The 1,153,433-nt window shown below is 40.3% G+C and overlaps 18 protein-coding genes, 3 non-coding genes and 1 pseudogene across 41 annotated transcripts in view; 12 read left to right on the forward strand and 10 right to left on the reverse strand.

Annotated features, from left to right (window-relative positions):
* The first annotated feature begins 17,334 nt into the window (after positions 1-17,334).
* LOC132514062 (nucleosome assembly protein 1-like 2) lies at positions 17,335-18,517 on the forward strand. Its single transcript, XM_060138732.1, is given in 2 exon segments — positions 17,335-18,066; positions 18,068-18,517. Coding segments are annotated over 2 exon segments (1,182 nt in total).
* A 111,252-nt stretch (positions 18,518-129,769) lies between these two features.
* On the forward strand, positions 129,770-132,582 carry LOC132513911 (polyadenylate-binding protein 1-like 2). Of its 2 annotated transcripts, XM_060138549.1 has the most exons (2): positions 129,770-129,793; positions 131,980-132,582. In XM_060138549.1, exons 1-2 carry the CDS (start codon positions 129,770-129,772, stop codon positions 132,580-132,582), a joined length of 627 nt encoding a protein of 208 aa, XP_059994532.1. The 2 variants fall into 2 exon arrangements, with proteins under 2 accessions (XP_059994532.1, XP_059994533.1); XM_060138550.1 differs by lacking the exon at positions 129,770-129,793 and having other exon boundaries at positions 131,875-132,582.
* A 108,444-nt stretch (positions 132,583-241,026) lies between these two features.
* On the reverse strand, positions 241,027-243,839 carry LOC132514073 (polyadenylate-binding protein 1-like 2). 2 transcript variants are annotated; one of them, XM_060138758.1, is made up of 2 exons: positions 243,816-243,839; positions 241,027-241,629 (listed from the first exon to the last, which is right to left on the reverse strand). In XM_060138758.1, the coding sequence occupies exons 1-2, from the start codon at positions 243,837-243,839 to the stop codon at positions 241,027-241,029; spliced, it is 627 nt and encodes a 208-aa protein (XP_059994741.1). The 2 variants fall into 2 exon arrangements, with proteins under 2 accessions (XP_059994741.1, XP_059994742.1); XM_060138759.1 differs by lacking the exon at positions 243,816-243,839 and having other exon boundaries at positions 241,027-241,734.
* Positions 243,840-315,229: 71,390 nt separating this feature from the next.
* Positions 315,230-317,699, reverse strand: LOC132513897 (doublesex- and mab-3-related transcription factor C2-like). Its single transcript, XM_060138522.1, has 4 exons — positions 317,485-317,699; positions 317,246-317,403; positions 316,450-316,586; positions 315,230-315,367 (listed from the first exon to the last, which is right to left on the reverse strand). Exons 1-4 carry the CDS (start codon positions 317,697-317,699, stop codon positions 315,230-315,232), a joined length of 648 nt encoding a protein of 215 aa, XP_059994505.1.
* A 28,753-nt stretch (positions 317,700-346,452) lies between these two features.
* On the reverse strand, positions 346,453-352,319 carry FAM236C (family with sequence similarity 236 member C). Its single transcript, XM_060137310.1, is given in 3 exon segments — positions 346,453-346,534; positions 351,928-352,091; positions 352,284-352,319. Coding segments are annotated over 3 exon segments (282 nt in total).
* Positions 352,320-375,634: 23,315 nt separating this feature from the next.
* Positions 375,635-379,536, forward strand: LOC132513867 (doublesex- and mab-3-related transcription factor C2-like). Its single transcript, XM_060138480.1, has 5 exons — positions 375,635-375,849; positions 375,931-376,088; positions 376,751-376,887; positions 377,970-378,117; positions 379,097-379,536. Exons 1-4 carry the CDS (start codon positions 375,635-375,637, stop codon positions 378,105-378,107), a joined length of 648 nt encoding a protein of 215 aa, XP_059994463.1. The 3' UTR covers positions 378,108-378,117; positions 379,097-379,536.
* A 20,896-nt stretch (positions 379,537-400,432) lies between these two features.
* On the reverse strand, positions 400,433-563,346 carry LOC132513346 (doublesex- and mab-3-related transcription factor C1-like). Of its 4 annotated transcripts, XM_060137586.1 has the most exons (6): positions 563,056-563,346; positions 508,395-508,574; positions 402,691-402,909; positions 402,452-402,609; positions 401,653-401,789; positions 400,433-400,570 (listed from the first exon to the last, which is right to left on the reverse strand). In XM_060137586.1, exons 2-6 carry the CDS (start codon positions 508,493-508,495, stop codon positions 400,433-400,435), a joined length of 753 nt encoding a protein of 250 aa, XP_059993569.1. In that variant the 5' UTR covers positions 508,496-508,574; positions 563,056-563,346. The 4 variants fall into 4 exon arrangements, 1 of the variants encoding a protein (XP_059993569.1); XR_009538444.1 differs by lacking the exons at positions 400,433-400,570; positions 401,653-401,789; positions 402,452-402,609; positions 402,691-402,909; positions 508,395-508,574 and adding exons at positions 547,416-548,665; positions 549,843-550,047; positions 550,162-550,270; positions 556,878-556,990; XR_009538445.1 differs by lacking the exons at positions 400,433-400,570; positions 401,653-401,789; positions 402,452-402,609; positions 402,691-402,909; positions 508,395-508,574 and adding exons at positions 547,416-548,665; positions 556,878-556,990.
* A 119-nt stretch (positions 563,347-563,465) lies between these two features.
* PHKA1 (phosphorylase kinase regulatory subunit alpha 1) lies at positions 563,466-694,930 on the forward strand. 2 transcript variants are annotated; one of them, XM_060136929.1, is made up of 32 exons: positions 563,466-563,940; positions 564,677-564,835; positions 571,171-571,218; positions 573,253-573,421; positions 582,467-582,549; positions 586,054-586,134; positions 597,364-597,462; positions 598,416-598,562; positions 599,561-599,614; positions 600,951-601,073; positions 604,911-605,006; positions 606,316-606,423; positions 607,878-607,956; positions 614,283-614,417; positions 647,283-647,392; positions 648,519-648,663; positions 656,840-656,918; positions 658,858-659,024; positions 661,404-661,580; positions 663,162-663,253; positions 663,612-663,751; positions 672,570-672,726; positions 673,201-673,280; positions 674,445-674,523; positions 674,664-674,793; positions 677,862-677,963; positions 678,875-678,990; positions 679,120-679,167; positions 686,514-686,684; positions 688,842-688,895; positions 690,924-691,124; positions 692,331-694,930. In XM_060136929.1, the coding sequence occupies exons 1-32, from the start codon at positions 563,863-563,865 to the stop codon at positions 692,502-692,504; spliced, it is 3,681 nt and encodes a 1,226-aa protein (XP_059992912.1). In that variant the 5' UTR covers positions 563,466-563,862; the 3' UTR covers positions 692,505-694,930. The 2 variants fall into 2 exon arrangements, with proteins under 2 accessions (XP_059992912.1, XP_059992913.1); XM_060136930.1 differs by having other exon boundaries at positions 679,120-679,158.
* Positions 655,300-655,686, forward strand: LOC132513506 (large ribosomal subunit protein eL31-like). Its single transcript, XM_060137934.1, has one exon. The coding sequence runs from the start codon at positions 655,303-655,305 to the stop codon at positions 655,675-655,677; it is 375 nt and encodes a 124-aa protein (XP_059993917.1). The 5' UTR covers positions 655,300-655,302; the 3' UTR covers positions 655,678-655,686.
* A 5,139-nt stretch (positions 694,931-700,069) lies between the features above and the next one.
* On the forward strand, positions 700,070-943,654 carry HDAC8 (histone deacetylase 8). Of its 8 annotated transcripts, none has more exons than XR_009538448.1 (12): positions 700,071-700,456; positions 700,976-701,028; positions 703,590-703,720; positions 705,906-706,047; positions 779,159-779,271; positions 783,058-783,135; positions 783,725-783,833; positions 805,211-805,383; positions 807,898-807,992; positions 919,706-919,811; positions 924,072-925,022; positions 943,380-943,654. XR_009538448.1 is itself a non-coding variant. In XM_060137594.1 (11 exons), exons 1-11 carry the CDS (start codon positions 700,232-700,234, stop codon positions 943,400-943,402), a joined length of 1,248 nt encoding a protein of 415 aa, XP_059993577.1. In that variant the 5' UTR covers positions 700,073-700,231; the 3' UTR covers positions 943,403-943,654. The 8 variants fall into 8 exon arrangements, 5 of the variants coding, with proteins under 5 accessions (XP_059993581.1, XP_059993579.1, XP_059993580.1 ...); XR_009538449.1 differs by lacking the exon at positions 924,072-925,022 and adding an exon at positions 942,501-942,573; XM_060137594.1 differs by lacking the exon at positions 924,072-925,022 and having other exon boundaries at positions 700,073-700,456.
* On the reverse strand, positions 702,482-702,585 carry LOC132514221 (U6 spliceosomal RNA). Its single transcript, XR_009538705.1, has one exon. It is a non-coding gene; the product is annotated as a U6 spliceosomal RNA (small nuclear RNA).
* On the forward strand, positions 842,466-843,347 carry LOC132513777 (ADP-ribosylation factor-like protein 4A; annotated as a pseudogene).
* LOC132513634 (eukaryotic translation initiation factor 1-like) lies at positions 856,969-857,545 on the forward strand. The gene is given in 2 exon segments (XM_060138139.1): positions 856,969-857,328; positions 857,330-857,545. Coding segments are annotated over 2 exon segments (339 nt in total). The 5' UTR covers positions 856,969-857,032; the 3' UTR covers positions 857,373-857,545.
* Positions 943,655-965,305: 21,651 nt separating the features above from the next.
* On the forward strand, positions 965,306-970,778 carry CITED1 (Cbp/p300 interacting transactivator with Glu/Asp rich carboxy-terminal domain 1). 6 transcript variants are annotated; one of them, XM_060137508.1, is made up of 4 exons: positions 965,346-965,462; positions 965,986-966,004; positions 969,458-969,582; positions 970,176-970,778. In XM_060137508.1, exons 3-4 carry the CDS (start codon positions 969,523-969,525, stop codon positions 970,701-970,703), a joined length of 588 nt encoding a protein of 195 aa, XP_059993491.1. In that variant the 5' UTR covers positions 965,346-965,462; positions 965,986-966,004; positions 969,458-969,522; the 3' UTR covers positions 970,704-970,778. The 6 variants fall into 6 exon arrangements, with proteins under 6 accessions (XP_059993488.1, XP_059993491.1, XP_059993490.1 ...); XM_060137507.1 differs by lacking the exon at positions 965,346-965,462 and adding an exon at positions 965,636-965,744; XM_060137505.1 differs by lacking the exon at positions 965,986-966,004 and having other exon boundaries at positions 965,306-965,462.
* A 15,807-nt stretch (positions 970,779-986,585) lies between these two features.
* Positions 986,586-986,951, reverse strand: LOC132513601 (reactive oxygen species modulator 1-like). Its single transcript, XM_060138084.1, has one exon. The coding sequence runs from the start codon at positions 986,919-986,921 to the stop codon at positions 986,682-986,684; it is 240 nt and encodes a 79-aa protein (XP_059994067.1). The 5' UTR covers positions 986,922-986,951; the 3' UTR covers positions 986,586-986,681.
* A 6,605-nt stretch (positions 986,952-993,556) lies between these two features.
* On the forward strand, positions 993,557-999,486 carry RPS4X (ribosomal protein S4 X-linked). The gene is made up of 7 exons (XM_060137859.1): positions 993,557-993,635; positions 994,599-994,676; positions 995,439-995,619; positions 996,005-996,102; positions 997,490-997,661; positions 998,590-998,747; positions 999,308-999,486. The coding sequence occupies exons 1-7, from the start codon at positions 993,633-993,635 to the stop codon at positions 999,407-999,409; spliced, it is 792 nt and encodes a 263-aa protein (XP_059993842.1). The 5' UTR covers positions 993,557-993,632; the 3' UTR covers positions 999,410-999,486.
* Positions 999,487-1,007,726: 8,240 nt separating this feature from the next.
* Positions 1,007,727-1,094,799, reverse strand: PIN4 (peptidylprolyl cis/trans isomerase, NIMA-interacting 4). 2 transcript variants are annotated; one of them, XM_060137623.1, is made up of 4 exons: positions 1,094,654-1,094,799; positions 1,092,313-1,092,386; positions 1,086,935-1,087,054; positions 1,007,727-1,007,816 (listed from the first exon to the last, which is right to left on the reverse strand). In XM_060137623.1, the coding sequence occupies exons 1-4, from the start codon at positions 1,094,694-1,094,696 to the stop codon at positions 1,007,727-1,007,729; spliced, it is 327 nt and encodes a 108-aa protein (XP_059993606.1). In that variant the 5' UTR covers positions 1,094,697-1,094,799. The 2 variants fall into 2 exon arrangements, with proteins under 2 accessions (XP_059993606.1, XP_059993605.1); XM_060137622.1 differs by lacking the exon at positions 1,007,727-1,007,816 and adding an exon at positions 1,086,368-1,086,543.
* Positions 1,033,349-1,083,900, forward strand: ERCC6L (ERCC excision repair 6 like, spindle assembly checkpoint helicase). Its single transcript, XM_060137781.1, has 2 exons — positions 1,033,349-1,033,416; positions 1,079,905-1,083,900. Exons 1-2 carry the CDS (start codon positions 1,033,349-1,033,351, stop codon positions 1,083,584-1,083,586), a joined length of 3,750 nt encoding a protein of 1,249 aa, XP_059993764.1. The 3' UTR covers positions 1,083,587-1,083,900.
* LOC132514192 (U6 spliceosomal RNA) lies at positions 1,035,411-1,035,517 on the reverse strand. Its single transcript, XR_009538680.1, has one exon. It is a non-coding gene; the product is annotated as a U6 spliceosomal RNA (small nuclear RNA).
* A 2,908-nt stretch (positions 1,094,800-1,097,707) lies between the features above and the next one.
* On the reverse strand, positions 1,097,708-1,097,780 carry TRNAR-CCU (transfer RNA arginine (anticodon CCU)). The gene has a single exon. It is a non-coding gene; the product is annotated as a tRNA-Arg (tRNA).
* A 45,835-nt stretch (positions 1,097,781-1,143,615) lies between these two features.
* The window catches only part of NHSL2 (NHS like 2), a 67,662-nt gene continuing 57,844 nt past the window's right edge, over positions 1,143,616-1,153,433 (reverse strand). Inside the window, exons 2-6 of the mRNA XM_060137715.1 lie at positions 1,152,656-1,152,811; positions 1,149,674-1,149,801; positions 1,149,172-1,149,367; positions 1,147,186-1,147,317; positions 1,143,616-1,145,948 (exon numbers count right to left, since the gene is read on the reverse strand). Of these exons, the coding sequence (XP_059993698.1) occupies positions 1,143,616-1,145,948; positions 1,147,186-1,147,317; positions 1,149,172-1,149,367; positions 1,149,674-1,149,801; positions 1,152,656-1,152,811 (2,945 nt within the window). The remainder of the gene's footprint in view (positions 1,145,949-1,147,185; positions 1,147,318-1,149,171; positions 1,149,368-1,149,673; positions 1,149,802-1,152,655; positions 1,152,812-1,153,433) is intronic.
* Positions 1,153,212-1,153,433, forward strand: part of RTL5 (retrotransposon Gag like 5) — a 4,445-nt gene continuing 4,223 nt past the window's right edge. For both annotated transcript variants that reach the window (XM_060138276.1, XM_060138277.1), the window contains exon 1: positions 1,153,212-1,153,433. This exon is cut by the window's right edge and continues 3,170 nt beyond it. In XM_060138276.1, coding sequence (XP_059994259.1) covers positions 1,153,267-1,153,433 — 167 coding nt within the window. In that variant the 5' untranslated portion in view covers positions 1,153,212-1,153,266.

Here is a 1,153,433-nt window from a genome sequence, read left to right on the forward strand (position 1 = left end):
CTTTGTATACACATGTCTCTATAATTATTTCTATTACTATCCATCAGTATCTATATTAAACTAAACATGCCTTCATATTGATTTCTCTGACCCTAATCTGTTACCACATGGATCATTCTAGACCCATCCCCTTGCTTCTCTGTAACCTCTCACTCCAACAGTGAAAAATCTGATTCTCACCATCCACTATCTATTTACTTATTTGCTTAATCCCATTATAAATGTTTCAGAATTGTTAACCCATATCCCCAAGAGAAACAACTTAACCAATTACAGTATATTGCTTATGTACAGTCTCAGAAATAATGTTTCAATAAAAACTATTCATGTAATTTGAGCAATCTGTGTGCAATCCAAAGTTATGTCATGGGTTTTCCAGAACTTGAGTGTATATTTGTAAAACTGGTACTTCTATCTTTTCCAAATCACAATCCATTTATATGTTTTACCTTTAGATAGTTTATTCATTCATTCAGACTTAGGATGTGTCTACTGTGTTCTTAGTGTGATCTTATATATAACGAGGAATGAAATTGTATTTCTGTCATTAGGAACTCATAGATAAAGGAATTAAAGGGACTGATCTATGGAGTGCAAATCCCAAGAATCTCATAGGTACTGGGAAATCTAAAATGTGAAAAACGAAATACAGGGAGTAGAATCTGATAGTCATTGAGAGTACTACTGTCATTGATTTTTTTTGGGGGGGGAATAAGATTGTCCTTGGGGCATCTAAATTATAGGAGATTTTTAAAGAATTTATAACCTATTTTTTGTATTAATAGACTATTTTTAGAACAGTTGAAGATATACATTAAAATTGAGCAGATAGTATAGGAAGTTCCCATATTACCCCCCCCACATACACAGTTTCCTCCATTTTTTTTATATTGGTAAAATATACATAATATAAAATTTATAATTTTAACCACTTTAAGTGTGCAGTTCAGTGATATTAAGTACATTCACATTATTGTGAGACAATCACAACCATTCATTCCAGAGCCTTTTATCTTCCCAAGCTGAAACTCTGTATTCATTATACAATAACTCCCCATTCCTCCAGCCCCCAGCCTCTGGAAGCTACCATTTTACTATCTGTATCCATGAATTTGACTACTCCAAGTAACTCGTATGAGTGGAATCATACAATATTTGTCCTTTTGTGTCTGAATTATTTCACTTAGCACAGTGTCTTCAAGAATCATCCATATTGTAGCATATATTAGAGTTTCCTTCTTTTTAAAGGCTGAATAATATTAGATTGTACATGTAAAATACATTTTGTTTATCTATTCAACCATCGATAGACATTTGTTTTTTCCCCCCACCATTTGGCTATTGTGAGTAATGCTGCTATGAACATGGGTGTACAAATATGTTTGAGACCCTGCTTTTGGGTATATATCCAGAAGTGGAATTGCTGGATTATATGATAATTCAATGTTTAATTTTTTGAGGACCTGCCATACTGTTTTCCACTATGGCTGTGCCATTTTACAAGGGTTCAAATTGCTCCACATCTTTGCCAATACATACTATCTTCTGTGGTTTTCTTCAATAACAGACGTCATATTGGATGTAAAGGGGTATTTCATTGTGGTTTTGATGTGAATTTCCCCAGTGATTAGTGACGTTGAGCATCTTTACTTGTGCTTCATGGCCTTTTGTATATCTTCTTTGGAGAAATGTCTATTCAAGTCCTTTATCCATTTTCGAATTGGCTTTTTTTGGTTGTTGTTGAATCATAAAAATTCTTTGTATATTCTGTATGTTAATGCCTTATCAGATATATTATTTGCAAATATTTTCTCCCATCCTAGGGTTGCCTTTTAGCTCTGTTGATAGTATCCTTGATGCAAAAAACTTTTTGATTTTGATGAAATCCAATTTATATTTTCTTTTGTTGCCTGTACTTTTGGTGTCATATCCAAAAAATCATTACCAATGCCAATGTCATGGTGCTTTGCGCCTATGTTTTCTTCTAAGAGTTTTATGGTTGCAGCTCTTACATTTAGGTGTTTGATCCATTTTGTGTCAATTTTTGTATATGGTGGAAGGTAAGGGTCCAAATTCATTCTTTTGCATGTGGATATCCAATTTTTACAACACCATTTGTTGAAGACTCTCCTTTCCCCATTGAATTATTTTAGCAACCTTGTCAAAAATCATTTGACCATATATGCGAGGATGTATTTCTGGAGAGTCTATTCTATTCCATTGGTCCATTCTATTCTTATAGTAGGTCTGTCTTTATGCCATTTTCACACTGTTTTGATTAGTGTAGCCTTGTAGTAAGTTTTTTTTTACATCTTTATTGGAGTATAATTGCTTTACAATGTTGTGTTAGTTTCTGCTTTATAACAGAGTGAATCAGTTACACATATACATATGTTCCTATATCTCTTCCCTCTTGCATCTCCCTCCCTCCCACCCTCCCTATCCCACCCCTCTAGGTGGTCACAATTTTGATAACAGGAAATATGAATCATCCAACAGTGTTCTTCCTTTTCAAGATTGTTTGGGCTATTCAAGGTCCCTTGAGATTCCATATGAATTTTAGGATGGATTTTTCTATTTTCACAAAGTTATAATTGGGATTTTTTTTTTTTTTTTGCGGTATGCGGGCCTCTCACTGTTGTGGCCTCTCCCGTTGCGGAGCACAGGCTCCGGATGCGCAGGCTCAGTAGCCATGGCTCATGGGCCCAGCCACTCTGCGGCATGTGGGATCTTTCCGGACCAGGGCACGAACCCGCGTCCCCTGCATTGGCAGGCGGACTCTCAACCACTGCGCCACCAGGGAAGCCCTATAATTGGGATTTTGATAGGGATTGCATTAAATTTGTAGATTGCTTTGGGTAGTATTGATATCTTAACAATATTGATTCTTCCAATCCATGAATATGGGATGTCCTTATGTTTATTTCTGTCTTTCAGCAATATTTCATAGTTTACAGTGTCCAAATCTCTCACCTCCTTGGTTAGGTTTATTCTTAAATATTTTATTCTTTTTGATGCTATTATAAATGGAGTTATGGAATGCTCTCTTAACTTTTCTTTTGATTTGTTCATTGCTAGTGCATGAAAATGTAACTGTTTTGTGTATTGATTTTGTACCCTGGAACTTTGCTGAATTTGATTATTAGTTCTAACAAAATTGTGGAATTTTTTTTTTTTTTTTTTTTTTTTTTTTGCGGTACGCGGGCCTCTCACTGTTGTGGCCTCTCCCGTTGCGGAACACAGGCTCCAGACGTGCAGGCCCAGCGGCCGTGGCTCACGGGCCCAGCTTCTCTGAGGCATGTGGGATCTTCCTGGACCGGGGCACGAACCTGTGTCCCCTGCATCGGCAGGCGGACTCTCAACCACTGCACCACCAGGGAAGCCCAAAATTGTGGAATCTTTAGGGGCTTCTGCAAATATGATCGTGTCATCTGTAAACAGAGGTGATTTTACTTCTTTCTAATTTGAATGCCATTTTATTTTCATTTTCTTGCCTAATTGAACTGAATAAAACTTTCAATAATATGTTGAATTGAAGAGGTGAAAGTGAGCATCCTTATCTTGTTCCTGATGTTAAAAGAAAAGCTTTCAGTCTTCCAACACTATGATGTTTGCTGTGGACTTTTCCTTATACCCATAATATATATTCCAGTAATTGCTTTCTATTCCTAGTTTGTTGAGTGTTTTTTTTTAACATGAAAGTGTATTGAATTTTGTCAAATGCTTTTTCTTCATAAATTGAGATGATCATGTGGGTTTTTTCCTCATTCTGTTAGTGTAGTGTATAACACTGATTATTTTCATATGTTGAACCATCCTGGTATGAAAAATTAATGAACAGAAACCTAAATTAAATAGATTCGGGAGACCAGAAGGGGCATTCTCATGCCTTGTGACAATAACTGAGTTCAACAGGAAGAAGAAAGACTTCTTTTTTTTTCTGGCAAGGTGTCAGACAATGAAAAGCCATGGACTCTTTGTTTACTATAGCCCTCCCAACCTTCTTTTTTCTCCTTAATTAAAGCCTTCTCCTTTCCTTGCCGTGTGTGGACTTGCATATGGCTCACCATGGTTGCAGATGCTGAATTACAATTCTCTGCTGATCCTGAAGAAATCCATATTTCCTGGAGAAATATCTGGTAGTCTGTTTCAGGCCAACACTTGCGTTTTGAGGAATAAATCCCTCTGGGTCATGGTATATAATCCTTTTAACATTGCTGAATTCACTTTGCTAGTACTTCGTTGAGGATTTTTGCATCAATATTTATAAGGGATAATGGTCTGTAGTTTTCTCTTCTTGTAGTGTTTTTGTCTTTCTTTGGTATCAGAGTAAAGATGTCCTGCTAAAATGAGTTAGTAAGTGTTTCCTCCTCTTCAATATTTTAGCAGAGTTTGAGAAGGATTGGTATTATTTCTTTAAATGTTTGGTAGAATTCACCAGTGAAGATATCTGGTCCTAGACTTTTCTTCATTGGGAAGATTTTGATTACTGATTCAATCTCCTTTCTGGTTATAGGTCTATTCATATTTTCTAGTACTTCATGATTCAGTCTTTGTATGTTATATACCCCTAAACATTTGTCCATTTCATCTGGGTTATCTAATTGGTTGATGTATCATTGCTCATAGAATTCTCTTATAATCTTGTTAATTCCTATAAAATTGGTAGTCAAAAGTCCTCTCTTTCATTTTTGTTATAATTTTAGTAATGTGAGTATTGTCTCTCTTTTTTCTTATTAAGCCTACCTGAAGTTTTGTCAATTTTATTGATTTTTTTTAAAGTGCAACTTTTGGTTTCATTGATTTTCTCTGTTGTTTTTTCCTTCAGTACTTTATCTCTGCACTAATCTTTATTTCCTTCTACTAGTTTTAGTTCTTTTTCAAATTCCTTTAGATGTAATGTTAAGTTATTGATTTGAGATAGCTCTTCTTTTTGTAAAGTAAGCATTTAAAGCAATAAATTCCCTCTTAGCACTGCTTTTATCCATCCCATAAATTTTGGAATGTCTTTTCATTTTCATTTGTCTCAAGATATTTTCTAATTTCCCTTATGATTTCTTCTTTGACCCATTTTTTACAGAATATATTGTTTAATATCCACATATTGGTGTATTTCCCTTTTCATTCTCCTATTGGTTTTATTTTTTGTTTCATTCTGTTGTGATTGGAAAAGATAGTTTGTGTGATTTCTATCTTTTTAAATTTACTAAGACTTGTTTTGTGCCCTTACAAAATGATCTATACTAGAGACTCTTCCATGTGCACTTAAGAAAAAGTATGTTCTGCTTCTTGTTGGGTGAAGTGTTCTATATAAGCTTATTACATGCAATTGGTTTATAGTGTTGTTCAAGTCCTCTATTTCTTTATTAATCTTCTGTCTGGTGTTATTATTGAAGGTAGGGTTTTAAGACGATTCCTACTATTACTATAGAACTATCTATTTCTTCAATGACACCACTGTCATTTATTTATGAGTTCTGGTTATATATATGTTTGTTTTATCTTTGTGGTGAATTGACCCTTTTATTGATATATAAGACCCTTCCTTTTGTGTCTCTTGAAACATTTTTTAAATTAATGTCTCTTTTATCTGATATTAATATAGGTACCCTGCTTTCTTTTAGTTATTATATGCATGGAATATTTTTTAGACTATTTTACTTTCAACCTAAGTATGTCTTTAGATATAAAAAGAGTCTTTACAGTCAGCATATAGTGGGATCATTTTTTTTATATCCATTCTGCCAAACTGTGCTTCTTTCATTGAGGAGTTTAATCCATTTACATGAAATAATTACTGTTAGGAAAAAAGCTTAGATTTTGTTGTTTCCTGTATGTCATACTTTTTTGTCTCTAACTTTCTCCCTTACCACCTTACTTTGTTTTTAGTTGTATAAGTCCTCATGTATTTTGGATATTAATCCCTTACCAGATGTATGGTTTGCAAATACTGTCTTCCATTCAGTAGGTTGTATTTTCACTCAGTCGATTGTTTCCTTTGTTGTGCACAGGTTTTTTGGTTTGATGCAATCCCATTTGTTGATTTTTGCTTTTGCCTATGCTTGTGGTATCATATCCTGTGGCAAAGAAATCACTTCCAAGACGAATGTCAAAAAGCTTTTCTCCTATGTTTTCTTCAATGAGTTTTACAGTTCCTGGTTTTCTGTTTAAGTCTTTAATCCATTTCAAGTTGTATTTTGTGTATCATGTAAGGTAAGGTTCCAATACAATTTTTCTCCAAGTAGATATCAGTTTTTCCAACATTGTTGAAGAAACTAGTCTTTCCGCATTGTGTATTATTGGGATCCTTTGTTGAAGATCAGTTGACTATATCTGTGGGTTTATTTCTGTGCTTTCTATTCTGTTTCATTGGTCTGTATGTCTGTTTTTATTCCAGTACACACTGTCTTAACTACTGTGGCTTTGTAGCATATTTTGAAATGAAGAAGTGTGATACGTCCAGCCTTGTTTTCCTTGTTCAAAATTGCTTTAGCTATTTAGGGTCTTTTTTGGTTCCATATGAATCATAGGTGAAAAACCTCCCAACAAAGAAAAGTCCAAGACCAGATGGCTTCACTTGTGAATTCTAACAAACATTTAAATAATTAATGCCAATCCTTCTCAAATTATTCCAGAAATTGAAAATGAGGGAACATTTTCAAGCTCATTTTACAAGGCCAGCATTGCCCTGACAAGAAAGCCAGACAAAGACATTACAAGAAAGTAAAACTACAGACCAATAACTGTGATGAACATAGATGTACAAATCCTCAACAAAGTACTAGCAAACCAAATTCAGTAGCACATTAAAAGGATCACACACCACAGTCAAGTAGGATTTATCTCTGGGATGCAAGGAGGGTTCAACATAAGGAAATCAGTTAACACAATACACAACATTAACAAAATGAAGGATAAAAATCACATGATATCTCAACAAATGCAGCAAAAGTATTTGGCAAAATTCAATATCCATTCATAATAAAAACTCTCAACAAACTGGGTATAGAGAAAACGTATCTCAACATAATAAAAGCCATATATAACAAGCCCACAGCTAATATCAAACTCAACAGGGAAAAACTTAAAAGTTTTTCCTCTGAGATCTGGTACAAGGAAAGAGTGTTCCTTTTCTCATCACTCCTATTCAAAATAGTATTGGAAGTTCTAGCCCAAGCAATTAGACAAGAAAAAGAAAGAAAAGGCAATGAAATTGCAAAGGAGGAAGTAAAAATTATGTTTGCAGATGATGTGATTTTATGTAGAAAACCCTAGACTCCACAAAAAAATTGATAAAACTAATAAAATGTTTAGCAAAGTTGAAGATGCAAAATTAACATAAAATTGGTTGTGTTTCTATGTACTAATAAGAAACTTTCTGAAAAGGAAATTGAGACAACAATCTCATTTACAGTAGCACCAAAAGGAATAAAATACTTAGAAATAAACTTAACAAAGGAGGAGAAAATTTGTATGCTGAAAATTATAAAACATTGCTGAAAGTAATTAAAGAAGACACAAAGAAATGGAAATACATCCTGTGTTCATGGAATGGAAGACTTAATATTGTTTAAGTGTCTATACAACCCAAAGCAATCTACAGATTCAGTATAATCCCCATCAAAATCTCAATGGCATTTTTTACAGAAATTGTTACCTGTAGCTTTATCTCATATTTTAAAGATGGGCAATATCCATTATCCAACTTTGTTCTTTTTCAGCATTGTGTTGTCTATTTTGTCATTTCATATCAATATTAGAATAAGTTTGTCAATATCCACAATATAACTTGCTGGGATTTTGTTTGGTATTGCAGAGCCCTCATGAATTAAATTAGTGCCCTTATAAAGGTGGTCTGAGAAAAGTCAGTTGTCCCTTCCACCACATGAGGTTACAGTGAAAAGATGTCCACCTATGGACCAGGAAGCATGCTCTCGCCAGACACCAAATCTTCCAGTACCATGATCTTGGAATTACAGCCTCCACAACTGTGAGAAATAAATGTTTGTTTTTATAATCCACCCAGTTTATGGTACTTTTCTCTTTTTTTTTGTTAAGATTGAATTAAGAACTATCAATGGATGTTTTTAAAAAAATATATTTATTTTTTTGGCTGCTCTGGGTCTTAGTTGCAGCACGTGGGATCTTTGCTGAGGCATGTGAGACCTTTCATTGTGGCGTGCAGGCTTCTCTTTAGTTGTGGTGTGTGGGTTTCTCTCTCTAGTTGTGGTATGTGGGCTCCAGAGTGTGTGGGCTCTGTAGTTTGTGCCATGCCAGCTCTCTCATTGAGACGCACGACCTCAGTAGTTGTGGCACGTGGGCTTAGTTGCCCCACTGAGTGTGGGATCTCAGTTCCCTGACCAGGTATTGAACCTGCGTTCCTTGCATTGTAAGGCGGATTCTTTACCATTGGACCACCAGGGAAGTCCCTACTTTTCTTATAGTAATCCAAAAAGACTAAGAGAGTGTTTTTAAACAAGTCATATATAAAGTGGTTATTGATATGGTTGAAATAATATGTACCATACGTGTAGCTGCTTTCTATTCACTCTCCTTGTTCTTTGTTTCTGTTTTTTCTTTGTCTTCCACTCACCTTTAACCTTATGTGGTTTAATTGGGCTTGTAATGTGATTCCATATTCTCTCCTTTCAATATATCTATTATAATTCTATTTATTTTAATTTAGTGTTTGCCATAGAGTTTACAATATACATTTACAACTAATTTAGGTCTATGTTCAAATAACATTATACTGTTTCATAGATAGTTCAGGTACTATGTAACAGTGTTCCAATTCTTCCCTATCATTCTTTATTATGCTGTTATTCATTTCACTTTTTCATAAGCTATAATCACCCAATATATTATAGCTATTATTATTTTAAACAAACTGTTATCTGTTAAATCAATTAATAATAAGAAAAACAAATGGTTTTATTTCACCTTTATTCCTTCTTGAACACTCTATCTTTATATAGGACAGGTTACTGAGCTATATCATTTTCATTCTCTCTGGAGAATGTTTTCTAGCTTTTATTGCAAGGCAAGTTTACTGGTGACAAAGTCCCTCCATTTTTGTTTGCCTGAGAAAAGTATTTCTTCTTCATTTTTGAATGTTAATTTTGCTAACAAAGTTCTAGGTTGGTGGATTTGGGGTGACTTTTTTCTTTCAACAATTTATATATCTCACTCTACTTTCTTCTTATTTTAACGGTTTTTGAAGAGATGTTTCAATGTCACTCTTATCCTTGTTCCTCTATATTTTTCTAAAAATGAGTTTTTAGTCAGCTAATAAGCCCTTGTGGAAATCAAATGTCTGACCATTAGAGTCTGTTGAAATTTTGTCCTGATGTGTGCACTTTTGAGGTCAATTTGGATTCTAAGCCTGACAAGATAAAAAGGGCTTTGCAAAGCTTTGCTTGACCCTTGAACTTGGAACACAACTCTGTGGTCCTGCAACACAGCTTGTTTTCTGATGCCGAAGAAAAGTCTCTTGCTTGGTTGGAATCCTGAATTCACAAATGCTAATTGCCTGTACTTAACTCTATATCTGAAACCTAATATTTTTTGGTGTGAACTGCTTCAGTCTCAGCATTAACTATAATGAACTAAAACTGGATGAAATTGCTCCACTCAAGGAGAGCACAGACTCTGATACTGTTGCAGATTTAGAACACCCCTCTGTGGGACCATCAACTATTAAAATATCCTGGATGTTGGGTGGACCATTTGGGTAATATAAAAATGCCCATAGAAAAGGGCTTATCGTCTAATGTGACCTCCTAAAATTGAGCTATTGAATGACTCTTCATTTCTTACACAGAGACTAGTTGCATTTTTAAAAGAAACCACTTTATTGAGGTATGTTCTTATCACACACACACAAATAATTGCATTCTTAACTTGTTATTAAAGTTGAAAGCTGCAAGTTGGAGGAATGCATAGCACAGGACTGTGACTCCTCTACCTACTCATGACAGATCGGACATTTGACCCTTTAGTGGAGATGGTTGTGTCGACTGAAAAAATGCATAACCTAAAAATTGAGAATTATGGGGGTTTTTTGGCAGACAAAACTGAGGGCTTAAGCCCAGAAGACAGCCTCTCAGATAGCTCTGAGGGACTGCTCTGAAAAGGTAAGGGAGGAGCCAGGATGTATAGGGGTTTTTGCAACAAAAACCAGGTAGTCAGAACATCAACAGATGACTGTTAATTAAAGAAAACCAGACATCTCAAGTTAATGAATTTAGTGCTCTTCTATATATGGGAAGATGCAGGAGTTTGGGCTCATTGAAATCATTCCTTTGCTATGCATCTTAACTACCTAGGGCCAGTATCCTGCTTTTCTCCATCCTGAATCCCCTCTGGGTATAGTAGGTGGCTGCAGTGCTGATGGCTTGATGGCTGCAACATCTTTTGTTTACTTATATGGTAGGCAACATTTTTAATCCACAGCTGGATGTTGATGGCTTGCAGTGTTTGACTTTCTGGATTAGTTGCACTTTGCAACAGTCGACTGGTAGCCTGACTCTACTTCCCTCACCTTTCTCTTGGTACTCACACCTTAGTAAAGTACTTTGTTTATTCAATACAGATGTCTCCAGAATGGCATTGCTCTTTTTGTGGCTTCTCACTGGATAAATGATCAGGACAAATTGATTAAACATTATATAAACACACTGAAATTTTTTGAAAATTAGGGATTTGGTCAGAACATGATCTGGTTAAGTCATGTAAAATTGTTTTTCTGTGAAAATGTTTTGGTCCTTCTTTCATAAAACTCATCCAGGTGAAATGGTTTGGATGAGACGAAAATATGGGAGAAATGTAAATTATGATTACTGAATAAGACACACTGACTTTATAATAACTAAGAAAAAAAAAACAGGTACCCAGGGAAACATGAGAGTGGGGTTGGGGATGGGTGGATGGATAAGAAATTAGAGACCTTTGTTTTTCAGAGCTGTACCTGAAACCTTCCCTCCCATCAATAAAAGCACCAATGTTATCTTCTAAGTTGCTCAGAGTGTTTTGAATTCAAACTGACTATGAAGCCTAAGTTCACACCTGACCATGCTGACTATGAGACAGCAGGGAGTATCCTGCTGCATTTTCCATGCAGAGCACCTCCAGATGTCCTTCACATTCACAAAGCAGATGATCTGGTGTCATGGACAAGCAAAACTGTTTGGAACTGATCACCTTCAGACAGTCTTCTTAAAAAACCAAGGACTAAACTGAACTAATTGGACCAGACTGGCGCAGAAAGTCCCCTTATGGGAGGCCACATTAGGGGCCTACATGACAAACCTCCAATAAAAACCTTGGTCACTCAGTCTCTAGTGAGCTTCCCAGCTCACTGCTGGAGAAATTCATTACTGGAGAAATTAAGTGCATATGGTGAGACATCTCTCAAAAAAGACTCTTGGAAGCTCTTGGTCTCTAGCCTTTGACCCATAGGCCTATTCCCTTTGCTGATTTTGATTTGTATCCTTTACTATAATACATTTTGGCTGTCACTATGACTATATGCTGAGTCCTATGATCAGTAGCAAAAGTCTGAGTTGTCTTGAACAACCCCATACAGTGGATGTTCAAAAGGATTTATTATAGGATTTGCATTTGTTTTAGGTGATTAGGTAGAAGATTTAAGCAAGCTAGACTTTACTCTGGATTGGGTGATGTCAAGAGGTGGAGGCAATTCTATGACTTCATACTTGTAAAATGTGTTATCTAAAAATAAGGGCAATTAAAATGAGGCGAAAACTAATTGGTAAAGTAGCATCATTTACTCATGTTGGCCAGGATAGGGGCATGTTTGGTCATTTTTGTACTTTGGAAAATGTCCATGTGTCCATGTATTTTTTTGTGTTCTGACACTATTACTAAGTCGTGTCCTTTTTATCTTGGTACATTATGGTCACAGAGTAGTGTTCTCTTATGCTGGTGGTGTAAGATTATTTATATTCAACAGGAGAGCACCAAGAACTACTTGTGTGCCAGACCAACTCCTGGTGTCACTAGCTGCTTTTCTTTTCTCAGATTTATGCTATGTAGCAATTTTTCCTGCTGTTGGAATTATTTTGATAAATTTTCCTAGATGATTTTTATAAATTTAACTTGTCTAGATAGAACATAGGAAGGGACTCAGGAGATCAGTGATTTATTTCCAATATTACTACTGATTGACCTTATGACCCAAGGCATCATTTTCCAGGTGGAGAAGCTAAAGGAGAAAATATGCTGTGAAGATTTTACAATAAAATTCTCAAGCTCCAAACAAAATGGCATTTATAAAACACACTTTGTAAAAGATTGGGGGTGCTTTTGGAAAAATAAGTAGTTTCTATCTGTAAGTTAGAAATAAATGGTCTTTTATTTTCGAAAAGTTCATTTTGAGTTTAAATGATAGTAAGGCCATAAAGGACAGGGAAGTTATAACATGAAAAATTAGCTAAATTTGTAAGTAATAGAGTTTTCATTTTTTATTCGTATGTGTTTAATAATAGGAACATCCATTAAACATAATCTATGTAAGATGTAAGACTGGTGTGACTTTGTGGAAACAAATGTCCATTTGTTTATTTTATACAGGATTTTATTGGGAGGTCAATTAGTGGGATAGTTGTTTTTGGTGGTGAGTTGGTATGAGTATACTGGGGATTTAAAAGCCCAGTGAAAGCACTTGACATCTATGCATAAAGAAGTCAAACCTAGGGCCTTATTGACTTTCCATTTCCTTCATTCTCTTATGCAGATTCCAAGGGGGGCATATTTGTGGGGTTTTTTTTTTTTTTTTTTTTGCGGTACGCAGGCCTCTCACTGCTGTGGCCTCTCCCGTTGCAGAGCACAGGCCCCGGACGCACAGGCTCAGCAGCCATGGCTCACGGGCCCAGCCGCTCCATGGCATGTGGGATCTTCCCGGACCGGGGCACGAACCCGCGTCCCCTGCATCGGCAGGCGGACTCTCAACCACTGAGCCACCAGGGAAGCCCCAAGGGGGGCATATTTGTATCAGCTATGTTGTCATCAGAAGGCAATTTAGTCAATTCACTAGAGATTTTGTTTTTTTTGGAAACCCATGGATTAATTTCTCTAAACTTAATATCTTGAAATAGATCCATGTGATTTAATTTGCCCCGTGTTTGGAGTATCTACTTTCATGTGCCACACAGCTAAAGGGTGTGTCTAGATAGATAGATAGACAGACAGACATAAATAGATAGATAAAAAATAAACTGCCAGAAAGTGTGCATCCAATACTTGTCAACCAGTTTTTCTGATTTTATTCCATTCTTTTAAAATTAGAAATATTATAGGGCTATGTAGGACTTTTATTGTCAGCTAATTAAAGTTCCATGATATTTATAAAAGAGGCATAATTTTCCATAGTTAAATGAAAGATAAGCTAAAGCAACCTGCACTCTTTGAGGATTGGTAATTTATATTTGTCCTTATGGAAATTTAGGGGAAAAAACTTTTTCAAGGAAAGAGCAGTAGTTATTGAATTGTTACCTCATGCCAAATAAAAAATTTTCTTAGTCATTGCAACTAGAACTGTAAGTTTAAACAGAAATAATTCAATAGTGTTATTTATGTTTCTGTCATTGCACTTGGATATCATGAGAATATATGTTTTAGCCTTCTTAATTCTATGAAAACCAGTTTCCTTTCTCAAAGTTGAAGCCAGCTGGTAACATTTCTAGGATGATAGACGTCCAAAAATTTTAGTCTACTTGTTATCTAGAAATTAGATGATGGGCAGCGAGTGTTTTGAAATCCTTAGGGTGTGCAAGATACTTAAGCCATATAGTCAAAGAAAAAGTGTAAGCTAACTGGGGCCTGCTATGGACAGAAGACACTGAAAGTAGATTATTTTACTGTGGTCAAACTACCTGAATCTCTCTGGTGAGTTGAGCTCTTTCTGCAGGGAGATGAGTTGTTTACTATTGGAAAGACTTGGGCTTCTTCTTTATTCTCCTCTAATTCATTCATTTATTCATGTCTCTAATTATGCAAATTGAGTATGAATTGTGAAAATATAGTTAGGAAATACTAATAAACGAATAGAAAAACAAAGCATTGAAATTACTCCAAATTCCACAACTCCAGGTGTAGCAACTATTGGCTCTGTGTTATTTAAACTTTGTTAAAGAAAAATTAATCTGACACTCATTAAAATGGTAAGGAAGACTTTATTCAGGACTATTGTGATAGGTATTAAGACTGTTACAATAGGGGAGAGAGATCTGGCTCAACTCCAAGTACAAGAAAGAGTGAGGATTTATAGCCAAGGAGCAGGTTGGAGGGATAAGTGGATGGAAAATTACTAACAGAAGACATCAAGGATAGGGGTAATTCTTGCTAAACTGATCTAAAACGATTCTTGCTGAAGACAGGCCAGGGTGATCAGCTATCACCTGGGGGATGGTGGGGGGTGAGGAATTTGATCAGATATCAAGACTAGGGGGGTTCTCTTTAAACTGGCTTAGCAGGATTCTTACTAAAATCAAACCAGGTAAGCTTGAGGAAATTTTTGAAAAGGGCTAGTCAAAAGAGGGCTTAGAGGAAACTGTCTAAAGTTTGGTCAAAGAGAGTCTTTGTCACCTTTTACACTTTGTCTATGCAAGTTAGAGGTGTGTGTGTGTGTGGTGTGTGTGTGTGTACATAGATAGCTAGATCAAAGGAGAGATTAGGAAAAAGAAAACAAATTTGGGTTCCTAGTATATATTGGATACTTCATGGCAATGTTTAATTTTGTGTAATGTAATCAGGTATTTTCCTTTTGGTTTGAAGACTTCTTATATGGCTATAAAGCAAAATTTGCAAGCAAGTCACATGAATGAATCTATCTTTTTATTCATTTATTATTATTAAATTATTCAAATCACTTAAATATCAGTGAATAATCTTTAAAATGGTAATTCTGAAGACTATTTATTGACATGGGAAGATCCTTTTAATAGGAAACTAAAAGGGGAAAAATGGCAGGTATGGAAGAGTCAATACTATGTGATCTCAATTTTTCAAAATCTCTATTTGTTATTAACACCCAAAGAGGAAAAGAAGGGGAGGCATCAATATATTCACATTAGTTCTCTCAGAATGGTGAGATTGCTAGTGGTTTTATTACCTACCACAAGTTTCTTTCCAAATTTTCTAAAATGAGCTTGTATTATATTTATCAGAGGAGGAAAAATAATTTTCTAATTATAGAATTAAAAAAAACAAGCAATGTAGGATTCATAATTATAGAACTATGGGACTGACATATGAGACTGAAACTTCATGTTATTTGAGCCTTCTACCTTCAGTCTATTTTAAATGAAATATGTTTTAATCAAACACAGGCACACACAGACAAATTGTAGTGGTTAAATATTTACATAATATTTACTGAGGGAAGGAACATCTCTTCTTTACTTTCTACTTAAGCTCCTTGCTCCATCCTCTACACAAAGCACCTTCTGGGAACTTCCAATTTTTGTGACTCTCTACCATAGGTCTTTTAGCCCAATGAGAAGAATTTCTTCCCTGTTTTCTTTCTCCTCCTTCTACTCCCATTTCTTCTCCTCTTCCTGTCCTCTTTTTTTCCCTCATTATTATCAAGAAAGATTTTTAAATGGAAATTTGGAGTGGAAAGTAGCACAGGCACCACATCAACTATAAAACAACCAGTCATCCATCCTTAGAAACCTATCATCTAAAAGGGAGGTTGTGTGGTAGAGTGAGAAGAAGCACTGCAATAATACAGTGTTTACAGTTTTCTAAATTAAAACACACACACACACACACACACACACACACACACATCTAAAAACCTGGAAAGAAATACACTAACACTCTATGATTATTTCTGCGATTATGACACAAAAAACAGTTAACTGTTAAATTTGGAATATAATAACAAACACTTTAAAAATCAAAATTTTTAAATTATATGTGATCAGTATTGAAGTATGGACAAGAAAAAACTAGTTGGTTTCCCTACCGTAGGAAATTTATTCCATCTTGTTAATACATTTTTATGTCTTTAACTTTTTCCCTAGTGCCAAGTCATTGAATATTTCCAATTTATTCAGAATTTCAAGGCAAATGTTTTGCTTTTAGGAATATTACTTCACATTTGAGTATTTTTGTTTTACCTCCAAAACAGCCAGCATGGAGGGAGGGAAATTTGCAATTCAGCAGCAGTATTCTGGGATACTGATAATTCAGGTGTTAAGTGTTAACTAGTCATACATATAATTGTGGGCACTGGTCACCATAGGCCCTCCTTTACCCCCATTCCATCTCATCTCACTCTTCCCTAGTAAATGTTATCAGAGTTGATACAACTTTAAAAGAATGTACACTCTTCATAGAGATTCTGAAAATCCAAAATTAGAAAATAAAAGAAATCTCTGGGGAGTCAACATTGCTTAAAGATCTTCATTGTTAATATTTTAATGTTTTACCCCCTTCTCTCTTCTTTGTGTATTTGAATATAAAAGACTCTCCCCCCTCCCGCCCTGCACATGTGTCCTTACAGTAGGAGATAAAATAATGTAATAATCTCAATGGGCTAAAGACATTCCTATTGTTTGTTTGTTTTTGTAATCAGTTGACATTATAGCTGCAACCTTGAGCTCTTTTGGAATTTTTTTAACTGTAATACTCGTTAAACATGGGATAAAAAGAAAGCATGTACATTTTAGAAAAGATTATTGAACAACACTCAATTAGTGGTCATCCGTATTAGATCTATTAATTTTCCATATAAGAGAGACTTGGAAGTCACGTTTCAGGACTCTTAACAACTCCCCTAACCTGTACTTTTTGGTTTTCTAAGATAAAGTTTTCTCAGGTTTACTTAAGATTTAGGTTAGTCTCAATCTGCTCCTCCTCTACTAGATTGTTCTCAACCCCTCCAGTCTAGAAATTTTGGAGCCTTACCGCTGGGAAGCGGGGCGGGGGGGGGGGCTGGAAATGTGATGGATCTAGTCGTTCATTGGACAAGAGCTTGTCAATCACAGCTACCTAGCAAATAAGGTGAGCTTTGAAGCAAAACAAGTTTAGAGGGTCATCCTCTGAGAAATGGGCTTGAGGCACCTCCTCCTTTTGCTTAGGCAGCTAGTGAGAAAGGTCATTTAGTGGGCTGCTCTGGCTGCAGCCTTAGGCTTGCTCCAGTATTGTACCCGCCTGCCCCTCTTCTGCTTCCTCCCCCTCAGTCCAGCTTCCGCAGCAGCCTCAACCGCTTCCGTTTCTGCCTCCATCTTAGCCCCCACCGGTGCCCACGTCTCAACCAACTGCCGTCTACTCCACTTTGGTGAGTCTTTTCCTGTGAAAAAGCTAATGATGGAAGGGCTTGGGGAACAGGGTGCAGCCGGTGAAGAAGGCCCATTAATCGGCGCGGTGGCAGCCGAATCCTCTCCACAGGCCTTGATGGGGTACTCCTTAGACGAGAGCTTTACTGAGAGCCTGCCTCTGGCAGTTAAGCACCGAGTGTACGCTCTCAGAAATCTTCAGGCCAAATCCGCAGGCCTAGATGCCAAGTACCTGAGGGAATTTCATTCCATCGAGAGGAAATTTGCTGGCATCTATTGGCCCTTATTGGAAAAGAGACACCAGATCATCAATGCACTCTACAAGCCCATGAAAGAGGAGTGTGAGGTGAAGTCCAAGGCCGAGGACAATGATTATAATGAGGTGGAAGATTATTCTAATGCTCAGATGCAGGGTCTGGAGGAGAATCCGGAGTATGAGGACTTGGAGGAATATTGCGAGGAAGATTTCAAGGATGTAGAGGAGGTGTTTGGGGAGTATGGAGGAATTGAGGGACATAATGTGGATGAAGAGAAAGAGGAGCCTACAGGGATCCCTGATTTCTGGCTCACAGTTTTAAAGAACGTCGAGGAGATCTCTCCATTGATTCAGAAATATGACGAGCCCATTCTGAAGCTCTTGCGAGACGTGAAAGTCAAGTTTTCAAAACCCGACGAGCCGCTCGCCTTCACTCTGGAATTTCACTTTGAACCCAACGACTACTTCACAAATGAGGTGCTGACCAAAACTTATACGGTCAAGTTCTAAGCTCCATTACTCTGACCCCCACCCGTTTAGGGGATCTGCGGTGGAGCATTGCATAGACTGCAAGATAGTCTGGAATGAGGGAAGGAACGTCACTGTGCAAACGGTCCTGAAGAAGCAGAGGCACAGGTTTTGGGGACTGTTGCGCACAGTGACCCAGGAATTTCCCCGAGAGTCCTTCTTCAACTTCTTCAGTGCTCTCCGGTGGGGTATGGATGCCGATGAAGATGAGGAAGACGTCTTCATTGCTCACAGTTTGCGCACGTTTGTCATCCCTAGAGCTGTGCTGTATTTCACAGGAAAAGCACTTGAGACCGAGCAAGAGGGGGTGATCAGGGAATGTAATGAGCTGGCTTATGACAAAGTCACTCATGAGAACGGGTTGGCTGCTGTTGAGGGTGCTAAAGGCCAAAGCCTGGACCCCCAGGAAGAAGATATTGATAGCTGAAGCAGGGAGGTTGATGTGTGTGGGCCCCCAGGTTAAGAGTCTGCCTGTGTTTACAGTAACCAAAACTTAACCATAAGTTACTTACAGTCTTAAAGTGTTGTCTCTTCCTGGTACTCTCAGTATAAAACTATGTCCAAATATATATTTAATTTATTTAAAAAATTTTTTTGTCCAAATATATTTAACAACGCATTCCATCTAGCACTCCAGTAGTGTAAACTTTTTAAAGAAATGTAGAAGGCAGTGAATTCTCTAAGCATATGTAAACCTTGGTATTGTGAATTCATGGCTTTTGTCAGGTTGCTGTTAGTTTCTAGCCATGAAAAATTACCAGAACTGGTAACTGAGATATATGTGTTTGGAGATTTTTTTTTTCCTGGAAAAAGCAAAGCGTGCCTCTGTTCCCCAGCCTTCTTGGTGAATGGGCTTTATTCTGTTTGCACTAACTGTGCCTTCAACTCTTTGTTATAGAAATGCAGCAAGTTATACTAAAATGCACTTGATTTGTAATTTGAGAAACTACTAGCATAAGAATAAAACATTTGTAGCAAAACTACATTTATTGTTATTGACTGTTGTTTATAGGCTCCTGTATTTTATGTGATATATTGATCTACTCAGAAACCCAGCTGTATTATTTTTTATCAGTGAGGTATAGTTAAAACAATTTTCTCTAAATCCATAAATTGTGCCATGTACTTCTGCAAAGTGGGGTTAAAGTATGCATTTTCTTTTCTGGAATGTTCCTCTCTTTTATGGAAATTACATGATTAGTTAAGCTTTTTCCTTATGTTTGTTCATTCTAAAATAAAGTTAATACAAATGTTAAACACTGTGTTTCTTCTGAGGGTATTGGAGTTAAGGATATGGCCTTGTCCCTTCAAGTACCAGGTGGAGGATTTGGTTGGGAGTTATTAGCAGATCAGGTTTATCCTTTGGGTATAGTATGCACTGTTCCTAGGGCCACTACACTTTTTTTTTTTTTTTGCGATATGCGGGCATCTCACTGTTGTGGCCTCTCCCGTTGCGGAGCACAGGCTCCGGACGCGCAGGCTCAGCGGCCATGGCTCACGGGCCCAGCCACTCCGTGGCACGTGAGATCTTCCCGGACCAGGGCACGAACCCGTGTCCCCTGCATCGGCAAGCAGACTCTCAACCACTGTGCCACCAGGGAAGCCCCCACTACACTTTTAAGAGTCTACAATGATGTTCTGATTTGTTTTAAAATCAGAAGAAAATGAATATTATAATAATAACAATGTATACATAATAATCTGTCCTAGATTATTTTTGTCTTATACCAAAAGAGATGTAAAATATTATTCGTTTATGTGTATATGAATATCATAGAGAAAAAGGTACCAAGAAGGTAAAACTACCTAGACTCCATGAAAATCACAGTGAGGCCCTGGTTTCCACCATTAGAAATAAGTGAAGGAGGGAGTTCATGGAGTGGTTGAGAGGGGTGGTAATGTGACAAAGGAGAAGAAAAGAGGGAGGGGAAGAAGGAAAGAGAGGGACAAGCAGTGATGTGTTCTTCAAGGAAAGGGGAATAGAGGTCTTCCAGGCTCATGGAGCAGTGAATGTCCTGACTAGCTGGAGGGGAGAGGGTTAACAGAATGCTGGAGAGGGAGAGGTGGGGCCAGAGCCCTGTTTGGACAAGGCCAGGGACAAATTGGAATGGGCTTGGCAAGGGAGAAGGAAAAGGACTGGAGTGGACATAGGAGGGGGAAAGGAAGGTAAGGACAATGAATGAGAGGTCTGGAGGACAGAAAAGCAGAGGATGAAAGGGTGAAGCTTATTAGAGATGAAAAAGCATTCCTTGCCATGAGGTTGCTGAAGTTCAGGTGTTATGGTTTTGGTATATTTTGCAAAAACTTTAGTACCCTGTCCAGGAAGAGGGACCCGAAGGAGAACTAGAGGAACATCGGTCTGTTGTAAGTAACCTTTAATCATGCTCTTTCGTTGCCAAAATACATACACATATGAATTAACTAATTTTTAGTAAACACCTTATATTGTACTATTTCTGTGTGCCAGACACTGTTCTAAGCACTTTACAAGTATTATCCTCTGTAATATTTATTTTATAAATGAAAAAGTAGTAAATGTAGCAGAGAAGAATTAATTATAATACCAATTAATACTTTCTTCCAAACCCCACTTTAACTGTCAACAAGCATACAATTTTGTATCCTGCTTTAAAAAAAAAAAAACTTACCATTATAGCACTAGTGTTTTCCTGAACTTTAATTTACATTTTAAAAACTTAATTATTAATGATCATGCAGTATTCCAATGTATGAGAACACAATTTAACTATTATTTTAATGTTGGTTATTGGTTTCTAATTTACATAGTGAAGTAGGCAAATGTTCTATTTTCTAATATTAAGACTTTTTATTCAAGTTTCTTTTTTTAATTTTGCCTTCTAAGGCTTTTGCAAACTCTCTGAGAGCTAAATGGCAAATCAGAAGCAGGAGTGAAATCAAATCATTGATTAGCCAGAAGTTCAATGAGAAATATAGTCACTAGACTGTAACTTGATCTTTCACATGTATAGTCACAAACCTTTCCTACTCAACATATATAACAAATCCTTTTCCTGCTCCCTGCACCAAAAATTTTTCACACATATTTTGAACATGCAAGAGCTTGAGAAATAGAGTTCTTTTGAGCCTTTTTAGGAGAATGATAAACTTTAGGCCACCAAAAAAAAAAAATGAATGGAGGATCTAATGCAAAAGCACCAATGGTGAGCATGAAATCAACTTAACTATAGGACTAATATTACAAACATATATGGTTAAACAGAAAACAATTTAAATTTTATGAGCACTATCAATGTGAACATAATATAACTAGCAAAAGTTGGGACTAGAAGGGGGATTTCTTTTATAGCTGGGGATCAAAAAATCTGGCAAGGTAAGTAACAGACATAAGTATATATTTAAATAATGCCCTATGAAAAACAGTATAATCAACAAAAATTAGATACTGATTTTTTTCTTATCATTGCTCATGATAACAAGTCAATAGATACTTTTTAAAGAAATCAGTAATTAAACATTAAATAAAATTGTGTTCATAAATGTAACAACTAGAAAAAAGGCAAATTTTCCAAATTATCAAAAGAAAGATTCAAAACTAAACTAAGAAAATAAGTACTGTATAATAAATAAGGAGAAAAACAGAAAACCTAAAACAGATGTGGTTAGTGAAATAAGATATAACATTTGACTCTCCTTGTCTGGAAAATGCTTCTTTGGATAGCCTCATGAATATCTCTCACCTCTTTCAAATATCACTGTCTCAATAAGGCCTACCTTGACCACCCTACGTTAAATTATATGTGCTTCCTACATGTACTCACAATTTTCCCTTATACAGCTTTGACTTTCCCCCATAGAAAATAGCACCTTCTAACTCACTATATGATTTACTTATTTGTTATTTATGGTGTTGATTGTCCTTTCACAGGAGAAAATAAGCCTTGTGAGAGCAAGGATTTTTGTTCATAGATGTTCATTGATTTTTGATCCTGGTTCATCGATGTATCCCAAGCACTTATAATGGTGCCTGGCACAAGGTAGCTGCTCAATAAATATTTGTTAATTATATTATTCAATATCTGTGTTACTAAATGTGAATGGGATAACTCATCTAGGAATTTATCCTACAAATATACTTTTTCAAAAGTACATGCTCAAGGATATTTACTGTAGCACTGTTACAGTGAAATAATGGGAAAATGTTCAAGTCCATTGGTAAGGTCTATTTACATAATTACAGTCCATCTCTACAGTAGACATTCTTTTTATTGTCACTTTATATTTTTATTTTATTTTTTACATCTTTATTGGAGTATAATTGCTTTACAATGGGTGTTAGTTTCTGCTTTATAACAAAGTGAATCAGTTATACATATACATATGTTCCCAAATCTCTTCCCTCTTGCATCTCCCTCCCTCCCACCCTCCCTATCCCACCCCTCTAGGTGGTCACAAACCACCGAGCTGGTCTCCCTATGCTATGGGGCTGCTTCCCACTAGCTATCTATTTTACGTTTGGTAGTGTATATATGTCCATGCCACTCTCTCACTTTGCCACAGCTTACCCTTCCCCCTCCCCATATCCTCAAGTCCATTCTCTAGTAGGACTGTGTCTTTATTCCCATCCTACCCCTAGGTTCTTCATGACATTTTTTTCCTTAGATTCCATATTTATGTGTTAGCATACGGTATTTGTCTTTCTCTTTCTGACTTACTTCACTCTGTATGACAGACTCTAGGTCCATCCACCTCACTACAAATAACTCAATTTCGTTTCTTTTTATGGCTGAGTAGTATTCCATTGTATATATGTGCCACATCTTCTTTATCGATTCATCCAATGATGGACACTTAGGTTGCTTTCATCTCCTGGCTATTGTAAATAGAGCTGCAATGAACATTTTGGTACATGACTCTTTTTGAATTATGGTTTTCTCAGGGTATATGCCCAGTAGTGGCATTGCTGGGTCATATGGTAGTTCCATTTGTAGTTTCTTAAGGAACCTCCATACTGTTCTCCATAGTGGCTGTACCAATTCATATTCCCACCAGCAGTGCCAGAGTGTTCTGTTTTCTCCACACCCTCTCCAGCATTTAGTGTTTCTAGATTTTTTGATGATGGCCATTCTGACCGGTGTGAAATGATATCTCATTGTAGTTTTGATTTGCATTTCTCTAATGATTAATGATGTTGAGCATTCTTTCATGTGTTTGTTGGCAATCTGTATATTTTCTTTGGTAAATTAGCAGGACACAAAATTAATGCACAGAAATCTCTGGCATTCCTATACACTAATCATGACAAATCTGAAAGTGAAATTAAGAAACCATTCCCATTTACCATTGCAGAAAAAGGATAAAATATCTAGGAATAAACCTACCTAAGGAGACAAAAGACCTGTATGCAGAAAATTATAAGGCACTGATGAAAGAAATTAAAGATGATACAAATAGATGGAGAGATATACCATGTTCTTGGATTGGAAGAATCAACATTGTGAAAATGACTCTACTACCCAAAGCAATCTACAGATTCAGTGCAATCCCTATCAAACTACCACTGGCATTTTTCGCAGAACTAGAACAAAAAATTTCACAATTTGTATGGAAACACAAAAGGACAGCCTCTTTAATAAGTTGTGCTGGGAAAATTGCACAGGTACATGTAAAAGTATGAGATTAGAACACTCCCTAACACCATACACAAAAATAAGCTCAAAATGGATTAAAAACCTAAATGTAAGGCCAGAAACTATCAAACTCTTAGAGGAAAACATAGGCAGAACACTCTATGACATAAATCACAGTAAGATCCTTTTTGACACACCTCCTAGAGAAATGGAAATAAAAACAAAAATAAACAAATGGGATCTAATGAAACTTCAAAGTTTTTGCACAGCAAAGGAAACCATAAACAAGACCAAAAGACAACCCTCAGAATGGGAGAAAATATTTGCAAATGAAGCAAAATAGGATTAATCTCCAAAATTTACAAGCAGCCCATGCAGCTCAATAACAGAAAAACAAACAACCCAATCCAAAAATGGGCAGAAGACCTAAATACAGTAGACATTCTTAAACACTATGAGACAGCTATATACACCAATGAAGAATAACCTCTAAGGTAAAATGTTAAGTGAAGATAGCAACATGTTGAAAACTATATTATACTATCATTTTTGTAAAATTAAATAAATATATAAAAGGATTTGATCACATATTGATTGTGTATTGATTCTGTATTCTTCTGGAAAGGTACATGAGACCATAGTAATGGTGGTTGCCTTTGTGGAAGGGAATAAGGACATAATGATGGGAGGGAGACTTCCTCTTAATCTATGCTTTTATCACGTGTGTAGATCTCATGGACCTAAAAACTGGGCCTCTGGGAAGGCTTTGTAAGGAGAGCTTAATCAATAGGAGAGCTATTTATAGAGCTTAATAAAATCCTCTTAATAAAGAGGATTGGATTATTCTACTTAAAATATTGGGAGGAATGTGTTTCTGCTCTAGTTGCTTTTTTATAACTATTTGCATCTTTAATGGCTTGCTTGATTTCAAGAGAGAAATGAGAAACAGGGCCCATTAAAATGTAAAGAGACTGGAGCCTGAGGTGGCAGAAATGTATAAGGGACTTTTTAAAAATAGGAATGTGGGCTTCCCTGATGGCGCAGTGGTTGAGAGTCCGCCTGCCGATGGGTTCGTGCCCCGGTCTGGGAAGATCCCACATGCTGCAGAGCGGTGCGCGTCCGGAGCCTGTGCTCCACAACGGGAGAGGCCACAACAGTGAGAGGCCTGCGTACCGCAAAAAAAAAAAAAAAAAAAAGGAATGTGTATTAATTTTAAATTTTTATTACTGCAATGTACACTTACCTCCCCCATCTCATATATTTGCCAAAATCTGTTATATATACAAAAAACTTATGTGTATGTTCCCAGATGTAAATCAAGTAAATGGGTTTTATTCATATCTGAGTCCATATAGCTTGTAGAGATAATGGGATAACAATAGTGTCTACCAATCTAACTTATTCAGCAAAAAGTATACCTAGGAGCCATGAGTGAAAGGATATTGCAAAAGCCATTTGCCTTCACAGTTAGTTCTCGTTAAAATTGATTGGTCTAGTCTGATTCTTTGATTCTCAAAGGATCTAGTACACCAAACTGGTATACTGGAGTATTGGAGTGTGTGTGTATATTCCTTTAAAATCCAGTAGTAGATATATAATTTATTTAACTCCTTTTTCCCTGCCAGAATTCCATGAGTTTTACAGTGAGAAAACAACTGTGCTTGATTCTTACCTTACTCCATGACTTAGTAGTTGTGTGATTTATTTGGCAATGATTTAACTTACTAAGTTCCGATTTTCTCATGTGTAAAGTATCTATCCCTATGTATATATATTGTGTATTCCTAGGATATCTCCCCCTTCTGGCAAATATCCCTTTCTTTTTGGAAAATTGCTCCTCTTTCCACTCCTAGAATTTTGGTTCTAGTGGAGGTTGTATCTCTGGCCACAGAAGTGTTCATGTGATTCAAGTCAGTTCCATCTGGGTCCATCCCTAGAATTTTTCCAATTGAATCTAAGGAAGACAATCTTTTTGTCTCAAGTGGCAGGGCTAGGATAAAATTAGTCCACTCCATGCAGCTAACCACAGTTCCATCTTCGTGAAACCTGAAGTTCACATTCCTTCCCTAGTTTCTGCTTTCCTAGAGCTTTCAAATTCACCTGTTCAGCTCTTTCTTTGATTCAGTAAGTATTTTTTCAACATATATATTTTTCCTACATAGAACTTGCTTTCTATCATGGGTATGTAAATTACGTCTACCTCACTAAATTACATCTATGCTCACAAAGTTGTCAAATGCTAGTAAATGGTATGGTAAATGCTTATCCTAATGCACTACACGTAGACACTCAGTGATACTGTAGCACATGTAAGAGGTATAAAGAAATAATTATTGCTACTTATAATCTCAAACTACTCTCTAGGTATGGAATTGGTAACCAGAGGGCCTTTTGTTTACTGGTAAAATTGAATACGCACATTTGAAGAAATTAGGACCTAAATTACTCTGCAGGTGAATAGAGGAGATAATTTAGAACCAGGGGAGGGCAAGGAAGAACTCTGGTTTAAGGTACAAGGGAGAAGAGATACATTAAATGGGTAATATTATCTCCAAAGATAATTTCATGTGTGGACAAACTATAAACATAAATACAATATATTCAAAATATTGACTTGACATATAGTTTACTAATTGATTGTAATTAAATTAATTACAGTTTCTTACCTTAGAACTGTGAAAATTCATGACTTATACTTGGATCAGCAAAGTATATTTGTGTATATGTGGGCAAAGTCTCATTTTACTGCGTTATAAAAGAGTGATATCTTACACCAGTCAGCTTATTTCATTTTTAATTACCTAAAATTAATAGTCAAGAAAACAAAGTTTCTAAAATTATTTTAAGGAGAAATAGATAAAAGATAAAGAAGACATAAAAAATTGTATCAAACATACTTTGTCCTACCATGAATAAAACTTTTTCAGTTCAACATTTTTTTTCTTAGTACTTGTTCTCATCTGCCATTTCAGTGTTATTTCTACCTATTGTCAATACTTATGTCAAGTTGTTTTAGTGGTTACCTGATTAACTCTAAAAAATGCATTTATATCTGTATTACTTGAATTATCAATATCAGTTCTGCTTATTCCACTGATTCTCCACTGTGAAAGATGAGCAATTTAGCTCTCATTTCTTGCTTTCATCTATAAGTCTCAGTACCTTAAATTTTTTTAATGCTCATATTAGTAACATTTATAACATTACATACACTAGAGCTTTCTTTCTTTTTTCTTTTTTTTAAACACCTTTATTGGAGAATAATTTCTTTACAATGGTGTGTTAGTTTCTGCTTTATAACAAAGTGAATCAGCTATACATATACATATATCCCCATATCTGCTCCCTCTTGTGTCTCCCTCCCACCCTCCCTTTACCACCCCTGTAGGTGGTCAAAAAGCACCTAGCTGATCTACCTGTGCTATGCGGCTGCTTCCAACTAGCTATCTATTTTACATTTGGTAGTATATTATAAGTCCACGCCACTCTCTCACATCATTCCAGCTTACCCTTGCCCCTCCTGGTGTCGTCAAGCTCATTCTCTGTGTCTGTGTCTTTATTCCTTTCCTGTCCTGCCCTTGGGTTCTTCAAAACATTTTTTTTTTTAGATTCCATATATATGTGTTAGCATATGGTATTTATTTTTCCCTTTCTGACTTACTTCACTCTGTGTGACAGTCTTTAGATCCGTCCACCTCACTACAACAAACTCAATTTCATTTCTTTTTATGGCTGAGTAATATTCCATTGTATATATGTGCCACATGTTCTTTATCCATTCATCTGTCAATGGACACTTAGGTTGCTTGATGTCCTGGCTATTGTAAACAGAGCTGCAATGAACATTATGGTACCTGACTCTTTTTGAATTATGGTTTTCTCAGGGTATGTGCCAAATAGTGGGATTGCTGGGTCATATGGTAGTTCTATTTTAGATTTTTAAGGAACCTCAATACTGTTCTCCATAGTGGCTATATCAATTTACATTCCCACCAACAGTGCAAGAGGGTTCCCTTTTCTCCACACCCTTTCCAGCATTTTTGTTTGTAGATATTTTGATGATGGCCATTCTGACTGGTGTGAGGTGATACCTCATTGTAGTTTGGATTTCCATATCTCTAATGATTAGTGATGAGCATCCTTTCATGTGTTTGTTGGCAATCTGTATATCTTCTCTGGAGAAATGTCTATTTAGGTCTTATGCCCATTTTTGGATTGGGTTGTTTGTTTTTTTTCATATTAAGCTGAATTAGCTGCTTGTAAATTTTGGAGATTAATCCTTTGTCAGTTGCTTCATTTGCAAATATTTCTCCCATTCTGACTGTTGTCTTTTCGTCTTGTTTATGGTTTTCTTAGCTGTGCAAAAGCTTTTAAGTTTCATTAGGTCCCATTTGTTTGTTTTCGTTTTTATTTCAATTTCTCTAGGAGGTGAGTCAAAAAGGATATTGCTGTGATTTATGTTATAGAGTGTTCTGCCTAAGTTTTCCTATAAGAGTTTTATAGAGTCTGGCGTTACATTTAGGTCTTCAATCCATTTTGAGTTTATTTTTGTGTATGGTGTTAGGGAGTGTTCTAATTTCATTCTTTCACATGTAGCTGTCCAGTTCTCCCAGCACAACTTATTGAAGAGACTGTCTTTTCTCCATTTTATATTAATTCCTCCATTATCAAAAATAAGGTGTCCATACCTGTATGGGTTTATCGTTGGGCTTTCTATCCTGTTGCATTGATCTATATTTCTGTTTTTGTACCAGTACCATACTGTCTTGATTACTGTAGCTTTGTAGTATAGTCTGAAGTCATGGAGCCTGATTCTTCCACATCCGTTTTTCTCTCTCAAGATTGCTTTGGCTATTTTGGGCCTTTTGTGTTTCCATACAAATTGTGAAATTTTTTGTTCTAGTTCTCTGAAAACTGCCATTGGTAGTTTGATAGGAATTGCATTGAATCTGTAGATTGCATTGGGTAGTAGAGTCATTTTCACAATGTTGATTCTTCAAATCCAAAAACATGGTATATCTCTTCATCTGTTTGTATCATCTTTAGTTTCTTTCACCAGTGTCTCATAGTTTTCTGCATACATGTCTTTTGTCTCCTTAAGTAGTTTTATTCCTAGGAATTTTATTCTTTTTGTTGCAATGGTAAATGGGAGTGATTCCATAATTTCTCTTTTCGATTTTCCATCCTTAGTGTATAGGAATGCAAGAGATTTTTGTTCATTAATGTTGTATCCTGCTACTTTACCAAATTCATTGATTAGCTCTAGTAGGTTTCTGTTAGTGTCTTTAGGATTCTCTATGTATAGCATCATGTCATCTGCAAACAGTGAAAGCTTTACTTCTTCTTTTCCAAATTTCATTCCTTTTATTTCTTTTTCTTTTCTGACTGCTGTGGCTAAAACTTCCAAAACTCTGTTGAGTAATAGTGGTGAGAGTGGACAACCTTGTCTTAATCCTGATCTTAGAGGAAATGGTTTCAGTTTTTCACCATTGAGAACGATGTTGGCTATGGGTTTGTCATTTATGGTCTTTATTATGTTTAGGTAAGTTCCCTCTATGCCTACTTTCTGAAAGTTGTTTATCATAAATGGGTGTTGAATTTTGTCAAAAGCTTTCTCTGCATCTATTGAGATGATTATACTGTTTTTCTCATTCAGTTTGTTAATGTGGTTTATCACACTGGTTGATTTGCATGTATTGAAGAATCCTTGCATTCCTGGAATAAACCCCTCTTGGTCATGGTGTATGTACCTTTTAATGTGCTGTTGGATTCTGTTTGCTAGTATTTTGTTGAGGATTTCTGCATCTATGTTCATCAGTGATATTGACCCTTAGTTTTCTTTCTTTGTGACACCTTTTTATGGTTTTGGTATCAGGGTGATGGTGGCCTTGTAGAATGAGTTTGGGAGTTTTCCTCCCTCTGCTATATTTTGGAAGAGTTTGAGAAGGATAGGTGTTAGCTACTCTCCAAATGTTTGATAGAATTCACCTGTGAAGCCATCTGGTCCTGGGTTTTTGTTTGTTGGAAGATTTTTAATCACAGTCTCAATTTCAGTGCTTATGTTTGGTGTGTTAAAGTATCAATTTTGTCCTGGTTCAGTCTCAGAAGGTTGTGCTTTTCTAAGAATTTCTCCATTTCTTCCAGGTTGTCCATTTTATTGGTATATAGTTGCTTGTAGTTATCTCTCATGATCCTTTGTATTTCTGCAGTGTCAGTTTTTACTTCCATTTCATTTCTGATTCTATTGATTTGAGTCGTCTCCCTTTTTTGCTTGATGAGTCTGGCTAATGGTTTATCAATTTTGTTTATCTTCTCAAAGAACCAGCTTTTAGTTTTATTGATCTTTGTTATTGTTTCCTTCATTTCTTTTTCATTTATTTCTGTTCCAATCTTCATTATTCCTTTCCTTGTCGTAACTTAGGGTTTTCTTTTGTTCTTCTTTCTCTACTTGCTTTAGGTGTAAGGTTAGGTTGTTTATTTGAGATGTGTTTTGTTTCTTGTGGTAGGATTGTATTGCTATAAACTTCCCTTAGAACTGCTTTTGCTGCATCCTATAGATTTTGGGTTGTCGCGTTTTCATTGTCATTTGTTTATACGTAGTTTTTGCTTTCCTCTTTGATTTCTTCAGTGATCTCTTGGTTATTTTGTTGTGTATTGTTTAGCCTCCATTTGTTTGCATTTTTTACAGATGTTTTCCTGTAATTGATATCTAGTCTCATAGCATTGGGGTCAGAAAAGATAGTTGATACAATTTCAATTTTCTTAAATTTACCAAGGCCTTATTTGTGAAACAAGATATGATCTATCCTGGAGAATGTTCCATGAGCACTTGAGAAGAAAGTGTATTTTGTTGCTTTAGGATGGAATGTCCTATAAATATCAGTTAAGACCATCTTGTTTAATGTATCATTTAAAGCTTCTGTTTTCTTATTTATCTTCATTTTGGATGATCTGTGCATTGGTGAAAGTGGAGTGTTAAAGTCCCTTACTGTGATTGTGTTACTGTCGATTTCCTCTTTTATGGCTGTTAGCATTTGCCTTATGTGTTTAGGTGCTCTTATGTTAGGGGCATAAATATTTACAATTGTTATATCTTCTTCTTGGATTGATCCCTTGATCATTATGTAGTGTCCTTCTTTGTCTCTTGTAATAGTCTTTATTTTAAAGTCTATTTTGTCTGATATGAAAATTGCTACTCCAGCTTTCTTTTGATTTACATTTGCATGGAATCTCTTTTTCCATCCCCTCACTTTCAGTCTGTAAGTGTACCTAGCTCTGAAGTGGATCTTTTGTAGACAGCAAATATATGCATCTTGTTTTTGTATCCATTCAGCCAGTCTATGTCTTTTGGTTGGAGATTTAATCCATTTATATTTAAAGTAATTATCAATATGTATGTTCCTATTACCATTTTCTTAATTTTGGGGGGTTTGTAATTGTAGGTCTTTTCCTTTTCTTGTGTTTCCTGCCTAGAGAAGTTCCTTTAGCATTTGTTGTAAAGCTGGCTTTGTGGTCCTGAATTCTCTTAGTGTTTTCTTGTCTGTAAAGATTTTAATTTCTCCATTGAATCTGAATGAGATCTTTGCTGGGTAGAATAATCTTCATTGTAGGTTTTTCCCTTTCATCACTTTAAATATGTCTTGCCACTCCCTTCTGACTTGCAAAGTTTCTGCTGAAAGATCAGCTGTTAACCTTATGGTGATTCCCTTGTATGTTACTTGTTGTTTTCCCTTGCTGCTTTTCATAGTTTTTCTTTTTATTTATTTTTTGTTAGTTTGTATAATATGTGTCTTTTCATGTTTCCCCATTGTATGTATCTTTTATGGGACTCTCTGCGCTTCCTGGACTTGATTGAATATTTTCTTTCCCATATTAGAGACGTTTTCAACTATAATCTCTTTAAACCTATTCTCAGTCCCTTTCTTTTTCTCTTCTTTTTCTGGGACCCCTATAATTCGAATGTTGGTGCATTTAATTTTGTCCCAGAGGTCTCTCAGACTTTCCTGAATTCTGTTCATTCTGTTTTCTTTATTCTGCTCTGCAGTAGTTATTTCCACTGTTTTATATTCCAGGTCACTTATTCGTTCTTGTGCCTCAGTTATTCTTCTATTGATCCCTTCTAGAGAATTTTTAATTTCAGTTTTGTGCTGTTCATCATTGTTTGTTTGCTCTTTAGTTCTGGGAGTCCTTGTTAAATATTTCTTGTATTTTCTCCATTCTATTTCTAAGATTTTTGATCATCTTTACTATCATTACTCTGAATTGTTTTTCAGGTAGACTGCCTATTTCCTCTTCATTTGTTTGCTCTGGTGGGTTTTTACCTTGCTCTTTCATCTGCTGTGTGTTTCTCTGTCTTCTCATTTTGCTTAACTTACTGTGTTTCGGGTCTTCTGTTCGCAGACTTCAGGTTCATAGTTCCCATTGTTTTTGGTGTTTGCCCACAAGGCTAAGGCTGGTTTCGCAGGTTGTGTTGGCTTCCTGGTGGAGGAGACTCGTGCCTGTGTTCTGGTGGATGAGGCTGGATCTTGTATTTCTGTTTGGCAGGACTGCGTCTGGTGGTGTGTTTTGGGGTGTCTGTGACGTTATTATGATTTTAGGCAGCCTCTCTGTTAATGGGTGGGGTTGTGTTCCTGTCTTGCTCATTGTTTGGCATAGGGATCCAGCACTGTAGCTTGCTGGTTTTGGAGTTGGGCTGCGTCTTAGCATTGAAATGGAGATCTCTGGGAGAGCTTTCACCACTTAATATTACATGGAGCTGGGAGGTGTCTGGTGGACCAATGTTATGAACTGAGCTCTCCCACCTCAGAGGCACAGGCCTGACACCTGGCCAGAGCACCCTGTCAGCCACACAGCTCAGAAGAGAAGGGAGAAGAAAAGAAAGAAAAAACAATAATAAAATAAAAAGAAATAAAGTAACCAAAAGAAAAAAAATTAAATTATTAAAAATAAGAAAATTTAAAAAGTAATAATAAAAAGAAAAATGTAGGAAAGAAATAAGAGAGCCACCAAACCAAAAACGAAATCCACCAAGGATAACTAGTGCTAAAAAGAATATTAAAAAAAAAAAGAGGGCTTTCCTGGTGGCGCAGTGGTTGAGAGTCTGCCTGCTGATGCAGGGGACACGGGTTCATGCCTCACTCCAGGAAGATCCCACATGCCATGGAGCAGCTGGGCCCATGAGCCATGGCCACTGAGCCTGCACGTCTGGAGCCTGTGCTCCGCAACGGGAGAGGCCACAACAGTGAGAGGCCCGCATACTGCAAAAAAAAAAGAAGAAGAAGAAAAAAAAAGAAACTGGGCAGACAGAACCCTAGAACAAATGGTAAAAGCAAAGCTATACAGAGAAAATCACACTAAGAAGCATACATATACCCATTCACCAAAAGATATAAAAGAAATATATCTATAAATTTAAAAAGGAAGAGAGCAACCAAATCAATAAACAAGTCTACCAATGATAATAAACTCTAAATACTAAACTAATATAAACATAAAACCAGAAACCAGTCTGTCGCATACAGCAAACCCCAAGTGTACGCTCCCAAAGTCCATTGCCTCAGTTTTGGGATGATTCATTGTCTATTCAGGTATTCCACAGTTGCAGAGTACATCAAGTTGATCGTGGAGATTTAATCTGCTGCTCCTGAGGCTGCTGGGAGAGATTTCCCTTTCTCTTCTTTGTTCGCACAGCTCCTGGAGTTCACCTTTGGATTGGCCCTGCCTCTGTGTGTATGTCACCCGAGGGCGTCTGTTCCCGCCCAGATAGGACAGGGTTAAAGGAGCAGCTGATTAGGGGCTCTGGCTCACTCAGGCTGGGGGGAGGGAGGGGAATGGAATGAGGGGCGAGCCTGTGGCGGCAGAAGCCATTGCAACAGCCTGAGGTGTGCCATGTGTTCTCCTGGGGAAATTGTCTCTGGATCACGGGACCCTGGCAGTGGCAGGCTGCACAGGCTCGTGGGACAGGAGGTGTGGATAGTGACCTGTGCTCGCACACAAGCTTCTTGGTGGCTCCAGCAACAGCCTTAGCGTTTCATGCCCGTCTCTCGTGTCTGCCCTGATAGACGCGGCTCGAGCCGTCTCTGGAGCTTGTTTAGGCGGTGCTCTGAATCGCCTCTCCTCATGCACCCCAAAACAATGGTCTCTTGCTTCTTAGGCTGGTTCAGACTTTATCCCAGACTCCCTCCTGGCTAGCTGTGGTGCACTAGCCCCCTTAAGGCTGTGTTCATACAGCCAACCCCAGTCCTCTCCCTGGGATGTGACTTCTGAAGAAGCCAGAGCCTCAGGTCCCAGCCCCCACCCGCCCTTGCGGGTGAGCACACAAGCCTCTCGGGCTGGTGAGTACTGGTTGGCAGTGATCCTCTGTGCAGGAATCTCTCTGCTTTGCCCTCTGCACCCCTGTTGCTGTGCTCTGCTCCGTGGTTTCAAAGCTTCCCCCCCCGCCCCCCCCCCCGTTCTCTGCCGGTGAAGGGGCTTCCTAGTGTGTGGAAACTTTTCTTCCTTCACATCTCCCTCCCTGAAGTGCAGGTCCCGTCCCTATTCTTTTGTGTCTGTTTTTTCTTTTTTCTTTTGCTCTACCCAGGTACGTGGGGAGTTTCTTGCCTTTTGGGAAGTCTCAGGTCTTCTGCCAGCGTTCAATAGATGTTCTGTAGAAGTTGTTCCACATGTAGATGTATTTCTAGAGCTTTATTTCTTGAATAATAACTTTAGACAGTATTTCTTGTTTTCCCACTTTGTAAGATATAAATTTTCTCTATTTCTTTCCATTTTACCTTTGAATTCCATGGACTATATAATACATTTTACATTTATAGTTACTGCAGTAACTTTCCACTTTGTATTCAGCAGTACGTTCAGATAAGTAGAGTTATAATAAAATATTTTGTAATACTAGAGGACATTTGTCTGTATTTTTTTCAGAGAGATTCTATGTAATTAAACTTTCTGAGTCCTTGCTTATTTGAAAATATCGGTTATCTTCACACGTTATTGATACCTTAGTAGTGTAGAATTCTAGCTCCTTCCTCTGAATCTGGACTTGCTCTACAGTAAAATGTCTATTCATGTTTTTGCACATTTTATAATTGGATTTTTTATTGGATAAAACATATATGACAGAAAATTTACCATTTTAACAATGTTAAGTGTAGAATTCAGTGGTATTAAGTATAGTACAGTGTTGTGCAACCTTTACCACTATCCTTTTTCAGAATTTTTTTCATTATCCCAAATAGAAACTCTGTACCCATTAAACAAGTCCCCATTAACTCTCTCTGCAGTCCCTGGAAACTTCTATTATACCTTTTGCCTCTGCGAATTTGCCTATTCTAGGTACCCCATATAAGTGGAATCATAAAATATTTGTCTTTTTGTGTTTGGCTTATTTCACTTATTATAATATTTTCAAGGTTCATCCATGTTGTAGCATGTTTCAGAATTTAATCCCTTTTTAAGACTGAATAATGTTCCTTTGTATGTATATACTACATATTGTTTATTCATTTATATATATATATATTTTTTGTTCTATTTAATTTATTTACACAAAATACTTTCAGCATATTATATACATTTTCTGCACAAAGTTTTTAACTAACTGCCCTAGGATAAGAACCACCAAAGTAATGTCATTCAGCACAGTCCACTGTCCTTGAATTGGGCTGGTTTCTAATGAATGTCATTGCCTCTTGTTTCCACTCCAATACTCTGGGGAAACTCCCGTTCTTCGGAGAAACTTTGTCACACTTATTAGGGTGGCTTTTTCCTCATTCCATCTCATATCATTTTCACAGTGTGGCTGCAGCAGTTCCAGCCATCAACTTCCGGCAGGGCAGAAACTGACCATATCCACAGAACCTGCAACATAGATGTGGGGGTAAAATATAAAGTTCTAATCATTCCGTAAAAGACTTCGTCTTCGTTTACATTAACCAGCACTGAATCACATGCTGCCTGTGTAAACCAATGGTAGTAATCAGAAAATAGGCATCTTTCCAAGAGGAGTAATATCCATCTTCTAGTACATTGACTTCCATATTGATTCAGGCTACATTGCCTATTTTAACAAATAAGCCAAAAATATACAATGGAAAAAAAAAGAAACAATAGAAATCATCCACTTCACATATAATAATCCTCAGTTTTTCACAAAAGAGGGAGTGTCCTGTTGTATGCAAATAGTCTCTTGACCAGTAGCATCATTGTCACCTGGGAACTTGTCATGAATGCACGTTCTCAGACCCAGCCGAGACCTAATGAACAAGAAACCCTAGTGATGTGTGATTGAACAAGGTCTTCAGGTGATTCTTTTTTTTTTTTTTTCTAGTAAGTCTGTGTCTTTATTCCTGTTTCACCCCTAGGTTTTTCATGACATTTTTTTTTTAATTCCATATATATGTGTTAGCATACGGTATTTGTCTCTCTCTTTCTGACTTACTTCACTCTGTATGACAGACTCTAGGTCTATCCACCTCATTACAAATAGCTCAATTTCGTCTCTTTTTATGGCTGAGTAATATTCCATTGTATATATGTGCCACATCTTCTTTATCCATTCATCCGATGATGGACACTTAGGTTGTTTCCATCTCCGGGCTATTGTAAATAGAGCTGCAATGAACATTTTGGTACATGACTCTTTTTGAATTATGGTTTTCTCAGGGTATATGCCCAGTAGTGGGATTGCTGTGTCATATGGTAGTTCTATTTGTAGTTTTTTAAGGAACCTCCATACTGTTCTCCATAGTGGCTGAACCAATTCACATTCCCACCAGCAGTGCAAGAGGGTTCCCTTTTCTCCACACCCTTTCCAGCATTTATTGTTTCTAGATTTTTTGATGATGGCCATTCTGACTGGTGTGAGATGATATCTCATTGTAGTTTTGATTTGCATTTCTCTCATGATTAGTGATGTTGAGCATTCTTTCATGTGTTTGTTGGCAGTCTGTATATCTTCTTTGGAGAAATGTCTATTTAGGTCTTCTGCCCATTTTTGGATTGGGTTGTTTGTTTTTTTGTTATTAAGCTGCATGAGCTGCTTATAAATTTTGGAGATCAATCCTTTGTCAGTTGCTTCATTTGCAAATATTTTCTCCCATTCTGAGGGTTGTCTTTTGGTCTTCTTTATGGTTTCCTTTGCTGCACAAAAGCTTTTAAGTTTCATTAGGCCCCATTTGTTTACTCTTGTTTTTATTTCCATTTCTCTAGGAGGTGGGTCAAAAAGGACCTTGCTGTGATTTATGTCATAGAGTGTTCTGCCTATGTTTCCTCTAAGAGTTTGATAGTTTCTGGCCTTACATTTAGGTCTTTAAACCATTTTGAGCTTATTTTTGTGTATGGTGTTAGGGAGTGATCTAATTTCATACCTTTACATGTAGCTGTCCAGTTTTCCCAGCACCACTTATTGAATAGGCTGTCCTTTCTCCACTGTACATTTCTGCCTCCTTTGTCAAAGATAAGGTGACCATATGTGCGTGGGTTTATCTCTGGGCTTTCTATCCTGTTCCATTGATCTATCTTTCTGTTTTTGTGCCAGTACCATACCGTCTTGATAACTGTAGCTTTGTAGTATAGTCTGAAGTCTGGGAGCCTGATTCCTCCAGTTCCTTCTTTCGTTCTCAAAATTGCTTTGGCTATTCGGGGTCTTTTGTGTTTCCATACAAATTGCAAAATTTTTTGTTCTAGTTCTGTGAAAAATGCCAGTGGTAGTTTGATAGGGATTGCATTGAATCTATAGATTGCTTTGGGTAGTAGAGTCATTTTCACAATGTTGATTCTTCCAATCCAAGAACATGGTATATCTCTCCATCTATTTGTATCATCTTTAATTTCTTTCATCAGTGTCTTATAATTTTCTGCATACAGATCTTTTGTCTCCTTAGGTAGGTTTATTCCTAGATATTTTATTCTTTTTGTTGCAATGGTAAATGGGAGTGTTTTCTTGATTTCACTTTCAGATTTTTCATCATTAGTATATAGGAATGCCAGAGATTTCTGTGCATTAATTTTGTATCCTGCCACTTTACCAAATTCATTGATTAGCTCTAGTAGTTTTCTGGTAGCATCTTTAGGGTTCTCTATGTATAGGATCATGTCATCTGCAAACAGTGACAGCTTTACTTCTTCTTTTCCGATTTGGATTCCTTTTATTTCCTTTTCTTCTCTGATTGCTGTGGCTAAAACTTCCAAAACTATGTTGAATAAGAGTGGTGAGAGTGGGCAACCTTGTCTTGTTCCTGATCTTAGTGGAAATGCTTTCAGTTTTTCACCATTGAGGATGATGTTTGCTGTGGGCTTGTCATATATGGCCTTTATTATGTTGAGGAAAGTTCCCTCTATGCCTACTTTCTGCAGGGTTTTTATCATAAATCGGTGTTGAATTTTGTCAAAAGCTTTCTCTGCATCTATTGAGATGATCATATGGTTTTTCTCCTTCAGTTTGTTAATATGGTTTATCACATTGATAGATTTGCGTATATTGAAGAATCCTTGCATTCCTGGAATAAACCCCAATTGATCATGGTGTATGATCCTTTTAATGTGCTGTTGGATTCTGTTTGCTAGTATTTTGTTGAGGATTTTTGCATCTATGTTCATCAGTGATATTGGCCTGTAGTTTTCTTTCTTTGTGACATCCTTGTCTGGTTTTGGTATCAAGGTGATGGTGGCCTCGTAGAAGGAGTTTGGGAGTGTTCCTCCCTCTGCTATATTTTGGAAGAGTTTGAGAAGGATAGGTGTTAGCTCTTCTCTAAATGTTTGATAGAATTCGCCTGTGAAGCCATCTGGTCCTGGGCTTTTCTTTGTTGGAAGATTTTTAATCACAGTTTCAATTTCAGTGCTTGTGATTGGTCTGTTCATATTTTCTATTTCTTCCTGATTCAGTCTTGGCAGGTTGTGCATTTCCAAGAATTTGTCCATTTCTTCCAGATTGTCCATTTTATTGGCATAGAGTTGCTTGTAGTAATCTCTCATGATCTTTTGTATTTCTGCAGTGTCAGTTGTTACCTCTCCTTTTTCATTTCTAATTCTATTGATTTGAGTCTTCTCCCTTTTTTTCTTGATGAGTCTGGCTAGTGGTTTATCTATTTTGTTTATCTTCTCAAAGAACCAGCTTTTAGTTTTATTGATCTTTGCTATTGTTTCCTTCATTTCTTTTTCATTTATTTCTGATCTGATTTTTATGATTTCTTTCCTTCTGCTAGCTTTGGGGTTTTTTTGTTCTTCTTTCTCTAATTGCTTGAGGTGCAAGGTTAGGTTGTTTATTCGTGATGTTTCCTGCTTCTTAAGGTGGGCTTGTATTGCTATAAACTTCCCCCTTAGAACTGCTTTTGCTGCATCCCACAGGTTTTGGGTCATTGTGTCTCCATTGTCGTTTGTTTCTAGGTATTTTTTGATTTCCTCTTTGATTTCTTCAGTGGTCACTTCATTATTAAGTAGTGTATTGTTTAGCCTCCATGTGTTTGTATTTTTTACAGATCTTTTCCTATAATTGATATCTAGTCTCATGGCGTTGTGGTCAGAAAAGATACTTGATACAATTTCAATTTTCTTAAATTTACCAAGGCTTGATTTGTGACCCAAGATATGATCTATCCTGGAGAATGTTCCATGAGCACTTGAGAAAAATGTGTATTCTGTTGTTTTTGGATGGAATGTCCTATAAATATCAATTAACTCCATCTCGTTCAATGTATCATTTAAAGCTTGTGTTTCCTTATTTATTTTCATTTTGGATGATCTGTCCATTGGTGAAAGTGGGGTGTTAAAGTCCCCTACTATGAATGTGTTACTGTCGATTTCCCCTTTTATGGTTGTCAGTATTTGCCTTATGTATTGAGGTGCACCTAAGTTGGGTGCATAAATATTTACAATTGTTATATCTTCCTCTTGGATCAATCCCTTGATCATTATGTAGTGTCCTTCTTTGTCTCTTCTAATAGTCTTTGTTTTAAAGTCTATTTTGTCTGATATGAGAATTGCTACTCCAGCTTTCTTTTGATTTCCATTTGCATGAAATACCTTTTTCCATCCCCTTACTTTCAGTCTGTATGTGTCTCTAGGTCTGAAGTGGGTCTCTTGTAGACAGCAAATATATGGGTCTTGTTTTTGTATCCATTCAGCCAATCTGTGTCTTTTGGTGGGAGCATTTAGTCCATTTACATTTAAGGTAATTATCGATATGTGTGTTCCTATTCCCATTTTCTTAATTGTTTTGGGTTCATTATTGTAGGTCCTTTTCTTCTTTTGTGTTTCTTGCCTAGAGAAGTTCCTTTAGCAGTTGTTGTAGAGCAGGTTTGGTGGTGCTGAACTCTCTCAGCTTTTGCTTGTCTGTAAAGGTTTTAATTTCTCCATCAAATCTGAATGAGATCCTTGCTGGGTAGAGTAATCTTGGTTGCAGGTTTTTCTCCTTCAACACTTTCAATATGTCCTGCCACTCCCTTCTGGCTTGCAGAGTTTCTGCTGAAAGATCAGCTGTTAACCTTATGGGGATTCCCTTGTGTGTTATTTGTTGTTTTTCCCTTGCTGCTTTTAATATGTTTTCTTTGTATTTAATTTTTGACAGTTTGATTAATATGTGTCTTGGCGTATTTCTCCTTGGATTTATCCTGTATGGGACTCTCTGTGCTTCCTGGACTTGATTAACTATTTCTTTTCCCATATTAGGGAAGTTTTCAACTATAATCTCTTCAAATATTTTCTCAGTCCCTTTCTTTTTCTCTTCTTCTTCTGGAACCCCTATAATTCGAATGTTGGTGCGTTTAATGTTGTCCCAGAGGTCTCTGAGACTGTCCTCAGTTCTTTTCATTCTTTTTTCTTTTTTCTGCTCTGCAGTAGTTATTTCCACTATTTTATCTTCCAGGTCACTTATCCGTTCTTCTGCCTCAGTTATTCTGCTATTGATCCCATCTAGAGTATTTTTAATTTCATTTATTGTGTTGTTCATCGTTGCTTGTTTCATCTTTAGTTCTTCTACGTCCTTGTTAACTGATTCTTGCAATTTGTCCATTCTATTGTCCATTGTATCTCCAAGATTTCGGATCAACCTTACTATCATTATTCTGAATTCTTTTTCAGGTAGACTGCCTATTTCCTCTTCATTTGTTAGGTCTGGTGGGTTTTTATCTTGCTCCTTCATCTGCTGTGTGTTTTTCTGTCTTTTCATTTTGCTTATCTTACTGTGTTTGGGGTCTCCTTTTTTGCAGGCTGAAGGTTCGTAGTTCCTGTTGTTTTTTGTGTCTGTCCCCAGTGGCTAAGGTTGGTTCAGTGGGTTGTGTAGGCTTCCTGGTGGAGGGTACTAGTGCCTGTGTTCTGGTGGATGAGGCTGGATCTTGTCTTTCTGGTGGGCAGGTCCACATCTGGTGGTGTGTTTTGGGGTGTCTGTAGACTTACTATGATTTTGGGCAGCCTCTCTGCTAATGGGTGGGGTTGTGTTCCTGTCTTGCTAGTTGTTTGGCATAGGATGTCTAGCACTGTAGCTTGCTGGTCGTTGAGTGAAGCTGGGTGCTGGCATTGAGATGGAGATCTCTCGGAGATTTTTGCTGTTTGATATTACGTGCAGCTGGGAGGCCTCTTGTGGACCAGTGTCCTGAAGTTGGCTCTCCCACCTCAGAGGCACAGCACTGACTCCTGGCTGCAGCACCAAGAGCCTTTCATCCACAGGGCTCCTTAATTTGGGATGATTCGTTGTCTATTCAGGTATTCCACAGATGCAGGGTATATCAAGTTGATTGTGGAGCTTTAATCCGCTGCTTCTGAGGCTGCTGGGAGAGATTTCCCTTTCTCTTCTTTGTTCTGACAGTTCCCAGGGGCTCAGCTTTGGATTTGGCCCCGCCTGTGCGTGTAGGTCGCTGGAGGGCGTCTGTTCTTTGCTCAGACAGGACGGGGTTAAAGGAGCCGCTGATTCGGAGGCTCTGGCTCACCCAGGCCGGGGGGTAGGGAGGGTCACGGAGTGCGGGGCGGGCCTGCAGCGGCAGAGGCCGGCGTGACGCTGCAGCCTGAGGGTGCCGTGCGCTCTCCCGGGGGAGCCGTCCCTGGATCCCGGGACCCTGGCAGTGGCGGGCTGCACAGGCTCCCCAGAAGGGCGCGTGGCTAGTGACCTGCGCTCGCACACAGGCCTCCCGACGGCGGCAGCAGCAGCCTCAGCGTCCCATGTCCGTCTCTGGGCTCCGCAATCTTAGCCGCGGCTCGCGCCCGTTCCCGGAGCCCCCCCAAGCAGCGCTCTCAATCCCCTCCCCCCGTGCACCAGGAAACAAAGAGGGACGTAAAAGTCTCTTGCCTCTTCGGCAGGTCCAGACCCCCCCCCCCCCGGACTCTCTCCCGGCCAGCCGCGGCGCACCAACGCCCTGCAGGCTGTGTTCACGCCGCCAACCCCAGTCCTCTCCCGGCGCTCCGACAAAAGCCGGAGCCTTAGCTCCCAGTCCCGCCTGCCCCGGCGGGCGAGCAGACAAGCCTCTCGGCTGGTGAGTGCCGGTCGGCCTGATCCTCTGCGCTGGAACCTGTCCGCTTTGCCCTCCGCACCCCTGCTGCTGCGCTCTCCTCCGCGGCTCCCAAGCTCCCCCACTCCACCTCCCGAAGTCTCCACCCGTGAAGGGGCTTCCTAGTGTGTGGACACTTTTCCTCCTTCACAGCTCTCTCCCGCTGGTGCAGGACCCGTCCCTATCCTTTTGTCTCTGTTTAGTTTTTTCTTTTGCCCTTACCAGGTACGTGGGGGGTTCCTTGCCTTTTGGGAGGTCTGAGGTCTTCTGCCAGCGTTCAGTAGGTGCTCCGTAGGAGTTGTTCCACGCGTAGATGTACTTCTGGTGTATCTGTGGAGAGGAAGGTGATCTCCGCATCTTCTATTCATTTATATATTGATGGACTCGGGTTGTTTTCACCTTTGATGATTTTGAATAATTCTGCTAAGAACATTAGTGTTCAAGCATCTGAGTCCATATCTTTAATTCTATCGGGTATATAACTAGAAGTGGAATTCTGTGCTTAATTCTTAATGGAATTGCCATGTTGTTTTCCACAATGACTGCACTGTATTACATTCTCACCAGCAATGCACCAGAGTTACAATTTTTTCACATCTTCACCAAAACTAATTTTCAATTTTTTAATAATAGCCACCGTAATGGGTGTGAAGTAGTACCTCATAGAGGTTTTGACTTTTCATTTTTCTAATGTGACTAGTGATATTGAACATGTTTTCATGTGCTTCTTGGCCATTTGTATATCTTCTTTGGAAAAGAGTCTATTCATATACTTTGTATATTTTTGAACTGTATTGTTTGATCTTTGGTTGTTGTGGAGTTGTAACAGTGTTTGTATGTTAAGGATACTAATCCTTTAACAGATATATTATTTGCAAATATTTTCTCCCATTCTTCAGGTTTTCTTTTCAGTAGTGAGTGACCTTTGATGCATGAAAGTTTTTAATTTTGATGAAGCCCAATTTGTCTATTTTTTTCCTTTTTTCACCTGTGCTTTTGGTGTCATCTAACAAATAATCATAAAATCTAAAAGCTATAAAGCCTTTCTACTGTGTTTTCTTCTAAGAGTTTCATAGTTTCAGCATTTATGTTTAGGTCTTTAGTCTATTTTCAGTTAGTTTTTGTATATTACATAAAGGGTCCAACTTCATTTGTTTGCATGTGGATATTGAGTTTTCTCAGCACCTGATGCAGGGGACACAGGTTCATGCCCCAGCCCGGGAGGATCCCACATGCTGTGGGGCGGCTGGGCCTGTGAGCCATGGCCACTGGGCCTGTGCGTCCGGAGCCTGTGCTCTGCAATGGGAGAGACCACAGCAGTGAGAGGCCCACATACTGCAAAGAAAAAAAAAAGAAAAAGAAAAAAAAAGTCAATGCAAAAGTCTATTTCCGGGCTTTCTGTTCTGTTCCATTGTTCCATATGACTGTGTTTATGCCAGTACCATACTTGCTTGATTACTGCAGCTTTGTAATAAATTTCAAAATCAGAAAATGGGAGACCTCCAACTTTATTTTTCTTTTTCAAGATTGTCTTTCTTTTTCAAGATTTGGGCTCCCTTGAGGGTATGTGTGAATTTTAGAATGGGTTTTTCTATTTCTAAAAAATAATATTGTAAGAATTTTGATAGGGGTTGAATTGAATCTATAGATTGCTTTGGGTAGTATTGTTATTTTAAGAATTTTCAGGAGATAAGCTGTATCACCAGAAAAGTGTTATTCAAAATTTAGGAACCAAGATGGCAGAGTAGAAGGATGTGCTCCCACTCCCTCTTGCGAGAACACCAGAATCACAGCTAGCTTCTGGACAATCATCGACAGGAAGACACTGGAACTCACCAAAAAATATACCCCACATCCAAAGACAAAGGAGAAACCACAATGAGACGGCAGGAGGGATGCATTCACAGTAAAATCAAATCCCATAACTGATGGCTGGGTGACTCACAGACTGGAGAACACTTATACCACAGAAGTCCACCCACTGGAGTGAAGGTTATGAGCCCCAAGTCAGGCTTCCCAACCTGGGGGTCTGGCAACGGGAGGAGGAAATCCTGGAGAATCAGACTTTGAAGCCTACTGGGATTTGATTGCAGGACTTCAACAGGACTGGGGGACTCCTCTCTTGGAGGGCACACACAAAGTAGTGTGCACATGAAGACCCAGGGGAAGGAGCAGTGACCCCAGAGGAGACTGAACCAGACATACCTGCTGGTGTTGGAGGGTCTTCTGCAGAGGTGGGCAGTGGCTGTGGCTCACGGTGGGGACAAGGACATTGGCAGCAGAAGTTCTGGGGAGTACTTCTTGGCATAAGCCCTCCCAGAGTCTGCCATTAGCCCCACCAAAGAGCCCAGGTAGGCTACAGTGCTGGGTTCCCTCAGGACAAACAACCAACAGGGAGGGAAGACAGCTCCACCCATTAGCAGTCAAGCAGATTAAAGTTTTACTGAGCTCTGCCCACCAGAGCAGCAGTCAGCTCTACCCACCACCAGTCCCTCCCATCAGGAAACTTGCACAAGCCCTCAGATAGCCTCATCCACCAGAATGCAGACAGTAGAAGCAAGAAGAGCTACAATCCTGCAGCCTGTGGTGCAAAAACCACATTCATAGAAAGATAGTCAAGATGAAAAGGCAGAGGGCTATGTACAAGATGAAGGAACAAGATAAAACTCCAGAAAAACAACTAAATGAAGTGGAGATAGGCAACCTTCCAGAAAAAGAATTCAGAATAATTATAGTGGAGATGATCTAGGACCTCAGAAAAGCAATGGAGGAAAAGATTGAGAAGATGCAAGAAATGTTTAACAAAGACCTAGAAGAATTAAAGAACAAACAAACAGAGATGAAAAATACAATAACTGAAATGAAAACTACACTAGAAGGAATCAATAGCAGAATAACTGAGGCAGAAGAACGGATAAGTGACCTGGAAGACAGAATGGTGGAATTCACTGCTGCAGAACAGAATAAAGAAAAAAGAATGAAAAGAAATGAAGGCAGCCTAAGAGACCTCTGAGACAACAATAAATGCAACAAAATTCGCATTATAGGGGTCCCAGAAGGAGAAGAGAGAGAGAAAGGCTGCAAGAAAATATTTGAAGAGATTATAGTTGAAAAGTTCCCTAACATGGGAAAGGAAATAGCCACCCAAGTCCAGGAAGCACAGAGAGTCCCATACAGGATAAACCCAAGGAGAAACATGCCGAGACACATAGTAGTCAAACTGACAAAAATTAAAGACGAAGAAAAATTATTGAAAGCAGCAAGGGAAAAATGACAACATACTAGGGAACTCCCATAAGGTGAAAGTTGATTTCTCAGCAGAAACTCTACAAGCCAGAAGGCAGTGGAATGCTATACTTAAAGTGATGAAAGGGAAGAACCTAAAACCAAGATTACTGTACCCAGCAAGGATCTCATTCAGATTCGATGGAGAAATCAAAAGCTTTATAGACAAGCAAAAGCTAAGAGAATTCAGCACCACCAAACCAGCTCTTACAACAAATGTTAAAGGAACTTCTCTAAGTGGGAAACACAAGAGTAGAAAAGGACCTACTAAAACAAACCCAAAACAATTAAGAAAATGGTCAAAGTAACACACATATTGATAATTACCTTAAACGTGAATGGATTAAATGCTCCAACCAAAGACACAGGCTTGCTGAATGGATACAAAAACAAGACCAATCTATATGCTGTCTACAAGAGACCCACTTCAGACCTAGGAACACATAGAGACTGAAAGTGAGGGGATGGAAGAAGGTATTCCATACAAATGGAAATCAAAAAGCTGGAGTAGCAATACTCATATCAGGTAAAATAGACTTTAAAATAAAGACTGTTACAAGAGACAAGGAAGACACTACATAATGATCAAGGGATCAATCCAAGAAGAAGATATAACAATTATAAATATATATGCACCCAACATTGGAGCACCTCAGTACATAAGGCAACTGCTAACAGCTATAAAAGAGGAAATCAAGAGTAACACAATAATAGTGGGTAATTTACCACCTCACATACACCAATAGACAGATCATCCAAAATGAAAATAAATAAGGAAAAAGAAACTTTAAGTGACACAATACACAAGATAGATTTAATTGATATATAGGACATTCCATCCAAAAACAGCAGATTACACTTTCTTCTCAAGTGCACATGGAACATTCTCCAGGATAGATCACATCTTAGGTCACAAATCAAGCCACAGTAAATTTAAGAACATTGAAATCATATCAAGCATCTTTTCTGACCACAGCACTATGAGATTAGAAATGAAATAGAGGGAAGAAGTCGGAAAAAACACAAACACATGGAGGCTAAAAAATACGTTACTAAATAACCAAGATATCACTGAAGAAATCAAACAGGAAATCAAAAAATACCTAGAGATAAATGACAATGAAAACATGATGATTCACAACCTATGGGAGGCAGCAAAAGCAGTTCTAAGAGGGAACTTTATAGCTATACAAGCCTACCTCAAGAAACAAGAAAAATCTCAAATAAACAATCTAACGTTACACCTAAAGGAACTAGAGAAAGAAGAATAAACAAAATCCAAAGTTAGCAGAAGGAAAGAAATCGTAAAGCTCAGAGCAGAAATAAATGAAATAGAAACAAAGAAAACAATAGCAAAGATCAATAAAACTAACAGCTGGTGATTTGAGAAGATAAATAAAATTGATAAACCATTAGCCAGACTCATCAAAAAAAAAAGATGGAGAGGACTCAAATCAATAAAATTAGAAATGAAAAAGGAGAAATTACAACAAACACCACAGAAATAGAAAGCATCCTAAGAGACTACTACAAGCAACTCTATGCCAATAAAATGGACAACCTGGAAGAAATGGTCAAATTCTTAAAAGGTATAACCTTCCAAGACTGAGCCAGGATGAAATAGAAAATATGAACAGACCAATCACAAGTAATGAAATTGAAACTGTGACAAAAAATCTTCCTACAAACAAAAGTCCAGTACCAGCTGGCTTCACAGGTGAATTCTATCAAACATTTAGAGAAAAGCTAACACCCATCCTTCTCAAACTCTTCCAAAAACTTGCAGAGGAAGGAAAACTCCCAAACTCATTCTACGTTGCCGCTATCACCCTGATACCAAAACCAGACAAAGATACTACAAAGAAATAAAATTACAGACCAATATCACTGTTGAATATAGATGCAAAAATCCTCAACAAAATACTAGCAAACAAATTCCAACAACACATTAAAAGGATCATGCACCATGAGCAAGTGGGATTTATCCCAGAGATGCAAGGATTCTTCAATACACATAAATCAATCAATGTGATAAACCATATTAACAAATTGAAGAATAAAAACCATATGATCATCTCAGTAGATGCAGAAAAAGCTTTTGACAAAATTCAACACCGATTTATGGTAAAAACTCTCCAGAAAGTGGGCATAGACAGAACATACCTCAACATAATAAAGGCCATATATTACAAAACCACAGCAAACGTCATTCTCAATGGTGAAAAACTGAAAGCATTTCCTCTAAGATCAGGAACAAGACAAGGATGTCCACTCTTACCACTATTATTCAACATAGTTTTGGAAGTCCTAGCCATGGCAATCAGAGAAGAAAAAGTAATAAAATGGAGTACAAATTGGAAAAGAAGAAATAAAACTGTCATTGTTTGCAGATGACATGTTACTATACATAAAGAATCCTAAAGATATCACCAGAGAACTACTAGAGCTAATCAATTAATTTGGTAAAGTTGCAGGATACAAAATTAATGCACAGAAATCTCTTGCATTCCTATACACTAATGATGAAAAATCTGAAAGAGAAATTAAGGAAACACTCTCATTTATCATTGCAACAAAAAGAATAAAATACCTAGGAATAAACCTACCTAGGGAGACAGAAGACCTGTATGCAGAAAACTGTAAGACACTGATGAAAGAAATTAAAGATGATAACAACAGATGGAGAGATATACCATGTTCTTGGGTTGGAAGAGTCAATATTGTGAAAACGACTATACTACCCAAAGCAATCTACAGATTCAATGCAATCCCTATCAAATTACCAATGGCATTTGTTACGGAACTAGAACAAAATATCTTAAAATTTGTATGGAGACACAAAAGACCCCAAATAGCCAAAGCATTCTTGAGCGAAAAAATACGGAGCTGGAGGAATCAGACTCCTTGACTTCAGACTACACTATAAAGCTACAGTAATCAAGACAATATGGTACTGGCAAAAAAAACAGAAACGTAGATCAAAGGAAAAAGATAGAAATCCCAGAGATAAACCCACGCACCTATGGTCAACTAATCTGTGACAAAGGAGGCAAGGATATACAGTGGAGAAAAGACAGTCTCTTCAATAAGTGGTGCTGGGAAAACTGGGCCGCTACATGTAAAAGAATGAAATTAGAACACTCCCTAACAGCATACACAAAAATAAACTCAAAATGGATTAGAGACCTAAATGTAAGACTGGACACTATAAAACTCTTAGAGGAAAACATAGGAAGGGCACTCTATGACATAAATCACAGCAACATGTTTTTTGATCCACCTCCTAGAGCAATGGAAATAAAAACAAAAATAAACAAATGGGACCTAATGAAACTTCAAAGCTTTTGCAGAGCAAAGGAAACCATAAACAAGATGAAAAGACAACCCTCAGAATGGGAGAAAATATTTGCAAATGAATCAATGGACAAAGGATTAATCTCCAAAATATATAAACAACTCATGCAGCTCAATATCAAAAAAATAAAGAACCCAATCCAAAAATGCACAGAAGCCCTAAATAGACATTTCTCCACAGAAGACATACAGATGGTCAAGAAGCACATGAAAAGCTGCTCAACACCGCTAATTATTAGAGAAATGCAATTCAAAACTACAATGAGTTATCACCTCACACCAGTTAAAATGGGCATCATCAGAAAATGTACAAAGAACAAATGCTGGAGAGGGTGTGGAGAAAAGGGAATCCTGTTGTACTGTTGGTGGGAATGTAAATTGATATAGCCACTATGGAGAACAGTATAGAGGTTCCTTAAAAAACTAAAAATAGAATTACCATATGATCCAGCAATCCCACTCCTGGGCATATACCCAGAGAAAACCATAATTCTAAAAGACACATGTGCCCCAATGTTCATTGCAGCACCATTTACAATAGCCAGGTCTTGGAAGCATCCTAAATGCCCATTGACAGACGAATGGATAAAGAAGAAGTGGTCCATATATACAATGGAATATTACTCAGCCATAAAAGGGAACGAAATTGGGTCATTTGTAGAGACGTGGATGGACCTAGAGACTGTCATACAGAGTGCAGTATGTAAGAAAGAGAAAAACAAATATCATATATTGACGCATATATGTGGAACCTAGAAAAATGGTACAGATGAACTGGTGTGCAGGGCAGAAATTGAGACACAGATGTAGAGAACAAACGTATGGACACCAAGGGTGGAAAACGGCAGGGGGGTGGTGGTGGTGGTATGATGAATTGGGCGATTGGGATTGACATGTATACACTGATGTGTATAAAATTGATGACTAATAAGGATGTGCTGCATTAAAAAATTAAATTAAATTTAAAAATTTAAAAGAAAAGTGTTAATCAAGTACACTAGCAAAACCCAAACTCTGTAGGATGGTTCTGCAGCCATGCATTTTTAATTAAAAAAAAAAAAGAATTTTCAGTCTTCCAGTCTAGGAACAAGTGATGCATTTCCATTTATTTATGTCTTTTAAAATTTGTTTCAGCAATGTTTTGTAAGTTTCACTGTACAAGGTGTTTTCTGTTTTTGGCCTCCTTAATTAAATTTATTCCCATATTCATCTGATGCCATTGTAAATGGAATTGTTTTCTGAAATTTCTTTTGTGGTCATTCATTTTAGAAGAAAGAAAAACAACAGATTTTTGTGTGTTGATTTTGTATCCTGCAATAATTGCTGAATTCATTTATTATCTCTAAGAGTTCTTTCATGGAGTATCTAGAATTTGCTACATATAGTATAAGTCATCTGTTAACTGGATAATTTTATTTCTTTAATTCTTGTTTTGATATCTTTTAGTTATTTTTCTTGCTGAATATGTCTGCCTAGAATGTCTATCACTATGTTCAGTAGAAGTGGCAAAAACAGACATCCTTTTCTTGTTCCTGTCTTAGGGGACTTTTTCATTGTCTTCATAGTTTTGATTTTTCTAGTTGCAATATTATAGTATATAGCCTTCTCAACTGGGCTTCTCTCACTTAGTAATATGCATTTAATGTTCCTCTGTGTATTCATGGCTTCATAGCTCAATTTATTTTAGTGCTGAATAATATTCCCTTGTCTGGATATACTCCACCTTTTCTATCCATTTAACTACTGAAGGACAATTTGGTTGCTTTCAAGTTTTAGAAAATATAAATTAAGCTGCTATAAACATCTGTGTTCAGGTTTTTGTGTGGACATAACTTTTCAAATCCTTTGGCTAAATACCAAGGATTGTGATTCCTTGATCTATGGTAAGAGTATGTTTAGTTTTGTAAGAAACTGCCAAACTGTTTCAATGTGGCTGTACCATTTTACATTCCCACTTGATTGAATGAGAGTTATTATTGCAATACATAGTCACCAGCATTTGGTGTCATCAGTGTTCCAAATATTGGGCATTCTAATAGATGTATAATGGTATCTGACTGTTGTTTAATTTGCATTTTTATGATGACATATGATTTGGAGCATCTAAATTTCCCAAATCAAGAGAGATAAATGAACATCCAGAACTAGGAAGCTCCCTAAAACCCAAATAAACTATATATAAAGAGATCTTCACCAAGACATTATGATCAAATTGTCAAAAGTCAAAGACAGAGAGATTTTTGAAAGCAGCAAGAGAAAAAATAATTATCTCATACAGAGGAACTCCTATAAGACTGTTAAGGGATTACTCAGCAGAAACCTTGGAGGCTAGGAGAGACTGAAATGATATATTCAAAGTGTTGAAAGGAAAAAAAAATCTGTCATCCAGGAACACTGTACCTGGAAAAGATGTCCTTCAGAAATGGAGAGATAATGACTTTCCCAGACAAACAAAAGATGGGGAAGTACATGACCACTAAACCTGCTTTACAAGAAATGCTAAAGGGAGTTCTACAAGTTGAAACAAACAGATGTTAAAAACTTGAAATCGTATAAAAGTATAAATTCACTGTAAAGGTGAGAGTATAGTAAAATTCAGAATATTCTGATACTGTAATAATGGCATATAAATCATTTTAAACTCTAGTATAAAAATTAATACACAAAAGTATTAAAAATACTTATAACTACAATAATACCTAACCTAACCTAACTTAATCGAGAAAGTAAAAGACCTGTACTGGTAAAATTATAAGATATTTTTAAAAGAAATTGAAGATCACACAAACAAATGGAAAGATATACAATGCTCATAAATTGCAAGAATTAATATTGTTAAAATGACCATATTAATTAAGGTAATCTACAGATGAATGCAATCCCTATCATAATACCAATGTCATTTATCACAGGATGAGAATAAATAATTTAAAATATTATATGGAAACACAAAAAACCCTGAATAGCAAAAACAGTCTTGAGAAAGCACAATGAAGGTAGAGGTATTTCTTTCTCTAATTTCAAAGTATACTACAAAGATACAGGAGTCAAAATAGAATGGTAAGAGGCAACTTCAAGATGGTGGAGGAGTGAGACGTGGAGATCACCTTACTCCCACAAATACATCAGAAATACATCTACATTTGGAACAACTCCTACAGAACACCTACTGAACATTAGCAGAAGACCTCAGACTTCTCAAAAGGCAAGAAACTCCCCACGTACCTGGGTAGGGCAAAAGAAAAAAGAAAAAACAGAAAAGAATAGGGATGGGACCTGCAACTCAGGGAGGGAGATGTGAAGGAGGAAAAGCTTCCACACACTAGAAAGCCCCTTCACTGGTGGAGACAGGGCTGAGCGGGTGGGTGGGGGGAAGCTTCGGAGACATGGAGGAGAGCACAGGAAAAGGGGTGCAGAGGGCAAAGTGGAGAGATTCCCGAACAGAGGATCGGTGCCAACAAGCACTCACCAGCCTGAGAGGCTTGTTTGCTCACCCACTGGGGCAGGTGGGGGCTGAGAGCTGTGGTTCCAGCTTTGGAGGTCAGATCCCAGGGAGAGCACTGGGGTTGGCTGTGTGAACACAGCCTGAAGGGAGCTAATGGCCACAGCAAGCTGAGAGGGAGTCTGGGATAAAGTCTGGACTGGCCTAAGAGGCAAGAGACGATTGTTTTGGGGTGTTCGAGGAGAGGGGATTCAGAGCACTGCCTAAGCAAGCTCCAGAGATGGACATGAGCTGCGGATATCAGTGTGGACATGAGAGATGGGCATGAAATGCTAAGAATGCTGCTAACAGCGCAGACTCCAGAGACGGGCATGGGACACTAAGGCTGCTGCTGCAGCCACCAAGAAGCCTGAGTGCAAGCACAGGTTACCATCCACACCTCCCCTCCCAGGAGCCTGTGCAGCACATCACTGTCAGGGTCCCGTGATCCAGGGACAACTTCCCCAGGAGAACACATGGCACGCCTCAGGCTGTTGCAATGTCACACTGGCCTCTGCAACCACAGACTCACCACACATTCCGTACCCCTCCCTCCCCCTGGCCAGAGTGAGCCAGAGCCCCCTAATCAGCTGCTCCTTTAACCCCATCCTGTCTGAGTGAATAACAGATGCCCTCAGGCGACCTACATGCAGAGGCGGGGCCAAATCCACAGCTGAACCTCAGGAACTCTGTGAACAAAGAGGAGAAAGGGAAATGTCTCCCAGCAGCTTCAGGAGCAGCAGATTAAATCTCCACAATCAACTTGATGTACCTTGCATATGTGGAATACCTGAATAGACAATGAATTATCCCAAAATTAAGGTGGTGGACGTTGGGAGCAATGATATATATATTTTTTTTCCTTTTTCTCTTTTTGTGAGTGTGTATGTGTATGCTTCTTGGTGTGATTTGTCTGTGTAGCTTAGCTTTTACCATTTGTTCTATGGTTCTGTCTGTCTGTTTTTTGTTTTTTAGTATAGTTTTTAGCACTTGTTTTCATTGGTGGATTTGTTTTTTGATTTGCTGCTCTCTTCATTCTTTCATTTTTTTCTTTTTTTATTACTTTTAATTTTTTTATTTTAATAATTATTTTTATTATTTAATTTAATAAATTTAATTAATTAATTAATTAATTAATTTATCTTTCTCTGAGCCGTGTGGCTGACAGGGTCCTGGTGCTCAGTCCTGGTATCAGGCCTGTGCATCTGAGGTGGGAGAGCCGAGTTTAGTACATTGGTCCACCGGGACCTCAAGGCCCCACATAATATCAAATGGCAAAAGCAATGCCAGAGATCTCCATTTCAATGCTAAGACAGAGCTCCACTCAATGAACAGCAAGCTCCAGTCCTCGACACCCTATGGCAAACAACTAGCAAGACAGGAACATAACCCCACCCATTAGGAGAGAGGTTGCCTAGAGTCATAATAATGTCACAGACACCCCCAAAACACACCACCAGTTGCATTCTTGTCCACCAGAAAGTAAAGATCCAGCCTCATCCTCCAGAACACAGTCTCCTCCACCAGAAAGCTTACACAATGCACAGAACCAATATTAGCCACTGGGGGCAGACACCAAAAACAATGGGAACTACGAACGTGCAACCTGTGAAAATGAAACTGTAAACACAGTAAGTTAAGCAAAATGAGAAGACAGAAACACACAGCACATGAAAGAGCAAGGTAAAAACCCACCAAATGAAACAAATGAAGAGGAAACAGGCAGTCTACCTGAAAGAGAATTTAGAGTAATGACAGTAAAGATGATCCAAAATCTGTGAAATTGAACGTGGAAAATATAAGAAACATTTAACAAGGACCTAGAAGAACCAAAGAGCAAACAAACAATGATGAACAACACAATAAATGAAATTAAAAATTCTCTTGAAGGCATCAGTAGCAGAATAACTGAGGCAGAAGAACGGATAAGTGACCTGGCAGATAAAAGAGTGGAAATAACTACTGCAGAGCAGAATAAAGAAAAAAGAATGAACAGAATTCAGGACAGTCTTAGAGACATCTGGGACAACATTCAACGCGCCAACATTCAAAATATAGGGGTCCCAGAAAAAGAAGAGAAAAACAAAGGGACTGAGAATACACTTGAAGAGATTATAGTTGAAAACTTCCCTAATAAGGGAAAGAAAAGAGTCAATCAAGTCCAGGATAAGTAAAAGATAAATAAAACAAAAATCCAAGGAGAAACATGCCAAGACACATATTACACAAACTATCAAAAAATAAATACAAAGAAAAGATATTAAAAGCAGCAAGGGAAAAACAACAAATAACATAGAAGGGAATTGCCATAACATTAATAGCTGAACTTTCAGCAGAAACTCTGCAAGCCAGAAGGGAGTGGCAGCACATATTTAAAGTGATGAAAGGGAAAAACCTACAACCAAGATTATTCTACCCAGCAAGGATCTCATTCAGGTTCGACAGGGAAATTAAAACCTTCACAGACAAGCAAATGCTAAGAGAATTCAGCACCACCAAGCCAGCTTTACAACAAATTCTAAAGAAACTTCTCTAGGCAGGAAACACAAGAGAAGGAAAAGGCCTACAATAACAAACCCAAAACAATTAAGAAAATTGTAATAGGAACATACATATTGATAATTACCTTAAATGTAAATGGACTAAATACTCCCACCAAAAGACATAGACTGGCTGAATGGATACAAAAACAAGAAATGCATGTATGCTGTCTACAAAAGACCGACTTCAGACCTAGGGACACATACAGACTGAAAGTGAGGGGATGGAAAAAGATATTCCATGCAAATGGAAACCAAAAGAAAGCTGGAGTAGCAATACTCATATCAGACAAAATAGACTTAAACACTATAACAAGAGACAAAGAGGGACACTACATAATGATCAAGGGATCAATCCAAGAAGAAGATATAACAATTGTAAATATTTATGCACCCAACATAAGAGCACCTCAATACATAAGGCAAATGCTAACAGCCATAAAAGGGGAAATAAACAGTACCACAATCATAGTATGGGACTTTAACATCCCACTTTCACAAATGGACAGATCATCCAAAATGAAAATAAATAAGGAAACACAAACTTTAAATGATACATTAAACAAGATGGGCTTAATTGATATTTATAGGACATTCCATCCAAACACAAAAGAATACACCTCTTCTCAAGTGCTCTTGGAACAGTTTCCAGGAAAGCTCATATCTTGGATCACAAATCAAGCCTTGGAAAATTTATGAAAATTGAAATCCTATCACATATCTTTTTCCGACAACAATGCTATGAGACTACATATCAATTACAGGAAAGTCTGTAAAATATTCAAACACATGGAGGCTAAACAATACACTATTAAATAACCAAGAGATCACTGAAGAAATCAAAGAGGAAATCAAAAAATTCCTAGAAACAAATGACAATGAAAACAGGGCAACCCAAAACCTATGGGATGCAGCAAAAGCAGTTCTAAGGGAAGTTGATAGCAATACAATCCCACCTCAAGGAGGAACAAACATCTCAAATAAACAACCTAACCTAACACCTAAAGCAATTAGAGAAAGAACAACAAAACCCCAAAGTTAACAGAAGGAAAGAAATCATAAATATCAGATCAGAAATAAATGAAGAAGAAATGAAGGAAACAATAGCAAAGATAATAAAACTAAAAGCTGGTTCTTTGGGACAATAAGCAAAATTGATAAACCATTAGCCAGACTCATCAAGAAAAAAAGGGAGAAGACTCAAAACAATAGAATTAGAAATGAAAAAACAGAAGTAACAACTGACACTGCAGAAATACAGAGGATCATGAGAGATAACTACAAGCAACTCTATGCCAATAAAATGGACAACCTGGAAGAAATGGACAAATTCTTAGAAAAGCACAACCTTCCAAGACTGAACTAGGAAGAAATAGAAAATATGAACAGACCAATCACAAGCACTGAAATTGAAACTGTGATTTAAAAACTTCCACCAAACATAGCCCAGGACCAAATGGTTTCACAGGAGAATTCTATCAAAAATTTAGAGAAGAGCTAGCACTTATCCTTCTCAAGCTCTTCCAAAATATAGCAGAGAGGAACACTCCCAAACTCATTCTACGAGGCCACCATCACCCTGATACCAAAATCAGACAAAGATGTCACAAAGAAAGAAAACTAAGGGCCAATATCACTGATGAACATAGATGCAAAAATCCTCAACAAAATACTAGCAAACAGAATCCAACAGCTCATTTAAAGGTGGATACACGATGATCAAGTGGTGCTTATTCCAGGAATGCAAGGATTCTTCAATATAGGCAAATCAATCAATGTGATAAACCACATTAACAAATTGAAGGAGAAAAAGCATATGATCATCTCAATAGATGCAGAGAGAGCTTTCAACAAAATTCAACACCCAATTATGATAAAAAAAAAAAAACCTCCAGAAAGTAGGCATAGAGGGAACTTACCTCAACATAACAAATGCCATATATGACAAACTCACAACCAACATCGTTCTCAATGGTGAAAAATTGAAACCATTTCCACTAAGACCAGGAACATGACAAGGTTGCCCACACTCACCACTATTATTCCACATAGTTTTGGGTGTTTTAGCCACAGCAATCAGAGAAGAGAAAGAAATAAAAGGAATCCAAATCAGAAAAGACGAAGTAAAGCTGTCACTGTTTGCAGATGGCATGATGCTATACATAGAGAATCCTAAAGATGCCACCAGAAACCCACTGGAGCTAATCAATGAATTTGGTAAAGTAGCAGGATACAAAATTAATGCGCACAATTTTCTTGCATACCTATACACTAAGGATGAAAAATGTGAAAAGAAATTAAGGAAACACTCTCATTTAGCATTGCAACAGGACGAACACCTAGGAATAATCCTACCTAAGGAGAAAAAAGACCTGTATGCAGAAAACTATAAGACACTGATGAAAGAAATTAAAGATGATACAAACAGATGGAGAGATATACCACGTTCCTGGTTTAGAACAATCAACATTGTGAAAATAACTCTACTCCCCAAAGCAATCTACAGATTCAATGCAATCCCTATGAAACTACCAATGACATTTTTCACACATCTAGAACAAAATTTTTCACAATTTGTATGGAAACACAAAAGGCCCCGAATAGCCAAAGCAATCTTGAGAAAGAAAAATGGAGCTGGAAGAATTAGGCTCCCTGACTTCAGACTATACTACAAAGCTACAGTAATCAGGACAGTATGGTACTGGCACAAAAACAGAAATATAGATCAATGGAACAGGGTACAAAGCCCAGAGATAAACACACACACCTATGGTCACCTTATTTTTAATAAGGGATGCACGAATATACAATGGAGAAAAGACGGCCTCTTCAATAAGTGGTGCTGGGAAAACTGGACATCTACATGTAAAAGAATGAAATTAGACCAATCCCTAACACCATACACAAAGATAAACTCATAATGGATTAAATACCTAAATGTAATGCCAGACACTATCAAACTCTTAGAAGAAAACATAGGCAGATCACTCTATTACATAAGTCACAGCAAGATCCTTTTTGACCCCTCTCTTAGAGAAATGGAAATAAAAACAAAAATAAACAAATGGGACCTAATGAAACTTAAAAGCTTTTGCACAGCAACAGAAACCATAAACAAGACCAAAAGACAACCCTCAGAATGGGAGAAAATATTTGGAAATGAAGCAACAGACAAAGGATTAATCTCCAAAATTTACAAGTAGCTCATGCTGCTCAATATCAAAGCAACAAAAACTCAGTCCAAATATAGGCAGAAGACCTAAATAGACATTTCTCCACAGAAGATGTACAGATAGCTAACAAACACATGAAAGGATGCTCAACATCACTAATCATGAGAGAAATGCAAATCCAAACTACAAAGAGGTATCACCTCACACCATTCAGAATGGCCATTATCAAATATCTACAAATGATAAATGCTGGATAGGGTGTGGAGGTAAGGGAAAACTTTTGCACTGCTGGTGTCAATGTAAATTGATACAGCCACTATGGAGGACATTATGGAGGTTCCTTAAAAGACTAAAAATAGAACTACCATACAACCCAGTAATCCCACTACTGTGCATACAGTCTTAGAAAACCATAATTCAGAAAGAGCCATTTACCACAATGTTCACTGAAGCTGTATTTACAATAGCCAGGACATGGCAGCAAGCTAAGTGTCCATTGACAGGTGAATGGATAAAGAATATGTGGTACACGTATACAATGGAATATTACTCAGCCATAAAAAGAAATGAAATTGAGTTATTTGTAGTGAGGTGGGTGGACCTAGAGTCTGTGATACAGAGTGAAGTAAGTCAGAAGGGAAAGATAAATGCCATATGCTAACAGATATATATGGAATCTAAAAAACCAAACAAAAACGGTTATGAAGAACCTAGGGGCAGGGCCGGAGTAAAGACCCAGATGTAGAGAATGGACTTGAAGACACGTGGAGGGGAACAGTTAAGCTGGGACAAAGTGAGAGAGTGGCATGGACTTATATATATTACTAAATGTAAAATAGATAGCTAGTGGGAAGCAGCCCCATAGAACAGGGAGATCAACTCGGTACTTTGTGACCACCTGGAGGGGCGGGATAGCGAGGGTGAGAGGGAGACACAAGAGGGAGCAGATATGGGGATATATGTATATGTATAGCTGATTCACTTTGTTATAAAGCAGAAACTAACACACCATTGTAAATCAATTATACTCCAATAAAGATGTTAAAAGAAAAAACAGAATGGTAATGGCAAAAACCAAAACAAACAAAAAAACAGGCACATAGTTAAGTTGAACAGAATAGAGAGCCCAGAAATAAACCAGCAGTTATATGGTCAATTAATCTACAGTAACTGAGGCAAGCGTATACAGTGGGGAAAAGACAGCCTCTTTAATAAATGGTGTTGCAAAAACTGGACAGCTGCATGCAAAACAATCAAACTGGGTTACTTTCTCACACCATATTTAACTGAAGCTCAATGTTGATTAAATACTTAAATGTAAGTCCTGAACCCATAAAAGTTCTAGAAGAAAGTATAGATAGTGTGTTCTTTGATATAGGTCTAAGCAATATTTTTTTGGATATGTCTCTTCTGGCAAGGGAAACAAAAGCTAAAATAAGCAAATGGGACTACATTAAACTAAAAAGCTTTTGTACAAGGAAGGAAACTATCAACTCAATGAAAAGGCAGCTGAGCATGGGAAAAGATATTTGCAAACAACATATCTGATAGGGATTAATATCCGAAATATGCAAAGAACTCATACAACTCAACAACAAAAAATCAATCAACCCAATTTAAGAATGACAGAGGACCTGAATAGGCATGTTTCCAAAGAAGACATGCAGATGGCCAACAGACTCATGAAAAAATGCTCAACATCACTAATCATCAGAGAAATGCAAATCAAAACCATAATGGGACAGCACCTCATAGTTGTTGGAATGGCTACATCAAAAGACAACAAATAACATGCGTTGGCAAGGAGTTGGAGGAGAACACTCATGCACTGTTCCTGAGATTGTAAATTAGTGAAGCTACTATGGAAAGCAGTATGGAAGTTAGTAAAAAATTTAAAAATAGAACTGCCATATGATCCAGCAATTTCATGTCTTTGTATTTACCTGAGGAAAACAATAATTTTAAAAGATATATGCACTCCAATGTTCGTTGCAGCATTATTTACAATAGCCAAGATATGGAAGCATTTTAAGTTTCTATTAATAGACAAATGGATAAAGAAGATATGATATGTATGTATGATGGAATGTCACTGAGCCATTAAAAAAATGAAATCTTGCCATTTCCAGCAAAATAAACATGGTCCAAGAGTGTATTATGTTAAGTGAAATAAGTCAGGTGGATAAAGACAAATATTGCATAATATCACTTATATGTGGATTCTAAAAAACAAAACAAAAAGATACTCATAGGTACAGAGAATAGACAGGTAGTGGCCAGGGGGTGGTGAATGGGGAGTTGGCAAAATAGGTATAGGGAATAAAGAGGTATAACCCACCAGTTATATAATAAATGTCATGGGGATGCAATATGCTGCATAAGGTATATGGTCAATAATATTTTAATAACTTTGTATGGGGACAGATGATTACTGGACTTATTATGGTAATTATTTCATAATGTATGCAAATATCAGATCATTATGTTGTACACCTGATGCTAACATAATATTGTACATCAACTATATTTCAATAAAAATAAGCATCCAATTCAGAAAGTAAGTTGCCTCTATTTGTACACACATACATAACAGTTCTTATATATTGAAAATCCTAAAGATGTCACAAAACTTATAACTAGTAAATGAATTTTAAAAAGTTGCAGGATACAAAATAAGCATACAAAATCTTGTGTTTTTATACACTTACAACAAAATATTTGAAATATAAATTAAGCAAATAATCCCATTTACAATAGCATCAAAAAATAAAATGCTTAGGAACAAATTTAACCAAGGTGGTGAAATATCTGTACATTGAAAACTGTAAAACACTGATAATAGAAAATGAACACACAAGCAAATGGAAAGAAATTCTTTATTCATGGAATGGAAGAGTTAATATTGTTAAAATGTTCATACTACCCAAGCAATCTATGGATTTAATGCAATCTCTATCAAAATTCCAATGAGATTTTTTCACAGAGATAGAAAAATATCCTAATATGTACGCAGAAACACAAAAGACCCAGAATAGCCAAATCAATCTTGAGCAAGAAGTACACAGCTGGCTGCATCACACTACCAGATTTCAAATTATACTACAAAGCTGGTAATTGAAACAGGTGGTATTGGCCTAAAATCAGTCATATAGAACAATGGAATAGGATAGACAACCAGAAATAAATCCATGAATTTATATTTAATTGATAAAGGTTTCAAGAGCATGCTTAACCAAAATTTCAGAAATGGAGACCTGATTAAAATAAAAAGGTATTTATTTGGGGTTTCTTAGTACTGCAGCCCAGGAGACACACGTTGCTCTAATGAGGCTACTGTGAATGGCTCCTGTATGGAGGGTGATTACCAGAAAGGCCAAGCCATTATTATAAGCTTGGAATTTTCAGCCTCAATCCTCACTTCTCCAGAGAGGGAAGAGGGACTGGAAATGAAGTTAATAATTGATCATGCTTATGTGAGTAAGCCTCCATAGAATCCCAACAGTGTGGGGTTTGAAGAACTGCCAGGTTGGCAAATACATCCATACCTGGAGGGTGATACCCCCTCCCCCAACTCCACAGGGACAGAAGCTCCTGCATTCAGGACCTTCTGAGACCTCACCCTTTGTTTCTCTTCATCTGGGTGTTCATCTCTAACCTTTATTATATCCTTTAATAAACTGGTAGAGGTAAGTGTTTTTCTGAGTTCTGTGAGCCTCTCTAGCAAATTAATCAAACCCAAGGAGTGGGTCATTGGGACCTCCTATCTATAGCTGCTTGACCAGAGCATAGGTAATAACCTGGGATATGGCATCTGAAGTGTGTGTGTGTGTGTGTGTGTGTGCATGTGCGTGTGTGTGTGTGCATGTGTGTGTATGCAGTATTGTGGGACTGAGCCCTTAACCTGTGGGATCTGTGGGATCTGATACTATCTCTGGATAGATAGTGTCAGAGTGGAGTTAAATTGTAGGATACCTAACTGGTGTCAGAGCCTGGCTTGTTTTTGTGAGGAACACCCACACACATTTGGTGACCATAAGTGTCATAAGTGAAGTGTCTTGTGTGAGTAGTAAAAGAAACACGCAGGAGATAGACTGAACTGAGGTTTTCCCGTACAATGGGAGGGAAAGACGGAGTTTTTCCTGTTTTATATTTGTAATCCAATAAAGTTAAACTCATAGAAACAGAGAGTAGAATGATGATTGCCCGGGAAGAGGGGTGGGAAAAATGAGAAGATGTGGTCAAAAGTTACAAAGGTTCAGTTATGCTGGATGAATAAGCTCTGGAGATCTAACGTACAGTATGGTGCCTACAGTTAAGAATACTGTATGGTATGCTTGAGAGTTGCTAAAAGAGTAGATCTGAAACGTTTTCACCACACCAAAAAAAAAAAAAAAGGTATCTATGTGAGATGATGTATATGTTAATTAGCTTAATTATTTCACAATGTATATCTATATCAATACATGTTGTACACGTTAAATATATATTTTAAAATTTTCAGTTATACTTCACTAAGCTTGAAAAAAATAAATAAATTAACATGAATTTAAAAATCTCAAATGAATACTATTTCACATAACTAGGATCATTATAATTTGAAAAAAAGAAAATATGTTGTAATGGATTTGGAGAAATTGGAACTCCTTCATGTTGGTGGAAATGTAATATAGTGCAGCCACTGTGGAAAAGTTTGGTAGTTCCTCAAAAGTTATGCATTAAATTTTCATATGACCAAGTATTTCCACTCCTGAGTATGTAAACTAAAACATGGAAAAGTTAGTCAATCAACATGTGTAAATGAACATTCACAGCAGCACTATTCACAATAGCAAAGAGGTGGAAACAACCCAAATGCCCATTAACAATGAATGAGTAAAACTGTGGTATATCCATGCACTGGAATATTATTCACCCCAAAATAGGGTGAAATACTGAGAATGCTACAATGTGGATGAGTCAGGAAAACATTATGCTAAATGAAAGTAGCTAGACACAAGAAGTCATATATTGTACGATTCCATTTATATCAAATATCCATAATAGACAAACCCATAGAGACAGAAAGCAACTTTATGTTTGTCAGGGACTGGAGACAGGAGGAAATGGAGAGTGACTGCTTCATCTTTGGGTGTGAGGAAAATGTTTTGAAAGTAGATAAATGGGATGGTTGTGAAACAATGAATACATTAAATGCCGTTTAATTTTACTTGTCATTTTTTCCAGCTTTATTGAGATATATTTGACTGTAACATTGTATAAGTTTAACATATACAACATGTTTATTTAAAATACTTTTATGTTGCAAAATGATTACAACACTAGCATTAGTTAACACCTCTATCACTTCACTTCCTTTTTGTGATGAGAACATTAAAATCTATTCTCTTAACAATTTTAAAGTATGTAATACAGTATTGTTAACTATAATCACCATGCTGTACATCAGCTCTTCAGAACTTACTTATCTTATAACTGGAAATTTGTACATTTTGACCAACATCTCCCCATTTCTCTGATCCCCAGCCCCTGCCAACACCATTCTGCTCTCTGTTTCTGTGAGTTCAACATTTTTAGATTCCACATATAGGTGATATCATACAGTATTTATCTTTCTCTGGTTGATTTATTTTACTTAGTATAATGCCCTCAAGTTCCATTCATGTTGTCACAAATGGTAGGATTTCTTTCTTTCTCCTGGTTGAATAATATTCATACATCACTTCTCTCTAGATGAGCACTTATGTTGTTTCCATATTATGGTGGTGCAGATATTTTTTCAGGGTTCTGATATACACCTGGAAGTGGGATGGCTGAATCATATGGTAGTTCTATTTTTAATTTTTTGAGAAACCTTCACACTGGTTTCCATTGTGACTGTACCAATTTACATTCACACCAACAGTGCACAAGGGATCCTTTTTCTTCACATCCTAGCCAACACTTATCTCTTGTTTTGTTTTGTTTTGCTGATAATAGCTATTCTAATAAGTGTCGGGTGATATCTCACTGTGGTTTTAATTTGCATTTCCCTGATAATAAGAGACATTGAGCCATTTGTATATTTCCTATGGAGAAATGTCTATTTAAGTCCTTTGCACATTTAAAAATCAGATTATGTGTTTTTTAAATTATGTGAGTTCCTTATTATTTGATTATTAATCTCATATCCAATATATGATTTGCAAGTATTTTCTTCCATTCCATAGATTTCCTTTTTATTTGATGATAGCTTCTTTTTTTTTTTTTTCCGGTACACGGGCCTCTCACTGTTGTGGCCTCTCCCGTTGCGGAGCAGAGGCTCCGGACGCGCAGGCTAAGCGGCCATGGCTCACGGGCCCAGCCGCTCCGCGGCATGTGGGATCTTCCCGGACCAGGGCACGAACCCGTGTCCCCTGCATCGGCAGGCGGACTCTCAACCACTGCGCCACCAGGGAAGTCCCTGATGATAGCTTCTTTTGCTGTGCAGAAGCTATTTAGTTTGATGTAGTCCCATTTATTTTTGCTTTCATTGCTATGCTTTTGGTGTTATATTAAATAAAATCATTGACAAGACCAGTGTGAAGGAGCTTTTACCCTGTGTTTTCTTCTAGTAGTTTTAGGGTTCCAGGTCTTAAATTTAAATGTTTAATCCATTTTGAATTAATTTTTGAGAACAGTGTAAGATAGGGGTTCAATTTCATTCTCCTGCATGTGATTTTCCAGTTTTCCCAATGCCATTTGTTGAAGAGACTATCCTTTCCCTATTGAGTATTCTTGGCTCCTTCGTCAAATATAAGTTGAACATGCATGTGAGGGTTTATATGTGGGCTCTTGATTTTGTTCCATTGGTTATGTGTCTATATTTATGCCAGCACCATACTGTTCTGATTGCTATAGCTTTGTAGTTAAGTTTGAAATCAGCAAGTGTGATGCCTCCAGCTTTGTTCCTTTCTCCCAGGATTGCTTTGAGTATCTGGGGTCTCTTTTGGTTCCATACTATTTTAGGATTTTTTTCTATTTCTGTGAAAAATGCCATCATAATTTTGATAGAGATTGCATTGAAACCCTGGCTTTGGGCAGTATGGATATTTTACCAATATTCTTCCAAATAGAATATCCCTCCATTTATTTGTGTCTTGAATTTTTTACATCAAAGTCATAATTTTCAGTGTACAGATCTTTTACCCCTTGATTAAATTTATTTTAAGCATTTTATTGTTTTCAATGCTATTGTAAGTGGGATTGTTTTCTTTATTTATTTTAAATATATCTGATTGTTAGTGTATAGAAACACAACTCTATTCCATATGTTGCATTTGTATCCTGCTACTTTAGTGGATTGTTTGTTCTGACAGGTTTTTAATGGAGCCTTTAGGATCTTCTATATATAAGATCATTTTAACTGCAAACGAAGATAATTTTACTTCTTCCTTCCCAGTTTTGATGCCTTTTATTTAATTTCTTTCGCACTAGCTCTGGCCAGGACCTTCAATACTGTGTTGAATAGGATTGTTGAGTGTGGGCTCCCTTGTCTTGTTTCTGATCTTAGAGGAAAAGCTTTTATCCTTTCACAATTAAGTATGATGTTAGCTATGGGCTTGTCATATATATCCTTTATCATGTTGAGATACATTCCTTATATACCCATTTTGGTGAGAAATTTTTTTATCATGAAAATATATTATATTTTGTCAAATGTTTTCTCTGTATCTATTGACATGATCATATAATTTTTCTCTTTCATTCTATTAGCGTGGTGTATTGCATTTTTTTATTTGGGTATATTGAATCATCCTTGCATCCCAGGGGTAAATCCTAGTTTATCACAGTGTATAATCCATTTAATGTGCTTTACAATTTGGTTGGCTCACTATATATTGAGAAAATTTGCATCTATATTAGGGATATTGCCTGTAGTTCTATCTTCTTGTAATGTTTTTAATCTGGCTTCTCTATAAGGGTAATATTGGCCTCATTAAATGTATTTGGGAGTGTTTCCTCTCTCCTCTTCAATTTTTAAAAAGAGTTTTGGAAGGATTGGTGTTAATTCTTTAAATACGTGCTAGAATTCACCAGGGAAACCATGTGGTCCTGAGCTTTTCTTTGTTGAGAGAATCTAGATTAATGCTTCAATTTCCTTACTCATTATTGGTCTGTTCAAATTTCCTATTTCTTCATAATTCAGTCATGGTAGATTTTATGTTTCTAGGAATGTATCCATTTCTTCTAGTTTATCCAATTCATTTGCATATGATTGTTCATTGTAATCTCTTATGAACCTTTTTATATCTGTAACATTAATTATTCATTTTTCATTTCTGATTTTATTTAAGTCTTCTCCCTTTTTTCCTTAGTCTAACATAAATTTTTTTAATTTTGTTCATCTTTTCAAGAAAATCTCTTAGTTTTGTTGATCTTTCCTATTGTTTTTATAGGCTGTAGTTCATCTTTTTCCATTCTGATCTTTATTATTTCCTTTCTTCTGCTAACTTTGGGCTTAGTTTGTTCTTCTTATTCTAGTTCTTTAAGGTGTAGTGGTAAGTTTTATTTAAGACCTTTCTTTTTTTAAAATGTACGTGTTTATCACTACAAATTTCCCTCTCAATACTGTTTTTTCAGCATCTCATAGATTTTGATATGTTGTGTATCCATTTTCTTTTGTTTCAAGACTGTTTTTCCTTTTCAATTTCTTCTTTGACCCATTGGTTGTTCAAAATGTGCTGCTTAATTTTCACATATTTGTGACTTTTCAAGCTTTCTTCCTATTATTTATTTCTAATTTTATATCATTGTGGTCAGAAAAGATACTTGGTATGATTTCAGTTTTCCTAAATTTACTAAGACTTGTTTTGAGAACTATCACATGATTTATTCTGGGGTATGTTCCGTGTGCACTAGAGAAGAATATGTATTCTGCTGCTGATGAATGGTTCTTCCGTATATGTCTGTTAGGTCTAATTCATCTAAAGTATACTTCAAGTCCAATGTTTTCTTATTGATTTTCTGTCTGGATGGTCTCTCCATTGTTGAAAGTGAAGTATTGAAGTCCCCTACTATTATCATATTGCTGTCTATTTTTCCCTTCAGATCTGTTAATATTTGGTTATTATATTTAGGTGATTTGATATTGGGTACATATATATTTATGATTGTTATATATTCTAGATGAATTGGCCCCTTCATCATTATATTATTACCTTCTTTGTCTCTAATTGCAGTTATTAACATCTTTATTTTTTCTCTGATATAAGTAAAGCTACCCTGATCTCATTTAGTTTTTACTTGCATGGAATATCTTTTTCCATTGCTTTACTTTGAGCCTATATGAATTCTTAAGGTTGAAATGCATCTCTGGCACATAGCATATCTGGATGTTGTTTTTTAAAATCCATACATTACAACCTTTGACTGGGGAACTTAATCCATTTGCATTTAGAGTAATTATTTATAAGTAAATACTTACTAATTCCATCTTATTGGTTTTCAGCTGTTTTGTAGTTCCCTTGTTCCTTGCTTCCTCTCTTGCTGCCTCCTTTTGTGAATTGATGATTTTCCATAGTGGCATGCTTTGATTCTCTTCTCTTTATTTTTTGGGAATCTTTGGTAAGTTTTTGCTTTGTGGTTTCCATGAGGCTTACATAAATCATCTTATAGATATAACAGTCTATTTTTCACTGAAATTATTTAATTTGGATCACATATTCCCCCCTTTTTTGTTTTTGATGCCACAGCATACCTTTTTAATACTGTGTTTTCATTAACAAATTATTGTAGCTATAGTTTTTAAAAGTACTTTTGTCCTTTAACCATTATACTAAAGTGATTAGTACACCACCTTATGACAGTATTAGCATATTCTGTATTTAACTATACTTACCATTCCAATATGTTGTATTTTTTCATGTGCTTTCATGTTACTAATTATAATCCTTCCATTTCAGCTTGCAGATTCCTTGTAGCATTTCTTGTAAGGCAGGTCTAATAGTGATGAACTCCCTTGGCTTTTGTTTGCCTGGAAGTCTTTATCTCTCATTCATTTATGAAGTATAAATTTGCCAGACAGAGTACCCTTGGTAGTTAATTGTTTTTCTTTCAGCATTTTTTTTTTTGTGGTACGCAGGCCTCTCACTGTTGTGACCTCTCCTGTTGTGGAGCACAGGCTCCAGACGTGCAGGCTTAATGGCCATGGCTCACGGGACCAGCCACTCTGTGGCATATGGGATCCTCCCGGACTGGGGCACGAACCCATGTCCCCTGCATCGGCAGGCGGACTCTCAACCACTGCACCACCAGGGAAGCCCCTTCTTTCAGCACTTTAAATATATCAGTAAGATGTATTAACAAAACTTTTAACTTCAATTTTGGAGGAGTGAGGTCAGTGGTGCACTGGCAAATGTTCAAAAACAAGCTCCCAGGAAAAAAGTTAGGTATACCTATATCTATGTATATAAGTTTACTATAAACTTTAATAAAATAAAGAATATTTAGTGCATAATTTAAAAGTAATAATAAAATATAAAATGCTTTTTAGCTTAAAAAATGGCAGTTCCTGAAGATGGTGAAATGTGATGTAAACGGATTCCTCATACATTGTTTCTGGGTATGTAAAATGGTAGTCATTCTGGAAACTAGCTTGGCAGTTTCTTACAAAACTTATACACTTAACATATGACCCAGACATTGGACTCTGGGTATATATCCCGGAGAATTGAAAGCTTATATCTATACAAAACTTCTTATACATGAATATTCATAGCCATTTTACTCACAAAAGCCAAACACCAGAAACAACCCAAATGTCCTTTAATGGGTGAATGGATAACAAACTGGTATATCTATACCTTAGAATATTATTCAGCCATTAAATGGATGAACTACAGATACAACAATTAGCAGGACTTCAAGGGCATTTGTATGAGTGGGGAAAAAAGGAAATATCAAAAGTCATTTACTGTATGCTTCTATTTATGTAGCCTTCTCAGAATGACAGAATCATAAAGATGGAGAATAGATTAGTGATTACCAGGACATAAGATGGTGGAAGACAGGTGAGATGAGTAGCACAAGAGATCTTTGTGGTAATGAAATAAAATATGTCTGTCTTGATTGTGGTGGTGGTTACATGAATTTACATATGTGATAAGATTGAATTATAGTACACAGACTCTTTGCTAGTATCAATTTCCTGGTCTCATAGTGTCCTATAATAATTTAAGATATAACCATTGGGGGAAATTAGGTGAAGGGTACAAGGGACCACTCTGTATAATTTTTCCAACTTCTTATAAGGCTATAATTATTTCAAAATAGACCTTAGAAAGCACATTATTTGTATATATTTAAGGGTATGTGACTGTTAAAAAATAAAGTGAATAATTGTTGGCTGTGGTAATTAGTGTGTTGCACCAGATACTAGTGGACTTCCCCTGTCCCTATTGACCTATGGTAAGTGTGCCCTCTTGAGGTTAAATATGGCCATGTGACTTACTTTGGACAGTAAAATATTAATAGAAGTACAGAAATTTAACAACCAGTGCACAAGCCACCATGTTCTTTGCTTCTAGTTGTGGTGATAGGTGATGTTGCACATGATAGATAGGCCATCAGCCTGGGCTCTGGAGTGGAGAACTGGAGCAGAGACCCTAGCCAAATGTGGATAGACATAGAGTGAGATGAAGAATAAAACTTGCTTTTGGAAACCACTAAGATTTAAGCTTGGCTAGTGGGAAGCAGCTGCACTGCATGGGGAGATCAGTTCGGTGCTTTGGAAGGAGACGCAAGAGGGAAGGAATATGGGGATATATGTATACATATAGCTGATTCAGTTTGTTATACAGCAGAAACTAACACAACATTGTAAAGCAATTATACTCCAATAAAGATGTTAAAAAAATATTTAGGGAGACGCAAGAGGGAAGACATATGGGAACATATGTTTATGTATGACTGATTCACTTTGTTATAAAGCAGAAACTAACACACCATTGTAAAGCAATTATACCCCAATAAAGATGTTAAAAAATATTTAAGCTTGGTTGTTACCATGTCATAGATTGGCTTATCCTGACACAATATAAATTGAAATGAAGAGTTTTACATGGGCATAGATTTAGTTGTTAAGGAGAAAACAAACCCAAATTTACTTAGTGTATTAGTTTCCTATTGTTGCTATAACAATATACCACAAACTTAGTGGCTTAAAATACACAAATTTATTCTCTTACACTTTTAAAGATCACAAGTCTGTAATCAGTTTCAATAGGTTAAAGTCAAGGTGTCACCAGTACTTGTTCCTTCTGGAGATTCGTTTTTAGCTTCTACTGTCTGTCTGTATTCCTTGGCATGTGGTCCCTTCAAAGCATATTACTCCTCTCTGTTTCATCATCACATCACCTTTTGCTCTGCCTCACTCTCCTTCATCTCTCTTGTTAGGACCCTTGTGATTACATTGGGCACATTTGGATAATGCAGGATAATCTCCCCATCACAAGATATTTAACTTAATCACATCTGAAAAGTGCCTTTTCCACATAAGGTAACATTCACAGTTTCTGGGTTCAGAATATGGATGTCTTTGTGGGGGCTATTATTTAGTCCTCCACAGATTGTTTATTACTTACACAGACATCAAAAGCAAGATCAGCACAATGTCAGCTCCCGGAAATACTTGTTCTTAGAATGACACTGAACCAAAGGGGTCAGATGGGAGCAGTGGATCACTCTGTTATTTAGGAGCCAACTCCAGACTGTATGTAAACTGTTTTAGAGTCTATAGCTGTACCTTATCTGGGGGCAAGGTGGAAAGTCCCATGACTCAGTGTAACCATGAAGACAGCTGGGAAACTCATGGCAGCCTCCCATAAGATAGGAAACTTACAGCATAGGGAGGTGGATTAGAAACAGCCATTTAACAACTCTTCACAAAACTTCCTATATTTCCATGTTCCAGGAGGATCACAGGGCATACTGCAAAGCCTTAGGTCCTATTGCAGTTATGCCTTGCCTATTTGGCCTATGAGAATACATGCAAGGTCATTGGGGGACCATCATGAAGCTGTTCCCATACAGAGAGATGTATGGAATATGTCAAGTGAAAACAAAGTTTTGCAAGAGTAGGTATATTAATATCTTGTGTTCATTGATTGGTGGTGGTGGGGTGAACTTGCCTGAGGGAGGAGGTGCTGGCACAGGCAAGAACAATAACAAGTATTTGTTAGCCACCATTTTTCTACTGAATACTGTTCTAGCTAGGCATTATCTCATTTGATTATCCCACAACCACTAACAGAAACAGTACACATGACACAGTGGTTAAGAGGGTGAGCTTTGGTGGATGACAGACATGGGTTGAAGTCCCAGGTTCACTACTCCCTTGGAGGAGTTACTTAACCCCTCTAACCACCAGTTTCACAATGTATAAAATGGGGATATATTATAATCTACCTCATTGGGTAGTTGTGGGGATGATGTTCATAACCACTGACATATGGTAGGTGTATGTATCTTTAGTGATTGCTATTATGAAGAAAGCATTACCATTACCCTCATTTTCGGAATGAGGATACCTACAATCAAGGAGATATGTGATTGGCTTGAGGTCACCTGACCAGTAAGGGTAGAGAGAGGTTTCAGCATATGCCATTTCTATCTAACCAAGGCAACTTGTTTCCTCCCCCACTTCCAACCACTGTTGTTTGTGACCAAGTATTCTTTCCTTAGTACATAGGGTAGCAGAAAGCAATCACTTCTGCAGCCGTAAACCTCTCTAAGGATTTCATCTGGATTATTAAAAGGAGTCTTCGATTTGAGCTGATTCTATAGAGTCCTGACCTTCTCCCAGAGAATAGAGACAAGCCTACAAAGAAAAGAGGAGTAGAAAACAAGTTGAACTGCATTTCAATCAATAGTTAGGTCATAAAGTCAGGGCACAAGGCAAAAGTCATGGATACAAAAATGACCCTTAAATGAAGCCTACTGAATTACCCTTAATGTATAGTATTTGAAATTTTATGTGTACAATCCTGTGGTAAGGAAGCTGACATTTCAAAACTCTCATCCTTGCTACGGGACAAACAATCAGAGAAGAGACTGGCAGACAATTATGCTTTGTCTATTTATATGTTCAAATCTCTCTCTCTCTGTCTCTCAACAAAGGAAATTAAATAAGGTAAGTTAAGGGTGTTAATGGTGTGACTCTGTTGTACTTGCCATTAGTTCAAAAATGGTCAAGAACAGTATTCCAGGAATGAGATTGATAGTTGTCAACCATATATGCTAGAAATTCCCTTGGATTTTATCACTTAGTCCAAACATTTTATTTTAGAAATGGAGAAACCAGCTGAGAGAGAGAATAAGAAATTCTTAATCTTTCAATCAAATCCCCAGGTAGTAATGGGGAAACATAGAGGAGGGGGAGACAGAAAAAGAAGGGCAATGTGTTGCAGGGAAGGCAGGAAAGCTCTGGGATGCTGCTATAACAAAAGCACTGCTAGACTTTGATCAGGGCACAGGGAGCCATGTGGACTCCTTTGGCTCACATTAAACAGGACTAAATGGAGTGACTTCATTCTCTTCAGCCCTGTTCTGATTATTCCAAGGATTTCAAGAGGGGTTGGAAGAGGGTGGAGAGGGAGGAGACGAGATTACCTCTTATGGAGTTAGGAGAGGCCATGAGCTCTGATCCTCAATCCCAAACTTGCCTCAAGAAAGGATGGGTCACCAAAGAGCCTTGACAGCATTGGAGCTTCTAGGTTTGCTCACACTCTTACTATTGAGACTGATTCCACCCCTAGAAAACAGGAACCAATTAGTGCCATTGACCTTGTGTAGCACTTCTCTTCCTTTGGATGGAGTAAAATTAAATGTCCTAACCCATACTTGAAGGAGGAAATCAGAACATGGAGTAAGAAAGTAGTTTTACAATTTCCTTTTACTAGAAGACAATAGTCACCTGTGAAACCCTCAGGGTACTCCCTTCATCTCCAAGATGAATGCAGAATACTGTACAACATTACACTAAGTCCTCTGACCTCAGGCACCTGAATATCTCTCCAAACTCTTCTCCTTGGGTCTTTTTCTTCAGTCACATGAAACTGACTGGACACAACATACTGTGGTTCAAGGTATCTAGAAAAACTTTCTCCCTCTCCTTGCTAAACTAACTCTAACATATCCAGGAAAACCCTAAATCAGCAATCACTACACCAAGGAATTCTTTGTTGAAGTTCAAGAGAGAGATTATGCCTTTTTCTGCCCTCCTAGGCAGAAATTTAAGACTAGCATCCCTCTCAAAGACCCCAATGATGGTTGCTGGTGTGTGTGTGTGTGCACACGTGCATGCACACGTGAACAAATATATAACAGCAGAAAGTATGCTGGAACTACCAAAAGTTCATTAATCAGCTACATTACATTAAAAAAGAATAATTTTATTTTAGAATATTTTTTAGATTTACAGAAAAGCCACAATTATAGTAGAGAGTTCCATTTACCCTGCACTCAGTTTTCCCTGTTATTAACATCTATGGTACATTTGACACAACTGATGAACCAATACTGATATACTATTATTAACTAAAGTCCATACTTTATTGGGATTTCATTAGGCTTTACCTGATGTCTTTTTTCGTTGTTGTTGTTCCAGAAGCCCATCCAGGACATTGCATTACATTTAGCCCCCATGCTTCCTTAGGCTCTTCTTGGCTGTGATAAATTCTCACACTTGTGTTTCTTTTGTTTTTTGTTTTTTGCGGTACGCGGGCCTCTCACTGTTGTGGCCTCTCCCGTTGCGGAGCACAGGCTCCGGACACGCAGGCTCAGCAGCCATGGCTCACGGGCCCAGCCGCTCCACGGCATGTGGGATCTTCCCGGACCAGGGCACGAACCCATGTCCCCTGCATCAGCAGGCAGACCCTCAACCACTGCGCCACCAGGGAAGCCCCTCTCACGCTTGTTTTTAATGAACTTGACAGTTGTGAGGAGGACTGGTCAGCTATTTTGTAGATCATTATTCAGTTGTGATTTTTCTGACGTTTTTCTCATGATTAGACTGGGGTTATGAGTTCTGGGGAGTAAGACCACAAAGGCAAAGTACCATTTTTATCACATCATAACAACATATCACTGATTATGTTACCCTTCATCACCTGTTTGTCAAGTTTCTCCATTGTAAAGTTACTCACCCCACCCTTTTCAAATCTGCATTCTTAGGAAGTCACTATGAGCAGTCCACACCTAAGGAATGGGTAGTTAAATTCCACTTGCTTGAGGGGGGTGGTATCTACATACATTATTTGGAATTTTTATGCATTATAGATCTGTCTACTTTCCCTATTTATTTATTTACATAAATATGGACTCATGGATAATATTACTTTAGGCTATAATCCAAAACTGTGTTGTTTGTTCTCTGGCTCATATTATTCCAGCTTTGACCATTGGGAACTCATTCAATTGGCTCCTGTCTCTCATTGATATACTGCTATTATTTTGTTTTTGTGCACTTCCTTTCTTTCTGGCACTACAAGATGCTCCAAGCTCATCTTGTGTATGTTCTGTCCCATCCATAGAATCAGCCAATTTTCTAGAAGACTTGTTTCCTTTTATTGGACAGTGGTATTAGAAACTAAGATCTTAGTGCTAGATTTGCTTGTTTCTACTGTGGTATTTTTTTTATTCTAAGTCCTTTCAGCAGACAAAGGTAGGAAATATATGTGTGTAAATTAAACTGTGTATACACACAGCTTATCTATCTAATCATCTATCTCCCTACTACCTATCTATCATCTATCATTTATCTACCGATCTATATCTATGTTCAGATCTTTTGCCCATTTAAAAATTGGGTTATTTTTTTCTTATTGTTGAGTTTTAAGAGCCCTTTGTATATTCTGGATTCATGTCCTTTATCAGATATATGATTTGCAAATACTTTCTCCCAGTCTGTGACTTGTCTGTTCATTCTCTAGTGTATTTTATATGCAAATATTTTAAATTTTAATCAAGTACACCTTACCAGCTTTTTCTTTCATAAATCTTGTTATTGGTATTGTATCTACAACCTCATCATCGAACCCAAAGTCATGTAGATTTTCTCCTATGTTTTCTTCCTGTAAGTTTTATAGTTTTGCATTTTACATTTAGGTCTATAATCCATTTTGAGTTATTGTTTTGTGTAAGGTGTGAAGTCTATTTCTAAGCACCATTTCTTAACTACAGTAAAACCAAAGCCTCTTGTCTCTTTACTCAAACCATTTTGTATCAGCTTATGTGCCTACCCTCCTTTCCCCAGAAAGTCCCATTATATTAGTAATGTGTCCTCATACCTTTTTGGTGCATGTGTGTCTTAATAAGTCTCAACATTTAAACCAATTTTAGATGGGTGGGTGTTGTTTTCACCCTCTGTGCAGCAATCACAACAAAATCACATGAGCAGAACTGTCTAGGTGATTACCACCACCACATGAGAGGGGGGCGTGTCTTTCCTTTCCAGATTTTGTCTTGTTAACTGTCTTGCCTGCTAGTGAGCAAGCACTTTGAGTTATGCTGCACAGTGTTTTATTTGCTAAGTTCTAACATGTCTCTATTATAGATTTAACCTAAGTCAGAAGTCTTGATAATCCATGTTTAGGGGCAGGAGTATGGAATTTAGGTACTCCTTAAAGTGACTCTGGATTGGGGTTCATTTTTAGGTTTGATAGTGTTTTTGATTTATTTAGGGGGGATATTAGTTGTGTTTGGCTAGACGACGGCTATGGCCACTGAGCAGTATCTTGAGGTTTGGGTTTCTAATAAGACTGTTTTGGGGGCATTTCTTTCAGGGTTGATAATAGAGTTTTTGATGGTATTATATATTTTAAAGGATGAAGAGGTGGAAGTTGTGTTTAAGTTCAATGGGTTGGGAGACTGAGTTATTTATGATATTGGTGATTCTGGCTTTTTTAATGAGGAGGTCATGGGGGTTGTGGCATTATATAGCTATGGTACCTGGTTGGTGATTGTTACTGGCTGGTCGCTGTTTATTGGTGTTGTGGTTATTATGGAAATTACTCATGATAATTAAATAGAAGCATGCTATGTGTCTTGAATTGAATCGTGTCTCAAATCCAGCATCAACCATGACTGACAGTACTTTCAGAGGAACAACTCTTATTCTGTGACTATTGGTTGTGTGTCTCCACCAGCTATTGGCTCCCATTCTATAGAGCACTCAGTGGAAAGGCTAAACTGGCCCATTGGGCGACTGTACATGTAAGGAAGGGTAGTCATCATGTGGCATGCTGAGGCTCACACTCCTAAAAGCAAACAGCTCACTAGGACCTTACAATGCCTTAAATGCTCCTATTATTGCTGTCTGTGCCCTGTCCCAACAAAAATTCTGATCCTCAGGATTACAGGGGAGAAACACCCATAGCACCCTGTGGCCAGACCCTTATGAAAGTGGGCGTGAATGTTTTATCCCTGCCCCTCTCAAAGGATAGAGGGATACTATCATCCTGTTGCACAGCTGTAAAATGAACCAACAGAAATACTGATTTCTACTGTGTGTCATGATTTATTATCATGACAAAGGGTTAATTCAAACCAACTCAATCCTGAGGCTCTTAAACCCAATAAAATAACACTTGCCAGGCTTCCCTGGTGGCGCAGTGGTTGAGAGTCTGCCTGCCGATGCAGGGGACACAGGTTCGTGCCCCGGTCCGGGAAGATCCCACATGCCACAGAGTGGCTGGGCCCGTGAGCCATGGCTGCTGAGCCTGTGCGTCCGGAGCCTGTGCTCCACAACGGGAGAGGCCCGCATACAGCAAAAAAAACCAGAAAACAAAAACACTTGCCATGGGAAGACCCCTACCCCTGATGGTACTGAATTGAGAATCTCTGGAGAAAGAAGTCTATATGATCAAAAAAGTGAGGACACTCTTCAGAGCATATCCAGTAAAAATTAAAAAACAAAACACCAACCAACAAACAATAAAAACCTTGTTCAAGGGGGAAGAAACAAAAACTGAAACAAAGGTCTATTATTTGACACAACTGAATATCCAAAATTTACTAAAAGATTGTATGCAATAAAAGATTAAAAAGGGTACTGATTACCTTTTGTGCCTCTAGAATATAGGTTTTGAATTAACTTTAACATATAAAGAGATGGGCTGATTGGCAAATTTTCATGGCCTTAATAAATACTGGGATTTAAATTACTGTTATACATGGGGATCCCACTAAACTTAATTAAGGTACCTCCCACATTCTTAGAGGAGATTCCAAACGTAAAATATAAGACAAACAAACAGGTATGCCTTATCTTAACAACCGAAACAATTGCCTTGCCTATATTCCTTATATTACCCATTGACCTAGAAAGCATGTCTGAGCCAAAGAATAATAAATTAAAATAAAATTCTTTGCCACTTAGAAAAAGCTTGAACAAATGGGACCCCATAGTCCTTACCTCTGGGCTAAAATAATTATGTCTCAATGTGGATTAAGACAGTCATATAGGAATTAAGACCCATTATGTAACACTTACTTAAGGAAAAAGTCACAATTTCTACTGTCTTCTCCTTTAATAGCCCAATTTAACCAATGCCCAAAACTGATTTAAAAAAAACAATGACACTGAACAGTAGATTATCACAACCTTAATGCTATGGTACTCCTGATTAAAGCCCCTCATATCCAGTATTATTAAAAGTATTGGGCTTCCCTGGTGGCGCAGTGGTTGAGAGTCCGCCTGCCGATGCAGGGGACACGGGTTCGTGCCCCGGTCCGGGAAGATCCCACATGCCGCGGAGCGGCTGGGCCCGTGAGCCATGGCCGCTGGGCCTGCGCGTCCGGAGCCTGTGCTCTGCGACGGGAAAGGCTACGACGGTGAGAGGCCCGCGTACCAAAAAAAAAAAAAAAAAAAAGTATTGCCTCCTGCAAACCAAAAACTTGAAAACATATTTCTTTTGTAGATTTGATTAATATGTTTTTAACACATTTATTGAGGTATAATTGCTTTACAGTGGTGTGTTAGTTTCTGCTTTATAACAAAGTGAATCAGCTCTACATATACATATATCCCCGTATCTGCTCCCTCTTGCGTCTCCCTCTTCAGTGCTTATTTCAATAGCCTCTCAGTCACAGTTTGCCTTCATCTTTAAAGGGACACAATACACATTTACTCAAGTATCCACGAGGAATCCCAACAGGCCTGCCATCCCAAACAGTATTTTCAGGCAATATATTAACCTCATCCAAATTTTTCCAGGATCACAGATAAGATAGTTTATTAGTGACAGCCTCCTCTGAGAAAATTCATTTGACGCACACATTCAAAACATACCAACATTCATAAAGGAGCCCATAGAAAAGGGTGAGTCAGAGCCCAACATAAAATATAAAGCCCTATCACTTCAGTAAAATTTCTTGGCAATATTTTGACAGTTGTGGGGGTGCTCCAACCCCGAAACTGTCAAGAAATGACTACTGACTCACAGCATAACACAAGTCAAAAAAATTTTTAGTCCTTTTGGGTTTCTGGAAACAACATTTTCCTCGTGTACAAGTTTTACTTAAGCCCTTTTATGCAGTTGCTCACAAATCAGCCCACTTTGATTAATGGGGAACCCTACAACAAAAAACTCTAGACTCAGTTCAAATTGTAATACAACAGGAACTTCCATTAGTTCCCACAGAGGCTCTTTCACTCTAGAGGCTTTAACAATCTCTTGTCATGCCTCTTGTAGTCTCTGGACTACCAATGATGGCCAGAAGTTACCCATGGGCTTCTGTTGCAAAAAAAAAAAACTTATATCCTTGTCTCTGTACTATACACCATTAACTTAACAACTGCTGGCTTCATATTGACCCCTTTTGGAAAATGACTTTCATAAGCCTGCACGTAAAACTCTCTTAACTTAACTGTCCATTGTGACTTGACTCATGGACTTGTGACTTGGCACAGCTACAGAGCCCCATGTATTGAAATAAAATGATACTTAAATGAAAGAGCCAAACCTGGACTCACTACCATATCACACCTACAGAAGGAAGTAGCTTATCCTATCCTTAATTCTTTGCCAAATGCAATGGTGTCAGAGGAGATTGTACCTCTCTCAGATCCACTGGCAACCTGGGCTCCCCTTGAGAAAAATTTGGTGATTAGAAAAGCGAGTCCATGTTCTTTACAGATGGCATCACTACCATTCCATGTGATGGTGCCTGATGGAGAGCTGCTGCTATTCATCCCATAAATGGGACATCAGTGATCAAGTACAGGAACCGAGGCTCAGCAAAACTGGCCAAACTTTAGGCAATTAGCACTAAAGGATGCCTTGATCAAAAATAAGCCCTACCTGTTCATTATTAGGAGATTCTTCAGCCATTGTCAATTGTTGACCCAGCTGGCTTGAGTAATGACAACAAGAAAAATTTCTTGTCCAAAATTTCCCACTTGGGGGTAAAGAACTCTGCAAATTTCTTGCCTCACAGATACCCAAAATATAATTCAGGGTCATATATTCTCTCTCTCTCTCTGTCTATATATATATATGAAAGTTGGCCCAGGCTTCCATAACAAAATACTACAGACTAGGTGACTTAAACAGTAGAAATTTACTTTTTTACAGTTCTGGAGACTTGAAGTCCAAGATCAAGGTGCCATCAAGTTTGGTTTTTGAGGAAGACTCTCTCCTTGGTGTGCAAATGGCTACCTTCTCACTGTGTCATCACATGCCCTTTTCTTTACTTTTTAAAACATATCTATCACTTCATATAGTTAACATTTTTGTATATTTGCTGAAAACAGTAGCCAAGATATGGAAACAACCCAAGTATCTCTATCTCTTCAAAGATGAGTGGATAAAGAAAATGTAGTAGGTGTGTGTGTGTGTGTGTGTGTATATATATTTAAATACAATACAATTAAATATTATTCAGCCTTACAACCAGAAGGAAACCACATGGCCTTTTCTCTTGTATGTGTGTGCTTCTGGCATATTTTCCTCTTCTTATAAGGACAAACGACCTATGTGATTAGGGCCCCACCCATATGACCTCTTCTAATTTTAAATACTGTATCATTAAAGGACTTATCTCCAAATGCAGTCACTGTGTTGACTGTATTTGTATGTGTGTTGATTAGGCTTCAACATAAGAATTTGGGGGGGCACATAATTCAGTCCCTAAATACTATACTAAAGCCACTATACAAGGTTATACCAAAAATCTTCTTATCCCCTTTGACATTCCACAAGTTATTGATAAAGACCATGACACTCATTTCTCTTCTCAAAATACACAACACTAGGTTCTTGAACAAGGCATCCAATAGAACTTCCATCTTCCTATTGGCTTCAGGCCACAAGCCCTATAGAGTGCCATAAATAAATAAATTCAATTAAATAGAACATGATACATTTTGGTCAACAGTAAAATATCAAAGGTGTACTGTAATAAGAAATCTGACTACACTTTTTAATGTTTGACTACTGAGAACTTTCAGGCTCCAAACCTCCCCATTCACCTCTTGCCTCACATCTGGACAAGCAGATAAAAAAGCCTGATTGCTCTGTGCCTTGGTGCCTATGGGAAAGTTCAAACCATGCAAATTCCTGGCCTATATGTGGAAACCCTCATTTGGCCCCCACCCCCTAAATTCAATAAAAACAATAGTTGCCCCTCCCTTCACTGAAGCCATTCTAGACCAGATTGGGTGTCTTTCATGCTCTCCTCAGAAAGGCCAATTGTATGAGTAATAAACCTACTTGTGCCTGCTTGGTGTGTTTATTATGTTATCAATGTTGATATTCAAACCAATTTTAGGTGGCTGGAGGTTGACCCCACTATTACAGGCCACCACAAAACATTAACTTGGATCTGTGTAAATAAAAGATGAAGGAACAAATGAAGGAAAAATGAAATCTTTAATTTTTTATTATTTTTAATCTAAAAGAAAACTTTTTAAAAAATTAATAATAACAATGTATGGGTGATTATAGTAAATGGAAAAATAAAATGAATGACAACAATATCACAAAGGACAATAGAGAGAATGGGAATACTCTGTGGTAAAGTTACTGTACTCTATGTAAAGAGGTATATATACTGTTATTTGAAGGTGCATTTAAGTTGTTAAAACTATTTATTGTAAATGCTAATGCAACCACTAAACATGTTTTTAAAAGAAGTATAAATGACACACCAAAATAAGATACAATAGAATCATATAAAATGTTCAATTAAAAGCAGATAAGGCAGAGAGAAAATACAAAGAATAAATGCGATGAATAAAATAAACAGATACAACATCGTTAGTTTTATCCCAACATTGTCAATAATCACTTTAAATTTGAATGGTCTAAACAAACTATTTAAAAGATAGAGACTGTCAACTTGAACAAAAACAAAAAAGAATCAACTATATTTTGTCTCAAAGAAATCCATTTTAAAGACAAAGACTCAGGTAGGTTAAAAGTAAAGGAATGAGAGATTGGTTCAAGATTGGTGGAGTAGAAGGAAGTGTGCTCACTCCCTCTTGTGAGAGCACCAGAATCACAACTAACTGCTGAACAAGCATCGACAGGAAGACACTGGAACTCACCAAAAAAGATACCCCACATCCAAAGACAAAGGTGAAGCTGCAATGAGATGGTAAGAAGGGAGCAATCACAATAAAATCAAATCCCATAACCACTGGGTGGGTGAATCACAAATTGGAGAACAATTATACCACAGATGTCCACCCACTGGAATGAAGGTTCTGAGCTCCATCCACATCAGGCTTTCCAACCTGCGGGTCCAGCAATGGGAGGAAGAATTCCCAGAGAATCAGTCTTTGAAAGCTATCAGGATTTGATTGCAGGGCTTCAACAGGACTGGGGAAACACAGACTCCACTTTTGGAGGTCACACACAAAGTAGTGTGTGCATCAGGATCCAGGGGAAAGGAGCAGGGACCTCATAGGAGACTGAACCACACCTACCTGCTAGTGTTGGAGGGTCTCCTGCAGAGGCAGGGGGTGGATGTGGCTCACCATGGGGACAAGGACACTGGCAGCAGAAATTCTGGGAAGTATTCCTTGGCATGAGCCCTCCTGGAGTCTGCTATTAGCCCCACCAAAAAGCCTGCAGCCTCCAGTGCTGGATCGCCTCAGGCCAAACAACCAGCAGGGAATGAACTCAGACCCACACATCAGCAGAGAAGTGGACTAAAGTTTTACTGAGCTCTGCCCACCAGAGCATCACCCAGCTCCACCCACCACCAGTCCCTCCCATCAGGAAGCTTGTACAAGCCTCTTAGAGAGGCTCATCCAGTAGAGGGCAGACAGCAGAAGCAAGAAGAACTACAATCCTGCAGCCTGTGGAATGAAAACCACCTTCACAGAAAGAGAGACAAAATGAAAAAGCAGCAGACTATGTACCAGATGAAAGAACAAGATAAAACCCGAGAAAAACAACTGAATGAAGTGGAGATAGGTAAACTTCCAGAAAACAAATTCAGAATAGTGATAGTGAGGATGATCCAAGACCTCGGAAAAAGAATGGAGTCAAAGATCAAGGAGATGCAAGAAATGTTTTAACAAAGACCTAAAAGAATTAAAGAACAAACACCTAGAAGAATTAAAGAAAAAACAGAGATGAACAATACAATAACTGAAATGGAAAACACACTAGAAGGAATCAATAGCAGAATAACTGAAGCAGAAAAATGGGTAAATGACCTGGAAGACAGAATGGTGAAATTCACTGCCACAGAACAGAATAAAGAAAAAAGAGTGAAAACAAATGAAGGCAATCCTAAGAGACCTCTGGGACAACATTAAACACACCAACATTCACATTATAGTATCCCATAAAAAGAAGAGAGAGAGAAAGGACCTGAGAAAATACTTGAAGACATTATAGTTGAAAATTTCCCTGACATGGGAAAGGAAATAGCCACCAAAGTCCAGGAAGTGCAGAGAGTCCCAGGAAGGATAAACCCAAGGAGAAACATGCCAAGACACATACTAATCAAATTGATAAAAATTAAAGACAAAGAAAAGTTATTAAAAACAACAAGGGAAAAATGACAAATAACATACAAGGGAACTCCCATAAGCTTAACAGCTGATTTCTCAGCAGAAACTTTACAAGCCAGAAGGGAGTGGCATGATATATTTAAAGTGATGAAAGGGAAGAACCTACAACCAAGATTACTCTACCCAGCAAGGATCTCATTCAGATTTGACAGAGAAATCAAAAGCTTACAGGTAAGAAAAGCTAAGAGGATTCAGCACCACCAAACCAGCTCTACAACAAATGCTAAAGGAACTTCTCTAAGTGGGAAACACAAGAGAAGAAAAGGACCTACAAAATCAACCCCCAAACAATTAACAAAATTGTAACGGTAACATACATATCAATAACTACTTTAAATGTGAATGGATTAAATGCTCCAACAAACAAAAGGCACAGACTGGCTGAATGGATACAACAACAAGACCCGTATATATGCTGTCTACAAGAGATGCACTTCTGACTTGGGTCACATACAGGCTGAAAGAGAGGGGATGGAAAAAATTATTCCACATGAAAGGAAAACAAAAAACTGGAGTAGCAATTCTCATATCAGACAAAATAGACTTTAAAATAAAGACTATTAAAAGAGACAGGAAGGACACTACATAATGATCAAGGGATCACTTCAAGAAAAAGATATAACAATAGTATATATTTATGCACCCAAGATAGGAGCCCCTCAATAAATAAGATATGTGCTAACAGCCATAAAAGGGGAAATCAACAGTACCACAGTAATAGTGGGGGAGTTTAGCACTCTACTTACACCAATGGATATATCATCCAGACAGAAAATTACTAAGAACACACAAGCCTTAATTGACACTTTAGACCAGAGAGACTTAATTGATATTTATAGGACATTATATCTGAAAACAGCAGATTACACTTTCTTCTCAAATGAACAATGGAACATTCTCCAGGATAGATCACATCTTGGGTCACAAAGCAAGCCTTGGTAAATTTCAGAAAATTGAAATCATATCAAGCATCTTTTCCAACCACAATGCTATGAGATTAGAAATACATTACAGGGGAAAAAAACGTAATAAACACAAACACATGGAGGCTAAACAATACGTTACTAAATAACCAAGAGATCACTGAAGAAATCAAAGAGGAAATAAAAAAATACCTAGAGACAAATACAATGAAAACACGATGATCCAAGACCTATGGGATGTAGCAAAAGCAGTTCTAGGAGGGAATTTTATAGCAATAAAATCGTACTTCAAGAAACAAGAAAAATCTCAAATAAACAATCTAACCTTCCACCTAAAGGAACTAGAGAAAGAAGAACAAACAAAACCCAAAGTTCATAGAAGGAAAAAAATCATAAAGTTCAGAGCAGAAATGAATGAAATAGAGACAAAGAAAACAATAGCAAACGTCCATAAAACTGAAAGCTGGTTCTTTGAGAAGATGAACAAAATCAATAAAGTTAGAAATGAAAAAGGAGAATTTACAATGGACACCACAGAAATACAAAGCATCATAAGAGATTACTACAAGCAACTCTATGCCAATAAAATGGACAACCTGGAACAAATGGATGAATTCTTAGAAAGATATAACCTTTCAAGACTGAGGCAGGAATAAATAGAAAATATGAACAGACAAATCACAGTAATGAAATTGAAACTGTGATTAAAAATCTTCTCACAAACAAAAGCCCAGGACCAGATGGCTCAACAGGTGAATTTTATCAAGCATTTAGAGAAAAGTGAACAACCATTCTTCTCAATCTCTTCCAAAAATTTGCAGAGGGAGGAACACACCCAAACTCATTCTACGAGGCTGCCATCACCCTGATGCCAAAACCATACAAAGATACTACAAAAAAAGAAAATTACAAACCAATATCACTGATGAATATAGATGCAAAAATCCTCAACAAAATACTAGCAAACAGAATCCAACAACACATTAAGAGGATTATACACCATAGTCAAGTGGCATTTATCCCAGGGATGGAAGGATTCTTCAATATATGCAAATCAATCAATGTGATAAACCATATTAACAAGTTTAAGAATAAAATCCCTATGATCATCTCAATAGATGCAGAAAAAGCTTTTGACAAAATTCCACAACTACTTATGATAAAAACTCTCCAGAAAGTGGGAGTAGAGGGAACCTACCACAACATAATAAAGACCATATATAACAAACCCACTGCAAACATCATTTTCAATAGTGAAAAACTGAAAGCACTTCCTCTAAGATCAGGAAAAAGACAAGGATGTCCACTCTCACCACTATTATTCAACATAGTTTTGGAAGTCCTAACTACGGCAGTCAGAGAAGAACAAGAAATAAAAGGAATAGAAATTGGAAAAGAAGAGTAAAACTATCACTGTTTGCAGATGACATGATACTATACATAGATAATCATACAGAAAACTACTAGACCTAATAAATGAATTTGGTAAAGTTGCAGGATACAAAATTAATGCATAGAAATCTCTTGCATTCCTATACACTAACAACAAAAGATCAGATAGAGAGATTAAGGAAACAATCCCGTTCACCACTGCAACAAAAAGAATAAAATACCTAGGAGTAAACCTACCTAAGGAGGTAAAAGACCTGTACTCAGAAAACTATAAGACACTGATGAAAGAAATCAAAGATGACACAAACAGATGGAGAGATATACCATCCATCTCTTGGACTAGAAGAATCAATATTGTGAAAATGACTGTACTACCCAAAGCAGTCTACAGATTCAATGCAATCCCCATCAAATTGCCAATGGCATTTTTCGCAGAACTAGAACAAAAAATCTTAAAATTTGTGTGGAGACACAAAAGACCCCGAGTAGCCAAAGCAATCTTGAAGGGAAAAAATGGAGCTCGAGGAATCAGACACTTTGATTTCAGACTACACTACAAAGCTACAGTAATCAAGACAATATGGTACTGGCACAAAAACAGAAATATAGATCAATGGAACAGGATAGAAAGCCCAGAGACAAAACCATGCACCTATGGTCAACTAATCTATGATAAAGGTGGCAAGGATATACAATGGAGAAAAGACCAGCTCTTCAATAAGTGGGGCCATGAAAACTGGACAGCTACATTTAAAAGAATGAAATTAGCACACTCCCTAATACCATACACAAAAATAAACTCAAAATGGATTAAAGACCTAAATGTAAGACCAGATACTATAAAACTCTTAGAGGAAAACATAAGAAGAACACTCTTTGACATAAATCACAGCAAGATCTTTTTTGATCCACCTTCTAGAGTAATGGAAATAAAAACAAAAATGGGACCTAATGAAATTTAAAATCTTTTGCACAGCAAAGGAAACCATAAATAAGATGGAAAGACAACCCACAGAATGGGAGAAAATATTTGCAAACGAATCAAGGGACAAAGGATGACTCTCCAAAATATATAAACAGCTCATGCAGCTCAATATTAAAAAAACAAACAACCCAATCAAAAAATGAGCAGAGGACCTAGATAGACATTTCTCCAAAGAAGAGATACAGATGGCCAAGTGGCACATGAAAAGCTGCTCAATGTCACTAGTTACTAGATAAATGCAAATCAAAACTACAATGAGGTATTACCTCACACCAGTTAGAATGGCCATCATCAGAAAATGTGTAAACAACAAATGCTGGAGAGGGTGTGGAGAAAAGAGAACCCTCTTGCACTCTTGGTGGGAATGTAAATTGTTACTGTCACTATGGAGAACAATATGGAAGTTCCTTAAAAACTAAAAATAGAATTACCATATGACCCAGCATCCCATTACTGGGCATATACCTTGAGAAAACCATAATTCAAAAAGACACATGCACCCCAATGTTCATTGCAGCACTATTTACCATAGCGAGGTCATGGAAGCAACCTAAATGCCCATCAACAGATGAATGGCTAAAGAAGATGTGGTACATATATACAATGGAATATTACTCATCCATAAAAGGAATGAAATTGGTTCACTTGTAGACACATGGATGCACCTGGAGACTGTCATACAGAGTGAAGTAAGTCAGAAAGAGAAAAACAAATATCGTATATTAACTCCTATGTAGAATCTAGAAAAATGGTACAGATGAACCAGTTTGCAGGGCAGAAATAGAGACACAGATGTAGAGAACAAACGTATGGGCACCAAGCAGGGAAAGAGCAGGGTGGTTGTGGTGGGATGAATTGGGAGATTGGGATTGACATACATATACTAATATGTATAAAATAGATAGCTAATTAGAACCTGCTGTATAAAAATAAATAAAATTCGAAAAAAATGAGAACCTGCTCTCTAAAAAAATAAGATGAAATAATTTAAAACCTAAAAAAGAAAAAAAAATTAAGGGATGGAATAAAGGCACCCAAAGTGTAAAGGAAGAAGTAAATTTTTCTTAGTCTGCAGATGATATGATCGTATATGTAGAAAATCTTAAGGATTATACAAGAAACCTATTAAAACTCAGCAAAGTAATAGAATACAAAGTCAACACACAAAAAAAATCAGCTGCATTTCTATACTCTAACAACCTAAACATGAAATTATGAAAATATTTCCATTCACAATCGCATCAAAAAGAATAAAATATTAATTAACCAAGGAGGTGAAAAACTTGTTTAAATATATAAATATTCAAAATATAAAACATTCCTGAAAGGAATTAAAGAAGACACAAATAGGGCTTCCCCAGTGGCACAGTGGATGAGAGTCCGCCTGCTGATGCAGGGGACATGGGTTCATGCCCCAGTCTGGGAGGATCCCACATGCTGCAGAGCGGCTGGGCCCGTGAGCCATGGCTGCTGAGCCTGCGCGTCCGGAGCCTGTGCTCCGCAATGGGAGAGGCCACAGCAGTGAGAGGCCCGCGTACCGCAAAAAACAGAAACAAAAACAAAAACAAAACAAATAAGTGGAAGGACTTTCTGAGTTCATGGATTGGAAGATTTAATATTGTTAAGACATCAGTACTACCAAAAGCGATCTACAAATTAAATGCAACCCCTAACAAAATCCCTATGATGGCCTTTTGCAGAAATAAAGAAATACAACCTAAAATTCATAGGAAATCTCAAGGTGCCCTGAATAGACCACAAACAAAAAATCTTGAAAAAGAAGAACAAAGCTGGAGGGTTCACACTTCCCGATTTCAAAAAGTACTGCAAAGCTATAGTAATCGTAACTGTGGTACTGGTATAAAGACAGATATATAGACCAGTGGAATACAATAAAAAGGCCCAAGTAAGCCCTTATATATAGTGTGAAATGATTTTTGACAAAGGTGTCAAGACTATTCAATGGGGAAAGGGACATTCTTCAACAAATGGTGCTGGGAAAACCGGATATCCATATGCAAAAGAATTCAATTGGACACTTACCTAACACCATTTACCAAAATTTAACTCAAAATGAATCAAAGACCTAAATGTACGAACTAAAACTATAAAACTCTTAGAAGAAAACATAGGACAAAAGATTTAAGACACTGGATTTGGTAATGATTTCTTAGATATGGCACCAAAGGCACCAGCAATAAAAGAAATAAAAATAGAAAAATTGGACTTCATAAAAGTTTTTTGAAAAATTGTGCATCAAAAGAGAGTATAAACAAAATAAAAAGACAACCAACAAAATGGGAGAATATATTTGCAAATCATATATCGTAAAATGGACTAATAATAGAGAATATACAGAGAACTCCTAAAACTAAAGAACAGCAACAACATAAACAACAATAGCAAAAACAACCCAATTCAAAACATTGAGAAAGGACTTGAATAGACATACTTCTAAAGAAGATGTATGAATAGCCAATAAGCACATGAAAAGATTCTCAACATCACTAATCATAAGGGAAATGCAAATCTAAATTACAATAAGATACTGCCACACACTCATTATTATGGCTACTATAAAGAACGAAAAACAGAAAACAAGAAGTATTGGTGAGAATGTAGAGAAGCTGGAACAGTTATACACTGTGGGAATGTAAAATGGTACAGCTTCTACTCAAAACAGTATGGCAATTCCTCCAAAAAATAAAAAAAATAAAACAATTACCATAGGACCTAAACATTCTTCTTCTGGGTATATGTCCACAAACAATTGAAAGCAGGCTCTTGAAGATATATTTGTACACCCAGGTTCATAACAGCATTATTCATAATAACTAAAATGTGGAAGTAACCTAAGTGTCCATCAATGGAAGAATGGATAAACAAAATGTGGTATATTCATACAATGGACTATTATTTAGTAACCTAAAAAAAGGAGGAGATTCTGACATATGCTAAAACATGGATAAACCTTGAAAACATTACACTCAGTGAAATAAATCTGTCACAAAAAGACAAATACTGTATGATTCCACTTATATGAGGTAGTTAGAGTAGTCAAAATCATAGAGACAAAAATTGAAAGTATAATGGTGGTTGTCAGGGACTAAGGGAGAGAAGAATGGGGAGTTATAGTTTAATGAGTACAGAGTTTCAGTTTTATAAAATGAAAAGAGTTGTGGAGATGGATGGTAGTACAACATTATTAATGTATTTAATATCAACACCACTAAACTGTCTTAAAAATGGCTAAGATAGTAAATTATATATGATATTTTACCACAATTTAATCAACTGGGAAGGGATGGGAAAAGGTACACCATGCTATTACCACTCCAAAAGTAGCTGTAATAGCTATATTAATTTCAAAGAGAGCAAACTTCAAAACAAGAAACATTATCAGGGAGAAAAAGGGACATTGCATAGTGATAAAGGGGTAATTCTCCAAGAAGACATGACAACCTTAAACGTGTATTCATCTAACAAGGGAGCATTAAAAAAATGAGGCAAAAACTCATAGGACTGTAAAAAGAATTAGCCAAGCATACTATTACAGCTGGAGATTTCAGCATCATTCTGTTAGTAATTGATAAATCAAGGAAAGAGATAATCAAGAAGGATATGGTGATCTTGATCTAAAGAGCACTATCAATCAATTTGACCTGTTTAATGTGTATAGAATACTTCATCGAGCAACAGCAGAATACAGATTTTTCTTCCAAATACATGGAATATTCCCCAAATTAGATTCCTTTCTGGGCCACCAAACACACTTTCAGAAATTTTAAAGGATAGAAATTATATAATGTATATTCTTGGATGGCAACAGAATTAAGCCAGAAATCAATAACAGAAAGACAGCTGGAAAACACCCAAATATCAGAAATTAAATAAGATACTTCTAAATGGAGGACATCAGCATAATGGTGTAGCGAGATGCTCCCTTTGTCTTCCCCCTTCAATCTGTAACCAGTAAAACATCCATGACTCAACAAAGGTGCCCCTGTCCAACACAGCAGGATGACAGAGGATTTCACACATCTGTACATTTAAAGATGAATGGACTGGAACACATAGAGGAGGCAGAGCCAAGGGAATATCAGAAGTGGTGCCTGTGATCCTGGACCCCTGGCCATGGCAGTTGAGCCCACAGACTCAGAGATCCAAGTAGCATCAGGAAAGGCAACACACACAATTCCAGTCTACCAGTCACAGCAGCACTTGAACCAGGCAGCAGTGTCAGTCGGGCCTGTGATCTCTAGTGTCCTGTCATGGAGGTGCTCACGACTCTGCCCTCTCCCATCTGCAGCAGAGGTGCCTGCAAACCTGACAACCCCAGACACAACAGAGTTGCCCATGACCTTGGCTCCCCCTCAGCCATACCCCTCTCCCAAAAGCTGCTGTGCCTGAAACCCAGGACACCCTGGCAGCAATGAAAGAGCTTGGCATCCTGATGCCCAAGGCCATGATGCCAGTAACACCAGCAGCAGCAAGACATCAATGATCCCAGAGGCACAAGCAGCAACAACAAGGGCACCGGACAACGCCTCTGACATAGATGGTGGAGAGTAGAAAGGGCCAATCTCAAATATAACCAGAGGTAGCACAGGTGAGCAAAACCAAAAACTTGTGCTATAGCACCATCTACTGGAAACCAAAAGAAAGGCCTCCAATTACTAACCTGTTGAATCTTTAGAATCAAGTAAAAAAAAAAAATCAAGTTAAAAATAAAAAAAACCTTTACCTAAAGAAGAAAGGTGTTCAATACTTTAAATGCACCAGCAGAGGAACAACACATCAAGCACTATGAAGAACCATGGTAGCACTGTATCACAAAATGAAATGACAGTTCTCCAGAAACCAAACTTAAAGTCACAGTATATTGCAGTTTAACTGATAGAGAATTCGAAATAGCTGTCATGAAGAAACTCAAGGGGCTACAAAGAAACTCAAAAAGGCAGTTCAGTGAGCCCAGGAATAACATTAATGAACAGAAGAAATACTTAACCAAAGAGATGATACCCTAAGAAAGAATTGAACAGAAATTCTGGAGCTGAAGAACTCAGTAAATAAGATGAAAAATGCATTGGAAAGCATTGGAATTAGAGCAGACCGTATGGAAGAGAGAATTAGTAAGTGCAAAGATAAATATCTAGAAATGATACACCTAAAAGAAGAGAGAGAATTAATATCTAAAAAAGAATAAGTTGTATGAGAACTATCTGACTATATTAGGAAGGGCAAAATTGAAATAAAGGGTATCCCAGAAAGAGAAGAGTGAAAGAAGGGAGCAGACAGTTGATTTAAAGAAATAAATACAAAGGATGTCCCAAGCCTAAGGAAGAAAGTGGGTATACCAGTCCATGAAGCCAAGAGAACACCTGACTACTGCAATTCAAAAAGGCCTTCTCCAAGACATATTATATTGAAACCATCAAAAGTAGATGACAAGAAAAAAATTTACAGGCGGCTAAGGAAAAAAGGATGGTAACTTAAAACGAATCGTCTTTGGGCTATCATCAGATTTCTCAGCAGAAACTCTACAGGCCAGAAGAGAGTGGAATGACATACTCAAAATTCAGAAACATAAAAAAATTCAGCCCAGAATACTCTATCCAGCAGTTATTCAGATATGAAGGAGAAATAAAGGCTTTCCCAGACAAACAAAAGTCTTGATGAACTCATCAACACTAGAGCTACATTGCAAAAAATGTTGAAAGAAACACTTCTACATGAAAAGAAAAAAGGCAAAATACACAAAAATTTGAGTAAGGAGATAAATAAACAGACAGAATAAAAAATTGCAATTCTACATCACAGTAGATTGTTAAACACTTAATTATAGCACAAAGTTAAAAGGGAAAAAAAGCAGTAAAAATAGCTGTACCTACTTCAATTTGGAAATGAACTCACAACATAAAAAGGGATAATTTGAGACAAAAAAACATAAAAAGGGAAGAGGAAAAGGATGCAACCCATATAGGCAAATGAATATAAGATGCTATCAGAAGAAAAAGGACTATTTAAAAAAAATTTTATTGAGGTATAATTTCTTTACAATGGTGTGTTAGTTTCTGCTTTATAAGAAAGTGAATCAGCTATACATATACATATATCTCCTCCCTCTTGCGTCTCCCTCCCATCCTCCTTATCCCACCCCTCTAGGTGGTCACAAAGCATCGAGATGATCTCTCTGTGCTATGCAGCGGCTTCCCACTAGCTATCTATTTACATTTGGTAGGGTATATGTGAAAAAGGACTATTCTATCTGTGAGATGTTTTATACAAACCTCATGGTAACCACAAGACATACATGTAGAGCAGAGACATGAAACATAAAAAAAGAGGAAATTGAGAAAACATTATAAAAATCCACCAAACCAAAATGACAGAAAGAAACACAAGGAAAAAGAAACAATGGATATACCAAGCAACCAGAAAACAAAAGATAAAATGGCAGTATGAAGTCCTCAGTTATCAATAATCACCTTAAATTTAAAGGATTGAGTTCCCCAATCAAAAGACACAGTATGACTGGAAAGATTGAAAAACAAGACCGAACTGTAAGCTGCTTCCTGGAGACTTATCTCAGTTCTAAAGACAAACCTACATTCAAAGTGAAGGGATGGAAGTTGATACTCCAAGCAAATGGCAGCTAAAGAAAGTGGGTATAGCCCTACTCACATCAGACAAAATAGACTTCAAATCAATAAAAGTAACAAGACACAAAAATGGACATTATATAATAATAAAGGGGACAATTAATCAAGAAGTTGTAACAGTTATTAATATAGATGCACCTAACATAGGAGCATCAAAATATAAAAAGCAATTATTAATAGACCCAAAGGGAGAAATTGACAGCAACACGATAATAGTAGCAGACTGTACCACCCCACTTACGTCAATTGATAGATCATCCAGGCAGAAAGTCTGCCTAGAAACAGTGACCTTTAATGAAATATTTGATCAGATGGACTTGATGGATTTATACAAAATGCATTCCATCCAAATGCAGAAGAATACATATTCTTCTCAAGTGCACATGGAACATCCACAATAAATGTTGGGACACAAAATATCTCAGTAAATTTAAGAAAGTTGAAATCATACCAAACATATTTTCTGATCACAATGGTATAAAACTAGAAATCAACTGCAAGAAGAAAGCTGGAAAAATCACATATATATGGAGACTGAAAACGATGATATTGAATAACAAATGGGTCATTAAAGAAATAAAAGGAGAAAAACAAAATTACTTGAAGACATGAAAATGAAAATATGACACACCAAAATCTATGGGATGCAGCAAAATTGGTACTAAGAGGGAAGTTTATAGCAATACAGGCCTACCTCAAGAAACAAGAAAAACTTCAAACAATCTAAGCTTATACCTAAAGGAACTAGAAAAAGAAGAGCAAAAGAAGCCTAAAGTCAGTAGAAGAAAGGAAATAATAAAGAATAGAGCAGAAAAGAGCATGTTATTTCTTTTGTGGGTGATGAAAATGTAAAATGGATTGCAGTGATGGTTGTACAGTTTGGAATATGCTAAAAACCACTGAACTATACATTTTAAATAGGTAACTATGTTATGTGAATTATATCTCAATAAAACATAATAAAAATTAAAAAAGAATAGAGCAGAAATAAATGAAATAGTCTAAAAAGACAACAGAAAAGATCAATAAATTAAGACCTGGTTCTTTGAAAAGATGAAAAAGTTGACAAACTTTTAGCTAGACTCACAAAGAAAAATAGAATGTTCTGACAAATAAAATCAGAAATGAAAGAAGAGAAATAAGAATGGATACCACAGAAATAGATAGGATTATAAACGAATATTATGAATAGCTATATACCAACAAATTAGACAACCTAGAAAAAAATAGACAAATTCTAAGAATCATACAACATTCCAAGACTAAATAATGAAGATATAGAAAACATGAATAGACTTATTACTGGTAAAGAGATTGAAACACTAATCACAAACCTCCCCAAACCCAAAAGTCCAGGACTTTACAGGTGAATTATACAAAACATTCAAGGATTTAATACATAGATGTCTCAAACTCTTCCAAAAAGCTGAAGAGGAGGGAACACTTCCTAACTCATTTTATGAGACCAACATTACAATTATACCAAAACCACAGAAGGACAACACAACAAAAGAAATTACAGTGCAAAATTTCTGATGAACATAGATGCAAAAATCCTCAAAAAATATTAGCAGACTGAATTTAAAAATGCATTAAAAAGATCATACACCACTATCGAATGGAATCTATTCCAAGTATGCAAGGATAGCTCAACATGTACAAATCATCAACGTGATATACCACATTAACAAAATTAAGGATAAAAATCATATGATCATCTCAATAGGTGTATAAAAATCATTTGACAAGATTCAAGAACGATTCATGATAAAAACTTTCAAAGATGTGTATACAAGGAACATATCTCAATATAATAAAGGCCACATATGACATACTCACAGCTAACATCATACTCAATGATAAAAAATAAAAAGCTACCCCTGTGGGATTAGAAACAAGACAAAAATGTCTACTCTTGCCACACTTATTCAACATAGTATTGGAAGTCCTAACCATAGCAATTAGACAAGAAAAAGAAATGAAAGACATTCAAATTTGAAAAAAAGAAATAAAACTGTCATTATTTGTGGATGACAAAATTTTTCATAGAAAAACCTGAACACTCCACAAAAAAGCTGTTAGAACTATTAAATGAATTCTGTAAAGTTTCAGGATACAATATCAATACAAAAAATCTGTTCATTTCTATACACTGATGGCAAACTAGCAGAAAAACCAATTAAGAAAACAATCCCAATCACAACAAAAAGAATAAAATACACAGGAATAAATTTAGCCACAGATGCGAGAGACCTGTACATGGTAAACTATAAGACGTTGTTGAAAGAAATTGAGAAAGACACTAAGAAATGGAAAGAAACTCCATGTTCATATATTGGAAAAATTAATAATGTTAAAATGCCCATGTCAGAGTAGGCAAATTCATAGAGACAGAAACTAGAGTAGAAGTTATGAGGGGCTGGGGTGAGGGGCAAAAGGGGAGGTATTGTTTAATGGATACAGAGTCTCTGTTTGGGATGATGAAAAAGTTCTGGAAATAAGTAGTGGGGATGGTTGCACAATATTATGACTGTATTAATGGCACTGAATTGTACACTTAAAAATGCTTACAAGGGTATTTTTAATGTTTTGTATAAGTGACCACAATTTAAAAGTCATCTGAGTGATATTAACGACCTTAACCTGTTGTCTTATTTGTTGAGCTATTTGAGTAACTTTTCCTGTTTTGTTGATCCACATGCAGCAAGTAAGTACCATTGAGAAAACAAACACCCCATTGTTTGGCCAGTAGAGAGTCCCAGGCTAGGTGATTATCAACAACCACATCTGCCAAAGAGGCTTGGCCTTCAATTAGGACTTTGAGAGCCATGGCACTTTGAATCACATGTTTGGATATTGTTTGGAACATTTTGTAATTGGCATCCATTATTTAATTGTGTTGTAGAATATTGTGGGCTCCTAAGGTGGGACCAGTAATTCCCAATGTAGTAATCAGATTTAGCTCAGTTGTTAAGAATGTAGCATGCTTCATGCATGGCGACAAGATTGATTCAGTTTGTTTAGGGGCATGACCTTAAAAGAGCACATTTGGCACCAAATTACAGATGGTATAAGTCAAATTAAGAGGAGAAATTTGAGGTGGAAGGATAAGTAAAAGAAGAGGCAAAAAGTATTTAGGACAATGAAACCAATAAATCTCAGAGGCTAAATCCTACATTTAGCGTTTTGCACAAGCAACCAAGAATTAATGTGTTGCCAGTAAGCACTTTGATCAGGGCATCATAGGGAGCCATTTTGAATAGCTGCAGTTAGTATTTTAAAGGGAAGTCCAGGAGAACTATTACCGTTTAGGTTTGGAGATGTGGCCGGGCATTTTGTTTGATAAAGGATGGAATGTGCTCTTGTGAAGGTTTCCTTAAGATCAGCTGGACAGACTGCGGTATGGCCAGGCAGTTGAGAGGTGCCTTTATGGCATGCCCAACAATTGGTATGCTTTAAGACATGGGCTGTTTGCTCATTGAGGCTTAAATAAAAATTACTTGCAGCTAATGGTATATTAGGGGGTGTGAATAGAAAAGCAGAAGGGAGAGTAGCTTGTGGTGGTTGGGGCTGAATTGGGGAAGAATGAAAGTTGGGAAGAGCAGCAAGAGGTATGAGGGGTGCAGGAGATGTTTGATAGGAGGTGGGATGAGGGCTTGGGGTCATGGAGGATTCTATCTGGGATGAGTCCAAGAGTCGGATGGGGAATGAGTCCATTTGTGAGTTGAAGTAATAAGTGGGGATGAGTCCACCAGCTGAGCTGAGGTCACCTGATGATCCATTAGGCCATCAGGGAGTTGGTTGAGGGCAAGGTCATAACCCTCACTTGGGTTTGTAATAATGTTGGGCCAAATTTAAGACATTAAGGCATAAAATGTTGTTGGTCACAGAGTCACAGAGATGCATGAATGTACTGGGATAACGAGGCACACAATGAACAACAAAAGAGATCGCTATCTTGGCATCATATTGGGGATATAATAATCTCCAAGGAGCCTGTTTCATATGTCCCCACATGAGCCTTGTATTTTGACATGTATTTTGAGAGGTGAGGGCCTGGCATTAATTCAAGAAGCTTAAGAGTATGGCATGCCACAAATATGTAGGCTTCCTCCTGTGTGTATGACTCCTTTTGAGTTTTGAATAGCCTGTAGAGGCTGCTTTAGACATTGTAGAAAATGTTGTCAGTGAGGTGGGGATGAAATGTTGTTCCATCTAGTGATTGGCTATGGCAGTGATATTGAAGAGGTCAAGTAAGTGTGGAAGTCAGCATGGTTGTAGTTCAGTCCAATGGCTGTACCTCCTGCCTCCAGGTGGAGTCGTCTCAATGGCCTGTGGAGCCCCAGGCCCAAAATGTTACGCAAAGTAGGCATAGCTAGGCTGTGAAAAGCCAGAAGGCCTAAGAATAACATATGAGCCATGTGGATGCTACAACCTGAGGTACGTGGGGCTGCTGAACCAGGATGGGCACAGTGTGGATTGTTTGATGTCCCCATTCCTGGTCTGTGTGGTTAGGGATAGCCTGCATTCCTTGGCAGAGGGTGCTCTTGAGTAACAACGATTTTATTCTTTCTTGATGCTCTCTGCTATTCACACTCTTGTGGATGTGGGTCCTGGAGTGATGATCTCTACTTCCTGAGTGAGATCATCATGTCATTATTAATTAAATATGCTTGGTAGCCAGAAAACTTTGACAAAGCTTGTGCCTTAGGTATATCATCAATATCATTATCAGAGTGCCAGATTATTTGTCGCAGATGCCAGAGGGCATTCAGTACTCTGTGGATCAGAACTAACAATCTGTCCTTGGTGGAGCTGTCATCTGACTTGGGATGTGGGAGAGAAAGAAAAAGGGGTAGATGAAAGGAGAAGAAAGACAAAGAGAAATGCCTACCCCAATATGAACTTTGCAAACCCTGATATGCCAAGTGTCACCACAGAGAACAAGGAAAGGCAACTGATGTGTTTTCAGTGCATTTTGACATGGAGTAGCGGACACCAAGACTGGTGATTTAGTATAATGAGGGCCAATGGAAGGAGAGAGACCCATTTAGACCATCACATTTCTTCTTCTTCTTTCTGTAAGGTTTAAGCACAGGATTGTGACAGTCTATAAGGGTGACTGCCTTGGGCCAACAGAGAAGGTGAAAGTTCCATAGAACGCTTTGTTCAAGAGTTTGTATTTTTGTTGTGTATTCTGAAAATTAAAGTGAGCGCATTGAACACTGTCAGTAACATCTGGAACTCCAAAGGGAATGAGGAGTCTTTTTGTGAGGCCCTGTTCACTTCAACAGTAGCATGTCTAGTGGTGTGGGTGAGTAAGATGTCAGTATATATTTTCACCATGATCAAGACATAATGAGCAGCACCCTTGATGGGGGTGTGGGGGGAGTGGCGCAATAAAACCTACTTGTCAACAACGATACTGGAAGGCTCCCCATGGGGTGGCACCGCAGGGATTATATCGCTAATGTTAGGTTTTCCTGTAGAGAGTGAATTAGCTTGTCACCCTGTGGGCCATTGCAGAGGAGAGGGATAAACCCTTTGCATTCAGCCCAAGCTTCAAGGGCAGAGAATCTTCTATGACCTGTCTCATGGGCCCATTGGGTCAAATTTAAGAAAATGGTATTTGCAGTGTCATCTAAGGAAGTCTGACCCTAGTCTCTAAAATTTGTACCAATCTAGCAGATTGGGCATTAGTTTGGGCATCAGTAGAATAACCCTTGGGGTGGACAGAGATATCCATCACCCTAATATATATCTTTTCTATCTGAAAGGCAGGGAACGTACAATATTATTTACCTCAAAGGGGATACCCTTGAATGGGAAATTGTTGTTGTTGCCAGTGGCCAGACCAAATCATTAGACCTTTGGCAGTGACCCAGGAGTCTGTAAAGATGTGTAATTGAGACCAGTTGTTGGTCAGTGTATCCTCCAAAACCAATACAACTTTGAGGAGTTTGGTCAATTGTGTCAATTGTGGGTGCCATCCTTTGTCAGGGATGTTCTGGTTAAGAGATTAAAAAGCAGCATACCTCCAACAAGTTCCATCACATTTGGTGATGGTGCTGATGTCATAAAGTATATAAACTTCCTTTGCTGTTCACTCAGTTGATCGCAAGGGGATCCTCAGGTAGCCAGGGGTTTTGAGAGAGACGTGACCTCCTCCAGCACCGTGGAATCTGGCAAGGAAATGATAATAGGGGAGACCACCCCTTCTTGCAGGGTAGAGGGCCAGGCATAGCTCTACTCTGTATGTACTAATTCCATTTCAGCAAGAAGGCCTTGGTTGCAATGCAAAGCTTGTGTGGTGCTGCTTCCATGCGCCAGGGTATAATTGGCAGCTGGGTGCAGAGGGTCACAAGTTCAAGTCCTGTGAGAGACTCCATTTCCAGGAGGGCTTAATATGCAAGCAGAAGTTGCTCTAATGATATGTAATGTGGGGCCAAAAGGGGCAGTCTATTGCACCAGAAATTTGTGGTGGCTATCATGTGTGATTCATAAACTCCAAGAATCACAGGAGGTGGTTGCCAGAGCTTCCACCATAAAAGAGTCTCCAAAGAGCACTAAATGAGGTACACTGATTCTAGAGACTTCTGTTTTAAAGGGCTCCACTCACAGTGGGCCAACTTGTGAGAGATTGAGTGAATAGGCTATAATAGTGTTTGTAAATGAGGGCAATGTGGCCTCCAGGAGCTGGAGACCTAATAGTGCTGGGCCTTCATGAGAGTAGTTAAGGATGACAAAGCTAAGAGTTGCTTTTTAACTACATCAGGAACGGAGCAACCCTCAGCAGGCTAAGGGATGCCTAAGGATTTAGCTGAGGTGCCCAGCCCTTGAAACAAATGCCAGCCCATTTCCTCTCAGTAGCTGCCGTGGTGACTATCTTGTTATGAGAGCCTGTACTGATTTTCTTTGCAGGAGGATGTCAGCATTGTAGTTCCAGATCTGAGTATCGGGGGACAAGTGGATTGGGTTAAGGTATTGCCATCAGAGGTTGTATGCTATGGCTGAGCTATTGAGGTACCCCATGGACAACTGACTAAATGTGTATTGTGTCATTTCAAGGATGAGTGTGACCTGAGGTTTAGAAGGTGTTACAGTAGGCCTTGAAAATAGAGCATATCAGCCAGGTCTATAACAGCAAATATCTGTCAGTTGAAGATTGAATGGCCTCGGTCATATCAATGGTGTTAGATGTAGGGTCCTAAATGGGTGAGACGGTGGCATTAAGTTTGCGATAATCCACTGTGAGGCACCATTTATGTTTTTCAGGTTAATCAACAGGCAAAATTGGACTGTGAAACATAAACAGTGGGGATAATTATCCCCCTGCTTTATACATCTTGTGTAATGGGTCCCAATCCTTGAAAGCACTATTTCAATTTATATTGGGCCATATTAACAATTGTAAGGAGTTGGGATAGATCTATAGGGTCCTATTTGGTGAGGCTAACCTTATGGACTTAAGTGTTAATGTTATTCCAGGAGGCCACTGAGCTAGTTAGAACCTCCATCCCATTAAGGGGAAATCCAAGTGGGGTGGGAGCTGTGACCACTGAAAAATTAGTCAAATTATTGGGCAAATGGTTGATGTAAGGCAGACTTCTTTACTTTCCATTGTATGTCTGGCAATGCCCTGGAAAACTTAGAGAGTTCTTCCTTTAAATTTAGTGGGGTTTCTGGGGATCACCAATGTAATTTGGGAACCAGTATCAATCAAGGCCATAAAAGGTATTGTATGACAACTAATGGACTAGCACTGGAGAGTTTCCTCAGGAAGTCACTGGGCACCTGGGGACATGACTTATGTTACGGAATAGGGCAGTTGGCCCTGTGCCATGGGATGTGTTCAAGAGAGAAGGAGATTGGATATTTTGTGCAGCTTGTCATAGAAGAGCTGGAGCTCCTCAGGGATATTACCCCAAATCAGATAGGTGGGGAAGCCCAGGTCACAGACTCACCAATACCGAGTCTTTCGGTGAGGGCTCCACAGTGGTGGGAAGTGGCCCAGGAAAAACCTGAAATGGGGTCTCACCTCAGTAGTAGTTACCGTGGCAAGTGAAGAGCTAGATCTCAGGACCCTCGTCATGAGCAATCAATTGATTCTAGGCCATCTAGGCCACCTTAATAACCACTTGAATAATCAAAGGCAGTGGGGAAGCCCTATAACTTTGAGGTGCTCCCATGAGAAATAACTGCCAGATGTTGGTTTCAAAAGGAGCTTGCTCAGGACTGGCTTTGGTTTCCTGCCCATTGGAGTGCTTAGAATAATGATATACTGATTGAACTATACCAATTTTCCTTAATAATCGTCCCCCTCGATGTACTCTAGTTCATGAAGCCATGCTCGTTTTCTACTGAAACGGTAGAGTGAGTTACTTTATATGCTACGGATACCCAATGGAGCAAGGAAAAGGCCACGAGCCATGCCCATGTATGTTCAGGTGAATGGACACCATGCACCTATTTCCATAAGTTTAGTGGAACCCATAATAAATTATTAAGGAACACAAATATGACAGACAATTGGCTCATCTTGGCAGAACTTAAAGTTAATTCAAAGATAGCATTATATAGGCACAGAAGCCAATCAGCACCCTTTCCGTTAGATAATTGCCTAAATCTTCTAATGATATTTGAATTTCCAGTCAAATCAAACCTAGACCCCTGTTTTTGTTTCCTCTCCCTTGTATTTTTTATTTTGCGGTGGTTATAAAATATGCTTCAGAGGGATCACCTCTACCCAACTCATGTTGGTAAACTTCTATATTAGTTTCCTGAGGCTGCTGTAACAGATTACCACAAACCAAATGGCTTAGCACAACAGAAATTTGTTTTCTCTGAGTTCTGGAGGCAAGAAGTCTGAAATCAGTTTCATTGGGCCACAGTCAAGGTGTCTGCAGGGTTGTTGTGCTCCTTTCAAGAGGCTCTACCAGACAATCTCTTCTTGCTTCTTCCAGCTTCTCGTGGCTACTGGCATCCCCTGGTTTGTGGCCACATCACTCCGATCTCTGCCTCTGTGATCACAGTGCCTTCTCTTCTTCTGTCTCAAATATCCCTAAGCCCCCTCGTATGAGGTCGCTTGTGGTTGCACTTACCCAAGGTCCCACTTCGGTAATCTGACACAGTTTCCAAATCTCAAGATCCTTAATTTAATTGCCTCTGCAAAGCCTTTGCCATATAAGGTGATATTCAAATGCTCAGCAATGGGATGTGTATATCTTGGGTGGCCATTATTCAGTCTACAGCAGCATCCTTCTCCAGGGAGTTCCAATCAATATCATCAGGATTAGGAAATTCCTCTGTGGTTGCCACACAATTAGCTTTAGATGCCTTGGGCTTAAGCAGAGAGCAGAGTGCAGAGTAGTCTTCTGGCTTGTTGATATGCTTCAGTGCTTAAGAGGACCCACATTCACTGCTTGTTTTACAATTAAGCAGTAAGATCATGGTGCCCTCTGGCCTATTAGGAGGTTCTGAGATAAGGCATTCAGTGCCACTTTTCATAAACATTTGTGCCACAGGACAACATGGGTGTTTTCTCCGACAATGTACAAGCCTGAGGATCAGGATATGTGTGAAGGAAACCTGAGCAGCAGCATCAGAGGGATTTAAGAGTCCTAGTGAGCTGTCTGCACTTATAAATGTAGAGCTAGCTCAGCATGGCTGCTTTTTAGACTTGTTTCTGTCTTTTTTTTTTTAATCCTCTAATTACTGCTTTTTCATTAGCAACTACCTGATGGGCCTGTATATAGCACAGGGTATGTCTTTCCCTTGAGAGCTCTACAGAACAGAGGGTAAAGCCTTGTTAGACACACAACCAACTAGTCACAGGGTTAGGGTCTTTCCCCTGAGCCTAGCATCAGTCACAACTTATGCATTAAAAGACACACAGAGACAGGGAATTTAAAACAACTATGATGACGATATTAAGTGACCTAATGGGAGAAATAGACGGCATGCAAGAACAGATGGGTATTGTAAGCAGAAGGATGGAAACTCTAAGAAAGAATCAAAAGTAAATGTTGAAAATTTAAAATGCTAACAGATATGAAGAATACCTTTGATGTGTACTGCAACTGATGAAGTAATCAGTGGGCTTAAATATATGGTCACAGACACTTTGTAAACTGAAATACAAAGAGAAAAATATGGAAAAAATAACTTACCATTGAAATAGTGTAGGATAAGTTTAAAAGGTACAAAAGAAGCATAATTGGAACACCAGGAGGAAAAGAAAGAGAGAATGAAGCAGAATAAATATTTGATGTAATAATGGCTGAAAATATTCCAAAGTTAATGACAGACACCAAAACATGGCTCTAAGAAGCTCAGAAAACACCAAGCAGTATAAATACCGAAAAAACTAGAATATCATTTTCAAGCTTCAGAAGAACAGACAATGAATGAAATCTTGAAAGAAGCCATGGGAAGCAGGGAAATGCCATAACTATAGAGGAACAATGATAAGAATCATATCAGACTTCTGGTCAGGAACCACGCACACAAGAAGAGAGTGGAGTGAAACAGTTAAAATGTTGAACGAAAAATCCACCAACCAAGCAATCTATATCCGGTGAAATTATCCTTTGAAAATGAAGGCAAAGTAAAGACTTTCTCAGACAAAGCCAAACTGAGGAAATTCATTGCCAGCAGACCTGCTGTGCACAAAATACTAAAAGAAGTTCCTCAGAGAGAAGGAAAATGATAAAGGTCAAAAACTCAGATCTACATAGGGAAAGGAAGAACATAGAAGAAGGAATCAATGAAAGTAAAATAAAACCACCTACTCTTCTTATTCTTAGCTTTTCTAAAAGGTAACTGCTTGTTTGAAGTAATAATGGTAACAACGTATTCAATAACTATATCACACTGATAAGTGAAATGAATGACAGTATTGGCATTAGGAACAGGAGGAAGGAATGGGGAAGACTCTGATATAAGGTACCTGTAGTACACATGAAGCAGTGTAGTGCTATTTGAAGGTGGACTTTGATTAGCTATAAATGTATATTGCAAATTCTAGGGTAACCACTTAAATTTGTTTAAAATCATAATCAATATGCTAAAGGGGAAGATAAAATGGAATCATATACAATGCTCAACTGAACCCAGAGAAGGCAGAAAAAGAGGGGAAGAAAGGACAAAGAATGAGTGTAATGAAGAGGAAACAGTTATAAATATAGTAGATGTTAATTCATCTACGTCAATAATGACTTTAGGAACGAGGGGAAGATGGCGGAAGAGTAAGACGCGGAGATCACCTTCCTCCCCACAGATACACCAGAAATACATCTACACGTGGAACAACTCCTACAGAACACCTACTGAACGCTGGCAGAAGACCTCAGACCTCCCAAAAGGCAAGAAACTCCCCACGTACCTGGGTAGGGCAAAAGAAAAAAGAATAAACAGAGACAAAAGGATAGGGACGGGACCTGCACCAGTGGGAGGGAGCTGTGAAGGAGGAAAGGTTTCTACACACTAGGAAGCCCCTTCGCAGGCAGAGACTGCGGGTGGCAGAGGGGGAAAGCTTTGGAGCCGCGGAGGAGAGCACAGCAACAGGGGTGCAGAGGGCAAAGCGGAGACATTCGTGCACAGAGGATCAGTGCCGACTGGCACTCAGCAGCCCGAGAGGCTTGTCTGCTCACCCGCTGGGGTGGGCGGCACTGGGAGCTGAGTCTCGGGCTTCGGTCGGAGCGCAGGGAGAGTACTGGGGTTGGGGGCGTGAACACAGCCTGCAGGGGGTTAGTGCACCACGGCTAGCCGGGAGGGAGTCCGGGGAAAAGTCTGGACCTGCCGAAGAGGCAAGAGACTTTTTCTTCCCTGTTTGTTTCCTGGTGCGCGAGGAGAGGGGATTAAGAGTGCTGCTTAAAGGAGCTCCAGAGACGGGCGTGAGCCGCGGCTAACACAGTGGACCACAGAGACAGGCATGAGACGCTAAGGCTGCTGCTGCCACCAAGAAGCCTGTGTGCGAGCACAGGTCACTGTCCACACCCCCCTTCTGGGGAGCCTGGGCAGCCCGCCACTGCCAGGGTCCCGGGATCCAGGGACAACTTCCCCGGGAGAACGTACAGCGCGCCTCAGGCTGGTGCAAGGTCACGCCGGCCTCTGCCACTGCAGGCTCGCCCCGCACTCCGTACCCCTCCCTCCCTCCGGCCTTAGTGAGCCAGAGTCCCCGAAGCAGCTGCTCCTTTAACCCCGTCCTGTCTGAGCGAAGAACAGATGCCCTCCGGCGACCTACAGGCAGAGGCAGGGCCACATCCAAAGCTGAGCCCCGGGAGCTGTGAGAACAAAGAAGAGAAAGGGAATCTCTCCCAGCAGCCTCAGAAGCAGTGGATTAAAGCTCCACAATCAACTTGATGTACCCTGCATCTGTGGAATACATGAATAGACAACGAATCATCCCAAATTGAGGAGGTGGACTTTGACAGCCAGATTTATGATTTTTTCCCCTTTTCCTCTTTTTGTGAGTGTGTATGTGTATGCTTCTGTATGAGATTTTGTCTGTATAGCTTTGCTTCCACCATTTGTCCTAGGGTTCTATCTGTCCGTTTGTTTTTAATAATTATTTTTTATTTTAATAAATTTATTATATTTTATCTTACTTTATTTAACTTTATATTCTTTCTTTCTTTCTTTATTTCCTTCCTTCCCTCCTTCCTTCTTTCCACCCTGCCTTCCTCACTCCTTTCTTCTTTCTTTCCTTCTTGCTTTCTTTCTCTCTATGCTTTCTTTCTTTCTTTCTTTCTTTCTTTTTTCTACTTCTAGTAATTCTTTCTTTCTACATTTTCTCTTTTATTCAGAGCCGTGTGAATGAAAGGCTCTTGATGCTGCAGCCAGTAGTCAGTGCTGTGCCTCTGAGGTGGGAGAGTCAAATTCAGGACACTGATCCACAAGAGACCTCCCAGCTCCACATAACATCAAATGGCGAAAATCTCCCAGAGATCTCCATCTCAACACCAGCAGCCAACTTCACACAACGACTAGCAAGCTACAGTGCAGGACACCATAGGCCAAACAACTAGCAAGACAGGAACACAATCCCACCTATGAGCAGAGAGGCTGCCTAAAATCATAATAAGTCCACAGACACCCCAAAACACACCACCAAACGTGGAACTGCCCACCAGAAAGACAAGATCCAGCCTCATCCACCAGAACACAGGCACTAGTACCCTCCACCAGGAAGCTTACACAACCCACTGAACCAACCTTAGCCACCGGGGAGAGACACCAAAAACAATGGGAACTATGAACGTGCAGCCTGCAAAAAGGATACCCCAAACACAGTAAGATAAGCAAAATGAGAAGACAGAAAAACACACAGCACAGATAAAGGAGCAAGACCTAACAAATGAGGAAATAGGCAGTCTACATGAAAAAGAATTCAGAATAATGATAGCAAAGATGATCCAAAATCTTAGAAATAGAATAGAGAAAATGCAAGAAACATTTAACAAGGACCTAGAAGAACTAAAGATGAAACAAGCAACAATGAACAACAGAATAAATGAAATTCAAAATACTCTAGAAGGGATCAATAGCAGAATAACTGAGGCAGAAGAACGGATAAGTGACCGGGAAGATAAAATAGTGGAAATAACTACTGCAGAGCACAATAAAGTAAAAGAATGAAAATAACTGAGGAGAGTCTCAGAAACCTCTGGGACAACATTAAACGCACCAACATTCGAATTATAGGGGTTCCAGAAGAAGAAGAGAAAAAGAAAGGGACTGAGAAAATATTTGAAGTGATTATAGTTGAAAACTTGCCTAATATGGGAAAGGAAATAGTTAATCAAGTTCAGGAAGCACAGAGAGTCCCATACAAGATAAATCCAAGGAGAAATACACCAAGACACATATTAATCAAACTGTCAAAAATTAAATACAAAGAAAACATATTGAAAGCAGCACAGGAAAAACAACAAATAACACACAAGGGAATCCCCATAAGGTTAAGAGCTGATCTTTCAGCAGAAACTCTGCAAGCCAGAAAGGACTGGCAGGACATATTTGAAGTGATGAAGGAGAAAAACCTGCAACGAAGATTACTCTACCCAGCAAGGATCTCATTCAGATTTGATGGAGAAATTAAAAGCTTTACAGACAAGCAAAGTCTGAGACAGTTCAGCACCACTAAACCAGCTTTACAACAAATGCTAAAGGAACTTCTCTAGGCAAGAAACACAAGAGAAGGAAAAGACATACAATAACGAACCCAAAACAATTAAGAAAATGGGAATAGGAACATACATATCGATAATTACCTTAAAAGTAAATGGAATAAATGCTCCCACCAAAAGACACATATTGGCTGAATGGATAAAAAAAACAATGCCTATATATATGCTGTCTACAAGACAGCCACTTCAAACCTAGAGACACATAAAGACTGAAAGTAAGGGGATGGAAAAAGATATTCCATGCAAAGGGAAACCAAGAGAAAGCTCGGGTAGCAATTCTCATATCAGACAAAATAGACTTTAAAATAAAGACTATTACAAGAGACAAAGAAGGACACTACGTAATGATCAAGGGATCGATCAAAGAAGAAGATATAACAATTGTAAATATTTATGCACTCAACATAGGAGGACCTCAATACATAAGGCAAATACTAACAGCTGTAAAAGGGGAAATTGACAGTAGCACATTCCTAGTAGAGGTCTTCAACACCCCACTTTCGCTAATGGACAGATCATCCAAAATGAAAATAAATAAGGAAACACAAGCTTTAAATGATACATTAAACAAGATGGACTTAATTGATATCTATAGGACATTCCATCCAAAAACAACAGAATACACTTTTTTCTCAAGTGCTCATGGAACATTCTCCAGGATAGTTCATATCTTGGGTCACAAATCAAGCCTTGGTAAATTTAAGAAAATTGAAATTGTATCAAGTATCTTTTCCGACCACAACGCCATGAGACTAGATACAAATTACAGGAAAAGATCTATAAAAAATACAAACACATGGAGGCTAAACAATACACTACTTAATAACGAAGTGATCACTGAAGAAATCAAAGAGGAAATTAAAAAATACCTAGAAAGAGATGACAATGGAGATACAACGACCCAAAACCTATGGGATGCAGCAAAAGCAGTTCTAAGAGGGAAGTTTATAGCAATACAAGACCACCTTATGAAGCAGGAAACATCTTGAATAAACAACCTAACCTTGCACCTAAAGCAATTAGAGAAAGAAGAACAAAAAACCCCCAAGTTAGCAGAAGGAAAGAACTCATAAAAATCTGATCAGAAATAAATGAAAAAGAAATGAAGGAAACGATAGCCAAGATCAATAAAACTAAAAGCTGGTTCTTTGAGAAGATAAACAAAATAGATAAACCGTAAGCCAGACTCATCAAGAAAAAAAGGCAGAAGACTCAAATCAATAGAATTAGAAAAGAAAAAGGAGAAGTAACAACTGACACTGCAGAAATAAAAACGAACATGAGAGATTACTACAAGCAACTCTATGCCAATAAAATGGACAACCTGGAAGAAATGGAAAATTCTTAGAAATGCACAACCTGCCAAGACTGAATCAGGAAGAAATAGAAAATATGAACAGACCAATCACAAGCACTGAAATTGAAACTGTGATTAAAAATCTTCCAACAAACAAAAGCCCAGGACCAGATGGCTTCACAGGCGAATTCTATCAAACATTTAGAGAAGAGCTAACACCTATCCTTCTTAAACTCTTCCAAAATATAGCAGAGGGAGGAACACTCCCAAATTCCTTCTATGAGGCGACCATCACCTTGACACCAAAACCAGACAAGGATGTCACAAAGAAAGAACATACATGATGAACATACATGCAAATATCCTCAAGAAAATACTAGGAAACAGAATCCAACAGCACATTAAAAGGATCATACACCATCATCAAGTGGGGTTTATTCCAGGAATGCAAGGATTCTTCAGTATATGCAAATCAATCAACGTGATACACCATATTAAGAAATTGAAGGAGAAAAACCATATGATCTTCTCAATAGATGCAGAGAAAGCTTTTGACAAAATTCAACACCCATTTATAATAAAAACCCTGCAGAAAGTAGGCATAGAGGAAATTTTCCTCAACATAATAAAGGCCATATATGAAAAACCCACAGCCAACATTGTCCTCAATGGTGAAAAACTGAAAACATTTCCACTAAGATCAGGAACAATACAAGGTTGCCCATTCTCACCACCCTTATTCAACATAATTTTGGAAGTTTTAGACACAGCAATCAGAAAAGAAAAAGATCTAAAGGGAATCCAAATTAGAAAAGAAGAAATAAAGCTGTCACTGTTTGCAGATGACATGATACTATACATAGAGAATCCTAAAGATGCTACCAGAAAACTGCTAGAGCTAATCAATGAATTTGATAAAGTAGCAGGATACAAAATTAATGCACAGAAATCTCTTTCATTCCTATACACTAATGATGAAAAATCTGAAAGTGAAATCAAGAAAACACTCCCATTTACCATTGGAACAAAAAGAATAAAATATCTAGGAATAAACCTACTTAAGGAGACAAAAGACCTGTATGCAGAAAATTATAAGACACTGATGAAATAAATTACAGATGATACAAATAGATGGAGAGAAATACCATGTTCTTGGATTGAAAGTATCAACATTGTGAAAATGACTACTACCCAAAGCAATCTACAGATTCAATGCAATCCCTATCAAACTACCAATGGCATTTTTCACAGAACTAGATCAAAAAATTTCACAATTTGTATGGAAACACAAAAGACCCCGAATAGCCAAAGCAATCTTGAGAACGAGAAATGGAGCTGGAAGAATCAGGCTCCCTGACTTCAGACTATACTACAAAGCCACAGTAATCAAGACAGTATGATAGTGGCACAAAAACAGAAAGATAGATCAATGGAACAGGATAGAAATCCCAGAGATAAACCCACACACATATGGTCACCTTATCTTTGATAAAGGAGGCAGGAATGTATAGTGGAGAAAGTACAGCCTCTTTAATAATTGGTGTTGGGAAAACTGGACAGGTACATGTAAAGGTATGAGATTAGATCACTCCCTAACACCATACACAAAAATAATCTCAAAATGGATTAAAAACCTAAATGTAAGGCCAGAAACTGTCAAACTCTTAGAGGAAAACATAGGCAGAACTCTCTATGTCATAAATCACAGCAAGATCCCTTCTGAACCACCTCCTAGAGAAATGGAAATAAAAACAAAAATAAACAAATGGAACCTAATGAAACTTGAAAGCTTTTGCACAGCAAAGGAAACCATAAACAAGACCAAAAGACAACCCTCAGAATGGGAGAAAATATTTGCAAATGAAGCAAGTGACAAAGAATTAATCTCCAAAATTTATAAGCAGCTCATGCAGCTCAATAATATAAAAACAAACAACCTAATCCAAAAATGGGCAGAAGACCTAAATAGACATTTCTCTGAAGAAGATATACAGACTGCCAACAAACACATTAAAGAATGCTCAACATCATTAATCACTAGAGATATGCAAATCAAAACTACAATGAGATATCATCTCAAACCAGTCAGAATGGCCATCATCAAAAAATCTAGAAACAATAAATGCTGGAGAGGGTGTGGAGAAAAGGGAACACTCTTGCACTGCTGGTGGGAATGTGAATTGGTACAGCCACTATGGAGAACAGTATGGAGGTTCCTTAAAAAACCACAAATTCAACTACCATATGACCCAGCAATACCACTACTGGGCATATACCCTGAGAGAACCATAATTCAAAAAGTTTCATGTATCAAAATGTTCATTGCAGCTCTATTTACAATAGCCCAGAGACAGAAACAATCTAAGTGCCCATGATCGGATGAATGGATACAGAAGATGTGGCACATATATACAATGGAATATTACTCAGCCGTAAAAAGAAACGAAATTGAGCTATTTGTAATGAGGTGGATGGACCAAGAGTCTGTCATACAGAGTGAAGTAAGTCAGAAAGAGAAAGACAAATACCATATGCTAACACATATATATGGAATTTAAGAAAAAAGATGTCATGATGTACCTAGGGGTAAGACAGGAATAAAGATACAGACCTACTAGAGAATGGACTTGAGGAAATGGGGAAGGGGAAGGGGAAGCTGTGACAAAGTGAGAGAGTGACATGGACATATATCCACTACAAACTTAAGGTAGATAGCTAGTGGGAAGCAGCCGCATAACACAGGGAGATCAGCTTGGTGCTTTGTGACTGCCTTTAGGGTTGGCATAGGGAGGGAGAGAGGGAGGGAGACGCAAGAGGGAAGAGATATGGTAACGTATTTATGTGTAACTAATTCACTTTGTTATAAAGCAGAAAGTGGCACACCATTGTAAAGCAATTATACTCCAATAAAGATGTAAAAATTTATAGTAATAATAATGACTTTAAATGTGAATGGTCTAAATATACCAGTTCGAACACATATTGTCAGGGTGGATTAAAACAAGAAACCCCAGAAACCAGTAGCATAGAAATCTTAAAATCACAAGAAGAACTAGAGTGGGAGGTTTTAAAATACCTTTGAAAATTGGACAGATAAGTTAAGTAATAATAAATAAAAATATACAGAAAATGCCATTAATCTTAAAACTTTCAAAGTTCAATATCCATCAAAGATTTTGAAAGGCTATCACCAAAAAAACAAACCCCAGCAATACGCTTGCAAATGTCTGCAAGAAATACTCTTTATATATAAAGAAAAGAAGAAATGCCTCAAATCAGTGACCTCAGATGCCATTTTAAGAAAGGAGGGAGAATTCAAGCCAAAGTAAGGCCATATTCAAGCCAAAGTAAAGAAGAAAGGAAATAGTAAGGATCAGAGCAGACATCAGTAAAACAGAAAGAGGAAGACAATAGGGGAAATGAATGCAAAGAAAGCTATTTCCTTGGAGAAGATCAATGTACCTGATAAACCTGTAGGTTAACAGTTCAGGGAAAAGAGAGAGAAGACACAAATTGCCAACCTCACAATGAGGCAGGTGGCATCATGACAGAGTCTGTAGATATTAAAATGATAACAAAGAAATACTGTGAACAACTCTATGCCAATAAATCTGACGACTTAGATGAAATGGACATGTTTCTTGAAATACAAAAACTACCAAAGTTCATTCAGTAAGAATGGATAACCTGAAGAGTCTTATATCTACCAAGGAAATTTAATTCACAAGTAAACATTTTCCCACGAAGAAAACTCCATATAGCTCTACTGGTGAAAGCTACCAAACACTCAAGGAAGAAATAATACCATTTTAACATAAGCTCCTTCAGAAAACTTCACATTAATTTAAATTTAATTTTCATACTCATTTGGTGATGCCAACATCACTCTGACACCAAAACCAGAAAAAGACATTACAAGAAAGGAAAAGTGTAGACCAACATCACTCATGAACAAGATGCAAAATTACTAAATGATATTTCAGCAAGTCAAATACAAAATATATTTTAAAATTAATACATCATTATCACTTGGGGTTTGGAATACAAGGTTCACCAGATTTTCAAAAATCAGAGAGTAACTCACCATGCTGACAAACCAAATTCAGGAGAAAAGAAAAACCCATATCATCATCTTCACAAAGCATTTAAAAAATCCAACACCATTTCATGATAAAAGCTCTCACCAAACTGGCAAGAGAAGGCAACTTACTCAGCCAGATATAATGAGCACTGAAAAATACCTAACAGCTAACACCATACTTAATGGTGAGCCACTGAATGATTTCGCCCCCGCCCCCCAAGATCAAGGTATGGATGTCCACACTCACCACTTTTATGGAGGGAGGGTCTAGCCAGGGAAAAAAAGATAAAAAAAGAAATAAAAGTCACCCAGATTGGAAAGGAATAAGTAAAATGATCTCTCTTTGAAGATGTCATGGTCTTATATACAGAAAATCATAAGGAACCCACAAAAAAAAGGAACTGGACTCATAAGCCAGTTTAGCCAGGTTGGAGGATATAATACAATATCAATATAGAAAACTTAATTGTATTTGTATGTACTCGTACCAGGCAGTGAAAAATTAAAATAAATGTATAACCACAACAGAAAATATGAGATACTCAGGGCTAACACCTTCAAGCTATATGCCGTGAAACTGCTGTTGAGAGAAATCAAAGGAGACTTAAATAAATGGAGAGATAGTCCATGCTCATTGTTCAGAAGATTCAATGTAGTTACCATGTCAGTTCTTCCCAAATTGACTCAACACAAACCCACTGAAAATTCCAGAAGGGATCTTTTTTTGGTAGAAATTTTAAATTTCAAGAATATTTTAAATTTCACATGGGAATACAAAGGACCAGAAGCAGCCAATATAACCTTAAGAAAGATGAACAAATTTGGAGAGTTAACAGTACCTTATTTCAAGACTTACTGTAAAGCGATAGTCATCACAACACTGTGATTTTGGCATGAACATGGACAAATGGACCACTGGAACAGAATAGATAATGCAGAACTAAACCCACCCGCATAAGGACAACTCATTTTTGACATAGTTAGAAAGGCAGTTCAGTGTAGAAAGGATTGTCTTTTCAAGAAGTGGTGCTAGCAACGTTGGATATTCCTATCCCTCAAATATGAGCATTAATATCTCTTACTATATATCAGCAAAAATGGACTCAAAATGGATGACAGACCTAAAGGTAAGCTTTAGAAGAAAACCTGTTCTGACCTTGTGTTGGGCCAAGTATTCTCAGAAAGAACATAAATAAATCTGATCAAGGGCAGTTATCCAGAACATATAGAGAGAACTTTCAAAACTCAATATTAAGAATACATACAACCGAGTTAAAAGTGGACAAAAGACTAGAACAGATACTTCACCATTCATCCACAGATGGGAAATAAGCACATGAGCACATGTTCAACATCCCTGGTCATTAGAGAGTTACAGCTAAAAACCACAATTTGATAGCACTACACAACTCTTAGAATGGCTAAGATTTAAAAAGACTCTCCATAGCAAGTATGAGCTAGGATTTGAAGGAATTGGAACCATTGTATACCACTATGGAAATGTAAAATGCACAACCACTTTGCAAAGCTATTTTTGTAGTTCATTGAAAAGTTAAATACATACCTACCATATTACACAGCCTTTCCATTCCTAGGTATTTACCAAAGCCAAATGAAACCATACACCCACACAAAAGTTCTACATGGATGCTCATGGCAGCTTTATATGCAATAACCAAAAATTAGAAACATCCCAAAAGTCTGTCGGCAGGTGAAGGCATAAATAAACGGCTGTACATCTACAAAATGGAATACTAGTTTGCAATAAATTGTAATGAACTACTGATGCATGGGTGAATCTCAAAATAATTACTCTGATTGAAAGAAGCCAGACCAAGAAAAGTTCATGTCATGATGTATGTGCACATGTGAGTGCATGCATGTGTGTGTGTGTGTGTGTGTGACAATCATAAGTTGTGAAAAATTCTAGAAAATGGAAAGTAATAGTGCTTGTTCCTGGTGGTGGGGAGGGAAGTGTCAGGGAGAATCAGGGGGAGGGGTTGCAAGGGGCACAAGGAATTGTTTCTTAATTCTGGACATAATTTCATGGGTCAAGTGCCAAACATATCAAATTGTGTACTTTAAACATGTGCATTTTCTTGTATGTCAGTTATACCTCAATAAAGCATTTAAAAATCAAACAAACAAAAACAGAAAGAGCCTCCTTGACCTGTGGGACAACATCAAGTCACCAAACCTACATGTAATTGTTGTCACTGAAGAAAAAAGAGGAAGTGAGGAAGGGACAGAAAAATATTTGAGCATTTAATGGTAGAAAATGTTCCAAATATGAGGCAAAACTATTAACCCACAGCTCCAAGAAGGCCTATGAATTCCAAGAGGGATACAGAATAAAAGTCTCACTAAGGAGATAGCTTCAAGATGGCGGAAGAGTAGGATGTGGAGATCACCTTCCTCCCCACAAATACATCAAAAATACATCTACATGTGGAACAGCTCCTACAGAACACCTACTGAATGCTGGCAGAAGACCTCAGACTTCCCAAAAGGCAAGAAACTCCACACGTACCTGGGTAGGGGAAAAGAAAAAACAGAGACAAAAGAATAGGGATGGGACCTGCACCTCTGGGAAGGAGCTGCGAAGAGGAAAAGTTTCCACATACTAGGAAGCCCCTTCACTGGCGGAGATGGTGGGTGGGTGGAGGGGATGTTTCAGAGCCACGGAGCAGAGCTCAGCAACAGGGGTGCAGAGGGCAAAGCAGAGAGATGCCCGCACAGAGGATTGGTGCCAACCAGCACTCACCAGCCTGAAAGGTTTGTCAGCCCACATACCAGGGTGGGTGGAGGCTGGGAGCTGAGGCTTGGGCTTTGGAGGTCAGATCCCAGGGAAAGGACTGGGGTTGGCCATGTGAACACAGCCTGAAGGGGGCTAGTGCACCACAGCTGGCCAGGAGAGAGTCCGGGAAAAGGTCTGGAGCTGCCAAAGAGGCAAGAGGTTTCATGGTGTGTGAGGAGAGGGGATTCAGAGCACTGCCTAAATGAGCTCCAGAGACGGGCGTGAGCCATGCCTATCAGGGTGGACACCAGAGACGGGCATGAGACACTAAGGCGGCTGCTGCAGCCACCAAGAAGCCTGTGTGCAAGCACAGGTCACTATCCACACCTCCCCTCCCGGGAGCCTGTGCAGCATGCCACTGCCAGGGTCTCATGATCCAGGGAAAACTTTCCCAGGAGAACACACGTTGTGCCTCAGGCTGCTGCAATGTCATGCTGGCCTCTGCCGCCACAGGCTCACCCTGCATTCCGTACCCCTCCCTCCCCCTGGCCTGAATGAGCCAGAGCCCCCTAATCAGCTGCTAATTTATCCCCGTCCTGTCTGGGTGGGGTACAGACGTCCTCAGGTGACCTACAAGCAGAGGCGGGGACAAATCAAAAGCTGAACTCCAGGAGCTGTGCAAACAAAGAAGAGAAAGGGAAATCTCTCCCAGCAGCCTCAGGAGCAGGGGATTAAATCTGCACAATCAAATTGATGTACCCTGCATCTGTGGAATACCTGAATAGACAACGAATCATCCCAAAATTGATGTGATGGACTTTGGGAGCAACTGTAGACTTGGGGTTGGCTTTCTACGTCTAATTTGTTTCCGGTTTTATGTTTATCTTAGTTTAGTATTTAGAGCTTATTATCACTGGTACATTTGTTTATTGCTTTCGTTGCTGTGTTTCTTTTTTTCTAATATATATATATATATATATTTCCTTTTTCTCCTTTTATGAGTGTGTATGTTTCTTTGTGTGATTTTGTCTGCATGACTTTGTTTTTACCATTTGTCCTAGGGTTCTGTCTTTATTTTATTTTTAAGTATAGTTTTTAGTGTTTGTGATTGTTGGTGGATTTGGTTTTTGGTTTGGTTGCTCCCTTCTTTTCTTCTTTTTTTAATTACTTTTTATTTTTAATAATACGTTTTTATTTTAATAACTTTCTTTTATTTTTCTTTCCTTCTTTCTATTTTTTCTCCCTTTTCTTCTGAGCAGTGTGGCTGACAGGGTCTTGGTGCTCTGGCCGGGTGTCAGGCCTGAGCCTCTGAGGTGGGAGAGCTGAGTTCAGGACATTTGTCCACCAGAGACCTCCCAGCCCGACATAATATCAAAAGGCGAAAGCTCTCTCAGAGATCTCCATCTCAATGCAAAAATCCAGCTTGACTCAATGACCATAAAGCTACAGTGCTGGACACCCTATGCCAAACAACTAGCAAGACAGGAACACAACCCATTAGCAGAGAGGCTGCCTGAAATCATAATAACGTCACAGACACCTCAAAACACGTCACTGGACGTGGTCCTGTCCACCAGAAACACAAGATCCAGCCTCATCCCTCAGAACACAGGCCACAATCCCCTGCACCAGGAAGGGTCCACAACCAACTGAACCAACCTTAGCCACTGGGGGCAGACACGAAAAACAACGGGGACAACGAACCCGCAGCCTGTGAAAAGTAGACCCCAAACACAGTAAGTTAAGTGAAATGAGAAGACAGAGAAATATGCAGCAGATGAAGGATCAAGGAAAAAACCCATTAGACCAAACAAATGAAGAGGAAATAGGCAGTCTACCTGAAAAATAATTCAGAGTAATGATAATAAAGATGATCCAAATCTTGTAAATACAATGGAGAAAATACAAAAAACGTCTAACAAGGACCTAGAAGAACTACAGAGCAAACAAACAATGATGAACAACACAATAAATGAAATTTTAAATTCTCTACAAGGTAACGATAGCAGAATAACTGAGGCAGAAGAACGGAAAAGTGACCTGGAAGATAAAATAGTGGAAATAACTACCACAGAGCAGACTAAAGAAAAAAGAACGAAAAGAATTGAGGACAGTCTCAGAGACTTCTGGGACAACACTAAATGCACCAACACTCGAATTATAGGGGTACCAGAAGAAGAAAAGGAAAAGAAAGGGACTGAGAAAATATTTGAAGAGATTAAAGTTGAAAATTACCCTAATATGGGAAAGGAAATAGTCATTCAAGTCCAGGAAGCACAGAGAGTCCCAACAGAATAAATCCAAGAAGAAACATGCCAAGACACATATTAATCAAATGGTCAAAAATTAAATACAAAGAAAAAATATTAAGAGCAGCGAGGGGAAAGCAACAAATAACATACAAGGGAATCCCCATAAGGTTAACAGCTGATCTTTCAGCAGAAACTCTGCAAGCCAGAAGGGAGGGGCAGTACATATTTAATGTGATGAAGGAGGAAAAACCTACAACCAAGGTTGCTCTATCCAGCAAGAATCTCCTTCAGATTTGGTGGAGAAATTAAAAACTTTACAGACAAGAAAAAGCTAAGAGAATTCAGCACCACCAAACCAGCTTTAAAACAAATCCTAAAGGAACTTCTATAGGCAGGAAACACAAGACAAGTAAAAGACCTACAGTAACAAACGCAAAATAATTAAGAAAATGGTAATAGGAAAATACATATCAATAAATACCTTAAATGTAAATGGATTAAGTGCTCCAACCAAAACACATAGACTGAATGAATGTCTACAAGAGACCCAGTTCAGATCAAGGGACACATACAGACTGAAAGTGTGAGGATGGAAAAAGATATTCCATGCAAATGGAAATCAAAAGAAAGCTGGGCTAGCAATTCTCATATCAGACAAAATAGACTTTAAAATAAAGACTATTACAAGAGATAAGGAAGGACACTACAAAATGATCAAGGGATCGATCCAAGAAGAAGATATAACAATTGTAAATATTTATGCACCCAACATAGGAGCACCCCAATACATAAGGAAAATGCTAACAGCCATAAAAAGGTGAAATTGACAGTAACACAATCGTAGTGGGGGATTTTAACACTCCACTTCCTTAAATGGACAGATCATGCAGACAGAAACTTAATAAGAAAACACAAGCTTTAAATGATACATTAAACAAGATGGACTTAATTGATATTTATAGGACATTCCATCCAAAAACAACAGAATACACATTCTTGTCAAGTGCTCATGGAACATTATCCAGGATAGATTGTATCTTGGGTCACAGATCAAGCCTTAGCAAATTTAAGAAAATTATAATCATATCAAGTATCTTTTCTGACCACAACACTATGAGATTAGATATCAATTACAGGAAAAAATCTGTCAAAAATAAAAACATATGGGGGCTAAACAATACACTAGTAAAGAACCAAGAGATCACTGAAGAAATCAAAAAGGAAATAAAAAAACACTTAGTAACAAATGACCATGAAAACACAATGACCCGAAACCTATGGGATGCAGCAAAAGCAGTTCTAAGAGGGAAGTTTACAGCAGTAGTATCCTACCTCAAGAAACAAGAAATATCTCACATAAACAACCTAACCTTACAGCCAAAGCAATTAGAGAAAGAATAGCAAAAAAAACCCAAAGTTAGCCAAAGGAAAGAAATCATAAAGATCAGATCAGAAATAAATGATAAAGAAATGAAGGAAACAATAGATAAGATCAATAAAACAAAAAGCTTCCTCTTTGAGAAGATAAACAAAATTGATAAACCACTAGCCAGAGTCATCAAGATAAAATGAGAGAAGACTCAAATCAATAGAATTAGAAATGAAAAGAGAGAAGTAACAACTGACACTGCAGAAATACAAAAGATCATGAGATATTACTACAAGCAACTCTATGTCAATAAAATGGACAAGTGGAGGAAATAGACAAATTCTTAGAAAAGCACAACTGCCCGAGACTGAACTGGGAAGAAATAGAAAATATAAACAGACCAATCACAAGCACTGAAATTGAGACTGTGATTAAAATTCTTCCAACAAACAAAAGCCCAGGACCGAATGCCTTCACAGGTGAATTCTATCAAACATTTAGTGAAGAGCTAACACCTATCCTTCTCAAACTCTTCCAAAATATAGCAGAGGGAGGAACACTCCCTAAATCCTTCTATGAGGCCACGATCACCCTGATTCCAAAACCAGACAAAGATGTCACAAAAAAAGAAAACTACAGACCAATATCACTGAGGAGCATAGATGAAAAATCCTCAACACAATACTAGCAAACAGAATCCAACAGCACATTCAAGGATCATCCACCATGATCAAATGGGGTTTACCCCAGGAAAACAGTGATTCTTCAATATACGCAAATCAATCAATGTGATAAACCATATTAACAAATTGAAGGAGAAAAACCATATGATCATCTCAATAGATGCAGAAAAAGCTTTCGACAAAATTCAACACCCATTTATAATAAAAACCCTCCAGAAAGTAGGCACAGAGGGAACTTACCTCAACATAATAAAGGCCATATATGACAAATCCACAGCCCACATCGTTCTCAATGGTGAAAAACTGAAACCATTTCCACTAAGATCAGGAAGAAGACAAGGTTGCCCACTCTCACCACTATTATTCAACATAGTTTTGGAAGTTTTAGCCACAGCCATCAGAGAAGAAAAAGAAATCAATGGAATCCAAATCGGAAAAGAAGAAATTAAACTGTCACTGTTTGCAGATGGCATGATGCTATGCATAGATAGTCCCAAACATGCTACCAGAAAACTACTAGAGCTAATCAATGAATTTGGTAAAGTAGCAGGATATAAAATTCCTATACATTAATGATGAAAAATCTGAAAGAGAAATTAAGGAAACACTCTCATTTACCATTGCAACAAAAAGAATAAAATACGTAGGAATAAGCCTACCTAAGGAGACAGAAAACCTGTATGCAGAAAACTATGACACTGATGAAAGAAATTATACATGATACAAACAGATGGAGAGATATACCATGTTCTTTGACTGGAAGAATCAACACTGTGAAAATGACTCTACTACCAAAAGCAATCTACAGATTCAATGCAATCCCTATCAAACTACCAATGGCATTTTGCACAGAATTAGAAACAAGACAAAAAGGCAACCCACAGAATGGGAGAAAATATTTCCCAATGGAGCAACTGACAAAGGATTAGTCTCCAAAATATACAGGCAGCTCATGCAGCTCAATATCAAAAAAACAAACAGCCCAATCCAAAAATGGGCAGATGACCTAAGTAGACATTTCTCCAAAGAAGATACACAGATTACCAACAAATACATGAAAGGATGCTCAATATCACTAATCATTAGAGAAACGCAAATCAAAACTACAATGAGGTATCTCCTCACACTGGTCACAATGGCCATCATCGAAAAATTTACAAACAATAAATCCTGGAGAAGGTGTGGAGAAAAGGGAGCCCTCTCGCACTATTGGTGGGAATGTAAACTGATACAGCCACTATGTAGAACAGTATGGAGGTTCCTTTAAAAACTAAAAATAGAACTACCATACGATCCAGCAAACCCACTACTGGACATATACAGTGAGAAAATCATAATTCAAAAAAGTCATGCATCATAATGTTCATTGCAGCTCTATTTACAATAGCCAGGACATGGAAGCAACCTAAGTGTCCATCGACAGATGAATGGTTAGAGAAGATGTGGCACATATATACAATGGAATATTACTCAGCCATAAAAAAAAGAAATTGAATTATTTGTAGTGAGTTGGATGGACCTAGAGTCTGTCATACAGAATGAAGTAAGTCAGAAAGAGAAAAACAGATACCATATGGTAACACATATATACGGAATCTAGTAATAAAATAAAAAATGTTTCTGAAGAACCTAGGGCCAGGACAAGAATGAAGACAGATACCTAGAGAATGGACTTGAGGACACGGGGATGGGGAGGGTAAGCTGGGATGAAGTGAGAGAGTGCTATGGACATACATACACTTACAAATGTAAAATAGATAGCTAGTAGGAAGCTGCCACGTAGCATAGGAAAGTCAGCTCGGTGATTTGTGTCCACCTAGAGGGGTGGGATAGGGAGGGTGGGAGGGAGACGTAAGAGGGAGGAGATTTGGGGATATATGTTTATGTATAGCTGATTCACTTTGTTATAAAGCAGAAACTAACACACCATTGTAAAGCAATTATACTCCAATAAAGATGTAAAAAAAATATAACAAAAAAATGTCACTAATGCACACCATTAATTAACTGCTTTAAAAACAAAAACACATTTAAATACTTAAAAGCAGGCTGAGAATAAAAAGATGCACTACAGAAAGGAGAGTAAATGTAAAAATGACTTTTTTCTTCCTGTCTGCAAAAATTTTAAATGAAACACTTGAAGCAATCAGGGCATTGTTGCATAAATTCCAGTTTTTCCCCTAGTGCAGATTTTAATATAACAAAATTAATTTAATCTACGTGTGTTAACCTGCTCTGTGAATGTAGCAAGTCACAGAAAATTGTAATCTTTTTTTGACAAAATAAAAGAATATCTACTCAGGATAGGGTCAGTCTGCTTTTAGAGATTTCTATGAACCTGAGGAAAGTTTTAAAAAAAAATCAATCAGGTAACTTTGTTCTCTGTAACCTCTGATGTCTGTGATTGGTGGGGGTTTTGAAAGTAGGGTGATTGATTGTCAACCACTATTCATACATCTGTGAGCTGTTCCACCTGTTTTAACAGCATGGGTTAATTTGTCAATAGTTACAGATTCTGATAAACTGAAAGAGAGAAACTTATTGAGGAATAACATGGTGGTCACCAGGACCAATTCTGGAACAAGACTGCCTGCCTTTGAATCAATTCCAGGCTCTACCACTTACACTATATGAGACCTTGCCTGTTATTTAGGTCCTTGCTACCAAATTTTCCCAGGTATAAAATAGAGATTATAAGGACACCCATTTTATAAATTGTTATAAGATTAAGTGGTTTAATGATCAATTGCCTGGCAACCATTTAATTGTTTGGGTGTTTGTGTGTGTGTGTGTGTGTGTGTGTGAGAGAGAGAGAGAGAGAGAGAGAGAGAGAGAGAGAGAGAGAGAGGGAGAGAGGAGAGAGAGAGAGAGAGAGAGAGAGAGAGAGAGAGAGAGAGAGAGAGAGAAGGAGAGAGAGAGAATGTTTGATGCATAGATCACATATAAGTCAAACTCAAATTTGGCAGTCCTTTCAGAAATGACTGGAATAAAGATATAGAGAGGATTTGGACTTGACACCAGGATTTAATCTCCTTCTCTGGTCCAACCTACACTCAGTGAAGAAATGTGGACCTATGATCAAAATTATTAGAGATTCATTAAAAAGTAAAAGAACTTGTACTGCTTTTCAAAGCAGAAAATGTTTTTAAGGTGTCCAAAAATGGATGTAAATAATAATGAACCTGGTAAGAAGAGGATGTAGAAATGAGGAAGAGAGATTGAAGGAAGGGAAGGATAGAAGTGGTAATATCCTCATTTTATAGAAAAAGAAAAGAAAAGTTAAAGTGACTAAGGTGTATGCAAGGAACTGAGGGTTAAGTACATTATTTAAAGTTACTAGAGTCATCAATAGAGAAACTAAAAATCAAAAGAAAGTATAAAATCTGAGAGAAAGAAAGTGAGGGCAGAATGAAGACACAGTGAATGAGTTAAATTCTCTTCTGTAAGAAGAATGTGGTCACTTGATGATGGCTAAAGTTGATGGATGATGTGAAATAGCAGATTAAGCACTTTATTTAGCTGTAATACGGTAACTGCCAAAACAGTGCAAGCGGGAATTATTGAAATGATCTACCCTGGGAAGCACAACGGGGGAGTGGGAAGTGATGGGGTGTCAGACCTTTGCCTTTTATCACAAGCTCGTTTGTACTTTCTGGTCACCACTATTTTATTTACCATGTGCGTGACTTCCTTTCAGTAAGAGCAATTTTTATTTTTGAGCATGGTTTCTAAAAGATGGTGTGTATGGAAGGAGGTCCCAAAGCTAATCATCGTGACTTTACCAAGGCTTTACCACATGGAAGGAGATTTCATCTTACATCTATTATACACAGTGAAAACTTAAATTGCTCAGCAACTCATGGTAATGAAGATCAGCTACTCATATGCCAATAACCCATGAATGTGTCTTAGCACAATCATGAATGTTGGTAGGAGAGTTCCAGAGACATCATGAACACGTGAAAATGCATTCAAGTGTCCTATAGGAAAGAACTTGAAGGAACGTACTGCCTCATAGTAATTTATCTCCCATATGGTCCCAAAAAAGGGTGCTCAAAGGGATGAATAGCAGCTGAGGGAAAATTCAACTCCTGACTCAACACCCCATTCTATGAGACAGTATTATCAAATCTTCTAGGGAGGTTTCTTGAGTACAGAAAATGGCATTCTTTCATGTGTTGACTTGCAAGGTCCTTGGATCTCAGGGAAGATAAATAAATGGGTCAAAAAAAGGTCCTAAGGTCAGGAGAACGAAGGAAAACCTGAATGCGAGTGTAAGTTAGGTGAGTTCAGGCCAGAGAATCAGGCACTTGCCTAGAGTAAAATCCAGCCATAACCTAGGATATAACCCAGAGGATCAGACTCCCTCTGAACTGACACCTTGCTCCTGGTTAGAGAGAAAGTGCCAAGCTTCCTTGGACACCAGAAAGGAGAGACACTGGGCCTTCAAAAACCAGCTGAACAAGGATATACTCAGGACAGAGGGAACTGACATTAATAAGGAGTCCCTTGTGTTGGGCACTGAATGCATACCAGGCACTGTGAAAAGCATTTTCCAAACATTATCACGTCTTTTTGTCCTTACAAATATGCATCCCTTTGTACAGATGAGGACTCCAAAGCTAAGGAAACAAACAAAAAAGGCAAAGCAACTTGACCAAGGTAAGCATAGCTAGTAAGTCATGGACTGGGGATATACCTACGGTATATTTTTATAAGGTCATGCCTGTAAACTGCCTAAGATTATGACAAAGAAGGTCATTAAAGTTTTAAGCATACGTTGGGAGGAGAATTGGTTCCCAGAGAGAAAAGTATCTGAAATTCTATGTAAAAACCATCAGTCAGCCCTCTGTTCTTGGTTCCTAAGTAGGGTTGGGCAAAACTACTTGTTATTTAAAAAATTCCTAAGAACCTTAATTACAATTTCTGAAATTCATACTCAAAGCACAAACCGAGGCTCAGAGCGGTTAAGTGTTTTGCTCTGGAACTCTGCCTACAAGAGAGTCCACTTGACTCCAAGGCCCATGTTCTTTGAGGAATTTAAGCCCAGGAATCCAGGGACATACAAGGACTGCTAGGAGTATAGGCTTCTTCATTTCTCACGACCATCCTGAGCCCAAATATCACCAATCATGTTCCCTTTTGTGGACCCTGTCTGTTTCTGAGAGACAAATAACAAAGGGTCAGAGAAATTCTCATGAAAGGAGTAAGGGAAAAGAGACAGAGAGAGAAAAAGAAATTAGAGAGAGAAACTGAGGACTTACTTGTATCCTGCCTTTAATCACACCCAGAAGTAACCAAGGTTTGTGCCCTATGCGGGGTGGCAAGGAGAATGGGATTGGGGGGGGCGGGCTCCAAAGGGGATGGTAGCTGTATTTTGTGTTTTTTTATTATCCTAAAAATCTAACCAACTGATACAAAAATAGGACAAATGTTTTATTTTTTTCAGTTTGAGTGATGTGTACTTGGGGGCATGTTCTGTGACCCACTATAATATTTTGTATGTTTAAAAACCTGTTAACTATTTTAAAAAGATGGAGAAAGACAGTTTGAGGTAGGTGGAAGCCCGCAGGAAGGATGGAGATTGGATCATGGAGTAGTCAGAATATTCTAAGAAGGCTCACAATGACCAGGATAGAGAAAGGTGAGAATGGGGAGGTTGGCAAGGGCCAGGTCATGCAGCTCATTATATTTAAGTCATGTTGAGGAGTTTGCCTTTTAGTCCAAGTGAAGTGGGAAGCCTTCTGGGGTTTTGAGTAGGGGAGGCAAAAGGCACCATTCATTTTTCTGAAAGATCAGTCTGGCAACTGGATGGACAAGGAAGTTTGGTGGAAGTGGGAGAACAGTTAGGAGGCTTGGCAGGATCCCATGAGAGGCTTAATGGTGGACTCCAGTGAAGTTGGAGAGGTTCAAGTGGTGTTTGGGAGGTAGAGGTGATAGGAGTGGCTGAAGGATGAGACAGCGTCCAGAGGAAGATGTGGGAGTGGGAGAGGAAGGAAATAAGGGTGCTCTCCATTTTTATTTCACTTGAATACCCGAGTGCATGGTGATGCCATTTAAGGATGAAATACCTATGAGACATCCAGGTGGCAATGTCAAGTAGGCATACAAATAAATATGGGATCACAACCTCTTATCTTCCCTCCCGTGCCCTGACCCCCAACATGCAAATGAGACCATATACTGTCCCCTCTCTGCAATTTGCTTTCCTCACTTAATAATAGCATATTTTGAAGGTCCCCCTAAATCAGACCCTATAGACATAACTCGTGCTTGGTAATGATTGCATAATAATCCATGGAATGGCTGTGCCACAATGTCTCCAGTCATTCCCCAGTTGATGAGTGCTTGCTTTGTATCCTAGTTTGCCCAGTGTGAATCCTTAGGTGATAAACATGCTCATGTGTGTATATCCTGATGTCCTGGGGCTCTTATGTCTATTGACTCAATTCTCATTCCTTCCCTGCCCTATATCTCTGCCTCCCTTAACTCTTCACTTTATAAGGATCCAAAGGACCATTTGCTAAATGTGCTGTATTTATTCAAGACAATTTAATAATCATTGTTCTTATTTGTTAAATAACAGGGGCACACACCCAAACACTTTCCAATTCTTCCTAAATAAAAGTCTAAGGCTGCTATTTTTTCTGGCCTGTATGTCAAGATTATTTCCATTCGGGGGAGTTTGGGGGCAGTGTGAATTGACAAAATAAATTTACCTACTACAAAATACATGTATGTTTTCATTCTCTATTCCCCTGAGCATCCTTCCTACAGCTATGTCAACGAGAAATTCATAGGAAGAGACTTCTTTATGTAGATCCCTGTTTTCAGTGTTTTGATTCATTTTTTACCTGTAGAGCTGATCTGTCCCTCTCCCCGCTGGTACCCACCCCCATCCCCTACCTTCTTCCATTATTTTCTATTCTTTTCTCCTGCTCTCTGAACCGCATCCCCATTCCTTTCTATTACTCCCTCCTGATAGGAAGAAGGAGGTGGGCCATATGAAATGGGAAGAGAAGGGCCGGCTCCAAACACTCTTTGAATGTCTCTGTATCTGAACCTATCTCCTTAAAGCTCCACCTTGAAATGAACAGAAAGAGAAATCTAACCCTTAGCACACAAAGTCCTTGTTGTCCTCCCGTTTTAAACCAAGTCCCATGCACATACAGCCAGGAGCACTGAAAGCAGGACCCCAGTAAGGACACTGAGGCTGGACCCTGCACGGCCCTGGAGAGGAGTCAGGTTTAGGGCCAGCCCGTTTACCGTCCAGTCCTTCTCAATCTCTTCTGCTGGCTTGTTATCCTCAACTCAACTTCTACATGTTGGCATGTCTCAGGGAATAGCCCTGCACTTTCTTCTCCTGACAGTACTCTCTCTAGGTGATTCTGCCCGGTCTTGTGGCTTTGAATACTATCTGTGTCCTGTTGTCTTGATAATTCTGTTTCTGCAGCCTACATGGAGAGCAGACTTTTCCAGACTTCAGACACGTAACATGTGCAAATTGGAACTCTTGACACACATCCCCAACTGTCTTTCTCCCTTGTCCAAATCTATCACATCCACTCTCCGTATTTTCTGTGATTATACATAACACCTCCATGACCAAGACTTGCAAGAAAAGACTCTCATAGTAATCATTCATTTCTTAAGTTTGTTCACCAACTGCCTTCAATCCACCAGCAAGTGCTGTCTGTTCTCTTTCCAAAATATCACGTGAACCCATGCACTATTCTCTAAATTCGTGCTGCCAGTCTGGGCCAAGCCACTGCCATCTCCCAACTGGGCTACTGCAAGAGGGCCCGAATTGGTCTCCGTGCTTTGCTTTGTGCCCTGCCCACTTGTAGTTTTTTCCACAGAGAGCAGCCAGAGAGAAATTACTGAATATAATTAGATCATGGCACTCCCTTGATTCAATTCTCTCTTTGGCTCCCCAGAGCTCTTTGAGTGAAAACCAAACTCCATCATGGCTCCTTCCCACCACTACACTGTCCTTTGTTCCCTCCATCCCCTCTCTCACTGGGCTCCAGCTACACCGGCATCTCTTCTGCGGCTCCAGTGCCCCTCTTTTTTGTCACAAGGCCAGAGGAATTGCAGTTCTCCCTGCTAGGCAGGTTTTCCCCCTGTTTTCCAGCAGGACTGGCCACACATCACTGTCCTCAGAAAGGCCATCCCTGACCTTTGCCACTTCTCTTGGGTTCTAGGTAAGATGTACCAAATCATCTCATTTATTTCCCTGAGGGCATTTGCAGCAACCTTTAAGTGCTTTTACATTTTCTGCCATGTTTATTGTCTGTCTTCGCCACTAGAAGATAAGTTCCTTGGATGCAGGGGCTCTCTGCCTGGAAGAATGCCTGGTACAAGGTAGCCCTCCATAAATACTTGTTGAATCATCGAGTGAATAAAATGAGTAACACTTCCTCCCACAAGAAAGGGACCTCTCCCTCCCTCTGCTGACACTCCACAGGGCTCTTCACTTTTGCCTCAATCATAGCAACCAGTAGTCAGAACACTTTTGATTGCAGATGTGACCAGGAACTGAAAAAAAGGAGACGGGAACCCCAGAGAAGCCTCTGTGAGAAAGGACTTGGAGAGCATTCCCCAGCTGCTCTCCTTGTCACTGTAGTAGCCTTCTTCCTGTTGCTGGAGGGTCAAGGGCCTGGGGATTGTCTTCTGGTTTGACAGGTTTGTGGATTCACTGGCCACAGCATGACTTTGCTGAACCTCTTTCTCCTACAGATTTCTGTTGCTCTGTGGGCTGGAAGTCAAAGCCAGAGGAAGAGACCTTGTTGACTCCTGGTCCTTGAATTGGTCCCTCTTGTCACTTCTGTCTCCAGACAATGGGCCGAGAAGCTCTTCTCGTCATCCCCACATCCCTTACCTCCCAGCAATCATGGCTACCCTCTTGGCCGCTGCCTCCTCAAGTCCCTCTTGGTGGCCACCTGGAATGGTGAGGCAAAGTTCATCTGCCTCCTGCCTACAAGCAACCTAGACCCTCAGGAGATGGCTCCTAAGAGCAGTGACAGTGACCACCTTGGTCAAGGCACCAGCAGCACAGCAGGCTTTTCCTAAGTCTCTGTCCCTGCCCTTTGCTGACACCCTGTCTAGGGGCAGAGGGCTAGACTTTGCAAGCTGGCGAGACACACGTCTGTATGTCTGCTTCTCAGCCATCTTGGGATGCTTTCCAGCCAGCGATGAGAAAGTTCTCACTGCCTCACACCCCATGGTGACCCAGTCAGTTCTGAAGGTTCAGGGTTGTTCTATGATGTGCAATTGCCCAGGTCCAGCCAACACTGCCACCACAGAAAACAGCTTTATTTACCCAAGGAAGGTGGATGGGTGGGAGTGAGGGGGAGGTGAGAATATGTGTTGGGCAGATGAAACTCCATGGCCACCATAGTCCAATCACATAGTACATATAGCCCTCTGCTGGCATTTCTCTTATTTGTATGGGCAGCCTGAGCTTTAGTGGAGTGAGGAAAGGCACTATGGCTTGATCATTTTTTATATCTGACCCCGAAGTCCACAGTTCAATGCCTGGCTCATGGTAAATGTGAAACCCCTATTTATGGAAGGAAAGGAGGGACGGAGGGAATGGTTGTTCTGACTCTTTTGGAACTGGTCACAACTGACTGTCTTCTTTTTGTTCTATCAGCTCTGTCTCAGGGGCGTGTGTGTGTGTGTGTGTGTGTGTGTGTGTGTGTGTGTGTGCATGCATTTACATGTGTATTGATGGGTTTCTCTCCAGTTTCATTGAGATATAATTGACATATAACACCGTATAAGTTTAAGGTGTACAACATAATGATTTGATATAGGTACACATCGCTAAATGATTACCACAAGAAGTTTAATAAACATCCATCACCTCAGTTAGTTACACTTTGTTTTCCCCTTGTACTGAGAACTTTTAAGATCTACTCTCTTAACTACTTTCTGTGTTAATGTTTAGTTTGTACTCTTTCTAAAGATCTGATCATACCGAGTCCCTCCTTAAATGTACTGAGTGGGCCCCGTGAGCTTGGGTATAGAGTCCAAGCACCTTAGCTTGCTTTTCAGGGCCCCCCACACCTTCCAGCCCCATCTCCTGTCATATACGCTTGAAGATCATGAGCTCTGTCCACACCAGATTATTAGGCATGACCAGAAGTGACCATGCATGTGCTAGCATGCTACAGAGCCTTGGACACAGACTGATGCCTCTGTCTGGAGTGCCTTCCCTTCTGCCTCGATGTGGTGGACTGCTACTCATCTTTCAGAGCTTGCCTTGGGGGTTTTCTCTCCTTTGCTGCCTTGCTTGATTCCTACCAGGAATGGTTAGTGGCTGGGTTCTCCTTTCTGGAAGAAGTGGGACTCTAGCCTCTGTTGCCCTCTACTCTAATGGTTGCTCGCTTGCCTATCCCCTCAGCTTTTGGGCTTGTGTGGCCTCTCTGCTCCCACAATACACTCTGCTCACCTTTCCTCACCTTGCCCCACACCTCCAACACATCAATGTTCACTGCTCACTTACCACACTGCCTGTCTCTGAGCCCCCAGTGCCAAGTACTGGATAAGGCTTCCATAAATACTAGCTGGTGAACTGGAATGAGACACCTCATTCTAGAGAGATTTCAGGTTTTGCTTTTGTTTTGAACATGGATATGCCTTTCTTGGTTCACGTTGGGAACTTCAGCACCTTGAGGGCAGAGACAAGAGCAAACTAGTGCCCGGCTCTGGACCAGGCCCTGTCCCCAGCTCTTGATTTGGCTTACCTCACCTATCATGGAGGACAGCACTAAGGACAGGGTGCTCTTGATTCCCCCGCTTCCAGGCTGCATGAATTGAGACTTGGATGGGTGGGAGGAGTTGGGGGGTGGTGGGGGCTGAAGAACCCCAGGTCCCTAGTTCTCCCATAGTCTGGAGCAGGGACAGGGTTTCTAGCCCAGACTGTCCACTCCCAAGGTCAACCTTGGGAGTTGACTGGTCTATTTCCTCTTGCCTCCCGGACCCCTGTATATCCCTAGGGACCGGCAATGGCTCCATAAATATTTGTGGCATGGCATTATGGATGAATGAATACGTGTTCTTGTGTTCTTTATTTCCTCTTCTGCAAGTGTTGCAGAGGAGGGAAAGAGCCCGAAAAGGGGGAGGAATCTCTGAGAAAATGGGTCAGCAGGCTGCAGTGGGAGCTTGCCTCACTTGCCCCAGCTCCAGCTCAGAGTAAGAGTTGCCGCCTTGGTGGCGGTGATGCTGGAGAGCGTGTGTGCCTTGAGGTGGGGAGAACCCCTGAACGTGAGAAAACCATTTTTCTTGGGTTTGTTTAGGCCGGGCAAGTGTATTCTCAACGCCACCCACCTTCTCTTGCAAGGTGCTTGATTTAATCATTTAAATGTTCTATGGGGAGAGGAAGGATAAAACAAAACTCCCTAAATCTAACCCAGATTCCCTCGGTCCACATGGAGCCCTTTCCCTGGCTTCCTCTTCAAACACATCCAGCCGATCCGACAGGCTGAGGACTCACACTCCCGTCCCCCAACCTCAAGCCTCCCGCTCCCGCCCCCTCCCACCGTCCGCGGCCCCGCAGCCCCGCAGCAGCCACAGGGGGAACCAAAGAGACAGAAGCCTTCCCAGCTGCCCGGACCACAGACGCCAACACCCCCCGCCCCCCACCACACGCCGCCCGCCCGCGCCCCGCACGCTAGCCCACGACCGAGCGGCGGCGGCAGCAGCAGTGGGCTGCAGGCTGCTGCGACTCGCACCGGTGCGCTCCTGGCAGCGCTCGCCATACCAGGTGACTGGGACTCGCCAGATCGGCTGGCCCGGGGTCCCCCGCCCCAGCTCGCGCTCGCGCCCCCGGCCCGGGTTCCGGCGCCCACCCGCCCTCCTGCCCTCTCCCGCCTCTCCGCCCCCCAGCTCGCGGGAAGGGAGGTCGCGGCAGCGGCCCGGGGGCACCGGCGACCGTGGCGACAGCGGCGACAGTGGCGGCGGCGGTGGCGGCGGCGGCTGCGGCGGCGGCGGAGGCTGCGGCGGCGACCGTGGCAGAAGCGGTGGCGGAGGCCTCCGTGGCGGAGGCGGAAGCAGAGGTGGAGGCTGAGTTGGAGGCCGAGGCCTCAGTAGAGGAGGCAGTGGCGGAGGTCACCCTGGGGGAGGCGGCGGCAGCCCTAGCGGGGGAGGAGGCGGAGGCCTCCCTGGCGGCAGCGGCAGTAGCCGTGGCGGAGGCCAGTGTGGCCGAAGCCGCCGCGGCGGCAGAGGCTGCGACGCCCCCCTTGGGGGAGGCGGAGGCGGAGGAGGATGCGGATGCAGATGCGGAGGTGGCGGCGGCGGTGGCCGCCGCGGATGCTGATGCGGAGATGGGCGGGGGCTCAGGGGGGAATCCGGACTTTCCTATGGCTTCGCTGTACGTGGGCGACCTGCACCCTGAGGTGACGGAGGCAATGCTGTACGAGAAGTTCAGCCCAGCCGGGCCCATCCTCTCCATCCGCATTTGCAGGGACAAGATCACCCGCCGCTCGTTGGGCTATGCGTATGTCAACTACCAGCAACCGGTAGACGCCAAGCGGGCCCTGGAGACCCTGAACTTTGATGTCATCAAGGGCAGGCCAGTTCGCATCATGTGGTCCCAGCGGGACCCCTCGCTCCGCAAGAGCGGGGTGGGCAACGTCTTCATCAAGAACCTGGGCAAAACCATCGACAACAAGGCGCTGTACAACATCTTCTCGGCGTTCGGCAACATCCTCTCCTGCAAAGTGGCCTGCGACGAAAAGGGGCCCAAGGGCTACGGGTTCGTGCACTTCCAGAAGCAGGAGTCCGCCGAGCGGGCCATTGATGCGATGAATGGCATGTTCCTGAACTACCGCAAAATTTTCGTTGGGAGATTCAAGTCGCATAAGGAACGAGAGGCCGAAAGGGGAGCCTGGGCCAGACAGTCCACCAGTGCTGACGTCAAGGATTTCGAGGAAGACACCGATGAGGAGGCCACCTTGCGATGAAGACATCCCAGGAGCGAGCCAGCCAGCAGAGCCAAACCTTGGCTCCCACCCGGTTTACAGCCCCACCCTTTGCCCCCCTAACCCACCAGCAGTGTATTGTATTGGGAGTGCAGGTCTCTCTCTCTCACAACCGCCCCCCCGCCCCCCACCCCCGTCTTCCTTCCCTCCATCTCTCCCTCCCTCCACCTGTCTCAGTCCCTCTCACTCTGTGTCTCTCTCTGACTTTCTCTCCACTCCCCTGTCGTCCCTACCTCTCCTCTCCCCTCCCTTCCCCCCACACCCACCTTGGGTGCTGTGAATAATCTTGCTAATCTGTGCCACTTGACAGGTTAAAGGCTGTCTTCTCCTTGTGGTTTGGTTTAAAAAGCACTTTCTCTCTTTGTTTATTGCACAGGTGATACAATTTCATGGTAGAAACATCAGGAAGGAGAAGGAAATCAGATGAGGGAAACCCAAGAGAGTAATTGCTCCCCATGACCCTACTACCGGGAGACAACCACTTTTACCATTTCCGTGTGCTGTTTTCCAGGCTCTCTCCTCTCCTCTCTCCCTACCTTCCTCACCTCCACCCCACCTTCCCTTTTAACACACTGTTATAGAATGGTTCATGTATGTGGTGTTTCTTAATCTGCTTTTTCAAAAACTAAAACCAAACAAAAATCAACCCATTGAACTTCTTTCCATGTTATTCAACAGGCTTCAGAACCGTCATCTTCAATGCCTGAAGAGTGTATCGATGGACCCTAACATTTCTGTAGTCATTCCTGCATTGTTGGACATTCAGGTGGTGCCTAGTTCTTTCCCTGTGTTTAAACCCAGCATTGTGTATACTGCAATGAGTGAATTCTCCCTTGTCAAGCCAAATCTTCACAAGCATACCTGATGATCTTAATTGTGGACTTGCAGGATCCACATATGGACATTTTAAAGACTTTTCCTGTGTGTTGCCAAATGGCCCCTTCATAAGCATTGTACCGATTTTCATTCATGCCAGCCAGCTCAGCTAGTAAAAAGAGTATGCCCATTTCCCCTGCATAGTCTCCTGGTCACTGTAATTGATGTGTGTGTGTGTGTATGTGTGTGTGTGTGTGTGTGTGTGTGTGTTAGTGTGTGTGTGTCTTGGCCAGCTTAATGGGCTGCAAATGGTATTTCACTGTCCTTGGTTGCTTTGCTGAATTTAAATACTGTTTTTCACCTCCTTCCCCTGTGCCCACTTCCTGCCCTTTTCCCCATTCTCAGAAAAATAATTCAGCTTCATTGCAGAATACAAATCACAAAGCGGACAAGTTAACAGAAGAAAATTAATGTCACCTGTAATCAATCCTAATGAGCACGCATACCTCCCTGAATCATTTTCATCTGCACCTGCCCAGTATTTTTCATGTGATATATATGTGAATTTTAATGTATATACTGTTTCAATATCGGCTTTTTCACACATAAATATATGATATAGATAGATATAGATGTATACATAGATATTCTTGAACTTCCTTTCATGTCATTAAATATTCTTCTAAAATAGTTTCTGTGGCTGTTGTATTCCAGTGGATGGGCTAGATAGAGAAATAGATAGATGTATGCATCTATATCCATATTTAGATATAGATATGGGTATATTTGTTTTCACTGCTTTGTCATTATTGCACATATGGGTGGTTTCTTTGCTTTCTTATTCAAGCCCATGCTGCTTATATCATAGTGCATAAACCTTGCTTACATTCAAGATTATTTCCTGAACAAACATTCCTAAAAGAAGATTTGAATGGTTCAAGTTTTGAAATCTTTTTTTTTTTTTGGTTCATTATTAAGCAACTGTTCACAGATATAATTATCAATTCACCCTCATAAGTACAATAACATTGTGAGAGGACCTGGAAACCTGGACGATTTTCTGGACTTGCTATAGCTGGAGCTTTTTTGTTTTTATTTATTTTAAACATTTATTTTCATACAAATAATACAGTATCATAATAGCAACCTTTTTTAATTGACAAGAAAAAAGTCAAAATCACTCCTAATTCTACCACTTGACAAAAAGAAAAACTTTGAAACACAGGAAATATGTACATAAATAATACTTTAAAAATGTAATATGTATTGTTTCATTATGGGATAATTTCACAATAATTGGTCTTTCTTATAATATTTCCAAATTATTAAATATTCTGTAATTTTGTTTTTACTTTATATTCTATATTATGAATGAGCTATAATTCATTAAACTTAGCCCCTTGATGTATGCTTATATTTTTCTTGGTTTTCCCAGTAGGTTTAACTCTATGGGGAACACATTTGTAGCTGAATGTTTACTGACATGTGGAGATATTTAATTGACTTATATAACTTGCCAGTCTGTTGCTAAATGCTTCTTTCATCAAGATTATGTCTCTCAACAGTGTAAGAGATTGCATATTTCCCTGTTTATCTTCTTAAATAACTTAGTATTTTTTTTAAGTTTGAGAAACTGATTTGGCTTTGTGGATGTTTCTTTTATTATTTCGTTTAAAAGTGCATTGCTTGGAAAAGAGGGCATATTAAATATACACAACAACCATTTTAAAGAGATTATTTTTTGCCTTTTCAGGCTTTCCCTATTTGTCAATAAAATTTAAAACAAATATAGGATCATACTGAATATATTCTGTCAAAATTTCCTTTTCAATATATTGTAAATATATCTAAAACATCTTTGGCTATTCAGTATTCTCCCACAACTCATTATCATTGTATTGGGGGATCAGAATTTTTAGAAGTGTTTCTGTACTTTGGACTTTAAAGTAGTTTCTAAAATTTCCCCATTAAACCCCAGTCTATGGTGAATAATTTTCCTGCAGAATTATTGTACTTACATAAATACATAGAAGTGATATTGAAAAGTAAAGGCCTTTTAAGATTTTTTTAACTGTACCATCAGGTGGCCTGGATGTACCAATTTACACTTCAACCAATACTTTGGAAGAATGCCCATTTTTCTACACAGGTTTCTCCCTGGATATTACAAACTTTTTTTTTAAACTGACATAAATGCTATAAAACCCCTAATTTTTTGTTTTTCCTTTTCAATTTTTAAAAAATATTTTGTTTTGCTTCTTATTCAAGGAATACAGACTCATTACAAATATCACATAGCATTGATAGGCAAAATAAAGAAAATAAAAGTAGCACTGATAATATAAAGAATTAAATCTAAAACATTTAGCTATATATATATGTATATATCATATTGCATTGTATAATACATCATTATTACATATTATAATTTAAATATTTATATACATAAGATCAAATCATGCTTTACATTGTTTCAAAACCTTATTCAGTATAAATAAACCTTGGTTATATTTTCTTGTTTATTTTTTCATATCATTTAAAATGGTCTCTGAACATCTATTGTGTATGTGGATCAATTCATTTCTTAATTCCTACATTGTTAGGTACTTTCTTTGTTCCCAATTCTCTTTTAATTTCAGACCACTATGTTGACTACCTTTTGCCTAAATTTACAGTCACTTGCATAATTGTTTCTATAGTAAACACTCCTAGAAGAAAAAAAAGCAGAAAAAATTTATAGAGCATTTTTCAGACTATTTGTCCATAAAATTTAAAACAAGTATGGAATCAAATTTTCGTTCATAAAGTTGTGTCAACTTACTCTATTATTCTGTTATTTCCAGTCTATATGTGTGACCAGTTCTTTGCCTAGGGCTCTGAACTGGGTATTAGAATTTATATTAAACTTTACTAAGTTTTCAATGGATAAAAGAATTCATAGTTTAAAATTTTCCTTGTTATAATAAACTTTTTTCTTTTTATTCACTTTTATTATTTATTAGCCTTTATTAACCTCTTTATTTGTTTGCTAGGCAAACAAATCCTAGAAATATCATAAGGTATTGTTAAACTGAGTGAATAACATGGAACATAACCATAATCCTACCTCCGGCTAAAAACTACATATAAAATGTGGTTGTATAATCCTTCACACGTTTATATATGCATATTGTTAGATGGATACACCTGTATGTACATATTCATAAATACTAATATAATGCCTGCTTTTTAAACTAAAATATCTCATAAAAATATGTCCATGTGAATTAATATTACATAATCCTTTTGACGGTTGTCACATAGTATATTATGGTATCTATAGGCCATCAATTTTGTAAGCCACATGACTTACCTAGTGGATTTTTGTTTCCAGTTTTTTCATATTAAAATAAAGCCTGTGGGAAGACTATTTTTGCAGCCATGTCTTCACACACATTCAGGAGTATTTATTTATCATACATTTATTAGAAGTCTAACTACAAAGTAAATCACACTGTCAGAAAGACTACAAGATCATTCTACACTAACCATAATCCATTCCCAGTTTACAATTGTGTCCATTGTTTTGCATTGTTGTCTTCACTTGTAATTCTTTTTAAACTATGGGAAAAAGATATTTCAAAAGGTAAATCATTTTCTACTTATTTTCAAAAAACGATTTGAAACTGTTTGAGTCAGAATATAATGATCTAATATGATCCTTAATTTGTGTGAGGCACTAAGTGCTTCTCACATAATAACTAATCCTTACAAAAAGCTGTATATGGTATATAGTATTGTTTTCCCAATTTTACAGATGAGGTAACTGAGGCATAGAGAGAGAGGTTAAGTAACAGTCCAAAGTCATACAGCTAGCAATTAACACAGATAGTATTTAAACCCATGTAGTGTAGATTCATAGTCTGTGCCCTTAACTACTGAATTATAATGAAAAGAAGGCATAATGAATGTTCATAATTTTTTATGCCTCCAAATCCCTTTTTCTTATGCACATGTAAGCATATTTTAACAAAAAATATTCGAATAAGTTTTCCTTAAAGGTTTTATTTAATAAAACACATCCTTAAAAATGAGAGGATGACATCATCAAGATGGTGATGTAGGTCATTCCCATCTTTAGTCCTACTCACAAGACCAGCTTGCAACTATCCATAGCTAAGACATGACTAAGAAAATCTCAGAACCCAAGAGTCAAACTGAAGCAACCCCCTGGGCCACAGAGACCAGAAGGACCATGTTAGAAGGGTAAGAGGAGGGACTACACTCTAGCAGCATTGCCTCTCCCCCAGGCTGGCATGGAGCCACACAAAGAATGCTCCCTGGGCCCATGGTTTCTCCAGTGGTAAAAACAGAACCCAAGGTGAACATCTAGCTTCACCAGTATTGCAGGATGCTTCCTAAGAGGCCCACTCAGGTCTTGTCTCACAGGGGTCAGTGGGAGAATCTGTGAGGATTGATCACTGGGGGTAAGATAGAGACAGAAAAGTGGACCTTACAGCAACCACTGCTCAGACCTTGGCAGATAACATTCCTGCTTGCAGTGATGCCAGAGCAGAGATTCCAACCAGTGGCTCTTCCCATCTGCAGAGCTGAGCCAATGGCCCTGTGTGGCCAGGGAGCTCAGTTGGCAGTTATGCCTGATGTTGGTCTCCAGTCAACAGGACTTAACAACTGTAGAACCTGTTCTACTGCCACATCCAGGCAGAGAAGCAAATTTGCAGCCTTTCCCAACAGTTATACCCATTTGGAAACCTGACCAAAGAGCACTGACAGCCACAGAGCTTATTCTACAGCCTTGCTCAGGCGGGTAGCCAAGCCAGAAGCCCTGTCAAACTATTAAGCATAGCATCTCACCCCACATAACCAGGGAGTCTGAACAGTGACCCTGGGCAGGTTCAGAGCCCAGCCCGTGGTACTGCTGAGATGCGAAGCCCAGCCTCCAGCTCTGGATGAACATAGCCTTTGGCCCTGCCCAGGCAGGGAGCCCATCCAGCAACCATGCCCAATAAAAGAATATAGCCCACATCACCACCTGAAGAGAGAGCTTGAAATGTGATGCCACATGACTACAAAGCATTTTGCACAGTCTCTAGCCCACCGAACTAAAAGATGCAGCAACCCTCCCCCTCACCCCACCAACCAGATAGCCCAGCCAGCAACCTTACCCAAGAGCAGAGCAGAGAACAGCCATGGCCTACCTGACTGAGAAGTCCAGCCTGTGGCCCCACCTAGCTTGGGGGCACAGACTGTGGCCCTGCCTGATATCAGAGCACAGCCCAAGCCTCCTTCTGATTATGAAGCCCTGCCTGCAGCCCCAACTGAACACAGAGTCCAGCTAGCAGGACCACCTGGTCTGGAAATATAGCCAAATACCCCACCCAACCAGGAAATATTTTGGATCTCAACCCACAGCCTTACCCAATTGCAGAATCCACCGTTTTCACCACCCTGCCTGTGAACACAGCCTATGACCTCACCTAGTAAGATGTGGTTGCAGAGCCCAGTTAGTGGTCTCACCTGACCATGGAGTCAGTGGCCTCACCCAACTAGAGATCTCAGAGACAATCCTCACATGCTCACAGATTTTACCAGCTTGATCCATCTAGTTTCCCAAGCTGAACAGACTTGTGAAGGTCTTTTCATGCTGAAGCAAACTTATAAAGTACTGAAGACAAGATCATTTACTCAAATGAGCAGATACTAATGCAAGGGATCAAGAATCACGCAGAATCAAGTAATTATGATTCCACCAATGGAAACTAATACAGTTCCAATAACTGATCTCAAAGAAATGGAGATCTGTGTATGAACTGTCTTACAAAGAATTCAGAATAATCATCTTAAACTTTAGTGAACTACAAAAACACGCAGATAGACAACTACATGAAATTTAGAAAACAATGTGTGAACAAAATGAGAAGTTCAACAAAGAAATAGACACCAACAAAAATCCAAAACAAACAGAAATACTAGAGCTGAAGAATGCACTAACTGTACTGAAGAATTCAACAGAGAGCTTCAACAGCATACTCAATCAAGGAGAAGAATAAGAGAGACAGAATAGAGAGCCCAGAGATAAACTCATCCTTATATAGTCAAGTAATCTTTGAAAAGGGCACTAAAAACACGCAATTGGGAAAGGATAGTCTCTTCAATAAATGGTGTTCGGAAACTGAATAACCACATGTGAAAGAATGAAAGTGAACTCCTATGTTACACTGCTCAAATATTAACTTGAAATAGATTAAAGGCTTAAATATAAAACTGGAAATCGTAAAACTTCCAGAAAAAGGAAAAGGTTTGGAAAAAAGATCCTGACATTGATCTTGGCACTGATTTTTTGCATATAACACCAAAAGCATAGGCAACCAAAGCAAATATAGACAAGTGGAATAATATCAAACTAAAAAGCTTCTGCACAGCAAAGAAAACAATCAGTAGAGTGAAAAGGCAACCTACGGAATGGGAAAAAACATTTGCAAACTATATATATGATAATTTCCAAAATATACAAGGAAATCATACATCTCAATATAAAAATAACAATAAATTTTAAAAGGGGCAAAGGACCTGAATATATATTTTCCCATAAAACAATATTCAAATGGTCAACAGGTACATGAGAATATGCTCAACATCACTAATAATCAGGGAAGTGCATATCAAAACCACAATGAGATATCACCTCACACTATTGAATGACAATTATCAAAAAGATAAGCAACAACAAGTGTTGGCTAGGATGTGGAGAAAAGGGAGCTCTTCTACACTATTGGTGGGAATGTAAAGTGGCACAGCCATTATGGAAAACACTTTGGAGGTTACTAAAAAAGTTTAAACTAGAGCTACTATACGATTCCTCAATCCCAATTCTGGGTATACAGGCATATCTCGTAGATGTGCCTTCAAATCCAGACAATAAAGAGAATATCACAATAAAGTGAGTTATACTCATTTTTTGGCTTCCCAGTGCATACAGAAGTTATTTTTACAACATAATGTAGTCTATTAAGTGTGTAATACCATTATGTCTAAAAAAACAATGTACATACCTTAATTTGAAAATAGTTTATTGCTGGAGGGAGGAAATCAAGATGGCAGGGTAGGAGGACATGGAGCTCATGAAACCCCCCCATGAACACATCAAAAATACATCTACATGTGGAGCAATTCTCACTGAAAAAAGAATACTGGAGTCTGGCAGAAAGAGTCTTATAAAACAAAGGCTGTAAGAAAGATCCACATGGAATCAGGTGGGAAGGGAAGAGAGGTGATCAGGCCAGGACGTGTGTCCCTGGAAGGAGACACAGTAGAGGAGATGGATTACATAGGCTTGGAGATCCTCCCTGGGGAGTGAGTGGTTTGAACTACATATTTGGTGTCCCAGCCCTGAGGTCCCAGAAAGGGAGGACAAGTCCCCTTAGTTGGTTTGAAAACCAGTGAGACTGACAACAGGGCCGTTAGAAATCTAGACTCCACATGGCAACAGCACACACACACATTTGCTTACTCTCAAAACAAGGCAAAGGGAACAGATTGAAACTGCCTGAGACTCTAGCCAATTTCCCATGACTGCTCCAGTGTGTGCCCCAGCCCAGCCAACCCCAATCCTTCCCCTTTTACTGCATGGGGCAGCTCAACACAAGAGTGAAGGCTGCCTCAGCTGAGGAAAGTGCACAGTTGTAGGGGACAGAGCCAGCTCGGAACTGGAATGACATCCACACAGGGCAAGGGCAGCCATTTATTGGCCTTCATGGGGGTGGCAAATTGGAAGTGGTCTAGAGCTCTGACTCGTGCTGGGATGGCCCCAGCACATGCCCTGACTATGCTGAGTGCCCACTCTGGCCCTTCTTACTCTTCCACTCCTCTCTTCTCTGGCAAAGATGCCAATGCTGGGAGGGGGGAGAATGCACACTCAGAGGAAAGAGAACTATCTCAGAAATGACCCTCAGGGATTCTGCTCCAGCAACTGAGAGCCTGACTGTGCCCCCAATATGGTGGTGTTGGCCAATGAGTAGAGGCAGAGTCCCAGCTCATACCTGGCTCTGGTTCTAACCTCTCCATCTCCAGCCCCACCTCCTACCAATGTGAGAGCTGCCAGCACACCCTGAGGGAGGAAGTGATTCATGCTCACTTCAGATCCAGATTCCCATCAAGGCCACTGGGCACATGCAGACTGTATAGGGATGCTCCCACACAAGGACACCCCTTCAAGACTGGACTAAGTAACTGTTTCACCTAATTTCATACAGACAGAGAAGTTAAGCAAAATGAGAGGGCACAGAAATTTGTTTCAAATGAAAGAACCAGAAAAAAAAATCCCTGAAAAGAACAACTAGTGAAACAGTGAGAAATAACTTACCAGATAAAGAGTTCAATGCATTAGTAATAAGAATGTTAACTGGATTAGAGAAAAAATAAATGAACACAGTGATTGTTTTAACAAGAAACTAGAAAATATAATAAAAAGAATCAGACTTGAAGAATACAATAACTGAAATGAAAAATATACTAGAAGGAATTAACAGCAAACTAGATGATGCAAAAGAACACACAAGTGATCTGGAAGACAGAATAATGGAAATCACCCAGTCAGAACAGCAAAAAGAAAAACAAATGTAAAAAATGAGAACAGTTTGAGGGACCTCTTGGGTAACATCAAGTATACCAACATCTGCGTCATAGGGGTCCCAGAAGGAGAAGAAAGAGAGAAAGGTGTCAGAAATGAATTTGATGAAATTATGGTTGAAAACTTCCTGAACCTGAAAAAGGAAACAGATATCCAGGAACAAAAAGCACAGAGTGCCAAAGAGGATGGACCCAAAGAGACCCACACCAAGACATGTCATAATTAAAATGGCAAAAGTTAAAGAGAGATTCCTAAATGTTGCAAGAGAAAAACAGAGACACATAGAAGAGAACTCATATAAGTCTATCCATAGATTTTTCTGCAGAAATTTGCAAGTCAGAAGGGAGTGTCATGATATATTTAAAGTTCTGAAAAGGCAAAACCTACAACCTAGAATAATCTACCCAGCAAAATTATCATTCAGAATTGAAGGAGGGATAAAGAGCTTCTCTGACAAGCAAGAACTAAAAGATTTCATCATATTAAAATGACTTTAGAAGTATTGAAGGGTCTTTATTAAGTGGAAAAGAAAAAGTTACAACAAGAAGTAAGAAATAGTAGAAAGGAAAAATTGCAATGGTAAAAAAAAGATAAAATAAAGGCTGCAAATCAGTCATGTAAGTAAACTATTACAAAGATTAAAAGATGAAAAATTATAAAATTAACTACAACTACAATAAACAGTGGAGAAATGAACATGAAGATATAAAATATGACATTAAAAACACAAAATGTGGGAGAGGTGAGTAAAATGAAGATCATTTAGAAAGTGTTTGAACTTAAATAATTATGAGTTTTAAAAAAGGAGATATAGGTCATGTATGATCTTCATGGCAAGCACAAATCAAAATCCTACAATAGATACACAAGAACTAAAAGAGAAAGGAGCAAACCATATCACTAAAGAAAATCATCAAACCACAAAGGAAGAAACTAAATGAAGAAAAGAACAGAGAAGAATTACAAAAACAACCAGAAAAACGAGTAAGTGACAATAAGTACATACCTATCATTAATCATTTTAAATGTCAATGAACTAAATGCTCCCATCAGAATATGTGGGGTGGCTGACTTGATTTAAAAAAACAGATCCATCTAGATGCTGCTTAAAAGAGACACACTTCAGAGCTAAAGAAACACACAGACTGAACATGAGAGGATGGAAAAAAATATTTCATGCAGATGGAAATGACAAGAAAGCTGGTGTAGCAACACTCATATTAGACAAAGTAGACTTTAAAACAAAGTCTACAACAAACGGCAAAGGAAGGTATTATATACTGATAAAGAGATCAGTACAAGAAGAGGATATAAAATTTCTTAAAATATATGCACTTGAGCTATAAAAAGAAGGAAATCCTGACGTTTGCGACAACACTGATGAATCCGAAGGACATTATGCTAAGTGAAATAAGCCAAGCAGGGGAAAACAAATATATATGATCTCACTTTTATGTGGAATTTTTTAAGAAAAAGACACACTCATTGAAACAGAAAGTAGAATGGTGGTGACCGAGGAGTGGGGGTTGGGAGAAATGGGGATATGTTGGTCAAAGGGTACAAAATTTCAGTTATGAAAAAGTTTTGAGGATCTAATGTACAGCACAGTGAATATAGTTAATAATATTTTATTGTACACTTGAAATTTGCTCAAAGAGTAAATCTTAATCATTTTCACCACACCAAAAAAGTAACTATGTGAGGTAATGTATATGTTAATTAACTTGATGGTGGTAATAATTTCACTATGTATATGTATATTAAATCCTCACGTTGTACACTTTACATGTATACAGCTTTATGTGTCAATTATACCTCAATAATCCTACAAAAATAAAATAAAAATTTGAAACTTTTGCTCTGTGAAAGTCACTGTTAAGAGAATGTAAAAGCATGCCAGAGGCTAGGAGAAAATATTTTCAAACCACATATCTGGTAAGGGACTTGTATCCAAAACACTCAAAGAACTCTTAAAGCTCCACAATAAGAAAACAAACATTCTGGGACTTCCCTGGCAGCCCAGTGGTTAAGATTCCATTCTTCCACTGCAGGGGGCACGGGTTCAACCCCTGGTCGGGGAGCTAAGGCCCCACATGCCCCACGGCACAGACAAAATTTTTTTAAATAAATAAATGAGATGAAAAGCATTCCAATTTAAAAATTGGCAAAATATTTGAACAGAAGCCCCAATCTAAGAATATATGCAGATAGCAAATAAGCACATGAAAAGATGCTCAGCAACACAGGTCATTAGGGAATTGAAAATTGAAACTACAATGAGATCCACCACACACATACTATAGAATGGTCAAAATCCAAAACACTGATAACAACAAATGGTGGCAATGATGAAGAGAAACAGACACTGCCATCATAGCTGCTGGTAATACAAAATGTAGCAAAAACATTTGGCAGTTTTGTACAAAGCTAAACATACGCTTACCGTAAGATCCAGAAACACTGCTCCTAGGTATTTACCCAAATGAGTTGAAAACATGTCAACACAAAAACCTGCATATAAATTTGTATAGTGCCATTATTCGTAATTTCCAAAATCTAGAAACAACCAAGATATCATTCAATAGGTAAATAGATATACTTTCATACTGTAGAGTGGAATATTTTTCAGTGTGAAAAAGAAATGAGCTACCATGCCACAAAAACACATGGAGGATACTTAAATGAATTAAATACAAAATCAGTCAGTCTGAAAAGACTACATACTATACTATTCTAACTATATGACATTCCAGAAAAGGCAGAACAATAGAGACAATAAAAATATCAGTGCTTGCCAGGGGTTCTGTGGGAGGGAGAGAAGGACAGATAGGTAAAGTACAGAATGTTTTTGGTGAAATTATTCTCTATGGGACTTTAATGATGGATACATAACACTATGCATTTGCTAAAACCGATAGAACTGCACAACAAAATTAATAAAACATAGTGTAAAGTATAGATCTTTGTTAATGATAAGGTATCAGTATTGCTTCATTTATTGTAATAAATGTACCACACTAACAAGATAATAAGGGGAACTACTGTGCATAGAAGGACTGAGTTATATGGGAATGCCCTGTTTAACCTGCTCAATTTTCCTGTAAATATAAAAGAGTTCTACTATATAAAGTCTATTAATTCTGAAAAATGAAGGCTGCTATGATCATAGGATAATCCTCATCTTAAAGATTATTAATTTGGTACACATTGTCAGAAGAATTCATAGATAAAAATATCTTTAAGATTTTTAAAGCTATGAAATATGAATTCTGTAATTTTGATGATTCCACAATTGAGTTGAATGCTCTTATATTTGTATTTTAATCTGGAATTGTAAAATATCAAGATAAATGGTAAAATACATTCTAAGTAAAGAAAAATTAAAATTTTAAGATTAAAAAAACTTACCGTTTACCTTAGCATCTTGATGGTTTCTTATTATAATCACCAATTGCAATTTATTATGGTTGTAGTAATATATACTCCTATCAACACTGGGAGACTCTTCATTTCCATAAACAAACTTGATCACTTATTATTAAAATTGTTTTTAAACTTTATGAATTGGATGGTCTTAAATGATAGCTTTAGGTTTTTTGGATTTGTTTTGTTTTATCTTTATTGGGGTATAATTGTTTTACAACGTTGTATTAGTTTCTGCTGTATAACAATGTAAATCAGTGATATGTATACATATAACCCCATATACCCTCCCTCTTGCATCTCCCTCCCACTCTCCCTATCCCAGCCACCTAGGTGGTCACAAAGATCTCCCTGTGTTATGCAGCAGCTTTCCACTAGCCATCCATTTTACATTTGGTAGTGTATATACATAAATGCTACTCTCTCACATTGTCCCAGCTTAGCCTTCCCCCTCTCTGTGTCCACAAGTCAATTCTTTACATCTGAGTCTTTATCTTTATACCTCTCCTGCCCCTAGGTTCATCAGAACCATTTTTTTTTAGATTCCATATATATGTGTTAGCGTACAGTATTATTTTTCTCTTTCTGACTTACTTCACTCTATATGACAGACTCCAGTTCCATCCACCTCACTACAAATAACTCAAGTTCATTACTTTTTTATGGCTGAGCAATATTCCATTGTATATATGTGCCATAACTTCTTTATACATTCATCTGTCGATGAACACTTAGGTTGCTTCCATGTCCTGGCTATTAAATAGTGCTGCAATGAACATTGTGGTACATGAATTTTTCAAAATAAATTTATTTATTTATTTATTTTTGGCTGCATTTGGTCTTCATTGCTGTGGCCGAGCTTTCTCTAGTTGCAGTGAGCAGGGGTTATTCTTCGTTGCAGTGTGTGGACTTCGCATTGTGGTGGCTTCTCTTGTTGCAGAGGACGGGCTCTAGGTGTGAGAGCTTCAGTAATTGTGGAACGCAGGCTCAGTAGTTGTGGCTCTTGGGATTGAGAGCACAGACTCAGTACTTGTGGAGGACAGGCTTAGTTGTTTCACGACAGGTGAGATCTTCCTAGACCAGGGTTAGCACCCATGCAGCCTGCACTGGCAGGAGGATTCTTTTTTTAAACATCTTTATTGGAGTATAATTGCTTTACAATGGTGTGTTAGTTTCTGCTTTATAACAAAGTGACTCAGTTATACATATACATATGTTCCCATATCTCTTCCCTCTTGCATCTCCCTCCCTCCCACACTCCCTATCCAACCCCTCTAGGTGGTCACAAAGCACCTAGCTGATCTCCCTGTGCTACGTGGCTGCTACCCACTAGCTATCTATTTTACGTTTGGTAGTGTATATATGACCATGCCACTCACTTAGTCACAGCTTACCCTTCGCCCTCCCCATATCCTCAACTCCATTCTCTAGTAGGTCTGTGTCTTTATTCCCATCTTACCCTTAAGTTCTTCATCACATTTTTTTGAAATTCCATATATATGTGTAGCATATGGTATTTGTCTTTCTCGTTCTGACTTAATACACTCTGTATGACAGACTCTAGGTTCACCAAGCTCACTACAAATAACTCAATTTCGTTTCTTTTTATGGCTAATATTCCATTGTATATATGTGCCACATCTTCTTTATACATTCGTGTGATGACGGAAACTTAGGTTGCTTCCATCTCCCGGCTATTGTAAATAGAGCTGCAATGAACACTTTAGGACATGACTCTTTTTCAATTATGGTTTTCTCAGGGTATATGCACAGTAGTGAGATTGCTGGGTCATATGGTAGTTCTATTTGCAGTTTTTTAAGGAACCTCCATACTGTTCTCCATAGTGGCTGTAACAATTCACATTCCCACCAGCAGTGCAAGAGCATTCCATTTTCTCCAAACCCTCTCCAGCATTTATTGTTTCTAGATATTTAGATGATGGCCATTCTGACTGGTGTGGGATGATATCTCATTGTAGTTTTGATTTGCATTTCTCTAATGATGTTGAGCATTCTTTCATGTGTTTGTTGGCAATCTGTTTATCTTCTTTGGAGAAATGTCTATTTAGGTCTTCTGCCCATTTTTGGATTGAGTTGTTTGTTTTTTTGTTGTTGAGCTGCATGAGCTGCATGTAAATTTTGGAGATTAATCCTTTGTCAGGTGCTTCATTTGAAAATATTTTCCCCCATTCTGAGGGTTGTCTTTTGGTCTTGTTTATGGTTTCCTTTGCTGTGCAAAAGCTTTGAAGTTTCATTAGGTCCCATTTGTTTATTTTTGTTTTTATTTCCATTTCTCTAGGAGGCGGGTCAAAAAGGATCTTGCTGTGATTTATGTCATAGAGTGTTCTACCTATGTTTTCCTCTAAGAGTTTCATAGTTTCTGGCCTTATATTTAGGTCTTAATCCATTTTGAGCTTATTTTTCTGTATGGTGTTAGGGAGTGTTCTAATCTCATTCTTTTACATGTACCTGTCCAGTTTTCCCAGCACCACTTATTGAAGAGGCTGTCCTTTCTCCACTGTACACTCCTGTCTCCTTTATCAAAGATAAGGTGACCATATGTGCATGGGTTTACCTCTGGGCTTTCTATCCTGTTCCATGATCTATATTTCTGTTTTTGTGCCAGTACCATAATGTCTTGATTACAGTAGCTTTGTAGTATTGTCTGAAATTGGGGAGCCTGATTCCTCCAGCTCCGTTTTTCATTCTCAATATTGCTTTGGCTATTCAGGGTCTTTTGTGTTTCCATACAAATTGTGAAATTTATTGTTCTAGTTCTGTGAAAAATGCCAGTCGTAGTTTGATAGGGATTGCATTGAATCTGTAGATTGCTTTGGGTAGTAGAGTCATTTTCACCATGTTGATTCTTCCAATCCAAGAACATGGTATATCTCTCCATCTATTTGTATCATCTTTAATTTCTTTCATCAGTGTCTTATAATTCTCTGCATACAGGTCTTTTGTCTCCTTAGGGAGGTTTATTCCTAGATGTTTTATTCATTTGTTACAATGGTAAATGGGAGAGTTTTCATTATTTCACTTTCAGACTTTTCATCATTAGTGTATAGGAATGCCAGAGATTTATTTGCATTAATTTTGTATCCTGCTACTTTACCAAATTCATTCATCAGCTCTAGTAGTTTTCTGGTAGCATCTTTAGGATTCTCTATGTATAGTATCATGGCATCTGGACAGAGTGACAGCTTTACTTCTTCTTTTCTGATTTGGATTCCTTTTATTTCTTTTTCTTCTCTGATTGCTGTGGCTAAAACTTCCAAAACTATGTTGAATAAGAGTGGTGAGAGTGGGCAACCTTGTCTTGTTCCTGATCTTAGTGCAAATGCTTTCAGTTTTTCACCATTGAGGATGATGCTATGTGTGGGTTTGTCATATATGGCCTTTATTATGTTGAGGAAAGTTCCCTCTATGCCTAATTTCTGCAGGGTTTTTTTTTTATCATAAATCGGTGTTGAATTTTGTCAAAAGCTTTCTCTGCATCTATTGAGATGATCATATGGTTTTTCTCATTCAATTTGTTAATATGGTTTATCACATTGATTGATTTGCGTATATTGAAGAGTCCTTGCATTCCGGGAATAAACCCCACTTGATCATGGTGTATGATCCTTTTAATGTGCTGTTGGATTCTGTTTGCTAGTATTTTGTTGAGGTTTTTTGCATGTATGTTCATCAGTGATATTGGCCTGTAGTTTTCTTTCTTTGTGACAATCTTGTCTGGTTTTGGTGTCAAGGTGATGGTCACCTCGTAGAGGGAATTTGGGAGTGTTCCTACCTCTGCTATATTTTGGAAGAGTTTGAGAAGGATAGGTGTTAGCTCTTTTCTAAATGTTTGATAGAATTCGCCTGTGAAGCCATCTGGTCCTGGGCTTTTGTTCTTTGGAAGATTTTTAATCACAGTTTCAATTTCAGTGCTTGTGATTGGTCTGTTCATATTTTCTATATCTTCCAGATTCAGTCTTGGCAGGTTGTGCTTTTCTAAGAATTTGTCCATTTCTTCCAGATTGTCCATTTTTTTGGTATAGAGTTGCTTGTAGTAATCTCTCATGATCTTTTGTATTTCTGCAGTGTCAGTTGTTACTTGTCCTTTTTCATTTCTAATTCTATTGATTTAAGTCTTCTGCCTTTTTTTCTTGATGAGTCTGGCTAATGGTTTATCTATTTTGTTTATCTTCTGAAAGAACCAGCTTTTAGTTTTATTGATCTTTGTTATTGTTTCCTTCATTTCTTTTTCATTTATTTCTGATCAGATTTTTATGATTTCTTTCCTTCTGCTAACTTTGGGTTTTTTTTGTTCTTCTTTCTCTAATTGCTTTAGGTGCAAGGTTAGGTTGTTTATTCAAGAGGTTTCCTGTTTCTTAAGGTGGGCTAGTATTGCTATAAACCTTGCTCTTAGAACTGCTTTTTCTGCATCCCATAGGTTTTGGGTCATTGTGTCTCCATTGTCATTTGTTTCTAGGTATTTATTTATTTCCTTTTTGATTTCTTCAGTGATCACTTCTTTATTAAGTAGTGTATTGCTTAGCCTCCATGTGTTTGTATTTTTTACAGGTCTTTTCCTGTAATTGATATCTAGTCTCATGGCGTTGTGGTCGGAAAAGATACTTGATACAATTTGAATTTTCTTAAATTTACCAAGGCTTGATTTGTGACCCAAAATATGATGTACCCTGGAGAATGTTCCATGAGCACTTGAGAAAGTTGTGTATTCTGTTGTTTTTGGATGGAATGTCCTATAAATATCAATTAAGTCCATCTTGTTTAATATATCATTTAAAGCTTGTGTTTCCTTATTTATTTTCATTTTGGATGATCTGTCCATTAGTGAAAGTGGGGTGCTAAAGACCCTCCTATGAATGTGTTATTGTCGATTTCCCCTTTTACGGCTGTTAGCATTTGCCCTATGTATTTAGGTGCTCCTATGTTGGGTGCATAAATATTTACAATTGTTATATCTTCTTCTTGGATCGATCCCTTGATCATTATGTAGTGTCCTTCTCTGTCTCTTGTAATAGTCTTTATTTTAAAGTCTATTTTGTCTGATATGAGAATTGCTACTCCAGCTTCCTTTTGGTTTCCATTTGCATGGAATATCTTTTTCCATCCCCTTACTTTCAGTCTGTATGTGTCTCTAGGTTTGAAGTGGGTCTCTTATAGACAGCAAATATATGGGTCTTGTTTTTGTATCCATTCAGCCAATCTGTGTCTGTGTCTGTGGGAGTATTTTGTCCATTTACTTTTAAGGTAATTATCGATATGTATGTTCCTATTCTCATTTTCTAAATTGTTTTGTGTTCGTTATTGTAGGTCTTTTCCTTCTCTTGTATTTCTTGCCTAGAGAAGTTCCTTTAGCATTTGTTGTAAAGCTGGTTTGGTGGAGCTGAACTCTCTCAGCTTTTGCTTGTCTGTAAAGCTTTTAATTTCTCCATCAAATCTGATGAGATCCTTCCTGGGTAGAGTAATCTTCGTTGCAGGTTTTTCTCTTTCATCACTTTAAATATGTCCTGCCATTCTATTCTGGCTTGCAGAGTTTCTGTTGAGAGTTCAGCTGTTAACCTTATAGTGATTCCCTTGTGTGTTATTTGTTGTTCTTCCCTTGCTGCTTTTAATATGCTTTCTTTGTATTTAGTTTTTGACAGTTTGATTAATATGTGCCTTGGCGTATTTCTCCTTGGATTTATCTTGTATGGGACTCTCTGTGCTTCCTGAACTTGATTAACTATTTCCTTTCCCATATTAGGCAAGTTTTCAACTATAATCTCTTCAAATATTTTCTCAGTCCCTTTCTTTTTCTCTTCTTCTTCTGGAACCCCTATAATTCAAATGTTGGTGCATTTAATGTTGTCCCAGAGGTCTCTGAGACTGTCCTCAGTTCTTTTCATTCTTTTTTCTTTATTCTGCTCTGCAGTAGTTTTTTCCACTGTGTCATCTTCCAGGCCACTTATCCGTTCTTCTGCCTCAGTTATTCTGCTATTGATCCCATCTAGAGTATTTTTCATTTCATATATTGTGTTGTTCCTCATTGTTTGTTTCATCTTTAGTTCTTCTAGGTCGTTGTTAAATGTTTCTTGCATTTTGTCTCTTCTATTTCCGAGATTTTGGATCATCTTTACTATCATTATTCTGAATTCTTTTTCAGATAGACTGCCTATTTCCTCTTCATTTGTTAGGTCTAGTGGGTTTTTATCTTGATCCTTCATCTGCGGTGTGTTTTTCTGTCTTCTCCTTTTGCTTATCTTACTGTGTTTGTGGTATCCTTTTTGCAGGCTTCAGGTTCGTAGTTCCCGTTGTTTTTGATGTCTGTCCCCAGTGGCGAAGGTTGGTTCAGTGGGCTGTGTAGGCTTCCTTGTGGAGGGGACTAGTGCCTGTGTTCTGGTGGATGAGGCTTGATCTTTTCTCTCTGGTGGGCAGGTCCACATCTGGTAGTGTGTTTTGGGGTGTCTGTGAACTTATTATGATTTTATGCACCTCTCTGCTAATGGGTGGGGTTGTGTTCCTCTTTTGCTAGTTGTTTTGCATAGGGTGTCTAGCACTGTAGCTTGCTGGTCGTTGAATGAAGCTGGGTGTTGGTGTTGAGATGGAGATCTCTGGGAGATTTTCGCAGTTTGATATTTTGTGGAGCTGGGAGGTCTATTGTTGATCAGTGTCCTGAAGTTGGCTCTCCCACCTCAGAGGCACAGCACTGACTGCTGGCTGCAGCACCAAGATTTTTCATCCACATGGCTCAGAATAAAAGGGAGAAAAATTAGAGAGAAAGAAATAGTAGGAAGAAAGAAAGAAAGAAAGAAAGGAAGAAAGAAAGAAAGGAGGGAAGGAAGGAAGGAAGGAAGAAAGAATGAAAGAAGAAAAGAAGGAAAGAAGGAAAGAAACAAAGAAAGGAGGGAGGGAGGAAGGGACAGTTGTAGGGAGGGAGGGAGGGAGGAAGGGACAATTGTAGGAAGGAAGGAAGGAAGGAAGGAGGGAAGGAAGGAAAAAAGAAAGAAGATAAAATAAAATATAATAAAGTTACTAAATTAAAAAATAATTACAAGGAAAAAAATTTTTAAAAAAAGGATGGATAGAACCTTAGGAGAAATGGTGGAAGCAAAGTTATACAGAGAAAATCTCACCCAGAAGCATACACATACACACTCACAAAAAGAGGAAAAGGGGAAAATATCCTAAATCTTGCTCTCCAAGTCCACCTCCTCAATTTGGGATGATTCATTGTCTATTCAGGCACTCCACTGATGCAGTGTACTTCAAGACAATTGTGGATCTTTAATCCACTGTTCCTGAGCCTGCTGGGAGAAATTTCCCCCATTTTCTTTTCTTTTTTTTTTTAACATCTTTATTGGAGTATAATTGCTTTACAATGGCCTGTTAGTTTCTGCTTTATAACAAAGTAAATCAGTTATACATATACATATGTTCCCATATCTCTTCTCTCTTCCATGTCCCTACCTCCGACCCTCCCTATCCCACCCCTCTATGTGATCACAAAGCACCGAGCTGATCTCTCTGTGCTATGCAGCTCCTTCCCGCTAGCTATCTATTTTATGTTTGATAGTGTATATATGTCCATGCCACTCTCTCACTTTGTCACACCTTACCCTTACCCTTCCCCATATCCTGAAGTCCATTCTCTAGTAGTTAAGTGTCTATATTCCTGTTTTACCCCTAGGTTCTTCATGACATTTTTCTTTCTTACATTCCATATATATGTGTGAGCATACGGTATTTGTCTTCCTCTTTCTGACTTACTTCACTCTGTATGACAGACTCTAGGTCCACCCACCTCACTGCAAATAATTCAATTTTGTTTCTTATTATGGCTGAGTAATATTCCATTGTATATATGTGCCACATCTTCTTTATCCATTCATCTGATGATGGACACTTAGGTTGTTTCCATCTCCTGGCTATTGTAAATAGAGCTGTAAAGAACATTTTGGTACATGACTTTTTTTGAATTATGGTTTTCTCAGGGTATATGCCCAATAGTGGGATTGCTGGGTCATATGGCAGTTCTATTTGTAGTTTTTTAAGAAACCTCCATACTGTTATCCACAGTGGCTCTACCAATTCACATTCCCACCAGCAGTGCAAGAGTGTTCCCTTTTCTCCACACCCTCTCCAGAATTTATTGTTTCTAGATATTTTGAGGATGGCCATTCTGTCCTGTGTGAGATCATATCTCATTGTAGTGTTGATTTGCATTTCTGTAATGATTAATGATGTTGAGCATTCTTTCATGTGTTTGTTGACACTCTGTATATCTTCTTTGGAGAAATGTCAATTTAGGTCTTCTGCCCATTCCACTAAGATCAGGAACAAGACAAGGTTGCCCACTCTCACCACTCTTATTCAACATATTTTTGGAAGTTTTAGCCACAGCAATCAGAGAATTAAAGGAAATAAAAGGAATACAAATCGGAAAATAGGAAGTAAAGCTGTCACTGTTTGCAGATGGCATGATACTATACATAGAGAATCCTACTGATGCTACCTGAAAACTACTAGAGCTAATGAACGAATTTGGTAAAGTAGCAGGATACAAAATTAATGCACAGAAATTACTGGCATTCCTATACACTAATGATGAAAAATCTGAAAGTGAAATCAAGAAAACACTCCTATTTACCATTGCAACAAAAAGAATAAAATATCTAGGAATAAACCTACCTAAGGAGACAAAAGACCTGTATGCAGAAAATTATAAGACACTGATGAAAGAAATTAAAGATGATACAAATAGATGGAGAGATATACCATGTTCTTGGATTGGAAGAATCCACATTGTGAAAAAGACTCTACTACCCCAAGAAATCTGCAGATTCAAGGCAATCCCTATCAAACTACCACTGGCATTTTTCGCAGAACTAGAAAAAAATTTTTCACAATTTGTATGGAAACCCAAAAGACTCTGAATAGCCAAAGCAATATTGAGAATGAAAAACGGAGCTGGAGGAATCAGGCTCCCCGATTTCAGACGATACTACAAAGCTACTGTAATCAAGACATTATGGTACTGGCACAAAAACAGAAAGATAGATCAATGGAACAGGATAGAAAGCCCAGAGATAAACCCACGCACATATGGTCACCTTATCTTTGATAAAGGAGGCAGGAATGTACAGTGGAGAAAGGACAGCCTCTTCAATAAGTGGTGCTAGGAAAACTGGACACATACACATAAAAGAATGAGATTAGAACACTCCCTAACACCGTATACAAAAGTAATCTCAAAATGAATTAAAGACCAAAATGTAAGGCCAGAAACTATGAAACTCTTAGAGGAAAACATAGGCAGAACACTCTATGACATAAATCATAGCAAGATTCTTTTTGACCCACCTCCTAGAGAAATAGAAATAAAAATAATAATAAACCAATGTGACCTAATGAAACTTAAAAGCTTTTGCACAGCAAAGGAAACCATTAAAAAGACCAAAAGACAACACTGAGAATGGGAGAAAATATTTTCAAATGAAGCAACTGACAAAGGATTAATCTCCAAAATTTACAAGCAGCCCATGCAGCTCAATAACAGAAAAACAAACAACCCAACCCCTGTCTTCTTTGTTCACACAGCTCCCAGAATTCAGCTTTGGATTTGGACTTGCCTCTGCGTGTAGGTCGCCTGAGGGCGTCTGTTCTTCACTCAGACAGGACGGGGTTAAAGGAGCAGCTACTTCGGGGGCTCTGGCTCACTCAGGCCGAGGAGGAAGGGGGGGCCTGGAGTGTGGGGCGAGCCTGCGACGGCAGAGCCCTGTGGGACATTGCACCAGTCTGAGGTGCGCCATGCGTTCTCTCAAGGAAGTTGTTCCTGGATCCCAGGAACCTGGCAGTGGCGGTCTGCACAGGCTCCCCAGAAGGAAGGTGTGGATAGTGACCTGTGCTTGCACACATGCTTCTTCGTGGCAGCAGCAGCAGCCTTAGCGTCTCATGCCCATCTCGGGTCCACGCTGTTAGCCGCGGCTCTCGCCCGTCTCTGGAGCTCCTTTAAGCAGTGCTCTTTATCCCCTCTCCTTGCGCACCAGGAAACAAAGAGGGAAGAAAAAGTCTCTTGCCTCTTCGGCAGGTCCAGACTTTACCCTGAACTCCCTCCCAGCTAGCCGTGGTGCACTAACCCCTTCAGGCTGTGTTCACGCTGCCAGTCTCCTCCCTGGGACCCGACCGAAGCCAGAGCCTCAGCTCCCAGCCCCTGCTTGCACCGGCGGGTTTTCAGCCAAGCCGCTCCGGCTGGTGAGTGCCAGTCGGCACCGATTCTCTGTGCGGGAATCTCTCCGCTTTGCCTTCCGCACCCTTGTTGCTGCGCTCTCCTTCCCGGCTCTGAAGCTTCCCCCCTCCGCCCCGCGCAGTCTCCACCCGCGAAGGAGCTTCCTAGTATGTGGAAACCTTTTCTCCTTCACAGCTTCCTGCCACTTGTGTAGGTCCCGTCCCTATTCTTTTGTCTCTGTTTATTCTTTTATCTTTGGCCCTACCCAGGTACGTGGGGAGTTTCTTGCCTTTTGGGAGGTCTGAGGTCTTCTGCCAGCTTTCAGTGGGTGTTCTGTAGGAGTTGCTCCATGTGTAGATGTATTTCCGATGTATCTGTGGGGAGGAAGGTGATCTCCTCATCTTACTCTTTCGCCATTTTCCTAGTTGTCGCAGCAGGAGGATTCTTAAACATTGCACCACAAGGGAAGTCCCAACATGACTCTGTTTGAATTATGGTTTTCTCAGGGTATATGTCCAGTATTGAGATTTCTGGGTTGTATGTTAGTTCTATTTTTAGATTTTGAAGGAACTTCCATACTGTTTTCCATAGTGGCTGAATAAATTTACATTCCGACCAAAAGTGCAGGAGGGTTCCTTTGTTTTCTCCACACCCTATCCAGGATTCATTGTTTCTAGATTTTTTGATGATGGCCATTCTGACCTGTGTGGGGAAATACCTTGCTGTGGCTTTAAATTGCACTTCTCTAATGATTAGTGATGTTGAGCATCTTTTTATGTGTTTGTTGGCAATCTGTACGTCTTCTTTGGATAAATGTCTATTTAAGTCTTCTGCCCATTTTTGGATTAGGTTGTTTGTTTTTTTGATATTGAGCTGCATGAGATGCTTGTATGTTTTGGAGATTAATCCTTTGTCAGTTGCTTCATTTGCAAATATTTTCTCCCATTCTGAGGGTTGTCTTTTCATATTGTTTATGGTTTCCTTTACTGTGCAAAAGATTTTAACTTTTATTATGTTCCATTTGTTTAGTTATTTTTTTTAATTTCCATTACTCTAGCAGGTGAGTTAAAAAGCATCTTGTGGGCTTCCCTGGTGGCGCAGTGGTTGAGAGTCCCCCTGCCGATGCAGGCGACATGGGTTCGTGCCCCGGTCGGGGAAGATCCCACATGCCACGGAGCGGCTGGGCCCGTGAGCCATGGCTGCTGAGCCTGCACGTCCAGAGCCTGTGCTCTGCAATGGGAGAGGCCACAACAGTGAGAGACCCGTGTACCGCAAGAAAAAAAAAAAGCATCTTGCTGTGATTTATGTCATAGAGTGTTCTAACTATGTATTCCTCTAAGAGTTTTTTAGTGTCTGGTCTTACATTTAGGTTTTTAATCCTTTTTGAGTTTATTTTTATGTATGGTGTTAGAAAGTGTTCTAATTTCATTATTTTACATGTAGCTGTCCATTTTTCCCAGCACCAATTATTGAAGAGGCTGTCTTTTCTCCATTGTATATTCTTGCCTCCTTTGTCAAAGACAAGGTGACCATGTTTGCTTGGGTTTATCTCTAGGCTTTCTATCCTGTTCCACTGATCTATATTTCGGTTTTTGTGCCAGTACCATACTGTCTTGATTATTGTAGCTTTGTAGTATAGTCTGAAGTCATGGCACCTGATTCCTCCAGCTCAGTTTATCTTTCTCAAGATTGCTTCTGCTATTCTGGGTCTTTTGTGTTTCAATACAAATTGTAAAATTCTTGTTCTCCTTCTGAGAAAAATGCCATTGGTAGTTTGATAAGGATTGCATTGAATCTGTAGATTGCTTTGTGTCATTTTCACAATGTTGATTCTTCCAATCTAAGAACATGGTATATCTCTCTATCTGTTTGTATCTTCTTTAATTTCTTACAACAGTGTCTTATAGTTTTCTGCATACACGTCTTTTGTCTTCTTAGGTAAGTTTATTTCTAGGTATTTTATTCTTTTTGTTACAAAGCTGAATGGGATTGTTTCCATAATTTGTCTTTCTGATTTTTCATTGTTAGTGGATAGGAGTGCAAGAGATTTCTGTGTATTAATTTTGTATCCTGCTGCTTTCCGAAATTCAGTGATTAGCTCTAGTAGTTTTCTGGTAACATCTTTAGGATTCTCTTTGTATAGTATCATGTTATCTGCAAACAGCGACAGTTTTACTTCTTCGTTTGTGATTTGGATTCCTTTTATTTCTTTTTCTTCTCTGATTACTGTGGTTCAAACTTCCAGAACTATGTTGAATAATAGTGGTGAGCGTGGGCACCCTTGTCTTGTTCCTGATCTTAGAGGAAATGGTTTCATCTTTTCACCATTGAGAATGATGTTGGCTCTGGGTTTGTCATACATGGCCTGTATTATGTTGAGGTAGGTTCCCTCTATGCCCACCTTATGGAGAGTTTTTTATCACAAATCAGTGTTGAATTTTTTTGAAAGATTTTTCTGCATCTATTGAGATTATCATATGTTTTTTATCCTTCAGTTTGTTAGTATGGTGTATCACATTGATTGATTTGCGTATATTGAAGAATCCTTGCATTCCTGGGAGAAACCCCACTTGATCATGCTGCATGACCCATTTAATGTGCTGTTGGCTTATGTTTGCTAGTATTTTACTGAGGATTTTTGCATCTATGGTCATAAGTGATATTAGTCTGTAATTTTTTGTTTCTTTGAGACATCATTGGTTTTGGTATCGGGGTGATGGCAGCCTCATAGAATGAGTTTGGGAGTGTTCCTCCCTCTGCTATATTTTGGAAGAGTTTGAGAAGGATAGGTGTTAGCTCTTCTCTAAATGTTTGATAGAATTCACCTGTGAAGACATCTGGTGCTGGGCTTTGTTTGTTGGAAGATTTTTAATCACAGTTTCAATTTCAGTGCTTGTGATTGGTCTGTTTATATTTTCTATTTCTTTCTGGTTCAGTCTCAGAAGGTTGTGCTTTTGTAAGAATTTGTCCATTTCTTCCAGGTTGTCCATTTTATTGGCATATAGTTGCTTGTAGTAGTCTCTCATGATCCTTTGTATTTCTGTCATGTCAGTGGTTACTTTTTCTTTTTCGTTTCTAATTTTGTTGATTTGTGTTTTCAACCTTTTTTTTTCTGGTGAGTCTGGCTAATGGTTTATCAATTTTGTTTTTCTTCTGAAAGACTAGCTTTTAGTTTTATTCATTTTTGCTGTTGTTTCCTTTGTTTCTTTTTCATTTATTTCTGATCTGATCTTCATTATTTCCTTCTGCTAACTTTATTTTTGTTGTTGTTCTTCTTCTTTCTCTGATTGCTTTAGGTGTGTGGTTAGGTTGTTTATTTGAGATTTTACTTGTTTCTTGAGGTAAGATTGTAGTGCTATAAAGTTCCCTCTTAGATCTGCTTTTGCTGCATCCCATAGGTTTTGGGTCATCGCATTTTCATTGTCTTTTCTTTCTAGGTATTTTTTGATTTCCTCTTTTATCTCTTCAGTGATCTCTTGGTAATTTAGTAGCATATTGTTTACCTCCATGTGTTTGTATTTTTTACTGTTTTTTTCCTGTACCTCATATCTAGTCTCATAGCATTATTGTTGTAAAAGATACTTGATATGATTTCAATTTTCTTAAATTTACTGAGACTTGATTTGTGACCCAAGATATGATATATCCCGGAGAATGTTTCATGTGCACTTGAGAAGAAAGCGTATTTTGTTGTTCTTGGATGGAATGTCCTAAAAATATCAATTAAGTCTATCTGGTCTAATGTGTCATTTAAAGCTTGTGTTTCCTTATTTAGTTTCATTTTGGAGGATCTGTCCATTGGTGCAAGTTGAATGTTAAAGTCCTCTACTATTATTGTGTTACTATCTATTTCCCCTTTTATGGCTGTTAACATTTGCCTTATGTATTGAAGTGCTCCTCTGTTTGGTGCATAGATATTTACAATTGTTATATCTTCTTCTTGGATCAATCCCTAGATCATTATGTAGTGTCCTTATTGTCTCTTGTAATAGTCTTTATTTAAAGTTTATTTTGTCTGATATGAGAATTGCTACTCCAGCTTTCTTTTGGTTTCCATTCGCATGGAATACCTTTTTCCATCCCTCACTTTCATTCTGTATGTGTCCGTAGGTCTGAAGTGGGTCTCCTGTAGACAGTATATATATGGGTCTTGTTTTGTTTCCTTTCAGCCACTCTGGGTCTTTTGGTTGGAGCATTTAATCCATTTACATTTAAGGTAATTATCAATATGTATGTTCCTATTACCATTTTCTTAATTATTTTGGGTTTGTTTTTGTAGGTCTTTTCCTTCTCTTGTGTTTCCTGCCTAGAGAAGTTCCTTTAGCGTTTGTTGTAATGCTGGTTTGGTGGTGCTGAATTCTCTTACCTTTTGCTTGTCTGTAAAGGTTTTAATTTCTCGGTCGAATCTGAATGAGATCTTTGGTGGGTAGAGTAATTTTGGTTTAGGTTTTTCCCTTTCATCACCTTAAATATATCTTGCCACTCCCTTCTGGCTTGCAGAGTTTCTGCTGAAAGATCAGCTGTTAACCTTATGGGGATTCCCTTGTATGTTATTTATTGCTTTTCCCTTACTGTTTTAAATATTTTTCTTTTTGTTTAGTTTTTGTTAATTTGATTAATATATGTCTCATCATGTTTCCCCTTGGATTTATCCTGTATGGGACTGTCTGCACTTTCTGGGCTTGATTGACTATTTCCTTTCCCATGTTGGGGAAGTTTTCGACTATAATCTCTTCAAATATTTTCTCATACCCTTTCTTTTTTTCCTCTTCTTCTGGGACACCTATAATTCGAATGTTGGTGTATCTAATGTTTTCCCAGAAGTCTCTGAGACTGTCTTCCAGTCTTCTCATTCTTTTTTATTTATTCTATTCTTTGGCAGTTATTTCCACCATTCTATCTTCCAGGTCATTTATCCATTTTCTGCTTCAGTTATTCTGCTATTGATTCCTTCTAGAGTATTTTAATTTCAGTTATTGTGTTGTTCATTACTATTTCTTTGCTCTTTAGTTGTTCTAAGTCTTTGTTTGTTTGCTCTTTAGTTGTTCTAGGTCTTTGTTATACATTTCTTGTATTTTCACTATTCTATTTCCAAGGTTTTGGATCATCTTTATTACCATTACTCTAATTCTTTTTCAGGTAATTTGCCTATTTCCTCTTTATTTATTTGGTCCTGTGGGTTTTTATCTTGCTCCTTTGCCTGCAAGATATTTCTCTGTCTTCTTTTTTTTGTCTAGTTTATAGTATTTCAGTTCTCCTCTCTAGAGGCTGCAGAGTTCATTTTGCTTCTGTTCTCTGCTCCCAGTGGTGATGTTGGTCCAGTGGCTTATGTAGGCTGCCCAATGGGAGGGACTTGTGCCTGCCTTCTGGTGGGTGGAGCTGTGTCTTTTCCCATTGATGAGCAGGGCCATGTCTGGTGGTGTGTTTTGGGGTGTCTGTGAGCTTAGTATTACTTTAGGTAGTCTGTATGTTGATGGGTGTATTTGTTTTCCTGTCTTCTTTGTTGTTTGGTGTGAGGCGTCCAATGCTGGGAACTGTTAGCAGTTGGGTGGAGCCAGGTCTTGGTTTCAGATAGAGGCCTCCGTGAGAGCTCTCAGAAATTAATCTTCCCAGGGGCAGGGAATTCTCTACTCTTCCTGCGTCCTGGGGTGAGAGCATCAGCGTTCTCACCCCAGGGCCTCAGGCCTGACTTCCTCTTGAGGAACGAAGACCCCACAATTCGCTCATCCCGGCAATAAAGAGGATTTTATAAAAAGACTAACAAAACCCTAGACAAATGGTAAAAAGTAAAATCAAACAAACAAAAACAGAAACAAGGAATCCTGTACACACACAAAAGAAACAAAACCAGAACCAAATAAATCAAAAAGCAAGAGAACAACCAGACAAAAAAGGAACCCAAGAATGAAATCAAGCTATTAAAAAGAAAATTGACAAAAACAAAAAACAAAACCAAAGCAGAGTGTCAACTGAATAATGAAACAAAGAAACATAACAAACTGACAAAAATGATTTACAAAAGAAAGAAAAAAGAAGGGAAAATTGAAAGAAGACAGAACACCAGAGAAGCAACGTAGAAATAGAAATATATATATATAAGAAAATATATTAAAGAAAAAAAAGGACATACAAGACTCCAGAGAAACTGTAGAAAAAACTCAAACAAACAAAAACAGAAACAAGGAAACACACAATATACAAAAACAGAACTGAATAAAACAAAAATGAGAACATCCAGACAAATATAAGAACTCAAAAATGAAATCAGTTAGGCTCAAAACTAACAAAAGCACAAAACCTAAAAACAAAACCAAAGCAGGGTGCCAACTGAAGAATAAAGCAAGGAAACAGAACAAACTGATAAAAATGATCAAAAAATAAAATAAAATAAAATAAAAAGGGAAAAATCACAGGACAACTGAAAAGCAATGTAGAAATGGAAAGATAAAAAATAAAAAATATAGGAAAGGATAAGAAAAATAAGGGAAAAGAACACACAACAATAGCAAACAAAGTAAAAATCGAAATATATAAAATTAAAAAATAAAAAATAAGTTAGAGAACATGAATATCCCAAAAGACTAAATAATAAAAAAAAACTAAAACAACAACAAAGAAACAAAAAATAGGAAAGGGGGAAAAAGCCAGAACTAACAACAGAATGAAACAAAACATAATAAAATTAATAGTAAGAATTACGTTTCCCTTGGGTCTCAGCTGAAAGTGTCCTTGCAGATGCCCTGAGACACAGCCCACCTCCACCTCCCCAAGAGGCTCTCCTCTGCGTCTGGGCTGGTCTTTGGAGCTTTTGTGGGCCCTGTGGGGACCACTCAGACTCTGATCTGGCCCAATTTCTGCATGTGCTTGCCCCCAAAGTCCACAGCTGCCAAAGCTAGACCGTTTTCATTTGTGGGAACACTCATTGTTTACTCAGATATTCCGTAGATGTAGAGTCTATGTAGCTGATCATGGGGATTTAATCTGCAACTTTTACAGCTGATGGAAAGATTTTTGATCTTCCTCAGTTGCCCTGTCCCTGGGGTTCAGCTTTGGTTTTATCTCCACATCTGTGTGTGATCCACCCACAGGAGTCTAGCCCTGAGTCTGCCTTGGAGCTCTTGGGTCTGCCCCAGTGAGGACAGGGCACAAAGGTGATATGACTTCTTGGACTGTGGGAGCCCCAGTGGTGCCAAATGTGCAGGGAAGCCATTGGCCAGAGATGCAAGAGATATGGCCCTAGGCAGCAGGCACATGAGGGCCAGCCCTGAGGGGGCTTTTTCTATTGCTTGGCAGCTGGCGCATGAGAGCCAATCTTGAGAAGGATTATTTTATTGTTCATCAGCAGGAGCCAGCATGTGGGGAGAGAGAGGCTACAATAGTGGTTCCTCCCCTGCATGTGATTCAGCAATAGTGCCCTGCTTCCATGGCAGTCCGGTCTTCCTCTGTAGGCATTCCCTGTTGTGCTTTTCCTCCCTTCCGTCCCCTCAGTCCATGTCCCCACAGCCAACAGCAGTTCTTGCTCCAGGCCTGTTCTCCAATCCCCATGCTCCAGCTCCCAGCCTCCTTGCACACCTGTGAACACACATGCCAGTCCAGGTCATGTAGGGCCACAGTATGGACCATCTGTGTATTTGTCACTTTTTCCTGTCTGCCACCGATTGGCTGTTTCACCCTCTTCTGACAGCTTCAAATGCTTCTGTCCCAATCAATTTCCCCCTCAAAGAGAGATTTTCCCCATAGAAGAGGGGTTTTCCCCAAATTCGGGAATCTCTCCTCTGCTTCAGCTCCCCCACCCTGGGGTACAGGTCCCACCCTGCTTCCTCTCCTCCACCTTCTCCCTTCTTTTTTCCGTCTTATCCAGTTATGCAGGGATTTTTATAGTCCTTTTGGGTGTCCAAGGTCTTTTGCTGGTTTTCAGCCATTGTTCTTTGAGAATTGTTGCATCTATTGATGCATTCCTGTTGCATCCATGGAGAGAGTTAAACTCCACGTCCTCCTATTCCCCTGCCATGTTGAATCCTCCATACCACAATAGGGTTTTTTTTAATGAATGTTACCAGATATGTTTTTGCCAAACTTAAATATAATTTTTATGGTACTAGTTGATCAAATAGTGAGAAACCCATCACAAAAAATTAAACAGATGGAATTTTTAAAAGAAATTGAGAATTTTGTTTATTTATCCTTTCATTTCTATCAGGTTATGTTTCTTGTATTTTGATACTTTGCTGTTTGATGCATTACACATTTTATGCTGTCCTAGTGAACAATAGTCCTTTGTCTTTTAGTACTTTTCTTTGCTCTAAAAGAGTCCACTCTTTTATATTAATATAAACACTACTTTTAAAAAATAATATTTTAAAAAATAATATTTTAAAAATTAAATTTTAAAAATTAATATTTGCATGGTATACATTTTTCCATTCTTTTACTTTTAAGCTACCTATGTTATTGAGTTTCTTGTAGGCAGTATATAATTGGATTATGTTTGTTTTTAATCTATTCTGCCAATCTCTGTCTTTAAATTGTTGTATTTAGAACATTTAAGTTTTAGGTAGTTCATAATATATTAGTAATTAAGTCTTTCATTTTATTATATGCTTTGTGTTTGTTTCCTCTTGTTCTCATTTCCCCTAATACACTTTTCTTGCCTTCCTTTGAGTTACTTAAGTATTTTTAGGATTCCATTTTGATCTACTTATTTGTTGTTTGATTGTTTGGGTTTTTTCAGTTTATTGCTTTATATAGTTTTCTTAGCTGTTGCTCTAGGTGTTAAAACGTATATACATAACTTATTACACTATACTGGTATTGGTGTTTTAGAGCACGTCAAGTGACATGTAGAAGCCTTATTTCCACTTAAATTCCTTTACCTTCCCTACTTTAAAAATATAAAGTATACAGAAATGCCACTGATTCTTTGTGTTAGTTTTGTATCCTGCATCTTTGCTAAATTTGTTTATCAGTTCTAATTTTTTTTGTGGAATCTTTAAGGTTTCTTCATGTAATGACACTTAACCTGCAAACACATATAATCTTACTTCTTCCTTTACAATTCCGATGAATGTTTTTTCTTTCTTTGTTTGCCTTCCTTTTTATGATTTTTTTCTTTTTTGCAGTATGTGGGCCTCTCACTGTTGTGGCCTCTCCCCTTGCGGAGCACAGGCTCCGGACGTGCAGGCTCAGCAGCCATGGCTCACGGGCCTAACCACTCTGCGGCATGTGGGATCTTCCCAGACTGGGGCACTAACCCATGTCCCCTGCATCGGCAGACAGACTCTCAACTACTGTGCCACCAGGGAAGCCCTGCCTTTCTTTTTAAAAGTTTGTTGCTGTTGCTGTTTTGTGTGCGTGTGTGAATAGCTCTGGCTAGAACTTCTGCTACTATAATGAATAGAATTGGCAAGAGTGAGCATCCTTGTCTTATTCCTGACCTTAATGGAAAAGCTTTCAGCCTTTGACAAAGAAAGATAATGTTGGTTCTGGGGTTTTTATACATGGATTTTAGAGTGATGATGTAGCTTCCTTATATTTCAAGTTTCTTGAGTGTTTTATTAATTTATTATAAAGGGGTGTTAGATTTTGGCAAAAGCTTTTTCTGTATCAACTGAGATGATCCTGTGTTTTTTGTTCTTCATTTCTGCTAATGTAATTTTTTACATCATTTATTTTTATATGTTGAAATATCCTTCCATTCCAGGAATAAGTCCCATTTGATCATCATGTATAATACTTTTAATGTGCCACTTAATTCAGTTTGCTAATATTGTCTTGAGGACTTTTGCATTGATATTTATGGATACTGGGCTGTAATTTTCATGTAGTATCTTTGTTTGGCTTTATCTGGCCTCATAGAAAAACTTTGGAAGCATTCCCTCTTCTTCAATGCTTTGGAAGAGTTTGAGAAATATTGGTGTTAATTCATTAAATGTTTGGTAGAATTCTCCAGAGGAACCATTTGGTATTAAGCTGTTTTCCTTGGGAGGTTTTAAGTTACTGATTCAGTTTCCTTATTTGTTATTGATCTTCTTAGAATTTCTATTTCTTCATGATTCAGTCTTGGTAGATTTAGTGTTTCTAGGAATTCGTCCATTTTTTCTATGTTATTCAATTTGTTGTTGCATAATTGTTCATACAACTCTCATAATACTTTTAATGTCTATAATTGTTAGCAACACCCTCTCTTCAGTTAAAATTTCAATCATTAGTCTTCTCTCTTTTTCTCTTGGTTAATCTAGACACTTTTACCCTGTACTTTCTGACTTGGATGCCTTTTACTTCTTTTTCTTGCTTGATTGCTCTGGCTAAGAGTTCCAGTACTATGTTGAATAGGAGTGGTAAGAGTGGTCACCCCTCTCTTGTTCTTGATCATAGAGGAAAAGCTATCAACCTTTCATTGTTGAGTACATTGAGGTACCTTCCTTCTATATCCAATTTGTTGAGAGTTTTTTTTTTTATCATGAACAGATGCTGAATTTTGTCAAATGCTTTTTTGGTATCTATTGAGATCATATCATTCTTAGCTTTCATTTTATTAATATGAAGTATCAAATTTATTGATTTGCTTATGTTAAACTATTCTTACATCCCAGGGTTGAATCCCATTTGTTAATGGTGCATGATGCTTTTAATGTGTTGTTGGATTTAGTTTCTTAGTATTTTGTTGACAATTTTTATATCTATGATTATCTTAAATATTGGCCTGTAGTTTTCTTTTCCTGTAGAATCCATATCTGGCTTTGATATTAGGGTAATGTTAGTCTCATAAAATCAGTTTGAGAGTTTTCCTTCCTCTTTAATTTTTTTCAGAAGAGTTTGAGAAGGATTGGTAATAATTCTTCTCTTTTCCCACCAGATATACTGAGATAAAATTGACATATAATTTGGGTAATTTTAAGGTGTACACAGTAGTGATTTTATATATGTATGTGTTGCAAAATGGCTACCAAAATAAGGTTAGTTAAGAAATCCATCTTCTCACATAGTTAAAATTTTTTATGGTGAAAACTTTAAAAATCTACTCTTGGCTTCCCTGGTGGTGCAGTGGTTTAGAATCCACCTGCCAATGCAGGGGACACGGGTTCAAGCCGTGGTCTGGGAAGAACTCACATGCCATGGAGCAACTAAGCCTGTGTGCCACAACTACTGAGCCTGTGCTCTAGAGCCTGTGAGCCACAAATACTGAAGCCCAAACACCTAGAACCCATGCTCCACAACAAGAGAAACCAATGCAATGAGAAGACTGTTCAGTGCAACGAAGAGTAGCCTCCACTCACTGCAACTAGAGAAAGCCTGCACACAGAAATGAAGACCCAACACAGTCAAAAATAAATAAATTAATTAATTTTTAAAAATCTATTCTCCTAGCAACTTTTGAATATAGTATACAATGCTGTATTATTAACTATAGTCACCATGTTGCATATAATATTCCCACAGCTTATTTATCTTATAACTGGAAATTTGTACCATTTGAACAATTCACCCTTTTTCCTCACCCCTACACCCTGTCACTGGCAACCACCATTCTGTTCCCTGTTTACATTTTGGGGGCTTCTTTTTTTTAGACTTCCCATATAAGTGAGATCATACAGTATTTGTTTTTCTCTGACTAACTTATTTAACTTAACATAATACACTCAAGTTTCATCCATGTTTTCACAAATGGCAAAGTTTCCTTCTTTCTCATGGTTGAAAAATATAGATATAAATATAGATAGATGTAGATATAGATATCTCACATTTTCTTTATCTGCTCATTCATCAATGAACACATAGGTTGCTTTCATGTCTTAGCTATTGTAAATAATGCTGTAGAATTGGGTTGCAGATATCTCTATGAGTTAGTGATTTCACTTTCTTCAGATATATACCCAGAAGGAGAATTGCTGCATCATATGTTAGTTTTATTTTAAATCTTGAGAAACCTCTATTCTGTACTCCATAGTGGATGTACCAATTTATATTACCACCAACAGTGAACCAGGGTTCCCTTTTCTCCACATTTTGTCAGTACTTGTTATCTCTTCTCTATTTGATAGTAGCCATTCTAATAGGTGTGAAATTATCTCATTGTGGTTTTGATATGTATTTCTCTGATGGTTGCTGGTGTTGAGAACATTTTCATGTACCTGTTGCATAAATATCTTCTTTGGAAAAATGTCTACTAAGGTCTTTTGCCCTGTTTTTAATTGGATTATGTTTTTATTTCAATTGAGTTGTATGAACTGGTTTGCAAATATTTTCTCCCATTCCTTAGGTTACCTTTTTATTTTGTTGATCATTTCTTTTGCTGTGCAGAAGTTTTTAAGTTTGACGTATTCCCACCTGTAATTTTTTGCTTTTGTTGCTTGTGCCTTGGGGTGTGATAGTCATAAAATCACTGTCAAGACCAACGTTAAGAGGGTTTTTCAATGTCTTTTCTTCTAGGAGTTTTACAGTTTCAGGTCTTACATTGAAGTCTTTGATCTATTTCAAGTTAATTTTTGTGAAGGGTGTAAGATAGTGGTCCAGTTTCTTTGGCATGGAAATATCCAGTTTTCTCAGCACCATTTATTGAAAATATTCTCCTTTTGCAATTGAGTGTTTTGGCTCCCTTGTCTAATATTAGTGATCATATATGAATGAGTTTATTTCTAGGCTTTTGATTTTGTTCCACTGGTCTTTGAGTCTGTTTTTATACCAGTACCATATTGTTTTGATTACTATAGATTTGTAATATCATTTCAAGTAATGAATGTACATGATATGGTTTCATAAACCAAGAAGTGTGATTCCTCCAGCTCTGTTCTTCTTCCTCAGGATTGCTTTTGCTCTTTGGGATTTTTTTGTAGTTCCATATGAAAAATAAGTTTGTTTTCTATTTCTGTAAAAAAAAATGCCATTGGAATCTTTATAGGGATTGCATTGAATTTGTAGATCACTTTAGGTAGCATGGACATTTTAACAATATTAACTCTTCCAATCTATGAACATTTCTGTTTATTTGTGTCTTTTAAAATTTCTTTTATCAATTTCTTATAGCTCTCAGTGTACAGATTTTTCACCTCCTGGACTGTACTAATTCCTAAGTATTTTATAGTAAATTAATTTTTTTAAATTTCTTTTTTGCATAACTCATTGTATGTATAGAAACACAACTGATTTTTATATATTGATTTTGTATACTGCAAGTTTACTGTATTTATTTATTAGTTCTAAGAATTTAGGTTAACAAAAAGCTGACCAAAATCTTTAAAAGAAGTAGCTGGGGAATGAAATTTTCACAGAAGTCCATGAAAAGCTCCAACATAGTCTTGGGAGTCTGAAAGGGTGGAATTCAGGGCTTTGTGCATAACCAGAGCTGTTCATATGTTCAGAAAAGAACTGAGAAAACCCATAGTGTTTATCTGTTTCTGACATTGAGGCTTTGTAAAAGCAAGAAGTAAAAAGTAAGGCAGAGTTTTAAACTGCTAGCTGGAGCCTTGAAAATATACCTCAACACACATTTAAGGATATATCTGTCCAATTATTAGCTAACCACTAATAACAACAGCAGAAACTTCAGAGGCCACATTCTTTACAAATCATTTCAGGTAGTTTACTAAGGAACAGCAACAATAAATTGTGGTAAAGGATGGGGAACTAATTTCCTGAGTTGTCACATTATAATATTAAAAATGTCTTATTTTTACAAAAAATTACAGATATGCCCATTTACAGAAAAAGAAGCAGTCAATTGAAACCTCTCTCCAAAGAGGAAGCCCAGAAATTGGAAGTGCCAGACAAAGACTTTAAACCTGCTATTTTAAATGTGTTAAACCCAAAAGGAAATCAAATATAAAGAACTAAATAAATGTATAAGAACCATTTCTAAACAAATAGAGAATACCAATTTATAAATAGAAATTGTAAAATACAACCAAATAGAAATTCTAAAGTTAAGAAGTGAAATAATTTAAGTAAAAAATTGGCTAGTGGGTCTCAATAATAGATCTGAATAACGAGAAGAAAGAATGAGCCTACATGAAGATAGGTAAATTGGAATTTTAGAATCTGATAAAAATAAAGAAAAAACTGAATGGGAAAAAAACATATCCTTAGAGTCCTGTTGGACACTATCAAAATAAACATACAGGGCTTCCCTGGTGGCACAGTGGTTGAGAGTTCACCTGCCAATGCAGGGGACACAGGTTCATGCCCCAGTCCAGGAAGATCCCACATGCTGCGGAGCGGCTGGGCCCGTAAGCCATGGCCACTGAGCCTGTGCGTCCGGAGCCTGTGCTCTGCAATGGGAGAGGCCACAACAGTGAGAGGCCCACATACCACACAAAAAAAGAAAAAAACAAAAATAAAACCATACATATAATGTAAGATCCAGAAGAAGAGAGAGCAAAAAGGGGCATAAAGTTTATTTGAAGAGATAATGGTGGAAAACTTTTCAAATATGAAGAAAACATTAATCTACATATTCCATAAGTTCAACCAACTCCAAGTAGGAAAAATTTTAAGACACACACGCACACACGCACACACACACACGCACACACATCATAATCAACTGTTGAAAGTTAAAGGCAAAGAGATAATCATGAAAGCAACAAGAAAGAAGCAACTGATCACAAAAATTTATACGATCATCAGCAAAATACTTTTCAGAAAGTCTGAGGACATTAAAGAAGTGGAAAGACATACTAAAGTGCTGAAAAAGGATATGCTGTTTCCTTTGGCTGTGATTCAAGGCTGAGGCCAGCCATTCCCTTCTCTTCCCCCAGCCCAGCTGAAAACTTCGTCACCTCCTCCACCGCTACAGTCATCCCTGGCTTCTCCTTTCTTTGAATGGGGGCAACTGTTTGGTGAAGTGTGATGTATGAAGAGGTAGGGGGAAATGAGCTTGAGTATCTCAGAAGGTTCAATTCAGATGCATCAAGAATACATCTACAGATGGAACAGTTCTTGAAAAACATCAGCTAAACACTAACAGAAGACCTTGGACACTGGAAAGGACAATAAAGATCCCTGAATAACCAGATAGGATGAAAGAAAGAAGGGAGAAAGAAGAGGAGAGGAAGTAGGAGAGGACCTGAGCCCATAGGGGGAAGCTGAAGCAGAGTAGAGGTTCCTGCATCTGGTGAAACCCCTTCACCGACAGGAAAATTAGTTGGGACAGAAGGTAAAAATCTGAGGCCATAAGTGGAGGGTGAAATGGCCAGTCTGTGGCAGACAGGACAAAGTGAGAACTACAAAGATGGTCCATGCCATGGTCCTGTGTGCCACAGACTGGGACGTATGTCTACCAGTGTGCATGGGGGCTGAGAGATGGAGTAAGGGGATTGGAGAGCAAACACAGGGGGAGGACTGTTGTTGGCTGATAGGAGACAACATGAGAGGATGGGAAGGAGGAAATCCACAACATGGAATTCCTGTGGAGTGAACCCAGCCTGCCATGGAAGCAAGGCACCACTGTTGAGTAACACGCAGAGGGTGGAGAAGCCATTGCAGCTCTCTCTCACCACACACTGGCCCCTGCACCCCAGGAACTAGGAAAGAGCTCCACCAGGGGTGGCTATTTTGTGCCTGCTGCTGGGTACTAGGAAAGGCTCCCACTAGGGCCGAATCTCTCATGCCTGTGACCACGGGCTTCCCCGTGCACCTGTTGCCACCAGAGCTCCCTTGACACAGGCAGCCATGCCAACTCTGTGCCCAGTCCTCACTGGGGCAGACATGAGTGCTCCAAGGCAGCCTTGGGAGCAGACTCCTGTGGGTGGCCCACACATAGAGGTGGCGCTAAAACCACAGCTGAGCATCAAGGGCAGGGTCACTAAGGAGGAGGAACAAAAATCTTTCCATCAGCTTCAGAAGCTTCAGATTAAATCTCTGCAAGTGGCTTGGTAGACCTTACAACTGTGGAATATCTGAATTGACAACAATTGTTCCCACAAATGAAACCAGTCTAGCTCTGGCAGCTGTGGACTTTGGGGGCAGGCACAGGTGGGAGTTGGGCCAGATCAGAGTCTGAGCTGTCTCCACAGTGCCCACAGTAGGCCAGAGACCAACCTATAGACATTGGAGGGCCTCCTGGGGAGGAGGAGGGGGGCCATGGCTGACAGCAGGGGCAAGGACATTGACAGCTGAGACCCCAGGAAAATATTAGTACTACTATTCTTTTTGGCATTTTTTTAAACATATCTATTAGAGTATAATTGATTCACAATGGTGTGTTAGTTTCTGCTTTATATTAATTTTATTAGACTTTGATTCATTCTGTTGTTTTTCTTTTTAAAATTATTATTTTTTAATTTTATTTTATTTAGTTCTTTCAGATTTTATTGGTTTCTTTTTTCTTTTTAATTTTTTTAAAATATATTTTTACTTTGCTTTTTCATTGTTCTGTGGTTTTTCCCCTTTTTTCTTTCTTTCTTCTATTTTGTTTTTGCCTTTTTTTCTCTTTGTTCTGTTTTGTTTTTCCCTTTTTTAAAAATCATTTTTCTGTGTTTTGTTTTCTTTGCTTTATTCTTCAGTTTTCATTCTGCTTTCGTTTTGTTTTTTCTTTTCTGTTTTTGTTAGTTTTGTATTTAATGGTTTGATTTCATTGTTGGGTTCTTTTCTTTGCCAGGTTGTTCTCTGGTTTTCCGTTTTCTTTGGTTTTGTTTTTGTTTGTGTGTGTGTGTTTCTCTGTTTTAGTTTTTGTTTGGTTTTCCTTTTACCATTTGTCTGGGGTTTTGATTGTTTATTTGTTTTGCTGCTGTTGTGTTTGTTTCTGTCTTTTCTATTAGTCTTGGGTTTTGTTTCTCTGTTTGTTTTCTCCCCCCACTTTTCTTCCTTCACCTTTATTGCCATGACCTGTGGCTTGCAAGGTCTGCATTCCCAGACAGGGGTGGGGCCTGAGCCTCTGATGTGTGAGCCCCTAATCCAGGATGCTGGAATGCTAGTGAATTCCTAGCCCCAGGGAAAAATAATTGGTGAGAGCTCACCCAGAGATCTCAATCTAGAATCCAAGACAAGGCTCCAACCAACTGCCTGCAGGATCCAGTGCTGGACGCCCCATGACAACCAACAAGCAAGACAGGAACACAATCTCACCCATCAGCAGACAGGCTGCATAAAGTCATAATAAACTCACAGACACCCCAAAAGACACCACCTGACATGGCTCTGGCCATCAGAAGGACAAGATCCAGCTCAACTCATCAGAATGCAGGCACCAGTCCCTCCCACCAGGAAGCCTACCCAAGAAACAGGACCAAACGCATCTACTGGGGGCAGACACCAGAAGCAAAAAGAACTACGACCATGCAGCCTGCAGAAAGGAGACCTCAACCACAGTAAGTTAGACAAAATGAAAACACAGAGAAATATGTTGCAGATGAGGAGCAAGGTAAAACCCCACAAGACCAAATAAATGAAGAGGAAAAAGGCAACCTACCTGAAAAAGATTCACAGTCATGATAGAAAAGATGATCCAAAATCTTGGAAATAGAATTGAGTCATGGAATGAGAAAATACAGAAATGTTTAACAAGGACCTAGAAGAACTAAAGAACAAACAAACAGTGATGAATAACACAATAACTGAAATCAAAAATACACTAGAAGGAATCAATAGCAGAATAAGTGAGGCAGAAGAATGGTTAAGTGACCTGGAAGAACGAATGGTGGAAATAACTGCTATGGAGAAGAATAAAGAAAAAAGAATGAAAAGAAATGAAGACACTCTAAGAGACCTCAGGGACAACATTAAACACAACAACATTTAAATTATAGGGATCCCAGAAGAATAGGAGAAACAGGAAGGGTCTGAGAAAATATTTGAAGAGATTATAGTCGAAAATTCCCTAATATGGGAAAAGAAATAGTTAGTCCAGTACAGGAAGCACAGAGTCCCATACAGGATAAACCCAAGGAGAAACATGCTGAGCCATATATTAATCAAACTAACAAAAATTAAAAACAAAGAAAAAATATTAAAAGGAGCAAGGGAAAAGCAACAAATAACATACAAGGGAATCCCCACATGGTTATCAGCTGATTTTTTTTCAGAGGAAACTATGCAGGCCAGAAGGGAGTGACAGGGTATATTTAAAGTGATGAAAGGGAAAAGCCTACAACCAAGATTACTCTACCCTGCAAGGATCTCATTCAGATTTGATAGAGAAATTAAAAGCTTACAGATAAGAAAAGCTAAGAAAATTCAGCACCACCAAACCAGCTTTACGACAATTGTTAAAGGAACTTCTCTAGGCGGGAAACAAAAGAGAAGAAAAAAGACCTACAAAAACAAACCCAAAACAATTAAGAAAATGGTAATAGGAACATACATATCGATAATTAACTTAAATGTAAATGGATTAAATGCTCCAACCAAAAAACACAGAATAGCTGAATGGATACAAAAACAAGACTCATATACATGCTGTCTACAAGAGACCCAGTTCAGACCTAGGGACACATACAGACTGAATGTGAGGGGATTGAAACAGATATTCCATGCAAATGGAAATCAAAAGAAAGCTGGAGTAGCAAGAGTCATAACAGACAAAATAGACTTTAAAATAAAGAATATTATAAGAGACAAAGAAGGACACTACATAATGATCAAGGGATGAATCCAAGAAGAAGATATAACAATTGTAAGTATTTATGCACCCAATATAGGAGCACCTCAATATGTAAGGCAATTGTTAACAGCCATAAAAAGGGAAAATCGACAGTAACACAACAATAGTGGGGGATTTTAACACTCCACTTCCTCAAATGGACAGATCATGCAGACAGAAAATTAATAAAGAAACACAAACCTTAAATGACACATAGACCAGATAGACTTAATTGATAATTATAGGACATTCCATCTGAATGCAACAGAATACACTTTCTTCTGAAGTACACATGGAACATTCTCCAGGATAGATCACATCTTGGATCACAAATCAAGCCATGGTAAGTTTAGGAAAACCGAAATTGTGTCAAGCACCTTTTCTGACCATGTTGCTCTGAGATTAGAAATCAACCACATTTAAAACCAGTAAAAACCACAAACACATGGAGGATAAACCATATGCTACAAAATAACCAAGTGATCACTGAAGAAATCAGAGGAAATCAAAAAATACCTAGAAACAAATGACAATAAAAACATGACAACCCAAAACCTAGGGATGCAGCAAAAGCAGTTCTAAGATGGCAGTTTATAGTAATAAAATCCTACATCAAGAAACAAGAAAAATCTTAAATAAACAATCTAACATTACACCTAGAGCAACTAGATAAGTAAGAACAAGCAAAACCCAAACTTAGTAAAAGGAAAGTAATTAGAAAGATCAGGGCAGAAATAAATGAAATAGAAATGAAGAAAACAATAGAAAGATCAAGGAAACTAAAAGCTGGTTCTTTGAGAAGATAAACACAATTGATAAATCTTTAGCCAGACTCATTAGGGAAAAAGGGGAGAGGGCTCAAATCAATAAAATTAGAAATGAAAAAGGAGAAATTACAACTGACACCACAGAAAGGATCATACGAGACTACTACAAGCAACTATATGCCAATAAAATGGACAGCCTGGAAGAAACGGACAAATTCTTAGAAAAGTAGGACCTTCCAAGACTGAACCACAGAGAAATAGAAAATATGAACAGACCAATCACAAGTAATGAAATTGAAACTGTTGTTAAAATTTTTCCAACAAACCAAATCCGGGACCTGACGGCTTCACAGTTGAATTTTATCAAACATTTAGAGAAGAGCTAACACCTATCCTTCTCAAACTTTTCCAAAACTTTGCAAAGGAAGGAACACTCCGAAACTCATTTTACAAGTCCACTATCACCCTGACACAAAAAACAGACAAAGATGTCTCAAAAAAAGAAAATTACAGGCCAATATCAATGCTGAAAATAGACGCAAAAATCCTCAAAAAATACTAGCAAACTGAATCCAACAACACATTTAAAGGATCATAAACCATGATCAATTGAGATTTATCCCAGGGATACAAGAATTCTTCAATATAAACAAATCAATCAGTGTAATACACCATATTAACAAATTGAAGTATAAAAACCACATGATCATCTCAATAGATGCAGAAAAAGCTATTCACATAATTTGACAGCCATTTATGATAAAAACTCTACAGAAAGTGGGTATAGAGGGAACATACTTCACCATAATAAAAGCTATATATGACAAAACCACAGTAAACATCATTCTCAAGAGTGAAAACCTGAAAGTATTTCCTCTAATGTCAGGAAGAAGACAAGGGTGTCCACTTGTCTCTCAGCACTCTCACCACTATTATTCAGCATAGTTTTGGAAGTCCTAGCCACAACAATCAGAGAAGAAAAAGAAAGAAAAGGAATCTAAATTGTCAAGAAGAAGTAAAACTGTCACTGCTTGCAGATGATAAGATACTATACATAGAAAATCCTAAAGATGCCACCAGAAAACTACTAGAGCTAATCACTGAATTTAGAAAAGTTGCAGGATACAAAACTAATACACAGAAATCACTTGCATTCCTATACACTAACAACAAAATATCAGAAAGAGAAATTAATGAAACAATCCCATTTACTATTGCAACAAAAAGAATAAAATACCTAGAAATAAACCTACCTAAGGAGGAAAGAGACCTGTATGCAGAAAAATAGAAGACTCTGATGAAAAAAAATCAAAGACGACACAAACAGATGGAGAGATAGACCATCTTCTTGGATTGGAAGAAACAATACTGTCATGATGACTGTACTACCCAAAGCAATCTAAAGATTCAATGCAATCCCTATCAAATTACCAATGGCATTTTTCACAGAACTAGAACAAAAAATCTTAAAATGTGTATGGAGACACAAAAGAACCCAAATAGCCAAAGCAATCTGGAGAAAGAAGAATGGAGCTGGAGGAATCAGGCTCCCTGACCTCAGACAATACTACAAAGCTACAGTAATCAGGACAGTATGGTAGTGGCACAAAAACAGAAATATACATCAATGGAATAAGATAGAAAGCCCAGAGGCAAACCCACGCACATATGGTCACCTTATCTTTGACAAAGGAGACAAGAATATACAGTGGGGAAAAGGCAGTCTCTTCAATAAGTGGAGTTGGGAAAACTGGACAGCTACATGTAAAACAATGAAATTAGTACACTTCTGAACACCAAATACAAAAATAAACTCAAAATGGATTGAAGACCTAATAAGGCCAGACACTATAAAACTCTTAGTGAAAATATAGGCAGAACATTCTTTGACATAAATTGCAGCAAAACCTTTTTTGAGCCACCTCTTAGAAAAAAGAAAATAAAAATATACAAATGGAACGTAATGAAACTTAAAAGCTTTTGCACAGTAAAGGAAACCATAAACAAGATGAAAAGGCAAGCCTCAGAATGAGAGAAAATATTTGCAAATGAAGCAAGTGACAAAGGATTAATCTCCTAAATATACAAGCAGCTCATGCAGCTCAGTACCAAAAAAAAAAATCCTAAAATGGGCAGAATACCTATACCTAAATAGACATTTCTCCAAAGAAGACATACAGGTGGCTACGAGGCACATGAAAAGGTGCTCAACATCACTAATTATTAGAGAAATGCAAATCAAAACTGAAAAGAGGTATCAACTCACACAGGTCAGAATGGCCATCATCAAAAAATCTACAAGCAATAAATGCTGGAGAGGGTGTGAAGAAAAGGGAACCCTCTTACACTGTTGGTGTGAGTGTAAATTGATACAGCCACTATGGAGAACAGTATGGAGGTTCCTTAAAAAACTAAAAATGGAACTACCTTTTGTCCCAGCAATCCCACTACTGTGCATATACACTGAGAGAACCGTAATTCAAAAAGAGGCATGTACAACAGTGTTCATTGCCGCACTACTTACAATAGCCAGGACATAGAAGCAACGTAAGTGTCCGTCGACAGATGAATGGATAAAGAAGATGTGGCACATATATACAATGGAATATTACTCAGCCATAAAAAGGAAATGAAATTGAATTATTTGCAGTGACATGGGTGGACCTAGAGTCTGCCATACAGAGTGAAGTAAGTCAGAAAGAGAAAACCGAATACTGTATGCTAACACATATATATGGAATCTTAAAAAAAATTGTTCTGATGAACCTACTGGCAGTATAGGTATAAAGACACAGATGTAGAGAATGGACTTGAGGACACGGGGAGGGGGAAGGTGAAGCTCAGACCAAGTGAGAGAGTAGCATTGACATATTTACACTACCAAATGTAAAATAGATAGCTAGTGGGAAGGAGCTGTGCCACACAGGGAGATCATGTTGGTGCTTTTTGACCACCTAGAGGGATGGGAAAGGGAGGGAGGGAGGGAGGCACAAGAAGGAGAGGATATGGGGATATATGTATACATACAGCTGATTCATTTTGTTATACAGCAGAAACTAACACAACACTGTAAAGCAATTATACTCCAATAAAGATGTTATAAAAAAACTACAATGAGTTATCACCTGACATTGGTCAGAATGGCCACCATCAAGAAATCTACAAACAATAAATGCTGGAGGGGTTGTGGAGAATAGGGAACCCTCTTCCACTGTTGGTGTGAATGTAAATTGATACAACAACTATGGAGAACAATATGGAGGCTCCTTAATAAACTAAAAATAGAACTACCATATGACCATACAATCCCAGTCCTGGGCATATACCCAGAGAAAACCACAATTCAAAAAGACACATGCACCCCTATATTCATTGCAGCACTATTTACAATAGCCAGGACATGGAAGCAACCTAAATGTCTATCAACAGAGGAATGGATAAAGAAGATGTGGTACATATATACAATGGAATATTAGCCATAAAAAGGAAAAAAATGGGTCATTTGTAGAGACATGGAAAGACCTAGAGTCTGTCATACAGAGTGAAGTTAGTTAGAAAGAATAAAACAAATATCACATTTTAACTCATACATGAGGAATCAAGAAAAATGGTATAGATGATCTGATTGGCAAAGCACAAATAGAGACACAGACGTAGAGAACAAACTTATGGACACCAAGATGGAAAGGGGAGGGGGTTGGGATCAATTGGAAGATGGGGATTGACATATATACATTATTGATACTATATATTAAATATATAACTAATGAGAACCTACTGTATTGCACAGGGAACTCTACTTAGTTCACTGCAGTGACTTAAATGGGAAAGAAATCCAAAAAAAGAGGGGATATATGTATACATAGAGCTGATTCAATTTGCTGTACAGTAGAAACTAACACAACATTGTGAAGTAACTATACTCCAATAAAAAATGTTTTAAAAAAGGGAAAAAGTGCTGAAAGAAAAAATCAACCAAGATTTCTTTATATGGTAAAACTATCATTTTAAAATGTTTGAGAAATTAAGACATTCCCAGACAAGCAAAACTGAAACATTTTGTTGCTACCAGACCTACCCTAACAAACAGTAATTAAAAGTCACATGAAGAGGGGGACCTTGAAGATGGCAGAAGAGTAAGACACGGAGATCACCTTCCTCCCCACAGATACACCAGAAATACATCTACACGTGGAACAACTCCTACAGAACACCTACTGAACGCTGGCAGAAGACCTCAGACCTCCCAAAAGGCAAGAAACTCCCCACGTACCTGGGTAGGGCAAAAGAAAAAAAGAAAAGACAGAGACAAAAGAATAGGGATGGCACCTGCACCAGTGGGAGGGAGCTGTGAAGGAGGAAAAGTTTCCACACACTAGGAAGCCCCTTCGCGGGCGGAGACTGCGGGAGGCAGAGGGGGGAGCTTCGAAGCCGTGGAGGAGTGCACAGCAACAGGGGTGCGGAGGGCAAAGCGGAGAGATTCCCGCACAGAGGATCGGTGCCCACCGGCACTCAGCAGCCCGAGAGGCTTCTCTGCTCACCCGCCGGGGCGGGCAGGACTGGGAGCCAAGGCTCGGGTTTCAGTCGGACCGCAGGGAGAGGACTGGAGTTGGCGGCTTGAACATAGCCTGAAGGGGTTAGTGCACCACGGCTACCCGGGAGGGAGTCTGGGGAAAAGTCTGGACCTGCCGAAGAGGCAAGAGACTTTTCCTTCCCTCTTTGTTTCCTGGTGCACGAGGACAGGGGTTTAAGAGTGCTGCTTAAAGGAACTCCAGAGACAGGCGCGAGCGCGGCTAAAAGCACGAACCCCAGAGACGGGCGCGAACCGCGGCTAAAAGCGCGGACCCCAGAGACGGGCGCTAGCTGCAGCTAAAAGCGTGGACCCCAGAGACGGGCACGAGCCGCGGCTCAAATTACGGACCACAGGGACGGGCGGGAGATGCTAAGGCTGCTGCTGCCGCCACCTAGGGGCCTGTGTGCAAGCACAGGTCACTATCCACACCACTCTTCCAGGGAGCCTCTGCAGCCCGTCACTGCCAGGTTCACGGGATCCAGGGACAACTTCCTCGGGAGAACGTACGGCGGGCCTCAGGCTGGTGCAAAGTCACGCCGGCCTCTGCTGCCGCAGGCCTGCCCCGCACGCAGTGCCCCTCCCTCCCCCCCGGCCTGAGTGCGCCAGAGGCCCCTAATCAATGACTCCTTTAACCCCGTCCTGTCTGAGCAAAAAACAGACGCCCTCCAGCGACGCAGAGGCAGGGCCAAATCCAAAGCTGAGCCCCTGTGAGCTGTGAGAACAAAGAAGAGAAAGGGAAATCTCACCCAGCAGCCTCAGAAACAGCGGATTAAAGCTCCACAATCAACTTGATGTGCCCTGCATCTGTGGAATACATGAATAGACAACGAATCATCCCAAATTGAAGAGGTGGGCTTTGAGAGCAAGATCTATGATTATTTCCCCTTTTCCTCTTTTTGTGAATGTGTATGTGTATGCTTCTGTGTGAGAGCTTGTCTGTATAGCTTTGCTTCCACCATTTGTCCTAAGGTTCTATCCGTCCATGGTTTATTTTTAATTTTTTTCTTAATAATTTTAATTTTAATAACTTTATTATACCTTTCTTTCTTTCTTTCTTTCTTTCTTTCTTTCTTTCTTTCTTTCTTTCTTTCTTTCTTTCCTTCCTTCCTTCCTTCCTTCCTTCCTTCCCTCCTTTAGACAACGAATCATCCCAAATTGAGGAGGTGGTCTCTGAGAGCAAGATTTATGATTTTTCCCCTTTACCTCTATTTGTGAGGGTGTATGTGTATGTTTCTGTGTAAGATTTTGTCTGTATAGCTTTGCTTCCAACATTTGTCCTAAGGTTCTATGCGTCCCTTTTTTTCCTAAAAAATTATTTCTTAATTCAATAACTTTATTATACTTTATTTTATTTTACTGTATCTTCTTTCTTTCTGTCCTTTTCCCTTCCTTCCCTCCTTCCTTCCTTCCTCCCTCACTCCCTCCCTCCTTTCTTTCCTTCTTTCCTTCTTTGCTTCTTTCATTCTTCCTTCCTTCCCTCCTTTCTTTCTTTCTTTTTTTTTCACACTTCTACTAATTCTCTCTACTTTCTCTCCCTTTTATTCTGAGCCGTGTGGATGAAAGGCTCTTGGTGCTCCAGCCAGGAGTCAGGGTTCTGCCTCTGAGGTGGGAGAGAAAACTTCAGGACACTGGTCAACAAGAGACCTCCCAGCTCCACATAATATCAAACGGCAAAAATCTCCCAGACACCTCCATCTTAACACCAGCACCCAGCTTCACACAACGACCAGCAAGCTACACTGCTGGACAACCTATGCCAAACAACTAGCAAAACAGGAACACAACCCCACCCATTAGCAGAGAGGCTGCCTAAAATCATAATAAGTCCACAGACACCCCCAAACACACCACCAAACGTGAACCTGCCCACTAGAGAGACAAGATCCAGCCTCATCCACCAGAACACAGGCACTAGTCCCCTCCACTAGGAAGCCTACACAACCCACTGAACCAACCTTAGCCACGGGAGACAGACATCAAAAACAGTGGGAACTACGAACCTGCAGCCTTCAAAAAGGAGACCCCAAACACAGTAAGATAAGCAAAATGAGAAGACAGAAAAACACACCGCAGATGAAGGAGCAAGATAAAAACCCACTAGACCTAACAAATGAAGAGGAAATAGGCAGTCTACCTGAAAAAGAATTCAGAATTACGATAGTAAGGATGATCCGAAATCTTGGAAATAGAATGGACACAATGTAAGAAACAGTTAACAAGGACCTAGAAGAAATAAAGATGAAACAAACAATGATGAACAACACAATAAATGAAATTAAAAGTACTCTAGATGGGATCAATAGCAGAATAACTGAGGCAGAAGAACGGATAACTGACCTGGAAGATAAAATAGTGGAAATAACTACTACAGAGCAGAATAAAGAAAAAAGAATGAAAAGAACTGAGGACAGTCTCAGAGACCTCTGGGACAACATTAAACGCACCAACATTCGAATTAAAGGGGTTCCAGAAGAAGAAGAGAAAAAGAAACGGACTGAGAAAATACTTGAAGAGATTATAGTTGAAAACTTCCCTAATATGGGAAAGGAAATAGTTAATCAAGTCCAGGAAGCACAGAGAGTCCCATACAGGATAAATCCAAGGAGAAATACGCCAAGGCACATATTAATCAAACTGTCAAAAACTAAATACGAAGAGAGCATATTAAAAGCAGCAAGGGAAGAACAACAAATAACACACAAGGGAATCCCCATAAGGTTAACAGCTGATCTCTCAGCAGAAACCCTGCAAGCCAGAAGGGAGTGGCAGGACATACTGAAAGTGATGGAGAAAAACCTGCAACCAAGACTACTCTACCCAGCAAGGATCTCATTCATATTTGATGGAGAAATTAAAATCTTTACAGACAAGCAAAAGTTGAGAGAGTTCAGCACCACCAAACCAGCATTACAACAAATGCTAAAGGAACTTTTCTAGACAAGAAACGAAAGAGAAGGAAAAGACCTACAATAATGAACCCAAAACAATTAAGAAAATGGGAATACGAACATACATATCGATAATTACCTTAAATGTAAATGGACTAAATGCTCCCACCAAAAGACACAGATTGGCTGAATGGATACAAAAACAAGACCCTTATATATGCTGTCTACAAGAGACCCACTTCAGACATAGAGACACATACAACTGAAAGTAAGTGGATGGAAAAAGATATTCCATGCAAATGGAAACAAAAAGAAAGCTGGAGTAGCAATTCTCATATCAAACAAAATAGACTTTAAAGTAAAGACTCTTAGAAGAGACAAAAAAGGACACTACATAATGATCAAGGGATCGATCCAAGAAGAAGATATAACAATTGTAAATATTTATGCACCCAACATAGGAGCACCTCAATATATAAGGCAAATACTAACATCCATAAAAGGGGAAATCAACAGTAACACATTCATAGTAGGGGACTTTAACACCCCACTTTCACCCATGGACAGATCATCTAAAATGAAAATAAATAAGGAAACACAAGCTTTAAATGATACATTAAACAAGATGGACTTAATTGATATTTATAGGGCACACCATCCAAAAACAACATAATACACATTTTTCTCAAGTGCTCATGGAACATTCTCTAGGATAGATCATATCTTGGGTCACAAATCAAGCCTTGGTAAATTTAAGAAAATTCAAATTGTATCAAGTATCTTTTCCGACCACAACGCCATGAGACTAGATATCAATTACAGGAAAAGACCTGTAAAAAATACAAACACATGGAGGCTAAGCAATACACTACTTAATAATGAAGTGATCCCTGAGAGAAATCAAAGAGGAAATAAAAAAATAGCTAGAAACAAATGACAATGGAGACAAAATGACCCAAAACCTATGGGATGCAGCAAAAGAAGTTTTAAGGAGGAAGTTTATAGAAATACAAGCCCACCTTAAGAAGCAGGAAACATCTTGAATAAACAACCCAACCTTGAACCTCAAGCAAGTAGAGAAAGAAGAACAAAAAAAACCCAAAGCTAGCAGAAGGAAAGAAATCATAAATATCAGATCAGAAATAAATGAAAAAGAAATGAAGGAAACAATAGCAAAGATCAATAAAACTAAAAGCTGGTTCTTTGAGAAGATAAACAAAATAGATAAACCACTAGATAGACTCATCAAGAAAAACAGGCAGAAGACTCAAATCAATAGAATTAGAAATGAAAACGGAGAGGTAACAACTGACACTGCAGAAATAAAAACGAACATGAGAGATTACTACAAGCAACTCTATGCCAATAAAATGGACAATCTGGAAGAAATGGACAAATTCTTAGAAATGCACAACCTGCCAAGACTGAATCAGGAAGAAATAGAAAATATGAACAGACCAATCACAAGCACTGAAATTGAAACTGTGAATAAAGTTTTCCAACAAACAAAAGCCCAGGACCAGATGGCTTCACAGGCGAATTCTATCAAACATTTAGAAAAGAGCTAACACCTATCCTTCTCAAACTCTTCCAAAATATAGCAGAGGGAGGAACACTCCCAAATTCCTTCTACGAGGCCACCATCACCTTGATACCAAAACCAGACAAGGAGGTCACAAAGAAAGAAAACTACAGGCCAATATCACTGATGAACATAGATGCAAAAATCCTCAACAAAATACTAGCAAACAGAATCCAACAGCACATTAAAAGGATCATACACCATGATCAAGTGGGGTTTATTCCAGGAATGAAAGGATTCTTCAATATATGCAAATCTATCAATGTGATAAACCATATTAACAAATTGAATGAGAAAAACAATATGATCATCTCAATAGATGCAGAGAAAGCTTTTGACAAAATTCAACACCCATTTATGATAAAAACCCTGCAGAAAGTAGGCATAGAGGGAACTTTCCTCAACATAATAAAAGCCATATATGACAAGCCCACAGCAAACATCATCCTCAATGGTGAAAAACTGAAAGCATTTCCACTAAGATCAGGAACAAGACAAGGTTGCCCACTCTCACCACTCTTATTCAACATAGTTTTGGAAGTTTTAGCCACAGCAATCAGAGAAGAAAAGGAAATAAAAGGAATCCAAATCGGAAAAGAAGAAGTAAAGCTGTCACTGTTTGCAAATGACATGATACTATACATAGAGAATCCTAAAGATGCTACTAGAAAACTACTAGAGCTAATCAATGAATTTGGTAAAGTGGCAGGATACAAAATTAATGCACAGAAATCTCTGGCATTCCTATATACTAATGATGAAAAATCTGAAAGTGAAATCAAGAAAACATTCCCATTTACCATTGCAACAAAAAGAATAAAATATCTAGGAATAAACCTACCTAAGGAGACAAAAGACCTGTATGCAGGAAATTATAAGACACTGATGAAAGAAATTAAAGATGATACAAATAGATGGAGAGATATACCATGTTCTTGGATTGGAAGAATCAACATTGTGAAAATGACTCTACTACTCAAAGCAATCTACAGATTCAATGCAATCCCTATCAAACTACCACTGGCATTTTTCACAGAACTAGAACAAAAAATTTCACAATTTGTATGGAAACACAAAAGACCCCGAGTAGCCAAAGCAATCTTGAGAACGAAAAAAGGAGCTGGAGGAATCAGGCTCCCCGATTTCAGACTATACTACAAAGCTACAGTAATCAAGACATTATGGTACTGGCACAAAAACAGAAAGATAGATCAATGGAACAGGATAGAAAGCCCAGAGATAAACCCACACACATATGGACACCTTATCTTTGATAAAGGTGGCAGGAATGTACAGTGGAGAAAGGACAGCCTCTTCAATAAGTGTTGCTGGGAAAACTGGACAGGTACATGTAAAAGTATGAGATTAGATCACTCCCTAACACCATACACAAAAATAAGCTCAAAATGGATTAAAGACCTAAATGTAAGGCCAGAAACTATCAAACTCTTAGAGGAAATCATAGGCAGAACACTCTATGACATAAATCACAGCAAGATCCTTTCTGACCCACCTCCTAGAGTAATGGAAATAAAAACAAAAATAATCAAATGGGACCTAATGAAACTTCAAATCTTTTGCACAGCAAAGGAAACCATAAACAAGACCAAAAGACAACCCTCAGAATGGGGGAGAATATTTGTAAATGAAGCAACCGACAAAGGATTAATCTCCAAAATTTACAAGCAGCTCATGCAGCTCAATAACAAAAAAAAACAAACAACTCAATCCAAAAATGGGCAGAAGACCTAAATAGACATTTCTCCAAAGAAGATATACAGACTGCCAACAAATACATTAAAGAATGCTCAACATCATTAATCATTAGAGAAATGCAAATCAAAACTACAATGTGATATCATCTCACACCAGTCAGAAAGGCCATCATCAAAAAATCTAGAAACAATACATGCTGGAGAGGGTGTGGAAAAAGGGAACACTCTTGCACTGCTGTTGGGAATGTGAATTGGTACAGCCACTATGGAGAACAGTATGGAGGGTCCTTAAAAAACTACAAATAGAGCTACCATATGACCCAGCAATCCCACTACTGGGCATATACCCTGAGAAAACCAAAATTCAGAAAGAGTCATGTACCAAAATGTTCATTGCAGCTCTATTTCCAATAGGCCAGAGATGGAAACAACCTAAGTGCCCATCATCGGATGAATGGATAAAGAAGATGTGGCACATATATACAATGGAATATTACTCAGCCATATAAAGAAATGAAATTGAGCTATTTGTAATGAGGTGGATAGACCTAGAGTCTGTCATACAGAGTGAAGTAAGTCAGAAAGAAAAAGACAAATACCGTATGCTAACACATATATATGGAATTTAAGAAAAAAAATGTCATGAAGAACCTAGGGGTAAGACAGGAATAAAGACACAGACCTACTGGAGAATGGATTTGAGGATATGGGGAGGGGGAATGTTGAGCTGTGACAGGGCGAGAGAGAGTCATGGACATATATACACTAACCAACGTAAGGTAGATAGCTAGTGGGAAGCAGCCCCATAGCATAGGCAAATCAGCTCGGTGCTTTGTGACCGCCTGGAGGGGTGGGATAGGGAGGTTGGGAGGGAGGGAGACGCAAGAGGGAAGAGATATGGTAACATATGTATGTGTATAACTGATTCAATTTGTTATAAAGCAGAAACTAATACACCATTGTAAAGCAATTATACCCCAATAAAGATATTAAAAAAATAGAAAAAAAAAGTCACATGAAGAAAGAACAATGGTAAAGTTAATAAGACAGTACAGGAGACATTATTAATATATTTTCATTTGTGATTCTTTTTTCTTCTAATGATTTAACAGATAGGTAGAAAAATTATTATAAATATTTATTGATGAGCACATAATTTATAAAGACATAATTTGTATGACAAGAATAGCATAAAGTAGGAGGGGGCAAATAAAGCTTTTTAGGATAAAAGTTTTCATATACTACTTAAATTAAATTGTCTTTAATCCAACCTAGTTTGCTTTAAGTTAACATGTTAATTGTAATCACAGAGTAGCCACTAAAGAAATAACTCAAACAATTTAGTAAGAGAAATTACAAGAGATTTAAAAGAGTACATAAAAAATTTATTTTTAAAAAGGCAGTAATAAAGGAATAGAAGGATAAAATACAGAAACCAAATAGAAAAATGACAGATGTAAATCCTCGTTTAACTATGATTATATTATATGTGAATGGATGGAAAACTCCAGTTGAAAGGAAGATATTGGCAGAATGCATAAAAAATGGTCCATCTAAATAATCACTATTAGAAAAGCACTTTACAATCAAAGACACAAACTTGTTAAAAGCAAGGAGATGAAAAGGATATACTTGTTTGCAACAATACCATGCAAACAGTATCCAAAAGATACTGAGTGAAGTGACAATACGATCAGACAAAACAGACATTAAGACAAAAAATTTTACTAGAGAGAAAGACACACATTTTATAAGGGCAAAAAGCCAAACTTGCATTCCTGGTATAAGTCTCACTTGATCATGGCATATAATCATTTTAATGTGTGTTGCATTTGTTTCCTAGTAGTTTTTAAAAGGATGTTTGACTCTAAGGTATAATGTTTTGTAGTTTTGTTTTTTTTCTGGTGTGTTCTTTGACTAGCTTTGATATATGGGTAATGCTGGCCTTATATAATAATTTAGGAAGTGGCTCTTTGTCTTCAACATTTTGGAAATGTTTAAGAAGAATTGGTATTAATTATTGTTTAAATGTTTGGTAGAATTCACCAGTGATGCTACCTGTTCATAGACTTTTCTCTGTTGGGGAGTTTTATACTACTGATATAATTTCTTTAATTGTAATAGGCTTACTCAGATTCTTTTTCTTCTTGAGTCAGTTTTGGTAATTTGGATGTTTTGAGGAGTTTCTCCATTGAATCTACCTTATCTAATTTATTGCCATAATATGGTTTATAGTATTTTCCTATATTTTTATTTCTATGCAGTCCTTTGTATTGTCTGTACTTTCAATTCTGATTTTATCTGCAGCTTCTTTGTTTTTTCCTTAGTAGACCTTAAGCCTATAAATTTTGTATCTCTTAAAATAAGCAACTTGTGCATCTTTCACTTGCTTTTATTGTGAAAAACACATAGCATAAAATTTACAATCATGATCATTTTAAGTGTACAGTTCAGTAGTATTAAGTATACTCATATTTTACTTTTTAAAATTTAGATTAACTCTTTTTAAGATTTTTATTGGAGTATACTGGATTTAAAATGTTGTGTTAGTTTCAGGTGTACAGCAAAGTGAATCTGTTATATATATACATGTATCCACACTTTTTTAGATTGTTTTCCCATACACAGTACTGAGTAGAACTCTGCATGCTATACAGTAGGTCCTTAGTAGCTACCTATTTTATATATAGTAGTGTGTATATGTCAATCCCAATCTTCCAATTAATCTCCCCCTTACTCCCTTGTAACCATAAGTTTATTTCCTACATCTGTAACTCTATTTCTGGTTTGTAGATAAGTTCACTTGTACATCGTTTTTTAGATTCCACATATAAGCGATATCATAAGATATTTGTCTTTCTCTGTCTGACTTACTTCATTCAGTAAGACAGTCTCTAGGTCCATCCATGTTGCTGCAAATGGCATTATTTCATTTATTTTTATGGCTGAGTAACATTCCATGGTATATATGTACCACATCTTCTTTTTCCATTCCTCTGTTGATGAACATTTAGGTTGCTTCCATGTCCTGGCTATTGCAAATAGTGCTGCAATGAACATTAGGGTGCATGTGTCTTTTCGATTTATGGTTTCCTCCAGATATATGGCTAGGAGTGGGATTGCTGGGTCATCTGGTAGCTCTGTTTTTTAGTATTTTAAGGAACCTCCATACTGTTCTCAACAGTGGCTGTAAAAACTTACGTCCCCACCAACAGTGTAGGAGGGTTCCCTTTGCTCCACACCCTCTCCAGGTTTTATTGTTTATAGCTTTTTAATGATGGCCATTCTGACCAGTGTAAGGTGATACCTCATTGTACTTTTGATTTTCATTTCTCTAAGAACTAATGATGTTGAATATCTTTTACTGTGCTTTTTGGCCATTGGTATGTGTTCTATGGAGAAATGTCCATTTAGATCTTCCACCCATTTTTAGATTGGGTTGTTTGTTTGTTTTGATATTGAGCTGCATGAGCTGTTTGTATATTTTGTAGATTAATCTCTTGTCAGCTGCTTCATTTACAAATACTTTCTCCCATTCTGTGGATTGCCTTTTTGTTTGTTTATGGTTTCCTTTTCTGTGCAAAAGCTTTTAAGTTTAATTAGATCCCATTTTAAAATTATTTTTATTTTCATTACTCAAGGAGGTGGATCAAAAAAGATCTTTCTGCAATTTATGTCAAAGAGTGTTCTGCCTACATTTTTCTCTAAGAGTTTTTATAGTGTCCAGGCTTATATTTAGGTCTTTAGTACATTTTGAGTTTATTTTTGTGTATGGTGTTAGGGAGTCTCCTAATTTCATTCTTTTACATGTAGCTATTCAGTTTTCCCAGATCCACTTATTGAGAAGACTGTCTTTTCTCCATTGTATATTCTTGCTGCTTTTGTCATACACTAGACAAGCATATGTGCACAGGTTTATCTCTTGACTCTCTATCCTGTTCCATTGATCTGTATTCCTGTTTTTGTGCCAGTACCATACTGTTTTGATTACTGTAGCCTTGTATTATACTCTGAAGTCAGGGAGCCTGATTCCTCCAGCTCCATTTTGCTTTCTCAAGAGTGGTTTGGCTATTTGGGACCTTTTGTGTTCCCATACAAATTGTAAATTTTTTTGTTCTAATTTTGTAAAATATGCCCTTGGTAATTTGATAGGGATTGCATTGAATCTATAGATTGCTTTGGGTAGTAAAGTCATTTTTACTTCTTCTTTTCCAATTTGGGTAACTTTATTTCTTTTTCTTCTCAGATGGCCTGGCTTGGATTTCCAAAGATATGTTGAGGAAAAGTGGTGAGAGTGGACATCCCTGTCTTGTCTGATCTTAGAGGAAATGCTTCCAGTTTTTTACCATTGAGCATGATCTTTGTTGTGGGTTTGTCATATAAGGCTTTTATTATGTTGAGGTAGGTTCCCTCTATGCACAGTTTCTGGAGATTTTTTATCATAAATGTGTGTTGAATTTTGTCAAAAGCTTTTTCTGCAACTATTGAGATGATCATATGGTTTTTATTCTTCAAATTTTTAATATGATGTAGTACATTGATTGATTTTTGTATACTGAAGAATCCTTGCATCCCTGGCTTAAATCCCACTTGATCATGGTTTATTATCCTTTAAATGTGTTTCTGGATTCTGATTGCTAGTATTTTTGTTGAGTTTTTTTGCATCTATGCTCATCAGAGATATTGGTCTGTATTTTTCTTTTTCGTGATATCTTTGTCTGGTTTGGGTATCAGTGATTGTGGCCTTGTGGAATGAGCTTGGGAGCATTCCTTCCTCTGAAATTTTTTGGAACAGTTTAAAAAGGATAGGTGTTAACTCTTCTCTAAACGTTTGATAGAATTTGGCTGTGTAGCCATCTGGTCTTGGACTTTTGTTGTTGGAAGATTTTTTTTTTTTTTTTTTTTTTTTGCGGTATGCAGGCCTCTCACTGTTGTGGCCTCTCCTGTTGTGGAGCACAGGCTCCAGACACGCAGGCTCAGCGGCCATGGCTCACGGGCCCAGCAGCTCCATGGCATGTGGGATCTTCCAGGACCGGGGCACAAACCCGTGTCCCCTGCAACGGCAGGCGTATTCTCAACCACTGCGCCACCAGGGAAGCCCTGTTGTTGGAAGATTTTTAATCACAGTTTCAATTTTATTACTTGTGATCAGTCTGTTCATATTTTATATTTCTTTCTGGTTCAGCCTTGGAAGGTTGTACCTTTCTAAGAATTTATCCATTTATTCCAGGTTGCCATTTTATTGGCATATAGTTGCTTTGTATTTCTGTGGTGACAGTTGTGCCTTCTCCTTTTTCATTTCTAATTTTATTGATTTGGGACCTCTCCCTTTCTTCCTGTTGAGTCTGGCTAACAGTTTATCAATTTTGTTTATCTTCTCAAAGAACTAGCTTTTAGTTTCATTGATCTTTGCTATTGTTTCTTTGTTTCTATTTCATTTGTTTGTGGTCTTATCTTTATTATTTCTTTCTTTCTACTAAATTTGGGTTTCATTTGTTCTTCTTTATCTAGTTGTTCTAGGGGTAAGGTTAGGTTGTTTGTTTGAGATTTTTCTTGCTTCCTGAGGTAAGATTGTATTGCTATAAACTTCCCTCTTAGAACTGCTTTTGCTGCATCCCATAGGTTTTGTGACATTTTGTTTTCATTGTCAGTTTTTTCTAATTTTTTAAAATGTGTTCTTTGATTTCTTCAGTGATTGTTTGGTTATTTAGAAGCCTACTGTTTAGCTTCCATATGTTTATCTTTTTTTAGAGTATTTTCCTGTAATTGATTTCTAATCTCATATTGTTGTGGTCAGAAAAGATGTTTGATATGATTTCAATTTTCTTGAACTTACTGAGGCTTGATTTGTGACCCAAGATGTGATCTATCCTGGAGAATGTTCCACGTGCACTTGAGAAGAAAATATATTCTGCTGCGTTTGGATGGAATGTGCTATAAATATCAACTAATTCCATCTGGTCTAATGTGTTATTTAAGGCTTGTGTTCCTTATTAATTTTCTATCTGGATGATATGTCTATTGGTGTAAGTGGGGTGTTAACATCCCCCAATATTATTGTTACTGTTGATTTTCTCTTTTATAGCTGTTAGCATTTGCCTTATGTACTGAGGTGCTCCTTTGTTGGGTGCATAGATATTTACAATTGTTATACCTCTTCTTGTATTGATCTCTTGACCATTATGTAGTGTCCTTCCCTGTCTCTTGTAATAGTCTTCATTTTAAAGTCTAATTTATCTGATATGAGTATTGCTACTCCAGCTTTCTTTTGATTTCCATTTGCATGGAATATCTTTTTACATCCCCTCATTTTCAGTCTTTATATTTCCCTAGGTCTGAAGTGGGTCTCTTGTAGACAGCATATATATGTGTCTTGTTTTTGTACCCATTCAGCCAGTCTGTGTCTTTGATTGGAGCATTTAATCCATTTATATTTTAAGGTAATTTTTGATATGTATGTTCCTATTGCCATTTTCTTGTTTTGGGTTTGTTTTTGTAGGTCTTTTTTCTTCCCTTCCTCTTTTTTCTCTTCTCTTGTGTTTCTTGCCTAGAGAAGTTCCTTTAGCAATTGTTTTAAAGCTGGTTTGGTGGTGCTGAATTCTCTTAGCTTTTGCTTGTCTGTAAAGTTCTTGATTTCTCTGTCAAATCTGAATGAGAGCCCGTCTGGGTAGAGAAATCCTGGTTGTCATTTTCCCCCTTTCATTACTTTAAATACATCCTGCCATTCCCTTCTAGCCTGCAGAGTTTCTGCTGAAAAATCAGCTGATAACCTTTGGGGATTCCCTTGTATTTTATTTTTTACTTTTCCCTTGCTACTTTTAATATTTTTCTTTGAATTTAATTTTTTTACTTTGATTAATATGTGTTTCATTATGTTCCTCCTTGGGTTTATCCTGTATGGGACTCTGTGTGCTTCCTGGACTTGATTATTTCCTTTCCCATGTTAGGGAAGTTTTCATCTATGATCCCTTCAAATATTTTCTCAGGTCCTTTCTCTTTCTCTTCTTTTTCTGGGACCCCTATAATTCAAATGTTGGTGTGTGTAATGTTGTCCCAGGGGTCTCTGAGACTGTCCTCATTTCTTTTCATTCTTTTTTTGTTATTCTGTTCTGCAGGAGTGATTTCCACCATTCAAACTTCCAGGTCACTTAACCGTTCTTCTGTCTCAGTTATTCTGCTATTGATTCCTTCTAGTGTATTTTTCATGTCAGTTATTGTCTTGTTCAGCTCTGTTTGTTCTTTTGTTCTGCTAGGTCTTTGTTAAACTTTTCTTGTATCTTCTCAGTCCGTGCCTCTATTCTGTTTCTGAGATCTTGGATCATCTATACTATCATTACTCTGAATTCTTTTTGCATAGATTTCTTATCTCCTCTTTATTTAGTTGTTCTTGTAGTTTTTTATCTTGCTCCTTCATCTGCAACTTCTTTCTTTGTCATCTCATTTTGTCACACTTCCTATTTTTGTGGTCTCCTTTCCACAGGCTGCAGGATTGCAGTTCCTCTTGTTTCTGATGTCTGACACTGGTGGGTGAGGTTGATATAGAGGCTTGTGCCATTATACCCTTGATAAGGGGTTTGATTGGTGTTATGGTGATCAGAGCCTTCCCTAGATATTGAGCGGTGTCTCCCCTTTGCTCTGTGGTTTTCACTGCCCTGTCAGGGGCAGGACCTGCTCCCTAACTGTTGAAGTAGAGGCCCCCAGATCTGTTTTTTAGCTATGATTTTATCTGCAGTGTGAGGTAGGAGGGATTGGAACACTCCCACTGGGAGAGAAGCCAATGAGATTTTCTCCTTTGGAGCTGATCACCTGTGAATGTGCTGTGTTGTGTCTCCTTTTGCCTGTTGTGCAGGCTCACAAAGTTTACTGTTGTTGGCACTGCTCTCAGTCCTGCCTTAAATGTGGGTATGCTGGCAATTGACCCTGGTGGCTCTCAGGCATTGTTTTCACCTGGCCACCAGTGCAGGTCCACTGAGGTTAGGTCCCAGTACTGCAGTAGTCATGCACCTGGATCTGCTGTGGGAGTTATGGAGGCAGCTCGAGCTCTGGTCTGGGCCTAACCCCACGTGTATGTGCCCACAGAGCCCACAGCTGCTAAAGCCTGACCCATCCTACTTGCAAGAGCACTTGTCCTTTTGGATGTTTCACAGGTGCTGAATTTAGGAAGCCATCAGCAGAGGTGTAACTCCACCAATCGCACAGCCATGAGGAGAGATTTCAGCTCTTTTTCCTTAGTCACATAGCCCCTGGGGCTCAGCTCTGCTTTAAGCCCCTACTCTGGATGAATTTCCTAGTAGTGGGAGCTATCTGTGCCCTCCTGGGACAGCAGAGCAGGTCCAACACTCACTGGCAGACTTCCTAGTAGTGAGAGGTTTCTACATGCTCCTGGGATGGCAGGGCAGCTACTGGAACTCACTGACAGATTTCCTAGTGGGGGGAATTATCCACAACCTCCTGGGACAGTGGGACAGGTCCCAGCACCCACTGAAGGATTTCCCTGTATTCAGGGCTATCTGAGCCCTCCTGGCATAGCAGGGTGGGTTTCAGCACCCACTGAAAGATTTCCCAGTTGCAGAAGCTTTCTGTGCCCTCCCAGGACAGCAGGGTGAGTCCTGGCAATCACTGGTGGGCTTCCCAATTGCAGAAGTTATCTGTGTCTTCCTGGGACAGCAGGACAGGTCCTGGCAACCACTGAGAGATTTCCTAGTAGGGAGAGCTATCTGCACGCTCCTGAGATGCCAAGGCAGGTTCCAGCATCCACTGACGGACCTAGTCACAGAAGCTATCTGCACCCTCCTGGGACAGCAGGTCCTGGGGCCCACTGGAGGAATTCCCAGTGGCTGGATCAGTCTGCGCCCCTCCAGGTCAGCAGGGGTGGGTCCTGGGGCCCACCGGCAGAATTGCTAGTTTTGGTAGCTGTCCAAGCCCTTCCTTGTCAGCAGGGGTGGGGCTTGGCTTCTACCTGTGAGCCTGGAAGAGGCGGCCAGTGCCCACCTCTGGAGCCCAAGATGACAGCGGGACCCGCGTTTGCCCCTGAAGCTCCTGTAAGTGGTGTCCTGTTGCCTGGGAGCACTCACAGGGAAAGAAGCTTTTACAGTGGTCCCACCCCTCTCCTCGTGTCCTTCCCAATAATGGTGGCTTGCCTGTCTGGTGGGACCAGGCTTCTTCCTATACACCCTCAGTTGCCAAGGCGTGAACTCTTCAGGCTATTTCCATATCTAACCCTTGTCCTCTCCCTGGCACTGAGCTTCAGAGTCTGAGCTTCAGCACCTGACTCCCACCATCACTGGCAGAGGAGTAAATCAGGTTGGGGAGGTCAGGGTGACAGTGCTGACCCTCTGTACAGGTTACTATCCATTTTGCCTTCCACAATCTGTTTGCTGCTCTCCCCTTTTAGGTTCCAAAACTCCCTCTCTGCTCAGTGTAATTTCTCTGCTGGTGAGGAGCCTTCCCAATGTGCAGGAAATTTTCCTCCTTTACAACTCACTCCCTGGGCGCCAGTCCCGTCCTGATTCTTTCATTTTCTTTTTCCTTTTGTCCTACCCTGTTACAAGGAGGTTTTCTTGTCTTTTCGGACTTTTGAGGTCTTCTGTCGACACTCAGTAGTTGTTCTGTGTGAATCATTCCACTAGTAGATGTATTTTCAATGTTTCTGTGGAGGGAGTTGAACTCTGCTTCCTACTCCTTGGCCATCTTGATCTCAACCTCAATGAATTGATCCAGTCAACTGTCAGTGGACATTTAGGTTGCTTCCATATCTTGGCTATTGTAAATAGTGCTGAAATGAACATTGGGGTGCATATGTCTTTTTGATTTATGGTTTTCTCTGGAGATATGCCCAGGAGTGGGATTGCTGGATCGTATGGTAGCTCTATTTTTAGTTTTTAAGGAACCGCCATACTGTTCTCCATAGTGGCTGTAACAATTAATATTCCTAAAGTGTAGGAGCGTTCCCCTTTCTGCACACCCTCTACAGCATTTATTACTTGTAGACTTTTTGACAATGGCCATTCTGACCAGTGTGAAGTGACAACTCATTGTAGATTTGCATTTATCTAAGAATTAACAATGTTGAGCATCTTTCCATGTGATTTTTGGCCATCTGTATGTTTTCTTTGGAGAAATGTCTATTTCGATCTTCTGCCCATGTTATGATTTGGATGTTTGGTTTTTTTTTTTATATTGAGCTGCATGAGTTTTTTGTATATTTTGGAGATTAATCCCTTGTTGGCTGCTTTGTTTGCAAATATTTTCTCCCATTCTGTGAATTGTCTTTTCATTTTGTTTATGGTTTCCTTTGCTGTGCAAAAGATTTTAAGTTTAATTAAAACCCATTTTTTATTTTTGTTTTTATTTTCATTACTCTAGGAGGTGGATCAAGAAAGATCTTGCTATGATTTATGTCAAAGGGTGTTCTGCCTATGTTTTCCTCTAAGAGTTTTATAGTATGCAATCTTACATGTAGGTCTTTAATCCATTTTGAGTTTATTTTTTGTATGGTGTTAGAGAATGTTCTAACTTCATTCTTTTACATGTAGCTGTCCAGTTTTCCCAGCACCACTTACTGAAGAGACTGTCTTTTCTCCATTGTATATTCTTGCCTCCTTTGTCATAGATTAACTGACCATAGGTGCATGGGTTTATTTTTGGGCTTTCTATCCTGTTCCATTGGTATATAAGTCTGTCTTTGTGCTGGCAACATACTGTTTTGATTACTGTAGCTTTATAGTGTAGTCTGAAATCAGGGCGCCTGATTCCTCCAGCTTCATTTTTCTTTCTCAACATTGTTTTGGCTATTCAGGATCTTTTGTGTTTCCATACAAATTTTAATACTATTTTTCTAGATCTGCAAAAAAATGCCATTGGTAATTTGATATGGATTGCATTGAATCTGTAGATTACCTTGTGTAGTATAATCATTTTGATGATATTGATTCTTCCAATCCAAGAACATCGTATACCTTTCTATCTGTTTGTGTCATCTTCAATTTCACAACCAAGAATCCTCTATCCAGCAAGGCCCTCATTCAGATTCAATGGAGAAATCAAAAGTTTTACAGACAAGCAAAAGCTAAGAGAATTCAGCACCACTATACCAGCTTCATGACAAATGCTAAAGGAAATTCTCTAGGCAGAAAAGTAAAGGCCACAACTAAAAACAAGAAAATTATGAATGGAAAAGCTCACTGGTAAAGACAAACATACAGTAAATGTAGGAAATTATCCACACACAAATATGATATCAAAACCAGCAATCATGAGAAGAAGAGAGCACAAATGCAGGATACTGGAAATGAATTTTAAATTAAGAGATCAGAAAATTAAAACAATCTTGTATATATATATAGACTACTAAATCAAAACTTCATGATAACTGCAAATCAAAGATCTACAATAGATATACACACAAAAAAGAAAAAGTTATCCAAAGACAGCACTAAAGATAGTCATCAAATAGTAAGAGAAGAGAATAAAAGAGGAACGGAAGAAGAAAGGTCTGCGAAAACAAATCCACGGGGCAGAGTAAAGATGCTAGAGTAGAAGGATGTAGGGTTTGCATCTCCTCACAACTAGGGCACCTACTAGATGTTCGTGGGGAACCTCGGACACCTAAGGGGACAGAAGGAATCTCTGCACGATGGGGTAGGATGTGGGAAGGAAGTAGGGGGGCAAGAAAAGTGGAGGCACTATGGGACCAGCAACCCTTGGGGGGGCTGGGGGAGGGGAGAGGTTCTCATGCTCGGAGGGGCCCACTCACAGTGAGGGGCTCAGTGAGGATGGAGAGGGGCCTTCGGGAGATCAGGGGATTGGAGGGGAACATGGCCAGTGTCTCCCCCACTCACTTGTTTCCCAGAAAGCCTGCTGGTGTCCTGGGCCTTAACCCCCAGCCCCTGGGGCCCCCTCTGGCCACACAGGTACCAGGCCTGAGCGCCCCCCAACCAAGGCCTCTTCTGGCCATGTGGATCCTGGGCCTGATTCCCCCCAAAGCCTCTTCCTTCTAGCTGTGCAGGTCCTGGACATGAGCCCCACCACCCCTCCACCAAAACCTCCTCTGGCTGTGCAGGTTCTGGCAGCCTAAGTACCACCCATGACAGAGCTTCCTCTGGCCACGTGGGTCCAGGTGGGCTGAACACCAGCCCTCTCCAAGTCTTCCTCCAGGTGCACGGGGCCCTGCGGGTACACATGTGGAAAATTGCACCCCAGATGGCCTGTTTGGGTATAAGTGCTCCAGCCCTGTTCCAGTAACAGATGCTGGTGAGAGGAGCAAGTGCAGAGGTGGGAATGACACACTGGGTCCAGAACCCTACCTAGAGGTCTTGGAGGTCTACTGGGGAGGCAGGAGTAGTCTGTAGCTCACTGTGGGGACAAGGACACAGATAGAAGAGGCACCAGGGAATTATTTTTTTTAATTTTTTAAATATACTTTTTAATCTTCTATTTTTATTCTTTTTTAAAATTAAAAAAAATTATTTTCTTTATTTTATCTTTTATTTATTATTTTTCTGTTGTGTTTCTGGTTTGTTTTGTTGTTGTTTAATATTTATTCTTATTTTCTCTAATATATTTTTTATTTTTCCAATTTTATTTTATATTTTATTATTTATTATTACTCAGCTTTTTTCTGTTTGTTGCTTTTTTCTTTGGCCATGCCACACAGCTTGTGGGGTCTTGGTTCCAAGGCCAGGGGTTGGGCCTGAGCTCCTGTGGTGGAAGTGCCAAGTCCAGCCTGCTATACTAACAGAGAACTTCAGGTCACAGGGAATATTAATCTGTGTAAGGTCTCCTGGAGGTCTTCATCTCGACACAAAGATCCAGCTCCACACAAATGCCTGCAAACTCCAGTGCTGGACGTGTCGAGCCAAAGAACCAGCAAGAATGCAACACAGCCACACCCATCAAAAAAATGAGACAAAAAAAATATGTTACAGAAGAAGAAGAAAGGTAAAAACCTACAAGACCAAATAAATGAATAGGAAATAGGCAACGTACCTGAAAAAGTATTCAGAGTAATGATAGAAGGGATGATCCAAAATCCTGAAAAATGAATGGAGGCACAGATCGAGAAAATACAAAGAATGATTAAAAAGGACCTAGAAGAATTAAAGAACAAACCAACAGTGATGAACAACACAATAACTGAAATGAAAAATACACTAGAAAAAATCAATAGCAGAATAACTAAGACAGAAAAACGGATAAGTGGGGTGGAAGGTAGAACGGTGGAAATCACTGCCGAGGAGGATAAGAAAGAAAAAAGAATGAAAAGAAATGAGAACAGTCTCAGAGACTTCTGGGACAACACTAAATGCATCAACATTTGAATTATATGGGTCCCAGAAGAAGAGAAAGAGAAAGCGTCTGAGAAAATATTTGATAGATTATATTAGAAAAATTCCCTAACATGGGGAAGGAAATAGTCACCCAAGTCCAGGAAGCACAGAGAGTCCCATACAGGATAAACCCAAGAAGAAACATGCTGAGACACATATTAATCAAACTAAAAATTAAATTCAAAGAAAAAATATTAAAAGTAGCAAGGGAAAATTGAAAAGTAACAAATGAGGAATGCCCATAAGGTTATCAGTTAATTTTTCAGCAGAAACTCTGCAGGCTAAAAGGGAATGGAAGGATATATTTAAGGTAATGAAAGGGAAAAACCTACAACCAGGATCACTCTACCCAGCAAGGATCTAATTCATATGTGGCATAGAAATCAAGAGCTTTACAGACAAGCAAAAGCTAAGATAATTCATCACCACCAAACCAGCTTTACGACAAATGCTAAAGGAATTTATCTAGGCGGGAAACAGAAAAGGAGAAAAAGAACTACAAAAACAAACCCAAAACAAATAAGAAAATGGTAATAGGAACATACATATAGATAATGACCTTAAATGTAAATGGATTAAATGCTCCAACAAAAAGACACAGAGTGGCTGAATGGATACAAAAACAAGACACATATATACGCTGTCTACAAGAGACCCACTTCAGACCTATATATATATACAGACTGAAAGTGAGGGATAGAAAAAAATATTCAATGAAAATGGAAATCAAAAGAAAGCTGGAGTAGCAAGACTCATATCAGACAAAATGGACTTTAAAATAAAGACTCTTACAAGAGATAAGCAAGGACACTACATAATGATCAAAGGATCGATCCAAGAAGAAGATATAACAATTGTAAATATCTATGCACCCAACATAGGAGCACCTCACTACATAAGGCAACTGCTAAAAGCCATAAAATGGGAAATTGACAGCAACACAATAATAGTGGGGGGACATCCACACCCCACTTACAACAATGGACAGATCATCCAGACACACAAAAAAATAAGGAACACAAGCTTAAAATGATACAATAGACCAGATAGTTTTAATTGATATTTATAAGACATTCCATTCAAAAGCAGCAGAATACACTTTCTTTTCAAGAGCACATGGCACATTCTGCAGGATAGATCATATCTAGCGTCACAAATCAAGCCTCAGTAAATTTAAGAATGTTGAAATCATATCATACATCTTTTGCAACCACACTATTATGAGGTTAGAAATCAATTACAGGAAAAAACAAAATACTTTAAAAAAAAACAAACACACAGAGACTAAGCAATGGGCTATTAAATAAACATGTGATTACTGAGGAACTCAAAAATACATAGAAACAAATGACAATGAAAGCACAATGACCCAAAGCCTATGGGATACAGCAAAAGCAGTTCTAAGAGGGAGGTTTATAGCAATTCAATCTTACCTCAAGAATCAAGAAAAATCTCAAATAAACAACCTAGGCTTGCAACTAGAACAAGTAGAGAAAGAAGAACAAACGAAACCCAGATTTAGTAGAAGGAAAGAATTCATAAAGATCACAGCAGAAGTAAATGAAATAGAAACAAAGAAACCAATAATAGAGATCAATGAAACTAAAAGGTGGTTCTTTGAGAAATAAACAAAATTGATAAACCGTTAGCTAGACTCATCAAGAAAAAAGGGAAAAGACTCAAATCAATAAAATAAGAAATAAAAAAGGAGAAATTACAACTGACACTGTAGAAATACAAAGGATCATAAGAGACTAATACAGGCAACTATATGTCAAATAAATGGACAAACTGGCAGAAATGGACAAATTCTTAGAAAGGTACAACCTTCCAAGACTGAACCAAGAGGAAATAGAAAATATGAACAGACCAATCACAAATAATGATATTGAAATTGTGATTAAAAATCTTCCAATGTATAAAAGTCCAGGATGAGATGGCTTCACAGGCGAATTCTATCAAACAATTAGAGAAGAGCTAACACCCATCTTTCTCAAACTCTTCCAAAAAATTGCAGAGAAAGGAACACTCCCAAGCTCACTCTATGAGGCCACTCTCACCCTGATACCAAAACCAGACAAAAATATCACAAAAAAAGGAAATTACAGACTAATATCACAGGTGAACATAGACGCAAAAATCTTCAATGAAATGCTAGCAAACAGAATCCAGCAACACATTAAAAGTATCTTACACCATGATCAAGTGGGATTTATTCCAGGGATGCAAGGATTCTTCAATATATGCAAATCAATCAAAGTAATACAGCATATTAACAAATTAAGAATAAAAACCATGTGATCATCTCAATACATGCAGAAAAATCCTTTGAAAAAATTCAACAGCCATTTATGATAAAAACTCTCCAGAAAGTGGGCATAGAGGGAAACTACCTCAACATAATAAAGGCCATGTATGACAAACACACAGCAAACATCATTCTCAATGGTAAAAAACTGAAATCATTTCCTCTAGGATCAGGAACAAGACAAGGATATCCACTCTTGCCACTATTATTTAACATAGTTTTTGAAGTCCTAGCCACAGCAATCAGAGAAGAAAAAGAAATGAATCCAAATTGGAAAAGAAGTGCAACAGTCACTGTTTGCAGATGACATGATACTATACATCAAAAGTCCTAAAGATGTTAACCAAAAACTGCTAGAGCTAATCAATGAATTTGGTAAATTTGCATGATACAAAATTAATACACAGAAATCTCTTGCATTCCTATACACTAACAATGAACGATCAGAAAATTAAGGAAACAATAACAGTTACCATTGCAACAAGAAGAATAAAATAACTAGGAATAAACCTACCCAAAGAGGTAAAAGACCTGTACTCAGAAAACTATAAGACAAAGCTATAAACTAATGAAAGAAATCAAAGATGAGACAAACAGATGGAGAGATATACCATGTTCTTTGAATGAAGAATCAATACTGTGAAAATGATTTTACTACCCAAATCAATCTACAGATTCACTGCAATCTCTATCAAATTACCAATGGCATTTTTCACAGAATTAAAAGAAAATATTTTACAGTTTGTGTGGAAACACAAAACACCCCAAATAGCCAAAGCAATCTTGAGAAAGAAAAACGGAGCTGGAACAGCCAGGTCCCTGACTTCAGACTATACTACAAAACTACAGTAATCAAGACAGTATGGTACTGGCACAAAAACAGAACGATAGATCAATGGAAGAGGATAGAAAGCCTAGAGATAAACCCATGCACCAATAGTCACCTAATCTATGACGAAGGAGGTAAAAATATACAATGGAGAAAAGACAATCTCTTCAATAGATGGTGCTTGGAAAGCTGGACAAGTGCAAGCAAAAGAATGAAATTAGAGCACTCCATAACACCATGCACAGAAATGAACTCAAAATGGATTAGACTTAAATGTAATACCCGGCACTATGGACCTTTTAGAGGAAAACATAGGCAGAACACTTTTTTTTCCAGAACACCCTTTGACCTAAATCACAGCAAGATCTTTTTTGACCCATCTCCTAGAGAAATGGAAATAAAAACAAACCTAAAGAAAAGAGACCTAAATAAACTTAAAAGGTTTTGCACAACAAAGAAAAACATAAAGGAGATGAAAAGACAGCCCTCAGAATGGGAGAAAATATTTGAAAATGAAGCAACTGACAAGTGATTGACCACAAAAATATACAAACAACACATGTAGCTTAATAACAAAAAAACAAACAATCCAATCAAAACATGGGCAGAAGACCTAGATGGATGTTTCTCCAAAGAAACATATGGATGGCCAGGGGGCACATGAAGAGATGCTCAATAACACTAATTACTGGATAAGAGCAGATCAAAACTACAGTGAAGTATCATGTTACAATGGTCAGAATGGCCATCATAAAAAATTCTACAAAGAATTAATGCTGGAGAGGTTGTGGAGTGGGTTCCTCTTGCAATGTTGGTGGGAACTTGGATTGATATATCCACTCTGGGTAACAATATAGAGTTTCCTTACAGGACTAAATATAGAACTCCCATATGACACAGCCATCCCACTACTGGGCATATGCCCTGAGAAAACCATAATTCAAAAAGACACATTCACTCCTACGCTTATTGCAACACTATTTACAACAGCCAAGACATGGAGGCAGTCTAGGTGTCCACTGACTGATGAATGGATAAAGAAGATGTGGTACATATGCACAATGGAATATTACTGAGCCATAATAAGGAAAAATATTGGGTCTTTTGGAGAGACATGGATGGACCTAGAGAGCGTCATACAGAGTGAAATAAGTCAGAAAGAGGAAAACAAAATATCATATATTAATGCATATATGTGGAATCTAGAAAAATTATTCAGATAAACCTATTTGCAGGTTAAGAATAGAGATACATGCATAGAAATTGGATGTGTGGGCACAGGAGGGGAAGGAGGTGGGATGAATGCGGAGATTGGGATTGACATGTATATACTACCATGTGTAAAACAGATAGCTAGTGGGAACCTGCTGTATAGTGCCAGGAGCTCAGCTCAGTCCCCTGTGGTGACCTAGGTGGGTGGGATGTGGGGGGAGAGGGAGGTCCAAGAAGGAAGAGATATACATATACATATAGCTGATTCACTTCATTGTACAGCAGAGACTGACACAACATTGTAAAGTAACTATACCCCACTAAAAAAATTCAAAACAATTAACAAAATAGCCAGAAGATCATACATATTGATAATTACCTTACATGTAAATGGATTAAATTCTCCAACCAAAAGGCATAGACTGGCTGAATGGATACAACAGCAAGACCTTTATACATGTTGTCTAAAGAGACCCACTTCAGATCTAGGGACACATAGAGACTGAAAGTGAGGGGATGGAAAAAGGCATTCCATACAATGGAAATCAAAAGAAAGCTGGAGTACCAATACTCATATCAAACAAAATAGACTTTAAAATAAAGACTGTTACAAGAGACAAAGAAGGACATTACCTAATGATCAAGGGATCAATCCAAGTAGATATAACAACTGTAAATATATATGCACCCAACATGGGAGCACCTCAATATAAAAGGCAAATATTAACAGCCATAAAAGAGGAAATTGACAGTAACACAATAATAGTGGGAGACTTTAACAACCCACTTACATCAATGGACAGATCATCAAGACAGAAGATCAATAAGGAAACAGAGACCTTAAAAGACACATTACCAGATGGACATAATTAATATTTATAGAGCATTCCATCCAAAAGCAGGACAATACACATTCTTTTCAAGTGTACATGGAACATTCTCCAGGATAGATCACGTGCTGGGTCATAAAGCAAACCTTGATAAATTTAAGAAAGCTGAAATCATATCAAGCATCTTTTCCGACCACAATGCTATAAGATTAGAAATCAACTACCAAAGGAAAAAAACTGTAAAAATAGCAAACACTTGGAGGCTAAACAATATGCTACTAAACAACCCATGGATCACTGAAGAAACCAAGGAGGAAATTTAAAAATATCTAGAGACAAATGAAAAGGAAAATATGATGACCCAAAACCTATGTGATGCAGCAAAAGCAGTTCTAAGAGGGATGTCTATAGCAATACAATCTTACCTCAGGAAAAAAGAAAAATCTACAATATGCAACCTAACCTTACACCTAAAACAACTAGAGAAAGTAGAACAGACAAAACTCAAAGTTAGCAGAAGGAAAGAAATCATGGGAATCAGAGCAGAAACAAATGAAATAGAGATGAAGAAAACAATAGCAAAGATCAATGATCCTAAAAGATTTTTCTTTGAAAAGATAGACAAAATTGATAATCCTTTAGCCAGACTCACCAAGAAAAAGAGCTAGAGGCTCAAATCAAAAAAATTAGAAATGAAAGAGGAGAAGTTACAACAAACACCACAGAAATACAAAGGAACATAAGAGACTACTACAAGCAACTATACACCAATAAAATTGACAACTTAGAAGAAATGGACAAATTCTTAGGAAGGTACAATCTCCCAAAACTAAACTAGGAAGAAATAGAAAATATGAACATGCCAATCACAAACACTGAAATTGACACTGTTCATTTAAAAAATCCCTGTGCACAAAAGTCCAGGATGAGATGGCTTCACAGGCAAATTCTATCATTTAGAGAAGAGCTTTCACCTATTCTTCTGAAACTGTTTCAAAAAACTGCAGAGGAATGAAGACTCCCATACTCATTCTATGAGGCCACCATCATGATGATACCAAAACCAGACAAAGATACCATACAAAAAAAGAAAACTACAGGCAAATATCACTGATAAACATAGATGTAAAAATCATTAACATAATACTAGCAAAACAAATCCAGCAATAAATAAAAAGGATCATACACCATGATCAAGTGGAATTTATCCCAGGGATGGAAGGATTTTTCAATATCTGCAAATCAATCATTAGGATACACAACATCAACAAACTGAAAAATAAAAACCATATGATCATCTCAGTAGATGCAGAAAAAGCTTTTGACAAAATCCAACACCGATTTATGATCAAACTCTCTAAATAATGGGCATAGAGGGAACATACCTCAACATAATAAAGTATATATATGACAAATCCACAGCTAACATTGTTCTCAATGGTAAAAGGCTGAAAGCATTTCCTCTAAGATCAGGAAAAAGACAAGGTTGTCCACTCTCACCACTTTTATTATACATATTTTGGAAGTCCTAGCCATGACAATCAGAGAAGAAAAAGAAATAAAACGAATCCAAATTGGAAATGAAGTAAAACTGTCACTGTGTACAGATAACATGATACTATACATAGAAAACCCTAAAGATGCTACCAGAAAACTACTAGAGCTTATCAACGAATTAGGTAAAGTTGCAGGATACAAAATTAATATACAGAAACTGTTGCATTTCTATATACTAACAATGAAATATCAGAAAGAGAAATTCAAGAAACAATCCCATTTACCGTCACATGAAAAGGAATAAAATACCCAGGAATAAACCTACTTAAGGAGGGAAAAGATATGTATTCAAAAAACTGTGAGACACTGATGAAAGAAATAGAAGATGACACAAACACATGGAAAGGTATAGCATGTTTTTGGATTGGAAAAATTAATATTGTCAAAATGATTATACTACCCAAGGTAATCTACAGATTCAATGTAATCCATATCAAATTAACAATGGCATTTTTTGCAGATCTAGAACAAAAAGTCTTAACATTTGTATGGAAACACAGAAGACCCTGAATAGCCAAAGCTGTATTGAGAAAGAAAAACAGCTGGAGGTATCAGGCTCCCTGACTTCAGACTATACTACAAAGCTACAATAATCAAAGCAGTATAGTACTGACACAATGACAGGCTTATATATTAATGGAACAGGATAGAAAGCCCAGAAATAAATCCATGCACCTATGTTCAGTTAATCTATGACAAAAGAAGAAAGAATATACAACGGAGAAAAGACAATCTCTTCAATAAGTGGTGCTGAGAAAACTGGACAGCTACATGTAAAAGGATGAAATTAGAACATTTTCTAATACCACACACAAAAGTGAACTCAAAATGGATTAAAGATCTACATGTAAGACCAAGTACTATAAAACTCTTTGAGGAAAATATTGACAGAACACTCTGACACAAATCACATCAGTATCTTTTAGGATCCACATCCTTGAGTAATGAAAATAAAAACAAAAATAAACAAATGGGACATAATTTAATTTAAAAGCTTCTGCATAGCAAGGGAAACCATAATCAAAATGAAAAGACAACTCACAGAATGGGAGAAAATACTTGCAAATGAAGTGGTCAACAAGGGATTAATTTCCAAAATATACAAACAACTCATGCAGCTCAATATCAAAAGTGAAAACAGCCCAATCATAAAATAGGCAGAAAATCTAAATAGGCATTTCTCCAAAGAAAACATACAGATTGCCATAAAGCACATGGAAAATTGCTCAACGTCGCTAATTCTTAGAGAAATGCAAATCAAAACTACAATGAGTTATCACCTCACACTGGTCAGAATGGCCATCATCAAAAAGTCTACAAGCAATAAATGCTGGAGAGGGTGTGGAGAAAATGCAACCCTCCTACACTGCTGGTGGGAATGTAAATTGTTATAGCCACTATGGAGGACAGTGTGGAGGTTCCTTAAAACACTAATAATAGAGCTAGCATATGACCCAGCAATCCCACTTCTGGACATATATCTGGAGAAAACCACACTTTGAAAATATACAGGCACCCCAATGTTCATTGCAGCACTATTTACAATATCCAACACATGGTAGCAACCTAAATATCCATCGACAGTTGAATGGATAAAGAATATGTGGTACATACATACAATGGAATGTTACTCAGCCATTAAAAAGAAAGAAATAATGCCATTTGCAGCATCATGGATGCAACTAGATATTATTATACTAAGTAAGTAAGTTGGAAAGAGAAAGACAAATACCATATGATATCACTTGTATGTGGAATCTACAAGAAAATATACAAATAAGTTTATTTACAAAACAGAAACAGGCTCACAGACTTGGAAAACAAAGTTAGGTTACCAAAGGGGAAAAGTGGTGGGGAGGGATAAATTAGGAGGTTGGGATTAACATATACACATTACTAAATAGATAATCAACAAGGACTTACTGTATAGCACAGGGAACTCTACTCAGTACTCTGTAATAACCTATATGGGAAAAGTATCTGATAGGAATATATATATATATATATATATATATATATAAACTAAATAACTTTGTTGTACACCTGAAACTAACACAACATTGTAAATCAATGATACTTCAATATAAAATAATTTTTTTTCAAAATTATCAATCCAATATGAAGACATAACAATTTTATATAAGTATCAAACAAGAAAGCCACAAAATACATGAAACAAAGCTGAAATAATTGAAGGAAGAAAGGTACAATTTAAGAATAATAGTTTGAGGAGTTGGATCAAGAAGGCAGAGTAGGGCTTCCCTGGTGGCACAGTGGTTGAGAGTCCGCCTGCCGATCCACGGGACATGGGTTCATGCCCCGGTCCAGGAAGATCCCACATGCTGCGGAGGACCTGGGCCTGTGAGCCATGGCCACTGAGCCTGCGTGTCCGGAGCCTGTGCTCTGCAACGGGAGAGGCCACAAAAGTGAGAGGCCTGCATACCGCAAAAAAAAAAAAAAAAAAGGCAGAGTACGGGGAGGAGCTCACCTCACCCAACCAACACCTCAAAAATACATCTACATGTGGAGCAATTCTCAATGAAAACAAACTGAAGACTGGCATAAAGACACATACAATGAAGGTTGTAAGAAAGTTTCACATGAAATTGGTTAGGAGGAGAAGAGAAGCAATGAAGTTGGGACCTGTACCCCTGGGAGGGGAAACAGAAGAGGAGGACAATTACATGGACTCATAGATCCTGCATGAGGAGTGAGTTATGCGAATCACTTATTGAGCCCCTCAGCCCTGGGTCTGACATGGAAAGGACAGGATGAGTTCCCTTAGCTGGTTGGAAAACCAGTGGTACTGAAATCTGGGCTGTAAGAAAGGTAGACTTTGCTTGTGAAGACTGCATATGTTTGCTTACTTTTGAAACAAGGCAGAGGAAGCATATTGAAACTTCCCAGGACTCTGGCCAGTTTCCTACAACTGCCCAGGTGACCACCCTAGCCTGACATGAGCACATGCTCTGGCCCCACTTGCTCAGCAGTGCACCTACACACTAGAGCAAGAGCTGCTGTAGCTGAAGGGAATGCATGGTTGTGAGGGACAGAGCTGGCTGGGACCCAGAACAGTATCTGAACAGCATGAGGGCAGCCTTTTTGGTGCCTAAGGAGGCAATGAATCAAGGGTGGTTGGGACAGACTGGTGCCAGGACCATCACAGCCTGCAAACCCATATATGTTGATAACCCACTCCAGACTCTCTTACTCCAAAAGAGATCCCCTCTGGGGCCAGGGTGCCAGTGCTGGGAGGGAGAAGAGCACACACTTGGAATGAAGTCAGCCTACAGTGCTTCTACTCCAGCAACGTGGGACCTGTCCCTACCCTCAGCAGTATGGTATTTGACACTGAACAGAGGAGAAGTCCCAGCTCACACCAGGCTCTGGATAAAACAACTCCCTCTCCATGCCCATGTCCTACCAAGGTGAGAGCTACAAGCACATCATGGGAGAAGACATGACTCGGGCTCACTAGAGATCCAGCTCTCCCACCAAAGCCACTAGACACATGCAGACTATATAGGGCCACTCCCACACAAAGGCACCCCTTCAAGACTGGAATAGGTAACAATTTCACGTAATTTCATAGAGAAAGTTAAGCAAAATGAGAATGCAGGAATTTATTTTAAATAAAAGTATAAGAGAAAAGTTCTGCAAAAGCACCTGATGAAACAGAAATAAATAATTGATAGATAAAGAATTCAAAACATTAGTAATAAAAATGCTAAAAGAGATAGGGAAGATAATAGATGAGCACAGCGGGAATTTTAAGAAGGAACTAGAAAATATAAAAAATGACCAGTCAGAACTAAAGAACACAATCACTAAAATTTGAAACACACTAGAAAGAAGAAAGAGAAGACTGGGTGATACAGAATAATGCTTAAGTAATCTGGAAGATGGAATAATGGAAATCACACAATCAGAGCAGCAAAAAGGAAAACAAATTTGAAAAATGAAAACAGCTTAAGGGACCTCTCAGAAAATGTCAAGCATACCAACATTTGCATGATATGGGTCCCAGAAGGAGAAGAGAGACAGAAAGTCTTCTAAAGTGTGTTTGATGAAACACATGGAGGCTAAACAACACACTACTTAATAACCAAGAGATCACTGAAGAAATCAAAGAGGAAATCAAAAAACACCTAGAAACAAATGAAAATGAAAGCACAACGACCCAAAACCTATGGGATGCAGCAAAAGCAGTTCTAAGAGGGAAGTTTATAGCAATACAAGCCTACCTTAAGAAACTAGAAACATCTCAAATAAACAACCTAAACTTACACAAAAAGCAATTAGAGAAAGAAGAACAAAAAACCCCAAAGTTAGCAGAAGGAAAGAAATCATAAAGATCAGATCAGAAATAAATGAAAAAGAAATGAAGGAAACAATAGAAAAGATCAATAAAACTAAAAGCTGGTTCCTTGAGAAGATAAACAAAATTGATAAACCATTAGCCAGACTTATCAAAAAAAAGGGAGAAGACTCAAATCAATAGAATTAGAAATGAAAAAGGAGAAGTAACAACTGACACTGCAAAAGTACAAAGTAGAAATACTACTACTATATGTGAAAAAAATGGACAAACTGGAAGAAATGGACAAATTTTTAGAAATACACAAGCTCCCGAGACTGAACCAGGAAGAAATAGAAAATATGAATAGACCAATCACAAGCACTGAAATTGAAACTGTGATTAAAAATCTTCCAACAAACAAAAGCCCAGGACCAGATGGCTTCACAGGCGAATTCTATCAAATGTTTAGAAAAGAGCTAACACCTTTCTCAATCTCTTCCAAAATATACCAGAGGGAGGAACACTCCCAAACTCACTCTATGAGGCCAACATCACTCTTATACCAAAACCAGACAAACATGTCACAAAGAAAGAAAACTACAGGACAGAATCACTGATGAACATAGATTCAAATATCCTCAACAAAATACTAGCAAACAGAATCCAACAGCACATTAAAAGGATCATACACTCTGATCAAGTGGGTTTGACCCCAGGAGTGCAAGGATTCTTCAATATATGCAAATCAATCAACGTGATTCACCATATTAACAAATTGAAGGAGATAAACCATATGATCATCTCAAAAGATGCAGAGAAAGCTTTCACCAAAATTCAACACCCATCTATGATAAAAACCCTGCAGAAAGTAGGCATAGAGGGAACTTTCCTCAACATAATAAAGGCCATATATGACAAACCCACAGCCAACATCATCTTCAATTATGAAAAAATGAAACCATTTCCACTAAGATCAGGTGCAAGACAAGAAAAAGAAAAAGTAAAGCTGTCACTGTTTGCAAATGACATGATACTATACATAGAGAATCCTAAAGATGCTACCAGAAAATTATTAGAGCTAATCAATGAATTTGGTAAACTAGCAGGATACAAAATTAATGCACAGAAATCTCTTGCATTCCTATACACTAATGATGAAAAATCAGAAAGTGAAATTAAGAAAACACTCCCATTTACCACTGCAACAAAAAGACTAAAATATCTAGGAATAAACCTACCTAAGGAGACAAAAGACCTGTATGAAGAAAATTATAAGACACTGATGAAAGAAATTAAAGATGATACAAATAGCTGGAGAGATATGCCATGTTCTTGGATTGGAAGAATCCACATTGTGAAAAAGACTCTACTACCCCAAGCAATCTGCAGATTCAATGCAATCCCTATCAAACTACCACTGGCATTTTTCACAGAACTAGAATAAAAAATTTCACAATTTGTATGGAAACACAAAAGACCCTGAATAGCCAAAGCAATCTTGAGAACGAAAAACGGAGCTGGAGGAATCAGGCTCCCTGACTTCAGATTATACTACAGAGCTACAGTAATAAAGACAGTATGGTACTGGCACACAAACAGAAATACAGATTAATGGAACAGGATAGAAAGCCCAGAGATAAACCCACGCAAATATGGTCACCTTATCTTTGATAAAGGAGGCACGAATATACAGTGGAGAAAAGACAGCCTCTTCAATAAGTGGTGCTGGGAAAACTGGACAGGTACATGTAAAAGTATGAAATTAGAACACTGCCTAACACCATACACAAAAATAAAGTCAAAATGGATTAAAAACCTAAATGTAATGCCAGACACTCTCAAACTCTTAGAGGAAAACATAGGCAGAACACTTTATGACATAAATCACAGCAAGATCCTTTTTGACCCACCACCTAGAGAAATCGAAATAAAAACAAAAATAAACAAATGGGACCTAATGAAACTTAAAAGCTTTTGCACAGCAAAGGAAACCATAAACAAGACCAAAAGACAACACTCAGAATGGGAAAAAATATTTGCAAATGAAGGAACTGACAAAGGATTAATCTCCAAAATTTACACGCAGCTCATGCAGCTCAAAAAAAAAAAAGATCCAATCCAAAAATGGGCAGAAGTCCTAAATAGACATTTCTCTAAAGGAGATATACAGATTGCCAACAAACACATGAAAGAATGCTCAACATCATTAATCATTAGAGAAATGCAAATCAAAACTACAATGAGATTTCATCTCACACCAGTCAGAATGTCATTCATCAAATAATCTACAAACAGTAAATGCTGGAGAGGGTGTGGAGAAAAGGGGACCCTCTTGCACTGTTGGTGGAAATGTAAATTGATACAGCCACTATGGAGAACAGTATGGAATTTCGTTCAAAACCTAAAAATAGAAATACCATACCACCCAGCAATCCCACTACTGGGCATATACCCTGAGAAAACCGTAATTGAAAAAGAGTCATGTACCAAAATGTTCATTGCAGCTCTATTTACAATAGTCACGACATGGTAGCAACCTAAATGTCCATGAACAGATGAATGGATAAAGAATTTGTATCACATATATACAATGGAATAATACTCAGCCATAAAAAGAAACGAATTTGAGTTATTTGTAGCGAGGTGGATGTACCTAGAGTCTGTCATACAGAGTGAAGTAAGTCAGAAAGAGAAAAACAAATACCATATGCTCACACATATATATGGAATCTAAGGGGAAAAAAATGGTCATGAAGAACCTAGGGGCAAGACAAGAATAAAGACACAGACCTACTAGAGAATGGACTTGAGGATATGGGGAGGGGCCAGGATAAGCTGTGACCAAGTGAGAGAGTGGTACAGAGATATATACACTACCAAACATAAAATAGAAAGCTAGCAGGAAGCAGCCACATAGCACAGGGTGATCAGCTTGGTGCTTTGTGACCACCTAGATGGGTGGGATAGGGAGGGTGGGAGGGAGGGAGATGCAAGAGGGAAGAGATATGGGGACATATGTATATGTATAACTGATTCAGTTTGTTATAAAGCGGAAAGTAACACACCATTGTAAAGCAATTATACTCCAATAAAAATTAAAAAGAAGAAAAAGAAAAAAAGAAAAATAAAACAAAATGACAATACCAAATGCTGGTGAGAATGCACAGCAAATGGAACTCTCATACATTGCTGGTGGGAATACAAAATAATTTGGTAGTTCTGTAAGATTTTTTGCATGTTTTTAAAAAATACAATTAAGCATATACTTACCATACAACCATAGAAATTTTATTCCAAGTCATTTAGAGAAGTAAAATAAAAGCATATGTCCACAGATAAACCTGAACAAGAATGTTTATAGCAGCTTTATTTGTATTTACCAAAATCGGGAAACCATTTGAATGCCTACCAGCTGTTGAGTGAATAAACAAATCGTTGTACAGTTTGTATAATTCAGTACTACTTCAAATTATTTTGTCAATTGAAAGAAACTAAACTGAAAATACTACATACTGCATTAGTTTTCCATTTCCATAACACTCTAAAAATAGCAGAACTGTAAGGACAAAAATCAGATGAGTGGTTGTTAAGGGCTCTTGGTGACGTAGGTAATTGATTACAAAGGCAAGAAAAAACATTTTGTGATGCTGAAAACATTTTCTACTATTGCGATTGTTTTGATGATTGCATGATATTCATCAAAATTTATAGAAGAGTAACGTAAAGAGGGTAGATTTCACTGTATGTAAATTATACCTCAACATACAAAAACCAAACAAAATAAAACCAAAAAACAAAACAGCCTTTCTACTTGGGTTTTAAAAGACTTTATATTAAAGGACATTTTGTCAAAGGAAAATTACAGAATTTCTCAAAAATAATGACAATGAAAATAGTACATATCAGAATCAGTAGGATACATATGAAGAAGTTAACAGAGGGAGGTTCATAGTCATAAACACCCATATTGAAAAAAATTAAACAATAAAAATTAAAACTTAAATTCTCAACTAAAATATCTAATAAAAAACAACACTAAAACCAAAACAAAGCTTAAGAAATAATGAAGTTAAAACCAGAAATTAATAAGGAAGAGAAAAAACCACAAAAATATCAAAATAGTAAATAAAATACTGGTTCTTTGAAAAAATATTTTAAACTAAATGGGGAATTCTCTGGCAGTCCAGTAGTTATGACTTGGCACTTTCCCTGCTGGGGCCCGGGTCCGATCCCTGGTCAGGGAACTAAGATCCTGCAAGCCATAAGGTGTGGCCAATATATAAATAAGTAAGTAGATAGATAGATAGATAGATAGATAGATAGATAGATAAGTAACTCTAGATATTTTAATAAAGAAATAAATGAAATAGCAAAAATATTCAAGGTAAGAAATGATAATAGGTAAATAACTATTGATTCAGAGGAAGTTTTTGCAGAAGAAACCATGAGACATTACTTTGTACAACTCCATTAAAATAACTTTGAAAATATAAATGAAATGGATAGTTTCATAAAGAAATACAACTTACCAAAACTGACTACATTAGAGATAGAAAGCATAAAAACACCAGTTTCTTTAGAATAAAATGACAAAATTATCAAGGAACTACATCATAAAAAATGAACCAGTCCGAAATAGTTTAACAGGCAAATATTTGTATCAAATTTTGAGAGAAGTCTCAATGCTAAATAAATTATTTCAGAGTATAAGAAATAAAAGAAATCTTCCAAATTCTTTGTATTAAGTGGGTATAACATTGACATCTAACCTAATAAACAGAACACTAGATGAATATAGGATAGAATACTAGTGCAACAATCTTGAATAAAATATTAACAAACAGACTTCAGTACTACATTATGAAAATAATTTGCTATGACTAAAGGGGGTATATACAAGAAATGCAAGAATTAGACAATTCATGAATATTATTCACCATATTAATAGGTTTAAGGATCAACACCATAGAATTATCTCCATGGATTCTGATAAACGTTTTGAAAAATTTCAATACACATTTCTAAAAGAAACTCTTGAGAAAATCATAGATGGTATTTCCTCCCATAATTCTAACGTCACCAACTTATATAATGGGGAAACCATTTTTTTCTTGTCTGATTACCATGGCTAGGACTTGCAATATTATGTTAAGTAAACGTGGCAAGAGTGGGCATCCGTGTCTTGTCCCTGAATTTAGTGGGAAGGCTTTCAGCTTTTCATTGTTGAGTATGTTGTCGGCTATAGTTTTGTCACAAATGGCATTTTCATATTGAGATATGTTCAGTCTATACCCAATTTGATTAGAGTTTTTATCATGAATGGCTGTCACATTTTGTCACCAGCTTTTTCTGTATATATTTAGATTATAATGTGATTTTATCCTTCCTATTGTTAATGGGGTGTATCACATTGATTGATTTGTGAATGTTGAACCATTCTTGTGACCCTGGAATGAATCCAGCTTGATCATGGTGTATGATCCCTTTTATATTGATATTTTGTTGGATTCAGTTTCCTAATATTTAATTCAGGATTTTTGCATCTATATTCATTAAAGATATTACCTGTAATTTTATTTTTTTCTAGTGTCTTTGTCTGGTTTTCATATCAGGGTAATGGTGGCATGGTAGAATGAATTTGGGAGTGTTCACTCCTCTTCACTTCTGTGGAATTGTTTGAGAAGGATAGGTATTAGTTCTTTATATGTTTGGTGAAGCCTTTTGATCCTGGACTTTTGTTTGCCGGGAGTTTGGGCTTTTTATAATTTTAATTTCACTTCTAGAGATCTGTCTGTTAAAATCATCTATTTCTTCCTGATTCAGACTTGGCAGTTTACATGTCTCTAGAAATTTGTCCATTTCTTCTAGGTTGTCTAAGTTGTTTGCATATAGCTGTTCATAGTATTCTCTTATGACCGTTTTGTATCTCTGTGGTAACAGTTGTTATTTCTTCTCTTTCTGCTATATAACAAAGTGAATCAGCTATATGTGTACATATATCCCCATATCCCCTCCCTACTGAGTCTCCTTCCCAAACTCCCTATCCCACCCTTCTATGTGGTCACAAAGCACCTAGCTGATCTCCCTGTGCTATGCTGCTGCTTCACACTAGCTATCTATTTTACATTTGGTAGTGTATAAATGTCAATGCTACTCGCTCATTTTGTCCCAGCTTCCCATTCTCACCCCCGGTGTCCTCAACTCCATTCTCTACATCTGCATCTTTATCCCTGTCCTGCCACTAGGTTCATCAGTACCATTTATTTTTTAGATTCCATATATATATGCTTACCATAAGGTATTTGTTTTTCTCTTTCTGACTTACTTCACTCTGTATGACAGACTCTGGGTCCATCCACCTCACTACGAATAACTCAATTTCGTTTCTTTTTATGACTGAGTAATATTCCATTGTATATATTGCCACATCTTCTTTATCCATTCACCTGTAGATGGACATTTAGGTTGCTTCCATATCCTGGCTACTGTAAATAGTGCTGCAAAGAACATTGTGGTGCGTGTCTCTTTTTGAATTATGGCTTTCTCAGGGTATATGCCCAATAGTGGGATTGCTGGGTCACAGGGTAGTTCTCTTTATAGTTTTTTAAGGAACCACCATACTGTTCTCCATAATGGCTGTATCAATTTACACTCCCACCAACAGTTCAAGGGGGTTCCCTTTTCTCCACACACTATCCAGCATTTATTGCTTGTAGATTTTTTGATGATGGCCATTCTGACCGCTGTAAGATGATACCTCATTGTGATTTTGATTTCATATCTCTAATGATTAGTGATGTTGAGCATCTTTTCATGTGTTTGTTGGCAATCTGTATATCTGCTTTGGAGAAATGTCTATTGAGGTCATCTGCCCCTTTTTAGATTGAGTTGTTTGTTTTCTTTGTATTAAGCTGCATGAGCTGCTTGTATATTTTGGAGATAAATCCTTTCTCAGTTTCTTCATTTGCAAATATTTTCTCCTATTCTTAGGGTTGTCTTTTAGTCTTGTTTACGGTTTCCTTTGCTGTGGAAAAGCTTTTAAGTTTCATTAGGTCCCATTTGTTTATTTTTGTTTTTATTTCCATTTCTCTAGGCGATGGGTCAAAAAGGACCTTGCTGTGATTTATGTCATAGAACGTTCTGCCTATGTTTTCCTCTGAAAGTTTGATAGCGTCTGGCCTTACATTTAGGTCTTTAATCCATTGAGAGTTTATTTTTGTGTATGGTGTTAGGAAGTGTTCTAATTTCATTCTTTTACATGTAGCTGTCCAGTTTTCCCAGCACCACTTCCTGAAGAGACTGTCTTTTCTCCATTGTATATTCTTGCCTCCTTTATCAAAGATAAGGTGACCATATGTGCCTGGGTTTATCTCTGGGCTTTCTATCCTGTTCCATTGATCTAAGTTTCTGTTTTTGTGCCAGCACCATACTGTCTTGATTGCCGTAGCTTTATAGTATAGTCTGACATCAGCATACCTGATTCCTCAAGCTCCATTTTTCTTTCTCAAGATTGCTTTGTCTATTCAGGGTCTTTTGTGTTTCCATACAAATTGTAAAATTTTTTGTTCTAGTTCTGTGGAAAATGCCATTAGTAGTTTGATAGGGATTGCAATGAACCTGTAGATTGCTTTGGATAGTATAGACATTATGGCAGTTTTAGTTCTTCCAATCTAAAAACATGGTATATCTCTCCATCTGTTTGTATCATCTTTGATTTCTTACATCAGTGTCTTACATTTTTCTGCATACAGGTCTTTTGCATCCTTAGGTAGGTTTATTCCTAGGTATTTTATTCTTTTTGTTGCGATGGTAAATGGGAGTGTTTCCTTAATTTCTCTTTCTAATTTTTGTTGTTAGTGTATAGGAATGCAAGAGATTTTTGTGCATTAATTTTGTATCCTGGTACTTTACCAAATTCATTGATTAGCTCTAGTAGTTTTCTGGTGGCATCTATAGGATTCTCTATGTATAGTGCCATGTCATCTGCAAACAGTGACAGTTTTACTTCTTCTTTTCCAATTGGTATTCCTGTTATTTCCTTTTCTTCTCTGCTTGTTGTGGCTGAAACTTCCAAGAATATGTCGATTAATAGTGGTGAAAGTAGGCACCCTTGTCTTGTTCCTGATCTTAGAGTAAATTGTGAGAATGATGTTGACTGTAGGTTTGTCATATATGTCTCTTATTATATTGAAGCAGGTTCCCTCTCTGTCCACTTTCTGGGGAGTTTTTATCATAAATGGGTGTTGAATTTTGTCAAAAGATTTTTCTTCATCTACTGAAATTATTATATGGTTTTTGTCCTTCAATTTGTTAGAATGGTGTATCACATTGATTGATTTGCATATACTGAAGAATCCTTGCATCCCTGGAATAAATCCCACTTGATCGTGTTTTATGATCCTTTTAATGTGCTGTTGGATTCTGTTTGCTCCTTCGTTGAGAAGTTCTGCATCTATGCTCATCAGTGGTATTAGCCTGTAGTTTTCTATTTTTGTGACATCTTTGTCTGGTTTTGGTATCAGGGTGATGGTGGCCTCGTGGAAGGAGTTTGGGAGTGTTCTTCCCTCTGATATATTTTGGAAAATTTGAGAAGGATAGGTCTTATCTCTTCTCTAAATGTGTGATAGAATTCACCTGTGAAGCTATCTGGCCTGGGCTTTTGTTTGTTGCAAAACTTTTAATCAAAATTTCAATTTCAGTGCTTGTGATTGGTCTGTTCATATTTTCTGTTTCTTTGTGGTTCAGTCTTGGAAGCTTATACTTTTCTAAGAATTTGTCCATTTCTTCCAGGTTGTCCATTTTATTGGCATAGTGTTGTTTGTAGTAGTCTCTCATGATCCTTTGTATTTTGGTGGTGTCAGTTGTTACTTCTCCTTTTTCATTTCTAATTCTGTTGATTTGAGTCTTCTCCCTTTTCTTCCTGATAGGTCTGGCTAATGTTTTATCAATTTTGTTTATCTTCTCAAAGAACCAGCTTTTAATTTTATTGATCTTTGCTCTTATTTCCTTCATTTCTTTTTCATTTATTTCTGTTCTGATCTTTATGATTTTTTCCTTCTGCCAACTTTGTGGGTTTTTGTTCTTCTTTCTCTGATTGCTTTAGGCGTAAGTTTAGGTTGTTATTCGAGATTTTTCTTGTTTCTTGAGGTAGGATTGTATTGCTATAAACTTCCATCTTAGAACTGCTTTTGCTGCACCTATAGGTTTTCGTTCCTGTTATTTTTTTGTCATTTGTTTCTAGGTTTTTTGATTTCCTCTTTGATTTCTTCGATGATCTCTTGGTTATTTTGTAGTGTACTGTTTAGTCTCCATGTGTTTTTACTTTTTACAGTTTTCTCCGGTAATTGATATCTAGTTTTATAGCATTGTGGTTGTAAAAGATACATGATACAATTTCAATTTTCTTAAATTTACCGAGGCTTGATTTGTGACCCAAGATATGATCTATCTTAGAGAATGTTTCATGTGCACTTGAGAAGAAAGTGTATTCTGCTGTTTTTGGAGGGAATGCCTTTTCAATATGATTTAAGTCTATCTGGTCTGATGTGTCATTTAAAGCTTGTGTTTCCTTATTTATTTTCTGGCTGGATGATCTGTCTATTGGTGTAAGTGGGGTGTTAAAGTCCCTTACTATTATTGTGTTGCTGTCAATTTCCTCCTTATGGCTGTTAGCATTTGCCTTATGTATTGAGGTGCTCCTATGTTGGATTCATTAATCTCTACAAGTGTTATATCTTCTTCTTGGTTTGATCCCTTGATCATTATGTAGTGCCCTTGTCTCTTGTAATAGTCTTTATTTTAAAGTCTATTTTGTCTGATATGAGTCTTGCTACTCCAGATTTCTTTTTGATTTCCATATGCATGGAATATCTTTTTCCTTCCCCTCACTTTCAATCTGTATTTGTCCCTAGGTCTGAAGTGGGTCTCTTGTAGACAGCATATATACAGGCCTTGTTTTTGTATCCATTCAGCCAGTCTGTGCCTTTTGGTTGGAGCATTTAATCCATTTACCTTTAAGGTAATTATCAATATGTATGTTCCTATTACCATTTCCTTAGTTGTTTTTGTTTTTGTAGGTCTTTTCCTTCTCTTGTGTTTCCCTCCCAGAGAAGTTCCTTTAACATTTGTTGTAAAGCTGGTTTGGTGATGCTGAATTCTCTTAACTTTTGCTTGTCTTTATAGATTTTAATTTCTCTGTTGAATATGAATGAGTTCGTTGTAGTTTTTTCCCTTTCATCACTTTAAATATGTTCTGCAACTCTCTTCTGTTTTTCAGAGTTTCTGCTGTAAGATCAGCTGTTAACCTTATGGGGATTCCCTTCTATGTTATTTGTTGCTTTTCCCTTGCTGCTTTTAATTATTTTTCCTTGCATTTAATTTTTGACAGTTGGTTTAATATGTGTCTTGTCATGTTTTTCCTTGGGTTTACCCTTTATGGCACTCTCTGTGCTTCCTGGACTTGATTGACTATTTCCTTTCCTGTGTTAGGGAAGTTTTCGATTATAATCTCTTCAAATATTTTCTCAGATCCTTTCTTTTTCTCTTCTTCTTCTGGAACCCCTATAATTCGAATGTTGGTGCATTTAATGTTGGCCCAGAAGTCTCTGAGACTGTCCTCAATTTTTTCATTCTTTTTTCTTTATTCTGCTCTATGGCAGTTATTTCCAGTATTCTATCTTCCAGGTCACTTATCCATTCTTCTGCCTCAGTTATACTGCTATTGATTCCTTCTAGAGAATGTTAAATTTCATTTATTGTGTTTTTCATCATTGTTTGTTTGATCTTTAGTTCTTCTGGGTCCTTGTTAAACATTTCTTGTACTTTCTACATTCTATTTTGGAGATTTTGGATCATCTTTACTATAATTACTCTGAATTATTTTTCAGGTAGACTGTCTATTTCCTCTTCATTTGTTTGGTCTGGTGGGTTTTTACATTGCTCCTTCATCTGCTGCATATTTCTCTGTCCTCTCATTTTGTTTAACTTACTCTGTTTAGTGTCTCCTTTTCACACACTGCACGTTTGTAGTTCCTCTTACTTCTGTTGTCCTCCCCCAGTGGGTGAAGTTGGTTCAGTGGCTTCTGTAAGCTTCCTGGTGGGGGAGGCTGGTGCCTGTGGTCTGGTCGGTGGGGCTGGATCTTGTCCTGCTGGTGGGCAGGGCCACATCTCGTGGTGTGTTTTGGGGTGTCTGTTAAATTAGTATGAGTTTATGTAGCCTGTCTGCTAATGGGTGTGGTTGTGTTCCTGTCTTGCTAGTTGTCTCGCATGGGGTGTCCAGCACTGGAGCTTGCTGGCCGTTGGGTGGAGCTGCGTCTTAGTGTTGTCAGAGGTCTCTGGGAGAGCTATAGCCAATTAATATTATATGGGGATGAGAGGTCTCTGGTGGTCTTACATCCTGGACTTGGCTCTCCCACCTCAGATGTTCTGGCCTGCCATCTGGCCAGAACACCAAGACCCTGTCAGCTGCATGGCAGGGAAAAAAAATACAAGTGAACAGACAGAACCCCAAGATAACTGGTAAAAGCAAAACTAAACTGACAAAATCACACAAATAAACATACACACACACTCACAAAAAAAATGGAGAGCAACAAAACCAATAAACCACCACAAATGAAAACAAACACTAAAAACTTAACTAAGATAAACCTAAAATCAAAAACAAATCAAACACAGAAAGCAAACCCCAAGTCCACAGTTACCCCCAAAGTCCACAGCTTCAATTTTGGGAACGCTTATTGTCTATTCAGGTATTCCCTAGATGCAGGGTCTCCCAAGCCAGTTGCAGGGATTTAATCCAGTGCTCCTGAGGTTGCATGGAGTGATTTCCCTTCCTCTTCTTTGTTCACACAACTCCTGGGGTTCAGCTTTGGTTTTGGCCCCTCCTCTGCATGTAGGCTGCCCTCAGGCATCTGTTCCATGCCCAAACAAGAGGGATTTAAGACAGCAGCTGATTAGGGCTCTCTTGCTCACTCAGACTGGGGAGAGGGAGGGGTACAGTAGTTATAATTGGAATGTGGTGCGAGCCTGCAGTGGCAGAGGATGTGGGGAGTGCTTGTGGTGACAGAGGGCAGTGTGACATCGCAACAGCCTGAGGCATGCCATGTGTTCTCCCAGGAAAGTTGGCCCTGGATCATGGGACCCTGGAAGCGGCATGCTGCACAGGCTCCTGGGAGGATGGGGGTAGTGACCTGCACTTGCACACAGGACCCTTGGTGGCAGTGGTAGCAGTCTGTGTCTGCCTCTGGGGTCCAGGAAGATAGCCGTGGCTCATGCCCATCTCTTGAGCTCACTTAGGCAGTGCTCTGCTGTATGTGGGCACAAGGAGCAGGGAGGCCCTTTCCTCACACACCCTGAAACAATGGTCTCTTACCTCTCCGTCAGGTCCAGACTTTTCCCTTACTTCCTCCAGGCCAGCTGTGGCACACTAGTCCCCTTCAGCCTGTCTTCACACAATCAACCCCAGTCCTCTCCATGGGGTCTGACCACCAAAGCTCCAGCCTCAGCTCTGAGCCCCAACCTGACTCAGCCGGTGAACAGACAAATGTCTCAGGCTGGTGAGTGCTGGTCAGCACCTATCCTCTGTGCAGGAATCTTTCTGCTTTTCCCTCCATACCCCTGTTACTGCACTCTCCTCTGAGGCCCCAAAGCTCCCCTCTCTGCCCCTCCCCCAGTGAGGGAGGTTTCTATTGTTTGGAAACTTTTCCTCCTTCACAGCTCCCTCCCAGAGGTGCAGGTCCTGTCCCAATTCCTTTGTCTCTTTTTTTTTTTTATTTTGCCCTACCCTGGTACATGGGGATTTTCTTGCCTTTTTGGAAGTCTGAGGTCCTCTGCCAGCATTCAGTAGATGTTCTGTAGGAGCTGTTCCACATGTAGATTTATTTTTGATGTATTTGTTGGGAGGAAGGTGATCTCCATGTCTTACTCCTCCACCATCTTGAAGGTCCTGTCTGTGATGAAAGGGTGCTCTTGGCTCTTGTGGCATCTCTGAGGTGCAAGACGATGTAGGGTCTTTGAGTTGAAAAGACTATAAACTGGATTCAACTGGCCATTGTAGTAAAGCACTCCTGCTGCCCAGGTGAAGAAGCTTTGCTCCCCTTTTATTTTTTATTTTGTTTATTTGTGTTCTCTCTCTTTTATTCTTGGTGAGCATGACTTAAGCTTTATCAATTTTGTTTATCTTTACAAAAAAAACTGCTCTTGGTTTCATTGATCTTTTCTATTGTCTTTTCAATCTCTTTTATTTATTTTCCCTCTGATTATTATTTCCTTCCTTCTGCTGACTTTGGGCTTTGTTTTTTCTTTTTCCATTCGTCTTAAGTGGTAGGTTAGGTTGTTTATTTGAGAGTTTTCTTGTTGCTTGAGCAAGGCCTATATTGCTATAAACTTCCTTCTTAGAACTGTTTTTACTGCATCCCATAGCTTTTGGAAATCTGTGTTTCCATTTTCATTTGTATCAAGGTATTTTCTGATTTCTTCTTTGGTTTCATCATTGACCCATTGGTTTTTCTAGTAGCATGTTGTTTAGTCTCCATGTGTTTGTCCTTTTCCCATTTTTCTTTTTGTGTTTGATTTCTGGTTTCATACTGTTGTGGTCAGAAAAGGTGCTTTAAATAATTTCTATCCTCTTAAAGTTGTTCAGGCTTGTTTTGTGAGTTAGTGTGTGGTCTATCCTAGGGAATGTTCCATATGTGCTGGAAAAGAATGTGTATTCTGTTTTTTTGGGTATAGTGCCCTGTAGTTGTCAATTAAGTTCAACTATTCTATTGTGTCTTTTAGGATCTCTGTTGCCTTATTGATTTTCTGTCTGGATGGTCTGCTCATTAATATCAGTGGTGTGTTAAAGTCTTCTACTATTTTTGTATTATTGTCAATATATTCCTTTATGTCTGTTAACGTTTGTTTTGTATATTTAGGTACTCTTATATTGGGTACTTATATGTTAATGAGTGTAATATCCTCTTCTTGTATTGATCCCTTTATTTTATATAATGCTCTTCTTTGTCTTTTGTTATAGACTTTGTTTTAAAGTCTATTTTTTTCTGATATGAGTATTGTTACTCCTGCTTTTTTATCATTTTTGTTTGCATGAAATATCTTTTTCCATACCCTCACTTTCAGTCTTTGTGTGTCTTTCTCTCTGACCTGAGTCTTTTGTAGGTAGCATGTTGAAGGGTCTTGTTTATGATTTTTAAGATATAAATCTGTGAGTGTTATGCATGATGAAAAATTTAATGATAGTCTTATGGGGGTTCTCTTTTACACAAGCTGTTTTTCTCTTGCTGATTTTAAGATACTATCCTTGTCTTTAACTTTTTGTCTTGGTGTGTGTCTCTTTGGATTTATCTTATTTGAAATCTCTGGAATTTCTGGATATGGATGTCTGTTTCTTTCCCAATGATAGGGAAGTTTTCAGCCATTATTTCTTTGAATAATCTTTCTGCCCCTTTATCCCTCTCTTTCCCTTCTGGGATCCCTATAATGTATATATTGGTCCTCTTGATAGCATCCCATAAGTCCCTTAAGCTATTTTCACTATTATTTTTCATTATTTTTTCTTTTTGTTCCTCTGATTGGATGAATTCCACTGCCCTGTCTTTGAATTCACTTTCTTACACTTGATCTAGTCTAGTGTTCAACCTTGGTGAGTGTAAGTCCATGCTGCTGAGCCCATGCATAACCTCCATCCCTGCCAGCGTGGATATGCTGTTCATAAATCCATCAGGAAATGATAAGGGTGGCTGGAGAAAGACTGACTGGTATCCACAGAATGGGTCTTCCTATCCACTTGATTAATAAAATCCTTCTTTGTTGAGGTAATCCTTTGGTGAACATTCATATGGGACACAAATATTTTCAGAGTTTTTGCCCATTTCATGAAGTCTAGCCACATACTTTTCCCCTAGACTTCCTTGTCACCAATTTTCTCATTGTGTTCCTTCTGACACTTGACCATCCAGCCATACCATTTGTCATAGCCCATGAATAGGTATAGACTCAGACCTTTAACCTTTTCTTCTTTGAAGCAAAATAAACAAGTAGGCACATGGCTTGAAGTTTTTTCTACTGAAAGAATTTCTCTTCACCACTTTTCTTCAGGGATATCCCAGATATGGACTGTAGCTCTGCAGCTCTCCACGTTTAGATGATGTCTGCATAACATATAGAGCCATTTGTAATACAGGCTTGAGTTTTATCTTCTTCAGTCAATTGATCACAAGGAACTACTCATGAGGCCATAGATGTGAGCTGGGAGAAAGAAGGTAATGTAGAATGAATGAAGGCAATGGGCATTTGAGCTACATCTTCATATTACTTACTTGTGCTTTCAAGGACTTCTCAATTCTGATCTCATATACACCATTTCCATTTGATGATGAAGTACTGCTGTGCACACTCAACTTTATGGCTTGGTGGATCAGACAACACCAAGTCACAATGGAAAGCTCAGGTGATATCGTAACTTAATGGCTTAAAATGAATTGTTCAATCTCTAATAAGATACAGCAGAAAGCTAAAAGCTCTTTCTCAAACTGAGAGTTGTTATCTGTAGAAGATGGCAGAGCTTTGCTCCAACATCTTAACAGTATGTGATATGACTAACTTTTAGGGGCCTGCCAAAGGTTCCAAACAACATCCCTATCTGCCACTGATACTTCAAGCACCATGAGATCTGTTGGATCATTTAGCTCAAGTGACAGAGTAATTTTCATGACAGCTTGGTCCTGCTGCAGAGCCTTCTCCTTTTCTGGGCCTCACTGAAAACTAGCAGCTTTATAGGTCACCAGTAAAAAGGCCAGAGTAGCACACCAAATGAGGAATATGTTTCCTCTGAAATGCAGAGTCCAACTAGGCATTATTCCTCTGTTTTTAAAATAGGAAGTGTTAAATGTAACTTATCCTTCACCTTAGAAGGGATATCTCAATATGCCCCACACCACTGGACACCCAGAAACTTTGCTGAGATTGAAAGCTCCTGAGTTTTTGCTGTATTTATTTTACACTCTCTGACATGCAAAAGTCTTACCAATAAGTCTATAGTAGCTCCTACTTATTGCTCCTTAGGTCCAATCAGCATAATATCATCAATGCAATGGACCAGTGTGATATCTTCTAAAAGAGAAAGGCTATCAAAGTCCATGCAGACTAAACTATGACATAAGGCTAAAGAGTTGATATACTCTGAAGTAGAACAATTAAGGTATATTGCTGGCCTTGTCAAGTGAAAGCAAACTTCTTCTGGTAGTCTTTACTAGCAGCTATTGAGAAAAAAGCATTTGCCATATTATTAGCTCCAGACCAGTTACCAGGGGATGTGTCAATTTACTCAAGCAATGAAACCACATCTGAAACAGCAGCTTCAATTGGAGTCACCACCTAGTTAAGTTTGTGTTAACCCACTGTTATTCACTAAGATCCCTATATTTTCTGCACAGGCCAAATAGTCAAACTGAATGGGGATATGATGGAAGTCACTGTTCCTACATTTTTCAAATCCTTGATGGTGTATTATTCTCTAAAATCCTTCCAGGAATGTGATGTCGATTTTCAGTTTACTATTTTCCTGGGTAGTGGCTTGAATTTGGCCTTTCCTTACAATGAAGGTCCTCATTCTGCAGGTAAGGGGACCAATGTGGAGATTCTACCAGTTCCTGAGTATGTCTATTCTACTTATGCATTCCAGAACTGGAGAAATAACTCCAAGATAGTTTTGGATGCCCACTAGATCCACTGTGAAAAGTATCTGAGATTAAGCTCCATTGATCACTTTATCTCCATAAGCCCCTATTCTGACTGGTGGAAGAGTGACATTTTGGGACTCTTGAAATGTCAATGTACCGTAATAATCGGAAAATCAAATTATTTTTCCCCAATGTATAGCCACCATGGTAAAAAGCTATAGGTCCTTTTGGGGAAGGCTTGGAGAAAGAGTAACAGTATAAAAATTTGGCAAAGTAGCTGGGTACTTCCTTAAGGGGTCTGGCTTCCACTTAATTCAAGGGATTCTGAATCTGTAAACCGATTTAAGTCTGGAAATTGATTGAGGAGTTTTGACCCTCATTTTTGTGATTCACTTTAGACTTCTGTTAACTTGACCTAGAACTCTTCCATTTATGCAAATCAAGTAAGAATTTAGAAGTATGCTCATCTATTTCTCTTCTATGGACACCATAATCAACTAGCCAGTGCCATAGGTCTTTGTGCGTCATGATATTCTGATTACTGTTTTGGCTCTAGTGTCCTTTACACTAACTATACTTACCTTTTATTTAGCAACTAAGTGCTATCACATGGCCCTGCTATCCTGATATCTCATTTATCCTCATTGCATTTAAGGATTCCAGTTCAATCATAACTGTTCAAGCTGCAATTTCTGACCTGGAGAGAAGAGTCACCACAGAGCTTTTCAAGGATACTGGAATTCCCCCCACAAATTTATTTATCAGTCCTCCATCTGGACTCACCATGGGTGAGTGAGAAGGTCTTACATAATCAATCCACTCTAACATTCCAATCTTCCTAAGCCCTTTGATACCTTTCTGTATAGTATTCCAAGGTAGTTCTGGCATTTCAAGTTTATTTAATATAGGCACATTTGGGACCATCATTTATCCTACCAACCAAACATGCTACTAGAGACTTTTTTTTTACATCTTTATTGGAGTATAATTGCTCTACAATGGTGTGCCAGTTTATGCTTTATAACAAAGTGAATCAGCCACACACACATACATGTTCCCATATAACTTCCTTCTTGCATCTCCCTCCCTCTCACCCTCCCTATCCCACCCCTCTAGGTGGTCACAAAGCACCAGCTGATCTCCCTGTGCTATGTGGCTGCTTCCCACTAGCTGTCTATTTTACGTCCAGTAGTGTATACATGTCCATGCCACTCTCTAGGTTTGTCACAGCTTACCCTTCCCCCTCCCCATATCCTCAAGTCCATTCTCTAGTAAGTCTGTGTCTTTATTCCTGTCTTACCCCTAGGTTCTTCATGACATTTTTTTCTTAAATTCCGTATGTATGTGTTGGCATACGGTATTTGTTTTTCTCTTTCTGACTTACTTCACTCTGTATGACAGACTCTAGGTCCATCCACCTCATTACAAATAGCTCAATTTCATTTCTTTTTATGGCTGAGTAATATTCCATTGTATATATGTGCCACATCTTCTTTATCCATTCATCCGATGATGGACACTTAGGTTGTTTCCATTTCCGGGCTATTGTAAATAGAGCTGCAATGAACATTTTGGTACATGACACTTTTTGAATTATGGTTTTCTCAGGGTATATGCCCAGTAGTGGGATTGTTGGGTCATATTAGTCTCTTAAGTAAAACACCCAATTCAGTGTTTTACTTAAAGGGCCATATCAATAAACCCTTCCTTATATAACATTATATTCCTTCCACTATAATCCCACAACATTAAAATCCATTTCAAATCTTATTCCTTGGATTTCTATCTGTAAGAACTGGAAAAATCATGTAGTTCTTTTGGTATGTAGTGCAGGTCCTCATAGGTCACACTTCGTATCTCACTCTTTGGAGCCTGCTGGGACTTGAAACTAGTTATAGGTCTCAAAATAAAAAGGAGTGGCAGGTATACGTACTGAGGAGAATAATCTGTGCTTTGCAAAGTAACTACCTCTGAAGAAACCATTACAAGTTTTTCAGGTAAAAGAAAGCCAACTTCCTTAAGCAGAGGTGAAATGGTGGTTTCTACTGGCAAAAAAGAGCCCGCAGAATTTAGGGATTTCATATCTCCAATATCACCAAGAAGTACCCATAAATTCCTGCTCCATTTCCTTCCTAATCAATGCATCATTTTAACAGAAGACGCCATGAGAAGTTGTGATTTCAATTTATATTGTAATTCAGTCACTCCCAGAATGAGACTCTGGGTTTGGTTAAATCTTGACTGTGGATACAGGAGATAAGGGTTTCTGACAGGGTATATACAAAATCTTTTAGACCATTTATACAAAGTTTGAGCAGGGAATTTGAAGCCCTTGTTCATCCTTTTATTTCCCCACTTTCTCCAGTACAGTCAGGAGCAACAAGTCAGCCACATTATATTTCTTGGTTTGACAATGTTTTATAGTAATAAATACTCATGTGGTTACTCAGACATCACCGTTTATAGGTATTTTATTCAGAGTATCTAGTGACAATATTTTGCATATCTTTATGGCCACATCATGCCATGGGTTACAAGTAGCCTCTTTACTGGAAGGAGAGTCATTAATAACTTTGAATCTAATAAGATTAGAGAATCAATTCCAGAAAATCCAGAACCAATTCAGAAAACATATCTTTAACATTCTGTTCCTCTAGAACTACTTCAGTAGTAAAATATATATCAGCCAGCAATAACCAGAAAAACAGAAGCAATAAGAGATATATTAATAAATATATTGTAAATAATTGGCCTACACGATTGTAGAGTTGGCTAGGCAAGTCCAAAATCCACAGAGCATGCCATTATAAAGGCAAACTGGACATCTCAGGAATAAGGTAAAGATGATACTCACAGATGGAATTTCTTCTTCAGGGAACTTGCAGCTCTGCATTTAAGGCCTTTCAACTCATTGAATCATGTCAACTTAGACCATCTAGGATACTTTCCCTTACTTAAAATCAACTGATATTGACCTTAATCACAGTGACAAAATATCTTCATGGCAACACCTAGATTACTATTGATTAAATAATTTGTTACTGTCACCTAGCAAACTTAACACATAATACTGACCATTCCAGATCTCCACTTAGGCACATCATATTTAAAATATTGAAAAGAGAAAAACAAAGAAAAAATACTGGAATCAGGAAAAGAAAAATTACTTGTTACCTACAAGGGAAATCTAACAAGATGAGACCTGACTTATTAGAAACAATGAAAGTCAGAAGACAGTGGGATGATATATTCAAAGTGCTGAAAGAAAAAAAGAAAACTTATAAACCAATAATCAGATATCCAGAAAAAAATGTCTTTCAAAAACTCTAGTATGAACAGCTATACAACAAGGAACTAGACAACCTAGAAGAAAATGGAAAAATTCTTAAAAACACACAACGTACCAAGACTGAATCGGAAATAGAAAACCTGAATAGATGAATTACTAGTACAGAGATTGAATCAGTAATCAAAAATCTTCCAGTGAAGAACCAGAAGCTCAGGACCAGATGACTTCACTGGTGAATTTTGCAAAACATTTAAAGAAGAATTAACAATAATTCTTCTCAAACTCTTTCAAAAATTGAGAAAGAGGGAACACTCCCAAAATAATTTTATGAGGCCAGCATTATCTGCTACCAAAATCAGAAAAAGACACTACTAGAAAAAAACTACAGGCCAATATCCCTGATGTATATAGATGCAAAATTTCTCAATAAAATACTAGTAAACCAAATTTAGCAGTACATTAAGAGGATCACTCACCATGATCAAGTGGGATTTATCCCTGGGATGCAAGAATGGTTGATGTCACTCAATGTTAATACATTTTGTTGTAATGAAGATGAGAAATAAAGGAAATTGCTGACTAAAAAAAAAAAAAAACAATGGTTGAACATATATAAATCAATGTGATACATTACATTAATAGAATGAAAGAAAAGAATCATATAATCATCTCAATAGACAAAAAGCACTTGACAAAATTCAACATCCATTCATGATAAAAACTTGAAAATTAATCATAGGAGGAATATATCTCAATATAATAAAGGCTATTTATGAGAAGCCCACAGCTAACACTATATACTCAATGGTGAAATGTTGAAAGCTGTTCCTCTAAGATCAGGAGCAAGACAAGTGTGCCCACTCTCACCACTCCTATTCAACATAGTACTGGAAATCTTAGCTAGAGCAATCAAGCAAGAAAAACATAAATGTATCAGAATGGGAAAGAAACAAGTAAAATTGTCTGTATTTGCAGATAACATGCTTATATATGTAGAAAATCCTAAATACTCAGCCAAAAGAAAAGTTGCAAGATACAAAATTAACCTACAAAAATCAGTACAATTTATTTACTCTAAGAACAAATTTTTTAAAAATAAAGAACTTGATCCCATTTACAATAGCATCAAAAAATAAAATAGGAATAAATTTAACTAAGGAGGTGAAAGATCTCTACTCTGAAAACTCCAAGACAGTGAAAGAAATTGAAGAAGACACAAATAAATGGAAAGGAATTCCATGTTCATGGATTGGAAGAATTAATATTGTTAAAATGTCAATACTACCAAAAGCCAGCCATAGATTCAGTGCAATTCTTATCAAGATTCCAAAGGTATTTTTTACAAATGTAGGAAAAAGCACTACTGAAATTTGTATGGAACTGCAAAAGACCCTGAATAACCAAAGAAAATCTTGAGAAATAAGAACAAAGCAAGAGACATCACACTTCAAAACAGTATGTACTGGCATAAAAACAGACACATACACCAATGGAACAGATTTGAGAGTCCAGAAATAAACCCAAAAATATATGGTTAACTAACATTTGATAAAGGAACCAAGAATATTCAATGGAGAAAGACAGTCTTTTCAATCAATGGTGCTGGGATAATTGGATATTCACATGCAAAACAATAAAACCAGACCCATAACATGTCATTTACAAAAATTAACTCAAAATTGTTTAAAGACTCAAATGTAAGAACTGAAAACATGAAAATCCTGGAAGGAAACATAGGAATAAAGCTCCTTGACATGGGTCTTAGTAATGACTTTTTGGATATGATACCCAAACCACAAGCAACACAATTAAAAAAAACAAGTGGGACTACATCAAACTAGAAAGCTTCTGTCCAACAAAAGAAACAATAAAGTGCAAAGACATCTTACAAAATGGGGAAAAAATGCAAACGATATATCTGATAAGAGGTCAATGTCCAGAAAACACAAAGAACTCATACAAACTCTATAGCAAAAACATGTCCAATTTAAAAATGGGCAGAAGACCTTAATAGACATTTTTCCAAACAAGGCATAGAAATGGCCAAACAAGTGGATGAAAATATGCTGAACATCACTAGTCATTAGGGAAATGCAAATCTAAACTACAATGAGATATCACCTCACATCTGTTAGAATGGCCATCATTACAAAGACAAGAGATAACAAATGCTGGCATAGATGTGGAGAAAACAGAACACTTTGCACTGTTGGTGTGATTGTAAATTGGTACAACCACTATGGCAAATAATATGGAGGATACTTAAAAAAATAAACATATAATACTGCAGTTCCACTTCTGGGAATATGTTCAAAGGAAGCAAAAACACTAACTCGAAAAGATATTCTCACTTTCATGTTCAGAGCAGCATTATTTACAATAGTGAAGACATGAAAGCAACCTAAGTGTCCATCGATGGATGAATGGATAAAGAAATTTTGGTGTATATATATATATACAATGGAACATAATTCATCCATAAAAATGAGGAAATCTTACCATTTGTGATGGACCTTGAAGGCATTATGCTAAGAGAAAGACAAATACAGTATGATCTTACTTATATGTGGAATCTAAAACAAAACAAAACAAAACAAACAAACAAAGCCAAACTCAAAGGAAAAGAAATCAGACTGTGGTTACCAGAGGAGTGGGGAGCGATAGGGGAGATTAGAGGAATTTGGTCAAAAGATACAAACTTCCAGTTATACGATAAATAAATACTAGTTATGTAATATACAACATGATGACTATAGTTAACACTGACGTATGATACATAGGAAAGTTGTTAAAAGAGTAAGTCTTATCAGTTCTGATCACAAGGTGAAAAAAACTTTATTTTCTCTTTCTTCTTTCTTTTTTTGGTATTGTATCTATATGAGAAGATGAATGTTAGCTGAACCAATTTTAGTAATCACTTCACAATATATGTAAATCAAATTCTCATGCTATATGACTTAAACTTATACAGTGATTCATGTCAATTATTTCTCAATAAAATTGGAAAAATGTAGGTGAAACAAAGACCTTCCAAAGTAAACAAAAACAGAATTTATTACTAGCATACAATCCATGCAAGGAATAATGAAGTTTTTCAAGCTGAAAGGAAGTGACACCAGACAGCAATTCAACTACATATGAAAAAACGAGAGCACAACTAAAGGTAATTATTTAATTATAAAATGTAGTATAAATGCATAGTTTATCTCCTTTTTTCTTTTAATTGATTTAAAAAGGAAATTTTTATAGTACAATGTAGATATAATTGGATTGTAGGTTCTATAACATAGAAATGTAATATAGTTGACAGTAGCAGCACAAAAAAGGCAGTATAGCTGTATAGCTGAAAGTATAGCTGTATTGGAAGTGACACCAGACAGTAACTTAAATCCACAGACAGAAAGAGAACCCAAAATGCTAAAAGAGAAAGTCAATATAATAAACTCAATAAATTTATACTTGTTCTCTTTTCTTCTCTCACATTCTTCAAAAGACATAGAACTATATGGCCATTCTAACAGATGTGAGTTATATTATAATTATAATGATGTAATATTGGGTTTTTAACATAAATGGATGTAATATGTATAGGAATAATAGCAACAAAGGAGGAAAAGGGAATAAAGCTACATGGGAGTAACATTTCTATATCTCATAGGAATTGTTAGCATAAATCTGAAGACGTTTCTGATAAGATATATATGGTAAGCCCCAGAGCAAACAATAAGAAAATTACTAAAAAATAAAGCAAAAAAATCATTAAGTGAATTAAAATGTTACACTAGAAAATACTCACATAATAAAAAAGACAGCAGTAAAGGATAGATAAAGGAACAAAAAAAGAAATAAAATACATTGAAAAAAAGTAAAATGACAGATGTGAATCCAACTCTATCAATAATAATATTAAACATGAATGGATTGAACAATCCAATCAAAAGGCAGAGACTGTCAGACTGGACGAAAACTTGTCAGAGAAAGTTAGATACATTCTCTACTGGACTAACACTTTAGGTTCAAGGATCTAAATAGGTTTAAAGAAAGCATAAGAGGGGTGAAGTGGCTACACTAATATTGTACAAAATAGACTTTAAATTTAAAAAGTTGCTATAGATAAAGAGGAATGCTGAGATAGTGATGATGTTTGTTAAATGATAAAAGTTTCAATCCCTCAGGAAAAAAATAAAAATTATAAATATATATGTAACTAATGACAGAGCCCTAAAGTAAATGAAGCAAAAAGTAACAGAAATAGAGAAATACACAATTTAACAATAACAGTGGGAGTCTTCAATGAATCATTTTCAATAACAGATAGAACTACCCAGCAGAGATTAATATTAAAATAGAAAACTTGAACATTATAAACCAACTAGATCTAATAGACTCCTGGAGAACACTCCACCAAACAATAGCAACATAAGTGTCCATCAACAGGTGAACGGACAAAGAAAGATGTGATATACACAATGGAATACCACTCAGCCATAAAAGGAATATATTTTTGCTCTTTGTAACAACATGAATAGACTTGGAGGGTATTATGCTAAGTGAAATAAGTCAGACAGAGAAAAACAAATACTGTATGCTATCAATTATATGTTGAATGTGAAACTAAAACAAACGTGAATATAACAAAAAAAGAAACAGACTCACAGATATAGATCAACTAGTGGTTACCAGGGGGGAGAGAGAAGGGGGAGAGGCAAGATATGGGTAGAGGGTTAAGAGGTACAAACTACTATGTACAAAATAAATAAGCTAAAATGATATATTATACAACACAGAGAATATAGCCAATATTTAAAAATAACTATAAATGGAATATAACTTTAAAAAATTGTGAACTACTAAGTTGTACACCTGAAACTTATATAATATTGTACATTAACTATATCTCAATAAAAGAAAACAAATGATATGAAAACCTAAAAAAAGTAATGAATTATTGGTGCATGCTACAGCATAGATGGATCTTGAAAATATGCAAAGTTTAAAAAGCCAGTAACAAAAGACCACATATTGTATGAGCCCCTTCATATAGATGTTCATCACTGGCAGACCTATAGAGATCAAAAATATATTAGTAGTTGTATAGAGCTGAGTGGGTGGGGGAGAAATGAAGAGTGACTGCTAATGGATATACGGTTCATTTATGGGGTGATGAAATATTCTAAAATTGATTGAGGAGATGATTGCACAACTCTGTGAATATACTAAAAAACAGTTAATTGTATACTTTAAATAGATGAACTTGTGGTATTCAAATTATATTTTTAAAAGCTGTTATAAAAAGCTAATGCAAGCAGAGATTGCCTTCATCTGGAAAATTGTCTTTGTGTGTACTTTTAATACATCTTTGGGTCCTCGGTGCCCTCCTCATTCCTAATAATTCAGTTATGTTCATGACTTCAGTGACTCATAGTACAAGACCATTGTAATACTGACGTGTTTTAAGTAATTGAACAGGATAGAATTATGACTCTAGTAAATAACAAATTCTAACTGGGAATCATCATGAAGACTTCCTAGAGGAGGAGAAATCTAAGTTTTGTTCAGAATGATAAGTAGGAATTATCTAGGCAAACTGTAGCTGCAAATAGGCAAAGGTTCAGAGGAGAAAGAGCTTAAGGCTTTGCAAGAACTGTAGGTGACTTGGCAACAATGGCATGTGGAACTGTGGGTCTGGAATGGACTATAGGATTGGAAATAAGGCTGGAAAGGTAATCAAGTGCTCAATAAGGAAAGGTCCTGGATTCCATGCCATAAACTGTCTTCTCCATACTTAAGGTAAAAGAATTTCACTGAAAATTTTTAAGCATTGTTATTTCATGAAAAGATACAAAGTTTTAGATGCTTTTTCTAGTTTCAGTGTACAGAATGAATTAGGAGTGATCAAGACCATGGACAGAATTCAGTTAGAACATACTGTAATATTCTGAGTGAGAGATGATGGAGGTCTGAACCAGAAACATAGAAGTGGGAATGGAGAGAAGGGGGGACATTCTCATGATATTATGGGGGTAAAACCAACAGAATTTCATGCTTAACTTATGTGAGGATTGATAGAAAATAATACCTACTTCTTCAAGAATTTAAGAACATAATATATGTAATTGTTCTACATGTGGGAGCTCAAAAAAATCTTAGTTTATATTTTAATTCTGTTTATACCATGGTATTTTATATACTCTGTTCTTAATTACGGGGATAATATTTCTTGTAATAATATAACATTTTTTCCATTTAACCTGAAATTGTTCTTATTACATATCTTAAGGGAATCTTCACTATATTTATAGTTAGTTGGATTCCTACAGTGATAGTTGTTAAGTGGCTTTTTCCATACATTACTACATCACCACTCTGGCAATGGTTTTCCCTGGTAGTTATTTAGCTCTCTCTCCCTCTCTCTTTTTCCCCTCTCCTCTCTTCTCTCCTCTGCCCCTTGCCCACCTCATTGTTTTCAGCTTATTTTCTCAGCAACAATGAGAGATTTTATATTAATTAGATCAAAGCAGAAGCCAGATCCCTCCTTGTACTGAACGTGGACTACCAATAGATATCCATTCCAGTGCACTGGGTCGGGGAGGGTATTTCTGAACCCCTTATATAATGGGATATACAAATATAAAAAATTTTAAAATATCATTTCTAGGAACAAATAACAGCAATCCATATCCTAATAGCATAAATCCTAAAAGCAAGGGTTTCTTTGTCCCTCAGTCCTTGCCAAATATTCAAAGCTACCTTGACCTAGAAGGGGAGTCTATATGTTAGAATTAAATAGCATAAATAAGCTTATTTCTTCTACCAAGGCAGGGACTTTCTTTCCTTGCCTTTATGAGGTGTGCAAAAAATGTCTTGATTCTAAATTATTCCTTAAATACGATTCTGTTTCTTCCTTTAAAATCAACATTTCTGACCCTTGTCTTCATTTTTAAGTGTTAACTCACAGCCTGTTCTAGGCAAAGGAATACCAAATGCTTTTCCTGGGGAGGAAAAACAATTCAAGTGCAAAATTAGTCACCATAGAGTTGGACTTAATGGGGAAAACATAGGAACTACTTCAATATCCAAAATGAGGATACTCTTAAAAATATTCCAGTTCTGTACATGGAACTTTCTCCAGGATAGATCACAAGCTAGGCCACAAAACAAATCTAAAAAATAATCAGGGAAATGCAAAACTGTAATGAGATATCACCTCACACCTGTCAGAATGTCTACAGTCAAATAGATAAGAAATCACAAGTATTGGCAAGGATATGGATAAAAGAGAACCTTCATACACTGCTGGTGGGAATATAAATTGGTTTAGCTACAATGGAAAATAGTATGGAGTTTCCTGAAAAATTTAGAGACAGAACTACCATATGATCCAGCAATTCTACCCCTGGGCATTTATCCAAAGAAAACAATTCAAAAAGATATGTGTACCCCAATGTTCATAGCAGCATTATTTACAGTATATCTACAGTAGCCAAGATATGGTAGCAACCTATGTGTCCATCAACAGATGACTGGCTAAAGATGTGGTATATATATATATATATATATATATATATACACATATATATAAAATATATATGTGATGGAATATTACTAGGCCATGAAAAAGAATGAAAATTTGCCATTTTCAACAACATAGATGGACCTAGAGGGTATTATCCTCAGTTATATGTCAGACAAAGATAAATAGTATATGTTTTTGTTTATATGTGAATCTAACAAATAACACAAATGAATAAATATCACAACATAGAAACAACCTCACAGATACAGATGATGAACTAGTGGTTACCAGAGGGAACAGGGTGGGGGAGGAGCAAAATAGGTGAAGGAGATTGAGAGGTGCAAACTACTAAGTATAAAATAAATAAGTTACAAGGTTGTAATGTACAACACAGCAAATATAGTCAATATTTTATAACTTTTTATCGTGCATAATCTATAAAAATATCAAGTTACTATGTACTATGTACTATGCTATACACCTGAAACTAATATAATGCTGCAAGTCAACTATACTTCAGAAAAATTTCCAGTCCTATAAAATGATGGTGAATTGTAGAATAAAACTGAAGAGCCATAGATGTCTTAGGTATCTTCACAATATACTGAAAAGCAAATTATGGGATAAAATATGTCCATAATTGTTAAAAAAATGCTTATGGGTGGATCGTGAAAGCTTGTAAATATATAGAAAATAATATATCTGAAGTGGTTCTTATGTATATTTTAATGTATTTGATCTCATTTTTAAATGAAGTAATAAAAATATATAAATCATTTCAATTTCCCAAAACTTAAAAAAAATACTTTGGCCAAATTAAGGGGTATGTTAACTACCTGTTGATATAGGCTTTAAGGGAGAAACATGTGGCAAAAGATCAAGAAAAATATTTGACATGTCCATATATATCAAACCACAATTCCAATAGTAAGGAATAGAAAACAATAAAATATTCCAAGATATTCAGGTACACAGGTGTTCATCACAGAATTGATCTTACAAGTAAAAGTTCAGAACTATTTTAAACACAGCCCAAGGAAGCTTGGTTGTAGAAATTATAGCTCATCCCTGTGATGGCTTATTATGTAACAACAGAGCTAAAGGAGAATAATTATTTAGAAATATGGTCCCAGAGAACGATTATAGTGAAAATACACTTCAGTGAAACAATGCATACTTTATTATAAATATAAAGGTATGTAGATATTTATTTACTAAAAGTGTATTTTGTCAAGTACTGGTATTAGGAGTGATAATTCTTTTGCTATATTAACAGTTACAAATATTTTCTATTATAATCATGTACAGACTGTATAAAATGTTTAAAATAAATAAAAACAAGAAAGCTCCTGATAAAATATTGAGTAAATGCAGAGATGATTGCAATACCAAGTACAGAAAATTATACACGTAATCCAGCTCCCCTTACAATACTGGTGCATCTTACAAATGTAAACGGATACTATCTTTATAGATGGCCATTTATTAATGCACTTCGCCACCAAACTGCCCATATCCTTTGATACTTAAATTTTCCTATCTGCAATATTTGTTTAGAAAATAATCTGGAAAGTCAGCGAGATTTGTGCACTATGATGCACTTGACAGCTCTGTTTGTATAAACAAAAATGAGCAACAACTTACATGTTCAACAATGAGGAAGTAGTTAAAATACATATTCACACAAACACAGAGATATAGACATGGATAAGTTGTCTGCTTTGTAATTTTTTCCTTCAATGAAGCTGAAATATTATTCTGACAATGGGAAAAAGGGCAGGAAGTGTACACATATATATCCACCTATTAAGTCATCAATTCAATGAAATATTAACAGCCAAAGAAAATATTTTTAAATAATCTTTAATGACATGAAATGAAGTTCAAGAGTATGTGTGTGTATAAATATACACACACATTTAAGTGTGAAAAAGCAGGTATAAAAACAATATGTACATTATTATATACATACATGACATATGAATCAGAAAAATACTAGAGAGGTACAGCCAAAAATGTTGCAGGTAGTTCTTAGAAAATATTAGACAGGTACAGATGAAAATGATTCAGGGAGGTATGGGTGCTCATTAGGATTGATTACAGGTGACATTAATTTTCTTCTGTTAACTTGTCCGCTTTGTGATTTGTTTCCTGAAATGAAGCTGAATTATTTTTCTGAGAATGGGGAAAAGGGCAGGAAGTAGGCACAGGGGAAAAACAGTATTTAAATTCAGCAAAACAACCAAGGACAGTGAAATACCATTTGCAGCCCATCAAGCTGGCCAAGACACACACACACACACACACACACACATACACACACACACACATCAATTACAGTGACCAGGAGACTATGCAGGGGAAATGGGCATACTCTTTTTACTAGCTGAGCTGGCTGGCATGAATGAAAATCGGTACAATGCTTATGAAGGGGCCATTTGGCAACACACAGGAAAAGTCTTTAAAATGTCCATATGTGGATCCTGCAAGTCCACAATTAAGATCATCAGGTATGCTTGTGAAGATTTGGCTTGACAAGGGAGAATTCACTCATTGCAGTATACACAATGCTGGGTTTAAACACAGGGAAAGAACTAGGCACCACCTGAATGTCCAACAATGCAGGAATGACTACAGAAATGTTAGGGTCCATCGATACACTCTTCAGGCATTGAAGATGACGGTTCTGAAGCCTGTTGAATAACATGGAAAGAAGTTCAATGGGTTGATTTTTGTTTGGTTTTAGTTTTTGAAAAAGCAGATTAAGAAACACCACATACATGAACCATTCTATAACAGTGTGTTAAAAGGGAAGGTGGGGTGGAGGTGAGGAAGGTAGGGAGAGAGGAGAGGAGAGAGCCTGGAAAACAGCACACGGAAATGGTAAAAGTGGTTGTCTCCCGGTAGTAGGGTCATGGGGAGCAATTACTCTCTTGGGTTTCCCTCATCTGATTTCCTTCTCCTTCCTGATGTTTCTACCATGAAATTGTATCACCTGTGCAATAAACAAAGAGAGAAAGTGCTTTTTAAACCAAACCACAAGGAGAAGACAGCCTTTAACCTGTCAAGTGGCACAGATTAGCAAGATTATTCACAGCACCCAAGGTGGGTGTGGGGGGAAGGGAGGGGAGAGGAGAGGTAGGGACGACAGGGGAGTGGAGAGAAAGTCAGAGAGAGACACAGAGTGAGAGGGACTGAGACAGGTGGAGGGAGGGAGAGATGGAGGGAAGGAAGACGGGGGTGGGGGGCGGGGGGGCGGTTGTGAGAGAGAGAGACCTGCACTCCCAATACAATACACTGCTGGTGGGTTAGGGGGGCAAAGGGTGGGGCTGTAAACCGGGTGGGAGCCAAGGTTTGGCTCTGCTGGCTGGCTCGCTCCTGGGATGTCTTCATCGCAAGGTGGCCTCCTCATCGGTGTCTTCCTCGAAATCCTTGACGTCAGCACTGGTGGACTGTCTGGCCCAGGCTCCCCTTTCGGCCTCTCGTTCCTTATGCGACTTGAATCTCCCAACGAAAATTTTGCGGTAGTTCAGGAACATGCCATTCATCGCATCAATGGCCCGCTCGGCGGACTCCTGCTTCTGGAAGTGCACGAACCCGTAGCCCTTGGGCCCCTTTTCGTCGCAGGCCACTTTGCAGGAGAGGATGTTGCCGAACGCCGAGAAGATGTTGTACAGCGCCTTGTTGTCGATGGTTTTGCCCAGGTTCTTGATGAAGACGTTGCCCACCCCGCTCTTGCGGAGCGAGGGGTCCCGCTGGGACCACATGATGCGAACTGGCCTGCCCTTGATGACATCAAAGTTCAGGGTCTCCAGGGCCCGCTTGGCGTCTACCGGTTGCTGGTAGTTGACATACGCATAGCCCAACGAGCGGCGGGTGATCTTGTCCCTGCAAATGCGGATGGAGAGGATGGGCCCGGCTGGGCTGAACTTCTCGTACAGCATTGCCTCCGTCACCTCAGGGTGCAGGTCGCCCACGTACAGCGAAGCCATAGGAAAGTCCGGATTCCCCCCTGAGCCCCCGCCCATCTCCGCATCAGCATCCGCGGCGGCCACCGCCGCCGCCACCTCCGCATCTGCATCCGCATCCTCCTCCGCCTCCGCCTCCCCCAAGGGGGGCGTCGCAGCCTCTGCCGCCGCGGCGGCTTCGGCCACACTGGCCTCCGCCACGGCTACTGCCGCTGCCGCCAGGGAGGCCTCCGCCTCCTCCCCCGCTAGGGCTGCCGCCGCCTCCCCCAGGGTGACCTCCGCCACTGCCTCCTCTACTGAGGCCTCGGCCTCCAACTCAGCCTCCACCTCTGCTTCCGCCTCCGCCACGGAGGCCTCCGCCACCGCTTCTGCCACGGTCGCCGCCGCAGCCTCCGCCGCCGCCGCAGCCGCCGCCGCCACCGCCGCCGCCACTGTCGCCGCTGTCGCCACGGTCGCCGGTGCCCCCGGGCCGCTGCCGCGACCTCCCTTCCCGCGAGCTGGGGGGCGGAGAGGCGGGAGAGGGCAGGAGGGCGGGTGGGCGCCGGAACCCGGGCCGGGGGCGCGAGCGCGAGCTGGGGCGGGGGACCCCGGGCCAGCCGATCTGGCGAGTCCCAGTCACCTGGTATGGCGAGCGCTGCCAGGAGCGCACCGGTGCGAGTCGCAGCAGCCTGCAGCCCACTGCTGCTGCCGCCGCCGCTCGGTCGTGGGCTAGCGTGCGGGGCGCGGGCGGGCGGCGTGTGGTGGGGGGCGGGGGGTGTTGGCGTCTGTGGTCCGGGCAGCTGGGAAGGCTTCTGTCTCTTTGGTTCCCCCTGTGGCTGCTGCGGGGCTGCGGGGCCGCGGACGGTGGGAGGGGGCGGGAGCGGGAGGCTTGAGGTTGGGGGACGGGAGTGTGAGTCCTCAGCCTGTCGGATCGGCTGGATGTGTTTGAAGAGGAAGCCAGGGAAAGGGCTCCATGTGGACCGAGGGAATCTGGGTTAGATTTAGGGAGTTTTGTTTTATCCTTCCTCTCCCCATAGAACATTTAAATGATTAAATCAAGCACCTTGCAAGAGAAGGTGGGTGGCGTTGAGAATACACTTGCCCGGCCTAAACAAACCCAAGAAAAATGGTTTTCTCACGTTCAGGGGTTCTCCCCACCTCAAGGCACACACGCTCTCCAGCATCACCGCCACCAAGGCGGCAACTCTTACTCTGAGCTGGAGCTGGGGCAAGTGAGGCAAGCTCCCACTGCAGCCTGCTGACCCATTTTCTCAGAGATTCCTCCCCCTTTTCGGGCTCTTTCCCTCCTCTGCAACACTTGCAGAAGAGGAAATAAAGAACACAAGAACACGTATTCATTCATCCATAATGCCATGCCACAAATATTTATGGAGCCATTGCCGGTCCCTAGGGATATACAGGGGTCCGGGAGGCAAGAGGAAATAGACCAGTCAACTCCCAAGGTTGACCTTGGGAGTGGACAGTCTGGGCTAGAAACCCTGTCCCTGCTCCAGACTATGGGAGAACTAGGGACCTGGGGTTCTTCAGCCCCCACCACCCCCCAACTCCTCCCACCCATCCAAGTCTCAATTCATGCAGCCTGGAAGCGGGGGAATCAAGAGCACCCTGTCCTTAGTGCTGTCCTCCATGATAGGTGAGGTAAGCCAAATCAAGAGCTGGGGACAGGGCCTGGTCCAGAGCCGGGCACTAGTTTGCTCTTGTCTCTGCCCTCAAGGTGCTGAAGTTCCCAACGTGAACCAAGAAAGGCATATCCATGTTCAAAACAAAAGCAAAACCTGAAATCTCTCTAGAATGAGGTGTCTCATTCCAGTTCACCAGCTAGTATTTATGGAAGCCTTATCCAGTACTTGGCACTGGGGGCTCAGAGACAGGCAGTGTGGTAAGTGAGCAGTGAACATTGATGTGTTGGAGGTGTGGGGCAAGGTGAGGAAAGGTGAGCAGAGTGTATTGTGGGAGCAGAGAGGCCACACAAGCCCAAAAGCTGAGGGGATAGGCAAGCGAGCAACCATTAGAGTAGAGGGCAACAGAGGCTAGAGTCCCACTTCTTCCAGAAAGGAGAACCCAGCCACTAACCATTCCTGGTAGGAATCAAGCAAGGCAGCAAAGGAGAGAAAACCCCCAAGGCAAGCTCTGAAAGATGAGTAGCAGTCCACCACATCGAGGCAGAAGGGAAGGCACTCCAGACAGAGGCATCAGTCTGTGTCCAAGGCTCTGTAGCATGCTAGCACATGCATGGTCACTTCTGGTCATGCCTAATAATCTGGTGTGGACAGAGCTCATGATCTTCAAGCGTATATGACAGGAGATGGGGCTGGAAGGTGTGGGGGGCCCTGAAAAGCAAGCTAAGGTGCTTGGACTCTATACCCAAGCTCACGGGGCCCACTCAGTACATTTAAGGAGGGACTCGGTATGATCAGATCTTTAGAAAGAGTACAAACTAAACATTAACACAGAAAGTAGTTAAGAGAGTAGATCTTAAAAGTTCTCAGTACAAGGGGAAAACAAAGTGTAACTAACTGAGGTGATGGATGTTTATTAAACTTCTTGTGGTAATCATTTAGCGATGTGTACCTATATCAAATCATTATGTTGTACACCTTAAACTTATACGGTGTTATATGTCAATTATATCTCAATGAAACTGGAGAGAAACCCATCAATACACATGTAAATGCATGCACACACACACACACACACACACACACACACACACACACACACGCCCCTGAGACAGAGCTGATAGAACAAAAAGAAGACAGTCAGTTGTGACCAGTTCCAAAAGAGTCAGAACAACCATTCCCTCCGTCCCTCCTTTCCTTCCATAAATAGGGGTTTCACATTTACCATGAGCCAGGCATTGAACTGTGGACTTCGGGGTCAGATATAAAAAATGATCAAGCCATAGTGCCTTTCCTCACTCCACTAAAGCTCAGGCTGCCCATACAAATAAGAGAAATGCCAGCAGAGGGCTATATGTACTATGTGATTGGACTATGGTGGCCATGGAGTTTCATCTGCCCAACACATATTCTCACCTCCCCCTCACTCCCACCCATCCACCTTCCTTGGGTAAATAAAGCTGTTTTCTGTGGTGGCAGTGTTGGCTGGACCTGGGCAATTGCACATCATAGAACAACCCTGAACCTTCAGAACTGACTGGGTCACCATGGGGTGTGAGGCAGTGAGAACTTTCTCATCGCTGGCTGGAAAGCATCCCAAGATGGCTGAGAAGCAGACATACAGACGTGTGTCTCGCCAGCTTGCAAAGTCTAGCCCTCTGCCCCTAGACAGGGTGTCAGCAAAGGGCAGGGACAGAGACTTAGGAAAAGCCTGCTGTGCTGCTGGTGCCTTGACCAAGGTGGTCACTGTCACCGCTCTTAGGAGCCATCTCCTGAGGGTCTAGGTTGCTTGTAGGCAGGAGGCAGATGAACTTTGCCTCACCATTCCAGGTGGCCACCAAGAGGGACTTGAGGAGGCAGCGGCCAAGAGGGTAGCCATGATTGCTGGGAGGTAAGGGATGTGGGGATGACGAGAAGAGCTTCTCGGCCCATTGTCTGGAGACAGAAGTGACAAGAGGGACCAATTCAAGGACCAGGAGTCAACAAGGTCTCTTCCTCTGGCTTTGACTTCCAGCCCACAGAGCAACAGAAATCTGTAGGAGAAAGAGGTTCAGCAAAGTCATGCTGTGGCCAGTGAATCCACAAACCTGTCAAACCAGAAGACAATCCCCAGGCCCTTGACCCTCCAGCAACAGGAAGAAGGCTACTACAGTGACAAGGAGAGCAGCTGGGGAATGCTCTCCAAGTCCTTTCTCACAGAGGCTTCTCTGGGGTTCCCGTCTCCTTTTTTTCAGTTCCTGGTCACATCTGCAATCAAAAGTGTTCTGACTACTGGTTGCTATGATTGAGGCAAAAGTGAAGAGCCCTGTGGAGTGTCAGCAGAGGGAGGGAGAGGTCCCTTTCTTGTGGGAGGAAGTGTTACTCATTTTATTCACTCGATGATTCAACAAGTATTTATGGAGGGCTACCTTGTACCAGGCATTCTTCCAGGCAGAGAGCCCCTGCATCCAAGGAACTTATCTTCTAGTGGCGAAGACAGACAATAAACATGGCAGAAAATGTAAAAGCACTTAAAGGTTGCTGCAAATGCCCTCAGGGAAATAAATGAGATGATTTGGTACATCTTACCTAGAACCCAAGAGAAGTGGCAAAGGTCAGGGATGGCCTTTCTGAGGACAGTGATGTGTGGCCAGTCCTGCTGGAAAACAGGGGGAAAACCTGCCTAGCAGGGAGAACTGCAATTCCTCTGGCCTTGTGACAAAAAAGAGGGGCACTGGAGCCGCAGAAGAGATGCCGGTGTAGCTGGAGCCCAGTGAGAGAGGGGATGGAGGGAACAAAGGACAGTGTAGTGGTGGGAAGGAGCCATGATGGAGTTTGGTTTTCACTCAAAGAGCTCTGGGGAGCCAAAGAGAGAATTGAATCAAGGGAGTGCCATGATCTAATTATATTCAGTAATTTCTCTCTGGCTGCTCTCTGTGGAAAAAACTACAAGTGGGCAGGGCACAAAGCAAAGCACGGAGACCAATTCGGGCCCTCTTGCAGTAGCCCAGTTGGGAGATGGCAGTGGCTTGGCCCAGACTGGCAGCACGAATTTAGAGAATAGTGCATGGGTTCACGTGATATTTTGGAAAGAGAACAGACAGCACTTGCTGGTGGATTGAAGGCAGTTGGTGAACAAACTTAAGAAATGAATGATTACTATGAGAGTCTTTTCTTGCAAGTCTTGGTCATGGAGGTGTTATGTATAATCACAGAAAATACGGAGAGTGGATGTGATAGATTTGGACAAGGGAGAAAGACAGTTGGGGATGTGTGTCAAGAGTTCCAATTTGCACATGTTACGTGTCTGAAGTCTGGAAAAGTCTGCTCTCCATGTAGGCTGCAGAAACAGAATTATCAAGACAACAGGACACAGATAGTATTCAAAGCCACAAGACCGGGCAGAATCACCTAGAGAGAGTACTGTCAGGAGAAGAAAGTGCAGGGCTATTCCCTGAGACATGCCAACATGTAGAAGTTGAGTTGAGGATAACAAGCCAGCAGAAGAGATTGAGAAGGACTGGACGGTAAACGGGCTGGCCCTAAACCTGACTCCTCTCCAGGGCCGTGCAGGGTCCAGCCTCAGTGTCCTTACTGGGGTCCTGCTTTCAGTGCTCCTGGCTGTATGTGCATGGGACTTGGTTTAAAACGGGAGGACAACAAGGACTTTGTGTGCTAAGGGTTAGATTTCTCTTTCTGTTCATTTCAAGGTGGAGCTTTAAGGAGATAGGTTCAGATACAGAGACATTCAAAGAGTGTTTGGAGCCGGCCCTTCTCTTCCCATTTCATATGGCCCACCTCCTTCTTCCTATCAGGAGGGAGTAATAGAAAGGAATGGGGATGCGGTTCAGAGAGCAGGAGAAAAGAATAGAAAATAATGGAAGAAGGTAGGGGATGGGGGTGGGTACCAGCGGGGAGAGGGACAGATCAGCTCTACAGGTAAAAAATGAATCAAAACACTGAAAACAGGGATCTACATAAAGAAGTCTCTTCCTATGAATTTCTCGTTGACATAGCTGTAGGAAGGATGCTCAGGGGAATAGAGAATGAAAACATACATGTATTTTGTAGTAGGTAAATTTATTTTGTCAATTCACACTGCCCCCAAACTCCCCCGAATGGAAATAATCTTGACATACAGGCCAGAAAAAATAGCAGCCTTAGACTTTTATTTAGGAAGAATTGGAAAGTGTTTGGGTGTGTGCCCCTGTTATTTAACAAATAAGAACAATGATTATTAAATTGTCTTGAATAAATACAGCACATTTAGCAAATGGTCCTTTGGATCCTTATAAAGTGAAGAGTTAAGGGAGGCAGAGATATAGGGCAGGGAAGGAATGAGAATTGAGTCAATAGACATAAGAGCCCCAGGACATCAGGATATACACACATGAGCATGTTTATCACCTAAGGATTCACACTGGGCAAACTAGGATACAAAGCAAGCACTCATCAACTGGGGAATGACTGGAGACATTGTGGCACAGCCATTCCATGGATTATTATGCAATCATTACCAAGCACGAGTTATGTCTATAGGGTCTGATTTAGGGGGACCTTCAAAATATGCTATTATTAAGTGAGGAAAGCAAATTGCAGAGAGGGGACAGTATATGGTCTCATTTGCATGTTGGGGGTCAGGGCACGGGAGGGAAGATAAGAGGTTGTGATCCCATATTTATTTGTATGCCTACTTGACATTGCCACCTGGATGTCTCATAGGTATTTCATCCTTAAATGGCATCACCATGCACTCGGGTATTCAAGTGAAATAAAAATGGAGAGCACCCTTATTTCCTTCCTCTCCCACTCCCACATCTTCCTCTGGACGCTGTCTCATCCTTCAGCCACTCCTATCACCTCTACCTCCCAAACACCACTTGAACCTCTCCAACTTCACTGGAGTCCACCATTAAGCCTCTCATGGGATCCTGCCAAGCCTCCTAACTGTTCTCCCACTTCCACCAAACTTCCTTGTCCATCCAGTTGCCAGACTGATCTTTCAGAAAAATGAATGGTGCCTTTTGCCTCCCCTACTCAAAACCCCAGAAGGCTTCCCACTTCACTTGGACTAAAAGGCAAACTCCTCAACATGACTTAAATATAATGAGCTGCATGACCTGGCCCTTGCCAACCTCCCCATTCTCACCTTTCTCTATCCTGGTCATTGTGAGCCTTCTTAGAATATTCTGACTACTCCATGATCCAATCTCCATCCTTCCTGCGGGCTTCCACCTACCTCAAACTGTCTTTCTCCATCTTTTTAAAATAGTTAACAGGTTTTTAAACATACAAAATATTATAGTGGGTCACAGAACATGCCCCCAAGTACACATCACTCAAACTGAAAAAAATAAAACATTTGTCCTATTTTTGTATCAGTTGGTTAGATTTTTAGGATAATAAAAAAACACAAAATACAGCTACCATCCCCTTTGGAGCCCGCCCCCCCCAATCCCATTCTCCTTGCCACCCCGCATAGGGCACAAACCTTGGTTACTTCTGGGTGTGATTAAAGGCAGGATACAAGTAAGTCCTCAGTTTCTCTCTCTAATTTCTTTTTCTCTCTCTGTCTCTTTTCCCTTACTCCTTTCATGAGAATTTCTCTGACCCTTTGTTATTTGTCTCTCAGAAACAGACAGGGTCCACAAAAGGGAACATGATTGGTGATATTTGGGCTCAGGATGGTCGTGAGAAATGAAGAAGCCTATACTCCTAGCAGTCCTTGTATGTCCCTGGATTCCTGGGCTTAAATTCCTCAAAGAACATGGGCCTTGGAGTCAAGTGGACTCTCTTGTAGGCAGAGTTCCAGAGCAAAACACTTAACCGCTCTGAGCCTCGGTTTGTGCTTTGAGTATGAATTTCAGAAATTGTAATTAAGGTTCTTAGGAATTTTTTAAATAACAAGTAGTTTTGCCCAACCCTACTTAGGAACCAAGAACAGAGGGCTGACTGATGGTTTTTACATAGAATTTCAGATACTTTTCTCTCTGGGAACCAATTCTCCTCCCAACGTATGCTTAAAACTTTAATGACCTTCTTTGTCATAATCTTAGGCAGTTTACAGGCATGACCTTATAAAAATATACCGTAGGTATATCCCCAGTCCATGACTTACTAGCTATGCTTACCTTGGTCAAGTTGCTTTGCCTTTTTTGTTTGTTTCCTTAGCTTTGGAGTCCTCATCTGTACAAAGGGATGCATATTTGTAAGGACAAAAAGACGTGATAATGTTTGGAAAATGCTTTTCACAGTGCCTGGTATGCATTCAGTGCCCAACACAAGGGACTCCTTATTAATGTCAGTTCCCTCTGTCCTGAGTATATCCTTGTTCAGCTGGTTTTTGAAGGCCCAGTGTCTCTCCTTTCTGGTGTCCAAGGAAGCTTGGCACTTTCTCTCTAACCAGGAGCAAGGTGTCAGTTCAGAGGGAGTCTGATCCTCTGGGTTATATCCTAGGTTATGGCTGGATTTTACTCTAGGCAAGTGCCTGATTCTCTGGCCTGAACTCACCTAACTTACACTCGCATTCAGGTTTTCCTTCGTTCTCCTGACCTTAGGACCTTTTTTTGACCCATTTATTTATCTTCCCTGAGATCCAAGGACCTTGCAAGTCAACACATGAAAGAATGCCATTTTCTGTACTCAAGAAACCTCCCTAGAAGATTTGATAATACTGTCTCATAGAATGGGGTGTTGAGTCAGGAGTTGAATTTTCCCTCAGCTGCTATTCATCCCTTTGAGCACCCTTTTTTGGGACCATATGGGAGATAAATTACTATGAGGCAGTACGTTCCTTCAAGTTCTTTCCTATAGGACACTTGAATGCATTTTCACGTGTTCATGATGTCTCTGGAACTCTCCTACCAACATTCATGATTGTGCTAAGACACATTCATGGGTTATTGGCATATGAGTAGCTGATCTTCATTACCATGAGTTGCTGAGCAATTTAAGTTTTCACTGTGTATAATAGATGTAAGATGAAATCTCCTTCCATGTGGTAAAGCCTTGGTAAAGTCACGATGATTAGCTTTGGGACCTCCTTCCATACACACCATCTTTTAGAAACCATGCTCAAAAATAAAAATTGCTCTTACTGAAAGGAAGTCACGCACATGGTAAATAAAATAGTGGTGACCAGAAAGTACAAACGAGCTTGTGATAAAAGGCAAAGGTCTGACACCCCATCACTTCCCACTCCCCCGTTGTGCTTCCCAGGGTAGATCATTTCAATAATTCCCGCTTGCACTGTTTTGGCAGTTACCGTATTACAGCTAAATAAAGTGCTTAATCTGCTATTTCACATCATCCATCAACTTTAGCCATCATCAAGTGACCACATTCTTCTTACAGAAGAGAATTTAACTCATTCACTGTGTCTTCATTCTGCCCTCACTTTCTTTCTCTCAGATTTTATACTTTCTTTTGATTTTTAGTTTCTCTATTGATGACTCTAGTAACTTTAAATAATGTACTTAACCCTCAGTTCCTTGCATACACCTTAGTCACTTTAACTTTTCTTTTCTTTTTCTATAAAATGAGGATATTACCACTTCTATCCTTCCCTTCCTTCAATCTCTCTTCCTCATTTCTACATCCTCTTCTTACCAGGTTCATTATTATTTACATCCATTTTTGGACACCTTAAAAACATTTTCTGCTTTGAAAAGCAGTACAAGTTCTTTTACTTTTTAATGAATCTCTAATAATTTTGATCATAGGTCCACATTTCTTCACTGAGTGTAGGTTGGACCAGAGAAGGAGATTAAATCCTGGTGTCAAGTCCAAATCCTCTCTATATCTTTATTCCAGTCATTTCTGAAAGGACTGCCAAATTTGAGTTTGACTTATATGTGATCTATGCATCAAACATTCTCTCTCTCTCCTTCTCTCTCTCTCTCTCTCTCTCTCTCTCTCTCTCTCTCTCTCTCTCTCTCCCTCTCCCTCTCTCTCTCTCTCTCTCTCTCTCTCTCTCTCTCTCTCTCTCTCTCACACACACACACACACACACACACAAACACCCAAACAATTAAATGGTTGCCAGGCAATTGATCATTAAACCACTTAATCTTATAACAATTTATAAAATGGGTGTCCTTATAATCTCTATTTTATACCTGGGAAAATTTGGTAGCAAGGACCTAAATAACAGGCAAGGTCTCATATAGTGTAAGTGGTAGAGCCTGGAATTGATTCAAAGGCAGGCAGTCTTGTTCCAGAATTGGTCCTGGTGACCACCATGTTATTCCTCAATAAGTTTCTCTCTTTCAGTTTATCAGAATCTGTAACTATTGACAAATTAACCCATGCTGTTAAAACAGGTGGAACAGCTCACAGATGTATGAATAGTGGTTGACAATCAATCACCCTACTTTCAAAACCCCCACCAATCACAGACATCAGAGGTTACAGAGAACAAAGTTACCTGATTGATTTTTTTTTAAAACTTTCCTCAGGTTCATAGAAATCTCTAAAAGCAGACTGACCCTATCCTGAGTAGATATTCTTTTATTTTGTCAAAAAAAGATTACAATTTTCTGTGACTTGCTACATTCACAGAGCAGGTTAACACACGTAGATTAAATTAATTTTGTTATATTAAAATCTGCACTAGGGGAAAAACTGGAATTTATGCAACAATGCCCTGATTGCTTCAAGTGTTTCATTTAAAATTTTTGCAGACAGGAAGAAAAAAGTCATTTTTACATTTACTCTCCTTTCTGTAGTGCATCTTTTTATTCTCAGCCTGCTTTTAAGTATTTAAATGTGTTTTTGTTTTTAAAGCAGTTAATTAATGGTGTGCATTAGTGACATTTTTTTGTTATATTTTTTTTACATCTTTATTGGAGTATAATTGCTTTACAATGGTGTGTTAGTTTCTGCTTTATAACAAAGTGAATCAGCTATACATAAACATATATCCCCAAATCTCCTCCCTCTTACGTCTCCCTCCCACCCTCCCTATCCCACCCCTCTAGGTGGACACAAATCACCGAGCTGACTTTCCTATGCTACGTGGCAGCTTCCTACTAGCTATCTATTTTACATTTGTAAGTGTATGTATGTCCATAGCACTCTCTCACTTCATCCCAGCTTACCCTCCCCATCCCCGTGTCCTCAAGTCCATTCTCTAGGTATCTGTCTTCATTCTTGTCCTGGCCCTAGGTTCTTCAGAAACATTTTTTATTTTATTACTAGATTCCGTATATATGTGTTACCATATGGTATCTGTTTTTCTCTTTCTGACTTACTTCATTCTGTATGACAGACTCTAGGTCCATCCAACTCACTACAAATAATTCAATTTCTTTTTTTTATGGCTGAGTAATATTCCATTGTATATATGTGCCACATCTTCTCTAACCATTCATCTGTCGATGGACACTTAGGTTGCTTCCATGTCCTGGCTATTGTAAATAGAGCTGCAATGAACATTATGATGCATGACTTTTTTGAATTATGATTTTCTCACTGTATATGTCCAGTAGTGGGTTTGCTGGATCGTATGGTAGTTCTATTTTTAGTTTTTAAAGGAACCTCCATACTGTTCTACATAGTGGCTGTATCAGTTTACATTCCCACCAATAGTGCGAGAGGGCTCCCTTTTCTCCACACCTTCTCCAGGATTTATTGTTTGTAAATTTTTCGATGATGGCCATTGTGACCAGTGTGAGGAGATACCTCATTGTAGTTTTGATTTGCGTTTCTCTAATGATTAGTGATATTGAGCATCCTTTCATGTATTTGTTGGTAATCTGTGTATCTTCTTTGGAGAAATGTCTACTTAGGTCATCTGCCCATTTTTGGATTGGGCTGTTTGTTTTTTTGATATTGAGCTGCATGAGCTGCCTGTATATTTTGGAGACTAATCCTTTGTCAGTTGCTCCATTGGGAAATATTTTCTCCCATTCTGTGGGTTGCCTTTTTGTCTTGTTTCTAATTCTGTGCAAAATGCCATTGGTAGTTTGATAGGGATTGCATTGAATCTGTAGATTGCTTTTGGTAGTAGAGTCATTTTCACAGTGTTGATTCTTCCAGTCAAAGAACATGGTATATCTCTCCATCTGTTTGTATCATGTATAATTTCTTTCATCAGTGTCATAGTTTTCTGCATACAGGTTTTCTGTCTCCTTAGGTAGGCTTATTCCTACGTATTTTATTCTTTTTGTTGCAATGGTAAATGAGAGTGTTTCCTTAATTTCTCTTTCAGATTTTTCATCATTAATGTATAGGAATTTTATATCCTGCTACTTTACCAAATTCATTGATTAGCTCTAGTAGTTTTCTGGTAGCATGTTTGGGACTATCTATGCATAGCATCATGCCATCTGCAAACAGTGACAGTTTAATTTCTTCTTTTCCGATTTGGATTCCATTGATTTCTTTTTCTTCTCTGATGGCTGTGGCTAAAACTTCCAAAACTATGTTGAATAATAGTGGTGAGAGTGGGCAACCTTGTCTTCTTCCTGATCTTAGTGGAAATGGTTTCAGTTTTTCACCATTGAGAACGATGTGGGCTGTGGATTTGTCATATATGGCCTTTATTATGTTGAGGTAAGTTCCCTCTGTGCCTACTTTCTGGAGGGTTTTTATTATAAATGGGTGTTGAATTTTGTCGAAAGCTTTTTCTGCATCTATTGAGATGATCATATGGTTTTTCTCCTTCAATTTGTTAATATGGTTTATCACATTGATTGATTTGCGTATATTGAAGAATCACTGTTTTCCTGGGGTAAACCCCATTTGATCATGGTGGATGATCCTTGAATGTGCTGTTGGATTCTGTTTGCTAGTATTGTGTTGAGGATTTTTCATCTATGCTCCTCAGTGATATTGGTCTGTAGTTTTCTTTTTTTGTGACATCTTTGTCTGGTTTTGGAATCAGGGTGATCGTGGCCTCATAGAAGGATTTAGGGAGTGTTCCTCCCTCTGCTATATTTTGGAAGAGTTTGAGAAGGATAGGTGTTAGCTCTTCACTAAATGTTTGATAGAATTCACCTGTGAAGGCATTCGGTCCTGGGCTTTTGTTTGTTGGAAGAATTTTAATCACAGTCTCAATTTCAGTGCTTGTGATTGGTCTGTTTATATTTTCTATTTCTTCCCAGTTCAGTCTCGGGCAGTTGTGCTTTTCTAAGAATTTGTCTATTTCCTCCACTTGTCCATTTTATTGACATAGAGTTGCTTGTAGTAATATCTCATGATCTTTTGTATTTCTGCAGTGTCAGTTGTTACTTCTCTCTTTTCATTTCTAATTCTATTGATTTGAGTCTTCTCTCATTTTATCTTGATGACTCTGGCTAGTGGTTTATCAATTTTGTTTATCTTCTCAAAGAGGAAGCTTTTTGTTTTATTGATCTTATCTATTGTTTCCTTCATTTCTTTATCATTTATTTCTGATCTGATCTTTATGATTTCTTTCCTTTGGCTAACTTTGGGTTTTTTTTGCTATTCTTTCTCTAATTGCTTTGGCTGTAAGGTTAGGTTGTTTATGTGAGATATTTCTTGTTTCTTGAGGTAGGATACTACTGCTGTAAACTTCCCTCTTAGAACTGCTTTTGCTGCATCCCATAGGTTTCGGGTCATTGTGTTTTCATGGTCATTTGTTACTAAGTGTTTTTTTATTTCCTTTTTGATTTCTTCAGTGATCTCTTGGTTCTTTACTAGTGTATTGTTTAGCCCCCATATGTTTTTATTTTTGACAGATTTTTTCCTGTAATTGATATCTAATCTCATAGTGTTGTGGTCAGAAAAGATACTTGATATGATTATAATTTTCTTAAATTTGCTAAGGCTTGATCTGTGACCCAAGATACAATCTATCCTGGATAATGTTCCATGAGCACTTGACAAGAATGTGTATTCTGTTGTTTTTGGATGGAATGTCCTATAAATATCAATTAAGTCCATCTTGTTTAATGTATCATTTAAAGCTTGTGTTTTCTTATTAAGTTTCTGTCTGCATGATCTGTCCATTTAAGGAAGTGGAGTGTTAAAATCCCCCACTACGATTGTGTTACTGTCAATTTCACCTTTTTATGGCTGTTAGCATTTTCCTTATGTATTGGGGTGCTCCTATGTTGGGTGCATAAATATTTACAATTGTTATATCTTCTTCTTGGATCGATCCCTTGATCATTTTGTAGTGTCCTTCCTTATCTCTTGTAATAGTCTTTATTTTAAAGTCTATTTTGTCTGATATGAGAATTGCTAGCCCAGCTTTCTTTTGATTTCCATTTGCATGGAATATCTTTTTCCATCCTCACACTTTCAGTCTGTATGTGTCCCTTGATCTGAACTGGGTCTCTTGTAGACATTCATTCAGTCTATGTGTTTTGGTTGGAGCACTTAATCCATTTACATTTAAGGTATTTATTGATATGTATTTTCCTATTACCATTTTCTTAATTATTTTGCGTTTGTTACTGTAGGTCTTTTACTTGTCTTGTGTTTCCTGCCTATAGAAGTTCCTTTAGGATTTGTTTTAAAGCTGGTTTGGTGGTGCTGAATTCTCTTAGCTTTTTCTTGTCTGTAAAGTTTTTAATTTCTCCACCAAATCTGAAGGAGATTCTTGCTGGATAGAGCAACCTTGGTTGTAGGTTTTTCCTCCTTCATCACATTAAATATGTACTGCCCCTCCCTTCTGGCTTGCAGAGTTTCTGCTGAAAGATCAGCTGTTAACCTTATGGGGATTCCCTTGTATGTTATTTGTTGCTTTCCCCTCGCTGCTCTTAATATTTTTTCTTTGTATTTAATTTTTGACCATTTGATTAATATGTGTCTTGGCATGTTTCTTCTTGGATTTATTCTGTTGGGACTCTCTGTGCTTCCTGGACTTGAATGACTATTTCCTTTCCCATATTAGGGTAATTTTCAACTTTAATCTCTTCAAATATTTTCTCAGTCCCTTTCTTTTCCTTTTCTTCTTCTGGTACCCCTATAATTCGAGTGTTGGTGCATTTAGTGTTGTCCCAGAAGTCTCTGAGACTGTCCTCAATTCTTTTCGTTCTTTTTTCTTTAGTCTGCTCTGTGGTAGTTATTTCCACTATTTTATCTTCCAGGTCACTTTTCCGTTCTTCTGCCTCAGTTATTCTGCTATCGTTACCTTGTAGAGAATTTAAAATTTCATTTATTGTGTTGTTCATCATTGTTTGTTTGCTCTGTAGTTCTTCTAGGTCCTTGTTAGACGTTTTTTGTATTTTCTCCATTGTATTTACAAGATTTGGATCATCTTTATTATCATTACTCTGAATTATTTTTCAGGTAGACTGCCTATTTCCTCTTCATTTGTTTGGTCTAATGGGTTTTTTCCTTGATCCTTCATCTGCTGCATATTTCTCTGTCTTCTCATTTCACTTAACTTACTGTGTTTGGGGTCTACTTTTCACAGGCTGCGGGTTCGTTGTCCCCGTTGTTTTTCGTGTCTGCCCCCAGTGGCTAAGGTTGGTTCAGTTGGTTGTGGACCCTTCCTGGTGCAGGGGATTGTGGCCTGTGTTCTGAGGGATGAGGCTGGATCTTGTGTTTCTGGTGGACAGGACCACGTCCAGTGACGTGTTTTGAGGTGTCTGTGACGTTATTATGATTTCAGGCAGCCTCTCTGCTAATGGGTTGTGTTCCTGTCTTGCTAGTTGTTTGGCATAGGGTGTCCAGCACTGTAGCTTTATGGTCATTGAGTCAAGCTGGATTTTTGCATTGAGATGGAGATCTCTGAGAGAGCTTTCGCCTTTTGATATTATGTCGGGCTGGGAGGTCTCTGGTGGACAAATGTCCTGAACTCAGCTCTCCCACCTCAGAGGCTCAGGCCTGACACCCGGCCAGAGCACCAAGACCCTGTCAGCCACACTGCTCAGAAGAAAAGGGAGAAAAAATAGAAAGAAGGAAAGAAAAATAAAAGAAAGTTATTAAAATAAAAACGTATTATTAAAAATAAAAAGTAATTAAAAAAAGAAGAAAAGAAGGGAGCAACCAAACCAAAAACCAAATCCACCAACAATCACAAACACTAAAAACTATACTTAAAAATAAAATAAAGACAGAACCCTAGGACAAATGGTAAAAACAAAGTCATGCAGACAAAATCACACAAAGAAACATACACACTCATAAAAGGAGAAAAAGGAAATATATATATATATATATATTAGAAAAAAAGAAACACAGCAACGAAAGCAATAAACAAATGTACCAGTGATAATAAGCTCTAAATACTAAACTAAGATAAACATAAAACCGGAAACAAATTAGACGTAGAAAGCCAACCCCAAGTCTACAGTTGCTCCCAAAGTCCATCACATCAATTTTGGGATGATTCGTTGTCTATTCAGGTATTCCACAGATGCAGGGTACATCAATTTGATTGTGCAGATTTAATCCCCTGCTCCTGAGGCTGCTGGGAGAGATTTCCCTTTCTCTTCTTTGTTTGCACAGCTCCTGGAGTTCAGCTTTTGATTTGTCCCCGCCTCTGCTTGTAGGTCACCTGAGGACGTCTGTACCCCACCCAGACAGGACGGGGATAAATTAGCAGCTGATTAGGGGGCTCTGGCTCATTCAGGCCAGGGGGAGGGAGGGGTACGGAATGCAGGGTGAGCCTGTGGCGGCAGAGGCCAGCATGACATTGCAGCAGCCTGAGGCACAACGTGTGTTCTCCTGGGAAAGTTTTCCCTGGATCATGAGACCCTGGCAGTGGCATGCTGCACAGGCTCCCGGGAGGGGAGGTGTGGATAGTGACCTGTGCTTGCACACAGGCTTCTTGGTGGCTGCAGCAGCCGCCTTAGTGTCTCATGCCCGTCTCTGGTGTCCACCCTGATAGGCATGGCTCACGCCCGTCTCTGGAGCTCATTTAGGCAGTGCTCTGAATCCCCTCTCCTCACACACCATGAAACCTCTTGCCTCTTTGGCAGCTCCAGACCTTTTCCCGGACTCTCTCCTGGCCAGCTGTGGTGCACTAGCCCCCTTCAGGCTGTGTTCACATGGCCAACCCCAGTCCTTTCCCTGGGATCTGACCTCCAAAGCCCAAGCCTCAGCTCCCAGCCTCCACCCACCCTGGTATGTGGGCTGACAAACCTTTCAGGCTGGTGAGTGCTGGTTGGCACCAATCCTCTGTGCGGGCATCTCTCTGCTTTGCCCTCTGCACCCCTGTTGCTGAGCTCTGCTCCGTGGCTCTGAAACATCCCCTCCACCCACCCACCATCTCCGCCAGTGAAGGGGCTTCCTAGTATGTGGAAACTTTTCCTCTTCGCAGCTCCTTCCCAGAGGTGCAGGTCCCATCCCTATTCTTTTGTCTCTGTTTTTTCTTTTCCCCTACCCAGGTACGTGTGGAGTTTCTTGCCTTTTGGGAAGTCTGAGGTCTTCTGCCAGCATTCAGTAGGTGTTCTGTAGGAGCTGTTCCACATGTAGATGTATTTTTGATGTATTTGTGGGGAGGAAGGTGATCTCCACATCCTACTCTTCCGCCATCTTGAAGCTATCTCCTTAGTGAGACTTTTATTCTGTATCCCTCTTGGAATTCATAGGCCTTCTTGGAGCTGTGGGTTAATAGTTTTGCCTCATATTTGGAACATTTTCTACCATTAAATGCTCAAATATTTTTCTGTCCCTTCCTCACTTCCTCTTTTTTCTTCAGTGACAACAATTACATGTAGGTTTGGTGACTTGATGTTGTCCCACAGGTCAAGGAGGCTCTTTCTGTTTTTGTTTGTTTGATTTTTAAATGCTTTATTGAGGTATAACTGACATACAAGAAAATGCACATGTTTAAAGTACACAATTTGATATGTTTGGCACTTGACCCATGAAATTATGTCCAGAATTAAGAAACAATTCCTTGTGCCCCTTGCAACCCCTCCCCCTGATTCTCCCTGACACTTCCCTCCCCACCACCAGGAACAAGCACTATTACTTTCCATTTTCTAGAATTTTTCACAACTTATGATTGTCACACACACACACACACACACATGCATGCACTCACATGTGCACATACATCATGACATGAACTTTTCTTGGTCTGGCTTCTTTCAATCAGAGTAATTATTTTGAGATTCACCCATGCATCAGTAGTTCATTACAATTTATTGCAAACTAGTATTCCATTTTGTAGATGTACAGCCGTTTATTTATGCCTTCACCTGCCGACAGACTTTTGGGATGTTTCTAATTTTTGGTTATTGCATATAAAGCTGCCATGAGCATCCATGTAGAACTTTTGTGTGGGTGTATGGTTTCATTTGGCTTTGGTAAATACCTAGGAATGGAAAGGCTGTGTAATATGGTAGGTATGTATTTAACTTTTCAATGAACTACAAAAATAGCTTTGCAAAGTGGTTGTGCATTTTACATTTCCATAGTGGTATACAATGGTTCCAATTCCTTCAAATCCTAGCCCATACTTGCTATGGAGAGTCTTTTTAAATCTTAGCCATTCTAAGAGTTGTGTAGTGCTATCAAATTGTGGTTTTTAGCTGTAACTCTCTAATGACCAGGGATGTTGAACATGTGCTCATGTGCTTATTTCCCATCTGTGGATGAATGGTGAAGTATCTGTTCTAGTCTTTTGTCCACTTTTAACTCGGTTGTATGTATTCTTAATATTGAGTTTTGAAAGTTCTCTCTATATGTTCTGGATAACTGCCCTTGATCAGATTTATTTATGTTCTTTCTGAGAATACTTGGCCCAACACAAGGTCAGAACAGGTTTTCTTCTAAAGCTTACCTTTAGGTCTGTCATCCATTTTGAGTCCATTTTTGCTGATATATAGTAAGAGATATTAATGCTCATATTTGAGGGATAGGAATATCCAACGTTGCTAGCACCACTTCTTGAAAAGACAATCCTTTCTACACTGAACTGCCTTTCTAACTATGTCAAAAATGAGTTGTCCTTATGCGGGTGGGTTTAGTTCTGCATTATCTATTCTGTTCCAGTGGTCCATTTGTCCATGTTCATGCCAAAATCACAGTGTTGTGATGACTATCGCTTTACAGTAAGTCTTGAAATAAGGTACTGTTAACTCTCCAAATTTGTTCATCTTTCTTAAGGTTATATTGGCTGCTTCTGGTCCTTTGTATTCCCATGTGAAATTTAAAATATTCTTGAAATTTAAAATTTCTACCAAAAAAAGATCCCTTCTGGAATTTTCAGTGGGTTTGTGTTGAGTCAATTTGGGAAGAACTGACATGGTAACTACATTGAATCTTCTGAACAATGAGCATGGACTATCTCTCCATTTATTTAAGTCTCCTTTGATTTCTCTCAACAGCAGTTTCACGGCATATAGCTTGAAGGTGTTAGCCCTGAGTATCTCATATTTTCTGTTGTGGTTATACATTTATTTTAATTTTTCACTGCCTGGTACGAGTACATACAAATACAATTAAGTTTTCTATATTGATATTGTATTATATCCTCCAACCTGGCTAAACTGGCTTATGAGTCCAGTTCCTTTTTTTTGTGGGTTCCTTATGATTTTCTGTATATAAGACCATGACATCTTCAAAGAGAGATCATTTTACTTATTCCTTTCCAATCTGGGTGACTTTTATTTCTTTTTTTATCTTTTTTTCCCTGGCTAGACCCTCCCTCCATAAAAGTGGTGAGTGTGGACATCCATACCTTGATCTTGGGGGGCGGGGGCGAAATCATTCAGTGGCTCACCATTAAGTATGGTGTTAGCTGTTAGGTATTTTTCAGTGCTCATTATATCTGGCTGAGTAAGTTGCCTTCTCTTGCCAGTTTGGTGAGAGCTTTTATCATGAAATGGTGTTGGATTTTTTAAATGCTTTGTGAAGATGATGATATGGGTTTTTCTTTTCTCCTGAATTTGGTTTGTCAGCATGGTGAGTTACTCTCTGATTTTTGAAAATCTGGTGAACCTTGTATTCCAAACCCCAAGTGATAATGATGTATTAATTTTAAAATATATTTTGTATTTGACTTGCTGAAATATCATTTAGTAATTTTGCATCTTGTTCATGAGTGATGTTGGTCTACACTTTTCCTTTCTTGTAATGTCTTTTTCTGGTTTTGGTGTCAGAGTGATGTTGGCATCACCAAATGAGTATGAAAATTAAATTTAAATTAATGTGAAGTTTTCTGAAGGAGCTTATGTTAAAATGGTATTATTTCTTCCTTGAGTGTTTGGTAGCTTTCACCAGTAGAGCTATATGGAGTTTTCTTCGTGGGAAAATGTTTACTTGTGAATTAAATTTCCTTGGTAGATATAAGACTCTTCAGGTTATCCATTCTTACTGAATGAACTTTGGTAGTTTTTGTATTTCAAGAAACATGTCCATTTCATCTAAGTCGTCAGATTTATTGGCATAGAGTTGTTCACAGTATTTCTTTGTTATCATTTTAATATCTACAGACTCTGTCATGATGCCACCTGCCTCATTGTGAGGTTGGCAATTTGTGTCTTCTCTCTCTTTTCCCTGAACTGTTAACCTACAGGTTTATCAGGTACATTGATCTTCTCCAAGGAAATAGCTTTCTTTGCATTCATTTCCCCTATTGTCTTCCTCTTTCTGTTTTACTGATGTCTGCTCTGATCCTTACTATTTCCTTTCTTCTTTACTTTGGCTTGAATATGGCCTTACTTTGGCTTGAATTCTCCCTCCTTTCTTAAAATGGCATCTGAGGTCACTGATTTGAGGCATTTCTTCTTTTCTTTATATATAAAGAGTATTTCTTGCAGACATTTGCAAGCGTATTGCTGGGGTTTGTTTTTTTGGTGATAGCCTTTCAAAATCTTTGATGGATATTGAACTTTGAAAGTTTTAAGATTAATGGCATTTTCTGTATATTTTTATTTATTATTACTTAACTTATCTGTCCAATTTTCAAAGGTATTTTAAAACCTCCCACTCTAGTTCTTCTTGTGATTTTAAGATTTCTATGCTACTGGTTTCTGGGGTTTCTTGTTTTAATCCACCCTGACAATATGTGTTCGAACTGGTATATTTAGACCATTCACATTTAAAGTCATTATTATTACTATAAATTTTTACATCTTTATTGGAGTATAATTGTTTTACAATGGTGTGCCACTTTCTGCTTTATAACAAAGTGAATTAGTTACACATAAATACGTTACCATATCTCTTCCCTCTTGCGTCTCCCTCCCTCTCTCCCTCCCTATGCCAACCCTAAAGGCAGTCACAAAGCACCAAGCTGATCTCCCTGTGTTATGCGGCTGCTTCCCACTAGCTATCTACCTTAAGTTTGTAGTGGATATATGTCCATGCCACTCTCTCACTTTGTCACAGCTTCCCCTTCCCCTTCCCCATTTCCTCAAGTCCATTCTCTAGTAGGTCTGTATCTTTATTCCTGTCTTACCCCTAGATACATCATGACATCTTTTTTCTTAAATTCCATATATATGTGTTAGCATATGGTATTTGTCTTTCTCTTTCTGACTTACTTCACTCTGTATGACAGACTCTTGGTCCATCCACCTCATTACAAATAGCTCAATTTCGTTTCTTTTTACGGCTGAGTAATATTCCATTGTATATATGTGCCACATCTTCTTTTTTTTTTTTTTTTTTTGAGACAGGGATTTTTATTCTTTTTCTTTCAACTTTCTGTACCAAGTAGCTTTAGTGTCAACTTCTATATTTTATAAGTTTTAAACAGACGTAGGTTTTTATTACCTCTTTATTTTATTGATCTCAAGTCCAAACCCCATTTTTTAAATGTCAGAAAATATAATATTAACACCACAAAACTAAATATTGGTATTTAAAATTACTAGAAAACCATTACACTCTTAAATTTTACTTAGAAGATTTAAATGGGGAAAGTTTATTGGTCTATATAATTTTAGAATTTTACCTAGGTTTTTTTTTTTTAACATCTTTATTGGGGTATAATTGCTTTACAATGGTGTGTTAGCTTCTGCTTTATAACAAAGCGAATCAGTCATACATAAACATATGTTCCCATATGTCTTCCCTGTTGCGTCTCCCTCCCTCCCACCCTCCCTATCCCACCCCTCCAGGCTGTCACAAAGCACCGAGCCAATATCCCTGTGCCATGCGGCTGCTTCCCACTAGCTATCTACCTTACTACATTTGTTAGTGTGTATATGCCCATGACTCTCTCTTGCCCTGTCACAGCTCACCCTTCCCCCTCCTCATAACCTCAAGTCCGTTCGCTAGGAGGTCTGCGTCTTTATTCCTGCTTTACCCCTAGGTTCTTCATGACATTTTTTTTCTTAAATTCCATATATATGTGTTAGCATATGGTATTTGTCTTTTTCTTTCTGACTTACTTCACTCTGTATGACAGACTCTAGGTCTATCCACCTCATTACAAATAGCTCAATTTCGTTTCTTTTTATGGCTGAGTAATATTCCATTGTATATATGTGCCACATCTTCTTTATCCATTCATCTGATGACGGGCACTTAGGTTGTTTCCATCTCTGGGCTATTGTAAATAGAGCTGCAATGAACATTTTGGTACATGACTCTTTTTGAATTTTGGTTTTCTCAGGGTATATGCACAGTAGTGGTATTGCTGGGTCATATGGTAGTTGTATTTGTAGTTTTTTAAGGAACCTCCATACTGTTCTCCATAGTGGCTGTACCAATTCACATTCCCACCAGCAGTGCAAGAGTGTTCCCTTTTCTCCACACCCTCTCCAGCATTTATTGTTTCTAGATTTTTTGATGATGGCCATTCTGACTGGTGTGAGATGATATCTCATTGTAGTTTTGATTTGCATATCTCTAGTGATTAATGATGTTGAGCATTCTTTAATGTGTTTGTTGGCAGTCTGTATATCTTCTTCAGAGAAATGTCTATTTAGGTCTTCTGCCCATTTTTGGATTAGGTTGTTTGTTTTTATGTTATTGAGCTGCATGAGCTGCTTATAAATTTTGGAGATTAATTCTTTGTCACTTGCTTCATTTGCAAATATTTTCTCCCATTCTGAGGGTTGTCTTTTGGTCTTGTTTATGGTTTCCTTTGCTGTACAACAGCTTTCAAGTTTCATTAGGTTCCATTTGTTTATTTTTGTTTTTATTTCCATTTCTCTAGGAGGTGGGTCAGAAAGGATCTTGCTGTGATTTATGACGTAGAGAGTTCTGCCTATGTTTTCCTCTAAGAGTTTGACAGTTTCTGGCCTTACATTTAGGTTTTTAATCCATTTTGAGATTATTTTTGTGTATGGTGTTAGGGAGTGATCTAGTCTCATACCTTTACATGTACCTGTCCAGTTTTCCCATCACCAATTATTGAAGAGGCTGTACTTTCTCCACTATACATTCCTGCCTCCCTTATCAAAGATAAGGTGACCATATGTGTGTGGGTTTATCTCTGGGATTTCTATCCTGTTCCATTGATCTATCTTTCTGTTTTTGTGCCACTATCATACTGTCTTGATTACTGTGGCTTTGTAGTATAGTCTGAAGTCAGGGAGCCTGATTCCTCCAGCTCCATTTCTCGTTCTCAAGATTGCTTTGGCTATTCGGGGTGTTTTGTGTTTCCATACAAATTGTGAAATTTTTTGATCTAGTTCTGTGAAAAATGCCATTGGTAGTTTGATAGGGATTGCATTGAATCTGTAGATTGCTTTGGGTAGTAGAGTCATTTTCACAATGTTGATACTTATCCAAGAACATGGTATTTCTCTCCATCTATTTGTATCATCTGTAATTTATTTCATCAGTGTCTTATAATTTTCTGCATACAGGTCTTTTGTCTCCTTAAGTAGGTTTATTCCTAGATATTTTATTCTTTTTGTTGCAATGGTAAATGGGAGTGTTTTCTTGATTTCACTTTCGGATTTTTCATCATTAGTGTATAGGAATGAAAGAGATTTCTGTGCATTAATTTTGTATCCTGCTACTTTATCAAATTCATTGATTAGTTCTAGCAGTTTTCTGGTAGCATCTTTAGGATTCTCTATGTATAGTATCATGTCATCTGCAAACAGTGACAGCTTTATTTCTTCTTTTCTAATTTGGATTCCCTTTAGATCCTTTTCTTTTCTGATTGCTGTGTCTAAAACTTCCAAAATTATGTTGAATAAGGGTGGTGAGAATGGGCAACCTTGTATTGTTCCTGATCTTAGTGGAAGTGTTTTCAGTTTTTCACCATTGAGGACAATGTTGGCCGTGGGTTTGTCGTATATGGCCTTTATTATGTTGAGGAAAATTCCCTCTATGCTTACTTTCTGCAGGGTTTTTATTATAAATGGGTGTTGAATTTTGTCAAAAGCTTTCTCTGCATCTATTGAGAAGATCATATGGTTTTTCTCCTTCAATTTCTTAATATGGTGTATCACGTTGATTGATTTGCATATACTGAAGAATCCTTGCATTCCTGGAATAAACCCCACTTGGTGATGGTGTATGATCCTTTTAATGTGCTGTTGGATTCTGTTTCCTAGTATTTTCTTGCGGATATTTGCATGTATGTTCATCATGTATGTTCTTTCTTTGTGACATCCTTGTCCGGTTTTGGTGTCAAGGTGATGGTGGCCTCATAGAAGGAATTTGGGAGTGTTCCTCCCTCTGCTATATTTTGGAAGAGTTTAAGAAGGATAGGTGTTAGCTCTTCTCTAAATGTTTGATAGAATTCGCCTGTGAAGCCATCTGGTCCTGGGCTTTTGTTTGTTGGAAGATTTTTAATCACAGTTTCAATTTCAGTGCTTGTGATTGGTCTGTTCATATTTTCTATTTCTTCCTGATTCAGTCTTGGCAGGTTGTGCATTTCTAAGAATTTTCCATTTCTTCCAGGTTATCCATTTTATTGGCATAGAGTTGCTTGTAGTAATCTCTCATGTTCGTTTTTATTTCTGCAGTGTCAGTTGTTACTTCTCCTTTTTCTTTTCTAATTCTATTGATTTGAGTCTTCTGCCTTTTTTTCTTGATGAGTCTGGCTTACGGTTTATCTATTTTGTTTATCTTCTCAAAGAACCAGCTTTTAGTTTTATTGATCTTGGCTATCGTTTCCTTCATTTCTTTTTCATTTATTTCTGATCAGATTTTTATGAGTTCTTTCCTTCTGCTAACTTGGGGGTTTTTTGTTCTTCTTTCTCTAATTGCTTTAGGTGCAAGGTTAGGTTGTTTATTCAAGATGTTTCCTGCTTCTTAAGGTGGTCTTGTATTGCTATAAACTTCCCTCTTAGAACTGCTTTTGCTGCATCCCATAGGTTTTGGGTCGTTGTATCTCCATTGTCGTCTCTTTCTAGGTATTTTTTTATTTCCACTTTGATTTCTTCAGTGATCACTTCGTTATTAAGTAGTGTATTGTTTAGCCTCAATGTGTTTGTATTTTTTACAGATCTTTTCCTGTAATTTGTATCTAGTCTCATGGCGTTGTGGTCGGAAAAGATACTTGATACAATTTCAATTTTCTTAAATTTACCAAGGCTTGATTTGTGGCCCAGGATATGAACTATCCTGGAGAATGTTCCATGAGCACTTGAGAAAAAAGTGTATTCTGTTGTTTTTGGATGGAATGTCCTATAGATATCAATTAAGTCCATCTTGTTTAATGTATCATTTAAAGCTTGTGTTTCCTTATTTGTTTTCATTTTGGATGTTCTGTCCATTAGTGAAGGTGGGGTGTTAAAGACCTCTACTAGGAATGTGCTACTGTCAATTTCCCCTTTTACGGCTGTTAGTATTTGCCTTATGTATTGAGGTGCTCCTATATGGGGTGCATAAATATTTGCAATTGTTATATCTTCTTCTTTGATCGATCCCTTGATCATTATGTAGTGTCCTTCTTTGTCTCTTGTAATAGTCTTTATTTTAAAGTCTATTTTGTCTGATATGAGAATTGCTACTCCAGCTTTCTCTTGGTTTCCCTTTGCATGGAATATCTTTTTCCATCCCCTTACTTTCAGTCTTTATGTGTCTCTAGGTTTGAAGTGGCTGTCTTGTAGACAGCATATATATAGGCATTGTTTTTTTTATCCATTCAGCCAATATGTGTCTTTTGGTGGGAGCATTTATTCCATTTACTTTTAAGGTAATTATCGATATGTATGTTCCTATTCCCATTTTCTTAATTGTTTTGGGTTCGTTATTGTATGTCTTTTCCTTCTCTTGTGTTTCTTGCCTAGAGAAGTTCCTTTAGCATTTGTTGTAAAGCTGGTTTAGTGGTGCTGAACTGTCTCAGACTTTGCTTGTCTGTAAAGCTTTTAATTTCTCCATCAAATCTGAATGAGATCCTTGCTGGGTAGAGTAATCTTCGTTGCAGGTTTTTCTCCTTCATCACTTCAAATATGTCCTGCCAGTCCTTTCTGGCTTGCAGAGTTTCTGCTGAAAGATCAGCTCTTAACCTTATGGGGATTCCCTTGTGTGTTATTTGTTGTTTTTCCTGTGCTGCTTTTAATATGTTTTCTTTGTATTTAATTTTTGACAGTTTGATTAATATGTGTCTTGGCGTGTTTCTCCTTGGATTTATCTTGTATGGGACTCTCTGTGCTCCCTGAACTTGATTAACTATTTCCTTTCCCATATTAGGCAAGTTTTCAACTATAATCACTTCAAATATTTTCTCAGTCTCTTTCTTTTTCTCTTCTTCTTCTGGAACCCCTATAATTCGAATGTTGGTGCATTTAATGTTGTCCCAGATGTTTCTGAGACTCTCCTCAGTTATTTTCATTCTTTTACTTTATTCTGCTCTGCAATAGTTATTTCCACTATTTTATCTTCCCTGTCACTTATCCTTTCTTCTGCCTCAGTTATTCTGCTATTGATCCCTTCTAGAGTATTTTGAATTTCATTTATTGTGTTGTTCATCATTGCTTGTTTCATCTTTAGTTCTTCTAGGTCCTTGTTAAATGTTTCTTGCATTTTCTCTATTCTATTTCGAAGATTTTGGATCATCTTTACTATCATTATTCTGAATTCTTTTTCATGTAGACTGCTTATTTCCTCTTCATTTGTTAGGTCTTGCTCCTTTATCTGTGCTGTGTGTTTTTCTGTCTTCTCATTTTGCTTATCTTACTGTGTGTGGGGTATCCTTTTTGCAGGCTGCACGTTCATAGTTCCCATTGTTTTTGGTGTCTCTCCCCGGTGGCTAAGGTTGGTTCAGTGGGTTGTGTAAGCTTCCTGGTTGAGGGGACTAGTGCCTGTGTTCTGGTGGATGAGGCTGGATCTTGTCTTTCTGGTGGGCAGTTCCACGTTTGGTGGTGTGTTTTGGGGTGTCTGTGGACTTATTATGATTTTAGGCAGCCTCTCTGCTAATAGGTGGGATTGTGTTCCTGTCTTGCTAGTTGTTTGGCCTATGGTGTCCCACACTGTAGGTTGCTTGTCGTTGTGTGAATTTGGCTGCTGGTGTTGAGATGGAGATCTCTGGGAGATTTTCGCCATTTGATGTTATGTGGAGCTGGGAGGTCTCTTGTGGATCAGTGTCCTGAATTTGACTCTCCCACCTCAGAGGCACAGCACTGACTACTGGCTGCAGCATCAAGAGCCTTTCATTCACACGGCTCTGAATAAAAGAGAAAATGTAGAAAGAAAGAATTACTAGAAGTAGAAAAAAGAAAGAAAGAAAGAAAGCATAGAGAGAAAGAAAGCAAGAAGGAAAGAAAGAAGAAAAGAGTGAGGGAGGCAGGGTGGAAGGAAGGAAGGAGGGAAGGAAGGAAAGAAAGAAAGAAAGAAAGAATATAAAGTTAAATAAAGTAAGATAAAATATAATAAATTTATTAAAATAAAAAATAATTATTTAAAAAAACCGGACTGATAGAACCCTAGGACAAATGGTGGAAGCAAAGCTATACAGACAAAATCTCATACAGAAGCATACACATACACACTCACAAAAAGAGGAAAAGGGGAAAAAATCATAAATCTGGCTGTCAAAGTCCACCTCCTCAATTTGGGATGATTCGTTGTCTATTCATTTATTCCACAGATGCAGGGTACATCAAGTTGATTGTGGAGCTTTAATCCACTGCTTCTTAGGCTGCTGGGAGAGATTTCCCTTTCTCTTCTTTGTTCTCACAGCTCCTGGGGCTCAGCTTTGGATGTGGCCCTGCCTCTGCCTGTAGGTCGCCGGAGGGCGTCTGTTCTTCGCTCAGACAGGACGGGGTTAAAGGAGCAGCTGCTTCGGGGACTCTGGCTCACTAAGGCCGGAGGGAGGGAGGGGTACGGAGTGCGGGGCGAACCTGCAGTGGCAGAGGCTGGCGTGACCTTGCACCAGCCTGAGGCACGCTTTACGTTCTCCCGGGGAAGTTGTCCCTGGATCCCGGGACCCTGGCAGTGGCGGGCTGCCCAGGCTCCCCAGAAGGGGGGTGTGGACAGTGACCTGTGCTCGCACACAGGCTTCTTGGTGGCAGCAGCAGCAGCCTTAGCGTCTCATGCCTGTCTCTGTGGTCCACGCTGTTAGCCGCGGCTCACGCCCATCTCTGGAGCTCCTTTAAGCAGCACTCTTAATCCCCTCTCCTTGCGCACCAGGAAACAAAGAGGGAAGAAAAAGTCTCTTGCCTCTTCGGCAGGTCCAGACGTTTCCCCGGACTCCCTCCCGGCTAGCCGTGGTGCACTAACCCCCTACAGGCTGTGTTCATGCCGCCAACCCCAGTACTCTCCCTGCGCTCCGACCAAAGCCCAAGACTCAGCTCCCAGCGCCGCCCACCCCAGCGGGTGAGCAGACAAGCCTCTCGAGCTGCTGAGTGCCAGTCGGCACTGATCCTCTGTGCACGAATGTCTCCGCTTTGCCCTCTGCACCCCTGTTGCTGTGCTCTCCTCCGCGGCTCCAAAGCTTTCCCCCTCTGCCACCCGCAGTCTCTGCCTGCGAAGGGGCTTCCTAGTGTGTGGAAACCTTTCCTCCTTCACAGCTCCCTCCCACTGGTGCAGGTCCCGTCCCTATCCTTTTGTCTCTGTTTATTCTTTTTTCTTTTGCCCTACCCAGGTACGTGGGGAGTTTCTTGCCTTTTGGGAGGTCTGAGGTCTTCTGCCAGCGTTCAGTAGGTGTTCTGTAGGAGTTGTTCCACGTGTAGATGTATTTCTGGTGTATCTGTGGGGAGGAAGGTGATCTCCGCGTCTTACTCTTCCGCCATCTTCCCCTCGTTCCTAAAGTCATTATTGACGTAGATGAATTAACATCTACTATATTTATAACTGTTTCCTCTTCATTACACTCATTCTTTGTCCTTTCTTCCCCTCTTTTTCTGCCTTCTCTGGGTTCAGTTGAGCATTGTATATGATTCCATTTTATCTTCCCCTTTAGCATATTGATTATGATTTTAAACAAATTTAAGTGGTTACCCTAGAATTTGCAATATACATTTATAGCTAATCAAAGTCCACCTTCAAATAGCACTACACTGCTTCATGTGTACTACAGGTACCTTATATCAGAGTCTTCCCCATTCCTTCCTCCTGTTCCTAATGCCAATACTGTCATTCATTTCACTTATCAGTGTGATATAGTTATTGAATACGTTGTTACCATTATTACTTCAAACAAGCAGTTACCTTTTAGAAAAGCTAAGAATAAGAAGAGTAAGTCGTTTTATTTTACTTTCATTGATTCCTTCTTCTATGTTCTTCCTTTCCCTATGTAGATCTGAGTTTTTGACCTTTATCATTTTCCTTCTCTCTGAGGAACTTCTTTTAGTATTTTGTGCACAGCAGGTCTGCTGGCAATGAATTTCCTCAGTTTGGCTTTGTCTGAGAAAGTCTTTACTTTGCCTTCATTTTCAAAGGATAATTTCACCGGATATAGATTGCTTGGTTGGTGGATTTTTCGTTCAACACTTTAACTGTTTCACTCCACTCTCTTCTTGTGTGTGTGGTTCCTGACCAGAAGTCTGATATGATTCTTATCATTGTTCCTCTATAGTTATGGCATTTCCCTGCTTCCCATGGCTTCTTTCAAGATTTCATTCATTGTCTGTTCTTCTGAAGCTTGAAAATGATATTCTAGTTTTTTCGGTATTTATACTGCTTGGTGTTTTCTGAGCTTCTTAGAGCCATGTTTTGGTGTCTGTCATTAACTTTGGAATATTTTCAGCCATTATTACATCAAATATTTATTCTGCTTCATTCTCTCTTTCTTTTCCTCCTGGTGTTCCAATTATGCTTCTTTTGTACCTTTTAAACTTATCCTACACTATTTCAATGGTAAGTTATTTTTTCCATATTTTTCTCTTTGTATTTCAGTTTACAAAGTGTCTGTGACCATATATTTAAGCCCACTGATTACTTCATCAGTTGCAGTACACATCAAAGGTATTCTTCATATCTGTTAGCATTTTAAATTTTCAACATTTACTTTTGATTCTTTCTTAGAGTTTCCATCCTTCTGCTTACAATACCCATCTGTTCTTGCATGCCGTCTATTTCTCCCATTAGGTCACTTAATATCGTCATCATAGTTGTTTTAAATTCCCTGTCTCTGTGTGTCTTTTAATGCATAAGTTGTGACTGATGCTAGGCTCAGGGGAAAGACCCTAACCCTGTGACTAGTTGGTTGTGTGTCTAACAAGGCTTTACCCTCTGTTCTGTAGAGCTCTCAAGGGAAAGACATACCCTGTGTTATATACAGGCCCATCAGGTGGTTGCTAATGAAAAAGCAGTAATTAGAGGATTAAAAAAAAAAAGACAGAAACGAGTCTAAAAAGCAGCCATGCTGAGCTAGCTCTACATTTATAAGTGCAGACAGCTCACTAGGACTCTTAAATCCCTCTGATGCTGCTGCTCAGGTTTCCTTCACACATATCCTGATCCTCAGGCTTGTACATTGTAGGAGAAAACACCCATGTTGTCCTGTGGCACAAATGTTTATGAAAAGTGGCACTGAATGCCTTATCTCAGAACCTCCTAATAGGCCAGAGGGCACCATGATCTTACTGCTTAATTGTAAAACAAGCAGTGAATGTGGGTCCTCTTAAGCACTGAAGCATATCAACAAGCCAGAAGACTACTCTGCACTCTGCTCTCTGCTTAAGCCCAAGGCATCTAAAGCTAATTGTGTGGCAACCACAGAGGAATTTCCTAATCCTGATGATATTGATTGGAACTCCCTGGAGAAGGATGCTGCTGTAGACTGAATAATGGCCACCCAAGATATACACATCCCATTGCTGAGCATTTGAATATCACCTTATATGGCAAAGGCTTTGCAGAGGCAATTAAATTAAGGATCTTGAGATTTGGAAACTGTGTCAGATTACCGAAGTGGGACCTTGGGTAAGTGCAACCACAAGCGACCTCATACGAGGGGGCTTAGGGATATTTGAGACAGAAGAAGAGAAGGCACTGTGATCACAGAGGCAGAGATCGGAGTGATGTGGCCACAAACCAGGGGATGCCAGTAGCCACGAGAAGCTGGAAGAAGCAAGAAGATATTGTCTGGTAGAGCCTCTTGAAAGGAGCACAACAACCCTGCAGACACCTTGACTGTGGCCCAATGAAACTGATTTCAGACTTCTTGCCTCCAGAACTCAGAGAAAACAAATTTCTGTTGTGCTAAGCCATTTGGTTTGTGGTAATCTGTTACAGCAGCCTCAGGAAACTAATATAGAAGTTTACCAACATGAGTTGGGTAGAGGTGATCCCTCTGAAGCATATTTTATAACCACCGCAAAATAAAAAATACAAGGGAGAGGAAACAAAAACAGGGGTCTAGGTTTGATTTGACTGGAAATTCAAATATCATTAGAAGATTTAGGCAATTATCTAACGGAAAGGGTGCTGATTGGCTTCTGTGCCTATATAATGCTATCTTTGAATTAACTTTAAGTTCTGCCAAGATGAGCCAATTGTCTGTCATGTTTGTGTTCCTTAATAATTTATTATGGGTTCCACTAAACTTATGGAAATAGGTGCATGGTGTCCATTCACCTGAACATACATGGGCATGGCTCGTGGCCTTTTCCTTGCTCCATTGGGTATCCGTAGCATATAAAGTAACTCACTCTACCGTTTCAGTAGAAAACGAGCATGGCTTCATGAACTAGAGTACATCGAGGGGGATGATTATTAAGGAAAATTGGTATAGTTCAATCAGTATATCATTATTCTAAGCACTCCAATGGGCAGGAAACCAAAGCCAGTCCTGAGCAAGCTCCTTTTGAAACCAACACCTGGCAGTTATTTCTCATGGGAGCACCTCAAAGTTATAGGGCTTCCCCACTGCCTTTGATTATTCAAGTGGTTATTAAGGTGGCCTAGATGGCCTAGAATCAATTGATTGCTCATGACGAGGGTCCTGAGATCTAGCTCTTCACTTGCCACGGTAACTACTACTGAGGTGAGACCCCATTTCAGGTTTTTCCTGGGCCACTTCCCACCACTGTGGAGCCCTCACCGAAAGACTCGGTATTGGTGAGTCTGTGACCTGGGCTTCCCCACCTATCTGATTTGGGGTAATATCCCTGAGGAGCTCCAGCTCTTCTATGATAAGCTGCACAAAATATCCAATCTCCTTCTCTCTTGAACACATCCCATGGCACAGGGCCAACTGCCCTATTCCGTAACATAAGTCATGTCCCCAGGTGCCCAGTGACTTCCTGAGGAAACTCTCCAGTGCTAGTCCATTAGTTGTCATACAATACCTTTTATGGCCTTGATTGATACTGGTTCCCAAATTACATTGGTGATCCCCAGAAACCCCACTAAATTTAAAGGAAGAACTCTCTAAGTTTTCCAGGGCATTGCCAGACATACAATGGAAAGTAAAGAAGTCTGCCTTACATCAACCATTTGCCCAATAATTTGACTAATTTTTCAGTGGTCACAGCTCCCACCCCACTTGGATTTCCCCTTAATGGGATGGAGGTTCTAACTAGCTCAGTGGCCTCCTGGAATAACATTAACACTTAAGTCCATAAGGTTAGCCTCACCAAATAGGACCCTATAGATCTATCCCAACTCCTTACAATTGTTAATATGGCCCAATATAAATTGAAATAGTGCTTTCAAGGATTGGGACCCATTACACAAGATGTATAAAGCAGGGGGATAATTATCCCCACTGTTTATGTTTCACAGTCCAATTTTGCCTGTTGATTAACCTGAAAAACATAAATGGTGCCTCACAGTGGATTATCGCAAACTTAATGCCACCGTCTCACCCATTTAGGACCCTACATCTAACACCATTGATATGACCGAGGCCATTCAATCTTCAACTGACAGATATTTGCTGTTATAGACCTGGCTGATATGCTCTATTTTCAAGGCCTACTGTAACACCTTCTAAACCTCAGGTCACACTCATCCTTGAAATGACACAATACACATTTAGTCAGTTGTCCATGGGGTACCTCAATAGCTCAGCCATAGCATACAACCTCTGATGGCAATACCTTAACCCAATCCACTTGTCCCCCGATACTCAGATCTGGAACTACAATGCTGACATCCTCCTGCAAAGAAAATCAGTACAGGCTCTCATAACAAGATAGTCACCACGGCAGCTACTGAGAGGAAATGGGCTGGCATTTGTTTCAAGGGCTGGGCACCTCAGCTAAATCCTTAGGCATCCCTTAGCCTGCTGAGGGTTGCTCCGTTCCTGATGTAGTTAAAAAGCAACTCTTAGCTTTGTCATCCTTAACTACTCTCATGAAGGCCCAGCACTATTAGGTCTCCAGCTCCTGGAGGCCACATTGCCCTCATTTACAAACACTATTATAGCCTATTCACTCAATCTCTCACAAGTTGGCCCACTGTGAGTGGAGCCCTTTAAAACAGAAGTCTCTAGAATCAGTGTACCTCATTTAGTGCTCTTTGGAGACTCTTTTATGGTGGAAGCTCTGGCAACCACCTCCTGTGATTCTTGGAGTTTATGAATCACACATGATAGCCACCACAAATTTCTGGTGCAATAGACTGCCCCTTTTGGCCCCACATTACATATCATTAGAGCAACTTCTGCTTGCATATTAAGCCCTCCTGGAAATGGAGTCTCTCACAGGACTTGAACTTGTGACCCTCTGCACCCAGCTGCCAATTATACCCTGGCGCATGGAAGCAGCACCACACAAGCTTTGCATTGCAACCAAGGCCTTCTTGCTGAAATGGAATTAGTACATACAGAGTAGAGCTATGCCTGGCCCTCTACCCTGCAAGAAGGGGTGGTCTCCCCTATTATCATTTCCTTGCCAGATTCCACGGTGCTGGAGGAGGTCACGTCTCTCTCAAAACCCCTGGCTACCTGAGGATCCCCTTGCGATCAACTGAGTGAACAGCAAAGGAAGTTTATATACTTTATGACATCAGCGCCATCACCAAATGTGATGGAACTTGTTGGAGGTATGCTGCTTTTTAATCTCTTAACCAGAACATCCCTGACAAAGGATGGCACCCACAATTGACACAATTGACCAAACTCCTCGAAGTTGTATTGGTTTTGGAGGATACACTGACCAACAACTGGTCTCAATTACACATCTTTACAGACTCCTGGGTCACTGCCAAAGGTCTAATGATTTGGTCTGGCCACTGGCAACAACAACAATTTCCCATTCAAGGGTACCCCCTTTGAGGTAAATAATATTGTACGTTCCCTGCCTTTCAGATAGAAAAGATATATATTAGGGTGATGGATATCTCTGCCCACCCCAAGGGTTATTCTACTGATGCCCAAACTAATGCCCAATCTGCTAGATTGGTGCAAATTTTAGAGACTAGGGTCAGACTTCCTTAGATGACACTGCAAATACCATTTTCTTAAATTTGACCCAATGGGCCCATGAGACAGGTCATAGAGGATTCTCTGCCCTTGAAGCTTGGGCTGAATGCAAAGGGTTTATCCCTCTCCTCTGCAATGGCCCATAGGGTGACAAGCTAATTCACTCTCTACAGGAAAACCTAACATTAGCGATATAATCCCTGCGGTGCCACCCCATGGGGAGCCTTCCAGTATCGTTGTTGACAAGTAGGTTTTATTGCGCCACTCCCCCCACACCCCCATCAAGGGTGCTGCTCATTATGTCTTGATCATGGTGAAAATATATACTGACATCTTACTCACCCACACCACTAGACATGCTACTGTTGAAGTGAACAGGGCCTCACAAAAAGACTCCTCATTCCCTTTGGAGTTCCAGATGTTACTGACAGTGTTCAATGCGCTCACTTTAATTTTCAGAATACACAACAAAAATACAAACTCTTGAACAAAGCGTTCTATGGAACTTTCACCTTCTCTGTTGGCCCAAGGCAGTCACTCTTATAGACTGTCACAATCCTGTGCTTAAACCTTACGGAAAGAAGAAGAAGAAATGTGATGGTCTAAATGGGTCTCTCTCCTTCCATTGGCCCTCATTATACTAAATCACCAGACTTGGTGTCTGCTACTCCATGTCAAAATGCACTGAAAACACATCAGTTGCCTTTCCTTGTTCTCTGTGGTGACACTTGGCATATCAGGGTTTGCAAAGTTCATATTGGGGTAGGCATTTCTCTTTGTCTTTCTTCTCCTTTCATCTACCCCTTTTTCTTTCTCTCCCGCATCCCAAGTCAGATGACAGCTCCACCAAGGACAGATTGTTAGTTCTGATCCACAGAGTACTGAATGCCCTCTGGCATCTGCGACAAATAATCTGGCACTCTGATAATGATATTGATGATATACCTAAGGCACAAGCTTTGTCAAAGTTTTCTGGCTACCAAGCATATTTAATTAATAATGACATGATGATCTCACTCAGGAAGTAGAGATCATCACTCCAGGACCCACATCCACAAGAGTGTGAATAGCAGAGAGCATCAAGAAAGAATAAAATCGTTGTTACTCAAGAGCACCCTCTGCCAAGGAATGCAGGCTATCCCTAACCACACAGACCAGGAATGGGGACATCAAGCGATCCACACTGTGCCCATCCTGGTTCAGCAGCCCCACGTACCTCAGGTTGTAGCATCCACATGGCTCATATGTTATTCTTAGGCCTTCTGGCTTTTCACAGCCTAGCTATGCCTACTTTGCATAACATTTTGGGCCTGGGGCTCCACAGGCCATTGAGACGACTCCATCTGGAGGCAGGAGGTACAGCCATTGGACTGAACTACAACCATGCTGACTTCCACACTTACTTGACCTCTTCAATATCACTGCCATAGCCAATCACTAGATGGAACAACATTTCATCCCCACCTCACTGACAACATTTTCTACAATGTCTAAAGCAGCCTCTACAGGCTATTCAAAACTCAAAAGGAGTCATACACACAGGAGGAAGCCTACATATTTGTGGCATGCCATACTCTTAAGCTTCTTGAATTAATGCCAGGCCCTCACCTCTCAAAATACATGACAAAATACAAGCCTCATTTGGGGACATATGAAACAGGCTCCTTGGAGATTATTATATCCCCAATATGATGCCAAGATAGCGATCTCTTTTGTTGTTCATTGTGTGCCTCGTTATCCCAGTACATTCATACATCTCTGTGACTCTGTGACCAACAGCATTTTATGCCTTAATGTCTTAAATTTGGCCCAACATTATTACAAACCCAAGTGAGGGTTATGACCTTGCCCTCAACCAACTCCCTGATGGCCTAATGGATCATCAGGTGACCTCAGCTCAGCTGGTGGACTCATCCCCACTTATTACCTCAACTCACAAATGGACTCATTCCCCATCCGACTCTTGGACTCATCCCAGATAGAATCCTCCATGACCCCAAGCCCTCATCCCACCTCCTATCAAACATCTCCTGCACCCCTCATACCTCTTGCTGCTCTTCCCAACTTTCATTCTTCCCCAATTCAGCCCCAACCACCACAAGCTACTCTCCCTTCTGCTTTTCTATTCACACCCCCTAATATACCATTAGCTGCAAGTAATTTTTATTTAAGCCTCAATGAGCAAACAGCCCATGTCTTAAAGCATACCAATTGTTGGGAATGCCATAAAGGCACCTCTCAACTGCCTGGCCATACTGCAGTCTGTCCAGCTGATCTTAAGGAAACCTTCACAAGAGCACATTCCATCCTTTATCAAACAAAATGCCCGGCCACATCTCCAAACCTAAACGGTAATAGTTCTCCTGGACTTCCCTTTAAAATACTAACTGCAGCTATTCAAAATGGCTCCCTATGATGCCCTGATCAAAATGCTTACTGGCAACACATTAATTCTTGGTTGCTTGTGCAAAACGCTAAATGTAAGATTTAGCCTCTGAGGCTTATTGGTTTCATTGTCCTAAATACTTTTTGCTTCTTCTTTTATTTATCCTTCCACCTCAAACTTCTCCTCTTAATTTGACTTATACCATCTGGAATTTGGTGCCAAATGTGCTCCTTTAAGGTCATGCCTGTAAACAAACTGAATCAATCTTGTCGTCATGCATGAAGCATGCTATATTCTTACCAACTTAGCTAAATCTGATGACTACATTGGGAATCACTGGTCCCACCTTAGGAGCCTACAGTATTCTACAACACAATTAAATAATGGATGCCAATTTGCCATGGCCCTCAAAGTCCTAATTGAAGGCCAAGCCTCTTTGGCAGATGTGGTTGTTGATAATCACCTAGCCTGGGACTCTCTATTGGCCAAACAGTGGGGTGGTTTTTTTCTCAATGGTACTACTTGCTGCATGTGGATAAACAACACAGGCAAAGTTACTCAAATAGCTCAACAAATAAGACAACAGGTTAAGGTCGTTAATATCACTCAGATGACTTTTAAATTGTGGTCACTTATACAAAACATTAAAAATACCCTTGTTAAGCATTTTTAAGTGTTCAATTCAGTGGCATTAACACAGTCATAATATTGTGCAACCATCCCCACTACTTATTTCCAGAACTTTTTCATCATCCCAAACAGAGACTCTGTATCCATTAAACAATACCTCCCCTTTTGCCCCTCACCCCAACCCCTCATAACTTCTACTCTAGTTTCTGTCTGTACTGAATTTGCCTATTCTTGGTATGTCTTATATTAAGAAACATGCAACATTTATCATTTTGTATCTGGCTTATTTAATTTAGCCTAAAATTTTCAAATTTCTTCCATTTGTAGTATGTATCAGAACTTCCTTTTAAAGGTTAAATAATATACTATTGAATTCATATAGAATATTCTGTTTATCCATTCATCTGTTCACGAACATCTGGGCTGCTGCCATATTTTGGCTATTATGAATAATACTGCTATGACCATTGGTATACAAGTGTTTGAGTCCCTAATTTCAGTTCTTTTGGGTATATATAGAGAATTGGAATTGCTGTATCATATTACAATTCTAATTTAACTTTTTGAGGAAAAGGCTAACTGTTTTCTGCAGTGGCTGCACCATTTCACAATCCTACCAACAATGTACAAAGTTTCCAATTTCTCCACATCCTCCCCAGCACTTGTTTTTCATTTTGTGATGATTACAATTCTAATACATGGGAAGTGGTAGCTCACTGTGATTTTGATTTACATTTCCCTCATGGTTAGAGATGTTGAACACCTACCTTTTCATGTGCTTATTGACCATTTGTATATCTTCTTTAGAGAAATGTCTATTGAAATCCTTTGCCCATTTTTGAATTGGGTTATTTGTTCTTATATTGTTGTTGAGTGGTTGGAGTTCTTTATATATTCTGGAAATTTATCACTTATCATTTATACGATTTGCAAATATTTGCTCCTATTTTGTGGGTTTTTTGCTCTCTCTTGATGGTGTCCTTTGATGCTCAGAAGACTTTGATTTTTATTAAGTTCAATGTATTCGTTTTTTCTTTTGTTTCCTGTGCTTTTGGTGTCATATCCATGAAATCACTGTCAAATCCAAGGCATAAAGTTTTTCTACTACATTTTCTTCCAAGAGTTTTACAGTTTTACCTCTTACATTTAGGTTCTCAATCCATGTTGAATTAATTTTTATAGGTGGTGTTAGGTCAGTGTCTAATTTCATTCTTTTTCCTGTAGATATCCAATTTTCCCTGAGCCATTTGTTGAAAAGATTGTCCTTTTCTCTTCAAATGGTCTTGGCACCCTTGTTGAAAATTAATTGACCATATATGCAAGTGTTTAATCCTAGGCTCTCTATTCTCTTACGTATATGTCTGTTTTTATGACAGTTCCACACATTCTGATTGCTTTAGCTTTGTAGTAAGTTTTGAAAACAAGAAGTGTGGTCCTCCAACTTTGTTATTTATTTATTTCAAGATTTGGGTCCCTTGAAACTTCATATGAATATTGTGATGGGGTTTTCTATTTCTGCAAAAAAGATTATTGGGATTTTAATATGGATTTAATTGAATTTGTAGATCACTTTTGACAGTATTGACATTTTTAAAAAATTAAGTCATCCAATCCATGAACATGGGATGTCTTTCCTTTTATTTATGTGTTCTTTAACTTCCTTCAGCAATGTTTTGTATTTTTCAGTGTGCAAGTCTTTCAGCTCCTTGGTTAACTTTATTCCTAAGTAGTTTATTATTTTGGGTGCTATTTTAAATGTAATCATTTAAATGTTATCATTTTCTTAATTTCCTTTTATGATTTTTTCTTCCTGGTGTATTGAAATGCAACTGATTTCTTTTGTATTGTCTTTGTATCCTGCAGTTTTGTTGAATTCATTCATTAGTTCCAACAGATTTTGGAGAATTTTAGGGCTTCCTACATGTAAGACTAAGTGGTCTGTGAACAGAGATGATTTAACTTCATCCTACATCATGTGAATGCCTTTTATTTCTTTTCCTTCCCTAATTATTCTGGATAGAACTTCAAATATTCTGTTATATAGAAGTGTCAAAAGCAGATATTCTGTCTGTTCCTGGTAAGAAGAGAAAAGCTTTCAGACTTTTACCACAAAGTGTGATCTTAGCTGTGGGTTTTTCACATGGCCTTATCTTGTTAGGAATGTTTCTTTGTAGTCACAGTTTATTGAATGTTTTTACCATTAAAGGGAGTCTAGTTTTTCAAATACATTTCTGTACCGATTGAGATGATCAAGTAATTTTTTTACCTTTTATTCTATTAATGTAGTATATTACATTTATTTTATTTTCATGTGTCAAGTCATCCCTGCCTGTATCCAGGAATAAGTCCCACTTGGTCAAGTTGCAGAATCCTTTTAAAATATTGCTAAATTCAGCTTGCTAGTATTTTGTTGAGGATTTTTGTGTCAATATTTATAAAAGATATTGCTCTGCAGTTTTCTGGTGGTATCCTTCTGTGGATTTGTATCACAATGTTTGACCCATAGAATGTGTTAGGAAGTGTTCCCTCCTCTTCACTTTTGGGAAGAGTTTGAGAATGACTGGTTTAATTCTTTAAATATTTGGTAGAATTCACAAGTGAAATCATCTTGTCTGTACGTTTTCTTTGCTGAGAAATTTCTGATTAGTGATTCAGTCTCCTCACTAGTTATAGAGCTGTTTAGATTTTTTATTTCTTCATGATTTCATTTTAGTAGGTTTTGTGCCCTTAGAGGAATTTGTTCATTTTATCTAAGTTATTCAATTTGCTGTACCAATTTGCAAATCATCCAGTTTGAAATTTGATGTACAATGTTCATAGTATTCTCTTATAATCCTTTTTATTTCTGTGAAATCAATAGTAAAGTTCCCACTTCCATTTCCAATTTCAGTAATTCAAGTTTTGTCTATTTTTTCCTCGTTAATCTAGCTAAAGGTTTGTCAATTTTGGTGATCTTTTCAAAGCACCAAAATTTAGGTTTGTCAATTTTCTTTATGTTTTTATTCTTCATTTTATTAATCTCCAGTCTCATATGTGTTATTTCCTTCCTTTCTAGTAGTTTTTGGTTTAGTTTATTACAATTTTTCTTGTTCCATAAAAGGTAAAGTTAGGGTATTGATCTGAGACCTTTTTTCTTTTGTAATGTAAGTGTTTAGAGCTGTACATTTCCCTCTTAGCAATACGTTCACTGCACCCAATAAATTTTACTATGTTGTATATATCTCTTCATGTATTTCCTAATTTCTCTTGTGATTTCTTCTTTAACCCAATGGTTATTTAAGAGTATGTTATTTTCCACATATTTGGAATTTTTCAGTTTTCCTTGTGTTATTGATTTCTAGTTTCAATCCATCAAAAAAGATACTTTTTATGATTTCAATCTTTTAAAATGTATTAAGACTTGTTTTCTGGCCTAATACATGGTTTATTCTGGAGAATGTACCATATGCCCTTGAGAAGTTTTGTATTCTTCTGCTGTTGGGTGGAGTCTTCCATATATGGTTGTTAGGTTAAATTGGTGTATATTGTTAAGTCCTCACGTTCTTATTGATTTTCTTTCTGTCTTTTTGTTCTATCCATTACTGAAAACGGGATATAAAATCTCCCTCCAATTCTGTCAACTATTGCTTCATATATTTAGGGAGACTGACGTTTAGTGCATACATGTTTATAATTGTTATATCTTCTTGATAAATGACCTTATTATCAATATAAAATGCCCTTCCTTCTCTCTTATAACAGTTTTTGACTTGAAGTCTCTATTGTCATATATTAGTGTAGCTACCCGAGCTCTCTTTTGTTTACTATGTGCATGAAATATCTTTTCTTACCCTTTTATTGGAGAATTTATATGTAACACCCTTACTTGTCACTTGTAAAATTTTTGACCCAAAGTCTATTTGTTTGATATTACTATAGCCACCCCACAATTTTTGGTGACTATACATGAAATATCATTTTCATTCTTTCACTTTGAACCTATTTGTGTCTTTAGATATAATGTGAGTCTCTTCTGGACAGTATATAGTTGAATTAGAGTTTTCTTCTCCTATTTTTCCAATTTCTGCCTTGTATTTGACAGTTTAATTCATTTACATTTATGATTATTACTAATAAGGAAGGACTTACTTCTTTTTTGCTATTTTCCTGTATGTCATATAGCTTGTTTTTACTCATTTTCTCTGTTACTGTTTTCTTCTATGTTAGTTGAGTTTTTGTGGTGACATTCTTCAATTCCCTTTTAATTTCCTTTTTTGACATATTCCATAGATATTTTCTATGTGGTTACCATAGAAATTACATATAACATCCTCACATTATAACTACTTGTTTAAAATTATTACCTATTTAACTTCAGTTGCATACAAAAATTCTACTTCTTTATAGCTCCAACCCCCTCTTGAGGTTAGTAATCAACAATTATGTCTTTACACATTGTGTGTGCCCAAAAATATATATTTTGTCTTTCCTATAGAAAATAAGAGGTGGAAAAACAAAGCCGGAGACATCATGCTCCCTGATATCAAGTAATGTTACAAAGTTATAGTAATCAAAAGAGTATGGCATTAGAATTAAGCAGACACATGGAGCCATGGAAGAGTATAGAGAGCCCAGAAATAAACCCATACATATACATATACATATACATATACATATACATATATAGAGAGCCCAGAAATAAACCCATACATATGGGTTTATTTATTATATTGACATATAATATTTATATTATATGTCAATTAACTTATGTCAAATGTACCAAGAATATAGGAAGGGAAAAGGACAGTCACTTCAAAAAATGCTGTTGGGAAAACTGGACATCCACATGTAAAATAATGAAACTATAACATTATCTTACACCACATGCAAAAATTAACTCAAAATGGATTAAAGACTTGAATATAAGACTTAAAACCATGAAACTCCTAAAAGACTCAAATCAATAGAATTAGATATTAAAAAGGAGAAGTAACAACTGACACTGCAGAAATGTAAAAGATCATGAGAGATTAGTAAAAGCAACTCTATGCCAATAAAATGGACAACCTGGAAGAAATGGACAAATTCTTAGATGCACAACCTGCCAAGACTGAATCAGGAAGAAATAGATAGTATGAACAGACTAATCACAAGCACTGAAACTGAAACTGTGATTAAAAATCCTCCAACAAACAAAAGCCCAGGACCAGATGGCTTCACAGGCGAATTCTATCAAACATTTAGTGAAGAGCTAACACGTATCATTCTCAAACTCTTCCAAAATATAGCAGAGGGAGGAACACACCCAAACTCATTCTACGAGGCCACCATCATGCTGATACCAAAACCAGACAAGGACGTCACAAAGAAAGAAAACTACAGGCCAATATCATGGATGAACACAGATGCAAAAATACTCAACAAAATGATAGCAAACAGAATCCAACAGCACACTAAAAGGATCATACACCATGATCAAGTGGGGTTTATTCCAGGAATGCAAGGATTCTTCAGTATATGCATATCAATCAACATGATAAACCATATTAACAAATTAAAGGAGAAAAACCATATGATCATCTCAATAGATGCAGAGAAAGCTTTCAACAAAATTCAACACACATTTATGATAAGCACCCTGAAGAAAATAGGCATAGAGGGAACTTTTCTCAACATAATAAAGGCCATATATGACAGACCCACAGCCAACATCGTCCTCAATGGTGAAAAACTGAAAGCAATTCAACTAAGATCAGGAACAAGACAAGTTTTCCCACTCTCACCACTCTTATTCAACATAGATTTGGAAGTTTTAGCCACAGCAATCAGAGAAGAATAGGAAATAAAAAAAAATCCAAATCGGAAAAGAAGAAGTAAAGCTGTCACTGTTTGCAGATGACATGATACTATACATAGAGAATCCTAGAGATGCTACCAGAAAACTACTAGAGCTAATCAATGAATTTGGTAAAGTAGCAGGATACAAAATTAATGCACAGAAATAGCTGGCATTCCTATACACTAATGATGAAAAATCTGAAAGTGAAATCAAGAAAACACTCCCATTTACCACTGCAAGAAAAAGAATAAAATATCTAGGAATAAACCTACCTAAGGAGAAAAAAGACCTGTATGCAGAAAATTATAAGACACTGGTAAAAGAAATTAAAGATGATACAAATAGATGGAGAGATATACCATGTTCTTGAATTGGAAGAATCCACATTGTGAAAATGACTATACTACCCAAAGCAATCTACAGATTCAATGCAATCCCTATCAAACTACCACTGGCATTTTTCACAGAACTAGAACAAAAAATTTCACAATTTGTATGGAAACACAAAAGACTCCGAATAGCCAAAGCAATCATTAGAATGAAAAATGGAGCTGGAGGAATCAGGCTCCCTGACTTCAGACTATACTACAAAGCTACAGTAATCAAAACAGTATGGTAGTGGTACAAAAACAGAAAGATAGATCAATGGAACAGGATAGAAAGCCCAGAGATAAACCCACGCACATATGGTCACCTTATCTTTGACAAAGGAGGCAGGAATGTACAGTGGAGAAAGGACAGCCTCTTCAATAAGTGGTGCTGGGAAAACTGGACAGCTACATGTAAAAGTATGAGATTAGATCACTCCCTAACACCATACACAAAAATAAGCTCAAAATGGATTAAAGACCTAAATGTAAGGCCAGACACTATCAAACTCTTAGGGGAAAACATAGGCAGAACACTCTATGAAATAAATCACACCAAGATCCTTTTTGACCCACCTCCTAGAGAAATGGAAACAAAAACAAAAATTAACAAATGGCACCTAATGAAACTTGAAAGCTTTTGCACAGCAAAGGAAACCATAAACAAGACCAAAAGACAACCCTCAGAACGGGAGAAAATATTTGCAATTGAAGCAACTGACAAAGAATTAATATCCAAAATTTATAAGCAGTTCATGCAGCTCAATAACAAAAAAACAAACAACCCAGTCCAAATATGGGCAGAAGACCTAAATAGACATTTCTCCAAAGAAGATATACAGACTGCCAAGGAACACATGAAAGAATGCTCAACATCATTAATCATTAGAGAAATGCAAATCAAAACTACAATGAGATATCATCTCACACCAGTCAGAATGGCCATCATCAAAAAATTTAGAAACCATAAATGCTGGAGAGGGTGTGGAGAAAAGGGAACATTCTTGCACTGCTGGTGGGAATGTGAATTGGTACAGCCACTATGGGGAACAGTATGGAGGTTCCTTAAGAAACTACAAATACAACTACCATATGACCCAGCAATCCCACTACTGGGCATATACCCTGAGAAAACCATAATTCAAAAAGAGTCATGTACCAAAATGTTCATTGCAGCTCTGTTTACAATATCCTGGAGATGGAAACAACCTAAGTGTCCATTATCAGATGAATGGATAAAGAAGATGTGGCACATATATACAATGGAATATTACTCAGCCATAAAAAGAAACGAAATTGAGCTGTTTGTAATGAGGTGGATGGACCTAGAGTCTGTCATACAGAATGAAGCAAGTCAGAAAGAGAAAGACAAATACCATATGCTAACACATATATATGGAATTTAAGGGAAAAATGTCATGTCGAACCTAAGGGTAAGACAGGAATAAAGACACAGATCTACTAGAGAATAGACTTGAGGATATGGGAAGGGGGAATGGTATGTTGTGGCAAAGCGAGAGAGTGGCATGGACATATATACACTACCAAAATTAAAATAAATAGCTAGTGGAAAGCAGCCACATAGCACAGGGAGATCAGCTCGGTGCTTTGTGACCACCTAGAGGGGTGGGATAGGGAGGGTGGGAGGTAGGGAGATGCAAGAGGGAAGAGGTATGGGAACATATATATATGTATAACTGATTCACCTTGTTATAAAGCAGAAACTAACACACCACTGTAAAGCAATTATACTCCAATAAAGATGTCAAAAAAAAAAAAAAAACAACCATGGAACTCCTAGAAGAAAACATAGGGAAAAACCTCAGTGACATTGGTATTGGCAATGATTTTTAAGATCTGACACCAAAAGCAAAGGAGACAAAAACAAAAATTTTAAGTGAGAATATTTTAAGCTGAACAGCCTCTGGACAGCAAAGGAAACCATCAACAAAATGAAAGGGCAACCTACTAAATGGGAGAAAATATTTGCAAATCATATATCTAACAAGGAGTTACTATCCAGAATATAAGAAGTACTCATATAACTAAATAGCAAGAAAAGAAAAAATCAGATTAAAAATAGGCAGAGGATCTGAAAAGACATTTTTCCAAGGAAGACACACAAATGGCCAATAGATACGTGAAAATGTCCTCAAGATAACTAATCCTCTGGGAAATGCAAATCAAAACCACAATGAGATATAAACTCAAACCTGTTAAAATGACTACTATCAAACAGACAAGAAATAGTAATTGTTGGCAAGGATGTGTAGAAGAGAGTACCCTTGGGCACTGTTGGTGGAAATGCAAATTGGTGCAGCCACGGTGGAAAACTGCATGGAGGTTCCTCAAAAAATTAAAAATAGAAGTAGCATATGATCCAGAAATCCCACTTCTTGGTATTTATCTAAATAAAACAGAAAACTAACTCCCATGTTCATTGCAGCATTAATTATAATATCCAAATATGGAAATAATGTAAGTTATTTCAGTGGATGAATGGATAAAGAAAATGTGGGATAGATACACTGGAGTATTATTCATCAATAAAAAAGGAAATCTGTGACAATATGAATGGAACTTGAGGGCATTATGCAAAGTGAAAAATGTCAGGCAAAGTTAGGTTCTGTATGTTCTCAATTATATGTGGAATCTAAATAAACCAAAAATCAATTTAAAAAAAAAGAACTCATAGATACAGAGAATAAATTGTTGGTTGCCAGAGGCAGGGAGTAGAGGGATGGGCAGATACGGGTGGAGGAAGTCAAAAGGTACAAACTTCCAGTTATAAAATAAATAAGTCACAGGGATATAATATACAGCATAAGGACTAGGTATACAATACAGTATTCTGTATTTGAAAATTGTTATGAAGGCAAATCTAGCTGATGGCCATTTGTGTGTCTTCCTCAGAAAAATGTCTTTTCAGGTCCTCTGCCCATTTTTAATCTAGTGTTTCCTTTCTTGCTATTGAGTGGTATGAGTATTTCTTACATTTTGGATAGTAACTCCTTGTTAGATATATGATTTGAAAATATTTTCTCCAATCAGTAGGTGCCTTTTCATCTTGTTCATGGTTTCCTTTACTGTCCAGAGGTTTTCTTTTTTTTTTTAACATCTTTATTGGAGTATAACTGCTTTACAATGCTTTGTTAGTTTCTGCTATAGAACAAAGAGAATCAGTTATACATATACATATATCCCCATATCTCTTCCCTCTTGCATCTCCCTCCCTCCCACCCTCCCTATCCCATCCCTCCAGGTGGTCACAAAGCACAGAGCTGATCTTCCTATGCTATGAGACTGCTTCCCACTAGCTATCTACTTTATATTTGGTAGTGTATATATGTCCATGCCACTCTCATTTTGTCCAATCTTAACCATCTCCCTCCCAGGATCCTCAACTCCATTCTCTAGTAGGTTTGCATCTTTATTCCCGTCTTGCCCCTAGGTTCTTCATGACCATTTTGTTTGTTTGTTTTTTAGATTCCATATATATGTGTTAGCATACAGTATTTGTTTTTCTCTTTATGACTGACTACACTCTGTATGACAGACTCTAGGTCCATCTACGTCACTACAAATAACTCAATTTCGTTGCTTTTATAACTGAGTAATATTCCATTATATATATGTACCACGTTTATCCATTCATCTATCAATGGACACTCATGTTGCTTCCATGTCCTTGCTATGATAAATAGAACTGCAGTGAAGATTGTGGTACATGACGCTTTTTGAATAATCGTTTTCCAGGGTATATGCCCAGTAGTGGGATTGCTGGGTTGTATGATAGTTCTATTTTTAGTTTTTGAAGGAACCTCCGTACTGTTCTCCATAGTAGCTGTATCAATTTACATTCCCGCCAACAGTGCAAGGGGCTTCCCTTTTCTCCACACTCTCTCCAGCAATTACTGTTTGTAGATGTTTTGATGATGGCCATTCAGACCGGTATGAGATGATATCACATTGTAGTATTGATTTGTATTTCCCTAATGATTAATGATGTTGAGCGTTCTTTCATGTGTTTGTTGGCAATCTGTATATCTTCTTTGAAGAAATGTCTATTTAGGTCTTCTGCCCATTTTTGGATTGGGTTGTTTGCTTTTTTGATATTGAGCTGCCTAAGTTGCTTTTAAATTTTGGAAGTTAATCCTTTGTCAGTTGCTTCATTTTCAAATATTTTCTCCCATTCTGAGGGTTGTCTTTTGGTCTTGTTTATGGTTTCCTTTTCTGTGCAAAAGCTTTGTAGATTCATTAGGTCCCATTTCTTCATTTTGGTTTTTATTTCCATTTCTCTAGGAGGTGGGTCAAAAGGATCTTCCTGTGATTTAAGTCATAGAGTGTTCTGCCTATGTTTTCCTCTAAGAGTTTGATAGTGTCTGGCCTTACATTTAGGTTTTTAATCCATTTTGAAATTATTTTTGTGTATGGTGTTAGGGACTATTCTAATTTCATTCTTTTACATGTAGCTGTCCAGTTTCCCCAGCACCACTTATTGAAGAGGCTGTCTTTTCTCCACTGTATATTCTTGCCTCCTTTATCAAAGAGAAGATGACCATATGTGCGTGGGTTTATCTCTGGGCTTTCTATCCTGTTCCATTGATCTATATTTCTGTTTCTGTGACAGTACCCTACTATTTTGATTACTGTAGCTTCATAGTATAGTCTGAAGTCAGGGAGCCTGATTCCTCCAGCTCCATTTTTCATTCTAATGATTGCTTTGGCTATTCAGGGTCTTTTGTGTTTCCATACAAATTGTGAATTTTTTGTTCTAGTTCTGTGAAAAATGCCAGCGGTAGTTTGATAGGGATTGCATTGAATCTGTAGATAGCTTTGGGTAGTAGAGTCATTTTCACAATGTTGATTCTTCCAATCCAAGAACATGGTATATCTCTCCATCTATTTCTATCATCTTTAATTTCTTTCATCAGTGTCTTATAATTTTCTCCATATAGGTCTTTTTTCTCCTTAGGTAGGTTTAGTCCTAGGTATTTTATTCTTTTTGTTGCAGTGGTAAATGGAAGTGTTTTCCTACTTTCACTTTCAGATCTTTCATCATTAGTGTATAGGAATGCAAGAGATTTCTGTGCATTAATTTTGTATCCTGGTACTTTACCAAATTCACTGATTAGCTCTAGTAGTTTTGTGATGACATCTTTAGGATTCTTTATGTATAGTATCACGTCATCTGCAAACAGTGACAGATTTACTTCTTCTTTTCCAATTTGCATTCCTTTTATTTCTTTTCCTTCTCTGATTGCTGTGCTACAACTTCCGAAACTATATTGAATAATAGTGGTGGTAGTGGGCAACCTTGTCTTGTTCCTGATCTTAGTGGAAATGGTTTCAGTTTTTCGCCATTGAGAACGATGTTGGCTGTGGGCTTGTCATATATGGCCTTTATTATGTAGAGGTAACTTTCCTCTATGCCTACTTTCTGGAGGGTTTTTATTATAAATGTGTGTTGAATTTTGTCGAAAGCTTTCTCTGCATGTATTGAGATGATCACATGTTTTTCTCCTTCAGTTTGTTAACATGGTGTATCACATTATTAATTTGCATATACTGAAGAATCCTTGCATTCCTGGGATAAACCCCACTTGATCCTGGTGTATGAACATTTTAATGTGCTGCTGGATTTTCTTTGCTGGTATTTTGCTGAGGATTTTTGCATCTATGCTCCTCAGTGATATTGGCCTGTAGTTTTCTTTCTCTGTGACATCTTTGTCTGGTTTTGGTATCAGGGTGATGGTGGCCTCATCGAATGAGTTTTGGAGTGTTCCTCCCTCTGCTCTATTTTGGAAGAGTTTGAGAAGGAGAGGTGTTAGCTCTTCTCTAAATGTTTGATATATTCACCTGTGAAGCCATCTGGTCTTGGACTTTTGTTTGTTGGAAGATTTTTAATCACAGTTTCAATTTCAGTGTTTGTGATTGGTCTGATCATATTTTCTATTTCTTCCTGGATCTGTCTCAGAAGGGTGTGCATTTCTCAGAATTTGTCCATTTCTTCCAGGTTGTCCATTTCATTGGCATATAGTTGCTTGTAGTAATCTCTCATGTCCTTTTTATTTCTGCAGTATCAATGGTTACTTCTCCTTTTTCATTTCTAAATCTCTTGATTTGAGTCATCTCCTTTTTTTTCTTGATGAGTGTGGCTAATGGTTTGTCAATTTTGTTTATCTTCTCAAAGAACTAGCTTTTAGTTTTATTGATCTTTGCTATCGTTTCCTTCATTTCTTTTTCATTTATTTCTGATCTGATCTTTATGATTTCTTTCCTTCTGCAAACTTTGGGGTTTTTTTGTTCTTCTTTCTCTAGTTGCTTTAGGTGTAAGGTTAGGTTGTTTATTTGAGATGTTTCTTGTTTCTTAATGTAGGATTATACTGGTATAAACTTCCCTCTTAGAACTACTTTTGCTGCATTGCATAAGTTTTGGGTCGTCGTGTTTTCTTTGTTATTTGTTTTTAGGTATGTTTTCATTTCCTCTTTGATTTCTTCAGTGATCTCTTGGTTACCAAGTAGGGTGTTGTTTAGCCTCCATGTGTTTTTATTTATTTTACAGATTTTTCCTGTAATTGATATCTTGTCTTCTAATGTTGTGGTTGGAAAAGATACTTGAAACAATTTCAATTTTCTTAAATTTCCCAAGGCTTGGTTTGTGATCCAAGGTATGATCTATCCTGCAGAATGTTCCATGAGCACTTGAGAAGAATGTGTATTCTGTTGTTTTTGGATGGAATGTCCTATAAATATCAATTAAGTCCATCTTGTTCGATGTATCATTTAAAGCTTGTGTTTCCTTATTTATTTTCATTTTGGATGATCTGTCTATTGGTGAAAGTGGGGTGTTAAAGTCCCCTACTATGATTGTGTTACTTTTGATTTCCCCTTTTATGGCTGTTAGTATTTATGGCCTTGTGTATTGAGGTGCTCCTATGTTGGGTGCATAAATATTTACAATTGTAATATCTTCTTCCTGGATCAATCCCTTTATCATTATGTAGTGTCCTTCCTTTTCTCTTGTAATACTCTTTGTTTTATAGTCTCTTTTTCTTATATGAGAATTGCTAGTCCAGCTTTCTTTCGATTTCCATTTGCATGGAATATCTTTTTCCATCTCCTCAATTTCAGTCTGTATGTGTCCCTAGGTCTGAGGTAGGTCTCTTGTAGACAACATATATATGGGTCTTGTTTTTGAATCCATTCAGTCAGTCTATGTATTTTGGTTGGAGCCTTTAATCAATTTATATTTAATGTATTTACCTATATTTATGTTCCTATTACCATTTTCTTAATTGTTTTGGGTTTGTTATTGTAGGTCTTTTCCTTCTCTTTGTTTCCTGCCTAGAGAAGGTCCTTTAGCATTTGTTCTAAAGCTGGTTTGGTGGTGCTGAATTCTCTTAGCTTGTCCTTTTCTGTAAAGATTTTAATTTCTCCATCAAAACTGAATGAGATCCTTGCTGGGTAGAGTAATCTTGGTTGTTGATTTTCCCCCTTCATTACTTTAAATATGTCTTGCCACTCCCTTCTGTCCTGCAGAGTTTCTTCTGAAAGATCAGCTGTGAACCTTATGGGATTCCCTTGTATGTTATTTGTTGTTTTTCCCTTGTTGCTTTTAATATTTTTTCTTTGTATTTAATTATTGATAGTTTGATTAATATGTTTCCTGGCATGTTTCTCCTTGGATTTATCCTGTATGGGACTCTCTGTGCTTCCTGGACTTGATTAACTATTTCCTCTCCCATATTAGGGAGGGTTTCAACTATAATCTCTTCAAATATTTTCTCAATCCCTTTCTTTTTCTCTTGTTCTTCTGGGACCCCTATTATTCAAATGTTGGTGCATTTAATGTTGTCCCAGAGGTCTCTGAGACTCTCCTCAATTCTTTTCATTCTTTTTTCTTTATTCTGCTCTGTGGTAGTTACTTCCACTATTTTATCTTCTAGGTCACTTATCCGTTTTTCTGACTCAGTTATTCTGCTATAGATCCCTTCTAGAGTATTTTTAATTTCATTTATTGTGTTGTTCATCACTGTTTGTTTGCTCTTTAGTTCTTCTAGGTCCTTGTTAGACATTCCTTGTATTTACTCCATTCTATTTCCAAGATTTTAGATCATCTTTACTATCATTATTCTGAACTCTTTTTCAGGTAGACTTCCTATTTCCTCTTCATTTGTTACATCTGGTGGGTTTTTCCCTTGCTCCTTCATCTGCTGTGTGTCTCTCTGTCCTCTTATTTTGCTTAACTTCCTGTTTTGGAGGTCTCATTTTCGCAGGCTGCACATTTGTAGTTCCCATTGTTTTTCGTGTCTTCCCCCAGTGGCTAAAGTTGGCTTAGTGGGTTGTGTAGGCTTCCTGGTGAAGGGTACTAGGGCCTGTGTTCTGGTAGATGAGGCTGGATCTTGTCTTTCTGGTTGGCAATCCACGTCTGGTGGTGTGTTTTGGGGTGTCTGTGGCCTTATTATGATGTTAGGCAGCCTCTCTGCTAATGGGTGGAGTTGTGTTCCTCTCTTGCTAGTTGTTTGGCATAAGGTGTTCAGCACTGTAGCTTCCTTGTGGTTGAGTGGAGCTGGGTCTTGGCATTGAGATGGAGATCTTTGGGAGATTTTTGCCATTTGGTATTACATGGAGCTAGGAGGTCTCTTGTGGACCCATGTCCTGAACTTGTCTCTCCCACCTCTGAGGCACATCCCTGACACCTGGCTGGAGCACCAAGAACCTGTCATCCTCACGGCTCAGAATAAAAGGGAGAAAAAAAAAGAAAGAAAGAAAGAGGAAGATAAATTTAAATTGAATTAAATTAAAAAGTTATTAAAATAAAAAATAATTACTAGAAAACATTTTTAAGTAATAAAAGAAAGAAAGAATGAAAGAGGAGAACAACCAAACCAAAAAACTAATCCACCAATGATAACAAGTGCTAAAAACTATACTAAAAACAAAACAAATCAAAAAACGGATGGACCAAACCCAGGACAAATGGTAAAAGCAAAGCTATACAGACAAAATCACACACAGAAGCATACACATACACACTCACAAAAAGAGGAAAAGGGAAAAAATATATATATATATATCATTGCTCCCAAAGTCCACCTCCTCCATTTGGTATGATTTGTTGTCTATCCAGGTATTCCAGAGATGTAGGGTACATCAACTTGATTGTGGAGATTTATTCCACTACTCCTGAGGCTTCTGGGAGAAATTTCCCTTTCTCTTCTTTGTTCATAGAGCTCCTGGCTTTCAGCTTTGGATTTGGCCCTGCCTCTTCGTGTAGGTCGCCTGAGGGCATCTGTTATTCACTCAGGCAAGACGGGGTTAAAGGAGCAGCTGATTCAGGGGCTCTGGCTCACTCAGGCTGGGAGAAGGGTGGGGTACGGTGTGCAGGCCAAGCCTGTGGCGGCAGAGCCCACCGTAACTTTGCAACAGGCTGAGGCATGCCGTGTGTTGTTCTCCCGGGGAGGTTGTCCCTGCATCACGTGACCCTGGAAGCGGCGTGCTGCACTGGCTCCTGGGAGGGAAGGTGTGGCTAGTGACCTGTGCTTGCACACAGGCTCCTTGGTGGCTGCAGCAGCAATCTTAACGTCTCATGCCTGTCTCTGGGGTCCGCGCTGGCAGTTGCGGCTCACGCCCGTCTCTGGAGCTCCTTTCAGCCGCACTCTTAATCCCCTGTCCTCAAGCACCAGGAAACAAAGAGGCCATAAAAAGTCTCTTGCCTCTTCAGCAGCTCCGGACTTTTTCCCGGACTCCCTGCCGGCCAGCTGTGGCACACTAGCCCCCTTCAGGCTGTGTTCACACAGCCAACACCAGTCCTCTCCCTGGGATCCGACTGAAGCCCAAGCCTCAGCTCCCAGCCCCGCCTGCCCCAGTAGGTGAGCAGACAAGTCTCTCTGGTTGGTGAGTACTGGTTGGCACCGGTGCTCTGTTCGGGAATCTCTCTGCTTTGCCCTCTGTACCCCTGTTGCTATGCTCTCCTCCGCAGCTCTGAAGCTTCCCCCCTCCACCACCCAAGTATCCACCCGTGAAAGGCCCTTCCTAGCGTGTGGAAAACTTTCCTCTTCACAGCTCCCTCCCACTGGTGCAGGTCCCATCCTTATTCTTTTGTCTCTGTTTTTTATTTTGCCCTACCGAGGTATGTGGGGAGTTTCTTGCCTTTTGGGAAGTCTGAGGTCTTCTGCCAGCATTCAGTAGGAGTTGTGTAGGAGTTATTCCACATGTAGATGTATTTCTGGTGTATCTGTGGGGAGGAAGGTGATCTCAACGTCTTACTCTTCCACCATCTTGAAGCTCCTCCCTGTCCAGAGGCTTTTTAGTTTAAAGTATTCTCACTTAAAATTTTTGTTTTTGTTTCCTTTTCTTTTGGTGTCAGATCTTAAAAATCACTGCCAAGGCCAATATCACTGAGATTTTCCCCTATGCTTTCTTCTAGGAGTTTCATGGTTTTACGTTTTACATTCAAGTCTTTAATTCATTTTGAGTTAATTTTTGCATGTGGTGTAAGATAGTGTTCCAGTTTATTTTACATGTGGCTGTTAACTAGATTTACTGTGGTGATCATTTTGCAATTTATACAAAGATCAAATCATTATATTGTAAAACTGAAACCAATATAATGTTTTATGTCATTTACCCCTCAATTTAAAAAAATAAATAATGACATTTATTTCTATCATGTGATTACATTTACCAAAGATCTTTATATCTTCATACAGATCCTAGTTATCATCTAGTGTGTTTTTTACCTTTTATTTAACCTAAAGGACACCCTTTAGCATTTCTTTTAGGGTAGTTCTAGTGATAACTCCTTCAACTTTTGTATATCTTGAGATGTCTTAATTTCCCCCTCTTTTTTGAAGAACATTTTTGCTGGTTATAGAATTCTACATTGAGAGTTTTTTTTGTTTTTTTCCATTAAGCACTTTAGTTTCTGATAAGAAATTGGCTGATAATCTATTGAGAAGCCCTTGTATATGATAGGTCACTTCTTGCTGCCTTTTATATTCTCTGGTTTTGGCTCCTGACAGTTTGATTGTAATGCATCTTGCTGGGTTCTCTTTGGGTTCATCCTGCTTGTATTTGTTTGTGCTTTTTGAATTTGTAGGTTCATGTGTTTCATTAAATTTGAGAAGATTGCAGCCATTATTTCTTCAAATATTTTTTCCACCCTTTCTCTCCCTCTTTTACTTCTGGGACTCCCATAATGCATATGTTGATCTAGTTGCTGATATCCCACTCATTTCTTAGACTCTGTTTCCTTTTTTCTTTTCCTCTCTGCTTCTTAATATCAATAATTTCAAGCTTCGTGTCCTCAGGTTCCCTGATACTTTCTTCTGTCTGTTGAAATCTGCTGTTTGTCATTTCAGTTATTTTACGTTTCAACTTCAGTTTCCTTTTATATTTGCTATCTTTTTGTTGATATTCTCATTTTGTTCATAAATCCTTTTTGCAATTTCTTTATTTTTTTTGTCCATGTTTTCCTTTGGCTCTTTGTGCATATTTAGGGTAGACGATTTAAGGACTCTGCATAGTAGGTACAGTGTTTGTGCTCCATCCAAGATGGTTTATTAAAACCATTTATCTTCTTGATAAATTAAGAATAAGAAAAAGTTACAAATTTTATTTTATATTCATTTATCCCTTCACCAATGCTCATTTATCATTCATGTAGATCCAACTATTTGACTATTTGTGGTGGCTTCTGGAGATTGGGATCAGCTCTTATTTACCCAAAATCAGATCTAATGTGGCAACTGAGGATATCATAGATATATAAAGTAAAACTTAATAGGTTGATTCTTCACACACTGTAACTTTCTGAGGATAGTAGGGTAGACAGCCAAGATGGTCTAGATTGGCTTCCGTGAAAGGAGGAGAAGCGACCTTGTTTTTTATTATGTTTAGGGAGTAGGACCAGATGAGGGTTTCCACACATGGGCTGGGGGTTTGCATAGTTTGAACATCCCCACAGGCACCATGGCACAGAGCACTCAGACATTCTTACTTGTTTGCCCAGATGTAGGGCAAGAGGGAGAAGGAGAGGTGTGGGGCCTAAATATTCTCAGTAATCAAACATCAAAAATGGAGTCAGATTATTTATTAAAATTCACCTCTGATATTTTACTCATGACTGAAATGTGTTATATTGCATTTAATTGAATTCAAACCTGTTTAACTAAGCATTATGGCACTCTATGGGACTTGTGGCCTGAGGCCAGTAAATGTTCAAGTTACTCTTTAACTTCTCAAAATATACAACATTGAGTTCTTGAATAAGTCATTCAATACAACTTCTACTTTCCATCAGTGATGTCTGGAACTCTGAAGGGAATTAGAAGAGTTTTGGTATAGTTTTGTGTTCTGACTCCACTATGTACAGAGAAATGTGCAACTTTGATTTATATTTTGGTTATCTTTATCTATAAGGCAAGAAATTTGCAGAGTTCTTTGCCCCAATTGGGGCAACTTTGGACCATGAATTGTTGCCATTGCTCAGACAAGATGGCCAGCAAATGACTGCCTGAAGTTTGGCCAATTATCCTGACCTTTAGATCCCATCCTTTATCAGTGATGTCTCAGTTATGGGATGGATAGCATCAGCTCTCCAGCAGGCACTATCATATGCAATGGCAGCAATACCACCATGTAGCACATCGACTCCCATTTCTAATCATTCAGTTGTTCCCAACGGGGTCCCCAGGTGGCCAATGGGTTCTAAGAGAAGTGGACCCCCTCTGGCACCATTGGATCTGTCAAGGGACTGAGGAGAAGGAAATCATTTCCTCTTGTCAGTGTGATACACCAGAGGGCTCAGGTTTGGATCTATCATGTAAGTACCATTTTATTTCAATAAAAGGGCCTCTGTGGCCATATAAGTTCTGTAGAGTTCCTATATCCATGAATTGAGGCATAATGGGTAACTAGATGTAGAAAGTCATAAGTGCAGTCCTGTGATACCCTCCATTCCCAGAAGGGCTCAGTATTTGGCCAGCAGTAGTCACTTTAAGGCTGTGTAGCATGGGTTGGAGAAGAGCAGATTTTTGCACCAGAAATGTGTGGGCAACTTATGACCATCATTGTCAGAGACGCCAGAAGGCATGAAAGGAATGTACACAAGCCTCTATAGTGAAGGAGTTTCTGCTGTCACTAATGGGAATACCTGTTGTATTGCAATTTGTATAGAGTCTAGAGCTTTTTATTATAGGAGGTTACACTTTGTAGTGAGTTTATTTGCAAATAAGAGAAGAAATGAGCTTAAGCAAAATTTGTAAATGAGAAAATCTGTTGCTTCTAGAACCAAAAGGACCTAAAAGATGTTGTGTTTGTCTTAACATTGTGAGTGCTGAATGCCAATAGCTGTTTCTTTGACAATGCCAGAGATAGAGCAGCCCTCAGCTTATCAGATAATTTTCAAGAATTTAACTGAAGTAGTGAGACACTGTTATGTGTGTGACAATGGCCCATCTCCTTTTTTGTCCTCCTTTATCAATGTTTTATGTCCTGAATGAGTCAAATGATATGCTTGGAGGAGTATGACATCATTGTAATGTCACACCTATGCTCTTGGAGAAAATTGGATGTAGTTAATATCTTGCACTCTGGTATGCAGAACGATGGCTCCCCCCACAAAATGACCATGCCCTAATCCCTAGAAACTGTGAATATGTTATCTTGCATGACAAAAGGGTCAGATATGGGGATATATGTATATGTATGGCTGATTCACTTTGTTATAAAGCAGAAACTAACACACCATTGTAAACAATTATACTCCAATAAAAATGTTAAAAAAATTACTGTTAATTAAGGAACACCAGACATCTCAAAAAAAGGGGGGGATTTGCAGGTGTGATACAAGTTACAGATATTGAGATAAGGAGGTTATCCTGGTTTATCCGTTTAGTAGGCTCAGTGTAATCACAAAGTGTTTATAAGTAAAAGAGGGACGTAGGAGACTCAGAGTCAGAAAAGTTGTAATAATAGAAGCAGTGTTTGAAGTGATGCTATTTCTGATTTTAAGATGGAAGGGGGCCATGAGCCAAGGAATGTGGGCTGCCTCTAGAAACTGTAAAAGGCAAAAAAACCAAACCAAAACAAACAAAAAAACCCCCCCGCAGATTATCCCCTAGAAAGAATGCAGCCCTGCTGACATCTTGATTTTAGCCCTGTGAGATACATTTTGGAAATCTGACCACTGTAACTGTAAGGTAATAAAGTGTGTATTGCTTTAAGCCACTAAGTTTATAATAATTTATAATAGCAGTAATGGGAAATTATACACCTGAAAAGATTGTGTATGATGGCAAAGCTGTTGAGGCGTCCATGGATAGCCAGGTAAATTTGTACTGTGTCCCTTTGAAGGTGAATGCAAACTGCAACTGAAAAGCTGTTAAAATAGGCATTGAGCAGAATATATTAGCCAAATCTGTAGCTGCAAATTATTTACCAGTTTTTGATTGGATGGAGTCAGTAGTTTCAATAATATTGGGTGTTGGGACCTTATTAGGTGGGTTGTGGAAATTCACCAAAGTGTACCATTTGTATTTTCCAGGTTTAAGAACAGGGTAAATTGGGCTGTTAAATGGAGAAACAGTGGAGATAATGACTCCTTCTCTAAATAGGTGTTGTATAGTGAATTTCAATCCTGAAGACCCTGCACAGCTAAAAGCATAAGCTTGCCAGCAGATAGCAGCATAACTCAAAAAGCATGCTAGCCAGCAGATAACAGAGCCAGTTAGCAAGCCAAAGTAAGAGGAGAAAGGCCTAGTGGTGATGGTCATCTTCTAGATACCCTTCTCACGGTGTCAATTGTGGTGGTCATCCTGAAGAATCAGGGTGAACCCATTCCATCCAAGACTGGTTTAGATGGTGAGACTGATGATGCCACACATGCATTAAGAGGGTATAAGGAGATTTCTTTTTTTACTCAAACAATGGACTTTCATGGGAGAACAGGGCAGGCTCCCATGTAGGTCTGGAAATGACTTGATGGAGCAAATATAAGAGACTGGTTTTGTGGTAAAAAGGTGAGACTGGGGTGAGGGTCCCCTGCATGGTTTAAACTTCCCACTAGCACAAAAGGAGGGAGCTCCTAGGCTTTCTTAGCACCTTGCCCAGATGAGGAAGAGGAGGAGGTAAGTGTGGAGCTTGAAAGATGTAAGCAGTCAAACATCAGACTCTATTACAGTAAGCATACTATATTTACATCTTAACTTTTGGAAGTCTGACTTATTTGAGATTAGCTTTATTGTATAGGCACATGACCTGCTGGTAGTTGTTTGCTTGGGCTACATGATACTTCCCAATGTAAGTAGTCAAAGGAATTAATTCTACTCATCTAAAATTTATAAGAATATAGATGTGTGTTTGTTTGAGTATGTGTGTGTGTTTCTGCATGTGTGTGTAAAGCTTGACATTCTAGCACAAACAGTGTAAATCATTCCTTCCACACCTTGCTTATAATGGGTCTCCCTAACTTGCTGTACTTGAGTTGACACATTAACAAGTGGTTATAGTTAAACAAGTCATTTGAAAAGAGTAAAATTATTTAATTCAAATCAATATTGTAGAGCCTTTGGCCTTCTGGAGAGGCCCTAGAACCTTGGAATAAAAAGGAGATTCATAGAATCACCACCACCCACTCGACTACTACCCACATCTGTGCTCAGGATTACACAAGTATGTAGTATTTGTGCAAATCTTTCATCAGGGTTTGAACAAGGGAAATAGAAAAGAGGTGCCAACCTGGAAAAGTGGCAGTTAGTCAACCTTGAGAAAAAAGGGAATAAGAAAGACATCTGAGCAAAGAGACTTCTTTTGGCCTATGTGTGAAAAAGGAATGACAGAGAAGGCTCACATAAAGGTAAGTGTATAAATACACTTGTCTTAGTTTGGGCTGTTAGAATAAAATACCATAGAGTAGGTGGCTTAAACAACAGATATTTATTTCTCACAGTTCTGGAGACCAGGAAGTACAAAGTCAAGGTGCTAGCAGACTCAGTGGGTAATACCCCACTTCCTGGCTTCTAGACAGTTTCCTTCTTGAAATATGCTCACATGGTTTCCTTGGTGCATGCATATGGAGAGAGATGGAGAGATCTCTTCTCTCTTCCTCTTCTTACAAGGACACCAATATTATTATGAGGGTCCCAACCCTCATGACCTCATCTAAGCCTAATTACCTCCCAAAGGCTCCATTCCGAATACCATCATATTGGGGATTAGTGAAAGACATGAGCTTGGTGGGGGGATACATTTAGTTCATAACATTTTATACCTGGCTCCCCAAAATTCATGTCCTCACGTATTAAATACTTTCATTCCATCCCAATAGACCCAAAGTCCTAACCCATTCCAGCATCAAGTCTCAAGTCTGAAGTCCAAAGGCTCATCTAAATATTATTTAAATCAAATATAGATGAGACTCAAGGTATGATTCATATTGATGAAAATTCCTCGCCGGCTGTGAACATATGAAACCAAACAAATTACATGCTTCCAAAATGTAATGGTGTCATGAACATAGGATAGACATTTCCACTCCAAAAGGGAGAAACAGGAAAGAAGGAAGGGGTGATAAGTCCCAAGCAAGTCCAAAACCCAGCAAGGCAAATATGATTAGATCTTAAGGCAGGAGAATAATCCTCTTTGGCTCCACCCTTCAGGCCCAATGGGGAGGCAGCATCACACCTACGACTCATTGGGGAACCCTCCCTTCAGCTAGGCAGGACACAGCCCACATGACTCTCTATGAAGGCCCAGCCCATGCTGCAGCTCTCTGTAGTGATCCTGCCCTTTGAAACCAAGGTGGAGACAGCTGTGTACTCTGGGCCTGTGCACTCTGGGCCTGTGGTGGGCGTAGCAGCCCTGATGATATCTGAATTGCCTTTAGGATCCTTCTTCCTTTTTCTTCAGTTCTTGGTGAAGGCCTACTTCCTTACTAACCTTTTTTTTGATTGATTGATTGAAGTATAGTTGATTTACAATATTGTGTTAGTTTCAGGTATACAGCAAAGTGATTCAATTATTCAAAACATATAACTGAATATATATATATGAATGTATATATATATATATATATATATATATATTCTTCTTTTCCCTTATTGTTGCATCACAGTTTATTGCAAGATATTGAATCTAGTTCCCTGTGCTATACAGTAAATCTTGATTGCTTATCTATTTTGTATATGGTAGTGTGCATCTGTCAATACCATACTCCCAGTTTATCCCCCACTTCCCCTTTGGTAACTATAAGTTTGTTTTCTATATCTGTGAGTCTGTTTCGGACAGCCACCTTCTTGATGTGTGTTCACATGGACATTCTTCACTGCGTGTTTGTAGAGAGAAAGAGAGAGAACTTTTCTCTCTTTTTCTTATAAGGGCACTATCAGATTCATGAGGGCTCCATCCTCATTACCTCATATAAACCTGATTATCTCCCAAAGGTCCCACCTCCAAATACTATCACAGTAGAGATTATGGCTTTAATGCATGAATTTGGGGAGGACACAGACATTCAGTACATAACAGTGCCTCGGAACCTAGAATGAGACAGAGGGCGGAACCAAGAGAAGGGAAACCAGGGACAGGGTGAGATGCAATAGGCTTGCTTGTGAGTTTCAGTGATGGGCGCAGGGAGGAGGAAAGTAGGGCTGTCCGATGAGCTATCTGATTCTATCCATATGGTCAATCCTCTTGTGATTCACGTATTAGAATCCCCTTCACCCCCAGCATTGTGGGAGACCCTTATTTATGGGGATCAGTGCGTTGCTACAGCAATAGACAGTAAAAAGATTCCTTCCTCCTTCATTCTAAGAGGGAGAGAATGAAAAAGTGCCTAACCTGCCAGTATGAATCTTCTTGCATAAGCTATCTGTCCACTTTGCCACAGTCATGAGCCTGTCAGATTTTAAAATAACCTCACCTCTAATTTCTACTTGAAGGTTTTAATTATAAATTTAAGCAGCGACACAGGCACTGACTTACCTCCCTGTTTATCAACCAGCAACTCAGAAGAGCACTGTGGTGCAAAGCATCAGCTTTAGAGTTAGACATATCTGAGTTTGAATCCCACTTCAGCTATCTTCCAGCAGTGCACCCTTGTGCAATTTCCTTTAATCTTCCAACCAGAGTTTCTTTATCAGTAAAGTGACAGGTAAAATAAAATGTAGTAGCAGATTTAAAATCCACATTTGAAGCAGCAGAAAAAAACAATGTATCATGTATAAAAAGGAAAAGCATATATTAATGGTGCCAACGAAATTAAACAATCGGTTGCAAAAAGTAGATAGGTGAAAAGGATGACAAGAACAATGATCACAAGGGAGAACAGGGAAAGGGCCCTAGATTAGGGGTGTCCTGAGGAGGATTCACACTTGCTGCAACTGGAGCAATACTCAAAAGTGTAAGTGAGGAACATCTGGCCAAGTCAGAAAAAGTTGTGAGCATGCAGATCAAGAGAACTAAACACATTCTAGGGGGGAAAAAATCAATGAAAGAGACATTCTTGGACATATTAGACACACTTTTAAAAATCTTCATGTGTAACCCTATAGCAAATCAAATGAAAACAGCACCCACAGATTATCTGAATATCATTAAGGATATTTTAGGCAGCAAATAACAAAAAATCACTCAAATTGGCTTAAACCATGAGGAGAGTATTATCTTGAATAATAGGAAGTCCAGAGTTTAGGAAGGATTTAGATTTTGTTGCTCCAGTGGCTTGATGAAATCTTGGAGGACCAGGTTCCTGAAATCCTTCTCCTTTGCTCTCCACCATATCTACCTGGGTTGCAAAGTGACTGCTAGTAGTATTAAGAGGAATATAACGTCCAGCAAGGGATGAAGGCCAGCTTTCAATGTCATCTTTTTTTTAATTAAACTTTTATTTTTAGATAAATGTAGATGCTTTTTTAACATCTTTATTGGAGTATAATTGCTTTACAAAGTTGTGTTAGTTTCTGCTGTATAACAAACTGAATCAGTTTTATGTATACATATATCTCCATACCTCCTCCCTCTTTAGATGCATTTTTAAGAAATAATACAGAATGGTCCTGTATGCATTTTGTCCAATTTACCTCAATAATAACATCTTGACAAACTATAGTACCCTATCACAAGCAGGATATTGGCATTGGTGCAATCCACTGATCTTAAACACATTTTCCTAGTTTTACATCTACTCGTGTATGTGTGTGTGTGCGTGTGCGGTCGTTTCTTTTAGATTTTGCCACATTCGATTTCAATTTTTTAAGTTCATGAGTCCGCTACCACAGTCAAGATACAGGGTATTTCTATTATCACCAGGATACCACAAGTTGCCCTTGTATAGCCACCCTTCCCTGTCCGCCACTCTACCCATAACCCCTGGCAACCACTAATTTGTTCTTCATTTCTATAACTTTGTCATTTTGACTTTCATAACTTCAAGAAAACTATATAAATGAACTCATACAGTATATGATCTTTTCAGACCAGCTTTTACTTTGAGCATAAAGCCCTTAGAAAAATCCAAGTTGTTGTGTATATAAACAGTTCATTCTCTTTTATTGTTGACTAGTATTCCACAGTATGGATATACCACACTTTGTTTACTGTGTCATTTAGCTACCTAGGACATTTTGGTTGTTCCCAATTTTGGGCTATTACAAATAAAGTTACTATAAATAAATGTGCTCAGATTTTTGTGTGAACATGAACTTGCATTTATCTGGGATAAATGCCCAGGAGTGCATTTGCTGGGTCATATGGTAGCTACATGTTCAGTTGTTTTTTGTTTTTTGTTTTAGAAACTGCCAAACTGTTTTCAAGAGTAACTGTTCCATTTTACATTCCTACCAGCAACGTATGAGTAATTCAGCTTCTCTGCTTCCTTGTCAGCATTTGTTGTTGTCACTATTTTTTATTTTAGCCATTCAGAAAGATGTGTAGTGATACCTTATTGTGGTCTTAATTTTCATTTCCCTAATGGCTAATGAACATCTTGTCGTGTGTTTACTTGCCATTTATATATCCTTTTCAGTGAAATGTCTGTTCATGTCCTTTGCCCATTTTCTAATTAGAGGATTTTTTTACTGTCAATGTTGAGGTTTAAAAAAATATGTATTCTAGATACAAGTCCTTTGTCAGATATGTGCTTTGCAAATCTTTTCTCCTAGCATGTAGCTTTCTTTTATCCTCATCACAGAGTCCTTTACGGAGCTGAAGTTTTCTATTTTGATTTTTTATTTTTGCGGTACGTGGGCCTCTCACTGTTGTGGCCTCTCCCGTTGCGGAGCACAGGCTCCGGACGCGCAGGCTCAGCGGCCATGGCTCACGGGCCCAGCCGCTCCGTGGCATGTGGGATCTTCCCGGACCGGGGCACGAACCCGCGTCCCCTGCATCGGCAGGCAGACTCTCAACCACTGCGCCATCAAGGAAGCCCTTCAATTTTGATTTTTAATGTTGAACCAGTCTTGCATTCTGAGTTAACCTTCACTTGTTCATGATGTATTATCCTCTTTTATGTAACAGTAGATTCAATTTGATAGTATTTTGTTAAGGATTTTTGCATTTATGCTAATGAGTAATATTGACCTGTAGTTTTCTTTTAATATCTTTGTGAATTTTAGTATCAAGATAATGCTGGCCTCATAAAATGAGTTAAGATGTGTTCCCTCCTTTATTTTCTTATAAACTTTGTGTATGTTTGGTATTAATTTTTGCTATGTATTGATTGAATTCTCCAGGGAAATTCTGTGCAAAATATCGTGGACTGCCTAAGAACTGTTCTGTGAAGAGAGTTCATAGTTTGCATCAGATTTTGGAAAGAGTTTTTTCTGTGTTCTCCAAATTGTAAATAACTGCTACTCATTTACAGATTTATATGTATAAGTGGCTGACTGTGGCATGTGCTTTTGGCTTGTTAATTCTATCTAGTAAGTAATATACATGTTTACTCTGGAATATGTATTTTGAAAATTCCTAAAACAAATTCTCTGGAGGTCTCCTCCAGGTCTGTGGGAGTTAGGTTCATTCATGCTCCAAATTCTTTCCTCTTTCTTGGAAAATATTATGTTTCAATACCTACCAAGGGCAGCTGAGGAAGGGGAAAATCATCCTAATATGAGAAAGAACAACCTGATGTTGGGGGTGGTGTGCTATGTTGGTGGGGTTCAGTTTAAGGATATATTGGAGATGATTGTAAACTGATTACAATAAAAAGTTTAAGGCCTTTCTCTAGAATCCTGAGACAACTTGTCGCCTAATGGTCCCCTCAAATCACAGCTCATCTGCCTACTATATGATGTGCTGGTATATCTAGAGAGCTAAGGGTTGGGGAGAGATTATTTCTTCCTAACTTCTACATGGAATGGTCATACTCAAGGTGAGAACTGACATCTGTGGGAAAAATAAACACTGTCCACTGGTCACAGTCCTATTCCATCAGTGACTCAGGAACAGGCAGTACTGCCCCTAGATGGTGGAAGTATAGCTTCATAGGGCTAAGTAAAGTGGTAGCTCCTCATGGTTAACTCCCCACCCTCACCAATCCTGACAACCCCATCCCACCTGAGGTTGCTGCCTGTATTGATAGACACTACAAATATGATGAAGCAAAAATAACCAAGCATGCCAGCATTTATTACAAAACAACCAATGGAACAGAAGAGGGGAATGTGGCAGTAGAGGTGTATTTATATCCATTCATGGGTCTGTGTTTGCAGCATGCATGGTTCCAGGCCATGGAATTTTTATGTGTATTATATCCTACAAAGGAAAATGGAAGGTCAGCTGATCTGGGAGAACCTTGAAGTCAGGAGACCTGGGGATTCTCCTGTTTTATCAGAAAGGGGAGACATTTTGGAAGGGAGAAATCAGAGAGTTAGAAGGTGGGGCATAGTTCTCACCCAAAGCATCTTGTGAAGCAGTCCAGGGCTCTCCTGAATGGGGTCTTCCAAGACTCATGGGGAGCAGCAGGTTGGCTTGACAAGCCACTGACTTGAGATTTGTTCTCAATAATATCAATCAAAACAACAAAGGCCACGGGTTCCTCATCTGGGTCATTGACAGCCTGCAGAAAGAAAGGAAATATCATCACTCTAGTAGTCCCTATAAGCCCTATCATTTGTTTCTTCACACAGCCCTGGGGAAGACTCCCAGGGTTCTTCCTTAAGTGATGTCCCAATGCATATACAGGGCATGGTTTAGGGTTGAAGTCTGTGGTGGGCATTAAGATATGAACATCTGTCCCCTCCTTAACCCCCCCATTAGATCCTCGAGCTAGGAGACCCTTTTCACCCCACTCTGTTTGAGCTTGGGTTGCTTTTATTTGGAAATTATCTTCAGAAACACAGTCTGACAAGTAGGTGAACCCATTAAGTCTAAATCTCCTAAATGATATAATTGCTGCATTTAATAGCTTCATCCTACTTCTACACTCCTAAGTGAACAGGAAAAGTCCTCATGCCATTTCCATTAGCTCAGAAACAAATAAGGAGAAACATTAATTTCTATATTTGTCTTTATTAAAATAGAAAAAAGTTTTGTGACAATTGTAGGATCTGCCCCAACAAATTGAATAATGCTGTGATAAAATAAACCTTTGTTAGAGAGTGTTCAGCTAGGCAATTCAGAGCTCTTTGAATGATCCAAGATGTCACTGCCAGATGTAGACAACCCTTCTTATACGTGCTCCTTCATTTGCCAACAAATGTTTATTGAGTGCTTACCATGTGGCAGTCTGTCATTGTGAAAGTCAAAAGGCTGCTCCTATTGTATACATTAAAATGTCTTAGATAATTGGGAGGATTGAACATTTTTCCTCTGTTTACTGAATTTCTTCTTTTATCAATTGTCTATTCTTTCCATTTTCCCTTCCTGGGCAGTAGTAAATATCTTTTTTTTTCACTTCATTTATAATGTTGCATACACCAGACCACATCTGTCTAAATGCTTATTTACCATTCAGTCTTGTCTGGTTCGGCTGCTATTCTCTGATTCACTTAAGGTGTCTTTTGGACAGTGACTGCACTGGCACTGTTGATCTTGCCCTATCAGGCTGTCCTTTCTCTCTGTTCCATTCCTTTCTGTTCACACAGTGACTCGCCACAATTTTAGAAACGTATTTAGCCAGATCCCAAGGTTCATCTTGTACTTAAACAATGACATGCCACATTTCTTCAACAAGAAAAATTAAAGGGGAAAGATGGAAAACCAATCAATTCAGTTCTTTCTTTTATCCACTGTTAGTATAAGTACAAAACTCAGGTTACACAACATGAAATGAAAAAATACCATGAATAAAAATACTAAAACATCTTATCCTAAGTTTAAAGACAAAGGGCTCAGTTCATTGTGCTCTTCGGTCCCCTTATTTTAACCTGTAGTTGTATACCTTGGAGGCCCATGAATTGCGTGGATGTCTTCCACCTCCAGCTCCTGAAACACAAGACACTGATTAAGAAAGCCTTTTCCTTTAATCCCTGTACTTTGATTTTTGCTCAGTTTTATGTCCTATGTTGTAGTTGAACCCTTGGAAATCAAGAAAATGAAGAGGCACAAAGTATAATGATGAGTCTACTAGACAGAACATTGGTGCCAAAGTCAAGAGATCTGAGTTCCCAGGGTGTTGCCAATCATGAACAGCACCTTGAATAGATCAATATCACATCATCTGGCCCTTGCAACCCGAGAAAAACTGGGTTGCCATACTCACACTGCCATATGTAAACATGCATTCATCTTGACACAAGGCCTGTGAGTAGAAGCTAAATACAAGAAACAGTAGCAACGTCACACAAGTATTAGCAAAATGATAAATAAGACATTTTCAATCACTGGGGAGAATAAGCATTATTTCAGTAAATAGTTTTGTAACCACTGTTTAACTATATGGGAAAAATCAAGGTGACTCCCAAAGCGATGAGACAAACCTGAATCCAAATATCGTTTAATAATTAAAATCTCAGTTTTCATGGATACACAGCAGAAAGAAGAGAAGAAACTATCAGTATCTTAGCAATGATTTATTTTTGGTGTGCGTTGGTGAAGAACAGATCATTTGTGTCTTCCTATTTAAACTTTCCTGTGTTTTTAAATAAAAGGAAAAATGGAATTTTAACATCTTTGATAGGTGAAATAAAGGTAATTAAAAAATTTTAAGCATATTTTCCAGTTTTGTAAAGAATTACCATTTCTTGCCTTCTTGACAGACAAGGAGAATTTTTGCTAAACCCTGGACACTAGAGAAAAAAATATAGGTAATTAAATAAAAATCACTTGAATTCCACTGTTCAATAGTATCACTACTAACATTCTCTATTGCCTCGTTGCATCTCTGCATTGTGTGTGGGAGAGGTCGGGGGGTATGTATAGTAAGATTTATTTTTTTTCAGTTTCTAGTTTATTATTTTCATTGCTCTAACATCTTCCATTTTATTTTTGTTAAAGTGCTTGTTCTTTTAAATTGTTATTCCCCATTAAATAATAAAGTATAAGAGGTTATGCGTTTGCCTCCATATAAATTTGCCATGTCTTCTACATTTTAATGGAACGAGTTCTTATTTTTTTAATGTTCTCAATATTCTTTACCGGTAGCTTTGGATTTCTTTTAACCAAACAATATTTAGGACATGTTTCTTTCCCATTTTACACAATGGTGAGCCTTTTTCTTTAAACTGTTGTCATTAAATTACAGCTTTATTATTGATACATTGTAGACAGAGAATATGACTTTTACCATCTCCACCCAGGCTTAGTTGAGGTTTTGTGTCCTAGTAGTTGATTCGTTTTTGTTTCATGCATTTTTTTTGAATTTTATTTTATTTATTGTTTTTATACAGCAGGTCCTTATTAGTCATCAATTATATACACATCAGTGTATACATGTCAATCCCAATTGCCCAATTCAATGTATAGTAAGATTTTATACATTGAGATCTCAATGCATATATAACATAAAAATCATTTTATAAGGTGCTTTGCAAGTATACTTCATTTACATGCTCTCCTCCAGACAAATCAACTCCCTTTTGTGATACAATGCCATGTACTAATCAATGAATTTGGTAAAGTTGCAGGATACAAAATTAATGTATAGAAATCTCTTTCATTCCTATACGCTAATGATGAAAAATCTGAAAGTGAAATCAAGAAAACACTCCTATTCACAACTGCATCAAAAAGAATACAATATCTAGGAGTAAACCTACCTAAGGAGACAAAAGACCTGTATGAAGAAAATTATAAGACACTAATAAAAGAATTTAAAAATGATACAAATAGATGCAGAGATATACCATGTTCTTGGATTGGAAGAATCAACATTGTGAAAGTGACTCTACTATCCAAAGCAATCTACAGATTCAATGCAATCCCTATAAAACTAACACTGGCGTTTTTCACAGAACTAGAACAAAAAATTTCACAATTTGTACGGAAACACAAAAGGACAGCCTCTTTAATAAGTTGTGCTGGGAAATTGGACAGGTACATGTAAAAATATGAGATTAGAACACTCCCTAACACCATACACAAAAATAAGCTCAAAATGGATTAAAGACCTAAATGTAAGGCCAGAAACTATCAAACTCTTAGAGGAAAACATAGGCAGAACACTCTATGACATAAATCACATCAAGTTCCTTATTGACCCACCTACTAGAGAAATGGAAATAAAAACAAAAATAAACAAATGGGAACCAATGAAACTGCAAAGCTTTTGCACAGCAAAGGAAACCATAAACCAGATCAAAAGACAGCCCTCAGAATGGGAGAAAATATTTTCAAATGAAGCAAATGACAAAGGATTAATCTCCAAAATTTACAAGCAGCTCATGCAGCTCAATAACAAAAAACAAACAACCCAATCCAAAAATGGGCAGAAGGCCTAAATAGGCATTTCTCCAAAGAAGATATACAGATTGCCAACAAACACATGAAAGAATGCTCAACAGCATCATTAATCATTAGAGAACTGCAAATCAAAACTACCATGAGGTATCATCTCACACCAGTCAGAGTGGACATCATCAAAAATCTAGAAAGAATAAATGCGGGAGAGGGTGTGGAGAAAAGGGAACACTCTTGCACTGCTGGTGGGACTGTGAATTGGTACAGCCACTATGGAGAACAGTATGGAGGTTCCTTAAAATACTACAAATAGAACAACCATATGACCCAGCCATCCCACTACTGGACATATACCCTGAGAAAACCATAATTCAAAAAGAGTCATGTACCAAAATGTTTATTGCAGTTCTATGTACAATAGCCAGGAGATGCAAGCAACCTAAGTGTCCATCATTGGAAGAATGGATAAAGAAGATGTGGCACATGAATGAAATGGAATATTACTCAGCTATAGAAAGAAACGAAATTGGGTTATTTGTAGTGAGGTGGATAGACCTAGAGTCTGTCATACAGAGTGAAGTAAGTCCGAAGAGAAAGACAAATACCGTATGCTAACACATATATATGGAATCTAAGGGGAAAAAATTGTCATAAAGAACCTAGGGGTAAGATGGGAATAAAGATACAGACCTACTAGAGAATGGACTTGGGGATATGGGTAGGGGGAAGGGTAAGCTGTGACAAAGTGAGAGAGTGGCATGGACATATATACACTACCAAACATAAAATAGGTATCTAGTCGGAAGCGGCCGCATAGTACAGGGAGATCAGCTCGGTGCTTTGTGACCACCTGCAGGGGTGGGATAGGGAGGGTAGGAGGGAGGGAGAAGCAAGAGGGAAGAAATATGGGAACATATGTTTATGTATAACTGATTCAGTTTGTTATAAAGCAGGAACTAACACACCGTTGTAAAGCAATTATGCTCCATTAAAGATTTTTTAAAAATCAATAACGAATACTCTCCCCTCACTTTAGTCTGTTCTTGGTCAGAAAGCAGTGGTAGCAGCCCTATCAAGCCCTGCAGTGTTAGTGTGACCTATTTTGGAAGAGGTGCCTCTCTGGGCAAGAGCCGAAAGCAGTGGAGTGCTGGAGGGTACCCTTACTGGAACATAAGAGGCGACTATCACATTGTCGGGAATTTTGTGAGCCAACTTTTAAACACAGCTGTCATTAAAACTAAATCGTATACAGTAACAATTACATTACATACATTATATTGAAAACGAACATAATACATGATCAAAAGTCATCGACTCCTAATATTTTCCTACATTTTTCTATTAGCTATGCTCTTGAGATTGTGCTTATTTATTGTAACTGAATGATGGAAATGCATCTCTTCCCAACTCTGCATCAAAGGCCATCAAGTTGGTAGCTTGAAATCGGCAAATGCTACAACACAGTGCGATTCTTCCAACCCTCGTCCTCCCCCACAGAGCCTGTTGTTAAACATTTACCTGCATGGCACTGGTTGAGATTGATCCACTCTGCAGATACCCTGGTGTGGTGGATATCCTCAGATCCAACCAGTGTTGTTATATACCATACCAGAGTCAAGGGCTAACTCACAACTGTTATGTAAAGTGATATTTTAAACCTGCGACCAAAGGATGGTTCACGAAAGATGTTTAACGTCTACCATTTATAACAATGTCCTAAGACGCCCATACTATGCCATTAAGAGACTTTTAAAAGAGGTATAGCTCAACACGTGTCGGGGTGTGGTGGGGGTGGGTGGGCAGGATCATGAACATCAGCAGAGGACTGAGAAACAAGTGCAGGTAGATCTGATCAATTCCTATAGATTGTTACTTTGAGTATGAAATAAAGGGATGATTCTTGAAAGACCCTTCTGACTGGGCGTCTGTGGCTTGAAGCTTTGAACTTCTCACTCGACACTTTGTAAAAAAGTAAATTTATTAGCTAATTTAGGGCAAGGCAAAGAGAAGGGAGTCTCCACCCATCTTTGGCTAAACATTTCCCTTCAAACACTTGTGCAACTCTTTGAGCGCATTTCCTCATATGTAAAAGGGTGATAATAATGCTTAGCTTACAGAGCTGTTGTGAGGTTCTATGTGCTTAGCATACGGTGAACACAGAATAACGAAATGATAATGATTCTTCCTTGTATTTCCTGGGTCCTTCAAAAGTAGTCCCCAGGTCTAATTCATCTCCCCTCTTTGATTCTTCTTGTCCTGATTGGCTTCAGTTTCCCCCCACTGTAAAATACATATTGGACTAGAATCAAACTGGCATTCCATTGGCCAAAGTTGGCCTGCTGGGATGTGTTGTTTGGCCCATGTAAAGGGCTTAAAGAGGAAACCAGAGCCAACATTTGAAAATTGAGATATTTTACATAGAAATCTAGAATTTCATCTTCTCTTGAAAAATCAGGAGATGGGGCAACAATGAGCCCACATTCCTGCATGGCAACAATTGGCTAGAGCCAAGTGACAGCTGCCCCCTTAGGTAGAGCATGCACTGTCAATTGGCCAGACCCCATCTGGCCTGCTCTACTCATTTATATAATCTGCTTGATTCTGCAGACATCTCAATTTGTGGCCCTCTGGACAACTGGAAGCAGTCTATGCCAGGAAAGGCGTAGGCACTTACTTGCTGAATGAATAAATCTCCTACGCTTTTCTTTTTTTCTACCATTTTCTTATCTAGCCATGTTAAGAAATCCCAGTTATTGAGTAAAGAGCTTCTCCCTTTGAAAAGTGAATTGAACGAGTCTGTTAGAGTCAGGAGAGTCTAAGTTATACTGTGGTAACAAACAACTCCTATATCTCAGTGCCTTACAACAAGGGTTTATTATTTGCTCTCACACACAAACCTAGACACAAAATGAAAACATCCTCAGATTTTCACATGCATGGATAAGTATATGAGCGTGTCAGTATGTTCACAATCACGAATCCAATAAAACCTCTGGCAGATGAACATATGGACTCACACAGAACCCTATTTAGAGACTGATCAGCTTAGATTGTACAACCCTGTTTTCATAAGAGACATTAAAAGGCCCTGGGATCCAAGAAAGTAAAGGATGGAGGTACAAGAATATCCATCCTCAGTCAAGGAATTGCCCCGTATAAAAAAACGGGTCTGAAAGCTTATATAAGCGCCTAAGGGCTTAGAAAAAGACGTTAAGAATTTTGGACATTAAGCATTTTGCAAATGCATACATAGGCAGTATTTTAGTGAGTTCTCCCCCTCTGGGCTTCTAGCTCAAGGGGGAGATGCACCCCAGGTGTCCATTAGGCAGAGAAACAGAGCTGGCTGGCGCAGGCCCAAGAGAGGGGTTAGGAGGCTGAAGTCCTCTATCTCCAGCAGGAGCTGTATACACAAAGAACGGGGTCAGGGTCAGGTCACACCCACTTTCCCTCCTGGCTCTCCCCTCTTTTTTGTTCCACCCAATCAAGGCTTTGTCACCTGGACTGTATTGCACAGAACTCTTCCTTGCTGGTTTGCCCACCTCAAGTCCTGCCTCCTCCAAACCCTCCATCACAGCCACCACATTTCTTTTTGTCAAGCCCAGTGTCTCTGAATATGCTCCTCCCTAGTTCAGACATTCCCTGGCTCCTCATCACCCACAGTGGCTGATCTAACCTCCTAAGCCTGGCATGCCAGACCTCCGTGACTGGTAGCCTCTCCACCCTCATCCCCTCTGTTCCAGCAGTTCCTTCAGGGTGGCTACTTCACTCACACTCCATACCGAATGCACCATTTTGGTCTGGTCGTGCCCAGCCTTCCCTCTCAGCCTCCCCAGGTGTCTATCTCGCCTCCAGTCCTTCCTCCCCAGGCTCATCAGTGAGATACAGCCGCAAAACACGACTTGTGAAGGCATCCATGCTCCACCTTGAGACTGGAAGCTCCCTGAAGGCAGGAACCAGATCTCCTTCTGCACTAGGCTCTTGCCACCTATGTATGTCCTCCCCAGGTCACAGCAGACTTCAGGGGTCTGGATAGAAAGTCCTGGGCCGGGAGTCAGGAGACCTGGTTCTTCCACTTGATATGCTGCATGCCCTAGGGTAGGTCCCTGCTACTCTTAGGGACTTGGTTTCCTTATTTCTTGACATCAGGGCACTGGACATTTGGTGTTGAGCACAATGCTCCATAAACCGATGATTCACTGAACAACCATGTACTGCCACTTCAAGAGTCAGACTGAGGAGCTTGGCTGCCTGGGCCCAAAGAGGTTCAACCCCCAACCCCCCTCCTACTCTGACTTCCCAGTCAGGCCCTGCTTAACACAACCGCCTCCCATTTCCCAACTATCCCCAACCCCATGTTCTCCTTTCAAAGACCAGGCTACCTGGTGCAACTCAGGGCTGGAGCACAGAGATGGAGCCAGAAGGGGCCTGGGAAGATTCTCTCAGAGCCAGCAGAGCCTCGGCCGCTTCCAGTTTTCGCTGCCACTCTGAGGAGGCAGAAACCGAGACCTGGTCAGAAGCTTTGGGAGCCTGCAAAGCAAAGGATGTGAGAGAATGGGAGCTGGGAACCCACACCTCCCCCGTGCCCCTTCAGTCCCCAGCTACCCTGAGGCCTTCTGCTCTTCTCCTTCACTAAGCTTGGCCCCTGCCAGGGTTCTGGACCCCACAATTTCCCCAGAATCCGTGGCTGCAGTAGAAGGGGGTTAAGGGTGGCACAGGGCTGGAGGATCAGAGTTGAGCATCTAGGAACAAGGAAAGGAGAAGCCAGGGGATTTACCCCTCTGGCAGGCACATACTACCAGTAGAGAGAGAGGAGCAAGGATTTTGCAATATCTGCATGTGGGAGTCTGAATGCCAGCTGGCCATTAGTCGTTGTGGCTTGGACAAGTCCGTTCCCCTGCTTGGACTGTCTTCTTTTCTGTACCTTTCTTTTTCTATATCTTTCCTGAGACACTAATTCCTCCCAGCTTTTTCAAAACTCCCAAGGCAACAGTAAAGATTATGGGAAGTCAGAGGTGTCTGTGTTTTAATCTTCAAGGCACCTGGAGTGACGTGATTACTGTCCCTGTCCAAGGACTGGTTCTTGCCTCCATATTCCCCAATCAAGTTTCCCAAGGCACTTGAAGGGCCAGCTTGGCTCATCTCCAGGAACTTTTCTCTGACGGTTATTAGACTCTCGCCTGGGTGAGATGGTGGGCCTCACCATCATGGCCCCCCTTCTCAGCAGGAGCTTCTATCCCATCGATTTGTTTCATGTGGAATAACAGCCTCCAGTTGTCAAAGGCCTGCTATGTGGCAGGCCTTGTGCTAGTCCTCTTGTCAATGTTATAGGTGTAGAATATTGTCCCCTCTCAGTACACTGATAGGAAAATAGAGGCTCAGAGATGTAAAGTTACTTTTCCAAAGTCTCACAAATTGGAAATGGCAAATCTGGGAGAGCTCTGTCGTTGCCCCATAGTCTGAGATGCCACCTTCTCCTCCTCCTCCTCCTCCTCCACTTGCACCGCACTGCCTTCACTTCCTCTTTCTTGCTGCCATGGCCTTAACCAGAAGGTTGGGCACTCAATAACAAAATATACAACTAGCTCCATGGTCCTTCTCACTCTACTCACCTGCTGGGCAGGGCAGGGGGTCTGTGTGTCTTCCTGGAAAGAGAAATTGTTAGTTGCTTCTTCAAGGGTGCTGGAGTCCAGGACAGAGACAAAGATTCCGAGGCCAGACCGATCAGCAGAGCTCCTTGGGAGCTTGCCTGCAGGAGCAGAGAGCACAGGTTGGAGTCAGGGACCAAGCCGGCCATGGAAAGGAGATGTGGGCATGTTTTAGGACAACAATAGGAGCCCAGGATGTCAGAGTTGGGAAGACCTTGAAGACCAGCTAGTCCTACTCTTCTTTTTGGGACTGGGGACTATGAGACCCAGAGAGAAGTATTTTCCCCCCCAGGGTCATATGGCAAGTTGCAGTAGGGTTAGAGATGGTACCCAGGTCTTCAGGACACAGGAAGGGGTCTGGGCAGTGGCTGAGGTGGAAGCTTCCCACACTGGCCCCAGACTCCTCCCCAGGGGTTGCACAGGGGTGGGCCTCAAGCTGATGTTCTCCTTCCCAACTGTGAGAGACTGGGGACAGCTTAGGTGAGCCTTTCTCCCTGACCGTCTCCCCCCGACTCTACCTCCCACCCAATCTGAGGCCTCATCCCACTGTGGACCTTTTTGACTGCACCCCCCCCCAGATGTCTCCAGCCCACCAACACTTGGTAGATAATATTGATGAGGTTTTATAGTTGGGGAAGCTAAGGCCCAAGGAGTAACTTGCCCAAAGCCACATCGAAATTGGGTGGTAGGACTGGTGACAGAACTACTCATGCTCCCTACACCCAAAACTCAGACACCCTCCCTGGCCAGAGATACTCACTGGGGACTCCTGCTTGAATGGCCAACTTGTTGACATGACTGTGAGCTTTGGGAGAGGTGGTCCCACTCCTTATCAGTCCTTCAGTCAGGTGCCTCTTTCGGAGTGGCCCCTGCTCCGACTTCAAGGTACTCTCAGCAGGCAAGATGCTGCAGTGTTCCCTAAAGTGGGGGATTGCAGGTCTAAAGTCAGTCACCTTTAGAGGAGCCCACTCCCCTCCCCTTGTCAGACACCATACTCACGAGAAGAGGGCACACTTGTGACACTCGCAGACCTTGAAGAGGCAGTAGTGCTCCTGGTCCTTGACTTGGGCAGTGATGCCGTGTTTGTGGCAGCGGGCTCTGCGACGTTTAGCTCTTCTGGGGCCAGGTTCAATCCCCCATGGGGCTCCGGTCTCAAGTCCAGTGGTGGAGTCAGGGGGGCCGCAGGGCACAGCAGGCATTTCATTGGGATCCATGGTTCTAGAGCAAGGAGTGGAGGTCAGGGTGGCCACATGATCCCCTACCCACAACGTACTTCCTCTGCCCTTGGAAAGCCCCATCTGAGGCGGCTGGATTCTTCTCCACCCAGCTCACCGTTGAAATGAGATTGTACCCTCCCTTCTTACTTCGTGTAGCCTCCTTCCCAGGGCGCTCCACTCACGCATAGGCAGGTTGCAAGAAACTCTGGGCATGGGTCCTGTATATTTTCAATCCAATTACTAGTCTCTCTGCCTACCTTCACTCCACATAGACACCCTTCACAGGCATGCACATGCACTCTCACGCCCCCTTCAACAATTACTACTTCCCTTTCTCATGTATCATCTTGTATTCTGCTATGCCCAGCTATTATTCCTGGCATCCACTTCCACAATTGTCTTCCTAACTTCCTGCATTCATTCACTCCCTGCTCATGATTCTATGCCCCTCTACATTCAATTCTATTATTAGTCTCCTGTATGCCCTACATTCAATCTTCCTCTTACCTTCCATTCCGATTTTTTTTCTTGCACCCCATCGAAATCTTAATTATTCTCTTGCTCCCTCTTTAAACTGACACCCCTTTGCATCTCATGAAATCATATTCTGCTGGATCTCAAGCCCCTGTTTCAATCATTATTTTCATTAATTCCCTCAATTATTTATCAAGTAGATGTTTGTTGATCCCCCCCTAGTGAATGCCAGACCCTGATCTAGTCAAAAGCCAACTCCTCACTACACTAATTGTTCTCTTGCACCAACACACCCTCTCTGCTTTCATGCAAACCCGTGCATTCCCTCCACAGCCTCCCAACAATCTTCCATGCTCCTCTCCAAACTTCAACAATTATGCTTGGGCTTCCCTGGTGGCGCAGGGGTTGAGAGTCCGCCTGCCGATGCAGGGGACACGGGTTCGTGCCCCAGTCCGGGAAGATCCCACATGCCACGGAGCGGCTGGGCCCGTGAGCCATGGCCGCTGAGCCTGCGCATCGGGAGCCTGTGCTCCGCAACAGGAGAGGTCACAACAGTGAGAGGCCCACATACCGCAAACAAACAAACAAACAAAAAAACCAATCACGCTTGAGCACACCTTCCCCTCCTCCCGCACCCAGAGTGCACCACCTCCTCTCAGGCTGCCAGACCATTCCCTGCCACACCCACCTCAGAATCAAAGGGTGGGGCATAAGCCCTGCCCCAGGGGCCAGAGGCCAGGTGTCAGGAGGCCTCAGCAAGCGGTCGTCCGTCCCACAGGACTTCAGCCAAGGGGGCTGGGGTTGGGTGTGGAGTGGGAGGTGGGGGTGGGGTGGGGGTGGGGCGGGGCGGGACATGAGGTACCCGGCTGAGATGGAGGAGAGGAGAAGGGGTTGGGGATCCATAGCAGGAGGGAGGGAGGAAAGAAGAGGTGTGGAGAATGAGGGTCCTATTCCTGATGCCAGTCTGTGGTTACCCCAGCCTCCACCAGGTCAGAATCAATCTGCTGGGACAGGAGACCTGAAGGAAGCCTCAGCTCTCGCTCCCTTTCCCGCTCTGCCTTCAAAGGCCAATGAGCTTCCAGCTCTGCCTTTCACCTCCCACTGCTATGGCCAGCGACCAATGAGCTTCAAGCTCATCCAAAGGTCACTGACCAAAGTCCCACCCCACTCGTCGCTTCCCTCCCAGTTCTCCTCTCGCTGGCTTTATTGGGCGGCCGGCCATTTAACTCCGGAAGTGAAGTAGAGCTTTGTGCTCTCCAGACCTCGTTTCCCGAACTGTTCTCTCTTTGGATGTGAAATATTGTACACGCATGCCTTTTAAACACACGTCCTTGGTATTCTGTAACTTTTACAAAATTCAGCGTGTGTTTCTAAGGTCGCTCCGTATTCCTATGTCAGGGATTCTCAGGCAGGGGTTCGTAATTCACAGTCAGATTTTGCATCTCCAGGGAACATTTGGCACTGTCTGGAGTCATTTTGGTCTTTATTCGTGTGTCTCTGTTTCTGAATTCCCTGTTCTGTTCCACAGATAAATTGGTCTATTCCCGTGCCAGTACTACACTGTGTTAATTTTTATCTCTTGGTAAGACATTTTGATCTCTGGTAGGACAAGTCTTCACACCTTATTCATCATCTCTAGGCTTATCTTTACTATTCTTCGCCTTTTGCCCTTCCTAAATTCTAAAATATAAATGTTAGGATCAGCATGACATGTTTCCTGAAAACTCATTTGCGGTAGATTTGGATTGCATTTTCATTGAATCTGTGGATCAGTTAAGAGAGAATTGGCTATCTTTATGATATCCAGCCTTCCTAGTCACCAACATGGGATGGCTCTCTATTTTTGTGGGTCTTCTTTAATGTTGGAATCTCTCAGCTTAGTATTTAGCTTTACCTTTTGTACCTTCAGATCTTGTACATCCTTTATTGCATTTATCCCAAGAACTCTGGAATGTTGTTGCTCTGGTGCTTGATATCTGGTTAAAATGACATTTTCTATCTGTATCTGATTTCTAGAATTCCACTTGGCTTTTTAAAAAATATGTTGATCTCGGGGGCTTCCCTGGTGGCGCAGTGGTTGGGAGTCTGCCTGCTGGGGCACGGGACATGGGTTCGTGCCCCGGTCCGGGAGGATCCCACCTGCCGCAGATCGGCTGGGCCCGTGGGCCATGGCCGCTGGGCTGCGTGTCCGGAGCCTGTGCTCCGCGGCAGGAGAGGCCACAGCAGTGGGAGGCCCAAGTACTGGAAAAAAAAATCGATCTATCTATATCTATATATTTATATACTGTTCTCAAAGTCAGCCACCATGTTAAACTCTGTGATATCTAATCATGTGCCTATAAGTGGTGCACAGTTTTCTGTGAATCTATGAGTAACAGAAGTAAGGTAATCAACTTACATGTTTCTTACTGGCTGGCTAGGACATCCACTACAAGGTAAAATAGAAACGGCAAAATTGGGCATCTTTGGGTTATTCCTAATATTAAACAGAATGATGCCAACATTTCCATATTAAAATGGGCTTGCTGTGTTTCATTGTTTGCTTTAATTCTTCAATTCTTTCTCTGTTTCTCCTTTCTTCCTTTCTTTCTTTCCTTCCTTCTCTCTTTTGTTTCTTCCGTTCTCTCTCTCTTTTCTCATTCTTTCTTTCTTTCCCTTTATCAGATTAAGGAATATCTCTTGTATTTCTAGCTTAATAAGATTGTCTTAAAAATCATGAATAGATATAGGATTATACTTTTTTGGCCTCCACTGAAATGATCAAGACTCTAATCATTTAATCTGTTAACACAGTGAGGGTTATTTATAAGATTTTTTTTTTCGAAATCTTTAGTGAAGTACACATCTTAGTGAGTTTCCAAAAACTAAACATAAACATCCAGTTAGCACCTGGAGCAAACAGCAGAATATATTAGCAACACACAAACCTCTCTCATGCCCCCTTCCATCTATAGTTTTTCTAATGTTAAACCAGATTTGCTCTCCTAGGATAGATGTAACTTAGTTATGGCGTATCATCTTTTGTGTACACTGGTGGGCTCAGTTTGCTAAAGTTTTGCTTAGAATTTTTTGTGTCTTCGGTTCACGAGGAAGATTGACTTGATGTTTCATTCCTCGTATCATCTTTGCTGGTTCCAGGGTCAAGATTTTCTAGTCTCATAGACTAAGTTGGGCAAAAGTCCCTCTTTGCTATCCTCTGGCAGTGTTCACATAAGATTAGGATTATCTGTCTTGAAACTCTTTATTTATTTTTTAACATCTTCATTGGACTATAATTGCATTACAATGTTGTGTTAGTTTCTTCTGTATAACAAAGTGAATCAGCTATATGTATGCATATATCCCCATATCCCCTCCCTCTTGCATCACCCTCCCAACCTCCTATCCCACCGCTCTAGTTGGTCACAAAGCACCGAGCTAATCTCCCTGTGCTATGCAACTGCATCCCACTAGCTATCTACTTTACACTTGGTAGTGCATATACATCAATGCTATTCTCTCACTTCGTCCCAGCTTACCCTTCCTCCACCCTGTATCCTCAAGTCCATTCTCTATGCCTGCGTCTTTATTCCTGTCTTGCCCCTAGGTTCACCAGAACAATTTTTTAACATCTTTATTGGAGTGTAATTGCTTTACAATGGTGTGTTAGTTTCTTCTGTATAACAAAGTGAATCAGCTATATGTATACATATATCACCATATCCGATCCCTCTTGCATCTCCCTCCCACCCTCCCTATCCCAGCCCTCTAGGTGGTCACAAAGCACCAAGCTAATCTCCCTGTGCTATGCAGCTGATTCCCACTTGCTATCTAGTTTACATTTGGTAGTGTATATACGTCAATGGTACTCTCTTACTTCATCCCAGCTTACCCTTGCCCCTCCCTGGGTCCTGAAGTCCATTCTCTACATGTGCGCCCTTATCCCCGTCCTGTCCCTAGTTCTTCACAACCATTTTTCTTTTTTTTTAGATTCCATATATATGTGTTAGCATATGGTATTTGTTTTTCTCTTTCTGACTTACTTCACTCTGTATGACAGTATCTAGGTCCATCGACCTCACTACAAATAACTCAATATCGTTTCTTTTTATGGCTGAGTAATATTCCATTGTATATAGGTGCCACATGTCCTTTATCCATGTATCTGTCGATGGACATTTAGGTTGCTTCCATGTCCTGGCTATTGTATATAGAGCTGTGATGAACATTGTGGTACATGACACTCTCTTTTTTTTTTTTTTAACATCTTTAGTGGAGTATAATTGCCTTACAAGGGTGTGTTAGTTTCTGCTTTATAACAAAGTGAATCATCATACATATACGTATGTCCCCATATCTCTTCCCTCTTGCATATCCCTCCCTCCCACCTTCCCTATCCCAGAACTCTAGGTGGTCACAAAGCACCGAGCTGATCTCCCTGTGCTATGCGGCTGATTCCCACTAGCTATCTAGTTTACATTTGGTAGTGTATATACATCAATGGTACTCTCCCACCTCGCCCCAGCTTACCCTTGCCCCTCCCTGGGTCCTGAAGTCCATTCTCTATGTGTGCGTCTTTATCCCGTCCTGTCGCTAGTTCTTCAGAATCATTTTTCTTTTTTTTAGATTCCATATATATGTGTTAGCATATGGTATTTGTTTTTCTCTTTCTGACTTATTTCTTTCTGTATGACAGACTCTAGGTCCATCCACCTTAGTACAAATAACTCAACTTCGTTTCCTTCTATGGCTGAGTAATATTCCATTGTATATAGGTGCCACATGTTCTTTTTTTTTTTTTAATGTTCAACAAATATTTATTATTATTTCTTCTATCCTTAGCACATAGACTTAGTACATACTACTTAGTACATAAACTTAGCAGACAGAACTTAACACATGACTTTGTACATAGTAGGGACTCAATAAGCGTGTGCTGCTGATGGGTTATGGAAAGAATATGGTGGCATGGTGACACCCATCACTGTCCACGGTTTCTGGCAGCATCGGAAGGGCTAAAATTGCTCTCTTAGAAACATACATGTGACATCAAGGAATACATCAACCTCTGGACCCCCAGAGTGAGCCCCTGCAAGATAATATTGTTCCAGGCAGAAATCAAGAGAAACTTGGTGCTGATTTGTGCCACAGTTGCTTACAGTGTAAACAGAAGCCACCAGGGCTGTCCACTCAGCACTTCTTACCAGTCACAGAAAAAAAATGTTTTTCTTCTTTAAAGGAAAGATGGAAGAAGGGCATTTTTAGTGCAGGCTGCAGCTCTTTACCACATAAATTGCTCAGCCCAGGGGAATTGAAATGGATGAAGTGTATGAAAAGTCAGCCAATGAATGGAGTTTGGGTGAAAAAATGATAAAAGAAATTGCTTGATTTTATTTTTCTATCCATAGCGATGCTTGGTTTTTTTTTTTCTTTTTTTTCTTTTTTTTTTTTTAACATCTTTATTGGAGTATAATTGCTTTACAATGGTATGTTAGTTTCAGCTTCACAACAAAATGAATCAGTTATATATATACATATATTCCCATATCTCTTCCCGCTTGCGTCTCCCTCCCTCCCACCCTGCCTATCCCACCCCTCCAGGCGGTCACAAAGCACCGAGCTGATCTCCCTGTGCTATGCGGCTGCTTCCCACTAGCTAACTACCTTACTTTTGGTAGTGTATATATGTCCATGCCTCTTTATCGCTTTGTCACCGTTTACCCTTCCCCCTCCCCATAGCCTCAAGTCCATTCTCTAGTAAGTCTGTGTCTTTATTCCTGTTTCACCCCTAGGTTTTTCATGACATTTTTTTTAAAATTCCATATATATGTGTTAGCATACGGTATTTGTCTCTCTCTTTCTGACTTACTTCACTCTGTATGACAGACTCTAGGTCTATCCACCTCATTACAAATAGCTCAATTTCGTCTCTTTTTATGGCTGAGTAATATTCCATTGTATATATGTGCCACATCTTCTTTATCCATTCATCCGATGATGGACACTTAGGTTGTTTCCATCTCTGGGCTATTGTAAATAGAGCTGCAATGAACATTTTGGTACATGACTCTTTTTGAATTATGGTTTTCTCAGGGTATATGCCCAGTAGTGGGATTGCTGGGTCATATGGTAGTTCTATTTGTAGCTTTTTAAGGAACCTCCATACTGTTCTCCACAGTGGCTGTATCAATTTACATTCCCACCAACAGTACAAGAGGCTTCCCTTTTCTCCACACCCTCTCCAGCATTTATTGTTTCTAGATTTTTTGATGATGGCCATTCTGACTGGTGTGAGATGATATCTCATTGTAGTTTTGATTTGTATTTCTCTAATGATTAGTGATGTTGAGCATTCTTTCATGTGTTTGTTGGCACTCTGTATATCTTCTTTGGAGAAATGTCTATTTAGGTCTTCTGCCCATTTTTGGATTGGGTTGTTTGTTTTTTTGTTATTAAGCTGCATGAGCTGCTTATAAATTTTGGAGATTAATCCTTTGTCCATTGCTTCATTTGAAAATATTTTCTCCCATTCTGAGGGTTGTCTTTTGGTCTTCTTTATGGTTTCCTTTGCTGTGCAAAAGCTTTTAAGTTTCATTAGGTCCCATTTGTTTACTTTTGTTTTTATTTCCATTTCTCTAGGAGGTGGGTCAAAAAGGACCTTGCTGTGATTTATGTCATAGAGTGTTCTGCCTATGTTTTCCTCTAAGAGTTTGATAGTTTCTGGCCTTACATTTAGCTCTTTAATCCATTTTGAGCTTATTTTTGTGTATGGTGTTAGGGAGTGATCTAATCTCATACTTTTACATGTAGCTGTCCAGTTTTCCCAGCACCACTTATTGAACAGGCTGTCCTTTCTCCACTGTACATTTCTGCCTCCTTTGTCAAAGATAAGGTGACCATATGTGCGTGGGTTTATCTCTGGGCTTTCTATCCTGTTCCATTGATCTATCTTTCTGTTTTTGTGCCAGTACCATACCGTCTTGATAACTGTAGCTTTGTAGTATAGTCTGAAGTCTGGGAGCCTGATTCCTCCAGTTCCTTCTTTCGTTCTCAAGATTGCTTTGGCTATTCGGGGTCTTTTGTGTTTCCATACAAATTGTGAAATTTTTTGTTCTAGTTCTGTGAAAAATGCCAGTGGTAGTTTGATAGGGATTGCATTGAATCTATAGATTGCTTTGGGTAGTAGAGTCATTTTCACAATGTTGATTCTTCCAATCCATGTGTCTGTCGATGGACATTTAGGTTGCTTCCGTGTCCTGGCTATTGTAAATAGAGCTGCAGTGAATATTGTGCTACATGACTCTTTCTTTCTTTTTTAACATCTTTAGTGGAGTATAATTGCTTTACAAGGGTGTGTTAGTTTATGCTTTATAACAAAGTGAATCAGTTATACATACACATATGCCCCCATATCTCTGCCCTCTTGCATCTCCCTCCCTCCCACCATCCCAATCACAGCCCTCTAGGTGGTCACAAAGCACTGAGCTGATCTCCCTGTGCTATGTGGTTGCTTCCCACTAGCAATCGGTTTTACATTTGGTAGTGTAGATATGTACATGCCACTCTCTTACTTTGTCCCAGCTTACCCTTTCTCCTCCCTGTGTCCTCAAGTTCATTTTCTGGTAGGTCTGCGTCTTTATTCCTGACCAGACCATAGGTTCTTCATGACCATTTTTTTTTAGATTCCATATATATGTGTTAGCATATGGTATTTGTTTTTCTCTTTCTGACTTACTTCACTCTGTATGACAGACTCTAGGTCCATCTACCTCAATACAAATGATTCAAATTCGTTTCTTTTTATGGCTGAGTAATATTCCATTGTTATATGTGCCACAACTTTTTTATCCATTCATCTGTCGATGGACACTTAGGGTGCTTCCATGTCCTGGCTATTATAAATAGAGCTGCAATGAACATTATTGTGCATGACTCATTTTGAATTATGGTTTTCTCAGGGTATACAACAAGTAGTGGGATTGCTGGGTCGTATGGTAGTTCAATTTTTAGTTCTTTAAGGAACCTCCTTAGTGGCTGTATCAATTTACATTCCCACCAACAGTGCAAGAGGGTTCCCTTTTCTCCACACCAGCTCCAGCATTTATTGTTTGTAGATATTTTAATGATGGCCCTTCTGACTGGTGTGAGGTGATACCTCAATGTAGTTTTGATTTGCATTTCTATAATGATTAGTGATGTTGAGCATTCTTTCATGAGTTTGTTGGCAAGCTGTATATCTTCTTGGAGAAATGTCTATTTAAATCTTCTACCCATTTTTGGATTGGGTTGGGTTTTTTTTTCTCATATTAAGCTACATGAGCTGCTTGTAAATTTTGGAGATTAATCCTTTCTCAGTTGCTTCATTTGCAGATATTTTCTCCTAATCGAAGCATTGTCTTCTAATCTGGGTTATGGTTTCCTTTGATGTGCAAAAGCATTTAAGTTTCATTGGGTCTCATTTGTTTATATTTGTTTTTCATTTCCATTTCTCTAGGAGGTGGGTCAAAAAGGATCTCGCTGTGATTTGTGTCATAGAGTGTTCTGCCTATGTTTTCCTCTAAGAGTTTTATAGTGTCTGGCCTTACATTTAAGTGTTTAATCCATTTTCAGTTTATTTTTGTGTATGGTGTTAGGAAGTGTTCTAATTTCATTCTTTTACATGTAGCTGTCCGGTTTTCCCAGCACCACTTATTGAAGAGGCTGTCTTTTCTCCATTGTATATTCTGGCCTCCTTTATCAAAAATAAGTTGGCCGTAGGTGTGTGGGTTTCTCTCTGGGTTTTCTATCCTGTTCCTTTGATCTATATTTCTGTTTTTGTGCCAGTACCATACTGCCTTGATTACTGTAGCTCTGTAGTGTATTCTGAAATCCAGCAGCCTGATTCCTCCAGCTCCATTTTTGTTTCTCAAGATTGCTTTGGCTATTCGGGGTCTTTTGTGTTTCCAAAGAAATTGTGAATTTTTTTGTTCTAGTTCTGTGAAAAATGCCATTGGTAGTTTAATAGGTTTTGCATTAAAGCTGTAGATTGCTTTGGGTAGTATAGTCATTTTCACAATGTTGATTCTTCCAATCCAAGAACATGGTATATCTCTCCATCTGTTTGTATCGTGTTTAATTACTTTCATCAGTGTCTTATAGTTTTCTGCATACAGTTCTTTTTTCTCCTCAGGTAGGTTTATTCCTACGTATTTTATTATTTTTGTTGCATTGGTAAGTGAGTGTGTTTCCTTAATTTCTTTTTTAGATTTTTCATCGTTATTGTATAGCAATGCAAGAGATCTCTGTGCATTAATACTATATCCTGCTGCTTCACCGAATCCATTGATTAGCTCCTCTAGTACTCTGGTAGCATCTTTAGGATTCTGTATGTATAGTATCATGTCATCTGCAAGCAGTGATAGTTTTTCTTCTTTTCCAATTTGGATTCCTTTGATTTCTTTTTCTTCTCTGATTGCCATGGCCCAAACTTCCAAAACTACGTTTAATAAGAGTGGTGAGAGTGGGCAATCTTGTCTTGCTCCTGATCTTAGAGGAAATGGTTTCAGTTTTCCACCATTGAGAACGATGCTGGCGGTGGGTTTTTCAAATATGGCCATTATTATGTTGAGGTAGGTTCCCTCTATGTCTACTTTCTGGAGAGTTTTTATCATAAATGGGTGTTGAATTTTGTCAAAAGTTTTTTCTGCATGTATTGAGATCTTCATATGGTTTTTCTCCTTCAATTTGTTAACATGGTGTGTCACATTGATTTGCGTATATTGAAGAATCCTTGCATTCCTGGGTAAACCCCACTTGATCATGGTGCATGATCCTTTTAATGTGCCTTTGGATTCTGTTTGCTAGTACTTTTTTTGAGGATTTTTGCATCTATGTTCATCAGTGATATTGTCCTCTACTTTTCTTTTTTTTGTGACATCTTTGTCTGGCTTTGGTATCAGGGTGATGGTGGCCTCGTAGAATGAGTTTGGGAGTGGTCCTCCCTCTGCTATAGTATGGAAGAGCTTGAGAATCATAGGTGTTAGCTCCTCTCTAAATGTTTCATAGAATGGAACTTTTAATTAAAACTTGACCATTCAACAGCTAGGATGCTTGTTTGATTTACTTAAAAAATGGTACTGTGGGTGATGTCAAACATATACCATTAGAGTTTGTATACAAACTTATAATCTCCAAGTTCATGACAGTAGATCGGTGGTCCTGGAACATGAGCTTGCATCAGAATCACCCAGAGGGTTTGCTAAAGCACAGGTTGCTGAGCTCTGCATCTGTAGTCTCAGATTAAAAATTCTGGGGTGAGACACAGAGTTTCCTTTTCTGACTAGCTCCCTGGTGATGCAGATGCTTCTGGAAGGGAACTACACTTTGAGAACCATTGTACAAGAGAGAAGAGCAAAGGAGCCCTCCAATTATCCATCACCCAACCGCAACCATCAATAACTCAGAGCCAATCTCAATTCACATATATCTTATCCCCTACCCCTCTCCCAGATTATTTTCAAGAAAGCATCAGAAATCATCTTATTTTATTGGGAACTGTTTCAACGCATAGCTCTAAAATATGAGCAATCCATTTTCCTCAACTTTTCATTTTGAAAATGCACCAGGTTGAAGAGTGAACATTCTTTTACTCAGATTCTTATTATCCCATTGCTTTCTCTCTTTTTTTCTTCTTTTTTGCTTAACCACTTAACAGTTGCAAACATTCCATCCAATTACTTCAGAATGTATCTCCTAAGTAGTAGGATATTCTCCCGTCTAACCACAGTACTATTATCAGGTCGAAGGGATTTACCAATGACATGATAATATTATCGAAGTCCATGTACAGTCCATATTCAAATTTCCCCAATTGTCCCAATAATACCCTTTTGAGAATCAACAGTTCAATCAAGTATCATACATTGCATTCAACTGTCATGTCTCTTTAGTATCCTGTGGTCCCGAACAGTCCCTCAACTTAAATCTTCCATGACAATGACATTGTCCAAGAGCCTCAGCTTGTTTGCTTGTAAAGTGTCCGCAATATGTGTTTGCCTGATATTTTCCTCTTGTTTAGATTTATGTCTTTAGGTTTAATATTCTTGGCAAGAATAAGCAGTCTGTGGCATTATATTTTGATACCATGTGGGTATCCTGTTCTCCAAAACCATTCTCAGCTCTTGGCCTTAATTTTCTTTCAGGGTTCTAGGTCCGGTTTGATTATATTACTTTGGTGGTTGAAAACATGGTGATTCTCTATTTCTAGCATTCCTTTCTGTTTTTATTAGTGGGCATTTTGCTGTAAAGATGAGCATCCCAGCCTCCCAACCCCCTCCCTTATTGTTGTCGCTGCGTATTGCTGTGCTTGCAGCAACAAAAAAGATGAAAACCTGTTTATTTGTTGTGTTCAAAGAAATATGAAGAAAACAAAGTGAACAATATTAAGAGAAATGTAAGCAATTATAAGATGAATTTGACAAGAATTTCTTCTAACAGTGCAAACAGAATGACAAAATCTGTTGCCTGAAATTGGAATTAACTGTTCAGCAACAACTAAAAACAGTTTTTAACAATTATTAAGAGAACCTGAGGTTATAAATTTGGCCAGTTATAAAGTAGCTTGGATCTTGGGCGTGCGCACACACACACATGCCCTCTCTCTCACACACACATGCACTCTCTCTCTCACACACACAGACATTTTAAATGGAGATATAGTAAAAATTAAATAAATAAATAAATACATTATTATTACAGTTACAGAATGTATGCTAGAGAATAGTGAAACCATATACAACATTTTACGGAAAGCACAAGATCTGCAACTAAGCCCATATAATACAGGACCTTTGCAACAATAAGAAAGAGTAATTGATTCAAAACATGAAAAAAAATCCAAATACCTTATGTTTCAAATACCTTCTCATGAGTCATGAGACATAAAACCTTGGCCAATTAATACTTTAGGTTTTCTCCAAGGACTTTCCAATTTGCAGAGATATGATTGTAGCCTACAAATCTGAACTTGCGGCATAGAGTCCAGGGAATCATTTCTATCACTTAGAAAAGAATTTGAGCAAACCACAAAAAAAATTCTCCAAAAATAGTGTCTGTATGAAGGACAGCAATCCAGCCTTTATGTCGGAAATCAAATTTCATAGATGTTTTAAATCAAGGGTCCGATTTTTCTCTTTTTTTTCTTTCCAATGTATGATACATGCAGAGAACATAGGTACTTACGTTTCTAAAGTAGACTATATCATGAATATAGTTATTGAAGTCATTCAGTAAATGCAGTGCATCATTGTAGGTTTATTTTGTCAGTCTCACTAGAGGTTTGTAACTTTTACTGATCTTTTCAAAGAACCATATATTTGTTTCATTGATTGTCTCTATTGTTTTTCTGTTTTCAATTTCATTGATCACTGGACTTATCTTTAGTATCCCCTTCCTTCTGTTTGTTTTGGATTTACTTTGCTCTTCTTCTTCTAGCTTCCTGAGGTGAGAACTTAGATTACTGACTTGATACTTTTCCTTTTCCTTAATGTACGCCCTTAATGATGTAAATTTCCCTTCCAGCAACGCTTTAGCTTCATCCCACACATTTGGATATGTTTTGTAATCATTTCCATTCAGTTCAATTCACTTCTTGATGTGCTGGATCAAGTGGCCTCCTTACCACTGAGTGGTAGTGAACGTCCTGAAATCATCCCAGGAGGGATGGGGAGGGGTGCTGTCTTACTACCTAGTGGAGGTATATATAATTTCAGAATCTCCACGTGATTGGTTTCCACTGACATGTGGGGAAGGGGAAGGGTGGTCCCTGTTTCCTCCAGTACAATGTGAAATTCTTGGCTCCCCACTGGACCTTTGCTGGCTTGAGGGGTGGCCAGGCCAAAATGTGCTTTTTTTTTTTTTTTAACCCCGTACCGTTTGGTTGGTGTAGAGCAGTTACGGTCAAAACCTTTTCTGAAAACAAATACCATATGCTAACACATATATATGGAATCTTAAAAAAAAATAAAGGTCAGAAGAACCTAGGGGCAAGACAGGAATAAAGATGCAGACCTACTAGAGAATGGACTTGAGGATATGGGGAGGGGGAGGGGTAAGCTGGGACAAAGTGAGAGAGTGGCATGGACATATATACACTACCAAACGTAAACTGGATAGCTAGTGGGAAGCAGCCACATAGCACAGGGAGATCAGCTCGGTGCTTTGTGACCACCTAGAGGGGTGGGATAGGGAGGGTGGGAGGGAGGGAGATACAAGAGGGAAGAGATATAGGGACACATGTATATGTATAACTGATTCACGTTTTTATAAAGCAGAAACTGACACACCATTGTAAAGCAATTATACTCTAATAAAGATGTTTAAAAGAAAGAAACCCCTTTTCTGTCTTGCTGGCTGCCCCATTCCTGATCCGTATGCTAGAGAGAGCAGACTTTTTTTTTTGCGGTACGTGGGCCTCTCACTTTTGTGGCCTCTCCCATTGCGGAGCACAGGCTCCGGATGCACAGGCTCAGCAGCCATGGCTCACGGGCCCAGCCGCTCCGCGGCATGTGGGATCTTCCCGAACCGGGGCATGAACCCCTGTCCCCTGCATCAGCAGGCGGACTCTCAACCACTGCGCCACCAGGGAAGCTCCAGACGTTTGTTTTGACTGGGTTTTGTTATTGTTGCTGTTGTTGTTGTTGTTCTTATTGTCGTTGTTGTTTTGTCTGTGCCTTTTGGCTTTTCTCTCCCTAGCTGGCTTCAGCTCCAAGCCTGGGATATACGATGCAGAAAGAAAACCCAGGGAACTCACCACCATGTCCTTCCTCTGGTTCTGAGATCCTTAGTGGTTCTGCCTTCTCTTAACCACATAGCAGAGTCTTATGATTATTTTATATATGGCCCCCAGGGTTATAAGTTGTACTTAGGGAGAAGAATAGGGAAACGTACACCCACTCTATTTTCCCTGAAGCAGAATTGTCTATATAAATTTAATTATAAATTCTGATCTTTAGCATCGGTCTGAATTTAAAATTAAATTTAAATTCAATTTGAATCCAACTGAATTGTATTTTAACTGAAAATTAGAATTAAATATAGCACCCAACAGAAAGAAAAGATCCAAACTTTTTTCAGTTTCTAGTTTATTATTTTCATTGCTCTAACATCTTCCATTTTATTTTTGTTAAAGTGCTTGTTCTTTTAAATTGTTATTCCCCATTAAATAATAAAGTATAAGAGGTTATGCGTTTGCCTCCATATAACTTTGCCATGTCTTCTACATTTTAATGGAATGAGTTCTTATATTTTTAAATGTTCTCAATATTCTTTACTGGTAGCTTTGGATTTCTATTAACCAAACAATTATTTAGGACATGTTTCTTTCCCATTTTACACAATGGTGAGCCTTTTTCTTTAAACTGTTGTCATTAAATTACAGCTCTATTATTGATACATTGTAGCCAGAGAATATGACTTTTACCATTTCCACCCAGGCTTAGTTGAGGTTTTGTGTCCTAGTAGTTGATTCGTTTTTGTTTCATGCATTCTTTTTTTTGAATTTTATTTTATTTATTGTTTTTATACAGCCGGTCCTTATTAGTCATCAATTATATACACATCAGTGTATACGTCAATCCCAATCGCCCAATTCAATGTATAGTAAGATTTTATACATTGAGATCTCAATGCATATATAACATAAAAATCATTTTATAAGGTGCTTTGCAAGTATACTTCATTTACTTGCTCTCCTCCAGACAAATCAACTCCCTTTTGTGATACAATGCCATATACTCTGGGTGTTGGAAAAGAAACAAATGCTTTAGAAATCATGAGAGAATATATAAAGATGTGAACATAACTAAATTTTTCAAATTTCATCCAGTAATCTTCTTTTCAAGTGATATCTGTTAGCAACTATGTAACGATGACAACCCTGAATGTGGGGACTGAAAAAAATCAACAAACAATAAATGCAGGAGAGAGTGTGGAGAAAAGGGAACACTCTTGCACTGTTGGTGGGAATGTAAATTGATACAGACACTATGGAGAACACTATGGAGGTTCCTTAAAAAACTAAAAATAGAACTAGCATATGACCCAGCAATCCCACTGCTGGGAATATACACTGAGAAAACCATAATTCAAAAAGAGTCGTGTACCACAATGTTCATTGCAGCTCTGTTTACAATAGCCAGGACATGGAAGCAACATAAATGTCCATCAACAGATGAATGGATAAAGAAGATGTGGCACATATATACAATGGAATATTACTCAGCCATAAAAAGGAACGAAACTGAGTCATTTGTAGTGATGTGGATGGACCTAGAGACTGTCATACAGAGTGAAGTCAGAAAGAGAAAAACAAATACCGTGTGCTAACACATATATATGGAATCTAAAAGAAAAAAATGGTCAGAAGAACCTAGGGGCAAGATGGGAATAAAGATGCAGACCTACTAGAGAATGGACTTGAGGATATGGGGAGGGGGAAGTGTAAGCTGGGACAAAGTGAGAGAGTGGCATGGACATATATACACTACCAAACGTAAAATAGATAGCTAGTCGGAAGCAGCCACATAGCACAGGGAGATCAGCTCGGTGCTTTGTGACTACCTAGAGGGGTGGGATAGGGAGGGTGGGAGGGAGGGAGTTGCAAGAGGGAAGAGATATGGGGACATATGTTTATGTATAACTGATTCACTTTGTTATAAAGCAGAAAGTGACACACCATGGTAAAGCAATTACACTCTAATAAAGATGTTAAAAAAAATCAGTGTGGTACACCATATTAAAAAATTGAAGAATAAAATCCACATGATCATCTCGTAGATGCAGAAAAAGCTTTTGACAAAATTCAACACACCTTTGTGATAAAAACTCTCTAGAAAGTGGGCATAGAGGGAACTTACTGCAACATAATAAATGCCATATACCAGCGGTCCCCAACAACATTTGTGGCACCAGGGACCAGTTTCATGGAAGACAATATTTCCACGGACGGGGGGTGAGGGTGGTTCAGGCAGTAATGTGAGCAATAGAGAGGATGGTTCAGGCGGTAATGCAAGCAATGGTTCAGCTGGTAATGCCAGCAATGGGGAGTGATGGGGAGTGGCAGATGAAGCTTTGCTCGCTCACCCACCACTCACCTCCTGCCGTGCAGCCGGGTTCCTAACAGGCCATGGACCGGTACCGGCCCACTGCCGGGGGTAGGAGACCCCTGCCGTAGACGACAAACCCACAGCAAACATCATTCTCAATGGTGAAAAACTGAAAGCATTTCCTCTAAGATCAGGAACAAGACAAGGATATCCACTTTTGCCACTATTATTCAACATAGATATGGAAGTCCTAGCCACGGCAATCAAAGAAGAAAAAGAAATAAAAGTAATCCAAACTGGAAAAGAAGAAGTAAAACTGTCACTGTTTGCAGATGACATGATACTATACATAGAAAATCCTAATGATGCCATCAGAAAACTACTAGAGCTCATCAGTGAATTTGGTAAAGTTTCAGGATACAAAATTAATGCACAGATATCTCTTGCATTCCTATACACTAACAATGAAAGATCAGAAAGAGAAATTAAGGAAACAATCCCATTTACCATTGCAACATAAAGAATGAAATACCTAGGAATAAACCTACCTAAGGAGGCAAAAGACCTGTACTCAGAAAACTATAAGATACTGGTGAAAGAAATCAAAGTTGACACTAACAGATGGAGAGATATACCATGTTCTTAGATTGGAAGAATCAATATTGCAAAAATGACTGTACTATCCAAAGCGATCTACAGACTCAGTGCAACCCCCATCAAATTACCAAGGGCATTTTTCAGAGAACTAGAACAAAAAAATTTACAATTTGTATGGAAACACAAAAGACCCCTATAGCCAAAGCAGTCTTGAGAAAGAAAAATGGAGCTGGAGGAATCAGGCTCCCTGACTTCAGACTATATTACAAAGCTGCAGTAATCGAGACAGTATGGTACTGGCACAAAAACAGAAATATACATCAGTGGAACAGGATAGAAGGCCCGGAGATAAACCCAGGCATCTATGGTCACCTAATCTATGACAAAGGAGGCAAGAATATACAATGGAGAAAAGACAGTCTCTTCGATAAGTGGTGCTGGGAAAACTGTCTTCACTGGTTTCAGTCATGATGATTAATAGGCACAGCCAGCTAACTTCCTGAAATTTTGTAGGGGTGTGACAGAAATTGGAAAGGAAAGTTAATCAATGTTCTTGTAATGTGAACTTATTGTTTCCCTCAGAAGTGTACCCGTGACACTTAAAGACTGTTTTGGTCCCCTGGTAGGGTTTGGGTATTATAGGGGCCATGGAAGAAGTGTATGCTGGTTGTATCTCTTTGGGTCGCTTCTGCCAAGGGCTGAAAACACTTTTGGATCATTTTTAGTTTAAACTAGTGTGGGTGACCTGCAGCTAGGGCAGTCTGCAGCTGACCCCAAGACTTTCTACAAGATCAGATATGATTCATAGGCTAATAAGACTGCATCAGCAAAACAGATATCCCTGCCTGGGGTGGTAGGTACCTGTGAGTTCTCTGGCAGCTAAGAGGACTGCATGGCCTGCACTGGTCAACATTAAGGGTTCTGAATTTCACCTAATTCCCTTGGGTCATGCTTCACCTCACCCTCCTCTATGTCTGGTATACCTAAGCCCACAGCTTCCCTAAATAAATCTGTCCAGAACGTAAACCTCCCATGTTCCCCTGGGTTCAGAGTGGAGCAGTTATCTGACTGAGTAGGTCATAGAAAGGATCTGGGGGTCTAAATATCCCTTTAATAAATTGGTGTTTGTACTTACTCCAAACCCCTGTCCTCAGAGATGCCCGGTGCCTCCACTTCCTTAACATTTCTGAGGTATTCTGGCTCCAATCCGCTTGTTCCTCATTGGCTGTAGAACTACATTGCATCATAATGGGTCTGCTGGAGAGGACACAGGAGTAGTGTCAGGAGATATGGGTCACTGTGCCAGTATCATTAGGGCCTTGGCTTAGTTTCTCCCTCTGCCCTGGTGTCTTCTGTGAAACAGAATAATACCTAACCCTGCCATCCACCTAGAAATGTTGAGAGGCATAAGGAGATGTCAGCTGTGAAAGCCATCTGTGTTTACAGAAGGGAATGAAAGTCAAATTCAGTCACCATCAGCAATAAGTGAAGCACAAAGACAGAGACTTATCTTAGGCATATCAATTGAACACAGTGCTGACTCTCCATATTTTAAATAATCCACTGTTGGGCTGAGACAGATGTCTGTACCATAAGATTCCTATACAGTATCACTGCCCCTTTTGTTTTTGCCTTATGCATCAGTTTACTGGCAGTGTTTTCCTTCCTACTGTGGGACATCCCATGAGACACACCCACCTCTTCCTAATGTCTCTTTATTTTAACCTAGCATATACATGTACCCTAAACAATTGTTAATACAAAGAAAATTTCCATAGGCTATGATGAAATACATAGGACCATATGAAGGTTAATTTAATGTGTCAGCTTGGTTAGGCCACGGTATCCAGATATTTGATTGAAGAGTATTCTAGATGTTTCTGTGAAGGTATTTTTAAGATGAGATTAATATTTAAATCAGTAGACTTTGAGTAAAGTAGATTACACTCCATAATGTAGGTGGGGCTCATCCAATCAGTTGAAGGCTTTAATAGAAAAAAAAAAAAAGATTGATCTCCCTGGGGAAGACGGAATTCTGCCAGAAAACTGCCTTTGAATTCAAACTGCAACTCTTCCCTGGGTCTCCAACCTGCCAGCCTACCTGCAAATTTTGGACTTGCCAGGCCTCATAATCACATAAGCCAAATCCTTAAAATCAACCAGTCAATCTATATATAGATAGATATTGATGATGATGATATATATATATGTGTGTCTATCAATCAATCAATCTTGATAGATAGATACATATCTCTCTATATCTCTACATACCTATATGTATCTATCTATATCTAATATCTATCTATATCTATATCTATCTATCTATCTACAGAGAGAGACAGAGAGAGAAACTATTGGTTCTATTTCTCTGGAGATCCCTAATACAGACCACAATTCCTGACTATCACAAATGAACTGTTAAATACACTTCTTGTTCTTTTATTCATATTAACTGTCCCTCAGCAGCTTTCCCAATGGGAGTAAATCCCATGACGATATGGATTTTTGATGATCATCTCTCTGTATAGGTGATAGATTCTTGGAGCCAATATCACAAAAATATATCTTCTGTTTGGTTTAGCATGTGTATAGCTATGCCCATTCTCATCCTGTTGTGACTGTAGCAATCAAACGTTCCTATACTCAATAGCCATTGATCATTCCATAACGTATGAGTCTGGATTGGGAATACCTATATTTTCTCACTGAAAAATCATAGACATGAACATGAACTCATATCTTCCCATTCTTTAAAAAAAAATTCAAAACAGTCAAAGAAGGCAGAGTGACAACCCCCCTATAATTAACCTCCTGGTTATTATAATCCCTGTTTCCTTTCAATATATTGCTGTGTAAAGTGTCTGGCACATTGTAAGCCTTTAAGAAATATTGTTGCTTCCAGTCCTGTCTCGCACCTCCCATAGAAGACATAAGTTTTGTCTGAACTAAATGCCAGAGTTAGCAAAACAAGCACTTGAAAATATAAGCCCAAGAAGTGAAATAAACATATGTTAACATTATACCTGTCCCTCTGGCAGGCACTAGAGTGAAGCCCAAGACAGACCTGCTTTAGAGAAACCCACAACTTGATGAGTATTCTTAATTCCTGACTTATGTCTCAGCTCTCCTTTCAAGGCAGAGAAATTATTTCCTACTGTGTTACATGACAGGAAGAATGGCTATGTACAGCATTATTTCATTCTCTCCCAGATAAAAGGCAACCAGTCTCAGACAGGCTGTCTCAACCTTCCTTTAAAATCAGGACTCATCTATAGATGTAAATATGCACCCAAACTATTTCACATGTTAAATCAGCAGCAGGTCCCAGAACTTTGGTTTTCCTTATTATGTATTGCAGAAATTTGAAAAGGAAGAGTAAAACACATTATGCGGTATTGAGTGGAGGAAATAGATTCTATCTACTCTGACATTATTTCAAACTAGTGGTTCTGCATTGGGTACCTACAATGTTCCAGGCACTGTGTGATCTCTTTTTCCTGCATGACCTCAACTACTCCTCACAACAACCCAATCTAGTGGGTTTTAGTATCCTTATTCTCCTAATGAGGAAGTTGAGGTTTGTGTTGATGAAGCAGTTTGCCCAAATTCACCCAGAGCTAGGCAATGCCTGAACCAAGAATTATCTAAGGTATTTTCTGCCTGCAAGTTCTATGTACTTTCCTCTAAGATGTTCTGCCTGAAGGACACATGGGTCCATATGGTAACCAGATGAGATCTCTCAGTCCAAGCAGACATATGGGGCCTCCATCATCACCATCAGCAAGAAGTTGTGTTGAGTGGGATTCACACATGTGTGAATGACACACTATGATCAGAGGAAAGATGGTGTAATTGGGGACACCCAATAGACCCCGAGGCTATATATTCAAGGAAAGGGCCAGTTGTTTCATTCTTTCTTGACTTTTGATATTGTCAACATGCCTAAAAAATGTTGAATGTGATAATACAGAGTATTCTTCTCACTTAAAAAATTTTAACAGTAATAGATTCAGTATTTTGTCATTTGAAAGGCAGTTAACTCACGGATTCTGGTATTTCCATCCAGATAACCTACCTGACCACTTGAAGGTTTCTTTAGGATTAGCTATTGGTAGTTTTCCAGAGAGGCAGTACAGTGTAGTCTTTGGCTGCACAAATGCTAGAGCTGAGGTGCCTGCGCTACTATATCAGGATCTGCCACTTAGTTAGCTGTGTGGGTTGGCAAGTTACTTATTCCTCAACTCTTCCATTTCTTCGTTTCCAAAATAAGGATAACGATACTACCAACGTCATAGGATTTCTGTGGGGATGAAATTAATAAATATATAGAGTTTTTATTAATTAGAGCTCTATAAAAATGTTAGGCCCTGTTATTATTGAATGCATTTACATTATGTATTGACACGTGTATGATTTTCCTCCTTTTACTTGTTCATCAAGTGGATTACCTTGCATAATTTCCAAATGGTCTATCATGCATTGATTTGAAAGACATTTATTGTACACTAATATGATCTAGCTGGAGATGCTAGGATAAAATAGTGAGCAAAGTTGGCACTCTTGAACGTTGGCCTTTTGGAGCATTCAGGGGAAGGGGTCAGTTGTGAATCTTTTATTGAGGATAGCCTCAGGTTTCAGGATATCAGTCCAGCTCAATATAGCAGATACCTTTTGAGGTCTTCTGTGTTTTAGTCATTCTTCTAAGCACTTGAGGTAGAGCACTAAACAAGATGGACACAAATCACTGCCCTCATAGAGCTTACATTCTAGTGGAGTGAGAGAGAAGCCATAAACAAACTAAATCTTTAAGGTAAAAAATATATTAGACAGTACGTGCTATGGAGAAAAGAAAACATTTAGCTTTCTAGACATAGAAAACTTTATAAAGCCCTTCAGGATCCTTGCCAGTCTGGTCAGAGAGTATTATGCTTTAGCTGACAGATTAAGGCAGCAGTGTGATGAGACAATGAAGAGAACCATAAATGTGAAAAGTGTACATAGCTATTACACATGTGCTGCAACCTACACCTTGCATGTTGTAAAGGCAGTAAACTTTGGATGGTTTCTCAACTATTTGTTGACCCATCAGAAAAGATCACTATATCATTTCCAAAAAGTCAGTATAAACCTCATGAAACGGCTTGTCTCTTATTCTGAACTACCTGTAATGCAAAAGCAAATGGAGAGAAACAGGGCTCTCAAAATGGGATGTTCCTGAAAGAGTGATGTCATGTCAACAGGAGGACAGACTAGGAAACTCTAGGCCATCACTCTCATATGGAAATACTAAGTAAACAGCAACATACAGACCAAAGTATCTTTGTGGGAACTTTAGAAACAAGTTAAAGAGTTACAACAACAAAGTAAACCCCCAAATTAAAAAAAAAAGAAAATCCCACTAAAAATGATAGGAAAGTCCATGGCATTTTTTCTTACTCTTGCCCAACCACCTTCCCAGCAGAGCACAAGATGATAAGGAGGTAGCCTCCCAAATTCTCACTGAAAGATCACAAGGCGTATGAAGATACACAGATACCTGGCCCATTCAAAGGAATAACATAAATCCCCGGAAACTCAACATAAAAAACCACATGCCTAAGTCTTGCTTGACAAAGAATTTAAAGCAACCACTTTAAATGCTTGATGAGCTGAAGGAGAACATATACAGTAGGTTAAAAGAAATCAGGCCTCTAGAATTTCTAGTGCTGTTTGCCAAGTTATGGCCCTGTTTGTCCACTGGATCATTTGGCGAGTGGCAGCATCACAGCCAGGGGGCCCCCTTCCGAAAACTGTCCTGAAGTGAAAGAGGGAGTGAGGAGGCCTCAGAGCTTTGTCCCCTGGGCCTGGGATCTGTCAGCTGTGGTGGCAGCTACACCCGTCTCTGTATCCCCTGTGGTCACACACCTCTGTGGTCTGCCCTACGTACATTGGGCCAGACCAGATTCATGTCAGGAATGCAGGAAAGCTCTTGACATCTCCAGGAAGACTGTTCTCAGCCCAGACTTGGGAAACATCCAGCTCCTGTCGGGCAGGAGGCTCTGGACTCCATGCTAGAGGAAATAAAAGGATACTGCTCAATGTTGTCCCAGATCAGAGAGTATAGGCACAATAAAGACTTAATGAAAACGTTCTCATTGACTCATTGCTTTTTCAATAAACATTTATTGGGTCCCCACTGTATGTGAAATCCCTGTGTCAGATACTGGGTGTTCCAGAACAAACAAGGCACAGCTCCTGCCCCAGAGGTGAGAGTTTGGGTGGGAGAATCATGCAAATTAACTTACCAGAGGTGACAGTTCAGTTGTGCAAAATGCTGTGATGGGGAAAAGTACCTGGCATGTTTGTGTGCACAGCAGAGCGGGGACAGGTGACCAAGGGCTGGGGTGATCTGGGAACAAGCAAGCGTTCCTTTTGGGGGTAGGAATATCAGAGACCAGAAGGACAAGTGGAAGGTCAAATAGAGAAATAGTGTTTTCAGAGGAGAGCTGTAGGTGCAAAGGCCCTGAGGCAGGGCAGAATTGAAAGGTTTTTGTTATTTTGGGGGGGGGCGGGGGCGACTGAAGGCAAATTTTACTTTTTTTTTTTTTTTTTTCTTTTGCGGTACGCGGGCCTCTCACTGTTGTGGCCTCTCCTGTTGGGGAGCACAGGCTCCGGACCCACAGGCTCAGCAGCCATGGCTCCCGGGTCCACCCGCTCCGCAGCATGTGGGATCTTCCCGGACCGGGGCACGAACCCGTGTCCCCTGCATCGGCAGGCGGACTCTCAACCATTGCGCCACCAGGGGAGCCCTGAAGGCAAATTTTAGACATGTTGTAGAGAGAGATGAAGCTGTAGGAGAAAAGCAGAGTCCAGATGTTCAAGGGGAAGGTCTGAGGGATGAGAGACAAAATCCTGGATGGAAAGGGGCTCTTACCAAATCATCTCATTTGGGATCTGGGTGATCCAAAAAGAAGTCTCCACTCCTGGTCTAGAATGTGTCTTGAGCTCCTGTCCTGTACAGATTTCTATCCCGTATAAACTGGGCCTTCTAAATGCACCGTCTCTAGGGGATAATGGGGAGGCCAGGGTGATGCCCACCTCAGCTGTTCCCCAGAAGTCAGTGGCCAGGGACTTTCCTCTGTGGCCTGAAGGAGCCAGAGACCAGTGCACAATGAGAATGCTGATATGAGTTTATCCAGGCTACAACAAGGAAAACATAAGGAAGTGTTGGATATTTAGTAGACATGAAATGAGTGAAAAAAGGCAGAATTGCGGAGATAGGATCTTGAAAACAGGCAACTGAGAGAGAGGAATGGAAGGAGGGAGGGAGGGCGGAAGGGAGGGAGGGAGAAATGCGAGTATTTGTTCCTTTGTATGAGGGATAAGGCCTCAGAATTGCATCCAGCTGGGCCTGCCTCCCTCACCCCAGAATATTTAGAAAAGTATCTACTCAGATAAGCCTCCCTTCCTGGGAGGAACAAATGCTTCTGTACTACTTGATAGGGAGATACTTTTCCCTGGATTGGGTTTTTGAGTACTGGAACCCTCCAGGATCTCTGGGGAGCTTCTGCGAGGTGGATGCAGGGTTCCAAATTAACTATGTTAATACTCATGGCTGCCATTCACTGAGGGCCTGGTATGTATCAGACATTCTGTCATGTGAATTACAGATAAATCGACAGTTATCTTTCCAACAGTCCTGCAAGTTGAGCATCAGTTAAATGTTACAGAATAGCAAACTGAGCCAGAGACTTCAAGTGATTTGCCCAAGGTGACACAGATGATTAGTGACAAAGTAGGACAAGCCCCCAGGCCAGACCAAGATGTGGGCACACGCTGCACCACCCTGGCCTCTAAGAAGCCCTCTCAGCCTGAGTCAGGCCTCTGTCTCCTGCCCCCAGTCCCCAGAGATTCCTGCTGTCTTCGTTATTATTGACTACTGAATAACAAATTACCCCAAAACATGGCGGCCTAAAATGGTACGCAGTTATTATCTCCAGTGTTTGTACGTTGGGGACCTGGGCATGATTTAACCAGATCCTCCTTTTTTTTTCCATCTCTCACGAGGCTGCAATCGAGGTGTCAGCTCATGGACTGTGGTCTCATCTGAAGGCGTGACTGGGGGAGGGTCGACTTCCAAGCTCACTCGTGTGGCTATTGGTAGGATCCAGTTCCTCGTGGGTTATTGAACTGGGGGCCTCAGTTCCTCTCTGGCTGTTGGCCAGAGACTATCATCAGCTCCTTGCCGTGTGGCCCTCTCCATCAGAGCAAGAATGCAAAATGAGCCAGAGAGAGAGAATGAGTGCCAGCAAGATGGAAGACACAGTTTTTTTTATAGCCTAACTTTAGAAATGACATGCCATCATTTTTGACAAATTCTGTTGGTTAGAAGCAAGTTACTCGGTCCAGTCCACACTCAAGAGGAAGGGATTATACAGGGGCAGGAGTGCCAGGAAGCAGGGGTCTGCAGAAGCCATTTTAGAAGGCCGCCTACCACGCCTGCTCTCTGTATCCACCTCGGTATAGTGAGCCCCTGCCGGAATCAGCTGCATTGATGGAGCTAATGGTTGATGGGTCACCTTGGACAGTGCTGCATGGTCTGGTGATCCCAGCTGGCTTCCAGTAGACCCATTGGATGGGTCTCACCAGGACTTGGGCCTGCATAGTCCTGCCTTCCTCCCTATCCCCACCAGCCATACCTGGTCATTGAGCCCACGGGGTGTGACAGCAGTTGGCAAGGGACCAGCCCCCTGTGTGAATGGAACACTCCTATCCCTTGAGCAGGGCTGGGACTGAGGGTGGTGCTCTTGGCCTCTCTTGGTAAAACAGATGAAGAGCTCAGCTCCACCACTGACACAGGGCCCACCTCAAGAGAAGAAAGTTATAGATGGGAGGGGGCTGAGTCCTGGATTATCTGTAAAAGCTGCTGAGGTGTTCTTTCTTTTGCCCTCTGAGTTGGGATTCAGGGGTGTAGAATCCCCCACGTTCCCCAGAAGGCATCAGGGGACCTTTTCTAAGGCGACGTGGGGTCACCCATACAGGAGGGGGAACTGCTCTGAAGCTGCATGAAGACCTAGGATTATTCAGACACCCGGGAGGGAGACCTACTTTAGGGAGGAGATGAGTGAGTATGAGTCGGGGATGCTTCATATGTGTTCAAGATATTTAATTCAAAACTAGAGAGAGTTCTGAAGCACTTATGGCAAAGTGTTATTAAATAGGGGTGGTAGCTGTTGTACCAGTCTCTCTGTTTTTCTGCAGGTTTGAAATATTATAGTAGAAAATACTGTAAAAAGTGGAAAACAGAAGAGGAGAAACTCTCAGAGCCCCTGCACCCCACATTTCCTTGGTGTGGCTCAGAGCCAAAGGCAGCAAGTTGAGGGGCCTGGTGGACTTGGAGTTTCCTAGGAAACAAATGGTTCTGTCAGGCCATCGGGGTGTGGACTGCTCGCGGCTGGACTTCCCTAGCAGAACCTTAGCCAGGAGCAGAGCAGTCCCAGAAAAGCCCAGGCTCTTCTCAGTTCTGGGAAGCACTCGTCAGACTCAGCTCTTCCCGTACTGCTATTTTACTGCAATACATACCAAGAGCAGCTTACAAAAGGACATGGTGTCATAATATGAGATCAACGACCTGAGGTATGGATGAGACCATGTGCTGGAGGGATTCTTTTTAAGGGTGGGGTGGGGGTCGTTGGGGCCAGTGGCTCTAACGCCTCTAAAAGCCTTGAGTTCTATGACATCTTCTCTCCTTTTGACCCAGCCTCCCTGTCCCTCTACTCATGATCCTTGAACCACCCCCCGGCCCCCGGCCCCAATGGCTATCACTCAGTCACACCCAACAGCCACCCTTTTTGAAATGTTTGAAACCAGTAGAACCATTACTGTCCATCAAACACAGTCCTATCCCAACAGTGGCTGAGAAATAAGCAGTTCTGCTCCAAGGTACAGGAGTACTGACTCATATGGCTAAGTAATGTGGTAACTCCCTCCCCCAACTCATCCCCCCTCACAGTGCCCCCACCAAAAGAGGCAAACCATAAACCACAGGAGGTGGATGTTGGTGTGGAAAGGGACAATAAATATCATGGAGCCAAAAGAATCAAGAGTGCCACATTCATTTTAAGCCCAGTGACAGAGAAACTGGGGAAAGCAGGGACAGGCAGCAGCAGAGGGGGCTTGATCACCGTTCATGGGTCTGTGTCTGTGGGTCCTGAGGTCTCATCTTCTGAGTGTCTGATATCCTCTCCTACAAAGGAAAGCAGAGTGACCGTTGGACCCTTGGGAACCCTGGGGGAAGTCAGGCGTGGCCTGGGGACTCTCTGGGTTGGGCAGGAAGGGGGAGCATGTTGGCTTGGCTGTGAGCAGTGAGGGAAGCAGAGGCTGGCTCTGAGCTCTCACCTGAAGGACTTGGTGAAACAGGCCGGGGCTCCCTGGAACTGGCTCCTCTAGCAGGCTCCCTAGGTGAGCCTGTGCCATTGGATGGATTCTCCATGGTGCTGACAAAATACATGAAGGGCACAGTGCCTTTAGCTGAGCCAGTCCTGTCCTGGAAACTAGAGAAAAACCATCCTGGCTAACACTGACATTCATTCCTTCTTTCAGCAAGTGTGTTGCGGGTCTGCTATGTGCACACCAGGGTCACTTCTAGGCACTGGGGATACAACAGTGAACTCTAGAGACCTAGATCCCAGCCTTCCTGGAGCTGATGATCTGGGATGTTGGAGAGAAGCCATAGTCACCTGGTCGGGATTCAGCAGCAGCAAGATGCCAGTGAAGTTCATGTTTTCTGTGAGGTGCAATGGGCACGTCATGTCTGAAAGGGCTTATTGTCAGAGGCCAGCAGAGCTCTTCATCATTTTGCTGGGCGTAAAGAGGCCTAAGAGTCTGAAACCCCATCCCTGCCTCCCTCTCCCAGATTTCCACTACCCCATCCTGGAGAGGAGTACACTGTGTTCAAGCAGTTGATACATTCTCTGGCTCTCCTTCAAGTACTGAGATGCCTCGTTGACTAATATCATTGTTTCCCTTTCCTCTCCCACGCTCTCCCTCAAACCGACTCTAATCAGGCTTCCAGCCCCACCATTGCACTTTAGCATAGATGCTTAAATGACTAATTGAGAGTGATGCCTCCCAATTTTTACATTACTCTATTTATGAATATATAAGCCTGGAGGCTTAAGGCAAGACTGACTTGCGCATTGTTTATTTTATTCAAACCCAGGTAATTGTAGATTGTACTTCTCTTCACCAGACCCATCCTCATATCCAGAAACTCAGTTTGTAGACAGGAAGGCGCTGCCAAATCCCTGAAACTGCCCTTGAATTTGCAAGGAGTGGAGCCACAGCTATGCTGGGGATGCATAATCAAACTCCAGATTTCTCTTGCCTACGGTAGTGGAAGCCAAGGTAGTGCAATCGAGGGAAGCACGGATCTAGAAATTGGTGTTTCACAGAGACCCGGAGAACTTTGGCTGTAATTCTTGGAAGTCAGGCTGCTCAGTCAAGGCTCAGCCTCAGCCCTGGGGACGCTCCCAAGGTCCTGACCTTGAGGATGCCCAAAGGTGTGTCCAGGGCTTGAAATAGGTTTTGTAGAACACTGCGATGGGTCTTAAGGCCATGACACCTGAGCCCCCAGGGCTCTAGTCTAGGAAGTAACGGTTGTCCCAGTCTGCTTCTACTTCTGGTCTGTGGCAGGAGGAAGAAGGAGAATGTGGAGATGCACTGTAGGGTCAAGAGGTTAGAGTCAAGCAACCCCTGCTTAACGGCTCTCCAAACAATCTGCACCAACTCACACTCACAACATCGGTGTATGCTATTCTTTTGATATCATTAATTTTTAAATGTTTGTCAATTTGCAGTTTGAAAAGTGTAACCCCATTGTTATTTTGTTTCCATCATTGCCTGTGGTGTTGAGCTCCTATTCCTTTTGTATCACCATTTGTATTTCTGTAAACAACCTGTTCAGGTTCTCTGCTAACTTTCCTATTGTTATTTGTTTGTGGGTGTGTGTTTCTCGAGCTGTTTCATCAGAGTTCTCTGTATAATGTAACTATGATTCTTTAATGTGTTATAATTGAAGAATGTGTTTACTCCCAGCCTCTCACTTCTCTTTTCGTTTTATTTCCTGTGTCTTCTCATATGGCTTTTCATTTGGGGTGTACATACTGGCTGCTTTATGTAGCCCCCACCACAACCACGCAAGGTTGGTAAGACTCACCCCAATTTTCAATAACCGAAAACAAGTCTTTGAGAAGGTGCAGCGATGTGCTCCCTGATGCCAACCTGAGATCCTAACCTATGTATGTGCAAGAATCGAAAACTATGTAATGAGTTGGGCCCATGATAGGTTGTCAGCCAACACTAAAGCCCCTTCACACTTGTCTCCTCCCAGGCATAGAAGGAATAAAGTACATAGCAAAGCTAGACCCTTTTACCCGTAGAGGAACATGCCTATTTTAACCCCCCACGACAAGGTATTTCAGAAGAACGGGACATGATAATGGGCCAGCTGGACAGAAGAACACTGTACTGAGGGTCCGGAGATCTGGGGGCCAGGACCAGACCCATCCCTGACCGTGACTTTGGCTGACCGCGATTCTCTCCTGGTCACTTCTCTTAAACCAAAATGATGGTTCTGACCCTCACTTCACAGAGCTGGGGTGGGGAGAGTTCTTTGACCCTAGCTGGGTTAAAAGGGAAGGAGATGTGCTATATCTCCAGCAATCATTTCAGCAGTCCATAGCCCTCCTCGTTGCAAGCTCTCAGCTATCGCTAGTGTATTCATGATTTTCATGCAAATGGCTGCTGGGGCAGGTTGGGGGGAAGGGGGGACAAATGAGATCCAAAGCCTACCCCAAAGTGCCTGACCTCGAAGAAACTGCTCTGTCGGCTCTGGGCCCGGTTCAACACCTGCTGCTCTGTGGAAGGGCATCCCACTCAATCCTCACAGCCCTTCTGTGAGACAGAAGCTATTATTCCTATAAGCCCCTGGACTCATCCCTAGCCCCCAAAGTCCTTCTCAACCCTTCAGGAATGCTGTGGAGATTGATGAGGTAAATCCGACAGCACTGGGAGATATTAAGAAAGCGCTGAGGGTGATACAAGTCCAACGCAGTTCGGTCAACTGAAGAAAAAACAGAGCTGCTCCTGGTCCACTGAGATGAATGGTAACTGTAACAACTATTCATTATTAAATGCCTTGTAGAGTTACCACAGAGTTTGAGCCCTACCTTCACAACATACACCAAAACATAACACACTTATTATGTGGATAATCACGTATGTAAAAAAAATTAAATAAATGAAACAGCATATGTATCCACTCCCCAAGTGGCATAGGATTTTGTTGATTTCCTTTGTCATTGTGAGCATATTTAAGGTAGCTCCCCACCATCCCATCGGCTCTGTGAATTTTAGCAGTGTCTACGTCCAGACCTGATGTCTTCAGCTTCCCGCTGAATCCTGCTTCTCCACTTGTGATCCCTATCTTGGTGAATGGCAACCCCACGCCACAGGTCACTCAAGCTGGAGACCTGGGTATCATTCTTGGCCCCTCTTTGCCCCTCTGTCCTGGTCCCCCTCCAACCTAAGACTACCCGGATGGGTCAGCCTTTTGTGTTTGTGGTCCTCGAGAGTGTGCTCTCCATTGGGAAGGTTGAATGATTGAGCTCCCTGCCTTGGAAAGCTGAGGGCTACACACATTATTCTGTGCTTGAAAGGCCCACCATTAGACTCCATCTTTTGTATGAGACCAGTGGTTTTCAGACCATGCTCAGGAGTGTCCCGGAGGTCTGTAGAATTGCCTCAGGGAGCAACAGGTGAAGGGCACAGCAGATGTCATTCTTTTTCCATTGGATGACCACCATCATTCTATTAATGTAGATAATTCTCCAGTGGGGTGTGGCGTGGTATGAGATTGGACCTTGAGCAGTGGCAACTATCTCCAGGTGATCCTGTCACCTAGGAACCCTGACCCCCTTAGTGTTTTAGCTTTGTTGGGTGTAGGACTGTATGTACAGAATCCCTGTCCCTAAGAGGGTGAACTGTGACAGAGAGAACCCAGGGCTCCTAGCTGGGACCAATGGCGTGTAGGCTGCACTGCTGTAATGGAAGGGCCCTTGCCTCAGATCAGCCGGGGACTGAATCCTGGCTCTGTCCCTTGCTGGTGATGTGACCTCAGAATGGCATTCACACCACTCCCCTTGTTTTGGAAGACTGGAGAATAAACTGAACACGTGTGAAGCCCCTGTAACACAGCAGGCTGTGTAATGTTTGGCAGAGCTGAAGACAAATGTTGCCACCTTCCAAAGGTTGCCCAGGATTTCACTGGGACATAGCACCAGAGAGAATGAGGGTGGATGGGGTGAGAAAAAAAAAAGAAAAGAAAAAACCAAACAAACCATGTTTAATCTCTTGCTCACTTGTAGGCTCCAATGGTCATCTGTTCACCATAAGAGCTGGGAGATCCTGCTGACCCATACCCTCTCCTGAGGAACTGTCCACTTTCTTCACCTACCTGAACCATCCCTAGGGTTCAGGGATTGTGATATGATGTACTTGTGGGTGGGGGGAAACATATGCAAAGGAGGAGAGCTCAGAACTTGGGCTCAGTAATGTTTGAGAACCAAAGGTGGAAAACTGATGACCCACGCCTCTCCCTACTGCTGAACTGTCTGTCCACTTCCTCCACACAACTGTCCTGTGTGCTCTGACTGTTCACCTGACTGTTCAAGGGGTAATGAGGCCTCTCTTGAGATGCACAAGTTCATGCGTTCCTAATCATGGCTGACAAGAAGGGGAGGCATATTTCCGGCTGATTCTGAGCCCGCCACAAACAGACAAGGATCAGAAGGCTTAAGGATGCACACAGGTAGGAGAACATGACTTACTGAAAATGCAGGCAATCACTTCCAGAAGTGCCAAGCCCAAAGGAGAAGAAGGACTTGCCCAAGGTCAGCCAGAAAGATTATGGTTCTCCCAGGCAGGGAGTGTTCTTGGGGAGGCATATGGGGAATACCTTATGAATCTGGGGCTTGCAGGGGAAACTATCTACTGCTGTGAGGCTGCAGAATCCAAAGGCCTGTACAAAGTGGGATGCAGGTAAGGCCATGTGGTGCATCAAAGCCCCAAGAGGGGCTGAGAGGGGTGACGGCAGCCTGAGGTCAAATCGACAGCAGAGGTGTTCCTTCCAGGAGATGATGTATAGTGCTGTGTGTGGGTGTCAGTCGGAGTCTGGACAGTAGTGGGCAGGTGGCTCTGGGCCTAAAGGGCTTCAAAAATGTTAGGGTCAGATTTGAGAAACCTGGACAGGGTGGGGCTTTTCTGAGGGTGCGGATCAGAAGTGAGGACTCCTTGATACCACATCCTGCTACATAAAATCCCATCTCTGCTGCTTGGATTTCAGGTGTGGCCGCTGAACCCCCCTCCATGTTTATCCACCAGATTTCAGCGTATAATTCCTTGTTTCCACAAATATTCACATCCTAAACACACACACACACACACACACACACCACACACACGCACGCATGCATGGGCAGACACTCTCTGTAACCCTCAGTCGTGTCTAGTGACTGATGTGAGAGGTAACAGCAGCTACAAAGGAGTGAAAGGCCAGCAGGCTCCCAAGACCCTGGGAGTTGGAGATACTCTCATACTTTGGACAGGATAGAGCCCCAGGATGTGAGATCCTAGCCTCTTTTGGAGAAGCAGCGATATGGAACTGAGCATCCCCATGAAACAGGGCCCAGCCTAGGAGAACAGAGCCATGTGGGGAAATGGGCAGTTCCTAGGCCACCAGGAATAGCTGCTGAGACACTAGACCTAAAGCAAACCAATCACACTAAGATTCTGTACCTGTGGGTTCCACCTTCGCTGCCCTCCAGGGGCGTAGGAAAAGGTCTATAAAACAGCTATCTATTTGGGACTCCCAAATGTTGTTTCCTACCGGAGCCCTATTCCACGTGGGACTCATTAGTGCTTATAGACACTGCACCTCTGAACAGCTAAAGGACAATTAATTCACACAGCAGGCACTGTCCAAGCACTTTTTCCACTCCTGGTCTTGAATAGGGGACTACGTGGAGAAAAGGATATTTTGGTGTGTGCCAGTTAGGCTCTTTGATATGAAGAGCGTATCCTGTATCTTTATCTGTTGCCTGGTCATTTTTGGTGTTGCAACATCTAACAGGGCCTTCACATGTTGTTGGGCTAAAGGGACAAATATGGTCCAACTCCCGGGATAGACTTCCCCTGCTGATATTATGTTGCAATACATATCAAGGTCACCTTAGAAAGGGGAAAAAAAACAATCATCTTATGAAAATGAATAATCTGTAGTTAGAGACCAGGTTGCCTGTTGGAGGGGCTGCCTTGTGGTGGAGTGGGGGTGCTTGGGATCTGACTCTATGTGTGCGGGGCTAAGAGTTTTTATTCGGATCCAGAGATTCTTTTTCCACGTGTACCTCCCCCATCCCCTTCTATACAACCACTGCCCAGTGGTCCTCAGATATGAAGACTCCGTGTGGTGTTAGGAGAAGAGAGATGTTATTCCTTTCTCATTCCTGCAGTCCTTTCCCCTCAGGGTCAGAGCTGTCTGCTGTGGAAAATTCACTCCTCATTGGCTGAAGTCTCTTGCAACCATGACTGAGGAACCAGCGGCACTGCCCCAAGAAGAAGGGTGTACAGCCTTATAGGGCTAAGTAAGATGCTAGCTCCCTCCCTCTGCCACACCCCCCCACCACTGACAACCCCCAATTCACCTGAGGCTGGTGTCAGTGTTGAAAACTACACTGTTGAAAAGACGAGGTGAAAACAGTCGAGTGTGGCAGCATTTGTTTCGGGCCCAGCGACCGAGAAACTGGGGAAAGCAGGGACAGGTGGCAGCACAGGGGGCTTGATCACCGTTCATGGGTCTGTGTCTGTGCCCTGAGGTCTCAGCTTCTGAGTGTCTGATATCCTACCCTACAAAGGAAAGCAGAGTGACAACTGGACCCTTGGGAATGCTGGGGGAAGTCAGGCATGGCCTGGGGACTCTCTGGGTGGAGCAGGAAGGGGAAGCATGGTGGCTTGGCTGTGAGCAGTGAGAGAGGAAGAGGCTGGCTCTGAGCTCTCACCTGAAGGACTTGGTGAAACAGGCCAGGGCTCTCTGGAACTGGCTCCTCCAAGACCCTTGGGGACCAGCAGGCTCCCTGGGCAATCCTGTGCCATTGGATGGGTTCTACATGGTGTCAGACAAAACAACAAATTCCTCAGTGTCTTTAAGCTGACCTTTCCTGTTCTGCAGAGGGAGAGGGAGAGAGGGAGAAGAATAACCTCATCCTAATGGTCCCTGCCTTCCCTGGTATTCAACAAGTTAGTATGTAGATCTCGGCCTTGTTCCAGGTGCTGGGGATATAGCAGTGACCTCTACAGAGCACATCCCAGCTCCTGGGGCTGACAAACCATGACACCAGAGGGAAAGCAGACTCACCGCGTCAGGAGGTGGAAGGAAGGGAATGAATATCATGCTTCTAGGAGGGTGTGATGTGCTTGTAGTGACCGACGGGACTTCCTTGAAGAGACCAGCTAAGCTCCTGACTCTGCTGTGTGCAAAGAGGCTGAGGGCCTGGCCCTCCACACCCCTCCAGCCCCTCTGACCCCGCCCTGTCTTTCCTCCCTCCTGCAACCCAGTGCACTGTGCTCAAGCAGTGGATACATTTCTGGTATGTGACAACCCCTCTGTTCCTGTATCTCTTACTCCCACCCTTCCCCTCTCTCTGTCTCTTTTTTACTTCTTTCCTCTGAACCTCCCAGCAGGCTTAAGCCAGGTTTCTGATTGCTGAACATATAAAGCAGAAGTGTTCCGGCAGATGGTGAGTTGTCTTTTGGTGGGGATGCCATAGACAGGGGTGTTCGTGTGGACCCTCCCCACGTTTAGATACATAGGATTGTGTACGTTAAAGCCCTGGGGAGGTGTATGGGTCTAAATGGGTTATCAAAGCAAGGAGGGTGAGCTGGGTGATGGTATCCACAGTCCAAATCAACAGCAGAGGTTTACCTCTCAGTGGGTTATATGAGATGCTGACTGTGAGACCGTCAGCATCTGATGGGTAGTGGACAGGTGGCTTGGGGACTGGAGGGCTTGAAAAATGTGAGGGACGGAGGGGAAGGACCTGGGCTGGGCTAAGTTGAAATCAGAACAACTGAGGTGAGAGCTCCTTGTTACCTAGTCCTGTTATATGAGATTCCATCTTTGACGCTTGGGTTTCAACAGAAGCTGCTTAGTTTTGCCCCCTGTTTATCACCCAGAACTATGAGGCTCTGCTCCACTGACTTCAAGGGAGCTCTCTGCAAACAGTACCTGGAAGGAAGAGTGGAAGTAGGTGGCCTAAGGGTCTTTACTTGGTTTTTGAAATAATAATGTTCCTTAGGGAGGCACCTCTTATATACATGTGAGGATACAGGACTGATTGTCTCTCTAGGAGTCTATCACGGGCCATGGCCTGAGGTTATAAAAACAGATGAGGTTTTGTTGCTGCTTCAAGTCATTCCGTGGGAAAGAAGCCAAAAAAAAAAAAAGGATGATTACAATAGAGAGAGATAGAAGGAAGTTTATATGGCTATGGGAGGATGGAAGAGGGACAGCCACCCCGCCTCGAGTGTTGGAATAGAGTCTTGGAGATTCCCCAGAGAAGACATGCCTGAAATGAGTGAGGAAAGAAGTTGGCCAGGAAATAGAGAAAGGGGGGAGCTTTGCAAGCAGATGCTCAAGACAATAAAGTACGTTTTTGCAACTGAAAATAAGTAGACCCAGTTTTCTCTTCTAGGGGTTAAGTAGAAGTCAAGGTCAGTCATGAGGTTCCAGTATAGGAGTAAAATGTGGTGCCACACAGAGATACTGAACCCTGGACTTAGAGAAGCAAAAGTTTTCGGGTTTTGTTTTAACTTTGTTAACGGTCCATTGGTTGTTTTCCTTTATGATTCATAGTTTTTGAATGGATGTTCTACCTAAGATATCTTTGCCTAACCTCACAACACGGAAGTTTTCTCCCATATTTTCTTGCAGGTTTTCTATTATTTATTTTGAGGGGTTTTTTTTTGCATATAGTGTGAGGTATTCACGTTTGTTTGCGGTTTCCATATGGAGATCCACTTTCTCCAGCTCTATTAGTTAATTATCAGTTAATTTAATTATCTTAGCACCTGCGTCACAAATCAACTGACCATATTTTTGTGTACATCTATTTCTAGGCTTTCTATTTTATCAGTTGATCCATACGTCTATTTTTATGGTAATACCACACTGTCATGACTACTATACCTTTACATTAAGTCAGGGAATTTGGTAGTGTAAGTCCTCCATCTTTGTTCTTATCCAAATGGCTTTGGCTATTGTTATGTCCCTTGCATTTCCATATAAGTTTTAGAAATAGCTTTTCATTTTACTTATGATTATGGCAAATGTATAGAGGAATTATAAGGGACTTGACATCTTAAACCTTTTGGAGTCTTCTGACCCATGAACATAGTATATCTCCATTTATTTGGGTCTTCTTTAATTTCTCTCAGCAATATTTTATAGTTACCTGCATACAAGTCTTGCACATATTACGTTAAACTTCTTAGTAGGTATTTCATTCATTTTAGTGCTATTGTTAGTGACATTAAAATTTTTTTCTTCATCTCCAATTATCTGTTCCTACTCTATTGAAATAGGACTTTTTTAATATTGAATTTCTGTCCTGTGACCCTGTGAAATTGCTTATCTGATCTGGGAGATGATTTTTGATTTTCGTAGACTACTAAATATTTTCTATGTAGATTATAATGCCTTTTGAAAATGAAGATCATTTTTTACTTCTTCCTTTTCTATCTGTATGCCTTGTATTTCTTTTTCTTGCCTTAACTCATCAACCAGGGCCACAAGTATAATATTGAATAGACATGGTGAGAGTGGACATTCTGGTACATTCCTAATCTTATGGGAGAAGCATTCAGTCTTTCACCATTAAGTATGATGCCAACAGCAGGTGTTTGGTAGAAGCACTTTATCTGGTTAAGTATGTTCCCTTCTGTTCTTAAGTTATCAGTTTTTTGTTTGTTTTAATCATGAATGGATGTTTTATATTATCAAATGACTTTTCTGTCTTATATTGTGATAATCATTTTTTCTTTCATTCCCTTAATATGACAAAAAATACATCGATGCACTTTTTAATGTTAAAATGACCTTGCATTCCTAGGATAAATCTGCTTGGTCATGGATTATACTTCTTATATATCACTGGATTCATATTTCTAAGATTTTATTAGGTAGTTTTACATGTATATTCATCAAGGATATTGGTCTGTGGTGCTTTTTTCCCCTTGTAGTGTCTTTTTCTATTTTTTGTGTGAAAGTAATGCTGCCCTCATAAAATGTATAGGCAAGAGTTCCTCCTGTATTTTCTGGAAAAGTTCTGTCGGGCTGTCACTATTTTTTCTTTTAAATGTGTGATCTTGTTCATCAGTGTATCCATGTAGAACTGAAGTTTTCTTTTTGGGAAAATTTTGAAATACAAATTCAATTTTAAAGATTATAAATGCATACACTATCATTAGTAAATCCCTACCTATATTCCTAATGAAAATTTTGCCTTCGATACCTAAGAAATTTCCTGGCAGGGCAAAGTAATTTTCCATGAGACTGAGTCTTTCTTTCTTTCTATATTTTTATTGTGGTAAAATATACATAACATACATAAAATTTACCATTTTAACCATGCTAAGTATAAAATGCAATGACATTAAGTACATTCACATGGATGTGCAATCATCCCCATCATCCACAACCAGAACTTTTCATCACCCCAACCTGAAACCCTGTACCTATTAAACAATAATTCTCCATGCCTCTCTCCCACCAGACCCTGGCAGTCACCATTCTACTTTCTATCTCTATGAATCTGACTACTTACCTCTACTTACCTCATATAAGTGAAGTCATAAGATAATTGTCATTTTGTACCTGGTTTATTTCATCCAGCACAACGTCTTCAACGTTCATCCATGTTGTGGCATGTATCAGAATTTCATTTCTTTTTAAGCCTCAGTAATATTGCATTGTGTGTATATACCACATTTTGCTTATCCTTTCATTGCTGATGAACACCTGGGATTTTTCACCTTATCTGATTGAGCCCCTTTTTGCAATTCCTAGAAGTGTAATTGCTGAATCATATGGTAATCCCAAACCTAATTTTCTGGGGAACCACCATATGGTCTTCCACAGCAGCTACAGCCCTACCAGTAATGCCCAAGGGTTCCCATTTTCCACATTTTGTCAACAATCTTGTCTTCTGTTTTTCTTTCTTCCTTCTTCCCATACTCCCTCTCTCCCTTCCCCCCCCCACACCTTATAAAATAATAGCCATCTAGATGGCTGCGAAGTTGTATCTCGTTGTGCTTTTTATTTGAATTTCCCTACGGAATTTTAAATTGTATTGAGCCAATTTTCATGATCTTATTGGCCATTTCTCTATCTTTTGGGAAGAAACACATCTTTTGCCCATTTCTCAATAAGGTTAATATTTTATTATTGTTTTTTAAATTAATTTTTATTGGAGTATAGTTGCTTTACAATGTTGTGTTAGTTTCTCCTGTACGGCAAAATGAATCAGCTATACGTATACATATATCCCCTCTTTTGGGGATTTCCTTCCCATTCAGGTGACCACAGTACATTAAGTACCATCTCCTGTGTTATACAGTAATGTTCCCATCCGTTGTCTATTTTATATATAGCATCAGTAGTGTATACGTGTCAATCCCAATCTCCCAATTCCTCCCACCCCCACTTTCCCCCTTAGTATTCATACATTTAAAGCCCAGAGATAAACCCACCCACCTATGGTCACCTAATCTATGACAAAGGAGGCAAGAATATACAATGGAGAAAAGACAGATTCTTCAATAAGTGGTGCTGGGAAAACTGGACAGCTACTCATAAAACAATGAAATTAGGACACTCCCTAACACCACACATAAAAATAAACTCAAAATGGATTAAAGACCTAAATGTAAGGCCAGACACTATAAGGCTCTTAGAGGAAAAGATAGGGAGAACACTCTTTGCCATAAATCACAGCAAGATCTTTTTTGACCCACCTCCTAGAGTAATGGAAATAAAAACAAAACTAAACAAATGGGACGTAATGAAACTTAAAAGCTTTTGCACAGCAAAGGAAACCATAAACAAGATGAAAAGACAACCCTCAGAATGGGAGAAAATATTTGCAAATGAAGCAACTGACAAAGGATTCATCTCCAAAATATACAAGCAGCTCATGTAGCTCAATATCAAAAAAACAAACAACCCAAACCAAAAACGGGCAGAAGACCTAAATAGACATTTCTCCAAAGGAGACTACAGATAGCCAAGCGACACATGAAAAGATGCTCAGTATCACTAATTATTAGGGAAATGCAAATCAAAGCTACAGTGAGGTATCACCTCACAGTGGTCAGAATGGCCATCATCAAAAAAATCTACAAACACAATAAATGCTGGAGAGGGTGTGGAGAAAAGGGAACCCATTTGCCCTGTTGGTGGGAATGTAAACTGATACAGCCACTATGGAAAACAGTATGGAGGTTCCTTAAAAATCTAAAAATAGAACCATCCTATAACCCAGCAATCCCACTACTGGGAATATACCCTGAGAAAAACATAATTCAAAAGGACACATGCACCCCAATGTTCACTGCAGCATTATTTACAATAGCCCGGACGTGGAAGCAACCTAAATGTCCACCGACAGATGAATGGATAAAGAAGATGTGGTACATATATACAATGGAATATCACTCAGCCATTAAAAGGAACGAAATTGGGTCATTTGTAGAGACGTGGATGGACCTAGAGAGTGTCATACAGAGTGAAGTAAGTCAGAAAGAGAAAAACAAATATTGCATATTAACCCGTATATGTGGAATCTAGAAAAATGGTATAGATGATCTTATTATTGGTTTTTAAAACTAATTTATAGCATCCAGATATAAGTCCCTTATAAGTTACATGATTTTCCAACACTTTTTCCCATTCTGTAGGTGCTCTTTCAACATTTTTGATGGTATGATTTGCATCAAATAAAGTTTAAGATTTGACCAAGTCCAATAAATCAGTTTTCCTTTTGTTCCTTGGGCTTTTGGTATTATATCTAAGAGGCCATTCCCTAATCCAATGTCAGGAAGATTTACTGCTATGCTTTCTTCTAAGAGTTCTATATTTTTAGTGTTTATATTTAGGTCTATAACCCATTTTGAATTAATTTTTGTATATGGAGTGAAATAAGGATTGGGTCCAATTTCATTATTTTGCTTGTGGATATCCAGTTGTCCCAGCATCATTTGTTGAAAACACCCTTCCTTAACCCATAGAATTATCTTGCCATCCTGTTTGAAAAATCAATTGACTATAAATGTGAAAGTTAATTGATGGGTTTTCAATTCCATTCCATTACTCTATATAACTACCGTTATGCCAAACCCACACTCTCTTGATTGCTGGAGCTTTGTAGCAAGATTCGAAATTGGAAAGTGTGAGCCGTCCAACTTAATATTCTTTTTCAAGATTGCTTTGGCTATTCTTGGACGCTTCAATTTCCGTGTGAATTTTGAGATCAGCTTATTTATTTCTTCAAAGAAGTCAGCTGAGATTTTTTTGGAGATTGCGTTGAATCTGTAGATCAGTTTGGGGTGTATTGCCATATTAACAATATTAAGTTTCCCAATCAATGGGCAGGGGATGTCTCTCCAGTTTTTTCCTTTTTATAAGGAAAAAAATAAAATAAAACATAACATAAAATTTAACATTTAACCATTTTTAGGCATAGAGTTCTGTGTCATTAAGTATATTCACACTGTTGTGTAACGATCACCATATTCATCTCCAGAACATCTTCATTTTCCCTAAACGAAGCTCTGTTCCCATTTAACACTAACTCTCCATTCCTCCCCTCTCCCCCCAGCCCCTGGCAACGACCATTCTGCTTTCTATCTGTATGACATTCTGCCAATATCTGCTTTACCTTTTAGTGTTCATTCTAGTTACACTTAATGTGATTACTGTTAAGGTGGGATTTATGTCAACCATTTTTGTTTTTTTCCCTCGTGTCTTTATGTTCCTCTCTCTTACCATTGAGGTGCCATTTTGTGTTAAATAGATATTTTCTGACATACCATTTTCATCCTCTTATTGTTTTTGAATTATTTTCTTAGTGGTGAGCTCATAGTTGACAATTAAGGTCTTAACTTAGAAGAATCTAACTCAGAATAATACCAACTTAATTTTAATATTATACAAAAACTTTGGTCCTGTATACCTCTGGACCCACCAGCTCCTTTGTACTATTATTGTCCCCCAAATTGCATCTTTACACCTTAACTTTAAGCCCATCCAGATTGGTTTATAATCATTGCTTTGTGCACTTCTCTTCTAAACCAGACAAAGGTAGAAAAGAGTTACAAACAACAATACACTGATGCTGTCTTTTATAAATGCCCGCTTAGTTACATTTAGTGATGCTCTTTGTTTCTTCAGGTGGATTCAAGTCACTCTCTAGTACCTTTTGGGGATTTCCGCTTAGTAGTTCTTGTAGGGCAGGTCTGCTAGCAATATATTCACTCAGCTTTTCTTTGTCTGAGAATGGCTTTATCTTCCCTTCGTTTTTGAAGAGAGAGTTCTGTTGGATAGAATATTCTTGGTTGATGGGATTTTTTCTTTCAGCACTTTGAAGGTGACTTCCCGCTGTCTTCTGTTCCCCAAAGTTTCTGATGAGAAGTCAGCTGTTAATCCCTTGTATGTGATGAGCTGCTTGTCTCCTTGCTTTCAACATTCTTTCATTGTCCTTGACTGTCATCAGCTTGAATAAGCTGGTTCTAGGTACAGATCTCCTTGAGTTTATCCTCCATGGCGTTTCAGAGCTTTTTGTTTGCCTAGATTAATAATTTCAATCAAATTTGGGGAGTTGGGGGCCATGTTTTCCCCTTATTCTTTCTTCCCATTTTTCTCCTCTTCTCTCCTCCAGGGACTCTCATTATGCATAAGATGGTGTGCTTAATCATGCCCTACAAGGCCTCTGAGGCTCTGTTCATTTTTCTTCATTCATTTTTCTTTCTTTTCCTCAGAGTGCACAATCTCAATTGCCTCTAAATTTCATGCTTGATGATTTTGTTTCATCATACCAGTTCTAATTTCTGTAGAGACTCTTTAGTGAATTTTTCATTGCAGTTAATATATTTTTGAGCTCCGGAATTTCTAGTTGGTATTTTTAAAACGATTTCTATCTCTTTGATGATATTCTCTATTTGATGAGCCATCGTTCTCATGCTTACCTTTAATTCATAAGACATGGCTTCCATTAGATGTTTGAACAAGTTTACAATAGCTGATCTAAAGTCTCTTTCTAGTAAGTCCAATGTCTGGACATCCATGTGTATCTCCCACACTTTCCTGCTTCTTTGCATGTCTGATACGTTTTGGTGGAAAGCTGGACATTTTCAATGATAGAATGTGGCAACTCTGGAATTCAGATACTGCCTCCTTTCCAGGTTTTGTTGTTGCTGTTTGTTGTGGGTATTCTTGCTGTCATTTGATTTTTTAGTGGCTTTTCTGGACTTCTGTATCCTCTGTTGTGTGTGGTTACCAAATTCACCACTTGGTTAGTTTGGTGGTTACCAAATGATTGCACAGAAATGTCTTCAATTGGCTGGAACTGCTAAATTTCCCAGTCTTTGCCAAGGAGGACTGTGTGTATGGCTTCAAAACTCTGCCTGCTATTTGTCAGTTCTGTTTTAGCTTTCATTTCTCCTTGTTTTTGGGTCTTTCCAGAGCTGGCCATCATCCTGGGAAGGTACCAGGCCTCCAAGTTTCCTAAGGATATGTCATAGCTTTACAAAGTCCCTATGGACATCTCATTACCTAGGTTTCCCTTATAAGATTTTGGTTCTCCTATTGTTTGCCCCAAGTGTGGCCCACTGCCTCAGGCAGCTGCAATGATAATTAATTGCCTCTAAATGTTTTTTTTTTTTCTGCCTCAAATTGTTTTGACTCTTCAGGGTCTTTTGTGTTTTCTTACAAATGAAAATTTTTTGTGTCCTAGTTCTGTGAGAAATGCCATTGGTTTTTTTTTTTTTTTTTAATGCGGTACGCGGAACTCTCACTGTTGTGGCCTCTCCCATTGCGGAGCACAGGCTCTAGACACGCAGGCTAAGCGGCCATGGCTCACGGGCCCAGCCGTTCCATGGCATGTGGGATCTTCCCAGAGCGGGGCACGAACCCGTGTCCCCTGCATCGGCAGGCGGACTCTCAACCACTGCGCCACCAGGGAAGCCCTGCCATTGGTATTTTGATAGGAATTGTGTTGAATCTGTAGACTGCCTCGGGTAGTATGGTCAATTTAACAATATTGATTCTTCCAGTCCAAGAACACGTTGTACCTTTCCATCTGTTTGTGTTGTCTTCAATTTCTTTCATTAGCGTCTTATAGTTCTTGGAGTACAGGTCTTTTACCGCCTTAGTTAGGTTTATTCCGAGGTATTTTATTCTTCTTGTTGCGATGGTGAATGGGATTGTTTCCTTAATTTCTCTTTCTGATACTTTATTGTTAGTATACAGAAATGCAACAGATTTCTGTATATTAATTGCATCCTAAAACTTTACCAAATTCATTGAGAAGCTCTAGATGTTTTGTGGTGGTGTCTTTAGGGTTTTCTATGTATAGCATCAAGTCATCTGCAGACATTGGCAGTTTTATTTCTTCCTTTCCAATTTGAATTTCTTTTATTTCTTTTTTTCTTTTATGATTGCTGTGGCTAGGACTTCTAAAACTATGTTGGATAAAAGTGGTGAGAGTGGGCAGCCTTGTCTTGTTCCTGATCTTAGAGGGAATGCTTTCAGCTTTTCACCATTGAGTATGATGTTAGCTGTGGGTTTGTCATAAATGGCCTTTATTATGTTGAGGTATGTTCTCTCTATGCCCACTTTCTGGAGAATTTTGATCATAAATGGGTGTCGAATTTTATCAGAAGCTTTTTCTGCAACTTTTGAGATGACCGTGTGGTTTATATTCTTTAGTTTGTTAATGTGGTGTATCACATTGATTGATTTGTGGATATTGAAAAATCCTTGCCCACCTGGGATAAATCTCACTTGATCATGGTGTATGATTCCTTTAACACATTGTTGGGTTCTGTTTGTGGCTCTAAATGTTTTTGACAAATGCCCTCAGGGAAAAGGAATTTCAAACTGGGTAAGCTCTGAGTCAGAGACAGCCACCCAAGTGGGGTCTTCCAGGGAACGACCAGACAGGTCAAATAATGACAGTTCTCTGGGAATGAGGCTTTGCAGGAGGCCCGTGCCATTTCTGCTCCCTCTGGTGGCTGCCAGGTGGCCGGTTTTCACCGTGATTGCAGGCTGTTAGTATTCAAAGCTACCACAGAGTTGGATAGAGGGTCATGAGAACAGGATTAGTTGAAATGCCACCTGGCTCACTCTTCCTACTGAGATTCAGCTGTTTTTGTAGAATAAATATACCTGTGGTTGTTGCATACTTTTGGTGAATTTCTAGAGCTCTGAAAACATTGATTCTGAACATTTTTGCCAGTTTTCTCATTGCTTTAAGGGAGGAGAGAATTTTCAGAGGTCCTTCTTCTGCCATTTTGGCTGACTTCCTGTACAATCTTTCACTGTGCTTGTCTATTAGGGTGCTTGTTGCTGGGCAGTAAACTGTGCTTGTACTTACATGTCTCCCAAAGAATAACTTTTTGGGTCACCAACCATGTGAAAGGGACCACAACAGGAGCACTAAGCAAAGGTGTATAAGACACCATCTTTGCTCTCAAAGTTGTCACTCTCAAATAGATTCACTTTAAGTGGAACCTTTGAGGCATAATGATTGCCAAACCAGTGTCTGGTCACCAAATTTTCTCCTAGTTCGGTTTAATGGGGAGTATTTTTGGCCGCCATGGCTTAAATATAGCCAGGTTTTCACCTAGATATTTGGCAGCTAGCCTGACTAATACCTCCAGGTCACAACTAATTTCACCTCTAGTCACTTCAGGAAGCTGAGAGCTTCAAGGGAGTAAGAGTGCAGATGGGGGGGGGGCGGGGGTGGAGCTGCAGCTGTCTCCCATATGAAGAGTTAGAAACAGAGATTCATTTGAACAACCAGTCTTGGTTTTCATAATTCCATAGCACCCAGTTAGTATTTTCCACTGAAATGGCTTGTTTTCATATTGATGCAGCCCACAACCCTTTTGGTTACTGATAGAATTTGGGGTAAAAAGTAGGAGGGACACAAGAGACCACTCTTCACACTATGGTGTGGAAATATAGCTCCATCTTTCTCCTTTCGAATCAATCTCTGCCTATCCAACAAATATCGCTTGGTCATTGATCAAAGATCCTCAATGGCAGCCTAAAACCCGAGTTTACATACAGTATGTGGGCCTGTAAAGCCCCTTGAACTGCAGGAGATGCCTGCTAATTTATTCACAGCCAGTTTGTTCAGGGCTTGACTTCTCAAGATATTCTGGTGCCTTCGATAAATATGTCTGGAAAGTTGCCAGGAGCCCCCAAATGACACCATAATATTTAAGAGAGGCAATTTTTAATTTGAAACTTGGCTCTACCACTTCTTAGCTGTGTGACTTTGGGCAAAGTACTTAGTCTCTCTCAGCCTAAGATTCCCAATTGGCCAAACTGAGGATAATAATAGGGGGGTTGTAGGGATTAAATGGGACAATGTTTGCAAAGCATTTACTGCGTTATCTACACTAAATAGCAAAGAGCTAATGCCTACCCGAAATATTAGCTCTCATTACTATTGATCAACGTCTGAAAGGCCATAAACACACAAAATCTACAAGAGTGACCCACAGTAAGAGGTTCAGAATCCATTTGTCTCATTTGGCCAACAGTGAGCTCCTCCTTCCATGCATTTTCACAGATGAAGAGTGGCGCAGAGAGACAGAGAGAGCCCCTTTGTTCAGAATTTTCCCTGTTAAGTTTTGTGATGCTGGGTGACCACAAAATTTGCGTCTCTCCTAAAATTAGTGAGTTTACCAAATGACCAATCTGCCACATTTACTGGACTTCCTGATTGCCACGTTAGCAGCTTTTACAGGCATAATCATTTTTATTTTGAAGATGAAGTGTATATTTCTGAATATTAACTCAACAAAGCAGATATACCTTAGAAATTTGGAAAAACATCCAAAATTAGGGACTGAACACTATCCCCAGGAAACTATCATACCAACACAAAATTTGGGTTTTACCTATGATGAAGTTCGTTTAATTATTCCTGATTTATCTGGGAATCTTCTGAATGTTATTTTCTATTTTTTCAAGCCACATGTTTGTTTGTTCTGTGTATTTTCAAATGGATACTCAGAGAGAACTGCTTGTTTCTTGTGATTATAATTTTTAATCAAAGATAGATGTATTAAACTCAAAGCTATATTTAATTTTTTAACATCTTTATTGGAGTATAATTGCTTTACAATGGTGTGGTAGTTTCTGCTTTATAACAAAGTGAATCAGTTATACATATACATATGTTCCCATATCTCCTCCCTCTGGCATCTCCCTCCCTCCCAACCTCCCTATCCCACCCCTCTAGGTGGTCACAAAGCACCGAGCTGATCTCCCTGTGCTATGTGGCTGCTTCCCACTAGCTATCCAGTTTACGTTTGGTAGTGTATATATGTCCATGCCACTCTCTCACTTTGTCCCAGCTTACCCCTCCCCCTCCCCGTATCCTCAAGTCCATTCTCTAGTAGGTCTGCATCTTTATTCCTGTCTTGCCCCTAGGTTCTTCTGACCTTTATTTTTTTTTAAATTCCATATATATGTGTTAGCATACAGTATTTGTTTTCAGAAAAGGTTTTGACCGTAACTGCTCTACACCAGCCAAACGGTACGGGGTTAAAAAAAAAAAAAAAAGCACATTTTGGCCTGGTCACCCCTCAAGCCAGCAAAGGTCCAGTGGGGAGCCAAGAATTTCACATTGTACTGGAGGAAACAGGGACCACCCTTCCCCTTCCCCACATGTCAGTGGAAACCAATCACGTGGAGATTCTGAAATTATATATACCTCCACTAGGTAGTAAGACAGCACCCCTCCCCATCCCTCCTGGGATGATTTCAGGACGTTCACTACCACTCAGTGGTAAGGAGGCCACTTGATCCAGCACATCAAGAAGTGAATTGAACTGAATGGAAATGATTACAAAACATATCCAAATGTGTGGGATGAAGCTAAAGCGTTGCTGGAAGGGAAATTTACATCATTAAGGGCGTACATTAAGGAAAAGGAAAAGTATCAAGTCAGTAATCTAAGTTCTCACCTCAGGAAGCTAGAAGAAGAAGAGCAAAGTAAATCCAAAACAAACAGAAGGAAGGGGATACTAAAGATAAGTCCAGTGATCAATGAAATTGAAAACAGAAAAACAATAGAGACAATCAATGAAACAAATATATGGTTCTTTGAAAAGATCAGTAAAAGTTACAAACCTCTAGTGAGACTGACAAAATAAACCTACAATGATGCACTGCATTTACTGAATGACTTCAATAACTATATTCATGATATAGTCTACTTTAGAAACCTAAGTACCTATGTTCTCCGCATGTATCATACATTGGAAAGAAAAAAAAGAGAAAAATTGGACGCTGGATTGCTGTCCTTCATACAGACACTATTTTGGGGGAATTTTTTTTTTGTGGTTTGCTCAAATTCTTTTCTAAGTGATAGAAATGATTCCCTGGGCTCCACGCCACAAGTTCAGATTTGTAGGCTACAATCATATCTCTGCAAATTGGAAAGTCCTTGGAGAAAACCTAAAGTATTAATTGGCCAATGTCTCATGTCTCGTGACTCATGAGAAGGTATTTGAAACATAAGGTATTTGAACTTTTTTTCATGTTTTGAATCAATTACTCTTTCATATTGTTGCAAAGGTCCTGTATTATATGGGCTTAGTTGCAGATCTTGTGCTTTCCGTAAAATGTTGTATATGGTTTCACTATTCTCTAGCATACATTCTGTAACTGTAATAATAATGTATTTATTTAATTTTTACTATATCTCCATTTAAAATGTCTGTGTGTGTGAGAGAGAGAGTGCATGTGTGTGTGAGAGAGAGGGCATGTGTGTGTGTGCGCACGCCCAAGATCCAAGCTACTTTATAACTGGCCAAATTTATAACCTCAGGTTCTCTTAATAATTGTTAAAAACTGTTTTTAGTTGTTGCTGAACAGTTAATTCCAATTTCAGGCAACAGATTTTGTCATTCTGTTTGCACTGTTAGAAGAAATTCTTGTCAAATTCATCTTATAATTGCTTACATTTCTCTTAATATTGTTCACTTTGTTTTCTTCATATTTCTTTGAACACAACAAATAAACAGGTTTTCATCTTTTTTGTTGCTGCAAGCACAGCAATACGCAGCGACAACAATAAGGGAGGGGGTTGGGAGGCTGGGATGCTCATCTTTACAGCAAAATGCCCACTAATAAAAACAGAAAGGAATGCTAGAAATAGAGAATCACCATGTTTTCAACCACCAAAGTAATATAATCAAACCGGACCTAGAACCCTGAAAGAAAATTAAGGCCAAGAGCTGAGAATGGTTTTGGAGAACAGGATACCCACATGGTATCAAAATATAATGCCACAGACTGCTTATTCTTGCCAAGAATATTAAACCTAAAGACATAAATCTAAACAAGAGGAAAATATCAGGCAAACACATATTGCGGACACTTTACAAGCAAACAAGCTGAGGCTCTTGGACAATGTCATTGTCATGGAAGATTTAAGTTGAGGGACTGTTCGGGACCACAGGATACTAAAGAGACATGACAGTTGAAAGCAATGTATGATACTTGATTGAACTGTTGATTCTCAAAAGGGTATTATTGGGACAATTGGGGAAATTTGAATATGGACTGTACATGGACTTCGATAATATTATCATGTCATTGGTAAATCCCTTCGGCCTGATAATAGTACTGTGGTTAGACGGGAGAATATCCTACTACTTAGGAGATACATTCTGAAGTAATTGGATGGAATGTTTGCAACTGTTAAGTGGTTAAGCAAAAAAGAAGAAAAAAAGAGAGAAAGCAATGGGATAATAAGAATCTGAGTAAAAGAATGTTCACTCTTCAACCTGGTGCATTTTCAAAATGAAAAGTTGAGGAAAATGGATTGCTCATATTTTAGAGCTATGCGTTGAAACAGTTCCCAATAAAATAAGATGATTTCTGATGCTTTCTTGAAAATAATCTGGGAGAGGGGTAGGGGATAAGATATATGTGAATTGAGATTGGCTCTGAGTTATTGATGGTTGCGGTTGGGTGATGGATAATTGGAGGGCTCCTTTGCTCTTCTCTCTTGTACAATGGTTCTCAAAGTGTAGTTCCCTTCCAGAAGCATCTGCATCACCAGGGAGCTAGTCAGAAAAGGAAACTCTGTGTCTCACCCCAGAATTTTTAATCTGAGACTACAGATGCAGAGCTCAGCAACCTGTGCTTTAGCAAACCCTCTGGGTGATTCTGATGCAAGCTCATGTTCCAGGACCACCGATCTACTGTCATGAACTTGGAGATTATAAGTTTGTATACAAACTCTAATGGTATATGTTTGACATCACCCACAGTACCATTTTTTAAGTAAATCAAACAAGCATCCTAGCTGTTGAATGGTCAAGTTTTAATTAAAAGTTCCATTCTATGAAACATTTAGAGAGGAGCTAACACCTATGATTCTCAAGCTCTTCCATACTATAGCAGAGGGAGGACCACTCCCAAACTCATTCTACGAGGCCACCATCACCCTGATACCAAAGCCAGACAAAGATGTCACAAAAAAAAGAAAAGTAGAGGACAATATCACTGATGAACATAGATGCAAAAATCCTCAAAAAAAGTACTAGCAAACAGAATCCAAAGGCACATTAAAAGGATCATGCACCATGATCAAGTGGGGTTTACCCAGGAATGCAAGGATTCTTCAATATACGCAAATCAATGTGACACACCATGTTAACAAATTGAAGGAGAAAAACCATATGAAGATCTCAATACATGCAGAAAAAACTTTTGACAAAATTCAACACCCATTTATGATAAAAACTCTCCAGAAAGTAGACATAGAGGGAACCTACCTCAACATAATAATGGCCATATTTGAAAAACCCACCGCCAGCATCGTTCTCAATGGTGGAAAACTGAAACCATTTCCTCTAAGATCAGGAGCAAGACAAGATTGCCCACTCTCACCACTCTTATTAAACGTAGTTTTGGAAGTTTGGGCCATGGCAATCAGAGAAGAAAAAGAAATCAAAGGAATCCAAATTGGAAAAGAAGAAAAACTATCACTGCTTGCAGATGACATGATACTATACATACAGAATCCTAAAGATGCTACCAGAGTACTAGAGGAGCTAATCAATGGATTCGGTGAAGCAGCAGGATACAGTATTAATGCACAGAGATCTCTTGCATTACTATACAATAACGATGAAAAATCTGAAAAAGAAATTAAGGAAACACACTCACTTACCAATGCAACAAAAATAATAAAATACGTAGGAATAAACCTACCTGAGGAGAAAAAAGAACTGTATGCAGAAAACTATAAGACACTGATGAAAGTAATTAAACACGATACAAACAGATGGAGAGATATACCATGTTCTTGGATTGGAAGAATCAACATTGTGAAAATGACTATACTACCCAAAGCAATCTACAGCTTTAATGCAAAACCTATTAAACTACCAATGGCATTTTTCACAGAACTAGAACAAAAAAATTCACAATTTCTTTGGAAACACAAAAGACCCTGAATAGCCAAAGCAATCTTGAGAAACAAAAATGGAGCTGGAGGAATCAGGCTGCTGGATTTCAGAATACACTACAGAGCTACAGTAATCAAGGCAGTATGGTACTGGCACAAAAACAGAAATATAGATCAAAGGAACAGGATAGAAAACCCAGAGAGAAACCCACACACCTACGGCCAACTTATTTTTGATAAAGGAGGCCAGAATATACAATGGAGAAAAGACAGCCTCTTCAATAAGTGGTGCTGGGAAAACCGGACAGCTACATGTAAAAGAATGAAATTAGAACACTTCCTAACACCATACACAAAAATAAACTGAAAATGGATTGAAGGCCAGAAACTATAAAACTCTTAGAGGAAAACATAGGCAGAACACTCTATGACACAAATCACAGCGAGATCCTTTTTGACCCACCTCCTAGAGAAATGGAAATGAAAAACAAATATAAACAAATGAGACCCAATGCAACTCTAATGCTTTTGCACAGCAAAGGAAGCCATAACCCAGATGAGAAGACAATGCTTCGATTAGGAGAAAATATTTGCAAATGAAGCAACTGAGAAAGGATTAATCTCCAAAATTTACAAGCAGCTCATGCAGCTCAATATGAGAAAAAAAAAAAACCCAACCCAATCCATAAATGGGCAGAAGACTTAAATAGACATTTCTCCAAAGAAGATATACAGCTTGCCAACAAACTCATGAAAGAATGCTCAACATCACTAATCATTATAGAAATGCAAATCAAAACTACATTGAGGTATCACCTCACACCAGTCAGAAGGGCCATCATTAAAATATCTACAAACAATAAATGCTGGAGCTGGTGTGGAGAAAAGGCAAACTTCTTGCACTGTTGGTGGGAATGTAAATTGATACAGCCACTAAGGAGGTTCCTTAAAGAACTAAAAATAGAACTACCACATGACCCAGCAATCCCACTACTTGGTGTATACCCTGAGAAAACCATAATTCAAAAAGAGTCATGCACAATAATGTTCATTGCAGCTCTATTTACAATAGCCAGGAGATGGAAGCAACGTATGTGTCCATCAACAGATGAATGGATAAAAAAGTTGTGGCACATATATACAATGGAATATTACTCGGCCATAAAAAGAAACAAAATTGAATCATTTGTACTGAGGTAGATGGACCTAGAGTCTGTCATACAGAGTGAAGTAAGTGAGTAAGAGAAAAACAAATACCGTATGCTAACACATATATATGGAATCTAAAAAAAAAATGGTCATGAAGAACCTAGGGGCTGGACAGGAATAAAGACGCAGACCTACTAGAAAATGAACTTGAGGACACAGGGAGGGGGAAGGGTAAGCTGGGACAAAGTAAGAGAGTGGCATGTACATATCTACACTACCGAATGTAAAACCGATTGCTAGTGGGAAGCAACCACATAGCACAGGGAGATCAGCTCGGTGCTTTGTGACCATGTAGAGGGCCGGGATAGGGATGGTGGGAGGGAGGGAGATGCAAGAGGGCAGAGATATGGGGACATATGTATATGTATAACAGATTCACTTTGTTACGAAGCAGAAAGTAACACACCCTTGTAAAGCAATTATACTCCACTAAAGATGTTAAAAAAGAAAGAAAGAGACATGTAGCACAATATTCACTGCAGCTCTATTTACAATAGCCAGGACACGGAAGCAACCTAAATGTCCATCGACAGATACATGGATAAAGAACATGTGGCACCTATATACAATGGAATATTACTCAGCCATAGAAGGAAACGAAGTTGAGTTATTTGTACTAAGGTGGATGGACCTAGAGTCTGTCATACAGAAAGAAATAAGTCAGAAAGAGAAAAACAAATACCATATGCTAACACATATATATGGAATCTAAAAAAAAGAAAAATGGTTCTGAAGAACTAGCGACAGGACGGGGATAAAGACGCACATGTAGAGAATGGACTTCAGGACCCAGGGAGGGGCAAGGGTAAGCTGTGGCGAGGTGGAAGAGTACCATTGACATATATACACTACCAAATGTAAACTAGATAGCTAGTGGGAATCAGCCGCATAGCACAGGGAGATCAGCTCGGTGCTTTGTGACCACCTAGAGGTCTGGGATAGGGAAGGTGGGAGGGAGGGATATGCAAGAGGGAAGAGATATGGGGGCATATGTATATGTATGACTGATTCACTTTGTTATAAAGCAGAAACTAACACACCCTTGTAAGGCAATTATACTCCACTAAAGATGTTAAAAAAAAAAAAAAGAAAGTGTCATGTACCACAATGTTCATCGCAGCTCTATATACAATAGCCAGGATATGGAAGCAACCTAAATGTCCATCGACAGATACATGGATAAAGGACATGTGGCACCTATATACAATGGAATATTACTCAGCCATAAAAAGAAACAAAATTGAGTTATTTGTAGTGAGGTGGATGGACCTAGAGTCTGTCATACAGAGTGAAGTAAGTCAGAAAGAGAAAAAGAAATACCATATGCTAACACATATGTATGGAATCTAAAAAAAAAAGAAAAATGGTTGTGAAGAACTAGGGACAGGACGGGGATAAGGGCGCACACGTAGAGAATGGACTTCAGGACCCAGGGAGGGGCAAGGGTAAGCTGGGACGAAGTGAGAGAGTACCATTGACGTATATACACTACCAAATGTAAACTAGATAGCAAGTGGGAATCAGCTGCATAGCACAGGGAAATTAGCTCGGTGCTTTGTGACCACCTAGAGGGCTGGGATAGGGAGGGTGGGAGGGAGATGCCAGAGGGAGGGGATATGGGGATATATGTGTACATATAGCTGATTCACTTTGTTATACAGCAGAAACTAACACACCGTTGTAAAGCAATTACACTCCAATAAAGATGTTAAAAAATTGTTCTGATGAACCCAGGGGCAGGACAGGAATAAAGACGCAGGCATAGAGAATGGACTTGAGGATACAGGGCGGAGGAAGGGTAAGCTGGGACGAAGTGAGAGAATAGCATTGACATATATGCACTACCAAGTGTAAAGTAGATAGCTAGTGGGATGCAGTTGCCTGGCACAGGGAGATTAGCTCGGTGCTTTGTGACCAACTAGAGGGGTGGGATAGGAGGTTGGGAGGGTGATGCAAGAGGGAGGGGATATGGGGATATATGCATACATATAGCTGATTCACTTTGTTATACAGAAGAAACTAACACAACATTGTAATGCAATTATAGTCCAATAAAGATGTTAAAAAATAAATAAAGAGTTTCAAGACAGATAATCCTAATCTTACGTGAACACTGCCAGAGGATAGCAAAGAGGGACTTTTGCCCAACTTAGTCTATGAGACTAGAAAACCTTGACCCTGGAACCAGCAAAGATGCTACGAGGAATGAAACATCAAGTCAATCTTCCTCGTGAACCGAAGACACAAAAAATTCTAAGCAAAACTTTAGCAAACTGAGCCCACCAGTGTACACAAAAGATGATACGCCATAACTAAGTTACATCTATCCTAGGAGAGCAAATCTGGTTTAACATTAGAAAAACTATAGATGGAAGGGGGCATGAGAGAGGTTTGTGTGTTGCTAATATATTCTGCTGTTTGCTCCAGGTGCTAACTGGATGTTTATGTTTAGTTTTTGGAAACTCACTAAGATGTGTACTTCACTAAAGATTTCGAAAAAAAAATCTTATAAATAACCCTCACTGTGTTAACAGATTAAATGATTAGAGTCTTGATCATTTCAGTGGAGGCCAAAGAAGTATAATCCTATATCTATTCATGATTTTTAAGACAATCTTATTAAGCTAGAAATACAAGGGATATTCCTTAATCTGATAAAGGGAAAGAAAGAAAGAATGAGAAAAGAGAGAGAGAACGGAAGAAACAAAAGAGAGAAGGAAGGAAAGAAAGAAAGGAAGGAGAAACAGAGAAAGAATTGAAGAACTAAAGCAAACAATGAAACACAGCAAGCCCATTTTAATATGGAAATGTTGGCATCATTCTGTTTAATATTAGGAATAACCCAAAGATGCCCAATTTTGCAGTCTCTATTTTACCTTGTAGTGGATGTCCTAGCCAGCCAGTAAGAAACTTGTAAGTTGATTACCTTACTTCTGTTACTCATAGATTCACAGAAGACTGTGCACCACTTATAGGCACATGATTAGATATCACAGAGTTTAGCATGGTGGCTGACTTTGAGATCAATATATAAATATATATATATATATTTTTTTTTTTTTCCGGTACGTGGGCCTCCCACTGCTGTGGCCTCTCCCGCTGCGGAGCACTGGCTCCAGACGCGCAGGCCCAGCAGCCATGGCCCACGGGCCCAGCCGCTCTGGAGCAGGTGGGATCCTCCCGGACCGGGGCACGAACCCGTGTCCCGTGCACTGGCAGGCGGACTCCCAACCACTGCGCCACCAGGGAAGCCCCCGAGATCAACATATTTTTTAAAAAGCCAAGTGGAATTCTAGAAATCAGATACAGATAGAAAATGTCATTTTAACCAGATATCAAGCACCAGAGCAACAACATTCCAGAGTTCTTGGGATAAATGCAATAAAGGATGTACAAGATCTGAAGGTACAAAAGGTAAAGCTAAATACTAAGCTGAGAGATTCCAACATTAAAGAAGACCCACAAAAATAGAGAGCCATCCCATGTTGGTGACTAGGAAGGCTGGATATCATAAAGATAGCCAATTCTCTCTTAACTGATCCACAGATTCAATGAAAATGCAATCCAAATCTACCGCAAATGAGTTTTCAGGAAACATGTCATGCTGATCCTAACATTTATATTTTAGAATTTAGGAAGGGCAAAAGGCGAAGAATAGTAAAGATAAGCCTAGAGATGATGAATAAGGTGTGAAGACTTGTCCTACCAGAGATCAAAATGTCTTACCAAGAGATAAAAATTAACACAGTGTAGTACTGGCACGGGAATAGACCAATTTATCTGTGGAACAGAACAGGGAATTCAGAAACAGAGACACACGAATAAAGACCAAAATGACTCCAGACAGTGCCAAATGTTCCCTGGAGATGCAAAATCTGACTGTGAATTACGAACCCCTGCCTGAGAATCCCTGACATAGGAATACGGAGCGACCTTAGAAACACACGCTGAATTTTGTAAAAGTAAGTTACAGAATACCAAGGACGTGTGTTTAAAAGGCATGCGTGTACAGTATTTCACATCCAAAGAGAGAACAGTTCGGGAAACAAGGTTTGGAGAGCACAAAGCTCTACTTCACTTCCGGAGTTAAATGGCCGGCCGCCCAATAAAGCCAGCGAGAGGAGAACTGGGAGGGAAGCGACGAGTGGGGCAGGACTTTGGTCAGTGACCTTCGGATGAGCTTGAAGCTCATTGGTCGCTGGCCATAGCAGTGGGAGGTGAAAGGCAGAGCTGGAAGCTCATTGGCCTTTGAAGGCAGAGCGGGAAAGGGAGCGAGAGCTGAGGCTTCCTTCGGGTCTCCTGTCCCAGCAGATTGATTCTGACCTGGTGGAGGCTGGGGTAACCACAGACTGGCATCAGGAATAGGACCCTCATTCTCCACACCTCTTCTTTCCTCCCTCCCTCCTGCTATGGATCCCCAACCCCTTCTCCTCTCCTCCATCTCAGCCGGGTACCTCATGTCCCGCCCCGCCCCACCCCCACCCCCACCCCCACCTCCCACTCCACACCCAACCCCAGCCCCCTTGGCTGAAGTCCTGTGGGACGGACGACCGCTTGCTGAGGCCTCCTGACACCTGGCCTCTGGCCCCTGGGGCAGGGCTTATGCCCCTCCCTTTGATTCTGAGGTGGGTGTGGCAGGGAATGGTCTGGCAGCCTGAGAGGAGGTGGTGCACTCTGGGTGCGGGAGGAGGGGAAGGTGTGCTCAAGCGTGATTGGTTTTTTTTTTTTTTTTTTGCGGTACGCGGGCCTCTCACTGTTGTGGCCTCTCCCGTTGCGGAGCACAGGCTCCCGATGCGCAGGCTCAGCGGCCATGGCTCACGGGCCCAGCCGCTCCGTGGCATGTGGGATCTTCCCGGACTGGGGCACGAACCCGTGTCCCCTGCATCGGCAGGCGGACTCTCAACCCCTGCGCCACCAGGGAAGCCCAAGCATAATTGTTGAAGTTTGGAGAGGAGCATGGAAGATTGTTGGGAGGCTGTGGAGGGAATGCACGGGTTTGCATGAAAGCAGAGAGGGTGTGTTGGTGCAAGAGAACAATTAGTGTAGTGAGGAGTTGGCTTTTGACTAGATCAGGGTCTGGCATTCACTAGGGGGGATCAACAAACATCTACTTGATAAATAATTGAGGGAATTAATGAAAATAATGATTGAAACAGGGGCTTGAGATCCAGCAGAATATGATTTCATGAGATGCAAAGGGGTGTCAGTTTAAAGAGGGAGCAAGAGAATAATTAAGATTTCGATGGGGTGCAAGAAAAAAAAATAGGAGTGGAAGGTGAGAGGAAGATTGAATGTAGGGCATACAGGAGACTAATAATAGAATTGAATGCAGAGGGGCATAGAATCATGAGCAGGGAGTGAATGAATGCAGGAAGTTAGGAAGACAATTGTGGAAGTGGATGCCAGGAATAATAGCTGGGCATAGCAGAATACAAGATGATACATGAGAAAGGGAAGTAGTAATTGTTGAAGGGGGCGTGAGAGTGCATGTGCATGCCTGTGAAGGGTGTCTATGTGGAGTGAAGGTAGGCAGAGAGACTAGTAATTGGATTGAAAATATACAGGACCCATGCCCAGAGTTTCTTGCAACCTGCCTATGCGTGAGTGGAGCGCCCTGGGAAGGAGGCTACACGAAGTAAGAAGGGAGGGTACAATCTCATTTCAACGGTGAGCTGGGTGGAGAAGAATCCAGCCGCCTCAGATGGGGCTTTCCAAGGGCAGAGGGAGTACGTTGTGGGTAGGGGATCATGTGGCCACCCTGACCTCCACTCCTTGCTCTAGAACCATGGATCCCAATGAAATGCCTGCTGTGCCCTGCGGCCCCCCTGACTCCACCACTGGACTTGAGACCGGAGCCCCATGGGGGATTGAACCTGGCCCCAGAAGAGCTAAACGTCGCAGAGCCCGCTGCCACAAACACGGCATCACTGCCCAAGTCAAGGACCAGGAGCACTACTGCCTCTTCAAGGTCTGCGAGTGTCACAAGTGTGCCCTCTTCTCGTGAGTATGGTGTCTGACAAGGGGAGGGGAGTGGGCTCCTCTAAAGGTGACTGACTTTAGACCTGCAATCCCCCACTTTAGGGAACACTGCAGCATCTTGCCTGCTGAGAGTACCTTGAAGTCAGAGCAGGGGCCACTCCGAAAGAGGCACCTGACTGAAGGACTGATAAGGAGTGGGACCACCTCTCCCAAAGCTCACAGTCATGTCAACAAGTTGGCCATTCAAGCAGGAGTCCCCAGTGAGTATCTCTGGCCAGGGAGGGTGTCTGAGTTTTGGGTGTAGGGAGCATGAGTAGTTCTGTCACCAGTCCTACCACCCAATTTCGATGTGGCTTTGGGCAAGTTACTCCTTGGGCCTTAGCTTCCCCAACTATAAAACCTCATCAATATTATCTACCAAGTGTTGGTGGGCTGGAGACATCTGGGGGGGGGGGTGCAGTCAAAAAGGTCCACAGTGGGATGAGGCCTCAGATTGGGTGGGAGGTAGAGTCGGGGGGAGACGGTCAGGGAGAAAGGCTCACCTAAGCTGTCCCCAGTCTCTCACAGTTGGGAAGGAGAACATCAGCTTGAGGCCCACCCCTGTGCAACCCCTGGGGAGGAGTCTGGGGCCAGTGTGGGAAGCTTCCACCTCAGCCACTGCCCAGACCCCTTCCTGTGTCCTGAAGACCTGGGTACCATCTCTAACCCTACTGCAACTTGCCATATGACCCTGGGGGGGAAAAATACTTCTCTCTGGGTCTCATAGTCCCCAGTCCCAAAATGAAGAGTAGGACTAGCTGGTCTTCAAGGTCTTCCCAACTCTGACATCCTGGGCTCCTATTGTTGTCCTAAAACATGCCCACATCTCCTTTCCATGGCCGGCTTGGTCCCTGACTCCAACCTGTGCTCTCTGCTCCTGCAGGCAAGCTCCCAAGGAGCTCTGCTGATCGGTCTGGCCTCGGAATCTTTGTCTCTGTCCTGGACTCCAGCACCCTTGAAGAAGCAACTAACAATTTCTCTTTCCAGGAAGACACACAGACCCCCTGCCCTGCCCAGCAGGTGAGTAGAGTGAGAAGGACCATGGAGCTAGTTGTATATTTTGTTATTGAGTGCCCAACCTTCTGGTTAAGGCCATGGCAGCAAGAAAGAGGAAGTGAAGGCAGTGCGGTGCAAGTGGAGGAGGAGGAGGAGGAGGAGAAGGTGGCATCTCAGACTATGGGGCAACGACAGAGCTCTCCCAGATTTGCCATTTCCAATTTGTGAGACTTTGGAAAAGTAACTTTACATCTCTGAGCCTCTATTTTCCTATCAGTGTACTGAGAGGGGACAATATTCTACACCTATAACATTGACAAGAGGACTAGCACAAGGCCTGCCACATAGCAGGCCTTTGACAACTGGAGGCTGTTATTCCACATGAAACAAATCGATGGGATAGAAGCTCCTGCTGAGAAGGGGGGCCATGATGGTGAGGCCCACCATCTCACCCAGGCGAGAGTCTAATAACCGTCAGAGAAAAGTTCCTGGAGATGAGCCAAGCTGGCCCTTCAAGTGCCTTGGGAAACTTGATTGGGGAATATGGAGGCAAGAACCAGTCCTTGGACAGGGACAGTAATCACGTCACTCCAGGTGCCTTGAAGATTAAAACACAGACACCTCTGACTTCCCATAATCTTTACTGTTGCCTTGGGAGTTTTGAAAAAGCTGGGAGGAATTAGTGTCTCAGGAAAGATATAGAAAAAGAAAGGTACAGAAAAGAAGACAGTCCAAGCAGGGGAACGGACTTGTCCAAGCCACAACGACTAATGGCCAGCTGGCATTCAGACTCCCACATGCAGATATTGCAAAATCCTTGCTCCTCTCTCTCTACTGGTAGTATGTGCCTGCCAGAGGGGTAAATCCCCTGGCTTCTCCTTTCCTTGTTCCTAGATGCTCAACTCTGATCCTCCAGCCCTGTGCCACCCTTAACCCCCTTCTACTGCAGCCACGGATTCTGGGGAAATTGTGGGGTCCAGAACCCTGGCAGGGGCCAAGCTTAGTGAAGGAGAAGAGCAGAAGGCCTCAGGGTAGCTGGGGACTGAAGGGGCACGGGGGAGGTGTGGGTTCCCAGCTCCCATTCTCTCACATCCTTTGCTTTGCAGGCTCCCAAAGCTTCCGACCAGGTCTCGGTTTCTGCCTCCTCAGAGTGGCAGCGAAAACTGGAAGCGGCCGAGGCTCTGCTGGCTCTGAGAGAATCTTCCCAGGCCCCTTCTGGCTCCATCTCTGTGCTCCAGCCCTGAGTTGCACCAGGTAGCCTGGTCTTTGAAAGGAGAACATGGGGTTGGGGATAGTTGGGAAATGGGAGGCGGTTGTGTTAAGCAGGGCCTGACTGGGAAGTCAGAGTAGGAGGGGGGTTGGGGGTTGAACCTCTTTGGGCCCAGGCAGCCAAGCTCCTCAGTCTGACTCTTGAAGTGGCAGTACATGGTTGTTCAGTGAATCATCGGTTTATGGAGCATTGTGCTCAACACCAAATGTCCAGTGCCCTGATGTCAAGAAATAAGGAAACCAAGTCCCTAAGAGTAGCAGGGACCTACCCTAGGGCATGCAGCATATCAAGTGGAAGAACCAGGTCTCCTGACTCCCGGCCCAGGACTTTCTATCCAGACCCCTGAAGTCTGCTGTGACCTGGGGAGGACATACATAGGTGGCAAGAGCCTAGTGCAGAAGGAGATCTGGTTCCTGCCTTCAGGGAGCTTCCAGTCTCAAGGTGGAGCATGGATGCCTTCACAAGTCGTGTTTTGCGGCTGTATCTCACTGATGAGCCTGGGGAGGAAGGACTGGAGGCGAGATAGACACCTGGGGAGGCTGAGAGGGAAGGCTGGGCACGACCAGACCAAAATGGTGCATTCGGTATGGAGTGTGAGTGAAGCAGCCACCCTGAAGGAACTGCTGGAACAGAGGGGATGAGGGTGGAGAGGCTACCAGTCACGGAGGTCTGGCATGCCAGGCTTAGGAGGTTAGATCAGCCACTGTGGGTGATGAGGAGCCAGGGAATGTCTGAACTAGGGAGGAGCATATTCAGAGACACTGGGCTTGACAAAAAGAAATGTGGTGGCTGTGATGGAGGGTTTGGAGGAGGCAGGACTTGAGGTGGGCAAACCAGCAAGGAAGAGTTCTGTGCAATACAGTCCAGGTGACAAAGCCTTGATTGGGTGGAACAAAAAAGAGGGGAGAGCCAGGAGGGAAAGTGGGTGTGACCTGACCCTGACCCCGTTCTTTGTGTATACAGCTCCTGCTGGAGATAGAGGACTTCAGCCTCCTAACCCCTCTCTTGGACCTGCGCCAGCCAGCTCTGTTTCTCTGCCTAATGGACACCTGGGGTGCATCTCCCCCTTGAGCTAGAAGCCCAGAGGGGGAGAACTCACTAAAATACTGCCTATGTATGCATTTGCAAAATGCTTAATGTCCAAAATTCTTAACGTCTTTTTCTAAGCCCTTAGGCGCTTATATAAGCTTTCAGACCCGTTTTTTTATACGGGGCAATTCCTTGACTGAGGATGGATATTCTTGTACCTCCATCCTTTACTTTCTTGGATCCCAGGGCCTTTTAATGTCTCTTATGAAAACAGGGTTGTACAATCTAAGCTGATCAGTCTCTAAATAGGGTTCTGTGTGAGTCCATATGTTCATCTGCCAGAGGTTTTATTGGATTCGTGATTGTGAACATACTGACACGCTCATATACTTATCCATGCATGTGAAAATCTGAGGATGTTTTCATTTTGTGTCTAGGTTTGTGTGTGAGAGCAAATAATAAACCCTTGTTGTAAGGCACTGAGATATAGGAGTTGTTTGTTACCACAGTATAACTTAGACTCTCCTGACTCTAACAGACTCGTTCAATTCACTTTTCAAAGGGAGAAGCTCTTTACTCAATAACTGGGATTTCTTAACATGGCTAGATAAGAAAATGGTAGAAAAAAAGAAAAGCGTAGGAGATTTATTCATTCAGCAAGTAAGTGCCTACGCCTTTCCTGGCATAGACTGCTTCCAGTTGTCCAGAGGGCCACAAATTGAGATGTCTGCAGAATCAAGCAGATTATATAAATGAGTAGAGCAGGCCAGATGGGGTCTGGCCAATTGACAGTGCATGCTCTACCTAAGGGGGCAGCTGTCACTTGGCTCTAGCCAATTGTTGCCATGCAGGAATGTGGGCTCATTGTTGCCCCATCTCCTGATTTTTCAAGAGAAGATGAAATTCTAGATTTCTATGTAAAATATCTCAATTTTCAAATGTTGGCTCTGGTTTCCTCTTTAAGCCCTTTACATGGGCCAAACAACACATCCCAGCAGGCCAACTTTGGCCAATGGAATGCCAGTTTGATTCTAGTCCAATATGTATTTTACAGTGGGGGGAAACTGAAGCCAATCAGGACAAGAAGAATCAAAGAGGGGAGATGAATTAGACCTGGGGACTACTTTTGAAGGACCCAGGAAATACAAGGAAGAATCATTATCATTTCGTTATTCTGTGTTCACCGTATGCTAAGCACATAGAACCTCACAACAGCTCTGTAAGCTAAGCATTATTATCACCCTTTTACATATGAGGAAATGCGCTCAAAGAGTTGCACAAGTGTTTGAAGGGAAATGTTTAGCCAAAGATGGGTGGAGACTCCCTTCTCTTTGCCTTGCCCTAAATTAGCTAATAAATTTACTTTTTTACAAAGTGTCGAGTGAGAAGTTCAAAGCTTCAAGCCACAGACGCCCAGTCAGAAGGGTCTTTCAAGAATCATCCCTTTATTTCATACTCAAAGTAACAATCTATAGGAATTGATCAGATCTACCTGCACTTGTTTCTCAGTCCTCTGCTGATGTTCATGATCCACCCCCACCCCCACCACACCCCGACACGTGTTGAGCTATACCTCTTTTAAAAGTCTCTTAATGGCATAGTATGGGCGTCTTAGGACATTGTTATAAATGGTAGACGTTAAACATCTTTCGTGAACCATCCTTTGGTCGCAGGTTTAAAATATCACTTTACATAACAGTTGTGAGTTAGCCCTTGACTCTGGTATGGTATATAACAACACTGGTTGGATCTGAGGATATCCACCACACCAGGGTATCTGCAGAGTGGATCAATCTCAACCAGTGCCATGCAGGTAAATGTTTAACAACAGGCTCTGTGGGGGAGGACGAGGGTTGGAAGAATCGCACTGTGTTGTAGCATTTGCCGATTTCAAGCTACCAACTTGATGGCCTTTGATGCAGAGTTGGGAAGAGATGCATTTCCATCATTCAGTTACAATAAATAAGCACAATCTCAAGAGCATAGCTAATAGAAAAATGTAGGAAAATATTAGGAGTCGATGACTTTTGATCATGTATTATGTTCGTTTTCAATATAATGTATGTAATGTAATTGTTACTGTATACGATTTAGTTTTAATGACAGCTGTGTTTAAAAGTTGGCTCACAAAATTCCCGACAATGTGATAGTCGCCTCTTATGTTCCAGTAAGGGTACCCTCCAGCACTCCACTGCTTTCGGCTCTTGCCCAGAGAGGCACCTCTTCCAAAATAGGTCACACTAACACTGCAGGGCTTGATAGGGCTGCTACCACTGCTTTCTGACCAAGAACAGACTAAAGTGAGGGGAGAGTATTCGTTATTGATTTTTAAAAAATCTTTAATGGAGCATAATTGCTTTACAATGGTGTGTTAGTTCCTGCTTTATAACAAACTGAATCAGTTATACATAAACATATGTTCCCATATTTCTTCCCTCTTGCGTCTCCCTCCCTCCCACCCTCCCTATCCCACCCCTGCAGGTGGTCACAAAGCACCGAGCTGATCTCCCTGTACTATGCGGCCGCTTCCGACTAGATATCTATTTTATGTTTGGTAGTGTATATATGTCCATGCCACTCTCTCACTTTGTCACAGCTTACCCTTCCCCCTACCCATATCCCCAAGTCCATTCTCTAGTAGGTCTGTATCTTTATTCCCATCTTACCCCTAGGTTCTTCATGACAATTTTTTCCCCTTAGATTCCATATATATGTGTTAGCATACGGTATTTGTCTTTCTCTTCGGACTTACTTCACTCTGTATGACAGACTCTAGGTCTATCTACCTCACTACAAATAACCCAATTTCGTTTCTTTCTATAGCTGAGTAATATTCCATTTTATACATGTGCCACGTCTTCTTTATCCATTCTTCCAATGATGGACACTTAGGTTGCTTGCATCTCCTGGCTATTGTACATAGAACTGCAATAAACATTTTGGTACATGACTCTTTTTGAATTATGGTTTTCTCAGGGTATATGTCCAGTAGTGGGATGGCTGGGTCATATGGTTGTTCTATTTGTAGTATTTTAAGGAACCTCCATACTGTTCTCCATAGTGGCTGTACCAATTCACAGTCCCACCAGCAGTGCAAGAGTGTTCCCTTTTCTCCACACCCTCTCCCGCATTTATTCTTTCTAGATTTTTGATGATGTGCACTCTGACTGGTATGAGATGATACTTCGTGGTAGTTTTGATTTGCAGTTTTCTAATGATTAATGCTGTTGAGCATTCTTTCATGTGTTTGTTGGCAATCTGTATATCTTCTTTGGAGAAATGCCTATTTAGGTCTTCTGCCCATTTTTGGATTGGGTTGTTTGTTTTTTGTTATTGAGCTGCATGAGCTGCTTGTAAATTTTGGAGATTAATCCTTTGTCAGTTACTTCATTTGAAAATATTTTCTCCCATTCTGAGGGCTGTCTTTTGGTCTGGTTTGTGGTTTCCTTTGCTGTGCAAAAGCTTTGCAGTTTCATTGGTTCCCATTTGTTTATTTTTGTTTTTATTTCCATTTCTCTAGTAGGTGGGTCAATAAGGAACTTGATGTGATTTATGTCATAGAGTGTTCTGCGTATGTTTTCCTCTAAGAGTTTGATAGTTTCTGGCCTTACATTTAGGTCTTTAATCCATTTTGAGCTTATTTTTGTGTATGGTGTTAGGGAGTGTTCTAATCTCATATTTTTACATGTACCTGTCCAATTTTCCCAGCACAACTTATTAAAGAGTCTGTCCTATTGTGTTTCCGTACAAATTGTGAAATTTTTTGTTCTAGTTCTGTGAAAAACGCCAGTGGTAGTTTGATAGGGATTGCATTGAATGTATAGATTGCTTTGGGTAGTAGAGTCACTTTCACAATGTTGATTCTTCCAATCCAAGAACATGGTATATCTCTGCATCTATTTGTATCATTTTTAAATTCTTTTATCAGTGTCTTATAATTTTCTTCATACAGGTCTTTTGTCTCCTTAGGTAGGTTTACTCCTAGATATTTTGTTCTTTTTGATGCAGTTGTAAATAGGAGTGTTTTCTTGATTTCACTTTCAGATTTTTCATCATTAGCGTATAGGAATGAAACAGATTTCTGTACATTAATTTTGTACCCTGCAACTTCACCAAATTCATTGATTAGCTCTAGTAGTTTCCTGGTAGCATCTTTAGGATTCTCTATGTATAGTATCATGTCATCTGCAAAGAGTGACAGCTTTACTTCTTCTTTTCCGATTTGGTGTCTTTTTATTTCCTTTTCTTCCCGGATTGCTGTGGCTAAAACTTCCAAAACTATGTTGAATAAGAGTGGTGAGAGTGGGCAACCTTGTCTTGTTCCTGATCTTAATGGAAATGCTTTCAGTTTTCCACCATTGAGGACGATGTTGGCTGTGCGTTTGACATATATGTCCTTTCTTATGTTGAGGGAAGTTCCCTCTATGCCTACATTCTGGCGGGTTTTTATCATAAATGGGTGTTGAATTTTGTTGAAAGCTTTCTCTTCATCTATTGAGATGACCATATGGTTTTTCTCCTTCAATTTTTTAATATGGTGTATCACGTTGATTGATTTGCATATATTGAAGAATCCTTGCATCCCTGGAATAAACACCACTTGATCATGATGTATGATCCTTTAATGTGCTGTTTGATTCTGTTTGCTAGTATTTTGTTAAGGAGTTTTGCATCTATGTTCATCAGTGATATTGGCCTGTAGTTTTCTTTCTTTGTGACATCCTTGTCTGGTTTTGGTATCAGGGCGATGGTGGCCTCATAGAATGAGTTTAGGAGTGTTCCTCCCTCTGCTATATGTTGGAAGAGTTTGAGAAGGATAGGTGTTAGGTCTTCTCTAAATGTTTGACAGAATTCGCCTGTGAAGCCATCTGGTCCTGGGCTTTTGTTTTTTGGAAAAATTTTAATCACAGTTTCAATTTCAGTGCTTGTGATTGGTCTGTTCGTATTTTCTATTTCTTCCTGATTTAGTCTTGGCAGGGTGTACATTTCTAAGAATTTGTCCATTTCTTCCAGTTTGTCCATTTTATTGGCATGGAGTTGCTTGTAGTAATCTCTCATGATATTTTGTATTTCTGCAGTGTCAGTTGTTACTTCTCCTTTTTCATTTCTAATTCTATTGATTTGAGTCTTCTCTGTTTTGTTCTTGATGAGTTTGGCTAATGCTTTATCAATTTTGTTTATCTTCTCAAAGAACCAGCTTTTAATTTTATTGATCTTTGCTATCGTTTCCTTCATTTATTTTTCATTTATTTCCTATCTGATCTTTATGACTTCTTTCCTTCTGCTAACTTTGGGGTTTTTTTGTTCTTCTTTCTCTAATTGCTTTAGGTGCAATGTTAGGTTATTTATTCGAGATGTTTCCTGTTTCTTAAGGTAGGATCGTATTGCTATAAACTTCCCCCTTAAAACTGTTTTTGCTGCATCCCATAGGTTTTGGGTCGTCGTGGCTCCATTGTCATTTGTTTCTGGGTATTTTTTGATTTCCTCTTTGATTTCTTCAGTGATCACTTTGTTATTAAGTAGTGTATTGTTTAGCCTCCATGTGTTTGTATTTCTTACAGATCTTTTCCTGTAATTGATATCTAGTCTCATAGCATTGTGATCAGAAAAGATACTTGATACAATTTCTGTTTTCTTAAATTTACCAAGGCTGGATTGGTGACCCAAGATATGATCTATCCTGGAGAATGTTCCATGAGCACTTGAGAAGAAAGTGTATTGTGCTTTTTATGGATGGAATGTCCTATAAATATCAATTAAGTCCATCTTGTTCGATGTATCATTTAAAGCTTGTGTTTCCTTATTTATTTTCATTTTGGATGATCTGTCCATTGCTGAAAGTGGTGTGTAAAGTGCCCTCCTATGAATATGTTACTGTCGATTTCCCTTTTATGGCTGTTAGTATTTGCCTTATGGATTGTGGTGCTCCTATGTTGGGTGAATAAGTATTTACAATTGTTATATCTTCTTCTTGGATCGATCCCTTGATCATTATGTAGGGTCCTTCTTTGTCTCTTCTAATAGTCTTTATTACAATGTCTATTTTGTCTGATATGAGAATTGCCACTCCAGCTTTCTTTTGGTTTCCATTTGCATGGAACATCTTTTTCCATCCCCTTACTTTCAGTCTGTATGTGTCCCTAGGTCTGAAGTGGTGATCTTGTAGACAGCATATATAAGGGTCTTGTTTTTTTGTCCATTCAGCCGGTCTGTGTCTTTTGGTGGGAGCATTCAATCCATTTACATTTAAGGTAATTATCGATATGTATGTTCCTATTCCCATTTTCTTAACTGTTTTGGGTTTGTTATTGTAGGTCTTTTCCTTCTCTTGTGTTTCTTGTCTAAAGAAGTTCGTTTAGCATTTGTTGTAAACTTGGTTTGGTGGTGCTGTACTCTTTCAGCGTTTGCTAGTCTGTAAAGATCTTAATTTTTCCACCAAGTCTGAAAGAGATCCTTGCTCAGTAAAGCAATCTTGGTTGTAGGTTTTCCTCCTTCATCACTTTAAATATGTCCTGCCAGTCCCTTCTGGCTTGCAGAGTTTCTGCTGAAAGATCAGCTGTTAACCTTATGGGGATCCCCCTGTGTGTTATTTGTTGTTTTTCCCTTGCTGTTTTTAATATGTTTTCTTTGTATTTAATTTTTGACAGTTTGATTTATATGTGTCTTGGCGTGTTTCTCCTTGGATTTATCCTGTATGGGACTGTCTGTGCTTCCTGGACTTGATTAACTATTTCCTTTCCCATATTAGGGCTGTTTTCAACTCTAATCCCTTCAAATATTTTCTCAGTCCCTTTCTTTTTCTCTTCTTCTTCTGGGACCCCTATAATTCGAATGCTGGTGCGTTTAGTGTTGTCCCAGAGTGTTCTGAGACTGTCCTCAGTTCTTTTCATTTTTTTTCTTTATTCTTCTCTGCAGTAGTTATTTCCACTATTTTATCTTCCAGGTCAGCTATCCGTTCTTCTGCCTCAGTTATTCTGATATTGATCCCATCTAGAGTATTTTTAATTTCATTTATTGTGTTGTTCATCATTGCCTGTTTCATCTTTAGTTCTTCTAGGTCCCTGTTAATTGTTTCTTGCATTTTTTCTATTCTATTTCCACGATTTTTGATCATCTTTACTATTATTATTCTGAATTCTTTTTCAGGTAGTCTGCCTATTTCCACTTCATTTGTTAGAGCTGGTGGGTTTTTATCTTGCTCCTTCATCTGCTGTGTGTTTTTCTGTCTTCTCATTTTGCATATCTTACTGTGTTTGGGGCCTCTGTTTTGCAGGCTGCAGGTTCGTAATTCCCATTGTTTGTGGTGTCTGTCCCCAGGGGCTAAAGTTTGTTCAGTGGGCTGTGTAGGCTTCCTAGTGGAGGGGACTAGTGCCTGTGTTCTGGTGGATGAGGCTGGATCTTGTCTTTCTGGTGGGCCGGTTGTCCTCTGGTCGTGTGTTTTAGGGTGTCTGTGGACTTATTATGATTTTAAGCAGCCTCTCTGCTAATGGGTGGGGTTGTGTTCCTGTCTTGCTAGTTGTTTGGCATAGGGTGTCCAGCACTGTAGCTTGCTGGTCGTTGAGTAAAGCTGGGTGCTGGTGTTGAGATGGAGATCTCTGGGAGATTTTCGCCATGTGGAGCTGGGAGGTCTCTTGTGGACCAGTGTCCTGAAGCTGGCTCTCCCACCTCAGAAGCACAGCACTGACTCCTCACTGCAGCACTTAGAGCCTTTCATCCACATGGCTCAGAATAAAAGTGAGAAAGAGTAGAAAGAAAGAAAAAAGAAAGAAATAAAGAAAGAAGGAAGGAAGGAAAGAAAGAAGATAAAATAAAGTAAGATAAAATTTAAAAAGTTATTAAAATAAAAAATAATTATTAAGAAAAAAACAAAAACTAAAAAACGGACGGATAGAACCCAAGCACAAATGGTGAAAGCAAAGGTATACGGACAAAATGTCACACAGAAGCATACATATAGACACTCACAAAAAGTGGAAAAGGGGAAAAAATAATAAACCTTGTTCTCAAAGCCCACCTCCTCAATTTCGGATGGTTCGTTGTCTATTCATGTATTCCACAGATGCAGGGTACATCAAGTTGATTGTGAGCTTTAATCCACTGCTTCTGAGGCTGCTGGGAGAGATTTCCCTTTCTCTTCTTTGTTCTCACAGCTCCCAGGGGCTCAGCTTTGGATTTGGCCCCGCCTCTGCGTGTAGGTCGCCAGAGGGCGTCTGTTCTTCGCTCAGGCAGGATGGGTTTAAAGGAGCAGCTGCTCCGGGGACTCTGGCTTACTCAGGTCGGGGCGGGAGGGAGGGGTGCGGATGCCGGGCGATCCTGCGGCGGCAGAGGCTGGCGGGACGTTGCACCAGCCTGAGGCACACCGTGCATTCTCCCGGGGAAGTGGTCCCTGGATTCCTGGACCCTGGCATCGGCGGGCTTCACAGGCTCCCCGGAAGGGAGGTGTGGATAGTGACCTGTGCTCACACACAGGCTTCTTGTTGGCGGCAGCAGCAGTCCTTAGCGTCTCATGCCCGTCTCTGTGGTCTGCGCTCTTAGCCACGACTTGCGCCCGTCTCTGGAACTGCTTTAAGCAGAGCTCTTAATCCCCTCTCCTCGCACACCAGGAAACAAAGAGGGAAGAAACAATCTCTTGCCTCTTCTGCAGGTCCAGACTTTTCCTCGGACTCCCTCCCGGCTAGTCATGGTGCACTAACCCCCTGCAGGCTGTGTTCACGCCCACAACACCAGTCCTCTCCCTTCACTCTGACCAAAGCCTGAGCCTCAGCTCCCAGCCCCACCCGCCCCGGCGGGTGAGCAGACAAGCCTCTCGAGCTGCTGAGTGCCGATAGGCACAGATCCTCTGTGCAGGAATCTCTCCGCTTTGCTCTCCGCACCCCTGTTGCTGCGCTCTCCTCTGCGGCTCCGAAGCTTTCCCCCTCTGCCTCCCGCAGTCTCCGCCCGCGAAGGGGCTTCCTAGTGTGTGGAAACTTTTCCTCCTTCACAGCTCCCTCCCACTGGTGCAGGTACCGTCCCTATTCTTGTGTCTCTGTTTATTCTGTTTTCTTTTGCCCTACCCAGGTACGTGGGGAGTTTCTTGCCTTTTGGGAGGTCTGAGGTCTTCTGCCAGCGTTCAGTAGGTGTTCTGTAGGAGTTGTTCCACATGTAGATGTATTTCTGGTGTATCTGTGGGGAGGAAGGTTATCTCCGCATTTTACTCACTCGCCATCTTCCTGCTTCCCTCCCCTGTTTCTCAAGGTAGGATTGTATTGCTATAAACTTCCCTCTTAGAACTGCTTTTGCTGCATCCCATAGCTTTTGGGTTGTCGTGTCTCCATTGTCATTTGTTTCTAGGTGTTTTTTGATTTCCTCTTTGATTTCTTCAGTGATCTCTTGGTTAGTAAGTAGTGTATTGTTTAGCCTCCATGTGTTTGTATTTTTTACAGATCTTTTCCTGTAATTGATATCTAGTCTCATAGCATTGTGTTCGGAAAAGATACTTGATACAATTTCTGTTTTCTTAAATTTACCAAGGCTTGATTTGTGACCCAAGATATGATCTATCCCAGAAAATGTTCCATGAGCACTTTAGAAGAATGTGTATTCTCTTGTTTTTGGAAGGAATGTCCTATAAATATCAATTAAGTCCATCTTGTTGAATGTATCATTTACAGCTTGTGTTTCCTTATTTATTTTCATTTTGGATGATCTGTCCATTGGTGAAAGTGGGGTGTTAAATTCCCCTACTATGAATGTGTTACTGTCAATTTCCCCTTTGATGGCTGTTAGCGTTTGCCTTATGGACTGAGGTGCTCCTATGTTGGGTGCATAAATATTTACAATTGTTACATCTTCTTCTTGGGCCGATCCCTTGATCATTATGTAGTGCCCTTCATTGTCTCTTCTAATAGTCTTTATTTTAAAGTCTATTTCGTCTGATATGAGAATTGCTACTCCAGCTTTCTTTTGATTTCCATTTGCATGGAATATATTTTTCCATCCCCTCACTTTCAGTCTGTATGTGTCCCTAGGTCTGAAGTGGGTCTCTTGTAGACAGCATATATATGGGTCTTGTTTTTGTATCCCTTCAGCCAGTCTGTGTCTTTTGGTGGGCACATTCAATCCATTTACCTTTAAGGTAATTATCGATATGTATGTCCCTAATCCCGTTTTCTTAATTGTTTGGGATTTCTTATTGTAGGTCCTTTCCTTCTCTTGTGTTTCTTGCCTAGAGAAGTTCCTTTAGCATTTGTTTTAAAGCTGATTTGGTGGTGCTGAACTCTCTCAGCTTTTGCTTGTCTGTAAAGGTTTTAATTTCTCCATCAAATCTGAATGAGATCCTTGCTTGGTAAAGTAATCTTGGTTGTAGATTTTTCTCCTTCATCACTTTAAATATGTCCTGCCACCCCCTTCTGGCTTTCAAAGTTTCTGCTGAAAGATCAGCTGTTAACCTTATGGAGATTCCCTTGTGTGTTATTTGTTGTTTTTCCCTTGCTGCTTTTTGTATGTTTTCTTTGTATTTAATTTTTGATAGTTCGATTAATATGTGTCTTGGCATGTTTCTCCTCGGATTTATCCTGTATGGGACTCTCTGTGCTTCCTGGACTTGATTAACTATTTCCTTTCCCATATTAGGAAAGGTTTCAACTATAATCTCTTCAAATATTTTCTCAGTCCCTTTCTTTTTTTCTTCTTCTTTTGGGACCCCTGTAATTCGAGTGTTGGTGTGTTTAATGTTGTCACAGAGGTCTCTGAGACTGTCCTCAGTTTTTCTCAATCTTTTTTCTTTATTCTGCTCTGTAGTGGTTATTTCCACTCTTTTATCTTCCAGGTCACTCACCCTTTCTTCTGCCTCACTTATTCTGCTATTGATCCCATCCAGAGTATTTTAAATTTCATTTATTGTGTTGTTCATCTTTCTTGTTTCCTCTTTAGTTCTTCTAGTTCCTCGTTAAATGTTTCTTGCATTTTCTCTATTCTGTTTCCAAGATTTTGAGTCATCTTTACTATCATTATTCTGAATTCTTTTTCAGGTATACTGCCTATTTCCTCTTCATTTGTTAGGTCTGGTGGGTTTTTACCTTGCTCCTTCATCAGCTGTGTGTTTTTCTGTCTCCTCATTTAGCTTATCTTGCTGTGATTGGGGTTTCCTTTTTGCAGGCTGTAGGTTCGTAGTTCCTGTTGTTTTTGTTGTCTGTCCCCAGTGGCTAAGGTTGGTTCAGTAGGTTGTGTAGGCTTCCTGGTGGAGGGGACTAGTGCCTGTTTTCTGGTGGATGAGTCTGGATCTTGTCTTTCCTGTGGGCAGGTCGATGTCTGGTGGTGTGTTTTGGGGTGTCTGTGGCCTTATTATGATTTTAGGCAGCCTCTATGCTAATGGATGGGTCTGTGTTCCTGTCTTGCTAGTTGTTTTGCATAGGGTGTCCAGCACTGTAGCTTGCTGGTCGTTGAGTGAAGCTGGGTCTTGGTGTTGAGATGGAGATCTGTGGGTGATTTTCGCCATTTGATATTGCATGGATCTGGGAGGTCTCTTGTGGACCAGTGTCCTGAATTTGGCTCTCCCACCTCAGAGGCACAGCACTGACTCCTGGCTGGAGCATCAAGAGCCTTTCATCCACACAGCTCAGAATAAAAGGGAGAAAAAGTAGAAAGAAAGCAAAAGAAAGAAAGAAAGAAAGAAAGAAAGAAAGAAAGAAAGAGGATAAAATAATGTGAGATAAAAAATAAAGTTATTAAAATAAAAAATAATTATGAAGAAAATATTATTTTTTCAATGTAAAAAAAAAATGTACGGACAGACCCTAGGACAAATAGTGAAAGCAAATCTATACAAAGTCTCACACAGAAGCATACACACACTCACAAAAAGGGGAGAAAATAGTATATCTTGTTCTCAAAGTCCACCTCCTCAATTTGGGATGATTCGTTGTCTATTCAGGTATTCCACAGATGCAGGGTACATCAAGTTGATTGTGGGGATTTCATCCGCTGCTCCTGAGGCTGCTGGGAGAGATTTCCCTTTCTCTTCCTTGTTTGCACAGCTCCTGGTGTTCAGCTTTGGATTTGGCCCCGCCTCTGTGTGTAGGTCACCTGAGGTCGTCTGTTCTTCCCTCAGAAAGGACGGGGTTAAAGGAGCAGCTGATTCGGGGCTCTGGCTCTCTCAGGCTGGGGGGAAGGAGGGGAACAGGGCAAGCCTGTGGCGGCAGAGGCTGGCATGACATTGCGCCAGCCTGAGGCGCGCTGTGCGTTCTCCGGGGGAAGTTGTCCCTGTATCATGGGACTCTGGCTGTGGCGGTCTGCACAGACTCCCGGTAGGGGAGGTGTGGATAGTGACCTGTGCTTGCACACAGGCTTCTTGGTGGCTGCAGCAGCAGTTTTAGCGTCTCATGCCCATCTCTGGGGTCCGTGCTGATAGCCGCGGCTTGCACCCATCTCTGGAGCTCCTTTAAGGAGCACTTTTAATCCCCTCTCCTCGCGCACCAGGAAACGAAGAGGGAAGAAAAAGTCTCTTGCCTCTTCGGCAGGTCCGGACTTTCCTGGACTCCCTCCCAGCTAGCCTTGGTGCACTAACCCCTTTAGGCTGTGTTCACGCTGCCAGTCCTTTCCCTGCGATACGACTGAAGCCCAAGCCTCAGCTCCCAGCCCCCTCCTGCCCCGGCGGGTGGGCAGACAAGCCTCTCGGGCAGGTGAGTGCTGGTTGGCACCGATCCTCTGTGCGGGAACCTCTCCGCTTTCCCCTCCGCACCCCTGTTGCTGTGCTCTCCTCTGCAGTTCTGAAGCTTCCCCCTTCCGCCACCCACAGTCTCCGCCCGGGAACGGGCTTCCTAGTGTGTGGAAACCTTTCCTGCTTCACAGCTCCCTCCCACTAGTGCTGGTCCCGTCGCTATTCCTTTGTCTCTGTATTTTCTTCTTTCTTTTGCCCTACCCAGGTACGTGGGGAGTTTCTTGCCATTTGGGAGGTCTGAGGTCTACTGCCAGCGTTCAGTGAGTGTTCTATAGGAGCAGTTCCACGTGCAGATGTATTTCTGTTGTATCTGTGAGGAGGAAGGTGATCTCTGTGTCTTACTCTTCCACCAACTTCCTCCTCCCTTCCGAGAATACGTTTTAACCATATGAAAAACACATGTAAACTTTTTTTCTAACATTTTAAACATTGTTTTAACATTTTTATTGGAGTATAATTGCTTTACAGTGGTGTGTAATTTTCTGCTTTACAACAAACTGAATCAGTTATACATATACATATATCCCCATATCTCTTCCCTCTTGCGTCGGCCTCCCTCACACCTTCCCTATCTCACCTTTCTAGCTGGTCACAAAGCACCGAGCTGATATCAATGTGCTAGGCAACTGGTTCCCACTACTTATCTACCTTACGTTTGGTAGTGTATATATGTCCATGCCTCTCTCTCGCTTTGTCACATCTTACCCTTCCCCCTCCTCATATCCTCAAGTCCACTCTCTAGTAGCTCTGTGTCATTATTCCTGTCTTACCCCTAGGTTCTTCATGACATTTTTCCCTTAAATTCCATATATATGGGTTAGCATATGGTATTTGTCTTTCTCTTTCTGACTTACTTCACTCTGTATGACAGACTCTAGTCCTATCCACTTCATTAAAAATAGCTCAATTTCCTTTCTTTTTATGGCTGAGTAATATTCCATTGTATATATGTGCCACATCTTCTTTATCCACTCATCCGATGATGGACACTTAGGTTGTTTTCATATCCTGGCTATTGTAAATAGAACTGCAATGAACATTTTGGTACATGACTGTTTTTGAGTTATGGTTTTCTCAGGGTATATGCCCAGAAGTGGGATTGCTGGGTCATATGGTAGTTCTATTTGTAGTATTTTAAGGAACGTCCATACTGTTATCCGTAGTGGCTGTACCAATTCACATTCCCACCTGCAGTGCAAGAGTGTTCCTTTATCTCCATACCCTCTCAAGCATTTATTGTTTCTAGATTTTTTGATGATGGCCATTCTGACCAGTGTGAGATGATATCTCATTGTAGTTTTGATTTGCATTTCTCTAATGATTAATGATGTTGAGCATTCTTTCATGTGTTTGTTGGCAGTCTGTATATCTTCTTTGGAGAAATGTCTATTTAGGGCTTCTGCCCATTTATGGATTGGGTTGTTTGTTTTTTTTGTTATTGAGCTGCATGAGCTGCTTATAAATTTTGGAGATTAATCGTTTGTCAGTTGTTTCATTTGCAAATATGTTCTCCCATTCTGAGGGTTGTCTCTTGGTGTTGTTTATGGTTTCCTTTGCTGTGCAAAAGCTTTTAAGTTTCATTAGGTCCCATTTGTTTATTTTTGTTTTTATTTCCATTTCTCTAGGAGGTGGGTCAGAAAGGATCTTGCTGTGATTTATGTCATGGAGTGTTCTGCCTATGATTTCCTCTAAGAGTTTGATAGTTTCTGGCCTAACACTTAGGTCTTTAATACATTTTGAGCTTTACTTGTGTATGGTCTTAGGGAGTGATCTAATCTCATACTTGTACATGTACCTGTCCAGTTTTCCCAGCAACACTTATTGAAGAGGCTGTCCTTTCTCCACTGTACATTCCTGCCTCCTTTATCAAAGATAAGGTGTCCATATGTGCGTGGGTTTATCTCTGGGCTTTCTATCCTGTTCCATTGATCTATCTTTCTGTTTTTGTGCCAGTACAATAATGTCTTGATTACTGTAGCTTTGTAGTATAGTCTGAAGTCAGGGAGCCTGATTCCTCCAGCTCCATTTTTCGTTCTCAAGATTGGTTTGACTATTCGGGCTCTTTTGTGTTTCCATACAAATTGTGAAATTTTTTGTTCTCGTTCTGTGAAAAATGCCAGTGGTAGTTTGATAGGGATTGCATTGAATCTTTAGATTGCTTTGGGTACTATAGTCATTTTCACAATGTTGATTCTTCCAATCCAAGAATATGGTATATCTCTCCACCTATTTGTATCATCTTTAATTTCTTTCATCAGTGTCTTATAATTTTCTGCATACAGGTCTTTTGTCTCCTTAGGTATGTTTATTCCTAGATATTTTATTCTTTTTGTTGCAATGGTAAATGGGAGTGTTTTCTTGATTTCACTTTCAGATTTTTCATCATTAGTGTATAGGAATGCCAGAGATTTCTGTGCATTAATTTTGTACCCTGATACTTTATCAAATTCATTGATTAGCTCTAGTAGTTTTCTAGTAGCATCTTTAGGATTCTCTATGTATAATAACATGTCATCTGCAAACAGTGACAGCTTTACTTCTTCTTTGCTGATTTGGATTCCTTTTATTTCCTTTTCTTCTCTGATTGCTGTGGCTAAAACTTCCAAAACTATGTTGAATAAAAGTGGTGAGAGTGGGCAACCTTGTCTTGTTCCTGATCTTAGTGGAAATTCTTTCAGTTTCTCACCTTTGAGGATGATGTTGGCTGTGGGTTCGTTATATATGGCCTATATTATGTTGAGGAAAGTTCACTCTATGCCTACTTTCTGCAGGGTTTTTATCATAAATGGGTGTTGAATTTTGTCGAAAGCTTTCTCTGCATCTATTGAGATGACCATATGGTTTTTCTCTTTCAATTTGTTAATATGGTGTATCACATTGATTGATTTGTGTATATTGAAAAATCCTTGCATTCCTGGAATAAACCCCACTTGATCATGGTTTATGATCCTTTTGATGTGTCGTTGGATTCTGTTTGCTAGTATTTTGTTGAGGAGTTTTGCGTCTATGTTCATCAGTGATATTGGCCTGTAGTTTTCTTTCTTTGTGACATCCTTGTCTGGTTTTGGTATCAAGGTGATGGTGACCTCATAGAATGAGTTTGGGAGTGTTCCTCTCTCTGCTATATTTTGGAAGAGTTTGAGAAGGATAGGTGTTTGCTCGTCTCTAAATGTTTGATAGAATTCGCCTGTGAAGCCATCTGGTCCTGGGCTTTTGTTTGTTGGAAGATTTTTAATCACAGTTTCAATTTCAGTGCTTGTGATTGCTCTGTTCATATTTTCTATTTCTTCTTAGTTCAGTCTTGGCAGGTTGTGCATTCTAAGTATTTGTCCATTTCTTCCAGTTTGTCCATTTTATTGGCATAGAGTTGCTTGTAGTAATCTCTCATGATCTTTTGTATTTCTGCAGTGTCAGTTGTTACTTCTCCTTTTTCATTTCTAATTGTATTGACTTGAGTCTTCTCCCTTTTTTTCTTGACGAGACTGGCTAATGGTTTATCAATTTTGTTTATCTTCATAAAGAACCAGCTTTTAGTTTTATTGATCTTTGCTATCGTTTCCTTCTTTTCTTTTTCATTTATTTCGGATCTGATTTTTATGATTTCTTTCCTTCTGCTAACTTTGGGGGTTTTTTGTTCTTCTTACTCTAATTGCTTTAGGTGCAAGGTTAGGTTGTTTATTCGAGTTGTTTCCTGTTTCTTAAGGTAGGATTGTATTGCTATGAACTTCCCACTTAGAACTGCTTTTGCTGCATCCCATAGATTTTGGGTCGTCGGGTCTCCATTGTCATTTGTTTCTAGGTGTTTTTTGATTTCCTCTTTGATTTCTTCAGTGATCACTTCGTTATTAAGTAGTGTATTGTTTAGCCTCCATGTGTTTGTATTTTTTACAGATCTTTTCTTGTAATTGATATCTAGTCTCATAGCGTTGTGTTCGGAAAAGATACTTGATACAATTTCAATTTTCTTAAATTTACCAAGGCTTGATTTGTGATCCAAGATATGATCTATCATGGAGAATGTTCCATGAGCACTAGAGAAAAATGTGTATTCTGTTGGTTTTGGATGGAATGTCCTATAAATATCAATTAAGTCCATCTTGTTTAATGTATCCTTTAAAGCTTGTGTTTCCTTATTTATTTTCATTTTGAATGATATGTCTGTTGGTGAAAGTGGGGATGTTAAAGTCCCCTACTATTAATGTGTTACTGTCGATTTCCCCTTTTATGGCTGTTAGTATTTCCCTTATGGATTGAGGTGCTCCTATGTTGGGTGTATAAATATTTACAATTGTTATACCTTCTTCTTGGATCGATCCCTTGATCATTATGTAGTGTCCTTCTTTGTCTATTCTAGTAGTCTTTATTTTAAAGTCTATTTTGTCTGATATGGGAATTGCTACTCCAGCTTTCTTTTGGTTTCCATTTTTATGAAGTATCTTTTTCCATCCCCTTACTTTCAGTCTGTATGTGTCTCTAGGTCTCAAGTGGGTCTCTTATAGACAGCAAATATATGGGTCTTGTTTTTGTATCCATTCAGCCAATCTGTGTGTTTCTGGGAGCATTTAGTCCATTTACATTTAAGATAATTATCAATATGTATGTACCTATTCCCATTTTCTTAATTGTTTTGTGTTTGTTATTGTAGGTCTTTCCCTTCTCTTGTGTTTCTTGCCTAGAGAAGTTCCTTTAGCAGTTGTTGTAGAGCTGATTTGGTGGTGCTGAACTCTCTCAGCTTTTGCTTGTCTGTAAAGGTTTTAATTTCTCCATCAAATCTGAATGAGATCCTTGCTGGGTAGAGTAATCTTGGTTGCAGGTTTTTCTCCTTCATCACTTCAAATATGTCCTGCCAGTCTCTTGTGCTTGCAGAGTTTCTGCTGAAAGATCAGCTGTTAACCTTATCCAGATTCCCTTGTGTGTTATTTGTTGTTTTTCCCTTGCTGCTTTTAATATATTTTCTTTGTATTTAATTTTTGGCAGTTTGATTAATATGTGTCTTGGCGTACTTCTCCTTCGATTTACCCTGTATGGGACTGTCTGTGCTTCCTGGACTTGATTAACTATTTCCTTTCCCATATTAGGGAAGTTTTCAACTATAATCTCTTCAAAGATTTTCTCAGTCCCTTTCTTATTCTCTTCTTCTTCTGGAACCCCTATAATTCGAATGCTGGTGCGTTTAGTGTTGTCCCAGTGGGCTCTGAGACTGTCCTCAGTTCTTTTCATTCTTTTGCTTTATTCTGCTCTGCAGTAGTTATTTCCACTATTTTATCTTCCAGGTAACTTATTCGTTCTTCTGTCTCAGTTATTCTCCTATTGATCCCATCTAGAGTATTTTTCATTTCATTTATCGTGTTGTTCATCATTGTTTGTTTCATCTTTCATTGTTCTAGGTCCTTGTTAAATGTTTATTGCATTTTTTCTATTCTATTTCCAAGATTTTGGATCATCTTTACTATCATTATTCTGAATTCTTTTTCAGGTAGACTGCCTATTTCCTCTTCATTTGCTAGGTCTGGTTGGTTTTTTTGTAATGTTGGGGGTAGGAGTTTATTAATTAATTAATTTATTTATTTTTGCTGTGTTGGGTCTTCGCTTCTGTGCGAGGGCTTTCTCTAGATGTGGCAAGCGGGGGCCACTCTTCATCGCGGTGCGCAGGCCTCTCACTATCGCAGGCTCTCTTGTTGCGGAGCACAGGCTCCAGATGCGCAGGCTCAGTACTTGTGGCTCACGGCCCCAGATGCTCCGCAGCATGTGGGATCCTCCCAGACCAGGGCTCGAACCTGTGTCCCCTGCATTAGCAGACAGATTCTCAACCACTGTGTCACCAGGGAAGCCCTATGGTGGGTTTTTATCTTGCTCCTTCATCTGCTGTGTGTTTTTCTATCTTCCCATTTTGCTTATCTTACTGTGTTTGGGGTCTCCTTTTTGCAGCCTGCAGGTTCGTAGTTCCCGTTGTTTTGGTGTCTGTCCCCAGGGGCTAATTTTAGTTCAGTGCGTTGTGTCATCAGAGGACTGAGAATCAAGTGCAGGTAGATCTGATCAATTCCTATAGATTGTTACTTTGAGTATGAAATAAAGGGATGATTCTTGAAAGACCCTTCTGACTGGGCGTCTGTGGCTTGAAGCTTTGAACTTCTCACTCGACACTTTGTAAAAAAGTAAATTTATTAGCTAATTTAGGGCAAGGCAAAGAGAAGGGAGTCTCCACCCATCTTTGGCTAAACATTTCCCTTCAAACACTTGTGCAACTCTTTGAGCGCATTTCCTCATATGTAAAAGGGTGATAATAATGCTTAGCTTACAGAGCTGTTGTGAGGTTCTATGTGCTTAGCATACGGTGAACACAGAATAACGAAATGATAATGATTCTTCCTTGTATTTCCTGGGTCCTTCAAAAGTAGTCCCCAGGTCTAATTCATCTCCCCTCTTTGATTCTTCTTGTCCTGATTGGCTTCAGTTTCCCCCCACTGTAAAATACATATTGGACTAGAATCAAACTGGCATTCCATTGGCCAAAGTTGGCCTGCTGGGATGTGTTGTTTGGCCCATGTAAAGGGCTTAAAGAGGAAACCAGAGCCAACATTTGAAAATTGAGATATTTTACATAGAAATCTAGAATTTCATCTTCTCTTGAAAAATCAGGAGATGGGGCAACAATGAGCCCACATTCCTGCATGGCAACAATTGGCTAGAGCCAAGTGACAGCTGCCCCCTTAGGTAGAGCATGCACTGTCAATTGGCCAGACCCCATCTGGCCTGCTCTACTCATTTATATAATCTGCTTGATTCTGCAGACATCTCAATTTGTGGCCCTCTGGACAACTGGAAGCAGTCTATGCCAGGAAAGGCGTAGGCACTTACTTGCTGAATGAATAAATCTCCTACGCTTTTCTTTTTTTCTACCATTTTCTTATCTAGCCATGTTAAGAAATCCCAGTTATTGAGTAAAGAGCTTCTCCCTTTGAAAAGTGAATTGAACGAGTCTGTTAGAGTCAGGAGAGTCTAAGTTATACTGTGGTAACAAACAACTCCTATATCTCAGTGCCTTACAACAAGGGTTTATTATTTGCTCTCACACACAAACCTAGACACAAAATGAAAACATCCTCAGATTTTCACATGCATGGATAAGTATATGAGCGTGTCAGTATGTTCACAATCACGAATCCAATAAAACCTCTGGCAGATGAACATATGGACTCACACAGAACCCTATTTAGAGACTGATCAGCTTAGATTGTACAACCCTGTTTTCATAAGAGACATTAAAAGGCCCTGGGATCCAAGAAAGTAAAGGATGGAGGTACAAGAATATCCATCCTCAGTCAAGGAATTGCCCCGTATAAAAAAACGGGTCTGAAAGCTTATATAAGCGCCTAAGGGCTTAGAAAAAGACGTTAAGAATTTTGGACATTAAGCATTTTGCAAATGCATACATAGGCAGTATTTTAGTGAGTTCTCCCCCTCTGGGCTTCTAGCTCAAGGGGGAGATGCACCCCAGGTGTCCATTAGGCAGAGAAACAGAGCTGGCTGGCGCAGGCCCAAGAGAGGGGTTAGGAGGCTGAAGTCCTCTATCTCCAGCAGGAGCTGTATACACAAAGAACGGGGTCAGGGTCAGGTCACACCCACTTTCCCTCCTGGCTCTCCCCTCTTTTTTGTTCCACCCAATCAAGGCTTTGTCACCTGGACTGTATTGCACAGAACTCTTCCTTGCTGGTTTGCCCACCTCAAGTCCTGCCTCCTCCAAACCCTCCATCACAGCCACCACATTTCTTTTTGTCAAGCCCAGTGTCTCTGAATATGCTCCTCCCTAGTTCAGACATTCCCTGGCTCCTCATCACCCACAGTGGCTGATCTAACCTCCTAAGCCTGGCATGCCAGACCTCCGTGACTGGTAGCCTCTCCACCCTCATCCCCTCTGTTCCAGCAGTTCCTTCAGGGTGGCTGCTTCACTCACACTCCATACCGAATGCACCATTTTGGTCTGGTCGTGCCCAGCCTTCCCTCTCAGCCTCCCCAGGTGTCTATCTCGCCTCCAGTCCTTCCTCCCCAGGCTCATCAGTGAGATACAGCCGCAAAACACGACTTGTGAAGGCATCCATGCTCCACCTTGAGACTGGAAGCTCCCTGAAGGCAGGAACCAGATCTCCTTCTGCACTAGGCTCTTGCCACCTATGTATGTCCTCCCCAGGTCACAGCAGACTTCAGGGGTCTGGATAGAAAGTCCTGGGCCGGGAGTCAGGAGACCTGGTTCTTCCACTTGATATGCTGCATGCCCTAGGGTAGGTCCCTGCTACTCTTAGGGACTTGGTTTCCTTATTTCTTGACATCAGGGCACTGGACATTTGGTGTTGAGCACAATGCTCCATAAACCGATGATTCACTGAACAACCATGTACTGCCACTTCAAGAGTCAGACTGAGGAGCTTGGCTGCCTGGGCCCAAAGAGGTTCAACCCCCAACCCCCCTCCTACTCTGACTTCCCAGTCAGGCCCTGCTTAACACAACCGCCTCCCATTTCCCAACTATCCCCAACCCCATGTTCTCCTTTCAAAGACCAGGCTACCTGGTGCAACTCAGGGCTGGAGCACAGAGATGGAGCCAGAAGGGGCCTGGGAAGATTCTCTCAGAGCCAGCAGAGCCTCGGCCGCTTCCAGTTTTCGCTGCCACTCTGAGGAGGCAGAAACCGAGACCTGGTCGGAAGCTTTGGGAGCCTGCAAAGCAAAGGATGTGAGAGAATGGGAGCTGGGAACCCACACCTCCCCCGTGCCCCTTCAGTCCCCAGCTACCCTGAGGCCTTCTGCTCTTCTCCTTCACTAAGCTTGGCCCCTGCCAGGGTTCTGGACCCCACAATTTCCCCAGAATCCGTGGCTGCAGTAGAAGGGGGTTAAGGGTGGCACAGGGCTGGAGGATCAGAGTTGAGCATCTAGGAACAAGGAAAGGAGAAGCCAGGGGATTTACCCCTCTGGCAGGCACATACTACCAGTAGAGAGAGAGGAGCAAGGATTTTGCAATATCTGCATGTGGGAGTCTGAATGCCAGCTGGCCATTAGTCGTTGTGGCTTGGACAAGTCCGTTCCCCTGCTTGGACTGTCTTCTTTTCTGTACCTTTCTTTTTCTATATCTTTCCTGAGACACTAATTCCTCCCAGCTTTTTCAAAACTCCCAAGGCAACAGTAAAGATTATGGGAAGTCAGAGGTGTCTGTGTTTTAATCTTCAAGGCACCTGGAGTGACGTGATTACTGTCCCTGTCCAAGGACTGGTTCTTGCCTCCATATTCCCCAATCAAGTTTCCCAAGGCACTTGAAGGGCCAGCTTGGCTCATCTCCAGGAACTTTTCTCTGACGGTTATTAGACTCTCGCCTGGGTGAGATGGTGGGCCTCACCATCATGGCCCCCCTTCTCAGCAGGAGCTTCTATCCCATCGATTTGTTTCATGTGGAATAACAGCCTCCAGTTGTCAAAGGCCTGCTATGTGGCAGGCCTTGTGCTAGTCCTCTTGTCAATGTTATAGGTGTAGAATATTGTCCCCTCTCAGTACACTGATAGGAAAATAGAGGCTCAGAGATGTAAAGTTACTTTTCCAAAGTCTCACAAATTGGAAATGGCAAATCTGGGAGAGCTCTGTCGTTGCCCCATAGTCTGAGATGCCACCTTCTCCTCCTCCTCCTCCTCCTCCACTTGCACCGCACTGCCTTCACTTCCTCTTTCTTGCTGCCATGGCCTTAACCAGAAGGTTGGGCACTCAATAACAAAATATACAACTAGCTCCATGGTCCTTCTCACTCTACTCACCTGCTGGGCAGGGCAGGGGGTCTGTGTGTCTTCCTGGAAAGAGAAATTGTTAGTTGCTTCTTCAAGGGTGCTGGAGTCCAGGACAGAGACAAAGATTCCGAGGCCAGACCGATCAGCAGAGCTCCTTGGGAGCTTGCCTGCAGGAGCAGAGAGCACAGGTTGGAGTCAGGGACCAAGCCGGCCATGGAAAGGAGATGTGGGCATGTTTTAGGACAACAATAGGAGCCCAGGATGTCAGAGTTGGGAAGACCTTGAAGACCAGCTAGTCCTACTCTTCATTTTGGGACTGGGGACTATGAGACCCAGAGAGAAGTATTTTTCCCCCCCAGGGTCATATGGCAAGTTGCAGTAGGGTTAGAGATGGTACCCAGGTCTTCAGGACACAGGAAGGGGTCTGGGCAGTGGCTGAGGTGGAAGCTTCCCACACTGGCCCCAGACTCCTCCCCAGGGGTTGCACAGGGGTGGGCCTCAAGCTGATGTTCTCCTTCCCAACTGTGAGAGACTGGGGACAGCTTAGGTGAGCCTTTCTCCCTGACCGTCTCCCCCCGACTCTACCTCCCACCCAATCTGAGGCCTCATCCCACTGTGGACCTTTTTGACTGCACCCCCCCCCCCAGATGTCTCCAGCCCACCAACACTTGGTAGATAATATTGATGAGGTTTTATAGTTGGGGAAGCTAAGGCCCAAGGAGTAACTTGCCCAAAGCCACATCGAAATTGGGTGGTAGGACTGGTGACAGAACTACTCATGCTCCCTACACCCAAAACTCAGACACCCTCCCTGGCCAGAGATACTCACTGGGGACTCCTGCTTGAATGGCCAACTTGTTGACATGACTGTGAGCTTTGGGAGAGGTGGTCCCACTCCTTATCAGTCCTTCAGTCAGGTGCCTCTTTCGGAGTGGCCCCTGCTCTGACTTCAAGGTACTCTCAGCAGGCAAGATGCTGCAGTGTTCCCTAAAGTGGGGGATTGCAGGTCTAAAGTCAGTCACCTTTAGAGGAGCCCACTCCCCTCCCCTTGTCAGACACCATACTCACGAGAAGAGGGCACACTTGTGACACTCGCAGACCTTGAAGAGGCAGTAGTGCTCCTGGTCCTTGACTTGGGCAGTGATGCCGTGTTTGTGGCAGCGGGCTCTGCGACGTTTAGCTCTTCTGGGGCCAGGTTCAATCCCCCATGGGGCTCCGGTCTCAAGTCCAGTGGTGGAGTCAGGGGGGCCGCAGGGCACAGCAGGCATTTCATTGGGATCCATGGTTCTAGAGCAAGGAGTGGAGGTCAGGGTGGCCACATGATCCCCTACCCACAACGTACTCCCTCTGCCCTTGGAAAGCCCCATCTGAGGCGGCTGGATTCTTCTCCACCCAGCTCACCGTTGAAATGAGATTGTACCCTCCCTTCTTACTTCGTGTAGCCTCCTTCCCAGGGCGCTCCACTCACGCATAGGCAGGTTGCAAGAAACTCTGGGCATGGGTCCTGTATATTTTCAATCCAATTACTAGTCTCTCTGCCTACCTTCACTCCACATAGACACCCTTCACAGGCATGCACATGCACTCTCACGCCCCCTTCAACAATTACTACTTCCCTTTCTCATGTATCATCTTGTATTCTGCTATGCCCAGCTATTATTCCTGGCATCCACTTCCACAATTGTCTTCCTAACTTCCTGCATTCATTCACTCCCTGCTCATGATTCTATGCCCCTCTGCATTCAATTCTATTATTAGTCTCCTGTATGCCCTACATTCAATCTTCCTCTCACCTTCCACTCCTATTTTTTTTTCTTGCACCCCATCGAAATCTTAATTATTCTCTTGCTCCCTCTTTAAACTGACACCCCTTTGCATCTCATGAAATCATATTCTGCTGGATCTCAAGCCCCTGTTTCAATCATTATTTTCATTAATTCCCTCAATTATTTATCAAGTAGATGTTTGTTGATCCCCCCTAGTGAATGCCAGACCCTGATCTAGTCAAAAGCCAACTCCTCACTACACTAATTGTTCTCTTGCACCAACACACCCTCTCTGCTTTCATGCAAACCCGTGCATTCCCTCCACAGCCTCCCAACAATCTTCCATGCTCCTCTCCAAACTTCAACAATTATGCTTGGGCTTCCCTGGTGGCGCAGGGGTTGAGAGTCCGCCTGCCGATGCAGGGGACACGGGTTCGTGCCCCAGTCCGGGAAGATCCCACATGCCACGGAGCGGCTGGGCCCGTGAGCCATGGCCGCTGAGCCTGCGCATCGGGAGCCTGTGCTCCGCAACGGGAGAGGCCACAACAGTGAGAGGCCCGCGTACCGCAAAAAAAAAAAAAAAAAACCAATCACGCTTGAGCACACCTTCCCCTCCTCCCGCACCCAGAGTGCACCACCTCCTCTCAGGCTGCCAGACCATTCCCTGCCACACCCACCTCAGAATCAAAGGGAGGGGCATAAGCCCTGCCCCAGGGGCCAGAGGCCAGGTGTCAGGAGGCCTCAGCAAGCGGTCGTCCGTCCCACAGGACTTCAGCCAAGGGGGCTGGGGTTGGGTGTGGAGTGGGAGGTGGGGGTGGGGGTGGGGGTGGGGCGGGGCGGGACATGAGGTACCCGGCTGAGATGGAGGAGAGGAGAAGGGGTTGGGGATCCATAGCAGGAGGGAGGGAGGAAAGAAGAGGTGTGGAGAATGAGGGTCCTATTCCTGATGCCAGTCTGTGGTTACCCCAGCCTCCACCAGGTCAGAATCAATCTGCTGGGACAGGAGACCCGAAGGAAGCCTCAGCTCTCGCTCCCTTTCCCGCTCTGCCTTCAAAGGCCAATGAGCTTCCAGCTCTGCCTTTCACCTCCCACTGCTATGGCCAGCGACCAATGAGCTTCAAGCTCATCCGAAGGTCACTGACCAAAGTCCTGCCCCACTCGTCGCTTCCCTCCCAGTTCTCCTCTCGCTGGCTTTATTGGGCGGCCGGCCATTTAACTCCGGAAGTGAAGTAGAGCTTTGTGCTCTCCAAACCTTGTTTCCCGAACTGTTCTCTCTTTGGATGTGAAATACTGTACACGCATGCCTTTTAAACACACGTCCTTGGTATTCTGTAACTTACTTTTACAAAATTCAGCGTGTGTTTCTAAGGTCGCTCCGTATTCCTATGTCAGGGATTCTCAGGCAGGGGTTCGTAATTCACAGTCAGATTTTGCATCTCCAGGGAACATTTGGCACTGTCTGGAGTCATTTTGGTCTTTATTCGTGTGTCTCTGTTTCTGAATTCCCTGTTCTGTTCCACAGATAAATTGGTCTATTCCCGTGCCAGTACTACACTGTGTTAATTTTTATCTCTTGGTAAGACATTTTGATCTCTGGTAGGACAAGTCTTCACACCTTATTCATCATCTCTAGGCTTATCTTTACTATTCTTCGCCTTTTGCCCTTCCTAAATTCTAAAATATAAATGTTAGGATCAGCATGACATGTTTCCTGAAAACTCATTTGCGGTAGATTTGGATTGCATTTTCATTGAATCTGTGGATCAGTTAAGAGAGAATTGGCTATCTTTATGATATCCAGCCTTCCTAGTCACCAACATGGGATGGCTCTCTATTTTTGTGGGTCTTCTTTAATGTTGGAATCTCTCAGCTTAGTATTTAGCTTTACCTTTTGTACCTTCAGATCTTGTACATCCTTTATTGCATTTATCCCAAGAACTCTGGAATGTTGTTGCTCTGGTGCTTGATATCTGGTTAAAATGACATTTTCTATCTGTATCTGATTTCTAGAATTCCACTTGGCTTTTTAAAAAATATGTTGATCTCGGGGGCTTCCCTGGTGGCGCAGTGGTTGGGAGTCCGCCTGCCAGTGCACGGGACACGGGTTCGTGCCCCGGTCCGGGAGGATCCCACCTGCTCCAGAGCGGCTGGGCCCGTGGGCCATGGCTGCTGGGCCTGCGCGTCTGGAGCCAGTGCTCCGCAGCGGGAGAGGCCACAGCAGTGGGAGGCCCACGTACCGGAAAAAAAAAAAAATATATATATATATATTTATATATTGATCTCAAAGTCAGCCACCATGCTAAACTCTGTGATATCTAATCATGTGCCTATAAGTGGTGCACAGTCTTCTGTGAATCTATGAGTAACAGAAGTAAGGTAATCAACTTACAAGTTTCTTACTGGCTGGCTAGGACATCCACTACAAGGTAAAATAGAGACTGCAAAATTGGGCATCTTTGGGTTATTCCTAATATTAAACAGAATGATGCCAACATTTCCATATTAAAATGGGCTTGCTGTGTTTCATTGTTTGCTTTAGTTCTTCAATTCTTTCTCTGTTTCTCCTTCCTTTCTTTCTTTCCTTCCTTCTCTCTTTTGTTTCTTCCGTTCTCTCTCTCTTTTCTCATTCTTTCTTTCTTTCCCTTTATCAGATTAAGGAATATCCCTTGTATTTCTAGCTTAATAAGATTGTCTTAAAAATCATGAATAGATATAGGATTATACTTCTTTGGCCTCCACTGAAATGATCAAGACTCTAATCATTTAATCTGTTAACACAGTGAGGGTTATTTATAAGATTTTTTTTTCGAAATCTTTAGTGAAGTACACATCTTAGTGAGTTTCCAAAAACTAAACATAAACATCCAGTTAGCACCTGGAGCAAACAGCAGAATATATTAGCAACACACAAACCTCTCTCATGCCCCCTTCCATCTATAGTTTTTCTAATGTTAAACCAGATTTGCTCTCCTAGGATAGATGTAACTTAGTTATGGCGTATCATCTTTTGTGTACACTGGTGGGCTCAGTTTGCTAAAGTTTTGCTTAGAATTTTTTGTGTCTTCGGTTCACGAGGAAGATTGACTTGATGTTTCATTCCTCGTAGCATCTTTGCTGGTTCCAGGGTCAAGGTTTTCTAGTCTCATAGACTAAGTTGGGCAAAAGTCCCTCTTTGCTATCCTCTGGCAGTGTTCACGTAAGATTAGGATTATCTGTCTTGAAACTCTTTATTTATTTTTTAACATCTTTATTGGACTATAATTGCATTACAATGTTGTGTTAGTTTCTTCTGTATAACAAAGTGAATCAGCTATATGTATGCATATATCCCCATATCCCCTCCCTCTTGCATCACCCTCCCAACCTCCTATCCCACCCCTCTAGTTGGTCACAAAGCACCGAGCTAATCTCCCTGTGCCAGGCAACTGCATCCCACTAGCTATCTACTTTACACTTGGTAGTGCATATATGTCAATGCTATTCTCTCACTTCGTCCCAGCTTACCCTTCCTCCGCCCTGTATCCTCAAGTCCATTCTCTATGCCTGCGTCTTTATTCCTGTCCTGCCCCTGGGTTCATCAGAACAATTTTTTAACATCTTTATTGGAGTGTAATTGCTTTACAACGGTGTGTTAGTTTCTGCTGTATAACAAAGTGAATCAGCTATATGTACACATATATCCCCATATCCCCTCCCTCTGGCATCTCCCTCCCACCCTCCCTATCCCAGCCCTCTAGGTGGTCACAAAGCACCGAGCTAATTTCCCTGTGCTATGCAGCTGATTCCCACTTGCTATCTAGTTTACATTTGGTAGTGTATATACGTCAATGGTACTCTCTCACTTCGTCCCAGCTTACCCTTGCCCCTCCCTGGGTCCTGAAGTCCATTCTCTACGTGTGCGCCCTTATCCCCGTCCTGTCCCTAGTTCTTCACAACCATTTTTCTTTTTTTTTTAGATTCCATACATATGTGTTAGCATATGGTATTTCTTTTTCTCTTTCTGACTTACTTCACTCTGTATGACAGACTCTAGGTCCATCCACCTCACTACAAATAACTCAATTTTGTTTCTTTTTATGGCTGAGTAATATTCCATTGTATATAGGTGCCACATGTCCTTTATCCATGTATCTGTCGATGGACATTTAGGTTGCTTCCATATCCTGGCTATTGTATATAGAGCTGCGATGAACATTGTGGTACATGACACTTTCTTTTTTTTTTTTTTAACATCTTTAGTGGAGTATAATTGCCTTACAAGGGTGTGTTAGTTTCTGCTTTATAACAAAGTGAATCAGTCATACATATACATATGCCCCCATATCTCTTCCCTCTTGCATATCCCTCCCTCCCACCTTCCCTATCCCAGACCTCTAGGTGGTCACAAAGCACCGAGCTGATCTCCCTGTGCTATGCGGCTGATTCCCACTAGCTATCTAGTTTACATTTGGTAGTGTATATATGTCAATGGTACTCTTCCACCTCGCCACAGCTTACCCTTGCCCCTCCCTGGGTCCTGAAGTCCATTCTCTACATGTGCGTCTTTATCCCCGTCCTGTCGCTAGTTCTTCAGAACCATTTTTCTTTTTTTTAGATTCCATATATATGTGTTAGCATATGGTATTTGTTTTTCTCTTTCTGACTTATTTCTTTCTGTATGACAGACTCTAGGTCCATCCACCTTAGTACAAATAACTCAACTTCGTTTCCTTCTATGGCTGAGTAATATTCCATTGTATATAGGTGCCACATGTTCTTTATCCATGTATCTGTCGATGGACATTTAGGTTGCTTCCGTGTCCTGGCTATTGTAAATAGAGCTGCAGTGAATATTGTGCTACATGTCTCTTTCTTTCTTTTTTAACATCTTTAGTGGAGTATAATTGCTTTACAAGGGTGTGTTACTTTCTGCTTCGTAACAAAGTGAATCTGTTATACATATACATATGTCCCCATATCTCTGCCCTCTTGCATCTCCCTCCCTCCCACCATCCCTATCCCGGCCCTCTACATGGTCACAAAGCACCGAGCTGATCTCCCTGTGCTATGTGGTTGCTTCCCACTAGCAATCGGTTTTACATTCGGTAGTGTAGATATGTACATGCCACTCTCTTACTTTGTCCCAGCTTACCCTTCCCCCTCCCTGTGTCCTCAAGTTCATTTTCTAGTAGGTCTGCGTCTTTATTCCTGTCCAGCCCCTAGGTTCTTCATGACCATTTTTTTTTTAGATTCCATATATATGTGTTAGCATACGGTATTTGTTTTTCTCTTACTCACTTACTTCACTCTGTATGACAGACTCTAGGTCCATCTACCTCAGTACAAATGATTCAATTTTGTTTCTTTTTATGGCCGAGTAATATTCCATTGTATATATGTGCCACAACTTTTTTATCCATTCATCTGTTGATGGACACATACGTTGCTTCCATCTCCTGGCTATTGTAAATAGAGCTGCAATGAACATTATTGTGCATGACTCTTTTTGAATTATGGTTTTCTCAGGGTATACACCAAGTAGTGGGATTGCTGGGTCATGTGGTAGTTCTATTTTTAGTTCTTTAAGGAACCTCCTTAGTGGCTGTATCAATTTACATTCCCACCAACAGTGCAAGAAGTTTGCCTTTTCTCCACACCAGCTCCAGCATTTATTGTTTGTAGATATTTTAATGATGGCCCTTCTGACTGGTGTGAGGTGATACCTCAATGTAGTTTTGATTTGCATTTCTATAATGATTAGTGATGTTGAGCATTCTTTCATGAGTTTGTTGGCAAGCTGTATATCTTCTTTGGAGAAATGTCTATTTAAGTCTTCTGCCCATTTATGGATTGGGTTGGGTTTTTTTTTTTTCTCATATTGAGCTGCATGAGCTGCTTGTAAATTTTGGAGATTAATCCTTTCTCAGTTGCTTCATTTGCAAATATTTTCTCCTAATCGAAGCATTGTCTTCTCATCTGGGTTATGGCTTCCTTTGCTGTGCAAAAGCATTAGAGTTGCATTGGGTCTCATTTGTTTATATTTGTTTTTCATTTCCATTTCTCTAGGAGGTGGGTCAAAAAGGATCTCGCTGTGATTTGTGTCATAGAGTGTTCTGCCTATGTTTTCCTCTAAGAGTTTTATAGTTTCTGGCCTTCAATCCATTTTCAGTTTATTTTTGTGTATGGTGTTAGGAAGTGTTCTAATTTCATTCTTTTACATGTAGCTGTCCGGTTTTCCCAGCACCACTTATTGAAGAGGCTGTCTTTTCTCCATTGTATATTCTGGCCTCCTTTATCAAAAATAAGTTGGCCGTAGGTGTGTGGGTTTCTCTCTGGGTTTTCTATCCTGTTCCTTTGATCTATATTTCTGTTTTTGTGCCAGTACCATACTGCCTTGATTACTGTAGCTCTGTAGTGTATTCTGAAATCCAGCAGCCTGATTCCTCCAGCTCCATTTTTGTTTCTCAAGATTGCTTTGGCTATTCAGGGTCTTTTGTGTTTCCAAAGAAATTGTGAATTTTTTTGTTCTAGTTCTGTGAAAAATGCCATTGGTAGTTTAATAGGTTTTGCATTAAAGCTGTAGATTGCTTTGGGTAGTATAGTCATTTTCACAATGTTGATTCTTCCAATCCAAGAACATGGTATATCTCTCCATCTGTTTGTATCGTGTTTAATTACTTTCATCAGTGTCTTATAGTTTTCTGCATACAGTTCTTTTTTCTCCTCAGGTAGGTTTATTCCTACGTATTTTATTATTTTTGTTGCATTGGTAAGTGAGTGTGTTTCCTTAATTTCTTTTTCAGATTTTTCATCGTTATTGTATAGTAATGCAAGAGATCTCTGTGCATTAATACTGTATCCTGCTGCTTCACCGAATCCATTGATTAGCTCCTCTAGTACTCTGGTAGCATCTTTAGGATTCTGTATGTATAGTATCATGTCATCTGCAAGCAGTGATAGTTTTTCTTCTTTTCCAATTTGGATTCCTTTGATTTCTTTTTCTTCTCTGATTGCCATGGCCCAAACTTCCAAAACTACGTTTAATAAGAGTGGTGAGAGTGGGCAATCTTGTCTTGCTCCTGATCTTAGAGGAAATGGTTTCAGTTTTCCACCATTGAGAACGATGCTGGCGGTGGGTTTTTCAAATATGGCCATTATTATGTTGAGGTAGGTTCCCTCTATGTCTACTTTCTGGAGAGTTTTTATCATAAATGGGTGTTGAATTTTGTCAAAAGTTTTTTCTGCATGTATTGAGATCTTCATATGGTTTTTCTCCTTCAATTTGTTAACATGGTGTGTCACATTGATTTGCGTATATTGAAGAATCCTTGCATTCCTGGGTAAACCCCACTTGATCATGGTGCATGATCCTTTTAATGTGCCTTTGGATTCTGTTTGCTAGTACTTTTTTTGAGGATTTTTGCATCTATGTTCATCAGTGATATTGTCCTCTACTTTTCTTTTTTTTGTGACATCTTTGTCTGGCTTTGGTATCAGGGTGATGGTGGCCTCGTAGAATGAGTTTGGGAGTGGTCCTCCCTCTGCTATAGTATGGAAGAGCTTGAGAATCATAGGTGTTAGCTCCTCTCTAAATGTTTCATAGAATGGAACTTTTAATTAAAACTTGACCATTCAACAGCTAGGATGCTTGTTTGATTTACTTAAAAAATGGTACTGTGGGTGATGTCAAACATATACCATTAGAGTTTGTATACAAACTTATAATCTCCAAGTTCATGACAGTAGATCGGTGGTCCTGGAACATGAGCTTGCATCAGAATCACCCAGAGGGTTTGCTAAAGCACAGGTTGCTGAGCTCTGCATCTGTAGTCTCAGATTAAAAATTCTGGGGTGAGACACAGAGTTTCCTTTTCTGACTAGCTCCCTGGTGATGCAGATGCTTCTGGAAGGGAACTACACTTTGAGAACCATTGTACAAGAGAGAAGAGCAAAGGAGCCCTCCAATTATCCATCACCCAACCGCAACCATCAATAACTCAGAGCCAATCTCAATTCACATATATCTTATCCCCTACCCCTCTCCCAGATTATTTTCAAGAAAGCATCAGAAATCATCTTATTTTATTGGGAACTGTTTCAACGCATAGCTCTAAAATATGAGCAATCCATTTTCCTCAACTTTTCATTTTGAAAATGCACCAGGTTGAAGAGTGAACATTCTTTTACTCAGATTCTTATTATCCCATTGCTTTCTCTCTTTTTTTCTTCTTTTTTGCTTAACCACTTAACAGTTGCAAACATTCCATCCAATTACTTCAGAATGTATCTCCTAAGTAGTAGGATATTCTCCCGTCTAACCACAGTACTATTATCAGGTCGAAGGGATTTACCAATGACATGATAATATTATCGAAGTCCATGTACAGTCCATATTCAAATTTCCCCAATTGTCCCAATAATACCCTTTTGAGAATCAACAGTTCAATCAAGTATCATACATTGCTTTCAACTGTCATGTCTCTTTAGTATCCTGTGGTCCCGAACAGTCCCTCAACTTAAATCTTCCATGACAATGACATTGTCCAAGAGCCTCAGCTTGTTTGCTTGTAAAGTGTCCGCAATATGTGTTTGCCTGATATTTTCCTCTTGTTTAGATTTATGTCTTTAGGTTTAATATTCTTGGCAAGAATAAGCAGTCTGTGGCATTATATTTTGATACCATGTGGGTATCCTGTTCTCCAAAACCATTCTCAGCTCTTGGCCTTAATTTTCTTTCAGGGTTCTAGGTCCGGTTTGATTATATTACTTTGGTGGTTGAAAACATGGTGATTCTCTATTTCTAGCATTCCTTTCTGTTTTTATTAGTGGGCATTTTGCTGTAAAGATGAGCATCCCAGCCTCCCAACCCCCTCCCTTATTGTTGTCGCTGCGTATTGCTGTGCTTGCAGCAACAAAAAAGATGAAAACCTGTTTATTTGTTGTGTTCAAAGAAATATGAAGAAAACAAAGTGAACAATATTAAGAGAAATGTAAGCAATTATAAGATGAATTTGACAAGAATTTCTTCTAACAGTGCAAACAGAATGACAAAATCTGTTGCCTGAAATTGGAATTAACTGTTCAGCAACAACTAAAAACAGTTTTTAACAATTATTAAGAGAACCTGAGGTTATAAATTTGGCCAGTTATAAAGTAGCTTGGATCTTGGGCGTGCGCACACACACACATGCCCTCTCTCTCACACACACATGCACTCTCTCTCTCACACACACAGACATTTTAAATGGAGATATAGTAAAAATTAAATAAATACATTATTATTACAGTTACAGAATGTATGCTAGAGAATAGTGAAACCATATACAACATTTTACGGAAAGCACAAGATCTGCAACTAAGCCCATATAATACAGGACCTTTGCAACAATATGAAAGAGTAATTGATTCAAAACATGAAAAAAAGTTCAAATACCTTATGTTTCAAATACCTTCTCATGAGTCACGAGACATGAGACATTGGCCAATTAATACTTTAGGTTTTCTCCAAGGACTTTCCAATTTGCAGAGATATGATTGTAGCCTACAAATCTGAACTTGTGGCGTGGAGCCCAGGGAATCATTTCTATCACTTAGAAAAGAATTTGAGCAAACCACAAAAAAAAAATTCCCCCAAAATAGTGTCTGTATGAAGGACAGCAATCCAGCGTCCAATTTTTCTCTTTTTTTTCTTTCCAATGTATGATACATGCGGAGAACATAGGTACTTAGGTTTCTAAAGTAGACTATATCATGAATATAGTTATTGAAGTCATTCAGTAAATGCAGTGCATCATTGTAGGTTTATTTTGTCAGTCTCACTAGAGGTTTGTAACTTTTACTGATCTTTTCAAAGAACCATATATTTGTTTCATTGATTGTCTCTATTGTTTTTCTGTTTTCAATTTCATTGATCACTGGACTTATCTTTAGTATCCCCTTCCTTCTGTTTGTTTTGGATTTACTTTGCTCTTCTTCTTCTAGCTTCCTGAGGTGAGAACTTAGATTACTGACTTGATACTTTTCCTTTTCCTTAATGTACGCCCTTAATGATGTAAATTTCCCTTCCAGCAACGCTTTAGCTTCATCCCACACATTTGGATATGTTTTGTAATCATTTCCATTCAGTTCAATTCACTTCTTGATGTGCTGGATCAAGTGGCCTCCTTACCACTGAGTGGTAGTGAACGTCCTGAAATCATCCCAGGAGGGATGGGGAGGGGTGCTGTCTTACTACCTAGTGGAGGTATATATAATTTCAGAATCTCCACGTGATTGGTTTCCACTGACATGTGGGGAAGGGGAAGGGTGGTCCCTGTTTCCTCCAGTACAATGTGAAATTCTTGGCTCCCCACTGGACCTTTGCTGGCTTGAGGGGTGACCAGGCCAAAATGTGCTTTTTTTTTTTTTTTTTAACCCCGTACCGTTTGGCTGGTGTAGAGCAGTTACGGTCAAAACCTTTTCTGAAAACAAATACTGTATGCTAACACATATATATGGAATTTAAAAAAAAAATAAAGGTCAGAAGAACCTAGGGGCAAGACAGGAATAAAGATGCAGACCTACTAGAGAATGGACTTGAGGATACGGGGAGGGGGAGGGGTAAGCTGGGACAAAGTGAGAGAGTGGCATGGACATATATACACTACCAAACGTAAACTGGATAGCTAGTGGGAAGCAGCCACATAGCACAGGGAGATCAGCTCGGTGCTTTGTGACCACCTAGAGGGGTGGGATAGGGAGGTTGGGAGGGAGGGAGATGCCAGAGGGAGGAGATATGGGAACATATGTATATGTATAACTGATTCACTTTGTTATAAAGCAGAAACTACCACACCATTGTAAAGCAATTATACTCCAATAAAGATGTTAAAAAATTAAATATAGCTTTGAGTTTAATACATCTATCTTTGATTAAAAATTATAATCACAAGAAACAAGCAGTTCTCTCTGAGTATCCATTTGAAAATACACAGAACAAACAAACATGTGGCTTGAAAAAATAGAAAATAACATTCAGAAGATTCCCAGATAAATCAGGAATAATTAAACGAACTTCATCATAGGTAAAACCCAAATTTTGTGTTGGTATGATAGTTTCCTGGGGATAGTGTTCAGTCCCTAATTTTGGATGTTTTTCCAAATTTCTAAGGTATATCTGCTTTGTTGAGTTAATATTCAGAAATATACACTTCATCTTCAAAATAAAAATGATTATGCCTGTAAAAGCTGCTAACGTGGCAATCAGGAAGTCCAGTAAATGTGGCAGATTGGTCATTTGGTAAACTCACTAATTTTAGGAGAGACGCAAATTTTGTGGTCACCCAGCATCACAAAACTTAACAGGGAAAATTCTGAACAAAGGGGCTCTCTCTGTCTCTCTGCGCCACTCTTCATCTGTGAAAATGCATGGAAGGAGGAGCTCACTGTTGGCCAAATGAGACAAATGGATTCTGAACCTCTTACTGTGGGTCACTCTTGTAGATTTTGTGTGTTTATGGCCTTTCAGACGTTGATCAATAGTAATGAGAGCTAATATTTCGGGTAGGCATTAGCTCTTTGCTATTTAGTGTAGATAACGCAGTAAATGCTTTGCAAACATTGTCCCATTTAATCCCTACAACCCCCCTATTATTATCCTCAGTTTGGCCAATTGGGAATCTTAGGCTGAGAGAGACTAAGTACTTTGCCCAAAGTCACACAGCTAAGAAGTGGTAGAGCCAAGTTTCAAATTAAAAATTGCCTCTCTTAAATATTATGGTGTCATTTGGGGGCTCCTGGCAACTTTCCAGACATATTTATCGAAGGCACCAGAATATCTTGAGAAGTCAAGCCCTGAACAAACTGGCTGTGAATAAATTAGCAGGCATCTCCTGCAGTTCAAGGGGCTTTACAGGCCCACATACTGTATGTAAACTCGGGTTTTAGGCTGCCATTGAGGATCTTTGATCAATGACCAAGCGATATTTGTTGGATAGGCAGAGATTGATTCGAAAGGAGAAAGATGGAGCTATATTTCCACACCATAGTGTGAAGAGTGGTCTCTTGTGTCCCTCCTACTTTTTACCCCAAATTCTATCAGTAACCAAAAGGGTTGTGGGCTGCATCAATATGAAAACAAGCCATTTCAGTGGAAAATACTAACTGGGTGCTATGGAATTATGAAAACCAAGACTGGTTGTTCAAATGAATCTCTGTTTCTAACTCTTCATATGGGAGACAGCTGCAGCTCCACCCCCGCCCCCCCCCCATCTGCACTCTTACTCCCTTGAAGCTCTCAGCTTCCTGAAGTGACTAGAGGTGAAATTAGTTGTGACCTGGAGGTATTAGTCAGGCTAGCTGCCAAATATCTAGGTGAAAACCTGGCTATATTTAAGCCATGGCGGCCAAAAATACTCCCCATTAAACCGAACTAGGAGAAAATTTGGTGACCAGACACTGGTTTGGCAATCATTATGCCTCAAAGGTTCCACTTAAAGTGAATCTATTTGAGAGTGACAACTTTGAGAGCAAAGATGGTGTCTTATACACCTTTGCTTAGTGCTCCTGTTGTGGTCCCTTTCACATGGTTGGTGACCCAAAAAGTTATTCTTTGGGAGACATGTAAGTACAAGCACAGTTTACTGCCCAGCAACAAGCACCCTAATAGACAAGCACAGTGAAAGATTGTACAGGAAGTCAGCCAAAATGGCAGAAGAAGGACCTCTGAAAATTCTCTCCTCCCTTAAAGCAATGAGAAAACTGGCAAAAATGTTCAGAATCAATGTTTTCAGAGCTCTAGAAATTCACCAAAAGTATGCAACAACCACAGGTATATTTATTCTACAAAAACAGCTGAATCTCAGTAGGAAGAGTGAGCCAGGTGGCATTTCAACTAATCCTGTTCTCATGACCCTCTATCCAACTCTGTGGTAGCTTTGAATACTAACAGCCTGCAATCACGGTGAAAACCGGCCACCTGGCAGCCACCAGAGGGAGCAGAAATGGCACGGGCCTCCTGCAAAGCCTCATTCCCAGAGAACTGTCATTATTTGACCTGTCTGGTCGTTCCCTGGAAGACCCCACTTGGGTGGCTGTCTCTGACTCAGAGCTTACCCAGTTTGAAATTCCTTTTCCCTGAGGGCATTTGTCAAAAACATTTAGAGCCACAAACAGAACCCAACAATGTGTTAAAGGAATCATACACCATGATCAAGTGAGATTTATCCCAGGTGGGCAAGGATTTTTCAATATCCACAAATCAATCAATGTGATACACCACATTAACAAACTAAAGAATATAAACCACACGGTCATCTCAAAAGTTGCAGAAAAAGCTTCTGATAAAATTCGACACCCATTTATGATCAAAATTCTCCAGAAAGTGGGCATAGAGAGAACATACCTCAACATAATAAAGGCCATTTATGACAAACCCACAGCTAACATCATACTCAATGGTGAAAAGCTGAAAGCATTCCCTCTAAGATCAGGAACAAGACAAGGCTGCCCACTCTCACCACTTTTATCCAACATAGTTTTAGAAGTCCTAGCCACAGCAATCATAAAAGAAAAAAAGAAATAAAAGAAATTCAAATTGGAAAGGAAGAAATAAAACTGCCAATGTCTGCAGATGACTTGATGCTATACATAGAAAACCCTAAAGACACCACCACAAAACATCTAGAGCTTCTCAATGAATTTGGTAAAGTTTTAGGATGCAATTAATATACAGAAATCTGTTGCATTTCTGTATACTAACAATAAAGTATCAGAAAGAGAAATTAAGGAAACAATCCCATTCACCATCGCAACAAGAAGAATAAAATACCTCGGAATAAACCTAACTAAGGCGGTAAAAGACCTGTACTCCAAGAACTATAAGACGCTAATGAAAGAAATTGAAGACAACACAAACAGATGGAAAGGTACAACGTGTTCTTGGACTGGAAGAATCAATATTGTTAAATTGACCATACTACCCGAGGCAGTCTACAGATTCAACACAATTCCTATCAAAATACCAATGGCAGGGCTTCCCTGGTGGCGCAGTGGTTGAGAGTCCGCCTGCCGATGCAGGGGACACGGGTTCGTGCCCCGCTCTGGGAAGATCCCACATGCCATGGAACGGCTGGGCCCGTGAGCCATGGCCGCTTAGCCTGCGTGTCTAGAGCCTGTGCTCCGCAATGGGAGAGGCCACAACAGTGAGAGTTCCGCGTACCGCATTAAAAAAAAAAAAAAAAACCAATGGCATTTCTCACAGAACTAGGACACAAAAAATTTTCATTTGTAAGAAAACACAAAAGACCCTGAAGAGTCAAAACAATTTGAGGCAGAAAAAAAAAAAACATTTAGAGGCAATTAATTATCATTGCAGCTGCCTGAGGCAGTGGGCCACACTTGGGGCAAACAATAGGAGAACCAAAATCTTATAAGGGAAACCTAGGTAATGAGATGTCCATAGGGACTTTGTAAAGCTATGACATATCCTTAGGAAACTTGGAGGCCTGGTACCTTCCCAGGATGATGGCCAGCTCTGGAAAGACCCAAAAACAAGGAGAAATGAAAGCTAAAACAGAACTGACAAATAGCAGGCAGAGTTTTGAAGCCATACACACAGTCCTCCTTGGCAAAGACTGGGAAATTTAGCAGTTCCAGCCAATTGAAGACATTTCTGTGCAATCATTTGGTAACCACCAAACTAACCAAGTGGTGAATTTGGTAACCACACACAACAGAGGATACAGAAGTCCAGAAAAGCCACTAAAAAATCAAATGACAGCAAGAATACCCACAACAAACAGCAACAACAAAACCTGGAAAGGAGGCAGTATCTGAATTCCAGAGTTGCCACATTCTATCATTGAAAATGTCCAGCTTTCCACCAAAACGTATCAGACATGCAAAGAAGCAGGAAAGTGTGGGAGATACACATGGATGTCCAGACATTGGACTTACTAGAAAGAGACTTTAGATCAGCTATTGTAAACTTGTTCAAACATCTAATGGAAGCCATGTCTTATGAATTAAAGGTAAGCATGAGAACGATGGCTCATCAAATAGAGAATATCATCAAAGAGATAGAAATCGTTTTAAAAATACCAACTAGAAATTCCGGAGCTCAAAAATATATTAACTGCAATGAAAAATTCACTAAAGAGTCTCTACAGAAATTAGAACTGGTATGATGAAACAAAATCATCAAGCATGAAATTTAGAGGCAATTGAGATTGTGCACTCTGAGGAAAAGAAAGAAAAATGAATGAAGAAAAATGAACAGAGCCTCAGAGGCCTTGTAGGGCATGATTAAGCACACCATCTTATGCATAATGAGAGTCCCTGGAGGAGAGAAGAGGAGAAAAATGGGAAGAAAGAATAAGGGGAAAACATGGCCCCCAACTCCCCAAATTTGATTGAAATTATTAATCTAGGCAAACAAAAAGCTCTGAAACGCCATGGAGGATAAACTCAAGGAGATCTGTACCTAGAACCAGCTTATTCAAGCTGATGACAGTCAAGGACAATGAAAGAATGTTGAAAGCAAGGAGACAAGCAGCTCATCACATACAAGGGATTAACAGCTGACTTCTCATCAGAAACTTTGGGGAACAGAAGACAGCGGGAAGTCACCTTCAAAGTGCTGAAAGAAAAAATCCCATCAACCAAGAATATTCTATCCAACAGAACTCTCTCTTCAAAAACGAAGGGAAGATAAAGCCATTCTCAGACAAAGAAAAGCTGAGTGAATATATTGCTAGCAGACCTGCCCTACAAGAACTACTAAGCGGAAATCCCCAAAAGGTACTAGAGAGTGACTTGAATCCACCTGAAGAAACAAAGAGCATCACTAAATGTAACTAAGCGGGCATTTATAAAAGACAGCATCAGTGTATTGTTGTTTGTAACTCTTTTCTACCTTTGTCTGGTTTAGAAGAGAAGTGCACAAAGCAATGATTATAAACCAATCTGGATGGGCTTAAAGTTAAGGTGTAAAGATGCAATTTGGGGGACAATAATAGTACAAAGGAGCTGGTGGGTCCAGAGGTATACAGGACCAAAGTTTTTGTATAATATTAAAATTAAGTTGGTATTATTCTGAGTTAGATTCTTCTAAGTTAAGACCTTAATTGTCAACTATGAGCTCACCACTAAGAAAATAATTCAAAAACAATAAGAGGATGAAAATGGTATGTCAGAAAATATCTATTTAACACAAAATGGCACCTCAATGGTAAGAGAGAGGAACATAAAGACACGAGGGAAAAAAACAAAAATGGTTGACATAAATCCCACCTTAACAGTAATCACATTAAGTGTAACTAGAATGAACACTAAAAGGTAAAGCAGATATTGGCAGAATGTCATACAGATAGAAAGCAGAATGGTCGTTGCCAGGGGCTGGGGGGAGAGGGGAGGAATGGAGAGTTAGTGTTAAATGGGAACAGAGCTTCGTTTAGGGAAAATGAAGATGTTCTGGAGATGAATATGGTGATCGTTACACAACAGTGTGAATATACTTAATGACACAGAACTCTATGCCTAAAAATGGTTAAATGTTAAATTTTATGTTATGTTTTATTTTATTTTTTTCCTTATAAAAAGGAAAAAACTGGAGAGACATCCCCTGCCCATTGATTGGGAAACTTAATATTGTTAATATGGCAATACACCCCAAACTGATCTACAGATTCAACGCAATCTCCAAAAAAATCTCAGCTGACTTCTTTGAAGAAATAAATAAGCTGATCTCAAAATTCACACGGAAATTGAAGCGTCCAAGAATAGCCAAAGCAATCTTGAAAAAGAATATTAAGTTGGACGGCTCACACTTTCCAATTTCGAATCTTGCTACAAAGCTCCAGCAATCAAGAGAGTGTGGGTTTGGCATAACGGTAGTTATATAGAGTAATGGAATGGAATTGAAAACCCATCAATTAACTTTCACATTTATAGTCAATTGATTTTTCAAACAGGATGGCAAGATAATTCTATGGGTTAAGGAAGGGTGTTTTCAACAAATGATGCTGGGACAACTGGATATCCACAAGCAAAATAATGAAATTGGACCCAATCCTTATTTCACTCCATATACAAAAATTAATTCAAAATGGGTTATAGACCTAAATATAAACACTAAAAATATAGAACTCTTAGAAGAAAGCATAGCAGTAAATCTTCCTGACATTGGATTAGGGAATGGCCTCTTAGATATAATACCAAAAGCCCAAGGAACAAAAGGAAAACTGATTTATTGGACTTGGTCAAATCTTAAACTTTATTTGATGCAAATCATACCATCAAAAATGTTGAAAGAGCACCTACAGAATGGGAAAAAGTGTTGGAAAATCATGTAACTTATAAGGGACTTATATCTGGATGCTATAAATTAGTTTTAAAAACCAATAATAAGATCATCTATACCATTTTTCTAGATTCCACATATACGGGTTAATATGCAATATTTGTTTTTCTCTTTCTGACTTACTTCACTCTGTATGACACTCTCTAGGTCCATCCACGTCTCTACAAATGACCCAATTTCGTTCCTTTTAATGGCTGAGTGATATTCCATTGTATATATGTACCACATCTTCTTTATCCATTCATCTGTCGGTGGACATTTAGGTTGCTTCCACGTCCGGGCTATTGTAAATAATGCTGCAGTGAACATTGGGGTGCATGTGTCCTTTTGAATTATGTTTTTCTCAGGGTATATTCCCAGTAGTGGGATTGCTGGGTTATAGGATGGTTCTATTTTTAGATTTTTAAGGAACCTCCATACTGTTTTCCATAGTGGCTGTATCAGTTTACATTCCCACCAACAGGGCAAATGGGTTCCCTTTTCTCCACACCCTCTCCAGCATTTATTGTGTTTGTAGATTTTTTTGATGATGGCCATTCTGACCACTGTGAGGTGATACCTCACTGTAGCTTTGATTTGCATTTCCCTAATAATTAGTGATACTGAGCATCTTTTCATGTGTCGCTTGGCTATCTGTAGTCTCCTTTGGAGAAATGTCTATTTAGGTCTTCTGCCCGTTTTTGGTTTGGGTTGTTTGTTTTTTTGATATTGAGCTACATGAGCTGCTTGTATATTTTGGAGATGAATCCTTTGTCAGTTGCTTCATTTGCAAATATTTTCTCCCATTCTGAGGGTTGTCTTTTCATCTTGTTTATGGTTTCCTTTGCTGTGCAAAAGCTTTTAAGTTTCATTACGTCCCATTTGTTTAGTTTTGTTTTTATTTCCATTACTCTAGGAGGTGGGTCAAAAAAGATCTTGCTGTGATTTATGGCAAAGAGTGTTCTCCCTATCTTTTCCTCTAAGAGCCTTATAGTGTCTGGCCTTACATTTAGGTCTTTAATCCATTTTGAGTTTATTTTTATGTGTGGTGTTAGGGAGTGTCCTAATTTCATTGTTTTATGAGTAGCTGTCCAGTTTTCCCAGCACCACTTATTGAAGAATCTGTCTTTTCTCCATTGTATATTCTTGCCTCCTTTGTCATAGATTAGGTGACCATAGGTGGGTGGGTTTATCTCTGGGCTTTAAATGTATGAATACTAAGGGGGAAAGTGGGGGTGGGAGGAATTGGGAGATTGGGATTGACACGTATACACTACTGATGCTATATATAAAATAGACAACGGATGGGAACATTACTGTATAACACAGGAGATGGTACTTAATGTACTGTGGTCACCTGAATGGGAAGGAAATCCCCAAAAGAGGGGATATATGTATACGTATAGCTGATTCATTTTGCCGTACAGGAGAAACTAACACAACATTGTAAAGCAACTATACTCCAATAAAAATTAATTTAAAAAACAATAATAAAATATTAACCTTATTGAGAAATGGGCAAAAGATGTGTTTCTTCCCAAAAGATAGAGAAATGGCCAATAAGATCATGAAAATTGGCTCAATACAATTTAAAATTCCGTAGGGAAATTCAAATAAAAAGCACAACGAGATACAACTTCGCAGCCATCTAGATGGCTATTATTTTATAAGGTGTGGGGGGGGGAAGGGAGAGAGGGAGTATGGGAAGAAGGAAGAAAGAAAAACAGAAGACAAGATTGTTGACAAAATGTGGAAAATGGGAACCCTTGGGCATTACTGGTAGGGCTGTAGCTGCTGTGGAAGACCATATGGTGGTTCCCCAGAAAATTAGGTTTGGGATTACCATATGATTCAGCAATTACACTTCTAGGAATTGCAAAAAGGGGCTCAATCAGATAAGGTGAAAAATCCCAGGTGTTCATCAGCAATGAAAGGATAAGCAAAATGTGGTATATACACACAATGCAATATTACTGAGGCTTAAAAAGAAATGAAATTCTGATACATGCCACAACATGGATGAACGTTGAAGACGTTGTGCTGGATGAAATAAACCAGGTACAAAATGACAATTATCTTATGACTTCACTTATATGAGGTAAGTAGAGGTAAGTAGTCAGATTCATAGAGATAGAAAGTAGAATGGTGACTGCCAGGGTCTGGTGGGAGAGAGGCATGGAGAATTATTGTTTAATAGGTACAGGGTTTCAGGTTGGGGTGATGAAAAGTTCTGGTTGTGGATGATGGGGATGATTGCACATCCATGTGAATGTACTTAATGTCATTGCATTTTATACTTAGCATGGTTAAAATGGTAAATTTTATGTATGTTATGTATATTTTACCACAATAAAAATATAGAAAGAAAGAAAGACTCAGTCTCATGGAAAATTACTTTGCCCTGCCAGGAAATTTCTTAGGTATCGAAGGCAAAATTTTCATTAGGAATATAGGTAGGGATTTACTAATGATAGTGTATGCATTTATAATCTTTAAAATTGAATTTGTATTTCAAAATTTTCCCAAAAAGAAAACTTCAGTTCTACATGGATACACTGATGAACAAGATCACACATTTAAAAGAAAAAATAGTGACAGCCCGACAGAACTTTTCCAGAAAATACAGGAGGAACTCTTGCCTATACATTTTATGAGGGCAGCATTACTTTCACACAAAAAATAGAAAAAGACACTACAAGGGGAAAAAAGCACCACAGACCAATATCCTTGATGAATATACATGTAAAACTACCTAATAAAATCTTAGAAATATGAATCCAGTGATATATAAGAAGTATAATCCATGACCAAGCAGATTTATCCTAGGAATGCAAGGTCATTTTAACATTAAAAAGTGCATCGATGTATTTTTTGTCATATTAAGGGAATGAAAGAAAAAATGATTATCACAATATAAGACAGAAAAGTCATTTGATAATATAAAACATCCATTCATGATTAAAACAAACAAAAAACTGATAACTTAAGAACAGAAGGGAACATACTTAACCAGATAAAGTGCTTCTACCAAACACCTGCTGTTGGCATCATACTTAATGGTGAAAGACTGAATGCTTCTCCCATAAGATTAGGAATGTACCAGAATGTCCACTCTCACCATGTCTATTCAATATTATACTTGTGGCCCTGGTTGATGAGTTAAGGCAAGAAAAAGAAATACAAGGCATACAGATAGAAAAGGAAGAAGTAAAAAATGATCTTCATTTTCAAAAGGCATTATAATCTACATAGAAAATATTTAGTAGTCTACGAAAATCAAAAATCATCTCCCAGATCAGATAAGCAATTTCACAGGGTCACAGGACAGAAATTCAATATTAAAAAAGTCCTATTTCAATAGAGTAGGAACAGATAATTGGAGATGAAGAAAAAAATTTTAATGTCACTAACAATAGCACTAAAATGAATGAAATACCTACTAAGAAGTTTAACGTAATATGTGCAAGACTTGTATGCAGGTAACTATAAAATATTGCTGAGAGAAATTAAAGAAGACCCAAATAAATGGAGATATACTATGTTCATGGGTCAGAAGACTCCAAAAGGTTTAAGATGTCAAGTCCCTTATAATTCCTCTATACATTTGCCATAATCATAAGTAAAATGAAAAGCTATTTCTAAAACTTATATGGAAATGCAAGGGACATAACAATAGCCAAAGCCATTTGGATAAGAACAAAGATGGAGGACTTACACTACCAAATTCCCTGACTTAATGTAAAGGTATAGTAGTCATGACAGTGTGGTATTACCATAAAAATAGACGTATGGATCAACTGATAAAATAGAAAGCCTAGAAATAGATGTACACAAAAATATGGTCAGTTGATTTGTGACGCAGGTGCTAAGATAATTAAATTAACTGATAATTAACTAATAGAGCTGGAGAAAGTGGATCTCCATATGGAAACCGCAAACAAACGTGAATACCTCACACTATATGCAAAAAAAAACCCCTCAAAATAAATAATAGAAAACCTGCAAGAAAATATGGGAGAAAACTTCCGTGTTGTGAGGTTAGGCAAAGATATCTTAGGTAGAACATCCATTCAAAAACTATGAATCATAAAGGAAAACAACCAATGGACCGTTAACAAAGTTAAAACAAAACCCGAAAACTTTTGCTTCTCTAAGTCCAGGGTTCAGTATCTCTGTGTGGCACCACATTTTACTCCTATACTGGAACCTCATGACTGACCTTGACTTCTACTTAACCCCTAGAAGAGAAAACTGGGTCTACTTATTTTCAGTTGCAAAAACGTACTTTATTGTCTTGAGCATCTGCTTGCAAAGCTCCCCCCTTTCTCTATTTCCTGGCCAACTTCTTTCCTCACTCATTTCAGGCATGTCTTCTCTGGGGAATCTCCAAGACTCTATTCCAACACTCGAGGCGGGGTGGCTGTCCCTCTTCCATCCTCCCATAGCCATATAAACTTCCTTCTATCTCTCTCTATTGTAATCATCCTTTTTTTTTTTTTGGCTTCTTTCCCACGGAATGACTTGAAGCAGCAACAAAACCTCATCTGTTTTTATAACCTCAGGCCATGGCCCGTGATAGACTCCTAGAGAGACAATCAGTCCTGTATCCTCACATGTATATAAGAGGTGCCTCCCTAAGGAACATTATTATTTCAAAAACCAAGTAAAGACCCTTAGGCCACCTACTTCCACTCTTCCTTCCAGGTACTGTTTGCAGAGAGCTCCCTTGAAGTCAGTGGAGCAGAGCCTCATAGTTCTGGGTGATAAACAGGGGGCAAAACTAAGCAGCTTCTGTTGAAACCCAAGCGTCAAAGATGGAATCTCATATAACAGGACTAGGTAACAAGGAGCTCTCACCTCAGTTGTTCTGATTTCAACTTAGCCCAGCCCAGGTCCTTCCCCTCCGTCCCTCACATTTTTCAAGCCCTCCAGTCCCCAAGCCACCTGTCCACTACCCATCAGATGCTGACGGTCTCACAGTCAGCATCTCATATAACCCACTGAGAGGTAAACCTCTGCTGTTGATTTGGACTGTGGATACCATCACCCAGCTCACCCTCCTTGCTTTGATAACCCATTTAGACCCATACACCTCCCCAGGGCTTTAACGTACACAATCCTATGTATCTAAACGTGGGGAGGGTCCACACGAACACCCCTGTCTATGGCATCCCCACCAAAAGACAACTCACCATCTGCCGGAACACTTCTGCTTTATATGTTCAGCAATCAGAAACCTGGCTTAAGCCTGCTGGGAGGTTCAGAGGAAAGAAGTAAAAAAGAGACAGAGAGAGGGGAAGGGTGGGAGTAAGAGATACAGGAACAGAGGGGTTGTCACATACCAGAAATGTATCCACTGCTTGAGCACAGTGCACTGGGTTGCAGGAGGGAGGAAAGACAGGGCGGGGTCAGAGGGGCTGGAGGGGTGTGGAGGGCCAGGCCCTCAGCCTCTTTGCACACAGCAGAGTCAGGAGCTTAGCTGGTCTCTTCAAGGAAGTCCCGTCGGTCACTACAAGCACATCACACCCTCCTAGAAGCATGATATTCATTCCCTTCCTTCCACCTCCTGACGCGGTGAGTCTGCTTTCCCTCTGGTGTCATGGTTTGTCAGCCCCAGGAGCTGGGATGTGCTCTGTAGAGGTCACTGCTATATCCCCAGCACCTGGAACAAGGCCGAGATCTACATACTAACTTGTTGAATACCAGGGAAGGCAGGGACCATTAGGATGAGGTTATTCTTCTCCCTCTCTCCCTCTCCCTCTGCAGAACAGGAAAGGTCAGCTTAAAGACACTGAGGAATTTGTTGTTTTGTCTGACACCATGTAGAACCCATCCAATGGCACAGGATTGCCCAGGGAGCCTGCTGGTCCCCAAGGGTCTTGGAGGAGCCAGTTCCAGAGAGCCCTGGCCTGTTTCACCAAGTCCTTCAGGTGAGAGCTCAGAGCCAGCCTCTTCCTCTCTCACTGCTCACAGCCAAGCCACCATGCTTCCCCTTCCTGCTCCACCCAGAGAGTCCCCAGGCCATGCCTGACTTCCCCCAGCATTCCCAAGGGTCCAGTTGTCACTCTGCTTTCCTTTGTAGGGTAGGATATCAGACACTCAGAAGCTGAGACCTCAGGGCACAGACACAGACCCATGAACGGTGATCAAGCCCCCTGTGCTGCCACCTGTCCCTGCTTTCCCCAGTTTCTCGGTCGCTGGGCCCGAAACAAATGCTGCCACACTCGACTGTTTTCACCTCGTCTTTTCAACAGTGTAGTTTTCAACACTGACACCAGCCTCAGGTGAATTGGGGGTTGTCAGTGGTGGGGGGGTGTGGCAGAGGGAGGGAGCTAGCATCTTACTTAGCCCTATAAGGCTGTACACCCTTCTTCTTGGGGCAGTGCCGCTGGTTCCTCAGTCATGGTTGCAAGAGACTTCAGCCAATGAGGAGTGAATTTTCCACAGCAGACAGCTCTGACCCTGAGGGGAAAGGACTGCAGGAATGAGAAAGGAATAACATCTCTCTTCTCCTAACACCACACGGAGTCTTCATATCTGAGGACCACTGGGCAGTGGTTGTATAGAAGGGGATGGGGGAGGTACACGTGGAAAAAGAATCTCTGGATCCGAATAAAAACTCTTAGCCCCGCACACATAGAGTCAGATCCCAAGCACCCCCACTCCACCACAAGGCAGCCCCTCCAACAGGCAACCTGGTCTCTAACTACAGATTATTCATTTTCATAAGATGATTGTTTTTTTTCCCCTTTCTAAGGTGACCTTGATATGTATTGCAACATAATATCAGCAGGGGAAGTCTATCCCGGGAGTTGGACCATATTTGTCCCTTTAGCCCAACAACATGTGAAGGCCCTGTTAGATGTTGCAACACCAAAAATGACCAGGCAACAGATAAAGATACAGGATACGCTCTTCATATCAAAGAGCCTAACTGGCACACACCAAAATATCCTTTTCTCCACGTAGTCCCCTATTCAAGACCAGGAGTGGAAAAAGTGCTTGGACAGTGCCTGCTGTGTGAATTAATTGTCCTTTAGCTGTTCAGAGGTGCAGTGTCTATAAGCACTAATGAGTCCCACGTGGAATAGGGCTCCGGTAGGAAACAACATTTGGGAGTCCCAAATAGATAGCTGTTTTATAGACCTTTTCCTACGCCCCTGGAGGGCAGCGAAGGTGGAACCCACAGGTACAGAATCTTAGTGTGATTGGTTTGCTTTAGGTCTAGTGTCTCAGCAGCTATTCCTGGTGGCCTAGGAACTGCCCATTTCCCCACATGGCTCTGTTCTCCTAGGCTGGGCCCTGTTTCATGGGGATGCTCAGTTCCATATCGCTGCTTCTCCAAAAGAGGCTAGGATCTCACATCCTGGGGCTCTATCCTGTCCAAAGTATGAGAGTATCTCCAACTCCCAGGGTCTTGGGAGCCTGCTGGCCTTTCACTCCTTTGTAGCTGCTGTTACCTCTCACATCAGTCACTAGACACGACTGAGGGTTACAGAGAGTGTCTGCCCATGCATGCGTGCGTGTGTGTGGTGTGTGTGTGTGTGTGTGTGTGTGTTTAGGATGTGAATATTTGTGGAAACAAGGAATTATACGCTGAAATCTGGTGGATAAACATGGAGGGGGGTTCAGCGGCCACACCTGAAATCCAAGCAGCAGAGATGGGATTTTATGTAGCAGGATGTGGTATCAAGGAGTCCTCACTTCTGATCCGCACCCTCAGAAAAGCCCCACCCTGTCCAGGTTTCTCAAATCTGACCCTAACATTTTTGAAGCCCTTTAGGCCCAGAGCCACCTGCCCACTACTGTCCAGACTCCGACTGACACCCACACACAGCACTATACATCATCTCCTGGAAGGAACACCTCTGCTGTCGATTTGACCTCAGGCTGCCGTCACCCCTCTCAGCCCCTCTTGGGGCTTTGATGCACCACATGGCCTTACCTGCATCCCACTTTGTACAGGCCTTTGGATTCTGCAGCCTCACAGCAGTAGATAGTTTCCCCTGCAAGCCCCAGATTCATAAGGTATTCCCCATATGCCTCCCCAAGAACACTCCCTGCCTGGGAGAACCATAATCTTTCTGGCTGACCTTGGGCAAGTCCTTCTTCTCCTTTGGGCTTGGCACTTCTGGAAGTGATTGCCTGCATTTTCAGTAAGTCATGTTCTCCTACCTGTGTGCATCCTTAAGCCTTCTGATCCTTGTCTGTTTGTGGCGGGCTCAGAATCAGCCGGAAATATGCCTCCCCTTCTTGTCAGCCATGATTAGGAACGCATGAACTTGTGCATCTCAAGAGAGGCCTCATTACCCCTTGAACAGTCAGGTGAACAGTCAGAGCACACAGGACAGTTGTGTGGAGGAAGTGGACAGACAGTTCAGCAGTAGGGAGAGGCGTGGGTCATCAGTTTTCCACCTTTGGTTCTCAAACATTACTGAGCCCAAGTTCTGAGCTCTCCTCCTTTGCATATGTTTCCCCCCACCCACAAGTACATCATATCACAATCCCTGAACCCTAGGGATGGTTCAGGTAGGTGAAGAAAGTGGACAGTTCCTCAGGAGAGGGTATGGGTCAGCAGGATCTCCCAGCTCTTATGGTGAACAGATGACCATTGGAGCCTACAAGTGAGCAAGAGATTAAACATGGTTTGTTTGGTTTTTTCTTTTCTTTTTTTTTTCTCACCCCATCCACCCTCATTCTCTCTGGTGCTATGTCCCAGTGAAATCCTGGGCAACCTTTGGAAGGTGGCAACATTTGTCTTCAGCTCTGCCAAACATTACACAGCCTGCTGTGTTACAGGGGCTTCACACGTGTTCAGTTTATTCTCCAGTCTTCCAAAACAAGGGGAGTGGTGTGAATGCCATTCTGAGGTCACATCACCAGCAAGGGACAGAGCCAGGATTCAGTCCCCGGCTGATCTGAGGCAAGGGCCCTTCCATTACAGCAGTGCAGCCTACACGCCATTGGTCCCAGCTAGGAGCCCTGGGTTCTCTCTGTCACAGTTCACCCTCTTAGGGACAGGGATTCTGTACATACAGTCCTACACCCAACAAAGCTAAAACACTAAGGGGGTCAGGGTTCCTAGGTGACAGGATCACCTGGAGATAGTTGCCACTGCTCAAGGTCCAATCTCATACCACGCCACACCCCACTGGAGAATTATCTACATTAATAGAATGATGGTGGTCATCCAATGGAAAAAGAATGACATCTGCTGTGCCCTTCACCTGTTGCTCCCTGAGGCAATTCTACAGACCTCCGGGACACTCCTGAGCATGGTCTGAAAACCACTGGTCTCATACAAAAGATGGAGTCTAATGGTGGGCCTTTCAAGCACAGAATAATGTGTGTAGCCCTCAGCTTTCCAAGGCAGGGAGCTCAATCATTCAACCTTCCCAATGGAGAGCACACTCTCGAGGACCACAAACACAAAAGGCTGACCCATCCGGGTAGTCTTAGGTTGGAGGGGGACCAGGACAGAGGGGCAAAGAGGGGCCAAGAATGATACCCAGGTCTCCAGCTTGAGTGACCTGTGGCGTGGGGTTGCCATTCACCAAGATAGGGATCACAAGTGGAGAAGCAGGATTCAGCGGGAAGCTGAAGACATCAGGTCTGGACGTAGACACTGCTAAAATTCACAGAGCCGATGGGATGGTGGGGAGCTACCTTAAATATGCTCACAATGACAAAGGAAATCAACAAAATCCTATGCCACTTGGGGAGTGGATACATATGCTGTTTCATTTATTTAATTTTTTTTACATACGTGATTATCCACATAATAAGTGTGTTATGTTTTGGTGTATGTTGTGAAGGTAGGGCTCAAACTCTGTGGTAACTCTACAAGGCATTTAATAATGAATAGTTGTTACAGTTACCATTCATCTCAGTGGACCAGGAGCAGCTCTGTTTTTTCTTCAGTTGACCGAACTGCGTTGGACTTGTATCACCCTCAGCGCTTTCTTAATATCTCCCAGTGCTGTCGGATTTACCTCATCAATCTCCACAGCATTCCTGAAGGGTTGAGAAGGACTTTGGGGGCTAGGGATGAGTCCAGGGGCTTATAGGAATAATAGCTTCTGTCTCACAGAAGGGCTGTGAGGATTGAGTGGGATGCCCTTCCACAGAGCAGCAGGTGTTGAACCGGGCCCAGAGCCGACAGAGCAGTTTCTTCGAGGTCAGGCACTTTGGGGTAGGCTTTGGATCTCATTTGTCCCCCCTTCCCCCCAACCTGCCCCAGCAGCCATTTGCATGAAAATCATGAATACACTAGCGATAGCTGAGAGCTTGCAACGAGGAGGGCTATGGACTGCTGAAATGATTGCTGGAGATATAGCACATCTCCTTCCCTTTTAACCCAGCTAGGGTCAAAGAACTCTCCCCACCCCAGCTCTGTGAAGTGAGGGTCAGAACCATCATTTTGGTTTAAGAGAAGTGACCAGGAGAGAATCGCGGTCAGCCAAAGTCACGGTCAGGGATGGGTCTGGTCCTGGCCCCCAGATCTCCGGACCCTCAGTACAGTGTTCTTCTGTCCAGCTGGCCCATTATCATGTCCCGTTCTTCTGAAATACCTTGTCGTGGGGGGTTAAAATAGGCATGTTCCTCTACGGGTAAAAGGGTCTAGCTTTGCTATGTACTTTATTCCTTCTATGCCTGGGAGGAGACAAGTGTGAAGGGGCTTTAGTGTTGGCTGACAACCTATCATGGGCCCAACTCATTACATAGTTTTCGATTCTTGCACATACATAGGTTAGGATCTCAGGTTGGCATCAGGGAGCACATCGCTGCACCTTCTCAAAGACTTGTTTTCGGTTATTGAAAATTGGGGTGAGTCTTACCAACCTTGCGTGGTTGTGGTGGGGGCTACATAAAGCAGCCAGTATGTACACCCCAAATGAAAAGCCATATGAGAAGACACAGGAAATAAAACGAAAAGAGAAGTGAGAGGCTGGGAGTAAACACATTCTTCAATTATAACACATTAAAGAATCATAGTTACATTATACAGAGAACTCTGATGAAACAGCTCGAGAAACACACACCCACAAACAAATAACAATAGGAAAGTTAGCAGAGAACCTGAACAGGTTGTTTACAGAAATACAAATGGTGATACAAAAGGAATAGGAGCTCAACACCACAGGCAATGATGGAAACAAAATAACAATGGGGTTACACTTTTCAAACTGCAAATTGACAAACATTTAAAAATTAATGATATCAAAAGAATAGCATACACCGATGTTGTGAGTGTGAGTTGGTGCAGATTGTTTGGAGAGCCGTTAAGCAGGGGTTGCTTGACTCTAACCTCTTGACCCTACAGTGCATCTCCACATTCTCCTTCTTCCTCCTGCCACAGACCAGAAGTAGAAGCAGACTGGGACAACCGTTACTTCCTAGACTAGAGCCCTGGGGGCTCAGGTGTCATGGCCTTAAGACCCATCGCAGTGTTCTACAAAACCTATTTCAAGCCCTGGACACACCTTTGGGCATCCTCAAGGTCAGGACCTTGGGAGCGTCCCCAGGGCTGAGGCTGAGCCTTGACTGAGCAGCCTGACTTCCAAGAATTACAGCCAAAGTTCTCCGGGTCTCTGTGAAACACCAATTTCTAGATCCGTGCTTCCCTCGATTGCACTACCTTGGCTTCCACTACCGTAGGCAAGAGAAATCTGGAGTTTGATTATGCATCCCCAGCATAGCTGTGGCTCCACTCCTTGCAAATTCAAGGGCAGTTTCAGGGATTTGGCAGCGCCTTCCTGTCTACAAACTGAGTTTCTGGATATGAGGATGGGTCTGGTGAAGAGAAGTACAATCTACAATTACCTGGGTTTGAATAAAATAAACAATGCGCAAGTCAGTCTTGCCTTAAGCCTCCAGGCTTATATATTCATAAATAGAGTAATGTAAAAATTGGGAGGCATCACTCTCAATTAGTCATTTAAGCATCTATGCTAAAGTGCAATGGTGGGGCTGGAAGCCTGATTAGAGTCGGTTTGAGGGAGAGCGTGGGAGAGGAAAGGGAAACAATGATATTAGTCAACGAGGCATCTCAGTACTTGAAGGAGAGCCAGAGAATGTATCAACTGCTTGAACACAGTGTACTCCTCTCCAGGATGGGGTAGTGGAAATCTGGGAGAGGGAGGCAGGGATGGGGTTTCAGACTCTTAGGCCTCTTTACGCCCAGCAAAATGATGAAGAGCTCTGCTGGCCTCTGACAATAAGCCCTTTCAGACATGACGTGCCCATTGCACCTCACAGAAAACATGAACTTCACTGGCATCTTGCTGCTGCTGAATCCCGACCAGGTGACTATGGCTTCTCTCCAACATCCCAGATCATCAGCTCCAGGAAGGCTGGGATCTAGGTCTCTAGAGTTCACTGTTGTATCCCCAGTGCCTAGAAGTGACCCTGGTGTGCACATAGCAGACCCGCAACACACTTGCTGAAAGAAGGAATGAATGTCAGTGTTAGCCAGGATGGTTTTTCTCTAGTTTCCAGGACAGGACTGGCTCAGCTAAAGGCACTGTGCCCTTCATGTATTTTGTCAGCACCATGGAGAATCCATCCAATGGCACAGGCTCACCTAGGGAGCCTGCTAGAGGAGCCAGTTCCAGGGAGCCCCGGCCTGTTTCACCAAGTCCTTCAGGTGAGAGCTCAGAGCCAGCCTCTGCTTCCCTCACTGCTCACAGCCAAGCCAACATGCTCCCCCTTCCTGCCCAACCCAGAGAGTCCCCAGGCCACGCCTGACTTCCCCCAGGGTTCCCAAGGGTCCAACGGTCACTCTGCTTTCCTTTGTAGGAGAGGATATCAGACACTCAGAAGATGAGACCTCAGGACCCACAGACACAGACCCATGAACGGTGATCAAGCCCCCTCTGCTGCTGCCTGTCCCTGCTTTCCCCAGTTTCTCTGTCACTGGGCTTAAAATGAATGTGGCACTCTTGATTCTTTTGGCTCCATGATATTTATTGTCCCTTTCCACACCAACATCCACCTCCTGTGGTTTATGGTTTGCCTCTTTTGGTGGGGGCACTGTGAGGGGGGATGAGTTGGGGGAGGGAGTTACCACATTACTTAGCCATATGAGTCAGTACTCCTGTACCTTGGAGCAGAACTGCTTATTTCTCAGCCACTGTTGGGATAGGACTGTGTTTGATGGACAGTAATGGTTCTACTGGTTTCAAACATTTCAAAAAGGGTGGCTGTTGGGTGTGACTGAGTGATAGCCATTGGGGCCGGGGGCCGGGGGGTGGTTCAAGGATCATGAGTAGAGGGACAGGGAGGCTGGGTCAAAAGGAGAGAAGATGTCATAGAACTCAAGGCTTTTAGAGGCGTTAGAGCCACTGGCCCCAACGACCCCCACCCCACCCTTAAAAAGAATCCCTCCAGCACATGGTCTCATCCATACCTCAGGTCGTTGATCTCATATTATGACACCATGTCCTTTTGTAAGCTGCTCTTGGTATGTATTGCAGTAAAATAGCAGTACGGGAAGAGCTGAGTCTGACGAGTGCTTCCCAGAACTGAGAAGAGCCTGGGCTTTTCTGGGACTGCTCTGCTCCTGGCTAAGGTTCTGCTAGGGAAGTCCAGCCGCGAGCAGTCCACACCCCGATGGCCTGACAGAACCATTTGTTTCCTAGGAAACTCCAAGTCCACCAGGCCCCTCAACTTGCTGCCTTTGGCTCTGAGCCACACCAAGGAAATGTGGGGTGCAGGGGCTCTGAGAGTTTCTCCTCTTCTGTTTTCCACTTTTTACAGTATTTTCTACTATAATATTTCAAACCTGCAGAAAAACAGAGAGACTGGTACAACAGCTACCACCCCTATTTAATAACACTTTGCCATAAGTGCTTCAGAACTCTCTCTAGTTTTGAATTAAATATCTTGAACACATATGAAGCATCCCCGACTCATACTCACTCATCTCCTCCCTAAAGTAGGTCTCCCTCCCGGGTGTCTGAATAATCCTAGGTCTTCATGCAGCTTCAGAGCAGTTCCCCCTCCTGTATGGGTGACCCCACGTCGCCTTAGAAAAGGTCCCCTGATGCCTTCTGGGGAACGTGGGGGATTCTACACCCCTGAATCCCAACTCAGAGGGCAAAAGAAAGAACACCTCAGCAGCTTTTACAGATAATCCAGGACTCAGCCCCCTCCCATCTATAACTTTCTTCTCTTGAGGTGGGCCCTGTGTCAGTGGTGGAGCTGAGCTCTTCATCTGTTTTACCAAGAGAGGCCAAGAGCACCACCCTCAGTCCCAGCCCTGCTCAAGGGATAGGAGTGTTCCATTCACACAGGGGGCTGGTCCCTTGCCAACTGCTGTCACACCCCGTGGGCTCAATGACCAGGTATGGCTGGTGGGGATAGGGAGGAAGGCAGGACTATGCAGGCCCAAGTCCTGGTGAGACCCATCCAATGGGTCTACTGGAAGCCAGCTGGGATCACCAGACCATGCAGCACTGTCCAAGGTGACCCATCAACCATTAGCTCCATCAATGCAGCTGATTCCGGCAGGGGCTCACTATACCGAGGTGGATACAGAGAGCAGGCGTGGTAGGCGGCCTTCTAAAATGGCTTCTGCAGACCCCTGCTTCCTGGCACTCCTGCCCCTGTATAATCCCTTCCTCTTGAGTGTGGACTGGACCGAGTAACTTGCTTCTAACCAACAGAATTTGTCAAAAATGATGGCATGTCATTTCTAAAGTTAGGCTATAAAAAAAACTGTGTCTTCCATCTTGCTGGCACTCATTCTCTCTCTCTGGCTCATTTTGCATTCTTGCTCTGATGGAGAGGGCCACACGGCAAGGAGCTGATGATAGTCTCTGGCCAACAGCCAGAGAGGAACTGAGGCCCCCAGTTCAATAACCCACGAGGAACTGGATCCTACCAATAGCCACACGAGTGAGCTTGGAAGTCGACCCTCCCCCAGTCACGCCTTCAGATGAGACCACAGTCCATGAGCTGACACCTCGATTGCAGCCTCGTGAGAGATGGAAAAAAAAAGGAGGATCTGGTTAAATCATGCCCAGGTCCCCAACGTACAAACACTGGAGATAATAACTGCGTACCATTTTAGGCCGCCATGTTTTGGGGTAATTTGTTATTCAGTAGTCAATAATAACGAAGACAGCAGGAATCTCTGGGGACTGGGGGCAGGAGACAGAGGCCTGACTCAGGCTGAGAGGGCTTCTTAGAGGCCAGGGTGGTGCAGCGTGTGCCCACATCTTGGTCTGGCCTGGGGGCTTGTCCTACTTTGTCACTAATCATCTGTGTCACCTTGGGCAAATCACTTGAAGTCTCTGGCTCAGTTTGCTATTCTGTAACATTTAACTGATGCTCAACTTGCAGGACTGTTGGAAAGATAACTGTCGATTTATCTGTAATTCACATGACAGAATGTCTGATACATACCAGGCCCTCAGTGAATGGCAGCCATGAGTATTAACATAGTTAATTTGGAACCCTGCATCCACCTCGCAGAAGCTCCCCAGAGATCCTGGAGGGTTCCAGTACTCAAAAACCCAATCCAGGGAAAAGTATCTCCCTATCAAGTAGTACAGAAGCATTTGTTCCTCCCAGGAAGGGAGGCTTATCTGAGTAGATACTTTTCTAAATATTCTGGGGTGAGGGAGGCAGGCCCAGCTGGATGCAATTCTGAGGCCTTATCCCTCATACAAAGGAACAAATACTCGCATTTCTCCCTCCCTCCCTTCCGCCCTCCCTCCCTCCTTCCATTCCTCTCTCTCAGTTGCCTGTTTTCAAGATCCTATCTCCGCAATTCTGCCTTTTTTCACTCATTTCATGTCTACTAAATATCCAACACTTCCTTATGTTTTCCTTGTTGTAGCCTGGATAAACTCATATCAGCATTCTCATTGTGCACTGGTCTCTGGCTCCTTCAGGCCACAGAGGAAAGTCCCTGGCCACTGACTTCTGGGGAACAGCTGAGGTGGGCATCACCCTGGCCTCCCCATTATCCCCTAGAGACGGTGCATTTAGAAGGCCCAGTTTATACGGGATAGAAATCTGTACAGGACAGGAGCTCAAGACACATTCTAGACCAGGAGTGGAGACTTCTTTTTGGATCACCCAGATCCCAAATGAGATGATTTGGTAAGAGCCCCTTTCCATCCAGGATTTTGTCTCTCATCCCTCAGACCTTCCCCTTGAACATCTGGACTCTGCTTTTCTCCTACAGCTTCATCTCTCTCTACAACATGTCTAAAATTTGCCTTCAGGGCTCCCCTGGTGGCGCAATGGTTGAGAGTCCGCCTGCCGATGCAGGGGACACGGGTTCGTGCCCCGGTCCGGGAAGATCCCACATGCTGCGGAGCGGGTGGACCCGGGAGCCATGGCTGCTGAGCCTGTGGGTCCGGAGCCTGTGCTCCCCAACAGGAGAGGCCACAACAGTGAGAGGCCCGCGTACCGCAAAAGAAAAAAAAAAAAAAAAAAGTAAAATTTGCCTTCAGTCGCCCCCGCCCCCCCCCAAAATAACAAAAACCTTTCAATTCTGCCCTGCCTCAGGGCCTTTGCACCTACAGCTCTCCTCTGAAAACACTATTTCTCTATTTGACCTTCCACTTGTCCTTCTGGTCTCTGATATTCCTACCCCCAAAAGGAACGCTTGCTTGTTCCCAGATCACCCCAGCCCTTGGTCACCTGTCCCCGCTCTGCTGTGCACACAAACATGCCAGGTACTTTTCCCCATCACAGCATTTTGCACAACTGAACTGTCACCTCTGGTAAGTTAATTTGCATGATTCTCCCACCCAAACTCTCACCTCTGGGGCAGGAGCTGTGCCTTGTTTGTTCTGGAACACCCAGTATCTGACACAGGGATTTCACATACAGTGGGGACCCAATAAATGTTTATTGAAAAAGCAATGAGTCAATGAGAACGTTTTCATTAAGTCTTTATTGTGCCTATACTCTCTGATCTGGGACAACATTGAGCAGTATCCTTTTATTTCCTCTAGCATGGAGTCCAGAGCCTCCTGCCCGACAGGAGCTGGATGTTTCCCAAGTCTGGGCTGAGAACAGTCTTCCTGGAGATGTCAAGAGCTTTCCTGCATTCCTGACATGAATCTGGTCTGGCCCAATGTACGTAGGGCAGACCACAGAGGTGTGTGACCACAGGGGATACAGAGACGGGTGTAGCTGCCACCACAGCTGACAGATCCCAGGCCCAGGGGACAAAGCTCTGAGGCCTCCTCACTCCCTCTTTCACTTCAGGACAGTTTTCGGAAGGGGGCCCCCTGGCTGTGATGCTGCCACTCGCCAAATGATCCAGTGGACAAACAGGGCCATAACTTGGCAAACAGCACTAGAAATTCTAGAGGCCTGATTTCTTTTAACCTACTGTATATGTTCTCCTTCAGCTCATCAAGCATTTAAAGTGGTTGCTTTAAATTCTTTGTCAAGCAAGACTTAGGCATGTGGTTTTTTATGTTGAGTTTCCGGGGATTTATGTTATTCCTTTGAATGGGCCAGGTATCTGTGTATCTTCATACGCCTTGTGATCTTTCAGTGAGAATTTGGGAGGCTACCTCCTTATCATCTTGTGCTCTGCTGGGAAGGTGGTTGGGCAAGAGTAAGAAAAAATGCCATGGACTTTCCTATCATTTTTAGTGGGATTTTCTTTTTTTTTTAATTTGGGGGTTTACTTTGTTGTTGTAACTCTTTAACTTGTTTCTAAAGTTCCCACAAAGATACTTTGGTCTGTATGTTGCTGTTTACTTAGTATTTCCATATGAGAGTGATGGCCTAGAGTTTCCTAGTCTGTCCTCCTGTTGACATGACATCACTCTTTCAGGAACATCCCATTTTGAGAGCCCTGTTTCTCTCCATTTGCTTTTGCATTACAGGTAGTTCAGAATAAGAGACAAGCCGTTTCATGAGGTTTATACTGACTTTTTGGAAATGATATAGTGATCTTTTCTGATGGGTCAACAAATAGTTGAGAAACCATCCAAAGTTTACTGCCTTTACAACATGCAAGGTGTAGGTTGCAGCACATGTGTAATAGCTATGTACACTTTTCACATTTATGGTTCTCTTCATTGTCTCATCACACTGCTGCCTTAATCTGTCAGCTAAAGCATAATACTCTCTGACCAGACTGGCAAGGATCCTGAAGGGCTTTATAAAGTTTTCTATGTCTAGAAAGCTAAATGTTTTCTTTTCTCCATAGCACGTACTGTCTAATATATTTTTTACCTTAAAGATTTAGTTTGTTTATGGCTTCTCTCTCACTCCACTAGAATGTAAGCTCTATGAGGGCAGTGATTTGTGTCCATCTTGTTTAGTGCTCTACCTCAAGTGCTTAGAAGAATGACTAAAACACAGAAGACCTCAAAAGGTATCTGCTATATTGAGCTGGACTGATATCCTGAAACCTGAGGCTATCCTCAATAAAAGATTCACAACTGACCCCTTCCCCTGAATGCTCCAAAAGGCCAACGTTCAAGAGTGCCAACTTTGCTCACTATTTTATCCTAGCATCTCCAGCTAGATCATATTAGTGTACAATAAATGTCTTTCAAATCAATGCATGATAGACCATTTGGAAATTATGCAAGGTAATCCACTTGATGAACAAGTAAAAGGAGGAAAATCATACACGTGTCAATACATAATGTAAATGCATTCAATAATAACAGGGCCTAACATTTTTATAGAGCTCTAATTAATAAAAACTCTATATATTTATTAATTTCATCCCCACAGAAATCCTATGACGTTGGTAGTATCGTTATCCTTATTTTGGAAACGAAGAAATGGAAGAGTTGAGGAATAAGTAACTTGCCAACCCACACAGCTAACTAAGTGGCAGATCCTGATATAGTAGCGCAGGCACCTCAGCTCTAGCATTTGTGCAGCCAAAGACTACACTGTACTGCCTCTCTGGAAAACTACCAATAGCTAATCCTAAAGAAACCTTCAAGTGGTCAGGTAGGTTATCTGGATGGAAATACCAGAATCCGTGAGTTAACTGCCTTTCAAATGACAAAATACTGAATCTATTACTGTTAAAATTTTTTAAGTGAGAAGAATACTCTGTATTATCACATTCAACATTTTTTAGGCATGTTGACAATATCAAAAGTCAAGAAAGAATGAAACAACTGGCCCTTTCCTTGAATATATAGCCTCGGGGTCTATTGGGTGTCCCCAATTACACCATCTTTCCTCTGATCATAGTGTGTCATTCACACATGTGTGAATCCCACTCAACACAACTTCTTGCTGATGGTGATGATGGAGGCCCCATATGTCTGCTTGGACTGAGAGATCTCATCTGGTTACCATATGGACCCATGTGTCCTTCAGGCAGAACATCTTAGAGGAAAGTACATAGAACTTGCAGGCAGAAAATACCTTAGATAATTCTTGGTTCAGGCATTGCCTAGCTCTGGGTGAATTTGGGCAAACTGCTTCATCAACACAAACCTCAACTTCCTCATTAGGAGAATAAGGATACTAAAACCCACTAGATTGGGTTGTTGTGAGGAGTAGTTGAGGTCATGCAGGAAAAAGAGATCACACAGTGCCTGGAACATTGTAGGTACCCAATGCAGAACCACTAGTTTGAAATAATGTCAGAGTAGATAGAATCTATTTCCTCCACTCAATACCGCATAATGTGTTTTACTCTTCCTTTTCAAATTTCTGCAATACATAATAAGGAAAACCAAAGTTCTGGGACCTGCTGCTGATTTAACATGTGAAATAGTTTGGGTGCATATTTACATCTATAGATGAGTCCTGATTTTAAAGGAAGGTTGAGACAGCCTGTCTGAGACTGGTTGCCTTTTATCTGGGAGAGAATGAAATAATGCTGTACATAGCCATTCTTCCTGTCATGTAACACAGTAGGAAATAATTTCTCTGCCTTGAAAGGAGAGCTGAGACATAAGTCAGGAATTAAGAATACTCATCAAGTTGTGGGTTTCTCTAAAGCAGGTCTGTCTTGGGCTTCACTCTAGTGCCTGCCAGAGGGACAGGTATAATGTTAACATATGTTTATTTCACTTCTTGGGCTTATATTTTCAAGTGCTTGTTTTGCTAACTCTGGCATTTAGTTCAGACAAAACTTATGTCTTCTATGGGAGGTGCGAGACAGGACTGGAAGCAACAATATTTCTTAAAGGCTTACAATGTGCCAGACACTTTACACAGCAATATATTGAAAGGAAACAGGGATTATAATAACCAGGAGGTTAATTATAGGGGGGTTGTCACTCTGCCTTCTTTGACTGTTTTGAATTTTTTTTTAAAGAATGGGAAGATATGAGTTCATGTTCATGTCTATGATTTTTCAGTGAGAAAATATAGGTATTCCCAATCCAGACTCATACGTTATGGAATGATCAATGGCTATTGAGTATAGGAACGTTTGATTGCTACAGTCACAACAGGATGAGAATGGGCATAGCTATACACATGCTAAACCAAACAGAAGATATATTTTTGTGATATTGGCTCCAAGAATCTATCACCTATACAGAGAGATGATCATCAAAAATCCATATCGTCATGGGATTTACTCCCATTGGGAAAGCTGCTGAGGGACAGTTAATATGAATAAAAGAACAAGAAGTGTATTTAACAGTTCATTTGTGATAGTCAGGAATTGTGGTCTGTATTAGGGATCTCCAGAGAAATAGAACCAATAGTTTCTCTCTCTGTCTCTCTCTGTAGATAGATAGATAGATATAGATATAGATAGATATTAGATATAGATAGATACATATAGGTATGTAGAGATATAGAGAGATATGTATCTATCTATCAAGATTGATTGATTGATAGACACACATATATATATATCATCATCATCAATATCTATCTATATATAGATTGACTGGTTGATTTTAAGGATTTGGCTTATGTGATTATGAGGCCTGGCAAGTCCAAAATTTGCAGGTAGGCTGGCAGGTTGGAGACCCAGGGAAGAGTTGCAGTTTGAATTCAAAGGCAGTTTTCTGGCAGAATTCCGTCTTCCCCAGGGAGATCAATCTTTTTTTTTTTTTCTATTAAAGCCTTCAACTGATTGGATGAGCCCCACCTACATTATGGAGTGTAATCTACTTTACTCAAAGTCTACTGATTTAAATATTAATCTCATCTTAAAAATACCTTCACAGAAACATCTAGAATACTCTTCAATCAAATATCTGGATACCGTGGCCTAACCAAGCTGACACATTAAATTAACCTTCATATGGTCCTATGTATTTCATCATAGCCTATGGAAATTTTCTTTGTATTAACAATTGTTTAGGGTACATGTATATGCTAGGTTAAAATAAAGAGACATTAGGAAGAGGTGGGTGTGTCTCATGGGATGTCCCACAGTAGGAAGGAAAACACTGCCAGTAAACTGATGCATAAGGCAAAAACAAAAGGGGCAGTGATATTGTATAGGAATCTTATGGTACAGACATCTGTCTCAGCCCAACAGTGGATTATTTAAAATATGGAGAGTCAGCACTGTGTTCAATTGATATGCCTAAGATAAGTCTCTGTCTTTGTGCTTCACTTATTGCTGATGGTGACTGAATTTGACTTTCATTCCCTTCTGTAAACACAGATGGCTTTCACAGCTGACATCTCCTTATGCCTCTCAACATTTCTAGGTGGATGGCAGGGTTAGGTATTATTCTGTTTCACAGAAGACACCAGGGCAGAGGGAGAAACTAAGCCAAGGCCCTAATGATACTGGCACAGTGACCCATATCTCCTGACACTACTCCTGTGTCCTCTCCAGCAGACCCATTATGATGCAATGTAGTTCTACAGCCAATGAGGAACAAGCGGATTGGAGCCAGAATACCTCAGAAATGTTAAGGAAGTGGAGGCACCGGGCATCTCTGAGGACAGGGGTTTGGAGTAAGTACAAACACCAATTTATTAAAGGGATATTTAGACCCCCAGATCCTTTCTATGACCTACTCAGTCAGATAACTGCTCCACTCTGAACCCAGGGGAACATGGGAGGTTTACGTTCTGGACAGATTTATTTAGGGAAGCTGTGGGCTTAGGTATACCAGACATAGAGGAGGGTGAGGTGAAGCATGACCCAAGGGAATTAGGTGAAATTCAGAACCCTTAATGTTGACCAGTGCAGGCCATGCAGTCCTCTTAGCTGCCAGAGAACTCACAGGTACCTACCACCCCAGGCACCTACCACCCCAGGCAGGGATATCTGTTTTGCTGATGCAGTCTTATTAGCCTATGAATCATATCTGATCTTGTAGAAAGTCTTGGGGTCAGCTGCAGACTGCCCTAGCTGCAGGTCACCCACACTAGTTTAAACTAAAAATGATCCAAAAGTGTTTTCAGCCCTTGGCAGAAGCGACCCAAAGAGATACAACCAGCATACACTTCTTCCATGGCCCCTATAATACCCAAACCCTACCAGGGGACCAAAACAGTCTTTAAGTGTCACGGGTACACTTCTGAGGGAAACAATAAGTTCACATTACAAGAACATTGATTAACTTTCCTTTCCAATTTCTGTCACACCCCTACAAAATTTCAGGAAGTTAGCTGGCTGTGCCTATTAATCATCATGACTGAAACCAGTGAAGACAGTTTTCCCAGCACCACTTATCGAAGAGACTGTCTTTTCTCCATTGTATATTCTTGCCTCCTTTGTCATAGATTAGGTGACCATAGATGCCTGGGTTTATCTCCGGGCCTTCTATCCTGTTCCACTGATGTATATTTCTGTTTTTGTGCCAGTACCATACTGTCTCGATTACTGCAGCTTTGTAATATAGTCTGAAGTCAGGGAGCCTGATTCCTCCAGCTCCATTTTTCTTTCTCAAGACTGCTTTGGCTATAGGGGTCTTTTGTGTTTCCATACAAATTGTAAATTTTTTTGTTCTAGTTCTCTGAAAAATGCCCTTGGTAATTTGATGGGGGTTGCACTGAGTCTGTAGATCGCTTTGGATAGTACAGTCATTTTTGCAATATTGATTCTTCCAATCTAAGAACATGGTATATCTCTCCATCTGTTAGTGTCAACTTTGATTTCTTTCACCAGTATCTTATAGTTTTCTGAGTACAGGTCTTTTGCCTCCTTAGGTAGGTTTATTCCTAGGTATTTCATTCTTTATGTTGCAATGGTAAATGGGATTGTTTCCTTAATTTCTCTTTCTGATCTTTCATTGTTAGTGTATAGGAATGCAAGAGATATCTGTGCATTAATTTTGTATCCTGAAACTTTACCAAATTCACTGATGAGCTCTAGTAGTTTTCTGATGGCATCATTAGGATTTTCTATGTATAGTATCATGTCATCTGCAAACAGTGACAGTTTTACTTCTTCTTTTCCAGTTTGGATTACTTTTATTTCTTTTTCTTCTTTGATTGCCGTGGCTAGGACTTCCATATCTATGTTGAATAATAGTGGCAAAAGTGGATATCCTTGTCTTGTTCCTGATCTTAGAGGAAATGCTTTCAGTTTTTCACCATTGAGAATGATGTTTGCTGTGGGTTTGTCGTCTACGGCAGGGGTCTCCTACCCCCGGCAGTGGGCCGGTACCGGTCCATGGCCTGTTAGGAACCCGGCTGCACGGCAGGAGGTGAGTGGTGGGTGAGCGAGCAAAGCTTCATCTGCCACTCCCCATCACTCCCCATTGCTGGCATTACCAGCTGAACCATTGCTTGCATTACCGCCTGAACCATCCTCTCTATTGCTCACATTACTGCCTGAACCACCCTCACCCCCCGTCCGTGGAAATATTGTCTTCCATGAAACTGGTCCCTGGTGCCACAAATGTTGTTGGGGACCGCTGGTATATGGCATTTATTATGTTGCAGTAAGTTCCCTCTATGCCCACTTTCTAGAGAGTTTTTATCACAAAGGTGTGTTGAATTTTGTCAAAAGCTTTTTCTGCATCTACGAGATGATCATGTGGATTTTATTCTTCAATTTTTTAATATGGTGTACCACACTGATTTTTTTTAACATCTTTATTAGAGTGTAATTGCTTTACCATGGTGTGTCACTTTCTGCTTTATAACAAAGTGAATCAGTTATACATAAACATATGTCCCCATATCTCTTCCCTCTTGCAACTCCCTCCCTCCCACCCTCCCTATCCCACCCCTCTAGGTAGTCACAAAGCACCGAGCTGATCTCCCTGTGCTATGTGGCTGCTTCCGACTAGCTATCTATTTTACGTTTGGTAGTGTATATATGTCCATGCCACTCTCTCACTTTGTCCCAGCTTACACTTCCCCCTCCCCATATCCTCAAGTCCATTCTCTAGTAGGTCTGCATCTTTATTCCCATCTTGCCCCTAGGTTCTTCTGACCATTTTTTTCTTTTAGATTCCATATATATGTGTTAGCACACGGTATTTGTTTTTCTCTTTCTGACTTCACTCTGTATGACAGTCTCTAGGTCCATCCACATCACTACAAATGACTCAGTTTCGTTCCTTTTTATGGCTGAGTAATATTCCATTGTATATATGTGCCACATCTTCTTTATCCATTCATCTGTTGATGGACATTTATGTTGCTTCCATGTCCTGGCTATTGTAAACAGAGCTGCAATGAACATTGTGGTAACGACTCTTTTTGAATTATGGTTTTCTCAGTGTATATTCCCAGCAGTGGGATTGCTGGGTCATATGCTAGTTCTATTTTTAGTTTTTTAAGGAACCTCCATAGTGTTCTCCATAGTGTCTGTATCAATTTACATTCCCACCAACAGTGGAAGTTGGTTCCCTTTTCTCCACACTCTCTCCTGCATTTATTGTTTGTTGATTTTTTTCAGTCCCCACATTCAGGGTTGTCATCGTTACATAGTTGCTAACAGATATCACTTGAAAAGAAGATTACTGGATGAAATTTGAAAAATTTAGTTATGTTCATATCTTTATATATTCTCTCATGATTTCTAAAGCATTTGTTTCTTTTCCAACACCCAGAGTATATGGCATTGTATCACAAAAGGGAGTTGATTTGTCTGGAGGAGAGCAAGTAAATGAAGTATACTTGCAAAGCACCTTATAAAATGATTTTTATGTTATATATGCATTGAGATCTCAATGTATAAAATCTTACTATACATTGAATTGGGCGATTGGGATTGACATGTATACACTGATGTGTATATAATTGATGACTAATAAAGACCTGCTGTATAAAAACAATAAATAAAATAAAATTCAAAAAAAAAAGAATGCATGAAACAAAAACGAATCAACTACTAGGGCACAAAACCTCAACTAAGCCTGGGTGGAAATGGTAAAAGTCATATTCTCTGACTACAATATATCAATAAAAAAGCTGTAATTTAATGACAACAGTTTAAAGAAAAAGGCTCACCATTGTGTAAAATGGGAAAGAAACATGTCCTAAATAATTGTTTGGTTAATAGAAATCCAAAGCTACCGGTAAAGAATATTGAGAACATTAAAAAAATAAGAACTCGTTCCATTAAAATGTAGAAGACATGGCAAATTTATATGGAGGCAAACGCATAACCTCTTATACTTTATTATTTAATGGGGAATAACAATTTAAAAGAACAAGCACTTTAACAAAAATAAAATGGAAGATGTTAGAGCAATGAAAATAATAAACTAGAAACTGAAAAAAAATAAATCTTACTATACATACCCCCCGACCCCCCCCAAACACAATGCAGAGATGCAATGAGGCAATAGAGAATGTTAGTAGTGATACTATTGAACAGTGGAATTCAAGTGATTTTTATTTAATTACCTATATTTTTTCTCTAATGTCCAGGGTTTAGCAAAACTTCTCCTTGTCTGTCAAGAAGGCAAGAAATGGTAATTCTTTACAAAACTGGAAAATATGCTTAAAATTTTTTAATTACCTTTATTTCACCTATCAAAGATGTTAAAATTCCATTTTTCCTTTTATTTAAAAACACAGGAAAGTTTAAATAGGAAGACACAAATGATCTGTTCTTCACCAACGCACACCAAAAATAAATCATTGCTAAGATACTGATAGTTTCTTCTCTTCTTTCTGCTGTGTATCCATGAAAACTGAGATTTTAATTATTAAACGATATTTGGATTCAGGTTTGTCTCATCGCTTTGGGAGTCACCTTGATTTTTCCCATATAGTTAAACAGTGGTTACAAAACTATTTACTGAAATAATGCTTATTCTCCCCAGTGATTGAAAATGTCTTATTTATCATTTTGCTAATACTTGTGTGACGTTGCTACTGTTTCTTGTATTTAGCTTCTACTCACAGGCCTTGTGTCAAGATGAATGCATGTTTACATATGGCAGTGTGAGTATGGCAACCCAGTTTTTCTCGGGTTGCAAGGGCCAGATGATGTGATATTGATCTATTCAAGGTGCTGTTCATGATTGGCAACACCCTGGGAACTCAGATCTCTTGACTTTGGCACCAATGTTCTGTCTAGTAGACTCATCATTATACTTTGTGCCTCTTCATTTTCTTGATTTCCAAGGGTTCAACTACAACATAGGACATAAAACTGAGCAAAAATCAAAGTACAGGGATTAAAGGAAAAGGCTTTCTTAATCAGTGTCTTGTGTTTCAGGAGCTGGAGGTGGAAGACATCCACGCAATTCATGGGCCTCCAAGGTATACAACTACAGGTTAAAATAAGGGGACCGAAGAGCACAATGAACTGAGCCCTTTGTCTTTAAACTTAGGATAAGATGTTTTAGTATTTTTATTCATGGTATTTTTTCATTTCATGTTGTGTAACCTGAGTTTTGTACTTATACTAACAGTGGATAAAAGAAAGAACTGAATTGATTGGTTTTCCATCTTTCCCCTTTAATTTTTCTTGTTGAAGAAATGTGGCATGTCATTGTTTAAGTACAAGATGAACCTTGGGATCTGGCTAAATACGTTTCTAAAATTGTGGCGAGTCACTGTGTGAACAGAAAGGAATGGAACAGAGAGAAAGGACAGCCTGATAGGGCAAGATCAACAGTGCCAGTGCAGTCACTGTCCAAAAGACACCTTAAGTGAATCAGAGAATAGCAGCCGAACCAGACAAGACTGAATGGTAAATAAGCATTTAGACAGATGTGGTCTGGTGTATGCAACATTATAAATGAAGTGAAAAAAAAAGATATTTACTACTGCCCAGGAAGGGAAAATGGAAAGAATAGACAATTGATAAAAGAAGAAATTCAGTAAACAGAGGAAAAATGTTCAATCCTCCCAATTATCTAAGACATTTTAATGTATACAATAGGAGCAGCCTTTTGACTTTCACAATGACAGACTGCCACATGGTAAGCACTCAATAAACATTTGTTGGCAAATGAAGGAGCACGTATAAGAAGGGTTGTCTACATCTGGCAGTGACATCTTGGATCATTCAAAGAGCTCTGAATTGCCTAGCTGAACACTCTCTAACAAAGGTTTATTTTATCACAGCATTATTCAATTTGTTGGGGCAGATCCTACAATTGTCACAAAACTTTTTTCTATTTTAATAAAGACAAATATAGAAATTAATGTTTCTCCTTATTTGTTTCTGAGCTAATGGAAATGGCATGAGGACTTTTCCTGTTCACTTAGGAGTGTAGAAGTAGGATGAAGCTATTAAATGCAGCAATTATATCATTTAGGAGATTTAGACTTAATGGGTTCACCTACTTGTCAGACTGTGTTTCTGAAGATAATTTCCAAATAAAAGCAACCCAAGCTCAAACAGAGTGGGGTGAAAAGGGTCTCCTAGCTCGAGGATCTAATGGGGGGGTTAAGGAGGGGACAGATGTTCATATCTTAATGCCCACCACAGACTTCAACCCTAAACCATGCCCTGTATATGCATTGGGACATCACTTAAGGAAGAACCCTGGGAGTCTTCCCCAGGGCTGTGTGAAGAAACAAATGATAGGGCTTATAGGGACTACTAGAGTGATGATATTTCCTTTCTTTCTGCAGGCTGTCAATGACCCAGATGAGGAACCCGTGGCCTTTGTTGTTTTGATTGATATTATTGAGAACAAATCTCAAGTCAGTGGCTTGTCAAGCCAACCTGCTGCTCCCCATGAGTCTTGGAAGACCCCATTCAGGAGAGCCCTGGACTGCTTCACAAGATGCTTTGGGTGAGAACTATGCCCCACCTTCTAACTCTCTGATTTCTCCCTTCCAAAATGTCTCCCCTTTCTGATAAAACAGGAGAATCCCCAGGTCTCCTGACTTCAAGGTTCTCCCAGATCAGCTGACCTTCCATTTTCCTTTGTAGGATATAATACACATAAAAATTCCATGGCCTGGAACCATGCATGCTGCAAACACAGACCCATGAATGGATATAAATACACCTCTACTGCCACATTCCCCTCTTCTGTTCCATTGGTTGTTTTGTAATAAATGCTGGCATGCTTGGTTATTTTTGCTTCATCATATTTGTAGTGTCTATCAATACAGGCAGCAACCTCAGGTGGGATGGGGTTGTCAGGATTGGTGAGGGTGGGGAGTTAACCATGAGGAGCTACCACTTTACTTAGCCCTATGAAGCTATACTTCCACCATCTAGGGGCAGTACTGCCTGTTCCTGAGTCACTGATGGAATAGGACTGTGACCAGTGGACAGTGTTTATTTTTCCCACAGATGTCAGTTCTCACCTTGAGTATGACCATTCCATGTAGAAGTTAGGAAGAAATAATCTCTCCCCAACCCTTAGCTCTCTAGATATACCAGCACATCATATAGTAGGCAGATGAGCTGTGATTTGAGGGGACCATTAGGCGACAAGTTGTCTCAGGATTCTAGAGAAAGGCCTTAAACTTTTTATTGTAATCAGTTTACAATCATCTCCAATATATCCTTAAACTGAACCCCACCAACATAGCACACCACCCCCAACATCAGGTTGTTCTTTCTCATATTAGGATGATTTTCCCCTTCCTCAGCTGCCCTTGGTAGGTATTGAAACATAATATTTTCCAAGAAAGAGGAAAGAATTTGGAGCATGAATGAACCTAACTCCCACAGACCTGGAGGAGACCTCCAGAGAATTTGTTTTAGGAATTTTCAAAATACATATTCCAGAGTAAACATGTATATTACTTACTAGATAGAATTAACAAGCCAAAAGCACATGCCACAGTCAGCCACTTATACATATAAATCTGTAAATGAGTAGCAGTTATTTACAATTTGGAGAACACAGAAAAAACTCTTTCCAAAATCTGATGCAAACTATGAACTCTCTTCACAGAACAGTTCTTAGGCAGTCCACGATATTTTGCACAGAATTTCCCTGGAGAATTCAATCAATACATAGCAAAAATTAATACCAAACATACACAAAGTTTATAAGAAAATAAAGGAGGGAACACATCTTAACTCATTTTATGAGGCCAGCATTATCTTGATACTAAAATTCACAAAGATATTAAAAGAAAACTACAGGTCAATATTACTCATTAGCATAAATGCAAAAATCCTTAACAAAATACTATCAAATTGAATCTACTGTTACATAAAAGAGGATAATACATCATGAACAAGTGAAGGTTAACTCAGAATGCAAGACTGGTTCAACATTAAAAATCAAAATTGAAGGGCTTCCTTGATGGCGCAGTGGTTGAGAGTCTGCCTGCCGATGCAGGGGACGCGGGTTCGTGCCCCGGTCCGGGAAGATCCCACATGCCACGGAGCGGCTGGGCCCGTGAGCCATGGCCGCTGAGCCTGCGCGTCCGGAGCCTGTGCTCCGCAACGGGAGAGGCCACAACAGTGAGAGGCCCACGTACCGCAAAAATAAAAAATCAAAATAGAAAACTTCAGCTCCGTAAAGGACTCTGTGATGAGGATAAAAGAAAGCTACATGCTAGGAGAAAAGATTTGCAAAGCACATATCTGACAAAGGACTTGTATCTAGAATACATATTTTTTTAAACCTCAACATTGACAGTAAAAAAATCCTCTAATTAGAAAATGGGCAAAGGACATGAACAGACATTTCACTGAAAAGGATATATAAATGGCAAGTAAACACACGACAAGATGTTCATTAGCCATTAGGGAAATGAAAATTAAGACCACAATAAGGTATCACTACACATCTTTCTGAATGGCTAAAATAAAAAATAGTGACAACAACAAATGCTGACAAGGAAGCAGAGAAGCTGAATTACTCATACGTTGCTGGTAGGAATGTAAAATGGAACAGTTACTCTTGAAAACAGTTTGGCAGTTTCTAAAACAAAAAACAAAAAACAACTGAACATGTAGCTACCATATGACCCAGCAAATGCACTCCTGGGCATTTATCCCAGATAAATGCAAGTTCATGTTCACACAAAAATCTGAGCACATTTATTTATAGTAACTTTATTTGTAATAGCCCAAAATTGGGAACAACCAAAATGTCCTAGGTAGCTAAATGACACAGTAAACAAAGTGTGGTATATCCATACTGTGGAATACTAGTCAACAATAAAAGAGAATGAACTGTTTATATACACAACAACTTGGATTTTTCTAAGGGCTTTATGCTCAAAGTAAAAGCTGGTCTGAAAAGATCATATACTGTATGAGTTCATTTATATAGTTTTCTTGAAGTTATGAAAGTCAAAATGACAAAGTTATAGAAATGAAGAACAAATTAGTGGTTGCCAGGGGTTATGGGTAGAGTGGCGGACAGGGAAGGGTGGCTATACAAGGGCAACTTGTGGTATCCTGGTGATAATAGAAATACCCTGTATCTTGACTGTGGTAGCGGACTCATGAACTTAAAAAATTGAAATCGAATGTGGCAAAATCTAAAAGAAACGACCGCACACGCGCACACACACATACACGAGTAGATGTAAAACTAGGAAAATGTGTTTAAGATCAGTGGATTGCACCAATGCCAATATCCTGCTTGTGATAGGGTACTATAGTTTGTCAAGATGTTATTATTGAGGTAAATTGGACAAAATGCATACAGGACCATTCTGTATTATTTCTTAAAAATGCATCTAAAGAGGGAGGAGGTATGGAGATATATGTATACATAAAACTGATTCAGTTTGTTATACAGCAGAAACTAACACAACTTTGTAAAGCAATTATACTCCAATAAAGATGTTAAAAAAGCATCTACATTTATCTAAAAATAAAAGTTTAATTAAAAAAAAGATGACATTGAAAGCTGGCCTTCATCCCTTGCTGGACGTTATATTCCTCTTAATACTACTAGCAGTCACTTTGCAACCCAGGTAGATATGGTGGAGAGCAAAGGAGAAGGATTTCAGGAACCTGGTCCTCCAAGATTTCATCAAGCCACTGGAGCAACAAAATCTAAATCCTTCCTAAACTCTGGACTTCCTATTATTCAAGATAATACTCTCCTCATGGTTTAAGCCAATTTGAGTGATTTTTTGTTATTTGCTGCCTAAAATATCCTTAATGATATTCAGATAATCTGTGGGTGCTGTTTTCATTTGATTTGCTATAGGGTTACACATGAAGATTTTTAAAAGTGTGTCTAATATGTCCAAGAATGTCTCTTTCATTGATTTTTTCCCCCCTAGAATGTGTTTAGTTCTCTTGATCTGCATGCTCACAACTTTTTCTGACTTGGCCAGATGTTCCTCACTTACACTTTTGAGTATTGCTCCAGTTGCAGCAAGTGTGAATCCTCCTCAGGACACCCCTAATCTAGGGCCCTTTCCCTGTTCTCCCTTGTGATCATTGTTCTTGTCATCCTTTTCACCTATCTACTTTTTGCAACCGATTGTTTAATTTCGTTGGCACCATTAATATATGCTTTTCCTTTTTATACATGATACATTGTTTTTTTCTGCTGCTTCAAATGTGGATTTTAAATCTGCTACTACATTTTATTTTACCTGTCACTTTACTGATAAAGAAACTCTGGTTGGAAGATTAAAGGAAATTGCACAAGGGTGCACTGCTGGAAGATAGCTGAAGTGGGATTCAAACTCAGATATGTCTAACTCTAAAGCTGATGCTTTGCACCACAGTGCTCTTCTGAGTTGCTGGTTGATAAACAGGGAGGTAAGTCAGTGCCTGTGTCGCTGCTTAAATTTATAATTAAAACCTTCAAGTAGAAATTAGAGGTGAGGTTATTTTAAAATCTGACAGGCTCATGACTGTGGCAAAGTGGACAGATAGCTTATGCAAGAAGATTCATACTGGCAGGTTAGGCACTTTTTCATTCTCTCCCTCTTAGAATGAAGGAGGAAGGAATCTTTTTACTGTCTATTGCTGTAGCAACGCACTGATCCCCATAAATAAGGGTCTCCCACAATGCTGGGGGTGAAGGGGATTCTAATACGTGAATCACAAGAGGATTGACCATATGGATAGAATCAGATAGCTCATCGGACAGCCCTACTTTCCTCCTCCCTGCGCCCATCACTGAAACTCACAAGCAAGCCTATTGCATCTCACCCTGTCCCTGGTTTCCCTTCTCTTGGTTCCGCCCTCTGTCTCATTCTAGGTTCCGAGGCACTGTTATGTACTGAATGTCTGTGTCCTCCCCAAATTCATGCATTAAAGCCATAATCTCTACTGTGATAGTATTTGGAGGTGGGACCTTTGGGAGATAATCAGGTTTATATGAGGTAATGAGGATGGAGCCCTCATGAATCTGATAGTGCCCTTATAAGAAAAAGAGAGAAAAGTTCTCTCTCTTTCTCTCTACAAACACGCAGTGAAGAATGTCCATGTGAACACACATCAAGAAGGTGGCTGTCCGAAACAGACTCACAGATATAGAAAACAAACTTATAGTTACCAAAGGGGAAGTGGGGGATAAACTGGGAGTATGGTATTGACAGATGCACACTACCATATACAAAATAGATAAGCAATCAAGATTTACTGTATAGCACAGGGAACTAGATTCAATATCTTGCAATAAACTGTGATGCAACAATAAGGGAAAAGAAGAATATATATATATATATATATATATATATACATTCATATATATATATTCAGTTATATGTTTTGAATAATTGAATCACTTTGCTGTATACCTGAAACTAACACAATATTGTAAATCAACTATACTTCAATCAATCAATCAAAAAAAAGGTTAGTAAGGAAGTAGGCCTTCACCAAGAACTGAAGAAAAAGGAAGAAGGATCCTAAAGGCAATTCAGATATCATCAGGGCTGCTACGCCCACCACAGGCCCAGAGTGCACAGGCCCAGAGTACACAGCTGTCTCCACCTTGGTTTCAAAGGGCAGGATCACTACAGAGAGCTGCAGCATGGGCTGGGCCTTCATAGAGAGTCATGTGGGCTGTGTCCTGCCTAGCTGAAGGGAGGGTTCCCCAATGAGTCGTAGGTGTGATGCTGCCTCCCCATTGGGCCTGAAGGGTGGAGCCAAAGAGGATTATTCTCCTGCCTTAAGATCTAATCATATTTGCCTTGCTGGGTTTTGGACTTGCTTGGGACTTATCACCCCTTCCTTCTTTCCTGTTTCTCCCTTTTGGAGTGGAAATGTCTATCCTATGTTCATGACACCATTACATTTTGGAAGCATGTAATTTGTTTGGTTTCATATGTTCACAGCCGGCGAGGAATTTTCATCAATATGAATCATACCTTGAGTCTCATCTATATTTGATTTAAATAATATTTAGATGAGCCTTTGGACTTCAGACTTGAGACTTGATGCTGGAATGGGTTAGGACTTTGGGTCTATTGGGATGGAATGAAAGTATTTAATACGTGAGGACATGAATTTTGGGGAGCCAGGTATAAAATGTTATGAACTAAATGTATCCCCCCACCAAGCTCATGTCTTTCACTAATCCCCAATATGATGGTATTCGGAATGGAGCCTTTGGGAGGTAATTAGGCTTAGATGAGGTCATGAGGGTTGGGACCCTCATAATAATATTGGTGTCCTTGTAAGAAGAGGAAGAGAGAAGAGATCTCTCCATCTCTCTCCATATGCATGCACCAAGGAAACCATGTGAGCATATTTCAAGAAGGAAACTGTCTAGAAGCCAGGAAGTGGGGTATTACCCACTGAGTCTGCTAGCACCTTGACTTTGTACTTCCTGGTCTCCAGAACTGTGAGAAATAAATATCTGTTGTTTAAGCCACCTACTCTATGGTATTTTATTCTAACAGCCCAAACTAAGACAAGTGTATTTATACACTTACCTTTATGTGAGCCTTCTCTGTCATTCCTTTTTCACACATAGGCCAAAAGAAGTCTCTTTGCTCAGATGTCTTTCTTATTCCCTTTTTTCTCAAGGTTGACTAACTGCCACTTTTCCAGGTTGGCACCTCTTTTCTATTTCCCTTGTTCAAACCCTGATGAAAGATTTGCACAAATACTACATACTTGTGTAATCCTGAGCACAGATGTGGGTAGTAGTCGAGTGGGTGGTGGTGATTCTATGAATCTCCTTTTTATTCCAAGGTTCTAGGGCCTCTCCAGAAGGCCAAAGGCTCTACAATATTGATTTGAATTAAATAATTTTACTCTTTTCAAATGACTTGTTTAACTATAACCACTTGTTAATGTGTCAACTCAAGTACAGCAAGTTAGGGAGACCCATTATAAGCAAGGTGTGGAAGGAATGATTTACACTGTTTGTGCTAGAATGTCAAGCTTTACACACACATGCAGAAACACACACACATACTCAAACAAACACACATCTATATTCTTATAAATTTTAGATGAGTAGAATTAATTCCTTTGACTACTTACATTGGGAAGTATCATGTAGCCCAAGCAAACAACTACCAGCAGGTCATGTGCCTATACAATAAAGCTAATCTCAAATAAGTCAGACTTCCAAAAGTTAAGATGTAAATATAGTATGCTTACTGTAATAGAGTCTGATGTTTGACTGCTTACATCTTTCAAGCTCCACACTTACCTCCTCCTCTTCCTCATCTGGGCAAGGTGCTAAGAAAGCCTAGGAGCTCCCTCCTTTTGTGCTAGTGGGAAGTTTAAACCATGCAGGGGACCCTCACCCCAGTCTCACCTTTTTACCACAAAACCAGTCTCTTATATTTGCTCCATCAAGTCATTTCCAGACCTACATGGGAGCCTGCCCTGTTCTCCCATGAAAGTCCATTGTTTGAGTAAAAAAAGAAATCTCCTTATACCCTCTTAATGCATGTGTGGCATCATCAGTCTCACCATCTAAACCAGTCTTGGATGGAATGGGTTCACCCTGATTCTTCAGGATGACCACCACAATTGACACCGTGAGAAGGGTATCTAGAAGATGACCATCACCACTAGGCCTTTCTCCTCTTACTTTGGCTTGCTAACTGGCTCTGTTATCTGCTGGCTAGCATGCTTTTTGAGTTATGCTGCTATCTGCTGGCAAGCTTATGCTTTTAGCTGTGCAGGGTCTTCAGGATTGAAATTCACTATACAACACCTATTTAGAGAAGGAGTCATTATCTCCACTGTTTCTCCATTTAACAGCCCAATTTACCCTGTTCTTAAACCTGGAAAATACAAATGGTACACTTTGGTGAATTTCCACAACCCACCTAATAAGGTCCCAACACCCAATATTATTGAAACTACTGACTCCATCCAATCAAAAACTGGTAAATAATTTGCAGCTACAGATTTGGCTAATATATTCTGCTCAATGCCTATTTTAACAGCTTTTCAGTTGCAGTTTGCATTCACCTTCAAAGGGACACAGTACAAATTTACCTGGCTATCCATGGACGCCTCAACAGCTTTGCCATCATACACAATCTTTTCAGGTGTATAATTTCCCATTACTGCTATTATAAATTATTATAAACTTAGTGGCTTAAAGCAATACACACTTTATTACCTTACAGTTACAGTGGTCAGATTTCCAAAATGTATCTCACAGGGCTAAAATCAAGATGTCAGCAGGGCTGCATTCTTTCTAGGGGATAATCTGCGGGGGGGTTTTTTTGTTTGTTTTGGTTTGGTTTTTTTGCCTTTTACAGTTTCTAGAGGCAGCCCACATTCCTTGGCTCATGGCCCCCTTCCATCTTAAAATCAGAAATAGCATCACTTCAAACACTGCTTCTATTATTACAACTTTTCTGACTCTGAGTCTCCTACGTCCCTCTTTTACTTATAAACACTTTGTGATTACACTGAGCCTACTAAACGGATAAACCAGGATAACCTCCTTATCTCAATATCTGTAACTTGTATCACACCTGCAAATCCCCCCCTTTTTTTGAGATGTCTGGTGTTCCTTAATTAACAGTAATTTTTTTAACATTTTTATTGGAGTATAATTGTTTACAATGGTGTGTTAGTTTCTGCTTTATAACAAAGTGAATCAGCCATACATATACATATATCCCCATATCTGACCCTTTTGTCATGCAAGATAACATATTCACAGTTTCTAGGGATTAGGGCATGGTCATTTTGTGGGGGGAGCCATCGTTCTGCATACCAGAGTGCAAGATATTAACTACATCCAATTTTCTCCAAGAGCATAGGTGTGACATTACAATGATGTCATACTCCTCCAAGCATATCATTTGACTCATTCAGGACATAAAACATTGATAAAGGAGGACAAAAAAGGAGATGGGCCATTGTCACACACATAACAGTGTCTCACTACTTCAGTTAAATTCTTGAAAATTATCTGATAAGCTGAGGGCTGCTCTATCTCTGGCATTGTCAAAGAAACAGCTATTGGCATTCAGCACTCACAATGTTAAGACAAACACAACATCTTTTAGGTCCTTTTGGTTCTAGAAGCAACAGATTTTCTCATTTACAAATTTTGCTTAAGCTCATTTCTTCTCTTATTTGCAAATAAACTCACTACAAAGTGTAACCTCCTATAATAAAAAGCTCTAGACTCTATACAAATTGCAATACAACAGGTATTCCCATTAGTGACAGCAGAAACTCCTTCACTATAGAGGCTTGTGTACATTCCTTTCATGCCTTCTGGCGTCTCTGACAATGATGGTCATAAGTTGCCCACACATTTCTGGTGCAAAAATCTGCTCTTCTCCAACCCATGCTACACAGCCTTAAAGTGACTACTGCTGGCCAAATACTGAGCCCTTCTGGGAATGGAGGGTATCACAGGACTGCACTTATGACTTTCTACATCTAGTTACCCATTATGCCTCAATTCATGGATATAGGAACTCTACAGAACTTATATGGCCACAGAGGCCCTTTTATTGAAATAAAATGGTACTTACATGATAGATCCAAACCTGAGCCCTCTGGTGTATCACACTGACAAGAGGAAATGATTTCCTTCTCCTCAGTCCCTTGACAGATCCAATGGTGCCAGAGGGGGTCCACTTCTCTTAGAACCCATTGGCCACCTGGGGACCCCGTTGGGAACAACTGAATGATTAGAAATGGGAGTCGATGTGCTACATGGTGGTATTGCTGCCATTGCATATGATAGTGCCTGCTGGAGAGCTGATGCTATCCATCCCATAACTGAGACATCACTGATAAAGGATGGGATCTAAAGGTCAGGATAATTGGCCAAACTTCAGGCAGTCATTTGCTGGCCATCTTGTCTGAGCAATGGCAACAATTCATGGTCCAAAGTTGCCCCAATTGGGGCAAAGAACTCTGCAAATTTCTTGCCTTATAGATAAAGATAACCAAAATATAAATCAAAGTTGCACATTTCTCTGTACATAGTGGAGTCAGAACACAAAACTATACCAAAACTCTTCTAATTCCCTTCAGAGTTCCAGACATCACTGATGGAAAGTAGAAGTTGTATTGAATGACTTATTCAAGAACTCAATGTTGTATATTTTGAGAAGTTAAAGAGTAACTTGAACATTTACTGGCCTCAGGCCACAAGTCCCATAGAGTGCCATAATGCTTAGTTAAACAGGTTTGAATTCAATTAAATGCAATATAACACATTTCAGTCATGAGTAAAATATCAGAGGTGAATTTTAATAAATAATCTGACTCCATTTTTGATGTTTGATTACTGAGAATATTTAGGCCCCACACCTCTCCTTCTCCCTCTTGCCCTACATCTGGGCAAACAAGTAAGAATGTCTGAGTGCTCTGTGCCATGGTGCCTGTGGGGATGTTCAAACTATGCAAACCCCCAGCCCATGTGTGGAAACCCTCATCTGGTCCTACTCCCTAAACATAATAAAAAACAAGGTCGCTTCTCCTCCTTTCACGGAAGCCAATCTAGACCATCTTGGCTGTCTACCCTACTATCCTCAGAAAGTTACAGTGTGTGAAGAATCAACCTATTAAGTTTTACTTTATATATCTATGATATCCTCAGTTGCCACATTAGATCTGATTTTGGGTAAATAAGAGCTGATCCCAATCTCCAGAAGCCACCACAAATAGTCAAATAGTTGGATCTACATGAATGATAAATGAGCATTGGTGAAGGGATAAATGAATATAAAATAAAATTTGTAACTTTTTCTTATTCTTAATTTATCAAGAAGATAAATGGTTTTAATAAACCATCTTGGATGGAGCACAAACACTGTACCTACTATGCAGAGTCCTTAAATCGTCTACCCTAAATATGCACAAAGAGCCAAAGGAAAACATGGACAAAAAAAATAAAGAAATTGCAAAAAGGATTTATGAACAAAATGAGAATATCAACAAAAAGATAGCAAATATAAAAGGAAACTGAAGTTGAAACGTAAAATAACTGAAATGACAAACAGCAGATTTCAACAGACAGAAGAAAGTATCAGGGAACCTGAGGACACGAAAATTGAAATTATTGATATTAAGGAGCAGAGAGGAAAAGAAAAAAGGAAACAGAGTCTAAGAAATGAGTGGGATATCAGCAACTAGATCAACATATGCATTATGGGAGTCCCAGAAGTAAAAGAGGGAGAGAAAGGGTGGAAAAAATATTTGAAGAAATAATGGCTGCAATCATCTCAAATTTAATGAAACACATGAATCTACAAATTCAAAAAGCACAAACAAATACAAGCAGGATGAACCCAAAGAGAACCCAGCAAGACGCATTATAATCAAACTGTCAAAAACCAAAACCAGAGAATATAAAAGGCAGCAAGAAGTGACCTATCACATACAAGGGCTTCTCAATAGATTGTCAGCCAATTTCTCATCAGAAACTAAAGTGCTTAATGGAAAAAAAAAACTCTCAATGGAGAATTCTATAACCAGCAAAAATGTTCTTCAAAAAAGAGGGAGAAATTAAGACATTTCAAGATAAACAAAAGTTGAAGGAGTTATCACTAGAACTACCCTAAAAGAAATGCTGAAGGGAGTCCTTTAGGTTAAATAAAAGGTAAAAATCACACTAGACGATAACTAGGATCTGTATGAAGATATAAAGATCTTTGGTAAATGTAATCACATGATAGAAACAAATGTCATTATTTTTTTTAATTGAGGGGTAAATGACATTATATTAGTTTCAGTTTTACAATATAATGGTTTGAAATCATCTATTTCTTCCTGATTCAAACTTGGCAGTTTGTATACTTCTAGAAATTTCTCCATTTCTTCTAGGTTGTCCAATTTGTTGGCATATAACTGTTCATAGTATTCACATATGATTTTTTGTACCTCTGTGTTATAGAAAATGTCACTTCTTATCAGTAAGCTATTTAAACGTAAATGGTTTAAGCTCTCCAATTTAAAGGTAGAAATTGGCAGGATGGCTTGAAAAAAATCACCCATCAATATGTTGTCTATAAGTGACTCACTTTAGATCCAAAGACACAAACAGGTTGAAGGGAAAGGATTGAAAAATGTGTAACATGCAAAGACGAATCAAAAGAGAACTGAGATGACATAGTAACATCAGATAAAACAGACTGTAAATAAAAAAGTATTACAAGAGACAAAGAAGCACATAACATTGACAAAAGGGTCACTCCACCAAGAAGATATAAATATACACACACTGAAGAACAGATACACAAATTTTATCATGCAAAAAATTGACAAAAATGAATGGAAATAGTATCTTGGTAAATAAATATTGAATGGCAATAGTAGTTGAAAATTTCAACATCTTGTGATCAATAAGGGATCAAGACATCTAGAAATCTAGACAGATCAATAAGGAAACTGAGAATTTGAACAATATAAACCAATTCGACCTAAAAGATGCATAGAACATTTCACCCAACAAGAACAGAATACATATTTTTCTCAAGTGCACATAGAATATTCTCCATGATAGACCATATGTTAGGTCATAAAACACTATCAATAAGTTTAAAAAATTGAAAGAGTACAAGACATCTTTTCTAACCACAATGGAATGAAACTACATGTAAATATCATAAGAAAAACTGGAAATTTCACAAATAATGGATATTAAACAACACACTCTTATTTTTTCCATAAAAGAAAACTTTACTTTGACTGTATATAATTTAGAAATGTTTAAAGTATAATGAGTGTTAGAAACAACACAACAAAATTTTAAGAAAGAAACAAATGCTTACCAAATGTCAACTCCCCAAAATTGATCTATGAATTTAGGGCTAAATTAATAAAAATATGAATAAGTTAACAAGGGTGTGATAGTTGATTTGATTGTTTTGTTTTGTGTTGTTTTGGTTTTATTTATTTTTTACATCTTTATTGGAGTATAATTGCTTTACAATGGTGTGTTAGTTTCTGCTTTATAACAAAATGAATCAGTTATACATATACATATATCCCCATATCTCTTCCCTCTTGCGTATCCCTCCCTCCCACCCTCCCTCTCCCACCCCTCTAAGTGGTCACAAAGCACCGAGCTGATCTCCCTGTGCTATGCAGCTGCTTCCCACTAGCTATTTATTTTACATTTGGTAGTGTATATATGTCCATGCCACTCTCTCACTTTAAACAACACGCTCTTATGGGTCACCATAAAACAGTCCAATGTATGCATTATGGAAATCCCAGAAGGATAACAAAAGAAAGCGAGAGCTTATTTGAAGAAATAAAGACTGAAAACTTCCTAAATCTGAAGAATGAAATGGACATACAGATCCAAGAAACTCAAAATCTCCAGCTACGAAAAATCCAAAGAGAGCCACATTTAGTCACAATATAATCAGTGTCTAAAGTCAAAGATAATCTTGCAAGCAACAAGAAAAAATAGTGATTCATCACATAAAATGGAGTTTCCATAAAATTGTCAGAGGATTTCCCTGCAGAAACTTTGCAGTCCAGAAGGGAATTGGGTGGAATATTCAATTTGCTTAAAGGTAAAGAATTGTCAACCAGTACAGAAATACCTCATTTTGTTGCACTTCACTTTATAGCATTTTGCGTATACTGAGGGTTTTTTTTACAAATTGAAGATTTGTGGCATCCCTGCATCAAGCAAGTTGATAGATAGCACCATTTGTACAACAGCATTTGCTCACTTCATGTCACAAATTTTGAAATTTTGGTAGTTCTTGCAGTATTTCAAACACTCCACCAGAAAAATACTATTAATCACTGAAGGCTTAGAAAATGATCAGCATTTTTTAGCAATAAAGTATTTTTAAATTAAGGTATTGAAAAAACATTAAGGTATGTACATTTTCACTAGACACAATGATATTGCACACTTAGACTACAGTATAGTGGAGAAGGGATCAACATGGTGGAGTAAGAGAAAGTGGAGCTAACCTCCCCAAAAAAACACATTAAAAATACATCTACATGTGGAATAATTCTCACTGAAAACTAACAGGAAACTGGCAAAGGACTCTTGTAAAACCAAGGCTGTAAGAAAGATACACATGTAATTGGGTCGAAAGGGAAGAAAAGCAATCAGGCAAGGACCCATCCTCTGGGAGGGAACTCAGAGGAAAAGGAAGAATACATGGCTGGACAGCCACCCTGGGGAGTTAGTAAGTCAAGCCAAAGATTGGGCACCGTAATCCTGGGGTCCTACACAAAGGAGACAAATCCCCTTGGCTGATTGGAGGACCCATGGGACACATAGAAGATCTATGGGAAGCCTGGACTCCACTTGTGAGGAGCTCCTACTTGCTGGCTAGGTACCAAGGCAGGGTGAAGAGAGGTCTACTGTAGTGGCTGCTGAGTTTCCAATGACCAACTAGCCCTCAGAAGCAGACCAGACATCTGACGGTGGTCACTCCACCATAGCTCACCCCCTTACACACATGCAGTAGAGACCATGTGGCCCCACCTGCCCAGCAAAATGGTTCCACAACACAGCAGGAGCAGCAGAGGCTGAGGGCAGTGATCAGCTGTGAGAGACAAAGAGGATCTGCTCCCAAGGCAGAGGAGAGAGGTCTACTCTAGCAGCTGTGGAGTTTCCAGCAACCACCTAACTGCACGCCCAAGCCTGAGCCAAGTGAATGCTCTACCCTTGCTCACTCCATGCCCCTGTGGGACGCTGGATGTGGGTCACTGATGATGAGGAAAAAGAGTAGCCCATGGGACAGAGAGGTGATCTGGTCCCAGGGCAGAGCCTGGGTGAGGTAGCAGCAGCCATTGTTGGTGCTTACTCAAGCAGCACCTCAGAAGCTGCCCAGGTGTCTGACAGCAACCGCTCCAACACAGCTCATCTTCCAATAGCTGATGAGAGTCCATGCGGGCCCGCCACCAGCCTTGCAGAGCAGTTCCTCAGCAGAATGGGGAGCAGAAGAGGCTGGGGACAATGATAGGCTGTGACAGAAAAAGGGGGAATGCACCCAAGGCTGCTTATGAGCAGAGTTGTGGGTACCCATACAAGCAGCACATCAGAAACCCGTCCACAAACAGGCCCCACCTGCTTCACCACTGCCCTACTCTGGGGCAAGTGTTCTAGAGTGAAAGGTAAAAACATGCTTAAAGGGAAGAGAGCCAGCTAGGTCCCAAACCTCAGGGCTTCTACTCCAGAAACTTGCCATCAGATGTCACCCCTGATAGGGCTGTGATGGCCACTGAGCATGGAGGAAGTCTTGCTTCACACTCAACACCAGCTCTAGCCCCTCCATCTCCAGCCCCACACCCTACCAAGTTGATAGCTACTAGCACTCCCTGAGGAAAGACATCCATGAAACTCCTAGAAGAGAGTATAGGCAGAACACTCTTTGACATAAAACATAGAATATTTTTTGGATCTGTCTCTTAAGACAAAAGAAATAAATAAATGGCATTCTCTGTATGGCCTACTTCACTTAGTGTGATAATCTCCAGGTCCATCCATGTTGCTGCAAATGGCATTATTTCATTCTTTTTAATGACTGAGTAGTATTCCACTGTATATATGTACCACATCTTCCTTATCCATTCATCTGTTGATGGATATTTAGGTTGCTTCCAGATCTGGGCTATCGTAAGCAGCACTGTGATGAATATTGGGGTGCATGTATCCTTTTGAACCATGGTTTTCTCTGGATATATGCCCAGGAGTGAGATTTCTAGATTATATGGTAGTTCTATTTATAGTTTTTTAAAATTAATTTCTATTGGAGTATAGTTGCTTGAAAGTGTTGTTAGTTTCTGCTGCACAGCAAAGTGAATCAGCTATAAATATACATATATCCCTTATTTTTGGTTTTCCTTCCCATTTAGGTCACCACAGAGCACTGAGTAGAGTTCCCTGTGCTATGCAATAGGTTCTCAAGAGTTATCTATTTTATACATAGTATCAATAGTGTATATATCTCAATCCCAATCTCCCAATTCATCCAACCCCCCCTTCACACTTGGTATCCATGCGTTTGTTCTCTATGTCTGTGTCTCTATTTCTGCTTTGCAAATAAGATCATCTATACCTTTTTTTCTAGATTCCACATATACACATTAATATTCTTGGTTGGCAGTTTTTTCTTTCAGTACTTTGAATATATCCATCGCCCTCTCTCCCACCCTGCAAGTTTTCTGCTGAGAAATCAACACACTGATATATTTCTGGAGGTTCCTGTGCATGTGATGAGTTGCCTTCCTCTTGCTGCTTTCTAAATTCTCTCTTTGTCTTTGACTTCTGACAATTTGACTATGTGTCCTGTTGAAGACCTCTTTATGTTCAGTCTATTTGTGGTTCTTTGCATGTTATGGATCTGTATGTTCATTTCCCTCTCTAGGTTTGAGAAATCTTCTCTCACTATCTCTTTAAGTAAACTTCCTGCTCCTTTCTCTTCCTCTGCTCATTTTAGTATCCTATAATGCATATATTGGGGGTTTGGAGGGGGTGGTTTTATTCCATAAGTCCCAAAGGCTGTCTTCATTTTTTCCCATTCTTTTTCCTTTGAGTCCCCCTGACCTGGTAATAGGAAATGAGCTGTCTTCCAGCTCACTATTCTCTCTTATGCTTTATCAACTCTGATATTGATGTTCTCTATTGAATTTTTCAGTTCAATTACTGTGTTCTTCAGCCCAAAATTTCTGTTTCATTCTCTTTTATGATTCTTATCTCTTTTATTGGACATACCAATTTGTTCATGTATTGTTTTCCTGATTTCATTCAGTTTTCTATCTGTGTTCTCCTGTAGCTCGTGAACTTCTGTAAGATAATTATTTGAATTCTTTATCAGGCAGTACATATATCTCCAGAAAGTGAAATATTGAGGGTTAGTTACAGGTGCTTAATTTTCTTTCTTTGATGTTGTCATGTTTCCCAGACTCTTTGTGATCCTTTTAGCCTTGCATCTGTGTCTGGACATTTAAAGCAGTAAGCACAGAGTTGAAGCAAGAAGAACTACAATCCTGCAGCCTGTGGAATGAAAACCACATTCACAGAAAGATAGACAAAGTGAAAAGGCAGAGGAACATGTACCAGATGAAGGAACAAAATAAAACCCCAGAAAAAAAACTAAATAAAGTGGAGATAGGCAACCTTCCAGAAAATGAAGTCAGAATAATGATAGTGAAGAGGATCCAGGACCTTGGAAAAAGAATGGAGGCAAAGATTGAGAAGATGCAAGAAATTTTTAACAAAGACCTAGAAGAATTAAAGAACAAAAGTCTAGGGCTTCCCTGGTGGCGCAGTGGTTGAGAGTCCGCCTGCCGATGCAGGGGACATGGGTTCGTGCCCTGGTCCGGGAAGATCCCACATGCCGTGGAGCAGCTGGGCCCATGAGCCATGGCTGCTGAGCCTGCGTGTCCAGAGCCTGTGCTCCACAACGGGAGAGGCCACAACAGTGAGAGGTCCGCGTACCACAAAAAAAAAAAAAAAAAAGTCTAGAAGAATTAAAGAAAAAACAGAGATGAACAATACAAAAACTGAAAAGAAAACTAAATTAGAAGGAATCCATAGCAGAAAAACTAAGGCAGAAAAACGGATAAGTGACCTGAAAGACAGAAAGGTGGAATTTACTGTCATGGAACAGAATAGAGAAAAAAGAATGCAAAGAAATGAAGACAGCCTAAGAGACCTCTGGTACAAAATTAAATGCACCAACATTCACATTATAGGGGTCCCAGAAGGAGAAGAGAGAGGGAAAGGACCCAAGAAAATAATTGAAGAGATTATAGTAAAAAAATTCCCTAACATGGGAAAGGAAATAGCCACCCAAGTCCAGGAAGCACAGAGTCCCAGGGAGGATAGACCCAAGGAGAAACACAGCGAGATACATAGTAATCAAATGGACAAAAATTAAGACAAAGAAAATTATTAAAACAACAAGGGAAAAATGACAACATACAAGGGAACTCCCATAAGGTTAACAGCTGATTTCTTATCAGAAAATCTATAAGCCAGAAGGGAGTGGCATGATACATTTAAATTGATGAAAGGGAAGAACCTACAACCAAGATTACTCTACCTGGCAAGAATCTCATTCAGATTTGATGGAGAAAACAAAAGTTTTACAGACAAGCAAAAGATAAGAGAATTCAGCACCACCAAACCAGCTCTACAACAAATGCTAAAGGAACTTCTCTAAGTGGGAAACACAAGAGAAGAAAAGGACCTACAAAAACAAACACAAAACAATTAAGAAAATGGTAATAGGAACATACATATCAATAATTACCCTAAATGTGAATGGATTAAATGCTCCAACCAAAAGACACAGGCTCGCTGGATGGATACAAAGACAAGACCCATATATATACTGTCTACAAGAGACCCACTTCAGACCTAGGGACACATACAGACTGAAAGTGAGGGGATTAGAAAACATATTCCATGCAAATGGAAATCAAAAGAAAGCTCATAACAATACTCATAACAGATAAAATATTCATATTTTATACTCATAGATTTAAAATAAAGAATGTTACAAGAGACAAGGAAGGACACTACATAATAATCAAGGGATCAATCCAAGAGGAAGATAATAATAATCAAGGGATCAATCCAAGAGGAAGATATAACAATTATAAATATATATGCACCCAGCATAGGAGCACCTCAATACATAGGCAAAAGCTAACAGCCATAAAATGGGAAACTGACAGTAACACAATAATAGTGGGGGACTTCAATACCTCACTTACACCAATGGACAGATCATCCAAACAGAAAATTAATAAGGAAACACAAGCTTTAAATGACACAATAGACCAGATATATTTAATTGATATTTATAGGACATTCCATCCAAAAACAGCACATTACACTTTCTTCTTAAATACACATGGAACATTCTCCAGGATAGATCATATTTTGGGTCACAACTCAAGCCTCGGTAAATTTAGGAAAATTGAAATCATGTCAAACACCATTTCTGATCACAATGCTATGAGATTAGAAATAAATTACAGGGGGAAAAAAGTAAAAAAACAAAAACACATGGAAGCTAAACAATACGTTATTAAATATCCAAGAGATCACTGAAGAAATCAAAGAAGAAATAAAAAAATACCTAGAGACAAGTGACAACAAAAACATGATGATGATCCAAAACCTATGGGATGAGGAGGGACCTTCAAGATGGCAGAGGAGTAAGACATGGAGATCACCTTCCTCTCCACAAATACATCAAAAATACATCTACATGTGGAACAACTCCTACAGAACACCTACTGAAAGCTGGCAGAAGACCTCAGATTTCCCAAAAGGCAAGAAACTCCAGACATACTTGGGTAGGGCAAAAGAAAAAAAGAAAACACAGAAACAAAAGAATAAGGATGGGACCTGCACCTATGGGAGGGAGCTGTGAAGGAGGAAAAGTTTCCACACACTAGGAAGTCCCTTCACTGGTGGAGAGGGTAGGTGGGTAGGGGAGAAGCTTCAGAGCCCTGGAGGAGAGCACAGCAACAGGGGTGCAGAGGGCAAAGTGGAGACATTCCTGCACAAAGTGTCAGTGCCAACGAGCACTCACAAGCCTGAGAGGCTTGTCTGTTCACCGCCAGGATGGATGGTGGCTGGGGACTGAGGCTTGGGCTTCAAAGGTCGGACACCAGGGAAAGGACTGGGGTTGGCAGCATGAACACAGCCTGAAGGGGCCTAGTGTGCCACAGCTAGGAGGGAGGGAGTCCAGGAAAAAGTCTGGACCTGCCTAACAGGCAAGAGACCATTGTTTTGAGATGCATGAGGAGAGGGGATTCAAAGCACCGCCTTAACGAGCTCCAGAGACAGGCGTGAGCCGCGGATATCAGTGCAGACACCAGAGTCAGAAATGAGACAATAAGGCTGCTGCTGCCACCACCAAGAAGCCTGTGTGCAAGCACAGGTCACTATCCACACCTCCCCTCCCAAAAACCTATGCAGTCCGCCACTGCCAGGGTCCCGTGATCCAGGGACAACTTCCCTGGGAGAGCACAAGGTGCACCTCAGGCAGTTGAAAAGTTACGCTGGCCTCTGCCGCCACAGGCTTGCCCCACATACCGTACCCCTCCCTACCCCCGGCCTGAGTGAGCCAGAGCCCCCAAAGCAGCTCCTACTTTAACCGTGCACTGTCTGGGGGTAAAACAGAAGCCCTCAGGTGACCTACATGCAGAGGCGGGGCCAAATCCAAAGCTGAGCCCCAGGAGCTGTGTGAACAAAGAAGAGAAAGGGAAATTTCTCCCAGCAGGCTCAGGAGCAGCGGATTAAATCCCCACAATCAACTTGATGTACCCTGCATCTATGGAATACCTTAATAGACAGTGAATCATCCCAAAATTGAGGTGGTGGACTCTGGGAGCAACTGTAGACTTTGGGTTTCCTTTCTACATCTAACTTATTTCTGGTTTTATGTTTATCTTAGTTTAGTATTTAGAGATTATTTTCATTCATAGATTTGTTTATTGATTTGGTTGATCTCTTCCTTTTTTATGTGCATATATATTTTTTCCTTTTTCTCTTTTTGTGAGTGTGTATGTATATGTTTCTTTGTGTAATTTTGTCTGTATATCTTTGCATTCACCATTTGTCCTAGGGTTCTGTCTTTTTTTTTTTAGTATATTTTTTAGCACTTGTCTTTGGTGGATTTGCTTTATGGTTTGGTTGATCTCTTCTTTCTTTTTGTGTTTTTTACGTTTTCATTTTTTAATTTTTAATATTTTTTAATTTTTTATCTTAATAAACTTATTTATTTTCTTTTATTTTCATTTTCTTTCTTTCTTTATTTTTCTCTCCCTTTTCTTCTGAGCCATGTGTCTGACAGGGTCTTGGTGCTTCAACCAACATTCAGGCCTGAGCCTCTGAGGTGGGAGAGCTCAGTTCAGGACATTGGTCCACCAGAGATGTCCCAGCCCCATGTAATATCAAACAGCAAAAGCTCGCCCACAGATCTCCATCTCAACGCTAAGACACAGCTCCACTCAACGACCAGCAAGCTACAGTGCTGGAGACCCTATGCCAAACAGCTAGGAAGACAGGAACACCACCCCACCCATCAGCACAGAGGCTGCCTAAAATCATAATAAGTTCACAGACACCAAAACACGCAGCACCAGAAACGGTCCTACCCACTAGAAAGACAAGATCCAGCCTCATCCACCAGAACACAGGCATGAGTCACTTCCACCAGGAAGCCTACATAACCCACTGAACAAACCTTACCCACTGCAGTCAGACACCAAAACAATGGAAACTACAAACCTGCAGCCTATGAAAAGAAGACCATAAACACAGTAAGTTAAGCAAAATGTGAAGACAGAGAAATATGTAGCAAATGAAGGAGCAACGTAAAATCTCAACAGACCAAACAAGTGAAGAGGAAATAGGCAGTCTACCTGAAAAAGAATTAAGAATAATGATACGAAACATGATCCAAAATCTTGGAAATAGAACGGAGAAAATACAAGAAAAGTTTAACAAGAGCTTAGAAGAACTAAGAGCAAACAAACAATGATGAACAACACAATAAATGAAATTAAAAATTCTCTGGAAGGAATCAATAACAGAATAACTGAGGTAGAAGAACAGATAACTGACCTGGAAGATAAAATGGTGAAAATAAGTACCACAGAGCAGAATAAAGAAAAAGGAATGAAAAGAATTGAGGACAGACTCAGAGACCTCTGGAACAGTATTAAACCCAACATTTGAATTATGGCGGTCTCAGAAGAAGAAGAGAAAAAGAAAGGGACTGAGAATATATTTGAAGAGATTAGAGTTGAAAACTTCCCTAATATGGGAAAGGAAATAGTCAAACAAGTCCAGGAAGTGCACAGAGTCCCATACAAGGTAAACCCAAGGAGAAACATGCAAAGACACATAATAATCAAACAATCAAAAATTAAATACAAAGAAAAAATATTAAAATGAGCAAGGGAAAAATAATAAGTAACATACAAGGAAATCCCCATAAAGTTAAGAGCTGATCTTTCACCAGAAACTCTGCAAGACAGAAGGGAGTGGCAGGACATATTTAAAGTGATGAAAGGGAAAAAACTACAAGCAGGATTACTTTATCCAGCAAGGATCTCATTCAGACTCAACAGAGAAATTAAAACCTTTACAGACAAGCTAAAGCTAAGAGAATTCAGCACAACCAAACCAGCTTTACAAAAAATGGTAGAGGAGCTTCTCTAACTGGGAAACACGAGAGAAAGAAGACGTCTACAATAACAAACCCAAAGCAATTAAGAAAATAGTAACAGGAATATACATATCGATAATTACCTTAAATGTAAATGGATTAAATGCTCCAACCAAAAGACATAGACTGGCAGAACGGATACAAAAACAAGACCCATATATATGCTGTCTACAAGAGACCCACTTCACACCTAGGGACACATACGGACTGAAAATGAGGGGGTGGAAAAAGATATTCCATGCAAATGGAAATCAAAAGAAAGCTGGCGTAGCAATTCTCATATCAGAAAAAATAGACTTTAATTAAAGACTATTACAAGAGACAAAGAAGGATACTACATAATGACAAAGGGATCAATCCAAGAAGTAGATATAACAATTGTAAATATTTATGCACCCAACAGAGGAGCACCTCAATACTAAAGCAAATAGTAACAGCCATAAAAGGGGAAATCGACAGTGACACAAAAATAGTAGGGGAGTTTAACACCACACATTCACCAATGGACAGATCATCCAGACAGAAAATTAATAAGGAAACACAAACGTTAAATGAAGCATTAAACAAGATGGATTTAATTGATATTTATAGGGCATTCCATCCAAAAACAATGGAATACACTTTGTTCTCAAGTGCTCATGGAAGATTCACCAAGATAGATCATAATTTGGGTAACAAATCAAGCCTTGAATATTTAAGAAAACTGAAATCATATCAAGTGTCTTTTCCAACCAAAACACTATGAGACTAGATGTCAATTACAGGAAAAAGATCTTTAAAAACTACAAACACATGGAAGCTAAAAATTACACTACTAAATAACAAACAGATCACTGAAGAAATGAAAGAGGAAATTTAAAAAATACCTACAAACAAATGACAATGGAGACACGATGACCCAAAACCTATGGGATGCAGCAAAAGCAGTTCTAAGAGGGAAGTTTATAGCAATACAATCCTACCTCAAGAAATAAGAAATATCTAAAATAACAACCTAACCTTACACCTAAAGCAATTAGAGAAAGAAGAAAAAAAGTCCCAAGTTAGCATAAGGAAAGAAATCATAATGATCAGACAGAAATAAATGAAAAAGAAATGAAGAAAACAGGAGCAAAGATCAATAAAACTTAAAGCTTGTTCTTTGAGAAGATAAACAAAACTGGTAAACTATTAGCGAGACTCATCAAGTAAAAGGGAGAAGACCAAAATCAACAGAACTAGAAATGAAAAACGAGAAGTAACAACTAGCACTTCAAAAATAAAAAGGATCATGAGAGATTACTACAAGCAACGATATGTCAATAAAATGGACAACCTGGAAGAAATGGACAAATTCTTAGAAAACCACAACCTTGTGAGACAGAACCAGGAAGAAATAGAAAATATAAACAGACCAATCACAAGCACTGAAATTGAAACTGTGATTAAAAACCTTCCAGCAAACAAAAGCCCAGGACCAGATGTATTCACAGGCGAATTCTATCAAAGGATTAGGAAACAGCTAACACCTATTCTTCTCAAACTCTTCCAAACTATAACAGAGGGAGGAACACTCCCAAACTTGTTCTATGAGCTCGCCATCACCCTGATACCCAAACCAGACAAAGATGTCACAAAAAATGAAAACTAGAGGACAATATCACTAATGAATATAGACGCAAAACTCCTCAACAAAATACTAGCAAACAGAATCCAACAGCACATTAAAAAGATCATACAGGGAAGGCGGAAGATGGCGGAAGAGTAAGACGCGGAGATCACCTTCCTCCCCACAGATACACCAGAAATACATCTACACGTGGAACAACTCCTACAGAACACCTACTGAAGGCTGGCAGAAGACCTCAGACCTCCCAAAAGGCAAGAAACTCCCCACGTACCTGGGTAGGGCAAAAGAAAAAACAGAGACAAAAGAATAGGGACGGCACCTGCACCAGTGGGAGGGAGCTGTGAAGGAGGAAAAGTTTCCACACACTAGGAAGCCCCTTCGCGGGCGGAGACTGCGGGAGGCGGAGGGGGGAGCTTCGAAGCTGCGGAGGAGTGCACAGCAACGGGTGCGGAGGGCAAAGCGGGGAGATTCCCGCACAGAGGATCGGTGCCGACCGGCACTCACCAGCCCGAGAGGCTTGTCTGCTCACCCGCCGCCGGGGCGGGCGGGGTTGCGAGCTGAGGCCGGAGTGCGGGGAGAGGACTGGGGTTGGCGGCTTGAACATAGCCTGAAGGGGTTAGTGCACCACAGCTAGCCGGGAGGGAGTCCGGGGAAAAGCCTGCACCTGCCGAAGAGGCAGGAGACTTTTCCTTCCCTCTTTGTTTCCTGGGGCGTGAGGAGAGGGGTTTAAGAACGCTGCTTAAAGGAACTCCAGAGACGGGCGCGAGCCGCGGCTAAAAGCGCGAACCCCAGAGACGGGCGCGAGCCGCGGCTGAAAGCGCGGAATCCAGAGACGCGCGCGAGCCGCGGCTGAAAGCGCGGAATCCAGAGACGGGCGCGAGCCGCGGCTGAAAGCGCGGAATCCAGAGACGGGCGCAAGCCGCGGCTAAAAGCGCGGACCCCAGAGGCGGGCGGGAGACGTTAAGGCTGCTGCTGCCGCCACCGAGGGGCCTGTGTGCGAGCACAGGTCACTCTCCACACCCCTCTTCCGCGGAGCCTGTGCAGCCCGCCACTGCCAGGTTCCCGGGATCCAGGGACAACTTCCCCGGGAGAGCGCACAGCGCGCCTCAGGCTGGTGCAAAGTCACGCCGGCCTTTGCCACCGCAGGCCCGCCCCGCACTCTGTGCCCCTCCGTCCCCGCCGGCCTGAGTGCGCCAGAGCCCCCAATCAGCGGCTCTTTTAACCCCATCCTGTCTGAGCAAAAAACAGACGCCCTCCAGCGATCTACACGCAGTGGCAGGGCCAAATCCAAAGCTTAGCCCTGGGAGCTGTGAGAACAAAGAAGAGAAAGGGAAATCTCTCCCAGCAGCCTCAGAAGCAACGGATTAAAGCTCCACAATCAACTTGATATACCCTGCATCTGTGGAATACCTGAATAGACAACCAATCATCCCAAATTAAGGAAGTGGACTTTAGGAGCAAGATCTACGATTTTTTCCCCTTTCCTCTTTTTGTGAATGTGTATGTGTATGCTTCTGTGTGAGATCTTGTCTGTATAGTCTTGCTTCCACCATTTGTCCTAGGGTTCTATCCGTCCATGTTTTTTTAAAAATTTTTTTTCTTAATAATTAATTTTAATAACGTTATTATACTTTACCTTCTTTCTTTCTTTCTTTCTTTCTTTCTTTCTTTCTTTCTTTCTTTCTTTCTTTCTTTCTTTCTTTCCGTCCTTCCTTCCCTCCTTTAGACAACGAATCATCCCAAATTGAGGAGGTGGTCTCTGACAGCAAGATTTAGGATTTTTCCCCATTTACCTCTTTTAGTGAGGGTGTATGTGTATGCTTCTATGTAAGATTTTGTCTGTATAGCTTTGCTTCCAACATTTGTCCTAAGGTTCTTTCCGTCCCTTTTTTTTTTTCTAAATAAGAATTTTTTAATTCAATAACTTTATTATACTTTATTTTATTTTTACTGTATCTTCTTTCTGTCTGTCTTTTTTCCTTCTTTCCCTCCTTCCTTCCTTCCTCCCTCCCTCCCTCCCTCCCTCCTTTCTTTCCTTCTTGCCTTCTTTCCTTCTTTGCTTCTTTCTTTCTTTCTTCCTTCCTTCCTACCCTCCTTTCCTTCTTTCTTTCCTCATACTTCTACTAATTCCCTCTACTTTTTCTCCCTTTTATCCTGAGCCGTGTGGATGAAAAGCTTTTGGTGCTCCAGCCAGGAGGCAGGGCTCTGCCTCTGAGTAGGAGAGCCAACTTCAGGACACTGATCAACAAGAGACCTCCCAGCTCCACATAATATCAAACGGCGAAAATCTCCCAGAGACCTCCATCTTAACACCAGCACCCAGCTTCACTCAACGACCAGCAAGCCACAGTGCTGGAAAACCTATGCCAAACAACTAGCAAAACAGGAACACAACCCCACCCATTAGCAGAGAGGCTGCCTAAAATCATAATAAGGCCACAGACACCCCCAAACACACCACCAGACGTGAACCTGCCCACTAGAGAGACAAGATCCAGCCTCATCCACCACAACACAGGCACTAGTCCCCTCCACCAGGAAGCCTACACAACCCACTGAACCAACCTTAGCCACTGGAGACAGACATCAAAAACAGGAGGAACTACGAACCTGCAGCCTGCAAAAAGGAGACCCCAAACACAGTAAGATAAGCAAAGTGAGAAGACAGAAAAACACACAGCAGATAAAGGAGCAAGATAAAAATGCACCAGACCTAACAAATGAAGAGGAAATAGGCAGTCTACCTGAAAGAGAATTCAGAATAATGATAGTAAGGTTGATCGAAATCTTGGAGATAGAATGGACAATAGATTGGACAAAATGCAAGAATCAGTTAACAAGGACCTAGAAGAACTAAAGATGAAACAAGCAACGATGAACAACACAATAAATGAAATTAAAAGTACTCTAGATGGGATCAATAGCAGAATAACTGAGGCAGAAGAACGGATAAGTGACCTGGAAGATAAAATAGTGGAAATAACTCTTGCAGAGCAGAATAAAGAAAAAAGAATGAAAAGAACTGAGGACAGTCTCAGAGACCTCTGGGACAACATTAAACGCACCAACATTCGAATTATAGGGGTTCCAGAAGAAGAAGAGAAAAAGAAAGGGACTGAGAAAATATTTGAAGAGATTATAGTTGAAAACTTCCCTAATATGGGAAAGGAAATAGTTAATCAAGTCCAGGAAGCACAGAGAGTCCCATACAGGATAAATCCAAGGAGAAATACGCCAAGACACATATTAATCAAACTGTCAAAAATTAAATACAAAGAAAGCATATTAAAAGCAGCAAGGGAAAAACAACAAATAACACACAAGGGAATCCCCATAAGGTTAACAGCTGATCTCTCAGCAGAAACCCTACAAGCCAGAAGGGAGTGGCAGGACATACTGAAAGTGATGAAGGAGAAAAACATGCAGCCAAGACTACTCTACCCAGCAAGGATCTCATTCAGATTTGATGGAGAAATTAAAACCTTTACAGACAAGCAAAAGCTGAGAGAGTTCAGCACCACCAAACCAGCTTTACAACAAATGCTAAAGGATCTTCTCTAGGCAAGAAACACAAGAGAAGGAAAAGACCTATAATAACGAACCCAAAATAATTTAGAAAATGGGAATAGGAACATACATATCGATAATTACCTTAAATGTAAATGGACTAAATGCTCCCACCAAAAGACACAGATTAGCTGAATGGATACAAAAACAAGACCCTTATATATGCTGTCTACAAGAGACCCACTTCAGACCTAGAGACACATACAGACTGAAAGTAAGGGGATGGAAAAAGTTATTCCATGCAAATGGAAGCCAAAAGAAAGCTGGAGTAGCAATTCTCATATCAGACAAAATAGACTTTAAAATAAGGACTATTAAAAGAGACAAAGAAGGACACTACATAATGATCAAGGGATCGATCCAAGAAGAAGATATAACAATTGTAAATATTTATGCACCCAACATAGGAGCACCTCAATACATAAGGCAAATACTAACAGCCATAAAACGGGAAATCGACAGTAACACATTCATAGTAGGGGACTTTAACACCCCATTTTCACCCATGGACAGATCATCCAAAATGAAAATAAATAAGGAAACACAAGCTTTAAATGATACATTAAACAAGATGGACTTAATTGATATTTATAGGACACTCCATCCAAAAACAACAGAATACACATTTTTCTCAAGTGCTCATGGAACATTCTCCAGGATAGATCATATCTTGGGGCACAAATCAAGCCTTGGTAAATTTAAGAAAATTGAAATTGTATCAAGTATCTTTTCTGACCACAACGCCATGAGACTAGATATCAATTACAGGAAAAGATCTGTAAAAAATACAAACACATGGAGGCTAAACAATACACTACTTAATAATGAAGAGATCACTGAAGAAATCAAAGAGGAAATCAAAAAATATCTAGAAACAAATGACAATGGAGACACAACGACCCAAAACCTGTGGGATGCAGCAAAAGCAGTTCTAAGGGGGAAGTTTATAGCAATACAAGCCCACCTTAAGAAGCAGGAAACATCTCGAATAAACAACCTAACCTTGCACCTCAAGCAATTAGAGAAAGAAGAACAAAAAAACCCCAAAGCTAGCAGAAGGAAAGAAATCATAAAAATCAGATCAGAAATAAATGAAAAAGAAATGAAGGAAACAATAGCAAAGATCAATAAAACTAAAAGCTGGTTCTTTATGAAGATAAACAAAATAGATAAACCACTAGCCAGACTCATCAAGAAAAAAAGGGAGAAGACTCAAATCAATAGAATTAGAAATGAAAAAGGAGAGGTAACAACTGACACTGCAGAGATAAAAGAGATCATGAGAGATTACTACAAGCAACTCTATGCCAATAAAATGGACAATCTGGAAGAAATGGACAAATTCTTAGAAATGCACAACCTGCCAAGACTGAATCAGGAAGAAATAGAAAATATGAACAGACCAATCACAAGCACTGAAATTGAAACTGTGATTAAAAATCTTCCAACAAAGAAAAGCCCAGGACCAGATGGCTTCACAGGCGAATTCTATCAAACATTTAGAGAAGAGCTAACACCTATCCTTCTCAAACTCTTCCAAAATATAGCAGAGGGAGGACCACTCCCAAACTCCTTCTATGAGGCCACCATCACCTTGATACCAAAACCAGACAAGGATGTCACAAAGAAAGAAAACTACAGGCCAATATCACTGATGAACATAGATGCAAAAATCCTCAACAAAATACTAGCAAACAGAATCCAACAGCACATTAAAAGGATCATACACCATTATCAAGTGGGGTTTATTCCAGGAATGCAAGGATTCTTCAATATACGCAAATCTATCAATGTGATAAACCATATTAACAAATTGAAGGAGAAAAACCATATGATCATCTCAATAGATGCAGAGAAAGCTTTTGACAAAATTCAACACCCATTTATGATAAAAACCCTCCAGAAAGTAGGCATAGAGGGTACTTTCCTCAACATAATAAAGGCCATATATGACAAGCCCACAGCAAACATCATCCTCAATGGTGAAAAACTGAAAGCATTTCCACTAAGATCAGGAACAAGACAAGGTTGCCCACTCTCACCACTATTATTCAACATTGTTTTGGAAGTTTTAGCCACAGCAATCAGAGAAGAAAAGGAAATAAAAGGAATCCAAATCGGAAAAGAAGAAGTAAAGCTGTCACTGTTTGCAGATGACATGATCCTATACATAGAGAACCCTAAAGATGCTACCAGAAAACTACTAGAGCTAATCAATGAATTTGGTAAAGTGGCAGGATACAAAATTAATGCACAGAAATCTCTGGCATTCCTATATACTAATGATGAAAAATCTGAAAGTGAAATCAAGAAAACACTCCCATTTACCATTGCAACAAAAAGAATAAAATATCTAGGAATAAACCTACCTAAGGAGACAAAAGACCTGTGTGCAGAAAATTATAAGACACTGATGAAAGAAATTAAAGATGATACAAATAGATGGAGAGATATACCATGTTCTTGGATTGGAAGAATCAACATTGTGAAAATGACTATAGTACCCAAAGCAATCTATAGATTCAATGCAATCCCTATCAAACTACGACTGGCATTTTTCACAGAACTAGAACAAAAAATTTCACAATTTGTATGGAAACACAAAAGACCCTGAATAGCCAAAGCAATCTTGAGAACGAAAGAAGGAACTGGAGGAATCAGGCTCCCTGACTTCAGACTATACTACAAAGCTACAGTCATCAAGACGGTATGGTACTGGCACAAAAACAGAAAGATAGATCAATGGAACAGGATAGAAAGCCCAGAGATAAACCCATGCACATATGGACACCTTATCTTTGATAAAGGTGTTAGTAATGTACAATGGAGAAAGGACAGCCTCTTCAATAAGTGGTGCTGGGAAAACTGGACAGCTACATGTAAAAGTATGAGATTAGATCACTCCCTAACACCATACACAAAAATAAGCTCAAAATGGATTAAAGACCTAAATGTAAGGCCAGAAACTATCAAACTCTTAGAGGAAAACATAGGCAGAACACTCTATGACATAAATCAAAGCAAGATCCTTTCTGACCCACCTCCTAGAGTAATGGAAATAAAAACAAAAATAAACAAATGGGACCTAATGAAACTTCAAAGCTTTTGCACAGCAAAGGAAACCATAAACAAGACCAAAAGACAACCCTCAGAATGGGAGAAAATATTTGCAAATGAAGCAACCGACAAAGGATTAATCTCCAAAATTTACAAGCAGCTCATGCAGCTCAATAACAAGAAAACAAACAACCCAATCCAAAAATGGGCAGAAGACCTAAACAGACATTTCTCCAAAGAAGATATACAGACTGCCAACAAACACATGAAAGAATGCTCAACATCATTAATCATTAGAGAAATGCAAATCAAAACTACAATGAGATATCATCTCATACCAGTCAGAATGGCCATCATCAAAAAATCTAGAAACAATAAATGCTGGAGAGGGTGTGGAGAAAAGGGAACACTCTTGCACTGCTGGTGGGAATGTGAATTGGTTCAGCCACTATGGAGAACAGTATGGAGGTTCCTTAAAAAACTACAAATAGAACTACCATATGACCCAGCAATCCCACTACTGGGCATATACCCTGAGAAAACCAAAATTCAAAAAGAGTCATGTACCAAAATGTTCATTGCAGCTCTATTTACAATAGCCCGGAGATGGAAACAACCTAAGTGCCCGTCATCGGATGAATGGATAAAGAAGATGTGGCACATATATACAATGGAATATTACTCAGCCATAAAAAGAAACGAAATTGAGCTATTTGTAATGAGGTGGATAGACCTAGAGTCTGTCATACAGAGTGAAGTAAGTCAGAAAGAAAAAGACAAATACTGTATGCTAACACATATATATGGAATTTAAGAAAAAAATGTCATGAAGAACCTAGGGGTAAAGCAGGAATAAAGACGCAGACCTCCTAGAGAACGGACTTGAGGTTATGGGGAGGGGGAAGGGTGAGCTGTGACAGGGCGAGAGAGAGTCATGGGCATATACACACTAACAAACGTAGTAAGGTAGATAGCTAGTGGGAAGCAGCCGCATGGCACAGGGATATTGGCTCGGTGCTTTGTGACAGCCTGGAGGGGTGGGATAGGGAGGGTGGGAGGGAGGGAGACGCAACAGGGAAGACATATGGGAACATATGTTTATGTATGACTGATTCGCTTTGTTATAAAGCAGAAGCTAACACACCATTGTAAAGCAATTATACCCCAATAAAGATGTTAAAAAAAAAAAAAGATCATACAACATGATCAAGCTGGGTTGATCCCAGGAATGCAAGGATTATTCAACATATGCATATCAATCAATGTGATGAACCATATTAACCAACTGAAGGAGAAAGACCATATGATCATCTCAGTAGATGCAGAAAAACCTTTGACAAAATTCAAAACCAATTTATGATAAAAAAAAACTCTCCAGAAAGTAGGCATAGAGGGAACTAACCTCAACATAATTAAGCCCATATATGACAAACCCAAAGCCAACATCATTCTCAATGGTGAAAAACTGAAACCACTTCCTCTAAGGTCAGGAACAAGACAAGGTTGCCCACTCTCAACACTATTATTCAACATAACTTTGGAAGAATTAGCCACAGCTTTCAGAGAAGAAAAAGGAATCCAAATCAGAAAAGAAGAAGTAAAACTGTCACCATTTGCAGATGACAGGATACTATACAAACAGAATCCCAAAGATGCTACCAGAAAACTACTAGAGCTAATCAATGAAGTTGGCAAAGTAGCAGGATACAAAATTAATGCACAGAAATCTCTTGCATTCCTATACACTAATAATGAAATATCTTAAAGAGAAATTAAGGAAACACTCCAATTTACCATTGCAACAAAAGGAATAAAGTATCTAGGTATAAACCTACCTAAGCAGACAAAAGATCTCTATGCAGAAAACTATAAGACACTAATGAAAGAAATTAAACATGATACAAACAGATGGAGAGATATACCATGTTCTTGGATTGGAAGAATCAACATTGTGAAAATGAGCATATTACCCAAAGCAATCTACAGATTCAATGCAATCTCTATCAAACTACCAATGGCAATTTTCACAGAACTAGAACAAAAAATTTCACAATTTGTAAGGAATCACAAAAGTCCCCGAATAGCCAAAGAAATATTGAGAAAGAAATGCGGAGCCAGAGGAGTCAGACTCCCTGACATTAGACTATACTACAAAGCTACAGTAATCAAGACAGTATGGTACTGGCACAAAAACAGAAATATAGATCAATGAAACAGGATAGAAGGCCCAGAGATAAACCCACACACATATAGTCACCTTATCTTTGATAAAGGAGGTAAGCATATACAATGGAGAAAAGACAGCCTCTTCAATAAGTGGTGCTGGGAAAACTGGACAGCTACATGTAAAAGAACGAAATTAGAACATTCCCTAACCATATACAAAAATAAACTCAGAATAGATTAAAGACCTAAATGTAAGGCCAGACACCATAAAACTCTTAGAGGAAAACATAGGCAGAACACTCTATGACATAAATCACAGAAAGATCCTTTTTGACCGACCTCCTAGAATAAGGGAAATAAAAACAAAAGTAAACAAATGGGACCTAATGAATCTTAAAAGCTTTTGCACAGCAAAAGAAACCATAAATAAGACAAAAAGGCAACCCTCAGAATGGGAGAAAATGTTTGCAAATGAAGCAACTGGAAAAGGATTAATCTCCAAAATATACAAGCAGCTCATGAAGGTCAATATCAAAAAACAAACAACCCAGTCCAAAAATGGGCAGAAGTCCTAAATAGACATTTCTGCAAGGAAGATATACAGATTGCCAACAAACACATGAAAGGATGCTCAATATTGCTAATCATTAGAGAAATGCATATCAAAATTACAATGAGGTATCTATCCACCATTCCTCATTACTACTGATCATCTCCCCAATCCAAGCCACCATTATGTCACCTGAACAAGTACAGTAGCTTCTGTAGGTCCAATGCATAGACCATCAGAGGGATCTTAATTAAATGTAAATTAGGCAATGTGTTTCCCCTGATTTGAACCTTATATACACCATTTTCCACTGCAAATAAAATCAAAACTCCTTTCTATGGTCTGAAAGCCACCACACAGTCCAACCCCTGCCCAGATCCTGACCACAATCCAGGTTATTCTGCCTCTCTCATCCTAGCTGAGTACACTTTCTCCATCTCTTTTTTACATCTAGATAGTAAACAAAGCAGGGAATCAAGCCTGATATGTAGCATTTGCCCATTTCTAGGGTGTAAATACACCCACCTTGACCAATTCCAAGCTATGAATACAATGTCACTGGAAAGGGAGCTGGGCAGAGATGCACAGTTGTCCCCCTTTGTAGTGTTTCCACCATACAGATAACAGGAGGTGTAAAATCTGCTAGAGCACAGATAATAGTAAATTTTATAATATAATTAGGAAGTAATAAATTTTGAGTTTTTATTGCCATTGCTTTCAATAAAATTTAATTGTAAGGTTAAAAAAAACTACAATGAGGTATCACCTCACACCAATAAGAATGGCCATCATCAACAAAATCGACAAAAAAAAAATGCTGGAGAGGTTGTGAGAAAAGGGATTCCGCTTACACTGTTGGTAGGAATGTAAATTGATACAGCCACTATGGAGAACAGTATGCAGGTTTCTTAAAAAACTAAAAATAAAACTACCCTATGACCCAGCAATCCCACTACTGGGCATATACCCTGAGAAAACCATAATTCAAAGAGATACATGTACCACAATATTCATTGCAGAACTATTTACAATACCCAGGACATGGAAGCAACCTAAGTGTCCATCGAAAGATGAATGGATAAAGAAGATGTGTCACATATGTACAATGGAATACTACTCACCTATAAAAAGAAACAAAAGTGAGTTACTTGTAGTGAGATGGATGGACCTGTCATACAGAGTGAAGTCAGAAAGAGAGAAACAAATATTGTATGCTAACACATATACATGGAATCTAAAAAAAAAATGGTGCTGAAGAACCTAAGAGAAGGACAGAAATAAAGATGCAGATGTAGAGAATGGACTGGAGGAATGGGGAGGGGAAGGGTAAGCTGGGACGAAGTGAGAGCGTGACATAGAAATATATACACTACCAAATGTAAACTAGATAGCTAGTGGGAATCAGCTGCATAGCACAGGGAGATCAGCTCAGTGCTTTGTGTCCACGTAGAGTGGTGGGATAGGGAGGGTGGGAGGGAGAGGCAAGAGGGAGGAGATATGGGGATATATGTATATGTATAGCTGATTCCCTTTGTTTTACAGGAAAAACTACCACACCATTGTAAAGATATTATACTCCAATAAAGATGTTTAAAAAAAAAACCTATGGGATGCAGCAAAAGCAGTTCTAAGAAGGAAGTTTGTAGCAATAAAATCTTACCTCAAGAAACAAGAAAAATCTCAAATAAACAGTCTAACCTTACACCTAAAAGAACTAGAGAAAAAAGAACAAACAAAACCCAAAGTTAGTAAAAGGAAAGAAATGATAAAGATCAGAGCAGAAATAAATGAAATAGAAACAAAGAAAACAAAAGCAAAGATCAATGAAACTAAAAGTTGGTTCTTTGAGAAGACAAAAAAAATTGATAAACCTTTTGCCAGACTCAACAGAAAAAGAGGGAGAGGACTCAATAAAATTAGAAATGAAAAAGAAGTTACAACAGACACCACAAAAATAAAAAACATCATAAGAGACTACTGCAGGCAACTCTATGCCAATAAAATGGACAACTTGGAAGAAATGAACAAATACTTAGAAAGGTATAACCTTCCAAGACTGAACCTGGAAGATAGAAAATATGAGCAGACCAATCACAAGTAATGAAATTGAAACTGTGATTAAAATCTTCCAACAAACAAAACTCCAGGACAAGATGGCTTCACAGGTGAATTGTATCAAACATTTTGAGAAGAGCTAGCACCCATCCTCCTCAAACTTTTCCAATAAGTTGCAGAGGAAGGAACACTCCCAAATTCATTCTAAATGGTCACCATCACCCTGATACCAAAATCAGATAAATATGCTACAAACAAAGAAATTTACAGACCAATATCACTGATGAATATAGATGCAAAGTCCTCAGCAAAATACTAGCAAACAGAAACCAACAACACATTAAAAGGATCATATACCATGATCAAGTGGGATTTATCCCAGTGATGCAAGGATGCTTCAATATATGCAAATCAATCAATGTGATACACCATATTAACAAACTGAAGAATAAAAAACATATGATCATCTCAATAGATGCAGAAAAAGCTTTCGAAAAAATTCTACACTGATTTATGAGAAAAACTCTACAGAAAGTGAGCATAGAGGGAACCTACGTCAACATAATAAAGGCCATATACAAAAAAAACCCACAGCAAACATCATTCTCAGTGGTGAAAAACTGAAACCATTTCCTCTAAGATCAGGAACAAGACACAGATGTCCACTTTCGCCACTATTATCCAAAATAATTTTGGAAGTCCTAGCCACAGCAATCAGAGAAGAAAAAGAAGTAAAAGGAATACAAATGGGAAAAGAAGAAGTAAAACTGTAACTGTTTGCAGGTGATATGATACTACACATAGAGAATCCTAAAGATGCCACCAGAAAATTACTAGAGGTAATCAATGAATTTGGTAAACTTGCAGGATACAATATTAATGCACAGAAGTCTCTCGCACTCCTATACACTAACAATGAAAGATCAGAAAAATAAATTATGAAACAATCCCATTTACCATCGCAACAAAAATAATAAAATAGCTGGGAGTAAACCTACCTAAGGAGGTAAAAGACCTGTACAAGAAAACTATAAGACACTGATGAAAGTAATCCAAGATGACACAAACAGATGGAGAGATGTACAATATTCTTAGACTGGAAGAATCAATACTGTGAAAATGAATAAACTACCCAAAGCAATCTACAGATTCAGTGCAATCCCTATCAAATTACCAATGGCATTTTTCACAGAACTAGAACAAAATATCTTATAATTTGTATAGAGGCACAAAAGATCTCGAATAGCCAAAGCAATCTTGAGGGAAAAAAACAGAGCTGGAGGAATCAGACTCCCTGACTGCAAATCTACAGTAATGAAGACAATATGGTACTGGCACAAAAACAGAAATATAGATCAATGGAACAGGATAGAAAGCCCAGAGGTAAATCCATGCACCTATTGTCAACAAATCTATTACAAAGGAGGCAAGGATTTACAATGGAGAAAAGACAGTCTCTTCAATAATTGGTGCTGGGCAAACTGGACAGCTACATGTAAAGAATGGAATTAGAACACTTCCTAACACCATACACAGAAATAAACTTAAAGTGCATTAAGACCTAAATGTACAGCCAGACACTGTAAAACTCTTGGAGGAACACATAGGCAGAACACTCTATGACATAAACAACAGCAAGATCCTTTTTGACCCACCTCCTAGAGTAACAGAAATAAAAACAAAATTAAACAAATGGGACCTAATGAAACTTAAAGCCTTCTGCACAGCAAAGGAACCATAAACAAGACGAAAATACAACCCACAGAATGGGAGAAAATATTTTCAAATGAAACAACTGGCAAAGTATTAATCTCCAAAATTTACAAGCAGCTCATGAAGCTCAATATCAAAAAAATAAACAACCCAATCCAAAAATGGGCTGAAGACCTAAACAGACGTCTCCAAAGAAGATACACAGAATGCCAACAAACACATGAAAGGATGCTCAACATCACTAAACATTAGAGAAATGCACAGCAAAACCCTAGTGAGGTATCACCTCACACTGGTCAGAATGGCCGTCATTAAAAAAATCTATGAACAATAAATGCTGGAAAGAGTGTGGTGAAAAAGGAACCCTCTTGAACTGTTGGTGGGAATGTAAATTGATACAGCCACTATGGAAAACAGTATGAAGGTTCCTTAAAAAACTAAAAATAAAACTACCCTATGACCCAGCAATCCCACTACTGGGCATATACCCTGAGAAAACCATAATTCAAAGAGATACATTCACCCCAGTGTTCATTGCTGCACTGTTTACAATAGCCAAGATATGGATGCAATCTAAGTGTCCATTGACAGATGTGGCACATAAATACAATGGAATATTACTCAGCCATAAAAAGAAACAAAATTGAGTTATTTGTAGTGAGGTTGATGGGACTAGAGTCTGTCATGTAGAGTGAAGTAAGTCAGAAAGAGAAAAACAAATACCATATGCTAACACATATGTATGGCATCTAAAAAATACATGGTTCTGATGAAGCTATGGGCAGGGCAGGAATAAAGATGCAGACATAGAGAATGGACGTGAGGACATGGGGAGGGGGGAGGGGAATCTGGGGCAAAGTGACAGAATGGCATTGACATATATACACTACCAAATATAAAATAGATAGCTAGTGGGAAGCAGCTGCATAGCACAGGGAGATCAGGTCAGTGCTTTTTTACCACTTAGAGGGGTGGAAAGGGAGCGTGGGATAGAGGCTGAAGAGGGAAGGGATATGGGTATATATGTATACATATATGTATACATATATGTATATAGATAACTGATTATACTCCAATAAAGATATAAAAATAATAATAAATATTTTTAAAAAATTTTAAAGATTTATGATGCACATTAGGATCTGCAAATTGAGGCAAGTCCCTGAGGGAGGGAGGAAGTAACAGGGAGAGGGAAGAGAGAGAGTCTGGGAATATGTATATGACAGGAGCCCACTGTGGGACTTTTTAATAGTGCCAGAAACAAACAAATTTCTTCCAGCCCATGGCAGGAATCGGGTAGTGGAAGAAGAAGAGCAGGGTTAACAGTGTGCAGGTGAGGCTGCTAAGAATGAATTTAAAAGCGAGTTTCTAGAACAAAGCTTTAAGTATAACAAATAATCCTAAAATTTGTATGGAACCGCAAAAGACCCTGAAGAGCCAAAGCTATCTTGAGAAAGAACAAAGCTGGAGGAATCATGCATCCTGATTTCAAACTACACTATAAAGCTACAGTAAAGAAACAGAATGGTACTGGGACAAAAACAGACACATATCAGTGGAATAGAATAGAGAGCCTAGAAATAAACCCACACACGTATGGTCAATCTATGGCAGAGGAGGGAAGAATACACAATGGGGAAATGACAATCTCTTCAATAAGTGATACTGGGAAACTGGAAATCTACATTTAAAAACTGAAACTAGAACATTTTCTCACGCCATATACAAAAATAAACTCAAAATGGATTAAACAATTTAAATGTAAGACCTGAAACCATTAAAATCCTGGAAGAAAATATAGACAATTCACTCTTTTGCATTAGTGTTAGTAATTTTTTTCTTGGATCTGTTTCCTCAGGCAAGGGCCACAAAAGCAAAATTAAACAAATGGGGATACATCAAACTTAAAATATTTTGCTCTGTGAAGAAAACCATCAACAAAATGAAAAGGCAACATACTAAATGGGAGACGATATTTACAAATGATATGTCCAATAAGGGGTTATTATCCAAACTATTTGAAGAACTTATACAACTCAATAGAAAAAAATAATCAAAAACCAAAAACAATCCAATGTAAAAATGGCCGTAGGACCTAAATAGACATTTTTCAAAGGAAGATATACAAATGGCCAACAGGCACATGAAAAGATGCTCAACATCACTGATCATTGGGGAAATGCAAATCAAAGCCACAACAACGAGTTGAGGAAGATGGCAGAAGAGTAAGAGGCGGAGATCACCTTCCTCCCCACAAATACATCAGAAATACATCTACACGTGGAACTACTCCTATAGAACACCCACTGAACGCTGGCAGAAGACCTCAGACCTCCTAAAAGGCAAGAAACGCCCCACGTACCTGGGTAGCAAAAAAGAAAAAAGAATAAACAGACAAAAAAGAATAGGGACAGGACCTGCACCAGTGGGAGGGAGCTATGAAGGAGGAAAGGTTTCCACACACTAGGAGGCCCTTTGCAGGTGGAGACTGCGGGTGGGGGAGCGGGGAAGCTTCGGAGCCGCAGAGGAGAGCGCAGCCACAGGGGTGCGGAGGGCAAAGTGGAGAGATTTCCGCACAGAGGATCAGTGCCAACCAGCACTCACCAGCCCAAGAGGCTTCTCTGCTCACCCGCCGGGGTGGGCGGGGGCTGGGAGCTGAGGCTCAGGCTTCAGTCGGATCACAGGGAGAGGAACGGGGTTGGCGGCGTGAACACAGCCTGAAGGGGGTAGTGCACCACGGCTAGCCGGGAGGGAGTCCGGGAAAGAAGTCTGGAGCTGCTGAAGAGGCAAGAGAATTTTTCTTGCCTCTTTGTTTCCTGGTGTGGAAGGACAGGGTTAAGAGCGCTGCTTAAAGGAGCTCCAGAGATGGGTGCAAGCTGTGGCAAACACCCCGGACCCCAGAGACGGGCATGAGATGCTACAGCTGCTGCTGCTGCCACCAAGAACCCTATGTGTGAGCATAGGTCATTATCCACACCTCCCCTCCTGGGAGCCTGTGCAGCCCGCCACTGCCAGAGTCCCGTGATCCAGAGACAACTTCCCTGGGAGAACGCACGGCGTGCCTCAGGCTAGTGCAACATCACGCCAGCCTCTGCCGCTGCAGGCTCACCTGCATCCGTACCCCTCCCTCCACCGGGCCTGAGTGAACCAGAGCCCCCGAATCAGCGGCTCCTTTAACCACTTCCTGTCTGAGCGAAGAACAGATGCGCTCAGGTGACCTAAGTGCAGAGGCGGGGCCAAATCCAAAGCTGAATCCCGGGAGCTGTGTGAACAAAGAAGAGAAAGGGAAATTTCTTCCAGCAGCCTCAGGAGCAGTGGATTAAATCTCCACGATCAACTTGATGTACCCTGCATCTGTCGAATACCTGAACAGACAACGAATCATCCCAAATTGAGGAGGTGGACTTTGAGAGCAAGATTTGTTATTTTTTCCCCTTTTCCTCTTTTTGTGACTGTGTATGTGTATGCTTCTGTGTGAGATCTTGTCTGTATATCTTCGCTTTCACCATTTGTCCTAGGGTTCTGTCCATCCGTTTTTTTTGTTGTTGTTGTTGAATTCTTTTAAAAAATTTTTTTCTTAATAATTGTTGTTTATTTTTTATTTTAATTATTTTATTTTATCTTTATTTTATTTTATCCTCTTTCTTTCTTTCTTTCTTTCTTTCTTTCTACTTTTTCTCCCTTTTATTCTCAGCTGTGTGGATGAAAGGCTCTTAGTGCTCCACCCAAGAGTCAGTGCAGTGCCTCTGAGGTGGGAGAGCCAACTTCAGGACACTGGACCACAAGAGACCTCCCAGCTCCATGGAATATCAAATGGCGATAATCTCTGAGAGATCTCCATCTCAACACCAAGACCCAGCTTCACTCAACGACCAGCAAGCTACAGTGCTGGACACCCTATGCAAAACAACTAGCAAAAGTGGAACACAACCCCACCCATTAGATGAGAGGCTGTCTAAAAGCATAATAAGGCCACAGACACCCCAAAACACACCACCAGTTGTGGACCTGCCCACCAGAAAGACAAGATCTAGCCTCATCCACCAGAACACAGGCACTTGTCCCCTGCACCAGGAAGCCTACACAACCCACTGAACCAACATTAGTCACTGGGGAAAGACACCAAAAACAGCGGGAACTATGACCCTGCACCCTGCAAAAAGTAGAACCCCAAACAGAGTAAGATAAGCAAAATGAGACGACAGAAAAACACACAGCAGATGGAGGAGCAAGGTAAAAACCCACCAGACATAACAAATAAAGAGGAAATAGGCAGTCTACCTGAAAAAGAATTCAGAATAATGAGAGTGAAGATGAAGCAAAATCTTGGAAATAGAATAGACAAAATGCAAGAAACATTTAACAAGGACCTAGAAGACCTAAAGAGGAAACAAGCAATGATGAACAACACAATAAATGAACTTAAAAATACTCTATAAGGGATCAATAGCAGAATAATTTATGCAAAAGAACGGATAAGTGACCTGGAAGATAAAATAGTGGAAATAACTACTGCAGAGCAGAAAAAAGAACGAAAAGAACTGAGGACAGTTTCAGAGAATTCTGGGGCAACATTAAGCGCATCAACATTCGAATTACTGCGGTCCCAGAAGAAGAGACTGAAAAAGGGACTGAGAAAATATTTGAAGAGATTATAATTGAAAACTACCCTAATATGGGAAAGGAAATAATTAATCAAGTCCGGGAAACACAGAGAGTCCCATACAGCATAAATCCAAGGAGAAACATGCCAAGACACATATTAATCAAACTATCAAAAATTAAATACAAAGAAAACACATTAAAAGCAGCAAGGGAAAAACAACAAATAACACACAGGGGAATCCCCATAAGGTTAACAGCTGATCTTTCAGCAGAAACTCTGCAAGTCATAAGGGACTGGCAGGACATATTTAAAGTAATGAAGGAGAAAAACCGACAACCAAGATTATTCTACCCAGCAAGGATCTCATTCAGATTTGAATGAGAAATTAAAACCTTTTAAGACAAGTAAAACCTGAGAGAGTTCAGCACCACCAAACCAGCTTTACAACAAATGCTAAAGGAACTTATCTAGGCAAGAAACACAAGGTAAGTAAAGGACCTACAATAACAAACACAAAAAAATTAAGATAATGAGAATAGGAATATACATATCAATAATTACCTTAAATGTAAATGGATTGAATGCTCCCACCAAAAGACACAGACTGGCTGAATGGATACAAAAACAAGACCCTTATATATGCTGTCTACAAGAGACCCACTTCAGACCTAGAGACAAATACAGACTGAAAGTGAGGGGATGGAAAAAGATATTCCATGCAAATGGAAAACAAAAGAAAGCTGGAGTAGCAATTCTCATTTCAGACAAAATAGACTTTAAAATAAAGGGGAAATTGACAGTAACACCTTCATATTAGGGGATTTAACACCCCGCTTTCACCAATGGACAGATCATCCAAAATGAAAATAAATAAGGAAACAAAAGCTGTAAATGATACATGAAACAAGATGGACTTAATTGATATTTATAGGACATTCCATACAAAGACAACAGAATACACATTTTTCTCAAGTGCTGATGGAACATTCTCCAGGATAGATTGTATCTTGGGTCACAAATCGAGCCTTGGTAAATTTAAGAAAATTGAAATTGTATCAAGTATCTTTTCTGACCACAATGCTATGAGACTAGATATCAATTACAGGAAAAGATCTGTAAAAAATATAAACACATGGAGGCAAAACAATACACTACTTAATAACGAAGTCATCACTGAAGAAATCAAAGAGGAAATTAAAAAATACCTAGAAACAAATGACAATGGAGACACAAGTACCCAAAATCTATGGAATGCAACAAAAGCAGTTCTAGGAGGGAAGTTTATAGTAATACAGTCCTACCTTAAGAAACAGAAAACATCTTGAATAAATAACCTAACCTTGCACCTAAAGCAATTAGAGAAAGAAGAACAAAAAAACCCCAAAGTTAGCAGAAGGAAAGAACTCATAAAGATCAGATCAGAAATAATTGAAAAAGAAATGGAGGAAACAATAGCAAAGATCAATAAAACTAAAGGCTGGTTCTTTGAGAAGATAAACAAAATTAATAAACCATTAGCCAGACTCGTCAAGAAAAGAAGGGAGAAGACTCAAAACAATAGAATGAGAAATGAAAAAGGAGAAGTAACAACTGACACTGCAGAAACACAAAAGATCATGAGAGATTACTACAAGCAACTCTATGCCAATAAAATGGACAACCTGGAAGAAATGGACAAATTCTTAGAAAACCACAACCTGCCAAGACTGAATCAGGAAGAAATAGAAAATATGAACAGACCAATCACAAGCACTAAAATTGAAACTGTGATTAAAAATCTTCCAACAAACAAAAGCCCAGGACCAGATGGCTTCACAGGCGAATTCTATCAAACATTTAGAGAAGAGCTAACACCTATTCTTCTCAAACTTCCAAAATATAGCAGAGGGCAGAACACTCTGAAACTCATTCTACAAGGCCACCATTGCCTTGATACCAAAACCAGAAAAAGATGTCAAAAAGAAAGAAAACTACAGGCCAATATCACTGATGAACATAGATGCAAAAATCCTCAACAAAATACTAGCAAACAGAATCCAAAAGCACATTAAAAGGATCATACACCATGATCAAGTGGGGTTTATTCCAGGAATGCAAGGATTCTTCAGTATACGCAAATCAATGTGATACACCATATTAACAAATTGAAGGAGAAAAACCATATGATCATCTCAATAAATGCAGAGAAAACTTTCGACAAAATTCAACACCCATTTATGATAAAAACCCTCCAGAAAGTAGGCATAGTGGAAACTTTCCTCAACATAAAAAAGGTCATATATGACAAACCCACAGCCAACATCATCCTCAACGGTGAAAAACTAATACCATTTCTACTAAGATCAGGAACAAGACAAGGTTGCCCACTCTCACCACTCTTATTCAACATAGATTTGGAAGTTTTAGCCACAGCAAACAGAGAAGAAAGGGAAATAAAAGGAAACGAAATCGGAAAAGAAGAAGCAAAGCTGTCACTGTTTGCAGATGACATGATACTATACATAGAGAATCCTAAAGATGCTACCAGAAATCTATTAGAGGTAATCAATGTATTTGGTAAAGTAACAGGATACAAAACTAATGCACAGAAATCTCTGGCATACCTATACAGTAATGATGACAAATTTGAAAGTGAAATTAAGAAAACACTCCCATTTACCACTGTAACAAAAAGAATAAAATATCTAGGTATAAACCTACCTAAGCAGACAAAAGACCTGTATGAAGAAAATTATAAGACACTGATGAAAGAAATTACAGATGATACAAATATTGAGAGATATACCATGATCTTGGATTGGAAGAATCAACATTGTGAAAATGACTCTACCACCCAAAGCAATCTACAGATTCAATGCAATCCCTATCAAGCTACCACTGGCATTTTTCACAGAACTAGAACAAAAAATATCAGACTTTGTATGGAAACACAAAAGACCCCAAATAGCCAAGGCAAACTTGAGAAAGAAAAACGGAGCTGGAGGAATCAGGCTCCCTGACTTCAGGCTATAGTACAAAGCTACAGTAATCAAGACAGTATGGTACTGGCACAAAAACAGAAATATACATCAATGGAACAGGATAGAAAGCACAGAGATAAACCCACACACATATGGTTACCTTATATTTGATAAAGGAGGCAGGAATGTACAGTGGAGAAAGGACAGCCTCTTCAATAAGTGGTGCTGGGAAAACTGGACAGGTACATGTAAAAGTATGAGATTAGAGCACTCCCTAACACCATACACAAAAATAAGCTCAAAGTGGATTAAAGACCTAAATGTAAGGCCAGACACTCTAAAACTCTTAGAGGAAATCACAGGCAGAACACTCTATGACATAAATCACAGCAAGCTCCTTTTTGACCCACCCCCAAGAAAAATGGAAATAAAAACAAAAATAAACAAATGAGACCTAATGAAACTTCAAAGCTTTTGCACAGAAAAGGAAACCATAAACAACACCAAAAGACAACCCTCACAATGGGAGAAAATATTTGCAAATGAAGCAACTGACAAAGGATTAATCTCCAAAATTTACAAGCAGCTCATGCAGCTCAATAACAAAAAAACAAACAACACAATCCAAAAGTGGGCAGAAGACCTAAATAGGCATTTCTCCAAGGAAGATATACAGATTGCCAACAAACACATATCATTAGAGAAGTGCAAATCAAAACTACAATGAGACGTCATCTCACACCTGTCAGAATTGCCATCATCAAAAAATCTAGGAACAATAAAAGCTGTAGAGGGTTTGGAGAAAAGGGAACACTCTTGCACTGCTGGTGGGAATGTGAATTGGTACAGCCACTATGGAGAGCAGTATGGAGGTTCTTTAAAAAACTACAAATAGAATTACCATATGACCCAGCAATCCCACTACTGGGCATATACCTTGAGAAAACCATAATTCAAAAAGAGTCATGTACCAAAATATTCATTGCGGCTCTATTTACAATAGCCAGGAGATGGAAACAACCTAAGTGTCCATCATCCGATGAATGGATAAAGACTATGTGGCACATATATACAATGGAATATTACTCAGCCATAAAAAGAAACAAAATTGAGTTATTTGTAGTGAGGTGGATGGACCTAGAGTCTGTCATACAGAGTGATGTAAGTCAGAATGAGAGAGACAAATACCGTATGCTAACACATATATATGGAATCTAAGAAAAAAAAATGTCATGAAGAACCTAGGGGTAAGACAGGAATAAAGACACAGACCTACTAGAGAATGGACATCAGGATATGGAGAGGGAGAAGGGTAAGCTGTGACAAAGTAAGAGAGTGGCATGGACGTATATACACTACCAAAAGTAAAATAGATAGCTAGTGGGAAGCAGCCGCATAGCACAGGGAGATCAGCTCGGTGCTTTGTGACCACTTAGAGTGGTGGGATAGGGAGGGTGGGAGGGAGGGAGATGCAAGAGGGAAGAGATATGGGAACATATGTATATGTATAACTGATTCACTTTGTCATAAAGTAGAAACTAACACACCATTGTAAAGCAATTATACTCCAATAAAGGTGTTAAAAAAAATCTGTAAATGTCCTTTCACTGATCTTTGCCTGGAAGGTATTTACACAAATGGAGTTTCCCCCCACGATTCAGCTGAAGTACTCACTGAGTTGGACCAAGGTTCTCAACTCAATAATATGTACATCTGAGACTCTTTATATTTCTTCCTATTCAAAGTGCCATCCTACCCATGGCTCATAGAAAGTTCATGCTGAATAAAGCTCTGATCATCTGTTGAATCCCTTCTTCATTGAGTTCATTTTTTTCCCCTAGGAATAAGGTCTCTTGAGATTTATTTGATTATTGACCAGATTTGTGTAGCTCCCTGGGAAAATTGTTTTCTGGCCTTCTAACAGCTTCTTTTATGGTGTATCTTCTTGTGTAGTGTCTTAAGTGTCATTTGTCTATAAGGTGAAAAGTCAATAGAAATCTCTACGGGTACTAACCAAATATGTCTGTCCTTAAGCCAGTCTCAGAGGTGGAGGAGCACCGGAGGTCTCCTCAGACCTGTGCTTTTAGACATGTGTTGCCTCAAGTCACCATAGCAAAACACTATAAAGGCTTCTCCTCAGTCTTGTCTCTGTGTCCTTGAAAAATGCTTTGTTTAGGTTCAGCTGCCCAGGATCAGGAGATTTTACATGGCCCCTGATTGGTGAAAATTGACCTTTCACCAAGTTTCTGAGACACCACGTTAAACAAGCATTATCCTTATGTATCTTTTTTCTCATGGGGTCATCTTAATCTAAAACTGCATTTCTTTTCAGCCAGGGACCTCTTTCCTTTATGTTTTCTCATTATAATGCTAATTGGTATACTTGTCTCTAACTAGCACAATTTCACTAGGGATAAATTTAAATTGCTGAAGACTTTTGTGGGACTTATGACATGAAGTAGATCTTTTCCTTTGAGAGGCATCATTAAAAAATAAGTGGAAAAAATCCTCATGAGGAGATAGATTTTCCTAGTTGTCTAAAAGAAAGAACTTTTTGTTTAATATACGAGGCAGTTCCTTCATTTCCATCACTTGGGGGATTAATAAGTGCTGGCTTTTTAAATTAAAGACTTTATTTTTCAAAGTATTTTTAAGTTCACATCAAAACTGAGAGAAAGGTACAAAGACTTCCCGTATGCCCTCTCTCCCCACACATAAAGCTTCCTCAATTTGTAACATTCCCCACCAATGTGGTACATTGAGGAACCTACACTGACACATCATAATCACTCAAAATCCATAGTTTACATTAGGGTTCACTCTTGGTGTTGTACCTTTTATGGACTTAGAATTTATCCATCATTATACTGTCATACAAAGTATTTTCACTGTTCCAAAATTCTCTGTAATCTATTTATCCCTACATCCCTCCTGGCACCCAATCCCTAGCAACCACTGAACTTTTTACTGTCTCCATAGTTTGCATTTTCCAGAATGTTATACACAATGAGCCTTGAACAACATGGGTTTTTTTGAACTGCATGGATCCACTTATACATGGATTTTTTTCAATAAATATATATTGCAGTACTACACAATCTGAAGTTGGTTGAATCTGTGGGTGCAAACCACAGATACAGAAGGTGAACTGTAAAGTTATATGCAGATTTTCAACAGCTCAGGGGTCGGCTGCCCTAACCACCTCTATGTTCAGGGGTCAACTATAGTTGGAACCAAACAGTATGTAGCCTTTTCAGATTGGCTTCTTTCACTTTGTAATATGCATTTAAGGTTACTCCATGTCTTTTTATGGCTTGATAGCTCATTTATTTTTTTTATTATTTTTTAAAGGGCTTCAAATGCTTGGCATTTGTTTATTTATTTATTTATTTATTTATTTATTTATTTTTGGCTGTGTTGGGTCTTCATTTCTGTGCCAGGGCTTTCTCTAGTTGTGGCAAGCGGGGGCCACTCTTCATCGCAGTGCATGGGCCTCTCACTATCGCGGCATCTCTTGCTGTGGAGCACAGGCTCCAGAGGCGCAGGCTCAGTAGTTGTGGCTCACGGGCCTAGTTGCTCTGCGGCATGTGGGATCTTCCCACACTAGGGCTTGAACCCGTGTCCCCTGCATTAGCAGGCAGATTCTCAACCACTGTGCCACCAGGGAATCCCTAGCTCATTTATTTTTAGTGTTCAATAATATTCCATTATCTGGGTGTAGCTCAGTGTATTTATTCATTTACCTACTGAACGACGTCTTTGTTTCTTCCAAGTTTTGACAGTTATAAATAAAGCTACTATAAACATCTGTGTGCAAGGTTTTGTGTGGGGATAAGTTTTCAGCTCCTTTGGGTAAATACCAAGAAATGAGATTTCTGGATCATATGGTAAGAGTATGTTTAGTTTTGTAAGAAACTGACAAACAGCCTTCCAAAGTGGCTGTAACATTTTGCTTTCCCACCAGAGATGAATGAGAGTTCCTGTTGTTCCACATCCTTGCCAGGATTTGATGATGTCAGTGTTTGGATTTTGGTCATTCTAAAAGGTATGTAGTAGTATCTCATTGCTGCTGTTTTTGCTTTTTTTAATTGAAGTACAGTTGATTTACAATATTGTGTTGATTTCATGTGTATAGTATAGTGATTCAGTTATTTTTTGCAGATTATATTCCATTTAGATTATTAAAAGATATTGAATATAATTCCCTATGCTATACAGTAAATCTTTTTGCTTATCTATTTTACATATAGTAAGTTGTATCTGTTAATCACATACTGCAATTTGTCCCTCACTCCCTCCCTCTCCTCTTTAGTAACAATAACTTTGTTTTCTGTGTCTTTGAGTCTATTTCTGTTTTGTATCCAGATTTATTTGTATAATTTTTTAGATTCCACATATAAGTGATATCATATAGTATTTGTCTGACTTATTTTACTAAGCATAATATTCTCTAGGTCCATCCTTGTTGCTGCAAATGGCAATATATCATTCTTTTTAATGGTTGAGTAATATCCCATTATATATATATATATATATACACATATATATATATATGTATATACGCCACATCTTGTTAAGCCAATCATCTGTTGATGGACACTTGGGTTGTTGCCTTGTCTTGGCTATTGTAAATAGTGCTGCTATGAACATTGGGGTGCATGTATCTTTTCCAATCAGAGTTTTCATTTTTTCCAGATACTATATACCCAGGAGTAGAATTGCTGGATCATATGGTAGCTCTAATTTTAGTTTTTAAAGAAACTGCTATACTGTTTTCCATAGTGGTTGCACCAATTTACATTCCCACCAACAGTGTGTGAGCATTCCTTTTTCCCCACACCCTCTCAAACATTTATGATTTGTAGACTTGTTTTTTTCACTTCACAGGTCACTTTTTTATTATATTTAATTTTTTTATTTTATATTGGTGTATAGTTGATTAAGAATGTCATGTTAATTGCAGGTGTACAGCAAAGTTATACATATACTTATATCCATTCTTTTTCAAATTTTTTTCCCATTTAGGTTATTACAGAATATTAAGCAGAGTTCTCTCTGCTGTATAGTAGGTCCTTGTTGGTTATCTATTTTAAATTTAGCTGTGTGTAAATGTCAATCCGAAACTCACAATCTATCCCTCCCCCCAACCCTTCCCCCCGGTAACCATAAGTTCATTCTCTAAGTCTGTGAGTCTGTTTCTATTTTGTAAATCATTTGTATCATTTTTTTTAGTTTCCACATATAAGCGATATTATATGATATTTGTCTTTCTCTGTCTGACTTACTTCACTTAGTCTGATAATCTCCAGTTCCATCCATGTTGCTGCAATGGCATTATTTCATTCTTTTTAATGGCTGAGTAATATTCCATTGTATATATGTACCATATCTTCTTTATCCATTTCTCTGTCGATGGACATTTAGGTTGCTTCCATGTCTTGGCTATTGTAAGTAGCACTGCAATGAACATTGGGGTGCATGTATCCTTTTGAACCATGTTTTTCTTTGGATATATGCCCAGGAGTGGGATTGCTGGATCATATAGTAACTCTATTTTTAGTTTTTTAAGGAACCTCCGTAGTATTCTCCATGGTGGCTGTACCAATTTACATTCCCACCAACAGTGTAGGAGGGTTCCATTTTCTCCACTCCCTCTCTAGCATTTACTGTTTGTAGACTTTTTGAGAATGGCCATTCTGACTGGTGTGGGCTGATACCTCACTGTGGTTTTGATTTGCATTTCTCTAATAATTAGCAATGTTGAACATCTTTTCATGTGCCTCCTGGCCATTTGAATGTCTTTTATGGAAAAATGTCTATTTCGGTCTTCTGCCCACTTTTTATTGGGTTGTGTGTTTTTTTTTTTGAATTGTATGCGCTGTTTGTAAATTTTGGATATTAACCCCTTATCAGTCATATCATTTGCAAATATTTTCTCCCATTCCATAGTTATCTTTTTGTTTTGCTTATGGTTTCCTTTGTGGTGCAAAAGCTTTTAAGTTTGATTAGGTCCCATTTGTTTATTTTTGCTTTTATTTCATTTGCCTTGGGAGATTGATCTAAGAAAATATTGCTAAGATTTATTTTGCAATAAATAAAGAATATTTTGCCTATGTCTTCTAGGAGTTTTATGGTGTCATGTCTTACATTTAGGTCTTTAAACCATTTTGAGCTTATTTTTGTATACAGTGTGAGGGAATGTTCTAATTTCACTGATTTACATGTAGCTGTCCAGCTTTCCCAACACCACTTTCTAAAGAGGCTGTCTTTTCTCCATTGTATATTCTTGCCTCCTTTGTTGTAGATTAATTGACTGTAGGTGCATGGGATTATTTCTTGGCTCTCTATTCTGTTCCATTGATCTATGTGTCTGTTTCTTTGCCAATATCACACTGTTTTTATTACTGTAGCTTGGTACTATAGTCTGAAGTCTTGAAGGGTTATATCTCCAGTTTTGTTCATTTTTCTCAGGATTGTTTTGGCAATTCTGAGTCTTTTGTGGTTCCATATAAATTTTAGGATTATTTGTTCTAGTTCTGTGAAAAATGGCATGGGTATTTTGATAGAGATTGCATTAAATATGGAGATTGCTTTGAGTAGTATTGACATTTTTAAAATATTAATTCTTCCAATCCAAGATCACAGGATATCTTTCCATTTATTTGAATCATCTTCAATTTCCTTTATCAATGTTTTATAGCTTTCAGCATATAATCTTTCACCTCTTTGGTCAAGTTTATTCCTAGGTATTTAAATTTTTTGATGCTATTTTAATCAGGATTTTTTTAAACTTTCTCTTTTTGATATTTTATTGTTAGTGTATAGAAATGCAACAGGTTTCTGTATATTAAGCTTGTATCCTGCTACCTTGCTGAACTCATTTATTAGTTCTAACCGTTTTTGTGTGGAGACTTTAGGGTTCTCTATATAGAGTATCATATCATCCACAAATAGTGACGGTTTTACCTCTTTTACCTTCCAATTTGTTATCTCATTGTGGTCATTTTTTTCTTTGCTTTATTGTTATAATTAACACACAATATTATAGTTTCATGTGTACAACATAATGATTCAATATTTTTATATAGTATGAAATAATCACAATAAGTTCACTTACCATCTGTCACTATAAAAAGTTCTTACAATAGTTTTGATGGAATATTCCCTATGAGTACTTTACCTCCCCATGAATTATTTATTTTATAACTGGAATTTTGTACCTCTTAATCCCCTTCACCCATTTCATTGTCCCCCCACTCCTCTCCCCTCTGGCAACCACCAGTTTGTTCTCTGCATCTGTGAGTCTGTTTCTGTTTTTTTTGTTTGTTCATTTGTTTTGCTTATTAGATTCCACATATAAGTGAAATCACACAGTATTTGTCTTTTCTGTCTGGCTTATATAACTTAGCATAATACCCTCTAGATCCATCAATGTTGTCACAAATGGCAATATTACGTTTTTTTTTTTTTTGGTACGTGGGCCTCTCACTGTTGTGGCCTCTCCCATTGTGGAGCACAGGCTCTGGACAAGCAGGCTCAGCGACCATGGCTCATGGGCCCAGCTGCTCCGTGGCATGTGGGATCTTCTCAGACTGGGGCACAAACCCATGTCCCCTGCATCAGCAGGCAGACTCTCAACCACTGCGCCACCAGGGAAGCCCAATATTACATTTTTTATGCTGAGTAATATTCCATTGTATATACATACCACCGGTTCTTTAGTCACTCATTTACCAATGAACACTAAGGTTGTTTCCATATTCTAGATATTGTACATTGGTGTACATATATATTTTCAAATTAGTGTTTTTGATTTCTTGGGGTAAATACCCAGAGGAGAAATTTTTGGTTCTTATAGCAGTTTTTTTGTCAATGTTTTAAGGAACCTCCATACTCTTTTCCATGCTGGCTGTACCAGTTTACAATTCCACCAACTTTGAACAAGAGTTCCCTTTTCTCTGTATCCTCACTAACATTTGTTTTTTGTTGTTTTTTTTGATGATAGCCGTTCTGACAGGTGTAAGGTGACATCTCACTGTGATTCTGATTTGCATTTCCCTGATCATTAGTGATATTAAGCATCTTTTCATGTGCCTGTTGGCCAACTGTATATCTTCCTTGGAAAAATGCCCATTCAGTTCCTCTGCCTATTTTTTAACCAATTTTTAAAAATTTAATTTGTATGAGTTCTTTATATATTTTGGATAGTAACCTTTTATCAGATGTGTCATTTGCAAATATCTTTTCTTAGTCAGTAGGGTGCCTTTTAATTTTATTGATGCTTTCCTTCACTATGCAAAGGCTTTTTAGTTTGATGTAGTTCCATTGTTTATTTTTCTCATAGATAGTTGCCCTATAAATAGTCAGAATTTTGGTGTGCCTGGGGGAGGAGGTGACCTCAGGGTCTTCCTACTCCATCACCTTGGCCACACCTCCTACAGGTCCTATGGTCTTTGTTTTAAAATCTATACTATCTGATATGAGTATTAATATCTCAGCTTAATTTTCTTTTTTATTTGCATAAAATATCTTTTCCCATCCCTTCACTTTCAGTCTGTGTGTGTCTCTAGGTCTGAGGTGAGTCTCTTGAAGGCAGCATACAGACAGGTCTTGCTTTTTTTATCCATTCAGCAACCCTAAGTCTTTTGATTGGAGCATTTAGTCTATTGACATTTAAAGTAATTATTGATAAGTATGCATTTATTTCCATTTTGTTAATTGTTTTATGGTTGTCTTTGTAGTTCTCTGTTCCTGTCTTCTTCCTTTGGTTTCTTCCCTTGTGGTTTGATGAATTTGAGGAATACTTTCTCTTTATTTTTGTGTCTCCATTGTATGTTTTGGCTTATGGTTACCATGAGGTTCATATACATTGACCCATATATATAACTATCTAGTTTAATGTGGTAATCACTTAAGTTTGAAGACATTCTAAAAGCACTACATTTTTACTCCCTTTCCCCCACATTTTATATTTTTGATTTTACATATTTTTATTTTGTATATCCCTTAACTAATTATTGTAGTTATAAGTGATTGTACTACATTTTGTCTGTTAACCCTCATAGTAGCTTTTTTTTTTTTTAGCTGCAGGGGTCTTCGTTGCTGGGTGTGGACTTTCTCTAGCTGCGGTGAGTGGAGGCTACTCTTCATTGTAGTGTGCAGGCTTCTCATTGTGGTGGTTTCTCTTGTTGCAGAGCATGGGCTCTAGGAGTGCGGGCTTCATTAGTTGTGGCACATGGGCTCAGTACTTGTGGCTCATGGGCTCTAGAGTGCAGGCTCAGTATTTGTGCTGCATTGGCTTAGTTGCTCCATGGCATGTGAGATCTTCCCAGACCAGGGCTCAAATCCATGCCCCCTGCATTGGCAGGCAGATTCTTAACCACTGCACCACCAGGAAAGTCCCCTCATAGGAGCTTTTTAAGTGGCTGATCCAGTGCCTTTATATTTGTCTTTAACAGGGAGATTATTTTCTTTCATATATTTTCTTATTTCTAGCTGTGGCCTTTTCTTTTCTGCTTAAAGAAGACCCTTCAATTAGCTAACCTCTTGGATGCTCCTGTAGGTGCTCAGGATCGCTTTTCACCTGCCCTTTAGGGATCTGGGTGTCTCTGCTGCAGTATCTATTGTGCTGTGAACTGCATGGGTGGCAGGAGTGGAATGGAAGATGCCAGTGAGACCCCAGAAGCCAAGAAATAATTTTATTGATTTGGAGAGGAGTCAAGATGGCGGAATAGGAGGATGTGGAGTACTTCATTTCTCACAGGTACATCAAGTATACATCTATAAATGGAACAATTCTCACAGAGCACCTGCTGAACATTAGCAGAAGACTTTGGACACCTAAAAGGACAAGAAAAACTCCCCTCACAACTGGGAAGGATGAAAGAAAAAGAAAAAAGAAAAGAGGAATCAAAAAAGGGACCAGCAACCCTGAGAGGAAGCTGCAGGTGAGGGGAGGTCCCTGCACTCAGAAAAATTCCCTCATGGTTGGGAAATAAGCTGGGGCATAAAGGCTCCTTTGGGGGAATCAAAGGAGAATGCAGCAGATGGTCTGTGGAAGGCAGGATAAAGGAAGAAGTGCACACATGTTCTGCGCCACAGCTCTGCGCATCCCAGACTGAGTTGCCTGCTATGGAAGGGGGCTGGGTGCTGTAAAGTGGGGTTTAGAGCATGGATCCAGGGAGAGGACAGCTGTTGGCTGTGAAAAGACAGCCTGAAATGACAGGAGTAAAGAGCTCTACGACCAGGAAAGTCTGTGGGAAAAGCTCGGGACACCATAGATGCAACGCATCATTGTTGAGTGGCGCGCAAGGGGCATGGCCACCATCACAACCCATTTCCCAACCCGTCAGCTTCTTCAGCTTCTGTGGGCACTGGGAGGGGCTCCCATCTGAGCAGGCTCACCCACCAATCAAGTGGAGGCCAGCTCTGCCTGCATAGGCTCCGGGGTCCTGAGCCCTGCCCATTGGAAAGCCTCCTTGGGAATCAGCCCTGGGCTCCCCTGCCTGAGAAGAGAATCCACCAATGCTGGTGGGGGCAGAGTGCTAAAGCATGGGGTTAAGGGAGGGGATCCAGGAAGAGGACTACTGTTGGCTGCACGGATACAACAAAGGGTATGCGAGTGAAGGGCTACGCGACCTTGAATGCCCCTAGAAGAAACGTGGTCTGCCTAAGAAATGAGGTGTCATTTTTGAGTAGCATGCAAGGGGTGGAATCCCCACTGCCCCACACAACAGCCCCTGCCTCTGTGGGCACTTGGAGGGTCTCCCACAAGAGCAAGTGCACCACAGTCTGTTGCAACTGCCTGCTGGTCCCCACCACAGCAGGCAACTCATGCACACCCCAGTTGTGGCCACCACACCCTTCCCCAGTCTGAGGGAGAAAGTGTGCCCCAATCAGCTGCTGTTTTCATTCCCTTTCACATGGGCTGGAACAGATGCCTGAGGGTTGCACACATGTAGAGATGGGGCCAAAATCAAACCTGAGCATCAAGGGTGGTGCAACTAAGGAAGAGGAACAGAAATATTTCCATGCAGCTGCAGAAGCTGCAGATTAAATCCCTGAGATCAGCTTGGTAAATACTGCATCTGTGGAATACCTGATTAGACAATGAGTGTTTCCACATCTGAGACTGGTCTAGCTTTTGCAGCAGTGGACTATGGGGGCAAGTACATGTGGGAGTTGAGCCAGGTCAGAGTCTGAGCTTGACCCACAGTGCCCACAGCAGGTCCAGAGACCTACTTAGAGGTATTGGAGGACCTCCTGGGGAGGCTGAGATTGGCTTTGGCTCACTGTGGGAGCAAGAACAGTGACAGAGGAGGCCCCAGGAAAATATTCTTATTACTATTATTCTTTTTGGTTTCTTTCATTTTCTTTAGTGTTGGATATGTTGTTTTAATTATTCTTTGTTTTTATTTCTTATTTTTTTAATATATATTTCTTTACTTTTCTGTTTTTACTTTACTTTTTTGATGTTTTGGTTTTTTCTCTTTTTTGTTCTTTGTTTTTATTTTATTTTTTGATTGTTTTATGTGTTTATTTTATGTTTTCTTCCGTTTTTTTCTTTTTTTTCTTAATTTTTTTTGTTTCCTTTCTGTTTTTGTTTGATTTTCCATTTTTTTTGTTTTTGTTAGTTTAGTCCATACTGAGTGTTCTCATTTTTTAATTCCTTTTTTCGTTTGTTTGTTTGTTCTCTTGGGGTTTCTTTTTTTTTTCTTTTTCTCTTTTCTGTCTGCTTCTTTATTTCTTACTGTTACCTTGGTTTTGTTGTTATCATTTTTCTTGGATTTGGTGTGTCTGTTTGTTTTCTTTCTTCCTTTTTTCCTGTGTGTGTGAGTGTTGTGTTGTTGTTGCTATTTGTATTTGCTTTTGCTATTTGTCTTGGGTTTTGTTTGTCTGTTTGTGTTCTCTTTTTTTCCTTTCCTTTCTTTATTCTCTGGCCACACTGCACAGCTTGCAAGCTCTTGGATGCCCAGTCAGGGGTCAGACCTGGGCTTCCAGGGTGGGAGTGCAAAGTCCAGGACTCCAGACTGCCAGAGAAATCACGGGCCCAGGAAATATTAATTAGCATGCACTTTCCCAGAGGTATCCAACTCAACTGCAGGACCCAGCTCCACCCAACTGCCTGCAGGCTCCAGTGCTGGATGCCTCACACCAAACAACCAGTAAGACAGGAACACAAACCCACCCATTATCACACAGACTGCCTAAACCTATACTAAGCTCACAAACATCCCAAAACACATCACCTGATGCAGCCCTGCCTATCAAAGGGAAAAGACTCAGCTCTACCCACCAGAGCACAGGCAACAGTCCCTTCCACCAGGAAGCCTACAGAAGTCTCTGGACCACGAGGGAGCAGGCAACAGAAGCAAGAGGAACTACGACCCTGCAGCCTGTGGAAAGGAGACCATAAACACAGTTTTAGACAAAATGAGACAACAGAGAAATATGTTGCAGACCAAGGAGCAAGGTAAAATCCAAAAAGACGAAATAAATGAAGAGGAAATAGGCAATCTACCTGAAAAAGAAATCACAGTAATGATAGTAAAGATGATCCAAGATCTTGGAAATAGAATGGAGGCATGGATCAAGAAGATAAAAGAAATTTTTAACAAGGGCCTAGAAGAACTAAAGTACAAATAATCAGTAATGAGCAACACAATAACTGAAATAAAAATTACACTAGAAGGAAAAATACCAGAATAACTGAGGCAGAAGAATGGATAAGTAAGCTGGAAGACACAATGGTGGTAATAACTGCCAAGGAGCAGAATGAAGAAAAAAGAATGAAAAGAAATGATTACAGTCTCAGAGACCTCTGAGACAGGACTAAATGCACTAACATTCAAATTATAGGAGTCCCAGAAGAAGAAGAGAAAGAGAAAGGGCCTCAGAAAATATTTGAAGAGATTATAGTAGAAAACTTCCCTAACATGGGAAAGGAAATAGTCAATCAAGTCCAGGAAGTGCAGAGAGTCCCATACAGGATAAACCCAAGGAGAAACACACCAAGATATATAGTAATCAAATTGACAAAAATTAAAGACAAAGAAAAAATATTAAAGGTAATGAGGGAAAAACAACAAATAACATACAAGGGAACTCCCACAAGGATATCTGCTGATTTCTCAGCAGAAGCTCTGCATGCCAGAAGGGAGTGGCAGGACATATTTAAAGTGATAAAAGGGGAAAAGCTACATCCAAGATTACTCTACCTGGCAAGGATCTCATTCAGATTCGAAGGAGAAATCAAAAGCTTTACAGACAAGCAAAAGCTAAGAGAATTCATCACCACCAAACCAGCTTTACAATAAATGGTAAAGAAATTTCTCTACATGGGAAACACAAGAGAAGAAAAAGACATACAAAAACAAATGGTAATAGGAATATACATATCAATTATTACCTTAAATTTAAATGGATTAAATGCTCAAACCAAAAGACACAGAATGGCTGAATGGATACAAAAATAAGACCCATATATATGCTGTCTACAAGAGACTGACTTCAGATCTAGGGACACATACAGAATGGGAGTGAGGGAATAGAAAAATATATTTTATGCAAATGGAAATCAAAAGATAACTGGAGTAGCAATACACATATCAGACAATATAGACTTTAAAATAAAGACACAGGAGACAAGGAAGGACGTTACGTAATGATCAAGGAATCAATCCAAGAAGATATAACAATTGTAAATATTTATGCACCCAACAGAGGAGCACCTGAATACATAAGGCAAAGGGTAACAACCATAAAAGGGGAAATTGACAGTATCACAATAATAGTGGGGGAATTTAACACTCCTCTTACACGAGTGGATAGATCACCCAGACATAAAATAAGGAAACACAAGACTTAAATGACACATTAGACCAGATACACTTAATTGATATTTATAGGACATTCCATCCGAAAGCAGCAGAATACACTTTCTTCACAAGTGCACACAGAACATTCTCTAGGACAGATCACATCTTGGGTCACAAATCAAGCCTCGATATATTTAAGAAAATTGAAATCATATCAAGAATCTTTCCAGACCACAATGCTATGATATTAGAAGTCAATTACAAGAAAAAAATGTAAAGAACAAAAACTTGGAGGCTAAACAATATGGTACTAAATAACCACGAGTTTACTGAAGAAATCAAAGAGGAAATTTTAAAAACCTAGAAACAAATGACAATGAAAACACGACCACCCAAAACCTATGGGATACAGCAAAAGCAGTTTTATGAGGGAAGTTTATAGCATTACAATCCTACGTCAAGAAACAATAAAAATCTCAAATAAACAAATTAACCTTACACCTAAACCAACAAAGGAAAAAAGAACAAAAAAAAACCCCAAAGTTAGTAGAAAGAGAGAAATCCTAAAGTTCAGAGCAGAAATAAGTGAAAGATAAATGAAGAAAACAATATCAAAAGATTAGTAAAACTAAAAGCTGGTTCTTTGTGAAGATAAACAAAATCGATGAACCTTTAGCCAGACTCATCAAGAAGAAAAGGGAGGGGACTCAACTCAATAAAATTTGAAGGGAAAAAGGAGAAGTAACAACTGACACTGCAGAAATACAAAGGATCATGAGAGATTACTACAAGCAACTATATGCTAATAAAATGGACAACCTGGAAGAAATGGACAAATTCTTCGAAAAGTACAGCCTTCCAAGACTGAACTAAGAAGAAACAGAAAATAGAAACATACCAATCACAAGCACTGAAATGGAAACTGTGTTTTAAGATCTTCCAACAAACAAAAGTCCAGGACCAGATGACTTCACAGGAGAATTCTATCAAACATTTAGAGAAGAGCTACCACATAACCTTCAAAACCCTTCCAAAATATTGCAGAGGGAGGAACACTCCCAAATGCATTCTAGCAAGGCAACCATCACCCTGATACCAAAACCAGAGAAAGATATCACAAAAACAGAAAATTATAAACCAATATCACTGATGAACACTAACACAAAATTCCTCAACAAAATACTAGCAGACTGAATCCAACAACATATTAACATATACACCATGATCAAGTGGGATTTATCCCAGCGATGCAAAGATTCTTCAATGTATGCAAATCATCAATGTGATACACCATAGTGACAAATTAAAAACTAAAAACGATATAAGCATCTCCATAGATGCAGAAAAAGCTTTTGTCAAAATTCAACACCTATTTATCATAAAAACTCTCCAGAAAGTGGGGATAGAGGGAACCTACCAGAACATAATGAAAGCCATATATGACAAACCCACAGCAAACATTACTCTCAATGGTGAAAAACTGAAAGCATTTCCTCTAAGATCAGGAACAAGACAAGTGTGTCCACTCTTGCCACTATTATTCAAAATAGTTTAAAAATCCTAGCCATGGCAACAAGAGAAGAAAAAGAAATAAAAGGAATACAAATTGGAAAACAAAAAGGAAAACTGGCACTGTTTGCAGATGACATGATACCATACATAGAAAATCCTAAAGATGCCACCAGAAAACTACTAGAGCTAATCCATGAATTTAGTAGAGTCACAGAATACAAAATTAATGCAGAGAAATCTCTTCCATTTTCATACACTGACAATGAAAAATCAGAGGGCTTACCTGGTGGGGCAGTGGTTGAGAGTCCGCCTGCTGTTGCAGGGGACATGGGTTTGTGCCCCGGTCTGAGAAGATCCCACATGCCACGGAGCGGCTGGACCCATGAGCCATGGCCGCTGAGCCTGCGTGTCCAGAGCCTGTGCTCCACAATGGGAGAGGCCACAACAGTGAGAGGCCCACGTACTTCAAAAAAAAGAAAAAGAAAAATCAGAAAGAGAAATTAAGGAAACACTCCCATTCACCAATGCAACAAAAAGAATAAAATACCTAGGAATAAATCTACCTAAGGAGGCAAAAGATCTGTACACAGAAAACTATAAGACACTGATGAAAGAAATCAAAGATGACACAAACAGATGGAGAGATATACCATGTTCTTGGATTGGAAGAATCAACATTGTGGAAATGAGTATACTTCCCAAAGCAATCCACAGATTCAATGCAATCCCTATCAAATTACCAATGACATTTTTTATAGACCTACAACAAAAATTTTTACAATTTGTATAGAAACACAAAAGGCCCCAAATAGCCAAAGGAATCTTGAGAAAGAAAAGCAGAGCTGGAGGAATCAGGCACCCTGACTTCAGACTATACTACAAAGCTACAGTTCAAGACAGTATGGTACTGGCACAAAAACAGAAATATAGATCAATGGAACAGGATAGAAAGCCCAGAGATAAACCCATGCTCATATGGTCACCTTATTTTTGGTAAAGGAGGCCAGAATATACAATGGAGAAAAGACAGCCTCTTCAATAAGTGGTGCTTGGAAAACTGGACAGCTACATGTAAAAGAATGAAATTAGAACACACCCTAACACCATACACAGAAATAAACTCAGAAGACCTAAATATAAGACTAGTTACTCTAAAACTCTTAGAGGAAAATATAGGAAAAACACTCTTTGACATAAACAACAGTAATGTCTTTTTTGACCTACCTCTTAGAGTAATGAAAATTAAAACAAAAATAAACAAGTGGGACCTAATTAAACATAAAAGCTTTCCACAGCAAAGGAAACCATAAACAAGATGAAAAGACAACCCTCAGAATGGGAGAAAATATTTGCAAAGCAATGGATAAAGGATTAATCTCCAAAATATACAAACAGCTCCTGGAGCTCGATATCAAAAACACAAATAACCCAATTAAAAGATGGGCTGAAGACCTAAATACTCATTTCTCCAAAGAAGAGATACAGATGGCCAAGATGCATATGAAAAGATGTTCAGCATCTCAGCATCACTAATTATTAGAGAAATGCAAATCAAAACTTCAATGAGGTATCATGTCACACCGGTCAGAATGGTCGTCATCAAAACATTTACATACAGTAAAGGCTGGAGAGGGTGTGGATAAAAGAGAACCATCTGGCAATGTTGGTGGGAATGTAAATTGACAGAGCCACTTTGTGGAACAGTATGGAAGCTCCTTAAAAAACTAGAAATAGAACTACCCCATGACCCAGCAATCCCACTACTGGGCATATACCCTGAGAAAACCATAACTCAGAAGGTCATGTACCCCAATGTTCATTGCAGCACTATTTACAATAGCTAGGACATGGAAGCAACTTAAATGTCCAATGACAGTTGAATGGATAAAGAAGATGTGGTACATATATACAATGGAATATTACTCAGCCTTAAAAAGGAACAAAGTTGGGTCGTTTGCAGAGATGTGGATGGACCTAGAGTGTGTCATACAGAGTGAAGTAAGCCAGAAAGAAAGAATCAAATATCATATATAAACACATATTTGTGGAATCTACAAAAATTGGTACAGATGAACATATTTGCAGGGCAGGAATAGAACGTAGACATAGAGAATGAACATGTGGACACATGGGGGGAAGGGCAAGTTGGGATGAAATGGGAGATGAGGTTTGACATAAATACACTGCCATGTGTAAAATAGATAGCTAGTGGGAACTGCTGAATAGCACAGGGAGCTCAGCTCGGTGTTCTGTGACAACCTAGATGGGTGGGATGGGTGGTGAGAGGGAGGTTTAGGACGGACGGGATATAGGTATACATCTAGCTGATTCACCTCACTGTACAGCAGAAACTAATACAACATTGTAAAGCAATTTTACTCCAATAAAAAAATCCTCTAAAAGATAATAAATTTTTTTAAATGGGCAGAAGACCTAAATAGACATTTCTCCAAAGAAGACATATAGATAGGCAAAAAACACATGAAAAGATGCTCAACATCACTAATTGTTAGAGAAATGCAAATCAAAACTACAATGAGGTATCACATCACACGGGTCAGAATGACCATCATGAAAATAATCTACAAAAAATAAATGCTGGAGAGGGTATGGAGAAAAGGGAACCCTCTTGCACTGTTGGTGGGAATGTAAATTGATACAGCCACTATGGAAAACAGTATGCAGGTTCCTTAAAAAACTAAAAGTGGAACTACCCTATGACCCAGCAATCCCACTACTGGGCATATACCCTGAGAAAACCATAATTCAAAGAGATACATGTACCACAATGTTCATTGCAGAACTATTTACAATAGCCAGGACATGGAAGCAACCTAAGTGTCCATCGACAGAGGAATGGATAAAGAAGATGTGGCACATACATACAATGGAATATTAGCCATAAAAAGAAACAAAATTGATTTATTTGTAGTGAGGTTGATGGGCCTAGAGTCTGTCACACAGAGTGAAGAAGGTCAGAAAGAGAAAAACAAATACTGTATGCTAACACATATGTATGGAATCTAGAAAAAAAATGGTTCTGAAGAACCTAGGAGCAGGACAGGAATAAAGACACAGACGTAGAGAATGGACTTGTGGACATGGGGAGGGGGAAGGGTAAGCTGGGATGAAGTGAGAGAGTGTCGTGGGCATATATACACTACCTAATGTAAAATAGATAACTAGTGGGAAGCTGCTGCACAGCACAGGGAGATCAGCTCAATGCGTTGTGACCACCTAGAGCAGTGGGATATGGAGGGTGGGAGTGAGACGCAAGAGTGAGGAGATATGGGGATATATGTATATGTATAGCTGATTCACTTTGTTATAAAGCAGAAACTAACACCACTGTAAAGCAATTATACTCCAATAAAGATGTTAAAAAAATACTTCCAAGATTGTATCATGTATAAATGTGGCATTTTGTTAATTAAAAGAACCGTTTATTTTAATTTGGAAAATTTAATCTAAAGATAGTTTTCATTTCACCTTTCCTGGTTCCTTTTATATTCTGTGCCTCTAGACCATAGAAAATGTGTGGTAGACAAGATACTTAGAAAATCAGCATTTTACAAATGAGATGCCAGATGAGCGAGATATGTTATTTTAGAATGCAACTTGTAACCTTCACCTTTATGTGTTATAAACCTATATAGCCTGAAAAAAAATCTACAAACAATAAATGCTGGAGGGGGTGTGGAAAAAAGGGAACCCTCATGCACTGTTGGTGGGAATGTAAATTGATACCGCCACTATATAGTATGGAAGTTCCTTAAAGAACTAAAAATAGAATTACCATATGACCCAGCAATCCCACTACTGGGCATATACTTAGAGAAAACCATAACTCAAAAAGAGACATGTACCACAATGTTCATTGCAGCACTATTTATAATAGCCAGGACATGGAAGCAACCTAAATGTCCATCAACAGAGGAATGGATAAAGAAAATGTGACACATATATACAGTGGAATATTACTGAGCCATAAAAAGGAATGAAACTGGGTCATTTGTAGAGATGAGGATGGACCTAGAGACTGTCATACAGAGTGAAGTAAGTCAGAAACAGAAAAACAAATATATTAATGCATATATGTGGAATGTAGAAAAATAGTATAGATGATCTTATTTGCAAAGCAGAAGTAGATACACAGATGTAGAGAACGAAAGTATGGATTCCAAAGGGGAAAGGTGGGGTGGGTGGAATTGAGAGATTGGTATTGACATATATACACTATTGATAGTATGTATAAAATAGATAACTAAGGGACTTCCCTGGTAGTCCAGTGGCTAAGACTCTGCACTTCCAATTCAGGGGACCTGGGTTTGATCCCTGATCAGGGAACTAGATTCCACATGCCACAACGAAAAATGATCCTGCATGCCAAAACTAAAAAACGAAACAAAACAAAAACATAACTAATGAGAACCTACTGTATAGCACTGGGACCTCTACTCAATGTTCTGGGGTGACCTAAATGAGAAGGAAATCCAAAAAAGAGAGGCCATAATGTATACGTATAGCTGATTCATTTTGCTGTACAGTAGAAACTAGCACACGATGGTAAAGCAAGTATATTTCAATAAAAATTAATTTTTAAAAAGATATTAAAAAATAAAATAAAGAAGGCCCTTTAACATTTCCTGTAAGGCCAGTTTCATGGTGATTAACTCCCTTAGTTTTTGCTTGTCTGGGAAAATCTTTATCTATCCTTAAATTCTGAATGATAACCTTGCTGGATAGAGTATTCTAGGTTGTAAGTATTTTACTTATAGCACTTTAAACGTATCCTGCTACTCCTTTCTAGCCTGTAAATTTTCTGCTGAAAAATCAGCTGATACTCTTATGGGATTTCCCTTGTATGTGGTTAGTTGTTTTTCTCTTGCGACCTCTAAGATTCCCTCTTTACCTTTAAATTTTGCCATTTTAATTATAATATGTTTTGGTGTGGATCTCTTTGGGATCATCTTGTTTGGGACTCTGTGCTTCCTGGACCTGGATGTCTGTTTCCTTCTCCAGGTTAGGGAACTTTTCAGCCATTATTTCTTCAGATAAGTTTCCTGTACCTTTCTCTCTCTCTCTCTCTTCTCCTTCTGGGACCACTATAATGTTAATGTTAATATGCTTGATGTTTGTCCCAGAGGTCCCATAAACTCTGCTCATTTTTAAAAATTCTTTCTTCTTTTTGCTGTTCTGATTGGATGATTTCCACTATTGTCTTCCAGATCACTTATGCATTCTTCTGTATCATCAAATCTGCTGTTGATTCCCTGCAGTGTATTTCTTTTTTATTTCACTAAATGGTTCTGTCTTATATTTTCTAAGTCTTTGTTGACATTCTCATTGTGTTCCTCCATTCTTCTGAGTTTGGTGAGCATCCTTATGAACGTTTCCTTGAACTCTTTATCAAGTAAATGACTTATCTCTGTTTCATTAGGGTTTTTCTGGGATTTTATTTAGTTCTTTTGTTTCTAACGTACTCCTCTGTCTACAAATTTTCTTTGACTTTCAGTTTTTGTTTTTATGAATTGGGCAAAGCAGGTACATCTTCCAGTCTTGAAGGAGTGTCTTTGTGTGGGAGCATACCCTGTGTAGACTACTTGCACCTTGAGGCTTTGGCAGGCCAGACAGAGCTGAAGCAGTTGTGGGCCAAGGGAAGCCTCATGGCATGCCACACAAAAGCTACCTTGGCAGGGTGACTGGAGCTGGAGAGGGCACAAGCCTGGGGCAGTCCTGGGGTGCACCATACCTGAGGCCACCTTGAAGGATGGCTGGAGCTATAATGGGTGTGGTCCAGGGCGTGTTCTGGGGGAACTCAAACAGTGGCACTCACCATTGCCTCTGACTCTAGAGAGGGATCCAGCATTTCCCTACCTGTTTGGCAGAAGCTCTAGTGTTAGTACATGGATTTTCTTTTTGTATAGTCTAGATGCCCTTAAACTGCTGGGGGTTTTGCTGTGTCCCAGTGCAGGTGAATCTCTACCTAGGCACCTCAGCTATACCCCTCCCTACTGCATGTCACTACATCAGGGATGGAGTTCCTCTGGATATCATACCTCTGTCTTTCCTACCCATTTCTATGTGGTGCTTCTATGTGAAGTAGCTCTTTAATCAGCCTTCAGGTCTTCTTCAGAAGGAATTGCTCTATATGTAGATATAGATTTGATGTGTCTGTGGGAGGAGGAAAGCTCAGGGTCTTCTAAACCACGATCTTGGACCTGAATCCCATCATTGTTGTTTTAATTTCCCTGATGACGTATGGTATGGTTCATCCTTTCATATGCTTATTTCCCATCTGTATATCTTTTTTGTGAGTTATCTGTTACTGCTGGCTTTTTATTCATGTGGCTTGATAGCGTGCCAGTGGCTCAAGTTGTGTAAACCAGCTATACTGTCACTCTCTTTAGTGTGTATGTTTATAAAAATTTGTTTCTCTACATCTAAATATTTTTTCTCTCCTTACAAGTACCCCTATAAAACGGATATAAAATTTTAAAACCTTGAGATGGTTTTACCTAAGAAGACAGCAGTAATAAAAGTGGAGTTTAATAGAAATGCTTCAGGATATTACTTACAACAGCAGAAATAAGTTGGCCATGATATGGAATCAACATTGGTTAGGTAATTTTAAGGATATTGCCTAAGATGTTTCCAATGTATATCCCATCTGCCAATGACACAATCCTGGCAATAGTATAAAGGTAGGACATGGACAGAAACCAAATCGTCAAGGCCCCTTCGAACACTTCCAAATGGATTTTACACAAATATCCCTAAGAAATGACCCATAAATATGCTCTAGCTATTGTTTGTAATTTTTAGAGTAGGTGTACTCTCTTAAATGGAGAGCTTTGGTTATAACGATTTTTAAAATTTGATTTTCTCTTCCAAAATTGAAGGTTTCCAATTTTACAGTAACAGGGAAACATATTTCACTGGTACTGTTATTAAACAACACTTTAAAGCCTTTTACTTAGAATCCCACTGTCCTTATCATCCACAGCTTCATGAAAAGTATTGAGAGCTAGTGGAATTCTCAAACTCTAATTATCAAAGCTCTCAGAAAACTTCAAGCTTCTAAGAGCCAAACTATGGACATTAGCCTTAACGACAATAAGACCAATCTCCTCTAGGATCTACAAGTCAAGTTGTCTCCTCCTGAGTTAATAACAGGCTGCCTCATGCATTTGAAAATTGCTTCCAGCCCTAGATTCTTCCATAATGAAGGCTAATGTGTCTGAATATAAGAGATTGTTTGGTGTTTTCAGATGTATCACCAACAAGCACAAGCTTTATTTCCAGAATCCCACCCAAATAGCTTCTGTATGATCTGAAGCTCGGAGATTTAATGTTGCATAAATGACATAAGAGAAAAACCACCCTTGAGCCTCAATGAATTAAACCATATCAGGTACTCCTAATAACTGGCATAACAATAAAATAATGAGGTGTTCATCCTTGGAATCATATTTTTCAATAAGAAAGACATTGTCTTGGTCCATTTGGGTTATTATAATAAGATATCACAGACTGGGTGGCTTATAAATATCGTAAATTTATTTCTCAAAGTTCTGGTTGAGTGAGGGCCCTTTTCCTGGCGAGGGCCCTTTTCCTGGTTCATAATCAGCTCCTTCTCACTCTGACCTCAAAAGGTAGAAGGCACAAGAGATCTCTGTAGGGTCTTTCATAAGAACACTAGTCCCATTCATGAGGACTTCACCATTATGAACAAAGCTCCTCTCAAAGGCCCCCCTCCCTAATACCACCATTTTGAGAGTTTAAGATTTCAACACATGAATTTGGGGGGCCACAAACATTCAGAGGCTGGTAGACATACATCTTTTTTTCCTGACTACTAGGTGTCCATTCCACTGAGAGACATCAAACTGATAATTCTTAGGAATTCTCCAGAAGCAGGTGAATTCAGAAATACACTGATTTTGCATTCTGTTGGGCAAAACAAACTCTCAAAGGGAACATACCTTGATGGAGCCCAAGCCTCAAGGCTTCTACTCCAACAACAGGAGACAAGACCCCATCCCTGACAGGACGGCAACAACCACCAAGCCAAGAAGAGGTTCCATTTCACATGCTGCACAGGCTTTAGCTCCTCCAACACCAAACACACCACCCCAGTCAAGGTGATAGCAGTCAGCACACCCTGAGTAAAGACATGGCTGGCATCCACATCAAAACCAGCCCCTGCCCCCAAAACATTTAACATACACAGTCTACATAGGGACACTCCCACATAAAAACACCACTTAAAGGCAACAATAGATAACTGTTTCTCCTAAATTCAGAGAGGTGGAGAAAGTTAAGGAAAATGAAAAGGCAGATGAACTACTCCCAATAGAGATAGTGAGAGAAAACCCCTGAAAAAATAAATAATGAAACAGAAACAATTAGTGTACCAGACAATGAGCTCAAAAAACTTGTAATAAAAATGCTAACTGAATTAAGATTTTTTTAATTCTTTTTTTTAACATCTCCATTGGAATATAATTGCTTTACAATGGTGTGTTAGTTTCTGCTTTATAACAAAGTGAATCAGTTATACATATACATATGTTCCCATATCTCTTCCCTCTTGTGTCTCCGTCCCCCCCACCCTCCCTATCCCACCACTCTAGGTGGTCACAAAGCACTGAGCTGATCTCCCTGTGCTATGCGGCTGCTTCCCACTAGCTATCTAATTTACGTTTGGTAGTGTATATATGTCCATGCCACTCTCTCACTTTGTCACAGCTTACCCTTTCCCCTCGTCATATCCTCAAGTCCATGCTCTAGTAGGTCTGTGTCTTTATTCCCGACTTACCCCTAGGCATTTCATGACCTTTTTTTTTTCTTAGATTCCATATATGTGTGTAAGCACACTGTATTTGTTTTTCTCTTTCTCACTTACTTCACTCTGTATGACAGACACTAGATCCATCCACCTCACTACAAATAACTCAATTTCATTTTTTTTATGGCTGAGTAATATTCCATTGCATATATGTGCCACATCTTCTTTATCCATTAATCTGTTGATGGACACTTAGGTTGCTGCCATGTCCTGGCTCTTATAAATAGAGCTGCAATGAACATTTCGGTACATGACTCTTTGAATTATGGTTTTCTCAGGGTATATGCCCAGTAGTGGAATTGCTGTGTTGTATGGTAGTTCTATTTGTAGTTTTTTAAGGAGACTCCATACTGTTCTCCATAGTGGCTGTATCAATTTAAATTCCCACCAACAGTGCAAGAGTGTTTCCTTTTCTCCACACCCTCTCCAGCTTTTATTGTTTCTAGATTTTTTAATGATGGCCATTCTGACCGGTGTGAGATGATATCTCACTGTAGTTTTGATTTGCATTTCTCTAATGATTAATGATGTTGAGCATTCTTTCATGTGTTTGTTGGCAATCTGTATATCTTCTTTGGAGAAATGCCTATTTATATCTTCTGCCCATTTTTAGATTGGGTTGTTTGTTTTTTTGTTATTGAGCTGCATGAGCTGCTTGTAAATTTTGGAGATTAATTCTTTGTCAGTTGCTTCATTTGCAAATATTTTCTCCCATTCTGAGGGTTGCCTTTTCGTCTTGTTTATGGTTTCCTTTGCTGTGCAAAAGATTTTAAGTTTCATTAGGTCCCATTTGTTTATTTTTGATTTTATTTCCATTACTCTAGGAGGTGGGTCAAAAATGATCTTGCTGTGATTTATGTCATGGAGTGTTCTGTCTATGTTTTCATCTAAGAGTTTAATAGTGTCTGGCCTTACATTTAGGTCTTTAATCCATTTTGAGTTAATTTTTGTATATGATGTTAGGGATTGTTCTAATTTCATTCCTTTACATGTAGCTGTCCAGTTTTCCCAGCACCACTTATTGAAGAGGCTGTCTTTTCTCCACTGTATATTCTTGCCTCCTTTATCAAAGATAAGGTGACCAATGTGGGTGGATTTGTCTCTGGGCTTTCTATCCTGTTCCATTGATCTATGTTTCTGTTTTTGTGCCAGTACCATACTGTCTTGATTACTGTAGCTTTGTAGTATAGTCTGAAGTCAGGGAGCCTGATTCCTCCAGCTCCTTTTTTCGTCATCAAGATTGCTTTGGCTATTCGGGGTCTTTTGTGTTTCCATACAAATTGTGAAATTTTTTGCTCTAGTTCTGTGAAAAATGCCCGTGGTAGTTTGATAGGGATTGCATTGAATCTGTAGATTGCTTTGGGTAGTAGGGTCATTTTCACAATGTTGATTCTTCCAATCCAAGAACATGGTATATCTCTCCATCTGTTTGTGTCATCTTTAATTCTTTCATCAGTGTCTTATAATTTTCGGCATACAGGTCTTTTGTCTCCTTAGGTAGGTTTATTCCTAGATATTTTATTCTTTTTGTTGCAATGGTAAATGGAAGTGTTTCCTTAATTTCTCTTTCAGGTTTTTTATCATTACTGTATAACCATGCCAGAGATTTCTGTGCATTAATTTTGTATCCTGCAACTTTACCAAATTCATTGATTAGCTCTACTAGTTTTCTGGTAGCATCTTTAGGATTCTCTCTATATAGTGTCATGTCATCTGCCAACAGTGACAGTTTTACTTCTTCTTTTCCAATTTGTATTCCTTTTATATCTTTTCTTCTCTGTTGGCTGTGGCTAGGACTTCCAAAACTATGTTGAATAATAGTGGCGAGAGTGGACATCGTTGTCTTCTTCCTGATCTGAGAGGAAATGCTTTCAGTTTTTCGCCATTGAGCATGATGTTTGCTGTGGGTTTGTCATATATGGCCTTTATTATGTTGAGGTAGGTTCCCTCTATGCCCACTTTCTGGAGAGTTTTTCTCATAAATGGTGTTGAATTTTGTCAAAAGATTTTTCTGCATCTATTGAGATGGTCGTATGGTTTTTATTCTTCAACTTGTTAATATGGTGTATCACATTGATTGGTTTGCGTGTATTGAACAATCCTTGCATCCTTGGGATAAATCCCACTTGATCATGGTGTATGATCCTTTTAATGTGTTGTTGGTCCTGTTTGCTTGTATTTTGTTGAGGATTTTTGCATCTATATTCATCAGGGATATTAGTCTGTAATTTTCTTTTTTTGTAGTATCTTTGTCTGGTTTTGGTATTAGGGTGATGGTGGCCTCATAGAATGAGTATGGGTGTGTTCCTTCCTCTGCAATTTTTTGGAAGAGTTTGAGAAGGACGGATGTTAGCTCTTCTCTAAATGTTTCATAGAATTCACCTGTGAAGCCATCTGGTCCTGGACTTGTTTGTTGGAAGGTTTTTAATCACAGTTTCAATTTCATTACTTGTGACTTGTCCGTTCATATTTTCTATTTCTTCCTGGTTCAGTCTTAGAAGGTTATACCTTTCTAAGAATCTGTCCATATCTTCCAGGTTGTCCATTTTATTGGCATAAAGTTGCTTGTCTCTTAGAAAGCTTTGTGTTTCTGTCCTCTCTGTTGTAACTTCTCCTTTTTTGTTTCTAATTTTATTGATTTGAGTCCTCTCCATCTTTTTCTTGATGACTCTGTCTAATGGTTTATCAATTTTGTTTATCTTCTCAAAGAACCAGCTTTTAGTTTTATTGATGTGTGCTATTGTTTTCTTTGTTTCTATTTCATTTATTTCTGTTCTGATCTTTATGATTTCTTTCCTTCTGCTAACTTTGGCATTTGTTTGTTCTTCTTTCTCTAGTTCCTTTAGGTGTAAGGTTAGATTGTTTATTTGAGATTTTTCTTGTTGCTTGAGGTAGGCTTTTAGAGCTATCAACTTCCCTCTTAGAACTACTTTTGCTGCATCCCATAGGTTTTGGATCGTCGTGTTTTCATTCTCATTTGTCACTAGGTATTTTTTGATTTCCTGTTTGATTTCTTCAGTCATTTCTTGGTTATTTAGCAATGTATTGTTTAGCCTCCATATGTTTGTGTTTTTACGTTTTTTCCCCTGTAATTCATTTCTAACCTCATAGCATTGTGGTCAGAAAAGATGCTTGATATGATTTCAATTTTCTTAAATTTACTAAGGCTTGATTTGTAACCCAAAATGTGATCTATTTTGGAGAATGTTCCATGCACACTTGAGAAGAAAATGTAATCTGTTGTTTTAGGATGGAATGTCCTATAAGTATCAATTAAATCTATCTGGTCTATTGTGTCATTTACAGCTTCTGTTTCCTTATTTATTTTCATTTTGGATGATCCGTCCATTGGTGTAAGAGAGGTGTTAAAGTCCCCCACTATTATTGTGTTCCTGTCGATATCCTCTTTTATAGCTGTTAGCACTTGCCTTATGCATTGACCTGCTCCTATGTCGGGTGCATATATATTTATAATTTTTATATCTTCTTCTTGGATTGATCCCTTGATCATTATGTAGTATCCTTCCTTGTCTCTTGTAACATTCTTTATTTTAAAGTCTATTTTATCTGATATAAGTATTGCTACTCCAACTTTCGTTTGATTTCCATTTGCATGGAATATAATTTTCCATCCCTCACTTTCAGTCTGTATGTGTCCCTAGGTCTGAAGTGGGTCTCTTGTAGACAGCATATATATGGGAATTATTTTCATATCCATTCAGCAAGCCTGTGTCTTTTGGTTGGAGCATTTAATCCATTCATGTTTAAGGTAATTCTCAATATGTACATTCCTATGACCATTTTGTTAATTGTCTTGGGTTTGTTTTTGTAGGTCATTTTCTTCTCCTGTGTTTCCCACTTAGAAAAGTTCCTGTAGCGTTTGTTGTAGAGCTGGTTTGCTGGTGGTGCTGAATTCTCTTAGCTTTTGCTTGCCTGTAAAGCTTTTGATTTCTCCTTCGAATCTGAATGAGATCCTTGCCAGCTAGAGTAATCTTGGTTGTAGGTTCTTCCCTTTCACCACTTTAAATATATCATGTCACTCCCTTCTGGCCTGTGGAGTTTCTGCTGAGAAATCAGCAGATATCCTTGTGGGAGTTCCCTTGTATGTTATTTGTAATTTTTCCCTTGCTGCTTTCAATAATTTTTCTTTGTCTTTAATTTTTGCCAATTTGATTACTTTGTGTCTCTGCGTGTTTATCCTTGGGTTTATCCTGTATGGGACTTTCTGCATTTCCTGGACTTGGGTGGCTATTTCCTTTCCCAAGTGAGGGAAGTTTTCGACTATAATCTCTTCAAATATTTTCTCTGGTCCTTTCTCTCTCTCTTCTCCTTCTGGGACCCCTATAATGTGAATGTTGTTGTGTTTAATGTTGTCCCAGAGGTCTCTTAGGCTGTCTTCATTTCTTTTCATTCTTTTTTCTTTATTCTGTTCTGCAGCAGTGAATTCCACCATTCTGTCTTCCTAGGTCACTTATTCTTTCTTCTGCCATTGATTCCTTCTAGTGTAGTTTTCATTTCAGTTATTGTATTGTTCATCTCTGTTTGTTCTTTAATTTTTCTAGGTCTTTGTTAAATGTTTCTTGCATCTTCTCGATCTTTGCCTCTATTCTTTTTCTGAGGTCCTGGATCATCTTCACTATCATTATTCTGCATGTTTTTTCTGGAAGGTTGCCTATCTCCACTTCATTTAGTTGTTTTTCTGGGGTGTTATCTTGTTCCTTCATCTGGTACATAGCCCTCTGCCTTTTCATCGTGTCTATCTTTCTGTGAATGTTGTTTTTGTTCCACAGGCCGCAGGATTGTAGTTCTTCTTGCTTCTGCTGTCTGCCCTCTGGTGGATGAGGCTATCTAAGAGGCTTATGCAAGTTTCCTGATGGGACCGACTGTTGGTGAGTAGAGCTGACTGTTGTCCTGGTGGGCAGAGCTCAGTAAAACTTTAATCAGCTTGACTGCTAATGGGTGGGGCTGTGTTCCCTACTTGTTGGTTGTTTGGCCTGAGGCAACCCAACACTGGAGCCTACCTGGGCTCTTTGGTGGGGTTAATGACATATTCTGGGAGGGCTCACACCAAGGAGTACTTCCCAGAACTTCTGCTGCCAGTGTCCTTGTCCCCACGGTGAGCCACAGCCCCACCCCCGGGGTCATTGCTCCTTTCCCTGGGTCCTGATGCACACACTACTTTGTGTGTGCCCTCCAAAAGTGGAGTCTCTTGTTCCCCCACTTCTGTCAAAGTCTTGTCATCAAATCCCAGTAGGCTTCAAAGTCTGATTCTCTACGAATTCCTCCTCCTGTTGCCGGACCCCCAGGTTGGGAAGCCTGACGTGGGGCTCAGAACCTTCACTCCAGTGGGTGGACTACTGTGGTACAAGTGTTCTCCAGTTTGTGAGTCACCCACCCAGCTATTATGGGATTTTATTTTACTGTGATTGCGTCCCTCCTACCATCTCATTGTGGCTTCTCCTTTGTCTTTGAATGTGGGGTATCTTTTTTGGTGAGTTCCAGTGTCTTCCTGTCGATGATTGTGCAGCAGCTAGCTGTGATTCTGGTGTTCTTGCAAGAGGGAGTGAGAGCACGTCCTTCTACTCCACAATCTTGGTTCCAATCCCTCACTTTTTTATAAAGCAGAAACTAACACACCTTTCTAAAGCAATTATACTCCAGTAAAGATGTTACAAAAAGAAAAAGTAAGAGCACAATCTCTATCTTGTGTTCCCATTGTTCCTGACATGACTGATAAACTGTTCTTGGTATGACTTAGCAAGGTACCATATACATAGAGCATTCCTATTTGGGGTTTCCCTAGGAATGAAAAACAGATAATTGACCAGAACCCTGCATTTTAAATGTTTGCAAGAGTCAATCTGTCATTCCCATTAGAGAACAGGGAGGATGTAACCTCACAGGGATTATAAAGATTTATTTACTTGGTTGGGGAGAGGGTATAGAATACTTATGAGAAAACAAATTGAATCAGGTGATTGACTTCTGAGAGGATGTGGTTGGCTGAATGTAAGAAGGGGAAGCAGAATGAAAGCACATTTTCTGGAATATATACTGCTGAGGAGAGGAGTTTCTTAGAGGTTATAGTCCACTGCAGCACTTGGAAACAGAGATGGAGAAGAAAGAACTTTTTCACTCAATAAGTCTCTTGGAAATAATAGAAAATTGCCACCAGTCTCCTTCTTCAAAGGCCTAAGGCCAGGCCTGTTGGCCCAGACAAAGCTGTTTATGTCCCTTGGAGGTCTTTGTCTCTTGCACAAGAGACTTCTGGGGATTAAAGGCCTTGGTAACACCAGTACTGGTAGGGTGATGCATTGACACTAGGCTTTCATATTTATTAAGAACAACTGGGTACTGCTTCAAAAACGTGGGAAATCAAGAGGCTCCAAGAGACAAAGAGATATAGAGAACAAACTAGTAGTTACCAGTGGGGGAAGGAAGGGGGGAAGGGCAAGATAGGTGTAGGGGAATAAGAGGTACAAACTACGATGTATAAAATAAATAAGCTACAAGGATATATTGTACAACATGGGAAATATAGGTGATATTTTATAATAACTTTAAATGGATTATAATCTATTAAAATATTGAATCACTATGTGGTACACCTGAAACTTGTATAATATCATACATCAACTATACCTCATTAGAAAATGAAGAAACATGCAAGAAATTGTGACTGGATTGAACATATTTTCAGAAGAAAATGAGGCTTAATATGAGAATTAAGAAGTTTGGTATAATTACAAATAAATAATTTAGAAAATCACGAGGAAATTCTTGACATCTGTTGGCATATCTCAGAATAATTCATTTGGAATACTGTGGTCTTATTGATCATCAACGACTTTTCTAGTATTCAAGCACTATCAGCAAAAATGATCTCTGCATCATTGCTCAGAATTTGGCCATGCAGATTTGCATTTTTGTGTTTATTGCTGATATTTGAAGTACCATAAGCTTTTTATCAAAGTATAGTTGATTTACAATGTTGTGTTAGTTTCTGGTAGACAGAAGAGTGATTCAGTTATATATACATATATATGTATTGTTTTTCAGATTCTTTTCCATTATAGATTATTATAAGATTTTTAATATAGTTCCCTGTGCTATACAGTAAAACCTTGTTGTTTATCTATTTTATATATAACAATAGTATCTCTTAATCCTAAATTCCTAATTTATCCCTCTCCCCTCTTTCCCCACTGGTAACCATAGGTCTGTTTTCTATGTCTGTGAGCCTTTCTGTACTGTAAATATGTTCATTTGTATCATTTTTAAGATTCCATATATAATTGATATCGTATGATATTTGTCTTTCTCTGACTTACTTTACTTAGTATGATAATCTCTAGGTCCATCCATGGTGTTGCAAATGGCATTATTTCATTTATTTTTATGGCTGAGTAATATTCCATTGTATATGTATACCACATCTTCTTTATCCATTCACCTGTTTATGGAAACTTAGGTTACTTCCATGTCCTGGCTATTGTAAATAGTGCTGCAATGACCATTGGGGTGCATGTATCTTTTCAAATTATAGTATTCTCCAGAAATGTGCTCAGGAGTGGGATTGCTGTATCATATGGTAGCTCTATTTTTAGTTTTTCAAGGAACTTCCATACTGTTTTCCATAGTGGTTGCACCAATTTGCATTCCCACCAACAGTGTACAAGGGTTTCCTTTTCTCCATGCCCTCTCCAGCATTAATTATTTGTACACTTTTTGCTGGTGGCCATTCTGACTGGTGTGAGGTGATACCTCATTGTAGTTTTGATTTGCATTTCTCTAATAATTAGGGATGTTGAGCATACTTTCATGTGCCTCTTGGCCATCTGTATGTCTTCTTTGGAGACATGTCTATTTAGGTCTTCTGCCCATTTTTTGATTGGGTTGTTTGTTTTTTTATATTGAGCTATATGAGCTGTTTGTATATTTTGGAAATTAAGCCCTTATCAGTTGCATCATTTGCAAATATTTTCTTCCATTCTGTAAGCTGTCTTTTCATTTTGTTATGGTTTCCTTTGTTGTGAAAAAGCTTTTAAGTTTGATTAGGTCCCATTTGTTTATTTTTGCTTTTATTTATTTATTTTTTTGCCTTGGGAGACTGACTTAAGAAAACATTGCTACTGTTTATGTCAGAGAATGTTTTGCCTATGTTCTCTTTTAGGAGTTTTACGGTGTAATGCCTTATATTTGTCTTTAAGCCATTTTGTGTTTATTTTTGTATATAGTGGGAAGGAGTGTTCTAACTTCATTGATTTACATGTGGCTGTCCAGCTTTGCCAACACCACTTGAAGAGACTGTCTTTCTCCATTGTATATTCTTGCTTCCTTTGTCATGGATCAATTGACCATAGGTGTATGGGTTTATTTCTGTGTTCTCTCTTCTGCTCCATGCATCCATATGCCTGTTTTTGTGCCAATACCACGCTGTTTCGATTACTGTAGCTTTGTAGTTTTGTCTGAATTCTGGGAGGGTTATGCCTCCAGCTTTTTTCTTTTTCAAATTACCATAATCTTTACATACATTCTAGTATCTTTGACTTCCAGAAAGTTTCCCCTTAACGTATTCAGCTAGAAAACTCTTATCAGGATGTTATTTAAGAACACAAAAGTTATCATAAACACTATCATGTGACAAAGCAGGAAGAAAAGCTTCAGAAAGTATTTCAGGGTTCTAGTTCAAGATGGCAACATAGGAGGATCCTAAACTCGCCTCCTCCTATGGATACACTGAATCTACAGCTACATACAGAACAATTGCCTCTGAAAAGAAACTCAAAAACTAGCTGGACAACTCCTACACATCAGGTGAATGAGAAAAAAATCCACATTAAAATGGGTATGAGAGGCTGAGACACAGTCTCACCATAAACCTTACTCCCATCAAGGTAACCCACAATCAAGAAGGAATTCACAATCCCAAACTTCTCCTTGAGGAGAGAAGGGTTTGAAATCCACACCTGGCATCCTAATGTTTAAGACCTGCACCTAAGAAACAAGGCCCCAAAACATCTCACTTTGAAAGACAACAGGGCTCACCTCCACAAGACACACAAGGCTATAGTGATCTGAGAAACAATTCTTAAAGGGTTCATGCAGACCCAACCATCGTAGTGTCCACAGCAGAGGCAGCAACTGAAAAGCACCCAAAACTTCTGTGAAAGTGGCCTATTTGCTTATCTTAAACCTTTGGTCTGGAGTGACATCAGCATCATGGCAGCATGACATGCTTTCTTCGTCTCTCCCCTTCAATCTACAATTAGTAAAACATCCATAACTCAACAAAAGTTTCTCTACCCACACACCAGGAGACATACCTGTATGTCTGAAGGTGAGCGGACTGGAACACATAGAGGATGCAGAACCAGGGAGACGTTAGGGGCAGTGTCCGTTATTCCAGTCCCCCAGCTGCCTTGGCTGAGCCTGAAGCCACAGAGAACTCAGTAGTAGCAGAGGAGGTGGCACACATGACTCCAGCCTGCCAGCTGCAGCAGCACCAGCAGCTAAAGGTAACTGAGCTGCAGCTGTGGCAGGACCCACGACCCCAATCCCTCCAGCCAAAACAGAGCCTATGACTCTTGCGCCCAGCCCCCCGACCCCTGCAGTGGCAGCACCCACGAATCCAACAAACCTGAATGCAGTGGAGGTGATTAAGACCCTGGCTTCTTCCGCACACCCTCCTCCCCCCACTTCAGTGGAAATAAATGTTGTTTCTAATAAAAAATAGAAAAGTCAGTGAAACTAATAGCTGGTTTTTTGGAAAGATAAACAAAATTGACAAACTGTAGCTGGACTCACTAAGAAAAAAGGAGAGAAGACTCAGATAAATAAAATCAGAAACAAATGAGGATAAATTATAGCAGATAAAACAGAAATAAAAGGATTATAAGAAAATCTATTTGCTGACAAATTGGACAAGCTAGAAGAAATGGATAAAGTCGTAGAATCATATAATCTTCCAAGACTGAATCATGAAGAAATAGAAAACTTGAATAGACAAATCACTACTAAGGAGATTGAAACAGTAATCAATAACTTCCCAAAAAATGAAATTCCAGAATTAGACAACTTTACAGGTGAATTCTACAAAACATTCAGAGAAGATTTAAAACCTATCCTAAAACTCTTCCAAAAAATTGAAAAGGAGGGAATGTTGCCAAACTCATCTTATAAGACCAACATTACTGTGATACCAGAACCAGACAAGGACAACACAAAAAAGAAAATTACAGGCCAATATATCTGATGAACATAAATGCAAAAATCCTCAACGAAATATTAGCAAACTGAATACAACAATACATTAAAAGGATCATACACCATGATCAAGTGGGATTTATTCCAAGGATGCGAGGGTGGATCAACATCTGCAAATCAATCAATGTGATACACCACACTAATAAAATGAAGAATAAAAATCATATAATCATCTCAATGGATGCAGAAAAAGCATTTGAAATGATTCAAAACCCACTTATGATTTAAAAAAACTATCAATAAAATAGATATAGAAGGAATGTACCTCAACATAACAAAGGCAATATATGACAAACCCACAGCTAACATCATACTCAATGGTGAAAAGCTGAAAGCTATCCCTCTAAGATCAGAAACAAGACAAGGATGCCCACTCTCACCATTCTTATTCCACATGGTATTGGAAGTACTAGCCACTCCAATCAGGCAAGAAAAAATAAATAAAAGGCATCCAAATTGGAAAGGAAGAAGTCAAATTGTCACTATTTGCAGATGATATGATACTATGTATAGAAAACCCTAAAGATTCCAAAAATATTTCAGAAATAACAAATACAGTAATGTTGCAGGGTACAAACTCAATATACAAAAACCTGTTGTGGGGACTTTCTTGGTGGTCCAGTAGTTAAGACTTTGCCTTCCAATGCAGGGGGTGCAGGTTCAATCCCTGGTTGGGGAGCTAAGATCCCACATGCCTTATGGCCAAAAAACGAAAACATAAAACAGAAGCAATGTTGTAACAAATTCAATAAAGTCTTTAAAAATGGTCTACATCAAAAAAAATCTTTAAAAAAATCTGTTGTGTTTCTATACACTAATGAACTATCAGAAAGAGAGATTAAGAAAACAATCCCATTTATAATTGCAACAAAAAGAATAAAATACCTAGGAATAAATTTAACCAAGGAGGTGAAAGATCTCTATACTGAAAAATATAAGACATTGTTAAAAGAATTGAAGAAGACACAAATACATGGAAAGATATTCCATGCTCATGGACTAGAAGAAATAGCAATGTGAAAATATCCACATTACTTAAAGCAATCTACAGATTCAATGCATTCCCAATCAAAATTCTGACATTTTTCACAGAACTAGAACAAAAAAATCCTAATATTTTTATGGAACCACAAATGACCCCAAATAGCCAAAATAATCATGAGAAAGGTCAAAGCTGGAGGCTTCATGCCTCTTGAGTTCAACTATATTACAAAGCTATAGTAGTCAAAACAGTATGGTACTGGCATAAAAACAGACACATAGATCAATGAAACAGGCTAAAGAGCCCAGAAAATAAACCCACATATATATTACAATTTACAGCAAAGGAGTCAAGAATATACAATGGGGAAAGGATAGTCTCTTCAATAAATGGTGTTGGGAAAACAGGACAGTCACATGCAAAAGAATGAAACTGGACCACTATTTTACACTTTACAAAAAATTTAACTCAAAATGGGTTAAACACTTGAATGCAAGAATTGAAACCATAAAACTCCTAGAAGAAAGGATAGGTGATAAGCTCTTTGACATCAGTCTTGGTGATGATTGTTTGGATTTGACACCAAACACAAAGGTAACAAAAGCAAAACTAGACAAGTGGAACTTCATCACACTAAAAAATTTCTGCACAGCAAAGGAAACCATAAACAAAATGAAAAAGCAACCTACAGAATGGTAGAAAATATTTGCAACTCATCTGATAAGAGGTTAACATCCAAAACATATAAAGAATTTATACAACTCAATAGCAAAAAATAAAATCTGATTAAAACGTAGGCAGATGATCTGAATAGGCATTTCCCAAAGAAGACATACAGGCAGCCAACATGTACATGAAAAGGTGCTCAATATCCCAGTCATCAGGGAAATGCAACTCAAAACCACAATGAGATATCAGCTCACACCCGTTAGAATGGATATTATCCAAAAGACAAGAAATAGAGTGTTGACAAGGATGTGGAGAAAAGGGAATTCTTGTGCAACGTTGGTGGGAATTTAAATTGGTGCAGCCACTGTGGAAAACATTATGGAGATTCCTCAAAAGAATAAAAGTAGAGCTGATAGATGATCTAGCAATTCCATTCCTGGATATTTATCTGAAGGAAATGAAAACACTAACTCCAAAAGATATATGCACCCCCATGTTCACTGCAAAATTATTTATAATAGACAAGATATGGAAATAACCTAAGTGTTCATTGGTAGGTAAATTTATAAAGAAAACATCATACACACACACACACACACACACACACACACACAATGGAATATTATTGAGCCATGAAAAGGAAGGAACTCTTGCAATTTGCAACAACATGGATGGACCTTGAGGGTATTATGCTAAGTTAAGTAAGTCAGACAGAGAAAGACCAATACCATATGATCTCACTTATTATGTGGAATCTTTTAAAAATACCTAAACTCATAGATACAAAGAACAGATGGTGGTTGCCAGAGGCAGGGGTCGGGGTGGTCAAAATAGGTAAAGGTAGCCAAAAATACAAACTTTCTGTTATAAAATAAATAAGACCTTGGAATATAATGTACAGAATGGTGACTATAGTTAATAATACTGTATTGCATATTTGAAAGTTGCTAAGAGAGTAAATCTTAAAAGTTCTCATCACAAGAAAAAAATTTGTAACCATGTGTAGTGATGGATGTTAACTAGACTTATTGTGGTTATCATTTTGCAATATATATGAATAGAATCACTATTGTACACCTGAAACTAATATAGTTCTATATATCAATTATATCTCAATAAAAAAGATATTAAGAAAGTCCAATTCCATTTACAATAGCATCTAAAAGAATAAGATATCTCAGAAGAAATTTAATCAAGGAGGTGAAAGACTTACACACTGAAAATTACAAAACACTGCTGAAAGAAATTAAAGACCTAAATAAATGGAAAGATATTCTGTGTTTATGAATTGAAAACTTAATATTGTTAAAGACGTTATTGCTATCCAAAGCGATCTACAGATTCAACACAATCCGTATCAAAATTCCATCAGCCTGTTTTGCAGAAATGAAAAAAACAATCTGCAAATTCATATAGAATTTCAAGGGGCCTCAAATAGAGAAAATAATCTTGAAAAAGAACAAAGTTGGAGGACCCACACTTCCCTACTTCAAAACATAGTAAGCTACAATAACCAAAACAGTATGATATCACTTGTATGTGGAATCTTAAAAAATGAAACCTATTAAAAACAGAGTAAAATGTTGGTTACCGGGGAATGGGGGTTAACAGTGATGGTGTTTAAGGGTACAAACTTATAAGGAATGGTAAATGAATCATAGACATCTAATGCACAGTATAATGAATATAGACAATAATATTGTACTATAGTACATAACATGATAAATATAGCTACCTTGGCAATCATATTACAATATATAAATGTACCAAAGTAACATAGCTGTACACCTTAAATTTATACAATGTTACATGTCAAATTTATTCAATTAAAAAATTGAGATATGATTCACATAAAAAATAAACCAGTATGGTGCTGGCAAAGGATAGAAATGTGGACCAATGGACTAAAATTGAGGGTCCAGAAATAAACCCATACATTTATGACAAATTAATTTTTGACAAGTCCATTCAGTGGAGACAAGTTCTTTCAACAAATAGTACAGAGACAACTGATTTACGCATACAAAAGAATGAATTTGGGCCCCACTTCACACATATACAAAAATTAACCAGAAATTGATCAATTACCTAAATATAAGAGCCAATATCAGAAAACTCACTAAACAAAACGTAAGGGTAAACTTAATAACTTTGGATTTGGCAATGGATTCTTAAATATAACACCAACAGTATGAGCAACAAACGAAAAAATAGATAAATCAGACTCTATCAAAATTTTTAAACTTTTGTGCATAAAGAATGCTATCAAAAAAGTGAAAGGACAACTTACAGAATGGTAGAAAATATTTGCAAATCACATATCCAATAAAGTTTAATATCCAGAATAAAGAACTCCTACAACTCAACAACAAAAGAACAACCCAATCAATTGAAGTCACTTATGCAAACGACTTGAAGAGATGTTTCTCCAAAGAAGATATACAAATGGCCAATAAGCTCAACATCATTAGTCATTAGGGAAATGCAAATTAAAACCACAGTGAGATACCATTCATACCACTTCACATCTACAATTTTTTTAAAAAAGGAAAATAACAAGTGTTGGCAAGGCTGCAGAGAAATTGGAACCCTCAAACCTTGCTGGTGGGAATGTAAAATGGTGCAGCCACTGTGGAACACAATTTGGCAGTTTCTCAAAAATGTTAACATAGAATTACCATAAGACCTAGAAATTCCTCTCCTAGGTATATCCCAAAAAGAATTGAAAATAGAAACTTAAACAGGTACTTTTATGCCAGTGTTCATTGCAGCACTATTCACAATAGCTACAAGGTGGAAACAACCCAAGTGTCCATCAATAGATGAATGGATAAATAAAGTGTGGTATATACGTGCAATGGAATATAATTCAACTGTAGAAAAAAATAACATTCTGATACATGCTACAATATGGATGAAACTTGAAAACATTATGCTAAGTGAAATAAACCAGACACAAAACACATAAAGTAGATTAGAGGTTACTGGGGCAGGGGGGAGAGGGAAAATGCAGAGTTAAACCTAATGAATACAGAGTTTCTATTTGGGGTGATGAAAAAGCTTTGGAAATAGTTAGCAGTAATTGTTGTACAACATTCTAACTATAATTAATGCCCCTGAGTTATACATTTAAAATGGCAAATTCTATGTTTTATATATATTTTAGCACAATAAAAAATTTTTTCAAAATAAAAAGAAAGAAATCTAGCATTACAGGAGACATAGCCTGTGCCCCACAACTCCTTTACCTCAATGTTTAAGAACATTCAAATTGAACACAGTAATGAGATACTGTAAGCCACAATTCATAAACAACGCTTGGCAGCAAACTTCTTTCAGTATCATCATAACAGCTGTATCTGAGGCAGCTGCTAACTTTCCTCTCTCTCTCTTCTGCTTCTTTGGTTACAGCTTTACCCTAACAACTTCTCTTTCCCACTCTGCCAGCATATTGGCTGTTTCTCACCAATAACTTCCTGTGAAAATCCTCTGCCTATATTTATGACCCTATCACCATGCTGTACATTATATTCCCAGGTCTCATTTATTTTATAACAGAAAGTTTGTATTTTTGGCTACCTTTACCCATTTGGCCCACCCCGAACCCTGCCTCTGGAAACCACCATCTGTTCTTTGTATCTATGAGTTCAGGTATTTTTAAAAGATTCCACATAATAAGTGAGATCATATGGTATTGGTCTTTCTCTGTCTGACTTACTTTCCCCCTGTGAAAATCCTCTGCCTATATTTATACCCCTGTCTTATGACCAATCTATGGTCTAGAACAGGACTATTAACACTATCTTACTTTAGGTCATACCTCCAGCTTGACAAGACTGTTTGAATAGTCAGTCTAGAATATGGTAATTGACTAGGGCAAAGACATTTAATATTAAGCCTACATTTTACCTTTATCCTGGCTCTATGTGTCATCATAGATAAAATATCACTCTGAGCTCAACATTCTCATCTATAAGATAGAAATAGCAGCATCTTCCTCCAAGAGTTTTTTTTTTTTTTAGGATTAAATAAGATTAACATATGGAATGTATCTAGCACATAATGGAATCAGTAAATTTTAGTTAACTTCCACTTCTCCATAACATGTTATTAAGAGAAACTTCAATGCTGGGGTGGGGGTGGCCTGTAATTCTTACATTTTGAGAACCACATCAGGGGTATAACCTTACCTTCAGACACACTATTATTCATGCCTCTGCCAAGTAACAATCATGAGCTGAAGAGTGGATACGTTTGCCTTATTATGGCAAAACTTCTGTTATTCTGCACTAAAGGCACTTGACATTCAGACAAAACTCTCTTGTGAATAATTTTGCAAATTAACTACTTTTGAAGCAATTGTTACATCTTTTGAGTAAAGCTGAATTTTCATATATTTTACATATTAAGCTTGACACACTCTATAATAGAGTACTACAGTACTGAGAAAGTGGAATTACCCTTCTTTTTTTTTTTGCAGTACGCGGGCCTCTCACTGTCGTGGCCTCTCCCGCCACGGAGCAACAGGCTCCGGACGCGCAGGCTCAGCGGCCATGGCCCACAGGCACAGCCGCTCTGCAGCATGTGGGATCCTCCCGGACCGGGGCACAAACCCGCGTGCCCTGCATCGGCAGGCGGACCCCCAACCACTGTGCCACCAGGGAAGCCCAGAATTACCCTTCTTGCAGACAAAGAGTTATTCATTCATACATATATCCATTCAACATATATTATGTGTCTGATATGTCATCTCCTGGGGATACAGAGATGAATAAACCATGGTTCCTATTCTCAAGGAGCTCACAGTCTAATGAGGGAGACAGACGAGTAATTAGACAATTACTAAATAGTGCACTAAGTGCTACGATTGAGGGGAATTTTAACAACAGGTACTCAATCCAGGCTGGTAGGAAGTGACACCTGAATTGTCTTGAAATTCATGTATGAGCTATAAAAGCATACACAATTGCTATTATTATTTCTCTGGATCTGTACATATGTATATAAGTTCATAAGAAATCTTCTGGAAGGATCACACCAAACTAAAATTTTTTATGCAACAATTATCTCCTGAATGCTTACCACATGCCAGGTGCTTTTCTAGGCACTTAGGATAAATCACTGAATGTGACAGAACAAGATCCCTGTCTGAAGTTGGGGCTTATATTTTGCAGGGGGAGATACACAATAAAAATTAAATTTAAATGAGTAAAATATATATTGTATGTTATAAGGCAATAAGTGCTATGAAAGGAAAAATAAAAAGTCTAGTAGAGATGAGGAGTGCTTGTGGAAAGGTAGTCAGGGTGCAGTATTAAATAGGGTGATCATGGTTGACTTCATTGAAAAGGTGCAAGTTGAGTAAAGACCTGATGTAGCTGAGGAAATTAGCCAAGTGAATACCTGGGGACATAGTGTTCCACGCAGAGGGAAGAATTATAGAAAGGCCCTAAAATGGAAGTGTGATTGACATGGCACATGGGAGAAACAGCAAGGTCACTACTGCCAGAGCCAAATGAATCAGAGACAGAACAGAAGGAGGGAGGCTAGACAGCTAAGAGGAAAGGGAAGCCAGTTAGATGCTATCTTGTAAAATATTATAATAATTTTGGGTTTTACTCTGAATAACATTGCAGGAATTTGAGAAGAGAAATAATGTGCTATTTAATGTTTTAATATGATATAATTTAATGTTTTATCAATCTGGTTGCTGTGTGAAAAATAGGCTTGGGGAAAGGGGCAAGGGTGGGAGCAGAAAAATCAGTTAAGAGCTTTTTGCAATAATCCAAGTGAGAGATGATGTTGGTTCAAAGCAAGGTGATATCAGTTCAGGTGGTGGAAAATGGTGGGCTTCTGGATGTATTTTGTTGGTAGAACCAATTGGATTTCCTATGAATTTGGACATGGGTGGGAGAGAGAGAGGTGTTAAGAATGAATCCAATATTTGGGCTTGAATAACTGGGATAATAGAAACTGTGGTTAGAGCAGATGTGGGGAGGATGATCAGGAGTTCAATTTAGAACATGCTAAATTTGAGATGTCTATTGACATTCAAGTAGAGAACATAAGTAGGCAGTTGGATATTTGGATCTGGAGTTCAAGAGACAGTTCTGGGCTGGAGTTATAAATTTGGGAGTCACTGGAATATAGATGGTATCTAAAGCCTCAGACTGGATGAGAGCACCAAACAAATGATTGTTCTAGTTAGAGAAGAAAAGAGTGATTCAAGGAGTGAGCCCTGGGGACTTCACTGGTGGTCCAGTTGTAAAGAATCCACCTTACAATACAGGGGACACAGGTTTGATCTCTGGTCACAGAACTAAGATCCCACATGCTGCAAGGCAACTAAGCCTGCATGCCACAACTACTGAGTTCACGCATCTCAACTAGAGCCCACATGCTGCAAACTACAGAGCCCATGCACTCTGGAACCCATGCATCACAACTCCAGAGCCCACACATCCTGGAGCCTGTGTGCCACAACTACAGAGAGAAAACCCACACACCACAACAAAGAGCCCGCTCACCACAACAAAAGATTCAGCATGCCTCCACAAAGATCCTGCATGCCGCAGCTAAGACCCAACGCAGCCAAAAAAGAAAAATAATAAATAAATTAAATTAAATAATTTTTTTTAAATCCTTTAAAAAAATAAAAAAAGAGTGAGCCCTGGAACATTTCAATATTAATAGGTTGGGGAGAAGACGAGGATGCAGCAAAGAAAAATAAGAAAAATCAGGAGTGTTTGGTATTCTAAAAGTTAGGTGACAGATGAAATCACACCTCATTTGGAAGGTTTCCCTGACTCCCATGTGTGATTTCCTAAGGGCACCTAGCTGAGTAGCATCATTCATCCTATGTGGTCCTCTGTGTCCTCATCCATAAAATGGGGGAAAACTATTGCCCACCCCCTAGTGTTGTTGTGAGCCTTGAATGAGGCAATCTATGTGAACCTCACTAGTGCTTAATTAATATTACCTACTGTAGCCCTCTCTTCCCTTTAGACTGAATGGTCTTGAAGGACCCGAGGTCTTACTCATCTTAATATCTTATTTCTGCTTTTCCTTCTTCCTTCCCTACCTCTTGGCCATGATCCCCTAGTACAGTTTCTAGCACAGAGGGCACTCAATAAACTATTTTTGAATGAAAAACACCTACCCCCCCAATTATTCCAACATCTTCCTAAACAAGTTTTATGTCTTCATCATTCTGATTTTTTTTAATACCCACGTTGATGTGTTTCTACTTTGTACCTCTATATACTAGTCTGGTCAACACTTTGTGTCTCAAATGTGAGTAATTTATGGACTCTTTAAACATTACAATAGAGGATTAGCTCAAGAAGGTGAAGTGGGGGGAGGAGTCAAGATGGCGGAATAGGAGGATGTGGAATTTGTTGCTTCGCAAAAGTTCATCAAAAACACATCTACAGGGGCTCCCCTGGTGGCGCAGTGGTTGAGAGTCCACCTGCCAAGCAGGGGACACAGGTTCGTGCCCCGGTCCAGGAAGATCCCACATGCCATGGAGTGGCTGGGCCCATGAGGCATGGCTGCTGAGCCTGCGCGTCTGGAGCCCGTGCTCCGCAACGGGAGAGGCCACAACAGTGAGAGGCCCACGTACCGCAAAAAAACAACAACAAAAACAAAACAAAACAAAAATACCACATCTACAAACAGAACAATTCCCACAGAGCTCCGGCTGAACAGTAGCAGTAGACTTCAGACACCTAAAAGAATGAAAGAAAGAAGAAAAAAGAAAGGAAAAATAAAAAAAGAGACCAGCAACCCTGATGGGAAGCTGAAGCTGAGCAGAGATCCCCACATTAAGAAAGACTCCCTCACAGAGGGGAAATCAGCTGGGACAGAAAAGGAACTTCAGGGGATCAAAGGAGAATGCAGCAGATGGTCTGTGGAAGGCAAGACAACATAAGAACCGCACACATGATGTATATCACAGCTCTGTGCATTCTAGCCTGAATCGTGAGTCACTTGTTGCGAAGGGGAGCTGTGTGCTGGAAAGACGGGTTCTGAGTGCAGACCCAGGGAAAGGACAGCTCTTGGCTTTGAAAAGACAACCTGAAGGGATAGGTGTAAGGGGTGCCACAACTGGGAAAGTCTATGGAAAAAGCCTGAGACACCATAGCAAGGTGTCATTGTTAAGCAGGGTGCAAGGGGTGGAGCCACAATCATGACCCCCTTCCCTACCCACCAGCTTCTTTGGCCTCTGCAGGCATTAGGAGTGGCTCCCACCTGAGCGGGCACTCCCACCCCTTGGGCTGGGGTTGCCTCCGCCTGCGTAGGCTCCAGAGGCCTGAGCACCACCCACCCCAAAACCTACTTGGGAAAGAGCCCTGGGCATCCTGCCCGGGACGAGAGTCCACCAAATTTGGCAGGGTCAGAGGGCTAAAGAATGGGGTTGGATGAACAGACCCAGGGAGAGAAATGCAATTGGCTGCACAGAAACAATAGAAGGGATGGGAATGAGGGGGCACATGGCTGGGAATGCTCCTAGAGGAAGTGAGGTCTGCCTGGAATGCAAGGTGCCATTGTTGAGAGGTGCATGGGAGGGGGTGACAATGCTCCCATACACCAGCTCCTGCTGCTGCAGCTACTGGAAGTACCCAATTGTGCTCCAAGCAGCCGCTGCTTTCGCTCCCATTCACCTGGGCAAGGATCAGATGCCTGAGGGCAGCACACAGGCAGAGGTGTGGTTAAAAACAAAACTGAACCTGAGGGGCAGTGCAACTGAGGAAGATAAACGCAAATATTTCTATGCAGCAGCACAAGCTGTGAATTAAATCCCCAAGATCGGCTGGGTAAATCCTGTGCTTATGGAATACCTGAATGGACAACAAGTGTTTCAGCATCTGAGACCAGTGTAGCCTTTGCAGCACTGGATGTTGTGGGCAAATACACATGGGAATCAGGCCAGATCAGAGTCTGAGCTGGCCCAACAGTGTCCAAAACAGATCCAGAGACCTACCTAGAGGTATTGGAAGGCCTCCTGGGGAGGTGGCCCCAAGAAAATATTCTTATTACTAATATTCTATGTTGGTTTGTTTCGTTTTGTTCAGTTGTTGGTGTTGTTGCTTTTATCATTTTTATTTTTTATTATCTACTTTTATTTTTTATCTTTTATCTTATGTAATTTTCTTAATATATATAACGTTTTTATTTTTATATTTTTCCTTTACTTTTTTGTTGCTCTGTGGCTTTTGTCTTGTTTTGTTCTTCACTTTATATATTTTTTCCCTTTTGCTTTTTTTTCAATTGTTTTTAAGTGTATATTCTATGTTTTATTTGCTTTGTTATTGTTGATGTTGTTTACTTGCCTGCATTTCTGTTTTATTTTTCATTCTTTGTTTTTGTTAGCATAATCCTTATCAACTGTTCTCATATTAAAATTCTCTTATTTGGTTGTCTGTTCCCTTGTTTTTTTTGTTTCCTTTCCTCTGTGTGTGTGTGTGAGAGTGTGTGTTGTGTTGCTGTTGCTGCTGTTGGTTTGCTACTGTTATTGCTATTTGCCCTGAGCTTTGTTTGTCTGGGTTTTGTTGTTGTGGTGGTTTATTTTTGTTTGGTTTGGGGGTTTTTTTGTCTTGTTTTGTTTTGTTTGTCTTTATTTAATTTCTTTTCTCTATATTTTAACAGTTCACACTGTGTGGCTTGTGGGATCTTGGTTCCCCAATCAGGGGTCAGTCCTGGGCCTCTGGAGTGGGAATATAGAGTCCTGGATGCTGGAATACCAGAGAATGCCCGGGTATAGGGAATATTAATTGGCATGTGTGTTCCTGACGGTATCCATAAACACAGTAGGTTAGACAAAATGAAATAACAGAGAAATACGCTGCAGACAAAGGAGCAAGGTAAAATCCCACAAGACCAAATAAATGAAGAAGAAATAGGCAAGCTATCTGAAAAAGAATTCACAGTAATGATAATAAAGATGATCCAAGATCTAAGAAAAGAAATGGAGAAAATACAAGAAACATTTGACAAGGACCTAGAAGATCTAAAGAACAATCAGTGATGAACAACACAAAAATTGAAATGAAAAACACACAAGGAATCAAGAGCAGAACAACTGAGGCAGAAGATCAAATAAGTGAGCTGGAAGATAGAATGGTGGAGTTAACTGTTGAGGAACAGAATAAAGAAAAAAGAATAAAAAGAATTGAGGACAGACTCAGAGACTTCTGACTTCTGGGACAACATCAAACAAACCAACATTCAAATTATAGGTGTCCCAGAAGAAGAAGAGAAAGAGAAAGGGCCTGAGAAAATATTTGAAGAGATTATAGCCGAAAACTTCCCTATAAACATAAATGCAAAAATCCTCAACAAAATGTTACCAATCCGAATTCAACAACACATTAAAAGGATCATACACCATGATTAAGTGGGATTTATCCCAGAGATGCAAGAATTTTTCAGTATCTGCAAATCAATCAGTGTGATACACCACATAAGCAAATTGAAGAAAACCATGTGATCATCTCACTAGATGCAGAAAAAGCTTTTGACAGAATACAACAGCCGTTTATGATAAAAAAAAAAAAAACTCTCCAGAAAGTGGGCATAGAGGGAACCTTCCTCAATATGATAAAGGCCATATACAACAAATCTACAGCTAACATCATACTCAACAGTAAAAGCCTGAAAGCATTTCCTTTAAGATCAGGAACAAGACAAGGATGTCCAGTCTCACCACTTTTACTCAACATAGTTTTGGAAAGCCTAGCTATAGCTATCAGAGAAGAAAAATAAATAAATAAAAGGACTCCAAATTGGAAAAGAAGTAAAACTGTCAGTGTTTACAGATGACATGATACTTTACCTAGAAAATCCTAAAGATGCTACCAGAAAACTACTAGAGCTCATCAATGAATATGGTAAAGTTGCAGGTTACAAAATTAATACAGAGAAATCTGTTTCATTTCTATATACTAACAACAAATGATCAGAAAGAGAAATTCAAGAAAGAATCTTATTTACCATCGCATCAAAAATGGTAAAATACCTAAGAATAAACCTACTTAAGGAGACAAAACACCTGTACTTGATAAACTATAAGATGCTAATGAAAGAAATTGAAACTGATATAAACAGATGGAAAGATGTACCATGTTCTTCTATTAGAAGAATTAATATTGTCAAAATGACTATACTACCCAAGGCAATCTACAGATTCATTGCAATCCATATCAAATCACCAACGGCATTTTTAACAGAACTAGAACAAAAAATCTTAAAATTTGTACGGAGACAAAAAAGACCCTGAATAGCCAAAGCAATCTTGAGAAAGAAAAACGGAGCTGGAGGAATCAGGCTTCCTAACTTCAGACTATACTACAAAGCTATAATCATCAAAACAGTATGGTACTGACAGAATATCAAAATTATACATCAATGGAACAGGATAGAAAGCCCAGAAATAAACCCATGCACCTATGGTCAATTAATCTACGACAAAGATGGCAAGACTATACAATGGAGGGATGACAGTCTCTTCAACAAATGGTGCTGGGAAAACTGGACTGCTACATGTAAAAAAATGAAACCAGAACAGTCTTTAACACCACAGACAAAAATAAGCTCAAAATGGATTAACGACCTAAATGTGAGACTGGAGAGTATAAAACTCTTAGAGGAAAACATAAGCAGAACACTCCCTGACATAAATCAGAGCAATCTTTTTCAATCTGTCACCCAAGTAATGGAAATAAAAAGAAAAATTAAAAAATAGGACCTAATTGAACTCAAAAGCTTTTGCACAGCAAAGGAAACCATAAACAAAATGAAAAGACAACCCACAGGATTGGAGAAAATAGTTGCAAGTGATCTGACGGACAGTGGATTAGTCTCCAAAATCTACAAACAGCTCATGTGGCTTAATATCATCAAAACAAACAACCCAATCCAAAAACGGGCAGAAGACTTAAATAGCCATTTCTCAAAAGACATACTGATGGGCAAGACACACATGAAAAGATATTCAATATAACTAATTATTAGAGAAATGCAAATCAGAGCTACAATGAGATATCACCTCACACCAGTCAGAAGGGCTATCATCAAGAAATCCACAAAAAATAGTTGCTGGAGAGGATGTGGAGAAAAGGGAACGCTGCTACACTGTTGGTGGGAATGTAAATTGGTAAAGCCACTATGGAGAAAAGTATGGAGGTTCCTTAAAAAATTAAGAGTGGATCTACCATATGATCCTGCAATCCCACTCCTGGGCATATATCTGGAGAAAAACGGTCCGAAAGGATACATGCACCCCAATTTTCATTGCAGCACTGTTTACAATAGCCAAGACATGGAAACAAACTAAATGTCCAATGACAGAAGAATAGATAAAGAAAATGTGGTACATATATACAATGGAATATTGCTCAGCCATAAAAAAGAATGAAATAATGTCATTTGCAGCAGCATGGATGGACCTAGTGATTGTCATGAGTGAGGTAAGTTACACAGAGAAGCAGAAATATCCTATCGCTTATATGTGGAATTTTTTTAACGTCTGTATTGGAGTATAATTGCTTTACAATGGTGTGCTAGTTTCTGCTTTATAACAAAGTGAATCAGCTATAAATATACATATATCCCAATATCTCCTCCCTCTTGTGTCTCCCTCCCACCCTCCCTATTGCACCCCTCTAGGTGGTCACAAAGCACTGAGGTGATCTCCCTGTGCTATGAGGCTGCTTCCCACTAACTGTCTATTTTACATTTGGTAGTATATATAAGTCCATACCACTCTCTCACTTCGTCCCAGCTTACATTTCCCCCTCCCCGTGTCCACAAGTCCATTCTCTACATCAACGTCTATATTCCTGTGATGCCCCTACGCTCTTCAGAACTTTTTTTTTTCTTTTTTAGTTTCCATAAGTATGTGTTAGCATATGGTATTTGTTTCCCTCTTTCTGACTTACTTCACTCTATATGACAGATTCTGGGTCCATCCACCTCACTACAAATAACTCAATTTCACTTCTTTTTATGGCTGAGTAATATTCCATTGTATATATGTGCCACATCTTCTTTATCCATTCATCTGTCGATGGACACTTAGGTTGCTTCCATGCCCTGGCTATTGTATATAGAGCTGAAATGAACATGGTGGTACATGATCCTTTTTGAATTATGGTTTTCTCAGGGTATATGCCTAGTAGTGGGATTCCTGGGATGTACAGCAGCTCTATTATTAGTTTTCTAAGAAATGTCCATGCTGTTCTCCATAGTCACTGTATCAATTTACATTCCCACCAATGGTGAAAAAGGGTTTCCTTTTCTCCACACCCTCTCCAGCATTTACTGTTTGTAGATATTTTGATGATGGCCACTCTAACTGGTGTGAGGTAATACTTCATTGTAGTTTTGATTTGCATTTCTCTAATGGTTAGTGATGTTGAGCATCCTTTCATGTGTCTGTGGGCGATCTGTATATCTTATTTAGAGACATGTCTATTTAGGTCTTCTGCCCATTTTTGGATTTGGTTGTTTGTTTTTTTCACGTTGAGCTGCATGAGCTGCTTGTAAATTTTGGAGATTAATTCTTTGTCACTTACTTCATCTGCAACTATTTTCTCCCATTCTGAGGGTTGTCTTTTAGTCTTGTTTATGGTTTCCTTTGTTGTGCAAAAGGTTTGAAGTTTCATTAGGTCCCATCTTTTAATTTTTGTTCTTATTTCCATTTCTCTAGCAGCTGGGTCAGAACAGATCTTGCTGTGACTTACATCATAGAGTGTTCTGCCTAGGTTTTCCTCTAAGAGTTTTATAGTGTCTGGCCTTATATTTAGGTCTTTAATCCATTTTGAGCTTTTTTTGTGTATGGTGTTAGGGAGTGTTCTAATTTCATTCTTTTACATGTAGCTGTCCAGTTTTCCCAGCACCACTTATTGAAGAGGCTGTCTTTTCTCCATTGTATATTCTGGCATCCTTTATCAAATAAGGTGACCATATGTACGTGGGTATATCTCTGGGTTTTCTATCCTGTTCCATTTATCTATATTTCTGTTTCTGTGCCAGTACCATACTGTCTTGATTACTGTAGCTTTGTAGTATATTCTGAAATCAGAGAGCCTGATTCCTCCAGCTCCATTTTTCTTTCTCAAGATTGCTTTGGCTACTCGGGCTCTTTTGTGTTTCCATACAAATTGTGAAATTTTTTGTTCTAGTTCTGTGGAAAATGCCAGTGGTAGTTTGATAAGTCTTGCATTGAATCTGTAGATTGCTTTGGGTAGTATATTCATTTTCACAGTGTTGATTCTTCCAATCCAAGAACATGGTATATCTCTTCATCTGCTTGTATCATCTTTAATTTCTTTCACCAGTCTCTTATAGGTTTCTGCATACAGGTCTTCTGTCTCCTTAGGTAGGTTTGTTCCTAGATATTTTATTATTTTTGTTGCAATGGTAAATGGGAGTGTTTCCTTAATTTCTCTTTCAGATTTTTCATCATTAGTGTATAAGAATGCCAGAGATTTCTGTGCATTAATTTTGGATCCTGCTACTTTACCAAATTCATTGATTAGCTCTAGGAGTTTTCTGGCAGAATCTTTCGGATTCTCTATGTATAGTATCATATCATCTGCAAACAGTGACAGCTTTACTTCTTCTTTTACGATTTGGATTCCTTTTATTTCTCTTTCTTCTCTGATTGCTGTGGCTAAAAGTTCCAAAACTATGTTGAATAATAGTGTTCACAGTGGGTAACCTTGTCTTGTTCCTGATCTTGTGGAAATGTTTTCAGTTTTTCACCATTGAGAACGATGTTGGCTGTGGGTTTGTCATATATGGCCTTTATTATGTTGAGGTAAGTTCCCTCTATGCCTACTTTCTGAAGAGCTTTTATCATAAATGAGTATTGAATTTTGTTGAAAGGTTTATCTGCATCTATCGAGATGATCATATGGTTTTTATTCTTCAATTTGTTAATATGGTGTTTCACATTGATTTGCATATATTGAAGAATCCTTGCATTCCTGGGATAAACCCCACTTGATCATGGTGTATGATCCTTTTAATGTGCTGTTGGATTCTGTTTGCTAGTATTTTGGTAGGATTTTGCATCTATGTTCATCAGTGACATTGGCCTGTAGTTTTCTTTCTTTGTGACATCTTTTTCTGGTTTTGGTATCAGGGTGATGGTGGTCTCATAGAATAAGTTTGTGAGTGTTCCTCCCTCTGCTATATTTTAGGAAGAGTTTGAGAAGGATAGGTGTTAGCTCTTCTCTAAATGTTGCATAGAATTCTCCTGTGAAGCCATCTGGTCCTGGGCTTTTGTTTGTTGGAAGATTTTTAATCACAGTCTCAATTTCAGTGCTTGTGATTGGTCTGTTTATATTTCTGATTTCTTCCTGGTTCAGTCTCGGAAGGTTGTGCTTTTCTCAGAATTTGTCCATTTCTTCCAGATTGTCCATTTTATTGGCATAGAGTTGCTTGTAGTAATCTCTCATTCTCTTTTTTATTTCTGCAGTGTCAGTTGTTACCTCTCCTTTTACATTTCTAAGTCTATTTATTTGAGTGTTCTCCCTTTTTTTCTTGATGAGTCTGGCTACTGGTTTATCAATTTTGTTTATCTTCTCAAAGAACCAGCTTTTAGTTTTATTGATCTTTGCTATCGTTTCCTTCATTTCTTTTTCATTTATTTCTGATCTGATCTTTATGATTTCTTTCCTTCTGTTAACTTTGTGGGGGTTTTGCTCTTCTTTCTCTAATTGCTTTAGGTGTAAGGTTAGGTTGTTTATTTGATATGTTTCTTCTTTCCTGAGGTAGGACTGTATTGCTATAAACTTCCCTCTTAGAACTGCTTTTGCTGCATTCCATAGGTTTTGGGTCATCGTTTTTTCATTGTCCTTTGTTTCTAGGTATTTTTTGATTTCCTCTTTGATTTCTTCAGTGATCTCATGGTTGTTAAGTAGTGTATTGTTTAGACTTCACGTGTTTGTATTTTTTACAGATTATTTCCTGTAATTGATATCTAGTGTCATAGCTTTGTGGTTGGAAAAAGATCCTTGATACGATTTAAATTATCTTAAATTTACCAACGCTTGATTTGTGACCCAAGATATGACCTATCCTCAAGAATGTTCCATGAGCACTTGAGAAGGAAGTGTATTCTGTTGTTTTGGGATGGAATGTCCTATAAATATCAATTAAGTCCATCTTGTTTAATGTATCATTTAAAGCTTGTGTTTCCTTATTTATTTTCATTTTGGATGATCTGTCCATTGGTGAAAGTGGAGTGTTCGAGTCCCCTACTATTATTGTGTTACTGTCGATTTCCCCTTTTATGGTTGGTAGCATTTGCCTTATGTATTGTGTTGCTCCTATATTGGGTGCATAAAGATTTACAATTGTTATATCTTATTCTTGGTTTGATCCCTTGATCATTATTAATGTCCTTCTTTTTCTCTTGTAATAGTCTTTATGTTAAAATCTACTTGGTCTGATATGAGAATTGATACTCCAGCTTTCTTTTATTTAACATCTTTATTGGAGTATAATTTCTTTAAAATTGTGTGTTAGTTTCTGCTTTATGACAAAGTGAATCAGTTATACATATAAATGTGTCCCCATATTTCTTTCCTCTTGCACCTCCCTCCCTCTCTCCAGGTTTCTTTTGTTTTCCATTTGCATGGAATATCTTTTTCCATCCCCTCACTTTCCATCTGCATCTGTCCCTAGGTCTGAAGTGGGTCTCTTTTAGACAGCATATATGTGTTTTTGCATCCATTCAGCCAGTCTATGTCTTTTGGTTGGAGCATTTAATCCATTTACATTTATGGTAATTATCGGTACGTACATTCCTATTACCATTTTCTTAATTGTTTTGGGTTTGTTATTGTAAGTCTTTCCTTTCCTTTTCTTGTGTTTCCTGCTTAGACAAGTTCCTTTAGCATTTGTTGTAAAGCTGGTTTGGTGGTGCTGAATTCTCTTAGCTTTTGCTTGTCTGTAAAAGTTTTTAATTTCTCTGTCAAATCTGAATGAGATCCTTGCTGGGTAGAGTAATCTTGGTTGTAGGTTTTTCCCTTTAATCACTTTAAATATGTCCTGCCACTCCCTTCTGGTTTGCAGAGTTTCTGCTGAAAGACCAGCTGTTAACCTTATGGGGATTCCCTTGTATGTTATTTGTTGTTTTTCCCTTGCTGCTTTTAATATTTTTCCTTTGAATTTAATTTTTGATAGTTTGATTAATATGTGTTGACATGTTTCTCCTTGGATTTATCCTGTATGGGACTCTCCGCACTCCTGGACTCAATTAACTACTTCCGTTGCCATATTAGGGAAAATTTCCACTATAATCTCTTTAAATATTTTCTCAGCCCCTTTCTTTTTCTCTTCTTCTGGGACCCCTATAATTCCAATATTGGTGCATTTAATGTCCCAGAGGTCTCTGAGACTGTCCTCAATACTTTTCATTCTTTTTTCTTTATTCTGCTGTGCAGTAGTTATTTTCACTATTTTATGTTCCAGGTCACTTATCTGTTCTTCAGCCTCAATTATTCTGCTATTGATTCCTTCTAGAGAATTTTAACTTTCATTTTTTTATGTTGTTCATCATTGTTTGTTTGCTCTTTAGTTCTTTTAGATCCTTGTTAAACGTTTCTTGTATTTTCTCCATTCTATTTCCAAGATTTTGGATCATCTTTACTATTGTTACTCTGAATTATCTTTCAGGTAGACTGCCTATTTCCTCTTTATTTTTTTGGTCTGGTGGGTTTTTACCTTGCTCCTTTATCTGCTGTGTGTTTCTCTGTCTTTTCATTTTGCTTAACTTTCTGTGTTTGGGGTCTCCTTTTTGAAGGCTGCAGGTTCGTAGTTCCCGTTGTTTTTGGTGTCTGCCCCCAGTGGCTAAGGTTGGTTCAGTGGGTTGTGTAGGCCTGGTGGAGGGTACTAGTGCCTGTGTTCTGGTGGATGAGGCTCTATCTTGTCTTTCTGGTTGGCAGGACCGTGTCCCATTGTGTGTTTTGGGGTATCCGTGACATTATTATGATTTTAGGCAGCCTCTCTGCTGATGGGTGGGGTTGTGTTCCTGTCTTGCTAACTGTTTGACATAGGGTGTCCAGCATTGTAGCTTGCTGGTTGTTGAGTGGAGCTGGGTCTTAGTGTTGAGATGGAGATCTCTGGGAGAGCTTTTGCCATTTGATATTACGTGGAGCTGGGAGGTCTCTAGTGGACCAATGTCCTGAACTCAGCTCTCCCACCTCAGAGGCACAGGCCTGACCCCCTGTTAGAGCACCAAGACCCTTTCAGCCAAACAGCTCAGAAAAAAAGTGAAAAAAATGAAAGAAAAAAATAAAATAAAGTTATTAAAATAATTAATAAAATTTTTTAAATTAAAAAGTAATTTAAAAAAAAGAAAGAAGAGAGCAACCAAACCAAAATACAAATCCACCAATGATAACAAACACTAAAAACTATACTAAAAGAAAAAAAATGGACGGACAGAACCCTAGGACAAATGGTGAAAGCGAAACTATTCAGACAAAATCACACAAAGAAGCATACACATCCATACTCAGAAAAAGAGAAAAGGGAAAAAAATTTATATATCATTGCTCCCAAAGTTCACCACCTCAATTTTGGGATGATTCACTGTCTATTCAGGTATTCCAGAGATGCAGGGTAGATGAAGTTGATTGTGGACATTTAATCCACTGCTCCTGAGGCTGCTGTGAGAGATTTCCCTTTCTTTTCTTTGTTCGCACAGTTCCTGGGGTTCAGCTTTGGATTTGGCCCCACCTCTGCATATAGGTCTCCTGAGGGAGTCTGCTCTTCGCTCAGACAGGACGGGGTTAAGGAAGCAGCTGATTAGGGGGCTCTGGCTCACTCAGGCTGGGGGGGAGGGAGGGGTACGGAATGCAGGATGAGCCTGCAGCTGCAGAGGCCCGTGTGACATTACAAGAGCCTGAGGTGCTCCGTGTGTCCTCCCAGGGATGTTGCCCCCGGATCACAGGACCCTGGCAGCGGTGGGCTGCACAGGCTCCTGGGAGGGGAGGTGTGAAAAGTGAACTGTGCTTGCACACAGGATTCTTGGTGGCTGCAGCAACAGCCTTAGCATTTCATGCCCGTCTCTCGTGTCCGCGCTGATAGCCGCGGCTCACGCCCATCTCTGGAGCTCATTTAGGTGGTGCTCTGAATCCCCTATCCTCACGCACCCTGAAACAATGGTCTCTTGCCTCTTAGGCAGGTCCATACTTTTCCCCAGACTCCCTCCCAGCTAGCTGTGGTGCACTAGCCCCCTTCAGGCTGTGTTCACGCAGCCAACTGCAGTCCTCTCCCTGGGATCTCAACTCCAAAGAAGCCAGAGCCTCAGGTCCCAGCCCCCAACCATGCCGGCAGGTGAGCAGACAAGCCTCTCAGGCTGGTGAGTGCTGGTTGGCACCAATCCTCTGTGCAGGAACCTCTCTGCTTTGCTCTCTGCACCCCTGTTGCTGCACTCTCCTCCATGGCTCCAAAGCTTCCCCCCCCATCTCTGCCAGTGAAGGGGCTCCCTAATGTGTGGAAGTTTTTCCTCCTTCACAGCTCCCTCCCAGAGGTGCAGGTCCCATCCCTATTCTTTTGTCTCTGTTTTTTCTTTTTTCTTTTGCCCTACCCACATATGTGGGGAGTTTCTTGCCTTTTGGGAAGTCTGAGGTCTTCTGCCAGTGTTCAGTAGGTGTTCTGTAGGAGTTGTTCCACATGTAGATGTATTTCTGATGTATTTGTGGGGAGGAAGGTGATCTCCACTTCTTACTCCTCTGCCATCTTGAAGGTCTCCCCCTGTATGTGGAATCTTAAGAAATGATACAAATGAACTTATTTACAAAAAAGAAAGAGACTTACAGAGTTAGAGAATGAATTTATGGTTACCGGGGGAAGGGTGTGGGGGGGGAGATAGTTAGGGAGTTTGGGATTGACATGTACACACTGCTATATTTAAAATGGATAACCAACAAGGACCTACTGTATAGCACATGGAACTCTGCTCAGTATTATGCAACAACCTAAATGGGAAAAGAATTTGTAAAAGAATAGACTCATGTATATGTATGACTGAATCAGTTTGCTCTACACCTGAAACTAACACAACGTTGTTAATCAACTGTAGTCCAATATAAAATGTTTAAAAAATTACAATAAATTCTAATATACTTCTAAAAAATAAACAAATAAAAGTTGGGTGAAGAAAATAAATCAAGGAGGGAGTGATCAAGTGCATCACATGCTACCGATAGGTCAAGTAAGATGAGGACTGAGAAATGACCACAAGATTTAGCACATTTTTTAAATGGATGAAAGGAAGTCTTCAGACAGAGGGAATAGTGCAACTGTGTGAGAATGCACAGTGATTTCAGGCAACTGCAAATAATTCAAGATAACTAAAGTTTAGGGATATAGCAGAAACGAGAGAGCAGCACTGCTGGGTGGATACACACAGGCTAGGTCACAATGTCATGCTAAAAATTTTGGATTTATGCTAAAGGCTATGAGAATCCACAGGAAAACTTTAAGTTGGGGAGTAACAGAGCCAAGTATTTAAAAAATCAATTTGAGACCAGTATGAAAAATGGAGAACAAATCTGAAGGCAAGGAAACCGGTTAACAGTCTGTTACTATAGTCCAGGGAGAAACTAAAGGCAGTGACAGCGGGGATCAAAATGAGAGGATGGGTCAGATAGTTAGGAAGTTGTAGGACTTTGTGACAATTTTGAAATGCAGGAAGGAGATATTAGAGGGAGGAAGGAGTCAAGGATGACTTGGGTTCTGGTTTGGACAAGTGGGTAGGGGTAACCATTCACAGAGGGAACACTGGAGAAAGAGTAAGTTTGGCAGTAAAAAAAATCACGCACAAAGGAATGCAGAAGACCACGTGGTATCTTGGAATTATACAGTATGTCACATATACTTTCTCATTCAATCCTGTTAGTTAGGGAGATGAGAAACAGGCTTGTAGAGATTAAGTAATTTACCCAAGTTTACACAGCCAGGATGTGAGAGTGTAGACTAGAACTCAAGCTCACTGTTCTTCCACTTCTTCAAAGCTACTGTGCCAAAGATTTTGAGGCAAGGAGGAAGAGCACTTAAAAAAATGAGTGAAGATGAGCAAGCGGAGAAAGAAGGGGACTCTCAGCATTTGAGGGCAGTTTTCCCAAATATCTTTTTCTTTAAGTCTGCCTGGATGGAAGATAGAGACAATAAAAATGTTGATCAGCAACATATTTGGCTTATTAAATTGAATGGTATGTTATATAAAGTAGGGGAGATAACAACTTGGTAGTTTTTCCACACCTCTCAGTGTCTTCTTGGCTTATCTTAATCATCCTAAGTTTGTCCCCAATAACTATCGATGAACACAGGAATAGTGCTGAATGGTCCAGGCTCTAGTAGTTCTCACAGTCTAGTGAGGGAGATAGACACATAATTATAATAGAGGGTAACCATAAAATCTAGGAAGAGAATTTAAAAATAAACTATTTTGGAATAATTTCAGATTCACAGAAGAGTTGTTGCAAAGGTAACAGAGAACTATTGGATAACAGTAACCCAGTTTCAGTTTCTCCTAATGTTATCATTTTACACTACATTTATCAAAACTAAGAAACCAACATTTGTACATTACTATTAACTAAACCCTAGACTTTGGATTTCACCAGTTTTTCATTTATGTCATTTTTCTGTTCTAGGATCCAATCTGGTGTCCCCCATTGCATTTTCACTTGTCATGATTCCTTAGCTTCCTCTGATCTATGGTAGTTTCTCAGTCTTTCCTAGTTTTTCTGGAAACATAGATATTTTAAAACATTACATATAATATACAGCATATTACATATACATATATTTTACAGATTGAACCCTCTTGATTACCTTTGCTGGGACATGCTAAAGGCACAAGCTTATTCAGTGAAAATCAGAGATGTAAAACATCTGAGGCAATGCATCAGATACCTTGTGCAAAGATTGCTACATATGCGCTGTATTAATGCACTGTGTTCATGGCAATTTTGCACAGTGCATTGAACTATGCATTGCCAATGGGGAATAAACATTGAACATATCATGCATTGTAATGTAATTATTATATGTATTTACCCATGTCTCTGAATTTTATTGCAACCCTGTACAAAGTAGTAATTTGTAAATTTAACATCATCCAAATAAAAATATCAACAGAGTTAATTTTTTAATTGGGCAAGCTAATTATAAGTTCATATAGAAAAATAAATAAGCAAAAATAACCAGGAAATCCTGGAAAAGAAGAATAGTGACAGGTAGCCCTACCAGATATTAAAATATTTTAAAGTTTCAATAATTATAAACAAAGGGTATGGCCACATAAATAGACATACAGACCAATTTAAAAAAAACGAAAGTTCATAAGTAGAAACAAATAAATATTGAAATTTAGGATCTGATATAGACGACATTTTAAATTAATGGAGAAAAGATAGACTATTTCGTAAATAGTTGGGACAACCGGTAGCCATCTGAAATAATAAAATAGTTCCATACTTAAGGCTGTACACCAGGATAAACTACAAATGAAAAAATGATTTGAATGTACAAAGGAAAATAATAAAAGAGCACTAGAAGAAAAGTTGGGAGAATTACTCTATAACATTGGAGTTTTGGGGAAAGCCTTTCTAACTATGATTCAAGATCCAAATGCCATAGAAGATGCCATCACATTCCATAAAAGACCAACACCCCAACAGAATATGGGCAAAACTCATGAACAAATAACAGAAAAGAAAATATAAATAGCCCTCAAAGATTCTTGTCCTCTAGATGACATGATACTATACATAGAGAATCCTAAAGATGCTACCACAAAACTACTAGAGCTAATCAATGAATTTGGTAAAGTAGCAGGATACAAAATTAATGCACAGAAATCTCTGGCATTCCTATACACTAATGATGAAAAATCTGAAAGAGAAATTAAGGAAACACTCCCATTTATCACTGCAACAAAAAGAATAAAATATCTAGGAATAAACCTACCTAAGGAGACAAAAGACCTGTATGCAGAAAACTATAAGAGACTGATGAAAGAAATTAAAGATGATACAAATAGATGGAGAGATATACCATGTTCTTGGATTGGAAGAATCAACATTGTGAAAATGACTCTACTACCCAAAGCAATCTATAGATTCAATGCAATCCCTATCAAACTACCACTGGCATTTTTCACAGAACTAGAACAAAAAATTTCACAATTTGTATGGAAACACAAAAGACCCTGAATAGTCAAAGCAATCTTGAGAAAGAAAAACGGAGCTGGAGGAATCAGGCTCCCTGACTTCAGACTATACTACAAAGCTACAGTAATCAAGACATTATGGTACTGGCACAGAAACAGAAATATAGATAAATGGAACAGGATAGAAAACCCAGAGATATACCCACGTACATATGGTCACCTTATTTTTGATAAAGGAGGCCAGAATATACAATGGAGAAAAGACAGCCTCTTCAATAAGTGGTGCTGGGAAAACTGGACAGCTACATGTAAAAGAATGAAATTAGAACACTCCCTAACACCATACACAAAACTAAACTCAAAATGGATTAAAGACCTAAATATAAGGCCAGACACTATAAAACTCTTAGAGGAAAACCTAGGCAGAACACTCTATGACGTAAGTCACAGCAAGATCCTTTTTGACCCAGCTCCTAGAGAAATGGAAATAAAAACAAAAATAAACAAATGGGACCTAATGAAACTTCAAAGCTTTTGCACAGCGAAGGAAACCATAAACAAGACTAAAAGACAACCCTCAGAATGGGAGAAAATATTTTCAAATGAAGCAACTGACAAAGGATTAATCTCCAAAATTTACAAGTAGCTCATGCAGCTCAATATCAAAAACACAAACAACCCAATCCAAAAATGGGCAGAAGGCCTAAATAGACATTTCTCCAGAGAAGATATACAGATTGCCAACAAACACTTGAAAGGATGCTCAACATCACTAATCATTAGAAAAATGGAAATCAAAAGTACAATGAGGGCTTCCCTGGTGGTGCAGGGGTTGAGAGTCCGCCTGCCGATGCAGGGGACACAGGTTCGTGCCCCAGTCCGGGAAGATCCCACATGCCGCGGAGCGACTGGGCCCGTGAGCCATGGCCGCTGAGCCTGTGCGTCTGGAGCCTGTGCTCCGCAGTGGGAGAGGTCACAACAGTGAGAGGCCCATGAAACGCAAAAAAAAAAAAAAAAAATAGTACAATGAGGTATCACCTCACACCAGTCAGAATGGCCAGCATCAAAATATCTACAAACAATAAATGCTGGAGAGGGTGTGGAGAAAAGGGAACCCTCTTGCACTGTTGGTGGGAATGTAAATTGATACAGTAACTATGGAGAACAGTGTGGAGGTTCCCTAAAAAACTAAAAATAGAACTACCATGCGACGCAGCAGTCCCACTACTGGGCGTATACCCTGAGAAAACCATAATTCAAAAAGAGTCATGTGTCACAATGTTCATTGCAGCTCTATTTACAATAGCCAGGACATGGAAGCAACCTAAGTGTCATCAACAGATGAATGGATAAAGAAGATGTGGCACATATATACAATGGAATATTACTCAGCCATAAAAAAACAGAATTGAGTTACTTGTAGTGAGGTGGATGGACCTAGAGACTGTCATACAGCATGAAGTAAGTCAGAAAGAGAAAAATAAATACCGTATGCCAACACATACATATGGAGTCTAAAAAAACATGGTTCTGAAGAACTTAGGGGCAGGACAGTAATAAAGATGCAGACTTGAAGACACAGGAAGGGGGACGGGTAAGCTGGGACAAAGTGAGAGAGTGGCATGGATTTATATGTACTACCAAATGTAAAACAGATAGGTAGTGGGAAGCAGCTGCATAGCACAGGGAGATCAGCTCGGTGTTTTGTGACCACCTAGAGGGGTGGGATAGGAAGGTTGGGAGAGAGATGAAAGAGGGAGGAGATATGGGGATATATGTATATGTATAGCTGATTCACTTTGTTATAAAGCAGAAACTAACACACCATTGTAAAGCAATTATACTCCAATAAAGATGTTAAAGAAAAAAGAAGATTCTTGTTCTCTCTTACATAAGAAAAATGCCAAATATAACTACTAAGATTTGTAACCACCCCCAAAATTGATAACATACTTTTTTTTTTTTTTTTGCGGTATGCGGGACTCTCACTGTTGTGGCCTCTCCCGTTGAGGAGCACAGGCTCCAGACACGCAGGCTCAGCGGCCATGGCTTATGGGCCCAGCCACTCTGTGGTATGTGGGATCTTCCCGGACCAGGGCATGAACCCGTGTCCCCTGCATCGGCATTCGGACTCTCAACCACTGCGCCACCAGGGAAGCCCGATAACACACTTTATTAGCAAGGCTGTGGGAAATTATACACTCTCATACATTCCTGGTGGGAATGCAAATTGATACTACCCTGATAAAGGGCTCTTTGGCTATATCTATTGAAACAAAAAATACATTTTTCATTGAATGAGCAATCCAACTTCCGGGTGCTTACCAATATACCTGAACATCTATAAAATAAAATATGTACAAGATTATTAATTGCAACTTTAGCATATAGCAAAAGATTGGAAACAATCCAAGTATCTATCAACAGGGTACTGATTAGATAAATTAAGGATCAATCACACAATAGGATATTATGACATATAAATGAATGAGGAAGATCTACTTGTATTGATATGGAAAGATATCCAAGTGAAGAAAAATAAAGGTGCCAATCAGAATGTGTAGTATTCTATACTATGTAAGAAGGAGATAAAATAGAGTATATATTCATAGTTACATAAAGAAACTCTGGAAAGTATGTATTTATTGAGATTAACTGATTGGAGCAATAGGGTGAATGGGAAAGATGGGAGAGGAGTAGGAGCAAGACTTTTCACAATATACCCTTTATTGCTTCAGTTTTGAATCATATGAGTGTATTACCTATTCAAGAAAAGGTAAACTACAAATAAAGATAAATATAAAACTCCAGGTTAGAATAACAAGATGAGAAAAGGGTTTTTCAATGAGTCAGTAAAGCATGCTACAAACTTTGTTGTGTTTCAAAAAATAACAGAAATACTGAATCATTTTAGGTATGTTAAAACATTTTATAGTTAAGTGTACATATTAAAAATTAAGGGCAGCCACTAAAGGAATATAAATGCAAACTATAGTTTCTAAGCCATCACAGGAAACAAAAGGGGATATAGACAAATTTATCAATTCAAGAGAAGGAAAAAATGTCAGAAAGCGTGGTAAAAAGAAAGTACAAAACAAAGTGGTAAAAACAACTCTCCAAATGTGGCAATCATAATACACTTAAACAGGTGGAATTAATCAATTAAAAGGAAGATTTTCAGAATGAATAAGAGACATGCACAAGGTTATTTCTTGCAGCGTTATTTATAATAGGAAAAGGCTAGAAACAATCCAAATGTTCCATCAATAAAGGTCTGGTACATCCACAATATGAAGTACTCTATTGCTTTGAAAAGGAATTAAGAATATATATACTCTGATGGAGTGATCTACAGGACTTAATATTCATTTAAAAAAAAAGCAAGGTGGAGGGGCTTCCCTGGTGGCAGTGGTTGAGAATCTGCCTGCTAATGCAGGGGACAAGCCCTGGTCTGGGAGGATCCCACATGCCACGGAGCAACTAGGCCCGTGAGCCACAACTACTGAGCCTGCGCGTCTGGAGCCTGTGCTCCGCAACAAGAGAGGCCGCGATAGTGAGAGGCCCGCGCACCATGATGAAGAGTGGCCCCTGCTTGCCACAACTACAGAAAGCCCTCGCACAGAAACGAAGACCCAACACAGCAAAAATTAATTAATTAATTAATTCCTACCCCCAACATCTTTAAAAAAAAAAAAGCAAGGTGGAAAAAAGTGTGAATATGACACCACCCACATAAGAAGGGAAGAGATAGAAATACCTATATACATATTTGTTTCTATAGGGAGTATGAAGGAATAGCATAAAGAGACAGGGATTAAAAACTAGACTTCTTTGAGTATACTTTGTTCCATAGATTTGACTTTGAAACCATGTAAATATATTACAAAATTGTGAAACTATTTTTTTAAAAAGCAATCCCTAAAAAATCAAAAGCAAAATGAAACAAATGAATCTGTGTATCCAGATGGTGACATAATAACACAGAAAGTGACTTTAAAACACAGCAACATTAATGTATATCCCTAACAGGATACATCTTAAGGTAAGGACAAAAAATCTATAAAAGAATCTTAAACTCTTTGTAAGTAACCATATTTTTGGTGGTATGGTGTTGGTATTGTTATTCTGAAACTGTTGTCTCTATATTATGGAATAAAGCAAATTAGTGATTATGTTGTTATTTTGAGAATCAGGATATTTGTTGTGGGAGAAAGGAGATATAGGTTGTTGAGGTGAAGTAAAAATCCTATACTGTAGCCCTGAATTTAAATTGGAAGGATCACGATGCCCAGGGCCCAGATTTTTATTTCAAAATACCATTTCACACTAAAAAGAACCAGGACTCCTGAGAGAAATGGCTGATTTCTAGTCTGAGGTAGGAAACATACAAGTAGAACCTTCAATATCTTGCTTTCTCAGAAAACAAGGAGGTTATCACAGACCACTAGGGTTGTGTCAAAAGGACACAGGGGCCAGAGTGTAGGGACCAAAGATGGGACAATCTGAGCTCAGTAAGGAGAATAACTGTAATGGACTGAAATATATCAAATGTTTAAATCCATATGTTTATGATAATACTAAAAAAAGGTCACATTTGAAAAATGATAGATAATTAACTCATTATTTTGCAAGTCAATAAATAAAGGCATTTAACCTGCCTTTCCTATGTGAACTGTACCACTAGGTACAAAATAGTAGAGGAGGGGAAGTTTCTTTTTATAAAAGAATTTCAGCTAATAAATGAATATGGAATGATAGAATATCACTATTTTGCAACTCTTAATGAATAAGTGGATCTTACCATTGAGAGACAACCAGACATTATGTGCCTCCTGATGGGAGAACTCCATATGAGCAGTCTAGCCAAGAAAACTGAACCTGAATCTGATTAAGCCTTTAAAGTGAAACACCAATCTGTAGGAAATACAGAAGACAGAGAATATGTTAATACCACGGGAATGGAATCAGGAAAGTCCAGCTGGGGAAACCCTACAAGACAAACAATCAGATTTCTTCAACAAATTGCAAGGAAAAAAGGAGAGATAAGAGGGAAAACCTATGGCTTAAAAGAGACTTAAAAACCTTATGAGACATATAAACCAAACGCAATGCATTGACCTTGTTTGTAGCTTGATTCTCTCTCTCTCTCCTTCACGCGCACACACACACACACACACACACAACACACACTCATTTCTGAAACAGTTGAGCAATTTGAACAAAGAAAGCATATTTGATGATATTAAGGAGTTGTACTTTTAGGAATAATAATGGTAGTGTGGTTATATTTAATAAGGCCTTCTTATCTTTTATAAGTATTAATATATAATATTTATGGATGAAAGGATATGAAGTCTGAGATTTACTTCAGAATAATATGGGAGGAAGAGAAGATGGGAGTATAAATGACAGAAACGAGATTAGCTATTAGCTGATAATGTTGAAAATAGGTGGTGGGGCTTATTGTATTATACATTTTCTTTTTTTATAATAAAATATTTTAAAAATTTGTCCATTTATTGGGTCACAGAGGTATACAAAAATAAAGATATAATCAATCAATAAAGCTAAGAACAGGCTCTGGGAAAAGAGTAATAAAGGAGACAAACTTCTGGGCAGATTCATCAAATAAAAGAGAGAAGACACAAATAAAGTATGTCAGGAGTACAAAGGTGGCCATGATTCAGATTCAGAAAAGTCAAAAGCAAAGTTTTGCACAACTTTCTACTAATAAAGTTTGACCCCCAAAAGATATTTGGCAGGATCTGGGGAGTGGTTGTCACAACCTAGGTGATGGTATGGGGCAGGGGACGTGGGGGGGAGTGCTACTGACATCTAAAATGCACAAGACAGCCCCCACAACCAAGAATCATCCAGCCCCAAATGTCAGTAGTGCCAAGATTAAGAAACTCTGACTTGGATTAAATTGGCAAGCTTCTAGGAAAGTATTATTATCAACAATGACCCAAAAAGAAATTGAAATCATTTTCATAAAGCCACCTGTTTCCAAAATCCACCAGGTCAGCAAGTTCTGCCCGATGAGTTCTACCAAGACTTCAAGGAACACATGCTTTTCTTTTCACATAGACAGTTTTAGGAAATAGAAAAAGATGGGAAACTACCAAACTCATTTCACAAGCAAGCATAACCTTGTTACTGAAACCAAACAAGGACAGCATAAAAATAAAAGATTATAGGCCAATATAATTTAAAAACAATGATGCAAAAATTCTAAAAATATATTAGTAAATTGAATCTAGTGCATATTAAAAGAATAGTTTATCATGACCAAGTGATATGAATGAAAATATGGATAAAAATATGGATCATCAAAAGGAAACCTATTGATGTAATTCACACATTAACCAAGTAGAGGAATAAACTATATGACTTTTTCAATACATGCAAGAAAAGCATCCAATAAAATTCAACATTTATTCATAATAATATTAATGATAAAGTTCTAGGAAACCAAGGAGAGAAAGAAATTATTTTAAAGTGATAAATGGTAACTTCCAGAAACCTACTGCAGACATATTTAATAGTGAAACATTAGAATCAGTCTGTTAAAGTCTGGAACAAGAAATGATAACCACTATACCCACTACAAGAGTTATAAAGATTTGAAAGGTAAAGACACAACTGTTACTATTTGCAAATGATATGACTGTCTATTTAGAAAATCCAAAACCATCACCTTTAAGCCAGTACATCTAGTGAGCTAACATAGAGACTGGATATAAGATAAACATACAAAATCATTTTCCTATACATGATAATAACCAATTAACGTATAACAGGGGAAAATGTTAATAGCAACAAAAACTAAAAAGTACCAAAAAATAAGCTTAACAAAAAGTACAACTCTTTCATGGAAAAAACTATAAAGTTTACTGAAAGAAATAAGAGAAGGTCTGAATAAATAAATAGACATTGTAGATAGGAAAGCTAAATATTCTCAATATATCTATTCTCCTCAAATGAATCCATAAATTCAGTGCAATCACAATAAAAATTGGGATTTTCCTTAGAACCTGACCAGATAATTCTAAAGTTCTTATGGAAGATTAAAGCTCAAGAATAGCCAAGGCAGTTCAACAATGGTGAAGGAATAGAAAAATAGATTAATGGAACAGACTAGTGATCCAGAAACAGACCCATGGGTACTTGACGTAGCATTTCAAATCAATGGGAAAAGAATATTCATGAAGTGGTGTTAATGCAATTAGCACTAACATTTAGGAAAACATTGTTAAATTTCTATCTAAACCCATTAATAAAAATAAATTATAGAGGAATTAAGAGCATTATGGATAAAAAGCAAAACAATAAAATTAATACAAAAAATAATGTGTTGATGATCTTGAGGGCAGGAAGGCTTTATCAATTTCTTAGGGCTGCCATAACAAATTACCACAAACTGGGTGGTTTAAAACAACAGAAATTTATTCTCTCACAATCTGGAAGCCAGAAGTCCAATATCAAGGTGTCAGCAAGGTTAGTTCCTCCTGGAGGCTCTGAGGGAGAAGCTAGTCCATGCTTTTCTCCTGGCTTCTTGTGGCTGTGGGCAATCCTTGGCGTTCCTTGGTTTGTAAATGCATCACTTCCATCTCTGCCTCTGTCTTCACATGGCCTTCTCCTCCCTATGTGTCTCCTTTTCTTAGAAGGACACGTATCACTGGATTTAGGGCTCAGTAGGAAAATCCAGCATGATCTCATCTCCAGATCCTTAATTACATCTGCACAGGCCCTGTTCCCAAATAAGGTCTCATTCACAAGTTCTGGGTAAACATATCTTTTGTTGGGCCAACATGCAACCTACTACATAGGCCTTCTAAAATAAGACAAAAAGGAAGACTCATAAATTTGACTTCATTAAAAACTATATGAATGAAAAGACACCATAAATAATGTTAATAGAAAACCACTTATGGGAAAACGTTCATTATCTCTTTTGGATTTCTTTTTTTTTTAAGTTAAATTACAGATTATGTAGTTTTTTAAAAAATCCTATAAATCAATAAGAAAAACAGTCCAATAGAGAAATGACTAAGTATATAAAGTTGTTACCCAGAAAAAATAAAATAAAATAAACAAATATTACATAAATTAAATAAGATAAACATAAAAAGATGCTCAATGACATTAGTATTCAGATAAATTAGGCTTAAGGTAAGATACCATTTTTGTACCCATCAGATTGCTCAAAATTAAGGTTTAATAATATCATGTATTGGTAAGGATGGGGAAAATGGAGACTTTCATATACTACTGGTTGGTGCAGATAATTTAAATGTGTTTTTGGATATATCAAAAATTTAAATGCGTATTTCCAAAACACCTGTTTGCATTCACAAGCAGACATACATGTATGTTCACTGAAGTATTTTCAAGAGTTCTAACCTGGAAACAAAGTGAATGTTCATCAACAGAGGAATGCCTACATAAACCACAGTATATGAAGTAGATCTCTATGTAATAACATGACTAGATCTTCATGACATAATTTTGGATGAATAAGGCACTCTGCACAACAGTAGGTACAGCATAATATTGTTTGCATTAAAAGAATACGCAGAAAACAACAATATTTTATATGTATTGCTGTGTGTGTGTGTGTGTGTGTGTGTGTGTGTGTGTGTGTGTGTGTGTAAATTCATAGGGAAAAATCTGGAAGGATACAAACCAATCCTGTAACAGTGGTTACCTTTGGGGAGGGAGATAAAGGAGACTGTGATTATGGGTGACAGACATGGGGAACTTTAACCTTATCTATAATATTTAAATTATTTTCATAAAGAATGTGTTTATATATTACTTATACAATTTTTAAAAAATTTAAAGAGAGTGAATGGGAAACAACAGAAAGGAGACAGTGTGTGAACTCTTTTTTCAAGAAATGTAATAATAAAAGATTTATTATTAATAGTGAGAGAATAGCTAAGCAAACTGGAACATCTCCTAGAAGGAAGATTAATGTAGACATTAACATAAAATGCAAAACCATGGAAAACATTTATAAAATGTGAAGTTTAAAAAATTTTGGATTTTTGAAAATTAGTATGATTAAAACTTCCAGGTAATATAAGGGAGCAACAATAAAATATTCCCAGGAACTTGGAAATAAAATGTTATTCAAGAGTTAAACTATAAAATTAATGTATGGTGAATCAAATGGAAAAATCACCTTCAAGAAATATAATGGCTTCCAGACAAGCAAGATTTGACTATAATTTGGGTGGATAGTTTTGACATATCTAAAGCAAGAATGTGTCAGTGAACCATGGAAGCGTAGAAAAAGGAGACAGTGAAGTCCACATAGAGCAGACTTGTTAGTTACTTAATCTTAGGGCGCCTTAGCTTCTCCATCTCTAAAGCGTGGTTAATCATAGTATTTACTTCATAGGGTTATTGTATAAAACAAAATAGCACTTGGTAAGGACGGAGGCTTACACATTATTAAAGGAAGGGAATGTGGTGGTCAGGCCACTATACTCCAATATAAAATAAACTGTTACTGTTCTATTTCTCATCAACAACCAGCATCCTGGTTTTCACACATCAGTCTCTCATGAGTTAATCAGTATGAGTCAGCCTCCTGAGACTGACCAGTTCAGGGACACTGAGGAGATCAAGTTTCTGAGATGGAAAGGTCCAGCCTGGACTGAGGTTGAAAGCACCAAGGTAATGCCATCCAACAAGGCATCTTGGTAGCCAGCCAGTTAACCTTCCTTGGTGACACACTACCTTTGGCTTTTCTAATCTATTCATACTTCTGAATAACTTGCCAGGGAAGGTGGTCTATGCAGAAGGAATAAAAAGACTAGAAAAAATAAGCTAAAATATTAACAAGTGGTTGTTTGTGAGAAGGAATTATGGGTTATTTGCTCTACTTTTCTATAGTTTCCAAGTTTTCTTTAGTGAGCATATATTACTTTAATATTTTAAAAACATCTTTAAAGGATGATGAGGTGAAGAAAAAGAGAAGGCAGTAGCTTCAAGGGGCCAAGGGTAGAGTTAGGATCAGAGTAGGAGCAGGCAAGCACTCTTTCTTCCAAAATGAAGTAGCTTTCCCTGGAAAGACTTTTTCTCCCCATGTGTACCTGGGCCTTTAAGTAGCTTGTTATTTGCCAGTCATGGCATTTGCATAACCAGTGAATGCGATGGAAACCATTTGCTTGAGAATTCTAAATGTATCTCTGTATCTAACTATATCGCTGGCTGGCCGTTGAACCCAAAAGTCCCAGATCTGAGTTCTTGAGCATTCCCTCCCTCTTTCTTCATCATCATTACCAAATATTTGCTAGTCACCTCCTAGGTGCCTGACTTTATGCTAATTTAGGCGGGGGTGAGTGTGGGTTGGAACGGAGGGAGCTTACGAGGAGAGACTATACTCCAATATAAAATAAAAATTAAATTGAAAAAAAGATAAACGAAAATGCAAAATCACTGTGGCCTAGGTGAGGTGGCTAGGGAAGGCTTAGAATCACAGATTTTCCGAGTTGGACCTGAAAGGTCAATCGGTCTAGTTCTCTTACCCCGCGATTCAGAGAGCAGGTGGTACTCAAACCTTGACTTGAAAGACGTGCAGGGTTTGGATCGACTGAGATCAAGATGTGGGGGTTGGGGCAGTAAACAAAGGGAGCAAAGGCCCTGGGGCCAGGACACCTAGCGGGGTGTGGTCCGATTACCCTGCGGCCAGTGATCAGCTTTACCTACAGGTTTCCTTTCTAGCTTCCCTTTCTGCCTTTATTTTCAGCTGAGTCTTTGTTGCCTCAGTCTTGTGACCTACGTACGCACGAGGGAGCCTTCCAAAGCCGTTATACAATCTCCTCCAGCTCCTCTCCGGCCAAGGCTGCCCTGAGCACCGCTCCCTCCCAGCCCAGTTCCCGCTTGGGGCACTCGCTTCCTCAAAGCACACCACTGCCCTCCTTCCCAAGCGCGCCGATTCGCCACTTTCTGAGGAATAAAGTATTTACCTTAGGGAGTTGTTTCTTGTTTGGTTTGGATCGGAGTAAGGAGTTGAATCTGAGCTTTGAGTCAAAAGGATAAAATACAATAAAGACCCGGAAATTCCAATTCTTTAGACCTTGAATGCAAACGATCGTTCTTTCCTTTTAGGTTTGAAGTTACCATAAGTTCCTAAAACTAGTCCGGCAGAAGAAACAGCCTCCCTAACATCCTGTGTCCACAGCAAGTGTGGACAACTGAAATAGTCATTTGAGGTGTTTCGAAAATAACCCCCTGATAGCACATTGCCTACGGTGACACATTCTCGTCCCCGGGGCGGGCTGGGTCGTCGGGGGCGGGGCGAGTCCCCAGGCGCCGAGCGCAGCTGCTGGGACACCGGGCGTCAGCCCCGCCTCCGGCTTGCGTCTCGTGGTAGGTGGAGGCGGACCCGCGGCCTGTGACCTGCAGCTGCCGGCGGCCACGCTGCAGGCTGCGGGCCGCGGTTGTCTTCGGTCTCTGGGAGTGGAGCAGAGGATGCAGGAGGCACCCGCGGAGACCGGACGGGCTTAAGAGAGACGGCGAGCGGCGCCGGAGGCACTCCAGCTGGGCTCTAGAGCGCGGGAGGCTCGGGCGCGCGCGGGGCTGTGGTGGCCGCGGAGGCCGCCTTGGCCGGGACAGCCAGCCCCAGGCCCGAGCGGTGGTAGGACTGTGCCCGGGCCTGGTACTCGGGCTTCCCACAGCGAGGGTGGGGCTGCGTTGGAGCCTCCTTTCTTGGAAAATCGTGGGCCCCTGTGGTACTGCGGCCGTCTCTCTGAGGGGATTGGAAACGGAGCGCGATGAGGAGCCGGAGTAACTCGGGGGTCCGGCTTGACGGCTATGCTAGGCTGGTGCATCAGACCATACTGTGCCATCAGGTAAGTGATGGGGTGTCGCTTGTGATCACCGAGGATGCGCAGTGTGATAACCTGGACGGAGACCCTGGGTGAACCTGTGTGTGTGTGTGAGGCGGGTGTATTGCAGGTTCTCCCACCCCCTAGCTGGGGAGGCCGTAAAGGACCCTGAAGAAAGGTGTTGGGCCAGGAACAGAACCAGAGTCAGGCACCATTAGCCACGAGTCCTGAGTCAGAGCTTCTGAGTCCTCCCTCCCAACCCTCCGCGTCCCCCAAACCACTGCTGGGTTCCAGGGGCTGGAGTTGTAAGATGTGTCGAAGCTTGTTTATCGACACCGCCCCCGGCCCCCTCCGCAGGCTTGGGAGTCGTTTCCTTCCCCTCCTCTGAAGGAAAAAGAGGTAGAACTTTTAGCCATCTTAAGACTAGACTGTTGTGAAGATCTGAAGTACCGTGTATATACTCTTCATTATAGTTTTTCTAATCTTTTAATGCTGATTTTTCGTTGGTAGTTCATTCTTTCTAAAACACCTCCTTTCTTTTAAGAATTCCCACATTTCAGACTTGTAAGGCTTCAGCCAGCTCTTTCCCTTTATTCAAGATAGCATTTGCTTGCACTTGGTCAGAAGAGGAGATTTTAAAACTCAGGAGTGGGGACATAGAAGAAAGACCAAAGTCCCTCAGTACCCATTTGATAGATTCTGTTTCCTCATATTAACACCCTATGGTTACCTGCCTGTCCCCTTTTTCTTGTCCTTACAGAATCCAGTGACTGGCTTGCTTCCAGCCAGCTATGATCAGAAAGATGCCTGGGTCCGGGATAATGTGTACAGCATCTTGGCTGTGTGGGGTTTGGGGCTGGCCTATCGGAAGAATGCAGACCGAGATGAGGATAAGGCAAAGGCCTATGAATTGGAGCAGGTACTCAATAAAAATACAAAGAGCTCTGGAACTGGGAGGAGGAGGAAGGAAATGTAGTCCACAGGAGCTAAGACAGATATGTTTTGCCTCTCACTCTTTCTTCACCTTGCTGAAATTGCATTCCATAAAGCTTTCCTGTATTGTACGGAGTTTTTTTTTTTTTGCAGTGGAAACATGAAACTTGCTGATTCAGGGGGAGAGGACACAGTCTGTTCTGTTACAGGGGAAAATCCTATCCTCAGATCTTTGCTAAAATTTGTAATCCTTTTTCCAAGTAAATGTATTTTGTAGTCTCCAGCATATTTATTCTAATTGAGAAGAATTTTCAGCGGCAGGTATCTACCATTTTACTTCTTTTTTGAAAATGATAGGTGGTATTTATATGAGGGTAACTGATATAAATTAGCAGACTTTCCCAACTAGACACAAGTAAAAGACATTATTTGTTGATTTTTATACCTAGGCCACTGTTTCAGAGTCTGTTGTGTGTCCTCCCCCTGCCCCATACCCACCCTCACCCCTTGGGGCAAAATAAGGTCAGAGTCAACAGATGCCTTTAAGCCAACTTTTAAGGCCCTCCCCTCAGTAAAGAAGTATCCTCTATAGAACTGTTTAGACACAGGATGCTACGTCCTCTTGAATGACCAAGAAATTAATATTCTGGGCTACATGAGACTCTTAATGTTAAGGTACTCTGCCGTCAGTTGTAAGGTGTATGTGAATTCTTTTACATTAGTGGAAAAGATTCTCTCCACACCAGCCATTTTCTCAAGTGGTCTCCCTCAGCTTAGGCAATCTGAGCTCCAGTCTTCATCTATAAATCAGAATATTGAGATTTGGTTATTTTTAAGGGCACCAACATATTGTGGGGTTATAGTCCTTGGCAGCAGGAAAGTTTCACTGTGTTGTCCTCTGCAACAGCAGGTGTTTCTTATTCCCTCAAGCCATAATTAAGAGGTACTTAGGTCCACCAGAAAAAAATTGTTGGAGTGTTTGCTCTAGCCCAGGAAGTACAGATCATAACCATTGTGACATACATAACCATTGTGAGAATTTGGAAAATATAGAGGAGTGTTAAAAAAAATCATCTGTAATCTTACTCCCCTCCCTTATCCTATGTCCTACTCTAATGTTTTGCTATTTTGATCTCAGTATTTTGTTTGTCTTGTTTTGGTAGAAATTGATATTGGTGGAACAATACCCAAGATTTTATACCCAGTATGATTTGACAAATTTCTTTTTCAACACTGTTAGAAGAAATCTGTGTCTCCTTGTTGATCAGTCATTCTGCAGAGTTGACATTTTTCCTTATGTGGCCCAGGAAGAAAGAATGTAACAGAGGAAGAGGGGAAAAATGAACAGAAAATTGTTCATTCTAAAATTCTAATGTTTCATTAAATAATTTTTCACACAGCACAAAAATATTTTCCATACCACCTCAGTAATAACCTTGGGATGTCTCAAAAACATTATGGCAATAGGAAACATCTTCAAAAAAACACACATTTCTCTGGGAATTCTAAAATTTCTACCAACTTTCATTATAAATTAAAACAGATTGTATTATTAAGTCTCATTAATTTTCTTCTCAAATTTGACTTAGTTAATTCAGACTAGGGATCAGAGAACCATCTCTGTAAAGGCCAGATTGTAAATACTTTTGGCATTGTGGGTCATGTGTGATCTCTACGCAACTACTCAGGTCTTCTGCTACTATGTAAAAGCAGCCAGAGATGATACATAAATGAATGAGTGTGGTTATGTTCCAGTAAGTTCTTTTTTTTTTTAATCAGTAAGTTCTATTTACAAAAACACACCATGAGCTAGATTTGTCCCCACTCTACACGAATGATTCTAAACTCTGGCTGTGCGTTGGAATGATTTGAGAAGCTTTTAACAATTACCCTTACTGGACCTCACCCTAGAACGATTTAGATAAATCTCTGTAAGTGGAGCCCCAGGAGCATCAATATTAAAAAAAAAAACTGCTCTAGTAATTCTAAAGTGCAGCCAGAGATAATCACTGATCTATGGCTAATAAGTGAGCATAGGTGAAATCAAATAGAATAAATTCATAGATTAAATTCCTACCTACTGTGAGCCTTCCATTACTGTGTAGATTTTCCCAAACCATTGACTGTTAATCATTTCTACCCTTCCTTCCAACTCTCAACTAGATTTCTCTCTGAGAAATAATGTCAGAGAACTAAAGAGAATTCTGGATGAAGAGGGGACAAGGGTTTAAGTGACTGTTCTATCCTAGGTTGAGAATAAAAGTATGCACATACATGTTTTTACAAATGCCCTTTCTCTTAGTCACACAGATAAAAACTCACACCCATAAAAATAAATAGACACACAAATAGAGATAGCTCTTTGGCTGCCCCCAGTTCCACTTCTTCCTCAGTTTTGTTCTCCTTGTGTAGTCTCTCATTTTTTCTCGTGTCTTTAACTACTACCTTTATGAGAATGACTTCCAAAGCTTCATCTTTAACTCTGACCTCACTTCAGTTTCAAACCCAGATTTTTATTTGTCTTCTGATCAGTTGCACCTGAATATCTTGTGGCTCCTCAAAATCAGCAGGTCTGAAACCCCACCTTCCCTACTAAAAACAAACAAAATAGACTACTAAACAACAGCAACTCACCAAATGTCCCTTTTTTTCTTACTGGTGTCCTCATTCTACTAGTCACCTGGGCAACATTACTTAGAACATTTCCCATAGTGTGTTCCATGGAATACTAGATTAACTAAGTTTGGAGCTATGTTAAACAGCAGGTTTCTTACTCTGTAATTTCTCAGAGCTTTTGATGTACTGATGTGCATTTTGAATCTAAGATGGGGGTGGATTTTACAGCCTTCCCAGAATTTCCTGGACTAGTGTTTTATAAAACAGTGTTTGAAAAGTGCTGCCCTTTTGGTGATTTTTGACTTGTCCCTTTTGCCTTTTGATACATGCAGACCAAAGTCTGTTAGTTCTTATAATTTTTCTCGAATCCATCCCCTCCTTTCTATTCCCTTCTGCCTCAACCCTAGTCTAAACCCTGATCACTTAGTGAAAGGGTTTAGACTTTAAGTTAAAACACTTAAATTATGTATTTTCATTCTCAGCAATCTTTTTGTAGTTCTCATTTCCCTACAAGTAAAATCCAAATGTTTTGGATTGGTAGACAAGGCTCTTTAGGGTTTGGTCCTAGGCTGCTTTTTCAATATCATATCATGCTGTTCCCCTGCATTCTACCCCCAGTTCCAACCAGGTTGGTGTCTTCATTACTTCTCTAACAGTACCTTGATAAAAATACCTGACATTTGTGTAAAGACTTTTCATTGTACTGTATACTTTCCCATAATTACTAGTATTTTATTCCTGTAACACCCTATGAATTAGGTATTATTTTCCCCATTTTACAGGTGAAGGGATTGACAGAAGGAGATGAAGTTGGAATTTGGTGGTGTCATGAATACTACCTGGGTCTTATGACTTCAGATTCAGTCTTTTTGAATATTTCCTCCTCCATGGAAGCCATAGACATTCCCACCTCCAAATCATTTTATGAGCTGTTTCTTCCACCTGTGAAGCCTGCCATCAATCCCACTTTTTCTGTGGTTCCTGACCTCATAGACCTCTCAGTTTCACAGTGATCACTTCTTTCTCAGGACTGCTTTCTTGGAACTTCTAGATTACTTATGGTCTATGCCATTCAACATGTTCAGTTTTTCATTTAGCAAATTTTGTGTAATTGTTATGTGCCAAGCCCTACAATAGGTATAAAAAATAAAATGGGACAAAATGTTTATATTTAAACCTCAACTTTTAATTTTTTTAAATTTTAAGCTTACAGAAAAGTTTTAGGAATAGTAAAATGAACATATTTGCATGTACTCTTTATCTAGATTCACTAGTTGTTAACATTTTGTCATATTTGCATCCTCTCTATAAACATGTTCCCCCCACCAGGCACACAGGTTTTTTGGTAAGCCATTTGAGAGTTACTTGCAGGCATGGAATATATATTTTTAAAAACACAATCTGCTTATTTAGTCCATTGGCTTAAAGGTCTATTTCTGAATCTGGTCTCTGCCCCTTTTTCTTAAGGAGTTCATAGGGTGATAGGGGAGACAGATATATATAAACATAGTTACAGTGCATTAAGACAGATACTGTAGGTACTGTATTTAGGAGATAAGTACAAAGTTTTGTGGGAACACACAGGCAGGAAAGTCTAATTTCCCTTGAACAAGACAAGGAAGGGTTCATAGAGGAGTTGGGTTTTAAAGGATAACCAGGAATTGTTAGGTAGACTGTATTTGTAGTTTAGTGGGGTTTTTTTCATTCTTTCTTTCCTTTTTTTGTAGTTTAGTGTTTTTAAAAAACATATCTGTTCTGTCTCCCTTTTCTTTATGTTTTACAAAGCCTAGTAGAGTGCTTTGCATATGTTAGACGCTCATATGTATCTGATTGTAAATATATCTGGAGAGAGAGACAGGTATTAATACTTACATGGCTATTGTTGTGTATAAATAGTTATATATCCTTATATGGTCAGTTCACAAACACATAGATCCGTATCCTCAAAAAAAAAGATAGATTACAGGAGGGTATCACTTGGTGTGGTTAGAAGCCCTGGTGTATGTATAAACATGTATAATTAATGCCAACTAGTGCATCTGAATCAGGAAATGGGCAGTTTGGGGGAATACAAACTACAGATACTTCCCTTCATTCTTACCTCTCCGTGCTTCCTATTCATTTTATCCTGACTTGGAATTTGGAACTTGAGGACAGAAATGGCTGACAGTTGCCATTCCAAGAGGACAAAAGTGGATGGCAATCAGGACTCCTCCACTGCATCTATAATCTCCCAGGTTTGCTGTTTAAAGAAAATGTAGATGGTAGTAGTAGGGCTGGGTGGTGAAGAGAGTTGAAAGGATGGGATAGAAATCTGTGAGTATGTGGTGACATGTAGAAGAGAATTCAGAATTGAATAAAGTCACCCCATAGAGTAAGAAGGCTGTGTTTAATGCTGTCTGTAACAGTATATTAAAGGATGGTCTCTTTCATTAGGATCAGAGTAATGATAGAGATTTTCTTGTAGGGGTTGCAGTAAGTTTCATTACTTTATAACAAATGCTTCATGCTTTAAAAGGTGACAAGATCATGCACTGCCTGTTTGTTCTGTCGAGAGCACTCTCACTCCCTCTTTATTTCTTCCCTTGATCTGTAAGGGGAGGGGACCATCTGTAGACAGAAATTACTTAAAGAAAGGAAGTCTCCCAAGGAAACACTTTATTTTTCCCTCAGTAAAAGATTTCATAAAGCATTAGAACATAATTTAATAGGTACTTATCCTTGTCCTGCCTACTGCTTGTAGTCCCATTTGAATATTTTGAAGGAATAACAGAATGGTGCAGCTCCCAAGTAGATTAGTTTTCAGAGGTGTCCTGAAGCCACCTCTGAGGCAACATTCCCTGGAGTAACCTGGCTGTATTTCTTCTGGACTGTGAAACAGAAAGCTTAGAGAAATGGAGAAGCTGTTTGGTGCTATATTCTTCCAAAACATATTGCCTACCCATCCCAGTGTTGACGGGCTCTTCTAGTGTCATGTAGTATAACAAGTATACTGTTACTATACTATATTATAATTAAATATACTTATTATATTATTACTGTATGCATTATACTAACTAATATAGTACATTGTTATAACTGATAATCAAAATTTTGGAGTGTTATGATTAGAAAACTACTTAGAAATTGTCAAGTCCTAGTAAGGGAAATAGTGATGACTTGAGACTTAAGTTTGTGGCTTTTTTTTTCAGGGAAAGAGGGTTGAGTTGCACTAACAATTCCCCTTTACAGTTATTCTGAATTGAAGTTCATTTATTCTTTAGGGAAAATGTCCAGATAAATATTTCTGTGGACTCTTGAAGATAAGTCTTGGCTAGTTCAGAAAAAAATAAAAGTGATGATGCTGGCTTTTCTAGGACATAGGATATATTTTAAATATTCTCATAGCTTTATGATTTTTGAGCTGACTTGCCCATTTTTTTCCAGGTGGAATGTCCTCTAATAGGATAGTTGACTTAGTTTTACATAAGCCTGTTGGAGCTTGGATTTTTTTTTTTAACTTGAAGGAGTCACCAGCTGCAGCTTTTAGTTCCACTTTTAGCTACAGTCTTCTCTTCTGTGTACCTATAAAGTAAATGCCATGTAAATAGGAACCCAGGATAAGGTTACTTGTTCTCAAAAGATCATGTACCAACTGCAGTTGCTGAGTAAGTGTTCCTGCATCTAGTGATGTTTATAACAGCTTGTTTCCATTTATTTCTGCAGAGTGTAGTGAAGCTGATGAGAGGACTGCTGCACTGCATGATCAGACAGGTATGGCATTGTTAACATCACCCTCTCCAATAAAACCACATTGTAATATATATATATATATATATATATATATATGGCTTATATGTTTTTCAGTTTCACAAATAGTACATACTAATTTTAGAAAATCTGTAGAATTGAGGAGGGAAAGGTCAACCATGATCTCACCACCCAGTTACCACTGAAGTATTACCTTCCAGTCTTTTCCCCCCTCTACAAATGATTTTTTTATATACTTCATCATTACTGTACATGCAATTATGTATATTGAGTAAAGGATGATACAGGTCTATAAGTTCTCCTCTGAAGCCCTTGGGACCAGATAAATTTTATAATTCAGAATTTTTCAGATTTTAAAAGGTAGTGCAGTGCACATACCATATATTATGTTATGCCCTCAGCAAGTCCAGACATCACCCTATCATCAAAAACATTAATCTCTCTATAGGAAAACATGCATTTTTACAATAAGTGGAATAAATAAAAGCTACAAATAGCCCCAAGTCAGTTTGAATCAGGTATTGCCACCAAATGAATTTTGGTACAAAACTTAGGGAGAAAAACCTTTTGGAAGTGTTTTAGATTTTAGGGTTGGAGATAAGGGGCCAAGGACTTATATCTTCTAGCATTAATATGCATTTTCCTGATCTTGAGTGAAGTTGAGCATCCTTTCATGTGTGGGTTGAAAATTTGTATTTCCTCTTCTATTAATTGCCTGTTAGGTCCTTTGCCTCTTTTTCTCTTGGGCTGTCTCTTTCTTGCTTATTTGAGGAGTTACTGTCCATGATGGATATTAATCCTTTGTCACATGTACTACAAATATTTTTTAGCTGTCTCTGGTTTATCTTTTGGGTTTGTTTATGATATTTTTTCCACTCAAATGTGTTTTACTAAAAGAAAAAGTATTTTACTTTTATCCTAGGAGATCTTTACACATGTTGTGCACTTTGACTCAGAATTGATTTTTGAGCCCAAGATTACATTTTATTAGAAGGAGAAATTGAGGCCCAGATTAATAAAATGACCATCCTGAGGCACACAACAAGTCTAAAGTAAAAAGAAATCAACTCTAGACTTCTGAACTTGATCAGTGATCTCTAGTCCGGTAGGAACTATCTCACAGCCATCATTTTTTTTTCCTTCTTTGCTACTTTTTAATTTTTTTGTATTTTAGATATTTGCATTTTCCACCTTACCAAATAGGTTTAAAGTCACTAATTTCTTGAACCATATTTAAAGGTATGATAGTTACTATCATATAGCAGATGCACACATGATCAAATTGAAGTTTCAGGAAATAAGTCTTTCATTTGTCCCTTGCACAGTGTTTCATTTCTGACCTTGGTTTCAGCTTTCTTTCACATCTTTTCTTTGTCATTCCATGGGTCTCTCCCTAGCTCCTTTCATTACTCCTTCAAAATATATCCTCTTCCCTCAAAATTCCTACCTCTGTTTCAGGAACAAATGTATCTTTTTTTTTTTTTTTTTGTGGTACGCGGGCCTCTCACTGTTGTGGCCTCTCCTGTTGTGGAGCACAGGCTCCGGACGCGCAGTTTAAGCGGCCATGGCTCACGGGCCCAGCCGCTCCACGGCATGTGGGATCTTCCCGGACCGGGGCACAAACCCGTGTCCCCTGCATCGGCAGGCGGACTCTCAACCACTGCGCCACCAGGGAAGCCCAAATGTATCTTTTTTAACAACTCAGTTATCTCTTACTAAGCTGTTGTCACCTCTCCACACCTCAGTTTTTATCTACAAAGTGGGAAAACAACCATCTGAAGAGTGAAAGAGAGGTAATGAATAGGAAATAGCTGGTTTTGATGGATATTATTTTCTAATTAAATTGCTTAAATTGAAAAACAGCAAGAGCAGACTTTCCTAATTGTATAAGTGTAGGGAAAAAGAGGTAAATGCATTTTAAATACTCACAATTGCCTGAAGACCAAATGGAATGATATGTATCAGATTACTACCAAAGTATGGCATATGGGTTGATTTTTCTGCATAGCCTTCTTTTACTGTTTTTGTTTTCTTCAGGTGGATAAAGTAGAATCCTTCAAGTATAGTCAGAGTACCAAGGATAGCCTCCATGCCAAGTACAACACCAAAACCTGTGCCACTGTAGTGGGTGATGATCAGTGGGGACACCTGCAGCTGGATGCTACCTCTCTGTACCTGCTCTTCCTAGCGCAAATGACTGCCTCAGGTCAGTACAAGGACAGAAGTACTGGGAACGACTGCAGTGTGGAGCACTTGTCCTGGCACACGTGGCTTCTCCAAAGGTGTTGGCCAGCAAACAACATAGCTGTTTACATTACTTAAAGATACACATTGGAAACATAATATTTTGCAAATTTTATACAGAGAAACAACTCGCTAAGGTAGTTAGTGTTCTTTTACGTTGAGAAACAAGTCTGGAGTACTAAGTAATATATATTTTTAATTGAGAACTGAGAAATCTGGGGTAGATTTTCTTTAGACAGGTATTTTTATCTTTTATTAATCCTCAGATGCTATAACATGGGAAAGAAGGACTATTGCTTATTCCCATACTGTGCACTGACAAGCCTATAGTTAGTGTCAACATCACCTGCTTTGTACTGCTCTTTATGAGTATATTATAAACAAGGCATCTGTTTACAGGCATCTAAATTATATTAAGGGAATTAACTTAGGAATCAGAATTCAGTGTTTTTTATTATTGAATAACACACCCTTTTCAGATGGTTTTGTTAATTGCTTTAGATGTTTTACCTGAAAAGGAAATTATGAGAACCAGCGTAATTCCCTTTTATTTCTCCTAAATTGGGGAGGACTATGAATCTGATTACATTCAGTTTATAAATTAAACAGGACTTTGCCAGATCTTCCTGAATAGATACCTATACTTCTCACAATACCACATTTTTGACATTTCAATTTCTTTATCTTTCTATCTAATTACAGAGCTTCTTGGTACTAAAGGCATTCAGGGTCAGAATACTCTTCTCCTTTTCTTGCAGAAATAAATACTTGGTGATAAAGCCTCCCTTTTTTTCTTTCCTCTAGAACAACGCACATCTCAGAGGCTGAATAACCTTTTCTTAAAATTATAATGTCTATTCACATACTTCTTTCTTTTGGAGGGGAGATTCCTCCCTGAATAAATATATTTTTTAGGTTTTATTTGTTTAAATAGAATGGCAACTATAACTCCGTTTCTAATATTCTTCTAATACCAACTCTAGAGTGCTTTTCTACAAAGCAGTGTGTAAATATCCCTTGTGGTTTTTCATTTTGAGCCCAGAAGGGAAGCCAAAATATACTAAGGAGGCTTATAAGAGACATATTCATTCAACAAAAGTTTGTTGATTCCTGACTTAACATTTGATTTTCAACCCCATGAGCTGACTTTGATAGGTACTTGGAATAGGGTTGATATTTGATCAGGCCTTTGAGGAATAAGTTAGAATAAGTAGAAATTCACAAGTCAGAAAAGGGAAGGGAATAGCGTGACTATAGCACAGAAGTTTGAAAGATACTGGCCACCAAGGTAAGGCTAGGTGTCTTCTATGGTTAGAGTGCAAGATATTCAATAGGTCTGGAAAAATGGCAAAAGATGGAGCTGGAAAGTTGGGGCTAACTGTTTAAGGGCTTGTGTACCATGCTAAGTAGTTTGGAGTTTAGTCTATAGTCAGTAGAGAGCCACTCAAGATAAATAATCAAGAAAGTTTCAAATGATTCACTCCAATAGCAGGAGGATAGATTGGATGGGGGAGTTAAAAGTTTAGTAAAATACTTTAGGCAAGAAATGATGCAGAACTTATGTAAGGCGGTTGCCTTGAGGATGAAAAGGATAGCTGTGAGAGATAATTGAGAGGTAGAATGTGAAAGATCTTCACGGAAAATTTAGCAATTCTCTGAACATTTTTGAATTCTTAAAAATTTCAACCTTGGTTAACAGAGGCTTAGACAGAAGCTGATTGCCACTTACAGGATAGTGGCAGAGAAGCTCCACAGACCCTCTCCCCAGCAAAATAGCCATAAATGGTGAAATTTAATTTTATAAAACCGACCATTTAAAGTCACTGGAAATTGTCCTAAGGGCACACAGCAAGTGGAAAAACATTTATTCAAGGAAATCTAAATCTTAACAGTGAGAGAGTATGGCATTTGGGCCACAACTATTCCCTCCCCTGCCCCAAGGTCACCATGACAGAAGCACTACTTGAAGTGGTTGTAGCCAGGAGTACAAGGCTCCCTCTCCCCTCAGCTCCCAGTCTAGGGCTATGATATCTCCCTGAGAGAGGTAGGTTGCCAGCATTTCTCACCATCCCCAGCTCTGTGTTGCAGAAGTTCTAGTCTAGCCAAGAATAATTAAGAGGTTTGGAACTCCCTTCCTACCCCCCAGTCCCACTCATGGAGTGGAAGCTTAATCCCAGGCAGAGCAGGCCAAGAATAATAGGCCTGGCCCACCTTTCTAGTAGCATGGATGATGGGGCTGGCCATAAGAACAGAAAGCTCCATAGCTTCTCCCAAGAGAACTGACTTTATCTGGAACAGAGTGTGGGAAAGTTCAAGCCTAAGGGCACTCAAAAACAATTGAAGATTTTGGTTCTAAGAAATTGAGAGGAGGCTGATAACTCAATAATAAGAGCAGCAAGCTAACCCATAGACTAGCTAGAAGTCTTAACAGAGAACCAAGGAAAGAGAGAGCTAAAAACAGCCCTCCTAGGGTTAGAACAAATTTCAAAGACTGGCATCAAAGACCACCTGAAGTGGGGCCTGAATTTAATTGAATGAGATTGTGGAGCAATTTATGCCTTGGGGCATTGTACAATATAATAGAACAATCAGCTGGCAATTAGTGGAGATTAACATCTGGGAAAGATACCAACAGAGGCAGATATTTAATGGATCACAAAAAGATACAGTCGCTAAAGCTAAAACCACTGTCTTCCTGGGGTGACAGTGTACATGTCCAAAGCAGCACCCTCTGAAGAACAACTTCAGAGGCTGCATACTATGGGGAAAATAAATTTCACCAAAATAATCCAAGTCACTAAACAAATAAACAGGTAAACAAAAAACAAGTCCCGTAGGGGAGGGTATCAATATCTATAGATTACTACAACATATTATCTATAATATCCAGTTTTCAGCAAAAATTTATGAGACGTGCAAAGAAACACGAAAGCCTGAGCCAACACAAGAAAAAAAGCAGGTAACAGAAGCTGCCTTTGAGAGGAAGCATATGTTGAACTTAGGAAACAAAGACTTCAAAGCAGTTACTATAAAAGTGTCCAGAAAGCTAAAGGACACCATGCTTAAAGAAGTAAAGGAATATATGATGATTGTATTTCGTCAAATAGAGAATATCACTAAAGAGATAAAAATGAAGCAAATGGAAAGTTGAAAATGAAAGATTCACTAGGGAGACTCATAGATTTGAGCTGGCAGAGGAGAAGATCAGCATACTTGAAGATAGATCAACAGAGATTATGCAGTCTGAAGAATAAGAAAAAATAATAAAGAAAAATGAATAAAACCCCAGAGAAATGTAGGACACCAACTTGTGTAATAAGAGTACCAGAGGAGAGTAAGGACCAGAAAATATTTTTAAAGAAATAATGGCTAAAAACATCCCAAATTTGATGAAAAATATTAATCTACATATCTAAGAAGCTCAAGGATCTCCAGGTAGGATAAGCAGAGATTCATACCCAGAAACATCATAGAAAAAATGTTAAAAGCCAAAAACAAACATCTTGAAAGCACTATGAGCAAAATTACTTGTTATGTATAAGGGAATCCAAATAAGATTATCAACTGTCTTCTCATCAGAAAAAAAGTGGAGCCCAGAAGGCAGTGGAATGATATATTCAAAGGGCTGAGAAAAGGACCTGTCAACCAAGAATCTTATATCCAGCAAAACTCTCTCTCAAAAACAAATTGAGATGAAGACATTCCCAGATAAACAAACAGTGAGAGAATTTGTTGCTAATAGACCTACCTTACAAGAAATACTAAAAGAAGTTCTTTATACTAAAATCAGAGGACTGCAGACAGTAATTGGAATACACACACACAAAGAGATCACTGGTAAAAATAATTATAAAATATGATATAATTGCATATTTCTTCTTTCTTAACTGACCTAAAAATCAATTATATAAAACAATATACTTGTATTGTTGGACTTATAGCATATAAAAATGTAAATTGATAATATCAGAACTAAGGACGTGGGTGGGAGCAAAGCTATATTGAATTAAGGAAATGATACCAAATGGTAACTCAAATCCACAGGAACAAATGAGAGAATCAGAAATGTTAAATTAGAAAGACATCCTGTGTTCATGGATCAGAAGACTTACTGTTAAGATAGCAACATTTCCCAAACTGATCTATAGATTCATTGCAATTTCTGTGAAAATCCCAGCTGTCTTCTTTGCAGAAATTGACAAGCTGTTCCTAAAATGTATATGAAAATCCAAAGGACCCAGAATGGCCCAAACAACTTAGAAAAAGAACAAAGTTGGAGGACTCACACTTTCTGATTTCAAAACTTAACTTGCAAATACTGTGATGCTGGCATAAGGATAAACATATAGAATAACAGAATAGAATTGAGAGTCAAGAAATAAACCATCACATTATGGTTAGTTGATTTTTGACAAGGGTGCCAAGATAATTCAATGGGGAAAGAATGGTCTTGTCAATAAATTATGCTGGGAAAACCAGATATCCACATGCAAAAGAATGAAATCAGACTTCTTCCTCCAACATAGACAAAAACTAACTCAAAATGAATCATAGTCTTTAATGTAAGAAGGAAAACTGTAAAAAGATCTCAATCCTCTGAGTCTTCTATAACAGAATACTGCAGAATGGGTGGCTTAAACAGCAGAAATTTATTTTGTCAAAGTTCTGGAGGGTAGAAGTCCAAGATCAAGGTGTCAGCAGGGCTGGTTTCAGATGAACCCTCTCGCCTGTCTTCATATGGCCTTTTCTCTGTGTGTGTGCATTCCTGATGTCTCTTGTAATAAGGATACCATTCCCTATTGTATAAGGACCCCACCCTTATGACCTCATTTAAAATGAATTGCCTCTTTAAAGGCCTTATCTCCAAATACAGTCACATTGGGGGTTAGGGCTTCAACATGTGAATTTGGGGGGAACAAATTCGAGTTTATAACAAACACTTAGAGGAACATATAGGAGTAAACCTTCCTGACGTTGGGTTAGACAAGGCCCTATTAGATACGACACCAAAAGCATAAGCAACTAAAGAAAAAATAAATTGGAATTTATCAACTTAAGATAAACTTCTGTTTTTCAACTTTTGTGCTTCAAAGGGCCCCTGTAAGAAAGTAAAAAAAAACAGCCCACAATATGATAGAAAATATTTGTAAATCATATATCTGATAAGAAATTTGTATCTAGAGTATATAAAGAACTCTCACAACTCAATAATAAAAAGATAACCTAATTTGAAATGGGCCAAGAATATGAATTGACATTTCTCCAAAGATATTCACGTGGCCATTAAGTACATGAAAAAATGCTAAACATCATAAGTCACTAGGGAAATGCAGATGCAAACCATAATGAGATACCATGTCACACCCTCTGGGATGGCTATAATCAAAAAAACAGAAAATAACAAGTGTTTCTGAGGATATGGAGAAATTGGAAGCTTCATACACTGCTGATGGGAATGTAAAATAGTACAGCCACTTTGTAAAACAGTCTGGCAGTTCTTACAAGGTTAAACAGAGTTACCATATGATCTAGCAGTTTCACTCTTAGGTATATACTCAAGAGAAATGAAAACATGTTCACTCAAAAGCTTGTGCACATACATGAATGTTCATAGCAGCATTGTTTATAATAGCCAAAAAAATGGAAGCAACCTAAATGTCCCTCAACTAACTACTCATTGGATAAATAAAATGTGATATATCTGTACAATGGAATATTTTTTAGCAATAAAAAGAAATGAAGTACTGATATGTGCTACAACATGGATGAACCTTGAAAACATGCTAAGTGAAAGAACCCAGACATAATATGTCACATATTGTATGATTGCATTTATATGAATATCTATTAAGGCAAATCTATAGAGACATAAAGAAGATTAGTAATTGCTCGGCAAGAGGTGGGGTAGGGGAACGATGGGACAAGTGTTGAAGGGAAATGGGGAGTGATGCTACAGATACAGGGTTTCTTTGGGGAGTGATGAAAATGTTCTAAAATTGACTGTGGTGATGGTTGCAGAACTCTGCATACCCTAAAAACCATTGAATTATGTACTTGAAATGGGTGAATTGCATGGTATGTGTGTTATATCTCAATATTGTTTTTAAAAATAAGGGAGAGAAAGGCTAAATTTTAGGTGAGTGCAAGTCAGTGTGTGGAGTAGAACACTGAGTCAGCCTCATTTCTCGAGCCCTACATATTTTAGTATGCTTTATACAGCACTGCCATCTTTAGCCTTACCCAAGCCTACTTCATTTAACCTGTGTGTCTCACCTCCGCATCCTCTGTTCTACAAGCAACACCTTGGCTCCATAGAAGGGACAGGAACCACAGGTCCTACATGTATGGCTTTGCTTCAAGAGACAGGTCCCTCTCCTGTGGTTGACAGGGTTGTTTAAGATCATTCAATAAGTAATTATTGAACATCTACTATTCAATACTGTTTAATACCACTCACATTAGTATGTGAGATACTTTTAGGGGCTATGTGAGATACTTTTGGGGACTTACAAATGTAAATAAAATTCCTTCAAATTCAGGTAAAGATTTATCTATGGTACAAGTAAAAAATAAGTTCATAAGAGTAAGAAAAATAAAATTCTGTGAAGCACCAAAGAGGGGAATCAATGAGAGCATCATAAGAGGAGATAGCATTTGAGCTTGGCCTTGAAAGAACAGTTAGGATTTCAAGATGTGGAGAAAGCCATGTAAACAGAATATCATGAGCAAAGGGACAAATGGTAGACATATGGCATTTATATGGTATAGTGACTAGTTAGCTGTGACACAAGCCTAAGAGATAGACAAAACCAGTTTCACACCTACTGCCTTCTCTCAATCTCTGTTCAAGCACCTTGGCACACAAAGGTGACAAGATAAAGCTATGAAGCTGATATCCAATATTGCTACCTCTCTTTTCTTTTTTTCCTCTCTATCCAAGAAATTAAGGTAGGTCATTACTGCTACAAGAAAGACCCTTTGCTGCTGATGCTGCCCTGTGCTGTGGTTGCTGTTTTGACAGAGGCACGGATCAGGAGGAGTTTGCAATCTGATGATCTGAATCATATAGTCCTTTTTAATTTTAAAGTTAGAGTTCTGTGATTTAACATATTTGTCAATAGATCAAAGATTTAAATGCAAAAAAAGAAACGGAAAGTACTAGAAACATTCATGGGATAAAGCTTTTTAATAAAAGCTTCTGAGAAGAAAAATATACTGTAAACAAAATCAAAGTTCAAACAAACTAGGAAAAATACTTGTAACATATGATGGGCAAAATTCTAATTTCCTTAATATTTATTAATATATTAATAACAGAAGGACCAGCAATTCAATAGAAATTGGTGAAGGACATGAAAAAACAAACAGTTCATAGGAAAAGAAATAGAGTTGGCTTATAAACATAAGAAAAGACAACCTTACTCAAAATAAAAAAGCTACAAATTAAAGTGCAAGGAAATTCTATTTCTCATCCATTAGAATGGTAAAGATCAGAAACTTTTATTAAAGCCTGTGTTTACAAAATGTGTTGGAAAAAGGCAGGCAGCGCTAGTTGGTATGTAAACTGTGGAACTTCTTTGCAGAATAACTTGGTGATGATCATCAACATTTAATTGTACATGTGGTGAAGTATTTAGAGAGAAGTGTACCCATATTTGAAGCTTACTTTGAAATGTATCAAAAAATAAGGTGGACTGTTGCATGGATATATATGTGATTAAAAAGTACAGTAAAATGTTAGTGGTTGAGTCCAGATGGTGTGTAAAATCTACAGGTGCCATGTAAAATTCTTTTATTTTTTTTGTCTGAAAATATTCAAAATAAAATGTTGGGGGAAATGCATAAATCTGTGACTCAGCAGTTAAGAATTTACCTTGATATACTGGTGCATGTACACAAAGATGTAAATACACAGATATTCATTGCAGCATTGATTGTAGTGATAAAAGATTAGATACAACCTAAATGTCTTTCAATAGGGAACAGGTTACATGAATAGCCATTCAGTGGAATGCTATGTAGCCATTAAAAAAATGAGGCAGATATATTTAAACTTTTCTCGAAGTTATATATGAAAAAGGCAAGGTGCAGCATAGTATACTACTCTTTGTATAATTTTTGTATATGCATAATGTATCTCTGAAAGGATACGGAGGAAACTGGTAAGACTGGTTTCTCCCAGAGAGGAGATTTGGCAGGGTGGGAGTGATGTGATTCTGGGTGGGGGAAAAACTTTCACTGTGTAATTGTTGGTATTTCCCTTGATGGCAGGGGAGGGGAAAGAAGTTAGTTTTTAAACAAAAATGGATCATATTGTGCATATTTGGAAGCAGTATAGCATCTTGGTTGGGAACTCAGTCTCTGAAGTGAAACAGAAGTTGATAGTCAATTGAGTCCTGGTTCCACTATTTATTAGTTACATGACTTGAGGCAAATGTTTAACTTCTCTAAGCCTCAGGCAGAAAACAGAGGTACCCACCTCTTAGGGTTGTTTTGAAAATTGAATGTATGATTCATGCAAAATATTTTATTTATAAGCCCTATCTTTATATAGCTTATATTTAGAATAATTATCATTTTTACTCCCCAAAATATGGTTTTGAGTTCTTAAAATCATAATCTTTATCTACTTCTTAGTATTTAGACTCCCTCCAAGTCTTCTTTGAAATATTTGTCTTTCTTTTTCCAGATGCCTAGGTTTGTATATTTAAACACAGCACAAATTAGTTACCTGTAGAATTAGGAGTCGGATACTTTCCATTAAAGCCTACAAATAACAATTAAAATTCTTTCATGTTAAAATATGGTGGTATCTTACTTAGTTGAAGAGTAGCCTAGGACTGATTTGTGGTGTTATTTTTATGCTTTAGGAATCAAAGTGTCTCCCATTATTCCTAAGTGGGAGTGGGATTATTTGGTATAGGGGGGTCAGTTAGTCACTGTGGCTGCCTGTAAAGCCTGTAGTGATAATTGACTAGCTCTATATCTTTATTCTCTTTTTCCTCAGGACTTCATATCGTCCACAGCCTAGATGAAGTTAATTTCATACAGAACCTTGTGTTTTACATCGAAGCTGCATATAAAACTGCTGTAAGTACTCATTTTGGAATGAATTATAAACATGTGATGTTCTTAAAATACTGGACAACCTAATCCTTCTCTTAATGCTCCCCTCATAGTGAACCAATCTATAACGCTTCTGGCAGAAATTGCCTTCAGCCTCTTTACTAAGCTCTGTCGTCCTCTGTTTGCCTTTCCCCAAGGGATTTACAGAGGCAGGAGGGTCAAGGTGCAATGCTTTCATTCCTTTCAAACTCTGTAATACTTCATGGTATGTATTGGGCAATCTGGGGCTAAATTGTGGTCTTATTTTAATGTTTGTGGTTAATGGGAGCAAGATGGCTAAGGAGTATTATGGGTCAGTTAGCTACTTAGAAGTAAAATTTAGTCATGTATTTAATATCATCTGTAGACATTGATTCAGTGCTTACTATACAAAAATAGTTACTCTTTCTTATGACTACATATGAGGTAGGTTTTTATTGTCATAATATATTTAACATCTCTCTCAGGGTTTGCTGTTCTTCATTGCATGATGTTCATTGTATTGAAAATGGCTGTGTCATAAGTAGTCCAGTTTTTTTTTAGCTGTTTAGTTGTTTTAGTTTGGTTAGCTGTTTTTTAGTTGTTACAGATGTGAGGATAAATCTGCAACCTGTCAATCCATATTTACCAGAAGGATAATTCTAACATAGACATATCTGATGCAGACAGACATTATTTGTTGATGGATTGCTTTGTTTTCTGATGCCATAGGCCTGCTGTGATCCAGGGTAAAAGCCAGTGTTCTCTGACCTCTCTGTTGCAGCCAAGGGTTGCAGCAGTAGAATTAATGATATTTGTGCCTTCTCATACTCTAATCTTTGCTGCACAGACTAGTGTAGAGCTGGGTTTAGGGGCAGATGAGACTCACCATGGGATAAATATGGCTTACCTTTCTGAAGCTCCATCTTTTGACTCAAAGATTTGATATTAAAAGTAATTTAAGGTAAATACCAAAATAAATATAGGTGTGTGTGCCTGTGTGTGCACGCACATGCATGTGTGCACATGGGTATTTCCAAGTTCTGTTCAATGAGAGGGCCTAGAAGCCTGACACCACAGTGGCAATGAGGACCAGCATCCAAGTCTTGAATGTAACTATCATTCTCTAATAAAAGAAACCAGGATTCCTTGTAGAATTGGTTGATTCCAGGGCTGGGGCAGGGAAAATACGAGATGAGACTGTATTTGGGTATCTTATAGTGACAAAAAGTGAGGAAGTGTTCAGAAAAATGGAGCATGTCAAAAGGGCACAGGAGCCAACCTAGAAGAACTCCCAGTGGCCAGAGCTGGAACAATTTGAGCAAAATAAATAATGATAACATTTTATTACAACCCAGAGAATAACCTAAATATCTATAAGTTCATACTGATGTAAATAAATAGCTGAGTAAATAAATGAGGGAGAAAGGATAACTCTTCCTTAGAGAAGAATTGCAGTTAATGAGTGTAGAGGTAATGAAGGAACTAGAAAATCACCATTGAAATCACCACTGTAATAACTGTCACAGGCACAATTCACTGATGGATGCTAAATTAGTGGGTGGATGTTTGAGGAGAAACAAGATATTTGCACAATCGTAAAGTATCTCTCTGAAGATAATTATTAATTACAGGCACACCTCATTTCACTGTGCTTCCTTCGCTCTATTGCACTTCACAGTTAATTGTGTTTTTTTACAAATTGAAGGTTTGTGATAACCCTATGTCAAGCAAGTCTATTGGTGCAATTTTTCCAACAGCATTTGCTCATTTCATGTCTCTGTGTCACATTCTGGTAATTCTTGCAGTGTGTCAAACCCTCTGCCAGCAAAGAGATTATGACTTGCTGAAGTCTCAGATAATGGTTAGCATTTTTTAGCAACAAGGTATTTTTAAATTAAGGTATGTGCATTGTTTTTTAGACATGATACTATTGCACACTTAATAGACTATAGTATAGTGTAAACATAACTTTTATATGCACTGGGAAAGCAAAAAAATCATGTGACTTGCTTTATTGCAGTATTCACTTTATTGCTGTGGTCTGGAACTGAACCCACAATATCTCTGAGGTATGCTTGTAAGTAGTATAGTAATACAATAGTATAATAGAAAAGTAGTAACAGTAGAATGGAGAAACTCTGCAGACACCACCTTAACCAAGTCATTAAGGTTAACATCACCAGTAATGACATCAACATCGTATACCTCTGATACGATGTGCTAAGAAGGAGCATAATGTTTGTAGTATTCTAGTATTCTTGCCAAAAATGCATAACCTCAATCTAATCAAGAGAAGACATCAAGCAAACCCAAACTGAGGGAAATCTATAAAATATATGACCACTAATCTTCAGGAAGTGTCAAGGTCATGAAAGATAAGGCTTGAGAAACTAACTGATTGGAAGAGACTTAAGGAGGCATGACAAATGCAGCATGGTATTCTGGATTGGATCCTGGAATACATAGAAAGGTCGGACTGCCATGGCAGTCCAGTGGTTAAGACCTCACCTTCCAATGCAGGGGGTGCGGGTTCGATCCCTGGTCGGGGCGCTAAGATCCCACGTGCCTTGCGGCCAAAAAACCAAAACATAAAACAGAAGCAATATTGTAGCAAATTCAATAAAGACTTTAAAAATGGTCCACATCAAAAAAAATCTTTAAAAAAAAGGCTATTAGTGGGGGAAAAAACGGTGAAATCCTAGTAAAGTCCATAATTTGGTTACTAGTATTTTACTAATATAAATTTCTTCACTTTGACAATTGTACTGTGGTTATGTCAGGTATTAACATTAGGGGAAGCTGAGTGAAAGGTGTATGGGAACTCACTGCTATTTTTGCAACTTCTCTGTAAATCTAAAGTTATTTGGAAATGAAAGGTTTTTAAAAAGTAATTTTAAATGTTATCTTTGTATTATCGAGGGGCCGTATAGAACTATGGTTAAGAATGTAGGCTTTGGAGCACTTAGACTCTAATCCTAGCTCTGTTATTCATTAGCTATGTGACCTTGGGTGAGTCACTTGACCTCTCTTTGTACCTCAGTTTCATCATCTATAAAATGTAAAGATTAAGGAAGAAACTGTAATAGTGTAAAGTGCATAGGTAAGTGCATGGTACATTGTCAGTGCCAATAGAGAGTAAAATTAGACTGGATGTTTATGATAAAATATTTGGATGATGTTTAGGCTCTGTCTCCTAGACCCCCTAGGTGTCTGCTTTGATGAAAAATTTTGAGAAGCACCTCTTTAGATGAACTAAGGTACAGTTCTTAGTCCTGATCAACTGTCAAGATATCTTCTAACTTCTTGGAGGCCCCAATAGAATTTAAAACTACTGGGAGAATAGCTACAGGGGGAACCCAACTCATTGGCCTCTCCTTAATAAGCATTGTGGGCAAGCGTATGTATGGCGAGTTAGCTAATACTTGTGCCTTTTATTCAAGGTTTGTATATCTAGTAAGTGTTTAGTAGTGATGATTTGATAATGGTGTGTTGGTTATTTTATGCCAGGACTTCGGGATATGGGAACGTGGAGATAAGACCAACCAAGGAATCTCAGAATTGAATGCCAGTTCAGTTGGAATGGCAAAGGTAATTTTCCTTGCTTTGTTTTTACCAAGTGTGGGATAAGGAATTCTGGTACACCTTTGCCATAGATAAAGCCTTAACATGAATGTGGACCATCATCAAATTAATTGGTCTTTTAAACCATAGGCAGTATTCAGAGTCTCCAGTATAACTATGGACATATAGGTGAAGACTTCTTTCATAAGTTCCAGATTTTTATGTACAACTGCTTTTGTAGCATATCTCTATTTACATATCATATAAAGACCTTAGAAAACATATCTTAAACTAAACTCATCATCTCTATCACTACAAAAGCAAACAAAAGGAGGCTTTTTTTCCTTCCATACACTAGTTGACAAAGCTTGATATCAGGGAACCATCTCTCAATCCTCCACCCCCCTCACTCTCCTGCATCCCCTATATTGTTATCTTCATCATCATTATTGTGTTCCACTTGCCTTCATCTCTTCCTTCCCACTGCTACTGCCTTAATTTCAGCTTTCATCTATGGAAACAGCAAGAAGGCATAAAATAGGATAGTAGGAATAGGATCAAACATATTCATTATAATGATAAATACACATGGCTTGATTTGTTTCCCCTACCTAAAGGCAAAGGCACAGATTGATTTAAACAACGAAGAAAGGAAATCCAGTCTATACCTATACCACCTCTAAGAGCTCTAAGACGACAAATTGCTACAGAAAGATTAAAAACAGAAGGATGGACAAAGTGTGGCCAAAATAAGCAAAAAAGAGTACGGGTGACTACGTAAATTCAAATGAAGTAGAATTCAAAGCAAAAAGTATTACATGGAACAAAAGAGGACAAAGAGGGTCCAGATAGAAGGCACAGCCTACAATGAGAAAGTCTGGCCTGGAATGTAGTTTCAATTAATACAGAGCAAAATGTATTAGAAATACAAGGCAAAATAGAAACAGTTATAAAGGGACAATTTAACAAAAGCCACTGCTAGGCTATGACAGATAAAATAAACCAAAAATAAGTTCATAGAAAATTTAAACTATATAATTAATGTGGTTGAATTAATTAATATAGAACTTTGTCCCTACAAAATATATATTCCCTAGGTAACCATTTTCTTTTTTATGTATTTTAATTACCAAAGTGATACAGATATTGAGCTTATTTTTAAAAACTAAACCCTACTCTATTTACCTCTATGTAACCTGAATTTTTAAATTCAACAATCTCACATTTCACTGAACAACATAACCAAACATCCTCTTTCATACAGGTAATCTAATTCATTCTTTTCAATATTTAATAATTACTTTGTTGATGATAATGCTTTAGTGTGGATCCTTGTACATATATCCTGGTGAACTTGCACAAATAGTTTTGTAGGATAGATTCCTAAAAGTGAAAACATTGGGTTAAGGGATATACACTTTATTTATTTATTAATGTATTTATTTATTTTGGGCTGCATTAGGTCTTTGTTGCTGTGCGTGGCCTTTCTCTAGTTGCGGCAAGCGGGGGCTACTCTTCGTTGTGGTGCGTGGGCTTCTCCTTGTGGCGGCTTCTCTTGCTGCGGAGCACGGGATCCAGGCACGCAGGCTTCAGTAGTTGTGACGTGTGGGCTCAGTAGTTGTGGCACACGGGCTCTAGAGCGCAGGCTCAGTAGTTGTGGAGCACGGGCTCAATTGCTCCGTGGCATGTGGGATCCTCCCGGACCAGGGATCGAACCCGAGCCCCCTGCATTGGCAGGCAGACTCCTATCCACTGCGCCACCAGCGAAGTCCCTGCTTTCTCTTTCTATTTACACATACACATTATTGTTTTTGAACCAGTTGAGAGTAAATTGCAGACATGATGCCTCATGTCTCCTAAATAGTTCAGAGTGAATTTCCTCAAAGACTGTCCCATAACCATGGTACAATCATCAAAATCAGGAAATGAACACTGGCATTATACTACAACTTAATCCAAAGACCCCATTCAAATTTCTTTAATTGTCCCAATAATATCATTTATAGCAAAACACAAAAACAAACAAGAAAACCCTTATGATCCAGGATCCAATCCAGGATAACATGTTATGTTTAGTTGTAATGTCTCTTTGGGCTTCTTTAACCTGATAATACTTTAGACTTTACTCACCTTTTATGACCTTGGCATTTTTAAAGATTGTTTTATAGAACATCCTTCAATTTGATTTTGTGTGATATTTCCTCATGATTTGTTTCAAGCTATGCATTTTTGGAAAGAATACCACAGAGGTAAGATGTGTCCTCAGGACATAATCAGGAAGTACAAGATGTGGATTTGTCCCATTACTCTTCATGTTAAGTTTGATGGCTTCATTAAGGTGGTATCTGCCATATTTCTCTGCTGTAAATTTGCTTTTTTTCCGCCTCGTAGTTGATAAGTATTTTGTGCCTGGATGATATCTGTTTAACCCATTAGGTCTCAGTTTAGACATTTCTCCAGGGAAGCTTTCCAGAACTACCTGCTATCCCAAAGACTAAGTCAGTTCTGCCTCACAATTGAGGAACTACAAATAACTAATAAATACATGAAAGAATATTCAACCTTATTAGCAAATTAATGCAACAGAATCACCATTTTTCTATCAAATTAGGGAAAATTTCTAAAATAATACCTGGTTTGCATTAAAGAAGGTTGTATCATACACTGCTGGTGATAGTTATATTGGTACAACTTGCATGAAAGGGAATTTAGCATTATGTCCTAAAAATTGTTTATATCCTGTACTTCAGGGAATTAGTGCTTAGAAAATAACTCATTCTACTCTGTTTTTATGAGTTTGACTTTTTTAGGTTCCACATATAAGTTATATAATACAATATTTGTCTTCCTCCACCTGCTTATCGCACTTAGCATAATGCCCCCAAGGTACATCCATATTTTCGCAAATGGTAGGTTTTCCTTCTTTCTTTTTTTCTTTATTCTTTTTGAATTTTATTTATTTTTTTATACCGCAGGTGCTTATTAGTTATCCATTTTATAGATATTAGTGAATATATGTCAATCCCAATCTCCCAATTCATCACACCACCACACCACCCCCCACCACTTTCCCCCCTTGGTGTCCATACTTTTCTTCTCTACATCTGTGTCTCTATTTCTGCCCCGCAGACTGGTTCATCTGTACCATTTTTCTAGATTCCACATATATGTGTTAATAAAAAAAATTGTTTTTCTCTTTCTGACATACATCACTCTGAATGACAGTCTCTAGATCCATCCACGTCTCTACAAATGACCCAATTTCATTCCTTTTTATGGCTGAGTAATATTCCATTGTATATATGTACCACAACTTCTTTATCCATTCATCTGTCGATGGGCATTTAGGTTGCTTCCATGACCTGACTATTGTAAATAGTGCCGCAGTGAACATTGGGGAGCATGTGTCTTTTTGAATTATGGTTTCTCTGGGTATATGCCCAGTAGTGGGATTGCTGGATCATATGGTAATTCTATTTTTAGTTTTTTAAGAAACCTCCATACTGTTCTCCATAGTGGCTGTATCAATTTATATTCCCACCAGCAGTGCAAGAGGGTTCCCGTTTCACCACACCCTCTCCAGCATTTGTTGTTTGCAGATTTTCTGATGATGCCTATTCTAACTGGTGTGAGGTGATACCTCATTGTAGTGTTGATTTGCATTCCTCTAATAATTAGTGATGTTGAGCAGCTTTTCATGTGCTTCTTGGCCATCTGTATATCTTCTTTGGAGAAATGTCTATTTAGGTCTTCTGCCCATTTTTGGATTCAGTTGTTTGTTTGTGTAATATTGAGCTGCATGAGCTGTTTATATATTTGAAGATTAATCCTTTGTCCATTGTTTCATTTGCAAATATTTTCTCCCATTTTGAGGGTTGTCTTTTCGTCTTGTTTATGGTTTCCTTTGCTGCGCAAAAGCTTTGAAGTTTCATTAGGTCCCATTTGTTTATTTTTGTTTTTATTTCCATTACTCTAGGAGGTGGGTCAAAAAAGATCTTGCTGTGATTTAGGTCAAAGAGTGTTCTTCCTATGTGTTCCTCTAAGAGTTTTATAGTGTCTAGTCTTACACTTAGGTATCTAATCCATTTGAGTTTATTTTTGTGTATGGTGTTAGGGAGTGTTCTAATTTCATTCTTTTACATGTAGCTGTCCAGTTTTACCAGCACCACTTATTGAAGAGACTGTCTTTTCTCCATTGTATATTCTTGCCTCCTTTGCCATAGATTAGTTGACCATAGGTGGGTGGGTTTATCTCTGGGCTTTTTTTCTTGTTCCATTGATCTGTGTTTCTGTTTTTGGCCAGTGCCATATTGTCTTCGTTACTGTAGTTTTCTAGTATAGTCTGAAGTCAGGGAGCCTGATTCCTCCAGCTTCGTTTTTTTCCCTCAAGACTGCTTTGGCTATTCTGGGTCTTTTGGGTCTCCATACAAATTTTAAGATTTTTTGTTCTAGTTCTGTAAAAAATGCCATTGGTAATTTGAGAGGGATTGCATTGAATCTGTAGATTGCTTTGGTAATATAGTCATTTTCACAATATTGATTCCTCCAATCAAAAAACATGGTGTATCTCTCCATCTATTTGTATCATGTTTAATTTCTTTCATCAGTGTCTTATAGTTTTCTGCATAGAGATCTTTTGTCTCCCTAGGTTGGTTTCTTCCTAGGTATTTTATTCTTTTTGTTGCAGTGGTAAATGGGAGTGTTTCCTTAATTTCTCTTTCAGATTTTTCATCATTAGCATATAGGAATGCCAGAGATTTCTGTGCATTAATTTTGTATCCTGCAACTTTACCAAATTCATTGATTACATCTAGTAGTTTTCTGGTGGCATCTTTTAGGTTTCTCTATGTATAGTACCATGTCATCTGCAAACAGTGACAGTTTTACTTCTTCTTTTCCAATTTGTATTCCTTTTATTTCTTTTTCTTCTCTGACTGCCGTGGCTAGGACTTCCACAACTATGTTGAATAAGAGTGGTGAGAGTGGTCATCCTTGTCTTGTTCCTGATCTTAGAGGAAATGCTTTCACTTTTTCACCATTGAGAATGATGTTTGCTGTGGGTTTGTCATATATGTCCTTAATTAAGTTGAGGTAGGTTCCCTTTATGCCCACTTTCTGGAGAGTTTTTATCATAAACGGGTGTTGAATTTTGTCAAAAGCTTTTTCTGCATCAGTTTAGATGATCATATGATTTTTATTCTTCAACTTGTTAATATGGTGTTTTCATATATTGAAGAATCCTTGCATCCCTGGGATAAACCCCACTTGATCATGGTGTATGATCCTTTTATTGTGTTGGATTCTGTTTGCTAGTATTTTGTTGAGGATTTTTGCATCTATATTCATCAGTGATATTGGTTTATAATTTTCTGTTTTTGTATTATCTTTGTCTGGTTTTGGTATCAGGGTGATGGTGGCCTCATAGAATGAGTTTGGGAGTGTTCCTTCCTCTGCAATTTTTTGGAAGAGTTTCAGAAACATGGGTGTTAGCTCTTCTCTAAATGTTTGATAGAATTCACCTGTGAAGCCTTCTCATCCTGGACTTTTGTTTGTTGGAAGATTTTTAATCACAATTTCATTACTTGTGACTTGTCTGTTCATATTTTCTATTTCTTCCTTGTTCAGTCTTTGAAGGTTGTACCTTTCTATGAATTTGTCCATTTCTTCCAAGTTGTCCATTTTATTGGCATAGAGTTGCTTGTAATAGTCTCTTAGGATGCTTTGTATTTCTGCGGTGTCTGTTGTAACTTCTTTTTCATTTCTACTTTTATGGATTTGAGGCCTCTCCCTCTTTTTCTTGATGAGTCTGGCTAATGGTTTATCAGTTTTGTTTATCGTCTCAAAGAACCAGCTTTTAGTTTTATTGATCCTTGCTATTGTTTTCATTGTTTCTGTTTCATTTATTTCTGCTCTGATCTTAATGATTTCTTTCCTTCTCCTAACTTGGGGCTTTGTTTATTCTTCTTTCTCTAGTTCCTTTAGGTGTAAGGTTAGATTTTTTATTTGAGTTGTTTCTTGTTTCTTGTGGTAGGCTTGTATAGCTATCAACTTCCCTCTTAGAACTGCTTTTGGTACACCCCATAGGTTTTGGATCGTCGTGTTTTCATTGTAATTTGTCTCTAGTTTTTTTTTATTTCCTCTTTGAGTTTTTCAGTGATCTCTTGGTTATTTAGTAATGTATTGTTTAGCCTCCCTGTGTTTGTGTTTTTTACGTTTTTTCCCCTGTAGTTGATTTCTAATCTCATAGTGTTGTGTTCAGAAAAGATGCTTGATATGGTTTCAGTTTTCTTAAATTTACTGAGGCTTGATTTGTGACCCAAGATGTGATCTATCCTGGAGAATGTTCCATGTGCACTTGAGAAGAAAGTGTAATCTGCAGTTTTTGGATGGAAAGTCCTATAAATATCAATTAAGTACCTCTGGTCTATTGTGTCATTTAAAGCTTGTGTTTCCTTATTAATTTTCTGTTTGGATAATCTGTCCATTGGTGTAAGTGAGGTGTTAAAGTCCCCCACTATTATTGTGTTAGTATTGATTTCCTCTTTTATAGCTGTTAGCAGTTGCCTTATGTATTGAAGTGCTCCTATGTTGGGTGCATATATATTCACAATTGTTATATCTTCTTCTTGGATTGATCCCTTGAACATTGTGTAGTGTCCTTCCTTGTCTCTTGTAACATTCATTATTTTAAAGTCTATTTTATCTGATATGAGTATTGCTACTCCATCTTCCTTTTGGTTTCTTTTTGTATGGAATATCTTTTTCCATCCCCTCACTTTCAATCTGTATGTGTCCGTAGGTCTGAAGTGGGTCTCTTGTAGACAACATATATATGGGTCTTGTCTTTGTATCCATTCAGCGAGCCTGTGTCTTTTGGTTGGAGCATTTAATCCATTCACATTTAAGGTAATTATCGATATGTATGTTCCTATTACCATTTTCTTAATTGTTATGGGTTTGTTTCTGTGGGTCCTTTTCTTCTCTTGTGTTTCCCACTTGGAGAAGTTCCTTTAGAATTTGTTGTGTAGCTGGTTTGGTGGTGCTGAATTCTCTTAGCTTTTGCTTGTTTGTAAAGCTTTTGATTTCTCCTTCAAAACTGAATGTGATCCTTGCCAGGTAGAGTAATCTTGGTTGTAGGTTCTTCCCTTTCATCACTTTAAATATATCATGCCACTCCTTTCTGGCTTGTAATGTTTCTGCTGAGAAATCAGCTGTTAACCTTATGGGAGTTCCCTTGTATTTTTTTTGTAGTTTTTCCCTTGTTGTTTTCAGTAGTTTTTCTTTTTAATTTTTGTCACTTTGTTTACTGTGTGTCGCGGTGTGTTTCTCTTTGGGTTTATCCTGTATGGGACTCTCTGTGCTTCCTGGACTTGTGTGGCTATTTCCCTTCCCATGTTAGGGAAGTTTTCAACTATACTCTCTTCAAATATTTTCTTGGGTCCTTTCTCTCTCTCTTCTCCTTCTGGGACCCCTATCATGTGAATATTGTTGTGTTTAATGTTGTCCCCGAGGTCTCTTAGGCTGTCTTCGTTTCTTTTCATTCTTTTTTCTTTATTCTGTTCTGCAGCAGTGAATTCCACCATTCTGTCTTCCAGGTCACTTACCTGTTTTTCTGCCTCAGGTACTCTGCTGATTCCTTTTAGTGTATTTTTCATTTCAGTTACTGTATTGTTTGTCTCTGTTTGTTCTTTAATTCTTCAAGGTGTTTGTTCTTTATTTCTACCAGGTGTTTGTTAAACATTTCTTGCATCTTCTCGATCTTTGCCTCCATTCTTTTTCCAGGGTCTTGGATCATCTTCACTATCATTATTCTGAATTCATTTTCTGGAAGGTTGCCTATCTCCACTTCATTTAGTTGTTTTTCTGGGGTGTTATCTTGTTCCTTCATCTGGTACAAAATCCTCTGCCTTTTCATTTTGTCTGTCTTTCTGTGAACGTGGTTTTTGTTCCACAGGCTGCAGGATTATAGTTCTTCTTGCTTCTGCTGTCTGCCCTCTGGTGGATGAGGCTATCTAAGAGGCTTGTGCAGACTTCCTGATTGGAGAGACTGGTGATTGGTAGAGCTGGGTGTTGCTCTGGAGGGCAGAGCTCAGTAAAACTTTAATCAGCTTTTCTGCTGATGGGTGGTGCTACGTTCCCTCCCTGTTTGTTGTTTGGCCTGAGGCGACCCAACACTGGAGCCTACCTGGCTTTTTGGTCGGGCTAATGGCAGACTCTGGGAGGGCTCATGCCAAGGAGTACTTCCCAGAACTTCTGCTGCCAGTGTCCTCCCCGGAGTGAGCCACAGCCCCCCACCCCCGCTCCCGCCTCTGCAGGAGACCTTCCAACACTAGCAGGTATGTCTGGTTCAGTCTCCTATGGGGTCACTGCTCCTTCCCCTGGGTTCTAATACACACACTACTTTGTGTGTGCCCTCCAAGAGTGGAGTCTCTATTTCCTCCAGTTCTGTCAAAGTCCTGCAATCAAATCCCAGTAGCCTTCAAAGTCTGATTCTCTAGGAATTCCTCCTCCTGTTGCCAGACCTCCAGGTTGGGAAGCCTGACATGTGGCTCAGAACCTTCACTCCAGTGGGTGGACTTCTGTGGTATAAGTGTTCTCCAGTTTGTGAGTCACCCACCCAGCAATTATGGGATTTGATTTTATTGTGATTGCGCCCCTCCTACCATCTCACTGTGGCTTCTCCTTTGTCTTTGGATGTGGGGTATCTTTTTTGGTGAGTTCCAGTGTCTTCCTGTCGATGATTGTTCAGCAGTTAGTTGTGATTCTGGTGCTCTCACAAGAGGGAGTGAGCGCACGTTCTTCTACTCTACCATCTTGAACCAGTCTCCTCCTTGTTTCTTATGGCTGAATGATATTCCATTATACACACATACAAACACACACACACGCACACATACATACACACACAGATGCAGGTATGCACACACATACCCCACATCTTCTTTATCCATTCATCTGTTGACAGACACTTAGATTGTTTCCGTACATTGTGAATGATGCTGCAGTAAACATAGGAGTGCATATATTTCTTTGATATCCTGTTTTTATTTCCTTTGGATGTATACCCAGAAGTGAAATTGCTGGATCATATGGTTGTTCTAATTTAATTTTTTGAGTAACCTCCATACTTATTATTTTCCATAGTGGCTGAACCAACTTGCGTTCCCCCCAACAGTGTGCAAGGTTTGCTTTTATCCATGTCCTCACCCATACTTATCTTTTTTATGATAACCATTCTGACAGATGTGCGGTGATATTGCATTGTGGTTTTGACTTGCATTTCCCTGTTGATTAGTGATTTTGAGCATCTTTTCATGTACCTGTTGGTCATTTGTATGTTCTCTTTGTAAAAAATGTCTATTCATTTCCTTTGTCCATTTTTTAATTGAATTATTAATTGTGTATGTTCTTTATATATTTGGGATATAAACTTCTCATTATATATGTGGTTTGCAAATATTTTCTCCCATTCTCTAGGTTGCTTTTTCATCTTTTTGATTATTTCTTTTGTTGTGTAGAAGCTTTCTATTTATTTATTTATTTATAAACATCTTTATTGGAGTATAATTGCTTTACAATGGTATGTTAGTTTCTGCTCTATAACAAAGTGAATCAGTTATACATATACATATGTTGCCATATCCCTTCCCTCTTGCATCTCCCTCCCTCCCAGCCTCCCTATCCCACCCCTCTAGGTGGTCACAAAGCACTGAGATGATCTCCCTGTGTTATGCGGCTGCTTCCCACTAGCTGTCTGTTTTACATTTGGTAGTATATATAAGTCCATGCCACTCTCTCATTTTGTCCCAGCTTACCCTTCCCCCTCCCTGTGTCCTCAAGTCCCTTCTCTACGCAGAAACTTTTTAGTTTGATGTAGTCCCCCTTATTGATTTTTTGCTTTTGTGCTTATACCTTTGGTGTCATCTAAAAAATCATTGTCAAGACCAATGTGAAGGAAGAGTTTTGTGATATCCAGTCTTAATGTTTAATCCATCTTGAGTTAATTTTTGTGTGTGGTGTAAGATAGGGGTCCAATTTTATTGTTCTGTATGTGATTATCCAGTTTTCCCAAAACTGTTTGTTGAAGAGACGATATCGTTTTCCCATTGAGTGTTCCTGGCTCCTTTATCAAATATTAATTGACTGTAAATGCAGGGGTTTATTTCTGGGCTCTCTATTCTGTTTCATTGGTCTATGTGTCTACTTTTATGCCTGTATCATACTATTTTAATTACTATACCTTTGTAGTATAGTTTGAAATCAGGAAGTGTGATGCCTTCAGCTTTATTTTTCTTTCTCAATAGCTTTGTCTATTTAGGGTCTTTTGTGATTCCATACAAATTTTAGGATTTTTTTTATTTCTGTGAAAAATGCCATTGGAATTTTTATACAGATTGCGTTGTATCTATAGATGACTTTGGGTAGTGTAGACATTTTAACAATATTAATCTTCTGATCCATGAGCATGGGGCTATCTTTCCATTTGTTTTTGTCTTAAATTTCTGTCATCAAAGTATTGTAGTGTTCATTGTACAGATCTTTCACCTCTTTGGTTAAATTTATTCTTAAGTATTTTATTGCTTTTGATGCTGTTGTGAATGGGATAGTTTTCTTTATTTCTTTTTTAGATGTTTTGTTGTTAGTGTACAGAAAACACAACTGATTTCTGTATGTCGATTTTATATCCTGTAACTTTACTGAATTTGTTGATTAGTTCCAACAGTTTTTTGGTTGAGTCTTTAGGGTTTTCTATATATGAGATCATATCATCTTCAAATAATGACAATTTTACTTCTTCATTTCTGATTTGGATGCCTTTTATTTCTTTGTCTTTCCCAATTGCTTTAGCTAGGACTTCCAGTACTACGTTGAATAAGAGTGGTGAGAGTGAGCACCCTTGTCTTGCTTTAATCTTGCAGGAAAACTTCCAATTTTTCACCACTGAGTAGAATGTTAGCTGTGGGTTTGTTGTATATGGCCTTTATTATGTTGAGGTATGTTCCTTCTATACCAAATTTGTTGAGGGTTTTTAATCATGAAAGTATGAATGCAGCCTCCATCTCAAGTGTCTCTGGGACAATATGGGAGACCAGAAAAACCCTCAGAGGCGGAATAAAGAATGTTATTGTATTTTCTGTTCTGCTGAACATATTTAAAATGATATCATGTTCATTGATATGATACCAGGGGTAGAGGGAGAAGAAATATACGCATTTGTAATGCTGAAGTTGTACTTTCCTTCTTTGTTCCTCAAAGGCAGCCCTGGAGGCATTAGATGAACTGGACCTGTTTGGTGTGAAAGGTGGTCCCCAGTCAGTTATCCATGTCCTAGCTGATGAAGTGCAACACTGCCAGGTAAGAGAATAATGGACAACGTTATAGAAAAATGTATTTTTACTCAGACTCAAATTTAGCATGAGCTTTAGAATAAGCAGAACTGAATGAGAGTACATAATCTGATTTATTACCATGTACCAAAAATGTCTTGTTAAGCATCCTATAGAGATAAGCCTGATACAGCATGAGCTATAAGAGAGATCATAGTGCTGTTCTCTCACCCAAGGTTATAAAGTGATCCTATCACAGTATATGGAATTCTCCACTATTACTGTATCAAGGGTATATGGGCTCTGCTCCTGAGTATCTCCTTTTCTAAATATCCCAAGAGAACAAGAGGTGATCGATTTTGAGTGTTCTTCTTGATAGTGGCTCTGAAACTTTCTCTTGTCCCTGGTTGGCCCTCGGGTTAGATGTTTAGAGATTAGACTGTTTAAGTGGTAAATGCATATCTTCAGTTTTGTTTAGGATTACTCTCTGTATTGAAAGAGTAAGGTTCTTGTCATTGACAAGATGGCCTTTCTTGTCTTCTTCAAACCTTGATTAGATACCCATGGTGTTCTAGTGAATACAGTCTTACCTTCTAATTTTAAAAATGCAAAATTTTCCATGGAAAAGATAAATTTCAGGGATATAGGAGCTAAGCCTTCCACATCTTGCTTCCCAGCAGCTACATTTTATCTTTATGCTTAGATAGTTGCTAATGGAGCAACAGCATTATGAGTGGGATAATGATAGAGTATTCTTTATCCATTAGCAGCTGCTTAAGAATCAGGATTAGGAGGCACTGAGAGCAGGATTAAGACAAGGGATGATTTATAGAAGTAGTCTTCTAAGCTTTCACTATTAAATCATTTTTAGATTTTCAACTGAATGATCCTCTTCAACATACATCTTTTGAAACTAAAGCTAATAACTTTATACTGCTGAGTTGTTTACTAATGTGCCACATTTGACTTCCTTTCTTTTAGTCTATCCTTAATTCGATACTCCCCCGGGCTTCAACATCCAAAGAGGTTGATGCTAGTCTACTTTCAGTTATTTCCTTCCCAGCCTTTGCAGTAGAGGATAATCAGTTGGTGGAGCTCACAAAACAGGAAATCATCACTAAGCTTCAGGTATGTCCATATGTGCCTTTCTTTTCTTTCAGCTCTAATTTTAAGGCTAAATTAGTATCTTTGTGAGTCTTGAATATGACCTATGTTGGTGATTTAACCAAGTGATCAGGGTTAACATCACCAGTAATAAGATGTACTGACATCATGTACGCCCTGATATGGTGCACTGAGAAGCACAAAGCACCTCCGTGATGTCCTTCCCAGGAATGCGGTACCTCAATCTAATCATGAGAAAACATCAGACAAAACCAAATCGAGAGGCATTCTACAAAGTAACTGACAAACACTCTGCAAAAATGTCAAGATGATGAAAAACAGGGAAGGACTGAGGAACCATCACAGATTAGAAGAGACTAAGGAGACATGCCAGCTAAATGCAGTGGTATCCTAAATTGGATACTGGAACAGAAAAAAAGCATCAGTGGAAAAACTGATGAAATCCAAATAAGTTCTATACTTTGGTTAATAGTGTTGTACCAAGGTTAATTTTTTGGTTTTGGTAAATTTTCTGTGGTTATTTAAGATGTTAATATTAGGGGACAGTGGTTGAAGGATATACAGGGACTCTGTACTGTTTTGGGAACTCTTCTGTAAGTCTCAGATTATCTCAAAATTTTTAAACTGTGTTTTCTTTTTTAAAAAAACTGTGGTCTCTTATGAATTGTGTGAGCAGGACCGCATAGATTAGTAATTGGGCTGTCACAGACTTATCCTATTGTGGAAAGCCATGGAGAAGATAAAATAAAAACACTGCTTTAGGGAAGAGCCTGCAACTTAGCCCTCGCTTGAAATCACATTGCTGAAATCACTTTCTGCTGCTGGACTGATATCAGGGTTTTTTAAAATTATTTTTTAACAACAAAAAAAATATTTTTTAAGTATCATGTCTCTATTGATGATAGGTTGGCACATGTAGCTGTTGCAAAGGATACATTTCTGATTAATTATATTGCTGTACCAATGTTCATTCTTCTGGCTTGTTTCCTCTGCATTCCCAGGGTCGTTATGGTTGCTGTCGCTTTCTACGAGATGGATATAAAACTCCTAAAGAGGTAGGTTTGTTTTCCCCAAAATGAGTCCAAGGTAGGATGGTCACTACAGCAGCCTCATTCAGAGAAAATACCTCATTCAGAGAAAATACTTACCTCATTAATGGTACTTCAAATAATCACTAAATAGGATAACAATAACTGATGTTTGCTACCTTTGTTAGGATTAGTTGCCAGGTTTTGCTTGTGAGCCCTTCTGGATTAAATAAAATAGAGGAAGGTGTAGTCCTTCCACCTCTTGAAGTTGGTTAGTTTCAGGAAAGAGCTACTGATGGATGCTTAAGTCAGTGGATGAAAATTTCGGCAGAAACAGATTATTTACATAGTCTCAAAATATTCCCCCCCAAATATTTAATTATTACAAAGGGAAAAATCTTTCTGTCAGTAGATCCTTTTGGATCCCTTCCACCTTTTGCAGTTGGTTAGTTCTAAACAGTACTTGATCTTGAAAAGTTAACTTCCTTTCGTTCCACTTGTCAAAAGTTCTCCTTGGAAATATCAATGGAGAAAATTTAGTATTATTAAAAGGGAATGAATGGTTGGTAACCACTTTCATTGACAATGTAAATATAGTTTAAGGCTCAGGTTTGCTGGTTGAGAGCCATTATATATTTTTTTAAATTACCGAGCTCAAACTCTTCTGGTTTACTTCCTGTCTTCCATTTTATTCTTTAAGCCTTTTGACTTCTGCCCCTACCAATCTATTAAAATTGTGCTCTGAAATATCATCATAATCTCCTAAGTAAGCAATCCAGTAGCCTTTTCTCAGTCCTTATTCTCCTTGACTTCTCTGTAGTACATCACTATTACCTACCCCTACATTTTCTTGAAATTCTTTTCCTATTTTAACTTCCACAACTCTACACCATCTTAATTTTTCTCCTCTTTCTGTCCTCCCTCACCAAATTGAGGGTTTACCAAGATTCTGTTCTTGGGCTGCTTGTTCATTATATATAGGTACTACATCCATAATTTGTGATTCGTGTGTCACCTCTATAAGGATGATTCCCAAACCCTCATCTCTTGCTGTCCTTCTGAACATTTCTATTTGTATGTTCTGCTGCTACCTCAAACTTAACAAGTACAAAACCAAACTCAGGCTTATTACAAATTAGTCTCACTTCCTCATACACCTGCCTGTAGTATCATTATTATACCAGTTCTGCTAGTTAGAATCACATGACAAAAGTACTTGCTAAAGGAGGGGAGTGTGTATGTGCTCTGCCTTCTCTGAAACAAACTATCAGTGGTGAAAGGCTGTGTTGTAATACCTCTGAACTAAAGATATAGTCTGACCTTGGAGTGATAAGACAGACTTTGTTTATTGTGTTTTTACCAGGATCCCAATCGTCTGTACTATGAACCAGCTGAGCTGAAGTTATTTGAAAACATTGAGTGTGAATGGCCATTGTTCTGGACATACTTTATCCTTGATGGGGTATTTAGTGGGAATGCAGAACAGGTAATGCACTGGGGAAAGAGCTTTTTAGCAGATTGTTATTATGTCTTCCTCTTTCAGTTAATGACTGTGCTGACCCTGTGTCCAAATGGAAGTCTTCCCTAATAGGGAGGAGACAGAGTTATCTTCTAGAGACTAGTAGTTGAGGGCACATGTTAAAGAGTTAGAAGACCTGGATATTGCTATCACTCAGACTTGACTTTTAATAAATATAGAAAGCAGAATAGCAAGTCCTGTATACTTGCCTTAATCATCAGAGGTACTTGAATTTACCTCCTGACTTTGTATGTCTTTTTTTTTAATAAATCTTGGAAATGATATTCTGACTTTAGCAAAAACAAACAAAAAACAAAACAACCACCCACTTATACCCTGTCCTCACCCCCCAAAATACAGTCATCATTGCTTTTTGAGCTACATGAATAAAGTAGTTTAGAAACCATTGTTGGAAAACAGTGAGACTGGACAATTTAATCAAGTTAGTTTAATGTCAGGCATTCTGCAAATTGGCTGTGTTCTAAACTTGGACATAAATCCAACACATTTGGAAGTCGTTTATACTTGGCTACATAAATACAGTTTTGTGTAATTTGAATACTTTGGCCAGTAGTAATCTGTAACTGCCAATATGAGTCTAAATAATAGGGGTACACCAAAGTTTCAGGGGCACAAAGTGCTGTTTTACTCTAAGCTTTATATAGAGTATCCTTATTTGAGCAAGGAATAAGATAAGCAATAATAGAGATACCTGCCCTATTTTGAGCACCCTATTTTTTTAAACCAAACTTTTAAAAAATATTTATTATTTATTTATTTATTCATTTTGGCTGCTCTGGGTCTTAGTTACGGCACGCAGGATCTTCATTGCGGCATGTTTAGTTGGTGGCATGCAGGCTTCTTAGTTGCACCATGCGGGCTTCGGCATGCAGATTCTTGGTTGCATTATGCATGTGGGATCTAGTTCCCCGACCAGAAATCGAACCTGGGGCCTCTGCATTGGGAGCACAGAGTCTTACCCACTGGACCACCAGGGAAGTCCCTTCACCACCCTATTTTGATTCTACCATTTTTCTCAGTTCTTCTCAAATTCCACAGAATTGTTTCTCAAAAACTGTGCTTGCTCAAAGAAAGATTTATTTATTAAATGTGCCAACTAAGTACAAAGCATATTCAGGTGTTTTGAACTCTCAGGGGAAAAAAGGAGCTGGATGGCCTGGATTCTTATTTATTCTTTTTTTTTCCTGGCTTTGCTGCTGACCACTGAGTAGTCCAAGTACTGTCATTGACTTCTTCAGTTTCTCTGTACAGGCATACCTCAGAGATATGCAGGTTCAGTTCCAGAGCAGCACAAATATTGCAAATATCTCAATAAAGCAAGTCATATGAAATTTTTTGGTTTCCCAGTGCATATAAAAGTTATGTTTACACTATATTCTGTTAAGTGTGCAATAGCAGTATGTCTAAAAAAACAATGTACATACCTTAGTTAAAAATATTTTATTGCTGAAAAATGCTAACCATCATCTGAGCCTTCCATGGGTCATAATCTTTTTGCTGATACATGCTTTGAAATACTTTGAGAATTCCCAGAAATGTGACACAGAGACACAAAATGAGCAAATGCTGTTAGAACAATGATGCCAGTAGACTTGCTCAACACAGGGTTGCTGCAAACCTTCAATTTGTAAAACAAAAACAAACAAACAAAAAGCAGTATCTGTGAAGCACAATAAAGCAACGTGCAATAAAACAAGGTATGCCTGTACATATGATGAGAATAGTTTTTCTTTCTTCATTGAAGAAGTGGATAGCCCTAAAATTCTTTGAATTTCACAGATGAAGACATATGATAAGTGCATGGTACAGTCAATTTGGCTATAATGAGACACATAGGTGTTCCCTAAAAATCACCATGCTCTGCATATTTGAGAAGTAAAAACTATAGGGCTTATGGGAAAATGTGGTTGGGGAAAACACTTAAAAAGTTTGTCAGAAATACATACAAAATGATAGGAACCTAATAAAAACAGTACCACAGATAGGCATTAATGGCTTTAACACATTCATTCATTACTCTTTCAAAAATTATATTCTGAGAAAATTATTTCAAGGGTGGCATACATTTAGATACAACGCTGCTCATCACTGTTACATTCATACAAATTAAGTCTGGTCGTAATTTAAATGTTCAACAAGAATGAAAGTTAAATTAGAGATCATGTGTATAAAATATGCTGCTATTAAAATGTGTATTAAAATTTAATATCATTGTTAAAAATTCAGATTAACTGTTGTTTTATACTTCAAATATAATTTTATTTTAGTGTTTGGTTTTCTCATAATTGAAAAAAAACAGTACCACAGCCTTATACATGTTAAATGGTTAAGAAATATATAAATACCACAAAGATATGGCACTTGTACCTTGAAAAACACCTGAAGTTTTCTTGTGGATATGTGCAACCATGTTCCTACCACCTCACTTGCAGGGCTCCCGTGCACACCACCCTACATGCCAGAGGAAGGGAGGAAAAGAGAGATAGCATAAGAGAAAAGAAAAAAAAATAATATCAAACAGAGAGGAAAAATTTAAAAAATAGGGCAAGGAGGGAATAGAAGGGGAAATTAAGTAGAAGGGAAGGCACAGAGCCATGCAGCCAAGTCGGCCATGAGAAGGGAGCAGCTCGGGAGTGGTAGGAGAGTTATCTGAAATTGGATGGAAAGTTGTAACACCACATGTGGATGGGTTGTGGTTCATGGTTCTGAGGTGTGTGCATGTGTGTGTGTTGTGTATTCTTACACGACTCAGTTCAGCTGAGTGCCTTCTCAGGTTGAAATTGTGCATAAGCAGATGTGAAATTCATGTTATGCTCAAATTGTTCTGTAATATATCAAATGCATTGGAACAAATTTGTGTTTTCAAAACAACTATCATAGCAGAACTGACTATATAGTTTTTCCACCATAAATTATAGTGGGTTTTTTTTTTGCTTTTTATTTATTACTAATCTACAGCAAATTTTTAAGCGAAAAAATGTAAACTTGATCATAATAGAAACTTAATTTGACAGGGAAAATACAGTTTTAAAAGCAATTACATGTAAAGTCAAGAAGCTGTACTCAGTGTAGTACACAGTGGGTAGAAGCATGTACGTGGAGGCAGGCTGACTTGGGCTCAAATCTGGGCTCATCCTTGCACTCGCTGTATGATCTTTCAGAAGCTCATAACCTCCTTGAGCCTTAATTTCCCTGTAAAAAGGCTTTAATTACAGACACCTGGATGGTTATTAAAATTAAATTTATTCATCAGCAGAACAGGAATAAAGATGCAGATGTAGAGAATGGACTTGAGGACGTGGGGAGGGGGAAGGGTAAGCTGGGATGAAGTGAGAGAGTGGCATTGACATATATACACTACCAAATGTAAACTAGATAGCTAGTGGGAGGCAGCCACATAGCACAGGGAGATCAGCTCGGTGCTTTGTGACCACCTAGAGGGGTGTGATAGGGAGGGTGGGAGAGACACGCAAGAGGGAGAGAATATGAGGATACATGTATACATAGAGCTGATTCACTTTGTTATATAACAGAAACTAACACAACATTGTAAAGCAATTATACTCCAATAAAGATGTTAAAAAAAATTAAATGCGTTAAAAGTATGCAAAACTCCTAGCATAGTATCTGGCCTCCATCAGCATTTAGTAAATACTACTTCCCTTTCTTTCCTTTCACTAGGTGAATATACCCCTTTGCAATAGGACCTTCTTTGGCTACAACCCTCCCTAGATCCCCAAAGGGAACTCTATGAATTTTGTTCCCCTTTTCTTTTCTCTACAGGTTCAAGAATACAGAGAGGCTCTTGAAGCAGTCCTCATCAAAGGCAAAAATGGAGTCCCACTTCTGCCGGAGCTGTACAGTGTTCCTCCTGACAAGGTAAGCTGGACGGTGCCATAACATGGAGCTGGGAGAAGAGGAGCAGCACCTCAAAAGGACTGCCTTATTTGAGTCAAATAATTTTTAATCTTCTGATTTTAATGTTCTAAAGTCTTTCTTTAGGTATAGAACAATTAAAATATGATTTTATTCCTTTGAAAGTATATTTATAAAGCAGACTCAGTTATGGCACTGTTACTGGGCAAGACGAGGGCAAGATCATATCTTATAGAGGTAGTTTCACGGGTGTATATTTGTCCTCAAACTCATCAAGATGCATATGTTAAATATGTATGGCCTTTCTATATGTCAGCCAAACCTCAATTTAAAAAAATAAAATGAGTTGTTCAGAGATTGATTTTTAAAAAAATCAAACTTTAAGGTTGAGAATGATATGGAGATCAGTAAGCCGAACTAGAGTGATGTTCTGTGTGAACTCTCAGTATTTGATATTTTCTGCTTTGAGGCTAGTCATCTGGGATTAATTGAGTAGATCAGGCTTGGAAAATGAAGTATGTCTCCATTTTCTCAAAATGCCAGTTCAAATTACCATTATTCCTCTTCTTCATTGCAAAAGAGCATTAGCCGGGGGAGAGATGCAATATTCCATGCTGGTGGGGATGAGTGGACTAAGCTCCTAGCAACATCAGCAGCATAACCTGAGAGCTTGTTAGAAATGCAGATTTCAGGCCTTTCCCTACATCTACTCAGTAAGAATATGCCATTGGACAAGATCCTTAGGTGGGGTGTATCCATGTACAGTTAGAGGAGCACTGCCCTAGACTGTAGTCATAGTGCTTGACTTTTCAGTGCATTGCATATATGACTGTTTTATAGAGTATGAATCACAATCCAGACTCGGGCTTTTTGTTGTCTAGTATTTTAAACCTCCTATTCTTTTTTTTAATTAATTAATTTATTTATTTATTTTTGGCTGCATTGGGTCTTCATTGCTGTGCACGGGCTTCCTCTAGTAGTTGTGGTGAGCGGGGGCCACTCTTTGTTGCGGTGCGTGGGCTTCTCATTGCGGTGGCTTCTCTTGTTGTGGAGCACAGGCTCTAGGAGCACGAGCTTCAGTAGTTGCGGCACACGGGCTCAGTAGTTGTGGCTCACTGGCTCTCGAGTGCAGGCTCAGTAGTTGTGGCGCATGGGCTTAGTTGCTCCGCGGCATGTGGGATCTTCCTGGACCAGGTGTCGAACCTGTGTCCCCCGCATTGGCAGGCGGATTCTTAACCACTGCACCATCAGGGAAGCCCTAAACCTTCTATTCTTTTCCTTTATCTCTTTATTTATTTATTTATTTATTTAGGTTGATGAAGAATATCAAAATCCTCACACTGTGGACCGAGTCCCCATGGGCAAACTGCCTCATATGTGGGGTCAGTCTCTATACATCTTAGGAAGCTTGATGGCAGAGGTAAGGGGAAACTTCAAGGCTCTTACATTTTTCTGCTTTAGTCACCATAACAATCAGATTTGTGAGTAGCTCATTAAATCTGAAGGATATATCTTTTGCCTTTTGTATTCTGCCTTAATTACAGATTTTCCTCCAGATTCTCAGAGTGAGAGCATGGCCAGTCCTTGGCAAAAATCTTTCCCTCTGGCAACTATGTCCGTCATGCTTGCCCAGGGGTTCCTACCTTGGTACCGTACTTGAAGTTGCTCTGGGATCAGACCCTAGATAGTTCCTTTTCAAAACGCCCCCTAGTGCCTGTCTGGTAACTGCAAATGCAATTGTGCTTGGATAGTAATGACTTATAATGGATTTAAGTGCTAACTTTTCCAAGCAACATAATGTTTCATTCTTTAATTAAATAAACTGATAAGATAATTTTAGGTACCATGACAAGTGTTTGGGAGCATCATAGTTTTTTATTTGTTTGTTTGTTGATAAGGGGCCCTTTAAATGTTCCTTATATTAAACTCTGTTGAGACAGCTCTTAATGAAGCACTTTGGAATTTCTTAGTTTACGTCAGCTTATTTGTGACATTTTGAACCATAAGAAGGGTTCCCTTTCTCAAAGTTTTCCAGTTTTACTGAAAAATCTATTTCCCCATTATAAGTTATTATATAAGGTAAGCTATAACCCAGGCTCCTAGAGGATCTAGGGTGGGACTTAGCTTTCCTTTCTGAGCCATACTCTTCGACCTGTTTATGTATAACTGTTTACTTTCTGGAGCTGTTTTTATTTGTTTTGTTTTGTTTGTCCCAGTTTTATTGAGATGTAATTGACATATCACTGAGTTTCAAGCGTACAGCATAAAGTTTATCTTTAGTTGACATTATTATAAATGTAGCAGTAATGGGCAGAATGATTTGTTTAAAATAATCCTTACCTGGTGACTTTCTCATTCAATTAGAATAAATTAATGCTATGAAAAAATGAGGAGATGAATGGTATTCTTAAGGGCTGAGTGGGTGAGTTCATCGCATTTCATCAAAGGCAGAAACTCAGGTCAAGTCAAAAGATATCTGCTAAGCAGAAATCATAGCAAGCATATGCGTAAATATGAAAGCAACAGGACTAATGACTTAAGTTATTGATTAGAAGCATTGTGATCTGATTGTCTAATCATGTGCATCCAGAGAAAGTGGAGGTATAACTAGAAAACTTTCTGTTTATCTTTTATACCCCATCTATTTCCAAAAAAATGATTTTTGGCAGCCACTAGAAATTAACTCCAGATAAAATTAATTTGGATGTGAATTCAGGAGTTCAAACATTTTCATACAGTAAAGGTATTTGTTTCCTTTCCATACATGCCTCTCACATGTTATGGTACGGGGTTTTGGCACTGGTATGTTGTTTCTCCTCAAACATTAGCTTTTTTGGAGATATAGTAATATGTCTTTTTATGGTTTTTCTTTAGGGATTTTTAGCTCCTGGAGAAATTGACCCCCTGAATCGCAGGTTTTCTACTGTACCAAAGCCAGATGTTGTGGTTCAAGGTATGTATTCTTATTCCCAGCAGCAGAAATTTAACATTAAAGGTCTGGTTTGGGCCAGTAAATGATGACTTTATTCTTTATGATGTATTTTGTTAGGCTTCAAAATGTATAGTATAAACTTGACTCTGTTTGGTTTCAAGATTTCTGTTAATCTTAATCATGAACAAATGCTTAACAAAGGATGTTATCTGATTCTCTTAATACTTCTTATTTCTGGAAACTCTTTTCTTTTCACCATGATGATATTATAGCCTTCTGATTATCTCTGCTTTTGTTCTGAGCATTCCTTCTGTGCTTTTTCTGCTAGTATTTCTTTCTTCTCATATCCTCCTAATGGTTGTGTACTTAGTCTTATACTCTTGTCTTTCTGTATTTATACCCTGCATGTGTTTGCTAGGGCTGCCTCCTCCATAATACATTTGCTTCCATGGCTCCAACTATTACCTCTTTAGAGAGTACTCCAAATCTTTATTTTTTGTTCCTAGCAATCAACTTAAATTTTGAGGTTATCTACTCTATGCAAAACACTGGGCTAAGCTGTATAAACGTTTTAAGAAGTCTAGTCCCAATATATATACACAACATTTTCATCACTTATACTTCAAATGCAAAACTGACCTTTTTTTGTCTCCATCCTATTCTTTTACCTCTCCCAAGAAAAGCAAATCTTGCCACCTTCCTTAACTCTCTCAATGACATCACTATTATGCTACTCTCCTAGGGTAGAAAACTCCAGGTGATTTTTGACTCCCCAGAAACGCTATCCAATGTGGTACTAGGTCCTCCTGAGAAGCTCCTCTGAAATGTCTCCACTTCAACCCCAACCTCCATTGGAGTTGATTCTATATAGAAAATAATCCTTAGTATTTTCTAAACCTTCTTATACTTGGCATCCTATGTGGTAGGATAGGATAAAGGTAGTCATAAAGGTAGTCTTTGCTTATCAGTGTACAGGCGTATTTCATTTTATTGTGCTTCACTTTATTGTGCTTTGCAGATATTGTGTTTTTTACAAATTGAAGGTCTGTGGCAACCTTGTGTCAAGCAAGTCTGTTGGCACCATTTTTCCAAGAGCATTTGCTTACTTCGTGTCTCTGTCACATTTTATAATTCTAGCAATACTTCAAGCTTTTTCATTATTATTATATTTGTTATAGTAATCTGTGATCAGTGATCTTTGATGTTACTACTATGACTCATTGAAGGCTCAGATGATTGTTAGCATTTTTTACTAATAAAGTATTTTTTGTTTTGTTTTTTCTTTTTGTGGTACGCGGGCCTCTTACCGCTGTGGCCTCTCCCATTGCAGAGTGCAGGCTCAGCGGCCATGGCTCACGGGCCCAGCCGCTCCGCGGCATGTGGGATCCTCCTGGACCAGGGCACGAACCTGTGTCCCCTGCATCTGCAGGCGGACTCCCAACCACTGTGCCACCAGGGAAGCCCAATAATAAAGTATTTTTAATTGAGGCATTTACATTGTTTTTTTGGATACAATGCTGTTGCACACTTAACAGACTAAAATATAGTGTAAACATAACTCTTTTCATTTGGTTTTATTTATTTTTTAATTGAGGTATAGTTAATTTGCAGTGTTGTGTTAGTTTCAAGTGTACAGCAAAGTGATTCAGTTGTGTGTATGTGTGTGTGTGTGTATATATATATATACATATATATATTCTTTTTTATATATATATATATTCTTTTTCATATTCTTTTCCATTAGAGGTTACTACAAGATATTGAGTATAGTTCCTTGTGCTATACAGTAGATCCTTGCTGTTTACCTATTAATATTTTATATATAGTAGTGTGTATATGTTAATCCCAAACTCCTAATTTATCTACCCTTGCCACCTTGCTACCCCTTTTGGTAACCATAAGTTTGTTTTCTATAAGCATAACTTTTATATGCACTGGGAAACTAAAAATTTGTGACTCGCTTTATCGTTATACTCGCTTTACTGCAGTGGTCTGGAACCAAACCTGCAACATCTCTGAGGTATTCCTGTACATAGCGAACGTTATGTAAAAGACCATTACTCTTCCCCTCCCATGAGAAAGCTTGTTCTCCTTTGAAACTTATGCCATCTGGCTATATTGGTCTCCTGGTTACTCTCATTCATTCATTAGAGACTTTGAGGCTTGGCTCATAGCCTTCCTCTTCTTCCCCAATTCCTACCATAGTACTAGATTTCAGCATCAGAGTAAGTGCCATCTAATATTTTAGCCTCAAAATTCTTGGATATCTAGAACCCTAGTGACCCTTCCCTCTGCCTCTACTCCACTCACTTTTAGGACGAAACTTTAGAACTGTTTCACCTCAGATATTCCATTCCCAAAAGTCCCAATCACCAGTCATAACTGCATATTATTTCAGTTTTCTTCCCCCCGACCCATTACACTTGTGTCTATTTTCTCCTAGTCTACACTCCCCTACCTTTCGGTTGGTCATCTAAATCTCTTAATTACCAGCACACCAAACTTCTGCTACACCCACCAGAAAAATCACAGCCCCAGATCAGTTTTACTCTCTATATTTTCTGATCCTGTACCTGGCCTGCTAAAATCTTCTAGAAAAAAAAAATCACACAAATGAGCAGAGTGGTAGCATTGTAAATCCACAATCTCCAACTTAACTAGGCCTACGGTGCCTCCTGTCAGTCCTTGTTCTTACTGTTAGTCAGCATTTTCATTCTCCTCAACTATTCCACACGTTCTCTGTTTTCAACCCCACTGCTTGTTTTCAACCTCATTCTTGGCCTGCTACTTTACGCTGGGTAATCTTAATGTTTTGATCTTTGTCAATTTCCCAACCCCCCCACTACAGTCTTACTTATATCTTCACCCAGCCTTGCCTCCTTTTCTTGAGTCTCAGAAAAGCTGTCTTTTCTCCTCTTCAGCACCAACTCTTCCTTCTGATGCTTGATCCTATCCTCTTCCCTAGCCTTCATAGAAACCTACTCTTTCCTATCTTCAAACTCTTCTCTGTTGGTTCTGATTTTTAATACATTGACATGTTCATCTCCCTCTAGTTATCCTATCCTTCCTTTCTCATCCAAACTTCCACTTCTTTACATTTCATTCATTCTGCATTCATTTACAACTAGCTTATCATTCCTCTGAAAGTGATTTTGCTTAAGTTATTGCCAAACTCGGTAGATATTTTTCAATCCACTTCTTAGAGGATCTTTCTGTTTCATTTGTTGTTTATGTTTCTGGAAACTCTTAACTCACATGTCTTCTGTGATACCATACTCCCTTGGCTCTCCTTCAACCTAAGTTTTGTACTTTTCTGTCTCATTCTGGGCTTCCTCTTCTTCCCCTTGCCCCTTAACTGTTGGTATTTCTGGGAGTTTTGTCCGTAGCCCACTGCTCTCATTATTCAGAATATTTGTTATTGTCTCTCAGCTTCCTCCCATTCCTCACCTTTTCCCTTTTCCTGCCTCCTAACTTCTCCCCTCTCAGAAGATGACCTCACCTCCTATACCATAGAGAACATATAAGCCATGAGACAAGAACCCCTCACTCCTGCCCCCAGGCTTTTTCATCATCTGCGCATATCTTATATGTTGAAATTTCTCAAGGTTATATTCTAGGTCCTTTTCTCTTCTTTTCTATATATTCTCCTTAACCCATCTCTTTCTATGCTAATGACTCCTGAATATATCACATTCACTTTAAACTCAACATGTCCAAAATTAATCAGCTGCACTCTCCTAGTTCTACATCATCTGTGCCTGCTTTTCTCCCTATTTGCCTATGTCAGTAAATGGCACACTTTTCTCTCAGTTACACAAATAAACACATGAAGAATCATTCTCGGTATCTCTCCCTCTCATCTCCTACGTTCAGTTAACAAGTCCCAATTTCTTTACCTTCTAAATAATTCATAAATCCATCTAGTTTATCCAGTACCAATGTCATGATCCTAATCTAAGTAGTCAGCATCTCTTCCTTGCATTAATGCAATAACTTTTTTTTTAAATGCAATAACTTTTGAAGTGGTCTCCCTGTCTTCAGTGTAGGTCCACTACAGTATATCAGCTTATTCTTTAATCATCAACATGAATATGTTCTTTTTAAGATGGAGATCTGGATATGCTATTCCCCTGATTACAACTCTGCAGGGGCTTCCCATTGCCAACTTTCTTAACATGGCTTACAAGGCTCTTTATGATCTGCTCCCTGACCCCACCTTCAGCGTCATTTCTCACCACTGCTGCTTCACACTCCATGTTCCTACTATAAAGAACTTTTTTTTATTATTCCTAGATCTGCCTTGTTCTCTGTTGCCCTTGAGCCTTTGTCTATGCTATTTCTTTTGTCTGGAACAGCTTCTCCCTTAGTTTTACCTTCACTTTTACCAGAATAACTCCTATTCAGCTCTCTAGCAAGACTCAGTGTCAATGTCATTTTCTCCAAGGATCATGTCTATCTTTGTATCCCTAGCATATGGCAGTACCTAGCACATAGGTGGTACCAAATAAGCATTTTCTACATACTTGATAAAACAAACAAAAAGCTGAGTTGTTGGGGTTGAAAGTAGCCCTGGGACCCCAGAGTGTTGTTCATTTGCCTCTCCTTTAGTCCCCTTTACTCCTGCTACCAACTGCATTGCCCTCTGCAGAACCCTGAGGCTCAGGAGAATGCAATTTGGAAATCATTACCCAAGGATAAAGTACAAGTTCCTTAAAGTGACACACATGCTCTCCATGATGATCTAACCCCTATTTGCCTTTCCAGATTCATTTTGTTGGTGGTTGGTGGGGGGGTTGTTTGTTTTTTGTGTGTTTTTTTCCACTGTGCAAGGTGTTTCATGCTACAGCAATATGGAAATGTATGTAGTCCCCACCCCATCTCTTACACACACACACACACAAACACACAAACACATACTTTTCCATTTTCATGTTTTATGATCATTCTGGATCTTCTACCTAAAATGGCTTTCCCAATTCCTATTCCCTTCTTTCTCCTGGCTAACTTATTCATTCTTTCAAGTTCACCTTAGACATCAGGAAGCCTTTTCTGAAACTTCCCCCCTGCCAACTCCAGACTAGATAGGTGTCACTCTTGGGTGATCACACAATGTTCTGTGCATATATTTATTTACTTAACAGGTTATTTTATAATGAGTTTATGTGTGTGTCACTTTCATTACACTATGAGCTCCTTGAGGGAGAGACTAACATATTCATCTCTAAATCCCTAGTGCCTAGCATAGTACCTTACCATTTAAGTGCTTAGTAAATGTTTATTAATGAATGAATAGATGACCACATATGTTTCCCTGGACTTTTGTCAGCCCACTATTATTCTTCCTCTGTATATTTTTCCCGGAGAATCTTTGTTGTTTTCAGTTAGAAGTAATCAAGATGGTGTTATGTCCAGGGGACTCTGTAATCACCATACCCTGCATATCCTGCCCCAGACCACAGCAGCACAACACCATGAGGTCCCCAAGGTAGAAAAATACACAAAAGATAATGGCAAAGGAATGCAGAGTAGCACTTTTTTAACTAGGCTTTTGCCCCCCAAACTCAACAAATACAATACTTGTAAGCTGGAATGAACCAAATGGCACCTTCATTTTCTTATAAACCCAATTCAACATATCTAGCAGTACTAGAGGAGCAGGAATAGGGTACATGTTTGCCCCTGGTGCTTAGCATTAAGCCAGCTGAGGCCCCATTCAGGTTATTGGCCTCCAGACAGATTATCAGTCCCACAGAGGGGGAATAAACAGAAGAGTCAGTGAGGTGGCCTGGACTTCTCCTTTGTGAGTATGATTACCACTTTTGAGACATGAGTGTGAGAGGAAGAAAAGGGAGCTGTCCAGGTTTGGCAGGCTCTGAGTCTAGAGAAGTCTTATCCCCATCCCCCAAAACAACTACACAGAGTTTCAAATATGGTACCTCAGTGCTTTATCCTGCAGTTACCTTGCCTTCTACTGTTCTCTAGCTTTGAGCAATTCGTACCATTAGGGTGTTCTTTATTATCCTCATAATGCTGTCCCTGGTCTTTTTTTTCCTATTTAAACATAGAATCACAGATATAAGTGAGTGTGGCATTCTCTAGAAGCACATAGGTATTTAGACAAAAAACAGAATTAAATATTCTAATCATGAAATCTTGTTTCCTTTTCCATTTAGATAATATCATTATGTACCAAGCATGATGATTGTTTCATCAAGTCTACAATAACTGTTAATTTCCTTACCTTCCTTTTGTTTTCCCTTCAAAAAAATATTGTGTGGCTCGAGAGATCTTTAGGTTCCTGTTGAAATAAAATTTTCTGTTGACCTCATCTTCTTTCTTTCCTATAGTTTCCATTCTAGCTGAGACAGAAGAAATCAAGGCCATTTTGAAGGACAAGGGAATTGATGTGGAGACCATTGCTGAGGTGCACCCCATCAGAGTACAACCAGCTTGTATTCTCAGCCACATTTATTCCAGCCTAGGTAAGGAGATTGGCCAGCCTGCTAGAATCAAAGCATTATTTGATACAGGCTGGTTTCCTTCCTTTTTATTTTTTTCTTGATCTTTATTGCTTTATTAAACTGCATCTGAAAAGGAATTTAGAGTCTCTGGAATCTAAGTTTCTAACCCTATATATCCTGAGCAGGCTTGATAATTTTCAGTGTGTTTTATGAACTCTTTGGTACAGAGGGCATGACTGTTATCAGGCAACTTTGTATCTTCATTCCAAGTGTGTGCTTAACCAACTTGTTCTTCTCCCCTTTCTTGGGACCTATATTTCCATTTTGAAAAAATGCTAACTTTATATACATTAATAGCCAAGGAACTTGTTTTTAGTTCTTTATACTTTGTCATGTAATGAATTAGTTGACAATATTTTAAAATTCCATTTCTTAATCTAATACTTATTTTTAATTAGTACTTATTTTTTATTCAACTTATATATTAAATTTGGTGATAGACACATTAAACAAATTACTACAAGTTAAAAATTTATGCAAGTTACTACAAATTTCACATTAAACAAATTACTACATTGTTAAAAAAAGGATGTGCAAAATTTCTAAACCACCCTTGTGGAAGGCTGAATAGTGGCCCCAAAAGATATTCAGGCCCTAATCCCTGGAACCTGTGAACATTACCATTTAAGGCAAAAGGGATTTTGTGGGTATGATTAGATTAAGGAGATTGAGATTGGTGGGGAGGATTATTTTGGATTATTCAGGTGGGCCCTAAGTATAATCACAAGTCTCCTTATAAGAGATACCCAGAGGGAGATCAGACTGTAGAAGTAAGAGATGTGATGACAGAAGCAAGTGATCAGAGTGATAAGGCTGTTAGGCTTATCCTCTAGAAGCTGGAAGAGTCAAGGAACAGATTCTCCCCTGGAGCCTCCAAAAGCAACCAGCCCTGCTTGACACCTTGATTTTTATTTTACGTCATAGTAGCCATAAGGTTCATTTTGAACTTCTCATCTCCAGAACTGTAAGAGTATAAGTGTATATTGTTTTAAGCTACTGAGTTTATGTTACTTTGTCATAGCACCAATGGGAAATTAATACAATCTTAAATCAAGCCACAAAGTAAATTTATAAATGAAGAATGTACCTTACATAGTAGATTGCCACTTACAAACCCTAGTTGTGTGTGTACTTTTTTTCTTCACCAAGAGTGGTCTGTTAGTAATTAAAGCCAAACCAAATTTTGTCCAGCTCAAAACCAGCCTCCATCCCTTTTTACTAACACCTACTCCAAACACTCAATTTCTGTGGCAGTTATGTAGGTCTAAATTGAGAGGGAATCAACCAAGGAGGGAAGGACCAACAGTCAGAGCTGACGGTTCTTTATCTTTCCTAGCACCCACATTTTATGCCAGCACGACCTGAACTCCCAGAGCTATTAACATTACATTTGGCTTTAGGAATATATGGATTTCCCCCACTCTTCCATTCTAGCCATAATGTAGAAAATCCCTTTTCTTTTTAAATTAAGTGCAAAGTTGGAAGTTCCTAAAGAAATTTTACAAAAAAATGGAAAACTAAAATATAAACACATAGAAATTATCAAGTTTATTGAATATAGGTCTCAGGTCCTAATAAATAAAACCTAGCCACAAATTAGCTTGAATAGTACAAATTACTGAACCCCTGGTTCCCTCCACTGACTCAGCCCTATTAGTGGTAAATGCCAAGTCAAGACTCTGAAACTTCTGAGATTAATTTGGATTGATGCTTTACTAGGTGGGATGGGGTACCTCAGTCCTTTCTAGAACCTGCTTCCTGGGTTTTTTTTTAATCTCCTTGGCTATTCCCTCTAGCTTCAGACTATAATGTACTCCTAGTCTCCAGATACCAGTCCCCTAGCACTAAATCTCTTGAAATAAGGAAGGTATTTCTCTATCTAGCCCAAATCTTACTCCATGAATATTATTTGATCTTGTAATCACTATCTTCTTTGCCCTTCTGAGAAGTCTCTATGGTTTGGGGTCTGTGGAAGTCCTGTTGATGCCTTTGATGTGATTCTCTCTGGCTCTCACTTAAAAGTTGATGCCTTTTACCCTTTTCTTCTTCACATCCATTGTTGTAAACTCAGCATAATCTTACGAGGATATAGGTAACTTCCAAGCTCTGGGACTTCATTCCTGGAATCTACCTGCATCACATCAGATCTCTCTAACAAACAGAAGCAAACTCCTTACTGACTACTTTTTCAAAGTCTGCACTTTGTTTTGGGCCTCTTACGAAGTTATTATTTCCTAGCCAGAGAAAATAGGGACTACTAGGTCTTCGGGACTTCAGTTTAATGAATGCACAAACATTTCAGGGACTCAAGTAGCAAGTTATATTTATTTTCCAAATGTGCTCCTTCATTCGCTTCATTCATTCATTCTTTCATAAGGCTCTATTGCTTACTTTTATGTACCAGGCACTGGGTGTGATGCTGTGAGAGACATAGACATATAACCAAATAATTATAGTACAGTCTTATAAATGCTATAACAATGGCATTACATACAAAGTACAGGAGAAAGAGAATAGATTTGCCTGGGAAGGTCAAGAAAGGCACGTTTTGATGATTTATAAAATGAGTGACTCTTCATAATTCTATTATTGCAATAATTTCACAATAACAAAAATGCTTTCTTTTAAATTTATTTATTTATTTTTGGCTGCGTTGGGTCTTCGTTGCTGTGTGCAGGCTTTCTCTAGTTGTGGTGAGCAGGGGCTACTCTTCGTTGCGGGGCATGGGCTTCTCATTGTGGTGGCTTCTCTTGTTGCAGAGCACGGGCTCTAGGCACCTGGGCTTCAGTAGTTGTGGCACACAGATTCAGTAGTTGTGGCTCGTGGACTCTAGAGCTCAGGTTCAGTAGTTGTGGTGCCCAGGCTTAGTGGCTTTGTGGCATGTGGGATCTTCCCAGACCAGGCTCGAGCCCATGTCCCCTGCATTGGCAGGCGGATTCTTAACTACTGCGCCACCAGGGAAGCCCCAAAGTTGCTTTAAGGATATATTGAATGACAGCTGTAATTCCACCAAGGAAAACAGGCTATTTCTTCACCAGGTATGTTCATTTATATATGTTCCCAGAAGTGGGATTCTGTGCCTCACCTCAAACACTCAGTATTTCAGTTCTATAATTTTTTTTTAAATTTTTAAATATTATGTTGTTAATCAACTTTGGGAACATAAGAACTTTATAGGAGAGTGCTGTCAGAAACATGGTGGAGTGAAAAGCTACCTTTGTCTCTCCCCTTGAAGCTACAACCAGTAAAACATCTACAACACAACGAAGGTGCCTTTGCCCAACACAACAGGATGCCAGAGAATTCCACACATCTGTACATCTATAGGTGGGTGAACTGGAACACATAGAGGAGGCAGAACAGAGGGAACAGTGGAGTTGGTACCTGCAATCCCAGCCCTCTGACTGTGGCAGCTGAGCCCATAGCTTCAGAAAACCCAATAGCAGCAGGGGAAGCAGCACGCATGACTCTGCCTGCCACCACAGGCAACTTAGCAGCAGGAACAGTGGGGCCTGGGACCCCATCCCTCCAGTCACTGAGGAACCCATGACACCAGACTCTTGCCCCACTATTTGCATTGGCAGAGCCCCCGAACCTGACAGCACCAGACACAGTGGAGGCATCTGTGCAACCCCAGCTTCCCCTCCCACACTGTTCCCCTCCCCCCACAGCAGAGCCTGTGTCTCAGGGGATCTCCCACAAAAGAGAAGAGCCCATCATCCCAGTAATGACAGCAGCTCTGGCAGAAGCAATACAGCAATAAGCCTAGAGGCACAAGAAGCAACAGCAAAAGCACAGAGCCACACCTGTTACACATATGGTGGAGGCTGGAAAGTGCCAACTCTCAAGTATAACCAGAGGTAGCTCAGGTGAGCGAAACCAAAAACTTGTGTGATAGCGCCACCTACTGGAAAGCAAAAGAAAGGATTGTAACTCCTAACCGGTCATTTAACTTCAAATGTGCCAGCAGAGGAACAATTCATCAAGCAATATGAAGAATCACAGTAACACTATATCACAAAAAGAAAATGACAATTCTCCAGAAGCCAAACTTAAAGTCATGGAATATTGAGATCTAACTGATAGAGCCATCATATAGAGCCATCAAAATAGCCATCATGAAGCAACTCAATGAGATACAAGAAAACTCAGAAAGGCAGTGTAATGAGCTCAGGAATAAAATTAATGAACAGAAGGAATACTTTACCAAAAAGATTGAAACTCTAAAGAAGAACCAAACTGAAATTCTGGAAATGAGAAACACAATAAACAAGATGAAAATGCATTAGAAAGGATTGGAAATAAAGCAGACAATATGGAAGAGAGCATTAGTGAACTCAAAGATAGAAACCTAGAAATGATACAAGTAAAAGAGGAAAGAGAAGTAAGACATATATAAAAAGAGGAAATCCTATGAGAGCTACACATCTCTTTTAGGAAAGGCAGCATTGGGATAATAGGTATCCCAGAAGAAGAGAGGAAGAGCAATTATTTAAAGAAACAATAGCTGAGCTCTTCCCAAACATGGGGAAGAAACTGGACAATCAAATCTGTGAAGCAATGAGAACACCTAATTAAACTCATTGCAAAAAGACCTTTTCCAAGACACATTAAAATTGTCAAAAGTTAATGACAAAGAGGGGACTTCCCTAGTGGAGCAGTAGTGAAGACTCTGTGCTCTCAATGCAGTTCCCTGGTCAGGGAACTAGATCCCACATGCATGCAGCAACTAAGAGTCCACATGCTGCAACTAAGGAGGCATCGAGCAACAACTAAAGAGCCCTCCTGCTGCAACTAAGGAGCCCATATGCTGCAACTAAGGATCCCACGTGCTGTAAGTAAGGAGCCCACCTGCCACAACTAAGGAGCCCGCCTGCTGCAACTAAGACCCAGCGCGACCAAATAAATACAATTTTTTTTAAAATAAAGTTAATGACAAAGAATTTTAAAGGCAGCCAGGGAAAAAAGGATGGTGCCCTACAAAGGAACCCCTATTAGGCTATCAGCAGATTGCTCAGCAGAAACCCTAACATCCAGGAGAGAGTGAAATGACATTTTCAAAATACTGAAAGAAAAACTGTCACCCCAGAATACTCTATCTAGCAAAATTATCATTCAGATATGAAGGAGAAATAAAGTCTCCCAGACAAAAGCTGAGGGAATTCATCAACACTAGACCTGCCTTACAAGAGATATTGAAAGGAGCTCTTCTACCAGAAACAAAATAGCAAAAATACATAAAACTTTAAGCAGGGTGATAAATAGAATCAGAAAACTGCAGCTCTTTATCAGAACAGATTTTTAAACACTATTATAAAGGTTAAAGGGGAACAAAGAAAGCAGAAAAATAATTATAGCTATCTTATTTTGGTAACAAACCCACAACCATAAAAAGGGATAATTTGAGACAACAAAAACACTAAAAGGGGAGGAGGAAAAGGATGGAATTCATATAGGTGAGTGAACATAAGATGCTATCAGCAGAAAAAGGACTATTTTATCTATGAGAAATTTTATACAAACCTCATGGTAACCACAAAAATAAACATAAAATAGAGACACACACACACAGAGAAGAAACTGAGAAAAATATCACAGAAAACCATCAAACCAAAATGGCAGACAGAAACAAAAGGAAAAAGAAACAGTGGAGATATAGAGCTACCAGAAAACAAAAGATAAAATGGCAGTATTAAGTCCTCATATATCAATAATCAACCTAAATATAAATAAATTGAATTCACCAAATGACACACAGTGGCTGGATGGATTAAAAAACAAGACCCAACTATTTGCTGCCTCCAAGAGGCACATCTCAACTCTAAAGACAAACATAGGCCGAAGGGAAGGGATGTAAAATGATATTCCAAGCAAATAGCAGCCAAATGAAGGCAGGTGTAGCCATATTCATATCAGATGAAATAAAGCCAAAAAAGGTAACAAGAAATAAAAATGGACAGTATATAATGATAAAAGGGACAGTTCATCAAAAGACATAACAGTGAGTAGTATATACGCACCTAACATGGAAGCACCAAATTGTATAAAACAATTATTAACAGGCCTAAAGGGAGAAATTGACAGCAACACAATAATAGTAGGGGACTTTAACACCCCACTTAACATCAGTGGTTAGATCATCCAGACAGAAAGTCAACAAGGAAACAACAGTCTTAAATGAAACTTTTGACCAGATGGATTTGATAGATTTGTATAGAACATTCCATCCAAATGCAGCAGAATACACATATGTTCTCAAGTGTATATGAAACTTTCTCAAGGATAGACCATATTTTGGGACACAAAACAAGTCTCAATAAATTTAAGAAGATTGAAATCACATCAAGCATCTTTTCTGATCACAATGGAATGAAACTACAAATCAACTACAAGAAGAAAACTGGAAAAATCACAGATATGTGCAGAATGAATAGCATCCTACTGAACAACTATTGGGGCAACGAAGAAATCAAAGGAGAAATCAAAAATTACTTGAAGACAAATGAAAATGAAAATACAACATATCAAAATCTATGGGATGCAACAAAAACTGGGAGGGAGGTTTATAGCAATACAGGCCTACCTCAAGAAACAAAACTGAGCAGCACCAGAAACCAGAGCCCAGGCTCCAGGACCAAATGTTGGCCTGGGCCAGGAGCTGGACCCCCACAGACTCATAGGACCCTCAAAGAGCTGCTGCTGCCAGGGGAGTCACTGGAACTCAGATGTCCCATCCTAGTGTTACCTTGCCAGCTCTGAGGTGGGGCCTGACAGTGGAAACCCCATCCCCTGCCCACAGGTAGAGAAGAATTTTTTTTTAGAAAGAAACAAAACTCTCAAATAAACAGTCTAACCTTACACCTAAAGGAACTAGAAAAAGAAAAACAAAACCCAAGTTAATTGAAGGGAGGAAATAATAAAGATCAGAGTTGAAATAAATGAAATAGAGGCTAAAAAGGCAATAGAAAAGATCAATGAAACTAAGAGCTGTCTTTAAAAAGATAAACAAAATCAACAAACCATTAGCTAGACTCACTAAGAAAAAAAGAGAGAAGGCCCTGATAAACAAATCAGAAGTGAAAGAGGATAAAGAACAATGGATACCACAGAAGTACAAAGAATTATAAAAGAATATTATAAACAGCCATACACCAACAAATTGGACAACCTAGAAGAAATGGACAGATTCTTAGATTTATACAACCTTCCAAGACCAAACCATGAAGAAATAGAAAACTTGAGTAGACCAAGTACTATTACAGAGGTTGAAACAGTAATCAAAAAAGCTCCCCCAAAACAAAAGTCCAGGACCAGACAGCTTCACAGGTGAATTCTACCAAACATTCAAAGAAGATTTTATACCTATCCTTCTCAAACTATTGCCAAAAAATTGAAGGGAACACTTCCTAACTCATTTTACAAGGCCAACATCACTCTGATGTCAAAACCAGACAAAGACAACACAAAAAAAGAAAATTACAGACCAGTATTTCTGATAAACATAAATGCAAAAATCCCCAACAAAATATTAGCAAACCAAAGTCAACATCTAAAGCAAACCAAATTCAACATCTAAAGGGTCCTACACCATCCATGATCAAGTGGGATTTATTCCAGAGATGCAAGGATGGTTCACCGTCTGTAGATCAATCAACGTGATACACCATATTAACTAAATGAAGGATTAAAAACCATATTATCATCTCAGTAGATGCAGAAAAAGCATTTGACAGAACTTAACCCTCATTCATGATAAAAACTCAATAAAGTGGGTATGCAGGGAACATACCTCAACAAAATAAAGGTCATATATGACAAACCCACAGCTACCATCATACTCAATGGTGAAAAATTGAAAGCTGTCTCTCTAAGATCAGGAACAAGACAAGGATGCCCACTCTTGCCACTCCTATTCAACATAGTATTAGAAGTCCTAGCCTGAGCAGTTAGGAGAGAAAAAGAAATAAAAGGCATCCAAATTGTAAAGGAAGAAGTAAAACTGTCACTATTTGCAGATGACATGATTTTATATAGAGAGAATCCTAAAGACTCCACCAAAAAACTATTCGAAATAATAAATGAATACAGCAAAATTTCAGGATACAAAATCAAAATATAAATATCTGTTACATTCCTATATGCTAACTATGAGCTAGCAGAAAGAGAAATTAAGAAACTAGGAATACGCTCAACATTGTTAATCATCAGAGAAGTGCAAATTAAAACCACAGTGAGATATCACCTCATGCCTGTCAGAATGGCTATCAAAAAGAACACAAATAACAAATGTTGGAGAAAAGGGAACCCTTGTACACTGTTGGTGGGAATGTAAATTGGTGCAGCCATGTGGAAAACAATATGGAAGTTTCTCAAAAAACTAAAAATAGAACTACCATATGACCCAGCAATTCCACTCCTGGCTATATATCTGAAAAAAATGAAAATACTAATTTGAAAACATGCGTGCACCCCAATGTTCACATTCACAGCAGAAGTATTTATAGTAACCAAGATATGGAAGCAACCGAAATGTCCATCAACAGATGAATGGATAAAGAAGATGTATACACACAATGAAATACTACTCAGCCATATAAAAGAATGAAATTTTGCCATTTGCAACAACATGGGTGGACTTGGAGGGTGTTGTGCTAAGTGAAATAAGTCAGACAGAGAAAGACAAATACTGTATGATATCACTTATATGAGGAATCTAAAAATACAACAAACTAGTGAGTATAACTAAAAAGAAACAGATTCACAGATATAGAGAACAAACTAGTGGTCAGCAGTAGGGAGTGGGAAGGGGGAAGGGGGAAGGGGCACGACAGGGGTAGGGGATTCAGAAGTACAAACTACTATGTATAAAATAAATATACTACAAGGATATATTGTACAGCACAGCGAATATAGCCAATATTTTATAATAACTATAAATGGAGTATAATCTTTAAAAATTGTGAATCACTATGTTGTACACCTGAAACATAATATTGTACATCAACTATACCTCAATAAAAATTTTGAAACACGATTTCTGGTGTATTGATAACTATTAAAATAATCCACTAAAATCTAAATACTGTACTCTGCTAACTTGATATCTACAATCATCCCTTTAAAATATACATGAGCAAGATATTCAACAACAACAACAACAACAAAATGACAATATCTAGGAATTAACCAAGGAGGTAAAAGACCTATACAGTGAAAACTATAAGACATTGTTGAAAGAAATTGAAGAAGAAACAAATAAATGGAAAGATATTCCACGTTCATGGATTGCAGTAATAAACATTGTCAAAATGTCCTTATTAAGCAATCTACAGATTCAATGTCATCCTTATCAAAATCCCAAGGACATTTTTCACAGAAATAGAAGAAAAAATTCTTAAATTTATATGGAACCACAAAAGGCCCCAAATAGCCAAAGTAATCCTGAGAAAAAAGAGCAAAGCTGGAAGTATCACACTCCCTGATTTCAAACAGCAAAGCCACAGTAATCAGAACAGCATGGTATTGGCAGAAAAACAGATACATAGATCAATGGAACAGAATTGAGAGTCCAGAAATACACCCATGCATATATGGGTGTATATATATATATATATATATATATATATATATATATATGCATACACCCATGCATATATGGGCAAGTAATTTATAACAAAAGAGCAAAGAACATACAATGGAGAAAGGATTGTATCTTCAATAAATGGTGTTGGGAAAACTGGACAGTCACATGAAAAAATATGAAACTAGACCACTGTCTCACACCATACACAAAAATTAACTCAAAATGGATTAAAGACTTGAATATAATACCTGCAACTGTAAAACTCCTTGAAGAAAACATTGGCAGTACACTCTTTGACATCAGTCTTACCATTCTTTCTAGCTATGTCTCCTCAGGCAAGGGAAACAAAAATAAACAAATGGGATTAACATTAAACTGAAAAGCTTCTGCACAGCAAAGGAAACCATCAATAAAATGAAAAGACAACCTACCAAATGGGAGAAGATATTTGCAAATGGTATATCTGATGAGGGGTTAATATCCAAAATATATTAAAAAAAAACTCATACAACTCAACAACCAACCTGATTAAAATGAGCAGAGGAACTGAATATACATTTTTCCAAGAAGACTTACAGATGGCCAATAGGCACATGAAAAGATGTTAAATATCACTAATTGTTAAGGAAGTGCAAGTCAAAAACCACAAAGAGATATCACCTCATACTTATAAGATTGAGTGTTATGAAAAAGACAGGAATAGAATACTACTTAGCCATAAAAAAGATGAAACCTTGCCATTTGTGAAAACATGGATGGACCTTGAGGGTGTTATGCTAAGTGAAATAAGTCAGACAGAAGGAGAAACACTGTATGATTTCACTCATATGTGGAATATAAAAAAAACTATTAAAAGCAAACATGTAGATACAGAGAACAGAGTAGTAGTTACCAGAGGAGAAGGAACTGGAGAGTAGGGGGTGTGAAATCAATGTTTCCTCAATAAAAAAAAGAACTTTATAAATATTAAACTCAAATCTTTCTGTAATGCTAATTCTTTTCTAATTTATTAGTGCACAGAGATACATTTTCATAGTTATATTCAGTGTGTACATATTAACTTGTGCTGTTTTTTTCACTTATTCTTTCATGTAAGTATTTCCACATGTTGAAAGAGCTATATATTCATCAAATTTAAATAATTGTTTCCTTATTATTGGATACTTGAATTGTTTTCCAAACTTTTTATCCTTCTATGAATACCTTTTTATAGGCATTCATACATATACTCCTGTTTCCTTGGAGTATATTCTTAGAAAAAGGATTCTGGATAAAAGAGTATGAACAGCTTTTTAGCTTTTGTTACATGCTGCTGGATTATTCTTTAGAAAGACCAACCAATTTTTAGTGACATCAAAAAATATAAAATATACCTTTTTATTAATATTTTTACTACCCCATCAATGTTGGGTTTTTATCATTTGCTTTTGTTAGATCAATCGTTTTAATACACATCAAGTTATTCTAGTTTCCTTTCTTTAATTCCCAGTGAGGGTATGTGTTTTTCCATTTTTGCTTCACTTTTTAAAAAATTGTGTCTCCTATTGCTTGTATATCTATCAGGATCTGTACATTTTTGTATATATTTATCAATTCTTTATATTTTATTTAAGCTTTTGTCAATGAGGCTTGCATTGACTTTCTTTCTTTTAGATAATTATTTTCTTGCCTTTGTGCAACTTTTAGATAATTATTTCTTTTAGATAATTTCTTTCTTTTAGATAATTATTTTCTTGCCTTTGTGCAACTTTTTCAACATCAGATACATCCATTTTATCAAGATGTATCTTTCATTTCTTCAGGAATTGTGAGTTTATCTCCTAGTTTCATTTGAATAGATATACTATTCTCATTCTCTCCAATTTTCACAAGTAGCAGGTTATCTGATTCCAAATTCCTATATACATGTTGACTGCAGGGAACTGGAAGATAGAGAAAAGTGCAAAAGAAAAGATAAAAATCTTTAAATTATAAATCTATAATTCTCCAGTCTCGGGAAATCACTGTTTCCATTTTGGAATATTTGCTTCCAATCATTTTTTGTGAAGTAAATACACAATTGTTTTTAGAAAAATGGTGTCAGAAAGAACAGTCTACAGTCTGTTTCTTGCAGCATAATATATGCTGAACCCTATTATATTTTCTTAAATAAGCCCCTACAACAGTATTTTAATATCTATGTTAGCATAATATCATGAATTGGTTTTTGGTCATATTGATGATAAATTTTTTTCATAAAATAAATAGCCTTTTTTTTCTATTTACTTTGCACATTATCTACTTATATTCTTTTCCCTTTTTTCTACTGGAAAATTGTCAGTTTCTTATTGGTTTATACAAGATTTATTATCCATGAGGGATGCTAACACTTTGTCTTCCATATGTTATTGCAATACGTTGCTATTTTACTATTTGCCCTTTAATTTTACATTTATTTTGATATAGAGAAGTTTTACATTTTTACGAAGTAAAATTTTCTCCTTTTTGATTTCTTTTTTGCTGTTATGCTCAGAAAGATCCATCCCTAGATCAGCTACATTTTCACTGCATTTTCTCTTAGTTCTTTATGGTTACAATTTTACATGTAACTCTTAGTCTAGAATTTTAAGTTTAGTTTATCTTATGAGGTAAGAATTATAACTTGTTTGCCAAATACTTAGCCCATCTTTCCAGCACTGTTGATTGAATAGTTCATATAAACACTCTTTTGAAATGCCACCTTTATCATTTACTGTACATACATAGAATCACACAAGTATGTGAATACACACACAAGTATGTGTATGCTTCTGGTCTTACTTTTTGGTGATGTTGATCAGTTTCTCCTTTCCTAGTACCACAGTTTTTAAGTTATCATAGTTTCAGCCTCACCAATGATTAGAGAACTGTAAGGTAAAACAACAATGAAATATAAGGTTTTGCCTATCAATTTTATAAAAGCTAAGATTGATAATATCCAGTGCTGGTGATTATGTGGGGAAATGAACACTCTCAGCACTCCTGGTAGTAATGTAAATCAGAGGCAGTTTGGCATCACCTATAAAAAATTTTAATGCCCATACCTTTGTCCAACAACCTTACTTCTAGGAATCTATCTTATATAACACTCACATGAGTGCATAAGAATATATGTACAAAGATGTTCATTACAACATAATTTGTTGTATGGCAAAACAACATTTAGAAGCAACCTAATGTATATGAACAAGAATGGTTGAATTATGATATGTTGTGCCACAGTTTAAAAGAATAAGGTAGACTTTCAGCTTCCAGCTATGTTGAAATAGCTTTTATCAGACTAAGCTTCATAGTAAGAACAACTACCCTGGATGGATTTTAAAAATAAAAGTGAATGAAGGCGTCAGAAAGTAATTAAGACAGCCAAGACATGAGAAGCCAAAACCCTGGAGAGAAGAGGACCTCGGAGAAGTAAGCTCACCTCTCTCTGTGCACTCTCCTTTTGAGGCATTTGCTACTGCTTAAGCTGTGCTTGCATGGAGTGAGGGGCCAAGAAACCAAGTATAAAGTGGCACTGCTAGGAAGACAGAAATTCCATTTCAGGACCTTTTTATGTGGAAGGGGATATGATAAACACCTGAGGCTTTCAGTTGAATCCCTGAAGGATGGGCTACACCCTAAAAGTAAAGGCAAATCAGAAATAGACCATTTCTCGGAAAGTCTGAAACACAAAGCCTAAAACACAAATAAATGGAAATACATCCATGTTCATAGATTGGAAGAGTTAATATTGTTAAGACATCAGTACTATCCAAAATGATTGACAGATTCAATACAATCTCTATCAAAAACCCAATGACATTTTTAGCAAAAATAGAGAAGTTCATCCTAAAATTCATATAGAACCTCAAGGGACCCCAAAACAATCTGGAAAAAGAACAAAAATGGAAAACCTACATTCCCTGATTTCATAACTTACAAAACTACAGTAATCAAAAGAGTATAGTATTAGCATAAGGAAATCTGTAGAAAAATGGAATAAAATAGAAATCCCAGAAATAAACCCTTACAGATATGGTAAAATGATATTTGACAAAGATGCCCAGTCCATTCACTGGGTAAAAGAACAGTCTTCTCAAGACATGGTGCTGGGAAAACTGGATATCCAGGTGCAAAAGAATGAAGTTGGACCCTTGCTTTATACCATATACAAAAATTAACTCAAAATGGATCAAAGTCCTAAACCCAAGAGCTAAAATTATAAAACCCTTAGAAGAGAATAGAGGGGAAAGCTGCATAACATTGGATTTGGCAATGATTTCTTGGAAATAACACCAAAAGCACAGGCAACAAAAGAAAAATTAGATAAGTTAGACTTCATCAACATTTAAAACTTATGTGTCAGTGAGACCAGCTCGGTGCTTTGTGACCACCTAGAGGGGTGGGATAGAGAGGGTGGGAGGGAGACGCAAGAGGGAGGTGATATGGGGGTTATATGTATACGTATAGCCAATTCACTTTGTTATACGGCAGAAACTAACACAACATTGTAAAGCAATTGTGCTCCAATAAAGATGTTAAAAAAAACTTATATGCATCAAAGAACACCATCAAAAGTGTGAAAAGACAACCCATAGAATGAGAGAAAATATTTGCGGATCATATATCTGGCAAAGTGTTAATATCCAAAATGTATAAAGAACTCATACAACTCAACAACAAAAACCAAAGCAACCCCCCAAAATCATCTATAGATCCAATGCAATCCTATCAAAATTCCAATAGCATTTTTCACAGAAATAGAAATAACAATTCTAAAATTCATATGGAAACATGAAAGACTCCTTATAGCCAAAGCAATCCTGATAAAGAAGAACAAGACTGAAGGCTTTAAACTTCCTGATTTCAAACTATATTACAAAACTATAGTAATCAAAAGAGTATGGTACTGGCATAAAAATAGACACATATACAAATGGAACAGAATCAAGGCCAGAAATAAACCCACACCTATATGGTCAACTAATGTGTGACAAGGGAGCCAAGAATGCTAAATGGGACAAGGATGATCTCTGACAAATCATGCTGGGAAAACTGGATATCCACATGCAAAAGAATGAAATCAGACCCCTATCTTACACCATTCATAAAAATTAACTCAAAGTAGATTAAGCACACACACACACACACACACACACACACACACTTTTTTTGGCTGCACTGGGTCTTCATTGCTGTGCACAGGCTTTCTCTAGTTGTGGCGAGCAGGGGCTACTCTTCATTGTGGTGCATGGACTTCTCATTGTGGTGGCTTCTCTTGTTGCAGAGCGTGGGCTCTAGGTGCATGGGCTTCAGTAGTTGCAGCACTCAGGCTCAGTAGTTGTGGCACATGGGCCCTAGAGCACGTGGGCTTCAGTAGTTGTGGCACATGGGCTCACTAGTTGTGGTGTACAGGCTCTAGGGCACACAGGCTTCAGTAGTTACAGTGTGCAGGCTCAGTAGTTGTGGCGCACGGGCTTGGTTGCTCCACAGCATGTGGGACCTTCCCGGACCAGTGATCCAACCCATGTCCCCTGCATTGGCAGGCGGATTCTTAACCACTGTGCCACCAGGGAAATCCCAGATTAAGCACTTAAATGTAAGACGTAAAACTAAAATGCCTGGAAGAAAATATAAGGTAAAAGTTCCTTGACATCAGTCTTGGCAATGATTTTTTTAATATGACATGAAAAGCACAAGCAAAAAAGCAAAAATCAGTAAGTGGGACTACATCAAACTAAAAAGCTTTTGCCCAGCCAAAGAAAGAATCAAAAAAGTGTAAAGCCAACCTATGGGCTGGGAGAAAATATTTCCAAATCATATATCTGATAAGGGGTTAATATCCAAAAAATATAAAGAACTCATACAACTCAATAGCAAAAAAGGAAACAATTTAATTTAAAAAATGGACAGAGGAGGGCTTCCCTGGTGGTTCAGTGGTTGAGAGTCCACCTGCCGATGCAGGGGACACGGGTTTGTGCCCCGCTCCGGGAAGATCCCACATACCGTGGAGCGGCTAGGCCCATGAGCCATGGCCACTGAGCCTGTGCGTCTGGAGCCTGTGCTCTGCAACGGGAGAGGCCACAACAGTGAGAGGCCTGCGTACCGCAAAAAAAAAAAAAAAAAAAAAAAAAAAAAATGGACAGAGGACTTGAATAGACACTTTTCCAAAGAAGACATCCAAATGACCAATAAGTACATGAAAAGGTACTCAACATCACTAACCATCAGGGAAATGCAAATCAAAACCACAGCATGATACCACCTCACACCTGTTAGAATGGCTGCTATCAAAAACAAAAACAAAACAGGAAGGCTGGGAAGGATGTAGAGAAAAGGGAACCCTTGTACACTGTTGGTGGGAATGTAAATTGATAGAGCTACTATGGAAAACAGTATGGAGGTTCCTCAAAAAATTAAAAATAGAACTACCATATGATCCAGAAATCCCACATCGGGGTATATATCTGAAGGAGATTAGATATCTTCACTCCCATGTTTATTGCAGTGTATTCACAATAGCCAAGACATGAAAGCAACCTAAGTGTACGTCAACAGATAAATGGGTAAAGAAAATGTGGTGTGTGTGTGTGTGTGTGTGTGTGTGTGTGTGTGTGTGTATAACAATAGAATATTATTCAGCCACGAGAAAAAGGAAATCCTGCCATGTGTGCCAATATGCATGGATCTTGAGGGCATTTTGCTAAGTGAAATAAGTCAAACAGAGAAAGACAAATACTTATGGTCTCACTTATATATGGAAGCTAAAAACATCAAACTCATAAAAACAGTAGAATGGTGGTTGCCAGGAACTGAGGGGTAGAAGAAATGGGGAAGTGTTGGTCAAAGGTTACTAACTTTCAATTTTAGGATGAATACGTTTCTGGGATGTAATGTACAGCACAATGACTATAGTTAACAATAACACATTGTATACTCAAAAGTTGCTATGAGAGTAGAGCTTGTTATAGTCTCACCATAACAACAACAAAATGGCAGCTATTTGAGGTGAAGGATGCATTAACTAACCTTATTATGGTAAACATTTCACAGTATATCTGCACATCAAGTCATCACATTGTACACCTTAAACTTACACAACGTTATATGTCAATTATATCTCAGTAAAGCTGGAGGAAATTTTTTAAAATAAAAAATCACACAAATACAATTTAAAAAGGCAAAGGACTTGAATAGACATTTTTCCAAAGAACATATACAAATGGTCAATAAGCACATGAAAAGAGGCTCAACAACAATAATCATTTGGGAAATGCCAATCAAAATCTCAGTGATATATCACTTCTTACTCATATAATAGCATGGCTATTTTAAAATAAATAAATAAAACCAAAAATAACAAGTGTTGATGAGAATGTGGAGACATTGGAACCCTTATGCTCTCTTGGTTGGAATATGAAATGGTGCAGCCACTGTGGAAAACACTGTGGCAAGTTCATAAAAATTAAACATAGAATTGACCATCAATTGCACTTCTATATATACTTCTGTATATAATACCCAAAGGAAGGGAAAGCAGGAACTCAAAACAGATATTTGTCACTAATGTTTAAAGCAGCATTAGTCCCAGTAGCCAAGAGGTAGAAATAACCCAAGTGTTCATTGACAGATGAATGGATAAACAAACTTTTGTATATATATGATAATATATTTTATATATTATATATATATAGGAATATTATTCATCTTTTTATTTAAAGGATGGAAATTCTAACACATGCCACAACATAGATGTACCTTAAAGACATTATATTATACTAAGTGAAGCAAGCCAGATAAAAAAGGATAAATATGTATGATTCCACCTATATGAAGTACTTGGTGTAGTCAAACTTATAGAGACAGAATATAGAATGGTGATTGCTATTCCAGAATTAAAGGGTGGTTGCCAGAGGTGGAGGGTAATGGGGAGTTACTGTTCAGTGGGTAAAAAGTTTCTGTTTGGGATGATGAAAAAGTCCTGGAGATGGATGGTGGTGATGGTTGCAGAACAATGTGAATGTACTTAATGCCACTGAGCTGTATGTTTAAAATGTTAAACTTTATGTTATATATATTTTACTACAATATAAGTCAATTAAATTTTAATATATTTTTTGAAACACAGATAATTCACATTTTGGGAGTTATCAGATGGGACTCATAAACTATGTTAATATATTCCAAAAATAGGTTTAGAAGATGAATTTCACTAGAAAACTATCAATAGAATGTATAAAAAAGGATCAAATAGAATTTCAAAACTGAAAAATACAATAAATGAAATTAAGAATGCAATAGATGAGGTTAACACCATATGAGACACAGCAGAAGAGAAGATTAATGAACTGAAAAGTAAATCGGTAGAAAATACCCCGTTAAAGCACATAGAAAAAAGGATTGAAAATTAAAAGAGCATTAAGAGACAGAGGGAAAAGGTCTGGAGCTCAAGAACAAGAAAAAGAATGGAACTGAAACTATTTGAAGAGATAACAATGAAAATTTTTTTCAAAACTTACTAAAGATAATCAAGTTACACTTTCAAAAAGGCTAAACATCTGTGAGCAAGATAAATACAAACCTAAATTTAATAATCAAACCTCTGTAAACCAAGACGAGAAAATCTTAAAAGAGACAGAGTTAAGAAAAGATAACATTGCTTTCAAAGGAACAGTGATCAAGCATACAGATGACTTTTCAACAAAACCAATGAACTCCACAGAACAACTGAAGGACACTTATAAATTACTAGGAGAAAATAACTGCCAGACTATAATTCTATATAATTCTATATCCAGGGAAAATATCCTTCAGAAATAAAGGTGATATTAAGGCATGTTCAGGTAAGTAAAAACTGAAAATATATTACTAGCAGACTCACACTAAAAGACACTAAAGGGAGTTCATTAGGCAGAAGAAAAATGATCACAGACAGAAGCATAGGAATGCAAGAAAAGAGAAATGGAAAGTGTAAATATAAAAGACTGTTGACTGTTTAAATCAACACTAATAACAATACCTTATGGATAAAATAACAAGTAGAAGTGAAATAAATGACAAAAATAGTAATAAATAAATAAAAGGCAGGATGTGAAGTCAAGATGTTATGAGATTCTTGCATTATTCAGGAAGTGTTAAAAACACTAATTTAACATAGCCTCTAATTAGTCAAGGATGCATGTTTTAATCTCGAAGGTAACTTTTGTCAAGTAGGAGTTCATGACAGAATTAAGCCCTACAGAAAATGGGGTTTTTCCGTTCTCCCGAGGGTGGTGCACACTAGTTCCATTTTAAATACAAGGAAGATAAGTTAATATATGCAATGAATATCTAGATAATTAAGACGTAATCTCTGGTGGAATCCAGTTGAGAAGAGCTTTTCTGGAGTAACCATTAAAAGAATAATAAAAGAATGTCTTAAAAGCTGATGGAGGGGAAGTGCTACAATAAAATTCTTGATTAATCCAAAACAAGGCAAGAAAAGAGAAAAAAAGGAATAAATGGGACAAATGGAAATCAAGTAGTAATATGTAAGTTTTAAATCCAAATATTCAGTAATTTTATTAAATATAAATGGGCTAAATGCTTCAATTAAAAGACAGATTGTCAAGTTGCATAATAAAGCAAAATCCAACAACATACTACATAAAGGAGACTCACCTGAAATATAAGGACACAGGTTGAAAATAAAAGGATGGAAAACAATATGCCATGCAAATAGTAAACAAACTGAAACTGATGTAACTATGCTAATATCAAAGTTACTAAAGGCAAAAATATTAATAGAAATAATGAATAACATTTTATGGTGGTAAGGTGTCAGTTTAACAGGCAGCTATTAAAAATCTGAACATGCACATCCCCTGGGCCTATTATTTCCACTACTAGGTATATACTCAACAGAAATGCATACATATATGCTCTAAAAGACATGGACAATGTGCAGAAAAGAGTTAACATGACAGGTCAGAGAATGCTTTCCTTAGAAAGGCCTGCTTGCAAAGTTGGCCCTTGGCTAGCATCTGAAGACTTGGATTTCAGGAAGGTTTCCACCATCCCCTAACTAATAAGGACAGTTTGCTCTGTCTAAATTGAGCAAACAACATGGCTTGTGCTGAATACCTGATTTCCTTCTGAGAGTCTAGAGTTTTGGTGCAGGCCAGGCAGAAGGTGCTCACGTGACCAGCACTTAATAAAAATATTGAGTACTGAGTCTCTACTGCTGGTAGGCAACACTTCACACGTGTTGTCACAGTTTGATGCTGGAAGAATTAAACACGTGCTGTGTGACCCTACTGGGACAGGATATTGGAAGCTTGTTCCTGGTTTCCTTTAGACTTTGCCCCATGCATGTTTTTTTTCCTTTACTGATTTTGCTTTACATCCTTTTGCTATAATAAATATTAGTGACAAGTATGACTGTTTGCTGAGTCCCATGAGTCCTCCCATGATTCACCTCATCACCAAACCTGGGATGGTCTTCAGGACTCCCAACACACTGGTGATAGTGTTGGGATTGTCTAGAGTGACCTTAACTCACTTAAATATGGCAAAAGCATTGTTTGAGAAAAGGATGGTAGAGGATGACAAACCTGTGGTACCTGGGTGTCTATGGAGTTATCCATGGTATGAAAAAGCAACTGAGCTGCTCTCTGTTGTAAGAGGTAAAAGTTACCTATGGAATTTGAAAATGTTAGATCCAACTCCAAGAGAGTTGGCTCGAAGGATCCTCTGGCTACTTTTGGCCACAGTGGCTAAAGTGAGGGGGGAAAAGTACAGCCTGGGTGATGCCTTTGGTTTTTCTTTTCTCCTCCAGGCTGGAGGAGAAAGGGTCCAAACATTCCCAGAGGTGAACTTTGAATGGGCCAAAATGTTGAAAAGTTTGTGTGCCTTTTGTTCAAGTGGGAGGGGATAAAAAGGTTAAATCACTTTCCAGTGCTAGAGCAAAGTTTTATTTAAAAAAAATCAGAGGGAGAAAAACACTAACCACTGCTGCCATAGCCCTCTAGCCCCACTCCCACATTACAGCTGGGATCTCCCTGCAACTATAACATTAAGCTTGTAAATGCTGGATTTCCTGCTCAAGGTTTGAGTAAACTTTCGATTGGGGAAAAGGAGGAACTTTTAAAAATGGCTTTGTATTTTGTGGCTCTTGCATCTGGATGTATGATAAACATTGATGTAAAATGTTATATTCTTGTAGTCTCATAAAGCTAGAGGGATCATCTTGATCAGGAAAAGTTGCAAAAAAGAAAAAAGAGCATCACTAGGATACAATTACCTTGCTTTTTGCTGCCAGTGGGCAGATTGGAATCCAAACTCTTTGAGTATTGGAAATAAAACTAGTCTCCATAACTAATGATTTTTGTTATCATTTTTTAACTATTGGAACTTCTGGAAAAAGGAAAAGACAACATGAAAAGAGAGGCAGTCTTCGGGTGAAAATACACTTTTTGAGTTTAAAAAGCAGTTTTTAGTTGCTAATGAGCTTTCGTGAAACCGAACGTCTGACTCTTAAGAAGCTGATGATTTTTTCATCCTGATGTGTGTATTTTTGACTGGGTTAGTTTGGACTGTAAGGCACAATAAGAAGAGCTTAGCAAAGTCTTACTTGTCATTTGGACTTGGACCTAGACCACGGTTGACCAGCCCTGCACCATGTCAGCGTTGATGCTCCCTAAGAAAAGCCACTAGCTTTTCTGGCATCCTAAATTCACAGATTCTGATTGCCTGAACCTGACTCTCAGCTGAAACCTGATAAGGTCTGCTATAGACTATTCGCACATCAGCACCAGATGTGCTGAACTGAAAGGAGGCACAGGCTAAATGAACTCTAAATGAACTACGTAAACTTTAAATGAACTCAGACTTGGATTATTGCAGATTTGGATCACCCCTCTTGTGATCCTAAACTGTGAAACCATCCCTGGTGCTGGCTGGACCATTTGGGTCAGTTGAGTTGCAGATGCCCACAGGAAAAGTCTTGTTCTCTGATGGGACCATCTGAAATTGATCCTCTCATTGGCTGTATATTTCTGATACAAAAGCTGATTGCATTACTAATGTGATTTCTGCAAAAGCTGCAAATTGGAGGAGGGCCTAGCATGAGGAATGTGACCCCCTCCCCCACTCCTGACAGATCAAACTCTTGATCCTTTCTGAGGCTGTGTCACTGCTGTTGATGATTGTGTTTGACTTTCTAGATTAGTTGCAGCTTAAAATAGACTGATAGCCTGACTCTACTTACTTGCCCTTCCTCCTGATACATAAACCTTAGTAAGGCAGTGTGCTTATTAAAGGTAGCTGTCCCCATAAAGAGAGTGATCTTTTCTAGGCTGCTCACTGGATAAATGATCAGGATGAAAGGAGTGGGAAGTATGAAAACCCATTTTTTAAATATTTGAAAATTCAGGATTTCATCTTGACCAATTCCTGGACATGATATGTCTTTCTGAATAAGTTGTATAAAAGTGTTTGCCTCTGAAAATGCTTTTAAACTTCTTACATACAACTCTTCTAGGCAAAAGGTCTGGATGAGAGGAGAGGATGATTGTACAACTATAACAGCTAAATGGGACGCACAGATTTTGTAACACTGGAGAAAAAAACAAAACACCTGGGGAGGCATGAGTGAAGGGTGAGGGCATTAATGATCTTTGATTTTTAGGACTGCTCCTGGAAGCTTTCCCCTCCTCCCTAATAAAAGCACGTGTTGTCTTCCCTGGTGCTGAGAGTGCTTTGAATTCAAACTGACTGCTGAGCCTAAGGTCAGATCTGACAGAGCTGACTCTGAGACAGCAGGTGGTGGCCTCAGCACCTCCACATGTCGTCTATGCTTGCAAGGCAGATGAACTGGTGCTATGAACAAACAAAATTGTTTGGATCCAGCTGCCTTCAGGAAACACTCCCTTTGAAACCAAGTTCTGAACTGAATTTTTTGGATTGGATTGGAAACCCTAGGGTGGGAGGCCTCACAGTGGGAGATTAGCCACATTAGGGGTTCTGTTAGCCTAAACTGCCTAATTAATGTATGTCCTGCTTGGGATGCCCTAACAATTGTAAACTTTTTTTTTTTTATCCAACGGTACTGCATATGCCCTCTGGAATTGTACTTGTCAGTGAGCCTTGACTATCATGACACTGCCTCAGCCCTGGAAGGCATTCAGGTCAGCTTCAGTTTACTGAACAGGCCTGTGCTGTGCCTGGATTGATGCCTCAAGCCAGGTTAAAAAGTAAAGGGTTAATTATGGAAACTTAAGGAGGAAGCCACCTGGTTTTTGAAGATACATGTTTATGATAATGGATTTCTTTTATCTGGCTCAATCTAAGACCCCTGAGGACATAACTGAGGACAATACTGCAGGTTGGTCTCACTCTACTGTGTAGGGTCCTACTGACAAAGGCACTTCGGCCAAGAGCCAAGGAGGTGGTCTGTACAAAGTGTTCACGTGGCAGGCCTGAGAATGTATCCTTAGAAAGGCCTGCTTGCAAGATTGGCCCTTGGCTGGCATCTGGGGACTTGGATTTTGAGAGGGTTTCACCATCCTCTGAATGATAAGGGTGGTTTACTGTGTCTAAACTGTGCAAACAGTATGGCTTATGCTGAACACCTGCTTTTCGTCTGAGAGTCTGGGGTTTTGGTGCATGCTAGGCAGAGGGTGCCTATGTGACCAGCCCCTAATAAAAACAAACATTGGGCACTGAGTCTCTAATGAGCTTCCTTGGTAGACATTTCATACATATTGTCACAATTTGATGCTGGAGGAATTAAGCATGTGCTGTGCAACTCCACTGGGAAGAGGAGTCTTGGAAGCTTGTGCCTGGTTTCCTCTGGACTTTGCACCATGCACCATTTTTCTTTGCTGATTTTGCTTTGTATCCTTTTGCTGTAATAAACCTTAGCCATTAGTATAGCTCTATGTTGAGTCCTATGAATCCTAGCGAATCACCAAACCTGGAGGTGATTTTTGGGACCTCCCAAACAACAAGAATGTTAATAAGAGCTTTATTTATAATAACAAAAAATTGGAGGAAAAATTCAAATGTCTGTCAACAAGTGGATGGATAAATAATTATACATTCGTACAGTGGAATATTATACAGCAATGAAAATGAATGAACTAATTCTATGTACAATAATATGGATGAATCTCATAGATATAGTGTTGAGTGAAAGAAACCAGATACAAAAACTAGATACTGTATGATTCTATTAATATAAAGCTCAAAAATGGACAAATCATACTTACTTATGATGGTGGAAGTTTGAATGGTGGTTAACTTTGGGGCCTGTGGGAAGTTAATACCTGGGAAGGGGCACAATGGAGGCTTCTGCAGTGCTGATAATGTTCCATATTTTGATTTAGGTTATGTGTTTGCTATGTAAAAATTCATCAAATTTTACATTTAAGATTCATGTACTTTATATATATTATACTATAAGCAATTTTTTAAAAAAGAACCTAGCATCCATTGATGGATGAAAAGATAAACAAAATGTGGTATATACATACAATGGAGTATTATTCAGCCTAAAAAAAGAGTAAAATTCTGACACATACTATAAAATGTATGAACCTTGAAACTTTATGCTAAGTGGAATAAGCCAGTCACAAAAGGATAAATATTGTATGACTCTACATATATTAGGTACCTAGAGTAAGCAAATTCATTGGGACAAAAAGAATGGTGATTGCCAGGGATTGGGAGGAGGGGAGCATGCGGAGTTATTGTTTAATGGGTACAGTATCAGTTTTGGAAGATGAAAATTTTCTGAAGATGGGTGGGAGTAATAGTAGTACAACATTACAAATGTGCTTAATGCCATTGAACAATTTAAACTGGTTAAAATGATAAATTTTATGTATATTTTACCATAATAAAAAAGAAACAAAATGGAGGGAACAATGGATACTGCTTATAATATCAGTCTCAGGTAAAGTGTGTGTTTTACAGAGTGGACACTGGAATATAGAAAAAGACACTGACAGCTCTCTGGTTCTGTCCCTAAGACTGAAGCAACACTAAAAATGTGGCATATATGATAAGTATCATACATAGGATAAAGAAGGGGCAAAAATGAAATCCCCAAGAAAAGTGTGTCCCAGCACCCCCAAAACAGTAGTACTAATTCTGTCAGTACTGACATGAAAGGATATTTAATATAGATTTTGGGGAAAAAGAGTTTGGGAACAATGTGTATAGTGTTATCCTATGTTATAAAAGGAAAACATGTGTCTGAATAAATGAAATACTTCCTCATTGTAAGAGGCATTGTAATATGTAATAATTGCCTTTTGAAAGACAAAAAGAAATTCAACTACATTTAGCACAGACATCAATTGACAGGTATATTCTAATTTCAGAATGCTAAACTGTAAAAAGAAGACATCTTTTACTCAGAGAAATAAGGTGGATGTGTGTGAATGTGCACACGTGTATGTATACACATACATACGTATATACACACATAGACGATAGTGACACATGATGTATATATTCTATTTAAATTTTCATCAGAACTGTACCTTACTTTTGTGGCTGTCTGATAGTTCAAGTCTCCCACCTCTTCACAGTTTTCAAAATAGCTGCCCTACAAAGCAAATTTTACTGTAACCTTCCACAAAATTTCCTGTCAGACATAAGAATGTTAACATATCTTGACTTATTTGGATAAAATGTGTTTTCCCATTGAATAAAATCTGTAAGTACTATGCTATTGAAGGAGATCAAGATGCACTCTTTTTTCACTTTTTCCAGTTTAGTATGCCATCTTTAAACTGAGGACTTTTTTTTTTAACATCTTTATTAGAGTATCATTGCTTTACAATGGTGTGTTAGTTTCTGCTGTATAACAAAGTGAATCAGTTATACATATACATATGTTCCCATATCTCTTCCCTCTGGCATCTCCCTCCCTCCCACCCTCCCATTCCCACCCCTCTAGGTGCTTACAAAGCACCGAGCTGATCTCCCTGTGCTATGCGGCTGCTTCCCACTAGCTATCTATTTTACGTTTGGTAGTGTATATATGTGTGTGCCACTCTCTCACTTTGTCACAGCTTACCCTTCCCCCTCCCCATATCCTCAAGTCCATTCTCTAGTAGGTCTGTGTCTTTATTCCCGTCTTGCCCCTGGGTTCTTCAGGAACATTTTTTTTTCTTAGACTCCATATATATGTGTGAGCATACGGTATTTGTTTTTCTTTCTGACTTACTTCACTCTGTATGACAGACTCTACGTCCATCCAGCTCACTACAGATAACTCAGTTTCGTTTCTTTTTATGGCTGAGTAATATTCCATTGTATATATGTGCCACATATTCTTTATCCATTCATCTGTGGATGGACACTTTGGTTGCTTCCATATCCTGGCTATTGTAATAGAGCTGCAATGAACATTTTGGTACATGACTCTTTTTGAATTATGGTTTTCTCAGGGTATATGCCCAGTACTGGGATAGCTGGGTCATATGGTAGTTCTATTTTTAGTTTTTTAAGGAACCTCCATACTGTTCTCCATAGTGGCTATATCAATTTACATTCCCACCAACAGTGCAAGAGGCTTCCCTTTTCTCCACACGGTCTCCAGCATTTATTGTTTGTAGATTTTTTGATGATGGCCATTCTCACCGGTGTGAGATGATATCTCATTGTAGTTTTGATTTGCATTTCTTTAATGATTAATGATGTTCAGCATCCTTTCATATGTTTGTTGGCAATCTGTATATCTTCTTTGGAGAAATGTCTATTTAGGTCTTCTGCCCATTTTTGGATTGGGTTGTTTGTTTTTTTCTAATTGAGCTGCATGAGCTTCTTGTAAATTTTGGAGATTAATCCTTTATCAGTTGCTTCCTTTGCAAATATTTTCTCCCATTCTGAGGGTTGTCTATTGGTCTTGTTTTTGGTTTCCTTTGCTGTGCAAAAGCTTTGAAGTTTCATTAGGTCCCATTTGTTTATTTTTGTTTTTATTTCCATTTCTCTAGGAGCTGGGTCAAAAAGGATCTTGCTGTGATTTATGTCATAGAGTGTTCTGCCTATGTTTTCCTCTAAGAGTTTGATACTCTCTGGCCTTCCATTTAGGTCTTTAATACATTTTGAGTTTATCTTTGTGTATGGTGTTAGGGAGTGTTCTAATTTCATTCTTTTACATGTAGCTGTCAAGGTTTCCCAGCACCACTTATTGGAGAGACTGTCCTTTCTCCATTGTGTATTCTGGCCTCCTTTATCAAAAAATAAGGTAATCATATATGCATGGGTTTATCTCTAGGCTTTCTATCCTGTTCCATTGATCTATATTTCTGTTTTTGTGCCACTACCATACTGTCTTGATTACTGTTGCTTTGTAGTATAGTCTGAAGTCAGGGAGCCTGATTCCTCCAGCTCCGTTTTTCGTTCTCAAGATTGCTTTGGCTATTCGGGGTCTTTTGTGTTTCCATACAAATTGTGAAATTTTTTGTTCTACTTCTATGAAAAATGCCAGTGGTAGTTTAATAGGGATTGCATTGAATCTGTAGATTGCTTTGGATAGTATAGTCATTTTCACAATGTTGATTCTTCCAGTCCAAGAACATGGTAACTCTCCATCTATTTGTATCATCTTTACTTTCTTTCATAGTGTTTTATAATTTTCTGCATACAGGTCTTTTGTCTCCTTAGGTACGTTTATTCCTAGGTATTTTATTCTCTTAGTTGCAGTGGTAAATGGGAGTGTTTCCTTAATTTCACTTTCAGATTTTTAATCATTAGTGTATAGGAATGCCAGAGATTTCTGTGCATTAATTTTGTATCCTGCTACTTTACCAAATACATTGATTAGCTCTAGTAGTTTTCTGGTAGCATCTTTAGGATTCTCTGTGTATAGTATCATGTCATCTGCAAACAGTGACAGCTTTACGTCTCCTTTTCCAATTTGGTTTCCTTTCATTTTTTTTCTTCTCTGATTGCCATGGCTAGGATTTCCAACACTCCGTTGCATAAGAGTGGTGACAGTGGGCATCCTTGTCTTGTTCCTGATCTTAGTGGAAATGCTTTTAGTTTCTCACCACTGAGGACGATCTTGGCTGTGAGTTTGTCACATATGGCCTTTATTATGTTGAGGGAAGTTCCCTCTATGCCTACTCTCTGGAGGGTTTTTATCATAAATGGGTGTTAAATTTTGTCGAAAGCTTTTTCTGCATCTATTGAGATGATCATATGGTTTTTCTCCTTCAGTTTGTTAATATGATGTATCACATTGATTGATTCGCGAATATTGAAGAATTGTTGCATTCCTGGGATAAACCCACCTTGATCATGGTATATAATCCTTTTAATGTGCTGTTGGATTCTGTTTGCTAGTAATTTGTTGAGGATTTTTGCATCTATGTTCATCAGTAACATTGGCCTGTAGATTTCTTTCTTTGTGACATCTTTGTCTGGTTTTGGTATCAGTGTGATGGTGGCCTCGTAGAATGTGTTTGGAGTGTTCCTCCCTCTGCTATATTTTGGAAGAGTTTGAGAAGGATAGGTATTAGCTCTTCTCTAAATGTTTGATAGAATTTGCCTGTGAAGCTATCTGGTCCTGGGCTTTTGTTTGTTGGAAGATTTTTAATCACAGTTTCAATTTCACTGCTTATGATTGGACTGTTCATATTTTCTATTTCCTCCTGGTTCAGTCTTGGAAGGTTGTGCATTTCTAAGAATTTGTCCATTTCTTCCAGGTTGTCCATTTTATTGGCATAGAGTTGCTTGTAGTAATCTCTCATTATCCTTTGTATTTCTGCAGTGTCAGTTGTTACTTCTCCTTTTGCATTTCTAATTCTATTGATTTGAGGCTTCTCCCGTTTTTTTCTTGATGAGTGTGGCTAATGGTTTATCAATTTTGTTTTTCGTGTCAAAGAACTAGCTTGTAGTTTTATTAATCTTTGCTACCATTTCCTTCATTTCCTTTTCATTTATTTCTGATCTGATCTTTATGATTTCTTTCCTTCTGCTAACTTTGGGGTTTTTTTTGTTCTTTCTCTAATTGCTTTAGGTGTAAGGTTAGGTTTTTTATTTGAGATGTTTCTTGTTTCTTAAGATAGGATTGTATTGCTATAAACTTCCCTCTTAGAACTGCTTTTGCTGCATCCCATAGGTTTTGGGTTGTCCTGTCTCCATTGTCATTTGTTTCTAGGTATTTTTTGATTTCCTCTTTGATTTCTTCAGTGATCACTTCGTTATTAAGTAGTGTGTTGTTTAGCCTCCGTGTGTTTGTATTCTTTACAGATGTTTTCCTGTAATTGATATCTAGTCTCATAGCGTTGTGTTCAGAAAAGATACTTGATACAATTTCTGTTTTCTTAAATTTACCAAGGCTTGATTTGTGACCCAAGATATGATCTATCCTGGAGAATGTTCCATGAGCACTTGAGAAGAATGTGTATTCTATTGTTTTTGGATGGAATGTCCTATAAATATCAATTAAGTGCATCTTGTTTAATGTATCATTTAAAGCTTGTGTTTCCTTATTTATTTTCATTTTGGATGATCTGTCCATTGGTGAAAGTGGGGTGTTAAAGTCCCATACTATGATTGTGTTACTGTCGATTTCCCCTTTTATGGCTGTTAGTATTTGCCTTATGTATTGAGGTGCTCCTGTGTTGGGTGCATAAATATTTACAATTGTTATGTCTTCTTCTTGGATCGATCCCTTGATCATTATGTAGTGTCCTTCTTTGTCGCTTGTAATAGTCTTTTTTTTTAAGTCTATTTTGTCTGATAAGAGAATTTCTACTCCAGCTTTCTTTTGATTTGCATTTGCATGGAATATCTTTTTCTGTCCCCTTACTTTCACTCTGTATGTTTCCCTACGTCTGAAGTGAGTCTCTTGTACACAGCATATATACTGGTCTTGTTTTTGTATCCATTCAGCCAGTGTGTGTCTTTTGGTTGGAGCATTTAAACCATTTACATTTAAGGTTATTATCGATATGTAAGTTCCTGTTCCCATTTTCTTAATTGTTTTGGGTTTGTTATTGTAGGTCTTTTCCTTCTCTTGTGCTTCCTGCTTAGAGAAGTTCCTTTAGCATTTGTTGTAAAGCTGGTTTGGTGGTGCTGAATTCTCTTAGCTTTTGCCTCCCTGTAAAGCTTTTAATTTCTCCCTCAAATCTGAATGAGATCCTTGCTGGGTAGAGTAATCTTGGTTGTAGGTTTTTCTCCTTCATCACTTTCAATATGTCCTGCTAGTCCCTTCTGGCTTGCAGAGTTTCTCCTGAAAGATCAGCTGTTAACCTCATGGGGGTTCCCTTGTGTGTTATTTGTTGTTTTTCCCTTGCTGCTTTTAATATTTTTTCTTTGTATTTAATTTTTGATACTTTGATTAATATGTGTCTTGGCGTGTTTCTCTTTGGGTTTATCCTGTATGGGACTCTCTATGCTTCCTGGACTTGATTAACTGTTTCATTTGCCATATTAGGGAAATTTTGAACTATAATCTCTTCAAATATTTTCTCAGCCCCTTTCTTTTTCTGTTCTTCTTCTGGGACCCTATAATTCGAATGTTGGTGCATTTAATGTTGTTCAAGAGGTCTCTGAGACTCTCCTCAATTCTTTTCATTCTTTTTTCTTTATTTTGCTCTGCAGTTGTTATTTCCACTATTTTATCTTCCAGGTCACTTATCCGTTCTTCTGCGTCAGTTATTCTGCTGTTGATCCCTTCAAGAGAATTTTTAATTTCATTTATTGTGTTGTTCATCACTGTTTGTTTGCTCTTTAGTTCTTATAGGTCCTTGTTAAATGTTTCTTGTATTTATTCTATTTCCAAGATTTTGGATCATCTTTACTATCATTATTCTGAATTCTTTTTCAGGTAGACTGCCTGTTTCCTCCTCATTTGTTATGTCTGGTGGGTTTTTGCCTTGCTCCTTCATCTGCTGTGTGTTTTTCTGTCTTCTTAATTTGCTTAACTTACTGTGTTTGTGGTCTCCTTTTCGCAGGCTGCAGGTTCGTATTTCCCGTTGCTTTGGTGTCTGTCCCCAGTGGCTAAGTTGGTTCAGTGGATTGTATAGGCTTCCTCGTGGAGGGGACTAGTGCCTGTGTTCTGGTGGATGAGGCTAGATCTTGTCTTTCTGGTGGGCAGGTCCACGTCTGGTGGTGTGTTTTGGGGTGTCTGTGGCCTTATTATGATTTTAGGCAGCCTCTCTGCTAATGGATGGGGTTGTGTTCCTGTCTTGCTAGTTGTTTGGCATAGGGTGTCCAGCACTGTAGCTTGCTGGTCATTGAGTGAAGCTGGGTGTTGGCGTTGAGATGGAGATCTCTGGGAGATTTTCGCTGTTTGATATTTACGTGGGGCTCGGAGGTCTCTTGTGGACCAGTGTCCTGAACTTGGCTCTCCCACCTCAGAGGCACAGCCCTGTCGCCTGGCTGGAGCACAAAGAGCCTTTCATCCACACGGCTGAGAATAAAAGGGAGAAAAAATAGAAAGAAAGAAAGAAGATAAAATAAAGTTATTAAAATAAAAACTAATTATTAAGAAAAAATTTTTTAAATGTAATAAAAAACGGACAGACAGAACCCTAGGACAAATGGTAAAAGTAAAGCTGTAAAGACAAAATTACACACAGAAGCATACACATACACACTCACAAAAAGAGAAAAAGGGAAAAAGATATATATATATATATCTTTGCTTCCAAAGTCCACCGCCTCAATTTGGGATGATTCGTTGTCTATTCAGGTATTCCACAGATGCAGTGTACATCAAGTTGATTGTGGAGCTTTAATCCGCTGCTCCTGAGGCTGCTGGGAGAGATTTCCCTTTCTCTTCTTTGTTCGCACAGCTCCCAGTGTTCAGCTTTGGATTTGGACCCGCCTCTCTGCATGTAGGTCGCCTGAGATCCTCTGTTCTTTGCTCAGACAGGTTGGGGTTTAAGGAGCAGCTGATTCGGGGCTCTGGCTCACTCAGGACGGGGTGAGGGAGGGGTACCGTTGCGGGGCTACCCGGCGGCGGCACAGGCCGGCATGGCATTGCAATAGCCTGAGGCGCGCCGTGTGTTCTCCTGGGGAAGTTTCCCTGGATCACGGGACGCTGGCAGTGGCGGACTGCACAGGCTTCCGGGAGGGTAGGTGTGGATAGTGACCTGTGCTTGCACACAGGCTTCTTGGTGGCTGCAGCAACCTTAACGTCTCATGCCTGTCTCTGGGGTCCACGCTGATAGCCGCGGCTCGCGCCCGTCTCTGGAGCTCCTTTAAGCGGCGCTCTTAATCCCCTCTCCTCGCTAACCAGCAAACAGAGAGGCAAGAAAAAGTCTCTTGTCTCTTTGGCACCTCCACACTTTTTCCCGGACTCCTTCCCGGCTAGCTGTAGGGCACTAACCCCTTCAGGCTGTGTTTACGCATCCAACCCCAGTCCTCTCCCTGGGATCGGAGCCTCAGCTCCCAGCCCCCGCCCACCCCGGTGGGTGAGCAGACAAACTTCTCAGGCTGGTGAGTGCTGGTCAGCACCGATCCTCTGTGCGGGAATCTCTCCACTTTGCCCTCCACACCCCAGTTTCTGCGCTCTCGTCCGTGGCTCTGTAGCTCCTCCCCTCCACCACCCGCAGTCTCCGCCCGCGAAGGGGCTTCCTAGTGTGTGGAAACCTTTTCTCCTTCACAGCTCCCTCCCACTGGTGCGGGTCCCGTGCCTATTCTTTTCTCTGTTTTTTCTTTTGCGCTACTCGGGTACGTGGGGAGTTTCTTGCCTTTTGGGAGGTCTGAGGTCTTCTGCCACCGTTCAGTAGGTGTTCTGTAGGAGCTGTTCCACATGTAGATGTATTTCTGATGTATTTGTGGAGACGAAGGTGATCTCTGCGTCTTACTCTTCTGCCATCTTGAAGCTCCTCTAAACTGATGAGGTTTTTGTTCAGCTTTGTTGAGGCGTAGTTTACCCTGATAAGTTTGATAATCAGAATAGCTTTTGCACTTTTCATGGGCTTTAAGGAAATTCAGTGAATTTCCTTATGAATATAGATAATAACATTCTATCATTCATAGAACTCTTAATTTTTATATGCATCTAGATGATTTAGCTTCTTTATAAGAGCATACATTTCTTTAAGAACAGAGATAACTGCCTAGTCTTTCTCTTGGAAAGCCCCACAGTGCTTAGTATGGCCCTGTATATGACATGTACACTAATTTTGAGACACAGAGCTTAGTTTGTTCAATGAGGAAGTGTAAACTATTACAAAAATGTTTGCTGAGAGGATTTGCAAAAATACCTTGACCATTTCTCAATTCTATATCAGGATGCAACAGCAGAATGAAACTCAGTGGAAGACCCTACAGACACATGGGAGTCCTTGGAACTTCAAAACTCTATGACATTCGGAAAACTATCTTTACCTTCACTCCACAGGTGGGTGGACTGAGCTTTAATGTGCATTGAGATGAATGGAAATAAAAGAGAAACACTATAGAAATAAAGCATTTAGTGGAGTTGAGACAAGTGTCAGAGTTTCATGTGACCTTGTATATATTAAGTTGCTCAATAAATAGGGTTGGCCAAAAAGTTCGTTTTGGTTTTTTCCATAAGATGTTATGGAAAAACGTGAACGAACTTTTTGGCCAGCCCAATCTTTGTTGGGTTGGACTGAATTGATCTTGAAGCACAGAGCTATGCCAAGTGACTGTGGCTACCAAGAGTAGTCCTGGGTATTGCAGAAACAGTGATTAAGGATTTTATAAATGTTGGAGTACTTTTAAATCTTTATTAAAGATTTTATTATTAAATCTTTATTAAAGATTTATTTATTAAATCTTTATTAAAGATTTATTTATTAAATCTTTATTAAAGATTAAAAATACTGTATTCTTTATAAACAAAATATAGTCTTTTTTATTCAGCTACTGAATTAAGTGTTCTATTTGTTTTGGGGAAGTGCCCTTTTTACATGCCCAGAAATCTCTGATATCCTCTTCTAAACAAAAATGTCAGTACTGTTTTAGCCATGATTATACACTATTTATTAGCCTGATGTTTATTACCCATATTATAATAGCAAGCCTTATTATATGTATGAATAGGAGGATAAACTATTTTCTGAAAAGAAAGCTTAAGCTTTCTTTTGTCATCTTACATCTGAAATAGTGCAACTGAGGTATAGATGAAAGAATAATGGACCATAGATTCTATCTCTGATTTTGCCATTTGCTAGTCGTATAACTTTGCTAATCTACTCAGTGTCTCTTGGCCTTATTTTTTTATCTATTAAAAAGGAGAAAAGCCCTCACTGGGTTGTTAGAATTAAATAAAATCATGTACTTGAAAACACTTTGTAAACTATAACACACTAAAAATGTCCAGAACTACTGTTTGTACCAGTAAGCCACCAGATACTTTGGGAAGAATTAGGCATTAAATTTGGAGGTATTGTTGCCCCTGTGATATCTTATATACGCTTGTGTATATGTGAGCACTTTGAAATATTATTTGATAGTTGTGAGAGTAAATTATTCTGAACTGTTATTTTCCTTTTTCTCAGTTTATAGACCAGCAACAATTCTACCTGGCTCTGGACAACAAGATGATAGTGGAAATGCTTAGAACAGACCTCTCCTATCTCTGTAGCCGCTGGAGAATGACAGGCCAGCCCACCATCACCTTCCCCATCTCACACAGCATGCTTGGTAAGGATGTATGAGGCAAGGAACTAATGTATTTTTGAAATAAGTCATGTGGTTGGCCCTTCAAAATCATAGAGTCACTGAAAAGCTACTTTTTGTCATTTATTCTTTCATCAGTTTTTTTAAGCTCTTGTTTTGTGCCAGGCACTTTTCAAAGCACGGGTGAATATGGCAGATGAGGTTTCTACTCTCACGGAGCTTATGTTTTAGAATAAATATGTAACAAATAAACCAATACACAAGAATATTTCAGGTGGTTTGAGAGCTATAATTCAAGAGATGTAATAGAATAACTTGTTTGGGGCTACTTCAGATAATTGGTTTCTAGGCCAATTTACAGAAACTTTATTAATACAATTCATTTTAAAGACAGTAATACTATATTCTGCATCTGTCTTACTCCAGTGGAGCATCAAGATTTTATAGATAAGTTCCTAAACTTCTCTTTGCAAGGCTTGCCTAACTGAAGCAATAAAATCTAGCAGGGAAAAGTAAAAAGCCTTTCAATTTATCTTTCCTTTATTAGCTGGGCTTCCTGACATTGCTAACTTGAAACTGAGTGAAAAGCTTTGTTGTTCTCTCAGTTCCTGGAGGACTAGAGCCAATACTGAAGCACTGCTTCCTTTCTGTATCTCTGCTGTTGCTTCCAAAGGCCTGTTTGTACTACCAAAGTACATAGAATTCCTTTTCATTAGAGAAGAATCCTTTGTCATAAATCATTCAAAGTCCAGACAGACTGTTAGGGATTTTGGTCACATCTCTAAAGTGCTTCAAAAGCACAGGAGTCCAGTGTACTTGTGTACCCATGAATAGTTGAAAGGTTCATTTCTACCTCGACATGTCTTTTCTGTCTGAGAAATACACACATTTTATCCAGTTTGATATAAATAAAGCACTCAAAAAATGTAAAAAAAAAGAAAGCACAGGAGTTGAGGAAGTAGGGTAGTCTTTCTTCTTTTTGTCTTTCTTCTTTATTTAAAACAATTAACAAGTGCCCATTTAATAACTACTGTGTTCCCAGAACTGTCTTTAGAAAGTATAAAGTCTAATTGGAGAAACAAAACTAATTCACAAAATTAATAGAAAACAATTCAAGACAGTATATAAAGAAGTACTAAACCATTAGATTAGTATTTTACAGTGACAGTGATCAAGTTGTCAAAGAAAATTTCTTGGCTAGGTGGGATTTATCCAGGCTTTTTGGGATGTGTAGTATTCATATGTGAGGAGAGAAGAAGGAAAGGTACTTTAGGTGAGGGAAAAAATACCATGGGTGAAGCCTGGAGGCAGGGATGCCCTTGACTTGTGAGTGGACAGTGAAGAGGCCACGCTGAATAGAGTGGGCCTTTCATGTTGGAATATAATTATCAACAAAATTGGATTAGTCAAATGGGGTCAGATTATGAAGACCTTGAAAATAAGCAGATAAATTTAAGACAAATTGTCTCAGAAGTCTGAAGCTATTAAAAGTCTTTGAGCAAGGAGTGATATGATGAAAGTGATATTTAGGGAATATTGACTTAGTGACAGTATACACTGTAGTTAGAAGAATCTGATATCAAGGAAACTAATCCAAGTATGAGGTGATGAGAAGATACACTGGATTGATGATAGTAAAAATTGAGTGGGAAAGAAGGATACAATAGTCATTTTAAACACCACCTGCAAGTCAGGTGTTGGCTGACTAGATATGAGATATGAATCAAGATAATGCCAACATTTAGAGAGACTAGGTAAATAATGCTGCCATTGATAAAAGCAGAGAAATTATAAAGGAAGATGCCAGTTGTAAAGGGGCATGTTGAGTTTATAGTGACAAAGAGGTTTCAAAATTGAAATGCCTAATAGTTGGGATGAGATATACAGCCATAGCTTGGGAAGAAGAATAAAATTAAGATCTAGATTTAAGTCACAAAGTTTTGATACTTGGAACATGGTCACACAACAAAAAACAGAAGTATCAATAGCAATAATAACTGCAATGTTTATTGAGCACTTTCTCTGTGCCATGCACTGAGCTAAGTCCTTTCAGTGCTTTATTTTGACATCTCCACAACAACCCTATTCAGGTAGGTACTGTTAATAGCCCCCATTTTATAGATGAAGAAGGTGATTCATTTTGTAGTCACAAAGCTAGTAAGCAACAGAATCAGGCCTCAAACCAGGTCTGTCAGTCTCCAAAACCTACATTACTAATAGCTGTGTATTTTTGTCAGGGAAAATTTTGTGCTGGTGAAATGAGAATGAACATATTAGTGATCACATTAAAATGTGAATTAGTTGAATTCTCATATTAAATATAGATTCCTAGGATAGGTAAAAGCAAAATCTAGCTAGATGCTACTTACAAAAGCTATCCCTAAAATAAAATTGTATGGAAAAACAGAAAATAAAGGAAGACATAAAGATATATCATGTAAACGCTAACAAAAAGAAAGCAATGATGGCAATATTAATATCAAAAATAGCAAATAGAATTCAAGGCACAAATCAGTAAATGGGATATAAAGGATATTTTATATTGATAAGAGTTATAGTACATGAAGACAGTGGAACATTTATAAATTTTTATATACTGAAGAATATCAATGAAATGCATAAAGCAGATATTTAGGAAAACTTAAGGACAATATGATAAATCCATTGTACAGTCATAGTGGGAAACGATAACATACCTCTATCATAATGTCACAGATCCATTATACAAAATCACTAAAGATATAGAGGATTAACAGACTTGATTTTTGTGTTTACGGGTGTATGTGAAAGTATACCCAGAAAGACAGAATACACAAAGAATGTTTATTTTTAAAAAATAGAAATAATATAGATGATATTGCCAGACATAGCACATAAAATTAATTAAAACAAAAATAATTTCTTAAAAACCTGACCATGAAGGAATTAAAATTTTTGCAAATAATTCTTTGATTAAAGAGGAAATCAAATTTGAAATTATATAGTGTTTTAAAATGAAAAATGATACCACTACTAATCAAAACTTAAGAGATTTGGCCAAAGTCATATTTAGAAATTTTCATATTCTTGAATATTTTCACTTTTGAAAAAAAAAAGAGTTCTGTTTCCAGACAAAAAGGAATAGACACTTCTCCCTATTCTTCCTGCTAAGTACAGCTAAAAACCCTGGACATTACTATAATACAAACATAAGAAGACTCTGAAAGTTGGAAAAAAGAAGGGAGACTGGCTAGGGACTTTGAACCTAAGAAATGACACAGCAGTGAATTTCCTGGGTTTTCCTTCTGCCTCATATATCCTGGACTGGGTGCTGGAGAAGTTATCATCCCAGAAACACAAATGGGTACAGATTTGAAAAGGTCCAGGAAAGACCTTCTGCCTCTAGCCAAAGGAACAGGAAAGGGACAGCCTAGCCAGACAGAAAACTTCTAGACAATAAATGTGTTCTAATCTACCCAAATACCACAGAAAAAAACTACAGCCCCATTCCCATCCCTATCAGCGAGGCTGTGTGGGGAACCTAGACTACTGCCTTCACACAGTTGTGAAGAGGTGCCCCCTCCCTCCTTAGGGATAGTGTCTGAGAAGAACTAGTGGGGAGCTTAGACTTTCATCCTTACTGAACAGTAGAGGAACTCCTTCCACACCCACCTAGCAGTAACAAGGCAGTGCTCCCTTCCCTGCTGCACAATATCAGAGGAGGCTTGCTGAATCAGAAGATTCAATAAGATCCACAGTCTTGTAAGATGATACCCCAAATTTCCAGAATACAATAGAAAATCATTCATACCAATGCCCAGGAAAATCTCAACTTCAATGAGAAAAGATGATCAACAGATACCAATACCAGGATGACAAAGATGTTGGAATTACAACAAAGATTTTAAGGCAGTCATCATGAAAATACTTTACCAAGCAATTACAACCACACTTCAAACTTGAAAGTAGGAAGTCTCGGCAAAGAAATTGAAGAGATGGAGAACCAAATGAAAGTTTTAGAATTGAAAACTATAATAACTGAAATGAAAACTTACTAGATAGGCTCAGTAGCAGAAGAAAATAGACTGAACTTGAAGGTAGAACTATAGAAGTGAACAAGAGTAAAAACAGACTGAAAAATATGAACAGAGCCTCAGAGACCTATGGGACTAATAATGAAACATCTAGCATTCATGTTATGAGTCCCAGAAGGAGAGGAAAAAGAATATAGGGCTGAAAAAAGTATTCCAACTAATTATGGCTGAAAAAAATGGCAAAAGGCATAAACCTACAGATTCAAAAAGCTGAGAGAGTCCCAAACAGGAAAAACCCAAAGAAATCCATGCCAAAACATAATGATCAAACTTCTGAAAATTAAAGAAAAAGAAAAAATCCTGAAAGCGGTAAGAGAAATGATACATTGTCTATGTGGGAAAACAACTAGAATGACAGCAGATCTCATCAAAAACCCTGGAGAACAGAGGGAAGTGGCATAACATTTTTCAAGTGTTTAAAGAAAAGAATTAGTAAACTAAGAATTCTGTATCCAGTTAAAATGTACTTGAAGAATAAAGGGAAAAAAGACATTCTCAGGTGAAGCAAAACTAAATGAATTTGTCTGAAGGAGATCTGCTCTAAAAGAATAGCTTAAAGGAAGTTCTTGAAATAAAAAGGAAATAATGCAAAATGGAATGTTGGAACATCAAGCAAGAAAAACAACAGTTGAAAGAGTAAGAATACAGGTAAATACAATAGACTTTCTCCACTTCAGTTTTCTAAATTATGTTTGACGTTTGAAGGGAAAATCATAACACTGTCTGATGTTGTTCTCAAAGTATGTAGAGGAGATCTTTAATGCAGTTATATATTGGGGGAGGTAAGGGACTGAAAAGGAAATAAGTTTTTTTTCAAGCATAAACATTGTAAAGCAATTATACTGCAATAAAGATGTAAAAAAAAGGAAATAAGGTTTTTACACATCACTTTAAACTTGTGAAATGTTGACACTAATAGACAATGATATATGTATAATGCATGTTTGTATATATTATGTAATACCTAGGGTAACCACTAAGAAGTCTACACAAGGAGATAAAGTAAAAAACACTATAGATAAATCAAAATGGAATTCTTGTGTTTCAGAAAGCAGGAAGAAAAAATAGAAGAACAGAGGAACAAACAAAAAACAATAAGTAAAATGGCAGACTCATTCCTAATATATCAATAATTATATTAACTGTAAATAGCCTAAATATACCAATTAAAAGACTGAGATTGGCAGAGTAGATTTTAAAATGACCCACATATATGCTGTCTCCATGAGATTCACTTCATATGTAACAATATAGGTAGACTAGAATAAAATAATGGAAAAAATATGCCATGTAAAATTAATTTTAAAAATCAGAAGTGGCCATGTTAATATCTGGTAAAATAGACTTCAGAATAAAGAGAAAAAATATAGATAATAAAAATAATGTTAAGAATGAGGAAGGGGATATAGCAACAGAAATGGAGGAGTCTTTACAAATTATAAAAGAATACCAAATACAATTTTATAAATCTAGATAAAATTGACAAATGTCTAGAAAAGTAAATAATATAAGAATAAGCTTAAGAAATAGAGACACATATAGAGAACAAACTTATGGATACCAAGGGGGTGGGATGAATTGGGAGATTAAGATTGACATATATACAGTACTATGTATAAAATAGGTAACTAATGAGAACCTACTGTATAGCACAGGGAAACTACTCAGTGCTCTGTGGTGACCTAAATGGGAAGGAAATCTGACAAAGAGAGGGTATATGTATACATATAACTGATTCATTTTGCTGTACAGCAGAAACTAACACAACATTGCAAAGCAACTGTATTCCAATAAAAATTAATTTAAAAAAAGAATAAGCTTAATAAGAAATATGCATAAAACTATGTAAAAAATTATAAAGCTAATAAAAAACATAAAAGAAGATTTTAATTACTAGAGAGACATACCATGTTGCTAGATGGAAATAGTTAATATTGAGAAGATGTTCATTCTTATTAAATTAATCTATCAATTCAGTGAATTCCAAATCAAAATAAAGACAAATTTTTATGAACAAGCTGAATCTAAATTGCATATGGAAGAGAAAATGTACAAGAATAACCAGATTTTTTAAAAACTAGAAACAAGAGAAGATAGATCCATTGGAATTACAATAATGATAAAGACAGCAATCCAAATAGCAGCAAAAGAATATAAATAAATACATTTGGGAAAATCATTCATTTAGGCCTGCTACTTTACATTTTATGCAAAATTAAATTCTAAATAGATTAAACAGCTAAGCAACAAGAAAAACTATAAAAGTATTAGAAGAAAGTATGGAAGAATGTTTTTGTGATCTTGGGCTGAAGAAAGCTGTACTTTGCAAGATGCAGAAAGGAAAACTTGACAGATTTTAAAACATGAAAATCTAAATTAATCTTTGTTTCTAAATAAATATTTTATACAAAAATGAAGTGTGGTTGAGGCTGAAAGACAAATAATAAAGTAGATAAAATATTTGCCATACATATGATAGAGAAAAGGGTAATAGTCACAAAACATAAAGAGGCCTTGAAAGTCAATTGAAAAAAAAAAGATTAGTTTTTAAAAACATGGGAAAAGAGCTTTCCAACCCAAGCCTGGCAGAATGGCTCCTGCAAAGAAGGGTGGCGAGAAGAAGGGCCAGTCCGCCATCAACGAGGTGGTGACCAGAGAATACACTATCATCATTCACCAGCGCATCCATGGAGTGGGTTTCAAGAAGCATGCCCCTCGGGCACTCAAAGAAATCTGGAAATTTGCCGTGAAGGAGGTGGGAACTCCAGATGTACACATTGACACTGAGCTCAACAAAGCTGTCTGGGCCAAAGGAATAAGGAATATCCCATACCATGTCCATGTGCGGTTGTCCAGAAAACATAATGAAGATGAAGATTCACCAAACAAGCTCTATACATTGGTTTCCTATGTACTTGTCACCACTTTCAAAAATCTACAGACAGTTAATGTGGATGAGAACTAACAGTTGATTGTCAAAGTTTTCGAACCACCAAAAAAAAAAAATGGGAAAAGAACATGAACAGGCAATTCATAAAAGAAATACAAATAGCCAGTCTATACATGAAAACATGCTCAATCTTACTAGTATTAAAATTAAAACAATGTATTTTTTTAATTTTAATTTTTTTTTTTTTTTTTTGCGGTACGCGGGCCTCTCACCGCTGCGGCCTCTCCCGCCGCGGAGCACAGGCTCCGGACGCGCAGGCCCAGCGGCCATGGCTCATGGGCCCAGCCGCTCCGCGGCATGTGGGATCCCCCCGGACCGGGGCACGAACCCGCGTCCCCTGCATCGGCAGGCGGACCCCCAACCGCTGCGCCACCAGGGAAGGCCCAAAACAATGTATTTTTTAACGTATCAGATAAACAAAGATTAAAAAGATTATTAACACCATTGTTGTTAAAGATGTGGGGAAACAATCACTTTCTATACTGATGGTAGACATAGTGGCACAACTTTTTTAGTGTGCAGTTTGGCAGTCTATAAAGTTTTTAGTAAGTGTTCCCTTTGTTCTAACAGTTCTACTTGTAAGAATTTATCCTAAGGAAATAATAGAAAAATTGCATCACAGTGTTGTTTATAATACAACAGTCTAAATATCTGTTATGGAATCATTTTTAGCTTTTGCAAAGAATTAGTTAGAAAAAGTGGATCACAAAAGAGTATGTGTAGTATGATCCCCTTCACATAAAGTTGGATAATTGTTAGCCTTCTAAATATTTTTTATGCCTACACACATGTAAACCAAAGCTCATTGGATGAGATAATGTATAAAATGTTCAGCACAGTACTCAGCACATAACATTCAACATATGGTTGCTGTTGTTATTATTGTCAGCATTCAGTAATCATTCTGTGTTCTGCAATCAGGCAATGTGCTAAATACTTACAATAAATAAGATACTGTCTGTGAGGAACTCTCCTCTCTTGGTCATCATCCCTTACCATTTCCCATTCTGCACAGCGTCATTGGCTCTCAGATGAAGTGTTGAAATACAGGGTGGTCAACGAGGACTGTCTCATTTGTACCATCACCACCAGAAAGTTGGTTTAAAATAATTGAAAGATTCCCCTTATTTCAAAGTTAAAACCACAAAGATTGTTTTAAAATTCTCTTCATTTTAAGATGAAGATGGAACCAGCTTGAATTCAAGTATCCTGGCAGCACTCCGAAAAATGCAGGATGGCTATTTTGGTGGGGCAAGGTAAGTGACCTCTGTGCACTCAGTAGTGAAATGTGAAATTTGGATGCTGGGTATAGTAATGGTAGACTTGTGATGCCTTTCTCTGTATCTTTAGCAACATATACCCATCCTATTCCAGGAGCTGGTGTTTGATAGATTGAATCAAGGAATTTAATGTTAAAGAGAAGGGTTGGAATTTTTCCCCACCCTGTTCTTTGCCTACACCCCATAAATTCAGTGGATCAGGAAACTTACCCTGGAAGGAAGGAAGAATGGAAGGGAGGGAGGGAAGGAGGGAGGAAAGTAGGTTACTGGACTATTCAATTCTCACTGCTTTTCTTTTTTCCCTAAGTTTTTATTTTGAAAAATTTCAAGTAGACACAAATATGCAAGAATCTTATTGAATACCATATACCCTCCCTCAGAACTCACCTGTTGTTAACATCTGTCCCACTTGTGTGTTCTCTCTCCCCCATTCCCTCCCTTCCTTCCTCTCCTCCCTCCCTTCCTCTCTTGTTCCCTACCCTTCTCCCTCTCTCACACATACATATGTGCGCACGCACACACACGCACACACACACACAGGCACACACACTTTTTTTGCTAAAGTGTGTGAGAGTTAGTCAGAGATATCATGACTCTTTAACCCTAAATACTTCAGTTTCTGTCTTCTAAGAAAGAGGGCATTCTCATACATGACTACAATATAATCAGCACACTCAGAAAAGTTAATATTGATACGATACTATTATCTAATACGGAGTCCATATTCAAAATTACCCAGTTGTCTCAATAATGTTTTCCCATAGCTTTTTTCCCACTCCAGCTCCAATGAAAGATCACTCGTTGGCTTTTAGTTATTATATCTCCTTGATGTCTTTTAATCTAGAGCAATTCCCCAGCCGTTTGTTAATATTTCATTACAATTTTCATTACAGTTTTAAAGAAAGAAGGTCAGTTATTTTGCAGAATGTCTCTCAGTTTGTTTAAAATGTTATCTTCTGAGTCACTTTCCCCTGTCTGAGTTTACTCATTGGTGACCTCACAATGGACGTGTCTATTGCTTGCCAGCCCTTCCATGGGGAGAGCACTTCTCTCCATATTCTTCATAATCCTCCATTCGTGTCTAGATTCCATTATGCTTTCCGCAACAATCTTTGACCAAATGGCTTTATCTTCCATTGATCAATCAGTTATTACTAATGGGGTTGTAAAATCGTGATTCTGTGTTTCTATCATTCTTTGTACATGTATTAGTTGGAATCCTTCTGTTAAAAAAAAAAGCTCTCCCTTACCCCCTTTAATTTTGTAGTTTTATTGCCAGCATAGAGTCATAAATTCTTATTTTATTTTTATGTCATGCTTCATTCCATTGTCTATTTCAGTGTACATATTATTCAAGATCTGGCCATTGGGAGCCCCCTCAAGCTGACTTCTTTAGAAAATCAGTACTATTGACTTTCCCTTTGGGTTTGGTTTTGCAGTTGGCTTTATAAGTAGGGGAAGATATGGCTTACAAGCTACTATAATTCTTAAAATTGTCAGATACCATTTTTTTCTTTTCAAAATGGTCTTTTTGAGTATTTTTTGAAATGATATGACAGATTTGTGGTGATTTATCTTCATTCTGTCCTAGCTTCTCTTGCAGCCAATGGAAGTTTTTGCCAGATATTTGGCATAGTTAGCAATATAGTATGTGGCAGTGAAAGCGAGCAAAACTGATCTGCTGGTGGATTGTGAACCCATAATTGTAGTCTTTATTAACATAGTACCCTAACCTATACTACACTATGTCTAGGAGTGCTGTAAATTTTCACTTTTACAAAATTTGTACTATTGTATAAACGTTAGTAATCCCCCAACAGAACATTCTAGGTATCCTTTTTATCACTAAACTGTTGTTGTTTTGAAAATGATTTCCTCTGATTTTCTGTTTTCTGTTTACCCTGTTAATTGTCAGGATTCAAACAGGTAAACTGTCAGAGTTTTTGACAACATCTTGCTGCACACATTTGAGCTTTATGGAACCTGGACCTGAGGGTAAATTGTACAGTGAAGATTATGATGACTATGATAATGAGCTGGAATCTGGTGACTGGATGAATGGCTATGGTTCAACCAGTAATGGTAAGAAGGCTTCATAAATGCACTGGCCTTACTGGACAAGAATACAAAGTATTGTTGAGCATCCTCCTTAATATTTCTCCTGCCAGCAGTCTCACTCCTATTTAATATACCTAATACACCTTTTGTTTGGCTTTACTTTTCATTCTTCTACTTACCTTTGGTTTCTGGTCTAATATCCCTGTGGTGATTGTGGAGTATAGAGTTGGACTATCCCTTACTAAGATTAGGGGAGATTTCTCTCCCAGGTACATAAAATGACTGGTACTTTAAAAATGGGAGGAAGCAATGGTGAGTGAGAGATATTTAATCAAGTATGTAGTAGGAACACTAGACATATATGTACTGCTTTTTGACATTAAAAAGCATAAAAAGTATAAAATTCCATCAGAGTTCTTTTATATAGAATATTATATAATCTATAATTTTATATTCTAATATATTCTATATATTCTAATTTTATATAGTTCTTTTATATAGAATATTATAGGGGTACATCAGAATCTCTGGGGAGGTCTGCGTAGTTTGAAAAACCTGATTTGGTACGCCTATTGCTTTCATATTACAACTAGACAAATAACGCAGAACAAAATCTAATTGGCTTCTATGAATACAAAGATGATATAGTGAGAAAGCATCGTGGGGGCCTGACAAACACCCTAAAGTGTTAAAATGCTGACCTAGGCAGGGCAAACATTACATTATTTGAATCCCACAGAGAGAAGGGCCAGTGGGAGTGAATTATTGTTCTAGTTATGTAAAACATGGTTTGCCTGCTCTCACTGTCTGGTTTTCTGATTGTTAAGCCTATATCTTAAGGCAGTCAGTTTCTTTATCTTAAGAGTGGTGTGTTGGAGAGAAGAAAAATAAATAAATTAGCTTTCCTCAGTGAGCTAGCAAGCATAATCTCATATACAATAAACCAAAACACTAGCAGTCAGAAGGACTATTTTCTCATTTGGGCTCAGCATTTACTCACCTAAGTACCGTTTAATTCACTCTGTTTTTGTAAGTTCTAAAATAGTGTGAATTTCTTTGTTTGAAGAGTACATTAAATACAAGATTATTTCCTGTTATCAGTAATACCCAAAGTCATGATATCTATCTTGGCATAAGCTGAAATATTTTGAAAACCAAATAAGACTGGTCAGATATTGAGGTTGTTTGCTATTGCATAGGTAGTTGTGATTTACATCTGTAGCACTCATTCTCTTAGATTGCTTTCTTAAATATATCTCTTTAATGATATGTTTTACTAAGCTTGATATTATGCATTCTGGGTCACTTTCCCCTGTCTGGGTTTACTCATTGGTGGCCTCACAATGGACGTGTCTGTTGCTTGCCAGCTGTTCCATGGGGAGAGCGCGTCTCTCCATATTGTTCATAATCCTCTACTCAAGTGTCTAGATTGTATTCAAGGTTATAATATTTGTCATTAAGATGTCACTGAGTATGAGGTCCACTCCTGCAGCTCTGCTAGTTCCCATTAGTCACATCAGAGTACAGAAAGACATCTGGAGAGTTCCCCAGAGGTAATCAAAATCCAGATGATACATGACTGACGTAGCAAACTTCAGTATTGATCCAAACATTGGGCTTTTCCAACTATAAATGTTGCAAGTGTTCATGTAAAATCTGAAATGTTAAGCAGCCACAAGATATATGTATTTTTTTTTGTTTCCATTATCCATAGTCAGAGAGAATGTTATAGAAGGTGTGGGGGGGAGGGAGAGACCAAGAGGATAAGGACTATATCTGTCTTCTTCAGCACTGAAACCTCAGCACCTAGTACACCACCTGGTCCATAGTGGGCAGTAAATATTTGGTGAATAAATGAAGGGGGTAACAAAAAAGACCAACGTGTGGTCAGTAGTCCTTTTGACACCAGTGCCACATGGAGCTTGTTTTTTCTTTAGCAATTGTAGCTGCCATTTGTGGAATCTGTCTGTTTTCAGCTAGGCTCAATGTTTAGTAGAAGATTTTTGCCCTTCCCCACAAGTCTCCTCATACCAGTGAGACTCAAAGGGCCCTATTCTACTCCTCCACCACAACTGCCACCACCACTACCATCACACACACATACATAGATTATGAAATGCTCCACCTGGCCTATAATAAGCTCATACTACTTTCAGGGAACCTAATATTGTCTCAACAAAGTTGAAGAACAGGTGGATCCTGGTAAATAGCCATAGTTTCTGAATAGTAAAGCTACGAGATTGTATAATGATCACCAGCTATTTTCCCCCATGAGCTAAAACAACCTGGTTTTGGTGCTGTGTTGTGGGCACAGGAGCCAGTCATTCTGTTTGGTGGGGTAGATTGTGAAGTAACTAAAATGTTTATTTTTTTCTCTCCCCCCTCCCCCCACTAACCTTGCAGCTCGCTGTGGTGATGAAGTTGCTCGTTATTTAGATCACCTTTTGGTGCACACGGCTCCCCATCCTAAAGTAGCCCTTACCTCACAGAAGGGGGGGATAAATCGGTTCCGAGCTGCTGTGCAGACAACCTGCGATTTAATGTCCTTGATGACCAAGGCCAAGGAGCTGCATGTACAGAGTGAGTAATGCCATGACTCACTGGAGTCAGGAACAGGATGACATGAAGCCCAGGATGGGGGTGGAGTGTTTATTACAGTGTAGTCAGGAACTTTGTTTTGTTCACTGCTTTATCCCAGCATCTCAGACAGCACCTAGAACATACTAGATGCTCAAATATTTGTAAAATTAATGAATTTTTACAATTAAAAATGGGTAATTAATGGGTATAGTTTTGCTATAGATAGTGCTGTGTAGTCTGGTTTAACCAGTTACATAGCAAGAAGAGACAGAACAAGAGACATGGAGCATATTCAGTTTTAACATCAAAGTATTAAAATGTGGAAAGGATTTTTTCCTCCTTTGGAAAAGTTACTAATTTGGAAGTAATTTTATTTAAAGAGAAAGCATTGCAGACTATTACAAGATAGCCTTGCAATGGAAAGGGAGATATTCTCCCTTAAGTAAGCTAAATCTGGTTCCTTAGGCCAGCTGTAACTTATACAGTCAGTTGTTCCAGCAGTGTAGAGCTGTATTTGTCAACTACAGTATCATTCTTCAACAGCTTTACCATTCTTCTCCCCAAGACTACTATCCTCCCTCAGTAGTATTCACAGTGGAGGATGTCTTCTACCACACATTGCCAGGAGTAGTCATGGTTCCTAAGAGTGTTCAGTACCTGTATGATAGTTGCATATGAAGGGACAGAAGGGCTCCTTGGCCATACCTAGAGGACCTAAATGTTAACATTTCACAGATGATGAGAATGATTGAGATGCATGATCACACTGTCTAAAATTTTATTGACCATTACTAAACAAAGATATTAAGCATGATCATTGGGGAATCATTTAACAGTTAGAAAAGGGAAAAGCTTAGCATACATAGCCTTTGCGTATGCTTCCTTGACAAAGGGCTTATGCAAAGACATCAGCTTTATTAAGTTATACTTCTTGATTGTGAATCAGGAAACTTGAGCTTAATTCCCAGCTCTGCTACTTACTTGCTTGAACAGTTATCTGAGCTCTGTATCTCTCTTTCTCTATCTGTAAAATGGCAAAAATGACAAGAGAGTCTCTCCTTAGAGGTTACGGTAAGTGTTTCAACAATGAACTGTAAGTAAAAATCTTAGGAATATCTCGAAGTTGGTCAGCCACTACATTTTTTGATTCCCTAGATAGGGTCATCCGTTTATCTGTTCTCAAGCAATTCCAACTGCTAGCAGCCAGATATTCTTCTGAGAGAGTCCAGAAAATATAAAATGTAACTGGGTTCTTTCTGTTATATGTGGTATTCTATTAAAGTATCAGTGATGGCACCATTGTGGTATTGATTACGTTTGTAGAATTTAATATCTTATATGTCCAGCTGATGCTATAATTCTAGATATTCCATTCAAAATATGTTGATTGATTGATTGAATATCCTTTGATTTATCTGACCTTCATATTTCTTTTCTTTGCTATTACCAAGAAAGGGTAAACTTCTCATTCTTGTTCTATAAAGAACCAACCCATATGTAACTTCATTGTTGAGGTCAACTGTGCATTTTTATTAATCTCTTAATTATCTAAGCTTTTCCATAAATATCAACCTCTTGCAGATGTACACATGTATCTTCCTACAAAGATATTTCAGGCTTCCCGGCCTTCACTCAACTTACTTGACTTACTTCATGCACCACAAGAGGACCAGGTAAATTTGCACAGGAGGTATTTCTATCAGCTTTTTGCAAAACTGCCATTCTTACAGAAAATAATAGAACTAGCCATTATGGTTTCTACTAGTAACTGGTGGTAGGCAAAATGCCACCATGGTGAAGATATATGTCCTTTTTAGTTCACTTTTTAAATGGGCAAGTTTTTCTAGTCAGGCTTAAGAAAACTAGATTGCTGTATCATGCATTCTGAAGGTGTCATTGTTTTTGCTTTACTTTTTGTCAAAATTTAGGAAACTCTTATGGAAAAGGTTTAGAAAGTGAAAAGATCAACACTCTAGGGCGTTATTTAAGGTGAGCACTTGTGGATTTTTTTTGTCTTTTCTCAAACTAAAGGTTCCCTCTGTTCGTGTAGAAATACATCTTCCTAGAGACCCATCTGGGGAGGTGGACTTCAAAGCACTGGTTTTACAGTTGAAGGAGACCTCCAGCTTACAGGAGCAAGCTGATATCCTCTACATGCTATATACTATGAAGTAAGTGATGGATATTATCAATCTACTTTCATGATCATATAGAAAACGAAGTATAGCATAGTAAGTATAGCACTGCTCTGGAGTCTCACTGATGTGGATTTGAATAGTTTTGCAACCTACCCACTGTGTAACTTTAAAGTCTCAATTGTCCTCATTTATAAAATTTGGATTATACCCACCTCATAGAATTGTTTTAAAGATTAAAATAAGATAAAATATCTGCAGTCTCTAATACAATGCCTGGTACATAGTAAGTGACTAATAACATAAACATTATTATCATTATTATGGTTATTTTAAGCCTCCATTATTTGGTAAAATCTATAGATAAATAAATTTTAACTCAAAAGAAGTAAAAATATGGAGGCTTACAGGAAAAAAAAAGTAGCATTAGTGAGTGTTTGCTGTGTGTCAGGCACCCTCTGCTAGGTACATTTTATCTAGGTACCTCTAACTCTACGTACCTTGAACTCTTCTTTCCTGTCCCCCAAATTCCCCCACAAAATTACCTGTTCTTCCTCATTTATTCATGTTGTCAGCACCATGAAGAGGCAGCATGGACCCCCGCCCTCCCCTAATTGGTTTTGGATGTCATGACTGATGATGCCCAACACATACCAGAAGGGTGTGAGTCCTTAAAAAGCAGGGAAAGAGGCTGGATTTGGAATTTTATTATGATTAGGAGGTGAGGCTGGGATGAGGGTTCATTCTCAACAGCACCAAAAGAGGGAACACTCAGACTTTTTTATCAACTTGCCCAGGAGTTGGCTGGAAAGGAAAGGGGAATGGTAGGACTTGAAAGCAGTCAGCAGTCAAATATCAAAAATGGAGTCGCAAAAAAAGAAAAAAAAGTGGAGTCGCTCCTATGAAATTCTCCATCTCTATTGTTGGAATCAACACCTACCTAATCATCAAGCCTTCTCCCTATATCCAGTTAATCACCAAGTCTGTCCAGTTTTACCTCTAAATATTTATCTTCTGCATCTCTAATATTGCTGCCTCCATTCAGACCTATGTCTCTCCCTAGGACTATTGCTACAGTTTCCTAACAAGTCTTTCTACTTCAATCTAGTTTTCCTCAAACGCATCCTCAACAGAGGAGGGAGAGTAACTTTGATGATGTTGCCGAAATGCCCAGGCTTACACAAAAGTAGAGAGAATAGTGTGATGAACACTTCTGGACCCATCTCCCAGCCTGAACAACTAAAAACTCATGGTTAATCTTGTCACATCTATATTCTCATTCTCTCTTCCTCCTGGATTATTTTGAAGAGGATACACCAAACATTTTATCATTTTATTCTTAAATATTTCAGTATTATTTCTAAAAGACAAAAACCTCTTAAAACATAACCACAATGGGACTTCTGGTTCTGGACAAGATAGAGTAAATGCATTTCTCTCTGTTCCTCCTGCTAGGTACAGGAGGACATTATTTATAAAACAAACATAACAAGATGTTGAAAGGTGGAGAGAAGGCAGCAGGCTGGCTAAGGACCTCATGATTCGAGGACTGAGAGGGTGCTGACGTCCCCAGGTTTTCTTTGTTGCCTCACTGGGTGCTGGAGAAGCCAGCAGCCTGAAAAGGCCAGTCAGTGGGCACAGACAACAAAAGCCCTAAGGAAAACCCGTTCTTCCCAGACAAAGGGCTAGGAAAGAGGCACTCTAGCAACACAGACAACTTTTAAACAATAACCACTCTATTCCAGCCAAGCACCAGAGAAAAATCTGTGGTGCTACCTCTGTCAACAAAGGCTGAGTGGAAAGCCCAGACTTTTGCTCTCACCAAGGCAGGCACTGCTCCACCTTTCTCACTGCCAGGGGAGTGTCAAAGAAGGCTAGGTAGGGATTTGGGACTTTCATCCCCTCTAGGTGGTAATGAAGTCCCCTTGGCCTGACTCCAGAGTCTATGCCATTTCCATCAGATTATGGTGTTTAATGGGTAAGTAAAAAAGGAAGCTGAAAAGCCCGCCAGCACTAAAGTCAAAGTTTTACACATCCAATTTTATTAAAAATAGCCCAAACATATTTTAAGCCATTTAGGGCCTGCCTGCTTTGTATCCTCCTCAAAACTCAACCTGCATCTGCTAGCAAGAGATAAGCCCTGGGCCATGAGTGTCCCAAACCATTGCTGCCATTCAGAACTTTCTAACCTAGAGCCTCCCCACAGTGCTACTGAGGGACTACACCTAGACCTGTAACCCCCCTCCTCCCCTCTTCCCTGGGAGTTCCCTTGCCCTCCTCCTGTTATGGATGGTAGAACTTGTGCCTTATATAAGCCTCCTGACAGTCTGATGCTGGGAGGGACTTTGCCTCTCATACAACCCTGTCCAAATGCCAACTGTTAAAGCTTGTTATGTGCTACTACCAAGAAAAAGACATGGGTTTTATTACCCCGATACCTCTATTCCTTTCCTTTTTCCTTTAGGATAAGCAGTCTGTTCAAAAAGTATCAGTTGAATACTTATGTACCAGTCACAATGCTAAATGCAGAGTAATGAAAAGATAGAGAAGGTGAGAAGAGATAAGGGTTAAGGACAGAATGACTAATGACTGTAGCTTGAATGAAAACTGAAGATTCAGCAGGGTCATTGGGATAGGCAAGCAAAGGCTTGAAACACTCATGCTTTCCTACCAATTCAGATAGTCCATGGTTGACTGCCAATTCTTCCACTCCTAACACGAGTTTTCTTCATCTAATCCTGTACATACTAACTTCACCATAACATCTGATCAAAACCTGTAATCTCACTAGAACTAGTTACTCTAGTATCAAACCACTTGAGTAGATTGTTTGATGTGCTGCATGGTTTTTAATACACTTGGAATTCTGCCCAATATCCCTTGTGGATTTGAGTAGAAACTGGGAGGTGGGGTTTCCTATGTCTGTTGACTAGTATTCCTTCTGTGAGTTGTCTGTTCATAACCATTGTTTGCTCTCCATTGGGTTATTTATATTTTCCTTATAGTAATAGTATATATTACTATTTTGTTTGTTATATTTGTTGCAGATATTTTGTCCAAGGAATTTGTGTTTTAACTTTGTTCATATGCTTTTCTCTATGCAAAACTTTCGTTTTTTAAAAAAAATATTTATTTATTTACTTATTTGGCTGCACCGGGTCTTAGTTGCGGCACGCAACATCTTCGTTGTGGCGTGGGGGATCATTAGTTGTGGTACGTGGGATCTTTAGTTGCAGCATGTGGTGTCTAGTTCCCTGACCAGGGATCGAACCCCGGCCCCCTGCCTTGGGAGCGTGGAGTCTTAACCGCTGGACCACCAGGGAAGTCCCAAAAGTTTTGTTTTATATAGTCTTTTCTTTTTTGGCTTCTGAGTTTCTTATCATGCATGGGGAGAACCTTCTCCCCTCCCAGAATTTAAAAATATTTTAAATACCTTTAAGAATTTTAAAAAATTTAAGTCCTTAATCTACTCAGAATTCATTTTTATGTCTTCTTACTCAACATGTCTAAAGTCAAATTCAGTCTTTACCAGAAACCTACTACTGCCTGACGCTTTTCATGGTATTATCATTCTTTCAGTCACCCAGACTTGAAATTGTGTCAACATCAAGTCCTTCTAATCCCCTGCCTCTCCCTACCACATCACCACCACTACTGTTGGGAATCAGTGACCAAACCTATATCCTCTATAATCTAACTTTCAACCTTTACCATTGCTCCCCCATCACAATGTGAATACTGCCACCAAAACAGCCTGCTACTTATCACATCCAAAACAAAGCCTGTACATGACCACTTTCAGACCTTGGTTCATGTTTTTTCCTCTGTCTGGACTACTCTCCTTTTACCACATCCCATCTCTCTTCGTTGGAATTCTAGCTATCCATCAAGACCTGGATCATCTGTCACCTCCATGAAACTTTCTCTGATACCTAGGAATAAAAAGGATCTTCCCTGATTATGAGATCTCATAACATTTATTTTCATATTATTTATTTTTATTTTGACTATTTCAAACTTAGAGAAAAGTTGTAAGGATAGTACAAAAAAAAGTTCTGAGAAAACCATAATTCAAAAAGTCATGTACCACAGTGTTCATTGCAGCTCTATTTACAATAGCCAGGACATGGAAGCAACCTAAGTGTCCATCAACAGATGAATGGGTAAAGAAGATGTGGCACATATATACAGTGGAATATTAGCCATAAAAAGAAACAAAATTGAGTTATTTGTAGTGAGGTGAATGGACCTAGATTCTGTCATACAGAGTGAAGTAAGTCAGAAAGAGAAAAACAAATACCGTATGCTAACACATATATATGGAGTCTAAAAAAAAGAAAAACAAATGGTCATGAAGAGCCTAGGGGCAGGATGGGAATAAAGACACAGACCTACTGGAGGATGGACTTGAGGATATGGGGAGGGGGAAGGGTAAGCTGTGACAAAGTGAGAGAGTGGCATGGGCATATATACACTACCAAACTTAAATTAGATAGCTAGTGGGAAGCAGCCGCATAGCACGGGGAGATCAGCTCGGTGCTTTGTGACCACCTCGAGGGGTGGGATAGGGAGGGTGGGAGGGAGGGAGACGCAAGAGGGAAGAGATATGGGAACATATGTCTATGTATAACTGATTCACTTTGTTATAAAGCAGAAACTAACCATTGTAAAGCAGTTATACTCCAATAAAGTTTAAAAAAGTAATAAAATTAAATTAAAAAAAGAAAAAAGTTCTGGATATCCTTCACCCAGATCCCTCAGATATTCACACTGAGCTTTAATATCTCTCTCCCCCCCCGCCTCCCTCCCTTCCTGTCTTGTTCTTCATCATCTCATCATCACCATCACCACACACACATTTTTTTTCTGAACCATTTGACAGTATGTGGCAAACATGATCCCCTTCTACCCCCAGATACTTCAGTGTGTATTTCCTAAAGACTAGGAATTCTCTTATATAAGCACAGTATAATTGCCAAAATCAGAAAATTAATGTTAATATAATACTGTTATCTAATCTACAGACCTTAGTGAGATTTGTTGGTTGTCCCAATAATGTCTTTATAGCAAAAGAAAATCTAAATGATGCATTTCATTTAGTTCTTATGTGTCCCTCATCTCCCTTAATCTGGAACAGTTCCTAAGTCTTTATTTTTAATGTTATTGACATTTTTGAAGGATACAGACCAGTTGTTTTGCAGAATATCCCTAAATTTTGGTTTATCTGTTGTTGCCTCATAATTAAATTCAGGTTATGCATTTTGGGCAAGAATGCTACTGAAGTGATGCTGAGTTCTTCTCAGTGTATCCTATCAGGAGGCACATAGTATTGATGAGTCCCATTTCTGGTAACTTTGACCACTTGGTTAAGGTAGTATCTTCCACGTTCCTCCACTGTAAAGTTACTATGTTATACTTCAAAATTAAAACTATCTTGTAGAGATGTACTTTGAGACTGAAAATATCCTGTTACTCTTCAGACTTTCATTCACTGTTTCTTGAATCCATTGATTCGTATAGTATAGATTTAGTTTTATTATATTAAACATTTATATATAATTTAATATATTGAATAGATAACACATTATCATGGTTCAAACATTTTAAAGTACAAAAGGATACAGTGAAGGGGTAAAAAGTCTTTCTCCCACCTCTGTTCCCCAGATACCTGGTTCCCCTCCTCATAGGCAATCAATGCTATTGATTTTTTGTGTATCCATCCAGGGACATTTTATGCATATATAGGTAAATACAGATATATATGTGTTTACTTTTATACCTGTTTACCCAAATGGTAGATTGAACACCTTTTCTTAAGTTTAAAAGCCATTGGTACTTATTTTGCCAGATGTTCTTTTGTTGTTTTTTATTTTCTTATCTATTTGTTGGAATTCTTTTTTTTTAACCTCTTAATCTCCCTCACCTATTTCTCTGCTCCCCCCACTCCTCTCTCCTCTGGCAACCATGTTTGTTCTCTGTATCTGTGATACTATTTCTGCTTTGTTATGTTTGTTCATTTGTTTTATTTTTTAGACTCTATATATAAGTGAAGTCATACAATATTTATCTTTCTCTGTCTGACTTATTTCACTTAGCATAATATCCTCTAGGTCCACCATCCATGTTTTTGAAAATGGCAAGATTTAATTCTTTTTTATTGCAGAGTAATATTCCATTGTGTGTGTATGTATGTGTGTATATGTATATGTGTGTGTGTGTATGTGTGTGTGTGTATGTATATATATATATATATATATATATATATATATCTCACATCTTTATCCATTCATATTGATGGGCATTTAGTTGCTTCCATATCTTGGCTATCATAAATAATGCTGCAATGAACAGAGCTGTGCATATATCTTTTCAAATTAGTGTTTTCATTTTCTTCAGATAGATACCCAGAAGTGGAATTGCTGGATCATATGGTAGTTCTATTTTTAAGGGTTTTGGTTTTGCCCTTTTTGAAAATTTTATTGAAGTATAGTTGATTTACAATGTCATGTTAGTTCAGGTGTACAGCAGTGATTCAGTTTTTCATATATATATATATATATATATTCTTTTTCAGATTCTTTTCCCTTATAGGTTAGTACAAAATATTAAGTATAGTTCCCTGTGCTATATAGTAGGTCCTTGTTGGTATTTCTAAGTTTTTGAGGAATCTCCATACTGTTTTCCATATGACTGCACCAATTTACATTCCCACCAACAGTGCATGAGGGTTCCTTTTTCTTCACATCCTCACAAACACTTGGTATTTCTTATCTTTTTGATGATGGCCATTCTGACGGGTGTGAGGTGATATCTCATTGTGGTTTTGATTTGCATATCCTTGATGATTAGTGATATTGAGCATCTTTTCATGTGCCTATTAGCCATTTGTATGTCTTCTCTGGAAAAATGTCTATTCAGATTCTCTGCCTATTTTCAATCAGATTGTTTATTTTTTTTGATGTGAATTGTATGAGTTGTCTATTTTGGATATTAACCCTTCATTGGATATATCATTTGCAGTTGTCTTCTATTCAGTAGGCAGCCTTTTTGTTTTGTTGACAGTTTCCTTCTCTGTGCAAAAACTTTTAGTTTGAGGTAGTCTCATTTGCTTATTTTTGCTTTTGTTTCCCACACCTGAGGAGACATATCCAAAAACATATTGCTAAGACCAGTGTCAAAGAGTATACTGTCTATGTTTTCTTCTAGAATTGTTATAGTTTCAGGTCTTACATTTAAGTCTTTAATCCATTTTGACTGTATTTTTATATATGGTGTGGGAAAGTAGTCCAGTTTGATTCTTTTGCATGTAGCTGTTCGGTTTTCCCAGCACCGTTTATTGAAGAGGCTGTCTTTTCCCCATTGTATATTCGTCTCCTTTGTTGAACATTAATTAAACATATAATTGTGGGTTCATTTCTGAGCTCTCTATTCTGTTCCATTGGACTGTGTGTCTGCTTTTGTGCCGGTTCCATACTGCTTTGAAGACTGCAGCTTTATAGCATAGTCTGAAGACAGGGAGCATGATTCCTCCAGCTTTTTCTTCTTTCTCAAAATTGTTTTGGCTATTCAGTGCCTTTTGTGTTTCCATACAAATTTTAGAATGATTTGTTCTAGTTCTGTGAAAAATGCCATTGGTATTTTGATAGGGATTGCATTGAATCTGTAGATTGTCTTGGGTGGTATGGTCACCTTAGCAATGTTAATTCTTCCAATCCATGAGCATGGTATGTCTTTTCATTTGCTTATGTCACCTTCAATTTCTTTTATCAATGTCTTACAATTTTCTGAGTGCAGGTCTTTTACCTCCTTAGTTAGATTTATTCCTAGGTATTTTATTCTTTTTGATTTGATTTTAAATGAGATTGTTCTTAATTTCTCTTTCTGATAGTTTATTGTCAGTGTATAGAAATGCAGCAAATTTCTGTATATTAATTTTGTATCCTGCGACTTTTCTGAATTCATTGATGAGTTCTAGTAGTTTTTTGGTGGAATTCTTTATATATTAGGAAAATTGGCCTATGAATTGCAAATATTTTTCTCAGTTTGTAATTTGTCCTATGACTTTGCTTATAGTGGTTTTTGCAATAAGAGTTTTGTATATTTATATATACATATATATATATATATATAAATGTATCAATCTTTCTTTTATGACTTTTGGTGTATAGTTCACAGTTTAAAAGTCCTTGACTCTGAAATTATAAAATAGTTCTCCCATATCTCTTTTAGTACTTTAACACTTAAATTTGATACATTTGGAATTTTGGTGTACAGTGTGAGGCATGGATTCAATGTTTTATCCAGATGGCTACTTGATTGTCTTAACATCATTTAATAAATAATCTACCTTTTATCATCTATTAAACTCCCCAATTTCATAGCACTTCATATATCTTTTATGGTACTTCACAGTTGACTTGTGGTATAGGAACTTTTACGACAATAATGTATATGATGTGTGTGTGTGTGTGTGTGTGTGTGTGTGTATGTATCTTTTAAAAATAAGCACACATTCTTCTTACTTCTTCATTAGTTCCCTAAGTGTAGCATACTTTCTGAACTTTCAGTAGTTAAATTAAATCTTTGACTTTAATTTCAGCTACTTTGAAGCCCATTAAGAGGGTAAAAGAATGTATTTTGTCAAAACACAACTGAAACTAAGACTTATTCTTGTCTAGGTATTCGGCTTTCAGTACCAACTTAAAAATAGTTTTACGAGAATTCGTAGTAAATAACATTCATTTCCTAATGAGAGAAACCTATCAAAAACAGGCATATTCTCTATGACACAAACAAAGTATTGTTGCCTGTAGCTTTATTTATAATTAATGTAGACCTGCCTTTAACATTCCAGAGGACCTGACTGGGACACTGGATTGTATGATGAAGGGAGTGCAACAGTCAGAGAGCTGCTTACTGAGCTCTATAGCAAAGTTGGAGAAATTCGTCACTGGGGCCTGATCCGATACATCTCTGGAATCTTAAGGAAGAAGGTGGAAGCACTCGATGAGGTACTATAAATTCTTCTTGAATTTATACCAAATCTAAATGGAGGTGCTTTTTATAAATTGGTTTCTGCAGTTGTTTTTTAAGGCAGTCACCACAGCATCTAACCGTTTAAGATGTTGTTTTTCCCACATAACATTTCTGATTATCAGGTAGCTTTTTTTGTTTATGAATGTCAAATATATAATACTGAAGCATATAAACTGTAGACTTATAGAGGTGTTATAAACTATGAGGATTCTAGGTCTTAAGAATGACTTTATACTAGGCTAAAAGTTCCTACCTTTTAGGAGATAAAAATACTTCATTGTTCTTTCCTAGAAATCCCTCTTTTCTGATCTTCATCGCATTTCCTGAGGAAAAGATTGATGTGTCATTAAGTTAAGGGGGAGCAAAGGTTTCTAGGCTGAAAACAGAAAATTTCGTGGAAATGTGAGGTGTTATGGGAAGGATAATACTATTATACTATTTATTCCTAGGCCTGCACAGACCTTCTCTCCCACCAGAAACATTTGACAGTGGGACTCCCTCCAGAACCTCGAGAGAAGACCATCTCTGCGTTAGTATGGTTTTTGTTTGGGTTTGATGAAGCTTCTCTGAGACTTTAAGGAGCTGTGTGGACTGACTGCAATTCTCTTGTCCTAATCTATAAGTGGATGATAATGTCCTACGTGTGTGAGCTTCTATCAGGGACAGTGAATGTGAGAATGTTGGTAGTGATAGGACATGAGTAAATGAAAGAGAAGGCTCACAGGGAGTAGTACTCAAATGTATTTTGCTCTTTTGGGGTTTTTTTGTTTGTTTGTTTTTACTTATTGGCTTTACCAAACGTTTTATTCAAAAAACAAACAGGGCAACTGGAATTAGCCCCCACAAAAAATCAGCTATACTCTAGACTTTGTTCCAGGCCTCTCTCCTTGGCTTATAGATGGCTGTTTTTTCCTTATGTCTCTTCACATTTCTTCTCTCTCTGTGTGTCTCTGTGTCCAAATTTCTCACTTATAAAAGACACCAGTCATATTAGATTAGGGCCCACCCAATTACCTCACTTTAGCTTACCTCTGTAAAGACACTCTGAGATACTAGGGATTAGGATTTCAACATAGGAACTTAGAGGGAACACAGTTCAATCCATAACACCTTATTCCTGGCAAACAGAACCTTTTATTACAAATCAGATCAATTTTGTGGCTACTGTGGGCAATCCAAAAGAAGATGGCATGCCCCATGCCCCCAGAGTGCTTAGTATCAACAGGAGAGTCAGAAGTGTAGGAGGGTGTGTGTGTGTGTAAACTGATGAAACTATAAAAAATCAGTATAACTCTATAAGGTGTGATTGTAAAGTAATAAAATGTCTTCCAAAAGGCACAGCTTAAATTTAGTTTATTACTTTTTAGCCATAATAGTTACTTGTCAAATGTTAAGAATTAACCATGAAAGACTGGTCTGGAAGGACGTCATGGGGTGAGTTTTAAATACAATTTGGAAGGAGAAGGGCAATCCAGGCTTAGAGACGGGAGAGCAGAGCTCTCCTGAGTTGATATGGGCCAGAGTGCTTTGGGGAGGCAGTGAACTTTGAAGACTGAAAGAACCAGAATGCTACCAGTAATGATGAGATGTTGAGACACTGACTTGGACTTGGGAGGAGCTTTTTTATTTTCTCAATAAATTTAGCTTTAAGTAGTTGCAGAATTTTGTCTTTCTTCACTGTCCTCTTCCTTAGACCTCTGCCCTATGAAGTACTCACTCAGCTGATAGATGAAGCCAGTGAAGGGGACATGAGCATTTCAATTCTTACACAGGTGAGCAGAATTATAAAGCCTAATCTGGTGATTGATATTTAAAAGTTTGTTTTCAGTTGATCTGGCAATTTCTGAAGACCACAAAATAAGCCTTGTGAGATCTAGGGCATAATTTTTGTCTATATTCATTCCATGCACAGGAAATAATGGTATATCTAGCCATGTATATGCGAACTCAGCCTGGCCTCTTTGCTGAAATGTTTCGACTTCGAATTGGTCTGATCATACAAGTTATGGCAACAGAACTGGCCCACTCCCTTCGATGCTCAGGTATTCAATTAAGTAACTGTTTGAGGCAGAATTCACTTTTAATAGAGTTCTATTGAGTTTTGAATCAGGAGGGAAAGGAATCTAAAAGATTTTTATCGGTAGCTCAGAAGCTGCATATAGCAGTCTTGTTCCCATGTTAGTCAGTCTCTATACAAGTCAAGGGACTGCTATGACAAATTTATATATTAGTTATCAACTTCAAAATTCCACCTCCTAGGGGCTCTGCACTCCCAATGACATTCCTACTAACTCCTAGAGTGATCCGAGGCATACATCAAACTAAGTGTGATAGACTGGGTTCAATTCTGATTCAGGCATGGCCACCTCTGGCTGTCAGATTGAGTCACCACATCAGTTTGATTATAGTGTCAGTATTCTGTCTAGTCAACATCAGGATCAAATAAAGGAAGGCAATATTTCTATTCATATTTATCTGACAAGACTCTTTTTGATATTAGCTATAGGTATATTTGGCAAGGTAGCAATTTTAGTTAGAAGAATAGATGGGGCCTTTGGAAGCTGTAGCACAGAATTATGGGGAGACCCCGTGGCATGACTATTTTTTCCTTCGGTATTTGATTTCAACAAGAATGGCAAAGTAATAGAGATAGGGATTGAATACAAAGATAAAATCACAGTTGCAAAACTCAATTTTAGCCATTGTTTCAGTTAAATTTCCCCAAAAGGCTTTTAATTGAGCTGTTAGCAAGTAGCTAAATTTATTGGTTTGAATCTAACCTAAATTACATGAGATAATGTATATTTAAATAACCCTTTAAAGGAATAAAGCTAATGATTATTTTATACCTACCATATGCCAGACACTGTACTTTTTGCTTTTTATTTACATATATTATCTCATTTAATCCTTACAACAACCAACTGGAGAAGGTATTTTTATCTCACTTTTACTGATGGTAAAAGGAATTGAAACTCAAACTATTGGATGTAAAATAGGCTCAAGAATGTATTGTATAAAGAAGATGTGGCACATATATACAATGGAATATTACTCAGCCATAAAAAGAAACGAAATTGAGCTATTTGTAATGAGGTGGATAGACCTAGAGTCTATCATACAGAGTGAAGTAAGTCAGGAAGAGAAAGACAAATACCGTATGCTAACACATATATATATATGGAATTTAAGGAAAAAAACGTCATGAAGAACCTAGGGGTAAGACAGGAATAAAGACACAGACCTACTAGAGAACGGACTTGAGGATATGGGGAGGGGGAAGGGTGAGCTGTGACAAAGCGAGAGAGAGGCATGGACATATATACACTACCAAACGTAAGGTAGATAGCTAGTGGGAAGCAGCCGCATAGCACAGGGAGATCAGCTTGGTGCTTTGTGACCGCCTGGAGGGGTGGGATAGGGAGGGTGGGAGGGAGGGAGATGCCAGAGGGAAGAGATATGGGAACATATGTATATGTATAACTGATTCACTTTGTTATAAAGCAGAAACTAACACACCATTGTAAAGCAATTATACCCCAATAAAGATGTTAAAAAAAAAGAATGTATTGTACAACACAGGGAATATAGCCAATATTTTGTAATAACTGTAAATGGAAAGTAACCTTTAAAATTGTATAAAAATTTTAAATTCTTTAAATAAAGCTAATGAGCAATTTTTAAAAAATGAAACTCAGAAAGGTTAATAACTTGCACGAAGTTACGTAACTGGTAAATAGTGAAATTTGAGTCCAACTCTGCCTGATTCCAAATGATCGCCAGTTCAGCACATTGTTATAAGATTACATGTATATATATATTTTTTTTTCTCAAGCTTTGGTATCAAGTGATGTTTTATGAGAGTCTGATTATTCAATAATAAACCTCAAGAAGGGATAAATCCGCAAACATTCTTCACTTTTCCTTAATTGCCCATTACAGATTTTTTTTTTCCTGTGGATTCATCAAACCATGGCTATTTATTTCTTCTAGGATAAAGTCAAGATCCCTGGGTCTGATATTCAAGACCCTCAACAGTCTGGCCTCTACCTCCCACTTCAACAGTACTTCCCACTAATTTTATCAGTCCCCATCCTTGGAGATTGATGTCTCCTCTTATTTCCAAAGCATTTATTGTCTCTACCTCTCATTTGACACTTAGTATAGCCATGCCATGTTTTACTGTTGTTTATCTTGTTTACATGTCCAGTCTTTCCCAAATAGTTGGTCAGCCTCACAAGGTCAAGTACCATGTCATACCTGTTTGTACTAACATTGTTTAAAATCATGACCTACATGTAGTAAACTCATAATAGGTGTCTGATGTTGATGAACAAATTCAAGTTATATTCTCAATATTCTTCATAATTTCATAGATTCATATCTATTCTCTTTTTAAATCCCCATATTTCCAGATAGAGAGAAGTTTTGATTATTTTAGCCCATCTTCATAGATACAATCATTGCTTTCTCCGACTGGTTTCCAGTTCCATTGTACTCCTTTCATTCTTCCCACTTTCAAATAAAGATTCTACTGAGTATCCTAATGATGTGGAAGAGGGGTGAAGAAGAAATCAAGGGCCTAGTTAATCCATAAACTGGATAATCAGTCCTTAAATTATTAAGAATCTGTTGGAGGATGAATACCTAGGCAGTATGGTGCTGGAAATTTATTTTCTTTAACATCTTTATTGGAGTATAATTGCTTTACAATGTTGTGTTAGTTTCTGCTGTATAACAAAGTGAATCAGCTATATGTATACATATATCCGCACATCTCCTCCGTCTTGTGTCTCCCTCCCACCCTCCCTATCCCACCCCTCTAAGTGGTCACAAAGCACCGAGCTGATCTCCCTGTGCTATGCAGCTGCTTCCCATTAGCTATCTATTTTACATTCAGTACTGTATATATGTCAATGCTACTCTCTCACTTCATCCCAGCTTACCCTTCCCTCTCCCTGTGTCCTCAAGTCCATTCTCTACGTCTGCGTTTTTTTCTTCCAATCAAGTGACTCAGAAATTCTAAGCAAGAAAGGAAATAGAGAAAAAAATAGGGTGAGAGTGGCAGGTCAATTAGAAATCCCTCTGTTCTAACATTTCTGCTGAGTAGCTGAGGAAGCCACAGATGGCCTGATGAATCTCAGTCCTTCAGCCATGAAGAACCTCCTGCATCACATTCTCAGTGGCAAGGAGTTTGGCGTGGAACGAAGCGGTAAGGTTGAATCACTGCATTTCTATTTCAGAATGTTTGTTTTAAATGTCTCATTGATTTTAAAGTGTTTCTTTTATCAGTGGAACTTTTCTCCCAAATAAATAGGACCCCAGTATATGAAAGTTAAAACCAAAGCTGTCTTCTGGAACAAGATTTGGAAACCACTGTGTGTCTTTTTTTCCCTTAAATGATATGTCAGTTAAGTAGATTACTAGCGTATTTTGTTTTGGACTGTTTTATACATTCCCTTACATTATCTTAAGACTCTACTTTAGGACAACTAGCAACTTGTATCATCTGAAACTTTCTTGTATTCCAGTTGGCAATAATTCAGTAGCACTTATAGTGGTGTGTGTGTGTGTGTGTGTGTGTGTGTGTGTGTGTGTGTGTAGCTGCTACAGTGCACCTGATACATCCTTTCATTTTTAAATTCAAATACGTTTAGGGGTCTATCACAAATTAACCTTACACCTGCACTTGGTGGTTTGGTAGTGGTATTTGATATCAAGTACCTAAAACATCAGAGCAAATTAAAAGAGTTATCTCTCATGCTTAACTTTTAGACTTAGAATAAATAAATATATAATGTCAGATGGATGGATACTAGACCTTAGATAGTTATAAAGCAGTGTTCCTCAAGCCTTACTGTTCATAAGAATCACCTGGGTATCTTGCTAAACTGCAGGCTTTAATTCTAGAGTTGGGCCTAAAATTCTAACAAGCTTCTAGGTGAAGCTAATGCTGCAGGCCTGTGGACCACACTTTGAATAGCAAGGTTTAGTTGGTTGTTTGGTTTTTATTATTATTAACATAAAAGGAGGACATACATCTAAGTCTTTTAAATGTGGTGGAGAAAAAAATTTGAACCTGGTTATCCTCCCTCTTTCTCTTTAATCTGTCATGCTATATAGTTCGTCTCACTGATTCAAATATCAGCCCTGCTATTTCTATCCGTGAGATTGGTGCTGTTGGAGCAACCAAACCAGAACGAACTGGGATTATGCAGTTAAAAAGTGAGATAAAGCAGGTAAGATACTACTTGGGAACTGAGCTGGGATACTTTCATATTTACGAACATTCTTTTGGACTCAGACTTTGTTAAGATCATGTATTTTGTTTCATATTCTGAGTTTAATTTGAGCCATTTATTTTTCAGGTGGACTTTCGTAGACTGTCTATCTCAACTGAGAGTCAGGTGAAACAAGTAGGGATCCTTTAATATAGATTAACCTGCCTTTAGTTCTATAAAACATGCATGAGCTTATGGCTTTTTTACAAATAAGATAAGCCACAGAGTAGCTTGTTTGATTCTCCTTTTTAGCAATCTTTCTGCAGATAGCTTTAATTTTTCTGGGCCAAACTATCTTGCTGATTTTAAGAGGAAAGTAACTTGTTTCTGATAGCAAGAAATTGAAACCTTGAATTCCTCTTGTTAGGATTAATACATAATTTTGGAATTAATTTTATGAAAGTAGACTTACATTTCTTGCTTTTAAGAACCAGACTAGGTAAGGGCTTTTTTAAACATCTATTTTCAGTTATTGTCCAGAAATTAGATTTTTATCATTGTCATGATAGAGGTATATGAAAGGTGTTGTGAACACATAGAGGAAAAACATATAAATCAATCTGAGAGTTGGTGGGAGTCACCAAACATCATACTGTAGGCTGTTACTAATTTTTTCCTTGAAGATGAGAATAGATGAGTTATTGTGTTATACAAAGAAATAATTAACACAAACTTCCATAGTGTTTTTCAGAACTCTGGGAAATGGTGTGATTTCAAAGTCTTTTATGAAAAGCTTAAAACTACTCCTTCTACTTCCAAAATAGACTTATGCTAGCTTACGATATTGAAACACGTCCAGAAGAGGAAAGGCAAAATGGAAATTTTGCTTGTTTGTGTGCTTGTGTGTCTGTTTGTTTTAGGAGTCAGAAACCATTTAGGAAAATAAAGAGCCAATGCTTGATGTTTAACTTGAAGTAAACTTAATTTAGGTATACCTATCAGATACCCTTTTACGTTTATATTATGCAAGTACAAGACCAGAATGGAATAAGAAAGGGCCTTGTGATAGAAAAGTGTTCACTTTACAGGATTTTTTCCTAGACAATTTGTATAATATGACCATTTTCCTATCTGAAAGGTTAAAGAACTACATTTCATACTGAAGAGTTAAAGTGATGTTCCTGGTAAACAGTTCTTGTTTTGGTTGAGAGTGATTGGCTAAATACTTCATGGTTGTTTATAGTCACAGAGTATTACTTACATGTTCATTATATATTTAGAACTTGAAGTCCATGTTCCCAGCTAGATTAGTATGATATTAAGGACTTGACCTACCCACCCAGCTATATCATTTAATTTTTTTTACACATACACTACCTATAGGACTTTAAGAAAGCCAAAATCATTAGGACTGTAATTTAGAGGATTGAGAGCTCTAAATTTTCATTACTTTCTTTCTTCTAAATACCGATTTCCATCCTCACCTGCCTGTCTGGTATTTTGTATTGTTCTAAGCCCTTTTCTCTGCCACTCACCAATGCCCTCTTTTCTGATTATAGAAAAAATACTTGTAAAGGTAGTTTTATTTATTTTACCCTTTACCATGACTTTTAGAGTCAGGCTATTTCATCAGCTTTTCTAATGATAACATGCTGGCTAGTTACTTGAATAGTCTGTAATTTTACTCTACTAATAACTTTTAAAAACACATAATGTTTGCCTTGCCTCATCCCCTTTAAAAATTTATTTTCTCAAATATTTTTTATAGCCCAGTGGTAGTCATCCCCTGGGTGTAGATTTGATGTCACTGTTTTTTTCTGGTAACTGCTGTTATCTTGTATTATATGACAATCAGATTGACTGAAAAAAAATGAATCAGGCTTCCCTGGTGGCGCAGTGGTTGAGAGTCCGCCTGCCGATGCAGGGGACAGGGGTTCGTGCCCCGGTCTGGGAAGATCCCACATGCCGCAGAGCGGCTGGGCCCGTGAGCCATAGGCCGTTGAGGCCACGCGTCCGGAGCCTGTGCTCTGCAACGGGAGAGGCCACAACAGTGAGAGGCCCGCGTGCTGCAAAAAAAAAAAAAAAAAGAATCAAAAAGTAAAATTTATACTTATAAATCAACTTCATGCAGGGTGATATCTTTCCATTTCTTTTCCAAAAAGGCAGGTGAGGGGGTTCAACTCCAACCTCTTTTCCATTTCAGAAAACAAAATTCAATTTAATAAGTATTTATTTGTTAAGTATCTGTTCAGTCATTTATTCTTTTGACTAATATAATTAATTAAATGCCTGCTATGTGCCAGGCACTGGAAAGCATCGGTATCCGCTGGGAACTTGTTAGAGATGTGAAATATTGTTCTCATCCTAGGCCTACTGAATCAGAAAGACTGAGGTGAGGCCCAGCAATCTGTGTTTTAATAAGCTTTCTAGGTGATTCTGATGCACTTTTAAGTTTGAAAATCACTGGGTTACCTATTCTTATTGTTTATTCATTTGTAAATATTAATTGAGTGCCAATTTTGTGCCAGGCACTGGAAATACAATAGTGAACAAAACAGATGTGGTCCTTGCCCTCATGACGCTTACAGTTTAGGAAGACTGATCTCTGATTTAGTTTCCTTGGTTTAAATCAATAATCCATAATGGCCTATGATTTCAGATTTCTTAGGCTGAAGAGATTAAGGCCAGATGACAACCAAACAAAAAATGGAAAACAATTTGGAAACAATATTGGTATTTCTGTTGACTTTAACCAAGTATATACCCTGTAATGAATTAGTGTAGTATGACTTGGCCAACTTTGTCATATCTACATTAATAAAGGAAGACAGAGGCATAGAGGAGGAGTTAATCTAAAAGCTCAGAACTATTGATATTTGGTTTTGGAAAACAGTCTGAATAGCCTTTGTGGTTTGACTCCACTTTCAGCAGCCTAGGATCTTTTTTTTTTTTTTTTTTTTTGCGGTACGCGGGCCTCTCACTGTTGTGGCCTCTCCCGTTATGGAGCAACAGGCTCGGGACGTGCAGGCTCAGCGACCATGGCTCACGGGCACAGCCGCTCCGTGGCATGTGGGATCTTCCCGGACAGGGGCACAAACCCGTGTCCCCTGCATCGGCAGGTGGACTCTCAACCACTGCGCCACCAGGGAAGCCCAGCCTAGGATCTTGATGGTAGAGACGAAGACAATGAAGATAAATCAAATGGAGTTCATCTACTTGGTGCATCAGTGTGATAGTCACTGGCCAATAGAAGTGCCTTAGGGCACTTTTCTCTTTTACATAGCAGTGGTGATATAGGCATTTGATCCAAATTAAAATGTAAGAAGTTCTTTTCTCAGAAAATATTTCTATTACCTTCTTTTTATTTTATATTTATTTCTGAATCTAAACTGTCAAAGAAACACTTTCCCCAATGTATTTTATCCTTTACTTTTATAAGTTTTATGTTGTAGCATGTACCAATACTTCATTCCTTTATATTGCTGAACAATACCTTACTGTATTGATATACACCACATTTTATTTATCCATTTATCAGTTGATGAACATCTGAGTTGTTTCTGGGTTTTGACTGTTACGAATAACGCTGCTATGAACCTTCATGTACAAGTTTTTGTGTGGACATATGTTTTTATTTCTCTTGGATATACATCTAGGAGAAGTGCTGGGTCATTTGGTAACTATGGTTAGCATGAGGAACTGCCAAATTGTTTTCCAAAGGGGACTGTACCATTTTACATTCCCACTGGCAATGTCTGAGGGTTCCAGTTTCTTCATATCCACACCAATCCTTGCTATTGTCCATCTTTTTGATTCTAGCCATTTTAGTGGGTATGAAGTGGTATCTCATTGTGGTTTTGATTTGCAGTTCCCTAAGGCTTATGATATTAAACATCTTTTCATGTGCCAATTGACTGTTTGTTTATCTTCTTTTGGAGAAATGTCCATTCAGATCCTTTACCCATTTGTTAATTGGGTTATTTGTCTTTTTATTGTTGAGTTGTAAAGATTCTTTATATATTCTGGATACAGGTCCCTAAAGGTTCTTTATGTATTCTGGATACAAGTCCCTTATCAGATATGTGATTGGCACATAGTTTTTCCCATTCTGTGTGTTGCTTTTCACTTTTTTTTTTCTCTGAAGCATATCAACCACGCAATTTACTTTCTTGATAGTGTCATTTGAAGAACAGAAGTTTTTAGTTCGGGTGAAGTCCAATTCATCTAATTTTTCTTTTAGTGTCCTATCTAAGAAGGCGTTGCCTAGCCCAAGGTCACAAAGATTTATTCCTATTTTTTAAGAGTTTTGTAGTTTTAGCTCTTACAATTAGGTCTATGATTATGTTTATGGGTCCCCAAGACCACCTCTCGGGTTCAGTGATTCACTAGGAGGACTCACAGGACTAAGCATACTCAAAGCTATGACTTATTACAGCAAATGAATACAAAACAAAGTCAGCAAAGGGAAAAGGTGCATTGGACAAAGTCCAGGGAAAACAGGCACCAGCTTCCGGAGTGCTCTCCCAGTAAAGTCACACAGGATGCAACTCCCTGTGCAATGAGTTGTGACAACATGTATGAAATATTGCCAACCAGGGAATTTCATTTAAGACTCAGCACCCAGGGTTTTTACTGGGGGCTGGTCACATAAACAGCCTCTGTCTGGCATGTACCAAAACTCTAGACTCCCAGAGGGAAAGCAAATGTTCAACATAAACCATAGAGTTTCCACAAACAGTTTAGGCACAATAAGCCACTGTTAATCAATTCTGAGAATGGTGGAAACCCTCCCAAAATCCAGCTCTCCAAATGCCAACCAAGGGCCAATCTTATAATCAGGCCTTTCCAAGAATAGCATTTCTGGCCTTCTATATTAACTCTTTTTTGCACAGTAACCCATTTGGACTTAATTTTTGTGTATGGTGTGTAGTAGTGGGTCCAACTTCATTCTTTTGAATGTGACTATCCAGTTGTTCTAGCACTATCTCTTAGATAGAAGACTGTCTTTCCTCCATTTACTTTTCTTGACACCCTTGTTAAAAACTGACAAAAATGCAGTGGTTTATTTCTGAACTCCCAATTTTATTTCACTGATCTACATGCCTAGCCTATGCCTGTATGACGCAGTCTTTTTTTTTTCCAGAGAAGGAAGGATTTATTACTTGCAGCAAGTAAGGAGAACACTTGTTTTCCCAAAGCAGTGTCTTCTTGACACAGTCTTGATTATTGTAGCTTTATAATAAATTTTGAAGTTGGGAATTGTGAGTCCTCCAACTTTGATGTTTTTTAAGATTGTGTTAGCTATCATGGGTCCCTTGAATTTTCACATCAATGTTAGGATAAGCTTGTCAATTTCTGCAAAGAACCCAATGGGATTTTGATAAAGATTGTGTTCAATCTATAGATCAGTTTTGAGAGTATTACCATTTTAACAATATTAAGTCTTCTGATCCATGAAAATAGGATCTCTATTTATTTAGGTCTTTAATTTCTTTCAACAGGTTTTGTAGTTTTCACAGTGTATGTTTTACACTTCTTTCATTAAATTTATTCCTAAGTATTTTATTCTTTTTAATGCTGTCTTAAACAAAATTGTTTTCTTAATTTCATTTTCAGATTGTTGATTGCTACTGTTTAGAAATACAATTAATTTTTGTATATTGATTTTATATCGTGCAGCCTCACTGAACTCATTTATTAGTTCTAATTGTTTTTTAGTGAATTCCTTATATACAAGATCATGTCATCTGCAAATGACTTTCCACTCTGAATGACTTTTGTTTTCCTTCTTAAGAGCCCTGGATAGAGCCTCCAGTACAATACTGAATAGAAGTAGCAAGATTGAACATCTTTGTCTTGTTCTGATCTTAGGAGGGAAAACATTCAGTCATCAACCATTCATTATGATGTCAGCTGTGGGTTTTTTGTAGATGCCCTCTATTAGATTTAGGAAGAACCCCTTTGTTCCCAGTTTGTTGAGTGTTTTTTATCATTGAAGCGGTGTTAGAATTTATTAAATGCTTTTTCTGCATCTATTAGGATGATATGGGTTTTATCCTTTATTCTGTTGATAGGGTGTATTACATTGATTGATGTCCAGATGTTAAAACAACGTTGAACTCCTGGAATAAATTCTACTTCATTGTGTGTATTAAAAGGTGTATCATCTTTTTTATATGTTGCTGAATTTTTAGGTTTGCTAGTGTTTTGTTGAGGATCTTTGTACCTCTGTTCATAAGGGGTATTGATCTGTAGTTTTCTTGTGATGTCTTTGTCTGATTTTGGTGTAAGGCTAATACTGGCCTCATAGAATGAGTTGGGAAGTTCCTTCCTTTTCTCTTTTTTGGAAGTGTTTGTGAAGAAGTGATATTAATTCTTCTTCAGATGTTTGGTAGTATTAACCAGTGAAGCCACCTGTACCTGGACTTTTCTCTGTGAAAGTTTTGTAATTACTAGTTATATCTCTTTGTTATAAATCTATTCAGATTTTGTTTCTTCTGGAGTCCATTTGGATAGTTTGTGTCTTTCTAGGAACTTGTGGTTTTCACCTAAGTTATATATCAATAATTTGTTGACATGTGACTGCCAATGGTATGTCCTTATAATCCTTTCTATTTCTTTAAGGTTGGAAGTGATGTCCTCTTTTTCTATCCTGACTTTAATACATTTCCTTTTTTTATTTTTTGGGTATGTCTAGCTAAATATTTGTCAATTTTTTTGATGTTTATTTTCAAAGAAACAAATTTTTGGTTTCATTGATTTTTTTCTATTATTTTTGGTTCTCTATTTTTCTTTCTGTTACAGTCTTTGTTATTTTCTTCTCTTTGCTTTCAGTTTAATTTGCTCTTCTTTTCTTCTTTTTTTCATTGTCTTAAGGTAGAAGGTTTGGTTATTGATTTGAGATCTTTCTTCTTTTTTAATACAAGCATTTATAAAATAAACTTCTCTTTAAGCACTGTTTTAGCTGCATCCCATAAGTTTTGGTATGTTGTGTTTCCATTTTCATTCATCTCAGAGTGTTTTCTAATTTTCCTTGTGATTTCTTTCTTAACCCACTGGTTATTTAGGAATGTGTTGTCTAATTTCCACATATTTGTAAATTTCCCAAATTTCCTTTTGTTACTGATTTCTAATTTAATTTCATTGTAGTAAGATAATATACTTTGTGTCTTATTTCAATTCTTTTAAATTGAGACTTGTGTTATAGCCTACAGGAGCAACAAACCAAGCCATAGACCAGTTAGAAGTTTAACAGAAATAACCTGGCAAAGAGACAGTGAAGAACCTCCCATGTCATCAGTATTTTTATGGCTTTTCTTATGTATCACTAGATGCTTTCTGAAAGGCTCATACCTGTTTACATTGCTGCTATCTACTCATAAGTCTTCTAGCTTCTCTATCACCTTTTTGTCTTGGGTGTTACACTTAATTTGTGGTTTATAATTCTGCTGAGTGTGTTTATTATTCATTGTGCTATAATACTTTAATCATAGAAACAGATAACTCTTGATTTATGTTCTTTCCTCTACTTTTCTCCCAAGTCACCTGGAACCTCTATGAGTCCAAGTATTGGGTCCTTCCCTAGTGCATGTGGTCAACAGACATCTAAAGATAGTCGTCAGGGTCAATGGCAACGCCGAAGAAGGCTGGATGGAGCACTAAACAGAGTCCCAATTGGATTTTATCAAAAAGTATGGAAAGTTTTGCAGAAGGTGAGCATAATACACTGTAGATGTCTCTTTATTTCACACACCCCCCATGAAATTATCAGTCTCCTTGTCTGAGATATGACATGACTATGATATCACTGCAATTATATAAAAGTCATGTGCTCTTATGGATAAAACCTAGAAGAAAACATTAAAATGAAACAGTTGATTTGTTATTTTGACATTACTGATAATTTAGTCTCTCTCCATAACTGTTACTGTTGCAGTGTTTATAAATGAGATTTCAAAAATCATCACTTCTCTGCTTTTTGGCCATGGTTGGATATTGTGGGACATTGTGATACATTTACTGCTAATCAAATGAATGTGGTGATAAAGACTCACTTTCTTTGTAGCTATTGTAGAATAGAAATGTTATTTGTATCAATGTGCTGTTAATAACAAATGTTACTACAGTAAAACAACTGTGGCATCTGGGAAGCTTTATGAGACGCTCTTACCTATTTTTTTTCTTGGATGAAAACTACTAAATAAATGCAGTCATAGTGATGCTAATAGTCCAGAGACTCTACTGGTGTGACCAATTTTTGTTTTTCTGTCAAAGGCCTAGTTTGCCAAAGACTTTCAAGGGGACATCACACCATTATGATTGTGACAGATTTAGAAGGCCAAGAAGACTATTGTACTCATTCATAGATCTCATTCATAGCCTCATAGGTGCCACTTTTTGCTTCATTGCCCTTGGTAATGACCTGAAGAACACTTCAACCAGGACTTCAAAACCTTTAGTTATGTTTCTCCCCTTAGCACACTGATATTCCAGGGACAGAATCAGTTGATCCTTTGGAAAGGTGAAATTTGATTCCTCGAACTATCAACTCTGGCGATCTTCCTTTCAAAGAGTACCTATCAGTTATTTTCCTTCCATTTAACTGCTATAGCACAGTGGTAACAGATATGTGCTGTATCTCTCCAGCTCTGCCTGGCTTATGGCAATTCAGTTTCACAGACTACATGTAGTAGGTGCTCTTCTACCCAGATACCATGGAAAGTGTCTGTTCTTGTCATCAAAGAGTTTAATCCATAGTTATCTTCTTACATAGCAGCTGTAATGCAAGGCCAAAAGTGTTATGATAAAAGTGCAAAACCAGAAGGCTGTGAGAATACAAGGGAAGGAACATTCAAGTCTGACTGGGAAAATTGGGTATTTTGTGGCAGAATCAAAGCATGAATTTGAAATCCTAATGTAAAGGGGAAAAACAAATGCCGTCTGTTTTTATTTTCATTCCATTCCTTTCAGAGTATGAATGTAACATAATCACTCTGCACATATGTTTCAAGGCTGGTAATTCTCAAAGATTGTTATTTGGCATATGGAACATGGGATGGAAGTGTCTGGTAGGGTCGATAAACTTTTTGGATTGGAATATTTATCTGTGGTTTAATATATAATGTTTTGATTTATTTAAAATCTAAAATGGCAAATCATTAATTCCCACTGCTTTTTAATAATTGAATTGATGGTGGGGGGAAGATAAAATATCATTCGTTCATACAGTATTTCTTGAGCATCTGCCATGCACTAGGCAATGTCCTAGGTGCTCACAGGAATACAACAGAAAACAAAACAGATGACGATCTCTGTCCTTATGGAACTTACATTCTACTAAGGAGAGACAATAAATAAGAAACACAATAAATAAGTAAATTATACAGAATGTTGAAAGATGACATACTGTAGAGAAAGTAGAGCAGAGTGAGGGGATCAGGAGTGCTGATGGGGGATGCTTAACTAGAAAATGTAACTATGCATGTCTGGTAAATGCATATCTTGAGTTTTTTCTCTTCAGCCCAAAAAAATCTTTATGAAAGTCTATTTGTGATGGCTCTGGGACCTACCGTGGTATCCTCTCAGATAGACTCTGAATCTTTAGGGCTAGACTATCTCAGCAGGTAGACCTTCCCGACCCTTCCACTCCCCTAAGTAGAGGATGAAGCTTGAGTTCCCTATAGTCCAACCCTGCTTCTTGCCACACAGTAAGCGTAACCCCTTGGCAAAGACCCGTGGGCTGCAGGGCCTTTCCCTGGCCTGTGATTACTCAGCATCTACCCAGGGGAACACACTTAGAAATACTAAGTGTCTCCTTACAGTCTCCCAGTTGTCAGCATATCCTGGGTGACGTTTTTGCTGTTTTGCAGTGTCATGGACTTTCTGTGGAAGGTTTTGTTCTTCCTTCTTCAACCACTAGAGAGGTAAGATTCTGTGTCTTTCACATTTATTTGATTGATAGCTTGTCTGGCTAAAGTATTTCAGTGATCTCTTTTCAAAATAACAAATCTATGCTTTTATAAATCAACTGAACAAGAAATGCATTGGAAGAAAGGAGAGAATGTTCTTAAAAAATAGAATGGGAATATTAGAGAATAATTATGTGTTACATTAATTATATAAAGGCAGTTTCTTTTAATGGTTGATTAAGTTAGGCTGATTTATGTGAGTGTTGCCAGAGTTAGAAATGGCAGATGAGATAGAAATCTAAGAATGAATGAATGAATGACTTCTCATGTCCCCATCCTGCTCATCCCTACCTTTCTCTACTAACATGTTTGTAGACTATAAACCAGTGATCATAAACCAATGGTCCTTAGCTCTAACTATATATCACAGTAACCTGAGCTCCTATCTCCAATTCAGTGGATTAGACTCTCCAGGGATGGGGCATGAGCACCTGTACTTTATTTTTTTATTTTTATTTTTTTAAATTTTATTTATTTATTTATTTACTTATTTATTTATGGCTGTGTTGGGTCATCGTTTCTGTGCGTGGGCTTTCTCTAGTTGCGGCGAGCGGGGGCCACTCTTCATCGCGGTGCGCGGGCCTCTCACTGTCGCGGCCTCTCGTTGCGGAGCACAAGTTCCAGACGCGCAGGCTCAGTAGTTGTGGCTCACGGGCCTAGTTGCTCCGCGGCATGTGGGATCTTCCCAGATCAGGGCTCAAACCCGTGTCCCCCGCATTGGCAGGCAGACTCTCAACCACTGTGCCACCAGGGAAGCCCGAGCACCTGTACTTTAAAAAAAAAAATCCTTAGAATAATCCTGATATATCACCATGGTTGGAAAACATTGCCATGAACCACAGACATAGATTAGGAGGTGCTTTTATATTTTGCTTTTTGCCCAGTCACACTGAAATTATAAAGAAATAGCTTTTATACAAAATCAACAAAGGAGCGAGAATTGGGAAGCTGAGAATAGTAAGACTGGATAGTAGAAAATTCTCAAAAACTCTGGAGTTCTTGTAGATCATGGCTGCAAGGGTGGGTACAGAAAGTTAATGCTGTGTTTCAGGGCTCCACTCCTTCCTAGAAGCCTCTTCCCTAGTAAAGAACACTGTGTCCTCTCTTGGTCTTCTCTCTGCCTTTAAGCAAGATTGAAATGTTAACAGAATTAATAATAATACATACCTGAATGTACCTTTAAGAGTCTCCAAAACACCTTTACACAGTCTTTAATTTGATCTTCAGCACAACTATGTGAGATAGCTAAGGAAGGGATTGTAGTTCCTAGTTCACAGATAAGCATACAAATTTAGAGAAGTGAATTGTCCAAGGTCATAGAACCAGTAACTGACAAAGACAGGACTTGAACCCAGGTCTTTAGACTTCAAATCTACATTGCCACCCTAAAGTATATACTTAATACAGTTTTACCAAAAATTAGCCCTCAATCCCCTTCACCCTAAAATAACTTCATATTTCTTCATGCCCTTTTTAATCTAACAGTATATAAATATTTTACATAATCCTCATCATCACGTATATACAATTTTAGTTTCTACTTAGATTTTTCCTTTATCCACAGTCATCTTATTTATTCTTTTAATGATTCTATAGAAACTCATGAAGTTGCTGTACCATGATATGCCATTATTTACACAACCATTCCCATGTTTAGATTACTTCTAGTTTTCCACTTGTGACTAATGCTGCTATAAAACACTCTTGCACATAGGGCTTTTCTCCTCTCTTGAATTATTTCCTTAGGATGAACTTCCAGAAGGAGGATTATGGATTAGAGGGCATTGATACTTTTATGACTCTTGTTATGCTTGCCAGATTGCCTTCAAAAACAAGATTGAACCTATGTACTCACTCAATTATATTAAAGGAGACTGAAGCAGTACTCTTGGCTACAGTATTTCTTCTGCCTTTCAGAATAGGTAATTGATGTCTCCTGCATGATGGGCTCTTAGGAAGTGATTTTCTTCTTCTCTATCACAGATGACTCCAGGTGAGATTAAATTCTCTGTTCACGTGGAGTCTGTCCTGAATCGTGTACCTCAGCCGGAGTACCGCCAGCTTCTGGTTGAAGCCATCCTTGTCCTCACCATGATGTCAGACATTGAAATTCATAGTATTGGAAGCATCATTGCTGTGGAAAAAATAGTGCATATTGCCAATGACTTGTTTCTTCAAGAACAGGTAGGCAAACCTGTTGTTTTCTCAAAGAGGAATGTCTGATACTAACCTGACTGCATTCAGAGCTCTTCAAGAAGCCAAGGTCACTTTCTTGTGTCCTCTTCCTCATAGCTCTTTTCTAGGCCCCCTTTGTAGTGGCTCTGAGCTCTATCTGTAAAAGAAGTAAGCTGTGGGATGACCTCTGTCTTTTACCATGAGTTTTGTGGTTGTGTTACATGGTAAAGTTGCCTGGAACTCAGGAGACTTTTATGCTTTTCGTCATATTTCAGACTACTTTTATCACACTACTTTTCGTAGCGATAAGGACTTAATAAGAAACTATTGGGTAGTATATCCTTTCTGGACTATTAAGGAAAAGAGAAGATTTGATTTTGGTTTTGTTTTGGTTTTGCTTTTCTCTCTTACCTGTAGGAAAATATTAAAGTGAAACTTTTAATTCTACATTTCCTTATTTTCTTAATAAATCTTATTCCAGGAAATAAAGCACATTTTAAAAATGCAAACTATTGAAAGCTTTCCAAATATTTCTTAGATTAAGAGTAGGACCACATAAAGTGAAGGACATGCACTGCTGTTAATAGAACAGTCTCCAAAACATGTAATCAGTGTTTCATTCTATTAGGCCCTGGGGGGGAATGCAAAGGAAATTAAAAGTTTCTCTAGGACTTTTCAAGGATTTTCTAGGACAGTCCTAATTTTAAATATTCTGATTGCTCTTAGTTCGTTGTAGCAGAAAATGTGATCCCTTTTAGGCATAGACTCTAGATTGGAAAGCTTGAAGTCTATTTGAATTAAGTCGACTTAGAAAGAAATAATGATGAAATGCAAGATAAAATAATACATGCTGAAATCAGTGGTACTAGAAGGATTCAGACCAAAGTCCCTCTAGGGTGATTTGTAAGTATTAACATTTGACTCTTTAACAAACACAACTGTAATTACCTATTATATTTAACTTTCAAAAATTCAAAACAATTAATGCTTTAAAAATAATTTCATGTGATTTTAGGATCTAGTGAAAAATGCATATATAGAAACTCATAGTCACCATTTTGTGCATAACCCTGATCCCTTCCTGTCTAAACAGCCTAAGATCCAACTAGTTGGTGATGGGGAGGAGGCTCTGAGTTATTCTAATCAGGACTTTAATTAGTAGGATTAGTAATTTTTCCTTTCCCCTGTGTTCTCCCACCCTTAAAAACCAAACAGAAAACCCTCGGCGCAGATGATATCATGTTGGCCAAGGATCCTGCATCTGGCATCTGTACTCTTCTGTATGACAGTGCACCCAGTGGCAGGTTTGGCACCATGACCTACCTCTCCAAGGCAGCTGCCACCTACGTGCAGGAGTTCCTGCCTCACAGCATCTGTGCCATGCAGTGAGGCCTCTAGGCCCTGGCTGCTGGGAGCCTTTTGACAGCTGGCTCCTGCCTCATTGTGCATGGAACTGAAATGTGATGGCCTGATCACTCCCGACCGTGCCCCTTTCCAACCCATCCCTCCCAAGAAGAGCGAACTTTTCTGATAAACTAACTGGTGTAGAAGACGTGAACCCTTGCCTGGAGGCATCTGCTCACCCAGGCTTTTCAGTGCCTTAATTCTTTCATGGTTCATAAAAGTTTGCATGTGTTTTTATTCTCTAGATCTGTTACAACCTTAGTTTTCTAACTCCTGTTTGGGGAGCAGGTGTTAATAATAACTTATTCCTAAAGTTTGATTTTTCTTATGTTTGGTTCATTGTGTGAACGAGTAGTGGGTGCTTTGGAACATTATTTCAAGTGAGTAAACCCTAAATTGTTGGACTTTATGCTGCTATAAATTGGAAATGTCTATCCTAAGTGCCTTTTCTTGGGAAAAGAGTACCAGATCATGGTTTTCTTCTTTACTCACATGCTGCCTCACACTGAATGATGAACTCCTTTCTGTGCAGAACTTACTGTCTCTGCTTTTGCCTTCTCTATATCGGCACACATAATTCTTACTCTCCCTTTGGTGAAATATCAAAAAAATGCAAGTGCAGTGTGCATATTTAAGGATTTCAGTATTAACACTTAAAATCACATTTTATGAAGATTGCTGGTACTCAAAGATGTATTTGTAGTAGAAAATGCAGAATAACCCAGAGAAATGGAGCCAGGATCCCAATTCCAGAAAGGAGGGGGGCAGAAGAGAAGATGTCTGGGTAGAGTCTTACACCTAGGAAACAGAGAAGGAATTAGAGATGGGTTAGTGCCCTGAAGAGAGCCTTGTACACTAATCCATGGCTCTGAAGAGTGGGCCAGCATACAACACAGAGAATAATTGAAGCCTCTGTCTTTGGCGAACAGGCATATAGCAGTCCAGTCTATAGCTGCTTTACTGAGCACTCTTTCTTTGTGCTCACCTGGTCTCCGTCTCACTCACCTATTCACTCTCTATAGCATCCACCCCCTCCAACTCCCTGCCCTCCTATCTACTTTTAAACTCATTCATTTACATTTTTACTTCCTGATTCTCTGTGTTCATATCTATGTATATCTTGATATCTGCAGGCATGTATCTGTCTCTCGTAAACACCTGCATTTGTATGTGTGTCTAAGCACACGTGGGAATTTTTCTGAATGTTAAGTAGTTTTGACATGTCTGTATATCTGTCTTTATCTACATTTGACAAACTGAGTTAAGTATGTAAATATGAGTGTTGTGTGTGGGAGAGGGGTGTGACTATGGCCTCAGGCTGATACGCAAAAGATAGTGGAGGATTCCTTGAGTCCTCTTTCCTAGTCTCATGTTTAGGTAGCCAGTTGAAGAATGTTTCTCCTAACTTTTTGTCTTAGTTCCAGGCCACTATAACAAAATACCATAGACAGGGTAGCTTAAACAGCAAACATTTATTTCTCACAGTTCTGAAGGCTGAGAGATACAAGATCAACGTACCAGCAGATTCAGTGTCTGGTGACGGCCCTCTTTCTGGTTTGTAGATAGCTGCCTTCTTGCTGTATCCTTACATGGCACAGAGAGAGTGAGCTCTCGGCTCTTCCTCTTTTTCTCAGGGCACTAATTCTACCATGGGGACTCTACCTGATTATCTCCCAAAGGCTCCCACCTCCAAATACTTTCACATTGGGGATTAAGGCTTCAAGATATGAATTTTGGAGGGATGCGAACATTCAGTCCATAGCATTTTCCTTCTCCTGTTAAGACTCTACTAATTTCCCTGTTTATACTCAGATAACCTCCTACTTCAATCCCCTATTTTCCTTCAGATTTTTTCAGGTTTTTCTCCAAGAATGGGGATGGGGGATTCTCTAAATAATTGTAACAGAACCAGTGACAATATTATGAGTACACATGAATAAATGAGCATAGTAGGGTGATAGAAAACAGATAGTAGAAACAAAGAAAGGATGGCCAAACTTTTCAGTACCTCTCTTATAGGAAATGGAAACACACAGTAAGTAGCTTTCTGATTACGTGATTTTCTGGTCACATATAAAGAAAATTTACACCCTGTTCTGAAACTGTCTTTTCACTGGCTGCAAGTGTACCCCAGCCACAGAGAGTACATCTGGAGTGGCACAGTTGAAAGCCACCACTCCCTCCCACACAAATTTACCTGAACTGGCCCTGATGGCTACATTTCTCTGGGTTTATGAAGTTATCTATCACTATGCTTCCCACACACAGCTACTTCACTTTTAAAGCAACTGTTTAGAAAACTTGATTCATATTTTGTTCATTTTAAGCATGTGGTACTAAAAAACACATTGGACACTTTTTAAGCACTTATGTTTTGAAAACAGAATAAAAAATTAGAATTTCCAATTAAATCATGTCTGGTGCCAATGTGCAAAACTTTATATGTGTTTCTGTGATTGGAGTTTATTTCATGGCTCTATTTTACATACTCTAATTATGCGGTACAGTCAAAGTTCATAATTGGGTCAAAGTAGAATAATATTAATACATAAATCATATATTATACATTATATAATATGGTATGTAATATATGTAAAGAAATGCAGTTTTATCATTCGAGTGCATGACTGCTCAAACTAGGCTCACTGAATTCCAACTAGCTTATTGACATCTGTCGGGAGCCTGTTCTGATGAATGAATAAGACTGATTTTTGGTCAGCATTATAATTGTTTGCAGGTGGTGCTCCTGCACAACTGGAGGGTACCTAAAAACAGTTCGTTCTCCTAAGTGTTATAACTATTCGGCAGAATCTTGTTCAACTACTCATTAGCCTTTTGTGTAACAAGAGAGGGTTTATCCAGCAAGGATGAACAGTCTCTGCAGTCCCATCCTGGTTAATTAGGTTATACTACATTCTGAGAATTTTATGCAGCTGATGGGTCCAAAGTTATTCTTACTCTGACCCTTTTCTACTTACCAAATACCTAGTACCTGTACTAATGCAATGGAGATAAATATAGTGTCTTCCACACTTAGTCTTCATTTCCTATTAAACTTGAGTGACCTTAGGTCTTGGTTTGCCCAGGACAGTCCCCGTTTATGCCTGTTGTCCTGGCATAATTATTAATAGCACTCTCTGTCACTCAAAAGTGTCCCAGTTTGGATGGTATGGTCACCCTCTATTTAGCAGAAGTCCGATTTCTTTTAAGGCTAGGCCTAAAAGCAAAGGACCTGTTCTCAAACCAGTAACAGTACTCTTGCAGTAATGGTATGTGGGTGAGGATAGCAATGGGGTGGAGACTTTCCCCCAAATTGAGGAATATTTGGCATAATAGCTCTTAAATGATAATCAATATTTGAGTGCTTACCAAATGCCAGACATTGTTATACAGGCACTTGGTATGACCATCTTATTCTGTTTTCACAGTCACCATGTGAGTTAATTACTGTTGTCATCCCCATCTTCCATATGAGGGAACTGAGGCACTAAGCATTATAAGCAAATTGTTGAAAATCAGACAGCCAGGAAGTGGTAGAGCTTGGATCTGAGCTCAAGCAGTTTGACTCTATAGAGTTCACATTCTCAACAATGACACTCTCCAAGGAAAAGACATTAGGAAGTGGTGTGAAAACAAGGGTCAGTTGGTTCACTACAGTTGAGATATCAGTGGGCATATTGTAAAATGCACAAAGAAGGTGGCCAGAGGGGTGGTGACTTCTTAATGTGTTTGCTTTCCCTTCTGCCTGCTTCTGCCAGCAAGTGAAGGCAGAGGAGATCATCAAAAGAAGTGGCATAGCCCATCCTGACCTTGCTGGTTCAAAAACTACCTTTAGCAAAAATGGCTAAGGAAAGTGAGGCCAAGAACTTGTCCAGGGTCACCACACTAGTAAACTTTGGAGCCAAGATTCAACCTATTTCCTCTGACTTCAAGTCCTCTGACTGCAATCTGGTGCTTTGAGAAAGGTTTTCTTCCCAAGTTAAGGATAATATGGGTATTAAGCTTGTGGAAAGTTGAGGTTGGGACCTGTGGCATGGTTTGTGCTCTATCTTAATCATGAATAAGGGTGCAGCCTCCCTGTGGGATTTGCTGTTGCAGATCCTTGTGCAACAATTTATCTTTTTCCATAGTTGAATCATCTTGCCACATTGTATGCCAAATGAGGATACTGTTTCCAGTTTAAAAGCAATGCTCCCCATGTTGAAGTGTTCAGCTACCTGTTGCTAGAACTGAAAGAACACATGGAAAAATCAATTTTCACATCAGAGTCCAGACTTTAGAGTCTCAGTTGGCCAGTCTGTATCCTGCCCTCCTTCTCCACTGTCTATCCATGAAAAGCCCTAGACAAGTCCTGTTTCCTCCTTATATTGCCAACTTGTCATGATCTCACCTTTTAGTCAACTCCTACAGCCCCATAGACTCCTTCCCCTCTGTAAACATGTGCATTTCTCTCTTATTCTAAAAAAATATTCCTGGGCTCTGACATCCCCCTAGGTTGATAAACTATAATAATTCCTTCCTTTCACAATCAAATTTCTTCAAAAAGGAAGTTACACTTGACAGCATTGGCTTCACTCATTAACCCCTTGCAATCTGGCTTCCTCCCTTGCCTCGTGTGTTTTTCATAGAGCACCAGTGAACTCCTAATGGCAAAAGGGGTTTCTGACCCTTTTGCAATACATGACATTGTTACTACCTCTCCCTTCTTGTAACCCTCTCATCCCTTGATTTCTGTGAAACTGTACCAGTTCTCACCCAACTATTACTTTTTTGTCTCCTTTTTGGCATCTTTCTCTCCCAACTCCCACAAACGGCATTCTCCCAAATCACTCTCTTCTTCCTAGCTCAAAGATTCTCACCATGGCATGGGGCAGGTTTTAAAAAGTGACATGATCTGATTTACATTTTTTAAGAAGCTCACTCTGCGGCTACAAAAAGAATGGATTGTAAGTCAACAAGAGTGGAAGTAGAAGCCAGCTAGGTATTGCAGGAAGTCCAAGTGAGAGATGACAGTGCCAGGACTGGGGTGGCGGCAGTGCAGAGGAGAGAAGTGGAGGTAGTTGAGACACGTCTTGGAGGTGAAACCAATGGAAATTGATGGATTAGATTTGGGAGTGAAAGAAAAGGAGGGAATACAAATAACTCCCAGGTTTCTGGCTTAGGCAACTGGATAGACTTTGGTATCTCTACTGAGCTATGAAAGATGGGGAAGGGGTGGCAAAGACTTGGATAGGAAAATCAGGAGTTTGGTTTGAAAATGTTAAGTTAGATATGATTAGACATCGCAGTGGAGACAGCCATGTTCCCTTGACTATCTCACCCACTGTTATGACTTTAGCTATCTCTTATCTATGTGGGGAAATAAACTGGGTTAAGCACATGCCCTACCCTCTGAGTTCTTCCTTCTCATTTCCCTCTTCCTTATATTGATACTGCTGGCCTTCTCTTCACACAGACTTTAAGAATTTTCAATAACTTCTCCATCTGCTCTCACCAATATTCAAGTACTAGTAGTAAGGAAGTCCTGTTGAACCTACCCTGTGCATTGTTTCTCCCTCTCTGTTTCCATTGTCCCTACCCTAGTTTAAATCATCATTGCTTTGGAATTCCCTGGCGGTCCAGTGGTTAGGACTCCATGCTTCCACTGCAGGGGGCACGAGTTCTAACCCTGGTCGGGATCCCGCATGCCACGCGGCACAGCCAAAAGAACAAAAAAACAAAACAAAACCATAAATGATCATTATTTCTTATCTGATCCATTGCAGCACTCTCACTGCTTGTAGTCTTTCAATAGTTAATCTTCCCTACACACTACTGCTGTAGAAATCTTTTATTTTAAGATTTCTGTTTATATGTCTCCCCATTTCCCACAGGGTGAAGTCTATTCTCTTTAGTCTAGTATTCAAAACACTTCATGAGCCAGCCCCTTCAACTAAACTAGCCTAGAAATGTTCTCCTTTTTGTTTTTGCTTATGCTGTTGATTCTAGTCAGCATGCCCTCCCCTGGCTCCCTTCTTCACCAGGTAAAATCCCATCTATCCACTAGGACCCTCTCAAATGTCACTGAATAAGAACCCTAGTTGCCATTTACTAAGTACCAGTTATTAAGTACTTAATGCTTAGTTATTAAACAAGCATCCTACATTCATTATCTGACTCTGCTTCTTGTGTATCTGTCTCATCTACAAGAATGCAAATTCCCTGAGAGCAGAGATCAGACTGTAATTCATCTTGAGGATTGAATCCTCAGCTGTACTGTACACTTAGTTGATGTCAGATAAAGTTTGATGAATGATTGAATGATGGCAGAACTTTGAGCTAATTGCTATGGGAAGATACAAAAGGAGCATGAGAGCTTACATTCTAGCTAAAGAAACACATCGCAGGAGAAAAAAAAAATCCAGAATACTAAGTATTGAGGAGATACTAAATGGAGGGTTGAACAAGGTTAGATTTAACACAAAGTCATCCTGGAGGAATCAAGTTTATATAGTAAAGGGAATGTTCAAAAACTTCAGTGTCAGGCAGACCTGGTTTTGAATTCCTGCTTTTGTTTGTGTGTGTGACTTTGAACAGTTATTTTCTCTAAACTGCATCTGTAAAATGGGTGTATTACAACCTCCTTTATAGGACTGTTGCAAGGATGAAATGAGATAGTATATCCAAGTGCATATCACAATACTCCATAAATGTTTAAAGAGTAGGGGAAAAAAGCAAACTAGAATATTGGATTGTCTGAGAGGTTAATTCATGTTGATGTGAGAGTTGGGGCCTTGGGCATTGGCTAGTTTGTGTCAGATCATAGGGGCCCCCAGGAACCTGGAAATACTGATGGTAATTCTAAAACTGCTCCAGGATACTCTTTAATGTGAACCCTCACACTAAACCTAAAATATTTCCCTAACTCTTGTATAGCTGCAGAGAAAAAAAGGAGGGAAGGAAGAAGAGCTGCAGTTTCCAAACATCACTGAAAGTATCTGCTTACACACTTAACTCCAAGTGAATTTTCAAGGAGTGATTTGACATCATTGCTTGACTGGAATCTACGAAGCAATTTACAGAGTACCAGCCAGCGTCTTGGGAAAGTGGTACCAGCTTTGCCAGAGTGAATTATTGAGATTGTTAACTCTTATATGGACATGGATAGTTAATGATGAAAAGCAGTGAACTAAGTTGCAGCACAGAATTGACTGTGTAAACTTTTCAAACAGTTTGTACCATTAATTAATCCCCCACCAAAAAGAGCCCGTCTGATGTGTTGGGTGGTGCTGGGCTCTTAGTGGCCACACTGTGTCTGTCTTTAGATATTTATATGGGTGTGTTTGCAGATTGAGACAATTCATAAAGCGTTGACGGTGATCCTTTTTTTTTTTTTAGCGCTAAAACTCAAATTCGCGGCTATTTTAGTAATTAGCCCTGACTCTTCCGCTACTCAAATCCCTCGAAACTACATCTCCCAGCATGCTCTGAAGCTGGTCTGACTTCATCTCAAATGGCCCCGTAGGGCAACAATGGTTAGTTTTGACTGTGCTTATTTGTGCTATAAAATATCGATCCTAATTGGCAGCTATTTGGGCTTTTATATCTGCCGACCTCCGTTTTTGAACTGTAGTCACTAAATGTAGGGGTTCTGGCCTGACAAGGCCCATGCATTTCTTCAATTGGATGGGGAGCAGGGACAGTGTCACCGGCGATCTCGAAACTAGGAGGGAATGTTGACCAGGGAGCACCGCTGCGGCCGATCAGAGGAGCAGGAACCGGAGCCCGGGCTGAGTCCGAAAAAAGCCGGATCCGGACGGTGGCTCCGGAACGGCTGTAAGTGGAAGATGGAGGAGCCGGAGGAACCGGCGGACGGTGGGCAGTCGCTGCCCCCGGTTTACATTTACAGCCCCGAGTATGTTAGCATGTGCGACTCCCTGGCCAAAGTCCCCAAACGGGTAAGAAAGGTTGGGATGAAAGACCGTGGGTTTTGGGGGTGTGGGTGGGGGGCCGGTGGACGGGAGGGCATTAGGAAGCGAAGAGGATACAGGGCTGGGGGAAATCTTCAGCAGAAATTTGGGCGGCTGTACCAGGTGATGGAGGAAGTGTTCCCTTAGAGAGTTTCCTGAGAGCGCAGCGGGGCGTCCAACGGACAGGTGGGGGTGGGGTGGAGGTGCGGGGGAGGGGGAAGGGATGGCATGGAGGGGATGGTGTCTCTACTGCCAGGGATCCCCGAAGTGGAGAAGAAGCTGCAGGAGAAAAGTGTTCCAACACCTCCGTAAGGCCCGATAGCTTGCTCCTTAGCGATTTAGATACTTTGTATTGTCTAAAGTGCTTTGTAACTGTTAAGTAAAAAGGGAGGGGAGTTAAAAGTTAGTTCCTTTGTTCAGGATGATGAAGTCGATGGAATTTCTCTGAATTAAACATTTGAGACTATTTTCTGCCTTTTTTTCTTCCTTTTTTGCTGATGTTTTTAGGCCAGTATGGTACATTCCTTGATTGAAGCATATGCACTGCATAAGCAAATGAGGTAAGTTGTGCTTGAACAGAGCCCTGAACCCAGGTGTTCATAGCCTTAACTTCCTGCTTCACAGTGGGGCTAATTAGGGAGAGAATGGTCCTTTTTTAAAAGTTTTTTGTGATTCACAGTGTTGGTAATCTGCCTGTAACCTAGTAAAAGCTCTTGAAGAATTAAGAAAACTCGAAAAAAGTACATGAAGCAGTTAAGAAATAGGACTTTATTGCTGGGAGGGAAGTATCCTAGGGATAGGTGTTTTGTGGAGGTTTCGGGGTGAGTACTTTTGGGTACTAAAACCTATCTGATAGAAAAAAAGATGTTCAGCTGGGAGGTGTTCTGGTTTTGGGGTTGTTTGTTTTTTGTCTTTCCTAAGCCAGCTCTGAGAGTATGGGTTCAACTTAAGACTTTTAGATACACCATTACCACCACCAAACTTTAATGATGAGCCTGGAGACAGTCAAGACCAAAGGAAACTCCTGGAGCCAAGGCCATAACTCAGCACAGAGCTAAGTGCTTCTTTAAAAAAAAAACAAAAAAATGAAGTTGCTGTTTGTTGTTATAAGAGTAAATATTAGAACCCTGACACTTGTAGGATTATTTGTGACATTTTCTGGCCAATTGGGTGAACATCTGTCTATGCTGGCTAGTGTGATATGCTTCATTTATCTCCCAGAAGGTAGTGTAAATTTTATCCTTATTATTAACAAAATAATTTATTGAGTATCTTCTTTATGAATGTTTTTCAACCGTTTTTTAACCCATAGGTTTGGTAAACAGAAAAACTACATGCTTTCCATTAAAGTTATTTAACAGTTCAAAAAATTACTTTGACAAACAAGAAATCAAAGCAAAGCAAAACTGTCTAATTTCCTTGCTGTTAAGTAGGGAGGCTCTCAGTAAGGATTTGTTAAGGAAGAGGAAGGGTATTAAAAGAGGGAGCAATTAGGGCCGGGAAACATGGTACAAGAAACTGTAAAATTTTTATTTTAATGGGCAGAGTTATCACTTCTGAGGGTGTAGACATGTTTTCTTGAAGAAGAAGCAAGACTCCTTGGATCTTAGCTATATATATTTACTTTTTGAGGCTGAGCTTGCTTGGTGATGGTAGTAGCCTGTATAACCATATTAATTCAGGAGAAACTCATGGGCATGTTCCCCTTCAGCAAACAAAAAAAACACTAATGCCTCCCTGTGGCCTGGGTCATGCGTTTTAAACTTGAATGTGCATATTAATTACCTTGTTAAAATACAGATTCTTTTTTTTTAATTGTATAGTTGATTTACAATGTTGTTTAGTTTTTGGTGTACAGCAAAGTGATATATATATATTCTTTTTCATATTCTTTTCCATTATGGTTTATCACAGGATATGGAATATAGTTCCCTGTGCTATACAATAGGACCTTGTTCTCTTTCCATTTTCTATATAATAGTTTGCATCTGCTAAGCCCAAACTCCCAATCCAAAATATATGGAATGTTTCACAAATTTGAGTGTCATCCTTGCATAGGGGCCTTGCTAATCTCTGTATCATTCCAATTTTAGTATATCTGCTGCTGAAGTGAGCACTGAAGTACAAATTCTGATTCAGTAGGTCTGAGGGGAGGCTGAAATTCTGCCTTTCTAACAAGCTCCCAGGTGATGCTGCTGCTGGTCCATAGACCCCCCTTTGAGTGGTGAGGGCTAGAGAGCAGTAGTGGCAGTGGCAGAGTCAGGAAGAGGATATGGGGACTAGGCAGCTAGAAGTTAGAGGTGGTTAAGTCCTGTTGTTAGGTTAGCACCCTGTATTCTCTCCGTCACTCCTATTTTCACTTCCTGTGAACAGTGGGTTGAGAGCTTCTGAGCAAAGCCCAGTTCTAGCCTGTTTGCTCCTTCTCTCCTTCCTCTCAGAGGCAGATGTGAGGGACCAATTATAGAAACTTTCACATTTTTTGGTTGCCTATTTTTTAATCCTTTAATATTAATAATAATGACAGTTATCCACAAGGCATTTTCATGTATGTTATCATTTAATCTTCACCTAAGTCCCATAAGATATCCCCACTTTACAGATGAGGAAACTGAACTACAGAACAGTCAGCTTATCTGAGGTTATAGAGCTGGTAATTAGGACGGGAAGCCAGTTCTCTGACTCCAAATTCAAAATTCATGACAATACAGCTGCCTATTAAAGTAAAAATGTAGTTGAAAGGATTGTATTTGCCCAATTAGGAAAACTGATTCAAATGAAAATATCTCTTCCTACTGGTTTGTCATGAAAGTTGTAACTCACAGAGCAAAATTTGTCTAATACCTGATTATTTAACTTAAATATAATAACTCTTTTTTTTAACCTGCCTATAAACTCAAGGGAGATATCTATCCTCTCACCCCTTTTTAATGGAGTCAACATGTAGATGTGAGGAAATGAAGACTGTATTGCAGTGGAGGAACAGAACGTGTTTATTGCTTCAGCCTCCTGGAACCAGAAGCTGGAAGTTGTATTTTCACTCCAACTGCTGGCTCCTGCTTCCAGGTTCTGGCATACTCTGGATCTGACTCACTCACCTTTCTTTGTTCCCTGTTATTATTAGGATAGTTAAGCCCAAAGTGGCCTCCATGGAGGAGATGGCCACTTTCCACACCGATGCCTATCTGCAGCATCTCCAGAAGGTCAGCCAGGAAGGAGATGATGATCATCCAGACTCCATAGAATATGGACTAGGTAAAGTCATTACTAGGCAATGATGGGAGATAGATGACCTCCATCTATAGATCATAACTACTTAATCTTTTATAACTTGCATGATGGTCTTTAATACTTTTAAATTAACAACTAATGTGTTAACCACAATATTAATCTTCCTTTAACCACACTCCCATATGAATTGAGCAAAATTAATGCTGGATCAAATGGAGGAAAACCTTTCAGTTGCTTGGCGCCCTAATAGCAGTGCCCAGATTGGGTCTGGCTGTATGTACACTGATTTAACTGTCCTGTGACCTTATATTTTAACTTCAGTGTATATTTATATTCTTGCTAAGTTTGATGCCTTATCTCTCATTAAACAGCTGCATTTTTAAAAGCCATAAGTGGCCAATAGGATAGTCTAGAGAAACAACATGATTTAATAGAAGAACACTGGACTGGAGGTATGTGTATAGGGCAGGGGTGCGGGCTTAAGACACCAGGGGGTCCCAGACCTGGCTCTGTGTCATCACAGATATGACATATCACCTCTCAGTCCTCAGTTTCTCCATATATAGGATGTGACTAGTTAATCTTCAAGGTTTAGTCTTTCTAGCTGTAATACTGAATAATTCCTTCCCCGACATTGAAGGTGTTTAGCTCTCATTTTGGAGCTGGTGTTAGCACAGTAGCTTTCTGGTAGGGTATGTTGTTGTCATACCTCAATCTACTCCTCCTAATAGGGTACTGGACCCAATTCCAATGTGTGGAGGGGGGAATTTCCCCCCACACCACCAAACAATGCTCAGGACACCAGCTTGGTGTCCTACAATTCAACTCAGTTCTGACACTCTCTACCCGGAGAGAGCATCAGATTCCACAGGTGAAGTGCTCAGTCCCACAAGACTTCTCTCCACATCAGACATCAGTTGCAAACCCAAGCTGTTACCTGTGCTCTGGCTGACAGGCTGCAAATTGGAGGTTCTAGCAACCTCACCAACTCAGAATGCCAAGCACAAGTCCAAGTTGTTACCTGTACTTCTGACCAACTCTCTATAAATCAGAAATTCCCATGACCCCCTCGAATTTAATTAATTTGCTAGAGCGGCTCACAGAACCCAGGAAACCCATATATTCACTAGATTACCAGTTAATCATTAAAGGATATAACTCAGGAACAGCCAGATGGAAGAGGTGCATAAAGGCAACGTATGGGGAAAGGGCATGGAGTTTCCATGCCCTCTCCAGGTGTGCCACTCTCCCCAAATCTCTACGTGTTCACGAACCCAGAAGCTCTCCAAACCCTCTCCTTTGGGGTTTTTATGGAGGCTTCATTACATAGGCATGAATGATTAAGTCATTGGCCAATTGGTGATTAAGCTTGTTGACCTAAACAAGTAGGCTGCCAGATATTTCTCCATCAAAGATGGGTTTGTTTGGGATCAGCAGAGAATTGCAATTTGGGGTCTGCAACCATGGCAAGCCATGGCAAGGGAAGCAGAACACTTTTACAGAGAGGGAAAGGAACTTGGGAGAGCTATGGTTTAAAAAAAAAAAAAAAAGAGTCCATGGCTTTTTCATTGAGTCCTTGCCAGGAAAGAAAAGTCTTTCTTCTTGTTAAACTTGGTTATTGTTTCAGGGTGTGAGAGCGCCCCCTTCTGGTCTCCTGACTATTTAATTTAAGTTTCTGTTTATTCATTTTTTACAAACTCAATCACCAGTTCCTCTGGCCTCACACAGGAGGTCAGGGGGATGGAACTGATAGTTCCAACCCTCATAATTCTACTGGCAACCAACCCCCATCCTTAGATGTGGTCCACAAGTTACCTCATTAATACAACCAAGACACATCTATAACTCATCATTTAGGAATTCCAAGAATTTTAGGAACTCTGCCACAAACTGGGAAGAAATACAGTTGATCCTTAAACAGCGCATGGGTTAGGGGCACCCACCCTCCCTCCGTGCAGTCGAAAACCTGAGTATAACTTATAGTTAGCCCTCCACATCTGCAGTTGCGCATCCGCGGATTCAACCTACTGCTAATGGTGTAGTACTGTAGTATTTACTGCTGAAAAAAAATCCACCTGTAAGTAGGCCTGCGCTGTTCAAACCCATGTTGTTCAAGGGTTAACTGTATATTCTTTATTATAAGTCATAATATCACACCCCTCTTTATCCAGCTTATTTTTTAACAAGCTCTTCTGATGTTTGCCTGAAGGTTATGACTGCCCAGCCACTGAAGGAATATTTGACTATGCAGCAGCTGTAGGAGGGGCTACAATCACAGCTGCCCAGTGCCTGATTGATGGAATGTGCAAAGTAGCGATCAACTGGTCTGGAGGGTGGCATCATGCAAAGAAGTAAGAAAATGACCTTTCTGCTTTCTATCTCTTTCCTTGAGTCAGTTTCTTATTTATGTAAACTCTTATGTTTATTGTATTGGCAGTTATTGAGAGACGTGGGGGGTGTGTGTGTATGACACTTTACTACACCTTCTGAAGAGATACAAGTAAAATAAAAGATGACATAATATAGTGGAACGTGTACTATTGAAAGTCAGGACACCTGGGCTTTATGCCTACTTTTTCTACAAACTTGGCTGACTGACTTGGACAGATTAACCTCTCTCGGTCTCAGTCTCTTCATCAGGAAAATGGGCAGAGCAAAGGATATTAATCTAGATATCTAGACAATCTCTAAATTCCTTTTAAGCTTTCTGGAAATTCCCCTGTCTTCAAGGAACTTATACTCTAGAAACATTATTAAAACTAGAATAATTGGGGAGCAACATCAATTTTGGTACCAATTGAATATATGTATGAGATGAAGAGATTTAGCAATAAGGAGCAGTTAATCATGGAAGTCTTGGAAGAGGTGAATTTTGGAGCTAGTTCTTGAAAGGAGTGGCAAACAGATTTTTGAATAGATGGAGAATTGATGAGAACAGATTTAAAACAAAAGGCTGAAGAATCAAAAAGGAGACTTAGGGCTTCCCTGGTGGCGCAGTGGTTAAGAGTCCACCTGCCAATGCAGGGGACACGGGTTCAAGCCCTGGTCTGGGAAGATCCCACATGCCACAGAGCAATTAAGCCCATGCACCACAACTACTGAGCCCATGTGCCACAACTACTGAAGCCTGCGTGCCTAGAGCCCGTGCTCCGCAACAAGAGAAACCACTGCAATGAGAAGCCCGCGCAACGCAATGAAGAGTAGCCCCCACTCGCCACAACTAGAGAAAGCCTGCACACAGCAACAAAGACCCAATGCAGCCAAAAATAAATAAATAAAATAAATAATTTTTTTTAAAAAAGAGGCTTATGCTGCCATCTCTAAGCAGCAAAGTGGCAACTTAGAGGTGTTACCCTAAGGAGAAAGGGCTTGTGCAACAGCTATTGGGTACTACTTGGAGTTACAGGAAAAGTCCTTTTTGAGTTTGATGTTAACATTTCAAACAGCTATACTCTGTGTCTGACAGGGACTGCTGAGCCTTATTCAGCATTTGGTATCTTGCTTAAGATGGCTGTAGTACATGTTGGAGGAGAAGGATTTTATTTATTGATTTATTTATTTTTATTGAAGTATAGTTAATTTGCAAAGTTGTGTTAGTTTCAGCTGTACAGCAAAGTGGTTCAGTTATACTTTTCAGATTCTTTTCCATTATAGGTTATTACAAGACGCTGAGTATAGTTCCCTGTGCTATATAGTAGGTCCTTGTTGTTTACCTATTCTATATATAGTAGTGTGTATCTGTTAACCCCAAACTCCTAATTTATCCCCCCCTCCAGAGGAGAGGGAATTTAAAAACTGAATTTATCAATGTGCTATTTGAGTGAAATAAAGCAGCAGTGGTAGGAACTGCCAATGCATCATTCACACACCAGTTGTTCATACTATCTGCCATGACCTTGATACTCTAGTGCTCTTGAGTCCAGAGAAAACAGCACTTTATTTTTCAGAATAAAATCTTGAGCACAACTTCAGCATATGCAGATTAAGGTAATAATATGGAATTCTTTTCATCAAATGGATAGATTTCATGACCAAGGAAATCCTTGAGTAAGTTTACTACTAGAATCTACAACTGAGGTGGTGGAGCATAGAGAAACTGTCTTTAGTAATGAGTTTTACATGGTCTTAAAAACAAAGAGAAACAACCTGCCTTTTGTTAGTTTTTGCTCTATTAAAAAAATTCAAAATCAAGACAGTGATCTCTAGGAGGGAAAAATGACCCTGTCTGCTTCAAGCTATAGATAAAAGGGACAAAACCAAGCTTCTCTGAACCAAGGACTTCTCTGCCTTCTCATGCTTAGCAAGTTGAAAAGAAAAGTAGTGTGGTTTCATGGGAAATGCCCAGTCCTACAAGTCAGCTCTAGTTTCTGCATGTGGCACTGGAGCAGCTTATATATTTAAATTCACCACTTAAGGCCTCCTAGGGCCTGGGTCAGTTTGCAGTGGAATACCCAGGTACCTGCCACTTCTTATTACTGTTTTGCTGCCAAAGGAAGCACACTCTATCTCCAGCCAATTATGGCTGCCTCTGGGCTGTATGCAAGCGTGGGCATACCCACACGCCATTATCTTAACTGTTTCAGACAGCTTGCAGCTGATCCTACCTGGAAACAGACATGCCTGTGGTAAATATAAATTACCAAGAGTCTCTAGAGATTGCCCCAATTCAGGTCCAAATTCCAAGGCGTTCTTGGCGCCTCTAGAACCTCTGCAGATGGAATACAGGCATTTAGCCCACAAACTTACATCTAGCGGGCATTTATCTCTTATAACCACAATATCTGTTTAAACCCCCGTATCCCCAAATACATGTACAGGTTCATACATGCCATTTATTCATTCAACATGCATTGATTAAGCACCTACATAGTGTCAAGCATATTTTTATCATAACTAATAAGCAGAGCTACAGAAATTGAAGCATGGCACATTTTTCCCCTACCAATTTTGAAAAAGAAATCTTTTATTTCAAAATATCCAGGTGCTGGCAGGATTACAGTGAAATTGGCACACTCTTTGAAAACGTTGGAAATGTTAAGAGTGGGGAAAATGTTTGTACCTGTTGACCCAGTACTATTATTCCCAGCAATATTCTAAGGAAATAAACCAATTCTGCCCTCAAGAAGTTTATCTCTTAGAGGTAAGACAGCAAATAATTGCATCTGAAAGCCAAAGAAGAGTGATTTTCAAAGAAAATTCTGCAAAAGAAGAGTAATGAGAGACTAATGCTATTAGATATTAAACATAAAAAACTGTGATAATGAAAACACTGGTACCACTGGTATAAGATTAGACAAATGATGTTATAGTATACTCCCCAAAGAGACTGTTGCATATAAGAATTCAATCAGTTATAAAGGATGTGTTGCAAGTGATTGGAAAGGATTGTTCAGTAAATGATGTTGTGACAGCTTGTAGCATTTATACTCTCATCTCCTGTAATAAACTAAAATAAGTGGCAGCTGGATTGAAGAGTTAAATATAAAAAAGCAAATTAGGAAAAAAACCCTAGAATGAATGAATATTCATCAGGCTTCTAAAGGGGAATAGTTTTCTAAGCTTAGGAAAGAATAGAAGAAAAACAAAGGAAAAGATCAACATATTTGTATAAAATTTTAAAACCAAAATAACTTTTATGGCCATTTCAAAAATAAAATCTAAACACAGACTAGAAAGGCATATTTGACATAAATATGACAAAATGTGACAGGTTTGCATTTTCTCAGACATTCATACAGTATGATGTATAAGAAGAAATATGGGCAAAGAACATGAATAGACAATTTACAAAGGAGTTTTAAGCACAACTGGAAAACATGGGACAATGTTCATCACTACTAATCAAAGAAATGCAGATAAGTAGGTAACTTATCTAGCCTATCTTTACCTATCTTTACCTCTTTACCTAGCCTATCTTTAATAGAACTGAAAAAAAATGGTACTGAGTTTGCTAGTAATAGTGTGGTTTGGGTCAACCCCTTAAGAAAACAGTTTGGTAGCCAGCATGTATTAATGCCCTTTTATCTAGTAATCTACTTCTGAGAATGTTTCCTAAGAAAATAATTCAAAATATGGAAAAGAAACCTGAAGATATTTACCAGTGTTATTTATTTTTTAAAATTAGACATAACATGAATATCTAGCAATAAGGAAAGGGTGAATCCATTCCATGGAATATTATGCTGTTATTTTAAATGATGATTATGAAGACTATGGGGCATTTCAGAAAAATACTTCTGGGTTAATAAAACAGGTTTTAAAATTGTTTGCACACTGCAGTTACAACTTTGTAAAATACATGCATTTTTTTTAGTACATGCATTTTTTTAAAAAAAATTAGTGGGAATGATAGTAGTGGTTACGTTAGGGTGACAGAATTAAAATGATTTTTTAATGTGTTTTTCTAGTTTTCAAAATTTCAGTAATGAGATTTTTTCTAACTTTTGCAGCTAAAATTTTACCAAAATAAAAAGAGGCAAAAAAATAGTTACAGCAAATATTAACAAAGGGTTAAAATCATTAACTATTCTAACTGATTTTTTAAAACACTAATATTCAGATAAATTAGTAAAAGACATGAACAATTTACAAAAGAGGAAACAAATAGTAAACAAACATGAAAAAATATTTAGTATCGCTAATAATTAGAGGAAGAAAAATTGAAACATTATATATACATGTATATATTTTACTTCTACCAAATTTGAACCAAAGGAAGAAAGATCTTAACTCATACATCTATTATTCTTGGTAATCTAAGGAAATAAGCCAATCCAAAATATGGAAAAGCTGTGTATATGAAGATGGTAATTTCTCTTTCACGTATAATAGCCAAGAAAAAAGGAGGGAAGGAGACCTAAATATTCAACAACAGTGGGATGGTTACGTAGTATACTGCAACATATCCACTTGATGGGCTACTATATAACTATTAAAAATGGTGGTTAGGACAACTACATAACAAGAAAAAATGCATATCGTATATTGTTGGCTTTGCTTTTAAAGGGCAGGTAGCTACAGCATCATATATTCACTCTGATTAGAGATATGTAAAAAAATATCTGCATATGAAAAGAATTTCTAGAAGGAAATACAACAAAATGATACCAGTGACTTTGTGACGATGATGATAGTATGATATATATATATATATATATATATATATATAATATATACATACACACACTATATATATATACTATATGTATATGTGGGTATACACACACAGATATATACATGTACCTTTTCTCTGTTTTATATATTTTCATATATTTTCTCTAATATGATTATATTACTTTTATTAATAAAACTTTTTATAATAAAATCTGCTTGGAACAAAGTGGGAAGCTGTTACAATAGAGGCATGATATGGTCGGTGTATGCTAGAGTTAGGCACAAGGTAGTGGGGTGTCCAGAAGGAGTGGAATGCACCACTTACTAGTTGTGTATGTGACCTTGGGGTTATTTCAGGAACAGCATGTGCAGAGGCACAGAGGTGTGAAAGCTGAGGGCACTTCCAGGTCTATAATTAAAGCTGAAACCAAGGGCTCCTATAGGCAAGTGGCTGGAGGTGAGGTGGGAGAGGTATGAAGGGTCCTGTTTGCCAAGCTGAACAGCTTGGACTTGATCCTTCAGGTCAGTGGTTCTTGACCTATTTTGGTCATGGACCCCTCCGAAAATCTGATGAAAGCTATATAACACTGTCCCTAGAAAAATGTACATACACAAATTTTTCCTTATAGTTTCAGAAAGTCTAAGGATCTCCTACAGCCCATGTGTGGATCCCTGGTTAAGAACCTTGGTTTAAAAGAGTAAAGAATCACTGAAGGAATCTTTAGCCAGGAAGAGGTAACATGATCAGATTTGCATTTTAGGAATATGATTCTGGCAATAGTTGGTAGATAAATTGGTGAGTGTTGGGGGCCAGAATGTTGACAGAGAAATCTGTTAGGACCTTTACTGTGATAATAATCTATCCTAAAGGAGGTGAAAGCTGTGGTGATGAGCATAGATGAGAGAATAAATTCAGGAGTCATTTAGTAGCTAGAATAGGTAGGAATGGTAACCAGTTTGATATAAATGATAAGGAAGGAGTGATCTAGATTTCTTATGTAGATGACTGAGTAATTGTGTTACCTTTAACCAAGAAGAGTAGGGGATGGGGACTGCTCTGCCTATGGAGCATCTAATTAGAGATGTCTATTACAGAGTCGGCAATGGGGTCCAGCCTATGACTTCTCAACTTTAATGTGCATACAAAATACCCAGGGATCTTATTAAATTGGAGATTCTGGTTCAGGTCTTGGGGGAACCTGAGAATCTGCATTCCTAACAAACTCCCAGGCAATACTAAAGGCTGCCAATTTGTGGCCCATACTTAGACTAGCAAGAGGCTGGAGCTCAGGAGAATCATCTTCACTGAAGATACAGATTTGGGAGCCAGCATGATAGGTGGTAATTAAAATTAAGGAAATAGACAAACTAACCTGGGAAGCATGTGTAAAATAATACAGGGGAAAAAACTCAAATAATGAGCCTTGTGGAATGCCAGTGTTTACAAGGCAGGCAAGAGAAGAAAGACCTACAAAGTTGAGTCTTGAGAAGGAGTGGTGAGAGAGATAGGAGGAGAATCAGAAAAGACTTATCAGAGAAACCAAAGGTGAACCTCAAGAAGACCGGTTTGGATAGCAGTGTCTTCTGCTGCTGCAGAGCGTGTATTCTCAATGGGAGTGATACTGCCCCCAAGGGAGCAAAAATTGATTCTTGCTGGGGCAGGTGGTAGGGAAGCGGGGGCGGCAAGAAACTTAGATGTTACATAGTTTATGGTTTTCCAAAGGGTCACAGTACATAACAGATGTACAGTACATCTGTGATATAAAATTTCGCGGAGAGGTCAATTAGAAAAAGGTGTCTAAAAAGGCTCCTTGGGTGAGGGAATGATAATGAAAAAATGGTTGAGAAACAGCTGTACAGAAGGAAAGTAAGATTTCTCAGTAAGGAGGTTGTGGTTAAGAAGACTTCAAAGGATGGAGAGGAGTGTGCTGGGGAGACAAGTAGGTGAAGGGCCTTGCAGAAGCAGCACTGTGAAATAGCTTGGCGGATTGGGGGAACTACACACATTGCTGGAGGGTTAAGGTTCAAAGTAGATAATGGCAGCAGATGAGGTAGAAAAGTAGGAAATGGCTCATGAAGGGCTTCATGTATGTCGGAGTCACTCAGTTGAAAAATGCAGATTTCTAGACCTCTCAGAGATCTTGATCAGGTAGGTTTGGACTGGGGCATCAGAACCTGCACTTCCAAAATCTAGGGGTGATTCTGATGCACACACTTTGAGAAACTCTTCAGTAGGAAATGGGGGGGCACTGAAATATTATGTTAGGTAGTAACGTGGTTAGATTTGTGTTTTAGGAAACTGACTGTAGTTATAGAGGATGGATTGAAGGAGGTGTAGACTATAGGTCGAGGGACTGAATTGGGTATCGGCACTCTCACTGACAAGTGATGAGGACCTGAACTAAGGCAGAGCAATGAGAGTCAAACCCAGGCAATCTAACTCTTCAACCTGTGTACTTAACCCCTGAATTATACTACCTCAGTACACGGGAGTAGGTGGTGGTATGCAGCAGAGGTAGTACCCAGGGAAATTGGATTCTGAGATTTGGAGATGGAGGTGGAAGCTGGAACTAGAAGCAGATGTGTTGCCTGTATATGAAATGGTAGCACAAACCAGGAAAATGGGTGTGATTACTTAGGGAAAAGGCAGAGAGTGAGGAGAAAAAGAAAGTAGAGCCTAGAACCCCAGGAAATACCAACTTGTAATGGGCAAGTATAAGAAGAAGCCCCAGTGAGTTCAGCTGAAAAGCAGCAATCAGGACTGGCCAGGTAATCGAAATAGAAAGGGACCATAGAATACCAAGGGAGCAGAAGAGTTTAAAGAAGAAAAGAGCTCTCAACAATCCAGAGCAGTACTGAAGTGTCAGTCATATTTGGCAATTAATATAGTCATTAATGACCTTGGTAAGAGAACTTTCTGGAGAGTGATGGGAATACAAACTGTTGAGGGGTGAGCAGGAACTAAAGAAATGGACAAGAAAGGAACATTAATCTGTCCAAAAGTTCAAATGAGAAAGAAAGGAGAGGAGGGCAGTGGCCAAGGGAAACAGGGTTGAGGGCTGACTTGTTGGGTTTGTTTTAAGAGCTTTGAGAACATTTGTAGACTGAAAGGGAAATAACGGAAATATGAGAAGGATAAGAAATGGAGCAAAGTCTCGGAGGAGGCAGGAGAGGATGGGAGGAATGGCTTTGGGAGGAGGAGACCCACCTCTTCTGAAGCCAGAGCAAAAGGAGTCAAGGAGGGTATAGCAGAGAAGTATCTGGGTTGCCTACTAGTGAGTGCTGGCCCCATGGCCTCTACTTTCTCCATGAAATGACTCTTGTCCACTTCTATCACTTGCTCACAGGCCTCTTTGAATTCTTTGATTCTGCTTTTTGTAGTCAGTCTCTTAAGAAGCCATCTTGTCCCATCTAGATCCCCTTAAATGGGACTCACTCTTTCCATGTAAACATGTACTAGGAGGTATTAAAACCCAGCATGGGACAGTGACTCCTAACCTCCAGAATTTGCTGAGATCGCATCTTCTTTGTCCACTTTGACTGGCTGTTTCTCATCCTCACCTCTTCCTGTTTGACTCTGCATTACAGCTCCCAGTATTTTCCTTTATCTCATTCTGATAATCCATTTAAGACTTATTTCCATCTCTAGCTCAACCTGCCCTTCTTCTTGCCACAATTCTGTTATTTGCCATCTTATCCCATGACATTTCAGCCTTCCACCTGGTGACACGGGATCTGTGCCAGCTGGGCCCCCTCTGCCTGCTTCGCTGCTAGGAGAGGAGAGATTATTGCCCTAGAATGCCATTGGTTTCTGGGACTTCCACCTGGAGGCAGTGAATGATAGAGCCATATAACTCTGCCTTGTGTCTTGGCAAACTCAACAAGAAGAATATAGAATGAGACCTCCAGCTCTTAGTTACCGTCCAGCTAGCAGTTGGGATCAAAGCTACTAGAGCTCTGTTCTCAAGAGCTCCAGCTCTTTATGCACAGAGTGAATGACAGTGGATTGCATTCCAGTTCCAGTTCTCCAGAGTGCTGTATGTGCAGTATAACTCATTAACCAAGCAGCCAGAACCCCCTCCTCTACTGACACCATCCCACCTCCAGCCTTTCCAAACCAATAGATCACTGCATGAAAATGGAAACCTGGATTCAGGGTCAGCCACGTCGCCTCAGCACCAAGGCAGACTCCTCCTTCAGCCATGGAGCGCATGTCCTTATCACTTCCTCTTTACACCCATTCCATCCTGGCACCTGCAGAACAGACCCATCATGAGACAAAATAAACAAACCTTTCCCATAGTAGCCCAGATCAGATGAGATCTAGGGAAGATAGTCTAATACAGTGGTTCAGTGTTGCACAGGGAATTCCAGCTCCATCAGTTACTAGCTGCAAAACCTCTCTGTGCCTCAGTATCCTCAGTTTAAATTAGGGGTAATAATAGTACCCACCTTATAGGGTGATGGGGCTTAAATCTGATCATTGTATTAAAGAGCCTAGCAAAGAGCCTGGCACATAGTAAGTGTTTGATGAAAGTCACTTATATCCAGATTGGGTTACACTCAGGGGGTCTTAGGTAGCCTCTCAGGCAAGTCTCTGGTCCAGTGGGGTCCCACTGCCTGTCCAGCTAAAGTGAGCCCTGGTACTGTTTGTCACCCACTGCACTTCCACGTCCCCTTTGCCCGTAAGCTCCTGGCTGAAAGTAGACTATTCACGATTGGCTTAAAGACTCAGGCCCTTTGCTTTGTCAAAGTTTCACTGCCAGCCTTCCCTATACCCCTACTCCTCCCAAACATCACATGAATTCACTGTTCGACCTCCACTACTAGGTCCAGCCCATACTCATAAGGCAAATGAGGATACTCCTTACCAAGAGACAGTGGGACCACCCCTAATTGGCAAGGGTGACTGTGCTGTAGTGCTGATATCCAGGACTTTTCTTCTTCCTAAGGAGCAGGTGCTCTCTGAATCTAAAATCAAGGCCTTCTATAAAATAAAAACTCTGGACAGCAGCTGGCAGCAGGATTCATCAGATTCTCCATCTCTTCCACATTAACCTTGAGACCCTTTCTGAAAATAAAAAGCAGGGAGTTCTTCTTGTCAAGATTATTCTGTCCTCAGTGTAATCACTATTCAAAATCCTTTCTGTTACCCCAGAACCTTCTAGCTCAATTCCATAAGGCTCTGGCCTTCACAGGGTTATGTATCCCCTAGGGGCACCTACAACCTCATCTGGATCAAGAAAGGTAATGAATGGAGGATTCCTGTGCAGTGTCCCCACTTGCTTCCAGCAAATGAGATCACACACCACCTCCTAGAATATTTACCTGGGCAATATTTTGATAAATTCACTTAATGAGATGTCACAGAATGTCTGAGCTGCGTGGTAGTTGAATGATTACAGTAGCACTATCCCCAGGCCAAGCCCCAAAGTGTGAAAGTGATATTTCTGGGCAGAGTTTACATAGTGCTGGATAAGATGTACATTTTTCTAAAATGAAGTCCCTAAAATGATTGAAGACGTCAGCAACCCCTTGATACTGCCCACAATTCATCTACTACCTCTGCATCTTCACTTCCCCAGTATCCTTTCTCTTAAGGAGAAAGGAATTTGGTCCCCAGACACAAAAATGACCTTCCCGTAGCTGAAGGCCTTCTACCCCAGCCCTGGTCTATACCACTGACTAATGCCTTCAACATCCAGGTACAGGGGTGTGGGTGAGGAGGGGTTGATGGGTGGGGAGTATTGTCCTGTCACAGGAGGACCTAGGTACTTTTGATCTCTGGACCTGAGCTGGCCCTAAGCAAGGCCAATTACCCCAAGTGGGAATGAGAGCTCTTCAAGGCCACCTTCAAGATAGGGAGACACTTCCTTTGAGAGGGACAAGCAGTTTGTGATCATGAGCTCAAATTGTTATAGCGCAGAGGAGCCGGGGCAGCAAGTGTAGAACATAAAGATCCAGGTCCATCCTGGGGCAGCCCAGAGGTTTATGTTGTTCCAAGGTGCCCCATTCTGTTAGGATCGGGGGTTGCCTGTGCCCAAGGGCACCCCTCCAGTGGGCCAACATAGCCTATTCAGACTTGCATATAATCTCATGGAGTGTGTTTCATAATGTGGCCTGCAGCCCACCTGCATCTTAATTCTAAAATGAAGATTCCTAAATCAGACCCACTAGGGGTAAAGCCCAAGAATATTCTTTTTTTTTTTTTTAACCAGTGTCTCCCTAAGGTGATTCTGATGCACAACACAGTTTGAGAACTCCTGGACTAAGGGTTCTTCTAGTTGCCCCATATCTGACCTAACCTCTGGTATACCTCTGTGATCCTACAGTTGAGACAAAGACACACCAAGGTAACCTTCAGGTCTTTGGGATATCATTCCAATGAACTTCAGTGCAGATTTTTCCTCCTCCCACATCTGTAACGCCTTCTTAGTGGTGGATCCCTCTTTCCCAGCCATTGCTGCCCATGCATCTAAAAGGCCTTCCACTTTCACAAGTTCCATAGCCATCTGCTCTCCAACCACAGCCTCCAGTTCATATACTAGTTTTGGAGAATGCCATTCAAAGTCCTCCTCCCCCACATTTACCTCTCCACCATACCACTACCAGCAGACAACCTTCCAGGCCATATGGATTGACCAGGTCCTGGCGGAGCAGCAGTACTGCTACACCTCTGATACATAATACGATTGGTTCTCCACCTCCAGCCTCCTCAGAATTCATTTCTAATCCACTATACCCCTCCATCCAGACCTCTTCCTTTCATGGCATTAATTATTTCCAGCCCACTCTCACCCTGGCTATTTGCTAGAACCACTGACATCCCTGAGTCTGGTCAATATCTTGACTACCCAAGTATGGACCACCCAAGGGCACATTCTGTTAGCTTTCACCATACAACATGGCAGAGGGGGTAAGAGCAGGGACTCAAGTCACACTGCCTGGGTTTGAATCCCAGCACTGCCGCTTCCTATGTGATCTTGAACAACCTGCTTAAACTCTGTTCCTTGATTTCCTCACCTATAAAATGGAGATAATAATAGTACCTACCTCACAAAGCAGTTGTATTACATGAACTAATGTGTGTAAAGTACATAGACTAATACTTGGCCCATACTAAGCACCAGAAAGTGTTTGCCATATATGAATTACACTAACTGGATCATTCAGGTGTGATTTCCTTTTGGCACAGCCACATCTGCCATGGCAGAAATTGAAGGACTCTTACCTGGAAACCTTTGAAGTGAAATTCAGTCATCCGCCCACACACCTCCTACATCAGCAGCCCGTAGAACTTCATGCCCTTCTCACTCCATGATCACTCATCCAGTCTTGCTACTCCCCGATGCACTTGTCTACCTTGTACCCTGCAATTATCTCCAGCAATCTAAGGCTGAGAGACCAGTTTCATCATGAAAGAGGTGTTAGCTTTCCAGTGGCATCATGGTTGGCCCACTGTCTGATTCACTGGAAGGTTGTTGATCAGGAAGTATTTGCGGGGGGGCACTCAAGGCAACCTTGATCTCATAATCTTATTATAGGTATGCTTTCCCAGCTCAACCTCAGCATTCTCTCTCTTTTTTTTAAATTTATTTACTTTTGGCTGTGTTGGGTCTTTGTTGCTGCACGCGGGCTATCTCTAGTTGCGGCGGGGTGGGGGGGCTACTCTTCGTTGCGGTGCACAGACTTCTCTTTGCAGTGGCTTCTCTTGTTGCGGAGCATGGGCTCTAGGTGCGCGGGCTTAGTTGCTCTGCGGCATGTGGGATCTTCCTGGACCAGGGCTCAAACCCTTGTCCCCTGCATTGGCAGGCCGATTCTCAACCACTGCGCCACCAGGGAAGCCCTAGCATTCTCTCTTAAATGTAATTCTAGCATTCGCTTTCAGGTCTAGGTACCAGGGAAGGGAGTAAATGACCCTCTTACTTATGCCCTGCCCCTTGCCTCCACCTCCTGACCCCAGATCCACTGGACCCGTCTTCCCAGTCTCACTAGTAAAGGAAAAGATCAAATTGCTATGCTCAAAAACCAGGGGAGAGATCTTGAAAGTATGAACAAAGGTGGTGACAGTGGATGTGAAAAGGAAGAAGAGCACTTGAGAGTGATTTTAGAGGCATAACTGACAGAACTTGGTGATCAGTTAGCTCTTGGGGGTAAGGTGAAGGGAGACATCAAAAATACCCAGTTTTTTGCCAAAGTAGGAGGCAGTATTGTTAGTAAAATTGGAAGTGGCACACCGAAAGACATACAGAGATGTCAAGGGATTTGTGACATAGAGAAATCTGAGTGAGTAAATGGATAGCTAGGTAGGAGATGGTAGAGAGTAGATTGATTGGTGGGTGTGTGGTTGACATCCCAAACTTAATATATGTCCAAAAGCTAACTCCTAATCCCCCCTCATATGGCAGCCCTACTCTTCCAGTTGTTGAAACCAAACATGTTGGAATCATCCTTGACTCCTTTTCTTTCACACCCCACGTTCAGTCTGTAAAAAATCCCAACTCCATCTTTAAAATATATCCAGAATCTGACCACTTCTCACTGCCTCCAGCACTATAACCCTAGTTCATCTCTCTCGGATTATTGCAACCACCTCCCAACTAGTGTTCCTGCTTCTGGCCTTGCCCCTGTTAGATCTATTCTCCACACAGCGGACATAGTGATCCTATTAAAACAGAAGTCAGATCCTATTACTCCTCTGTTCAAAACACTGCCTTGGCTCCCTGTTTCACTGAGTAAAAGCCGAAGTGCCTACCGCGGCCTACAAAGCCCTGTGCATTCCCCCTATTTCTCCTTCCCCCCCTGTAGAACTACTGTTCTTTTCCTCGCTATTATCTGGCCACTGGACTCCTTTTCCCTTGAACATACCAGGCATGTTCCCACCTCCAGGCCTTTGCCCTTCCTGTTCTCACTGCCTGAAATATCCTTCTCCCAATTAATGACCCTTTACCTCCTTCAAGTCTTTGCTCAAATATCACTTTCTCAGTAAGGCCTTCCCTGACCACGTTTTTAAATTTGCACTGCAAAAAAGCCTCCCATTGCCCTTTCCCTGTTCTATTGTTCTCCATACTATTGATTGTCTAAAAAATTATTTAATTTACTTATTCATTATTTATTTCATGCCTTACACCCCTTCCCACTAGAATATAAACTTCATAGGGGGTAGGGATTTTTATTTGATTTTGTTTATTACTGTAGCTTCACTGCCTAGAACTCTACCTGGCACATAGAAAACTTAAAAAATTTTCGTTGGGTGAATGATCGAGTATGAAAGTTGGAATGGATGGGCAGAGAGAGATGAGTGGGAAACATTGATTCCCAACCCTTTGGGGGAGTGTCTCTCCTGGTACTACCAGTTGACTTATGGAATGTCAATATGTTTGAAAAATAAAGAATAAAGTTATTTAAATTGGAAAGATGAGTTAGTGCCTTCTCAAGGTAGGACTTCAATAGATATTGGTTGAATGAATCAATGGTAGTATCGTAACAGGTATTATGAAATTAGAGAGAGGGAGAGGGAGAGAGAGAGGGAGCGGGGAGAGAGAGAGAAGGAGAGAGAGGAGATTCCACACAGCAGTCAGAGGTCTGAGTGTTCACGAAGTCCAATGAGTAGTCAGCACGTCAGATTTCCAGCATATTGAACATGACCTACCAAACTGTGGGTTATATAAGCTTTGCATTTTAACCAAGAGACCAATAGAGGGCGTGCGAGGTTAAATCAAGAATGTTCTCTGCTTGATGAGATTCTATTAACGTCATCCACATTTATATTTATTGATCTGATGTTCATCTAAACTGTTTCATCAGTTCAGAGTGTTCTCTTGAGCTAATTTCTTTCATGAGCCCAGTATCTGGCTCATAATACTTCTTTAGTAAATATATATACTTTGAATGAAAGAATGAATATATAGAATCAAGAGATTTTCACCTTGAAATTTGTGTTTTACTAATTAACCATGGTCAGTATTTCCATTAAGAAACTATCCTTCAGCGTTCATAACCTGACTGGCGAATAGAGCTCCCATGGTCCTTGGTGCTTACTGAATCCTTAGGCAAGAGGAGGGCAAGAGCCTGACTTGGAGTTTGGGTGCTTTGTCTGTGTAAGCGATAGTGTTAGACAACATCAACATCGTAGTGCCTGAGGTAGGAGTTGCTAAAGGCCCAGGCTGCCTCTGCTCCCATACCAGCTCCTCTCTCCATCAGGAGGGGCTGGCAGCTGATGGAGGATGCAAGTCACCAGGGATGGCTTGTCCCCCACCCCACCCCCCCAATTGTTAGTTTGACTTCTGCAAATGAGGATTTCACTGCTTTTGAAACCTGCTGCCTACAATGTGTTTTCAAGATGTAGGGTTGTTTGGGATGAAGAAAGTTAAATAGGCTTTGCTTATTATCTTAATTATCAACTGTTCACACTGAAATTCTCTGAAGGGATTTTGGGTGCCTGGATTTGCGGCTTTCTGAGCTGGATTACTATGGGGGTATGGAGTCCTTGTCCTGTTCTCATCTGATGGCTGAAGTCTCTGAGTGCCCTTGATCCAGGCCCGTGAGCTAGGCCCTCAAGTATTAGGTCTTTTTCACTAGTGTAATCATTTCAAATAGCCTGAGAAATAGAACCCACTTTTAATAAACTTTATTTTTTAAGAATAGTTTTTCATTTACAGAAAAAAATTGAGCAGATAGTACAGAGAGTCCCAATGTATCCCATACCCAGTTTCTCCTATTATTAACATCTTACATGAATATAATACATTTGTTAAAATTAACGAACCAATATTGATATAGTTCATAGTTTATTCAGACTTCACCTAATACTGTTTTTCTGTCCCAGGATCCCATCCACGTGTAATGATACTATGTTACATTTAGTTGTCATGTCTCCTTAAGCTCCTCTGGGCTGTGACATTTTCTCAGGCTTTCCTTGTTTTTGATGACCTGGACGGTTTTGAGAAGTGCTAGTCATAATATTCAGTAGTATGCCTTTTTCAGTCTATTTTAGGTATTTTAATGTATTTTTCAGTCTATTTAATGGAATCATTTCAAATAGTCTGAGACATACAACCTTTCTTTATTGTTCTTCCCAGTACCTGTTTTTATAATAAATCTGAACAGTTCCTGAAGCTGGTCCTTGCTAGAGCAGGGCAAGTATCTACAGCATTGGTGAATTTTTGTACAACAGTGTGCACTTTGAGTAAGCCTTGCAATTTATTGTCCATAGTCACCAAACCCGTGCTGGTATCATCTTTTCTCAGAAAACTTAAATGAAAATTGAAGATGCAAATTCAAAGTGTGTATCTATAGAATTAATTGGTCTGACTTTCTGTTTTTTTCTAATGTCTGAATTGTAGTGAGAGTCTTTGTTTCCTCAGTTTTGCTGTTTAAATATAAGAACCAAGAATTCTGTGGAAGAAGAGAAGAAGGAATGAGAGTTGGATAGAGCCACGTGTGATTCTACAGTTTTACCTTCATTTAATTTTCTACCCCAACCTGTCTTTAATACGAACTGTATTATCACTAAGATAAAACTCAACTTTCTTTTTCTTTTTTCAACGCATTTTCAAATATTTAATCCAACTACCCACACACATTCTTTTTTTCTTTTTGACATCTTTACTGTAGTATAATTGCTTTACAATGGTGTGTTAGTTTCTGCTGTATAACAAAGTGAATCAGCTATACATATACATATATCCCCATATCTCCTCCCTCTTGCATCTCCCTCCCACCCTCCCTATCCCCTGCTCTAGGTGGTCACAATGCACCGAGCTGATCTCCCTGTGCTATGCAGCTGCTTCCCACTAGTTATCTATTTTACATTTGGTAGTGACTATATGTCCATGCCACTCTCTCACTTTGTCCCAGCTTACCCTTCCTCCTCCCCGTGTCCTCACGTCCATTCTCTACGTCTGCGTCTTTATTCCTGTCCTGCCCCTAGGTTCTTCAGGACCAATTTTTTTTTAGATTTCATATATATGTGTTAGCATACGGTATTTATTTTACTCTTTCTGACTTACTTCACTCTGTATGACAGACTCTAGGTCCATCCACCTCACCTCAAATAACTCAATTTTCTTTCTCTTTATAGCTGAGTAATATTCCATTGTATATACGTGCTACATCTTCTTTATCCATTCATCCGATTATGGACACTTAGGTTGCTTCCATGTCCTGGCTATTGTACATAGAACTGCAATGAACATTTTGGTACATGACTCTTTTTGAATTATGGTTTTCTCAGGGTATATGCCCAGTAGTGGGATTGCTGGGTTGTATGGTAGTTCCATTTGTAATTTTTAAAGGAACCTCCATAGTGTTCTCCATAGTGGCTGTACCAATTCACATTCCCACCAGCAGTGCAAGAGTGTTCCCTTTTCTCCACACCCTCTCTAGCATTTATTGTTTCTTGATTTTTTGATGATGGCCATTCTGACTGGTGTGAGATGATATCTCATTGTAGTTTTGATTTGCATTTCTCTAATGATTAATGATGTTGAGCATCCTTTCATGTGTTTGTTGGCAGTCTATATATCTTCTTTGGAGAAATGTCTATTTAGGTCTTCTGCCCATTTTTGGACTGGGTTGTTCATTTTTTTGATATTGAGCTGCATGAGCTGCTTGTAAATTTTGGAGATTAATCCTTTGTCAGTTGTTTCATTTGCAAATATTTTCTCCCATTCTGAGGGCTGTCTTTTGGTCTTCTTTATGGTTTTCTTTGCTGTGCAAAAGCTTTTAAGTTTCATTAGGTCCCATTTGTTTATTTTTGTTTTTATTTCCACTTCTCTAGGAGGTGGGTCAAAAAGGATCTTGCTGTGATTTATGTCCTAGAGTGTTCTGCCTATGTTTTCCTCTGAGAGTTTTATAGTGTCTGGCCTTACATTTAGGTCTTTAATCCATTTTGGTTTTATTTTTGTGTATGGTGTTAGGGAGTGTTCTAATTTCATTATTTTACATGTAGCTGTCCAGTTTTCCCAGCACCACTTATTGAAGAGGCTGTCTTTTCTCCATTGTATATTCTGGCCTCCTTTATCAAAAATAAGGTGACCATATGTGCGACCCACACACATTCGTATACAATCGATACCACTAAATTTAGTTGGAATGCTAGTAAGCGACATTCACTTCCTAGCTGGTCTTTACTAGAATTCAGTGGATTTTTCTTCTGAGAAACTTTTTTTTCCCCATGCCTTTTATATCTTGTCTTTAGAATTTAGTAAAAAATGGCTCTTTAAGCTCTTCTGGAGACGGGGGGCAAATCAGGGTAAGGTATAAGCAGAGAGGAGTTGAAATCACTAATCTTGCCTGATGTACTTTAATATAACAGTAATTATAGATCATACAAGGTGGATTGAGTCAAGGGGTAATTATGGACTTTATTCCAGACAACTAACAAAACTTCTTTAAGAGATTATTATAGTTTCCATTAGGAGGTATCTTGAAGGTTGTTAAGCTCTTATTAATGCCTTGACCAGGAATTCCTACCTGTGAATTTCCTATAGGAGAAATAGATACCTGTAAAGAAGGTGCCCCAATTAACTTTAGAGACTTGCCTTTCAAGGCTTATTTCATATAAATAATATCAATGTCTAGTAAAAATTTCTCAGAAATGCATGCTAATTTTAGGAAATGTGGTGTAAATAGTTGGAATTCAAGCCTTTTACTTGAAATAAAGTTAATTATTGGGGGGAATAATACAAATTGTGAAACTTTGAAAATTGTTCAGGTAAATAGGGGTTTTTCCACCATATTAAATGGCAACTTTGGAATAGGCTTCATGTTGAATTCAAGTCCTGGAGACTGAGCTATTAATTTATGTGTTAGTACTCAAGTACATTTCTGTTTCTGATGAAGGTTGGTTTTCTCACAGGCAATATCAGTGGCTAGTTAGCTCAGGCATTTAGAACATAGTGCTAATAGGACCAAGACCATGATTTTCGTCCTTGTACAAACCAGTTAGTTTCCGCTGATTCCAGTGCTATTGGCCGCACCATTTACCTTGGCTGACCATCTCTTCAAAAGCAAGGGAGGCCAAGCTGCGAGATGCAGACTGAGAAGTGTAAATCTTTACCACCTTTGAAAGAACAGCCCAAAGCTCTGTTTCTCTTGATGCAGGGTCAATTGCGTCATTTGCACGGGTTTGCCTCACTGTGTTGTTATGAGTACTCTAAAATGCAGAACTATGTCCATTGCCTTTTCTGTTTTATATTCTATTAGCTCAGGAAAGATTTTCATTCCATTGAGCACCAGACTGGGGGGTATATTTTTGGAAGCAAGTGTAGGTGTACCAGAGCCAAAAAAGGTTGGGAACAACTGTAGACAAACTGATCTCACTGTTCTTAGAGCTGCCAACTCCAGGCACAGAGCCCTTAAAGTGGACTATAAATGTAAAGTGGGTGGTTAAAAGAAAATCCGTCATGTGGGACTAATTTCTGGTTTCCCACAATCAGGTGCATGTATTTTGTGTGCGTTTTTTATGTGGAAAGAAGCAGGTGTGCATAAAGCTGATTTATTTAGCTCTGTCAAATTAAAATTGGGGTCTTAATGAGAGAAAAATTGTGAGTTAGATAATTAGGACAGTACTTTGGATTTTTTATGCATGCCTTTATTTAAACTTATCATGATAACATTTCTGTCAAGGAGGTGGGGTATGGTGGGAACTTTTTGATAAGTCAAAAAACTGAAGCAGAGAGACACAAGGTCCTACCTCAGTTTCTATCATTGGAACATGTAAATCTCTAAAAGGACTTGCTGGATGTAACTATGAAATCAAATTACAGAAGATGTCTGGTTTTTCAGTCTCCCTCTTTGACAGAGGAAACAATGGTATTATAAATAAATACAGAAACTCTTGATCTATAAAAGTCATTGAGTCAATTCTCACAAGAGACAGTGACATGAACTGGCCGCAGGGGTACTAAACAGGGTGTTAGAAAAGGGAACCCACAGAAGACCTGACGAGGCTTGGACATTAGGCATGGAAATACCCTATTATATGTTAACCAGGGCTTCCCTGGTGGTACAGTGGTTAAGAATCCGCCTGCCAATGCAGGGGACATGGGTTTGAGCCCTGGTCTGGGAAGATCCCCGTGCCACAGAGCAACTAAGCCCGTGCACCACAACTACTGAGCCTGTGTTCTAGAGCCCACGAGCCAGAACTACTGAGCCCATGTGCCACAACTACTGAAGCCTGCACACCTAGAGCCCGTGCTCCGCAACGAGAGAAGCCACCACAATGAGCAGCCTGCGCACCGCAATGAAGAGTAGCCCCCGCTCGCTGCAACTAGAGAAAGCCCGTTCACAGCAACAAAGACCCAATGCAGCCAAAAATAAAATAAATAAATAAATAAATTTATTTTTTTAAAAAAAGTATATATGTTAACCAGTCATAAGCTATAATGACACAAGCTAGGATTTGTTAGTTCACTTTTCCTTCCCTAGATCATTATACTCAGCAGAGAGGAAAAGAAAGCTGTGTTCTAATAGTGATTTCAGCACTGTCTTAAAGATCCAAGTATAGGTGTGCTCCAATTTAAGAAAACTCAGGGAATAAAAAACATGCATGTTGCCAAATGGATAGATACAGAGGTTGGATGGAGAATTCATTTTATAGAAGGAGCCTTCACTATGACAGAATTCATCCACTGAGTTCCTTAAATTAACTCCTCTGATGAATTCAAGATTTGATTTGCAGAGTCAGTTATCACATAACTTTTTAGAAGTGTGTCTGCCACAGGTTTACTTTAGTAATACTATTTGTAAAATATGTATATTTTACAATACATAGTCTGTGTACCAACATAAAGAACAGATTTCAAGAATTTTATTTTCCTGATTTTTCGTAATACCATATGACCTGTGTAGGTTTACAGGTGGGTCAAGGCATAAAAGCAGGATTATGAGTACTGTCTAGAGAGAAGGAGAGACATGCTAATACCAAGAGAGGATTAGAATTAGATGGGCAAGAGATATAAAAAGGAAAAAAACACTTAAAATTTTTGGCCAGTTTTGATTTCTGCGATAGCCACCTTGCTTTCCATCTCTGGTGTACCTCTCACCTCTGACCAGTTAGTTTAATTTTTCTCTCCTGCTGATCTCCTATAAACATTTCAGCTCTTAATCATAGAAATTATCCATGACAGTACAGATAGCATCATTTAATGAAGCAACAATAGAAGCACCAATGGCACATTCCTGGAATGATTAAGAGGTTTGATTAGCAAGTACTGGAAATAAGGGGAAAAGTACCTTATTTGAAAGTAAGAATGCAACTTTGTTAAGCACAAAGTTGATTTGTGCTGGGTCATAAAGTCTATAGGCTTGGGTGGGGGTGCCCTTAAATGCCAAAGTTACAGCTAGAAAGACTGCCCTTGTCCTGAATTACCAACAACCATGGAAATTTGCAGAAGTTCCAACAACTGCAGCACTGTAGAAAATGGACAAAATTGTAAAAACTTTTCAGAACTTCTAGCAAATTGCAGTTAAACACCCAAAATATATGAAATAAATAAATTTCTAAAGGGCATCTCCCCACATCCAAAAAAAGCATCAGCTGTTTTCTTTTTTTTTTTTTTTTTTTTGCGGTACGTGGGCCTCTCACTGTTGTGGCCTCTCCCGTTGCGGAGCACAGGCTCCAGACGCGCAGGCTCAGCGGCCATGGCTCACGGGCCTAGCCGCTCCACGGCATGTGGGATCTTCCTGGACCAGGGCACGAACCCATGTCCCCTGCATCGGCAGGCGGGCTCTCAACCACTGCGCCACCAGGGAAGCCCTCAGCTGTTTCCTTCATCCTGCACGTAACAATCAGCATATTTCAAGTTCTGAAACTACCATCTCTAGCTCTACTAGGACAGGCCTCTTTAAAATGTACATTTCAAGAATCATAACTTCTTTCCATTTCTTTAGATATTCTTTAATTTCTCTCAATAATGTTTTTGTAGTTTTCAGTATACATTATTTTCCAAATACAAATATATTTTTCTTGCCCTTCTTTTGTTAAATTTATTCCTAGATGTTTATTCTTTTTGATGCTATAATATATAAGTAGAATTTTCTTAATTCCATCTTTGTATTGGTCATTGTTATGGTATAGAGATACAATTGATTTTTGTATTTCGATCTTGTATCCTGCAGTCTTGCTAAAACTCATTTATTACTTCTAACGGTTTTTAGTAGAATCCTTAGGATTTTCTGTATACCAGATGTCATACTAGCCTCATAAAATGAGTTGAGAACTGTTCCCTCTGCTTCTATTTTCTGGAAAACATTACAGGTAATTGGTATTATTTATTCCTTAAATATTTGGTAGAATTCACTGGTGAAACCATCTGGGCCTGGGCTTTTTTACAGAAATTTACACGATGACCCTAAAATTCATATGGAATTGCAAGGGACCCAGAATAGCCAAAACAATTCTAAAATAAGAAGAACAAAGTTGGAGGACTCACACTTCCCAATTTCAAAATTTTCTACAAAGCTACAATAATCAAAACAGTCTGTTACTGGCATAAGGAAAGGCATATAGGTAAAAGAATAGAATTGAGAGTTGAGAAATAAACCCATACATCCATGGTCAGTTTTGGACAAGGATACCAAGACCATATGATGGGGAAAGAATAGTCTCTTCAGCAAATGGTCCTGGGATAACTGGATAACCACATGAAAAAGAATGAATTTGGAGCTTTGCTTCACACCATATAGAAAAAATAACTCAAAATAGATCAAAGACCTAAATGTAAGACATAAAACTCTTTGAAGAAAACTTAGGAGTAAATCTTTGTGACCTTGGGTTAGGCAGTGGTTTCTTAGATACAACACCAAAAGCACGAGTGACAAAAGAAAAAATGAACTGGACTTCATTAAAATTAAAAACATTTGTGCTGCAAATGATATCTGCAAGTAAGTAGAACGACAACCTATAGAATGTAACAAAATATTTGCAAATCACATATCTGATAAGAATCTTGTATCCAAAATATACATAAAACTCTTACAACCTAGCAATAAAAAGACCAATAACCCAAATGAAAAACATGCAAAGGATTTAAATAGACAGTTCTTCAAAGAAGATGTACAAATTGCCAATAAAGACATTAAAAGATGTTCAACATCATTAGTCATTAGGGAAATGCAAGTCAAATCTGCAATGAGATACCACTTCATACCCACTAGAATGGCTGTCATCAAAAAGATGAACAATAGAAGGTATTCAAGAGGATATAAAGAAATTAGAGCCCTTATACACTGCTAGTAGGACTCTAAAACGGTACAGCCATTTTGGAAAACAGTTTGGCAGTTCCTCATAGTTAAACATAGAATTAAAATATGTGACCCAGAACTTCTACTCCTAAGTATATACCCAAGAGAATTGAAAATGTATGTCCACACAAGAATTTGTATGCTAATGTTCATTGCAGCATTATTCACTATAGCCAAAAGGTAGGGAAAAATCAAATGTCCATTAACTGATAAATGTAAAATGTGGTATATCCATACAATGGGATATTGTTTGACAATAAAAAGAAAGGAAGTACTGATAGAGGGTAAAATATGGATGAAACTTGAAAACATTATGCTAAGTATGGATGAAACTGAAAACATTATGCCAAGTTAATGAAGCTAGTCACAAAAGACCACATATTTTATACTCCATTTGTATGAAATATTCAGAGTAGGTACATCTATAGAGACAGAATGTAGATTAGTGGTTGCCAGGGCCCAGGAGCTTTCAAGAAAAATGAGGAGCAGTGACTGCTAATGAGTACAGGGTTTCTTTTTCGAGTGATAAAAATGTTCTAAAATTGATTGTGGTGAGGTGAACATACTAAAAGCCATTCAATGGGTAAATTGTATGGCATGTGATATATAGCTCACTAAAGCTGTTTTTGTTTTTTTAAAGAAGAGGAAGAAGCAGAGCTTCTGGGGTTTATAGTAGACTTGTTATATATTTTAGTGACCAGAAAAGAAATTTTTTTCTGAATAATCAACCTTCTATTTTTCTGTTCAGTGGAAAAAATGGATAAAGAAACAGAGGGATTAACTCAGAGATTCCTCAGACTCAGAATTCTGATCATTGTTTTACTCGTTTAAATAATATAGATTTTATATAGCAATCCACAGTTAAAACATCCTCTCTGCAGTACAGACGTTCTATTGTGGGTGCTTTTCACATGAAATAGAAATCAAAGACATTGGTTACCCTTCATATATAAAACACAAGTCCAGACACTTGCCAGGATGGCTTTAAAAGTCCGGCCTTAGCCTATCTTTCTAGCCTCATCACCTACCACTCCCTGCTCTAGCCAGTTCTTTTTTTTTTCACAACTCCTCTGTGCCTTCCTATGTGCTCCCTCTGTCTAGAATGTCCTACACACCTCTTCTCTTCCTGGAAAACTACTTCTCCTTCAAGACACAGCTTAATTGTCACCTTCCTGGAGTTCTTCCCGACTCCCATAGACAGAATTAATTGCTCTTGCCTCTGTTTTAATGATATTTTGTTTTTGCCTCTAGCATATCGTGTTATAATGTGTTAGTTTAGCAGTCTTTGACAGCTAAGCCTTCATTAACAGAAACCAAGTGTTACTTCTGTATCCACTGAATGTACCAAGTATATGCCTGGCCCATGGTAAGAAAATAATCAATGTTGGATGGATGGATAGATAGATAGATAGGCAGATCGATAGATAAATTGAGTCAGCTTGCTGGTTGTGGTCTAGAAAATGAAGCATAAAATAACAGTCTTCCCTACCCAGTTTCTTGATTATCAGCAATACGTAAGTATTACCTGAGTCACTCTGGAGTGTCTACTATCATGGAAGAACTAAATATATGTAAAAATCATGATCCCTGCCCTTAAGGATCTTACGTAACTGAACAGATAAGATTCAGATGTGTGATGTAACTAGAAAACAACATAGAATAGCATATAATAGAGTGTTCAGCAGTTTAGAGCAGATTATAATTGCCATCAGAGTTCAGTGAAAAAGAGACTATATTTTGTTCCCACTCTCAGGTAATAGGGCTTCAGGGCACAGCATTTCAGGCAACTGAGGGCCCTAGAAGTGCCCCCTAAGTAGATTTCCAAAATGGCAACCAGAAGCTAACAGCTACCAGCACCATGGTGGGCAAGCAGTAAGCTGCACAAATAATCCCCAAGCTGGCCTAGTCAAGGGAAAAGCAAGTCATGGCTCCTTGGAGCATTTTTAAAGCTTTTAGGCTCTCTTCTACTCAGTAGGGAATCCCTGTATCTTTATCTCTTTTACAGAACTTTTTTAAAAATCCACTTATTCCCAAGTATTTATCAAGTGCTATATTAGTTTCCTATTGCTGCTCTAACATTATCACCCATTTAGTGGCTTAAAACAACAGGAATTTATTCCCTTACAGTTCTGACAGCCAGAAGTCCAAAATGAGTCTTACACAGCTAAAATCAGCATGTCAGCAGGGCCACGCTCCCTCTGGAGGCTCTAAGGGAAAAATCTGTTTCCTTGCCTGGTGTCTAGAGCTATATTCCTCGCTCATGGTCCCTTCCTCCATCTTCAAAGCCAGCAGCTCAGCTTCTTCTTTCTGACTCTGCTTCCACTGTGTGGCCTTCTCTTTTGTGTCAACTCTCCCTCTGCCTCCCTCTTATAAGGACACTTATGATCACATTAAGGGCATACCCAGATAATCCTGGATAATCTCCCCATCTCAAATCCTTAACTTACTTGCATCTGGGCATTAAAACGTGGACAACTTTGAGGACCATTATTCATTCTTCCATGAGTAACTACTACATAGCCAGCACTGTGCTAGGCACTTTATACCTCTGCTACACTTATTGTATCATAGTTTCTCTCTCCTGCCACACTGTAAACTCCTGGAAGAGAGAGTCCTATTGCTTCCCCTCTCACAATGCTTAGCATGTGGCCTTGTTTGTAATATTATATAGACACCCAGTAAATGATGATTAATGAATGATATGAGCCACGCACTGTCACATAGTCGAATTTAAATTAATTTCATTCAAAAAATGTTTATTGAGTCAGAGAGGGGAGTGGTCTTTGATATCAGAATAGTCAGATACAATTCAGCAAACAGTTGTTGAGCTCCTACTATGAGCCCGATACCTTGCTGGTTTTTAAAGATAAGGATAGGAATAAGGCTATCCTGCCCCTGAGGAGAAATAGTGAGCAGCTAAATGTGCCTGGGCTGGCTAAGAAAGGTCTGGTTGGTGGAGAAGCCATGTCCCAGTCCACGGGCACCTTTGAGGGGTGCAGGTTAGTGGATGCCCCATCCAGAAGGAACCCCAGGGATCATCTAGCACCACCACCACCATCACCCCCAATCAACACCCCACCTTCACCTCCCTGTCTGCTGTTGAAATTCCCTCTCCAGCATCACTGCCTAGCATTCCCTAGCCTCATTGCACACCTCTCATCACAGGGAGTTCACTTTCCCCAGCAGCAGCCCGTTTGACCCTCAAGCCATTCTAAAAGTTAAAATTCTTTCTGCCCTTGAGCTAAAATAATGCTTTTCCCAGCTCTTCTGCCTCCTGCAGCCACATAGAATAGTCTGCTTTCTTAGTCCAGCACAGCCTTTCAGATATTTGTAGAGACTCCCCTAAGTCTTATCTTCTTATTCATCCGTTTATTCAGTCAACAGATGCTCTCTGGGGACTTCCCTGGTGGTCCAGTGGTTAAGACTCGGCGCTCCCAATGCAGGGGGCCCAGGTTCGATCCCTGGTCAGGGAACTAGATCCCACGCACATGCCGCGAGTAAGAGTTCTCAAGCTGCAACTAAGGGATCCCTTGAGCCGCAACTAAAAGGAGCCCGCCTCCCGCAACTAAGACCCAGCACAACCAAATAAATAAATATTTTTAAAAACGCTCTCTGAACATCTCTTGTGTGCCTGCCACTGTGCTAGGCACTGGAGATACAGACACAAGTGTAACAAAAGTCTGTCCTCAAGGAGTGCCCAGTCTAGCCAGGAGGCAGCCATGTGAATAGTGTGACAGGGCAAGTGTTCTGGCAGAAGGAGATACAATGGGCTGTGGGGTTTGGGGCTGGAGACCAACCAGCTACACCCAGGGCTCTTAAGAGGTCAGGAAGGTGCTTTTTGAGCTTGGTCTCATCCATTCACTCAGTATTTATTGAATACCTACCGTACATCAGGTACTCTGCTAGGTGCTAGGGATACAATAATGACCTAGGAATTTACCAGGCAGAGTATGCCAGGAAAAAGGATCAACATTTGCAAAGTCAAGTAGGCCTTCACTTATTTAAACATTTGTTTTGGTTGTTGAATTTTTACTGTATTCCAGGCAAAGATGCTAGGCTCTGAAGATACAGAGATACAGACACTGTCCCTGACTTCAAGAAGCTTGTGGTGAACTGGGAGATACTGACAAGTAAACTAGCATTCTGACTTAATGTGGTTAATGGTTGTAATAGGCGCAGGGTACTAGGGAAGCGTAAACTAAGACGCTAAGCTCAGCGGGGCTGTGGGGAGGTACTGTGTTCAGAGCAGGCTTTGTTGAAGTATTGAGTCTGTTGTGATGCTTGAGCTGAGTGTTCAGGGGCAAAAAAGTGTAAGCCAGGCAGATACAAGGGAAAAGGATAAGGAAAAGGGAACTGAACATGCAGAGGTGGGAAGGCATGAGAGAATAAGATTTGTGAGGAGAGTTGGCAAGAGTTGAGTATGGCTGAGTCAGGAAGTTGGTATGGGCCAGTGGCAGGAGGTGAGGCTGGGAACTGATATGAGGCCAGATCCTTAAGGACCTTGTGTACTATACTGAAGTGTTTGGGCTTTATCCTGAAGGCAGTGGGGAGCCAGAAAAGATCATTAAGCAGGGAAGTGACAGAATCAGATTTTTCTTTGACAAAGATAACTCTGGCCACAGTGTGGAGGATTAAATCCAGGGGATGAGAGTAAAGGCAGGAAGATGGGTTAGAAGGCTGGTGCAGTCATCCAGGGGGGTGATAATGAGGGCAGTGGCAGAGGAAACAGGAAGGAGGAGCCAGAAGGAGGATTTCTGAAATAGAATCATCAGGGAGAGGAAGACAGAATAATCAAAACTGTCAGTAGGGTTGCCAGTTTTAAAAATGACAGTAGGATTACAGGAGGAAAAGTGGGTTTCAGGAGTGATGATGAATTCATTGTTGGTCGTGGCGTCTCTGCTCTGGGGTACCTGAGAGGCAGCACGATGTCAGGTAAGCAGAGTCTGGAGTGCAGCAGAGTGATCTGGCCCTGAATGAGAATGGCATGTGGAAGCAACAGTCCTTAATTCAACAAATATTTATTGAGTGCCTAAATGTCTTATACACGGGAGGAGGTTCTTGAGTTTCCTGGGGTTACAAAGAAGAGTAAGACAGTCTCTGCCCTCCAAGAGCCCTGCCTCGTCAGGAAAACAGATGTAGAAACAAACAACGATAAGGTAACAATAGAGGTCTGCACAGGATGTTGTTTCAGGAGCACTGACAAGAAGCACCTAACCTGAGGGAGAAGAGGGAAGGCCTCCTAGATTTAAGTGCTGTCTCAGCTGAATCTTGAAAAACAGGAGTTAACCATACAAAGAAAGAGGGAAGGGTCTGGGCAAAGGGGACAGCAAAATCAAAGTCAGGGAGGTGGGGGAAAAAATGCAGTGTATACATTTCAGTATTGCTAGAGTACAAAATAGCAGAGGTGAAACTAGAGTACATAAGGGCTGGGTCATGGAAGCCCTTACCTGCCATGTTCAGGTAGTTTGGACTATCAGCAATGGGGAACCAGTGTAGGTTCTAAGGAGAATGACATGGTCACAGCTGCATACAAGTGGTTCACTCTGATGATTGTGTTTCCTCCCCTAGAATACAAGCTCCATGAGGACAAATGTTTCTTGACTCCAACCCCTTCTTTGTACCCCCCCACTGCCAATCTCAGGCCAGGCCTTCATAAAGGGTTGTATTAAGAAAGATTCTGAGGCCCCATCGGGGCTTAATGGGAAAAAGTAATGTGATCAATTAGCAATGTCTGCCATGGGTGAAAAAAAGAGGAATGGCAAGTATGCATGTCACATCCCTGGGCTAGAGGGTAGGAAGTTGGGAATGGCAGGAACTGGTATCTTAAGAGTCCAGTTTCGAGACTGCTGAAATTGAAGTACTTATGAGCTAGAGGTGTTCAGCTGATTGGTAGATAGAGAACTCAGAAGATAGGTCAGTGATGAAGATGTAGATTTTTGGAGTTAACTGTGAGCAGAGCAGAAGCAGATAAACTTTTCCTGTAATGGTCCAGATAGTAAGTATTTTAGACTTTGCAGGCCACAAGGTGTCTGTTGTACCTATTCAACTTTGCTGTTTTAGCTTCAGAGCTAGCATAAACAATATTTAAGTGAGTAGGTATGGCTGTGTTCTGATAAACCTTTATTAACAAAAACACATCAGGCTGGATTTGGCTTGTGGGCTGTAATGTAGACGATATACAGCATACAGTCACAGGATGTAATATAGTCTAGTTGGCACCAGACAAGACTTGGGTTTCAGCCCCAACTCTGTACATACTAATTTTGTGACTTTGGACAAGTCAGTTAAACTTTCCTGACTCTGTTTCCCCCTCTATAAAATAGAGCTTCATGCTAGTACCTGCCTTATGTGCTTCCTGTGAGGAATAACTTAACGGAGCTATTCCATAGCAGCACTAATTACAGTACCTGGCACATGGTAAATGCTCAATAAATGTTTGCAATTATTCATATCATTATTACTATCGGGATTGTTCATGTTGTTAGAGATTTCAATTACGATCATAAGAATGGATAATATCACTGAGGAAAAGTGGGTGGGGCAGAGTGAAGAGAGAGCATCAACATTTAAGGGGCAAATAGAGAGGAAGAAGCCAGAGAAGAAACTGGCAGCATGGTAGAACGGGACTCAGAAAGAAGTAGTGTACAGGAATCTAAGGAAGGAAACTCTTTTAAGAAAGGGATGAGAGGCAAATGTCGTCCACATTAGAAAAGTGAGCAAAGGACATGAAAAGGCAGTTATCCAAAGACATATGAAGAGGCAATAAACATATAAAAAGTTGTTCATCTTCACTGGTAATCAAAGACATGAAAGCAAAATTGTGTGTTTTTGTTGTTCATCTGTGAGATTGGCAGAGATTTAAAAGATTGAACAGTGTTACGAAGGCTATGGGGAAACAGACACTCCTGTGTACTTACTGCTGGGAATGTAAATTTTTTTGGACTTCCCAGAGGACACTTTAACAATATGTATCAAAATGAAAAATAAGCACATTCTATGAGACAGCAATCTTACTTCTGGGAATTTACCCCAAAGGAGTTAGAAAATTGTACAAATGGATTTTTAAAACACATGTAACAACATTGTTCCCAGCATCATGATAGCAGAAACAATCTAAAATATTCAACAGTAGGAGAATTATTACGGCAGATACACACAGTGGAATAGTATTCAGCCATTAAAAGTTATGACATAGCTCTACACTTATTGACATGGAAAGATGTCCATGACACATTATGGAAGGTTATAAAGCAGCAATGTAACATTTTCTTCATTAAATAAAACTTTGCTTCCTAGCAAACGGTGGTTTTGGATTTTTTCCCTGGTAGTGAGATTTCAGGTCATTGCACTTTTTGTTAAAGTTTAAATAGTTGAACATATTTTATTGAGCATGTGTCATTTATAGAAACAGTAACAAGTAGTGTGCTGGTAAATCAGATCTCTGAAAAAAAGTGAAGCCCTAAATTTGTAGCATTTGCTAATTTCAGTGATATAAATAATCCCAAGGGCTTGCAAAATTCCTGAATATTGAATAGTCAGATCTCACTAGCTGACTATGACACAACACTGACAATAACTCTATTTCAAACAAAGGAAAGAATCAGGGTATGTTTACTAGTGTCAGATGCTGATCAAATAAGTTGAAGATTAAAAATTACTTGTCACTGGTGAACGTGGTAAAAGGGGTGTAAGTGGAACAGACAGTTGCAGAGTAAATGGGAAAGAAGGAAGTGGAGAAAGCAAGCAATTTTGTAGAAAACCAAAGGAAAGAAATAGTCACTTGAGGGAGATAATCAAGGAAAGTTTAATTGGGCAGGGTGGGGGGAGGTTTGGGAAGAAATACCAAACAGGAGAAGTAAGAACTTCTTCATTTCTTACTTTTGAATAACCTTTAGAGTTCACAGTGTGCACATGAATGTTCTTGAAACAACCCTTAGAGTTGGTGTTATCATTCCTGTGTTGTGTGTGGGGAACCTGAGGCTCAGAAAGGGGAAGTGCCTTGCCTCAAGTGTCACAGAGAGTGAGCCATATTTGTGTATACCTGTTGGAGTCCACCCACTGGTTAAGCCCTGAAAATACCAAGATGGAGAAAATGTGGCCACTAACACCTATACCCCAACCCTTCTTCAACCTGGGTCTTCCTCTCCCATGGTTTTAGGTTCTTTTTCTGCTCACCTTCGGTAGGCCATGGTAAGCCATGAACCTGGATATGGATTGTTTGTCCCTGCTTTGGAGGAGAGGAGAAGAAAGTCTAGCATGGGAGGGCAAGGGTTACTAGTGACAATGAAGTTGAGTCTGTTGAGGACTGAGAAGCGTCTGTGGGATTTGGCAATCAAATGATTACTGGTATAATTTTCAGTGCTGTAAAAAGAGAAGACTGAAGAGCAAATGAACGATGAGAAAATAAAGGCAGTGGAGAAGGAGACAGGTTGAGAGAGAAGGGGAATTATAGATGAGGCTTAGTAAAATATGGATAATTTTTAAAGCACTTCTTTGTAATGCTCAAATTATCCCAAATTTGGCCAATAGAGCCCCTTCAAGCCAGCTCCTATGTGTTTTTCACATGACCCCATCAGTTCTTTAGTGCATCTTTGCTTTCTGGTGAACAATGTTTCCCCAATTCACACTGGAACCAGCCAGTTCTCTCAGGAGCTCTGGTTCCTGAGAATAGGAAATGGTATTTCAGTACCACAGTCTAGGCATTAGGTATGCTCAGTGCTACTGATGTGCACTGCTTTTAGGCCTTTTCTGTAGACTGGGCTAGGAAATATATTTTTTAGAAATTGTGAAAGTATTAATGGAAATGGATTATAGTGGTAAAATAATAATGATAATGATAATAATAATCCATTAGTCCGACGGGGAGGGTGAAGGTTAAGCTGGGACGAAGTGAGAGAGTTTCATGGACATATATGCACTACCAAATGTAAAATAGGTAGCTAGTGGGAAGCAACTGCATCACACAGGGAGATCAGCTCCATGCTTTGTGACCACCTAGAGGGGTGGGATAGGGAGGGTGGGAGGGAGATGCAAGAGGGAGGGGATATGGGGTATATGTATACCTATAGCTGATTCAGTTTGTTATACAGCAGAAACTAACACACCATTGTAAAGCAATTATACTCCAATAAAGATGTTATAAAAGTAATAATCCATTAGTCCAAAGCGATATTCTGAAGCAGGGGGTGGGGGGGTGGGGGGAGATCTTCTTTCCAGAAGAATACTAGCTAATAAATGTAGAAGGAAGATAGAATAGAAAATCACTGTTTTGCAGCCCCCAGTATAATAATTGATTTTGGCAAAGATCATCAAATTGCTGGTAAAACCATTGGGTAAAAAGTTCTTGGGGAACAGGATATTCACACAGTCTCAAATTATCACCCCACAGATTCCTTGATAATTACAAATGTACATTTACAATGGGAAAATCTGGCAGTCACTAGGTTAAACAAGTGATTAAACCCAGCATTGTCAATACCAGGACAACCTGACATTGTGCCTCCCGATGTAATGTAATAAGAAGTACAGAACACCACTTATGAAATATTCTTGCCAAAAATGTTTAACCTGAATCTAAATATGCAGAAACACTTAGACAAACCCAGAATGTGGGACATACAGTAAGTCAACTGGCCTGGACTCTCCAAAAAGCCATTATCATGAAAAACAAAAGAAGGTTAAGGAATTGTTCTAGAATAAAGAGAACAATGAGCTCTAACAATCAAAGGCAGCGTGTCAACCTTGAATGGATTCTGAATGAGGGGTGGGGTGGATCACAAACAGCTATGAAAGACGTTTTTGGAATAATTTGGTAAATTTAAGTATGTAATATACTTTAGATGATATTATTGAATTAATGTTGATTTTTCTTGGGTATGATAATGTGGAAGACTTTCTTAGGAGATGCATGCCGAAGTATTTAGGAGTGCAGTATCCTCATATTTGTGTCTTACTTTCAAATGGGTCAGCAATAAGTGGGGGGGAGAGAGAAGGAGAGAGAGAGAGAGAGCTGCACATATGTGCACGTGTGCATGCGTGCTTGCATGTTTGTGTTTGAAGAGAGAACAAATGTGGAAACTAGTAGCAAATTATGAATCTAGGTGAAAGATACATGATTGCTTGTCCTATTCTTTCAGCTGTTCTATAGGTTTGAAAGTTTTTGAAATAAAGAGTTAGAGAAACACTTCTTTTTAAAACCTTTGAAAATGTATGGTTGAAATTGAACAAGTGGTGCTGAGACAGTTGGATCCACAGATGCAAAAAGATAACATTAGACCCTTGCCTCATACCATACACAAAAATTATCTCAAAATGGATGAGACCTAAATGTAAGAGCTAAAATTATAAAACTTTTGGAGGAAAACAGGAGAAAATCTTTGAGACTTTGGTAAGGCAACGATTTCTTAGATGCAACAACAAAAGCATGATCCATAAAACAAAAAATTGATAAACTGGACTTCATCAAAATTAAAAACTTATACTTCAAAAGACATCATTATGAAAATGAAAATACAAGTCGTAAACTGGGAAAAATAATTTGCAAATTACATATCTGATAAAGGTCTCATATCCATAATATACAAAGAACTCTTACAATTCAATAATAATAAGACAGACAACCCAATTTAAAAATAGGCAAAAGATTTGAATAGACATTTCACCAAAAAGATATATGAACAGTTAATAAACACATGAGAAGATGCGCAGTATCACTAATCATTAGGGAAATGCAAATTAGAATCAAAATGAGATACTATTATACACCCACAAGAATGACTGTAACAAAAAGACAGATAGTAAATGTTAAGAAACTGGAACCCTCATACATTGCTGGTGGGAATGTAGAGTGGTGCAGACACTTTGGAAAACAGTTTAACACTTTCTTAAGAAGTTAAATATAAATTTATCATACATCCCAGCAGTTCCACTCCCAGTAGAAATAAAAACATGTATCTACAAAAAGACTTACATGTGAATGTTCATAGCAGCTCTATTCTATTCTGTTCTGTTTGGTTATTAATAATGACCAAAAAGTGAGAACAACCCAAATGTCCATCTGCTAGTGCATGGATAAACAAAATGTGGTATATCTATATAACAATACTATTCAGGGATTTAAAAAAGGAAGGAAAAACTGATACAAGCTACAATGTGAATGAACCTCAAAAACATGCTCAGCAATCATGCTCACAGGCATTTACCCAACTGAGTTGAAAGCTTAATGTCCATACAAAAACCTGCACACAAATGTTCATAGCAGCTGTATTCATAATTGCCAAAATCTAGAAGCAACTAAGAAGTCCATCAATAAGTAAATGGATAAGCAAACTCTTACATCCATGCAATGGAATATCATCAGCTATAACAAATGAGTTACTATGTATTGTATAATTGAAATTAGCTAAGAGTATAACAAATATTCTCACCAAAAAATAAAAAAGATAAATACGTGAGGTGACAGATGTGCTAATTAATTAGGTGGGAGCAGTCCTTTCACAATGTACATGTATATCAGATCACCAAGATGTACACTTTAAATATCTTACAATTCTATGTCAGTTATACCTCAGTAAAGCTGATATTTTAAATGACCTATCAAGCCATGAAAAGACATGTAGAAAATTTAAATGCATATTGCTAAGTGACATAAGCCAATCTGAAAAGACTACATACTATATGATTCCAACTATATGACATTCTGGAAAAGGCAAAACTATAGAGGCAGTAAAAAAAAAAAAAGATAGGTGATTGCCGTGGGCTTGGAGGAGAGGGGAGGAATAATTAGGTGGAACAGGGGATTTTTAGGGCAGTGAAACGATGATGTGATTCTGTAATGGTGAATACATGACATCATATGTTTGTCAAAACTCACATGACTGTACAACACTGAGTGAACCCTAATGTAAGCTATATATTTCAGTTAATAGTAATATATCAATATTGTAACAAATGTAGCATGCTAATGCAAGATGTTAATAGGGGAAACTGTATGCAGGGGAGAGGGTATATGGGAATTCTCTGTCCTATCTGTTCTATTTTTCTGTAAAACCAAAACTTCTTAAAAAAAACTATTAATTAAAAAAAACATTATGCTAAGTAAAAGAAGCCAGATAGAAAAGACCACATATGTATGCTTCTATTTATGTAAAATGTCCAGAAAGGCAAATCTATAGAGACAGAAAGTAGATTAGTGCTTGACTGGGTCTGGGGGTAGAAACAGGGATCAGCTATAAATAGGCATGAGGAGTCTTATTGGAGGGATGAAAATGTTCTAAAAGTGGATTATGGTAATGGTTGCCCAACTCAGTAAATTTATTAAAAATCATTGCATTGCATACTTAATATGGGTGAATTTTATGGTATCTAAATTATACCTTGATGAAATTGTAAAGGTATGCATTTGATCTCACAGCTTAAAACTGTTTGTTATACATTAGTTCCTTATAACTGTGAATCATATAAATAATGTATAGTGAGATTCCATGTTCATTGATCAGAAAACTTAATATTGTTTGGATGACAGTACTCCCAAGTGGATCTACAGATTCAACACAATCTCTGCCAAAATCCCAGCTGGCTTTTTGTAGAAATTGACAAGCTGATCCTAAAATTCTTGTGGAAATGCAAGAGACCTAAAATAGCCAAATCTTGAAAAGGAACAAAGTTGGAGGATTCACACTGTAATCAAGACAGTGTGATACTGGCATAGAATAGGCATATTGATCAATGGAATAGAATTGAGAGTTCAGAAATAAACCCTCACATTTATGGTCAATTGATTTTTGACAAAGATACTAAGACAATTCAATAGGGAAAGAGCAGTTTTTTCAGCAAATGGTGCTGGGACAACTGGATCCACATGCAAAAGAATGAATTTGGACCTCTGCTTCATACTATACATAAAAATTAACTCAAAATGGATTATAGACCTAAAAACTAAACTATAAAACTCTTACATCATTGCTCATTAGAGAGATGCAAACCAAAACCGCAATGAGATACCACTTCACACCCACTAGGATGGCTAAAGTCAAAAGGATAGATAATAACAAATGCAAGTGAGGACAGGTAGAAATGAGAACCCTCATACATTGCTGGTGGGAATGTAAAATGGTGCAGCCAGTTTGGAAAACAGTTTGGCAGGTCCTCAAAAGCAAACCATATAACTGCATATAACCATGCACACCATTATCCATTTGATGTTTCTTAGGAATAACAAGGCCAGTGTGGCTAGAGCAAAGAGAGTAGTGGGGACAGTGTCAGGAGAGGACAGAGAAGTTGACAGGGGCTCCATCATGCAAGACCTTGTGGACACCACGGTAGGACTTTGGATTTTATTGTGAACGTGATGGACTTCTGAGCAGGGATTCTTGGGACTTAGTGAGTTTGTAGTATCCATTGTAAGGAGTGAGAAAGAGACAATTAGAAGTCAACGATGACTGAGCAGCCTTGAAGGCCCACCTGTGACTGGGAACCATAAATGTGTAATGGTGTACATCTGCAGTTACACAGTTTATTCCAACAGCACTTGACCATCCTCGCTTTGGGAGCAGAATAAACATTCAAGTGGTCAGACTGATTTAAGGTTGGGATTTGAAGTTCAGATGCTAGAAGGAAACTGGCTAAGGTGGTTTACCAGGGTAAACTAATTCCTAAGTGCGTGCTCAGGTAGGTTCTTACAGAGAAAAATTGAATTTCCAGGAGCCCTTAGGGAAGGAAATACTGTATTTCTGCCTTTTGCCTTCTTTCACTGCTTTGCTGTAAGCAATTAGAAGCAATTAATTTAGTGAAAAGAACATTAAGAGTCAGAAGACGTAAACATGAGCCTTAGCTCTCCCAGTGACTGTGACACCAAGGGTAAACTGTCAAAGCTGCCAGCTATAAGAAGGCTAAATAAGTCATCTTTCTTGGGTAAATCATTCCAAGAAATTCACTTTGTGCCATTAAATAAAACTCTTGAACCTTTCTTGGCAACAATTCTTCCGAATTTCATCATGTCTTGCCAAATTTCGCCCATTCGGCCTTGTGCTAATGCTCACATACAATATCTCTTCATAGAAGAAAAGAGAGCTCAAATCAGATGCTATACCTCCTCTGCTCAAAACCCTCCAATGGCTTCTCATCTCATTGAGAATAAAATCCAAACTCTGTGTGATGGCCCCTGTGATTTGGTCCCATCAGAACTCATCTTGTACCACTCTCCCTCATTAACTGTGTTCCAGCCACACTGGCCTTTCTGCTTCTCAAATAGGCCAAGGGAGTTCTTTCCTGCCTCAGAGCTTTTGCAGTGCTGTTCTTTCTGCCTGGAAGACTTCTCCATCTCAGTATGGATGAGTTTCTTTTCACTTTTCAGGTCTCTGTTTAAACATCATCCATTCAGAGAAGCTTTCCTGACCAACCTATATGAAGTAGCCCCCACTCAGACCCCATTACTCTCTATCACATTACTGTGTTATTTTTGTAATATCGCTTGTCACAATATATTGTTTTCTTGTTTGTTTTTGTATTTTTCCATCTGCTTCCACACCCCCTACCCCCCAGACACTGCAAGATCCTTGAGAATAAGCTGTTATCTATATTATCTGTTCATCATTATTCTCCGAATATAGAACAGAGTGAGTGTTCAATACAAATGTGTGTGTTGAGGGAGGAAGGAAGGGAGAAGCCTCATTTGTGACTTGTGCCCAGTAAGTAATCCCTCATTAAGATTATTCCTCAAGATGTTTAGAGCAATGAAAATATTCTGTATGATACCATAATGATGAATGCTTAGTATTCTACATTTTTCCAAATCCACAGCATGTACATCAAGAATGAACCTTAACGTAAACCGTGGACTTTGGGTAATTATGATGTGTCTATGTGGGTTCATCAGTTGTAACAAACACACCACTCTGGTGGGAGATGTTGATAGAGGTAGGGCTATGCATGTGTGAGGGCAAGGGCCGTGGGGAAAATCTTTGTACTCTCCCCTCAATTTTGCTATGAATCTTAAAGTACTACAAAAACTGTCTTAATGAAAAAAATTAAATTAAAAAAGAGATACAGTTCTGGAAAACAATATTATTGCTCAAACCCTTAGTTATTTGTGTTGCCCTCTACTGGACTTTTTTTGTAAGTGGGATAAAATCCTGATTTCCTGACTGATCTTTAATATTAGAAAGAGGATTATCATTTAAATTTTTTAAATTTATTTTTATTGAAGTATAGTTGATTTACAATGGGTTAGTTTCAGGTGTACAGCAAAGTAATGCATTATACATATACCTATATATATGTAATTTTTTTCAGATTCTTTTTCCTTATAGGTTATTACAAATAAGGAAGACTATCACATTGTAGACTTTCAGAATCAGAGAGAACTAGAAGTCACCTATTCTAACCTCTCTTTCCACGTAGAAACCTTTTCCACAGCATCTATCCCAGGAATTCCTTAAAGGTGCTTCAGTAGCAGCTACAGGAAGTAGAGGAACTGCTAAATGTATAGGGTTCTGGACCCCCAAATGTCCATGCCCTACTCACACTTTAACCAGAGCAGTGCTGATTTTGTTTGTTTTATATGTTGGGATTCCACATAAAATTTCATTTGAAAAAAACATTCTGCTGCTTAAGAAACGTTTAAAAACTACTGATCCGAACTCTGCCCAAGCATGCACACCCACTAGGAACTCGCCATCTTGATATTCCTTCATGCTGTTTCCACATCTCTGTCTTCAATATTTAAAGATGCTGCTACTGACAGCAATCACCACTTATGCATGTGCTTGTCACTACAAAGACAAATGTGCCCCAAATGGTTCTTTCTCCATTTAAAGCCTGACCATTGGTTTGAGGGAGTAGCCATGAGTTGAAGAAGCCGTTTATTTCCCAGATTAAGTCTACCAGTGGCCTACAGCTATGCTGCAATACTCAGAACCACTTCAAAAATGACCTTCCAGCATATCTTCCACCCTCTTTATTTGTCTCACATTAGTGAATTACCTTCAATATTTCATTTCACCCTAGTGATATCCACCCACTTTGCCAATTGATTCAAGTCATTTCAATTTTAAGTGTGTCTGTCAAACAACACTGCCACATCTAACTTTATTTTGGGACATATTTAATGCAAAGCTCCCTATTCTATCACACATTTAAAAAAAAAAGCTAATGACATGTCTCTACATCTAGGACCAGCCTTATGAAAACCCATGCTTTGTTTATTTGTTTGTATGTTTTAAGAGGGATGTTGGGCGATGAGTCATGGGCCCTTAAAGTTTCCTGATTTGGGTACTGACCAGTCTTTTAGTGATCTGTTCACATGTTTTTCTAGTTTATCATGTTTGAATTTGTAAATGTATAATCCGAAGTTTATTTTTCTCTTTATTCAAGGTAAATAATATGAATCTTTTTCTCCATTTTTTAGATATTTCACCATTCCTATCAATTCTTTAAAATTAAAAAAAAAAAAAGCTTTCTCCAGGGCCTATCATGTGCCAAGTACTGTGCTAGGTACTGACAGTATAAAGATGAATAAGGTACAGTCCTTGCTCGCAGAGTGTTTATAGCGTAATAGAGGAGGCAGGTACAGGAAGTAATCGTTGCAAGCCGGTTTGCTAAGCACTATGGTAGAAGTTTGAAGAAGCTACTAGAACACAAAAATAGGAATCAACTTTCTTTGCCTGGGAAAAGGTGGAACTTCGGGACATCTTCACAGCTAGATCTTAAAGGATGGGTAGGAGGTTGTTAGGCAGAGGAGATGGAAGTCATTCTATGTCCAAGATGACATATATGCAAAGCCCCCAGACACTTGCAGAATATAATATGTTTAAAATAGGGGGAAAGTCTGATGCAGTTAAGTGTTGGATACTTGAGGGGGATGATGAGATGAGGCCTGAGAAACAGGCAGGGACAAAATTATGAAGGGCCTTGTGTCCTATGCTAAAGAAAGGATCTTTTTTTCCTGTGGGCACAGGGCCTCATTGAGGGTTTTTTAAGCAGGGTACTGATATTGTCAGAATCATGCTTTAGGATGCTGTAATGAGCAGTGTAAAAGGTGCAATCGAGGAGGGAACTATGGGAGGAATACAGCACTGCTAGAGGCTCTGGAGCATGCAGCCAATTCCTTAAGTACCCTAGGATGTAAATCATTTTTGTTTCTCAACTGTGAAAGAGGACTAGCCATTTTTTCCAACTTCACATGGAGCTGATGAGAGTAAATGAGTTCATAAGTCCCCTGAGCCCCTTAGAAAAAAGCTTCCAGGTTAGGGCTAGGTGGTTGGAAGTCGAGACAAGCATAGTCTGCACCATATACTTTTAACACTTACTCATGCACATCTTACATATTTTTTAATATGTGTATTAGTCTTTTCTTACAACTCAATTCAACTCAGTCATAAGCTCTTCAAGGGCAGGGTCCATGATATCTTGCATCGTCTACAACCCCTCGTACAGAGACAGAGCACAGAATGAGTCCCCAGCACCTACCTGCAGTTTGATCCCATACAGTGTCCCGTCTTATGTGAACTACCTGAGACTGAGGCAACCGAGGAAGGCCACAGGACTAGTGGGAACCGGTAGTGATGTTATATTTCAGGGCTCTTTCTCTAGGGGTGACCACAAAGATTCCAAGCCTTGTTCAACCAGGCCTATGTGTGCCAGGAAGGCCGTTTACTTCCTGCCTTGGGCATGACAGCTCCTTATTAAATATAAGACATAAATCATGAAAGTTCACTTTTTATGAAATAGAAATAATTACCATTTCACTAGGAAGTCACAATCTACAAGTGAAAGATGTTGAGTAGAGTATATGTATATAATAATTGTGAATAATATTTCAGAATTTAACTAGTCCTTTGTTTGCAGAAAAGGTGTAAAAAGAATGTTCAGGGGCTTCCCTGGTGGCACAGTGGTTGAGAGTCCGCTTGCCGATGCAGGGGACACGGGTTCGTGCCCTGGTCCTGGAAGATCTCACATGCCGCAGAGCGGCTAGGCCCGTGAGCCATGGCCACTGAGCCTGCACGTCCGGAGCCTGTGCTCCGCAACGGGAGAGGCCACAGCAGTGAGAGGCCCGCGTACTGGGAAAAAAAAAAAAAAAAAAAAAGAATGCTCAGAATTTTATATCCTTTCTTTCAGGTATTTATAATTAACGTAGACATAACATGACAACACTCTAGATGTTTTTAATCCAAGTTTTAAACAGTGTCGGTAATACATAGTCAAATTTTGTGCAGGGGCTTCATCCGATGGCCAAAAGGATATTTGAGGAACATCCATATTTTTTCTTGTATGTCAAAAATTACCCTAGATTTGCATCAGCAGAAGCCAGAGAGTCTGAAAGCATTCCCTGCAATTTTAAAGCAAGCACCCTCCTCTCTCTCCTGATTCGACAGAGGTTGTGATCAGTTCACTGAACACAATGGCATTTCCTCCTATCCACACCTAATATAAACTCCAGCCAATTTAATGGGGTCTGTTACGTAGGTTGGGGATGCAAGCACATAAATTCTTTGGCTCTTGAGATACTCGTCTTGTGTGCCAGGACCAGGTGCAGAAATACAAATACATATATATTAAGCGTGGGCCAGCTGCTTTGCCAGTGCTTTTGTGTTTTTTCTGTTTAACTAGAAAAGGTTGAACAGGCACGATTTCCATCAATTATACCTAATATGTTATTTTTCTTGTGGAGGAAGAGAGTACATTTAACTCCTCAACCCAGTATTGATGTCTAAACCATTGAGGTTTTTAAGTTCATTAAATGAGAGTTTAAAGTAAAAAATGATGTTTTTGATTAACCAGAATGCTCAGGGAGGGAATATTCTGGTTAATTAAATTTTCTGGTTCAGGAAAAAGTTACACCACACTTTTTTTGTTGTTTTATACATATTCTTTAACCTCTTTAAAAACTTTATCTGTATATTTATGCCTTAGTAAACGCAGTAGACTGGAGCTGGTTGAATCTTACTGCTATCACTTAGAGTTACCCGGTGTTTCTACGCTCTAGATTCTAATTGGCTAAGATCATTGGAAGTAGCAGATATTGACGAAATCTGGGCTGAACCTGGGGTACACGCTGGGAAATTGCTTTTGGAAACTTGTTTGGCTTCTTCTCATTTACTTCCTTCCCTAAATGCAAACTGTATGAAAGAAAAATTCACTAGCCAAGTGAAGACTTTGATTTGCTAATCTATACTTTACTGAATAAAAACATATTTTAGAGCAGGAAAATTCCACCTGTGTCATCTGAGAAAAATGTGCTAAAGAAGCTTAGATCCAGAGAAATGAGACCTTGTATGTCCAAAGGAAACAACAAGTGAATTCAGTTCATCATGACCTGTCTATTCAGTTTATTCCCTAGCTGAGTTAATCTTACAGCAATTTTCAGGGACCCACTCACCACCTTGATTCTTCTGTAGTGCAAATGTTAGGTTCTGTTTATAAACTACCTAAGATTCTTGGTGGTTAATCGAACTGCTTTGCACTTTTTCCGTTAGTTTACCTTGGACTGTATAATTATCCAAAGGGAAATATGGTCTGTGGATTCTAAAAGTGGCCTTCTGGCACTTTTCAACATAATGAATTCGTATTTGCTTTTCTTGATTCATTTTAAAACAAATATTACCTATTTCTACTCTCCCAAGCCTTCATTTGTCTTCAGTAGTGACTGCTTATCATGCCAAATGGTGTGTAGAGAGTGAGAACTGTGTAGAATTATGTTGCTGTCACATTTATTTCCTGGATAACATTTTCGGTTTTGTCACACAGTTAATGGATTTGTTTCTGTTAACAAGTAGGGCCTTCTTGACCTAATCCTTTTTCACACATATTCCTGTATAAATTCTAAATCCAAAGGTGCTAGCTTAGTAGCTAAATTGGGTTTATAGAGGAAAGAACCACCGCAAAGTCAATTTCTGCAAATTTGACCTTGGGTCATTTACTTGCCTTCTTTTTGGAGGGGGGTGTTTAAAAACTCATTTATCCCAAATCCAAATAACCTGAAAATTGAAATGATTAAAGTTTGCTGGGTTATTGTAGGAAACATCTGGAGAGAAAAGTTGCTCCTAGAAGTATCTCTCATGGTTCATTTTTTTTTAACATCTTTATTGCGGTATAATTGCTTTACAATGGTGTGTTAGTTTCTGCTTTATAACAAAGTGAATCAGTTATACATATACATATGTTCCTATATCTCTTCCCTCTTGCGTCTCCCTCCCTCCCACCCTCCCTATCCCACTCCTCCAGGCGGTCACAAAGCATCGAGCTGATATCCCTGTGCTGTGCGGCTGCTTCCCACTAGCTACCTACCTTACGTTTGTTAGTGTATGTATGTCCATGCCTCTCTCTCGCTTTGTCACAGATCACCTTCCCCCTCCCCGTATCCTCAAGTCTGTTCTCCAGCAGGTCTGTGTCTTTATTCCTGTCTTACCCCTAGGTTCTTCATGACATTTTTTTTTCTTTCTTAAATTCCATATATATGTGTTAGCATACAATATTTGTCTTTCTCTTTCTGACTTACTTCACTCTGTATGACAGACTCTAGGTCTATCCACCTCATTACAAATAGCTCAATTTCGTTTCTTTTTATGGCTGAGTAATATTCCATTGTATATATGTGCCACATCTTCTTTATCCATTCATCTGTTGATGGGCACTTAGGTTGTTTCCATCTCCGGGCTATTGTGAATAGAGCTGCAATGAACATTTTGGTACATGACCCTTTTGAATTATGGTTTTCTCAGGGTATATGCCCAGTAGTGGGATTGCTGTGTCATATGGTAGTTCTATTTGTAGTTTTTTAAGGAACCTCCATACTGTTCTCCATAGTGGCTGAACCAATTCACATTCCCACCAGCAGTGCAAGAGTGTTCCCTTTTCTCCACACCCTTTCCAGCATTTATTGTTTCTAGATTTTTTGATGATGGCCATTCTGACTGGTGTGAGATGATATCTCATTGTAGTTTTGATTTGCATTTCTCTAATGGTTAATGAAGTTGAGCATTCTTTCATGTGTTTGTTGGCAGTCTGTATATCTTCTTTGGAGAAATGTCTATTTAGGTCTTCTGCCCATTTTCGGATTGGGTTGTTTGTTTTTTTGATATTGAGCTGCATGAGCTGCTTGTAAATTTTGGAAATTAATCCTTTGTCAGTTGCTTCATTTGCAAATATCTTCTCCCATTCTGAGGGTTGTCTTTTGGTCTTGTTTATGGTTTCCTTTGCTGTGCAAAAGCTTTGAAGTTTCATTAGGTCCCATTTGTTTATTTTTGTTTTTATTTCCATTTCTCTAGGAAGTGGGTCAAAAAGGATCTTGCTGTGATTTATGTCCTAGAGTGTTCTGCCTATGTTTTCCTCTAAGAGTTGGATAGCTTCTGGCCTTACATTTAGGTATTTGAACCATTTTGAGGTTACTTTTGTGTATGCTGTTAGGGAGTGATCTAATCTCATACTTTTACATGTACCTGTCCAGTTTTCCCAGCACCACTTATTGAAGAGGCTGTCCTTTCTCCACTGTACATTCCTGCCTCCTTTATCAAAGATAAGGTGATCATATATGCGTGGGTTTATCTCTGGGCTTTCTATCGTGTTCCATTGATCTATCTTTCTGTTTTTGTGCCAGTACCATACTGTCTTGATTACTGTAGCTTTGTAGTATAGTCTGAAGTCAGGGAGCCTGATTCCTCCAGCTCCGTTTTTCGTTCTCAAGATTGCTTTGGCTATTTGGGGTCTTTTGTATTTCCGTACAAATTGTGGAATTTTTTGTTCTAGTTCTGTGGAAAATGCCAGTGGTAGTTTGATAGGGATTGCATTGAATCTATAGATTGCTTTTGGTAGTAGAGTCATTTTCACAATGTTGATTCTTCCAATCCAAGAACATGGTATATCTCTCCATCTATTTGTATCATCTTTAATTTCTTTCATCAGGGTCTTATAATTTTCTGCATACAGGTCTTTTGTCTCCTTAGGTAGGTTTATTCCTAGATATTTTATTCTTTTTGTTGCAGTGGTAAATGGGAGTGTTTTCTTTTTTTTTTTTTTTTTTTTTTTTTTTTTTTGCAGTAAGTGGGCCTCTCACTGTTGTGGCCTCTCCTGTTGCGGAGCACAGGCTCCGGACGCACAGGCTCAGCGGCCATGGCTCATGGGCCTAGCCGCTCCATGGCATGTGGGATCTTCCCGGACGGGGCCATGAACCCAGGTACGCTGCATTTGCAGACAGACTCTTAACCACTGCGCCACCAGGGAAGCCCAAGGGAGTGTTTTCTTGATTTCACTTTCAGATTTTTCATCATTAGTGTATAGGAATGCAAGAGATTTCTGTGCATTAATTTTGTATCCTGCTACTTTACCAAATTCATTGATTAGCTCTAGTAGAGTTCTGGTAGCATCTTTAGGATTCTCTATGTATAGTCTCAAGTCATCTGTAAACAGTGACAGCTTTACTTCTTCTTTTCCAATTTGGATTCCTTTTATTTCCTTTTCTGCTCTGATTGCTGTGGCTAAAACTTCCAAAACTGTTGAATAACAGTGGTGAGAGTGGGCAACCTTGTCTTGTTCCTGATCTTAGTGGAAATGCTTTCAGTTTTTCACCATTGAGGATGATATTGGCTGTGGGCTTGTCATATATGGCCTTTATTATGTTGAGGAAAGTTCCCTCTATGCCTACTTTCTGCAGGATTTTTATCATAAATGTGTGTTGAGTTTTGTCAAAAGCTTTCTCTGCTTCTAGTGAGATGATCATATGGTTTTTCTCCTTCAATTTGATAATATGGTTTAACACATTGATAGATTTGCGTATTTTGAAGAATCCTTGCATTCCTGGAATAAACCCCACTTGATCATGGCGTATGATCCTTTTAATGTGCTGTTGGCTTCTGTTTGCTACTATTTTGTTGAGGATTTTTGCATCTATGTTCATCAGTGATATTGGCCTGTAGTTTTCTTTCTTTGTGACATCCTTGTCTGGTTTTGGTATCAAGGTGATGGTGGCCTCGTAGAAGGAATTTGGGAGTGTTCCTCCCTCTGTTATATTTTGGAAGAGTTTGAGAAGGATAGGTGTTAGCTCTTCTCTAAATGTTTGATAGAATTCGCCTCTGAAGCCATCTGGTCCTGGGCTTTTGTTTGTTGGAAGATTTTTAATCACAGTTTCAATTTCAGTGCTTGTGATTGGTCTGTTCATATTTTCTATTGCTTCCTGATTCAGTCTTGGCAGGTTGTGCATTTCTAAGAATTTGTCCATTTCTTCCAAGTTGTCCATTTTATTGGCATAGAGTTGCTTGTAGTAATCTCTCATGATCTTTTGTGTTTCTGCAGTGTCAGTTGTTACTTCTCCTTTTTCATTTCTAATTCTATTGAATGAGTCTTCTCCCTTTTTTTCTTGATGAGTCTGGCTAATGGTTTATCTATTTTGTTTATCTTCTCAAAGAACCAGCTTTTAGTTTTATTGATCTTTGCTATTGTTTCCTTCATTTCTTTTTCATTTATTTCTGATCTGATTTTTATGATTTCTTTCCTTCTGCTAACTTTGGGGGTTTTTTGTTCTTCTTTCTCTAATTGCTTTAGGTGCAAGGTTAGGTTGTTTATTCGAGATGTTTCCTGCTTCTTAAGGTGGGCTTGTATTGCTATAAACTTCCCTCTTAGAACTGCTTTTGCTGCATTCCATAGGTTTTGGGTCGTTGTGTCTCCATTGTCATTTGTTTCTAGGTATTTTTTTATTTCCTCTTTGATTTCTTCAGTGATCACTTCATTATAAGTAGTGTATTGTTTAGCCTCCATGTGTTTGTAATTTTTACAGATCTTTTCCTGTAATTGATATCTAGTCTCATGGCATTGTGGTCGGAAAAGGTACTTGATACAATTTCAATTTTCTGAAATTTACCAAGGCTTGATTTGTGACCTAATATATATGATCTATCCTGGAGAATGTTCCATGAGCACATGAGAAAAATGTGTATTTTGTTGTTTTTATATGGAGTGTCCTATAAATATCAATTAAGTCCATCTTGTTGAATGTATCATTTAAAGCTTGTGTTTCCTTATTTATTTTCATTTTGGATGATCTGTCCATTGGTGAAAGTGGGGTGTTAAAGTCCCCTACTATGATTGTGTTACTGTCGATTTCCCCTTTTATGGCTGTTAGTATTTGCCTTATGTATTGAGGTGCTCCTATGTTGGGTGCATAAATATTTACAATTGTTATACCTTCTTCTTGGATCGATCCCTTGATCATTATGTAGTGTCCTCCTTTGTCTCTTCTAATAATCTTTATTTTAAAGTCTATTTTGTCTGATATGAGAATTGCTACTCCAGCTTTCTTTTGGTTTCCATTTGCATGGAATATCTTTTTCCATCCTCTTACTTTCAGTCTGTATGTGTCTCTAGGTCTGAAGTGGGTCTCTTGTAGACAGCATATGTATGGGTCTTGTTTTTGTTTCCATTCAGCCAATCTGTGTCTTTTGGTGGGAGCATTTAGTCCATTTACATTTAAGGTAATTATTGATATGTATGTTCCAATTCCCATTTTCTAAATTGTTTTGGGTTCGTTATTATAGGTCTTTTCCTTCTCTTGTGTTTCTTGCCTAGAGAAGTTCCTTTAGCATTTGTTGTAAAGCTGGTTTGGTGGTGCTGAACTCTCTCAGCTTTTGCTTGTCTGTAAAGGTTTTAATTTCTCCATCAAATCTGAATGAGATCCTTGCTGGGTAGAGTAATCTTGGTTGCAGGTTTTTCTCCTTCATCACTTTCAGTATGTCCTGCCACTCCCTTCTGGCTTGCAGAGTTTCTGCTGAGAGATCAGCTGTTAACCTTATGGGGATTCCCTTGTATGTTATTTGTTGTTTTTCCCTTGCTGCTTTTAATATGCTTTCTTTGTATTTAATTTTGGACAGTTTGATTAATATGTGTCTTGGCGTATTTCTCCTTGGATTTATCCTGTATGGGACTCTCTGTGCTTCCTGGACTTGATTAACTATTTCCTTTCCCATATTAGGGAAGTTTTCAACTATAATCTCTTCAAATATTTTCTCAGTCCCTTTCTTTTTCTCTTCTTCTTCTGGAACCCGTATAATTCGATTGTTGGTGCGTTTAATGTTGTCCGAGAGGTCTCTAAGACTGTCCTCGGTTCTTTTCATTCTTTTTTCTGCTCTGCAGTGGTTATTTCCACTATCTTATCTTCCAGCTCACTTATCTGTTCTTCTGCCTCAGTTATTCTGCTGTTGATCCCATCTAGATTATTTTTCATTTCATTTATTGTGTTGTTCATCATTGTTTGTTTCATCTTTAGTTCTTCTAGGTCCTTGTTAAATGTTTCTTGCATTTTGTCTATTCTATTTCCAAGATTTTGGATCCTCTTTACTGTCATTATTCTGAATTCTTTTTCAGGTAGTCTGCCTATTTCCTCTTCATTTGTTAGGTCTGGTGCGTTTTTATCATGCTCCTTCATCTGCGGTGTGTTTTTCTGTCTTCTCATTTTGCTTATCTTACTGTGTTTGGGGTCTCCTTTTTGCAGGCTGCTGGTTCGTCATTCCCGTTGTTTTTGGTGTCTGTCCCCAGTGGCTAAGGTTGGTTCAGTGGGTTGTGTAGGCTTCCTGGTGGAGGGGACTAGTGCCTGTGTTCTGGTGGATGAGGCTGCATCTTGTCTCCTAGTGGGCAGGTCCACGTTTGGTGCTGTGTTTTGGGGTGTCTGTGGACTTATTATGATTTTAGGCAGCCTCTCTGCTAATGGGTGGGGTTGTGTTCCTGTTTTGCTATTTGTTTGGCATAGGTTGTCCAGCACTGTAGCTTACTGGTCGTTGAGTGAAGCTGGGTGCTGGTGTTGAGATGGAGATCTCTGGGAGATTTTCGCCGTTTGATATTATGTGAAGCTGGGAGGTCTCTTGTTGACCAGTGTGCTGAAGTTGGCTCTCCCACCTCAGAGGCACAGCTCTGACTCCTGGCTGCAGCACCAAGAGCCTTTCATCCACATGGCTCAGAATAAAAGGGAGAAAAAGTAGAGAGAAAGAATTAGTAGAAGTAGGAAGAAAGAAAGAAAGGAAGAAAGAAAGAAAGGAGGGAAGGAAGGAAGGAAGAAAGGAAAGAAGAAAAGAAGGAAAGAAAGGAGGGAGGGAGGAGGGAAAGAAGGAAAAAAGAAAGAAAGAAAGGAGATACAGTAAAATAAAGTATAATAAAGTTATTAAATTAAAAAATAATTATTTAGAAAAAAAAGGATGGTTAAAACCTTAGGACAAATGGTGGAAGCAAAGCTATACAGACAAAATCTCACACAGAAGCATACACATACACCCTCACAAAAAGAGGTAAAGGGGAGAAATCATAAATCTTGCTCTCAAAGTCCACCTCCTCAATTTGGGATGATTCATTGTCTAAAGGAGGTAAGAAAGGAAGAAAGGAAAGATGAAAGAAAGAAGAAAAGAAGGAAAGGAAAGAAAGGAGGGAGGGAGGGAAGAAGGAAGGAAAGGAGGGAAGGAAGGAAAAAAAGAAAGAAGATACAGTAAAATAAAATAAAGTATAATAAAGTTATTAAATTAAAAAATAATTATTTAGAAAAAAAAGGGACAGTTAGAACTGTAGGATAAATGGTGGAAGCAAAGCTGTACAGACAAAATCTCACACAGAAGCATACACAGACACACTCACAAAAAGTGGAAAAGGGGAAAAAATCATAAATCTTTCTCTCGAAGTCCACCTCCTCAATTTGGTATGATTCGTTGTCTATTCATGTATTCCACAGATGCAGGGTACATCAAGTTGATTGTGGAGCTTTAATCCGCTGCTTCTGAGGCTGCTGGGAGAGATTTCCCTTTCTCTTCTTTGTTCTCACAGCTCACAGGGGCTCAGCTTTGGATTAGGCCCCACCTCTGCGTATAGGTCGCTGGAGGGCGTCTGTTTTTTGCTCAGACAGGATGGGGTTAAAGGAGCCGCTGATTCTGGGGCTCTGGCTCACTCAGGCCAGGGGGAGGGAGGGGCGCGGAGTGCGGGGCGAGCCTGCGGCGGCAGAGGCCGGCGTGACATTGCACCAGCCTGAGGCCCGCCGTGCGTTCTCCCAGGAAAGTTGTCCCTGGATCCCGGGAACCTGGCAGTGGCGGGCTGCACAGCCTCCCGGAAGTGGGTGTGGAGTGTGGATAGTGACCTGTGCGTGCACACAGGCCCCTTGGTGGCGGCAGCAGCAGCCTTAGCATCTCCCGCCCGTCTCTGGGGTCCGTGCTTTTAGCCGCGGCTCGTGCCCATCTCTGGGGTCCGCGCTTTTAGCCGCGGCTCGCGCCCGTCTCTGGGGTACACGTTTTTAACCGCGGCTCCTGCCTGTCTTTCCTTTAAGCAGCTCTCTTAAACCCCTCTCCTCGCGCACCAGGAAACAAAGAGGGAAGAAAAAGTCTCTTGCCTCTTCAGCAGCTCCAGACCTTTTCCCGGACTCCCTCCTGGCTAGCCGTGGTGCACCAACCCCTTCAGGCTATGTTCAAGCCGCCAACCCCAGTCCTCTCCCTGCGCTCCGACCAAAGCCCGAGCCTCAGCTCGCAGCCCCACCCGCCCCGGCGGGTGAGCAGACAAGCCTCTCGGTCTGGTGAGTGCCGGTCGGCACCTATCCTCTCTATGCGGGAATCTCCCCACTTTGCCCTCCGCACCCCTCTTGCTGTGCTCTCCTCCGCGGCTCCGAAGCTCCCCCCTCTGCCTCCCGCAGTCTCCACCAGCGAAGGGGCTTCCTAGTGTGTGGAAACCTTTCCTCCTTCACAGCTCCCTCCCACTGGTGCAGGTCCCGTCCCTATTCTTTTGTCTGTTTTTTCTTTTTTTCTTTTGCCCTACCCAGGTACGTGGGGAGTTTCTTGCCTTTTGGGAGGTCTGAGGTCTTCTGCCAGCATTCAATAGGTGTTGTGTAGGAGTTGCTCCACGTGTAGATGTATTTCTGGTGTATATGTGGGGAGGAAGGTGATCTCCGTGTCTTACTCTTCCGCCATCTCTACTACTCATGGTTCATTTTTTAACCAAAAAGTTCTTAAATCCAAATCAGAAAATGGCAAAGGGGATAGAAGCCGCCAGAAAAAGTAGTGAAGTGGTAAATTGGGAAAGACAAGTAAAGAGGTAGGAGAAAACTGACAAAATAGACTCATTTCACCAATGTTACAAAATTGAAATGGTAAGGACATGGAAGCAACCTAAATGTCCATCGACAGATGAATGGATAAAGAAGATGTGGCACATATATACAATGGAATATTACTCAGCCATAAAAAGAAACGAAATTGAGTTATTTGTAATGTGGTGGATGGACCTAGAGTCTGTCATACTGAGTGAAGTAAGTCAGAAAGAGAGAGACAAATACCGTATGCTAACACATATATATGGAATTTAAGAAAAACAAATGTCATGAAGAACCTAGGGATAAGACAGGAATAAAGATGCAGACGTAGAGAACGGACTTGAGGATACGGGGGGGAAGGGGAAGCTGGGACGAAGTGAGAGAGTAGCATTGACATATATACATTACCAAATGTAAAATGGATGGCTAGTGGGAAGCTGTTGCATAGCACATGGAGATCAGCTTTATGCTTTGAGACGACCTAGAGGGGTGGGATAGGGAGGGTGGGAGGGAGACACAAGAGGGCGGGGATATGAGGATATATGTATACATACAGCTGATTCACTTTATTTTACAGCAGAAACTAACACAACATTGTAAAGCAATTATACCCCAATAAAGATATTTTAAAAATTGAAATGGTGAAAGGGGAATAGACATGAAGGAGAAGTAGAGGAAATTACGAGAAAGAGGATAAGCAATAGATGTTGATAGAATGATATCAAAACTGTTTAGCAAACTGATGAAGCTTGTGGGCTGAGGAGCCCGAGGCTGCCTAAATTCAAATTCAAGATCAGCCACTTCCTAACTGTATGACCTCGGACAAGTTACTTAATCTCCCTGTATTTTAGTTTCCTCATTTGTAAAATGGAAATAATAATAGTACCTACCTCACAGGGTTATTGAGAAAATTGATTGAGTTAACATATTGAAAGCACCTAGTATAGTTCCTGGCACAGGGTAAGCACTCAGTAAATGTTGGCTATTATTTTTATTATATGCCAACAAGAGAGAAAAGTCAAACCATACTACCAGCGGGTTCCAAAATAGCTATAATGAAGGAAAAGAATTAGAAGAGTTATGCTAACACTAAACGAGAAAATAGATATCTGAGCAAGTCTTAGGAAGGTTCAAATAAGGAAACACTGAAAATCTATATTGCTGACTTTTGATACCAGGACTGGGAGATGACTGTTGCAAAATCTTTGCCAGTAACAATTAAGCTGTTTTGAATAGTGCAGGTATCTGGCTCTGCCTGGGTGAGGTAGCCACCTGATGTTTTACATAAATATCTTGATGTCATGATCAAAGAATCCCTGATCTCTGGCCTCATGGACATGAAAACAGCAAATGCATATTAGCAAATGCAGTTGACTGGGCCCTGTGCTTTTTCTTAAAGATTGACTTTGTGGTTTACAGTTCACCAGGGCAATAAGAAGCTAGATGTTTCTGGTAAAGAGAAAAAAAATTGCCTCACCACAAAGCTGCAGACACATTTCTCAAAGTTTTCAGAAATGTGTTTGTTGAACCTGATCTATCCTCTGAATACATTTGTGTTGATGATATGAAAGACAAAATGTACTTGAGGAAATGATTTTATCCAGCTATTGGAAGAGGGAGAACATTGATTAATAAGTAAGGAAGGGGGCCTGGGGTTTTATAGAGGCAGGTAAATAAGAGAGTCATCTGCAAGTTTTATAGGAATCATTAGGAAGGATGGAGACAGGTCTTATCTCAGAATAATCGGCCAGGGTAGGATGGTCCCTTGCAGTTAGCCTTTTCCTGGAAAACAAAAGAGTAGGGGTGGGGGTACTTAACCATCACTGCTTTCTGGGGAGAACAGGACTCAGATAAACTTCAACATTGTAATTTCCTCCTTTTGTTTAAGACAAACATCATCCATCACCAAATAATTCAGAGGCAATCATAAGCCACCTGAGTAGGGTAAACAAGCGTCTAAGAAATAGTCTCGTGAGGACTCTTGGTGTTATTCCTATAAAACCATCTGTCGAGAGGTGGTGGCAAAAGTCAGTTTTATGGTCTTGGAGATCAGGCATCTTAAAAGGGGGAAGAATAAACTGAAAAACAAGAAATAGTAATGAAAAAGATTATATTATAGTAAGGAGCCAAGAATTGGACCATGAAGGTAACCAGTCAAGTGAATTCGAAGACTTAAGTGGAGGAAAATCCATTTTGCAGCACCATTTATGGAACTAGGATATAAGTACTCTTGGTGACAATGTCCAAAGTCTAGGTTACCTCTCATATACGGATGTGTATGACCTGAACATTTCTCCAGACTTCCTTAGTGGTCCAGGGAGCAGCTTGTTCAAGAATTCCAGTCATGCATGGTCTGCTGCAGTGATGAGTTCTTCCAGGTTTATTTCAAGTCATGGGGCTTTAGTTTGCAGGGCTGCCTCATATCCCAGAGAAGAGAGAAAGCTGTAAGGAAACATAGGGTCCCAATAGGGATTTGGGCAGTCAGGTGTTAGTTCTTGGTGTCTCCAAGTTAGGCAGCAGGAAGAAAATTTGGAAAAGTTAGTTTTGAGGATATTAGCCAGATATTGAAGAAAACTGGAAAAATTGAAAAGTTGGTAAGCATCAACAATTTGGGCAGGGTTATAGGGTCCAGCCCAATTTCAAAATAGGTACCAAAACTGGTTTTTCCACACAGGGATGGAAGTCAATTATATCTCTACCACAGAAAACAAAGTTTGCATACTCATCAGCAGCCTACGGTTTATAAAGAGATGCAAAATTGTTCAAAGACAGTAACTAGATTCTGATACCCTGGTATGTTGTGCTATAGATAAAGCAGAGTTTTCCTATGAAACAAAAACTTTCTCTATACAGTCACCTTCTTTTGATCAAAGATAATCTCAAAGAAAGATTATTCTTTTTTTTTTTGCGGTACGCGGGCCTCTCACTATTGTGGCCTCTCCCGTTGTGGAGCACAGGCTCCGGAAGCGCAGGCTCAGCGGCCATGGCTCATGGGCCCAGCCGCTCCGCGGCATGTGGGATCCTCCCAGACTGGAGCACAAACCCGTGTCCCCTGACTCTCAACCACTGTGCCACCAGGGAAGCCCAGAAAGATTATTCTTAAACTCAAAATAAGACTGATCCCACAAGCAACAAAAGAAAAAAATAGAATAATTGGACTTGGTAAAACTTTAAAACTTTTGTACATCAAAGGACATCATCAAGAAAGTAAAAAGACAACCTACAGAATAAAGGAAAATATTTACAAATCATATATGTGATGAGAGTCTGGTATCCAGGATATAAAGAACTCATACAACTCAACAACAAAAAGACAAACAACCCAATGTAAAAATTGGCAAAGGACTTGAATAGACGTGTCTGCAAAGAAGATATCAAATGGCTAATAAGCACACAAAACAATGTTTGACATCATCAGTCATCAGGGAAATGTAAATCAAATCCACAATGAGACACCACTTCATGCCCACTAGGATGGCTCCATTAAAAAAAAAACAACAACAGAAAACAAGTACTGGTGAGGATGTGGAAAATTAGAACCCTTATACATTGCTAGTTAGAATATAAAATGCAGCCCCTGTAGAAAACAGCTTGGTTATTCCTCAAAAGTTAAACATAGAATTACCATATGTCCTAGCAATTCCACTCCTAGGTTTGTATCCAAAAGGATTAAAAACAGGTACTCAGAAAAATACTTGTACACAAATGTTCATAGCAGCAATATTCACAGTAGTCAAATGGTGGAAACAACCCAAATTTCCATCAACAGATGAATGTATAAACAAAAGTGGTATATGCATACAATGGAATGTTACTCATAAAAAGGAGTGGAACTACTGATGATTGCTATAACATGGATGAACCTCAAACACATGCTAAGTAAAAGAAGCAGACAACCTGAAAGAGAAATTAAGGAAACACTCCCATTTACCATTGCAACAAAAAGAATAAAATACCTAGGAATAAACCTACCTAAGGAGACAAAAGACCTGTATGCAGAAAACTATTAGACAATGATGAAATAAATTAAAGATGATACAAACAGATGGAGAGATATACCATGTTCTTGGATTGGAAGAATCAACATTGTGAAAATGACTATACTACCCAAAGCAATCTACAGACTCAATGCAATCCCTATCAAACTACCACTGGCATTTTCCACAGAACTAGAACAAAAAATTTCACAATTTGTATGGAAACACAAAAGACCCCAAATAGCCAAAGCAACCTTGAGAAAGAAAAATGGAGATGGAAGAATCAGGCTCCCAGACTTCAGACTATACTCCAAAGCTACAGTAATCAAGATAGTATGGTACTGGCCCAAAAACAGAAGTATAGATCAATGGAACAGGATAGAAAGCCCAGAGATAAACCCATGTACATATGGTCACCTTATTTTTGATAAAGGAGGCAAGAATATACAATGGAGAAAAGACAGCCTCTTCAGTAAGTGGTGCTGGGAAAACTGGACAGCTGCATGTAAAATAATGAAATTAGAACACTCCCTAACACTATACACAAAAATAAAATCAAAATGGATTAAAGACCTAAATGTAAGGCCAGACACTCTAAAACTCTTAGAGGAAAACATAGGCAGAACACTCTATGATGTAAATCACAGCAAGATCCTTTTTGACCCACCTCCTAGAGAAATGGAAATAAAAACAAAAATAAACAAATGGGACCTAATGAAACTTCAAAGCTTTTGCACAGCAAAGGAAACCATAAACAAGACCAAAAAACAACCCTCAGAATGGGAGAAAGTATTTGCAAATGAAGCAATGGACAAAGGATTAATCTCCAAAATTTACAAGCAGCTCATGCAGCTAAATATGATAAAAAACAAACAACCCAACCCAAAAATGGGCAGAAAACCTAAATAGACATTTCTCCAAAGAAGATATACAGATTGCCAACAGACACATGAAAGGATACTCAACATCACTAATCATTACAGAAATGCAAATCAAAACTACAATGAGGTATCACACCAGTCAGAATGGCCATAATCAAAAAATCTGCAAACAGTAAATGCTGGAGAAGGTGTGGAGCAAAGGGAACCCTCTTGCACTGTTGGTGGGAATGTAAATTGATACAGCCACTATGGAGAACAGTATGGAGGTTCCTTAAAAAACTAAAAATAGAACTACCATACAACCCAGCAGTCCCACTACTGGGCATATACCTTGAGAAAACCATAATTCAGAAAGAGTCATGTGCCACAATGTTCATTGCAGCACTATTTACAATAGCCAGGACGTGGAAGCAACCTAAGTGTCCATCAACAGGTGAATGGATAAAGAAGATGTGGCACATATATACAATGGAATATTACTCAGCCATAAAAAGAAATGAAATTGAGTTATTTGTAGTGAGGTGGATGGACCTAGAGTCTGTCATACAGAGTGAAGTAAGTCAGAAAGAGAAAAACAAATACCATATGCTAACACATATATCTGGAATCTAAAAAAAAAAAAAGGTTCTGAAGAACCTAGGGGCAGGACAGGAATAAAGACGCAGATGTAGAGAATGGACTTGAGGACACGGGGAAGGGGAAGGGGAAGCTGGGACGAAGTGAGAGATTGGCATGGACATATATTCACTACCAAATGTAAAATAGATAGCTAGTGGGAAGCAGCCGCGTAGCACAGGGAAATCAGCCCGGTGCTCTGTGACCACCTAGAGGGGTGGGATAGGGAGGGTGGGAGCGAGACACAAGAGGGAGGAGAGGGCTTCCCTGGTGGTGCAGTGGTTGAGAGTCCGCCTGCCGATGCAGGGGATGCGGGTTCGTGCCCTGGTCCGGGAAGATCCCACATGCCATGGAGCAGCTAGGCCCGTGAGCCATTTCTGCTGAGCCTGGGCATCCGGAGCCTGTGCTCCGCAACGGGAGAGGCCACAACAGTGAGAGGCCCGTGTACCACACACACACACACACACACACACACAAAAAAAAAAAAAGGAGGGAGGATATATGGGGATGTGTGTATATGTATAACTGATTCACTTTGTTATAAAGCAGAAACTAACACGCCATTGTAAAGCAATTATACTCCAATAAAGATGTTTAAAAAAAAAAGCAGACAGAAGATCACATATTATTCTTTGGTGCCACTTATATGTAATATCCAGAATAGGTAAATCTGTAGAGACAGAATGCAGATTGGTGGTTGTCAGAGACTAGCGGGAGGGAAGAATAGGGGAACAACTGTTTGATTAGTGCAGGGTTTTCTTCTGAGGTGTGAAAATGTTTTGGGAGTAGATTGAGGTGGAGATTGTGCAATGTTAGAAATGTACTAAATGCCACTGAATTGTATGCTTTAAAATTGTTATTTTTGTATTATGTGACTTTTACCTCAATTAAAAAATATTTAAAAATAAAAATTAGGCCTTATTAGAGAGCCTGATCACTTATATAGGTGCAGCAAAAATGGTAATTTACCATATACACCTTAAGCTTGCTTTGTTGGAATTTTTCATAAGAAAATTTAAAAGCCTATTAAGGCTAGGAAACCAAACTGAAATGAGTTTACCTGCATTACCTATAAATTTGGAAGAATTTCTCTCTTCTTACGTTACCACAAATATTCTAAGGTTCCAGAGCCTGCCAGGAAGTAACCTTCCTTACTCCCTTGTAAGGCTGGGAACACTATAAGCCAGGTACCAGGCTAGAGTTCCCAAGAGAGTTTTGTATGTATTGGCTCAATAAAGTCAACCTTAGTTCATTAAAAGTGTCAGATTAAATCCGGTTCAACAAGCATCTTTCACAAATATGACATTCCAGGCAAGGCCCTGGTTACATAACCAATGCTTCCAGTCATGTCCTGATAACAAGTAGGACAGACAGATTCTCATTGAACCTATACAGGTAATTATATTGCTGTGAAAATAAAAATAAGGTAAGAGTTTCCAAATCCTGGAGGGCTCAGGCACAGGGACTCTGACAAATAAAACATATAATGGCCAGTGAGGGCATTAATGAATCTCTAGGCACTTCCTATACAGCATACAATTCCTCACATATTTATATTAATAACATTTTGCCTATACCAATTTAACTTATGGAAGGCTAAGCATCTCTTCTGGTTTGGCAACTTCTCATGCATGTCATCAATAGTAATGTATCAAATAAACCTAATTATTTCTAGCACCTCTTATTTTCTAAGGTAGAAGAACAAATCCTTTGTGATTTCACGGAGGGCCTCTGGATTTGATTAACATAGGATAATGGATTACTGAAAAACAATACTTGGTTCTCAATGACAATAAAAGATTTTAGAAGTGAGCATAGGAGGTAATATGATTATAAAGAATCTCATCTCTTGTAAGTGAAAAGACTTTGCTTTCTTAAATAATCAAGGACGTAATAAAGACAACATAAACCATAGAAGGCTATTCTGATAAGACAGAATCTTTGTTATCGAGGAAGATTACTTAGACAAAAAAGCAAAACCTTTACAACCTGTTATTAAAAGAAGGAAGTCAATCCAAAAAATTTGTCATTTTAGCAGAGAGAAAATCAAAATCTAGTTTTGCATCGCTATAATACTTGATACTAAAGTTCTTTTTTGAAATCTTGTAAATAAGCCCCATCAAACCTTAGCTAACTTTGACCCCAACAAATAAAATCCTCTTTGGATTTCAGAGGCTCTCTGGTGTTTTGGTAAATCTAAATGAATATTGCCTTTAATTTTTCCAATATATAATATATATAACCATGTGATTCATGCTGCAAGTGAAATCAGGAAGCAGTACAGTGTTGAAGCAAGAGTAATGTTCACTTCATTTGTCTTCCTGATCCTTGTACTTTATTTTACACATCAGTATCTACATTACATACTTGTATTTTCTGTGAAAGAAACAAATAAATCTTGGCAGTTTGATTTTCAAAAAAAAAAAAAAACTTTCTATATCCATACACATCCCTTATAGTACAACTTCTCAAACTGGCAAAAAAGAACATGTTCATTAACAGACCCAAATACATATAACCTCTCTGTAGCATGTAAAAATAAGAAACAAAAGTATATAAACCCCAAAATTATGCTTAGTAATTAATGCATTCTCTTACCTAGAAATGATCGAGGTACCTAATGAATATCCATTAAGTAACTCAATTTAGTATCAGCCCACAGTCTTCAGTTACCTAAAGATCTTTTATTTTTATTTTATTTTACCTAAAGATCTTATAAATTATCTTCAGGCTGACGTACTACAAAATATAATTACTGTTGAAATAAAGTTTGTCAGGATAATGACTCAATTTGTTTAAACAAATTAACATTTGTCATAATCTCAGACATTTAGTAGAAGTAATATTAGCTCATTCAATCAGTAAACCTGTACAAATTTAGGAAGAATATACCCAAGTACAATAAAAATCTTCAAGTATATTATACTTAACACTGATAAAGAAAAAACAGCTGATTTTAGTAAACCAAAATTATTAAATTAGTCTTGTTTCCCAAAGATTTACATAAATTATACAAACTTAAATTCTTAAAACATTTGAGCTTGTTTTTATAAGAATCCTTTTTTAGCACATTAAAGGTCTTGAAAGTTCAATTTCCTTATTTTTTGGGAATTTTAGGAATATTCTGTTTATCTAAGCACTTATTTATTTCTATAAACCAATGAGAATAGAGCTCTTTTAATTTAAGAAAATATTAGGAGAATATTACACACTGACAAAGCCTTTTGGAATTACAGACGTCATCATCATTATTATTCAGTCAATTGTCATAGGGGAAACGTTCATCAATAAGGAACATCTCAGAAAAGAAAGGGGAGCCAGGAGTTTTATAGAGTAAGGTAAACAGGAGGGTCATCTGTGACTCTAATGGGCGTCATGGGGAAACACGAAAATGGTTCCCTTTTTTTTTTTTAACATCTGTATTAGACTATAATTGCTTTACAATGTTGTGTTAGTTTCTGCTGTATAACAAAGTGAATCAACTATACGTATGCATATGTCCCCATATCTCCTCCCTCTTGCATTTCCCTTCCACCCTCCCTATCCCACCCCTCTAGGTGGTCACAAAGCACTGAACTGTTCTCCCGTGCAAGCAGCTGTTTTCTGCTAGCTATCTATTTTACATTTGGTAATGTATATAAGTCCATGCCACTCTCTCACTTCGTCCCAGCTTACCCTTCCCCCTCCCCGTGTCTTCAAGTCCATTATCTTCGTCTGTGTCTTTATTTCTGTCCTGCCCCTGGGTTCATCAGAACCTTTTTCTTTTCTTTTTTACATTCCATATATATGTGTTAGCATATGGTATTTGTTTTTCTCTTTCTGACAAACTACACTCTGTATGACAGACTCTAGGTCCATCCACCTCACTACAAATAACTCAATTTTGTTTCTTTATAATGGCTGAGTAATATTCCATTATGTATATGTGCCACATCTTCTTTATCCATTCATCTGTGAATGGACACTTAGGCTGCTTCAATAACCTGGCTATTGTAAATAGTGCTGCAATGAACACTGGTACATAACTCTTTCTGAATTATGGTTTTCTCAGGGTATATGCCCAGTAGTGGGATTGCTGGGTCGTATGGTAGTTCACTTTTTAGTTTTTTAAGGAACCTCCGTACTGTTCTCCATAGTGGCTGTATCAATTTACATTCCCACCAACAGTGCAAGAGGGTTCCCTTTGCTCCACACCCTCTCCAGCATTTATAGTTTGTAGATTTTTTTTTTTTTCCGGTACGCGGGCCTCTCACTGTTGTGGCCTCTCCCGTTGCGGAGCACAGGCTCCAGATGCACAAGCTCAGCGGCCATGGCTCACCGGCCCAGCGGCTCCGCGGCATGTGGGATCTTCCCAGACCAGGGCATGAACCCGCGTCCCCTGCATCGGCAGGCTGACTCTTAACCACTACGCCACCAGGGAAGCCCTATAGTTTGTAGATTTTTTAATGATGGCCATTCTGAACGGTGTGAGGTGATACCTCATTGTAGTTTTGATTTGCATTTCTCTAATAATTAGTGATGTTGAGCATCCTTTCATGTGTTTGTTGGCAATCTGTATATCTTCTTTGGAGAAATGTCTATTTGGGTTTTCTGCCCATTTTTGGATTGGGTTGTTTGTTGTTTTGATATTGAGGTGCATGATCTGCTTGTATATTTTGGAAATTAATCCTTTGTCAATTGCTTCGTTTGCAACTATCCTCTCCCATTCTGAGGGTTGTCCTTTCGTCTTGTTATGGTTTCCTTTGCTGCCTAAAAGCTTTTAAGTTTCATTAGGTCCCATTTGTTTATTTTTGTTTTTATTTCCATTTCCCTAGGAGGTGGGTCAAAAAGGATCTTGCTGTGATTTATGTCACAGAGTGTTGTGCCTATGTTTTCCTCTTAAGAGTTTTATAGTGTCCGGCCTTACATTTAGGTCTTTAATCCATTTTGATTTTATGTTTGTGTATGGTGTTAGGGAGTGTTCTAATTTCATTATTTTACATGTAGCTGTCAAGTTTTCCCAGCACCAGTTATTGAAGAGGCTGTCTTTTCTCCATTGTATATTCTTGCCTCCTTTATCAAAAATAAGGTGACCATATGTGCGTGGGTTTATCTCTGGGCTTTCTATCCTGTTCCATTGAACTATATTTCTGTTTCTGTGCCAGTACTGTACTGTTTTGCCTACGGTAGCTTTGTAGTATAGTGTGAAGTCCAGGAGCCTGATGCCTCCAGCTCTGTTTTTCGTTCTCAAGATTGCTTGGCTATTCGGGATCTTTTGTGTTTCCATACAAATTGTGAAATTTTTTGTTCTAGTTCTGTGAAAGATGCCATTGGTAGTTTGATAAGGATTGCATTGAATCTGTAGATTGCTTTGGGTAGTACAGTCATTTTCACAGTGTTGGTTGTTCCAATCAAAGAACATGGTATATCTCTACATCTGTTTCTATCATCTTTAACTTCTTTCATCAGTGTCTTACAGTTTTCTGCATACAGGTCCTTTCTCTCCTTAGGTAGTTTTATGCCTAGGTATTTTATTCTTTTTGTTGCAGTGGTAAATGGGAATGTTTCCTTGATTTCTCTTTCAGATTTTTCATCATTAGTGTGTAGGAATGCAAGAGATTACTGTCCATTAATTTTGTGTCCTGCTACTTTACCAAATTCATTGATTAGCTCTAGTAGTTTGCTGGTACCATCTTTAGGATTCTCTATGTACAGTATCATGTCATATGCAGATATTGACAGTTTTACTTCTTTTCCAATTTGGATTCCTTTTATTTCTTTTTCTTCTCTGATTGCTGTGGCTAAAATTTCCAAAACTATGTTGAATAATAGCAGAGAGAGTGTGCCACCTTGTCTTGTTCCTGATATTAGCGGAAATGGTTTCAGTTTTTTACCATTGAGAACGATGTTGGCTCTGGGTTTGTCATATATGGCCTTTATTATGTTGAGGTAGGTTCCCTCTATGCCTACTTTCTGCAGTTTTTATCATAAATGGGTGTTGAATTTTGTCAAAAGCTTTTCCTGCATCTACTGAGATTATCGTATGGTTTTTATCCTTCAGTCTGTTAATATGGTGTATCACACTGATTGATTTGCCTATGTTGAAGAATCCTTGCATTCCTGGAATCAACCCCACTTGATCATGGTGTATGATCCTTTTAATGTGCTGTTGGATTCTGTTTGCTAGTATTTTGTTGAGGATTTTTGCATCTCTGTTCATCAGTGTTACTGGCCTGTGGTTCTCTTTTGTGACATCTTTTTCTGGTTTTGGTGTCAGGGTGATGGTGGCCTCGTAGAATGAGATTGGGAGTGTTCTTCCCTCTGCCCCATTTTGGAAGAGTTTGAGAAGGATAGGTGTTAGCTCCTCTCTAAATGTTTGATAGAATTTACCTGTGAAGCCATCTGGTCCTGGACTTTTGTTTGTTAAAGATTTTTAATCACAGTTTCAATTTCAATGCTTGTGATTGGTCTGTTTATATTTTCTTTTTTCTTTTTTTTTTTTTTTTGTGGTACGCGGGCCTCTCACTATTGTGGCCTCTCCCATTGCGGAGCACAGGCTCTGGACGCGCAGGCTCAGCAGCCATGACTCACGGGCCCAGCCGCTCCGCGGCATGTGGGATCTTCCCAGACCGGGGCACGAACCCGTGTCCCCTGCATTGGAAGGCGGACTCTCAACCACTGCACCACCAGGGAAGCCCTGTTTATATTTTCTATTTCTTCCTGGTTCAGTCTCGGAAAGTTGTGCTTTTTTTAAAAAAAAATTAATTAATTTTAACATCTTTATCAGAGAATAATTGCTTTACAATGGTGTGTTAGTTTCTGCTGTATAACAAAGTGAATCAGCTACACATATATCCCCATTTCTCCTGCCTCTTGTGTCTCCCTCCCACCCCTCTAGGTGGACACAAAGCACCGAGAAGTTCTCCCTTTCCCGTACTCCTGCTTCCCACTAACTATCTATTTTACATTTTGTAGTGTATATATGTCCACGCCACTCTCTCACTCTGTCCCAGCTTACCCCTCGCCCTCCCCATGTCCTCAAGTCCATTCTCTACATCTGCGTCTTTTTCCTGTCCTACCCCTCGGTTCTTCAGAACCAGTTTTTTTTTTCTTACATTCCATATGTGTGTGTTAGTATACAGTATTTTTTTTCCTATTTCTGCCTTACTTCACTCTGTATGACAGTCTCTAGTTCTATCCACCTCACTGCAGATAACTCAATTGCATTTCTTTTTATGGCTCAGTAATAGTCCATGGAAATATGTGCCACATCATCTTTATCCATTCATCTGTCGATGGACACTTAGGTTGCTTCAGTGTCCTGGCTATTGTAAATAGTGCTGCAATGAACATTGTGGTACATGGCTATTTTTGAATTATGGTTTTCTCAGGGTATATGCCCTGTAATGCGTATGCTTGGTCATATGGTAATTCTATTTTCAGTTTCTTAAGGAACCTCCAAATTGTTCTCCATAGTGGCTGTATCAATTTACATTCCCACCAACAGTGCAAGAGGGTTCCCTTTTCTCCACACCCTCTCCAGCATTTATTGTTTGTAGATTTTTTTTTACAGTTTTCTTTTAACATCTTTATTGGAGTATAATTGCTTTACAGTGGTATGTTAGTTTCTGCTTTACAACAAAATGAATCAGTTATATATATATACATATGTTCCCATATCTCTTCCCTCTTGCGTCTCCCTCCCTCCCACCCTCCCTATCCCACCCCTCCAGGTGGTCACAAAGCACCGAGCTGATCTCCCTGTGCTATGCAGCTGCTTCCCACTAGCTATCTACCTTACGTTTGGTAGTGTATATATGTCCATGCCTCTCTCTCACTTTGTCACAGCTTACCCTTCCCCCTCCCCATATCCTCAAGCCCATTCTCTAGTAGGTCTGTGCCTTTATTCCTGTTTTACCCCTAGGTTCTTCATGACATTTTTTTCTTAAATTCCATATATATGTTAGGACACGATATTTGTCTCTCTCTTTCTGACTTACTTCACTCTGTATGACAGACTGTAGGTCTATCCACCTCATTACAAATAGCTCAATTTCATTTCTTTTTATGGCTGAGTAATATTCCATTGTATATATGTGCCACATCTTCTTTATCCATTCATCCGATGATGGACACTTAGGTTGTTTCCATCTCCAGGCTATTGTAAATAGAGCTGCAATGAACATTTTGGTACATGACTCTTTTTGAATATGGTTTTCTCAGGGTATATGCCCAGTAGTGGGATTGCTGGGTCATAGGGTAGTTCTATTTGTAGTTTTTTAAGGAACCTCCATACTGTTCTCCACAGTGGCTGTATCAATTTACATTCCCACGAACAGTGCAAGAGGGTTCCCTTTTCTCCACACCCTCTCCAGCATTTACTGTTTACAGATTTTTTGATGATGGCCATTCTGACCGGTGTGAGATGATATCTCATTGTAGTTTTGATTTGCATTTCTCAAATGATTAGTGATGTTGAGCATTCTTTCATGTGTTTGTTGGCAGTCTGTATATCTTCTTTGGAGAAATGCCTACTTAGGTCTTCTGCCCATTTTTGGATTGGGTTGTTTGTTTTTTTGTTATTAAGCTGCATGAACTGTAGATTTTTTGATGATGGCCATTCTGACTGGTGTGAGGTGATACCTCATTGTAGTTTTGATTTGCAGTTCTCTCATGATTAGTGATCTTGAGCATTCTTTCATGTGTTTGTTGGCAATCTGTATATATTCTTTGGAGAAATGTCTATTTGGGTCTTCTGACTATTTTTGGTTTGGGTTGTTTGCATTTTAGATATTGAGCTACATGAGCTGCTTGTATATTTTGGAGATTGATCCTTTGTCAGTTTCTTCATTTGCAAATATTTTCTCCCATTCTGAGGGTTGTCTTTTCATCTTATTTATGGTTTCCTTTGCTGTGCAAAAGCTTTTAACTTTTATTAGGTCCCATTTGTTTATTTTTGCTTTTATTTCCATTTCTCTAGGAGGTGGGTCAAAAAGAATCTTGCTGTGATTTATGTCATAGAGTGTTCTGCCTATGCTTTCCTCTAAGAGTTTATACTTTCTGGCCTTACATTTAGGTCTTTAAACCATTTTGAGTTTGTTTTTGTGTATCGTGTTAGGGCGTGTTCTGGTTTCATTCTTCTACATATAACTGTCCAATTTTCCCAGCACCACTTATTGAAGATGTGGTCTTTTCTCCATTGTATATTCTTTCCTCCTTTATCAAAGGTAAGGTTACATATGTGTGTCGGTTTATCTCTGGGCTTTCTATCCTGTTCCATTGATCTATATTTCTGTTTTTGTGCCAGTACCATACTGTCTTGATTACTGTAGCTTTGTAGTATAGTCTGAAGTCAGGGAACCTGATTCCTCCAGCTCCGGTTTTCTTTCTCAAGATTACTTTGGCTATTTGTGGTCTTTTCTGTTTCCATACAAATTGTGAAATTTTTTTGTTCTGGTTCTGTGAAAAATGCCATTGGTAGTTTGATAGGGATAGCATTGAATCTGTAGATTGCTTTGGGTAGTAAAGTCATTTTCACAATGTTAATTCTTCCAATCCAAGAACATGGTATATCTCTACATCTGTTTCTATCGTGTTTAACTTCCTTCCTCAGTGTCTTATAGTTTTCATCATACAGGTCTTTTGTCTCCTTAGGTAGTTTTATGCCAGGTATGTTATTCTTTTTGTTGCAGTGGTAAAATGGGTGTGTTTCCTTAATTTCTCTTTCAGATTTTTCATCATTAGTGTGTAGGAATGCAAGAGATTCCTGTGCATTAATTTTGTATCCTGCTGCTTTATCAAATTCATTGATTAGCTCTAATAGTTTTTCCAGTAGTATCTTTAGGATTCTCTATGTACAGTATCATGTCATCTGCAAACAGTGACAGTTCTACTTCTTCTTTTCCAATTTGGATTCCATTCATTTCTTTTCCTTCTCTGATTGCTGTGGCTAAAACTTCCAAAACTATGTTGAATAATAGTGGTGAGAGTGGGCAACCTTGTCTTGTTCTCGATCTTAGAGGAAATGATTTCAGTTTTTCAGCATTGAGAATGATGTTGGCTTTGGGATTGTCATATATGGCCTTTATTATGTTGAGGTAGGTTCCCTCTATGCCTACTTTCTGGAGGGTTTTTATCATAAATGTGTGTTGAATTTTGTCTAAAGCTTTTTCTGCATCTCTTGAGATAATCATATGGTTTTTATCCTTCAGTATTTTAATATGGTGTATCACGTTGATTGATTTGCATATATTGAAGAATCCTTGCATTCCTGTGATAAACCCCACTTGATCATGGTGTATCATCCTTCTAATGTACTGTTGGATTCTGTTTGCTAGTATTTTTTGAGAATTTTTGCATCTCTGTTAATCAGTGATATTGGCCTGTAGTTTTCTTTTTTTTGACATCCTTGTATGCTTTTGGTATCAAGGTGATGGTGGCCTCGTAGAATGTGTTTGGGAGTGTTCCTTCCTCTGCTATATTTTGGAAGAGTTTGAGAAGGGTAATTTATAGCTCTTCTCTAAATGCTTGATAGAATTCGCCTGTGAAGCCATCTGGTCCTGGGCTTTTGTTTGTTGGGAGAGTTTTAATCACAGTTTCAATTTCAGTGGTTGTGATTGGTCTGTTTATATTTTCTTCTTCCTGGTTCAGTCTCGGAAGGTTGTGCTTTTCTATAAATTTGTCCATTTCTTCCAGGTTGTCTATTTTATTGGCATAGAGTTGCTTGTAGTAATCTCTCATGATCCTTTGTATTTCTGCAGTGTCACATGTTACTTCTCCTTTTTCATTTCTAATTCTATTGATTTGAGTCTTCTCCCTTTTTTTCTTGATGAGGCTGGCTAATGGTTTATCAATTTTGTTTATCTTCTCAATGAACCATCTTTTAGTTTTATTGATCTTTGCTATTTTTTCATTTATTTCTGATCTGATCTTTATGATTTCTTTCCTTCTGCTAACTTTGGGGGTTTTTTGTTCTTCTTTGTCTAATTGATTTAGGTTAAGGTTAGGTTGTTTATTTGAGATTTTTCTTGTTTCTGAGGTAAGAGTGTATTGCTATAAACTTCCCTCTTAGAACTGCTTTTGCTGCATCCCATAGGTTTTGGGTCATCGTGTTTGCACTGTCATTTGTTTCTAGGTGTTTTTTAGTATCCTCTTTGATTTCTTCAGTGGTCTCTTGGTTATTTAGTAAGGTATGGTTTAGCCTCCCTGTGTTTGTATTTTTTACGGTTTTTTTCCTGTAATTGATATCTAGTCTCATAGCGTTGTGGTTGGAATAGATACTTGATACGATTTCAGTTTTCTTAAATTTACCAAGGCTTGATTTGTGACCCAAGATATGATCTATCCTGGAGAATGTTTCATGAGCACTTGAGAGGAATGTGTATTCTGTTGTTTTTGGATGGAATGTCCTATAAATATCAGTTAAGTCCATCTTGTTTAATGTGTCATTTAAAGCTTGTGTTTCCTTATTTATTTTCATTTTGGATGATCTGCCCATTGGTGAAAGTGGGGTGTTAAAGTCCCCTCCTATGATTTTGTTCCCGTTGATTTCCCCTTTTGTGGCTGTTAGTATTTGCCTTATGTATGAGGTGCTCCTATGTTGGGTGCATAAATATTTACAGTTGTTATATCTTCTTTTTGGATTGATCCCTTGATCTTTATGTAGTGTCCTTCTCTGTCTCTTGTAATAGTCTTTATTTTAAAGTCTATTTTGTCTGATATGAGAATTGCTACTCCAGCTTTCTTTTGCTTTCCATTTTCATGGAATATGTTTTCCATCCCCTCACTTTCAGTCTGTATGTGTCCCTAGGTCTGAAATGGGTCTCTTGTAGACAGCATATATATGGGTCCTATTTTTGTATCCATTCAGCCAGTCTGTGTCTTTTGGTTGCAGCATTTAATCCATTTACATTTAAGGTAATTATTGATATGTATGCTCCTATTACCATGTTCTTAATTGTTTTGGGTTTGTTGTTGTACGTCTTTTCCTTCTCTTGTGTTTCCTGCCTGGAGAAGTTCCTTTAGCATTTGTTGCAAAGCTGGTTTGGTAGTGCTGAATTCTCTTAGCTTTTGCTTGTCTGTAAAGCTTTTAATTTCTCCATCAAATCTGAATGAGATCCTTGCTGCGTAGAGTAATCTTGGTTGTAGGTTTTTCTCCTTCATCACTTTAAATATGTCCTGCCAGTCCCTTCTGGCTTGCAGAGTTTCTGCTGAGAGATCCACTGTTGACCTTATGGGGGTTCACTTGTATGTTATATGTTGCTTTTCCCTTGCTGCTTTTAGTATTTTTTCTTTGTATTTAATTTTTGATAGTTTGATTAATATGTGTCTTGGTGTATTTCTCCTCGGATTTATCCTGTATGGGACTCTCTGCACTTCCTGGACTTGATTGACTATTTCCTTTCCCATGTTAGGGAAATTTTCAACTATAATCTCTTCAAATATTTTCTCAGACCCTTTCTTTTTCTGTTCTTCTGGGACCCCTATTATTCGAATGTTGGTGCGTTTAATGTTGTTCCAGAGTTCTCTGAGACTGTCTTCTTTTCATTCTTTTTTCTTTATTCTGCTCTGCAGTAGTTATTTCCACTATTTTATCTTCCAGGTCGCTTATCCATTCTTCTACCTCAGTTTTTCTGCTATTGATTCCTGCTAGAGAAGTTTAAATTTTTTTTATTGTGTCGTTCATCATTGTTTGTTTGCTCTTTAGTTCTTCTAGGTCCTTGTTAAACGTTTCTTGTATTTTCTCCATTCTATTTCCAAGATTTTGGATCCTCTTTACTATCATTACTCTGAATTCTTTTTCCGGTAGACTGCCTATTTCCTCTTCATTTGTTTGGTCTGGTGTGTTTTTACCTTGCTCCTTCATCTGCTGCATATTTCTCTGTCTTCTCATTTTGCTTAACTTACTGTGTTTGTGGTCTCCTTTTCTCAGGCTGCAGGTTCGTAGTTCCCGTTGTTATTGGTGTCTGCCCCCAGTGGCTAAGTTTGGTTCAGTGGGTTGTGTAGGCTTCCTGGTGGAGGGGACTAGTGCCTGTGTTCTGGTGGATGAGGCTGGATCTTGTCTTTCTGGTGGGCAAGGACATGTCTGGTGGTGTGTTTTGGGGTGTCTGTGGACTTATTATGATTTTAGGCAGCCTCTCTGCTAATTGGTGGGGTTGTGTTCCTGTCTTGCTAGTTGTTTGGCGTGGGGCATCCAGCACTGGAGCTTGCTGGCCGTTGGGTGGCGCTGGGTCTTAGCATTGAGATGGAGCTATCACCAATTGATATTACATGAGGCCAGGAGGTCTCTGGTGGTCCAATGTCCTGAACTTGGCTCTCCTACCGCAGAGGCTCAGTCCTGACACCAAGCCCGAGTACCAGGATCCTATTAGCCACATGGCTCAGAAAAAAAGGGAGAAAAAAAAGAAAGAAAAAATAATAATGATAATTTTTTAAAATTATTTAAATAAAAATTATAATTATAATTAAAAAGAAGAGAGCAACCAAACCAATAAAGAAATCCACCAATAATAGCAAGCGCTAAAAACTAAACTAAGATAAACATAAAAATCAGAAACAAATCAGTCACAGACAGCAATCCCCACATCTACAGTTTCTCCCAAAGTCCACCGCCTCAATTTTGGGATGTTTCATTGTCAATTCAGGTATTCCACAGATGCACGGTAAATCAAGTTGATTGTGGGGATTTAATCCACTGCTCCTGAGGCTGCATGGAGAAATTTCCATTTCTCTTCTTTGTTCACACAGCTCCTGGGGTTCAGCTTTGGTTTTGGCCCCATCTCTGCATGTAGGCCGTCCTCAGGCATCTGTCCCCACCCAGACAGGATGGGGTTAACGCAGCGGCTGATTAGGGGGCTCTTGTTCATTCAGGCCTGGGGGAGGGAGGGGTACAGTAGTTATAATTGGAATGCCAGGCGAGCCTGTGGTGGCAGAGGCCAGCATGACGTTGCAGCTGCCTGAGGTGTGCCATGTGTTGTCCTGGGGAAGTTGTCCCTAGATCATGGGACCCTGGCATTGGTGGGCTGCACAGGCTCGTGGGGCAGCGGGGGTGTTGTGGGTAGTGACGTGTGCTTGCACACAGGATTCTTGGTGGCTGCAGCAGCAGCATTAACATTTCATGCTTGTCTCTGGGGTCCGAGCTTATAGCCGTGGCTCACGCCCATCTCTGGAGCTCATTTAAGCGGTGCTCTGCCTTCTGTGGGCAGACAGGAAAGGAATCCCCTCTCCTTGCACACCCTGAAACAATGGTCTCTTGCCTCTTAGGCAGGTGCAGACTTTTTCCCCGGACTCCCTCCTGGCTAGCTTTGGTGCACTAGCCCCCTTCAGGCTGTGTTCAGGCAGCCAACCCCAGTCCTCTCCCTGGGATCTGAACTCCGAAGGCTGAGCCTCAGCTCCCAGCCCCCACCCGCCACAGCGGTGAGCAGACAAGCCTCTCAGGCTGGTGAGTGCTGGTCGGCACCCATTCTCTGTGTGGGAATCTCTCCACTTTGCCCTCTGCACCCCTGTTGCTGCTCTCTCCTCCGTGGCTCTGAAGCTTCCCCCCCCCCCGCCGCCGCCCACCCCCGTCTCCTCCAGTGAAGGGTCTCCCTAATGTGTGGAAACTTTTCCTCCTTCACAGCTCCCTCCCAGAGGTGCAGGTCCCATCCCTATTCTTTTGTCTCTCTTTTTTCTTTTGCCCTACCCAAGTACATGGGGAGTTTCTTGCCTTTTGGGAAGTCTGAGGTCTTCTGCTAGCATTCAGTAAGTGTTCTGTGGGAGTTGTTTCACATGTAGATGTATTTTTGATGTCTTTGTGGGGAGGAAAGTGATCTCCACATCTTATTCCTCCGCCTCTTGAAGGTCCCCCCTGAAAATGGTTCTTTCTGGAATATGCCAGGACAATGTGGTCTTTTGCAGTTAACTGTTTCTCAGAACACAAAAGGGTGAGGGGTCTCCTACCAATGCTGATTTCTAGAAGCATGGGGCTCAAAGTTCAATACTGTCAATGACATGACTCTGCTTTGTCAGTTTTGTCTGTGGAATTTCTCTGTATTCTCTTTTGTATGCCATACTATTTCTGCTTGCCTTTTTTGTTTGTTTTTTGCTTTTGTTTTTCTGTGCTTATGACTTGGTTCCCTAACTTAATTGTAGGCTCTCTGAGGGAAGGAAGTATGTCTTATATTGATTTGTATTGCTCCTCTTCCCCAATGCCCCCCTCTTTTTGCCTAACAGTGTTCCATCCCAACTACCCAAAAGTTATTGACTTCAGTAGAAAGACATTATTTCTTTTTTGATGTGCTAAGATAGTAAGTAGATATATAAATTGTAAGCTTTTCATAATTGGAAATAAGCATCCAAGAACTTTTAAAGTTACATATTTAACTCTTGTTTACAGGGAATTCAGGGATGGACAAACCTTTTTCTCTAATTGGTTTCTTTCTGCTTGCATACATAATGCCAACCTATTCTTTTGCTTAGGTGATCGCTGAGTTCACCTTCATGAGCAAAGTCTGTGTCTACTGGTATTTTTACCAACTTCCTGCTGTCTAGTGTACCTGTCTCATTGACTCAGCTTGTGAACCAGGGCATTGTTCAGAATATGAAATATTATGGAAGAGATTTCATGAAAGAGTTTATGCATTGTGTAGGCAATAAAAAGACCTTACAATCTCATAGTAACAAAGATGCCATTTTAAATGATGCTCATGCCTAGAATTCTGTTTCAAATAAAATATCAGGGAGAACACAGGAAAAAATGGGCTGAATGTTCAAAGTGTCTGTGGAAGCAAAAGAAACTGAAGCATTTAAGATGAGGCCTTAAAAACAAATTATAACACGTTTGATGATAATGTTCTTTTACATCTACTCAACAAGGCTTAATGGAAGCGCAATAAAAGACTAGGTTAATGTTGACAAGAGTTTAAAGCGACACAGTATCAGTGATAGCAAAAACGGTAAAGGACATCAGTGAAGTCAGTGAAGACAACTTTAGTGAAGGAGACAAAATAACTTTAGAAGAGGCTGCTTCAATCACCATTGTAATAATTGCATATACGGAAAGGCAACCACACTGCACTGCCCAGGAGGTCATGCATTTGTACATTCTCCACTCAGCTTTTATGAGCAACGAGTGCCAAGACTTACACACACAAAAAAAATTTCTAGGTTATGTCATAGGGTCAGTACGGAGAAATCAAGTCACCAACATCTTCTACATATGGCTGAGCAAGATAGTCTTTAAAGCCCCTTCTAGAGTCTAGCTTTCTTAAACTCCTATAAGTAGTCATCAGTGTTCATCATGATGACCCCAGGATACTACAATTTTTAAAAATGATTTCTGAATCATTAGAGAAAGGTTCTGTTTTGTTCGATATAGTTATGATATTTTAAATCTTTGAAAATCAGGGATCCCGAATAGGAAATATTACCAATCAACCTGAATATTTACTTTACCAAAACACTTCATTCCCTAATCATTCTGGGCCGTTTACCATATAATGTTCTTAGGTAGATTTTTGTTTTTCTTAAAAGAAGGGGAAATTGTAAGGGACTAGATCTCAAGGGTTAGATCCTTGGCTAAAGACTCCCTTGGATTGCTTGTGGCTGTTGGCTGTAGCAACTTGTTTTCTTGCAGAGATGAAGCATCTGGTTTTTGTTATCTCAATGATGCTGTCCTGGGAATATTACGATTACGACGGAAATTTGACCGTATTCTCTATGTGGATTTGGATCTGCACCACGGAGATGGTAAGCCCTTCACTTTCAAAGGTGCTTTGCTGCTAGGACTGCAGGTTTTTATCAGTAAAGCTGCTTCTAGGCAACTGGTAACAGGAGAAATGCCTCTTGCAATTGAAATTTTCCTAATCCAGAATCCTGAAGTAGGTAGAGATTCTTTTAACTGATGCAATGCCTCCTGTGCTGACCAAGCTGCTTTAAAATACCAGATTCTTGTAATTTCTCCTCCCCTCTCCTCCAGTAGCAAAGCTCTCCAGTAGAGAACTTTAAGAAGTGGAAATCAGGGTAAGATTTCCTAGTGTTTACTCCAGTGCTTAGTGACCTCCCTCAGTCCACTTCCATAGGTTCTAAATGAAATCTGCAGTCAGAGCTGAGAGTCCTGATGCTTCTCTTAAAATAGAAGAGGTGCATGGTGGACTAACATTCTGAATTTTTCACCAATAGGGATACCAACTCATGCAGAGATCAGAATCTGTGCTTCTTGCTTTGTATTGCTAAAATATTTAGTCCTGCACAAACTCAGGGCACCTTCTCTAACTTTTAATAGCAGCAGACTCTAACAATTTGCCTTAACCCCATTAATCCTCTCTTAGAAGACTTCACTAAAAGGATGTATTAAGCCCTCCTGTGTACTTTTCATCTAGAACGTAGAGCTGCAGTGACAGTTACCCTCATTCTGTTTCTTTACTATAGCCTGTGTATGACACATATTTCCATCGATCTAGGACACTTATCCAGTCAAATTAGTTAAGGATATTCCTTCCCTGCCCCCATATCAGTGATTCCTGCTTCCCTGTTTCCAGGGATCTTTTGAGACAAACTAACAAAACCAAGGCATAAGAGATGAAAAGAATAGTATGTGATGGAAGCTAGGGTCAGCTCTGCTGCCAAAACAGAAAAAGGAAGAAATTGTGGGAGAGACCTCCCAGGGAGTTCAGCTAGATGGACGCTTCCATGGAATGGTGACAGAAAATTAAAGGTAACAGAGAGAAGTGAGAAGGGTTAAAACAACCAACACACTACTTTGAGAACCATGTCCAATTAATATCTGAATACTTAGCCAATGCAGAATCCAGCCTTGCTCAAAACCCTTCAGAGGCTCTTATTGCCTATAACAAGGGTAACATTTGGCCGGTGGCTTGTTTTTGTATGACCAGAGAGCTAAGAATGGTTTTTTACATTTTACAAGGTTGTAGAGCAGAAAAAAATACAATAAAGACCATGTAGTTTTCAAAGCCTAAAATATTTACTATGTAGCCACTTGGTTTGCTAAACCTCGGCCTATAGCAATGGTTCTCAAACTTGAATGTTGATCAGGATGACCAACATCCTGGTGGGGAGAGCTTGTTTTAAAATGCAGATTCCTTGGCCACATCCACCAGATATTCAGATTTAGTAGGTCTGGTATGGAACCTGGAAATCTCCATATTAATATCACCCCAGTTGTTCCACAGGCTACACTTTGAAAACCAGTGTTCTTCAAGGTAAAGTCCGCATTATTTGCCCTGTCTTTCAAGGCCTGCCTCAAAGAGGCCTCACCTCCTCTCTCCAGCCTTCTCTCTTACTACTTGCTGTCCAGGCTACTCTATTCAATGATGCCCAGACACGTCTCACTGTTCCCTCCTCCCTGACTTTGCGGTACTTTTTCCTAACTTAGTTTTGTATTCTTTTCCCCTTTTGCATCTTCAGGTTCTACCCAAGAGCTCAAGTTGGTAGCAGATCTGTCCCAACGACTCCAGCCCAAGTGGTCTCTCCCCCTGTTCACTGTATTGTCCTGTATTGTTTCTATCACTGATTTGATATTTAATTATATATTGTCTTATATTGTGAGCGAATTCTTTAATGTGTATATGGCTTCTCCTCCCATAGAAACTTTCAGTTCCTCCAGAGCAGAAATCAAGTTATTTACTTCTTTCTGTCCTATGCAGTGGCAGGAACAAACAGACCTATGCCTATAGTAGTGGTTCAGTAAAATATTTGTTGAATGAATGAGTGATTATGAAATTCAAACTCTTAGTATCAGAGTTCAAGAATAGAATCAAGTCTATTGAACCATGTAAGAATGAAAGAAGACTGTCACCTGAAACCATTCTTTCCATTTGCAATGTTATTTCTATACCATTTATAGTTTCCTGTTTTAGCCAACTTTTATGGTGTGTTTCATTTCGGTTTATTTCCCCTCTTCAGCACCTCCCTTCCAGTGACCCCTGCCCCACCTCCAAACTCTTACACATTTGGTTTATTTTAAATCTCCCATGATTCCATAACTGGCATCCTGCGGTGGCCTCAGCAGCACCCCTACCCCATCTTCACCTTCTTTCAGCTACCTAACCACTCTTCGCTTTCACAGCGAGCCCCATACCCTCCTCTTTGTCTATGTCCTTTCTTAAAGTATGATTTTCTAACAACACCTAATGGCATCTCCCATGAGAAGTGATACAAATGGCTATTAAACATATGAAAAGGTGCTCAACACCATAAGACTCAGAGAAATGCAAATTAGAACAAGACGGTTCTTTCTGCCTAAGATTAAAAAGAATAATGATACCCAGTGTCAGTCATGATGTCAGAAAACGGGAACTCTTACACACCATTGAGAGAAGTATAAATTTGTACCACCTTTCTGGATGGATAAATAATCAGTATTTTCATGAATTATCCTTGTCTATACTTCCGTTTCTAAGTTAAAATGCTATTTTAATTTATTTTCTTTTGTTTTATTTTGTTTACCTAATGCCTTGTGCCTGGAGCCTTTAACTGGTTTTAACTGCCTCCCCAGGGCAAAACATAAGGCTTGGGAAATTCAAACATACCTGTGATATACAAATAGAGTCAATATTTTTTTAAGGTCTCTGTTGGCCTCTAATGAAGACTGAAAGCATTAAGTAAACAGAGACAATTTCTTTATTCAAAGTATCAAAGAGGGTAATACATGAATTTGCTAAGAGTTCTTCCATTTTACAAACGGATTATCTGAATACAGTATGTGGTTCTGGGAGGAAAAGTGTAGAGGTGGGCAGCATGTTTATCTGAATAAGTAGTGGCTTGTTAGAGACATCTTCTATCTCCCAGGCCTCTCTTCATTTTCTGACTGTTAAAATGGAAAGGAGACTCCTTTCTAGAAGTTTTTCCTCCTGTCTTTCTCCAGGCTTTAAAAAGCTGTCATTCAAGCTGCTATTAAGGGCTACTTCCATGTTTTAGCCAGAAACATGTACTATAAGTTACTTAGTACACACGGAACTTTGGGTGAACTGCATTTATAACCAAATCTGTATTATAGAGAGGCATTTTATAATTAGGTTTTCACTATGTAATGCCTAATGTTCGTATTGGTCATGTTTTTCAAAGGGTTGCCACATTGTACTTCTTTGAAAAAAATCCCAAGAATTTAACTTAGAACCACTGAAACAAAACATAAAACTTCCAAGATGGTGCCAGTTTCCTTTATGCAGCTCTGTTGACAATGCCTCAATTATGAGCTCCAGCCCTTCCCCACCTTTTAGAACAGGTTGTCAAAGAGAGCCTGTGCATCCCCATTGCTTGGAAATGTCCAGCTTTAACTTGAGTGAATTTGAAAAGGAACCCCAAACTTCGCTTGAGGCCAGAGTTCTACCTCATCTTGTAATGACAGAGATCCAAGACCAGAGTTTTGTTACTTTTATTCCTCAGCTTGCTAGCTTTATTATTGCTACCTTCTCCTCTCTCTTCCTTCCCACAGCTGCTTTCTAGAGTTTCAGTTGTTGAAAACAGAGATTTGTGTATATGAAGTGATTCTTCTGCCATTTCTTTCTCTGGTAGGTGTAGAAGATGCCTTCAGTTTCACCTCCAAAGTCATGACGGTGTCCCTGCACAAATTCTCCCCAGGATTTTTCCCAGGCAAGTGATCTGTGTGCTCAGTATTACATTTGAGGAATAAATACTGCAGTTCTATACATTTCTTATATCTTGTATTTCGATAGCTGCATGCTGTGAATGCCATATTGGTGCTACTCCATGCAAAACATTTAACATAGGTCATTTCAGGTGACAGCGATAAAAGGAATGTAATGCTGCTGCTTTTTCCAGATGATTTTCATGGACTGTCAATAGACAGCTCACTTACACTTACAGTACTATCAGGTAGCCTGTGTAACCCTCAACATCCTGATAAGTGCGATGATATATTAGTATTATGTCAATCTGAGACGTATGAAAAATCTAGTGAAGAAGTTAATCTCTATTTTTTTTGTTCATTTGATCCAGCAAGATGGAGACTAAGGTTTTCCCATTTTCCTACAGTTTTCCTACTTCCCCAATACTGTTTACAACAGTTTTTTTTTTAATTTCATTCCCTTAGAAACCATCATTCATTCAAGATTGTTCTGCTAATTGACCTTTTGATTTTCTGAATTGCTATCAGAGAAGCCTTCAAGTTTTCTAATTCTCATGTTCTTAAAACTGTTCTCCGTGTTCCTCTCTTTGACAGGAACAGGTGATGTGTCTGATGTCGGCCTAGGGAAGGGACGGTACTACAGTGTAAATGTGCCCATTCAGGATGGCATACAGGATGAGAAGTATTACCACATCTGCGAAAGGTATAGCTGCAGTGCTGAGCCAGTAACAAGTACATTACTTTTCTGTAGGATGCAATGGCCCGCAATCCCACAGAATTCTTGTTTTCAAAGAACCATTTGAAAAAAAATTAAAAAGCTACTATATACTCACATAGCTTTTGTACACTGCTCACTATGCTTATTTGATCAGGTAACCATCCCCTGTCTGGGAGAGCAGAGTGTTTGGACCAGAGCCACACTCTCAGTTTGATCTTACCTGCCACTCTGTATGATTAAGGCCTTCCCAAGAGCAGAGCTTCTCGGCTGTCCTGGGGAATCCCTTGCCTACTAGTTTCTTAGCTAAAACCTGCATATAATATGATTTCATTAGCCTGGGAGGGTCAGTTTCGGCTTTCTGTTATGGAGATCTGCTTCCATCCACTGGTGTGAATATTAGAGAGTTCTTTATTATGAGTTCTTGAGTTCTATCCGTTGTATTAAAATTGGAGTCAGAAATCTGTTCTTTTTGCGCTATGGTTAAGGATTACATTACAGCCACTTGTAGGCAGACAGTTTGGTGCCACTGTGTAGATCAGACCATTGGGGCTGAAAAGCCCTACGGAATGGGGAAGAGGGTGGCTAAACTCATATTGTGAAAATTGAGATTGGTCAGGTACAAATTCACTGCTGACATTGGCAGTAGAGAAAGTGAGTCTGACTAGAAGTCAGCAAGTCAACATTACTTAAGGTTGAGGGGATTGAGGTGCTTTTGATCCCTCTCCCACTCGGCTCAGATTTCTCCCAACCTTCTGGTGGAAACAGGGACTTCCCCAAGGAGCCTGCACTGGCCGTCATCACTGGCAGTTGTATAAACAAAGTAGAAGTATTAAAAAATAAAAACTTTATGCTTCAAAGATGCCTCTTAGCTCAAGAGTTTTGGCAAGCTGGGTCATCAACAGCAGCCCTAGCCTCTTCATATTTTGATCATGTCCCCTGGCTACCTCTGCATTGTCAGACTGAAAAGGCCTCTTTTTCTTTTATTTTTTTGAGCCTGCCATTGATGGTTTTAATTGCCCTTCTTTGTTCCTCTTGGGCTCTGTTCTGTCCTTCTTGATATGTGCAGATCAGAGCTGCTTACGTAACTTTACCAAAAATGTCCTGTAGTTCTATGTAAAAGGAGAATTATTTTGTTTTTCTTTTAATCCCCTTATTGACAGTGCCCAACATTTTGTTGCCTTTTTTTTTTTTTTTTGCCATATCAGGAAAATAGGTTGTTCTCTTCAGTGCTCTGTCCACGGGGTTTCCTAGAGCTTTTTCCTGGGCCTTAATTGAAAGGTCAGCACTCATCATCCTGCAAGTGTAGTTTGTAATCTCTGGCCTTCCCTAAATGGATCACCTTACATGTGCCCCTATTGAAGCTCATCTGCCAGTCATAAAACCTCCTGAGGTCTTCCTTTCTCCCCATCACCTTGGCATTTCACTGCCCAGAAAAGCTGAGTATCATCTGCAGACTTGAGGATTTCCCAGTGCCCACCCCCAAGCCAGTCTACTACTTACCCTTCTTCAATCAGAAAAATGTCTGTTTCTCCCCTAAATTTCCTTTCTCTCTCTAAACCAGTTCCTACTACATGATTTTTAAAAATTGTAATCCCATAGAATTTCATGTTTAAAAACAGCCTTGGTATCAAACTTAATTAAACATTTTGAAAGTGAGTTTAGCCCCAAGGAAAAGCTCCGTGGAGGATCACACATGATTTCCCTTTACAGAAACCATGTTGCCGCCTCCACCCCGGTGTTCAGATAGCCAGCGTTTATTAAAGATTCTTCTAGCTTGCCTACCAGAGTACCAGACACTCGTCAGTTTATAGTTCCCAGGGCCCGTTTTACCTGTGGAGCCGCACCGGCAAACCTCACAGCGATCACCTAGAATAACAGGCTCCAGGTTTTGATTAGAGGGACAATCATTTTTCCCTTTGACTTCTTTCAGAAGTCATGTGGTCAGGGTGTTGCATGAAGGCAGTTCTGATTCCAAGGGTGCCCAGAAGGCTTTCTGACCCAAACATCTCTCCCATCTGTTGGACTAATATCTGAAATTCCTTTAACAGGAAACATACTTTTATTCTACAATTAGAAATAGGCCTTAAAATGGAACCTCTCCTCCTTACCCTAACTCTGCCATGGATGTACGGTTCCACAAGAGCTTTTCTTGACAGCAGATTTTGAAAGGGTTAGAGTGTGAGCACCCTGAGCATTCAGAGAAGCAGTAATGGGAAAGGGGCACAAACAACAAAACAATCTTTGCCACCTAAATAGTTTTGCAGAGGGTCAGCCCTAGTAACTGTATCGCTTAGTCCCAGTCATTATGTTTTTGACTATTTCTAGTTTGTTGCTTAGAACCAGAATGTCTTGTTCATTTACCATTATGACATCTGGCTCATCTGCCTACCTCAAAAGACAGAGTAGATGGAAATAGCTCACTTGTGTAAAAAGGTCATTCAGTTCATCTGCAATCTCTTTTTCATCCTTTTTGTTCTATGAGCCCACTGGTTTCCTGGCTCACTTCTTACCTGTGATAAATAAAGGACCTCTTATTGCTGGTTCACTTACAAGATGCTCTAATTTTCGTTTGCCATTAATTTGCTCCTGAACTACATCTCCCTGTGGGATTCAGGAGCCCTTTTTCTTTCCCTTCCTTCCTTCTTTTCTTCCTTTTTTCCTTATGTCTTTTTCCTCTGCTGTAGCCTTTTTTCACTTTGCCAGCTAGGCAGGAACTTAATGGTTTCATCTTAAGGTTGAATATACTCTCTTTATTTTAAAAAAATGTCTTAGGGTTTCCTTTTTAATAGACTGGAAATGGAATCTTTACCTGAAGGTTTTCAGCACTAAAAGCTCCATTTTATGAAAAAGACAATTTCACAGTGAGAGCTCCCTAGGTCATTCCATGCTAATTTAGAAGGGCAAGGGTCACAATTCCCAAAAGCTTCCCATAATTTATATACAGGCAAAGTTTGATGGGAGAGGAAAGCTGTTTTGCCAAAAGGACCGTTTGCTAATTCCCAGGCTCTGTCATCTGAAAGAGAAAATACTGCTCTGCCTTTGTTTAACCTGTTTGCTCTCTAATTGTATTTGAATGCAATATGAGATAATCTTAATAATGTTTAAGCTACTACCCAGAAGGCTGTGTTGATGACTTTGGGAACATTTATAGTTAAGGAGTCTAGGAGAAAAGGACAAATAACCAGTACTTCTTGCGGTTGGTTCAAGAGGGGTACCTCTCTGAACCCTTAAATCTTGCAGGATGACCAAACTACTTGCCCACTGTGAGCTGTCATGACATATGCATAACTTGAAGAAGAATTTCAGAGTTGTGTTCAAACTTCTTAGTTTGTATCCTACCTATAATTTTACAGCCCTAACAGCCAGAAAGCATTCTTTACTAAATGTCCAGTTATTGGGATATATCTCATAGGAAAGCTATATATATGGTACTTATGGTATGTATGGATACAAAGCATACTAAAGTTGACACAATATTTGGGGGAAAAAACCTCACATTTCGTTAAGAATATTCAGCTATTCAACTTTGTAAAATAATTAAGTGCAGACACTGCATAAATATTTCACCAAAAGGAAAACACATTGTTAAACAGGCTTCTCAATGAATAGGACTTATGAAAGGCCCTATTAAGCAGGGCTTCTCAATCAATAGTAGTCTTTATATCCACATATGCAAAACTTTGCTAGTAAGAGCTATCAGTCCAACCAAAGAAATAATCTTATTCTAGTGAACTAGGGTTCACAGTAGTAGTTATTAAAATAAGAATCTTCCTGTATTTGGCCTGTTTACCTTGAGTCCTATGGCTTATATTCTGTAACTCAAAATTAAAAGAAACCTTTTTTTGCCATCAAAGACCATTGACCTAAAGAAAACTTCAGGGACTCCGGAAGTTAAAAGAACAACAACAACAAAAATAATATTTTTGCCTCCTTTCTTTTATGAGAGAAATATTATACTTTTCTATTTTAAATAATTTTTATAGCCCTTCAACTGTTTTTTTCAAATGATTCTACTGTGCTTGGGATAACCAGGATAGCCTACTCAGAAAGAACTTGTTCTCTAGGACAACAGCAAGCTCATTAAAGGAATAGCTCATTTAAACCCAAGCTTTTATTCCTGTGGGGAATTCCTTCTTCCATCTATACTGAGCTCTGCTGCTATTCAATGAGGAAGAGAAAAAAAACCATATAGTGTCTCTGTGGTTTATATTTATTGTGTGAGAATTTTCCTTAGAGCCTGACATGGCCCCTGAAATACAAGTCAGTAGTGTTTTAAGCACAGGATTCATTCCTTATGGGTCTGGGGCCAAAATTCACCTCTCTGAAGCCACTCTGACCTTCCTACAAAAGAATCAAGTGCCTCAAGTCACCTTATAGGATTTTTAAAACATTAATTAACAAGAATAAAGAGGGAGCAAAATACAACAACATAGGGGATTTGTTTATATTTTAGTATAATGCCACTATTTTATTCATTCATTCGACAAATATTTATTGAGTGTCTGCTTCATGCCCGCCCTGTACGTAGGTACTGGTGGTGGTAAACAAAACAGATGAGGCTCCCACACCCTGGAGCTTAGCTCCTAGGGAGGACTTGCCTGTGCCAGGAATTGTACTAATCATTTATTTGATTTTTTCCATTTGATACTTATAGCAATATACAATCTATAATACCTGCAAAGGTAGGTATTCTTATTCCCATCTTATAAATGAGAAAACTGGAGCTTAGAAAGGTTGATTTGTTTAAGGTCACACAGCTAGCATTAACCATCGGCTACATTGTCCCCAAAGTATCACATGGAAGTATGAAATGTTTTCACAAGGAAAAAATACCACCCCCCAAAACTTCTTGGAAATTTTAATCTCCGGGGATTGCAGAAAAGTCCTAAAAAAAAAAAAAACCATTTAAGATTATGCAAATGAACCACAAGACCTGTAGTATACACAATCCATTGTGCTTATGTTTGTGAAAGTACAACTTAGATTTTTGCCAATTAAAAAAAAGCTCTTGGGCTTCCCTGGTGGCGCAGTGGTTGAGAGTCCGCCTGCCGATGCAGGGGACACGGGTTCGTGCCCCAGTCCGGGAAGATGCCACATGCCGCGGAGCGACTAGGCCCGTGAGCCATGGCCGCTGAGCCTGCGCGTCCGGAGCCTGTGCTCCGCAACGGGAGAGGTCACAACAGTGAGAGGCCTGCGTACCGCAAAAAAAAAAAAAAAAAAAAGCTCTTAATCCTAAGGATTTAATTTGTAATTTTATGCATCAAAAACAAGAATAAATATTGTGAGATTTTACTTATTAGGTTTTAAATTTCTGATTAAAGTTTGGAAACATGGAGATTCTGTAAATCTGCTTTTTCCTTTATTTTCAACGGAGAAAATCCTGACTTCCTTCTTTAGAAAGTGAATAGTGTCACATGTCATTATATAGAGGTCTCCTCACACAATTCTTTTCATGTGTTTTTTGGGGGACTAGTATTGCTGAAGACTTTTAACATTATGCATTTTTGCAACTGTAGGCATAATTTATATCATCTCTTGGTCCTAGCAGGCCATATCTACATATAGGGTAGAGATTCTCCATCCATGCTATAATTTGTTCATCCAATACCAATGGAATAAAATGAGAACCAAGGGACATCACTAAAGGATATTTAAGTGAAATGTTTTCTTTCCCTATTGAATTTTAATGTTATATTTAAAGAAGAGATGTTTTAATGATGATAGGTTTTTCTTTCATTATAATGATGTCATCTTGAATTTATCTTCCACTTGGGACTCCAGATTCCTTATCATTCAGTTTTAGAAGCAGGTAGATAGATCCTCAGTGAAAGAGAACCCAACGATTATAGCCTAATCATTTGAGCTTGGTGATGTGGCAAATCCTATAAGAACACATAATCATACATAAATATTTTAAGCAATACAAATTTTTTCAAAATTCTCTTTCATCTGATGAGAAGGGAAGAACTCTTTAGAAATTTGCATTTGAGAACAAAAAATTATATAGCCTTACTTCCATCTTCATCCCCATTTTCATTACACTCTGAGAGCTGGTGAAAATTCTTTACAAAATTACCTCTCTTTGGGGCTTCCCTGGTGGTGCAGTGGTTGGGAGTCCGCCTGCCGAGGCGGGGGACACGGGTTCGTGCCCCGGTCCGGGAACATCCCACATGCCGCAGAGTGGCTGGGCCCGTGGGCCATGGCCGCTGGGCCTGCGCGTCCGGAGCCTGTGCTCCGCAACGGGAGAGGCCACAACGGTGAGAGGCCCGCGTACCGCAAAAAAAAAAAAAAATTACCTCTCTTCAGTCGGGTCACACCTATACCACCTTGATCATTACTAGGTCACTATGGCCCAGTGATAAAGGTCATGGAAGCTGCTACTTCCTTGTATGAGCCTGGAACGTCGAACTCAGCCCTCCATAAGTAAGATATTTGTAGTCAATGCTTTTGTTCTGTTTGATAAACTTCTATTCTGCCTCTGTGTGGTATGGCAGATGCAAATTGCCTGTTGTTTCTGGAAAATGGATGACTCAGACACTAATTAAATTCACTGTTAACATTAGGCACAGGTGGAAATGAGACCAAAGCGGGCCATTCATTTAATGTTCCTAATTTGATGTGTCTTTTAAAATATAATATTAAATTCAAAAGACATTAAGTGCCTAAGAGTATAGGATAATTTGGAGGGGGGGAGGCTACTGTGCTTAATTAACTGTGTTGTCCTGAACCCTCCATCAGTGAGCCTGCCTTGTCCCCCGTACTTGGTTAGGGTGGCAGTGGAGAACTGTTTTTTTTTCCCTCACCTGATCCTTTGAGCTTTATATCCAGGTGGTTAGAAAGACAGTTTTGTTTTTTTTTAACATCTTTATTGGGGTATAATTGCTTTACAATGGTGTGTTAGTTTCTGCTTTATAACAAAGTGAATCAGCTATACATATATCCCCATATCTCTTCCCTCTTGCATCTCCCTCCCTCCCATCCTCCCTATCCTACCCCTCTAGGTGGTCACAAAGCACCGAGCTGATCTCCTTGTGCTATGTGGCTGAGAAGGACAGTTCTTATATCCTTCTTCCTCGCTCGACCAGTGGCTTTCATGACAAGTTCCTAAACTCCTGCACCAAGTAGCCCTGACACCATGACAGCCTCTACCCCTAAGCAGTCTTCCTAGGTGATTTATTTTTTTTTCATGTAAGTCCAGGAGGACCATCTCCTGGAATTCGGTGGGTTTGTTCTGTCACTATGATGTGTACCTTCTCTGCTCTCTTCTTAGTGCTGAATGATCCCTGCCCCCTGGAGAAAGTGACCTGATTCTTCTTCCACAGCAGTAATAGGTTCTGAGGCTAGAACATGCTCTGAAACTACCCAGAGGCAGGAAGACCTGACTCATAAATGGAAAACTTGAGAATTACACCCTCTAACGTAGGGCTGCCCTGAAAAGAATCCTAAATTTGAATATGTCTGTGCTTGGTGGGACATTCTAACATCAAAATTCATATTACTCCTCTTAGCTTCTCTCCACCATGTACCCCCTCCCCCTTCCTAATTCTCTCCCCTCTCGTATTCTTTCATCACTGCTCTGTCCCCTCGCTCTAGCCTAAAAAACCTGCCCTTTACGCTCCACTCTCACAGGTTACAGCTCTGAATGACTGCCTGACACTGTCATTCACCCGGCAGCAGCCAGCACTGATGAGCTGCCTGCTTTGTTGTATCCTGTTGACATAGGCTGTACAGAGATTTAGTTAAATCTGATGTCCCCCACCTGACAAAAAGGCCCAATGCTAAGTTTGGCCGGGCTTTGCTCTCCATGTGCTGTTACCCACTGAACCATCAGGAAAGAGCCATACCCATTGGTACTTAAAGCGGGACCAAAGAAAAGACACCTCAAAGAAAGCCATATCAAATAATCAGCTAACAAGTTAAAAAGCGAAAGGGTATGTGCATTTGCCTAGAGACCGTGCAAGTGCTGCTGAGGAGTGAGCTGGATGCAAAGGGGTTTGTATATGCTCGCCCTGGGCAGGAGAATCCTGCAGAGGAAGGTGAGGGATGCTGGGGTTGGGGCAGGGTGGTAGGGGGACCACCTTAAATATATTAGGGATGAAAGTAGAAAAACATCTATCCTATTTAATTATAGGCAAGCCTCACTAACTCAGCCTAATAAGAGGAAAGCCAGTCTGAATTATGGAATATTTTTAAATACATTTTTATTATTTTCAAGCACTGGACACGCTAGTAATTCAAACTAGACTAACAGCATCGTACAGTACCTCAGGGAAAGGGCTTTAAGAATCATTTGTAATTAGCATATCAATTATTTGTATACAAGTGGATGTGCAAAAAGTGCATAAAAAGTTTATTCTCTTAAGTAGGACAAACATTCCCCAGCACAGTCCTGTTTACACTATTAATTTGCTTAGCTAGCCCTTTTTGTGCCAAGATAGATGTATGTAAGACATGCTTATTTCCTCAGGGAAGAATGAATCGCTTCCCTATGTTTAGTCCAGTAACTAAGAAGCGGAGCGCCACTTGATTGGTTTGGGATTTCCAGGATATGGAGTTTTGAATTTGCATACAGACTAGAGAGATTTCATATGGAGAAGATCTGGCAGCCGTTGCCAGAGACCCAATTTCCCCATCTGGATTTCATTGGAGTGATCTGGATTTCATCAAGCAACAGGACACTGATCCTAAATGATCCACCAGACACTCTAACATAGGCATGTTTAAAATACATCCTGCCCCAGAAAAATAACTGCTAAAATATGATGAGTTGGAGTTAGTCTATGTGCAGTACTTAAAAGTAATAAAAATGCATTTATTTTTAAGTCCCACAAAAACCATGCAATATCAAGTTAATGATGAAAATCAATCCCCAAACTCTTTTCTTGCACACCTCATTGTGTGACGGCATGGCAGAGATTTCCAATCATCTGGGAAAGGATATTATATTTTGATGAGCTGCACCAGGTGCTAACTATATGGCAGGATTTCGACTTTGAATCTTAGGGAGGCCTCCTGGGTAAAGAAGGGTGAGGGAAGGGCTAGGGTCATGTTTATTGTTAGCAAATCATTATTGTCTACCTAAGTTCAAAAATCAGAGCAAGTGAATTGAAAAAGAAGAAGTATCAGGTATATAGGGAGTGTAGAAAATATGATTAGGAAATGAGAAACAGAGATATAGGCCTATATTTCTACCCGTATGTATTAAAACTGTGCTCTAGGTAAACTGTGAATTCTTCAAGGCTTAGAGAGTAAAAACTAAGTGCGGAGAGCATAAGCACAAGCAGTAAATATACACACAAATGTTGTAACTACAGTTTGGAATGACTCCAACTCTCTCCTTTCCCCCAAGGGCATCACTATCCAGGGTCTGCAAAGGCCAAATAGCTGTTTGGCTTCCAATCTGATTTTTTGCTAAGAAATCAGAGAAGTCGGTTTCAATTTTAATAATATATTCTCCCAACCTCTATCTAACAGAAAGGCACTTGTGTTTCTGCCCCTTCTTAAAGTGAATTTTGTGTTTGGTGAAAGGTAATAGATTGGCAGCACTGGAAAAGGAATTACTGTATTCCCAGAACAGGTATAACCAGGCAGTGACACTCTGAAATTTCTCTCTGCCTTTGGGGAACATTAGAGTACCATTCAGGAAGTCACTGCTATGGTGTGCTGTGCTGAACTCAACAATATCCTAGTGGGCTGAAGGAATTAACATAGCACTCGAAGGGCCTGACTTAAGGCCATTCATTTATTCATTCAACATTAGGGAGTGCTTACCATGTGCTTGGTGCTGGGAGAAGACTTTTGCAAATGTTATATCATTTAATCCTCATAATAACCCTGTGAGAGAGAGAATATTCTTGTTTTACAGAGACGGTTCAGAGAAGTGATTTGTCCAAGTTGCTATTGCAAGCACTGGATCCAACTTTGTCTGACCCCCAAGTCCAGTGTTCTCCCTGAACTCCATGCTGTGGAGGCTGCAAAGGGGGTGGATGAGACATGCCCAAATAATGTGATGCATAGCAAAATGTAATCTGGGCTTGTGTGAGGGGTCCTGGTGGTTATAGAGCAGTAAAATGACCTACCCCAGGTCAAATAAAGAGTCATTAGTATAGCTAGACTTAGGATTCATATTCTTTAAGCCCTCTTCCATTTTGGGGTTTTTTGGTTTGGTTTTGGTTTGGTTGGTTTGTTTTGGTTTAGCTCTCCAAACCAGCCTGCCTCTCCACCTACCCCACCCCCTGCGCAGATAATATATATTCTGCTTCCTAGGGCCTTGGGCCTTTCAGAATGCGGAGAGCCAAAGAGCACTGGGGTTTAGTGAAAAGAGCACTAGATTTGAATTAGAATTAGTGTTCTAATTCTAGCTCCGACATTCACTCTAGGCCTACCGCCCTTTAATTCTAGATGACTCACTTTCCCCTGTGTGAATGAGAATGGTGTACTTCAAAGAGGTAAAGAGATAAGTAATAATAAACTAAAAATAGTGCACAGCCCTTTTTGTTGCCAAGGTGACATAATTGATGAGTGGAATTACTTACTACAAAGCATGTTAGAAAGGGATGCCAATTAGAATCTGTGTTTCTGTATAATGGACTCAGCAATGAGAGAAAAGATGCCCCTGTAAAATATTAAGAAACTACATCTTAAAAAATAAAACAGCAAAAGCAATCTGAGGATTGTTTGGGAAGGTTGGGGGTTTAGAGGTTCGAGGTTGGTTTGTTTGTTTTTCTTTTATAGCTTTGGGTGTTTTGTTTTGTTTTATCCTAAAGATGTTAATGGAATCAGTACACCTTGTCTGATGCTAAAAGCAGAAAGAGAGACTTATAGGAAATTAAATGTCTTCTGGATATGTCCAAGAGGCACCCATGGCCCCAAACAAAATGACACATCATCCTCACCTCAGGGAGCCCCCCCACCCCAGTTCCCTGCATCCCTGAACCATTTGTAATAGATATTCAGGAATCCCCGAGGCATTTACCATATGCTGCATCCCCCGCAGGTTGAGTTTTTGCAGAATGAGTCAGCAGTACCTGAGTTGAGATATGACTGAGGGAATTTAGAGAAGACAATACCTGTGAAAAGTTGACAAGCTCCCATTTGAGACTGATTAGCCATCTTTGAGTCCTTAACGCAATCCCCCCTCTGAATCCCATACAATGCAATAGGTTTAAAATGTTTATCATAGAAAGGGTTTTGCTGTTGGCAATAAATTTTCTCACGTTGACTTTGGAAGCTCACAGTGTTAGTAGCAAATATTTCTCTCTTCTCTCCATTTCCTGCCCTTCTTGGTTTTTCAACTTTGAATTCCTCATTTCTTTAATCTCTGTTGAGGAAGTCTCTAGAGGGTGCTGAGGGTGCTTGTTGGAAAATACAAAGATGATAAGGCTGGTCAAGGCTGATTTGCAAGCGAGCAGTTAGGAGACAAACCTGCTAGGAGTATGCACCAATCAGTGGTCTAGCTATAGAGGGGCAAGTCTGGGTTACCAAATCTATCACCAACATTGATTAAGAATAATTGTCACACCATCTTTCTGGCATTCCATTTCCCTGAGAGGAATCTTTTAGAACTTTATGTATTTAAAAACAAACAAAACAAAACCAGGTTCCACCACTGGTATTAGAGGTAAAGTGGCACCAGTGAATGATCCCAAGGGTACACCATAGAAGCTGTGGTCTACCCTGATGGAATAAAAGAAAAGGGGATAATGCTACAATTTGGTTCTTGGGCTTTTCCTTTTATCTAAAAGCATCATTAACGTCATCACCCCTGGCTTTTATCAACCTCCGGCACCAATCACCTTCCCCAAATCAATGCCTGTAGAAACAGCTGCCACAGCCTCTCATCCTCATTTGCATAGCCTTGTCTGAAGAGCAGACTGCTCAATACTGAGGGATCCGGTTTCTCATCAAGAAAATTGCTATTTCAAATGAATATCTTATGTGTTTATAGGGAAGTTACTAATGTAGTATAATGAGATGCCTGTCCTCCCCCTCCTTTCTGGGTAAGCGATTTTATACTTTCCCAAAACCTAAAATTAATGATTGCAGTGTAGCAGATAGTACTGTTACAGTGGTTAGGGAAGCTTTCCCAAAAGCAATCTGGAATGATATTTCATTCATTTATTCATTTAATAACTATTTATTGAATGCCTCCTATGTATAAAGTATTAAGCCTACCCTCAAGGGAGCTGGTGGAAATTTTTAAATTATAGATACACAGAGAGATATATATTCACATTCATACACAGTCTAATAAAATGAAACATGGAAAGTTATAAGAACCATAAGAGATAAAATGCAGTGGGCACTCAAACGGAGAAGATACTTCAGAAAAGGGCTTAATTGAGGAGGTAACATTTGATCTGGCTTCTAAAGGGTAGCTAATTATTATATCTTTACAAAGTGTGTAAATGTGTATGTGTTTATGAAATCTGGGTCAAGTTTAAATGTGTGAGATTGCAGGGGAAGATGCTCTATGCAGAGGGTACAGCAAGATCAAAGTCAGAAAGGCTGAGCTCTGTACAGAGAATAGCAATGGTTTAGTTTGTCTGGACTGTCAAGTGCATGAGAAGAACAATTTGCAAAGATTGGAAAAGTGGGTGGGAATCACCTCACGCGGGACCTGGAATTCTTGGCAATGAAAATTTGTACCATGTTCTGCAAGCATTTGGGGAACTGCCGAAGGTTTTAGAATGAGGGTATAGTATAATTAGAGCTAAGGTTAACACTCGAAAAATAATAATGCAGTGCCTGCTACTGCTGTTATACAAAATAATGTGTGAAGTGGCTGGAACAAGCACCTGATGCACGGTAAATCATGGAAGCAGGTATATTGTGGTGATTTAGAACATGGACTGGTGCCAGGAGGCCTGGGTTCAAAAGCCAGCTTGCCACTTAATAGCTGTGTGATCTTGTACAGATTTCTTAACCTCTCTATGCTGCTGTTTCCCCATTATAGAATAGGATTAATGATAACACCTATTTTATAAATTGTTATGAGTCACATGAGCTAATACATATAAAGTGCATAGAACAGTGCTCAGTTTTTAATAAAGTACTCGATACATGTTAGCTGATATTATTATCATTTTTTATTCATGAAGGAGATGGAATTTGAGTGAGCCTTTAAAAAATAGATATGATGTAGACATGTAGAAAGGTGACTTTCAGGCACAAGGAAGTGCATGACAAAAAGGAAGTGCAAGGTGAGTGGGGTGAACCATGGACAGTTCAGTTTGCCTACAGAATAACGTAGGTTAAGGAGTTATTAGAAAATAAGATTCAAAAGGTAGGCTGGAATCATATAATGAAGGACTTTGAATCATAAGCTAAGAATTTTAAGCATCATCTAAAGACAATGGAGAGATACTGAACATTTTTGAGTAAGGAAGTGACTTGATCAAAACCTTCCCTAAGGAAAATTAATCTGATGGCGGTGTGTGTGTGGGGGGTGTTGGATTAGAGAGGTAAGAGACTTGAGGCAGAGAAATTAATTAGGAAGCTATTGGTGTAATCCACAAGGAGGTCATAAGTGCTAGATTAGAGTACTGCCATGAGAGCATGAGAGTGGAAAGGACAGAATAGGAGAGGGATTGGTGCAAGTCTGGTAACTGAAGAGGAGCAGGGAAAGGGAGGAATCACAAAGGGCCTCAGAGTTTTGAACACAGATTACTGAAAGGATGGGGTATTGTTAGAGACAAAGAATTGAGGAAGAGGTAAGATGATAGGTTCAGCACGGTCAAAATGGAGCTTTAAATCACAGATGACTGTAGAAATTGACAAGCTGATCCTAAAATTTATACAGAAATTCAATCCGGAATAACCAAAAAAAATCTTGAAAAGGAAGAACAAGGTTGGAGCACTTCCCAGCTTTAAAACTTACTACAAAGCTACTGTAATCAAGACAGTGTGGTGCTGGCAATGAGGCTAGACATATAGAGCAATGGAATAAAGTTCAGAGTCCAGAAATGTGTACAGTCAATTCATTTTACTCAAAGAGTGCCAAGACAATTCAATGGGGAAAGAATAGTCTTTTCAACAAATGGTGCTGGGACGACTGGATCTCATGCAAAAAAAAGTGGTTTTGGACCCATACCTCATACCATATACAAAAGTTAAGTCCATATAGCCTAAACGGTCTAAATGTAAGAGCTTAAACTATAAAACACTTAAAACATAGATGTAAATGTTCATGACCTTGAATTAGATATTGCTCTCTTAGACATGACACCAAAAGCACAAGCAGCAGAATAAATATAGATAAATTGGACTGCATCAAAATTTAAAACTTTTGTGCTTCAAATGACACTATCAAGAAAGTGAAAGACAACCCATAGAATGGGAGAAAATTTTTGCAAGTCATGTATCTGATAAGGGACTTGTATTTATAATATATCAACACTTACAAATCAATATTAAAAAGAAAAATGGCTCATTTTAAAAATGGGCATAGACCTTGCTCTAAAGAAGATATACAAATGGCCAAAAAGCACATGAAAAGATACTCAACATCATTAATCATCAGTGAAATGCAAATCAAAACCACAATGAGATACCACTTTATACCCACTAGGATGGATATCATAATTTTAAAAAAAACAGAAAATAGTAAGGGTTGGTGAAGATGTGGAAGAATTGGAACTCTCATCTGTTACACATTGCTGGGGGGAATGTAAAATGGTGCAGCCCCTGTGGAAAACGGTCAGGCAGTTCCCTCAAAAGGTTAAACACAGGGCTTCCCTGGTGGCACAGTGGTCGAGAGTCCGCCTGCCAATGCAGGGGACACGGGTTCGTGCCCCGGTCCGGGAAGATCCCACATGCCATGAGCGGCTAGGCCCGTGAGCCATGGCTGCTGAGCCTGCGCGTCCGGAGCCTGTGCTCCGCAACGGGAGAGGCCACAACAGTGAGAGGCCTGCGTACCGCAAAAAAAAAAAAAAAAAGGTTAAACAGAGAGTTACCATATGACCCAGCAATTCTACTCCTAGGTATATTAGAAAAATGAAAACATGTCCACAGCAGCATTTCTCATATTAGCCAAAAATTATAGAAATAACCCAAATGTCTATCAACAGATGAATAGAGAATAAAGAAAATGTGGTATATACAAACAATGGAGTATTATTTGGCCATAAAAAGGAATGAGGTAGTAATACATGGATGAACCTTGAAAACATTATGCTAAATGAAATGAAAGAAGCCAGTCACAAAAGACCACATATTATATAATTCCATTTATATGAAAGGTCAAAATTAGACAAATCCATAGAGACAGAAAGTAGGTTAGTGGTTGCCAGGGGCTGGAGGTTGAAGAGTGGTGGGAATAGGTAGTAACTGCTATTGGGTACAGTGTTTCTTTGGGGGATGATGAAAATGTTCTAGGGATTCCCTGGTTGTCCAGTGGTTAGGACTCCGTGCTCTCACTGCCGAGGACCCAGGTTCAATCCCTGGTTGGGGAACTAAGATCCCACAAACCACGTGATGCAGTAAAAAAAAAATGTTCTAAAATTCATTGTGGTGACGGTTGCACAACTCTGTGAGTATACTAAAAGCTGTTGAGTTGTACACTTTAAATGGGGGGATTGTATGGTATGTGAATATTGATAAAGTTGTTTTTTAAAAAAATATTTTAAAAAAAGATTTTTTAATGGAGCCGTAGCCATTGATGATGACCAGATGCAGATTTTTGAGTAGTATCCACCATCAATTGCTTCTGAGAAATTGATAAAGATAACAGAAAAAGCTTTTGGATATCATGACACAGAGGTCTCTCTCCCTTCAAGAAAATAGTTTCAGGAGAGCAGTGAGATCAAAAACTGGATTACAAGAAGTATGTAGAGGTGGCCAATAAGTAGACAAATTTGGCAGTGTTGAAAAGGGGATGAAGAGATGGACAACTTGTAACCTAAAGGAACTGAATCAGTAGGAAGACAGAGACTAAAGATGTAAGAAAGAGCTCCATTGCTGATACATGGCCCTTAGAGCAACAGGAAAGAGAATGTAGTGCCCAGCTGGTGAAATTAGCCTCAAGGAAGAGAAGGAATATGAGGGAAGACATTTTCAGGTAAAGAAAAGAGGTAAAAGAAGGCATTTATTAGACATAGCTTCAACCAGCTCACTCAAGCATGAGGCAGAAAAAGTTTGATCTTGAAAGATACACCTCAAACTGTTTCTCATCGTTGACTGAGCTGATTGAAACTATGTGTAATGAATCAGGAGTTACCTCTAGAGAGGGAGTAGAGATGGAGAAAAGGAGTTTTCTTTCCCTTTTATTTGATAGACTTTTATGTTTGATTTTTTAGCATGAAGAATGTATTCATTATATTTGTATTTTTAAAAAATCAGACTAGATGCTGCAAGAAATGTAGTTGTTTACCAATTGGAGGTGAAGCAAAGGAACTGCCAAATTACACTGTGTACAAAATACCCTACCTTTTTCAAAGCTTCTAATTACCCTTTTCTCTACCCATCTGAAGCCCTCTTCATCAGAACTCCCTGAGGACTCATTTTCCCTTCCTGGTTATCATTAAAACAACTCTCCCAGAAACACCTGCCTTCCTTTATCCTTTCCTCCCTCCCAGTACCACATATTCATGACTGTCATATGTATATGCTTTTCTTGTGTGTCAGTGTGTATTGCCCTATCAATACTACCATAGGAATATCTCCCAAATCCATCTCTTCCTCCCGACCCTTGCTGCCACTGGCCTGGATGGTTGCAAAAACCCTCTTGATGGGCTTCCCTGGTGGCGCAGTGGTTGAGAGTCTGCCTGCCGATGCAGGGGACACGGGTTCGTGCCCCTGTCCGGGAAGATCCCACATGCCATGAGCGGCTAGGCCCGTGAGCCATGGCCGCTGAGCCTGCGCGTCTGGAGCCTGTGCTCCGCAAAGGGAGAGGCCACAACAGTGAGAGGCCCGTGTACCACAAAAAAAAAAGAAAAAAAAACCTCTTGATAACCTTCACTGTATCCTACGCTGTAATCAGAGGATCTTTTCAAAATGTAAATTTAATCATGCCTTGTGCATGTGGTGCACACGCACGTGCACACACGCACGTGCACACACATTTGAGACATTTCATACCCTTTAATGAATTCTTTTCTATTGAAGTATAGTTGATTTACAATGTTGTGTTAGTTTCTGATGTACAGCAAAGTGATTTATATATTCTTTTTCATATTCTTTTCCATTGTGGTTTATTACAGTATATTGAATATAGTTCCCTGTGCTATACAGTAGGACCTTGCTATTTATCTGTTTTATATATAGTAGTTTGTATCTGCTAATCCCAAACTCCTAATTTATCCTTCCCCAACTCCCTTTCCCTTTTGGTAATTGTAAGTTTTCTATGTCTGTGAGTCTATTACTGTTTTGTAAATAAATTCATTTGTGTCATATTTTAGATTCCACATATAACTGATATTATATGATATTTGCCTTTCTCTGTCTGACTTACTTCACTTAGTATGATAATCTCTAGGTCCATCCATGTTGCTGCAAATGGCATGATTTCATTCTTATGGCTGAGTAGTATTCCAGTTATATATATATATATATATATATATACACACACATATATATATACACATACACACACACACACATACATATATACATACATACATACCATGTCTTCTTTACCATTCATCTGTCAGTGGACATTAAGGTTGTTTCCGTGTCTTGGCTGTGAACACTGGGAATGCATGTATCTTTTCAAATTAGAGTTTTCTCTGTATATATGCCCAGGAGTGGGATTGCTAGGTCGTATGGTAGCCCTATTTTTAGTTTTTTAAGGAACGTCCATAGTGTTCTCCACAGTGGCTGTACCAGTTTACATTCCCACCAACAGTGTAGGAAGGTTCCCTTTCTTCCACACCCTCTCCAGCATTTGTTATATGTAGACTTTTTAATGATGGCCATTCTGACCAGTGTGAGGCAGTTTTGATTTGCATTTCTCTAGTAATTAGTGATGTTGAGCATGTTTTCATGTGCCTCTTGGCCATCTGTATGTCTTCTTTGGAGAAATGTCTGTTTAGGTCTTCTGCCCATTTTTTGATTGAGTTGTTTGGTTTTTTTGATATTAAACTATATGAGCTGTTTGTATATTTTGGAAATTAAGCCCTTGTCAGTCCATCATTTGCAAATATTTTCTCCCATTCCATAGGTTGTCTTTTCGTTTTGTTTATGGTTTCCTTTGCTGTGTAAAAGCTTATTAAGTTTGATTCCGTCCCATTTGTTTATTTTTGCTTTTATTTCTATTGCCTTGGGAGACTGACCTAAGGAAAACATTGGTATGATTTAGAGACATTTCATAGCCTTTAAGTAAAAGTCCAAACTGCCTGGCCTATCTGGCCCTTTGTGCTCTAACCCACGTTTACTTCACCAGCCTCACTCCCACCACTCCCTGCTCCAAGCTTTCATGCTCTGGTGTGTGCAGTTCCTTCTGTAAACCTAGTCCCTTACCCATAACCCCCACAACCCTCCCTGCTTCCATTTTCCATACCTTCACCCCCATGTGCCTGTAAGCTTCTCCTAATTTTTTATTTTTTTTTTTTTTGCGGTACGCGGGTCTCTCACTTTTGTGGCCTCTCCCGTTGCGGAGCACAGGCTCTGAACACGCAGGCTCAGCGGCCATGGCTCACGGGCCTAGCGGCTCCGTGGCATGTGGGATCTTCCCGGACCGGGGCACGAACCCGTGTCCCCTGCATCGGCAGGTGGACTCTCAACCACTGCGCCACCAGGGAAGCCCTTTTTTTTTTTTTTACTTTTTATTTCAAGATAATCATGCATTCACAGAAAGTTGTAATGAAATGTACGGGGAAGTCTCTTCTTCCTACAGCCTCCTCCAATGTTGCCATCTTGTACAATTATAGTATAACATCAAAATCAAGAAGTTGACATTGGTACAATCTATAGAGCTTATTCAGTCTTCACCAGTTAATACATGCAGTCTGTGTGTGTGTGTGTGTGTGTGTGTGTGTGTGCATAGCTTTGCATAACCACAACCACCAGCACAGTCAAGGTACAGAACTGTACCATCACCACAAGGCTCTCTCATGCTACCCTTTTATAGCCACATTCATCCCTAACCCCTGGCAACTGCTAATCTCTTCTCCATCTCTCTAATTGTTTCACCAATGGTATGTAAGTGGAATCATGCAGTACAGATTTTGAGATTGGCCTTATTCACCCAGCATCATTCTCTTGAGATCCATCCAAGTTTTTTGCATGTATCAAGAGTTATTTCTTTTTATTGATTAGCAGTATTCCAATGGTATGGGTGTACTGCAATTTGTTTAACCATTCACTTGTTGAAGTACATCTGAGTTGTTTCCAGTTTGGGTTGTTAAAATAAAGCTACTATGAACATTCATGTACAAGTTCCTATATGAAAATAAGTCTTAACTTCTCTGGAATAAATGTCCAAGAGTGCAATTTTTAGATTGTATGCCAAGTCCATTTTTAGTTTTGACAGGAACTGCCAAATTATTTTCCAGAGTGTCTATACCATTCTATATTTCCACCCAAAAGGTCTGTGTGATCGAGTTTCTCCACATCCTCACCAGCAATTGACATTTTCACTGTTTTTCATTTTAGCCACTTTGATAGGTGGCTCACTGTACTTCTCATCTTTTAAAACCTGACAAAAGTTACTCTACTTCCTCCTCTGTGCCATCACTGATATTTCATTTATCATTGTGTTTTAATTATTTATCGATATAGTCCGAGTCTTCCCCTCTGTTCTGAGCTACGTGAAGATAAGAGCTGTGCCATATTCGTCATTTTTTTTCCCTGCAGCATCTGATACAGTTACATACTGGACACACAGAGGGCACTCAGTAAATGTGTGCAAAGTAAGGGAAAGAATGAAAATGGAAAAAACGTTAGTCTTGCTTGCCTCCGCCTCCTCCTCGTTAAGCTGTAAACCTTTTTAAAACAGAAATCACACCTTCCTCTGTCTCCCAGCAGCAGTTAATAGGGTGCTCTGTACATGTAGCTGCTCAATAAATGTTGGCTAACTATTCAGGTGGCTTATCTTCCCTCTGCACCCAGGAGATAAGCACATGAAAGAGAGAATAGGCCTGAGTATTCCTGTATTAAAGATCATATGTCATAAGTTTTATAATATCTTATAATCTCCACAATCACTGAATATTTGTCTGTGTAGATGAGAAATCAAAACAAAACGGTCTTTTGAGTCAAAGAATGCCTCTGCAACTGAGCACTTTTCAATAGTTTCAATACCCTGGTTACATATGAATTTTGGAGGACAGCATTTCATATCCCTGCATTCCTTTTGCAGTTTCAGAAGGATCTGGAATTTTTCTATTTTTGCTGAACTGGTATAATTTGACATGTTGATTATGAAGGGGTCATTAACCCCAAACATTTTTTATCACTTTTTGACTCTGCATTTTCTCAACTCTGAAGTATGTTAATTTGCACTTGTTTATATGTCTCTGTAAGAGTTACTCAAGCCCTAGAGGACTGGTATATGTTTTGTCTGGGAGCTAGATTGTAAGCCCCTTGAGAGCAGGGACCTTATAACTCCTAGGAATGCATCCTGGACATTGTCAACATTCAATTAATGATAATACTAGAAACTTGCCTAAGGTCATCTGTCACAATAACAACTTCCTTTTCATCTCTAAGGCTTCTAACTGTCAGGAAAAGCTCTTAGGTTGATTTGATAACATTGAATGATTCTACCCAAAATTATGCTCATTATTACCCACTACAATTTGTTCTTTAGAGTGCTTTCAGATTTATAATTTTGGATCAGTTATTATGGTTCCCTTCCCTATAATACCCTGGTTACATCCAAGTTTGGGAAGGCTGCATTTCATAACCCAGAAGTCTTTTAGCCTAATACAAAGTAAGCTGATAACATCTATGCTTTCAAAGCGTTTAATTCTCTTCACCAACCCTCATTGATAACTAGGTGGTAAACTCCAAGTATGTTGACAATCTTAACTTATCAGAAATAATCCTTAATTCAGTGTATTGTCCTATTTTCACAGATTATAAAATGGAGTAAATGTATACTAAACCAGTCCTATGGCTGTTGAAGTTAAATTGATATGAATATTTAAAGGAAGTCTGAGTTCTAAAACAGAAAAGCAAATTTGGTCCTTGGTGAGGATGGAGGTAGGGGGAAATTTTTTTGTAAGTCAGGTTTTCTGAGCTACAATTTACATGCAGTCTGATTTACCCCTTTTTAGATAGAAAGTTTGATGAGTCTGACAAGTTGGATTTTTTTCCCTTCACTATTTGCTGATTCAACTATACCTCCCACTACCCTCCACAACCACCCTTAGACCAAACTGCCCTATCTTTTCCTGACATTTTGTCTCCTTTTTCTTTTCCAGTGTACTAAAGGAGGTGTACATAGCCTTTAATCCCAAAGCAGTGGTCTTACAGCTGGGAGCTGATACAATAGCTGGGGATCCCATGTGCTCCTTTAACATGACTCCAGTGGGAATTGGCAAGTGTCTTAAGTACATCCTTCAGTGGCAATTGGCAACGCTCATTTTGGGAGGAGGTGAGTACAAAGGAAGGTCACCACGAGAATTTGTTGACCTTCCCCCATGTTTTGTCCATTGACACTGAGGAAAACTTGGCTTTCTAAGATTGGATAATACCAACCTGCCCATGGTCCAGAAGCCTGAGTCAATGAACCTGCCACCTTCACAGTTCAGCATAAGGAAGTACTCTGACACACTTCTCCTCCTCAGCCTGGCATGTGCATTGACTCCTTGGCACTCTGAAGTCTAAGTTTCCATTCCTGAAGCAAAGGTGCTTTGGTTAAAGGTGACATCAGATCTTATTAAGAATAGAGAATGTTAACCCCAGTGGACTTTGATCCATCTTCTCTCAGTATAGCCTTTGAGTCCCAGTTCTAATCATTATCTTTTGGAAACATACCACTAAAATTCTAACCCTACTCACATATAAGTAGTAAACGCATGAATTAATTGAATATCTAAGCTGAATTCAAGAACAACTTCTCCCCCACTAAAAAAGCATGGATTTGTTACAATAAAGCAAAATTGAGAGATCTAAAGTGTCTCTTAGGCATTTTTGCCTTCAGACTGTACCTTGTGCACAAAACACTTTGCCTTCAGTGTTTTGTATTACTTAACCATCAGAAAGCTGGGTCTATTCAATAGAAGCATTTACACATTTGTGAAAGGAACCTTTCACAAACCTCAACTACCTTTGAAGCTGCCTTGCTTAGAATCTTCTGTCTATCTGGCACAATCTTTATTCCATTAGATGAATGGACTGGTGTGTTAAAATAACATGATCAAGCAGATTGAGCTTAAAATGTATGTATTATGGAAGCGCTAATAGTTTGTTGTTTGTCAAACTGTTGTAAAAACCAAATTAGAGGAGATTGTGGGAAGGCCTTATGAAAATGAGTGAGCATTCAACACAAATACACAAGCCTGGTCCTTGGGCAGCCTCAAACCCTAGAGGGATCGAAATTAAAGGTGCTTACAAGAGACAACCTCTTATGAAAAGCTGGCGAGAAATGTATTAACTTCAACTCAAGGAAAAGATAAAATTGATAGGTGCCGCGGACATATTACTTTCCTTGATGGCACTAAAGACAGTGATTATGACACAGGGCCAGGGGGAAGAAGAAAAGCCCTTTCCTCAATATACATCTGTGTGAATCCAACTTTTGTTTAAGGCTACAGCCTTTACTTAGCACTTTCAAAGCCTCTTTGCTTTCTCAGCCCCAAGTCTTGGCTTTTGAATATATAACTCTTCTTATGTAATATGTGTATTCCTGAAAATACCTGTGCATAAATGGAATTTTTGCAAATCAAATCAGACTGTATGTATGCCAGAGAGAGCTTGCTACTTAAAATCTATGGGGATTCTTTTTGAAATCAAATAATCATACCCAATAATTTGATCAGATAAATTCAGATTTTCCATGTCAGCAGTGTTTAAAGTAATACCTGTACTATTTCACTTCAATTCTCAACCCCCAGTAACACATAGACAATTGGCAGAGATGGCCACGTGCCCAAACTTCAGTGGATCCCATTGAGGCCAAAAAGACACATTGTAGAAGCCCCAGCATCCCTGACCTTTCAAGGAATAGAAAGGCTTAAGAAAAGGGCACCATATGTCTCAATCTATACACGTTATTCCAGTGTAATTATTAATAGTGTCCCTTTTTTACTCTTAAAAGTGTACCATTGTGGATGATAAATGATATGGTCACCCTACCTAAAATAGACCAGATTCTATTTCCCTCAGGCTGCACTGAGGTTAGGAAATCTTTCCATTTTATCCTTACACTCTTGGAATTTAGTTAAAAGCCAAATGTTCTAGTGCTTGCATGGCAGAACACATCTATTCAGCACAAAAATATGCTGATTATTAGCCAGTATAATATGGCTGCTGGGTGACTGTGACAGGACCTGACGAGGTGAGTCAGAGCGTCAATCAGCAGTCCTTTTCTCATCTCATTCTCTTTGATCTCTGCCACTAGGCCTGTATTTTGTGGAGAAAAGGAATGCTGAAATGAAAAGAAAGAAGTCTGTTTCTGTCAGCATTTTCCTTTTCTCTTTCCTGGAGGTTTTCAGGGCTATATCTGCCAATAGCTTTAATATACAAGTCACATCCAGCAGTCATTTTATAGAATTGTTACAAAATTCATCACAGAAACCTTCACTTTGAGTAGGTCACCTCAAAAGATCTGGGTTCCAGGGATCTCAGTCTTACCAATGACTCTTGGTGGAATTGAGGACTTTGGAGTCCTCGGGTGCATATTTGTTCGGAGATGAGGGCCTTTTTAATCTTTGTAGGCCTTGGACTTCCCAGTTCCACATTGTGCATGGTCTGACTGCTTCACTAAAGACTGCCTACTAAGTGGTTCAAAAATATCATAAAGGGATGTTTAGGTGAAATTCTGCAAGTTAGAATTATCTTTCTAGCCCTTTTGTTAAAACATTTTTCTCTCCTTCCTTACCCCCCTTCCCTCTCCTGCTGTTCTGTGACTATTCTTTCCTAACTTCACAATTCTTGATGGAGACAGGAGGCTATAACCTTGCCAACACGGCTCGATGCTGGACATACTTGACCGGGGTCATCCTAGGGAAAACACTATCCTCTGAGATCCCAGATCATGAGGTAAGTAAGGCTCTGACAAGTCCTCTCTTCTTTAAGGGGAAGAGCTGAGTCATTCCACCTAATCAAAATCACGTCCTCACCACTCAATACCGTTTTGTTGAGAGACACTCCAATAACAATAACACACTGTCTTGGCAGAATAGTGGACTCTTGTTCCAAAATATCCAAGACCTTCTGCCTTTTTTTACAAGAGATCTCAAAGGCCAACCAACTTTAATTTCTCAATTAATTACAGAGACTGTGGGAAGGGGTCACCTGTTCACACAAAGAACTCTTTGGGATATGTGCATATTTTCATCCCCTAGACTCAAAAAAGAAGGGGCAATTTTTTTTAAATGTAGAAGCTGGGTTCTCCTCTATCTTTAAAAAGTCCTATTGGTGGTATGTCAAACCTCTGTTCTTTGGTGGTAGTCCTGGTCTCTCAATTTTCTTTGGCTGATGTAAAATTTAAAAAACACACAATCACCACCAAGACAGGTCTGGTATTTTTCCAGCGATTAGTGGTGCACAAAAGTTGGGGCAGGACCATCCAAAATGTGAAACATGTCATTTGAACCTTTGCCATTTTCTTTAGTCATATGAGATGGGCTTTATGTTTTCCAAGGCATAGATGTCTGTTCTAGTTTTCTCAAAACAGGTGTCATAGAAAGCTCTCTGAGAGCTGTGAGTGTGCTGATGATCCCCTTTATCTGAAGGTGTACCCCTTCTCTTCCCACCCACCCTGACACCTGGTGGGAAGCGTGTTATCATAGATCAGGATGTGTAGCTGCAGGCTTTAGACTGTGACTTATAATAATGAATCAGTGGCTGCAACCCCACCTTCTCAAGCCATCTCCCAAGGAGTCGAGATGGTACTTGGGTTATAACATTTTGATTCCTGCTCAATGCAGAAGCTGTACACTTGGGAGCATTATGCTTTTACAAGTTACTATTATTTTTTAAAACTAGAAACAAACTAATCTTCCAATTTTCTTCTAACCACAGGTGAGGTATAATATGTATCTCAGAAAAACCACTCTATGTGTCTAGAATACAAATAGAAGGCACTCTATAATTTCAGACAATTTGCTGGTGTCAAGGTTAATAGAAGTCTCTTTTCTTGACTTGACTTACCTTTATTCAGTATTTGGAAGCTTTATGAAATATAAAGGTGAGCGAACAAATTACATTTGTGAACAAATATAATCGCTGTTATTGCCGTGGGAATATCTCAGATTGCATTGCAATTTAAAGCGCTGAGACTTTAAAAACTGATCAAGTTATGTCAAAAAGTAGTTTTAAAATGTAGAAGCCTGAATTGAGAATGAGTGTTCTGTTCCTAGGAAACAATGCAAATCTATAGATTCATCTATCTTAAAAGGTTGATAAAATTTTAATAAAGGTGAATACTGCCTCTGGTACCTGGAGATGCCTGGCTGGTTGTGGACTTGGCCTTCTAGATAGACATGTCCTGTCTTTATACTGATATAGCCTGCTAGATTAAATGAGATATAATGTACGTCAGGTGCCTAACACACAGTTCTTGGCACACAACAGGCATTTTTGAAATGCAGGTTTTCTCCTTCCCCTTTGTATGCACCTAACAACTTCTGATACCCAGACATTTATGACTTTGTCATTCATAAATTTGTCCAAACCCTTTCGAATCCCTTCTGTCATATCCTTCTGGTATAAGAGATGTGAGTCATCCAAGAGGGAACAAAGAAGAAAATTGAAATGACAGTCTTCCAGGTACAATAAGATAACATTTTAATGAAAATTGCCAAAAATAGCCCACACAGTGTAAAGGCATATGTAAGTTTTGTGCCACAATACACAGTTGCACACAAATATCCTTGCAGTCCTCTGTAATCAGATCAACAAATGGTGGCTCAAAAAATATTTACTGAGCGCCCGTTGTGTGCCAGGCACTATACTAGGTGTCTTGGAAGATACAAAGACACTAAGACATCATCCCCTACCTCAAACAGCCTGGGATAAAGCGGGGTATGAGTGCTGAGGAGATATGTAGATACATAAATAAATATATTACACAGCAGAATAAGAGCCACAAGACTATAGGAACAATGGCTATGGATATGTGCCTCAAATATAAAGGGGATATAAAGGAGTGCACAAAATACCCTGCCCTCCATGAGCTGAAAATGTAATTGAGAAATCTAATCGGTGAAAAGGTCAGGACAGTGCTGCAGGCAGCCACAGTCTGCTGGCTAACCCCCTCACTGTCTTCCCTCTCAGTCTCGGCTTTTGTTCTTCTGTCTCCTAGGATAATAATCCTCCTCCTCCAGATGCCCTTTCCCCATCTCTCTATGATCTTCCTCAGTCCAGTTTAAAGCCCTATGCCTTTAAAAATCCCTTACCTAAATATACCAAGGCCCTTTGAGCTCTTCCTTCACGTTCATTTGTTCTTTTCATTCCTTTACCAAATATTCATTGGGCCCATACTGCTTGCCAGGCCCTATTCAGACCTGATACAGGGATACAAAGATTAACAAGATAAGCCCAGTGCTCTAAAAAATCTCATCATCTAATAGAGGGGACAGAACAATGTGCTCAACCCAGGACAGATGAGGAGCGTAGAGGAAATGTTTCACCAAGACTTTAAATTGAATATTGGAGGTTGACTGGGAGTTTGCCAGGTGAAGAAGATGGAAAGGCATTCTGGGCAGAAGGAATAGAAATTGGAAAGGACCTGGTGCCTTGTGTGACCAGGGAGAAGTTTGATATAGTGGAACACAGTGTTTATGAGAGAGAGAGAAGGATTAAGGCTTGAATGGAAATTGGAGCCAGATTATGAAGAGCCTTGAATGATGCACTAAAGAGCTTGCACTTTCTTCTGTGAAAACAGATGAGCTTTGGTCTTTAGAAAGCTCACTTGATAGAGCATGGAAGATACATTGCAAAAGGGAGAGAGCTGAGAAGGTCAAACCTGTTAAGAGGTTCAAGGACACTCCTATCACGCTCAAGTCTGTACCATTCCTTTGGTCATCTGTGGTTTCGGTTGTCTGCATTCCCCTTTAGTGCTCATCAGAGTGTTAACACCCACCAAGTTGATGTTCATTCATTGAATGAACAATTGAATCAATGAGTGTTTGAATAATAAGTGTCTCAACATTCATACTGGAAAACTTATATTTTTAAGATGGAAGAATTGGAAGCATAATCTAGCCTTTTTCTAGAAACTATTTAACCCCAGTAGCAACTACCCATTCTTTGCAAGAAGTACCAGCTATCCCAGTAGGAAATAGATGTATCCATGGGAAACACTAGATCACCAATGGAAGGAAGAGAGTTGGGAAGGCAAGTATTGGAAGTGATTAGTGGTGAAATTTCAGGCATAACCCTCATGAGATACAAAACCAATCATGCCCTAAAGCCATTGATCAAGGAGTTAGTTCCAGCCCAGGAATCGGGGAGCCAGGTTGGCCAGCCAGGCATGGAATAAGGAGGCAATCCCACTGGAAGAAGAGTTGGGCCCAGCGGGGAAGGTGAGAGGAATGGACCCCGCCCATATGACTGGCCCAAGTATCTCTACCATAGGGAAAGCCCAAAGGTGACATGGGGTCCCATAAAAAGACCAGTATGTGGCTAATTTAGCAAATCACCCACTACATGTAATAAGGCTTATGGACTATTATATAAGAATGTTGTGTAATCCAGTAATACTATTTGGATCCTATGATCTAGGATAGAGTAAGACAGTTATATTATAGACAATTATATTCATTTATACGTATATGTATACAGATACATCAGGTATGTGTACATACCTGAATCATAAAGTAGATCTTTAAACAAAATTTAGTGAACAAAAAATATTTATTTAAATAGACTCCTTTTGATGGACTGGTTAGACAAGTTATGCCTCATTCATATGAGGGAATATATATAGCCATTGAAAAGAATTAAGCTGATTTATATACAAGTGTATGTTACTAATGTAAAACAGTCTTGCATTGCAGTCTGTAGGTTTCAGTGAATTCATAGATTGATTTGGGGCAAAATAATATCTTAATATTTACTCTTTCAGTACATGAATTTGCTATCTCTTTCCATTTACTTAAGTCTTTAATTTCAAATTTTAATTTATACTTTTCAGTGAACAGGTCTTGCACAAATTTTGTTAAATTTATCCCTAAATATTTCATGACTTTGATGTTGTTATAAATGGTATTTTTAATTTCAATTTCTAATTGTTTGTTGCTAGAATATAGAAATACAAGTACAATTGATTTTTTTATATTTATCTTGAATAATGTAACATTGCTAAACATTAGCTCTAGTAACTTTTTTGTAGATTCTTTAGCATGTTCCATGTATACCAACATGTCATCTGTGAATAAAGAGACTTTTACTTATTCCTTTACAATCTTCATGCCTTTTATTTCTTTTTCTTGCTTTATTACACTGGTTGGGACCTCCAATGCAATGTTGAATAGAAGTGGTGAGAATGAACATCTTTGTCTTGTTCCTGATCAGTGGGGGAAAGCACTTAATCTTTCACTATGAAGTATGAAGTTAGTGGCAGGGATTTTTTTTAATATCCTTTATTAGGTTGAGGAAGTTCCTTTCTATTCCTAATTTACTGAGAATTTTCCTCACAAATGAGTGTTGAATTTTGTCAGACGCTTTTTCTTCATCTATTGAAATGGTCATATGGTGTCCTCTTATTCTGTTAATACAGTAAATTGCATTCACTGTTGCTTTTTTTATGTTAAACTAACCTAGCAGTCCTGAGATAAACCCTACTTTGTCATGGTATATTACCCTTTTTATATATTGCTGGATTCAGTTTGTTGAAATTTTGTCAAGGATATTTGTGTCTATGTTAATGAGGGACATTGACCTTTTTTTTCTTTTCTTTTCTTTTCTTGTAATATCTTTGTCTGGTTTTGATATCAGGACTATGCTGATCTTATAAAATGACTTGAGCAGTATCCCCAAGTCTGCTGTTTTCTGAAAGAGTTTATGTAAAATTGATACTGTGTCTTACTTAAATGTTTGATAGAATTTGTTAGTGAAAATATTTGAGCCTGGAGTTTTGTTTGTGGGAAGGTTTTTAATTATGAATTCTATTTCTTTAATAGTTACATGGCAAGTCAGACTTTCTATTTCTTCTTGCTTCCATGTTGATAATTTGTCTTCAAGGAATTTGCTTATTCACTCATAATTTTCCCTTATTGTTCTTTTAAAGTCTATAGGTCTATAGGACTATAGTGATGTCCCCTCTTTAATTCCTAGTATTGCTAATTTCTTCCCTTTTTTCTTGATCATTTTAGCTTATGGTTTAACAGATTTAGTGAACTGTATTTTTTTCAGAGAACCAGCTTTTAGTTTCATTGACTTTATTTTTCTCTTTTCTATTTCATTATTTCTGCTCATATCTTTGTTGTCCTTCCTTCTACTTATTTTGCATTGATTTTTAGTTCTTTTTCTAGTTTCTTATGGTAGAAACTTAGTTCATTGATTTCAAGCCTTTCTTCTTTTTTAATATAAGTATTTTATGCTGCAAATTTGCATCTAAACACTGCTTTAGCTGCATCCCACAAATTTTGATATTCTCTTCATTTCCATTTGGTTCAAAATAGTTTCTAATTTTCTTCTTTGACTGATGTGTTATTTATAAGTGTGGGTTTTTAAAAATTTATTTCCAAATATTTGAGGACTTTCCAGATATTTTTCTATTTATATTAACTTTCATTTTGTTGTGCTCAGAGAACATACTTTGCATGATTTCAGTCCTTTTATATTTATTGCAATTTGTTTTATGGTCCAGCATATGACCTATCTTGGTGAATGTGTCATGCAATTTGTAAAGAATGTGTATTTTGCTGCTGCTGGATAGTATTTTCTATCATTATCAATTAGGTCAGGTTGGTTGAGAGTGTTATGTCATCTATATCCCTACTGATATTTTGTCTGCTTGTTCTGCCAGTTACTGAGAGAGTTGAAATCTCAACCATGATTTTGGATTTGGCTATTTTTCCTTTTAGTTGTGTCTGTTTTGGCTTTATGTATTTTTGAGGCTTCGTTATTAGATGTATACACACTTAGGGTTGTGATATCTTCTTGATGAATTGACCCCTTTATTATTAAGAAATATCCATCTTTATTTCTGATAATATTCCTTGATCTAAAGTCTATATTGTCTGATTTTATTATTGTTGTACATGCTTCATTATGATTATTATTTGTATGGTATATCTTTTTCTGTCCTTTTACTTTTAAGCTATTTATGTCTTCATATTTACAATGGATTTCTTGTAGACAGCATAAAGTTGGGTCGTGATTTTCTTGTCCAGCCTGACAATCTCTGCCTTTTAGTTGGCATGCCCAGACCACTTATCTTTAAATTAATTATTTATACCTTCAGGTTTAAGTCCATCTTCCTATTTGTTTTCTATTTGTCCCCTCTGTTGTTTATTTCTTATTTTCTATTTTCCTGCCTTCTTTTGAATTAAATGAATTTTTTAAGGATTCCATTTGTTTTCTGTATTTGCTTATTAGCTATAACGCTGTTTTAAATTTTTGTGGTTACTCTGGGGTTTACAGTATGCATTTTCAACTTATCATAGTCTACCTTCAAATAGTATTACACTACTTCATGTGTAATATAGCACCCTTGTGACAGTATTCTTCCATTTTTCCCTTTTACTTCCATGTGCTATTGTAGTCATATATTTTACTTTTGCGTATGTTATAAACCCCATGATACATTGTTATTATCTTTTAAACTGTCAATTATATATTTTAAATTTTTAAAATATTTATTAATTCATTTAAAATAAGACTAATATTGCCTGTGCATGTTAGCACAAATAACATGTTGTAATTTTTTTAAAAAACTGTATTTTCCAAGACAAAAAGAAATCTCATGAGAAGAATGGTAATGCTATACATTTTTGCACAACTCTATAACATCTGGCTTAATAGATGACAGCTGACTTCTCATACCTGCTTCTACATTCAATGTGTTTTGATATTATTTTTGTTAATGTATATGGAGAAGATCCAACTTCACATAGATCTGTAGATGGAAAAGGGAAGTGTATTTTAATAACTTTTACAGGTCATTATGGATATTCTTCTTTGATACTACACAAAAACTCCATGGTAGTTTCTTAAAGGTTAATGCTGTGTGGAATCTGAAAACGTATCAGTGAACTTTGTATGTACTGTTACATCAAAATTCATTGATCATCTTGTACTCTGAAGGGATATTTGACCCATCTTATTCATATTGATTATTTGGAAAATATCGGTTCACTAAGTTATACAGATATTACAAATGTTGAAACACTTTATGCAGTATCAGAAATCACATTAAACTGATATGAATGCTGATTTCATTGGAACAAAGCTTAAGTTTGGGGAAACTGTCAAGCTTATAGTGGCAGAGTGAAGTTTTTCAAAATTCTGATTTTCATTCAAAAACGTGTGAGGGACTTCCCTGGCAGTCCAGCGGTTAAGACTCCACACTTCACTGCAGGGTGCACAGGTTCAGTCCCTGGTCGGGGAACTAAGATCCCACATGCTGTGTGGCATGGCCAAAAAAACCAAAGTGTATATTATCATTGGCAAAAAATAGTGTCAGTTATTGATATTTAACCTAAATTGGTAGGCTCACTTCATTTTTGAGAACATATCTGCCAAACATCCGAGTATTTAATCATGGTTTCTCCATTAGTTATTCTTCCTCACAAAAATGATATTCCATGAAAAGTAGCTGTTTAGGTCACAACTTAATCACAGATATGCTTTTCCTCAAGACAACTTCCTATTTTATCACACAGAATATTAAATCCAGGATCAAGATTTGATAATTTTTAGTGCTTCGCCAAAGCCATTCTTCAGTGAAACGGGGTTTTTCTTTTTACTGTGTGTACACGGCAACAAAGAATACAATAAATGCTGGTATACTTTGGTACTACTCCCTTAATTTATATACCATGGTTCCAGCAGTTTTACCCACCATTGCTTTTGCACATTCATATGAATATAGTTGCTCTGGCATAAACCATATTTTATATTCATATATATATATCATATATACCATAACCAAAAATATATACCATAAACATATATATGCAGAAATATATAATATAAAATATATAAGTTGCTCCAGGATAAATGATGAGATTGAAACAAGTTCTTCAGCACTTTCAATATTTTAGTACCACTTGTGATTGTTGCTAACCATTCACATAAAAAAGGTCTTCTTCAAAGATTAGTGCTGATACCATATGACTACAAGCAGAACAGTAAGTCTAGCCACATTTATAGACTTGTCTGTTTTTAAGGTGAAAGTACAGTTCCACAAATGAGATAATAATTAAGTCTTTCCCTGAAAACTAATGAAAGAAATCATAGAAGATCTAAATAAATTGAGAGATACTATATAAATGGAGTGGAGAGTCAATATTGTAAACATGTCACCTATGGGAGAAAATGTCATATAAGAAGAAAACCCAAAGAAGAAAATACTAAATCAAAAGATGGATTTAGCATAGTTGAAGGATATAAGATCAATACATAAAAATCAACGATATTTCTATATACTAGCAATGAACAAATGGAGATGGAAATTAATGTTAAGAGAATGAAAGGACAGGCCACAGACTGGGGTAAAATACTTACAAATAATAATCCAATAAAAAGGAGATATATCCAGAATACATAAATAACTCTCAAATGCAATATTAAGAAAATAAGCAACACAATAAAAAGTAAAAGAAAAAAATAACTAAATCTCCATGTTTAGAGCTAAATGTTTAAATAAATAAGTTACTGTGCCATTGAAAACAGGCAGTGCTATGAGTTATTTTACTAACCTTTCATCCAGTGGGCATTGAGCAATGTCAACTGTCTAAGGCTTCACTGATCTCTAAGCTATTATGTGAATTTCTCCAGCCCATGCAGTGCAATAACTTATGCATAAGATGCTTCAGTGGCTTTTTCATTTCTAGTTTGAAAAGCTCTAACAAACAATTTTTGGTTTTTAATAAGCTCATCATGTCTACACTTAAAATATTCAATTTCTTTCCCTTTCAATATGAATGAATGGTCTGAAAATGATGCCACAACTTAAATAATGAATTATTTTGAAACTATATGAAACTGTTCTGTGGCTAAGACACTGCAAGGTAAATTAATGACATATATAAAGATAATTGTAATCATGTTTTCATTCATTACTTACAATTTCACCACATGTTTATGAAGTAAATATCTTCCTTCCATGAGTCAGAGCCCTCACCAATACTGCAGTTTCATCTTTTTCAGCATCTTCAAACATAGATATTGCAGCTTAGGTTTGAGAAAGCAAGTCTTCTAATCTCCTTTATTAAGCCAACAATCTATATTCTTGTTGTGTTCTATCTAGGTGGAAGTAAAATTCTAGGATTTCAAAATAATGGTTTTCTAAATAAAAATAGTTACAGAGATTATAGCAGGTATGACTAAGGGTACATTTTCCATGTCCTTCTTATGGTTAGGGAGTCCAGGTACTGGTCATGGTGCCAGTACTTCAGAGGGGAGAACTGAGAAGCTTAAATGAAGGGATGGAAGAAAAGACCCAGAGCCCAATGAGGCAAGCGATCTCATAGTAGGGGCACCTGCTGTATGGACCCCAGCAGGAGATGCAGGGAGACTAGATAACTACTCATACCAGCCAAGGGATGCAATGCTCAGGCTAGAATGCATCTATTAGCAGCTCTGGACCACATCTCCTATATCCACAGCTAGGCTGTGCCACCTTTTGACTGGACTGTGTTGCTCCACTTACTCTGCTACCAGGCTGACAGCCTTCCTCACTGCTCCATGGTCTTCAGTGGCACTCCTTTGCAGTCAGCAAATATACAGCCACCACTGGACCTGCCTCTCTCAACACTGCCCTAAATTATCATTTAAAGAAATTTAAAGATGAGCAAAAAAAGATCTTTTATATTTACACTTTGCAGCATTTTTCAATCCTTTGTGTAGGTCCAGGTTTCCATCTGGTAAAAGTTACATTCTTTTAAAGAACTTAACTAAAACAACTTAAGTTTTCTCATGGTATAGGTCTACTAGCAACAATATCTCTTGGCTTTTGTTTGAAAAGTCTTTACTTTGTCTTAATTTTTGAAGGATATTTTCACTAAATATAGAGTTCTAAGTTGATAATTTTTTTCCTTCAGAACTTTGAAGATATCACTCCGTTGTCTTCTTGCTTGCACATCTCCTCATGAGAAGTCTGTAATCATTCTTAGCTTTATTCCTTTGTATAATATATGCCTTTTTCCCCTCTTCTGGCTGCTTTTAACTTTTCTCCTTGTGACTAGACTTCAGCAGCTTGATTAGTTTGTCCTGGTATGGTTTTCTTTGTGTTTATCCTGTTTTGGTATTCATTGAGCTTCTAGGATCTGAGGGTTTATAGTTTTCATCAAATTTAGAAGTATTTCAGCCATTATTTATTTTATGTCCTTTCTTTTTCTCTTCCACTTCTGGGACTCCAATTAAACCTGATAGATCAGTTCTATTGTCCCATAGGTCACTGCAACCCCCTTTTTAAATTTTTTTTAATTTTTAAATTTTTCTTTTATTTATTTATTTATTTTTGGCTGTGTTGGGTCTTCATTGCTGCGTGCGGGCTTTCTCTAGTTGTGGTGAGCAGGGGCTACTCTTCGTCACAGTGCACGGGCTTATTGTGGTGGCTTCTCTTGTTGCAGAGCACAGGCTCTAGGCTCACGGGCTTCGGTAGTTGTGGCACATGGGCTCAGTAGTTGTGGCTTGCGGACTCTAGAGCGCAGACTCAGTAGTTGTAGCACATGGGCTTAGTTGCTCCATGGCATGTGGGATCTTCCCAGACCAGGGATCGAACCTGTGTCCCCTGCATTGGCAGACGGATTCCCAACCACTGCACCACCAGGGAAGTCCGTGCAACCCCCTTTTTTTTCAGTCTTTTTTTTCTCTTTACTATTCATTTTGAGGAGTTTCTATTGCTTTGCCTTCAAGTTTATTGATTTTTTGTTCTGCAGTATGTAACTGCTGTTAATCCCATCCAGTGAAATTTTCCTTTCAAATATTTGACTTTTCATCTCTATAATTTCTATTTTTAAAAATACTTTCCAAAGAAATTAAATCTTTTTAAAAAGCTAACCAAGAATAACATCTTTCCATTTCTCTTATTGTGTTCCTATTTTCTTTACATCCTTGAACATATGGAGCACATTTATAATAGCTGTTTTAAGGTGCTTGTCTAGAATTCCATTATCTCTGTCATTCCTGAGTCTGTTTCTGTTGACTGATTTTCTCTGGGTTGTAGATCACATTTTCCTGCTGTTTAGTTTAGTTTAGTAATGTTTAGTAATTTTTTAATTCAATATCCAACATCATGAATTTTGCATTGTTGAGTGCTGGATTTTTTTGTATTGATTTAGAGAGGATTGTACTTTTTTCTGATATTGTGGATATCAGATAAGTGGATAAGTTATTGTGGATCCATTTGATCCTTTCAAGGTTTGTTTTTAAGCATATTTAGAGTAAATCTTGAGTAGCCTTTACTCTAGGGCTAATTTAGCCCATTTTAAAGGCACTGCTCTGACGTTTCTACTTATGCCCCATGTATTCAGTGAGGTCTCTCCACTTTGGTCCTGTGTGAACTCTAGGAAGTGTTCATCTTACAACTTCTCAGTAATTGTTTCCCTGGAAGTTTTTCTAGACTGTCTTTGTGGAGTTTTACTCTGTACATGTTCAGATTGGTATTCATCAAGAGACCCAAGGGGACCTCTATGCATACTTCTATTACTCTTTTTTTGGCTTAGCTCCATTCTCACAATTTCTAATTGCCCTGGCCTTTCAGAACTCCAGTTTCTGTCTTCTCTACTTGGAGATTGCTAGGGTTGCAATTGTGTTCTACAGTCCAGGGATTACCTCCAGGCAGAAAGCTGGGGTGGTGGTAGGGCTCACCTCATTTGTATCCCTTTTCTCTCAGATCACTGTCTTATGTTGCCTCTTGTCCAGTGTCTGAAAATAAATGTTTCATATATTTTGTCAATTTTCCAGTTGTTTTCGAAGAGAAAATAATTCCACATCTTCTTTCCCCTCACAGCCAGAAGTGGAAGCCCTTTAATTATCTGCTCTTAATTTTTTTTCTGCCTTCATTTTTGAATATTTTTTCTGGATATAAAATTCTACATTGACAGTTTTTATTTTCTTCTGGCCTCCATTATTTCTGATGGAATGTCAGTCTTATCATTGTTTCCCTGTGTATAATATGTCTTATTTCTTTGGCTGCCTTTATAAATTTATCTTTGGTTTTCAGAACTTTGACCATGTGCCTTAGTGTACTTTTGTTTGTATTTACCCTGTTTGGGATTCCCTGAGTTCCTGGATCTGTGGGTTGCAGTTTTGGATATAATTTGGAAAATTATCAGCTGGTACTTCACTTTTTTCCCCCTGTTCTCTTTCTTCTGTCTTTCTGGGACACCAGTTACACATGTGTTGGATTGATTGATAGTGTCCTACAAGTCACTGAAACTCTCATTTTTCTTCCAATATTTTTTCTCTATGCTTCAGTTTGCTTGATTTCCATTGATCTATCTTCAGGTTACTAATTCTTTCTTCTTTAGTATTCAATCTGCTATTAATCCCATCCAATGAATTTTTTATCCCATCTCACCCAATGATTTTTTTAAACTTCTTCACTTTGAAATGTTTTAGATCCAGAGAGTTGCATAGTACAGCAAGGTCCCATGTACCCTTCACTCAGTTTCTCCCAATGGTAATATATAACTGTGGTACAATATCAAAACCAGGGAATTGACATTGGTACAATATACAAACCTTATTCAGATTTGACAAGCTTTACATGCACTCACTTGTGTGTGTGTGTATGTGTGTGTGTGTGTGTGTGTGAGAGAGAGAGAGAGAGAGTGTGTGTGTGTGTGTGTGTGTGTGTGTGTGTATTTACTCCTTTGCAGTTCTATCACATATATAGATTGATGTAACCACTACCACAGTCAGGATACAAAACTGTTCCATCACTACAAAGACTCATGCCTTGTGCTACTCTTTTATAACTGCTGCTGCCTTCTTCTCTTCCCCTACCCCATTCCTAATCCCTGTAAGCCACTAATCTGTTTTTCATGTCAACAGTTTTTTTCATTTAGAGAACGTGATATAAATGGAATTATGTAGTATGTGACCTCTTGAGATTGGCTTTTTCACTCTGTAATCCCTTGAGATCTGTCCAAATTATTTCATAAATAAATAATTCATTCCCTTTTATTGCTAAATAATATTCCATGGTATAGATATACCATGGTATGTTTAACCATACCATGGTTGTTTAAACCATGTTTAACCAAATTTAACAACATTTGAGTTGTTTCCAATTTATGGCTATTAAAATTAAGCATTCATGTATAGTTTTTGTTTGAATGTAATTTTCCATATCTCTGGGATCAATGCCCAGGAATACAATTGCTGGATCATATGGTGTGTATAGGTTTGCTTATTTAAGAAACTGACATTTGTGCTTTCTTTTTATTACTGTTTACACAGTATATCTTTTTCCATCACTTTTATTTCAACTTCTCTATATCATTATATTTAAAGTGACTCTCTTGTAGACAGGCTATTATTGGGTCATGTTTTTAATCCATTTGGCCAATCTCAGTCTTTTAATTGGTGTGTTTAGACCATTTGCCTTTAATGTAGTTATTGATAAGTTAGGGCTTAAGTCTGCCAGTTTATTGTTTGTTTTCTGTTTGTTCCCTATTTTCCTCCTGCCTATTACTTGAACATTTTTTAAGAATGTCACTTTTATTTATCTATAGTGTTTTTCAGTGTTTCATATAGATTTTTTAGTGATTGCTTTAGGTATTAAATTATATATATGTAACTTACCACAGTCTATTGGTATCAACATTTTGCTACTTTGAGTGAGCTATAGAAGCCTTACCTGCCTTTTTTCCCTTTACCTTCCTCTCTAATATATCTTAAATTTTTCTTCTACATGCACTGAGAACCACATCAGACAATGTTATAGTTTTTGTTTCAACCATCAAACTTAATTTTTAAAACTCAAGAGGAGAAGGAAACTGCTCTATTTACCCATATTTTTACTCTTTCTGTTGTCCTCCCTTCCTTCTTGATGCTCTAAGATTTCTTCTTTTATCATTTCCTTTCTGTTTGGAGAACTTCCTTTGCCCATTCTCTTAGGGTATGTCAGATGAAGATAAATTCTTTTTGTTTTCCTTCATCTGAGAATGTCCTGATTTGTCTTTCACTCCTGAAGGATATTTTCACCAAGTATAGAATTCTGAGTTGGCAGTTATTTTCTTTCAGCACTTAAAAAATGTGCCTTTTTCTTCTGGCTTCCATGGTTTCTGATGAGAAATCCACTGTCATTCAAATCATTGTTTCCATAATGGTGGAAATGTAAAATGATGCATCATTTCTTTCTATCTGCTTTCAAGGTTTTGGTTTTGCTCTTTTGTCTTTATTTTTCGAATATTTGATTATAATGTTATTTGTAGTGGATTTCTTTGTGTTTGTCCTGTTTAGGTTCATTCAGATTCTTGAATCTGTAGGATTGTATCTTTCACCCAACTTGGGGATGTTTCAGCCATTATTTCTTTGAATATTTTTAAAATTCCATCTTATTTATCTTCACCTCCTGGGGCTCTGATGACACAAATGTTTGATCTTTTGTCTTGTCCAACAGGACCCTAAGTCTCTCTTCATTATTTTTTGGTCTATTCTCTCTCTCTGTTTTTCAGATTGGGTAATTTCTATTGCTCTACTTTCAAATTCACTAATTCTTTTCTCTGTCATCCCCATTTTCCTATTAAGCCCATCAGTAAGTTTTTTTGTTTTGGTTATTGTATTTTTCAGTTCTAAAATGTCCATTCTTTATGTCTTCTGTTTCCTTGTTGATACTTTCTATTTTTTCACTTTGTTTCTGGCATGCTTCTGAATGCTTCTAATTGCTTCTGAAACATTGTTATGACAGCTACCTTAAAATCCTTATCAGGTAATTCTGACATGTGTCATCTTGGTGTTAACATTTGTTGATTGTCTTTTCTCATTCAAGTTGAGATTTTCCTGATTCTTGGTATGATGAGTGAGTTTTTATTTGAACTTGGAGATTTGGATCTTATATTATGAGACTCTGGGAACTCTGAACTCTGTACTCTAATAAGCCTGCAGCTTTCTTCTTGAGCTCTACCATATACCACTAATGGTAAAATATATATAACTAATGAGCCTTACCCAGCATAGTTCCCTTCTTTCAAGGGTTGAATTTCCTCTAGTTTCTACCTGGTTTTGGATGTTCTATACTACCTTCAACTTATCATGATTGTTACTCTGATAGAAGCTACTCTATCATTACCAGAATACAGAAGTCAGGACTTACTTTTCATTGTATACCTTTTGGTACCTTTTGACGTTTTGAAATATTGATAATATTTGAAATATTTTTGGTAATATTGGTAATATTTGAAATACCTTTTGACGTTTGAAATATTGGTAAAACTACTCACAAACAGGGACATGTTTCTTCTTATCCTCAATGCTGAGAATTTGGTACCCAGTAAGTGCTTAAACATTAAAAAAACTGAACATAGTGCTGCTGTATTGGATGCTACGTGGATTTAGCCTAACAGCCCTTGCTGACACGGAGCTCATAGAACAAAATATTTAAAACATATTTAAATGAAATATTATCATTTTATATGAACAAATGTGAGTATGAATAAATACAAATACTACAAATTTTATATTTGAGTTTTATATTTAGATGAGGTTATAGTACCAGGCATTCAGCAAACTGTCATTCTATTGCAGAAAAGCTTCATAGAAGTAGAATCTAGGAACTTTTGAATGAGAAAAGAATTTAACATTTATTAAGTACCAATTATATCCCATGTAAGTATATCCATATGCCAGGTCCTTTACATAAATTATCTCATTTATGTCTCTTAGCAACCCTGGGAGGTAAGCATTATCCCCCTATGAGAAAAATAAGACTCACCAACTAACTTGGCTAGTAATGAAACAGCAGAGCCAAGACTGAAACTCAAATTTTTTGAATTTGGGGCTTATCCTCCTCTACTTTAAAGAATAAGACCCAGGGTTTTAGTATAAACAATACATGGGAGAAAAATAAGCATTTATTAAACATCTACTTCTGACCACACAACATGCCACATGCATTATTTCATTTAGTTCTCAAAGCATTATTTTATTCGATCCTTACAGTAATGAGAAAGGAAGAAAGAAAACTAAGATTTGTTGAGCACTTGTTGTGTGCCTAACACTTCAGTAGGGCTTATGTAAGTTCCCTCACATGGTCTCCTAACATCCCAGTGAAACCTGTATTGCCCCCAAGCTAGGAAGAAAGTAGGCTGAGCTTCCTTCACACTTGCCTGCCTCCCGAGGCAGCTCTAAAAGACATCCCTCCAGGATGCATGTTCCCAAACATTTTGCAGAACCTATATTCCACAAAATAATGAGTTTTTAAAGTACAGTCTAGGTAACACAAAGGTCTTTCCATACGAGTTGCTTTTTAATCTTTTGGTGGTCATGGACCCCTTTGAGAATCTGATGGCCCCTCCTCCCATATAAATGCTTACAATTACACAATTTTGGATACAATTTCAGAACATTCAAAAATTTCCTAAAGCCTGTCAATGGACTCTTTGTTTAAAACAAACAAACAGAAACCCACTCTAAAGAACAGAAATAAATCTTAGGAAACAAGAGAGCTTATTAATGCTTCAATTATTGAGTTTTACAAATCCTCTAGAACACTAACCACCTATATTTGACCATTCTATTATGTTTCACAAAGTAGATATTAGTCCTGTTTCTCTTTTGATTTTTGAGCCTTGGCACTATTAACCTTTCTGGTGGTATAATTCTTTGTTGGGGGGTGTTGGGGTGCTGATCTATGTGTTATAGGATGCTGAGCAGCACCCCTGCCCTCTACTCACTAGATGCCAGGAGCACACTCCCTGCATCTCCCAGTTTTGACAACCAAGAATGTACTCAGACATTAACAAATGTCCCCTGGGAAGAGGCAAAATCACCCCCTGTTGAGAACTGCTGGTTTGTAGTAATTACAGTCGTCACTCCTGAGTCACTCACAAGGATAAAGGGCCTAACATCCAGACTTTTAAAAAGTATTTCCTTTTCTTGCTTGATTAAGATCTCCTACAATACTTCTCAACTGGGTTAAGCAAGATGATTCATCTCCCAATTAAATTGCTACCTGAAGTTGTAAAGCTTTTCTTACAGAAGGGACCAAAAGGAACTTCACATAGCCACCCTGCTTTACTGATTGAATGATTGACTTATCAAGTCAGTCAGTCATTCAAGGAATACTTATTGAATGCTAACAAGGTGCCAGACACTGTGCCAGGTGCTGGGGCTACAATGGTGACCAGTGTAGATATGGTCACTGCATCACGGAGTGTGCAACCTGGTGAGGAAGACAGACTACAGGGCAAGTAAAAAATAAGTGAAGATATTTATAAACTGTGGTAAGAGCCATGATGGAAGCACACAAAATACAGAGGTAGCGACTAACAGAGGGACTTAGATAGGCTCACTAGGAAAGACACTCTAAAGATGTGATATTTTAGGCTAGAACTCAAAGGGTGAGAAGTGCCAGCCAGGTTCAAAAAAAATCAATTAGAGGGCAAATGTTCCAGGCAGAGTAGGCAACCATGTGGAAAGACCCTGAAGCAAGAAAGAGCTTGGTGTGTTCTGGGTATTGGAAGAAGGCTACTATGACTAGCGCTAGTGAGTAAGGGGCAAGGGGCCAGACCCTGCAGGGCTCTGTAGCCCATGGTGAAGAGTTGGATCGCATTCTTAATAGAGTGAGAAGCCACTGAAGGCTTTTAACTAGGAGAGGTACCATGATTTGATGTACATTTTAAAACAACTCTGGCTGCGGTATGGAATGGAGGGTGGGTGGTGTGAATGGAAGTATAGAGACCAGTTAGGAGGCCAGGTGCCAGTTGAGAGATGGTGGTAGTAGCAGTGGAAATGAGAATAATGACATATTTTGGAGATAGAACTGACATAATATGTCAGGGTGAGGGTGAGGGAAATGGAGGAATCAAAGTTTCTGACTCAAACATTTCAGTGGTGGAATGTATTGAAATGGGAAAGACCAGCTTGGCAAAAGATAGAGACATTCTTTTCCTAGTCAAGTGAGCCACAAATGCGGATACCTAACTTTTCCATGAAAAGGGAGGCAGTTCAGTTCAACAGGCACCTACTATATGGGCACAGTGCTAAGTGCTGAAGGTACAAAGAAGTAAAAGACATATCCCTTTGCTCAAAGAGCTTACAGTCCAGCAGGGGAGACAGACATACATAGGCAACTTCAATTCGCTGTGTTAAACGCCGTTAGAGGCATGTACAGAGTCTATAAGGTCATAGAAGAAAGCAAATTACTCAGACTGTGTCAGAGGCATGGGAGTCAAGGAAGATATCCTGAAGATGATGTCTGGCTAAGGACTGAGCCGAGGATTAGCCAGGCAGATAAGTGTGTGAAAGTATAGAAGGTTAAGGAAACAGCAGTAGAAAGGCACACAGCCGTGAAACAGCATGATGCCTTTAGGGAATTATAAACAGTGCAGTATTACCAGAACATAAGTTTGAAGGCAAGGAATGAGAGGAGATGAGACTAGGTAATAACATTGACAGTAGCAAACAGTTATTGCGCACTTATTATATGCCAGGCAGTGTTCTAAGTGCCTTACATGGATATGTCATGTAATTCTCACAATCATAATACCAATATGGAAACTGAGACAGAAGGAGATTGGGTACCTTGCCCAACGTGGCACACCATCAGAGCTGAGATTCAAAGCAGGCAGTTTAACTCCAGAGCCCATGCTTTTAACCACAGAAAGCTGTGTCATGCTGAAGAACTGAGAATGTACCAACAGGTACTGCCAACAGGCAGTACTGAGTCATGGAAGGGCAGTGACATGGTCAGATCTGTGTTTTGCTGAGATGATTCAGGATAGATTTAAGAGAGACCAGGCTGGAGACTGTTGCAATATGTCAGGCAAGTGATGAAGAGAGTTTAAAGTAGGGATGAAGACAAGGGAAAGATTTAAAAAATGTTTAAGAGACAGAATTAGCACAACTTGGTGATTAATTGGATTCTGAAGGTAAAGGAGGAGAAATCTAGGATGTCACCGTGGTTTTGATGACTGGATGACATTACTGCATGATGAATACAGGAGGAGGAGCACTACAAGTGAGCCAGTTTTTACGTTGAGTACCAGGTGCCAGTAGAACACCCAAGTGGATCTGACCAAGATGCAGTTGGATTTAAGAGTCTGAAGTTCAGGGGATATATTCAACTGGATATAGATCTGAGTATCAAGACCGTGTGATTCAAACCATGAGAATAAAGAGATTACCTGTGAAGAGTGTGTAAGAAGGAGACCATAGAGCCAAGGAGGGGGTCTTGAAGAATTTCAGTGTTTAAAAGACCAGTAAAAATGAGCTTACAGGGCTTCCCTGGTGGCGCAGTGGTTGAGAGTCCGCCTGCCGATTCAGGGGACATGGGTTCATACCCCGGTCCGGGAAGATCCCACATGCCGCGGAGCGGCTGGGCCCGTGAGCCATGGCCGCTGAGCCTGCGCATCCAGAGCCTGTGTTCCGCAACGGGAGAGGCCACAACAGTGAGAGGCCCATGTACCGCAAACAAAATAAATAAATAAATAAAAAATGAGCTTACAAAGGAGACTGAAAAAGTATGTTAAGGATAAGCAGTATAGCACAGTGATTAAAATCATGGACTCTGGATCCAGTCTGTATGATTTTTTATTCTCTAGGCTCTGCCACATGCCAGCTGTGTGACTTTTGGCAAGTTACTTCACCTCTAAGCCTCAATTGTTTGAGAATTAAATGTACATGTAATTAATGTAAAGCCCTTAGAATAGTGCCTGATAAACACACAGTAATTATTAGCTAATACTTACTAGGAAGAAAAGCAGAGTAGGATTATGGAAAACAGAAGTTGAAAGTTTAAGATGAAGAGAATTCTCAGATGTGTCAGGTATAGCTGAGAGGTCCAATAAGTTATAGACCTACAAGTATGAAGTAGAATTTGGCAAAATGGAGGCTACTGGTTACCTCGATGAGAAAAATGTCAATTATATGTGGAATCTAAAAAAAATGATACAAATGAACTTATACAAAACAAACAGACTCACAGACAGAGAAAATAAACTATGGTTACCAAAGGGGAAAGGGTGGGGGATAAATTAGAGGAGTTTGGGATTAACATATACAAACAGGTATATAAAATAGATAAACAACAAGGACTTACTATATAACACAGGGAACTATATTCAATATCTTGTAATAACCTATAATGGAAAAGAATCTGAATATATATATATATATATATGTATGTATAACTGAATCACTTTGCCGTACAGCTGAAACTGACACAGCATTGTAAATCAACTATACTTCAATTAAAAAAAAATGTCAGGGGACTTCCCTCGTGGCCCAATGATTAAGACTCCACACTTCCACTGCAGGGGGCCCGGGTTCGATCCCTGGTCGGGAAACTAAGATCCCACATGCCGCATGGGGCAACCAAAAAAAAAGAAGAGAGTCAGTGAGTGGAAGGGATAGAGGCCAGACAACTGTAGGTTGAGTGGTGAATAGAAGGTAAAGGAAATGAAATGACAGCAATGGGTAGGGCTAACTCTTTCAAGAAGCTTGTCATTTAAGACAAAAATCTCAAGTGAAGAAAGAAATATGTATAAGGATGCTCACCTTAGCTTTTTTGTATGATAGCAAAACCACAGAACTGTCCTAAATGTTCAAGAAGGAAGAGATAGGATGTCCATAGTGGGGTTAGGGAAAGTGGTAAATATTGGAACAGTAATTGAGAAGAATAGGAGAAGAAGCTCACCAGAGATGAGTGAAAGGATCATGAAGAAGCCCACAAAGTGTATGTGCAGTTGGAAACCAGATTGGTGATACCAGTCTGTCCCTTGGTGCAGTTTTCTGCAATAGTGGCAGAACAGAGAAGGCACATTGCGGGGGCTGACCTGGAGTGATGATTATTCCAGGCAGATGGGGCAAAGGGACAGAGGTTGAAGGTGATGGTGAAAGAGGGCTCAAGAGTATAGTCATGTGGTCTAGGCTGGATGTGGAGTCAAAAGGGGGCAGGCAAACCAGGAGAAAATAGGGATCAGGGCACTGGGGTGTCTTTGTGAGGTCAGAAAGCAGAGAGTGGGGTGAAGACACAAGAGAATTGGTAGGACCAGAACTTGGACTCAGTGTAAGATATTGGAGGCAACATGATAGAAAGGGCATAGATTTTAAAATCAGACATACTGGAATTTGAATTACAGCTCTAATATTGAATAGCTATATGACTTTAGGCAAGCTCCTTGAACTCTGTAAACTTCAATTTTCTTATGTGCAAAGAAAGTATAATGACCCCTGTCTCACAGAAAAACTGGCACATGGTCATGGTCCGATAGCTGTTAGCACCCCCCCCCCGCCATGTCTCCCACTCAACACTTACTGGGCACCGATTATGAAACATTCTTTTCTGGGGACACCAAGATAAAGGTCACTTCACTTCCTTTTAGGGACTTATGGATTAGGAAAAGTGACACAAATACAAGGAGGTAAATAACAATACAGTGTAAACAGATAAATTACAGTTCTAGTTGCCAAGTACAATAATAGCAGGATGAACACAGTGCTGTGGGAATGCATTGCAGGTGTGACTAATAGTGCCTAATGGAATGAGGGAAGGCTTCCCTGCAAAACTGTTCAGCCCAATTTTTAGTTCTAATGTAGCTTGAAAGAAAGTAGCAGGAAATGGGGAGATGACTCTTTAAGGGCGAACAGCTGAGAAGCTTTTGCTTTTATTTTCCTAGACAGTGTTCCAAGGGTCAACAGTTTCAAAAGAAGGTGTTTGTTTAAGGAAAATGACCTGTGGGGGTCTGTTACTGAGGAGAAGTATGGAATAAAGTGAGAGGCATTTAAAACGATTGAGAGGAAAGGCAGTAATTAAGAGTTTAAGGTTACAGGGGAGGTAAAATCTGGAGCCCAGGTTAGGAGTTTACTCCTAAACAGGATACAAAATAATCCTTTCTCTAACATTGAGGGGAAAGACGGGGGACTTCCCTGGCCGTCCAGTGGTTAGGACTCCACGCTTCCACTGCAGGTGGCCCGGGTTCAGTCCCTGGTCAGGGAACTTAGATCCCACAAGCTGCATGGCGTGGCCAAAACAAATTGAGGGGAAAGAAAAAAAAGATACAAATAGACAAAGATAATTTACATCTAAAAAGAGGAAAGAAGTCCATTTCTGGAAATTGCATTCTAGCTGTATGCAATTTTTCTTGGTTTTTATAAGCCAAGAATATTTCCTTAATATATTCACAACAAATTTGAGGAGCTAATCCCTACAACGGATAGAGCTGCCAACTGTTGGTGAAATGGAAGCAACAGAAATAAAGAGCCTCCAAGCCCTCCCCTCTGCACCTGGGCAAAGGGGGTGCTGGCAGCTGCGGCAGCAGGAGAGGACAGTGACAGGGAGCGGCCACCTTCTCTCACTTGCTTTCACCTTCAGTTCTTAACTGCTTACTATATGAGTCCCTATTGCCCACTCTAATCTTTATTTGCTCCAATCCACACATGAGCATACCACATGAAGCAATTTTCCAACCTGAATTTTGCCCACTTCTGAATAGAATTGGCAGCCCATGTGGCAGCTGTGCTGACTTAATGGACCCAAAAACATTTGGCTGCATCACGCTCTCTCCTGACCTTTGCAACCACCAACTCTCCCTTTCTGGGATAATATCCCACAGTTACTTCCCTGGCATGCACCTGCAGGAAGCAGACTTTCTGAAATGAGACTTGCTGGCAGTGACATGGAGCTAGCATCTCTGCCTAGCCCCATGAGGAGCATGGTAGGGGGTAGACTTAGGCACTGGGAATTTACCAACTGCTTTATGCCTAATACCTCTTCAAATTACACCATTTAATAAAATCAGATGAATTAATTAAAACTCTGCATTGTAGAGACCTTCAATTAATTGCTGCTTTCTTGCTTCTGCTCTAAGCACATGCCACGGTAACAAAATGTCTGTACAAATTGGAAACGGTCTCCTTGTCCTTTTACTATTAACATGAAAAATGTCTACATTTCCTGCTAGATCACGCATTGGCCTTGTAAACTTTAGGACTTTTTTTATAACCAGGAAAAAATTCCAGGGGAGGATGAGTATCCCCATAAGGAGATAGAGTTTCTTCCAAGATAATGAAGAAAACAATTTCTCCTCAGAGGAATACTACAGAGGGATGAGAGCCCAGGAAGATGAAGAGACTCTGCTTCTTTAAAGAGAATGAGCAGACCTCACTGAAAAGAAGCATAAAAGAAAGAAAACTAACCTTAATTGAGCACCTACTGTATGCCAAGTACTGTGATAGATGCTTTCACAGGCCTTATTTCATTTAACCTTCACAACAACCTTGTGAGGTGTTTATCTACATTATAGAAGAGAAAACTGTGTCTTAAAGAGTTAGCTCGTTGGTCCCAAGGTCACACAACTAGTGAGTGAGTAGTAGAGGAGAGTAAGGGAAAATCCACAAAGATACTTGGGCAAGAGAATAGACCCCTCTTACCCCATTTTGAAACGAGTGGATTGGTTTCTTTTAAGACTCAGTCATTGCTTCTTATAAAGCCACCAATCCAAGAAGATCAGGGCCCCATACTTATGACCTCATTTAGCCTTAATAACCTTCTAAATGCCCTGTCTCCAAATACAGACACATTGGGTGTTAGGGCTTCAGCACATGAAGTTGGGGGAGTCGGGGGGACACAATTCAGTACATAGCAGATGAGATGCATAAAATATGTGACTGTACACAAAGCTGTACTTGCTGTTTGTAATACTGCTAGGAGGTTTGGGTTCTTCAAAAACAGGAATTTGGGGAATTCCCTGGCAGTCCAGTGGTTAGAACTCTACGCTTTCACTGCCAGGGGCCCGGTTTCAATCCCTGGTCAGGGAACTAAGATCCCATAAGATGTGTGGCACAGCCAAAAACAAAAAAAATGCTTCTAAAAAAAAAAGAAAGAAAAACAGGAATTTTGATAAATTCTATTTTGTACAATTTCCATGAAAAAAGTATTATGATTTATTTATAGTTGTACATGCTGAATTGACTATAGTTTTGAAAGGAGGAAACTTTCATTTTGACTAAGTATCATTAAAAATACAAATCCTGGGGCTTCCCTGGTGGCGCAGTGGTTGAGAGTCCGCCTGCCGATGCAGGGGACACGGGTTCGTGCCCCAGTCTGGGAAGATCCCACATGCTGCAGAGCAGCTGGGCCCGTGAGCCATGGCCACTGAGCCTGCGCGTCCGGAGCCTGTGCTCCGCAACGGGAGAGGCCACAACAGTGAGAGGCCCATGTACCACAAAAAACAAAACAAAACAAAACAAAAAAATCCTTCACTTAAAATTTAAATGTGATGATTAGAAGAATTTTCCACAGACTAACTTTGGGCTTTGTACATTTCAAGCTTTGTTTCTCCTCTGCTCCCCAACATGTCTAAGACAGGGCACTATAGGATACATTCATATGGCTATAATACCTCTGGCTCTCTCTGTTTTGTGTAAAGATGCTGGGTGAGCCAAGACATCAGGTTATGGGAGCATTCCTGAAGCCATTCCTACACCATTAGCAATAAATTAACTATACACATAAGTCATTGCAAACCACATAAATATATCCCATTAAACCCAAACTAAATCTATCCACAACTCAATTTCCTCTTAGCCACTCCAGTGCCACCCAACACAAGGGGGATGTCTGGTGGAGGAAAAGTCAGACTGGAGAAAAGTCTTAACTGAATATGGTTAAATATCTTACTTTGCAAATTAGATTATATATATATATTTTTTATTTTATATAATGTACATATTATTTTACAAGGGTATATATATATATATATATACCCTTGTAAAATAATGTTAGGGCTCCTCCCAGGACCTTGGAAAGTGTCTGTCCAAGTGAGGGACTTTAAAGATTTATGATTAGCTTCATTGTAAATTAGCATCCAAAGAAAGATATATTCAAGTTGCTCTAAGTGATCAGCAAAAGTTTCATAAGGGAGGTAATATATGAGCTGAATCTTTAAAGATACTCAAGGGGAGGACATTACAAGAAAAGTGATTGCAGGTACAAAGCCAGAGAAAGGTAAAAGAGCACATGGTCTTGGGGAACTATAAATAGTTTACTATGTATGTAGGGTATCTGAGGAAATAGTGGGAGATGAAGCAGCAGAGGCAGACCTGCAATTGAAAGACATCAGGCTCTTAGAAAGTCATGGAAACTCTCGCTTATATTCTTCCCTAAGCTACCTTAAGTTCTCTTACCTTCATTGGGAGAAAGAAGTTAGTTTTATCCGTTCCTGTTAATGGGTGTGATACAACAACTAGACAGGAAATCAGGAAAGATAAAGAAGAACTCAACACAACCATCAACCAAGAGGATCTAACTGACAGTTATAGGACACTTCACCCAATAACAGCAGAATATACATTCTTCTCAAGCACCCATGGAACATATACCAAGATATACCATATAAAAATGATGGAGTAGGCAATGCCGAGCTACCATCACTCCACAGAAGCATAGAAAAACAAACAAACTGTCAGAAACAACTTGTCAAAACTCTGGAAACAGTCAGGTTTACAGCAATCAAGAAAATGCCAAATCAAAGAAAAGTCAACTTTACAGTGGTAAGAAACCACAGTGAGTTATCACTTCATACCTGTTAAGATGGATATTATTTTTTAAATGGAAAATAGCAAGTGTTGGTAAGGACATGGAAAAATTGGAACCCTTGTGCCTTATTGGTGGGAATGTAAAATTGTGCAGCTACTGTGGAAAACAGCTTGACAGTTCCCCCAAAAGTTAAACACAGAATTACCATATGACCCAGCAATTCTTCCTCTAGGTATATTCCCCAAAGAATTGAAAGCAGACACTTGTATATCACTGTAATTACAGCATTATTTTAAAAAGCCAAAAGGTGGGAACAACCCAAATATACATCAAAAGATGAATGGAAAAACAAATATGGTATTTACATACAATGGAATATTACTCAGCCTTTAAAAGGAATGGAATTCTAATACATACTACAATATGGATGAACCTTAAAAACAGTATGCTAAGTGAAATAAGCCAGACACAAAATGGCAAACAATGTATGATTCCACTTATATGAGGTACTTCGAATAAGCAAATTCATAGAGACAGAAAGTAGATTTAGAGTTTACCAGGGGTTAGGGAGAGGGAAGAATAGGGAGTTATTGTTTAATGGGTTTGTAGCTTATGTTTAAGATGATTAAAAAGTTCTGCAAAAAAAAAAGTTCTGCAAATGCATAGTGATGATGGTTGCAGTTTTGTGAATGTACTTAATGCCACTGAACTGAACGCTTAGAAATGACTAAAGTGGTTTAAAAATTTTTTTTCAACAAGGTGTTGGAAGATACAGTTGAAGAAATCTCTAAGAAAACAATTAATAGGTAGAGAGATGAGAAATGGAAAAGAGAAAAATAAGAAAATTAAACAATTAATCCATGAGGTCCAACATCCAATAAAAATAATTCTTGAGAAGAAAATTAAGGAGAGGAAATTATCAAATAAATAATAAAAGAAAATCTCCCCCAAACCTAAGGACATTAATTTCCAGACTGACAGGGCCCACTGGTTGCCCAGCACCATAAAGGAAAAACACACCTCAAGTCATATCATAAAACTTTAGAGCAAAGGGGAAAAGGAATTATTCTAAAAGCTATAAAGCTTCTAGGGAGGAAAATTTGGGGTCACACAAAAAGGTTCTAAAATCAGAATGGCTTTGGACTTCTTATCAACAATACTGAAAGCTTGAAGACATTGGGCCTTGAATTCCATATGCAGCCAAACTACCAATCAATTGCAAGGATAGAATACAGACATTTTCAGGCATGCAAGTTCAGGAATCTTGGAGTAGGTACCCAACAAAACGAGGGCAGTAAATCCAGAAAGCAGAAGACATATGATCCAGGAAACAGAGGATCCAATGCAGGAGAGAACAGCAGGGATTTCTCAGGATGGCAGTGAGGAGAAGGTCCCATATACCAGCTGTACAGAGGCCTAGAAATCAAACAGTCCAAATTGGAGAGCTTCAGGGAAAGGAGAAGGTGGAATTCACAGATTGCCTGGTGTGGTTGACAATACTGAGAATACTACAGTTTTGTCAAAGAGTGTGGCATGAGTTAGTGATAAATACATAGGAATTGATATGCATTAATGATAAGTACATAGAAAGCTAGACAACATATATAAGGTGAGGTAATTATTAATTCCAGGAAAAAAATGTCCAAGGAAGGAAAAGTAGCCACACTGTATAGCAGCTGGCTCAGCTGTGAACAGTATTTGTTGTCACCATAACTTTAAACACTGAATGTTAATTTGGCCAACAATTCTGGGATAATTAAATGTGGAGTATGAGACAAGGTGAAATGTGTGTGTAGATGGATGTGGGAGATAGTAGTAGGACTCAATTATAATCTTCCATAGAAGGAAGTCAGTAGAGCATATCAAATATTGAAAAACAACTACCAATCTTCTCATTTTATTTGAATATATACAGAGAAGTACTAGAAGTGACTAAAAGAATGAAATGTGGCTGTTTGTTGGAAATAGAAATTGGAAACGTGAAGGGATAAGTTAGAGAACTGCTGTGTGTCATCGTAAGACTTAGGTAATGTTTAACTTTGTAAACTATGTGCATGTTATTAAACTATTACTTTGATCAAAATACAAATGAAATAAATAAAAGTTAAGGGTCATATCAAGGTGTACCATGTAATCCTAGTTCAAATGCAATGCCCCCTGGAATAAACTGTTAAAGGAAAACAACAGCTCATGGTACAAGTAAAAAGGTACCTAGCTTTTTAATGGTAGGAGAGCTTTATGGCATTTTTACTTGCCCTTGTCCTACTCCCATCCCAACTGGGCAGCACTCTCGAAAATATGTTCCTAGTGTAGAACCCTGGACCATGGTTCAAGAGGGAAGAGAGTAGACCTTATTTGAAAATTACTGTGTAGATTTATTCTAACCTGTCAGGGGCTACCTGGATGACAGATACAGGGTACTCATCTCTGTTACACCTAACTTGAAACTCAACTAGGTCATAAAAGTGGTGAGCATTGCTTGAAAACATCGTAATGTAGATGAACAACCCACAGATTCCTGAGGCAAAAGATTGCAGTTTAGACATAAAATAGACAACCTAAGGCCTGGGAGGAAAAGCCAGAGAGAGTATTTCTTTGGAAAATGAAGGCAGTCAAAAGCACCTGTGTATATGGGGAAATACCCAGGGCATATAGCATGCTCAGAAAAGACCTGAGAAGACCTTAAAGACTGGAAGAGGTGTTTTTTGTCATTTTAAAAAACTCCTGACATTCAAGGAAATCTGTCAAAAGGCTAGCAATTCACTAGAAGCTTCAGGCACAAGATCAGTGAATTTGAAGATAGGAAAATTAAAATTACCCAGTCCAAGGGACAGAAAGAAAAAAAGAATGAAGAAAGGAGAACAGAGCCTAAGGGACCCATGGGACACCATTATGGGAGTCCCAGAAGAAAAAGAGAGAGAGAAAGTCAGAAAGAATGTTTAAAGAAGTAAAGGCCGAAAGCTTCCCAAATTTGATGGAAGACATTATCTACACATCCAAGAAGCTCAATGAATTCCAAGGAGGATAGATGCAATCCACACCAACACTCATTACAATCAAACTCTTGAAAGACAAACAAACAGAATCTTGAAAGCAGCAAAAGAGAAGCAACTAGTCACATACAAGGGATCCTCAATAAGATTAAAAGCTGATTTCTCATCAGAGACCATGTAGGCCAGAAGGTGGTTGGATGACATATTTAAAGCACTGAAAAAAAAAACCTGTCAACTAAGAATTCTATATTCGGCAAAATTCTTCTTCAAAATTGAGGGAGGGGCTTCCCTGGTGGCGCAGTGGTTGAGAGTCCACCTGCCGATGCAGGGGACACGGGTTCGTACCCTGGACTGGGAAGATCCCACATGCGGCTGGGCCCGTGAGCCATGGCCGCTGAGCCTGCGCGTCCGGAGCCTGTGCTCTGCAACGGGAGAGGCCACAACACTGAGAGGCTCGCGTACCGCAAAGAAAAAAAAAAAGAAAAAAAAAATTGAGGGAGAAATTAAGACATTTCCAGATAAACAAAAGTTGAGGGAGTTTGTCAACACTAGACCTACCTGAGAAAAAATGGGGCAAAAAGAAGTCCTTCAAGTTGAAATGAAAGGACACTAGACAATAACGTGAAGCTATATGAAGAAATAAAGTTCTCTGGTAAAGAGAACTACATGGGCAAACATAAAAGCTAGTATTGCACTTTTGGTTTGTAACTCCACTCTTTCTTTTCTACATGACATAAAAAACAAATGCATAAGAATAATTATAAATCTGTTATTGGGCACACAATATCTAAAGATGTAATTTGTGACAACAACAACATAAGGAAGGGATGGAACTGAATAATAGAGTTTTTATATGCTATTGAAGTTAAGTTGGTATCAATTCAAACTATATTATAATAAATTTAGGATGTTAAATGTAATTCCTATGGTAACTACAAAATAAATGTTCTTTTAATGTACAAATGGAAATGAGAAGAGAATCAAAAAGGTTCACTACAAATAATCAACTAAATACAAAAGAAGACATTAATGTAATAAATGAGGGACAAATATAGTATAAGAAATGGCAGAAAGCCTTCCTTATTAGCAAACACATTAAATGTAAATTAATTAAAGTGTCCAATTAAAGGCAGAGATTGGGCAGAGTAAATTAAAAAAAGAAACCACGGTGCAACTGTATGCTGTCTATGAGAAATTTACTTTAGATCCAAAGAAATAAGTAGGTTGAAAGTGAAAGAAAGGATGGAAAAAAATATTCCATGCAAATGGTAACCAAAAAGAGCTGAGGTTGGCTTATACTAATATCAGACAAAATCGACTTTATGTCAAAAAGTGTTACAAGAGACAAAGACATTATATATTGATAAAAGGATCAATTCATCAGGAATATATAACAATTATAAACCTATTTATACTATACAACAGAGCCCCAAAGTGTAGAAAGCAAACATTTACAGAATTGAGAAGAAAAATAGACAGTTCTACTGTAATAGTTGGAGACTTCAAATACCACTTTCAATAATAGTTAGAACATCTAGACATAAGGGCAATAAGGAAATAGAGAACTTGAATAGCATTATAAACCAATTAGACCAGAAGGATACGTAGAGAGAACATTCCCCCCAACAACAGCAGAATGCACATTCTTTTCAAGTGGACATAGAACATTCCCCAGGATTGACCATATGTTAGGCCACAAAACAAGTTTTGATACATTTAAGAAGATTGAAATCATTCAAACTGTCTTTTCTAACCACAGTGGAATAAAGCTAAAAGAAACAACAACAGAGGGGAAAGTGAGAAGTTCAAAAATATGTGGAAATTAAGCAACACACTCTTAAAACAACTGATGGATCAAAGAAGAAAACACAGTGGAAATGAGAAAATACTTTGCAATGAAAGAAAATGAAAATGCAACATATAAAACTCATGAGATGCAGCAAGAGCCATAATCAGAGGGAAATTTATACCTGTAAATGCCTACATTAAAAAGAAGATCTCAAATCAATAAACTACTTTTACATCTTGAGGAACTAGAAAAAGAAGAGATAACTAAATCCAAAGCTAGCAGAAGAAAGGAAACAACAAAGATTAGAATAGAAATAAATTAAATAGAGAATAGAAAAACAGTACAGAGAATGAACAAACCCAAAAGTTGGTTCTTTGAAAAGAGGAACAATGACTTACCTGGTGGTGCAGTGGTTGAGAATCCGCCTGCCAATGCAGGGAACATGGGTTCAAACCCTGGTATGGGAAGATCCCACATGCTGCAGAGCAGCAAAGCCCATGCACCACAACTACTGAGCCTGTGCTCTATAGCCCATGGGCCATAACTACTGAGCCCATGTGCCACAACTACTGAAGCCCGTGCACATAGAGCCTGTGCTCTGCAGCAAGAGAAGCCACCGCAATGAGAAGCCCACACACTGCAACAAAGAGTAGCCCCCATTCACTACAACTAGAGGAAGCCCACGCACAGCAATGCAGCCAAAACTAAATAAATGAATAATCTTTTTTTTAAAAAAAAGAGCAACAAAATTGACAAACCTTTAGCTAGACTGATAAAGAAAAAAGAGAGAGAGAGAGAAGACACAAATAACTAAATTCAGAAATCAACGGAAGGACATTGGGACTTCCCTGGTGGTCCAGTGGTTAAGAATCTGCCTTACAATTCAGGGGACGCAGGTTCAATCCCTGGTCAGGGAACTAAGATCCCACAGGCCGTGGGGCAACTAGGCCCAAGCACCACAACTACTGAGCCCATGTACCACAACTAGAGAGCCCACATGCCACAACTACAGAGCCCACATGCTCTGGAGCCCACATGCCACAACTAGAGAGCACGCATGTCACAACTACTAGACCCACACACTCTGGAGCCCATGTGCCACAACTAGAGAGAAGCCCGTGAACCACAACAAAGAGCCCACACACCTCAACGAAAGATCCCACATGCGGCAACTAAGACCCAGTGCAGCCATAAATAAATAAATAAATAAATGAAGGACATTATTGCCAAACTTACAGAGATATGTTTTAAGATTATAAGAGAATGCAACTAACAATTGTATGCTAACAAATTAGATTGCCTAGATGATATGGACAAATTCTAGAAATAAAAAAGTTACCAGAACTGACTCAAGAAGAAATATAGCATCTCAATAGATCTGTAACAAGTAAAATATTTAAATTGAATTAGTAATGAAGAACCTCCCAACAAAGAAAAGTCACAACCAGATGGCTTCACTGGTGAGTTTTACAAAACATTTAAAGAATTAATACCAATTTGCCTCAAACTCTTCCAGATAACTGAATAAGATTGAACACTTCCCAACTCATGCTAGGAGGCCACCATTGCCCTGATGCCAAAGCCAGATAAAGACCTAACAAGAAAAGAAAATTACAGCCCCAAATATCTTATGATTATAGATGCAAAAGTCCTTTAACAAAATACTAGGAAATTGAATTCAACTGCATATTAAAATGACCAAGGGGAATTTAACCCAGGTGTGCAAGGATGGTTCAACATAAGAAAATCAATCAATATAATACATCACATTAATATAACAAAGGGGAAAAGCTACATGATCATCTCAATTGATGCAGAAAAGGCATTTGACAAAATCCAACACCCACTTATGATAAAAGCATTCAGAATGCCAGGAATAAACAGAAACTCCTCAACATGATAAAGGGCATTTACGAAAAACCTACAGCTAACATAGTCAATGGTAAAAGATGAACACTTTCCCACTAAGATCAGGAATTAAGACAAGACACCCACTTTTACCACTGCTATTATACTAGAATTTCTAGCCAGAGCAATTAGACAAGAAAACAGGAAATAAAAGGCATTAAGATTGGAATGCAAGTAATAAAACTCTCCCTATTCACAGATGACATGATCATACATATAGAAGATTCCAAAGAATCCACATGAAAGCTACTAGAGCTAATGAACAAACTCAGCAATTTTGCTGGTTACAATACACACACAAAATCAAATGTGTTTTTATACACCAGCAATAAACAATCCAAAACTTTTTAAGAAAGCAATTCCATATAGCATCCCAAAGAATAAAGTACCCAAGAATAAATTTAACCAAGGAGGTGAATGACTGGTACATTGAAAATTACAAAATATTTGCTGAAGGAAATTAAGGAAGACCTAAATAAATGGAACAGCATCCTGTATTCACGGATTATAAGACTTAATATTGTTAATATGTCAGTACTGCCCAAAGCAGCCTATACATTCACTGTAATACCTGTCAAAATCTCAACAGCCTTTTTTTTTGCAGAAATGAAAAGGCCAATCCTCAAATTCATATGGAATCTCAAGAGGCCCCAAATAACCAAAACAATCTTGAAAAAGAACAAAGTTATAGGACTCACTTCCCAATTTCAAAACTTACTACAATGCTACAGTAATCAAAACAGTGTGGTATTGGCAGAAGGACAGGCATATAGACCAATGATATAGAATTGTAAGTCCAGAAATAAACCCATACATCTATGGCCAATTGATTTTCAACAAAGATGCCAAATTCATTTAATGGGGAAAGAATTATCTCTTCAACAAATGGTGCTTGGACAACTGGATATCCACATGCAAGACAATGAAGTTGGACTCCCTACCACACACCATATGCAAAAATTAACTCAAAATAGATCACCAGTCTAAATATAAGACCTAAAACCATAAAATTCTTGAAGAAAACATAAAACATAAATCTTCATGACCTTGGAATTGGCAGTGGATTCTTAGACATGACAACAAGAGAAAAAATAGATGAATTTGACTTATAAAAATTTAAAACTATTGTGGATCAAAATACATTATCAAGAAAGTGAAAAGAAAATCTATAGAATGGGAGAAAATATTTGCAAATCATCTAATAAGGATTTAATATTCATAATATATAAAAAACTCCTAAGCTCAACAAGAAGACAAATAACCCATTTGAAAAATTGGCAGGCTGGGTGCGGAGCGGTGAGGTGAAGGGATCGTGCTGCAGGGACAGCAGGCCTTCCCCGGCAGCTGCCGCAGGTCAGATCATTCACTCCTGTGGGCTGGCGCAGCCACAGGGAGCACCCTCTGGCCAGCGGACAAAGGGTTAAACACACCAGTGGTGACCGCGGGCTGGATGTGAGAACCTCGGCACGGTGTCTGCACTGCAGGTGCACCCGGGTGGGCGGAGCGAGCCGGCTGGCAGTGACGTGACCGACCGGCCGAGGCTCCCCTTCCCCTGCAGGGGTCGCTCGGCTCCTCCACAGGTGCCCTCTTTTCTAACTTGAAGGCAAAAGGTGGTGCCTGTGGACCGAGGGAGAGCCTGGCTCTGCCATGCTGGGAGCGGCAGTTACTCTCACCAGTTAGGGCACAGGGGCGCGTGTGGCATGGACGCGCTGACACAGGTGACCAATGGGATTGGGGCTCAGGGGTGGGCCACGTGGAGTGGGTGTGGTCATAGTCTGGAGCCACGGTTTCTAGTGAGGCAACCACCAGAGTTGCGTGGAGAGCTAAGCTGAGTGGCGGTGGGGTGCTTCTCTGCCCCCAAGTAGAAAAGCCTACCAATGCTTTCTCATTTGGATCCAGGCTCCAATTCGGGAGTCTGGTAGCTGGATCCCCTAGGAAGAAGAGTTCTCAAGCAGTAAGAAGAAAGCCTTTCAGTTTGGAACACTTCTTTGCAGATGGAAATGGGGAATGGATTGTCAGACCAGACTTTGATCCTGTCCAGCCTGCCTTCATTTCAGTCCTTCCACATTGTCATTATGGGTTTGGACTCTGCTGGAAAGACAACTGTGTTATACAGGCTGCAGTTCAATGAAATTGTAATACCGTACCTACCAAAGGATTTAACATGGAAAAAATTAAGGTAACCTTGGGAAATTCTAAAAGTAACTTTTCACTTCTGGGATGTAGGTGGTCAGGAGAAATTAAGGCCACTGTGGAAGTCATATACCAGATGCGCAGATGGCATTGTGTTTGTTGTGGACTCTGTTGATGTTGAAAGGATGGAAGAAGCCAAAACTGAACTTCATAAAATAACTAGGATATCAGAAAATCAAGGAGTTCCTGTGCTTATAGTTGCTAAAAAACAAGACCTGAGGAACTCATTTTCTCTCTCAGAAATTGAGAAATTGTTAGCAATGAGTGAACTGAGCTCATCAACTCCCTGGCATTTTCAGCCCACCTGTGCAATCATAGGTGATGGACTGAAGGAAGGACTTGAGAAACTACATGATATGATAATTAAAAGAAGAAAAATTTTGCAGCAGCAGAAAAAGAAAAGATGAATGGTGATAACCTTTTAGGTCTGTGTGGAGTAGGTTTTCTGTGGTCTGATTTTGACAAATGGAAGAGTGTCGACAGCCTGGTTTGCCTGCCTGCCCTCCTGGATGCTGTTAAAGCTTTGTTTGGTTGAACAATCAGATGTCCAACTCTGTTGCCTTGTGGAAGATGAGTAAATACAGTGCTTCTTAAAATGGCCTCTTCTCCCTACCCCACAAATCTTTTGGTACTACCATTTTGGGAAGCCAAACAAAGATATAAAATTGACCAGAAAACAGCTGTGGAAATTTGACCTGAAGTTAGTGAAATAAAACTTTGAAGAGTGTCAGCCTAAAAAAAAAAAAAAAAATTGGCAATGCACAGAAATCTCTTGCATTCCTATACACTAATGATGAAAAATCTGAAAGAGAAATTAAGGAAACACTCACATATACCATTGCAACAAAGAGAATAAAATACCTAGGAATAAACTACCTAAGGAGACAAAAGACCTGTACGCAGAAAACTAAGACACTGATGAAAGAAATTAAAGATGATACAAACAGATCAAGAGATATACCATGTTCTTGGCTTGGAAGAATCAACATTGTGAAAATGACTATACTACCCAAAGCAATCTACAGATTCAATGCAATCCCTAACAAACTACCAATGGCATTTTTCATAGAACTAGAACAAAAGTTTCACAATTTGTATGGAAACACAAAAGACCCCGAATAACAAAAGCAATCTTGAGAAACAGAAATGGAGCTGGAAGAATCAGGCTCCCTGACTTCAGACTATACTACAAAGCTACAGTAATCAAGACAGTATAGTACTGGCACAAAAACAGAAATATAGATCAATGGAACAGGATAGAAAGCCCAGAGATAAACCCACGCACATATGGTCACCTTATTTTTGATAAAGGAGGCCAGAATATACAATGGAGAAAAGACAGCCTCTTCAATAAGTGGTGCTGGGAAAACTGGACAGCTACATGTAAAATAATGAAATTAGAACACTCCCTAACACCATACACAAAAGTAAACTGAAAATGGGTTAAAGACCTAAAGGTAAGGCCAGAAAGTATTAAACTCTTAGAGGAAAACATAGGAAGAACACTCTATGACATAAATCACAGCAAGATCCTTTTTGACCCACCTCCTAGAGCAATGGAAATAAAAACAAAAATAAACAAATGGGACCTAATGAAACTTAACACCTTTTGCACAGCAAAGGAAACCATAAACAAGACGAAAAGACAACCCTCAGAATGGGAGAAAATATTTGCAAATGAAGCAACTGACAAAGGATTAATCTCCAAAATTTACAAGCAGCTCATGCAGCTCAATATCAAAAAAACAAACAACCCAATCCAAAAATGGGCAAAAGACCTAAATAGACATTTCTCCAAAGAAGATATACAGATAGCCAACAAGCACATGAAAGAATGCTCAACATCATTAATCATTAGAGAAATGCAAGTCAAAACTACAGTGACGTATCACCTCACACCAATCATAATGGCCATCATCAAAAAATCTGTAAACAATAAATGCTGGAGAGGGTGTGGAGAAAAGGGAACCCTCTTTCACTGTTGGTGGGAATGTAAATTGATACAGCCACTATGGAGAACAGTAGGGAGGTTCCTTAAAAAACTACAAATAGAACTACCATACGACCCAGCAATCCCACTACTGGGCATATACCCTGAGAAAACCATAATTCAAAAAGAGGCATGTACCACAATGTTCACTGCAGCTCTTTTTACAACAGCCAGGCCATGGAAACAACCTAAGTGTCAGTTGACAGATGAATGGATAAAGAAGATGTGGCACATATATACAATGGAATATTACTCAGCCATAATAGGAAACGAAATTGAGTTATTTGTAGTGACGTGGATGGACCTAGTGTCTGTCATACAGAGTGAAGTAAGTCAGAAAGAGAAAAACAAATACCATATGCTAGCACATATATATGGAATCTGAAAAAAAAATGGTTCTGAAGAACCTAGGGGCAGGACAGGAATGAAGACACAGATGTAGAGAATGGACTTGAGGACATGGGGAGGGGGAAGGGTAAGCTGGGGCGAAGTGAGAGAGTGGCATGGACTTATATATACTACCAAATGTAAAATAGATAGCTAGTGGGAAGCAGCCACATAGCACAGGGAGATCAGCTCAGTGCTTTGTGACCACCTAGAGGGGTGGGATAGGGAGGGTGGGAGGGAAGGAGACGCAAGAGGGAGGAGGTATGGGGATATATGTATATGTATAGCTGATTCTCTTTGTTATAAAGCAGAAACTACCACACCATTGTAAAGCAATTATACTCCAATAAAGATGTTTAAAAAAAATTGGCAAAGGAATTAAATAGACATTTCTCCAGAGAAGATTTACAAATGGCCAATGAGCTCATGAAAAGATGCTCAACATCATTAGTTATTAGGGAACTGCAAATCAAAACCTCAATGAGAAACCACTTTACTGGGATAACTATAATTTTTAAAATGAAAATAGCAGGTGTTACTGGGGATGTGGAGAAATTGGAACTCTTGTAAATTGCCACTGGGAATGTAAAATGGCACAGCCACTGTGGATAACAGTTTGGTGGTTCCTCAAAAAGTTCAGTATAGAATTACCATATGACCCAGCAGTTACACTCCAAGTTATATACCCAAAAGAACTGAAAACAGGGACTTAAACAGATACTTGTATTCGGTGTTTACTGTAGCATTATTCACAATAGGCAAAAGGTGAAATAGCTCAAATGTCCATCAGTAGGTGAATGGATAAACAAAACGTGGTATATCCATACAATGAAATACTATTTGGCCATAGAAAGAAATGATGTTCTGATATAAGCTATGACACGGATGAACCTTGAAAGCGTTATGCCAAGTGAAATAATCCAGGCACAAAAGGACAAATATTATATAGTTCCACTTACACAAAATATCTACAATAGGCAAATTCATATAGACAGAAAGTAGGTTAGAAGTTACCAGGGATTGGGGGAAGGGGGAATGGGGAGTTATTGCTTAATGGGTACAGAATTTCTATTTGGGGTGATAGAAAAGTTTTGGAATAGATAGTGGTGATGATTGCACAATACTGTGAATGTACTTAATACACTGAATATTCTACTTAAAATGGTTGCAATGGCATATTTTATGTTTTATATACTTTATCACAATGATATTAAAATTTTAAAAATAAAGATAGACCACATCGTGGACCACAAAGAAATCTCAGCAAATTTAAAATAAGGAAATCAAACAGGGTATATTTTCTGACCAAAATAGAATCAAACAAATTAATAAAGGATAATAGGATAATCTCCAAACATTTAGATACTTAAAAAACACACTCCTGAATAATCCATTTGTCAAAAAGCAAATTTCATGGAGAATCACAAATTACATTTAAATGATTTAAAATGAAAATACAACATACCAAAATTTGTGGGACACAGCTAAATCAGTGCTGAGAGGGGAATTTACAGCACCAAATCCTAAAAAAAAAAAAGGATAATCTCAAATCAATAATTTAAGTTGCCACCTTAACATACTAGGTAGAGCAAATTAAATGAAACTGAAAACAATAATAATATAGAAAATGAAACAGAAAGGTGGTTCTCTGAAAATGTCAGTAAAATTGACAGATCTCTAGCAGGACTGACAAATTTAAAAACGGAGAAGACATAAATTGCCAAAATCAAGAGTGAAGTGGGGTATCACCACAAACCCTACAGACATCAAAAGGGTAATAACAGAATACATCTAACAACTCTACACACATAAACTTGACAAGTTAAATAAAATGAACTGCTTCCTCAAAAACCACATACTACTGCAACTCGCCAAATATGAAATTATTTGAATAACCTATAACTATTAAGGAAATTGAATTTGTATTTGAAAACTCCCAAAAAGAACGCTCCAGGCTTAGATGGTTTCACTGGAGGATTCTACCAAATGTTTAAAGAAGAATTCAAACCAAATCTAAATCTTTCCAGAAAATAGAAGAGGAAGAAACACTTCACAACTCATTTCATTAAACCAGTGTTATCCTGATACCAAAACCAGACAAAGACAGTACAAAAAAAGGAAAACTACAGACCAGTATCTCTGCTCTGTGCATTCCATAGCTGAAAGACATAACAAGCAGCATCTGAGGAGCATACAAAACAAAAAGGAAAAAATAAAACTGTCCCTATTTGCAAATGACATTATTGTTTACAATACAATCCCAAGGAATCTACAAAAACCTCCTAGAACTAATAAATGTTTTCAACAAGGTCTCAGGATACAAGATTGACATACAAAAATCAATTGTATTTCTATGTACTACCCATGAGCACATGGAAACCAAAATTTAAAATACAATGCAATTTATAATCAGCTTTTAAAAAATGAAATACTTAGGTGTAAATCTAACAAAGAATATACCAGGGCTTCCCTGGTGGCACAGTGGTTGAGAGTCCGCCTGCCGATGCAGGGGACACGGGTTCATGCCCCAGTCCGGGAAGATCCCACATGCCGTGGAGCGGCTGGGCCCGTGAGCCATGGCCACTGAGCCTGCGCGTCCGGAGCCTGTGCTCCGCAATGGGAGAGGCCACAACACTGAGAAGCCCGCGTATTGCAATATATATATATATATATATATATATATATATATACACACACACATACCAGACTTGTATGTTAAAACTACAAAACCCTGATGAAAGATATCAAAGATCTACATTCATGCAAAGACATACCGTGTTCATGGATTAGAAGACTCCACGTAGTAAAGATGTCAATTCTTTCCAGATTTATGTACAAGTTTAAAATAATTCCTATCAAAATTCCAGTATATTTTTTGAAAATATAGACAAGATTATTATTAAATTTATATGGAAAAACAAAGGAACTAGAATAGCTAAAACAATTTTATAAAAGAAGGATGAAGTGGGAGGAATCACTTTACCAATTTTGAGATTTAATATATAGGTACAGTAATCAAGACTGTGTGGTATTGGCAAAGGAATAAACACATCAAAGAGCAGAATAGAGATCCCAGAAACAGACCCGCACAAATACAGCCAACTGATTTTTGACTAAGGTCCAAAAGCAATTCAATGGAGGAAAGACAGCCTTTTCAATAAATAGTGCTGGTGCAGTTGAACTTCCATCAGCAAATTGGTAAATTTAGTTTAAGAAAAAGTAGAAATCTATTTTACTGTTTTTGCAGCTTCTCTTTAGATTTGAAAATTTTCAAAATAAAAAAATTGGGGAAGAGACATATAAAATATATTGCAATTATATTTATTTACAATGGAAGATATACCTGTTGGGTAACCACAATAGTCTTATCTACTCCAAGGGCATTTCTTTCCCAGGATCAAGGGACCTAGGAAACTGAATTAGTAAGTCAGAAGGTTACTTGATGAGCATGGAATCAGAGTGAAGGAAGTGACTGTTTCATAATTGAGTCTACATCCTTAGGGACCACAATATGTGTGTCTGTCATATACGTGGTCTACCCAGCTCCCTCTGCTCTCCAGCCACTGCACAAATGTACACACTTCCCTCTCCCATCCCTTCCTGTCCCTCTGCATAGTGAGGAGTGGGGGGTGCTGGACAAACAGTAACATATCTTCACTCTCTAATCCCTCTTTTTCAAATAACTCGTACACCACCTCTCTGTAGCACCTTATTCTTCAGAGAGTTTACAGTAAAACTGATTAGATTGCAGCTTTCTTCGAGTACATTCCAGTCTTGCAGATATGCCCTGATCACCTTGATTACACTTGGATATTTCCCAGGTCTCCATCAGCAACACATCTACAACCATGTCTTTGTGTTATTTCACTCTCAGAATCATTCTGAGCCTATCTCCAAATTCCCGGGTCACCTTACTGCAGCCTAGACTCTGACTACACTTATTTCTTTAGTTTGATTTATTTTGCCAAGGTCCCATCATAGACAGATTTTTTTTCAAGGTGTTGACAATATTACTGCTTCTTTTGGTGTCTTTGCCACTGCTCTACAAAGGTATTTTTGCAAACAGTATGAGCTAAAGAAGGTATAATAGATGAAATGATAAAATTAGATATATATATATATATATATATATATATATATATATATATATATATGAAAGTGCTTTGAAAGTTAAAAGCACTGAACAAGTATAAGAGATGATTATTGCTCTAATTTAATAGGTAAAGCCACTGGCTGCTTCAGGCCAGCCCTCATAGGAGAGGAGCACTTGAGGATACTCCAGCCAGTCTGCTCTGTAGTTTTTCCACCTCACATTTCTCTCCCATTTTCAGTCACATGATGATTAAGTCTCTGGGGAATGAATCATGCTGCCAAAGCCACAGAGACTGATTTATAAAGCAGACCTCAAGGTGTCATTTATAATGAGCAGTATATTAGGCAAGACAAGACTTTGATCAACAGCATAAAGGCCCTCCTGGCTGGTGGGTCGTCCCAGTCAAGAAACAATTTATACACCATAAAGCTGCTCAGCAAACACCTAATTAGAACAAAAGGAATTGGATAGTCTCCAGAGTTTTGTTCTTCTTTTAATCAAGCCTAGGTACCTGAGAAATTGCCCTTCTCCATACTAGGAATAGTTCTGTCTACAGAAGCAAAGACGCCGTTGTCCAAAAATAGACAATCCTCTCCATGGTCGTTCCTGGAGATGCACTGACAGATTTTCTCTTGTTCACCCATCTCACTTTGCCAGTCATCTAAGTACCTGTCTTTACAGCATTACCTCGAGACAATCATGTTACAATTTTTGACATTACAGTTTACCTTAACATTAGTAACATTTTAGGGTGGTCATTTCTTGACACCTTAATATCTCCGTTTCGCAATATACAACAGGTTACCATGGCAGGCAGGCCCCATTGTTTACCACTTCAAAATGTGCTCATCCAACAGTGCCACAAAGAAACTTATGCTTCACTTCTTAAACTTTTTCATCTTTTTCCCCATCTGCCAAATAGCCAAAGTGCACTCTAGTGCCTTTAGGATATTACCAAAAGCCAGTCTGTTGCTTTGGTGCAAAAGTGTGGGTGCTACCTGAAGGCAAAAAGGAATACCTGCAGGTCTGTACCCAGCACCAACTGGGAACCAGAAATCTAGTCTGCTAAAGTTCAAAGGGAATGGAGAAACCTGAAGCTTAGAAAAGATAAATGATTCAATAAAATAGTATATATGAAAGTGCCTAGCACAGGCCCTCAATAATAGTTAGGAAAAAGAAATGAGCAAATTGTCCAAGGTCTCCCAAATAGTGAGTGGTAGGGCCAAAACTCACGTAGTTGTTTCCCCACTAACACAGTGCCTCAAAAGTCATCTTGAAAAATATTTTGCTTTCCATCCTACTTTTCAGAAGTATTTTGTGGGGAAGAGCAGAGAGAAGCATCTGCTCGTATTTCATTGTAGACTGGAACTTGTTGACTTCAGCGTCAGAGTAACTTTCTCTGAAGCCTTCCCTGAGCCCCTTCTTGTTAGCCCCAGCGCCCTTTGATTAAATTCTGCCTTTTATTATCACTTGCACTTCCTTCTCTCCTATTTCTGGCCTCCTGAATATAAACTCTTGAAGTGTCCACTCATCTTTATACGTCTCACAGTGAGGCCCAGCGTAGAGTCTGGCATATAGTAAGTACTCAACAAATTTCTGGTAATTTGAATTGAGTTCCATTAGCTGCAGCTTCTGTGATTCTCCATGATTTTTTGCCTGAGCCCTCTGTCTCCTGTCTCAATTCCTTTTAACAGTTTTTACTACGAGCTGGGTGAAACTAGTTATGCTATCCTCAAGATTCCACGGAACTCTTTTCAAAATCTTTTGCTCCATTTTTCTTCACAGCTCCATTTTTGGTGAACTCTGCTTCCATCACCCCTTTCATTCATTCATTCACTCATTCACTCACTCACAAATGCACAGTGAAGTAGACAGAGGGGCCCTACCTTTTAGAACTTGTAGTCTCCTGGGAGATCAGCAGTAAACAAGTAATAAAATAATTGCAGATTGTGATAAGTGCTAAGGAAATAAACAGATGATACCGAGATCAGGACTGACCTCTCTGAGGGGATCAAATCTAGGTCTGAAGTACCAAAGCCATGAAGAACCCAGCCAGACAAAGCTGCATTTCAGGGAACAGCATGTGAAAAGGTAGGAAAGAGCTGGATATGCTCAAGAAAAAGCAGAAAGGTTGTGCGACTGGGGTGTATTGAGTGAGGTGAGGGGGGTGGGATGAGGTCAGAGAGGCAGGCAGGAGCCACACTATGTAGGAGACTAGTAGGCTGAGGTAAGGAGTGTAATCTGACTCTAATTGTAGTGGGGGTCAAAGAGTTTTTAAACAGCGGAGTAACGTAAGCGAATTGACATTTTTAGAAGATGGTGCTGACTACTGTGTGGAGACCACATAGTGTGGGGACAAGAGAGGGTGCAGAGACCACTGTCCAGGCTAATACACTGGTCCAGCTGAGGACTGCTGGGGCCTGGACTAGGGTGGTGGCAGTGAAGATGGTGTGATTCAAGAAATATTTTTGAAGTAGAATTGAAGGATTCTGGATTTGCCGATAATTTGAATGGGGAACCTCTTTGTTTTACTCTTTAGGAAGGTAAAGCACAGGAAGACTAAGTTAATAGGGAATAATTTTTGTGCTGTAACTGAACCCTGATTTCCTAACTGCTGGTTTCGTGTTCTTTCTGTGCACTACTGTGCTTTTCATAATCTTCAGCAATTCTCACTACCTTTGTGTCTTCTCCCAAATGCAATCATTCACCAAATCCAGCCCCCTCCTTTTCTGTGCCCCCTGAATCTCCTGCCTGCACTTGCCATGCCCATTGTGCTCTGGGTTATTGTGACTGCCTTCTGGCTGGCCTTGCTGCCTCCTTCCAGCCTTGCAGTGCAGGTCATTTTTCATGGCTTCGCTTCAACCGTGTCTCTAATAACTCTCCAGCAACTCCCTACTCATTCAAATGAAAATCCAGACTTTGGGCAGTGGCTTCATAGCACTTCCCCAGCTAGGTCCACCCAACCCTTCCTGTTTGCTCTCTCCCATTATAACCCAGCCCACATCTTCAATTTTAGTCTTTTTGTGGCTACCCCTCCCAGCTCTGAGCTATTAGGCCAGCTGCTTTGTGTATGAAATTCCCCTCTTTTGCTCTCTCTTCTTGACTAGCAAGTCATAGATTTTTCCTGAATCATTTCAGTCATTCATTCTTTATTTCATCAAATAATAATTGAGTACCTCCTTTGGGCCCGACACTACTAGCTACTAGGCATGAAAAAATCAGTAGAGATGGTACCTGCCCTCAAGCAGGTTGGAGTCTGTTGGGGGAGGCAGATCTGTAATCAAATAATCACGATATGTTGTATTAAGTGGCCCAGGGGCTATAGATACAGAATGCTGGAGCTACACACAAGAAGTAGCAACAAACCCTACTGAGGGAAACAAGAAAGGCTTCACAGAGGAGGTGGCATTTGAATTGAGTAGAAAGGTATATAAGTATTTTTGAAGGTGAAGAGAAAGAGTAAGGGCATTTCTGGAAGAAAGAATCCGTTGTTATTTGATAATCATAATAGCTAGCAGGTACTGCTTTTTCAGGTATATATATACTTGTGATAGGGCGGCATATGCTGGGATTATAGTGACAGGTTCAGTACGGCTGGAGTATGGGACACATAGAAAAGCATATTGGAAAATGAGAATAGAAGGAGAGATTGGGACAAGATTCTACAAGCAGTAGGAGCCAGGAGAGATTTTTTTTTTAATTTATTTTTTGGCTGTGTTGGGTCTTCATTGTTGTGTGCAGGCTTTCTCTAGTTGCAGCAAGTGGGGGCTACTCTTCGTTGTGATGCATGGGCTTCTCATTGTGGTGGCTCCTCTTGTTTCAGAGCACAGGCTCTAGGCATGCGGGCTTCAGTAGTTGTGGCTCACGGGCTGTAGAGCACAGGCTCAGTAGTTGTGGCGCATGGGCTTAGTTGCTCTGCAGCATGTGGGATATTCCTGGACCAGGGCTCGAACCCATGTCCCCTGCATTGGCAGGCAGATTCTTAACCACTATACCACCAGGGAAGTCCCCAGGAGAGATCTTTAAAAGAGGGAGTGGCAGGCTTCCCTGGTGGCGCAGTGGTTGAGAGTCCGCCTGCCGATGCAGGGGACACGGGTTCGTGCCCCGGTCCGGGAAGATCCCACATGCCGCGGAGCAACTAGGCCCGTGAGCCATGGCCGCTGAGCCTGCGCGTCCGGAGCCTGTGCTCCACAATGGGAGAGGCCACAACAGTGAGAGGCCCGCGTACCACAAAAAAAAAAAAAAAAAAGAGGGAGTGGCATGATCAGTTTTGGAACTGTGGCAGCTACAGTTGGTACACAGGTTATAGAACCATGGAGGTGATTACAGAGGTCACGTGAGAGATGAAGGCTTCAACCAAGGTGAAGGCAGAGGGAACAGAGAAGAGGACATATCTACACTAAGACTGACAGGGTTGGGAGTCTGATTGGACATAGTGGAGTGGGAAAAAGCAGAATCAGGAGATGACTCCAAGATTTCTAACAGGATACCATTAAGTGGGATAGAGAACAGAAGAGGAGAAAGGGTTTAAGACAGAAGATCACGAGTTTATTTGGAGCAATCTGAGTTTGAGTCACCAATCAGCATACAAGTAGAAAAGTCCAGGAAGCAAATGGGTACAAAAGTGTGGTGCTCAGAAGAAAGCTTGCCACTCACAGCATCTAAAAATTCATCCATTCTCTAAGCGCTATATCTCTTCCTGTGTATTCTGAGTGTTATGCTAATTGTACACTTGTCTACCCTAAAAGTCAGGGGTCCTCCTCAGTATGAAGCTTATGTCCTTGCAGTAGCCTACAAGACCCAGCATGGTCTGCCCTCTATCACCTCTCTGACCTCATTTCCTACTGCTCTGTCCTCCACCACACTGTCCTGCTTGCTGTTCTTAGAAGGTATCAGGCACAAGGCACACTCCCACTTCAATATATATTTTGCACTGGATGTTTCCTCTGCTTAGAATGCTTTACTGTGGATGTTCACATGACTAACTCCTTCAAGTCTTTGCTCAGTTGCAACTTTTTCAATGAGACTTACCCTGACCACCATATTTAATACTATAGTTGCCCATCCCCACTCCCTGACCACTCACACTTTTTTTTCACCAATAGCACTAATCATCTGCTAACATACAGTGTAATTTACTTATGTATTATGTTTATTGTTTATCAACTCTATCTCTCCTTTAGAATGTAAGCTTCTTGAGGGCAGAGATTTTTTTCTTTTATTCACTAATATATGTCAAGCACCTAAAACAGTGCTTGGAGCATGATAAACACTCAGTATATATTTATATTTGTTGAATAAATGAATGAGAGTATAGGTTCCTGCATCAGTCTCCCTTCTAAAATTTTTGTTTGCATGGGCCTTGTACCCTCAGGGCCAAATAGAAATATAGGAAGAGGAAATGAGTAGATATAAGAATAACTTAATGCCATTTGGCAGCCACACATTTCTGGTGTATTAAAATAAAGCCTTTCTTAACTGGCTCCTTTCATAGTTTGTATGACTTATTGCTACTGTAGCAAATTACCACGAACTTAGTAACTTAAAACAGCACAAATTTATTCTCATACAGTTCTGGAGGTTAAAAGTCTAAAATGGGGCTTCCCTGGTGGCGCAGTGGTTGAGAGTCTGCCAGCCGATGCGGGGGACACGGGTTCGTGCCCCCATCCGGGAAGATCCCACATGCCGCGGAGCGGCTAGGCCCGTGAGCCATGGCCGCTGAGCCTGCGCGTCCAGAGCCTGTGCTCCGCAACGGGAGAGGCCACAGCAGTGAGAGGCCCACGTACCGCAAAAAAAAAAAAAAAAAAGTCTAAAATGGGTCACAGGACTATATTCCTTCTGGAGGTTCTAGGGAAGAATCTGTTTCGTTGCCTTTTCCAGCTTCTAGAGGTCTCCTGCATGCCTTGGTTCATGGTTCCTTCCTCCATCTTCAAAGTACATCACTCCAACCTCTGCTTCTGTCACCACATCACCTCTCTGACTGTGTATTTCCTGCTTTCCTGTTTCCCTTATGAAGATCCTTGTAATTACATTGAGTTCACCCATATAATCCAGGATAATCTCCCCATCTCAAGATTGTTAATCATGTCTGCAAAGTCCCTTTGGCCATGTAAGTTAGCATATTCACAGATTCTGGGTATTACGACTTGCACATCTTCAGGGAGCAAGCATACAGACTAAGACACAGATTGACAAGGGTTTGTTCAAAGGTGTAACCTAGTTCTGAAGACACCACACACCCTGGAGACATGTGTAGATTCAAATGTTCTAGGGCAGCACTATCCAATAAAACTTTCACAATGATGGAAATGTTCTATATCTGCACTGACCAATACGGTAGCCACATGTGGTTATTGAGCACTTGAAATGTGGCTAGTGGGACAGAGGAACTACATTTTTCATTTTATTTTATTTTATTTTCACTAATTTACATTTAATAGCCACATGTGGCTAAGTGGTTAGTATTGGACAACAGAGGCCTGCAGCTGGGGGAAGGGACAGACAGTAAGGAAAATTTTTTGTCTAAGTTTTAACTTTGAGTAGAATTTTTTTTTTAAATACCTCCCTGAGATTTTATGACACCTGGTTTGGAGATTGAATATATATTATGTGAATGGCACAAAAAATCACAGGCCACGATTTTTAATTTAAAGTGGACCTAGGTTTGTGATGCCTCAAACACCAGGGAAAATCAAATTGAAAGCTTTCATGGGAGAACACTGTTATTCTCGGGCCACATGGAAATCCCACAGAGAGTTCTAACAAAGTCCTTCACAATCAAAAGTCACAATTTACACAAGAAAACCAACTTCCAGGAGGAAGCAGTCAACAGGGAAAAAAAAAAGGTAAAACATAACTAGACCCACAAAGATTTTTAGATATTTACATTATCATATACAGGATATTAAATAGATATGTTAAATACATTTAAGGAAATAAAAAAGTACAGAGCAAGAGACTATCAAAAATGACCTGCTACCGCATAGCACAGGGAGATCAGCTCGGTGCTTTGTGACCACCTAGAGGGGTGGGATAGGGAGGGTGGGAGGGAGGGAGATGCAACAGGGAAGAGATATGGGGATATATGTATATGTATAACTGATTCACTTTGTTATAAAGCAGAAACTAACACACCATTGTAAAGCAATTATACTCCAATAAAGATGTTTAAAAAAATGACCTGCTAGGTTTGAAAAAGAACTAAATAGAATACCTAGAAATGAAAAATATAATAATTGTTATTAAAAACCTTGATGAAGTTTTATGCATCAGTTGATGAGAAATTAGGAAACTGGAAAATACATCTGAAAAAATCACACAAAATTCAAAAAAGAGGTACAAAGAGATGGAAAATATGAGTGCTTAAGAGATATGGAGGATAAAGCAAAAAGGCCCAATATTAATCTCTTTAGAATTCTGCAAAGAAATAATAGAAAAGGGGGAGAACCATTCAGATAAACCATAGCTGGAAAGTTTCCAGAATTTTGAAAAAACAAAAATCTGCAGGTTCGGGAAAACTAAGAAATTCCAGGCAAGATAAATAAAAAGAAATTAATATCTACATGCATCACAGTCAACTGCAGAACACCAGAGACAAAGATAAGATCTTAAAACAAGCTATAAGGAAAAGACTGATCACATACAAAAGAACAAGTAGACCAATAGGTGACTTCTCAACAGCAACATTGGAAGCCATATTAGAATATAATGTTGAAAGTGCTTCGAGAAAATAATTTTCATCTTAAAATTATATATACTGTGGCCCACTCACTGAGCCGCCACTGAGGACTCAGCAGCTTCCCCCTCGAGCCCCCTCGCTTCCTGACGCTCTGTCCCCCCCATCCGCCTTTTCCAGCCGCCACTTTCTGCAGGCCATTTCCACCAAGGAAAAGGAATCGTATCGTATGTCCGCTATCCAGAACCTCCACTCTTTCGACCCCTTTGCTGATGCAAGCAAGGGTGATGATCTGCTTCCTGCTTGCACTGAGGATTATATCCATATAAGAATTCAACAGAGAAACAGCAGGAAGACCCTTACTACTGTCCAAGGGATCACTGATGATTATGATAAAAAGAAATTAGTGAAGGCGTTTAAGAAGAAATTTGCCTGCAATGGTACTGTACTTGAGCATCCAGAATATGGAGAAGTAATTCAGCTACAGGGTGACCAGCGCTAGAACATATGCCAGTTCCTCGTAGACTGGACTGGCTAAGGACAATCAGCTGAAGGTTCATAGGTTTTAAATGCTTCTGGCTCACTGAAACTTACGTGAGGATTTCCTTGCAATGAGCAAAATTTTCCTTCTGTCCCTTGTCACAAATTTAAAAACCTCACAGCTTGTATAATGTAACCATTTGGGGTCTGCTTTTAACTTGGACTAGTGTAACTCCTTCATGCAATAAACTGAAAAGAGCCAAAAAAATTATATATACTGTGAAACTGTCTTCAGAGAATAAAGGCAACATAAAGGCATTTTAATATAAAAAAATTTAAAGCATTTACCACCAACATTTGTCACTGAGTAAGGAAAATTATCCAAAAAAGAAGTTCCGAGATACACAAAAGAACTTTAAGTAGAAAACAAAAGTTAAACATGTGGGTAATATTAGTAATTTATAATTTGTGGGATTAAAAGAAGACAAAAAACACAGAATTTAAAGGCTTCACAATAGCAACTCATGTTGTTGAGGATTAGAGTCAAAACATTTTAGGGGTCCCTTCAAGAAGAGGGTACATATGTTAATTAACTCTAGGTTTTATTGAATTAAGTAAGCATGTTAGAATTTCAAAGATAGCCACTAAAAGAAGAGAAAAAGAATGAATATCTTCCAAAGTAATAGAAGTGGAAAAGTGGAACAAGAAAAAATCAATTGATTCAAAAGAGGAAAAAACTCAGCAAAAATGGAACTCATGGAATAAAATAAGACAATATAAATAAATCCAAATATAAGTCTTTTTCTTAAAATACAGTTTTGGAAATTTAAAAACACTTTTAAATAACTCTTTAGGTCAAAGAAGAAATCTTAATGGAAATTAGAAAATGTTTAGAAATGAGCTTGTATGTTGCACCTAAAGTGGTGGTTACAGGGCTGTTTATAGCCTTAGGAGAGTATATTAAAAAGGAAGAGGGAGTTCTGTGGTGGCCAGGCTTTCACTGCCATGGCCGATGTTCGATCCCTGGTCAGGGAACTGAGATCCCACAAGCTGTTCAGTGCGGCCAAAAAAAAAAGGAAGAAAGGCTGAAAGTTAATGAGCTAAGCATTCAACTTAAGAAGTTAGATAATAAACAATAGAATAAATCCAAAGAAAGCAGAAGGAAGGAAATAATAGACACAAAAGCAAAAATTATTAAAATATAAAACAAAGTAGAGAAGATCACCAAAGCCAAGAATAGCAAGAGTCTATGGCATTTGAGCCATGACTCAATCCCTTATCACAACTCCCCCCACCCCACCTCTGCTTTGCAGAATCTCTACCCCAAACTCACTACTCTGGGCAGATGCAGCCAAGAGGATGGAGGTTCCTTCCCCCTGCAGTACCCAGTCTGGGGTTATGATCTCACCAAGGGAAGGTCAGGCTGCTGGAATTTTTCATCTCTCCCAGCTCCATGTTGCAGAAGCTCAAGTCCAAGCAGGCATGGTCAAGAAAACCAGATCTCTTTTCCTCCACCCAGCTCCCACTCTAACCTGGGCAAAACTTTTTGGCCAACCCAATATAAACCCTGAACTGTGATAGTAGCCTCCAAACCACAAAGATATCCAACAATAAAGGTTAAAAATCTAACTGACTTGGGAGGCTTAAGCACAACCTTGACAATAAATGGCTTGTGCCAACCCAGGAGTAACCCCTAGGTAGTCAAGCAAAGAAATTTAAAACAAGGGGAAAAAATCAGAGCAGGGACATCAAGCTTTATACTATAGAGAGGATAAACTTTATAATTTTCATTCAAGTTATCAAACAAATAACCAAGAAATTAAAAGCCACCAGCCTGGGGTGGGGTGGGGAATCAGTATCCCATAGTTCCTACCATATATTGTCTACAATGTTCAGATTTCAACAAAAAAATTATGAGAAAAGTAATTTTTTCCTGCCCCTCCTCCAAAAAACAGGAAAATATGACCCATACACAGAAGGGAAAAAAAAGAAAAGAAAAGAAAAGCAATAAAAATACTCTCTTTAAAGAGGCTCAAGTGGAGGATGTAGCAGACAGAGATTTCAAAACAATTGTTATAAGTATGCTCAAAGAACTAAAGGTTGCTTAAAAGAAGTAAAGGAATGTGTGATGGCAATGTCTCAATAAATATAAATTATCAATAAAGAAATCGAAATTAGGGCTTCCCTGGTGGCACAGTGGTTAAGAATCTGCCTGCCAATGCAGGGGACATGGGTTCAAGCCCTGGTCCAGGAAGATCCCACATACCACAGAGCAACTAAGCCCATGCGCCACAACTACTGACCCTGCGCTGTAGAACCCATGAGCCACAACTACTGAAGCCTGTGCACCTAGAGCCTGTGCTCTGCAACAAGAAAAGCCACCACAATGAGAAGCCCATGCACCACAACAAAGAGTGGCCCCTGCTCACTGCAGCTAGAGAAAGCCCACACACAGTAACAAAGACCCAATGCAGCCAAAAATAAAATAAATAAATTTATTTTTTTAAAAAAGGAAAGAAATGGAAATTATAAAAAAGAACCAAATGTATATTCTGGAGTTGAAAAGTATAGTAACAAATGAAAAATTTGCTAGAGGGGGCTCTACAGTAGATTTGAGTTGGCAGAAGAAAGAATCAGTCCACTTGAGGATATAACAATAGATATTATGCAATCTGAAGAACAGAGAGGAAAACTGAAGATGAACAGAGCCTCAGCGAAATGTGGGATATAAATAAGTGCATCAATATATGCATAATTGGAGTACTAAAAAGAGAGGAGAGCATTAAAAGGACAGAAAAAGATATTCAAAAAGATTGCTGAAAACTGTTCAAATTTCTTATTTTCTCCTTTTTTTTTTTTTCCTTATTTTGGCCACACTGCCTGCACGGCTCACAGGATCTTAGTTCCCTGACCAAGGATAAAACCTGGGCCCCAGCAGTGAAACTACAGAGTCCTAAACACTGGACCACCAGGGAATTCCAAAATTTCTCAAATTTGATAAAAAAAAACTTTACACACCCAAGAAACTCAATTAATTCTAAGTAAACCCAAAGAGATCATACCCAGTATCATCATAGTAAAATGTTGAAAAACAAAAAGAAAATCTTGAAAGCAGGAAGAGAAAAAAAACACATCACATACAGAGGAACCCCCATAAGATTAACAGCTGACTTCCCATCAGAAGCAATGGAGTCAAGAAGGATGATATAGTCAGACTACTGACAGTTAAAAAAAAAAACACCAAGAATCATATATCTGGCAAAAATGAAGGTGAATTAAAGACATTCGCAGATGGAAAAAAAAAACCAGAGAATTCATTGCTAGGATACCTTTCTTTTTTTTTGACTTAGTGTATTATTTATTTATTATTTTGGAGTATAATTGCTTTACAATGGTGCGTTAGTTTCTGCTTTATAACAAAGTGAATCAGTTATACATATACATATGTTCCCATATGTCTTCCCTCTTGCATCTCCCTCCCTCCCACCCTCCCTATCCCACCCCTCTAGGTGGTCATAAAGCACCGAGCTGATCTCCCTGTGCCATGCGGCTGCTTCCCACTAGCTATCTACCTTACGCTTGGTAGTGTATATATGTCCATGCCACTCTCACTTTGTCACAGCTTACCCTTCCCCCTCCCCATATCCTCAAGTCCATTCTCTAGTGAGGTGGATGGACCTAGAGCCTGTCATACAGAGTGAAGTAAGTCAGAAAGAGAAGAACAAATACTGTATGCTAACACATATGTATGGAATCTAAGGGGAAAAAAAGGTCATGAAGAACCATGGGGTAAGACGGGAATAGGGTACCTTTTATTATGTATATTTTTATTATTTTGGCTGTGTTGGGTCTTTGTTTCTGTGCGAGGGCTTTCTCTAGTTGTGGCAAGCGGGAGCCACTCTTCATCGCTGTGCACGGGCCTCTCACTATCGCGGCCTCTCTTGTTGAGGAGCACAGGCTCCAGATGTGCAGGCTCAGTAGTTGTGGCTCATGGTCCCAGTTGCTCCATGGCATGTAGGATCTTCCCAGACCAGGGTTCGAACCCGTGTCCCCTGCATTGGCAGGCAGATTCTCAACCACTGCGCCACCAGGGAAGCCCAGATACCTTTCTTAAAAGAAATACTAAGTGAGGTTCTTCAGGCTGGAAGCACGTGATGTCAGACAATAATTTGAATGCACATGAAAAACAAGGAATGCTTATGAAGGTAATTATGTGGGTAATTAGAAAAGGCAGTGTAATTGCATATTTCTTCCCCTTTCCCCTCTTGACTGATTTAAAAATCAATTACATAAAGAAATATGAATATGATTGTATTATTGGGACTATAATATATAGAAACATAACATATTTGACAATAACAGCACAACAGAAGGGAATGGGAAGAAAGCTGTACTGAAATAAGGAAATGACAATAATGGTAATTCCAATCCACAGAAAGAAATGGAAAGAACCAGAAGAGTAAGAATGTTAGTGAACACTATAAATATATATTTATTCTCTTCTCTCAGTCTTTATTTATTTATTTATTCATTTATTTATTTATTGTATTTTGGCTGCACTGTGAAGCATGAGGGATGGTTCCCTGACCAGGGATCAAATCTGGGCCTCTGCAGTGTAAGGGCCAAATCCTAACCACTAGGCCATCAGGGAACTCCTCTCAGCCTTTTTAAAAGACATAAAATTATATAAAGTAATAATTACAGCCATATATTGTTGGATTTATTACATATATAAATATATATGTATGTATGACAATGATATCAAAAAGGGGGAGGCAATGAAGCTATATAAAATGTCTGTATTTCACTAGAACTAAGTCAGTATAAATCTGAAGTAGATTCTAATAAGGTGTATATTATAAGCCCTAGAAAAACCACAATGAAAATAACTCAAAAATAAATAATTTTAAAATTCATTAAAGGAATTAAAATGTTACATGAGAAAATATCCACCTAATACTAAGTAAGATAACAAATATAGACATGTGACATATAGAAAACAAAAACCAAAATGGTGATGTAAATCCAAGCATATAAATAATAACAATAAATGTGACTGAATTAAACAATCCAATCAAAAGAAAGATATTATCAGACTGGATTTTAAAAAAAGACAAGGTCCAACAATATGCTGTCTACAGGAGGCACACTTTTCATCCAAAGGCACAAATAGGTTGAAAGTAAAAGGATCAAAAATGATATTCCATACAAACAACAACCCTAAAAAGCTGGAGTGGTTAAACTAATATCAAAATATAGACTTTATAGGGAATGCCCTGGCTGTCCAGTGGTTAGGACTCCATGCTTCCACTGCAGGGGGCATGGGTTCAATCCCTGGTCAAGGAACTAAGATCCCACATGCCACACGATGTGGCCAAAAAAAAAAAAAAAAGGAAAAAAAATAGAGACTTTATAACAAAAAAAAATTACTAGAGATGAATAGGGACATTTCATAATGATAGAAGGGTCAATCCATCAGGAAGATACAATTGTAAACGTATATGTACCTAACAACAGAGTCCCAAAATACATGAAACAATAATTGACAGACTGGACAGAGTGGAAGAGAGAAATAGACAAACAATAATAGTTTGAGAATTCAATGCCCACTTTCCATAATGGATAGAACAACTAGGCAGAAGATCAAGGGAATAGAAGACTTGACCTAAACTAGACCTGACATAGATCTATGAAACACTACACTGGAAAACAACAGGACAAACATTCTTCTCAAATGCACATGGAACAGTCTCCAGAATAGACCATAGGCTAGGCCATAGAGCGTAGAAGGAGTGAAATCATACAAAGTATGTTTTCTGACCACAATGAGATGAAAGTAAAAATCAATAACAGGGAAATTTGGGAAATTCACAAATATGTGGAAATTAAAAAGCACATTCCTAAAATGACCAGTGGGTCATAGAAAAAACCACAAGGGAGGGACTTCCCTGGTGGCGCAGTGGTTGAGAATCCATGTGCCAATTCAGGGGACACAGGTTCAATCCCTGGTCCAGGAAGATCTCACATGCTGCAGAGCAACTAAGCCCGTGTACCACAACTACTGAGCCTGTACTCTAGAGCCCATGAGCCACAACTACTGAGCCTGCGCACCACAACTACTGAAGCCCATGTGCCTAGAGCCTGTGCTCTGCAGCAAGAGAAGCCACCGCAATGAGAAGCCCGCGCACTACATCGAAGAGTAGCCCCCGCTCCCGCAACTAGAGGAAGCCCATGCACAGCAATGAAGACCCAACGCAGCCAAAAGGAAAATTTTATATTTAAAAAAAAACCACAAAGGAAAACAGAAAATAATTTGTGATGAAGGAAAATGAAGAAACAACATACCAAAATGTATGAGATGTAGCTAAAGCAGTGCTCAGAGGGAAATTTGTGGCTATAAACACCTATGTTAAAAAGAAAGATCTCAACTCAATACCCAACCTTTCATCTTATGAAATCTGAGAAAGAAGAGCTAACTAAATCCAGAGCAAGGATAAGGAAGGAAATAACAAAGATTAGAGAGGGAATACATGAAAAAGAAAAAATAGAAAATCAATGAAACCAAAACTTGTTTTTTGAAAATGTCAACAAAATTGACAAGCTTTTAGCTAAAATGACTAAGAAAAAAGAAGCAAGACTCAAATAACTTAAATCAGAAATGAAAGTGGAAGCATTACTACCAATTTTACAGAAATAAAAAGGATTATACTACAACTCAATAGCAAAAAAATAAAATCCAATTTAAAAATGGGCAGAGGATCTGAACAGACATTTTTTCAAAGAAGACATACAGATGGCCAACAGATACATGAAAAGTTGCCCAACATCACTAATCATCAGGGAAATGCAAATCAAAACAACAATGAGATAACACCTCACACCTGTTAGAATGGCTATTACCAAAACGACAAATGTTGGAGAGGATGTAGAGAAAGGGGAACACTTGTACACTGTTGGTTGGATTGTAAATTGATGCAGCCATTATGGAAAGCCATTATGGAGATTCCTCAAGAAATTAAAAATAGAGCTACCATATGATCCAACAATTCCACTTCTGGGTATTTACCCAAAAAAATGAAAACACTAATTCAGAAAGATATATACACCCCCATGTTCACTGCAGCATTATTTACAATAGCCAAGATATAGAAAAAACCCAAATGTTCATCAGTGGATGAAGATATGGTATATACAGTCATCCCTCAGTCTCCTTAGGAGATTGGTTCCAGGACACCCCACAGGTACAAAAATCCACGAATGCTCAAATCCCTTATATAAAAAGGCATAATATTTGCATATAACCTATGCACATCCTCCTGTATACTTTAAATCATTTTTAGATTACTTGTAATACCTAATACAGTGTCAATGCTATGTAAATAGTTGCTAGCATGCAGCAAATTCAAGTTTTGCTTTTTGGAACTTTATGGAATAAAAATATTTCTATTTTTGATCCATGGTTGGTTGAATCTGTGGATGTGGAACCCAGTGATACAGAGGGCTGACTGTGTATACAATGGAGTACTATTCCACCATAAAGAGCAGGAAATCTTGCCATTTTTGACACCCTGGACGGGCCTGGAGGGCATTGTGCTAAGTGAAATAAGTCATAGAAAGACAAATATCACATGATCTCATATGTGGAATCTAAAAAACAAAAACAAACAAAAAATAACCAAGCATAGATACAGAGAACAAATTGCTGCTTGCCAGAGGAGGGGGCTGGGGGATTGGCATAGATGAAATGGGTGAGGAGAGTGAAAAAGTACAAATTTCCAGTTATAAAATAAGTCATGAGGCTGTAAAGTATAGCATGATGACTATAATTAATAACACTGTATTGCATATTTGAAAGTTGCTAAGAAAGTAGGTCTTAAAAGTCCTCACTGCAGGAAAAAAATGTTGTAACTATGTTAAAAAAAAAGGGTTATAAGAGGAATACTATGAATAATTTTATGCCAGCAAATTATATAATGTAGATGAAATAGGAAAATTCCTATAAAGGTACAAACTGCCAAAACTTAAGATTCAAGAAGAAATAGAAAATCTGCATAGACCTGTATCAATTAAACAGATTGGATTAGTAATCAAAAACTTCCCACCAAAGAGAGGTCCAGGACCAGATGACTTCACTGGTAAATTCTACCAAATGTTTAAAGAAGAATCAAAAGCAATCCTTCCAAACTCTTCCAAAAAATAGAAAATAAGGGGACATTTCCTAACAATTTTATGAGGTCATAATTACTTCAGATTTCAAAACTTTTTACAAAGCGAAACTAATCAAAACAGTGTGGTATTGACATAAGGGTAGAGATATAGATCAATGGAATAGAATTGAGAGTCCAGAAATAAACCCTCATATTTATGGTCAATTGATTTTTGGCAAGGGTGCCAAGAAAATTCAGTGGGGGAAAGAATAGTCTTTTCAGAAATGGTTGTCTACATGCAAAAGAATGAAGTTGGGCCTCTACCTAACAACATGTATAAAAAACTTAAAACACATCAAAGATGTAAATGTAGTGCTGAAACTATAAAACTCATAGAAAACGTTGGTGTAAATCTTCATGACCTTGTATTAGGCAGTGGTTCCTTAGGTACAACACCAAGAACGTAAGCAACAAAAGGAAAAAAATAGATAAATTGGACTTCATCAAAATTAAATACATACATTGGAATTCATTGAAATTCCTTTCTGTTACTAGCAATATCTTCAAGTAAGTGGAAAGACAGCTCATAGAAGTAGAGAAAATATTTGCAAATCATATATCTGATATGGGACTTGTATCTAGAATATATAAAGAACTCTTACAACTCAATAATAAAAGACAAATAACAATTTAAAAATAGGCAGAGGATCTGAATAAACATTTCTCCAAAGAAGATATACAAATAACCAACAAGGACGTGAAAAGATGTCCAACAGTATTAGTCGTCATGGAAATGTAAATCAAAAACACAATGAGATAACAATTTCCCACTCACTAGGATGGCTAGAATCAAAATGACAGATAACAATAAGTGGTGACAAGATGTGGAGAAATGGAACCCTCACACACTACCTACTCGTGGGAATGTAAAATGGTACAGCTGTTTTGGAAGACAGGCGGGTAGTTCTTCAAAAGCTAAAACATAGAGTTACATTATGACTCAGCAATTCCACTCCTGTACACCCAATGAAAACATATGTCCACACAAAAACTTGGACACAAATGTTCATAGCATTGTTCATATTGGCCCAAAAAGTAGAGACAACCCAGATGTCCATCAACTGATCAATATATAAGTAAAATGTTGTATAGTCATACAATGGAATATTATTTGTCAATAAAGAGGAATGAAGTACCTGAAGACCACAAATTCTATGATTCCATTCATATGAAATGTCCAGAATAGGCAAATGTATAGAGACAAAAAGTAGATTAGTGGTTGCCTAGGGCAACATGAAGTGAGGGGATGGAGAATGACTGCTAATGAGTACTGTTTTCTTTTAGAGGGAACAAAAATATTATAAAAGTAGATTGTAGTGATGGTCACACCACTCATGAATACACTAAAATATATTGAATTATATACTATGAATAGTTAAATTGTATGGTATGTAGATTACATCTCAATAAAGCTGTTTCTTAAAGAGATAATGGTGGTTTGAACTAGTGTGGTATCAGTGTAGACTGTGCGGAGTGATAAGAATCTGTATATATTTTGAAGGTAGAGGAGGATTTTCTGACATATTGTGAGTGCTGTGAGAGAAAGCAAGGGCTCAAAGATTTTGCTCTGAGCAACTGGAATGATGGAGTGAGCAACTGAGAGAGAGACTGTGGGAAGCTCAGTTTCGGGTAATAAGAGTTCAGTTTGGACATGTTGAGTTGGAGATGTCAAGCAGGAGGAAGGAATATATATATTCCTTCCTTACACACACACACACACACACGCACACGCACACACACACACACACACACGCATGATAGCTCCAGAGAGTGAGTTGAACTAGCATTGCAAAATAGGGTGTTAGCATATGGATAGAATTTAAAACCATGAGAATGGATGTGATCACCAAGGGAGTGTGGATAGCTAGTGAAGAGAAGAGGTCTAAGGACTGGCCCCTGGAACAGTCCAACATTAAAATGTTGGGGAAATGAGGAAGAACCAGCAAAGAAGACTGAGAGGGAATAACCAGTGAGGTAAGAGGAAAATCAAAAGTGTGTGCTGTCCTGGAAGCCAAGTGAAGAAGTGTTTTGAGGAGGAGGGAGTGACCAACTATGTCATATGCTGCTGAGAAATCAAATGAGATGAGGACTGAGATGTGACCATTGGACTTAGTAGCTGTGTAGTCATGGGTGACCTTGCCAGGAACAATTTTGATGTAACTAAGTGAAAAAGTCTGATTGGAATACATTTAAGAGAGAATATAAGGAGATAAGTCATTTCTATAAACCAACAACAAGAATCAAAACTGCAATTTTTAAAAAAATACTGTAGCAATAAAAATATAAGGTATCTATGTAGAAAATCTAACAAAGGATGTGTCAGAGATCCTCTATGGAGAAAATTATAAAACTTTATTGAAATAGAGAGCCATGTTCTGTACAGGTAGGGCTAATCAATATTGTAAAGATATCCTTTTCCCTGAGTCAATCATAGTATAATTCCAATCAAAATCCCAATAGGGTTTTTCATGGAATGTGACAAGTTGGTTCTACAATTTATATGGGAGTGCAAAGAAAAGCCAAGGCATTCTTGAAGAACAAGGTAGAAAAACTTACTCTCTCAGATATTAAGATTTATCATACAGCTATAGTACTTAAGAGTGTAAGTAAAGAGGTTTGACAAATAGGCCAATGGAACAGAATAAAAAACTCAAAAATAGACTTATACCTGTTTGAAAATTTGATGTATGACAGGTAGCATTGCAGATCAGTGGGGGAAATGATTAGTTCTATAATAACTAGTGTTGGGAAAATTGGTTAGCCATAAAGAAGTAATAAAATTAGATTCTCATCTCACATCAAACACAAAAATCAATTCTGGGTATACTAAATACTTTAAACTTTTAGAAGAAAATATAATTCAGAGGTTCGCAACTGGTAGTACCTCCACCCAGGGAACATTTGAAAATGTATGGGAGTGTTTGGGATTGTTATAATGACAGGAATAGTGCTAAAGGCATTTGGTACCCAGGGTCCAGGGATGCTAAAGTGTCCTGCAATGTAAGAGCCAGCCCCACATAAAGAATAAGTGCCCTGCCCCAAATGCCAGTAAACTCTTGGTCACAAAGAAACATGATAGGAGAAATTTTCTGTGATATTGGGATAGGGGAGAATTTCTTTAAAGAAATACAAAAAGCACCAACCATAAAGGGAGAAAGTAATAAATTCAGTGACATTAAAATGAAGTGCCTCTTTTCACCAAAAAACCCCAGAAATTGAAAAGGCACAACGTGGAACACCATATTTAGTGCTCATATAACTGACAATGTCTTAGTATTTGAAATATACAACTTTCATATACCAATACATAAGAAAGAAAATCTGGAAGAAAAATGAGCAAAAGATATAAACAAGCCTTTCACAGAGGAGGATATCTGAATATCATGCCAAGAGACATGAAAAAGTGCTCAACCTCATTAGTAATCAGGGAAATGCAAAATAAAACCACAAGGAATTAACACAACATTGTAAGTCAACTATACTTCAATAAAAAAAAAACAAGGAATGACCAAAAAAGAACATCATGAAATTCCATTTTGATCCACCAGATTGCAAAAAATGATGTAAGTTAAATAATCCTAAGTGTTAGTGAGGATGTGGAGCCGTTAGTGAGGATGTGGAACACTTACACTTCTGGTGGGAGTGTGTATTGAAAGACCTATACATTTGGGTTTGGCATTATCTAACAAATTTGAACATGTGTGTACTTTACAACTGACTGATTCCACTCCTAGAAACAGACCTTAGAGAAACTTGGGCAAGTGTACTGTAAAGAAAGTTTATAGCAATGTTTAGAATAGGAAAAAAAAAACTAGAAACAACAGATGTTCATCAACAGTAGTGTGTCTCTCTTGTAGTAGACTTAACGGTGAAATACTAGGCAGCAATGAAAAGGAATAAAACACCACTGCAGATAACCATGGGAGAGGTTCTCAGGCACGATTCTGAGTAAAAACAAATTACAAAAAAAATTTAGCATGATACCAATATTTACAGTTTGAAAGCAAGCAAAACTAAAGAGTTTGTTGCTTAGGGATAGCCGTATATGTAGGAAGACGATGAAGAAATGCAAGGGAGTGACTTAAGTTCATGATCGTGGGTACCTCTGGGAGAAAGGCAGGGTGATGGGCTGCAGAGGAGCCTGCAGGGAGCCGCAGTGGCGCTGGTAATGTTCTGTTAAGGCAGATGGTGGGCTCACAGGTGTTGATTCTATTATTATGCTTCATGATTTATATATTAAGTATATTTCAGGTAGAAATTACATACAAGTATGATTTACATATATTAAGCATTTTGTGTATATATCAATTGCATCATTTCTTTAAATGAAGGCTGGAGAAGGAGGGGATTCTCCCGCTCCTTCTGAAACTTTCAGGCTACAAGCGGCAGAAGAGAAAAAAACTCTTTTAAGCAGTTGCCTCTGTTCACAGCAGCAGTGTTGCCTTTGGGGGCACAGTGCTCCCCGGTCTCCTCGTCCTGCGGGCCTTGGAACCAAAGGTAGGCTGCAAATGGCAGAATGGCCCTTTCCCAGCTGGGTCAGGAGTACAGGAATAAGCACTCCCTCTCTCATAATTAAGGCTGTGCTCAGTCACCGGGCCTGCCAACATTGTCATGGGATAGCAATTGAAACAGCCAGGAGGAAAACACACAGACTTTGCCAAGGCAGATACATTTGAGGGTCTCTGAAGGTGGGGGTGGGAGAGCAGACAGGAAACATGGAGCCAGTAGAGAGAGGTCAGGCTGCTTTCAATGGCTCGTGTGACCCTGGGCAATTCACTTCCCTTCTCCAGGCTCCAGTTCCTCCCCAGTCTTCTTCGGGGTTTAACTGGAACATACTTTATAAAGTTGCTTCCAGCCCGAACACCCAAGGATTCCAATTCTAAGGCCACTTGAGGGGAAAACGTTTGCACATTTACACTCCTAGTCTCCAGATTGGTGAATAATTAAGCTTCTCTCTATTGATCAGAGCTGCTGACAGTAGTGCTGAGTTGGCTGTCTGATAGTGTGGAAAAACAAACCCACGTGCAGCTACAAATGGCCATTCTGGAGTAAGAAACTCCCATTTACACAATTAGCCTTGAGAATATAAATAGAAGTAGAAGCAAAACTGTCCCCAAGCCTGTGCAAGCCTGTCCTCCCTCCTCCAGACTGCCTTTGACAACAGAGGTTTCTGTCTCTTCGTTCACAGCCTTCCTTTGGCGTTCTTCCCCACATGCATGTTTTGAGGGGGGAAAAAACTCCCGTCTTTGTCTTTGTCAAGTTTTCCCCACTTAACCTCCCTTACCTCTACATTTTTCCTCGTTTTAAACCAACCACCATCTCTACCAGAAGAGACTTGTATGAGTAAAATGAGCTTTGTCATTTGGAGGTTGGACTAAGGGTTAAATTAAAGAGACAGCTGTCTATACAACTGGCTAGAATGAGGGGAGGGCTCGGCCGCATTTGTGCCAGCTGCTTCTTACTTTTATTCCTTCCTGCTGTTTGTCTCCCTTCCACCCCTCTGGCCAGGGCTGCTGAGCAGCAAGCCTCCCCGAGCTACTGGGAAGTTTCAAGTAGTGAGCTGGGGCTAAGGGGACCTAACGTCCTCCTGTCATAACTTCCCCTAGACAAAAGATGTTTAGGTCTCAAACTTGGAACTGAAAAGGAAATTGAAAATGTACAAGCCACTTTTCCATCCCTTGTAGATAATCACCTTCCCCTCCTTCAAAATCTTCTAGGCTTGTTTAAAGCCATCTTTTGCTCTTAGCGCTTTTTTCTTTCCCTTGAACTGTAGTTTTTTTGTTTTGTTTTTCTTAGCAGCACTTTTGAGGAACTGCTTTTCTAAAGGAAAGAGAGACTATGTGTTACTCTGGGTGAGTCACTGTTCTTTAGTCAATGCTGGTGAGAATCTCAAAGATTAACGAAGATTGCCAAGGGTGGCTGCAGTCCAGCACCCAAACGCTCACATAATTTGCCCCTCTTTCCATTTTAGGGTGAAAATAATCATGGACAAGAGGGGGAGGGGATTTATGTGAATAAATAAGATACTGTTTTACAGCCAAGGCAACATTTCAGATTCTCAGCTGGCAGAAGAATTCTTGAGGCTGATCTGCAGTAAAAGCATGAGCAAACTGCTAAATGGAATGCAAAGAGAACCCTGGGCTTAATCTCCGTTCCAGTCAGTCTACAGAGGAGTCTCAGAGCAGTACTATTCCTGGAAGGCAAAGTGCTTACCCACACACTGCCCCACCCCCAGCGTGAGAAATCTAGGGCCTCCAGGACTGTGCCAGCACCCTGGCTCTTATTTCTGCAGTCCAGTTGCTTTGGTGAAATAGGAGTGTACACTGCCTCTCCATGAAAGGGCCACTCTGAAAGCGATTTATAAACTGTAAAGTACCAGGGGACGTCAGGTGGCCCTGTCACTCACCCATTCTCTTGTATACTGCACTCCTTCAGTTGTCTTTTCTCATTATTGGACAAAAACCACAGAATTTTGTGGTGAGAGGTCAGGCCCTGCATATAATCAATCATGCGCAAGTCCCAAGGCATAGAAGCATAAATAGGCCTTAATTCTGGATTTCCTAGTCTACACATGGAGAGCATTTGCCAGCCAGCAACCTCACAAAGACGTCATAGAATGGTCAAGGAATGACCCTAAGAAAGCTTTTGGTGGGGAGATAGCTTTAAAGCTTCTTGAAGGAAAAACTCTCAATTTCAAGATGCTATTATTCTTCCTGCATTGAAGTAAAAGCCCTGGTGTTCGTATAGCCTTTTATTCCAATGTCAAATATCTGATGACTCCTCACAACTTTGCTTTGAGGTGGAGAGAAGGCAGTCGTGCCGTGGTCGCTGTCTCCAGTGGGAGGCTCTGCCTACAGTGACCAGATGGTAAGATCAAAGAGCCAAGGCCCATCCACTTCATGGACTGGTGACTCCTTGGACTGTATTAAAGGACTTCCATCTCTGGCTAGAACCTCACCCAGACTCTATATTTAGTAAACAAAGGAACTTGAAATTTGTAATAAAATTAAATTAAAAAACAAGAACTTTATCATTCCATTCACCCATCTGCCCATTGTTTATTTTGAGTGTGTACTTAACAGCACTTTCCAGAACAGAGTAATCCCTATGTAGAGACAAAGATGGCTCTAATACCAGGGCAGTGGTGTGTGTGGGGGGGAGGAAGGTTGCATTCCTTCCCTCCCCATGCTCCTTTTCCCAGAGCCCATCCAGCTGACAGGTGCCAGAAGGGAAGAAATGTTAGCAAATGTTAGTTTCCAGCCCCAAAGAAGCTGTCACAAAAAGGAGACAGAACAAGGCAGCCTATAAAATCCTTCAACTGAGGGATGTAGCGAGACCTATCTAATTACACAAGATTAGAAACGGTTTAACTTGTTGAGAATGTGCTACATGTGAAATGAAATAAAATGACACCTCTGGCACCCTGTAATGATACTGTGTTGGGAGGAAAGCACAAAGGGTTTGTTCACGCTATATCAGTAACACCAGTTTTTCTCATCCAACATTTTCGACACATCTGGTTTTCATATGGTGGTCTAAGTGAAGTAAGTTAACTTTTCACCCACTGTTCTGGCCCTCCTTTTCTTTCTTCACTGTACACTTCCATTTGTGTTGGCATTGTCCGTCTCTCACCCATCCCTCCCCAAGCTAACAGACGTGGAAGAGGATTATGCTGAGAAACTTGGCTTATCTCTGGGCTTTTGATTATTTTACTGTTCAAACAGTGCTAACACAGATTTGAAAGCAAGACTGGTCTTTGTTCCAGCTAAATACAACAGAGTTTAGCTTTGGCCTTCTACTTAATATGTTCAACTACCCATGCTGAATAAGAACTCCCTAAGTAATCAATGAGTCACAAAACCTCCTGATTTTCAAAATTAGGGAAAGATGATCTCAATTTTTTTTTTTTTTTTGGCCATGCCGTGTGGCATACAGTATCTTAGTTCCCTGACCAGGGGTGGAAACCGTGCCCCCTGCAGTGGAAGCACAGAGTCCTAACCACTGGACCGCCAGGGAAGTCCCCTCAGTTACTCTTAACTAGAATGCTCAGAAAATGTGGAGTTGGCCTAACTGGTTTCTAGGTAACACAGGAGTGATTGACCATTTTGTGCCTGTATTGACCAAAAAATATATATATATAGTATTGATATTTGGTGATTATATACTAAAGGTCTACAAGATAGGTGTATTTCCAATGAAAGTAGCATTTGCAAACTATAAAGTGAGTTTCCTTCTACACAACCGTCATCAGAAACAGAAAAAGGGTTTTATTCCCCAACAACCAGAGAAAAATTAGTAGGATTTTGCAAATGGCTATGATTAAAAGCCAAAGTTTAGACATTTTTAGTGCTTTGATACAAAAAAGGTTAATAATGTTGACTCGGTTTTTGTGGTTTTTTACCTTCTTTAGATTTGTGCCTCACAGGACTTTGTAAACAGCAAAATTTGTAACTCTAAGCTGACAGGGATTGTCTACTGTGATTATAAGGTACAATTTAAGCTGTGTGAGATCTCGACTCTTTAAGGACCTTTTCCTGTGTTCTGAATTTTCTCTGGACTGCAGATTGTAATTAGAAGGAGAGGGGCATGAATGATCTACAGGTCTTCTAAGAGGTGCAAAATCTTTCAGGTGGCTTCTGATGAATTTTTCCTCTGTCTGAAAGCAATCCAGCAGGGAACTTCTGTAGCAAATGCCTTAACCCCAAGAAGTAACTAATAATGGACCATTTCATGCCCTCTGGCAAGCCAGTGGGGGTGATGGTTTGGGGCACATGTACCATTCAGTGACTGGAACATCACAAGGATGTCTGTCTGTGAAGGGCTTGTGCCTGCTATGTGGCGCCATAAAGGGGCTAGCAAGAATTGCTGTCTATAGCCTTGACCTAAGAGAAGCACCATTTGTACCACATTCAATGTCAGCAAACCTTCATTAAGCACATACTATGTGCAAAGCCTTGTTAGGTTTCTGTAACACTCTCTGTAATGTGTTACTAGATTTATTTTCCAAAGTGGTCAGGGAATTTCATCAATCATTTACTGACTACTATATGCAGGCGTTGTGCTGGGGATACCAAGATGAATCAGAGGTGTTCCCTGACTTATGGAGCTCAGAGTACAGTGTGAGAAAGAAAAAATTACAATGGAGTATGAGAGTAGAAGTTCTATGCAAAGAGCTTTGTGAGTGTAGAGAAAGGAATGATTCTCTCAGGAGGACATCAGAAGGGCTCACCAAGGAGATGATATTTCAGTTGATATCCTGAAGGATGGGTAGGATTTCACCAGGCAGACAGGAGAGGGGGAAAGAGAATTCCAAGCAGAGGGAACAGCATGTGCAAAAGCTTGTTAAAGCACATTAGACAGTTCTTTTTATCATCACTTGAGAGGGCAAATGTAAGTTGTACTGATGTTGAGCTTGGATTTTTTTTCTCATGATTACATTGCCATTTTTAAATACAGGACATGATATTTTAAGGTAATGACAAGAAAAGACCTGATAGATTTGAAAGTTCTCCTTATTAAGCTGTGATGCTTATGTAGTATCTTGCACATAGCAGGCCCTCAATAAATGCTTACTGAATGATAAATCCCATATCTCTTTCCATTTATAAATTGCTACTCTATCAAGAATCAGCTTACAGAGCAAAACTTCTGCCTGTGACTTAGGAATGGATGTTCATAGTTCTGCTCTCTGTCACCTCAGCCTCCTCTACCCTTGAGAAGTATGTCTCTGCAACTGAACCTTAATTGTGTTGGTGAGTGGTAGGGAAAACTGCCCTTGCTTTGAAACCTCAGTAACACAGATTTCTACTTGGAGGGCCTCTATCTAATTGAAATCCCTCCAAAATGCCTTTTGAATGGGGCAGTGCTCGTGTTGATGACATAGGGGATTGCTATACTAGAAACAGTAGTGATAATAGCTAATATGGACAGGTACACCTCACATTTTAAATTTTATAATAGAACCTAAACATGATTGATCAAACAATTTATATGGCAGTAATAAAGATGTGACTTGTCTGCACTGAACAGCCTTGACAGCGTAACGTGGTACTGTCTATTCTTTTTTGCTTAAGAAAGAGAAGATAAATTTTTATTATTTTTATAAATTATGCAATACGGGCTTCCCTGGTGGCGCAGTGGTTGAGAGTCTGCCTGCTGATGCTGGGGACACGGGTTTGTGCCCTGGTGCAGGAAGATCCCACATGCTGCGGAGCGGCTGGGCCCGTGAGCCATGGCCACTGAGCCTGCGCATCCAGAGCCTGTGCTCCGCAACGGGAGAGGCCACAACAGTGAGAGGCCCGCATACCGCAAAAAATAAATAAATAAATTTAAAAAAGCAATAATCTTTAGGATAGCAATAAATTTTTGCCTTGAAAATCACCAGGGAATAGATGACAGAGAATGTAGTTAGATATAAACCATTTGCAAATTATATGCAAGTACACTTGTAACCCTTTTATTGGGTGTCTGGATCCAGTCTTTGGGAAAATTCCCACCAGGGAATCTTGTTTCATTGTGAATCTAAAATGTATGAGAAAAATACTTCAGTTCCAAGCCTTAGCAGCCATGTGACTGGCTCTTTCAGGCCTAATCTCTATAGCTACACCTTTCTAGAAACCACAATACCAGGCCACAGAATGTACTCTCTTTCAGCCCCTCCATTGCACTAGGTAAATACTTTCCACAAATAGTCATTGAGTGCTTCCTAGAGCCAGGCACAGTGCTGGGTTCTAATAATACAGAAGTAAATAAGACAACCACATCCCTGCCCCCATGGCGCCCTAAGGCTAGTGAAATGGCTCGTATCCTCTTTTGGGTCATAGTCCTTTTGAAAATCTGATTCCAACTGGCCTTACTACATTACTTAAATATTAAGGTGGCAGCTTCCTGTTTTCCCAAAGAAAAGCAAAAACTTTTGTCCCTGTTGAATGGAGTCATGAAATCCAGTGTAGGAGGTTATTCTTTCTAGACGTTAACCTTTATCCTCTTTTGGAGCCTGTAGTATGGTAGAAAGAATGTGGGATTTTGAGCCAGTTTGGGATTCTGATCCTCTAACTAGCAGTGGGACCTGGGTAATTTACCCAGTGTCTCAGAAGCTCAGTTTTCTCATACGCACTATGCAATGTGATTGTGAAGACTGAAGGAGTCCATGTGTATGAAGCACCTCACACAAGGTTGGTGCTCCAATCCATGTTAGTAAGTGAGAAAACTAGATTTTGAACCCAAGTTTTTCTGACTCAGAAACCTAGTCTCTCCACTTCCTTACAAAGGGTCTGAAAATACTGGCTTATATTTAAGTCTCACCAAAACTCCATAAGGGAAGGAAGAAATACCACAGCTGAAGAAGCAAATGGATAGAAAGGAAGAAATATGCTAATTTGTTTAGAGACACTTAGGACATCTGTGACAAAGCTGACACTAATTCCAGAGTCTCAGTGTCCTTTTCTAGCTATGAACACTCAGCATCTCTCCTTGTGCAGTTGTATCCTTCTATAGGGATTTTTTGACTACCACCATGTGCCCAACGTGGTTGTAGGTGCTTCTGGTGATTTAAAAGACATGATCTATGACTTATAGGAAGTTATAGCCTAGTGGGGAGGCAGAAGCTATACCCAACAAACAATTAGAGAAAAATTGCTTAAGATGGCATATAAATAAGGACCAGTACTATAGCCAATATTAAATGTATCAGTCAGCTTGGATTGCCATAACAAAATACCATAGACTGGGTAGCTTAAATAACAGAAATTATTTTCTCACAGTCTAGAGGCTAGAAGTCCAAGATCAAGATGCCAGCATGGTAGGTTTCTGATGAGTGCTCTCTTCCTGGTTCATAGATGGCTGCCTTCTCTCTGTGTCCTCACATGGGAGGGAGAGAGAGTAAGCTCGCTGGTGTCTCTTCTTATAAGGGGACTAATCCCATCATGAGGGCTCCACCTTCATGACTTCATATAAACATAATTATCTGCCAAAGACTCCATCTCCAAGTACAGTCACACAAGGGGATTAGGACGTCAACATATGAATTTGGGAGGGACCCAGTTCAGTCTATAGCACTAAGTGTTATAACCATGAGGGCATGACTTCTCTTTGTTTAATTAAAATTTTTACTAACACTACTAACATTTCAAAATGTTAATGCATAGTGTAGTCATTAAGGCTTTTTTTTAAACAAGGTGTATCCTAGTCACTGTAGTGTCACTGCTATGGTTTGTACCCATAGCAACTCCTGCCTGTACTATTGCAATAGTCTCATTCACTCATTCATTCATTCAACAAGTAGCATGCTTACTCTGTGCTACACACTCGGGAATCCAGTGCTTAAGAAGCTTGGTGTGAATCCTGCCTTTAGGTGCTTATATTTCAGCCACGGGGACAACATTTAAAACTCACTTACGAAATTAATTATTTAAATCCAACTGAGATGAGTGCTACCAAGTAGAAGTAGAGGAAGTTGAGAGCATATGACATGAAAAGGTTCTCTAATCTTGGGAAGCATCAGATTCACTGCAATGAGATTAAAGCTGAGCTCTGAAGACCAAGTAGAGGCAACAAGGCAAGATCTTGGAAGAAGAGCTTTCCTGGCAGAGGAAACACCATGTGTGAAGGCCCTAGGAGAGAATAGAGCAGTGCTTCTTTGAAGAACTGACTGAGAGGCAGTAAGGCCAGAGCTGGGAAGTCCAGGGAGAGTAGGTGAAGTTGGAGAGATAATCATGGAACTGGTTATTATAGGACCTTGTAGGCCATGGCAAAGACTTAAGACTTAAGAGCACCAAGTAATGGGCAGCTGTTGAAGTGTCTTAAGCAAGGGAAAACCAAGATGTGCACATGTATGTATTAGTCTTCTCTGGCTGCTATAACAAAATCCCACAGACTGGGTAACTTAAACAATAGAAATTTATTTTCTCACAGTTCTGGAGGCTAGTTGTCCCAGATCAAAGTCCAGCAGGGTCAGTTCCTGGAAAGAACTTTCTTCCTGGCTTGCAGACAGCCACTTTCTTGCTGTGTCCACACATTGCCTTTCCTCAGTACATGCACAAAGAGGGGAAAGGAACAGGGAGAGGGAGAAGGAAAGAGAGGAAAAGAGAGGGGGAATGCGGGAGGGAGAGAGAGAATGGGATCAAGCTCTGATGTCTCTTCTTATAAGGGCACTAATCCTATGGGATCAGGGCCTTACCCCTATAAACTTAATTATTTCCTTATTCTACATATTGTCACATTGAAGGTTAAGGGTTCAAAACATGTTGAATTTAGCCTGTAGCAGTGTGTTATGTGTGTGTGTTTCATATCAGTTTTATTTTGAATTTTTGAATTTTATTTTCTTTATTTTTTTTATATAGCAGGTTCTTATTAGTTATCTATTTTATACATATTAGTGTATATATGTCAATCCTAATCTCCCAATTCATCCCACCACCACCACCACCCCCCTGCCACATTCCCCCCTTGGTGACCACATGTTTGTTCTCTACATCTGTATCTCTATTTCTGCCCTGCAAACTGGTTCATCTGTACTATTTTTCTAGGTTCCATAAATATGCGTTAACATATGATATTTGTTTTTCTCTTTCTGACTTACTTCACTCTGTATGACAGTCTCTAGATCCATCCACGTCTCTACAAATGACCCAATTTCATTCCTTTTTATGGCTGAGTAATATTCCATTGTATATATGTACCACATCTACTTTATCCATTCATCTGTCGATGAGCATTTAGGTTGCTTCCATGACCTGGCTATTATAAATAGTGCCGCAATGAACATTGGGGTGCATGTGTCTTTTTGAATTATGGTTTTCTCTGGGTATATGCCCAGTAATGGGATTGCTGGGTCATATGGTAATTTTATTTTTAGTTTTTTAAGGAACCTCCATACTGTTCTCTATAGTGGCTGTATCAATTTACATTCCCAACAACAGTGCAGGAGGGTTCCTTTTCTCCACACCCTCTCCAGCATTTGTTGTTTGTAGATTTTCTGATGATGCCCATTCCAACTGGTGTGAGGTGATACCTCATTGTAGTTTTGATTTGCATTTCTCTAAGAATTAGTGATGTTGAGCAGCTTTTCATGTGCTTCTTAGCCATCTGTATATCTTCTGTGGAAAAATGTCTATTTAGGTCTTCTGCCCATTTTTTTATTGGGTTGTTTGTTTTTTTAATATTGAGCTGCATGACCTGTTTATATATTTTGGAGATTAATCCTTTGTCCGTTGATTCATTTGCAAATATTTTCTGCCATTCTGAGGGTTGTCCTTTCATCTTGTTTGTAGTTTCCTTTGCTTTGCAAAAGCTTTCAAGTTTCATTAGGCCCCATTTGTTTATTTTTGCTTTTATTTCCATTACTCTAGGAGGTGAATCAAAAAAGATCTTGCTGTGATTTACATCAGAGTGTTCTTCCTATGTTTTCCTCTAAGAGTTTTATAGTGTCCAGTCTTACATTTAACTCTCTAATCCATTTTGAGTTTATTTTTGTGTATGGTGTTAGGGAGTGTTCTAATTTCATTCTTTTACATGTAGCTGTCCAGTTTTCCCAGCACCACTTCTTGAAGAGGCTGTCTTTTCTCCATTGTGTATCCTTGCCTCCTTTGTTGTAGATTAGTTGACCATAGGTGTGGGTTTATCTCTGGGATTTCCATCCTGTTCCATTGATCTATATTTCTGTTTTTGTGCCAGTACGATATTGTCTCGATTACTGTAGCTTTGTAGTATATTCTGAAGTCAGGGAGTCTGATTCCTTCAGCTCCATTTGTTTCCCTCAAGACTGCTTTGGCTATTCGGGGTCTTTTGTGTCTCCATACAAATTTTAAGATTTTTTTGTTTTAGTTCTGTAAAAAATGCCACTGGTAATTTGATAGGGATTGCATTGAATCTGTAGATTGCTTTGGGTGGTATAGTCATTTTCACAATATCCATTCTTCCAGTCCAGGAACATGGTATATCTCTCCATCTGTTGGTATCATCTTTAATTTCTTTCATCAGTGTCCTATAGTTTTCTGCATACAGTTCTTTTTTCTCCCTAGGTAGGTTTATTCCTAGGTATTTTATTCTTTATGTTGCAATGGTAAATGGGAGTGTTTCCTTAATTTCTGTTTCAGATTTTTCATCATTAGTGTATAGGAATGCAAGAGATTTCTGTGCATTAATTTTGTATCCTGAAACTTCACCAAATTCATTGATTACCTCTAGTAGTTTCCTGGTGGCATCTTTAGGATTCTCTATATATAGTATCATGTCATCTGCAAACAGTGACCGTTTTACTTCTTCTTTTCCAATTTGTATTCCTTTTATTTCTTTTTCTTCTCTGATTGCCATGGCTAGGACTTCCAAAACTATGTTGAATAATAGTGGTGAGAGTGGACATCCTTGTCTTGTTCCTGATTGTAGAGGAAATACTTTCAGTTTTTCACCATTGAGAATGATGTTTGCTGTGGGTTTGTCATATATGGCCTTTATTATGTTGAGGTAGGTTCCCTCTATGCCCACTTTCTGGAGAGTTTTTCTCATAAATGGGTGTTGAATTTTGTCAAAAGCTTTTTCTGCATCTATTGAGATGATCATATGGTTTTTATTCTTCAGTTTTTTAATATGGTGTATCACATTGATTGATTTGTATATATTGAAGAATCCTTACTCCCTGGAAAAAATCCCACTTGATCATGGTGTATGATCCTTTCAATGTGCTGTTGGATTCTGTTTGCTAGTATTTTGTTGAGGATTTTTGCTTCTATATTCATCAGGGACATTGGTCTGTAATTTTCTTTTTTTGTAGTATCTTTGTCTGGCTTTGGTATCAGGGTAATTGTGGCCTCATAGAATGAGTTTGGGAGTGTTCCTTCCTCTGAAATTTTTTGGAAGAGTTTGAGAAGGATGGGTGTTAGCTCTTCTCTGAATGTTTGATAGAATTTACCTGTGAAGCCATCTGGTCCTGAACTTCTGTTTGTTGGAAGATTTTTAATCACAGTTCCAATTTCACTACTTGTGATTGGTCTGTTCGTATTTTCTATTTCTTCCTGGTTCAGTCTTGGAAGGTTATACCTTTCTAAGAATTTGTCCATTTCTTCCAGGTTGTCTATTTTATTGGCATAGAGTTGCTTGTAGTAGTCTCTTGTGATGCTTTGTATTTCTGCGGTGTCCATTGTAACTTCTCCTTTTTCATTTCTAATTTTATTAGTTTGAGTCCTCTCCGTCTTTTTCTTGATGAGTCTGGCTAAAGGTTTATCAATTTTGTTTATCTTCTCAAAGAACCAGCTTTTAGTTTTAGCTTTTAGTTTTATTGATCTTTGCTATTGTTTTTTTATTTCTACTTCATGATTTCTTTTCTTATACTAACTTTGGGTTTTGTTTGTTCTCTTTCTCTAGTTCCTTTAGGTGTAAAGTTAGATTGTTTATTTGAGATTTTTCTTGTTTCTTGAGGTTAGCTTGTATTGCTATAAACGTCCCTCTTAGAACTGTTTTTGCTGCATCCCATAGGTTTTGGATCATCGTGTTTTTGTTGTAATTTGTCTCTATGTTTTTTTTTTATTTCCTCTTTGATTTCTTCAGTGATTTCTTGGTTATTTAGTAAGGTATTGTTTAGCCTCCATGTGTTTCTTTTTTTTACGTTTTTTTCCCTGTAATTGATTTCTAATCTCATAGCATTGTGGTCGGAAAAGATGATTGATATGATTTCAGTTTTCTTAAATTTACTGAGGCTTGATTTGTGACCCAAGATGTGATCTATCTTGGAGAATGTTCCATGTGCACTTGAGAAGAAAGTGTAATCTGCTGTTTTTGGATGGAATGTCCTATAAGTATCAATTAAATCTATCTGGTCTATTGTGTCATTTAAAGCTTATGTTTCCTTATTAATTTTCATTTTGGATGATCTGTCCATTGGTGTAATTGAGCTGTTAAAGTTCCCCACTACTATTGTGTTACTGTCGATTTCCTCTTTTAGAGCTGTTAGCAGTTGCCTTATGTATTGAAGTGCTCCTATGTTGGGTGCATATATATTTATAATTGTTATATCTTCTTCTTGGATTGATCTCTTGATCATTATGTAGTGTCCTTCCTTGTCTCTTGTAACATTCTTTATTTTAAAGTCTATTTTATCTGATATGAGTAGTGCTACTCCAGCTTTCTTTTGATTTCCATTTGCATGGAATATCTTTTCCCATCCCTTCACTTTCAGTCTGTATGTGTCCCTAGGTCTGAAGCGGGCCTGTTGTAGACAGCATATATATGGGTCTTGTTTTTGTATCCATTCAGTGAGCCTGTATCTTTTGGTTGGAGCATTAAATCCATTCACGTTTAAGGTAATTATCAATATGTATGTTCCTATTACCATTTTGTTAATTGTTATGGGTTTGTTTTTGTAGGTCCTTTTCTTCTCTGTATTTCCCACTTAGAGAAGTTCCTAGCATTTCTTGTAGAGCTTGTTTGGTCATAGTGAATTCTCTTAGCCTTTGTGTGTCTGTAAAGCTTTTGATTTCTCCATCGAATCTGAATGAGATCCTTGCCCTGTAGAGTAATCTTGGTTGTAGGTTCTTCCCTTTCATTACTTTAAATATATCATGCCACTCCCTTCTGGCTTGTAGAGTTAGTTTCTGCTGAGAAATCAGCTGTTAACCTTATGGGAGTTCCGTTGTATGTTATTTGTCATTTTTCCCATGGTACTTTCAATAATTTTTCTTTGTGTTTAATTTTTGTCAATTTGATTACTATGTGTCTCGGCGTGTTTCTCCTTGGGTCTAGCCTGCCTGGGACTCTGTGCTTCCTGGACTTGGGTGGCTATTTCCCTTCCCATGTTAGGGAAGTTTTCGGCTATAATCTCTTCAAATATTTTCTCGGGTGCTTTCTCTCTCTCTTCTCCTCCTGGGACCCCTATCATGTGAATGTTATTGCGTTTAATGTTGTCCCAGAGGTCTTCAGGTCTTCAGGTCTCCCAGGCTGTCTTCATTTTTTTTCATTCTTTTTTCTTTATTCTGTTCCGCAGCAGTGAATTCCACCATTCTGTCTTCCAGGTCACTTCTCCATTCTTCTGCCTCAGTTATTCTGCTATTGATTCCTTCTAATGTAGTTTTCATTTCAGTTACTATATTGGTCATTTCTGTTTGTTCTTTAATTCTTCTAGATGTTTCTCCTTTAATTCTTCTGGGGCTTTGTGAAACATTTCTTGCATCTTCTCAATCTTTGCCTCCATTCTTTTTTCGAGGTCCTGGATCATCTTCACTATCACTATTCTGAATTCTTTTTCTGGAAGGTTGCCTGTCTCCACTTCATTTAGTTGTTTCTCTGGGGTTTTATCTTGTTCCTTCGTCTGGTACAAAGTCCTCTGCCTTTTCATTTTGTCTATGTTTCTGTGAATGTGGTTTTCCTTCCACAGGTTGCAGAAGTGTAGTTCTTCTTGCTTCTGCTGTCTGCCCTCTGGTGGATGAGGCTGTCTAAGAGGCTTGTGCAAGCTTCCTAATGGGAGGGACTGTTGGTGGGTAGAGCTGACTGTTGCTCTGGTGGGCAGAGCTCAGTAAAACTTTAATCCGTTTGTCTGCTGATGCATGGGGCTGGGTTCCCTCCCTGTTGGTTGTTTGGCCTGAGGTGACCCAACACTGGAGCCTACCTGGCTCTTTGGTGGGGCTAATGGCAGATTCTGGGAGGGCTCGCACTAAGGAGTACTTCCCAGAACTTCTGCTGCCAGTGTCCTTGTCCCCATGGTGAGCCACAGCCACCTCCTGCCTCTGCAGGAGACCCTCCAACACTAGCAGGTAGGTCTGGTTCAGTTTCCTATGGTGTCACTGCTCCTTCCCCTGGGTCTCGATGCTCACTCTACTTTGTGTGTGCCCTCCAAGAGTCGAGTCTCTGTTTCCCCCAGTCCTTTCAAAGTCCTGCAATCAAATCCCACTAGCCTTCAAAGTCTGATTCTCTAGGAATTCCTCCTCCCATTGCCAGATCCCCAGGTTGGGAAGCCTGACGTGGGGCTCAGAACCTTCACTCCAGTGGGTGGACTTCTGTGGTATAAGTATTCTCCAGTTTGTGAGTCACCCACCCAGCAGTTATGGGATTTGATTTTATTGTGATTGCGCCCCTCCTACCATCTCGTTGTGGCTTCTCCTTTGTCTTTGGATGGGGGGTATCTTTTTTGGTGAGTTCCATTGTCTTCCTGTCGATGACTGTTCAACAGTTAGTTGTGATTCTGGTGCTCTCGCAAGAGGGAGTGAGTGCACGTCTTTCTACTCCACCATCTTGAACCAATCTCCCATATCAGTTATTTTTGAGCAATGCATCTTTAATCATGTTATCCCCCTGTTTCAAATACACACACACACACACACACACACACACACACACACACACACACACATCCTCACCCTCCCAGAGCTTACAGATCCAAAATTCCCCTTAGTAGAGTACACAGGATCCTTCTAGATTGTACCCTAATCTGTTTTTCCCACTGCCCTGAACATGGTTCCAGCCATGCCTTTGACCGAGATATTCCTATACCAGGAACGTCCCTCCTCCCACGTGACTGCCTGATAAAATCCTATTCTTCCTTCAAGCTCCAACTCCCATGTCATTTGTCTGTGAAGTCCTCCCAGGCCACCCCTCCCCTCCATAGTCAATCACTTCTTTCTCTGGGATCCTATAGCACCTGACACATACTAACAGTCCCTGACTTACGATGGTTCAATTTACAATTTTTTAACTTTATTATGGTGTGAAGGTGATACACAATCTGTAGAAACCATACTTCAAATTTTGAATTTTGATCTTTTCCCAGGCTAGCAACATGCGGTGCAATAGTCTCTTGTGATGCTGGTCAGTGGCAGCAAGCCACAGCTCCCAGTCAGCCATGCGATCACAAGAGTAAACAACTGACACACTTATAACCATTCTGTACCCATACACCCATTCTGTTTCTCAGTACAGTATTCAATAAATTACATGAGATATTTAACACTTTATTATAAAATATACTTTGCGTTAGATGGTTTTGCCGAACTGTAGGTTAATGTAAGTGTTCTGAGCATGGTTAAGGTAGGCAAGGCTAAGCTATGTTCAATAGGTGTATTAAATGCATTTTTGACTTAACGTATTTTCAACTTACAATGGATTTATCAGGATGTAACCCCATCGTAAGTTGAGGAAGATCTGTAGTTATCTGAGACCTTATCATATTGCATTGTAATTCATTTACTCAGCTGTTTCCTCCAACTAAACTAAATGCAAGGGCAAAAACTGTATCTTTTTCAAAAAGACATCAAAACCTGTGATGCTTCTCTCCATCCGCAATTCCTACCACAGTGCCTGGAAACAAGTGGGTACTCATATATAATGATGATAATAATAATAGCAAACACTCATAGGGTGATTACTACGTGCCTGGCACTGTTCTAAGTGCTTTAGATGCATTCGCACATCTGTAGTGTCAACAATTCTATTATAGCCCCATTTCACAGGTGGCTTGCCCAAGTTGGCAGAATGAATAAGTGGCAGATCCAGGATTCAGACCCAGGCAGGCTGGCTCTGGAGTCTAAGCTCTTCCCCACTGCACTGTACAGCCTCCCAGTGTTTGGGTTGTTCACTGCTGTTCTTCAGACTCTCTTTCCAGCAGGGCAGTCTTCTCCTCCCACTCCACCGTTTCCCTACCTATTATTTAGTTGGAGCCTGGGAGCTGCTTCCCCTTACACCAGGAAGTAAGGGGACTTCTCTACTAAAACCAGAGGCTACAGCAGGAAGAGAGCTAGAGAAACACCTGCCCACCCCCTCCATCCTTCCCCTTTTTCCTACTACCCCACTGCTCAAGCACCAGATGGCTGTTTTCTTCTGCCATAGGAAGAAGCCAAAGGGTTTTCCTCTTTCCTCCCAGTCTCATTTTTCTACCCTACTTAGCTGCCATCTCCTCCCTGCCCAACATTTTGTAGTCTAGAAACTAGGCTTAGCTAACTCCTGTGAACTCTAGTTCACACACAGGCTCAAATTGAGTGTGTGCCCTGTAATGCCCCCAACTGGCCTATCTCATTTTGCTCTGCCCGATATTTTGGTTATTTTAGTTTTGGTTTTGAGGCCGAGTGGAATTTTTGGTTTTGATTCCCTCGTGAGGAAGAGATCCCTGCCGTTCTACTATGAGCTAGTGCTAGAGTGGAGCCCTCACCGCCACCTCCCAGACTGAGATAGCACATACAAACAGAAGGTGGCAGGCAAGGTAACAATGGCACAGTTGTGTTTATTCTCCCACTTTGCATTCCTTCAGCATTTAGGAACTTGATTTTGTGCTTTTTTTTTTAGATTTTGAGAATTCTTAGAAGGGAAAAGGTGATAATAGGGTAAAAGCATGGTTCCTGGAGCCAGATATACCCATCACTTACTGTGTGACCTGAGGAAGTTATTTAATCTCTCTGTGCCTCAATTTCCTCATTTGTAAAATGGAGCTAATATAGTACCTACTTCATAGGGTGTTTGTAAGGATATAATGAACCAACCCATGTGAAACACTTAGAACTATACCTGGTACATAGTAAGGGCTCAGTAAACATCAGCTAATATTATTTTTAAATACAGTATGGTAGCAGAGAAGAATATAACAAATGCACATATTCCCACCATTCAGAAATGAAATTGGTTAAGATTTTATCTTAGCTGTATGTCTTTTCTTAAAAATATTTACAGATAAGTTGAATATTCTGTGACCCTCATCCCAGTCCTATTGTACTTCCAACTCCCCAAAGGCATCTATCATCATGAATTTGATGTGTATCTTCCCAGTCCATTTTCACAGTAATCAGAAATAAGATATGGTATCAGGGGAAGGGAGGGGTTGGTAAGTGGTATGTTTGGGTTTTTTTACACAAAAGGTACCATAACGTGCATATCATTTTGCAACCTGCTTTTTTCATTCAATGTTTTTTTGAGATCTATTCACATAGATCTAGTTTAGTCCACTTAACTGCTCTATTGTATCTCGTTGTATGGCTCTTCTGTTTTATTTATCCATTCACATCTGAATGGACATTTTGGATCAGTCCTGATTTTTTGCCACTGAATTCAGCCAATTGCAGTGACCATTCTTATACTTGTCTCCTTGGGCACATGGGCAAGTTTCTGTAGAGCACAGAACTGCAAATGGAATTGCTGGGTCATAGGATCTATCTATCTTCAATTTTTCTAGACACTGCAGACTGGCAGAGGCAATAGGATACAGTGAGTAAGAGTATGACCTGGGGTCCAATGGATCTAGGCTCGGATCCCAGCTGTATTACTTCCTAAGCTGTGTGACTCTGGATAGTTCTTTGTGCCTCAGTTTCCCTATTTGTAAAATGAGAGTAGTACATACCTCATAAGGTTGTTGTGTGCATTAAATTTAAGGTGCTTTAGTGACTAAAACATGGCAAGCTATTATTCTTTTTTACAATTTTTTATCACATATTTTCCCCTCAAATATAAGAATAGACCTTTTATAAAGTACAGATATGGGGCTTCCTTGGTGGTGCAGTGGTTAAGAATCTGCCTGCCAATGCAGGAGACATGGGTTTGAGCCCTGGCCCGGGAAGATCCCACATACTGAGGAGTAACTAAGCCCATGTGCCACAACTACTGAGCCTGTGCTCTAGAGCTCACGTGCCACAACTACTGAACCCACGTGTCACAACTACTGAAGCCTGCGTGCCTAGAGCCCGTGCTCCACAACAAGAGAAGCCACTGCGGTGAGAAGCCTGTGCTCCACAACGAAGAGTAGCCCCCACTGACCGCAACCAGAGAAAGCCCACACACAGCAACGAAGACTACACCACAACTACTGAGCCTGTGCTCTAGAGCTCGCGTGCCACAACTACTGAGCCCGTGTGCCACAACTACTGAAGCACACACATCTAGAGCCCGTGCTCCACAATAAGAGAAGCCACTGCAATGAGAAGCCCGTGCACCACAATGAAGAGTAGTCCCCTCATGCCGCAACCAGAGAAAGCCCGCACACAGCAACGAAGACTCAACGCAGCCAAAAATAAAAATAAAAATAAATAAAATTTTAAAAAAATAATTAAAAATAAAAATAAAGTACAGATAGGTGAATAGAAAAAAATACTAGAGGACATTCATTAAAATAACTGGCATTAGAAATGAGTGATTTTTTCCTGTGTGCTTTTTTATGTCTTCCAAGTTTTCTACAAATGAAAAGTAGTACCTTTGAGATTAGAAAACAAAATCACAGTAAATGCAATTTTTAATGAGAAAGAATATAAAGGAATTGAATTTTTTAAAAAAAAAAGAAGAAGGGACTTACGTGGTGGTCCAGTGGTTAAGACTCCGTGCTCCCAATGTAGGGGGCCCGGGTTTGATCCCTGGTCAGAGAACTAGATCCCGCATACTGGCAACTAAAAAGATCCCACATCCCGCAACTAACGAAGCTGCATGCTGCAATGAAGATTCCCACGTGCCACAGCTAAGACCTGGCGCAGCCAAAGAAATAAATAAATGTTTTTTTAATTAAAAAATTTTTTTAAAAAGAAGAATTTCTCTTCTGGTGAGCAGGGCACTGCAAGAATAGTGAAAGAATTCTCAAGGAGTAGTTTTGTAACGATTTAGAAACAATCTAAATGCTTATCAATAGAGGCTTGGTCATTGTGAAATGAACTCCAAGATAATGATTAAATAAAAAGGACACATTCAGGCTAATGTATAAAGTATGTTACCATACTGTGTCAAAATTATATTTTTATGCTGACATATTCAGTCTATCTCTTGAAAGAGTTACAAAAATGCTGGTAAGGTAACTGGGTGTCTAGGGCATGACAAAGACTTATTCTTTTACTAACTACTGTTTCCTACCTTTGGAATTTTATACTGTATGCATCTATTACTTACTCAGATTTTTTTAAATAAAAAATTTTAAGTAGCTTATGCTAGAATTTAATGGGCTTTTCACAATTGTCAATATCTCCTCAACTGCCTTTAATCTAGCTTCCAAAGTTAGGGGAAGAGGTTAGATCAGGGCCCTGACTTGCCCTGGCATCTGGCTTGAGAGCATGTACTCATAACAGCTATGCTGCCGCCCCACCCCCAATGCAAAAATGATTCCATTATCCAGGCACCAAAGGATGGAAAGTGGTTCTTGGAGAGCATAACAGCCTGAGTAGAGGAGTGGGTGCCTGTGTGTGTCTCTCTATGTGCAACTACAAACAGCTATGTGAAAAATGTAAGGTGGAGAATGGTAGAAGATGTAGCTAGAGGCCAGGCTATGAAGCCAGTGTTTTATGAGTCATGCTAAGGAGCTTAGACCCTCCTATCATAGATGTGGTATCACTAAAGGGTTTTCAGTAAGGGAGTAGTAAAAAGATCCAATTTTTGAGAGTTTACGTGGGCTGCTGTACAAAGGATGACTTTGAGAGATAGGAAGAACAGCTGAGAAGCTAAAAGATGATGAAGGCCTGAATTAAAAGTGTGATCTAATGGTGCTTTGTGACCACCTAGAGGGGTGGGAGGGAGATGCAAGAGGGAGGAGATATGGGGATATATATGTATGTATAGCTGATTCACTTTGTTATAAAGCAGAAACTAACACACCATTGTAAAGCAATTATGCTCCAATAAAGATGTTAAAAAAAAGAAGTGTGAGCTAGGATTTGAACCCTGGCCTGCCTGGCTCCAAAGATCAACTGTTATTTCTCCATGTGACACACTGCCTGAAGAAATGAACAATTGAGTTCCTTTGTACCAGCTTTCCCCACACTAACACCAGAAGTATTACCAGCAGATATACGTCTTCATTTACCTTGAAACAACAAGGAAAAGGCCACCTCTTAAGAAATTCTGTAGATTCAGAAATTTAAAAGCAATTCCTTTTAAAGGAGGAAACCTTGAAATACATGCTGTCACCTTTCTGGTTTGGCTATTTTCATTAAGTACTCTTGCTAACAACATCTTGGGGAAACAGGAAGTTTGCATCCTTCCTCGTTCTTTAAATATTTTGCTTTACTATTAGTATAAATTGCCCAGTATAACTTATACTTCAGATATTGAAACTTCTAAAGAAGAGTATCATCTGTAAATTCCCAGTTTCCAAAACAATTGGAATATGAATAACACTAACATTGCAATTAACATATTTTAATCTTTGATGATTCAAAAGGCAATTCATGAATCCAGGGTGTGTCATGGTCAATGTTAAGAACATCATTATCGGGAATTCCCTGGCAGTCCAGCAGTTAGGACTCCGAGCTCTCACTGATGAGAGCCCAGGTTTGATCCCTGGTCGGGGAACTAAAATCCCACAAGCCGCATGGCGTGGCCAAAAAATAAATAAATAAAAAGAACATTTTTATCATGAGCTCCTAATAGAAAGGGCAGGGTTTACTCATGCTCTATCTATCCTCAGTGCCTAGTACATAGCAGACTTTCAGTGGATGAATGGATGGATAGGTGGGTGGATGGATGGATGGTAGAGAACTGTGGCAGTAGAGTAGATAGACTCTTCTGATACTTTAGCTTTCCTAGTGCCATCTTGCATGTCTTGCTTTTGCTTATTTCTCCTATAAGTAGAATACAGAATAGCAAGGCTAAGAAGATTGGTCTATAGGAGCTTGGGGGCAGAAGATGGAAGAAATCATTTAATGAGCCTTAATTTTGTTAAAAAACAGCTTTATCGAGGTATAATTCTCATACCACAAAATTCACCCATTTAAAGTGTGAAACTCAGTAGTATTTAGTATATTCACAAAGTTGTGCAATCATTGCCACTATCTAATTCCAGAACATTTTTGTCCCCCCTAAAAGAAATCCCATACCCACTAGCAGTCAATCTGCATTGCTCTCCTCACAACCCTAGCAACAATTAATCTACTTTCTGTCTCTATAGATTTGCCTATTCTGGACATTTCCTATGAATGGAATTCTACAATATGTGTTCTTTTATCACTGGCTTCTTTCACTTAGCATAGTTTTCAAGGGTCATCACATTGCAGCGTGTATCAGTACTTCCTTTCTTTTTTTTTTTTTTTTTACCATATAGGAGCTTTCTGAACCAGTAATTTGTGGTTTAGGTTATCACAGCATTTCCTGCATTTTGGACAACTAAAGGAATTCATCTGAAACTGAAGAGAAGCCAGCATGAATACAAGCCAGAATGAATGAGATTACGGCCATCCTCATCTTTGGCAGTGGCACAATTACGTTGAGCCAAAGATCTGTCTTAATGGGATGGCAGGCCAAAGTTATGTGTTGTGACCTCCCGTTGGCACTGGTCTAGTCTGGGAAGGTCTCATGGGTGCTGGTATAACGGGATGAGGCAAGTGCCTCATAGCTTGTGTTTCTGGCTTGGGCAGAGCTTGGGTGCAATTCCTCACCTTCAGACATCTGAGAAAAGTATGTCGGGGATCTCCTGGTTCCATTTGTTCTGTTTGCCAGTGGGCAGAGTACACTGCACTGTGCAGACAGGTTAGACAGTTTATTGTAGGCTGATGAAAGCAGATTAAAAAACCATCAGCTTGGTGGGAAACTAGCTCAGAATCCAATCCAAATGTCACATGAAATATTTACACAGCCAGGAGATAAACCAAGGGAAACAGTGTGCCCTTTGTGTGTGCCTCTGAGTGTGCAGGCACACACAGAGCTGCTGACCATTTGTCAGCTTCCAAGATTTATTCTGCTGCTTCTGGCAAGGGACAGCCTAATGATTTAATAGTTTGTCAACACCTACACAGAGAAACAAGGACTGGCACTTCCTCTTTTCTTATTTTCTTTGCTTTAAATGGGAATTCCTATTCTAAGTCACTGGAACCTGGAAATCAGACTGTCAGGTTTCTCTTGAGTTGAGTGCACAGTTCCTGAATCTGAACATGATGAATGTTATAACTTTCCTGTTATACAAACACAGGGTTGCTACCCTTTCAGAAGAACCCATTGAGTTCATGTCCTAAAGCCTGAGTGTTTGCTTCAGACCGTTGCCGTGAGCCAATTTCAAATGGAGTGAAACTGTTTTGTTTCTGTCCCATGAACCTCTTGAGTTGAATGCCTGCTTGAGCAATCCAGTGCCTAGTTGCCACATTTACGTTTGAGACGGAGAAGTTATTTAGAGGATTTAGTGTGGAAGACTGGATTTCTTGTATTATTCTCCAGGCATCCTTTGGCAGTTGTAAGTTCCCTGAAAGCAGGAACAATATCCTCTTCAGCTCAGCAAATCCCACAGTGCCAAGTATAGCGTCTGACACACAGTCACCTTACGTGACTGATTTTCAGACAATTCAACCATGATCTATTGAATAGAATGACAACTGAACCAGAGAGTTACATTTTCTATTAGAATCATACCTTGGGGACACTGGGTTTTTAATCCCAAAGAAAGGTAGTATAGTGAATTAGAACTTTACTTCTCAAACTTCAGTATGCATGTGAATTACCTAGGTCTTGTTAAATGCAAATTCTGATTCAGTAAGTCCAGGGTGGAGCCTGAGATTGTGCCTTTCTTGCAAGCTCCCAGGTGATACAATGCTGCCTATCCAGGGATCACACTTTTGAGTAGCAAGGATCTAGAGCTATGTTGTCCAATATGGTAACCACTAGCACCTGGAACATGGCTAGTACAAATTGAGATGTGCTGTAAGTGTAAAATGCACATCAGGTTTCAAAGACTTAGTAAGAAAAAATGTAAAATATCTTACTAATAATTTTATATTGACTATATATTGAAGTAATATTTTGAATATATTGAGTTAAATAAAATATGTTCCTAAAATTAGTTTCACCTGTTTCTTTTTACTTTTTTAATGTGGCTACTCAAAAATTTTTAAATTATATATATTATATATGTGGCTCACATTATATTTCTACTAACCAGCATTAGTCTAGAGCAGAGGTCAGAAAACTTTCAGTAAAGGGCCAGATGGTAAATATTTTAGGCCTTTTAAGCCCTATGTTCTCTCTGTCCCACTATTCAACTCTACTGTTGTAAGCACAAAAGCAGCCTTAGAGAATACATAAATGAATGAGCATGGTTGAGTTCCAATAAAACTTTATTTACTAAAACAGGTAGAGGTAGTAGCCTTGGAAACTGACTGCCCACAATCATGGTGAAAACCATCAGCCTAGCAGCCACCAGAGGGGGCTGAACAGTGTTGGAGCTCCTTCAAAGCCTCATTCCCAGAGAATTATTATTTGACCTGTCTGGTGGTTCCCTGGAAGACCCCACTTGCAAGACTGTCTTTATTAGACCTGACTCAAGGGCTCATTCAGTGTGCAAAACTTTTCCTCTGGGGCATTTGTCAGAAACAATTAGAGGCAAATGATTGACTTCACAGCTGCCTGAGGCAGTGGATAACAGTTGGGGCAAACAGTAGGCTAACCAAAACACTCAAAAGGAAAAGCTAGGGAATGAGATGTCTATAGGGTCTTTGAAAAGCTTCAACATATTCCTGGGACTCTAGAGGGACACATGCATGCACAGGGCTATGTGCATGCCCAGAGCTATGTGCGTGCTCAGAAGAGACCTGAGAAAGGCCTAAGCTCTCACCTCTGGCTGACCTTCAAGCTGTGCACAAGTGAAATGTAAAGAGTTATCAACTGCCTGGCTGAACGTTGATGATGTGCCCCCACCATGCACACAGAACCTCTTGGCAAAGACTGGGAAACTTACAAGTTCCAGGCATTTAAGGACACCCCTGTCCAACCATTAGCTGATCACTAAGCTAACCAAGTAGAGGGAACTCCCTGGTGGTCCAGTGGCTAAGACTCTGCACTTCCACTGGAAGGGGCACAGGTTGGATCCCTGGTCAGGGAACTAAGATCCTGCATGCTGCACAGTGTGGCAAAAAAAAAAGTTAACCACATAGAGACTACAGTAGCCACACTTGACAAGAATACAGACTTTACAAAATTATTTCAGAAAAGTCACTAAACAAACACTACCAGCATTAACAATAAACCCTGGGGAGGGAGAGAATCTGATTTCCAGAGTTAACTCATTATATATATTTTTTTAATTTTATTTTATATTGGAGTAGAGTTGAGTAACAGTGTTGTGTTAGTTTCAGATGTACAGCAAAGTGATTCAGTTATACATATACATGCATCTATTCTTTTTCAAATTATTTTCCTATCATTATGTAATTTTAAATGTCCACTTTTCAACAAAAATTATAAGACATGCAAAGAAATGAGAAAGTATGGTCAATATACAGGAAAACATTAATCAATATAAACTGTCCCTGAGGACATCTAGGCATTGGACTTACTCAACAAGGACTTAAAATCAGCTATTTTAAATATGCACAAGGAATTAAAGAAAATTATGAGAACAGTTTCTCACCAAATAAAGAATATCAATAAAGAGGCAAAAGTTATAAAATAAAATAAAATAGCAAACACAAATTCTGGAGTCTAAAAGTAAAATAATTGAAATGAAAAATTCACTAGAGGAGCTCAACCGCAAATTTGAGTAGGCAGAAGAAAGAAGTAAACTTGAAAATAGGTCAATTGATATCATCCAGTCTAAGGAGCAGAAAGTAAAAATAATGAAGAAAAATGAACAGAACTTCAGAGACCTGTGTGACAATATCACACAGGTGTACCACCTGTGTGTACCAACATACATATAATGGGAGTCCCAGAAGGAGAGAAGAGAGAGAAAGGAACAAAAAGAGTATTTGAAGAAAAAATAATATTATTTTGTTCAAATAATAATTTGAACAAAACTTACCAAATTTGATAAAGACATTGATCTACACATCCAAGAAGCTCAACAAACTCAAAGGAGGATAAAACAAAAAGATCCACACTGCAACACATCATAAACTGCCAAAAGACAAAGACAAAGAGAGAACTTGAAGGCAACAAGAGAAAACTCATCACATACAAAGAATCCTCAATAATATTAACTGACTTTTGATCAGAAACCAGAAACCAGATATTCAAAGTGCTGAAAGAAAACAAAGTCAACCAAGAATTCTAAAACTGGCAAAACTATTCATCAGAAATGAAGGGGAGGGACTTCCCTGGTGGCTCTGGTTAAGAATCTGCCTGCCAATGCAGGGGACACGGGTTCAATCCCTGGTCTGGGAAGATCCCACATGCCGTGGAGCAACTAAGCCTGTGCGTCACAACTACTGAGCCTGTGCTCTAGAGCCCGCGAGCCACAACTACCGAGCCCACGTGCCACAACTACTGAAGCCTGCATGCCTAGAGCCCATGCCTCACAACAAGAGAAGCCACCACAGTGAGAAGCATGCACACTGCAACAAAGAGTAGCCCCTGCTCACTGCAGCTAGAGAAAGCCTGCATGCAGCAGCGAAGACACAATGCAGCCAAAAATAAATAAATGAAATAAATAAATTTATTTTTAAAAAATGAAGGGGAAATTGAGACACAGATAAACACTGACAGAATTTAATGCTATAAGAAATACTAAAGGGAATCCTTAAGGCTGAAATGAAAGGACACTGGACAATAATTTGAATCTATATAAGAAATTAAGACCACCAGTAAGAGTCACTACATAGGTACATATAAAAGTACAAGCCTATTTTTCTTTGTAACTTGTTTTCTCCTACATGATTTAAAACACACCTGCATAAAGTAATAATTATAAATCTTCTTTGGTAAGTGTGCCATGTATAAAGATGTAATTTGTATGACAATAAAAGCATAAAGGAGGGGTGCAGGAATGGAGCTATATATCAGTAATAGCAAAGTATTTGCATAATGTTGAAGTTAAGTTGGTATTAATCCAAACTAGATTGTTAAAAGTTAAGATGTTAATTGTAATCTCCAGGTCAACCACTAAGGCAAAAACTACACGCATATATACACACATATATATTTATATGTAATACATTTAAATATATTTAAAGTAACAAGGGAATTTAAATGGTACACTAGAAGTTATCTATTTAGTTTTTAAAAGATGGTAATGGAGGAATAGAACAAAAAAGTATAAGATGTAGAAAGCAAATAGCAATGTGGCATATGTAAACCATACTTCATCAGTAATTACATTAAATGTTAATCAATTAAACACTCCCATTAAGTCAGAAATTTGCAAAATAAATTAACAAAACATACTCCAACTATATGTTGTCCATAAAGAGAAATACTTTAAATTCAAAGTCACACATAGGTTGAAAGTAAAAAGATGGCAAAAGATATATCATGCACACAGTAACCAAAAGAGAGCTGGGTGGCCATACTAATATTAAACAAAATAGACTATAAAACAAAAACTATTACTAGAGACAATGAAGGACATTTATGATGATAGAAGTGTCAGGCATCAGGAAAATATAACAATTATAAATATATATGCACCTAACAACAGAGGCCCAAAGTACGTGAAATAAAAACTACAGAATTGAAGGGAGAAATAAACAATTCAACAGTAATAGTTGGAGACATCAATAGCCCACTTTCAATAATGGGTGAAACAACTAGACAGAAGATCAACAAGGAAATCAAAGACTTGAACAACACTATAAACCAGCTAGACCTGACAGACGTCTGTAGAACATGCCTCCCAACAACAGCAGAATGCACATTAAGTGCACATAGAACATTTTCCAGAATAGAATGTATGTTATACTATAAAACAAGTCTCAATAAATTTAAAAGGATTGAAATCATACAAAGTACTTTGGAATGAAATTAGATGGAAAGGAATGAAATTAGAGATCAATAAAAGAAGGAAAATTGGGAAGTTCACAAATATGTGTAAATTAAATAACCCACTCCTAAATGACCAAAGGGTTAAAGAAGATATCACAAAGAATGTTAGAAAAGACTTTGAGATGGATGAAAGCCAAATCAAAACATGCCAAAGCTTATTACATGTAGTGAAAGCAGTGCTTAGAGGGAAATTTTTAGCTTGCAAATGCCTATATTTAAAAAGAAGAAAGATCACAAATCAATAACCTAATGTTCCACCTTAAGAAACTAGAAAAGAAGAGCAAACTAAGCCCAAAACAATCAGAAGGAAAGAAACAATACAAATTAGAGGAAAATAAGTGAAAAAGAGAATAGGAAAGCAATAGAGAAAAATCAATGAAACCAATAGCTGATTCTTTTTTTTTTTTTATAGATTTGATAGGAAAGATCATGGATCAGAATGGCCTCAGACTTCTTTTTTTTTAATGTATTTATTTATTGCTGCTTTGGGTCTTCGTTGCAGTGCACAGGCTTCTCATTGCGGTGGCTTCTCGTGTTGCTGAGCACGGGCTCAAGGCGCGTGGGCTTCAGTAGCTGTGGCACACGGGCTCAGTAGTTGTGGCTCACGGGCTTAGTTGCTCCGTGGCACGTGGGATCTTCCCGGGCCAGGGATCGAGCCCGTATCCCCTGGATTGGCAGGCGGATTCTTAACCACTGCACCACCAGGAAAGCCCCAAAAGCTGATTCTTTGAAAAGATCGACAAAATTGACAAACCTTTAGGTAGACTGACAAAGGGGGAAAAAAAAGGAGAAAAGATTCAAATTACTAAAAGCAGAAATGAGAGTGGGAACATTTCTACCAACCTTACAGAAATAAAAAGGAGCATAGGGCTTCCCTGGTGGCGCAGTGGTTGGGAGTCCACCTGCCAATGCAGGGGACATGGGTTCGATCCCTGGTCCAGGAGGATCCCACATGCCGCGGAGCAACTAGGCTTGTGGGCCACAACTACTGGAGCCCGTGTGGCTGGAGCCCGTGCTCCACAATGGGAGAGGCCATCGCAGTGGGAGCCCTGCGTACCACAATGAAGAGTGGCCCCTGCTCTCTGACACTAGAGAAAGACCGCAAGCAGTGGTGGGGACCCAGTGCAGCCAAAAATAAGTAAATATTTTTTTAAAAAAGGAGCATAAGAGAATACTATGAACAACTGTATGTCAACAAATTGCATAACCTAGATGTAATGGACATATTCCTAGAAAGACACACACTACAAAAACTAACTCAAGAAAAAATAGAAAATCTGACTAGACCTATGACAAGTAAAAGAGATTTAATTAATATTTTTTTAATCCCACAAAGGAAACCCCAGGTACATATGGGGTTTTACTGGTTAATTCTACCAAACATTTAAAGACTTAACACTAATCCTTTCATTTTAAAAAATGGAAGAGGAGGTAACACTTCCCAATGCATTCTATGAGTCAGTATTACCCTGATACCAAAACTAGACAAAAACATCACAAGAAAACTACAGACCAGCATCTCTTATGAATATGGGCACAAAAGTCCTCAACAAAATACTAGCAAACCAAATCCAGCAACACGTAAAAAGGACCATACACCATGACCAAATAGGATTTATCTCATGAATGCGAAGTTGTTGTAACATCTGAAAATCAATTAATGAAATAAACCATATCAATAAAATAAAAACAAAAACATGATCATCTCAATAGACACAGTAAAATTATTTGACAAAATTCTATACCCTTTCATAGTAAATAACACTCAACAAATTAGGAAAAGAAGGGAACTTCAACTTGATAAAGGGGGGGATCTATGAAAACTCTACATCTAATATCATACTTAATGGTAAAAGACTGAAAGCTTTTCTCCTAAGATCAGGAGCAAGACAAGGATGTGCACTCTTGCCACTTCTATTCAACATTGTGCTGGAAGCTCTAGCCAGGGCAATTGGAGAAAAAGAAATAAAAGGCATGCAGATAAGAAAAAAAAAGTAAAGCTGCCACTATTTTCAGATGACATGATTTTGTATATAGAACTCCTAAGGTATCCATACAAAAATATTATTAGACTTAAAAAATGAGTTCACATGGCCAAAATCCAGAACATCAAATGCTGGCAAGGAGTGGAACAACAGGAATTCTCATTCATTGCTGGTGGGAATGCAAAATGGTACAGCCACTTTGGAAGACAGTTTGGTGGTTTCTTACAAAATTAAACATTCTCTTACCACAGGATCCAGCAATTGCACTCCTTGGTATTTACCCAAAGGAGTCAAAAACTTACGTCAACATTAAAACCTGCACATGGATGTTGAGAGCAGCTTTACTCATTATTGCCAAAACTTGGAAGCAACCAAGATGTCCTTAAGTAGGTGAATGGATAAACAAACTGTGGTACATCCAGACAATGGAATATTATTCAGCACTAAAACAAAATGAGCTGTCAAACCATGAAAAACTTGGAGGAGCCTTAAACACATATTACTAAGTGAAAGAAGGAGTCTGAAAAGGCTACATACCATATGATTCTAACTATATGACATTCTGGAAAAGGAAAATCTATGAAGACAATAAAAAGATCAGGGGTCGAGGATGGATAGAGAGATGAATAGGTAGAGAATAGAGGATATTTAGGTCATTGAAAATACTCTGTGTGATACTATAATGATATGTCATTATACATTTGTCCAAACCTATGGACTGTCCATAGGGTAAACTATGGACATTGGGTGATAGTAATGTGTCAGTGTAGGTTCATCAATTGTAACAAATGTACCACTCTAGTGGGGAATGACATTAATGAGGGAAGCTATGCATGTGTGAAAACAGGGGGTATATGGGAAATCTCTGTATCTCCTCAATTTTGCCGTGAGCCTAAAACTGCTCTAAAAAAATAAGTCTTTTCAAAAAATGAGTTCAGCAAGTTTGCTGGATACAAGATCGATATACAAAAATCAACTGTATTTTAATACATTAGCAATGAGCAATCCAAAAATGTAATTAAGAAAAAAATCCTATTGCAATAGCATCAAAAAGAGTGAAATGCTTATAAATAAATTTAAAAGAAGGAGTGCAAGAGTTGTACACTGAAAACTACTGGAAATTGTTGCAAGAAAGTAAAGACCTATACGTATGGAAATACATCTCGTGTTTATGGATTGGAAGATTTACTATTCTTAAAATGGCAATGTTCCCAACATTGATTTACCAATTCAACATAATTCCTATCAAAATCCCAGCTAGTTTTTCCTTTTTTTAAGAAACTGACAAACAGATCCTAATATTCATATGGAAGTGCAAGGGACCCAGAATATCCAAAACAATCTTGAAAAAGAACCAAGTTGGAGGACTCACACTTCCTGATTTTAAATTTTACTATAGAGCTACAATAGTCAAGACAGTGGTACTGGCATACAGAGACCTATATAGATCAATGGAATAGAAATGAAAGTCCAGAAATACACCTATATATCTGTGGCCAATTGATTTTTGACATGAATGTCAATACTACTGAATGGGAAAAGAATGATCTTTTCAACAAATGCTACTAGGACAACTGGATATCCACATGTGAAAGATCATGAAGTTGGGCCCTTTTCTCACACCATATACCAAAATTAACTCAAAATGGATCAAAGACCTAAATGTAAGAGCTAAAACTATAATACCCTTAGAAGAAGAATACTTGTACACATAATTTCATAGCAACATTATTCATAATAGCCAAAAAAGTAGAAACAACCCAAATGTTCATCAGCTGATGACCGGATAAACAAAATCTGGTATATATATATACAATGGAATATTATTCAGCCATAAAATGGAATAAAGTACTGATACATGCTACAACATGGATGAACCTTGAAAACATGCTAAGTGAAAAAAGCCGGATACTAAAGACTACATAGTATATGATTCTACTTATGTTAACTATCCAGAATAGGCAAATCCATAGAGACAGAAAGGAAATTAGTGGTTGCTAGGATGCTGAAGGGTGGGGAAATTAATACTTAATGGGTATTCGGTTTTCTCTGGACTGATGAAAATGTTCTGGAATAGACAGTGGTGATGGTTGCACAACCTTGTAAATGCATACTACTTGTGAATATCTGAATTGTGTACTCTAAAAGGGTGAATTATATCCGCAAGGGAAAAAAATAGACAGAGGGACAAATTTGATCCATGGGCCATAGTTTGTCAAGTCCTGGTCTAGAGCAGTGATTTTTAGAGTCACACAGACTAGATATAGAATCCTAATTTTCAATTTATGAGCTCTGTGACCTAGAACAAGTTACTTAACAGCTTTAACCCTCACTTATCTTTATATAATGGTGATATGTACAGTAACTCTGAGGCACAGATAGTATAGATAACCTGCCCAAAATCACACAGCTAGGAAGTGATAGAGACAAAATTAAAACCCAGGTGATCTGGTCCAGAGTCCATGCAATAAATGTTGAGTGTGAACATGATTATAATCATCATCGAGGGCTTCCCTGGTGGTGCAGTGGTTGGGAATCCACCTGCCAATGCAGGGGACATGGGTTTGAGCCCTGGTCCGGGAGGATCCTACAAGCCACGGAGCTACTAAGCCTGCGAGCCACAACTACTGAGCCCGCGAGCCACAACTACTGAAGCCCGCGTGCTCCTAGAGCTGGTGCTCCACAACAGGAGAAGCCACCATAATGAGAAGCCCGTGCACTGCAACAAAGAGTAGCCCCTGCTCATTGCAGCTAGAGAAAGCCTGTGCACAGCAACGAAGACCCAACACAGCCAAAAATAAAATGAATAAATAAAAATAAATAAATTTATATATATATATATATAGTTATAAAAAAATCATCATTGAGTTTAATACATATCCAAGTATACTGATCCCATTTCTCCCTTTGGTATCTGAGCACATATTAGCACCTCTGCTTCCCTAGCATTTGATTTAGGGTGAGGATGCTTCCCAAGCCTCCAATGTTCTGCTGGGGAGAATGTTCATTCTTTCATCCGTCCATTCATTCGTGTATTCATTAAACATGCATAGTATCTGGCCTACTGTGTTCTAGGCCCTGTGCCATATAAATATAAAAAGAGGTCATGGACATATATACACTACCAAACGTAAAATAGATAGCTAGTGGGAAGCAGCCACATAGCACAGAGAGATCAGCTCGGTGGTTTGTGACCACCTAGAGTGGTGGGATAGGGTGGGTGGGAGGGAAATGCAAGAGGGAGGAGATATGGGGATATATGTATATATATATACATATATATATATGTAGCTTATTCACTTTGTTATAAAGCAGAAACTAACACACCACTGTAAAGCAATTATACTCCAATAAAGATGTTAAAAAAAAAAAGACAGATTCTCTGTCCTCAAGGAGCACAAAGTCTAGACGGGAAGAGAATCATAATCCAGGTGGTAAGGGCTGTAGTAGAGATTCGTTAAAGGGTGCTGTGGAAGTGAAGAAGACCAAGGGCAGAGTGTGGAGGTGGGAGGAAGGAAGGACCTGTGAGAGCTTCCTGGGGAAGTGGTACCTAGAGAGGAATGTGGGGTAATCAGGAGTAGGAGGGGACAATTAAGTCAAGAATGAGGTTAAAGTGTATACACAGGCCGAGAGGCCCAGGAGCCCTTGGCAAAACCCCCAGGCACAGGGTCCAACATGACCAAAAGCCAGGCTGCAGGGGGGGCCTGGAAAAGCTCATAAGGGCCTAAGTGCCATGCAAATTTGGTCTTGAGCAACTACTCAGCATTCCGTCTCCACCTTACCCGACATTATTTTCTTTGCCACACGTATCACCATCTGATGTACATCCTTGCTGTTTATTTACTGTGTCTCTTCCCACTGGGATGTGAGCTCCCTGAGGACTGAGACTTGGTTTTGTTCACGTTTGTTCTCTGCTCCATCTCCTTTGCCTACCACAGGCACATGTTTGTATTGCCTGGCTACCGTAGGCACGCAATAAATATTCTCAAGGGAATGAGTGAAATAAAATGCAGAAACTCATGTCCTGAGGGCTCTAGGTAAGATAGAGAGCATTACGATACAGACTCAACATCTAGGAGCTTACAGACTAGAGGGGGCCTAACAGGTGGTGGACGTGAGCCCCTATTACACTCTGTCTCCTCTCTTCCTACACTTCCTGCCTTCTCTCCCAGAACTTTCAGACTACCCCCTGACCATTCAAATTTCCTCTTCCCTCACACACATTTGTCCACCCCAGCCAGGACTTTGCACTCCCTGACGGTGGCCCATGCCCCAAACTGCCCACCCTCCTGGCTCTGCCCATCCCAAATCCCAGTCCTGAGATCTGTCTGCATCTACTAGGTGTTGTTAGCATGATCAAACTAATTTTCACTAATGTATGCATCACTGTCAGAGCAGTCTAGGGTATATGAATTTTTTAACTTTTTGTTATGGAAACTTTCAAATATATACACAGCAGAGACAAGAGTATGATGAACCCGCATGTACCCATCACCCAGCTTCAACAATTACCGACATTCTGCCCTTCTTATTTCTTCTGTTCCTCATTTTTTTCTTGAAGTATTTGAAAGCAAATCCCAGGGACCATACCATTCCGCAGTTGTTGGACTATAAATATTTCAGTAAGTTTCTCCAACAGATAAGGACCTTTTCTTAAATAACCACAATACCATGATCAAAGCTGACAAATTAATAATTCCTTAATACCATCTAATACCAGTCACTGTTAAGTTTTACCCAGTTGTCTCAAAAATATCTTTCTGCATGGACTTGTTCAAACCAGGATCCAAACATGGTTTACACATTAGGCATATACTATTTAGGCTTAAGGCCACTTGGTAGAATTTCAAGCCTCATGGGAAATCACCTCAAAGCACCTCTGAACATTCCAGATTGTCTAACCCTAGGAACTTCAGTGTGGCCTCTCCCTAGCTGGAGAAAGGAGCTAGCCATCCAACCCTTCATCAGATCTTTTTTCTGTTTCCCAATAAGGGATGGAGGGATTGTTGCCTCAGGGTGGGATGGGGAGGGGAGAACCAGAGAAATGCCTCGCAACTAGATTTCTGCTCTGCCTCCTATCCAGACCCCCCAGTCTCCACCCCCATCCTGGCAGACCTCAGAAATATTTGGTTCAGCCGTGTAAAAGTAATCGTAATTGCAGTCATTCCTGAGAGCTGCTTACCATTATGCCTAATTACAGTACAGCACAATAATCATTATGTTTATCATTAAAGATGTGTCAGATTGACTTTGCCATGAGTTTGATTTGATTTCAATACAAAACTGCTTCAGTATACACAGCCTTCAGAGCTTATTGCTTCTGGTCCCTATCAGGGAGCAGGGGACCAGTTGTTGGCAAGCCAGCAGCTGAGCATCCCTTCCCGTCCTGTCCTGTCCCTCCCATCCCATCCCATCCCATCCTGTCCCGTCCAGTCCCGTCCACTTCCGTGTGCTCTGACTGCTGCAGCTTAGGCCGGAGGTGCCAGCCCGCCTGCCCTTCCTCTCTTCCTCTCCACGGGCTGCACATCTGGGCTCAAGGCAGAATGATTCACTTACAAACAGAAATACCAAAAACAACAGAACTCTGCAGGCTCTGCCAGCATCAACTGCTGATTCCCCCGTCCACAGGGATCTCAGTCAAGCTTCTTATTGACTCAATCCGTGCAACATCTTCATTATTCTGCCCACTGGGGGGAATGGAGAATGTGAGATGAGCCGATGTGTCCAAAGTCATCGAGTTCATCATTAGCAGAACCAGAAGGAGAACCGGAGGCTGTGGCTGCTGAGCCGGAGCTTCTGTGGGAGCCGAGGCTGGGTCAGGCTCTGTCCATTAGGCCTTCCTCTCTGGTAATAGATGCATTTTCAGTTTTCAGATGTACAAGATGATGCTGTCTGTGCTGCTGGGCAACTTCTTGAGAAGCAGGCACCTGAGAGTTGAGTGGGGGGGAGGGCAGCACTTTTCCAGCTCACGTTTACAAGTTGTGGGAACCAAGCTAATAGCCAGGACCATACCTTGCCTCATAGGTACATTGTCAGGCTGCCTCTGCTGGCAGGTTTCTTGCTGCTTGCCAGCACCGAGGCAGTCACTAATCAGGTAAACCAGTGTGGAAGAAGCATGTCTACCATATCAAATCATTGCCAAATGAGCCTTCCTTTTGGGTCCTCTGCAGACCTGATAAATGTGGCCGGCTCACGTATGCTCAAATGCTCATTCATTCAGCTGGCCTTGAGTGAGGCCCATCTTTGTTCCTGCTCTGTGCTAGGTAAAGCTACCATCTGGTCTTTGCTTCTGAGAGCTACACTCCTGGCCGAATGGGGAAGAAGGGTGTGTAAACAAATGTGTCAGAGTGGGCCTTAGGGCTGTGAAAGACCTTGTGACGGCACAGGGAGCAAGGATCTCGCTTTTGGGGAGTCGGCAAAGACTTCAAAGAGGTTACATTGGAGCTGGGTCTTGAAAGATGAGTAAGAAGGGAGGGCCGGGCATTCTCTGCACAAGGAATGGTGAGTGGGAAGGCAGGGAAGTGTGACAGAGCATGAAGAAACCCAGGATCCTTTTGCAGATGTAAGCTATATAACTTTCCATTACGGTATCTCAAGGGCTTAATAATTTAAAGTTAGACTTCCGGGTAAACTATCACTCCAGTTTACTGATTTTCCATGGCCTTTGCTTCCCCACCCCACCACCACCCCCGCCTCTGCTTCTGTGCCAGCCTTTTGGCCTTTCTGCAGTCCTCTGCACTTAGCTCAAAAGCTGTGGTGAAACATGCCATTTCAATTTGTTCATTCTAAATTTTGCACCAATCACATTGGCCCACTGAATGGCTTAGCTATATGTTCTAGATTTCTCGGAGCAGCAAAAGGAGGCTGTTTTTCCCTAGAGTCAATCCCAAGGAAGCAGAGCCTGCCTGCCATGGGGAGGGATGGCACAAAATCTCTGGAGACACCTGGACTCCATGTGCTAGGCCTCTGCTGCCCCATGTCTATTCTCAACCAAATGGCCTGTTTGCTTAGCTGCTGACTGCTGTCTTCATTAAAGGGACATTAAAACACTTGGTTTGAGTGTAGCAAGGTAATGAATAGTTCTTGTGTGGACTCTTAAGTAAACTATTAGGGGACTTGCCCCAGTACACCTTTACCAATCTGCTGATGAGCATTAGCCACTTCAAGAGCATTGAAAGGGCCCACGAGTTAGAGTTTTTGTAATGAAAGTGACCCCCCCGCCACCATTTCTGTAGCCTCTAGAGCTTTTCACAACATTTCTTCCATTGATCCTCATAAACAACCCTTTAAAGTTGGGAGGGTGGAGATCTGTGTCCCTATTTTACCAACTGGGAGATTGAACCTTGTGGGGTTAAATGATCCCAAGTGGTTCCAACGTTATTGGAACCGTCATGATCACGGTGCTGGGAGCTTTCCTACTACCACGAGCTACCTGCTGCTGAGCCATCCTCCCCCCATGGCTGGGGGGAGGCGGGGGGGATGGAATGTGGGCAGAGGCAGCGCTCCCACATTTACAGGACAGCTAGCTGCCATCATGCATGCAGTCTACACACTCCCTGCACCGTTCGCTGCACACTCGCCTTAAGAAGGACCTCCAAATGTTTCCCGTGTTAGTCCCACGCTAGTACAGTAAAGAGCGATAAAGAGCAACCTCAGGAAGCAAATACCCCTCCAAGATGTAAGTCATTTACTCCCTTTTTACCAGCAGGATCAGGTTCAACCTGCATAAATCTATTTTGGCGTATTTTAATTGCTTGTAAACTGTTTCCTGGATATGCCACCGACCATGAATAATTAGAATCATTTCAATCACTGGGTTTTTGAAAGTGAACGGGAGGGCAGACAAGAAGGGGCTGCTCAGAAGGGAGAGTCATTAGTTAAAGCCTGAGTGGGAGCATTGTCTCCTCCATCTCTTGTTTTTTTCATGATGTGACTAGAGCCGCCTGTTTTTTAGCTACTCTGGCTGCCCTTCATATTTTTATGCATCTCTCATGTTAAGTAATGCTAGCTGCTGACAATGACCAGACCCAAGTGGCCAGTGTCAGAGTCATTCATTCACTCATCCAAGATGGATGGAGCACCTACTATATGCCAGGCCCGGACAAAATCTCAAGGTTAAGAAAAAGAATAATGCCCAGTTCCCAACCTTGAGGAGACCATGGCCTGGTGGGGGAGATGGGCACATAGAGAAACAATTACACTATGGTGTGATAAGTACTAGAATAGAGAGGTTGACAGCAAGCTGTGGGAAAGCAGAGGAGGAACTTTCTCCATTGGGGGCGGTTGGGGCCAGTGCAGCCGAGAAGCAACATTTAGCAGGGGTGCAAGGGAAGCAGAAGACTTGACCAGATAAGGAGGAGTAGGAGAGACACTCCAGTGCAGTGTGGCTACAGTGTGGAGGCCAGAGCCTGGCCCGTGGTGTGAGATAAGACTGGAGGAGTCAGTTGCGCCAGACTGTGAAGGCCTTTGTATGTCCTGCCTGAGAGTTTGGACTGGGTCCTACAGTCCGTGGGGAGCCAACCACGGTTTTTAAGCAGGGGGAATGACATGATCAGATCTGAATTTCGGACGGAAAACTCAGGGAGGGAGGGGAGACAGGGAAATCGGTTAGAGGCTGACTCAGAGAGCACAGCTTTGCTTTATCTTCCCTCTGGACTCCAGGAGCTCTTGCCTGCATGTCTATTATGGCACTTACCGCAGAGCGTTAGAGCTGCTTGTTTGCACAGCTGCCTCCCCATCCACTCCTTGGGGGCAGGGGCTGAGTCTCAGTCACCTCTTCGCACCCAGAGCCTGGTACACAGGAGTCCTTGGGAGACATTGGTATCAAGCGAATGAGGGAACAAATGAATCAATAGGATATAAGCAAGTTCAACTCTGATTTGCTCCCAATTAACCACTGTGATGGATATATCAGACAGAAATCCTACTCTGATAGAATATCAAGTCCATCCATGACTTTTCCTCTGCCTCTGCCAAGCCCATCAACCTATCATTGTCCATCACAAAGGAAGGATGTGCTATTCAGAGAAGACAAGAAAGTTGCTTACAGAGCTGTGCTGGTGCTACTTATGACCCTGTACTCTGTTCTTTCTCATAAATTAATTTTTGATGACTTGTTTAGAACGTATCTTCATTGTCTTCATTCTGCTCCTTCTGCCTTTCTTACCTTCTCTCCCTTCCTATTTAAATCTCGTTCGTCCTTCGAGGCCAGTTCAGTTGCTTCCCATCACGCATCACCCAGCCCCACACTCAGAATTCCCACTTGAGTTCCCATAGCTCCAGAGAAATGACTCACCTGTAGTGTTCATCTCATCATAGTTCTTCCTGCACCTCTCTGCCTTCTCTACTAGACTGCAGGCTCCTCAAGGCCAGGGATTGTCTGCTTCATCATTGTCTCCCTAGCATCTCCCCACCCTGCATCCTGCCTCAGAAGATAACCAGTGAGTGTTTTCAAATAATACCCCAAGCATATTGCATGCTGTCTGGCTGTCCCCTTAGAGATAGTGCCAGTCTTGGGAGTACCCTATGCCTCTCTCTATCTTCTTGCACCCAGTGAGATATGTTTTTCTTCATCTGACAAATGGCAAGAAGAAAAATCATTGTTCATCAAACAATGGGAATATCTCCCAGAGATAGAAATCCCCTAATCCCTATCCCCTAATCCCATATCATTTGGGGTATTTTGAAAGCACAAAATCCAGTGCCTCTAAACAAAACATAAGCACACTGATCCATTCAGGGTCATAAATTCAAATCTTTGCTGAGTAGCTTATTGTATGATGGGTCTCACCTATGGTGCTGAGTGAACAAAAAGAGAAGATGAACATTCTCTTTGAAGGAGTTATACTGAATTAGCTCAACTTAGAACACAGTAAGCATCAGGTACCAAGAATTCAAGTTTTCCAGGTAGAAATGTCCGGCAGACAATTATAAATTCAAGTCAGAGGCCAGGGATAAACACTGAACCCAAAAATTTAGGATCTCTGCATGGAAGTGATTTAAACCACAGCAGAGAGTGTAAACTCTTGCAGAGAGAGCGAAAAGAGCTGAGAGGACAATGTGAGGGCACCTACGTTTAAGAGATAGGTAAAGGAAGATGATCCAGGGAAGGAGACTGACAAGGAACAGAGAGAGGAGTGGTGATGAGAGAGAAGACAGTGCCAAAGATGAGGCAGTAGTTGATGACAGGTGCTGCAGAGAGATCAAATAGGGTGAGCGATCACTGAAAAGAAGACATTAGGTTGGGTAATTAGGGGGTCGCTCTTGGTCTCCTAAGGCAGGAATAGCAAATATAGGGCACGTATGACTACATCCCTCCAGCCCCCACCCTGCCTACCATGTATTCCCATGAATTACTTGACAAACTGATTTGGGCACATTTTCCTGCTGAACCTAGACACAGCCTCAGAATCCTTCTCAACATAGTACCCCCAAGCAGCTACTACCAATCAATCAGAGTTGCCAACAAGCTAAAATCTCTTTGCCATTCTTTTAGAAAACAGTTCAGTGGAGGTGTGGGGAAGAATTCAGACAGCAGCATGTTGAAGTGTCTGAGAAATGAAGGGTCAAGGCGCTGAAGAAAAAAGAGATCTTAAGAAGTTTAGCAGTGAAGGAACAGAGAGGGCAGTTGCTTGAAGTAGTGTAAGGATCGGGCCAAGGCAGCACTTACAATCCTCTAGTAGAATCCATTTCTTTTTTTTTTTTTTTAAGGCCGCACCCCGCGGCATGCAGGATCTTAGCTCCCCGACCAGGGATCAAACCTGCGCCCCCTGCAGTGGAAGCGCAGAATCTTAACCGCTGGACCACAGGGAAGTCCCAGAATCCATTTTCTTAAGGTCATCTTAGTACTTGTCCAGCAGCAAGCCAGGTAAAGCAATATCCCTGTACTCTTCCTTCTTCTATCCCCACCCTTGGCTAAAGGAAAAATTGATGTAAAAAAGCTTTGTGTATAGGCTTGTTTCCAAAATATTCATTTGATCAACAGAGACATATGGTATAACCAGAGTTGGCCCTGCACATATTTATGAAGGAGGAATTCTCTCTAATAGTGGAAATTTGAGGATCAGCCGTAATGTGGGGAAGATATTAGTCTTGGCCAGGGCCCTTCCCCCAAACCCCTTGAAACCACACCCTGAAGGAAAGCCTTGGCCTGCAGGGAGTCCCCCTAGTGAAGTGGCAGCCACCCTGCCCTTGTCTCCTCTGCCACCTCCTCTGTGCCTCCCCTTCCTTGCCAATTTACCCCATACACATGTTTGTATCTCCTCTCCTTTCTATCACCTCTGTCCCCCTGCCCCTTTCCTGCCACTTCCAAGTTCTCATTCCCTCCTCCTCTCTTCCATTTCTCTCTCTCTCTTTTTTTTTTTTTTTTTTTTTTTTTGCAATTTGCTTATTTTTTTGGCTGTGCGGCATGTGGGATCTTAGTTCCCTGACCAGGGATCGAACCTACATCCCCTGCATTGGAAGCGTGGAGTCCACTGACCACCAGAGAAGTCCTCTTCCATTTTTCTTAGTCTCATTCATTTGGATCCTTCTCTTCTTGTTCTCTCTACCCTCTTTCTGGCTTCAGAGTTTTGGAATACAGGGTAAGCTCTTCACAAGTTTGCCCTCATTCACTCTGAATGGACATTAGTAAAGAAATTCAGTTTTGCTACTATCCATTATATGTAGAACTCCTGTTTCTTTGTACAGTTGATAAAGCACAATAAGTAATAATAATAATATCTATCATTTAATAATAACATTTACTGAGCACTTACTATGCTCCAGGCACTGTTCTATGTGCTTTACATGAATTAACTTACTGTCACAACAACTCTACAAGTACCTTCTCTTATTATCCCCATTTTACAAAGAAAACCAGGGCACAGAACAGTTAAGTAACTTGCCTAAGGTCACACAGCTAGTAAATGGTGGAGCAAGGATTTAGGGCTCATCCCCTATGACTCCAGAAATCTCATTCTTTAACCACTATGCTTTTTGCTTCCTGTTGTGATGGAAAGCCCACTGGACTGAAAGTCCTAAGCCATGGGTTCAAGTTCACATCTGTTACTTTAGCACTGTGATTTTCTACAAGTCACCTCACTTGTCCAGTGACCCACACGTGTGAGGACAGTTTACTGTACTCTAGCCAGTACCACACAGTTAAGCTTAGATTTATTCCTCTGCCCTTCCTGTAATTATCTTTCTCATTTAGATCTTCATCTCCTCAAGAGCAGTCACCAGAACTTATTCTTTGTTTGTACTCAGCTTCCCCTCAAGAACCTAGAATAATGTTCAGCACCTAATAGAACATGTGCGTGTACACACACACACACACACTACTGTGGGTTAACTAACATAGGAACCTTACTGAATACACAGTACACTAAAGGGCTATATATGTGTGTGTGTTCATGAAGCCTCTAAGTACTTTAGCTAATGAGATAAGACTAGTTAATACTGGGCATATTCTTCATTTAAATATAATCGGTGCTCAAATGAACTAAGAGTTCCCGGGTTTACCTGATTATTTTGCTTAATAAAATTTTTTATACCAATAGTTAAAATACCATTAAAACTTCTGGATAATGAAACTATTTCCATGCCTTATTCATTCATTCACTTATTCATTCAAACAGTTCTTGGCACTGGTGTATGAGCCTCACCATGAAGCACTTCTTAAGTAGGGACGCTGTTCAAGTTGTGAGATGAGCTCCACAGGTGGGATACAGATACAGTCTAGATGGGGCTCTGGGTTTCCATCCTAGTGTCCACTCCACATGTAACATCTTGTCTCCAGTAGCCCACATCTCCCTGACCTCTCAGTCATGCTCTGGACAATCCTAATTCCCCGTTCCCCTGCCTACAAGCAATCACCTTTGATGTGCTGCTTCCTGCCAGTTCAGTCCAACGACTAACGGGGTTATTATTTTTGTTTGTTTGTGTTGTAAAGCCATGGCAATAAAATTTACTCCCAATAATACCACTGCAATTTTGTGTCCTTAAAATGTACCATAAGTGATATATGTAATAACTGAATTTCCTGTAAATAGAAATGTTTTTCTGGGGAAAAGAGGGCTTTTTTGTTTCCATCATGGTTGGGCCCAGGTTCTTTGATGGAGTAATTGGTGACATAAGAAAGGTTGAGAAGCATCTTACAAGACCATGTTATGGTTCAAAGTGCTGATGCTCTGTCACTCTTGTTGTGATGAGTTCTGTTCCCAGGGTGAGTCAAGACAAGAAATGCTCTTCCTGGCCAGGGCCCACATCACAATCACCAGCACGACCTCCCTAGCTGATGACAGAGCAAAGCCTCAGGGGTCTGTAAGAGGGATTGGCATCAACCTTGGGCTTACCCTGATAGGATCAAGTCTAACTTCTAGGAAAGGGTAAACCTTGAGTTAGCAATAAAAATTTTGAGAGCTTTTTGGAGTATTATAAAAAGGGGTCTGGCTTTTTATACTGACTAGGAGGGAGGGATGTTAGTTTAGCCGCAGGAGTCTATTGCCAGTGTGGCAAGTGTATTCCTTTAGGCATCTTTCTCATGCTGAATGTCATCCCTAAGGCTCTAAGAGATTTTACTTTACCATTCTGTTTCTTCTCTGGTTGCTCTTTTTCTGCCTAGTCACTGGCTCTTTTTATCCCCCTACTACATTAGTCCTCAGCCATGACCTCACTTCCACACACCATCATCACATCTCCAGCTGCCTGCTAGACGGAGTGACCCACATATTCTACTGTCATCTCAAACCCATGAAACCCAAGCCCATCCCCTTCCCTGAGCCAGACTAGCTCTTCCTACTACTTTATCCCAGCTCTATCAGTGGCACTGATTCTCCTACTTACCCCGACTCAAAACCTAGGAGTCAACTTTGACCTCCCCTGCTCTCTTTCCTCCACAGCCAACCACTTACCAAAGTCCTCGGAAGTCTACCTTCACAATGTCTCTTTCCCATCCTCTCCATCCCCACAGCAATCACTCTTGTTCAAGCCCTTGCTATCTCCCCCTTGAACTATGGCAGTGGCCTCCACACTGGTCATCCAGCCTTTGTATACTGCTCCCAGGTGTCCTAAGGCACAGCTCCAGTCCTGATATGCCTGTCACATCAAGTCCTGTCTCCTCAACCTGGGGTTCAAGGCTTCCCTTGCTCTCTTTCTAGAACTTTAGCCAACTTCCCAGACTTGTCCTGCCTCCACTAACTACCCTCCAACCCCACCCCATCCCTGCCTATTTGCAATCGCCCATCCTTCAAGACCCTGATTCTCCCTACTGGATGTGCATGTCTTCAGAATTTCATTCCTTCAACAAACATGAATTGAGTACCTATTATTTTCCAAGCCCTATGCTAGGAGCTGTAGGTAATAGAAATATGAATACAACAGTATTCTTCCCTTGTGGCACTCTGGCTAAGGAGCTAGAAAGACAGATATAAACAACTCAAAATCCCTATCAGGCTGCCTCTGACTTCCATCCTGTGGGCTCTTCCCCTCAGCCTATAAATATGCTTTTAAGACCCTCCCATCTTAAAATACCACCCTACTCCAGTCCCACCCCTGTACCAAACTCTTATAAAAAGGAGAGTGTATGTGTGTATTCTTACCGTCATTCTTTTTTTTTTAATTTTTATTTATTTATATATTTTTGGCCACACTACATGGCATGTGAGGTCCTAGTTCCCTCACCAGGGATCGAACCCACACCCCCTGCATTGGAAGGGCGGAGTCTTAACCACTGGACCACCAGGGAAGTCCCCATCATTCTTACCTCTACTTCTTCCCATCAACTCTTCAGCCCCCTCCAGTCAGGCCTTGTCCACACCCTCCACTGACTTTGCTGCAGCAAAGATCTTCCCATGGACAAATCGGAAGACCACCCTCCTTTTACTTCAGCTGTCTGCAACATCTCAAATCATCACCAGAACCGTTTCCTCTCCCTCTGTCCACCTCTGAAGTGTTGGCTGTTCCCCATGATTCTTTCCTCACCTCTCTTCTCTTCTCTTACTCTATAGGAAGCCTCCCATGCTGGCCAAGGCAATTCCTTGGCAATTCTCATCCAATTCCTTTATGTCATTGATAACTCCCAAATCTATAACACATATTCTGTATCTTAGGCCCAACCTCTCACCTGAATTACAGACCACTGTATCATCACGATTCTGACCCTAAACATGCTCCCCGTTGAACCCCCCTCACACATATACACCCCACCACAAACCCTTGTCCTCTGCTTGTATTCCTCACCCTGTCACTGTACCTCCTACACCGTGGGAAATCCTTGACTCTCTCTTCTGCCTTACTTCCCACATCCAACTCATTGTTTAGTCCTATTGATGCTGTCTTTTAAGTTTTTCACTCTCGGTTCCTCCCACAACTGTTCTGGCTCAGGCCCTGTTACCACTCAACATGGCTCTAGCACCAACCTTGTCACTGGTCTCCCTATTTGCATTCCTCCCCTCAGATTCCATTCCATTCTCTACACTGTAGCCATTGAGTCCTCTCAAGTGCCCAGCTGATCTGTTCATCCCCTCATTTCCAAGCTCCCCCAAGTTTCCATTCACTTATGCCACAAATAGTTACTTGCCACCTCCTAGGGACAAGCACTGTTTTGGGAACTGGCACTGACATTGGGGAGCAAAAGAGTGTTCGGCCCTCGTGGACCTTCTAGTCTGGGATCAGACCAAATGCCTTAGTGTGGGGAACACGCAGCGCCTACCGTGAAACTCATGCTGCCTCCCCAGCCTCGTGTCCTGATCCTCCTTATGCCCTACCCTCGAGCAACATCAAATTGTGCTAAATATGCTGTTCCATTCCACAGTCCCTGCTCTTGCCCAGGCTCTCTTGGGAATGCCTCCCTCCCACCCACCAGGCCCCCTTGCAGACCCCGCCCTACACAGTCACTTCCTCTGGGGTAGTTTAGAGGCTCCTATGGGTAGTGCTGATCTCCAGAATGACCTGGGTTCAAATCTCACACCACACGTGCTAGCTGTGTGACCTCTGTCAAGTTATCTGACTATTCTGTGCTTCAAATTCTCATCTTAAAATGGAAGTAATTCTAGAACCTCCACGTGAGTTGGTTGTGAGAATTGTCAGTCCATAAAAAGTGCGCAGACACTTTAAGTGCCTGACACATAAGAAGCCTTTAATCAATATTAACTGTTAACTGTTATTGACATAGAAAACAAACTTATGGTCACCAAAGGGGGAAGAGGGGGATAAATTAGGAGTTTGGAATTAACATATACACACAACTGTATATAAAATAGATAACCAACAAGGACCTACTGTATAGCACAGGGAACTATACTCAATATCTTGTAATAATCTATAAGGGAAAAGAATCTGAAAAAGAATATATATATACATATATACGTATAACTGAATCAGTTTGCTGTACATCAGAAACTAACACGACATTGTAAATCAACTATACTTCAATTTTTAAAAAGAGAAAAAACATTAACTGTTATTACTTGTGACTTTAGTATTATCATACTGTTCTCATCATACTGACCCCTCCTACTACGCATATCTTACAATCTTTGCACCCCAGTGACTAACCTAATCAGGTTAGGTACTTAATAAAGTATCTGTTAAGTACCTACTGACACCTAGTCAGTAGGTACTTAATAAATGTTGAAGGAAGGATAAAAGGATTGGCTGTGCCGGGTTTGTGGTTTGGTTTCCTGTGACCACATAGGATTAGGAAGGAATAACAACAACCTTAAGGCTTCTTCTGAATATCTTCTTGACCAAATATCTAAGTGTATGCTGTTTGCATTGCATGAGCAAGAGCTGGAGGGGAGTGAGCAAGAAAGGCACATTGAGCTGGCCTGAACCGAGCAAGACTGAGCTATTTTCCTTTCTTTATTCATTGACTCTTGGGTCGAGAAGGGACCCGCTCCCCTCAAGTGCTATTCCCTTCCACTCCCATCCTTCAGCCCCACCTCATCCTTTCCATTTGCCCCATTCCTGCTACCATGTTCCCCTCAAACACGCATAAATGGAAACCCAGAAAGCAAAAGGAGCACTGAGGAAAAAGGGGAAGGGGTGGAGAAGGGTTAGCACCTCCCTTCTTCCTTTGCTGAGATCAAAGCCAGGCGTTTGCACTTGCCAGCCCCCTGGGCTCTTTCATACCCTGCTCCACCTGTCTGGGAATGGCATCGCCGCTTGCCTGTTTCCTTTCCTCTTCAACACTGGAGGGCAATTTCAGGGTGGGGCTTTGAGCTATTTCTACTGCTGGCCAAATCCCTCCACCCCAACATCTTTGTCTTATTGATCAGATTTCCTTTCCACCTTGCCAGTAAGTAACAAGTGGCTGAGCACAGGGCAGGAAACTATGAGAGAAGTCAGTTTCTCCACCGGCTCTAGGCGGAGCTCATGGTTTAAACAAGCGGGAAGCCACTGGGACTGCTGGGCTTTGTCTGGCAGGAGGAACAGGCTCTTCTTTCTGCATCGTGGGGGGCCCCCAGTGCTTGGCCCAACATCCCCCAGGGTCTGGGTGAGGCACTGGTTAGGCAATAGCTTCTTGCCTCAGAAGAAGGGAATTCACATGTACTGACATCCTACCCTGTGCTGGGCCCTGTGGTCGGCCCTTTAATGTATATTATCTCTGTGATTCCTAACAACCCAGCCAGGTCAGGATTTATCATTCCTCTGGTAGCAAGGACTGAAAGAGATTACGAAGCTCGCCTGAGGCACACAGCTCTACTGGGTATGAAAATCCAGCTCTGCCTAACTCCGAGGCCAGGGCTCTTGCCGCCTCATCATGCTTCCTCATGCTTCCTCAAGAGCCGAAAAACTGTTCATGCCATAAATTGGCTCTTTGCATTATTCCACAGAATTAACTGAACGGCCAGCTAAATCTTTTGTGAATTAATGTAATTCAACATAATTTTAAAGTAAAGGTTGAAGGAAATTCAACTCTACAGGCTCCACAAAGAGAATGCGACAGAAGTTTCTGCCTTTGCAGAGTTCATGGTCCCGTAGAAAGGAGTTAACGAGTGCAAAACTAAAAGCATAATATAACACAGAAACAGAAACACCACGAGAGAGCCAGAGAGGGGAAGAGGGCACCGCACCACCTTTGCCTTAGATACAGCCTCTGCCTTCCCGGTGCCTGTCACTTCCCTCAGCCCCAAGCAGAGCTTCCCAAGGCTAGGACCAGTCAGCTGCCATGTGGAACTGGATCACAAAACAAGGACTTTCTTAAATCATCTGGGTCCCCTAGCCTAAGAATAGTGCGAATAAGCAGGACCTGGGAATAATATTTGATTAGCAAAGGTGGGAAGATGTTTAGGAGCCCACGCTTACCTGCAGCCAGCCTGCTTCAGCAAAGAATGGGTTATTTATGGGTTAGTTAAAGCCAGGTGCTCATGCAGCCAGGACAGGAGCCTTGATCCCAGTCAAGCTGAGCTCTCACGTGGCAGTCAGTTCTGGCCCCAGCTGACCGTCTTGCAACCATGTGCTCTTGGCCCAAGAGGGGGCTAAAGCCAGAGAACGTGGCTGAGCGTGCGGCAGGCCCTCACAATGAGGACACGTTGTTCCAGACGCTCAGCCCGAAACAGATAGCTCACAACATGCCTTGCTGACAGAGGATCAGCAGTGTTATCTTCGTAGATGGAGACAGAACATTCCCTCCTCCTAGACCTCAGCGAGGCCCCCTGACTCTGATTTTTATAGCACTTTGATGCCACGGGTTTGGGTCCCCCAGAGTGGCTTCTTCGTTGCAGCTGCCTTTCTTCTATTGCTCTCTCTAAACCTGTCTTTCCATACCCGTGAAATGAGTGTACTACTTGACACCTTCTGGAGGAGGAGAGGCCGTCCAAGGAGAGAGGGCCACACCTGTTTGAAGCCTTCTCTTCCAGAGTCAAGCCCACGAGGTTCTCAGGCTTGGACTGAGGGGCCCTCCTTGGCTAAAAATACAAACCTCTCAGGTTTCTTTGATCAGAATGGGAGAGTTAGTTTCTGGATGTGTCCCCCAGGTAACCCCTCTTGTCCATTCCATATATGGATGTGGTAAAGATGATCTCTAATCTACAGAATTCGGGGCTTCAGGCATCAGAGAGTAATAACCCCAGCAGGAAGGAACTAGACCCCTCTTTCCTTTTTAGTTCAGTCCAAAAAAAAAAAAAGCATTATAAGCATTGGCACAGTCTTGGTCATTTTTCTTTTAATTAGATGTGTGGAGTCTTCTGTCATGGATGTGCAAAAGCCATCTCCCCATCAAATTACTCCCATAGATTCCACAAAGATGCTGTTAGAATCCCTAGAGATTGTTCCACAACCTCTCCCATGGTGCCAGATGTACATCCAGACTCTTAATAAGGATAATTTGGTGGCAATGGCAATCACCCTGGATTATTTTCTTAGAGGCTCTTTGAATGACATCAAATTCATGACACACAGCAAGATCCCTTTTGCTCATGCCCTCTGTACCATTTTTTTCCATGGAATTTGAATTTCCCTGGCTTACTTACCACCTAACAATATCACTATTGAAAGCACATAATGTTAAGGACCATATGCTCTCTCTCCAGAGAGTGTGCACAAATACTATTTCTGTTAAAAACTAAACAGAAATAGTAGCTTTGCATATTTCCCATTCAAAGGCTTATCCCAATTGAATGATTCCCTTTGTCATGGGGTGTTTTTCCCCAAGCGGGCCCTAATAGAGGATCTGAATCAGATATTGTGACTTACCAAAGGTCACAAGGAATCATCTAGTGAACTAGAAATAGAATCCAAAGACCTTTATTTTGATTCCCTGAATTTAAAAACAAATAAACTCTACTACGGAGAAAGAAAAACTAGAGAAACCAGGCTCATTTGACATTCCCGGGTCAGGGAATTCAAGACAACCAAAACTAACAGGCAGCTGCCTTGGTCTGTGAGGACTAAGGAGGTGACTAAGGCACAGGTGCTGCCTGCCTTCAAGGAGTTGATAATCCAGTGCAGGGAGATCAGGTCGCTGTTGAAAAATCTCTACACACTGCAGAACGTGCTTGGGAACACCCAGAGGACCCCAGAGGAGGGTTTGTCCATCTTCACAGCCCCCGCAGCAGCAGGCACAGTGACCTGTACGTGACATGCCGGCAAGCGCTGTCGATTTGTTGAACAAGGGCCATAAGAGATGTACCAACAGAACACTCTGGGGGTTGGTGGAGAATGAGGGACAGCTTTGTGAAGGAGGCGACATTTGAGCTGTGCCTAGAAGGATGGGGAGGTTTTTCACAGGCAGCAGGGGTTGGGGGAGGGCCTTTGCAGACCCCAGGAAAGAGCAATGGCAAAGATCCTCGGGGGGAGGCAGGGGGTGGGGGAACGAAGCCCGGTCTCATTTGGGAGAGCCCGGAGCAGACAAGTGTGGCTAGAGAGCAGGGGGATAGAGAGGCTAGAGAGAAAAGTTGAGACATGAGCAGAGAGGACCTTGAACACCAAGCCAAAGAATTTCACAGTGGACTGTCATGGGAGGTTTGAAAATGGGGAACGGTTTCCTGCTGCATCCTCCTGCCCTGCCCACCTGGGCCTCCCTTACCTTGTCAGTAGCGGTGGATTTCTCTTGATTGTTCTGTTTGTATGTGGTTTGGTTTGGAGGTTTTCTGTGGTTTAGTTTGTTTTTTGGCCTTTCACTTTTCCTTACAGTTTTTCACAGCATATGGTCCTGATTATGTGCTGGAAATCACGCCAAGCTGCCGGCCAGACCGCAATGAGCCCCACCGAGTCCAGCAAATCCTCAACTACATCAAAGGTGAGCACCACCCCTCGAGTCCTGCCCTCCTCATTCCACCCAGCTTGTGGTGACCCATCAGTGGGGGCTTCCCCCAATACCATTTGTCATTTGGTGGCTAATCTTTGCACCGACTTGGAAGGGAAACCTCTTCTTGGCCTGAGAGCTTGTTGGAATTCCGCACTGGTCACTCTGGTTGGGATTGTCATTTGGCCAGCTAATGTCACCTTCAGGGGAACAAAAGGTTCAACTTTAGGCACCTCCAGTGGAAAGCCAGTTCTAAAGTGTGCCCTGGAACTCTCCCTTTGAAAAGGGCAACAGTAAAATCCTCTCTAAGATGAGGGAAAATCAAGTCAATTCAGACTTGGGGTTGGGGGTAGGGGTGAAGGGTGCTCACAGACATTCTGTTCCAATGCGTTTCCTTGGTTCAGTAGAGCCTCGAGTGACTGTGAGCCACAGTGCGTAGTCAGGGATTCTGAAGCCCTGGGAGTGGGTTCCCCAGTCTCACTTAGAGCACTGGAGACGTGGCTGCTGCCCTATTCTTCCCTTCCCTGAGGCTGGCCTCCAATTATTCTGGCCTCTGGACAGAGGGAAAATGGCAGTCATCGGGTTATCACCCTCTTGATCACACTGTCCACTAGCTGTTTGGGGACACTATTGGTAGAGCCCCCCTCCCAACCCCAGCTGCTGCTTCTCAACTCAACTCACTTCATCTACCATTTTTTAAAAGTCATTTTGGCACCCACATTCCTGTTTAATTGAATGTGTGTACGTGTGCATATTTTTTTGGATCCTAATTATTTGCAAAGTTAAGAGGCCAAAGGTATCACATTGCCTATCCTGGAGAGTGAAATTCCCATGTTTATTCATCTAACAACCAAGACAGCACCAGTTCTCCTAACTTTGACTCCCTCATTGGAATAGAATCTAGCATGAAAGGGAGGCCTATTCTGTGTCAGAGTTAGTCTGAGGGAACACGTTGTATCCTGGGCGTCTTTGCCGATGGTGATATTAAGGCCCCGTCCTCTAGTGCAGCCAAGTCTGTGACAACAGCTGAGTCCATACGCAGGGACTCCACGTCCCAGGCTCCTTTGACCAGAGAAAAGTTTCTAAGCTCAAGAGTCATAGACTCATAAGGTTGTGCTCATAGCAATGCTTTTTGCCCCTCTCAGGTGTCCCACATCCCTCAGCCTTTCCCTGACCCTGTAGTTTCAAGCCACCTCCCTCTGGCCTCTCAATGGCTACCAGCCTCAGAAGTCCTCACTTCCTAACCAAATCCTCCTCCCTCCTCCAACCTTTTTAAGGCCTTTAAAATCCTTCTTTTCCTGGCCCTTCTTCAGCCCTTCTCACTGCACTGCAGCCCCGATTAACACTCGTGCTCCCACCCTAGTTTCCTACTGCCCTTCTCAGATCCTGGACCAACTTCTCTTACCCCTTTTCCTTCTACCTTGCCATTTTCCCCTCATCCAGTCTCTAAATCCTGGTAGAGCACAGACAAAGCAATAGAAACAGAGAAACTAAACAAGGCTCTGCAGCTACTTGCTCAAACCTAGGTATGTGCAGATATCTGTATGCCCTCATGCTTTCCTGCGCACATACCCAAGCACTTATCTCCAGAGACTGGTGACATCTTGCTATTGAGGAAATGGAAATGACAAGCGAGAGAAGACGTAAGGAAGGTAATTCAAAGGGAAGAGAACTAGGAAAGGTTAAGAAACCCAAAAGAAGAATAAATTTTGAAAAGACTTGAAATAAAGGATTAGTTTGAGGGTTGGTTAAAAAATAGTAATAATAATAATAGAAAGTCTTAGAGGATATGTAAGTTACATGGAAGTCAAGATTTTTTAAAAGATCCTAATAGGTTAAAGCAATATTCTGGCTGCAACGCCATGAAATTAAACTGGGAGGAAATATATGGACTAGGAATTGGGTCCTCAAAAGCAACTGGACACACACAAGATGGGAAACATGGCTTTGCAGCATTTTGTCTGCAAGAGAGTTAGGGAGTTTCGTCAGTGTGAGTCACCACGGCAAGGTGGCCTCCAGAGATGCTAATGCAGTATCGACCTCACTTTAAAAGAACTGGAGACAAATAGGAGCATATGCTCCAGGAGGTCAGTTAGGATGGGGAGAGGACTGGAGCCCAGGCTCCAAGAGATCTTGTTGGAGGAGCTGGGCTTTTGGAGAAAAGAAGACCCAAGGGGATGTGGTCCTATATCTCTGAGAGGCTGTCACAGAGCAGAGGGCATAGACAGAGTCTATGTGGTCACAGGGCACAGATCTAGGATCCATGTGTAGATATTATTAAAAGGCAGATTTTCATTCAAGAGGAAGAAGAATTTTCTAACGATTAGAGCTGTCCAAAGTGGAACAGACTGGAATGAGAAAGGAATGAGGTCTCTATTGCTGGAGACATACAAACAGAGACAAGACAGTCACTTGACTGTCATATCGTAGACAGACTCCTGCATTTGGAGGAGGGTGATTATACTAGGTTATTGTCAATGTTCCTTCCAATCCTAAGATTCTAGGATGCTGTACATTAAAATGAGAAAATAGAAAAACAATAAAAAGAAGATGATGAGAGTGCAGGGGTTGGTAGATGAGTCACAGTTGGGGGGGCACGGGGGAGGTAATGCTGTGTATAGGAAAGAATTGATGAGGAGAAGAAAAGAAACTAGATGGCTGAGAGTGGGTGGGGAGCCAGGACAGCAAGTAGAAGGGCTATAGAATACTAGGAATCTTCAGATTTTTCCATTTAGCCATCCCTTTCATATTGATAAAGTCTTGTGTTCTAGCCATGCAAATGAGCAGAGCACATAAGTCCAGAAGCAAAAAGAAATTCAGTTGAACCTAGAAGAAATGAGGCTAGAAAGAAGTCCAAATGTTGCTAAAAATGGCCAGGCTAACCTGCTATACTGAGACCGTGCCCCTCCAGCCTGGTGACGCATGCTGCCATCAGATAGTGTGTTGCCATGACAATGGTCAGTGTGGAAAGGCTGCTGAATTTTCTGCATTCTGAAAGATTTTCCTGAACCTGCCTACAAGACTATCATTTGTTCTTGCATATAAAACCTCTGTGAGGCTGGCCATTTCTCTCAGTGCCTCCCTCCCCCCACTCATTCCCACCCCCCATTAAACACAAAGGTAGTGGGGCAGAGGCAAGGATTATTTGGGGGAGGTGGATGGCAATGAGGGAGTGGATGGATTAAGCTCCACTCTATGGGAAGGAGGTTCACCAGCATATCTGGTTAAATTTGTTTAACCTTTGAGCTTGGGCTTTCTCTCTTTCTCACATCCCTTAGAAGCACAAAAGGTGGGATTTTTAACCTATTGGAGATGAAACCTGAGGAGGTTCATCGTATAGAGATGCATTCCATATGCCACAGGATGACTGGAGGCACAGGCAGATTTGGACCTCACCTTATCCCATCTTTACTGCCCATTAGACTTTCTAAGAGAGAAAAACGACAAAAATAAAACTATGGAGAGTCCATTCAAGCTGTTAGCTTTATACAGAGAAAAGCTATGTGTTGCTCCCACAAATCGTTCTTCTCGTGCCAATGAATCTTGAAGATATGTGTCACTGTTCACAAGGAAGTGTGGGTTACAGAGTAGATCAGCCTAGCTCATGACCACTACTGTAAAATCACCCTCACACCATCTTCATGTGCTCAGACTTGTTTGTCTTTCCTCTCTGGTTGACGTACTCCAGAGGAGTTGGCTCACAGTGAACCTTCCAGAGTTGGAACAGTGCTGATGTGATCAATCCCCAGAGGCAGCTAGCTCCCTGAGCCTGCCTAGCTCTGCATGGGGAAACAGGGGTAGAGGTTTTCTAATCCCTGGTACTGATGACATTTGAATCAAGTAAAAGTCCCTAGGGGGCCAAAAGCTTCATGTTGCAGCCCAGGCCCGACCTGGTGGGGGAGGGGGAGGGGAAGGTGAGTTGTATATATGTGAGTATGTGTTGCAGTTGTAACTGGAGGTTTCTACGCTTGGCTCTGTGTTCCCAGATTCTACCCCAAGTTTGCCTAAGTTAGAAAAGTAAACAAATGGGACCAGGAGGAAAGGAGCAGGAGGAGAGGAGGAGGTGGGGGGAGGACACAAGAGGAAAGAGCAGGCCTTGTGCCCATCTGCCCTTTCTGACCCTTAATGAAGGAGGCTTAGTATGGCAGCCTCTATGGTGCTGGGTTGGGGAGATGGGCCAGCAAACTGATATGGGTGTGGGGAGAGACACCACAGGAGAAATAATAAGAGTAATAGCTACTATTTATCTTACAGATGAGGAATTCAGAGAGTCTCAGAGAGGATAAATGACTTGGCCAAGGTCACCTTTATTCAGTCATTCAGCAAGGAATTACTAAGCACCTACTCTATGCCACACACTGTGCTAATAGGTGTTGGAGCAGACATTTGAACCCGGGTCTGTCTGAATTGAGACTTTGGAGTCAGGCTGTTTGGCCTTTCCAGTGCCCCTCCTCTCTTTGCAGTGTTGCCCTATCAAGGCTACTCATCATCTGCTTTTCCCAATCACCCCTGGTAAACCCCTCCCACCTTGTACTACACACCCAGCTCCTTCCTTGTGGCTGATCCAAAGCACCTGAAATCTGATGTCTCTCTGGAAATGGGAGGAAATCAGCCATGGACAACATTTGAAATTCTGGTCCCTGACCTAGGTCTTTTAGCCATGCCCCTCTCACCCCACCATACTGTAATTGAAACTTCCACTCCATTTTGAGATGAGTAGAGAAGTAAAAGAGAAGGACAGAAGGTGGAAGAAGCCAGACCACGTGACTCCTGCTGCCTGAAGTGTGCTGTGGTCACCAGGCCCAGTGTATTTACAGTTCCACAGCCCCAAGCTGAGACCCTTTGCACATCTACCGGTAATATTCTTTGGAGAACCACTGTGCTGAATGTAAGCAGCACCTCCTCTAGCAGCCTGAAGTCTGGGATTGACATTCTTCTAGGGACTAGCAATTGGGGCATCAGGTCTGGGCATGTCCAAGGCCTGCTGGAGCCCCCAGCTTGAAGCAGTGCTCCTGCCCTGTGGGACTCTACACCATGGAAACTCGGCTTACTTCCACACCTTCTCTTGCTTCCTGAGAAGCCATGAGGGTAAATTGAAAGTCAGGGTTGGTCCCAAGACAGACTGACCATTTGCTTTAGGGCTTCTTGGAAGGACTTTGGAGCAGGATTGTGGAGGCTACTCTGAGCCAATTTGCATGACTTCAGGTGAGGATCTCTGTGATGTCCATCCCTTATCTCCCTTTGCCATCCCCTATCCTTTCTTCAGCCCTCTTCAGCCCCCTGTGGTCTCTTCCAGGAGCCTCGCTTGCTTCACTAAAGTGTGTAAGAATTGGAAAGGTTGGTTATTGTTGTTGTTACTGTCATTGTTAAGCAAAAAAGTTGTAAATATATCATGCTGAAAATTTTAGAAATTCTAAAATTAAAATGAAGGCTGCTCCCCAAAGTCCTAGTAACTTTGACGGCGGCTTTTAACAAAGGATGAAAACCCTTGGCAGGTTACTTTTGAAGACTTGAAATACCTACCTAAATCCAGGAGGTGGGAACTCCCATTATTGAAAGCCTACTGTGGGTCACCATGCTGGATTCTTTACATTTCATCCTCACTATTACCTCATGAGGTAGGAAACTGGTGCCCGCAGAGCTAATGTAACATGCCCACAGTCACGTAACAAGTAAGTGGTGACATCAGGATTTGAATCTAGGCCTGGTGCCCCTCCTCTTCTTGGCACTATTGCTCAGTCAAGTCTACTCATCATCCCTGTCCACTCTTTCCAGTCGCCCCTAGTAAACCCTTCCCACCTTTCAATGTCTCCCAAAGTGAGGTTCTGAATGAGGTCAATTTTAAGAAGTATCATTGTGTCTCCACTTTAAAGCCCAGCTAAATCAATCAATGAATATTTTTTGGAACTTCCCGTGTGCTTGGTGTCATGGGAGATATAAGAGAAGTTTAAGACATGAACCCTGCTTCTAAAAAACAGCTGAGAAGTCTAGGTGAGGAGACAAAACTAACCCCCTTAGACAGATCAGGACATAATAAGGGCTGGTGCAAGGTAGAAGAAGAAGAGAAGTGAGAAGAGAAGGAGAGTGCTTTCAGAAGGCTGGGATGTTTTGAATAGATAGAATAGGGAAGTGCTCATATGCAACGGAAACTTGGATAGGTGGGAGCCCGGGGCAGTTTGCAGGTTTCCTTGAATTTCAGGCTGAATTGTCCATATCAGATACAATAAATTGGGAGCCATTCTAGGTTCTGGAATTAGGACATGCCATGATGCAGTGATGTTTGGATGGATCATGGTGGTATTCCAAGGGTGAGCCTGCAAAGACCTGGACCAGAACAGTGGTGGTAGGCTACTCCCTATCCTATTCCTCCCGAATGGCTGAGAGCTGTTAAGAAGAGAGTATCAACAGCACTTAGAGGTATGTCATTTATAGGGGATCAAGGAGAAAGGAAGGAGTAAAGATGACTCTGAGGTTTCCAACCTGGATACCAACTGGGATGGGGAGCCATTGAGGCTGGGGGATAGTTTTACAGAAACATATACTTGATGTGTTCTCTTTCAATACATTGAGTTTGAGGTATGATACAATATCAGTATAACTACATGGAAGAATTTGTTGCAGCCAATTAAAAATAAAGTTTTAAAGATAATTTGATGACAAGAGAATAATGCTCATGGTAACAATCTTAAGTGAAAAAAGATATGAACTGATTTAATACCATATAGTCTCAATTTTGTAAATATACATAATGTGTGTGTGAGTGAGTGTGTGGATATGCATAGAAAAACACTAGAAGGAAATATACCAAAAGTGCTAACAGTAGTTATCTTTGATGGTAAGATTGAAATTATGGGTAATATTTTACTTGTTCTGTATTCTTTTTCTGTATTTTTCAAAATTTCTAGCATGAACGTGTATTGCTTTTATAGTCAGAAAAAAAGAAATACATGTTGGAGCTTTTTAAGACAATAATCTTTTATCAGACCTTATGTCCCAGTTTTTGGTTTACAAAATCTGGTCACTGTACCTGCACATAGCTGGAAAAATAAGGGACTGGAGATGGACTATTTTACATGTTTGAGGTACTGATTCCTTTCTTAGGTACCTCTAGTAATTCTAGGGTGCTTCCATTTGTCTTGAAAAGCATGTCATGATGTAAAGCCTCTTCAATCTAGTAGAAGGGCTGAAAATCCAGATAGCTCCCTAGGACCACCTCCCTTTCCAAAACTGTCATTCACTCCAAGGCAACTGTCTCAGTCTTTTTTCTGGGTTTTCTCTTCTGCGCCATTGATCTATGTACCTATTCCTGTCTTGATTACTGTAGTAGCTATATAATAAATCAGGTAGAGTGATTCCCCTTTCTTTTTCAAACTTGTTTTAGCTATACTAGTTTCTTTGCCTTTCCATATAACCTTTAGAATAACCTTGTCTGTATCTTTAAAAAAAAAAACTTGGTGTGATTTTGTTAGGAATTGTGTTTACCTATATATCAATTTAGAGAGAATTCCAATCCATGAACATGGTATGTCTCTCCATTTATTTAGATCTTCTTTGATTTCCTTCATTAGCATTTTGTCATTTCCAGCATACACATCCTTAACAGGTTTTATACCTAAGTTTTTCTTTTATTGATTTATTATGTTTTTCATTTTGGTTTCCATGTGTTCATTGCTAGTATATAGAAATACAATTTTTGTATATTGTTCTTGTATCTTGTGACCTTCCTGAACTCATTTATTATTTCTGGCTGTTTTCTTGTAGACTCCTTAAGATTCTCTACATAGATCACCATCTGCAAATAGAGACAGTTTTATTTCTTCCTGTCTGATCTATATGCTTTTTGTTTCCTTTTCTTGCCTTATTACACTGGATTAGACTTCCAGTGTTATGTTGAATAAGAGCAGTGAGGACAGACATCCTTGCCTTGTTCCAGAACTTAGAGGGAAAACATTGTCTTTTACCATTAAGCATGATGTTAGCTATAGGTTTTGTAGATTTTCCTTAAAAGTTGAGGCAGTACCCCGCTATGTTCCTAGTTTTCTGAGAATTTATGTCATAAATGGATGCTGAATTTTATTTAATGCTGTTTTTGCATCAGTTGACGCTAATACCAGTATATATGTAATTTTTCTTTTTAGCCTTTTAATATGGTAGGTTACATTGATTGATTTTCAAATACTGAACCAGCTTTGTATACCTGGGATAAACCCCACTTGTTCATGGTGTAAAAAAAAAAATATATATATATATATATATATATATACACACACATACATATATATACATATATTTGCTAATTCTAGGAACTGTTTGCTAATTCTAAGAATTCACTGCTAAGAATTCTATTTGCTAATATTTTGTTGAGGACTTTACATCTATATTCATAAGGGATATTAGTCTGTAGTTTTCCTTTTTGTGACACCATCATTTGCTTTCAGTATCAGGGCAATACTAGCCCTATAAAAATGAGTTCAGAAGTGTTACCTCCTCTTCTGTTTTCTGCAAGAGAGAGTATAGAATTGATGTTAATTCTCATCTTTAGTAGAATTCTCCAATGAGACCATCTGGACCTGAAGGTTTTTTTTCAGGAGGTTTTTTTTTTATTTCTACTTTGATACCACTGTGGTCAGAAAACATGTTCTGTATAATTTCAAATATTTTCAATTTGTTGAGGCTTGTTTTATGACTCAGTGTATGGTCTATCTTGGCATGTGTTCTGTGAGTGCTTGAAAAGAATGTAATATATTCTGCTGTTGTTTGGTGGATTATTTGATCAATGTCACTTAGATCCTGTTGGTTGGTAGTATTGTTGAGTTATTCTATATCCTTGCTAATTTTCTGTCTAGTTGTTCTATTATCAATTTCTAAGAGAGTGATGTTGAATTCTCTAATTCTAATTGTGGATCTATCTGTTTTTCCTTATAGCTGTATCAGGTTTTGCTTCAGGTACTCTAATGCTCTGTTGTTTGGTGCATGCACATTTAGGATTGCTGTATCTTCCTGGTAGATTGACCCTTTTACCATTAGGTAATGTCCTTCTTTGTCCATGGTAATTTTTTTGTTGTTCTGAGGTCTACTTTATCTAATATCAATATAGCCACTCCTCCTTTTTTTACTAATGTTTCATGGCATATATTATTCTATCCTTTTACTCTCAACCTACTTATATTTGAAGTGAGTTTCTTGTAGACAGCATATAATTGGATCATTTTTTTAGCCACTCTGCCAATCTTTGTCTTTTAATTGGTGTATTTAGATCATTTATATTCAATGCAATTTTGATATTAGGGATTAAATCTGCCATTTTATTTTGTGTTTTCTCTTTGTTCCCTCTATTCTTTGTTTCTCTGTTTTCTTTACCTTTACTGTTGGCAACTTATACCTTTGTTCAAATTCCATTTTGATTTATCTGCAGTAATTTTGACTGTATATGTTTGTATAGGCTTTTGAGTGGTTGCTCTGGGTATATATTATACATACGTAGCATATCACAGTCTACTGGTATTGCCATTTTACCAGTTTGAGTGAAGTGTAGAAACCTTACCTACTTTTAAGTCCCTTTCCCCTCCCCCATTTGTAATCTAATTGTGTTATTATATAATCTAGTGATATTTCCTCTATATATATTCAGAACTACATCAGAGAATGTCCTAATTTTTCCTTCAATTGTCAAACATAATTTAGAAAACTCAAGAGGAGAAGAAAAATCTATGATATTTACCCATATTTTTACCCTTCGCATAGTTCCTTCTTTCTTCCTTCAAGATTTCTTTTTTTTCTTAATTTTATGTATGTATTTATTTATTTTTGGCTGCATTGGGTCTTTGTTGCTGCATGCGGGCTTTCTCTAGTTGTGGCAAGTGGGGGCTACTCTTCGTTGCGGTGTGTGGGCTTCTCATTGCGGTGGCTTCTCTTGTTGCAGAGCATGGGCTCTAGGCTCGTGGGCTTCAGTAGTTGTGGCTCACAGGCTCAGTAGTTGTGGCTCGCAGGCTCTAGAGCACAGGCTCAGTAGTTGCGGTGCATGCGTTTAGTTGCTCCGCAGCATGTGAGATCTTCTCGGAGCAGGGATCGAACCCGTGTCCCCTGCATTGGCAGGCAGCTTCTTAACCACTGCACCACCTGGGAAGTCCCAGTATTTCTTCTTTCATCATTTCCTTTCCATGTCAAAAACTTCCTTTAGCTAGTCATTTAGGGTGGGTCTAGTAGCAACAAATTCTCTTAGTTTGCCTTCCTCTGAGAATATTTTCATTTTCCCTTCATTCCTGAAGGACATTTTCACTGGATGTAGAATTCTGGGTTGACATTTATTTTCTTTCAGCACCTGAAAAATGCAATGCTGAACCACCTCCTTCTGGTCTCCATGGTTTTTGATGAGAAAACCACTGTCATTTGAATTATGTTTCCCTTATAGGTAAGCCTTTGTTTTTGTTTTTCAGCTTTCCAGATTTTCTCTTTTACTTTAGTTTTCAGGGATTTGATTATGATAGATCTTGGTTTGGATCTTTGACTTTAGGCAGTTTGGAATTCAGTCAGCTTCTTTAATCTGCAGGGTTCTATCTTTTGCCAAATTTGGGAAATCTTTAGCCATTATTTCTTCAAATACTCTTGCAGTCCCACCTTCTTTCTCCTCTTCCTCTGGGACCTTGGTGACATGACTGTTAGATCTTTTATCATAGTCCCATGTGATCCCTGAGGTTCTGCTCATTTTTTTTTACTATTTTTTGTCTTTTGTTCAAATTAGGTAATTTCTATTGTTCTATATATTCCAGTTTACTGATTCTTCCTCTGCCCTCTCTGTTCTGCTGTTGAGCCCATCTGTTGAGTTTTTTTTATTTCACTTATTGAATTTTTCAGTTCTAAAATCTCCATTTAGTTTTTCTTTACTTCTTCTATTTCCTTGCTGAGACATTTTTTTTCATTTGTTTCAAACATGTTTATAATTGCCTGTTGAAGTATTTTTATGATGCCTGCTTTAAACTACTTGTTGGATATTTCCAACATTGCTGTCATTCTATGTTGGCCTCTCTTGTTTGCCTTTTTGTCATTCAAGTTAAGAGTTTTCGGTTGTTGGTATGAGTGATTTTCTATTATATCCTGAACACTTTAGATATTTTTATGAAATCCTGCACCTTATTTAAATCTTGTTTCAGCAGGCTTCCTCTGACACCATGCTGGCAGGGAAGGGAAGCACCACCCCATTACCTCCAGGTGGGGGTAAAAGTCTAGGTTCCCCACTCAGCTGTCATTGACAGTCTGGGGGGAGGAGGGGCACTTCATTACTACTGGGCAGGGGTGGAAATTCAGGCTCCTCGCTCGACCTCAAGGTACCACCCTGGCCAGGGATGGCAGTGGCACCTTGTTACTGCTCCCCATGTGGCCTCCACTGACACAGTGGTGGGTGGGCCTCCTTGCCATTGAGCAGGGATGAAAGCCATGGTTTTTCACTCTTCCTTTTCTGACACCACCCTCATGGGGGGGAAGGGAAGCCTGGTTACCACTAGGCTGATTTTTAATTTTTATGTTTCATTCATTCAGCAAACATGTAATTGGTATTAATATGTGCTAGGCACTGTTCTACATGATAGAGATGTAAAGAGGACAGGTGAAGGCCTTGCCCATCACGGAGCTTACATTCTAATGGGGGAGATAGACAGTGAGCAAATAAATAAATACTTAGTGGTTGGTTACTGATAAATTTGGAAAGAGTGCTATTTTAGATAGGATAGCCAGTAAAGGCCTCCCTGAGGAGGTGACATTTGGGGATAGAGTTTAATGCAGTAAGGGGAGGAGTTTTGCAAAAATTGGGATGAAGAACATTCTAGATGAAGGGGAGAGCAGGATCAAAGCTTCTTAAGCAGGAATGAATTTGGTGTATTTCATGTATGTATGTTTTAATGTGTATTAAAAAGAAATATTGGGGCTTCCCTGGTGGCGCAGTGGTTGAGAGTCCGCCTGCCGATGCAGGGGACGCGGGTTCGTGCCCCGGTCCGGGAAGATCCCACATGCCACGGAGCGGCTGGGCCCGTGAGCCATGTCCGCTGAGCCTGCGCGTCCGGAGCCTGTGCTCCTCAACGGGAGAGGCCACAACAGTGAGAGGCCCGCGTACCGCAAAAAAGAAAAAAAAAAAGAAATATCAATATAACTACCACATCAAACGCTTTGATTTCACACACACCTTGCTTAGGATGAATTTAAGTTTTTTTTTTTAACAGTGTAAGAGAGGTTTCCACATAAGTGATATGTGAACATGGTGAAATTCTTAACAGTACTGAAGTTTAGGAAACAAACCTATCCCTGAAGTGGATAAAATTATTAGCCCCATTTAACATAGGAAAGAACTTAGGGAGGTTGATTAGCTTGTACAGGGTCACACAGCAAGTAAGGGAGGGAGCTGGGATTCCACATGGGAAACTGAAGATCATACCCAAAATTCAGAAGAAGAAATACAGAATTTTCTTTCTGCCAGGTAGAGCTGATGGTTGTTGTATGCAACAAACCAAAAACTTTTGAAGAATAGTTGGAGGCCTCTAATGTGTTTAATTAAGCTTTTTTTTCCTGTTTGTCCAAAGTTCATGCCTAAAGCAATTATATCACTTTAGTCCTCTCCAGCCTTTAGCTCTAAAATAATCAAGGGGCAAAAGGGGTGTTGGAACTTATTAGGGAAAATAAGGTAAACCACTCAGGGTTCTGGAATGACTAACTGTTGACAATTGTCTCCATCTACCCAGAGGCACTTTAACCAACTGAGATTCAGGTGCTGTCTTTAGCACTGCCGCCAAATCCAGCAGTGCTGAGGGGCAGTGTATGCCAGAGTAAGCAGGCCCAACCTCCCTGGCCTTGCTGCCAAGGGACAGCCTTTGCAAGATTCTCACCACAGAATTCCAGAGGAAACTCTGCAGACATCCCAACCCATGGACTGCTCTGCTGTACCTGGACAGGGACATCCCCAAGCTACAGTCAGGTCACCAAAGAGATCTCAGTGTTTGAGAAAGGAAAGCATCTTTATAGGCTCCTGGTTTACCCACATCCTTCTCCCTCTTTGAAGCTCCAAGCATATTTTGGAGGGAGATTTCATAAAGATTTCTAAATTGAGTTAGAATTTCAAGTCTATTGTGACATGCAAATTAGTCCTGCTTGCCTGTTGGCAGCAATGCAGCTGAAGTGCCTAGAGACGGGCCATAAAATGAAAACATCAAAGTGATTAAATGTGCCCAAAGAGCATAATTGAGTGCATGAATAAGAGAAAATAAAACAAATTGATTTTCTCCAGTGCCAGAAAAACAGAATAATTGAGAACAAAATAATAGACTTTGAAGTAATCAAAGTGAGGAATGCACCATAGTGACATAGAAACAGCCAGTTGTGGGAGAGATTTATTATGTTTCTGTTATCATTTTTACAACTTTAATTTCATTAGCTAATAAATACAAATCAATTGGAAAATCAGTCAACCAGAGAGGAGGTGGTCCCCAGCCAAGATTTTTATTCACATCTCTAAAACAGGCTGAGGCGGTGATCCTTTATTTTCATAGGTGCACATATCCCCCATGAGCTGGAAAACAAGTTCTGGGAGGCCTCTCCGCTTTGGAGGTGATGATGTTCTGCTCTGCCGTCACTTTCCACATATAGGTTTACCGATTCAACTTTCCAAAGGATCACTTTTATACCCCGCCAAGGTTTCCAACAGACAGAATTGCATGAGTACAACATCTTGATTTACCAAGATGACATTTTCATGGCACTAACCGGCACCTATGGTCTTGCACTGGGTCATTCTGAATTCACGTAGTGGTGGTGGTAGTGGCAGCTACAGCAGCCACAGCACCTGCCACTCTCACAATACTGCTAAGCATCTGTGGGTCATTGCTTCTATCATCATGTTCCACCCCCACTCCGGGCGCACCACCACCACCATCACCACACACACACACACACACACACACACACACACACACACACACACACACAAGTGACACTGAAATTTAACCAAGAAGGCCAAGCAAGAGTATGCCACCCCTTTGGTGTCCAGCCTGGCAGCCACAATGCTAGGGAGGAGCAGGGGAAGGAAGCCAGGCTGGGAGACTTCTTATGCTGGCAGTAGCAATAGAGCACTGGGGACACCAAGCTATGCTGAGACCAGGTGCTTGAATATCACAGAGCCAACATGAGACCACTGCAGAACTATTTTTATGGCTCCTCCAAGGAAGGAATCCCTCCACCCCACTCCTCGGCTGTTCACGGGTGGGCTCAGTGGCGCTTCACTGCAGGATCCACAATGATGGCTGATACAGTGGTGTTTTTTCCTTTCACGGGAGCTTGAGCTACCGTGGCAGCTGTTGGCACTTCCAGATGTTCATGACACACCCTACCTTCGGGGCTCCACAGTTAGAGGCTATGCCTTTGGCTCCAGTAAAGGTCTTCGGGACCATAGGGACTGTAAGCCAGGGTGTGCAGAACAAGTTGGCAGTGCTGGGACTGGCACTACTTGCTAGCTACATCAGGATGGCATGGTTCATAGATTGTGCCTGCCAGGCAAATTTGTCCTGGAGAATTTCTCTTCCAGGAAGCACCTAGAAGCTGAAAGGAATCTCTGTGACCTTCTGTGGCATCCAAGGCCCAATCGGGATGTACTTTGAGGGGAACAGGGAATGTTAGCACTTCACTCTTTTGTGTAAGAGAGCGAGAGTTTGTCTCCAGTGCAGGCCTAAAATCCCAGCTTCCATTTCCCACTGGTGTTTGGGTGGAGGAAAATGGAGCAAATGGCTTTCACAACTCTAAATCATTATACAGATGTAAGGCTGTATTATTCTTCCTACTGCTGCTATTCCCATTACCCTGGATTTCCCGGCCCAGAATTTTTGTCTGAAAAAGAAATGTGGAGAAAGCTCATGGACCAAAGAACCTGGAGCTGTGACTCCAAAGCGGCTAGGAGGCATCGCCCAGACCGGCAGATAGACTGCTCGAGGCTGAGCTCCACGAGCTGGCTGGCTGGCAGGCATGCAGCACACTCCTGTGATGTCACCTCTCCAGTTACTTGTGCCTATCCCTCCACATGGAGCCAGCAGATTTAGGCACAGGAGGGGAGAAAAAATGAATCATAGGCTATTTTAGAAATCGCTTCGATTCCGTTTGAGACTGCAGTAGTCCCTTGCAAGTTAAGACCAGAGCACCCGAAACATCAGGGTAACATCCTTTAAGTGCTGATATCCTATAAATGCCAGAAGCCTGGGGGATTAATTCACAGCCTCAGGTTCTAATTCAGGCCAGAGGCAGGAAAGTGGTAATTAGTGGTTATACTTAATTGTCATTGAAAGGCTTTCTGATAACGGGGGGGGGGGGGGGGGGGGATCTATATTCCAAGAAAAACAATATAGTTGACAATTTAGAGCTAAAAACTAAAGTCAGTGATCCATTTCAGCACATGCCCAAGGCTTCATAGAAATCCTTTGTTCTGCCATTGTTCCCAGGTAAAGAGTGAGACCCCGAAGCCCGGTGTGATGGGGCAGCAGCTGGGGAACTTGCTCTAGCCTTAGATCACACTAGATGGGCCTCCTCCCCATCTTAAAATTGTTCAGAGGCTCCCCATGGCCTCTAGGGTAAGACCATGGTCTTCTAGGCTCTTGATAATCTGGCCTCTGACCATCTCTGCAGCTTCATAGCACACCTCCCACCCCTGTCCCTGACCCTCATCCTGTGCTCTGGCCACAAAAACTTTGCAGGTGCCTTTATACATCCTGCTCTGTTCCTGCTGCCTGGAACATTCTCTCTCCCTTTGCCCTTCAAGATGCCACCTCCTCCGTGAAGCCTTCCATGCCCTCTCTTTGTATGCCCTCAGCACTCTGTACAGACTGGTATTATGTGGGCTTGTTGCTATGGACTATGATGTGTTTGTCTCCATATATGCCTTCCTTGCTAGACTGAGCGCTCCTTGAGGGCAAGAATTGTGTCTTGTTCTCCTCTGTGGCCCCAGCACCCAGCATAGGGCCTAGCCCACTGTAGACATGGGGAGGGGGTGCCACATCCAAGATCTGCAGATACTAAAGGCTCATGGCAGCAAAGCAGCCCAAGCACCAGCTGGCCAGAAGTGATCCCTTTTATAATTTTTCCCAAAATGTGCCTCATATACCTCTGCGTGAGAGACAATTTGAGGTGACACAAAGACATTTTTCATTTAATAGTCATATTTATTTTAATGTATGTTTTAAAATCTAAGCACAACATTATTGTTGTTATCATTATTGTTATCATTACTTAGGATAAATGAGGCCAAAATAAGTATTAAAATGTTTAAAGTAAGTTGATATAAAGAAAAAGAGTTACTATGAATACAGATGTTAAGTCAATATGACAACATTCCTGAAAGGGGTACTCCTATAATGAAAGTTGGAACACTTTTCAGCAGTCCTAAATTCACATCTCTGTTCCTCTATGGTGCCACTCAGCCTCCAAGGGTTCTGGGGTCGCCCCCAACATTCCTCCAAACTGCTGTGATGCTGACAATCTTCAGAACTTATTTGCCACTTAGCCTGGTGGCATTGAGGCTCTTTTTGTAAGCATATGTCAGCTTACCTCAACCATGTTTCTAAGGGCTTTAAGAGCAATGGCCAAGCTTTAAGCCTCTGTGGCCTAAATGGGATAGTGCTTTATCAGCTGCCCTGTAGCTCTAGAGATGTTCATTCCTTCAGTGAATATTGATTGATCAATTCCTGAGCGCTGTTGAGGGGGCTAACAGTAGTGATAAGCAAGACAGACACGTCCCTGCCCGCATGGAGATTGTGAGGGGAGACAGACAAGTTAGCAAATAAGCACGCAGGATATGTTCAGTGTGCTAAGGATATTGAAGAAAATAGAGCAGGATGATGTGACAGAAAATAAGTGACTGGGGGTGGCCACTTAGACTGGGTAGTCATCAGGCCCCTCAGAGGTGACTTTTGGATTGAGACCTGAGTGATGAGAAGAGTCAGGAATGACAATATCCAGGAACAGAGCATGCCAGGTGGAAGGAATAACACGTGACAAGAAGGGGGAGCCCTAAGAGGGAAAAATGATTCGTGTGTTCCAGCAACATAAAGAAGCCCCGTGTGGCCAGGACAGAGTGAGCAAAGAAGGTGGTGGCAGACAGGAGACAAGAGACGGGGTCAGACCCTGCAGAGCTTGGTGGCTAAGTAGTTTGGATTTTATTCCAGGTGTGATTGGAAGCCATAGAGGGTTTTGAGCAAAGGAGTAACGTGGTTTGACCTAAGTTTTAACGAAATACTCAGGCTGCTACATAGAGAAAAAGGTGTAGGCAACAAGGATAAAAGCAAGGAGACCAATGTTGAGGCTATTAGAGTTGTCCATGCAAGGGGTGACAGTGGCTTGGAGTAAAGTTATAGCAGTGAAGGTTGAAGGGAAGTGGGTGGATTTGGAAAATATTGTGAAGGTAGAGTTGACAGGACTTGCTAATGGATCGATAGGGAGGTTGTAAATGAAAGAGCAGATAAGAATGACCCCAGTCAATGTCATGAAGAAAATAAAAAGCAAAAGGGAACTGTTCTATATCTGTACTGTCCAGTATGGTCACCACTGGCAACGTGTGGCCATTTACATTTAAGTTATTAAAATTAAATTTAAAATTCAGTTTCTCACTTGCACTAACCACATTTCAAGTGCTCAGTAGCCACAGGTAACCAGTGGCTACCATATTGGGCAGCATAGATATAGAACATTTACATCATCCCAGAAAGTTCTATTGGACAATGCCACTCTACGTTAAAAAGACAAAAGATTACAAGAATAAAAAGACAAGCCACAGATTGGGAGAAATTCTTGCAAAACACATATCCAGTAAAGGACTGTTAGCCAAAATATACAAAGAACTCTTAAAACTCAACAATAAGAAAACAACCCAATCAAAAAAATGGGCCAGTGACCTTAACACACACCTCACCAAAGAAGCTGTACAGGTTGCAATTAAGTGTGTGAAAATATGCTCACTATCATTCACTAAGGAATTGCAAATTAAAACAATGAGTTCCACTACATACCTATGAAGAGCTAAAATCAAAACACTGACACCACCAAATGTTGACAAGGATGTTGGAGCAACAGGAACTCTCATTCAGTGCTGTTGGGAATGCAAAATGGTACGGCCACTTTGGAAGACAGTTTGGCAGTTTCTTCCAAAACTAAACATAGTTTTAACATACAGTCCAGCAATTATGCTCCTTGCTATTTATTCAAATAAGATGAAAACTCATGTCCACACAAAAACCTGCACATGAATGTTTATAGCAGCTTTATTCATAATTGCCAAAACTTGGAAGCAACCAAGATGTCCTACAGCAGGTGAATGGATAAACAAACTATGGTACATCCAGACAATGGAATATTTTTCACTGCTAAAAAGAAATGAGCTATTAAGTAACAAGATGTAGAAGAACGTTAAATGTATATTGCTAAGTGAAGGAAGCCAGTCTGAAAAGCCTACATGCTGTATGATTTTAACCATATGACATTCTGGAAAAGGCAAAACTATAGAGACAGTAAAAAGATCAGTGACTGCCAAGACTTTGGGGAAAGGGAGGGAGGGATGAATAGGTGAAGAACAGGATTTTTAGGGCAGTGAAACTATTCCATATGATACTGTAATGGTGGATATGTAACATTATACACTTTTCAAAACTCATAGACCTGTATAACACCAAGAGTGAACCCTAATGTAAACTATGGACTGTACTTAATAATAATGTATAAACATTCATTCAACTGTAACAAATGTACATTCTAATGAAAGATGTTAATAATAGGGGAAATTGCCTCTGAGGGGAGGAGGGGGACAGGGGGGTATGAGAGCTCTCTGTACTTTCTGCTCAGTTTTTCTGTAAACCTAAAACTGCTCCAAAAATAAAGTCCATTAATTAGCAAAAATAAAGTCTATTAATTAGCAACAGGGACTTCCCTGGTGGTCCAGTGGGTAAGACTGTGGGCTCCCAATGCAGGGGGCCCAGGTTTGATCCCTGGTCGGGGAACTAGATCCCACAGGCATGCCGCAACTAAAGAGTTCACATGCTGCAACTAAGAGTTCGCATTATGCAACTAAGAGTCCACATTCTGCAACTAAAAGATCCCGCATGCCACAACTAAAAGATCCCACATGCTGCAACTAAGACCCGGTGCAGCCAAAATAAATAAATAAATTTAAGAAAAAAAGAGCAACAACAACAAAAGACTAGAGTGCTCACCAGCAGCTAGTACTGGCAAAGAATAGACACTCCATAAGTGTTGATTGAATGAGTGGATGAATAAATGAGTCAGTCAGTCAATGAATCAATAGAACCCAAGCCTCCTGGGTCCCAATTCAGTGCTCCTTCTTCTTCTTTTTTTTTTTTTAACATCTTTACTGGGGTATAATTGCTTTACAATGGTGTGTTAGTTTCTGCTTTATAACAAAGTGAATCAGTTATACATATACATATATCCCCATATCTCTTCCCTCTTGCGTCTCCCTCCCTCCCACCCTCCCTATCCCATCCCTCCAGGCGGTCACAAAGCACCGATCTGATCTCCCTGTGCTATGCGGCTGCTTCCCACTAGCTATCTACCTTACGTTTGGTAGTGTATATATGTCCATGCCTCTCTCTCGCTTTGTCACAGCTCACCCTTCCCCCTCCCCATATCCTCAAGTCCGTTCTCTAGTAGGTGTGTGTCTTTATTCCTGTCTTACCCCTAGGTTCTTCATGACATTTTTTTTCTTAAATTCCATATATATGTGTTAGCAAACGGTATTTGTCTTTCTCTTTCTGACTTACTTCACTCTGTATGACAGACTGTAGGTCCACCCACCTCATTACAAATAACTCAATTTCGTTTCTTTTTATGGCTGAGTAATATTCCATTGTATATATGTGCCACATCTTCTTTATTCATTCATCTGTTGATGGACACTTAGGTTGCTTCCATGTCCTGGCTATTGTAAATAGTGCTGCAATGAACATTGTTGTACATGTCTCTTTTTGAATTACGGTTTTCTCAGGGTATATGCCCAGAAGTGGGATTGCTGGGTCGTATGGTAGTTCTACTTTTTCGTTTTTTAAGGAACCTCCATACTGTTCTCCATAGTGGCTGTACCAATTTACATTCCCACCAACAGTGCAAGAGGGTTCCCTTTTCTCCACACCCTCTCCAGCATTTATTGTTTGTAGATTTTTTGATGATGGCCATTCTGACCGGTGTGAGGTGATACCTCATTGTAGACAACTACTTTAAATTTTTAAAGAATATCATGTGGCACGTCAATATGTGGAGCTAAACAAAACAATTTTGGAAGCAAGATGTGGTCACGGGCTCCCAGTTTGTGATCTCTGGGACAGCTCTGCTTTACACCCATGGCACCTCATTTCATTCTCAAGTATCTTGGTTTCAACAATAAATTATATCGTCACCCTATCTCTGATGTACAAGATATATAGGCCCACATGGAGATGGGAAAGTATGGATGGGGCACATGTAAGCTAAGGTGTTAAACTTCATTCATAGGTGGTCGGGAGCTGCTAAAGTTATTTCGGAGCAGAGGAGGCACGTGGTCACAGCTAGAATTGTGCAGGGGACAGCTCCAGAGGTGCGAGCACCAGTTAAGAGGCTGTTGCAGTGACCTGAGTAATGAGAACTGTTAATAAGGTAGAGACAGGGGAACAGAAAGGAGAGGACAGATTTGGGAGACATCTTGAGGTTAGGCTTGGCAACTCATAAGATGTGAAGGGAGCTTGAACTAAGAGATGAAGAATCAAAGATTATCCAGAGATTGTGAGCTGAAGGATTGAAAACACCCAAACCATGATCCAAAAAATTAACTTTTGCTTTGCAAGAGTTAGAAGAATGAAAAGACAGGGAATTCCCTGGTGGCCCAGTGGTTAGGACTCTGTGCTTTCACTGCCGAGGGCCCAGGTTCAGTCCCTGGTCAGGGAACTAAGATCCTGCAAACCACATGGTTTGCAGCTAAAAAAAAAAAAAAGGATGAAAAGACAAGTTATATACTGAGATAGAATATTTGCAAATCATATGTGCAACAGCAGATTTTTATCTAGAATATATAAAGAACTCTCCAAACTCAACTGTAAAAAAAATTCAATTAACAAACATGAAGAGGATATACAGACAGCAAGTAAGTGCATGAAAGGACATTCAACATTATTGACCATTAAGAAAATGCAAATTGAGACCACAATAAGAGATCCTTACACACCTATCAGAATGGCTAAAATAAAACCTAGTGACACCACTAAATGCTGACAAGAATGCTGAGAAACTAGATCTTTCATACATTGCTGGTGGGAATGCAAAATGGTATGGCCACTCTGGAAAACAGTTTGTCAGTTCGTTATAAAATTAAACATGCAACTACCATAGGACCCAGCAATTGCACTCTTGGACATTTATCCCAGAGAAATGAAAACTGTGTTTACACAAAAACTTGTACGTGAATGTTCATAGCAGCTTTTTGTGTAATAGCCAAAAACTGGAAACAGCCCAGATGTCCTTCAGTGGGTGAGTGGTTAAACAAACTGTGCCATGTCCATACCATGGAACAATACTCAGCAACAAAAAGGAAGGAACTTAATGCACCCAATAACCTGGATAGATCTTTAAGGGCAGTGTGCTGAGTGAGAGAAAAAAAAATCTCAAAATGGATTATATACTGTATGATTCCATTTAGATAACATTCTTGAAATGACAAAATTATAGACCTCGGGACCAGATTAATGGTTGTCAGGCTTACAAATAGGGGGTGGAGGGGAGTTAACAAGGTAGCGTTGAGATCTTTGTGGTGATGGAATATTTCTGTATCTTCTTGTGGTGGGGGTTACACGAACCTATACATGTGATAAAATTTCATAGAATATACTCTTACACACAAACACTCATACACACACACACACACACACACAAACGAGTGCATATAAAACTGGTGAAACCTAAATATGGTCTGTGAATTATACCGGTGTCAATTTCCTGGTTTTTATATTAAATAATAATTATGTAAGATGTTGCCACTTGGAGAAACTTGGTGAAGGGTACCAAAAAAGGAATGAACTACTGATACACTGAAAAATTTGCATGAACCTAAAAATTTGCATGAAACTCAAAGGCATTATGCTGCTTGAAAGAAGCCAGTCTTAAAAGGTCACATACTGTTTGATTCCATTTATATGACATTCTGGAAAAGACAACACTTATAGTGATGGAGAATAGGTCAGTGGTTGCCAGGTGGTAAGAGGGGGAGGGGAGGATGTGACTGCAGGGGATTTTGGTGGGTAATGGGACCAGTCTGTTTCATGAATCTTTACGTGTGTTAAAAATTACAGAACTGCACATACCAGAAACAGTCAATTTCACTGTATGTCAATTTAAAATTAAAAATTAAATCAGATAGGGCTTCCCTGGTGGTGCAGTGGTTGAGAGTCCGCCTGCCGATGCAGGGGACACGGGTTTGTGCCCCGGTCCAGGAAGATCCCACATGCCGCGGAGCGGCTGGGCCCGTGAGCCATGGCCGCTGAGCCTGCGCATCCGGAGCCTGTGCTCTGCAACGGGAGAGGCCGCAGCGGTGAGAGGCCCGCGTACCGCGCAAAAAAAAAAAGAAAAAATTAAACCAGATAGGCATGTGGGTGCTGATTTGTTTTTCTTTCCTTCCTTTGTTCCATTCAGCCATTTATTCAGCCATTTATTGAGCACCTACTATGTGTGAGACACTGTGCTAGACTTTGGAGATCAACCAAGAGTAAGGCAGCCCATGTCCCTGCCCTCATAGAACATCCTTCCTGTTTTAGAGGAGAAGTGGTCAGTAGGGTTTGAAGCCCAGTATTTCTGCTTGGGGAAGTGGGACAAGGAGAAGACTGTGGAGGGACCAAGGGAGCAAACTTTTCCTTCCTAGAGCCCAGTCCTGTAGGATTTCAAGTGATTGCTTTTCCAAGATTCTTAGACCTGAGGGCTGGGGGAAATCCCCAATTCGTATTTCACAGGTACTCATGAGAGAAAATGCTAGGAGGGTTGTGCCTTGCTAAGCGGGGGTTGGGGGTGGGGGGTGGGGGTGGGGGGGAAGAAAGGTTGGGGGCAGGGGAAGATCTGATGCAGTTAGTGAGATGCGAACTCTGAAAAGTGTTGCTGGAATATGTGTGTGTGTGTGTGTGTGTGTGTGTGTGTGTGTGTGTGTGTGTGTGTGTGTGTGTGTGTGTGTGTGTGTGTGTGTGTGTGTGTGTGTGGCTTAAAACAATCAGGGCTGGGTTCAGCTGAGTGGTTCTTCTGCTGGTTTTGGCTGGGTTCACCCAGCACTGCAGTCAGCCAGCTGTCAAAGGCCTCACTCACATGTCTGGTGGGTGGCTGGTGGTTGCTGGCATAACTGGGCCAGATATCTCTCACCATCCAGCAGTCTAGCCTGAGCTTGTTCATATGTTGGGGGTCTCAGGGTTCCCAAGGGCAGCAAAAGAACTAGCCCCAAAATGAAAGTGCCTTTTCTTAGCAGCTTTATTGAGGTATAATTCACATATGTTACCTGAATTTGATTTTTGTTTTCTCTCCTGTTTGTAGGGAATCTGAAGCATGTGGTCTAGTTGACAAAAAGAGATCAGGTTTCCAGAGCTGAGGAGCAGTGCCTGTAATGAAGACAGCGTGTTTATGGGAGCAGTGTGTGGAATTTGTGACTGCAGGGGAAATTTGGAGGAATTTTACTTCCTGAAAATTTCCAAGGGGCACCAAGTGGCAGCTGGCCTCCTGGGGTGAGGCAGGCAGGCACCCCAGAGGCCTCAACTAGACCTAGGGGAAGACAAAGATTTCCAACACTTAAAGTGTTTATTTTTTAAAAACACACAGATGCCGTTTTTAATCTTTGAAAATTATTTTTAAGCAAGTTGGGGAGGGGGTATTTTTATTTTCTTAAAGGAGACAGATCAGAAGCTGGAGGAAATCATGGAGATTTGATTGCCAGTTTGTGGGGCGGGGGGAGCTGACAGGCAGGGTTTGGGCCTCAGGACCATCCAGGTGGAGCCTCGGGGGGTGGGGGAGGGGGGCTGGTCAGCAGACTGGGAGGTGGGGAGAAACCCACCCGTGTTGTTTTCAGGATTGCGGATCTATTTTGTTTTTTAATAAAATCTTTGAAAACCTACCTCTCTGTGCCATTGTCCTCATTGTAAAGTACCACTGACAGCACACACAGTTCTGAACATTTCCTCTCACTGAAGTATCAAGAATAACCCTGCTGCTTCCCTGTTCTGCTCTGACCCAGCCTGGGAGGCTGACTCTGAGAACTGGATCCTGCTGAGGAACTAGTGTGTCTCCACTAAGTCCTGGGGACCGTAAGCCAAGCTCTGACCTGTGCTGGGGCCTGCCCAGGGCTCACGGGAATACAGGTGCTGCAACCATGGAAAGGGTCTTGCTGGCACCCCACGGAGGAGCTGTCCCTGCCTGCGGAGCCACTCAGGGATAGGAAGAGCAGGTGGCATGTCAGAGACAAGAGGGACATCTTGGTGAATCGAAGCTACTTCCCGTCAAGTGTAGACAATCAGCACACTTGATGAAAATGGGATACAGTTGTGATGCATTGGTGTTACTATAACCTCAAAGGCGAAGGAAAGATGGCAAAATGCAGATGGGGGTGTCACGAGAGAAATGAGGAAGCAGAAGGGACAGCCAAACGTCACGATTTTGGAATTCGATTCGCCAAGTATTTATGCAGCTCCTACAGCTACTGGGACTTGGATGGGAGACAAGGACACGGCCCCATCCTGGCCATCTAGGAACTCCCAGACAAGGCAAAGTAGGAGGGAAAGAACCAGATCCCAACATGCTTCGTGCTCTGTAGCCAACATGAATCCCGAGCTGTGGGAGCACTGGGGAGATAGCAATTCGCCCGGCGGGGGCGGCATCCCAGAGCGTTTCAAAGGGGATGATATTTGAGCTGGGCCTCGTAGGGTGAGTTGTATTTCTCCAGGCTACTGAGGGGGGAAGGGCATTCGGCAGAAGAGACTGGAAAAAGCCTTGAACGTGTCCTAGGCTGGGAATAGCCAAGCTTTTATTAAACAGCATCGGGGCGCCTGGTCGGCTAGGAATACCAGTCACTTCAAATGCCCACTATCCTAATTATACACTCTCGGCTTAAGGACAGTTTTACTTATGCCAAAATGAAGGGGGGTTTAAAAAAATAGAAGAGGGAGGAGGCGCTGAATGGGGCAGGTGGGGTGTGGGGAGGCCAAGGAAGGCAAATGAGAACTCTGAATTCCCAGCCTGCAAGGGACCACCCGCCAAGATTTGTGGTCTCAAAGGCTTGCTGGGTCCGGTATCCCAATCCTTTCTAAGGGACCCACCCCCCCAAAATCATCACCCAAATTCCTGTGAAGGGCTCAGCCCTAAGAGGCAACCACCTGGTAAAGTGGTGAATACTACTGCTCCATTTTCCTTTCAAGGGGAATGGGCCTGGACCAGAAGGAGCCCTTTCTCACCAGCACTGGCCCTCATGGCTGAGCCCCAGAGTGAGCTGTTGAACCGAGGCCAGGCCTGTTCCTGAGAGACGGCATCACCTCAGTGGCCTTCAGGATTCCTTTTCATTTGATTCTTGTTGAAAACATTAGGCTAAAGAAAAAAATCCCATAGATGGAAGTAGGAATCATTTTCCATTTTTTACAATTAAAATTGAAATACCAAACAAAGGTGGTATTCCCAAAACAAGCAAGAGAGATCAAGAGTTGCTCCGGTCGGTCTAAACTCATCAAATTGTACACAGTAAATATGTGCAGCTTTTGGTCTATCAATTACACCCTCAGTAAAGCTGTAAAAAAAAAAAAAAGAAAAGAAAAGAAATACACCAAGATATTAACTGAGGTGGGCTTCTGTGGAGGAAGAAGGTATAAAGATGGTTTAATTTTGGTTCTTTCTACTTTTCAATATTTTCCCAATTTTCTCTAGTAAGCAGGGTCTAGTTTTGTAATTGGAAAAATAAATACATAAACTTTTTATTAAAAGAATTGATCTGCAGATAAAGTTACAGATCAAAGTAAATTCAAGACACCCACTGAGGAAGTTTGTGCTCAGGCCCTGGGACTGTTCTAACCACCCAGGAGGTTCTGAGCTGGCAAGGAAGACTGATCCGGCTAGAGGGTTCCTGATTTACAATTCACTCAGCTGGAGAGGGTCTTTTTAGATAAGGTGGCTTGAGGGCGGGGCAACTTTGTACCCAGTGTGAGCCTGCCTTCCCTTCAGGAAACAGACGCCTTTGTGCCCGCAAGGACCAGCCATCATAACCATAATAATAATGCAAAGCAAGCATTGGAATATGCCCCATTTTAAAAATCGCTTTTATTTAGAGTATGTCACTATCCACCCTGCTGGGTGGGTATTATCTTCTCTACTTTATAGATTAGCAAACTGAGGCCACAAACTGTGAAGTAACTTGCCCAGTTGTCAGTGGCAGAGCCAGGAAGCCAACCCACCTGGAACTACAAGTTCCCTTTTCCCCCTGCCCACACCGCATGCCGCTGAAATATTTTTAAACTGTGACTTTGGAGTAAACAACTTTCTTTTTGCTTCCAAAGTCCAAGCTGGACCAAGCCTCATGCTGCTCTCCAGCCCTCCCCACACAACGACAACAGTATGTAGTTGTGTGCTTCTCAGCAAGTTACTCGACCTTTCTGGGTCTGTTACCTTATCCCTGTAAAGTGGGGCACATACATAAAAAGAAACGAAATTGAGTTATTTGTAGTGAGGTGGATGGACCTAGAGTCTGTCATACAGAGTGAAGTTAAGTCAGAAAGAGGAAAACAAATACCGTATGCTAACACATATATATGGAATCTAAAAAAGAAAAAAAAATGGTTCTGACGAACCTAGGAGCAGGACAGGAATAAAGATGCAGACGTAGAGAATGGACTTGAGGACACGGGGAGGGGGAAGGGTAACCTGGGACGAAGTGAGAGAGTGGCATGGATTTATATACACTACCAAATGTAAAATAGATAGCCAGTGGGAAGCAGCCGCATAGCACAGGGAGATCAACTCGGTGCTTTGTGACCACCTAGAGGAGTGGGATAGGGAGGGTGGGAGGGAGACGCAAGAGGGGGGATTTGGGGATATATGTATAGAGATAGCTGATTCACTTTGTTATATAGCAGAAACTAACACACCATTGTAAATCAATTATACTCCAATAAAGATGTTTAAAAAAACAAAAACAAACAAACAAAACCAAAAAGAATATATATATTGGACATGCCTATATTTGCATAAAACACCTTTGGAAAGATACACAAGAAACTGGGACACCTCAGTTCCCTCCAAGCAGGGGAACCGGGTGGCAGGTGGCAAGGGAGTAAGGAAGACTTGCACTGTGTTCCTTTTTGTACCTTTTGAGTTTTGAACCATGTGAATGTATTACCTGATCAAAAAAAGTAAATAAATATATTTTTTGAAAGCCAATGGAAAAATCCCAAGCCAGTTTCCCTTTGGGGAGGTGGATCTGCCTCTGTTGCCTTCAGTGTGAGTGGTCTCAGAAAGAGGGGTATATTTCCACTTCTATATTTAAAAGACTCTTTCTAAGGCAGAAAGACTTCTTTATAAGAAAATCAACTATTGTCATTCAACAAAAAAGGAAGAAGGAGGAAGAAGAGGAAGACAAGGAGGAGGAAGAGAAAGAAGAAAAGCAAACAGCCATCAGGCCGAGCAGGTTTTGACATCTCTAAGCCCCTGCACAGAAAGCTCCAGCAACTCCTCCTCACCTGCCTTTGCTAAGGACGAGTCTCCAAACCTTCTCAGTGCTGGGCCCCAAGCTGACCAGCAGCACATATGCACTTTGGCCTCAGACTGTCTGGGTCTGACTCCCCTCCCTGTCACTCACTAGCTTTGTGACATTGGCCAAGTAAGTTACTTTCTCTGAGCCTTAGCCTCCTCATCGATCAAATGGAGATAATCCCTGTACTTACTTCATGGGGTGGTTTTGAGGGATCAAAGAGATCATGAAAGAAAGCACATAGTAGTATACATATTAGCTGTCAGTATTAGACACTGTTCCTGCCCTAAATGAGAGCCCAGTCTAGGCAAGGAAGCTTCCTGACATTCTCTGGCTTCAGGAATTAGGGGAATAATATACAAATTCATGTGGCTGTGCATTGGTATGTTGTTCTGGGGCAAGGAACCATAGCCATTATCAGATTCTCAACACTCAAAGGGGTTTTCATGATTCCTCGAAAGGATGAGAGCTACAAATGTAGAGGTAAAGACAGACATATATAGAGCCTTCGAAGATGGGGGCCTTCTAAGACCCTCACCTTTTAGAGTCTCTGCACAGGCTAGTACTTCCACCTGGAATGCTCAGATCTTCCCCAGACTGGCTCCTTCTAGCCGTGCCATCTAAAGTAGCCACCTTGCTCTCTTTATTCCAAAACACCATTTATTTTTATACCATTTATCATTATCTTATTTTTATTCCTACACATACACATACACACACACACACAACCCCTAGGAGGGGGGAATTGGGGCAGTTTAATTGTTGTACCCCAGTGCCTGGCATAGTACCTGGCACCTGTAATTCTCCATACATACCTAAGGAATGGTGAAACTACACACTCAGACAAAGCAACGCCTCACGCTCTGGGTATTATGGGACACAGAGGCGGGACAGGCAATCTAGACTGGGGGCAGACATTGCTGGCAAAGGCACATGAAATTTAGGGAAGTGACAAGCAGTTTGGTGCTGCTGGAACACAGAATATTAGAAAGTATTCAAGCAAACCAACTATAAAAAGATATTTTTCAGACAATAGGACAAATTTGGACAGGGATGAGGTGATGTTAAGAAATTATTGATAATTTTGTTAAGTATGATAACAGCATGGTAGTTATATATTTATCTAAGTCCTCAGTTGTTAAAGATGCAAAGTGAAGTATTTACAGGTGAAATAATATATCTGGGGTTTATTTTAAAATACTCCAGAGGGGGAAAGTGTATGGGGGTGGAGATAACTGAAACAAAATTTGAAAAATGTTGATCATTGTTGAAGCTCGTTTGATGGACACATGGAGGTTGAATGTACTATTCTCTCTACTTTTGTGTGCTTTTAAATTTCCATAAGAAAAAGTTGTGATATACATTAGTGAATGACAGGAAGAACAATAGCAGGGGCCAGATCACAAAGGGCTTCCTGTGCCAGGTAGCGGAGGCTAGACTTAATCCTGCAGGTAAGGAGCCATCAAAGACTTTTTTTTTTTCTTTTTGCGGTATGCGGGCCTCTCACTGTTGTGGCCTCTCCCGTTGCGAAGCACAGGCTCCGGACGCTCAGGCTCAGCGGCCATGGCTCACGGGCCCAGCCGCTCCGCGGCATGTGGGATCTTCCCGGACAGGGGCACGAACCCGTGTCCCCCCGCATCGACAGGCGGACTCTCAACCACTGCGCCACCAGGGAAGCCCCATCAAAGACTTTTTAGCCAAAGAGTGGCTTGATCAGATTTGCATTTTAAAAACATCGTTGTAGCCGCTGGGACAACAGAAATGAGCCTGCTGAGGCCCAGCTCCAAAGTGGCTGACAAGCCTCTGTTTACTCCTGATGGATTGAGTCCTAGTGCCTTCCTCTCTCAGCCTGCCCACAGTGCCTTTCTTACTTGGTGAGGGGGGGGGGGATGGGGGGAGGTAATGGAAAGACTTTACTTTTTTTTTTGGCAATAGACGCTTGAAGTACAAACATTCAAACAATAAGATAATGGTTCCCTCATAACCCCATACTCAGCATTCACCACTGTTAGCAGTTTGGAGTTTATATCTCCAGACTTTTTTCATTTAGTCCATAAATTTTTATTGAGCACCTACTATGTACCATGCAGCATGCCAGGCACTGGGGTTATATCTGTGGACAAAACAGACAACAATCCCTGACCCCAGGGAGCTGGCATTATGCATATATGACCATTTGACTTTTTTTTTTACATGAATGAAATCATCCTTTCTGTTAACCTGACTTTTCTCACTTTGTTATATGCCACGGACAGCTTTCCATATCAATCCACAAAGAACTACCATATTATCTTTTATGACATATTTCAGACATACCAAAAAATCTGGATACCATAAAGTGGTCACATTATATGGATGCTCCAAAATTTGTTTAACTTGTCCCCTAATGCTGAACATTCAGAATGCTCTCATTTTTCCTTACAAATAAAAACACTGCACAACAAAAAAACTACTAGAGCTAATAAACAAATTCAGCAAAGTTGCAGGGTACAAGGTAAACGAGCAAAAATCAGTGTGTTTCTATATCCGGGAACAACCTGAAAAGGAAATTAAGAAAATTCTATTTACAATAGCATCCAAAAGAATAAAATAGTTAGAAATAAACCTAGCCAAAGAGGTGAAAGACTTGTATATCGAAAACTACAAAATGTTACTGAAAGAAAATGACACAAGTAAATGAAAGACATATGTGTTCATATTGGAAGACTTAATTTTGCTCCAGTGTCACTACTACCCAGAGTTATCCACAGATTCAATGTAATCACAATGACCTTTTTGCAGAAATAGAAAAATCCATCCTGAAATTTATATGGAATCTCAAGCAACCACAAATAGCCAAAACAATCTTGAAAAAGAAGAACAAAGTTGGGGCGTCCCTGGTGGCACAGTGGTTAAGAATCGGCCTGCCAATGCAGGGGACACGGGTTCAAGCCCTGGTCCGGGAAGATCCCACATGCCGCGGAGCAACTAAGCCTGTGCGCCACAACTACTGAGTCTGCGTACCACAACTAGTGAAGCCCCTGCACCTAGAGCCCGTGCTCCACAACAAGAGAAGCCACCTCAATGAGAAGCCGGTGCACCACAATGAAGAGTAGCCCCCGCTTACCACAACTAGAGAAAGCCCACGCACAGCAACAAACACCCAACACAGCCAAAGATAAAAATAAATAAATTAATTAATTTTAAAAATGAACAGGACTCACTGTTCCTGATTTCAAAGCTTACTACAAAGCTACAGTAATCAAAACAGTATGTTAATGGCACGAGTATAGACATACAGACCACTGGAACAGAATTGAAAGTAGAGAAATAAACCCACACATTTATGGCCAACTGATTTTGGACAAAGGTGCCAAATCTATTCAATGGGGAAAGAATAGTCTCTTCAACAAACGGTACTGCAAAAAATTAAAATATTAAAAAATAAACCACAAAGTTGGACCTCTACCTCACACCATAAATAAAGATCAACTCCAACTGGATCATAGGGGACTTCCCTGGTCGTGCAGTGGTTGGGAATCCGCCTGCCAATTCAGGGGACATGGGTTCGATCCCTGGGCCGGGAGGATCCCACATGCCACGGAGCAACTAAGCCCGTGCACCACAACTACTTAGCCTGCACTCTAGAGCCCACGAACCACAACTGCTGAAGCCTGCATGTCTGGAGCCCGTGCTCTGCAACAAGAGAGGCCACCACAGTGAGAAGTTCGCACACCACAATGAAGAGTAGCCCCCGCTCGCAGCAACTAGAGAAAGCCCACGAGCAGCTACAAAGACCCAACACAGCCATAAAAAAATTAATTTATTTTCTTTTTAAAAGTAGATCATAGACCTAAATGTAAGAGCTAAAACCATGAAACTCTTAGAAGAAAACATAGGGGTAAGTCTTCATGACCTTGGGTTTGGCAATGGATTCTTAGATATGACACCAAATGCAGAAGCAGCAAGAGGAAAAATAGATAAATTGGACTTTTTCGAAATTAAATACTTTTGCTGCTGCAAAGGACGTTATCAAGAAAGTGAGAAGACAACCCACAGAATGGGTTAAGATATTTTCAAATCATATATCTGATAAAGATCTAGTATCCAGAATGTATAAAAAACTCAGCAGCAAAAAGACACACAGCCCAGTTTAAAAATGGGCAAATAACTTGTTTAACCATTTCTCCAAAGACACAAAAATGGACAATGAGCAGATGAAAAGATGTTCAAATCATTAGTCATTAGGGAAATGCAAATCGAAACCACAATGAGTTGCCAGTTTATTCCTATTTGGATGGCTATAATAAAAATAAAACAGAAAATAAAAAGAGTCTATGAAGATATGGAGAAATTGGAACCCTCATATATTGCTATGGGAATGAAAAATGGTGCAGCCACTGTGGAAAACTGTTTGGCAGTCCCTCAACCAGTTAAACATAAAATTACCATATGACCCACCAATTCTAGTCCTAGGTATATGCCCCAAAAGAATTGAAAATGGATGTTCAAATACTTGTACATGAATATTCATAGAAGCAGTCTTCATAATAGCCAAAAGGTGGAAATGACTAAAGCGTCCATCAATAGATGAATGAATGAAAATATTGTGGCATATGCATACAGTGGAATATATTCAGCTGTAAAAAAGGAATGAAGTACAGATACATGTTACAGTACTCGAAAACATCATGCTAAGTAAAAGAAGCCAGACACCAAAAGTTGCATAGTGTATGATTCCATTTATATGAAACATCCAGAATAAGCAAAAGCATAAAGACAGAAAGCAGATTGGTTGTTGTCTGGGCAGAGGGGGAAATGGGGAGTAACTGTTTAATGGGCATGGATTTTATTTTGAGGTAATAAAAGTGTTTTGAAACTAGGCAGGGGTGATGATTGCACAACATTGTGAATATACCAAATGCCATTGAGTTATTGACTTAAAAATGGCTAATTTTATGTTATGTGAATTTTGCCTCAAAGAAAAATTATTGCAATGAAGATCGTCTCACTTACACCCTTGCATATTTGTTGTATTATTTCCTTATGATACCTTTGTTGAAATGGAACTGCTGGATCAAAGGGCGTGGACATTGGGCTTCCCTGGTGGCGCAGTGGTTGAGAATCTGCCTGCTAATGCAGGGGACACGGGTTTGAGCCCTGGTCTGGGAAGATCCCACATGCCGCGGAGCAACTAGGCCCGTGAGCCGCAACTACTGAGCCTGCGCATCTGGAGCCTGTGCTCCGCAACAAGAGAGGCCGCAATAGTGAGAGGCCCGCGCACTGCGATGAAGAGTGGCCCCCGCTTGCCACAACTAGAGAAAGCCCTCGCACAGAAACGAAGACCCAACACAGCAAAAATAAATTAATTAATTAATAAACTCCTACCCCCAATATCTAAAAAAAAACACGTGGACATTAAAAACAAACAAAACAGATGATGGATTTTGATCCCCAGAAGTGTTCATTGTTTGAATTTTGGTTGCTGTGATTTTATTAGTGAGATTGGACAAGTTTTTATATGCTTAGCAGTAAGTTATTAACTATCTGTCTCTTCCATTACACTCAAGACCTTTCCCACCTGTTCATGTCAGCACTCCTGACTGGCACATGGTAGGACTTTAGTCATAGTGGTGAGGAGCTGAAGGGAAAGCAGTGACTGTCAGCTCTTCCTGGTTCCCCCAGGTGCCAAGGCTAGCTCTCGACGTCCAGTGCAGTTCTAACACACATTCCCCCAGAAGTCACCTAAACGCTGTTGGGATTCACACTGTGAGTGGCATGGAGGGCATGGGTTTGTATTAGTTGGAAATGGAGATAAAGACAGAATAAGGGTGAGAATGAGGGTTAAACTGCGAGGTGGGAATAATGTTTACATGTGTCTGTGAATGGAGACAAACAGAAGAGAAACCACCAAAATCACAGCTATATACTGGGGGCAGGGGGTGTCATTTGTCAAGGACTTCTCCAGTCTTCCCTGGCTGGCTTCTCTGCCAGGCTTGTGGCCGCTGCCCTGAAGCTTTCCTGCCAGACTGGACTTCCTCCTCTGAAGGCACCTGTCAGCTCCATGGCGTGGTCCTGGGGTCACCAGCCTAGAAGGCGGGAGAGAGGGGCAAATGCCATCCTTCCAACCCTACCCACTCTGTCCCTGAGTTACTGGGCTCTCCTCTACCAGCCTTCATCTGATTTTCACTCATATTCTTTTCTCCTTTGAGGAATATTCTGCAGAATCTGTTTCATATTCCACTCCTGAGCCCATGTGGCTAATCTCTGCCCCATCTCACTTCTGACTCTCCTGCCACTTCTCTCCCCCACACCCAGAAGTTGGACTCTCCAGCTCAGCCATTCCTTCATTCAACAGATATTTATTGATAGCCTGCTATGCGCCAGGCAGTATACTAGTCATCAGAGATACAGAAGTGAACAAAACACAAAAATCCCTCCCTTGTGGAATGTGCATGGTAGCTGGACAGACAGAACAAATATAATATGGCAAGTGGTGATGAGTCCTATGCAGAAAAATAAAGCAAGGTAAGAGTTGAGAGTGACAGGATTGCTGTTTTAGATAGGGTGCCCAGGGAAGGCCCATGTGAAGAGGTGACATTGAGGCAAGACCTGAATGCAGTGAGGTGACAAGCCATGTGGCTCCCCTGTAAAGTGTTCCAGGCAGAGGGAACGGCAAATGCAAAGTGCCTGAGACAGGAACCACCTTGTCACATGTGGAAAACATCAAGGCCAGTGTTCCGGAAGCGCAGGGGATTGGGGGGAGGAAAGAGTGCAGAGAAGTAGGAGGGCCCAGGTCCTACAGGCGCTGTAAGGACCTCGACCTTTGCCCCTGGGGGAGATGGAGCACTGTTTGAGGCTCCTGAGTAGAGAAGGACGGGATCCCTCTGGCTGCTGCGTGGAGAACAGACTGGAGGGCATGGGGGAGCAAAGAGACCAGTCAGGAAGCTGCAGCAGTGATCTAGGTAAGAGATGACAGTGGCTATATATGTATAACTGAATCACTTTGGTGTACACTTGAAATTAACACAGCACTGTAAATTAACTCTACTTCAATTTTTTTTAATTAAAAATGAGAGACAGAGAGAGAGAGATGACAGTGGCTTGGACCAGAGTGGTGGCTGTGGAAGTGGTGAGAAGTGGTTTGGCTCCTGGATGTACTTTAAAGAGACAGCTGACAATCTGCTTATCAGCTGAACATAGGGTGAGAGAGAAAGACAAGGTTTAGGGCCTGAGAAACTGAGTGAACAGAGGTGCCATTTACTGAGCTTGGGAAGCTGGTGTGGGTGGGGGTGGGATGGGGGACGGGGGATCAAGTGCCTTACTGGCCTGAGTTCAGGAGAAAGGACTGGGATCTCTCCTGGAAGCTTAGGGCTCAGCTCAATTGCTTGCTGGTGGGGGTGGAGGGTGGATGGAGAAAATGGAGGCAATGCACATGGTTTACTGAGTAACAAACTGTACCAGGCTCCACGTATAATCTGCCCGCGCCACCTTCAGTGAGCACATCAAGGCTGAATTTCTTAACGTGGCATCCTTACTGACCCCATCCTGTGCTGCTCTCCTAGTTCCCATTAATGCCTTTGCACATGCTGTCCCCAGCACCTGGTGAATGCTGGCCCTCTGCTCAGATGTCATCTCTTCTTATCTCCCGCTTGATTTGATCTGTCTGCTTTTCTATCTCCCCCACTGTATTGGGAACTCCTTGAGGGCCAAATTGGCACCGTGGTCCCCTCTGAGGCCTTGGTGACCAAAACGGGGACGAGCAGGGGCTCAGCTCATGTCTGTGGCCTGAAGGAACAACTATGTAGGAATAGCAGCAGCCCTGAGCCCACCCCGATGGGTCGGGAGGCTTGACTTCCCACACAGGCATATGTGACAATGAGGAAAACAGGGCCAAGGAGGTGAAGTTAAGCTTGGAACTGGACTTGGATTGGAAGTCTGACTCCATCCCCCAAGCAGCAGGGAACAGGGGTCAGAGAAGAGTAATTACTCACATGTGTACAGCACTTGAGAGTTTATAGCCACAGACATTATCTCATTCAACCCTGGCACAGCCTCATGAGGTAGGTATTCTTACTTTTCCCACTTTACATGGAAGGAAACTGAGGCTCAACGAGCTAAAGTCACTTGCCCAAGGTCACACAGCTAGGAAGTGGCAGCCTCAGTTCTTGAACAAAGGTCAATCTGATGGCAGAGCCCCGGGCTCTGGACCTCAGACTAAGTCAGGCCTCGAGCTGGCTGGGAAGGTGACCAGTCGGTCACCTCGGTCAGCCGTTTCCCCCTCCCTATCTGTCCCTCCTGTGTACCAAGCTGGTGGCAGTATGAATTGGCATTTACCCATCCCCTCAGACCAGGCAAGGCCAGGGCCAGACAGCCTGGGATTCAGATGCAGCAGGGATCATCCAGAGTCGAGACTCCAAAGGTATCACTTGGTAGAAGTTTGAAGAAAATGCAAAGAGGCTATGGGAACCTTCCTTCCTCTTCCCAAGGAAGGCTTCAGGGGTGAGCCCCATCAGGCTGGCTGAGAGTCTGTCCCAGCCCAAAGCCCCTTCTTTCTGGTTGGGCGCGGGGCCCAGAGAGTTCTTGGCTGGCAGCAGCTGGGCCCTTGCACCTGTGGGTCTGGATCCCCTGCTTCACAAACACACGCCCCCACCAAGCTCGGTGCTGCTTCCAGATGGCCGGTCACTTATGCCTTCACCCCACTTTGGGCCTTTCTCTTTCTCATTTGATTTCTTTTCCTTGCCTTGTTTTCTTCCCAGGCATTTACCCTCTTGCTCTTTTGCTCTCTCCTTCTCTCTCCGCTGAATACATTTCTTTCTGCTCAGTCTGTCTGTCTCTTTTCCTCTGACTCTAACCAGGTAGCAATGCAGTGCTAGCTTCCTCCTCTGTAACAGTGTGAGGTTCAGATGAGGTCATCTTTCCAGGCCCCACTGGCTCTGACATTCAGTTTTGAGGAAAGGCAAGAACCTTGGGGTGGGGGGTAGCTAGAGAGCAAGAAAGGGAGATAGAAGCAGGCAGAACTGGATTCAAATCCCAACATCCTCATTTGCTAGCTGTGTGACCTCAGCAAGGTTGCCTCATCTCTCTGAGCCTCCTTCTGTAAAATGGGATTGATAATAATAGCGATGACTCAGTGGGGGAGAAGGGGCTGTGAATCGACCCTGCTCACGGGTGGGAAAGTCCTTTAGGAACTATAAGGGGCAGGTCCCAGCAGACATTACGTTACTTAGCAGACAGTGAGGCCCACTGGTCCCTAGCAGAGGCTCTGGGGCCTGGTTTGAATCTTCAGGCCAAAACTAACAGGGTGTAGGACACAGGCAAGCTGCCTAACATCTCTGTGCCTCAATTTTCCTATCAGAAAAATAGAGATGAGGTAACAATAGTAGTCACCCAGCACCTCAGGTTGTTGCGGGGATTCGAGGAGAGAATAAATATGGAACACTAAGAACAGTGAGGGTCTGTCACCTAGTAAGTGCCCAGGAAACGTTACCATTGATGTTTTTCATCAGAGCTGGGAGGGATAAAACTCTCCTGAGGTGGCATTCTTTTTTTTTTTTTTTTTTTTTGCGGTATGTGGGCCTCTCACTGTTGTGGCCTCTCCCGTTGTGGAGCACAGGCTCCGGACGCGCAGGCTCAGCGGCCATGGCCCACGGGCCCAACCGCTCCGCGGCACGTGGGATCTTCCCGGACCGGGGCACGAACCCGCGTCCCCTGCATCGGCAGGCGGACTCTCAACCGCTGCGCCACCAGGGAAGCCCCTGAGGTGGCATTCTTAGGGGTGCTAGGCCACTGCAGGAACATCAGCCATGTGCTCATCCAGGCTCATCCCTTTGCAGGGCTTCCGAATATGTTTGTTCAGATCATACCCCACACAGGGACCCCTGAAATTCAGCCTGTGTTCCTCCTGCAAAGCCGCGTGCCCCGGGGTGAGGGTTGTGTAAATCCCAGAGGGAGCAGCACCTGTTACTAATTGGTCCTCCCAGAGGAGGTGCCTTTTTGTGATTGGCACAAGGAGCCTGGATGTGCTGGCGGAGGGCATTGTCTCAGTGTGGAGCCAGCAGAGGGACCTTGGGTCACTGGGCCTGTGGTCCTCTCCTCGTGGCTGGCAGCAGAGTCTGCACCCTGACCCCCTGAGCTACCTTAGATCCTCCATCTGTCTCCAGCTCTGATTGCTGATCTCCAAAAGGATAAGCGTCTGTGGCTGTGGGGATCCAGGGAAACCTTTCCAGTCCCCCAGGTTGTACATGTGAGATGCACCCTAACCACATTCACACAGCCATGTTTGTCTGAGCCAACCCCAGAGGCAATCAGGGAAGTCACCCAAGCTGGGAGACTTCTCCATGCCAGCAGGGCTCTGACTAGAGGAATAGTGGGGTCCATGATGGATCATGAGTGGAAGTCTGAGGTCTCAGATGCGATTGAATGTTGGGAGGCTGGGAAGGCAGGACCCCAGAGCCCAAGAGAGACAAGGGCAGGGTAGTACTCCCAGCACAGACATGAGATTGGGGGCCAAGGGGCTGCCACATCACTTCAGGGCTCAGGTGAGGGGAGCAGTTTCAGCCTGATGCTGCAGGAATCAAGGCCAGACTAAAATGGCCTCACCTTCTGAAGGATGAAGTCAGCTGTGCTGACCTAAAAGTGGCGGGTGGCAGAAAAGAGAGAGTACACAAGACCCCAAAGACTTGTGTTCTAGAAGCTGAAGTGAATCGAGGGAAGGCCTGGTATGTTGAGGCCCAGCCAAAATGTATTTAGCAAAGTAAGATGAGGCCCCTGTCACTCCGTGGCATGGGGAAATTTATGGACTGAGATCCCTTCACAGCGCCCTTTAGGGATTTGAAGCCTGTAGCACGACTGTGCTGGGCTCTAGGGTCTGCGGTGAGCAGAGGAAAGGAGCACTGCAGTGAAGCACCAGTGTCCTGCGCCTGAGGAGAAAGCCCCTCTCTGTGCTTGCGGAGAGACGCAGGGGAACGTTCCCCCCAGTTTGGCCGAAAGTCATCCTGCCAATTGCTCTTTCTGACACAACCTCACACTTTCTTTCCAGTCCTATATTCCTGGCTGTGTGCAAGCTATTTCCACTTGGATGTTCTGCCAACAGCTTAAACTAAACATGCTTAAAGCAGAGTTTCTCTTCCCCCACAAAAACCTCACACCTTCCCAAGGCCTCCAGCTTCACTGCTGTCACCCAAACAGCCCAGGGCCTGGCTGGCCCAGCTGTGTCTCTTTCTCCCCGACATCAGCACCTTTCTCCCTCCCTGCCTTTGAACCTTGTGCTTTTCCCTAGATAATATTTTTCAGAGTCGTATTTGCCATCCTCGGGCTGCAGCCCTCTCCCAACCCGCACCTCATCCCTGGAGACTCCTGCCGCAGACCCTAACTGGGCTCCCCCCTCAAGGGTCTCTCCCTCAAGCTGGGCCACGAATACCTTCTGCCCCACACACATTGACCACCAACTGCAGTGGGAGAGGCCGAGCATCCATTCTAGAAGCAAGAAGAGCATAGACACCGATAACAGAGGAGCAGGGAGCCTAGAGGGAGAGTTTGGCCTTAGGGGTGAGTCCCACTCTGTTGTGCATCTCAGCTCCGCTGCTTACTAGTTTTGCAATCTTGGGCCTGTTATTTCACCTCTCTGGGCTCAGTGCCTTTCTCTCTAAAAGGGGGTGATAGTGCTGACTTCCTAGGCCTCTTGTGAAGTTAAATGCCAGGAGGGAGCACAGAGAAGGGGCATATACTGGAATGACATCCCCAAAGCCTGAAGTGGGCGGAGCCATGAAGGATGTGAGAGGCTGGGTGGCCGAAGCTGTTTGCATATATTTGAGGTTTTCCCATTATGTACAAATAACAGGAAATCAAGTAGGGAATCAATTCGACTGGCCCCAGTTGTTGGCCCTTTCCAAACTTCCCCCACCCCCCTGTGTAAACAGGAAACCAAGGCTACAATCTCTGAAGCTGACTGGAGTGCCCAAGGATGCCCTGTTATCTCCCTGCTCTCTTCTGTTTTCTGTTTCTCAAGGCCATTTCCCCAGGACTAATCTTGTTCCCTGTTCCCCTCTTCTTCTTCATCCTCTCTTCTTTTCAATTCTCCTCCTTTTTTTTTCTTTTAACACAGGAGCAGAAGCGAGTGCGGGTCCAAGCCCGCTGGCCTGGGGCAGAGGAATGCGACCGCTCCCTCGGCGCGGGGCAGCCAGGCCCAGGCGCTCACTCAGGCTGGCAGCGGCAGGCGAGGCGCTGGGGAGGCTCCGGCACCTTGCTCCGAGGGGCTGGAAAGCGCTACAGACGTTAGCTCATCACTCCCTGGCAGAGGCTAACCGGTCTGCTATTCTCACTAGCATCTTCCAGATGGGGAAATGGAGGCACAACCGCACTCGGTGTCGTTGCAGACTTGCAGGATCCCAAGGGGGCTTCTGGGCAGGGTCTCCAGATGAAATAAGGGGAGAGAGGCCACCCTGACTTCCCAAATGGACTTGTAGTCCTTGAGATCCTACAGGAGAAGGAAGAATACAGGAAAGAACTGTGATCCAGACTGCAGTATCTGGAGGGGGCACGAAGGAAGGATGGGAGGCGGTGGCTAGGACTCACCATCTCCTGAGCCCCCCACACATGATGGGGTCCCCAAACAGCTGCAGCTTCACTCACTAGCCCATTAGGAATGACTCACCACTCCTACTGCATTTACGATGTTTGCCCCACCCATTACCTCTGGAGTAAGAGACAGCAGGGATAAAGTCTGCATGACCAGACACCAAAGGGTCTTTCTATGATGCCAGTGGGTTATGATGTTTTCCTCCTGGTGCTTTTCTGTTATTTCCAATTTCTGTGCAGGGAACAATTATGACATTTATCGCCAGACGAAATGTTAATTTTTTTTAAATTGTTATAAAGAAGCAGCAACTGGGATGTGGTGGGGAGCCCTGGGCTTGGAGTGAGGAGCCCCAAGTCAAGCCTACTGTCTCACTTTCCAACTGTGTGACGGGTTGGGCAAGTGACTTCACCTCTTGAAAACCTCTGGTTTTCTACAAAATGGAAATAATCAACTCCACAGGGTTGGCATAAGATTATAAGATAATGGATGTGAAAATGCTTTTTAAAAAGTATTTATGGAACTTTTCAAACATAATCACAAGTAAACATTATAATGAAGGCCCATGTACCCCTCTTCAACAATTATCATCGCATTTTTTTCTATATCCCCATCCACTTTTCTCCCATCCCCACTGGAATATTTTAAAGCAAATCCCAGACATGCCCTTTTTTCCCATAAATACTTCAGTATTGAATTCATTTTTACATTTTTCATAACTAAAAGATAATACATGATACCTGTAAAAAATTTGGAAAATGAAGAAATCCTGTATAAAAGAGAAAACAGTACAGCTGAAACTAACACAACATTGTAAATCAAATATACTCCAATAAAATTTTTTTTAAAAAGAGAGAAAACAAAAATCACCCATAACCCTACCACCCGGAGACAACCACATTTTGGAGTAGTCTATTATTTATTCTATGCACACCCACATATATATACATTTTTAACAAAAGTGGGATCCTACTGTATACGCCATTCATAAGTATTCATTTTATTTTAACTATAAAAGTAATAAAATCATATTAAAGAAGAATCATAATCCTTTACCACTTAATATAAAAACTGTTAATATTTTAATACATTTCCTTCCCATTTTTTTCAATTTACAGCCATACTGTTAACACCAGCGGGATTGTACTGATTACGCACTTTTCAAATTATGAACCTGTTTTAATTGTAAGAAAATAATATAATCTTATAGCAGAAAAATAAAGGAAAAGAAAAATATCATCCATAATCCCACCATTCAATTATAATCACTGTTAACATTTTGGTGTTCTGTTTGTTTTTTTCTAGGTTTTTTTTTTTCCTTAAGATACTTTTTTTGGGGGGGTGGGCCACACCCCGCAGCATGTGGGGTCTTAGTTCCCCAACCAGGGATCAAACCTGTGCCCCCTGCATTGGAAGTGTGGAGTCTTAACCACTGGACCACCAGGGAAGTCCCTATTTTGGTGTATATTCTTTCAATATTTTTTCTATGCACAAATAATTTTAACAATAGTAGAAGCATACTGTTTACGCAGTCCATTAACTATAAACTTATAGTAAATTATAAGAATAATATAATCATATTGCATAACAGAGAAAAGAGAAAAAAATGCCTCACAATCCTACCACCCGCCTGACACTGTTGTTTTCCTGACCATTGCTTCATTACCCATATTCATACATGGTTGGAAACAGTGAGTACTTAATTTTCTGCTCTTTGTGCCCTTTGCAACTTGGCATCATATTTATGCAACTTTGTACCCTGTGTCTTTTTTTTAGTTAATATTTTGTTGTGAACATTTTCCCATGAATAAAAGAGTTTTTGAAATCAGGATTTAAAAACAATGTTTTTTAGTATCAAGGTACCAAGGGCCGCTCCTTCACCATGGACATTTAAATTGCTTTCCATTTTTCACTATTACAAACAATTCTGCTCCAAACATTCTTAAACAAAGACCTGTGCTTTTATGGGAGATCCCTGGTGGCCTAGTGGTTAGGACTCCAGCCTTTCACTGCTGTTGTCCGGGGTTTGATCCCTGGTCGGGGTTTGAACTGAGATCCTGCAAGCCACGTGGCAATGTGTGCTTTTTAACTTTTCTACACACTTATTGTATATGTTTCTAGAGACCACTCTGTATGCATACGGGCTGTCCTGTAAAAAGTCATGGTCTTTTTTTGCTCCCTAATTTGCTCCCATCATAAGGCTCAGACAGCCCTTGGTTCTGGAAGGTGGGATTTTGAGAACAAACCTGCATTTTCCTCTTTCTCCCCTTCCTGAGTTTATAGACCTGCTTCATCCCCTCACAGCCTGGTTTTTTAATTAATCAGTCAGCAAGTATTATTGAACCTGAAGTGTGTAAGCTGAGGCAGGACTAGGAGGCAAAAGGAAAAGAATCAGAAGGCACAGCATTTGTGGACCACTTACTACACAGCAGGCATCAACCCAAGCTTTTCCTTTGATCCTTGCAACAAGCCCACAGAGTTGCTCCCATTATAATCCCCATTTAACAGATGGGAAAACTGAGGCCTGAAGAATGAAGCCATTTGGCTTAAGATCACAGAGCTAGTAAATGGCAGAGTAGGGATTTAAACCCAGGAGGACTGACCCCTGAACCTGTACTCTTGACCACAGTTTAGATGCCCCCTTACCCTCCCAGGCAGCAAGGTGCAGGGGTGAGGGTGAGGACTCTACACTCAGCCTAACCTGGATTCAAACACCGGACCTCCTGGCTGTGTGAACTTGAACAATCTCTGGGACTCCTTTTCACCTTTGGTAAACCCTACCTCACAGGGCGTGGGAATTAAGTGAGATGATGGTTGGGAACATGCCAGGTCCAATGCTGGAGCACAGAAGGTTCTTGCTGGGTGATCATCCCTGTCCTCTCCTTGGTTTGCGAGCTCGCAGTCTAGTTGCCAAGTTAGAGATAAGAGTTCAGCGGAGAGCTCTGAGCTCTGCTGGAACCGACTGGGAATTCAGTGATCCAGGGCATATTTGCAGAGAAATGCAAATGTCTCCTTTGCTCTCTCCCTGCCTCTGAGACTAACCTCCCCTTCCATCTGCCCCCCAAAGGAAAAGGGTGGCTTTTGTGCTCCAAAGCTGAGTGCCCGTAGCCCCTCTCTTTCCTGCTCCCAAGGAGGTGGACAGTGGAGATGACAGGAAGTTACCAGTGGGGAGACCCTTTCTGGCATGTGGGCAAAGAGAAATGTGGCGGAGGGCGCTCCTTTTTCTGCCCTTCAATGGTCCGGATGGGGGAGGGGGCTGGCTGTTGAGCAACTGCTCCGGAGACACTCCAGAAGCTGAGATGAACATATGCCTCTTTCTAACAATTGGCCTGGGAGCCATCCAATAGATGGAGGGCGGATCCGCCACCTCCCGGATCCGGAGCCTTCCGCAGAGACGCTGTCGCGGTTTCCAGACCCTCTCCCGAGCGGGGGCTGAGGGGGAGGGTAGGTCGGAGGTCCAAATTAGCAAAACACAATTCGAAAGCCCGGGGTCGCTCACGTCAGGCAAACATCAAGATGGCTTGAGGGTGTATTTTACAAGCAAACTTTGTAGGGTTTTAGGGTCCCGATAGATCCCTCCTTTTATCAGAAGGAAACTGGGCACGACCTACAATCTTTGTGCAAAGTGAGAAAGTGCAAGGATGGTGTGTGGGATGTGATTGTTACTGGGGTTTGTGTTGAGGCAGGGTGAGGGGAAGGAAGGGAGACAGGCAAGATAGCTTTGGGGGCTGGGGAATGGGTTTACCTGGCGTCCAGAGCACTGGCCCCAGCTTCCTCCAGGCGTCAAGGAAGGGCCTTGATCTGTCCCTCTGTTTGCTCCTCATCTTTACGTCAGTAAGCCGGTCAGTCCATCGACAAACAGAACTTTGTTCAAAGAGCAAATGCAGGGCACTTTGGGGTACTAAAGAAAAAGAATAAGAAAGAAAGAAAAGAAGAGAAAAAGTGGGAAAGAAAGAAGAAAAGGAAAAGACCTTTAGGTCTTCAAATCCAATTAAGAAGACAGAACACATACACAGTGAAAATGACTTCATGACATTCCCTCCCCCCTTTTTTCTTAACATCAGGACTTTTAAAAAAGAGCATGTTTTATAAACACTGTAAACTGAGTAGTTATTGCTGAAAGGGGCCAAGAAAAGAGAGTTTGGTAGAAGGGTAGTCCTGGTGGCCTTCCTGTAAGAGGCGAGATGGGAGCTTGTTGGCCAGGAGGAGCATGACTGAAATGAAGCAGAAGACCCGGACCTCTTTTCCGAGGAGATTTGTAAGATAACATCCTAACCCGAGAAAGATGTGCTCCTAATGCAAAATGTTATTCTTATTACCTGGAATGATTATATAATGATAATAAAATAACCTGGCACACTGGGAACGCAGGAGTCGTCCCCGCGAGCCCCGGGGCAAGCTCTTCATACCCTGCTGCCTGCTCTTGGCCTTTCGGCTGTGCCTCGTGAGCTGCACCTGGCCCCACGATCCGTGACTTATCTCCACGTCGCAACCCGCCAGCCTCCTTCAGCCCTGGATAACCACAAGAGAGAATCCCTTGAACCCAATCCCAGCTCAGGTCTTCGAAGGAAGCCACCGCTGCGGGATGGATAGGCCCTCCAAGAAGCTCTGCCTGGAATCTGGCGACTTTAAGGGGAAAGGGACCCCCAGCCTCGGCCCTTCAACCAGGGAGATGGTGCAGCCCAAAGGGAGCAGACAGACTCCGAGAAAGCCCTGCAGAAAACCCAAATCGTGCCCCTTGGACCCCGTCCCTTGTTCGTCCTCCTCCCCCAGGTCATTTCCTGAGCCCATAGCTCTCCCCCCAACTCCCTGAAGCCCGCTCTGACCACCCTCTAGATTTAGGTCAGAAAACAGACACTAACAGCTCTCCCTCGCCTCAGCGAAATTACTAAGTGGAATTTATTGGGCAAGTCCATGCAGGGCGGTGGGGAGAGACTGTGCCCGGGGCCCGGGCCCCCGCCCGCTTTAGAAGCGCAGGCGTCGGCCGGGGGCTTGGGGCTCGGGGCGACCACGGCCTGGGCCCGCCAGCCGCACCCCGGGAGCCGTGGCCGGTCCCCGGCGCCGCCGGACCCGCGGAGCCGCTCGGACTCCGTTCCCCAGCCGGCCCTTCGCTTTCACACGATCCGCGGTGACTGCACCAGCTCGAGCGCCTTTAAAGGGCCACACACGCCAGCCGCCGCTATAAAATGTTCCCAGCGGCACAGCTGCAGAAGGGGCACCGCTGAGCTGCCGAGAAGAGGCTCGCTCCGCCCGGCTGCCCGCCCACAGCCCGCCGGAGAAGGGTCGTTCCTGGCGAGGAGGAAGAGGGCTGAGGAAGGCGCAGCACCCGCTCTGGCCCTCGGTGAGTATCCAGTTCAGATTTTGCCACCAACTCGCCCACGAGCCAGGACATGTGCTAATAATGCCCTAAGCCGGTTATAAAGACGTGGAAATTGGGAGGGGGGAGAGAAAAAGGGGGAAAAGGGTCTGTCCTTCCTGGGATTCCTAGCCGAGGCCAGCCTGCTCCCGTGTGCGTGTGCGTCAGGGCTCTCCGGGCGGCAATGGGGGCTTGAGACCCGGTTCCCCCGCGCCGGGAAGGGAGCGCGGTGGCTGCTACCGCCACCGCCACCGCCACCGCCCCGGAGTCAGGCGCCGAAGCTGCGGGCGGGCGGGCGGGCACGGGCGCGGGCCGGGGCTGCTTGGCGCGGCACGGTGAGGTGCGGCGGCGGCGCGGCGCGGTGGTGCGGGCTTTTCCCAGGCGCCCCGGGGTCGGGTGGCACTGAGCGCGACCGGCTCGCGGCGGCGGTGGCGGCGTGCGTGCCAGGGGCTGGGGGCTCCGCCGCTGCGACCGCGGCTCACCAGGCTCCGCGCTTCCCTCTCTCCAGGGCAGGCGGCTTCGCGGAGGTAAGCCGGGCCGCCCGGTAGTGCGGTGGGCTGGGCGGCTGGGCCGGGGACTCCAGCGGAGCGGGCGCAGGGAGCGGGCGGGGGCCGGGCGGGCCGGGGGTCTTTGGGGGACTTGTTTTCTGTTTGAAAGCTGCTCTGCTGGGGGGGCGGAGGGGCCGCCGCCCGCCCGCCCGCCAGCCAGCGAACCGGCTCGCTCGCCAGCGCGCCCGCCTGCCGGCCGGCCGGGCCAAGCGCCCGCTTCTCCTGGGGAGACAGCAGCACCTTTTCTCCCCGCGCCCGCGCTTTCTCCAGCTTGGCTTCCACCGACTTTGCTAATCGCCCGGACCGCATGTGGACGCTCCGGCTCTGGGGCTGCACAAAGCTCAGGTTTCCTTCGGGGTCTGAAGGCGAGAGGGGCTTTTCGGACCGAGTTCAGCGGAATTGAGGGATGGAAGTTAGAGAATTTGGGCAACTTGCCTCTACTGCCTGGTCGACCTCTGCTCTCCCCCACACTCACGCCCCCCTCCCCCACGCACACACACGCACACACCCCTCTGCCTATAAACGCCGGCGGCGGGGCCGGGCCGCGCACGGAGTCCCTGCCTCGCCAAGCGCCGGACTTGGAGGCAGACAGACCTGGCTGCGAATCCCGGCTCCGCCACTTTCTAGCGCTGTGACCTTGGGCAAGTTACCGAACCTCTCCGAGCCTCTCACTCTTCTCGTAGCGGAGTGATAGCACTGACCACAGGCGACTTGGCTAGGGGGTAGGCTCAGCCCGCGGCCGCGTCGGGTGCTCTGCGGGCGCTCAGTAAGTGTTGGTGAGGCGCGGGAGTGGCAGCAGCCGGCGCCGGAGTGCGCCCCCGCGCGCGGTAGCACCGCGGGGCCCCAAACTCGCCGGGGAGGCCGAGACCCCGGGCCCCTCCCCGCCTGTCTATCCTGTCTCCACGATCGGTTCCTGATACGGCACTCGCGGGATCGGACGCTCGGGGCCCTGGCGGCCTGGGTGCTCGCGGTCCACCGTGCAGGGATGCTCCCGGCCGCCCCCAGCTCCAGCGGCTCCACCTGGGATGTGGCGAGGAGGGCGGCCGAGCTGTCCGCAAACAACGGGCCTTTAGTTTTCAGGTGGCGAAACTGACTGGTCTGGTTAGAGCGCATCCAAGCCAAGCCGCAGTACTGTTTGGATTTTTAAATTTCTCCTGAGTGAGAAAATAGCAATCGAGATGGAGCCATCCGGTTGGTGCCATTTTAACTTTTGGTCCCCCAACAGGTCAAAGACGCGACCCCCCTACCTGCCTCTCCCTTCTCTCTTCTTCCTCTCCCTTTCCCACCCTCATCTAGGCGGTAGGGGGCTGCCGGCCCACGGGACGGTCTGTGAAGGAGGGCGGGCTGCGGGACCGGGAACTGGTGGCCCGGGCCCGCGAGGCACCCGCAGGAGACGAGGCACTTGTTGCTCTGGGTTGCCCAGCCGTCTCTCGCAGCTGTTTCGCAGTGATCGGCTCGAGGCTTGGAGAGAGAGCTGGGACGTTTCTGTGCTGCCACGTTTTGCCTTCGAATGGGCTGGGTGGCAGAGGGGAGACAAAATCGGGGAAGCAGGGGCAAGGATTCCGATCGAGATGCGGTTGCCTCTTCAGACGGATACAACAACACTTACTGAGCGCCTATGGAGCACAGACCCAGGCCGGGGGTCGGGGCTGGTGGAGGGGGAAGCGGCGATGGGAGGCAACAGATCTGAATGGAAACAGGGTCCTGCCTAGGGGAGCTCACAGCCTGAAGGGGGAGACGTGGTAAAATGGTCTTCCCCAGGAACTGATATCAGAACAGAGATACTTTTCTCTTGCACTCCCTCTCTCTCTTTTCCTTTTTCTTTTTTTCCTCCTCTTTCTGTTTCTTTTTGTTGTTGCTGCTGTTTGTTTGTTTTTTTCTTATGCACATTCGGGTACTTGGTAGCATAAAGAAAGAAGAAAGGCTGGATAGGAACAGGAAAGGATGGACAGCCACCCCCCTCCCGACATTTTTCTTAGGACATGAAAATTGCTTGATACTGAAGGTGCTGGGCTCTTGAAGACGACATGGATTAGATTCCTTGTCTTGTAATCACTGGCTTGAAATATTCTCTGGTTGCCTCAGAGAAGAAACAGGGCTCCAATCAAGCAGTGGTGGCAGACCCAGCAACCGATTGTTTTCTTGTGTTTTCTGCCCCCCTTCCTTTTTCTATTTTTCTTGCCTCCCTCCCCTACAAGTAAGCGGTGCAGAGATGATAAAGAGGGGTAGTAAGTGCCCACTTTCTAGAAGGGTCTGAGCAGATTCTTAATGACCACTGGGGGAGGGAGGTGTCACAGAGAATTCTAGCCTTGTTGGAAAGATTAGAGACTTTTGAAGATGCTGAAGATTCTTTGGGCCAGGAGGTATTTATAAATATGACATTCTACATCTCTAATTCATCATGAAGGCTAGAATATATGGGGCTTTAAAAAAAAGCTTCTGGGAAAATAACTTTAGAGTCTTCAGAGATTGTTTATTATTATTATTTTCTGGTTTGGGGAGATTCTTTTCCCTTCATCCCCTTATCTTATCCCTTTGGCATTTGACCTAGGGGATCATTTCTTCAGGAGCCATTTGAATCATTCTAGGTATGATGATTTGGCCAGCGGTCAGATGAGGCATGTGGGCACAGGAGTGCTGGCTCCTGCTCCCTTAGCCACTGCCACCTGATGGGAAAGCTGTTGAACCTCTGTACCTCAGTTTCCCTCCGGGAAGAATTATGCCCACCTGTCACTACAGATGAGTGTGTCTGGGCTCAGAGCAGGTGTCCTGGGAAAACCAAGTGCTGCTGCCAGGTCTGTCTTGGAGGGGGCTTGTGGTGTGGAGGAAATTGAGACATCCCTAGCTGCTCTCTGGCTACTTCAGAGCCCCCAGACTACCCTGATCATCCCAGCTTCTCTCACACGAAACCATGGCTGAGGCAGGACTTTGGAGCCCCATGACATTTGCTTTGGGGACCTATTCCTTCTCTGGGTAGCAGCCCCCAGCTTTCTAGGTCTTCCTCGCCCTGACGCCTTCCTACTTTCTCCCAGTTCTGGTGGAGACCTAAATGCCTCCAATCTGAATGCCTGTGGCCCTTTGAGACAGTGTGCTACTTACTCAGGGACATTGCTGTCCTCAGAATCAGGAAGAGTGCACCCCACTTGGGGCTCTGACATCACTGGCATGAGGAAACGGTCATATGTGTCCCCTCTTGGTGATGTGGGTAGCTGGCTGTCTGGGCAGCACCTGGCCAAATCTAGCACCTTTCCTGCCTCAGGCAAAAGTTCCAACTGGATCTTCTCCCTCTGCTCAGGTGGTCTCTGGTCTTGGGTCTAACCCGTCACCATCCTTGCCTTGTAGCTGTGTGGAGTGGCCCAGCTTTGGGCTTTGCTAGTACCTGCTTGGTCAATAAAGCCTTTGCCCTTATTACCTCTTCTCCCTCACATACAGCACAACAGCTCCAGCTGGCAGCATCACCTCCCACCAATTTGTCCAACTTCTGCCAAGGCTCTGAAATGCCAACTATGTCGAGGCCTGCACTTGATGTCAAGGGTGGCACCTCACCTATGAAGGAGGTAACTTTTGCCATTTTACAGTCAGAGACACTGGAGCCGGAAAGACAACCAGGCCAGGGCCGGGGCCATGTGGTAGGCCCTCCTGGCTGGGGTATCTGGTGTCCTTTAGCAGACTGGAGACAGCAGGGCTTTCTTGGGAGAGAATGAAAATAGCTTCTACTTAAACATGGTCACTTTGAACCCACTAGGGGTATTGAAAGATGGCAGAGAATGGAGCAGAGAAGCAGAATTCGAAAAAAACTGCTCCATTGTCTCAATGGATTAAAGTGAGGCTGAGAAGAGGGACAGTGAGATCCCATTTGTAGAATGGCGAGCTGAAGGCAGAGTCGGGGGACGGAGACAAAAGCAGTGAACTCCTTTAGGATGACGGGTGCCCAGCATGAGGACTTAGGCCTGAGCACAGTGCTCGGAGCCAAGGTGGCAGGAGGATACTTGAGCCTAACTCAAGCTAGGAAAGGAGCCTACCTTTCCAGGGGGCCTTCTTGCTACTTCCCCACCACTAGCCCCTGATGAAGCACTTTTTGGGCCTGATGAATGGTGAGGAACAAAGCCTGGAGCAGGGGTACCATACTCTGCCTTTCTCTGTCTTCTAGGATGCCAACCCAGAGATGAGCTCTCTGGCCTACTCTAACCTGGCGGTGAAAGATCGCAAAGCAGTGGCCATCCTGCACTACCCCGGGGTAACCTCGAATGGAACCAAGGCCAATGGGGCTTCTGCTAGTTCCTCGGGATCTCCATCTCCAATAAGCTCTCCTACTGCCGCCCCTCCCACTAAACCCCCACCCTTCAACCTGAACCCCGCCCCTCACCTGCTGGCCAGTATGCAGCTGCAGAAACTTAATAGCCAGTATCATGGGATGGCCGCCGCCACTCCGGGCCAACCTGGAGAGGCAGGGCCCCTGCCAAACTGGGGCTTCGGGGCTCAGGCGGGAGGGGCGGGGTCACTCTCTCCTTCTGCTGGTGCCCAGAGCTCTGCCATCATCGATTCAGACCCGGTGGATGAGGAGGTGCTGATGTCACTGGTGGTGGAACTGGGACTGGACCGAGCCAATGAGCTTCCGGAGCTGTGGCTGGGACAGAATGAGTTTGACTTCACTGCAGACTTTCCATCTGGCTGCTGATGCCAACTGTTCCTAAAGATGGAGGAATAAAGCCACCAATTCTGTTGTAAATAAAAATAAAAGTTACTTACAAGAGATGGTCCAACTGGAGGTGCTCTTCATTGAGGTCTAATGGGGTGTGGCATGGTCTGACATTCTTTTAGCAATTCTGAGACCCATGGTGTGGTTGCCTGAGACCCATGGTGGGGTTGCTGGTGGACAGCTGGGAGGGAGCTGGGCTGGATGGGAGGAATGGGGAAGACCGAGGTGGGGTCGGGGGGTGGGGAGGGGAGGCTCCTCACTGAATTCCTGCTGCCACTGCCATCACCACTGCCATTATATCTCCAGGAGTCCAAGTACCTAGCCTCACTGCCCTAAGACCCCAGGAACACTGTCCTATTCGAGGTTGATGACAGGGGCTGGTTGGGAGCATTCTTGGAAGAAAGGCTGATCCAGACCCTTCTATAGCATCCTGGCCACTTGTGCATCCAAGTCTAAAGGGTTGCCCTAGCCACGTGGCACACGCTTCACCAACTCTAAAAGGCACCCCCACCCCATCTCTAGAACCAATCCAGATGATGCAGTAAGGCCACTCCTTGCCTTTTTGCCCTTGGGCAATAAGTATGACCCAAGAAGGATCCTATGACCTGGGAGCTCAGATTTCTCTGGAAAATTGCAAAAGCTACAGACCGTTAAACTGAGATTTTAGATGCCTTCAAGTCCTTCAGACAGTTGCTCAAGCCCCACCTCCATGCCTGGGACATGTGTCCCCTAACTCTGGCCCACACTGTATGGGGACAGCCCATTTCTCTGAGCTGGCCTCCATTTTAGAGACATAGATCGGAGCTGGGCTCGACAAGGTCAACATTTGGGGATATATCTGTTGCCCTTAGATTAACTGCTGAGGAGGCAGTAGCTTTAGAAGCATGCCAAGTGACAGGACGGCAGCATTGAACTGGATCCCAGCCTTGAGGTGGAAGGGGGCAGGTGGGGGCATAGGGCTGGTGTGGAATCCAGCCCTGTCCTCATATTGACACAACCGAAGAGCCTAGAGGCTCCTCTACCCACATTTCAGACTCCCAGAGACATTCTTCCTTGGACACTGTGAAAACTAATCAGCTTTTCAGGACTAGCATGGGGCCTGTCCCCTAGAAAATGCTTTCGAAGGAGCCCACCGAAAGAGGCAAGGCATTGGATTGAGCATTCCCTGAGCATCTGCTCTGGGCCAGGCACTCTGCTAAGTATCAGGAGCATAAATTAAGGTTTGTACCATTGAGGGAGTCCCCCATCTAGAAGGAGGAAGGCATCAACAAATTACAATAAAACAGTATTTCCTATAACACAGGCGGAAGGTCCTATTCGATCCCAGAAAAGGAAACAGCTCCATCTGCCTGGGAAGTCTGGGGAAAGCTTCCTGGTATTGAACTGGTTCGTTTGTTTTGATATCTCACAAGTAATAAATACATGATCCAATCTCTTTGTGAAAAGTAGAAACTCTACAGATAAAGCGAAAATACCCTTTGACCAGCTCTCTCCCTCAATCCTGATCGCCTCTTGCCCTCCACTGAGGTAGCAACTGTTTATCTGTTTGTGGTGCATCCTCGCTGGCCTTGCTCTGTGCCTTTACACAAAGACTTATCTACCCACAAAAACAATTGGGTTTAAAAACAAGACCAGAGTCAGCCAAAGAAAGAATGAGTGAGGGGTAAAGCTGTTATGTAAGTGCATGTTCATGAAAGGGTCTGTACTAGCTACACAACTGGAGCTTAGCAAGCAGGGTCATAGGGCTGGGACGGGGTGTGAGAGGAGGGGACTAGAAAGAAGTTTGCAAGAGGCTGGGCTCAAAGGGCCTTCTAGGCCAAGCTGGGAGCGCGCCTTTATCCTTGGTACCACCAGCCCTGTGGCTTGTGGAGCCTCTCTGGAAATTTGCAGGAAAGCAAAGAATTAACCAACTTTGATTTTTAGAATGATCCTGCTGAAGGTGTATGGTTAGATTTGTCTAAGGCTGTGAACAGGAAGACATGGGGTCCTAAGGGATCTGGGGAGGCAGGGTGAGCGTGTAGGGTGGTAATCGTTTATTGCTGGAGAAGGGGCATGATGGGGGGGGCGGACATCACAGAGTACAGTTGGGGGAAGGCAAGGAAGCCTCTGCCCCTGCCCCACCATTTCATGTTCAGGCCTCTCACAACAAGACCAGGCACGTTCATTAGGTCTCCAGGAAATTCCTGAGCCAACTCCAAGCCTCACCCTGGGCCAGGTCCTAGGGGCTAGGAAGCAAGGTTCCCAGATACACACAGGTAAGGAACGTTGCCTACCCACAAGGAGCTTGTAGCCTGGGAGCAGGTGAGGATGTGTAAGCAAGAGTGCCTCCTAGAGGCCAGGAGCTGTGCTGCTCCCTGGGGACAAATGTGGGGGACCCTGTTCCAGCTCTCAAGGAACTCACAGTCCAGTGGCAGAGACAGCCATGGTCTCGAAGGATACATTGTATTTCCATAAGGCAGCAATTGTGTTAGGGGACTGAGGGGAGGGCATGGCCTTCAGGCACAGGGAACAACTAGAGCACAAACTAAAAGATAAATCAGGACATGGTGTAAACCAGAACCAACCGTTAGGAAGCCCATGGCTTTTTCAAGGAAGGGCAGAAAGTGCAGCAGCTTGACTTCCTTGAAGGGCAGAAGGCTGAGAGAAGGTAAGTTAGGATCAGATTTTGCAGTTGCTTCTACTTTATTCCACAAGCAAGGGGAGTATCATTCCACAAACATGGACTGAGCACCTACTATATACCAGGCATGCACAAAGCATCTGGGCATAGGCGACGAGCACATTGCCCTTGCTCTCATGAAGCTTGAAGTTTAGCAAGGAGATCAAGAACAGTCAAATAATCATGCAGATCATTAAAACCATAAATCCTGAGAAGTGACAGGAACAAAAGGTATAGGTGCTATGAAAGAGTGCAATGGGGAATTTAATTTCTTTTTAAAAAAATTTTATTGAAATATAGTTGATTTACAATGTGTTAATTTCAGTTGTACAGCAAAGTGATTCAGTTACATATGTAACTTTTTCAGATTCTTTTCCGCTATAGGTTATTACAAGATACTGAGTATAGTTCCCTGTGCTATACAGTAGGTCCTTGTTGGTTACCCATTTTATACATAGTACTGTGTATATGTTAATCCCAAACTCCTAATTTATCCCTCCCACCCCTTTCCCCTTTGTTAACCCTAAGTTTGTTTTGTATGTCTGTGGGTCTGTTTCTGTTTTGTATATACATTCATTTGTATCATATTTTTTTAGATTCTACATATAAGCGATATCATACGATATTTGTCTTTCCTTGTCTGACTTACTTCACTTAGTATAATAATCTCTAGATCCATCCATGTTGCTGCAAATGGGGGACTTAATTTCAATTGCAGTATCCAAGAGGGCTTCTGAAGATTTTGAATAAAGGAGTGTTGTGGTCAGAGCTTGCATGAGGAAAATGAATCAGGCTACAGTGTGCATGAAAGATTGGAATTATGGTGATGCTAGAAAGCTGTTACAATGGTCCAGGCAAAAAATAACAAAGACAGGAAATTAGTCTATGATGAAAAAGTAGCATTTCAATGGGAAGTTGTTGTTCAATGATTAGAGAGCTTCACTTTTGATTTTTTTTTGGGGGGGGGCTGTGTTGGGTCTTTGTTGCTGCGCAAGGGCTTTCTCTAGTTGTGGCGAGCAGGGGCTACTCTTCATTGCAGCACATGGCCTTTTCATTGCAGTGGCTTCTCTCGTTGCGGAGCACGGGATCTAGGCGTATGGGCCCAGTAGTTGTGGCGCACGGGCTCAGTTGCTCCGTGCCATGTGGGACCTTCCGGGGCCAGGGCTCAAACCTGTGTCCCCTGCATTGGCAGGTGGATTCTTAACCACTGCACCATCAGGGAAGTCCCTAGAGGTTCACTTTTGTAAGATAAAAAAGTTCTAGAACTCTGTTGCACAACAATGTGATAACACTACTGAACTACACACTTAAAAGTGGTTAAGATGGGAATTCCCTGGCGGTCCAGTGGTTAAGACTTGGCATTTTCATTGCTGTGGGCCCAGGTTTGATCCCCAGTCGGGGAACTAAGATCCTGCAAGCTGCGCAGTGCAGCCAAAAAAAAAACACAAAAGGTTAAGATGGTCAATCCTTTATGTGTTTTTTTACCACAATTTTTAAGTTAGCATTTCAAAGTAGAGAGGAAATGAGGAACTATTCAATAAATGCTTTGGGATGACTGGATGCACTAGCTCATACTGGACACCAAAATTATTTCCAGATGGACCAAAGATTTAAAAATAAAAAATGAGGGACTTCCCTGGTGGTCCAGTGGCTAAGACTCCACGCTCCCAATGCAGGGGGCCCGGGCTCGATCCCTGGTCAGGGAACTAGATCTCACATGCCACAGCTAAGGGTTTACATGCCAGCCACTAAAGATAATGCATGCCACAACTAAAGATTCCAGTTGCCGCAACTAAAAGATCCTTCATGCCGCAACTAAAATAATGATCTTGCATGCCACAAGGAAGACCCCACACACGGCAATGAAGATCCCGCGTGCTGCAACTAAGACCCGGCATGGCCAAATAAATAAATATATATTTTTTAAAAAATGAAACCATAAAAGTACTAGAAGAAAATATGAGGGGATTTAAAAAGAAAATCTTGATATGAGGAGACCTTTCCAAGAATGACACAAAACCCTACATCGAAAAAAAAAGTTTATGGCAAAAAAAAAGAAACAAAAAAAAGTTAAAATCAAAAGGTAAGTGACAGGCTTGAGAAAATATATGCAACTCATAATGAATATGAAAACAACTCTTACAAAGCAAGACGTCAAAGACCTTCAACCCAATATAAAAATGAGCAAATAATAGCAAATAATAGCAAAGTGAAATACAGAAAAAGAAATTTAAATGACTTTAAAACTTATCAAAAGATGCTCAAATTCACTCATACTAAAAGAAATGTATTTTAAAACTACACTAGGGGACTTCTGGTTCCAGAGCAAGATGATGTAGACTCACTTTTCTCTGTTCCTCTTCTTCAAATAGAACTGTACATGCTAGAAATTATTCAACAGACAATGACGAAAAGGCTCTGAAAGCAGGAAAGCAGGCTAGAAACTTCAGGACTTGAGGAATGACAACATGGTGAGTTTCCTCAGTTGTTTTTTTAATCTTCCACATACTGGGTGCCAAAGAGGCCTGCAATGGCAAACCACCAACAGCAACCCCCCCCACACAAACACACACACACACGCACACACACACACACACACACACACACACAGGAATTGGGAAAGGAGAAGCCCAACAGAGACCTAGTTGGGGGACCTAAGCTCTGCTCCACAACCAGAGCTCCAGGTGGTGGTCTGATCTGCTTGCAGCAGCAAAGCTTTGGACTGTCTCAGTCCCCACTCCAGAACTGGGAAACCAGCAGGAAGCCTGATTTGCGTGCAGTGGTAGCAGTAGCCCTGTATCTTCCTACCCTCCACTGAATCAGTGGCATAAGGAGACGCAGGTACAGTGGCTTCAGCAACTTCCTCTTCCCTCAGAAGATCACCCAGCAAAAACAAGCAGCTCAGGGAAGTGCCTTCTGCCACTGCAGATAGCACCAGCAAGGATGGAGCAGGAGCCCCACAGACAACAGAAGAATGAAGCAGACAAAAATAGCATTGCAAGGGCTTGGAAAACTAAACTGTCACTTGAACTACAACCCACAGAAGTAGACTAAAACATACATACTAAACCTAAACAGGTAACTGCCTACTAAAATAGAAGATTGAAATGGGATCAAGAGTCTCCTAACATAACCAAAATGTTCAGGATACAATAGAAAGTCACTCATCATAGCAAAAGACAGGAAAACCACAATTCGAATGAGAAAAGACAATCAACTGACACCAATACCAAGATGAATCAGATGTTGGCATTACCTGACAAGGATTTTAAGGCAGCCATCATAAAACTCACTGGATAGACTCAATAATGGAGTGGAAATGACAGATGGTAGAATCAGTGACCTTGAAGACAGATCAATAGAACTTAGTCAATCTGAACCCACTAAAACAGCAGTAAGCTATGATAAGTTATGTGTGTTTATGATACTACCTAGAGCAAGTACTAAGAAAACTAAACAAAGCACTATACAGATTCAGAATCATTATAAGTAAATCCAAATAGAACTCTAAACTATGTTCAAGTAACTCACAGGAATGCAAGCAAAAATAAACAAAAGATATTGTAAGTCAACTACACTTCAATTTAATAAATAAATTACTTGAATAAACAAAAGAATGAGACACGGAAAACAAAATGTCTGACTTAAGCCCTGACATACCAATAATCACTTAAATGTAAGTAGACTAAATATACCAATTAAGAGAAAGAGAAAAGTAGAGTGGAAAACCACACCATCCCACAACCCAACTATATGCTGTCTAGAAGAAACATAGCAACATATGTAGGTTGAAAGTAAAAGGATGGGGCTTCCCTGGTGGCGCAGTGGTTGAGAGTCCGCCTGCCGATGCAGGGGACGCGGGTTCGTGCCCCGGTCTGGGAAGATCCCACATGCCGTCGAGCGGCTGGCCCCGTGAGCCATGGCCGCTGAGCCTGCACGTCCGGAGCCTGTGCTCCACAACAGGAGAGGCCACAACAGTAAGAGGCCTGCGTACTGCAAAAAAAAAAAAAAAGTAAAAGGATGAAAAACAAGATATATCACGCAAACATTAATTTTTTTTGGCTGCACGGCTTGTGGGATCTTAGCTCCCCACCCAGGGATTGAACCCGGACACTCGGCAGTGAGAACATGAAGTCCTAACCACTGGACTGCCAGGGAATTCCCAACATTAATTTTTTAAAAAGCAAAAGTGGCTATATTAATATCATATAAAGTAGACTTCAGGGCAAAGAAAATTACTAAGGACAAAGAGAGACACTACGTTATGTTAAATGGGTCAATCCACCAAGAAGACATAGGAATCCTAAATGTGTATGCACTGGTAACAAAGCTTCAAAATACATGAAGCAAAAACTGGGAGCTCTGCAATGCAAGAGACAGATCTGCAACTAGAGTATGTTCTCCAGCTACAGTGGACTCAATCTAGAAATCAATAACAAAGATAACAGAAAATCTCCAAACACATGGAAACTAAACAACGTACTTCTAAATAATCTATGGGTCAAAAAGGAAGTCTCAAAGGAAAATTTTAAAAGACGTATTGAGCTGAATGAAAATGAGAATATGACATATCAAGATTTGTGGAGGGACTTCCCTGGTGGTGTAGCGTTTAAGAATCCACCTGCCAATGCCGGGGACATGGGTTCAAGCCCTGGTCTGGGAAGATCCCACATGCCGCAGAGCAACTGAGGCCGTGCACCACAACTACTGAGCCTGCATGCCACAACTACTGAAGCCCGTGTGCCTAGAGCCCATGCTCCACAACAAGAGAAGCCACCACAATGAGAAGCCCATGCACCGCAACGAAGAGTAGCCCCCACTTGCCGCAACTAGAGAAAGCCTGCGTGCAGCAACGAAGACCCAACACAGCCAAAAAATAAATAAATAAATTTATATAAAAAATAAAAATTTGTGGAGTGTAGCTAAAGCCAAGAGGGAAATTTATAACACTAAATGCTTGCATTAGAAAAAGAGGGAAGGTTTCAAACCAATAGTCTATTCTTACCTCAAGAACCAAGAAAAAGTAGAGCAAAATAAACCCAAACCAAGCAAAAGAAGGAAATAATAAAGTTAAGAGAAGAAATCAATGAAATTGAAAATGGAAAAACAATGGAGAAAATCAATGAAACAAAAAGCTAGTTCTTCAGAAAAAAAATCAATAAAATTGACAAACCTCTAGCAAGACTGACACAAATAAAAAGAGAGAAAACATAAATTACCAATATCAGGAATGAAACAGGGGCTATCACTGCTGATTCTGAAGCTATTAAAGGGATAATAAGGGAATACTACAAACAACTTCATGCTCATGAATTCAATGTAGAAGAAAAGGACTAATTCCTCAAAACCCAAAGCTACCAAAACTTGACCAAGATGAAATAGATAATCTTAATAGTCCTATAACCACTAAAGAGATTGCATTTGATTAATTAAAGAGCTCCTGGAAAAGAAATCTCTAGACCCAGATTTTTTTTCACTGAACAACTTTATGAAATATTCAAAGAAGAATTAACACCAATTTTACACAATGTCTTCCAGAAAATAAGAGGAGGAAATACCTCCCAAGTACTACCATGATCCCAAAACCAGACAAGGACAACACACACAAGAAGAAAACTGCAGACCAATATCTCTCCTGAACTTAGTTGCAAAATTTCTAAACAAAAATTTAACAAATCCAATCCAATAATATATAAAAAATATAATACACCATGACCAAGTGAGACTTATTCCAGGTAAGCAAGGTTGGTTCATCATTCAAAATTCAATCAATGTAATTTACCATATCAGCAGACTAAAGAAGAAAAAACATATGACCATATCAGTTAATGCAGAAAAAGCATTTGACAAAATCCAACACCAAATCATGATTTAAAAAGAGAAAATTACCTCTCAGTACACTAGGAATAGAGTAGAATTTTCTCAACCTCATAAAGAGCATCTCATAAAAAACATAAAAACCCTACAGCTAGCATTATACTTAACGGAGAAAAACTAAATGATTTCTCTCTAAGATCAGGAACAAGACAAGGATATACATTCATCGTTCTTATTCAACATAACACTGGAAGTAAGGCAAGTGCAGTTAAGCAAGAAAAAGAAATAAAAAGCATACAGATAGAAAGAAGGAAAGAAAGAAAAGAGAAAGGAAGAAAGAAAGAAAGAAAGAAAAAATTTCCCTATTTGCTAATGGTATGATTGGCTATGTAGAGAATCCCAAGCAATCTACAAAAACACTCCTAGAACTAATAAGTGAGTTCAGCAAGCTCAAAAGATACAAGATCAACACAAAAAAGGCAACTGCATTTTTATATATTAGTGATGAACACATGGAAGCCGAAATTTAGGGCGTGACAGTACCATTTATAATTACTATCTACTATGTATGAAACCTGGTCAGGATCTGTATGCTGAAAATTAAAATATATTGGTGAAAGAAATCAAAGAAGATCTAAATAGGTTTACAAATTTCATGCAATTTCTATCAAAATCTCAGCAAGTTTTTTTTTGTAGTATTTTTTCATACTTATTCCAAAATTTATAGAGAAAGGCAAAGGAACTAGAGCGGCTAAAACAATTTTGTTAAAGAAGAATAAAGTGGGGAATTTTCCGGCAGTCCAGTGGTTGGGACTCTGCCCTTTCACTGCCGAGGGCCCGGGTTTGATCCCTGGTTGGGGAGCTAGGATCCCACAAGCCGCGCGGTGCGGCCAAAAGAATAATAACAACAATAATAATAATTAAAGAAGAAGAAAGTGGGAAGAATCACTTTAATCGATGTTAAGACTTACTATATAGCTACAGTAATTAAGACAGTGTGATACTGATGGAAAGAGAGACACATAGAAAGATCAATAGAACAGAATAGAGAACCCAGAAATAGACTCACACAAATATAACCAAATGATTTTTGACAAAGGTGCAAAAGCAGTTGAAAGGAGGAGGGATAGCCTTTTCAAAGAATGCTGCTGGAGCAATTGGATATCATATACAAAAATTAACTCAAGTTGGTAACTGATTAGATTGTAAAACATACTGCACAATTTTAGGAAAAAAAACATAGAAAATAATCCTCAAAACTTAAGGTTAGGTGAAGAATTCTTACTTGACACCAAAAGCACAATCCATAAAAGGAAAAATTGATCATTTCAATCTTGCCCAAAGTAAAAACTTTTGCTCTGTGAAATCTATGTGAAGAGGATGAAAAGACAAGCTATAGACTGGGAGAATATACCTCTAAACCACTTTTGACAAATGACTAGCACCTAGACTACATAAAGCACCCTCAAAATTAGCATATGTAAAAAATCCCCCAAATTTGACAATAAAAAAAAAATCCAATTAGAAAATGGGCAAAAGACTTGCACAGATATTTCACTGAAGAGGATATACAGATGGCAAATAAGCACACGAAAAGGTGTTCAGTATCAGCCATTAAGGAAATGTAAATTAAAACTACAGAAATATAGATCAATGGAACAGGATAGAAAGCCCAGAGGTAAACCCATGCACATATGGTCACCTTATCTTTGATAAAGGAGGCAGGAATGTACAGTGGAGAAAGGACAGCCCCTTCAATAAGTGTTGCTGGGAAAACTGGACAGGTACATGTAAAAGTATGAGATTAGATCACTCCCTAACACCATACACAAAAGTAAACTCAAAATGGATTAAAGACCTAAATGTAAGGCCGGACACTATAAAACTCTAAGAGGAAAACACAGGCAGAACACTCTATGTCATAAATCACAGCAAGATCCTTTCTGACCCACCTCCTAGAATAAGGGAAATAAAAACAAAAATAAACAAGTAGGACCTAATGAAACATAAAAGCTTTTGCACAGCAAAGGAAACCATAAACAAGACGAAAAGACGACCCTCAGAATGGGAGAAGATATTTGCAAATGAATCAATGGACAAAGGATTAATCTCCAAAATATACAAGCAGCTCATGTAGCTCAATATGAAAAAACCAAACAACCCAATCCAAAAATGGGCAGAAGACCTAAACAGACATTTCTCCAAAGAAGATATACAGATTGCCAACAAAAACAACAAAACAAAAACTAACAAAACAAACAAGGATGCTCAACATCACAAATCATTAGAGAAATGCAAATCAAAACTACAATGAGGTATCATCTCACACTGGTCAGAATGGCCATCATCAAAAAGTCTGCAAACAATAAATGCTGGAGAGGGTGTGGACAAAATGGAACCCTCTTGCACTGTTGATGGGAATGTAAATTGATACAGCCACTATGGAGAACAATATGGAGTTTCCTTAAAAAACTAAAAATAGAACTACCATATGACCCAGCAATCCCACTACTGGGCATATACCCTGAAAAAACTGTAATTCATAAAAAGACATGTACCACAATATTCATTGCAGCACTATTTACAATAGCCAGGACATGGAAGCAACCTAAGTGTCCATCGACAGATGAATGGATAAAGAAGATGTGGCACGTATATACAATGGAATATTACTCAGCCATAAAAAGAGACGAAATTGAGTTATTTGTAGTGAGGTGGGTGGACCTAGAGTCTGTCATACAGAGTGAAGTAAGTCAGAAAGAGAAAAATAAATACCGTATGCTAACACACATATGTGGAATCTAAAAAAGAAAAATAATGGTTCTCACGAACCTAGGAGCAGGACAGGAATAAAGACGCAGACGTAGAGAATGGACTTGAGGGTACGGGGAGGGGGAAGGGTAAACTGGGACGAAGTGAAAGAGTGGCATAAACTTATATATACACTACCAAATGTAAAATAGATAGCCGGTGGGAAGCAGCCGCATAGCACAGGGAGATCAGCTTGGTGCTTTGTGACCACCTAGAGGGGTGGGATAGGGAGGATGGGAGGGAGACACAAGAGGGAGGGGATATGGGGATATATGTATACGTATAACTGACTCACTTTGTTATACAGCAGAAACTAACACACCATTATAAAGCAATTATACTCCAATTAAGATGTTTTAAAAAAAACTACAATGAGATATTACTACTCACCTGTCAGAATGGTTAAAATAAAAATTAGTGGGCATCCCTGGTGGCGCAGTGGTTAAGAGTCCACCTGCCAATGCAGGGGACACGGGTTCGAGCCCTGGTCCGGGAAGACCCCACATGCCACGGAGCAGCTAAGCCCGTGCGCCACAACTACTGAAGGCCATGCACCTAGAGCTGGTGCTCTGCAACAAGAGAAGCCACGGCAGTGAGAAGCCCGTGCACCACAATGAAGAGTAGCCCCCACTCACCACAACTAGAGAAAGCCCGCACACAGCAACGAAGACCCAACACAGCCAAAAGTAAAATAAATAAATTTATTTAAAAAATAAAATAAAAAATAAAAATTAGTGACAACCCCAGATGCTGAAAAGGATGCAGAGAAACTGGATCACTCACACATTGTTGGTGGGAATGTTAACTGGTACAACCACTATGACATAGAATATGGCAGGTTTGGGTTTTTTTTTAATTAATTAATTTATTTTTGGCTGCGTTGGGTCTTCGTTGCTGTGCATGGGCTTCCTCTAGTTGCAGTGAGCGGGGGCTAGTCTTCGCTGCAGTGCACGGGCTTCTCATTGTGGTGGCTTTTCTTGTTGAGGAGCACAGGCTCTAGGCACCCAGGCTTCAGTAGTTGTGGCACATGGGCTCAGTAGTTGTGGCTTGCAGGCTCTAGAGCACAGGCTCAGTAGTTGTGGTGCACGGGCTTAGTTACCGGACCAGGGCTCGAACTTGTGTCCCCTGCATTGGCCGGTGGATTCTTAACCACTGCGCCAACAGTGAAGTCCCGAATATGGCAGTTTTAATCAAAGTAAACATGCCCTTACCATACAACCCAGCACTTGCAGTCTTGGACATTTGTCTCAGAGATATGAAAACTTATGTCCACACAAAAACCTGTACACAAATGTTTGTAGCAGCTTTATTCCTAAAAGCCCCAAACTGGAAACCACTCAGATATGCTTCCCTGGGTTAAACAAACAGTGGTACATCCATACCATGGAATACTATTCAGCAATAAAAGGGAATGAACAACTTGGATGAACATCAAGGAAATTATGCTGAAGGAAATACAGCCAATATCTAAAGGATACATACTGCATGATTCCATGTATATAACATCCATGAAATAACATAATTATAGAAATGGAAATGGAAAACAGATTCCAGGAGGCTAAACAAGAGCACAGACAAACACTGGAATTAGACTGGCTTCTAAATCCAGCTCCACCGTGAGCTAGTGGAAGTTTGGGTGAATTACTTAATCTCTTTGAGTCTTGATTTCCACGTTCATAAAATGGTTTGGGTTTTGTTGTTGTTGTTGTTAGGCCCAAACACTTAATAAGTATTTATTTCCTAAAAAATTAGTAGCTGTTTTGTTAAATACACACAAAAATATCATATATGAACTTTTTTTTTTTTGGCTGTGCAGCACTGCATGCAGGATCTTGGTTCCCTGACCAAGGATGAACCCAGGCCCCCTGCAATGGAAACGTAGAGGGTTAACCACTGGACTGCCAGGGAAGTCCCCATAAAATTGTTTTCATTCATTTATTCAGTCAGTCAACAAATACTTAGTTCCAGGTGTTGAGGAAAGCAATGAACAAGACAGACAAAAATCTTTGCCCTCATGGAGGTGACACTAGTGGGGAGAGAAAGGCAATAAACAAACATACTAATTAATACATATCAGCAGAGAGGATACTATCAGGAAAACTAAAGCAAAGAGGTGAAGAGAAAGCATATGGAGTGCTTAGCAGAATGCTAGAACATATTAAATATTCAATAAATATTAGTTGTTACACACTGTTATTAATAATCAGTAAAAATGCTATTTTTAAAGTTTTACATGTTAGTAAGGGTGAAGGGAAATGAATACTCTCATACACTGCTGATGGGTGTGCAATTCATACAGCCTCTTTGGAGGCCAATTTGGCAGGTCTTTAAAAATACCCATGCCCTATGACCCAGCAAACTGAACTCTGGAACCAAACTATCTGAGTTCAAATTCTGGCCCTGCTATTGACCAGCTGTGTGACCTTTGGTAAATTGTTTAACCTCTCTGTGCCTTGGTTTCCTAATCTGTAAAACGAGGATAAAAACATGGGCTTGTTGTGAGGATTAACTGAATTCATATATGTAAAGCATTTAGAAGAGAACTTAGCATACAGTAAGTGTTATATATGTATTTGTTGCATAAATTCCCCTTCTCGATATCTACCTAGGGAAACACACATGTGCGCCAAAAGCAGGTTCAGGGATGCTCATCTACAGCATTGTTTGTAGCAGTAGAAAAAAATGAAAACTACCTAAATATTCATCAATAAGGCGATGGTGAAACAAAGGAAGGTATAGTGGTACTATGGAATCCTATGAAACAGCTTAAAAAAATGAAGTAAATCGCTATGTTCTAACATGGAAAGATCTGTGACAAGTGTTTTTATGTACCAAAAAGCTAAATTCAGAATGATACATATAGGATGATCCTATCTAAACATACAATACTGCATATATATATACACATATACATATACAGAAATTTATCTCCATACATAGAAAAAGACCTGGAAGGATACACTTCAAATTGATGTCATTAGAGCTGTTACCTGGTGGGGAGTGTTGGGGGGAGCCTGATTGGATATAAAAGTGGTCAAAAATGATTTTATATTTTACAAGGAGAATATATTCATCTGTGACTTATGTGATTAAAAAGAACTGTTTTACGTAAGGTGGATAGCTGGTGGGAAGCAGCCGCATAGCACAGGGAGATCAACTCGGTGCTTTGTGACCACCTGGAGGGGTGGGATAGAGAGGATGGGAGGGAGAGAGACGCAAGAGGGAAGAGATATGGAGACATATGTATATGCATAACTGATTCACTTTGTTATAGGGCAGAAACTAACACATCATTGTAAAGCAATTATACTCCAATAAAGATGTTAAAAAAAAAGAAAGAACTGTTTTAAAGTTTAATGAAGAAGTAACCAAAAGTAACCAAAGGGAATTATCTTTTCAACAAATAGTTCTGGAACAATTGGATATCCATAAGAATAAAATGAACCTCTATCCATATCTTGTTTCATATTAAAAAGTTAACACAGGGCTTCCCTGGTGGCGCAGTGGTTGAGAGTCCGCCTGCCGATGCAGGGGATGCGGGTTCGTGCCCCAGTCCGGGAGGATCCCACATTGCCGCGGAGCGGCTGGGCCCGTGAGCCATGGCCGTTGAGCCTGCGCGTCCGGAGCCTGTGCTCCGCAACGGGAGAGGCCATAACAGTGAGAGGTCCGCGTACCGCAATGTTCACAGCAGCACTGTTTTTAAAAATTTAAAAAAAATTTTTTAAAAATTAAAAAATTGGGGATCAAAGAACTCCAGGCAGTGAAAAACAACCCACAGAATGGGAGAAAATATTTGCAAATCATATATCTGATAAGGAATTAGTATCCAGAATATTTAAAGAACTCTTACAACTCAACAATTTTAAAAAACAGACAACCCAATTCAGAAATAGGCAATGGACTTGAATTAGATATTTCTCCAAGAAGATATACAAATGGCTAATAAACACATGAAAAGATGCTCAACATCACTAATCATTACGGAAATGCAAATCAAAATCACAATGAGGTATAATTTCTCATCCATTAGGGTGGCTATTTTTTTTTAATGGAAAATAACAAGTGTTGGTGAAGACGTGGAGAAATCTGGAACTCTTGTGCATTGCTGATGGGAGTGTAAATGTCATTATGGAAAACAATTTGGCAGTTCCTCAAAAACTTAAACATAGAATTACCATATGATCCAGCAATTCTGCTTCTAGGTATAGACCCAAAAGAAATGAGAGAAGCAACTCAGATACTTGTACACCAATGTTTATTGCAGCAGTATTCATAATATCCAAAAGGTGGAAACAATCCGTGTCCATCAACAGAGAATGGACAAACTGCAGTGTATACAAGCAATGGAATATTATTCAGACTTAAAAAGCAGTGAATGTGGGATAGGGAGGGTGGGAGGGAGGGAGACGCAAGAGGGAAGAGATATGGGAACATGTGTATATGTATAACTGATTCACTTTGTTATAAAGCAGAAACTAACGCACCATTGTGAAGCAATTATACTCCAATAAAGATGTAAAAAAAAAAGCAGTGAAATTCTGAAACATGCTACAATACGGATGAACCTTGAAAACTTTTTTTTTTTTCAGAATACTCAGACTTGTTTTATTATAGTACATGGGCTGGGAATGATGGGAGGGGGTGGATGTTGTGGGCAACCACTGCCCTGATTAGCACCGGATGCCCATCCCAATGGCCATGAATGTGCCAAAGGTGCCGCCACTCTGCATCATGGTTTTCCCGATGCCGCCCATCAGCTCCCGACCCCGCATTCTGATGCTGAGACAGGAAAAGGTGCTGAAGAGCGCCCCGGCTGCCATGCCCATGGCGCAACCCATCACAAAGCCCATCTTCACGCGGTCGAAGCAGCTTGGCTGTGACTGTCCATAGGGGCCCACGACCACCGGCATCTTATTCGCGGCCTCAGTCGCTCAGCTCTACGTCTCGAACCTTGAAAACTTTATGCTAAGTGAAATAAGCCAGATACAAAAGGACAAATATTTTATGATTCCACTTATATAAGATACTTAGAATAGGCAGATTCACATAGAAAAAGTAGAATAGAGGTTACAAGGAGTTTAGGAGAAGGGGGGAAAGGGGAACTACTGCTTAAGGGGTACAGAGTTTCTGTTTGGAAAGATGAAAAGGTTCTGAAAATGAATAATGGTGATGATTTCACAACATGGTGAATGTATTTTTTTAAAAAACCTATTCAAGTATAGTTGATTTACAATGTTGTGTTAGTTTCTGGTGTACAGTAAAGTGATTCAGTTTTATATATATATATATATATATTCCTTTTCATATTCTTTTCCATTATAGGTTATTACAAGATTTTGAATATATTTCCCTGTGCTATACAATAGGACCTTGTTGTTTATCTATTTTATATATAGTAGTTTGTATCTGCTAATCCCAAACTCCTAATTTATCCCTCCTCCCACTTTTCCCCTTTGGTAACCATAAGTTTCTTTTTAATGTCTCTGAGTCTGTTTCTGTTTCAGAAATAAGTTCATTTGTATCATATTTTAGATTCCACATATAAGTGATATGATATGATAGTTGACTTTCTCTGTCTGACTTACTGCACTTAGTATGATAATCTCTATCTAGGTCCATCCATGTTGCTGCAAATGCTATTATTTCATACTTTTTTTAATAGGTGAGTAATATTACATTGTCTATATGTACCACATCTTCTTTATCCATTCATCTGTTGATGGACATTTAGGTTGCTTCCATGTCTTGGCTATTGTAAACAGTGCTGCTGTGAACATTGGGGTGCATGTATCTTTTCGATGTGAGTGTATTTAATACCACTTAAATGTACATTTTATTTTTGTTTGTTTGTTTTTATGTTTTCACCGCGCTGAGCAGCATGCGGGATCTTAGTTCCCTGACCAGAGATCAAACCCATGCCCCCTGCAGTAGAAGCATGGAGTCTTAACAACTAGACCACCAGGGAAGTCCCCTAAAAGTACATTTTAAAATGGTCAAGGTGGTAAATCTTATGTATAGTTTACCCCAATAAAAAAAATAAATTAAAGACTGATCTTAACATATGTTGGTGAGGATATGGAGTAACTGAAACACTGTTAATGGGAATGTAAAATAATACAACCTCTTTGGAAAACAGTTTGGCAATTTTTTCAAAAAGTTAAACATACATCTACCGTATGACCTAGCCATTCCACTTGTAGGTATTCACCAAGAGAAATAAAAACATTTGTTCATAAAAAGACTTGTATAGAAATGTTCATAGCAGCTTTATCTGTAATTGCCCCAAACTGGGAACAACCCAAATGTCTATCCAAAGGTGAATGGATAAATTAATTGTGGTATACACACATATATCCGTGTGTATATGTATATATACATAAATGTACTATATGATATATACAATGAGGTACTATTCAACAATAAAAAGAATAAACTATTGATGCATGCAACAACATGGATGAATTTCAAAATAATTATGCTGAGTGAAAGATGCTAGACAGGGCTTCCCTGGTGGCGCAGTGGTTGAGAGCCCGCCTGCCGATGCAGGGGACACGGATTTGTGCCCCGGTCTGGGAGGATCCCACATGCCGCGGAGTGGCTGGGCCCGTGAGCCATGGCCGCTGAACCTGTGCATCCAGAGCTTGTGCTCCGTAGCAGGAGAGGCCACAACAGTGAGAGGCCCGCGTATGGCAAAAAAATAAAAATAATAAATAATAATAAATAAAAAAGATGCTAGACAAAAAAAATAGAGTACAGACTAGAAGATTTCCATTTATGCAAAATTCTAGAAAATGCAAATTAATCAATAGTGACAGAAAGCAGATCAGCAGTTGCCTGGGAGTGCAGGGGGAGTAGCTGGAGTGAGGGGTTACAATGAGACGTGAGGAAACTTGGGGCTGATGGAATTTCACTATCTTAGTTGTGATGATGGTTGCATTGGGTGTATACGCACATCAAAATTTGTCAAACTGTATACTTTAAATATGTACCATTTATTGTATGTCAATTATTCCTCAATAAAGCTGTTGAAAAAAAATAAGTTTCAGAAGGAAGTAGCCAGAAGTGGTCAGGAGGGAATTGGAGCACTAATTCATTGACTGAGTCACTATGTTCTATGCATTTGATACATCATCTCTGATTCTTACAACAAACTGAGAAGTAAGTATGGTTATCCCTATTTTCCAGATAAGGCATCTGTGGTTCAGAGAGATTAAGCCATTTGCTCAAGGGCACACAGAGATAGATTTAAACTGTGCTCTTTCCATTCTGCCTCACTGTCTCCCAGCAATGTGAGAAAGTGAGGAGAAGTCTGTGCTGGTTCATCGATTACTGACAGTAAGTTGATCAGGGAATCTGAGGCATGAAACGTTACTCTTTAAGATGGAGAGTGAAGGGCTTGGACCGCTCCACTCTTGGTGTGACTTATGAACGTGAACCACTCATACACATAACATCCCTCTGGCAATCTGGGACAGGATGCTGGGGATGTACATCTCAGTTCTCTACTCACCATGCACTACATGATTTCATTTATGAAATGCTAAAGCAGTTCTTACAAAACAACAGAGAAAACAAAGATCATTCAATAGATTACAGTGAGAAAATTGATTCGGCATTTGGGGAAAAACTAGATTTTTTTCAGTTTATCTTTTATTCTATTTATCTTTATCAACCCCAAGTTGATAAAGAATTAAATACATGTTATTAAATAGAATTGAGTATTTAGCAGATCTTTGAACTGAGGGTAACCTTCTAAGCTTTGAAATGACGAGAAGAAATTACAAGAGAAAAGATCAACAGATCTGGCTATATAAAATTTTGAAACTTTGTACATAGAAAAATATAACCAAAAGGAAAGTAACTAATTGGTAAAAATATCTGCCTCAAATATGACAAAAGATGAATTTCTGTGCTCTATAAAGCACTCATGCAAATTGATCAGAAAAACACATCCCTCAGGGACTTCCCTGGTGGTCCAGTGGTTAAGACTCCAAGCTTCCAATGCAGGGGGCCTGGGTTCCATCCCATATGCCACATCTAAAGATCCCGCATGCCGCAACTAAAGATCCCACATGCCACAACTAAGACACAGTGCAGCCAAATAAATACATAAATATTTTTTAAAAAACACGTCCCCCAAAGATTAATGGGCAGAGATACTTCACACAAGGGGTAATGGAACGAGTAAAGAAGTGTATGGCAAAATGTTTAACCTCACTAGTGATTTTTTGAAGTGCAAATTAAAATAATTACATTAGTAAAAGTTAAAAATAAGTGATTACCAGGCTGACACGAGTATAGTAAAACTGCAAGGATGCTCTGAGGAAGGTTTTTGGCAATACACATACACCACTATCAAAGTGTTCAGACTCTTAACACAGTGCTGCCTTTCCAACAGCTACTGCCAACCACTCCCATGGACTAAGCACAGATGTACCAGTTCTCCCAAACGGGAGTCTCCAGCCCAGACCATATACCTGAGCTCAGACTTGTGTCTATAAAACATCTCCAGCTGGTGCCCCCTCCCCCTCAGTAGTTCCCAGTGAATGTACCACTGAGTCACCAAGCCAGAAACCTGGGAATCATCCTAATTACCTCCTTGTCCCTCACCCCTGCACAAACGTCATTTCCCAGTCAGATCCTGCCAATACTCCATCTGCAATGTCTTTTGAATTTCCCCCCCCTCCTCCTCCTCCTCCCCACAATCACAGACCTGGGTCCCACCCTTCTGTTTCTTGCTTGTGTTGTTGAAACAGCCCTGGCCCATCTCCTCCAAGCCACTCACACTTCCTTCAAACCATTCTACAAGGAGCAGTCAGAGTTATCTTTCTAAAACACAAAGCTGATCCCGTCCTCTTTAAAATCTTTCAGCGGCTCCTCATTGTCTACCTACAGGTTAAAGTCCAAATTCTTAAGCTTTAACAGCCCTTCGTGTTCCAAACTGCCTCGCCACCATCTTTCCTCTGAAGATCTTCTCCTGGCTTTCCGTCCCCTCCTCCCAGCCTGCCTCTCCCATTGTAATGTGAATTCCTTGAGAGCAGGAACTAGATCTTAATTATCTCTATTTCCCTGGCTCATAATACAGAGCTTGACACAGAGTAGGCACTCAATAAATGTTGGGTGAAGGAATGGTTTTATTCTAAGGTAATCATTCCACTGAAGGAAAAAGCCATATAAAGGAAACTGTTCTCTGTAGCAACATTCATAATAAAGAAAAGGTACAAAAAACTAAATGTTCAACAATAAAGAACTTTTATTAATTATGGGATATCCATTTAATGGAATATGATGCAGCTGTTAAAATACTCATTATGAAGATTATGTAGCAACTCAGAAAGTTTTTATAATATAATAAAAGCAGAATACAAAATAGTCTGTACGCTAGGCCTAAAATTATGTAAAAGTATGCATGCACACAAACTGATCAGAATGAGAACAGGAACAGGAACAAATGAATACAGATGATGTGTTTAGGGTGTTTGGGGATGTACTGTTTTGTGATTTTCTTAGCTCTTTCCCAATTCCCTTTATTGTTGTTAGAATGTCATTTGTCCATAAATACAAATTGACAGAGAAAAAAATATACTGAAAATGCTTTGATTCCGTCAAGTCCTTTGACAAGCTGTGGTACAAAAACAAACCAACCACTGACCTGGGAGGCAAGAGACCAGCCTCCCTACCCCATCCCCCACTCCCAGCTAACTGCGTGATCTTAAGTAAGATCTTCAGCTCTAACCAGACATTTTTCCTATCCTCTCAAGCTGGAAGTCCCATGGTCTTTCCTCACTCCCAAGTGAACCCCCATCATATCTGTTGGCTGCACCACCATCTTCCCAATGCCCTCAGACTGAATACCTCAAAATGCACCTTCTATTGTCTCATCATCTTCTCTCTCTCTAATCCCCACCTCCAATCAATTGCCCCTTCTTGCTAATAATCATCTATAGCATGCTTTACTATGGATCTAGTTTTAGACAAAGAGGAGTCCCTGCCCTCCTAGTGAATACTGTCTGATTGAAAAGAGCCAACCATTTTTTTCTCTCTTGCTCCTCTGCAGACTGCTGGGGGATGAAGTGGAGGGCAGAGACAGAGACATGTAAAATGGAACCTCCTCGGTTAGGAGCTTGACCCATGGTGGGAGGAGGTCAGGCAGAGGCTGGATGCTCTCAGGGATAGTACAGTGAGACTTGGCACAATGAGTGGGATGTTGACTCAGTTTGTTCATTCAACAAGTATTTACCAAGTGCTGGACATAGCGCTAAGCTCTCTGTTAGGTGGCAAAGGTGAATTAGGCAGGCTCTTTCATGGAGATACTCACAGTCTAGTGGAGGACAGACGAGGAGTTTGAACTGAGGGCTCTGGGACAGAAGAATGTGAGATTCACCCTGCCTGAGGGGACCGGGGCTCACAGAGCCAGAGGGACCTGAGCTGTATGCATCTCCAAGGCTGACAAGTGGGATTAGGTGCCCAGGAAGGGGTTTGGGCTATTCATGGCAGTTCCAAGCTGAGGGATCATTGGGTCCACAGGCAGGAGGCTTGAAAGAGGCGGCTTTGTCAGAGCAGTAATACCTTGGAGTGGCTTAAGCTTTGAGGTTTGGGATAGGGTAAGGGAGCAATGGGTGTCTGGGTGCAGGAGACAGGAGGTGACGGGCAGAGGGACCTGAGGGGCTAGGCAGGAGGCCCAAGGGCAGTTTCAAAGTAGGGAAATCACAGGATCGGATCTAAGTTTTAGTTAGATAACTGGATGGTCTCTAATGTTCCCTCTCGTCCCTGAGACTTTATGGTAAGTGCTAAATGCGTTGTACAGAAATCGAGGGGCAGAGTTCAAGCAGAGATCCTACCCTCCCACCCCTTACACTCCACCCCCTCGGTAATCTGCAGAGAAGGGAGAGAAAAAAATATTGATTCTTCCCAATTTACAGTATGGGCAGGTTGACTGGCTTGAAGGAACTTGGAAGAAGAAGCAGACAAGATATATGTTTAAGAAATAGTATTAGATATTCATTTCAATGTATTCTTTTTTAAATTTTATTTATTTATTTGAAGTATAGCAGATTTACAAAATTGTGTTAGTTTCTGGAGTACAGCAAAGTGATTCAGATATATATATATATATACATACATATATATATTCCTTTTCAGATTCTTTTCCGTTACAGTTTGTTACAAGATATTGAACTTAGTTCCCTGTGCTATACAGTAGGACCTTATTCATGTCAATGTATTCTATTGATTATATGATCATGTATATGTGGACCTTAAGTAGCCTCACTTTGCCCTCTCCTTAAAGACAGGGAGCTTGTCTAGCTCATCTTTGTTTGTCCAGCACCTCACACAGAATCAGGCGCCCCAGAGGCGCTCGGGAAACACTGGACGGGGGAGGGCGGAAAGGGAGGGAGGAACTCGTCCTTGGGAGACACCCCTTTTTCGGCAGCTGTTCCCAAGCCCCGGACCTCTGACCTCCCACCAGCAGGTGGCAAGATAGCGTCCCCGCGCGCCGCGAAAAGGCGGAGCTAGGCGGAGCTGGGCGGAGCGTCCGAAGCCCCGGCGCGCGCAGCCGTGCAACCTCTTTTCTCGGCGCTCCGGAAGTAGGTGGGCCTCTTTCCGTGCCTAGCGCAGCCATGGTAAGGCAGCTTCTTTGCGAGCTCTTGGGACTCATCAGCCTCCATCCACCAAGGGCTGGGGCTACCAGGGGCTGCGGGGCTCCCGCAGGGGGTGGTCAGGCGGAGGCGAAGGGAGGGCGATTGGTGGGGTGGGCCCAGGGGTGCTCGAGGGCTAGGGCGAACACCGGCTGTTGGCGATGGGTGGTTGGGGGATGATCGGTTCGGCTGGCGAGAAGGCCTCGGTCTCCCGGCCGGCCACACCCGATCACGCATCATGCGGCCCTGGGAGGAGCGTCTTGCTTACCAGGCTGGAGCCCCGGGTGGGCCCAGAGGACAGACGTCGGGCCCGGGGAGGGTGGAGAATTTTTCCGTCGTGTTTTTGGCACGGCCTGACTTTACGTAGTGTGGCCAGTAAGCCTCTGTATACGGCATTAAAAAGGTTTCCTTCTGCATTTTAAGGTGAAAAGTGATCTCACCTTTAGAGTTTGAGTAAGCCACTGTTTGCACGTGGTTGTGCTGAGGTCAGATTAAGTCTCGCATCTAACACTTTAAAACCTGACATATTTCGAGAAATTGTCTGTTTGATAAGTAGAAGCACAGATTCTGTTGCTGGCTGGCTGTGTGCCAGTAGGTCCAGCCCCTGGCTATTTCACCAGCATAATGTCCTAGTAAAAACAGCCTCTAGAAGCATATGCACTTTTAAGTGGTAACATAAATAATTGGAAAAATTGTTTTTAAAGACAGTTAACATTCTCTGTACAATGAGAATGCTGGTTGCAGTTTGTGAAACCTACAGTATTTTGCTGTATGCTATGTATACATTTGCTTCTCCGCCTTTAATCACGGCCCTGTGCTTTTTACATTGTCCACATTTTGCTGAAGAGGAAACAGATGCTGGTCTTTAGAGAATAGTTGTAGTTGTGTAAACTGTTCTTGAAAAGACTTGAAACTGTTCAACAGTATTAAAATCGAAAACTCCTTCAGGCTCGTGGTCCCAAGAAGCACCTGAAGCGCGTAGCAGCTCCAAAGCATTGGATGCTGGATAAACTGACTGGTGTGTTTGTAAGTATCATTATATTGTAAGCATGTTTTTTGTGTTGTAAATATCTTAAGGGATGTGTCTTTTACAGTTTTATCCAGATATGATTGATGTATTTAAGGGACACACTCTATACTGCTCCTTTATGTGTCAGGCATCCCTGATTACTGTATCCTGAGTTACTCTCTTCTTAAGGGCCCTGTGTTATCTAGCTGTGCCCCACCTCTTACCTAATAATTCTGTGCCTCATTTCTTCCACATACCACATGTATGCAGGACCTCAAATGTTCTTAACGGGACTGGTCCTCTGAAAGGAAAATGCTGTAAAACTTTAAAGGTCTGGAATAGTTTTGCACACTTTGAATACCTCTTGTTTACCCCAGTTGGGGGGGGCAGGTGATAGTCTGGTGAATCTCAGGACTTGAGGGGTAGTTTGAGTGAATCCCACCAATAGTTTAAGATAACTTTTTTTTTTTCTGCACTGTGTCTTCGTGGCTGTGCGTGGGCTTTTTCTAGTTGCAGCGAGCGGGGACTACTCTTGGTTGCAGTGCGTGGGCCTCTCATTGTGGTGGCCTCTCTTGTTGCAGAGCGCGGGCCCAATAGTTGTGGCTCGCGGGCTCCAGAGCACAGGCCCAGCAGCTGTGGTGCACGGGCCCAGTTGCTCCACAGCACATGGGATCCTCCCGGACCAGGGCTCGAACCCATGTCCCCCTCATTGGCAGGCGGATTCTCAACCACTGCGCCACCAGGGAAGCCCTAAGATAACTTTTAAAATCATTTTACAGGCTCCTCGTCCATCTACCGGTCCTCACAAGCTGAGGGAATGTCTCCCCCTAATTATTTTCCTAAGGAACAGACTTAAATATGCCCTAACAGGAGATGAAGTAAAGAAGATCTGCATGCAGCGTTTCATTAAGATTGATGGCAAGGTCCGCACCGATATAACCTACCCTGCTGGTTTTATGGGTAAGTGGTTAATGGTGGGCACTTGGTGCTCCTTGATTTTTTTTTCCTTGATTTTTTTTTATCTCCCTCTCTAAAGTGGTGGGCTTTTTCAGTCTCAGAAATAAAGCATGACTTTCCCTCTCAAGAGTTTTACTTCCATATTGTAGGGCTGCAAATCATAAATCATTTCTCAAAACCAAATTTCAATTCACTTCAGATTTTATGGGTCATAAAAACAGGATTTTGAAAATTAAAGATTAGCTAGCCATCATTGATCTTAGGAATCCTTGTTAATATTTGAAATGGGAAGCATACGGGTTTTTTTTCCCTTATAGTGTGGTTATTGTTCAGCATGGGGTTACTGGGGGTCACTATAGTAACCTTAGTTATTACCATTTGATATCAGATGTCATCAGCATTGACAAGACTGGAGAGAATTTTCGTCTGATCTATGACACCAAGGGTCGCTTTGCTGTTCATCGTATTACACCTGAGGAGGCCAAGGTGAGTGTTGCAAGCAGGCTGGGCCTTCGTTTAGTAAAAGTACTTGGTTCTAAGTTATTAAGTACATGGACCGATCCATTGTGGTGAGGTAGGTAGATTAGAATTACTCATAATCTTATACCTAGAAACAGCCAGTCAAGTTAACATCCTCAACAGAGTCCTTTTTTTTTTTTTTTTTTTTTTTTGCGGTACGCGGGCCTCTCACTGTTGTGGCCTCTCCCGTTGTGGAGCACAGGCTCCAGATGCGCAGGCTCAGCGGCCATGGCTCATGGGCCCAGCTGCTCTGCGGCATGTGGGATCTTCCCGGACCGGGACATGAACCCGTGTCCCCTGCATCGGCAGGCGGACTCTCAACCACTACGCCACCAGGGAAGCCCCAACAGAGTGCTTTTTATGGCAGAAACGAATTCTAGCTGAGCAGTGACTTCTGCTTGCCTTTTTTGAGGCAAGGAGAGTGATTCCTAGGAACGTTTGAGTATCTGAAGTATGGGTCCTTTAAGGATAAAGGGCCAGAAAACCAATATCTAGTTCAATCCTACTGGCCCTTTGTCTAGCTTTACTCTGGGGAGGGGAAAGGTATTAGTGGAGGGGACCAATAACCCTCGGGGCACTAGTTTGAGGTAACTCAAAAAAGGTTACAGACATTGATTATTTAATCCAGTTTGTTGTGATGGTTTTATGCAAAAGTTCATGGCTTCTTGAATTATTGGCTGTAAGTGAAGGTTAATTCAATTGGATGAATCAGCTAATTTCCTTAGCTACCTCGTTACCAGCAGGCTGGAGGGCACATCCATTGGCATCAAGGTGATTTGATTTACTTAAAGGATGTCTTGGAGTGAAATGCTTTGTGAAATTGTTGATTAGATGAACTGGTAATACAATTGCAGTTTGTGAGACAAAACTCAATTGTGATGTAGAGGGAGCCATTAAGAGGCACTTGTTAGCTGTCTGGGTGAGTTGGAGGGAAGAATTCAGATGCCCCTTGAGACTTAAACGGCCTGGGGAAGGGGAGGTGATTTGCATTGGAGCGGGGAGGAAATGGTGGTGATCATCCCTCCACCTGGGAGTTTGAGGTTGTGAGGCCTTAAGTGCTTTGAACTTTTAACCTTGGGGGTGATGCAATACTACAGAGGAAATACATAATAAGAAATAAGAAGGCTAGCCTAGAAGGGGGCAGTGTGCAAGATGAATTTATGGGGGAGTGGGGAGAAAAGTCAGGGACCCCATTATTCAGCTGCAGCTCAGGAAACAGCCTGTTCTGTGTGGGGGCTGGTACCTTCAGCTGCTGGTTGCACCTTTAAGCTGGTGATTTGTGGCTTTGAAAGAACTGTACTCTGGAGCATAGTGCATGTGAGCTAGACTAATGTGGGTAACCCATGTGTTTCAGTATAAGTTATGCAAAGTGAGAAAGATCTTTGTGGGGACAAAAGGAATCCCTCATCTGGTGACCCATGATGCTCGCACCATCCGCTACCCTGATCCCCTCATCAAGGTGAATGACACCATTCAGATTGATTTGGAGACTGGCAAGATTACTGATTTCATCAAATTTGACACTGGTAAGCAGGCTGTGCTACATAAGCATTCTCTTTAAAGGCCAGACATAAGAGCTGTTCTTTACTTTTATTTTTAAGTTAATTTAATCAAGCCCTATGACTTGCGCAGGGCCTGGGTACAGGGTTTTGTTTGGCGTTTGGGGGGCTCGAGGTGATTCTGATGTGCGCCTAGTTAGCAACAAAAGCTAGATGTCTTTTGTTGATGTAGTAACGGATTGGGAAGGAGGCAACTCTTAGTTTTAAGAAATGTTCAGAGAATCTGTAAACCCTTATGGTGTCTCATTTCGGCATGGCTTTGTGGTGGCAATGAGGGTTAGAGAGAGGAATATGTTCTGAATTGTGGGGAGGGAAGTCAGCTAAGAATGTTTTCAGTGGGGAGTTGTGAGAAGCTGTGAACAGGTAACTGCTCCAATGCCCAGGTGTATGGTATTTTTACCTCAGGGATCCAAGTGCTTAGAATATTCTGTGTGGCAGAGATGAGGTCTTGTATAACACGTTCTCAGGCCTGCTCCAGATCTCAAAAGCCTCCCCATCCATGGAAGTGGCTTGAGGGCTGGGCAGGGAAGTCTAACAAAAAAGCAGAACAAACTTAATTGAGATAACAGCCCTTTGTAATGCTGTCATCACCCCCCATATCTGTTCACAACAGTAGCAGAGAATTGTGCCTTGGAGGAACAGCAGTAGTCCAGGCAAGACATGGTAAGGACCTAGTGAGGTGGGTGCAGTGGAGTTTATTACATTTATTAGCTGTACAGGAAAGATAGGGGAAATCTTAAAAGAGGGCCCCTGAGAGTTCTAGCTTGGGTAACAGATCCATGGAAGTGAATTCAACTGGGAAAAAAAGATTAACTTTGTTGCAGACCTGTCTCTCATTCACTACACAAGGCACGGTTCCTTGCTCTGAGCAGATTGTCTGTTCCTTCCTGCCTAGGTAACCTGTGCATGGTGACTGGAGGTGCTAACCTGGGAAGAATTGGTGTGATCACTAACCGGGAGAGACATCCTGGTTCTTTTGATGTAGTTCATGTGAAAGATGCCAACGGCAATAGCTTTGCCACCCGGCTCTCCAACATTTTCGTTATTGGCAAAGTAAGTCTGGGTCTCTCTGTCTTCTGCCTAGTCCAGAGAAACCTGTACAATGCAGGTACTGGCTGGGATTGCAGTGCCTGGCTCCTGCTGGCTCTGCTGAACCTAGTGTAAAGCCTCCTCTGGGATAGGTCTCACAACAGGGCTGAGGCAGATCTGTGCGTTTTCAGTGTCAGAGAATCAGCGGCGGACCAGTTCACACCTGGGTTGGTGGAAAGTGCCAGTAATGGGATGAATATGCCTTATAGTTAGGTTCTTTCATTTGTGCCTGTGTTGGGGTGGGGGGTGCTTTTTGGAACTAATGCTTGGCCTTGGGCACTATTTCAGTACTTCTGAGACTAATTATGAAGGGTATTGTAGTTTGCATCTACAGATACGGGCAACAAGTTTAAAGTGGGTATTTCTGATAAACCAGCATCAAAGTGTCTTAAGACTGCCTGACTGTTGCTGAGTGTTTTCACAGACAGGCTTCTCTGTTCCTCTAGATGAGAAGACAAATGTAGCATGTGCCAACCTGTTGATGGTGTGTAGCAGGTTTTGATTCTCCTTGTTTTCTCCTCCAGGGCAACAAACCATGGATCTCTCTTCCTCGTGGAAAGGGTATCCGCCTTACCATTGCTGAGGAGAGAGACAAGAGACTGGCAGCCAAACAGAGCAGTGGATAAAATGATCTCTAAGTGATGTGATTGGGAAAGTCTGTACTTAGAAATAATGCTACATAATTAAAAGCCTTTTTAGTGTTTGTTGTGGTTTGGGTTTGGGTTTGTTCGTTTGCTTTGATTTACATTTTCCTTTCTACTTTATAACATGAAAAGTAGATTGAATTTTCAGGCAGGCTTGGGCATTCTGGGATGTGAATCTGTGTCTCCTATAGGCCGGACCTGGGTGGTGGTGGGAGGGAGAACACATCAAACTTGGCAAAGAAGGAGCAGCAAGTAACTGAAGAATGGAGAGAGCCAGGGAAGCCCATAAGGCCAAGCTCCCTTACTTGGCTGGGACCTCATTTACCCTGTTCTCTTAGCCTTTTTTAAAGAAATGATTGCCCTCTTTGGTCTTCATTACACTACGCATACACAAGCCTGGCTCATCTGTTTTTCCCACGTCTGTGTCCAGCTTTGGATACAGATAAGTATAGAGTCATGGGCTCTTGATGTTGCAAAGCAATGCACTTGCTTGGACTTAGTCCTCTATCATTCTCCAGCTGCCACAGCATTCAGTCCTCAGTTCCATTCCTTAGGACTGCAAAACCATGTTTGCTTGCCAGTCTCAAGAAGAGGTGCCCCTGATGCAAAGGGCCAGCTGTTTAGATCTGTTCCTCATTTTAAGCCCTGGGTCTCTTACAACAGTGTCAGTTACCCTGCAGTGTGATAACAACCAGCTCTCCTTCCTGTTACCCTACAATGTGTGTCTTCCAGCTGAGAACCAAAACCGCCTTGGCTTCCTATAGAAGGGCTTTTCAATCTTCATACTATTGGGCCAGATAACTTGTGGGTGGTTGCCCTGTGTATTGTGGGATGTTGAACAGCATCTCTGGCCTCTACCCACCAGATGTTAACAGCATGCCCTTCTGTTCTTCCCTGTTGTGATAACCAGAAACTGACTTGAGCCATAGCCAGATCCCCCATGGGAGCAAAATTGCCCTGTGTTAAGAACCACTGCCCTCTAGATCTCATCATCACCTTCATTTAACATCTTAATGCAGACCACTTAATCTCCCTTGCCCCTCATGGCAGGATTTGGAGTGAAAAACCGTTGTTTTGGACGTCTTCCTCCATCTGAGGCATGATGAACCTGTGAAATCATTGCATATTTAACTGGGCATGTCTAATGGTCATCTCTGGTGCCCAGGCCTGTGGTCCAGTGGATGAGGAAGCCTGTTGAGCTGTGGCTTGGGACAGCATCTCCACTCCTGGCTGCGTCCTGGGCTTGGAGTCAAGCAGTAGAATACTAGTCTTGCCAAAGAACTGAGCAACATACAAACTAGTCAGCAAAAGTAGGATGCATGCCCAGGTGTCTCCCAAGCCCAGGTTTGACCCCACAGGGCATCTCTGCCTTCCATATTGCAGACTAAAGCACAATTGGCTGGGGCCACAGGACTGCTGCTTAAGCAGGAGAAAGGGAATTTCTGCAGAACTGGGTCCAGCCAAATCCAGTGGGAGAGGGGTGTGGAAGTGCCAGACAAGTTATTTCAGCCTAATTCTCTTGCCAGGAGTGGAGCTTATCCAGAAAGGTAATTACGATGAGGGGCCAGATCAGAAGTAATCTTTATGGTGCCCCTTGAGAAACAGGCAGGGAAGACTGAAAGGCTAGAGGGCAGGGGTCACTGAATGCTGGTGGATTCTTTTGCACTTTCTAGGTTTGTCCTGAGTCTCAGCAGATGATGTAAATGATTTGAATTTTAGCTAAGGAACCAAAGCAAATATGGGGGATGAAAGGCCTCCAAGTTGGTTCTTTCCACAAGTGCAGTGGTTTCCTAGATGCTGACTGGCCAGCCATCTTTTCCAAATGTGGAATTGGTGTATTTGGCTGCATTCTCTTCACATCACCAGAATTTTTTAAACATTTTAAGTTTATTTTGGTTATTTCTTAAGCTAGCATGCGGATTTTTTTTTTTTAAGGAACTAGTCCCAATGTGGGTGAAGATTTCCATCCTCATACCAAGTTGTATCGGTGGACTTAGCGAAAGCAGCCTGTATCATTAGAATGAGCTACAGTTTCCAAATATATGGCTTGAGTCTTTGTAGGCTTAAGAAGGCTTCCAGTTTGATTCATAAAATCTTAGAGCTAGAGGGAATCTTAGAGATCATCTCAGCAGAAAGGCAGACAAATGGTCCCAAGATAAAACTGACTGAAGCAAGCAGAACTTTATTGGGTTTGGTTTACTTCCCTTGTTCCTTTAGCAGACCGGGCCTCATGCTCCACTCAGGGCAGCACAGCACAGATTTGAATGCGAACGAGAATACAAACAGCTAGGACTTGTGTAGAACCTTATAGTTCTACAAGAGCCCTCTTGATTCTTTGAGATCCAAATCCTGTGTTGTTTCTAAACCAGATGTTAAAAAAGGGCCATAACCACCCCTCTGCCCCCTGACTCATGCCAATCAGCTCTATACAAAGTCTTTGCCATCTCTTTTCACAGCAAATTCTGTCTTACCAGCTACTCAAGTCAAACACTTTGGACTTGTCCTTGATTCTACTCCTTTTCTTATGTTCCACACATAATTTTATTAGAAAATTCTGTTGGTTCTACCTTCAAAATATATCCAGAGTCCACATTGGGTGATATTTAGGAATTACTCGTCATTTTTTACATGATAATCATAAAGAGTCCTTATCTTTCTGTGACACATAATGAAGGGTTTGCAGAAGAAATGACAAGCAATCTGGAATTTGCTTTAAAATAATCTAGTGGGTGAGGAATATCAAACAGGATTGACCATGTACTGATAATGTTGAAGCTGGGTGATGAGTACATGGGGTTCATTACACCAGTCACAACACTTCTGTATATGTTTCTTTTTTTCTTTTTCTTTTTTTTTTTTTGACTGCATTGGATCTTCATTGCTGTGCACGTGGTTTCTCTGGTTGCGAAAAGCAGGGGCTACTCTTCATTGCGGAGCACGGGCTTCTCATTGTGGTGGCTTCTCTTGTTGCGGAGCACGGGCTTCAGTAGTTGCAGCACGTGGGCTCAGTAGTTGTGGGGCATGGGCTTAGTTGCTCCGCAGCATGTGGGATCTTCCCGGACCAGGGATTTATCTTTGGCTGTGTTGGGTCTTTGGTGCTGCGTGCGGGCTTTCTCTAGTTGCAGTGAGTGGGGGCTACTCTTTGTTGTGGTGCACGGGCTTCTCATTGCGGTGGCTTCTCTTGTAGCAGAGCACGGGCTCTAGGCGTGCAGACTTCAGTAGTTGTGGCTCACAGGCTCAGTAGTTGTGGCACACGCGTTTAGTTGCTCCACAGCATGTAGGATCTTCCCGGACCAGGGCTCAAACCCGCGTCCCCTGCATTGGCAGGCAGATTCTTAACCACTGCGCCACCAGAGCAGTCCCCTCTGTATCCCCTCTGTATATGTTTGACATTTTTCACAATAAACTTACAAAGGGACAAAAAAATGGTAAGGTGTCTGCCCTCCCCCAGCCCCCAAACAATATCAGACCACTTCTCATCACCTGCATTGCTACTACCCTGGTCTGAGCCACCAACAGCTCTGGCCTACATTATAGATTATAGCATTAACCCCTGACTGGCTTCCTGGCTTCCATCCTTACCTCCCTACAGTCTCAACCCAGCAGCCAGAGGAACCCTGTTTAAAGTGTGTAAGTTAGGTCACTCCTCTGCTCAGAGGCCCCAGTGGCTCCCATCTCACTGAGACTAAAATCCACCGTCATCACAAGGCCCCATGAGGCCCCCTACAATCTGGCCTCTGACTTCTTCTCCTGACTTCTTCTCCTACTACTCTCCCCCTGGATCAATCTGTGCCAGCCACTCTGGCCTCCTGCTGTTTATTTTTTGTTTGTTTCATTTTTGTTTTGTTTTGTTTAGTGTTTTGTTTCTCCTGCTGTTTCTTGAACAAGAGAGGTACTCTCCTGTCTTAGCACCTTGCATGGACTCTATACAGCTAGTTTATATTATGAACTTTCAAATATATAGGAAAAGCCAAAAGAGTAGTACAGTGATCACCTGTATAGACACTAGCTAGATTCAATAATAGTTAACGTTTTGTCACATTTGCTTTATTTCTCTGTGTAGACATGTACACACACATACACACACACCTATTTTTCGAACCCTTCGAAAGTCAGTTGAAGACATCATGACCTTGAGTTCCTGGTGCCAAGAAATGTCAAGTGCTGGCTCTCAGGGGCTCCACTCAAGGAGTTAATTTCCACGTTACCTTGGGTAACTGGACACCCAAGAGAGATGCTGTCTTTTCAGGGAGGACTTATCCATCCTAAATCAGGGAAATCCGCTCATCTGCCCCAGGTTGTTGGGCCTGGAAAATTCCCCAAACCCAAAGATCAATCCTAAAGGCCAAAGAGAGAATGAAAAATGAAAAGGTTTGATTTGCTCAGGCAGGAGTTTGTGGGCCAATTTTTTTTCTCTACCATTTTGATTTCTGAGGATGTGGTACTGTTTGGACAATAAATAATAATAAAGAATATTCCCAAGAGACAACAAATAGCCCTTATTAATAATAATAACAACAACAGAAAGAAGAAACTTCTCAAGAGCCAACAGCTTTTCAGCTTATTCCAGGGACTTTCGTAGGGATATGCTCATGTGTTTTGCTTAGCTTTTCTAGCAATGGTGAACATGTATAATTAGTGGTGTGCTGGTAAATCTTAAACATCTAGCTCTCTGGAAAAAATGTGTGTGTGTGTGTGTGTGTGTGTGTGTATCTACATAGGTTTATTGTACATTTTACTGATATAAAGGATGTATAGGGCTTCCCTGGTGGCGCAGTGGTTAAGAATCCGCCTGCCAATGCAGGGGACACGGGTTCGAGCCCTGGTCCGGGAAGATCCCACATGCCGCAGAGCAACTAAGCCCGTGCGCCACAACTACCGAGCCTGTGCTCTAGAGCCCGTGAGCCACAACTACTAAGCCTGCATGCCACAACTACTGAAGCCTGCATGCCTAGAGCCCATGCTCAGCAACAAGAGAAGCCACCGCAATGAGAAGCCCGCGCACCGCAATGAAGAGTAGCCCCTGCTCACCACAACTAGAGAAACGCTGCGCGCAGCAACGAAGACCCAACGCAGCCAAAAATAAATAAATAAAAGGATGTATAACACAATTTGCAAGTAAGAAAGTAGGCAAGACTCTTTACTGTGAATTCCATATAGCCAGTTGATTCTCACAGAATGTTTTCATTGATTTTTGCCAAACTCTTGTATCCATATCAACCTATCATCATGGTTGCAATTGACAAAGAAATGTAGTTCTGACAAGTGTTGATATTTTTGTTTGCATTAACAAATAAGGCAAAAGTGAAACAACCAAGACATATGTTAGAACTTCACTCATTTGTCAGTGACATGAACAACTTATTTGCTGAATCAAATAATACTTTTCAAATACTGAGAGAATGTTTCCGTATTTTTTTGTACAATTTACAGTGTAATGGCTACAAGACACAGCACGTTTCTAAGTTTTATCAGCATTTTAACATTTTTCTCCATTAGTTCCTTAACTCTAGACAATCAACAAAACAGTAATCAAGTCCTGATTTGTAGTGTTTACCAATTTCCATAGCCGATTTCAAGCTACCACCATGAACAGGCAGCTGGGAAGAAGTTAGCAGTAGCACACCATTATATAGCATTCCCACCATGAGGATACAGCAGGCGCAAATAACCTCAAGATTATAGATAATAGTAAAATGTAGTAAAATAATTAGGAAGTGATGAGTTTTTAGTATTTATTTATTACCTCTATTGAATATAAGTTACTTGTCCGTTTATATATTAACATTTAGAATTTTTTCTAATTGATATTTTTTTATTGGAGTATAATTGATTTAAAATGTTGTGTTTGGGCTTCCCTGGTGGCGCAGTGGTTGAGAGTCCGCCTGCCGACGCAGGGGACGCGGGTTCGTGCCCTGGTCCGGGAAGATCCCACATGCCGCGGAGCGGCTGGGCCCGTGAGCCATGGCCGCTGAGCCTGCGCGTCCGGAGCCTGTGCTCCTCAACGGGAGAGGCCCCAACGGTGAGAGGCTCGCGTACCACACACAAAAAAAATAATAAATAATAAATAAATAAATAAATAAAATGTTGTGTTTGGGCTTCCCTGGTGGCGCAGCGGTTGAGAGTCCGCCTGCCGGTGCAGGGGACACGGGTTCGTGCCCCGGTCCGGGAAGATCCCACATGCCGCGGAGCAGCTGGGCCCATGAGCCATGGCCGAGCCTGAGCATCCGGAGCCTGTGCTCCGCAACGGGAGAGGCCACACAGTGAGAGGCCCAGGTACCGCAAAAATAAATAGATAAATAAATAAATAAAATAAAATGTTGTGTTAGTTTCTGCTGTACAACGAAGCGAATCAGCTATATGTATACATATATCCCCTCCCTCTTGGACCTCCCTACACTGCCCCCATCCCACCCATCTAGGTCACCACAGAGCACCGAGCTGAGATCCCTGTGCTATTCAACAGGTTCCCACTAGCTACCTATGTTACACATGGTAGTGTATACTTCTGTCAAACCTGATCTCCCAGTTCATCCCACCCTCCCCTTCACCCCCTGTGTCCACATGTCTGTTTTCTATGTCTGCATCTCTATTCCTGCCCTGCAAATATGTTCATCTGTACCATTTTTCTAGATTCCACATATATGCGTTAATATGCGATATTCCTCTCTTTCTGACTTCATTCTGTATGACAGACTCTAAGTCCATCCATCCACATCTCTACAAATGACCCAATTTCCTTCCTTTTTATGGCTGAGTAATATTCCATTATATATATGTACCACATCTTCTTTATCCATTCATCAGTTGATGGACATTTAGGTTGCTTCCATGTCCTGGCTATTGTAAATAGTGCTGCAATGAACATTGGGGTACATGTGACCTTTTTTTTTAAATTTATTTTTGGCTGCATTGGGTCTTTGTTGCTGCGCATGGGCTTTCTCTAGTTGTGGCGTGCAGGCTTCTCATTGCGTGGCTTCTCTTGTTGCGGAGCACAGGCTCTAGGTGTGCGGGCTTCAGTAGTTGTGGCTTGCGGGCTCTAGAGCGCAGGCTCGGTAGTTGTGGCACACGGGCTTAGTTGCTCCGTGGCATGTGGGATCTTCCCAGACCAGGGCTCAAACCCATGTCCCCTGCATTGGCAGGCGGATTCTTAACCACTGTACCACCAGGGAAGTCCACATGTGACGTTTTGAATTATGGTTTTCTCAGGGTATATGCCCAATAGTGGGATTGCTGGGTCATATGGTAATTCTATTTTTAGTTTATTAAGGAACCTCCATACTGTTCTCCATAGTGGCTGTATCAATTTACATTTCCACCAGCAGTGCGAGAGGGTTCCCTTTTCTCCACACCCTCTCCAGCATTTATTGTTTGTAGATTTTTTAAATTGTGTCACTTCCTCTTCAAAGCTTTTTGTTCAAACACACTGCCTGTAGAATCAGGTCCAAATGCCTGGGCTACCCTTGCAAGCCCTCCCCAATGTGGTCCTGAGCTATTTTCTCAATAGGGGAAAACACGCTAGCTCCCGATTCCCAGGTTTCTATTCCCCGCAACTTCTTTGTTGGAGTCAGACCCACATAGTCACCTGCCACCCGGAGTCTCCTCTTGGACATCTCCTCAGCATGTCCCAAGTAGAATGCATCCTTTTCCTCTCCCTCCTGCCCCCACAGTGCTTCTATTCCTATAGTCAATGATTTTCTTTTTGGCCCTCAAATTTACCCCGTTCTTGTCTCTCTTCATATTATTTGGACACTTTTTTCTTCCAGGAACATTTTTTTTTCATTCCATTCTCCTGCACTCCCCTCCCCTATCTGTTTTTTTCTGGCGGACTCTCACCCATCCTTCCAGTCTCAGCTGAGATGTTACTTCCTCTGGGAAACCTCTGGGAAGAGTAGGGGCCCACGGCCCACCATTTCCCTGTTCTTCTCATCATGGAATTTACCACACTGTATTATAATTGTCTATTTAATTGTCTGTCTTTTCCAGGAGACTGTGAGATCCTAAAGGCTAATCTTGCTCACTGCTGTATCCCCAGTATCTAGCCCAGTAACTGGCACATTGTGGGTGCTGAATGAATGAATGAATGAGAGGTATATCCTGCAGTTCCCCTACAAATCCTTCCCTCCATCTGTCTTGTATCCTTACTGCACACCTTGTACTTTTTCATTTTCAAAAAACAAAAGCCACTGTTTTTGCTTGTGCTTAAGGGGACAAGGTCAGAAAATGTCACCTTCTCAAATTGGAACTAATACAATCAACAATAAATAGATGAGATCAGCCATCTGCAAAATAATCCACTTTAAGGGTTGGTTTGTAAATGTGGTACCAATGAGACAAGGGTGCTTCTCAGGTCTCTATGGTGACCAGCATGTTGCCACAGGCTGGGAATCTGCCAAATATAAAGAAAGCAATAATGTCAATCAATTGTAACCTGATTGCTGGAGATAATGCTGTATAAGCAGGAGGGCCCTTGTCTACATGAGGTCTTGAAAAGAGTTGAGCCAAAGAGTGACCCATTTTCTGTGTTTGATTGTCATCAAGTGCTACATGCAGTCCTTTGCAGTTTACAAAGCACCTCTGTGTGTTACCTCAGTGAATCTCCATGATGACCCTGCCAAGTGGGCCTTATTCATCATTTTACAGATGACAAAAATAAAGTTCAGGGAGGTGAGTCAGCTTGCCCTAAATCACTCCCTACCACTAACGTCCACACCTTTACTAAGCCCTCAGGGAGTGAGAGGTTTATGAACCCAAGGACAGAAATACCTCTAGGGCAGAGACAGAAAGTTCTTGCCTGACCAGGTGGTCAACCCACCCACTTGGGTTCAGTCTGATTCTGTGCTCAGTTAACAGCTGTTGGCTTTGAAGAGGTTTGGCTCAGGGCCTTGGGAGGTGGGTAGGAGTGGTGTGGGGGAGGATTGCTGCCAGGCCAGTCTTTTGTTCACTCAGCAAACATTTACTGGACAACTACTATGAACACAACAGTGCTAAGAGATTGGAATATAGTGGTGAATGAGACCACAGAACTCCTCCCCAAACTGACGGCCTAATTCCAGGAGCCTGACAAGTAAATGTTTATAAATATGGTGTGATGGACGCTTTGAGAAGGGAAACACAGGGTGCTCTGGGGACCCATAGAAAAGCCATCTACAGTGGTCTGGGGGAGGGTCTAGGAAGGCTTCCCAGGGGAATCGATGCCTGAGCTGACAACGGAAGGGACTTAGCAATAGAAAAAGGGGCTCGAGGAACCAGAGGATGGGAAGAAAAGAACTTTCCAGGGTTAGATAAGCAACAGGGACCTACTGTATACCACAGGGAACTAAACTCGATATTACGTAATAACGTATAATGGAAAAGATTCTGAAAAAGAATATATATATATATATTTATATATATAACTGAATCGCTGTGCTGTACACCTGAAACTTATACAATATTGTAAATCAACTATACTTCAATATAATTTTTTTTAAAAGAATAACTTTCCAGGGAGAGAGTGAAAAAGCTGGGAGGCAGGGTGTGGTGAGAGTTTGTGGCAATGAAAAGAAGGGAAAAGATGTGGTGGGGGAGGATTGTGAGAGGTGAGCCTGGAGAGAGAATCATAAAATCCAAAATCATATAATAATAACCTCATAATAATAATGTATAATACAATATAAGAAGATCCACGATGTTATTAATTGTAATTATTAATCATTAGTTGATTCAATCAATAATAGTTTATATGACTGATACTGCTAAGTTTATAATCATAAGATCTCACTTGCAGTGAATGATTAAAGCACATCTTCTCAGGGCACGGAGCTCAGTGCGTTCCACACACTACCTTCTGTCAGTCTCACAACAAGCCTACCAGGTAGGTGCTGCTATTGTCCTACTTTACAAATGAGAAAACTGCAGGTCAGAGAGTTTAAGAAGTGTACTGAAAGTCACATTCGCTATTAGGTGGCTGGTCTGACATCAGGATCGAGGTTTAATGTCGACTCCAGAAGGCATAAATTATGAATTTGGGATTAACATATACACACTACTATATATAAAATAGAAAAACAACAAGGATCTACTGTATAGCACAGAGAACTATACCCGATATTTTATAATATAACCTATAAGGGAAAAGAATCTGAAAAAGAATATATAATTATATGTGTGTATATATATATATATATGCATATATATATATACAAATATATATATCACTGTACTGTCTACCTGAAACTAACACAACATTGTAAATCAACTGTACGTCAATTAAAAACATGTATATAGGGGCTTCCCTGGTGGCGCAGTGGTTAAGAATCCGCCTGCCAATGCAGGGGACATGGGTTCGAGCCCTGGGCCGGGAGGATCCCACATGCCGCGGAGCAACTAAGCCCGTGTGCCACAACTACTGAGCCTGCGCTCTAGAGCCTGCGTGCCACAACTACTGAAGCCTGTGCGCCTAGAGCACGTGCTCCGCAACAAGAGAAGCCACCGCCATGAGAAGCCCGCACACCACAATGAAGAGTAGCCCCCACTCTCTGCAACCAGAGAAAGCCAGTGCGCAGTAATGAAGACCCAATGCAGCCAAAAATAAATAAATAAATTTATAAAAAAGAAAAAAAAGAAAACATGTATGTAGACTCCAGAACCTATCCTGGAAAATGGCTTACCTAATAGCACAGTGCCTCATCACACGTGTATAGGAATTTGGACTTAATCTTTTAATTAATTTATTTATTTATTTATTATTTTAGGCGGCATCAGGTCTTCATTGCTGTGCGCGGGCTTTCTCTAGTTGCAGCGAGCGGGGACTCGCTGAGGTGCAGTGGCTTCTCATTGTGGTGGCTTCTTTTGTTGCAGAGTATGGGTTCTAGGTGCGTGGGTTTCAGTAATTGTGACACGTGGGCTTAGAAGTTGTGGCTTGCAGGCTCTGTACTTGTGGCACACGGGCTTAGTTGCTCCGTGGCATGTGGGATCTTCCCGGACCAGGGCTCAAATCTGTGTCCCCTGCATTGGCAGGCGATTCTTAACCACTGCGCCACCACAGGGAAGTCCTGGACTTAATCTTAAGAGAAAGTCATAGAAGAGTTTTGGGCAGAGAAGAGACACCCAGATTTTGTTTTCAAAATCTCACCCTGGCTTCGGGGTGGAAGATGGACTGGAAGGGAGGTAATAGAGGCAGAGAGGGCAGGGGAAGGCTTTGCCTTCTACTTCCTCTCTCAAATGGTGGTGGCTTGGACTGGGGAAGTGGTGGTGGGGATGGAGAGAAGGCAGTGGATTCATGAGATATGTAGGAGGTAACATTGACAGGCCCTGGTGCCTGATGGGATGTGGGGAGTGAGGGCAAGAAAACTTTGCGGATGCCTCCTGGGGCTCTGGCTTAAGCAAATGGATAAATGGAGGAGCCATTCCTCAAGAAGAGGAGCACGAGAGGAGGAAGAGGTTTCAGGGAAGAAGACACCCATGCAGTTCACACTGCAGGGAGAGCACCAAGTGGTCCAAGAGGCAGCTGGAGAGATGGTTCTACAGCCCAGAGAAGAGGTGTGGATCAGGCATCAGGAAAAAGAAGGCATCAGCCATGGAGGGATGAGGTCTTCCAGGTGCACACAGTGAGCAAGGCAAGGGCAGATGTACCCCACCCGTTTGTAGGAGAACCAAGGGTAAAGGGCCTGCAGGGAACAGCGAAGAGTTGGCTTGCTCCTCTGGGAGGAGACAGCGGGCAGACCTGAGGTAGATTAGAGACTTCAACTTCTTAAACTGAAAGGACCTTTGGAAGGTATTTAGTTCAAACCTCTCTCTCAATTATAGATGCCTCCACAAAGAGGGACACTGGGCAGCCCCATTGCCAATTTGAGCACTCATGTATTTTGTAGCAAGGATGAGGGCTAGGGGGGGCTGGGTCTTCAGCCATGGGGAGGGCTACTGAGAGCCAATCCCACTCCCTCAACCCATCCCAGTCCCCCTTGGGATACAAGGCTCTCACCTGTGTGACAAGGGTTTGATCCAACTGTTTGAAGAGACAGTATAGCATAGTGGTTTAGCATACGGCCTTTTTAAAAAAAAATTGCTCAGTCTCTCTCTTTTTTGTTTTTTAAATTAATTAATTAATTAATTTTTGGCTGCGTTGGGTCTTCGTTGCTGCGTGCAGTCTTTTTCTAGTTGTGGTGAGCGGGGGCTACTCTTCGTTGCGGTGTGCAGGCTTCTCGTTGCGGTGACTTCTCTTGTTGCGGAGCACGGGCTCTAGGTGTGCAGGCTTCAGTAGTTGTGGCACGTGGGCTCAGTAGTTGTGGCTTGCAGGCTCTAGAGCACAGGCTCAGTAGTTGTGGCACACGGGCTTAGTTGCTCCACGGCATGTGGGATCTTCCTGGACCAGAGCTTGAACCCGTGTCACCTGCACTGGCAGGCGGATTCTTAACCACTGTGCCACCAGGGAAGTCCCAGTCTCTCTTTTTAAAAATTTATTTTTCTTATTTTTTAAATCTTTAATTCAAGTATAGTTGATTTACAGCGTTGTGTTAGTTTCTGGTGTACAGCAAAGTGATTCAGTTATACATATATACATATTTTTTCATATTCTTTTCCATTATGGTTTATTACAGGATACTGAATATAATTCCCTGTGCTATACAGTAGGACCTTGTTGTTAAGCATATGGCCTTTACAGCAAGACTGCCTGCGTTCAAAACCTCCACCAACATTCACTAGTTGTGTGACGTTGGGCAAGTCAGTTTACCTTCTAACGCGATTCTCAGCTTTCCCATCTGTAAAAGGGGATAATAATTGTACCAACCTCATAGCGTTTGTTGTGAGGATAAAATGAACTAGAACAGGGACTTCCCTGGTGGCACAGTGGTTAAGAATCTGCCTGCCAATGCAGGGGACATGGGTTCAAGCCCTGGCCCAGGAAGATCCCACATGCCGTGGAACAACTAAGCCCATGAGCCACAACTACTGAGCCTGTGCACCACAACTACTGAAGCCCATGTGCCTAGAGCCTGTGCTCCACAACAAGAGAAGCCACCGCAATGAGAAGCCTGCTCACCACAACGAAGAGTAGCGCCCACTCACCACAGCTAGAGAAAGCCCATGCGCAGTAACGAAGACCCAACACAGCCATAAATAAATAAATAAATTTATTTATTTTTTAAAAACTGAACTAGAACATTCCCTGGCAGGTAGTAAACTCTATTGAATGTTAGCTGATCCTGGCCAACAAGGATGTATCTGACCCATTACAGTTTCCAAATCCAAATTCTCCAGGGCCCAATTGCTCAATAAAAATGCTTAGGGCAGGACTTCCCTGGTGGTGCAGTGGTTAAGAATCTGCCTGCCAGTGCAAGGGACATGGGTTCGAACCCTGGTCCAGGAAGATCCCACATGCCGCAGAGCAACTAAGCCCGTGTGCCACAACTACTGAGCCTGCGCTCTAGAGCCTGCAAGCCACAACTACTGAAGCCCATGTGCCTAGATCCCGTGCTCTGCAACAAGAGAAGCCACCGCAATGAGAAGCCCGCGCACCGCAATGAAGAGGGTAGCCCCCCGCTCCTCGCAACTAGAGAAAGCCCGCACACAGCAACGAAGACCCAACGCAGCCAAAAATAAATTAATTTTTTAAAATGTTTAAAAAAATGCTTAGGGCATTCGTATAGCAGGAACAACAACAAAAGTGTTTGAGGAAACAATATGATAGCTGATATTTCAAGAGACTCCATCAAAGGAGTCATCACAGGAAAAATCCGAACTTGGTTGGACTTTCCCTTTTTACATTCTGTAATAAGTTCTACTCTGAATCACCTACTGATAGCAGTAGTATTGAGTGTAGATTTGGTGGGGGGGTGGTTTACAGGTAGAATCTACATCTTTTCAGTAGTTAGAGCCTCTGGATCATAGTCTCATATAATCCCATTTGAGCCTCTCCTCAAGCCTGCGAGGGAGGTGTCATTTATATCTTTCCTTGTAGAGCTAGAAAATAAGGCTCAGAGAGGTCAAGAACCTTGGCCCAAGTTCACACAATGAATAGGGATAGGGCTGGATGGAAACCCAGGCAGTCTGTTGCCTGAGCCTCCCATGAAGTGGAGGGTTGGTGTTTGTGGTTCTGGAGGGGGGTTCCTTGGCATGGGCCTATTGGTCCCATGTAAGGGGAATTCATGTTTTCATGCAAGGAGTAAGGGAGTAAGGAGGCCCTGGTGGTAGGCCCAAGGCCAGGGTGATTCAGGCAGAAGGCAAAGATGGCTCTTTAGGAAAGCCCCCTCCTTGGGGGCCATATGTTCACAATCAGTATGTGTACCACTGGGGTGGGAGGGGCGGGCTGTCCTGGTCAGTGGCCAAGCCAGATGTTTGTCATGTGACTCCCCACAGCGCAGAGCTCGCTACCCCTCACCATGTGGGAATTTGTGTGCCATAGCTCCAACCAGCTTCATCCCTTAATTCAGAAGGTTTCAAAGATCCTCTGGGCCAAGGCTGGCCCAAGGCAGAGCCAGGGAGGAAGAAGGTTGGCCTCCCATCCTCTCACAACTCCCTGTTGGGGCCCATTTCCTCGCACATGACTTTCTCTTCCTCACACTTTCTTTTTTTTTTTTTAACATCTTTATTGGGGTATAATTGCTTTACAATGGTGTGTTAGTTTCTGCTTTATAACAAAGTGAATCAGTTATACATATACATATGTTCCCATATCTCTTCCCTCTTGCATCTCCCTCCCTCCCACCCCTCCAGGTGGTCACAAAGCACTGAGCTGATCTCCCTGTGCTATGCGGCTGCTTCCCACTAGCTATCTACCTTACGTTTGGTAGTGTATATATGTCCATGCCTCTCTCTCGCTTTGTCACAGCTCACCCTTCCCCCTCCCCATATCCTCAAGTCCGTTCTCCAGTAGGTCTGTGTCTTTATTCCTGTCTTACCCCTAGGTTCTTCATGACATTTTTTTTCTTAAATTCCGTATATATGTGTTAGCATACGGTATTTGTCTTTCTCTTCCTGACTTACTTCACTCTGTATGACAGACTCTAGGTCTATCCACCTCATTACAAATAGCTCAATTTCATTTCTTTGTATGGCTGAGTAATATTCCATTGTATATATGTGCCACATCTTCTTTATCCCTTCATCCGATGATGGGCACTTAGGTTGTTTCCATCTCTGGGCTATTGTAAATAGAGCTGCAATGAACATTCCTCACACTCTTTCTATGCCCAGATGCTCCCTGTCCTCCTGCAGCTTTCCCCACCATAGGACGTCTACTAAGGCCTGCCTGGCCATTGGCTCCATTTCACCCTGCCTGTTGTGAAGGATGAATCCCTTTGCCCCTCTTTTCCTCCTAACAAAGCCCCACTCATCCTTACAGTCCCATCCAATGTTGGTTGGCCCTCCTATGAAGCTTCTTCAGCTTCCCCAGAAAGGGAAGGGCAGAGGGGCAAGTGCTCAGGGAGCACATACTCTGTGCCAGCTGTAGCCCTGGGGGTTTTACATACCTCACCTCATTCAATCTTCACAGCAGCCCCATGAGGTTCTACAGGTAAAGGAACCCGGGTTTGGTGATGGAAAGCAACCTGCCCAAGGTCCCACAGCCGAGAAGGGCAGGGATCTAGCGCAATTTAACTCCCAAGTCCCTATGAACTTGAACTCTCTCCGGATTATACCGCACTGCCTGTCCCAGGACATGTTCCTCCTTGATCACCTTCAACTCCTTTCTTTTTATCCTACCGCATGTCCAATCCATCAGCAAATCCCATTGGCTCTACCTTCAAAGTATATCCAGAATCTACCACTTCACCATCTCCACAGGCACCACCCTGGTCTAAGCTCCCATCATCTTTCACCTGGATTACTACAGTGGTACCCTAAGTGCTCCTTTGCCCCCCCCACAGTGCTCCTAACTGCTTCACCCTTGCCCCTCACCACCCTCCACCTCAAAACACACACGGTCTATTTATCACACAGAAGCTAGAGGGAGCCCATTAAAACACAAGTCAAATCATGTGTCTTCAACTCAAAATCCTGCCCTGGCTCTTGTTTCACTTACAGTGTCCGTCCTTATGTTGGCCTACATGGCCTGTGTGCTCTGTTTCTGCCTCTCTCCTAACCCTCTCTCCCTTGTACACTCTGCTCTGCCTATTCTGAACTCACTCCTGCTCCTCCGGATACACCAGACATGCTCTTGTTTCAGGGCCTTTGTATATACTGTTTCTTCTGCCTGGAACATTCTTGGAAATCTGCACAGCTTGCTGCCTCACTTCTTTCAAGTCTTCATTCAAATGATACCTTCTCAGTGAGACTTTCGCCATCACCCTGTTTAAAATTTTCCACCCCGGCCCTACCAATGCTTCCTGGCTTCCTGTTCCTACTTGCCTGTTTCATTTTTCTCCCTTGTTTGCACTTATCGCCAACTGTGATGGCTCATTTTATGTGTCAACTTGACTGGACCATGGGGTGCCCAGATATTTGGCTAAACATTATCTCTGGGTGTGTCTGTGAGGGTGTTTCTGTATGAGATTAACATTTGAAACCGGTAGACCTGAGAAAAGCAGATTGCCCTCTCCAATGTGAATGGGCCTCACCCAATCCATTGAAAGCCTGAATATGATAAAAGGTTGAGGAAGAAAGAAATCCTTTCTCTCTGCGTGAGGGATATCAGTTCCCTCCTGCCTTTGGACTTGGACTGGAACTTATACTATCAGTTCTCCTGGCTCAGGCCTTTGGACTTGGACTGGAACTATCTATACCATTGGCTATCCTGGGGCTCCAGCTTGCCCACTGCACGTCTTGGACTTCTCAAGCCTCCAAAATTGCGTGAGCCAATTCCTTATAGTAAATCTCTTTGTGTATATATACACATCCTATTGGTTCTGTTTCTCTGGAGAACCCAGACAAATACACCAACCAACAGTATACTTTCATTATTTGAGAAAAAAATTGTTGGTCTCCCTCCACGCCAACGTAAACTTCATGAAGGCAGGGATTTATGTCCGTTTTGTTCACTGCTGTATCCTCAGCACAATGCCTGCGTACTTAATAAATATATGTTGAATGAATAATGGCCCTTATAATTGTACCTTGTTTGTGTGTCTTGTGTATGTGCCTGGGTGTGTGTGTGTGTGTGTCTCCCAGGAGTCTGTGACGTACTCCACCACAGAATGGCCTTTGCAGCCCTAATGCCAGGCAAAGTGTCCACCACCAAAAGTGCCCAGTACATATTGAATGAAATGCCTTGATATGATCCATCCAGAATGTTGAGCTTCCAGAACTAAACAGGTGCGGACAAAGAATGTTGCCTGCCATTCCAGTAAACATCAAATGTTGCCGCCATCAAGCGGTCAGCCACTGCAGCCTCCCCCCACATGCATCCCTTCAAGGTGCACCCTGAGGGGAATTCAAATGGAGAAAAACAGAAAACATTCCTTTGCTTTGGATACTGACTGGCCTTAGTTAAGATGTCATATCTAAGGAAGAATTTCCATGACCCCAGACTCTTGCATCTACTCATACGTAGAAAAAGCACTAAAATAATTGAGATAGCTGATCCTTATGACTAGCAGTAACTTTTCCCAAGATGTATGCTTGACATTATGTATTTCCCAGGTAAAAAAAAAGAAAATCCTGTGTATCCTGGCTCCTCCCCTACCTCTTTAGGAGTGGCTCCTGAGAGCTGTGTGAGAGGCTGACTCCCGGGCTACAGTCCTCAGTAAGGTCCCCCTCCCCCCCCACCCCACGCCCCCAAACTTAACTTGAAACTGTTAGGTTGCGTGTTTTTCTTCAATGGGCACAGGACTGAGCCCTCCTCAGTACCCTCCTCAGTACCGAGTGCAGGAAGACTCCCTCTCTGTTTCCCCCACCCCGCCCCAAACCCCAACCTCGGCTCGGCCACCTCCGCCCGGCCTCCCTCCCTCCCTCCCTTGCCTCTTCCCTCCCTTCCCCCAGCCAAGCCCTCCGCGCCCGCCCGGGTACAGGCGATTATCTGGGGGTGGTAATTATTGCGAGTAAATTGGAAGTTGTTTTGCCCAGGGCTGTGTCTCACGCAGGTCGATTTGTATGCTTCTTGGGCACTTGTGACAATCCAGAAATGCCATAGCAACGGCCCCGGCGCCACCGGGCTCCGGGCGGCCGGCAGGGCCCGGGGTACAGCCGCACTCCCAAGCTGGCCTCCCGGAGCCTCGGTTTCCCCGTTGCTACCACCGGATGTTATACTAACCCGCACGCGGGCTGTCGTGGGGCAGAAACAAGATAATGGCTGGAACAGTTTGTACAACTGTAAATCGAGGGCCGGTTATGAGAACAATGATTATTCTTCTCTGTGGGATTGTCTCCTTTCCCATTTATTTCTCCCCGCCTTTCTGCGGCTCCCCCTGCCGCCTCGCCCCCGCCCGGAGCCAGCGCCTGCCAGATTCCCCCGCCGCCGCAGGAGCGAGAGCCCTGCTGGCCCGCCTTTGTTCAGTGCAAAAATCACGGCCCCTGAACACCTTTTGGCGATGAGGCCCACAGAGACACTGCCAGCTCATCCCGCGGGGGCCAAGCCACTGATTAAATTGTATTCACTCTGCCTTTCGGTCATTCAGATGGGCTGGGACGAGGCCAGCTGGAATTAGTGACAAATTTGAAGCAGAGAATATTGACAAAGAAAGGACGTTTTACTGCCTGCAATGACACGCGATAATTCAAAAGAGGCTCCCTGAGTGTTTCCAAGGAGAGATTTAGTTAGGGAATAGATAAGACTTTTGCTAATTATTTGGATAGACGCAGACCTTAAAGTCCTTAAAATCAGTTTTGTTCCTTCCAGGGAGATGGAAAACAACCCTTCCTTCTCCAATCGCCTCCTCTGTATCTAAATCTGAGATCCTGACAAAGAGAAGGCTTTGAAAACAAGAAAGCACTGTTGAACTATTCATTCATTCCAAACATTTTTAAAGCACCTACTATGTGCCAGAACTATTTTGGGTATTGGACATCCAGATATGGAGCTAATGTTCTAGAGGAGGAACAGACAGTATGGAAGTAAGCAGAAAGGAGATAAGTTTAAATAGTAGTAAGGGCTCTAAAGGATATCAACAGGAAGGTCTTGAGGGAGAGGTGGCTGAGATTGAAATGATAAGGAGCCAGCCATACTAAGATTTTAGGGGAAGGTGTTCCTGGCAGAGGGAATAGCAAATGTAAAGACCCTCTGTGGAAATGGGCTTGGTAGTTCCCAGAAAGCCAATGTGGTTGAGGTGAAATGAACAAACAAGATGAGATTCGGACAGGCCAGGTCACTAGGGATTTGCAGGCCACAGTAAGAAGTTTGGATGGTATTTTCAGTGCATTGTGAACTCACTGAAAGGTCTTAAGTGAAGGCGTGATGTGATCTGGTTTATATTTTTAAAAAAGATTATTGGCTGCTGTTTGAAGAACGGATTAGATTTTCCTAATAAGAAAAATGGACTGGGAGACAGGAATAGGAGTACAGGGGCTGGTTAGGAAGCCATTGGTAAATGCCAGGTGGCTTAGGCTTGAGTGCTTGCAGTTGGGTGGGGAGAGGTGGAGAGCTTCAGGACGTATTCTGAAGACAGAGCCCACTGGGCTTGGTGATGGATTAGGTGAGGGACAGAGAAGAGACAACGCTTCTAGTTTCTGGGTTTGGGACTTGAGCAAGTGAGTGGATGGTGGTGTCATACATAGAGATGGGGAAGACTGGAGCAGATGAGGTTTGAGGGTTGGGAATCAATACTTCTCTTTTGGATGTTTTCAGTGTGACATTTCAGGGACGCCTTGGTATAGGACTCTGGGGCTCAAGTGAGAGGTTTGGATCTAAGAAAGACATGTGGGAGTCCTTAATATTTAGCTAAGAGTTCTGGGAATTCTTGGTGACTTGTTCAAAGCTAACAATAGACTAGAACAGAAATGGGAGATGGGGGTGGGGATAAATGCCTCCCTCCCTGCCTCCAAAACATACCCTTGCCCTCCACTTGAATGCCCTTGACGTGTCTCAGTGAAGACTTACTCTCAGGGGAGATGCAAAATAAAACTATCAGATATGCCTTTTTAATAGTCAGGAAGGTGAAGATCAGAAGGTTGGAAAACACTGTTAGCAAAGATGTGGGGAAACAGCACCCTCATATGTTGTTCATGCGAATGTAAGTTTGCCCATCCCTTATGTAGGGCAATTTAGCAGGTTCTATCAAAATGAGAAAGACACATACACTCTGACCCAACAATTCCACTTTTAGGAAATTATCCTACAGATATACTCACACATATTCACAGAAATGCATGTACCAGGATATTTATTGCCGCAATGTTTGTGATAGCAAAAGATTGGAAAAAATATCCATCAACGAGACTGGTCAAATAAGTTAAAATGCACTCTTACAATGGCATATACGCAGCCATTAAAACAAAGGAAGCTCTTGAGGTTTTTATTTACTATTTTTTAATTGCGATGAAATTCACATAACATTAACTTCACTCATTTTGAAGTGTAAAATTCAGTGTCTTTATGGTTTTTTTTTTAACATCTTTATCGGAGTATAATTGCTTTACAATGTTGTGTTAGTTTCTGCTGTATAACAAAGTGAATCAGCTATAAGTATACATATATCCCCATGTCCCCTCCCTCTTGTGTCTCCCTCCCACCCTCCCTATCCCACCCCTCTAGGTGGTCACAAAGCACCAAGCTGATCTCCCTGTGCGATGCAGCTGCTTTCCACTAGCTAGCTATTTTACATTTGGTAGTGTATATATGTCCATGCCACTCTCTCACTTTGTCCCAGCTTCCCCTTCCCCCTCCCTGTGTCCTCAAGTCCATTCTCTATGTCTGTGTCTTCATTCCTGTCCTGCCCCTTGGTTCATCAGAACCTTTTTTTTTTTTTTAGATTCCATATATATGTGTTAGCATACGGTATTTGTTTTTCTCTTTCTGACTTACTTCACTCCATATGACAGACTCTAGGTCCATCCACCTCATTACAAATAACTCAATTTCGTTTCTTTTTATGGCTAATATTCCATTGTATATATGTGCCACATCTTCTTTATCTATTCATCTGTCGATGGACACTTAGGTTGCTTCCATACCCTGGCTATTGTAAATAGTGCTGCAGTGAACATTGTGATACATGCCTCTTTTTGAATTATGGTTTTCTCAGGGTGTCTTTATGTTTTTATGTGAAACACTGTCCAAGATATATTGGTAAGTGCCTACCTCACTTACCTTCAGTTCCCACCTCTGCTGGTGATAGTGGGAGGGACTTTTTCCAATGGGTATCTTTGAAAAGCCTCCATGACCCAGGATGCTGAGAGGGTTTGTTGCTAGGGAAAGGTGGCAGTAATATATTAATCAGTGGTTCTCAGACTGCTGCACATTAGTGTCACCTGGGGAGATTTTTAAAATGCCCTTGCCCAGGCCCCACCTCTAGAGATTTTTTTTTTTCTTGGTACGCGGGCCTCTCACTGTTGTGGCCTCTCCCGTTGTGGAGCACAGGCTCTGGACATGCAGGCTCAGCGGCCATAGCTCACGGGCCCAGCCGCTCTGCGGCATGTGGGATCTTCCCAGACTGGGGCACGAACCCGTTTCCCCTGCATCAGCAGGCGGACTCTCAACCACTGCGCCACCAGGGAAGCCCAAGATTTTTGATTTAATTAGTCAGGGGTGGGACCTGGGCATGATTTTTTTAAATTGAGGTGTAATTAACACATGGTAAACTGCATAGGTCTTTTTTTTAAATTTATTTTAATTTATTTATTTTTGGCTGTGTTGGGTCTTCTTTCCTACGTGCGGGCTTTCTCTAGTTGCGGCGAGCGGGGTCTACTCTTCGTTGCGGTGCGCCAGCTTCTCATTGGGGTGGCTTCTCTTGATGTGGAGCACGGGCTCTAGGCGCAAGGGTTTCAGTAGTTGCAGCATGCAGCCTCAGTAGTTGTGGCACACGGGCTCTAGGGCACGTGGGCTTCAGTAGTTGTGACGTGTGGGCTCAGTAGTTGTGGCTCGCAGGTTCTAGAGTGCAGGCTCAGTAGTTGTGGCGCATGGGCTTAGTTGCTCTGTGGCATGTGGGATCTTCCCGGATCAGAGATCGAACCCATGTCCCCTGCATTGGCAGGCGGATTCTTAACCATTGCACCACCAGGGAAGTCCCCAATCATTTTATTGTTGATTTGTAGGAACTCTGTATATATTCTGGATACTAGTCCTTTGTCAGATACATGTATTGCAAATAATATCACTGTTTAAAAGATCCCCAGTGATTCTAACATGAATCTAGGGTTGAGAACTCCTGGTACTCTAAAGATCAGCCCCAGAGGCTCCCTACTTTTATGGGTCTACAAATCTGCCCCCTGGCAACTATGCCTGAGGACTGGTTCTTCAATCTATGTGAACGTCCAGGTCTGTGAAGATTTTAGGAGTGAGGGGTGCCTTGTCAGTCTTCCTCCTGTGGATCTGTCTGGCTTCTTGGACAGGTCTATTCATCTGAATTGTTTTCTTATCCTCTGATATGAGACCTTGGGTAAGTGTTTTCTTGTCTCCACCCTAAAATTTTCCTCATGTGAAACTTGACCTTATTGCTTGACCCCTTCTTATCACCTTGAGATGGTGTGTGTCAAAGGGACAAAGATAAGTTTTCTCCTGAATGGAGCAAGCTATATCCCAGGCACAGAAGGAGTGTGAATTTATGTATCTCCTCTCAGCCATCATCCTCAGTCTGCCTACCTGCTCACTGATAGGGAGACTTACTTTCTAGTAGCCTTGGCAACCATTCACCAAGGGGCTGAGAGTTGATAGCCTGGTCCTGGTCTCTTTGAATCTGCTGTGTACTTGCTTCATGACCTTACATAATGCAATTAACCTCCCTGAGTTTTTATATCTGTGGCTGGTCAAGGAGAACTGTCATTTCTTGCTTGTTGTAGGGGAAATGGCTGGCATAAAGTAGGTGCTCACAAAGCCATTAGTTCCCTCAGAAGGGGAGCTGGGAAAGCTTGGCTCTAGGAGCAGTGCAGCTGGACTGTGAGAGGAGCTCTCTACTTGGGGATTTGCCATGCCCTCAACATGCCCTGGTGTCATGTATCTGCCCCTTCCCTCTACACCTTCAGAGGCCTAGACTGGCCAATGTCCCTCCTGCTGTGTTGTCCTCAGCCCTGCCCTTCTTGGCTAATTTGAACAAAGCATCCCACGAGGGCCCCTAGGCTCTTTAAGCTCAGAGCAGATGGCTGGGAAGCCAGTTCTTTGGGACATACAGTTCCTGACTCAGATCTGGGCAGGGGGCCAAGGCCTTCGAAGGGCTGGAGAAAAACGTAACCCTCATCGCCCACACGAGAGCTTGTAGTTTTTACTGTCTGTCTCTTTTAGTGCCAAAGAGGCAAGAAAAAGGATCACAGAGGTTAAGATTAGGTCCCCCCCCAACCCTGCCTGACACCTCCAGGAATCTCTTCTTGCGCTTCCAGGGTGGAGCCTTGATTCCATCTTTTGGGAGAGGCGCCCATCCATGTAGGGAGGGTTTCTCTGCTGCTTCAGGGCGGGGTGAGGAAGCTGAAAAGGAACTCACAGGGAGCTCCCAGAAATGCCCTTGACCTGGGGAACAAGTGGGTACAGGACATCCAGAGAATCTACCAACCTGGTTAGAGCCCATCCATCTCACAGCCAAGCATGCATGACTTTGTCCCTGCCCAAGATTTGGGAAAGGAATAGAAAAGGAAAATCTTGTTCCTGGGTGTAACTCAGATTCCTTTACGCTATTTCCAGGCCCCTCTTGAAGCAGGTTCAAGAGGGAAACAGGGCAATGCTGGCAAGAGGAGTGGTTGGGATGGGTATGCTTGGACCTCCCCTCTTCCCTGGTTCCTGGTCCCTATTATTGTTTTGGATATATCAATCCCACCCACAGCCTCATTTGAGCTCACTAACATGGTACCCATTGCTCTCCTTTAGGATTGGTGAATTGACAATTCATCCATCCATCCCTCTAACAAATATTTACTTATCAGCTACTACGTGTAGGTACTTGCTAAGCTCTGTGAAGGTGTAACTGTGCAAAAGACAGATCTGTCCTTCACACAGCTCATGTGAACATGGGGAGCCAGAGAGGTAATCAGGCAGCCACATTCCAAGGACTAAATCTAAAGATAAAGGCAAGGTGTGTCACATTGCATCACAGAGGACCACTGTTGAGAAGGTCTCTGGAAGGAGGGAGACCTGAGAGCCAAGGAGTGGATTAGGGGATAGTGAGACAAAAAGGAAAGCCCAGACAGAGGAAACAGCACGTGAGAGGGCCTAGAGGCAAGATTTGAGTAAGTGGAGGTGGTTCAGTTTGAGACGATCATGGTGTGTGTGTGTGTGTGTGTGTGTGTGTGTGTGTGTGTGTGTGTGTGTGTGTGTGTGTGTAGGGGCTGTGAAGAAGTGAGACATAAGGCGGGAGAAGCAGTCAGGCGCCAGATCAGGGAGGCTTTGTAAGCCATGGTGAGAAGGCAGGATTTGATTTTGAGGGCAAAGAAGTGGCTTTGAAGGGTTTAGACTGGCCCATGACATGATCAGATTGGTGTTTTTGCAAGGTCACTCTGGTTTCTGGGTGCAGAGACAATGAGCAACAGGCACAAATATAAAAGCTGGAAGAAAGTCAGGAGGCTATTGCAGTGAGCCAGGTTAGAGATAATGGTGGCATAGACCAGAATGGTGGCAGTGGAGATTGGCAGTGGCAGTTGGATTTGAGATATATTTTGGAGGTAGAGGCAACAGGACTTATTGGTAGATTGGAAAGAGGCCTCCCAGTTTCTGACTTGAACAATTGGGGGATTGGTAGTGCTGTTCATGGAGACAGGGAATATTGAGGGAATAGGTGTAGGGGAAGGTAGGAAATGAAGTCAGTGTCATTTTGAGTTCGAGCTTCCAGGAAGACATGTCCTGTAGCCATCTGGCCATATAGGTCTGAAACTCAGGAGAGAGGATGAGGTTACAGACAGAATTGTGATGTGTTGGGAGTGGATGAGGTAGCCCAAAGAGAGTGGAGGATGCAGCACTGTCCTTCCTGTCAAAGGATTCCCTCCCCTTTGGTGCCTGCTTCAGCCCAAACCCTAGGTGACAGTTTAGAAAGCACTCATCAGACTTTGCAATATAGTGCAAAGACCCTGTGGATAATCCTAACTCCTGGCTCCCTCTTTCCTCTCAGTTCCTGTCATTTCCACAGCATCTCAGGCTGACTTGACTAGTTTCCAATAAGAATTTATCCAGCCCCGGGGCTTCCTTGGTGGCACAGTGGTTAAGAATCCACCTGCCAATGCAGGAGGCATGGGTTCAAGCCCTGGTCTGGGAAGATCCCACATGCCGCGGAGCAACTAAGCCTGTGTGCCACAACTACTGAGCCCGTGTGCCACAACTACTGAAGCCTGCGCGCCTAGAGCCTGTGCTCCACAGCAAGAGAAGCCACTGCAGTGAGAAGCCCGCGCACCGCAGTGAAGAGTAGACCCCGCTTGCCACAGCTAGAGAATGCCCGCGTGCAGCAACGAAGACCCAGTGCAGCCAAAAATGCAATATATAAAGTTAATTTAAAAAAAGAAAATAATTTATCCAGCCCTGGGGCCAGGCCAGCTGCCGTTCTTAGGAAATTTGGTTTCCGTCTCCCCCTGCTGGCGGAGCTGGAGATGACTCACCTCCTCCAAGCACCTTCCCTCCTGCTTCCCCTGGAACAGACGCCTCTCACCCACAAAAGAGGGAATTAAGACCTCAGTCTCAGTCCCCTTCTCCACCCGCCAACAAAACCTCCACCCACTTTAGAACCCTAGCTAGAAATAGGGGAGGAAAGCCTAATTAGGTATCTGGGAATCACAAATTAAATTCTTTCTGTTTCCAAATCACTTTCCTATTTTTTATGCCCCCAACCCACTCTTGATCTCCTTGCCCATGAAGACTTCATTTGGTTATTTTTACCTATCTCTAAAAATACCCTCTCCCATTCTCAGTCCCCAAGAGCAGCATTTTGCTGACACCAAGTTGGCTTCCCTCCTCCTCATATGCAGGGAAGCCGAGGTCTGTGCTGGAAAGAGCACTTGGCTGGGAGTCAAGGAACTTAGCTTTGAATCCCATTTCTGCCACTGATTCAGGGTGTAACCTCAGACAAGCCACTCCCTTCTTTCCCAGTGGCAGTTCCCTCACCTGTGACATTGCACTGACTCCAGAAAACTGTTCCAACTTTAGCGTTCTAGACTTTGCTCCAATCACCCTATCCTTTTCAATTCTTCCCACGCATCAAGCTTTCTCCTGTCACAGGGTTTTTAGTAATGCTCTTCCCTCTTCCTGAAATGCTCTTGCCTTCCCTTTTTATTATTATTTTTGTTTAATTAACTCCTCTTTATCCTTCAGCTCTCAGCTCAAATACTACTTTCTCAGAGAACCCTTTCCCAGCCCTTCCAGACTGGGTCAGGTACCTCATCAGATGCTCTCAGAACTCCCTGGAGTTTTCCTGCCTACAAACCTCATCATGGTTTGTAATTTTCCATATACTTGCGTGATCATTGTTTCAAGTGTACCCACCCCCCAGCCCCCAATCAAAATTTAAACTCCTTGATAGCAAGAATCTGTCTGTTTTGCTCACCACTGTTCCCCAGCACCCATATCCTTGCCTGGCCATCTTGTAAAGGCGTAACACATATTTATTAAATAAATGAATAATAGAAGAATGAATCCTTCTTTTCACCTATCAGCTGCTTTCTATATCTAACTAGCATTGTATTTAAGAGCAGAGTCAAAAGACAGGCTGCTTGTGTTTGGAACTCAGCTTTACCACTCACAAGCTGTGTAAACTTGTGTAACTTATTCAGTCTTTCTTGTGCCTCAGTTTCCTTATCTATAAAGGGATTTTAATAATGGTATACACTACCTAACAAGGTTGTTGTGAGGATTAAAAGAGTTAATATATGTAAAGCGCATACAACAAGGCCTGGCACTCAAGTGCTCTATTAGTAATAGCTATTGTTCTTTTTTATTTTTTTAAATTTATTTATTTAATTAATTTATTTTTTGGCTGCGTTGGGTCTTAGTTGCTGTGTGCAGGCTTTCTCTAGTTGCGGCGAGTGGGGGCTAATCTTCGTTGCAGTGCGTGGGCTTCTCATTGCGGTGGCTTCATGTTGCGGAGCACAGGCTTCAGTAGTTGTGGCACGTGGGTCCAGTAGTTGTGGTGCACGGGCTTAGTTGCTCTGCAGCATGTGGGATCTTCCCAGACAAGGGCTCAAATCCGTGTCCCCTGCATTGGCAGGCAGATTCTTAACCACTGTGCCACCAAGGAAGTCCCAGTAGTAGCTATTGTTCGCATTCTGCCTCATCCATCTCTCCATTTACCTATTCTGAACTCTCCCACAAGGCCTCATTATCTTATTTCCGGTCTGTGAGTGTGGGTGACTCAGTGTAATCTGCAGATTAGAAAGCAAAGGTTTTTTTAAAATTTTTATTATGGAAATTTTCAAACACGCAGAGAAGTAGAGAGAAGAGGATAATGAACCTCTGTAACAAGCTTCAACAATTATCAACATTTTGCCAATCCATGTTTATCTGTCTCTCATTTTTCTCTCTACTGGAGTATTTTAATGTAAATCCCAGGTGTCATATCATTTTATCTGAGAATACTCCATTATGTATTTCTAGCAGATAAGGGCTTTAAAACATGCAACAATACCACCATCACACTTTAAAAATTAACAATAATTAGGGAAGGTTTAAAAAACTCCATTGCCTTGAGAGAAGCAGTGAGAATTCAAGCCCTTGCTTTGGGGGTAGATGTGAAATGAGGAACAGCCAAGAGAGTTAATAAAAGTAAAGTGCTTTGAACAGGGCCTGACACATAAATGGAATATAGTAGTAACTCATTTTTTTTTAATTAATGCTTATGGAGTACTTATTTGTTTGAAAAGGAATACAAAAGAAAGAAGAGAAATAAGCATATATTTTTCATTCCCTGGTCTCTAAAGCAATTCAGTACACTTAATTTATTTAATCACTTCCCTGATGAATCATAGGAGGATGGCGGTCTGAACACACTATACTGATTTGTAACTGCAGTAACTGGGGCTATTGGCTACACAAGCATATCTCTGAAAAAGATAGCTCCAGGAGATTTGAGATGGGACCCTTGGCACTGGATTTGTTTTTTTTTTTTTAATTTTATTTAATTTATTTTCTTATACAGCAGGTTCTTATTAGTTATCTATTTTATACATATTACTGTATATATATGTCAATCCCAATCTCCCAATTCATCCCACCACCAGCCCCCCTGCCACTTTCCCCACTTGGTGTCCATATGTTTGTTCTCTACATCTGTGTCTCTATTTCTGCCCAGCAAACCGGTTCATCTGTACCATATTTCTAGGTTCCACATATATGCGTTAATATATGATATTTGTTTTTCTCTTTCTGACTTACTTAACTCTGTATGACAGTCTCTAGATCCATCCACGTACTACAAATGATCCAATTTCGTTCCTTTTTATGGCTGAGTAATATTCCATTGTATATATGTACCACATCTTTTTTTTTAAAGAATTAATTTTATTTATTTATTTATTATTTTTGATTGCGTTGGGTCTTGGTCGCTGCACATGGGCTTTCTGTAGTTGTGGCGAGCAGGGGCTACTCTTCGTTGCGGTGTGAGGGCTTCTCATTGCAGTGGCTTCTCTTGTTGCGGAGCACAGGCTTTAGGCACACGGGCTTCAGTAGTTGTGGCACACAGGCTCAGCAGTTGTGGCTCACGGGCTCTAGAGCGCTAGCTCAGTAGTTGTGGCACACGGGCTTAGTTGCTCCATGGCATGTGGAATCTTCGCAGACCAAGGTTCGAACCCATGTCCCCTTCATTGGCAGGCCGATTCTTAACCACTGTGCCACCAGGGAAGTCCCTACCACATCTTCTTTATCCATTCGTCTGTCGATGGGCATTTAGGTTGCTTCCATGACCTGGCTATTGTAAATAGTGCTGCAGTGAACATTGGGGTGCATGTGTCCTTTTTTTTTTTTTTTGCAGTACGCGGGCCCCTCACAGCTGTGGCCTCTCCCATTGTGGAACACAGCCTCTGGACGCGCAGGCTCAGCTGCCATGGCTCACGGGCCCAGCCGCTCCACGGCATGTGGGATCTTCCCGGACCGGGGCACGAACCCATGTCCCCTGCATCGGCAGGCAGACTCTCAACCACTGTGCCACCAGGGAAGCCCCGCATGTGTCTTTTTGAGTTATGGTTTTCTCTGGGTATATATGCCCAGTAGTGGGACTGCTGGGTCGTATGGTAGTTCTATTTTTAGTTTTTTAAGGAACCTCCATACTGTTCTCCATAGTGGCTGTATCAATTTACATTCCCACGAACAGTGCAAGAGGGTTCCCTTTTCTCTACATCCTCTCCAGCATTTGTTGTTTGTAGATTTTCTGATGATGCTCATTCTAACTGGTGTCAGGTGATACCTCATTGTAGTTTTGATTTGCATTTCTCTAAGAATTAGTGATGTTGAGCAGCTTTTCATGTGCATCTTGGCCATCTGTATGTCTTCTTTGGAGAAATGTCTATTTAGGTCTTCTGCCCATTTTTTTTTTTTTTTGCGGTACACGGACCTCTCACTGCTGTTGCCTCTCCCGTTGTGGAGCACAGGCTCCGGACGCACAGGCTCAGTGGCCATGGCTCACAGGCCTAGCCGCTCCGCAGCATGCGGGATCTTCCTGGACTGGGGCACGAACCCATGTCCCCTGAATCGGCAGGCGGACTCTCAACCACTGCGCCACCAGGGAAGTCCCCATTCTGCCCATTTTTTGATTGGGTTGTTTGTTTTTTTTTAATATTGAGCTGCATGAGCTGTTTATATATTTTGGAGATTAATCCTTTGTCCATTGATTCATTTGCAAAAATTTTCTTCCATTCTGAGGGTTGTCTTTTCATCTTTTTTGTAGTTTCCTTTGCTTTGCAAAAGCTTTTAAGTTTCATTAGGTCTCATTTGTTTATTTTTGTTTTTATTTCCATTACTCTAGGAGGTGGATCAAAAAAGATTTTGCTGTGATTTATGTCAAAGAGTGTTCTTCCTATGTTTTCCTCTAAGAGTTTTATAGTGTCTGGTCTTACATTTATGTCTCTAATCCATTTTGAGTTTATTTTTGTGTATGGTGTTAGGGAGTGTTCTAATTTCATTCTTTTACATGTACCTGTCCAGTGTTCCCAGCACCATTTATTGAAGAGACTGTTTTTTCTCCACTGGTTTGTCATAGATTAGTTGACCATGTGTGCGTGGGTTTATCTCTGGGCTTTCTATCCTGTTCCATTGATCTATATCTCTGCTTTTGTGCCAGTACCATATTGTCTTTTTTTTCTTTAATTAATTAATTAATTTTATTTATTTATTTTTGGCTGTGTTGGGTCTTCTTCGTTGCTGCACGTGGGCTTTCTCTAGTTGCGGCGAATGGGGGCTACTCTTCATTGTGGTGTGCAGTCTTCTCATTGCGATGGTTTCTCTTGTTGCAGAGCATGGGCTCTAGGCACGTGGGCTTCTGTAGTTGTGGCTCACGGGCTCAGTAGTTGTGGCTCGCAGGCTCTAGAGCACAGGCTCAGTAGTTGCGGCGCACGTGTTTAGTTGCTCCACAGCATGCAGGATCTTCCCGGACCAGGGCTCAAACCCGTGTCCCCTGCATTGGCCGGCAGATTCTTAACCACTGCGCCACCAGGGAAGCCCTACCATATTGTCTTTTTTTTTTTAAATAAATTTATTTATTTATTTGTTCATTTTTGGCTGTGTTGGGTCTTCGTTTCTGTGCGAGGGGCTTTCTCTAGTTGTGGCAAGCAGGGGCCACTCTTCATCACGGTGCGCGGGCCTCTCACTATCGCGGCCTCTCTTGTTGCGGAGCACAGGCTCCAGATGCGCAGGCTCAGTAGTTGTGGCTCACGGGCCTAGTTGCTCCGCGGCATGTGGGATCCTCCCAGACCAGGACACGAACACGTGTCCCCTGCATTGGCAGGCAGATTCTCAACCACTGCGCCACCAGGGAAGCCCCCATATTATATTGATTACTGTAGCTTTGTAGTATAGTCTGAAGTCAGGGAGTCTGATTCCTCCAGCTCCGTTTTGTTCCCTCAAGGCTGCTTTGGCTATTCGGGGTCTTTTGTGTCTCCATATAAATTTTAAGATTTTTTTTGTTCTAGTTCTGTAAAAAATGCCACTGGTAATTTGATAGGGATTGCATTGAATATGTAGATTGCTTTGGGTAGTATAGTCTTTTTCACAGTATTGATTCTTCCAATGCAAGAACATGGTATATCTCTCCATCTGTTTGTGTTATCTTTGATTTCTTTCATCAGTGTCTTATAGTTTTCTGAGTACAGGTCTTTTACCTCCTTAGGTAGGTTTATTCCTAGGTATTTTATCCTTTTTGTTGCAATCGTGAATGGGATTGTTTCCTTAATTTCTCTTTCTGATCTTTCGTTGTTAGTGTATAGGAATGCCAGAGATTTCTGTGCATTAATTTTGTATCCTGAAACTTTACCAAATTCATTGTTTAGCTCTAGTAGTTTTCTGGTGGCATCTTTAGGATTCTCTATGTATAGTGTCATGTCATCTGCAAACAGTGACAGTTTTACTTCTTCTTTTCCAATTTGTATTCCTTTTATTTTTTTCTTCTCTGATTGCCATGGCTAGGACTTCCAAAACTATGTTGAATAATAGTGGCGAGAGTGGACATCCTTGTCTTGTTCCTGATCTTAGAGGAATTGCTTTCAGTTTTTCACCATAGAGAATGATGTTTGCTGTGGGTTTGTCGTATATGGCCTTTATTATGTTGAGGTAGGATCCCTCTATGCCCACTTTCCGGAGAGTTTTTATCATAAATAGGTGTTGAATTTTATCAAAAGCTTTTTCTGCATCTATTGAGATGATCATATGGTTTTTATTCTTCAGTATGAATGGTAACTCTTATTTTGATCTTCTTTTCATTCTCTCCGTTTATCCACTCTAAATCCTCCCCAATCTCTCTGAATGTGTGTGACCATTTACAGAGGAGGACTAGGAGTCATGGGTGGCAAGTTTCCTAGGTCATTGGCACCCTGTGGTGGGAGCTGGCACTCCAGAAGGCACTGAGAAGGGCCCAAAGGAAGCAGCTACTGCAGGACTGAGGGGGAGGGAAGGAGAGCTGGAGGACTTTGTGTTTAAAGAGGGGGAGTCCTGTGGCTGTGTGAAAATGGCACTGAGAAAAATCCAGTAGCCTAAGGGCAGGTAAGCAGGAGGGCTGGTCCTTTTATCTAATGATCAGGGTGTTTGAAGATCACTGTCCCAGGGAAACAGACAGGGAGCAGCATGGCTCCTGAGGGCCTTCCTTTTAGCTTTTCTCCAAAGCCAACATAGGGGCAGTTGCCTAAGGCAGCAATCAGGGTTCTGCTTTGCTTCATCCTGGGTTCTCAACAATTCCAAGGGTATGAGTGATGATGGCAGACACTGAGCCAAAGCACAACTAGAGATGGCCTTCCTCAGACTCAAGATAAAGATTTTTGTGCTCGTATCTCTCTCTTCAATGGAATTCTCTCCACCAGCCCTTCTTCTCACCACCCTCATCCTTTGGGTACCCAGGGCACCTATACACTTGACTCCCCACCCCCCATCCCCAATTCAAACTTGCCTCCAGGAGAAGAAGTGATTCAAACACTTCAGCAGGGTAAACAAGCTCCTTCACAAACTGGCTTCCAACTAACCCTGAAACCTCATTTCCCACCACTCCCCTCTTCTTTGCAGCAATAGGCAGTGTGACACTGTGAATGAGCACAGATTTGTGTTCACATAGACTAGGTATGGAATTCTGGCCCTACCATTTCCCAGCTTTGGAACCTTAGGCCAAGTCAATTTATTTCTCTGAGCCTCAATTTTCACATCTGAAAGATGGGGATAGTAGTGGTATACTAAAAGCCCTCTTAACAGAGGGCCTAAAGTCACATGAACATATGACTTAAAGTCATATAAACCAGGAAAGTAGACCACCTTCTTTAAGTTCCCTTTTTAACTCTGGTTGCTGGTAGCTTGTTAGCTCCGTATTCCTTACCAGGACCTCCTGTTTTAAGATAACTCACGCAAGTGGTTACTATGGTGCCTGGCCAGGGCGGGTGGTTTCAGTCGGTGTTTCCCTTAACACTAACGTTCTATGAAATTTACAAAAAGCTTAAAATCTTCTGGATATGTGATAGGCGTATGACTGGGTCAATAGGTGAGTTTTCAAATACTGAATGTTAATTAGTGCCTCGAGGAATCTTAATGTCCATGTTCTTGCCAGCATGTGAAAAAGGACAATTTTTGTTGGCTCACAAACCTATTTAGCATTGCCCAAGGAAGCCACTTAAACTCAGTCACCACGTTACCTGAAGCCCTGAGCTCTGCCTTTGAAAATATGACTGCATCTCAGTTGGAGCTTCTGAAGAAATGGTGGTGACCATACACAACAGCACTACTTATTTCTCAAATGAGACTTTTGGCTTGGTTCTTGAAGACTCTTCTTTACTGTGAGTTTAAGTCACGAGGACTATGCCTCCTAGTGTGTATGAATTCAAAACACGCTCGGTACCAGACGTTGGCGATCAGGGAAGGGAGGATATTTGGGGATCTAGGCTGTGGAGGAGGTTTCTAAGGGCCACTAAAACGACCGAGATCATATCAGGCGGCCTACTCCGCTCACAAGGATATCACACGCACACAAGAATTCGCCGCAGCGTGGTTTGGACTAGATTGAAAATGCAAGAGACGACAAGAGGACACAACCCAGCCCCCGCCACGGGCTCAGCTACCTCCTCTACACCCCGCCAAGCGCGCGTAGGCGCATGCGCGCGACCTTCGTGGGCGGGGCTCAGGCGGCGGCGCCGGAGCTCGTGCAGTGGATTGGCCGGCCGCTACACTGTCCGTTGGCCCTGCCCCGCCTCCACGCGCAAGGCTCATGCGCAGGGCGGGAACGAGGGAAGTTCAATCCGCGGTCGAGATACACGGAGCCCGATCTGAGGGTCATGGAGGCGTCCCGAGGGTTTGCGGAAGCTGGGGCCTTAAGCCCAGAGCAGGCTGCCCGTTACCTGAGGTACATTTGGGTCGCTGGGCGGGTCTAGTTCACAGGCCCTGGCCGGGAGTGGGTGTGGGTGTGGGGTCCCTTGGACCCTCCCAGGGGCCCAAACTGTCGAGGTGGAGCCTTATGAGACGCGCGGCCGTGTTCTCGGAGGAGGCGTGGTTTCTAAAGCCTGGGGAGCCCCCGATGCCCCGGGTCAAGTAACTCCGGTATGAACTCCTTAAGAGCCAGAACTTCAATCGATCCAGGCTTCCTCGGGTCTGCAGCTTTCAAAATCACCATTTTTTTTAACATCTTTATTGGAGTATAATTGCTTTACAATGGAGTGTTACTTTCTGCTTTATAAGAAAGTGAATCAGCTATACATATACATATATCCCCATATCTCCTCCCTCTTGCGTCTGCCTCCCACCCTCCCTATCCCACCCCTCTAGGTGGACACAGAGCACCGAGCTAATCTCCCTGTGCTATGCGGCTGCTTCCCATAGCTATCTGTTTTACATTTGGTAGTGTATATATATCCATGCCACTCTCTCACTTTGTCACAGCTTACCCTTCCCCCTCCCCATGTCCTCAGGTCCATTCTCTACATCTGGGTCTTTATTCCAGCCCTCCCCCTAGGTTCTTCAGAATCTTTTTTTTTTTTAAGATTCCATATATATGTTAGCATACGGAATTTGTTTTTCTTTTTCTGACTTACTTCACTCTGTATGACAGACTCTAGGACCATCCACCTCACTACAAATAACTCAATTTCGTTTCTTTTTATGGCTGAGTAATATTCCATTGTATATATGTGCCACATCTTTATTCATTCATCTGTGGATGGACACTTAGGTTGCTTCCATGTCCTGGCTATTGTAAATAGAGCTGCAATGAACATTTTGGTACATGACTCTTTTTGAATTATGGTTTTCTCAGGGTATATGCCCAGTAGTGGGATTGCTGAGTCGTATGGTAGTTCTATTTTTAGTTTTTTAAGGAACCTCCATACTGTTCTCCATAGTGGCTGTATCACAAAATTACCATTTTGAAATCCATTTTCTTTTAATAAAGATTGGTAATGCCTTATGATATTATTCTTACTAAATTTAAATATTTTCTATTATTCTATTTTATGTTTATAATTTAATGTATACATTTTCAGTCAAGGTTCAACACTCATCTTTCTGTTTGGAACTAGCTTTTTAAAATTATTTAAATATATATTAATATATCAAAGATTTAAAATTCTTGTTATATATGGTAAAATATTTTCCTTTTGTAGTTTTTCAATGATTTTTGTGTATGCTGTGCTTTAATATACAAAAATAAACATTAATTTTAAGATACCCCCCTACAAAAGCCTTTCTTGGGTTTTTCCAGTCTACCAAGCCCCAGGCCTAGGGGATACAGAGAGGAGTAAAACACTGTCCCTGCCCCCAAACTGCTTATAATCTAGTGGTGGAAAGGGATAGGTAGACCATAATTGCTATATTGTTTGATAAGTGCTGTAAGAGGTACAATGTGCAAGGCATACTACAGGAGGGAATGGCCAACTACAAGGATCAGTGAGCTAAGGGAAGGGCTCACAAGAGGAGACATTGGTGTTGAGAAACTAATCATTCACCAGATGGTTAAGGGTGGAGGACATGGTGATGTGGGAATGAGCATTTAAAATTTTCTTTAAATTATTATAAAATCAACATAAAATTTACCATCTTAACCATTATTTTTTTTAAATTTATTTTTTCTGGAAGTGTTTTTATTTACAATGTTGTGTTAGTTTCTGGTATATAGCAAAGTGATTCATTTATACTTATATATAGTCTTTAAAATTAAAAAAAATCTTTTTAAATTGAAGTATAGTTGATTTACAGTATCGTGTTAGTTTCAGGTATACTTTTTCATATTCTTTTTCATTATGGTTTATTACAGGATATTGAATATAGTTCCCTGTGCTATACAGTAGGACCTTGTTGTTTATCCATTCTATATATAATAGTTAGCATCTGCTAATCCCAAACTCCAAAAATGCGGAATGCTTCACGAATTTGCGTGTCATCCTTGCACAGAGGCCATGCTAATCTTCTCTGTATTGTTCCAATTTTAGTATAAGTGCTGCCAAAGTGAGCACCCATTTTAACTCTTCTTAAGTGTACAGTTCAGTGGTATTAAATACATTAACATTGTTGTTCAACCATTACCATCATCCATCTCCAGAACTCTTTTCATCTTGCAAAACTAAAACTCTATACCTATTAGACAAGAATTCCTCATTCTTCTCTCCCCCAGCCCCTGGCAACCACCATTCTACTTTCTCTGTCAATTTGACTTCTCTAGGGACCTTATATATAAGTACAATCATACAGTATTTGTCTTTTTGTGACTGGTTTATTTTTTATTTTTTTAATTTTTAAAATAAATTTATTTTTATTTTTGGCTGTGTTGGGTCTTTTTTGCTGTGCGCAGGCTTTCTCTAGTTGTGGCGAGCAGGGGCTACTCTTTCGTTGCGGTGATCTGTCTTCTCATTGTTGTGCCTTCTCTTTGTTGCAGAGCACTGGCTATAGGTGCGTGGGCTTCAGTAGTTGTGGCATGTCGGTCCAGTAGTTGTGGCTCATGGGCTCTAGAGCGCAGGCTCGGTAGTTGTGGCGCACGGGCTTAGTTTCTCCAAGGCATGTGGGATCTTCCCGGGCCAGGGATCGAACCCATATCCCCTGCATTGGCAGGCGGATTCTTAACCACTGCGCCACCAGGGAAGCCCACGACTGGTTTATTTTATGTAGCATAATGTCCTCAAGATTTATCCATGTTGTGCCATGTGACAGGATTTCCTTGCTTTTTAAGACTGAATAATGTTCCATTGTATGCATAAGGTCACATTTTGTTTATTCATTTATCTGTTGATGGATATTTGGGTTGCTTCCATCTCTTGACTATTGTGACTAGTGCTGCTGTGAATGTGGGTGTACAGATATCTATTTGAGCTCCTGCTTTCAATTCTTTTGGGTATATATCCAGAAGTGGGATTGCTGGATCATATGGTAATTCTACTTTTAATTTTTTGAGGAACTGCCATACTGTCTTCTATGGCAGCAGCACCATTTTACACTCCCACCAACAGTGCCCAAGGGTTCCAATGTCTTCACATTCTCTTCAACACTTATTCTGTTGTTGTTGTTGTTGTTACTAGCCATCCTAACGATATTGAAATGGTATTTCATTGGGGTTTTGATTTGCACTTCTCTAATGGTTAGTGATGTTGAGCATCTTTTCATGTGCTTATTGACCATTTGTATATTTTCTTTGGAGAAATATCTATTCTAGTCCTTTGCCCATTTTTAAATTGGGTTGCTTGTTTCGTTGTTGTTGAGTTGTAATTCCTTATATACTCTGGATATTAACTTCTTACCAGATGTATGATTTGCAAATATTTTCTCCCATTCTGTAAGTTGCCTTTTCACTCTGTTGATTGTGTCCTTTGATGCACAGAAGTTTTAAATTTTGTTGTAGTACAAAGAAATCAATCAGAGCAGTGGAATAGTTCCATCTCCCTTTCCAAAAAAAAGAATGTTTTAAGGCTGTTAGAAGACAAAAGGTCTTACAGAGGAGTGAAACACATCTTTGGACTGAGTTACATGACTTCCTTAAAGAAGACTTGGGGAAAACAGAGGGAGGAAGTGTGTGGGGGGTAGAGTGCTGGCTTCAGAGTTGGGCCATTTGGGGTTCAAATTATGACTCTGGCACTTGTTAGCTGGGAGGCCTCAAGTAAGTCCCCTGACTTCTGAGCCTCAATTTTCTCATCTGGAAAATGGGGATAAGGCTTAAGACCTTTAGTCCCCCACCCCGTCCTTTCCCTGAGCAAGCAGCTTGTGCTTATTCCCCAGTGTTGCCTAATAGATACGCAGGAGACAGAGCTTTGGAGGAGTAGCTTTATTACTTTGCCAGGCAAAGGGGGACACAGCAGCCTCCTGCCTCGAAAACTATGTGTCCCCATCGCCCCCCCCAGGAGGATTTGATGAGTTTTATAACAATGCTTCCCAAGGTGGGGTTGCTGACAAGATTAGGGTGTGTGTAGGGTCTCAGGTGGTTGTCTCCTAATCTTGATGAGCTTCTCTGGTCCTTTTAATCTTGCTTCAGGTGGTTTCTTGGCTGTTCCCCCCCCCCATTGATTAGCAAATGTTTGAATCTGCCCTTTGGAATTCAGGGGAGGTCATGGCCGCTGGAGTCTTGCCTACAAGAAACAGGGGACAAAAAGGCGTCCGTGTCCAGGAGCCGCATGGGCCCTGCTTAGTTTCACGTCCCGCTTTTCTTTGATACTCCTCAGTCTTGAGGAGAACAGATATTGGATGAGAAAAGGGAACGATCGTTTTGGATAAAGATGTTAATTATAAACTCGGCAGGGGACTCAGTTTTAATCCCCACTTTGGTTTTATGTTTCCCCAGATCTTTTAGGGAATGCGTCAACAACCGCTCTGACTACTTCTGCTGAGATGGGGCATAGTCCTGCCTAAATTTTGGGGAATAGATACCAAATTAGAAATATTTGAGTTCCAAGTCCTGGATCTGAGTCTTATATGATTAAGATCTCAATCCCTTGTTCTGCCATTTTGATACAACAGACCAGGTTAGAGGCAAGAGGAGTGACAACTAGAACTTTAGTAGACAGAATAGATCTAATTTCCTTAGGAATTCAGGAGAATATGTCTGAAGCCAGTTGTTTCCAAACCATTCCCTGTAAGGGAGGAAACCCACCAAGGCAATCCCGAAGACCTGGAAGTAGGAAACTGACCACATATCTAGCAGTTAGAATTATTGAAAGAGTCAGCATATGAATCTATAGTTTTGTAGGTAAAAGGTATGAGAAAGGATAAGAAAACAGAACTTTCATTCTGGTTGTTGGAACAAATACTTAAGGTTTCCCAAAGGGTGAGACATCGATTTCCTGCAGGTCTGTTCCTCTGCTGTGGGCAGGCTGTGGGCAGGCTGGGTTCATCGGTTTCAGATAATCTTTTTACTCTAGTGTGATGTATTCATGGTTTAACTCCATCCAGTTTTAAGGAGGTGTGAAAAGTAAGGAGGACATCTTGTATGGCCCCTTCCATTTTTCCTCCAGCTGTCACTCGGGTCCTTGTTTTTTCCAAACCTTCAGCAGCACCTGGTCTCCCACTTTGAAGGGATGTAAGGGAACTTCCAGGCAAGGGGGAGACCTGTGGAACATAAACTTATGCATAGCAGTTAACAATTGACCAACCTGTTTTACATACTGTTTAACTTCTTTCTTCCTACCTTAGAAATGTTTCTCTTTCTTTTTACTCTTAGGAGCTAAGAATGGTCTCCTGTATATAATTTCATAAAGGCTCAATCCTAGCCAGCTTCTAGGGGCCACCAGTATACAGAGGAGAGCAATTGGCAAGACCTTGTCCCATTTTAGATGGGTTTCCTGTGATTCATCTTCTTAGCTTTTCCTGTAGATTGGGGTCTCCATGCTGAGTGAAGGTTCCATTTTATACCTAAAGCTTTATTTGCTGTTTGTGTTATTTCTGCGACAAAAGCAGATCCATTGCTACTCTGAATAGTAGAGGAAAGGCAGTACCTAGAAATAATGTCCTTAAGAAGTGTTTTTGTCACTTCCAGATGCTTTTCCTATTCTGGCTGGAAAGGCCTCTACTCCACCTTGAACCAGGTGTAATCCTCTTAAATCTTTAACCAAAATCTCGTTGAAGAGGGTGGGGGAATTTTTAAATTCTTGTGGCATCCCAGAGTCTGATATAGCTCAGAAAATTCAAGTTTGCAACAATACAGGAATAAATGCATCTGGAATCACATCCACAGTGGTCACCTAGTTTTACCATAGTTACTCCATTTTGACTTTCAAATGCATTCCCCTCCTCAGCGTTAAAGGAGATGTACAATGCATGTCTGAAAGGCCACAAAATAGGCTGCTTTTTAAAGTTAAACCATGCATAGGCCAGAGTGACTTCCTCATACTTCAATCAGTGCAGATTTTTTTTCTTTCATTTCCCCTTTTGATTGCAAGTCTTTCAATAGAAGACGTTGATAATCAAAATATCTATCCCTGAGTGCCAGGGTGATTCAACTCTTCGCCCCAGGTATAGATCATGTCCTTAGGTGCTAGGCCTTCTTTATATTTGCCTAGTTAATCCTCATTGGGGAAACCTGATCAGAGTAAAACTGAACAAGCTCAGAGGTATGTTAAGGAGAAAACGCTTTATAGGCCATACATTTTATCATTTATGCCCAATTGTCACATAAGCATTGTACATGTGCTTTTAGCAGTAGACCTAAAGCAAACAGTGATACATCATGAATAATTACAGTCTGATAACTTTACTAGGTAATTTTTCTTTTCTCCTAAACATCAGGGCAAAAGTGTGACTAACACAATAACTTCCATAAATACAGACTTTAATTAACAGATCTAGAATTTTATATCTATTGAAACATAATCTTTTTCCCTAAAATTACCCTCATCTCCATTGAACACAGCCAAACCAAGACATTTGCTTTCAAAGTAAGTCTGTAATATTAAGTAACCAGTGATATTCCAGACCAAAGAAAAGAAAAAACAAAAAAACATTATAACCATATTCACTAGTTCACTCAGTAACCAATCCTTTTGTTAACATTTTATGAAGCCATCAGATTCTCCATTAAGATTTTTTTTTCTTATCCAGCTCAGCAGTATGATGTGAAATTTATCAGAGATCTGTATTTGTCAAAAGGGGTCCTTCACATAAATCTTGATGATGAAGCACTTTGCAAAAGCAGAGTACAATAATAACTGTCTATAAATGACAGAAAGACTTTTAAAAAAAAGGGCATAGTTAAACATCTGATTGCAATGTAATCGGTAAAGAAACTTGGTTACAATAACCGGGATTACATTTAATTTAACTGATTACATTTGATTTAACATAACAAATAATCCTAGTTAAATCTTTCTCTCTGAGATGACTCAGGGGCCCTCTGAAGCATCTCAAAGTTAGCTGGAGGTCAAAAGAACTTTTAGAAACTGTCAAACAATACTTATTTACTTAACCAAAGTGAAAAGATTTCAGCGCAAATACAGATCACTTAAAGGCAAAGGAACTCACAAGCTGTTATCAAAAGCAGTATTCCAAGAAAATGTTGAAGGGAGAAACCAAATCTGGTCTTGCCTTAGCCCACTCCCAACAAAATCCATTTATCCAATTAGATTTAATCCAATCTTAGAAAATTCTGATCTTGCACAACTGTAAAAACATGTGCTTTCTTATGGAGAGTATCTCAGGGTGGCACCAAATACCTTTAGTTTCTCTCTCTGCCAAGGTAAGCCAATATTCACTAACTAATGTTTCAGTATCTTATTTTATTTGTAAATGGCCTACTTATTCAATAAACTTCCATCATTTAACTTAACTATAAATTTTTAATCTACAAAGCAGCTGAAGAGATTATTCTTAAGTACACATTCCTAAAACAATTATTTCTAAAGAGTTTACCCAAAAGCTCTTATCTCACTTGCATTATTTAACATTGATGACTCTTAAGACATGTCTATATTAATCAAACCAACAAGCTTAAGCCACCTTCAATAGCAGATATCAATTCAGTACTGAATATTTCCCAGATCATGTGGTCCTAAAATTTATCTTGGCCAATTTTCTAGACATTTAGATTTAGTTTGTAAGAGCTTACTTTCTAGTCAATTAAACAGAGCTCATTTACAAGTTAACTTTTACATAAAGACCGAACCAGAGATCTCAGTTTTCCCCCTTCCACAAAAAACGCCTTCTTTCCCTGCCTTTTTCTTCAGTCTCAGGAACTAGAGATGGTCTAGATAAGTGTTCCGGAGGGCCCTGGGGGAGAGAAATAACAATTCCTTTTCATGGGGGCATAGCTGAAGATCTCCTAATTTTGTAAAAATACCCTGGGGGGGCCGTTACAAGATGGAATAGAACTCTGGTCATCCATAAAAATGAAACAGGAGGGAAGGGGGCAGGGAACAACCTTTGAAAGAATGACATAGTCCAAGGACATGACATAAACTGATTAGACCCAAATGGGTCCAAGATGGCAGGACAAGTGGACTTCCACTAGACCTTAAGCCTCAGTATACGGTCATTGTAACACATCAGTAAGCTAAATGACACACCCACAGGCTCCATGACAGTTCCAAGGCCAACCATAAGGATCAAAAAGTGGGCTGTGGGGCTTCCCTGGTGGCGCAGTGGTTGAGAGTCTGCCTGCTGATGCAGGGGATGTGGGTTCGTGCCCTGGTCCGGGAGGATCCCTCATGCCGCGGAGTGGCTGATCCCGTGAGCCATGGCCGCTGAGCCTGCGCGTCAGGCTCCGCAACGGGAGAGGCCGCAACAGTGAGAGGCCCGCGTACCGCAAAAAAACCAAAAAACAAAAGTGGGCTGTGGCCCAATTCCTGGAAATCCCCACCCTTTCCCCAAAAAACTGGAATATTCCTCCCACTCATTAGCCTATGAAATTACCCACCCCTATAAAAACTGACAACCCCATACCCTGGTGCCTTTCTCACCTTCTGAGGTGGCCCACACTCTGTGAAGTGTGTTTCTCTCTAAATAAATCCACTTCTTACCTATCATTTTGTCACTCACTGAATTCTTTCTGCGATGGGACATCAGGAACCTGAGCTTCTAATCAGCTCGGTGCTTTGTGACCACCTAGAGGGGTGGGATAGGGAGGATGGGAGGGAGACACAAAAGGGAGGAGATATGGGGATATATGTATATGTATAGCTGATTCACTTTGTTATACAGCAGAAACTAACACACCATTGTAAAGCAATTATACTCCAATAAAGATGTTAAAAGAATAAAATAAAGTAAAGTAAATCCATTACTTCTAAAAAAAAAAAGAGAACCTGAGCTTCATTAAGTCCTGAAGCCAGGTATGTGATCTCAGTTGGAAGACTGTGGGTTTTGGCCAGGTTCGAGTCCCGGCCTTGTGGGTTCGACTCCCAATCTGAGTTTTGGCTGGGTTTGAGTCCCAGCCATGTGAGTTTGAGTCCCAATCTGAGTTTTGGCTGGGTTTGAGTCCCGGCCGCGTGTTTTCAAGTCCCAGTCTGGGTTTTGGCTGGGTTTGAGTCCCGGCACGTGGGTTCAAGTCCCAATCTGAGGTGCACGGTTTCAACAAGGCTAGTCCAAAAGGGAAAATCCCAACCAACAATTCTGCCACAGGCAAAGCCCGACGCGATAGGTTGGTGTTGTCTGGTGTTGTCACATGTGAGTTGTGACAACTGGTGTTGTCACATGTGAGCCCTGTTATTCGTCTCAACCAGTCAATGCAAGTACTGAAACACATACATACAGACAACAGACATGGTCCCACAAACAAAAGATCAGACAAGATGTAGCCCATTTCCACTCCCAGACAGAGGACTCAAAATGGCTCGCAATGATCTGGTAGAATTTTCCCACCCTACACAAGCGAGAGTGGCTCACCCCAAAACAATACACACAAAAACACAAATGACAGATAGGCTATGGCCACACAGACAGAAACTCAGAGGAGGTATAGTTTAAAAATTCCACTTCCACTCCTGGACAAAGGCTTCCAAACAGATTGGCTCAGTTCTTGAAAGAGAACAAACCCAGAGTTGGCTCTCAGGGGGCCCAGAGTGGCTCAATTGCTGCAAGGGAGTGAGGCCAAAGTGGCTAGCCCAGATGGAGTGGAGAGAATTTCCAGCCTTTCCATTCCTGTGACAAAACAATTCTAGCTGAAGAATAGTATAATAATTTAGGCCACCATACAAAGGCCACCTCTCCTCACTTTTAAGAATATACATTGGCTAAACAGAATTAAAATAGATTCATAGCTATAGGTTGACAAATCTGCCAAAATCTTCCTTAGGGGACTGTCAGATGGAGAGGAAGAGGAAGCGCTTCCCATATTGAGTCGAATTAAACAGCTCTGTGCACAAAACTGAAAGCAAAACCAGAATTCTCGCCAGCCAAATGGAAGCCACACACACACACACAAAACACACAGCCCGAGGTTCAAACTGGGTTCTAAGTCCCACTAAGCTGGTGGCCTTGGTCCAAGTTGCGCCTTACAAATGGGATCTTCCTAATGGAAAATCCCCAAACGGGAACCAGAGTTCCCCCAAACGGACCAGGTCGAGCGGCCTCGGTGTGCATGCTGGGGGACTTAGCAAAAATGCTGGCAGAGGTGTTGTGACATACCTAATCCTACTTTTCTCCTTCTCCAAAATGCTTTCTCAGAGCAGGAAGTCCGGGCTGATGTGGATAGAAGAGGGGGTGTCCTCAAGGCAAAGGTGGCCTTGGCAGTTGCTAGGGCAACCTCTCTCCCGTTCTCCACCTCCATCTTGGAGTTCCGACTACTGAGATGGCAGTCCGGGTATTATCGGGGCACAGCCCTATGGCAGGGCATCCCTAGTGATCTGGCCTCAGAGAAGTCCTCCAAACCTCTGCTCTCCCGAAGGAGGCTGGCGTGCAGAGAAACCTCCGAGCGTCTGATCAAGCCGAGGGTGCCCACGGGGCTGCCGGCCCACGAGTCAGATACCAGGCGAGCCCCCCAAATTTTGTTGCCGAAAACCCGGCCTCTCTTCAGTGCCGAATAGAAATGTGGAGGCAGAGCTTTGGAGGAGTAGAAAGGGAGTAGCTTTATTACCTTGCCAGGCAAAGGGGGCCACAGCGGGCAGCGGGCTCCTGCCTCAAAAAACTATGTGCCCACCCCCCCCCCCGAGGATTTGATGAGGAGTTTTTTTTTAATTAACTTATTTTTATTTATTTTATTTTTGGCTGCATTGGGTCTTTGTTGCTGCACGTGGACTTTTCTCTGGTTGTGGTGAGCGGGGCTACTCTTCATTGTGGTACACAGGCTTCTCATTGCAGTGGCCTCTCTAGTTGAGGAGCATGGGCTCTAGGCGTGCGGGCTTCAGTAGTAGTGGCACACGGGCTCAGTAGTTGTGGCTCCCGGGCTCTAGAGCGTAGGCTCGGTAGTTGTGGCACATGGGCTTAGCTGCGCCGCGGCATGTGGGATCTTCCCAGCCCAGGGTTCGAACCCGTGTGCCCTGCATTGGCAGGTGGATTCCTAACCACTGTACCACCAGGGAAGCCCTGATGAGGAGTTTTATAACAATACTTCCCAAGGTGGGGTTGCTGACAAGATTAGGGTATATGTAGGGTCTCAGGTGGTCCTCTCCTAATCTTGATGAGCTTCTCTGGTCCTTTTAATCTTGCCTCAGGTGGTTTCTTGGCTGTTTCCCCCCATTGATTAGCAACTGTTTGAACCTGCCCTTTGGAACTCAGGGAAGGTCATGGTGGCTGGAGCCTTGCCTACAAGAAACAGGGGACAAAAAGGCCTCTGTGTCCAGGAGCCCCACAGGGCCCTGCTTGGTTTCACCAACACTGCCTCTCATGCTGGTACCTGTCTCACTCACTCCACATGCTCTCTTATGAGCATACTCAAATGGTCTCTTTCCCACCCGCCTAACAAGCACCCCCTTCTCTCGCAATCATCTTCTACTCTCACAATCCCCACCTTTCTCACATTTCTGTCTCTCCTGACATTCCATCTCTCATGAGCCCTCAACTCCCCCAATCCCTATTTTATTTCTCCTAATCTGTCTCAATCTCTCTCATCCTCTTCCAAATCCCCCCAAACCAAAACCGCCTCGCACAAAGCATCGCCTTCTCTACATTCTCTCCCTTCTCTCTTGCTCATAATTCTACTCCTTGGCACAATCCTGCTCTCACAGTTTCTCTGTCTCTCTTTCTTCCTCCCTCTTTCCTCTCACTTTTTTGTCCCTCTCCTTCCCTGTTTCTTTGCCTCTCCTGTCCAAAAGATGAAAGTGAACTGAGACTTGCTGTCATACACTCTCTGCACGTTTTCCTTTTGCCACACCTTCACCTTCTGTCGCATACAGTGACTCTGTCACACACTCTGTGTCAGTCATGCTCTCCCTTGGTGATGCCCGCCCACCAGCTCCTCTCTTGCCTACCGCCCCCTTGTGCTCTCTGTACCCCCTGCTTGCTTCCACTCTGTGTTGTCCCTCTCCCCCTGTTGCCCCCTTTCTCTTCTTCTGGCATTCCCTCCCTCCCTCTCTCCCTCCCCTGCCTCTGTCTCTTTCTGTTGTCCATTATCTCTTTCTCTGTGTCACCCACCTCTGTCACCTGCTCTCCCTCTCTGGCACTCATAGTTCTCTCTTTCTCTCTCATTCTCTCCTTCTCTCCCATTATCTCTCTGTCCCCTACCCCCCCTCCTCTCTGTCACCCACCTGTTCACACTCTCAACTACCTGCTCACACTGTCGTCCATTCGTTCTCACCCACTTACTCTTTGTCTCTCTGTCAGCCTCCCCACTCTGTACCTCTGTACCCCCTTTCTTGTCACCCACCATCTGTCACCTACACTCTACCTCTATTACCCATTCTCTTTCTGTTACCCACTCTTTCCCTGTTACCCACTTTCTTTCTCTGTTACCCACTCCCTTATTCAGTCACCCATCCTCTTTTTTTCTCTGTCACTGTATCATTCTGGGTCCAATCAGGAGGTAGAAACCATGTAGTATATTAAAACAGGAATTTTAAAGTAAGAGTTATTAAATTGATAAATGAGTAACTATAAGAAATAAGGAAACTCCATATGGTGCCCTAGGGCTAAGGGAGAGTACCCAAGGAAGGACAAACTTGGAAGGAGGCCCTCTCCCCAAGGCTGAGGTTCAGACCTCCTTGGAGAAGGTATAGTTCAGCCCACTGGGTAGCAGAGAAGTGTGCTGGCTTGCCCAGGCTGGAGCTGGTCTGCACTCCCTGGGCTCATAGGAAGCAACCTTCTGGAGTGCAGGTGGGGAGCAGGCTAGCAGCAACCAATGGTGTAGGAGTGCAGAAGGAGTGGGACCTGGGGCACAGGCAGCTGCTGGGGAGGCTGGTTCTGATGTAGAGAGGGCTGCAAGAAGGTTATCGCCAGGCCAGGTGGAGACTTCAAGATCGTTGAAAGACTGCGTGTTCTGGGTGGGTGGCTGTGTGTCACTTGGTTGACCCCCTGTGCAGCGGCAGCTGGCAACTTCAGGAGAGCCCCCTCCTCCTGCAGTGTCCCTCAGGCGTCCTCTACTGAGAAAGCTTAACATCATGCTGGCTGTAGAGGAGAGATGCTTAAAGGAATTCTATCATTATCACAGAGCAGGTACTGAGGGATGAATTTGGAACTGAGAGGCAATAAATGATGACTGGCAGAGTTATCTGACCTCTACTTATCTGTCATCCAACCTCTCTCCCATGTCACTCACTGTGTCATCCTCTCTGTTACTCACTTGCTTGTACTCTATGTTGTCAACTCTCTCTTGCTATCACCCATCTGCTTTCTATTCTCTATGTCACCCACTTTCTTCTATCATTCTACTCCAACTGCTTTTGTCAAGGTCGACTTTCATAAATCTAATGGTCAGTTCATAATCTTCCTCTTCCTTGACTCACCAGTAGTACTTGACAGAATTGATCAATTCTCCACAAAATGCTAGACTCATTTGGCCACCAGGACCCCTCACTCTCCTGACTTTCTTCCTACCTCGCTTGTTGCTGCTTCTTAGATTCTGCTGATTTCTTCTCATATCCCCAATTGCTTTTGCTTTTTCTTCTAATGTACTTTATTTAAAAAAAATTTTTGAAAGTTTAGTTTTATTTATTTATTTATTTTTAAATTTATTTATTTATTTATTTTTGGCTGCGTTGGGTCTTCGTTGCCGTGTGTGGGCTTTCTTTAGTTGCGGCAAGCGGGGGCTACTTATTGTTGTGGTGAGCAGGTTTCTCATTGTGGTGCCTTCTCATGTTGCAGAGCACGGGCTCTAGGTGCTCAGGCTTCAGTAGTTGTGGTGCGTGGGCTCAGTAGTTGTGGCACACAGGCTTAGTTGCTCCGCAGCATGTGGGATCTTCCTGGACTAGGGCTCGAAACTGTGTCCCCCGCACTGGCAGTCTGATTCTTTTTTTTTTTTTTTAAGGCACTGCTTAAACATTTTTTTAAAAAATTTTATTTATTTATTTATTTTTGGCTATGTTGGGTCTTTGTTGCTGCTCATGGGCTTTCACTAGTTGTGGCGAGCGGAGGCTACTCTTCGTTGTGGTGCATGGGCTTCTCATTGTGGTGGCTTCTCTTGTTGTGGAGCACGGGCACTAGGTGCGCAGGCTTTAGTAGTTGTGGCTTGTAGGCTCAGTAGTTGTGGCCTATGGGCTCTAGAGCGCAGGCTCAGTAGTTGTGGTGCACGGGCTTAGTTGCTCTGTGGCATGTGGGATCTTCCCAGACCAGGGCTTGAACCTGTGTCCCCTGCATTGGCAGGTGGATTCTTAACCACGGTGCCACCAGGGAAGTCCCTTTTTATTTTTTAAAAAATATTTTATTTATTTATTTGGCTGTGCCAGGTCTTAGTTGCAGTGTGTGCGATCGCGGGAACTTTGTTGCGGCGTGTGGGATCTTTAGTTGCGGCATGCAGGTCTTAGTTGCGTCATGTGGGATCTAGTTCCCTGACCAGAGATCGAACCCGGGCCCCCTGCATTGGGAGCTCGGAGTCTTAACCACTGGACCACCAGGGAAGTCCCTAATGTACTTTATTTTTATTTATTTATTTTTTAGATTTAATTAAATTAATTAATTTATTTGTTTTTGGTTTTTTTTTGGTTTTGGGGTCTTTTTTGGCTGCGTTGGGTCTTTGCTGCTGCGCGCGAGCTCTCCCCAGTTGCGGCAAGTGGGGGCCACTCCTCATTGAGGTGCGCAGACCTCTCCTTGCGGTGGCCTCTCGTTGTGGAGCACGGGCCCCAGGTGTGTGGGCTTCAGTAGTTGGGGCATGCGGGCTCAGTAGCTGTGGCTCACAGTCTCCAGAGTGCAGGCTCAGCAGCTGTGGCGCATGGGCCCAGTTGCTCTGTGGCATGTGAGATTCTCCCAGACCAGGGATCGAACCTGTGTCCCCTGCATTGGCAGGTGGATTCCCAACCACTGCGCCACCAGGGAAGTCCTCTATTTTAATTTTTAATTAATTAATTAATTTATTTATTTTTGGCTGTGTTGGGACTTCGTTTCCGTGCAAGGGCTTTCTCTAGTTGTGGCGAGTGGGGGCCACTCTTCATCGTGATGCGCGGACCTCTCGCTGTCGCGGCCTCTCTTGTTGTGGAGCACAAGCTCCAGGCGCGCAGGCTCAGTAGTTGTGGCTCACAGGCCTAGTTGCTTCGCGGCATGTGGGATCTTCCCAGACCAGGGCTTGAACCTGTGTCCCCTGCATTGGCAGGCAGATTCTCAACCACTGTGCCACCAGGGAAGCCCCTATTTTAATTTTTAAAAAAATATTTTTTTATTTTTGGCTGCATTGGGTCTTAGTTGCAGCACGTGGGCTCTCTAGTTGTGGTGCACGGGCTCAGTAGTTGTGGTGTGCGGGCTTAGTTGCCCCATGGCATGTGGGATCTTAGTTCCCTGACCAGGGATCGAACCCATGTCCTCTGCATTGGAAGGTGGATTCTTAACCACTTGACCAGCAGGGAAGTCCCTACTGTACTTTAAAGTAAATTCTCAGGCATCATAGTATTTCATCCTTAAATATTTCAGTGCGCGTCTCTAAAAAAGAACATATTCTTAGAAAACCACTGTACCATATCACGCTTAACAAAATAAATTAATTCTTTGATATCAGCTAATACACAGTTCATATTTGCATTTTTCAAATGGTCTTAAGTGTTTTAATAATTGATTTGTTTGAATCAGGATCCAAAGAAGTTCCACAAGCTGCATTTGGTTATATTTCATAAGTCTCTCTTTTTTAGTTTAAGGTAACACTTTATTTTTTAAAAAGTTTTTATTGGCTTATAGTTGATTTACAATGTTGCGTTAGTTTCAGGTGTACAGCAAAGTGAATCAGTTATACATATATCCACTCTCTTTTGTTTTTTACAAATTATTTATTCATTTATTCGGCTGCTCCGGGTCTTAGTTGTGGCACTTGGGATCTTCATTGTGGCATGCGGGATCTTTAGTTGCAGAGTGCAGGATCTAGTTCCCTGACCAAGCATTGAACCGGGCCCCCTGCACTGGGAGTGTGGAATCTATTTTTTTTAATTAATTAATTTATTTGGCTGCATCAGGTCTTAGTTACTGCATGCGGGACCTTCATTGCGGCATGTGGGATCTTTCGTTGCAGCATGCAGGCTCGCTAGTTGTGGCACATGAGCTCTAGAGCACATGGGCTCAGTAGTTGCAGTGTGCAGGCTTAGTTGCCCTGCGGTATGTGGGATCTTACTTCCCTGACCAGGGATTGAACCCACGTCCCCTGCATTGGAAGGCGGATTCTTAACCACTCAACCACCAGGGAAGTCCCAGGAGCACGGAGTCTTAACCACTGGACCATCAGGGAAGTCCCTCCACTCTTTTTTTTTTTTTTTTTTTGCGGTACGCGGTCCTCTCACTGTTGTGGCCTCTCCCATTGTGGAGCACAGGCTCCGGACGTGCAGGCTCAGCGGCCATGGCTCATGGGCCCAGCCACTCTGCGGCATGTGGGATCTTCCCGGACCGGGACATGAACCCGTGTCCCCTGCATCGGCAGGCAGACTCTCAACCACTGTGCCACAAGGGAAGCCCCCTCCACTCTTTTCTAGATTCTTTTCTTAAGCATCTTTTAATCTAGAAAAATCCCTCCCCACTTTTATTTCTATGCCAATGATTTGGATTAGTCTGTAGTGTCATTAGTTTGTTCTTCTATCTCCTGTAATTTAAATTTAAAGGCCTGATAAATGAATGGATAAAGAAAATGTGACACACACACAGACACACACAGACAGGAATATTATTCAGCCATAAAAAAGAGTGAATTTTTGCCATTTGTGACAACATAGATGGACCTTGGAGGCATTATGCTAAGTGAAATAAATCAGACAGAGAAAGACGAATACTGTATGATCTCACTTATATGTGGGGTCTAAAACAAAAACAAAACCAAGTTCATAGATAACAGAGAACAGATTGGTGGTTCCTGGATTTGAGGGGTGGGCAAAATGGATGCAGGGGGTCAAAAGGTACAAACTTCCAGTTATAAAATAAATAAACCCTGGGATGTAATGTACAGTGTGGTGACTATAGTTAATAATACTGTATTGCATATTTGAGAGTTGCTAAGAGAATAAATCTTAAAAATTCTCATCACAAGAAAAAAATCCGTAATTATGTATGGTGACAGATGGTAACTAGACTTATTGTGGTGATCATTTCACAGTATATACAAATATCAAGTCATTATGTTGTACACCTGAAACTAATATAATGCTGTATGTCGATTATACCTCAATAAAATTTTTTTAAAAAAACTATTCTAGAGCCAAACCAAAAACATTTAAGGTTCAATATTTTTGACATGAATACTTCATAGGTGAGGTCATGTACTTCCTATTGCATCATATCAGGAAGCATATAATGTCTGATTTTCCTACTTTTAGTGATTTTATGATTGATCAATGGGTTCAGGTAGTCATAGGCTGATTACTCCTTTGCAAAGTTGCATTTCCCCCCTTGTGATGAATAAATAATATGTCGGGGATACTTTAGCATCCTGTGGATACCCAGTTCCCCAGCAACCTTTCATCCATTGATAATCATTGCCCAAATCAGTTATTTCATTAGGGATTACAAGTGATGGTTTTCTAATTTCGCCATTGTTTCTGTATTCATTAGCTGGAATTCATCTGTTAATGTTGGAGTGTTGGAATGCCATGTCTTTTTTTAATTATACTCCTTCCTTTGGTGATCTTACTCAGGTTTTTGGTTTTAAATCCCATCTTTATGTTGAGAATTTTCACATTTTTGTCTTTTGTCCTGACCTCTTCTGAACTCCAGACTCCTGTATCTGGCTGCTTACTTGACATCTCTGCTTGATAATAGACATATCAAACTTAACTCATCCAAAAGCAAAGGGCAAAAACCAGGGGTTCTCAATAGGTACAGAAAAAGCATTTGACTAAATCTAGCATCCTGTAATAATAAAAACACTCAACAAGCTAGGAATACAACATAACTTCCACAACGTGATCAAGGGTGTCTACAAAAACCTACAGCTAACATTATACTTAATGGTGAAAGACTGAAAGCTTTCCCCCCTTATATCAAGAACAAGATAAGGATGTCTGCTCTCGCCAGTTCTTTTTTTTTAATTGAAGTATAGTAAAATTACAATATTGTGTTAGTTTCAGGTGTATAGCATAGTGATTCAATATTTTTGCAGATTATACTCCATTATAGGTTATCACAAGATAATGGGTATAATTCCCTTTGCTATACAGTTTATATCCTTGTTGCTTATCTATTTTATATATAGTAGTTTACATCTGTTAATCCCATACCCCTAATTTGTCCCTCCCCAGTTCCCTCTCCCCTTTGGTAAACACAAATTTGTTTTCTGTATCTGTTTGTTTCTGTTTTGCATATATACTGATTTGTATTATTTTTTTAGATTCCACATATAAGTGATATCATACAGTATTTGTCTTTCTCTGTCTTATTTCACTAAGCATAATATTCTCTATGTCCATCCACATTGCTGCAAATGGCAGTATTTCATGCTTTTCTATGGTTAATAGTCCGGTGTGTATGTGTGTGTGTATACACACACACGAATATATGTGTGTGTGTATATATATATATATATACACACACACCCACACATACACGCATACATACACACATATATCTTCTTTCTTTTTTCTTTTTTTTGGCGGTACGCGGGCCTCTCACTGTTGTGGCCTCTCCCGTTGCGGAGCGCAGGCTCCGGATGCGCAGGCTCAGGGGCCATGGCTCACGGGCCCAGCCGCTCTGCGGCATGTGGGATCTTCCCGGACCGGGGCACGAACCCATTTCCCATGCATTGGCAGGCGGACTCTCAACCACTGCTCCACCAGGGAAGACCATACCATATCTTCTTGATCCAATAGTCTGTTGATGGGCAGTTGGGTTACTTCCGTGTCTTGGCTATTGTAAATAGTGCTGCTATGAGCACTGGGTTGCGTGTATCTTATTTTTTTTTAATTTTTAAATGTTATTTTATTTATTTTTTTATACAGCAGGTTCTTATTAGTCATCAATTTTATACACATCACTGTATACATGTCAATCTCAATAGCCCAATTCATCACACCCCCACCCCCACCCCCCTGCAGCTTTCCCCCCTTGGTGTCCGTACGTTTGTTCTCTACATCTGTGTCTCAATTTTTGCCTGCAAACGGGTTCATCTGTACCATTTTTCTAGGTTCCACATATATGCATTAATATACGATATTTGTTTTTCTCTTTCTAACTTACTTAACTCTGTATGACAGTCTCTAGATCCATCCACGTCTCAACAAATGACCCAATTTCGTTCCTTTTTATGGCCGAGTAATATTGCATTGTATATATGTACCACATCTTCTTTATCCATTCGTCTGTCGATGGGAATTTAGGTTGCTTCCATGACCTGGCTATTGTAAATAGTGCCGCAATGAACATTGGGGTGCATGTGTCTTTTTTAATTATGGTTTTCTCTGGGTATATGCCCAGTAGTGGGATTGCTGGGTCATATGGTAATTCTATTTTTAGTTTTTTAAGGAACTTCCATACTGTTCTCCATAGTGGCTGTATCAATTTACATTCCCACCAACAGTGCAAGAGGGTTCCCTTTTCTCCACACCCTCTCCAGCATTTGTTGTTTGTAGATTTTCTGATGATTCCCATTCTAACTGGTGTGAGGTGATACCTTATTGTAGTTTTGATTTGCATTTCTCTAATAATTAGTGATGCTGAGCAGCTTTTCATGTGCTTCTTGGCCATCTGTATATCTTCTTTGGAGAAATGTCTATTTAGGTCTTCTGCCCATTTCTTGATTGGGTTGTTTGTTTTTTTAATATTGAGCTGTATGAGCTGTTTATATATTTTGGAGATTAATCCTTTGTCCATTGATTCGTTTGCAAATACTTTCTCCCATCCTGAGGGTTGTCTTTTCGTCTTCTTCATGGTTTCCTTTCCTGTGCAAAATCTTTTAAGTTTCATTAGGTCCCATTTGTTTATTTTTGTTTTTATTTCCATTACTCTAGGAGGTGGATCAAAAAAGGTCTTGCTGTGATTTATGTCAAAGAGTGTTCTTCCTATGTTTTCCTCTAAGAGTTTTATAGTGTCTGGTCTTACATTTAGGTCTCTAGTCCATTTTGAGTTTATTTTTGTGTGTGGTGTTAGGGAGTGTTCTAATTTCATTCTTTTACATGTAGCTGTCCAGTTTTCCCAGCACCACTTATTGAAGAGACTGTCTTTTCTCCATTGTATATCCTTGCCTCCTTTATCATAGATTAGTTGACCATAGGTGCGTGGGTTTATCTCTGGGCTTTCTATCTTGTTCCATTGATCTGTGTTTCTGTCTTTGTGCCACTACCATATTGTCTTGATTACTGTAGCTTTGTAGTATAGTCTGAAGTCCGGGAGCCTGATTCCTCCAGCTCCGTTTTTCTTTCTCAAGATTGCTTTGGGTATTTGGTGTCTTTTGTGTCTCCATACAAATTTTAAGATTTTTTTGTTCTAGTTCTGTAAAAAATGCCATTGGTAATTTGATAAGGATTGCATGGAATCTGTAGATTGCTTTGGGTGGTATAGTCATTTTCACAATATTGATTCTTCCAATCCAAGAACATGGTATATCTCTCCATCTGTTGGTATCATCTTTAATTTCTTTCATCAGTGTCTTTTAGTTTTCTGCATACAGGTCTTTTGTCTCCCTAGGTAGGTTTATTCCTAGGTATTTTATTCTTTTTGTTGCAGTGGTAAATGGGAGTGTTTCCTTAATTTCTGTTTCAGATTTTTCATCATTAGTGTATAGGAATGCAAGAGATTTCTGTGCATTAATTTTGTATCCTGCAACTTTACCAAATTCATTGATTACCTCTAGTAGTTTTCTGGTGGCATCTTTAGGATTCTCTATGTATAGTATCATGTCATCTGCAAACAGTGACCGTTTTACTTCTTCTTTTCCAATTTGTATTCCTTTTATTTCTTTTTCTTCTCTGATTGCCATGGCTGGGACTTCCAAAACTATGTTGAATAATAGTGGTGAGAGTGGACATCCTTGTCTTGTTCCTGATTGTAGAGGAAATACTTTCAGTTTTTCACCATTGAGAATGATGTTTGCTGTGGGTTTGTTGTATATGGCCTTTATTATGTTGAGGTAGGTTCCCTCTATGCCCACTTTCTGGAGCGTTTTTATCATAAATGGGTGTTGAATTTTGTCAGAAGCTTTTTCTGCATCTATTGAGATGATCATATGGTTTTTATTCTTCAATTTGTTAATATGGTGTATCACACTGATTGATTTGCATATATTGAAGAATCCTTGCATCTGTGGGATAAATCCCACTTGCTCATGGTATATGATCCTTTTAATGTGTTGTTGGATTCTGTTTGCTAGTATTTTGTTGAGGATTTTTGCATCTATATTCATGAGTGATTTTGGTCTGTAATTTTCTTTTTTTGTACTATCTTTGTCTGGTTTTGGTATCAGGGTGATGGTGGCCTCATAGAATGAGTTTGGGAGTGTTCCTTCCTCTGCAGTTGTTTGGAAGAGATTGAGAAGGATGGGTTTTAGCTCTTCTCTAAATGTTTGATAGAATTCACCTGTGAAGCCATCTGGTCCTGGACTTTTGTTTGTTGGAAGAATTTTAATCGCAGTTTCAATCTCATTACTTGTGATTGGTCTGTTCATATTTTCTATTTCTTCCTGGTTCAGTCTTGGAAGGTTGTACCTTTCTAAGAATTTGTCCATTTCTTCCAGGTTTTCCAATTTTTTGGCTTAGAGTTGCTTGTAGTAGTCTCTTAGGATGTAGTCTCTTGTATTTCTGTGGTGTCTGTTGTAACTTCTCCTTTTTCATTTCTAATTTTATTGATGAGTCCTCTCCCTCTTTTTCTTGATGAGTCTGGCTAATGGTTTATCAATTTTGTTTATCTTCTCAAAGAACCAGCTTTTAGTTTTATTGATCTTTGCTACTGATTTCTTTGTTTCTATTTCATTTATTTCTGCTCTGATGTTTATGATTTCCTTCCTTCTGCTAACTTTGGGTTTTGTTTGTTCTTCTTTCTCTAGTTCCTTTAGGTGTAAGGTTAGATTGTTTATTTGAGATTTTTCTTGTTTCTTGAGGTAGGCTTGTATAGCTATAAACTTCCCTCTTAGAACTGCTTTTGCTGCATCCCATAAGTTTTGTATTGTCGTGTTTTCGTTGTCATTTGTCTCTAGGTATTTTTTTGATTTCTTCTTTGATTTCTTCAGTGATCTCTTGGTTATTTAGTAACGTATTGTTTAGCCTCCATGTGTTTGTGTTTTTTACATTTTTTTCCCTGTAATTCATTTCTAATCTCATAGCTTTGTGGTCAGAAAAGATGCTTGATATGATTTCAGTTTTCTTAGATTTACTGAGGCTTGATTTGTGACCCAAGATGTGATCTATCATGGAGAATGTTCCGTGCACACTTGAGAAGAAAATGTAATCTGTTTTTGGATGGAATGTCCTATAGATAATCTATCTGGTCTGTTGTGTCATTTAAAGCTTCTGTTTCCTTATTTATTTTCATTTTGGGCAATCTGTCCATTGGTGTAATTGAGCTGTTGAAGTTCCCAGTACTATTATGTTACTGTTGATTTCCTCTTTTTTTTTTTTTTTTGTGGTACGTGGGCCTCTCACTGCTGTGGCCTCTCCCGTTGCGGAGCACAGGCTCTGGACGTGCAGGCTAAGCGGCCATGGCTCACGGGCCCAGCCGCTCTGCGGCATGTGGGATCCTCCTGGACCGGGGCACGAACCTGTGTCCCCTGCATCGGCAGGCGGACTCTCAACCACTGTGCCACCAGGGAAGCCCCGATTTCCTCTTTTATAGCTGTTAGCAGTTGCCTTATGTACTGAGGTTCTCCTATGTTGGGTGCATATATATTTATAATTGTTATATCTTTTTCTTGGATTGATCTCTTGATCATTATGTAGTGTCCTTCCTTGTCTCTTGTAACATTCTTTATTTTAAAGTCTATTTTATCTGATATGAGTATTGATACTCCGGCTTTCTTTTGATTTCCATTTGCATGGAATATCTTTTTCCATCCCCTCCCTTTCAGTCTGTATGTGTCCCTAGGTCTGAAGTGGCTCTCTTGTAGACAGCATATATATGGGTCTTGTTTTTGTATCCATTCAGTGAGCCTGTGTCTTTTGTTTGGAGCATTTAATCCATTTAAAGTAATTATCGATATGTATGTTCCTATGACCATTTTCTTAATTGTTTTGGGTTTGCTTTTTTAGGTCCTTTTCTTGTCTTGTGTTTCCCACTTAGAGAAGTTCCTTTAGCATTTGTTGTAGAGCTGGTTTGGTGGTGCTGAATTCTCTTAGCTTTTGCTTGTCTGTAAAGCTTTTGATTTCTCCATCAAATATGAATGAGATCCTTGCCGGGTAGAGTAACCTTGGTTGTAGGTTCTTCCCTTTCATCACTTTAAGTATATCATGCCACTCCCTTCTGGCTTGTAGAGTTTCTGCTGAGAAAGCAGCTGTTAACCTTATGGGAGTTCCCTTGTATGTTATTTGTGGTTTTTCCCTTGTTGCTTTCAATAATTTTTCTTTGTCTTTAATTTTTGCCAATTTGATTACTGTGTGTCTTGGCGTGTTTCTCCTTGGGTTTATCCTGTATGGGACTCGCTGTGCTTCTTGGACTTGGGTGGCTATTTCCCTTCCCATGTGAGGGAAGTTTTCAACTGTAATCTCTTCAAATATTTTCTCTGGTCCTTTCTCTCTTCTCCTTCTGGGACCACTATAATGCGAATGTTGTTGTGTTTAATGTTGTCCCAGAGGTCTCTTAGGCTGTCTTCATTTCTTTTCATTCTTTTTTCTTTATTCTGTTCCGCAGCAGTGAATTCCACCATTCTGTCTTCCAGGTCACTTATCCGTTCTTCTGCCTCCGTTATTCTGCTATTGATTCCTTCTAGTGTAGTTTTCATTTCAGTTAGTGTATTGTTCATCTCTGTTTGTTTGTTCTTTAATTTTTCAAGGTCTTTATTAAACATTTCTTGCATCTTCTTGATCTTTGCCTCCATTTTTTTCCCAAGGTCCTGGATCATCTTCACTATCATTATTCTGAATTCTTTTTCTGGAAGGTTGCCTATCTCCACTTCATTTAGTTGTGTTTCCGGGGTTTTATCTTGTTCCTTCATCTGGTACAAAGTCCTCTGCCTTTTCATTTTGTCTGTCTTTCTGTGGACGTGGTTTTTGTTCCACAGGCTGCAGGATTGTAGTTTTTCTTGCTTCTGCTGTCTGCCCTCTGGTGGACGAGGCTATCTAAGAGGCTTTTGCAAGTTTCCTGATGGGAGGGACTGTTGGTGGGTAGAGCTGACTGTTGCTCTGGTGGGCAGATCTCTGTAAAACTTTAATCCGCTTGGCTGTTGATGGGTGGGGCTGGGTTCCCTCCCTGTTGGTTGGTTGGCCTGAGGCAACCCAACACTTGAGCCTACCTGGGCTCTTTGGTGGGGCTAATGGCAGACTCTGGGAGGGCTCACGCCAAGGAGTACTTCCAGGAACTTTTGCTGCCAGTGTCCTTGTTCCCACGGTCAGCCTCAGCCACCCCTCGCCTCTGCAGGAGACCCTCCAAAACTAGCAGGTAGGTCTGGTTCAGTCTCCCCTGGGGTCACTGCTCCTTCCCCTGGGTCCTGATGCGCACACTACTTTGTGTGTGCCCTCCAGGAGTGGAGTCTCTGTTTCCCCCAGTCCTGTCAAAGTTCTGCAATCAAATCCCGCTAGCCTTCAAAGTCTGATTCTCTAGGAATTCCTCCTCCCGTTGCCGGACCCCCAGGTTGGGAAGCCTGATGTGGGGCTCAGAACCTTCACTCCAGTGGGTGGACTTCTGTGGTGTAAGTGTTCTCCAGTCTGTAAGTCACCCACCCAACAGTTATGGGATTTGATTTTACTGTGATTGCGCCCCTCCTACCGTCTCATTGTGGCTTCTCCTTTGTCTTTGGATGTGGGGTATCTTTTTTGGTGAGTTCCAGTGTCTTCCTGTGATGATTGTCCAGCAGCTAGTTGTGATTCTGGTGTTCTCACAAGATGGAGTGAGAGCACATCCTTCTACTCCGCCATCTTGGTTCAGGGCCCTCGCGTGTATCTTTTGGAATTAGTGTTTTCGTTTTTTCCAGATACCCAGGAGTGGAATTGCTGGATCATATGGTATTTCTATTTTTAGTTTTGTAAGGAGCCTCCATACTGTTTCTCACAGTGGCTGCACCAATTTACATCCCCAGCAACAGTGTACAAGGGTTCCCTTTTCTCCACATTCTCTACAACATTTTTTATTTGTAGACTTTTTGAAGATAGCCATTCTAACAGGTGTGATGTGATACCTCATTGTGGTTTTGCATTTCTCTAATAATTAGTGATGTTGAGCATCTTTTCATATGCCTGTTAGCCATCTCTTTGTCTTCTTTGGAAAAATATCTATTCAGGTCTTCTGCCCATTTTTTGATTGGGTGCTCTCACCACTTCTATTCAACATTATAATTTGTTTTGATTCAACACTATAATAGAGGTTCAAGACAGGGCAATTAGGCAAGAAGAAGAAATAAAAGGTATGCAGATTGGAAAGAATGAAGTCAAACGATCTGTATTTGCAGATGACATGATCTTTTTTTAAATTTTTTTTGACATGATCTTTTATATAGAAAACCCTAATGAATCTACAAAAAAAAAAAACTGTAGAGCTAATAAATGAGTTCAGTAAATGCCGCGGACCAGCTGGAGAAAGAGGATCTCACCGCCCAGGGTCAGAAGGGAAGGGGTAAGGATAGCACTGACGAATGGGGTCAGAAGGACCAAGACAACTGATGGTTGCAAGGCAAATTTTATTGTGCTACAGTTGTAGATTATATAGACTAGAAAAGGGAAGGTTGCCAGACGGTGGTTTACATTATCTAATGACTGTCTCGGCTCAAGGTTAACTTCGCTGGGAGAAAACCCATAAACCCAGAATCATCAAAAATAACCTGCATGTGCAGGGGGGAGACAGCTTTGCTTATCTCATTTTACATTCTTTCTGATCTCTGTCCCATGGAATGGAACAAGGAGGGTAACAAGTAGGGACAGTCCCTTGGAGCAGCGGCGGCATGCCTGGCACGTCTGCAGCCTGCTCTCATGGCTGACTGCTTCCCACAAGTAAAGTTTTAGGATGCAAAGATTAATATTCAAAATTCAGTTGTATTTATCTACACAGCAATGAAAGAAATTAAGAAAACAATTCCATTTACAATAGTATCACAAAGAATAAAATGTTTAGGAATAAATTTAATCAAGGAAGTGTAAGAGTTGTATACTGAAAACTACATTGTTGAAAGAGGTTCAAGAAAGCCTAATTAAATGGAACGATAGCTAGTGTTCATGGGTTGGAAGAGTTAATATTGTTAAGATGGCAGTACTCCCCAAAGTGATAGACAAATTCGAATGCAATATCAAGCAAAATCCTAGCTGGTTTTTTTTTCCCAGAAACCGACAAGCTAGTATAAAAGCCTTGTGTAAATGCAGAGGACCCAGAATATCCAAAACAATCTTGAAAAATAACAAGTTGGAGGACTCACTGTACCTGATATCAAAGCTTACTACAAAACTACAGTAGTCAGGACACTGTGGTACTTACATAAGTATATAAGTATAGGCATAGAGATCAATGGAATTGAACTGAGAGTCCAGATTCTTCTTTCCTGTAACAACATAAAGCACCCATACTTAAGGCATTTGCTAGGTGTAGGTGATTATGGTTGCTATTGTGTTTTGTTGTCTTGGTTTTTTGTCTGCTCAGCAAGCTTTCACATCCACCTCCTTCTGGTGGTAGAGCTTATCCTTTGGCCACTAGGGTGGGCAAGTAACATTCTTTAACATTTTGTTCTGAAAATAAGACATATATAGGAAAATGTATAAAATGTAAATATTCAATTTAATGGATTATTATTGTAACCACTACCTAGGTCATGGTTTGTTTTTAGATTATATTCTTGTTTTAATGGAAAATCTTATCTACTTCCTCACTGAGGTGGCCTGAAGGTGAACTGAAGGTAGACTTGAGGGTTCAGGACTTTTTTCCAAACAACCCTAGGTTTATTCAGATTCTGGATTAATTGCTTGCTTGAAGCCCCTGAGTTTTGCACTCCAGTGCATTGGTTAACCAGATAACCTTGGGCTGGAAGATTGGGGGCTGGAGGCACCAAAGTTCATTTCTACCATAAAAGAACTTTAAAAAAATCTATTTATTTATTTATTTGGCTGCGCCAGGTCTTAGTTGCGGCTTGCCGGCTCCTTAGTTGCAGCACGTGGTCTCCTTAGTTGCGGCAGGCAGGCTCCTTAGTTGTGGCATGCAAACTCTTAGTTGTAGCCTGCATGTAGGATCTAGTTCCCTGACCAGGGATCAAACCCAGGCCCCCTGCATTGGGAGTGTGGAGTCTTATCCACTGAGCCACCAGGGAAGTCCCCATAAAAGAACTTAATATTGTTCCTGGAGAATTTTTCATTTTTAGTTAGACTTTATCTCAAAGGGCCAGTCAGGATGTTAGCCACCAAATACTCCCCCAAATAATGAAACTAGTTTTCCTGATGAGGAGCATTAGCTGGTATGATCCATCTGGATGCCAAAGCACATCCTCTGTGCCAGAATAAAAGATAATTTTGGTTTTGGCATAATTATTAATTAGCTGCTTTTTCTGGAGTAATTAGAAGCAGGTTCAGCTGCTTTCTAAGGGCATGTAAGATGATGCTATCTTCCTATTTATTCTGGTAGGAGAGTATTTGCCCAATTCAACCAAAATTTTCAGGTCTTAAATTACAAAGGAGGTGGACTAGATCCATGTCTGCCTTTACTCACTTTAAAATAGGCCTTGCTCTTCCTGCCTGTTTATATTCTCTTTGTGACAGGATACAAAGGACCTGAAAGAGCACTGGGAACCTTGGATCTCTTTTGGGCCATATGGTTTGGTCCAGATAGTTCTTGTCTGGAATCCCAAGCCAGTGACACAGATAATAAATGCTACAGAAACCCTTACACTGTTTTAAGTGATAGGAGAAACAGAGTACTTATATGGACAGTGTTAAGACCCAAATCAGACCTTGTGGTAGGGTTCTATCCCGAGAGCCCTAGGCTTACCATTTTTGGGGTGGGGGCAGGCGAAAGCATTTGGAGAAGGGATACAACCAAAGTTGATGGTACTTTTTCTTTCTGAGATAAACCAGAAGTCATGAACTGGTAGCCCATGAGCCATGTTCACAGATAAGTTTTATTTGTCCTGCCCAGTGCTTTTAAAATGTATGCACTAGTTACCATTTAAAACTCAGGAGAATTCATGTAAAAATCAGAATTTCCAACTGTTTTTCAACCATCAGAAGATATTGGCAACTCTGGGTTCTTACTTCTGTGCTTCAATTACGATCTGGAGATGAATAGCAGCGTGCCCCCTTTACATGGGGCACTGCCCCAGTGTTGCTTTTCATACAGCAGCTTCACTTGTTTCTTTTACTTGCCTTATCCCTGTAAGTCTTTGCTTTATGACCTCTATACTTTGGGTGTATTTGGCAAGGACCAAACCTGAAGAGTTAAAATAGAATTGTGTAAGATTTGAGGCCCCCTGCTCTTCATCCCTGAGTTCCCCTCTTGAATGCTCTAATAGCCCTCTATACTTTTCCTTCATAGCTACAGTTTGTAGCTAGTTATTTATGTGATTCTTTGGTAAATGTCAGTCTCCTGTACTATGAGCTGCACAAAGGCAGAGACCTGTTTTGCTCTTAGGTATATCTCCAGCATTTAGCACAATGCTTGACATGTGGTAAATGCTTAATACATATTTGATGAACAACTGAATGTTTCTTAGCTTATTTTGGTTGGTCAAATGTCCTCCAACCACAGTGGTTACAGTTTCACCAGTGGAGGACCTATAAACATTGGGTGATTATCACAGGAGAATATTCTGAGCGAGAGCTTACTGGGGCATTACTGGGGATTGGTGCCTTCATGCTACCTGTGATTAGAGCTAATTCAGGACCAATTATGTCTCAGGATCTAAGCTTCTGCTGGGCCTTATGGCTAAGCTCAAGTTCCTCCATTAAGATCTGCTAATGTAAAAAAAAAAAAAAAAAAAAAAAAAAAAAAGGGCTTCCCTGGTGGCGCAGTGGTTGAGAGTCTGCCTGCCGATGCAGGGGACACGGGTTCGTGCCCCGGTCTGGGAAGATCCCACATGCCGCGGAGCGGCTGGGCCCGTGAGCCATGGCCGCTGAGCCTGCGCGTCCGGAGCCTGTGCTCTGCAGTGGGAGAGGCCACAACAGGGAGAGGCCCGCGTACTGCAAAAAAAAAAAAAACAAAAAAACAAAAAAAACAAAAGACTGCCCATTGTATGTGAAAGATGCTTGCTTTCTCTTAACTTTCCGAGTATCTATCCCGATCTCACCATTCCATGCCTTCAGGGAACATTTACCAAATGCCTCCTGTGGACCAGCCCACACTGCTGGTTGCTAAGGATGCAATGATGAAGAAGACACATGTCCTTATAGTCTAGTGTGGAAGAAAGCAAACAGAAAATTTCATATGATAGATATAAATACAGAGGATGTGTCCCTAATCCAGGCTTTGTGTGTGTGTGTGTGTGTGGGGGAGAGAGAGAGAGAGAGAGAGAGAGGGAGAGAGGGAGAGAGGGAGAGGGAGGGAGGGGAGGGGGGAGTTGTCACTTCCTTGGTGGCACAGTGGTTAAGAATCCACCTGCCAATACAGGGGACACGGGTTCGAGCCCTGGTCCAGGAAGATCCCACATGCCACGGATCAACTAAGCCTGTGTGCCACAACTACTGAGCCTGCACTCTAGAGCCCGCGTGCCACAACTACTGAGCCCATGTGCCACACTACTGAAGCCCGCGCGCCTAGAGCCCGTGCACCGCAAAGAAGAGTAGCCCCCGCTCACCGCAACTAGAGAAAGCCTGCGCATAGCAACGAAGACCCAACACAGCCAAAAATAAATAAATAAAATAAATAAATTTACTTTAAAAAGTATATTATTAAAGGATGAGCGGGAATTAACTAAGCAGTGGGGAAGAAGCTGATGTACGTGGCATACTAGATAGTTTTATGTGTAAAGGTTCAGAAGCAAGAGGAAGCATGGCTGGCCCCTTCAGAGCAGTGTAGGAGTTTAGTATTGCTGGAACACAGTGGAGGTTGGGGGAGTGAAAGCAGATCTTTGGACCTTGATGGTAGGCCAGTGAAAAATATAATATGCAGGCAAGGTGGAATGGTGGATAGAGCAGTAGCTTTGGATTTTTCAGGCTTCAGTTAAAATTCTAGCTCTGCCACTTGCTTTGTTAGCTGGTTAACTTCAGACAATTCATTTGACCATGCCATGCTGAGTCTCAGTTTCCTCATATTATAAAATGGGGATATCTGGGCCTGGGTCAGTTGTTCTGTTCCTTTTCTTAGCCAAATTATTATATCTCCTTCAGATTGCTTTACTTCCCACCTACCCACATCCATCTCCTTAAACAAATGGCAGTTCCTCAAAAAGTTATACACAGAATTTCCATATGAGCCAGCAATTCCACTCTTAGGTATATACCCAATAGAATTGAAAACAGGGACCCAAACAGATACTTGTACACCAGTGTTCGTTGCAGCAGTATTTATAAGAGCCAAAAGGTGGAAACAGCCCAAGTGTCCACCAACAGATGAATGGATAAACAAAATGTTTTTCCATGCAGTGGAGTATTCAGACTTAAAAAGGAGTAAAATTGTGATACATGCTACAATATGGATGAACCCTGAAAACATTATGCTAGGTGAAATAAGCCAGCCACAAAAGGACAAATATTGTATGATTCCACTTGTATAAGATACCTAGAATAGGCAACATAGAGACAGAAAGTATAGAGGTTACCAGGGGCTGGGGGCAGGGAGGGATGGAGAGTTATTGCTTAATCGGTACAGAGTTTATGTTTGGGGTGATGTAAAAGTTTTAGAAATAGATAGTGGTGATGGTTTTACATTATGAATGTAATTAATGCCATTGAAGTACAATTAAAATGGTTAAAATGGCAAATTTTATCTTACATAGATTTTACCACAATAAAAAAATTCCCCAGAAATTTATTCTCTCAAAGTTCCTGAGTCCAGAAGTCTGAAATCAAGGTGTCAGCAGGGTTAGTTTCTTTTTGGAGGCTGTGAGAGAGAATCTGTTCCATGCCTCTCTTAGCTTCTAGTGGTGCTGGCGATCCTTGGAGTTCCTTGGCATGTAGATGCATTACTCCAGTCTCTGCCTCTGTCTTCCCATGGCATTCTCCACTCTGTCTGTCTCTCTGTGTGCAAATATACCTCTTATAAGGACACCATGTTGGATTAGGGCCCACCCTCATCCAGTATGACTTCATCTTAACTTGATTACATCTGCAAAATACTCTATTTTCCCAAATAAGGTCACATTCACATGTTCCAGGTCAACATGAAATTTGGGGGGATACTATTCAACCCAGTAGGAAGCCACTGCTGTGAATAAAATCTTCTGGGGGAAAGTACATAGAGTCAGAAGGGCAGAAGGGCAATGACAACAAAAAGATCCTTGGAAATATCAATGTTTATATGGGGACAGGCAGAGGGGGAGGAATCCAAGATGCAGACTGAGAAGGAATGGTTAGAGAGGTAGGAAGAAATCCAGGAGAGAGTGTTGTGTGCCACTGTACCCAAGGAGGAGGGAAAAGTTAACGAGGGGGATGATGGTTAGTGGGTTTTTTTGGCCACGCATTACTGGCATGCAGGATGTTACTTCCCCGACCAGGGATCAAACCCGCACCCCCTGCAGTGGAAGCGTGGAGTCTTAACCACTGGACCACCAGGGAAGTCCCATGGTGGTCAGTGGTTTTATTTATTTTTTATTTTAAAAAACATTTATTTATTTCTTATTTGGCTGTGCCAGGTCTTAGTTGCAGCACGCGGGATCTTCGTTGCGGCGTGCGGATCTTTAGTTGCGGCATGTGGGATCTAGTTCCCTGACCAGGGATTGAACCCGGGCCCCCTGTATTCGGAGCTCAGAATCTTAGCCACTGGACCACCAGGGAAGTCCCTCAGTGCTTTTAACTGCAGCAGAAAGGTCAAGAAAGACCAAGAAGTGGCCATTGAGTTTGGCAATATGGAGGTCATTGGTGCCTTTGGTGAAAACAGTTGCATTAGGGTGCTTGGGTAAGAAGCCAAATTGCAGTGTGTTGAGTTATGACTCCCAGTTACGTGTGCCTTTGAACTGAGAGGCAGCAGTCTATGGGCAAAGCAGGCCCCGTTTTTTTTTTGACCCACCACCCAGATTCTATTATTAACATTTCACTATATTTGTTTTTATCACATATCTACTGTACCAATCCATCTCATTTTTTGGATGCATTTCAAAGTAAGTTGCAGACATCAGGATATTTCCTCCTGCTTCAGCATACTTACCATTAACTAGATTTCAATATTTTAGGTTTTTTTTCTTTTGAAGTAAAGTTTACATACCAAGAAATGGACACACCTTAAGTGTACATTTATTGAGTTTTGACAAATGCATACACCTGTGTAACCCAAACCCCTGTCAAGGTATAGAACATTATCATCACCCCAGAAAGTTCCCTTATGCCCCTTCCCAGGCAATCCCCACTTCCACCTTCTACCTCCAGAGGCAACCACTGCTCTGATGTTTTCTACCACAGATTAGTTTTGCCTATTACAGAACTTCACGTAAGTGAAAAAAATCACACTACTTCTACTTTTATACCTGGCTTCTTTGGCTCAGAATAATGTTTTTGAGATTCATACATGTATGAACTTATGCATGCTTTCATACATATGGTAGTTCATTCTTTTCTGTTATCGAGTAGTATTCTATTATTTGAATATACCACAGATCGATAATTCAAGCTGATGGACAGTTGGGCTGTTTCCATTTTTTGGCTATTAAGAGTAAAGCAAGGGGACTTCCCTGGCAGTCCAGTGGTTAAGACTTCGCCTTCCAATGTACAGGGTGTGGGTTCAGTCCCTGGTCGGGGAGCTAAGATCCCACATGCCTTGGGGCCAAAAAAACCAAAACATGAAGCAGAAGCAATATTTTAACAAATGCAATAAAGACTTTAAAAATGGTCCACATCAAAAAAAATTAAAAAAAAAAAGAGGGCTTCCCTGGTGGCGCAGTGGTTAAGAATCTGCCTGCCAATGCAGGGGACATGGGTTCGATCCTTGGTCTGGGAAGATCCCACGTGCTGTGGAGCAACTAAGCCCATGGGCCACAACTACTGAGCCTGTGCTCTAGAACCCGTGAGCCACAACTACTGGGCCCACGTGCCACAACTACTGAAGCCCGTGGTCCTAGAGCCCATATGCTGCAAGAAGAGAAGCCACTGCAGTGAGAAGCCCATGCACTGCAACGAAGAGTTGACGGCAACGAAGACCCAATGCAGCCAAAAATAAATAAATTTAAAAAAAAATTTTTTTAAAGAATAAAGCAGTGTAGGGGGGTTTTGTTTGTTTGTTTGCGGTACGCGGGCCTCTCACCATTGTGGCCCTGGCCCCCCCGCCACCCCCCGCTGTGGAGCACAGGCTCCGGACGCGCAGGCTCAGCGGCCATGGCTTACGGGCCCAGCCGCTCCGCGGCATGTGGGATCTTCCCAGACTGGGGCACGAACCCGTGTCCCCTGCATCGGCAGGTGGACTCTCAACCACTGCGCCACCAGGGAAGCTCTGTTCATTTGTTTTTTATTCTTAGATGTCCATCTCACAAATGGGGCTAAGCAGGGGAAAGCTAACTATTAAATAGTAATACTTGCTATTTGACTGAAATGTGGACCATATTCTCTTCTAATTTATCCCAGAGGTTGCTATTTAATAATAAGTTTGTATTTATAAGTTATTATTATAAATTATTTCCCACTTTGGTTAAAATGATCACCCCTGGAAGTAAGGCCAAAAGGTGGCCATCTTCCCAGTCTAGTTCTGTGATGCAGGTGTGTGTGTGTGTGTGTGTGTGTGTGTGTGTGTGTGTGTGTGTGTTTTGGTTGCGTTGGGTCTTCATTGCTGCACGTGGGCTTTCTCTAGTTGTGGTGAGCAGGGGCTACTCTTCGTTGCGGTGCACGGGCTTCTCATTGTGGTGGCTTCTCTTGTGGAACATGGGCCTAGGCGCGTGGGCTTCAGTAGTTGCAGCAGGCAGGCTCAGTAGTTGCAGCACGCAGGCTCAGTAGTTGCAGCATGCAGGCTCTAGAGCGCAGGCTCAGTAGTTGTAGTGCACAGGCTTAGTTGCTCTGTGGCATGTGGGATCTTCCTGGACCAGGGCTCGAACCCGTGTCCCCTGCATTGGCAGGCAGATTCTTTTTTTTTTTTTTTTTTTTTTTGCGGTATGTGGGCCTCTCACTGTTGTGGCCTCTCCCGTTGCGGAGCACAGGCTCTGGACGCGCAGGCTCAGCAGCCATGGCTCACGGGCCCAGCCGCTCCGCGGCATGTGGGATCTTCCTGGACCGGGGCACGAACCCGCGTCCCCTGCATCGGCAGGCGGACTCTCAACCACTGCGCCACCAGGGAAGCCCGGCAGGCAGATTCTTAACCACTCTACCACCAGGGAAGTCCCAGTGATCCAGGTTTTGATGGACCAGTTTCCAATACTGGCATTCAGGTCATCTGCAGTGTTTTTTTTTTTTTAATATTTATTTATTTATTTGTTTGTTTGTGCCAGGTCTTCGTTGTGGCAGGTGGGCTCCTTAGTTGTGGCTCGTGGGCTCCTTAGTTGCAGCATGTGGGCTCCTTAGTTGAGGTAGGTGGGCTCATTAGTTTTGGCTCGCAGGCTCCTTAGCTGTGACTCACTGGCTCCTTAGTCACGGCATGCAGGCTCCTTAGTTGTGGCATGCAAACTCTTAGTTGCGGCATGCATGTGGGATGTAGTTCCCTGACCAGGGAACGAACCCGAGCCCCCTGCATTGGAAGTGTGGCGTCTTAACCACTGCGCTACCAGGGAAGTCCCCATCTGCAGTTTTTATGTCAGCCACACATGTTTTATTGATTTTGATTGAGAATCAAAAGACTTAACCAATTGTGTATGATGTATCCACATGCGTCTTGAGAAGGGGACTGGATACATAGAGATGTGTCAGTGAGCTCCTTATGAGGGGGCTGGATCAGGATAGGGGAACAGAGTTCTTTTTAAAAAATTTTTATTGGGCTTCCCTGGTGGCGCAGTGGTTGAGAGTCCGCCTGCCGATGCAGGGGACACTGGTTCGTGCCCCGGTCCGGTAATATCCTACATGCCGCGGAGCAGCTGGGCTCGTGAGCCATGGCCTCTGAGCCTGTGCGTCTGGAGCCTGTGCTCTGCAATGGGAGAGGTCACAACAGTGAGAGGCCCGCGTACCACACACACACACAAAATTATTGAAATATAGTTGATTTACAATGTTGTGTTAGTTTCAGGTGTACAGCAAGATGATTCAGATATATATATCTGAATTAGATTCTTTTCCATTATAGGTTATGGGAACTGAGTTCTTGTGGGAAGGACAGCGATAACTCTACTCACATGGACTGAGATTAGCAAGACCAGGCTCCTATACCACTACCAGAGGCCCTGTGGCTGGTGGTCAGGTTAGAAAAGAGCAACTTCTGGTTGCTTTGCAAGTGAAGCTGATAAAGTTTTATTGGGTTGGGGTCTTTGCATTTAGTTCCCTGTCTTGTCACATTCCAGAAGAACATCATAGGGAATGTTCCAAAGGGCCCTCCAGATTAGGGAAAACCTAGTGCCTGGCTCTGCAGTTTAAGCTTGTGTCTTTTCAGCTGCTGATTTGCAAACACTGCTTTGTTTAGCAGGGCTTAGCTTTCTGGCATATAGGTATAGCATGGCTAATTGGTTTCTCCTGGTAGGAAAACTTTGCAGCATCTAAGCCTGGCATTCCCTCTGTGGAGAGGAAATGCTTCGCAAGGTATCAGGCAAGGAATGGAAAGGTGGAAGATGGGATGGGATTGTTGAGATGTTAGTTGGCTGTGGTTGAAGATTTTTGCATCCGGGGAAACAGAAAGTACTTTTGGGCAGAGATGGTTTTAAATGGCCACTTGGGCAGGATTTCTTAAGGCAAAGATCTTTAGGATGGGTTAGGACCCAGGGAATTAGCCACTGGGCAGTTCTGCCAATGCAAGGGTAGCTTTGCAGGTACAGGACTTGTAGCCTATGTTTAATGGTTGTGTCTTTTTCCTCCAGGAGTTGTTTGTATACAGTCTTTCCATATGTCCTTTAAAGCGTTCCTTAAAGGGAACCATATTCTAGGCGTGTAATTTAGGATACAATCATTAAAATGTAAAGGTTTTTGTTTTGTTGTCCCTTGCTATGGAATTAAAACTCTCTTTTGGGTTGACAGTTTTGCATCTGAATAGTTCTTTAACATGTAAGCATCTTTTTAAAGCTATTAAATTTTGGAAAAAGTATTTGAGCCCATGAAGTATTAGCTGAGTTCTCCAGATCATTAGGGATCCTATGCATTATAGATGGACACATGATTGCAGTGGTAGTAAAAATGACATGTTTTCCTTCCAAGCCCAGGATTGAAGGGTAAGCGGCTAAATCAAACTGTATTACAGAAAGCATTGTAGTCTTGTAAATAACGAGATATCCAGAGCAGTGCTATAAAAAGCAGATTTCATTTTTTTCCTCCGATTCCATTATAGGGAAAGAATACCATCCTAGGTCCAACTTTGTTGTTGGAGAAGACAGGTTGGAGGGGAAGAGCTGAGATGCAGTATTAGATCTGCTAACTAGAGTGTTCCAGGGACTGGGAAGGTAGTTTGGCTGACAGCAGGGGGGTTTGACCCAGCCAGAAAGTGGTGGTGTCCAACGAATACTGAAAATTCCAGTTGTGGTTCAGGCAGAAGGTTGACAAATGTGGGAGTTCCGGAGGATGGGTAGAAAGAACTCAGTAGTATGAGTCTTGGGCTGGTGGTAAGAAGTCTAGGCAGGCAGTTGCCATTTTAGAGGTTGGTGCATGATTATGGGGACTCTGGCCAAAAACTAGGGTTCAGGGGCAACACTTTTCTCTCTGGGGAGGAGGCCTGGCTGGAGTTAGAAGCCCAGGCCTCATAGGGGTTCAGGATACTGGGTAGATGACCGGTTTGGGAACTTGGAGACAATCTAACAGTAATAAAAAATGACATAAGACCAAGGCAGAAGACCAGTTATCCAGGTGAAGACACCCTGGGGGTGGGAAGGGCCAGGACGAAAGGGAGAACACTGAATGGGTTCAGGGTCTGGCTCTCAGGTAGAGGAGCCTAGTGGTCACCACTATGGCATCATGTTCGAGATCGAGTAACGGGGAATGTAACTTAATTCTAAAGCCCACCAGAGTAGGGGAGGTGGGCAGCTAACCTGCCAGGGTAGGAATGGCAGAGTTTTGTAGCCAGTGGGCTCTTTTCTTCGTTTCTTCATCTTTTCATTCACCTGACTTTTTTTTTTTTTTTTTTTTTGCTGTACGTGGGCCTCTCACTATTGTGGCGTCTACTGTTGCGGAGCACAGGCTCCAGACGTGCAGGCTCTGCGGCCATGGCTCACGGGCCTAGCCGCTCCGTGGCATGTGGGATCTTCCCGGACCGGGGCACGAACCCATGTCCCCTGCATTGGCAGGCGGACTCTCAACCACTGCACCACCAGGGAAGCCCTCAGTCACCTGACTTTAATGAGTGTCTGCTCTAAGACCTGATCCCTACCCCTGTTATCAAGGAGTTCACAGGCAGGTACACAAGCAGGCAGATACACAAATGGATAATTTTTTTAAACAAACTTTTAATTTTAGAGTAGTTTTAGATTTACAGGAATATCACAAAAATAGTACAGAGAGTTCCCATATACCCCACACCTAGTTTCCCCTATTGTTAACATCTTACATTCGTTTGGTACATTAATTACAGTTAATAAACCAATACTGATACATTATTATTAACTAAATCCATACTTTATTTGGATTTCCTTAGTTTTTACCTAATGTCCTTTTTCTGTTCCAGCATCCTATCTAAGACACCACATTACATTTAGTCATCTGTCTCTTTAGGTTCTTCTTGCCTGTGACAGTTTCTTAGACTTGCCGTGTTTTTGATGACCTTGACCGTTTTAAAGAGTACTGATCAGGCAGTTTGTAGACTGTTCCCCCAGCTGGGATTTGTCAATGTATTTTCTCATGATTAGACTGGGGTTTTTGGTTTGGGGCAGGGTTGGGGGGAAGACTACAGAGGTAAAGTACCCTTCTCATTAAATCGTACCAAGGGTAAGTACTACCCACATGACTTATCACTGTTGATGTTGACTGTAATCACCTGGCTGGGGTACTGTTTGCCAGGTTTCTTCAGTTTATTTTATTTTTTTTGGTTTTTGGTGGGTTTTTTTTTTTTGGCTGCACTGCATGGCTTGTGGGATCGAACCATGCCCCCTGCAGTGGAAGCTGGAATCCTAACCACTGGACCACCAGGGAATTCCCAGTTTCTTCACTTTAAAGTTACTCTTTCCCCCACTGCACCTTTCCATACTGTACTCTTTGTAAGGATGTTACTACATGCACTCCACAGCTAAGGAGCAGGAATTATGCTCCATCTTCTTGAGGGTGGAGTATCTACATAAATTATTTGAAATTCTTCTGTATGGGAGATTTGTCTTATCTCCTATATGTATTTATTCACTCATTTATATTAGTATGGACTCATGGATATTTATTTTATACTTTGGGTTATAATCCAGTACTACTTTATTTTGTTGCTCAAATTCTTCGAGCTATGACCATTGGGAGCTCTTTCATTTGGCTCGTGTGTCTCTTTGACATACTCCCATCATTGTGGTGTGTTGTTTGTTTTTTTTGTTTGTTTTGAGCACTTCCTTACTTTCTGACAGTACAAGATGCTCCAGGCTCATCTTATAAATTTTTTTTTGAATTTTATTTTTATACAGCAGGTTCTTATTAGTTATCTATTTTATACATATTAGTGTATATATGTCAATCCTAATCTCCCAATTCATCCCACCACCACCACACCCTGCCCCCGCCACTTCCCCCCACTTTGGTGTCCATACGTTTGTTCTCTACATCTGTCTCTCTTTCTGCCCTGCAAACCGGTTCATCTGTACCGTTTTTCTAGGTTCCACATATATGCGTTAATATACAATATTTGTTTTTCTCTTTCTGGCTTACTTCACTCTGTATGACAGTCTCTAGATCCATCCACGTCTCTACAAATGACCCAGTTTCGTTCTTTTTTATGGCTGAGTAATATTCCACTGTATATATGTACCACATCTTCTTTATCCATTCATCTGTCAGTGGGCATTTAAGTTGCTTCCATGAGCTGGCTATTGTAAATAGTGCTGCAGTGAGCATTGGGGTGCATGTGTCTTTTTGAATTATAGTTTTCTCTGGGTATATGCCCAGTAGTGGGATTGCTGGGTCATATGGTAATTCTATTTTTAGTTTTTTAAGGAACCGCCATACTGTTCTCCATAGTGGCTGTATCAATTTACATTCCCACCAACAGTGCAAGAGGGTTCCCTTTTCTCCACACCCTCTCCAGCATTTGTTGTTTGTAGATTTTCTGATGATGCCCATTCCAACTGGTGTGAGGTGATACCTCATTGTAGTTTTGATTTGCATTTCTCTAATAATTAGTGATGTTGAGCAGCTTTTCATGTGCATATTGGCCGTCTGTATGTCTTCTTTGGAGAAATGTCTATTTAGGTCTTCTGCCCAGTTTTTGATTGGGTTGTTTGTTTTTTTAATATTGAGCTGCATGAGCTGTTTATATATTTTGGAGATTAATCCTTTGTCCATTGATTCATTTGCAAATATTTTCTCCCATTCTGAGCGTTGTCTTTTCATCTTTTTGTATGTAGTTTCCTTTGCTTTGCAAAAGCCTTTAAGTTTCATTAGGTCCCATTTGTTTATTTTTGTTTTTATTTCCATTACTCTAGGAGGTGGATCAAAAAAGATTTTGCTGTGATTTATGTCAAAGAGTGTTCTTCCTGTGTTTTCCTCTAAGAGTTTTATAGTGTCTGGTCTTCCATTTAGGTCTCTAATCCATTTTGAGTTTATTTTTGTGTATGGTGTTAGGGAATGTTCTAATTTCATTAGTTTACGTGTAGCTGTCCAGTTTTCCCAGCACGACTTATTGAAGAGGCTACCTTTTCTCCACTGTATATTCTTGCCTCCTTTATCAAAGATATCAAAGATACAATAGCCAGGAGATAGATACAACCTACGTGTCCATCATCAGATGAATGGATAAAGAAGATGTGGCACATGTATATAATGGAATATTAGCCATAAAAAGAAACGAAATTGAGTTATTTGTAGTGAGGTGGATGGACCTAGAGTCTGTCATACAGAGTGAAGTAAGTCAGAAAGAGAAAGACAAATACCATATGCTAACACATATATATGGAATCTAAGAAAAAAAAATGTCATGAAGAACCCAGGCTAAGACAGGAATAAAAACACAGACCTACTAGAGAATGGAATTGAGGATATGGGCGGGGGAAGGGTAAGCTGTGACAAAGTGAGAGAGTGGCATGGACATATATACACTACTAAACGTAAAATAGAGAGCTAGTGGGAAGCAGCCGCATAGCACGGGGAGATCAGCTCGGTGCTTTGTGACCACCTAGAGGGGTGGGATAGGGAGGGTGGGAGGGAGGGAGATGTGAGGGGGAAGGGATATGGGAACATATGTGTGTATGTGACTGATTCACTTTGTTATGAAGCAGAAACTAGCACACCATTGTAAAGCAATTATACTCCAATAAAGATATAAAAGAAAAATCCCAATGCAGCCATAAATAAATCAATAAATAAATCAATAAATAGATTAATTTTAAAAAAAGAATGAGTTCATTGAGGTAAGCTTGGTGAAAGGAGAGGAGTGTACTCCAGAAAAGATGGGGTGAGCTTACGCTTTAGAGGTCATAACACTGTATAACGGGCATAAGGGGTTAAAATAAAATGTTTGAGGCAGGAGGTGGCAGAAGTTAAGGCAGGGAGGTCAGCAGTTCCTGGCTGTATCAGTCAGGGCTTGGAATGCCAAGCTAAGGAGCTTAAACTTCATTCTGTAGGCCATAGGAAGCCACTGAAGATTTTTTTTTTTTTTTTTTGGCTGCTTTGGGTCTTGCTGTGTATGGGCTTTCTCTAGTTGTGGCGAGCGGTGGCTACTTTTCGTTGTGGTGCTCGGGCTTCTCATAGTGGTGGCTTCTCTTGTTGCGGAGCACAGGCCCTAGAGCACACAGGCTTCAGCAGTTGCGGTGCGTGGGCTCAGTAGTTGTAGCTCGTGGGTTGTAGAGCGCAGGCTCAGTAGTTGTGGCGCACGGGGTTAGTTGCTCTGTGGCATGTGGGATCTTCCCGGACCAGGGATCGAATCCGTGTCCCCTGCATTGGCAGGCGGATTCTTAACCACTGCGCCACCAGGGAAGTCCCAAGATTTTTTTTTGTTGTTGTTAACAGCTTTGTTGAGGTATCATTCTCATACCATACATTTCACTGATTTATAATATACAATTTAATAATTTTTAGTATATTCACAGAGTTGTGCACCCATCACCACAGTTAGTTTTAGAACATTTTTATCACCCTGAAAGAAATTCCTTACCCTGTAGCCATCATACGTACCACCCCCAAGTCCATGAATCCCCCAGCACCCCCAGCCCCTGGCAACTACTAATCTACTTTTTCTGTGAATTTGTGTGTTCTGGACATTTCATATAAATGGAATCATAAAATGTGTGGCCTTTCGTGACTGGCTTTTTCTTTTGGATGTATAGTTGATATACAATATGTAAATTACAGATGTATGATATAGTGATTCACAATTTTCAAAGGTTATACTCCATTTATAGTTATTATAAAATATTGGCTATATTCCCTGTGTTGTACAATATATCATTGTAGCTTATTTTATACCTAATAGTTTGTACCTTTTAATCCCCTACCCCTATATTGTCCCTCCCCCATCCCTCTCCCCACTGGTAACCACTAGTGTGTTCTGCATCTGTGAGTGACTGGCTTATTATTTCATGCAGTAAAATGTTTCCACGACTGATTCATGCTGTAGCGTGAATCAGTATTTCATTCCTTTTTATGGCTGCATAATATTCCATTGTGTGGATATACCACATTTTAATCTATTCATCAGTTGATGGACATTTGTGTTATTTCCCCCTTTGGCTTTGTGAATAATATAATACTGCTATGAACATTCATGTACAAGATTTTCTGTGATCAAATGTTTTCATTTCTCTTGAGTATGTACCTGGGAGTAGAATTCCTAAATCACATGGTAACTCTATGTGTAACTTTTTGAGGAACTGACAGACTAATTTCCAAAGCAGCTGCACCATTTTACCTTCCTACCAATAGTGTTATAGAGTTCCAGTTTTTCCACATTGCTCTCAACACTTGGTATTTTCTCTCTGTTTGATTCTAGCCATCCTAATGGGCATGAAGTGGTATCATTGTGATTTTGGTTTGCATTTCCCCTGATGACTAATGATGTTGAGCATCTTTTCATATGGTTATTGGCTATTTGTATATCTTCTTTGGAGAAATGTCTAGTCAGATCCTTTGACCACCTTAATTGGGTTATTTGTCTCTTTTTTTTTTTGGCCATGCTGCGCAGCTTGTGGGATCCTAGTTCCCTGACCAGGGATTGAACTCGGGGCCACAGCACTGAAAGCACTGAGTCCTGGCCACTGGACCACCAGAGAAGTCCCTATTTGTCTTTTAATTATTGAGTTCTTAGAGTTCTTTATATATTCTAGGTACAAATCCTTTATCCAGGTACAAGATTTGCAAGTATTTTCTCTCATTCCTTGGGTTGTCTTTTCACTTTCTTCATGGTATCCTTTGAAGCACAAAAGCTTTTAGCTGTTTTTTAAAAAATATTTATTTATTTATTTGGCTGTACCAGGTCTTAGTTGTGGCATGCAGGCTCTTCAGTTGTGGCATGCATGTGGGATCTAGTTCCCCGACCAGGGATCAACCCGGGTCCCCTGCATTGGGAGCGTGGAGTCCTATCCACTGGACCACCAGGGAAGTCCCCAAGTTTTTAGCTTTTATGAAGCCTAATTTATTTTTCCCTTTGGTTGCTTGTGTGTTTGGCATCATATCTAAGAAACCATTGCCAAATCCAAGGTCATGGAGATTTATACTTATATTTTCTTCTAAGAGTTTTATAGTTTTAGCGCGTATATTTAGGTCTTTGATTCATTTTGAATTAATTTTTGTGTATGGTGTGAGGTTGGGGACTACTTTCATTCTTTTGCACATGGGTATTTAGTTGAAAAGACTATCCTTTTCTCAGTGAATTGTTATGGCATCCTTTCAAAATCTTATCAACTGTAAACCACTGAAGAATTTTAAGCAGAAGAGTGACGATTTCTTTTATGTTTTAAGACAATATCACTGGCTGCTATGTAGAGAATGTATTGGAGGGGCCAAGAGTGGATGTAGGGAGACCAGTGAGTAGGAAGTTGCAGTTATCCAATCCAGAGATGATGGTGACTTGGACCACAGTAGTAGTAGAGATGGGAGAGAAAGACACAGGTTATATTTGTTTTTGTTTGTTTGTTTTTTAACATCTTTATTGGAGTATAATTTCTTTACACTGGTGTGTTAGTTTCTGCTGTATAACAAAGTGAATCAGCTATACATATACATACATCCCCATATCTACTCCCTCTTGCATCTCCCTCCCACCCTCCCTATCCCACCCCTCTAGGTGGACACAAAGTACCGAGCTGATCTCCCTTTGCGATGCAGCTGCTTCCCACTAGCTATCTGTTTTACATTTGGTAGTATATATATGTCCATGCCACTCTCTCACTTCGTCCCAGCTTACCCTTCCCCCTCCCCGTGTCCTCAAGTCCATTCTCTATGTTTGCATCTTTATTCCTGTCCTGCCCCTAGGTTCTTCAGAACCATTTTTTTTTCTTTTTTAGATTCCATATATATGTGTTAGCATATGGTATTTATTTTTCTCTGACTTACTTCACTCTGTATGACAGTCTCTAGGTCCATCCACCTTGCTACACATAACTCAATCTCATTTCTTTTTATGGCTGAGTAATATTCCATTGTATATATGTGCCACATCTTTTTTTTTTTTTTTTGCGGTACGCGGGCCTCTCACTGTTGTGGCCTCTCCCGTAGCGGAGCACAGGCTCCGGACGCGCAGGCTCAGCAGCCATGGCTCACGGGCCTAGCCGCTCCTCGGCATGTGGGATCTTCCTGGACCGGGGCACGAACCTGTGTCCCCTGCATCGGCAGGTGGACTCTCAACTACTGCGCCACCAGGGAAGCCCTGCCACATCTTCTTTATCCATTCATCTGTCAATGGACACTTAGTTTGCTTCCATGTCCTGGCTATTGTAAATAGAGCTGCAGTGAACATTGTGGTACATGACTCTTTTTGAATTATGGTTTTCTCAGGGTATATGCCCAGTAGCGGGATTGCTGGGTCATATGGTAGTTCTATTTTTAGTTTTTTAAGGAACCTCCATACTGTTCTCCATAGTGGCTGTATCAATTTACATTCCCACCAACAGTACAAGAGGCTTCCCTTTTCTCCACACCCTCTCCAGCATTTATTGTTGGTAGATTTTTTGATGATGGCCATTCTGACTGGTGTGAGGTAATACCTCACTGTAGTTTTGATTTGCATTTCTCTAATGACTAGTGATGTTGAGCATCCTTTCATGTGTTTGTTGGCAATCTGTATATCTTCTTTGGAGAAATGTCTATTTAGGTCTTCGGCCCATTTTTGGATTGGGTTGCTTGTTTTTTTGATATTGAGCTGCATGAGCTGCTTGTATATTTTGGAGATTAATCCTTTGTCAGTTGCTTCATTTGCAAATATTTTCTCCCATTCTGAGGGCTGTCTTTTCATCTTGTTTTTAGTTTCCTTTGCTGTGCAAAAGCTTTTAAGTTTCATCAGGTCCCATTTATTTTTGTTTTTATTTCCATTTCTCTAGGAAGTGGGTCAGAAAGGATCTTGCTGTGATTTATGTTATGGAGTGTTCTGCCAATGTTTTCCTCTAAGAGTTTTATAGTGTCTGGCCTTATATTTAAGTCTTTAATCTATTTTATTTTTGTGTACAGTGTTAGGGAGTGTTCTAATTTCATTCTTTTACATGTAGTTGTCCAGTTTTCCCAGCACCACTTACTGAAGAGACTGTCTTTTCTCCATTGTATATTCTTGCCTCCTTTATCAAAGATAAGGTGACCATATGTGTGTGGGTTTATCTCTGAGCTTTCTATCCTGTTCCATTGATCTATATTTCTGTTTTGACACAGGTTATATTTGGAAAATAAAGTTAGTAGGGCTTGGGGGACTGTTGGCTAAGGAGTGAGGTGGTTAAAAAGAGGGAGAAGTCAAGGATGACTCATATCTGGTTTGGAGATCAAGGATGATCTTTCTATTTCTAGCTTATATGGCTAAGTGGATGGTAGTGTCATTTATTACCACACAATGGGGAAGCATGTTTATTTATTTATGCATTCATGCATGCTGCACCAGGTCCCAGTTGTGGCACACAGGATCTTAGTTGTGGCATGCAGCCTTCTTGGTTGCAGCATGCAGACTCTTAGTTGTGGTATCCATGTGGGATCTAGTTCCCCAACCAGGGATCGAACCCAGACCCCCTGCATTGGGAGCACAAAGTCTTAGCCACTGGACCACCAGGGAAGTCCCGAGAAGCACGTTTTAAGAGGGGAAATAATAAGTTTAATTTGGGATTAATTGAATTGGAGGTGCATGTGAAACTTTCAAGTGGAGATGTCCAGAAGGTAATTGGAATATGGGTCTAGACTAGAGCTTGAGGGCAAGCCCTGGGTTGGAGAAAGTGCTTTAGGAGTTATGAGCACATAGGTGGGAGTGGAACCTCTGGGAGACGATGAGGAAAGAGTAAAAGGAGTGAGAAGAGGGCCCAGGACTGAGCCCTTGCGGAGGAAGAATAGGAGCCTAAGAAGGACACAGAGAAGAAAGGGCCAGCGATGGGGGAGGAAACCAGGTGGAATATACAGGAATCCGGTGGAAGGAGGGAATTGTAAGGAGAGAGTAATCAATAGTGTGAATAGAGGTCCAGGAAAATAAGGTCCGAGAAGTGCCCATGTATCTTCCTGTTTCGATGCTCCCACAATATAGGTTGGTTGGTTTGTTACTGTATGTGCAATAACCTTTCCACATACATTTCCTACAACTAATGCGTGAAGTTGTTACTGGCAGTGTCTGGTGGGCATTTGTGTCTTCTTAAGTGGTGCCAGCTTTCATTGGCATCTTCTGTGCTCATCTTTCCCATCCTGAATTGAGGATATTGAAAGCTCAACTGTGGCTTGGATTCCAAAATGGACTCTAAAGTGTTCTTAGACTAAATGTTCAATCCGTTTCCTTTCTTTCTAATCTTCTACCTATCAATCTCTCTCTATATATATATCTTTTTTTAAACTTTTTTTTTTTACAGATACGTGAAAGAGGCCAAAGCAGCAACTAAGAATGGATATCTGGAAGAAGCACTTAAACTTTTCAATTTGGCAAAGGACATTTTTCCCAATGAAAAGGTGATGAGCAGAATCCAAAAACTACAGGAAGCCTTGGAGGAGTTGGCAGAACATGGAGATGATGAATTCACGGATGTGTGCAACTCTGGCCTGCTGCTCTATCGAGAACTGCACAACCAACTATTTGAGTACCAGAAGGAAGGTGTAGCTTTCCTCTATAGCCTGTATAAGGATGGAAGGAGAGGCGGTATTCTGGCAGATGATATGGGATTAGGAAAGACTGTTCAAATCATCGCTTTCCTTTCTGGTATGTTTGATGCTTCACTTGTGAACCATGTGCTACTGATCATGCCAACCAGTCTCATCAGCACGTGGCTAAAAGAATTTGTCAAGTGGACCCCAGGAATGAGAGTCAAAACCTTTCACGGTCCTAGCAAGGATGAACGTACCAGAAACCTCAGTCGGATTCAGCAAAGGAATGGTGTCATTATCACCACATACCAAATGTTAATCAATAATTGGCAGCAACTTTCCAGCTTGAATGGCCAAGAGTTTGTGTGGGACTATGTCATCCTTGATGAAGCACATAAAATAAAAACCTCATCTACCAAGTCAGCAATATGTGCTCGTGCAATTCCTGCCAGTAATCGCATCCTCCTCACAGGAACCCCGATCCAGAATAATTTACAAGAACTGTGGTCCCTGTTTGATTTTGCTTGTCAAGGGTCCCTGCTAGGAACATTAAAAACTTTTAAAATGGAGTACGAAAATCCTATTACTAGAGCAAGAGAGAAGGATGCTACCCCAGGGGAAAAAGCCTTGGGATTTAAAATATCTGAAAACTTAATGGCAATCATAAAGCCCTATTTTCTTAGGAGGACTAAAGAAGAGGTACAGAAGAAAAAGTCAAGCAACCCAGAGGTCCAGCTTAGTGAAAAGAGTCCAGATGTTGGTGTCATATGTGAAATGCCTTCCCTTTCCAGAAAAAATGATTTAATTATTTGGATACGTCTTGTACCTTTACAGGAAGAAATATACAGGAAATTTGTGTCTCTAGATCATATCAAGGAGTTGTTAATGGAGACACGCTCACCTTTGGCTGAGCTAGGTGTCTTAAAGAAGCTCTGTGATCATCCTAGGCTGCTATCTGCACGGGCTTGTGGTTTGCTGAATCTAGGAGCTGTCAAATTCTCTGTTCAAGATGAAATTGAAGGGGAAGATTCCTCAGATGTGGACCATATTGATCAAATAAGTGATGATGCACTGATGGAAGAATCTGGAAAAATGATATTTCTAATGGACCTGCTTAACAGACTGCGAGACGAAGGGCATCAAACTCTGGTGTTTTGCCAGTCAAGACGAATTCTAAACATCATCGAACGCCTGTTAAAGAATAGGCACTTTAAGATATTGAGAATCGATGGAACAGTTACTCATCTTGTGGAACGAGAAAAAAGAATTAGCTTATTCCAGAAAAATAAAGATTACTCTGTTTTTCTGCTTACCACTCAAGTAGGTGGTGTTGGCTTAACACTAACCGCAGCAAGTAGAGTGGTCATCTTTGACCCTAGCTGGAATCCTGCAACTGATGCTCAAGCTGTGGATAGAGTTTACCGAATTGGACAAAAAGAAAATGTTGTAGTTTATAGGCTAATCACTTGTGGAACTGTAGAGGAAAAAATATACAGAAGACAGGTTTTCAAGGACTCATTAATAAGACAAACTACTGGTGATAAGAAGAACCCTTTCCGATATTTTAGTAAACAAGAATTGAGAGAGCTCTTTACAATTGAGGATTTTCAGAACTCTGCAACCCAGATGCAGCTTCAGTCTTTGCATGCTGCTCAGAGGAGATCTGATAAGAAACTAGATGAACATATTGACTTCCTGCACTCTTTGAGGATAGCTGGAATCTCAGACCATGATTTGATGTACACACATGACCTATCTGTTAAAGAAGAGCTTGATGTGATTGAAGACTCTCACTATATTCAGCAAAGGGTTCAGAAAGCTCAATTCCTTGTTGAATCCGAGTCTCAAAATACAGAGTTCTTAATGGAAAGACAAAAAGCTGGAAATGAGGGGATATGGCTGAGAGAACCTGTATTTCTTTCTCAAACAAAGAAGAAATGCCATGAATTAAATAAACCACAGCCTCGGCCTTCACCTCTTCTACCAACTTACCACACCCAGGAAGAAGAAATCAGTCACCAAATGGCAAGTGTAATCATTGAGGATCTGCCCGAAGAGAGTGAAAAACAAGATCTCGCCAGGAGAAAGATGAACGTTACCATCCCACAAGATGGTAGGCACCCGTGTGCAAGTACATTTGATGCTGATTTTGTAGCTACTTTACCCAAGGGGTGTGAAGATGTAGAAGAGATTTGGACTGACTCTGTATCAGGAATGGCTCTCCAAAAAGAGGCATCGCAAGAGGGGCCTATGCGGGAGGCACAGCAAGAAAGCCCTCAGGGAAGTTTCAATTTTTTACCTAGCAAGTCAGTCAGAGCTGATCTTGGGCCAAATCTAGATCAACTAGAGGAGGATGAGATTTTACATCACTGCAATCCCTGGCCTGCTAATCCCGAAATAAAGGAATATCAAAGGCCAGAATCAAATGTGTCTGTTATTAAGATAGCTGATGATGACTTAGCAGCAGCCCACAGTGCACTACAGGATGCTCAAGTGAATGAGGCCAAGTTGGAAGAGGAACCTTTAGCATCTTCAGCGCAGTATGCATGTGACTTCAATCTTTTCTTGGAAGATTCTGCAGACAATGGACAAAATTTTTCCAGTCAGTCTTTGGAGCATGTGGAGAAAGAAAATAGCTTGTGTGGCTCTGCAGCTAATTCCAGAGCAGAGTCTGTGCATAGCAAAGCATGTCTCAGTGTGGATCTTTCTGAGAAAGATGATGAGCCAGAAGAAGTAGTAGTTAATGTGAAAGTCAGAAGAAAAGCTAGATGTATCGATTCAGACGATGAAGTTGAACATGATACTTTTATTACAGATACTTCAGGCACAAACCCATTCAACACATCTCCCTTCCCGTTTTTATCTGTAAAACAATTTGATGCCTCAACTCCCAAAAATGACATCAGTCCACCTGGAAGTTTCTTTTCACCTAAAATATCTGATAGTTTAAATAAGTCTATAAACTCTAGAAGATCCCTGGCTTCTAGGAGGTCTCTTATTAATGTGGTTTTAGACCATGTGGAGGATATGGAGGAAAGACTTGACAATAGCAGTGAAGCAAAGGTTGCTGAAGATTACCTGGAGGAAGGAGCGGAGGAAAGCAGTGGTGAAGCCCCAGAGCATACAGAAGAAGATCCTTCCAGAGAAACACTGTCTTCAGAAAATAAGTCTAGCTGGTTAAGTACACCTAAGCCTGGTGCTCTGGCTCAGGAGACCTTTCCTGGTGACCCTGAGCCTTTGTCTGGTGGACAGTTGGTTGACTCTCCCCAGGATGAGGCACTGGAGGCTGCAGACGACTATGAGACTCTTGTCTTGCGTGGAAAAGAACTGAAAGAGTGTGGAAAAATACAGGAAGCCTTAGACTGCTTAGTTAAAGCACTTGACATAAAAAGCTCAGATTCTGAAGTCATGCTCATGACTTTAAGTTTGTATAAGCAACTTAATAAAACTTGAGAATATAACCTGTTTATTGTATTTTAAAGCAAAACTGAGTATAAGGTAATTTGTTCCCATAATTGGATTCTTTGGGAGCATGAAGCATTCAGGCTTAAGGTGAGAGAAGTCAAAAAGGGAGTTTTTGTTTCCAACTTTTTTTTGTAAATTTTGCCTTTACCACCTGCTCCTGCTTTCTCCTATACATATATTCTGGTATTCTGAGCACGAGGTTAATATTTCTTTACTCAAATATTCTTGTATTTTTCTTTTAGGCATACTCTATAAACGTAATAGAACTGTGTTATTTCTAGAGAAATTTTTGTAACATTACTCTGGCCATTTTAAATTTTATTCTGAAAATGATCAATTTTGTATATCACAGTTCAGATAATATTAAAGTTACTTTTCATTTACTTTCTTTCACTGAGATGATTGATATTGGCAAATGCATATAAAAATTCATTTAGGCAGAAGTTTGTCATTAGTATTCCAGATCTAAGACCCACTTAACATGCTATTGTAGGCTCTCGGTTCACTATAGCCGAAGACTAGGATAAGCTACCTGGTGCTGGGCTTCTTTATCACAGGTACCCTACCCTGGAGTCCCTTTGCCTACCATTTGGCCATCCTTTACTCACCACCAGCTGCATTCTGACACATGCTAGCACATTGTATCTTTGGGTTGTAGACTGAAAAGGAGTTAGTTTGGTTCCCTCCCAGAAACATAAAGTGCAGCACAGCACTCTGTGCTCTGTCACTGGAGAATTTATCAAGTACTATGTATTAGGTACTCTACACAGGTTTCTTGTTTAATCCTTTGAGGTCGAGGGTAGCATTTCCATTTTTTAGTTGAGGAAATGGCTCAGTGAGGCTGTGACCTGCCCAAGATCACGCAGTAAGGGGTGAAATGGATTGTTAACCGTGTGTTACCTAGTGAAAAGCCACTATAATAATTGACCTTTTTTTTTTTTTAGCGCTTTAGTTTTTCATTATTTATTTATTTTGGCTGCACTGGATCTGTGTTGCTGTGCACAGGCTCTCTCTAGTTGCGGCGAGCAGTGGCTTCTCTTGTTGCAGAGCACGGGCTCTAGGCATGCGGGCTTCAGTAGTTGTGTGCACGGGCTTAGTTGCTCTAAAGCATGTGGCATCTTCCTGGACCAGGGCTGGAACCCATGTCCCCTGCATTGGCAGGCAGATTCTTAACCACTGCGCCACCAGGGAAGCCCCTAGGTTATTTATTGATAGTACAAAATTTTGCTCTTACCGAAAGAAATTATTACAGTCGCCCCTCAGTATCCAAGGGGGATTGCTTCCAGGACTCCCTGCGGATACCAAACTCCACAGATGCTCAAGTCCCTTATATAAAATGGTGTAGTATTTACATATAACCTACACACATTCTCACATGTACTTTAAAATCATCTGTAGATAACTTATAATACCGAATACAACATAAATATAAAATGCGAATAGTTTGTAGATACAGTATAAGTGTTATGTGAATAGTTAGGCCTGTGCATGGCAAACTCAAGTTTTGCTTTTTGTAAGTTTCTGGAATTTTTAAATTAATTTTTGGCTGCGTTGGGTCTTCGTTGCTGCCCGTGGGCTTTCTTTAGTTGCAGCAAGTGGGGGCTACTCTTCGTTGCGGTGCATGGGCTTCTCATTGTGGTGGCTTCTCTTGTTGCGGAGCACGGGCTCTAGAAGCATGGGCTTTAGTAGTTGTGGCTCACGGGCTGTAGAGCACAGGCTCAGTAGTTGTGGTGCACGAGCTTAGTTGCTCCGCGGCATGTGGGGTCCTCCCGGACCAGGGCTCGAACCCGTGTCCCCTGCATTGGCAGGCGGATTCTTAACCACAGCGCCACCAGGGAAGTCCAGCCCTGGAATTTTTTAAAAAGTATTTTTGATCTGCAGTTGGTTGAATCTGTGAATGCAGAACTGTGGATACAGACGACTAATATTTTAGGGAGGGTGATATGATTGAATACATGTCATTATTGGAAAAATATCCCGGTGATAACACTGTATGATTCAGCAATTCATAGTCTGCATCTAACTCCAGCTCACTGTTTCCCTACATGGACTGAATGGCTGTGGCGCACGGGTTTAGTTGCTCCGCAGCATGTGGGATCTTCCTGGACCAGGGCTCAAACCTGTGTCCCCTGCATTGGCAGGTGGATTCTTAACCACTGCACCACCACGGAAGCCCCTAGAGATGGTTTCTAAATTAACTTATGGGATATACTGAGAATCAGATAAAGCAGTTCTCAGAGGGAAGGGACTAACAGGTTAAAAGGAGTCTGCTTGACTTATCTTTTTTTTTTTATAAACGTCAAGTTTTTTTTTTGGTAGGAGTTTATTAATTAATTAATTTTTTTTGGCTGTGTTGGGTCTTCATTTCTGTGCGAGGGCTTTCTCTAGTTGTGGCAAGCAGGGGCCACTCTTCATTGCGGTGCGCGGGCCTCTCACTATTGCAGCCTCTCGTTGCAGAGCACAGCCTCCAGATGCGCAGGCTCAGTAGTTGTGGCTCACAGGCCTAGTTGCTCCGCGGCATGTGGGATCCTCCCAGACCAGGGCTCGAACCCGTGTCCCCTGCATTAGCAGACAGATTCTCAACCACTGCGCCACCAGGGAAGCCCCTGCTTGACTTATCTAAAAGAACCACTGACTGAATACCTACTGCTGTGCACACCAACATTTACCCACCTGATTCTGCACCCACAAACCCATGATGACAGAGTTCATAAAATACGAGGATTATTCAACACCTTTTAAATAAATAAACAACGTATAAAACACATGTAGTCTTTCATACAATTTTATTTTCTCCCTTCAATCATTATAATATGATACCCGAATTTTGTCTTAACTGGAGGATCTGTAAACACAGGCTTATCCGGCACACTTATAGGCAAGGCGAATGCTGCTTCTTGAAATGGTCCCACCATGGACCCTCTGGTCATCCAACCCAAGTCGCCCTGAAAAACCCAAAAGATTTGTGATGTCAAGTGGCCCTGAAGAGGGCACAGTTCTACTGTAGCTTGAGAATTTCCCAACACAAATGCTAAGGTTCCTAGCTTTATTCATCTGGGCTGGAGAGAAGTAGGCTCGACAAGGACAAACAGGGCTGAACCCTGGGCTGAACATACAAACACTCACAATGTTGCTGGGTGTCTGTTAGTTGTGCAAGTTTGGTTATGCCTAGGTTTAGACAAAGGTGACCCGTATTCAACTGTTCACAAGTTGGACATTTCTGCTTTTTTAAGATCTTTAAACTAAGATACGGCTAAAATTAATGGCGAAACAGAAATAATCCCTACTGCTGTGTGTCCTCCATGGGGACCGTGTTAAATGATGAGTGCACCATACCCCTTGCCTGGCTTTATCTTCACTATATTGTGTGGCCACTTCATTGAATTTCATTCCAGACTTTAACTTTTCCATGGCTTCCAAGATTTTTCCATGTTTTTCACACAGAATGTGTCTGACCTACAAGGAAAAAATATGTTCACGTAATACATGGAGACCCAAATGATTCCTTTTCTCACAGTACAGCAGTCATGTCAGGACTACTCCCCACTAGTGAAAAAAACACATTCGCTCATGGCAACGGAAAATCCTGGAAGTCTGCCCAGTTGGGCGATGGCCACAAACCCATTTCCCATATCAAGACAATATTTCAGAACCCAGATTTAGATGGAAAATGGGCACCTGGCTGTGGGAAGCTCCCAGCCTTTACCATGTACCTCAATGGTAACAGGAGGAGGAAACATGATAATGCTTGAGAGCTTAGGTCGAGTCAAATCCCCACTCTCCTGTATGATCTTAGGCATTTTTTTTTTAGGCTGTACCTCACAGCATGCAGGATCTTAGTTCCCCAGCCAGGGATTAACCACTGAACCACCAGAGAAGTCCCTTAGGCATGTTTTTAAACCTCTAAATGTTTCCCCATTTGGGCACTGAGATAACAGTACCTGTATGTTCTCATAGGGTTGTGAAGATTGAGGTGATGCAGCTAGCACTCAATAAAGGTTAGCTATTATTTCATCAGAGTGGGGATGATATGAAAAAAACCCACCAGGAAATACTTTTCACCAAAAGAGGCCCAATGTATAAAGCCTCCCCACAATTTAACACTTTGAAAACGAATCATATGTTGAAGATTAAGAATACTCAACCCGGGGACTTCCCTGGTGGTGCAATGGTTAAGAATCCGCCTGCCAATGCAGGGGACACTGGTTTGATCCCTGGTCAGGGAACTAAGATCCCGCATGCCGCGGGGTAACTAAGCCTGTGTACCACAACTACTGAGATTGCCCGCCTCAAGCAGAGCCCGTGTGCTGTAAAAACTACAGAGCGCACGCGCTCTGGAACCCCTGCACCACAACTACAGAGCCCACGCAACCTGGAGCTTGCTCGCCACAACTAGAGAAGAGAAAAACCGCACGCCACAACTAGAGAGAAGCCCGCGAGCTGCAACGAAAGATCCCGCGTGTCGCAACTAAGCCCCAACACAGCCAAAAATAAAATAAATAACAAATAACTCTTTTTAAAAAAGAATACTCAACCCTAGGGAAGTATTCAAATGTAACCTATGTTTACATAAAGCCATGTTTTAAAAAAATCACTATATCCTTAAAAATGATTTTGTCAAGATATCTGTTTTGTAGGATTTCCCATTTCTCTGTTCTATTCAAATAGAATCCGTTATTCATTTCTTACTGTCGTGTACTAGGGTGGGGGCTAAAGGTGTCTCCCTGTAGAGACAGACAAACCATGGCTGTCCTCAGGATTCAATTACTGAAACTGGGGGTGAGAGGATCCCTGACTGGAAGAGCGACACAGGAGATAGACACAGCAAAGGAAAGAATGTATCAAAAAGTAGGGCTCAGGGAGGCAAACTTCTATAGAATGTGTCCAGCACTGTCCACGGGAGACAGGGACAAACAGTCTGGACACTAGAGCGATACATGTTGGGGGACGAGGATGGCTTCTCAGACCTCATCTTGGCCTGGCTAAAACACCTTCTCAACTGCCTCCGTCTTTCCGCTTCTACACTCACAAAGCAACCTTCTGGTTCAATGATTGGGAAAGTGCACACAGCATTCATGATCATAGAAAGGGGATCCCATCCACCACTTTATAAATGAATAAACAAGTATTCTGCTTTAGACAGTTTGATGGGTTAGACATAATGAGTCTGTAGTACCTGTGGAGTTTGCAAGTGTGACCGACCAACTGGCAACTGTATGAGACTCGTGTCTTAGGAGAGACCAAGTTCCAGAGAATGTGGGAGTGATGAGCATGGAAGTAGCAGCTGACGCTATGGGAGGTGACGGATCACCCTGGGAGGCTACACAGAATGAGAAGAGGAGGAAAGCAGACTCAAGACATCCGTGGAGAATATCAATGTATAAGCAATAAGCAAAGAAAGAAGCTCAACAAGCATGATAAAAACGAAGGGCCAGACAGGTAGAGAGAAAGGTGTGTTAAAAGAAACCAAGGCAAGAGAAAGTTTCAAGGAGGAAATGGTCAACAGGGTTAAATGCTTCAGAGTGATCAGGTTAGAAGTACAATCAATTTAGCAATGATTGACTGAGGACCTTAGCAAAAGCTGTTTCAGAAGAGTAGTAAGTGCAGAAGCCAGGCTTCAGCAACTGACTGAGGAAGTAACAGGAAGCAGGCCGGTAATGTGGGTGGGGTTTCCCCAACTAACTGAGTTAGAAAAGAAGGAGAAAGGGCTCTAGTCAAAGGGAAAGGGTCACAGTCACAGATATATTTTAAAGGTCCCTGGCTATATTTTCAGAATGAAGGGAAAGATGCAGTAAAGAGGGAAAGGTTGAAGACAGAGCAAAGAAAGAGGGTGGAGATAAATGAAGGAGCAAGGCTAGGCATTCAGAGCACTGCTGGAAAAATCAGTTAGCCTTAAAGGAAGAGAGGTAAGAGAGATGAGGGAGGTGTGGGTGAAGATAACTTTGTTGGAAGGGGGCTGGGAAGCCATGAGTTCGTGACTAAAGTTCTAGTTTCCATTTTCTTGTGACAATTATGACAATATTTCAGTTATCGAGTACTTAATACTCGCTAGGCACTGTGCTAAGCGCTTTACATGTGTGATCTCATGAAATCCTCACACCAACCCCACGAGACTGGATCAGTGTTTCTCAACTCTGGCAAATGTCAGAATCACACCAAGAGCTTCTAAAAAATACATCAAGGTCCAGTCCCCACACGCCAGAGATTCTGAGGCAGCTGGTCTGGGGTGGGTCCCTAGGCACTGAGACTTTTAGAAGCTCTTCAGGTGAATCTGATGTACACAGGGGTTGAGAACCCTGGATGAAGTTGTCTGCTGACTGACTGGAGGAGGGTGGTGGATGGCTTGAGGCAAGTGGCAAAGGATCGCTGTGCAGTACTGAGGGCCCAGCTCAGGTTAGAGACCAGGAATCAGTGGCCCCAACCCCTGAGGCTGTGTGACTCTCCAGTGGGGCCCAGCAGTTCTGGGTCTGAGTGTAAAGAAAGTAGATAATTGGATTGATCCTGAGCTGTAGTCTGGCAGGTGGATGCAGTGGATGACCCAAAGAAAAAGGAGGTGGGGCTCCTTGATCCTGTGGTCAAACCCTTCCATCTAATTTCCAGCCTACAAGACATACAGGACTTGGAGAACAGACATGAGGCCTTAGAGAAGGTGAGGCGAACAGGGCAGGCTTGAGGGCCTGCCTGGAAGTCTGTGTGTGGAGAGGAACAGGACAGGATTGGGGGAGGTGGGAAGTGAGGGGAAGGAAGGAAGTTGTGGTCGGCAGGTGGGTTTCAGAATCTGGGCAGCTCTAGTGACACAGGGCAGGGGTGGGTTCAGGAGTGGGGTCTGAAGCAGAATAGCAGGATGTGGAAGGAGCCTAGATCCTAAAAGGCTGGAGGGTTTGGGGTCCCTCCCCTGCTGGGGCCTTCATAAACACTGACAACCCAGCTGTACTCTAGCAGGTGAACAGTTCAACACACTATGGCACTTCCATTCCACGGAACACTACTCAGTAATACAAAGGAACAGACTATGGATACACACAACCGGAATGAAATCTCCAGAGAACTATGCTGAGCGGAAAAAAATCCAATCCCGAAAGGTTACACACTGTATCATTTCACTCATATGGAAATCATAAAATTACAGAAATGAAGAAGAGATTAGTCACTGCTCTGGGGTCAAGGAGGGGGCAGGGGTAGGGGTGGGAGGGAAGTGGGCATCACTATAAAAGGGCAACAGGAGGAATCCCTGGGGTGATGGAAATGTTCTGGATCTTGACTGTAGCAATGACAATCTCCTGGTTGTGCTAATGTACTAGGGTTTTGTTAAGATGTTACCATTGGGGAAACGGTAAAAAGTACATTTACATGTATAAAAGGTACATCTACCTTACAACTGAATAAGAGTCTAAAATTATCTCAAAAGAAAAAGCTTAACAAAAGAGTTTAATCCTAATTAACTTTCCTAGCTAATTATATGCCACTCCTTTCCATATACCTCAGGTATAGCCACACTGAACTTATTTTTTTCCAGAAAGGACAAGATGCCTCTTTAAAGCCATATGCAGTGGAGCAGTCTCTTAGGTTAGGTGCTTGTGAAAGTCAGCACATAACAGTCAAAATTACCCTACAACAACACTTATGAAGATGGTGTACTTGAAACCAACACGTCAGCCCTCAGTAAGCCCAACACAGCCTGTCTCCCCAACCTGTGTTGTAACAATGACCGCTTCTTCAGCTGGACCCCAGGACGAAGTAGCTGGCTTGCATTCAGGCACCATGTTTTATGAAAATTATCTTTGGATACCAGAATCCCACTTTACATGGTTGGATATTCATACATGAATGGAGGTCGACTATGGAAAATCAAATTCATGTCTCCCATCTCTCTCTCTGGGTTCACTGAGTAGAAAAGTGGGCAGAATGGCCCACACTCTTTACATTTGCTCTCCTTTTCTTTGGCTGCATGTGTATGGGTGCATTTATATGATACAACTCCACTACAGCTCTTCTCATATAGCAATGAAATTTCTTTACCTAACTGCTCCCGACTAGACTGTGATAACAGGGACCATCTCTTATCTGCTTTTTTTTTTAAATACCCAGAATTTAATACACTGCTTAGCACAGGGCAGATGTCACTAAATCTTTAATGAATGAATGAATCAAAGTATGGAATCCCATAAACTGACTGAAACGTGGTAACTGCCTTGTTACGTAGCACTAAGCGGTATAATTCTGTTTGCAGATTATATTTTCCCAGGGCAGACACCCCTCTGGCACTAGGTCAAGTACTTCAAGGAATTATCTGCAACCATCTCCCCTCATTTTCATGGTCAGGGCTCTGGCTTGTAGCTCACCAGCAGGGGAGCTATCTAATGAGACCCGTGCCTTTGCCTGTTCATCTCAGTTCTTCGTTTTGTCAAATATTATTTCGTCCTGAGAAATAATTCATTCACTTACTTGGGAAGACCTAACAACACATTTTAAGGAAAAATACTAGAGTATGAAGAAATTCTGGATGTCTGAGAAAACATTTGAGAAAATATTTAAAAGGAATTACTTTTCATAAATGAAAGTGATCTATTATTTTCCACTTTTGTGCTATCGTACATCAGTATTAGGTTAGCCTTAGAATGAGTTAAGCATACTGTCTTTTCCTTTTATGTGAACCAAAATAACAAATGTATATTATTTATATTTAACATGAAAAAAAGGAACAAGTAACTCACCTTTACTGCATTGCCACCACCTTTGGGACCCTGCGCCTTCTTGTCAGAACTATCACTCCCAGAGGCTGCTTTTCCTTTAGAGAAGAGATGACAGGTACTCATTTAAACTGCACCTTCAACGTGTTATGTACAGAAAAGTTCAACACAATAGGAGTTGATACTTCCATCATAGCACCAAGCTTCAAAAGGGAACTCTGTAGACACTTTACTACATCAAGCTAAATTAAACTGTGACTCACCTCTTAAAACAGGGAATTTGTGCCCTACATAAACCCTTCAAGGAAAATGGATACACAAGTGAGTGTGCTAATAGTTGAATGGGAGCGCCAAAAGCCTGGCCCAGATTCTCTGGACCCAATATGAAATCCTGCCTTCTAAGGGCAAACCCCTGAGCTCTTGTGAGATTTCTAATAAGCACTGCAACTATGTATCTGAATACTCACAATTCCAGTAAGTAAAATCTCCAAGAATATATTTTAAATAAAGATCAAATTTCCCACCACCCATATTTGGCTAAAGAACACATTGATGTCCAAACTCCTGGAGTCGACTACATTGCCTATTGATACCTTCCTAAGAAAAGATATCGATATTCAGATTAAGAACCACTGGCAGCATTCTACATTTTACTACTGTGTCATTTTGCTACTATGCCAACTTCTGTATTGATGGCAGCATACTTACTGTTAGAGGCTGATATTCCTAAGAACTATTGTTGGATTAAGTGTTCAGTTCAATAAACATTTCCTAAATAACTAAGTTCCAGGCACTGGGGATACAAAGATGAACAAGCCATGGTACCTTCCTTCAGGGAGCTCATATACTACTGGGGAAGATGGTTATGTTAAGTTATGTAAAATAGATCTTTTCAGGAGAATGAGCTATGCTCTATAGACAGGGGGCTGTGGAAGCACAAAGGGACATTTTAGCCAGTCAGGGAAGCTTTCCTGGATGAGTAGGAGCTGACCAGGCAAAGAAAGGACAGAGGTGAGGAGACATTCCAGGGTGAGGGAACAGTGTAGTATGTGCAGGTAACTATGGGTGAAGCCAAATCTGAGGTGGGAGTGCTGTGAGATGAGCCCAGGGGAGGTGGTTGAGCATTAGGGCATGAGGGCCTGTAGGCCCCATTAAGGAACTTGGAATTTATCCTAGAAGTAATAGGGAGCCATTGAAAAATTTTATTCAGGAGACTCCATCTTACTTGTCTTAGGATCTCCAAAGCCTAGCACACAACAGTTGTTCAATAAATGCTCAACCAAACTGAAAATCCAAAATGCTGACCACCAAATGCCTAAGAAAATGTTACTGCCAAAGGAGTTTTATTACACCAAACTCTTCAAGGGGGTTGCTGTATATTCACTCTAGAACAATGATACCTTCCAATTATTCCATCCTCTCCCCCACTGGATGCTGTCATCTTCTGACTGCCACCTCACTCCCTGATTGACTGACAACTCTGGCAACTTCAGGCTTCCTTTCCACCCTCACCACTGCCATCATCTTGGATGACCTCACCATCTATGCAGAGGAATCATCCAACAGTCTAATCTCACAGTTCTGGACCTCCTTCCCAAATGCCCATGCCTTTTACTCCAGGCCACCTGTTGCCAGGGGCACACGATGGAACTGTGCCACTCAGAACTAGTAGTTCGGTCTCTGGCTACAACTCTGTTCTTCCAGCTTTCTCATGCCTCATTCCCACAACACGGGCTCTTTAATTTCACAGAACCGCCCCCCCACATTCAGTCCCTTTATCCTGCTATGTCCCCCTAGACTATCAGACTTCTCATTCCCTTCCCAGTCTGGATCCCATGCTTGATCATCTGAACTGCGTCCCCACTGGCACCCTTAATTCCCTTGTGCTGCTTTCCTTCTATTATCATTGTCCAACAAAACCTCAACCTTGGCTCAAGTCTACACCTAGCTCTTTTCAGTCCTGTATTGTGCCACTTATATGGTACTAGGTAAATCATGACTAAGCAGATCGTGTCCTCTACAAATTCATGGCCTTCAATCTTAGGCTCTCAGCCCTGAGGGAAATCCTTTTGTAAGTGTTTCATCCCCTTTCCCATCACCCCAACGACTATTCCAAACCTTTACCACTCTCAAGACTCCTACCCAGTCCCTGCCCCGCAGTCTTAAAAACTGCATCCCCATGCTTTTTAATCAAAACCTTCCAGAGAAGTCCACACTGACTGTCTCCAACTTATCACTTCCTGGTCAGTCTTCTAGTAACTGGCCACCCGCTGCCTCCACCCCGGACCCCGAGGACCGCCGGTCTGCTCCCTCCCCCACGCTCCTCACCCAACCCCATTCTCCTTGGTTGCTCTGGCTGCTCTACCTTTCCCTCGTTTCCCAGATACGCTTTTTCCTTTTGGAGGCATCTCCGAAATTCGCCGTCGAGTTCTCAACTGCTTCGGTTACCGCACAAAGCCCCTTCAGGCCCCACCGGTATGTCCTAAACATATGCCTGAAAGTAACATCGCAATTGGCCATCCTTACTGTGGCTCCGGAAGCAGGCATATCTTGGGACAGGCCCGGTCCTTTGGCTCTAGGGCCAATGGCGGCTGAAGAGTCTGACCAATAAGGAGCTTGGGCCGGGTAGAGGGGCGGAGTCAAAGGTTGGGGCCGGGGCGGGAAACCCAGCCTCTGCGCTTTTTGAACTTCTTCTACATGCCCTTATTTGCCCCCAGTCTCCCGCTTCCCTACCCACCTCCTCGATGCCTGCGTAGTGAAAGCCGCGGACCACTGCAGTCTCTCCGCGCTGGCTGTAGCCAATCCCACGGGGCCGCCAGACAAAGGCAAAGCAGGAAGAGCAGTGGCGGCCGCCTCTCCCTCCTGCGCCCTCCTACACACGGGCCTACACTCCCTTACGGGTTTTCGTTTTTAAAGTTTATTTGGCAGCCTGTAGTTGACTAGGTTCAAAAGGTACTTTTTTTTTAACATCTTTATTGGAGTATATTTGCTTTACAATGGCGTGTTAGTTTCTGCTGTATAACAAAGTGAATCAGCTATACGTGTACATATATCCCCAAATAACTAGTGTAAAGCTCTCGGTAGAGACACGAGAAATGGCTTTAAGGAAGGTTACAGACCAAGCTATAGAATATGATTCTTTTTTTAAGAAAAGGCATCTCGTGTACTATATAATATTTGCTTATAGAGGACAGGAAGACTATCCAGCAAAACGTGACCAGTGGTGCCAGTGCAGTGTATGTTTCTGCACAGTTTCCAAAATTTCTGTAATGGTACAGCGTAATATAGTTAAAAGCATGGATTCTGGACCGCCTGGCTTCAAATCGCTGCTCCACCATTTGGTTACTAGCTCTGTGACCTTGAGGAAGTTAGCTCACCTCTCTTTGGCTCAGTTTCATCATCTGTAGAATGGAATTGATGATAATACCTTCTAATAGGGTGTGAAGAGAATTAAACAAGTTCATATTTGTAAAGCACATAAAACAACAACTAGCTTGTGGAGTGTTAGCATAAGGTGAATGAGTTTTGAATTTATGCCCTCAAACGTTTTACCCTTATCCACAACCCCTCTCCTCCCAATATAAGGTCAGGGCTTTTCCTCTACTCCATGAGATAGCTGTCCTAGCTTGCCCCTGCCAGCCAGAATGTATAGGTCCTCCGTCTCAGAGTTTAGTTTTTGGATACAGTCTTGTGGGACTTGGCATGCTTCATGCCCAGACTGGGAGATCAAGTATTTCTGAGACTGTGCCACCTCCAACTCATACATTACAAGCAGCCCCCTCATGTTGTACTGCTGTCATTTCTGAACACGTTACAGCTTAGGCACTCCTTGTTTTGGATTGGGAGTGATCAACTGTGGGGAACACATCCAGCGCTGAGGAGATCATTGCTCCCCCACTTCTGAGGTGGATCCCACCTGTGTATTGACTTTCAAAGTTCAGCTGGGAGATGGGGCGGGTTGACAATGACAGTATGGCCTCATGTTCATCAGTTCATCCACAGCCAGGAGGCCGAGGGGGCACCTTTACTTCTGGTTTTTCTTAGGGGACAGCCTTTCCTGCAACCACTGGCTATGGCAGTCTTGGAGTGGGAATGAAGCAAAGTTCAGACCCCAGTGAAGAGCCAGCATTAAATGGCTGACGTACCTGGCAAATGCTTGGTGCCTGGAACGTTGTGAGAGTTCTGTGCATTCCAGCAGATAACAACAACAACAGTAATAAACAAGCCTGTGTAAGTGGCTGAATGTGCCCAAAGCAGTGCCTAAAGGCCAGTAGTTCAAAGGAGAAAACGATGGGCATAGGTCCAGGGGTTTCGAGGTCAAAAGCACTTTAAGACTGATAAAATCATGTACGATCTCAAGTATGCAGTGTGCATCACAAACATCTTAAGTGTTAGCTTTGGGATGTGAGTTTATGGCTAACTTTCATTTTTTTTTTCTGTTTAAATTATATTCTGCTTATATGAATTGGCATATGTATATATATATATATATATATATTTTATTCAAGAAAGAAGATAATGCTATTTGTAAAACAAACAACAAAAAAGCTAGCCTCTATACAGGGTTAAGTCTGCACCAGTCTGTGGAGGCCAGCTGTGGAGGAGTCTGTGGGAGCAGAGTGACGAATGAACAGCAAGGCGGGCAGGGGGGCAGAGAGGAGAAAACTTCAGCCTCGAAACCATGGTAACGACTGCAGGAGTGTGCACAGTGAGTCAGAGCCAGGGATGGCTGCCAGTCATATTTTCTATTAATTATCTCCTCAGACTGATTCTTCCACACATTTCTTAAATGAGGAAAATCAGGCAGGGAAGCTGGCAGCCCTCTTCCCAGGACACAAGTTCACAAACCTTGACCCAAACTCACTGTCCCGCCCCACCTGCTCCACAACCAAAGGGCTGCAGTTTCTTTCCCGTTTGAGATGCCAGCAGAGCTTATTCTGAAAGGGGGCCTTGATGCAACAAAACACAGAGCTCTAGTTGATCCCATTCAGAGGAGGTCAGTGTATGGGGAGCTCTGGGCCCCAGACTCTAGGGACAAAGGTAGAAAAAGGTCACCTTTGGAAACTGAAACCAGGAAAATTCAGTACATGGTAGATGAGAATAGCCACCTGCAAAAGTAGCCACCCATCAAGGCACATGGATGGAGGGATATTGCTGATGGGATGGATGTGTCTCCTGAGCACAGTCAGTGGGCAGAAAACTTTCTGTCCCTCTTCATGCTGTTGTAACGTGTCTGGCATGAGATAAGCTTTGAACAACTGTTTTTTAAAAAAATTTACTTATTTTGTTATTTATTTGGTTGCACCATGTCTTAGTTGTGGGCTCCTTAGATGCGGCTCACAGGCTCTTTAGTTGCAGCTCGAGGGCTTCTTAGTTGTGGCATGCGAACTCTTAGTTGCAGCATGCATGTGGGATCTAGTTCCCTGACCAGGGATTGAACCTGGGCCCCCTGCATTAGGAGCACAGAGTCTTAACCACTGTGCCACCAGGGAAGTCCCAACAACTGTTTTTTTTGTTGTTTTAATTTATTTATTTTTGGCTGCGTTGGGTCTTCGTTGCTGGGCACAGGCTTTCTCTGGTTGCGGCGAGCGGGGGCTACTCTTCATTGCGGTGCATGGGCTTCTCATTGCGGTGGCTTCTCTTGTTGTGGAGCACGGGCTCTAGGCACGTGGGCTTCAGTAGTTGTGGCACACGGGCTCAGTAGTTGTGGCACATGGGCTTAGTTGCTCCGCGGCATGTGGGATCTTCCCAGATCAGGGCTCGAACCCATGTCCTCTGCATTGGCAGGCAGATTCTTAACCAGTGCACCACCAGGGAAGTCCAACAACTGTTTTTTTAAAATAAATTTATTTATTTATTTGTTTTTATATTTGGCTGTGTTGGGTCTTTATTGCTGTGCGTGGGCTTTCTCTAGTTGAGGCGAGCGGGGGCTACTCTTCGTTCCCGTGCGCGGGTTTCTCATTGTCCTGGCTTCTCTTGTTGTGGAGCATGGGCTCTAGGCGCGCTGGCTGCAGTAGTTGTGGCTCGTGGGCTCAGTAGTTGTGGCTCGCAAGCTCTAGAGCGCAGACTCAGTAGTTGTGGCACCCGGGCTTACTTGCTCCGGGGCATGTGGAATCTTCCCGGACCAGGGCTTGAACCCATGTCCCCTGCACTGGCAGGCAGATTCCCAACCACTGCGCCACCAGGGAAGCCCAACTGTTTTTTTAAAAAGGGCGTCAGAGAAGAAGATTCCATCTAGGTTTGTCCAGCATTGTCTAAGCAAAAGAGCTGCAGTTTCTGGAGAACATTAATATTCCAGTGTCTAGTGAGGAGGATTTTTTTTGGAGGCAGTGTTCATTTGAGGCAATGGTGACACAAATGGCATATGTGGCATGAGATATCTTCATGATCTCTCTTAGTTTTCACAACAGTCTTATTGGCCGAGAATCATCAGTGCCATTTCAGAGCTGAAGACACAGGCTCAGAGAAGTTAAGTAATGTGTTCAAGTTTTCACAGCTAAGGACTGTGGCACTGTTGGGCTCAGAACTTAGGGCTGTGTGACTTCTAAGCTGGTACCCTCTGCATGATGACACTGCTCCAGGCTTTGCCATCCTGTAAATGAAATTCAAGAACATCCAGTTCCCTTTGTTCTGAGTGCCTGTTCTCCAAGTCAGCTTCCCAGGGACCTCTGTGCCCAAGAGGTGCCAGGGCCAAGTTATGGCCCCACCATGAGACAGAAATAAACTCACCTCTGGTTTATGTGTCAGTGTATTGGTTCGGAGTAATCTAGAAGGTGATTGCCTCTGCCTATAGTGCTGTACCTCCCAAGCCCAGAAGCACAGAGGCGAGGAGAAGGAACACGGTGTGGGTGGGGGCCAGTGGGCAGAGCGAGGTAGCCGAGGCAGAGGTGGGACGGTTAGGAAGAGGTCTTCTGTGCCCTTGGGAACTGGTCTCCATGTCCAGTGGATTCTGCCTCCTAAACAGCTCTTTCTCCACACCCTTCATCATTTTATAGTGAACAATGAACACTTTGCTAGGATTCAGCAGTCATCTCTTGTACTGGCTCCTGCCCTCTTCCCTGCTGCTGCAGCCTTTTGCATGTTCTCCAGACTATTGGAACAGCCTCCACATTGGTGTCTCAGCCACCAGTCTCACCACCCCCTCCAAACTACCCTCCCCAGCAACTGATAGAGAGCTCTCAGAAACACAGATCTGACCCTCCCCCAATGAAGACCCTTCAGTGGCTCCCCACTATTTGAGAGGCTCCTTAGCCTGGAGGGCCAAGGGCCTTTCTGCTGACATCTGCAGTCTCATCTCGTGCTGGTCCCCACTGGGCTCCAGCCATGTCAAGTTACCATCTACAGGCCCTCAAGTATACAGTGCTCTCTTAAGACTCCATGCCTTTGCCCATACTGTTCTCTCTACCTGGAATACTCCTTCCCCATTTTTGATCTAGCTAACCCTTATTTACATTTTAAGAGCAAGATCAGGTGTTACTTCTTCCTGGAAGCCTTCCCTGACCCTCTTCTCCACCTTCTTCCAGGCTGGGCTAGGCACTCCTCTGTGCTTCCAAAGCACCCTGTGCTTATGTCTGCCATTTGTATAATTTGGAGTAGTAGTCCATGACATAGATGGACCATAGTTTATTTATTCACTCATTGAAAAACATCTGGGTTGTTTTCAGTTTGAGGCTATTACAAATCAAGTGGCTATAAACATTTGTGTACAAGTTTTTGTGTGAATACAAGTTTTCATTTCTCTAGGATGATTTCCAAGAGTATAATTACTGAGTTGTATGGTAATTGCATTTTAGTTTTGTAAGAAACTGCCAGAGTGTCTGTACCATTTCACATTCCTACCAGCCATGAATGGGTGATCCAGCTTCTCTACCTACTTGCCAGCATTTTGTATCATTACAATTTTTAATTTTAGTCATTTGGATAGATGTATACTGATATCTCATTGTGGTTATTTTTTAAATTTTTTTTATTTTTGACTGTGTTGGGTCCTCACCACTGCGCACAAGATCCCTCCAGCCACGGCGAGCAGGGGCCACTCTTTGCTGCGGTGTGTGGGCCTCTCACTGCGGTGGCCTCTCTTGTTGTGGAGCACAGGCTCTAGGTGCGTGGGCTTCAGTAGTTGTGGCACATGGGCTCAGTAGTTGTGGCTCATGGGCTCTAGAGCACAGGCTCAGTAGTTGTGGCGTATGGGCTTAGTTGCTCCGGCATGTGGGATCCTCCCGGACGAGGGCTCGAACCCGTGTCCCCTGCATCAGCAGGCAGACTCCCAACCACTGTGCCACCAGGGAAGTCCCTCATTGTGGTTTTAATGTGCATTTCTCTAATGGCTAATGATGTTGAACATCTTTTCATGTGTTAATTTGATGTCTGTAATTCCTCTTCAGTGAAATAAACGTCATGTCTTTTACCCAGTTTCTGATTGGATTTTTTTTGTTATTGAGTGTCAAGAGCTCTTTATATATTCTAAATATGAGTACTTTGTCAGATACGTGGTTTGCAAATATTTTCTCCCAGTCTCTAAGCTTGTCTTTTCATCCTCTTAAGAGGGTTTTTTGCAGGGCAAAAGTCCTTAATTTTTTTTCTTTTATGGATTTTGCTTTTTAAAAAAAAATTATTTATTTATTTATTTATTTGGCTGTGTTGGGTCTTCGTTTCTGTGCGAGGGCTTTCTCTAGTTGTGGAGAGCAGGGGCCACTCTTCATCATGGTGTGCGGGCCTCTCACTATCATGGCCTCTCTTGTTGCGGAGCACAGGCTCCAGACGCGCAGGCTCAGTAGTTGTGGCTCACAGGCCCAGTTGCTCTGCGGCATGTGGGATCTTCCCAGACTAGGGCTTGAACCTGTGTCCCCTGCATTGGCAGGCAGATTCTTAACCACTGCGCCACCAGGGAAGCCCTGGATTTTGCTTTTATAGTGTCATGTCTAAGAACTGTTTATGAAGCTGTAGGTCTCAAAGATTTTCTCCTATATTTTCTTCTAAAAGTTTTATAGCTTTATGTTTTACACATAAATCTGTGATATATTTGAGTTAATTTTTGTGGAAGGTGTGAGGTCTAGATTGAAGTCCTTTTTTTTCTTTTGGCATATAGATGTCCAATTACTCCAGCAACATTTGTTGAAAAAGCTGTTCTTCATTAAATTACTTTTGTACTTTTGTTAAAAATCAGTTGAGTGTACCTGTGTGAATCTGTTCTGGATTCTCTATTCTGTTCCATTGATCTATGTGTCTATCCCTCCATCAGTATCACACAATGTCATGCAGGCTTCATTACTGTTGCTACGTACTAAGTCTTAAAATTGGGTAGAGCATTTTCTCCCACTTTATTCTTCTTTTTCAAAGTTGTTTTAGCTATTCTAGTTCTTTTTACCTTTCCATGTACATTTTAGAATAATTTTGTCTGTATCTACAAAAAATGTTGCTGAGATTTTGATAGGAATGGTGTTAAACCTGTAAAACATTTTGGGGAGAATTGACATCCTTACTCTGTTGAGTCCTCTAATTCATGAACACAGTATAACTCTCCATGTAGTTAGATCTTCTTTGAGTTCTTTCATCAATGTTTTGTAGTTTCAGCACACAAGTTCTGTACATGTTTTCTTAGATTTATACCTTTGCATTTTCTTTGAGCGATTTGTGCATGATACTGTAATTTTAATTTTGGCTTTCACATGTTCATTGTTGATATTTAGAATTACAGTTGAGTTTTGTATGTTGATCTTGTATCCTGTGAACTTGCTAAACTCATTTATTCATTCTAGAAGGTTGGGTATTATGTTTGGTTTTTTGTTTTGTAGATTTCTTGTGATTTTCTATAGAGACCATCATGTCATCTCCAAATAGGGATAGTTTTTTTCTTCCTTTCCAATCTGTACGCCTTTTGTTTCATTTTCTTGTCTGTTGGACTTCCAGTACTATGTTGAATAAGAGTGGTAAGAGTAGACGTCCTTGCCTTGCTCCCAATCTTAGGGGAGAAAAGATTTGATATTTCACCATTAAATATGTATGTTAGTTGCAGGGTTTTTATTTATTTATTATTTATTTTGTCTGCACTGGGTCTTCATCGTGGCATGTGGGGTCTTCGTTGTGGTGCACGCACTTCTCTAGTTGCAGCACACAGGCTCTAGAGCGCGCAGGCTCAGTAGTTGCGGTGCACAGGCTTAGTTGCGGTATGTGGGATCTTAGTTCCCTGACCAGGGATCGAACCCAGGCCCCCTGCACTGGGAACGCTGAGTCTTAACCACTGGACCACCAGGGAAGTCCCCAGTTGTAGGGTTTTTATAGATGTTCTTTACCAACTTGAGGAAGTTCCCCTCTCTTCCTAGTTTTCTAAGGGTTTTAGAAATGAATGTGTGTTTAATTTTGTCAAATGCCTTTTTTGCATAAGTTGATATAATCATGTGATTTTTTTTCTTCTTTAGCCTGTTAACATGGTGGATTACACTGATTGATTTTCAAATATTGAACCAGCCTTGCATCCTTGGAATAAACCCTACTCGATTATGCTGTATAATTCTTTTTATATATTGCTGAATTCTATTTGCTAATATTTTGTTGTGGATTTTTATATCTATGTTCATGGAGGACATTGATCTGTAGTTTAATTTTTGTACTGTCTTTGGTTATCGTATCAGGGCCTGGCCTGACAAAATGAGTTGGGAAGTGCTCCCTCCTATTTTCTGGAAGAGATTATATAGGATTGGTGTTAATTCTTCTTTAGATATTTTGGTAGATCTGTCCAGTGAAACCACCAGACCTGAATATTTCTCTTTTTAAAAATATTTATTTATTTGGCCGCGTGGGGTCTTAGTTGCGGCACGCGGGATCTTTGTTGCAGCATGTGGGATCTTTCATTGCAGTGAGCAGGCTCTTTGTTGCAGTGTGCTCTCTAGTTGTGGTGCACAGGCTCAGTAGTTGCTGCACACGGGCTTAGTTGCCCCATGGCATGTGGGATCTTAGTTCCCTGACTAGGGATTGAACTCATGTCCCCTGCATTGGAAGGCAGATTCTTAACTACTGGACCACCAGGGAAGTCCGCAGACCTGAATATTTCTTTTGGAAAAGTTTTTAATTACATACGCAATTTTCTTCAGAGGAATCGGTCCATTTCATCAAAATGCCGAAATTTATCTGTGTAGAGATATCCATAGGATTTGTCCCTGTTTCTTTTCTATTATTGATAATTTGTATCTTCTCTCTTTTTTCTAGTCTTGTTAGAAGTGTGCCAATTTTATTCATCTTTTCAAAGAACAAGATTTTTGTTTCATTGATTTTCTCTATTGTCTTTCTGTTTTCAATTTCACTGATTTTTGTTCCTATTTTTATTATTTCCTTCTTTTTGTTTGCTCTCCTTCTGGGACTCCCATAATATGTCTGTTAGCCTGCTTGCTTACCTTTTTGTTGGGTCCCTGAAGTCTTTGTTCCTTTAGCTTGTGTTCAGCTAGTATTGGACATAAGTTTCCTTGAACATCAGGAACTAGAGCAAGCAAACAAACAGCTTCTCTCCCAGTATTTGTGGTTTGGCTCTGTGCTGGGTCACCCTTTCAACACTTAGCCTGATCATTTACAGCTCTGCCTTAGCCTTCACTTACTGCTTACTATGAGCTTAGAGATCAGCCAGAGGTGAAAGCTTAGGATCTTTTCAGATCTTTTCTGAGCATGCATTCTGTCCTGGGCATACATCTGGCTTTCTAAGCTCTCCAGTATACACAGGTGCTTTCAAATGCCCTAATTTCCCAAAGAAACTCTATCCTAGGCCTTAGGTGGTCTATTGTATGTCTCAATCATAATCTTTTGCCCTGGAAAGATGCAGGTTTTCAAGCAATGCCTGCTACCTTTTCACTCTGAGCAAGTTCCAAGTTCAGTCCTTCAGGTAGCCCCCAGACAGCTTAGAAGAGACAAACAAAATAATTTGCAAGCAAGGTCTTCTCTATTCCCTCTGGAACCAGGGACGAGGTCTGCACGGTGGGAACATAGGTTGACATCTTCAAGACCACTACCCAGTCAGGGAAGAAGTGAGGTGAGGGCAAAGCCATGAAGCTTTCCTACTTACCATTTTAAAGTTACCTTTTTCTTTATTCAGCATTTGCTTGATTGCTATAAACCTTTGACTATTTTCCAGGGTTCTGACAAAGTCGGTTCTGATCATTTCTGCTTGCTTTTCAAGGTTTCTGTGGAGGGATAGGCATTTGGATTTGCCTGCTCTGCCATTTTGCTCCCATCACTCCTCCAACCCTTTTATCATTATGTAATTTCCCTCTTTGTCCTCGGTAATTTTCTTTGCTCTAAAGTTTACTTATCTGCCCTCAAGTTCATTAATCTTTTCTTCTGCAGTATTTAATTTTCTATTAATTTCATCTAGAATATTTTTCCTCTCAGTTATTTATAAGAATTTTAATCTGGGTCTTTTAAAATATCATTTCTTTCTCTTCTTATTGTGCTTATTCTTTCCTCTGTCTTCTTGAATATATGGAAGATAGTTATAATCACAGTTTTAACATCCTTGTCTACTAAATAGATCATCTGATTCTGTTTCTGTTGATTGATTTTTCTTTTTTTATGGGTTGTATTTTCTTGCATCTTTACATATGGTTTATATTAGTCCTTTTTTTTTCTGGCTGCATTGTGTCTTCGTTGCTGTGTGTGGGCTTTCTCTAGTTGTGGTGAGCAGGGGGTACTCTTTGTTGCGGTGCGTGGGCTTCTCATTGCAGTGGCTTCTCTTGTTGCAGAGCATGGGCTCTAGGCACACGGCCTTCAGTAGTTGTGGCACATGGACCCTAGAGCACACGGGCTTCAGTAGTTGCGGCACACAGGCTCAGTAGTTGTGGCGCATGGGCTCTAGGGCGCACGGGCTTCAGTAGTTGTGGCACGTGGGCTCAGTAGTTATAGTGCACAGGCTTAGTTGCTCCGTGGCACGTGGGATCTTCCCACACCAGGGATCGAACCCATGTCCCCTGCATTGGCAGGCAGATTCTTAACCACCGTACCACCAGGAAAGTCCGTATATTAGTCTTTTTTAAAAAATCACAAATTACTACAAACTTAGTGCTTTACTTTTTTTTTTTAATTTTTATTCTTTGGCTGCGCCACGCGGCATGCAGGATCTTAGTTCCCTGACCAGGGATCAAACTTGTGCCCCCTGCAGTGGAAGCACAGAGTCTTACCCACTGGACCACCAGGGAAATCCCAAACTTAGTGCTTTAAAACAACAATACCTATTTATTATCTGACAGTTATGTAGGTCAGAAGTTGGGTGGTCTTGGCTGGATTCTCTAGTTAGGGTTTCACAAACTGAAAATCAAGATGTCAGCTGATCTGGGCTCTTATCTGGAGCCTCTGGCTAAGAATCTGCTTCCAAACTTATTCAGGTGACTGAAGGTCATTTCCTTGCCCCTGTAGGGCTATGGTCCCTGTTTTCTTGCTGGCTGACAGCCTTGGGCCACTCTCTGTTTCTTGAGCTACTTGTATTCCTTGATACTTGGCCCTCTCCATCTTCAAGTTAATGATGGTGTGTGGAATCCTTCTCACATTTAGAATCTCTCTCAGGTCCTCCTCTACTACCAGCCAGAGAAAACACTGCTTTTAAGATCTCAGTGTGATTAGACTGGGCCAATGAGGATAATCTCCCTTTTGATTAACTCAAAGTCTGCTGATTAGGGACCTTAATTACATCCCCCAAATCACTTTTGCCATGAAGCTTAGCATAATCATGGGTGTATTATCATATTTATAGTTCTTGGGATTAGGGCAGGAAGTTTTGGGGAGCCATTTTGGAATTCTGCTTTACACGATGTTAATATTTGATTGGATGCCAGACATTGAATTTTATGTTGTGTGTGCTAGATTTCTCTATTCCTTTAAAGATTCTTGAGCTAGGTTCTGGGATGCAGTTAAGTTACTTGGAAACAGTTTGATTCCTTTGAGGCTTATTTTTAAGTTTTGTTAAACGGGGCCCAGAATAGGCTTCAGTCTAGATCTAATTTGACCCCACTACTGAGGCAATAGCCTTCTGAGGACTCTAATCAATTCCCCATGAGTCAGGAGTTTTGCAGCTCTTCTTGGTGGGAACATGAACTGTTTATAGTCCTATGTGAGCGCCAGCAATTTCTGCTCCTACTCCTTTCAGGCAGTTTCCTCCAGACTGATCAGTATTCATCTGAATACTTGAGGAATACCTTCTGCAGATCTCTGAGGTTCTTTCTTTCTATGTGGTTTCCTCCTCTTTGGACTACTGTCCTGCGAACTCTAGCTGCCTTGGTCTTCTTGGACTCTCAGCTCCATTTACCCAACTCAGAAAGTCCACTGGATTCTAACTGGGTTCCCCCTCCCTGCACCAGAGCCTGGAAACTCTCACAAAGTAGTAGCTGGGGCAACTGTAGGGCTTACCTACTTTGTTCTCTGTCTCTCAGGGATCACTATCCTTCATTTTCTGATGTTCAGTGTCTTAAAAACCATAATCCATAGTTTCATATATTCTGTCTATTATTTTTTTAATTTTGGACAGGAGGATAAATCTGGTCCCTGTTACTCCATCTTGTCCAGAAAGAGAAGTTCTGAACTTCATATAAATGGAACCGTATAGTAGGTATTCCTCTGTATCTGGCTTCTTTTGGTGAGTAGCAGCAGTTCGTTCTTTTTATTTATTTGTTTTAAAATTTATTTTATATTGGAGTCTAGTTGATTTACAATGTTGTGTTAGTTTCAGATGTACAGCAAAGTGATTTAGTTATACATATATCTATTATTTTTCAGATTCTTTTCCCATATAGGTTATTAAAGAGTACTGAGTAGAATTCCCTGTGCTATACAGTAGGTCCGTGTTGATTATCTATTTTATATGTAGTGTGTTTATGTTAATACCAACCTCCTAATTTGTTCCCCCCCCAACATTTCCGCTTTGGTAACCATAAGTTTGTTTTCTAAGTTTGTTGAGTCTGTTTCTGTTTTGTAAAGAAGTTCATTTGTATCATTTTTTAGATTCCACATAGAAGTGATATCATATGGTATTTGTCTTTCTCTGTCTGACTTACTTCACTTAGTATGATAATCTCTCAGTCTATCGATGGTGCTGCAAGTGGCATTATTTCATTCTTTTTTATGGCTGAGTAATATTCCATTGTATATATGTACCATGTCTTCTTTATCCATTCCTCTGTCAATGGATATTTAGGTTGCTTCTGTGACTTGGCTCTTGTAAACAGTGCTGAAATGAACATTAGGGTGCATGTATCTTTTCAAATTATGGTTTTCTCCAGATATATGCCCAGTAGTGGGATTGCTGGATCATATAGTAGCTCTATTTTTAGTTTTTTAAGGAACCTCAATACTGTTCTCCCTAGTGGCTGTACCAATTTACATTCCCACCAACAGTGTACGAGGGTTCCCTTTTCTCCACATCCTCTCCAGCATTTGCTGTTTGTAGATTTTTTCAATGATGGCCATTCTGACTGGTGTGAAGTGATACCTTATTGTGGTTTTGAATTGCATTTGTCTAATAATTAGTGATGTTGAGCATCTTTTCATGTGCTTTTTGGCCAACTGTATGTCTTCTTTGGAGAAATGCCTATTTAGATCTTCTGCCCATTTTTTTGATTGTGTTCTTTTTAAAATTACTGGTAATATTCCATCGTATGGACATTTTCTCTTTTTTAATGGCTGCATAGAGTTCCGTCGTATGGACGTATCATAATTTATCTAACTGGTTTCCTATTGATTTGCATTTAGAGATTATTTCTGGTCTCTTGCTATGACAAACAGTGCTGCAAAGAACATCTTTTAAAAAAATTTTATTGAAGTATAGTTAATTTACAATGTTGTGTCAAAGTGATTCATTTATACATATATATATGTATATATATTCCTTTTCATATTCTTTTCCATTATGGTTTATCATAGGATATTGAATTTAGTTCCCTGTGCTATGCATATAATAGTTTGCATCTGCTAATCCCAAACTCCCAATCCTTCCCTCCTCCACCACCCAACCCCGCTTGGCAACCACAAGTCTGTTGTCTATATCTGTGAGTCTGTTTCTGTTTTGTAGATATGTTCATTTGTGTCATATTTTAGATTCCACATATAAGTGATATCATATGGTATTTGTCTTTCTCTTTTCTGACTTACTTCGCTTAGTATGATAATCTCTAGGTCCATCCATGTTGCTGCAAATGGCATTATTTGCAATGAACATCTTGAATGTAGATTTTGCACAGATGTGAGATGTCTTTAGGATAGATTCCCGCACATGGGGCAAAGGATGTGTGTGTTTTGAACTTAGGTAGTAATTGTCAAATTTCCCTCCAAAGAGAGAAGACCAGCCAACATTCCCACTGACCATGTGTAAGGGCGCCTATTTCTCTACTAACCTTTTATTCTTAAAAGAGCTGCCTTGATTACTTAATTAGCTAATAGTTTAACAAGATCGTCCTAGAAAACATTTTCCTCTGTATTCAGGCCATAGTACTGCCTCAGGAAGGGAAGTCACCATCTAGCAAGGGTCTCCGATTACTTCAGAAATAAACCCCCTTTGGATCCCATCCAAGGCCTCTGGCCTAATACTAAATTGGTTTTATAGGGAACAGTGCCATGGCAAGGTTCCAACGTGCTAGGCTTTGCTCTGCTGAAACATTTCTTAAGCAAAGTAAATTAATTACAGGCCTTTGCAGGGTTTAGCTCCTTTGGGACTAGGATTACATCTAAAACATTTCAAGATAGTAATTGTTTTTTAGCAGAGTTAGGCATGTTACTCTTTTGTAACCTCAACAAAATGCTTTTGTCTAAAAAGAATATGAAGTTCACATGTTCTAATGGGACATTTTGGTGTCTCAAAGTTTTGCCACTTCTAACTCCATGATATGAAAGTATGCTAGGTCTGCTATAAGAGCTTAGTATGAATCAGGTGGTAGTCAATGTTAATTGACTTAAAACAATACAAAAAGTGTTGTAGGATGTATCTGTATATGGGAGTAGGTTTACAGTGAGTATAGTGAGGGTGGCACCTGTCTGGGTATGAATCCTAATTTCGTCACCTACCAGCTGTAACATCACAGGTAAGTTACTTAATATTTCTGGCCTCGTCTGCAAAGCAGAGTAATACTAGTATCTTCCTCATAGGACATTAGGAGGATTACAAGAATTAATTTGAATAAAGCATTTAGAATGATGCTTAACACATGGTACACTCTCAACAAACATAAACAATTACTATGTTTGCATGAGCCAGTATTTTTTCTTTTTTGGCAAAATGTATTAATTAACATAATCAAAGCTCTGTGAGATGATGTCCTGGTAGATGGTAGGGTGTTTTACAGTGTAAGTTGCCTTCTCCTAGCAAAACCAATCATACCCTTAGGAGCTATTCCAAAAACAAAGAGAAGCAAGCCACACATACAGAGACACATTTAACAGCAATGAACAATTGTCCATAAAAGACATTTCATGCAGGGACTCAGAAAATCACCTCTGTGGTAGAAACTCCACTGTAACCTTTTATTCCAGATATTTGCCAGTGGAGTTTATTTACCCTCATTAGATATGTGAATGGGCTATTTGGAGGGGCAGGGCTAGGGCCACAGCTGGAAGCTGGAGGGAATTGGCTTGAAGCAGGAAAGTGTAAATAAACAGGTGTCAAAATTCAGGGATAGACTGAACAAGAGGGGCTAGAGGGGAAGTAGATTTTGAGTAAGGTTTACACATTTATCTCCCTTTAGACTGTGAGCAAGGTGAGGGCAGGGGCCCCATGTATGAATCATCTCTCTAGGCTGAAGGTGATTCAGTAAATATTTATTGATGGCACTAAATGGAATTAAAATTAAACAGGTGTCAAGGATTCCAAAGTGAACAGGAGAGAGCTGGCAGATTCCTAGAGTGTCTGGGAGCAGTGGCCCTGAATGCAGCAGAGACAGATGGATGCATGGAATTGGCAAGACACCGTTAGAAAAAAATAGGCAATAAAACATTGCAGAAAATTTGAAAAAACTATTTCTAATCATATCTCACTACTAACAATTACTGTCATTTTTGTTTATCTCCTTATAGTGGTTGTGATACCGTATGTATATTACTTTTCATTCTTAATTCAGTCAACAAATGTTTACTGAGCACACGTGCAGGCGTGTTCTGTACATGGTTGTACATGGGTGTGATCATAATTTGCACATCATTTTGTAGCCCGCCTCTCCACTTACAGTAGCATAAGCCAGCATTTCCCTCATGTGTTTTGCTGAGCACAAGCTGCCCCATGACAAAAAGCTTCCATGATCAAGAAGGCTTGGGCACACTGCAATCTAGAGCTCTTCTCTTGACAGTTCACAGCTCAGTTTCCTTTCTTGGTTGTTGCTTCTCTACCAGGTACCTAAACACTGGACAGCCCCAGGGCTCATCCTGGGTCCTCTTCTTTATTTACTTTTGCTCCCTAGGTGAACTCATCCAGTCTCAAGGCTTTAACATCGATGTTTTAAGGACTCCCGAATTTCTCTCCAGCCCTGACCACTGCCCTGAACTGCTCATCTGTATATCCAGCTGTCCACTGGCATCACCCTTTGAATGTCTAATAGGCAACTCAGATTCAGTATATATAAAACATAACCATTCATTCCTCTGACCTTCCCAAATCTGCTCTTTCTCAAATCTTTACCATCCTAATAAATGGCACCACCATCCATACAGCTGCTGAAACCCCAAACCTAGGAGTCATTCTTTTTTCTAATAATCAATTTTTAAAAAATTGAAGTATAGTTAATTTATAATGTTGTGTTAGCTTCAGGTATACAGCAAAGTGATTTAGTTATATATATATAAATTATATATTTTATATATATATAAATTATATATTTTATATATATATAAATGTATATATAATATATGTTATATATATAATATATATAATATATATATATTATCTTCCAGATTCTTTTCCATTATAGGTTGTTATAACACATTGAATATAGTTCCCTGTGCTACAGTAGGACCTTGTTGTTTATCTATTTTATACATAGTAGTGTGTATATGTTAATTCCAAACTAGGAGTCATTCTTTTTTTTTTTTTTTTTTTTTTTTTGCGGTACGCGGGCCTCTCACTGTTGTGGCCTCTCCCTATGCGGAGCACAGGCTCCGAATGCGCAGGCTCAGCGGCCATGGCTCACGGGCCTAGCTGCTCCGCGGCATGTGGGATCTTCCTGGACCGGGGCACGAACCCGTGTCCCCTGCATCGGCAGGCGGACTCTCAGCCACTGCGCCACCAGGGAAGCCCAGGAGTCATTCTTGATTCCCCCCTTTCACTTGTCATCCACTTCCAAGTCACCAGACAGTCTGGTTGGTCCAATATTCAAAACATAACCAAAATCCTTCCACTTCTCCCCATCTCCATGGTTGCCTCCCTGGCCCAAGCTGCTGTCCTCTCTGCCTGGCTTGAAGCAGTAGTCTCCTTACTGGTCTCCTTACTGGCCTTCATTCTTGCTTCACTCCACTCTGTTCTCCACAGAGCAGCCAGAACAGTTCTGAAAAAAACAAAAAACAAAAAACAAATCATGTCAGCAACCCTCCTAAAACCCTCCAAGGGCTTTCCTTTGTTCTTGGAATAGAATCCCAATTCCTTAGCTTGGTCACTCTGCTTCACTCACTCTCTCCCAGTCATGTCGGCTTCTTTCTATTCCTGTAAAACAACAAACTCTCTCCCTCATCCGGGTCTTTGTGTTTGCTGTTCCCCTGCCCAGAAGACTCTCCCTTCAGGCTTCTTGATGTCACCCCAGAGGAACCTTCTGTGATCAACCCATCTAGAGTAGCCCTTCCCTCTCACTTCCCATCTCCCATATCACCCTGTCAATTCCCTGCACAGCACTTGTTGCAGTCTGAAGTAATTTGGCATATTTATTTGTATTTTGCCTCTTCTGATTGGAATATAAGCTTCATAAGGTCAGGGATCTTGTGTCTCTGTTCACTGCTGTATCCCCAACACCTAAGTGTCTGATATACCCAATAACTATTTGTCAAATGAATAAATGTATAATAAAGGCTCTGAGAAGTCCAGTTACTACTAAAGAAACCTTTTAAATCTGTATTAAAAAGACTATTAGTAATGTCCTATGTGTTTTGGGAAAAAAATACTTAAAGAAATGCTAGCAGAAGTATTTGTTTTCATGTTGCAGTGTAATGGAGTGAAAATAACAGAGGTTTCATATTCAGACATAGTACTCAAATCTTGGTTCTACCCCTCACTAGCTGTGTAATCTTTGGCAAGCTAATTTGCTTCTCTGAGCTTCAGTTTCTCCATATTTATTTTTTTTAATATTTATTTATTTGCCTGTGCTGGGTCTTAGTTGCAGCAGCAGGATCTTTAGTTGTGGCATACGGGATCTAGTTCCCTGACCAGGGATCAAACCCGGGCCCCCTGCATTGGGAGTGTGGAGTCCTAACCGCTGGACCACCAGGGAAGTCCCAGTTTCTCTATATTTAAATGAAAGTAACAATAAAAGACTTTGGAGGTGGCTGCATTAAACTAGATAAAGTAATGCACTTAGTATAGTATACATGTTAAGAAGTATCACTAAATAAATGTTAGTTTCCTTCCTTCCCATTATCATAATTATGATTTTTACTTAGTGGTACTTAACAAAGTTTATTCAATGGTTTCCCTGTTGAGGGATACTTGAGTCACTTCCAGACTCGTTCATATAACATTTTCCTTCCTTTGCATAATTTTCCTAGCATAGATTCCCAGAAGTAGGATTACTGAATAAGAAGGTATGAGCATTTACAATTTCCTGATGCAATTGCCAGATTTTATTTTAAAGGGATCATGTTTATTCATAGCGTCAGCAGCCAGTAACTCCAGGCATCAATTTGGTACTCTTTCCAGCCTGACATATTGTGATTTCTTCCTCTTCCCCTCAATTTTTGCTACTATAATAGGCAAAAAAATTGCCATTCAGTTTTCAAAATTTTGTATGTCTTCTCTCATTAAGGAAGAGTAGACATTTCCCCATATGTTTGCCTCCTAATAGTATTCCCGTCTGTTTGTGCCTTCGCTCATTTTCCTCTCATGCAAGCGTATTCCTATCATGGTTGCAAAGACCCAGGCTGGTGGCTCTCAGACCTGCTCTGATGCATCCTGCGGAGCAGGGGTGAATAAGGGTTGGTGCTGTGGTCCACTTCCTTTGGAAATTTGGCAGCTTCTTCTCTCCTGGGTTGCCGCCTCCCCCGTCTCTTTCCTAGACTCCTTTTCCTGCAGCCCTTCCCTTAAATTTGGTGCAACTCAGAATTGTATCCCAGGTCTTTAAAAAATGTTCTTGTTGTAAAATATAATACACAGACATGCATACAGAAAAGTATGCATACAGAAAAGTAAAACAAATGTACAGTTTGTACACTTGTAAAAATTGTTACAAGTGAACACCAGTATGACCACTACCCAGGTCCAAAACTAAAACTCTGTCAGCACCCTAGAAGCCTCCGCTGTGTCCTCACCAATTACAATTTACTCTTCGTCTTATAAGGAACCACTCTCTTAACTTTTATGATAGCAATTTCCTTGCTTTTTCACAAATAGTTTTATCATCTATCTGTGCATCCCTAAACAAGAGTGTAGTTTTGTTTATTTTTGCACTTTACATAAATGGAATCATACCGTATGTGTTCCTTTGTGCCTTGCTTCTTTTGCTCAACTTTATATCTGTATGCTCCATACACGTTGTTGCATGTGGCTATAGTTTAATTGTCATTGCTGTATAATATTCCACAGTTTATTCGTTCTCCTCTTGATGGACTGCTGGGTGGTTTCCAGTTTGGGCTGTTATGTGCAATGCTGCTATGTATCTTCTGTATATCTTTTGGGAAAGATAGGTACACATTTCTCTAGGATATATAGCTAGGAGTGGAATTGCTGGGTCTTGGGGGATGTGTACCTTCAACTTGAATAAATAAACTGTTTTAACTGAAGTGGTTGAATTCAGATCCCCACCAGCAGTGTATCAGAGTTTCTATTCCTACACATCTTCCTCAACACTAGTTATTGTCAGACTTAAAGATATTTTGCCATAAAATTAAAAAAAAACTATTGTATATAGAATGGGTAAACAACAAGGTTCTACTGTATAGCACAGGAAACTGTATTCAATATCCCATGATAAACCATAATGAAAAAGAATATATATGTATAACTGAGTCACTTTGCTGTACAGGAGAAATGAACACAACATTGTAAATCAACTATACTTCAATAAAATTTAAAAAAGTATTTTTCCAGTCTGGTGGATGTGAAATGGTATGTCATTGTGTGTGTGTGTGTGTGTGTGTGTATTTTACAGCTATATTGAGGTATAATTGATGTATACCAAACTGCACGTATTTAAAGTGACAATTAGATGAGTATACTCATCTGTGAACAGAACCACAATCAATATAATGATCATACCCATCACCTCCAGAAGTTCCCCTGCCCCTTGGTAATTCATCCTCCCTCTTCCCTCGTTCTTCATTTCTCTGATAGATGAGGTTAAGCACCTTTTCATGCTTATTGGATATTTGGAGTTCTTCTTTTATCATGAGCCCATACAAGTCCCTTGCCCATTTTTCTACTGAGTTTTGTTTTTATTACTAATTTGTAGTTCTTTGTGTATTCTGAGTACCAGCCTTTTGTTGGTTATATGTGTTACAAATATCTCTTCTTCTACTGTGGCTCACCTTTTCACTCTTTAAATAGTTTCCTAGTTTTAAAAGTAGTTGAATTTTATCAATTTTCCTTTATGGTTAGTGGTTTTATTTCTTATTTAAGAAATCTTTCTCGATTCTGAGGTCATGAAGATATTTTCATTCATTATCTTCCAAAAGCTTTATATTCTTGCTGTTCATATTTAGGGTTTTGTCTACTTGGAACCGATTTTTTAGTATGGTATGAGGCTTATTTTTTATCATGTGAAAAAAATAAAATAGAATGATAGGCTTCTCAATATTTATTGAGCCCCTCTGGCAACAAGTAAAATGAAGAACAAAGATATATGAGAGATATTTAGGTGGTAGAATCTGCAAAGCTTATTGGATGTAGGAGATAAGAAAAGACATCTAGGAAGGTGCCCAGGCCCCTGGCTCATGCAAATGAGTGGATGGTGACACAATTCACTGAGGGAAGAACCACAAGGAGAGGGGCAGTAGGTGTGACTGAGACAGCCCAGGGAAAGCTTGTAAAGGAGAAGGAGGAGAAAGCCTGGGATACAGGCCTGAGGACTCCAACTTAAAATAAGAGTGGAGGGAGAGGGACTTCCCTGGTGGTCCAGTGGCTAAGACTCCATGCTCCCAATGCAGGGGGCCCGGGTTCGATCCCTGGTCAGGGAACTAGATCCCACACGCTGCAACTAAAAAAAAAAGAGGATCCTGCATGCCACAATGAAGATCCCACGTGCCACAAGGAAGACCCGGAGCAGCCAAATAAATAAATAAATATTTTTTAAAAAAAGAGCAGAGGGAGAAGCAAAGGAAATTGTGAAGGAGCAGTCAGATAAGTGAGTGGGGAAACCAGGAGAGTGCAATGTCAAGGGGGCAAAAAGAAGCAGCTTTTTTTTTTTGGCGGTACGCGGGCCTCTCACTGATGTGGCCTCTCCTGCTACGGAGCACAGGCTCCGGACGCGCAGGCTCAGCGGCCATGGCTCACGGGCCCAGCCGCTCCGCTGCATGTGGGATCTTCCTGGACCGGGGCACGAACCCGTGTCCCCTGCATCGGCAGGCGGACCCTCAACCACTGCGCCACCAGGGAAGCCCGAGAAGCTTTTTGAGAAGAAAAAAAAGCTCAAGAGTACCAAGTGCTTCAGAGGTATAAGACAGGACTGAAAGCATCGCTGGATTTTTAAAATTTTTTTGGCTGCATTGGGTCTTCGTTGCTGCACGCGGGCTTTTCTCTAGTTGCGGCAAGCGGGGCTACTCTTCGTTGCAGTGCACGGGCTTCTCATTGCGGTGGCTTCTCTTGTTGCGGAGCACGGCCTTTAGGTGCGCGGGCTTCAGCAGTTGTGGCACGTGGGCTCAGCAGTTGTGGCTTGCAGGCTCTAGAGCACAGCCTCAGTAGTTGTGGCGCACGGGCTTAGTTGCTCTGCAGCATGTGGGATCTTACCGGACCAGGGCTTGAACCTGTGTCTTCTGCACTGGCAGGCGGACGCTCAACCACTGTGCCACCAGGGAAATCCCGGTTTTTTTTTTTTTTTTGACATGGAGGTCCTTAGTGGTCCTCAGGATGGCGTGTGTACGTGGTGGAGGGAACTCAGATCAGAGAGAGTTGTGAGCGGGTGGCACATGAAGGACAGAGCTGGACAGTGCTGACAATTCTTTCATGATGTTAATTTTTTTTCTTGTTCAATACCTACTGGTCTTATATTTGTTATTTTGATATTGAGCACAGCCAGAGAATAGATAACTTTCCTTAGGAGAATTTGACTGAGGTATTATAATTTTAAAATATGTAAAAGAAGTGGCTTCTCATAAGTTGCAAATATTCACAAAATATTATTTTACACAGCAGTGCACAGTTGAGACTTTCACTCATGAGAGATCAAAAATCCAAATTTGTTTTCATTATCAACCCTTGAAAGAAATAAATTAGTCATAAATGTAGTTAATATTAAAGATTTTCCTATTCTAACTGATTTTTTAAAAAATCAAAGTATAGTTGATTTACAATGTTGTGTTAGTTTCAGGTGTACAGCACAGTGATTCAGTTATGCATACATACATATATAGATTCTTTTTCAGATTTGTTTCCATTATAGGTTATTACAAGGTATTGAATGCAGTTCCCTGTACTATACAGTAGGACCTTGTTGTTTTATCTATTTTACATATAGTAGTGTGTATCTGCTAATCCCAAACTCCTAATTTATCCCCTCTTCCTCTTTCCCCTTTGGTAGCCATAAGTTTGTATGTCTGAGTCTGTTTCTGTTTTGTAAATAAGTTCATTTGTATCATGATGTTAATTTTAATGAAAGGAGATGAGGCACAGGATGGTAGCTGGAAAGTGATGTGATGTCCAAGAAGAGTTATTTTTAGGATAGAGAGATGTGGCTGTTTCCATTCCAAACAGAAGGAGTTAGGAGAAAGGAATCCCAGGTCACTGTTTGACCTCCACATTGCCTTGTTATTTCCAGAGAGAGTGACCCCTCCCCTCAAAAGGCCACACCATCTCAGCTGATGGCTCTGCTTCCTATTTCACTGAGAAACTTGAAGCAGCCAAAAATGAACTTCCTCAGACTCCTATATCCACTCCAGTCCATGCAACCGTGGCTGTGCCCAAATACTCTGCCTTCTGTCCTGTTACTATGGAAGAACTGTCCTCACGCCTATAAAAAGTCAACCAACCCTTCCTCCTGTGTTCAGGGTATTATTCACTCTCACCTTTTCTTTCTTTTTTAAAAACGTAATTGACATATTGTTGATTTACAATGTAGTGTTAGTTTCAGCTGTACAGCAAAGTGATTCAGTTATACTTATATATACGTTCTTTTTTAGATTCTTTTCCATTATAGATTATTACAAGATTTTAAAAAAATTTTATTGGAGTATAGTTGCTTTTCAATATTGTGTTAGTTTATACTGCACAGCAAAGTGAATCAGCTATACATATACATATATCCCCTCTTTTTTGGATTTCCTTCCCTTTTAGGTCACCACAGAGCATTGAGTAGAGTTCCCTGTGCTATACAGTAGGTTCTCATTAGTTATCTATTTCATACATAGTATCAATAGTGTATATATGTCAATCCCAATCTCCCAATTCATCCCACCCCCCCTCCTTTTCTCCCTTGGTATCCATACGTTTGTTCTCTACGTCTGAGTCTCTATTTCTGCTTTGTAAATAAGATCGTCTATACCAGTGATTCCACATATATGCATTAATATACGATATTGGTTTTTCTCTTTCTGACTTACTTCACTCTGTATGACAGTCTCTAGGTCGATCCACGTCTTTACAAATGACCCAATTTCGTTCTGTTTTAAGGCTGAGTAGGGCTTCCCTGGTGGCGCAGTGCTTAAGAATCCGCCTGCCCCTAGGTTCTTCATGACCTTTTTTTTCCCTTAGATTTCATATATATGTGTTAGCATACGGTATTTGTTTTTCTCTTTCTGACTTACTTCACTCTGTATGACAGACTCTAGGTCCATCCATGAAGAACCTAGGGGTAAGACGGGAATAAAGACACAGACCTACTAGAGAATGGACTTGAGGATATGGGGAGCGGGAAGGGTAAGCTGTGACAAAGTAAGAGAGTGGCATGGACATATATACCAAATGTAAAATAGATAGCTAGTGGGAAGCAGCCGCATAGCACAGGGAGATCAGCTCGGTGGTTTGTGACCACCTAGAGGGATGGGATAGGGAGGGTGGGAGGGAGGGAGAAGCAAAAGGGAAGAGATATGGGAACATATGTATATGTACAACTGATTCACTTTGTTATAAAGCAGAAACTAACACACCACTGTAAAGCAATTATACTCCAATAAAGATGTTAAAAAAGAAAAAAAGAATCTGCCCGCCAATGCAGGGGTCGCGGGTTCAAGCCCTGGTCCAGGAAGATCCCACATGCCTCAGAGCAACTAAGCCCGTGCGCCACAACTACTGAGCCCATGCACCACAACTACTGAAGCCCACGCACCTAGAGCCTCTACTCCGCAACAACAGAAGCCACCGCAATGAGAAGCCTGCACACTGCAATGAAGAGTAGCCCCTGCTCACCACAGCTAAAGAAAGCCCATGTGCAGCAACGAGGACCCAATGCAGCCATAAATAAATAAATAAATTATTTTTTTTTAAAAAAAAGCCTGAGTAATATTCCATTGTATATGTGTACTACATCTTCTTTATCCATTTCTCTGTTGATGGACATTTAGATTGTTTCCATGTCCTGACTATTGTAAATAGTGCTGCAGTGAACATTTGTCTTTTTTTTTTTTAACATCTTTATTGGGGTATAATTGCTTTACAATGGTGTGTTAGTTTCTGCTTTATAACAAAGTGAATCAGTTATACATATACATATGTTCCCATATGTCTTCCCTCTTGCGTCTCCCTCCCTCCCACCCTCCCTATCCCACCCCTCCAGGCTGTCACAAAGCACCGAGCCAATATCCCTGTGCCATGCGGCTGCTTCCCACTAGCTATCTACCTTACTACGTTTGTTAGTGTGTATATGTCCATGACTCTATCTCGCCCTGTCACAGCTCACCCTTCCCCCTCCCCATAACCTCAAGTCCGTTCTCTAGTAGGTCTGCGTCTTTATTCCTGCCTTACCCCTAGGTTCTTCATGACATTTTTTTTTCTTAAATTCCATATATATGTGTTAGCATACGGTATTTGTCTCTCTCTTTCTGACTTACTTCACTCTGTATGACAGACTCTAGGTCTATCCACCTCATTACAAATAGCTCAATTTCGTTTCTTTTTATGGCTGAGTAATATTCCATTGTATATATGTGCCACATCTTCTTTATCCATTCATCCGATGATGGGCACTTAGGTTGTTTCCATCTCCGGGCTATTGTAAATAGAGCTGCAATGAACATTTTGGTACATGACTCTTTTTGAATTTTGGTTTTCTCAGGGTATATGCCCAGTAGTGGGATTGCTGGGTCATATGGTAGTTCTATTTGTAGTTTTTTAAGGAACCTCCATACTGTTCTCCATAGTGGCTGAACCAATTCACATTCCCACCAGCAGTGCAAGAGTGTTCCCTTTTCTCCACACCCTCTCCGGCATTTATTGTTTCTAGATTTTTTGATGATGGCCATTTTGACTGGTGTGAGATGATATCTCATTGTAGTTTTGATTTGCATTTCTCTAATGATTAATGATGTTGTTGAGCATTCTTTCATGTGTTTGTTGGCAGTCTGTATATCTTCTTTGGAGAAATGTCTATTTAGGTCTTCTGCCCATTTTTGGATTGGGTTGTTTGTTTTTTTGTTATTGAGCTGCATGAGCTGCTTGTAAATTTTGGAGATTAATCCTTTGTCGGTTGTTTCATTTGCAAATATTTTCTCCCATTCTGAGGGTTGTCTTTTGGTCTTGTTTATGGTTTCCTTTGCTGTACAAAAGCTTTTAAGCTTCATTAGGTTCCATTTGTTTATTTTTGTTTTATTTCCATTTCTCTAGGAGGTGGGTCAAAAAGGATCTTGCTGTGATTTATGTCATGGAGTGTTCTATGTTTTCCTCTAAGAGCTTAATAGTGTCTGGCCTTAAATTTAGGTCTTTAATCCATTTTGATTTTATTTTTGTGTATGGTGTTAGGGAGTGTTCTAATTTCATTCTTTTACATGTAGCTGTCCAGTTTTCCCAGCACCAATTATTGAAGAGGCTGTCTTTTCTCCACTGTATATTCTTGCCTCCTTTATCAAAGATAAGATGACCATATGTGCGTGGGTTTATCTCTGGGCTTTCTATCCTGTTCCATTGATCTATATTTCTGTTTTGGTGCCAGTACCATACTGTCTTGATGACTGTAGCTTTGTAGTATAGTCTGAAGTCAGGGAGCCTGATTCCTCCAGCTCTGTTTTTCGTTCTCAAGATTGCTTTGGCTGTTCGGGGTCTTTTGTGTTTCCATACAAATTGTGAGATTTTTTTGTTCTAGTTCTGTGAAAAATGCCATTGGGAGTTTGATAGGGATTGCACTGAATCTGTAGATTGCTTTGGGTAGTAGAGTCATTTTCACAATGTTGATTCTTCCAATCCAAGAACATGGTATATCTCTCCATCTATTTGTATCATCTTTAATTTCTTTCATCAGTGTCTTATAATTTTCTGCATACAGGTCTTTTGTCTCCTTAGGTAGGTTTATTCCTAGATATTTTATTCTTTTTGTTGCAATGGTAAATGGGAGTGTTTTCTTGATTTCACTTTCAGATTTTTCATCATGAGTGTATAGGAATGCCAGAGATTTCTGTGCATTAATTTTGTATCCTGCTACTTTACCAAATTCATTGATTAGCTCTAATCGTTTTCTGGTAGCAACTTTAGGATTCTCTATGTATAGTATCATGTCATCTGCAAACAGTGACAGCTTTGCTTCTTCTTTTCCGATTTGGATTCCTTTTATTTCATTTTCTTCTCTGATTGCTATGGCTAAAACTTCCAAAACTCTGTTGAATAATAGTGGTGAGAGTGGGTAACATTTTCTTGTTCCTGATCTTAGTGGAAATGGTTTCAGTTTTTCACCATTGAATATGATGTTGGCTGTGGGTTTGTCATATATGGCCTTTGTTATGTTGAGGTAAGTTCCCTCTATGCCTACTTTCTGGAAGGTTTTTATCATAAATGGGTGTTGAATTTTGTGAAAAGCTTTCTCTGCATCTATTGAGATGATTATATAGTTTTTCTCCTTCAATTTGTTAATATGGTGTATCACATTGATTCATTTGCATATATTTAAGAATCCTTGCATTACTGGGATAAACCCCACTTGATCATGGTGTATGATCCTTTTTTTAAAATTTTTAAAAATTTTTTATGATCCTTTTAATGTGCTGTTGGATTCTGTTTGCTAGTATTTTGTTGAGGGTTTTTCATCTATGTTCATCAGTGATATTGGCCTGTAGTTTTCATTCTTAGTGACATCTTTGTCTGGTTTTGGTATCAGGGTGATGGTGGCTTTGTAGAGTGAGTTTGGGAGTGTTCGTCCCTCTGCTATGTTTTGGAAGAGTTTGAGAAGGATAGGTGTTAGCTCTTCTCTAAAAGTTTGATAGAATTCGCCTGTGAAGCCATCTGGTCCTGGGGTCTTGTTTGTTGGAAGATGTTGTTTTTTAAATAAATGTATTTATTTATTTTTGGCTGCGTTGGGTCTTTGTTGCTGCACGTGGGCTTTCCTCTAGTTGCAGTGAGCAGGGGGCAGCTCTTCGTTGCGGCGTGCAGTCTTATCCCAGTGGCTTCTCTTGTTGTGGAGCACTGGCTCTAGGTATGCAGGCTCAGTAGTTGTGGCGCGGGCTCTAGAGTGCAGGCTCAGTAGTTGTGGCGCTCAGGCTTAGTTTTTCTGCAGCATGTGGTATCTTCCTGGACCAGGGCTTGAACCCGCGACCCCTGCATTGGCAGGCAGATTCTTAACCACTGTGCCACTGGGGAAGCCCTGTTGGAAGTTTTTGGGGTTTTTTTTCCCGTACGCTGGCCTCTCACTGTTGTGGCCTATCCCGTTGCGGAGCACAGGCTCCGGACGCGCAGGCTTAGTGGCCATGGCTCACAGGCCCAGCCGCTCTGCGGCATGTGGGATCTTCCCGGACCAGTGCACGAACTCGTGTCCCCTGCATTGGCAGGCGGACTCTCAACCACTGCGCCACCAGGGAAGCCCCCTGTTGGAAGATTTTTAATCACAGTTTCAGTGTTTGTGATTGGTCTGTTCATATTTTCTATTTCTTCCTGGTTCAGTCTCAGAAGGTTGTGCATTTCTAAGAATTTGTCCATTTCTTCCAGGTTGTCCATTTTATTGGCGTAGAGTTGACTGTAGTAATCTCTCATGATCCTTTGTATTTCTGCAGTGTCAGTTGTTACTTCTCCTTTTTCATTTCTAATTCTATTGATTTGAGTCTTCTCCCTTCTTTATGATTTCTTTCCTTCTGCTAACTTTTGGGGGTTTTTTTTGTTCTTCTTTCTCTAAGCGCTTTAGGTGTAAGGTACGGTTGTTCATTTTAGATGTTTCTTGTTTCTTAAGGTAGGATTGTATTGCTATAAACTTCCCTCTTAGAACTGCTTTTGCTGCATCCCATAGGTTTTGGGTCGTCGTGTTTTTATTGTCATTTGTTTCTAGGTACTTTTTATTTCCTCTTTGATTTCTTCAGTGATCTCTTGGTTATTAAGTAGTGTATTGTTTAGCCTCCATGTGTTTGTATTTTTTACAGTTTTTCCTGTAATTGATATGTAGTCTCATAGCGTTGTAGTCGGAAAAGATTCTTGATACGATTTCCATTTACTTAAATTTACCAAGGCTTGATTTGTAACCCAAGATATGATCTATCCTGGAAAATGTTCCACAAGCACTTGAGAAGAAAGTGTATTCTGTTGTTTTTGGATGGAATGTCCTATAAATATCAATTAAGTCCATCTTGTTTAATGTATCATTTAAAGCTTGTGTTTCCTTATTTATTTTCATTTTGGATGATCTGTCCATTGGTGAAAGTGGGGTGTTAAAGTCCTCTACTATGATTGTATTACTGTGAATTTCCCCTTCTATGGCTGTTAGTATTTGCCTTATGTATTGAGGTGCTCCTATGTTCGGTGCATAAATATTTACAATTATTATATCTTCTTCTTGTATTGATCCCTTGATTATTATGTAGTGTCCTTCTTTGTCTCTTCTAATAGTCTTTGCTTTAAAGTCTATTTTGTCTGATATGAGAATTGCTATTTCAGCTTTCTTTTGATTTCCATTAGCATGGAATATCTTTTTCCATCCCCTCACTTTTAGTGTGTATGCATCCCTAGGCCTGAAATGGGTCTCTTTTAGACCGCATATATACGGGTCTTGTTTTTGTATCCATTCAGTCAGTCTATGTCTTTTGATTGGAACATTTAATCCATTTACACTTACGGTAATTATTGATATGTATGTTCCTATTAACATTTTCTTAATTGTTTTGGATTTGTTATTGTAGATCTTTTCCTTCTCTTGTGTTTCCTGCCTAGAGAAGTTCCTTTAGCATTTGTTGTAAAGCTGGTTTGGTGGTGCTGAATTCTCTTAGCTTTTGCTTGTCTGTAAAGGTTTTAACTTCTCCATCAAATCTGAATGAGATCCTTGCTGGGTAGAGTAATCTTGGTTGTAGGTTTTTCTCCTTCATCACTTTAAATATGTCCTGCCACTCCCTTCTGGCTTGGAGAGTTTCTGCTGAAAGATCAGCTGTTAACCCTATGGGGATTCCCTTGTATGCTATTTGTTGTTTTTCACTTGCTGCTTTTAATATTTTTTCTTTGTATTTAATTTTTGATAGTTTGATTAATATGTGTCTTGGCATGTTTCTCCTTTGTTTTATCCTGTATGGGACTCTCTGTGCTTCCTGGACTTGACTATTTCCTTTCCCATATTAGGGAAGTTTTCAACTATAATCTCTTCAAATATTTTCTCTATCCCTTTCTTTTTCTCTTCTTCTTCTGGGACCCCTATAATTTGAATGTTGGTGCATTTAATGTTGTTCCAGAGGTCTCTGATACTGTCCTCAATTCTTTTCATTTTTATAAAATTCTGCTCTGCAGTAGTTATTTCCACTATTTTATCTTTCAGGTCACTTATCCATTCTTCTGCCTCAGTTATTATGCTATTGATCCCTTCTAGAGAATTTTAAATTTCATTTATTGTGTTGTTCATCCCTGTTTGCTCTTTAGTTCTTCTAGGTCCTTGTTAAACGTTTCTTGTATTTTCTCCATTCTATTTCCAAGATTTTGGATCATCTTTACTATCATTATTCTGAATTCTTTTTCAGGTAGACTGCCTATTTCCTCTTCATTTCTTAGGTCTGGTGGGTTTTTACCTTGCTCCTTCATCTGCTGTGTGTTTCTCTGTCTTCTCATTTTGCTTAACTTACTGTATTTGGGGTCTCCTTTTGTCACGCTGCAAGTTTGTAGTTCCTGTTGTTTTTGGTGTCTGCCCCCAGTGACTAAGGTTGGTTCAGTGGGTTGTGTAGGCTTCCTGATGGAGGGGACTAGTGCTTGTGTTCTAGTGGATGAGGCTGGATATTGTCTTTCTGGTGGGCAGGTCCACGTCTGGTGGTGTGTTTTGGGGTGTCTGTGGCCTTATTATGATTTTAGGCTGCCTCTCTGCTCTTGGGTGGGGTTGTGATCCTGTCTTGCTAGTTGTTTGGCATAGGGTGTCCAGCACTGTAGCTTGCTGGTCTTTAGTGGAGCTGGTCTTGACGTTGAGATGGAGATCTCTGGGAGATTTCCACCATTTGATATTACATGGAGCTGGGAGGTCTCTTGTGGACCAATATCCTGAACTTGGCTCTCCCACCTCAGCGGCACAGCCCTGACGCCTGGCTTGGGCACCAAGAGCCTGTCAACCACACGGCTCAGAATAAAAGGGAGAAAAAAAAAGAAAGAAAGAAAGAAGAAGATAAAATTAAATTAAAAAGTTATTAAAATAAAAAATAATTATTAAAAAATATTTTAAGTAATAAAAGAAGAAAGAAAGAAAGAAAGAAGAGAGCAACCAAACCAAAAAACAAATCCACCAATGATAAGAAGACCTAACACCTGTACTAAAACAAGCAAACAAACAAAAATGGAGAGACAGAACCCTGGGACAAATGGTAAAAACAAAGCTATACAGGTAAAATCACACACAGAAGCATACACATACACACTCACAAAAAAAGAAAAAGGGAAAAAATATATATATCGTTGCTCCCAAATTCTACCTCCTCAATTTGGGATGATTCGTTGTCTATTCAGGTATTCCACAGATTCAGGGTACATCAAGTTGTTTGTGGAGATTTAAGCCGCTGCTCTTGAGGCTGCTGGGAGAGATTTCCCTTTCTCTTCTTTGTTCGCACAGCTCCTGGGGTTCACCTTTGGATTTGGCCCTGCCACTTTGTGTAGGTCGCCTGAGGGCATCTGTTCTTCACTCAGACAGGACGGGGTTAAAGGAGCAGCTGATTCGGGGGCTCTGGCTCCCTCAGGCCGGGGAGAGGGAGGGGTACCGAATGCGGGGTGTGCCTGCGGTGGCAGAGGCTGGGGTGAAGTTGCACCAGCCTGTGGCGCGCCATGTGTTCTGCTGGGGAAGCTGTCCCTGGATCACGGGACCCTGGCAGTGGCGGGCTGCACAGGCTCCCGGGAGGGGAGGTGTGGAGAGTGACCCGTGCTTGCACACTGGCTTCTTGGTGGCTGCAGTAGCAGCCTTAGCGTCTCATGCCCGTCTCTGGGGTCTGCGCTGATAGCCGCGGTTTGCGCGCGTCTCTGGAGCTCCTTTAAGCGGTGCTCTTAATCCCCTCTCCTTGCGCACCAGGAAACAAAGAGGCAAGAAAAAGTCTCTTGCCTCTTCAGCAGCTCCAGACATTTTCCCGGACTCCCTCCCGGCTACCTGTGGCGCACTAGCCCCCTTCAGGCTGTGTTCACACAGCCAACCCCAGTCCTCTCCCTGGGATCTGACCTCCGAAGCCCGAGCCTCAGCTCCCAGACCCCGCCCGTCGCAGCGGGTGAGCAGACAAGCCTCTCAGGCTGGCGAGTGCTGGTCAGTACCGATCCTCTGTGCGGGAATGTCTCCGCTTTGCCCTCCGCACCCCTGTTGCTGCGCTCTCCTCTGTGCCTCCGAAGCTTTCCCCCTCCGCCACCTGCAGTCTCTGCCCACAAAGGGGCTTCCAAATGTGTGGAAACTTTTCCACCTTCACAGCTCCCTCGCACTGGTGCGTGTTCCGTCCGTATTCTTTTGTCTCTGTTTCTTTTCTTTTGCCCTACCCAGGTACATGAGGAGTTTCTTGCCTTTTGGGAGGTCTGAGGTCTTCTGCCAACGTTCAGTAGGTGTTCTGTAGGGGTTGTTCCACGTGTAGATGTATTTCTTATGTATTTGTGGGGAGGAAGGTTATCTCCATGTCTTACTCTTCCGCCATCTTGAAGCTCCTCCTGTAGATGTATTCTTTTTATTTATTTATTTATTTATTTATTTATTTATGGCTGCGTTAGATTCTCGTCACTGCTTGTGGGCTTTCTCTTGTTTCGGCAAGCAGGGGCTACTCTTTGCGATGCACAGGCATCTCATTGCTGTGGCTTTTCGTTGGGGAGCACGGGCTCTAGGTGTGCGGGCTCAGTTGCTCCGTGGCATGTGGGATCTTCCCGGACCAGGGCTCGAACCCGTTTCCCCTGCATTGGCAGGCGCACTCTCAACCACTGCGCCACCAGGGAAGTCCCTGTAGATGTATTCTTGATGCATTTGTGGAGAGAGATGAACTCCACGTCCTCCTACTCCTCCGCCATCTTGGTTTTTCCCTATTACAAGATATTGAATATAGTTCCCTGTGCTATACAGTAGGTCCTTGTTGACATCTATTTTGTATATAGTAGTATGTATCTGTTAATCCCAAACTCTTAATTTATCCCTCCCCCCTTTCCCCTTTGGTAACCATAAGTTTGTTTTCTATGTCTATGAGTCTATTTCTGTTTTGTATCATATTACTTGATCTCTCAGCAGCACTCGATGCAGTTGGTCATTCCTTACTTCTTATAAAACCTTCCTTTTTGGCTTTCATGACACCACATTCTCTGGGTTTTCTCCTTCTGCTGCTCTGTCTCAATTTTCTTTGCTGATCTTCTTCTTCCATTCAGTTTCTAAGTATTCGAGGCTTCCCACAGCTCTGTCTTGATTCTCTCCACTATCTACGTTCTCTCCCTATGTCAGCTCATTCAGTACCATGGCACCAAATATACCTATATGTTCATGGCTCCAAATTTATATCTCTTGCCCTGACTTCTCTCCTAAGCTCCAGCTTCACATAACCTGCTCTCTACTTGGTATTTCCACTTGTATAACTAATAAGGATCTCAAACTTCATGTGTTTAAAACAAATTGTTCCCTTCAGCTCAAACATCACCTCCTGACAAATGCCTTCCCTGACCACCTTATCCAAAATAGTTCTCCCCTATTACTTTCTATCATAACATCCTATTGTATTTCCTTAATAATCTAAAACCATCTCGCTTGTTTGTTTACCAGTGTGTTGTCTGTTCCCTCACACTAGAATGTAAGCTCCTTAAAGACAGGAACCTTGACTGTTTTGCTTACTATTATAGTCCCAGCTCCTAGACGAGTGCCTCTCATATAGTAGGTGCTCAGTTAATATTTGTTGACTGAATGTTCATTGAAAAGGAGATGTTGGAGATACAGGATAGAGGGGGGATAAGGAAGTGAGTGCACACAGGTGGGATTGTGGGCTTGATGTTACTAAGGTAGAGGACTTCCCCTCTGATGGCTTCTAATTCCTCTGAGAAGCAGGTGGCAACATCATCTGCTGGAGAGGAAGCAGGGAGGGGAGACTAGTGGAGGGTTTTGACTCTGAGGAAAGTGGATGTTTGAAGTTGTGATGAATAGGAGAGCTGATTATGGAATGAGAGAGATAGATTTTTTTTTTTGAGTAGAGCCAAAGGCCCCTTTTCAGTAAGAGAACACCAGTTTGCATGACTGTGCGTGGTCTTCTCCAGCAGCCTGGGTGTGAGAACAGAGAATGTAGACAGTTGGATTGATCCAGGGGGGTTGTACCTCGTGGGTGGGAGGAAGGACAATGGAACTAAGGAAGTCGAGGATGTTTGCAAGAGAGTGGTCAAAATGATAGACCTGAACTAACTGGGGAAGAAGTTAAAAGAGAGGGAAGGGCTGTAATATAAGGGAAAAGTACACTGAGCTCCATGAGAGCAGGGATGATGTTTGTCATATTCAAAGCTGTATCTCCAGTACTTAATACAGTGTCTGGTGTGTTAGATGCCTACTAAATATTGGATGAATTAATGTGTTAAGTTATTGGAGGTCTCAATGAACTTGAACAGTGTCATGGAGTAATTGAATGAGAGAGTTGGAAAGCTAGGAGGTTGTGGAAGACTAAAGTTAAGATTTCAGTGATATAGCAATTCTGGAGGATGACAAGGTTCATTTGTGACCTTGAGAGTGGGTGACTGGAGCAGGAGAGGAGGCCATAAGAGGAGAGCAGGAAAGGAGGAAGAAGCCAGGGATTTGCAATGGGTCTTCCACAGGAAGGTTGAAGTGACCCCAGATTTTGGCAAGTCTGCGGGTGGAGAGGAAGACTGAATGAAGGGGAGTGACTGAGAGGTTCAGCAATCATGGTCTAGAAGGTACAGTGGGGAGTAAGTAAGGGACCCACTCCACCTCCATATGCAGAAGTATTTGGGGAGGGAAGGAATCTCTGGGGAGAGGCCTATAGGAGAAGTGGAGTTCTTAGGGGAGAGTGAGATCTCAGTTAAGGAATGCATAGGGATGCTTTATGTTGGAACTGTAGGGGTAATTATTAATCCCTAGAATTGAGGTTCCAGTGGGCACAGTTGAAAATGATGGGAGGGAGGGGGGCAGTGGAAGGTTGGGTAGGAGAGAGGAAGCTTAGAGCACAGTGAAATCAGTATTGAGAGAAGAGGGATGACCAAGGGAATTCATATCCAGGGTGGTGACTCCCAGATAACAGGAATGTGTGGCCCATTGGTCCTGGTCCCCAGGACTGCAGACTGAACTAGTCTCAGCAGTGGCCCCACTCGCCTATAAGCTCCATGAGGGATGGGCATGGTGTCTGTGTCCGTCACTACTCTACCCTCAGCATCTAGCACCCTGCCAGGCAGGTAGAAGGAGCTTGTTACGTTTTTGCTGACTGGATGAATAAAAGAAGTGACTGGAGGAGCACGAAATGCCTGGCCCACTGCAGGTGCTTGATAGATGCTGGCGCCATTTTATTCCTGGTATCTTATGATGGCTCTACTTATCCATTTGCATCTGTGACATGCCCTTGGAGAAGGTTTGTTAATGGGCATGAATGAGGCTTGTGAAACACCAAAGGCCAATTAAGGCTACTGGTATATATCCCGACATGGTGACTACAATTTGAGGAAGGTATGAACCTCATCAAACAAACTGTAATCTTTCTGAGGTAAGGAGTAGGAACCAGAAAATAAGAATTTGTAAGTGTTTAACCTGTGCTGTGCTTGGGAGAAAGACACCTGTAATGGACACAAAACTGTGTTGCCCAGATCCCCCTTCAAGGGCAGATATTGCCCCAGCTGCTCGGAGTGCTGTCAGCCGAGAACCGTCTTTAGCTGTCAACTCCTTCGGAGATTGCCTCTGCTGCAGAGAGCCACCTCACCCAGGGACTGACTGAAGCAGGGCCCATGCGGGACAACTCTGATGGGTCACGTTAGTGCCTGAGCTCTCTGTTGAGTCAGCTGAGGCTTTGTGGCACCTGCGTTGCTGCCTTTTCCTTCTTCAGCCTAAGCTTATTTCCTTCCCTTCTCTCCCACAGATGTCGATCCCTCGGACATTTCCTAATAAACATCCCGTGCACCAAACTCCATTCCCGAGTCTGCTTCCCAGGGAACCCAACCCGCAACAAGGCTCAAATGCCTTCAGGAGCCTGGCACATGATATAAATGAATGAAGCTGGTTGTGCTTCATATAACAGGGAGTGGTGCGGAACTAGGTAAAGTGGAGAGTTTGTGCCCCATCTACCTTTTGAAAAATTAAAAACCAGCATTGTGTACTCCTGGCAATGTATGAGAACTCAGTTCAGTTTGCAGGCTTCCTGTTTAGGACCTGTGCTTTAAAGGTGTACTCTCTCTTTGGTTAATATACTGGCCCCTGGCTTTGACATGCCTTTTGTGAGTTTGGTCAGTGTGGGTCAATCCCTCAAAGCTCCCCCAGCTCATGGTGGGGGGGCACAAGCAGGCCCAGACCCTGCCGGGGTCAACACCAGCCCCTGAACCACAGGGTCTCACCGAGGTACTGCTTGCTGTGAGGCCCACCTCGAGCCAGTCTCCTTCTCTGATCTTGGTCTTAAGTCTTGACACCTGCTATTGTCTGAGAGTAGCCCTGGCCCCTCTCCCTTCCCTTGTAAGCTTTCTAGGTTGTTTCAGGCTCTGTGGTGTCTTTTTGAAAGATCAGCCCAGTGGTGTCAGGGGACGTGAGCTAGCACGGGGCCTGGGGAGACAAGGATACTGGCTGCAAGGGCCTCAGCCTTAGAGGCCTGAGCCAGTTGGCACCAGAGAACAAAGCTCCTTTTGGATGGGACTTGACCCTTGAATATAGCTGTCACCACCTGCATGGTGGGACCATTCCCTTCTTGAGGGATGGAAGTGACCTGGGCCACATCTGGTCTGTGTTTTTTGCTCCCAGCCCTGACTCACTCTGGTCTTCCCTGCTGGGTGGCTTCATTGAGCCAGAGAACAAAGAGGGAGTGCATGCCCTGAGCACAGTTGCTATGGCAACCTCCTATCCTTAGGAGCCTGGTGACCGGTGCCTACTTCACCAGAGCTGTGCCTGTCTGAGGCCCCTTGTTGCTTCTAGGAGCAGTTGAACTAGAATCCCTGAGACAAAGTCCTCAAAGACATATTCCCTGCCCCTATAACTTAGGTTCACAGCTCGGTGGGCCAGGTTTCTGCAAGACACTGTGTCCCGCGTATCTGTTTTGGGCTCTCAGGGGTTTGTGAGAATCAAAGCTCATGTTTGTGGGTCCCACACTTGTGTGGTCTGGAAAACATACTCACAAACTGGGCTTAGTGTCTGGATAAAGTCATCATTGCTACAATGAGAATCAGAGGGTGAAACAAAATGATTTTAACAGAAAAAGTTTATTTTAAGAAGACACAAACAGCTCTAGCTATATAAAGAATACAGTTCAATTGCTGGTAGCAAGCCAGTAAGGAATGCTTTTTCTTTTAAAGAAAAAAAAGAAAAAGAAAGAAAGACAAGAAAAACCCTTTGTAATATCACCCCACAGAGGGCTCCCTTCCATTTTGTGTTGGAATTCTAAAAAGACCGGGATGACAATCTCTCTTGCTGCTGCTTGATATTTTTATCCAGGGACACATTCTCATCACTTGAGGGAATTGCCTTATCTCTGCCTTCCAGTTTAGGATCTCGGTCTGCAAATTCCTGTCTCCCTTATTTTTCTTGAGTGCACCGTTGGCATTCAGTAAGCATTGAATGGTGAGCGCTAACATAACAAAAGTCCTTCTCCTGACTATGCAGAGTAGGCCTAGCCAATCCTCCTTCCTCATTTTGCTTTTGGCAAGTGTGGTACTTTTGCTGTTTTAGAGTCCAAGGTGCAAGCCTGGTTTCCTTCTTAAGGCTGGAAATCCTAAACAAAAGGCAGAAAGAAACTGTTTCATGGATGCTTTCAAATAAGGAAATCCTAAAGTTACTCGTGTCTTGAGTTTTTAAAATCTAGATTTCAGTAAGTGGGTAAATCCCTGGGCTCAAATGACAGAAAGCAAACTAAAGGTCCCAAGAAACAATGTTCTTAGATTTTAAAAAATCCTGCAGCCTGAGAGGTATGTCTTAAGTGACAGAGTTCATATGGAATTAAAGTCCTAGCTCTTTGTATGTTGGCCTGTCCAGAATTGCCCCAGAGGAGTTTCTTCAAATGGCTTCCAGGGAGAAGCCAGCACAAGCCAGTGGAAAGAAGGTTTCAAGAGACAAGAAAAGGGAAATGCCTCAGTAGCCCCACCATCCCTCCTCCTTGACCAGCCCCATCAGACCTGAAACTGGACCAGAGAATTGATGACAGAACTGGATGGGGTGTGTGTGTGTGTGTGTGTGTGTGTGTGTGTGTGTGTGTGTGTGTGTGTGTGTGATACACGAGTAAATGGGACCTTCATAGTCCAGGTGGAGAAACCACGCATACACACACAGGCACACACCTTGTCATTCAGCCGTATCCCCCAATATTTATACGAGCAAATGTGAAAATGTGAAACTGAGCTTTACACCCCCAAGTAGCATGAAAGGTAGAGATGGGAGTGAGATGAGAGAGATGTGAAGAAGCTTTAAGGAACCCTCTTAGGGGTTCAGAGAACAGGAGGTGGTGGTGTGCTGAATGACCGCTGGCTGTGGTGCTGCATGGGGCATCCCAAGGAGCTGATCCCCAAGGCTGGGGGTCTAGGAGGCAGGGGGTTAAGGTGGGGAAAAACTGTGGGCACAAAACACCTTCCATACCTCATTGATTTCATTGCTGGGGCTGAGTCTAGAACAGGTCCGAATCACATTAAAATGGACACATGGACATTTTGGGTTTTAAAACCAGCCATTGTAACCAAGAGAGCTAGTGATTCCCCTAGGAAACAATAGACTGAACTGGAATTTCATGGCCTGGGCTACCAGACTTTCCAGAGATGGCCCTGAACACATGATGGCAGTATAGGGCAGAGTGGGACAGATGATCCAGGGCAGGGGTCCCCGACCACAGTTTGGGACAAACGAAATAAGAAACCTCAGATATCCATTCTTTCCTGCCAGCTCACCCCACACTCGAGGAAGCAGAGGCACATTGGATAACCAGTACAGGAGATCTAAAGAAAAGAATGAGGGTTTCTACACCGAGGTAGTTAGAGAGTGAGACACAGAGACAGAGACAGATGAGAGAGTCCATCTATCGGAGAGTACTAGTTGGCAAATGCAGCCCCTTTCCACTCCCCTCTGCACAGGCCGGCCTGATAGCTCGGGAGATGGGAGGGCAGTGAGCCACATCACCCAGCACACAACTCAATCATCATGTGGGTCACAGAAATGCCCGTCCCAGGGGTCAGCAAACTATGACAAGCAGGCAAAATCCAATCTGCAGCTTCGTATGGCCCAAGAGCTAAGAATAGTATTTACATTTTTGAAGTGTTGTCAAGCAAGCAAGCAAACAGTAACAAAGAAGAAGACCATGCTACAGAGACCATCTGTGGCCCACAAAGCCTAAAAGAGTTACTTTCTGGTCCTTTATAGAAAAACTTTGTCAAACCTTGGTCTAGATGATGAGGAAAATCCCACCAATCTCTGAGCGTTCCTGTAAAGGGAAACCAGGGGAGGTCCAGGAGAAGGACTGGAACAATGGGATAATTGGAAATACCACTCCATCTGACGAGCACTGCCTGCAACTCTACTAAACCAGACTAATGAGGTACACAGGAGCTATGGAAGGAAGCCTGAGAATAGCTAAAGAGAGGGTCATACTAAGGAGCATTAGGCAAAGAATGTTCTGGAAATGAAACTGCATGCAGAGCTCAGTACTGATTAGGAAATTTGGTTATCGTTTGATAAGATTGAGATAGAGTTTGAGCCCAGGGATTGTTAAAATATCAAGAAGTTTCTAGAATACAACTAAGTATCTCACGAACACCTAACAGTCTGAAACTATCTTGTAAAGTTTAAGAAGGGGAGGATAAAGTAGATTCTAGGAAAGCCTACATTGGTTTGCCCTACTTTAAATAAATGCCACTTACAAAAGTTCACACTGAAAAAAAAAAGTAGAGGCATTAGGGGACATTGACAAGAGGATTTTTCACTTTTCAAAAGAAGTCACCAGAAGACTCCCTTCCATAGGAAACTTCTCTACTAAAAAAATGAAATTTAATCTATAAAAATTCATTTTTCAAATAACTTTTAGGGAAAGCATCCACTGTATACAGTAGGGCACATACATTGAAATTGGAGGGAAATGGAAGTTTCTAAACTGAAAGTCAGATTTGTCTTTGGATTCATCAGCTAAAGAACTCGAACATTTTCCTTAAAGCACATATATTGCTTGCTGAAATACCTGGGAAATTCATGTGTCATAAAAGTAGAAGCCAGCTGTGGCTCTTCCATAAATGCAGTGCTTTGGATGAAAAAACACTGGGCCCAGAGGCAGGAGAACTGGGATTGAGGCTGGGCCCTGCCACTGTGTGATCTTGTGTAAGTTTGTGGGTTTTTTTTTTTTTTTTTTTTTTTGTGGTACGCGGGCCTCTCACCGCTGTGGCCTCTCCTGCTGCGGAGCACAGGCTCCGGACGCGCAGGCTCAGCGGCCATGGCTCACGGGCCCAGCCGCTCTGCTGCATGTGGGATCTTCCTGGACCGGGGCACGAACCCGCGTCCCCTGCATCGGCAGGCAGACTCCCAACCACTGTGCCACCAGGGAAGCCCTTGTGTAAGTTTTTTGACTTTCTGGGCCTCAGTTTCCTCCTCTGTAAAAGGAGAGGTTGGTCTCTTTCAGCTCTAACATTCCATGACTACAGATAAATATAGAAATAAGATCAATACAGCAATCTAGAAATAAGAAATAGTCCCCAAAGTAAGCTCTGGAGTCAGTAGAAAAAAGTAGCAATGAAATATAATAAAAAGAATAAAATTTTAACTACTAGCCAGAGTAAATATATCTCATTTAAAAATTAATGAAAAGATTTGTAATTTACAATTGATTCAGGAGAGGTAAGAACATACATGTTGCTGTTTCTTCACCATCACACATATGGAGGAGGAGATGAGTGTCAGGTGACTTGTACAATGAGCACGATGCTGCGTTTGCATGCAGAACATTTTATAAAATTGAACATTAAAAAGAGCTCAACACCACATAAGGAATACATTTTCATAAAGCTTGGAATTAGAGAGGAGTTAACTGGTTGTTCCAGTTCAGATTTTGTTTACAGATTTGTTGATATCAAATTCCACAAATATGCAAAATCTTAAAATCAAATCTATTTCTGCCAGAGCCCTCCTAGAGAACAGCCACCACAGGAAAGACAGACATTTAAGGGTTGGCAATACCAAATGAATGTAACACATTTTCCTCTTTCCTATTTGTGAATTACAAAATTGTTTTTAAACCAAAAACTGGCCAGATGTGCTGGCTAAGTCAAATCAAAGGTTTTGCAGGTTGAGCAAGTAATTGATTCTGATAATTTCTTAACAGCAAATAAAAATGTATCCGAGCAACATGACAATATAAATCACATGGCCAGAGACTGATCACATAATGTAACGAGAGTAGAAAAGATGGGAAAGGCTGGAATCGTTTGGAGAGTCGTGGCTACAGTGACTCAGGGGCTTGAAGAAGTAACGTCACTGGAACACACACACACACACACACACACACACACACACACACTATAGGGATGCTGCTGCTGGTCCTGGGACCACGCTTTGAGAATCACTGGCCTAGGTTTTGGGCTTTACTGAGCAAAAGTAGATACCTATTTCACATAACCCATTACTTATGCAAATTTCTTGTTTTGTTAAACTTACTAAAAGTGCCTTAAATGTGTGCCTATAACCATTTCCTACTGTATTCCTCTACAAATATTTCAGAGTATTCAAAAATTTGTTTATTTCATATCCTTGTTAAAATCCTCATCATTTTTGCTGCCCTTTGACAAATGTAGCTCTTTTGTACCTCTTTCCTAGTCATCCGTTTAAATCCCAAATAGTTTAGTCAAGTACAGCTGAAATACACGCAAAGGCTTTGGAGGGACTGGGTGCTCTGGAATAGATCTGGTCTCATTCTCACACCAAGGGGAAGTAGTAGCACGAAACACAGATAAGCGTTGGGGGGCAGCCGAGGCTGCATGCAGTAAATTTGCGCCTCGAGGAAGTTTAATAATCTGGTACCAGAGATACCAGACAGCTGACATTGATCTGACACTGATTGGACAGTTTCACCTTTCATAGACAGGACACATTTTCACAAACTCTTTAAATCCTTGTGTTCTTTACTCAAATAATAAGTAGTACTAATTCCATTTGTGTAAAAATGTTAAGGTATAATAATTATCTGGGCCTTCTCAGTGGCTTTAGTAGCCATTTCTGAGAGTCCCTTGGTAGTAACCATACTGAACAGCACTGAGAATCAGGAGAATTTAATCGACCATCAGCAATTTACTTAGTTCCAGGAGATTAAGGTTTTTTCTATATTCAGGAGTTAGTCATCAGGGAATTTGACCTTTCCATGGTGAAAAATACACGTCTGCAACTGATTGATGCCTAAAATTCTACAAGTAGAACGTCATTCCTTTGGCTTAAGGCTTTTTCCCTGTTAAAATGCAAGTGACCCTCCAAAGAGGTATTATTAAGCCTTATAATCTCAAAGTAAAGGAATTTATCCCTTTCCTGAGAGCATGCTTTCCTTAGCAAGGAGGAGGACAAACGAGGACGCACTCAGAGTTGGTGCTAAGAAGCAAGGTCGGGGGGAATGGAGCAGACAGAGGAGACGGAGGATTCCAATGACAGACCTCCAACTCATTCACTATTTTGCTGAAGGGCTGTCCCTGTCAGCATCCCTATTGAAATGGGTGCTAACTTGCCACTTGGAGTAGGTTACTTAGAAATCGGCCATGTTTTCTGATAATATTGAAGAGTCTTTGATGTGTAGGCATACAAAGGTTTAGAGCAATGGAAAAATAGATGGCAATAAAACATTTGGTGCAACAAATGGGGAGTTACCCCCCGAAATCGGAAGAACCATACATGTCCATAGAAAGAAGATAAACCAATATTACTTTATAGAGTGCAAATCGCAAGGCCGGGACGAGGGTAAGGCACTAACATGGCCCTGAGAGTGGGTGCCTCCTTAAATTTTGCACCCCAGGCACCTCACTCACCCCACTCTAGTCCTGGCCCTGGCAAATCATATTAAAGTGAAGCCTGGCCATTGTGTTACAGACTTGATGATAATGGAAGGTTCTCTGGAGGAACAGAGCACTGACTGTGAACTTGTTTTTTTAATAAGTAGTTTGTTGATGAGGAAGAGGGCAGGTGGCGTGGACGTATCTGCTCAGACTGATGGGTCCAGCGGGATCACAATCTGACCCACGTTGTCGGAGAGTTAAAATGGGTGTCCGGTGACGTGCTTGTTGTGAGAGCCTTGCAGACTCTCCTCTGTCTCTGAACATTCAAAGTAATGATTCCAGATCAACTGGTCGATCTGTGGTCAGTAAGCTAATGCAAGCTATTTTGCTGCCTGCGGTCTTGCGTCCTTAAAGGGTGAGCTGTCGGCTAGGGATGCAGTTCAAAGAAATAGGGACTGAGGGGCAAGTTGGGGCCATGTGGGAGGCCCAGGTGAGAGACTGAGACAGGCAAAGGACAGGAGACAGCAGCGAAGCTTCCTGTTGTGCTGAGAACGACTTGCTCCCTACCCTCAATGTTTGAACCACAAATACATAATGAACACCCACCAAGGGCAAAGTGCTCTTAGCTACCGATTAACCTCCTCCCCTGGGGACGACTGCATCTACTCCTGCCTAGGCAGAAGTCAGTCCAGTAGAGCCACCTGCTGCTCTTGGTTAGAATCAGAGGAAACAAAGGGACAGAAACAACTTGAATTGGAACCTGACTTCCTGGGGCCAACTTCATTTCACCTGTATCCCTTCTGTATTCCACCTTCAAAAATTGTTATCACTCTTCACACTAGTAATAGCGGCAACAGTCACTTCTCTGAAAGGCCTCCTGGAAGGGGCTTTCAGCCTCTCTTCTCCAGCCTTGGCAGAGTAGGTGCACGAGGCAGCAGACACTGTGGCTTGTGCCTGGGTGGAAGACAGAGTTGGTGCTATGATACCTAAGGGGAGGCGAGATGTTGAGTGTGAGGACTAGGAGAGTTGTCTGGTATTATGTTAATCAGAGATTGGTAGAAATTCTACAATTTGGTTGTTTGTTTGGGACTAGGTCCACCTGTTGCAAAATATTAAATGAATATTACCGGTCCTCAGTGTTACCTCTGACCACATCATCTCTGCCCCGAAGCCTCTTATGCTAATGGCAACACCACTGGGCATTGGAGGGCCATAGTGAAGATGTAGAAGACCTTCTAAAAAATTCCAGGCATACGGAGTATTGCAGGGGAAAGCAAGACTCAAGGTAATTGAAAGACGTCAAGGTGTCTGGATATTAAGCTTTAGAATCTTTCTGGAAAACCACCAGAGGTGGCAAGGTGAGGGGAGAGGCAAAACCCACTAGAAGTACCAAACAAGAAGCTTCCAGAAAAGTTAGCGGAAGTAACAAGTCCTATACTGTGTGAGTCTCATACTCCGCTTTAGAGCTCATAATGGTTGTGGAGTAGAGGGCCCCGGCAGCCTTTCACTTTTGTTAGGCCAAAGCACAAACACTCCTTCATTTCCCCCCAGAGGAAAATGTTTCCATCCTTTGGGATTCTGAGTCCAGGGCAGACAAGTGTGTGGCATTCATATATAAATTAAGGCCAGGAATGAATCTTATTTTATTTCAGGCAAAACCTCTGAAATTTGGTCAGGACCCTTGAACTAAATAGTTGGTTCACTTTCAAAAGCAACTGGGCTTTCAAGAACTGTCTATTATTTGAGGTGGCTTCTGTCTAAATCAGGGGGAGGCGCTGGGCCTGACCTGTACTCAGAAGTCTAGAATTCAGAACTGTAGCGACCAAGGGCCCAGGCCTAGGGGTTCTATGTGAGAGGCCCAAGTCCCCTCAGCACTCAGTGTGGTTTTCCAGCTGCTCTTCCGCTGTGTGGGCAGTTGGGCTAAAGAGCTTGCTTCTTACTGAGACCTGCCAAAATCAAGATCTGCTTGTCTCTGGGAGCAGTTTCCACATCCTCCAAGAGGTTGACCAATGAATCTGTTGGGTGGGGGGTGAAGGAGGAAGAGGTCAGGGGACTCTCTTTGTGAAGCAGGCTACAATTTCATTTGACTTTCCTTTTTCCCTCTTGGGAATGGTGGACAATTAATCCTCCATTATTAGTCAGCCAGTTTTCTTTGTTCAGTGCTATTTTTCCCCCCCCCAACCTCCCAGAAACCAGACATATGAAAATCAAATGAATCACAGCTCTTGCTTTGCTTAGAAAATTGAACTGACAAGGAAAGTTAGTGTCTATAAGCTTTGGCAGGGGGTGGGGAGAAGGGGTCACAATGACTGTCCTGGGACTCTGTCAGCATCCAGTATCCCATTTACCCCAGTCCTTACATTCTCCCCCAGAAGGTTAATTGAAAATTGGTCAAACAGCAGAAAGTAAATGGCAAAAAGTAGCCCTTTTTTTGGGTTATGGGCCATAGCAACTTGCAAGGCTGCCTTTCAGATTTTGGATCTATCCTTTTAGTCTATACGTTCTCGGTTTGGAAACAGAGGAAGATTTCCTTTAAACAAGACCAAACCAACCACAAACCACAATCTGAAGTGAATGGTGGTGGGCAAGTTACACTTACTTTCTCTCCTCCTTGGGACTTTGAGGATGCTGTTCCTTCAGCTAAAGACTTCCTGTAATGAATACTATAAGCAAATGAAGCGAGAGTTCTTCGAATGCAGCATGAGCTGGGCACAGACACTAGCTACCGTTGTTGGCAGACATTTGAAGGATCTCAAGGCGCACGTGTGAGTTACCTTGGATAGATCTGAGTGAACAAACGGCTGCCTTATTTGTTGGCCAAGCTTGGTTCATCCAAAGCAACCCAGTCCTGACCTTTTCTAGCAAAGGAGGGTGGGGAGGGGGGGGGTCTATATGTTTACTAAAACTCATCACCCTGATCTCCGTGTAGACAATCAAACTGAAAAAGGTGTGAAGTTCAGGACAGAGTCACATTCATATTTTGCACGACAAAAGCCATCCAATCAACCTCATGCCGAAACAAGTGCACACCTGCAAACCTCTTGTGGCGGAGAATTATACTGTGGCTGAAGAGGCATCAGGGTCCTTCTGTTTCTCCATGCAGGGCCATCAGGGCCTTGCTGGGAAAGTGAATAATCAGCAATGGCACCCTGTGTCCCCTGGGTTTGGCAGCCCCCAATCTGCTCTCTCACTGTGCCCCTCAGTGATAGGAGCCAGGGATGGAGCAGCCTGGTCATTGATTTAAAAGATGGCATATGTGCCCTTGCATCTGAGAATTTCTTCTGAGTGCATACCACTTGGGGGAAATAAGGAGAAAATCGGTAGTTAGTAATGGCAAGATTGTAAGTATGAGAACATAAAATGTCTGAAGATGATTAAAGTGCCTGATGATTTTAGTTCTGGATGTGGCCTCTCTCCTGTTGTCCAGAGTGTGAGTTAATGTAAAAGAAATGCAGGCTCTTTTGTTATTTCCATGGTTCCTTTTTAAAACCCTTTTTCTCTTCCCCCTTTTCTACTCAAGCTTAGTAACTCAACCTTGCTTGCTGAACCCAGGGCTTAGGTACTGGGGTTATCAGGGGTTTCGTAGTCTTTTGAAAATTGTGCAATAATTCGCCGAGCCAGTGGGTTAGTGGTCTTCAGCAGTTCTGCTGCTGAGGGGCGGGACCTTGGAGTTGCCTTGCTTCCCTTCTTCTGTAGCAAGGCCTTGAAATCATCATTTCTGCCAGCATCTAGGCTGGCACTGCCGCTTGACCCTGCAGAGGCAGCCAACTCACTGATAGGAGACTCAGCCGTGTTCCTTATTGGTGAGTGGGAGGTTGGTCTGCTGCCACCAGCAAAGGCCTCACCAGGCTCCTTCCAGCCAAGCAGCTTTCTTTTGGACCTAAATGAGAGAAAGTTTACTTTGAGTGAATTTGTGCGGCAGACATTTCCTAATGCTCCATATAACTTCACGAATGCCAGTGACACAATCTGGGAACTTCTATGCAACAGCCTTGTGAGCAGTCGTACTTACCAGCTTTCTTTCTCTCCACTAAGTCCTCAGAGTCCCTTGTCTGGCCCCCTGTCCCTACATTCCTTTCAATGCCCACAGCTAGAGTCACTTGGCCTATGCCTGCAGACTCAGTCCTGCCCAGGTTCTGGTACCAAGGAAGAATTTAAGGAGTCAAAGCTAGTAGCTCAATGACTCTGAATGAAGACAGCCCATGAGCTGATCCTGTTCTGAACTGGTGCTCCAACTCCAATAACTGGGCTCTTTCCTGTTTCCTCATCACGGAGCCCATGCTTTGTGCTTCTGTCCAATAACTGGGTCCCCGTCTGGTCCCCCTTTGCCTAAGCTCCTGCTTTGATGCTCGGCCTGGTGCCCCACTTCACTTCTTGATGAGATTTTTTGGTACAAGGAATTCTGTGAAGGGTTAAATGTCTCTGACTCTAGGCAGAGCTGTGAGAAAGCAGATGGAGCCACAATAGGCCCTGGGGTTGCTAGGAGACGAGGGGCCTCTCACTCTGCACCTGGTCCTCCCTTCCCCGCCTGCCTCTCTTCCATTTCACCCAAAGATGTCAATGAATTGGAGGTGGTGAGGCCCTGGACTGGGTTCACTACGTGGGTATCTGAACTTAGTCTCCAGTTTCCATTCTAAGCATTCTGCTTAGAGGTAGCAGTTTTTCTTCTGGTATAAGAAGGAAAGGCAATTATAATAGGAATTTAGGAAATTTGTCCAGACCTGTGGATCACAGTAAATAAATCTTCAGTTGTTCGTGAAGCCACAAACACATCATCATCATCTTCCGCAATCCATTCGGCTGTTTTATCACTGATTACACTTTTTTCTTCGGTTCTTGGTTCCATCGAGCTCCCTAGGCATAAGAACCAGAAGGAATGACTTTGACCACAATTGTTAGGACAAAGCACATTCTCATATGTATTTCATGTGATGTTCAAAGCAGCTCCAGGAGGGCAGCAGGGCAGAGACTTGCTGTCTCCATTTTGCAGGGGAACAAAATGTTCCTAAGGTTAGTGATTTGGCCAACAAAACATGGAGGGGAGTGATGAAGATCAGCCTGGGTCCCTGTTCTCTCGTGCCTTTTCCATTACAACAGGTTGCCTGAGCATTCTCTCGTTTTAAATGCATCATTTTTAAAACTCAAGGAGCTGAGAGCAATCTAAAGCAATGACTCAACCAGTGGGTGGGAGTAGGACCTATCTGAATCTCAGAGGGAGCCTGTGGAGTTTGAGGAAGCAGATTCTAAAATTACCTGTGGCTTTGATTTGTTTGCTTGTTTTAGTTGCAATGATTTAACTTACGTTGAAAGTCCAAATCAGCTTAAGGAAGGCCATAAGATTTTGATGTTTGGTGTTAAGGGTTTCAAAAAGGATGAGAAACATGGATGAACCTAGAGGACATTATGCTAAGTGAAATAAGCCAGTCACCAAAAGACAAATACTGTATGATTCCACTTATATGAGGTCCCTAGAGGAGTCAAATTCATAGAGACAGAAAGTAGAAGAGTGGTTGCCAGGGGCTGGGGGGAGAGGGTGATGGGGAGTTATCGTTGACTGGGTACAGACTTCAGTTTTGCAAGATGAAGAGAGTTCTGGAGATGGATGGTAGTGATAGTTGCACAACATTGTGAATGTGCTTAACACCTACTGAACTGTACACTTAAAAATGGTTAAGATGGTAAATTTTACGTTATATGTATTTTACCACAATTAAAACAAAGAGAGACAAGAAAACCCCCCAAAAGGATGAGAAACATTTTCTAGCCTGGTCTTAAGGTTCCAGGAAGAGCAAGGCTCAAACCATCCAAGAAAATGAGCCCCCTTTCCTCTAGAAAACACTAAGAGAAGCTGCTGCTGGTAACATATTCCACTGCTTGAAGCCTTCCAGCCTGCCATAGCGCTTGAAACTCAGGATGGGAGGGTACTGAGTCCCGCGCATGAAGCTAAATTCATTGTGGCTGGTGAAAAGTGCCATACGGTGGCGTGGAGAGACAGTGCCTAGGGCAGGAGATGCCTGCCTGAGGAGGAAGATAAGCTCCTAAGGTCCTAGGGTGCTAAGACCTAGTTTGATTTCATTCGCTCAGCACTGGCGGTTTCAGAGTAGTCTGGCCCAGGCTGGGCCTTGGAGATCCACCCCTGGGTTGGTCCCGATCCCAAGGGCAGTGAGACGGATTTAGAGTAACTCAAACCCTCAAGAGGTGTACCCTACTGATTTGGTCACCCTGGGATCAGGATCATTATCTGGGGGCATTTGCTTCTGCCCCTGGCACTCTGTCCTCACCCTCACCTCTCCTGGGATTGAAAGGAAAAGCCAGCAGACACTTTACTAACCCAGAGGGCTTGCCTCCCTTTCACTGTCAGCCTGTGGCGTGGAGGTTGTCCTTGTACCCGCCGATGGCAGGTGGTCGCTAGTTGGTAGACACTTGGCATCTTCCTCCAGGGTGATGATGGGGCTGAGAGGCAGCCTTGGTTCAGCCGTGTAGGCCTCCATTTGAGTTGCAGGTGAGGTGAGAGGCAGGTACAGCACGCTGGGCTTTTTTGGTACAGGAGGTGGAATCTTGCCTTTCTTTTTCTCAGCTTCTTCTTGGCTCTGGAGGCTAATTCTTTCAGGTAGGGCTCTCCCCTTGGGGCCCTCATACTCCGTACTTCCCTGGGGAGGTTGCTGTGTTCCTGAGAAGAAAGCACCAGAGGAACTGGAAAAAGGCGTGAAAACAAGAGATGAGGGTGCTGTTGACTCCCCCAGGGTTCTGCCCTCAGGGAAGCTGGAGGACTTTGGTTTCCGCACCACCGTGTATATATCTTGAGGGAGTGGCCTCATATGTTGAATTGAGGTCTTGGGGGTCATAGCCAAGGTAGGCGAAGTTAGTGGGTACTCCTCGGGGACAGACGGTGGCTTGTGGACCAAGCTTGGAGGCCTTCGGGCCAGTGGGGGCTTCTCGGCTATGGGAGGTTTTGCCTTTCTCTCTGGCAAGGTGAAGACCTCAGCTCCTGACTCCTCAGCATAGTCAGGGCTCTCAATATCATCTTCCGGTTCAGACTTGCTGACTGACCTCAGGCGAACAGAACGTAAGTCAGACTGAGTAACCATGGGCATGATTGGCTGGTTGGGGCTAGTTTTCTGGGCCAGCTTGGCCCCAAAATTTGTATCCGAGTGATGCCGGCTCACCTTGGTTTTGCTTCGGATGGAGATACTCATCCCAGACAGGTCCAGGTTGGTTGAAGAGGTCAACGGTAGGTCAAACGATAGCCGTGACTTGGACATTTTCTCCACTGGTGATGTTGGGGGTAGTGATGACTTCCTCTCAGGTACCACTGGACGCACCCGGACACTGCCACTTGGAGGGGGCAAGTGGCCCAGGGTCAAGGACATGGAGACAGTGGGTGTTGGTGTCTCTGACTGGCTGGAGTATCCACTGGAGGGTGACATCAGCCCAGTGGGCCTTCCTGGGGAGGATACCTCCCTGGCCTCCACCTCGATGGAAAGCTGGGAAGGCGTTGTGGCTCTGGAGGTGGAAGGGGAGGTAAGAGACTCTGAGCTGCCCTGAACTTGGGTGCACTCAATGACTGTGGTGCCAGTGGCAGTGCTGGAGCTGGACAAGGATTGGTAGGTGTCACCAGACTTCCAGTCAGTAAGATACCAGTGGTGGGCGAATTGTGTACCTTCTGGGTCTTTGAAGGTTGGCACAGCTGGGTGACCCTGAGTATCTGGGTGGGATGAGTGATGTCCTTGGTGTTCCAAGGAGAGGCAAAGGCTCCTGGGCCTCTGGTCCTTGGGTAGTGCTGACCCACCGTCTGGCAAGAGGACTGGTTCATCTTTAACCAGTGAGACACTGCGAGTCGGTGGGGAAGGCTTCTTCTTGGCCTTCTTGAGTGAGATGCTCTTGGACCTCTGCCTTCTTTGCTGGGCCTCCTGTTGGGCGCTAAGGGAGGCAATGTTGTCGGCACTGTTACTGCCCTCAGAACTTGTACTGGCATAAGGCAGGGCACAGGCTTCACTGGCCTTCTGCTCCTCGTCATAGTCCACATCCGTGGTGCCTGTGTCTGTGGGTACAGACAGTGACCGCTCCCGGAACCTGCTGGCCCCACCTGGGCCTGTCTCCAGCCTTGAGGTATCACCAGTCAGGAGGCCAGTCTTGGAGGGTCGTTCTGATACGTGCCTTCGTTGAGTAGAATGCTCAGAGTAGCCAGCAGACCCACTGCATCCTGCTGGGGTATCACGAGTGACAAAGAAGGTAGCAGCCTCCTTAGGAACCAGAGGTGGCAATGTGTGCAGAGAGATCCAAGAATTCCCAGAGGAAGGACTTTTTCCATTTTCATTGTCTTGACTGCTCTGAGCAGTGGCACTTGGAGTCACGTAGGTAAAAGCATCTCCCTTCCAGGAAGGGGAGAACGTTGATTCTGTTGGTCCATTGCAAGAACTGGGGACACTGTACACCATGCCCATGCTCTCCATGCCAGGGACTTTTGTGCCACCACGTGCCTGGAGAGGTTCTTCCGGATCACTAGAAGGATTTCTCAATACTGGCGAGGTGAGATTTGGTAACTGAGCTTCCTGACTGATGGCAACTCTTCCGTGAACACCTCCCGGAACTGAATGGCTGGGCTTGATGTCTGAGGTGGTAGAGCAGGCCACACTGCCTGTGGGGCTGTTGCTGTGACCTGGGGGAGGTAAACACAGAATGTTAGTGGTGCAGCCAGGGATCCCCCAGCAGCAGCTGTCACTAAAGAGACGGGAGCACCAAAGTTTTGCCAAGAAGCATTTGCCAACAGCTTGGTCAGAATTTCTTGGTTCTTCCTTTCCATAGATGAGGATACTGGGGACATTGGGTCCTTGCCCATCACCACACGGTGAGTCACAGGGTGCCCTTGAATTGTCCAGATGGCTTCCAAAGACTTTCCAGCTTTGAATATGCCTTTCAGAGCTGAAGTGGCACGTGGGACTACCATGGGTTTTTTCCAGGCTTTCACCCCAGGCTCATGAAACGACCACAGACCTCAGCGTTCACCTCCTCTGAGATGAGAGCAGAGGCTTTCGAACTGATAAAGGACAGCAGTGTGAACTTCAGCTCCAGCAGTGCATTGGGAGTATGCCACAGCTGGAAAGTTCAGAGTCTGGTTGCATTTTTGACACCTGTCACTTTTTAACTTGGCAATAGGAAAAAGTGAGAATAACCTACAGATGTGAGGAAACGATTCAGATGTTGAAAATCCCCAAAGATTTTCTCATATACACAACAATTATTATATCATGATGATGTTATATGATGATGATGATGATGATGATGACAACGATGACGACTACTCTTATGATAATTTATAATAACAGCCACCATTTGCTGAACACATACTATGTACCAGGCACATGGTAGGAAAATTACATACAATAACTCTGATCCTCAGGAACATTCCACCGGGTTGGAATCATCATCCCCAATTTACAGATGAAGAAGCTGAGGCTCAGAGAGGTTAGGGAACTTGGCTAAGGCCTCACAGTTAGTAAGTGGAGAGGCCAGAATTTGTATCCATATCTCTCTGGTCTGTGCTCTTTGGATGGCCTTCATTTAATGGCAGTGATGGTTTTGTGAAGATGGCACTTTTAGCGATGATTCCCCCTCTTAGGCATCTATCTGCCTAAATTCGAGATACATAGTTATATTCCACTTATAATGGGAAATATATACATAACGAATTTATTAGCCTGGGAGACCTGCTCTCCATATTTGGTTGCTGCCCTTGACAAAAGGTCCTTAATTACTATATTGGCTTTTTCAGGACATCCAAAGTCCCTCCCCCCCCAATCATTCCTGTTCCCTGTCACAGCAATACCACTTGGGTTGCAGAAATGGTGAGAGTGAGCAAGGGGAAGGGTTTGGGGGATCAGCTATGGTGGGGTCACCTTGGTCTCGCTGGGAATAGTTAGAGAATCCAATAATGGTCCGCCTCCGCCTCAGGGTGGACTTGGGGTTCACGGCTGTCTCTGTGTTAAACAACGAGTGTCGCAAACTTGCATGTTTATCAAACTGCTGCCCTGTAGCCAAAATAAAGACACTTGGGTGCATCCTGGTTTCTGTTTACAGTATGGCAGAAACTGGCCTGAGGTTGAGAGAAGGGATGATGGGAGTAGCGATGAGCATGAATAGCATCCAGGCAGGCGACCCTTCTTCCCCATCCCTCCCAACTTGGCCCCGGGCACCCGCAGCTCCAAAGCACGCATGCTAGCTTTCAGAGGTCCACCCGGGGTCACCTGTGAATCTTAGGTGGCCGAGAGCCATGGTTTTCAACCCTGGCTACATATCGAAATAAACTGGGCAGCTTTTCAAACTCTAATAACTAGACCCCACCTCAGAACACTTAATACTCTGGGAATAGGGCCCAAGTAGAAGCATTTTCTCAAACTCCCCAGGTGATTGATTGTTCAGATGTACAGCCCGGGGTGAGAACCACTGGAGTGGAGAGACATGCTGAGACTAGATATTGCTTGATTGCAATCTCTTCTCAGATCAAAGCCTTTATTCAGGCCGATGAAGACAGTGTCTCCAAGAAGCTGCGCCATCCCTCCCCACTATCCAGGAAGCAGTCTGATAGTCTGCCCTCCAGGCACCTGATCACATTTGATCAAAGTTCGCCCCTGCGTGGTGATTGAGATCTATTTTTCTCAAAGCACCCGCTCAGTCTTTGCTCCTATGGAATTGCTAGGGCAGGGGCAGGGCGGGGGCAGTGGGGTGAGGTTTGCTGCTCCCCTGCACTGTCTCTCATTCAGCGGCTGCCTAACCAAACCCTCCCCTCTCAGCCCCATGGCCACATAGGTACCCCCCTCCACAGAAAGTGGCTCTGTGGGCAAAACACAGGGCCAGCCTCGTTGACAGCAAGGTAGAAGTTCAAAAACAAAGCACCCACCATCACTTTGTGAGTTTCTCCTCTCAGCCCTCACACCTCTTAGTACATCTCCCTAGGCTCTGGGCTCTATTTCCTGTCTCTAATTTCCTGAGATGACACCAGTGGCGCTGGATTACCCCATATCCAGGGAGCGTCACCGCCTGTGGCCAGAGCTGTCCTCAACATCTTCATCAACTTTTTCCAGCACACCATGGGCTGGCACTGGCTCACAGGGTGCCTCTGGTCCCCTTGGGTTAGGAGGTCTTGATTTCATCAGGCCGTTGGCCTTATCTCCTTCTGAAATGACTGACCCTCTTCCTCTTCCACTTACAGCCGGTGAAGTGTGGAGAATGAATTAATAATGGGCATGGTACAGGGTGCCACATGTCCCCAGAGACACAACCAGCTGAGCTGCGTACATTATTTTCCCCATCTCAAGGTAGTACTGGATCCCTCTTTGGTCTCACACAAGTGCAAGAGGCCCACCTCACTAGGAGACTGAGTGATGACTCAAAGTGCCACAAGGCCCTTGGTCTGTACTCTGGGTCTGATCCTCCCGTTTAGTGCTTGCTTCGGCAGCACATATACTGATCCTCCCATTTACCACCAGCACTCTGAACCCCACACTTCCCCTGCAACTCCTGTCTGTGTGCTCCAAACCCGGCTTCTGGCACAAGAAGTCTTCTTTCCCCAAACCAAACATAACTCATACACTCTAAGTTTCCACAGATGCTCCAAAGAGCACATGAATTCATAAGGTTTTAGAGTTTTCTGTTAAGAGAGTTTCCTTTGCCATCAAATGGTCTCAGTTAGTGTGGCAGGGCCAGTAGAGAGTGAAGAAAGAGCATGCCTCCGTTCCCGGGCGAGAGCCATGACCTTGACAGTGCAGGGTGAGCCAGTAGCAAAGAAAGTCTCGCTCCCTCCCCCAGCACCCAGTGCATTTGGAGAGGATGATCTGTAGTTGGCATGGAGGGAAGCGAACAGAGGCGATGCTAAACAACTCTACCGGAGACATTGATGGGCACGATGTCAGAGTGCGTGGGACAAGGCTGAAGCCATCGCTTCTCCTCTAGGACGGGCAGAGGGAAGGGACTATTCCAGGCAGCTTGCTTGTCGGCTGTGGTAGGCAGGCTCAGGGAGGCCTCAGGGGCCCTCACACCCTGCATGGTAGTCTCATCCTCGCTCAGCTGCCATTTTGTGGGCTGTTGGGAAAGAAGGTGATGGGAAGGGTGTGCTCCCGACTGGAGACGAGCCGTGCCCACAGAATGGCTGTCTAGGCAGGGTGGTTGGAGGCTTCATCTGGGAGGCAGGAAAGTGTGGACAGGCTGCCAGGCCGGACGCCTGCCGTGCAGGTCCCATCTCAGCAGGGCCTCAGGATGGCTCTGCTGGTGAGCAGAGATGAGCAGCAGCTTCCAGTGGGTAATGTAAGCAGTTCCAGGTTCCCCGTCAATGGGTGCGGGGCGAGCTCTGCATGCTGGCTCTCCCAGGTGGGGGAGGAGGCAACTCACCATCAGTACAAACTCCAGACGCCTGGCAGACTGGGGCCTTGGGCTGGGAGTGGGCTCAGGGGCCTCATCAGCAGAGCGGAAGGTCTGCCCCAGAAGTCTGGCCTCCGAGTACTGTTCCTCATATTCTTCTGAAAAACAGCACAGTGGATACACACTCTAGGGAGCCACGGCCAAGCGGTGGGCCAGGGAAGGACCATGAGCTTGGGGCTCCTGCTCTAGCTGCCAGGTCTGACTCTCATTGTTTCTTTAGGATAGTTCCCGGCGTCTGAGCCATTTGGGAATGGAAAAATGCCTACTTCCTATGAGGAGAAAAGAGAGTCAATGGATTTGAGTTGTGCTGGTTCGGGGACCAAGCCTTTGTCTCCATGGCCCCCACCTTAAGTGCTCAACTCAGGAAAGAGGCTCAGGATGCAGACGCCTTTTGCTACTCTCTGCTGCAAGGTTCTCTCTTTGAAGTCCTGCATCTCTTCAGGTTTTCTGCAACCCTACCAGGGACATGACCTGTGTGAAGCACAAAGAAATTTGCGTTGGGAAGTCCAACATGGAATGCTCCCTTGGATGCTGAGAACTCTTACCTGAGCCTCTGAGGGCTCAGTTCCCTGCACCTTAGTCCCACTGTGGGGGGCATATCAGGTCCAGGAAGGAGAGGGAAGGTGGAGGTAGTGGCGGAGGAGGAAGGAGAAGTTCGGGGGCATCGTTGCGGAATAAGAAGGATGCAGAAGATTTGAATGGGTTTCATTTAAGTGATGAATTCAACGAGTGAAGGAAGTGAGACTAAAGAACAGTCAGGACTCTGTACATTTGAACAGAGATTTGAAGAATCATAGAAACTTGGGGTCAGGAGGGGCCTCGAGGGTTCTCTGATCCAACATCCCATTCTGGGCTCCGGCTTCCTCAGCATCCCTTCCAGGTGTTTCTTCAGCCTCCACACACACCTGCCTGCAGAGGAGGGGAGAAGCCTTCCTCCCAAGGTGGCTCATTCCATCCAAGGACAGTTGGGGCTTTCAGGCGTGTCAGGAATGTTCTTCCTTATCTTGAGGTAAATTGGCCTCCCCCTAGGTTTCCACCCACGTGTCCTCATTCTGCCCATGGTGGCAACACAGAGCACACTGACTCTTTCTTTCTGCATAGCAGCTCCTCTCTTATCTGAACACAAGGCTCATGGTGTCCCTTAGAATCTTGCTTCTCTAAGCTTGCCACTGCCCTGGCAGGGAGGTGGGGTCATGGCCGTTGTTCAGTTGGGTGGCCCCTCTGCAGTTTTCTGTTCTCCGTAAAAGTTACCCTTTGTTGGTATGGATAAATGACAGCTAATAAGACCTCTTCTCACTTTTAATGTTCACTCAGCAAATATCCTCTTGGGGATCCAGCCCTGTGCCCGGTGCTTCTGGAAACCGGAGAGTAGTAAGAGATGTGATCCTTTACATTCAGAAGCCCAGTCTGGTTAGGTGGACAAAACATATACCTAGGACTAGTAGATGAATGAGTAAATGAATGAACAAATGAAAGAAAAATCAGTTCGGAACTATACAAGTCCTCTTGAGCTGGATGGTACAAAGGGCCTCGTATGAGTGCTTAGGGAGGGAATGATGCAAAGTGCAGAACTAGTGTTAAAGGTCTTTTTCGATGCGGCAAGAATAGAACTTGGAAGAAAGTGTAAGGATTGGAGTGGGGAAGAGGGAGTAAGGGCTTTTAGGCTTGGAAAAGAGGCCCGAATGGGAGAGTGAGTGCCTGGAGGGTGTAAGGAGCTTGTGACTAGCACTGGGGTTTTATTTGTATTATTTTCTCGAGATCTAACTTACCTAAAGTGCACAAATCTTAAGTGTGCAGCTCAGTGAATTCTGACATATTCATGCCCCTTGTAACTGCCATCCAGATATTTGTAGCACCCCAGTAGTCTCTCTCATAGCACTGAGTTTTAATCCTATTGCCACTTACACTGGATAAATCCCTCTGGTCAATGTGTACGTTCTTCACATTGTAAGGTCCTATCGGGGACCACAACTGTTTTTTTCTTTTACATTAATTTTAATATTGTGTCTAAATCAGCCTATGTTCCAAAGGACACAGACTGGGAGTAGATGTTGCATCTTATCTGGGTCTCTCCAGCTGCAAGATACTCTTGCTAATCAGTTTATGGACACCCTATTTTTAATTCTCACAAAATCATGCCATGTGGGGAAGTGGAATCCCCATTTTAAAGATGACTGACTAATCTGAAGCTCAGAGAGGTTGGGTAATCTGCATAATGTCACACAGCTAGTTAGGTGTGGGATTCAAATTAGATTCTGACTCTGTCTGATTTCAAAGTCTCGGTTTTCTCATTCTGCCTGGTGCAGGCAATCTGACTGCTCAGGCATTATGGCTGGGCTGTTTCTCTGGGCTGTGTGGACCCAGCTTTGTGTACAAGGTGCTCATCAGTATACTTCAGAGACATGGGGTTGGGAATTGGGGATGAGGTGAGCTCTGAGTGCTGTGTATTGGGCTTACTTTGGTGAGGCAGGAGTGACCCAGGAGATATGTGGACAAGGTTATTGCAAGAGCAGAGTGAGTGAAGCCCAGAGTGGGAGACCCTGCAGATGCCTCTTTTGTCTTTGGGCACCGGGATTCCAAAGACTTGGGTGATGTTGCAAGAGAAGGCCTGAGGGTATGCGGGCCCATATTGCGGAGTCTCTCATCCAGCGCTCTTTGTAAATGACTTGACCCATGGCCCTGCCTCGGCCTCTGTCCCTTTTCCCCCAGAGACTACTGAACTGAAAAAAATGAGGGAGGGGGACCAGAGGGTGTAAACAGCCCATAGAATTAGGGCTTTTGGAGTCAGTAGTCTGGAAGGTGAAAGATGGAAAGTGTGTGTTTTGTTTCTCAATAGGTTTTCTACTATTCTCTCTATCTCGCGAGTCCCTGTCCTCTTTCTTCATCGCCTCCCTCCAGACGCTATGCATCTGTCCCGTGGGCTCCGGCCGCAGCCCCCCTCCCTCTCAGTACCTTGCAACAGGCTCTGGAGATTGAGCTGCGCCTCGCGAAGCAGCTCCTCTACACTCGGGGGCCTGCCCGAGGAGAGGAACACGTTCACTGGCTGTCGCCATGACGACCTCGAGTGGGCAGTCGCTGTCGCATTTTCCCGACCCGAGTTAGCTGCAGCTAGGGAAGGAGAGAGGCAGTGAGAGGCGCCGCCGGCGAGGGGGGGGGGCCGGGGGCGGCGCGCGGCGGCCAGTGGGCGCCCGCGGTTCCCCAAGACCCGCCCCGGCCGGGGGTGGGGGGGGGGGTGGCGCGGGCCACGCTTAAAAGGCGGGGACGCGCCAGCCGCAAGATTTTTCCTCGACAGATCGTGCTGCAGTCCGTTCTCTCCCTCGCCACCAGCCTCCGCCCGCCCGATCTTCGCCTCGCTGCCTCGCCGCCCGCCTCCTCCGCCCGGCGCCTCCTGGCTCCCGCCGCCGCCCGCCCTTTGCGCTCCCCGGGACGAGGTAACGCGCCCTGGGCCGAGCCGCCGGGCCCTTGCCCTGGTGGGTGTGGCTCGGCCTCCCGCGCGCCCCGCCGCGGCCCCCGGCTCCCCACCCCACCCCCGCCCGCAGCCCCAGGCCCCCTGGCTAGTCCTGATGTCCGAGGCGGCCGGGAATCTCAATAGCCTCCGCATGGCGAACGTGGCCCTGCGAGAAGAATTAAATGCCCTTCGCGGGGAGAATGCCAATCTGGGCCTTCAGCTCGGCAGAGCCCTGGCCGAGGTCAATTCCTTGCGGGGCAATGTCTCGAGCTACATGCGTTG

The sequence above is a fragment of the Lagenorhynchus albirostris genome, chromosome X (genome assembly GCF_949774975.1).
Source record: "Lagenorhynchus albirostris chromosome X, mLagAlb1.1, whole genome shotgun sequence".
Taxonomy (NCBI): Eukaryota; Metazoa; Chordata; class Mammalia; order Artiodactyla; family Delphinidae; genus Lagenorhynchus; species Lagenorhynchus albirostris.

What these genes read in the sequence shown, in the direction of transcription:
- LOC132513346 (XM_060137586.1), bottom strand. Translation starts at nt 508,495, where the DNA reads ATGGGTCCAGCCGCTCCGTGGCATGTGGGATCTTCTCAGACCGGGGCA. An exon ending in CTCAACCACTGCCCCACCAG is followed by an intron (nt 402,910 to 508,394) that starts GTAAGCCCTCTG and finishes TCCTTGCTCTAG; the next exon opens with AACCATGGATCCCAATGAAA. An exon ending in CCCCCTGCCCTGCCCAGCAG is followed by an intron (nt 400,571 to 401,652) that starts GTGAGTAGAGTG and finishes TTTGCTTTGCAG; the next exon opens with GCTCCCAAAGCTTCCGACCA.
- CITED1 (XM_060137503.1), top strand. Translation starts at nt 966,432, where the DNA reads ATGGAAGTTAGAGAATTTGGGCAACTTGCCTCTACTGCCTGGTCGACC. An exon ending in TTCTAGCGCTGTGACCTTGG is followed by an intron (nt 966,667 to 969,457) that starts GCAAGTTACCGA and finishes CCTCACATACAG; the next exon opens with CACAACAGCTCCAGCTGGCA. An exon ending in GCACCTCACCTATGAAGGAG is followed by an intron (nt 969,583 to 970,175) that starts GTAACTTTTGCC and finishes TCTGTCTTCTAG; the next exon opens with GATGCCAACCCAGAGATGAG.
- LOC132513506 (XM_060137934.1), top strand. Translation starts at nt 655,303, where the DNA reads ATGGCTCCTGCAAAGAAGGGTGGCGAGAAGAAGGGCCAGTCCGCCATC.
- HDAC8 (XM_060137594.1), top strand. Translation starts at nt 700,232, where the DNA reads ATGTTGACCAGGGAGCACCGCTGCGGCCGATCAGAGGAGCAGGAACCG. An exon ending in GGATCTGCACCACGGAGATG is followed by an intron (nt 779,272 to 783,057) that starts GTAAGCCCTTCA and finishes TTTCTCTGGTAG; the next exon opens with GTGTAGAAGATGCCTTCAGT. An exon ending in CTCCCCAGGATTTTTCCCAG is followed by an intron (nt 783,136 to 783,724) that starts GCAAGTGATCTG and finishes TCTCTTTGACAG; the next exon opens with GAACAGGTGATGTGTCTGAT.
- LOC132513601 (XM_060138084.1), bottom strand. Translation starts at nt 986,921, where the DNA reads ATGCCGGTGGTCGTGGGCCCCTATGGACAGTCACAGCCAAGCTGCTTC.
- LOC132513897 (XM_060138522.1), bottom strand. Translation starts at nt 317,699, where the DNA reads ATGGATCCCAATGAAATGCCTGCTGTGCCCTGCGGCCCCCCTGACTCC. An exon ending in CACAAGTGTGCCCTCTTCTC is followed by an intron (nt 317,404 to 317,484) that starts GTGAGTATGGTG and finishes CCCCCACTTTAG; the next exon opens with GGAACACTGCAGCATCTTGC. An exon ending in CATTCAAGCAGGAGTCCCCA is followed by an intron (nt 316,587 to 317,245) that starts GTGAGTATCTCT and finishes CTGCTCCTGCAG; the next exon opens with GCAAGCTCCCAAGGAGCTCT.
- PHKA1 (XM_060136929.1), top strand. Translation starts at nt 563,863, where the DNA reads ATGAGGAGCCGGAGTAACTCGGGGGTCCGGCTTGACGGCTATGCTAGG. An exon ending in AGGCCTATGAATTGGAGCAG is followed by an intron (nt 564,836 to 571,170) that starts GTACTCAATAAA and finishes TTATTTCTGCAG; the next exon opens with AGTGTAGTGAAGCTGATGAG. An exon ending in GGCTATTTTGGTGGGGCAAG is followed by an intron (nt 656,919 to 658,857) that starts GTAAGTGACCTC and finishes GTTAATTGTCAG; the next exon opens with GATTCAAACAGGTAAACTGT.
- LOC132513911 (XM_060138550.1), top strand. Translation starts at nt 131,944, where the DNA reads ATGGGCGGGGGCTCAGGGGGGAATCCGGACTTTCCTATGGCTTCGCTG.
- ERCC6L (XM_060137781.1), top strand. Translation starts at nt 1,033,349, where the DNA reads ATGGAGGCGTCCCGAGGGTTTGCGGAAGCTGGGGCCTTAAGCCCAGAG. An exon ending in CAGGCTGCCCGTTACCTGAG is followed by an intron (nt 1,033,417 to 1,079,904) that starts GTACATTTGGGT and finishes TTTTTTTTACAG; the next exon opens with ATACGTGAAAGAGGCCAAAG.
- PIN4 (XM_060137622.1), bottom strand. Translation starts at nt 1,094,696, where the DNA reads ATGCCTCCAAAAGGAAAAAGCGTATCTGGGAAACGAGGGAAAG. An exon ending in ATCTGGGAAACGAGGGAAAG is followed by an intron (nt 1,092,387 to 1,094,653) that starts GTAGAGCAGCCA and finishes TCTTCTCTAAAG; the next exon opens with GAAAAGCAGCCTCTGGGAGT. An exon ending in AAGATAAAGCCAGGCAAGGG is followed by an intron (nt 1,086,544 to 1,086,934) that starts GTATGGTGCACT and finishes TGGGTTTTTCAG; the next exon opens with GGCGACTTGGGTTGGATGAC.
- LOC132514073 (XM_060138759.1), bottom strand. Translation starts at nt 241,665, where the DNA reads ATGGGCGGGGGCTCAGGGGGGAATCCGGACTTTCCTATGGCTTCGCTG.
- LOC132513867 (XM_060138480.1), top strand. Translation starts at nt 375,635, where the DNA reads ATGGATCCCAATGAAATGCCTGCTGTGCCCTGCGGCCCCCCTGACTCC. An exon ending in CATTCAAGCAGGAGTCCCCA is followed by an intron (nt 376,089 to 376,750) that starts GTGAGTATCTCT and finishes CTGCTCCTGCAG; the next exon opens with GCAAGCTCCCAAGGAGCTCT. An exon ending in CCCCCTGCCCTGCCCAGCAG is followed by an intron (nt 376,888 to 377,969) that starts GTGAGTAGAGTG and finishes TTTGCTTTGCAG; the next exon opens with GCTCCCAAAGCTTCCGACCA.
- RPS4X (XM_060137859.1), top strand. An exon ending in TTACACCTGAGGAGGCCAAG is followed by an intron (nt 996,103 to 997,489) that starts GTGAGTGTTGCA and finishes CATGTGTTTCAG; the next exon opens with TATAAGTTATGCAAAGTGAG. An exon ending in TTTCATCAAATTTGACACTG is followed by an intron (nt 997,662 to 998,589) that starts GTAAGCAGGCTG and finishes CTTCCTGCCTAG; the next exon opens with GTAACCTGTGCATGGTGACT.